Source organism: Bos indicus x Bos taurus, chromosome 3 (genome assembly GCF_003369695.1).
Source record: "Bos indicus x Bos taurus breed Angus x Brahman F1 hybrid chromosome 3, Bos_hybrid_MaternalHap_v2.0, whole genome shotgun sequence".
NCBI lineage: Eukaryota > Metazoa > Chordata > Mammalia > Artiodactyla > Bovidae > Bos > Bos indicus x Bos taurus.
In genome coordinates, this window is record NC_040078.1 from 103,899,889 (window position 1) to 105,053,321 (window position 1,153,433).

The window sequence follows — 1,153,433 nt, forward strand, 5'->3', positions numbered from 1 at the left end:
GGGGCCAAGGAAGCCTTCAGTCAGCTTGGCAGGGGCCTTCTCTCACATCCTACCACTGATGGGGTAAGATGGGGCTATATGCTCTTGGCTGGTCGAAAGCACAGGTGATAAGCCAGCATGCACCTGGAAATCTCATATACACCTCTGCAGCTCTTACCTGAAAGTCACATCCAGGAGCCGAATCCTTCACACCATGTTGATCCAGAGCAGAGGCTCAGCAGAAGGGGGATGGGTACAGGTTGGCTCCAGGATGGCAGAAAATATTGAGTGCCATGGAAGAACAGAGACACCCCTGGCAGTATGCCAAACCAGTGGGGAACCAGACTGCCTGGGTCCCAACCTTGCTGCTGACCAGCTAAGTGAACATGGTCTCTAGGATTCAGATTTCCATCTATGGAATAAGACTGAACTGGTTCCAAAGTCCTGCTCTTCTGTGGCCTCAAATCTGGCTCGGTGGGTGACCTTAGTTTCACCTCCAAGCCCCAGTGAATATGAAATGACAGAGCAAGGCTTCCCAATAAGGTTGGGGTGCCAGCACAAGGTTTGGGACCATGCCACAGGTCAGTGTGGGAACTGCACCTGGAGAAGGAAGTGGAAATGCTTGAAGGGACAAGGTTTTCAAACTCAGCTGTGTGTTGCAGAAGGGCGGGCTGCAGTGTAGCCATAGACTTGGAAAGAAAATGCAATGCAGTTTTAAGAAAGGATTAAGACAACATACTCCTGAACCGGGTGGTCTTCTGGGTGACAACATTTTAAGCCACAGTCTGAGCTGGAGTTTCAGAAGCAGCCATAACCAGCCCCAGGTTTTCTATTAATATTAGGCTACAGCAGCAGGTCTAGGAACGCTAACTGCAGGGACAGTGACAAGAGGGCTGCTGTCAGGGCTCTTGCCAAAACATCAGCATAAAACAACAGCAGATAGAAGCCTGCTCAGCCTCAGATGCAAAAGAAGTATTAGACCATTTTGCTGACTTTGGACTCACGCTCTGACATGGTTCTGTGATCGCCTGCACGTGGCTTTCTTGGTCATTCACTTCCAGGAGGGTCAGCTCTTACCTGAGTGATTGAAGCTAGCTGCTTCAATCTTCCTCTGATTTACATTAAGAGTGTTCTCAAGACCAGCCTTCATCAGGACTTAAAAAAGGGATGTGTCCCAGTGCACCAGTGGGTTCAGGATGGGGAACGCGGGTATACCTGTAGCGGATTCATTTCGATATTTGGCAAAACTAATACAATATTGTAAAGTTTAAAAATAAAATAAAATTTTAAAAAAAAGGAAAAAAAAAAAAGGGGATGTGTCTCTCCTACTTCTGCCAAGGTAGATGGGAATCCATGTATCTCATTTTCTTTACACAGAATAGTTTCTAATCTAACAAGTAGGTTAGATCCCTGCCTCTAATCAACGCATATTCATGATTCTTTCATTCAAACTCACCAAAGAGCCATTTCTTCCTTTTCCCACTAGAATTTCAGATGATCCCAACTTACCACTTCCACCAAAATGTCACAAAACTATTCCAGACCTTTCTCCTTCTCTTTCTTCCTCATCCTCTCCCCTTCTTCCTCATCCCTTCCCCAGTGGTCATGGAATCCCCTTTGAGTTGCGGACACTGAGTCTGCAATTGTGACACTAATGGCTTATAATCCACTTACATTGTTGACCAGACCCTCAAGACCTAAAGCCCCAAATCCACCTTCGAGGGGGGATACCCATACCCCTCAGCAATCAGACAAACAGCATGAAGACATTTTTCCCAAGTGCAGAATCATATATATTCTGAGTGACTGAGCTATTGGCATTCAAGTTTTGACCAGTTTCAAGATGCTACTACCAGATAATGGGAAAACTGTATACAGACACCGCAATTTATGTTACATAAGGAAGACTGTTAGTTGATACAGCAGTCAAGAGTTTCAGGTTATATACGATACATCCAGAAGGCTGAATACATTACTCCTTTCAGGTCCTAAGACCTCTGAGAAGCTGCATCCATTTTCAGCCCCCCTACCACTGTTTAGTGTGCTAAAGCCAAGAATTTATGGTCTCTTTCCTTAACTCCTCCCAGAGGAGGGGTGATAGGAAACTGTTAAAAACCAGATGCTATAGGCATCTCTCTACCACCACCCATATAATGCAGTCTCATTAATTAACTCACTTCAACCTCAAAGCACACCGCCCTCAAGAGGTAAATAAAATAGGCATATCCCCTATCAGAAGAATGGAAAAATCGAGGTCAGAGTCAACTTGATTGTATAGGGTTATCAGCTGTTGAAGGGGAGAATCAGAATGAGGAGTTGGCTCTGTGCCCCATGTTCCCTCCAGCAGGCCCTGTGGGCAGCTGTGACGAGGTCGACCCAGCCATCTGGCTGAGGCTCACAGGGCCCACAGCCAGAGTGGGAAATCCTGGAGCAAGGCTACGACCCAGCTGTGCCCCAGCTTTCTCTGCTTCTAGACAGGGCTGGGTTCCGAGCAATGATGCCAATGACTACAGATGTCACTGGCAGCTGGAAACAGGCCCCTCTTGACAACTCTGGAAGCATCCTCTAGCTGCTCTGCTCAGGATGGGGCCCACTATCATCCCCTTAGTTAAAATGGAGAGACTGAGCTTACACTAAACTGTGGGAAGGGGTGGATGCAGCTTCCAGAAGGTCGTCACTTGGTTCAAAGGTTTACATAGAAAGCATCTGGCCAATTCCAATGAGAACAGACCTAGAACCATTCTGCTAAACCCACCCTGAGTGGTAAAGATAAGGTACATGTCTTAACCTATACTAAAGGTGAAGGATTATCATTTTTCAACTGTACGGACACATGACTGGAGTCACAGCTCAGTGGCATGCACCTTATTTGACTGTATTTAAACTACTACTGTGCAGGGCGACATCTCCAGTTTTCAGTTGTACAACTGTTACTTAGTGAGATCTGATTTTAGCCACAGTTATTTTCAAAGCCAGTTTCTATTTAAATGTGTTGTGAAAGAAAACGGACTAGTTTGACTTGACGCACATTTTACATTACAGAAGAAGTTCAGGAATTCATACACCCAAATGGGTGTTGCTGCCTTCAAACTAGTCACCTTGGGAAGATGTGTGGTTAGTCGAGGGAAGCTGGCCTTACTCAGAACATTTCTAGAACCCTCCTTGGAGCCATCCACCTGTACGCTTCCTTAATGTTGTTGGTGTTTGTCCTTTAAGGGTAGATTTCTTTTTTGAGGAAGGATTTAACAGCCAAAGAGCATTAGAAGATAAGTCTAAGAAAATGACTGATGGAGCCTGGGATAACCTCTGGGGAGGAGTGATGTAAAAAATGAGGTCTGACTATAAGGTGGTGAGGCCTCTTTTCTTGCATGGCTTCAGAGATAATTCCAAACAGGAAGTCTATGTGGTCTTGGCACATGGAACATTGCAGCTCAAGAGTAAGGTCTTCCAAGGAAGTAAGTATGAACAGGGTGACTCTTGAGTGCCTATGTTCTAGTTTATTTGGTTAAAAAGGTAGCCGTGTTCATTTCTGTCATACTTCATACGAGCAGAAATGGAAAACTCCATCTCTGTGATTTCTCCCAAGGGAAGGGTCATCCTCTCTGCTAGAAGAGCTAAAATGGAAAGTACTTGGTGTCATGTCAACATTATCTACTTCCCTTCACCATCCCCCCATAAGATGTGCAATGAGTTATCCTTGATACCTGAGTCTCCCCAGTGTGGAAAAGTGAGTAAAGACAGGTCTCTGGAACCTGGGTAAGACTAGTATGTCAATGGGACTGGAGTGTGTTTCCAATGGCTCTATCTACCCAACAGGCCCACAACACCAACTCGTATGAGAAAATCTCCTATAGCTAAGTACACAAAGTTTCAGCAGAGGAAGGGGGAATGATTATTTTTCAGTAGCTCTCTAGGATTAAAAACCCACTGGCTTCTGATGTCAAGTGAACAGGAGCCCACTGAAAAGAAGTCCGTGGTGTTCTAGTGCACGCTGAAGGAAGGAAGTGTGTGGCCACTAGCTCACTGAAATGCATTTCCAGCTGAGGCCAAAGGCAGCAAAGGTGCAAGGGGCTGCTGGGGCTGGCGGTAGTTGAAGCAGGGTCTATATACTTGGCAGTTTGTAGAAAGCTCCAGTTACAGAGCAGGATGTCTGCCAACCACTGAAGTCAAAGGACGCTCAATCTCACTTTCTACAAAGTGCTTCATTGAAGATGCTAATGAGGAAGCTCCCTTTGAAACACCATATCCTGAGTGTCAGAGAAATATGGTCAAGACGGTGATTGATGGGGAGCAGAGACCGATTCTTTAACAGCACTGGGACTGTGTATTCTCTGAGCATCTCTCACACACACAGGCGCGCGCACACACACACACACACACTCTTAATGAAGAGCACACAACTGCAGTCACATTCCACCTCTTCTGCACGTGCCTCTGTCGGGTGGTTGCTCTTTTGTACAGTATCTCCAGAAGTAGTTCCAACTTAATGGGCTCCACTGCTAAAAGCCAAAGCACAGCACAGAGTCAGTGCCCCAAGTCAGCCGTAACATCCAAGTGCTCGCGGCAGACATCGGTCTCAAATCAATCAGTCGGGATGTTGTTCTTGGTGAGGGTTTTTATATTAGTGTTTCTAAAAACCACAAAGCTAGGCCATTTGCTTAAATCATCATTAGAAAGAATGCCGAGTGCCCAGATGGGATTTCTAGTTTCTGTGCAAATGAAATCACACTAGTCCAGATTTTATTCACTCAAAACTACTAGGGAAGCAGTAGGATTTGGTTTCAGTGCTGCCAAAAAGCAGGAATTCACTTAAGTTTTAATTCTGAAGCAATCCTGGTGTTAATGTTGTAGCTGGGGTCAGGCAGCATGGGGGCCGGGGCCCCCGCTGTGCTGGCTGAGGAAGCCCGGATCTCTCCCAGTTCAGGCTCACTCTCGCTGGAGGTAGACCCGCTGTTGATGGCATAGACGCTCTCTGCAACTCCCTGAGCTGAAGCACAGCCATCTGGCTCTTTCTTCTCCCTGGGGCTAGCCAAGCCTGGGAGGACGGCCATCTTCCCGGTCTGCCTGTTGGGCAGCAAGGACATGGTGTAGTCTGCAATGATCCCGCCCACGTCTAAGTTGCATGCCTGGTCGAAGGCTAGGAAGCCCACGTTGGCATTTGCCTCACACACCACGAAGGAGCCATCGTCCATGATGAGAAGATCGATGCCACAGAAGTCCATGCCCAGGATGTTAGACACCTGGATAGCCAGCTGCTTGCCTTGTTCCGTCAGCGGGCACATGACGCCCACGCCACCTGTGGGGAAACCACAGTGATGTGACGGTGACACTGTGGCCGAGCAGGACCCTACGGGGCTTCCCAGAATGGACCCTCACCCATGCTCTCCGCTTGCCTTTTGTCTGTAGAAAAACCTTAGTCAAAGAATAAATTTAATCAGAGAAGTGGGAACATGCAGAAAGAAAGGAAAACAGTCCAGCAAGACAAAATAATAATACTTTAGCCATTAAACAAAGCAAGGACTTTAGCTTTCCCTCAAGGACCATAGATAATATTCTGAGCCATGTCCTTTGAGCTGTTTTGCAAATGCTGAAACCCTCACCAGATTGAAGAAGTTAACTATATGCTGTCCACCCCAGCATGTAGACCCCAGACCAGTAGGAACCAGAAGGTTGATGATGCTGAGTCCCCATTATCTCATCACTGATCAATAAGAAGAATGTCCATGAGCTGATCATGCTCAGCTCCCTGAATACTATGAGACTCCTCACTACCCCCTCCAGGCTGGGACACACAGTCCTGTGGGCATTAGCCCACTGTGGCCCCTTTTGCCTGGCAAAGCAATAAAGCTATTTCTTTTGGTGCTGTGTTGTGCTGAGTTGCTCAGTTGTGCCTGACTCTTTGCAACCCTATGGACTATAGCCCACCAGGCTCCTCTGTCCATAGCGTGCTCCAGACAAGAATACTGGAGTGGGTTGCCATGCCCTCCTCCAGGGGATCCTCTCCTGCATTGCAGGAGGATTCTTTACCATCTGACCCACCAGGGAAAGTCCAAGAATACTGGAGTGGGTAGCCTACCCGTTTCCCAGGGGAACTTCCTGACCCAGGAATCAAACCAGGGTCTCCTGCATTGCAGGTGGATCTTTACCAACTGAGTTACCTGTAGAATTTCTATTTCTCCCAAAACTCTGTCTCCGAGATTTAATCCGGTCCCAGCGTACAGAGGCCAAATTTTGGCAACAATACCAGACACCAACTGACCTTTCAAAGGTCTCAAATGACCTTTCAAAGGAAGGGGGGTATGCTGGCGAGAGGCAGCGAAATGGGCATTTTTATCACTCACAAAAGGTCTGCATGGAAATCAGGACACTCTTTGAGAGAGTAATATGAAAGCAATACTCTTTTTTAGAGTTTAAAAAAATGTTTATATTCTCTGACCTAGTCATCACACCATGAAGGGAATAACCTTATATAATAGGGAAAAAAGCTTTATGCACAAATACGCTGACGGCACAATTATTCAAAATACTGGAAAATCAAAATACTGGTATACAGTAGTCATTTGATATTTGTTGATGAGTAAATAAAATATTATCATCTAAGTAGCTCACAGCAGAAGAAAGGAGCATAGTTTACAACCATTACTAAAAATGATGGTGAGTTTGAGATCACATGGGAAAATATTCACACTTAAAAGGTATAAAGGCTGTGCAGCATGACCATGATTATGCAAAAAAAACCCCAAAACCCACTGTCAGAAACAAGACCACCAAAATGTTAACAGTGGTTGTCTCTAGATGGTGGGATTAATTGATAAACATCTTTTTTCATTTGACTCTGCCATATTTCCTAACTTTTCTACATTGAGGATGCATTAGAAGAAACTAGAAGAAACAAAGTTAACTTATTGTTTTCTGAGAGAGGTTTGTGAGACAAAAATCCCATACCAAGATAGAATCTACTTACTCGTACTTGTTAAAAAGCTAAGACCTCAGATTTAATTGTCTCCCTTTAGTCTTCCTGCAAAGATAACACTTGGGACTTCCTTCGTGGTCCAGTAGGATAAGAATCCGCCTGCCAATTCAGGGGGCACAGGTTAGATCCCTGGTCCAGGAAGATCTCACGTGCCTCAGGGCAATTAAACTGAAGCTGGCACTCTAGAGCCCGTACTCTGCAACAAGAGAAGCCACTGCAGCAAGACGCCTGCGCACTGTGAGGAGGAGGAGCGCCCACTCACCACAACCAGACAAAGCCCGTGCAAAGCAACCGAGACCCAGCAGAGCCACACCAAATAAATCAAGTGGTTAGAAAAAATGACAAAAACGCAACGCTTGCATTCTCATAAACTGATGACTTAAACCTTAACTCTGCCTCTCCACCACTTATTACATTGTATGAGGAAAAGGTTTTAAGCAGCTTTAAAACAGTTCATCAAAAAAAAAGCACAATATGGATAAATTACAAAGCTGTGTATTTTCCAGTTAAAGAATGAATTCTGTGAAAGACAAACTGATAATACATAAGGTTTGACACTGCGGCAAGACACAGGAGTGTCATGAACACTAAATGAGATAATGTACTAGGTACAGTGTCAACCTCAGCCTAGCACTTGCTTCTTTCACAGCACTTCAGTCACTGTATCTTACGATGACCTGTTCGTACGTCTTCTTCTTTACTGGACTATAAACTTCCTGAGGGCAAGGACTCTCATTAATCCTTACACTATCAGCAACTACCCTGGAGCCCACTCTGGGAGACCGCTCAACCACACTCCAGCTGAAGGACTGGATTCGTGTTTCGGCCTCTTCATTAGTCACCAGACTTGATACACTCATCTGGTGATTTGGGAAATAACAACTAGGTATTTTTTCACAATACCAACAAATTCCACTCATGACAATAGTTGACAATAGCTTTCTGTAACGAACATAAGAATTTCCATGCCCTTGGGACCATCTCCATTCACCACAAGAGAACACAAGCCTTATCAAAAGGTTAATGGGATGGGGTTATGCATTTGACCCAAACAAACTTCAGCTTTCTAATAACATCAAATATAGAAGAAAAACACAATTAAAGAAAAAAAAAAAAAAGAAATACAATGTCAATTATCAATGCAAGGTAAAAGCATATGCTCTGTCTCCTGCCATTACCTTGGTTTACTTCTCACTTTCTTTTTTTTGTTTTTGGCCATACCACACTGCTCGAGGGAGTTCCCAGACCAGGGATTGAACTCATGCCCTCAGCAGTGAAAGTGCAGAGTCTGAGCCACTGGAACCCCAAGGAGTACCCCCACCGCCTTAGTTTTAGACTTTCCTTACTTCTGGCCTGAGCTGTTGTCGCAGTTTCCAAACTCAGCTCCCCTGCCTCCCTCCTACGCTTTCAATCCATCCTCTTTCCAGACGTCAGTTTTTCTCAAACACCAGCCCTCCCGTCACTCCCTTGCGTAATGGGGACTGCCAGGTCCTAACGCCTATGACATAGGGTTCACATCGCAGTGTCCTGACACTTCCTGGTTTGACCTCCGTCACAGCCCGTATACCCACCTGTCCCCCACCTGGACTGCTTACTGCTAAGGGAAAAGGCTTGCTTCTAATTCCTCTCTGTGATCCTGGCACCTCGCAGAGGGTCTGACCAGATAGGAGGGATCAAGACACCTGGACTGGGTGCAAACATCCTGAGATGGTGAAGGACAGGGAAGCCTGGCACGCTGCAGTCCACGGGGTCACAGACAGGTGGACTGAGCAACTGAACAACAAAAACATCCTGATGAAAAGCCCCGGTGGCTTCCCCCTGACCAAAGTCCCACTCTGAGCTTCAGTGCCTCACCGAGAGAGCAGTTGCTCTGCATCCGTCCATCTGTGGAGCAGCGAAGCATGGAGCCTATCACCTGGCCGCCGACCACCACCACCCGGATATCTTTTCCGTGGGACTCCTTCACGTACTTCTGGAACAGGTAGGGCACGTCGTGGCGGATCAGGTGGCAGATGTCTGAGAGGTGGTGTTTATCTCTTGCAAGAAAAACACCTTTTCCTTTAAGAAGAAAGACAAACAGCAAAAAAAGGAGTTAGACACGCCTCTGAGCACGGTCCTTGCCATCCCACCTCCCAGTACAGAGTCAACCATTCTTTCCCAACCTGCCTCACTCTGGCCCCTTCAACTTCTCTGAGTTGACTCTTGTGTCTTCTCAAATGGCCATCAAATTTTATTTTCCCTGGGTTTTACTCACCTCCCTCTCTGTTCACAATGTTTTGGGTTTTTTTTCCAAAATGAAATCAAAATGTATCCCAGAAACACACAGAAGAGGCCAAAATAAAATCTTAAGAATCTAGTTAATTCGGTTCCAAAACTGGAGGATGCTGATCTGTCAGAGTCCATGCCTCACTCACTTTTGTTTAAATCCCCCAAACTTACTGTGTCAATCAATGTTTATGGAACATAATTAACTGAACATACTTTAGAGAAATTCCCAGTTGAGATGGAGAGAGACCATGAAAGATAACGACACAGCCTGATATGGCATTAGGAGAGGTCAGTGCTGAATACTATGGGAGTTCAAGAAGTAGCCACTGCCAGATGTCCTGAACTTTCAAACATAAGAAATGTATTATTTGGCTATATCCATTTCATTCTAAAAGGAATGACCCATACTTCTACTGATGTCTGGGGAAAGCATTCCTACTTGATTCCAAATTCTTTATTTTCTGCCTGAATCACTTACGCTTTTGAATTACTTGACATCTGCCTTTCCATTTGCACATTAGCTAACAGATCTGAGCAGGGGGGCCTGAAGGGTTTCCCCTACAAATCTGACATGAACATACTATACCCTGAACCTTGTTAGCAAATATGGAACAAAGAGATGGTCTTCCTAAGATTTGTTACTACCTTAGAAAGAGTGGGACATTTCTGAAGTCTCAAAAAAAAAAAAAAAATGAGGGATGGGTATCAGTCCCCAGTGGCGAATAAGATCAAGAAGTAACCTCCAAAACACGGCGTGGTCATTGGACATTTGGCACCAGGAGATCTGGCGTCTGACAGCAGATGGCTGGGATTCAGTGATAGGAGGATTTTCAGCAGAAATGAGGGCTAAAAACAGGTTCCTTGGTTCCTGGCACAGAGCTTCCAATATGGGGCTTAGTCTGCAGTTAATTAAGGAGCTACAGTTTTAAAGCAAGGAGGGAAAAAACTAGGGTGGTGTGGGGGAAGAGCACTAAGGTTATTTAATCATCTACTGTGCGCCAAATACTTGATTTTTTAAAATTATATCTTTCATATTTCATGCTAGCTCTGTGAAGGCATTAGGACAAGTATAGCTATTTTTGTTTGACAGAAAAGGAACATTAGGCCCCACAAGATTAGTAACTTTCTGAAGGGCACATCTTGCATGAGTCCATTGCCTTCTTGAGATTTATTTCCATATACCAGAGCCTAACAGCTGCTGCAACTTTGCTCACTCCCTATCCACTGTCGCTCAGATGCTGCGTGTTACAACCAACCTGAAAATGAAATTAAGAACACCATTCCACTTACAATAGTATCAAAAGGAATACATTTAGCCAAACAGGTTCAAGACTTATTCACAGAAAAGTACAAAACATTTTTGAAAGTAATTAAAGACTGAAATAAGTGGAAAGACATTCCATGTTCAAAAAACGGAAGACAATATTGTTAAGATGGAAATACTCCTCAAATTGGCCTACAGATTCAATGTAATCCCCACCAAAACTCCAGCTTCCTTTTACTTCAGAAATTGATATACTGGTCCTAAAATTTATATGTAAATTTATGGGACGGGTTTGGGTGGACTCCGGGAGTTGGTGATGGACAGGGAGGCCTGGTGTGCTGCGGTTCATGGGGTCGCAAAGAGCCAGACATGACTGCGTGACTGAACTGAACTGAATAGCCAACACAATCTTGAAAAAGAAGGACAAAGTTGGAGGACTTGAACTTCCCAATTTCAAAATTTTCTACTGGGGGCTCAGATGGTAAAAGAATAGGCCTGCAATGCGGGAGATCCGGGTTCAATCCCTGGGTCGGGAAGATCTCCTTGAGAAGGGAATGGCAACCCACTCCAGTATGGCAACCCACTCCATGCCTGGAGAAGCTCATGGACAGAGGAGCCTGCTGGGCTACATACCTTCCACAAGGTCACAGAGAGTCAGACATGACTGTGTGACTGATACATACAAGCACACACAACAGTGTGGCATAAGGATAGACATATAGATCAATGAGACAGAACTGAGAACCCAGAATAAACCCCCCATACAGATGGTCAGTTTTGGATTTTTGACAAGAGTTCCAAGAGCCTTCAGTGGGGAATCAACAGTCTCTTCAACAATAATACCCGGAAAACTGGATATTCACAGGCAAATGAATGAAATTTGACTCCATCACACCATATACAAAAATTAATTCAAAATGGATCAAACACTCCAAATGTAAGGGCTAAAACTGTAAAACTCTTAGAAAGAAAAATAGGTGTAAATCTGTATGACCTTGGATTAGGCAAGCACAAAATGACATCAAAAGCACAAGTAATCAAAAGAAAAAATTGGACTTCATCAAAATCAAAACCTTTTGTACATCAAAGGATGCTATCAAAAAAAAAGCAAAAAGACAACCTACAGAGTAGGAAGAAATCATGCTCAAATTATGTATCTGGTAAGAGTGTAGTAACCGCAATACAGCAAGAGCTCTAAAAAATGTAATACAAAGATCAGTAAACCAACTGAAAATGGGCAAAGAATTTGAAAAGTCATCTCTCCAAAGAAGATATACAAATGGGCAATAACATGAAAAGATGTTCAACATTAGTCATTAGGGAAATACAAATCAAAATTATAGTACAATCCCATAAACACCCACTAGGATGGCTATAATAAAAACAAATTAGACATTTAAAAGTTGCTGAGAGAGTAAATCTTAGACATTTTTACAATAAGGAAAAAAATTCTGTACCTATGACGGATATTAACTTACTGTGATCATTTTGCAATATATACAAATATTGAATCACTATGATGTACACCTGAAACTAATATAATGTTTCACATCAATCATACCTCAATTAAAAAAAGATTTTAAAAATTTAAAAATAAATCTGTAAAACAGACCTATACATTACTAATGCTTGGCAAACATGCATTTTTGTTCTTTTTGCTTCTGACTTGTTTTTATTGTGGAGGTATGGTGACCATTTAACATCACTTGCCTAGGCCAATTAATACACCTAATATAAAAGTTTTACTTAGTATGTGGTGAGAGTAGAACTCTCATACATTGCTGGTAGGGATATAAAACGGCATAACTGTTATGGAACACCACTGTAGGGAAGCATTGGTGGTTTCCCTAATGTTAAACACAGAGTGGCCATACGACCCCGCAATTCCCTTCTTAGGTGTATATATACACCCAAGAGAAATGAAAACATATATTCACACATATGTGCACCAATGTTCACATCAGCATTATTCATAATAGCCGCAAAGCAGAACAACCCAAATGCCCATCAATGGATAACAGATAAACAAAATGTGGCATATCCATATAAAATATTACTGAGTCATAAAAAGGGATAAAAACCTGATCCATTCTCCAGCATGGATGATCCTCACAAACATTACACTAAAAGAAACCAGACACAAAAGGCCACATATTGTACAGTTCCATTGATAGGAAACATCCAAGAGGCAAATCCATAGACACAGAAAGTAGATTAGTGTTGCAAGGGACCAGGGGAGGGACCACTGGGATTGATCTTTGACAAGTACAGGGTTTCTTCTGGAGGTGATGAAAATATTGTGGAATTAGATAGTGGGGGCTACCCTGGTGGCTCAGACAGTAAAGAATCTGCCTGCAATGCAGAGGACCTGGGTTCGAGCTCTTGGTCAGGAAGATCCCCTGGAAAAGGAACTGGCTACCTGCTCTACTATTCTTGTCTGGAGAATTCCATGGACAGAGGAGGAGCCTGGCAGTCTACAGTCCATGGGGTTGCAAAGAATCGGGCATGACTGAGTGACTAACATTTATTTACACAATGGTTGTACAGAAGAGTAAAAATACTAAAATCCTCATAATTGTACAACATAAAATGGTACGTTTTTTGTTTTATGAATTATCTCCTAATTTTTAAAACATCTATAAGTACTACATCTGCTATTTAGTTTACTTATCATCTATCTTACCTTTCTACAATGTGAGCTCCTTGAGGGCAGGAAGTTTTGTTCTGCTCCTTTCTGTATCCCCCTGGCACTTTGTGGGCGCTCAATAAATATCAGCTGAATTTTATTTCACGTATATTTCACCACAATAAAAAAACCAGTTGAGACACTGCATTTTTGCACTGCAGTATATCTGAACAGTATTCAGAGCCCCACCTCACCATCCCAACTCATTTCTCTTACTCCTCAACTCCTTTCCCAGGTTGCTCTGCCCACGCCGGCTTCTGCATGCTGCTTACCCAGTTCAAATTCCAGATTCCAAATGAAGTCTCCTTTCCTTCCACTGAAGCCTTCCCTGCCTCAGGGCAGAGCGGGCCCCTCCCTCCATGAGGCTGAACCAGGCGCTAGGGCCTGCATGGCACAGTGGTCATCGCCTGCAATGCAACGTCTCTACCCTCTACACAGCGAAGACCAAGAGCAGGCTGCGTGTCAGGTTCATGGGAACTGCTCATTCCATGTCCACCCAGGGTACCTCCTGTCACTCCAGATGCCCTGAGCAGTACAGGATGCCATCTGGGTATCATCAGAAGGTAACCGCTCACATACCACAGGAGAGGGGAACTACTTCTGGCTGCACACATCCTCTTCAACTACTGTGTCCTGAGCACTGTAGGAGGTCCTGAGGACAGAGATGGGCAGGACCAAGTTCCTACCTCTGAGCAGCTGCAGTAGGAAAGGGGAAAAGGCACAGAAATCTATACCTGTAGTAAAGCGTAGTACTATGCTGGAGGCAAGGATGAAGTGCTTCGGCAACACGAAGGGAAGAGTGATCAACTTTGGAAGAGAGGGAAAGAGACCAGTGTGGAGGGAGAAGAAATGACGTGAAGCTGGCTTTAACACCCAGGCAGAAGCTCACTAGAGCATAGAGGAAGGCAGCATCCCCAGAAAAGGGAAGAGAACAGATTTTTTAAGAGAGCAGGAGACAGTCTAGGCTAGAATGGATTATGGAGTGTTCAGGTAGCCAGAGAAGGCTGCCAAGGTATGTGGACACCCTCCAAGGTGAGGAATAGGAACTGTGTCTAACAGGCAACACAAGCTCTTGGGAAGGTTTTTCAGCAAAGGGGTGACAAGAGGAGATCTATGTTCCAGAGAAACTGTTTCCCACAAAGACGAGCGGATGCACTGGCAGTGGAGTTCAGGAAACCAGTCAGAACCAAGTCAGGAGTCTACTGCGAGAGTCTAGGGAAGGGCCGAGAAGGGTGTGGACAAAGCTAGAACAGTGGGAACAGCGAGAAGGGGACAGAGCTAAGGACTACACCACAAGCTCCGCCAGGGGGAGCTCCGTCTCTCTGAGCAGCGCTTCTGCAGCGCGGGGGCGAGGGTCTCGTCCGCAGAGCTGCCGCCCAACCAGAAGCCGGGGCAGAGGGCACTGACCCCGGTGTCCGCGCGTGCTCTTCACCACCACGGGGTAACCCAGCGGCTCGGCTTCATCGATCATTTTCGAAAAGTCTTCATGTCCACCTGCCAAGAAAAGCGAAAGTCAGGGAAGGTGAGGCTGATGGTTGGGGGGCGGTCTGTAGGAATTCTTTAGAGGCCTAGCGTCTCTCTGATTAAGGCAATTTGAACCCATTCCATCCGACAGACTATGTATTTGTACCTGTCATCCAAAAGGTGGGAGCAGAGAGAGAAGGTAAGTGGCATTATCAGGGGCTTCTACGTGGCAGAGGCTTCACGTGCTCCAGTCCATGTCATTCTCATGACAAGCCCATGGGCAGGGCAGGGATTTTTTTCCCTTATCATGGCTGGGGTAGGCAGACCTCTAAGAAGGCCCCCGAGATTCCTACCTGCTGGTGTACATGCCCTGTATAATCCCCCTCCTAAGTGTAGGAGGGGCCTGTGACTATGCTGGGACAGCATTCCTGTGATCAGGCTAATAATCAGTTGACTCGAATTAATTAAAAGGGAGATATTCTTGGTGGGCCCTGTCCTAATCAGGTGAGCCCTGTAAAAGAAGGTGAAGCAGCAGAGAAACTCTCCTGCTGGCCTTGGGGGAGTGAACTGCCATGCTGGAGAGAAGTCCATGTGACAGGGCCAGGCGGGCAGCCTCTAGGAGCTGAGAATGGCCCTAAATTAACAACCAGCAGAAAGAGGGGACCTCAGTCCTACAACTACAAGGAACTAAATGCCAACCCGTGAGCCTGGAAAATCCCAGACCTCAGATGAGATCCCAGCCCAGCTGCACCTTGATTTCAGCCTAGTGAGACCTGAGTATAGAACCCAGCTATGCCATAGCTAGACTTCAGACCTTCCAAAACTGTGAGTTGGTAAATGGGTGTTGTCTAAGCTGCCGAGTTTTCAGTAGATTGTTGTACAGAGGTAGAAAACCATTATCCAAAGAAACCAAGTCTGGGATTTGTCTCATCCAAGGTTAAGGCATGACTGAATTGGCTCCACTATACTCCTTTAAGCCTTCATTTAAAAACTGTGAATATATATATTAAAAAAAAAAACTGTGAATATTAATATGTATTAAAATCCTTCTAAATTGTTTTATAAGCTTCCTTGATTTCCTACACTTTGCATCTTTGTTGCTGTTGTTTAGTTGCTAACTTGTGTCTGACTCTTTTGTGACCCCATGGACTGTAGCCCACCAGGCTCCTCTGTCCATGGGATTTCCCAGGCAAGAGTACTGGAGTGGGTTGCCATGTCCTTCTCCAGGGGATCTTCCCTACCCAGGGATCAAACCCACGTCTCTGCATTACAGGCAGATTCTTCACCACTGAGCCGCCAGGGAAGCCCCTTTGTATCTTTAGGGGACCATTATTCTTCCTACCACAGGTGTTACAGTTCATCAAATTTTTTGCAAAACAAAATACTCTGAAATACTAATAAGACCTGTCACAAAAGTGCTAATGATTTTTAAAAATGAAAAGCAGCATACAGAGGCAGTGCAGATAAAACAGGGGCATCATCACATGAAAACATTTTATAAGAAGAGAACTCCTAGCTTCCTGATACCCACTGATAAAGGTAACTCCTCTCTAATGATCTTTTTGTCCTTCCCTAGAATACAATGCAAGGAAGGCCCTTTATTTATTTATTTATGGCTGATGGTATGTGGACTCTTAGTTCCCCAACCAGGCACTGCACCTGCACCCCTTGCATTGGAAGTATGGAGTCTTAATCAATGGAGTGCCAGCCAAGTCCCAAGAGGGGTTTTTCTTATCTGAGGCCATTCCTGTACCTGGGCCTCAGACCCCTTTCCCTCTCACCTCCTCAGGGATTTTGCAATATTAAGTGTCCTCCCTCTGCTGTATCTTCAACCTCTCAGTTCAGAATGGCAGCAGTATTTTAAACACGCTCAGTCGTCTCCCATCTTAAACAAATAAAACCCATTCCTTGACCCTGAATCATCCCTTAGTTACAACCTTGAACACAGTAGGGAAAACCGCCAGACCATTCAGGTAAGACCTAAATCAAATCCCTTACGATTATACAGTGGAAGTGAGAAATAGATTTAAGGGACCAGATCTGATAGACAGAATGCCTGATGAACTATGGACGGAGGTTCATGACATTGTACAGGAGACAGGGATCAAGACCATCCCCAAGAAAAAGAAATGCAAAAAAGCAAAATGGCTGTCTGAGGAGGCCTTACAAATAGCTGTGAAAAGAAGAGAAGCGAAAAGCAAAGAAGGAAAGGAAAGATATACCCATTTGAATGCAGAGTTCCAAACAACAGCATGGAGAGATAAGAAAGCCTTCCTCAGCGATCAGTGCAAAGAAATAGAGGAAAACAACAGAATGGGAAAGACTAGAGATCTCTTCGAGGAAATTAGAGATACCAAGGGAACATTTCATGCAAAGATGGGCTCAATAAAGCACAGAAATGGTATGGACCTAACAGAAGCAGAAGATATTAAGAAGAGGTGGCAAGAATACACAGAAGAACTGTACAAAAAAGATCTTCACGACACAGATAATCATGATGGTGTGATCACTCACCTAGAGCCAGACATCCTGAAATGCGAAGTCAAGTGGGCCTTAGAAAGCATCACTACAAACAAAGCTAGTGGAGGTGATGGAATTCCAGTTGAGCTATTTCAAATTCTGAAAGATGATGCTGTGAAAGTGCTGCACTCAATATGCCAGCAAATTTGGAAAATTCAGAAACTCAGCAGTGGCCACAGGACTGGAAAAGGTCAGTTTTCATTCCAATCCCAAAGAAAGGCAATGCCAAAGAATGCTCAAACTACCGCACAATTGCACTCATCTCACACGCTAGTAACGTAATGCTCAAAATTCTCCAAGCCAGGCTTCAGCAATACGTGAACCGTGAGCAAGCTGGTTTTAGAAAAGGCAGAGGAACCAGAGATCAAATTGCCAACATTTTCTGGATCATCGAAAAAGCAAGGGAGTTCCAGAAAAACATCTATTTCTGCTTTATTGACTATGCCAAAGCCTTTGACTGTGTGGATCACAATGAACTGTGGAAAATTCTGAAAGAGATGGGAATACCAGACCACCTGAGCTGCCTCTTGAGAAATCTGTATGCAGGTCAGGAAGCAACAGTTATAACTGGACATGGAACAACAGACTGGTTCCAAATAGGAAAAGGCTGTATATTTTTACCCTGCTTATTTAATTTATATGCAGAGTATATAATGAGAAACACTGGGCTGGATGAAGCACAAACTGAATCAAGATTGTGGGAGAAATATCAATAACTTCAGATATGCAGATGACACCACCCTTATGGCAGAAAGTGAAGAAGAACGAAAGAGCCTCTTGATGAAAGTGAAAGTGGAGAGTGAAAAGGTTGGCTTAAAGCTCAACATTCAGAAAACTTAAGATCGTGCCCTGCAGTCTCATCACTTCATGGCAAGTAGATGGGAAAACAGCGAGAGATTTTATTTTGGGGGGCTCCAAAATCACTGCAGACGGTGCCTGAAGCCATGAAATTGAAAGACACTTACTCCTTGGCAGTAAAGTTATAACCAGCCTAGACAACACATTAAAAAGCAGAGACATTACTTTGGCAACAAAGGTCCGTCTAGTCAAGGCTATGGTTTTTCTAGTGGTCATGTTTGGATGTGAGAGTTGGACTATAAATAAAGCTGAGTGCTGAAGAACTGATGCTTTTGAACTGTGGTGTTGGAGAAGACTCTTGAGAGTCCCTTGGACTGCAAGGAGATCCAACCAGTCCATTCTAAAGGAGATCAGTCCTGAGTGTTCAGTGGAAGGACTGATGTTGAAGCTGAAACTCCAATTTTGACCACCTGATGCGAACAGCTGACTCATTTGAAAAGATCCTGATGCTGGGAAAGATTGAAGGTGGGAGGGGAAGGGGATGACAGAGGATGGGATGGTTGGATGGCATCACCAACTCAATGAACGTGAGTTTGAGTAAACTCCCGGAGTTGGTGATAGACAGGGAGGCCTGGCGTGCTGCAGTCCATGGGGTCGCAAAGAGTCAGACACTGTTGAGTTACTGAACTGAACTGATCCCTCTGATCAAACTATCAAAGGGCTTCCATTTCCTCACACCCAACTCACTTCCTCATCCCCGACAGGATGGTTTTTCTTTCCAATGCTAAAGTGAAGCTGTAGTCATTGAACGCCCTGTGCTACATCCAACACACGTCTCTGTGCTTATGTCATGTGTCTTTTTAGAATCAAGCACGACTTTTCGTTATACCACTCTCTGTGGCATGTTCTTCCCATTGGCGTCTGTCGCCTTTCTTCTTTCTCTTCTCACCTTTCCAGTTGCTCTCACTTGGCTTCTTGCATAAGTTCTTCTTCCTTTTCCTATTCCCTAAAGGATTCTCTCCCAAACTCTCTTTTATTAATTATTATTTTATTATGATAAAATAGACATAACAAAATTTACCATTGAACCATTTCATGCAGCTCAGGCCTCTCTTCATTCTGCATATTCTCCACTCTTGTGATTTCACTGAACGTAATGGAAGTTTCCACATCTACTTCCGTAGTCGACACCTCTCTCAGGAGCTCCAGATTCATTTATCTGGTGCCTACTGAATACTTTTACTCGCTTACTGTAGAAACCTCATATAGAATGTGTCCTAAACCCAAATAATCTCTCCCAATAATGCCTTGCCCTACCCACCCATCTGTTTCTCTTCTTCCCTGGAACACTCATTGAGTTTTTGCTTTCTCATCTGGTGGCCCAAACCAGACACCAGAGTCACTCTTGATTCCTCTCCACTGTGCTAACACCCAAACAATCATCATGTCCTCATATTTGTCTCCTTAAATCTTGAATCTGTTCACTTCATACCTACTCTAACCACCTTATAGTTTCGGCCATCATTGCTCAGCTGCATCATTTATAAAGCCTACCACTGTACACGGCCTCCCTAATAGCTCAGTTGGCAAAGAATCTGCCTGCAATGCAGGAGACCTTGGTTTGATTCCTGGGTCAGGAAGATCCCCTGGAGAAGGGAAAGGCTACCCACTCCAGTATTCTGGCTTGGAGAATTCCATGGACTATATGGGGTCGCAAAGAGTCAGACACGGCTGAGCGACTTTCACTTTCACCACTATATATCCTGTCTCTGCTTTACCTCTGGTCTAATTCCTTCTCTGCAGTGTAGCCAAACTGACATTCTGACCTCTCATCAGGCCATTTCCTTGCTTAAAGCCCTCCAATAACTTTCTGTTAGTCTCAGGATTACCCCAACCTCTTTCATATACTGTAGATGGCAACTTCTTATCTTTCTAGCCATATATCTCAACTCTAGTTCCCTGATATTCTACAAATTACTCAAAATAACACCAATCGGTCATGTTCTCACTTACCTTTAGATCTTTCTATATTCTGCTTGCTTCTTAGACTGCTCTCTTACCCACCTTGCTTTAGCTCAATAATGTCAGCTTTATCTCTTTTGGGAAGTCTTCAATATCCTAAACTAAATTAGGAGCTCTCCTATAAACCCATACCATCTTGCACTAACTCTTATCCTGGCACTTACTACACTGCCCTGAAACTGCCTGCTTACTTGCTGTCCTCTGCCCCTGATGAACTGCAAACGCCTTGAGAGCAGGACTCTCCTGCTTACTGCTAAAGCAGAGTGCCTAGTGTGGTGCTTGGCACACTTCGTGTCCCAGCTACATATTTAATGAACGAATTCCAGAGAAAAAGGAGCAAAGACATTTCAGACAGCGGGGATGACTATGATACAGACTCAAGGTATTGACTCAACTAAGATGAACAGATTCACCTTGAAAGCCAACAAGAGCTACTAGAGGGCTTCTGGGGAGAGAGAACATAAGAGATGCAGGCAATTTGGAAAAACAAGGCTCAATTCTATTTTAAGGACACTCACCATAGGAGAAGGTGTCTGGCATGGGGACCCCATGCCCAGCCAGCTCCTGGAATGTCCAGAATTTGTTGATGCAGTTTAGAATGCTCTGTGGGCGGTTGACTAAGCGGCAGCCCAGCTTCTCCAGGTGTCGCAGGACGGTGATGTCACTGTCCGACTGCACGGAGGGCGTGGGCACGCGGACAAGCACCACGTCTGGGAAAGTGGTGAGCGCCTTCTGGTTCAGCTGCAGGCCTGCAATCAAAGGAAGAAGTGAGCTGTGTGCTGGCTGTCATCTAATCCCACCAGAAGCGCTGGTTCCAACAGATGCCTCAAGACTGAAGTTAGCGGAAAGAAGAGCCTTGAAAGTGGCACTTGAATATCCTGTTGTAATGAGAGGCTACTGTCCATCTTATACTCTAAGCAAATGAACACTGAGGAAATTCAAAACAGTGAATGGGGGCAGGGGAGGAGGGCAGTGTACCGAGAATAATCCAAGTCAGAAAAATCCACAGGAGATAATATAGTGCAGTACCTCCTTCCATATAGCACTATTAATAGTATTCCCTAAAGCCTGGTGTCTTAGAAGGCTGGGGACAATAATAGGGAATGCAGTATAAGACACTTAAGGTATTTTTACTACTCTCATGATTTCATCTTTAAAAGTCATCTGGAATATTATGAATATAATGGATGTAAAATGTCAATGTTAAGTGAAAAAGAAATGATACAAAATTATCGATATAAGTTAGAAAAGGTATATCAACATTTTAACAGTGGTAATGGGATTATAGATGATTTCCTATAATTATCCATATTTTCCAAAATGCCTCCAACTGTATATTACCTTTATAACAAAAAACTTAAAAAATAATCAATCTACTAAAAGTCAATTTAATATTAAGAAACACTAGAATGCATCACAAAACAATTGATCTGTGTAGCCAAATGACTTAAACCTGCATGATACTGGATGAACTGGGAGTATTAGCTTGTGATGAGGACTCAGAGGAACAGGAGTGCAGTCTTCAATTATCTGTAGGGTTCCATGCAGAAGAATTACTTGGCTTGTCTTCTGTGACCTCAGGAGATAGAGCTGAGGAGCTATCCATAAGAGCACTATTTTGTCTGACTGCTCACTGCTGTGACCCCAGCCCCTAGAACAGTATCTGGTGCGTGGTAGGCACTCCATGTTTGTTTAATTGTATAGAAGCTACATAGAGATAGATATGGGCTCAACAAAAGGGATACTTTTCCGCTGTCTTAGGATGGAATGGGCTGAGGCTCATTAGGTCATTCAAGGATGGCACAGAAGGAATGTCACAGCAACCTGCTTGATCTCTTTCAACCCTGCTAGCCTATGGTTTGTATTACTCTTAGTAGTTAACTGGGCATCTCCAGTGCACTCAGCATTTGGGGATACAATGACAGAGACAGGAAGTGGACTGGAGAGGGCAATGAGAAGTAAGTTCAGGGAATTACTTGGTCTGCCTTAGTGAACCTTAAAGGAGTCTCTAACATGCTCCACAGAAAACCTTTTAAACACAGTTCGAGAACCATGTTATAGACTTTAACCTAAAGCACCTTTGATTTCGTAAGTGATAAAAAGTGCACAACCATATTAATTTCAAGAAAATAAAAGTTACCAAGGAAGTTACTATTTCTCTATACAGGGATGAATTATATCAATACAAAAACTCTAAGCAAAACAAAACAACAGCAACCAAACAGAAAAACCCAAACCACAGAACGACTACATGGATCTAACTTGCACAGTTTCCTCCCATTCTAGATGTTTCACCAATTTAAAGCAAAGAGAGTAAGTGCAATCATTAAGTTAAATTGTTTTCAGTACTTCTGTTGACAGCGTGAACCCAAGGAACTGGAACGTAATTCTCAGGGATGATGTCTAAAGAGCATTCAGGTTATCTTCACTTTGCCATCAGAAAACAGTATCATTTATATGTGCTTTTTCCTTTGCCACTAATAGCCCCTGGGGAAAATAATCTGAAAGGGGGGAAAAAGCAAACCCTGAGTAATATCCTCAAAATTGGTAGGAGAAGAAAGAAAAGTATTCAAGTTGGTGAAAAAGGTGAGTAAATACAGAACAGTCAGGGGAAAAGTGACAGCCCAGAACGACATTACATAATGAGGTAATATATGCAAAAATGCTTTAAGAACTACGAAATGCTATGCATATGCAAGGCACCGGCATTTTTACTGCACAGACATTCTACGGAGCAAGGTAGGACACTTTATGGAGATTTGCACCACCTGATGAGAAAAATGGCTTTGCAACAGAAAAGTGACCTAGAGAGATGAGAAGCAGCAGAAACATCTGGCTTTTAAATCTTAACAGGAGACCACAGACAAACAGTTAAACTTCTAAATGGGAAGAAAAGAATTCAGTCATTTCTGGAAATACCAACCACACGTGGACAGAGACAGCTCAGCCTCGACAAGCAGATTCACGTACACCTAGAAGTCTTACCAGGACTTCATCTCTCTTCTCCAAAGGTAAATCTTTGGGCCTGGCTCATTCCAACTGAAGCCTTTAATAAACGAAGAATGGAATGGATTAACGTGGAGCTGAAAAGGCTCTTGCAAGCAGTTAGACAGATGTGGCCTCTGACTGTGCTGGCCTCCAGCTCTGTGCAGAGAGGAGCACGATGGATTTAGGGAAAACATCAGTACAACCAGTTCTTTCTCTGCCCACTGACCCAGCTCCCGCATCTGTGCTATGGGGCAACGTCACCTGCCCCCGATCACTCCCGTTTTCTTTGCTGTCTGTACCTTGGGCTTCCCGTGTGGTGCCAGTGGTAAAGAATCTGCCTGTAATGCAGGAGACGTGGGTTTGATCCCTGCGTAGGGAAGATCCCCTGGAGGAGGACATGGCAACTCATTCCAGTATTCTTGCCTGGAGAATCCTATGCACAGAGGAGCCTGGCAGGCTACAGTCCAGAGAGTCGCACAGAGTCAGACATGACTGAAGCAACTTAGCACAGCAGGTCACGGCACCTTGTCCAAATTAAACATTTCTAGAAGCAGGAGACAAGAGTCTGCAGCTTGTGATGGCATCCATCAGCAGGAACGGCAGTTCCGCACAGCCATGGCCAAGAACAGCTTGGATTTAAGGCTGCTGCTAAGTCACGTCTGTCCTGTCCGACTCTGTGCAACCCCATAGACGGCAGCCCACCAGGCTCCCCCGTCCCCGGGATTCTCCAGGCAAGAACACTGGAGTGGGTTGCCATTTTGTGCTCGGCAAACCTGTCAGTGAATTCTTGAGCCTTTAACCACTTAGTAATCTCTCTCCCTCTTCCCATAAATATCTCCTCTCAGGAAAGGATGGAGCTTAATGTGTCACCTTTCCTGGGATCATTAACATTCCCACTGCAATCTATGGGCCTTACGCCAAAGGAATGAAAGGCTGATGCAGGAACTCAGAGAGGGCAGGCTTCTGCTTTGCTGGCAAGGGATGGAAGGAAAGCCCTGAACCATGAGGGGCTCATTCCCTCAATAACAAGCGATTTCATGTGATTAAGTGCCCTAGTGCTCTTGGGTATCACCTTGACCTGGACATCAGGGTGAAGGGAAAGAAGCTGAGTTGCTTCTGGGATATTTGGGATCTCTCAGGCTCCTAGACTGGGCTTGAAATTTACTATTTAGCCTCGAACCAATTTTTTTTTTTTTTTTTAATTAAAATGATCACTCTGTCCCCAAACAGGTCCATAAGATTGTGAGAATGATCCGACCCCAAACTAGTTAGTACAATGATGAATAACCAACCTTGCTTAAATCAACTTTTTGAAACCACAATATTTCCTCCATATTACTTCCAAAAAGAATAATATATTTTCATGGGTAATTACGTTCTGATTTCCTTTTGACTCTATTATTTATATTTGGAGATATGTTTAATGTATTAAAAACAAGATAGAAAAATGAGTAACTTTTCCAAAGAATTGAGCCTGTTTTTCTTCCTAACCTATATATTGGATTAAATTAATTCTACAGAACTAGACTTTTGCATTTATATGTACAACAGCAGAGAAATGCACATAATAATACAGAGAAATAGCTTTAGAAATAAGTCATTATTGGAAAGCAGAGCTCTAAAAATTAAAACCCATTTTCAATCATTCATACAAATACAGGGAAGAGTCAAGGATAATAAAAGGTAGAATCATTCAGATCTGAATTTGCCTAACATTTTGTGTTTGAGGGACTTGGCTAAGAGCTTTCATATGTATTATCGTATTTAAATTAAAGATGTTTCATTAAAAAAAAAAACCGAACAGACTTGTAGTTGCTGAGGAAGAGTGATGGCCTGGAGTTTGGGGGTGGTAAATGCAAACTATTACATTTAGAATGAATGAACAAGGTCCTACTGTACAGCACAGGGAACTATATTCAATATCCTATGGATAGTGGGAGTATCCACAGGAAACTATATTCAAAACCATAATGGAAAGGAATATAAAAATAGAATGTATATAAGTGTATAACTCCGTCACTTTGCTGTACAGCAGCGATTGGCAGAACAATGTAAATCAACTATGCTTTAATTTAAAAAAATGACATCTTGTATATGAACCCTTGTACCGGACTGATTATCAAAAGTCTTTGCATTTACACAGACCTGATGCCCAGTGGGTCACCACCCTTTAGATGTGTGGGCACAGAGCACTCATTCATATACACACATGTGCATCCCTGGCTTCACAACAAAAATGCAAGCTTCAGAACTAAACTGGCAGGGCTTCCCCGGTGGCTCAGTCTTCAAGAATCTGCCTGCTAATGCAGGAGACGTGGGTTTGATCCCTGATCTGGGAAGATCCTACATGCTGTGGAGGAACTAAGCCTGTGTGCCACAACTACTGAGTCTGTGCTCTAGAGCCCCGGAGCCACAACTCCTGAAGCCCGTGTGCCCTAGAGTCCCTGCTCTGAAACAAGAGAAGCCACCACAAGACCGCACAACTGCAACGAGCAGTGACCCCTGCTCGCCACAACTAGAGAAAAGCCCACGCGACGACGAAGAGCCAGCACAGACAAAAAATAAATAATTGATTAACAACAACAACAAAAAACCCTAAACTGGCTTCTTGAATGCTAGGAAAAAAACACTTCATGTACAAAGCAAGTGGCAGAAATAAGAAAAAACGCAGAACACCATAGCAGGAAAGCCAGCAAAGGACCTCACTTACGGGAGTTTTTAGAACCACTACACGTGAGTAGGATCATGTTTACTACTAGCCATGGTTGGCGGTAAAGCTGAGAAAGGAATCAACACTATAAATTAAGTGCATAATAATCCATCAAGTGCTGCGCACTACCATGTCGTGTGAGGAGGAATATGTGTCATCCCAAACATGATCTGGCTCATCCCAATCATTCTCCACATTTTCTCCGGTCTTTTTCTACCCTACCCCCCAGCATTTCCTCATACGGAAGTTATTTTTATTCTTACTATGCCGCTCTTCCTTTCCTTTTAAAGGTCTTTGTTACAATGCTTCAAAGAAAATTGCACCTCCATCCCATTAAGACTCACAGTCATTATGAGGCCACCTTCTCTTTCCGCCAGATGCTATTTTGAGGTCATTTAATTCAGTTCAACCTTTATTGAACTGTTGCAATGAGTCAGACACAGAAATACAAAGATGAGCCAGGTGGTCTCTGCCTACCAGGAGTTTATCATCTCTTTATGGAGAAAGATACTGACATCATTCAGTCACTCAACACACATTTATCATTTCACATAGTCCTTCAGTGAAGATTTATTGAGCACCTACTTTGGGCCAAACCCAGTGTAAGAGTTGGGTTTCCCCAGCAGGACTCCTGGAGACAAGGACTGAAGTACAGGAGGTTTATCATCAGGGTGGTAATTTCAGGAAACACTGGGAGGGGAGAGGAGAAGACAATGCTGCAAATAAAAGGTGTCTTAGGAAGTGAGTGATGACCTTGGCACCCAGAGCTTAATCCTGCTGGGCAACAATAAGAAATGGTTTAGTGCACACTCCTTGGTTACCACACCCAAGGGGCAAGGGAGCTAGTGATTTATAATTTTATATGTATTCTAAGTCTGGCTGAGAGCAGATCCAGGGGTGTGGTGTTAATTCCCTGGCCCTTCTGGCTTACCATACACGTGTGGACAAAGTGAGCTCCTGTAAGCAGAGAAAGCTGTCAGGCAGAGATTCAGGTACTACTGATGGTTAGATGCAGGATGGGGGGGGGGGGGGGTAGGGGTGCCATCAAATGTAAGAGCAAAGCACCATGGGAGAGCCTCTGACAGTGAAGGAACATGCATCCAGGCACCGTCTTAAGGGCTGGGCACAGGGGCGGAGGTGTGTGCGTGAGACAACATCCCTGGGATTTAAGAAGAAAGAAGACAGACAACTGTAATTAATGTCAGTGAGGTTCTACAGAGCACCTGGGTATTAAGAAGAGTTATCAGTCTGGTTTGGGCAGGGGCTGGGGAGATTCTAACACAATATTAGAAGTGCTCTCGCAGGTATATATATCAGGGTACAGTGACAGCAGAGGAGGAGGGGACAGCTAGGTGATTATTTCTAAGAGAATCAAGGCAAGTTTCAGACAGGAGATGTCGACTCACAGTGCTTCTGGCTCAGAAGAAACATGTGTAACTAATAAAAGCTTGATGTCTACCTCTTGTTGCAAAGGCATGACAACCCATACACACTGAGTTCAGGAATATCCCAGGGCTATTTGCAAAGGCCTTTCAAGAAGTTGAGGCCACAAGAGATGAAAGGCAATTATGACAAAGTGGATAAAGTCCTGGCCTCCACGTCAGAGACCTGATTTAACTTGTGCTGTCATTGAACAGCTTGGCAAGACAAAAAATGTCCCTGGGTCTCAGTTTGCTCTTCTGTAAAAGAGAACAACTTGAAAACCTTCCTCTCTCCCTCACCTCACCAACACAATCTTTCCTGCAACCACAAAGACAACCCTCATCAAGCCCTTCCCGCCTTTCACGTCAGTCTCTCAAGACTCCAGTCTCCAAGGCCCTGTCCCTGGACTCTGAGCCACACCCACCCCAGTTCTGACACTGCCTTTTCTACTCCCACCTCCACCTCCCCTGTGCCCTAGGGGACTCAGTCGATGGGACTCAATGGGCAGCAAATCCTCTATCCTCGACCTTTTCAGTGAGTGTTCCTTTCCTCTTCTTTTTTGAGTCTAATTGACCCCTGCCTTTCCCCAGTGGCACTGCTTCTTCCTCCCTCCCAAGCTGTGGCGGTTTTCTCTCTCTCACGCCAGGGGTCACTGGGCCTGGAGGTAGGAGAGACGTGCTCCTTGCTTCTCACTGTGGCTTGACCATCCCCCTTCTCTCCTCCTAAGACACCCAGTCTGACTCTCGTCCAACCACACCACATCTCCCTACTTGTGCAGGTCTTCTAAGGCTCCCAGTCACTCCCCTGTCCTTGAAGCTTTAGCTCCAAACTCACTGACTCTCTTGCACTGTCATAGATACTGGTGACTTCAATATCCCAATGCAGGGGATCTGGGTTTGATACCTGGTGGAGAAGGCAATGGCAACCCACTCCAGTACTCTTGCCTGGGAAATCCCATGGATGGAGGAGCCTGGTAGGCTGCTGTCCATGGGGTCGCTAAGAGTCGGACACAACTGAGTGACTTCACTTTCACTTTTCACTTTCATGCTTTGGAGAAGGAAATGGCAACCCACTCCAGTGTTCTTGCCTGGAGAATCCCAAGGACGGGGGAGCCTGGTGGGCTGCCGTCTATGGGGTCGCACAGAGTTGGACACGACTGAATCGACTTAGCAGCAGCAGGGAACTAGATCCCACATGCCGAAACTAAGAGTCCGCATGCTGCAGCTAAAGATCCTGCATGCCGCAGGGAAGAGCAAAGATCCCATGTGTTGCAACTAAGACCCAGCGCAGCCAAAGAAAGAAGTCAATTAATTAAAATTTAAAAAAAAGAATTCTTCCGATGCCCAGGTCTCTCCATCTTTTGACTTCCTTTCCTCCAAGGATCCTGTCCATCACCCCAGCCCAGCCACCACTCCCAGTTACATTCCAGACTTTATGCAGTGATCAGAATTCCCATCTCCAACCACTGCGCCCTATATTTCCAGCTCACTCTCTTGTACCCCAACTCCAGCCACAGTTTGATACCATCTGGAACTACCATGCACGGGTCCCCCATCTTTTTACTGCCCTTCACTCGCTTCATGCCCTCACTTCCGCCCTTACACTATTTAAATTCCATAGTGAAGCACCACACATATTACCCTCATGTCCTTGCACCCATTTCTTGCTTGGCTAAACCACAATCCCAGTAACCCTGACCCCACTCTGCGTACTTCATGTGTTCTTCTATGCAATGCAGCATGGCTGGAGAAAAAATACACAAATCTGTTGGCTGGTCTCAAGGGCATCCCTACCACTGCCTGGTAAGCATTGTTTCCCTAGTCCACTCACTCTCCCTCAACCCCAAACAACTATTTCACACTTTGTCTTCTTGCCTCAAATCTTTACTTCTTCCTACCTCCTTCTCATTCTGACTCTTCCTATTTCAATGATTCTGAAGCAATCAGAAAAGAACTTCTCTGTAAGTTTCCACTATCACATCTACTCACCTAGCTGTTCCTTTGCCAATAGGTTACCTTCTCTATTATACAGCGGCTGAAGTGTCCTTGTTCCTAGCTTAAGCCAACTTCTTGAAATATGCATTCGATCCCAACCCCTCTCAGGCATTTAAGGCAATGCTCCAGCAATTAACCTCCTTCTCCTAAATCTCCCATTTCCCTCTATCAGATCATTCACACTAACATAAAATACGGTGTTATTTCTCTCTTCTTTAATAAAAGCCTCTCAAATTCATCTTTGAGCAATATCTTAGCTCAAGCTGCTATTACAAAATATCATAGCCTGGGTGGCTTAAACAACAGACATTTATCTTGCACAGTTATGGACACTGGAAGTCTGATATTGGGGTCTGATACTGCCTTCTTGCTGTATCCTCACACGGCAAGGAGAAAGAGACAGACAGAAAGATCAAGTTCTCTCAACTCTTGTTATAAAGGCATTAATTGGATCATGAAGACCCCACCCTCATGATCTCATCTAAATCTCATGACTCAAAGGCTCTACCTCCAGATACCATCACATCAGAAGTTAGGGCTTCAGCATATGAGTTTTGGGAGAACACAATTCAGTCCATACAAGTTATCAATCCATTCTTCACCTTTCCATTATAATAAAACTCCTAAGACAGTGCGTGTATTCACTGTGTTCCATTACTTCATTGAAACTGCTCTTATCAGAGTCACTAATGCTAAGCCCATAGTTTAAATCCAATGGTCACTTCTCAGTCCTCATCTAACTTGATTTACCAACCACAGCTGAAATAGTCTCATCATGTCTTCCTTCTTTAAATATTTTCTCCACTCAGCTTCCAGCACACCACACTCTCCAGGGTTTACTTCTTTTACCTAGGATTCTTTGCTGGTTCCTCTCCCTCTCCCTCTCCCCAGAGCGTCCCCAATGGCTAGGCAGTAAAGAATACACCTGCAATGCAGGAGAAGTGGGATCCCTGAGTATGGGAGATCCCCTGGAGGAGGAAATGGTAACCCACTCCAGTATTCTTGCCTGGAAAAAACTCCATGGACAGAGGAAGCTGGTGGGCTACAGTCCATGGGGTTGTAAGAGTTGGACACGACTGAGTGACTAAGCATGCTTTCTCCTTCTCCCCAACCAGTGAAAAGTGAAGTGTCCCAGAGCTCAGTCCCTGGATCTCTTTTCTGTCTGTAGTCACTCCTGGGAGACCTGTATGGAGATGATTCTACTTTTTATATCCTCAGGCCAGGACTTTCCCCTGAATTGCAACTGATATGATAAACTGCCTACTTACCATTTCCATTTGGATGTCTAATGGGCACCTTAGGCAGTCCTGATCCTCACCACCTACCCAAACCTACTCCCCTCGCACCCTTTGCATATGAATAAATAGTAAACCTGATTCTCACAGCTGTTTAGGACAAACATTGGAACTTTGAAGGCCTCCTTGATTAGTCTTTCTTACATGTCCAATGTCTGATCCAGTAGGCAAATCCTGACAACTCTGTCTTCAAAACATATCCAAAATCCAGTCTCTTTTCCCCTCCTCCCCTGAAATCATTCTAGTCCAACAATCAGCATCCTTCATCTCTCACCTGGGCTGCAGCAACATCCTCCTAGGGGATCTCTCTACCTCTGCCCTTGCTGCCATCAGTCTATTCTCAACACTACGGCCAGTGTGGTCCTGTGCACGTAGGGCAGGTCACATCACCCCTCTGCTCAAAAGTCTTCAGCGGATTCCCAGCTCATTCCAGGGTAAGACAGAAAGTGCATCAGTGACTCACAAGGCCCTGTATACAGGGTCCCGTCCCACCCTCACCTCTCTGACCTCCTCTCCTAATGCTCATTCTTACTCATTCTGCTCTGGCCACACTGGTCTCCTTGCTGTTCTCTCTCCCTGAACCACCCTATGCCCAGATATCCCAAACAGCTTGTGTCTTTATCTCCTTCAGGTCTTTTACTTGAACCTCATGCTCTGGGTGAAGACCACTCCAGCCACCCTGTCTAAAACTACAATCCCTTCTCTCGCCCCCAGAAATGCGCTACTTTTTCTTCCTTCTTCCTTCCTTCCTTTTTTCCTCCTTAGCTCTTTTCACCATATGCTAATATATTTTACCTCATTTGTATTCTATTTCCCCATCTAGAATGTAATCTCGAGAGGCAGGGATTTCTGTCTGTTTTGTTCTGATGCCTAGATCAATACTCCACACATAGTAGGCAGTCAACAGATATTTATAAAGCAAATGAATGAACAAAATCCTAATAATGAGGGAGACTGTGTCTGTTCTTACTCTCCTTTGTGTCTCCAGCACCTAGCACAGCACCTGGCCTGGCACAGAGTGGGCACCCAATTGATATTTGTGGAATGAAGTAAAGGAATGAATAGGATTGTTGTGAAGATTAACTGACACATAAATGATATTAAACTATTAGGAGGAGAAGGGGGCGACAGATGATGAGATGGTTGGATAGCATTACTGACTCAATGAACATGAGTTTGAGCAAACTCTGGGAGATAGTGAAGGATGGGGAAGCCCGGAGTGCTGCAATTTATGGGGTAGCAAACAGTTGGATACAACTTAGCAACTAAACAATAGCAACAACAATTACAATACCAGAGTTATAGGAATGAGGAACCATTATTCCTGTTTATTCGTCAATGCATAGTAACTTAACTGTATCCCTTCCTCACAACGAAATCTTGAGTTACTTTTTAATAGTGAAGGATCGAGTAGAATTAGATTGAGAATTTTGGATTCTGTTGTAGTTTTGTAACAAAACAATATAAAATTCAAATAAGGTCAAGTCTCTCTGGGAAATAGGTACTGTGGCCTACCTATCTACTGGAGAAGTTGGTGAAGTGGGGATAAGCCTAGCAGTAATGTACCTGGACGTCAGTGGACTCTACTAAGAAGAGGAATGACAAGGGGGATGGATGGATGCAGATGACCTGGATCTCTCTGATGATGGCTGTATCCCTTCTACCAGGCAAGCTTAACCAATTTGGTGGAGGGTATGGTAGTAACAACAAGTGATACAGAAACCTATAAAGTAGGGCTCTGAGATCCACTAAGGACCCCCATCTATTAGTTCTAGAATGTTTTCCAACACAGTTCATGAGCTGTCCCTAAAAATAGCTGTTAGGAACATCAACATAAACCACACTTCAACCCATCCTCAGTCCTGGAGGTCAGCCCACAGTAATAGATGTGGACCCACGGGGTAGAGCATATCCATTCAGCACTCACGTCAGTCTGGAAACATTATATGGTCGGTGCTTCCACCCACTCCCTGATCTTTCCACTAGTGCTGGATGCTGGTTTATTCGGATTACAGGGTGTCAGGCACAGGCCTTTAGCATGGACTAAGGTTAAAGATCAACCTTTGTGCACAAAGTTGAGCCTGGTATGCTTTCTTGCTAGTGTCTTCTTGCACAGTAATGGGAATCCATCCTTTCTCTACAAGGCCCCTGTCCTCTTTTGGAAGGCTGAGAAAAGACCATTTCCTCATTCAAATTTAATTAAGATTTCTCCCCACCCAAACATTTTAAATCGTACACACCTGATTCCTACAAAGAACCATGTGAGAGTCTCGCAGAACAACTTAATGTAAAGAACCTGACCTAGAAACTGCCATATAGCCACCAAGGTTTTAACTCTGAAAGTAAGGGAAGAATGCTGAATCATCCTGCTCCTAGGAGCCAAACTGTAACACATCCTCATTTCCAGGTCAGACTCATCTCTTCTGTCTTGGTATCTGTTCCTGAGTTTGGGGCTATACTTGTTTCTTGAGACAGTTAATTGTAAAGACCTGTGGGTGGTCAAAACACTTGATCTGCACCAATGACTCTGCCCTCAAATAAATAAACATCCTCATCACGAAAACAGTTATGCATCCAGTCATGAAATCTCAGACACAGCACCTAATTACAGCACAAGTCTCACATACCTGCATTAGCCTCTCACATAGCTGCATTAGCCTTTAACAAATGTCAACTGAAGGTCTACTACGTACCTGTTCTGGAGCATACATTTGAGCAATATCCAGTCATTTTGGGGGGTGAGAGAAGATGAACTTTGTAAATAGGTAAATTACAATAATATACAATGAATGCTATCTTACTCGGCAGCAGATGGAAAAGAAAGATGCTTGGGGACCAGGTAAGGAGTCAAGACAGACTTTAGAGAAAAGAAAGACTTGAGATGCATATAAAGGGTGAATAGGAGCTCCCCAAGGGGCAGGGAGCTGGACCAGATGAGCATCTCAGGCAGAAGCAATTTCAGTGCACGGGGCAAGGTGAAGTCAGTACAGCTGATGCATGGGATGGAGTGGAGGCAAGGAAACAGAAAGTGCTGAGCCCAGAATTACTCAGTGTTGGTCCCCAACTGCCAGCCAGCACCATATGCCCAGACACCCTGACTGGGCACATAATTATCAGATTAATATGTAAAAAGAAACTTGGCCTATGGCATATGATAAATGCTCCATGTGTTTCGTTTTGAATATTCCTACGTGCATTTTTGTGCCGTATTCACCACCACTGTATCCTCACGATTGAGAATAATTAACAAAAATGTGTTGAATGAATGAAGAACTTGTGGTTTCTAAGAAGGACATGGCGATGCACAGATTCTCATAATGCTACATCCAGCAGGACCTGAAGGTCATTCACTCCTCCCAGTAGTCTCCCCACCCGAATCTATGCTCAGTAGAGCCGACCACTGGGTTAAATAACCATAGAACCTTGCATTTGCAGCATTTCTTCAGTTTACTTGTATTATTCTGTTTAAAATAATTGCAGTGTTTAAATCCAAAACTTTGATCCTCTTGTCTGAATTCTACTTCATATATAACCTGAAATTCTTATCTCTGGATTTGGGTTCCCACTAGCCTCCATGGAGGGAAGATGGGCAATGAATTTAAGGAACTGGCGGAGTCACTGCCCATTCTTGTCTCAAAATGACCCCTTCATCTACTCCCACATGAATCTAAAGAAAGAATGGAAAGGAGCAAAGATATGAAGCCTGAGTAAAGGTGACACTTTAACTTCCTAAACTATCACATTACTCTGCAACATCACGGTCTAGCCTCAATGTAATGTAATTCTGTTCAATTTCATATTTACTGAGAAAGGTATTGGGCTGGCCAAAAAGTTCATTTGAGTTCTTCTATAACATCTTACAGAAAACCCCAAACTTTTTGGCAATACTATAGGTTGCAGATGTCCAAGGATACACTTATTCCATCATCACTGGCTGGGAATTAGAGTAGGTTGTTAACCATCACTCCATCTCTCTGATCATTAGGCTTTTCATTTATAAAATGAAGGGGTCAGAATGGATGATCCCAAACTCCTTCCCAGCTCCCACAATAATTCTCAAATAGGAAAGGACATCAGTACCATTGTAACTATTTCTGGATTTCAAAGCCAGTAATTTCTAGAGTTTATTTCAGAGGAATACTTTGGCTTAACAAATTACCAACAGTTTTCTATAACTGACTCTAGAAGAAACTGGGAAATAGACTGCATATTTTAATTCATTTAAATACATTTATTGAGTGCCTAGTACGTGAGAGGCACTATTTAGACACTGTTACAGCATTGAGCAAAGCAAAGGAGCCCAGTCTTCTCATGGAACTCACTTGTGCTTTAATTAATCCCCCCATGCACCACGCACCGAATAAGTCTTCTGACTGCTTTGGACAGCAGAAACAGTGATCTAATAGGTTTGTTTTATGTGTTGTGACTTGTGTGGGGCAATCACTGAATTAGCAAAAAGTTAAAACTGCTTCAAAAAGTAACTGTGTTCATTTTCTTGATCGAGTAGGCAAATAACTATGTAGATCTTCTTGTAGTTTAGAAAGAAGTAACTACTGGCTTCTGAATAGATTGAGATACATTCACACATGAATTTCAGCAAAATTTTAAGACACTAAACAAAAGAGTGGAAATGTTTCCTGCAGCATTAGAATTTAATTTTCTATTTTCCTATGACTGTTTAAAATGGGGTTTTAGATACAAAACAGAGAGCATTCCCCTACTCTTTCACGGAATGCATGATGGGTCTATAAAAAGGAAAATGATGTAGGATGATGTGCCCGTATCTCAAAAAAGGCATCTTTACAGGCTGGAAAAAAAAGTTTAAAAAGAGCAAACTCTTGGGGGTGGAAAGATGTATATACTAGATCTAGATCAGTAAAATACGACAGATCATTCCATTTAAGTACAGTACTGACAGATATGGCTGGAGGAACCCTAACCCTTAGCTTTATAAATGAGAAAGCTGAGATTCAAAGACATAAAGAGACCTGGTCAAGGCAAAGCCAAGATACTTGTTAGCAGCAAAACTGTAATAATCCAATCCTGCTGATTCCTTGTCTAGCAATCCAGCTCAGCATTAACTAACTGTGAGCATTTTTAGCAAATCAAGACTAGAGAGAGGGAGCCCTTTATGGTTGACAGCCACTCTTTTAGACTAAATGTATATGACACCCAATGTTTGGAGTATATTTCTCCAACAGACTATTCAATCTGATACTACTTATGAAGGTTTTTGATTAATTTATGGATGAAACATCTGGACAGATATGGTCCACTTAGAAACAGGTCATATTCAAAATCTCATATGTATGTAGCCTGTTCAGAAGTTGGGACCCCTTTCCCCTGCCAAAGAAAAGTAACAAATTATGAGTTTATTTAACCAGGCATGGTTGAAACAATATAAATGATATTCCAAGAAACACTCAGTGGGCCCAAAGCTCCTTGAGTCCTGGACCCCTGTGGATACCACCATTCTGGAGGCTGCAGAGACTTAAACACTGTAAGTCAGGGGAAGGTTCCTAAACCAGGATTCTTAAGCCAGAAACTGTTTATATTAGGATAATTAAGAATATCTAAAAACACACAACCTTTTGAGGTCATGGTCACAGCTGATAACCATGTCTTACTGCCCCTCTCCCATTCCCTACTCCCCAAATCTCTCGAACACAGTAGTGGAGAAATCAATGCAGCCAGAATGGTCTCTACCTGAAATCTTGACTTTCCTGGAATCAGAATTTAATACTTTCAGAGAGGAAGATTAGTTTAAAGAAAACCCATCAAAGGTCTCCTCTCCTACTTTATACTCGAGAGGTAATTCTAATCTTTCTCAGATTTCTCCCCATCTGCAAGTTTCTAGCTTGGAAATAATAGTCTATGCAGTGCACTGCTGATGCTTGGACACTCTAGGAAAACTTTTAAAAACATTCATCTTAATGGCAATTTTGTAAATTTAGTGTTGGCTCTTATAAATCTAAACTGGCAGGGTACTGAAGCGAGCAGAATTTGCTAATTTGGGGTTAGCTTCATTTTCCTCGGACCTCCAGGCGACTTCAGGTGAATTCAAGTTCCTTCCAGACTAAGTCTCCTAAGTGAATTAAACCTCGTTCTCAAATCTTGCCCTCAGGGCAGATGCTGGTGGTCAAAAAAGCTTCCAAGATTAGGGAATTTCTCTAAACCAAAGAGGTCTCTCGGGGGAGAGCGGCAGGTTTGGGTGACCCAAAGGAGACTTGGCCGGGGGAGGCCCGATGCGCGGGCCCACCCGCTGGCTCTCGGGGACCCCGGAGCGCCACCCCACCCTCCCGGGCCCACCTAGCTCACCGAGGTTGCCGCCGACGATGGTGACGGCGATCTGGTCCATGAGCACCGCCCGGAAGCGCACGTCCTGCTCGGAGCAGCGCTGCCGGAGGGCGCGCAGGATCTGCACCTGCGGGTAGTCCTCGCGGATGCGCCGGTCTGTCAGGAACCAGAGCTGGGAGCACATGGCGGCCAGGGCGGCGGCGGCGCCCGGTGGGGCGCGGGCCCCCTCGGCGCCCCGGGCCGCTCGCTCGGGTTGGCGGGCGGGCGGCCGGCGTCCCGGCGAGCGCGCGCCGCGGCTCCGCTCCCGCCGGTGCGCCAGGCGCCTCTGCAGCCCTGACCCAGCGAATCTGCCCGGCCACTCAGCGCCGCCGCCGGCCCCGGCCAGCCAATCAGCGCGCGGCGGCGGACGCGGGCCGGCCACGGGGCCAGCTGCAGAGGCGGCCGCGGCGGGCGGCGCCCGGGAGGGGCGGCGGGGCCGAGGCCTGCGGCGGCCGGGGGAGGGGACCCGAGCGGGGCTGGTGGCCGGGGGAGCCCCGAGCGAGACCGGCGGCGGCGAGGCTGAGCGAGGGCATCCCTGCCCCGCGCTGGACCCCGGTGGGCGTGGCGCTGGCGGCCTGGGTGGGGCGACCCGAGCGGGAGGGATCGGGGCTGCTATCCAGGGAAGCGGAGAGGGTGTCCGGGCTGACGGACTAATGGTCCGCAGCGGGCAGCGGGATGCTTCCCAAAGGCCGTCCCGAACACCTAGGGGCTGAGTGCATCGGCGGCCCCTACAGAACCCGGGCAGGGCCCCGAGGACTTCCTAAGGGAGACTCCAGGGCCTGGCGAAGGTCATCCAGCTAGGCCCCCGGTTTAGACCCTGGCCTTGGACTCCTCTGCCCAAATCGTGGCCTTGAGCTAGGGAACGGGGAGAGGAGGGAGTTGGGTTGTTTGGGTTGAGGGTCCAGATAAATTTGAAGGTGCATTTCTGAGGATCTCCGGTTTTCCCTCGGACACCCGCTCCCAGGTTGCAGCAGTTCTGCGTCTGCAGAACCTCAGTGTGAAGAAAACAGATATGAATCCTTTTAGTCAGAAGGATGACTAGCTGGTCTTCCCCCATCCCTCTAGACCATACAACTGAGTCATCATTAAACACTGTCCTTGGCCCTAGCCAATTGCAAATTCTGCCAGCAAACAACAGTGTTTGTAGCCAGACTTTCCTTTCCAAATCACTGCAGGACTGTAAGTTAGCCATCTTTGGAGACTGCATTTGCTCTTCCCTCTCATTAAAATATTTGTCTTTTTTTTTTTTTTTTTTTGGCTTAGGGAAGCAAGAGGAATTTCAAAGCAGACCAAGCAGTAATAATTTAGAAATGGGGTAAGATATCTCAGGTAAGGTATAGGCTTCACTGCTGCTGCTGCTGCTATGTCGCTTCAGTCGTGTCTGACTCTGTGCGACCCCATAGACGGCAGCCCACCAGGCTCCCCCGTCCCTGGGATTCTCCAGGCAAGAACACTGGAGTGGGTTGCCATTTCCTTCTCCAATGCATGAAAGTGAAAAGTGAAAGTGAAGTCGCTCAGTTGTGTCCGACTCCTAGAGACCCCATGGACTGCAGCCCACCAGGCTCCTCCGTCCATGGGATTTTCCAGGCAAGAGTACTGGAGTGGGGTGCCATTGCACTATATATATATATATTTTGCAGGTGTGTGCATTTATTTACCCACTTGATGTGCCTTGTGCCGTTGGAAAAGTTCTAAGTAGAATTTCAAAAATTAATTCTTTTTCAAGCAGTGTTAAGTAAATCCTTTTGTATTGCAAAATACTCCCCACCGTGAATGTATTTTCTTAAAGTAGCAGAAATCTAGTGCCCCATGACTTAGTAACTTTCAGAACTATCTTCTAACCACAGATCGACTTGGGCACTAGAGGCTCTATCTTCTACCTTGACCATTTCCTTAATATCCCATGTTATATATTTTGTAGACCCAGGAAGCAACGGTTAGAACTGGACATGGAACAACAGACTGGTTCCAAATAGGAAAAGGAGTACATCAAGGCTGTATATTGTTACCCTGCTTATTTAACTTATATGCAGAGTACATCATGAGAAACCCTGGGCTGGAAGAAGCACAAGCTGGAATCAAGACTGCCAGGAGAAATATCAATTACCTCAGATATGCAGATGACACCACCCTTATGGCAGAAAGTGAAGAAAAACTAAAAAGCCTCTTGATGAAAGTGAAAGTGGAGAGTGAAAAGGTTGGCTTAAAGTTCAACATTCAGAAAACGAAGATCATGGCATCTGGTCCCATCACTTCATGGCAAATAGATGGGGAAACAGTGGAAACAGTGTCAGACTTTATTTTTTTGGGCTCCAAAATCACTGCAGATAGTGATTGCAGCCATGAAATTAAAAGACACTTACTCCTTGGAAGGAAAGTTATGACCAACCTAGATAGCATATTCAAAAGCAGAGACATTACTTTGCCAACAAAGTTCTGCCTAGTCAAGGCTATGGTTTTTCCAGTGGTCAGGTATGGATGTGAGAATTGGACTGTGAAGCGCCAAAGAATTGATGCTTTTAAACTGTGGTGTTGGAGAAGACTCTTGAGAGTCCCATGGACTGCGAGGAGATCCAACCAGTCCATTCTGAAGGAGATCAGCCCTGGGTGTTCTTTGGAAGGAATGATGCTAAAGCTGAAACTCCAGTACTTTGGCCACCTCATGGGAAGAGTTGACTCATTGGAAAAGACTCTGATGCTGGGAGGGATTGGGGGCAGGAGGAGAAGGGGACGACAGAGGATGAGATGGCTGGATGGCATCACCGACTCGATGCACATGAGTTTGAGTAAACTCTGGGAGTTGGTGATGGACAGGGAGGCCTGGCCTTCTGCAATTCATGGGGTTGCAAAGAGTCGGACACGACTGAACAACTGAACTGAATTGAATGCTTTCTACTTGGCTTCTGCAGTATCCTACATAGGACAGCTATAAGATAATCAGAACCATAGTTGTCTGGAACAATAATGTGTATATGAGTCAGTAAATTTAGGAATTGCTTACAATCCATTTTCATAGTCATCTTCATAAGTCAAGAATGTTTAATTCATATGCAAATGGCTACTAAGATCTCCAATTTTCTCCAAAACCCAGGTTTTAGGAGAACATGATCTGGGGATCCAGATGTTGTCATCACTTCTTCACTGTCTTTGCTCACCCTCCCTAGAAGGTTGCTACCACCACTGTGATCTCTCTTTTCTAGGATGGATGATAAGTGAGGCCCTTGATAGTGACATATCCAGTTAGGAGATAGCTAAGCTTATGTTCCCAGGTGGTGCAGTAGTTAAAAAAAAAAAAAAAAAATCCGCCTGCCAATGTAGGAGATGCAAGAGATTCGAGTTCAATCCCTGGGTCGGGATGATCCTCTGGAATAGGAAATGGCAACCCGTTCCAGTATTCTTGCCTAGAAAATTCCATGGACAGAGTACGCTGGTGGTCTACAGTCCATGGGGCCACAAAGAGTCTGACATGATTGAGCAACTGAGCACACAGACAGTATTTCTTCATAAGAAAAGAAAGAAAGAAAGTGAAGTTGCTCAATCGTGTCTGACTCTTTGCGACCCCATGGACTGTAGCCTACCAGGCTTCTCTGCCCATGGGATTTTCCAGGCAAGGGTACTGGACTGGGTTGCCATTTCTTTCTCCAGGGGATCTGCCTGACCCAGGACTCAAACCCAGGTCTCCCAACATTGCAGGCAGATGCTTTACCCTCTGAGCCACCAGCAAAGCCCTGGTGGGGTCTATTTATTTCTCTTTATAGTCTATTTCTTCATAGATGACTCCCAAATTCAGTTTTAACCCTGACATCTCCTGAGCTTCAACCATAAAAGAACATGCTATCCTGCCATCACCTCCGTGTCCCTAGAGCTAAACTCATTCTTTCCCCCTTCGTTCCTGATTCAGCTGTCTTAAATACTAAGGAAGATGTATTGTCTCATGTAACAAAAGATCTAGAGGTAGGTAGCTCAAAGGTTTGTTCATTTAACAGCTCAGTGACCTTCTTAGGTACTCAAATTCTTTCCGTCTTTCCACTCTGGCTACCTAAGGCCAGTGCCCCTCATCGTTGCAAAACGGCTGCCATAATTCCAGCTGGCACATGAGTGCATATACTACCCAGTGGAAGTAGAGAGACTGTTTCTTGTCTTATTTAGCAGGGAAAACCTGTCTCAGAAGACTTCAAGCAGACTTCTCACACTCTCCCACATCTGAACCAGTCACCAGCAGGGAGTAAGAAGCCATCATGAGTTACTTAATCATGATTTCCCTCTGTGGCTGAGAATTGAAATCTCACCATCCTTAACAAGCACGTTTAGAATTAGGTGAATCCCTGGGCAAAAATTGGGGTTCTCTTAGAGGAGGGAAAATAGATGTTGGGAGGACAAACAGTGGTGTTTGATACAGATGGGTAATAAGGAAAACGTATCAGGAAAAGCCAGGTCAGGCTATGGTAACAAGTGACTCCAAAGTGGCTTACAACAATGAAGTTTTATTTCTGGAAACACTGAACATGGCCATAACAGATCAGTTTGGCATATTTGAGGTTGTCTTCATGCCAGGACTCAGACTGATAGAGTAAGCTTTTCAAAAAAATAATTGCATCTGTTTATTCAGTTTTTTTGGCTCCGCTGGATCTTCATTGCTCTGCGGTCTTTTCTCTAGTTGCTGAGAGTGCAGGCTGCTCTCCAGTTGTGGTGCATGGACTATTGCGCTGGCTTCATTTGTTGCAGAGCACAGGCTAGACAGCACATGGGCTTCAGTGGTTGCAACACATGGGCTCAGTTGTCGCGGTTCCCAGGCTCAATAGCTGTAGCACATGGTCTTAGTTGCTCCACTGCTTGAGGGATCTTCCTGGATCAGGGATCAAACCCAAGCCTTCTGCATTGACAGGCAGACTCTTTACTACTCAACCACCAGGGAAGCCCTAGAGTAAGCTTTATCTGGAACAATGTTGGTCTCATGGAAAGAGGAAAATGATGATAGTGAATCACGTGCTGATTCTTGATACTTTTGCCTGGCACTTCTACATGTTAGAGCTCAGTCTAAGGTTAGGGAAGTATGATCCTTTCCTGGAAAGAGCAGCAAAAATTTGTAAAAAAGAAACAAAACTGTGACCAACAATGTGGACTGCCACACTCAAGGATGAGAAATAGCCAAATCCTACTCCGCTGATCATCCCTCCTCTCTTTAGAGTTCCCAAGGGAACTCTACAGAAGAAAGAAATTGAAATAGGAACCAAAGGATCATTTTATTCATAGTTGAGCTAACACCCAATAACCTCCAGAGAAGAACTCTGCCAAAAGACTGAATCACATGGCTTAGGTTTAGGGCTGAAGTGAAGCTTCGTAATTCCCTGCTCCACCTCCACCCTCTAGATTTGGGGACTGTCATGTGTAAGCATTCCTGCAGAAAGAGAGGAGAAGACGACCAGGTATGCTAGCAGACCGGCTTTACTCATCCAGGTGTGCATCAAGTAGAAAGTGGACCAGTCCTACTTGGAGCAAGAGCAGCACTCCTGACCATGTGACCCCTCAAAATAAAGTGACCCCAACCACTGGTGAAATGTGCACTCGTTAGTGTCCTGGGCTCTGACCAATCAGGTTAATAACTTCTTCCTTCTGAAGGTAGCTAGTCACAGGGTAGGGCAGAGGAAAAGGGAATTTCTTCTTGTTCTCACATTCTCACTTCTGTTTTCTCTGAACCATTAGGAAGAGGGGTAAACAAATGAGTATTCATTGTCTATTTGCCTCCTCATCTGGACTGTAAGCCTCTCAGGAACAAAGGTCAATGCATTGAGCATCATGTTTCCACATGTGGTAGGAACTCAAGTTTATGCTGATGAAGTTACAACTGTCGTGTAAGAGACATCACTGCAATTTCAGTTGACAAAATTGTGGTCAGTTACAGATGTTCTAGGTTTTTGTGACCTGGGACTCTGGAGCCCTATTTCCTGTCTTACTTCCAACCTTTACTATATACTGGCACAAAAGGATACTGAAATGTAGGTCCGCCCAGTGGAAAGAAAGTGAAAGTCTTCACAAATTTTACATGTGACCCCAAACAGATTGATATGCCAAGTTAGAAGATTTAATTGACCTCAATAAATTAGAGAAATGATCGTCAATAGCAGGTTAAAAAGATTAATGGAAAGTAGGACACTGAAAGGGCAAAAGAAGCATCACACACTGATAGGTTCAAGAGAGAAAAAACTGGTCACAAAAAACATGTGTCCAAGAAGACCTGATAGATGTGGCAGACCAGTAACAGAATGAATAGAAAATTGGCAGTAGCTTCCCTGGTGGCTCAGGCGGTAAAGAATCTGCCTGCATTGTGGGACCTGGGTCGATCCCTGGGTTGGGAAAGTCCCCTGGAGAAGGGAATGACTACCCACTCCAGTATTCTTACCTGGAGAATTCCATGGATAGAGGTGCCTGGCAGGCTACAGTCTGTGGGGTTGCAAAGAGTCGGACACAACTAAGTGACTAAGACTTTCTTTCTTTCATGTTAACAGAAGTCGATGAAACCAAATTCATCTTCTTATCCCTGGGACCTAGCATGGTGCCTGGAATAGAGTGGACATTGGTAAGTAGTTACTGGGAAAAAATGTATGGCTTTGGTCAGATTGTTCATGATATTCCATTCCTCTGCAAAGCCTTTGCATGACCAATGCCTCTCTACTCTTCAAGACCCAGCTCAGATGCAACTCTTCCGTGTGATCTTTCCTAAAATTCACCCTGTGCTCACCTAGAAGAAAGTGCTCCAGTTCCAAATCCTCATAAGCAATTAATAACTGCTAGCTTACATTAATTAGAGTTAATATGTATTTAATTATAATTATAAAATATGATTAATTTTATTCTAGTCATGGGCTCTCAGTAATTATTGAGTGAATGGTAACTTTCAGATTATGACAATCCAATATACATAATTTCAAAATTACTGAATTAATAACTAAAGGAAAGTGTCTCAAATTCTAGAATTGTTCACCACTGGCACTGACTCTCACTTTTCTGGGTCTAGTAATCCAGATGTCAGCTTTTCCCACATCGTCTATTCAAGCTCCCACTCACTTATTCCTTCTCCCACCAGGGTCTTAGGGAATAAGGCAGAATTTACTGAAGGCGACACATGATGTACACCATGTAAACTGTAGCAATTCACTTGAAAATTACCTACAACATACCTCTTTTTCCCAGAGTACTCTCTGCTTCTGCCACTAGGGATCTTTTTCCACCCTACTCCCCAACCTCCCAGAGCCCGAGGCAGATTCCTCAACCTTTTATTATTGGGAGGAATGCATTTTATCTCAGCTTCTACTTCCAGACTTGCTCTTCTGACAAGGTACTTGTTTAGCAAAAGAGGCCTTTCAATTAGCAGACCCATCTTCTTCAAGAAATAGAGGGGGGTTACAAATAAATTTTCCCCATTGCAAATATGGTTAATACAAAATGACTAAGTGGGGTTAGTCAATGAGGTCTTCATTAGAAGCTTATTGGAATCAACTTTTTTTTTTCTTTTTAATCAGCTTTTGAAGATGAGAATAGATACAGCTTTGCAGGGCAGAGTGCAAGGAAAACATTCAGGTGGTTGCTAGCAGCTGTCATGCTGTGGATGAACTGGGTTCTCAGAATCAGGGAGAAGTTAATAGTTTTCAAGGGGCTTTCCCTATCTCTCTTGAGGGCTGCATATTTGCTTATCTTGTTCTTGGCCAGCCCTAGTCTCACTCAGCTATAATCATTAAAGATAGATGTTTGTTGTCTCAGCCTTTTCTAGCTCCTTCACCATTTCTGACAAGTCAATAATTATTTTAGAAGCCTCAGCACTCTATTTGCTTCCCTCTTATGTTAGGATACAGGCTATACTGCTGTAACAAAGACCCCAAAGACAGTGACTCTACAAGGAATTTATTTCTCTCTCACTTAATAGGCCAGTAAGGTGATGTCCAGGATGAAGAAGTAGCTGTTCTCTCCTTGCTCAACCTGGGACCCAGGTTGCTTTCATCGTAGTGTGCTCCCTGCTCGAGGGGTGGTCATTGTTGGCATATTTGAGGCTGGCTTTATTAACTGCACCTGTATTTCAGACCTCTGGAAGGTGAGGGTAAAGAAAAAGTGGATACAAGTAGTTTCCTTTTAATGCTGTAAATGAACAATATACTCCTAACTTCCATTTACATCCCAAGAACTTGGTCACATGGTGACACCCACTGCAAGGGAGGCTGGAATATAATCCTTAATTGGACAGATATGTGTTCATCTAAAACTCAGTGGAGGAGGAGGGGAAAGTGCAAAAGTGAAAGTGTTAGTTCCTCGTTCGTGTTTGACTCTGCGACCCCATGGACTGTGTAGCCAGTCAGGCTCCTCTGTCAATGGAATTCTCCAGGCAAGAATACTGGAGTGGGTAGCCATTCCTTTCTCCAGGGCGAGAACCTGCATCTCCTGCATTGCAGGCAGATTCTTAACCATCGGAACCACCGGGGAAGCCTTGGGTGTCTATTACTAAAAGGAAGAGGAGAACTGGAGGTGGGGATTATGGTCAGTTTCCAACATACCACTCTATCCCTATATGAGATAAACTTCTTAACATGGCATAAGTGACCCTTTGGACCTTTGGCTTTCCTGTAATAATATCAAATTACTTGAACTGCCCTGAATATGGTTTTATGTGTCTAACCTACATGGCTTTTCATGGTAAATCTTGCTCATCTTTCTTTGCCTACTACAACCAGCTCAAGCAGCATCTTTTCCAAGAAGTCCTCCTAAACCTTACTTTGTTTGGCGTAAGTGAACCTCCTTTGTGTTCTCATAACAAGCTATGCATTCCTCTCCTCTCCTGTCAAATTCCCCCACTATCTACACAAGTTTAAAATCACCTCTTTATGATTCTGTCTCCATTTAGATCGTAAGCAACTTGAGAGCAAATATGCTATGTCTCAGTCTCATTTAGATCCTTAGCACCTAATTGAGCTAAATTCCTTTTACCCACCAGGTAAAATAAATTGCACATTCGCCTGATCCTTGCATGTCCACTGAGTTGTAGCTTTCATACATAACGGCCAAGCTGTGTAAGTGGGCATTTTTTCCATTTGAATGGAAGCACTAGCCTGAAACCCCTGTTGGTCTAAGATTCAGATCCTCCTAGATTTGGGGAATTCCTGCCCGTGGAGGCCCGAAGACCTGTTTTGTTACTCCTTAGGGGCCGAATGGTAACACAGAACCAGGGCCATGACAGCCACGGCTAGGTTAGTTTCTCCCAGTTCTACTCCGGGCTCTGGATATTTGCCCCTTATCACTGGTTCATCCTGCTAAGACTTTATTATGCCTGACCTATGAATAAATTTGTCCATGTTAGGATTAATAAGTGTCATTGATACCTTCTGTTTGAAGCTCACTGGTCCAAGATGGGAATAGAGTCTCAGCTTTGTGACATATCACTGAAACAAAATGCAATCTTTACAGACTTAATTTAGTTGAAGATATTTATTTGTATATCTTTAAATATATGTGTCTTTAAAATATGAATATCTGAGTATGCAAAACCAATATATTGAGAGGGATACTCATTTGGTAAATGTTCTTTATGTTCCAAAAGGCTTTACCAGAAAGATCTTAGGAATTAATCTCTTTTTTTTTTTGGTATAATTTTGTTATTGTTCAGCGAGGCAGCTTATGAGCTTTCCTGGAAAATGTTCTCTGTGCACTTGAAAAGAATGTGTATTCTGTTGCTTTTGGATGGAAATTTCTGCAGATATTTAATGTCTATCAGTTCTAATGTGTCATTTAAGTTCAATGTTTCCTTATTGATTTTTCTGTCCATTGATATAAGTGGCTGTTAAAAGTCCCCTAGTTTTATTATGTTACTGTCCATTTTTCTTTATGTTTGTTAATATTTGCTATGTATCTTGGTATTCCTATGTTGAGTGAATGTGTGTTTACAGTTGTTATATATTCTTGTTGGATTGATTGCTTTACCATTATGTAATGTCCCTCTTTGTCTCTTGTTCTAGTCTTTGTTTTAAAGTCTGTTTTATCTGATATCAGTATCGGTACCCCAGATTCCTTTTTCTTTCCAATTTCATGGAATATATTTTCCATTCTCTCACTTTTCAGTCTTTGTATGTCTTGAGATCTGAAGTGAGTCTCTTGTAGGCGGCATATACGTGGGTCTTGTTTTTATCCATTCAGCCACTCTGTGTCTTTTGATTGGAGCATTTAGTCCATTTAAATATAATTACTGATGGACTCCTTATTGCCAAATTCAGACTTAAATTGAAGAAAGTGGGGAAAACCACTAGACCATTCAGGTATGACCTAAATCAAATCCCTTATGACTATACAGTGGAAGTGAGAAATAGATTTAAGTGACTAGATCTGATGGACAGAGTGCCTGATGAACTATGGACGGAGGAGGTTCATGACATTGTACAGGAGACAGGAATCAAGACGATCCCCAAGAAAAAGAAATGCAAAAAAGCAAAATGGCTGTCTGAGGAGGCCTTACAAATGGCTGTGAAATGAAGAGAAGCGAAAAGCAAAGGAGAAAAAGGAAGATATACCCATTTGAATGCAGAGTTCCAAAAAATAGCAATGAGAGATAAGAAAGCCTTCCTCAGCGATCAATGCAAAGAAATAGAGGAAAACAATAGAAAGACTAGCGATCTCTTCGAGGAAATTAGAAATACCAAGGGAACATTTCACGCAAAGATGGGCTCAATAAAGGTCAGAAATGGTATGGACCCAACAGAAGCAGAAGATATTAAGAAGAGGTGGCAAGTATACACAGAACTGTACAAAAAAGATCTTCACGACCCAGATAATCATGATGGTGTGATCACTCACACTCACCCTGAGCCAGACATCCTGGCTATCATTCCAATCTTGAATGTAAAGTCAAGTGGACCTTAGGAAGCATCACTACGAACAAAGCTGGTGGAGGTGATGAAATTCCAGTTGAGCTATTTCAAATCCTGAAAGATGATGCTGTGAACGTGCTGCGCTCAATATGTCAGCAAATTTGGGAAACTCAGCAGTGGCCACAGGACTGGAAAAGGTCAGTTTTCATTCCCATCCCAAAGAAAGGCAATGCCAAAGAATGCTCAAACTACCGCACAATTGCACTCATCTCACACGCTAGTAAAGTAATGCTCAAAATTCTCCAAGCCAGCCTTCAGCAATACATGAATTGTGAACTTCCTGATGTTCAAGCTGGTTTTAGAAAAGGCAGAGGAACCAGAGATCAAATTGCCAATATCAACTGGATCATGGAAAAAGCAAGAGAGTTCCAGAAAAACATCTATTTCTGCTTTATTGACTATCCCAAAGCCTTTGACTGTGTGGATCACAATAAACTGTGGAAAATTCTGAAAGAGATAGGAATCCCAGACCACCTGACCTGCTTCTTGAGAAACCTATATGCAGGTCAGGAAGGAATAGTTAGAACTGGACATGGAACAACAGACTGGTTCCAAATAGGAAAAAGAGTACGTCAAGGCTCTATATTGTCACCCTGCTTATTTAACTTATATACAGAGTACATCATGAGAAATGCTGGGCTGGAAGAAGCACAAGTTGGAATCAAGACTGCCGGGAGAAATATCAATTACCTCAGATATGCAGATGGTACCACCCTCATGGCAGAAAGTGAAGAAGAACTAAAGAGCCTCTTGATGAAAGTGAAAGAGGAGAGTGAAAAAGATGGCTTAAAGCTCAACATTTAGAAAACGAAGATCATGGCATCCAGTCCCATCACTTCATGGCAAATAGATGGGGAAACAGTGTCAGACTTTATTTTTCTGGGCTCTAAAATCACTGCAGATGGTGACTGCAGCCATGAAATTAAAAGACGCTTACTCCTTGGAAGGAAAGTTATGACCAACCTAGACAGCATACTAAAAAACAGAGACATTATTTTGTCAACAAAGGCTATGGCAAGGCTATGGTTTTTCCAGTGGTCATGTATGGATGTGAGAGTTGGACTATGAAGAAGGCTGAGCGCCAAAGAATTGATGCTTTTGAAGTGTGGTGTTGGAGAAGACTCTTGAGAGTCCCTTGGACTGCAAGGAGATCCAACCAGTCCATTCTGAAGGAGGTCAGTCCTGGGTGTTCATTGGAAGGACTGATGCTGAAGCTGAAACTCCAATACTTGGGCCACCTGACGCGAAGAACTGACTCATTTGAAAAGACCCTGTTGCTGGGAAAGATTGAGGGCAGGAGGAGAAGGGGACGACAGAGGATAAGATGGTTGGATGACATCACTGACTCAATGGACGTGGGTTTGGGTGGACTCTGGGAGTTGGTAATGGACAGGGAGGACTGGAGTGCTGTGATTCATGGGGTTGCAAAGAGTCAGACATGACTGAGCGACTGAACTGACTGTTGGTGTCCTTATTGTCATTTTGTTAACTGTTTTCTGTTTTTCTAGTTCTTTTTTGTTCCTATCTTCTTGTTTTACACTCTTCCCATTTAATATGATGACTGTGGTCTTCAGTGCTATGTTTGGATTTCTTTCTCCTTTTTTATGTGTATCTCTCATAGATTTTTGATTTGTGGTTACCATGCTTCCCAGGTCGTACTTGTGGTAAAGAACCTGCCTGCCAGTATAGGAGATGTAAGACACACAGTTTCAGTCTCTGGGTTGGGAAGATCCCCCTGAAAGAGGGCATGGTAATCCACTCTAGTATTCTTGCCTGGAAAATCCCATGGAGGAGGGCATGGTAATTCACTCCAGTATTCTTGCCTGGAGGTGCCTGGTGGGCTACAGTCAATATGGTCACACAGTCAGACCCGACTGAAGCAACTTAACATGCATGCATGCATGTGGTATATAACAACCTATATATATATATGTGATTATTTTATGTTGATAATCTCTTAAATTCGAATGCATTCTAACAGCCCTGCATTTTTACCCCTGGCCCCACATATAATATTTTTACTGCATATTTTACATCTTTTGATTGTATATTCCCGAACTACTTATTGTGGTTATACATGATTTTACTACTTTTGTCTTACTCTTCTGACTAGCTCTATAATTGGTTAATGTACTGCCTTTACTGTATATTTGCCTTTATCAATGAGATTTTTTCCTTTTGTAATTTTCACATTTCTAGTTTTTAGTTTTCTCATTTGCCCTTAGAGAAGTCCCTTTAACACTTCTTGTAAAACCAGTTTAGCGATGTGGAACTCTTATAACTTTTGCTTGTCTGTAAAACTCTTTATCTCACTTTCAAATCTGAATGATAGCCTTGTTAGGTAGAGTATTTCTGGTTGTATGTTTCCCCTTTCATCTCTTTGAGTATAATGTGCCACTCCCTACTTACCTACAAAGTTTCTGCTGAAAAGCGTCAGGTAGTCTTATGGGAATTCCTTTGTATGTAGCTAGTTGCTTTTCCCTTGCTGCTTTTTAACATTCTCTCTTTATCTTTATTTTTGCCATGTTAATTACATGATGTTTTGGTGTGGATCTCTGGATTCTTCTTACTTAGGACTCTCTTTGATTCTGGACCTCAATATCTGCTTCCTTTCTCAGGTTGGAAGTTCTCAGCTATTATCTTTTCAAATAAGTTCTCTGTCCCTTTCTCTCTCTCTTCTCCTTCTGGGACCCCTATAATGTGAATGTTAGCATGTATACTTGATGTTTTCTCAGAAATTTCTTAAACCGTTCTTTTTAAAATTCTGTTTGTTTGTTTTTTCTGTTCAGCTTGGGTGATTTCCATTACTCTGTCTTCTTTTTACTCTTGATCCAGTCCTCTGTATTATCTCATCTACTGTTGTTTCCTCCTAGTGTATTTTTTATTTGAGTTATGTATTCTTTGTGTCTGTTTGGTTCTTTGTATTTTATTAACTCTTTGTTAACCTTTCCACCGTGTTCATCCATTCTTCTCCCAAGTTCATTGAGCATGTTTATGATCATCACCTTGAACTTTTATTGGGTGGATTGCTTGTCTCCACTTCATTTAGTTCTTCTGGGATTTTATCTTATTCCTTCACTTGGAATATAGTCTTTGTCACCTCATTTTGCCTAATTCTCTGTTTTTATGTCTACGTATTAGGTAGGTTGGCTTTCTTTTCCAATCTTGAAGTGACCTTTTGTAGGAGACATCCTTTGCTGCACTGCCCCTCTGGTCACCATGCTCTAGGGGTGCCCTCTCTGTGGGCTTTGTTAAAGGGTCAACTGTGTGTGTGTGTATGTATCTAGTCACTCAGTTGTGTCCAACTTTCTACAGCCCCATAGACTGTAGCCCCCCAGGCTCCTCTGTCCATGGAATTCTCCAGGCATGAATACTGGAGTGGGTTGCCATTTCCTTCTCCAGGGTATCTTCCTGACCCAGGAGTTGAACCTGCATGTCTTTGAGTCTCCTGCATTATCAGGTGGATTACCATTAGTGCCACCTGAGAAGCCCTAAAAGGGTCAACTACTGTGGGCATATTGGTAAGTGCTATATTGGGCATATTGGTCCTGCTTCATGCAGAGGCTTCCAGCCCATTGGTAGGCAGGGCTGGGTCCTGGGGCATCTGGTTGTGTAGCCCAAAGGGCCCCAGGACTGATGCCAACTGACTGGTAGAAAAGTGCTAATAGGGGAGAGAGAGGACTCCAAAATTATGCTTGCCAATACCAGTATCTTAATGGTAGGATGAGCTCCCCAAAATGGCTACCACCAACATTTCTGTCCTAGGGAAAGTCAGTTGCTTCCTGCTTCTCCTGGAGGCTCTCCAAGATCAGCAATTTGGTCTCACTCAGGCTTCTTTCAAATTGGTGCCTCTATACTAAATCTCAGAGCATCAGATTTTGTGGGAGCCCTTTAAGAGTGGAACCTGTATTTCCCACAACCCTCTGACTCTCCCATATTCAAGCCCCCTTTAAAGCCAGACATTCTCGGGGCTCATCACCCCAGTGTAGGACCCCAGATCTAGAGAACCTGGTGTGGGGCTTGCTTCCCTTGCTCCTTGGAAAGAATCTCTGCAATTGTGATTATCCTCCCCTTTGTGGTTCACCTCTCTGAGTCTGGACTCCACTGTACCTCCATCCCTCCTACTTGTCTCATTGTGGTTCCTTCTTTATAGCTTTAGTTGTGGGAAATCTTTTCTGCTTGTCTTTAGGTCATTCTCCTCAATAGTTGTTCTGTGGGTTGTTGCAATTTTGGTGTGCCCATGGGAGGAGATGAGCTCAGGGTCATCCTACTCTGCCATCCTGACCACACCCTCTCTAGTGTTCTTGATGAGATGAAGATGTATTGGCAATTTGTAATGCATTGGAGATTCCCAGGCTCAAAATGTCTCTTGAATTAGAGGTAGTTGCATAGCTCAAGTTGCATAACTCAAGGCTCATAGCCCTTCCAAGTCTCCCTGCCTATATTAGTTAGAAGTCGTTCATTTAGAATGTCAGAAATGCAGTTTAAACTAGTGTAAGTGAAAAGGAAATATACTGGCTTTCAGTCCTTGGAAGTGTAGGAGTAGACTTCAGTCACAGCTACATCTAGGGACTAAAATATATTTTCCAAATTGGTCTTTCTCACCTCTCAACCCCTCTCCCTTCCATTCTCTCTCTCTCTCTGGCTCACTCTCATTCTCTCTCACTCTAACTTTCGCTCTCATTCTTCTTACTGTGTGTTGATCCCACTCTCGTCCAAGGATATAACTTCTTCCACATGGCAAGGAAGTTAGATCTCTTCACAGTCTTCTCAGTGTGCTTTATCTGGAAGACCAGATGCCCTTTTTTTTCTGCCTCAAATGAAAAGACTCCCCCAGAGAAATTTGATCAACTTACCCCTTATTCTGGCCAAGGCTCCGTGGTACCTTGGTCGGCTTGGCACCATGACTGTAAAGTCAGATGGTATGATTATGAGCTTCACCAGACTCACACAGTTTGTGTAGGTTTGGGCAAACAATATAAGACATAATCACCACATTCTTGTGTGTAATGCCTGAGAGTTCCCAGTAAATATCTTAAGTGTTCCCACCAAACAACCCAGGCTTCATACTATTGCTGTTTGTATCCTTACCGTTCCACACTGACCACTGCTTACTTTCTGTGTGGATCTTTGCTCCAGCGGTTCCCTTAACACTGATACCACTTCGCTGGACCACTGTTGACCACTCTGCCGCTCAGGCCGATGCTTATGCTGCGTTTTTTTTGCAGGTCTCCTCTCAGTATGAGCTTCTCAGATGCTCTAACAGGAACCAATACACACAGCTGTACAATTATGCACAGTTGTTCAGGTTGTTCGGTGCACAAGGGCACACACGGGGACTAAAATCTAGTGTGAAATGCAGTTCACTAAGCTCAAATTATACACCTTCCCACATGTGTGTTCCAGGAGAATGAAGCACTTTTTCTGCTTGTGCAAGGGCACCAATCTATGCTCCCTAGAACTGTAACTCCCCCCAGACGGTTTTTTCTAATTCAGATGAAGGTTCGCTAAGGGCTTGCAGTAGTTCAGCTCTTGCCTTTTTCTTTGAAAAGGAGACAAACAGCTCCCTCTCCTCTGTTTGCCATTGCATCAGAGAGATGCCAACCACAAACACAATGTTGGGAGAACAGCAAGGACCACAGGCTCCCCACCGCACCGTCTCACTGTAAAGTCCTCATGTGCCCTCCCAATATGCCAGGGCAAAAAATAGTGAAAAACGGTCACGAATGTGGCAGTGTTATCAAAAGCATACAGAAATTAGCTATGTAAATTATAAGGCTTGTTGGGTTCTCTGTTTTATGACTTTGGCAAATTTTTCATCAAGATAGAAAAGAAAAACTAAGAAAAACTAAGAATCATCTTAGACACTAACCACTACCATGCCCAGGCAACCCATGTTCACACTTAATCACACACTTGGATGGGAATAGCTCTCAAAGGCAGGTCTTTCAGTTTTACCTGCAGCCTAAGTGTACCCCTCACCCTCCTCCCCAGAACTTATGCAAGATACCAGTGGGCAATAGCTGGTTGAGATAAGTTTGGGTAATAAATGTTATGTTGGTTCTAGAACGACCATGCTGACCAGCCATCCAGCCCTGGTGCGCTTGTAGCTGGGCACACCGCGCTGTTCCTTTGTGATGATTGCTCTCCTAGGAATCTGGAGTCCTGCCTGAAATTGGTTTCTGTCAGCTTCTCCTCCTGCCTGTTTTCCTCAGACATACCTGCACGTGAATTGTGGATCTGGTTTGAGTTCTTTCCCTGGAAGTCTTCTCCACTTGCACAACGGAGAGTGCAGTCGGAAACTGGAAGAGGCATCCTCTTACTCTCTTCTGCTGCTGCTGCTGCTGCTAAGTCGCTTCAGTCATGTCCGACTCTGTGCGACCCCATAGATGCAAGCCCACCAGGCTCCCCCATCCCTGGGATTCTCCAGGCAAGAACACTGGAGTGGGTTGCCATTTCCTTCTCCAGTGCATTAAAGTGAAAAGTGAAAAGTGAAAGGGAAGTCGCTCAGTCATGTCACTCTCCTCTAGCCACATCCAAATCACAGTTCCACCCCAGGGGGCACTCCCTTCAGTAGCAGTGGACAAGAATGTGGCTGCTGGTGCCACGTGCTGTGTCCTCTGGACTGCTGACTCAGTGAGATCAAAGGTGGTCAAACACGTGTGCACATTTCTCAACCTGTGTCTCTCATATTGCTGCCCTATGACCCTGTTTTTCTGCAGAAGAACATGAAGCTTAAGAAGTAAGGGTGGTTCTAATCCACCACCCAGAGACTTTTTTTGTTCTCCTTCTGTGTTACCATCAGTAAAACTAGATGGGGGTTCTAGCCAAGGAGAGGCCAAGGGTAAGAGGGGGTGTAGAAGGGATGTATGCTGAGGAGTTCCTGACTATAGCAAAGAAGATTAGAAGGACCTAATGTAGAGATGGCTACCCACTCCAGTATTCTTGCCTGTAGAATTCCATGGACAGAGGAGCCTGGGGGCTCCAGTCCACGGGGTTGCAAAGAATCAGACACGACTGAGAGACTAACACACAATATAGAGACAGTAAGAACTGTGAAGTAGATGGTCCTAACCACTGGAACTTAGTTCTTACTGCTGGGATGAAAGGAAATAAAAGATAATTTCAGGAATAGAAATGAAACAACTATGCATAATTGACTTTCAAACTGATCTGCTGACTGAGAGTCAGTCCTGTACCTACTGAGCTAAATTCTTGGTAAAAACCAAAGTTAGGTGACTCATTTCTTGGAAAAATTAATAGTGTCTCTTCTTGCCTGGAAAGCTGACAACATATTATCAGTGTTTGGTATTTATCTTGTCATGTCTTGCTGAAGGCTTCAGATTTTTTTTTTTTTTTATCCTGAAGCCAGCTACAGGTTCCTAGGAATGGTTTTTATTTGACAGCATCAAATAAGTTGGTCATGTTCAGTGGAAGTGAATGCACACAGCAGATATCAGCTGGAGTATGGAGGAAGCAGCATAGGAAGTAGGGAAAAAACACTGAATGAGGAGACCTGATTCATGTCCTGTCTCACACTGCCAGCTAGCCAGCAATGTCACGTTAGGAAGGTCACTTAAACCTCACTAGCCTTTAGTGTAAATGAAGGATTTAAAATTATATAACCTATTATTTAAATTAAATAACTTCTTTTTTAAAGAGTGAATACTGTTATTAGAGTTATGTTGAACCATTAAATCAATTTGGAAAGAATTAATATCTTTATGATGGCTTCCCTGGTGTCCCAGTGGTAACCTATACCAATGCAGGAGGTTTGATCCCTGGGTAGGGAAGATCCCCTGGAGAAGGAAATGGCAACCTGTTCCGGTATTCTTGCCTGGGAAATCCCATGGACAGAGGAGCCTGATGGGCTATAGTCCACGGGATCACAAGAGTTAGACACAACTTAGTGACTAAACAATAACATCTTTATGATAGCTTTCAAATCAAGAGAATGTTTTAATGGGGAAAAGAACAGCCTATTTCTCTGCCAATTATAATAATAAAGTACACAGCAGGAAATAATGATGCAAGATGGGGAAAACTGCTTGAGCAATATTCTGGAGTGGGCAAGAGTAAGTGGGCTCTGATGCCAAATGGCAGGATTGACATAGGTGGAAACATAGCAAGTTCCTAAATAATAATCTTTAGAACTGACAGAAGTAGTCCACTGGAGAAGGGAATGGCAAACCACTTCAGTATTCTTGCCTTGAGAACCCCATGAACAGTATGAAAACGCAAAATGATAGGATACTGAAAGAGGAACTCCCCAGGTCGGTAAGTGCCCAATGTGCTACTGGAGATGAGTGGAGAAATAACTCCAGAAAGAATGAAGGGATGGAGCCAAAGCAAAAACAATACCCAGTTGTGGATGTGACTGGTGATAGAAGCAAGGTCCGATGCTGTAAAGAGCAATATTGCATAGGAACCTGGAATGTCAGGCCCATGAATCAAGGCAAATTGGAAGTGGTCAAACAGGAGATGGCAAGAGTGAGCGTCGACATCCTAGGAATCAGTGAACTAAAATGGCCTGGAATGGCTGAATTTAACTCAGATGACCATTATATCTACTACTGTGAGCAGGCACCCCTTAGAAGAAATGGAGTAGCCATCATGGTCAACAAAAGAGTCCAAAATGTAATACTTGGATGCAATCTCAAAAACAACACAAAGATCTCTGTTCATTTCCAAGGCAAACCATTCAATATCATGGTAATCCAAGCCTATGCCCCAACTGGTAACGCTGAAAAAGCTGAAGTTGAACTGTTCTATGAAGACATACAAGACCTTTTAGAACCAACACCCAAAAAAGATGTCCTTTTCATTATAGGGGACTGGAATGCAAAAGTAGGAAGTCAAGAAACACCTGGAGTAACAGGCACATTTGGCCTTGGAGTACAGAGAGAAGCAGGGCAAAGGCTGATAGAGTTTTGCCAAGAGAACGCACTGGTCATAGCAAACACCCTCTTCCAACAACACAAGAGAAGACTCTACACATGAACATCACCAGATGGCCACACCAAAATCAGATTGATTATATTCTTTGCAGCCAAAGGTGGAGAAGCTCTATACAGTCAGCAAAAACAAGACCGGGAGCTGACTGTGGCTCAGATCATGAACTCCTTATTGCCAATTCAGACTGAAATTGAAGAAAGTAGGGAAAACCACCAGACCTAAATCGAATCCCTTATAATTATACAGTGGAAGTGAGAAATAGATTTAAGGGACTAGATCTGATAGACAGAGTGCCTCATGAACTACTATGGATGGAGGTTCGTGACATTGTACAGGAGACAGGGATCAAGACCATCCCCATGGAAAAGAAATGCAAAAAAGCAAAATGGCTGTCTGGGGAGGCCTTACAAATAGCTGTGAAAAGAAGAGAAGTGAAAAGCAAAGGAGAAAAGGAAAGATATAAGCATCTGAATGCAGAGTTCCAAAGAATAGCAAGGAGAGAAAAGAAAGCCTTCCTCGGTGATCAATGCAAAGAAATAGAGGAAAATAACAGAATGGGAAAGACTAGAGATCTCTTCAAGAAAATTAGAAATAACAAGGGAATATTTCATGCAAAGATGGGCTCAATAAAGGACAGAATTGGTATGGACCTAACAGAAGCAGAAGATATTAAGAAGAGGTGGCAAGAATACACAGAAGAACTGTACAAAAAAGATCTTCATGACACAGATAATCATGATGGTGTGATCACTGACCTAGAGCCAGATATCATGGAATGTGAAGTCAAGTGGGCCTTAGAAAGCATCACTATGAACAAAACTAGTGGAGGTGATGGAATTCCAGTTGAACTATTTCAAATCCTGAAAGATGACGCTGTGAAAGTGCTGCACTCAATATGTCAGCAAATTTGGAAAACTCAGCAGTGGCCACAGGTCTGGAAAAGGTCAGTTTTCATTCCCATCCCTAAGAAAGGCAATGCCAATGAATGCCCAAGATCAGATCAGATCAGTCGCTCTGTCATGTCCAGCTCTTTGCGACCCCATGAATCGCAGCACGCCAGGCCTCCCTATCCATCACCAACTCCTGGAGTTCACTCAGACTCACGTCCATCGAGTCAGTGATGCCATCCAGCCATCTCATCCTCTGTCGTCCCCTTCTCCTCCTGCCCTCAATCCCTCCCAGCATCAGAGTCTTCTCCAATGAGTCAACTCTTCGCATGAGGTGGCCAAAGTACTGGAGTTTCAGCTTTAGCATCATTCCTTCCAAGGAAATCCCAGGGCTGATTTCCTTCAGAATGGATTGGTTGGATCTCCTTGCAGTCCAAGGGACTCTCAAGAGTCTTGTCCAACACCACACTTCAAAAGCATCAATTCTTGGGTGCTCAGCCTTCTTCACAGTCCAACTCTCACATCCATATGTGACCACAGGAAAAACCATAGCTTTGACTAGCCGGAACTTTGTTGGCAAAGTAATGTCTCTGCTTTTGAATATGCTATCTAGGTTGGTCATAACTTTCCTTCCAAGGAGTAAGCATCTTTTAATTTCATGGCTGCAGTCACCATCTGCAGTGATTTTGGAGCCCAGAAAAATAAAGTCTGACACTGTTTCCACTGTTTCCACATCTATTTCCCATGAAGTGGTGGGACCGGATGCCATGATCTTCGTTTTCTGACTGTTGAGCTTTAAGCCAACTTTCCCACTCTCCACTTTCACTTTTATCAAGAGGCTTTTTAGGTCCTCTTCACTTTCTGCCATAAGGGTGGTGTCATCTGCATATCTGAGGTTATTGATATTTCTCCCCGCAATCTTGATTCCAGCTTGTGTTTCTTCCAGTCCAGCATTTCTCATGATGTACTCTGCATATAAGTTAAATAAACAGGGTGACAATATACAGCCTTGACGTACTCCTTTTCCTATTTGGAACCAGTCTGTTGTTCCATGTCCAGTTCTAACTGTTGCTTCCTGACCTGCATACAGATTTCTCAAGAGGCAGGTCAGGTGTTCTGATATTCCCATCTCTTTCAGAATTTTCCACAGTTCATTGTGATCCTTGCAGTCAAAGGCTTTGACATAGTCAATAAAGCAGAAATAGATGTTTTTCTGGAACTCTCTTGCTTTTTCCATGATTCAGCAGATGTTGGCAATTTGATCTCTGGCTCCTCTGCCTTTTCTAAAACCAGCTTGAACATCAGGAAGTTCACGGTTCACATATTGCTGAAGGCTGGCTTGGAGAATTTTGAGCATTACTTTACTAGCATGTGAGATGAGTGCAATTGTGCGGTAGTTTGAGCATTCTTTGGCGTTGCCTTTCTTTGGGATTGGAATGAAAACTGACCTTTTCCAGTCCTGTGGGCACTGCTGAGTTTTCCAAATTTGCTGGCATCTTGAGTGCAGCACTTTCACAGCATCATCTTTCAAGATTTGGAATAGCTCAACTGGAATTCCATCACCTCCACTAGCTTTGTTCGTAGTGATGCTTTCTAAGGCCCACTTGACTTCACATTCCATGATATCTGGCTCTAGGTCAGTGATCACACCATCATGATTATCTGTGTCATGAAGATCTTTTTTGTACACTTCTTCTGTGTATTCTTGCCATCTCTTCTTAATATCTTCTGCTTCTGTTAGGTCCATACAATTTCTGTCCTTTATCGAGCTCATCTTTGCATGAAATGTTCCTTTGGTATCTCTGATTTTCTTGAAGAGATCCCTAGTCTTTCCCATTCTGTTATTTTCCTCTATTTCTTTGCATTGATCGCTGAAGGAGGCTTTCTTATCTCTTCTTGCTATTCTTTGGAACTCTGCATTCAGATGTTTATATCTTTCCTTTTCTCCTTTGCTTTTCGCTTCTTTTCTTTTCACTGCTATTTGTAAGGCCTCCCCAGATAGCCATTTTGCTTTTTTGCATTTCTTTTCTATGGGAATGGTCTTGATCCCTGTCTCCTGTAAAATGTCACGAACCTCATTCCGTAGTTCATCAGGCACTCTATCTATCAGATCTAGGCCCTGCTCAAACTACCCCACAATTGCACTCATCTCACATACTAGTAAAGTAATGCTCAAAATTCTCCAAGCCAGGCTTCAGCAATACGTGAACCGTAAAATTCCAGATGTTCAAGCTCGTTTTAGAAAAGGCAGAGGAGCCAGAGATCAAATTGCCAACATCTGCTGAATCATGGAAAAAGCAAGAGAGTTCCAGAAAAATATCTATTTCTGCTTTATTGACTATGCCAAACCTTTGACTGTGTGGATCACAATAAACTGTGGAAAGTTCTGAAAGAGATGGGAATACCAGACCACCTGACCTGCTTCTTGAGAAACCTATATGCAGGTCAGGAAGGAATAGTTAGAACTGGACATGGAACAACAGACTGGTTCCAAATAGGAAAAGGAGTACGTCAAGGCTGTATATTGTCACCCTGTTTATTTAACTTATATGCAGAGTACATCATGAAAAACGCTGGACTGGAAGAAGCACAAGCTGGAATCAATATTGCGGGGAGAAATATCAATAACCTCAGATATGCAGATGACACCACCCTCATGGCAGAAAGTGAAGAGGAACTAAAGAGCCTCTTGATGAAAGTGAAAGAGGAGAGTGAAAAGATTGGCTTAAAGCTCAACATTCAGAAAACAAAGATCATGGCATCTGGTCCCATCACTTCATCAGAAATAGATGGAGAAACAGTGGAAACAGTGTCAAACTATTTTTTGGGGCTCCAAAATCACTGCAGAAGGTGATTTCAGCCATGAAATTAAAAGACGCTTACTCCTTGGAAGGAAAGTTATGACCAACCTAGATAGCATATTCAAAAGCAGAGACATTACTTTGCCAACAAAGGCCCGTCTCATCAAGGCTATGGTTTTTCCAGTGGTCATGTATGGATGTGAGAGCTGGACTGTGAAGAAAGCTGAGCACCGAAGAATTGATGCTTTTGAACTTTGCTGTTGGAGAAGACTCTTGAACGTCCCTGGACTGCAATGAGATCCAACCAGTCCATCTTAAAGGAGATCAGTCCTGGGTGTTCATTGTAGGGACTGATGTTGAAGCTGAAACTCCAATACCTTGGCCACCTCATGCGAAGAGTTGACTCATTGGAAAAGACCCTGATGCTGGGAGGAACTGGGGGAGGAGAAGAAGGGGATGACAGAAGATGAGATGGCTGGATGGCATCACTGACTCGATGGACATGAGTTTGAGTAAACTCCGGGAGTTGGTAATGGACAGGGAGGCCTGGCGTGCTGCGATTCATGGCGTCACAAAGAGTCAGACACGACTCAGCAACTGAACTGAACTGAACTGAACTGAAATAATAACAGAAAACAAGAAAGAGTAATAGTCATACATACAATTGGGTGAGCAAATTTGTGGTGTTGGGACCTTGTGAACATTCTCTTTTGATTGCTTCAGCTCTGTGAAATAATAGCCTGATTAGATGGCTAGAGTAAATATTCTTACAATGTCTGGCTTCTAAAGAGAATGTCTCTTGTGGGGAATCATTAGATATAAAGGTGGCTGCTGGTTTAACAGAATTACTTTGTCGTTTTTTAAAAGTATGTTTTCTAAAAGTCATCAGGAAACTGTGTCTCTTTGCCTGTATCATTTGAGATTGGTGTCCATTTATTTTAAATACTTTTACTTTCTCCTATTAGGAAAAGCTCCTGCCAGAGGTGAAATTTTTTAGCTTCCTTTGGGTTTCCTTGAGATCTGTGTGTCTCTTCTTTTAAATTAAATAACTTGTAACACCAACTCTAAAATGCTAGTCCCATAGTCTCAGTGGAAGTGTCACAAAGTGTTTAAGAAAGTCGTCAACAAATACCTGAATCAGGCACAAATTAGCTGAACTGAGCCAGCTCCCATGAGGAAAAGAACCCACGCTGGTGGAAGACCAGAGGTGTGGCTACAAAGCCCACACGTGTTTTCCAGAAAGGTGTGTGATGGCTGTCACGGGGGCAGTGCAGATAGCACCGTGAAATAAGTTAGTCATGGGCTCAACGAATGTTCCTTTCAATCTAGGTGTGAGATACAACTAAATGTTTCCCATGATTTGTTTCATATATATATGTGTATATATTTGGTCTGTTATCACATTTCAAGGGAAATATGTCCACTCAGTAAAGTTCTTTGTGGTCCCTAAAGAGGTGGTGTACAAAGATGAGTGGTAACACTAATGTAATAATTATGTTGTGGCCATTCTGGATGTACCAAAATGTGGCCCAAAGTTTACCAAGACCTCCTGGCCTTTCTTAATCTACACTACTGATAGTTTACCATGAATGATGTTGGATTCATGATCCCCGAAAAAGAAGATTTAGCTTCAGGACCAGGGACCAGGCTTGATCACTCAAGAGCTTTTGTGTAGCAGAGTTTTATTAAAGTAAAAAACGGACAGAGAAAGCTGCTGACATAGACATCAGAAGAGGGATGGAGAGTGCCCCCATCGCTAGTCTTAGAAAAGGGAGTTATATACTTTTTCAATTGGTTATTACAATAAATCAAAATAATGTCTCAAGGTTGTCAAGGTTTTATAAGACCCACTCCCACAATATACATTTTAAGATAATGGGATTAAAACTAACAATGGAAAGGTCTTACCAGACCCACTCCAATAATATACATTTGAAAAATGACAGGATTATTCAGAAGGTTCTCAAGAAGGAGAAGCATGTCCTCAAGCAGGATACATTGTTGTTATATAGTCATTGGTACAGAATTTAAGGAAAAACATATCCTTGAGCAAGAGAGTTCCAGATAAACATTGATTTCTGCTTTACTGACTATGCCAAAGCCTTTGTCTGTGTGGATCACAACAAACTGTGGAAAATTCTGAAAGAGATGGAAATACCAGACCACCTGACCTGCCTCCTGAGAAATCTGTATGCAGGTCAAGAAGCAACAGTTAGAACTGGACATGGAACAACAGACTGGTTCCAAATCGGGAAAGGAGTATATCAAGGCTGCATACTGTCACCCTGCTTATTTAACTTATATGCAGAGTACATCATGAGAAATGCTGGGTTGGAAGAAGCACAAGCTGGAATCAAGATCGCTGGGAGAAATCTTAATAACCTCAGATATGCAGATGACACCACACTTACAGCAGAAAACAAAGAACTAAAGAGCCTCTTGATGAAAGGATGAAAGTGAAAGAGGAGAGTGAAAAAGTTGGCTTAAAACTCAACATTCAGAAAACTAAGATCATGGCATCTGGTCCCATCACTTCATGGAAAATAGATGGGGAAACAGTGGGAGACTATTTTCTTGGGCTCCAGAATCACAGCAAATGGTGACTGCAGCCATGAAATTAAAAGATGCTTGCTCCTTGGAAGGAAAGTTATGACCAACTTAGGCAGCATATTAGACAGTAGAGACACTACTTTGCCAACAAAGATCCATCTAGTCAAAGCTATGGTTTTTCCAGTGGTCATGTATGGATGTGAGAGTTGGACTATAAAGAAAGTTGAGCACCGAAGAATTGATGCTTTTGAAGTGTGGTGTTGGAGAAGACTCTTGAGAGTCCCTTGGACTGCAAGGAGATCCAACCAGTCCATCTTAAAGGAAATCAGTCCTGAATACTCTGAAGGACTGATGCTGAAGCTGAAACTCCAGTACTTTGGCTACCTGATGTGAAGAACTGGCTCATTTGAGAAGACCCTTATGCTGGGAAAGACTGAAGGTGGGAGGAGAAGGGGACAACAGAGGATGAGATGGTTGGATGGCATCACCGACTCAAGGGACATGAGTTTGAGTAAGCTCTGGGAGTTGGTGATGGACAGGGAAGCCTGGCGTATTGCAGTCCATAGCATTGCAAAGAGTCAAACATGACTAACTGAACTGAACTGAACTTAGAGTTCAGAAGATGAGGGTTTTTTTTCTTGCAATCATCAGCTCTGGGCTTAAAGAAAAAAAGGTTTTATGTGACTAAGATTAAGGAATGTAGAGACAGAAAAAAAAAAAAAAAGACGTTTGTCCTTCCCTCCTCCTTGAGAATTCCAGACCCCTATCTCCTCTTTGAGAACCCCAAATCCCTTTCTCCTCCTAAGGAACCCCAGACTTCTTATCAACCTGCCTAGAAATTGACTCTCTCATTCCCCTGTTTTCTTTTAGGAGAATTACGTTGCCAAGGGAAAAGGGCGTTGTTTTCTTTCCATAACTATTTCCTGTTGTTGAGGGGCATTGTCCCTAAATTGTTGAGGCAACATATTCTCCTAACTCTCATATTGAGGGTCTCTGATCCAGGGGCCCCAAGTAATAGTTGGAGGAAGTTGTGGCACCTGTAGGGGCCTGGACAACCATTTGTAACTTAGAAGCTTTCAGAAAAAAATCCGGTTACACAGTTACAGATGTAAGGCAAAATAGTCATTAACCAAGCTAAAACATAATCAAAATTAAAAGTTATATTATGTCCATAGTTACATCAGTCCATCTGAGAATTGTTAGATGTCATCAAGAAGAGGTGTCACATATGATTTTTGTTGGTGAAGGTAGTTGCAGAGCTGAAGAAAGCCCTTTCTTTGAAGTGGAGAAACCCACCATGGAAAGCCTTCAATCGATGAGGAGGTTGAAAAGCTGAAAGCTGAGGCACATAGTTAATTCTAAGGCTTCAGGATCTATGACAGTTGCTATTGCCAAGTCACTTCAGTCGTGTCCGACTCTGTGTGATCCCATAGACGGCAGCCCACCAGGCTCCCCCGTCCCTGGGATTCTCCAGACAAGAACACTGGAGTGGGTTGCCATTTCCTTCTCCAATGCATGAAAGTGAAAAGTGAAAGTGAAGTTGCTCAGTCGTGTCCGACCCTCAGCGACCCCATGGACTGCAGCCTTCCACGCTCCTCCATCCATGGGATTTTCCAGGCAAGAGTACTGGAGTGGGGTGCCATTGCCTTCTCCGTCTATGACAGTATCTGTGTACAAAAACAGTCTGTCATTGAGATAATCCCATATTGGGCAGGGGGGCAGTTTGAGCCCTCATTAAAGGTATGGGTAAAACTTTAAACCTATGGTCTTGTGTTTCCTGAGTTAGCTTACACAGGTGCCTCATAATAATGTCATTAGACTTTTCAGCTTTCCTGAAGATTTGGGTCTCCAGGAACAGTGTAAGTGATATTCTATTCCTAGAGCTTTTGAGACCCCTTGAGTTACAGCAGCTTTAAAGGTGGAGCATTTTTGCTCTGAGCTTTAGAGTTTAAGATCCCTCTTACATCATGAGAAATCAGTACAGTAAGATTTTGCCCATTAGTAAACTTATGAGCTTTCAGTTCAGTTCAGTCGCTCAATCGTGTCCGACTCTTTTCAACCCCATGAATTGCAGCACGCGAGGCCTCCCTGTCCATCACCAACTCCCGGAGTTCACCCAAACTCATGTCCATTGATTTGGTGATGCCATCCAGCCATCTCATCCTCTGTTGTCCCCTTCTCCTCCTGCCCTCAATCCCTCCCAGCATCAGAGTCTTTTCCAATGAGTCAACTCTTTGCATGAGGTGGCCAAAGTATTGGAGTTTCAGCTTTAGCATCAGTCCTTCCAATGAACACCCAGGACTGATATCCTTTAGAATGGACTAGTTGGATCTCCTTGCAGTCCATGGGACTCTCAAGAGTCTTCTCCAACACCACAGTTCAAAAGCATCAATTCTTCGGTGCTCAGCTTTCTTCACAGTCCAACTCTCACATCCATACCTGACCACTGGAAAAACCATAGCCTTGACTAGACAGAACTTTGTTGGCAAAGTAATATCTCTGCTTTTCAATATGCTATCTAGTTTGGTCATAACTTTCCTTCCAAGGAGTAAGTGTCTTTTAATTTCATGGCTGAAATCACCTTCTGCAGTGATTTTGGAGCCCCCCAAAATAAAGTCTGGCACTGTTTCCACTGTTTCCCCATCTATTTCCCATGAAGTGGTGGGACCAGATGCCATGATCTTCGTTTTCTGAATGTTGAGCTTTAAGCCAACTGTTTCACTCTCCTCTTTCACTTTCATCAAGAGGCTTTTTAGTTCCTCTTCACTTTCTGCCATGAGGGTGGTGTCATCTGCATATCTGAGGTTATTGAGATTTCTCCCAGAAATCTTTTTTTTTTATATTTTATTTTATTTTTTAACTTTACAATATTGTATTGGTTTTGCCATATATCAACATGAATCCGTCAGAGTCTCCCAGCAATCTTGATTCCAGCTTGTTCTTCTTCCAGCCCAGAGTTTCTCATGATGTACTCTGCATATAAGTTAGAGCTTTAGGTATTAGCAAAACAATAGTAGCAATTACCCTTAAAGAATGTGGTCAGAACCTTTTTTCAGTAACAAACAAACAAAGCTCTGATCCTGTGGGCAAGCTCAAAGCAGGAGTCTGCAAGAGAGCAGTTTGAACACTCTTAAAAGCCTTTTAAGTCTCTGGGGAGCAAACCAACTTGTTGGTTTGGGACTACTGAGTCTCAGTTATAAGTTTATATAAAGACCAGGCAAGTTCCCCATAACCCAGAATCCAAATTACAGTAACCTGTAATGCCCAAGAATCCTCTCAATTGTCTTAAAGTCATGTTTGGCTCATTTAGGAATTTCAGACGATAAAGTATAAGGATTAGATACTTACTATTTGTATATCTTGATGAAGTCTCCATTTATCATTTTACTTTTTTTACACCCAAAATAGGAATGTTGCAAGGACTATTACAGGAAATTAATAGCCCCTGTTCCTTTAAATTTTCAATGATGGGTTAAAAGGATTTTAACCCTTCCTTAACCTCAGACTTCAGTGGGTACTGCTTTTGATGTGGAAATAAGCGAGATTCATTGAGCTTGATAATGACAGGAACAGCATTTTGTGCTTGATTCACAGTTTTTCATCAGCCCACACTTTAGGATTTGCATTTTGTTCAGTTAAAAGAGTGGGTTCCATATTTATGAAAACAAAGGCCTGGACCTTGTTCAATACATCGTTCCCCAGAAGGAGTGAGGGAGACTCTGGCACAATCAGAAACTCATGAGAAAACAGCGTAGAATCTCAGTTGCAGCTTAAAAGGTGACTGAAATAATAGCATTTGGCTCATCCAGACAGCCCCATTACAGTAGTGGATCAGGAGTAAAGTGGCCCAGGGACTTCAGTGAGCACAAAGAAAGTTGCGCCAGTGTCCAAAAGAAAATCACCTGATTAGCCCTCCACAGTTATTAATACCCAGGGTTCCTCAGGTGTAATTAGGATGGGAGCTTGTGTAGGGACCCCCAGGCACCTTCAGTCAGTCCTGATTGTCTTAAGAATCCACCCCCTGGGGCCTACACCTTGGAGGGCGGTGTCTTCTCTAGTATGGTCCTTTGCAAACTGGACTTGGAGCTGAGGGCAGCTTAGATGCCTGAGGGCAATCCCGCTTGAGATGCCCCTCCTTTCCTCAGTAATGACAAGTCCATCCCTTTTCACCTGGGTTCCTCTGGGCATTTTTCCTCAGGCTGTTTCAGAGTGGCTCTAACAGCCATTGCTGGGGCTTCAGTCTTTTGTCTGGTTCTTTCTTTGCTTTTTTGTTTTCCTTCTTGTATTCTCTACCATAATATACCATCTAAACCAGCTATAACAATTTTTCTAAAGACTGATTTGGTCCAAACACCTGTTTTTGTAACTTATGGCAGATATCTGGAGCCGACTGAGTGAGACATCTATCTTTTAAGATTATTTCTCCCTCTGAACTTTTGGAATCAATGTCAGTAAACTTGTGGAGAGCCTCCTGTAGTCTATCTAGGAATTTACCAGGAGTTTTTCTTCTCTCTGTTCTATGTCAGTCAACTTAGCAGAGTCTAAAGTCTCATCATGCATGCTCACTTGAGTCCTTCAAGAATACATCTGACAAACTGGCTGTTATGGGAACCGCTTGGCTCCCAGTAGGGAGGAGGGCTAATTTGTGTTCCCTCTTTCCCCTTGTCTCAGTTCAAGCCATTCATCTCCAAAAGTAGTAGCTTCCCCCAAAACTCAAGCTCTAGAGTTAGGAGTCAGTGTCTGTCCGAAGATATGCATTATATCTCTCCAAGTAAGGTCATAAAGTAAAGTCAATCCCATAAATGCTTCTATGTACGTTTTGAATCCTCTTGATAGTCTCGACTGCAATTGGTACTGTTTGAAATTCTACCAAGACTGAGGCAACCCCTCCTGGAGGGGTACCCTGATTCTCAGCCTGTTCATTTGGGAGCCCCAGATATGGGGCAAAGTAAGAGGACAGAAAGGAGCTGACGGTTTCACACCCAAATCTGCACCCTTAGGACACAAGTCTGGCATGTCTCACAGGGAGATAAAGACCAACACTTATGTCACTTCTACCCATTTCCCTTGTTTCCTACAGAACTGGTCTAATTGTAAAACAGTATTAATTGAGACCTTTCAACCGGCCAGCATTTCTCGTCTTCCAAAGGGTACTGTGGCCATTCGATATCACAGAAGAAGATCAGGTGTGTCTTTTAAAGTTTGGGGGATCAAACCTGTCCCAGCTTTTAAAAATACATTTTAAAGGAGTGGTTCTGGAACTGTTAGCTCCCATCTGTAAGATAGAAAAAAGCGGCATCCACAGCTGTGGCTTTTTTCCCACCGGAAACATCCCTTCCTGTTCTAGATGGGGGTGTACACTGACTCTCCACCAAAGCTTTCCTTCCCTGGTCAGACTAAGCCTGTCCCTTACTGATGCAAGCACCATACTTGTCCCTCCCAGTTCTACTGCCGAGGTGGGGTGGAGATGCACAAGGGGTAGACCTGATGGCATACCAGATTGATTTTCAGTTCCTTACCGCCAAGACTTTTGTTTGATTTGCCCTTTTCTCTGATGCCACCCAGAGTGTAAGAGAGTAGCTTTCTGGAAGGTCTACTAGGGGAAGCATCCATGTTCCGTGTGCCGATGCACATTCCCAAGTACAGTCCTGAACACAATAGAACCATAGAGTTACAAAGGGATGAACAAAAAACCCCAAGATGTCTCTTCTGAGTGTCACCACACCAGTATATGTGAGAGCAAAAGGGGTTGTGGAGGGTTGGCCTGCAAGGAAAAAGTGATTTCTGTCCTCAAGTTACTAGGACCAACCCTTCCAGTTCACAGATTCCACAAAAAGACCATCTAGGGAGTTGAGACACAAGCTCTCTAGCCTTCTTTGGTCTGCTAAGTTCTAGTACTACCAAAAGAAGAAACCCGTTTCATTTCCAGTCTGACCAGATCCTGAAATTCCCAATCTTTGTCCTCAAAAACCTCATGGTGACCAGCAATGCTTCTATCCACATAGATTGGAGGCACAGCCATGGCAAAGACTCACTTTCAGGTCTCTGGCCCCTAAGGCAGGCAGCCAAGAGAGTGACCTCTAACCTGAGAGACGTTCCTAAAGTCAGAGTTCTGTATCGCTCCCAAATGTACTCCTAGCAGGGCTAGGCCCTTTCATACATGGGGTCTAAGTAATACTACATAGTAACAGCATGGATCACAAGTCCGTTGAAAGTCTATGATCCAACAGATTAGGGTAGTAGTTCTAATTCCCCATGCAATTATGAAACCGTCAAAGAGACCAGGAAAAGCTGACCAAGAAAGGAAAGTTCAGTCCACAGGCTTCGCCCACTTCTGGCCACTCCCCTCGCAAGGATGTTGGGTATCTCTTGGCACTGGCAGGTGGGTATAAACCCCCGACAAGGCTCCCCTTTTGGGGGCTGCCTTCAGTCATTATGAGGCACCACGAAGTCACAGAGCAGGGTTCATCACTTGCTTCACACAGGGTGTGTCATTCATTCATGCAAGCACACGGTAGAGTTAGTAGGTTCAGTTCAGTTCAGTTGCTCAGTCGTGTCCAACTCTTTGCAACCCCATGAGCCGCAACACACCAGGCCTCTCTGTCCATCAGCAACTCCCGGAGTCCACCCAAACCCATGTCCATCGAGTTGGTGTTGCCATCCAACCATCTCACCCTCTGTCGTCCCTTTCTCTTCCTGCCCTCAATCTTTCCCAGCATCAGGGTCCTTTCAAATGAGTCAGCTCTTCTCATCAGGTGGCCAAAGTATTGGAGTTTCAGCTTCAACATCAGTCCCTCCAATGAACACCCAGGACTGATCTCCTTAAGGATCGACTGGTTGGATCTCCTTGCAGTCCAAGGAACTCTCAAGAGTCTTCTCCAACACCACAGTTCAAAAGTATCAATTCTTGGGTGCTCAGCTGTCTTTATAGTCCAACTCTCATATCCATACATGACCACTGGAAAAACCATAGCCTTGACTAGATGGACCTTTGTTGGCAAAGTAATGTCTCTGCTTTTGAATATGCTGTTTAGATTGGTCATAACTTTTCTTCCAAGGAGTAAGCGTCTTAATGTCATGGCTGCAGTCACCACCTGCAGTGATTCTGGAGCCCCCCACCCCCCACCAAAATAAGTCTGACACTATTTCCACTGATTCCCCATCTATTTGTCATGAAGTGATGGGACCGGATGCTATGATCTTAGTTTTCTGATTGTTGAGTTTTAAGCCTACTTTTTCACTCTCCTCTTTCACTTTCATCAAGAGGCTCTTTAGTTCTTCTTCACTTTCTGCCATAAGGGTGGTGTCATCTGCGTATCTGAAGTTATTGATATTTCTCCTGGAAATCTTGATTCCAGCTTGTGCTTCTTCCAGCCCAGCATTTCTCATGATGTACTCTGCATATACGTTAAATAAGCAGGGTGACAGTATGCAGCCTTGACATACTCCTTTCCTGATTTGGAACCAGTCTGTTGTTCCATGTCCAGTTCTAACTTGCTTCTTGACCTACATACAGATTTCTCAGGAGGCAGGTCAGGTGGTCTGGTATTCCCATCTCTTTCAGAATTTTCCACAGTTTATTGTGATCCACACAGTCAAAGGCTTTGGCATAGTCAATAAAGCAGAAGTAGATGTTTTTCTGGAACTCTCTCGCTTTTTCAATGATCCAACGGATATTGGCAGTTTGATCTCTGATTCCTCTGCCTTTTCTAAAACCAGCTTGAATATCTGGAAGTTCACAGTTCACGTACTGTTGAAGCCTGGCTTGGAGAATTTTGAGCATTACTTTGCTAGCGTGTAAGATGAGTGCAATTGTGTGGTAGTTTGAACATTTTTTGGCATTGCCCTTCTTTGGGATTGGAATGAAAACTGACCTTTTCCAGTCCTGTGGCCACTGCTGAGTTTTCCAAGTTTGCTGGCATATTGAGTGCAACACTTTCACAGCATCATCTTTCAGGATTTGGAATGGCTCAACTGGAATCCCATCATCTCCACTAGCTTTGTTCGTAGTGATGCTTTCTAAGGCCCATTTGACTTTGCATTCCAGGATGTCTGACTGTAGGTGAGTGATCACACCCTTATGGTTATCTGGGTCGTGAAGATCTTTTTTGGATAGTTCTTCTGTGTATTCTTGTAACTTCTTCTTAATATCTTCTGCTTCTATTAGGTCCATACCATTTCTGTCCTTATTGTGTCCATCTTTGCATGAAATATTCCCTGGGTATCTCTAATTTTCTTGAAGAGATCTCTAGTCTTTCCCTTTCTATTGTTTTAGGGAAGTCCCTGGAAGGGACATTTGAAATTGAGAGGAAGTAGTGCTCCACCCAGCCTCCTTTCCCTGCTAACAAAGGCAACAACTTTTTCCCAGGCATGTAGGGAGGCCTAAAGTTTCAGCAGTAAAATGACACATTTCCCCTCATTCTAATCCACCCCTGGAGCAAAACAAATTAAGCACTCATAATACCCAGCAGAAAACTGTTCATTTTGGATTCACTGAACAAAGAAGGAAATAGTGTATCCATCCTGCTTTCTTGTAGCACTGCATCCAGGGGCCCTTCCTCCTTTGGGATATCTGTGGCTAGCACAGGGTATGGGGATGGTAACTCTTAAAGAACAAGTGCTTGGTAGCCTCTGAATTCTTATCCAGAGATTCTTGGGTAGGGGGGGTGGTTTATTTTAGGGAAAAACCAAAGAACAGAGTGGGACCATCCAAGAGTATGGGATTCACATGCCAGGTGACACAAAAGAACTTGCTTATCTTTGGTCCATTCTCCTCATGGATACTACATCGGAAACTAGAATTCATTTTTTTTTCTTTTTTTTAAATAAGCTTTCCATTTTATAGTATTAAATTTATAGAAAATTTTAGATGGTTTGCAATGGTAGTAAATAGAATTCCCATATATTCCAAACTCAGTTTCCCCTATTAGTAATATCTTATGTTAGTGTGGTACACTTATTATAATTAACTAAACAATGCTGCTAAGCACTTCAGTCGTGTCCGACTCTGTGCGACCCCATAGATGGCAGCCCACCAGGCTCCCCCGTCCTTGGGATTCTCCAGGCAAGAACACTGGAGTGGGTTGCCATTTCCTTCTCCAATGCATGAAACTGAAAAGTGAAAGTGAAGTCGCTCAGTCGTGTCCGACTCTTAGCGACCCCATGGACAGCTGCCTACCAGGCTCCTCCATTCATGGTATTTTTCAGGCAAGAGTACTGGAGTGGGGTGCCATTGCCTTCTCCAAACTAAACAATAATGATACATTATTATTAACTAAAGTCTACATGGACTTCCTTGGAAACTCAGCAGTAAAGTAAATGCCTGAAATGCAGGAGACTTGCATGAGATACGGGTTTGATCCCTGGGTCTGGAAGATCCTTGAAGTAGGAAATGGCAACCCACTTCAGTATTCTTGCTTGGGAAAGCCTAGGGATAGAAGAGCCTGGCAGGCTACAGTCCACGGGGTTGCAAAAGAGGCAGACAGAAATGAGTGACTAAACAACAACAATACCTTATTCAAACCTGTTTTGCTTTTTTCCTTTTAGTTTTATTGAGAAATAGTTGACGTATGTCATTGTATTAGGTTTAAGTTGTACAGCACGATAGTTTGGTTTACATGTATTGTGAAGTGATTACCACATATTAGTTAACATCCGTCATCTCATATAGATATGATAAAAACAAAGAAGAAAATTCTCCTTATGATGAGAACTCTTAGGCTTTACTCTCTTAACAGCATATCTATATATCATATAGCAGTATTAACTATAGTCATCATGTTGTACATTACATCCCTAACATTTATTTATCTTATGACTAGAAGTTTGTACCTTTTTACCACTTTTCCTCTAAGTCTCCCTCTCTTTGATCCCTCCCCTGGTAATCACAAATCTGTTTTCTTTTTCTGTGAATTTGGTGTTTTGTTTATTTTGATCTTTTAGATTCCACATATAAATGAGATCACACAGTTTTGGTCTTTCTTTGTCTTCTTTATTTCACTGAGTATAATGCCTTCAAGATCCATCCATGTTGTCACAAATAGTAGGATTTCCTTGTTTTTTATGTCTTAATAGTATTCCATTGTGTGTATATATCACAGTTTATATATTCACCCATTGAATGGACTCTTGGGTTGTTTTTGTGTCTTGGCAACTGTACATAATGCTGCAATGAACATTGGGGGCTGATATCTTTTTGAGTCAATGTCTTCATTTCCTTTGGAAATATTCCCAGAAGTGGAATTGCTAGATCATTTGGTAGTTTTATTTTTAACTTTTTGAGGAACCTCCATACTGTTTATCGTAGTGTTTGCAGCAATTTACATTCCCACCAATAGTGAACAAGAGTTCCTTTTTCTCCACATCCATGCCAGCATTTATTATTTCTTGCCTTTTTGATGATGGCCATTCTAACAGGTATGAGGCGATCAGATTTGCTTGTTGTTGCTGTTCAGTTGCTAAGTTATATCTGATTCTTTGCCACCCCATGGACTATAGCACACCATGCTCCACTATCTCCCTGAGTTTGCTAAAATTCACGTCCATTGAGTTGGTGATGCTAGCTAACCATCTCATTGTCTGCCGGCCCCTTCTCCTTTTGCCTTCAATCTTTCCCAGCATCAAGGTCTTTTGCAGTGAGTCAGCTGTGTGCATCAGGTGGTCAAAGTATTCGAGCCTCAGCTTCATCACCAGTCCTTCCAATTTAGTTTTTACCAAATGCCCTTTTTCTGTTCCAGGATTCCATCCAGGATACCTCATTACATTTACTTGTTATAGTTTCTTAGGCTCCTCTTGGCTGCGTCACTTGCTCAGAACTTACCTTGTTTTTGGTGACCTGGACAGTTTTGAGGAGAATTGGTCAAGTATTTTATGGGATGTCTCTCAACTTCTTTGTCTGATGTTTTTCTCATAATTAGACAGGGATTATGGCCTTTGGGGATGAAGACCAGAGAAGTAGGTTACCATTTTTTGTCACATCATTTCAAGAGTACCTACCATTAACACAACTTATCACTACTAATGTTAACCTTGATCACTTGGCTGAGGTAATATTTGCTAGGTTTTTCCACTGTAAAATTACTCTTCCCCTCCCCGCCGCTTTCCATGTTTTTCTGTTTAGGAAGTTACTGTGTGCAGCTTGCGTGTAAGGAGTGGGAAGTTATGCTCCACCTCCTTGAGGGCAGAATATCTACATAAAGTATTTGGGATATTTTTGCCCAGGAGATGTCTCGTCTCTCTCACTTACTTATTTTTACAGTCACTTATTTATATCACCCAGTGACTTTTGCTTATATATATCTTTAAAAACTTTATTTATTTTAATTGGAGGATAATTACAATATTGTGATGGCCTCTGCCATACATCTCCAGGAATCGGCCATAGGTGTACATGTGTCCCCTTACATGTGCTTTTTCACCTGGCTGCATGCTTAGAATTTAGAAGGAGGAAACTCAAATTGGATTCTAATGGATATTTGTTTTATATGTTGGTTATACTGATTTGATTATTTTGTTGTTTGCATTGTTCCAACTCCGACCCTGAGGATCTTTTTCAGTTGGTTCCCAATGGTCTCTTTGACATAGCCCCATCTTTGTCTTATTGTGCTTTTCTGTTTTATTTTGTTTGTTTGCATTTTAGCACCTCCTTACTTTCTGGCACTACAAGATGCTGCAGTCACACCTTGTGTATCCTCTTCCAATCCTAGAACGAGTCATTTTTCCAAAGAGCTAGAGATCATTCTTGATTTGCACATTTGCATCTACAACAAACTCATTAGGAAGTGGTGAGAGAGATTTGGAGCAGAAGGGGTAGGACCCTATTTCTTACTGATTTAACTGTTTTACCTTGCTTAATCCCCTGCCAAAGTTTGAAGCCTGTATTTGCTTCCTAGTGTTGCTGTAACATGTTATTTCTTATGGCTGCTGTTGGAGAAGGCAATGGCACCCTACTCCAGTACTCTTGCCTGGAAAATCCCATGGAAGGAGGAGCCTGGTGCACTGCAGTCCATGGGGTCGCTAAGAGTCAGACATGACTGAAGTGACTTAGCAGCAGCAGCAGCAGCATGGCTGGTGTAACAGATTACATGTTGGCAGGGGTGTATTTATTCTGAAGGTTCTAGGGGAGAATCAGTTCTTTGCCTTTTTAAACTTTTCATGGGTATCTGCATTCCTTAGCTCATGGCCCACTTCGCAATGGCATCTTGCTGCTGCTGCTGCTGCTGCTGCTAAGTCGCTTCAGTCGTGTCTGACTCTGTGCGACCCCATGGACGGCAGCCCACCAGGCTCCCCCGTCCCTGGGATTCTCCAGGCAAGAACACTGGAGTGGGTTGCCATTTCCTTCTCCAATGCATGAAAGTGAAAAGTGAAAGTGAAGTCGCTCAGTCGTGCCTGACTCTGTGCGACCCCATGGACTGCAGCCTACCAGGCTCCTCCGTCCATGGGATTTTCCAGGCAAGAGTATTGGAGTGGGTTGCCATTGCCTTCTCCAGCATCTCACTAACCTCTGCTTAATCGCTAGCCAGTCTCCTCTTTCTCTCTCTCCAGCCTTCTTCTTCCATCTTTTAAGGACCCTTGTTGTAACACTGATCCCACCTAGATTATCTAGAATAATATTCCTATTTTAAAGTCTTTAAAGTTCCTTCTGCCATATAAGGTAACATATTCACAGGTTCTGGGGATTAAAACATGAACATCTTTGGAGGGTCTATATTCTGTCTATCACAGAATCCTAAAACCAAAAAGTGACATTTGCCGATGAATCACAGTTTTAGCTGTTTCCTTTATACCATGCAAGATATTCCAAATCTAAACATTTTCAACAGTTTCAATCATTTCTCCTTTTCCCCCAAAGAGCTAATAATGTTGTTAATATTATTTAATAAACTTTCCTAAAAACTTATGTCACTTTTTGGTGTTTTGCCCCAAAGAGTAGCACAGTTTTCCTCACTAATTCCAGTGCTATTTTCCCCCAGTAGAAATTTAGAACACGTGGGTTAAGTAGTTTATGTGAGTGACTTCCTACTCTGACCAAATGATCTCTCAACAAGAAAAGCTAAAGCCTTTATCCAAGTACACAGGGTCATTACACATGATGAAATACATTCATTTGGGGGTTTCCCAGGAGGTGCAGCGATAAAGAATCCTCCTCCCAATGTAGGAGACACAAGAGACTCAGGTTTGATCTCTGGGTCAGGAGGAGGAAATGACAACCCATTCTAGTATTCTTGCTTGGTAAATGCCATAGACAGAGGAGCCTAGTGGGCTACGGTCCAGGGGGTTGCAAAGAATCAGACATGACTGAGCAAACACGCACACACATATGCACACTGTATACATGTTACACGTGATGATAGGGTCATGAAGTCTCTCAAAGCCTATTTATTCCTTCTGCATCTTTTCCATACTGCAAGTATAAGCCACATCAGTCAATTACATAGATCAGAGAATTTCCAACTATATGTCCTATAAGATGGACCCAATATATTAGACTTAACGTTAAATAATTGTGGAGTTTTTCCCATGGAAAAAAAGTTATAGTAATGAATAGAATGTTATACATTTAAGTGTTTTTCATTAATTTTCCTTAACACTGGTACCTCCTACTGTTTGTCTGTTGGCACATGCTAGCCGACAACAAAAGAAATGAACAAGAAGCCAAGTAATATTACTAGAAAAGTTCAGAGATAAGAGATAACAAATCATGTCTAGATTGATAGCGTATAATGCTTTTCTATAATTTTATGTTGCATACATAGAAATATTTTGCTAGTCAAAATGCTTTCTTATGTACAGAACTCTGTATGCAAAGGATAAATATCTTTCCCTAAATATGATGGAGCCATCTACTATTTCTTCATTGTACTGAAGAGTCTTTACAAAAAGAAGCCATTTCTGTGTTGTGAAAGACTAATATAATTTTGGAGAGGCAAGAATATGGGCGTTGGAGCTATGTCAATATGAGTATGAACATCTTACCAGCTGCGTGACTTCAAATATATTGCTTAACTAAACAATTTGAATTAGGAATTACGTTAGGTTATTTGCAGAAGATCACAGTTAAAGCAACTTAAATATGAAAGCATCTTATTTCTTCCCCAAAATAGAGAAGTGAAGAGGTAGGCAGTTTGGGACTGGTGTAGTGTCTCTTCGATTATGAAGTTTCTAGGTTCTTCCTTTTGCATCCCCCACCATCTTTAGTATGCAGCTTCCATATTCCAGGTCACTCGTGGTCTGCTGTGGCCTCTGATGCTCTAGCCACCTCATCTGCTTTCCAAGCAGCAGGAAGGATAAAGAGCAGACAAAATGTTTCAGGAAGCCCTGCCCAATGACTTCTGCCTCTGTCTATCTGGCTGCTCCTCTCTGCAAGGGCAATGGAAAACAGTTTTTTAACTGGACAGACTGCTCAGAATTTGGAAAGAGAGAATCACATTGGGTTCTGTGGCAGAGATGCCTAAACAACCCCTAACACCCAAGATTTCCTTCTTCTTTTAGTAATAGAATCACCACCTTACCTACCCACCACTGGTTTTACCTGGCTAGTGGCTACTAAGCAGAGGCTATATTTTTCAGCCTCTCTTGCAGTTAGTTGTAGCCATGTGACCATGACCTTTCTGGACCATGTGAACTGAAGTGTCTATCTGCAATTTCCTGAGAAAAGGAACTGCCTGTCCTTCAACTTCCCTCTTCCTCCTTCCCACAGGCTTGGACATGCCTGGGTAGCGGTGAGCCAGCTTTTACGATACAGCTGAGGATAACACTCTTGACAGTGATCAAGTAGCAGGAAAGTACTGGGTTCCTGGATAACTGTGTGAGGCACAGCCACCTGCTATCCTGGACCTTTGGTGTATCTATGTTGTGTTTTATGAGAGAGAAATAAGCCTCCACTTTATTCAAGTCACAGTATTTTGGTATTTCTTTGTTATAGCAACTTAGCCTATGTCCTATTGTGCCTCAATTTATTTTTCTGTAACATACCAATAGAATTATGTTCTCCAATGAGTTATTGTGAGGAAAGAAATATAAGTAAGACACCTGGGCTGTGGTTATTATATGTGATCGGTATTGACAAGTTTCACAAGAGAGTTCTGAAGAGGTGTCTAAAGAACTTGGGAGGATGTAGTACCAGTGTAATGGAGGCCCATTCCATGTGATTGGATCTTGATTTAGCAACAAAAGCATAAGAACAATAAATGCCTTGAATTTAAATGTGAGCAAGCTAGTTAAAACGTTTAGAAATACTACCTGAGGAAGATTTGGGAGAATGGCATTTAAATATGTAAAATATCATGTATGAAACGAGATGCCAGTCCAGGTTCAATGCACGATACTGGATGCTTGGGGCTGGTGCACTGGGACGACCTGGAGGGATGGTATGGGGAGGGAGGAGGGCTCAGGAGGGGGAGCACACGTATACCTGTGATGGATTCATTTTGATGTTTGGCAAAACTAATACAATTACGTAAAGTTTAAAAATAAAATAAAATTAAAAAAAAAAAAAAAAGAAATACTACCTGAAACATTTTCCCTTCCTAACAATTTGGATTGTTTCCCTGCCTGAGGCTGACATGAGGGAGGGACAGAATGCTTGGAGGATGAATCAGTGGTAGATACCAGACAGATGCTCCAAAAGAGAAGGTGGAAACAGCCTTCCCTTGGCAGGCTTCAGAAGTGGGATCCAGGAAGGAGCCTCAGGACAGTGTGGGTTTCTTCCTTTGCTCTTATGAGGGGGGAAAAACAGTCAGCAGGAAGTGTGAATTCTGCATTGACAAAAATTTAATTTAAATTCAGTTGGGATGATCCCGTGGAGAAGCTAATGGCTACCCGCTCCAGTAATCGTGCCTGAATTCCATGGACAGGGAAGCCTGGAGGGCTACAGCCCATTGGGTTACAAAGCATCGGCCGTGCCTTTTACAAAGTCAGAGAGCGACTTTCACAAAGACATAAACACGTTGTTTTCTCTGCTATTAGCAGCAGTAGAGGCTTGAGTCTAAGATAGAATTAGTTGTGAAAAATAACTGGGGTCACAAAGAGTCTGACACAACTCAGCGACTGAACAACAACAATGAACATTATATTCCTTTGCACACCTGAGTCATGGCATGTAAATTTCTACCCTGCTAGATGACACAAGGTTAATACAAAAAAAAAAAAAAACACCCCACTATTATAGGTCAATGTCATTTATGAATATGGATTCCATAATCTTATAACATTGGCAAATTTAATCCTTTAAGATAGTTTTAAAAAATACATCACATCCAACAAATGCAAATGTGAAAAGATTTTAAATTAGAAGTTTCAGCCAGAAACCCTGAGGCAGTAGATATTAAATAACATGGTTGTCAGTAGACTCTATGGTAAGAATTTCAGAGTAGAGTAAAAAACCAGTTTCATAGTTTCCAACTCTTTCACCCTCAGGGTGTAAAGGCTGTTGGTGCAGGACTTTTAAAGAGGACTTTTCTGGACAGAGCTATGCTATTTCTCTCCTCCTCCCTCTCAGTGAGTAGGGGTAGGGCGTTCATTCCTGTTCTCAAGTCATGAGAGAGCTATTTCACGGGGACCATCTGGATACCTTGGTGTAACTCCTCCAGGTAGTAGACCAGTCTCTGACTCATGCCTGGAACGTGTAAGAGGCAGAGATGGCCGGGCTAGGTGATGCTGTCACAAAGTTGAAGGGGTAATGAATCAAGTGGGCTGCATGGAGGGAGAACTGGTTTAAATCCTTTTAAATCCTGCCCAAGAGAACTGTCTGAAGGAGCCAGGGGACCCCCCCAGAAAGACCCAGTGTAGCGTGGGCCACCAAAAAACAAATGCTGAGGTGGGGAGCAGTCAGTGGAAGGGAAATCATGTCACCTGCATTGTGGTAGGAACAACAGAAATGTTCCCTCTGGGGGCCTTTGCAGAATCCTCAAAGCTACTTCAGGAGAGAAAGAGTCATCTTTGAATATCTGCCAATCCCAGAGAGCTTGAAACTGTTTAACTATTTAAATACTATTTATTTGGTTTCTCTCCCAAACCTGAGAGCCAGCTGGAAGAGAAGGAAATAGATACTCTAGGCAGAAAATGAGAATATAACCACGTCCCTACTTCCTTCTATTCCTGCTGTAAATGTTCATGCAGAAGGTCCAAGTTAGGGAAGGAAAGGAGTTTTTACTTTAAGGAAAGCTTGACAATTTGATCAGTATTTAGAATTGGGCATTCTAATGCCTGGACAGGGGATCTTCTCTGGTGGTTCAGACAGTAAAGCGTCTACGACAGAGACTCTCATGACCATGAGAACTTCTATTATCTAAGAGTCATGTGTATGCCCAAGATTTATTGGAACGGAGTGGAAAAATTCCCCAGTGAATAAGATTTAAAGGCACATTGTGAATCAGATCCAAAAAGCATAAACTTTGTAAAAAATTGGTAAATTAAATTCATGAGAATTTGAAATTTGGGGAATGTATCTACACAACAGAATGCTATTCAGCAAAAAAGCGTGTGAGCTACTAGCGACTAAATAACAGGTACAGAAATATGAGTGAATCATAAAAACAATACGCTCAGGGAAAACAGCCAGACACAAAAGCATATGTACTATATGATTTCATTACATAAAATTCTAGAAAAGGGAATATCAAACTACAGTGACAGGAACCAGATCAGTGATTGCTTGGGGGCTACAATGTTCATCATAGCACTATTCATAATCACCCCAAAATAGAGACAACCCAAATGTCCATCAGCTGATGCATGCATAAATAAAATGTGGTATAGCCATACAGTGGCATGTTATTTGATAATAAAAAGGAATAAGACACAGATACATGCTACAACCTAGATAATCACTGAAACATCATGCTAAGTGAAAGGAGCCAATTACATGGACCACATGTGTGACGCCACTTACATGAATTGTCCAGAACAGGCATATCTGTAGTGACAGAAAGTAGAATCATGGTTGTCTCAGGCTGCAGGAAGAGTTGGGGTAAAAAGGGTTACAAGGTTTCTTTTGGGGGTGATAAAAATGTTCCAAAATTTATTTTAGGGATGATTGTGCTACTCTGTGAATATACTAAAAAAACATTGAATTGTACTTTTTAAATGTGAAATGTCTCTCAATAAAGATGTGGATTATCTCTCAACAAAGTTAATACCCCAAAAATGTTGGAGATGATTGGAAATCCTTTTATAGAAGAGTCAAGTTGAATTCTTACCAATACCACTAAAAATATATATTTCTAATAAATTAAAAACCTAAATATAAAAAAATGCTAAAAGGGACTTCCCTGGTGATCCAGTGGTTAAGATTCTGCACTTCCAATGCAGGGTGTACAGGTTCGATTCCTGGTCTGGGAACTAAGATTCTATATGCCATGAGGTGCCGCCAAAAAAAAAAAAAAAGAATGCTATTTTTTTAAGTCATGAATTTATTAGGAAAAAAATTGTAGAAAAATGTTAATGGCCTTAGGAGTAAGGAACATCTTACAGAAGATTCAAAGAGAAAAAGTGTATAAAAGTGATGCATTTGACTATATAAGTAATAAAAACTTTAAAACAATAAATACCTTTATGACATCTAAAGCTTAAGGTATATAATAGACCAAGAGAAAATAGTTTTAAGTATCTGAGAATTAAGATTAATAATGCATAAAAAACTGCTATCATTAATTAAAAAAGGTAAAGAAAATAGGATACCAACAATTTACAACTGGGAAAACACAAGTGCTAATATACATACTAAAATATACATTTGAGCAACTCTCCTAGGAATCAGAGAAATTACATTTAAAATAAAAAATTCTGGGACTTTCTTGGTGGCCCAATGGTTAGGACGCTGCCCTCTCTCTGCCAAATGTCCAGGTTCAGTTGCTGGTTGGGAACTAAAATCCTATAAGCTACATGGCATGGCCAAAAAGTAAATAAATAAAAATTTCACCCATCAGATTCTTGAGAAATTTAAAAGATTATTAAAACTGTTAAGAAGAATATGAAAAACTTTCACAGAGGTCACAGGTAATTTTCAAAAAGACTGCAAGTAGAAATATAAATTGGTGCAGCCTCTTTGGAAGGCAAACTGGCAGCACAGACTGAAATTTTAAATGTGTGTATTCTGTGATTTAGGAAATCCCCCTCTGGGCTTCTCTGGTGGCTCAGATGGTAAAGAATCCACCTGCAATGCAGGAGACCTGGGTTTGATCCCTGGGTTGGGAAGATCCCCTGGAGGACAGCATGGCAACCCGCTCCAGTATTCTTGCCTGGAGAATCCCCATGGACAGAGAAGGCTTGTCGGCTGCAGTCCATAGTGTCACAAAGAGTCAGACACGACTGAGTGACTAAGCACACACACACACCTCTAGGCATCTACCAGAGTAAAGCATTTACCCAAGTGCACAAAATGCTTGTATAAAGGAGTTTACTGTAGCATTGCCTTCATAGGACAAACTGGAAACAATCTGAAGTCTATTAGAGGTAGACTGGCTATGCAAAATTTAAAAGAAAAGGTTGATTTCTATCTACAGAGAATGAGCTCCAGGATTTATAACTGGGTGACAAAACAAAGCTAGGGAACAATGTTTGCTATGATGAAAGTGAAAGTGAAAGTCAACCAGTCCTGTCCAACTCTTTCGGACCTCATGGACTGTAGCCCACCAGGCTCCTCTGTCCATGGAATTCTTCAGGCTAGAATACTGGAGTGGATAGCCTTTCCCTTCTCCAGGGGATCTTCCTAACCCAAGGATTGAACCTGGGTCTCCCACATTGCAGGCAATTCTTTACCAACTGAGCTACCAGAACTACCAGGTTTAATAAAAGTAAACTCACATAAAACAATGTTATCTGCAGGTTTATCTTATTTAAAACATTAGAGAAAGTCTGATACTATTGAACTGAAAATAATAGCGAATGGTTGCTTAAATTAACATGATATTGAATGTTTTCTAGTAAAGAAATTGCTCTAAGCCCTTTGTAACATTTAACACATTCAAGCTTACAACAACTCTATAAGGTGAAATGAGGTTAAATAACTTGGCCAGAGTCATGAATAAGTTGCAAAATCCAGATTCAAACTTGGACACTCTAGCTCCAAGAGTTATCAATCTTAACTTTGGTTATGTGTGGGAAGCGGGACTGGGACTGGGGTATGGTTGGTATGGACCATGGGAAGGCAACCATGGCCTAATTTGTAATGTCTTTATTTTGTACTAAGTATAAAAACACATAAAGGAAAGCTAAACAATGAATTCAGGATGATTGTTACAGATGGGGAAAGTGAAATAGAAATAAAATCAATGTGGAGTGTGCAGAAGGTGCATGAACTTTTTGTGTCAATAAAAATTCATTTAAAAAGAAATATGACAATTTACCAATGATTAAGCAGATTAGAGAGAGAACTCTGATCCCACTTAATTCATTATTCTTAGAAAAGACATAAGCGTTAACTTATCAGAATGCTTTGAAAACTGGAGATGACTACTTTCTGACACAACAATGAATAAAATGCTCTTAATTTGCAAACTATAGTATGTTAAAGTTGAGATTCAGACAAAATTTAAGCACCTCTTTCTTAAGTATTATCATAAACTATCTTTCCAACCCTTCCCTCCCCTCCTCCTACAAATGATAGGAGAAATCCATGCTCCACTTCCTGCCCATGTTTTGCTGAGTTCCCATTTTATCCTCTGCTCAAGATGTTTGCACCCCACTTCTTTGGTTCACTTAGTCCTTCGGGAACCATCTGCACCTAATCAATACGCAGCATGCAGGCCTTTAACATGTGTTAACAGATTTGGGAAAGATTGAAGACAAGAGGAGAAGTGGACAACAGAGGATGAGATGATTGGATGGCATCACCAATTCAACGCACATGAGTTTGAGCAAGCTCTGGGACATGGTGAAGGACAGGGAAGCCTGGCATTCTGCAGTCCATGGGGTCTCAAAGAATCGGACGTGACTGAGCAACTGAACAACAGCAACAAACAAATCTGGAATGACTGCAGTAGAAATCTCTCTTTTTTTTTTCCTTTGCAGTAGAAATCTTATCCAACAGGAATCAGGACTGGAAATGGAACAATTCAGTTAAAGTCAGAAATCACAAAATGTGGTCTATATTTACACTAAATATTTTTGACTTCAAGCATATTTATACATTCATTCACCAACGTTATAATGTAAAGAAAGGTTGAGAAGGAGGATTGAATCCCTGCATTAACTTTCTTGAACATACAACATTCACAACATGCATTTTTATGATTTAAGTTTGGCTTTCTTTAAAGTGGAGCAAGAACTTAAACACACCTGGGAAAGAAATCTGTGTACAGGACTTTAAATTACTTAGAATTATTTATCCAGCTTCTTACAATTGTTTTACCCACACTTATTTCAATGGTAGCTTTTGTTTTTTTCACTAACACAGTCTTCATTGAATTTTTTCAAAGCATTCCACTAAGTTTAAAAACAATTTAATGAAATGATGCAAACACAGAAGGAAAATAGAAAGGGCACCTGTTCCCACACTCAGCTGTATGATTGTTACCATTTTGCTGTACTTGGTTCAGGTTTTTAAAAAAGGAATTAATATTACAGATAGAATTGGAACCTTCTGCACAGTCCACATTGATTTTATTTCTATGTCACCATCTGTAACAATCATCCTGAATTCACTGTTTAGCTTTCCTTTATGTGTTTTTATACTTAGTACATACATGTACCAATATTTATATAGCTTTGTCTTACATGTTTTGACTCTATGTGTAAATTGTATCATGCTGTATTTTTCTCTCATCATTATGTGTTTGAGATTTATCCTTGTTGCTATTTGTAGCTCTAGTTTACTCATTTGAACTGTTGCATTGTATTCTATTTTGCAAATATTCCAAAACGTATTTATTTTCTCTCTGGTTGACTATTTGGGTTATTTCCATTTTCTCCCCCAATAAACAATACTGCGCTGATCATTCCTTCATATATCTCCTTGTATATATATGTGAAAGTTTCCCTAGCAAATATAATAAGAAATGGAATATGGGGGATTTCCTGGTGTCTAGTGGCTAAGACGCCACACTCCCAACGCAGGGGCCTCAGGTTCCATCCCTGGTCAGGAAACTAGATTCCACATACTGCAACTTGAACAAAAGATCCTGCATGGTGCAACTAAAGATCTCACATGCTGTAACTAAGACCTAGCACAACCAAATAACATGAATAAATAAATAAATATTTTTTAAAATTTAGTAAAAAAGAAATGGAATTTTGGTGTCAAAGGGCATGCACATCTTCACATATATTGTCAAATTATTTTCTAATATGGTTTTAACAATTTATGCTTTCACTAGCAGTGAGTGAGTTCACTGCTCTATAGCCAACACTCATGCTATCAGTCTTTAAAGATTTTTCCCATTTAGATGAGTGTGGAATGGTATCCCAGGTGGTTTTATTTTGATCTGGCTTATCTATAATGAGATGAATGATCTTTCCATACATTTGTTGGCCATCTAGATGTCCTCTTCTCATAATTGCTTGCTTCTCCCCTTTGCCAATCCCTCCATTATTTATAGTTTATTCCTGATCTGCAGAAACCTGGTTAAATTCTAGATACCTATCTTTGTCACTTAAATGAATTGCAAGTGTCTTTCTCAGACTGCAGCTCGTAATTTATCTTTGCTCATGTCATATTTTGTTGCATAAATATTTTAAAAATAGAGGTAATCACATTTAATAGTCTATTCTGTCATGGTTTATGCTTTTGAGGTTTAGGAAATACTTACCTGAGAGAAAGATTCTCCTTACATACTCTTCAAAATGTCTTGAAGCTTTATTTTTTCATATTTAGGTGGCTTGTTTTACTTAGATATGGTTTTCGGTGTGGTGTGGGGATAGGGACCTTCCATCTTTCCTTTCTCTCTCTTTCTTTCTCTTCTCTATATACATACAGTCATCTTACCCTGCTGCTGCGGCTGCTGCTAAGTCACTTCAGTCGTGTCCGACTCTGTGCGACCCCATAGACGGCAGCCCACCAGGCTTCCCCATCCCTGGGATTCTCTGGCAAGAACACTGGAGTGGGTTGCCATTTCCTTCTCCAAAGCAGGAAAGTGAAAAGTGAAAGGGAAGTCGCTCAGTCCTGTCCGACTCTTAGCGACCCCGTTGACTGCAGCCCACCAGGATCCTCCATCCATGGGATTTTCCAGGCAAGAGTACTGGAGTGGGGTGCCACCGCCTTCTCTGTCATCTTACCCTAGGTTCTCTGAAAAACAGAGCCTGAGGTACCACCTACATGCTGAAGTACAGAGAGGGGCAATCCTAGGGCAGCAATAACTAAGGAAAAGAGAAGTGAGGTGTGGGAGAAACAAAGCAAGTACAAGCTTGATATGTTACCAACCTTGTCACGGCTTCCCAAGGGAATCCACCCTTGGTCACCCAGGACATTGTCCCAGCAAGTCCTGTGGAGGCACCACACCTCAGAACTGTCAGTCAGAGAGAGGAGGAAGGGGTAACAGCTTATCTGCTGGCTCCTCTTTTCTCCTTCCTCTTCATGGTTGAAAGTTACTCCACTGAAAGTTAAATCACTTCTGGGTTGTTATACCAACGTAATGGGGAAGCCAGTCTCCAGAAGCCAAGTACTTGTGTGGTACTTGATGCTTTGTTTGAACTGATAGTGATGGAAGAGCCATATCCCCCATGAGTCCGGTAGGATGAGACCTGAACACCAGAGCCATTGTGTCTTCCGCCCTTTTGGGAGCAGTGGAGGCCACACCAAAGTCAGGCTCTCACTCTATGCTAACACTGAGACAGCTGGAAATATTAGGAGATGAAAAATACTGGTAGTGACTGGGGCTCCCAGTGGGGAAGTGGGTCCAGGTAAATTATTTGGATCCTTAACAACCAATTTTCTACTTATTTAATAGCTAATCTGTAATGACACCAGGACCCAGGAGAAAGAAGCAGTGACCCCACAAGAGACTGACCCAGACTTGCCTGAGAGGGTCCAGGAGTCTTCGGCAGAGACATGGGTCAGCTTTGGCCCACTGCGGGGGTGGGGGCACTGAGTGTAGCAGGGCCTGCATGGGACCTTTTGAAGGAGGTCCCCATTATCTTCATTACCTCCACCATAGTTTGGCCTCAGGTCAAATAATAGGGAGGGAACACAGCCCTGCCCATCAACAGAAAATTGGATTAAAGATTTACTGAGCATGGCCCCACCAATCAGAACAAGATCCAGTTTCCCCCTCAGACAGTCTCTCCCACCAGGAAGCTTCCAAAAGCCTCTTATCCTTCTCCATTAGAGGGCAGACAGACTGAAAACCACATCACAGAAAACTAACCAATCTGATCACATGGACCACAGCCTTGTCTAACTCAAGGAAACTACAAGCCATGCCGTGTCGGGCCACCCAAGACGGACGGGTCATGGTGGAGAGTTCTGACAAAACATGCTCCACTGGAGAAAGGAATGGCAAAGCACTTCAGTATTCTTGCCTTGAGAACCCCATGAACAGTATGAAAAGGCAAAAAGACAGGACACTGAAAGATGAACTCCCCAGGTCGGTAGGTGCCCAATATGCGACTGGAGATCAGTGGAGAAGTAACTCCAGGATGAATGAAGAGATGGAGCCAAAGCAAAAACAACACCCAGTTGTGGATGAGACTGGTGATGGAAGTAAAGTCTGATGCTGTAAAGAGCAATACTGCATAGGAACCTGGAATGTTAGGTCCATGAATCAAGGCAGATTGGAAGTAGTCAAATAGGAGGTGGCAAGAGTGAACATTGACGTTTTAATAATCAGCGAACTAAAATGGCCTGGAATGGGTGAATTTAACTCAGATGACCATCATATCTAGTACTGTGGGCAGGAATCCCTTAGAAGAAATGGAGTAGCCGTGATAATCAACAAGAGAGTCTGAAATGCAGTACTTGGGTGCAATCTCACAAATGATAGAATGATCTCAGTTCATTTCCAATGCATTCCATTCAATATCACAGTAATCCAATTCTATACCCAGACCAGTAATGCTGAAGAAGCTGAAGTTGAACGGTTCTATGAAGACCTATAATACCTTCTAGAACTAACACCCAAAAAAGATATCCTTTTCGTTATGGGGGACTAGAATGTAAAAGTAGGAAGTCAAGAAATACCTGGAGTAACAGGCAAATTTGGCCTAGGAGTACAGAATGAAGCAGGGCAAAGGCTAATAGAATTCTGCCAAGAGAACGCACTGGTCATAGCAAACACCCTCTTCCAACAACACAAGAGAAGACTCTACACATGAACATCACCAGATGGTCAATACCAAAATCAGATTGATTATATTCTTTGCAGCCAAAGGTGGAGAAGCTCTACACAGTCAGCAAAAACAAGACTGGGAGCTGACTGTGGCTCAGATCATGAACTCCTTATTGCCAAATTCAGACTTAAATTGAAGAAAGTAGGGAAAACCACTAGACCATTCAGGTATGACCTAAAGCAAATCACTTGTGATTATATAGTGGAAGTGAGAAATAGATTTAAGGGACTAGATCTGATACACAGAGTGCCTGATGAACTGGATGGATGGATGGAGGTTCATGACATTATATAGGAGGCAGTGATCAAGACCATCTCCAAGAAAAAGAAATGCAAAGGCAAATTGATTGTCTGAGGAGGCCTTACAAATAGCTGTGAAAAGAAAAGTGAAAGGCAAAGGAGAAAGGGAAAGATATAGTCATGTGAATGCAGGGTTCCAAAGAATAGCAAGGAGAGATAAGAAAGCCTTCCTCAGTGATCAATCAATGCAAAGAAATAGAGGAAAACAATAGAATGGGAAAGGCGAGAGAGCTCTTCAAGAAAATTAGAGATACCAAGGGATCATTTCATGCAAAGATGGGCACAATAAAGGACAGAAATGGTATGGACCTAACAGAAGCAGAAGATATTAAGAAGAGGTGGCAAGAATACACAGAAGAACTATACAAAAAAGATCTTCACGACCAAGATAATCATAATGGTGTGATCACTCACACTCACCTAGAGCCAGACATCCTGGAATGAGAAGTCAAATGATCCTTAGGAAGCATCACTACGAACAAAGTTAGTGAAGATGGTGGAATTCCATTTGAGCCATTTCAAATCCTGAAAGATGATGCTGTGAAAGTGCTGCACTCAATATGCCAGCAAATTTGGAAAACTCAGCAGTGGCCACAGGACTGGAAAAGGTCAGTTTTCATTCCAATCCCAAAGAAAGGCAATGCCAAAGAATGCTCAAACCTACTGCACAACTGCACTCATCTCACATTATTTTGAGCAAAATAATGCTCAAAATTCTCCAGGCCAGGCTTTAACAGTATGTGAACCATGAACTCTCAGATATTCAAGCTGGATTTAGAAAAGGCAGAGGAACTAGAGATCAAATTGCCAATATCTGTTGGATCATCGAAAAAGCTAGTTCCAGAAAAACATCTACTTCTGCTTAATGGACTATGCTAAAACCTTTGACTGTGGATCATGATAAACTGTGGAAAATTCTGAAAGAGATGGGAATACCAGATCACCTGACCTGCCTCCTGAGAAATCTGTATGCAGGTCAAGAAGCAACAGTTAGAACTGGACATGGAACAACAGACTGGTTCCAAATCAGGAAAGGAGTATGTCAAAGCTGCATACTGTCACCCTGCTTATTTAACTTATATGCAGAGTACATCATGAAAAATGTACTGGATGAAGCACAGGCTGAAATCAAGATTGCTGGGAGAAATATCAATAACCTCAGATATGCAGATGATACCACCCTTATGGCAAAAAGTGAAGAAGAAATAAAGAGCCTCTTGATGAAAGTGAAAGAAGAGAGTGAAAAAGTTGGCTTAAAACTCAACATTCAGAAAACTAAGATCATGGCATCTGGTCCCATCACTTCATGGGAAATAGATGGGGAAACAGTGGAAACATTGTCAGACTTAATTTTGGGGGGGCTCCAAAATCACTGCAGATGGTGACTGCAGCCATGAAATTAAAAGATGCTTGCTCCTTGGAAGGAAACTTATGACCAACCTAGACAGCATATTAAAAAGCAGAGACATTATTTTGCCAACAAAGGTCCATCTAGTCAAAGCTATGGTTTTTCCAGTGGTCATGTATGGATGTGAGAGTTGGACTATAAAGAAAGCTGAACACCAAAGAACTGATTCTTTAGGCCAGTGGTGTGGGAGAATACTCTTGAGAGTTCCTTGGACAGCAAGGAGATCCAACTAGTCCATCCTAAAGGAAATCAGTCCTGAATATTCATTGAAAGAACTGATGCTAAAGCTGAAATTCCAATACTTTGGCCACCTGATGCGAACAGCCGACTCATTTGAAAAGACCCTGATGCTGGGAAAGATTGAAGGTGGAAGGAGAAGGAGACGACAGAGGAGTTGATGGTTGGATGGCATCACCGACTCAATGGATGTGAGTTTGAGTAAACTCTGGGAGCTAGTGATGGACAAGGAAGCCTGGCTTGCTGCAGTCCATGGGGTCGCAAAGAGTTGGACACGACTAAGTGACTGAACTGAACTGAAATGCCACCTTGGAATATATCAAGTCTGTGTATATTATGAATCTCTTTCTGGGGTCTCTTTTCTGTTCCACTGACTAATATGTCTATCCCTATACCAATATGAGGCCATCTTGAAACCTATATTTTTACACTGACATCTGGTGGGACAGTCTTTCTATTTTGTTCTACATCTTCAAAATTTTCTTGTCCTTTCCCTCTTCTATAGAAATTTTAAGATTAGTCTGTTTAGTTCCACAAATAGTCATACTTGGGTTTTATTTAGAATTATATTGAATTTATAAACTAATTACTGAATCCTCCAATTCACAAACATGGTATATCTATTTATTCAGGTGTGTGTGTGTGTGTTTTATTCAATTTTTATACTTTTCTTCATGATGATCTTACACACTTACTGATTAACTCCTAGGAATCTTGTTATTGTTGTTACTATTGTGAATGGGATCTTCTTTCTTCCTACAGTTTCTGATTATTTACTGATGTGAAAGGCTACTGATTTTTTCATACTGATCTTGAGTAGGGCAAATTTGCTAAACTTCTTTATTAGTTTTTTTTTCTGAACTTTATTTTTTTTATTTATTTTAATTGGAGGCTAATTGCCTTACAATATTGTATTGGTTTTGCCATACATCAACATGAATCCACTACAGGTGTACACGTGTTCCCCACCCTGAATCCCCGTCCCACCTCCCTCCCCAAACCATCCCTCTGGATCATCCCAGTGTACCAGCCCCAAGCATCCTGTATCCTGCATCAGACCTGGACTGGTGATTCGTTTCTTATACGATATTTTTCCGAACTTTAAACTATTAAACTTATTATTTTTAATAGATTCTATTCTGTGTATTACTTTTGGAATTTGCATGTAATCAGTCATATATTCTGTAATTGAGGATAGTGGCCTTCAGATCCCAGTTTTAAAGATTTGTAAAAATCACGAATGGGTGTTAAATTTTGTTGATGTACTTTTGACATTTATTGGAATGATAAATTTTCTCCTTTACTCTGTTTAAATGTTCAGTAGATTTTAGGATTCTGCACTTCCTAGTATTTCTGGGATAATCAACTTAGTCTTTGTAGAAACAGTTCTTTTGATATTCATATTACATTGTTTCACATAATTTTAATTTAAATTATGTAACTCTAATATCAAATGCACCTTGTATCAATAGGTTATGAACTAAAATACAATCTACCCTGGATGAGCAGAAAAGTGTACAATAGCCCCTTACCTAGCAGGATAACACTGATCATTCTTCTAAGACAGAATAGGGGGCTTCCCCAGTGGCTCAGTGGTGGAGAGTCTGCCTTCCAATGCAGGAGACATGGGTTCGATCCCAGATCCAAGGTGATTCCACATGCTGTAGAGCAACTAAACCCATACACCACAACTGTTGAGCCTGTGCTCTAGAGCCTGGGAGCTGCAACTGCTGAAGTCCATATGCCTTAGAGCCCATGCTATGGAACAAGAGCAGCCACCACTCACTGCAACTAGAGAAAAGCCCACGCAGTGACAAAGACCCAACAACAACAAAAATGACAGAATGGGGAGTTAAGTAGAAATCAATTAACAAAGTGTTCACTGTTTAAGGAAATCAGTGGTGACAAAGCTCATGCTCTGTAAGTCAACATGAGTTGTCTCCATCCAACCACATTCAAGAAATAGTTATTGAGAAATCACTATATATTAAGTACCACGTTAGGCATCATGGTTACACACAAAAGTGAAAGAGATAGTTCCCTTTCACAAAATATTTTCCAGTCTAGTAGAAAGATTACGACTAAGTGCTTTCATACATCATGAAGAGATAGAAAGAGTAAGACAGATGTCTAAGGAAGCATAAAAGCTATCACGGGAGTAAGTAAGGTGTAACTGGGAGGAAACAGTGATCAGGAAAGGAATCTAAGAGGAGGTAGATTCTGCTGTGAGCTATGAAAGGAGTTGGACATTTGATATCCACGCCAACTGGCCCCTTTAACTGATCCCTGTCAGTTGCCTTGAAAGCAGAGCTACCCTCTGATCTGCTCTGATGACCATTTCTTTTCTTGTTGGCCTCGCACACAGATTCTCCCTGTCTGTCCGGCCCTTTGAGATGAGATATCCACTTCCTAGTCCCTGTAAACTGCCACCATGTTATCTTACATGACAATGGAGAATGAAGACGGAAGATGAAAAAAAAAAACTAATCAGCTGATTTTAAGATTGGGAAGTTAGCCTGAATTATCCTGATGGGCCTGGTATAATCAAAAGGGTTCTTTAAAGCGAAAGAGTAAGTGGAAGAATCAGTGCCACTGTGATGCCGCGTGAGGAAGACTTGACTGGTCATCATGAGCCAAAGAATGCTGGTAGCCACTAGAAACTGGAAAAGGAGAGGAAGTGGATTCTCTTCTGAGGCTGCAGCCCTGAGACACTTTGATTTTAGCCCAGTGCAACCCATTTCAGACTTCTGACCTGCAGAACTAGAAGATCATACATTTTGTTTTAAGCCACCAAGCTTGTGGTAATTTGTTACAGCAGCAACGAGAAAGCAATACAAAAGGTTAATAAAGCTGATCAGGAGAAAGAACAGGTTTTGAGAGTAAGTTTCTGGCTTTGTTGTTGCTGAGCTGAAGAGCTGGTGGTTATCTGTGAAGGGGCCAGAAGGCTGTTGGAAATGCGGGTTTGGAGCTGAGAAAAGAGGTTGGGATCTGAAATTCTAGAATCATTTCATCAAGGAGATATTTGACAGCTACAGCATGGCTGTGATGGCTTTCGGGAGAAAGCTTAAGGCAGTGGTACCCAATAGAAATAAAACATAAGCCACAAATGTGAGCCAGATTTGCAATGTAAATTTTTCAGTAACCACATTAAAAACATAGAAAAAATCATATAAAATTAAATTTTAATAATATATTTTATTGTACTCACATATCCAAATTATCATTTCAACATATAATTACTATAAAAATTATTAATGAGACATTTTACTTTCTTTTTCTTGGTTTAAAGTCTTTAATATCTGGTGAGCATTTTACACTCACCACATATCTCTGTTTGGGACTTCTATAATGAATTTCAAGGGCCCAAACCATCATGTGGCTAGTAGATACAATATTGGACAGTGCAGTTTAGAGAAGGTGCACAAAGAGTGGAGACTTGAGAGACTTCTGCCTTTAGGAGATAGGAGGAGGAAAAGGAGCCAGTGAAGGAATAGACAAAGGTAGTGCAATGTTTCAAAATCCAAGGGAATTTTACTTAGGAAAATGTGGTGGCGGAAAAGCATCACATGATTTCTTTCTTCAGTGCTCTGGCTCATTCACCTCTTCCATTTCAGAAGTATTTCCGCTGTCTGTAGTGAAGTTTTGCACTACATTTTCCTTTTCCCTGCCTTTAATGGTCTCATATATATATACATGTAGTCATAAATTTAGGGGCTCAGATAACCTGTTAGGGATAAGAGGGTGACTAGCAGAAAGAAGAAAGGCGCACTAAGGTGGTATGAGGTGGTTGGAGGATGTGATGATTTGGAACAGGTGCCTGGTGGGAGTAAGATGAAGATCATGTTGCCATGACAACTGATTATTTCATTGGTCCAATGACCAGTTGCTATGGTGACAAAATCTTTGTGTCAGTGTGACATGGATCCCAAGGGAGAGGATGCTTGTGCAAAGGACCCTTTGCTCATTGGTAAAGCTTTTATGTTTGCAATAATTTCTGCACTGTTTGAAGAAACCTCCCCCAGGAACTCCAGTCAACATTGAGATCCTCCCTCCTTCCTGTTCATTTACAACAACCATTGCTTGTGAAATGCACACATTTTCATTGTTCATGCTTTATATGGTGCTTCCGTATCTGAGAGTCCTTAATTGTTTATTAATTTAACTCTTTCTTCTCCACAGATATAATCCTATTGAAGGTAGGGATCATTCCTATAATTCAGATGTATTTTCAAAAGCCTGGGGGTTAGTGGAAAAGACAGACTTTTGGGAGCCAGACATATGTGGGTTTACATACCACCTCTGCTTCTGCCATTTGCAAAGCGCGTGGCCTTAGGAAAGTCATTTCATCTTCTTGAGATTTTATTTTATTCTATAAAATGAGGATAATAAAACTTGCACTGTGAGATTGTTGTGATGATTACAGATAACCTACATAAAGTAGCTGGCTTACAGTAGGGACCCAGTAAATAGTATTAATTATTATAATATCATGTCCAGCCCATGTTATAATGAGCACTCAGTAATACTTGATGAGTAATAAGATAATAATGACAGATGACAGGATAACAATAGGACTAAGTTTAATCTTCAGGATTCTTAAAGATCAGCTGTCCTATGGTAGTCCAACTATATATCACCTACAGTCTGAACTGTCAATCCAAGTTATGCTGGTTGTAACATCTTGGGAGAAAAGAATTTAAAGTATTTCATTAGAAAACATGAGGGAAGAGATAACCAGATATTATGTGCCTCCTGATGGAAGAACATGCAACCAATTAACTATTAATGCTGCTGCTGCTGCTAAGTCGCTTCAGTCGTGTCCTGTGCGACCCCATAGATGGCAGCCCACCAGGCTCCCCCATCCCTGAGATTCTCCAGGCAAGAACATTGGAGTGGGTTGCCATTTCCTTCTCCAATGCATGAAAGTGAAAAGCGAAAGTGCAGTCGCTCAGTCGTGTCCGACTCCTAGCGACCCCATGGACTGCAGCCCACCAGGCTCCTCCATCCATGGGATTTTCCAGGCAAGAGTACTGGATTGGGGTGCCATTCTAAAACAAAACAAAACATCACACATAAATGTAATTCAGCCTCTTGGCCTAATTACTGATTTCCAAGAAACATAGAGGACAGCGTGTGTGCATATTCAGCTGTGTCTGACTTTCTGCAACCTCATGGACTGTACATGGGATTTTCCAGGGAAGAATACCAGGGTGGGTTGCCATTTCCTCCTCTAGGGGATCTTCCTGACCCAGGGATCGAACCTGCATCTCCTGTGTCTCCTGCCTTGGCAGGTGGATTCTTTACCACTGAGCCACCTGGGCAGAGTCCATGTTAAAAACCAGCATAGGGAAGCAATCAGTAAGATTCAAATTGTAGGAAATACTATAGGAAAAATAATGTAGTTTCTTCGACAAACACATTGGGAAAAAAGAGGCAGAGATGGAACTTAAATATTAATAAGATTTAAGAGATGTATCATTAATTTCCATGTGTTATTTGAGCTCTGATACAAACAAACATTTAAAAAATTCATAAGGCGACTGGAAATTTAAATACTGACAGAATGGGTCTAAGATATGTCTTAATGCCAGTGACTTCAGAAATTCTCATTAATTTTAGATAAGGGAATGATATGTTTTGATATAATAAGAGTTCTTATCTTTTTGAAATAAGACCCTGACGTTGGGAAAGATTGAAGGCACGAGGAGAAGGGGACGACAGAGGACGAGATGGTTGGATGGCATCACCGACTCAATGGACATGAGTTTGAGCACCCTCCGGGAGATGGTGAAGGACAGGGAAGCCTGGTGTGCTGCAGGCCATGGGGTCACATGGGGTCTCAAAGAGTCGGACACAACTGAGCGACTGAACAGAAAATCTTCTGGAAATACAGATTTAAAATATGTGTGTATTGATGAAGTATGATGTTGGCAATTTGCTTCAAAATAACATTGATGGGACAATGTCAGTGTGAGGGTAGGAATCAAAATTGAAAAAGATTAGCTGCTACTTAGTAATTGTTGAAGCTGAATGATGACTATGGGGGTTTGTTGTGCTATTTGTCTATTTGCACATCTGCTTGATGTTTCACAGAAAATAAAGATGTTTGGAAAACGTTAAGGAATCATATTTAAAACATTAAGTGCATTTATCCAAGATTGTAGGCACAATAAGGGCTTCTCTGGTGTCTCAGCAGTAGAGAATCTGCCTGCAGTGCAGGAGACACAGAAGACATGGATTCAGTCCCTGGGTCAGGAAATTCCCTGGAGGAGGAAATGGCAACCCACTCCAGTATTCTTGCTGGGAAAGCCCAGAGGGCCTCGTGGGCTTCAGTCCATGGGACCGCAGAGAGTTGGATACAACTGAGCGACTGAGCACAGCACCCACAGCACATGCACAATAAAGATGCTCAAATGTAAGAAAATACAGAATATTCTCTGGTATAGTGGTGGACAAATGCATTTCTATGGCTTAATGAATAAATTCATGTATATTTCACTTAGCTAGTCCTCCAAAGTGCAATTTCTACATTGGACACATCAATATTTTTCTATTTCAAATTACAATCAGTACCATTCATGTGGTTGTAGGTTACATTCCTAGGAAAAAAAAAATTCCCTAAGAAGGAATGTGTAGACAAGATGTTTTTTAGGGGGAAGATAGAGAGGTGTGCTTTTGTGATCAGTCCTAGTCGAGGAGTAAAGAGGAGAGGGCAGAGGAAAGAGTTGAATGGTGGTGATACGGTTGTCAAGCAGATTTCATTTGAAGCAGCCTCCCAAGCCCCTGGGAGCTCAGGAGATGGAAGGGCCCTTTCCAGATGCACCACTTTGAGGAATGGGGGTTTATACTTGGAATCATCCTCCTGCCTACCTTGCCCCAACAAACTAGAACTCATCCTTTGAGGCTGAGTTCAAATGTTTCTGTGTCTGCAAACTCTTCCTTAAAACATTCATCCCCAGTCAGATTCATTTCCTTCCTTCACACTCCTTTCTCTATGAACCATACAGGGGAATAGGAAGAGCTCACATTTGTAACATTTATGATGAGCTAGGCATGGTGTTTGGAGAAGGAAATGGCACCCCACTCCAGTAGTCTTGCCTGGAAAATCCCATGGATGGAGGAGCCTGGTAGGCTGAAGTCCATGGGGTCGCGAAGAGTCGGACACACTGAAGCGACTTAGCAGCAGCAGCAGCAGGCACGGCGTTAAGGACTCTAAATGTGCAGCTGCAGTTGGTTCTATTATTCCCATTTCCACATGAGGAAACTGAGTCTCAGAGAAGCTGAGCAATTTTACCTAGCTAAAGCCATTGAGCTAGTAGTGAACAACAGGGCTAGTGAGGGCGATTTAACGCCTAATGAAGGAGCCCATCCATACTCACTCACTTTTCACCATTACTCACTTATCACAGCACATACTCAATCACTATTGTGCTGGACTGCCCCCTAGCTACTGCTTTTATCCTTGTACTCCAAGCCCTGAGCCCAGTTACCCAACCTAGAGTTAGCATTTAATAAATGTTTACCGAATACATGGATAGCCATCTGATCAACATTTGTAGAAAATTTCATTTTGGAAACAAATCAAATCCAGAGGCAATTTACAGGCACAAGGAGGATGACATATTTCCAGGTAACAAGGAACAAGAAATCCCACTTTAAGGACTAAGATTGCCTATACCCAATATGGCAGAAAAAGAGATTGGGTGAAGGGAGTGAACGTGTAGGCCATAAATTAACTGCTAGGTGGCTAAAAAGGAAAAACTGTACTTAGGTACTTGAGCCAAGGCTTTGTGTTTGTGCATGCTGGTCTTTTGTCATCTCTTGCTTTGAGAATCATTACAAAAAGAAACATTCCACATTCCTTCCACTATGCTGAACAGTGGGAACAAGTCACAGGTAGAGCATGAATTTAGATTAAACAAAATTAAAACTACTTCCTGAGTCAAGACGTATATAAAATAGTTGCTCAAAAGTGGAGATGAGAACCTATAAGGAGAAGAAGATACATGAATTATACATGTTTCTATTACATAGAAAAACAACTCTTCTCCTTTTCCATTAAAATTTTAGAATCTGAGAAAATATATTTAGACAATCAGTGTGGAATATTAGGAAAAGGAAAAATTTGGAAGTCATTGAATTGAGGCTCAAGTTTCTTTTTTTAATTGACTTGGCTGCACCAGATCTTAGTTGTAGCATACAGGATCTAGTTCCTTGACCAGAGATTAAACCCAGGTCCTCTGCATTGGAAGCATGGAATCTTAAACACTGGACCATCAGGGAAGTCCTAAGGCCTAGGTCTTTACATTGCTATTTACTAGGAATGTGACCTCAGTTTGGGGGTGTTTTTTTTTTTTTTGCCTGTAAAACGGGGACAGTGATCTCCACCTTTGGGGATTTAAGTAAGGTAAAATATTACCACCTCTAAACTTCTATAGAAATCAGCATTTTGCCTGTCTTCTTTCATAGATCTACCACACATTTTTTCTGGAGTATTTCAAAGCAAATCTCAGTCATCATGTCAATTCACCTTAAGTATTTCAGTTGCAAGGATTTCTGTTATTTTTACCAAAAGAAACCCCAATGTCAATTCCTGACCAAAAAAAAAAAGAGAGAGAGAATTTTTTTGTACATGTTACTAAGTTTGGTTTACCTGTTGAGTTTAACCCTAACAGGTTCACTGGATCACTCTTCATTTCTCTGCTTTGTGTATGTCCTTTGAATAAACTAATTATGCTCAATGCTGTTATAATTTGGAATCAGCTGCATGTCATGTATGTAGTGTCTTAACTGTTTAAGTGAGTGTTAGTAACGGTTTCTCTTTCTGGTTTTGAAGCACTGATCTGGGTAGTCCTAATTCACTTGCAGGGCTTTCTTCAATGCTTGCTTCAAAGATGTTTCATGGAAGGTTTTACAATTACTGTCCTGTACTCTTTGGAGATGCTCCTTCATTTGCCTGAGTTTAACCTTCACCTGTATATTCTCTTAATCAGGCCCGTTAGGAAACTTGATTCACAGTGCACTTCAAGCTATATTTCTCCTTGCCAAGTCCACTGGGCTCTTTTTCAACGTTTTCTACTCTTCATAATTTCCCTCAGGATATTTGTGCACCTTAATTGTCTATCTTACTCCAGCCCTGCAGATCTCAATGTCCCAGCTATTGTTCATTTAGGTGGCATTTCAAATAAATGAGGTGCATTTCACTTGTAAAGTATTATATCAGATCAGATCAGTCGCTCAGTCGTGTCCGACTCTGCGACACCAAGAATTGCAGCACGCCAGGCCTCCCTGTCCATCACCAACTCCCGGAGTTCGCTCAGACTCACATCCATCGAGTCAGTGATGCCATCCAGCCATCTCATCCTCTGTCGCCCCCTTCTCCTCCTGCCCCCAATCCCTCCCAGCATCAGAGACTTTTCCAATGAGTCAACTCTTCGCATGAGGTGGCCAAAGTGCTGGAGTTTCAGCTTTAGCATCATTCCTTCCAAAGAAATCCCAGGGCTGATCTCCTTCAGAATGGACTGGTTGGATCTCCTTGCAGTCCAAGAGACTCTCAAGAGTCTTCTCCAACACCACAGTTCAAAAGCATCAATTCTTTGGCGCTCAGCCTTCTTCACAGTCCAACTCTCACATCCATACATGACCACAGGAAAAACCATAGCCTTGACTAGACGAACCTTTGTTGGCAAAGTAATGTCTCTTCTTTTGAATATGCCGTCTAGGTTGGTCATAACTTTCCTTCCAAGGAGTAAGCGCCTTTTAATTTCATGGCTGCAGTAACCATCTGCAGTGATTTTGGAGCCCAGAAAAATAAAGTCTGACACTGTTTCCACTGTTTCCCCGTCCACTGTTTCACGTCCGAGGCCAGGGGCGGCGGCCGGGAGGAGCAACCCCACGCCTGAGGCCAGGGGCAGTGGCCAGGAGGACCAATCCCACATCCTGCATGGGAGCAGGAGGGCCTAGAGGAGCTATCCCACGTTGAAGGTCAGGAAGGGCGGTGGTGAGGAGATACCCCTCGTTCAAGGTAAGGAGCAATGGCTGCGCTTTGCTGGAGCAGCCGTGAAGAGATGCCCCACACCCAAGGTAAGAGAAACCCAAGTAAGACGGTAGGTGTTGCAAGAGGGCATCAGAGGGCAAACACACTGAAACCATACTCACAGAAAACTAGTCAATCTAATCACACTAGGACTACAGTCTTGTCTAACTCAATGAAACTAAGCCATGCCCGTGGGGCAACCCAAGATGGGCGGGTCATGGTGGAGACGTCTGACAGAATGTGGTCCACTGGAGAAGGGAATGGCAAACCACTTCAGTATTCTTGCCTTGAGAACCCCATGAACAGTATGAAAAGGAAAAATGATAGGATACTGAAAGAGGAACTCCCCAGGTCAGTAGGTGCCCAATATGCTACTGGAGATCAGTGGAGAAATAACTCCAGAAAGAATGAAGGGATGGAGCCAAAGCAAAAAGAATACCCAGTTGTGGATGTGACTGGTGATAGAAGCAAGGTCCGATGCTGTAAAGAGCAATATTGCATAGGAACCTGGAATGTCAGGTCCATGAATCAAGGCAAATTGGAAGTGGTCAAACAAGAGATGGCAAGAGTGAAAGTATTATATAAAAATTGGCTAATAAAATTACCACAGCCGTCCCCTCGAGATCCCTTAACCCAGTGGGCAATATACTACAATATAGAAGAGCCTTTGTTGGGGAGTTAGGAGACGTTAGTTATTTTCCCAGATAATTCCCTAGCATTAGTTTTAAAAAAATTATAAAAATTTATTGAATGCCTAGTCAGTGCCAGGTACCCAGTAGGGTGCTAGGTTTAAAAATGAATGAGGTGGCTGTTGCTTCAAGAACAGGGACTATACTGCAACCCTCTTTGTAACTTCCTCTGGGGTGTGACACAGTCCATGGAACCTATCTTATAAAGGCTTGTCTAAGCCCACAGATCAGGATTGAGCTTCAAATCCTGTATTTTAAAACCTTTCACTATATTATACCATGGACATGAATCTGAGCAAACTCCAGGAGATACTGGAGAATAGATGAGCCTGGTGTACTGCAGTCCGTGGTGTTGCAAAGAGTCAGACACTACTTAGTGACTGAACATCAAGAAACATTACATTAACCATCCATTTCCTCTATTTTCACATAATTCCCAAACAAACTCTTTTACCTGGGGATGACTCCAGAAATTTGGATCAGCAAAAGAAAAAAAGTTGGGAAAGCCACTAGGCCATTCAGGTATGACCTAAATAAAATTCCTTATGATTATACAGTGGAAGTGACAAATAGATTCAAGGGATTAGAATTGGTAGACAATACCTGAAGAACTGTGCACAGAGGTTTGTAACATTGTACAAGAGGCAGTGACCAAAAACCATACCAAAGAAAAAGAAATAAAAGAAAGCAAAGTGATTGTCTGAGGATGCTTTACAAATAGCAGAGAAAAGAAGAGAAGTGAAAGGCAAGAGAGGAAGGGAAAGATACACCCAACAGAATGCAGGGTTTAAGAGAATAGCAAGAAGAGATAAGAAAGCCTTCTTAAGTGAACAAAGCAAAGAAAAACAGGAAAATAATAGGATGGGAAAGACTAGAGATCTCTTCAAGACAACTGGAGATACAAAGGAACATTTCATGTAAGGACGGGCACAATAATGGACAGAAATGGTATAGACCTAACAGAGGCAGAAGATGTTAAGAAGCAGTGGCAAGAATACACAAAAGAGCTATACAAAAAAGATCTTCAGGACCCAGATAATTACAATGTGTGATCACTCACCTAGAGCCAGACATTTTGGAGTGTGAAGTCAAGTGGGCCTTAGGACGCATCACTGCAAACAAAGCTAATGGAGGTAATGGAATTCTAGCTGAGCTATTTCAAATCCTAAAATATGATGCTGTGAAAGTGCTGCATTCAATATGCCAGCAAATTTGGAAAACTCAGCAGTGGCCACAGAGATGGAAAAGGTCTGTTTTCATTCCAATCCCAAAGAAAGGCAATGCCAAAGAATACTCAAACCACCATACAATTGCATTCATTTCACATGCTAGCAAGGTAATGCTCAAAATCCATTAAGCTAGGCTTCGGCAGTACATGTATTGACAACTTCCAGATGTGCAGGCTGAATTTAGAAAAGGCAGAGGAATGAGAGATCAAATTGCCAACATCCGTTGGATCATAGAAAAAGCAAGAGAATTCCAGAAAAACATCTACTTCTGCTTAATGGACTATGCTAAAGCCTTTGACTGTGTGGATCACAACAAACTGTGGAAAATTCTGAAAGAGATGGGAATACCAGACCACTTTACCTGTCTCCTGAGAAATCTGTATGTGGGTCAAGAAGCAGCAGTTAGAAGTGGACATGGAACAACGGACTGGTTCCAAATTGGGGAAGGAACACAACAAGGCTGTATATTGTCACCTTGTTTATTTAACTTATATGCAGAGTACATCATGCGAAATGCTGGGCTGGATGAGTCACAATCAAGATTGCTGGAAGAAATATCAATGACCTCAGATATGCAGTGATACCACTCTAATGGAAGAAACTGAAGAGAAACTAAAGAGCCTCTTGATGAGGGTGAAAGAGGAGCATGAAAAGGCTAGCTTTAAACTCGGTATTCAAAAAACTAAGATCTTGGCATCCAATCAAAGTGGAAACAGTAACAGATTTTATTTTCTTGGGCTCCAAAATCACTGTGGAGGTGGCTCATACATACAGACACTCCAAAATGACTGTAGCCATGAAATTAAGAGATGCTTGTTCCTTGGAAGAAAAGCTATGACAAACCTAGACAACCTGTTAAAAAGCAGAGACATCACTTTGCTGACAAAGGTCTGTATAGTCAAAGCTATACAGACCATATAAGTTTTTCAGTCGTGTATGGATGTGAGAGTTGGACCATAAAGAAAGCTGAGTGCCAAAGAATTGATGTTTTCGAATTGTGGTGCTGGAGAAGACTCTTGAGAGTGCCTTTGACTGCAAGGAGATCAAACCAGTCAAATTCTAAAGGAAATCAATCCTGAATATTCATTACAAAGGACTGATGTTGAAGCTGAAGCTCCAATCCTTTGGCCACCTGACGTGAAGAGTCGACTCATTGGAAAAGACCCTGATACTGAGAAAGATTAAGGGCAGGAGGAGAATGGGATGACAGAGGATGAGATGCTTGGATAGCATCACTGACTCAAAGGACCCGAGTTTTAGCAAACTCCGGGATATAACAAAGGACAGGGAAGCCTGGACACTGCAGTCCATAGAGTCACAAAGAGTTGGACGTGACTTATTGACTAAACAATAACAACAAGGCCAGGAGCAACTTCCAGTTTTCAATGGCCCTATCAGCAAAAGTCAGTTTCCTCACTTAGGTTGCATGTCATTCCCAGGTCAGCTTTGCTGCATGTGATCTTCCCTCTAGGATGAAGGCAGATGGATCACTCTCTATCCTGAACGTTGCTGGTCATCAGGGCAGCAGGAAAAGAAAACAAAGTGAAGTGCTCTGACTCAAAGCTTCCAGGTTGACGCAAAGCTTCCACCTGGAGGTGGCTCATCCAGTCACTCACATTTTACTGACTAATTCAAGTCACATAACCAAACCTGTTGCTGAGGGAGCGGGGGAAGTACAATCCACCCTCCCAGAGACACAGGAAATGTTTGGGAACAATAATGTTTGAGCGCTTTACCCTTTCTTGATTGCAAAACAAACAGATTTTTAGCCTTCTGCCCCCTCTCTCAGCAAAGAATATTTGGACTGTGTTTGTTTCAATAGGAAAAATGAAGAGAATTCTTTGGGATTTTTCGTGTAGAGGTTCCCACCTCAGCTGTGTCTCTGATATGGTTTGAAAGGTTTCCTGAAGTGGTACTTGGATGTAAATACACCCTCCTGCAGTGGCTAGCACCCAGGAGGTTACATTTCTCATATTAATGTAAACTGACCGGTTAGAGGGTCTTTGAAGATGAGCTTAGAGCCACAGTCCTGGGTTCAGATTCCCACTCCATCACTCTCAAACCACTGAGCATTTGTTTTCCCCCTTCTTTAAAATGAGGATGACCCACCTCATAGTTTTGCTTTAAGGATTAAGTGAAAATATTTGCAAAGGGCCTACCACATTCCTAATCACACAAGAAACAATAAATATTAGCCACTCCCTACCACTATTCCTCTAGCATAGGGGTTTCTTGATCATTCTTATTTAGCCCATCAGACATGGAGAGGTAAAAGCTCACAACTTGAAATCAAATAGTTTCCTAAATACCATGTTTGTACCCAGAGTTTCAGGATTCTTTGGGCTGCAAATCTTGGCTGCTCTTTCCTGCTCACCAGGTTCCTTTCCTTCTATGATTTCAAGAGATGCTCCTAAGTCACTGGAAGAGAGGCGGGTTCCTCTGCCCCCACTCCATTTGAACATCTTCTGACTCACCCTTTCTAGCATCACCCAAACTTCATCTTCATCATTGCTTGTATGTAATGTACGTACCTTATTTAATCTTTGCATTTTTTCTTGTTTGTTCAGCTGTCTCAGTGCCCTTGTGTCTTTCACTATGCTTTTAATTAGGTCGGTTGATTCTGAGAATGGAGGGAAGCCAAGGTTTAAACCAGGTGGTTACAAGGAAGATGGTTGGAAGGAGAGTATGGGGGAGGTAGGTGGTATGAGCGCACTAGTGTAAATTCATTGCTAAGAAAAAAGATTTAGCCTTCCACTTTCTATTGGTGAGATGTAGTTCAAGTTACTCCTTTCTTGTGAGAATGATTAAGTAGTAGAGTGTTTGGGAAGGATCACATTTTGCCTTAGTGATAAAATCTGAGGTTAACACCAAGCTCCTAGAGGGCAGGAACTCAATTTATGGATGGTTTACATAGAGCGATATGGTCTAGATTCATGAGTTAGCTCTTTTCATTAGCCATTAGTGTTTAATGACCACTTTTAAGACTGTAATTTCTGTGGCCTCTACTTTTCTTGTATCCACCCAATCCCTGACTTTGCACAGGCTTTCCTCCTCTACTCCAAATTTTCTTTCTTTACCCTCAGCCCTGCTTCTGTCCCTGTGGCAAATTCCTACCTATTTATTCAGACTTGGCCTTAATCTTACCTATGGGAGTGAAGCTCTCTTTGGTGCTTCCCCTCCCCAACTAACCTGACAGAGTTGAGTCTTGCTTTTCCTTTGTTCCTGTGGCACAAGTACAAATCTCTACAAACTGCACTGGGATTGACTGTTAACACGTCTGTTTTCCAGAAGCCTAGGAGCCCACTGAAGGTACAGAATTTACTTATCCCCTCTTGACTCCGTAGTGTTCAGCCTAATATCTGTTATAGAGTAGTTGCTTGATAAATGGTTATTGAATGCTATTTAAGTGTGCATAGTGACCAACACCAAACACCCAAGTATTATCATTAAATAGCAGTTAGTGGTGCTAAAAGCCTCCCAGTAGCCTCTGTATAGCTTTTTTTTTTTTTAATCTAATACATGAAATATAAAGTATTATATAAAAATACCCAGGGAATCTGGAAAGCTCCTCCAGGACTGGGAATGATGGGAAGGGCTCTCTCCTCTTTGCAGGTCTTGTGTGTGTGCTAAGTCACTTCAGTCATGTCTGACTCTTTGTGACTCTATGGACTGTAGCCTGCGAGGCTCCTCTGTCCATGGGATTCTCCAGTAAGACTACTGGAATGGGTTGCCATACCCTCCTCCAGGGATCTTCCTGACCCAGGGATCGAACCTGTGCCTCTTTTATCTCCTGCATTGGCAAGTGGGTTCTTTACTACTAGCACCACCAATTCATTCCTTATTTTCTGCTTTTGTTTTATAATAAAGAGGGAGAAAGGATCAGGCAAAGCCTCATTAGTCTACTTGGCCGTGGGTCATGTGAAGTGTTGAACATCCTGCTACTGACACATTGCTGGTGCTGAATTAAGGTTTTGTAGGGCTATGGCAGTCCAGTTTGGGATTTTCTTTCAGGAAATTTATAATCAAGGTCGACAGAGGATGAGATGGCTGGATGGCATCACTGACTCGATGGACGTGAGTCTGGGTGAACTCCGGGAGTTGGTGATGGACAGGGAGGCCTGGTGTGCTGCAGTCCATGGGGTCGCAAAGAGTCAGACACGACTGAGCGACTGAACTGAACTGATAATCAAGGTGAGGCTGGGAAAAGATTGCAAACAACACAAAACAATAAAACCTCTATGTCATTTCTCTTAAGGATCATCCCCTGAGTTGGATACCATTTTCTTTCTGAGGGCTCTCCCGCTCCACCCTCTCCCTTCCAGGCCACTCTCATTTCTCAAGACTATGAACTGCTCTTTTCTGTGCCGACACTTGACCTTGTACCTAGTAGTAGCTGTCTTTGGGGGCCTTTATTTCATGGCAACTTGTGCATGATCTCTTTTGCTATGCAACTATGGTTATTTTTCCTATTTAATACACCTGGAAATAGAGACAAAGAGAAACTAAGTAACTTGATGTAGGCACATAGGAAGTAAGATGTAAAACATGAGGTTGAACCCAAGTCTGCATTCCCAATCTGAGCTTTAAGCTTTTCCTGCCCACCCTGCTAACCCTGCCACTACTATTCCAGAACCACCCCACTCCATGCTATGGTCCTTACAACTTTTGGGGGGTGGCATAGGGGATAGGGTGGTCCTCAGCCTTTGACATTCTGGGGCTTGTGATTCTTTCCTTCTCAAAGGCTGCTGATTCCCAAGCCTCCAACCCCATTATGACAGCTATCCAAAATGTCTTTCTACTCTTTTATTCCATCATCTGGCTGACTCAACTCAAGTGGCTCAGAGAGATTCCTGGTTTGAGGACCTTGATTCCAAGTCCAAGTCTCAGATTAAAACCTTAACTATTGGTCTTGTTTTCTTCCTCTGGCAAATAAGGATAATCCCATTTTTGCTCATCTCCTTAAATGCATGACCCAGACTGTTCTTTAGTAACTTTCTGCTCATAGGACCACTCAGATGATAGTGGGGTTCAAGTCCTGAAGGGCTGGGAAGAAGACACATGTTATCTATGTTATCAAGGATCCACCCAGTGACCCAACAAAGAACACAGAACTTTCAACTCCCTTGGCAACTTGGTAGAAGAGGGAATGTCTACTCTGTCAGAAAAACTGGCAAGGGTGGCCTCTTCTTCAGGATACTATTTCCCTTATCACAGTGTATTGTAATTACTTATCTGCTTTCCACTACACTGTGAGTCCTTAAAATATAGAAACTGTATCTTATTTAACCCACTCACTGCTAATAGTTTGGTCCAAGCTATTATCCTGCACCTGACTAATGGAGCCTCTGGCATCCATCAATGTCCACTTGCTATCTACTCTTAGCACATAGCCAGGGTGATCTTCTGAAAGCACGAATCAGATCATATCACTCCTCTGTTCCACGCCCTGTAGTGTGTCCACTTTAGCCAAGATCCTTACAATGGCCGACAAGACCCCACTCTCTGACCTTATCTCCCATTCCTCTTTCATTTGCTTACCTGGTTCCAGTTGTCCTGGCCTCCACTATTTCTAACATTTCCACAAATACTTTCACTTCAGGGCCTTTACCCTAGCTGTCCTTTCTGCCTGGACACTTTTTACTATTCACTGCATGACTCACTCCGTAACCTCTTTCAAGTTTCTCATTAAAGTCGCCTCATGAATTGGGTTCTCCCTGATAGTTCTATTTAAAATCTCATTCTGTAAAACTGGAGTTGGAATTGGAATAAGCTATTATGAATCTACCTTCATTTTTCTTCCACTATATCTTCTTAAAGAAACTATAAAGGACTATAAAGAAAGCTGAGTGCTGAATGAAGGATTGATGCTTTTGAACTGTGGTGTTGGAGAAGACTCTTGAGAATCCCTTGGACCACAAGGAGATCCAACCAGTCCATCCTAAAGGAAATCAGTCCTGAATATTCATTGGAAGGACTGATGTTGAAACTGAAACTCCAGTACTTTGGCCACCTGATGTGAAGAACTGACTCATTTGAAAAGACCCTGATGCTGGGAAAGATTGAAGGCAGGAGAAGAAGGGGACAACAGAGGATGAGATGGTTGGATGGCATCACTGACTCAATGGACATGAGTTTGGGTAAACTCTGGGAGTTGGTGATGGACAGGGAGGCCTGGCGTGCTGCAGTCCATGGGGTCGCAAAGAGTCGGACACGACTGAGCGACTGAACTGAAGTCTTCTTCGCTACCCCTTTTCTTTGTTCTACATGTCTAGATTTTTGATGTCCCCCATGTTTTCCTCTAAATATTTTATTTTCTCCCTCCCTTTGGCCCCAATGCAGATCTAATGTCATTCAACTATATTCATGTATCAGTCTTCTTGATGAAAGAGGTAAGGCATGAAACAGAAAAATATGAGTTCTCAACTGAGGTGAAGCTGGAAAGGGAGCTGGACTCAGAAGACACTGAGTTTGAGTCCCAGTTCTCAGCTTCAACTTCATCAGCTGTAAAGATGAACACAGGAGTTCTAACTGAGGGACTTGGTGAAAACACTGAAGGAGAGGGCAAGTGCAAGCACCTGGCATGTGGTCTCTACCAGTGGCAGAGCCTTGGCTTATTGTTCACTGAAGCCCCCCTGCACCTAACATGGTCCAGTTGAAGTAAATGAACTAATTATTGATGAAGAAATGTTTGATGTTAAAAAAAAAAAAAAATCCCACTTTTCTTCCTTCCTCCAGATTTTTTCATACCTCTTACCCTGGTCTTTTTTTTTTTTTCTCCATAGCACTAAACACCTTCTATCATACTAAATTCTTTTCTTGTGTTGATCATCTTTCTCTCTATACTTAAGATGATAGCTCCAAGATGGAAGGGTATTCCCACCCTCTTCCTGCGTCTAGTCACTGATCCAACCCAAACACTAAAATGGGGTCTGACAACCTGATCAGCAAGTATTTGTTGGATGGATGAGTGAATGAATCTTTTAATCTTCAGAATCTCGCTGGAGTCTTAGGTATAAAAGGATATAGGAGTAATTTGAATCCTCAGGGCCTAGTACTACTTGGTAAATGGCAGGCGTTCAATGTTGGCTGAAGTTATTGGGTACTCAGCTCTTTACCTGCAGTCTTTATCTGGTTACTACAAGACTACGTCCGTCAAAAGATGTTCCCAAGGTCAATTCACTCAGGCCTCTCCTTTTCATCCCATCCAATCAACCTAGTATTCATCTAACAAGTTATCTGAGTTTCCAAATATTGAACACCTACTGTGAGTTCAAAAGCATACTTGGTGCTATATGTGACTAACATGAAGAAAGCAATAGCAAATAATACGATGTCTGAATGTAATTAAACGTGAAATTACAGGGCAGATACTTTAGAGAAAAACTCAGTAAAGACTGACGTAGAAGTAAATTCCAAAGTTCATAAGTCGCCCAACTACTCTTCTAAGTGCTCCACCTGTTGATATCAAGGACCATAACCTGAGCAGCTGCTTAACAATCAGAAGGGCCTTTAGAGTTTCATCTCCTTTGTTTTCAAGAGAAGGAAACCAAGGCGAGGCACAGAAGAGGCCCCGGCAGAGAGATGGGTCTAGAACCCGGGACATGTGGCGTTCTGGAAGAAGAGGTGTCGTGAAGGTCCAAGGTGCCTTTGCTGGGGCCGTAGAAGCCGCGGTAACCGGTGTCCCGGAGAGGCTAAGGTAGCTGTTGCTACGGTGAGGTAAAGGGAGCTTGGGGGAAAGTCGCAAGGCGCCCTTCCCCCCGGGACACAGGGCCCCGGAGTCCCTGGGGAGGGTTCAAGGCGGAGGTTCCTCTTGTCCTCAACTAAAGGGCCGCCCCAACTGCCTTCACTTCCTGGCCGCCACTCTGAGGGACAGAGAACCCGCTACTCCCCGCCTCAACAAGTCGCTCGGAGCTGTCTGCGGCTGCCTGACACCCGCTTCACGGAAGCCGGGGCCCGCTCGGAGTCCTAGGGTACTATTTGCCCCAGCGGAAGGATCTCGCGCGCATATTCGCAGCAGTGACCGCAGAGGGGCAGTGACGCCGCCGACGCCGTACCGGTGGCGCAGCGACGTCGCGGGAGGCGGGGGCGGGGGAGCTGGTCGGGAAGTAGTTCCGGGTACGCGGCCCCGGATGTTGGCTGCTCCCGCTGCCGCCGCCGCTCTCGGCGCTGCTCCGGGCCTCAGCGGCTCGCACCAGGCGCCGTTGGGACGTTTCCCGGGGGGCGGAGACGCACACAGCGGCCGGGGGCTCGGCCGGGCCGTCCCGGCCTGCGCAGCCTGAGGTGAGCGCCCGCCGCCGGGGCGGTCGGGCCGGGGCGGCGGGCGAGGAGGCGGGGCCGGGGCATCTCCCGGGACGGAGGCAGGGGCTGCCCTCCGCGAGACGCCCTCTCCGTTCTCTCAGCTGCGGCCGCGTCGCGGGGCGGGCGGCGGGCGGCGGGCGGGGCAGGGGGCCTGGGCCCAGGCTGAGGCCCGGCGAGCGGCTAGGGCTGGGTTCCTCCCTCCCCCGCGGCGCTTCTCAGCTGCTGCTGCCCCTCAGCAGGGAAGCGGCGGCTCCGCGCCTCCCGCCCCTCCCCCAGGCGGGGCCCGAGGGAGCTAGACGGGATTCCCGGGGGCGTCGAGTCCGAGGACAGTGGCCTCCGTCTTCTCTCCGTGACCTGCCCCTGGCCTGGGCTAGCCCCCCTTCCCCGGCGCGATGCAGCTTCTTCCCTTCAAGCTCCGGGGTGCTTTTTGGCCGGCGAGGCGGCCAGCATCTCGCGCGTCGGGGGTGCCCTTCGGGGTGGGGAGGCCCGTGCGGGGGGCCTATGTTCCCACCCATCCTGTCGCCGTGTCCTCTATCGGCATTGGGCAGAGGCAGCAGTTCCATGCGGACGTGTTGCTGTCCTGTGTGTGTTGCATCCTGCCCACGTGGTAGGGTGTCTCCCCCCCCCCGCCAACCCCCCTCCAGTTTGCAGCTGGTGAGGAGGGAGGTTAAAGCGGGCTGGTTTTTTCCTCTGTGATTTCCTCCGGGTGGCGTGGAAGGTGTTAGGGTCAATTTGCTGTGCCGAGGCCGCCGGTTGGGCAGCTGGAAGAAGCAAGACTTGTGCTCTCTGAGATTGAGACTAGTAAGGGACTTAGTTTCATTGACATTTTCCCCTCTTCCTTGAGCTGCTCTTGTTCTTTTCTCTACAGTTTAATCCTAAACAGAATAATAAGCTCTAGCTGCTGATGCATTGAGGTGTATAGTTTTCACTTCTCCGTTGTACTTTTTTGTGTATGGTTGGCTAAGGTTTTTCTTTTCTGTATTGTGCAATCCACGTCTGTTCCTGGTTGGATTCCTGAATGAGCTTAGTTGGATTGACCAGCGAGTTAGAGATTGATGGGGCATCTGCCTTGTCTTTTTCTGACATTTTTTCTTTCTGTTTTGTTTGCCAGTGAAACAGGCGTGCGTGTCATGGATGTGTTACATGCATAGCTCTTTACTTGCAAGGCAGCACTAGATAAGTTTCAGTGAGTCACCCATTTCGTGGGTGCTTTTTTATTTCACTTTCCCTCTCTTTCTATTGAGTATCATTGTACTGTCTGGTTTTTTAAACATTTGTTTTGAGTAATTTTTTTCCTTAATGTCTCTCCCAGGTTAAGGTTTCCATCTTCCTGTGTTTTGCTCTTTTATGACCACAGATTGCTCCCTTAACAGGGAACAAGCCACAGTAGCAGTGAGGGAAGCCTTTTATTTCTCCTAGGCTAAACATATTTATAGACGAGCAGTGAGCGCCTTTTCATTTTTATGTTTGGGTAGCATCTAGAGATTTGATTTAATTTTTTTTTTTAGGTTTCTGTTTGCTTTTTGTGTTTCTTGAAGTTAAGGTGAATCTTGTTTTTGGTTTTGTGTTACTGAAGATATGAGGGCTTCCTCATGTTTTTATTAGCTATGTTTTTGGATGAGGTCGGGTGATTTAGACGATTCTCTCTCTTTCTTTTTTTTTTTAAATCTGGTACAATTGTTAGTATAGTCTCCTTCTGTGTATGTAAAATAAAAATATTTAAAGACAGATTCTATCTGCCATCACTGTGCTAAGTATGGGTGGGGCAGTGGAAGATAAAGAGGGTTGTTCTGATACATTCTGAGGCATATTTATTAAGTCAGTATTTGTGTACTTCTGCAAAATACTGTGCTGTGTGTGAAGTAGTCTATGTGATATGTATGAAGAGACACAGGAAATAAAATATGTGGTCTCCTCTCACTTTTGTTAGGGAAAGAACATATAATATGCATCATTCAGAATTCCATACAGCATCAAGCTCCTGGTTGGGATAACAGTGCAGCCAAAATCAAAGGTATAAAGTGAGATTTGGAGAAACTGAAATTTTCAAAAGGCAAGAGATGTATTCCAGGAGAGTGAAGGGGTATTTACCAAGACATACACTGACAGTGCATCAGTACAGAAGATACCGAGCAACTTGATTGGCATAGAGCATCTTATTGGTGAAATATAATAATAAATGAGTTTAGGCTTGGTAGAGTAGGTATTGATGGAGGACCTTATTAAGGATATATAGTTTAATTTGATGGAGTACCACTGTGGGTTCTAAAGATTGGGAGTAAGATGATATTCCTGAGGAAGATTTTCATAATTAGTTGAGCATTCTGGAGTAGGGAGACTGACTAGAAGGCTCTTGAAGAATTTTAGGAATAAGCTGATGAGGGTCTGAGGTAAAATGGTGATGTTTGGAATAAAACAGTAACTAGCATTTATAGAGTACTGTATGCCGGGTACAGTGTTTTAAACTATATACATGTATTTAACTCCTAAAATCTTTATAATAAGCTGTTGTTATCACTGAAGAAACTGAGTTACAGAAAGGTTAAGTAATTTGCCCTAAATCCCATAGAGAGTAGGCAGCAGAGCCAGAATTTGAATCCAGGCAGTTCTACCTTTGAGCTTATGCATTCAGTCTTTAAATTATATTGTCCTGTGAAAGAATGTATAGAATATATGAGGATGTATATTGGAGTAAAAATTAATTTGAACTTAGTGATATCTGGATGTGTGCCAAGGGAAGAGGGCAAATTAAACATTAAAAGATTAAAGGCTAGAATTTTGGGAGAATGGCTGATAATGATGAGGAAATTAGGAAAGTGTCCCTATAAAGATAAATGAGCCAGGGTGGGTAATGGTTAACACTTAGATTGTATACAATCAATTTTTCAATAAAAGATTAGCCTCCTGTAACTCCTGATGGTCTTTTCTGCTTGCTGGTTTGACTTGGAAGTGTAGGCTAGTTTAGTATTAGCCTAAGCAAAACAATTAGAAAAACAGATCTGCTCAAAAGAAAAAATGTATAGGAACTATTTTGGTTGAGCCATATCACTGCTTTCCAGCCTTAGCAAAGATAATCAAGATTTGAATAGAGTAATCCTGTAGGGTATCACTGTAAGATGATATGAAATGTAGATTGTATATTGAGCAGGGCTGTATTTGGTAGTAAAAAAAAAAAAAACATGAGTAGATGAGTGTTGGAAGGTTAGTAGTGTGATGGCGAAAGAGCTTTGAGGTTTGGAACTGTGGGTGACATTATAGGCTAATAGATAAAGCATTTCTGAGAAGAACCAGGAAGTACATCAGTGCCACAGAAGCCAAGGATAGGAAGGGTAATATGGTAGACAGTATCAAATGCAGTCTTAAAGTTCAGAAACAATGATCATTATGAAAAGACTATTGAACTGGGACCAGGAGGTGATTTGTAACCTGTGAATTTTGAAAGGAAGGATAAGAGATTCCAGATTTGTTTTCTACAGAAGGCATGTAGAGATGTTATGGTCTAGTGTGGTAATTCTTAGTATTTTCTCCTAATGTTTCCTTCAGTCTCATTCTTGTCCACATGTCAGAGCTGCTCAAATATTAGAAAACTCACTTTTTTTCATTAAAAAAGAAACAACCTTGTGTTCTAAAGCCAGTGATTTTATACTTTAAAGTTTCTCTCAAACTTATTTTTCTTTTTTTAAAACGGTTTTATTGACATAATTCACATACTATACAGTTCACCCATTTGAAGTGTACAGTTCAGTGGCTTTTGTTGTATTCACCAAATTGTGCAGCCGTCATCACAGACATCATCTCAAAAGAGAAAGTCTGTGTCCATTGGCTGTCACTGTCCATTTCCCCTTCATTCCCCAGTCCTAAGCAAGTGCTAGTGTACTTAACATTTCTGTAGATGTGTCTTTTCTGAACATTCTGTATAAATGGAATCATACAACTCATGGTCTTTTGTGTCTGACTTTTTTCACTTAGCGTAGTGTTTCAAGGGTTGTCCATTTTTGTATTGTGTCAATATCTCATTCCTTTTTATTGTTGAATATTCTATTGTATGGGGCTTCCCAGGTGGTGCAATGGTAAAGAATCCACCTGCCAGTGCAGGTGATGTGGGTTCAATCTCTGGGTCAGGAAGATCCCCTGGAGGAGGAAAAGTAACCCAATCCAGGATTCTTGCCTGTAAATCCCATGGACAGAGGAGCCTGGGGGGCTGCAGTCCATGGGCTTGCAAAGAGTTGGGCACGACTAAGCACCAGCACGATTCCATCTTCTGGCTCTACCGCCTTTTGTTTCTCTACTTTTCAGTTGATGGACATTTGAGTTTCTTACTCTTTTATCATTGCAGTCCCCACCCTGTCAACTCCATCCTTCTTACGGCTTTCTTTTAGACTGTAACCTCTGCTATGCATTTTGCTAGGCATCGGGGATATGAAGATGAGTATCACATGGCTCGTGAACATTCATATAGTGTGTTTTTGGCTTACATATGTTTTCTCATGTGTTATCTGTGTATCAGGCAATAGCCCTGTAAGGTAGGCAAAGTGTTTTTTAAGGTGAGCAATTTGAAGTTTAGATTAGGTGACTTGCCCAAGATGAAGTCAGTGATGGAGCAATTAGATCATCTTAGTGCATGTCTGTTGCTATTTCCACTTCTTTATGCTGCTCTTCTAACTTAAAGGAGCCTTATGTGAATTACGGGAGAATTAGAGAGATTGGAAAATCCCGTTGCTTAGGGAATGAGTTGGAGAAGGCAATGGCACCCCATTCCAGTACTCTTGCCTGGAAAATCCCATGGACGGAGGAGCCTGGTGGGCTGCAGTCCATGGGGTCGCTGAGGGTCGGACATGACTGAGCGACTTTACTTTCACTTTTCACTTTCATGCATTGGAGAAGGAAATGGCAACCCACTCCAGTGTTCTTGCCTGAAGAACCCCAGGGACGGGGGAGCCTGGTGGGCTGCAGTCCGTGGGGTCGCACAGAGTCGGACAGGACTGAAGTGACTTAGCAGCAGCAGCAGGGAATGAGTAACTTTTAATATTAAACTTCAGGATTTAAAATGAGATTTTTCTTACTGCATTTTGTCACTTCTTTGTAATTTAGATAAGTCATTTCATATTTCTATCTTTCTTTCAGAACTTTACTGGGAATTAATATGATGATGATAATAGAGGTAGCGATAATAGCTAACATATTCTGAGGCTTTAGTATGGGCTCCAAAGTGTTCTGACTATATTATTCATATATTCCTCACAACAACTCTGGAAGGTAGATCTTATTATCACCAAAATTTTACAGATGATATAGGTACAGAGGTTAGATAAATTGGCTAAGGATATGTAGCTGGGAATGGAAACAGCCAGGATTTGAACCCCTGCAGTCTGTTTTCAGTACTCATTGACTCTTAATCACTGCAGTGTACTGTTATTGTGTTATGAATTAACAGAGGGTAATGTTTCAAATAAGGATATGACCAGAATATGAAGATGTGATTTTGAGTTTGGTTGGGGAAATAAACAGTAAAGTTGACGTTTTATCCACATTTCTTTTAAATACCGGTCTTTAACACTTCAGTGTACAGAGATACATGTTGTTAGGCATCCAGGTACCTTTTTTCCTGTTTATCCCTGCTGATAGCCTCTCAAATCAGAAATTGTGTTTTCAGTGTTCTTCACTGTCAGCTTTGCTAGTCACTTAGCTTTTCACATTGCCACTACTCAGAAACCTTGGCTTAGGACAGCTGAAGCTTACTATAACTACTCTCCTCAGCCTTCCTTTAGCTATGAATCTTTTTCATTTTGAACAGTTAGCCTTTCAGTCCTTAATGGAGGTACTCTTTGCCTCCTCCACCCCAAAACTCAGAAAACACCACAGAGGCATTTTATAGTAACTGTCAAAAATTTTGACCATCTTAATTGGCATAAATGGATTTTAGTGCACAAATAACAAGAACCAAAGCTTAATATTTTGGTTAAAGAGATTGACTTATACTGAAATTGGAAAAGGCATCTCCTATACAGGATTTTGGATTTAATAGAATTTGTTATAACCAGATCAACAAAGCATTACTACTGTGGGCCATCTGCTGGGATATGGAAATAGCTTTGTTATTTGGAACCACATGTATTTATAACAATGGAATTCTACTTATTTTAAGTAATCTTTTTAGTTAGGTACCTTTGGCTGCTGTTTTACTTGGCATGTCAGCTGATAACCTGAGAATGCAGTGTTTTTCAAAGTGATTATTTTCTATAGAATTGAGACAAAAGAACTGAAATGGAGAGCAAATGAGACTCATATATGGTGTCTAGTACTGTAACAAGAGAAAATATAGGGTAGATATGAATTTGATATAAGATAATTAGGGCCATATTCAGTTAGAACTCTGGCACTGTCAAGGTTAGTTTCTGATAATTATGAAACTGCTCTGGTTGCTCTCAGAATTTTACTGTAATCTAAGTGACTTCATTTTGGTATAATCAGACCTACATTAACATTGTCCTAGTCTGACTTTCTCAGGTAAAGAAGTCTGTTATGGGATGCAATAAGAGACACTATTGCTTAGAACATAGTCCTAGAAAACTCTTTTGAATTGAATGCTAATAATTTTGGAGATGGAGAAAGTCCTTGGGTGGAAGTTTTTAGAGAGTGTCTGTAGAAATCTGGTATTTTGACTGTCTTTGTTTGGGCTGCTGTAACAGAATGCCACAGACTAGGTAACTTATAAACAGCAGAAATTGCTCACTCTTCTGGAAACTGAAAAGTCTAAGACCAAGTGCCTTCTGGTGAGGGTCTCCTTCCTAGGTCATAACTGATGCTTTCATGCTGTGTGGAAAGGGCAAGGGATCCCTCCTGGAGCCTCTCTCATGAGAGGCTAATCCTATTTATGGAGGCTCTGCCTTCATGACTAGCCACCTCCCAAAGACCCCACCTCCTAATATCATGTTTAGGGGTTAGGATTTCAACATAGAAATTTTGTGGGGGACACAAATATTTAAGCTATAGCATTGGCTATTTTTTCATTATTTTCAAATAATATGTATGTCATGGATTCTATTGAAGAGTTGACTGATGATCCTAGGATGACTGTGTGTCTGAAGGAGACTTTACCCAGTATACTGAGTTTTAGTTGACGTTTTTACCTGGAGTACAAAGCTGAAACCTGTAAATGAATTCTACTAAACAGAGTCCTGCCCAGAGGTGTATAGTGGTGTCAAGGATATAAGATTGATGTTCTGATTGATTGGTAAAATGTGGTGTCAGTGTGACTTTATTAAAGATTTCAGAAGTTGGAATTGGCATGTGGTGCCAGTGACCTTATTAAAGATTTCAGAAGTTGGAATTGGCTTTTTCCTAAGGCTGAGACCTGGCCTTACTGTGGAACATAGATTTGTGAGAGAATGGATGAGCAGAGGAAGACTGCTAAAACTCCGTAATAACAATTTCAAATTCTGTTTGCTTATAGAGAGATAGGATTGGGTGTGGGGTGCAGTGTGATCCTAGATTTTGGCTGGTGTGTATATGGGAACTAAAATGTTTCTGTGGCTTGGCTGTACAACTTTGGGAAATTACAGACAGGGCAGTCAAGTATGTTGCAGTCATGAGCAGGTTGACTTTTCTGAATGAAGATGGAGCAGACTGTCATGGCAGGAAAACAGTATATGTCATCAGCTTTTGCTAGTGTGATTGGGTCTGTGAATTTGTGACATGCTTTACCTGTCTACCCTGTGTAAGGAGCTGTTGATGGTATTGTCTCATAAGTGTGTACATAGATAGGAATCACTGTCGGAATGGCATCTGTGTGCATCAGGGCAAGTCATGTTTTCTGTTTATTATAGGGCATGTGTGTATTGGAAAGATATCCACCTTAATTTGAATAATACTTTATGAAAAGCTTTTTCTCTGAGCTGTTAGATTTTGGAGCCTCACTCAGTCCTGTGATGTAGGTAAGGCAACTAATACTTCTTTTGACAAATGGAGAAAATGAGACACAGGCTGAGACTGACATAGTGTTACTCAGTTATATAGAGCAGAGACAGTAGCCTGGATCCTGCATTCTGTTTCTAGTCTTGTACTCTGTAGTAGAAAGCTGACAGGATTTTTATGAAGAACATACATGGATTTTTGAGGTAGAAATTGAAGTTTAAGAACATCAAAGGACCTGGGCTACTTGGAGTAGAACTTGTCTTATGATGATGTCAGACTGAGGGACAAAAACTGTTGGGAGCAGTGTCTTCCTTTGTTAAATTTGGATCCTTTTCCAGTAGTTGGATGTACTTTTACTTCAGCTTGCATTCTTTGTGAATTCTGAAGGTAAGAAGAAGATGGAATCAGAAGGGAAACATCAAAGGATTACTAAATAGATTTGGTCTTATTTTTATGAAAGTATACATCTGTAAAATTTAGAGATTGAGAAATTGTACCTGGAACGTGATTCTACCGAGGATACTTGGGTTACTGCCATAGTGTGAATCTGTTTTCTCTTGTGCAGTGGGTAGGGAGAGTGACAGTATATAAAGAATTTTTAACTCCATCGAAAAAAAGACTGGGAAGGAAAGCATTTTTACATTGGGTAGTCTTATTTTCCAAGTTCTCTACCAGGAGCAGATAATCATTTTTATAATCTTCTGTTTTCTAGTTTTTAACTAAAAACAACCTAATTTTTATGGTTCAAATGAGAATTTGAAAAATGTGAAGCATGGCACTTTTGAAGAATAATTTAAGCACTTAGTAGTATTATAAAAGTATTTTGCTTTTTGGTCAGTTATGTTAATAAATCAGTTTTATAAATTATTTGATTATACTCTTATAGGTCAAGTTGTGGGTGTATTAAATGTTTTAGGTTTTTCTTTGCATTAGACATTTGTCATTTAAACTTTGCTGATCAATAAATTTAGTCCCCCAGAAGCAACCAAGAACTTGGATTTACATATAAATAAATGACATAAAAATAGCACTTTTATAGTGAAAAACTAGATTTAAGAATCTACTCATTTTCTTTCATTTCCTTGGCAGATTTCTAGTAAGAAAAACAAAACTGTTAGTGATACTTTATTAAGTACTTGTTTTCATCCAGCAACATTGGACTCAGTTTTTCTCATTTGTTTGCTTATTTATTCAGCGTCTAGTATGTCCTGGGCACGGTACTAAAAGCTGGGGACACAAGTAACTGATAGGGTCCCTGCTGGCAAAGACGACCACTTTTGGTTTGGGAGAGACATCAGAGAGATATCCTAGGCATACGGAGACATCTATTTTTTTCTCTTTTCTAGTTTTTAACTTAAAAGGCAGCATGACTAGCTTATTTCTTTGAAGAACTTAATCCTTTTAGTGGTTTGGTTAGATGACTTTGAGAGAAGCTGATGGCTTCATAATTATTTTTTCTTACTGCAAAATACGAAAATCATTGACCTAAAGAATTTCCTTATCTAAGGAGCTCTGCTTACAGAGGTGGATGACCTACCTGTTTGTATCTGTTCTGCTTTGGAAGCATAATTAAGAAACCCTGTGTTGATTCTTCCAGAATGGATACAGTGTCTTTTTTTGTTTGTTTCTTTTATTCTCTCTGCTGGTGATCCTTGAGCAATAAGGGTTTGAATTAACAGGTCCAGTTGTACGTGAATACTTTTCAGTAGTGACTGCTGCAGTACTACACGGTCCATGGTTTGAGTTCAGAGATGCAGAGGAACTGCAGATATGGAGGGGCAGCTGTAAGTTATACTCAGGTTAAACCTCACATTATTTGGGGATCAGCTGTACTAATAAATGAAAGGATATTTCATATTTGAGCTTAATTTTAAGAATTTAATGTATCAAAAGTTATCTTTTGTCTAATATACATATCCATATAGACATACATCTTGAGTTAATCTTTTATTCAGGCCAGTGAGATATCCCACTAAAATGCTTGATACAGTCATTCAGCTACTCTTAGAATACCTGTAGTCACTGTAGCTGAAAGGTAACTTGTTTGTTACTAGCTCTAATTGGGGCAAAATTTGCTTCTAACTTCATCTCTTTTTCCTTCTCCTTCTCTGTGCAACATTGGAGACCTAGTTTGCCTTATTTAACAAGATAACTCTTTAAATATTTGAATGTGATTATTCATTCAGCAAATATTTTTTCAGCACCTACACATTCAAGACATGGTTCCGGGCATTGTGAGAGATCCAAAGGTAGTTAAGAGGCATAGTCTCTTAAAGAACTGATGTAGAGAAAGAGTCAGGGTTTTGTTGAAAAGGGTGGTTTTTGCTTATGACCTGGAAAGCTTCTTGGAAACAATAATGTTTGAAATAAGATAATGAGAGGGTAGTCTACTGTGAGCACATAATTAGAAATCTAGAGGTGAGGAGAAACAATGCAAGTTAGAGAAGTAGCAAGAAGGCTCAGCCTGGCTGTTTCACAAACTGTTCTCAAGGATATTGAAAACGTTCATTATTGTATTCTCAGTGCCTGGAGAAGTGTTGGCAGGTAATAGGGGCTCAGTAAATATTTGTTGAATGAATGGTTACATTTGGGAAATACAGAATTTCTTGAGTCATAAAGTGCTCTAGGATATAGAATACTTTGCTAAAGTCCCTTAGAAAAGTATTTGACTCAAACTTTCTTGATTATGGAATGCCTGTTAACAATTTTTAAAACCCTCTGGAAAATATTATACTGGGGTCTCTATGTTAGAGCTGACATGGAAGGCTGGAAAGTGTTTGGTTTTTTTTTCAAGCTAAACACACCCATTTTCTTCGGTCATTCTACATTTGACATTTGGCTTCTAAACTCCTTGCCAGTCTGATATCCCTCCCTCCAAACTTTCTAGCTCCTAAGTGTTCTTAAAATGTGGTACTCAGAATACAATACTCCACTTGTGAACTAACCAGTGAAGAGTGAATGGGACTGCTACCTCCCTGATCTCGATACTGTTCTTCTAATGAACCCTAAGATTGTATTTTCTTTTCAGCAGCTGAGTCACTGTCTTGGCTCATACTCAGTCCTCATATTAATTTACAAGAAGTTCTTTGAGTCAATTCAGAGAGATTTCCTATTAGTAGAGCTAACAAATGAATGCCACCCCCCCTTTTTTTTTCCTGATTGAGTCTAGGCTGTTTTCTCAGAAGTACTAGTCATTCTTAAGCTTCCTGAAATGTGAGGAAAAAAAGAAAAAGAGTTGATTGTACAGTGCTGCTGGAGTAACATTAAAGTCCAGCTGTACTGCTGAGTGCACTCAAAGCTAGATAAGATGTAACGAATCCCCCTATACCTGTTACAGATTTAATAATTATTAAGCTGTTGGCCATATATGCCTCAACTGCCTTTTTTCCTTTTTTCTCTTTTGCTTGAGTATTTTAAAGAAAATTGTAGACATTGTCTTTTCACCCCTACAAAGCTTAGTATGCATGTCTAAAAAATATAGACATTTTCTTACATAACCATGTGCTGCTATTGTAGCTAACAGAATTAGCCGTATTTCCTATTAGTGTTGTCCAGTGTCAGTTCATAGTAAAAATATCCTTGATTGTGTCTTTTTACAGTTTTTAATTGAATCAGGATTCGGACTAGGTCTACACATTACATTTAGTTGTTATTGTTTGTTGTCTCTCTTAACCTGAGTTCCCCCCTTTCTTTTTGGCATAATTTCATTCTGTCCACTTCTTTGGATTTTCACATTTCTGTACCAAGTTCTGTTACTATTATTTTGGAAATAGCTGTAAGAGTTTTACTTCATTTATAGCAATTTAGTAAACGTTTTGGACTATTACGTACAAAATATGTGCTCAGGATTACGGCAGGTAGAATGGTTAATTTGACATGTCCCTGGCCTACTAGGAGGCCTGCAATCCAGTGGCAGAGACAGGTACATACAGGAACAATAGGAAAGAGATTATTTGTCTTTACATGGAGCATGCCTTGATTATATAACCTCCCATTTATTTTCACGGTAAATGCTGCTAGTGGACATTACTTCAGTCATGTCCTGATCAGAAACCCATAGTTGATTTTTGTCTCTTGATTCAAACTAAACTATACTGTTTCAGGCCTGGCAGTCAGTGCTCCACTAATTCTCACCTTTACCTAAAGTGAAACTCCTCAAAGCACAAATACCTTTTTTTTTTTTTTTAAGACCAAGTGTATATTGTCATGTAGAAATTTTCATTTCTCAAGCAAGATTATAGACATTTTGAGAGCAAAAATCTTTGTGTATTATTGGAAAGCTTTATAATTACTTTTGAAGAGTTCTGGCACACATGTTGGTGGGCCTGCTCTTACTGCCTATTACCTTCCCGGAGAGAGCTTCTGCCAGTTAAAAGTAAATAATCCAATTCTGGATCTCTTACCCAGAAGCCTCCTTAAAAAAAGCCCATTCGGTCAGTGATCTGAGTCACGACGGCAGATACATGGTTTGCATGTTATCACTTCCCGATCACCATGTCCATGGCGAACTACTAATTTCTTGTTTTTTTAAGACATGACATTCTCATTGTAGCACTTTAGGCAACTACTACCTATTGAACATAATTGGCAAGTGATAGGAAACCTTTCTGCTATCCCAGTCCTAAAGCAGTAGTTCCTGAATTAAGCTGTGCAACCAGAATCACCAGATACTTGTAATTAATAGATTTCCTAGGTTTCACCCTAGACTCTTGAATCAGGATTTCCAGGAATAGGATAGAAACGATTCTTAAAAGTTGGCAGTGGTTTGTTGACTGGCTTTGGGGACCAGACAGGCAATTCTTCTTTTGTGAAAAAGCTGTAGCAGTGGAGACTATAGCTTCCCATCTTTCCCAGGTGTAGTACAGTGTCTCATTCCTCTAACAGTCATGATGTTCCGATGTGTTCAATTTACGTTTCAGGAGTATGGTGGATCTCTTGCTTTGAATTATACCAGGCGAAGCACATGAATCAAATGCCTGAGATAAAGATACGGGATCCAGAGAGGTGGCATCTTGGTTTTCTAAATATAACTGAGCATAAATTTAAAGCCTCAAAACTGTTCAGTCCTCTGAGAGCTTCTTCTTTCTCTGTTTAGTGAATACCTTTAGAAGTTTAAAATGAAAGAGTTCAACATTTTTGGAGTGAACAGGTCTTTAGAATTTTTTTCATATTTCTTGTATATTCTTTAAAGATTTAAACATATAATATGATTTAGTTTCATATACCTTTGTCAGATTTTTCATGAAAGTAAATCTACAAATTGGGGAAACATTCTTTATTAGACCACATGATTTGATTTTGGGACTGGAAATTGTGGTTAAGTTATTGAGCAAAGTAGACAGACTGAAGTTTCAAGATTATCCAGTGAGTTAATAACAGACCCAGAAATAGAATCCTGTGTTATTTACTTGGGTTATGATTTGGTTTGAAGAGGAAGGCCTGTGATCTGTTTACATAAATTTAGGGATTTGGAAGAAGTTATAATTCTGTGATGTTTAGCCAAGAAGCTCCCCTCCCCCACATTTACCACCTGTTTTATTGACACTAATCCTACGCTATAGAGGGTAAAGAGACAGTTCATATTTACACTTCCTACTTCTAAAACAGTCTTGTAAAGCCGAAGCTGATTGTTGGTTTGCCTGCTTTTTTTCATCTTCTGTTATTAGAGAATAACAACACCTTGCCCTAGTTTTTTTTTTTTTTTTTTTTTTTAGGAGAGGTGGTATAGCCTAAGTAGTTGTTTTATAGGTAATGTTAGAGTGGTTTCCTATAGCATTTTTTCAGGGTTTATACAGATGTATACCCAAGTGTATCTTTGTTAAACATGTTTAATTAGTGTGTGGTTTGGAAATGGTGGAGACCACCAGAAAACGAACTTTCCTGAACCACTAATGGTTGAAGGGGTTATAGATTTCAAAGTAATTGCTATAATAGAGTTGCTTTCTGATGAAGTCATTACTTTTACTCTCCCCTTTTCCATTTTGTGGAATAGGGTGGCGGGGGGGGGGGGGAGTTTCCTATGGCACCAGTGGGGAAAGAAGCAGGAACTTACAGAACAAGACAATATTTGTGTGTGAATGTGTGCTTAAACTTGTGAGCAAGTTTAAGAAACTTAGGAAAAAACACAAAAGACCCCCCCCCCAGCTTTATTGAGATAAAATTCACATACCATACAATATACCTATTTAAAGTGTAAAATTCAATTTTTTCTAAACATTTTCGTAGGGTTGTGTATGTTTTCCTCTCCCTCTAAAACAAGCCCCACACTTATTAGCAGTAAGTCCACTTTACCTGCCTCTCTGTGCTTAGTCACTCAGTTGTGTTCAACTCTTCCACTCCATGGACTGTAGCCCACCAGGCTCCTCTGTCCATGGGGATTCTCTAGGCAAGAATACTGAGTGGCTTGCCATGCCTTCCGCCAGGGGATCTACCCAACCCAGGGATCAAACCTAGGTCTCCCTCATTGCAGGCGGATTCTTTACCATCTGCCTACCAAGGCCACCTGCCTCCCTAGCTCTGCTGCTGCTGCTAAGTCGCTACTAACCCATAATCTAATTTGTCTCGTTTGGACATCTGATATAAATGGAATCGTGTAATATATAGTCTAGTTACTGGCTTCTTTCACTTAGTATGTTTTCACGGGTCATTTATGTCATAGCATGTACCATTCCTTTTTATTGGCAAACAGTATTCTGCTGTATGATTATAACATCTTACTTATCCATTCATCAGTTATTGGGCACTTGGGTTGTTTCCACTATTTTACTGTTATTTAATGCTGCTATGAACATTTGTGTATAGATGTTTCTGTGGTGGTATGTTTTCATTTCATGGGTATATTCCCTGTAGAATGGCTGTGTCATATGGTTACTCGATGTTTAACTTTTTGACAAACTGCCAGACTGTTTTCCAGAGTGGCTGCACTGTTTACATTTCCACTGCCAGTGTATGAGAGCTTCAGTTTCTTCAAATCTTTGCAACTTTTGTTATTGTCTGTTTTTTTTTTTTATTATAGCCATCCTAGCTGAAGTAATATCTGATTACTTAGTATCTGATTACCTAGATGAAGTAGTAGTGTGATTCTGATATGCATTTCCCTAATAACTAATTATTTTGAACATCTTTTCGTCTTATCGGACATTTTAATATGTTTTTTTAAGAAATACGTATTCAAGTCTCTGCCCATTTTTTCTTTTTTTTACAGTCAAATGCTCTACCCCTTTGCTCTGTCTCCAAATCTTTGGGCGTTTTTAACTTGGGTTGTTTTAACTTGAGTTGTAAGGGTCCTTTATATATTCTGGATACCCAACTTGTTCTTCTAACTGTGAATTTGTCTTAAATTATTTGCTTCAGAGGCAGAGAGAATTAATGGATACAAAGACTACATTTAAAAGATTTGGTGAATTTTCAGTTAGATCTTAGCTGTACTTCTTTTGGGTTTATTCTCTTTCCAGTCTAGAGGAACTTGGTTTATTAATTCATTTGAACAAATATGACCGCAGACTACATACTAGCATTTGGGGATATAACAGAGACTGAAACAGAAACTTAAATCTGCGTTCTAGGGGGACAGAAGCAGACAGTAAAAGAAAAGTCATTATCAAGTCGTATCAGATGACAAGAGCTATGAAGAATAAAACAGGGTAATGGGGATATAGTGTGATGGATGAGCTTTCTAATATGTTCTTCACCTTTCTTGATTTCTTAATCCGTTCCTCTCTGCTCTGTTTGACCTTATTGCACTTTGTTTATTTTCATTTTATGTAGTTTGTAGCTAATTTTTTATTTCACTCTTTCCTGGTTCTTAACACCCTTCCAGTCTAATTTTTGTTCCCACTAGTCTGCAAACCCCACCCTCTATAGTATTAAATGATCTTCCGTTAAAAGCCTGTTTTGTGTTTTCCATTTATGTCCATCTTAATCTGTGTGTAACACTTGCCTTTTTCCCCATTAAATCACTTGCTGCTATTTCCAGTACAGTTTTCTCAAGGGTGTTTTTTAAAACTTGTTCCTCTTCTCTAAATCTGAGTTCTCCAAGTTTAAGTTTTGGCTTTTCTTCTCCCTCTAACATTACCATGGTGAAATGATCATTCTCACATGATTTTGCTTTCTGAGAGCATGTGACTCTGAGTTCTCGCTTTTTAGCTATAGCTGCATCACTGCCTTTAGGTTCAACGAGTGGAGCTGCGATGAACAGCTGATTGCTACTCACTCAGCAAGATTCTTTTCCCTTTACTCCTTCCTCTGGCAGATTTTTCCTGTTTAGGATGATTAAGACACAGGTTATTTCCATGACTGCTTTAATGATTACCTGTGAGTAATGGTATAGCAATTCACGATGTTCAGTCAAGGAACCTGACTCAACAGGGTTGTTCCTTCATGAATGCTAGTAAATTTTTATTTTCAAGTCTTATGAAAGATAGAGCTGAATTCAGAAGTTTATTTTTTTTTTAAGGAATGCTTTCTTGACTTACAGTGCTTTAGAATTTATTTTCAACAGACTTAATTATTTTATATGCCACGGTGGTGGCTTCATTAAAGCTCCTATTACAGTAACTTGAGGCATGACTTTTCCCTTTTAACAATATGCCCAAAATCACAGTTGGGATTGCAATCAAGGTCTTGGCTCAAGGTCTTTATAAGGTCTTGGTTACAAGTTCTTTATAAATAAAAATACTTCCATTTCACCTCCTCCTCTCAAATAATATATTTTATACACCTGTTAGTTTGTTAAACATCTGCTTCCTAGATGTGAATAGTTTGTAACTCAGTTTAATGTACACTTGATGACTGCTTGTATTAAAAGAAATTCTGAATTCTTCTGTTAGTGATGACATGTAATACAGTAGTTTCTATTGGAGTTTGTGCATCAGTGCATGACTGATTTTTACTCCCCATACTCTGGTTATGTTATGCTACACAAAGTTTCTTGTTTGTTGATTTTCAAAGGATTTGCAGAAAATGCTAGTTGGTGCTGTTGGCAACAACTTAAACTGTATAAATTTTGGATGAAGTTGAATGAATTAATATAATTGTTCAACATAGTTGACTTCAGAAATGTGAGTTTGTGATTTGGAAGAGACTGATTTCACTATGAATCTTAGCCTTCTTCTGTGAGCATTCCATGTTTCTGGACATTTGCCTGGGTAGGGAGAATAATATTGGTGTATTTGTTCTTTCAACTAACCTGACTGGTGTTCAAGACACCATGTAGGAGCAATAATCTTAAGTTAAAAGAGTGAAGAAAACTGAAATGAAGGCATCAAGGCTGCAGTAGATTAGAAAGATAAAGTTCACCATTTAAAAGTGTAAAATTTGGTGATCTTATACTAAAGGATTTTATTCACAAAGTTGTGCAACTCTCACCTCTATCTAATTGCAGAGCATTTTTATCAACCCTGAAAGAAACCAGTTAGCAGTCACTCTCTATTCTCATCCCTCCTCCCATCCCCCTATCTACTGGCTAATCTACTTTCTGTCTCTTAAGATTTGCCTGTTCTGGACATTTCATATGAATGGAGTCATGCAGTATGTGGTCTTCTGTATCTGACTTCTTTCTTAATGCTAAGATGTTCAAGGTTCATTCATGTTGTGTCATGTAACAGTGTATCATTCCTTTTTATGGCTGGATAATATTCCATAGTATATGGATACTGTGCAGATACGCCACGTTTGTGTACGTGTTCATTGGTTGATGGACATTTGGTTTCTTTACACTTTTTGACTTTATAAATAATACTGCTATGAACATTTGCGTGCAGGTTTCTGTGTGAACATATGTTTTAAGTTCTCTTGGTGGAGAGTGTATATTATATGAGTATATATTATATAGTCCCAAGAGCATTCTATATATATTCATGTATGTATATATTTGTGTGTATATATAATTTATATATGTAATATAGATATCTCTAAGGGTAGAATTGCTGGGTCATATGGTAACTTTTATAAGAATTTACCTTTGTTCTTTGTAAAGCTGATAATGCAGAATGTAGTTTAGGTTTAAGAGCCAAATGTGCTGGCTAACTTTCCATGTTCTCTTGTCCCTACCCACCCAATATAGACAGCTCACCTGATGTCTAGATTAACTGTTGGAGTCAATAGGGCAGTCATACTCAGATAACTACCTTGCAGAATCCTGGATATAGAGTCCTGGAGTTAGCTCTACCCACTTGGTGAGGAATGGCCTGAGAGCCCAGGGGTGTTTAAAAGTCATTCCTCATAGAAATCAAGAGTTAAAGTGTTCACCTCTAACAAGGAAAAAGAAAGGTGTTAGGCTAGAAACCTGAAAGCCATTCTTAGATAAAGGACCCTAAAGGTAGGAAATACTACTTTAAAGAAAGAGGATGAATTCAGCTTTGGACATAGTAAATTTGGGATTTCTGGGAGAGAATGTTAGTTATGTGTAGAGATTAGGAGATTGATCCCTAATAGGGATGTGGATTTGAAATTCATCTACATGTAGGCATTTGAAATATAAGAATGGGTAAATCATTCATAAAATAAAAACAGTAGGGAAAAGTCTCATAATTCCCATATCTGAAGTCTGAGTTTTTGAGTCTGCCACCTGATGTTTCAGCTGTATTTTACTCTTGAGTGGCTTGTTTCCTTCTGGTTTTGTGATTTTTGATTGTGAATTTATTTATCTTGGGACCTTATCCTTGAGAATTCTTCCAAGCCTAGATCAAAGGCAGATTGCCAGAGAGGATTTGCGTTTGCATCTGTCAAGGTTGGGGGGCAGATAACACCGTTCTAGGACCATTCTAAAATTCTGAGTATGAAGCTTTTTAAACCATAATCTAGGTGAGGGTCAGCTTCTGGTTGTATCTGAGAAGACACTGTTGAACCGCTCTTTTAGCCTCAGTCCCTCACCAACACTCAATGCCAAGGTTAAGAAATTTTCGTTGAGATTCTCTTGGATAACATCTGGACTTTGCCTCTTGTACCTTGAGCCCTAACAAACTTTGGAATTGCAAGCTGAAATTCAGGGTTTGGCGCAGTGCCAAATGAGTGAAAGCTGGTTTCAGTACTCTGCATACTTCTCTAGTTTCCCTCTTTCACTTAGTGTTTAGTCTTGATCATACTTTATTTCCTTTCAAATTATTGATTAATATATAAAGGTTTAAAATTATCCGGTGTTTGTATTTTCACTGGACATGTTGATCAAGCTATCTATTCTGTTGTTCTGGCAGAAGTAGAACATCTCTTGACAATTATTGATAGATGCAGGGAGTGGAGTCAGCCTCTAAAATAAAAGTTATAAACTTGGGATAACCACCAATGTTTTGTTTGGCCCACATAGTGTTTAGAAAATAAAAATTAGGAGATTTCAAATAAAATTTTGGATATTTTGCTTTTCTTGAAAAATTAGATGTTCTTAACCATATTTTTGGGGCTCCAAAATCACTGCAGATGGTGATTGTAGCCATGAAATTAAAAGACGCTTACTCCTTTGAAAGGAAAGTTATGACCAACCTAGACAGCATATTAAAAAGCAGAGACAGTACTTTGCCAACAAAGGTCCGTCTAGTCAAGGCTGTGGTTTTTCCAGTGGTCATGTATGGATGTGAGAGTTGGACTATAAAGAAAGCTGACCGCCGAAGAATTGATGCTTTTGAACTGTGGTGTGGGAGAATGCTCTTGAGAGTCCCTTGGACTGCAAGGAGATCCAACCAGTCCATCCTAAAGCAGATCAGTCCTGGGTGTTCATTGAAAGGACTGACGTTGAAGCTGAAACTCCAATATTTTGGCCACCTGATGAGAAGAGCTGACTCATTTGAAAAGACCCTGATGCTGGGAAAGATTGAGGGCAGGAGGAGAAGGGGACAACAGAGGATAAGATAGTTGTATGGCATCACCGACTCGATGGACGTGAGTTTGAGTGAACTCCGGGAGTTGGTGATGGACAGGGAGGCCTGGCGCGCTGCAGTTCATGGGGTCGCAAAGAGTCGGACACGACTGAGCAACTGAACCCGAACAGTACGGGGCTTACAATCCTGCTCAGCAGCAGTTGGCTAGAACTGGAAAAGGAGCCAATCCTTTTAGAGTGAACCTGTTTTCTTTAGTTGCAAACAATTGTATGCATATTATACTCTTCGATTCCAGCTTCTCTCATTCATATTACTTGTAGACACTGAATGATCCTTGCACTGGATAGTAGTGCTAATAGATAGTTTCACATTTGTTCAATGATTTAATTCTAATAACAAACCTGCAGTTTATCTCTTGATAAAGATCTAGGTGATACTATCCCCAAGCTACAGATGGAAAAAATGGAGGTTCTCTGCTGCTGCTGCTGTTAAGTCACTTCAGTCGTGTCCAACTCTGTGCGACCCCATAGACGGCAGCCCACCAGGCTCCCCCGTCCCTGGGATTCTCCAGGCAAGAACGCTGGAGTGGGTTGCCATTTCCTTCTCCAGTGCATGAAAGTGAAAAGTGAAAGTGAAGTCGATCAGTTGTGTCTGACTCTTAGCGACCCCATAGACTGCAGCCTACCAGGCTCCTCTGTCCATGGAATTTTCCAGGCAAGAGTACTGGAGTGGGGTGCCATTGCCTTCCCCGGGAGGTTCTCTGAGGATATGTAATTCTTCAAGATCTCAGTGTCATAGCTAGAATTTGAACAAAGCCTTTTCTGTTCAATGTTATTCTTAACTTTTTAATTAAGCAGTGGAACTGTTCTTCAAATCAGGTCTTATTGAGGTCCATTCTGTGATACCAACAAAGATATCACTGCTTTGATTGAAGGGTAGATGAAGTGGGAGATGGGAACCTGTGAGGATGGGGACCTGCATGCTGAGCTGTTTGGTAGCCTTTAGGCACCTCTCTGGAATCCCTCAGTTCAGTTCAGTTCAGTTCAGTTGCTGAGTCGTGTCTGACTCTTTGCAACCCCATGAATTGCAGCACGCCAGGCCTCCCTGTCCATCATGAACTCCCAGAGTTTACCCAAACTCATGTCCATCGAGTCGGTGATGCCATCCAGCCATCTCATCCTCTGTTGTCCCCTTCTCCTCCTGCCCCCAGTCCCTCCCAGCATCAGGGTCTTTTCCAATGAGTCAGCTCTTTGCGTGAGGTGGCCAAAGTATTGGAGTTTCAGCTTTAGCATCAGTCCTTCCAGTGAACACCCAGGACTGATCTCCTTACACTCTACTAAACCATTTGGACTCTTTATCTGTAACTAAGCTTAATTTGTTAAATTTTGTGAGTTTCTGGCTTCTTTGGGTGTTACAGTTATAGTGTGCCTATTTTTCCTGTGCTTCTTGGTATGTCAGTCTTCCTTAATGTAGTTCATCATATTGCTCAACAGCATTTTTAGTATATTTTGATTTATAGTTTAATTTATTTTGGAGCATCTGATAACTAACTCTTCTTTACTTTTCAGATTCTCTTTGTGGCCAGATGGGTTTGTATGGACAGGCTTGTCCATCTGTAACTTCATTAAGGTGAGTACTGTTTTTTTTGTTTTTTTTATTAGAACATGTAACATTTTAAAAGTTACGCTGGTCAAGTCATATTAGAATCAGTTTCACTGTAAGGTTCACAGTAAAACACTGTAGTTTGTTTTGGGAAGTAGCGCTGTTTTGTGAGACAGGGAGATACTTTGCTTAATAAGACTAGATAATAATCGAAATTCCTTTCTAAAGGATGATATAAACAGGATACCTAAATTATCCTCATTTACAATAAATAAGTAAAATGTAAAAAAGTAGGAACTAAGTTGTATTCAACCCAGTGGTTTTGTATTTTTTTTGAAGTTTCTAAATACTTTCTTCAAATTAAATCTTAAGTGAAATCCTGTGAATAAATTAAATAGGTAAATGCTGGGCTTAGACTTCCATGTTCTACCCCCATAGTTGCCCTTGAGGGATTACTGTAGTTCTCAGAGCACAGTCTGAAAACATAACGTAGATCTAACCTGTTTATTAAAATTTTTCAGACTGGAATGTGAAGTGTTGATGGCAGCACCCACCAGCTGCGTGTGGTGTTGCAGCTAGCTACCATGTGTGGTTGCTGCCATTTCTTTGTTCAGCATATTGATCACCTAATATAGTGTCAGGAGCTGTCTGAATGCTGAGGCTGCAGTAGTGAACATAACGGATTAAAAATCCTGTAATCATTGGGTTTATAGTTTGGTGAAGGCATAATTAAACAAAATAAGAAGTGTTAGACACTGATAGTGATAAGAGCTAAATGAAAAATAAGAGAATGGGATTAGGAAATTCAGAGATAAAGTGTTATTTTAGATAGGGTAGCCAGGGAAAGCTTTACCAAAAAAATGACATTTGAACGAAGACTTGAAAGAGTGATGGAACAAACCTTTCGTTGGATAGTAGAGGATGAACATTCCGGGCATAGGGAACCTAAGAAGTGCTGGGGCAGGAGCCTTGCTTTGTATATTGGAGGAACAGTGAGGTCATTATAGCTGGAACAGAGCAAGTGATAAAGAGAGTTGGAATTAACCAACTTTGGAGGGCAGAAGAGAGAGGAGGGGTACAAAATTATTAAGAGTCATTAATGTGGAGTCATGGAATCTTCAGGCTTGAAAGAAATTCTGGTGGTTTAGAATGCCACAAAAGAAAAATAAAGTTGCCTTTTTTGTTTTCATATGCTTGAATTTTTATCAGACTAAGGCTGATATCCTTTTTCCTCAGTGGGAAAGCTTTACCCTATGCTGTTTTGGCATTTCCCTAAGAATACATCTTCCAGCTTATAATGGAAATAGGTGGAGTGATGCGTTTCTACCTTGTTGGAGTCCATATGCCCCCACACCCCCACAATAGACACCTGTACAGTTTTGAAAAGAACTTAAAAAAAAAAAAAAAAAGGGGACTGTTATCTTTCATCTCCAAAGCTGCTGTAGAACTAATTTCATTTAAGAGTGATTTCTGCTTAATATGTTGGGAAGAATCATTTTACCCTTTTTTTGAATATTTAAAACTTTAGATATGACCAAATCAGGTTATTTTTGTAGACTTTGATTTTCCACTGATCATAGATTTCCTTAAAGACACTCGTTTGTGGGTTATGTTAACCATGTATTAAAGTCATTTACTGAGATTTTATATCCCTCTGTTTGAATAGTTCTGTCTAGGTGAAGCTTATATATGACATTGGATTAGGAATAATAGATACCTAACTTTTTTTGCTTGATAGAATTATATTATTGAAAGGGATGATGAAAGAGAAAAGATACCATGAATTATTTTATAACTTGCTCACTGTGTTTAATTCTTGTGTGTAATACTCTATAATCAAATTTTTATGGATATAGCTATAAATTTAGCATTTAGTTAATAAACTGAGAAGCTCTGTGACATTTGAGCTGAAATACTTAGGATCCTTCTATCCTAATCTTTCATTTTTTTGTAATCTGTATGGTCCAGTCCATCTGGGAGGCAGAGAATTCACATTCTCAGATATATGGGTAGACCATTGTTTGTCATTGATTTTTCTAACTGAAAGCCAGCTTTGGTTTGATATAAGGAGGAGAAGAAAAGAATGACTGTTTTTTTGGTGATGGGAAGAGAAACTGAATTACTTAAAACCGCAATCAATTTTTGTCTGCTTTTGCATAGTCTTTCCCAAGCCAGAAATGGCCTCTAACTACACTATCCCAATAGAAGTAGAGTAAGAAGTCTTAAAGTAACTCAAACCCAGTGACCAACACTGCTTATTTGCCATAACTCTCTTTGTATATATACCTTTATGTCTTGTGTATACTTTCATATGCTACCTATATATCTAGAAAGTGACTAACTTCAAGATAGGAAAGCATGGGAGTTGTTGGAGAAGAACCACCATATGGCTGGGAATGAGAAAATGGTTAAGCAGGTGGTGGGGAGGGTTGTAGGCATAGATGAGAGTGGGAGTGGATTACTTACGTGAGGTAAAGATAGGGGGTGGAATGAAATCATGTGACAACTAAAAAATTTGTTAGGTAGGAGAAGGTGCTTAGTAAGTGATTTAAAACTCTTCCTCTGCCCTTTAAGGTAAACAAGTTAAATATTGTTTTCTATAGATGATATTTGATCCTTGTTGAATTTGAGCATGTTAGAATTATTTTAAAAATTATGCTCAGTGTATTTTCATGATTAAAAAGTAATCATAAAGCAATTATTATAGAAAATTTGGAAAAACAGAGATAGCCATTGTTGATAATGTCTTATCATGTAATTTTATTCCAGTGGATACTGTGTGTGTTAAAAAAAGGTGCCCCAAATTTTCTCTAAAAGAATGGTTGCAAAAGATTTTGTTATGATAGCTAAATACACTCAATTTTAGTCAGATTGCTCTTAACTAGCATTTTGTTCTTTACTTTATAGTGTAGGTAAATTGCAGTTTCACAGAAGTTACTATAATAATATCATATACTATTACAGTATAACGAGATTGTTTTCTTTTTATCAGGATTCTGTCAGGAGGCAGAAACCACACCAGTTACATGAACAGAGACTTTAATAGAGTCAATGAGTAGATTTGAAGTTGTTAACTAGATAACAGAATGGATAAAAATAAAACTACTTAAATTATCATGGAGATAGATACTTCCAGAAGCAGCCATGAGCCCTAAGAGCTTGGGCACCAAAGGGGAAACCTAGAGACTTAGAGGAAGGGTCCTGTGGAAACAATTCAGATCTCCAAGGTGAAGGTACTACATGCTAACGCTTGTATTGAGTTCAGAATAGAAATCCCATAGGTTTGAAACCCAGAAATTTGGGGAAAGGGTGCTGGCTGGTGCTGGGGTCTTTGAGTAGGGTATGATTAAACTAGTTTCATAAGTGTTAGAAAAACTGCTGTGGGGAAGACTTTCTGTTGTAGGGGTGAAGAAACCTTTGCTGGGATAGTGCTCCTATGAAGCCCAAAGAAGAGATGGGAAAGCACAAGTATTTCTCTTTTTTCTCCAGGTTTGCAGTCCATTTTTAGTGTTTCCTCTTGGCAGACCCTTATAGGAAATCAGCTGGTAAAGCAGAAATGTGGTTTGCAGGCAGAGTTCCACTTCCAGCATCATTAAGGCAGATGGGGAAGAAGCAATGCGGGTTTGAAACTGAGGGGCAGTAACTTAATAAATTGTTTCAGCAAACTACTAAGAAATACAGTGTTAAAAAATGTTTTCTCAGCTCTGTTCTGCAGCCAGTGTTTATGTGATTTTAGAAAGGTATTTGCATGTTGCTAAAAAAGTGCTAATTTTATAAATCATGTGATATATATGAGTTACAGATATTCCTTGCAGTCTGAATCTACTGCATTCGTATCCTAAGTTTGAATAGTAGGAGTCTGGATAGTGAATACTGAGTTATGCTACTGCTGCTGCTAAGTCGTGTCAGTCGTGTCCGACTCAGTGCGACCCCTAGATGACAGCCCACCAGGCTCCCCCGTCCCTGGGATTCTCCAGGCAAGACCACTGGAGTGGGTTGCCATTTCCTTCTCCAGCGAGTGAAAGTGAAGTCGCTCAGTCGTGTCCAACTCTTAGCGACCCCATGGACTGCCGCCAACCAGGCTCCTCCGTCCATGGGATTTTCCAGGCAAGAGTACTGGAGTGCCATTGCCTTCCCCACTGAGTCATATACATTATTTAAGTCCTGAGTTTTGAATAGCAAGAGTGAGAGTTCAGGTAATGATGGATATAGTTTCTGTCAGACAGTAGAATCTTAAAAATTTAGCAGAATCTGTTTGCTTACTGAGTTTATATAAGAGGCTTTGAATCCTGAGGTGAATCTCCTTTTTATTTCCAGGTACAGACTCAGTAATAGCAAAAGCTTACTGAAAAAGCCAAAGTTTTCCTTGAACATTTGTTTTATGTAGACAGGTAAACACATATATGTATGTAACATACTACTTTCACATATTGTAGCATTAGATTTTTTATAATTTGGTTTGATTAAAGCAAAATAAAATTTGATATTTCTTTGGACTTGTTAAAGCATATCTGAATTGCCCAGCATTTATGAGGACTGATTTTTTTGGTTCACATGTGCGTTCAGCCTAGGGCACTAGGTTATCAGTAATACTTTCAAGTATCAGTAGTTTTTGACCTTCTGCCTGAGATTTTTCCTTTCATTATCTTTTCTGTTTTTATGGTTCACACTTAAACCTTTTCCTTTTTGTTACGCTTCTCCCTTAAAGATGCCTTTTATTATTGATCCAGTCTGTCTGTTTATGAGGTTAGGGAATAGACAGGGATTTTTAGCACCAGAAAAAGCTTGTGTGTTAGTGTCCCAAATGAATTTCCTGTCCATCCATTTTCTCATTGCCCTCCATTTGATATTGATAACTGTGCAGTTTAGAATGACCAGAGAAGGGTAGATTTATTTTAAGGCTTCTTGCTGCCTGGTTTCTAGTTGCAGATTTGGTATTGTTAAGGCAGTTCTGCTACATAGTTGTAGAATCGGGTAGGTACAGGTTCAGATCTCTGCCACATATTATTCATAAGATCTTGGGTAAGTTACTTAACTTTTCCTAAGTTTTTTTGTAATAGAGTTGTTAAGGTTTACCTCACTGGCCTGTTTGAATTCATGGGATACATACATAAAGCATCTGGCATAATTTTTCCTCTCTTGTGTTTTCCAGTAGTAGAAAGGGCTTCCCAGATGGCGCAGTGGTAAAGAATCCACCTACCAATGTAGGAGACGTGGATTCGAGCCCTGGGTCAGGAAGATCCCCTGGAGAAGGAAATGGCAACCCACTCCAGTATTCTTGTCTGGAAAATTCCATGGACAGAGGAGCCTGGCAGGCTATGGTCAACGGAGTCGCAAAGAGTTGGACACGACTGAGCACGCATTCAAACCCTCAATAGTAGAAAGCAAAAGGGATCATTATTTTTAGAACAAAAGAGGACATATTTGTATCCTTTGCTGTCAGCTCAAGAACGTGGGGTAGAAGAGAATTTCTTTCCTCCTATTTCCCCTTTTCCCTCAATTCTTATTTTTAAAATTTCTTAAAATTTTTTTTTTAAGAAGGATGGTTGATTTTCAATGTTTTTGTTTTTAGTATATAGCAAAATGATTCACTAATGCATACATATATAGGTATATTCTTTTTCAGATATTTTTCCCACTATAGTTTATTACAAAATATGTTGAATATAGTTCCCTTTGCTACAGTAGGACCTTGTTGTCTATTTTATATAGAGCAGTGTGTATCTGTTATTCTCAAGCTGCTAATTTATCCTCCCCCATACCTTTCCCCCTCTGGTAACCATAAGGTTTGTTTTCTATGAGTCTGTTTCTGTTTTGTTAAGTAATTTTTACATGTTTTTTTTAATTGTACATATAAATGATATATATTTACCTTTCTGTCTGGCTTAATTCACTTAGTTTGGTACTCTCTAATATGATAATTTACCAGTAGTGTTGAGGTTTGCAACTGACCTTAGGCTAAGGATCTTGCTGACATTGAATATTAGATTTTTATCGTATTTATAATTAATACAGTTTCATGTTTTTATATCAGTTCCACACAGTGGCAGGAATAACTTGTATTATCATAGTCCATTATATTTATCAAACTTTTTGTAATTGAAATCTATTAATTTGTGTGTTTAGTTCTGACATGTTCCAATTAAATGAAGAGTAGTAATTAACCATCTTAATTTTGACCATTACAGAAACTTTTCTAAAATCTGTTTTGAACTTTCTGGCTTATCTTCTAAAGCTTGTGTCTCATGTGGTAGCCAGTAATGTCATGTGGCTCTTTAAATTAATTAATTAAATATCAGTTCCCCAGTCACACTAGCCACATTTTAAGTGCTTGATAGCCACATGGCCACTGACTGTCATATTGGCTAACACACTAACATTTCCATTGTTGTAGAAAGTTCTGTTGGATAGTACTGGTCTAGAGTATCCTAAATGTAATTTAATCTTTGATTTACACTGACTTCTAGGGCTTCCTCTTCTGAGCATCAGGTATTGAAGAGTACCATTGGCTATTCACTGACTTAAGGCTGTATAAAAATTATTATGGGACTAAACATTGACTTTGATAAGGGTGGTGTCATCTGCATATCTGAGGTTATTGATATTTCTCCTGGCGATCTTGATTCCAGCTTGTGCTTCCTCCAGCCCAGTGTTTCTCATGATGTACTCTGCATATAAGTTAAATAAGCAGGGTGACAATATACAGCCTTGATGTACTCCTTTTCCTATTTGGAACCAGTCTGTTGTTCCATGTCTGGTTCTGTTGCTTCCTGACCTGTATAAGGTTTCTCAAGAGGCAGGTCAGGTGGTCTGGTATTCCCATCTCGTTCAGAATTTTCCACAGTTTATTGTGATCCACACAGTCAAAGGCTTTGGCATAGTCAATAAAGCAGAAATAGATGTTTTTCTGGAACTCTGTTGCTTTTTTGATGATCCAGTGGATGTTGGCAATTTGATCTCCGGTTCCTCTGCCTTTTCAAAAACCAGCTTGAACATCTGGAAGTTCATGGTTCACGTATTGCTGAAGCCTGGCTTGGAGAATTTTGAGCATTACTTCACTAGATGAGATGAGTGCAATTGTGCGGTAGTTTGAGCATTCTTTGGCATTGCCTTTCTTTGGGATTGGAATGAAAACTGACCTTTTCCAGTCCTGTGGCCACTGCTGAGTTTCCCAAATTTGCTGACATATTGAGTGCAGCACTTTCACAGCATCATCTTTCAGGATTTGAAATAGCTCAACTGGAATTCCATCACTTCCACTAGCTTTGTTCGTAGTAATGCTTTCTAAGGCCCACTTGACTTCGCATTCCAGGATGTCTGGCTCTAGGTGAGTGATCACACCATCGTAATTATCTGGGTCGTGAAGATCTTTTTTGTACAGTTCTTCTGTGTATTCTTGCCACCTCTTCTTAATATCTTCTGCTTCTGTTAGGTCCATACCATTTCTTTCCTTTATTGAGCCCATCTTTGCATGAAATGTTCCCTTGGTATCTCTAATTTTCTTGATGAAAGTGAAAGAGGAGAGTGAAAAATGTTGGCTTAAAGCTCAACATTCAGAAAACTAAGATATGGCAACCGGTCCCATCACTTCATGGCAAATAGATGGGGAAACAGTAGAAACAGTGTGAAACTTTATTGTTTTGGGCTCCAAAATCACTGCAGATGGTGACTGCAGCCATGAAATTAAAAGATGCTTTACTCCTTGGAAGGAAAGTTATGACCAACCTAGATAGCATATTCAAAAGCAGAGACATTACTTTGCTAACAAAGGTCTGTCTAGTCAAGGCTATGGTTTTTCCAGTGGTCATGTATGGATGTGAGAGTTGGACTGTGAGGAAAGCTGAGCGCCGAAGAATTGATGCTTTTGAACTGTGGTGTTGGAGAAGACTCTTGAGAGTCCCTTGGACTGCAAGGAGATCCAACCAGTCCATTTTAAAGGAGATCAGTCCTGGGGTGTTCATTGAAAGGAATGATGCTAAAGCTGAAACTCCAGTACTTTGGCCACCTCATGTGAAGAGTTGACTCATTGGAAAAGACTCTGATGCTGGGAGTGATTGAGGGCAGGAGGAGAACGGGACGACAGAGGATGAGATGGCTGGATGGCATCACCAACTCAATGGACGTGAGTTTGAGTGAACTCCAGGAGTTGGTGATGGACAAGGAGGCCTGGCGTGCTGCAATTCTTGGCGTCGCAAAGAGTCGGACACGACTGAGCGACTGAACTGAAATACTGATTTTGATAGCTAGCTTTGTGGTATTCTTACTAATATACTCGACCAGGCATTTAAGAATTTTAAAATACATTAATTAAACTTCCCCTCACAACTCTTTGAGGTTGGTGTGATTATTATTTTCATGTCACAGATGAGAAAACTGAGTAAAAAGCAACTCAAAACATACAGTGAATAAGGGACAGAGCTGGGTTTCATTCACAGGTCTTGCTCCAGGGTCAGTGCTCTTAATCACTAAATTCTACCTCTTGGCTAATCAGTATTTATCATAATTTGAGGCTTTCTCTTAAATGAGGAATGCTAAAAAATATTCTACTTAATTGAAGACACTGTTAAAGAGTAAGTGCAAAGGGGAAATACCAATGCAGGAAACAAGGAAAAATGATAGAAAAATAGTGATTTAATTTTGAAACACATTATCTAAAATTGAAAAAACCTTGAAAGGCAGCAGTTTTTTAAAAGGTGGGTAGAGAAATGTAAATTGTCATGAATTCATATACATGGAGGGAAATAATATCAGAGGTAATAGAGACTACAAAGCATCACTGGATATACTGGCACAATAAAGGAGGTGTTAAATATAAAATCTGTGCCTACCAACAGTGCACAGAATGTAAAATAATAGTACAGAATGATAAAAAAATTTTATGATTTGATTCAGTAAAACATATTTTAGTCAAGTTTTGCTTAGTTACAAGTAAAGGAAGCCAGCACTGGATATATATCCAAAAGTAAAGGAATTTATGTGGTGAATACTGCAGTATTTCTTGGAATCCAGAGATAGCTGGATCTCATAATAGAACTTACGTTCTTAGGAACCTAGGCAGTGTATTTTCTTCTCTCTTGCTTTTCCCTGAATGTAACGTATTTCTTCATTTTTTACAAACCAACTTTTCTTTGCTTTTCTGGCACATGGCTATCCCATACTTCACAAGTACATAGCTTGTTCATTCAGGAGACCAGCCCAAACTGTTTTAGTCCTAATACTGAATTTCCTGAAGAAGAAAATTCAGGCAAACAATTTGTGTCAGGTACAAATCCTTTAATCTGTTGTTGTGGCACTGACTTACAGGGCCCTGGAAATGGAGCCAACACTGAGAAAGGGCTTGATGAGTTAGGCAAAACTCAACAAAAAGTTTGTGATACAAAGCAGCATGTGTTCAGTGTTGGGTGATAAGAGTTAGGATTTCAAGAGAGGATATTTTTAGGGTTTAGAATTTTCCTTACTATTACATTGGTAGTGAATGAAAAACTTGATTCCCATCTTCATAGCAGAACAGAATATCCTTAGGATTGTGTATTTGAAATTGGACTCCTGCTTCAGTTTTGTTCGGTTTGACGTATATATGTGTATGTTTATTTTGTGTATGTGTATATATACAGACACACATACATATATATTTTTTGCTCAGGGTTCAGGATCCTAGTCCCCTGAAGGAATTGAACTCATGCCCCCTGCAGTGGAAGCCTGGAGTCTTAACCACTGGACTGCTCTGAAGTCCAGAGTTTGACATGTATATTGAATACTTACTATGTGCTTATTTGTATTCAAGATTCTCATAAAGGCAACAAAAGCAGGGAAAAAAGGTTAGTCTGCTCATAGTAGGGCTTACTTGAGAACCTGAGGGATAGGTGCTATGGACAGGTCTCTGTGGAAGGTTATGTCGCTAAATAGAGATTTTAAGCAGAGGAACCCTTTTCTTTGTAGTATGTTAACATTCTTCCTTCCCACCTTCTGCATAGCTTAAAGTGGGGGAGAGCTTCAAGTGATTAGCTGTGTAAAAAAGCATAGTCCATGCAGGTTATGGAAAGATGAGACTATTTGAGTAAATGGAGACTGAGATAAGCATAGTGCTTCTTAATATATTACAGGTAGGTCTGTAGAAAATGGAAAACAGGAAGGAAAAAAAAGAAAAACAAGAAGAAAAGCCCCTGTAATATAATGAGAGGAATGCTGGTTTGGAAGCCATATAAAATGGAGATAATCATTCATTATTTCCTTGCAACACAAATCAGTTATGTTTGTTTTTGATACCAAGAAGAAACCTAAAGGATATAAATTCATGAAGATTATTACTGCCTTTCAGATTGATTTTAGACATTTTACTGAGTATGGAGTAGTATCTCATTATGATTTTCCTGATGACTGATGATGTTGAACATTTTTAATGTACCTAATGACTACTTGTATGCCTTTGTTCAAATCTTTTGCATATTTTAGAACTATATAGCTTGTCTTCAAATTGCATTGTAAGAGTTCTTTATATATTGTGGATGCAAATTATTTTGTTAAAAAGTAAAATTTTGATAGCATCCAGTTTACCAATTTTTTCTTTCATAGTGTTTTGTTTTATGTCTTAGCTGAGAAATCCTTGTTGTTGTTCAGTCACTCAGTCGTGTCTGACTGTGACCCCATGGACTGCGGCATGCCAGGCTTCCCTGTCCTTCACCATGTCCCGGAGCTTGCTCAAACTCATGTCTTGAGTCGGTGATGCCATCCAGCCATCTTGTCTTCTGTTGTCCCCTTCTCCTCCTGCCTCCAGTCTTTCCCAGTCTCAGGGTCTTTTCTAATGCGTTAGCTCTTCGCATCAGGTGGCCAAAGTTTTGGAGCTTCAGTTTCAGCATCAGTCTTTCCAGTGAATATTCAGTGTTGATTTCCTTTAGGATTGTCTAGTTTGATCTTCTTGCTGTCCAAGGATAAATCCTTACCCACTCCAAATTGCAAAATTTTTTTGTTTTATTGAGATATAATTGACATGGTACAGTTTGATGTTTGACATATATACATACCCATAAAATCATTACCACAACATGTCCATCATTTTTAAAAGTTACCTGGTGTCCCTGTGATTCTTCCCTCTTATCCCTCTCTCTACAAGATAGCAGTTGATCTGTTTTTCTGTTTGTTTCTATTTTCTAGAATTTTATAGAAATGGAATCATACGGTATGTATTCTTTTCTGGTCTGGCATCTTTTATTCAGCACAGTTATTTTAAGATTCATGTATGTCTCTGCAAGTATCAATAGTTTATTCTGTTCCATTGGATTTATGTATAGCAATTTGCATATTCATTTACCTGATGATGGATTTTTAGATTGTTTCCAGCTTTAACTGTTACAAATAAAAATGCTGTGAACATTTGTTTTTATGTCTTTGTGTGGACATATGATTTATTTTGGATAAGTACCTTGGAATGAAATGACTCTTAGCACTTGGTGGGTGCATGTATAACTTTAGCAACTGTCAAAACTGTTTTAGAAATCGTGGTACCATTTTATATTCCCACCAGCAGTGTATGAGAGTTCCATTTGCTGCATGTCTTTGTTAGTGCTTTGTGTGGCCAGTCTTTTGATTTTAGCCATTCTAGCAGGTGTGCAGTGATACCTCAGTGTAGTTTAATTTGCAGTTCCTTAATAACTAATGACGTTGAGTATCTTTTCATGTGCCATAACACACTTACTTTCTTAGTTGAAGTATCTATTCAAATCTTTTGCCCATTTTTAAAAATTGAATTTTCTTTACAGTGAGTTTTGAGAGTTCTTTATATATCTTGGATACAAGTTCTTCTTAAGATACATGCTTTGCAAATGTTTTCTTCCAGTCTGTGGCTTGTCTTTTCGTTCTAACAGTGTGTTTTGAAGAATATAAGTTTTTGATTTGATAAAGTTTGTCAGTTGTTTTATGAATTGTAATTTTTCATGTCATATCTAAAAAATGTTTGCCTAACCAAAAGTTATAAAGATTTTCTATTATGATTTCTTTTGTAAATTTTATAGTTCTAGTTTTTACATTTAGTTCTGGGATTCGTTTATCAAGTTTTTGTGTATGATGTGAGGTAAGGGGTCATTGTTAACTTTTCTTCCCATACAGGTAGCCAGGCAGTTGTTTCAGCACCAATTTTTGGAAGTCTTTCCTTTCCCTGCCAACTTGTCTTGGGACATTTATCAAAAATCACTTGGCTGTATATGTTGGGTCTATTTTTGGATTCTGTTCTGTTGATTTATGTATCTATCCTTTCACCAGAACCACTTGTCTTGATTACTGTAGTTTTTCAGTAAGTCTTGAAATCTGAGTCTTAAGTACTTCATGCTTTACAAGTTGAGGAAAGAGCTCGATAATCCTGTATTTGCTTAGTGATGGGTTAAACATTGAGATAAAGACAGACGTTCATATATATGAATTACCAATTAAATTTTTCAGAGATGATAAAGAACTATGGCTTCCTTGAGCACGTGGGAGGAAATACCACTGAGGAAAGATGGTGGCCATTTATGGAAGAAGTTTCTGTAAGGAGAAGAAGATAAAGTCTATGTTAAAGACAGTAAAGATAGGCTTTAAAGTGATGATGGCAAGAAACAAGAAGTAGAAACAAAGAATATAAAATCCTTATGAGCCAGTAGTGAAATAAGCAAGATAATTCTCCCCTGGAGTCTAAGCTGCAACAGCTTGAACAGATTTTATTAGTAAATATTTCACCCTACATTGCGTGCAATTTCTATGAAAATTAATCCTCTTCATACCACAGAATGGTAATCAGTATTAATGTATTATATTAATTGATAATGATTCATGGGCACTTAGAAAAGAAGGTCTTATTTATATATTAACTAATGGATAGTATCTTAAACTTTTTGGTATCAAAAATTAGTGTTCAAAGAGCATGCGTTTGTGAATTTTATCTATCAAAATTGATTGTATTGAAAAGTTAAAACTAAAACAAAATTAAAATATTTATTAATTTACATACATATATAGTAAACTAATTATATGTTAACATAGATAACATTGTATGAAAAATCATTGTATTTTCCAAAACAAAAATTTAGAAGATTAGTGTTGCTTTACATTTTTGCAAATTTTTAAAATGTCTGGCTTCATAGAGATAGCTGGATTATATTCTATGCCTCTTCGTTCAGTCTCTTTTGATAGCACCCATCACATAGCATCTGAACAGCTCCACTGTACACTTTTGAGAGGATCACAGTGAAAAAGACAAGTAATATCTTACTCTGAAAACTGTTTTGATCCTTTAGATCCCCTGAAAGGGTTTGGGCTACGCTTGAGGACCAACGAGCCATAAACATCATATGTAGCAGCTTAACCTGTTTCTTTAGCATTTTCTGTGTATCACACTTAACACTTAAAAATTAAATGGGCTCACATTCCATGATTTTAACCTTCTGCTAACATAGATGGCATATTATTGGTATAATGTCATGGAGGCAGTGTGTATGGAGATATCAAGTAAATGTTGTGTATCGTGAGTTGAAGCAGTATGGTTGCAGAGAGGTCAGGATAAACACTTAAATGAATAAATACATGTTACTCAGAGGACGTTTATTATTGCATGAAAGTGAAAGTCACTCAGTCGTGTCCTGACTCTTTGCAACCCCACGGAATTCTCCAGGCCAAAATACTGAAGTGGGTAGATTTCCCCTTCTCCAGGGGATCTTCCCAACCCAGGGATCAAACCGAGGTCTCCTGCATTGCAGGCAGATTCTTTACCAGCTGAGCCACAGGGGAAGCCCGAGAATACTGGAGTGCATAGCCTATCCCCTCTCCATCGGATCTTCCTGACCCAGGAATAGAACCTGGATCTCCTGCATTGCAGGTGGGTTCTTCACCAACTGAGCTATGAGGGAAGCCATTATTATTGCATATACACATATTTTTAGAAAACTGAGTATAAGAACTATTGTGATAGCAGATTCTGTCTTGGTTTTTAAGTAACATGTAGAGATGCCTTTGAGTATTCTTATATCAAAGGGATTCTTGTTCCTTAGCTTTCCAGCTGCTCAAGACACATAAGAGATTCTAATATGTAGAGTGAAATATAAATGTAAAATACAGTACTTACATGATGACAGAATGTAGTTCAGTGGTTAATGTCCAGAAATAATTGTTTTTTCCTCCTTAAATTGTAGAGTAAAATATTTTTAAGGTGAAAATTACATATATAGCATAAAGGTATCTTTTGAAAGTATGATCCCTAAACTTTAGCTCAAATGGACTTTAACTTTGAGTATGGCTTGTATGAATTTATGAATCTCAGATTATATATTTGAATAATAGAGTAATTTGGAGAGAATCTAGAGAAGAGCAGTAACTATATTATGGTTCTTAATTCAAATCCTGTTGGAGTTCTGGACATTAAACTTTGAGAAGGAACCCAAATGGTGTTAAAACTGTAAATAATCACAATTCTGACCAGGTCTCATATTCCAAGATAGACTTTAAAGAAATTTTCTTCTGTAGCGAGGGAGATATAGATTAGCCTGTTAAAATATTGTTATTTCAAACACAATGAATTACTACATACTTTTTGTGAACTTTTCTTCCCTTGGAGATAAAGAATATTGTTGGTTTCCAAAACAGGTCTCCAAACCAGGGCTTTTAAAAATGATATAATGAAGTTCTTTTTCATCTCTGATTTTATGATAGATATCTCTGAAACCACAATTGTGTTTGCAAATGGCAGTTGCCTCACTAAATCCAAGTTTTTGCATAAGCTTTGTTGTGAATATTCTTGGAATTATAAGGGTAAGACAAAAGTTGTGAAGGTCAAGAGTTTTGACTTGTAAACTTGTACTATTTGTGTATTGGATTTCTTATCCTAAATTATGATTCTTCCACCTGTATTCTCACTTCAAACCAGTGAGGATTTTTGTAGCTTGTCTTTTAAAAAGATCATTATTCATTGGAAGTTTAAAGGCTCAGTCATTCATACCTTAGTGGTGATTAGTTTGATGCTGTCCACTTTCCTCCTAAATAGAGCAGAGATCAACTGCTTTGAAAAGATGAGAGTGTTTACTGGAAGAGAAGAGCAAGTTACTAATTTTGGAGCTTATAATACCAATTTCAGGGATGAATTTTGGAGGCTTATGTCAGTGTGAGATGGGAGAGCCAAGATAAAGATGCTTCTTAGAAGTATGCCTGATATAAACCATGTACATTGAATTTTATTGGGAACAAACTGGTTCTATACCAGGAAAATGGAAAAATTTATTTCTTTTTTTCCCTTGTTATACTTCTGTCTCTCTGCTCCAAAATATCCAGCTGGGACTTTTATACTTTTAGAACTTTGGATTTTTAGAACTCCTTTATAGAATAAATAAGATTTTGTGGGCTGTTTCAGGAATCATCATTATAGAATCTTATTTCTGTGGGAAGAGCATATTTTCAATTTTCATATGCAGTCTACAAACAAAATTTAAAAACACAACCCTTTCTGGGTCATTTCTTTGGAGTAAATAATTGAATGAGGGGCTCATTTCCATTGAGGTTGATAAATGATTATTGTCCCAAAGAAAGGCAATGCCAAAGAATGCTCAAACTACCGCACGATTGCAGTCATCTCACATGCTAGTAAAGTAATGCTCAAAATTCTCCAAGCCAGGCTTCAGCAATACGTGAACTGTGAACTTCCTGATGTTCAAGCTGGTTTTAGAAAAGGCAGAGGAACCAGAGATCAAATTGCCAACATCCACTGGATCATGGAAAAAGCAAGAGAATTCCAGAAAAACATCTATTTCTGCTTTATTGACTATGCCAAAGCCTTTGACTGTGTGGATCACAATAAACTGTGGAAAATTCTGAAAGAGATGGGAATACCAGACCACCTGACCTGCCTCTTGAGAAATCTGTATGCAGGTCAGGAAGCAACAGTTAGAACTGGACATGGAACAACAGACTGGTTCCAAATAGGAAAAGGAGTACGTCAAGGCTGTATATTGTCACCCTGCTTATTTAACTTCTATGCAGAATACATCATGAGAAACGCTGGGCTGGAAGCAGCACAAGCTGGAATCAAGATTGCTGGGAGAAATATCAATAACCTCAGATACGCAGATGACACCACCCTTATGGCAGAAAGTGAAGAAGAACTAAAAAGCCTCTTGATGAAAGTGAAAGTGGAGAGTGAAAAAGTTGGCTTAAAGCTCAACATTCAGAAAACGAAGATCATGGCATCCAGTCCCATCACTTCATGGGAAATAGATGGGGAAACAGTGTCAGACTTTATTTTTCTGGGCTCCAAAATCACTGCAGATGGTGACTGCAGCCATGAAATGAAAAGACGCTTACTCCGTGGAAGGAAAGCTATGACCAACCTAGATAGCATATTCAAAAGCAGAGACATTACTTTGCCAACAAAGGTCCGTCTAGTCAAGGCTATGGTTTTTCCAGTGGTCATGTATGGATGTGAGAGTTGGACTGTGAAGAAGGCTGAGCGCCGAAGAATTGATGCTTTTGAACTGTGGTGTTGAAGACTCTTGAGAGTCCCTTGGACTGCAAGGAGATCCAACCAGTCCATTCTGAAGGAGATCAGCCCTGGGATTTCTTTGGAAGGAATGATGCTAAAGCTGAAACTCCAGTACTTTGGCCACCTCATGCGAAGAGTTGACTCATTGGAAAAGACTGATGCTGGGAGGGATTGGGGGCAGGAGGAGAAGAGGATGACAGAGGATGAGATGGCTGGATGGCATCACTGACTCGATGGACGTGAGTCTGAGTGAACTCTGGGAGTTGGTGATGGACAGGGAGGCCTGGAGTGCTGCAGTCCATGGGGTTGCAACGAGTCGGACACGACTGAGCGGCTGAACTGAACTGAACTGAACTTAGGGCATGTCAGATTAAAACCACTGAGTAAGAGTGACAGTCATTTAAAATTTAGAAAATTCTGAAGAGTAGGAATTTGATGATAATAGGTAATATTTATTGAATGATTATTTACAAAATTCTTCTTCAGTCAGTCAGTTCAGTCGCTCAGTCGTGTCTGACTCTGCGACCCCATGGACTGCAGCACGCCAGGCCTCCCTGTCCATCACCAACTCCCGGAGTTCACTCAGACTCACGTCCATTGAGTCGGTAATGCCATCCAGCCATCTCATCCTCTGTCGTCCCCTTCTTCTCCCGCCTTCAGTCTTTCCCAGCATCAGGGTGTTTTCAAATAAGTCAGGTCTACACATCAGGTCTTCTTAATGGTTTGTATATATATCTCACGTAATCCTCACAACAGTTCTTTGGGGTGGGTACTGTTTTTATCCTCACCTTAAGGTCATATAACTAAAAGTGAAAGAACTTGGATTTCAGTACAGGCAGTTTGCTCCAGAGGCTGTGTTCTTTTTTTTTTTTTAATTAATTTATTTTTAATTGAAGGATAATTGCTTTACAGTATTTTTTTGGTTCTTGCCATACATCAACATGAATCAGCCATAGGTATAGTATGTTCCCTCCCTCTTGTAGGTCCCTCCCATCCCCTACCTCACTCCACCCCTCTAGGTTGTCACAGAGCCTGGGTTTGAGTTCTTTCAGTCATAAAACAGAGCCTGTGTTCTTAATTACCATATTTTTTCTAAAGTAGGATGTTGGCCATGTTATTTTGCTGAAATTGAACTAGGAAACTTTGGCTTTGCTGGTATATGATAACTAATCTTGAAAAATAACAGCAGCTCCTTTTGCTTGGAATAACTTAAATTGCTTCACTTACACATTAAAAAAAATTTTTTTTTTTAATGTCACATGCTTCCAAAATGTAAGGTCAACCTGTAGTAATTATTTTTTTACTTTTTAAGGTTCTGCTGCAATATGCCTTGGGTACCCAAATATCTACATGTACTCTTCTTCCTATAAGTAGAACTCACTTCCCCCTTTCCCAAGAGAAACAACCTAGAATTTTATTCATTTATTATATCCAGCTGAAATTCTAAGCTCTCTGGGTGCTTTCACTTTCATTAGATCCCAGAGTGGCTTCTTGGTTTATGGTAGAGGAGAAGGAATAGAATAAAAGCAATAAAAGCCATTAGTTAGAAAATGGGATAATGAGAAGCACAAAATACTCACTAGGCCATATTGATTATAAAATCTTCCTGGGTAGCAGTGGCAGAGCCTCATGCCATGACAGTATAATAAGTTCCTTGATTCTGCTTTTGGGCTCTGCATTGTTCCCTGTGCCTTCTGAAGGGGCTCACCTTGTGGCCACATCTGAGGTGGGTATGGGTGAAGATGCCCTTTCTGGGAAATGCACAACTTTATAGCTCACTTCTTACTGATTAGCTTGGGTATTATTTTGGATACCTAAGAGACTTTTGCAGTCTAGGCATCCCCCTGCCCCCATACAGTTATTTTAAAAAGCTTAATTTTCTAGACTTTTTGCTACTTTGAGCCAAAGGACATGCCTAGGCAGAATTTTTTAATGTGAAGACTCTGCCCTCTGTGCTTGGAACTTACCCCAGGGACTTCTAACCTTCTGGTGCCATGGAATCCCTTCAAAGTCTGGTGAAACCTGTAGACACTTCTCAGAATAAGGTCTCAAAATTCATAAAATAATATACTTAGGATTATAAAAGAAACCAATTAATTATATTAGCAAAATATTAACTTTATAACAGTAATATATGTATCTTTGAATTAACACATTAAATAAAAAATCTAATGGCAAATCTTAATACACTGTCATAAATTTGAAGTAGTGAATTTAAAAAGTTGAGATTCTGTAACATTTATCACAGTATATGAATATATTAGTGATTTTTGTTGATGGCAGAGTCATGGGTACTGTTAATGCTACTGTGATTTGTTGTCTACTTTCCTAATTAAAGAAAGTGCTTAGTTTCAGTTACAAGTTAGTAGAAATAAAGGTTATATTTTCCCCCGTCCAAGTTCTTTTACCTCCTGAGGGAATGATGGCGCTGGTGAGGCCATTGAGGTGTAATAGTCTTGGGTAGAAAGTCAGCACCTCACAACATTGCTTTTGTTTGGCAAGACAACACTCTTCTCTATTGCTAAGGCTGCAGTTTTGCAGCCATCAGTCAGTTACTTCGGTTGGCTCTTTCAGAAGCAGTATGTGTTTTTTTTTTTTTTCAACCATGTAGGACTTCCAATTGTAGGACTTTTATCTTGAACTGCAGGCCATGAGCAGAGAGTACCTCCCTTAGCAAATCTGCGTTTTCTCCATCTCTGCTTGCAACTCTATTTGAAGTTAATTTTTCTTTTAGGACTTTGTTTTAATTAACTAGAAGGAGGCAACACATGCCAGTATTCTCAATTTTTCCTATAGTAATTCTCTACTTGCTATATAGCCTCAGTTGGCATATGATCTGTTTTCCATTTACAGTAGGTGACAATTTGACCAAATCCTTTGTCACTTTAATAAGTGTTACCAGCTTTCCATCCTGCAGTTTTAGAGTTCTTAATGTTTACCTCATCCTCTCCTCTAAGAGAGTGTCTTTTTTTTTTTTTCCTATTTTATGTATGTATCATAATTTATTTCTACTGAATATCTAGGTTATTTTCAATTTTTACTATTATAAATATTTATTTTAAATTTTTTTTTTTTTTTAACTTTACAACATTGTTTTGGTCTTATTTTAGGTCCTATTACTTGTATCGCTTCACTTCCGTGTCCCAGATTCCATGTTTGTTAGTAGTTGCGTTCACCTGCTGGTAGAGTTCTTTTTATAGTACTTAAACACGTAAAACTTCCCTGGTAGCTCAGCAGTAAAGAATCCGCCTACAGTGCAGGAGATATGGGTTCGATTCCTCACTTGGCATTAAAGGAAATGGCAACGCACTCCAGTATTCTTGCCTGGAAAATACTATGCACAGAGAAGCCTGGCAGACTACAGTCCATGGGGTCGCAACAGTCAGGCATGACTTAGCGACTGAGCAACAGCAAACATAAAAAGTCTGGAAGGTAGCAGTTCAGGACTAGGATGGCAGCTTCACAGTTGGTTCACCAAAAAATCAGGGACCCAGATCCCTTCTTTCTGCTCCATGCCTTCAGCATATGACTTCCATTTCCACAGATCACTTTATGGCCAAAGATGACTGTTGGCACACTAGCTGTTGTATCCACATTCAGGATAGGGCAAAAGGTGTAATAGTATCCAGAATAAAATTTGGGTTGTAGTCTTAAGGAAGAAGGCCACAACAGGTATTAGGTGGTAGTTAGTGGTCTCTGCCATCGACCTTGCTTCTGATTGCCTTGAATGCTGAGATGCAGTAACAGGAATTATGTTTTAAAATGTTTAAGTATATATATGTATTTTGACCCCCTGAGATGCATGTGATCAGAATTACTACTGTGGTAATTACAAGGATTTCTTTTAAGTTCCCAGTTGCTCAGTTTTTCACATGATACCAGGTCTTAAGATAAAATGGCAAGGAATGGAGGGGGAACATTCAGGCATATCTAGGTCACAACATCATAATACTCATTACTCTTATTTTCCTTGATGTCTTCCTTGATGTCTTCCTCTTAGGTCCATTTAGGAAAGCCAACAGTACCTCTACCCATTTCCCACCTTTTCAATCCTATTGAAGTCTTGAACTTTTTCTTTGTAAGCTTTGGTTACTCCTCAGGTATTAGAGAAATTACAGAGGGAAGCCAAGCAACAGGCTGAAGTAGCTAAAATGCGAATTTGTGAGCATATCATTGGCAGTATGTCATTAAGTGAGGTCAGAACCCCTTTTTTCCTCCTGTATGGTGGAGTTGTTAGATCTTGATACTCTTTACCTTTTCATTGTATGCAGAGAAAATTCCTCATGCAACTCCTTTTAAGCAATAGATACCATTATAGATTTAAGAACTTCAGACATAATTTCTTCATGCCTTGCTTTATCCTGCAAGTAACATTATCTTCTTACCTTTACTTCCGTCTCCCCATTTTTCTCTCCTCTTGTAGTAGAACTTTCTGTCTCTGTGTAGTGCTACTTGTCAGTCTGTGCTGAGTCACATTTTTTTCCAGTTCATAAAGGACTTCAGTCCTGTGGTTTTCCTTCCTCATACTGTTGAGTCCTCTTTTCTTTTACCTCTTCCTTTTAGCTTGAAAACATGTTTGATCTTGTTTGTTTGGGGAGGAGCATACCCACCTTCATTGGATAGTCACTATTCTGATCATTTAAGCACCCTTTACCCACTATATTCATAGGCATTGCAGGAGCAGAAAAGAATCAGAAAGTTCCTTCTTCTAAGGAGCTCATGGCCTCATGAGAGAGTTAAAGATAATTTAATTCTGTGTAAGTTCTGTAATAGAAGTATTTATAATCTGTAGGGGTAAGATCTAGTTCAATTTAGGAGATGGAGAATGAGAAGAGTAGATTGACAAGACTTTCTGGAGCGGGGGGTGGAAAAGGAAGTGAGGATAGAAAGCTTATGATGTAATTGTACATGTGAAAACAGCATGGTTGAGCCAAACTGAGGTTATAATTGCTCTAGAAATTTATCAAGAAGGATTAACAAAAGGTAAATGAAAGCTAATGTAGTTGAAAATGAGGCATTTAGAATTAGTATAATAGGAGAAGAGGAACCATTGAAAGTTTCGGGGCACAGTGGCAGGAAAACATTGCTGACTTCTCTCTTGGAGTATATGCATGGACCCTGGAGGTGCTTAGCAGGGAGGAATCAGAGCCTACAAGGTCAGCTAGGAAGCTTTTGGAATGAGGTGAGGTAATGAGGGCCTGACATTTCTTAACCAGATTTCCATAACCAGATTCCTCAGAGCCTCTCCTGCTGTTTTTAAATCTGCCACCATCTGTTCTCTTATACAAGTGGACTTCTGTCATCACCATTCCATTGAGAGGTTTCTTTCTAAAGTTACTTGATGATCTGGCCAAATCTAATGGTCATTTTTTTGTCTTCTCAGTAGAGAACCACTGCAGCAACCAGCCTAAGCAGCAACAATGGAGACACTTTTTATCTCCCCACCAAGGATATGTAAAATTGAACAAACAGCAAAGAAAACAGAAACCCAGTTTTTCAGATTTTAAATTTAAGAGAGATTTTTATAGTCTACTTCAAATTAGAACTAGTAGACATAAGCACAACAATGGAATACTTTTTACTCATGATGTCTTTGACTAGGCACAAATTCTTTCCAGCCTATTTAGATCTTAACTTACTTCAAGTCTTGGCTAAAGTTCTTCTGTTTCTTAAGGCTGCAGCCCATGTTGTCTTCTACTTTTTTCTGAACCATTACAGAACCCATAGCTCTTTTTCAACTCTTTCTTGTATTTGACTTTCCTAATTGGAGTATAGGTTCCTAGAGGATAAAAATTTTATCTTAATTGCTGTGTGTATAAAATTTTACTCTAGAATAATCTTGTATACATGTGTAATCACAAATTCTTATTAAATGTTATAACAGTATTAAGTACCTACTTACTGTATGTTCATGTTTTATTACTGAGATTCTCATAAAGTCAGTGGCACTGGTGGAAGGAAACAGAAGTTAAAGATGATTTTCAATAGGAAGCATCCGCAATATCTGTTATATTCCAGTTTGCAATGTACTTTTACATTATCTTTGAAAATGTATATGACTAGCTGCGTGGGGAATTTGAACAAAATAAAGCTGTTTGGTAGAGACTTAATTGAGACCAATACGATGACAGCCTGGTATAATAGCCAATGCTTGTAGAATAAAATGTGAATGATAATAGCAGCAACTATCAATACTGTTATCACCACCACCAAGAGCTAATATTTATTGCCTGTTTATTGTTTGCCAGTCACTGTACTTTATGTCAGCGAGAGGTAGATACTATTATTCTAATATTACAAGTAAGTATGGTAGAAAAACTGCTAGACTGGGCATCAGGAGCTCTGAGCTCTGGTTTTAGTTCTGCTGTTAACTATTTGTATGAATTTGTTTTTCATCTTTAGATTGAAGCGATTGTTCTCTGATCTCTAGGGTACTTTGCCTACTCTTTGACATTCTGTGATCTCTAAATTATCTTGGCTTCTTATTCCACAAGTTTCTATAACTTATTTCATTCTGGAAACAGACGTTTCTGGCTGAGATTGTAGAACAGGAGGGTGAGGTTTTTTTTTTAGATCTCTGAAGGTGCTGTATAGAGGAATTTAAAGTTCAGGTTTCAGAGGAATGCATACTGTAGAGATGGGAAGGGAGAATGAAAAATGTAAAACTGTTAATCAGAATATAAGAAAAAGAATATCTGGTAATGCAGATAGAATCCTCATGGCTGTCTCTCGATTGCTTGATCTTGTTTACTTTATGGTTCATTAGTACCTTCCCTAGATACTCCTAGAGCAATATTATTAACTAACACTTATTGAGTGTTTCTTCCTAGTGTAAGTTACCCATTTAATTTTTAATTCTCAAAGTAGTATTTTAACCATAAGCATTATTATTGTTTGATTTCACAGATGAGATGGGGTTTAGAGATACTAACATTTTCATAGTCTCACAGATAGTAACTGGTAGATTATGTACTTGAATTCTGGTCTACTTGACTCTAGAATCTGTTCTTTATCAGTTCTACATTGCCTTCCAGAAGTTCAGATCCTAAGCACAAAGTGTAGATTGTTTTTTGCCTGTGGCCATTTGGAATGAAGGGTATATGTGGGATTTTCTTTGCCACAGTTTTTTCTTTTTACTGAGATATTTTAAATTTCCTATTTTGTTTTCTTTTTTCCTTTATTTTCATATCAGTTAGAAGTCTTTCATGCCTCTCTGCTTTGTTGTCAGGCTCACTTTTCCTGCTTCTTTGATCCCAGGATAGGAAAGTTTGTAGCCCTTGTTGAAAGTTAGCCATGCTAGTGTGAAGTGTCAAGCTTTGTTTTATTTTATCTTTCATTCTTAGGGCAGCTTCCTTCTCTCTCCAGAATATGTGTTAACCTGGCAGGTGTTGTTTTTTCTTTCTTTGAGTGGTAATGGTTTGAAATTTTTCGGCCTTGGAGAGAGAGAGATTACAGAATCCAGATTACTGGATTACTGGATGTTTTTGTAAGCCTGTCCTTGAGTTTTTAATGCTTCTTTTCCTGCTTTTCATTTATGTGACTTTATCTCTTATATCCTATACTCCCAGATCTTAGTTTTTTAAAGCTTGTTCTTTGACTTTTTTTTTTTAAACCGCGTGGTGCTGCCTATTCTCCATTTCTGTATTTCATCTGTGTCCTTGAGTTTGCATTCCTCTTTTCGGTCAACTCCCCCAGCTAGCTTGTCTCCTTGCTATTCTTGTCTACCCTGCTTTACTCTTCCTACCTCCCACCTGCTCAGCTATACCTTCTTTCCTCCATGTAAATTCCTGTGCCTGTTTCTCAGTTACTTCTCTGACCTCTTGTCTACACTTTACTTTTGGTATTCTTTTGTATGATTTCCCTAAAATTTATGTAAAAGAAATGCCAGATATGTAGTCTTAAGTTTTAAAAGGGCCTGTGGTGTTGGTGAGTAAAGAGCTGGACTGCAGACAGATTTTTTTTTTTTTCACACTGTGATCCTGTCTATCTGTTCAAAGTGACAGATAGTTGTTTTAAGAAAACTGACATAAAAATTTTTACACTTTGTATGTTTGCATTGTTCTGTCTCTTGTATAGTTTCAAACCAAATTTGTTGTTTTGGAGAGGAAGAAATTAAGAAAAAAAATTGGAAATGTAATCCCTTAAATATTTGGTTTGGTCATTAATATACTCAATCTTTTTCCTCCAGATTTAACTCAGGCTTTCCCTCACTTTGGAAGTCCTAGATTTGTGAATATTGGATATTTTGAGAAGCAGGGGTTCTTTCCTTGATATTGACTAAGGAGTCTATTTACCTTCAGGATGACATCTGAACTGGAGAGCAGCCTAACATCTATGGACTGGTTACCACAGCTCACCATGAGAGCAGCCATCCAAAAATCTGATGCTGCACAAAATGCACATGGAACCGGAATTTCCAAGAAGAACGCACTCCTTGACCCAAATACAACCCTGGACCAGGAAGAAGTCCAACAGCACAAAGATGGGAAACCTCCATACAGCTATGCCAGCCTCATTACATTTGCAATCAATAGCTCACCCAAAAAGAAAATGACTCTGAGTGAGATCTACCAGTGGATTTGTGATAACTTCCCATATTATAGAGAGGCTGGCAGTGGTTGGAAGGTAAGGATTTTATTTAAGTTTTTATTTTTATACTGTGAACAAGAACAATATTGGCTTCTACTGAAGGTAAAGCTTTGTGGAGGTTTATGTAATTAAAGGTGAAATTCTGATTACTAGTCATTTTTAGGATGTAAAAGAAATGTTTTTAGTTTGATGAATAACTATTTTTGGTAGAATATTAATTTGTTAGAACTTTATTGCAAGAGCATAGCATGAAGTGGGAGTAGAGATAAAGTAGCAATCACTGGAAAACCGTACCCACAGTTCAGGTAAGTTGAGAGTCTAAGGTTCGAAAAAACCAACATAGTATTGCAACTAGTATTGTTTTCACGACCCAAGATTTTTAAAAAACCTTTATTTTGAAAGAATTCTAGATTTACAGAAGAGTTACATAAGTAGTACAAAGCATTCCTGTATATCCTTCAGCCAGTTCCTCCATGGTAACACCTTATATAACTAACCATTAACAAAACTAAGAAATAATACTTTTGACTTAGCAGTACTGTTAGCTTCTAAGTACATTACAGACTTTATTCAGATTTCACCAATTTTTCCACTTATGTCTTTTTATGTTCCAGGATTCATTTCAGGATCTAATCTAGGATCCCACATTGCATTTTGTTGTCATTGTCATGTCTCCTTAGGCTTCTTCAATCTGTAACTGTTCCTCATCTTTTTTTGCCTATAATGATCTTGACACTTTTGAAGAATACTTGACACTTTTGAAAAGTACTTGTCTGGTATTTTGTAGAATGTTCCTTGGTTTGGATATGTCTTATATTTTCTTGATTAGATTGAGGGTAGTGCATTTTGGGGAGGGATAATACAGAAATGATGTGTCCTTTTCTGTATATCAGTCATATCGGGGTATCTTGACGTCAGTATATCTTATTACTGATAATGTTGACCTTGGTTCTTTGGTTAAGATGGTGTCTGTCAGGTTTCTCCACTACGAAGTTACTATTTATGACTTTGTAAATTGTGTTTTGGGGGAGATACTTTGGCATGCAAGTACCCTGTTTTTTCCTTAAAACTTTATTCATTTCAGCTTTCATTGGTAGATCATTACAGCAGTTTTTGTTTTTTAGCTGTGATTTTCTCTTTTCTTTTATTCCTCCCATATTAATTGGGATTCTTCTGTAAAAAAAAAACTTATCCCTACTTCCCCTTTTGTTTATTTATTCATTCATTCAATCATTATTTGTAACAGTTGGCACCCATGGATATTTATTTTTTGTATTGCTGTTATTTGTTCTTCAAATTGGTGCTGCTTTTGCCATTGGGAGCTCTTAACAAGTTGGCTCCTGTAACTGTTGATATATGGTTCAATTCTTTTGTTTACTTCTTAACTTTGTGACTCCACAAGATGTTCCAGGCTCATCTTATACCTTTCCTGTCCCAGCTCTAGAATCAGCTACCTTTTTAAGAAGTCCTACTTCCTCACCTAAGCTTTTTCAGGAGCCTTCAGGGTAGTTACCTGCCTAACTTACGTTATACAATGGATAATTCAACTTTCTTTTGTATCTACACATGTTGCATTCATATTCTTATGTAGGAGTTATCCAGTTGTGTGCTTTGTGGAGGTGTGTGTATTTGTTTATGTGCATGTGGAAGAAGGGGGTTTACAGAGGTGCCATCAGCTGGTAGTTACACTTGCTTCTCTTAATCTTTCCTGTCTTAACATCTTTGTCTTTTTTGTTTAAATGTATTTATTAAAGGCATTTACTAAATTACTGTGTACCAATGATGTGCTCTGTACTGTGCCAGATAACCAAGTGCCTTATGGGAAGGGATTTTTTTTTTAATCTCTTCCTCTATTCCATGCCCCAGCATAGTACTTCTGTTTGCTGCTGCTGCTGCTACTAAGTCACTTCAGTCATGTCTGACTCTGTGTGACCCCATAGACGGCAGCCCACCAGGCTCCTCCGTCCCTGGGATTCTCTAGGCAAGAACACTGGAGTGGGTTGCCATTTCCTTCTCCAATGCATGAAAGTGAAAAGTGAAAGTAAAGTCGCTCAGTCGTGTCCAACCCAGAGCGACCCCATGGACTGCAGCCTTCCAGGCTCCTCCGTCCATGAGATTTTCCAGGCAGGAGTACTGGAGTGGGGTGCCATTGCCTTCTTCCATACTTCCATTTAGTAAGCCTTAATAAATGCAGTTTGAATGAAAGCCAGCATCCTGGTTCCAGCTTTCTTTCCTAGCTTTATCTTTTGTTAGTTCCCTCTCATATACTCTTTCTTCTTCTATCTAGTCCCACCTATTAGTTTTCCTAGATAAAGATATTTTGATTTCTTGCTTTTTTCTCTTACTTGTCCTTAGACTTTCTCGCCCTTTTTTCTGTTAGCTTTATTCTGTTTATTCTTTAAGCTCATATGTAACCTCTTTTCTCCATGTAGAAGTCATCTTTTGTGTTTCTATATGTTTTATTAATAACTCTATTACCAGGTGGAACCTGCGGCAAAGAACCCGCCTGCCAGTGCAAGAGATACAAGAGACGTGGGTTCGATCCCTGGGTTGGGAAGATCCCCTGGAAGAGGAAATGGCAACCCACTCCAGTATTCTTGCTTGGAAGAGAATGAATCCCATGGACAGAGGAGCCTTGCGGGCTGCAGTCCGTGGGGTCACAAAGAGCTGGACATGACTAAGAGACTTAGCACACAGCACTATTATAGAACTTAGAGTTTTTTGTTCAGAGATCTTATTTCATCTGAGTCCACCTGTGAGTGCCAGATTCGGTCTGTTGTATTTCTGGCTGCTGGCCAGACCAAGTTATGGTCTGAAACTGGTTTAGAAATAGTGATATTTTACCTGGAAGATACATGGTTTGAATGTAATGAAGGAGAAAAATGGGAATAGGTGGAGAAACAATGCTGCTTTTTAGAACTAAAGGATATGCCGAGGAGATTATCTGGTTCAGTTTTTTATATTAGGAAGCCATTTAGTATTTCCAGGGATTGCTATTTCATAATTATTCTTTTTTAAAAAGTTTTCTTCGACCCAATTTTAGGAGCCTAGAACTGGCCATAATTACTTTTAAGTTTTATTTTTGTAAACATAGAAATGTAATATTTTGAACATTTGAAATGGAGATACATGGAAAGTGATTTATCTTCTCCTTTGCCAAGGTCTTATCTCTCTTTTCATGTTTAAAAGTTCCCATTCATGGTCTTTAGATTTGTTTAACATTGCTTGTGCAATTTTCTGTTCACTATTTCTTCTTCAGGTATGGAGGAGATGGGTTAGGGAAGGTCATGTAGAATTTGTGAAATTAGCTTGTGTTGCATGAAATGAGAGTTGAATAAAGATCCTAAAGCAGTTGTCATCCATCTTTCCAGAAACATAGAGACAGTTAAAGTTACCCAAAGGAGAAAATGTTGCTGTGCTTGCTTAAAAGATTCAAATAGAATTTTAATATTTAGGTGAAGTGAAAGTCACTTAGTTGTGTCCGACTCTGCGACCCCATGGGCTGTACAGTCCCTGGAATTGTCCAGGCCAGAATACTGGAGTGGGTAGCCTTTCCCTTCTCCAGGGGATCTTCCCAACCTAGGGATCAAACCCAGGTCTCCCGCATTGCAGGCGGATTCTTTACCAGCTGAGCCACAAGGGAAGCCCCAAATTTAGGTGAACTCCCTTTCATTTTGTGCCAAGGCATTGAAGGGAGATTACATATTAAAAACAATCCTTTGAATAATCCATGACAGTTCAAAAAACTATATAAGTTTCTATAATTGAATGATTTTATAATCTGAACTAGAAGAAAAGGAATTTAGATTTTCGTGCTATCCACCTTACTGAAGAAAGCTAACCTGTTGTTGGAATTTAAGGTAGTAAAAGAAAAATATGAAAGAGTGGTATTGGTATGTGGGGTATATTCTACTTTTCTGAGTGAAGGAAAAAGAAAGAAGAGTATATTATGTATTTGCTTATTGTAAAAAGAAATTTAGGAGTAATAAACTAGAAATACAGTAAATATAGTTATCTATAGGTATGTATAGAACTGAGGTAGAAGAGAGAGAGAACGGAATGAGATTGTGAGTGTACCTTTTTATATAGTTTTGAGTTTTAAAACATCTTAAGTGTTTCACACATTCAAAAACTATATGTAAGGAAATAAAAAAAGGTTTAAAAAAAATCTTAAAACTGAATAAAAGTAGTAATAGTTGTAACTCAGCTAGTAAATAATCTGCCTGCAATGCAGCAGACTGTGGTTCTATATCTGGGTTGGGAAGATAGCCTGGTGAAAAGATAGGTTACCCACTCCAGTATTCTTGGGTTTCCCTGGTGGCTCAGACCATAAAGAATCTGCTTGCAGTTTGGGAGACCTGGGTTCGATCTCTGGGTTGGGAAGATCCCCTGGAGGAGAGCTTGGCAATGCACTCTAGTATTTTTGCCTAAAGATCCCCATGGACAGAGGAGCCTGGCAGGCTACAGTCCATGGGATTGCAGAGAGTCAGACACGACTGAGTGACTAAGCACACAGCACATATACACAGTTGTTGTTCAGTCGGTCTTCTGGATTCTCTCTAGACTGAGATGTTTGCTTATTTTCTTAAAATCCATTGTTCCTAGACTTTTGTGGTCATCTCTTCTTGATCCTTGACCTTGATTATTGTGTTCTGGTTTTTCTTGTTGTTGTTTAGTTGCTCACTTGTGTTCAACTCTGCAATCCCATGGACTGCAGCACGCCAGGCTTCCCTGTCCTTCCCTATCTCCTGAAGTTTGCTCAGACTCATCTGTTGAGTTGATGATGCTGTCCAACCATCTCATCCTTTCTCACTTCCTTCTCCTCCTGCCCTCAGTGTTTTCCAGCATCAGGGTCTTTTCTGATGAGTCAGCTCTTTGCATCAGATGGCCAAAATACTGGAACTTCTGCTTCAGTATCAGTCCTTCCAATGAATATTCAGGGTCAGTGTCCTTTGGGATTGAGTGGTTTGATCTCCTTGCAGTTCAAGGGACTCTCAAGAGTCTCCTCCAATTCTCCTTTTAATCCACAGTTCAAAAGCATCAATTCTTCAGTGCCCAGCTTTCTTTACAGTCCAACTTTCATATCCATACATGACTACTGGAAAAACCATAACTCTGACTAGATGGACCCATTTGTCAGCAAAGTAATGTCTCTGCTTTTTAATATGCTGTCTAGGTTGGTCATAGCTTTTCTTCCAAGGAGTAAGCGTCTTTTAATTTCATAGCTGCAGTCACCATCTGCAGTGATTGGGGAGCCCAAGAAAATAAAGTCTGTCACTGTTTCTATTGTTTCCCCATCTATTTGCCATAAAATGATGGAACCGGATTCCATGATCTTAGTTTTTTGCATGTTGACTTTTAAGCCAGCTTTTTCACTCTCCTCTTTCACTTTTATCAAGAGACTCTTTAATTCCTCTTTGCTTTCTGCCTTAAGGGGGTGTCATCTGCCTAACTGAGGTTATTGATATTTCTCCCGGCAATCTTGATTCCAGCTTGTGCTTCATCCAGCCTGGCATTTCTCATACAGTACCCTGCATATAAGTCAGATAAGTAGGGTGACAATAGACACCTTTCTCGTTTGTGACAGGATGACAATATACATACTCCTTTCCAACTTGGAACCAGTCAATTGGAAGTGATCAAACAGGAGATGGCAAGATGTGAACATCGACGTTTTAGGAATCAGCGAACTAAAATGGACAGGAATGGGCAAATTTAATTCAGGTGACCATTGTATCTACTATTGTGGGCAAGAATCCCTTAGAAGAAATGGAGTAGCCCTCATAGTCAACAAAAGAGTCTGAAATGCAGTACTTGGGTGCAATCTCAAAAATGACAGAATGATCTCTGTTCGTTTCCAAGGCAAACCATTCAGTATCATGGTAATCCAAGTCTATGCCCAACCACTAATGCTGAAGAACCTGAAGTTGAACGGTTCTGAAGACCTAGAGGACCTTCTAGAACTAACACCCCCAAAAGATGTCCTTTTCATTATAGGGGACTGGAATGCAAAAGTAGGAAGTCAAGAAACACCTGGAGTAACAGGCAGGTTTGCCCTTGGAGCACAAAGTGAAGCAGGGCAAAGGCTAATAGAGTTTTGCCAAGAGAACGCACTGGTCATAACAGACACCCTCTTGCAACAACACAAGAGAAGACTCTACACATGAACATCACCAGATGGTCAATACCGAAATCAGATTGATTATAATCTTTGCAGCTGAAGATGGAGAAGCTATATACAGTCAACAGAAACAAGATTGGGAGCTGACTGTGGCTCAGATCATGAACTCCTTATTGGAAAATTCAGACTTAAATGAAGAAAGTAGAGAAAACCACTAGCCCATTCACTTAGAACCTAAATTAAATCTCTTACGATTATACAGTGGAAGTGACAAACAGATTCAAGGGATTAGATCTGATGGACAGAGTGTCTGAAGAACTATGGACAGAGGTTAAAGACATTGTACAGGAGGCAGTGATCAAGACCATCCCCATGAAAAAGAAGTGCAAAAAGGCAAAATGGTTGTCTGAGGACGTCTTACAAATAGTTGAGAAAAGAAGAGAAGGTAAAGGCAAAGGAGAAAAGGAAAGATATAAGCATCTGAATGCAGAATTCCAAAGAATAGCAAGGAGAGATAAGAAAGCCTTCCTCAGTAATCAGTGTGCGTCGTAGGATAGAACAAATGACTACAGGTATTCGTATTTTGGGAGTCCCAGCTCTCACCGTGGGAGAAGAGAAATATATGTGGGAACATGGTGATTGATGGAATTAGAGATGCCAGATTAAACTCAAGTTGAAAATAAAAATCAGTAAGAGTGCTTTTAAAATTCAGATTTCTGGGTCACAAGTCCAGAGATTTTAAATTAGTCATCTTAGAGCCTAGTAATCTGCATTAATATTCATCTCAACTGATTCTAGGGTAAGTAGGCTGTACTTTTGAGAAGCTGCCTTTGAAGATGTGGTTTCCAAGGCCAAGCAGTTTGCCTTTAACAGTTATTTTAGTTCAGTTCAGTCGCTCAGTTGTGTCCGACTCTTTGCAGCTTCATGGACTGCAGCATGCCAGGCTTCCCTGTCCGTTACCAACTCCTGGAGGATGATGCCATCCAACTATCTCATCTTCTGTCATCCCCTTCTCCTTCTCCCTTCAGTCTTTCTGAGCATCAGGGTCTTTTCCAATGAGTCGGCTCTTCACATCAGGTGGCCAAAGTATTGGAGCTTCAGTTTCAGCATCAGTCCTTCCAGTGAATATTCTGGTTTGATTTTCTTTAGGGTTGACTGGTTTGATCTGCTTGCTGTCCAAAGAACTCTCAAGAGTCTTCTCCAGCACTCCAGTTCAAAAGCATCAGTGCTTAAGTGCTCAGGTTTCTGTGGTCTAACTCTCACATCCATACATGACTACTGGAAAAAAAATCCATCAGTTATTTAACCTGGGCCATTTTTCTCCACCTTTAACTTGGCCATCCTGATTATGTCTGCCTCTACTCTTTGAGCTTTTTTCCTTAGGGTTGTTAGATGTAGTGTGTGTCCAAGTTGTGAGGTCTGAAGTAATCTCTTTTCTCTGTTGTGTACTGTAAATACATGTCATGGCTCTCATAGCTCTCTGGGTGTTTTTATTTTCTGAATATGCTCTTGGTATTTTTCCAGAAGATTCATGATTACCATATGAAAAGCATTATATTCCATTTTCTGAATTGGTAGAAAAGATCCTTACTTAGGAGGAAGAGCATTAAACAATCATTGCGTAATGTGAAATGTACATTTTGCCTGACCTAATCATCTATGAAAGTCAGAAAAGATTTCCTTAAGGAACTAACATTTAAACTAAGAATGAATTGGAGATTGAGTAGACTCAGGTGAAGGGAGTGAAGGAAGGCTGGAGGCCGTAACTTTTGCAGGAGACGGAAAGCCTACAGGTGAGAGAGAACATTGGAGAGGATGAGGGTAGAGTACAGACAGTATAGACTTACAGATAGCAGGTTAGGGTGAGGTCATGAAGATGCTTGTGGAGGCTTTAGGATTTTAGATTTTATCCTAAGTGCAATGAGAATTTACTGAAAGATTTTAATTGAAGCGGTAAAGTCAGATTTGCCTTGTGAGGAGGTAACTGCCTGCTGGGTGGAGAATACTGGAGAGGGGTAAAGAGAGGACTGCAAGGAGATCCAACCAGTCCATTCTGAAGATCAGCCCTGGGATTTCTTTGGAGGGAATGATGCTAAAGCTGAAACTCCAGTACTTTGGCCACCTCATGTGAAGAGTTGACTCATTAGAAAAGACTCTGATGCTGGGAGGGTTTGGGGGCAGGAGGAGAAGGGGACGACAGAGGATGAGATGGCTGGGTGGCATCACTGACTCAATGGATGTGAGTCTGAGTGAACTCCGGGAGTTGGTGATTGACAGGGAGGCCTGGCGTGCTGTGATTCATGGGGTCGCAAAGAGTCGGACACGACTGAGTGACTGAACTGAACTGAAGTGAAAGAGAGGAACGAAGCTATTGTACTAGTTTTTGGTGTGACTGGTGTCCTAGACTGAGATGGTAACAGAAGAGATGGAATAAAGAAGGTAAATTGAAGGCAGACTTAAAAAATTTGGTGATGGATTTGTTTTAGATGGTAAGGAGGAGGGAGGAGTTAAGGAGGCTTGACAGGTGTCTGATTGGAGCAGTTATATGAATAAGCAGAGAAGAGGAAACTAAAGGAAGACCACATTGGAAATAAAGATTGAGTTTAGTTTTAAACATGTTGGGTTGGAGTTTCTGGCGATGTCTAGTAGATTGTTGAAAATTTATGTTAATTTAGGAGAAAGGTCTGTAACAGATGTTATTGAAGCCATGGCTGTGGATGAGATTGCCTACACAGCAAATGTAGAAATGAAAAAAGAACAGTGGTAGAATCTGGAAGATTTCCAGCTTTTAAGCTTTTTATAGAGGCGGAAGACCCAAGTAGAGATGTGTTCTTACAAAGCCATTTAGAAAACATGACCATTTTGATTTCATCTTGATTTTTTTTTTCCATCTTGAAGTTTTTAGATGGGTAGTTTTTCAGATTAGTTCTTTCTTTCCTTTGTCTTCTTTTGGATTTGGACTGAGTACTTTTTGTGATTTCATTTTATCTTCACTATTATTTTATTAGTTATATCTCTTCCTAAATTTTGTTTTGGGAAGTAATTATTCTAGAACTTACCACCCATATATTTAACTTATCACACTCTACCTTCATTATACTATTTTCTATATGGAGTGAGAACTTTATAAACCTTATACAGTTGATCCTTGAATAGCCCAGGCAGTGCAGGCTGACTCCTCCACAATCGAATGTATAATTTTACAGTTGGTTCTCCATATCTGTGGTTCCACGTCTGCACATTCAACCAACCTTGGATTGTACAGTACTGTAGCGTATTGTGGTGGTGGTTTAGTCACCAAGACATGTCTAACTCTTGCAACTCCATAATTGTGGCTCGCCAGGCTCCTCTGTCCATGTATTTCTCAGGCAAGAATACTCAAGTGGATTGCCATTTTCTTCTTCAGGGGATCTTTCTGACCCAGGGATCAAACCCATGTCTCCTGCATTGCAGGCGGATTCTTTACTTCTGAGCCATCAGGAAAGCCCACTATAGTATGTATTTATTGGAAAAAAGTATGTTTAGTGGACCGGTATAATTCAAACCCATATTGTTCAAGGATCTGCTGTACTTCTGATTCCCCTGAGCCAGCCTTTATGTTGTTACCATGTTTTCCTTTTACATGTTATAAACCTCATAATAAGCTGTTATATTTGCTTTAGACAGTCATCTTTTAAAGGCATTACAAATAAGAAAAAGTGATTTTTGAAAATTTGCCTTCATTTTCACGGTTTCTGGAACTCTTCATTTCTTCTTGTAGTTTCAGGTTTCCATTTGGTATCATACTTCTGCCTGAAGAACTTCCATCTAACATTGCCAGCCAACTGGTGGTACAAAAAGTGAATTTTTTCAGCTTTTGTGTCTTGCAGAGTCTTTATTTTGCCTTCATTTTTGAGAGATATTTTCACTGCATATAGAATTGACTTTTTCTTTTATTATTTTAAAGATGTCGCTTTTTTGTCTTCTAACTTGCACAGTTTTTTGAGACATCTGCTATAATTCTGATGTTTATTTCTCGGTACATAATCTTTTTTTTTTTTTTTTTCTCTTGCTTCCTTCAAAATGTTCACTTCATTTTGAATTTCAGCATTTGGGCTATAATGAATATAGGTGTGTGGATTTTTAATTCCTTCTGCTTGATGTTCTCTGAGATTCTTGCATCTGTGATGTGTCCTGCATTATTTTTGGAGGACTCTTGACTGTTACTTCTTCAAATTTTTCTCTGCCCCATTCCATTTCATTTCTTCTTCTGAGACCCTAATTACATGTATTGTTAAACAACTCTTGGATGACTTTTTTTGGATTTGTGCATGTGTACATGCCCGCATGCATATGTGTTAGTCTGGATAATTTCTACTGATCTAGCCTCAAGATATCTGAGCCTTTCCCTGGTTCTGTCCCATCTACTGATGAATCATCTAGGGAATTTTTTATCTTTGACCATGGTTTTTTGAAACATAATCATGTTACATTTGACCCTTTCTTATAGTTTACGCATCTCTGTTGAAATTCCCCATCTTTTGATGCAGTTGTGCACTTTTTCTGCTTGTTGCTTGAACATATAGTTTTCTAAAAGTGCTTGTCTGATATTTCTGACATCTGTGTCATTTCTCAGTGGGGTTTTTCTGATTACTTTATCTTTTGATAGTGGGTTTTTTTTCCCCCTTCTTTTCCATGTCTCTTGCAACTTTTGACAGTTTTAGCTACATGTGTAGAAGAATGGTTGAGATAGAGGTAAATAGTATTTATAACTGTAAATGGACAGTCATCTTTTTTCACAGGCCATTTGTGTCTGGGTTGAATTACTCTTACCAGAAGTTGAGCTGGATTTGAGTTTCGTTGTTGGTACGTTTACCTTTAGTATGCCACAGACTTTACGTTCTTCCACAGTAGACTCCTGTTACCTTGTGCTTGGAGACAGGCTTGGGTATTGTAGAGTTTTCTCAGTGTTCCTGCTTTCTCTTTAGGTTTTAGTTGTCTCTGCCCACCTTGCTGCATATGGGGGGCTCCATGCTTCTGCCCCTCCTCTGTCAGTAGATTATTACTTCTCATTCCTGCCAGGCTTGTGCTAGGGTCTAGTGGTTTTGTGTTCTTTTTTTTTCGGTCTTGATCCAGACTTAGTCTTACTCAGGCCCTTGGACCTGTGGGGGAGGGGTGTCCTTTTTCAGTGTTTTTTTGCCCCCTCAGCCAGATCAGTTATCCTTGTTTATCCAGTTAAATTTGAGTGGGAGTTTTGTGCCCCTTTCCAAGCTATAGTCAACCTCCAGCTCAGTGTGGTATATTGGAGTAGAGTCCTGGCCCCAGGGCAGTTTCTGACACTTGTCCCATTGTTTTTGCTGTTACTGTTCAGTCTGTCAGTCATGTCCGACTCTTTGCAAACTCAAGGACTGCAGTATGCCAGGCTTCCCTGTTCTTCACTGTCTCCTGGAAATTTTGGAGCATTTCATTAAGAAGAAATGGCCTGTAGGTATTTTCTTTAATAATTGAGGCATAGTCCTGTTTATTCATGAAAGATTACCTGTTTCACAGCTTCTTCAGGTCTCTGTGTTTTCCTTCTGTCCAAGTTGGTTTTCCTTTCCTGCTGTCATTGAGGAACCTGCATGTTCTTGCTGACTTCTGTAGCCCATGTCTTCCCATGTGGTTTTCTTTCTTACATATCGTAGTGAGAACCTAGTTGGTTTTTATGTGCTGCTCTTGTAATGGAGCACATAAACTTTTTAAACTCATTAAAAAGTGGTAATATATGTGCCTTGTGGATCATTTGAACATGATAGAAAAGTGAAAGGAAGAAAATAATCTTCACTTATAATTCCGGGGTTATTCTATAGAATTCCGGGGTTATTCTATAGAATAACTCCTAGCATTTTGCATTCTGCCTTGTTTCTAAGAATAAATAAATTAGCTAATAAATATATACCACAATTAAAATCACAATATGCATATAATTTTTTATTTGGTGTTTAACATTGATCATAGACATCTTCTTGCATCATTAAAAGATCTTACTAAACATTTAAAAAGGGACATTTACTCCCTGTTTGGAGTTTTGTAAGATTCACTGGAACTATCTTTTCCAATAACTATTTCCCTTTGCAGCATTCATAATTTGAAAATCAGATTTAAATTTGAAGCTCATTTAAAAAGCTTATTCCATTTGTAATGATATGTCAGCATATAGAGATATTTAGGTTGCTGATTCTGTTTTTAAAGGGGGTTTTGGTTTTTGGATTCCAATGACCCTATAGCTTTTCTTTTTTAATTTCAGAATTCCATCCGACATAATCTGTCACTGAACAAATGTTTCCTTAAAGTGCCTCGATCCAAGGATGACCCTGGAAAGGTAGGATTCATTTTCTTAAAATAATTGGATTCCTCATTGTATCTGTTGGCATGTTTGAATCTGAGTTATACCTATTATATAAAGAAAAAGAATTGGGATTAAAGCTTCAGGACCTTGTCTAGTTCATTGATAAGAAACCTTTGTGAAATAGCAAGTCCTCCGTTACCCTATACTCCCTATTCTACTTCACCTCGCCTTACCCTATTTTAGTTTGTATGCTTCAAGGAAAACAGCAGACAGGAAGAGATTTCTTTTCAAGCAGTAAGAAGCTAGCTAGCTACTGAAGAGTTGGTCTTCTGTTCCAGGTTGCTGTTTCTAATCTAGTTTTTGTTTGGTTATTTTTTTAAGTGTTATGTATTAAATTAAACATGACTTTTGAATTTTAGAACCACAATTTATTGTTGCATATAAGAAGTGAATCTGGGTCAAGGGGGAAAGGAGTGAATCTATATGTAATTGACTAGTGGAAGTAATTCTTACCCTGAAGTAAAATTTTTCTCTGTTTTATCCTTGTTTTCTTGGTTCTCATTTTTTCCTCTTCATTCCATTTATCTTCTGCCATTGTTGCATTTTTAATATTTTATCTGCAGAAACTTCCTTTTTTTGAGTTTCAAACTGTATCAACTGAATTGTAGCCTGAACTTGGTACTAGTTGTTTGGTTTCTGAAGCTCAGAGTACTTGCTTGCACCATTTTTCGTTGTCATGATAAATTGATAGATTAGGACTTTTGAGATAGTCTATCTTTTGGAAACCACACATTCTTTTTCTGTTGGTTAGACTCTTTGTCACCTTCTTCAGGCTACTGTCACTGAAAGAATTTTTCTAAAATGTAAGCCTGATCATGATATCACCCTGTTTAAAAGCACTCTCCAGTGTCCTGGAGGTGTTTCTTACATCCTTTACTATCTTTTCCTTATCTTCCTTTCTAGCTATGATTTCACCTTACTCAATATCCATTGTGAGGAACTACTTGAAGTTTTCCATACATACCTTTCATATAGTTTTCTCCTATTGCACAAACTCCCTCAACTTGTCTTCATACTCGTCTTTTAAGATTGAGCTGCAACATTACCCTGTGAAGTTTTTTTGTTTTCACGTACTTCAATTGAGTTTGTTGTTCCATCTTTTGAGTTCCTGTTACTTTGTCATCACTATAGTAGCTTCTAACTGATATCTCTATCCTATGCTATGCTATGCTAAGTCACTTCAGTTGTGTCCGACTCTGTGTGACCCCATAGACAGCAGCCCACCAGGCTCCCCCGTCCCTGGGATTCTCCAGGCAAGAACACTGGAGTGGGTTGCCATTTCCTTCTCCAATACATGAAAGTGAAAGTGAAGTCATTCAGTCGTGTCCGACTCTCAGCTACCCCATGGACTGCAGCCTACCAGGCTCCTCCGTCCATGGGATTTTCCAGGCAAGACTACTGGAGTAGGGTGCCATTGCCTTCTCCGTTCTCTATCCTAGGGCTTACTATCTTCAGTATATAGTAGCCAGCCATCTTTCAAAAATGGCCATATGGTCTATGTTTAAAAATCTTCATTGGTTTATTTACTGCCTTTAGGTTAAAGTCTAAATGTGAAGAGGATGGGGATAGTTTGTATATAGTTCAGTTTTTTAGCCCCAGTTGCTTGCACAGTGACTGGTGGCACTGAGGAGACACTCCTGTTGAATGAATGAATATAAAGCTGACCCCTGAACAATGCATGGGTTAGAGGCATTGACCCTCTGCCAAGTATAATTTGTAGTTAGCCCTTGGTATACATGGTTTCTGTGAATCCACAGTTCCACATCTCCCAGATTCAACCAACTGCAATTATGTAATATTGTATTTAATATTGAAAAATGTGTGTATAAGTGGACCCGTTCGGTTCAAACCTGTGTTGTTAACTGTATTGTATCCTCTGTTAGACTGTTGACTTCTTGAGGTTAGGACATGGAGAGTTATTCATCTCAACTGTAAAGCAGGCACTCTTAAATAATGTTTTATGGCATCTTCTATGATCTGCCCCATCAAGTTGATTCTCAATAAGATTGAATAAATTATTGTAATAGTCTTGTTTGACACAATTTACTATTTGTGTTCATAACTCTCTAAGGTTGTGAATAAGAATTGGTAAAATTTTTCTTAGCTTTAAAGCAGGCTTATTATAAAAGAAGAGGAATTGTAATTTATATTTGCTTTATTACAATTTCTGATGAGTAATGAGGGTATATGAATCTGACTAAAAGTCTTCTTAATAGAGTTTCAAGATTATCTGTGTTATTAGAGTTCTATGAAGCTAGTAATTGCAATCAGATTTAATTTTTAAATGATATTTAAATCATTAAAAATAAAAAACCAACACCCATGAAGCTTAACTATATCATGTACTAAATTTTAACCAGTTGGAGATTTGTTTAGTAAATCTTGTGCTGTCAGCTTTTCTTTTGTGCAGAACTTAAAAGCTTTTCTCCACTTTTAATTAAATAATATCATGGGGGTATGGCAGGTGATTAAGTAATACTACATTATTCTTTGCAACTGTTCTTTTTGAATCAGGATTGTCTTACTATTATGCAGCCAAAACAGTACAGAAATTGAATCCTGGTAGGTTAATAAAGTAGAAGGCAATGGCACCAGACTCCAGTACTCTTGCCTGGAAAATCCCATGGATGGAGGAGCCTGGTAGGCTGTAGTCTTTGGGGTCGATAAGAGTCAGACACGACTGAGCGACTTCCCTTTCACTTTTCACTTTCATGCATTGGAGAAGGAAATGGCAACCCACTCCAGTGTTCTTGCCTGGAGAGTCCCAGGGACGGGGGAGCCTGATGGGCTGCCGTCTATGGGGTCGCACAGAGTCGGACACGACTGAAGCGACTTAGCAGCAGCAGGTTAATAAAAGCTTTTAACTTTTAGCAGTAGTCTTTTTAAAGTTTTGTTTTTATCAAATACATCATTTGGAGAAGGAAATGGCAACTCACTCCAGTTTTTTGCCTGGAGAATCCCATGGACAGAGGAACCTGGCAAGCTACAGTCCATGGGGTTGCAAAGAGTAGGACACGATTGAGCAACTAACACACACAAATACATCATTGTTCTTATTGATTTTAGTCATTGTAGTAAAATATACATTTGATATGATAAATATCATACATTTGATAGTGTATTTATACTAATAGTCATTTTTATTTTCAGTCTCAAGGTGAGATTTAAATACCAGTTCTTAATTGATTTCGGTCAGAAGTAAATGTAAATCTCATAAAGTAGATTTATATGAATAAAATCATTTTGGTTTTTAATATCAAAATAAGATTTTTTTTTAAAATAAGTTCTGTTGCTTAAAACAGTTTGGAAAACGTTAAATTTAGCCCATTTTATAGATGAGGAACTAAGGTCCATAAATGAGGAATGACTCACTCAAGTTCAGTGTGGAATTAGAACCCAGGTGTATTGGCTAGACTTACTTGCAAGTCACAGGAACCTATTACAGACTAACTTAAGGGAGAATATATCTGCAGGAGGGACTGAAATGGGAGCCAGATTCTTCAGTTGTATCACTGGGGATGTCTCTTTATATCTGTTAGTTCTACTAGCTTCTCTCATGGCTTCATTTTTAGCCAGATTTGTGGCAGAGATGGCCGTCAGCAGCTTCTGGCACATATTCACTTAGTTCAGTAACCCTTAGCAGTGTTTGGTGCCCACCCCACCAAATCCCTGGAGTACAGCAAACATCTTAGAATGAATGCCCAACAAGGAGACTACAATTGGTTTCTTGGTTCCTACTACTGGTGCCTTTTCCATTCTACCAGTCAGTCTTCCTTGAAAGGGAAGCCAAAATGTTAGTTAAGTTTTGGTACTTATGAATTGTTTTTTTTTCTTTTTGTATTACAGTGTTTCCTGGCATTTGAGGAGCTTTTCCAAAACCACCCTCACCACAGTGGGAGAAAACCATTGAGCCAAGGTGGGGTGGGAGTAGTTTTTGGTCTTGGGTAATGGGTGTATTTTAACCCCTTAGGATTTGCAGGCTTCTGCCATGATCCAGATGGGTCCAAAGAGGTTGAGTTAGAAGTAGCTCATACAGCTTTTTTCCCATAATTCTGTGGTATATAACTCTGTTCAGTGTATCCACCAGAGAGGTGTAGTGACCAACTTAAACTTGAGAAGTTCTTGTTGAATTACAGGTGCTTTTATATGACTACTTATTACTGACTCAATCCTTATTTTCTAGTAATTTTTGTCATAAAAGCCCTTAATATTTGATACTCTCCCAATATACCCTAATGGTCTGAAATCCATTTTTCTTAGTTCCCTGAAACTAAATGCAAACAGCTACTTTATTGCTCTCTTTAAAAAGAAGATCAAAATGAAATTGTATTTTGCACTCATAACTCTGCTGCCTTTTTTGGGACAGATTTGTTTCCTTTCCCCTGATAACAGCCCTGTTTCTGCATCCTGTAATCTGTCTGTCTCCTTTTTTTTTTTTTTTATTCCTGTCTTTTATCTCCTCGCTTACCATTAGCTTTGTATTTTTGTCTGTTTTTTAATCTAATTTTTGCCAAAAGTCTTCTCATTCTGCAGTTCACACATGCCTCTTTATTTTAGAAATAAGTATTTTTGCTCATATTATGAAAAGACAAATTCTATCAGCTAAATTTTGTTTTAAAAAAATAGAGTTCTCTTTTTTTGCTTTCCAGCTTAATCTTTTCTCAACCTTGTTTATTCTTCTCTAAGTCAGGAAAATGATACTTTGACTTTAAAGGAGATAAAAGATTATAAAAGGTAGTTTCAGCAATTGTATAATTAATAGCAGGAGTGAGCTCTGGAGAAATTAGATGGTAATTAAGACCCCATGAAGGCCACCTGCCTGGCGTGGGAGAGAGAACTGCAATGAATTCATTGTAAGAAGAGTTCTTTGTTTTTTGGTTGGTTTTTCTTACCTGGATTGGGGAGGTTGTAAAATGCTCAACGGCTGTGGAGATTGGGGATCTCCTGATTTGTAAAGAAACAGCAAACTTACTACTAGAGGGTTAATTTTTAAAAGCTCTGAGATAGTGATTATTTTCTACTCCTATCCTCTGTCGTAGTATAGGAGACCATAACATAGTTGACAGATTGCTTTTGTTCAAAGTGTATTCTTTTTTTGGTCCATGTTAGTACTGTATTGTATTTATTTGTAAATTGTCTCTTATTTATTGGAATTCTGTTTGGGTCATTTCATTTGTAAAGCGTTGTAGAAAAACTGGAAAGGTTTGAGAAAACATAAGATACAGCATTGAGTGATAAACAGTGTTGCGAGAATTATAGATATGTACCTTGAAGAAGGAAGATAGTGTAATTTTAATACTAGCCTTAAAATAGATGCATGATTTTTGTGAGGAAGAAGTTGACCTCTTATCTGTGTCTTTGACTAAAACCAAACACGAAGTGGAATTTAAAGATAGGCAAAAGTTTTCTTGGACAAAAATAAGGACGTTACGTTTATTGGGGTGAAAAAAAAAAACCCAGGGTTCCCAAGGGAGGCTTTAGAGTTTGCCACTTTTAAAGTACCTCAAGGAGAGAAGAAATTAGCAACTTTCGTAGTAGCTTTAACTCATGATAGGTAAGAACACCAGTTGAAGACTGAGAAGAGGACTTGATCAGGTTTAGCTGAGGGACCCATCAGAACACAGCTGAGATAGAATGAGTAATTAAGGGAGCTAATGTAAGTACTAACATGAAGTCAGGAATGAAGAAAATGCGTTGGTACCAAGGGTGCATGTTAAGACAAGAGTGGATTATGAATGTGAGACAGTCCCTTAGACAAACCAAGGTTAGAAAGCCCAGAGTAAGCGTTAAGAGGGGCATTCAGAGAGGGTTTGAAAGATTGGGATAGATAGGAGGTGAGGGTCTGATTCAGAGAGATAGCACTGCAGAAACAGAAAGAAGTACTGGCATACAACGCTGACAAGACACGATTAGTCAAAGCAGTTTAGTTAAGAACTGTGTTTTATTTGCACATAACAGTATTCTCTATTCTCTTCTTAGGAGCAGTATATATAACATTTTGTTGGTGGTGGTCTCCTTTCCATATCTACTTTTTTAAAAAATAATTTTTTGCCCTCAGATTAATTTTTTAATTGCCCCTTGGTAGTCAGCACTGCCTTGTCCCCCACCCCAAGCCCTGGCAACCAACCACTGATCTATTTTCTGTTCTTATAATTTTGCTTTTTCCAGAAATTCAAATAAGTGGGACTCATTCAGTAGGAGGCCTTTTGAGTCTAGCTTCTTTTACTTAGCATAATGCATTCGAGATTGATCTTTGTTGTTTGGAGTATCAGCAGTTCCATTTTGTTTCATATAGCCAGTCTTATGGATTTGCCACAATTCAATCACCATTTGAAGAACATCTGGGTTATTGCCAGTCATAAGTTCATTTGAACGTGAAGTTTTCTTTTAGACTTAGAACAGTAATTAACTTGATAAATCTAAGACACAAGACAGTGTTGAATTTAACCTGAACTAGTAACGTATATGTAATAGTTATTATATGTGAGTCACTCAGTTCAGTTCAGTTGCTCAGTCGTGTTCAACTCTTTGTGACCCCATGGACTGCAGCACGCCAGGCTTCCTTGCCCATCACCAACTCCCGGAGTTTACTCAAACTCATGTCCATTGAGTCAGTGATGCCATCCAACCATCTCATTCTCTGTCGTCCCCTTCTCCTCCTGCCTTCAGTCTTTCCCAGCATCAGGGTCTTTGCAAATGAGTCAGCTCTTCACATCAGGTGGCTAAAATATTGGAGTATCAGCTTTAGCATCAGTCCTTCAGGACTGATTTCCTTTAGGAAGGACTGGTTGGATCTCCTTGCAGTTCAGGGGACTCCCAAGAGTCTTCTCCAGCACCACAGTTTAAAAGCATCAATTCTTCAGCACTCAGCTTTCTTTATAGTCTTAACTCTCATATCCATACATGACTACTGGAAAAACCATAGCATTCACTAGACGGACGTTTGTTGGCAAAGTAATGTCTTGACTTTTTAATATGCTTTCTAGGTTGGTCATAACATTTCTTCCAAGGAGTAAGCGTCTTTTTATTTCATGGCTGCGGTCACGATCTGCAGTGATTCTGGAGGCCCCCCCCCCAAAATGTCTGCCACTGTTTCCCCATCTATTTGCCATGAAGTGATGGGACCAGATGCTGTGATCTTAGTTTTCTAAATGTTGAGCTTTAAGCCAACTTTTTCACTCTCCTCTTTCACTTTTGTCAAGAGGCTCTTTAGTTCTTCTTCACTTTGTGTCATAAGAGTGTTGTCATCTGCATATCTGAGGGTATTGATATTTCTCTCACATGACCTTCTAAATTTTGTATAAATATACCTCATTTTATTGTGCTTTAAAGATATTGCATTTTAAAGAAATTGACGTTTGTGTCAACCCTGTATCAAGCAGGTTTATTTGGCACCATTTTTCCAGCAGCATATGCTCACTTCATGTCTCTGTGTCACATTTTGGTAATTGTTGCAGTATTTCAAACTTATTTTTATTACTTTATTTGTGATGGTGATTTGTGATTGGTGATCTTTGATGTTACTATTGTGATTGTTTTGGGGTACTAGGAACCACATTCACATAAGACCACAAACTTAATTGATAAATGTTGTTTGTATTCTGTTAAACTTACTGGACTTTCCTCCAATTTTCATTTCTCTTCTTCTCCTTGAGCACCCCTATTCCCTGAGACACCAATATTGAAATTAGGCCAACTGATAACTCTGCAGTGGCTCCCAGGTGTTCACGTGAAAGGAAGAGTTGCATGTCTGTCACTTTAAATCAAAAACTAAAAATGGGCTTCCTTGGTGGCTCAGTGATAAAGAATCCTCCTGCCAGTGCAGGAGACATGGGTTCAATCCCTGGTCCAGGAAGATCCCACATGCCATGGAGCAGCTAAGACCTTTGTACCACAACTTTTGAGCCTGTGCTCTGGAGCCTGGAAACTGCAGCTACTGAGCCCTCGTGCTACAAGCACTGAAGCCTGTGCGCCCTAGAGCCTGTGGTCAGCTACAAGAGAAGCCGCTGCAGTGAGAAGCCCATGTACAGCAGCTAGAGAGTAGTCCCCACTTGCTGCAGCTAGAGAAAATCCTGAGCCAGCACAGCCCAGAAATAAATAAAATTTTTAAAAAGTTTCACATTGAAAGAAAAATGATTAAGCTTAGTGAAAAAAGCATGTCAAAAGCTGAAATAGACTGAAAGCTCTTGTGCCAAACATTTAACCAAGTTGTGAGTGCAAAGGAAAGGTTCCTGAAGGAAATTAAAGTCCTCCTCCACTGAACACACAAATAAATGATAAGAAAGCAAAAATAGTGTTAATATTGATATGGAAAAAGTTTTAGTGTATGGATATAAGATCAAATTAGCTACAACATTCCCCTAAGCCAAAGCCTAATCCAGAGCAAGGCCCTAACTCTCTTCAATTATATGAAGGCTGAGAGCTATAAGGAGGCTGCAGAAGAAAAGTCTGAAGCTAGCAGAGATTTGTTCATGAGGTTTAAGGAATGAAGCTGTCTCCATAACATGGGAGTGCAAGGTGAAGCAGCAAATGCTGATGTAGAAGCTGCAGCAAGTTATCCAGACAGTCTAGCTGAGATAATTCTTTGTGATGGCAACACTAAACAACAGATTTTCAGTGTTGACAGAACAGCCTTCTACTGGAAGATGATGCCATGTAGGACTTCTATAGCTAAAGAGGAGAAGTCAGTGCCTGGCTGCAAAGCTTCAAAGGACAGACTGACTCTCTTGTTAGGGGCTAATGTAGCTGGTGACTTTAAGTTGAAGCCAGTGCTCATTTATCATTTTTACCACCACAATACGTCTGACAACATGATTTACTCAGTATGTTAAACCCACTGTTGAGAAAGAAGTGTGTTTCGTAAGGATCTAGCTGCCATAGTGATTCCTCTGATGGATCTGGGCAAAGGAAATCGAAAGTGCTCTGGAAAGAATCCAGCATTCTGTATGGTGTTAGAAACACTCACAAATTCATTGGAAGAGGTCAAAATATCAACAGTAACAGAATTTTGAAAGAGGTTAATTCCAACTGTCATGGATGGCTGGGAGGGGTTCTAGACTTCAGTGGAGAGGTAACTGCAGATGTGAAGTGGAAATAGAGAACTAGAATCAGAAGTGGAGCCTGAACTACTGCAAACTTTTGACAAAACTTCAGTGTTGAGGAATTGCTCCTTAGGGATGAGCAAAGAAAATGGCTCCTTGAGATGGAATCTACTCCTGGTGAAGGTGAAGATTGTTGAAACAACAGCAGAGGAATTTAGCATATTACATAAACTTGGTAGAGAAAGCAGCAACAGGATTTGAGAAGATTGATTCTGATTTTAAAAGAGATTCTGTGGGTAAAATCCTATCAAATAGCATTACATGCTACAGAGAAATAGTTCATGAAAGGAAGAGTCAGTTGATGTGGCAGACTTCATGGTTGTCTTATTGCCACACAGCTACCTCAACTTTAGCACCTACTATGTTGAATAGTCAGCAGCCATCAGCATAGAGGCAAGACCCTCCCTCTGCCAGCAAAAAGATTATAACTACCTGATGGCTCAGTATTGATGGTTAGTATTTTTTAGCAGTAAAATATTTTTAAGTTAAGGTTGTACATTGTTTTTTTTAGACATAATGCTGTTGCACACAATAGACTACAGTATAGTGTAAACATAACTTCTATATGTACTGTGAAACTAAAAAATTCATGATTTGCTTTATTGTGATATTTGTTTTAAATTGTAGTGGTCTGCAACTGAACCTGCAATATTGCCGAGGTATGCTTATAGTACTTTTGTTGGAATTTAACATGGTGTATTACTTAGGAAAAATTTTATAGGGAGCTTGCCTAGCAGTCAGTGAAGGAAGTTAAAGAGACTGATGTCAGTGTGACTTTGATAAGAGTTGAAGTTGCCTCAGCTCCTGAATCAGGTGAAACAAGTGTGGATTTAGCAGACACAGATTTCAAAACAGCCATTATAAATATGTTGAAAGAATTAAAATAAAACATACTCTAATAATTAATTAATGAAGAGAGAGGGAATTTGAATAGAGATGGAAACTAGAAAAGAACCAAAGAAAAATTGTAGAGATGAAAATACAATAACTAAATGAATAATTTACTGAATGGCTTTAACAAAATATTGGATACACCAGAAGAAAAGATCAATTGATCAGGAACATCTGAGAATTATAAATGTATGTGGCCAAAAACAGAGCTTCAAGAAATCAAACAAAAATTATCAGAACTAAAAAGAGAAATCAACAAATCCACAATTTTTAAATTATGGTGTAGTTGATGTAGTGTATTATGGAAGTTTCAAGTGTATCACATAAATAATAGTGATTCACAATTTTTAGTCATATTTATAGTTATTATAAAATATTGACTATATTCCCTGTGCTGTACAATATATCCTTGTAGCTTATTTATTTTACACATATACCCAGGAGTGGAATTGCTGGATTACATGGTAGTTCTATTTTTAGTTTTTTGGGGGGAACCTCCATACTGTTTTCCACAGTGACTCCACCAATTTACAGTCCCACCAGCAGTGTACAGGAGTCCTCTTTTTTTTCACATTCTTTCAACATTTGTTATCTGTGGTCTTTCTGATGATAGCCATTCTGGGTATGAGGTGGTATCCCATCAGCATTTCCCTGATGATTAGCGATGTTGTGTGAACTGTTAAATTGACATTAATCCCTTCTAAATGATGAAGTCTTTGAGATGTATATTTTTTGACTAGAGGAATTAGATTAGGAAGAAAAAACAAAAAGATACTTAGGAAATTCCAAACATTTAGAAATTAATGTAGTTCTAACATATCTCTGGGTCAAAGACATCATAAAAATATTAGAAAATATTTGAACTGAGTGATGAGAGCAGAAAATATAAAAATTTAAATACTTTTATTTGAAAAATCAGAAGGGTCCAAAATCCATTACTTTAAGCATCTTTCTTAAGTTAACAAATAAGAACAAGTTGAATCCAAAGTAAGTAGAAGGAAGGAAATAATAAAGGTAAATAAATAAAATAGAAAATAAACAAAAAGCAATGAAACAAGAAGCAACAATGCCAGTCTTACACAAATTCTTACCAAAAAAAACATGAATGAAGAAACAGTTCATTTCGTCAGCATCACCATGATGGCAAAGAAGTAACAGATCTATAGACCAGTATCTTTGTGAACTTAGACCCAGTAATCTTTAACACAATATTAGCAAATTAAATTCATTGATATATAAAAGGGAAAATAGATCATGAGCAGGAAGGATTTGTCCCAAGAATGCATTGCAGGTTGAAATTAAAAAACCAATTGATTTAACTCACCGTGTGAGTAGAAGAAAACTGAAAAAAATAATATCTCAAGTGTAGAAAATTTTTACAAAATTTGATACTTATTCAGCAAGCTAGGTATATAAAGGAATTTCCTTTATTTAAAGACATCTATAAAAAAACCTACATTTTATATCATATTTCATAGTGAGACACTGAATGCTTTTGCTCTGAGATTGAGAAATAAACAAAAATGCTTATATTCACTGTTACCATTGTTCTGTTAAAGGTTCAAGCCAATGAAGGCAAAGAAAAAAAAGACATCCAGGTTGAAAAAGAATATTTCTTATGTTTGCAAGTGACTTTATTGCATATGTAGAAAATCCTAAAGAGTCTGTGGAATAGCTGGTAGAACTAATAAGTGAGTTTCGCAAGTCATAAGATACAAGTCAGTACAGTTTTTTTTAGTTTTAATTTTTTAATGCTATCAATTAATGGTTGGAAAATGAAGTTTAAAAGAAAAGCAGTTCCATTTACAATAGCATCCAAAATAGTGAAATACTTTAGGGATACATTTTAACAAAATATATGCAGCCTATTTATTGAAAATTGTAAAACACTGCCGAGAGAAGTAAAGCAAGACCAAAGTAAATGGAAAGATATAGCATGTTTGTGGAATAGAGGAGTCGTAGATGTCCGTCTTCCCCAAATTGGTTTATAGAGTTAATGCAACCCCAATAAAAATCCTAGCAGGCTGCTTTTTAAGAAATTGACAGACTGATTCTCTTGGTCGTATGGAAATACAAAAGACCTAGAATTGGCAAAACAATTTTTTGGGGGGGAAAAAAGATTGTAGGACTATAGTGCTTGATTTCAAGACTTTCTATATAGCTATAGTAATCAAGACAAAAGGGTATTAGCACAGGGGTAGATGTGTAGGTCAGTGGAACAGAATAGAGTTCAGAGGTGGACTTACATATATATCCAGTTGATTTTGGTAGAGATGCCAGTGTAATTCACTGGGGAAAGGACATAGTCTTTTTCAAGAACTGTTTATGTCTTGGTGGAAGAAAAATTTATATTGATCCTTAACCTCACACTTACACAGAAAGTTAACTGTATATCTACCTCAGACAAAAGACTTGTTATTTAAAAAGTATAAACAATTCTTAAAAATAATCAAAAGTCTTATATAACCTCAATAAACCATATGGTCAAATTTATGAATGACTGCTTTGCAAAGGATGATACCTGGATGCCAGTAAGCACATGCAGAGATGCCTGTCAACATTATTCATGATGGAAATGCACGTAAAAATCACTAAGGTACAACTGCACATCCCCTGCTGCTGCTGCTGCTAAGTCGCTTCAGTCCTGTCCGACTCTGTGCGACCCCTAGATGGTTGTAATTGGTAAGACTTAAATACCAAGTGTTGTCAAAGACATGGAGCAGTTCAACTCATATATTGCTAATCAGTTCAGTCGCTCAGTCGTGTCCGACTCTTTGCTACTCCATGAATTGCAGCACGCCAGGCCTCCCTGTCCACCACAACTCACGGAGTTCACTCAGACTCACGTCCATCGAGTCAGTGATGCCATCCAGCCATCTCATCCTCTGTCGTCCCCTTCTCCTCCTGCCCCCAATCCCTCCCAGCATCAGAGTCTTTTCCAGTGAGTCAACTCTTCGCATGAGGTGGCCAAAGTACTGGAGTTTCAGCTTTAGCATCATTCCTTCCAAAGAAATCCCAGAGCTGATCTCCTTCAGAATGGACTGGTTGGATCTCCTTGCAGTCCAAGGGACTCTCAAGAGTCTTCTCCAACACCACAGTTCAAAAGCATCAATTCTTGGGTGCTCAGCCTTCTTCACAGTCCAACTCTCACATCGATACATGACTACTGGAAAATCTACTCACATCCATACATGACTACTGGAAAATCCATAGCCTTAACTAGACAGCCTTTGTTGGCAAAGTAATGTCTCTGCTTTTTAATATGCTGTCTAGGCTTGCAGTTAGTCGTTGTCATCTCCAATGGCCAGCCACTGTGCTGCTCATCTCAAGGCTCTTGTCTCCTTTGCAAGGCTTCTTGAACCACCACTGCACTATATGTTAGCAATTCCTGGGCCGATTGCATTGTTGATGTTGCGAGTTGTCTCTGCTGCTTTATGACCCATTTTGAACTTGAATAAAATCACTTGAATTTGCTTTTTGTCTAGCATCATTTCTGTAGTCTAAAATAAATGTAAAATAAACAGCAAGTAATAAATCATTGGTTAAAAAAATAGAAAAATGCACATTAAAATGATGTATAACATAACCACATTTGTTTAAGAATGTATTCCAATATCAAATGGCAAAGTTCATCAGTGCAAAACCACCATTATGTTTGCACCAACCTAATAAACACGTAGTGGATAGGGTTAGGCTTATGAACAGTTGTTTTCTCTTTTGTTGATCTATTTGTGATAAATTACAGCCAGTCATATTTTGTGTGGAAGGACAGGTACATATTAGTTTTTGTAGTTTTATTAAAATGTTTAATAACAAATCACTGTAATGTTTGGACAGTAAGTGGTTTCTCAGATTAATACAAATATACACACTCATGCAAAACAAACTAAATACTGAAATTCATCATTTCCATGAACAGTGATTTAAACTGTTGTCCATTGAATTTGAGTATTTTTCTTCCTGCTTCACTTTCAACTTTAGTAACAGCTGGGTGTAGAACTTTTTCTTGCTTTGCTTATTTTGAGACCTGCTAGCCTGAACCATAGTTATGAAATTGTTGTTTTAATTGTTAGTGCTTAATTTCTGTAGCATTTACATTTTACATGATTCTTGGCAAGTTTACGTCAGGTCTGGTAGGCTTATTAGCTGAAATGCAGTGACCACTTAGAAAAGATAACGTGGAAGAATGCCCCAGTATGGCTGTGTGTGAAGTGAGATACACTGCCTAGATTAGGACCTGGGGAAGCCTGATGTTACACCCCGTACTTGGCACGGTTTGTGCATTATCTTCCCTCTACCCCCATTCTAACACATGTTTATTGAGTACTTACTCTGTGTCTGATGTGGTACCTGGCACTGTTGATATAGAAATGAGTTTCTATGCTTTAAGGAATTTGTAGCCTAAAAAGGGTGTGCTGTATGTGCATGTGTGTGTGTGCTCTAAGTCACTTCAGTGGTATATGACTCTGTGACCCTAGGAACTGTAGCCTGCCAAGCTCCTCTGTCCATGGGATTCTTCAGGCAGCAATACTGGAGTGGGTTGCCATGCCCTCCTCCAGGGGATCTTCCCAACCCAGGGACTGAACCTGAGTCTCTTATGTCTCCTGCATTGGTAGGTAGTTCTTTACCACTGGTGCCACTTGGGAAGCCCCATAAATAGTATAGAGAGAGCTTGTAGAGAGAGAGATGAATTCTTGAGTATTGTAAAAGGATCAGAGAAGGATTCCTTTAGATAACATCTGAGCTAACATTTGGAGGTGGAATATGAGTTTGTCAGTGGTAAGGTAGCTGTTATAGGCAAGGAGATAAGCATGTAGGACAGGCACAGATGCATGAATGAACATGGTGTATTTAAGGAGGTATATTCAGATAATTCACGCGGGGTACCACGATTGATAGATGAAAGCTGCACTTTCCCTCATTGTCAAATTCCAGTTTCAGTTCAGTCGCTCAGTATCTGACTCTTGGCAACCCCATGAACCCCAACACACCGGGCCTCTCTGTCCATCACCAAATCCTGGAGTCCACCCAAACCTATGTCCATTGAGTCGGTGATGCCATCCAGCCATCTCATCCTCTGTCGTACCCTTCTCCTCCCACCCTCAATCTTTGCCAGCATCAGGGTCTTTTTAAATGAGTCAGCTCTTCGCATCAGGTGGCCAAAGTATTGGAGTTTCAGCTTCATCATCAATCCTTCCAATGAACACCCAGGACTGATCGATCTCCTTTAGGATGGACTGGTTGGATCTCCTTGCAGTCCAAGGGACTCTCAAGAGTCTTCTCCAACACCACAGTTCAAAAGCATCAATTCTTCAGCGCTCAGCTTTCTTCACAGTCCAACTCTCACATCCATACATGACCACTGGAAAAATCATAGCCTTGACTAGACGGACTTTTGTTGGCAAAGTAATGTCTCTGCTCTTTAATATTCTGTCTAGGTTGGTCATAACTTTACTTCCAAGGAGTAAGCGTCTTTTCATTTCATGGCTGTAATCACCATCTGCAGTGATTTTGGAGCCCAGAAAAATAGTCAGCCACTGTTTCCACTGTTTCCCCATCTATTTGCCATGAAGTGATGGGACCGGATGCTATGATCTTAGTTTTCTGAATGTTGAGCTTTAAGCCAACTTTTTCACTCTCCTCTTTCACTTTCATCAAGAGGCTCTTTAGTTCTTCTTCACTTTCTGCCATAAAAGGGTGGTGTCATCTGCATATCTGAAGTTATTGATATTTCTCCCGGCAATCTTGATTCCAGCTTATGCTTCTTCCAGCCCAGCATTTCTCATGATGTACTCTGCATATAAGTTAAATAAGCAGGGTGACAATATACAGCCTTGACATACTCCTTTTCCTATTTGGAACCAGTCTGTTGTTCCATGTCTAGTTCTAACTGTTGCTTCCTGACCTGCATACAGGTTTCTCGAGAGGCAGGTCAGGTGGTCTGGTATTCCCATCTCTTCAGAATTTTCCACAGTTCGTTGTGATCCACACGGTCAAAGGCTTTGGCATAGTCAATAAAGCAGAAATAGATGTTTTCCTGGAACTCTTCCTTTTTTGATGATCCAGCAGATGTTGGCAATTTGATCTCTGGTTCCTCTGCCTTTTCTAAATCCAGCTTGAACATCTGGAAGTTCATGGTTCACGTATTGCTGAAGCCTGGCTTGGAGAATTTTGAGCATTACTTTACTAGCGTGTGAGATTAGTGCAGTTGTGGGGTAGTTTGAGCATTCTTTGGCATTGCCTTTCTTTGGGATTGGAATGTTGTCATTGCATTGTCATTGTCAAACATTGCCTGAAAAGCAACCTGGGAAGACTAATTAAATAATAGAGGCCAAGATTAAACTTGATTCTGGTCCTGGCTCTCAAATTCTTGGTTGAACAGGCTTTTATTTTTTTGAGCTTGGATCTCCTCGTTCGTATATGTGGAAACTATATAATATTTGCTTTTCAAGATACTTCTCGAGGAAGTCACAATTTGAGGGCCTGGAATACAGTAGGACATCAACATGTATTTTTGAAAGAGTGGTCTGAGAACTTGTATCAAAAAATAAGGGAGAATGAATAGTTAAAATTAGAATAAACAATAAAAGATATATCTATAGACCATTGCTTCCCAGGGTGCACTTATTGTATAAAATGTGATCAAGAAAGTTGTTTTATAAAATGTTTCACTTACTTGTTTAGTTTTCGTGAGGTCCCAGGTTGCAGAAACTACACATCAGATTCTGGCAACTTCCCTGGTGGTCCAGTGGTTGAGAATCCTCCTTCCAGTGCCTGGGGCGTAGGTTGGATCGCTTGCCGGGAACTAAGATCGTACATGCCATGGGGCAGCTAAGCCTGTGCACCGCAACTGGAGAGCCCTTGTGCTGCGGTGGGGCTTGTGCACTGCAATGAAAAGATACTGACGTAGCCAAATAAATATTTTAAAACATTGTGTAGGCATTGCAAGTTATTACTGCAGAGAAAAGCAAGGAAGCTGGGAAGGAAAAGACCATAAAATAGCAAATTAAAAAATAAAATTAAGGGAAAAAATTAAAAGAAACATTCTCTTTCCCTTGAATGTCATGTGCTGTTGTAATGATCACATATGTTCAAATAAGATTTAGTATATGTACATTTTAAATGTCTTTGGATGGTCATTTTCCTGTTTTTATTTGCCTGTGACATATTTCTTGGACTTGGCTTTTTCAGATTGTGATTTTTTTTAATCTTTAATAATTAGTTATAAATGGACTTTGTTTCTTATGTAAATGTTTACTTTTCCCAGTTGAAAATTAGTGTTTCCTCTCACTCTACTCTCCCATTGTATCTGCAGAATGTTTTCTTTTGAAGCACAGGATTGTGAAAGTCCATGTTTAATGTTACAGAATTGCTGTAATATACTGTTAATATTTGTTTCTTTACCTTTAGGGGTCCTATTGGGCAATAGACACCAATCCGAAGGAAGATGCGCTGCCTACTCGGCCAAAGAAGAGAGCACGATCTGTAGAACGGGTAAAAAGCTCTTTATCACTAGTTTAGTATGATGGGGTTATTATTTTGGAAATATAGATCTCAAAAATTCATATTTGTATAATGCTGTAATTTCCAATATTACAGTAAGTATAACTGTAATGAAGGTAATATTTTACTTGGGTGACATTTTCTGTTTTTTTTTTTCAAAACATTTTGAGACTTATTTGATCCTGACAGCTCTTGAGTGAGGTGGGCAGTTTAGCAATCAGGTAAAAGGGTTTTTGTTTGTTTATTTGTTTTGTAATTAGGGCACAGTTATCTAACTGAAGGTTGAATCCAGGGCTCTTCATTTGCTACTCTTCCCTCTCTGCATCATTGAGGACTGGTTTTAGGTAACAAAACCATTCACTTTGACTGCAGATAATCAGTCTGATTATATTGAATTTTCCTGATTATCCTCAAAATGCCTTTTCCTGATTCCAACTATGTAATAATTATTTTGTGCACAAAACTGTCAGGACCTCAAGCTGGGCTTAAATTGGGATTGGATGAGCCATGAGGTACGGCAGCAATGGAATTTAGTCAGGCAAATTTATGGTGCCAGCAGAGGGAATTCAAGTACTCTAGTTACTAAACTTTGCAAAATTAAAAGTGAACTCTCAGGTCAGAACCCTTTTTGGTTTTTTACAAACCAGAATTTAAAAAGGCTTATATTGATGGTATAGTTTTATGGTAATAGAGTTTTAAGGCTGAGATGATGAGCTCTGTAGGTAATGGTTTGAGAGGAAATGACCTTTGGTTATTGCTGTCAAGCTTTTGTTTTTTTTTAAACATGCGACTTTTTTTTTTTTTTGGTATCTTTTTAAAAATTTATATTCTATTTTTTAAAGTTTATTTTTAGTTAGAAGAGAATACGGACTTTTATTGTGTGAAAATGTGGAGAACACAGTGTTTAGCAGCTACTGCCAGAATTTGAAGGAAGGGGAGAAGAGTCCACATCATTTAACCCAGAGCGTTAGCATGGATGATTTTATCTTGAGGCTGAAGAATTGTGGTCTCTACCATTTGCTCTCTCCTTCTGAATTTCCTGGAACTTGAATATTTTTGGAAATTTGAATTGGTAGTTGGGTTGACAACTGGGCATTCTGTTTGGATATGAAGCCTGGCTTTTATTCTGTTACCTTGTTTCATAATTCTTAGAGCAATATTTCTTTATTTCTAAGAGCATTCTTTTTTTTTTCTGAAGACCATATTGTCAGTTTTATAATGGAAGTCTATGAAAATATAGTATTCTGATTACAGAATTACATTTTATATACTAAGTATATGTTTTTGAATGTGTATTTGAACATGTATTTTCTATATTTTCTGTTTATATTTTTATCTTTTAAGTTTAAAGCATTTAAAAGATCCAACAATTTGCCTTTGTAATATAGTGCCATAAAATATCCAGTACCAGAGCCTTTCAGTTAGTATAGTATATTTTTGCCTGAGCTTTGTGTTGGTTGCTACTGTAGGAGAGGAGCCTAAAGAAAGAGAACAGCTGTGAGCAGAGTATGTCTAATCAGGGAGACAGATGTTGTTTAATACAGAGTACAAGCTCTCACAAATACTCTGAAAGGTAATATTTTTACAAAACATAATTTTGTGCCCTGATAAACTGATGTGTCTGTACTTGTTTATTTAGAGGGTTTTGGGGGAGCAGGTAGTATTTTTATTAGGACACAATTTGTATTTAAGTGTACTTGTATTAAAGTAGTTACTGGGTTTTATCTAAGGGAGTACCTAAGATGGTCAAATAGTATGATTGTTAAACATTTAGAACTTTTTGTCAAAAACTAAACATGACCCACAGGTTGAAACTTGAAAGAGTTTTAAAATGTAGATGGTAAAATATGTTGACATCCCTGAAAGCTTATTAAACTTCTGAAATGTTATTTCTTTGTCCATGTGTAAACATCACAGTTCTATGTGAAATATTAATGTATGTCACAAATTTTTGAAGAAAGAAGAGTTTTTAATGTAAGAGAAGCAATTTTTAAAAATGCACGTAATAGTATCTTCATGTCTTAAAGGAAAAGTAAAGCATGATTGTTATCTCCAGCCTAGTATTCTTAACACAATTGTCTGGACTATCTTCCTGTTCCCTCCATTTACTTGAATAAACCTCTGTTCTCTTTTGTCCATTGTGGTATTACTTTTTTCTTTTCTTAATCCTTGAATATGTATCAATAAATGCCTTTCATTTTCCTTTTTCTGTTTTCTTTCATCATCTTACCATGTTTTCTTTATTTATCATAAAGTAGACATGAATACCTAAAAAGAATTATTAATAAAGTTTAGCATGGTGAAGATGAATGGGCTCCATGACTAGGATTCCTGTGTTTTCCTTCTGGCCTTACTATTTACATCTTTTGTGACTTTTGGCAAATTGTTAGAATTTTTGAGCTTCAGAATCCTCAACTGTAAAGGAAAAGGATAGAAGTCTTAACAGCTGCCATGGACTAAATGTGTTCCCCTAAATTCATATGTTGAAACCCTAATCCCAGTGTGATGGTATTTGGAGTTGAGGCCTTTGCTAGGTAATTGGATCAGGACTGTGAAGCCCTCATAAATGGAATCAGCGTCATAATAAGAATAGGCCAGAGAGCTGGCTAGCTCTTTTCTGCCATGTGAGAATACCAATGAGGATACCTGCAAAAGAGCTCTCACAAGAACCTCAGCATGCTGGTACCATGATCTTGGACTTCCAGGCTCCAGAACTGTGAGAAATAAATTTCTGTTTTGATAAGCCACCAGTTTATGGTATTTTGTTATAGCAACCTGAATTAAGATAACAGCATAATAAAAATATAATTGAGTTTATGTGGTAGATGTTTTTTAAGAATTTTATGTATATTAAATTATTAATTTTTATAGCAAATCCAAATGATGAAAGTGATAGACACAGATGTTAATTTGTCTAAGGGTACAAAGGACAGTAGTAAGTACCAAGGCCAGAATTACGAACTCAGTCTGCCTTAAGGGTCTGTGCTGTTTACAGTTGCACCACACTGCCTCCAGTATTTGCTGTGCTGAAGATCATAGCACTCAATCAGATTTCTTTTCATCTATACATATCTTATTATGAGATAATGGGCTTTATTTATTTTTGGATCTGAATACTAATTTTTTTATTTAATGCTATTTAAAAGTATTTTTAAGTCAGTTGATATACAACATTATATTAGTTTCAGGAATATAACATAGTAATTCAATATTTTTATAGATTATACTCCATTTAAAGTTATAAAATAATGGCTATATTGCCCTGTGCTATACAATATACCTTTGTTGCTTATTTATTTTATACTTGGTAGTTTCTCTTAATCCCATACCCTTTACCTTGCCCCTGCCTTCTTCATTCATCTCACTGGTAACACTAGTTTGTTCTCTATATCTAAGAGTCTGTTTCTCTTTTGTAATTTATTTTTGTTTGTTTTTGAGATTCAGCATATAAGTGATGACATAGAATGTTTGTCTTTGACTTATTTCACTAAGCATAGTACCCTCTGAGTGCATCCATATTGCTGCAAATGGCAGAATTTCATTCTTTTTTATGACTAATATTCCTTCATACACACACAGATTTATATATATATATATATCTCATTTCTTTATCCAGTCACCTGTTGAGGGACACTTACATTGCTTTCATATCTTGACTTGTAAATAATGCTGCTATGAACGTTGGGGTGCATGTATCTTTTCAAATTAGTGTTTTCGTTTTCTTCAGGTATATACCCGGGAGTGGAATTGCTGGATCATATGGTAGTTCTTTTTTTATTTTTTGAGGAACTTTCATATTATTTTCTATAGTGCTGTACCAATTTACAATCGGAGAAGGCAGTGGCATCCCACTCCAGTACTCTTGCCTGGAAAATCCCATGGATGGAGGAGCCTGGAAGGCTGCAGTCCATGGGGTTGCTGAGGGTCAGATACGACTGAGCGACTTCACTTTCACTTTTCACTTTCATGCATTGGAGAAGGAAATGGCAACCCACTCCAGTGTTCTTGCCTGGAGAATCCCAGGGACGGGGGAGCCTGGTGGGCTGCTGTCTATGGGGTCACAGAGAGTCACGACTGAAGTGACTTAGCAGCAGTAGCAGCAATTTACAATCTCACCAGCAGTATACTAGGGTTCCTTTTCCTCCACATCCTTGCCAGCATTTGTTTGTAGACTTTTTGATGATAGCCATATTTACAGGTATGCAGTGATATTGTGATTTTGATTTGTGTTACTCTGATGATTGGTTACTTGTTAAGTATTGTTTCATGTGCCTGTTGTTCATCTGTTTATCTTTTCTGGAAAAGTGTCAATTCAGATCTTTTGCACATTCTTTTAGTTGGGTTGTTTGTTTTTTTTGATGTTGAGTTGTTTGAGCTTGTTAATATATTTGGGGTATTAACTCCTTATTGGTCACATCATTTGCAGATGTTTCTCATATTTAGTAGGTCTTCTTTTTGTTTTGTTGATAGGTCCTGTTTGTTTACTTTTGCTTTTGTTTTTGCCTTAGGAAACAGACCCAAAATAATAATGCTATGATTTATGTCAATGAATGTTCTACATATAGCCTTTTCTAGGAGATTTATGTTTTTTGGTCTTACATTTAGTTTTTAATCCATTTAGAGTTTTATTTTGTAATAGAGTTTAAGTTTGTAAATGATGTAAGAAATGTTCTAATTTCTTTTTACATGTAGCTTTCCAGTTTTCCCAGTTTTTCATGTACTGAAGAGACTCTTCTATTGTACAATATATCCTTGCCTCCTTTATCATAGATTAATTGGCCATAGGTGTATAGGTTTATTTCTGGGCTCTGTTCTGTTCCATTGGTCTTTGTATCTGTTTTTGTGCCAGTGCCATGCTATTCTCATGACTGTAGCTTTGTAGTATAGTTTGAAGCCAGGGAGTGTGATTTCCCAGCTTTGTTTTATTTTTCCCCCTCAAGATTGCTTCGGCAAGTTAGGATCTTTTGTGGTTCTGTATAAATTTTAGGATTAGTTATACTTCTGTGAAAAATGTCATGGGTATTTTGATGAGAATTGCATGAGGGCTGTAGATTGCTTTTGGGTAGTATGGTTATTTTAACAATATTAGTTCTTCCAGTCCATATACATGGGATATCTTTCCCTTTCTTTGTATATATCTTTCGTTTCCTTCATCAGCATTTCATAATTTTCACAGTATATGTATTTCATTTCCTTATTTAAGTATATTCCTAGGTGTTTTTACTGTTTTTGATGCAATTTTAAATGGCATTTTCTTGCTTTTTCCTTCTGATAGTTCATTATTGGTGTCTAGAAAAGCAACAGATGTCTAAATATTGTATCTTACAGCTTTACTGAATTCATTTCCTAGTTCTGAGAGGGTTTTTTTTTTTTTTTTTTTGGCTACAGACTTTAGGGTTTCTATATATAGTATGATGTTATCTGCAAATAGTGACAGCTTTACTTATTACCTTCCAATTTTTTCCTGTCTGATTCCTGTGGTTAAGGCATCCGGTACTATGTTAAATAAGAAATGGCAAAAGTGTGAATTCTTAGCTTATTCCTGATTTTAAAGGAAAGGTTTTCAGCTTTTCACTATTGAGTATTGGCTGTTAGTTTGTCATGCATGGCCTCCTTTATGCTGATATATTCTTTGTATACTAACTCTGATCAGAGTTATCATTGTATCATAAGTGAATGTTTAGTTTTGTCACATGCTTTTTTTGTGTCTTTATATGTTGTTGAATTTGGCTTGCCAATATTTTGTTGAGTATTTTTGCATCTATATTCGTCAGAGATACTGGCTTGTCATTTTCTTTTTTTGTAGTGTCTTTGTTTGGTTTTGGTTCACCAGATCTCTTCATTTTGAGAGAACCCACCACATTTAATCTATATCTATATATGCGTACACACATATATATAATTCTCATAAATACTATTACAAATGACAACAAATTACTATATAATTAAAGCAACATGTTAGAGCAAGCAGTGGTAACTAAAGTGACTCAAAGTAGAAAATGCTTCTGTGGGAAGGCCTATAGGAAGAGGAGTAAGACTTATAAATTTGATGCAGAAGTATAACTTTTTTACATAGAAAATAGTAAAAGATTGGGGACTAACCTAGTTGGTTCAGTGTTTAAAACCCTGCACTTCCACTTCAAGGGGCACAGGTTTGATCCCTGGTTGGGAAACTAAGATTCTGAATTGTTACACAGAGTGGTTTTGTTGTTTGAAGTGAACTCTTACCACTTGCCTTTCTCTCTCAGGCTGAGTCTGAATGAGGGAGGCTTTAGTTAAAGGTATATATGGGCAGAGGAAGGAATGCAGTCTGCATACTCTCAGAACTCTTAGAACTGGAAAACATTTCAATGGACAAACATATACTGAGTGTACATTGTGTGGGAGGTACTACATGTTGCCTCCATGAGATACATTGAAATATAATTTCTTGAGAAATGCTACTCATTTTTGTAGACCAGAAAGTGTTTCATAAGGGATTATTTTGATCAATGGGTAGGATTTACTTTTTTGTTTTTTAACAGTATTGTTGGAGATAGTTTATGTACAGCTAATTGAATGTTTAAAATTTACAGTTTGAGGATTTTTGTCATGTGAAGTTATTACTAGTTGACGGTATGAACATTTCTTTCACACCCAAAGTTTCCTCATTTCCTGTTGTAACTTGTGCTTCCCGCCAGTCTTGTCCCAGACAACCCGATCTGGGGAGAATTAACATCTTAACAATATTATTTCAAGCCATGAAAGTGTGATATCTTTCTATTCATTACATTGTTAATTTTTCTCAGGAATATTTAGTTTTCAGTGTAGAGGATTTGGATGTTTCCAGTTCAATCATGAATATTTTAGATTTGGATGCTATATGTTTAAAGTTCAGTTTTTTGCTGCTAGTGATAAAAATGTAATTAATTTTTGTACATTAAACTTGTATCCTGCAATCTTGTTAATTCTAGTATTTTTTAAAGATGCCTTGGAATTTCTATAATTATGTTAATAGTTTTCCTGTGTCTTTCCTTCCTCCTCCTCTGTCTATTCCTAGAACCTTACTGCAGTGATGAGAATCTCTCATTTCAAGTCTTTACTTGAAATGAGAAAGTGGGCATCCAGCCTTATTTCCATTCTTAGGAGGAAAGTATCCAGTCTTTCACCCCTAAATATGACATAGTCTGTAGGGCTTTTGTAGATGCTGTTTATCAGATTGAGGAAGTTCTCTAGTAAGCCCAGTTTATTGAGTTTTTATCATGAATGGGTGTAAATTTTTTTAACTGCTCTTTTTGTTCTTTTGAAGTGATTATATGACTTTTCTTTTATTCTGTTTGAGTGTTGAATTACATTGATTGCATTTGAAATGTTGAACTTGTATTCCTTGGATGAACCCTTACTGAGTCATGATATATCATCCCATTAACGTATAGTTGGATTCGTTTGCTAATATCTGAAGGATTTTCGTATCTGTGTTCATGAGGGATGTGGATACAACAAAAATCAGGTAGTCAGAACATTAAAAGATTATGTTCAAGAAAACTAGACCTCTCAAGTTAATGAATTTAGCACTTTTCTATGTATGGGAAGATGCAAGAGTCTGGGCTCATTGAAATCATTCCTTTGATAGATTATGCACCTTAGTATCTAGGGTCAGTATCCTGTTTTTCTCCATCCTGAATCGCCTCAGGGTGCACAGTTGACGGTGGCTGCAGTGGCTGATGGCTTGATGGCCTTATCATCTTCTGTTTACTGATTTGACAGGTGACATTTTTCGTCTCTAGTAATATTGGCTAGATTTTGATATTAGGGTTATGCTAGCCTCATAAAACTGATAGGGGTATATTCCTTCTATTTTCTGAAAAATTAATTGACTGGTAGATTGATATATCTTCCTTGAATATTTGAGAAAATTCATCAGTGAAATCATCTTGACCTGAAGCTTAAGATTTTTTTATGTGTGTGGAGGCTCAGCTTGTAAAGAATCCGCCAGCTTCGATGCACGATACTGGATGCTTGGGGCTGGTACACTGGGACGACCCAGAGGGATGGTATGGGGAGGGAGGAGGGAGGAGGGTTCAGGATGGGGAACACATGTATACCTGTGGTGGATTCACTTTGATGTTTGGCAAAACTAATACAATTATGTAAAGTTTAAAAATAAAATAAAATTTAAAAAAAAAAAAAAAAAAGAATCCGCCTGCAATACGGGAGACCTGGGTTCGGTCCCTGGGTTGGGAAGATATCCTGGAGAAGGGAAAGGCTACCCACTTCAGTATTCTGGCCTGGAGAATTCCATGGACTGTTGTAGTCCATGGGGTGGCAATGAGTTGGACACAACTGAGCAAATTTCCCTTTCAGTTTCACTTTTAATAGTTACTTTGTTATGGGACTGTCACATTTTCTCTTTTTATTCCAGTTTTGGTAACTTATGTTCTTAAGGAATTTTGTCCCTTGTATCTAAATGGTTATATTTGTTAGTATAGAGTGGATCATAATATTCTCTTACTTTAATATATATAGAGTCTGTAGTAATAACTCTTTTCATTCTTGATATTGATTATTTGTTTTCTCTTTTTTCTTCATTGGTATAGCTAAAGGTTTGTCAATTTTGTTAGTCTTTTAAGAATCGGGTTTTGTCTTTAAAAGATTTTTTTTTCTGTTGGTTTTCTGTTTTTATTTCTATTTTTATCTTTATCATATACTTCTTTTTTATTTCTTTCTCAGTTCAGTTCAGTTCAATCACTCAGTCTTGTCCGACTCTTTGTGACCCCATGGACTGCAATACACCAAGCTTCCCTGTCCATCACCAATTCCTGGAGCTTACTCAAACTCAGGTCCATCGAATCGGTGATGCCATCTAAACATCTCATTCTCTGTCGTCCCCTTCTTCCACCTTCAAGCTCTCCCAGCATCAGGATCTTTTCAAATGAGTCAGCTCTTCGCATCAGGTGGCCAAAGTATTGGAGCTTCAGCTTTAGCATCAGTCCTTCCAATGAAAATTCAGAGCTGATTTCCTTTAGGATGGACTGGTTGGACCTCCTTGCAGTCCAAGGGACTCTCAAGAGTCTTCTCCAACACCACAGTTCAAAAGATCAGTTCTTTGGCACTCAGCTTCCTTAATAGTCCAACTCTCCCATCCACATATGACTACTGGAAAAACCATAGCTTTGACTAGACGGACCTTTGTTGACAAAGTACTGTCTTGACTTTTTAATATGCTATCTAGGTTGGTCATAGCTTTTCTTCCAAGGAGTAAGCATCTTTTAATTTCATGGCTTCAGTCACCATCTGCAGTGATTTTGGAGCCAAAAAAAAAAAGTCTGTCACTGTTGCCACTGTTTCTCCATCTATTTCCCATAAAGTGATGGGACCAGATGCCATGATCTTAGTTTTCTGAATGTTGAGTTTTTAGCCAGCTTTTTCACTCTTCTCTTTCACGTTCATCAAGAGGCTTTTTAGTTCCTGTTGACTTTCTGTCATAAGGGTGGTGTCATCTGCATATCTGAGGTTATTGATATTTCTTCTGCAATCTTGATTCCAGCTTGTTCTTCATCCAGCCTGGCATTTCTCATACAGTACCCTGCATATAAGTTGAATAAGCAGAGTGACAATATGCAGCCTTGATGTACTCCTTTCCCAATTTGGAACCACTCTGTTCCATGTACAGTTCTGTTACTTCTTGACCTGCATATAGGAGGTAGGTCAGGTAGTCTGGTATTCCCATCTCTCTCAGAATTTTTCACAGTTTGTTGTGATCCACACAGTCAAAGCCTTCAGCATACATAGAAATAGATGTTTTTCTGGAACTCTCTTACTTTTTCGATGCTCCATCGATGTTGGCAATTTGATCTCTGGTTCCTCTGCCTTTTCTGAATCCAGCTGGAACATCTGGAAGTTCATGGTTCACGTACGTTGAAGCCTGGCTGGAGAATTTTGAGCATTGCTTCACTAGCGTGTGAGATGAGTGCAATCGTCTGGTAGTTTGAACATTTTTTGGCATTGCCTTTGGGATTGAAATGAAAACTGACTTTTTCCAGTCCTGTGGCCACTGCTGAGTTTTCCAAATGTGCTGGCATATTGAGTGCAGCACTTTCACAGCATCATCTTTTAGGATTTGAAATAGCTCAGCTGGAATTCTGTCACCTCCGTTAGCTTTGTTCATAGCTTTGCTTTCTAATGCCCACTTGACTTCACATTCCAGGATGTCTGGCTCTAGGTGAGTGATCACACCACTGTGGTTGTCTGGATCCTGAAGATCTTTCTGTTTTTCTGTGTATTCTTGCCATCTCTTCTTAATATCTTCTGCTTCTGTTAGGTCCATACTGTTTCTGTCCTTTATTGAGCCCATCTTTGCATGAAATGTTCCCTTGGTATCTCTAATTTTCTTCAAGAGATCTCTAGTCTTTCCCATTGTATTGTTTTCCTCTATTTCTTTGCATTGATCGCTGAGGAAGGCTTTCTTATCTCTCTTTTCTATTCTTTGGAACTCTGCATTCAAATGGGTATATCTTTCCTTTTCTCCTTTGCCTTTAGCTTTTTTTCTTTTCTCAGCTGTTTGTAAGGCCTCCTCAGACAATCATTTTACCTTTTTGCATTTCTTTTTCTTGGGGATGGTCTTGATCCCTGTCTCCTGTACAATATCATGAACCTCCATCCATAGTTCTTCAGGCACTCTCGTCTGTCAGATCTAATCCCTTGAATCTGTTTGTCACTTCCACTATATAATTGTAAGGGATTTGATTTAGGTCATAACCTGAATGCTTTTTGGTTTTTCCTACTTTCTTCAATTTAAGTCTGAATTTGGCAATAAGGAGTACATGATCTGAGCCACAGTCAGGTCCCAGTCTTGTTTTTGCTGACTGTATAGACCTTTTCCATCTTTGACTGCAAAGAGTATAATCGGTCTGATTTCAGTATTGACCATCTGGTGATGCATGTGTAGCGTCTTCTCTTGTGTTGTTGAAAGAGAGTGTTTGCTATGACCAGTCCATTCTCTTGGCAAAACTCTGTTAGCCTTTGCTGTGCTTCAGTTTGTACTCCAAGGCTAAATTTGCCTGTTACTCCAGGTATTTCTTGACTTCCTACTTTTGCATTCCAGTCCCCTATGATGAAAAGGACATCTCTTTTTGATGTTAGTTGTAGAGGGTCTTGTAGGTCTTCATAGAACCATTTAACTCAGCTTCTTGGGCCTTAGTGGTTGGGGCATTGACTTGTATTACTGTGATATTGAATGCTTTGCTTTAGAAACGAACAGAGATCATTCTGTCTTTTTTGAGATTGTTTTTGAGGGTATTAACTTCAGCGTGCTGATTATACAGGATCACTACCACCACATCTGTGTCCCAGGGTTGCAGGGAGAGGGAAATAGAATGGGGGATAAGCAAATTCTTTTCAAAGACATGACCCAAAAGTTGCACACTTCACTCTTGCTCAAATCCCATTTGTCACACCTTAGTCCCATCAGTGCAAGTAGTTGCAAATGAGGCTGGAAAAGGTGGTCTTTAGCTGGGCACTGATGAATTAATGACTACAGAGATCCATTACTAAAAGGTAGAAGAGGGAGGGATTGGCATTAGGGGACTATTAGCAGTATCAGCTACAGAAGTTTCTCTCTCATTGTAAACTCATTCCATAGCCCATGGTGATTATCAGGTCAGTGGGTGTGTGCTACGTCACTTCATTTGTGTCTGACTCTTTGCAACCCTATGAATGATAGCCCACCAGGCTCTTCTGTCCATGGGATTCTCCAGGCAAGAATACTGGATTGGGTTGCCATTTCCTTCTCCATATCCGGTTGCTGCTGCTGCTGCTAAGTTGCTTCAGTCGTGTCCGATCTGTGCGACCCCATAGACGGCAGCCCACCAGGCTCCCCGTCCCTGGGATTCTCCAGGCAAGAACACTGGAGTGGGTTGCCATTTCCTTCTCCAACGCATCAAAGTGAAAAGTGAAAGTGAAGTCGCTCAGTCGTGTCCGACTCTTAGCGACCCCATGGACTGCAGCCCACCAGGCTCCTCCGTCCATGGGATTTTCCAGGCAAGAGTACTGGAGTGGGGTGCCATATCAGGTTAGTAGTAGCCTATTAAAATATAGTAGAAGATAATTCAGCAAGGAATTTATTTTCAGAAACAAAGTACAAAACTGGATGTTGGAGAATTTTGTGAAATAACTTCAAATTGTGTTAAAGTTGGTGGTTTTATGAGCTAATAATTATTTATTTTGTTCTTGTATTTTAGGCCTCAACTCCATATAGCATAGATTCAGATTCTTTGGGAATGGAGTGTATTATTTCGGGAAGTGCCTCTCCAACTCTGGCAATCAACACTGTGACTAACAAAGTAATTCTTTTTTTTTGAACATTTTTGAAATGTCATTGATAATACATTTTATTCACTTATATAGTAACAACAGGTTTCTTTATGGTTGAGGTTCAAGAAGATATCAGTTTGACCAAACCATACATGGCAGTTTGAAAGCTGAATCCTCAATGCTTTTTAGCTTTACGTAAGTTAGAAGTAAATAAATAATGCTCTGGAAAATTGAAAAATACTTATTGGGAAGCTCTATATTAAATCTAAATTCTTGACATTTCCGGTCCCAAAAACTTTTTTTGAGTACAGCATTTTATTGAATCAGTTTGTTTCAATATCATTGGTTACCCCTCTAAATATGTGATTTAAAAAAAGATTGACAAAGTCCCAGGGCATCAACTGAATCCAGTAAGGTAAATAGTTCAGGCAAACTTCTGGAGTTGATTTGAATGTTGGTCAACATCTTTCATGATATTCAAGTCTAGGTACATACCCAGAAATAATATGAGGTAGTCTACTGCAATTTTTTCTTTTTTAGACAAGGGTCAAAACTTTGTGCCAGCTCATTATTAAGTATACCTGCTGCTGCTGCTAAGTCACTTCAGACGTGTCCAACTCTGTGCGACCCCACAGACAGCAGCTCACCAGGCTCCCCCGTCCCTGGGATTCTCCAGGCAAGAACACTGGAGTGGGTTGCCATTTCCTTCTCCAATGCATGAAAGTGAAAAGTGAAAGTGAAGTCGCTCAGTCGTGTCCCGTGTCCGACTGTTCGCAACCCCATGGACTGCAGCCTACCAGGCTTCTCTGTCCATGGGAGTTTCCAGGCAAGAGTACTGGAATGGGGTGCCATTGCCTTCTCCAAGTATACCTAGTGGGATACAAATATCTCTTTGTATCAAGAGATATTTGAAATGAAGGTAATTTCTTAACTTCATATCTCAAAACCCTATAAAGGCTGTGGGAGGTTCATGAAGTAACTCAGTTCTGTGCATTTGTTTCCTCCTTACTGGACAATGATGGGCACCTTGAGGATGTATATTTCCCACACTTGTACTCATATAATCTGTCAGTCTTGCTTTTACCCTCTCCTCTTGTTTCCCTTGTTTTCACTTGCTCTGTTTTTTTATCTCTCATGCTTGTACTCTCTTGTGCACCTACATAAACACAAACACATACACATACTCAATTGCTATATGTAGTATCTTTCTATTTGTTAAAGTTAATGGACTAACAGAAGACAGGTTATATCAGAGTCAGATTTCTAATTTAGATAGGGAACTGGCAGCTGAGATAAAGAGTAATAATTTTTGTCAGATAACAATATACAGGCTGATGGCATCAGAATCACTTAGGAGAGGGGTGAGTATGTTAGTGTGTATGTTTGTTTGGTGATGGTAGTAATTCCTAGATTCCATTGCAGCCCTACCAAATCAATTACTTTATCTTTATGGAGAGGACCCAGAAACCTGTACTTTAAAAAATCATCCCTGAGGGTAGCCAGCTAGACTTGAGTATTTCTGGTGAAATCTATGGGCTGGAATCAGAAGTATCCAGTACTGTTCTTTGCAGTAGTCCAAGTAGGAGATACTGAGTTCTAAACATGGAAGTTGTGGCTATTAGGAAACAATTAGAAAATAATAATGCTGAGACTTCATGACTATTAGGAGCTGGAGTTTTTGGACTTCTACTTTCAGATATGATAGAATAGCTAGTATCAGATTAACCCTTCTCCCTATCTATATAAAATTACCACTCCATCCCCCACCCCCTGCCTACCAGTTAAAAAGAGGGGAGAGGCATTGGAGAAAAAGATAGAATTTCAGAAGTGAAAATCTCAATAAAAAGGGTAGCACACTGAGATAAGCTATTCATATTTTCCTTTGGGACGTTTCCCACTTCTCAGTGCATGGCATAGGGGCTGAACAGAAAACTGCAAACCTTGAGCAGTCATTGAGCTAGGGAGGTAAAAGCTGAAGTTTGAGGTTGCCAAAGAGCCAGGGCTTAAGGACCATTATCCTGAGGAATCTCAAAAGTGAACCTCAACTTTTAGCAAGCAGTATCCACTTAAGGCTTTTGCTGACCACTAACCTGTGTGTGCTTGGACTCGGACACAGACAAATCAGGTAGAGCTGGCACTAGCCAGGATTCAGCAGTCTCACAGAGAAGGGGGAACAAAAATTGTAGTTTTTCCAGAAGGGAGCTATGGTAATCACCCCAGTATTTCAGATCGATAATTCGGAAAGATTATATTCTATGAGTAAGAGCAAACCAAAAATAACACCAGTTTCAAACTGTTATTAGCGTGGTATGCTAATCTACTTGCCAAAAGGAAACTAAATTCTTTCTGGAAGATAACATATCCTCAGCTTTTTCAAGTTTTCATAAGTAAGGTCTCATTTTCAGGAAAGAATTGTCAGACATTCCAGGAAACAAGACCAAATAATTAAATGCCAAGACAGGGGAAAGAAAAGGATATCACAGTATCCACAAGTGATCTAGATACTGATTTTTAAATAACTGTGACTAATATGTTGAAGAAAATAGGCAAATTATAGAAAATTTAATTGGAATCTGTGTGGAAGAATCAAGAGAACTAAAAAGTATAACAACTGAAATTAAGAATTCAATGGATGGGTTTAAGAGAAGATTAGACCCACCAGAGGAGAGAATCAGTGAACTGGAAGATAGTACAAGATATGCATACTGACGCATGATGGAAAATCCTGGACAATTCATAAAATTTAGGAGATAAATGGGATATCGGGAAAAGCTCTACTGAACTTGCCATTAGGGTTCCAGAGGAGAAGAAAAGGAAATAGAGAAGAAGCAGTGTTTTAATTTTTTAAGACTGATAAAAGATAACACAGTACAGATTCAAGAAGTCCTGAGAAGCTCAGGAAAGACCAATTAAAAGAAATCACTATTAGGCAAATAAAAATCAAACTACAGAAAAACAAGAATTAAAAAAAAAAAACAACTTAAAATCAGGAAAATAACAGGCAACTTTAAAGAAACACACTGAATTCTGAATAGAAATGATAAAAGACACCACCAGAATGAACTTTTTGTAGTGCTGAAAGGAAATACCTGCTAACCCAGAATTCTCAAATTAGAATTTCTATGAAAAAGGGTTAAAAAATAGTCTTTTACAGAAACAAAATGTGAGGGAATGTTACTAGTTCACCCATATTAAAAAAATTAAAGGAGGTTAATTTTTCACATAGAAGGAAAATTGCCCTGTGCAGAAAAGAATGAAGAAAACCAAAAGAATATGTATGTCAGTAAATAGAAATATGTATTCAGTGATTAAAACAATAGCAGTGCTGTTGTATAACACAATGATTTGGAGTCTAAAATGCTTGCAGAAGTTAAAAAGTGCATGACAGTACTAGGGTAAGACAGGAAATGCATGTACTTAATGTCTTCACATTGTGTGGCAAGTAGTAAAAGTACTAACTCAAAGACGTGTAGCAAAATAGAGGGTACTGATTCTTAATACTTCAGTATATATCAGAATAACTAGGAAGGCTTGTTAAAAACTCAGATTCCTGGGCCCTACTCTAAGAATTTCTGATTCTCTTAGTCTGGATTGAGATCTGAAAAACTGCATTTCTTTGAAGTTCTCAGATATTGGTCTTGTATTGGTTCAGGTTGCTTGCCTTATAAACCACTGGTCTAGCTTACTACAAGAATAGTAAAAGAATATTACCAAGTAAGGAAAAATAATAAATCCTTGATTAATCCAAAGTATCCAAGAAAGGAGCAAAAAATGAACAGAGAAGAAATGGGAACACAGGAGAATAAATAGTATTTAAATCTAATTGCATTAGGAAATATGTTAAATGTAAATGCACTGAATATTCAATTTAAAAGCCAAAGAATCTTTTCTGACCACAATAGCATGAAACTAGAAATCAACTGTAGAAAGAGAAATGAGAAAAGAAAAAAAAGATTACATGGCAGCTAAACAACCAGTGCATCCACAATGAAATCAAAGAAATTTAAAATACCTTGAGACAAATGACAAACAACCATACAAAATCAATGGGATGCAGCAAAGCAGTTCTTAGAGGGAAGTTCATAGTGATATAGGCATTCCTCAGAAAAATAAGAAAAGTGTCAAACAACCTACCACCCAAAAGAATTAGGAAAAGAATAAACAAAACCTAAAGTCAGCAGAAAGAAAGAAATAGTAAATAGAAATTTTTTTAAAAAATAGGAAAAAATAAATAAAACCAAGAACTGGTTCTGTGAAAGGGTAGACAATATAAATAAACTTCTGGCCAGGCTCACCAAGCAGAAGAGAGGACCCAAACAAAGTAAGAAGTGAAAGAGAAGTAATAACTGATACTGCAAAAACACAAAAACCCATAAGAGAATACTTTGAACTATACTAAGAAATGGACAAGTTTCTAGAAAAATACACCCTACCAAAACTGAATCAAGAAGAAATACATAATATACCAGAAGTGAAATAGAATCTGTGAGAAAAAAAAAAAAAAGAGAGAAACTCACTGCAGACAACAGTCTAGGACCAGATGGCTTCACTGAAGAAAGCTACCAACCATACCAAGAATTTATACCAGTCCTTCTCAGACTCTTCCAAAAGATTGAAAAGGCGGGGGGAGAACTCTTCTAAAGTCATTCTATGAAGCTCTTATCACTGTGATACCAAAAACAGACATAGACAATAACAAAAAATTACAGGACAATATCTTTGATTCATATAGATGCAAAAATTCTCAACAAAATATTAGTAAGCCAAATCGAAGAATACATAAAAATTCTTAGGTGGCTCAGAATCTGCTTGCCAATGCAGGAGCCACAGGAGACGTGTGTTTTTATCTGGATTGGGAAGATCCCCTAGAGAAGGAAATAGCTACCCACTCCAGTATTCTTGCCAGGATAATCCCATGGAAAGAGAAGTCAGGCGAGCTACTGTCCCTGATTGTGAAAGAGTTGGACATTGCTAAGCTGAGGATGATACTATGATCAAGTCGGATTCATCTCAGGGTCACAAGAATGGATCAGTATATGCAGTATATTTTTAAAATCGCTATACTATTCAAAGCAGTCTACACACTTAATGTGATCCCTATAAAATTACCCATGATGTTTTCCACAGAACTAGAATAATCCTAAAATTTATGTGGAACCATAAAAGAAACAGAATTGCCAAAGTAAACCTGAGGAAAAAGAACAAAGCTAGAAGCATAACCTTCCCAGACTTCAGACAATACTGCAAAGCTGTTGTAATCAAAACAGCATGATATTGACAGAAAAACATACATATGGATCAGTGGAACGGAATACAGAGCCCAGAAATAAATCCACCCACCATAGTCAATTAATCCAAAGGTCCATCTAGTCAAGGCTATGGTTTTTTCAGTGGTCATGTATGGATGTGAGAGTTGGACTGTGAAGAAAGCTGAGTGCCGAAAAATTGATGCTTTTGAAGTGTGGTGTTGGAAAAGACTCTTGAGAGTCCCTTGGACTGCAAGGAGATCCAACCAGTCCATTCTGAAGATCAGCCCTGGGATTTCTTTGGAAGGAATGATGCTAAAGCTGAAACTCCAGCACTTTGGCCACCTCATGCAAAGAGTTGACTCATTGGAAAAGACTCTGATGCTGGGAGGGATTGGGGGCAGGAGGAGAAGGGGATGACAGAGGATGAGATGGCTGGATGGCATCACTGACTCGATGGACGTGAGTCTGAGTGAACTCTGGGAGTTCGTGATGGACAGGGAGGCCTGGCGTGCTGCAATTCATGGGGTCGCAAAGAGTTGGAGACAACTGAGCAACTGAACTGAACTGAAAGAGGCAAGAATACACAATTGAGAAAAGATAATCTCTTGAGCAATGACAGAAAGGGAAGAGGAACTGAAGAGCCTCTTCATGAGAGTGAGAGAGGAGAGTGAAAAAACTCACTTGAAACTCAACAATAAAGAAACTAAGATCATGGCATCTGGTTCCATCACTTCATGGCAAATAGATGGGGGGAAACTGGAAGCAGTGACAGATTGTATTTTGGGGAACTCCAAAATCACTGCAGATGGTGACTGCAGACATGAAATTAAGGACACTTGCCCTGTCTTGAGAAAGAAAAACGGAACTGGAGGAATCAAGCTCCTTGACTCAGATTATACTACAAAGTTAATTAATCAAAATAATATTGTACTGGGACAAAAATAGAAATATAGATCAATGGAATAGGATAGAAAACCCAGAAATAAACCTTTGCACCTGTGGTCAATTAATCTATGACAGAGGAGGCAAGACTATACAACAAACAAATGGTGCTGGGGAAACTGGACAGCTACATGTAAAACAATGAAATTAGATCATTTTTTAACTCCATACAGAAAAATAAGCTCAAAATGGATTAAACACCTATTTGTAAGACTGGATGCTATAAAATTAGAGGAAAACATAGGCAGAACACTCTCTGACATAAATCACAGCAATATATTTTTCATTCCATCTCCCAGTATAATGGAAATAAAAGGAAACAAATGGGACCTACTTACACTCAGGAGCTTTTGCACAGCAAACAATAAATAAACCGTAAAGACAACCCACAGATTGGGAGAAAATATTTGCAAATGATGTGACAGATAAGGGATTAGTCTCCAAAATTTACAAAGAGCTCATGACACTCAACAGCATCAAAACAACCCACTCAAAAAATGGACAGAAGACCTAAATAGACATTTCTCCAAAGAAGGCATACAGATGGACATTAGGCACATGAAAAGATGTTCAACGTTGCTAATTACTAGAGAAATGTGAATCAGAACTACAATGAGATATCACTTCACACCATCAAAATTTCACAAACAGTAATTGCTGGAGAAGGGTAGAGAGAAGGGAACTCTTGTACACTGATGGTGGGAATGTAAATTTGTACAGCTACTATGGAGAAAAGTATAGAGGTTCCTTAAAAACTGAAAATAGAGCCACCATGTGACCCTGCAATCCCACTCCTAGGCATATATCTGGAGAAGAATGTGATCCAAAAGGATACACGCACCCCAGTGTTCGTTCATTGACTGTTTACAATAGCCAAAACCTGGAAGCAACCTAAATGTCCATTGACAGAGGAATGGATAAAGAAGATGTGGTATGTATATACAGTGAAATACTACTCAGTTGTAAAAAAGAATGAAATAATGCCATTTGCAGCAACATGGGTGGACCTAGAAGTTATCGTGCCAAGTGAAGTAAGTCAGAAAGTTCTAGACAAGAATCCTATGATATCACTTACATGTGGAGTCTAAGATACGACATAAATGAACGTATTTGAAACAGACTGACAAATGTGAAAAAGTTATGGTTACCGAAGTGAAAAGAGAGTGGGGAAGGGATAAAACAAGAGTTTTGAATTAGCAGATATACACTACTATATATAAAGTAAATAAACAACAAGATCTTACTGTAAAGCTCGGCGAACTATATTCAATACCCTATAGTAAAGTATAATGAAAAAGAATGTGAAGAAGCATATATGTGTGTGTGTGTATAACAATCACTTTGCTGCACACCAGAAACTAATACAACATTGAAAATTAAAGAACTTCAATTTTTTTAAAATGCTAAAATTGTCAGATGGGATGGAAATACAAAAATTAAACTATGTTCTACTTATACAAGATAAATTGTAAAAGAAAGAAGACACGTCACTAAAAACAAAGATTTATTTTTGGAAAAGGACCATTTCAGTAATTAACTGTAACACTACTAAATTTGCATATGCTTAATAACAGCCTCAGAACCTGGCAGGACTGAAAGAAGAAACGGATGGATCTTTGACCAGTGAGGTGGGTTTTAACATGTCTCTGCTGCTGCTGCTTAGTTGCTTCAGTTGTGTCCAATTCTGTGCGACCCTATAGACGGCAGCCCATCAGGCTCCTCTGTCCTTGGTATTCTCCAGGAATCTCCAAGAATACTGGAGTGGGTTGCCATTTCCTTCTCCAATGCATGAAAGTGAAAGTGAAGTTGCTCAGTTGTGTCCAACTCTTAGTGACCCCATGGACTGCAGCCTTACCAAGGTCCTCCATCCATGGGATTTTCCAGGCAAGAGTACTGGAGTGGGTTGCGATTTCCTTCTCCATAACATGTCTCTAGAAATCATAAAACAGCAGATCAATACCAAAACACAAAAATCAGACAAATCCTATTCAAGATATTTAAAAGAATTGAACTACAAAATTAGGAAATTTGACTCAACTGATATATAGAATGTCTTATCCAACGGTTGTAGAATAGACTTTTTTTTAACGTATGCATGGAATAATTACCAAAATTGATCATGTTATACTGACTTGTGCTAGAGCATTAAAGTGATTCTCAGCAAATTTCAGAAACCAACAACATACAGTGAGTATTTTCAAATGCAGTGGAGTTAAAGGTAGAGATAATAGCAAGGACGTAATGAGAAAATCACCCAAAGTTTGCAAAATAAGCAATATAGTTACACAACCCGTGGATCAAGGAAGAGTCATTACAGAAATTAGAAAATAGTTGGATTGATGAAAAACAGAAATATGAAATATCAAAGCCTGTAGAGCACAAAATACTAGCCTCAATTGCATGTAGTAGAATACAATAAAGATGGAATGTTAACAGTTTAAGCATCTAGAAAAAGAAGAGCAAAATAAATTCTAAGGAGGAGGACATAAAAATAGAGGTCAGTGAAATAGAAAGCAGGTGTACTGAAGCCTGAGTCAACAAACAGACATTCACTTCTTTATAAAAGATTAATAAAGTAGATAATTTGTTTCTAGCCAAGGTGGAAGAGCAGGGTCTAGACTTAATTTGTTACTTCAGACAACTGAAAAAATAGACAATGTATATCAAACAATGGTTTTCAGGAGATTGGGTCTTAAAGACAGTTATCCCCTGAGAAATGGTGAACAAAGTGAGTCCTGTGGTTGTACTTACTAGATTACTGCCTGGAGAAAGTTTCCAGGACACAAACTGGAACTAGAACCAGGAGAACTTGGTGGCTGGCGTTGCCAGGGCGGCATGTCAGAGGAGAGAGCTGCACAGAGAGGAATTTCAGAGTTACACAGAGGGTTCCTCTTGAGTCTTCCGGACTGTCGCCTACCAGGCTCCACAGTCCATGGAAGTTTTCCAGGCAAGAGTACTGGAGTGAGTTGCCATTTCCTTCTCCAGGGGATCTTCCCAACCCAGGGATTGAACTTGGGTCTCGGGTCTCCCACATTGCGGGCAGACGCTTTACTGTCTGAGCCACCAGGGAAGCCCTATTAACTGGGTATTTGAAGGTAATTATTGAGACTGAGGAAAGAACCACCTGAAAGTATTGGTGTCGGCAGTCATTGACATTCAATGGGCCAGAAGTAATTACTGTTCCCACCACAGTGAGATGCTTTGTAATTCAGTCTTTTGCCCTCGTAATGGAACAAAATTGGCCCTAGTTTAAAATACTGATCTGGTCCTACTTATACACTTTAAAAGAAAAACCCAGAAGGCTCAAACTGTTTTAAAGTAATAGCCTTTTTCAAATTAATTTTTTTTTTTCCAAATACAATTCAAAGCCCATAAATTCACCCTTTTAAAGTTTACGGTCAGTGGTTTTTGGTATATCCATAAGGTTGTACGACCATTAATTATCATCTAGTTCCAGAACATTTTCATTACTCCCAAAAGAAAATTCCATACCCCTTATCATTCATTTCCCATCTCCTCCATCCCCTGGTAACCATTAATATATCTTCTAAAACTGTATTTGCATATTCTGGACCTTTCATATAAGTGGAATTGCAGAATATATGGCCTTTTATGTCCAACTTCTTTCACTAAATACATTTTCAGAGTTCATCCATGATATAGCTTGTAACCATATTTCATTCCTGTTGTCAGATAATTTAACTTTGTCCCAGAATAAAGCCCAAGAACATTTATAGGAATATAAAAATATAGCACTTAATAATGTAAATTCACAGTAGTCCAGCATTCAATAAAAAGGCCGTCAAAAAAGCAGTAAAAAACAGTCCATAATGAGAATTACCAGTCACTCAGAACTGACCCAGAAATGTCACGCATGATAGAACTAGTAGAAGAGAACGTTAAACCAGTTACAACGAGCCAAGACATGCACTAACCTAAAAGTGTCCGTCAGCAGATGAATGGATAAAGAAAATGTGGTACGTAATTTATAATGGAATAATGCTCAGCCATGAGACAGAAATCCTGCTATTGGTGACAAAATGGATGGACCTTGAAGGCTTATGCTTAGTGAAATAAGTCAGGTAGAGAAAGAAAATACTATATGATGATATTACTTGTATGTGGAGTCTTGAAAGGCCAGACTCAGAAAAACAGAATAGAATGGTGGTTACTGTGGGCCTAGGGGGTGGGGAGAAATGGGGATATGGTCACAGGGAGTTTTTTTTTTTGTTATAAGATGATAAAGTTTTAGAAATCTAATATATAGCTTTGTGATTACATGCATGGTAATACAGCACTGTTATATACAGAAAAGTTTCTGGGAAATTAGATCTTAAATGTTCTTGCCATTAAAAGGAATGATGATCCTGTGAGGTGATGGAGTTGTTAGCTAACGTTGTGATGGTAGTGATTTTGTAATATATATCAAACTACACCTTAAACTTACACAATGTCATATGTCAGTTATATCTCAATAAAGCCTGAGGCTAGGAGTTAGTGGGAACTGTTATTATATTTTATGGAAGTTCAGGTTGAATATGTATATAGACACTTGGAAGACATTTTAAAAACCCAAATCAAAATCTTTAGGGATAAAATTTATGTTTAGGGAAAAATTATGTTTGAGTTGAAAAATAAGCTAGATGGGAGACCTCCCTGGTGGTCCAGTCATTATGACTGGAGTCATAACACAGAGTATTAACTGAAGTTATGACCCGGAGTCAATCTGTTTAAGAGATAACTATGTAAAGCAAAAATTCCAAAAACAAATTGTGGATTTGTAACACATAAAAGTAAAATATATGACAGTCATAGTGTTCAGGCAAGGAGAGTAGAAATTAGTTACGAAAAAAGAAAAAGTTTAAAATTCAGGAAGTCAGAAGTAAAGCTGTCACTCACAGATGACATGATTGTTCATACGGAAAACTCAAAAGAATCTATAGATAAACTGTTAGAATTAAAAAATGAATTTACAAAAGTGTCAATATTAGATCATTGTTGGATTTTGTAAGTCATTCGTATTTCTTTGTATTAGCCATAGACAGAAAACAAAATTTGGAAGATAATGCTTACATTAGCATTCAAAAGCATCAGGTATAGAGATACCTTGTTTTATTGTGCTTTGCTGTATTACCCTGGCCAGATACTGCACTTTTTACAAATTGAAGTTTTCTGGCAACACTGTGTTGTCAGCTGATGGTTAGTTTTTTTTTGTTTTTGTTTGAGCTAATAAAGTACTTTTAAATTAAGGTATGTACATTGTTCCTTTAGACATAATGCTGTTAACACACTTCATAGAATTAGTACAGTGTAAACATGACTTTTTTATGTACTAGGAAGCCAAAAAAATGGTGTGACTCACTTTATTTTGATACTTTCTTCATTGCAGTGGTCTGAAACCAAGCCCACAATATCTCAGATATCTAGGATTGAATGCAAGACAAAAAAAACTATAAAGAATTCCTAAGAGAATAAAGGGTATAAATTAGTAGATATGTAGTTTTTGTAAAGAAGATTATTGTAAAGAAGTCAGTAGATTTAATATCCGAGTCAAAATTCCACAATGCTTTTTTTAGGAAAAGGAAGTTAGTAGAAAATGAACAGCTAATTTTGAAATATAAATGAGACTCCAGATGGGAAACAGTAATTGAAGAAAATATTGAAGATAAAGGTAAAAGAGGATTTATACTTCCAGATATCAAGAGTAAAGCTATAATAATTGAAAGTGTAATATTAGCATAAGAACAGACAGACAGACTTATGGAACAGAGTTCAGTGATGTCTTTCAACAAATGATGCTGAATCAGTAGTAAAGTGAGATTTTTTGTTCACAAAAATCAATTTCAGATGGATCAGAGACCTTAATATAAAGTTCTCAATTGTGTGAAAAAAACCCCAAATTTTTAAAAATGGAATGAAAGAAGTAATAAAGATTAAGAGCTGATACTAATGCTGTATGAAACAAAGCTTATGTAATCCTTGAGCTAAATTTGCTGCAAAAGGATAGAAAAGGATATATACATAGTATGAAACTAATCATTAATGGTAGCTGTCTGTATAAAGGTTACCTGTAACAGGAGATAATGTGGATAACTAATGACTGGCTGGTGAATGATGATTGGGGGAGTTTATGAGCAGGCCTTTGGTGTGCCAGTATGTTCTATGTCAGTAGTTCTGTGATCTGTGGACACCTGACTAACAAGTACTCTTTTTGGGATTCCATGAGAATACTAAAATATTACTTGCCTTTTTCTTTGTTTTTGTGTTTTCATGGATGTAGCAGGAGCAATACAGGTAAACATCAGCGCAAGGCAAGGCAGTACTGACTGTGCTAGTACTCACTGTATTCTTCACAGCCACACACCCTTCAGATTGTGGGGGGACATAACGTTTTACCTCAGAATATCCTTGGTGATGCAGGAAAAATAATTTTATTAAAGTATGACCTTTGAGTACATATCTTTTTAAGAGTGTGCAGTGAAGCTGCAGTCCATGGGGTCACTAAGAGTCGGACACGACTGAGTGACTTCACTTTCACTTTTCACTTTCATGCATTGGAGAAGGAAATGGCAACCCACTCCAGTGTTCTTGCCTAGAGAATCCCAGGGACGGGGGAGCCTGGTGGGCTGCCGTCTATGGGGTCGCACAGAGTCGGACACGACTGAAGCGACTTAGCAGCAGCAGCAGCAGCAGCAGTGAAGTGAGAAGTATGCGTAAAACACGGTGTGATGGCTTCAAGGAAGAGCATTCATGTTGAACTAGCTGCTCTGTTAATGGAGATGTGATTTTACTTGAAAGACCAACTGACACTATTACTCATATTTGAGTACTTGGCAGATATTTTCTTGAAAATGAATAAGCCTCTCACTTCAAGGAAAACAATTAACAGTGTCTCTTGCCAATAGTAAAAGTTGAGCTTTTAAGCAAAACACATAAGTTTGGAAAACTTGTATCCACTGCAGTGAGTCTGATAACTTCACAGTCTTTTCCAGTGAGATTATTGGTGATGTTAACAAGTGTGATGTTTTGAAATACGTCAGTATTTGGAAGATCTGCAAAGCTTCGTGAACAGTATTTTTCAAATGATCAATGTATAGTGTTATAAAATCATAAATGATGCATTCAGAATACAAAGTGGAAAGTGGATTATAATGCAGAAGAGTATGATAATTTATTCATGTGGTTTCAGGTTCTCCATTGCAACTAATCTTTTAAAAATCGCCATTTGTTGTATTTTAGTGTCGTATCAAAAAAGACTAAAGTTATCTGAAAAAGCTATTAAAATATTCTTCCCTTTTCCATATGTGTGTGTGTGTGATGCCGGGTTTTCTTCCTATCCTTCCACCTGAACAACATATTGCAACAAATGGAACGTAGAAGCAGATATGAGAATCTAGCTGTTCTCCCTTTAAGCCAGGGTTTGAGATTTACAAAAATGTGAAACAGTGACACCCTTCTAATTTTACTTATTTATTGAGAGAAAAATTTTTTATGTTATATAGTTGAGTTTGTGATTATTATTTTTAGATAAATAAATACTTAAAATTGTTCATTTCTGATACGCCAGTTATTGATAAATGTATCAAAAACTTGTTGACTGCTTAATTTTTAAGACTGTAAAATGCTTCTATGATCAGAGTTTGAGAACTGTTGATTACGTGAGTATGATTCTATGAATATGCCCATTTTTTAATTAACAAACTATAATTTGTATATTTACTCTATGTTACATTTTAGTAAATCTTATCTTCCTTAGTTGTGAGGATTTGTCTAAGATGATGGGAAGTATTTCTGGCTTGAGTAATAGGTAACAGCATAGACAGGAGAGAATGAGCAGCCAACAGAAGGACTATAGAAAGGATGGTTATAATTTGTTGATATTTTATTGTTTAAGAGCCTGTAAGGTTGATTTTTTTTAAAAATGAAATGTATACTGGAAATACCAGAAAAATCTTTGCCATAGTTTTATTTCCTCTCATTTTCCCTTATCCACTTTAATTAGTTCGTAGACATATAATTATTCCTAGCTGATGTGAAGGTGAGACAGTTTGGTTTTACCTGAAATATAGAGGCATATATGCCTCACTTCCCTGGTAGCTCAGCTGGTAGGAAATCCACCTGCAATGCAGGAGACCCCAGTTCAATCTCTGGGTCAGGAAGATCCCCTGGAGAAGGGATAGGCTACCCACTTAAGTTTTCTTGGGCTTCCCTGGTGGCTCATAAGGTAAAGAATCCACTTGCATTGTGGGAGACCTGGGTTCAGTCCCTGGGTTGGAAAGATCCCATGGAGAAGGGAACAGCTACCCACTCCAGTATTCTTGCCTGAAGAATTCCAGGGACAGAGGAACCTGGCAGGCTACAATCCATGGGGTCACAAAGAGTTGGACATGACTGAACAACCTTCACTTTCAGCTTTTGACAGATGAACATTGGGCTTGACCCCATTTTTAGTTTAGACAGAAGAGCGGTGATAGATCAATTGGTCATTAAATTCAGCAAGTATTATTATTTGTATACTGAGTAGAGAGCATAAGTGTAATGCTTACACTTATTTTGGGGGGAACTCAAGTTGCTAACAGTCTACTGTTGGAGAAACATTTGGGGAAGTGGCTAAGACTCTGAACTCCCAATACCAGGCCCAGATTTGGTCTGTGATCAGGGAACTAGGTACCGCATGCCATGTTAAAGATTGAAGATCCTACATACTGCAGCTAAGACCCTGCGCAGCCAAATAAGTATATATATATATTTTTCATTTAACAAGAATTAATTAGCCCATAAAATCAAATGAGGGCTTCCTAGGTGGCACTGGAGTTACTGCCTGCCAGTACAGGAGTAATGGTTCCCACGAAAGCAGGAGCACAGAAAGAAAAGTAGTAGCAGATGAATAGAACTTTAAAGGGTAGTTGGGCTAATTTCCTCTTTTAAAAATATCTTTTTGTTCTTATTTCTAATTAAAAATGATAATGCATATTATATACAGACTTAAGCATTGTAAAAACATATACCATCAGTGATGAAAGTCTTAAGGGATACCCAGCTGCCTACCAGTTAACCATCGGTAACAGTTTGATACATAGTTCTTTCATATCTAATGTACATGTTAGCATATTATTTTAAAATCAGATCACATATTTATTGATTGTGCAAATACGTTGGATAGTTAAGTTTCTGCTTTTCAATATTATAAACACCATGATGCCTAAATTCTGGTTTTTGTATTCTTTTTTTGATGCCTAAGATTTTGAAAGAAGGAAAGATCAGTTTTGCTTAAAGCTTGAGTAAAAATAAGTTTATGCATTATAGAAATATTTAACAATAAAAATCTATTATAATCCCCTTATTAAATGTTGATGAACTAATTGTACCATTTAGAAAGTTGAATTTATGTACCTCTAGATGGGACATATCCTTCAGTTTGAAAGTATTTTGTGGTGAACATGGAATTAGTGAGTATAGAGCACAGATCACACCAAAGGAAAGACCAGTAATATTTTGCCTTCCTTCCATAGTCCCGGTTAGTTGTATTTTTGTAGAGTTGTTTAAAATGTAATTTTTATAGTGGGAATTGCTCATTCAAATGTTGCTGTTCTTTTCATTGTAGGTAACATTGTACAACACTGATCAGGATGGTAGTGATAGCCCACGCAGTAGCCTTAACAACAGTCTCTCAGACCAGAGTTTGGCATCCGTTAATTTGAACAGTGTTGGAAGTGTGCATAGTTACACACCGGTAAGTCTTAGTGAAGTTAACTCCTTTGTTGAGTACTCATTTAGTGCTTAAAACTGAACAAAATGTAATTGATAATGCAAATAAAAAGTGAATATGTATATTTCTCATTGGTCAGTTCATGATCATTAGCTTAGATAAGTAAAACAGATTTTTATTATACCTTAGCAAGTTAGATACAAACATATTGTACTATGTTATATATTTTGGTCTACTTAATCTGTTCCATGTCCAAGTGAAAAACAATTGGAATAGGAAAAGAATTTTCACTTTACTTTTCTAAAGCTGTGTTTGATGGTATTTTATAGCCCTTGGTTAAAAGTGCTTAGAGGATATGTATATCACCTTGTTTCCCAGAAGTGGATCTGAGAATAGGATTCTACAAACCCCAAAAGTTAGGATGACCTGGTACCCAGTTGCTTACCAGTCTTGTATTTTTAGATTGGGTCTAGAAAACTAAGGTATGCTATAAAGGGACCTGTGTGAGTCTTCTTGTTCCTATGCTGACCCTTGTTATCTGATACTTCTTTTCAAGTCATCTTGAAACTATCTTCCCCAGTAGACAGAAGCCCAGGAGAGTCACACACCAGCCACACTGTTCATGGTACAAATTTGATCTCATCAAATCACTCTCTGTTCCAAGATGAATAAATAGATAAAAGCCTACACAGGGAAAACGTAAAAGGGACAGAGGGGACCCGAATTTAAAAAATAAGAAGAGGGAAACAAAAACTTGTACAGTTCACATTGAATGTAGGAAAAAAGATGACTGAAAACCACTAACAGTGCTCTAGGGGAAAAATATTTTTCAAGAACGCAGAAAAAAACAGATAAAAGAATAACAATTATGTAAAAGAATGCAGTAGGTATGGAGAACTGCGAATTATAGGTGTCCCCAAATAGTTGGTACAGAGCAGTTTTCAAAAGAAATAAAGAATAAAAGGGTTAATGAGCTCTAAGAAAAGTAAATGGAAAAAACTATCTAGACACATCATGACAAATTTTTAAATGAAGTAATCATAGATACTCTAGCAAAAGAAATAAGGTGCATTCAGAGAAACACAAATCATACTTTTCTTCCATAATACTAAATGCCAAAAGATAATGGAACACTTTTATACAGAGTGTTGAGGGTATAGATTGAGAATTACAAATACTATGCCCACCAAATTGTCATTCAGTTGTGAAGTCAAAAAAAGACATTAATTCTTTAATACAGAGTTTGGAAAGCATCCTACCCTTGTTTTCATGCACGCTTCCTGAAAAAAAGTTACATATTTAGCTGATTGGGTGGTGAATTAACTCAGTAATGATGAAGTCATGATAGAAAAGGACTAGTATTGATTGGGAGCATTGACGCAAACTCAGCAAAGATTTAATAATTTTAAGTTGTTTTAAAATAATTAGAGTAGACAATTGTGAAATGGAATCAAAGAACACAGAATTCGGTATTACAGAATATAAGAAGAAAAAGAAGCCTTTATAGAAACAGGTGACAGAAGTGGGAGCAGACAGGTCTGTTATTCCAGTACATGTAAGAGGGTTAAACTCCCCTGTTAAAAACTAGACATTGTAGACCACTTTTTTTTTCTCCTTCATTTAATAAGATAATCAGTCATCAAGAGCTCCTAAAGCAACAATACAATGTGAGCTTCTGGTTGGGCTTATCACGTATCCATAGATTGAGCCTTTAAGGACACAGTAAGGCTAAATGCACTGTGACAGTTTTGTTACTTATGCATACTGTATAAGCCAGATCACTATGGTGTCAGCTCCCTGGGTCCCACAGGATGACACTAAACCAAAGGAACCAGATGAGAAACCGTGCAAGTGATGGGTGCCTGTTGTGGAGGAGTAAATTCCATTCTGTACCTAAATTGTTACACAACTTGCAGCTGTACCTTAGAAAGTACCCCTCCCCCCCACCCCCATTTGGGAACAAGGAGGTAGATGAGAAACCATCTCTTGGCAGATTCCTGCAAGTTAGAGAGATGGACTGCTTTCCTTCAAGTAGAAAAATGGATGAAAAATATCAGATAATAATTTGCTGCTTGTAAGGCCACTCATCATCCCTTGTTCTGGGGTAATCACAGGATTTTCAAAGGCCTAGATTATTCTGCCATTGAGACTCGCTTACATGGCCTGTGTGGAGACAACGTTTAACGTCACCAGAGTGGCAGTTGGTGAAGCCATTGCCCTACACAAAATTCATATTTTTTCAGGTTATTGTAGACTCCTTGTGAGTATCATTTTGAAAGGCTCTATAAACTTACGGTCACTGAAAGTGAAAGTTGCTCAGTCGTATCTGACGCTTTGCGACCTCATGGACAGTATGTAGCCCACAGGCTCCTCTGTCCATGGGATTCTCCAGGCAAGAACACTGGAGTGGGTTGCCATTCCATTCTCCAGGGGATCTTCCTGACCCAGGGATCAAACCCAGGTCTCCTGCATTGCAGGCAGATTCTTTACCATCTGAGCCACCAGGGAAGCCCACTTACAGTCACTGCTCATATCTTATTTAATTTTGCAAAACACTAAAACATATGGTAGTTTGTCACTGCTTGATATAATCTTTAAGAGATATTGCTGATCATGTTTCATTAATTTTATTTCTAGTTGTGCTATTTTCAGAGATAATTCTTACTTTAGTGTTCATGGTACTCTTTTTCCCTTTCAGAGCTCAAGGCCCTGATCTGTTTTTCTCAGCATCTCCTTTGTCTTTTATCCTTCACTTCTCATTTCCCCTAAGTTTCATTTAAAAAAGAAAAATTTACCTACAAATGAAGAGTTAGATGAATTGAAGTTCCTTGTTTCTTTGGGCAGTGTCATACAACCTGACTCAGCAATACTCACAGTATATTAAGTACTTAAAGGTTAATTGAATAAACAAATGAGAAATGTTAGTTTCAGAGTATAGTGCGTTTGAGATGAGATTGCTTCTGTGGAAATTGAGATGAAAATTTCACAGAAACTGGAAGAGTTCCAGGCTTGATTTATCACTTATTATGACCTTGGGAATCTCCTTTAATTCCTTTGAATACGTAACTCCTCCTGTGAAATGTGGAGATTGGATTAGATTTCTGTGATTCTTTAAGAGACAAGTTAATAATTTATGGTGTGCCCTTTATGTGTATACAATTTAATAGATGATAGGAAAGCCACAGACAGGGAAGTTAATTCCTTTGGATTCTATTTTCAGTTCTAGTATTTTTAGTTACATATTTTATGTAACAAATCAATTTTGATATAAAGCTACTAAATTAGTAGGTTTTTTCTTTTCCTGTTAGGTGACAAATCATCCAGAGCCAGTTCCTCAGTCATTAACGCCTCAACAGCAGCCACAGTACAACCTTCCAGAACGAGACAAACAGTTACTTTTCTCAGAATATAATTTTGAAGATCTCAGTGCCTCATTTCGGAGCCTTTATAAGTCAGTTTTTGAGCAGTCACTTAGTCAACAAGGTGAGTTTTAATACTTCTTTGTTAATATTTTATTGAAATTTTTTAAAGAATTATTTTCAGATAACACTGTTATTTTTCCTTAATCTTAGAACATTACCATCATGATAAGGATTGAATGCCTTTTGCGCCTTTACTATAGTCTGTATATATAAGAAATCTATCTTGTCATGCGTGCCTACCTCATTTGATTACTACTGATGTCCTGGAGCACTGTGTTAAAGAATTCTGACACTGCATTTATGGCATATGGGAAGGCCTGTCATGATTAGTTAGTGATGTCTAGCATGTGAAATGTTTTGAGTGGTAAATGTGGCATCACAAGAGTAGATGTTCCTTGCTTTTCTGTCCTGACTGCTGTTACCAAAGAGATAGCTATTAGAGTATGGTAGCACCAAATCTGCGATTTCATGTATGACACTTACAAGTAAACATTGTAGTTGTCGTTATTTTGTACAACATACTTAAATCAGATTTCATGCTAAAAGAGATACTGGTTGAGATGCAGTATTATATTTCAAACAAATACTAGATTGTTGCATTATTGTTGGGGTTTCCCAGGTGCATTTATGTATTAATGTCCTGTCAGCTGCTGGTTTAATCAGAGTCATATGATAGAATCAAGATGTCTCATTATTCGCCCATAGAACACCAGTCAGAAATTGTCGGGAACTCAAACATCGAAGCATTGCTTTGTTTGGCAGGTTAACTGTATTCCAGGTCAGAGAGTATACCTGTTCACAGCAGTAGACAAAATAGACAAAAATCCCTTCCTTTACATTTTAATACATATCACTGACAAATATGAAAGTTAATGTTATACATAAATATTACATATATTGGTGAGTATCCGTAGTTTGTATAGGAAGTTAGTTTTCTGGTTAAAGTAAGAGTCACGTGTTTTCTCAAATTTTATATTAAAATTTTTTTCCTATATAAGTACCAAAATAAAAAAACCCATGTAAGACTTTGCTAAGCAGATCCAGCTTTGCTGATCTCAGTACAAAAATACTGGCTTTGAAATATCAGTGGTAAGTTTCTCATGTTTGAGCCCAAGATGGCTAGAATCCTTACGACTAAGCAAAACAAACGAACAAACAACCAGCCATCTCTACTGCTCTGTTTCATTACTTTTATGGAACATTCTTGAGACAGACACAGTTTAGTGGCTTGTAATCCTAGCAACAACTCTTACGAAGCACGTACCATTGTCATCCTATTTATAATTGAGGTGATTGTGACTTGACGAGGTTAATAATGCTCCAGAGTTACAAGTGTATAAATTGTAGTGCAGAGATTTTAATTATTCTTTTCTGGCATTAAGAAATATGTAATCTTAACCCTTAAACTGCCATATTGGACTTAAAGTTTTTGGAGTAGTCAGAGAAAGAGATCAGAAATCAGTGAGCTTTATTTCTACTCTCCTCTTTTGCCGAAGGTCTTCAGACCTGTAGAGAGCCATCTTGAATGTGACTCAATACCTCTTCCTCTTTTCCCTTAACATTTAGTCATCTTCCAAGGGGCTTCCTTGGTGGTTCAGTCAGTAAAGAATCCGCCTGCAGTGCTGGAGACCTGGATCCCTGGGTTAGGAAGATCCTCTGGAGGAGGGCATGGCAACCCACTCCAATATTCTTGCCTGGAGAATCCCCATGGACAGAGCAGCCTAGAGGGCTGCAGTCCGTGGGGTTGTAAAGAGTCGGACATGACTAGTGACTAAGGACAGCACAGCACATCTTTCAAGACAACCCAGATATTGCCTTTTCAAGGAGGGCTTCTTTGTATTTCGATGCCCCTTACTAGGTAGAACAGGGAAGAAGAGATTCTGTATTCCCTCTGATTACTTTTGCTTTAGTACTTACAATGTTGACAAAATCTCCTCAAGTGTTTGTCTCTTCCCCTTGACCATGAACTATTGAGGACAGAGAATGATGTTTCTTCTCGGTAACCCCAGAGCCCAGGGTATGGTGGATATTACATCAGCATTTGTTCAACTGAACCAGAATTGCTTCCTGACAGCATATACTTTTGCTCTGTAAATAATTTTGCAAATGTCTGTCATAAAATACAACTGAAATCTGACCATCACTGATCTTGCTCTCTCTGTTCTCAGGTTTGATGAACATCCCTTCCGAATCTTCCCAGCAGTCCCACACTTCTTGTTCGTATCAGCACTCTCCCAGCAGTACAGTGAGCTCTCACCCACACAGCAACCAAAGCAGCCTGACCAACAGTCACGGCAGTGGCCTCAACACCACGGGCAGTAATTCGGTTGCACAGGTCTCACTGTCACATCCCCAGATGCACACACAGCCGTCTCCACATCCGTCCCATCGACCGCATGGTTTACCGCAGCATCCACAGCGTCCCCAGCACCCAGCACCACACCCACAGCAACACAACCAGCTCCAGTCACCTCACCCCCAACACCCCTCTCCACACCAACACATACAGCACCATCCGAACCACCAGCATCAGACGCATCAGACATTGACACATCAGGCGCCTCCACCCCCACAACAGGTATCCTGTAATTCTGGTAAGTTTTTGTCTTCTGACTTGTTGTGTTTGGCTGTGAATTCCAATCTTTTATCTGGGGCTTGTATATATTTTCTGTCTGTACTCATCTGTCTTCTTTTATGTTTCCTTGCTGTGGTCCTGTAGTTGTAAATCGTTTAATCCATAGATTAAACTGGATTATTGTCTTGATTACAGTTTATTAGTATAACATAAGCAAACTCAGCAACCCTTGCAGGTTTTGGTTTTTAACTCTTGTCCTTCTGGAAAATGAGCATTTTAAAGAAGAATGTAATGCACAGTCTGTCTGCAATCTGTTGTGATTCAGTGTGGTATAGAATAAAGAGTATAGATTTGTGTCTGAAAGACCTGCATTTCAATCCTCATTATGACTCTTAGATCTTTGGTGCAGTAGCTCTTTTAGTCTTGTTATTTTTTTATCTATAAAAATAAAACAGCCCTGGTATACAGTGCTGTTATGAGGATCACATTGGGAATACAGATATAAAATGCCTAGTCTGGCATGTGTGCTTAGTCACTCAGTCATGTCCAACTGAGCGATGCTGTGGACCATAGCCTGCCAGGTTCCTCTGTCTGTGGAATTCTCCAGGCAAGAATACTGGAGTGAGTAGCCATTCCCTTCTCCAGGGGATGTTCCCAACCCAGGGATCCAATCCTGGTCTCTTGGATTCCAGGCAGATTCTTGACTGCCTGAGCCACCAGGGAGGTCTAGTACTTTGTGTTTATGTATTTGGTGAATGTTCCTACTTTTTCTTTCTTCGCATATTCCTGCCAAGTGTTTCCTTTAGAATGATAGATTCATACCCTGAATTTTTTTTTTTTTTTAAGTCTGCTGCTCATAAGATAGGTCTTGATGGTTTCTGGTGAGATGTTTAACTGACATAGCTCACAGACCAGGCAGTCTCTGCATTGCAGAACTCCAAAGGGTGCTATGGACTTCTGCAAGGTGAATGGGGCCTCTTGGAATTTTGCAGAATACAACTGGGTTCAATTCTTAGATACATCACAGTGGCCTTGTTAAGTTATGTCACCTCTAGGTTCAATTTCATTTATTTGTAAAGTGCAAAGAAATAATACCTTTCCTTCCTGTCTCACAGAACAGATTGCCCAACACAAGATATAGTGGGTTTGAATCCATTTGTAAAACTGGATTGGGATCATCCAATACCAGGAATAAGGCTAGCTCAAACTTTCGCTATCCAAGATTTATAATATTGTCAGTATTATTTTTATAGGTGTTTCAAGTGATTGGTATGCAACACTTGATATGCTCAAAGAAAGCTGTCGAATTGCCAGCAGTGTTAATTGGTCAGATGTAGACCTCTCACAGTTCCAAGGTGAGTATTGATTCCTTCTTCCTTATAACCAAATACACATGATCGTGTGTTTTTGAGTACACTGTAAGTTTCTTTGAAGTAAGCGTCTCCTTATGTAGTGTTTCTTTTACAGTTGGTAGTATGCTTAAAAACAACAATTTGTAAAATTCTTAATTAAGTCTTCTGGCCAGTTGATGTAGTAGATGGTCACAGACAAGAGATCTGAGGGAAATAAGAATCAGTCTTTGAATAATTTAGAAAATGTCATAAGCAAAAGATTACCAGTGGAAGTTTTGAGGGCTGGAAAAAAATTACTGGTTTTTTTGCAATGTTTGCAGGACCATGCTAACAGTATTTTTAATGTTTTCCTCATAGGTTTGATGGAGAGTATGAGACAGGCAGATCTCAAGAACTGGTCTTTAGATCAGGTTCAATTTGCTGATCTCTGTTCTTCTCTTAATCAGTTCTTTACACAAACTGGCCTTATCCACTCACAGAGTAATGTTCAGCAGAATGTCTGTCATGGTGCCATGCATCCAACAAAACCTTCCCAGCACATTGGAACAGGTATGGCTTTAATTTTCTTCTTGATTTTCTCTTTTTCTCATTCATATTTAGTAACTATTTAGGGAAACTTGATATGTTGTTAATGATAGAAGTGATCCATTTATATCTTTTTATTTCTAAGAAATGAAATCAAGTAATTTAAGGTATATCTTAGAAAAAGTAAGATAAAAGAAACTATGTTTTTATCTCGTGATTTACTTGATTATTTTATTGTTTGTGGTCTTTAACCTTTCAAGTTACCAATCGAGAAAATGTCTTAAGGATATGTACATTTTAATTGTAATAAGAACATAGTTTTAAGGTGTTATCAATTTAAATTTGTAGAGACTTGCAATGAAAATCAACACATCTTTTATATCTTCTAAGAATGTTAAAATTAAAGTTAATTTATTTAAATAGTATATACATAATGGAAGTCTCATTTAAGTTTTACTCTGAACTCAAAATTTGTGCTCTGCATTTTTCATCTCACTTTCTTCTTTTATTCTTTCCCCTTATGGCCAATCTCATTTATTCTGTGAAATTGCGGTGCTTACACTTTTCTCAAATTTATATTCTGTTCTTTGTATCCAGGTTCTTTCTCTCTTCATCTTAATTTCTTGATGTCTTTTATCTCCAAGTTGACTTCTTTCCTGTTTGTTGTCTTGTTTTAAAACTTGATGCTGAAAAGCCCTCTCTTTCTATCCTGAGTTGCTTCATTCAGTTGTTATCCTAGCTTATTTCACATACTTGATCTTTCCATATTCTCTAGAACCCTAGTCCTTTTTGTGAATCTTCATTTCTGTGTCTTTTTTTTTTTTTCAGTTTATTTTTTAATTGAAGGGAATTGCTGTACAGAATTTTGTTGTTTTCTGTCGAACCTCAACATGAATCAGCCATAGGCATACATATATCCCCTCCCTCTTGAACCTCCCTCCCCATCCCACTCCTCTAGGTTGATACAGAGCGCCTGTTTGAGTTTCCTAAGACATAAGCAAATTCCCATTGGCTATCTATTTTACATATGATAATGTAAGTTTCCGTGTTACTCTCTCCATACATCTCACCTTCTCCTTCCCTCTCCCCATGTACAAAAGTCTGTTGTTCTCTATGTCTGTTTCTCCATTGTTGCCCTGTAAATAAAGTCTTTGGTACCATTTTTCTAGATTCCATATATTTGCGTTAGTATATGATACTTATCTTTCTCTTTCTGACTTACTTCACTCTGTATAATAGGTTCCAGGTTCATCTACCTCATTAGAACTGACTCAAATGTGTTCCTTTTTATGGCTGAGTAATGTTACATTATTCAGTAATTAAGTCTACTGAAGCCACTTAGCAGCAGCAGCAGCAGCAGCAGCAGTGTTACATTGTGTATGTGTACCACAGCTCCTTTATCCATTCATCTGTCAGTGGACATCTAGGTTGCTTCCATGTTCTAGCTATTGTAAATAGTGCTGCAGTGAACACTGGGGTACATGTGTCTTTTTCAGTTTTGGCTTCTTCAGGGTGTATGCCTATGAGTGTGATTGCTAGGTCATATGGTCATTTTATGTATCTATACACATCACATTTATCTGTTCATCTGTTAATAAACACTTGGGTTGCTTCCATGTTTTAGCTATTGTAAATAGTGTTGTGTGAACATGAAAGTACAAATATTTTCTAGGGTCTGCTTTCAGTTATTTTGGGTATATACTCAGAAGTGGAAATGCTGGATCCTGTGCTAATTCTTATGTTTCATTTTCTGAGAAACCATCATCCTGTTTTTCATAGCAACTGTACCATTTTACATTCCCACTAACAGTCAGTAAGGGCTCTAGTTCGTCTACATCCTTGCCAACATTTGTTATTTTCTCTTTTTTTTAAATAGTAGCTATTTCAGTGGGTGTGTGGTGGAGTCTCATTATAGTTTTGATTTGTATGATTAATGATGTTGAGCATCTTTTCATCTTATTGGCCATTTTTTTATCTTCTTTGGGAAATGTTCTTTGCCCATTTTTTGATCAGGTTTGTTTTTTTGTTGCTGAGTTTTAGGAATTCTCTGTATTTGTGGATATTAACTCCTTATGAATTATAAGATTTACATATATTTTCTCCCATTCTTTTGTTTTCTTTTTTACTGTGTTGTTAGTGGGTTTTTTCTTTTGTTCTGTATACCTTCAGTATAATATCCAAGAAATCATTGTCAAATTCAATGTCATGAAGCTCTATTAAAAGAGTTTTAAAGTTTTAGGTCTCACATATAAGTCTAACCATTTTGAGTGAATTTTGTATATGGTTAATATAACAGCCCAATTTCATTCTTTTGTATGTGTGTATACAGTTTTCCTGTTACCATTTGTTGAAAAGACTGTCTTTTGCTCCATTGAATGGTCTTAACACCTTGTCAGAAATCATTCAACTAAATATATATGTGTTGCTGGATTTTTTATTCTGTTCCATTGGTCTTTATGCCAGTACATTGTCCAACTATGGTATCTTTGTAGTAAGTTTTGAAATAAATGTGATGGAACTCTGCTTAATGTTATGTGGCAGCCTGGATGGGAGGGGAGTTCAGGGGAGAATGGATACATGTATGTGTGTGGCTGAATCCCGTCACTGTTCATCTGAAACTATCACAACATTGTTAATCAGTTGTATTGCAATACAAAGTAAAAAGCTCAAAAACAACAGAAAAAGAAGTGTGAGTCTACCAGCTTTATTCTTCTTCTGGATAGTTCTGACTGTTCAAGGTCTTTTGAGATTCCATATGAATTTTAGGATGGGATTTTCTATTTCTACAAAGGTCATTGAGATTTTTTATATGGATTACATTGAATCTGTAGATTGCTTTAACATATTAAGTCTTGAAGTCCATGAACATGACGTGTGTGTCTATGTCATCTTTAATTTTTTTTCATCAGTGTGTTGTAGTTTTCATTGTACAAGTTTTTAATCTCTGTAAGTAAGTTAATTTATTCCTAAGTATTTTATTCTTTTTGATGTCACTGAAAATGGGATTTATTGTTATTTCCTTTTCAGATTGTTCATATATAGGAATCTGGTTGAATTTTTCATGTTGACTTTGTATCCTGCTATTTTGCTGAATTCATTTCTTATAACAGTTTTTTTGTGTGTAATCTTTAGGGATTTTTACACATGAAATTCTATCTGTGAACAGAGATAAATTTACTTCTTCCTTTTCTGTTTGGATGCCCTTTGTCTCTCTTTCTTGTCTAATTACTCTGGCTAGGATGTCCAGGACTGTGTTGAATAGAAGTGGTGAAAGTGGACATGTTTGCTTTGGCCTTAATAATAGTAGCGGAAAACTTTTCAGTCTTCTACTGTTGAATATGTTTGTTGTGGGATTTTCATACATGGCTTTTATTATGTTGAAGTGATTTCTTTCTATTCCTGATGTGTTGAGTGTTTTTATCATGAAAGGGCTTCCCTGGTGGCTCAGACAGTAAAGAATCTCCCTGCAATGCAGGAGATGTGGGTTTGATCCCTGGATTGGGAAGATCCAAGGAGAAGGGAATGACTACCCACTCTAGTATCCTTGCCTGGAGAACTCCATGCAAAGAGGAGCCTGGCAGACTACATCCCATGGGGTTTCAAAGAGTCAGACACAACTAAGCAACTAACACCTTCACACTTTTATCATAAAAGGTGTTGACTTTTGTCAAATGCTTTTTCTGCATCAGTTGAGATGATTGTGAGGGCTTTCCCCCCTTCATTCGGTTAATGTAGTTATATTACACTTATCGGTTTTAGTTCTTCTTCAAATATGTGGTAGAATTCACCCATGAAGCCATCAGACCCTGGGATTTTATTTGTACAGGTTTTGTTTTTTTTATGTATTGAATCTTCTTACTCATTATAGGTCTGTTCAGGTTTCTTCTTTTTTCATTATTCACTTTTTGTTGATTTTGTGTTTCTAGTAATTTGTCTGTTTCATCTAGGGTGTCCTGTTTGTTGGTATACAGTTATTAAAAGAGTTCTCATTCTTCTGATTTCCGTAGAATCAGTAGTAATGTTACTATTTTCAGTTCTCATGTTAATAATTTGGATCTTTCTTTCTTAGTCCATTTAGTTAAAGCGTTGTCAGCTTTTTAGTTTTTAATCTGAAGAACCACCTTCTGGTGTTAACAGATTTTTCTGCAATGTTTTACTGTTCTCTGTCTCATTTATCTCTGCTCTAACCTGTACTACTTCTTCTGTCTGCTGGCTTTGGGTTTGGTGTCTTCTTTTTGTAGGTCTGTTTTTTAATGTAAGTCTTTATAGCTATAAATTTCTGTCTTAAAACTGCTTTTGCAGTTTCCTATAAGTTTTGGTATGTTGTTTTTGTTTGTATTATCTCTTAAGTATATTCTGACTTTCCTTGTGACTTCTTTTTAATCCATTGGTTAAGTGTGTTATTTAATTTCCACAAATTGATAATTTTCCAGTTTTACTTCTGTTTTTGATTAATTTGTCCCACTGTGGTCAGAGAAGACACTTTGTATGGTATCTATCATTTAAAATCTATTGAGGGACTTCCCTGGTGGTCTAGTGGCTAAGACTCCACGCACTGTATACAGAGGGGCCCAAGTTCAATCCTTGGTCAGGGAACCCATATGCCACAACTAGGACTGAAGATCTTCCATGCAATAGCTAAGACCTGCTGCTGCTAAGTCGCTTCAGTCGTTTCCGACTGTGCGACCCCATAGACGGCAGCCCACCAGGCTCTGCCATCCCTGGGATTCTCTAGGCAAGAACACTGGAGTGGGTTGCCATTTCCTTCTCCAATGCATGAAAGTGAAAAGTGAAAGTGAAGTCGCTCAGTCGTGTCCGACTCTTAGTGACCCCATGGACTGCAGCCCACCAGGCTGCTCCGTCCATGGGGTTTTCCAGGCAAGAGTACTGGAGTTGAGTGCCATCTAGTTCAGCCAAATAAATAAATATTTTTTAGAAATCTGTTGAGACTTGATTTGTAGCCTAACATGGTTTATTCTGGAAAATAACTGATGCACTTGAGAAGAATGTTTATGCTGTTATTGTTGGGTAGAATGTTCTATATATGTCTAGTAGATCTAGTTGGCTTATTGTGTTAAATCCTCTGTTTGCTTATCTTCTGTCTGGTTGTTCTATTATTGAAATAATGGGTATTTAAGTCTCCAACTATAATTGTAGAGCTGTTTATTTCTCCTTTCAATTCTGTTGTGCTCCATGATTTTTGCAGCCTGTTATTAGGTGCATAAATGTACATAAACAATTATAAATGTTTATAATTGTTCTGTCTTCTTGCTATTTTGCACCTTTTGTTGATATATAATATCCTTTAGAGGGAGTAAGACTTTACAAGATATCTCTTATAACCTTTTTTGGTTTAAAGTCTTTTGTCCGTTATTAGTACAGCAGTCTCTGCTCTCCTTTGGTTGCTGTTTGCATGGAATATCTTTTCATCCTTTCACTTTCAATCTGTTTGTGTCTTTGGATCTCAAGTGAGTCTCTTATAGTCAGCATATGGTTGGATCATGTGTTCTTATCCATTCTGCCAGTCTCCATCTTTTGATTGAGAGGTTTGATCTGTTTATATTTAAAAGAATTATTGATAAGGAGTGACTTTTATGTTTTACTATTTCTTTGCTATTCCTTGTGGCTTTTTTTTGTCCCTTATTTCCTGCATTACTGTCGTCTTTTGTGTTTAGTTAATTTTTTGTAGTGAAATGTTTAAATTCCTTTCTCATTTCTTTTTGTGTATATTCTGTAGCTGTTTCTTTGTGGTTACCATGGCAACTGAGTTTAACATTCTAAAATTACAACACACTAATTTGAATTTATATCAGTGTAACTTCTGTAACATATGAAAACTCTGTTCCTTTTCATCTTCACCTCTGCCTCTGTTGGTTGTCAGTGTCTCAGAATTACATGATCCTACATTGTATGCCCAAAACATACACTGATAATTATTTTAAATGTGTTAGTCTCTTAAATTATGTATAAAACATGTGAAGCTGCAAGCCAAAGTTACAGTAATATGAACTTTTATACTAATAGCTTTTAGAAACATATTAGCATCTTAAATCATATATAGAACAAAAAGTGGAGTTAAAAATCATTGTTATGATAATGCTGTCTCCATAATTGCCCATGTATTTACCTTTATTGAGATCTTTATTTTTTCTTATGGCTTTAAGTTACTATTTAGTGTCCTTTGATTTCTTCCTGCAAGACTCTCTTGACCACTATCTTCCAGGACAGGTCTAACAGTAACAAACTGCCTTAGCTTTTACTCATCTGGGAATGTCTTAATTTCTGCCTCACTATTGAAAGTACTCTTTTACCAGCTGTAGGATTCTTTGTTGACAGTTTTTTTTTTTGGTCTCTTTTGGCACTTTGAATAGATTGACCTTCTGGCCTCTGAAATTTCTGATGAGGAATGTGCTTATTGTCTTAATTGAGGATCCCTTGTATGTGACAAGTCACTTCTTTCTTGCTGCTTTCAAAATTCTCTCTTTATCTTTGGCTTTTGAAAATGTGCTCACAATGTGTCTTGGTGTGGGTTCCTCTGACTTGATCTCACTTGGAGTTCATTGAACTTCCTGGATGTTTATATTCCTGTCTTCCATCAAATTTGGAAGGTTTTCACCTATAATGTGTTCAGATAGTCTTTCTACCCCCTTTTCTCTCTTCTTCTGGAACTCCCAGAATGCATAATTGGGCTGCTTGCTAGTGTCTGACAGGTCCCTTAGGCTCTGTTTGCTTGTCTTCAGTCTTTTTTCTTTCTGTTAATCTGTCTCAGTAATTTTCATTGTCCTATCCTCTCTTCAAGCCTGTTGATTGTTTTCCTGTGCCTACTCAGGTCTTCTTGAGTCCCATCCACTATTGTCCTGTCAGAGGGGCCAGGCATCTCTTATGGATTCTCTCTTGACTGAGATCCTGGATTATTTTCTTAAAACCCTTTGTTCCTAGACTTCTGTGGTCATTTCTTTTTGATCCTTGATCAAAAGGATCATTTGTTCTGGAACTGTTGTGTTCTGGTTTTTGTTGTTGCTCAGTCGTGTCTGACTCTTTGCAACCCCATGGACTGTGGTACACCAGACTTCTGTCCTTCACTGTCTCCCAGAGTTTGCTCAGACTCATATGTCCATTGAGTCAATGATGCCATCCAACCATCTCATCCTCTTTCACACCCTTCTCCTCCTGCCCTCAATCTTTTCAAATCTCAGGGTCTTTGAGTGGGCTCTTTGCATCAGGTGGCCAGAGTATTGAAACTTCACCATCAGTCCTTCCAATGAATATTCAGGACTGATTTCCTTTAGGATGGATTGGTTTGATCTCCTTGCAGCCCAAGGGACTCTCAAGAGTCTTTTCTAACACCACAGTTCAAAAGCATCTATTCTTCAGCACTCAGCTTTCTTTATAGTCCAGCTCTCACATCCGTACATGACTACTGGAAAAACCATAGCTTTGACTAGACGGACCTTTGTTGGCAAAGTAGTGTCTGTGCTTTTTAATGTGTCTAGGTTGGTCATAGCTTTTCTTCCAAAGAGCAAGTGTCTTTTAATTTCATGGCTGCAGTCACCATCTGCAGTGATTTTGGAGCCCAAGAAAACAAAGTCTGTCACTGTTTCCCCATCTATTTCCCATGAAGTGATGGGACTGGATGCCATGATCTTAGATTTTTATTTGTTCCCAATTACTCTCTGACCTTGTCTTCTTTTCCCTTCCCCTCCTGTCACACCCCTGCTTGTGCACTGCTGGCCTCCCTACTGTTACTTGAACACTCTGGACACACACCACCTACCTCAGGGCCTTCACACTTGCTCTTTCCTCTGTCTTGAGTGACTTCCCCAGATAGACACATGACTCAAGTTTTTCCCTAAAAAAGCACCTATTCAAGTGATGACTTCCCTGATCATCTTACTTAAATAACACCTACTGTTCGGCACTCCTTTTCCCCCTCCTTGCCTTATTTTTCTCCATAGTGTATATAATGTACTATTTATTTTCCTCCCTTCCTCCCATCTTCATCCTTCCCAATAATCTGAAAACAAGTTCCACAAAGGCTGGGAATTTTATTTTTCGTTTATTCTTATTAGCACAAATACTTCTTAAATGAATGAATGGTCATTCAACAAAAGTCTGCTTTCAAAAAACACGTTTTGTGATTAGATTTGTTGTTGAAATATAGTTGATTTGCAATAATAGCTTTAGGTGTGAAGTACAGTGTAGATTTTTAAATTCTTATGACTACATTCTAAATATTATAGGATCTCAGAAATCTTTAGAAGCTGCTTTATAAGTTAATTTCTTGCTTAGAAAGTCCAACTACGCTCTCATTGTTCAGTCTGTAATGAGAACATGGAGGTGGGGGGAGATGAGAAGTAATGAGAATCTCTACATGAAAATAAAAGTGTTAAGAATGTGACAGTTTCAAAAAGTTAAGGCCATTTGTTTAATTTGGGTGTCAGTTTATGCCCATCGTCTTGTTTATTTTCATGATTCTTCTCTAATTCTCACCTGTCTCCTCCTTTACTCAGAGGAGTGAAGCCCCGTAGCCTGATTCAACCTTAAGAAAGAACATGAGCCACAAATGTGAAGGCTGGTCAGCACTTGGCAGAACTTTTTCTCCTGCAAAAATATACTAGAGCTGTAACTTCATATAACTTTTCTCTTCTTCTGAAGTCTTCCGTATGGCAGATTGGTCAAAGACCTCAGTTCTGACTTTAAACTTTTCTATAAAAAAGCATGTCATCTTGGGAGGCAGTAGCTGGAAGTCAGAAGTCTTGGGTTGTCTCCCTGGTTCTTTCCCATCTTCTCTCATCTCACTTCCTCACCTACATGAACAGAAATAGGGCTGGGTTAGATTATCTCTGAGACTGTCTCAAGCTTGGACAGTCTGACTTTCCAGTGGCAGGTGGAGACTCGGAGTGGCCAAAGATAGTGTGCCCTACCTTGAATACAAAAGGAAGACTTTTCTTCTCCTTCTGTTTTCTCTGGGGAAATGATCACTGTTTCCTAGTTTGATTACGGTATTCCTAGAGTGCAAGTGTAGTCTGTGTGAAACACCAGCGTACCTTAGGGGAAAAGCCTTTCCAGGATTCCAGATGTTTCATAATGTAAAACCGATGTTACCATGGTTCTTCCCCAGGAGTTATTGTGGGTGCCTGTGTGATGTATCCTCCCCTCCCTTTCTGTTTTGCATTAGGATGCAGTGTAATTGACATTTTACAAGAATAACAAGAGCTGTTATTCTTGATGACTGCTGTCAATGAAAGCATATTAATATAAGAACCTTCTGAAATGCTATTTAAATAAGATCTATATTTTCCATCTGCACACTTCTAAATAATACATTGTTAATCACTTTGGAGGTGGCTCTTTTACTTCATATAATAAATCTTTCCTATCATTTTGTGCCTTCAGTCACTTTGTTAATCAGGTTGTGTGCACTTAGGTCTGCTTTCAGGATAAGAAAATCAGGGCAGTAGAGACAGCTGTTACTGGAAAGAACCTGTGAATTAGAGCTGAATTGTAGCCCTAGCCTCTGTCAAACTGATGTGTCTTTGGACAAGTCAGCTCAACCTTCTGAGCGTCAGTTGCCTCATCCATAAAATGGGATAATCCCTGTCTTGCCTTCATTGTGGGCCTAGAGGGAGACTCAGATGAACTAACGGATATGAAAATGCTTAAGAACTATGATAAGGTATGTAACAACAATAGACATAATTGGCCTGCAAGCTTCCAGAGAATTAGAGACAGTGCCAGAATTAGTACCAGGGTATCCACCCATCCCGGCACCCTGTCTGAAAATCCAGCATTACCTCTGGCAGAGTTTTAGCATCCAGAAGGAGACATTCTCCCTTCTGTTTTCATCTTCACTTAACCTGCTTAATTTAGTTTTAGGTAACAATTCTATTAAGATTTTTATGCTTAATTGTTTTACTTATGGTAATAGGTTTTCCTTCTTTGTTCTTTTCAATCTGATTAGGAAATCTGTACATAGACTCCAGGCAAAATCTCCCTCCTTCAGTGATGCCACCCCCTGGTTATCCTCACATCCCACAGGCACTCAGCACTCCAGGAACAACGATTGCAGGTAATTTGAGGCGTGATGTGTTGGGGTTGGTGCTCAGAGTTTAATACTGAAGGGCTTTTTTAGCTTTCCCAGCAGTGAATGAAGCTACCTCAGGAGGGAGTGAACTCCCTGTTTCAGAGAGAGGGGTGGGGTGCAGAATATGTATAAAATGAGGATCATTTATAGAGAGACTTTTCATTTATAGAGATCATTTATGTAGAGACTTGAGGGTGGATGAGTGAGAGCATGTGCGTTGAGTTCCTGGCATGAAGGAGTGTTCAGTAGGTGTTTGTTTCGTCTTCCTTCCTTCTCTCGCGAGTCACTGCTGATGTTGGTTCCTTCCAGGCCATCACGGAGCCATGAGCCAGCAGCACATGATGCCTTCCCAAGCCTTCCAGATGCGGCGCTCTCTGCCTCCAGATGACATCCAGGATGACTTTGATTGGGATTCAATTGTGTAGAGCTTGTTTCTCAAGGCTCCAGACCCAGTGTCACCTTTCTGTGCAGTGGAAGGGAAAGGTTTAAGAGAATCCAGTGGAGAAAAGAAAGTTGCTAATCATTTTACCAATGTTATCAAAATTTTTTTTGAAGACAATCAAGATTTTAGCTGGATGACTTACTGCTTTTATCTGACCCAGACGAGTACTACATGTTTGTCTCCCTGCCAGCTGCCCTATGTAGCTCCTAACTGTTGTGTGATTTGAACGGCTTTTGCATATTGTGTCAGTTTGATGTTGACCACAAGTGCCAGACTGATTTTTCAGACAGAGCCTGTTTTGCTGCAAGCAGTTTATAGATGCATATGTATAAGTATGTGTACAAACATTACTAAAAGGCTTCAGTTTTTTTCTAATTGGATTATTGTGTCTTGAGAAGAAAGTTACTGTGAGTTTTTATTCTTTGTTAGGCTATTTTATGCAGAATGCTTTTAACTGATGTAGGCAACTGAAAGGAAATAGATTTTTTTCAAAGCCCAGTTCCCCTTATTTAAAATCTTTTTTGGAAATGTGAGTATTAAGTTCTCCTTAGTAAGTCATAGAGAACCCAGAGTTTGATACTCTCCAAACAATCTAAAGGGGCACGTTGTTCCCGAGTAGCAGGAAGGACTGACCGGATGTTTTTTGATGCCTGGGGGATTCTAGAGTTCATGTTATACCTTGTCAGCATCTGTTTTTCTAAGTCTGCACTGTCTGCCAGTTCTAAATGTGTTTGATTGATTAGAATCTGGGCATTCTTGGCTTTTTAAACAAATCAATGTCTCCACATTCACTTACGTATTTATTATTCAAAAGTGTTATTTTAATATTTATTGCTATCTTCTGTGAATGCCCAACTCCTGTTGGGTTCATTAAGAAGAAATGCAGTGTCTGCAAGCACAGAATTAGTTTTCTTGATAAGAGTTTACAGACAAGACAATCAGAGAGAGATTGTGTCTTTCTCTTTGTCATTATTCCTGCCTTGTGAGTATATTCTCTATCTTTGCGTTTCTGCTGATTGAGACATTAGCTCAGTAAGATTTTCTGGAATTTGAATCTGAGCTCATTTGGGCTACAGAACAGCAGGGCAGTGCTTATCAAGCAGCTTTCCCCCATTCTCTTTCCATTTAGGGAGCGCTGAGAGGAGCGTAGAGCCACACGTGGGTTCTGTGTGCCTCACTCTCCAGTGCAGTAACTGTCGCGTGGCCTGCTGTTTCTGTTGTCCTGTGTGCCTGTGTATGCATGCCGTTTGGTTCCTTTCTTTGAATGCAGCCTGCATCTTAGGATTTTTTATTAGTTTGGTTTTTTTTTTTGTTTTATATCACAGTTATTTTGCATGGATTGATTGTCTTAGTTTTATAATGAAACTGAGAGAAATGAGATTTCTTTTTTCAATGAATAGATTTTGAATTGATTCTTTAGACCAAAAACAGATTTTTTTTTTCTTTCAGTTCTAATGGTGAAATAAAATGTTCCATGAAATCAAGGAGTACTAACTGCTCACTGGTTGCTCTTTAGCATTACTAGTCTCTGTCAGCCATGCCTAAGTCACTTTAATTACCCTTACTGATTCTGTGATTGAGTAATCTCTACTTGGACTAAGCAAAACATCTTTATTTCTCTGTGTGTATGTGAGAGTGTTTGTGAACGTCTGTGGGTATTTTTTTAATGGAGTGTTGCCTTGAATGAATTACTGGGAAGCCAGCCATGGTAAGGGCTGGTGAGGGTGGGGAGAAAGGAAGGGCTCTATGTTCCTGTTGTTTGGACCCTGCTTGGCATGGGAAAGGAAATTCAGTTCCAGCCCCTTGGATCAGTAAAAATCGGGGGATTCTGGAAAGGCAGCCAATAGGCCCCTCTTAGATGGATCAGAGGCAAGATGAGATAGCGGCCTGCAGAGAAAAAGCTTGGAAAAAAGGGGGGAGGGTGATTCTTAGTCTGCTCAAGTCACTGTTCTCTAGATACCAAAATAGCTGTTTTGAATCTTTAAATCGTGTGGGTAGCAATGTGCACTTTAAACAATTTGAGTATTGGAATGCAGTAGCTTATACTGAGTGATTCAGATAGAAACCACTGATGAAGATTTTACAAATTGTGTGAAGCTAATTTCCCATTCAGCAATCATTTACTGATGTGCAGTGATCCAGATTTTTGTGAGAATTTAAACTTAGCATGAATGGCCCTGGAGGCAGAGCCTCCACCCAGACCCATCCCACTCTAGTTAATGCACAGGACTGGGCAGCCCAGGACGGGCTTCCTGGCAGGTCCGGCCAGCACAGCTACCTGGCGAGGTGCACCGCGTCCCTCTAGTGGCTGTCTCAGTGGGTAGTTGTTAATGCAAAGCAAGTTCTGTCTTGGGCTTAAATTGACTGAAGACTTGGGGAAAAGAATCAAATGCATATAATCAAATGGGGGCACTCTGTCCAGGAGAATAATCCGACTGGCATTTGTGGCAGTTTTTGAAATGTAAATGTATTCATGTGTGTTTTTGTAAATACGTGTCTCTCAGATGTCCTTTGAAGTGGGAGGGAATCAATCTGGGGATTATTTCAAATGGAATAGAGTATTTTGATATTGTTCATTCAGAGGGTGACGTGTACATATCTATATTGTATATATGTGATGAAATGCATTGGCTTTCTGTGCACACACAGTCTGCTCTCTGTACTGCTGTTGGCCAGTCAGTGTTTTAATGTTTCTACAGTTTTGCTATTGCACGATTTCATATTTTGCCTCTATGATGAACGGCACCCATTCTTTGTAACTGTTTAGTGCTGTAAAGAAATATTCCAAGTGTCATTAGGATTGTTGCTGCCAGAAGTGATATGCATGAATGGCACTTAAAATAAATATATTATGTTAACTCTATTTACAACACCAGTGGGTCTGTGTCATTTGCTGCAGTTGAGGGAACAAGACTGGAGCTAGTGCAGAAGCAGAAAGCCTGCAGTCTGTCCTTCCTTGGAGTCTCGGAGATCGTGTCCCACATATTGCTGTCTCAGAACAGTCATTGCTGCTGTTTACTGACCATCTCACTTGCTCTGTGAACTTGGGAAAATTATTTCCTTTCTCTCAGCCTCATTTTCCTCATTTACAGTTCCTATAAAGTGAGAATAATGCCTGCCTCCTAGAGTTGTAGAGGGATTAAATTAATTAAGGCATTTAGAACAGTACCCGGAACATAAAAAGTACTCAGTATGTGCCAGGTGCTATGCTAAGTAGACCCTGTTATCATCATCTTACCTGTGGGAACAACTCACACAGAGGTGTGAAGGCATCCCCAGATCCTTTGTTGACAAGAGGTAGAGCTAAGGTTTGAATCCAGATCTTTTGACTCCAACCTCATGTTCTCTTAACACCATCCACATTATTCCAGGGGAATTCCCCCGGACCCTAGTCTTGCCCCCAGCACTGCCTTCCCAGAGAGCTCCTTCCAAAAGGTGAAAGTGGAGCTTCTTAATATCTGTGGAGCCCAGAGTGTCAGGCATTCCCCTGCGAAATCCAGAGATGAGAAACCCACAGTTCCTGTCTGTAGGGGGTGCAGACTTCCCATGACAGGGAGCAAATGCCAACACGGGGACACTGCCCAGGGAAGCTACTCTGAAGGTGCCACCTGGCAGGAAGATTCTGGGGGTCAGCAGTTAGGTCATACTGAGGCTGGGGCATTGGCTTAGGGAAAACTTGGAGTGGGTATGGGCTATTTTGAGTCCTTGTAGGGTCCTAGATAGACAGGGAAGGCATTTCCATTTATATCACTATGCTGAGCCAGGCTGGGAAGCTAGAGTAGCATGGAGAAGGGGTGGGGTTGAAGCTAGAGAAGTGGCGGATTGCTAGTTAAGAGCCAAGCACCAGCGATTCTATGGGATGAGTGGTAGTGTCCCAACCTGATGATGGAAGCATGCTCGATGACACTGATGAAAGACCAACAACACTGGTGGGAAATAGACATGAAGCTGTGGTCTGTCTCAGGAGCGGGAGCACTTCCTACCAATCCCATGATCCTGCCCAAGACCTCTCCCTGCTTCTGACTTAACCCATACAATGCTGTGTACTTCAGGGTCCCTTTTGTCTGAGCATCTCAACACTGAGTGTCATTCTACTGGGTAAAACATTGCCCTTGGATGCAAGTCAGCTGCTTCCAAGACAGACTGTAAGCAAGAATTGGGAAAAATGGCCATGTTGGGCTTACTGAGACACTGTGTTTATCTCCAGCATGATTTTCCAGAGGATTTTGGACTTAACCTCCTGGTATCTCTCTCACCATATGATAAGCAACTAGTCAACCACACATTTGGTAAGGGACTGCACCAGAGCCAGAGTCCAACCCCAGGTCAAGGCTGCTTTGGCCCTGCTCTCAAGCTGTGTCTCCGAGCAACGCTGACCCCAGAAGTCAAGAGTAGGGCAGTCACCATGTATTCCTTGTTTCTTTACGTACTCCAAGTACTTGATACAGGTGATCAGATTTCCCCTTCAGCTGTGTGGTAGACACTCTTGTTATCAACCTACTGCAAAGGAAGAATCTGAGCCGCAAAGTGATTAAGTCACCTGCCCTGGGCCATCCAGCCCCATATCTCAAACCCAGGTCGTCCAGCCCCAACGCCTGCACTCCGCTGCACTGCTCTGTCAGTCCATACCAGGCAAGGAACGGGAGCCTTAGAACAAAGCCATGAGGCTGCAGTAAGGAGCAGAGGCCGCCAGAGGGCGCAGGGCCACCAGCTGTGTGCTTTTACTTGTTTGGAAGGCTTCCTTTACCACAAGTGCTGTGTTCTGTCCTCTGCAGCCCCCACAGAGCTGGGTGCTCCTCCAGATAGATAGGGACCCCCAGGGCCCACCTCTCAGAATCTGTTCTTTCATCATGAAAGCTTGCTGGAGGGAGCCAAGGAGCCCCCTCTAGTCTGGAGTGGGGCCCACTCTAGAGCAGCCTCTGAGCAGAGACATCACTTTGCCAATAAAGGTCCATCTAGTCAAAGCTATGGCTTTTCCAGTAGTCATGTACAGATGTGAGAGTTGGACTATAAGAAGGCTGAGTGCCAAAGAATTGATGCTTTCCAGCAGTGTGCTGGAGAAGACTCTTGAGGGTCCCGTGGACGGCAAGGAGATCAAAGCAGTCAATCCTAAAGGAAATCAACCCTGAATATTCATTGGAAGGACTGATGCTGAAGAAGCTCCAATACTTGAGCCATCTGATGTGAAGAGCTGACTCATTAAAAAAGAGCCTGATGCTTGGAAAGATTGAGGACAGGAGGAGAACGGGGCAACAGAGAATGAGATGGTTGGATGGCATCACTGACTGAAAGGACATGAGTTTGAGCAAACTCTGGGCAAGATCGTGAAGGACAAGGAAGCCTGGCATGCTAGAATCCATGGGGTTGCAAAGAGTTGGACGTAACTTCGCTACTGAACAACAACAACACCTGAGCCTGCTGCCCTGGCTCAGCCCCAGTGGTGCCCACTGTCCCCAACTCCAAGGTTAGGGTGGGGAAGGTCACCCCGCCATCCACCGCAGCTGAGTTTCCTGAGGCTCTGCTCTTCTGGGACCTCAGCTGATGCATTATTTGGGCAGGTGTGGGGAGGGCCATGGTCAGGCCAGCCACAAGCCTTGTCACTGTACATCCACCCTTGTCCTCCCACCCCTCCCTCCGAGCCCCCCCCCACCTCCGCCCACACTCACACATCAACCCCTTTGGCCATCACAAACATTATGATTATTGCCACTATTTGCCAGGCCCTGTGCCCAGCACTTGACAGCCGTTATCTGAGTTAGCACTCCCAGTGCCTTGGAGGTTGATGTCATTTATCTCCCTTTTACTGCTGGACATTGCCATTCAGAGAGGTGAAGTCATTTGCCCAAGGTCACCGTCGTGAGAGGTTGGCAAGGGGATGGGAACCCAGAGCTGCCTTACTCCGGTCTGCTCTTGGCACCAAGGCCTATGACCTCTTCCTCAACACTCCCTGGTTGCCCTTGACCTTCCTTGGGGCCAGTCTCCACACCCATCCCAACGCACCCCACCCTAGCCTGAGCTGACGTCACTGGGTGAATGCCACCCCTCTCAGGACGCAGCCCCCAGAAGGTCAGAGAGGCAACTTCCTGTCCCAACAATGGCAATAAAGATGTCCGAGGACACTTCTCACCCTTCCCACACCTGAGTGACGTCCACGGGCAGAGGCCTTCCTGGGAACGGTCCTCCGAGAGCGTGAGTGTGTGAGCTGTGACTGGGGTGGGGGCGGGGGCCGTGTGTGTGCAGGTCCCGTAAGTCAGGGTAACTGCGGGTGCTGATTGTGCTCGTGTGGCCTTCCGCACATGTGCGCAAGACCTTGTATGTGTGTGCTTGTGTGTCTGTGCCTGGGTATGTGTGTTGCCTGTATGATTGTGACTGTGTGCCTTGGTGTGCCTGTGTGTGACCACGAACCGCAGACAGGAGGGAAGCATTCTGTCGGAAGGGAGGGCCGGATGGCTCCTAACCTCATCAGCCACTCGTGTCTCCCTCTGTGGCCCCCGTCCCGGGAGACAACTTGCCTGGGATAGAGCTGGGGTTAGGACCCTCAGATCTATTCTTCCCCCTTTCTCATCATATTCCTGGCCTGGCCCCTGTCACTGCTCCTCCCTGCTGTGGCCCTTTGGACAGGCACCCAGATCTATCTATACTACCCGTTCCTGCCCCCGGGCAGTTCCTACCCTCCTCCTTGTCCCCCCAGCCCCCAGATTTCCTGGTCAGACCAGAAACTGGTCTACTGTGAGCTGCTGGCCTGTGCCTGAGCACGTTCCCTGCAGGCCTCAAAGGCCAGAATCACACCTGAGACCATGGAAACAACATAGATTCTGCAGTCAGAAGAACATAAAATTCCATCTGGGCAAGACATTGCCCTCTCTGAGCCTCAGTTTCCTCATCTGTATAATGGGATTAGAGTGTTGATGAGACCATCCATGAGCAGTCAGATGGAAGCAGCCAGCCCAGGCCCTGGAATGTTGCCGATCCCAAGGGCCCATCTACCTCCCCTTCTTGCCCCCTTCTCTTGCTTCTCTTCCACAGGTCAAGACCCATCATTCCCCTGCAACACCATCCTTCCAAGCACCCCTGGCTCTCTCGGGGCACCATGAGGGTGGGACACACCCCTTTTCTCCTAGACCAGTGCAGCAGCCATGCCTAGACTGTCCACTCCCAACACCAAGGGCCATGACGGTGTTTCTAAATCACAGCTCCCCTCTTCTCCCTGGCTTCCCACTGTCACCAAGTCGAGGGCAAAACGCCTCCACTTGATGTGTAGAGCCTCCTCTGACTCCTCACCCACAGCCAGAGGGTGTCACACTCTCTGCTTCAGCCCGTCCTCCTACTTTGGGCTTTTTGATGCCAGCCTTTGCTGTGCAGCCCCCATCTCTGTCCATCCAAATCCTCCCATTGATCAAGGCCCAGTTCAAACACCACCTGGTCTGGTAAGTGTCCCCAGACCTGGTCTCAGGGGCACCTTTTTCCCCGAGGAGCCTCAGAGGAACTGTGCCTGTGTCTCCTCCCTCTAGCCTGTGGGCTCTGGGGCCCATGGCAGGAGCTCCAGATGGGTCTCCTTCCGTCCCTGACAGCCTTTGGGAGCAGCGGTTGCTTCTGTGGTCAATGCCCACAGGGAGCCAGGGTTACTGGGGGTAGTTGCTGGGGGGATGAGGCAGCAGCTGGCCTGCCATGTGGGGAGCAGATGGTGAATGGAGCTCCCCAGGTGCCTCATCCTCACCAGGCCACGGGGATGTGAGATGACACTGCCAAGCAAACAACCAGACACACCCTCTGTCCACTCCCCAGCTGCCCCCCCAGAGCATCACGGGAGACATTCTGCCCACCCCAGCACCTGGGAGAGGGAAGGGCACCCTGAACCCCAACCTGGACTTCAGCTCGAGCCCATAGGCTTCACATTCCCACTCTGTTGTCCACTTTCCTTCTCTGTGAAATGGATGTCGCTGTAAAACAGGGTCTGACTCAGAGGCTTCACCCTTCTTCTCCTCCTTCTGCGAAGATGGAAGTCTGAGGGCCAGGAAGACAGGGCAGGAGGTACGAACCAAGCAGAAGTTTCAGCTTTTCTTTGGCACTTGGGAGAACTGGCCTCTGCTCTGGAATTTACAGCTTTGTGACCGCAGCTGCTGCCAAGCCCACCTTGGCAATGAGTCTGAAAAGCTGCGCCTTCCTCTAGGCTGAGCCGGCCTGCCCCATGCCCGTGTCTGCGCCTCCCTCTCTGTTGGCTAGGTGCCCTCATGCCGAGCACCATCAGGGCAACTGTGCCCGAAGCTTCTGCCCGCGCCCTCGGGAAAGTTGTGGCGTCTTAACCTCTCCGGGCCTCTGAGCCTCAGTGTGCACACCTATAAAGTGGGGCTCTACAGTGACTCTTCAGGCATTCCCAGAGCTGGTCGGAGATTCACATACATCCGGCTGTCTTCCTCAGGCAGTTCTGGGCTCTTGGAAGAACGTCCAGGACGTGTTTACAAGCGGGATGGGGAGCCTGTGAACTGTGGGCCGCACCCTGCTCCTGGCCACACAGATCAATACGGGAGTCTCCAGCCTCCCACCTGCGCTCTGCTCCAGGCCTTCCTTCATGGGGTCAGCTGAGGCCTCCCGCCCTCAGGGGAGCAGAGCCAGGCCTGGGAGGACTGGGCCTCGGGGCGCCCAACTTTAACAGGCACACTGGAACCATGCTGAGGTCACCCCAACCCAAGAGTTCAACAACCTCTAGGCCAAAAACGATGGCAGTCGGCAACCTCACAGGGTCCAGAGGGCACCCTAATAACGGGGAATCCCGGCAGCTGCCAGAGTGGGTAAGGGGTGGTTGGGCTGCAGGCCGGGGTCTGGTTTCCACACCCGTAAAGCACGTACCCAGACCGAGTGCTCAATCCTCACTCCCTGTTACTGTTGTGATTAGTTCAAATACCACAGCCTCTCTGGTCTCCAGGCTGCCCTGGTGGCTCAGACGGTAAAGCGTCTGCCTGTAATGCAGGAGACCTGGGTTCAATCCCTGGGTCAGGAAGATCCCCTGGAGAAGGAAATGGCAAACCACTCCAGTACTCTTGCCTGGAAAATTCCATGGATGGAGGAGCCTGGTGGGCTACAGTCCATGGGGTTGCAAAGAGTCGGACACGACTGAGCGACTTCGCTGGCTCACTGGTTCGGGTCTCCTGTGGGATCAGGGGTAGCCACTAAGTACCCAGCCTTGTGTGGGTACTGGGGCCGCTGCGGAGCAAGACATAGGCTCTGCTCTCAGGACTTTGCAGGAGAGGGGGCGGGACAGATTGGTAGATTTTATCAGGGGAAAGAATAGGAAGCTGGTGGAGCCCAGGGGACAGATATGGTCTTAATACAGGCTTGCTGGGGCTGGAAGTCAGTGAGGAAAGTCTTCCAGGCAATCCAAAATCTACAATATAGTTGTCATTGTTTCCATTTTTCTGATGTAGACACTGAGGCTCAGAAAGAGCACACCACTCTTCACTGATGAGCAGGGACTCTACCCCAGGGCTGCCTGGCTCCAAAACTGGAGCTATTCTGCCAACATCAGGAATCCCCAACCTCTGGGATCTAATGCCTGATGATCAGAGGTGGAGATGATGTAATAATAATAGAAATAAAGTACACAGTAAACGTAAGCACTTGAATCATCCCTAGGCCTTTCCCCACCCACCCACCCTGGTCCATGGAAAAATTGTCTTTCATGAAACCAGTCCTTGGTGCCAAAAAGGTTGGGACCGCTGACCTACAGGGCCCCAGGTCTGGGCTCCTTCTTTTTGGGCTACTCCTAGGGAGACTTGGGATCCTGGGTGAAAGGTGAGCAGGGAGCTGACCATGATGAGCTTTGAATGCCAGGACAGGGAGTCTGGGCTTCCTTCTGAAGGTGTTGGGCAGCCACTGATGGGTTTTCACATGGGGAGGCAGATAGAGGTGGTATGGCCTGGAAGGCTATGGAGGTTCAGGAGTTTGTCAGAAGAGGTGGCCTTGGATGTGAGCGTCCCCAAACAACCCAGACTGACCCACTTGCCTGTAAGGAATGATGAGGGGTGTTGGGGTGCTGGGGAACCAAGACCACAGGACTCAGGTGTGGGCCTGGGGTGGTCCAGAACCCCAGGCTTCCAAGGGGGCCCCAAGATCCAGCAGCTTCAATGCAGGAGAGGAGGGAGGGGGCCTGGATCCACACCTGGGCCCACGCTGGGCCAGGGAATTGGCGGGGAGAGAGGGAGGGTACTGGTTTCCATTTCCCAGGGAAGATGTCAGAGGCAGGGTTGGGTAGGGTCAGGCCCAAAGGGCTGAGGCCTGGGAGCCATTTCCTCTTTCCCACAGTGCGGAGCTATGTCACTGCCACACACCTAGACCCCCACCCACCCCACCCCTGGTGTGCACCAGGTCAGCCCTGGCTAAGGGCGTATGGGAGAAAGAGGATGCAGGAACCAAAGCCCCCTCCCTTTACCCCTAATCCCATGGTGCCTCAGGAGGGAAAGGACTGAGAACCAAAGGGAACCAGAGACAGGGCTCCTCAGCTCACAGCAGCCTATTCAACCCCATCCTTGATGCTAAACTGAATCCCAGTCCAGCTCCCCATCCAACCCCAGTCACAGACCTGACCCCCACCCACTCCTCCATCTCCGCTGCAGACTCAACTCCAACCTTAACCAAGCACAGAACCTGAACCTCACTCCAGCCAACCTCCATGTCAGGGACAGTCCCTACATCATCCTAGCCGCACCCCCAATTCTAACCCTGACCCTGACCCTTACCCCATGCCCAAGCTCAGCTCCACCCTGACCCTGACCCAAACTCGAATTCGAGTCCTAACCTGAACTCCTTTCACTCTCTGCTACTTCATTTTGCCCTAAGGTAACTCCAGCCCCAGCTGGAAACCTATGAGTGGTCTTAACCCAGCTTCTACGCTAGCCCAGCTCAAGTCCACCCAACCCCAGTTCCAACGGCAGCAGCAACCTCAGCTACACTCCTCCTGGTCTGTACCTGTGCTCACCTCCATCCCAGTCACAATAAATTCTACCCTGATTCTAGCCTTACCTTCAACCCAAACTCCATCCTTAACCCTACTGTACCCTGTCCATACCTAACCCTCCACTGGTGTTCACTCCCACCCAGCTCTCAGCTAGCAGAGGCCACCACATGGCTGTTCTGGATACGTAGACTTCAGCACATATACACACCCCTCATACACACTAACACACTTCAGTCCACACACACACCTCTGTGTACATACACACACACACTCTAGAAAAGGAGGGAAGTTTAGTCTGGTTCTGAGGATTAGCCTGAGAGGGCAAGTTAACCAAGTGTTTCTTGCTCCTCCCTGGGGTTGAACCCCTTTGAAGTTCCCTCCAATTTCCCCTTCAGTGTTGACTCTCCCCACCCAGGGATTCCCACCCCTACCTCTTTGTTTGGAGCCTCCTTGGCTTCCAGCCAGATTGGTTTGTAGATTAGAACAAAGCAGCTCCTGGGGCTGCCCTTCCTCTGTGTCCAGGAGGCTCTGCTCAAAAAGAATACAATAAACATGCACTCTGCTGGAGTACAGAGTTCATGGGGGTCAGAGTCTAGAGGGGCAAAGACGCACACCCAAGTAACTCAACTCGACCAGATCCCAGGTAGGGAATGTTATCTGGTTCTGTGAGAACAAAGAGAGGTTATTTAGCTGAGGATGCAGTGGGGGCTACTGGATCTGGGCCTTAATGTTTAAGTAGGAGTTCATCTAGTGATGAGGAAGGAAAAACCTTCCAAGGCAAATGGAACCACATATTCGAAGTCAGAATTGAGCTTGGCAGGAAAGGCCAGGATGGAGGAGATTAGGCTGAGTTAGTTGTGGGAGGGGGAGCAGAAAAAAAAAGGGATGCGGTGGAGGGAGGGGGGAGATGGTGAGAGAAGCAGGGGTCAAGGGAATCAGGAAGGAGGAGAAAAAACACATTTGAGGAAGATATGAACCTGCTGGATGGACAGGGCAGCAGACCCAGCACAGGATGAGAACAGACTGGCTCAGACCAGGAGGCTGATCCCCAGAGGGGCCAAAGGGAACCAGAAGCTGCTGCTACTGTTGACCAAAATAATGATAACTCAGAGGTCTGAACTGTGTGCTTTCTGCATGCCGGGCATTGAGGTAAGCGTCTTTCTAACCTCATTAATTCTCACTCCCATGAGATATGCATTATCATGTTGGTTCCCAGAGAGAATACAGGGAGCTCTGAAGTTCAGAGATGGAAACAATTTGCCCAAATTCACATACATCGAAATGGGGCAGTAGATGGGGCTTGAACCCAGGCCTACGGATGACAGAGCGGAGTCCTCTCTCAAAGTCACAGTGGTTAAGCCTTGTACCCGCCTTGGTTGTGTCATCTCTCAGGACTCGAAGCCCCCTTGAAACCTCCTCCTCCCCCCAGGCTGAATTACTCACATTTCCCCACTTCTACCAGGCCTATTTTACTTCCCTGCTCTCCCACACGTGGCATTCTCAGCAAAAAATGGCCTTCTACCCTTGGCCCCTTCTCTAAGAAAATTTTCACCCATTCTCGAAAACCAAGTGCTGGCATAACCTCCTTTGGGAAAACTTCCTGAACTGCCCTGCCCCTGGGCTAGGTGAATGGCCCCTCCATTCCCCTTGCCCACCCACTCCCCTAATAACCCTGCACTTGCCCCTGCCTGGGCCACCCTCTTTAAGGGCTAGGTGCAGTCTGCAGCCCCACCCTGGCACAAGGCCTGGTGGTGAATGAATGCAGAACCCAGTCCAGTCGTGGGTTAAAGTGGGAATCCAGGGAGGGGCTGGGGCTCTTCCCTGGACTGATCTCTTATCTGCCAGGGCGGTCTTGAGCCTTATCTGATTAGGATTGAATTGACCAGCAAGCAGCTGAGATGCTCATCAAGACTCCTGAGTTACTCAGTAACCCTGCCCTCTTTAAAAGTCCCAGTGTTTCCCCCTGGCATCCAGAACCAGTCACTCTTCTCTCTTGGGTGCTGCCACCATGAACACCTTCCTGCTGTCCGCCCTGTGCCTCCTTGGAGCCTGGGCCACCCTGACAGGAGGAGTCATCGTGAAGGTAAGTTCTCTGTCCCCACCATTTTCCAGACTGCTCTCTACCTATAGGATGCAGGGCCTGTCCTCTGATAAAGCAACCCCTCCCTGGGGACTGAGGGTGCGGTATGTCTAAGGCTTGGCTCTGCCCCACGGATCTCCTTCTCAGTCCTGCCTCTCACACCTTTCGTTTTCAAACTCAGAAAGATCAGGAAGAGAGAAGAGAAACAGTCAGGGAAACGCAGGTGACCAGCCAATTTACAGAGTGCTTGCCGTGACCAGGCTCCACTGGGGCCCCAGGATCACTTTGGGAAGAAGAGATTGCTAGCCCCATTTCTTAGGGGGGGGGGGGGAAATGGAGCCTTAGAGTTTGTAATTTGTCATGGGCACGTGGTTGGGAAGTGAAGGAGCTCAGTTTCATTCCAGACCTTACTTCTCAGCCAAAGCCCTGACCTGGGTCTCAGAAATCACCTGGACACCCTGAAGGTCCTGACGGGAGGGTGTCCCTACTGGTGTGGATGCCAGCTAAAAGGCCAGTCTGGCACTCATTAGGGGCCCTACTCTGGCTCCACAGCCAGGCCCCGGGAGGCCTTTTATTGCTTCTCAAACATCAGCCAGGCACCAGGCTGGAGCTGGGGGCCAGGGGATCAGCCCACACTGCTCTCAGGCAGAGGTGAAGACAACCCGGTATAGCCACGTGGATTCGGGAAGCCTGGATCTGGTCCCAGCTCTGGTCCCCACAGATCAGCACCATGGCTCCCACTAGTAGACACCTATTGTGTCCCTGACACTTCGTGTCTGTTTTCTCCATTCCTTATATAACATGCAGAACCTAGGCTCCCGGAGTGTAATGACCTGTTCATGATTCCAAAGCAAAACCAGGATCCAAGCCTAGTGTCTGGCTGTAAAGCTTGAACTCTGACTACCTCATATTGCCCCACGGCGGAGCACCTGGCTCCCATATGCCGCAAACACTGCTCAAGTGCCTCTGGGCCGGGAGAGGGGTCACTTCTGGAGGAGGCAGTCAGGGAGCAGGCTGCAGCCTGGCCTCACACTCCGAACATGTCTCTCTCAGGATGGAGACTTCTCCTTTTCTCTGGAGTCGGTGAAGAAGCTCAAGGACCTCCAGGAGCTCCAGGAGCTCCAGGAGCCTAGGATCCCTAGAAATCCTGGTGGACACATCGCTTCCAACCTTTGTAGCTTGCCTACTTTTCCCGAAGAACTCAAGCCTCTTTGCAAGGAGTCCAACGCCCAGGAGATCCTGGACAGGCTGGGTGAGTAACCCTCTCTCTGAAGAGTCTGAAGAGCCGGAGGACGGGCTCTACTCTGATTGGTGGGTCTGTTAAGCCCTCTGTTGTGCTTCTGGGTTCTTCTGGTCTCAGCTGTAGCAGCTGAGTAGACTCTTCTAACTGGCTGGCTTGAGTGGTACTTGTGTCCTGGTTTGTTGCTGAAAGCCCCGCTGGTCAGAAAGGACAGGCCTCGGTTTCTCCTGGGTGGCGGGTGTCCAAACTCTGGCTCAAGTGAGGGAGGGAGCTTTGGGGAAGGGAAGCTGCGCTCACGGGGCTCCATCTCTCCCGTCCAGGGGCCATCGCGGCGGATCCAAGCACGTGTGAGATCTGTGCCTACGCGGCCTGTGCTGGATGCTAGAACAGATAGTACTCCCTGCCTCCTGTCCCTTCCCCGCAGGGCGCTCCTCCTCCTCACAGCTCAACCTACCCCGAATGCAGGAGTGAGGAGAGAGCAGCCTGAGGGGTGCCCAGCCCCTGCCCCACCGGAGCTGCTGATGCTTCCTAAGATCCATGCCCACCCGCGGCTAATAAACCAGATTCCAGAGCCCTCTCTGTGTTGCGTTCGTTCCTTCTTTTATCCGTCAGTCTACTCATCATCACACTTTAGGGATGCCTACCCTGCCCTCACCAGCTCAGGATTCAGTGTGCTATGTGCAAGTATGCCACTCTTTCTGCCAAGCCAGCACCCCTTCGGGCTGCCTCCTTGCACAGACGCTGAGGGGACTTAAGTCCACCATCCATCAATGGGCAGGTGGAAACTCTGCTTTTCTTTCACCATCCTCGGAGTCATCAAGCCCACTAAACCACAGGAGAGCACCTGAGCTGCTTTGGATGACCAACACAGGCATGGAGGGGCTATGCGGTCAGCCCCTGGCTGGAGAGTGTTCAAGGGGCCTCACAATCTAGCTCTACATTGACCACTTAAGCGCTGCCTCCTGCCTGCCACCGCCCCCCAGCCCCGCCCCACCCCCACCTCCTACCCACCCACCCCTCCCCGCCCCGCCCCCAGGGCCCACACCCCAAGCCATAGTTCTCACCATATCCTTTGTTCCACTTTTCATATTCCTGACCACATCATCCCTGCTCGGGGCCAAGTCCTCACCCCCGTGCCTCCTCTCAGAGGGCAGCCTTTCCTCACCCCTCCAGGAGGAGTCCTTATGCCCCCTCATCCTTGCTGCTCCCTGGGCCTCCCTGTGGATTAATGGCTTCGGAGTCTGGGGAAGTCCCTCTGAGCCCCGGGGCAGGTGAGGCCCGCCACGGGGCTGATCCTGTACACAGGGGGCAGGGCAAGCAACAGCTGCACCGTTTCGGCCCTGTGGTCCTGCTCAGGTCTTCCACATCCTGCGTGATGTTTGGAAAGTCGCTTTCCCACTCTGAGCCTCATCTCCTTCTCTGTAAAACCGGAATTGTAATTGTACTGACTTCCCAGGAGGCGCTAGTGGTAAAGAAACCTCCTGCCAGTGCAGGAGGCATAAGAGAATCGGATTCCATCCCTGGGTCAGGAAGATCCCTTGGAGAAGGAAATGGCAAGCCACTCCAGTATTCTTGCCTGGAGAATCCCATGGACAGAGGAGCCTGGTGGTAACAGTCCATGGAGTTGCAAAAAGCTGGACATGACTGAAACGACTTAGTGTGCACACACACAGCACACACCCAGAAATAGTGTGTGTGAATGTGTGTGTAATGCAAGAAAAGTTCAGATGCAAACAGAATGCAATAAGTGGTCAAAACAACAAAACAAAATACAAACAACAGAGAACGGTAGAGGGAATGAGGGAAAAGGAGGCAACCAGGGTCCTTCTTAGGGAAGGAAGAAGTGCCCGGGGTGATTCTGGCAGGATTCCCTGGGCTTCAGGAATCAGAGGGTGAGGCATCTTCAGGGCAGAGGTCAGTAAGGCTCTGTGAATGGGGAGAGAAGGCAGGGTGTTTGCATTGGCCCTTGGAGTTTGCACTGGGATGGATGTAATTTCAAAATCAGTGTGAAGGGAGAGAGGCAGAAGGCATTTCAGAAAATGGATGGGGTTTAATGCAGACACAGAATCAGGAAGGTCCATGGCACTGGCATGGTTCAGCCTGGATGATGTAGAGCCCAGGAGATGCACAGGGCTGGGTTTGAGCCTGATCTTGTCATTGATAGGCTCTGTACCCTTCTCTGAGACTTGGTTTCCTCATCTGAGAATGGAGATGATAACAGATCCCTCCTCCCAAGGTTGCAGGGGCACTTGATGAGAATGGTGGTGGGGCAGAAACACTTAATTTTCCCACTCTGAAGCCACACTCCGTCAATTCAGGCATTGCCCGTTACCAGTTGTGTGAATTTTGGCAGGTTAGTTAACCTATTCATCCCTCAGTTTCCTCATCTGTAAAATGGGAATGACAAGAATCCCTACTTCGTAGGGTTGAGTGAAGATTAAAATGGGTAATAGAGGAAAGGCTTTTAGAGGTCCCTGGGGGCCCATGTGAGCACTTTGCTGACGCTGTTATTATTTCTGTGCAGATGGCTCCACCATGTGCCTCGCATATAGTAGGTGCTCACTCAGTGGCAGTTGCCTTTACTGCCTCCTCCCCTGGCAGCTGGGAGACGAGGCCAGATGGTGCTGGGCTCAGGTTAGATATGAGAGATGGTACTGGGGAGCCTCAGAAGGGTAAGGGGCACTGTCGGAGCAGTGCTATGGTGTACGTCTGGCATGGTGGGCATAGAGAGCCTGCAGGGTGCAGGGCAGGGAGGAATCTCTGGGCTGGCAGGGGTTGTAGGAGTTGGGAGGCAGTGATGACAGAGGAAGGAGAGGAGCCCAGAGAGATGTAGGAGGCCTTGCAAAGGCCCCCAGGCCCCCGTGAGGGGAGCAGAGGAAGGAGCCAGAGTGGCCACTGGCCTCAGGCAGCTAGTCTGGAGGGATTCACCATGGCCATGGCCCTGGGATCTGTGTTCAGAGGGCACAACCCAAGGGTTTTCTCCTCTCTGGTTACCTGGGACAGAGGCCGAGGAGGAAGCCACTCTGGGAAGCCCTTCTTCCAGGAATCCCCAGCCTCAAGAAGAGCTCGGAAGGCCCTTGGAGGAAGGCGGTGGCTGCAGGGCATCCTCCCTTGGGTGTCCTCAGCTGTGGCCAGGGCCTGGGGTCACAGGGAGGCAGTAACATGGCAGTTCAGAGCAGAGACCCTGGCCCAGACTTCCTGGAAGAAGCCTGCTTTGCCATTGTGCTGAGCCTGTGATGCCGGGCTCACTAGCCCTCTCTGTACCTGGGTCCCTCACTCGTAAAGTGGATGTGATAATAATGAAGTATCTGCTGCACTGGACTGTTGTGAGAACTCAGTGAGTTAATATCTGCAGAGAGTTCAGAGCAGTGCCTAGGGTGTAGCAGATGCTCCGGAGATGCTGGGATCATTAATATTCCTCGGGGCCACCAGGGTGAAGAGAGGGAAGGAAGGCCTCCCACCTGGAGCTGGCCAGATGGTCCTGGGGAGCCCAGGAAGGGGGACAAGGGTGCACTAAGGCAGAGGGGGTTGGGGGGGCATGGGCAGAATCAGCCCAGAAGGTGCACTGAGTGGCTCTTCTCTCCACCTGTCCCACCCCACTCCCACCTTCAGGAGAGAGCCCCGTTCCTCCTCCCATTCTCTCCTCTTCTCCCCTCATCGTCCCCCAACTCCATCAGGAGCACAGAAGCTCTGGCTCTGTAGCTGGGCCAGGCCCTGAGCTTAGCTTGGGGGTCAGATGGGTCTGGGTGCTCTGTGCCTTCCCAACTCTGTGATCCCAGGCGACTCATTTCCATTCACAGCCTCACTCTTCCGATATGAAACAGAGCTTAATGAACCAACTCCACAGACAAGGAAACCAGGAAAATGCCTAACTCAGGGGTTAGGGAAGCTAACCTAGGGAAGTTCTGCTTAAGCCTCCTGGGGATGAACAAATGGACGCCTGGCTCCGAGTGTAGGTGGAGAATCTTTATTCAGCAGCAGGGCTGCTCCAGGAACCAAACTCTTCTCCAACTGTAGTTCCAATTGCTTTGCACCAGATCCAGCTGTCGGGCCCTGGAGGAAAGGGGATGACTGTGGTGGTGGGGACCCCCAGAGCCTGGATGGGAGTGGAGGCTCTGAAGGCAGCGGACTGGTGGGGGCAAGGTTCCTGGGTGAGCTCAGGGCACCCAGGCCATCTCAGCTGCAGCCGGTACAGGCAACATTCACACACAGCTCACAGTCGTCGTTAGCGATGGTCCCTGGGTGGAGGAAAACACTTGTCAGCTGAACCTGAAACATCTGTGGTCCAGAGAGTCACTGACCAGGCAGCCAGAGAAGGCCTGCCTCTGAGAGGGTCTGAGGGAGGGGCCTGGTATTTTTGTCACAGGTTGAGAGCAAGAAAGTTTAAAAGCAGAGTGAGAGGCTTGGGCTCAAGTCCCATGTCCTGTCCTCCTAGCAGTGTCTGGGCGAGTCACTCAAACCCTGCCTGAGTTTTCCTGCCTGCTCAACAGACAGTGTCAGCCTGGCCAAGGGGTAGTGAGGATAGCAGGCAGGCAAAGGGATTGACCCAGGGCCTGGTACTTAGTAAGTGCTCAGTAAATCCTGGCTACTAGAGATCATACTAAGTGAAGTAAGTCAGGCTTCCCTGGTGGCTTAGAGGTAAAGAATCCCCCTGCCAATGCAGGAGATAAATGCTCAATCCCTGGGTTGGGAAGATCCTCTGGAGAAGGAAATGGTAACCTAATCCAGTATTCTTGCCTGGGAAACCCCATGGACAGAGGACCCTGGTGGGTTACAGTCCATGGGGTCACAAAGTGTTGGACAGGACTAAGAGACTAAGCAACGGAACAACACCCATCAGACAAAGACTATCACCACAGAACACCACTTCTATGTGGAATCTAATTTTAAAAAATGATACAAATGAACTTATTCACAAAACAGAAACAGACTTACAGATACCCAAAACAAACTTATAGTTACCAAAGGGGGAATGAGGTGGGAGGGATAAATCAGGAGCTTGGGATGAGCGTATACACACTAGTATACATGCATGCGTGCTCAGTCACTTCAGTCGTGTCCGACTCTGTGACCCCATGGACTGTAGGCCAACAGGCCCCTCTGTCCATGGGATTCTCTAGGCAAGAATACTGGAGTGTGTTGCCATGCCCTCCTCCAGGGCATCTTCCCCACTCAGGGATCGAACCCATGTCCCCTGTGTCTCCTGCACTGCAGATGGATTCTTTGCCCCTGAGCACCACTATATATAGGACAGATAACCAACCAGGACCTGCTGTACAGCATAAGGAACTTTACTCAATATTCTGTGATAACCGATATCAGAATCTATAGGTTATAGATTAACCTATATAGATATAGGTTATAAATTAAGGTTACAGAGAAAAGAATCTGGAAAAGCAAGAGTGAATAGATGTATATGTATAACTGAATCGTTTTGTTGTATACCCAAAGCCAATACAACATTCTAAATCAATGATACTCCAATAAAATCGAAAGGAAAAAAAATAAGTGCTAGCCAGTTCCTGCATTCTCCTGATCAGCTGTTTCATCCCGCACATTTCAGCTTAGATGTCACCCCCTCTTGGAAGCCTTTCAGATTCCCTTTCATGTCCCCAGACATGAGCCATCTCTCTCCTGTGTCCCCGCTGTGCCTCCCTGGTCGCCCCATGTATTGCAGTGATTTTTATGGATCCTTTTCCAGTGTCCCTTCCCCCCACCTGTTAAGTCTTGGAGGAGGGCTGATTCTCCCAGCCAGGTTGCTAGGGACTGAAGGGGCTCCTTGAATGGTTGATTTCAGCGCCCTAGCCGGGAAGGGCAGGGGCTGAGTTTCTTGAATCTCCCTATTCTCAGCCACTAGGTGCTTAACAGAAACCTCATGAGGTAGAGGACCTGGGGTGCAGGGAGGCGAGAACATGAGGGTCAGGTGGCTCCGTGGGGGAGGGGGGACTCACTCAAGGCCTGGAAGATGCTAGCTACATCCTTAGAGGCACAGATGGGCCGGAGGTCCAGCGGCAGGGCCGGGTGATGGCACACAGAGGGCTGGGGACTCTGGTCTTGCAGGCCGGGGCTGGGCACCCATTGACCCACCAGGTCATTCAGCTGCTTCACCGATTCCAGCTGGACCTGGAAGCCTTGGTACTGGAGGAGGAAGGAGACCTCAGGCATCACAGCCTGAGCAGGGAAGGGGGCAGGGTGCTGCCAGGAGACCAGGGAGCATCCCTGTTCTCATGGAGTTGAAAAGTTGAGGCGTGGAAGACCACCTGGCAGGTGGGAGGTGCTGCCTGACACTTCACATCCCCCTGTGCCACAGGCGAACTGGGAGATAAGGTTGAGCAAGGCTGTGATCATGGCGGTTCAAGGCATGGGCTTTGGAGACGGGGCTGGGGGGGACTTTGATTCAAATTCCACCGGCTGCCCGTCTCTTCCCCACTCTGAACCTCACCTGACAGAGACAGTCACACTCCACTCCTCCCAGGTGCCTGGTACCCAGGCACCACCATCCCCCCACCCCTGTAACTGCGTGATTGCCCCTGAACCAACATGGAAAAATGATGGCAATGCCTAGTCCAGCTGGTTGGCTCCAAGGCCAAGGCTGCAGGGGGAAGCTGACACACCCCACCTCAGAATTTCCTTATTCCTTCCCCAGGATGCCCAGTCGAATGTGCTACCCAGGAGCCCAGTGGCAGCTTGCCACAGTGCAGGTAGGCCCTGCCTCCATCGATGGACTCCTTTTAGCCTCACAGCTGCCCTTCGAGGAGACCTGCACCCCCTGCTGTCTTCTCCTGGGGCCTTTCTGTATGCTGGGGCTTTCTCTTCCTGGAGCAGTCCCGGTCCCTGTGCCTAGATCCCTCCTGCTCATCCTGCAATGTCAGCTCAAGTTAACTCTCTGAGCAAACTTCTCTGGTGGCCATCATCCCCTCTCCACCCACACGTGGGAGGATACACAGAGTCATGGGAGCATTAAAGAAGTCTCCCTCCCCTTCTGGGCTCTTCAAGGGCAGGCACTATGTCTGATTCCCCATCTGACCTCTGACCGGGATGGGCTCTTGAGGAGAGCAACGCAGAATGACCATATTTATTGTTATCATTACTGTCATCGCTGTCATTGGCGTTCTAGCTGCTTCCACCCACCTGCTCTTTTGGCCCCTGTGGTGTGATTGGGTGTTGGGCTGAGCCCTGGGTCCTGGACTGTCCTTAGTGAGTTTCCCAGCATTCCCTCTCCATCCCAGCCTCTCGCTGTGGGGACCTTCAGGACAAACCTGGATGTAGACTGACTGTGTGCCCTGCAGCAGCATGAGGAAGACCAGGGCAACCGCACACAGCAGGTACCCTGACACCGCCCTGCTGGCCATCTCGCTCTCTCTGTGTCCCGCCGCCGTCCACCTGGCTCCCACCTGCTTCCTCATCTGGCAGCTTTTTATAGGCTGGCCTCCAGCACCCTGGTCACTCATTAACTGGCCAGCCAGGGCGGGGTTGACAGCTGGCTGGCACCCTGACAAGCCCAGGGCCCACTCCTAGGACGGGGGTTGGGGCTGATGGGGGTAGAGAGGCCCAGAGAACACAGGAGCATGATGCTGGGTTAAGCGCCTGCCTTGTGTGCAAGACATTTTGCAGGTGGAGTGAGGGGAGACCGTTTCATAGCCAGGGAGAGCGAGGCTCCAGAGGTAGAGCACCTGGTCTCAGGTAACAGGGCCAGTCGATAGTAGAGTGGGGACTCAGGCATCTGCCCCAGTTGAGCCTAGGGTTTTTCCTCAGGTCAAAAGGTGCAGGCAGACAGGTGGGCAGATATCAGGCTGACCTCAGGGTTCTCCATCCCTAGATCTTGTGTCTCTCATCTCCTCTCCCCAGTTTTATTGAAGGACCATCCTTGTGATCAGTGCCTGCCCAGCCCCTCATCCTGCCTCTGCTGGCCATCTCCCAAGTGATGGGTACACCTGGGCCTGGTATCGTCCATCTCACCTGTCGATGCCTTTTAGAAGCCGAAGTCCTAACCTGGCCTGGAGGAAAGAGCACCTGCTTTGGGAACAGATTGACCAGGGTTCAAATCCTGATCCTGCTGCAGCCGAGTGATCTTGTCAAGTCGCATCAACTCTAACTGAGCTTAGTTTCCTCTTCCATCACAGGGGCATTGTGACAGGACCCACCACATGAGGCTGCCATGAGAGTGATGAGGCTGGCTCCTCCTGAGCTCGTCCTTGTCTGGGGGTAAAGCATGCCACTGAAGGTCCCTTGATCTCACAGCTGCCATTCGAGGCAATGTGTGACCTACCATCTCCGTGATGGAAGGTTGGGTCAAAGTCCGCAAGGGCGTCATCACCACCGCCAGCCAGGACAGCTGTCAACAGTGCCCATCCCATGTCTCTGCCCTGCCAGGCACGGAGCCTGGCATGCAGGAGGTACTCCATGCTTAACGTTGAACTGAAGCCCAGATAGCGCATCTGGGTATTCCGGGCCCACTCTCCAATTTGTGGCTAAAATCTGATGTCACTGTGTTTCCTAAGGCTGATCCTTTTTGCAAAAGCTTAATCCCATCTCATGCTTTCAGGGCTGCTCCCCACCGGTCTGCATGCTCATCCCCTTCTTTCTTATCTTGGGATGAAATGGAAAAAGTTTGAGTGAACTTTGGTATTCCCATTGTCTTGCTTTGAATCCAGACTTTGGCCTACTCTTCTGAGTACAAAGAATTTGATAGACTCTTACATGACTTCTTATCTGTAAACCGAAATAACCGTCAGAAGCAACAACTCTCTTCTCAAACACGCAGGCACCATGCTGTTCTATGAGCAGAATCCCCTTCAATCTGTTGCGACAGGTATCACTGTTGTCTTTCTTTTACAAATGAAGTTCATTTTACAAGCCCAGCGAGTTCAAGCATGTGGTGTGTGCAGCACGTTTTCTCTCTGGAATTCTTGTCTCTGCTCAGCTTATGGGAGAAAAAAGGAACATGGGCCTTGGAGATAAGGAGATCCATGTTCAAACCCAGACCCCAGCACTTCTGAACTGTGTGACCTTGGGCAGCTTCTCCAAGTCTTCATCAGTAAGTGGAGGGAATAATGGACCACCTCCCGGTGGCTATTGGGAGGAAAACCTGGACAGTCCCATCCCAAAGGAGCCCATGACTCTCCCTTTCCCCAGAACGTGCTTGGCCCTTGGGGCCCACATTGTGAGTCGTGGTCTCCCCGCCTGCCTCTCCTTCCCCATGGCGGCCTCCCTGATAGGCCCCACCTTTGAAGCTGCAGCTGCAACACTTCCGATCTTCGAATCCCCCGTCCCCGCTCTCTCCATCAGGCAAGCTCAGCCTCCCTGGCCTGGCCCCAAGAGACAAGGGCCAGCCTGTAGTGTTTAGAGGATCCTGTGTCTGTGGCCTTCTTCCCCTCTCTGCCTTCCCCCTCTGCCAGCCAGGGACGTGCCATTCTTTCCCTGGGAACAAGGTGCAACTTCCCCATCTGCCTAGCCTGACTCAGATTCATATTTCAACCCTGTTCTTCCTAATCTCTTCACCAATCCATCATGCCACAGACGCACACCCCTGCCACTGCCCCCATCAGCCGGCATGTGTTGACATTTCTCAGGGCACTGCCTTCTTGAGGGACATGGGAAGTGACTGTCGGGCCAGCCTGGACTCCGGTCCCTGTGTGGAAGCCTCGGACGTGGAGACAAAGTAACAGTTTGCCTCTGTGTGTTTTGGGGCTGCTCCTCTCTCCACAATGGATCCCCTGCCCAGTGCCCACCGCCACAGTCCTCCATGCCCCCAAACTGACTGTTTCCCAGCAGCATTTGTCACAGCTGACCATGCCATCACTCTTGGAATAAAGCATCTTCTTGACTTGGCTTCTAGGACACATGCTCTTCACTTTTTCTGCCAGTTTCATTGGCCCATTTTCTCAGTTTCCTTGGCTGTTTCTTTCTTCTCTTCTTGACCTCTAGAGCTTAGAATCCCCAGGGGCTCCAGAGCTCAGTCCTTGGATTACTGTCCTCTGTCTATAATCACCCCCTTGGGGATCTTCCCCAATCTTAAGGACTTGAATGCCATAAATACCCTAGCCTGACCTCTCCCCTCGGCTCCAGACTCATTTATCTATCTCCTCAGCATCTCCCAGAACAGGTGTGGGTACTATCATTCATCAAGTTGCTCAGGTCAAAAGTCTCGGGGTCATCCTTGATGCCTGTCTTTGTTTTAATTGCCAAATTCAACTCATTAACCAATCCAGTTTATTCTACCTTTGAAATGTTTCTGGACCCCAACATGTCTCACCATCTCCATTGCAAATGCCAAGGTGCAAACGATCATCATTGATCATTGGTCTCATGGATTATTGCAAGCACTTTGTATTAGAATTCTCCAGAGAAACAGAACTGATTCTGTTAAATATTTATATATATTCTCTTCTCTCTTCTTATCTGTCTTCTATTTCTGTTTAGTTGTTCCATCGTGCCTGACTCTCTTGCAACCCCATGGACTGTAGCCTTCCAGGCTACTCTGTGCATTGGATTTTCCAAGCAAGAATGGTGGAGTGGGTTGCCATTTCCTTCTCCATCTTCTGTCTCTACCTGTCTAGATTTTATTTACTTTAAACAATTTTTATTGGAGAATGGTTGATTTTCAATGTTGTGTTGGTTTCAAGTGTACAACAAAATGAGTCAGTTGTACATATACATATATCTACCCTTTTTTAGATTCTTTCCCCATAAAAGTTATTACAGAGTATTGAATAGAGTTAACCTGTACTATACGGGCTTCCTTGATGGCTCATCTGGTAAAGAATCTGCCTGCAGTGTGGGAGACCTGGGTTCAATCCCTGGGTTGGGAAGATCCCCTGGAGAAGGGGATGGCAACCCACTCCAGTATTCTGGCCTGGAGAATTCCATAGACTGTATAGTCCATTGGGTCTCAAAGAGTCAGACATGACTGAATGACTTTGATGGAGGTTCTTAATAGTCATCTATTTTATATATAATAATGTGTATATGTTGGACTTCCCTGGTGACTCAGCAGTAAAGAACTCACCTGTCAATGCAGGAGACATAAGAGACTCAGGTTTGATCCCTGGGTTGGGAAGATCCCCTGGAGAAGGGGATGGCAACCCATTCCAGTATTCTTGCTTGAGAAATCCCACAGACAGAAGGGCCTGGCGGGCTACAGTCCATGGGGTTGCAAAGAGTCAGAAACAGCTTAGCTACTAAACAGCAACAACAATGTGTATATGTCAGTTTCAATTTCCCAGTTTATCCCTCCCTCCCTCTTACCCCCTGGTAACCATAAATCTGTTTTCTACTCCTGCAACTGTTTCTGTTTTGTAGGTAAACTGTGTAGATTTGTTTTAAAAGATTGGCTCAATTTGCCAGCTGAGGGTGGCAAGTTTGAAATCCATAGGACCAGTTGGCAGCTGGAAATGCAGATGCAGTCGTGTGTCTGAATTTTGAAGGTCAAGCCAGCAGGTGGGAAATTCAGGCAGGGTTTCCAGGTTGCAATCTTGAGGCAGGATTCCTTCTTCTTTTTTGGGAAATCTCAGTCTTTCTAAGGCGTTCAGCTGATTGGATGCAGCCCACACACATTATTCACTTGAACTCTACTGACTGTAAACATTAATCACATCTGACAAAAATATCTTTACAACAACATCTAGACTCATGGTTGATCAAACATCTGGGCACCACAACCTGGCCGAGAACTTTCCAAACAGATCTCTTTCCTGTCTTCAGGCCTCCTTGCAGCAGCCGCCGCAGTGATCCTGTTGAAATCTAAGACCATGTCTCTCTCCTGCTTGTTGAGCACACTAATGATTTTCCACTTTACTCAAGGTAAAATTCAAAGGCTTCCACTGGCCCTGAAGGTCCCTTTGGCCCCCTTCATATCTCTGAACTCATTGCAAAATTCTGCACTTCACCCTCTTGGTTCCAGCCACACCAGCTTCCTTGTTGTCACCCAAACATGTTAAAGGTAGCTTACCTTGGAAGTCTGCTCTTCACTCACACACTTATATGGCTCTCCTGTCACTTCCTCCACGTCTGCTTAAATGCCACTTCCCCAAAGAGATCCCTCCTGACCATCCTACCTCAGAAAGCCTCCGCATCACTCTGGTCCCCTTACTTTTTTGTAGCACCTGTCATATATGAGCATTTCATTTCTTACATTTCTCTTGCCACTAGAAAGGAATTTGTCTGTTTTCCGCAGACAATATCTGGCACGTGAAAGTGAAAGTGAAAGTTGCTCAGTCGTGTCTGACTCTTTGCGACCCCGTACAGTCCATGGAGTTCTCCAGGCCAGAATACTGGAGTGGGTGGCCGTTCCCTTCTCCAGGGGATCTTCCCAGCCCAGGGATCGAACCTGGGTCTCCCACATTGCAGGCAGATTCTTTACCAGCTGAGCCACAAGGGAAGCCCAAGAATACTGGAGTGGGTAGCTTATCCCTTCTCCAGAGGATCTTCCAGACTCAGGAATTGAATCGGGGTCTCCTGCATTGCAGGCGGATTCTTTACCAGCTGAGCAGGGAAGTCTATAATTGGCACATATCTGGCACATAATTGGTGCTTCAGATCAGATCAGATCAGTCACTTAGTCATGTCCGACTATTTGCGACCCCATGAATCGCAGCACGCCAGGCCTCCCTGTCCATCACTAACTCCCGGAGTTCACTGAGACTCACATCCATCAAGTCAGTGATGCCATCCAGCCATCTCATCCTCTGTCGTCCCCTTCTCCTCTTGCCCCCAATCCCTCCCAGCATCAGAGTCTTTTCCAATGAGTCAACTCTTCGCATGAGGTGGACAAAGTACTGGAGTTTCAGCTTTAGCATCATTCCTTCCAAAGAAATCCCAGGGCTGATCTCCTTCAGAATGGACTGGTTGGATCTCCTTGCAGTCCAAGGGATTCTCAAGAGTCTTCTCCAACACCACAGTTCCAAAGCATCAATTCTTCGGTGCTCAGCTTTCTTCATAGTCCAACTCTCACATCCATACATGACCACAGGAAAAACCATAGCCTTGACTAGACGAAACTTTGTTGGCAAAGTCATGTCTCTGCTTTTGAATATGCTATCTAGGTTGGTCATAACTTTCCTTCCAAGGAGTAAGCGTCTTTTAATTTCATGGCTGCAGTCACCATCTGTAGTGATTTTGGAGCCCAGAAAAATAAAGTCTGACACTGTTTCCACTGTTTCCCCATCTATTTCCCATGAAGTGACGGGACCAGATACCATGATCTTCGTTTTCTGAATGTTGAGCTTTAAGCCAACTTTTTCACTCTCCACTTTCACTTTCATCAAGAGGCTTTTTAGTTCCTCTTCACTTTCTGCCATGAGGGTGGTGTCATCTGCATATCTGAGGTTATTGATATTTCTCCTGGCAATCTTGATTCCAGCTTGTGTTTCTTCCAGTCCAGCGTTTCTCATGATGTACTCTGCATATAAATACCTATTGAATTGAATAAATGAATAGGATTCAAAGATTAACTCCACCAAGCACTAAATGTTCTACTTCTCTGAGCCTCATTCATCTTGTTAGCATCTTCCTGTCATATGCAAGGGGCCTGGTGACTGTTCAAAAAATGTGGAAACGTTGTGAACTAGTGTTCTTAGCTGTGAAATTATTTATCAAGAAACAAAATTCTTTTTGTGCCATATGTGCACATAAATTATTCTAGGGCGTACATAATTTAATCAGCACGTAGTTGCTGGTGGCCCATTATGTTCCAAGCACTATTCTAGGCACAACGGGTACAGTCACCAGCAGACCAGACTAGGCCACGGTCCACAGAGCAGTGCCAGTTGCTTGGATGGGGGGTCAGAATGGAGATGCTGAGAACAGGTTGGATTCTAGACATTCACTGAAGTCAGAGCCCACAGGATTTTCTGTTCTTTTGAATGTGAAGGGTGAATGAAGAGAGGAGTCAAGGACAATTCTAATGTTGACCCACATCAAATGCAGCTGCCACTTACCCAAATGGGAAGGAGGGATGAGCAGGTCAGATGAGGGTCTGGAGAGTTCAGTTTGAACATGTTAAGTATGAAATGCCTACTTGACCTCTGAGTAGAGACGTGGGCCACTGATGTACATGCTGTGGTCACCAGGGAGGATCTGATTCTTAGGGTCTTGGAACTGGACTGAGAGAGGAACTGGAAGGAGAAGAGGCCAGATCCCAGGGCTGAGCTGTGACAGGGTCCTGCAGCATTTGGAGGTAAAGCAGAGCATGAGGAACCAGCTAAGCAGATGGAGAAGGAGCAGTAGGTAGAGCACCCCCCAAGAGAGATCAGTCTTCAAAGCCAAACAAAGAAACATTTCAGCTACAAGAGCCTGCTCTGTGGGGTCAAGTGCTGGGTTCACTCTGCTAAGATGAAGACAAAACTGCCACGGGATTTGACAACATGGAAGTGGCTGGTGACCTTGACAGGATCAGGTTCAGGAAAGTAGTGGACGAAACCTGATTGGAGTGGGATCGAGAGAGGAGAGGAGGACAGGAAGTGGACACAGTGAGAATGGAGGTCTGGTTCTAGACCAGAGTTCTTAATGTTGACCTTAAAGCGTGCAATGGAGAGATGACAAATTTAAAGAAAAATCAGTGTATTGGGTCTAGCAGAAGATCCGGTATGGTGAATTGTTTAAACTGAGGTGTAGTGGTTTTCCAGTTTCCCAAATGAAATGTTGGCCTTTCCCTGAAGAAGTAGGTGACCTAGTGAAAGGTTTCATTTTTTTGCTCTGGTCAGTGGAAGACTCAGAGTAAGCTTGTACCCCAACATTAATGACACCGAAGCTCATTCAACCAGTGGCTTCCCTTTTAATCTATTGATCTATTTCCCCAGTCTACCCATATGGTACTGATCTTGCCGCACCCCCCTCACCTTCCCCACCTCCACACACACAGCCCTTTAAGTCTGTTTGTATTCTCCCCAGCTTCATTGTCTAGATGGACTGGGGGTTGGGTATGGTTTTCAAAAACGCAAATAAGTGGATCAGGGCTGCCCCCTGGTGACAGTCAAGGAACACTGCAGGCAGAGGAAGCCGACTGTTCTTGTTCCTTAGGGCATCATTGTCTCAGCCAACCCTTTACAGATAAAGGGTGAGGAGACAGACTCATTTGAGACGCAGTGGGAAGCCCCAGTCCGCATGTCTATGTCTGGCTGTGAGGGGTGTCCTGCAAACATGATTGTGACAGTCTACAGAAGGGGAAGCCTGTGAGGTCGTCAGGAAAAAGTCCCTGCTTGCTAGCTGGGGTCTGAGTTCTGTGGTCTCTAGATAGTGGATGCTGAGGTGAACAAGAGGGCCGCAGTGGGGTGGAGAGGGACGAGAAAGTTCAGGCCACAGGCAGGACCCAGTACTGACAGCAGGGCTTGGGGGCAGCCAGGGGGCAGCCTGAGGCAGCAAGAGAACCGTGGTGAAGCGGGGGACGCTGGGCCTCCAGGGTCTGGTGAAGCCTGAGCTGCAGACAGAAGCTGGCTCAGACAGAAGACTTGAGTCTTGCCCTCTTGGGAGGGGACGGTGTGCTTCTGACCTTGGCCTCTGTCGGCGTCTCTGCCTTCCTCCCCTTGGGGTCAAAGGTGTGTGTGAGCACGTGTGTGCATGCCTGCCGGCTGTGAACATGTGTATGTATGGGTGCTCTTTGTGTCTATAGGGGAGCAGGTGTGTGCACATGTGGTAGGTGAGTGTGCATGTCCATGTGCATGCGTGTGTAAGAGCACGTGATCACGAGTAGGCTGTCTGCGTAGGCATCTGCATGTTGCTGTGGGTACATGTGCAGACGTCAGCGTGTAGGCATATGCGTGTGAGCATGCGTGTGTGCTTATGTCTCTATGGAAGCGGGGTGTCCCAGTGTGTGCCAGGTGCTGGAAGGGAGGCCTTTGTCGCCTGGATGTGCACAGGGGCCGGGTGGTGGCCAGGGTCCCACCTGAGGCAGGCCTGGGCCCGGGGTTGGGGGTTCCGGGATGGAGGGTGGACGCTGAGGCTGGGGGAGCAGCCTTCACACAGCTGCGTGGAAGCTGGGGGACTAATGGAGGACCCGGGAAGGAGTCCAGCCCAGGGCAGCCGGATTGGACTGTTCTCGCTTCTTCACCTCCAGCAGAAGCCCGAGTGCTGTGGCTTTGAAGTCGGGTAGAGCCGAGGTCACACGGCTGTGGACTCCTGGGCAAATCCTTCACTTCACTGAAGGCTAGTTGTCTCGATAGTGAGATGGAAACAGCACAGCTTGGTGACCGAAGTGGGGTGATGAGGGCACAGAAAGGCCAGTGAGTGTTCACTGGGGGCTGACAATGAGCCAGCCCTGATCTAAGGGTTTTACAAGTACAAACATGTGGCTTTCTCACACAACCTTTGGTGGTAGAAAACTCTCCTTTTACAGAGAACACAAAGGCACAGAGAGGCTTATTAACTTTCTTGAGAACACACAGCTTGTATGTGGCAGAGTTCCTGAGCTGGTGTCACAAACACTATACTGACCTGTATGAGCGGTGAGTGGATATAACGCATCCCTCAAAGTGCTGGGCACATCGTAGACCCTCGATAGCTGTCTCCTCGTTCTCTCTACCCTCTATCTCTCCTAAGGGTTCAGGGCAACAGTTGAAGGAAAGAGTAAGTCCTCTTCATGATTGCTACCTCACAGAAGAAGTTCTTGGGAGTCGTGGAATCTTGATGTATCAAAGAAATGATCTGGATGTTGGTTCCTGTAACCCCACCACCAGCAAGGTGATAATAGCAACATATTGTTATATATGCTGATACATAAAGGTTGGATGTAGTCTTTCATTCAATTGACATTTATTGAGCTTCAGTTCTTTGCTGGACATCAGGGCTCAGAAATAAGGGGCTTCCCTGTTGGCTCAGACAGTAAAGAATCTGCCTACAATGTGGAAGACTTGGGTTTGAACCCTAGGTTGGGAAGATCCCCTCCTGGAGAAGGGGCTGGCTACCTACTCCAGTATTCTAGCCTGGAGAATTCCATGGTCAGAGGAGCATGGCAGGCTACAGTTCACGGGGTTGCAAAGAGTCAGACATGACTGAAAACTAACACTTTCACTTTCACGGCTCAGAAATGGATAAGACGGTCCCTGATCTCAAAGGGCTCATCATGGTCGATGAGGACAGGTGAGGTCAATACTGTGTGGCGGACGTGGGGAGTGGGGAGGCTCAGGAGGCGGCGGGAACCCCGAGGAGGCACCGCCTGCCTCCAACGAGGAAGTGGGGAGCTGTCGGCCCCCTCCAGCCCTTTGCTCACGTCTCAGCCCCGGGATGCTTCCCCAGTCCTCTCCCATGTCCAGCCTAGCACCCTTCTTCCGGGAGGCCAGCTCAGACCATGCCCTTCCTCTCCTTCTTGGGAACTCCCGCGGTCCTTGTGCCCCCTCCATGGAATCTAGCTTCTGCTACCTTGTTTCTGGTTTGGGTGCAAGGGACCCACCTCCACAGATAGCATCCTCTCCAGGGCTCAGCCTTCATCTCACATTCCTCAGAGACTCGGTGCTCAGGTGGCCCCACACAAGCCTGGGGCACATCATCTTTACCGATGCTCCAGTTGGGGGTTCTTTGTTTGCAGCACCAGGGTTGAGCCGCTGAGGAAATCCTAACTGCTGAGTCAGGGGCCCCCGCTTTGCCAAGCAGGACTGAGTTTCATTAAGTGAGGATGAAATACAAATTCCCAGCAGCATTCATGGGATTGATGTCCAAGGCGCAGCTGCCATTTATGTTTTGAAATTTGCAGTTGGGGATCATTGTGAAACTTGATTGCTCGGTCTTGGGGACTTCTTAAAGTCCAACTCTCACAATAAGGCCAATCAGACTCCACCATCAAATGTCAAATAGGAGCTAATGAACCATTCACGGGCTGGGGAGAGAAATCAGGCAATCTCTTATTTCGGGATTATCCCTTCCAAATATTGAATCTGAACTGTAAGCAGAATTTGCTATAATTGCATCCCCCTCCTCGCGGGTATGGGGGATCATTGGCATTCGCTTTGTGTCTCAGCTTTCTGGAGAGAGGCTTGACAAGCCGACCCGCTGCTGTCTGGAGGCACGTGCTCCTGGGGCACTGTTTAGAGACAGAGTGGGCAAGGCGTGCTGGGAGTCTTCAGCTCCCTTGGCTGAGTCGGTTGAGCCTGATGTTGGCTGGGTGTCCCTAGGTGCCTGTATGGCAGCCTCTTTGTAGGAGAGAGTGGTCCCCAGCAAGGAAGGAGGACACCTTCACATTGGCTCCACTGGGAGCCTGGCTTTGGCTGCAGGAAGGTCATTCTGGCTCAGGGACAAGGGAATGTGTCTGTTGCATTGGGATCTGCAAAGGCTACCCGCTCGGCTGCTGCCCTGTAGGCTGATGCCCAAATACGTATGTTGCTCTCTGACTCCCCTTTGAAACATGTGGCTGGGTGACTTTGGTTATAAAAGATGGTTTGCCATCACTTTGACCTGGGACAGTGCTGTGATATGGGAGGCATTTCTTTTCCTCTTGGTTTCTCTTGGAACGGAGGGTAGCAAGTGGTGAGCCACTCCCTGCGGCAGAGGTGGCGGACCGTCTGGCAGTTTCCTCTCCCCTGTCAGACGGCACAGTCCTGGCTGGAAAGCAGCTGTCCGGCCAGCGATGTGCAGTTAGGCTTAGTCACATGGCTGGCTTTCATCACTAAAACGTGAGAGGCGGCGATGTGGGCTACTCACACTCCAAGGATCTTAAGGGGCAGTGCACCTTCTCCACCCCAATTTCCCTCCTTTACTAAGTGGTTTCGGGTGATGACAAGGCTCAGCGGGATGAGCTCACAGATGGGAGGAGCCAGAGTCCCTGAATCACCCACGCTCAGGCTAGGCACCCGTAAGTGGAGTGCATTTAACCGTTCATCCCTGCCTGTAGCTGTTGTCATGTGAACTTGGAGTAACCCCTGTAAAGGTGGAGCGTATTGGTCAAATCAACGGCCTCACAGCTTGTGGGATCTTAGTTCAGCAACCAGATACCTGGGGCCATAACAGTAAAAGCACAGGGTCCTAACCACTCTGGGAATTCCCTCATTATTTTCTTGAATCAGGTTTGCCACAAAATTAAAGGAGATTTCCCCTGGCCCCACATGGGCATAGCCTGTCCCATGATCACCAACGCTCACCAGAGTGTTACTGTTGTAAAACCAAGAGTGAATTGACGCTGACACACCCTGATCCCCCGAAGTCCATAGTTTCCCTTCGGGTTCACTCTCGGTGTTGTGTATTCTGTGGGTTTGGACAAGTGTATGACATCCATCCATCATGATACTGTACAGAGTATCTTCACTGAACTATTTTGCTTTTCTCTTTTTTTTAACCCCATCATGCCATGCTTGTGTGCTAAGTTGCTTCAGTTGTGTCTGACTCTTTGTAAACCTATGGACTGTAGCCTGCCAGGCTCCTCTGTCCACGGGATTTCCCAGGCAAGAATATTGGAGCGGGTTACCATTTTCTCCTCCAGGGGATCTTCCCAACCCAGGGATTGAACCAGCATCTCTTATGTCACCTACATTAGCAGGCAGGCAGGCTCTGTACCACTAGCGCCACCTGGGAAGCCCCCATCATGCCGTGAATTCTCAGGAAATGGGTTCCAGTGGCTCAGGCTCCTCTCCATGGGTCTCACAAAGCCTGCCTCTCTGGTTGGCGCAGGCTGGCACTTCCACTAAACCCAGCACCTTCCTCCTTGTCTCATTTCTATCCTGGCTCTTAGAGTGCTTACTGCATTCAATGCATTCACTCCTTCTCTTGGCAAGTATCTTGTCCTTCTCCTGTTTGTTCATAACAATGTCAGCAACACGCAGGCCCGTGTCATAGGCTCCTCCAGTTTTGCTGTGGTGACACTTACAGTGCATTCCTTTTGAACAGTCCTGTTCTTGGATGTCGACAACATCACCTTCTTTGTAGGTTCACGTGTACGTGGCCGAAAGAAAAACTTCCTGTTTTCTAAAAGCCTGGAGAACATTTAGTGGGTGCCCCTCCTCTTTCCCTTCATGTTGGTCATTTTGGTGAAATTACTGGAAGATGGTGGTTCCGGCTAAAAGGCCATAAATGCTTTTCGAATGAATGAAATGAAAATGAATGAAAGAAAAAAAAAAAAAGAGTCTTGAAAATAGTATTGGGAAAAAAAGATCAGAACGTATAGGCTGAAACAGCTGTTCAACAGGGTTCTACTGTACAGCACAGGGAACCATATTCAATATCCTTCAATAAACCATAATGAAAAAGAATATGCAAAACAATATATATATTTGTATAACTGAATCACTTTGCCATACAGCAGAAATTAACACAACTTTGTAAATCAACTATACTTCAATAAAATACATTGAAAAAAAAAAGAAGCAACCGTTTAAATCCAGAGTTGGCTCCTAGTCCACATGTGGCTTAAATCAGCACCATCCTCACGGTATTTCAGTGCAGCGTATTTGGACCTCAGGGGCACCCCAGCTTGGTCCCTGCCGTCCTTCCCACGAATGACAGTGTTGCCTAAAATTTTCAAGCATCGTTGATTAACACACTAGTCTGAGGTGATACACTTGAAGGGGCAGTGTTCTTCGATACATCTTTTGACTTGTTTGCTTAAAAATGCACCACGTTACTGAAACATGCATTGTCCCAGTTCCTCTTCCATCATGATTTGGAAGAAGACTTGGCAGCAAATCTGGATGTTGGAATCTTTCTGGAAATTGTCGTCATCATATTGTCTGTCAGCGGGGGCCGGGCACCTACTCTGCAGGCAGTGGTGAGTCCTTTAGTCCTCTCAACGCCTCTGTGAGGGGTCCCTCCTGCTTGTTGTTTAGTCACTCAGTCGTGTCTGACTCTTTGCGACCCCATGGACTGTAGCCCACCAGGCTCCTCTGTCCATGGGACTCTTCAGGCAAGAGCACTGGAGTGAGTTGCCATGCCTTCCTCCAGGGAATCTTCCTGACGCAGGGATTGAAGCCACGTTTCCTGCATTGCAGGTGGATTCGTTACTGCTGAGCCACCTGGGAAGCCCCATGCCAACTTTAGAGGTGGATAAACTGAGGCTCTGGGAGATAGAGCCAGGTGCCAAGCTGGCACAGCAGGAACTGGTACAGCGAGGATCCAACTCCAGAGTACCAGGTGGGGCAGGTATGGTATCTTCTATAGGCCACATGTCTTATTGAAAAGGTCAGGCAGACGCTGCACTAGAAACCCTACTCATTGACACCCCATTGTTCCAGAAACGTTGGCTGAGGGTCTTCCCTGTGTGAGTAGGTTGCAGGGAGGCAGACAAGGTGTCTAACAGTTGAAGCTGGAGAAGTGGAAAGCCTCCTGGGAGGCTGGGGCCTTCCTCTCACGTGAGCAGGGCCAAGTGGCTGACCTGGGGACCCCCAAAGTTCCTTCCTTCTTGAGCCTATGGGCATATGTCTGACTTGTATCCAAGTGACCCTTCAAGCTGTGCCCTTTCTGCTCTAGAAAGGAGCCACGTCTGGTAGGGGCACCCACAGGGGCAGGCTCCCTGCCCTGAAACACTCCTGGAGCTGGTTTGCTGTCCTGTGCGCAAGGTCAGTGGTGGAAGACCCACATGACTTTAGAAACAGCCTGCTCTACTCCTAGGCAAGGAATCCTTTGGTTGGTAGCACAGGTTCGAGGCCCAACAGATCTCAGTTTGAATTTTAGCCTAGTTGTTCCCTAACCAGGCTTGGTCCTCCTGTGTAAAATGGGGATAACAGATTGAATCTCCTTCTCTGAGTTGTTATGATGGATGAATGAGTAATGCATTTAGTCCAAGACTGGCACAGAGATGAATATTTACCAAAACAACCAGAATTGTTCAGGTATTTTGCCCAAAGTGGTGTCTTTGGCCTTCGTGGAAATCCTTAGCATGAAGTAATAATCTTGATAACATTTGTTTGGCACAGACTAGGTGCCAGACTCTGTTGTAAGAGTTCTAGGTGTATTAAGTCATTTAATTCCTATGTCAGCTTCATGAAGTGAGTATTATTATTATCTTCATTTCATAGATAAGGAAATTGAGGCACAGAGAGGTCTGTCCTGGAAATCTCTGAGGAGGTTCCATAAGGCTATAGGCTGCTCAACAGGAGGGTGGTTTGGTTTGAGATGGGGAACCCATTCTTAACATCTACCAGAGCAGTCTTTTTAAAACTCTATTATGTGTAAAAAATATATTTTTTGGCTGTGCCCCACAGCATGTGGAATCTCAGTTCCCCAACCAGGGATCAAACCCTGCGCCCTCTGTGTTGAAAGCCGGGAATCTTAACCACTGGACTGCCAGGGAAGTCCCTAGCAAAACAGTCTTAATGATATCCCCAATATTTGTGAGACCACCTCACAGTAAAGTGAGTATTTTTTTAAGTTACAAATTAAGAACTCTTGTCCTTTGTAAGACACTGTTAAGAGAATGAAAAGACATGCAACAGACTGGGAGGAAATATTTGCAAGTCCTATATATGTTAAAATATTTGAATCTGGATTAAATAAACAACTTGTGAAAGGCCATAATAAGAAAACAGCTCAATATTTTACAATGAACAAAAGATTTGAACAAATACTTCAACAAGAAGATAAACAAATGGCAAGTAAGCACATGAAAAAAATGTTTAACATCAGCTGGCATGGTTGTAGTGCAAAGTAGGACCACCCTGAGATACTACTTTATACCCCTTAGAATAGCTGGAATTTGAAAGACTGACTACACTATGTGTTGGCAAGCAACAGCTCAAACACTGCTGGCGGGAGTGTAAAATGGTACAGTCCCTTTGGAAAACTGTTTGTCAATTTCTCGAAGAGTAAAATTCGCACCTACCTTATGATTCCAGCCACTGCTAGATAACCACACCCAGGTATTTATCCAAGAGAAAGGGAAGGACAAGTCTACGGGAAGACTTGTATCTCAATGCTCACAGCAGCTCTAGTTGCAACAGCTCATCAAGTGATGGATCAACAACTTTGGTACATGCGTGCTATGGAGTACTCTCCAGCAAATGCTGTTCCATGTGGATGAATCTCAGAATAGTTAGGCTGAGTGAAAGAAGCCTGGTAAAAAAAAAAAAAAAACAAAAACAAAAAACAAGTAGATCTCTGCTGCTAAGTCACTTCAGTCGTGTCTGACTCTGTGCGACCCCATAGACGGCAGCCCACCAGGCTCCCCCGTCCCTGGGATTCTCCAGGCAAGAACACTGGAGTCGGTTGCCATTTCCTTCTCCAATGCATGAAAGTGATAAGTGAAAGTGAAGTCGCTCAGTCGTGTCTGACTCTCAGTGACCCCATTGACTGCAGCCCACCAGGCTCCTCCGTCCATGGGATTTTCCAGGCAAAAGTACTGGAGTGGGGTGCCATTGCCTTCTCCGAGTAGATCTCTAAAGTCCCATTTATATAATTCCAGGGAATACAAATGAATCCATAATGACGGGAAGCAGGCAAGTGGTTGCCTGGGGGTGAGGGGAGAGAGGGTTGGATTTCCAAGCTGGGAAGACATATTCCCAAGACAAAGGCCCATAGGCTCAAGAAGGAAGGAACTTTGGGGCTCACCAGTTCAGCTGCTTGGCCCTCCTTAGGTGAGAGGATTTCATTTCCTTAAAGAGGAAACTTTAAGGGAGGAGGACATATTTGCCATCTCAAGTCTGGGGGTGGTTTCACAGGTGTATATATTTGTCAAAACCTACCCAATTCTAAGCTTTAGCTATCTTCAGACTTTAATGTTAATTATACTTCAATAAGGCTTCCCTGGTGGCTCAGCTGATAAAGAATCTGCCTGCAATGTGGGAGACCTGGGTTCGATCCCTGGGTTGGGAAGATCCCCTGGAGGAAGGAAAGGCTACCCACTCCAGTATTCTGGCCTGGAGAATTTCATGGACTGTATAGTCCGTGGGATCACAAAGAGTCAGACACCACTGAGCGACTTTCACTTTATACCTCAATAAAACTGTTAAAAGTGAGATTTAAGTGTGATGAATAAGGGCTTGAAGAGTTACTAGATACCCTGACTGACTTAACCCAGGGTCTGATGCTTTTAAGAAATTCTTTTTTTTTTTTTTTTTCAATTTTTAAGTTAAAAAATTTTTTGGCCATGCCTGCAAGGCATGTGGGAGAAGGCAATGGCACCCCACTCCAGTACTGTTGCCTGGAAAATCCCATGGATGGAGGAGCCTGGTAGGCTGCAGTCCATGGGGTCGCACAGAGTCGGACACGACTGAAGTGACTTAGCAGCAGCAGCAGCAGCAAGGCATGTGGGGATCTCAGTTTGATCCTCGAGCAGGGATCAAACCTGTGCTTCCTTGTGTTGGTAGCATGAAGTCTTAACCACTGGACCACCAGGGAATTCCCTGGGGAATTATTTTTTAAAAATTAAATCTCCAGTGAAGGGCAGGCCCTGTACTAGGCACTTTCACTTCGTTCTCTCAGGACCTGGTCAGAGCCCATGCAGCCAGTGTCCCTCTAAGGTGCATGGGGTGGGGGTGAGGATGCTGCTCAGAGCTCACATGGGGAAAGCTTGGGGAGATCTCGTCAGATTTCCAGCTTTCCACTTTCCAAATGTGTAGTTTCGGCTCTTTTAGGGCTGGTTCTTCCTTTGAACCTGACACCTCTCCCCTTGGCTCACTGCTATTGCTGTGGAGCTGTGTTCCTTAACTTCCTCCTGGAACGATGGGAGGCAGAGGAAGGATCAGCTCTCCGTCGGCAGCACCAGCCTACCAGTTCAGAGCTGAGTGAGGTGAGGAGGGCAGGGCCCTGGAGACGTCTCTGCCCCAGGCCGCATGCTCATCCTTTTGAAACAGCCCTGGGGATGCTCAAGCATCTGTCTCATGCATATTCCAGCTGTCTCCTGAGGAGGCAGACTCGGCAGGCAGGCCAGGAAAGGGAGGGACGGTGCATCTGTTCATGGTCTGGTGCTCTCGTTCTCCTTTCACAGACCCAAGTGAAGATTTTAAAAGATGCTCAGAGATGTTTGCAATGGAAATCACTGCTGGGTCCCATCCCCAGTGTCTTGGTGTGCGTGTGCGTGTGCGTGTGCGTGCATGCGTGTGTGTGTGTGTGTACACAAGCCCAAGGCCAATGCAACTTGGCTCCCTACCTCCTCCCATGATGCAGGTGTGAAAGCCCCTCCTCTCCTGGTTTGGCAGTCTGTTGGGAAGGACCTGCTGGACTGTTGGATAAAGGCTGGCTAACCAGGGATGGAGGCTGTGAATCTCAAACAGGCACAGCTGTGAGTGTAGACAGCAGGAGGAACAGGCTCCGGAGGGAATGAGGGGCTGACCAGTGAAGAATGCATGCACACGTCGCAGAGTCTTCACCTCACCCCGGGCGCTACTGGTGTCTTTGGCTGAATTGCTCTTTATTGTGAGGTGCTGCCCTGTGCCTTGTGGAATATTTGGCAGACACCCTAAGATCCCACCCTGGGAAAGTCATGACAATCAAAACTGTCCCTGGCTGTCCCCTGGGGGAGAAATCACCCTGGCTGAGAGCCACGGGACTAGCCATTTTGGATCTCAGTTATACCACCTGAGAAATGGCCACACTTGCTCTCCCTGAGGGCGGGAGATTGGACTAGATTTGCACTGTCCAATGCAGTGGTCACAAGCCACATGCGGTTTGAACACTTGAATGTGGCTAGTTTGCACCTGTGAAATGCAGGCTGAATTTTTAAGATTTAGGGCTTTCTCAGGTGGCACTGGTGGAAAAGAACCTGCCTGCCAGTGCAAGAGACATAAGAGACACAAGTTTGATCCCTGGGTCAGGAAGATCCCCTGGAGGAGGGCATGGGAACCTATTCCAGTATTCCTGCCTGGAGAATCCCATAGATAGAGGAGCCTGGCGGGCTACAATCCATAGGGTCACGCAGAGCTGGACGCGACTAATGCAGTTTAGCACAATAGCATGAGTAGGATAGAAATGAAGTAACATATCTCACTCATTTTTGTGTTGCTTACACGTTCAAACGATAATATTTTGGACATATTGGGAAAAATAAAATATATTATTAAAATTAACTTTACCAGTTCCTTTTTACTTTTTAAAATGTAAAACTTTTTAAAATTTATCTGAGGAAATCTGAAACAACCCACGCTCCTCCCACCATTCCTATTAGACAGTGTTAGTGTGGAGGAGTTGTTTAGTCACTAAGTCGAGTCCAGCTCTTTTGCAACCCCAGGGACTGCAGCCCCCCAAGCTCCTCTGTCCAGGCAAGAATACTGGAGTGTGTTGCCATTTCCTTCTTCAGTGGATCTTGGCTACTCAAGGATCGAACCCACATCTCCTGCACTGGCAGGCAGATTCTTTACCATTGAGCCACCAGGGAAGCCCCAGTGTGGAGAAGCAACAAACGTCAATCAAAGAATCAGTTGGCGTGAGGATTCTCTGATGAGGAAAGAGACATGGCAGATGCGAGCATGATGGGGGGATGCTCAGGAGTCAGGAAAGGCTCACCTGAGGCAGTGATGATAGCAGATCTGAGGGAAAAGGAGGGGAGGAAAAGGAGGAAAAGAAGAAAGAGAGTGAGGGGGAGTAGGAGGAAAAAAGAGGGACAGGAGAAGGAGAAAAAGGAAATTCACGCAGAGGAAACAGCACCAAGGCACGCTGTGGTGGGAGGGAGCGCGGAGCTGAGACCCGGCCAGCAGCCAGGATGGCGGAGCACAGGGCTGGACTTCGTGGGCTGGATGAGGAGCTGGTCTTCATCCTTAGGGCAGTGGGAAACCACGGAAAGGAGTTTAAGCAGTGAGGTGACACCGTCTGATTTGCTTTTTAAAAAGTTCGCTTCTTCTTTGATGTTTTACCTCCACTCTGAAGAAGTCACAGAGGGCTCCGGACAGGGACTGCTGGGTCCAGATCTGAACCCTGTCATTCACTCGCTCGGGAATCACCAGCAGGGAACTCAAATGCTCAGTGCCTCAGTTGCCACATCTGGAACATGGGATGATGATGCTAAGAGCATTTACCAAATAGGGTTGCTGTGGCGATTAAGTAAGTTATCATGAGAAGAACACGGTAGAACCGGGCTGGACACACAGTAACCACTCTGAGTTTTTCAACAGTAACTTCCTGAGCTGGGAGAACTATCTTAGAAATCTTGCCTTTCTTTGTCCCGGGTATGAGTACAAATATGCCATATGTATATACATAGTGGGCAAGGCTTTTGAGGGCTTAGTTTCCATATCAGGGATGGAACTGGTGCCCTCGGCAGTGAGCGCTCAGAGTCTCAAACCCTGGACTGCTAGGGAATTTCCATGTCTTGTATTCTTACGTTTCTCTTTCCCTTGAGCCTTTTTCCTCTGTTAGGAGGAAATCTCAGCTGTTGGAATTTTTGCCTTCTGTTCCTGGTTCTTGACACATGAAGGCCCAGAGAACGTGAAGAAAGGAGTTGGGAGGCAGGCTGTCAAGGGACACAGGGAGAGGATGTCATTCAGGGCCACAATTCCAACTTCTCCCCAATGGCAGGATCTCTTACAGCTTCTCCCAGTGTTGCTTCCTTTTAAAGTTAGTCTGAAAAAGAGGTGCTACCCCAGCAGGAAGGAAAAGAAAAGTGAGCTTCCCTTGGCTCCTGCCCACTGGAGAGCCCCAGCTGCTGGGCCAAGGCAGGGAGAAAGTACAGCTTTCACAACTTTATGCACATATTTGGAAAAGTGCTTGATTGTTGAGTTCTTTGACCACCTTCCAAGAACCCAGCAGTGCCTCCTTGGAGGGTGACCCCTGGGAGCCAAGACTGGTCTAGGATATGCTGCAAATTATCCAAAGGTTTATAGCAGCTTTGGCGGCATGACAGGTATACAGAGGAGCTCAAAATCTTAAAAATCCATCTGGGTAAATAAAACCAAGTTCTTCTGCAGCTCTACATTTTAATTCAACCTGAAGTTTCTGAACAGTGCTGGGTCACGAGCCTGACCTGTCATCAGTGGACAGCTTTGATGACAATCCATTCAACTTGTCTCCTGGGAGGAGGGTGTGCTTGCCGTGTGCAGTGAGGCAGGGAAGAGAGGCTCCTGCAGCCAAGACCCAGGCAGACTTGGATTCGGCCATCCATCTTCCTGCTCCCGACACAGTTAAGAGCTGAATTTGGTCCAGCTTTCTTAAGAACTTAGCTCACCCTGGGTTAAAGCTTGGGCGCTGGGCCCTTCAGGAATCCCAGGGGATTCTAGATCAACTTCATTTTCTCTAAGGTAAAGCCTAGGGCTGATGTGATCCAGTGTGTTTCTGAAGCTCCAGGCATCACATCCCCAATATGACAGTTTACCAAGTAGAAAGGAAGGGGCTATGGACAAACCTTCTTGCTTGCTGTGATGTAGTAAGAGATATATTTATCTCTGTCTCTGATTCCTGGTACAGAGCACCTAAAACCCTGGTAATCTCCTGAGTGATGGGAGACTAGGAACATCTTTTATTCTAATATTTGCTCTTTGACCCTGATTCTTGACATAAGGACTTCTAATACCCTTGGAATCTCCAGTGTGATGAGGGTCTCTTTGGATGCTAAGGTGAGGACTTGTGACTGAGGGTCCCTTGATAGCTTCAGAAGTCACCAGAAAGATCAAGTCATGATGTGAAGCTTAGAATTTTCAGCCCTATTTCCCAAGTTCTAAGGAGGCTGGGGGGCTGCAGGTTGACTTGGCCATTGATTATACCTACATGATGAAGCCTCCATCAACATCTCTAAACTATGGAGTTTGGAGAGCTTCTGGGTTGATGAATACATGGAGGTGGTTGGGAGGGTGGTGTACCCGGGGAGGGCATGGGAGCTCCACTTCAATTCCACATTTACTGCCCTTGAACATCTTCATCTGGCTGTTCATCTGTATCCTTTGCAATATCCTTGATAATAAACAGTAAACATGAGTAAATGTTTCTCTAAGTTCTGTGAGATGGTCTAGAAAATTATTGATCCTGATGGAGGGAGTTGTGGGAACTCCTGATTTATAGCTGGCTTCCCTGGTGGTTCAGATGGTAGAGAATCTGCCTACAATGCAGCAGATGCAAGAGACCCAGGTTCTATCCCTGGGTTGGAAAGCTACCCTGGAGAAGGAAATGACAACCCACTCGGAAGGAATGAGGAGCCTTCCGAGCTATGGTCCATGGGGTTGCAAAGAGTTGGATATGACTGAGCACTTGTCAGGAGGGTTAGAAGTACAGGGAGATTGAAATTGAGTCAGAAGTGAGGTGTGGCCTTGTGGGACTGAGCCCTTAACCTGTGAGGTCTGCACTAATCCCTGGCATTTAGGGTCAGAATTGAGTTAAGTTGTAGGGCATCCAATCAGTGCCCATTGTGAACTGTAAGTGGAGAATTGCTTGGTATGGAAACCCCCACAGATTTGATGTCAGAAGTGTTCTGAGAGTAGAGGAAAACGTAGTTTTCTTTTACATGCTCTCTCTTAGGTTGGAAGTTTTCCCAAAATCCCCGACACTCTCCTTCAGTCTTAGTGGAACTGTGTCACAAATCCACCTGAGTCACTGGTGTAGGGTTGTTGGTGTAGGGTTGGCTTAGACCAGCCATGGTTCACGCCCTGCAGGCACGCTGGGCTTGGTGGCAAGGAAGAACTGGGCTGCAGCTGGGGAGGAGCTCAGTTGTCCTGCAGAGCCTTTATCCTGAGAGCAATGGGGAGCTATTGTAGAGCTTTAAGCAAGGGAGCGACATGATCAGATTTGTGTTTTTCAAAGACGATCTGGCAAGAGAGTGGAGAATGGGTTGAAAAGAGGCAAGAATAGAAGTGAGGAGATTAGTTCCAAGCTGTCCAAGCTTGTATAACAATGAATCAAGTCAGATAGGATTTCATTCTATTTGCTGTAAAGACTTTTTTTTAAAGGCTTTAATATGTTGCAGGAAAATGCTTTGAAAAACCTGGTATATTTTCCCTTCTTAGTAATTTACTCTTTGCTCTCTCACTGCCCTTAAAGCTGAGCCAGGAGACCAAGTTCATTGCCCCAGGAGAGAGGAGGAAGAACGCTATCTAGGACAAAGAAGTCCTCGCAAGCTGTAAATTTCAAACTAGACTTTCTAAATCCACAGACAGACAATAGTCTAGGGCAGCAGTCAGCACACTACAGCCTTCGGACCAAATCTGGCAGTTTGTTTTCAGTTAAGTTTTATTGGAGCACAGCCGTGCTCGTTTGTCTACAAACTGTCTATGGCTTATCGGCGCTACAGCAGCAGAGCAGAGTGATGAGGACTGGGAAGTCTGAAAAATTTACCATCTGGTCCTTTAGAGAAAAAAGTTTGTCAACTCTAGTTTAGAAAGGCACAATTTGGAAAGAGGACGTATTTTTAAAAATATATTAATTTTTGAAATTAACTATTTGGCTATGACGGGTCTTAGTTACGGCCCTCAGGATCTTCGATCTTCATTGCAGAATGCGGGATCTTTTTTAGCTGTAGCATGTGGGATCTAGTTCCCTGACCAGGAATCAAACCTGGGCCTCCTGTATTGGGAACGTGAAGTCTTAGCCACTGGACCACCAGGGAAGTCCTGAGAGGAGGCATTTTCTTGGAACATGCCTGGAGCTAAATATTTCTTCTCAGGAGCCAAGGCTTGGAAGACGCAGTGTGAAGTAGGAAGAACGAGGGTCTACTGAGAGGCAAGTGTTGACCACACAGGACTGTGGAACATCCTTCTAGTGCTGAGGCAGGCAAGGCGGGTGGACCTTAGATGTGACTGTCCTGGCTTCCCCTTAAGGTCGGGACTTCCAACTGTCCAGGCTCACAGCACTGGGAACTTCGAGGTACCCAGGAAATCTTGCATTTTCATGGTGTGGTGCCAATGTGGTTCAGTGACCGTGAGTTGTGGTTCTTAGAAAGGTGCCCGAGAGACTTCCTTGGTGGGCCAGTGGCTAAGACTCCACACTCCCAATGCAGGGGGCCTAGGTTTGATCCCCGGTCAGGGAACTAGATCCTGCATGCTGAAACTAAGAGCTGGCATGCCACATCTAAAGATCCCCCACGTGGCACGGAAAAGCCTGAGTGCCACAACTAAGACAAATGCAATGCAGTCCAAAAAAAAAAGGAAAGAAAAGAAAAGAAAAAAAATTCAACCATTAAAAAAAAGAAAGATGCCCAAGAGCAGCCTCACCTGGCCTCCCACACTCTAGTCTCTGTTTGGACAGCTTTCACCTTTCAGGAAAGCCTTGCCTAGCTCCACAAAGCTGTTGCTGCTGCTGCTAAGTCGCTTCAGTCATGTCCGACTCTGTGCGACCCCATAGACGGCAGCCCACCAGGCTCCCCCGTCCCTGGGATTCTCCAGGCAAGAACACTGGAGTTGGTTGCCATTTCCTTCTCCAATGCATGAAAGTGAAAAGTGAAAGTGAAGTTGCTCAGTCGTGTCCGACTCCTAGTGACCCCATGGACTGCAGCCCACCAGGCTCCTCTGTCCATGGGATTTTCCAGGCAAGAGTGCTGGAGTGGGGTGCCATTGCCTTCTCCCCATGAACCTAGCTCCTCCTTTTAAATACTTATAAAGAACTCCAGACTTCCCCTTCCAGAACACTTGTTATATCTGTAATTATTAATCCAGTATCTATTTAGCTGACCTGATCATTAATTCTACAAGGTGGGGACCATAACTATTTATGGCTCTAGTGTCATCCTGTAACTCAGTGATTGCACTGAGCAAAGTGGTGAGCAATGAATGAATGAATGAGCATGAGTGCACGCTAAGTTGCCTCTGGTTCTTTGTGACCCTCATGGACTGTAGCCCATCAGGCTTCTCTGTCCATGGGATTATCCAGACCAGAATACTGGAGTGGGTTGCCATTTCCTCCTCCAGGGAATCTTCCCTACCCAGGGATCCAAACAGCATCTCCTGCGTCTCCTTCCTTGGCAGGCAGATTCTTCACCGCTGAGCCACCTGGGGGGCCCAAATGAATGAGGAAGTAACTCTAAAGACCACATCCTGGCTCATCCCTGTCTAGTATTTTATGGTCTAATTGCACTTGGCACCATGATTAGGAAAGGCAGGATCACCATCTAAGAGAGGAGATGAGAAAACCATTAACTTTGTGGCTTCATTTGCAGGCAGCACTCAGAAACCACAGAAGGCCTCAGAGCTAAAATGTGCTGTTGACGTTGAAGCGTCTGCATTGACATATACCCACTCCTGGATGCTCGGATAGGCTGTTGTAGGTACCTGCAGGAAATAAGGCTGTTCTACTTCAGTTTCTAGGTCGGAGAAATGAAACCAACAGACCACCATCTAACAACCAATTAACCTAAGGTGTGAGCACGGCACAGATGGTTGGAAACAGTATGTTGCAGAATGGATCAGGTGGCAGAGGTGTCCTTAGACAAACAGAAGTGGAGTTGGGGTGCTGCCAAATAATTCAAATAATGTGCTTTTATGTACACACATTAGATTTCAATAACAAGAAGTGAAAAAAAGAAAACAAAATAATTTTGACAAGTTACTACCCCAATCAATAATGCCGATAAAAAGCAACATTTGTTTCACAGTCAACAAGGGTCAAATGCTCTGCTAGGCACTTGACATGCATTTTCCTGTTTGATCCTGATGACAACCCTATATGATATTCATCATTCATTACAAAATTAGGTTCTGGGAGCCTCCTTGTGCCAGGCATTGACCAGCTCCTGAGATAAAGCAGTAATAAGAGAGACAGGTCCCTGCCCTCATGGAGCTAACATTCTGGTGGATAGGGACCATTATCAGCCCCAACTTGTAATTTAAAACCCGAGATTCTAGAAAGTCCAGTCATTTGCCCAAATCCTGTGTCTAGCTGGTAGCTCCTCCTGCAATGCAGGAGACCCTGGTTTGATTCCTGGGTTAGGAAGATCTGCTGGAGAAGGGATAGACTACCCACTACAGTATTCTTGGGCTTCCCTGGTGGCTTACCTGGTAAAGAATCTGCCTGCAATGCAGGAGACCTAGATTCGAACCCTGAGTTGAGAAGATCCCCTGGAGAAGGGAATGGCTTACTCACTGCAGCATTCTGGCCTGGAGAATTCCATGGACTGTATAGTCCATGGGGTTGCAAAGAGTCGGACATGACTGAGCGACTTTCACTTTCATTTTCAGCAATTGATTAGGTCTACATTCAGTTCCAGATATCTCTGACTCCAAAACTCCTAACCATTCCACCATGCATTTTCTTCATGTTGATTCCTCCCAAAAGGTTGGACAGATAGCCCTCTATACCAGCTCAGGCTTTCTTCAATACATTGTGATACAGACACATTCTTTTTTACTTTGAGTGCATGATACTTTACTGTTAACTCTGGGCACATGTTTTGAAGCACATCTCTGGGACTTATCCATCTTGTATAACTAGCTTTATACACTTTGAACAATGTCCCATTTCCTCCTCCATCTCTGGGTACATTATAGTGCATACGTCTATACATCTGACTATGTTAGATGCCTCATATGAAAGGAATCATGCAGTATTCGTCTTTCTGTGACTGATTTATTTCTCTATGTCTTCAGTGTTGTTTAAAAGATAAGGATCTCCTTCTGTTTTTAAGACAGAATAATATTCCATTGTATGAATGTACCATAGTTGTCATATCCATTCATCTGCAGGTACCTATTTGAGTTATTTCCATTTATTGGCTGTTGTGAATAAGGTGTAATGTATGTGGGAATGCAGATATCTCTTCAAGATCCTTATTTCAGTTCAGTTCCAGAAGAGGGATTGCTGGATTATCTGGTAGATCTATTTTTAATATTTTGAGGATGCTCCATACCATTTTCCATAGTGGCTCTACCATTTTACATTCCCACCAAAAGTCTACAAGAAAGATCCCAATTTCTTCATATCCATCCTCCCCAACCTTTATTTTTTTAATAACAAATCTTTTCATTGATTTACTATTTTCATTGTTCATGTACTCAGTTTTGGCTGCACTGAGGCTTCACCGCAGTGTGTGGGTTTCTCTGCGGCGACCTCTCTTGTTGCGGAGCACAGGCTCTAGGCACTCGGGCTTTAGTAGTTGTGGTGCACGAGCTTAGCTGTTTCTCGGCACGTGGGGTCTTCCTGAACTAGGGATTGAACCCATGTTCCCTGCATTGGCAGGCAGAGTCTTATCCACTGTGCAATCAGGGAAGTCCTGTTGAATAAAAATTCTATATTTTTCTTTTCTTATTTTAAAAAAGAAAATGTTGGTGTGCTGGCAAGTGCTGGGAGGCTGGATTGAGGTGCTCCAACATTGTCCCAGGGACACCCCTAGGGCCAGCTTCCTATTCCAGAAGGACTCTACATGGTGGGTGCGTGGTCACAAGAATGACCCTGGTGAGTGGCCATCCTGAGACAGTCAGCGTGCCTCTCTCCTGAACTCTGGGAAATGCTGGGAAATGCAGCGCCTGGCTGGGGCTTATGCCTTTCTGAGAACTGCTCCCAAGGCCAAGGGTGTGGGTATTCTTTTTATAACTATATTTTTTTTTCTTTGAGTATGCTATATATTCACATGGCACAAAGTTCAGGAAGTTAAATAAAAGGTTTACGAGAGAAAGGTGCCCCTCCCACCCTGTCCCCCAGACACCCAGGTTTTCTTCCTGGATCTCCTTGTTTCACATGTGTGCAGCTTGGGAAGATTCTAAGGTAAAAGGAGTGGAGATATCATGGAGTGGCCATGCTTAATAGATAAAGAAATATGAAGAGACTTACTCTGAGGCCTCAAAGACTGTGCTGCCAAAGTGTGAGGGGATCCTAAATTATCTCCTAAATTTGGGCTGAACCACCTTTACTGGAGTCAACTTCTTTCCATGAGGCCTGCATTCCAGAACCTCTGGGAAGTCATGGTCAATGACTAGGAAGAACAGTCCCCTCAGGAAACAGATTGATACTCTGCATCACATTTTGGGGTCTTGTGATTTGGTTTACTAAGTGCTACCTTGGGGCTGGTGCCCAGGCAAGAGTGTCCACAACAGCAGACAAGACCCAGGAATGGAGTGACCACTTAAAATTGTTAAGTCCTTTAAGCTCTTATGAGCAGCAAGTTCTCCTCTCTGTTGGTGTTGGCTACTGTTCAACAAACAACTCTTCAAAACACTGAATTCTCTGTAATACAGTTTTTATTCAGATAAGAGACATTTGAAATATTGAGCTATTGGTTTTAAGAAAAGCCAAGGTAGTCCTAGCCAGAGCAACTAGGCAAGAAAAAGAAATAAAAGGCATTCAGATTGGTAAAGAAGAAATAAAACTGTCACTGTTTGTGGATGGCATGATTTTATATTATAGAAAACTCTAGTAGTGAAAGTGTTAGTCACTCAGTTGTGTCCAGTTGCAGATCTCTGCAACCTCGTGGACTGAGTCAGGCTCCTCTGTCCATGGATTCTCCAGGCAAGAATATGCAGAGGAAGCTAGTCAGAAAGAAAAACACCAATTCAGTATATTAATGTATATATATAGAATTTAGAAAGATGGTATAGACAACCCTATATGTGAGATAGCAAAAAGAGACATAGATATAAAGAACAGACTTTTGGGCTCTGTGGGAGAAGGCGAGGGTGGGATGATTTAAGAGAATAGCACTGAAACGTGTATATTACCATATGTGAAATAGATGACCAAAGGTCGATGCATGAAACGGCACTCAAAGCTAGTGCACTGGGACAACCCTGAGGGATGCAATGGGGAGGGAGGTGGGAGCGGGGTTCAGGATGGGGGACGCCTGCACACCCATGGCTGATTCATGTCAATGTATGGCAAAAACCACTACAATATTGTAAAGCAATTAGCCTCCAATTTAAGTAAATAAATTAATTAAAAAAAAAAAAGAATACTGGAGTGGGATACATTCCCTTCTCCAGGGGGTCTTCCTGACCCAGGGATCAAAACTGGATCTCGTGCATTGCAGGCAGATTTTTACCACCTGAGCCATCAGCGAAGCCCAGAAAACTCTCAAGTCCACAAGAAAACTGTTAGAAACAATAAATGAAATAGTAAAGTTGCAAAGTACAAGATCAACATGTAAAAATCTGTTGTGTTTCTATAGGCTAACAGTGAGCTAGCAGAAAGAAAAATTAAGAAAACAATCCCATTTATAATGACAACATAGGCAGAGGAGCTGAATATGCACTTTTCCAAAGAAGACATACAGATGGCCAACAAGGACATGAAAAGATGTTTAACGTCACTAGTTATTAGGGAAATGCAAATCAAAACCACAATAAAATATCACCTCAAGCCCGTTAGAATGGCTGTCATCAAAAGAGCAAGAAATAACAAGTGTTGGAGAGGACGTGGAGAAAAGAGAATTCTCATGCACAGTTGGTGGGAATGTAAATTGGTGCCGCCACTATGGAGAACACTATGGAAATTCCTAAAAAATTAATAGAACTACTATATGATCCAGCTGTCCTGCTTCGGGGAATTTATCCAGACTATGACAACACTGATTTGAAAAGATTTATGTACTCCTAGGTTCACTGAGGCATTGTTTACCATAGCCAACATATGGAAGCAACCTAAGTGCCTATAAAGAAATGAATAAATACGGATGTGGCATATGTATACAGTAGAATACTACTCAGCGATAAAAAGATGAAACCTTGTCATTTGTGACATCATAAAGGGGCGTTGAGGATATTATGCTAAGTGAAATAAGTCAGAAAGAGACAAATGCTATATGATTTCACTCATATATGGAATATAAAAAACAAACAAACAAATAAGCCAATCCAGGTCAACACAGAGAACAGAGTAGTGGTTACCAGAGGGGAAGGGGCAGAGGTGGAGGGTTAATTGGATAAAGGGGATCAACTCTACGGTGAAGGATGTAAACTAACTTTTTGGTGGTCAGCACACTGCAGGGTATACAGAAATAGAAATATACATACGAAATTCATGTAATGTTATAAACCAATGTCACCTCAATTAAAAAAAATTGAATAAAAACTGGAAAAAGGGGCAAAAAACCCAAGGTAATCTGTCCTCTGAATCTTATGTGTTAGAATATACAGAAGGATTCCACTCACCAACAATAAGCCATCTTCTGGGATTGGGTGGGCTTGTGTGCATTCCACAAGCTCACGGATGGGGTTGATTTACGTGACTGTCAGGCCATTTGGCAGGACAAAGCAATTATTATTCTCAGTGTCTACTGAACTTATCTCTTTCTTCATTTCCAATAGGACCGAGAATATGTGTTGGGAACAGATATCCTTGACCATGTATTTTAACTCAAATATATAATGAAATAAACATTCAACTTTATAAAGTTGGCCTGCTGCTTTGTTTTATCTATTATTTAAGTGGATATTTTCCTTTGAAATGAAGTGTACTGTGGACAATGACCATTTGGCTCTGTTTCCATACCCCCACTGAATTCTCTAGACTCTTGCTAACCCAGACCCAATATGAATAAATCATATATATATTGGTATTCTGTGGAAACTGGGGTCACAACAAAAGCTGCCCATTTTCCTCTCCTGCCAATCCTCGAAACATTCTCTCTGAGTTCTCTGGCTGTGGCTGCAAGCTATCAGCAAAGGACAAGAGGGTTTTTCCATAGGAAGAGTGGATGACAGGTCAAGCAGTGGCCTGGCAAGAGGGCTTCCCTTGTGGCTCAGCTGGTAAAGAATCCGCCTGCAGTGCGGGAGACCTGGGTTCGATCCTTGGGTTGGGAAGATCCTGTGGAGAAGGGAAAGACTACCACTTCCAATATTCTGGCCTGAAGAATTCCATGGACTGTATAGACCATGGGGTTGCAAAGAGTTGGACATGACTGAGTGACATTCACTTTCACCAGGCGAGAATCAATGTTCAAGTTCAGAATTATTCAGAGACTGGCTGGAGATCTGGGGCTCTCACAGGGTCAGCTGAAAAGTGTTGATAGGGATGGAAGATGATATCCAATGCTGGGTTAAGAGCTGAGGCACATAAAGATAATTGAGACATGGTCCTATGTTGAGCATCCTACAATTTTGGATGGGAGATGAACATTAACTTGAGAAATATTTATTGCATATCTACTATGTGCCAGGCATTAGGGAAACAGACAGAAAAAGATGGGAGAAGGCTATTCACTTATAGCCTATAAGTTGATGCAGAGACAGACATGCAAACAGAGAACTGTGGTTTCAAATGAGAAGGGAATGCCATTGTACACATATGCCACATCGTCTTTGCTCATTGATTTCTTTATGGTTACTTAGGTTGCGTTCGGATCTTGGCTATTGTAAACAATGCCTCAGTGAACCTAAGGGTACATGTATTTTTTCAAGTCAATGTTTTCATTTGTCCTTGTTGTTGCTGTTCAGTTGCTAAGTTGCAACCCCATGGACTGCAGCATGCCAGGCTCCTCTGTCCACCAATATCTCCCAGAGATTGCTCAAACTCATGCCCATTGAGTCGGTGATGCCATCTAACCATCTCATCCTCTGCCACCCCCTTCTGTTTTTGCCTTCACTCTTTCCCAGCATCAGGGTCTTTTCCAACGAATCGGCTCTTTGCATCAGGTAGCCAAAGTATTGGAGCTTCAGCTTCAGCATCAGTCCTTCCAGTGAATATTCAGGACTGATTTCCTTCAAGATTGACTGGTTTGATCTCCTTGCTGTCCAAGGGATTCTCAAGAGTCTTTTCCAGCACCACGATTCGAAAGCATCAATTCTTCAGTGCTCAGCCTTTTTTATGGCTAGGGGCACATATATTTTTTTTTCAAATCAGTGTTATCATAGTCTGGATAAATTCCCAGAATCAAGACAATTGGATCATAGAGTAATTTTTTAAAAGGAATTTCCATACTGTTCTCTATAGTGAAGGCATCAATTTACATTCCCAAAAAAATGTGCATGAGAATTCCCTTTTCTCCACATCCATGGCTGGATAGGAATTTGTTAGGAATATTAAACAGAAAGGACATTGGGGTGGGGTGGCTGGCAGGGAAAAACAGAGCAACTACAAGCTGGAGAGTTTGGGAATAACCGTAATGATGATAACACTAGTTCACACTTATGACTTATGTAGCCCCATCCTCACACTGTTGTTAGATTTTAGGTTTATTGGCTCACTTCATCCCCACAACAGCCTTAGGTACAGATGAGACTGGGTCACTTACCCATGATCAGTGTTTATTGGCAGCAGAGCTGGGATTCAAACCCTGGCAGGCTGGCTCTGAGTTTGTACTCTTCGCCACCACACCGTGTCACCATGTGACACAGAGGTGGAGGGAAGCCCCATAGACGTGATTGGCACATGTGTTGGGCCTGGGTGGTGGAGAGCTTTGTCTGCCTGATTTTGGAACTGAAACCTGACCCTATAGCAAAGCATTCTGCATAGCAGAGTTTGCAACCGGATCTGGTCTTTGGAAAAATCACCTTGGTAGTTGCGATGATGAACAAGGGCAGAAAGACCTGGAGGCTGGCTTAAGGCTATTGCAATTGTCTAGGTCAGATTGGTGAGGCCTGAAGGGCAGGAGCCACGGGCTGGAAAGGAGTGAAAGATTTAAGAGCTATTTAAGGAGTAAAATGACCAGGATTAGGAGAGCAATCGGATACTGCACGGTGGGGTCGGTAGTGACCAGAATTGTCGATGACCGAGGCTTGTAACTTAGGCACCATTTGCAGCTGCCAGCTCTGAACTGCTGTTCTGGGCTTGTGGAATGTGGGGTACATTCCTCTACTGAGGTGCTGCTACACCCGAGGCTGTCTCAGTTGTGGACCAGTCAGTTCCCTCAGGGTTGCAGACAGGAGGCTGCAGAAATAACAAAGAAGAAAGGCTATGGATGTAACAGAGAGGCATTATAGCACAGGACTGGCTGTGCCCTCACCTAGGGGTCTAAAGCTCTTCCTTTGTGCCTTGTGCTCAGTCCCCTATCCATGGAATTTTCCAGGCAAGGATACTGGAGTGGGTTGCCATTTCTTCCTCCAGGATATCAGGGTATGGTCTGGACCCAGGGACCTAATGTGAGTCTCCGGTGTCTCCTGCATTGCAGGCAGATTCTTTACCTGCTGAGCCATTGGGGAAGTCCCTTTCCTACTGCAGAGTCTGTTAAACCCAGAACCCTCCTTCTCCAAGTTCTGGGGCCCCAAATCCCCATTTATTTGCACCCAAGAAAGGAAATATTTATTTTGCATCATTATAAATTCTGCATCCAGGGATATTTTTCGTTTGCTGGCAGTGCAGTTATCTCTTCCTTGTCTTGACCTTTCCTTCCAGGTTAATTTCTGGGCCTCACCTTTGCATACTCAAGAGGCTCATTAAAGCATTTTCCCAAACAAAAGAACAGTCTTCTCCCAAAGATGAATTATGCTGCCACCACTAGAAAGCAGAAACAGCTGCAGGCACCTTTGAAAACTGCAACGTTTTCATTCCTCCCATCATATTTAAATATTGCAAAAAGGCCAAGAATGAAGATCATTAAATTTATTCAGTGTCTCATTGAATAAATATTTATTGAGGGAGAGTGTTCACCTCTGGTAATAGAGGGTCAATCCTCTTGCTGAAGACAGAAAGAAAAACTAGAGATATTAAAATTAGTCTGTTGTATCTGAGAGCTAAACCAGCTCTTGCCTGGGCTCGGTAGCCCATCTGTAAGGCCCCAACAACCTCAGCTCCTGCAAGTGGATTAAGGTGGTTCTGGACTCCAGGTACCCCTCCTCCCTTGCCCCTGCACCTGGCTAAAGCAAATATAAACCTTCTTACTGGAAGTTATCATCATCCGAAACCTTATATTATACTTACAAACAATTTTTAGAATGCAACATTCGACATCAAAGGAGACCAGGCATCAGAGTAAACTTGGTAATATCACGACTGTCATTCATCAGAAATAAAAAACCACAACAAAATAGAAACACAGAAGCTCAGATATTAAAATGATCAGACCCAGATTTAGAATGGTTATTCAGTAACTATTACATGCCAAGCACTTGTGCTAAGCATTGAGGATAAAATAGTGAACAAACAAAACATAATTCCTGCCTTTATAGTGCTTTTTAGTCTCCTGGGTGAGACAGACATTAATCAAATAAATCATCCTGTGGTAGATTGATTGCAAAAATGGGGCCCAGCTTTGAATGTGAAATGGTACAGCTGTTGTGGAAAACAGTATGGAATTTCCTAAAGAAATTAAAACTAGAAATGCCATGCTGCTGCTGCTGCTGCTGCTAAGTCGCTTCAGTCATGTCCGACTCTGTGCGACCCCGCAAACGGCAGCCCACCAGGCTCCCCTGTCCCGGGGATTCTCCAGGCAAGAACACTGGAGTGGGTTGCCATTTCCTTCTCCATAGAGTGAAAGAAAAGTGAAAGTGTGCTGGTCCTGAGCCCAGATCTCCAGAGGCCCTATACTATCTGCTCATTCTCTTGGAAAGCTGACATTAAGAATAATTCTGGGCTATCTTGTTGGAGAAATGCTGTCCTAGCCGAGGCATCAGAGTCGACAAAGAGTCCAGCCAAAATCAGCACACTTGTCTATTTGATCTGCACTGACCACATATGCATGAGTGAGTCCCACCATACATCTGCTGAACTGCCTGAGAGACCCACAGACTTTAGAGAACAAGTATGTATTGTTGCGTACCACTTACACTTGGTGATGGTTGTTATGCAGCATTATTGGGTCAAGGGTGACTGATACAAACATGAGTAACTATGATCAGAGCAATGATTTTTTCACCTTCTTTTGCAACTTTTTGCATCTTTTGAAGGTACAGTGAACTAGAGGAATATTGAATAGGAAAACTTGATCTAGTCTGGAGAGCAAAGGAAGGCTTACCTAAGGAAGTGATGCTTGAAGTGAGATCTAGACAATGAAGACCGTTAAGTGAACAAAGAGGAAGACAGTGTCCCAGTTGTCCATGACTCACACTCGAGCAGAGACGGTGAAGATAACTGAGGTGCTGAAGGAAACCAGGAGGCACTGCAAGAAGGTTTAAGACTAGATTAAGACGGTAGACAAGGACTGGATCATGAAGGGGCACATCTTTATTTCCTATTCTAACAAATAGAGGCCGTACCTGTTGATTCTCTTCTTTGTCAGATGAGGATATCAGGGTCTGTACTCATCCCTCCAATCCCTTTCCCTCTTTCACACCCCACGTTCTGTTGTTGATATACTTCAATCTTTAGATTGTCAAAGTCACAATGTCAGTGGAAAGCTCTTTAATTATAATACCCATGCTTTAGCTCTAGGTTGATTCTAGTAACTGAAGGTCAACAGTTTACATATCAAGGCTTTATACTATTATGACAAAGACCTTATTCCCAGAACAGCTAAGTGATGTATTATAATTTTAACTTTCTCACCTGAATTTAAATATTAAAAATTGCCTTTCACTTTATCTTTTGAAACTATTTATAATAATAAACATACTATCAGGGAAAATATTTCTCTAGAAAATTCCCTCCTGGGACCTCTGTCCCCTTTCTCCAATCTAGAGTGGTTGTCCTGATATCATTCTGAACTTCTCTTCTCTGTATTTAAAGGGTTATATCACTATTTCTAGAAACTAATATTTCTTCTTGTTTTACTCCTACCTTGTTGAAGAATTTCTTCAAGAAACTTCCTACACAGGGTTGTAGAAGGTGAATTTATTTTTGTTCATCAGTTCAGTTCAGTTCAGTCACTCAGTCGTGTCCGACTCTTTGTGACTCCATGGACTGCAGCACGTCAGGCATCCCTGTCCATCACCAACTCCTGGATCTTGCTCAAACTCATTTCCATTGAGTCGGTGATGCCATCCAACCATCTCATCCTTTGTCGTCCCCTTCTCCTCCTGCCTCAAATCTTTCCCAGCATCAGATGAGTCAGTTCCAATGAGTCAGTTCTTCACATCAGGTGGACAAAGTATTGGAGCTTCAGCTTCAGCATCAGTCCTTCCAATGAATATTCAAGACTGATTTCCTTTAGAATGGACTGGTTGGATCTCCTTGCAGTCCAAGGGATTCTCAAGAGTCTTCTCCAACACCACAGTTTAAAAGCATCTGTTCTTTAGTGCTCAGCTTTCTTAATGGTTTAACACTCACGTCCATACATGACTATTGGAAAAACCATAGCTTTGACTAGATGGACTCTGCTTTTTAATATGCTGTCTAAGTTTGTCATAGCTTTTCTTCCAAGGAACAAACATCTTTTAATTTCATGGCTACAGTCACCATCTGAAGTGATTTTGGAGCTCCGTAAAATAAAGTCTGTCTCTGTTTCCATTGTTTCCCCATCTACTTGCCATTTTTGTTCATTTATGTGTGAAAATATTTTTATAGTACCCATGCTGCTGCTGCTAAGTCGCTTCAGTCGTGTCCGACTCTGTGCGACCCCATAGACAGTGGCCCACCAGGCTCCCCCTTCCCTGGGATTCTCCAGGCAAGAACACTACCCATACATTTGATAAATAACTTGTCTGATTGTAATAATGTAATAATCTGCATTGAAAACAATTATCTCTTAGCATTTTGAAGATATCACTCTTGTATTCAGACTTGCTGGTGGAAAGTCTGATGATACTCTTTTTCAGTTACTTAATATTATTTAGTATGGAATATAATGCACAAGCAAAAAAAAAAAAAAAAAAGAGTACAGAATTCAGAGATTCATCACAAAGCAAACACTTGTGTAACTACTGGCTTTATCAAGAAAACAAAACATCTCTAGTGACCCTTGTCACCTGCTCTCCCCAGCCCCTCCCCTCACCAGTTGCTACTCCTTCCTTGCTTCTCACATGGTAATGAATCTGCCTGTAATGCAGGACACCTGGTTCAACCCCCGGGTTGGGAAGATCCCCTGGAGAAAGGAGTGGCACCCCAATCCAGTATTCTTACCTGGAGAATTCCATGGACAGAGGGGCCTGGAGGACTATAGTCCAAAAACCTGGTGGGTTTTCAAAGAGTCAGGCACGACTGAGCAATGAACAGTTTCATGTTTTTACTTTTCCCTTCCACCAAAGGTATCAATTATCTTGACTTTTATGGCAATTGTGTCTTTGCTTCTTTTTAACTTTACCACTTAAACTCATGACTCTAAGTTGCATTGCTTAGTTTTGCCTAAGTAAAAAACTTAAATGTATAGAAGAAAAGAAAGTTTTCTTTGAGTCATAGCTTCTTCCACTTGACATTCTGTAGGTGAGATTATCTATCTTGTGTGTAGCAGTAATTTTTTTCGTTTTTCACTACTGGGTAATATTTTATTGTTTGAATATACCCCAAATGCATTTATCCATTCTATTGCTGATGGAATTTAGGTTGTTCTCAATTGTAGGCCATTACAGGTAAAGCTGCCAGGAACACTGATTATTTATATATATACACACACACACACACACACACACACACACATATATATATATAATAACCATATATGTTTTCTGTTGGGTACGTATCTAGGCAGAGTAAAATTTTTGAGTCACAGGGCTGGTAGGGACATCTTGTAACAATTTGCATTTTCCTGATTATCAGTGATGTTCCGCACTGTTTCACATGTTATTGCTCACTTTCCCTTTTTCGATGTACCTGACAAATTTTTTGGGGGGCCATTTGTTGATTCTAGTTTTTTTCTTATTAATTTGTAGATGTTCTGGATGGAAGCCATTTTGCCACTGATACCGTTGCAAATAATTTCTCCCATCCTGTGTGTACTTTTAGTTTTTCTAATGGTGTCCATTGAGGACGTGAGGGAGCAAAACTTACCACCCTAAAATGTCTCTTCAGCATTCAGATTATGTTGAGCTAAAAATAATCAAGACCCAAAAAACTCAGGGAGAAACATGCACCTTCCCCATAACTGCTTAAAAGAATTTAGACAGAGGGCCTGCCCTGGAATAGAGTTATAACCGGAGATATCTGCAATGAATATGGGCTAGGTGTGCTGGTGAAAATTTTCAGAGATCAGAGTCCACTGTGTCCCATCATCTGTGCATGGCCCAGCAAACATTTATTTACCAAACATTTACTTTTCCATCTTCCTGTTAATTGCCTTCTTCCCTCATGACATCCTAAACCACTACCCCAAATATCCTCTTCTGTCTTTAGCTGAAGTTAGTATTTAAAGTGAAGATTTTGGACATTTTGACAAGTTACTCAGTTTTTCTGGGTCTTTCCTGCGTATACATGTTATTAAACTTTTGTTTGATTTTCTCCTGCTCATCTGTCTCTTGTAAATTTAATTCTTAGGTCAGCCAGAAGAGCTTCAAAGGGTAGAGGAAAATTTCTTCCTCCTCAACAAGGAAGATATGTTTCTAAACAAATGTAGCCAAATTATAAATATTTTATTTTATTTAGCCCTTCTTATGTCCTATTTCTTAAGCTTTTCTCCACTCAGATATTATGCAGATCTCTTGTATCATCTTCTAAAAGTGCTATTGTTGCCTTTTGCATTTAGATACACAATCCACCTATAATTCTTATTTTGTGTCCAATATGATGTAAGGGTCAAGATGATTTTTTCCACATGCATATCCAATTAATTTATGTAAAAGCTATTCTTTTTCTGATTCTCTTCACTATCATTATCAATGATTGTCACAATCATTGTCAATGATTAATTGTCATTAATCACTTGTGTGTGTGTGCATGCGTGCACACGCACATGTTTGTGGGCATGTGTATTTCTGGGCTCTCTAATCTTTTCCATTGGTTTATCTAGTCTTGTACCAATATCACACTCTCTTCATTACTCTAGGATTATAATAAACTCTGTAATCTCATAGAGTAAGTGTTCACCACTTTAAGTTAATGAAATAAGAGTTCTTCCCTTCTCAAATCCTGTCTTAGGTTGCAAATTGTTTTAAGGAAAGAATGGTGAAATTAATATTTCACTTGAATTCCTGAAGTTGGACACATAATAGCATAAAGAATTTTTGTAGCTTGACTGCATGGTGATAAATTAAAGCTTTCTTGCAGCAGGGGGATGGTTTGATTGAGGTCATGCTTTCAAACATGACCACTTGGAGGGATGGAATCACTGAATCAGAGGTAGAGAAGCTCTGAAGATGCTGGGGATGAGGGAACCAGGTTTGCATAGATGCCCACCCAACTCCAAGGTGGTGCAGGGTTGCTGGGTTATTTTCATGGCCACCTGGAGGGGCGTGAGGTGGGTCATTTCACATACAGGGAAAACAGGTTCAAAGAGGGCCACTTACCCAAAGTTACTCCTCTAGTGAATGGAAGAATCAGGATTTGAAAGCAGGTCTGAGCTTTTCCCAGGAGCCTCATACTTGCCTTGAGTCTTTTATAGATAAGGAGACTGAGGCCCAGAGAGGTGGCAAGACTTGTCCAGGGTCAGAGGAAAGAGTAAGCCCAGGTGTGGTCACTTTCCTCGGCAGTCTCTCAGTCATTTGTCAGAACTTACATCCAATTTGCCTTCATTTTTTAAATTGTTTTTTTATGTCTTCAAATGCAGTAGCACATTTTGATTCAAATATTTGATAAATTCACCCCATAAAAAGAGAAAGTTCCCCTTAATTTCCCTTCTAAAGAAAGCCACCATCATCATGAAATTAATCTCCACGATTTTGCTCTAGACACACTTACACGCACATGAGTCATTCTACATGTATAATCTTGTAATCTGCTATTTATAAGTCACAGTCTCTTTTGAAAATCTTTTTATGCCAACAAATGGTACCACCTCAGTTTAACCATGGCATTGTATTCCATATACAGGTGTACCATGTACCATACTTTAAGAAATTGCCTACTGGTGGACATTTACATTTGGATAAACTTCCAAAATATGGAAGTTTTGCTTTTATACATTTAAAAAATTTTTGATTTTTGCCACCATGTAGACAAAGCCCATTTCCTCATACTGTCCCCAATAACGTGTGTTAGTATGGGAATAGAATTATGACTCCGGGATCAGCCTGAGGTCAGGAGAATCAGGGGACTCAGGGTACTCTGGAGACTCGGCAGGGATGTGGGCAATGTTGGGCAGGGCGTTTGAGGGGGAGTGTGAGAGCAAGGAGGTGCTGGCAGGCCACCTGGCTATCACCCAGCCTCACAGAAAGTGTTCCGTCTCTAATTTTTTCACACCACAACTCACAGCTCTCTCACGTTTATAATCCTGCAGGGGCCTGTTACTTTATTGAAAGACACATTCCTGAGCAGAGTCTATGAGGTCCTCTGGTGTAGCCTCTACCCCTCCATCCTTAACCTGCACACTCCTCCAGGCACTCTCCACCTTTGTGTTTCTCAAAGGGGTGCACTGGGGACATTGTTTTCATTTCCTGGTCCCGTCCCAGTGCTGCCATGGGCTCTGCCTCCAACACCTGCTGCAGCCTCTCTGGGAGCAGGAACACCACCCCGTGTTTGGGAGTCTGTGTGTGACCTGGGCTGTTGAGCATGGGGCAGCTCCAATGAAACTGAGCACTACTTTGGGTCTGCGAGAGTGTCACTTTTCTGGTTCATCATGGGTGATCTGCAGGAGCTGGCAATGAAAGGTCCTCTCCAGAGAGTGGTGATGGCGCTGCTTATGTGACCCCTCAGCTGGGGAGACCCCTCCAGCCCTGGGGCTCCCTGGATGGTGGTCTCTGAGCATTGCTATGGCTTTCACATTGCCTCCCACTGTTGGAGAGAGGCATGCTCTTATCTCCTCCTCTCCTTGCTGTTCCCTTTGCCCAGGATGCTGTCAGTTTTCTTCCTGGAAGATGTCTCATCCAATTTCCCCATCCAGTGCCCAGGGGAGGGTGTGTCTGATCTCTTCTATCCTCTGTCCATTTTGCAGCTAAGGCTTAAATTCGACATCCTTTTCCTTTGGAGTTTAAAGAGATACTCCTTGCCTCTCTCAATGAAACCTAGTTCTATCAAATTCAAAACTTTGGCTTTCAAAACTATCATTTCTGACATGGGGTTCAACACAGGAGCCTATTTTAAGAAATTGAAAAATAGAACATTAAATATTTATCTCTGCATTCCTCATATGAATGAGGAATGAAAATTGAAAATGAAATGAAAATCCTAATTACGTTTGCAGCAACCCAAGATGCTTCTGACTGATTTCGAAATCTTTACAGGTAAGGACATATGCAAAAGAAAAGAAAGGTGATCATGTCTTGATGTTATCATGTGACAGGCAACTTTCTTCTCACCACAGGCCCTTTTGCACATGCTTCAGACTCTGGCTTAATCAGGTCTCTATTACTCTACATGGTGATGCTTCCACCCAGTGCTCGCTCCCTCGGGTAAGCTGACCCTGTCTGTACTCCAGCTGTGTGACCTCTAGGCACCATATACTGCCCCTCCTTAGCATTCATCACAGTTATAATTTTACATCTTTTCATAATTTTATGATTGAATGTCTACCTCTCCACTAGACTGTGAGTTCCGAGAGGATGAGGACCAAGTTTTCTTTTCCTTCCTATTTATTCCCAGTATCTAGCACAATGACTGGCTTATAGTGGGGCTTCCCCAGTAACGCAGTGGTAAAGAATCTGCCTGCAATGCAGGAGCTGCAGGAGACACGTGTTCAATCCCTGGGTTTGGAAGATCCCCAGGAGGAGGGCATGACAACCCACTCCAGTGTTCTCACCTGGAGAATCCCCATGGACAGAGGGACTTGGTAGGCTACAGTGCATAGGGTCGCAAAGAGTTGGACACAACTGGAGTGACCTAGCACTATAAGTGACCTGGCTTATAGTAGACACTTGATATAAGAAAGAATAAATAAATAATCAAGTAGCAGAAACCTCATTATGGTGTGTGCTGGAGCTGCTTCATACCTACTCGTGGAGCCCATTATCCACAACTTCCCCCGTCTCTGCATTCAGTGATGTCACAATAACTTGAAATCAGCCCTGGTGGCAGCATTTCCACTACAGAAATCAGCAACTGCTATGAGCCAGACCTCCTTTGCTCCCCTCCCCAACCCCCACCCTGCCATCTGTCCTTAAAACATTGACCAGCTCTCCACTGGCTGATCTGATTTCTGAGAGGTTCTCCTTAACATCTATATATTTCCTTCTACCCTTTTGACGCAATGTTATGTAAACTTAACATATCGATGGTCAGTTCTTTGCCAGATTTTCTTCTTATTAGCATGCATTCTTTAGTTTAGGCAGGCATGTAAGGTCAAATCAATAGGAATTGAAGTGTGTGATATTTAAACTGCTATAACAGCATCTAAAGACTTTACTGCAGATCAGTAAAGCTTTGGCAGGAGCGGTTTAGCTTCCTTTACTAAGAGAGGCACCAGAGAAAATGCACCTATTTGGTGACAAGAGAGAGGCTGTGATCAAGGATGCAGTGATCAACTCCCTGCCTTGTTCCACCATGTAAGGGCTGTGCAGCTATAGAAAATCACCTAGACTCTCTGGTTCTTTTCCTCAAGTGATACATGAATGGGAGGAATTTAATGACTCAGTGACAGGCTTTACTGAACAAGGTAGGGAAGAGATTAACCATGCAGCCTCCAGGTAGAGAAAAGCTGATGGATTTGGGCAGTTAGACCTCATATTGATGAAGCCATTTGTTCATTTCTGTTTACATCTGCCAGTGTATTTTGTCCTAGGGGAATATTTTGTATTTTGTCCCACTAGGGAGTGTATTTTGTCCATTGTGAGCAGGGGTCCACCTTAGGTATGCTTACTTATTACGTTTTGTGGTATTTTTGTGCATTCAAAGTCTAAGTTAAAATGTTTGAGAAAAGGGTCCTGGGCATGGAGGTGGGGTGAGGGAGGCTCCAGACAAAAACCTTAACCACAGTTAGCTCTTGAAGAGATGTGTTCATTCTACAAAGACTATGATTACCTGTCATATGTGGTCTCAGCCATGTTATGGATTTCTTCCCTAATTTATGAGATTGTGCATGGGATCTACTGCGCCCAGTTATAGCTATGATTGGCCTCAAAGCAACACAGGGTACAGCTCTGCTTTTTGGGGATCATGGTTGATTCTGTAATGCTGGTGGAGTATTTACCTGGATAAATTTAGGGGAGACATTTCTAAATTGTGTAGGGAAGAGAGATGGAAGAAGAACCATTGATATTTTTAATCATCCATGAATCTAAATACAAATGAACTTTAAAAGACTTTATGTTTTACAGTGAGGCACCTGCGGATGATGGGTGTTAGCTCATGAAGGCCCTGGGAGGTTCAGAGACATTTTAGAAAGAATACAAATGACACACAAAGGCATTTCGTACGATCTTCATAAGGAAGGCCTTAGTTAAAAGTGGGGGTCCCTGAACCTTTTTACACTGTTGGCAGGAATATAAATCAGTGCAGTTACTGTGGAGAACAGTATCGAGTTTCCCTAAAAACTAAAAATAGGGTTGTGGTGTGATCCAGGAATTCCACTCTAGAGCGTATATGTGGAGAAAACCAGAATCTTACATATGTACCCCAGTGTTCACTGCAGCACCGCTTATTCTAGCCAAGATAAGCAAACTAAATGTCCATCAACAGATGATCAGATAAAGAAGATGGGGCATATATACTCAGTGGAAAACTATTCAGTCACAAAAAGCGTGAAATAATGTCATTTGCAGCAACACAGATGGACCTAGAGGTTATCATACTAAGTGAAATAAGTCGGACAGAGAAAGACAAATATCATATAATATTGCTTATATGTGGAACCTAAAAACTGATACAAATGAACTAATTTACAAAGCAGAAATAGACTCACAGACATAGAAAACAGATTTATGTTTACCAAAGCAGAGCAGGAGAGGGATGAATTCGGAGTTTGGAATTAATAGGTAAAACTATTATGTATGAAATAGATAAACAAGGTCCTACTGTGTAGCACAGGTTACTTTACTCAATGTCTTATAATGACCTATAATAGAATCCAAAAAAGAATACACACACACACATATATACATCTGAGTCATTTTGCTGTATACCAGAAAGTAACACAATATTGTAAATCAACTATACTTCAGTAAAAAAATTAAAGGTCCCTAGGTAATGCATGTGAAAGTGAAAGTATTGGTAGCTCAGTCATGTCTGACTCTTTGCAGTCCCAGGGACTCTACAGGCATGTGGAATTTTATGATTACAAGTGGCTATGGAAATCACATGTCCTGATCATTAGCAAGTGAGGCAAGCTCTTTGATGGTCTCCTTGAAAATGATCACCCAGTTCCTCCTTAAAAATTTCCAGCAAACTCACCACATTACAAGGGCAGCCTGTAAATTATCTGAAACTCTCAGAATGAGCTGAAGCCAACCTCCCAACAATTTGCATCAACTTTTTAACTGCTCTCACTCACTCAGCCCTCATTTCCCTCTAAGTTTTAGTAAATCACCTTTCCCAAATTCACCCTGAACCCTTATTCCAGCTCTGACCCTTCCTGTCATTTACCATCAAGAGCTGTGACTTAGAATTTTTTACGCTCCAGAAGGCTCCAAGGTACTTCCCCCAGATTCCGTGGATTCTTCTATCACAGCTGGTTTGTCTGGCAGCTGAGAGTTGACCAGGGTTTAGAAGAATCATCTCAAGAATGACTTAAGACATCAACATATGTGATTGTTACCGTTGTCCATCTCCCTTGGACATCTCCCCACCCCTTTACTTAGGAAACATATGCAAGCCCCAAATGTAGACAATAAAAGTTTTGCTGTATTGGTGCTGACTGTCTAGTGAATCTTTAACTTAAACAATATACAACTCTGAGAAATCACACAAGTTCTATGAGACTTTTTAAACTGCCTAAAGCAGAGTGATTGTTATGCCGCACACTTTGGCTACAGTTTTCTAATTTTCCTTTGGTCTTGGTGCATGTTGCATAGTATCTGGACAATAGGTCATCTCTGGAAGTAAGGCAGGGCTTCCCTGGTAGCTCAGCTGGTAAAGAATCTGCCTGCAATGCGGGAGACGCCGGTTCAATTTCTGGGTGGGGAAGATCCCCTGGAGAAGGGATAAGCTACCCACTCCAGTCTTCTCACCTGGAGAATCCCCATGGACAGAGGTGCCTGGTGGATTGCAGTCTGTGGGATGGCAAAAAGTTGGACAGGACTGAAGACTAAGCACAGTACAGGAGTAAGGCAAGTGTATAAAGGTAGGTTCTTTTCACTGTGACTGGCTGGAGAAGTAGCAGGACACTTGTAATCAACCATTAAATAAGTAGTGAGATAGGTCTTGCTCTCAAGGATCTTAAACCCAGTTGGGAAGAGGCTGGCAGGACTTCTGGGGGGAAAAGTCAATGTAAGCACACTTTAAAAAGTCTTCCCAGTTCCTATCTCAAGTTTTGGGGCTGAAATAAAGAGGTCTCAAAATGCAGTGCCATAAAGAAGGAAGACTTTTTTCTTTTCTCATATAAAAACACAGCTGGATGTTCCAGAGCTAGTAGATGGTGATTCTGGAGCATCAAGGATGTGAGATATCAGCTATCTTATTTTTTTGCATCCTGAACATTCAGATTCCATCTCATGGTCTAGGATGGCTGCCCCAGTTCCTGCCATTGCATCCATAATCAGCTGCGCAGTCTTCTGCGTCCAACAGTCTAGCAAAAGGGGAAGGGGAGGGAATGCCCCTTTCCTTTAAGAGCACCACATGGACATCACATACTTCTCTTATGCCTCCATCTGGCCACATGTATGGCCAGATCTCAGTGACATGGCTACACACTCAGCTTCAAGAGACTCCAAGGAATATCTCTAGGTAGATGAACAAATGCGCAGCTAGGAATTGTACTGTGTTGGAAGAGTGGATTAAAGGGATTGGATTCAGGAAAAGAACTGGCATTCTCTGATCCCCACTAAATTCAACAACAACAAAAATTAGAAAAAATCCACCAATTGGAGTGGTTAAAATTAAAGTGATTTCATCTAATATGGGTGAGTGTGCAGGGCAATGGGCTCCTGGTACACTGTTGGCAGGAGTGTAAAGTAGCCCAAGCATCTTAGGTGGCAACTGGCAGCATCCAGCATTCCATCCAGATGGGCGTCCTCTGGCCCAGCAATCACACTGCCAGAAACTCCTCCCACAGAAGCACTGTACAACATACTGTGATAACTATTGATGAGTACTTCATGGAAACAGTGTCAGTGACAACTAATGACCCATCAAGAGGGGGCAAGTTTAAAAAATGATGAAGCATCTGTATAATAGAGTATCATATCATCACTGAAAATAATAAAGTAGATCAATATGTATCGATGCAGAATATGTCCAAGCTATATTTGTAAGTACAAAAGCAGGTTTGAGATGAGCATACATAGAAAGATTCCATATATATATATATATATATATGCCTATTACTGATGAGGTATCTTATAATACGTAAGAGTGGTCAGAATCTAAAGGAATAGTGGAAACAAAAATTCCGTTGCTTTGGACACAGATCCTGCTGGTTCAACACACTGTTACATAAAGAACTTTCTGCAAATGAGAGCTCTTTTCGCTCCTGGGCCCTGAGAGCCAAGAGCTCAGGGGTGACACCTGTTTTGCTCATTACTGCATATTCAACTCCTGGTACAGGGTCTGGCGTATGCCACATATTCCATACATATTTGTTGAATGAATCAATGAATATTAATAAAGCAGAGCAGGCTTAAGTGTGAAGGGGTGAACTTCTTGTGATGAGAAGGATGGAAGCAGGTGGTCCCCGGGGTGGACTGGCAGAGGGGTTCCACTTTGTTGGAAAGACTGGGCAGTTGGTGGCTGTGTTTCTTTCCTGCCTCCAATTTCACGTTCTCAGCTTTGGCATGGCTTTTCCACCCTCCCAATAACAAATTAACACTAAGTCCGGGATAAGCCCCGGGTTTTAGAAAGGATGTGTTTTTGTTTCTACTCTTGCTTTTTGGCAAAAATGAAATTATTGAGCAAAGTGCAAATCTCTGTGCTTAGTGTTATCCTTATCTCTTATCCTTGGGACAAACCTGTACAGCAGGTATTATTTTTAATCCTTAACTTCTGAGAGGTTAAATGATTCACTCAAGGCCATTACCCTAGATAGTAAGTTATCAAGGTGGGATTCAAATAGAGGATGAATCTGCTTAGGAGATGGGGTGTGGGATCTACAATAATCTCTCCTTATTAATGAGGTGGGAAGCTTTTCCAGGCACATGGACCAAAAAGTTCAGATGGTTTGGGGGAAAATCTTGTGTGATTTTAGGACTGGAAGAGGCAGATTTGGAGAAGCAAGAGGCCATACATTCAGAGGGCTTTGGAGCAAAGAAAGGAAAGAAATCAAATATCAAGCCCCTTATCTGCCTTTGCAGGTAGGTGTTGAGGCACTCTGGACGATCGTAGTCTTGGGGCACAATGCCCTCCAAGTCCGTCCATGTTGCTGCAAATGGCAAAATTTCATTCTTTTTTGGCTGAGCAGTATTCCATTGTGTATGTGTACGTATGTATGTATGTATATGTGGGCATGCTTGTTGAGTTGTGTCTGACTCTTTGGGACCCCATAGACTGTAGCCTGATGGCTCTTCTGTCCATGGGCTTTTCCAGGCAAGAGTACTGGATTGGATTGCCATTTCCTCCTCCAGGGGATCTTTCCAACACAGGGACTGAACCCATGTTCTCTGTGTCTCCTGCATTGTATGCAGATTCTTTACAGCTGAGCCAGAGAGTCAGACATGACTGAGTGACTGACACTTGCATCTATAGTAATATAAGTGATATTGTGTCTATAATTTTCTCTTTTTGTAATGTCTTTATCTGGCTGTGGTATTAGGGTAATACTGGCTTCATAGAATGAGTTGGGAACTATTTCCTCTAGTTCACATGTTTTTGGGAATAGTTTGAGGAGGATTGGGATTAATTTCTCTTTAAACATTAGGTGGATTTAACCAGTAAAATCAGTTGGGCCTGTGCTTTTCTTTGTGGGAAGTTGTCTTTTTTTTAAAATTATTATTACTAATCTAATGTCTTTACTTATAGGTTTATTCAGATCTTTTGTTTCTTCTTGAGTAAGTTTTGGTAGTTTGCATCTTTCTAGGAATTTGTCCATTTCATCTAGGTTATCCTCAAACTTAGCTGATCCTTGGTGTAACGGAGTTTTGAGCAGGCATTAACAATGATTCTGTAAACAAGTATTTAGTGAGAGGGAAAATGTTCACAATAGATTGTTAAGTGAAAAAAAATAGGTTTCAAAATATGATTACATTCTGGTTCTGTTTTTGCAGAAATCATATATTATACATCTATATATGTTTAGGGAGGAAAAGCAGTCCAGAAGAACAGGTTAGTAGGGATTAGCAAGGGGTGATGAGATTATTGGTGCTTTGTTTTGTTTTTCTTCTTACAGGGTGATTTTTATAATCTTTGAACCTCTCTGTACTTACTAAATTAAATATTTCTCAATTAAATATGCCACTTATATGAAATAAACAGTATTTTTTAAAAAAAGTTTTTAAAAAATTCGGCTAAAGTTTGTTCATTTGGGTAAGGCTCTGTATCTTCAGTATAACTCATGATTTCAACCCATTTTTCAGGCTGTATCACCTTGACAGAATTCTAGTCTATTAGAAAACTGTCACCTTGGAAACAAGGAAGTGGGCCATCTTGGTCCTAAGAGGACTGAAAATGACAGGTTGGTTTTGATGAGGTGAAATGGAAGGACCTGTGAGAAGTGACTGTCAAGTGAGTTTGACCTTGGCAATGTCTGGACAGTTAGAAATCAGGATAAGGGTGGCGAGGCAGCAGTTGGAAGAGTTGGCAGAAGGACTTTACAGTTTGTTTATGGTGAGTCCGGATCGTCAGTGCACATCCAGAATTTGTGGCGTGCCTGCTAAGTCTCTCAGTCGTGTCTTACTCTTTACAACCCCATGGACTGTAGCCCACCAGGCTCCTCTGTCCATGGGCTTCTCCAGGCAAGAATCCTGCAGTGGGTTGCCGTCTTCTCCTCCAGGGGATCTTCCAGACCCAGGGATCAAACTTGTGTCTCTTGCATCTCCTGCATTGGCAGGCAGATTCTTTACCACTGTACCACCTGGGAAGCCCCTCAACTTTTAGTACCAATTAGAAAAACTTACATACCTACGCTCTCTATATTACTAAAAAGAAACATGAAATCCTTGTATTACCAATAGACGCTGGGAACTTCAGACTTCATTCTCTGAGAGGCAGAATTCCATTTGCAAGAGGGCTGTCTAGTCCTCTCACCCTGGATGGGTCAGCTCCCTCCCTGACCTCATGGCTAAGAGCACAGGGGCCATGCGACGGCCTTTCTGAGCCACACGCAGCACATGGTGGATCCTCAATATACACGAAGGAAACATCGCACACAGCAGCCTGAGCACCCAGGGAGGAGCAGGGGCCTGTGTTTGTAAAATTTTAGGATGCCCTCATTAGGAAAAAGAACTTACAAATTACGTACTAAAAGTACTTTAAAAATGCCAAGTATTTTCTTAGAAGTAAACAAAAATCAAGAAATTACTGGGCTCAGGAGTTCTAGGTCCCTTTCTTGTAAGAGTTCTATAGGTAACTGACCAGGGTTTGTGAGTGTGCTAAGTTGCTTCAGTCTTGCTTGTGGGCCTTTCATATCCCAGATGGTTCCACATTCTTAAAGCAGAGGCTTCTATTCCCTTCCTGCTTTCCCTGGAAGAAGAAGGAAAACTTAAAACTAGCATTTGCTAGAGAGGAGGTCAGTGATTCTGTCTGAAACAAAAGCTCTGGAAAGTATGTACCTTCCACTAATTCGTTATTTTCCCCTCCCTGATATGAATGTGGGTGATTCAGAGTTTATGGCAAGTGTCAAATCTTGATTTCACAAGAGGCCAAATTATAAGTCAAGGGGTCACACAGATAGGCCCAGAGTACTAGTTCATATTTAGGTAAAACATGTAGCTGGGCATTCCAAGAGCTCAAGGAAGGTGTCACTGGAAAATATATTTCCCTGAGTGGTGAATTTCCAAGTCAGACTGAGTATCATTTGCCATTTTTTTTTTTAATCTGAGAAATCCAACATGTGTAGTAAACATCTATTACTTAAGCCTCTATTGCTTACGTGAGGAAGGTTCAGCAAACACTGTCTTGCTACACAGGAGCAAAAAAATGGAAGCATGATGCAGTTACAGGGATATACGTCAGGTCCCTGCAGTGAAGCTAGGAGACCTAGGGTGCTCTGCCATTCACTTCCTCTTCTCCCTTCCTTGGCCCATTGCTCAGGGGAGAAAGTGTGAGGACGCTGTGTAACCAGCTCCTTTGCCCAGTTAAGTCAGGGCACCTGGAGTCTTTCTGCTCTTGCTCTTCATGAACTGGAAAATTCAGTAGCGCTCTTTTGGTTGTAAAAAAATAAAAATCCAGTTGAGTAAGCATAACTGGGAAAGGGGGACTTTATTACAAATACAGAGGAGGGCTTCAAGGAACTCCTGAGTGGGCACACGGCCACCCAAGGGACAACTGAAACCAGGCTCTGGAAAGTCCAGGCTCCTTTCACTCCACCCCTCGTCTCTGTTTTAGTATTTATCACTGGAGAGCAGCTTTCTCTATTTCTTCCATTCACGGGAAAGACTATGTTTCTCACTTTCAGCTACAGGCTGAGACTAATCTGCTGGTTTCTCTGAGCTGGTCAGAGAGTCGGATTGCCCCAGGCGCAGATGCTCACTCCTGGTTCAGTCTTACCCTGTCACGTGGCACAAACATGGCTGCCAGCAGCCTGCCCTGGGGGATCAGAGGCAGTTCCGAGACAAAGGGGATGGGGGATTAGGAGCTGGGCCAAACACTCCCAAAGTGTTTATTTTAGGTGGAAATTTTATGAGAGTGCTGAAGGCCTCATTAAGGGCTGCCTTGGGGACATCAATCTTCACTTTAATCAAAATAGCACAGCAGGCTCTTCCCTCAGAAGACTGCCCAGTCCTTCCGGTGCTTTCTAAATATTCACAGTCTGTAAATAGCATTAGTAGTAGCTATACCTTTAAGTTGCCTGGACACCCTTTAAAAGAAGTGGTCCTGATCCTTCAAAGTTCAGGGTGAAACCGCCTTCAGCTATGACGGGACTGGAGAAGCTGGGCAAGATTTTCTGAAAAACTTTATAATGCCTTCAGAATTTAATTATTAATCTTTCTAATAAATACTGCTGAAGCACTGGGAATACAGTAACGGGTGAAATATCATCCCTGCCATCAAGGAACTCACAGTCTATTGGGGGTAAAACAGATGCATAAACAGGAAATTAAAACACAGCATGGCAGGTGCTAGAATGGAAGAGTGTACACTGGGGAGGGAAGGATTTGATGGGGACAACAGGAACCCAAAGCACCCCACCAGACTTGGGGTGGGGAGCAGGATTTAGAGAGATGGGAGAGGTAGAGGTTACAGGGCAGTCTCTAGGAAGCAAAAATATTTAAGCTGAGCCTTGAAGGGCACAAGGGATTTCTGAGTCCGCGAGTAGAAATGAGAAGAGTAAGTCAGAGAAATCAGACTAATCCCATAAAAAGGCACATGCATAGAGCTTCTACTCTAAGTAAATCTGTACCGCATACTTAAGACATTTGCTGATAAACACACCATCGAGTTCTCATACATGTACCCACTGACATTTACTCAGCCTAGTTAGTGAAGGAAACTGGAATCAGGGCCAGAGTTTCAGGAACCTTGAATGCTGGGGTTGTTCTAATTGTATTTTCTAATGTAACTTAAGAGAAAATGTAGTTGTCTCATCTGGTCCAGTTAAAAATGGTACGTGAGATGAGCTTGATATTTTTGCAATGATATTGTGTGTGTCGTGTGCTGGTTAATTTCATGTGTTAACTTGGCTAGGCCACAGAAATCAGATATTTGGGCAAATACCAGGTTGCCTGTGGCCATGAAGGGTTTTTTGTTTGTTTGCCTTTTTAGATGAGATGAACATTTAAAGCAGTCGACTCTGAGTGAAGCAGATGACCCTCCATAAAGTAGATAGGACACATCCAACCAGTTGGAACCTAACAGACAAAAAGACTTCTCAGAAGGAAGAGGGAATTGTGTCTCCAGATAGCTTTCAACTCAAACTGAAACAAACTTGGGCCTCAGCCTGTTGTCCTACCCTGCAGATTTGGGACTCACCACCAGCCAGCCTCCACAACTGCATGAACCAATTCCTTAAAATCTCTCTCTAAAAATATATATATTAGTTAGAGATATAGATCCTTTGGCTCTGTTTCTATCAGATCAGATCAGCTCAGTTGCTCAGTCATGTCCGACTCTTTGCGACCCCATGAATCACAGCACACCAGGCCTCCCTGTCCTTCACCAACTCCCGGAGTTCACTCAGACTCATGTCCATTGAGTCAGTGACGTCATCTAGCCATCTCATCCTCTGTCGTCCCCTTCTCCTCCTGCCTCCAACCCCTCCCAGCATCAGAGTCTTTTCCAATGAGTCAACTCTTTGCATGAGGTGGCCAAAGTACTGGAGTTTCAGCTTTAGCATCATTCCTTCCAAAGAAATCCCAGGGCTGATCTCCTTCAGAATGGACTGGTTGGATCTCCTTGCAGTTCAAGGGACTCTCAAGAGTCTTCTCCAACACCACAGTTCAAGAGCATCAATTCTTCGGCGCTCAGCCTTCTTCACAGTCCAACTCTCACATCCATACATAGAGAAGTCTAATACAGTGTGTCTACTTTCATCCTCTAAAGTGTGGTTTTATTTTAAAAGAGAACTCAATGCTGCCTACTATATTATCTCACTGGTTAGTCACTCAGCCATATCTGACTTTTTTGCGACTCCATGAACTGTAGTGCGCCAGGACCCTCTGTCCATGGGATTCCCCAGGCAAGAATACTGGAGTGGGTTGCCTTGCCTTCCTCCAGGGGATCTTCCCAACCCACGGATCCAACCCAGGGATCGACCCAGGCCTCCTGCATTGAAGGCAGTTTCTTTACCATCTGGGCCATCAGGGAAGTCCACTATATACTACCTTCGGTTCAGTTCAGTCACTCAGTCGCGTCTGACTCTTTGCGACCCAGAGACTGCAGCATACCAGGCCTTCCTGTCCATCACCATCTCCCGGAGCTTACTCAAACTCATGTCCTTCATGTTGGTGATACCATCCAACCATCTCATCCTCTGTTGTCCCTTCTCCTCCCGCCTTCAGTCTTTCCCAGCACCAGGGTCTTTTCTAATGAGTCAGTTCTTCGCATCAGGTGGCCAAAGTATTGGAGCTTCAGCTTCAGCATCAGTCCTTCCAACATATTCAGGACTGATTTCCTTTAGGATGGACTGGTTGGATCTCCTTGCAGTCCAAGGGACTCTCAAGAGTCTTCTCCAACAGCACAGTTCAAAACCATCAGTTCTTCAGCGCTCAGCTTTCTTTATAGTCCAGTTCACATATCCATACATGACTACTGGAAAAACCATAGCTTTGACTAGACGGATCTTTGTTGGCAAAGTAATGTCTCTGCTTTTTAAAAAGCTGTCTAGGTTGGTCATAACTTTTCTTCCAAGGAGCAAGCGTCTTTTAATTTCATGGCTGCAGTCACCATACGCAGTGATTTTTGGAGCCCCCAAAAATAAAGTCTCTCACTGTTTTCCCATTTGTCATAAAATGATGACCAGATGGCATGATCTTAGTTTTCTGAATGTTCAGTTTTAAGCCAATTTTTTCACTCTCTTCTTTCACCTTCATCAAGAGGCTCTTTAGTTCTTCTTCATTTTCTGCCATAAGTATGGTGTCATCTGCATATCTGACGTTATTGATATTTGTCTCGGCAATCTTGATTCCAGCTTATGCTTCATTCAGTCCAGCATTTCGCATGATGTACTCTGCAGAGAAGTTAAATAAGCAGGGTGACAATATACAGCCTTGATGTACTCCTTTTCCCATTTGGAGCCAGTCTGTTGACCCATGTCCACTTCTAACTGTTGCTTTCTGACCTGCATACAGATTTCTTATGAGGCAGGTCAGGTGGTCTGGTATTCTCATCTCTTTAAGAATTTTCCACAATTTGTTGTGATCCACACAGTCAAAGGCTTTGATGTAGTCAATAAAGCAGAAGTAGATGTTTTTCTAGAACTCTCTTGCTTTTTTGATGATCCAACTGATGTTGGCAATTTGATCTCTGGTTCCTCTGCCTTTTCTAAATCCAGCTTGGACATCTGGAAGTTCACGGTTCACAAACTGTTGAAGCCTGGCTTGGAGAATTTTGAGCATTACTTTGCTAGTGTGTGAGATGAGTGCAATTGTGCAGTAGCTTGAGCATTTTTTGGCATTGCTTTTCTTTGGGATTGGAATGAAAACTGACCTTTTCCAGTCCTGTGGCCACTGCTGAGTTTTCCAAATTTGCTGGCATATTGAGTGCAGCACTTTCACAGCATCATCTTTTAGGATTTGAAATAGCTCAACTAGAATTCCATCACCTCCTCTAGATCTGTTCGTAGTGATGCTTCCTAAGGCCCACTTGACTTTGCAGTCCAGGATGTCTGGCTCTAGGTGAGTGATCACACCATCATGATTATCTGGGTCGTGAATCTCTTTTCTGTACAGTTCTTCTGTGTATTCTTGCCACCTCTTTTTAATATCTTCTGCTTTTGTTAGGTCCTTACCATTTCTGTCCTTTATTGTGCACATTTGCATGAAATGTTCCCTTGGTATCTCTAATTTTCTTGAAGAGATCTCTAGTCTTTCCCCTTCTATTGTTTTCCTCTATTTCTTTGCATTGGTCACCGAGGAAGGCTTTCTTATCTCTCCTTACTATGCTTTCTTGCTTGCTAAGTCACTTCAGTCACGTCTGACTCTTTGCGACCCCTTGGACTGTAGCCTTTCAGGCTCCTCTGTCCATGGGATTCTCCAGGCAAGAATACTGGAGTGGGTTGCCATTTCCTTCTCCAATACTACCTTATTGTACTACCTTGCTGCTGCTGCTGCTGCTGCTAAGTCGCTTCAGTCGTGTCCGATTCTGTGCGACCCCACAGACGGCAGCCCACCAGGCTCCCCCGTCCCTGGGATTCTCCAGGCAAGAACACTGGAGTGAGTTGCCATTTCCTTCTCCAATGCATGAAAGTGAAAAGTGAAAGTGAAGTCACTTAGTCATGTCCTGTGTCCGATTCGTACAACTAAATAGGAAGGATAGAAAGTGGAATCTGATACCAGTCTCTGATAGTGGTGAGATTTAAGTGGTGCAATATGGGGTGTCATTCAGGTGAGGTTTTGGACTGAACTTCTCCCACTCTGGTGGCATGTCTTCTTGCTTCCCTTTTTTCTTTTTTTGTCTTTTTGCTTCCTTAACGGCCCTTTCATAACTTAATTGCCCAAGCTGTCTGTAAGAATGCATTCTTTTTCCCTTTCTTGGTCCTTCTTCCTTCTCCCTTCCAATTTCCTCCTACCCCCTCCTACCTGCAGACAACTCATGTTAATGATCTGCTTATTTATAATTATAAACACACATGCTATTTTTGTCTGTTGTTTTTATTATATAATCCCTACATCTTGCTTCCCACTTATCAGTACCTTATGGAAATCTCTCCAATGAAGTAGGCAGAGAAGCAGCCCATTTTTTATCTGCTGCTCATTTTCCATAGCATGTATGTGACAACACTTACTCAACAAGTCCCTAATGATAGCCTTTCACTCTGTTTTGAGATTTTTTTTTTCCTCTATAGTGTTGCAAAGAACATCCTTGTACATATTAACTGCAAGAGTTACAGGTAGTAACTGCAAGAGTTGTTACTACCACTTAATTACTTAAAAATATGACCCAATTAACCTACTTTGGCAGAAAAAACAAAATGTGTTGTGATTTTTTAATAAAATTTTATTTAATTATTCACCCTCAAACAGATTTAATATTCATGATCTTGTATTTAGTTTCTCATATTTTATTATTTTTCAACATGTTACTCTTATTTTTTTAATAGTTAAATCTGAAAAAGTTTTAATTTAAAAAAATTTTTTAATTGAAGTATACACCAGTTGCTTTTATTTATTTTTTTCGTTTCATATATGATGTTATACATGTTTCAATGCCATTCTCCCAAATCATCCCACCCTAATATGTTCCTCTTATGCTTGAGGAAAGATACAGGGCTCCCCAGCACAGTGTTATCCTTAAAAAGTCAATCTTCAAGAAGTTTACTTATAATAATATAGATTAAAAAATAAAACCTTCCCATCTTGCAGCCCAAATTTTGAACATGGTTTTAAGATGTGCAGATTTAAGGGTATGACCATGAAGTAAGAGTTATTCATATTTACATAGATGGCATTTGAGACGATATTGTCCCAGATCACCTTTTAGAAAATTTTATAAATAGGTTGAAAGAGGCACTTGTCAGCTTGTCTGCTTGCAATAGACACAAAGATTGAGGCTAACCTTTTAGGAAAAAAACAATTAACCACAGAATTCCAGCTTGTGTCCAGGGCTCCATCAACCACTCAGGGCCTTCAAACGTTACCACAGGGCAATGGAATCAGCAAGGTCACTTTGGGGAAGCAATTTATGGAAAGGATCATGCTCTGTAACCTAGAAATTCAAGTTCTAAACTAATACAAAATATATACATAAAATACACTTAAAATTTTGTCATGGCCTTTAATTTACATAAATATGAAATTGAAGGAAATCTACATGTTCAAAAATAGGATAAAGGTTAAATAATCATAGAAATATTTGATGAACTATTATGTACATATTATAAAGGAAGTTTAGGAAGAGTAGGAAGACTATGTAGCAATATTGATCTGAGAGGATAACATAGGCTACAAAGTTATGTATGCAAACTAGTTACAATATACACAGGGATAAAAGTCTAGTGAGAGATATACTTAAATCCTAATTGTTGTTTGTTGTTAAATCCTAAGTCCCATATGGAGTTTTGGGGAGAGGAGGATTTTGAGTGACTGAAAATTTTATTTCCCCAAATTTCTATAATTGTGTTATACTACTCCTATACTTCTTTTTTTTTTTTTTTTTCAAGAGAGAACCAATTTAAAAGTTTGATTTCTTATAAGATTAAAAATTCACCTTTGTGAACTTGTGATAATTATCTGAATTCAGTTCAGTTCAGTTCAGTCGCTCAGTCATGTCTGACTCTTTGCGACCCCATGAATTGCAGCACGCCAGGCCTCCCTGTCCATCACTAACTCCCGGAGTTCTCCCAGACTCACATCCATCGAGTCAGTGATGCCATCCAGCCATCTCATCCTCTGTCATCCCCTTCTCCTCCTGTCCCCAATCCCTCCCAGCATCAGAGTCTTTTCCAATGAATCAACTCTTCGTATGAGGTGGCCAAAGTACTGGAGTTTCAGCTTTAGCATCATTCCTTCCAAAGAAATCCCAGGGCTGATCTCCTTCAGAATGGACTGGTTAGATCTCCTTGCGGTCCAAGGGACTCTCAAGAGTCTTCTCCAACACCACAGTTCAAAAGCATCAATTCTTTGGCGCTCAGCTTTCTTTATAGTCCAACTCTCACATCTATACATGACCACTGGAAAAACCATAGCCTTGACTAGACGGACCTTTGTTGGCAAAGTAATGTCTCTGCTTTTCAATATGCTATCTAGGTTGTTCATAACTTTCCTTCCAAGGAGTAAGCATCTTTTAATTGCATGGCTGCAGTCACCATCTGCAGTGATTTTGGAGCCCAAAAAATAAAGTCTGCCACTGTTTCCATGTTTCCCCATCTATTTGAGTTGAAGTGACATAAATGAGGTGACAATACAGTTTTTATAGCAACAGCATTTTTTGCAAACAAAGAATATTTGAGAACAGATAATACCAGGTAGATTTTATTTTGTTTAGAATTTTCAATTAGTTACTTCAGAATTGATATAAACAGACAACATCATAATCTACAAATAAATGAAAAGGGGAGTGGACAGAGCTAGTTGTGATGATGGAATCTGATGAAATCCAGCAAAGTGTGGGAGTAACAGCAAACACCTGTGTACCCTGAACCCAGCTCTGTCAAAACCTAATATTTTCCTTTTTGGCATCTAATAAAAATTTCATTAAAGATTGAGTTGAAGACCCTGAAAATCTGTTCTTATCCCTTTTTCCTTTTCCTTGCTCAGAGATAATCAATAGCTTTGGTTTCATCATTTCCATGCATATTTTTATACTATTTCTACATTTATATGTATTTATAAACTAGCAACAGTTTTCATCATATTTTATTGTTGCCAGTATTATCATCCTGAGTTGCTCATCATGCAACTTACTTTTGCATTCAGCATCATGTATTAAGATTTATCCACTTGGATGCATGTAACTTTTGTTTCTCTACTTACTTTTGTAGACTAGTCCACTGAGGGAACATGCCACAGTTTGCTTATCCTTTCTTCTATTTATGGGCGTTCGCATTGTTTCCATTTTTTGCTTTCATTACAGTGCTGCCTGACCATTCCTGTCTGTTTACATATATGTGGAAGAGTTTCTCTGCAGTACCTACCTAGAACTGGAATTGCTGGGTTGGAGAGTAGCTCATCTTTACAGGATAAGGTCAAATTATTTTCCAAAGTGGTTGTACAAAGTTGTACTTTCTAAACAGTGTTCTTATAGCTACAAGCAGACCCAGTGCTTGGTGTTATCAAAAGTTTTTATTTTGACAATCTGATGTTGCAAAATGTTATATGTAATTTTAACTTCCTGATTTTCCAGTGTGCACAAATATGTTTTCACTGAATTATGGTTCAGTCAAGTTTGCTCTTCTATGAATTGTCTGTTTTGGTCCCATCTTCACTTTTTTGTTGCATTGTTCATCATTGTGTTATCAAACTGTAGACACGCTATCTGAATGAACACTGATTCTTTGTCAATTATATGCATCAGAAATATTTCCTATCAGTTTGCATCTCATCTTTAACCTTGTTCATGGAAACTTTTGTTGGATATATCAAGTTAATTTTAACGACAAAATAGCAATCTTTTATATTGGGGTTGGTACTTTTCTCTTCTTATTTAAGAAATCTTATTTTTCTTTCTCCATAACCCTAAAGATAGCTTATATTTTATTTTGAAATCTTGAAGTTTTAATTTTAAATTTAACATTGACTCTTTGCGCCCTAGGGATTGAATTGTAAGTTTTCCTTTTGATTATATCACAGCATAAATCATTAAACAACTCATCTTTGCTGCATTGATTATAATGCTGCCTCTGTCATATGTTAATATCATGTTTTCATACCTCTGGTAGCCTGTTCCTGCATTCTCTGTCCTGCTGTTTTGATTTGTTTATTCCAAAGCCAATTTCACATTGTCTTAGTTATTGAGCCTTCAGTTAAATGTACATTTTCTAGTAGGTAAGTCCTCCTACCTTCTTTTTCCAAATTATGTCAACTGTTAAGTTCTCTTTGCTATTCCAAACAAATTTCAGGATCATATTTATCTATTTGGGTTTTGACTGAATTCACTATCAGAGTATTTTGGAGAGAATAGCCACCTTCACCATGCCAAGTCTTCATTAGTCTTGAACATGTTATGCCTCTCCATGTACTGTGGTCTTTCTTTATATCTTTTAAAATGCTTTGCAATAGTCTTCATAAAAACCATGCAATATACTAGATTTACTTCTAGATTCTTTATGTTTTTGTAGCTATTATAAATGATAACTTTTTTCCTATTACATATTCTAATTGACCATTACTGGTATTCGGGAAAATTATTACTAGTGTTTGTTATTCTTGTGTTTAGAATCTTGATGACCTCTCTTATTACTGCTAAACAATTGTGATTCTCTTAGATGTTCTAAGCAAATAATAAATCAGCTGTAGTTTGTCATATTCAATCTTTCAAATTCATATACCTCTGATTCCTTTTCTCCTTGTACATTGACTTTGACCTGTGGGATAGAAACATCCTAGCTTGTTGACAGTTTTTATGCTTCTGTGGTTCACCATTGTATATGCTATTTACTTCAGGTTGAAAAGAATGAATAACTGTTACTTGTTGGGTACAGAGATGTATATATTTATAAGATCAGAGCTTTGTAAATTGTAGGTTACAATCCATTCTTTAGGTTGTGAAGTCAATTTGTTGTTCAGTCAACTAAGTTGTCTCTGACTCTTTGTGACCCTACTATGGACTGCAGCACACCAGGCTTCCCTGTCCTTCACCATCTCTCAGAGCTTGCTCAAACTCATGTCAATTGAGTCAGCGATGTCATCCAACCATCTTGTCCTCTGTTGTCCCCTTCTCCTCCCATCTTCAATCTCTCCCAGCATCAGGGTCTTTTCTAATGAGTCAGCTCTTTGCATCAGGTGGCCAAAGTATTGGAGCTTCAGCTTCAGCATTAGTCCTTCCAATATATATTCAGGGTTGACTTCCTTTATTGACTGGTTGATCTCCTTCCAGTCCAAGGGACTCTCAAGAGTCTTTTCCAGCACCACAGTTCAAAAGCACCAGTTCTTTGGTGCTCAGCTTTCTTTACTGTTCAACTCTCACATCCATACATGACTACTGGAAAACCATAGCTTAGACTAGATGGACCTTTGTTGGCAAGATAATGTCTCTGCTTTTTAACATGCTGTCTAGGTTAGTCATAGCTTTTCTTCCAAGGAGCAAGCGTCTTTTAATTTCATGGCTGCAGTCACCATCTGCAGTGATTTCAGAGCCCAAGAAAATGAAGTCTGTCACTGTTTCCATCGTTTCCCCATCTATTTGCCATGAAGTGATGGGACCAGATGCCATGATCTCAGTTTTCTGAATGTTGAGTTTTAAGCCAGATTTTTGATTCTCCCCTTTCACTTTCATCAAGAGGCTCTTTAGTTCCTCTTCACTTTCTGCCTTAAGGGTGATATCATCTGCATATCTGAGGTTATTGCTATTTCTCCCAGCAATCTTGATTCCAGCTTGTGCTTCATTCAGCCCAGCATTTCACATGATATACTCTGCAGAGAAGTTAAATAAGCAGGGTGACAATATACAACCTTGACATATTCCTTTCCTAATTTTGAACCAGTCTGTTGTTCCATGGCTGGTTCTAACTGTTGCTTCTTGACTTGCATAAACCTCTCTCAGGAGACAGGTCAGGTGGTCTGGTATTCCCATCTGTTTAAGAATTTTCCACAGGTTGTTGTGATTCACACAGTTAAAGCCTTTGATGTAGTCAGTGAAGCAGATGTTTTTTTCGAACTCTCTTGCTTTTTCAATGTTCCAATTGATGTTGGCAATTTCATCTCTGGTTCCTCTGCCTTTTCTAAATCCAGCTTGGACATCTGGAAGTTCATGGTTCACAAACTGTTGAAGCCTGGCTCAGAGGATTTTGAGCATTACTTTGCTAGTGTGTGAGATGAGTGCAATTGTGCAGTACTTTGAGCATTCTTTGGCATTGCCTTTCTTTGGGATTGGAATGAAAACTGACCTTTTCCAGTCCTGTGGCCACTGCTGAGTTTTCCAAATTTGCTGGCATACTGAGTGCAGCACTTTCACAGCATCATCTTTTAGGATTTGAAATAGCTCAACTGGAATTCCATCACCTCCACTAGCTTTGTTTGTAGTGATGCTTCCTAAGGCCCACTTGACTTTGTACTCCAGGATGTCTGGCTCTAGGTGAGTGATCACACCATTGTGGTTATCTGGGTCATAAAGATCTTTTTTGTATAGCTCGTCTATGTATTCTTGCCACCTCTTCTTAATATCTTCTGCTTCTGTTAGGTCCCTACCACTTCTGTCCTTTATTGTGCCCATCTTTGCATGAAATGTTCCTTTGGTATCTCTAATTTTCTTGAAGAGATCTCTAGTCTTTCCTATTCTATTGTTTTCCACTATTTCTTTGTATTGTTTACTTAGGCTTTCTTATCTCTCCTTGCTATTCTTTGGAACTCTGCATTCAGATGGGTATGTCTTTCCTTATCTCTTTGCCTCTCTCTTCTCTTCTTTTCTCAGCTATTTGTAAGGCCTCCTTAGACAACCATTTTGCCTTTTTGCCTTTCTTTTTATTGGGGATGGTTTTGATCACAGCCTCTTATACAATGTTACAAACCTCTGTCCATAGTTCTTCAGGCACTCTGTCTATCAGATCTAATCCCTTGAATCTATTTGTCACTTCCACTATATCATCGTAAGGGATTTGATTTAGGTCATACCTGAATGGCTTAGTGGTTTTCCCTACTTCCTTCGATTTAAGTCTGAAGTTTGCAGTAAGGAGTTCAGGATCTGTCAATTTAGTTGACTGCAACTCACATTTTTTAAAAAGAATTAAGAGTAGAATGAAACAAATTGTATCAGAATACATCATTTGTATTAAAGGCGAATTGCTTGTAAAATTCTGTCTCTCTTTGTGCATATGTGTGCATTTGTCTACTAAATTTTTACATAAAATGATTTCTTAAAGGGACCACATTAAAAAAATTTGCAGATTCTGTATTATATCATAGTTTAAAATTTTGTTATTCAAGGGACTCCTCTGGTGGTTCAGTGGTTAAGACTTTGTGCTTCCGCTGCAGGGGTCATGGGTTTGATCCCTGGTTGGGAACTAAGATTCCACATGCCACACAGCACAGCCAAAACAAACAGACAAAATTTTGTTCTTCAAACTTACTATAACTTTACCAATATTTCGCCTGCTTGATTTATCTGATTCTAACTGTGTGAATAAGTGTTTGACATTTTTGGAGTCTAATTATGAGTTTGTCCTTTTCCTTGTAATTCTATTTTGTTTTACATATTTTGAAGCTATGTTTTTAGATGCATATAAATGCATGATTTTTATATCTTTCTGGTAGATTGTTTGTTAGAGTTATGTAATTCCCCTCTTAATTCCCATTAACTTCTTGCATTAACATCACCTTACTAGTTTTATGTGGATATAACTTTTATCAACTCTTTACTTTTAGTCCATTCAATCCAATATGTTAATCTCTGTTTTGTAATAAATTCATTTACTACAATTGCATTTATTGTGATTGCTGACATACTTTAACTTATTTTCTGATTTCTTTTTGTTAGCATTTTCCTTGTGTTCTTCCTCACTCTCCAACCCAGGTCTTTTGGCTTTTTATTAGATTGGCATATTATTTTTCAAATACTTATTTTATTTTATCCTCTGTTGGCTATAAATCTATTCTTTAAGAGGTTTTCCTAAAATTTTTAGCATATCCTGTATGAATTTAAAATATTCTAACAAGCATACTGTTTTTTAAAATATTTCTATGCTTCTAAACAGAGCATATGTACAATTAATACTTAATTAATCCTAAAATATATTTAATTAATTTTTTCTCATCATTATTTAACTGTTTCTTCTATTCTTTAGTAATTTCACATTTCTTTGTATTGAAATAAATACTAACTGTGTAAACATGGGAATATATGTGGGAGGACTCATTCAGTCTTTGTGCCTTGAAAATGTCTCTTTTTTGCCCTCACTCTTAAATAATGACTTAACTGAATTTCAATTCTAGACTGACTTTTGCATGTTAAGGATATTACTACATTGTCTTTTGGCCACAATTATTGCTGAAAAGAAGTCATTGTCAGCCTTATGGTTCCTTCTGGGTATTTTTTGCTTTTTTCTCTCTGGTAGCTTTTAGGAGTTTCTTCTTATCACTAATGATCTCCACTTTCACATAATATGTCAGATTTTGTCCACAGAGTGCCCTTTCACCAGAGGACACATACCTTTTGCAATCATGAAAATTCTCAGCTCTAATGTCTAAACATTACTCTTCCATCATTCTTTTCATTCTCTTATTTTGGAATATTTCTCAGGTATGAGTTGGAGCCTCTCAGGTATCTTCCATGTCTGTTAACAGGCTACTATACGTGAGTCTCAGTGAACTCCCGGAGTTGGTGATGGACAGGGAGGCCTGGCATGCTGCGATTCACGGGGTCGCAAAGAGTCGGACACGACTGAGCAACTGATCTGATCTGATATTAAAAATAATCTCATTGTCACTCAAGACTATATTCTGTGTATCCATCTCACAACTTATTCTTAGTTCACTGCTCTTTGGATCTAATCTGTAGTTTATTTAGTCTTTCAAGTTCTTATTTTGGTAACCATTTTTTTTTTTTAGTTCCAATGTGTATACCTGGTTTTGTTGCGTATATATCTCTTTTCTTTTTCAGAAGTTCTCATTGTTAATGGACATGATGCCTTGGCTTATGGTTTTGAACATTCTAGGCATACTTATTTTAAAGTCTTTGTAAGACCATTTCATTAAATTACTTTTATCTCTAGGCATTTCACGCTTCATTGAATGATTCTGTAGTATTCCACTTTTTCATTTGTTTCGGCAGCCACAGTTTGAATGTGAGTGTGTTTGTGTGTGTATTTCTCTCATCTGGTTTGTCTAGCAGTTTGGGGGACTTGCAGTTGCTTCCATCTAACCCTCCTCCATGTGCCCAGTACAGCATGAGGCAGCAGGTGGCTGGCTCATTTCCTGCCCAGGAAGTCATGTCTACAGCCTGCTTTCCTCAGCCAAGAATTCCCTGTGAAACTGTAGTCTCAAGAAGTGAGTTGATAATCGCTTTTTCTCAGTAGACTTCTTTCTGTAGAGGAAACTTCCCCATCCCAGCCTCTGGCTTCGAGTGGCGAGCCTGATTTTGATTCACTATTGTGCATGAAGCATTTTTAGTTCCCATTACATGGTAGCAGCCAAAATTTGAATGGTCACCATTTGTCTGCAGACTTGGAACAAAACAGACCTGTGCCTTCAAACCCACTCAACACTTGGTAATTCACTGCCAGGTTTGGTCAATGGAGATGTTTCTCCTCCCCCACCTCTCTTGCTTTGTATTTGGAGGAAAGGGGGTGGATCAAAGCATTCATCCTGGATGCTTCATCTCGGCTGGAAGGCCAGCCTACACCGCAAACTTCTTTGTTTTGTTTGAAAATCCATTTTAGTTTCTGAAAGCTACATTATAGCTGTATAGTGACATGCTTGAAGTAACATTTTATTAAATAATTTTACTTATATTTATTATAAAATTTTTCACAAATGTATGAGCACTTTCATTGCTTTAGTGAGAATAAAGCAACTTAAAGTCTGTTGTTTTGATGGGGGTTTCTGTGCTCTTCGGATTAACATGGCACCTCCCCCAGCCAAACCACTAAAAAAATCTATGACTCCTGCAGAACTACATGGAAAAAGTGCACGATCTACTTGTTGATGGAAGTCAGCCTACTGGAGTGGCTAAGAACCTTGGGAATCTCTGGGAATCCCTTAGTCCTGGCCACTGATTACTAGATGTATGATTTGGGCAGATTACAGAACATTTTAAGCTTCATTTTCCCCATCCTCAACATGTTGGTAAAAATAGAAACTCATAGAACTCTTTCCTGAGGATCAAATGACATAACACACGTGATGTATTTCCACACAGCACTTGGCACATAGTCAGTGCCCCATAGATGCTAACCATTGCTATCATTATGATTAAAATCATATGTGTCAGTTAGTTTTGTGAAATAAAACAACCAAATCATGAGGTTAAGGCATAACTGGAAAGTTCACCTGAAAAATATAACAGCAAAATAAGCTCACTCTTTCACAATGGATTCTGTATAGTCCAAACCGTGAAAAACCACATCAATCTGCCCATGAAAAATAAAATTACATCGAACCATAGTAACGAGTTTTAGAAAGAAAATTTGACTGAATTGAGTTTTCCAGACTAGTAATTTTAATAAAATATTTATGTCCTAGCCTCTAATGACCAAAATATCACTTTCAAATTTTCCATGGCTATGAGTCAAACCGTTGCCAGGGGAAAATCTAAAAAGTAAGCATCTCAACACTTTTGTACTCTTCTGTTTTTATCAGTAGTTTCTATTAATGAAGAGACCTTCTTTATTTCATCCTTCCTGAGTAAAAAAAAAAAAAGATCCCAACAAACTGAAGGATGATCTCAGTCTGAGAAGAGCAGTTCAACTATGCGATGACGCAATGCCTATAAATATTGTCCTATTAGACAAAGGCTCAGTGGCTTAAGTGGCCTAGTTAAACAATTAAAGCTAACCTGCTTGGTCTCTCGGGCTCACAATACTAAGAACCTAGGGACTCAATACAATCCCAGGAGACTCAACTTTAAAGGCACCTTATTTAACTTGCTTTTAAAAATAGCACACCATATTTTCATGTGTTTTTCTTGGCAGACGCACTGACTGGGGGTGGGGCTGGTCTGTCTGCCTGGTTTAGCATCAGCACAACACCTTTCGTTAATGGATGTAAGCGGGAAGTATGCTAAAACGAGGCACTGGTGCATGTGTGAAAGCTTGTCACTTGTTCGCAGAGGAGTGAGACAACTGTAGGGGAAAGGAGAGGTCAAGAGCATGGTTTCTCATGAGGAGAAAAGGAGTTGTGTCTCTAAGGCTGAATTCGTACAATGCTTGGAGTGAATGTCAATGTTTGAACACAAAACACCTCTTTCTTTGGGACCTGGATAGGAGCCTTGACATACTGGGATTTTAAGGGCATGGTCAGAGGCTTACATAGGTTCACCTTTAAAACTGGCAGGATGGTTACCAGTTCGCTCTTTCTTGTGTCTCCAACGTGAACTCCACTGAAGAGCAGGCATACTCTCCTCTCCTTGTGCTTAAAGTTAGAAGGAATATACCAGCACCACGGTACGTGGGCGATCAGAGTTATTGACCCTCTGGTCTTGTTATTGACAAGGAAGAATGTCAGGGAAAAAATAGAGATGTTGATTTTTTTTTTTTTTTGTATACTTGTTGACGTTTAGATATCTGCTTTGGAGAAATGCCTGTAAAGTCCTGAGCCCATTTAAAAAATTGGGCTATTAGTTTTTTCCTGTTTAGTTGTAGGAGTTACTTACATATTTTGGAGATTAAACCCTTATCAAATCTATGATTTTCAAATATTTTCTCTCATTCCACAAGTAGGATTTTCACTCTGTCAATTATTTCCTTTATGGAAAAAATGCTTAACATCACTAATGATCAGGGAAATGCAAATCTAAAGCACAATGAGATAGCACCTAACACATGTCAGGATGGCTATTATCACAAACCAAAATACAAGTGCTGGTGAGGGTGTGGATACATTGGAACACGTATGTACTGTTGGTGGGAAGGCAAAGTGGTACAGCTGTTATGGAAAACAGGATGGAGGCTCCTCAAAAGATTAAAAATGAAACCGTGAAATGATCCAGTAATCCCACTTCTGGGTATTTATCCAAAAGAAGTAAAATCAGGACCTTGAAGAGCTATTAGCACTCCTGTGTTCATTGTAACTGTACAGTAGCCAAGGACATTCGGGAAACAACCTAAATGGCCATTGACAGATGAATGGATGAGGACAATGTGGTGCATATGTACACAATGGAGCACCATCAGCCTGAAAACAGATGGGCTTCTGCAATATACAACAACATGGATGAACCTTGAAGACAGTATTCCAAATGAAATAATCTAGTCACCAAAGAACAAATGCTGTCTGTTTCCCCTTGTATGACGTATCTAAAACAGTCGTATTCATAGAATCAAGGAAAGGAATGGTGGTTGCCAGGGGTTGGGGAAGGGGAGGATGAAGAGTTATTAATCAAGGAACACAAAGTTTCAGTTAAGCAAGATGAAAAAGTTCTAGAGATTTCTACACAGCATTGTACCTATGCTATGCTATGCTATGCTAAGTCATTTCAGTCGTGTCCAACTCTGTGTGACCCCATAGACGTTAGCCTACCAGGCTCCCCCGTCCCTGGGATTCTCCAAGCAAGAACACTGGAGTGGGTTGCCATTTCCTTCTCCAATGCATGAAAGTGAAACGTGAAAGTGAAGTCGCCTAGTCGTGCCCGACTCTTTGTGACCCCATGGACTGCAGCCTACCAGGCTCCTCCAGCCATGGGATTTTCCAGGCAAGAGTACTGGAGTGGGGTGCCATTGCCTTCTCCAGCATTGTACCTAGAGTCAACAATACTGGATTGTAACTGGAAAATTTATTAAGAGGATTAACAATTTAATTTGTTAAGGTCTCATGTCAAATGTTCTTACCAAAATAAAAATAAAATAAAATAAGAGAAAATAAAGGATCCGAAGAGAGAAACTTGGTGAACTAGAGAACAACCTGAGTTTGTAAATGTGCAAAACAAATCTTCTTATGGTCTGGCATTCCTAACTTTGATGTCTTTGCTTAGACACTTTTCTCATCTTTGGATTCCTTACCACCATTTTTTTTTTTCTTACCACCATTTTTAAATGTTGGTCTTCCAGTGTCTTGGAAAAGCCTCTTGATGAAAGTGAAAGTGGAGAGTGAAAAAGTTGGCTTAAAGCATCTGGTCCCATCACTTCATGGGAAATAGATGGGGAAACAGTGGAAACAGTGTCAGACTTTATTTTTCTGGGCTCCAAAATCACTACAGATGGTGACTGCAGCCATGAAATTAAAAGACGCTTACTCCTTGGAAGGAAAGTTATGACCAACCTAGATAGCATATTCAAAAGCAGAGACATTACTTTGCCAACAAAGGTCCGTCTAGTCAAGGCTATGGTTTTTCCTATGGTCATGTATGGGTGTGAGAGTTGGACTGTGAAGAAGGCTGAGCGCCGAAGAATTGATGCTTTTGAAGTGTGGTGTTGAAGAAGACTCTTGAGAATCCCTTGGACTGCAAGGAGATCCAACCAGTCCATTGTGAAGGAGATCAGCCCTGGGATTTCTTTGGAAGGACTGATGCTAAAGCTGAAACTCCAGTACTTTGGGCACCTCATGTGAAGAGTTGACTCATTGGAAAAGACTCTGATGCTGGGAGGGATTGGGGGCAAGAGGAGAAGGGGACGGCAGAGGATGAGATGGCTGGATGGCATCACTGACTCGATGGATGTGAGTCTGGGAGAACTCCGGGAGTTGGTGATGGACAGGGAGGCCTGGCGTGCTGAGATTCATGGGGTCGCAAAGAGTCGGACACGACTGAGTGACTGATCTGATCTGAATCCTTCTCAACATGATATCTGCTCCTCTTTATTGGTCCTGATTACTGTCTCCTTCATGTTAAGTTATTTGTACCATTACATATATTGTCAGGAGAGTGAAAAAGCTGGCTTAAAACTCAGCATTCAAAAAACCCAAGATCATGGCAACTTGTCCCATCACTGTTTGCAAATAGAAGGGGATAAAGTGGAGATAGTGACAGATTTATTTTCTTGGGCTCCAAAATCACTGGAAAAATGCTTGCTCCTTAGAAGGAAAGCTATGACAAACCTAGACAGTGTATTAAAAAGAAAAGACATAATTTTGCTGACAAAAGTCCATACAGTCAAAGCTATGGTTTTTCCAGTAGTCATGTATGGATGTGAAAGGTGGACCATAAAGAAGGCTGAGTGCCGAAGAATTGATGTTTTCAAATTATGGTGCTGGAGAAAGCTCCTGAGAGTCCCTTGGACAGCAAGGAGATCAAACCAGTCAATCCTAAAGGAAATCAACAGTTAATATTCATTGGAAGGACTGATGCTGAAGCTGAAGCCCCAATACTTTGGCTACCTGATGTGAAGAACTGACTCATTGGAAAAGACCCTGATGCTGGGAAAGATTGAAGGCCAAAGGAGAAGAGGGCAGGAGAGGATGAGATGGTTGGATGGCATCACTGACTCAATGGACATGAATTTGAGCACACTCTGGGAGATAGTGAATGACAGGGAAGCCTGGTGTGCTGCAATCCATGGGGTCACAAGGAGTCGGACAGGACTTAGCAACTGACGAACAACAATAATAACAACATATGTGTCAGGGTCTGTGATTTCTAGAGGCCAGGAAACTCAACTTCCTGTTCTGTAGTCCAGATCCTGGCAGCTTGCTTCCTAAAGAGGATGATACTAGTGAGGAGGAAGATAAAGATCATGATGATGATGGTGTCACATCAGAGTAGATATGCAGCTTTGCAAGTAGACCATCCTTGGTTTGAACTTGACCCTGCCATATGCTAATTGTGTAGCACTTGGTAAGTTCCTCAACTTAGCTGAACAGTTATTTTGAGAATTAAATACATTAACCTACACTTATATGTGCTCGATTCTAGGGCACACAATAGATGCTCCAGAAATAGTCAATTCTGTTTTCTTCTCTATACCCAGTCCACAATGGTTCCTAGTTTCCAAAGAAGGTCTATCTTTAATGTACTTGTTAGAATCCTTTCGGTTGTAAGTGACAGAAACTCAGCCTGAGTAAATTAAAAAACAGAACATTTTGCTAGCTCGATCCAGGGCTCAAATGATGTGCTCGGAGCCCAGTTTGTCTCTCTTCACTTGCTAGCTGTGCTTCCTCTGTGATTGTTCACTTCCCAGGCAGGCTCTGTGCCTCATGGCAGACGGCCACCAAAGCTTCGGTTTGTGTCCCTAGCAACCTCAGAGGCAGAAAAGCATCCTTTTCCCTAGCTGCCCCAGGCAAATCCCCAGAATTTCATCCCAGTGGTTTTCATTGGCCTGGCTTAGATCCCATGCCCATCCCTGAACCAACACTAGGGCCTGAGGTAGGTGATGTTCTGAGTGGCCAAGCTAGGATCTCTATTTCTTCTGAGTTGAGGGTGAGAAAAGCCCCACCCAATCACACGTACCGAGAGAAGGGATGAGATGGCTCCTCAAGGAAAATCAGGGGATGGTGACCCTAAAAAGGGGGCCAGTGACAGGCAGGCAAAACAACAGATATTGACTGTTTCTACATGACTTCAGTGAATCTGGACACATCAAGGGAAGACGCCTCTTCTGCTTGATGGGATTCCTAAAAACTCTGTGAAGTCATATAGATGCCTCCATACCTCAGTGGTTTGGGGATTCCCTGTGCTATGCATGTGTGTGTGTGTGTCTGTGTGTGTGTGTGTGAGTGTGTTCATAGTGAGCTAAGTGACATCTTAAGAATGTGGTGATTTTCTCAGTGTCCTGGAAGCAAGGAGATGGCTCACTCTAAGGGGTTGAGCGTAAACGATCATTTAGATGTGGGCAGGGTTAGTCAGGGTGGGGTGGTGAGGTTCCCAGGGCTAGGCTGGAGCAGTGAGAAGGAGGAAGGGGCTTACCAAAGTCCGTTGAGAGCTTGCCTGTGGTCTTATGGGGAGCACAGCCACTGCCTGAGCTCCAGCAAGCAAGGAAGGAAGATGAGGAGTAATTACCCCAGCCTCTCTCTATTTCCACCCTCCCTTTTCATGCTGCTGCCTCTCACTGGCCAAACCCAAACAGAAGCCAGCGTGCAGGAAAATCCAGGTGAGCAGGGCAAAGGGTGGAGAACTACTTGCTGGCTGGAAGGTTTATTATCTGGGAGGAAAGTGTAGTGTGTCAGACATTTAGTGGATGAAAAGTGCAGCTGGGGGGAGGGGGTGTGTAGTCAGCGTCTGGCTAAATTCTGATTTATTCTCTTTGCTTTTGGAAATGTAATAATCTCTCCATCAAAGCTCCATCTATCTGCCAAAATAATGCATGTCCTTTTGTACAAATGAAAGAATTACTGCTATTATGCAAACACTGAAAGGGTACCACATTTGCATGCAAAGGGGAAAAAAAGAAGAATCCTATTTGCAATAAAATTAATTATACCAATGTGGCAAAGAGACACATGAGTATCCATTTAACATTTGGACAGGAGCAGAACTAACTTTCCTTGCCAACCCTGATGAAATAATGGAAGCCAAAAAAAAAAAAAAAACAACCCTCTGAAAATAGAGGCCCAGGGAGGATATACAGGAATTGGGAATTTCTGGCCACTTTAAGACTTCCCCCTCAACAGAAAAAAAAGATTGAAATAAAGGCTTTTTACAAATACTAACCATGAATATTAATGCTCTATAGTGATGCCTGAACTGAGTTCCTCATTAAAATGGCCTTTGGGTAGAGGAGTGTTAGCATGCAGGGTTTGTGACTGGCACGAGATGCTTGAGAGGATGGTCCTTGTATCTGAAACCAGAAGGAAGGTAGATGCATTAGGGTTAGGACTCGTCAGATGTTTCTTACCTGATTGTGTTTGATCATCAGCAAATAGGAACTATGAAAAGAAGACAAAGGAATCACTTATTCTGGAGAATTAAATTTGAGGGGCATTCAATTCATAAAATTTTGCTCCCCTGTGTTCCAGGATCCTCATGTTATATACATGTTGTTGGTTTGCTTATCTGTCTGCACCAACCAGATGGAGAGCTTCCTGGGGTTAAGGAAGGTATCTACCTAGGTCTTATCTACCCTGTATCTCCAGTGCTTGGCACACAGGAAGCACTCAGTAAATGTTGACTTGAGAAGTATATTAATGAATGAACCACAGAATCTTACTCTGAGCTCAACGTAGTTTCAGAGATCACGAATTCCAATGGTTATGAAAGAATAAATGTATTTGGGGTGAGATGTTGGACAGTAGTGGATGGCAAGGGGGCAGGATAAGGAAGATGAAATAAGTCTGGGAGAGACTTTTAAAAATTTGAATTGTTTTTTTCTTCCAATTTTATTGAGATAATACTGACATGTAGCACTGTATAAGTTTAAGATGTACAGCATAATGATTTGACTTGCATATATTATGAAATGATTATCATAATAAGTTTGGTGAACATCCATCCTCTTATAGAGATACAAGATTAAAGAAATAGAGAAAAATTTTTCCTTGGGGTGAGAACTCTTACAATTGATTCTCAGTAACTTTCATGTATAACATGCAGCAGTGTTAGTTATATTTATCAAGTTGTACATTACATCCCTAGTACTTATTAGTCTTATAACTGGAAGTTGGTACCTTTCATGCAACAGAGTTTTTGAAGCATGTGTCCCTCAAGTTCACTTACCACCTCAGCCTCCACTCAGATATCAGAATCCAGTGAGAGTGAACACTGTATTTTGAGAAGCTGCATTAGGTGACTCTTGACCCAACAAGGCTGAGAACCACTGGCTGCCCACCCACCACCTCCCCGCTCCCGGTGACCCCTCCAACCCTCTCTGCTTCCAGGGTTCAGCTTAGCGCTGCCAGAAACAGATGCCATCAATAGTTGCTGGGTGAATGAGTGTCCCAGGTAGACTACTGAGAAGCCTTGATCATTTGCCTAAAGCCACACATTGTCAGACTTTGGTGGTTCAGATATTCTATCAACATGCAGGATCCCTGCAGAGGGAGACCATCTTTTTTCAACACCTTCCCCTCTGTCCCCAAAGTCAGGATTAAAGTTGAAAGTTTCCAAATGAGATAGAGGATGTAGGTCAGCACTTTCTGAAGAAGGGATGTTGTTAAAAGGTGGGACCAGCCCTCGGAGGAAGTGTTCTCTTGCTAGATCCTCCACTGAAACATTAAAATGTGATGGAAACTCATCTTTTGAGATTTATTAAGATTAGATGCAGCCGGGGTTTCCCTGGTGGCTCAGTGGTAAAGAATCTGTCTGCTAATGCAGGAGACATGGGTTTGATCCCTGGGAATATCTCACATGCTGCGAAGCAGCTGAGCCTGTGCGCCCCAACTATTGAGCCGGTGCTCTACAGCCTGGAAATCACGACTGCGGCAACTACTGAAGCCTGCATGCCCTAGAGCCTGTGCTCAGCAACAAGAGAGGCCACTGCTGTTAGCAGTCCCCACATAACTAGAGAGTGACCCCCACTCACTGCAACTAGCGAGAAGCCCACATAGCAATGAAGACCCAGCACAGCCAAAATATGAATAAAATTATCAAAAAAAGATTAGATGCTGCCTTTACGGAGGCAAAGAGTGGATGAGAAGTAGAAGCTACCTGATACCATGAATCACACCACAGCTCTGTAACTGCCACTGGGAAATTACACTGCTACCATCGAATTTAGGGGAGTGGATGAAAGAACTGACTGCTGCATCTCATAGTCTCTCAGTCTGTAAAACTGAAGGGAAATTGGGTTTATTTATTTGATGACATATATTGTTGTTAAAAATCAAAATATAGCTAATTTACAATGTTGTGTTAGTTTCAAATGTATAGCAAAGGGATTAGTTATATGTACACATATACATCTATCCTTCCTTTTCTACTGTAGATTATTGCTAGATATTGAGTTTGGTTCCCTGAGCTACACAGTAAATCCTTGTTGTTTACCTATTTTGTACATATTAATGTGTACCTGTTAATCCTAAGCTTCTAATTTACGCCTCCCCACTTGCCGCTTTGGTAACCATAAGTTTGTTTTCTACGAATGTGAGTCTATTTCTGTTTTATAAACAAGTTCATTTGTATCATTGTTTTAGACCCCTTACATAAGTGATGTCATACATTTGTTTTCCTCTGGCTTATTTCACTTAATGTGATAATCTCTAGGTCCATCCATGTTGCCGCAAGTGGCATTATTTTATTCTTTTTTAGGCTTAGTCATATGACATATATAGTTTTGGCAACATAGTGTCTCATTAAAAGCACGGATTCTATTAGTGTACTAAATGCCACTGAATTGTACACTTTGAAATGGCTAGAATGGTGAATTTTGTGTTCTGTGTATTTTCACACACACACACACACACACACACACACACACACACAGCAGTTGGATTCTGGAGCCAGAACCTTTGAGTTTGAATCCTGGCTCTGTCACCGACTAGCTGTGTGGACCCTGGGCAAATTACCTAACCTCTCTGTGCCTCTGCTACTTCATCTATAAAACAGCACTTGCTCCATGGGGTTATCATAGGGATTAACTGAGAGCTCCACGTGAGAACTCTCACTAGTATGATTACTGCAGATGGTCTACCCCACAGGGAGATGAGACTTTTGTTAACTTCTACTGCTTGTCTGCTAGACTGTGCCTCATTTAATAGATGAAGTCAAGATTGACAACTGAGGTTGTCTTCACTGTATGACACTGACTCAGACAGAACCTCTTTGTGAGAAAGAATGCTTTGTTTTCCCAGGCACATTGCTAATATAAATGATTTCCTTTGCGTTTCCTGAATCACAGAATCTCAAGCACTGGAGAAGGGCTCACAAATCACGTCAGCCCGCATAAAGAAGAAGCTGACTTGCCCGAGGATGCGTTACTGGTGTGGCCTGGTCTTCTAATTGCTGGAGCAATGCTCTTTCTGCCCATCACCATAGTTACAGTGCCTGGAAATGCATTTTGTTTTCACATCTGTAATGTTTAAAGTGAAATACACACACTCTTAGACACACACACAACAATCAAGGTGCAGAGAGCACTTCGGCTTTGCAAGGAGCCGTCTGCATTTAATTGGGACACACCATATTTTCTGTTTGGAAGGGAGGCAGTAAGGCTATACCCATGTTCCAGGGTTCTTAGTTACAAGTAACAGAAACAAGTCCTGGCTAACTGCAGCAGTCAAGGATTTATTGGAAGGGTGTCAGGTAGCTTGAGAATTGAAGGGAGGCTGGCAAACAAGTCTGGGAAGATAACCATGACAAGAGGGCGGGCCGTGGCTACCACAGTCGAGGTCACCCTCAAGGTCAGTGTGGTGGAGATGCTGCTAGGTGCAGATGTCCCTGGACTTCAATCTCAAAGCCCCACGCTCAGTCCAGTGCTGCCTCCAGTGAATTCTCATCCTTGAGCTTGGTGTTGTGAGTCTCCTACTTTTGTGTCTTTGCATCACTCTCCGTGATTTGAAGTTCCAGAAGGAATAGCCCATCAGCTGAGCTGGATGGGATGTCTGAGGTTCAGCATGGTTAGCAGGGGTATGGGGCTTAGAGGAAAAGTCTCTGGCCTTCTCAGACTGAGGACTAGGAGGAAGGTCCCTGCCTCTGGCCAAGATTTACAAAGGAGGAGTCCACCCACCCACCTCCTGCTTGCTTGCTTTGAATTCTTCCCAGATAAGGAGGTGACAGAATGCTGAGGAATCAGAAACAAACAAAGGAACAAAAACTACAGAAAATTCATGACATTAGGAGAATCCAGGAAAGGTGCCTGGCCCAGATGTCTGCTCTTCTCCCCTTTCTGGAGTCAGCATCCTTTACTCATCCCGCTCTCTCCCTAACTCTTATTCATCCCGATTGGTCCCTATGTTCGAGGGAACAGATGCTCCAAGAAGGATTCTGAGGTCAAATAATTCTCTTACAGCTCTGTTTACTTTGGTCTCCATCAGAGTCACCCTGAAACTCCTGAGTGTCTTCTCTGTCCAATTAAAGTCCAACAGCCTATTATTTTTATTGTGATAAAATCCACATAACATGAAATGCACCATTTTAGCCATTTTTAAAGTATACAATTCAGTGGCATTTAGTACGCTCACAGTGTTGTGCAACTATCACCGCTGTCTAGTTCTGGAACATTTTCACCACCCTCCCACCCATGAAGCAGTCACTCCCCATCCCTGCCTCCCTGGAGCCCCTGGAAACCATTCGTCGGCAGGCATTCTTTCTCTTTCCAAAATTGATCTATTTTTGAAATTGCATATAAATGAAATCATATGCTATGCAAACATCTTCCTATTTATCTTCACCTCCTTCTGCTACAGGTTCTTCATGACCTGTCTCCCCACTACCTCTGAAACCTCATCTCAGCACAGGACAGGGAACCAGCACTGGTTATTCAGCTTTTCCCCAACAAAGCCACAGAAGGAAGAAAGAGGATGATGTATCTGAGAAACCATCAGAAAGATGGTGAGGCTCCCCTAGGGAGACAGAACATAGTTGGGTGTCTCTGTAAGGATTAACAACCACACAGAACTGGGGAGGGCTAGGTAGGAGGCTGGGATAGATGAGGAGAAAGCCTTTTAGCTGAGTTGAATTCTTTCTCTCTCTCTCTGGGCAGATCACTGCCCACCCCTTCATCTGTTCAAGACAGAGAAAGAGCAGGACCCCAGGAGTGCTGGCTGAGAGTGGAGAGTCAGTGGACCAGATGGGGCAGGAGTGAGTCAGAGCAGGTTCAAGCAGTCGTACCATCATCTGAGTGTCCCAGTCTTTCCTCCAACATTGAGGGAAAACACTTGAGCAACAGCAGTGCCTGAAACTGAAGCCCACGGGAGGTTTGCTGAGGCATAGCATTGCCCTGTGGGGAGTGTACAGCAAACAGGTGATTTGAGCACGGGTTACAGTGTCAGAGGCTCTCCTCTTTCTATCCTCCCTGCCCCGTACCCGCCCGCCCCCCATCACCCCCACCCCTGCAATGCAGTCAAAAAGAGCATAAGCTGGGGCCGTGCTAACAGTCATGATTGCTATCTTAGAGCCAAAGTGACGCTCCCTCCCCCACTACGCCCCCACCCCCCGCAAAGAGAATGGCTTAAAGAACATAGGCATGTATTTCTTTCATATATAATAATTCTGAAATCTGCAGGCAACTCTGCTCCATATTGTCATACAGGAAAAAAGACTGACAGCATCTTTGTCATCTTCAATATAAGGCTTCTGAGGTGTCTGTAGCGAGGGGCCAGTAAGCCATCTGGGATATGATCCCATGCAAGGCTTGAGCTTACCTGTAGGATGCAGTATAGGCTTTAAATCAGCAATCAATAGCTGGTGCTGTTACCATGGCAACAAAAAGCACGTGGGCTAGGAACCAAAAGGGAAGGGTTCGGAGTGGTCCTTATAACAATTACAATGAACACTCTCCTTAATGGAACTTCTTTCTCTGTGTTCTTGGACTTCACAGGTTTGGGGTGTTGGTTCTAAGAGAAGAGTATTCCCACCACGGAATGCAGCCTTGGTTCTGATGAATTGGAAGCTGAGCTTGTCTCTGACCATTTGGGGACTCCCCATGCCACTGAATCAACAGGAAAAGAAGTGGATCACTGTCCTGACTGTCAAGGGGAAATCAGGTTTCTGCTATGTGCTAGGGCTGAAAAAACTGCTTGGAACCCAAAGGGTTCATGGGGTCACATTATAGAATCTATTCCAGTAATAAAGTTCAGTGGAAAACTGGCAACCCAGCTCAGAGAGGATTAGTAAGGGTTCAGTTACTTTGAGATGAAGATTGGGTCTCCTTACCAGCTGAGCTGCTGGTAGAGGGTAAGATGAACACAGAATGGATAATTGAAGAAGGAAGTCATGGTTTATTATGAGCTCTGGCTTCAAGACAAGTTACAGAAGTGGTGACTCTAATTGTCATATTTATGTTAATTTATTCCTTTTTTCTCTTCCTCCTTACCAACTACTTTATATGAAGAACACTGGTGGTACCTAACCACAAAATTTAGATTCCAGGTGGGGGTAAACTCGACATCCCCAATGATAATACAGTGGCTGATGACACGTGTTTCCTTGTGTTTGGGATGAGATTTTTATCACTCAAATGAAAAGCAAAAATGGAAGCTGGATGGTAAGTGGGGTAGAGTGAACTGATTATTCTATATTTATGCTGCTGTATCCATTCTCCTGTCTTCCCTGGTGGCTCACTGGTAAAGAATCTGCCTGCCAATTCAGGAGACACAGGTTTGATCCCTAGGTTAGGAAGATTCCCCTGGAGAAGGAAATGGCAACCCACTCCAGTATCTCCAGTATTCTTGCCTGGGAAATCCCATGGATAGAGGAGCCTGGCGGGCTATAGTCCATGGGGTTGCAGAAGAGCAGACAAGACTTAGTGACTAAATAACATCACTATCCACCTTTTCTGCTTATTCTTTCCCCGGGAGGCTGATCCCTATAAACTGTATTATCTGGACTCCCTTGCTGATGGGTTTTCTGTTCAAATGAGCCAGTGCTGTAACCTGTCTGATCCAGTGGCCATTTCTCGCCCCAGTTCCTGAGCTCCCGGAGAATAGGAACATTGTCTTAGTTGTCTCAGTATCCAAAGGTGATCTGGTCATAAAATGTTAAAGGAATGAATCAAAATTGTGCTGAAGACCTTTCCCCATGAATCTTGAAAAGCCAGAGCAAAGGACAAACTTCATTAGCAGCATGCTCTTAACTTCCATTTCCAGAAAAGCAACCTGGATTCTTTCCACATCGCCTCTTCCTGGGGTTCCCAGTGCCTTTAGCCCCAGTGGCATACCTAACAAGGACCCAGATAACGCTTTTTCAAATTAGGATGTTGACTACAATTGCATGTCCAAATGCATTATTGTAAATGAGCTACATATCCCGTATGTGAAACCTTTCACACATAATTGCTGGTGCAGTGTATCAAACGATTTGCTCAACCCTTTGGGCTTCCAAGGTGCTTAATCTTTTTTATTAAGTGACTCTCCTCCATTAAATAACCATCCCAGGCTCCTTCCTCTAGGTCCTGTTTCTACAAATAAATGAATCTGTGCTCTGGAATTATTGGTTAATACATCACCACTTCCGGCTGATTGAAGGTTGTCAGGGCTGGGAATGCAGATGTGAGGGAAGGCTGGCAAGTGAAAAATATGACTCAGAGGTCAGATCTGGGAAGAGAGAAAAGGCACATGGAAGGGCTCAGGTCAAAGAGTTCAAGTAGAAGAGGTTAGAATCTGAACAAGGGGTCCAAAGCTGTGGGCCTCACCAACAAGAATCCAAGGTCTTCTAAAGCAGGGTCACCTAGGTGCATTCTTTCCAGATCGCCCCTTCTTCAATGGGTATTCTCAGAGTATAGGAATAAGTGGCTGAAGTATAGTGGGAGAGGGTGGAGATCAGGGTAACCCTTGGCATAGGTTAAAGATTAAGGATTTTTGTTTGCATTTTTAGTCTCAGCTATCTTTTGTTGCGTTAAATTATAAAGTCTTAATTTCCTTAGTGAAAGTGAAAGTGAAGTCGCTCAGTCGTGTCCGACTCTTTGCGACCCCGTGGACTGTAGCCTACCAGGCTCCTCCGTCCATGAGATTCCCTAGGCAAGAGTACTGGAGTGGGTTGCCATTTCCTTCTCCAGGGGATCTTCCCAACCCAGGGATCGAACCCAGGTCTCCCGCATTGGAGGCAGACGCTTTAACCTCTGAGCCCCCAGGGAAGCAAAATTTGTCCAGATTTTCTTTTTGTCCCCATTAGGAGAATGGGCTTGAGTAATCTGGTCTCCTTTGCAAGACGTTGCAACTGAGGAACACATATTTTTATTGCAAGGTCACACAGCTTAATAAACTTAGAAGTACTATGATAGAAAGTGAAAGGAAAGTGAAGTCGCTCAGTCGTGTCCAACTCTTTGTGACCCGGTGGACTGTAGCCCACCAGGCTCCTCTGTCCATGGGATTCTCCAGGCAAGAATACTGGAGTGGGTTGCCATTTCCTTCTCCAGGGGATCTTCCCAACCCAGGGATTGAACCCCGGTCTCCCGCATTGCAGGCAGACGCTTTATCCTCTGAGCCACCAGGGAACTCATTTCCTTAGTGCTTACTAGTAAATTATAATGCACTTACATATTTATAAATATATTAACCCTTTGGAGACTCAGGATGTGAGAGCTGGCAAATTCCTAGAGATTATTCATATGACCTTTATTTTGTTTATGAGAATATGGAGAGCCACAGAGGTTGTTAAGTGTTATTGTTAGGACAATTTATGTTATAGACAGAAAACCAAACTCCAGCAATGTAGGGAATTTATTAACTCATATAACTGGAAAGTTTGGGCTAACAGTTTCAGGTGTGGCTTGATCTAGTTGCTCTCTACTCAACAATGTAGCTGAGGTTCTGTTTATTTTCCATTTTCCCATTATGCATTTCTTAATACTCATCTACTCTCTGGCAATCTAGTCTTTATCCTTGTTGTCACATGTGATTGCATTAATTCTAGACCTTATATATCTGATAGGAGCTATAGCAGGAGAGGAATCTTCTTTTTTTCAGAAGTCCTTGAAACTGTCTTCTCAAATCTCATTTCTTTGACTGAATTTCATGTCTTACTTTGAACTAACTTCTGTAGCTAAATGATGTATAATGATAGATTTAAGCCCCTGGAGTTTGGGGTCAGGTTGTGTGTGCTTAGCCCCTCAGTCATGTTCAACTCTTTGCGACCACATGGACTGTAGCCTGCCAGGCTCCTCTGTCCATGGGGATTTTCCAGGCAAGAATACTGGAGTGGGTTGCCATGCTCTCCTCCAGGGGATCTTCCCAACCCAGGGATTGAACTCAGGTCTCCCACATTGTAGGTGGATTCTTTACCGTCTGAGCCACTAGGGAAGCCTGGGGTCAGGTCAGGTGAGACCATATAGATTTGAATGGAGAAAAAGTGGTTTTCCAAAGAAATTTTGTGGTTCTGGTGGTGGGACAATGGAGGAATAGATATTGGAGAGGCTGACTGCAAGCATCCAGGAGCAATGACTTACCCAAGGTCAAGTAGATGGTCATGGCTAAGTTGAAACTAGAACCCAGCTCTTCTCAGTCAACATCAGCATATGGCTGGTTCTATAATTCCTCTTAAGGTGGCACGTGTTTCACAGTAGACATCAAGATGGAACTATGGATTTGCGTTTCATGTTGTTTATTCTTCAGCTATGATTACAAAAAAAAAATCTTGCTATTTAGTCACAATAATGAATACAATTGTCTAAGTTACTTAATTTTGCATCTCATTAAGCCACCATGAAGGCTTTCAGGAGAAACTGAGTAGATTTTAGAGATGAGAGCTGTGTCATTTAAATAAATACCCTTTAATCATATTGAGATTTTAGCCACCTTCTGGAACATTTTTTGGAGTTGGAATACAGTTTGGGGCCAACTGTACGAGGTGCTTTAGGCCTGAATTTCTGCTTTTCATGTCTCTGGGGAAAATGCTTGTTAATGTCCCTCAGTGAGATCCATTTCATTTATTCAGGAATTACAATGGCAAAGAAGGAGAAAGGAAAGGTCTGAGCACCTGCCACGCCAGGATATGACAGAGAAGGGTATAGCCCTTAGGAATGCCAAGTTTAGTGGTAGAGGAAGGTAATTAAATGGGTAAGTAAAATACTGCAGCATTAAGTGTAGTAACAGCTGAAAGAACAGGGTGTTTGTGGACATAAAGGAAGCAGAATTTTGAGAGTAGGGAAGGCTTTCTGAAGGAGAACTCCTTAAAGAATGGTTGAAGTTAACTGGGGGAAAATAGAGAAGGCTCTTCTACAGATGGCACTCAAAAATGTTGAGGCCTGAAGACTTACAGCAAAATTTCATGAAACTCCAAGTAATTTGGAAGGGTCAGGCAGGGAGCAGAGAAAGAAGACATGGGAGGGGCAGGCAGGGACTGGGTCAAGAAACTTGGAGTCTATCCCATGGGGATAGGATGCCTCTAGACTGTTTTAGATGGGGAAAGGCATGGTTTGTATCTTAAAAATATTACTGTCTGCCTTGGGTTCTATGGCATAGAATCCAAGGCTGGTTAACTTCCAAAAATGGAATTCATTGGAGAGCTATGGGATTCATTCAGAAAACTGAAGGAAAAGCTACAGCACCCAAGCTCTGAAAGGACTTCCCAGGACAGAATTATCAGGAATTGACGGGCGGTGTCCTTGGTCAGGGAAAATCAGGTGCAAACACTTTCATTTTTTTTTCACTATTATTTTATTCAAATTTTAGAAGAAGGATGCTGTATTGCTTGAGGGCACATCCAGCCAGAACCAGGTAAAGCTGGAATCTTAATTAGCAGTCTCACCAAGGGAGGGGAAGGGTGAGTTCTTGAAGCAAAATCAGAGTATTACCATCATAAGAGGGCTTTCCTGGTGGCTCAGATGGTAAAGAATCTGCCTGTAATGCAGGAGGCCCAGGTTCAATCCCTGGGTCTGGAAGATACTCTGGAGAAGGGAATGGAAACCCACTCCAGTATTCTTGCCTGGAGAATTCCATGGACAGAGGTGCCTGGCAGGGTACAGTCCATGGAGTTGCAAAGAGCTGGACACGACTGAGTGACTAACCACTATCATAAGAAAGAGGAATGCTCACTATGTCAGCTAAAGCAGTGGGCAACTACCTTAACAGCCGTTTGGGAGCTGAATTTGAAGGAGACAAAAGACGAAGAAAATTAAATTATGAGGGAATGTGGGCCAGTGCTATGGTAGTAGCAACAGAGAAGAACAGTGGGATTTAAGGACATCTACTGGATAAAGTAGACCTATATGCAGGTCAGGAAGCAACAGTTAGAACCGGACATGGAACAACAGACTGGTTCCAAATAGGAAAAGGAGTATGTCAAGACTTTATATTGATTGTCACCCTGCTTATTTAACTTATATGCAGAGTACATCGTGAGAAATGCTGGGCTGGAAGAAGCACAAGCTGGAATCAAGATTGCCAGGAGAAATATCAATAACCTCGGATATGCAGATGACACCACCCTTATGGCAGAAAGTGAAGAGGAAATAAAAAGCCTCTTGATGAAAGTGAAATAGGAGAGTGAAAAAGTTGCGCTCAACATTCAGAAAACTAAGATCATGGCACCTGGTCCCATCACTTTATGGGAAATAGATGGGGAAACAGTGGAAACAGTGTCAGGCTTTATTTTGGGGGGCTCCAAAATTACTGCAGATGGTGATTGTAGCCATGAAATTAAAAGACACTTACTCCTTGGAAGGAAAGTTATGACCGAACTAGATAGCATATTCAAAAGCAGAGACATTACTTTGCCAACAAAGGTCCATCTAGTCAAGGCTATGGTTTTTCCAGTGGTCATGTATGGATGTGAGAGTTGGACTGCGAAGAAAGCTGAGCGCTGAAGAATTGATGCTTTTGAACTGTGGTGTTGGAGAAGACTCTTGAGAGTCCCTTGGACTGCAAGGAGATCCAACCAGTCCATTCTGAAGGAGATCAGTCCTGAATATTCATTGGAAGGACTGATGCTAAAGCTGAAACTCCAGTACTTTGGCCACCTCATGCTAAGAGTTGACTCATTGGAAAAGACCCTGCTTCTGGGAGGGATTGGGGGCAGGAGGAGAAGGGGACGACAGAGGATGAGATGTCTGGATGGCATCACTGATTCGATGGACATGAGTTTGGGTGAACTCCGGGAGTTGGTGATGGACAGGGAAGCCTGGTGTGCTGCGATTCATGGGGTCTCAGAGAGTTGGACACGACTGAGTGACTGAACTGAACTGAACTGGATAAAGACTAGTGCTTGACTCTAGAAGAATGAGGAAAGAATCCAGGATGATTTCCAGGTCCCAGCACGCAGTGATAGATACCACTATTAGAAAGACAGTAGTGTGGGGGATTGGGGGTTGGGGGTTGTCCTAAATTACTTGGGACACATCAAGTTTGAGAAACCTGTGGGACATCGGATGGATGTACAAATTTGAAGCACAGCACCTGGACTCATGGATGTGGATGGTAGAACCTAGGAAGGATTTTGTGATGAGCCATGGAAAACACCAATATTTAAAATAGGTTTGCCAAGGAAAGGAAGGTCAAAAGATAGAATGGAGAGAAGGGGGAGAACTGGGAATGTTCATAGAAAGCTGCAGGATTTAGGAAGAGAGCAGCTTTGAGCTCTAGTGCAGGCAGAAGCCACATTCTATGGAAATAACATAAATGGGAGATAAGGAAGTAGGAGTAAAAACATGCAGACCACCCTTGCAAGAATCTTGGATGAGAATGGCTGGGAAAGTGCATGGTAACTGGAAGTCGTACAGCCTCAAGGTAGTTAGGTGTGGATTTTTAAAAAATTGTTCAGTTTTTTTAAAAATTGAGATAATTCACATACCATAGCATTCACTCTTTCAAAATGTATTATTCAGTGGTTTTTTTAATATATCCACAAAATTGTGCCATCATCACTCTTAACTCCAGACCATTTTCATTACTCCAGAAGAAACTCCATGCCCATTTGCAATCACTCTCCATTTTCCCTTCCCCCAGCCTTTGGCAACCACCAACCTATTTCCTGTCTCTATAGATTTGCCTATTCTGGATACTTCATACAAGTGGACTTATATACTATCTGATTTTTTGTGCCCGGCTTCTTTCACTTAGTTTTCATTTTCGTCCAAATTATAGCAGGGATCAGTACTTCAGTTCTTTTCATAGCCCAGAGAAATTCCACTGTATGGATAAATCATAATTTGTTTATCTAGTCATCAAACAATGGACGTTCGAATGTTTGACTTTTGGGTTATTATGAATATGCTTTTGGGTCATTATGAATATGCTTTTGGGTCATTATGACATTTGTGTACAAGTTGTTGGGTAGATATAAGTTTTCAATTCCCTTGAGTAGTGGAATGGCTGGGTCAAAACTGATTCTTATTGGGAGAGACCTGGTCTTGTTTACAGGTTGAGGGTGGCGCAGAGGGAGCAGTGACAGATATAGGGAGGGGCTGGGGAGAAGGAAGCTGGCGCTGGAGAAGGGTTACTTTCTTCAGCATCTCTCACTTTCTCTGTTGGCACAACCTTAATGCTCTAACCTCGCTTCACAACTGCTGGACCCTCCGCACACACATCATACTTGTTGACCAGGGATAGAATCCAGAGAGTGAATAAAGCACCCCCAGACCTGGCGCAGATGCATCCGAGCCAGTGGTACGTTTTTTTGCAGCAGTTTCTAGTTTGGGGGTCTCCTTTGGTTAGAGCCTGGCCCATTCTGTTTTTTTTTCCCGTAGATTCCTTCACAGGTGAATAAAGACAATTCATCGTGGAGTCTGGGTCTGACTTCTGATTCTTCAGGTTACCCACGGCTCCCAGTCGTGCCGGATAAAGTAAGATGCCCAGCACAAGAGATGGAGGACCAACTACGCCAGCACTCAGCGCTATGCGCTGCCCATCGTAGCCACTGCGCACGCGTCGCTTCGCAGCCAAGGATGGAGCGGGGGAGTGGGCGGGGCGGTTACCTCCCGGACCAATCGGAAGCGAAGGCCCCCGCCCCCCGGGCCGGTGGACCGAGCTTGACCCCGGCGGTGGGCGGAGAAGGCGGGGCCAGCTGCGCGGCCGCGGAGGGGGCGGGGCCCGGGGCCTGGAGGCGGGGCCTGGGGCTGTCAGTCCCGCGCCCGCCGCTGCCGCTGAGGTTACTTATATGCCGTGGCTGGGTGGCTGCCGGCGCTGCCGACCGCCGTCCGCCGCCTCGGCATCCCGAACCGCCTTCCGCCGTGCCGGGCCGGCGCGCAGGTAAGGCCGGCCGCACTGCCGAGCCATCGCGTCCCCAAGCTCGGCAGCGGTCCGCCGCGCGGGCGCCCCCTCCGGGCTGTGTCAGCTCCGCGGCTCCCTTTGCCTCCCGGGGGCGGTCCCGGGGGGCGGGACGACCGTTCTCCCCATCCCCCTCACACCTCCCGGCGCCGCGCCTGCAGAAGGGTCCCCGGGCCGCGCCTCCGCATCCCGGCGTGGGGCTGGTCCCGAGAACTCCCGTCTCAGGTCGATTACACAATCGCTGGGGCTGGGAGCGGGGGTCCCTTCCTGAGCCTCGGCCCCACACCTGTCCCTGCGCCGCGCTCGCAGGCAGAGGGCAGACACCCAGCACGACGGTGGGGGCCTGGAAAGTTTCACTTTGTGGTCCGGGTTTGTTGACATCTGAGCGATGCGGGGAGATGGAGGCTGAACGGCGAGGATGCGCCTCTCCAGCAGCTTTGGCTTTGCCCCGGGTGGCCCTGGTCCAGGTTTCCTTTCCAGAAGTCCTGCCGAGAGCCCTGCTCTGGGCTGGAGGCTGCTGCAGGGCACACGGGTCTCTCCGCCTTCACGTTAGCTGGCCCTTGGCTTGCAGCATTCTGGGGACAGCTGAGCCTCTAGCTCTTCCGCCTTTCCTAATTGAGCGTTGATAGAACATGTAGGTGAATTTACTTAGCATTTCCCTGACACTTTATATTTGTGAGGCGCTTTGCCACCCCTGATTAGTTAATTAACAAGGTAGGAAAGCAAAATAGATCCTGAAACTCATGGCTAATGCCTTTAGTCTAGCAACTCTTTTAAGAACCACTGAGAGCTTTAGGCTGTTGGCGGTGAGAGATGCTTTTGGCCGAGATGCTGCCGTGAGAGCTATTCAGTGTCTTCTGGTTGCCTGAGAAGGCTTTGGTGATCACGGCAAGGCTTTCTCTGCCTCTCCCTGCTTATACTGTTTATTAAGGGTCGCCAATCTATGGTGGATTATTTGGATCTCTTCACTTAAGCAAAGGAGCAATTAGAAGTGTTGCTGACAAAGCAGTTAAAAAAACAAAAATCCTGAGATTCAAAAAAGTTGGATGGTTGTGTGCTTTACCAGGTTACCTCTTCTGTGCAGAAAACCTTGGCTCTTCCTGATCTCTCCCCATCTTACTGGTAGGACTGTATCCAACTGGGCTGGTGTTACTAGTTTCTCATTTAGTCCTTAGACCTCTTGCTGCCTGTGGTTTGTAGACCTGCCTAGGGACATCCTCTAAGAGTGGGCTTAATTAACACTTTTATCTGCCCATTAAGCAATAGAGCTTGAAATCTCTTGTAATCAGGCACTGTTGTAGTGTTGAATCTTTAATAATACCTAATTCATTTTAATAGTGTTTCTTTAATAATCTTTCTATTAGTATGCCAGTTCTGTGACACCAGTACTTTTAGTATAGAAGCAGCAATTTACTCGAAATATTATCATGGCAAAAACAATTCTCCAACAGATTTGCAGCCCATTTTACTTAGATAATTACTGCTAGAGGCTGTTAAGGTTTTTTATTCTTTGGCACGGTAGGTATTACAATGCGTTTGATCTATGAGGTCATTATGAGGTCATTTCTCTTTGTAGAAATGATTTCAGTCACTGTGTCACTTAAATTTTTGTGGACTAATAGCATGTGAGTTTTCCCCCATGCTGATTTCTTTTTGAACAAGGAACAAATTTAACAAGATTTAATCTTGACTTTCCAGACTTAATTTTAAGAAGGATAATATTTACTGTATTTTGAGGGCTATATTAGAACTATGATGCTGATTTTATTAGCATGGGTAGTAGGCATTGTTTTGGGTGCTTTATAGGTATTAACTTATCTAATTCTCACAACAACCCTGTAAGGGAGGTACTATCATTACCCCAGTTTCAGACAATGAAATTGAGGCCCAATTGATTGACTCAGGTCACATAGTTAAGTAAATTTTGCGACCCCATGGACTGTAGCCCGCCAGGCTGCTCTGTCCATGGAATTCTCCAGGCAAGAATGCTAGAGTGGGTTGCCATTTCCTTCTCCAGAGGATCTTCCTGACCCAGGAATCGAACTCCTGTTCTCCTGCATTGCAGGGGGAGTCTTTACTGTCTGAGTCACCAGGGAAGCCCCAAGTAAATGACAGCTACATCCTAATGACAGCAGCCTGAGTTCAGAGTCCAGGTACTTAACCCTGTGCTATCCTGCCTCTGTAAGTTATTTTTTTCCCAAGTAATATTTCTACTTGCTTCCTGAACGTGCTCTGCACTGTGTGGAGAAGAGCACTTACAGTGTAATAATGAACACTGGGAAAGGAGTTCTTATTCTGGTTTTAACTATGTTGCCAACTAATCTGTGATTTTAAAGTGGGTACCTGAGTTCCCTGCCTCCCATTTCCTCATTGGTGGGATAATTGCAATTGAAGCAGATGAACTAACCAGGCTTAACCTCTTGGGGAGCTAGAGAGATGAGTCAATGCATGTAAGAATTAAATCTTTTCCTCCCTAAGGCACAGTATAAGATCAAGTATCAAATGAGTAGGGTGTGTATGTGTGTGTGTACGTGTTATGGAGAAGGAGTGGAGGGCACATGTCGTATGCTTGGAAGTTGTCACCATGGGAGTGCAGTTGTTGAGACACTTCATCTTAAAATATTTCAGGACTGTTTTAATTCTGTTACCGCAAAACCATTCCTTTGTAATTGAAAAAAAAAAAAAAAGACAAGCAGAAAAGAAGTTATCTTATGGAAGTGGGGTACCATGTGCTGGACTACTTCAGGAACATTCACGGATGATCATTTAGTATCACATTGCAGGAGGCTTGGGGTCAGATGGCAGGACCTGAATGGCAGATCTAGGAGTTCCCAGCGTCATGGCAAGTCAGGATTAAAAGGAAACTTTACGGTCCTTGCATCTAACACCCTCTTCGCTTCCTCACTTCACCACCTATCCAGTGGATGAATCCCCCATGGGTGCACACCTGTTTCACTCAGTGCTCATCCTGCTCCTGCTTGGACACCTCCTGGGCCATCTATTTGGTGTGCTTTGAAAATGTGCTCCAAAGAAGAAGGGATTGTATCCAGTGATAGGGAGCGAGAAACGGCAGAAGGATTCTGGTCTCTTCTGGCTTGTGCCCTTGAAAGATCATCGTCCATGTGAAACCTGGGTTAGAAGGGAAACTCTCAACCAGGGAGATCAGTTAGGAGGCCTTGGCCAGAATCTAGGACTGAGGGGATCCAGGCTGAGACAGGCAGTGAAGTGGGATTTCAGGAGGAATGGAGCCCAAAAGACAGCATCCCTTGTGCCCAGCACCTGGCTGTCCATAGCATCAGAGAGGAGGAACATGTTAACATCTCCATGGAGTCAGGGGGCCACTGGGAGTGGAGCTGGGAGAGACAGCTTTGTACGTAAATCCTCCGAAGCTGAATAATGGACTGACTAGTGTAAGGCCTGTGCAGAACAGAGAGCAGAGAGCAGATTTTATTTCTTCTGAAGGGGAGTGTACCACAGGAAACTCCCTCTGTGTAATGAAGTAATAGAATAGTATTTCCCCTTGGGTGTTGTCACCTCGCATGCTGCTTGCTTAGCCTTTTGTTTTGCTTCTTGGCCATGATGGCAATCTATTGATATTTGAAGCTCTACCGGGAGGATGTGTTCTGGGTGCTTTCTTCTGATTTCTTGGGGGAATCTTCTCTTGGGGCTTCTGTTCTCCAGTGACACCTGTCGACTATGTGCTGGAAGGCCAGCACACCTCACTTCATTAGGAGTCTCCCCTCCCAACACAGATGGTGTGGCACTTTAGAGAGGACTTGCTGTGAAATGATGTCTGCATTGGCTTGAAAACAGAATAATCTGGAGGAAACAAATAAGATTTACACAGGAAGCCACAAGACAGAAGAAATAGTTACAAGTGTTATGAGTTCATTTTTCTCTTGTTCCTTTATGTGTTTCTGACTTGGGATGTGATATTTCTTCAGTATTCTTATTTAGAAATATATACATTGAAATATGTTATCTAATAGTGTATGTGGAAATAAACTGTATATCTCAATTTTTTTTTTTTTGCCAGGACCCTATTGATCTTGGTTTTTCACTCTTTTAGACCAGTGGTTTTCAACAAGGAGTGATTTTGCCCCCTAAGGAACTCTTGGCAATGTCTCGAGACATTTTTGGTTGTGGCAGCTGGGGACAGCATATATGCTATGGGCATCCAGTGGGCAGAGACCAGGGAAGCTGCTGAACACCCCACAATGCACAGGTTGGCCCCCTAAACAGGAAATGCTGAGATGTTCATAGGGTTGGGTTGAAAAACTGCACTTTAGATGATGAAAACAACTTCTTATTAGGAGCAAATTGAAGTTAGAAGGAAGAGGAAGAAGAAAATATAAAGTGTTCCTTGGCTCCTTGAAAGTGATAACAGCACCCTTCTGACTCTCAGGAGGGAGAACTAGCTTAACAGACGCTCGTCTGCCACCCAGGAGCTATTTCAATAACTGGATTGCTCAACACGGTAGTTTGGAACAGGAAGTAGAGGCCCTTGGAGTGGGTTGAGGTTGTCAGGGTAATTTGTGGAGGCACAAGGGTTTATAGGTCAAGAAGGGAAGCTGGGTCTTGCCAGAATAATTCTGAAAAGTTCTAGGGAATTTTTCAAAGGTGGTTTGTTGAGGACACTGAGTGTAATGCCTCGAAGATACTATCTCTGTTCTGGGAGTGCAGGAACCCTGGAGGTTGTTGATCTGAGCACTTTCCAGATTCTTCTGTGTCCAGACACAGAATGGAGAGGGTTGAGCACCTGATATTGTTTTCAGGTTGTAGCTGTGTTTTCCTGAAATCTTTGTTTCAAAACTTTTATATTATGGAAAATTTGAAACATACCCCAAAATGGAAAAAAAGAGTATAATGAGCTTCTATTTGCCCAATGCCCAGCTTCAACGATTGCCAGTTCCTGTCTATCTTGATCTATACTCCACTCATGTTAGACTACTCTGCACCCCCACCTTTTAAATCTAGAAAATAGCTTAAATAATTACTGATGGCCTGCCTATCTGGGGAGACTTGACAGTGAAGGAGATAAGTGATTTTCCGGTGCTTGGTACCCCCTGGAGGAAAGCTGATAATGGACGTGCGTGATTATAACAGCCGTGAGGGCCTGAGGAATAGGAATAGGCCCAGGCAGATCTGGGATGGGGGAGGTCAGGTTTCCTTGGTGGGGAAGCACAGCCAATCAGAGACAAAACTCTTTTTAAACCTCATGGAGGGCGAAACCTATTTAGAGTTCCCTGCCAGGAGAAAGGTGTTTCTGATTTCTGCAGTCCAGGGTGCTCTCAGTTCCTGCATTGAGCTTCATTTACATGTTTCATTTTAGGATGACCCCTTTCCTGTTTCATGACCCTTTAAGTGTGCGTTGTGTGGCCCTCCAGCTTGCACCTGGCTCCTTCCTGGAAATTGCAGGGCAAGGTGGGCGAGAGAGGCATTCCTCCTGATGGCTTTGGGTTCTCTGCCATAGCAGTCGCTCCCCTGCATTTGATGGTGGATGTCGGACAGTCCTGCTCCGGCCCCCTGGCAGCCCACAGCAGATGGAGTCAGCACTGCCCTTTACACCTGGCCAGCAGGGTTTTTTTTTTTCCTCCTGGTTATGTCTCCTTGAGCTACAGGATTAAATTTTTTAGGCCATTGGAGAATTGGCATGCATCTACTTGACTCAGTGTTGTGTTGTAATATGCATACAAAACCTGGCTTCAAAAGTTGAGAGAGTTCTTGAATAATCAGATAATTGATGTCTATGAATTTTAATTACTGCTGGTTTCTACAAATGTATTCATTCTGGACTAGGTTCACCAGTATTTCCATTAGTGTGAAGACCTGGGCCCTTGCATGACTGTATTTCTTATCCGCATTTTATTTATTAAATGCATCTTTCCCCTCTACTTATCCCACAGAAGATTTAGGTGGTATGAGCTTGTGAACATCCTGTATCACAATTGTAGATTTTCAGCTATCATGCCTTTCTATGGGAAGACTGCCTGCTACTCTATTAATAAAAGTTACCTATTCTGTGCCTCTATTATGTACCAAGCACTTTGCTTATATTCATTCCTTAGAATGCTTCTAGGCAGGAATTAGTATTCTCAGGTTGCAGATGAGGAAACTAAATTTTAGAGAAGTTAAGGAAAGCTAGGAGGTAGCACTGGGTTTTAACCCGATTTATTTGATTCCAAGGCTGTAATTCTTTCCACTAAGCCATGTCTCTCCTGGGTAAAAGTTGGTGGGCATTTGCATCAGGACTGGCAGAGAAGATAGGGCAAGTGCTGTAAAAGGGGACTGAAAGTTCTGGTTACTCCAGCTAATGAAATCTTCACACTGAACCCCTTGGGAAACATTGCTCTTGAGTGTGATAAATTACCTGTGTCCTATTTTTGAGCTGACTGTGTAAAACAGAATTGCTCACAAGTAGCCCTGAGCCAAATTTGATCAGCAGATGTGTTTGATTTGGTCTGCACGGTGTTTTGTTTTTCAAAAATTGGATTAGTTGTCATCATTTTTAAAGTGGGAGATTTCACACTACAATTTCCAAATTTCTTGGCTTCTCTTGAACCATCAGAAGATCTGGCAACTCCAGACCCACATTCCTCCTTGGCAGGAGTTAGTTCTAGTAGCTGCACTTCTTTGGATGTAGCAGAGACTCCTGAGTTTGCCATCTTTACCACCTTGCCCTCTTCACTCACTTATATTACTCACAGGACTCTGAAGACACTTGTTAGAGGCACCCTTGTATCAATAGAATTCATGTACATTCTCTCTGCCATTGTCAGGGATGTGTTCGTGGAGGCTTGTTCTGCATCTGAGTTAAAGATTGCCAGCATTTTCCCCATTTTTAAAGAGTTTGGGGAAGGTGACTCTACTTGGCATGTGAATAGACATGTTTACCCCCCACCCCCCATCTGTCCCTCAACAGTGGTTAATTGGATTCTGGGTGGGTTCTTGGACTAAGGCAGACCAGTCAGATATTTGGGATTTAGACACTGAGCCAAGGAACCTCAGGTGGGAAAGACTTGTAGACTCAGCTACAAGGATGTTGGAGGTGCCTGATGAGCAGAGAAGCTGGACGGCAAGTAGTGAGAGACGGTGTGACAGCAAAGATGGAGGAGCTGTGCAATTTCTGCTTTCACTGTACTTCTTGCAATTGGGTTCCTTTGTAGCCATAGCATTAATTCAGTGGCATTTATTGGGTGCTTACTATGGCTCCAGGTACCGTTTACATGCTTGTGATACATCAGTGAGCAAAACAGACAGAGGCCCTGTTCTCATAGAGTTCATATTTTGGTTGTAGAAAACAACTCCAAACAAAAAAGCAAGTATAAGAAAAATAAGGTGGTGATAAGTGCCAAGAAGAGAAATAAACTGGGTAAGGAGATGTGGAGTGGATGTGTGGGGTAGTGATGTGTGAGAGCAGTTGTTCAAGGAAGACCTCCTGACAAAGTTATATTTGAGCAGAGATGTGAAAGAAGTGAGGAGTGAACCATGAGGGAACTAAGGTTGTAACAATTTAGCAAGTGCAAAGGTGCTGAGGTGGGTGTATGCTTGACCTGTTTGGAGAGCAGCAAGGAGGATATTGTGGCTGGAATGCAACAATAATGGGAGAGGAGAGAAGGGAGAGAGGGGATTAGGGCCTCACAACTGTGTTAAATACTTTGAATTTTATTCTAGTGAGATGGGAAGCCATTGGAAGATTTTGAGGATAGGTGGCATGGTTTGGCTTATGTCTTAAAAAAATGTAAATGTTGCTATTTATAGTGGCCAAGACATGGAAGCAATCTAAATGTCTTGCAGATGAATGGATAAAGAAGATTTGGTATATAGATATACAATGGAATATTAGTCATAAAAAAGAATGAAATAATGCCATTTGCAGGAACATGGATGGACCTAGAGATTATCATACTAAATGAATGAAGTCAGACAGAGAAAGATGAATACCATATGACATCTCTTATACAATATATGGAGTTTAAAAATAATACGCATGAATTTATTTATAAAGCATAAACAGACTCATAAACATAGAAAATAAACTTAGGATTACCAAAGGGAAACAGAGTGAGGGGAGGGATGAATTAGGAGCTTAGGATTAGCAGATGCAAGCTGCTGCATAGAAAACAGGTAAGCAAGGGCTGCATACACAGGCAACTCAATTCAATATTTTGTAATAACCTAAATGAAAAAAGAATCTGAAATAGGGCATATATGTATTCTCAGTATAACCGAATCACTTTGATGGATACCTAAAACTAACGCAACATTGTGAATCAACTCTACTTCAATTAAAAAATTGAGAAATGTAAATACCTTACAGAGAATCAACCGCAAAGCACCTAAGGTATCTGTAGGACAGCTAGTTAGGAGGCTATGCAATAAACCAGATAAAATACAATGGTGACTCGGACTAGGGTAGAGATGGAGGAGGTCAAATTGGACAAGTTATGAATATATCTCAAAGACTGAGTTGACAGGACTTAATGATGTATTTTTTGTACTGCGTATGAGATACAGGAATCAAGATGATTCTGACCTTTGAGGATAAACATTATTTCAGTAGTTAGCAATTTTCCCCTCTCTCCCTTGAAAACGTTCAAAAACAACAAGAAAGGTGAAAAAGTAATAATAAAAATCTTGCAAACTCCATTTCCAGCTCAACTAGGAGAGAAATTTAATCTATAGACTTCAAAATGTGTGTAAAGACTGTCCCAAATAGATGAGATTGAGGGAAGCCAGGTGGGAAGAAGTGAATGAAGGCGGTACAGAGACAGAGAGAGAGAGAGCAACAACAAAGATCAGATCTTAATAAGTACCATAAACATCACATTCTATAAGGTGAAAAGTGTACCATGATGTGTAAAAGCTATATCCCTTGCTTGCAGTAATTTTTGTGGAAATTGGATGTATAGCTGGTAGAAGCAGTCTCCTGACATAGTTTGATTCAAAGAGGAAAAAGAAGAATGACTGTTAAAGAATCACATAGGAAAGTAGCCATATCTGTAGGAAGTATTCTGTCTCTATGGTAGCAAGGAGGAAGAGAGCCTTTGGGTTGTGAAAACAGGTAATTTGAAAGGGTATCCTGGTTGTCCTCCCCTCTTCTGCCAAGAGGCTGCTGCTGCTGCTAAGTCGCTTCAGTCGTGTCCGACTCTGTGCGACCCCATAGACGGCAGCCCACCAGGCTCCCGTCCCTGGGATTCTCAAGGCAAGAATACTGGAGTGGGTTGTCATTTCCTTCAATGCATGAAAGTGAAAAGTGAAAGTGAAGTCGCTCAGTCGTGTCTGACTCTTAGCGACCCTATGGACTGCAGCCCACCAGGCTCCTCTGTCCATGGGATTTTCCAGGCAAGAGTACTGGAGTGGGGTGCCATTGCCTTCTCCGCCTGCCAAGAGGAACCTCATGCAAATACTGTAGCTGTTAAGGAAAACGAATTCAGTGATCATGAAAATAGGAAATGGTAGACATTTGTTTCTGATAATGATAGGTAAGGTTATTTGGACCGCAGTTCCCTTTGAAAAATATTAAAATGTTGGAGATATTTTTTAAAATTTAAAATTAAGACAAAAACTCTAAAGAGCTGAGAAGAGAAAAAAGAACTGTCAGGCCAAAATCTATGATCCAGTGAAATCATAGAGAGAGATGTACAAATCACTAGAGCACTTAAGTAGGTTTTATCCTGAGAAGATTTGTTGATCCTAATAAATACGGGCTTTGGTTTTGGCAGCCTTGAAGACAAGGAATTTAGCGCTCAAAGTTCAGGGGTTGCTCAAGGTGGATAGTCTCATAGGAGACTGTCTCCAAACAAAGCTGGAACTATTCAGGGTAGAGGTGAACCAGAAGTAAAACCATGCCTCCCCATCCTAAGTGGCAACAGGGAAAGTGCTCAGGTACTGAGAAGAGTGAGAGAGAAAAGAAAAGGTAGGTTGTAGTCACTGGCTGGCCTTTGTACAGATTTTGAGGATGGTTTTGTATCACCTTGATTCAGAGAACTTCAAACCATGAATTAGCTTTAAGATACTTCCAGTGCTCCCTTCCCCTACCCTCCCCTACCCTGGCAGAAGATGAATCTTCTCTAAAGGAAGTAATCTTTCTGGTTTTCCAGGTCCAGTGAGCAGTAACAGTCAGAAACAAAACATGATGAGTGAACAAAAAGACTCCTAAATTTTTTATGTATTGAATTATCAGGGACAAATAAATAACTATGCTTATTATGTCCATAATAATTAAAGCAAACTTATAAATGTCTTCAGAGAATGACTAACAGTTAAAAGTTACTTAACAGGTTAGAAAAAGACCAAATTGAACTTCTAGAAATAGAAATACAAAACTGAAATCTAAAAACCGAATGGATTACTGTTAGACAACATATTAGATCAAAGCAAAAAGAGATAGTGAATTGGATGCTATATTATAAGAAATTACCCAAAATGCTGCATAGGGAAACAACAAGACAGAAAATATGGAAGAGATGTTAAAAGACATCTAGAGGAGGAGTTCTAATGTACTTTTAATTGAGGTTCTAAAAGGAAATGGCGAAAGGATCAGAAGCAACTATTTGAGGAGATAATGACTGATGTTTTTCCAGAATTAATAAAATATGTCAAGCCAAAAGTTCACAAGAAGAGCACTAAAGGCAAAGAGAAAATTCTAAAAATATCCAGAGAAAAAGACAATTTGCCTTGAAAAGAGTGATTTGCACACTTCCCAACAATGGAAGAGAGAAAGCAGTGGAACGTTTTCTGTAATGAAGTAGCTGATAACCTAGGATTCTATGCACAGAGAAACTATCTTTCAAGAAGATGACAGTATGAAGACATTTCTATGTAAAGAAAATGTAGTTTGCTAGCACTTTATGAGTTTGCCTCCCATTAACTTCACTGATTCTTTTTCCTTTAGGCAGAATGAAAGTGATTCCAGTGGCAAAAGATGAGAGATAGTAAGAGGTAAACTATGTAGGTAAACAAAAGAAAGATGAAATATAAAATAGGATTTTAATAGCTTATGCATTAAAATATGGAAAATTGAATATAAGACAACAACAGCATATAAGTTAAGAAAGCATTCTAAGGCCTTGGTATTTCCTTTAAGGAGAGTAAAGATTAATAATTATTCGTAGACTGATAAGTGAATAATGTATGTTGCATTTTCTAGAAGAACCAGGGAAAGAATAGAAACAGAGTATATGATATCCCAGCTAGTTGAGAAAGACTTATCTACAGCTTAAAACTACACAAAGAATGAAAGGGAAAGAAGGTAAATGTATACTGTCAAATGATAAGCACAACATCAGGTGAATCAGATATTATGGTTCAAAACATCACTAGGGATAAAAAGTTATTTTTACCAGGAAAAATATCAGTTTGAAATATTAAATATATGCTCATAGCATAGCACAATATATAAAGAAAAGGATGACAGAACTCTAAGGAGCAATAGAAATATCTGCAATCATAACTAAAACATTTTGAAGAAGAACTAGGTCAGAAGACTTGCTCTATGGATATCAAGTCTCTATGGATATAAGTCTCTAATGATATGGATATCATTGCTCTATGGATATAAAGCTGTAGTAATATCGAAAGAGTGGAATTGATTCAAAGATAGCTTATCAATTAGCACAAAATAGGGTGCCCAGAAACAAAACTGTGCATTTATGGATTTTTTATGTATTGCAAAGTACACATTACAGGTTAGCATTGAGTTTTCTGATAAATGGTATTCGACCCATGGATATGCATATGGAAAAACACAATCTGACTATCACTGTGTATAGTATGTAAAAATAAATTTCAAGGAGATTTAAAAAATTAAACATGAAAGGAAAAACTATAAACATTTTGATAAACAAGAGAATGCTGTCATAATCTCTGCATGGGAAGGACTTCTTAAATAAGATGCAAAGAGTGTTAAATTTAAGAAAGGATTAAGAAAATTGATTCAGTTCAGTTCAGTTGCTCAGTCGTGTCTGACTCTTTGCGACCCCATGAATTGCAGCATGCCAGGCCTCCCTGTCCATCATCAACTCCCAGAGTTCACTCAACCTCACGTCCATCAAGTAGGTAATGCCATCCAGCCATCTCATCCTCTGTCGTCCCCTTCTCCTCCTGCCCCCAGTCCCTCCCAGCATCAGAGTCTTTTCCAATGAGTCAACTCTTCACATGAGGTGGCCAAAGTACTGGAGTTTCAGCTTTAGCATCAGTCCTTCCAAAGAAATCCCAGGGCTGATCTCCTTCAGAATGGACTGGTTGGATCTCCTTGCAGTCCAAGGGACTCTCAAGAGTCTTCTCCAACACCACACTTCAAAAGCATCAATTCTTCGGTGCTCAGCTTTCTTCACAGTCCAACTCTCACACCCACACATGACCATAGGAAAAACCATAGCCTTGACTAGACGGACCTTTGTTGGCAAAGTAATGTCTCTGCTTTTGAATATACTATCTAGGTTGGTTGTAACTTTCCTTCCAAGGAGTAAACGTCTTTTAATTTCTTGGCTGCAGTCGCCATCTGCAGTGATTTTGGAGCCCCCCAAAATAAAGTCTGACACTGTTTCCACTGTTTCCCCATCTATTTCCCATGAAGTGATGGGACCAGATGCCATGATCTTAGTTTTCTGAATGCTGAGCTTTAAGCCAACTTTTTCAGTCTCTTCTTTCACTTTCATCAAGAGGCTTTTTATTTCCTCTTCACTTTCTGCCATAAGGGTGGTGTCATCTGCATATCTGAAGTTATTGATATTTCTCCCGGCAATCTTGTTTCCAGCTTGTGCTTCTTCCAGCCCAGCATTTCTCATGATGTACTCTGCATATAAGTTAAATAAGCAGGGTGACAATATACAGCCTTGACGAACTCCTTTTCCTATTTGGAACCAGTCTGTTGTTCCATGTCCAGTTCTAACTGTTGCTTCCTGACCTGCATATAGGTTTCTCAAGAGGCAGGTCAGGTGGTCTGGTATTCCCATCTCTTTCAGAATTTTCCAAAGTTTATTGTGATCCACACAGTCAAAGGCTTTGGGATAGTCAGTAAAGCAGAAACAGATGTTTTTCTGGAACTCTCTTGCTTTTTCGATGATCTAGCGGATGTTGGCAATTTGATCTGTGGTTCCTCTGCCTTTTCTAAAACCAGCTTGAATATCTGGAAGTTCACGGTTCATGTATTGCTGACGCCTGGCTTGGAGAATTTTGAGCATTACTTTACTAGCGTGTGAGATGAGTGCAATTGTGCGGTAGTTTGAGCATTCTTTGGCATTGATTAGGTTAAAAGTAAGAATTTATTTTAATTAAAACTATTATGAAAATAATGTAATAATTAATTACAGCACTGGAAAAGAAATTTTTGAGCTTTATGAGGACAGGCACTGTGTCTATATTATCCCTCACTGTTTTCCAGCACCTTGCACAGTATCTAAAACCAAAACTTCAGCATCCAGGGTTCTATTGTAGTAAGTACCTACAACCATTCCCAAATCATGAGGTTCACCTGCAGAGCAGAATCCACATCATAAACCACATGCATTAATTATTACTTTCTTCTACTGCTCTTCATTCTTTTGAAAGGAAGAGGAGAAAATATAGGGGTGATAGCTTAACCAGCCCATGGTTTAAAAATATTCAGTATAGAAACTATGTGTTTAGGGTTGGGCAGATTGCCGAGAAGCTTATATAGAAATATGAAAATAAGGATTTCCTCCTGGATGAATTTATAGTCTAGTTGGGAGACTGACAAATAGGAAAAGATACTTGACAAATCTGGATCATTAAAAAACTGTTTTTTATGCTATTAAGTACATGGGAAGACAGAGATAACAATTCCAGATGTGGTAATTGAGAAGGATATCATGGAGGGGGGGGGGAGATTTGATCTGTGTATTGACGGAGGGTCAGCTTATCATTAGGAAGAGAGAAAAGGAGAAGGTATTCTAAGAGAGGGATGAGGATGAAGCTTGCTTGTAGGCAAGAAAAACTTAAGGTGCTTTGGGGAAGCAGACCCCTATGACAAGAATGGAAGGAGACAGATTAGAAGTATAGATTCTTTCAGAATAAATATGAGTGAATAGCTGGAAAATTTTTTTTAAAAGAACCATAGTGATGTGAACTTAAAAGCTTTACTAGTTACTAATAGTGTGTCCATAGGTAAAGTAAGTAAACCCCTTTGGTGTTGGCAGAGGAATTGTAATTGTGGTGGACATCTGTGGACTCTGTGCCCAGCAGAATTCACTCTTTTCCTGCTCATGGGACTCCAACTCTGGCATTATTACATGAAGCCGAGGATGAGGCCCCCATGGGGGAGAGCATAACAGACATTATTGGAGTCACACTTGGTTTTTCTTTCATTGCTGATATAAATTTGAGTTGGGTTGTCTGTTATTTGGAATTAAAAGAATGAAAACGAACACAGAAACAGACAAAAAGATCAGGAGAACAGAGTGGAGAATTCAGAAACAGGCTCAGAATACACATGAGAATTTTACCCCACTGGATGCTCCTCTGTCTTCTTTGTTATAGATCCTCTCTTCCTGGTTTCTGAAGTTGGAGTATCCCAGAGTGAAATGTTGAAAGTTTTCTCCCTGGGGTATCTGCTATCACCACTTTTATTTAATTTTGCATTAGAAGTCCTAGCTATTGCAGCATGGGTGGAGAAAGAAATAAGAGGCATTGGAGAGTAAGAAATAAAACTGTGATTATTAGGAGTAACATGACTGTGTATTTAGAAAAACCAAAGATAAACTCTTAGAATTTATAAATAAATTTAGCAAGGCTGCTGAATATGAGGTCAATACATAAAAATCAATTGTACTCTATGTTTTAGTAACAAAAATAGAAAATGAAAATTAAAAAATGATACCTCTTATCCCCCCACACACATCACATTTATAGGAATAGACGTAATAATGATGTATAAGATCTCTACACTGAATACAAGAAGACGTATTGAGAGAAATTAAATGAGACTTAAAGAAATGTAGAGATATACCATGTTCATAGAATGGATGACTCAATGTTGTAAAGATGTCAGTTTCCTTCAAATCATTCTATAAATTACATGCACCATTCAAAATTGCATTAGGCTTTTAAAATGGGCATTGGCAAATGGGTTATAAAATTTGTGTGGAAAGGAAAGGGGCCAAAACAAACATGAAGGAAAAGAACAAAATTGAGAGAACTGTCAGATATGTAGATAATTATAAAGCTATAGTAATTAAGACTGTGATGTATATACCAGAATAGACAAATGGCACAGTGGAACAAGGTAGAGGGTTTAGGGAGAAATTCTCATGTGCTCACTGATTTACAACAAAGGTGAAAGGTGATGCCGAAATGTAGTAGAGAGAGGATATGTTTTCGATAAATTGGTGCTGGTTCAAAATTAATAGCCATGTAGGAAAAATGAATCTTGATCCCCTTCTTCAAACCATTCATAGAATTCAATTCCAGATGCATTGTAGATCTAAATATGGTAGTAAGATAATAAAGCTCTTAGAAGAAAATGTAAAAGAATGTCTGCAACCTTAGAATGGGCAAACAGCTCCTGAGTAAGACACCACAGCACTAACTATAAAGGAAAATATTGATAAACTAGATTAGATTGAAATTAAGAACTCACCATCAAAAGACATCATTAAGAGAATGACAGAACAAGCCACAGAAGTAGCTGGTGCTGCTGCTGCTGCTGCTACTAAGTTGCTACAGTCGTGTCCGACTCTGTGTGACCCCGTAAATAGCAGCCCACCAGGCTCCCCCGTCCCTGGGATTCTCCAGGCAAGAACACTGGAGTGGGTTGCCATTTCCTTCTCCAATGCATGAAAGTGAAAAGTGAAAGTGAAGTTGCTCAGTCGTGTCTGACTCTCAGTGACCCCATTGACTGCAGCCCACCAGGCTCCTCCGTCCATGGGATTTTCCAGGCAAGAGTACTGGAGTGGGTTGCCATTGCCTTCTCCAACAGAGGAGATGATACTGCAAATAACTACAAATCAATAAGAGAAAGGCAAGTAATCCAGACTAAATAGAAAAATGGACAAAAAACTTTACACAGCAGATGTTCAAATGGTCAATAAAAAGTACCCAACATCACTAATTCTCAAGGAAATGTAAATTAAAGCTACAATAAGTATATCTTGGTATCCACCAAAGTGGCTAAAATTAAAAAGTCAGGCAATTCCAAGTGTTGAATGTGGAACAATTGGAATCTCATATATTGTTGGTGCCTTTTCATACTATTCATGGGGTTCTCGTGGCAAGAATACTGGAGTGGTTTGCTATTCCTTTCTCCACTCTAATGGCAGAAAGTGAAGAGGAACTAAAGAGCCTCTTGATGAGGGTGAAAGAGGAGAGTGAAAAGCTGGTTTAAAACTCAACATTCCAAAACCTAAGGTCATGGCAGCCTGTCCCATCACTTCATGGCAAATAGAAGGGGGAAAAGTGGAAGCAGTGACAGGCTTTATTTTCTTGGGTTCCAAAATCACTGCAGATGGTGACTGCAGCCATGAAATTAAAAGATGCTTGCTCCTTGGAAGGAAAACTATGACAAACCTAGACAGTGTATTAAAAAGCAAAGACATCACTTTGCTGACCAAGGTCTGTATAATCAAAGCTATGGTTTTTCCAGCAGTCATGTACAGATGTGAGAGTTGGACCATAAAGAAGACTGAGTACCGAAGAATTGATGCTTTTGAACTGTGGTGTTGGAGAAGACTCTAGAGAAAGCCTTGGACAGCTAGGAGATCAAAGCAGTCAATCCTAAAGGAAATCAACCCTGAATATTCAGTGGAAGGAGTAATGCTGAAGCTCAAATATTTTGGCCACCTGATGCAATGAGCCAACTCACGGAAAAGACTCTGATGCTGGGAAAGATTGAAGGCAGACAGCAAAGAGTATGGCAGAGAATGAGATAGATAGCATCACTGACTCAATGGGCATGAATTTGAGCAAGCTCCAGGAGATAGCAAAGGACAGGAAGCCTACCACGCTGCAGTCTATGGGATCACAAAGAGTCGGACACAACTTAGTGACCAAACAACAAGATCATTATTGGTAGGAGTGTAAACTGATACAACTACATTGGAAAACTGTTTGGTAGTATATACTAAGGCTGAACACTCTATACCCTACCCTAAATTTCATTCCTAGCTATGTACCCAACAAAAATGTATATTTATATATACATATGATTACCAAAAACATGTGTAAGAATGTTCGTAGCATTCACATTATTCACAATAGCTTCAAACTAGAAGCAAATCGAACTGTAGAAAGGATAAATAAATAGTAGTATATTCATACTCTAGCAATATATGTAGAAATAAGAATAAGTAATCAAGCTACATGCAGAAACTCGATGAATCTCACAAGTATAATGCTGAGAAACAGAAGCCAGACACCAAAACAGGCAGAACTAATATCTGGGGTGTATAAACCAGGATAGTGGTTACCCAGAGGTGATAATGACTGGAAGGATAAATGAGGGCACTTCTGAGGTGTGGATTGTGTTCCGCCTCTTGATCTGGATGGTGTGGTACACGGGGGAGTTTACTTGTGAAAATTCATCCACCTGTACATTTATGTGTTGCACACTTCTCTGTATGTATCTTGTATTGCATTAAAAATTTTACTGAAAGCAACCTGCATCTTTGCTTCATTTCTTAAACTGAAGGAAATTGTAGGTAGATTCAGTATTTAAATATAAAACAAAAGTTACACAATTAAAAATAGATGAACATTTTTACAATCTTAGAAGTGTAAATTGGGCTGCATACAATTAAAGTTTTCTTTGTACAGCAAAATTAAAATTATAGTAATACCAAAATCAAGTGTCAGCCTGAGAAAAGCATTTGTAAAATAATAATATGTGTTGCCAATCATATTAAATATTAAAAGATCAATAATAGCGAGTATTGCTGACATTTGGCTAAAAGCTACTCTCCTCCTCTGTTATTGGAACTCTCTGTTTCCGTAGTATTTTTCAAGGAGTTTGACAACATCCTTTAACATTTAAAATGTGATTCCTATTTGGCCTAACAATTCATTTCTAGGAATTTTATCTTAGGAAATATTTTCATAACTGCATGGAATTATATATATATATATATATATATATATATATTTATCCATATGTACACATATACATACATATAAAAATATTCACTAAAGCATTTTAAAGTTGGACATGACTGAGCAACTGAACTGAACTGAACTGAAAGCATTTTTTGTAATAGTTAAACCTGGAAATGTTTTTAATTTCTATCAGAGGGCACTAGTTAAATAAGATACATCCCATGTAATAAAACATACTGTGGTAGAAAAACTGAGGTTGATCTCTATCAACTGAAGAAATCAGATGACTGGGGGAAATTGATTGTGAAATGAAAAGAGTAAGTTGGTGAACATTTGTGCAGTGTATTACTGTTTCAATAAACATCTATTTCATTGGAAAAGTCTGGGAAAATCTATACCAAACTATTAACTATGATGATGAGATTTTGGGAAATTTCACTTTATAAGGTATCTGTTTGAGTTTTTTAATAGTGATGAGCATAATATTTCTGTAAGCAGTAAACAATGTAAATAAAAATCACACAAGAGCAAAATAATTATTTGTACAGAATGACCCCATGAAAGTAAAAATATTTAAGTACATGTATTCAAATTGGTAGAAAATATACTAAAATGTCATCAACATTGGCTATTTCTTGGGAATGAGATTACTAATTATTTTCATATTTCTTTGTATTTTCCAAATCCCCTACAGTAAGTGTGTGTTGATTTAATAATCAGAAGATACTAATCAGGGCCCTCAAATTCTGTCTGTATTTTACCAGCTTTACAATAATGATGAAACTCCTTGTGAAGGCATTTCTTTTCATCTTTCCTGCCTGTCTATCCATCTTTATCTGCCACTCATCTTCCACATGCATCCTGCTTTTCATTTTTCTACAGAACACAGATTCCTTCTCTTTGGAAATAATGTAAAGAAAATAAAGCATACAGAGAAAAAGCATGGAAGTTCCCTTCCCAATTCCACTGCCCTCCCAAGACCTTTTTCTGTAGCTTCACTCACGTGTGTATGTCCATGTACAAATACAGTCTTTTTTTAAAGCATAAAGGAAATACTTGCCCTCTACTTCTTAACCATGTTCTGTTGCTTGCTGTTCCTTGAACTGTTCCTGCTGTTTCACCCCTGCATGACTAGCCAAAAGCCCCCTTTGCCCTTTTCTCTAGTCCCTGTGCAAACAGCAATTACAACACCTAATTATTTTGATGCTTTCACTAAGGACTTTGAATGGGAGAAGTTCAAAAGGGACAAAGCATGAAAGGAAAGCAGACAGAGCCCTAGCCATGTGGACAGCTGAAGGACGATGGGGAAGGTGGCAGGATACCATTTCAAGTTATTCACTGAGGTTTTTGTTCCTCTGGTTCTTCTTAGTCATGGCACATCCCCCTGCCTAGGCAGCTAGGGCATTTCACATTCATTGCCTCAGGGGACAGGTGACACAGTGGAATTTAGAAATGAGTGCCTGACTCTTGCTTTTCCAAAGCCTGGTCCTCTTGGGGGCACCAAAGAACTCAGCACATAGACAACAGATTTTGAAGGATGCCTGATGAGTAAGAGAAGTGCTCCTCAGACATTCCCCCTCCTAGTGGGGTCATTATGCCCTTGGTGAGGGGTGGGGATGGGGGAGAGGAAGGAGTAGAGGACGATGTTTATGACCCTTGAGGAGGCAGGCTGTCCCCTGTGTCTAGGATGAGTCCTAAAGGACAGTGAGTACCAGATGCTGACAAGCCTGGGGAACCAGAGTGCAGTGGAAATCCATGCCCCTGTGTTTAGGCAAAGTCTGGAGAGGAGGTATGACTCTAGTTCCCATCACCAATATGGCCCTGGAGGATTCAAGTAGAAATGGCTTCAAGTCTTAGGGAGGCAGAAAAGCCCCCCAGCACTTCCCAGGGCCCTTGCTCAGCACAGGGGAAAGTGCTCCTAAAGGGGCATGGAAGGCTTGGAGGTTGGCTTAGATAGTGGCAGAGAAATCCCTGTGGTTAGGAGAGAAAGTCTCCATGGTACCCAGAGAAGACCAGTGATCCCACCCTCTGTAGGCAGATGGGAGTGGGGGATAAATTGCAGGACCAGGCGCCTCTCTGCCTCTGGCACCTTGGCATGCAGTAAGGAAGGCCATGGAATTTGGACGTTACCCTAGGAAGATTGGGTTGGGCAGAGACTTTGAATTGCGTACAATTTCAAAGTACATCAGATTATCAGAGAACAGTAAAGTTGCATTCCTTACACACCTGAGTCTGAGAACAGAGAATTGTCTCCATTATAAATAGAAGAGGTTCAGTTTTATTTCTTTGCTTTCATTTTGGTACTGTTGGGTTTTGATGTAATTGGCCATGATCCCAGGGATTTCCTTAAGTATGGCCTGTGGAGGCTGTCTCACTTTTTGTCCTGATATACTGATTTTAGTGGAGGGAGCTGCCATGGACCTTCGGAGGCCGACACTGATTTGACAGTCACAGATGTCTTTTCTGTCACATCTGTACACGAGTAAAGCAGGGAAAGATGAAATCAGTGGAATGGGACTTTTTAGGGCAAGAGTATAAAGGAACCCAGCTTGGAACTCAAGGAACTCAAAGCGCTTGCTGAATAATCCAAGAGATGTAAATGAAAACCAACAAGGAATCATTTCTTAGCTTACAGAATGTCAAGGACAGTGCTTGTCATGGACTTAACATTAATTCAAGGGTTGGTTGAGTAATTTTCAGACTTACATGCAGCACTGATTCATAGAATTTAATTTTGGAAACCACCTGGCAACTTCAGCATCGTCAGTGCCCAGAATCTTCACTCAAGTAGATGTCACAAGACAACGAGCTGATGGAAAGAAGACAGAATAGCACCACTGGACACACAGTAGAGGAAATTGTCCCTCACCCCACCCTGCGACTTGTGGGATCTTAGTTCCCCAACCAGATATTGAACCCATGCCCTTGGCAGGCAGTGAAAGCTTAGAGTCCTAACCACTGGACTTCTAGGGAAATCCCAAGGAAGTTGTTTCCTCGTAGCTTTTTTCTCGTAGTAGTAGTTTCTGGGTACTCTCTGAAGCTCAGGCCGAGGATGTTTTTGCTTGGCTCAGCTGTATCTGTGCTCTGCTGTCCCACTACCATTTCAGACTTTGCTGACCTTTGCCACAGAGTCTAATCTACTCAACCCTTCTTCCCGTGCTCTTTCTGCCTTCTTGTGTATGCTTTGCACACTCTGCTGACTTCTTTGCTTTGTGCTGGGCTTTGCTTTTTCTTCTCCTCCCTGAACTCTTACCCCATTTGCCCCTGGCCCTTCTGTCCCCTGGTTGGTCCCATTCTTTCCCTGTGATGTACTCATCCTTGCTCAAGAGCAGCTCCATTGTTAATTTTGTGGCTGGCCTTTTTCTCTTTACCTCTCAGACTCTTCCCTCAGCTTGGGAGGAACATGTATCTGCTCTTCAGGAAATGCTGTCCTTTGGTGGAAAAGGACTGGTTTCCTGGCAGTACCAGCATGAAGCTCCTTCTCCCCTGGAAACAAACAAAACCCCTTTATCTGTGGAACTTCCTATTTCCTCCACTGAAAGCTGTGCTTTTCAAACATGGGGCATTAAGCCAGGGGCACATGGAATCATAGGATAAACTGGGCACATCTTCCTGGCTGTCACTTGAAACTTTGAGGGAAAATAGTTTTGCATTTTTCTTCCTCATAAATACGATTGCCACGTATGAGTTGAAGAATATTCTGGAGGGCAACATAAAATTCCAATGGCATTTAAAGATTAAACTGAAGATACAAAAATTTCTTGCTTGGGTAAGCTGCTTTGGGTTATGTCTTCAAGATTCTTGGGGTGTCTTTCCACTCCTCAAGAATATTGAGCAGCACAAAAAGCAGTCCCTGGGAAGTAGCAGATTGTTATGGGTTTGACCCAGTGAATTTGGCACCTCAGCCTGATTTAATGAAGTTGGGGAAAATTTTGAAATATTAGTAGAGATTTCTTTTCTTCCCACCCCTTAAAATTTTCCTATGTCCTGCTTATTCTGTTATTAATTTATTGTTTGGGGAGCACTTGGATTGTTGTGAGGCTTCCCTGGTAGCTCAGCTGGTAAAGAATCCACCTGCCATGCAGAAGACCCCAATTTGATTCCTGGGTTGGAAAGATCCCCTGGAGAAGGGATAGGCTAACCACTCCAGTATTCTTGGGCTTCCCTGGTGGCTCAGCTGGTAAAGAATCTGCCTGCAACATGGGAAACCTGGGTTCGATCCCTGGGTTGGGAAGTTCCCCTGGAGGAGGGAATGGCTACCCACTCCAGTATTCTGGCCTGGAGAATTCCATGGACTGTATAGTACATGTAGTCTCAAAGAGTTGGACGTGACTGAGTGACTTTAACTTTGGATTGTTATAGCAGGAATGTAAGGATAAAGAGACAATCAGAGATCCTAGTGAGATTTATAAATAAATGTAAATTCATAATGACTTCTGATTTGTAAGAGCTGGCATTTGAGCATCAAAAGCAAATCTTTGAGGGAATCATGGTGTTATGGTTTAAATTATATCCCTCCAAAATTCATATGTCTTAACCCCTAGTACCTGAGAATATGACCTTATCTGGAAATAGAATATTTATAGAAGTATTCAAGTTAAAATGAGATCTTTAGGATTGGCTTTAACTCAATAAGCCTTGTGTCTTTATAAAAGGGGAAATTTGGATACAGAGATGCTCATAGAAGGAAGGTGATGTGAAGGGACATAGAGATATGGCCATCTATAAGCCAAAGAGAGAGGCTAAAACAGATCTCTTCCTAATTCCTCAGAAGGAACCCCCCTCACTGATACCTTAATCTTGAACTTTAGCTTCCAGAACTATACAGTTAAGTTGCTCAGTCATGTCTGAGTCTTTGTGACCCCGTGGACCGTAGCACGCCAGGCTTCCCTGTCCATCACGAACTCTCTGAGTTTGCTCGAACTCATGTCCATCGAGTCGGTGATGCCATCCAACCATCTCATCCTCTGTCATCCCCTTCTCCTCCTGCCTTCAATCTTTCCCAGCATCAGGGTCTTTCCCAGTGAGTCAGTTCTTAGCATCAGGTGGCCGAAGTATTGGAACTTCAGCTTCAGCATCAGTCCTTCCAATGAGTATTCAGGACTGATTTCCGTTAGGATTGACTGGTTCGATCTTGCAGTCCAAGAGACTCTCAAGAGTCTTCTCCAACAGCACAGTTCAAAAGCATTAATTCTTTGGCACTCAGTTTTCTTTACAGTCCAACTCTCACATCCATACATGACTACTGGAAAAATCATAGCTTTGACTAGACAGACCTTTGTCAGCAAAGTAATGTCTCTGCTTTTGAATATGCTATCTAGGTTGGTCATAGCTTTCCTTCCAAGGAGCAAGCATCTTTTAATTTCATGGCTGCAGTCACGATCTGCAGTGATTTTGGAGCCCAAAAAAGTCTCTCACTGTTTCCATTGTTTCCCCATCTATTTGCCATGAAGTGATGGGACTGGATGCCATGATCTTCGTTTTTTGAATGTTGAGTGTTAAGCCAACTTGTTCACTCCCCTCTTTCACTTTCATCAAGAGGCTCTTATTTCTTCTTTGCTTTCTGCCATAAGGGTGGTGTCATCTGCATATCTGAGGTTATTGATATTTCTCCCAGCAATCTTGATTCCAGCTTGTGCTTTATCCAGCCCAGCATTTCACATGATGTACTCTGCATATAAGTTAAATAAGCTGGGTGACAATCTACAGCCTTGACGTACTCCTTTTCCAATCTGGAACCAGTCTGTTGTTCCATGTCTGGTTCTAACTGTTACTTATTAACCTGCATACAGATTTCTCAGGAGGTAGGTGAAGTGGTCTGCTATTCCCACCTCTTGAAGAATTTTCCACAGTTTGTTGTGATCCACACAGTCAAAGCCTTTGGTGTAGTCAATAAAGCAGAAGTGGATGTTTTTCTGGAATTCTCTTGCTTTTTCTATGAACTGTAAACTACAGTTTTTCCAGAACTGTTGGCAGTAACTTTCTGTTGTTTAAGACAGTTAATGGGAGCCCTAGCAATGTAAGACACACGATGTAATAGTTATACTAGAAACAACAGATTGGAAATTGCATGTTTCATCGAAGTTAAGATGTCATCAGTTGGAGGAGCTGTGATAGAGCTTATCTTGCCATGGGTTCAGGGAAGGAGGTCCAGTGTCCTACCTTGATGCAGTAAGGCTGAGCCTTGAAGGTGGCTTGAGGTGAGTCCAAGAGCAAGACTATTACTACTGTACTTCCCGTTCTGGCTGTTTCCTGGGTAAAAGCCCTGTAGAGAAGTTCTTTGTATCATCATGGTACAGGACCAGCAAGTTACAAAACGTCAGGGTGGGATGTTTAAGTCTGATGTGAGACTGTAGCTCAGAACAGCATCCAAAACTCCTGGTCTTCAACGTAGTTTTGAAGTAGCAAAGAGAGCTGTGGACTAAGAGATGGAGTATGAGTGAGCCAGTGAACCCGTGAACCTGAAATTTGTGATTGAGATTAAAAGAATACAGATAACCCCTCTGGACTTGATGCTTAGAGGCTAACATGAGGACCAGACATTAGTGAAGGATTTGGTGAGGAGAGAGACCAGTACCCAAAGATCAGGTGGAAGGAGGTAAGTGTGACGGAGGCCAGAGCAGGCACCATGTTCCCAAATGCTTGAGCCATGCTGGACAGAACCCTGGCAAGAAGGATGATTATGGTGTGATATTTTGAATTGACAAGTTGTAGCTTGAAATGCTTACTTTTACCCAGAAGTGACTGGGCTTACCTGGAAATAACCTAGATTAAATTTCTGACTTTGGAGGGAATTAGGAGAGAGGTATCTCAAGACAAATTAATTCTGATTAAAATTTATTTGAGAAAAACATATTTGGCTTTATGCATTTCAATCTATATTAAATTTTTTTTACACAGAACATTAATTTTGCTTCTAACCCATTACATTATATAAATTTCACTTGCACCAAAAACACTTGGTTATTTGTCTTATCCATTTCCTCTTGGTTTCCTAATATGTTTTGGATTACAGGCCACTGAGAATGCGATGAAAACTGAGTGCTTTCCCAAGAAAAATGCACATATGCATGTACATATCAAATTTGGCATACAATTTCAGGGACTTCCCAGATACTCTGAAACCTCTCACATTGTCAAAAATGGGAATAAAACATTGGTTTGTGTTAATAGAAATCATTAATAATTCTGGTTTAAGATGATAGACTTGAGCGCGTTCATTTTCTTTCCCTGCCTTCCTAGGACCCACTGAAATGACAATTAAAGAAATGTAGAAAACAATGAACCCATGACAGCTCTGAAAATAGGAATGTATGCCATGGGTAGATAAGAAATTTCATCAAATTTCTGGAAGACAGAAGTGAGATGGGCTTGCATTCTGTTATTTCACACGTGCAATGTATAATAGGAATCCACGGCCTAGATCGCAAGTGGGAAATTGTGTTGGAGTGGGAGCCTTTCTTCATAGAGTTAATAGAATTGTTACATGTAGAGGATGAGTAAACTTTGAGGCAGCATCCGGGTGGTTAACTAGAAGGATGTCCTCAGGACATTTTGGCTAAGTAGCTCCTTCCTTTCTTAGGTGTGCGTAGAGCAATTTGAATTCTAAGAATTGTTTTCTGAACTTGTAAATGATTTGCAAAACGACAGTCCAAGTAATGAAGTTGGAACAAGGCAGCAAGGCAGGCTGATATTTGAAGGAGACCCATGGGATAAAATGGAAATTCTGGGGAAGAGCTAGAAGGTTAAACAAGAAAGTCATCTCAGACTAGGAAGGAAATGCACTTTTCTTTGACAGTGGTGGGGTTTCCAAATCCATCTGCTTGTTTCCTACTGAGATACACTGAAAAGAAGGACCTCTGTCTACCCAAAGATTCAGTCTGCCTTCACATTCAGAACAAACAGACCTTCTTAACTACAAAAGTCAGACATGTTACTCACACTAGCCCACAAAGTCCTTCACCAGTAAATATAAATGGTTAACTAAGGACCACCAAATGTCTGAGGGAAGTCAACATCATAAAAGACAAGGATGAAAATAAACAAGTCACCTGAGCAAATATGAACTTGTAAAAAACAATTCAGGTATTTCACATAGATAAAACAATGACATAGAAGACAAGAAAAAATTCTCAGGAATTAAAAATATAGTTATTGAAAATTTGAAAGCACAGTAAAAATGTCTAAATAATAGAAAGGACACTGATAATTTCCAAATGAGTGAACAGGAAGATTAAGAAAATATTTCAGAATCTAGAGCCCAAAAAGGTGGCAAGATTAAGAGAGATGAGAAAAAGACAATAGATATAGTTTGAGAAAGTCTAACATCTATATAACCGATACAAAAAATAATCAAAGAAAAAATAAACTTTCTCTGAAGAATCAAATTCTTCAATTAAAAGGGGCCATTGAGTATTAAGGGAGAAAAGATCCAAACCAAGACACATTCTGATGAAATTTCACTGCCCCGAGAATGAAGGCAAACACTGCAGAAGCACAGACAGAGGAAAAACCAGATTATTCACAAGGAAATGAGAGACAGATTGCATATCATTTCAGTAATCAGAGGTAGATGCTAGTATATAATAGAATAATGCTTTCAAAATTCTAAAGGAGAGTGAACCAAGAATTCTATACCCAGCTGTATTAATTAGGGTGTTTTTGACTGTAAGGAACAGAAAGAAAACCTTGAGTGGCTTAAACAAGAAGGAAATGTATTATATTACATTATAGGAAATTCAGAGATAGGACAACACCAGGGTTGGTAAATTAATCAGCTTAATAATGGCGAATAACAATCAAGATTCTTGATTCTTCTCATTCTACTGTGTCATCCTCAGCTTGTTAGCTTTGTACACAGGCTGGTTCCTTTCTGTTGACAAGATGTCCAGTCATTCCAAGCATCACATCCAGAAACAACAATCTCTAGAGGAAGATGAGAATGTTTCTTGTTCAGAAGCTCCAACAGACTTTCCTTCATGTTTTGGTCAAAATTTTATCACACACTTATTCTAAAACTAATCATTAGGTAATAGGATAGCCATAATTGATTTAGACCAGCCAGGAAGTACCCCTGGTGGATACATGGAGAAGGAGGATACCCTGCATAAGAGAAGAGTCTATTATGAAAAATGCAGGAGTGGAAGCTTGTGAATATTGTGAGATGCACTAGTGCACCAGATCTTGGTTTCCAGACTAAAATACATTGTGGAAAATTTGTTTATTGTGGTTTGATCATTTGAAGCAAACGGGGAGTAGAAAGACTATGGAAACATCTAGCAATGAGCCAATGATATTTCCGAGTTGGTAAACTTTCACTTTTACCCTGTAGTGACCTTAAAGCTATCTGAGTGAAATAATTTTATAGAAAAATATCTAGATCTGGAAATTCCTAGGAAAATCATAAAAAATAAGTTACTTATGAAAGATGATACCCTACTTCCAAATCATTCCTGTTGAGCCAGCCAAGAAAAGATCATAGGCATTTGGCACCGTGTCACATTTCCCACTTTAAGCTAGAAGCAAGAGTGTTGAATTTCAGTTAACTCTGATGATTGTGCAATTTAGCTAATAGTCTTAACTTTTATTTTATTTATTTTTATTTTTTAAATTTTATTTTATTTTTAAACTTTACAATATTGTATTAGTTTTGCCAAATATTGAAATGAATCTGCCACAGGTATACATGTGTTCCCCATCCTGAACCCTCCTCCCTCCTCCCTCCCCATACCATCCCTCTGGGTCGTCCCAGTGCACCAGCCCCAAGCATCCAGTATTATGCATCGAACCTGGACTGGTGATTCGTTTCATACATGATATTATGCATGTTTCAATGCCATTATCCCAAATCTTCCCACCCTCTCCCTCTCCCACAGAGTCCATAAGACTGTTCTATACATCAGTGTCTCTTTTGCTGTCTCGTATACAGGGTTATTGTTACCATCTTTCTAAATTCCATATATATGCGTTAGTATACTGTATTGGTGTTTTTCTTTCTGGCTTACTTCACTCTGTATAATAGGCTCCAGTTTCATCCACCTCATTAGAACTGATTCAAATGTATTCTTTTTAATGGCTGAGTAATACTCCATTGTGTATATGTACCACAGCTTTCTTATCCATTCATCTGCTGATGGACATCTAGGTTGCTTCCATGTCTTGGCTATTATAAACAGTACTGTGATGAACATTGGGGTACACTGTCTCTTTCCCTTCTGGTTTCCTCAGTGTGTATGCCCAGCAGTGGGATTGCTGGGTCCTAAGGCAGTTCTATTTCCAGTTTTTTAAGGAATCTCCACACTGTTCTCCATAGTGGCTGTACTAGTTTGCATTCCCACCAACAGTGTAAGAGGGTTCCCATTTCTCCACACCCTCTCCGGCATTTATTGCTTCTGGACTTTTGGATCGCAGCCATTCTGACTGGTGTGAAATGGTACCTCATAATGGTTTTGATTTGCATTTCTCTGATAATGAGTGATGTTGAGCATCTTTTCATGTGTTTGTTAGCCATCTGTATGTCTTCTTTGGAGAAATGTCTATTTAGTTCTTTGGCCCATTTTTTGATTGGGTCATTTATTTTTCTGGAATTGAGCTATAGGAGTTGCTTGTATATTTTTGAGATTAGTTGTTTGTCAGTTGCTTCATTTGCTATTATTTTCTCCCATTCTGAAGGCTGCCTTTTCACCTTGCTAATAGTTTCCTTTGATGTGCAGAAGCTTTTAAGTTTAATTAGGTCCCATTTGTTTATTTTTGCTTTTATTTCCAATATTCTGGGAGGTGGGTCATAGAGGATCCGGCTGTGATGTATGTCAGAGAGTGTTTTGCCTATGTTCTCCTCTAGGAGTTTTATAGTTTCTGGTCTTACGTTGAGATCTTTAATCCATTTTGAGTTTATTTTTGTGTATGGTGTTAGAAAGTGTTCTAGTTTCATTCTTTTACAAGTGGTTGACCAGATTTCCCAGCACCACTTGTTAAAGAGATTGTCTTTAATCCATTTATATTCTTGCCTCCTTTGTCAAAGATAAGGTGTCCATATGTGCGTGGATTTATCTCTGGGCTTTCTATTTTGTTCCATTGATCAATATTTCTGTCTTTGTGCAAGTACCATACTGTCTTGATAACTGTGGCTTTGTAATAGAGCCTGAAGTCAGTTCCATTCTTCTTTCTCAAGATAGCTTTGGCTATTCGAGGTTTTTTGTATTTCCATACAAATTGTGAAATTATTTGTTCTAGTTCTGTGAAGAATACCGTTGGTAGCTTGATAGGGATTGCATTGAATCTATAGACTGCTTTGGGTAGTATACTCATTTTCACTATATTGATTCTTCCAATCCATGAACATGGTATATTTCTCCATCTATTAGTGTCCTCTTTGATTTCTTTCACCAGTGTTTTATAGTTTTCTATATATAGGTCTTTAGTTTCTTTAGGCAGATATATTCCTAAGTATTTTATTCTTTCCGTTGCAATGGTGAATAGAATTGTTTCCTTAATTTCTCTTTCTGTTTTCTCATTATTAGTGTATAGGAATGCAAGGGATTTCTGTGTGTTGATTTTCTATCCTGCAACTTTACTATAGTCATTGATTAGTTCTAGTAATTTTCTGGTGGAGTCTTTAGGGTTTTCTATGTAGAGGATCATGTCATCTGCAAATAGTCAGAGTTTTACTTCTTCTTTTCCAATTTGGATTCCTTTTATTTCTTCTTCTGCTCTGATTGCTGTGGCCAAAACTTCCAAAACTATGTTGAATAGTAATGGTGAAAGTGGGCACCCTTGTCTTGTTCCTGACTTTGGAGGAAATGCTTTCAATTTTTCACCATTGATGATAATGTTTGCTGTGGGTTTGTCATATATAGCTTTTATTATGTTGAGGTATGTTCCTTCTATTCCTGCTTTCTGGAGAGGTTTTTATCATAAATGGATGTTGGATTTTGTCAAAGGCTTTCTCTGCATCTATTGAGATAATCATATGGCTTTTATTTTTCAATTTGTTAATGTGGTGTATTACATTGATCGATTTGTGGATATTGAAGAATCCTTGCATCCCTGGGATAAAGCCCACTTGGTCATGGTGTATGATCTTTTTAATGTGTTGTTGGATTCTGATTGCTAGAATTTTGTTAAGGATTTTTGCATCTATGTTCATCAGTGATATTGGCCTGTAGTTTTCTTTTTTTGTGGGATCTTTGTCAGGTTTTGGTATTAGGGTGATGGTGGCTTCATAGAATGAGTTGGGAAGTTTATCTTCCTCTGAAATTTTCTGGCAGAGTTTGAGCAGGATAGGTGTTAGCTCTTCTCTAAATTTTTGGTAGAATTCAGCTGTGAAGCCATCTGGACCTGGGCTTTTGTTTGCTGGAAGATTTTTGATTACAGTTTCAATTTCCGTGCTTGTGATGGGTCTGTTAAGATTTTCTATTTCTTCCTGGTCCAGTTTTGGAAAGTTGTACTTTTCTAAGAATTTGTCCATTTCTTCCACGTTGTCCATTTTATTGGCATATAATTGTTGATAGTAGTTTCTTATGATCCTTTGTATTTCTATGTTGTCTGTTGTGATCTCTCCATTTTCATTTCTAATTTTATTGATTTGATTTTTCTCCCTTTGTTTCTTGATGAGTCTGGCTAATGGTTTGTCAATTTTATTTATCCTTTCAAAGAACCAGCTCTTGGCTTTGTTGATTTTTGCTATGGTCTCTTTTGTTTCTTTTGCATTTATTTCTGCCCTAATTTTTAAGATTTCTTTCCTTCTACTAACCCTGGGGTTCTTCATTTCTTCCTTTTCTAGTTGCTTTAGGTGTAGAGTTAGGTTGTTTACTTGACTTTTTTCTTGTTTCTTGAGATATGCCTGTATTGCTTTGAACTTACCCCTTAGCACTGCTTTTACAGTGTCCCATAGGTTTTGGGTTGTTGTGTTTTCATTTTCATTCGTTTCTATGCAAATTTTGATTTCTTTTTTGATTTCTTCTGTGATTTGTTGGTTATTCAGCAGCGTGTTGCTCAGCCTCCATATGTTGGAATTTTTAATAGTTTTTCTCCTGTAATTGAGATCTAATCTTACTGCATTGTGGTCAGAAAAGATGCTTGGAATGATTTCTATTTTTTTGAATTTACCAAGGCTAGATTTATGGCCCAGGATGTGATCTATCCTGGAGAAGTTTCCATGTGCGCTTGAGAAAAGGTGAAATTCATTGTTTGGGGATGAAATGTCCTATAGATATCAATTAGGTCTAACTGGTCTATTGTATCATTTAAAGTTTGTGTTTCCTTGTTAATTTTCTGTTTAGTTGATCTATCCATAAGTGTGAGTGGGGTATTAAAGTCTCCCACTATTATTGTGTTATTGTTAATTTCTCCTTTCATACTTGTTAGCATTTGTCTTACATATTGCAGTGCTCCCATGTTGGGTGCACATATATATTTATAATTGTTATATCTTCTTCTTGGATTGATACTTTGATCATTATGTAGTGACCATCTTTGTCTCTTTTCACAGCCTTTGTTTTAAAGTCTATTTTATCTGATATGAGTATTGCTACTCCTGCTTTCTTTTGGTCCCTATTTGCATGGAAAATCTTTTTCCAGCCCTTCACTTTCAGTCTGTATGTGTCCCCTGTTTTGAGGTGGGTCTCTTGTATACAACATATGTAGGGGTCTTGTTTCTGTATCCATTCAGCCAGTCTTTGTCTTTTGCTTGGGGCATTCAACCCATTTACGTTTAAGGTAATTACTGATAAGTATGATCCCGTTGCCATTTACTTTATTGTTTTGGGTTCGAATTTATACACGGTTTTTGTGTTTCCTGTCTAGAGAATATCCTTTAGTATTTGTTGGAGAGCTGGTTTGGTGGTGCTGAATTCTCTAAGCTTTTGCTTGTCTGAAAAGCTTTTGATTTCTCCTTCATATTTGAATGAGATCCTTGCTGGGTACAATAATCTGGGCTGTAGGTTGTTTTCTTTCATCACTTTAAGTATGTCTTGCCATTCCCTCCTGGCTTGAAGAGTTTCTATTGAAAGATCAGCTGTTATCCTTATGGGAATTCCCTTGTGTGTTATTTGTTGTTTTTTGCTTGCTGCTTTTAATATTTGTTCTTTGTGTTTGATCTTTGTTAATTTGATTAATATGTGTCCTGGGGTGTTTCGCCTTGGGTTTATCCTGTTTGGGACTCTCTGGGTTTCTTGGGCTTGAGTGATTATTTCCTTCCCCATTTTAGGGAAGTTTTCAACTATTATCTCCTCAAGTATTTTCTCCTGGTCTTTCTTTTTGTCTTCTTCTTCTGGAACCCCTATGATTCGAATGTTGTAGCGTTTAATATTGTCCTGGAGGTCTCTGAGATTGTCCTCATTTCTTTTAATTCATTTTTCTTTTATCCTCTCTGATTCATTTATTTCTACCATTCTATCTTCTAATTCACTAATCCTATCTTCTGCCTTTGTTATTCTACTATTTGTTGCCTCCAGAGTGTTTTTAATTTCATTTATTGCATTATTCATTATATATTGACTCTTTTTTATTTCTTCTAGGTCCTTGTTAAACCTTTCTTGCATGTTCTCAATCCTTGTCTCCAGGCTATTAATGTGTGATTCCATTTTGATTTCAAGATTTTGGATCAATTTCACTATCATTATTCGGAATTCTTTATCAGGTAGATTCCCTATCTCTTCCTCTTTTGTTTGGTTTGTAGAGCATTTATCCTGTTCCTTTATCTTCTGGGTATTCCTCTGTCTCTTCATCTTGTTTAAATTGCTGAGTTTGGGGTGTCCTTTCTGTATTCTGGCAGTTTGTGGAGTTCTCTTTATTGTGGCGTTTCCTCGTTGTGTGTGGGTTTGTACAGGTGGCTTGTCAAGGTTTCCTGGTTAGGGAAGCTTGTGTCGGTGTTCTGGTGGGTAGAGCTGTATTTCTTCTCTCTGGAGTGCAATGAAGTGTCCAGTAATGAGTTATGAGATGTCTTTGGTTTTGGGGTGACTTTGGGCAGCCTGTATCTTGGAGCTCAGGGCTGTGTTCCTTTGTTGCTGGAGAATTTGCTTGGTATGTCTTGCCCTGGAACTTGTTGGCCCTTGTGTGGTGCTTGGTTTCAGTGTAGGTATGGAAGCGTTTGATGAGCTCCTGTCAATTAATGTTCCTTGGAGTCAGGAGTTCCCTGGAGTCAGGGTTTGGACTTAAGCCTCCTGCTTCCAGTTATCGGTCTTATTTTTACAGTAGTTTCAAAACTTCTCCTTCTATACAGCACCATTGATAAAACATCTACGTTAAAGATGAAAAGTTTCTCTACTGTGAGGGTCACCCAGAGAGGTTCACAGCATTACATGGAGAAGAGAAGAGGGAGGAGGGAGAGGTGACCCGAATGAGATGAGGTGGAATCAGTAGAGGAGAGAGTGGGCTAGCCCGTAACCACTTCCTTATGTGCACTCCACAACTGGACCGCTCAGAGATGTTCACGGAGTTATACAGAGAAGAGAAGAAGGAGGAAGGAGACAGAGGTGGCCAGGAGGATAAAAGGGGGGAATGAAAATGAGGGAGACAGATCCAGCCAGTAATCAGTTCCCTAAGTGTTCTCCACCATCTGGAACACACAGAAATTCACAGAGTTGGGTAGAGTAGAGAGGGGTTAGGGAGGAGACACAGGCGACCTGGTGGAGAAAAAGGAGAGTCCAAAGGGAGAGAGAGCAGTCAAGCCAGTAATCTCGCTCCCTAGTGAAAAATGGGTACTGAAGATTGGGTTCTTAAAGGTACAAAATTGGTAACAAATACATAAAAGCAAAAATTAAAAATCTAGAGTAGAGTTTGGAATTTCAAAAATATGATGCTAAAGAAAAGAAGAAGGAAAAGAAAGAGAGAAAAAATGAACAAACAAAACAAACAAGGTCGTGAAAATTATAAAGAAAATATAGGTACAAAATTGATAACTAATACCAAAAAGCAAAAATTAAAAATATAGAGTTTGGAATTTCAAAAATACAATGTTAAAAAAAAAGAAGAAAAAGAAATAGAGAAAAAGAAAAAGATAAACAAAAACAAACAAGGTCGCAAAAATTATAAAGAAAATACAGGTACAAAATTGATAACAAATACCAAAAAGCATAAATTAAAAATCTAGAGTAGAGTTGGAATTTCAGATATACAATGTTATATAAAAGAAAAGGAGAAAGAAACAGAGAAAAAAAAAAGTCACAGAAATTATAAAAAACTATAGGTACAAAATTGATAACAAATACCAAAAGGCTATAATTAAAAATCTAGAGTAGAGTTTGGAATTTCAAAAATACAATGTTAAAGAAAAGAAGAAAAAAAAAAAACAAGGTCAAAAAAATTATAAAAAATATATATATGAAGTTTGCTTTAAAAAAATAGGGTTTTTTTTTTTTTGCAAAGTAATAGATTATAAAAGTGAAAATTAAAGGAATAATAGAGGACTTAAAATTTTTTTAAAAAATTAAAAGAAAAAAAAGAAAGAAAGAATGATTGTAAAAATAGTAAAAATATATCTAGGACTTTCTCTGGTTTTGTTGTGAGTATTGTGGGTTCAGTTCATTTTTGGCTAGTTCCCTGGTCCGACTTATATTTCTCAAGATCTATAGGCCCCTTACTATGTAGTTGGTACTAACCACAGGGTTTAAATCTATTGCCTGTAGCTTCCAAGGTGGTTCCCTCTGTTATAGCTTCTTCTGTTTGCTGGTCTCTTCAGTGTCTGGTTTCTGCCCTGACACAAAGGGGACGGTGGAGGACACTTTTTTTTTTTTTTAGGCTCATTTGTTCAGTTGCGCTGTGGGGAGGGACGGAGGGATGCTGCAAACAAATAACACTGGCGTGTGCTCGCAGTGTCTCAGCCACACTGGATCTGCCCCCGCTCAGGGCACGTGTAGCCTCCCTGCCCACACTGCTCAGGCTCTAGGTTGTTCCGCCAGGAACCATCCGTGGCTGGCCCTGGGCTGCCTGCACCTCCCAGGTCCAAGCCGCTCAGGTTCAGGCACTTGGGTAGTCTTCAGAGGCGCAGACTCGGTTGGGCCTGCATTTTGTGTCCTTCCCAGGTCCAAGCAGCTCAGGTGATGAGGTGTGTGGTGAGCGTGATTGCTGCGACTTATCGCCTCCCCGCCGCTCAGTTATCTAGGTGTACAACCGGCGCACCTTCTCAGGCAGATGTTGACAGTCCAGACCCCCAAGAAGTTTTAGTTAGCAAAGAAGCCTGCTTACAGTTTTATAGATAATGTCTCTTTGGGGCTGCAATTGCCCCCTTCCAGCTCTGGCTGCCTGTCACCAGAGGGGGATGGTCTGCAGCCGGCTATCTCTGTTCAGTCCTTTGTTCTGTGTGCGGGCCTCACGGTGTCTTAGGTTAGGGCTGGCTTTTCGCGTGGTAGATATCCCACAGTCTGGTTTGCTAGCCCAAATTATTTCGCTCAGATAGCACTCAGGGTATTCAGGCCAGATCCTTACTCTAAGCGATGCAGCCCGTGCCGCGCCTCCCTGCCAAGCCCCCACTTGTTAGTGGCGTGTGCAGGCATCTGCGCTGCTTCTCTGCTGGGGGAGTTACCATAGGGCTCGCAATCTGAGGGTTTTAATTGTTTATTTATTTTCCCTCCCTGTTATGTTGCCCTCTGTGCTTCCAAGGCTCGGCACAGATTCGGCAGTGAGAAGGTTTCCTGGTGTTTGGAAACTTCTCTCTTTTTAAGACTCCCTTCCCGGGACGGAACTCCGTCCCTCCCTCTTTTGTCTCTTTTTTTGTCTTTTATATTATTTCCTACCTGCTTTCGAAGACAATGGCCTGCTTTTCTGGGTGCCTGATGTCCTCTGCCAGCATTCAGAAGTTGTTTTGTGGAATTTACTTGGCGTTTAAATGTTCTTTTGATGAATTTGTTGGGGAGAAAGTGTTCTCCCCGTCCTACTCCTCTGCCATCTTAGCTCCTCCTCCCCCTAGTCTTAACTTTTAAACACTGGAGAATGGGAGAAAGTTTTGTCAGATGCGTGGTGCATTCAATTAATGGCAAAGCTTTCTACACTCAACACCTCAACTACTGATTCATAGTGTGCTTCTAACAATTCACTCTTTCTTAATATTGGCTGAAAAATCAGAAGGATCATCTTCAGAAAGATACACTGTGGCACCAATACTGGGACCTCAGGTGAGGTGCTACAGTACCAGTCTTCCAGTCTTCCAAGGGAAATAGAAACCTCTTGCATTCATAAAGGTAGCCTCTCACTTGAATCTTTACAAAATAAAGGAAGGCTGCACACCCCCAAGGTTTGTGCTGGGACTTGCTTGATTCATTTATCATTCAACAAATATATGAGGGTCTACTATGTGCCTGACACTATTCCAGGCTCTCCTAATAGATGAAACAAACTATAGTCATGCAACTTACTTTTTAGATAGTGTATTAAAAAGCAGAGACATTGTTTTGCCTACAAGGTCCATATAGTCAAAGCTATGGTTTTTCTAGTATTCATGTATAGATGTGAGAGCTAGATAATAATAAAGGCTGAGCGCTGAAAAACTGATGCCTTTGAACTGTGGAAAAGACTCTTGAGAGTCCCTTGGGCAGCAAGGAGATCAAACTAGTCAATCCTAAAGGAAATCAAGCCTGAATATCCATTGGAAGGACTGATGCTGAAGCTGAAGCTCTGGTACTTTGGCCACCTGATGCAAAGAGCTGACTCATTGGGAAAGACCCTGATGCTGGGAAAGATTGAAGGCGGGAAGAGAAGGGATGACAGAGGATGAGATGGTTGGATGGTGTCACCGACTCAATGGATGTGAGTTTGAGCAAACTGTGGGAGATGGTGAAGGACAGGGAAGCCTGGTGTGCTGCAGTCCATGGACACAGCTGAGCAGCTGAACAACAACATACAGAAAACCCTATATAGTAATAAGGAAGTTTTTTGTTCTTTGGAAGGAGATAAGAACTTTGGGACAAGTAGAGCAGGGTGAAGGGAATCAGAGGTACAGGGTAGGCCTCACTGAGAAGGTGACATTGGAGTCAAGTCCTGTAGGGGATTGGGTAGAGAGGGCAGTTCTCCAGCAAAAGGAATGGCCAGGAGAGAGGCCCTAAGGTGGGAGCATCCAGAACAGCAAGGAGGACTGTTGTGGGGAGGTTTCTCTTCCTCCCTAAAACAGATACTATTGGAGGTAAAGACTCTAGAACTGTATATGACAGACATGCTGGCAGATAAAGCTAATACTTGAAACAAATGGGTTTCTCAGGTGGTGCTAGTGGTAAAGAACCTGCCTGCCAATACAAGAGACATAAGAGACACAGGTTTGATCCCTGGGTTGGGAAGATCCCCTGGAGGAGGGCATGACAACCCACTTCAGTATTCTTGCCTGGAGAATCCCATGGACAGAGGAGCCTTGTGGGCTACAGTCCATAAGGTTGCAAACAGTCGGACATGACTGAAGCAACTTAGCACATTGCACATGTTTGCTAAGTGAATCACTATATTAGTGCATCAAGAATTGCAGATTACTGGGCTCCATCCCCAAGGTTTCTGAGCCAATGGGTCTGGGTGGAGGGCTCCAGAATTTGCCTTTCTAGAAAGTTCCCAGGTGTGCTGATGCTGCTTCTTTGGTCACCATTCTTAGAGAACCACTGCTCCATGGACAAAGGGATTTCTCTAATAGTGAAGTCTGCAGTATGTTTTAGGTATAACCTCTTGATGATATGTTTAGGGATATATCTTTCACATGAATAAAGTCAATACCTCAGTAGTTTGTATAGTGATATGTTGTGAAACTCAACGGGTCATCTGGCCAAACCATTTGCCTTTTGGGCAATCATTCTTACTGTTTTAGGGCATCCCCAGGTGGCACATGGTAAAGAACCCATCTGCCAGTGCAGGGGGTGCAAGAGCTGTGAGTTCAACCCCTGGGTCGGGAAGATCCCCTGGAGTTGGAAATGGCAACTGGGACTCCAGTATTTGCGCCTGGAAAATTTCATGGACAGAGGAGCCTGGCAGACTACAGTCTATAGAGTCGCAAAGAGTTGGGCACAACTGAGTGTGATAACATGACAACCCCATTTTTACTAATGAGGCAGTCAAGACCCAAAGAGGTTATGTCTTGCCCAAGTCACATACTTAAGTTTTAAGATAGAAGTTGCTTATGCAAAAGTAATGAAGATTAAAGTCCCCCCTCCCCACCTTGTTTCTAGAACCAGGAGATGCAAACCTGCATAAGGTTTGCTTTGTGGTTGGGGAAGGGACACATTTTGGTTTTAAAGGAGAAAACCACAGCTCCAAAACCCCTGCTTTCTGTTTGCTACATTTTTAGGCCTGGAATGCACTTCAGGATCTGCTTGTTTGGAGCGCGTGTTCTTCTGGATTTCTCCCCTGGCCCTGGGATTCATGTCCTAGGGTTACTTCTCTCTCCTCCTTGGCTGTGCCCTGGGGCCTGTCCCCTCCCTTGCTTGTCATCGTCTTTGTGAAGGATGTCCTCTGGGCAGGAGGGGTGGCCAGGCTGTATTCTATGACTGGCCTCGTCAGCACTGACAGTATGGAGAGGAAGCCTGCCGCACAGGATGCCTTGTCACTCTGCCCAGCATTTGTGCCCAACCTGGGATGTTGGTGTTGATTTGGCCCTTTTTTGGTGGCAAGATTTGTGAGACAGAAAAATCACATATTTAACAGCAGTTTCAGTTTAGTTCAGTTTAGTCGCTCAGTCGTGTCCGACTCTTTGTGACCCCATGAACCAGAGCGCGCCAGGCCTCCCTGTCCATCACCAACTCCCAGAGTTTACCCAAACTCATGTGCCTCGAGTTGGTGATGCCATCCAACCATTGCATCTTCTGTTGTCCCCTTCTCCTGCCTTCAATCTTTCCCAACATCAGGATCTTTTCAGATGAGTCAGCTTTTTGCATCAGGTGGCCAAAATATTGGAGTTTCAGCTTTAACATCAGTCTTTCCGATGAACATCCAGGACTGATCTCCTTCAGAATGGACTGGTTGGATCTCCTTGCAGTCCAAGGGACTCTCAAGAGTCTTCTCCAACACCACAGTTCAAAAGCATCAATTCTTCTGCATTCAACTTTCTTTATAGTCCAACTCTCACATCCATACATGACTACTGAAAAAACCATAGCCTTGACTAGAGGGACCTTTGTTGACAAAGTAATGTTTCTGCTTTTTAATATGCTATCTAGGTTGGTCATAACTTTCCTTCCAAGGAATAAATGTCTTTTAATTTCATGGCTGCAGTCACCATCTGCAGTGATTTTGGAGCCCCCCAAAATAAAGTCAGCCACTGTTTCCACTGTTTCTCCATCTATTCACCGTCAAGTGATGGGACTGGATGCCATGATCTTAGTTTTCTGAGTGTTGAGCTTTAAGCCAACTTTTTCACTCTCCTCTTTCACTTTCATCAAGAGGCTTTTTAGTTCCTCTTCACTTTCTGCCATAAGGGTGGTGTCACCTGCATATCTGAGGTTATTGATATTTCTCCCGGCAATCTTGATTCCAGCTTATGCTTCTTCCAGCCCAGCATTTCTCATGATGTACTCTGCATATAAGTTAAATAAGCAGAGTGACAATATACAGCCTTGATGTACTCCTTTTCCAACCAGTCTGTTGTTCCATGTCCAGTTCTAACTGTTGCTTCCTGATCTGCATACAGATTTCTCAAGGGGCAGGTCAGGTGGTCTGGTATTCCCATCTCTTTCAGAATTTTCCACAGTTTGTTGTGATCCACACAGTCAAAGGCTTTGGCATAGTCAATGAAGCAGAAATAGATGTTTTTCTGGAACTCTCTTGCTTTTTCAATGATCCAGCGGATGTTGGCAATTTGATCTCTGGTTCCTCTGCTTTTTCTAAAACAGCAGTTTAATTTAACTGAAATCTCAAGTTTACGTCTGCCGAATACACAACAGAGGTTTTTTCTCTCCTGTGCTCTTGAGGTGCTGAAGGTGACATTTTTTGCCCTGAAAAGACATTTGCCCATTGAATCAGTCTCTTTACTTCCTTGAACCTTAGGTTCTTTGTCAGCAAAGCAAGAAACATGATCTTTCTTTAGAAAGGAGACGTTTGAAGGTTCTGGGGCACCATGGCTTGGTTCCCTGCCAATCTGGGAAGCCTCAAGGGAGGGGCAAGATTTCAGGATCTGTGCCAGGAAGGAGTGCCTGAAAGACTCGCTTCCCAGAGCGGGTTCTCTTCCATCGCCTTCACCCTGTCTCTGGATCCATTGGCATCAAGGGTGTGTCAATAAGGAGCCCTTTGCTGAATTAAGCACATTGTGCTTGGCAGAGGGGCCCAGAAGACAACGAGGACTCATTTATACTATGTGTTCTTTTCGCCCCTTTTGTATCACATTATCTTTGATAAACCATTTATTTATTTACTTTTATTGATGTATAGTTCATGTACAATATTATGTTTCAGGTGTACAACTGAGTGATTTACAAGTTTTACAGGTTATCCTTCATTTATAGTTATTATAAAATATTGGCTGTGTTCCTTGTGCTGTACAATATATTTTTGTAGCTTGTTTATTTTATACATACTAGTTGGCACTTCTTTTTTTATTAAGTTCAGTTCAGTTGCTCAGTCGCGTCCGACTCTTTGCGACCCCATGGACTGCAGCACGCTAGGCTTCCCTGTCCATCACCAACTCCCAGAGCTTGCTCAGAATCATGTCCATCGAGTAGGTGATGTCATCCAACCAACTCATCCTCTGTTGTCTCCTTCTCCTTCTGACTTCAATTTAAAAAAAAATTATGTTTAGCTGCACTGGGTCTTTGTTGCTGCATTTGGCTTTCTCTAGTTGCAGTGGTAAGTGGGGCCTACTCTTCATTGCTGTGTGCTGGCTTTGTGGAGGGTTCTCTTGTTGCAGAGCATGGGCTTCAGTAGGTGCAGCTTATGGGCTCAGTAGTTTTGGTGCATGGGCATAGTTGCCCTGAGGCATATGGGATCTTCCCGGACCAGGGATCAAACCTGTGTCCCCTGCACTGGCGGGCAGATTCGCAACCACTGGACCACCAGGGAAGTCCCTAGCTGGTACTTGTCAATCTCCTACCTCTGTCTTGCTCCTCCCCCTTCCCTCTCTACATTGTTAATGGCTAGGTTATTCTCTATATCTGTAAGCCTCTTTAGACGCCAACTATAGTTTCTGTATAGGTCACTAACATTAAAAAATTAAAATATTAGTTGGTGGTTAGGAAAAAAACTCCAAATCCCTGGAAGGCAATAATGAATGATAGTGTTAAAATCTACAATCTCCTCACCCATGATAAGGGCTTCCCAGTTGGTAGTGGTGGTAAAGAGTCTGCCTGTCAATACAGGAGACATAAAAGACGTGGGTTTGATCCCTGGGTCGGGAAGATCCCCTGGAGGAGGGCATGGGAACCCACTGCAGTATTCCTGCCTGGAGAATCCCATGGACAGAGCAGCCTATCAGGCTGCAGTCCATAAGGTCACAAAGAGTTGGACACAAATGATGTGACTTGGCACGTACTCATACCCATGATAAAAATCTCTTAACAAATTAGCAATAAATGGGAATTTCTTGTTCTGGTAAAGAGTATCTACTAAAACCCTCTAGCAAACATTTTCCTTAGCGATGGGATCAGAAATGTTACAAGAAAGCCTGTTACCCACCAATTCTATTCAACATTTTACTGGAGGGCCTAGCCAGTAAAATAAAACAAGGAAAAGAATTAGGGACTCCCCATGGTCCAGTGGTTAAGACCCTGAACTTGGAACGCCGGGGCCATAGGTTGGATCCCTGATTGGGAAATTAAGATCCCATACGCTGCATGGCATCACCAAAAAATAAAATAAATAAAAAGAAAAAAGTTAAAAGAAAAAGAATTAAAAAGCATGAATATTGGAAAGGAAGCATAAAGACCACCATTATTTCCAGATAATGTAATAATTGTATATTTAGATAATTCAAAAGAATTGTAGAACTTTATCAAAGTTACTGACACAAGGATAATATTTTAAAAATCAATTATATTTCTGTATGCAAGCCTCGAATAAATAAAAGTTGAATTTAAAAAACAGTATCATTTACAATGGCGTCAAAACCATAATGTAGTTGGTCATAAATCTAATAAAAGATATACAAAATATCTATATGAAATTACCGTAAGCATTATTGAAATAAAGAAAACCTAGATAAATGGAGGGTTATACCATGTTCACAGATTATAAAGTCAGTATTTTAAAGATGTCACCTCCACATTGATCTACAGGTTTTTGTTGTTGAGTTGCTGAGTTCTGTCTGACTCTTTTTCGACCCCGTGGATTGTGGCCTGCCAGGCTCCTCTGTCCATGGGATCTCCCAGGCAAAGTGGGTTGCCATTTTCTCCTTTAGGGGATCTTCCCAAACAAGAGATGGAACCCACCTCTCTTTGCATTGGTAGGATTTTTTACCACTGAATCACCAGGAAAGCCCCATCTATAGGTTTAGTGCAGTTATAATTTTTAAAAAGAGCTGCATTTTTAAATAGAAATTGACAAGCTTATTCTAATATTTATATAAAAGTAGCCAAGGCAGTCTTGAAGAAGAACAAAACTGGAGTAATTACACTGCTAGGTAATGTGCATGCCTGCATGCTAAGTCATTTCAGTTGTGTCCAACTCTTTGCGACCCTGTGGACCAGAGCCTGCCAGGTTCCTCTGCCTGTGGCATTGATTCTCCAAACAAGAATACTGGAGTAGGTTGACATGCCCTCCTCCAGGGGATATTCCCAACTCCTGTACTGAACCTGCGTCTCTTAGGTCTTCTACATGTCAGATGGGATCTTTACCACTAGCGCAACCTGGGAGTCCTGTGCTAGGTATCAAGATCTATTTTAAAGCTATAGTATGGCGCTAGAAAAGACACATAGACCATCGAAAGAGGGTCTAGTTCAGAGCTAGACTGACACGGAAATGACCACCGGGCTTTTTGACAAAACTGACACTTAAGTGCAGTGGGGAATGGCAGTCTTTTCAATAAATGGTTCTAGGTCATTCACAATCCACTTGGTATCTATCTACCTACCTATCAATCTGTATGGTTGATGTATACTATGACAATCCAGATTAATTACAGTTTTAAATATGAAAGGCAAAGGAAAACATCTTTATGACCTTACAGTAAGCAAAGATAAGTAAACAGGACACAAAATATACTAACCACAATAGGAAATGTTGGCTTCATTAAGAGTAAGAACATCTGTTCATTAAAAGACACCATTAAGAGAATGAAAATGTAATCCTCAGAGTAGGAGAAGATAACATATATTTGACAAAGGATTCGCAACAAGGATATATAAAGAACTACAAATCAATAAAGATAGAAAACAGTGGAAATATGGCCAAAATTATTGAACAAGAACTTCAAAATAAGGGCTGTCCCCATGGCCAGTAGACATTAAGAAAGGTGCTCAATGGCATTAGTCATCAAGGAAATTCAAATACCCGTGTACCCACTAATGTTTAAAATTTTAAAAAGACAAATAACAGCAAGTGTTGGCAAAGATGCAGAACATGTAGAACTCTCATATACCATTGGTGAGAGCATATAATAAATTGGTATAACCATTTTGAAAATCCCTTTGGTGATATCTACCAAAACTTAATATATGCATATTATTCTATGACCAAGCAATTACATCCCTAGATACATATCCAACAGAAGTGTGGACATCTGTTCAACAAAATATAAGTACAAGAAGATTTTTAATAACTCCAAACTGGAAGCCACCCAAATTTCCTTAAACATTAGGGTGGATAAGTAATTTGTGGCACAGAAAATTTGCACTTTCATCTTAGGATCTAAATAAGTATCTCTCTTGTTTTCACTGTCCTGCTACCATGTGTGAGCAAAATGCCAAAATCAGGGAGCCTCCAGACCTTGACCAGGCAGAAGGAGGACACCTCTCATGGCCCATGGCTCAATCTGCTGTATGAGTGCATGGGTAGGGTGGGCAGGGAGGACCTGCAGCCAGAATGACATCTGAACACTTTCCACCTGGACTGCAGGCTTGTCTGTAAGAAAGGGGAATTCTTGGGGTATAACTGATCCATGGAGTCAGTTCACAGGTCTGGAGCTCTCTACACCACAATAGGTCCCAGTGGATTGGTGGTCAACACGGTGGTGCCCAGCTGTGGCCTGGTCTCTATATTTAAAGCACCTCTAGTTGATTTTATGGGCTTCCCTGGTGGCTCAGACAATAAAGAATCTGCCTGCAATTCAGGAGACCTGGGTTCAATCCCTGGAAGATCCCTTGGAGAAGGGCATGGCAACCCACTCCGGTATTCTTGCCTGGAGAATTCCATGGACACAGGAGCCTGGCGGGCTACAGTCTATGGGGTTGCAAAGAGTTAGTGACTGAGTGACTGAGTGACTATCACACACGAACACAGGTGATTTTAAGGGGCAGCCAGAACTGAGAGTGTAGTAATAACGGGGAACCTGACTGCTTTTTGCAGACCTCTCTTTGCAGAGAGTCTGCTTTGAGTGCAGAGTGCAGAGTGCAGAGGTCTGCAAGAGAGTCTGCTTTGCAGACTGCAGGGCCAGTCTTCATCTTTTCTGGCACTGGGCAGGTAGGGGGATATCCCAGTGAGTGAGGCTGTCATGTGAACAGACAGGTAAAACTCTCTGACAGGTGTGATTTGCATTCCTTTGTGACTGATGTAGCCAGTAGGAGTCTGAGCCGTGAGAGGCCCCTCTGGTTACCTTGACTGCTGGGCTATCTGGGTCTGGCTCACCGAAGTCTATTCTGAAGCTGTCTGTTGAGAGGAGCTGCAGTGGGTGGCAGGGGCGGAGGAGGTAATTTGGTCTCATCTTGGCAAGACATCCTCTGAATCAACAGGCGGTACTCAGACAGTTGCTGATTGTCACATTGTGTGTCTGATGCTTTTCGTTTTTTTTTTTTTTTTTTTAAACATAAAGAACTACTGTTTCTAAAGAGAACTGGAAATCAACCAGGAAAGTGTGAGTTTAAAGCTTGTCTAGAGGTGGGGAGACACTTTTTGCAATTTGGCTGTTTTTAGTGCATATGAACAGAGACATGGGTACCCACCGATCACACTGCATGCAGCTCACGTGCTGGAGAGCATCCTGGAGACCCCTGCTCGGCCTGGGTTAGTCCTCTAGTTAATGGATTGTGAGAACATTCCAGGGGGTCCTGGGAAGGAGGCCAGGTTAGGGCGTGCAATGGTGGGGCAGTTAAGAGATTTAGGTAATGGCTATTTACTAAACAGTGAAAAATATCTGGGCTTCCCTGGTGGTTCAATGGTAAAGAATCCGCCTACAATGCAGGAGATGCAGGTTTGATCCCTGGGTGGGGAAGATCTCCTGAAGAAGGAAATGGCAACCCACACCAGTATTCTTGCCTGGGAAATCCCATGGACAGAGGAGCCTGGCGGGCTACAGTCCATGGGGTTGCAAAGAGTTGGATACACCTTAGTGACTAAACAACAGTAACAAATTCAGTATTTTACCAACTGTGTACCTGTCAGGTACATACTGTCCAGATCCCAGGTCTGCTTGTAAAAGATGCTAGAAACTCTAGTTAACCTCAGCTAGAATGTGAAGCAAATCGGGGCTGGGTGGAAAGCATTATGAGGGTGTGGCCGTATCTCTCTGGTCATTGTCCTATGTCCTCAGAACCTAGCCCATGGCTGGCACATAATAGGTGCTCAATAAATATGTATTTGATCCCAGAACCTAGTCTTCCTTGTAACTGCCCTTGTAACTGCCCTTGTAACTCTCCTAATAATAGGTGCCACAATATTCAAGGAACACTATTGCACATGGCAATGAGCTGCCTTGGGTCCTGTGTAAAGAGGTGAGCCTTACATGCGAGGCTGCCTTTGTGGGCCCAGCATCTGTGGCAGGGAGAGGATGTTTTCATGCCTTTGGTGCAGGAGGAGCCCTTAATCTGGATTAGTTAAAGCAGATTGCTTCCAGCTTCTCTTGACAGTGTGTCCTGGTGTCCTAGCCAGTGTTGGGACTATGCCCGTGGGTTCATGCTGTGGAGCTGACAGTTCTGTGTCTAGATTATGTTATTACATCTGCTTGCTTGTTCTCTTGTAGATTACTTCTTTCAGTGTAGTATTCATCACTGTTTTTTTTTTTTTCTTTCTGTCCCCTGGATCTTCATTTTTACTTTATGATCTGTCTTGAGTGGGGTGACTCCAGGGTTGGGATTAACAGCATGGACTCTGGAGCTGGACTGCCTGGGCTCATATCTGGGTGTGTATGAGTGTGGCCTCTCTCTGGTTTGGCTTCCCCATCCATGATGGAAATAATAATAGATCCTGCCTCATGGATCATTGAAAGTATTACTGTATGTAACAGACTTAGGACAGGGCCTGGCACATATAAAGGGACATATTGAGACAGGCTGGGACCTGAGACCAGGGACCCTTTCCTGCACTACTGCAATGCTTGCATCAGGACAAATGTCTCCTCTAGCAACACAATACAAAGAAACTATAAGGAGCTAAAAATAACCGTGTGCCCCTGCAGTTGGGGCAAATTATGGACAACATGTTACAAAAAGACCAAAAAAACTTCAGCTGCCACTTCTGAAGAGCCAGGAGCAAAACCAGGGTGTCAGGAGCAAAAGCAACGGTCTATGCATGCCTGCTGCACTCAACACATCAGGGTGGGCAAACCACCTAAGCCAGCCCTCTGGCCTGACCCCTGATACACTGCTACTTTTACCCCATTTAAGGAACCAGCTCACCCTGACTCAGGGAGCCAGCAAGCAAGGGAACCTGCTACTTGTTTTCATTCCCTCCTGCTGTAGCAGAAGCCCCAATAAACCCTTGCCTGCATTTCTTATCTGGCCTCTTATCAATTTCTGTTGATGGGGGGAGGCCAGGAACCCTGGTTGGTAACAGTATGAATGCTTGTTCAATCTCTGATCTGATTTAAATGACCATATTTTAAATATTCTAACCTAAGACACAAGAGCTGGACATAGATAGCTCTTATACTTGGGGGTGTGGTTAGGGAGTGATTGGATCCTTTGGTTCTCCATTTTGCAATTCGGTGAAGCTTTCCGTTTTGAGTATTTTGTGAAAATCTTTGTCAGGGGAGTTGTTTAGGTGCTAGCTTGAGTGTGTCTTTAGTATACCTCTCAGTAGCATGTATTGTAGGAGAGCCACCATCCACCAGCAGTGAGGCACACTCACACTCAAGTCTGGGGGACTGTGAAGATATTTGAGAAGGAAGAAATCCTCCTAAATATCTGGGAGATAGACTGTGATGGTTAAAGCTGCTATGTGCCAGACATACTCTCCCGTCCTTCTCTTCTTCCATTGGAAGCTGCTCCCTCACTTCATGTGGTCCTGGTGGGGCTGACTATGAAGGTGACATACACCGCTCACGTGGCATGAGCGACTGTCACGTGGGGTATGTGACCTACAGTTGGCTGGGCCGACTGTAGTGCTATGTATCCTTCCAGCCATGGTGAGTGGTTTTAGGGATGGGTCACAGAGATGCCTCCCTGAGGCTCTTCTACCAGATATAGGGAGGAAGACTGTTCTCTTCACTTGTGCCAGCAAGTGGTAAGGATGTTGGCCTGGGGCTGCTAGAAATTCTCTGTCCTGTGTTATGGGAAGAGTCCATTTACAGCAGTAAAGAATGGAGCTAGTCTGCAAAGAGAAGCAGGAACAAGCAGAGTAGAGAAAGATGGAAACAGGAACATCATATAAGCACCTAGATCAAGCTTTACCTGAACCAGTCAGCTCACTAAACTTCTCAATATGTGAGTTAATAAATTCCTATTTTTTGCTAGTTTGAATTGAGTTTCCGTTAACTGCCTTTAGAATAACCCCATCTAGCAGAGTTCAGAAATGTTTGAAGATGCTAGATTTTCTAAAGTGCCCTGACATGGACTCATAAGAAAACACTGGAAAAAAAAAAAAAAAAGATGGATCAAATTGCTGTCTGGTTTGACTTTCTTGATGACTGAAGAGTGGGTCACCAAGCCATTTCTTCTGTGACTTGATCACTGTCCTTACTGAACGTCACAACTAACTCTGTGCTTTCCATTGTGTTCCCTGTCCTTTGGAGTGCGTTCCTTTGACTTCTCAGCTTCTTGATAGCTAAGGTCACCATTCACGGGTCCACTCAAATGCTTCTTTTCTGACACAGTCTCTGATCCTGCTAGTCAGATCCCTTTTCTTTCTTCTCTGTGTTCTAAGTTTTCTCTATCTGTTTCAACTTGCATTATGTTTTAATGAATTTTCCACATGTCCCATTTGTTCTCTGGAGTTTTCCTGGCTTTGAGATTCTGATGGTACTGGCTTGAATGCCCACTGATGTGGGGAGGGGGGGAATGCTGATAAGATCCTTGGGGTGGGATTGCTGGGGAGGTACTCATAAAAAATCCACCTGTATCTCCCTCCAGCACTTTTATGAGTTAATTTTTATATTTACCTTTTTGCTCCAATTCTAATTTCTTTTGAATTCAGGGGCTTTAAAAATTATTATGGAGGATTTTTACTTTTTTATTTAGTTGGTTTATGTTTTCTAAATTTTCTACAATGAGCATGTGTTGCTTTTATAATTAGACAAGAGTATTAAAAACATGAAAAATGATTCCCAATTATGTAGATGAGATCAAAATAAGAGTGGCAAAATAGCCTGAGGGAAGTGCTCAGGACAGCTTGTGTGATCCTCTGGCAATCTTCTTATATGACAGGAGTCATAAGAAAACCATTCATGAACTAATGCTTGATTATTTCAAATATTTCAGGTGGTTTTGAATGGTCAGATCTCAGACAAGGGTTTATGATCTTATTTTCAGCTATTAGCTTTGGCATCTAACACTCTCTAATGTAGATGCTCAACTTTACATTTGACAGAACTAAGCCATATACCAACTACTTAACTCTCAGGATGATTAATATCTGCTGGGTAGTAGACAAACATTCACTTAAGGTAGAAGACAGAGCCCTATTTGCAATACTTAGCATTCTCAAAGAATACATAAAATTGAGCAAAAACCATGAAGTCATGAGGTTTTACATTTTGCTTGATCTCCCCTTCTCATTTGTGTGAAATAGCCAGGATCAAAAGTGGAAGGAAACAGTGATGCTCCATGTAATGGGGCAAAATTCAGTGTCCAGTCCCCTGAAGGTACAATAGTGAGGCAAAAATGATTGAATCCCATACTTAATTTAGAGAAAATTAAGACAGAATAAAGACTTTGTTGATATGAAATGTGAACTTAATGTATTATGTTCATTTTTTTTATGGTATACTGACTTTCCTTTTAAACATTAGTCTTATATTTTACCCCATTGCTAATCCTTATTTTTAATAGGCAGGCTTTTAACACCCTAAGGAGCCTTTTGTTCACTGAAGTTAAGCCAGAGGACCTTAGGATATTTTAGAAACACATCCACTGAAATTGCTGACTTCTCCAGTTTTGACAGTTTACTAAACTGATACAACAGGTAGTTCAATTTAGCTGCTGTGAGGAGAGCAATTGTTTAGCACAGTTTGATATTTAACACTGCAGCTTAACCATAAAAAATACAATTTATGCTAATATGTTCTATTCAGGCCTGTTTCCAACAAAGCCTACAATTTAGCCACTTTGAGTTCTCACAACTGCTGTTTACTAATAATGCTTGATTTCAACAGCAAAAAACATTCCTTCAATTCAAACAGCATGGGAAACTCGTATTTTGAAGGAAGTTAATCATTTGGTGATTCTTTAATCCTTATGCTGAAAGTTGCTTGTAATTTTCACATCTCCTCTGTTTTCTTTCTTCGTGTTATATTATGTTTTGGACCCTCACAGAATCAAAACAAGTACAGCGTGTTCAGAGTTTATGTAAGGGATGCATTCTGAAAGCACCCATGTAATTCAAAACTCACACAGTTCAAGTCTGATTCTTACAGAGGAATACATTTAAACTAGGATTTGCTTGACTGTGCATAAAGAGCAGAGGCATTAATTGTTTTACATGACGCTGTTTAAAATTAGCCCAGACTGTAACTGCACTGTGTATCTTTCGCCTTCTCTCACATGTCTGTGGAATCGTTAGATTGTCCATCTCTTTGCTGTTGCTGAGTGAAGAAAGTAATGGAGCTCCTCCCTGCCCAGGAAGCATGGAGCAGCCACACAGGGGGGGTGGTGGGATGTTAAAAACATGCCACAGAGTCATTGGCACTCTTTCCATTGAGAGGCTGGTCTGTGCCCCTTCCTCTTGAGTCGGGACGGGCTGTGGTTGCGTTGATTACTAGCGTAGAGCAGGAGTGCCAGTGTGACTTCCAATGTGTGGCAGGCAGAATGATGCCCTCCCTCCATCCCTTTGTGGATGTTCATGTCCTAATTAGTCCCTAGAACCTGTGAATATGTTGCCTTACTCACAGAATGGGCTTTGTCAATGTGAGGAAGGATTTTGAGATTATCCTGGTGGATCCAGTGTAATCACAAGGGTCCTTATGAGAGGGAGGCAAGAGTGTTAGAGGTAAAAAGAGATTTGAAGATGCTATGCTGCTGGCTTTGAAGATGGTGGAAGGGGCCATGGGCCAAGGAATGCAGGTGGTCTCTAGAAGGTGGAAGAGGCAAGGGAACAAATTCTCCCCTAGAGTCTTCAGAAGAAATTCAGCTCTGCCAGAACCTCAGTTTTAGCTCAGTGAGATCCATTTGGGACTTCTGACCTCTGAAACTATAACCCAACAATGATAATCTCTCTCATCTTTCATTAAACCCACCTCCATCTTTCCTTTTGCTTAAGATAAAGCCTTTGAAACGTACATATTTTGAATGATATATGTGTCTGCTCTTGTGTATGTGTCTATATCTATATATTGATATCAAGTTTCATTTGGTATTTGAATTTATATCTTTTCCAAATTTCTTTATAATTATTTTGCAAATGGCATATATACAGCAGGATTTTTTATGTTCAGTCCGGCAGTCTGATTTTTAGCTGGAATATTTAGCTCATTTATATTTAATTTTACCTCAGATCTATTTGGCTTCCCTGGTGGCTCAGAGGTTAAAGCATCTGCCTGCAATGTGGGAGACCTGGGTTCGATCCCTGGGTCGGGAAGATCCCTGGAGAAGGAAATTGCAGCCCACTCCAGTACTCTTGCCTGAAGAATCCCATGGATGGAGGAGCCTGGTGGGCTACAGTCCACAGGGTCGCAAAGAGTCGGACACAACTGAGCGACTTCACTTTCTTTCACTTTCAGATCTGTTTAGGTTTACATCTCTTATTTGGGCTTGCTGTTTTTTCTACCTGTTTCTATGTTTTGTTTTCTTTCCTTTATTGCCTCATTTTGGTTAGTGGCTCAGGTGATAAAGAATCTGCCTGCAGTGCAGGAGACATAGGTGTGATCCCTGGGTCGGGACAATCACCTGGAGAAGGGAATGGCAGTCCAGTCCAATATTCTTGCCTGGATAATCCCATAGACAGAGGAGCCTGGTGGGCTACAGCCCATGGGGTCACAAAGAGTCAGACACGACTGGGTGACTAGCACTTTCACTTTCACTTTCATATTCCATTTTTTTTTCCCGTTCCTGGTTCTGAATATAGGCATTCCATTTATATTCTTTTAGTGATTCTTCATGAAGTTATAACATACATGTTTCACTCATCAAAGTCTAAAGTTGATTAATACATTTCTTTATTCTCTTGAATGGTACACTGACCTCAGAACCCTTTAATTTCATTTACCTCCCTCCTGATTATAAATCATGTTATCATGTATTTTTCTCCTTAAAAAAACAAGAAATTTTTTTAGTTTTAGGCAAATAGTGTTAATTTAGATATATTTATAACTTTGTTACTTTTTCAGCTCTTCTTCCTTCTTGTTGCTCACATCTTTTACCTGGGGTTACCCTTCTCAGAAAAACATCATTTAGAATTTCTTTCAGCGAGTAACTCTTCATAGCAAATTCTCTCAGTTCTTGTTTGAAAATGCCTTTACTTTGCTCTCATTTTATTATTTTACTTATTTACCAGTTTTTGGCTGTGCTGGATCCTTGTTGCTGCATGTGGGCTTTCTCTAGTTCAGTGAGCAGTTGCCACTCTCTAGATGTGCAAGGGCTTCTCACTGCTCTGGCTTCTCTTGTTGCAGAGCAGACTCTAGAGCATGGGCTCAGTAGTTGGGGCTGCTGCTGCTGCTAAGTCACTTCAGTCGTGTCCGACTCTGTGCGACCCCACAGACGGCAGCCCACCAGGCTTCCCTGTCCCTGGGATTCTCCAGGCAAGAACACTGGAGTGGCTTGCCATTTCCTTCTCCAATGCATGAAAATGAAAAGTGAAAGTGAAGTCGCTCAGTCGTGTCCAACCCTCAGCGACCCCATGGACTGCAGCTTCCAGGCTCCTCTGTCCATGGGATTTTCCAGGCAAGAGTACTGGAGTGGGGTGCCGTTGCCTTCTCTGCAGTAGTTGGGGCACACAGGCTTATTTGCTCTGTGTGGAATCTTCTCAGAGCCAGGGATTGAACCTGTGTTCCCTGCATTGGCAGGTGGATTCCTATCTGCTGTAGCACTAGGCAAGTCCACTCCTATTTTAAAAAGGTGTTTTCAGTGAGGCTATATTTCTAGATGGGCAATTGTTTTTTCTTAATACACTGAAGATGTCATTCCATTGTCTTTGACCCCCATGGTTTTTACTGGGAAGACAACTGCCAGTGTTTCAAAGTAATCTGTTTTTTCACCCCTGGCTATATTTAAGATGTTTTCTTTGTCTTAATCTTATGAAGTTTCACTATGATGTGTCTGGTGGTGGATTTTTCAGATTGTGTTTCACTGAACCCTTTGAATCTGTGATTGTTCGTTTGTCCTGCAAAATTCTCAGTGATTCTCTTAAAATATTGCTTTTACCCCTTTCTCTCTTCTCTACCTGGGACTTGAAATAAATTCATGTAGGACTATATCCTCTCTATATTTTAATATCTTCTCTGTATTTGCTCTGTTATTTTCTCTCTTTGCAGTATTTTGGTTAGTTTCTTTGGACTTTTTCACTAATTCTCTCTCCAACAATGTCTAATCTATTGTTAAACCCAGACATTGATCTTTTGTGCTTTTTTTTTCTTGGAGATTCTCTTTAGTTATTTTCCAAATCTTTCATGTCATTTCCAGATTCTTGTTCCCTGCAGATATTGTCAGACTTGTGCTTTATTTCTTTAAACAAAGTAAGCATGCTTGTTGTATACTTTGCATTTCATAATTACAGTAATGATAATCTTGGCTTATGTGTTTCTTCTGATGTTGTCTGCTTATAATATATTGTTTACTAGGGTGCTTTGGTGGATTTTTTTTCCTTTTCTCATTGTCCTTTAAAAAATAGTTTGTGAGAATCCTTTGAGATGAAGATGCTCTTCTCCAGATAGATTTTTTTGTTTCTCTCTTTGCCTAGGATTATTCCTGCTCCAATATCATTTTAAAATAAATTTACAGCTTGATTTTTTTGGGGGATAGGGTCCTACACAGGGGAAATACATTTTGGCAGTGAATTCTTGCAAGTACTGCTTTTTCTCTTTCTCTAGTTCTCCTTTCCACTCTTTTCTTAACTCTCCACAGAGCTCTGCTCAAATATCACATCAGGGGAGCCTTCCTTAACCACTCAATATGAAATACTATTCTTGGGACTTCTCTGGTGGTCCAGTGGCTAGGACTTCATTCTCCCAAGGCAGGGGACCCCAATTCAATCCCTGGTCAGGGAACTAGATCCCACATGCCTCAGCTAAAGATCCCACATGTCACAGTGAAGACTGAAGATCCCATGAGCTGCAACTAAGACCCTGTGCAGCCAAATAAATAAATAAAAATAGTAAAATATTAAAAAATTAGGTTGGTGCAAAAATAATTGCAGTTTTTACATTATTGAAATTTGCCCTTGATATTGGAGTACATTCTAAAATACTTTCTAAAGTGTGGTTATTCTAACCACGTTCTAAAATGTGGTTATGTTATATATCATTTTAATGTACACTTATTGCTTTATGTTTTTTTGCTAATGAGTTATTACTTATATTTGTTTTAGACTATGGAAATGATGTTAGACAAAAAGCAAATTCAAGCGACTTTCTTATTCAAGTTCAAAATGGCTCATAAAGCAGCAGAGACAACTTGCAACATCAACAACGCATTTGGCCCAGGAACTGCTAACGAACGTACAGTGCAGTGCTGGCTCAAGAAGTTTTGCAAAGAGATGAGAGCCTTGAAGATGAGGAACATAGTGGCTGGCCATTGGAAGTTGACAACAAATTTAGAGGCTCTCAAAGCTGATCCTCTTACAGTTACACCAAAGGTTGTTGATCATTCTATGGTTATTTGGCATTTGAAGTAAATTGGAAAGGTGAAAAAGTTCAATAAGAGGGTGCCTCATGAGCTGACCACAAATCAAAAAATTCGTCCTTTTGAAGTGTCATCTTCTCTTATTCTATACAACAACAATGAACAATTTCTTGATCAGATTGTGACATGCGATGAAAAGTGGATTTTATATGACAATCAGTGACAACTATCTCAATGGTTGGACTGAGAACAAGCTTTAGAACACTTTCTAAAGCCAAACTTGCACCCAGAAAAGGTCATGGTCACTGTTTGGTGGTCTGTTGCTCATTTGATCCACGACAGCTTTCTGCATCCCAGCGAAACCATTACATCTGAGAAGTGTGCTCAGCAAATTGATGCTGCTGCTGCTGCTGCTAAGTCACTTCAGTCGTGTCCGACTCTGTGCGACCCCACAGACGGCAGCCCACCAGGCTCCCCTGTCCCTGGGATTCTCCAGGCACGAGTACTGGAGTGGGTTGCCATTTCCTTCTCCAATGCAGGAAAGTGAAAAGTGAAAATGAAGTCGCTCAGCCGTGTCCGACTCTTAGCGACCCCGTGGACTGCAGTCTACCAAGCTCCTCCGTCCATGGGATTCTCCAGGCACGAGTAGTGGAGTGGGGTGCCATTGCCTTCTCCACAGCAAATTGATGAGATGCACCGAAAACAGCTACACCTGCAGCAGGCATCGAATTCTCCACGACAACGCCTGACCACGTTGTACAACCAACTCTTTAAAAGTTGAATGAATTGGGCTACAAAGTTTTGCCTCATCCGCCACATTCACCTGACCTCTTGCCAAGTGACTACCACTTCTTCAAGCATCTCGACAACTTTTTGCACGGAAAACGCTTCCACAACCAGCAGGAGGCAGAAAATGCTTTCCAAATTTCATTGAATCAAGCGTGGATTTTTATGTTACAGGAATGAACAAACATATTTCTCATTGGCCAAAATCTGTTGATTGTAATGGTTCCTATTTTGATTAATAAAGATGCGTTTGAGCCTAGTTGTAATGATTTACAATCCACAGTCCAAAACTGCGGTTGTGTTTGCACCAGCCTAATACTATCCCTGGATAGTGCTGCTTTCCTCCCACCTTATTTTCTTCATGGTGCTCTTTGCTATAGAGGATACTTTGGAATTACTCATTTATGTGCTTGTTGAGACTCTCCTTTCCCTATCACGTATGAGTGAACAAACATTCAGATACTCAGAATCTTTTAGACTTGATTTAATATGATACAGCGTGCCTGTGTGCGTGCAAAGTCACTTCAGTCACGTCTAACTCTTTGTAACCCCATGGACTGTAGCCTGCCAGGCTCCTCTGTCAATGGGATTCTCCAGGCAAGAGTACTGGAGTGGGTTGCTATGCCCTCCTCCAGGCCTCCAGGGGATCTTCCTGACCCAAGGGTCAAACCCTCATTTCTTTTGTCTCCTGCATTGGCAGGTGGGTTTTTTTTTTAACCACTAGTGCTACCTGGGAAGCCCATAATACAGCAGACAGAAAAAAAAGTAATACAGCAGACAGATTTTTTAAATCAAATAGCATGTGGAATAATGTATTGCCATATATAGATCTGCTAAACTAAAAAATAAAACCTCTTTATCTCCCCACTACTAACTCAGTTTTTAAAACATCACATTTTAAATATAATTGAATAGTTTGCATTGAATATTCTGCCAGAAGTTGAATGCATATTCTAAATAATAGTTTGTTAAATGGACAATGCTTAATAAATATATTTGTGCTAAAATTTTCCTATTCAACATAGGAAAGCTATGTCACTAGTTCAACAAATATAGAACCTCTGTTATACATGGAAGACTTGCTATTATGGAAATTAATATGATAATGTTTTTGTTAAAATAATATTTAGTATCTTGTGCAAGGAAAAACCTGAGCAGATTACTTCAGTTTGGCATTAAAATTGTCCTCCACTTCTGTCAGCAATAAGCTGTTTATATACAAGTGGGCTCTCCTCTCTTGGAAATTTTCTGTGTTTTAAATTCTAAAGGGGGCTTAGAGACCAGGTTGTTCTCTCTCCCCAGGGCTTTACAGATGAGGAAACTGAGGCACAGGTAGTATGACATGAACGAGATCACGCTTAAGAGAGGATATTAAGATACAGACATGATACAGTCTGGCAACAGAGAAGAGAGAGCAAGAATGGGATAAAGGATCCAGGTCTCAGCTCAGCAGACTTCCTGTCTGCTATGGCTGCCTCCTCTTCTATAAAGATCTTAACTTTGAACTAGCGAGACTATGTCTGTGACAAGGTTAGCATGAATGGATGGATTAAAAAAAATGGTTATTGGAGTATTGTTGCTTTACAATATTGTGTTAGTTTCTGCTATGCAGCAAGGTGGATCAGCCATACATTTATCCCCTCTTTGTTGGATTTTCTTCCCCTTTAGGTCACCACAGACCACTGAATAAAGTTCCCTGTGCTCTACAGTAGGTTCTCATTAGTTACCAATTTTATGCATGGTTGGTGGTGGGTTAGTCATTAAATTGTGTCAAGCTCTTGAGACCCCATGGTCTGTAGCCCACCAGGCTCCTCTGTCCATGGGATTTCCCAAGCAGGAATACTGGAGTGGGTTGCCATTTCCTTCTCCAGGGGATCTTCCTGACCCAGGGATCAAACTTGCGTCTCCTTCCTTGGCAGGCGGATTCTTTACCACTGAGCTAACAGGGAAGGCCCATATATGTCAGTCTCAATCTTATGCATCAGTCCCAATCTCCCAATTCATCCACCCCTCCTCTTCCCCCTCAGTGTTCATACGTTTGTTCTTTGCATCTGTTGTCTCTGTTTCTGCTTTGCAGATAGGTTCTTCTGTACCAGTTTTCTAGATTCCACATATATGTGTTAATATATGATATTTGTTTTTATCTTTCTGACTTACTCTGTATGAAGTCTCTAAGTCCAGAAAGGATTGCTTTTTAAATTCACTTTCGTATTCATAAAAGTGATTTGATACCTTAGCCCTGGGCTGAAAGTTTTGCTAGTGTGACAATGAAAGTTGTTCAGTCATGTCCGACTCTTTGTGACCCCATGAACTGTAGCCTGTCAGGCTTCTCTGTTCATGGACTTCTCCAGGCCAGAATACTAGAGTGGGTAGCCATTCCCTTCTTCAGAGGATCTTCCCCACCCAGGAATCAAACCTAGGTCTCCAACATTGCAGGCGGATTCTTCACCATCTGAGCCACAAGGGAAGCCCAAGAATACTGGAGTGGGTAGCTTATCCCTTCTCCAGGGGATCTTCCCAACCCAGGAACTGAACTGGGGTCTCCTGCATTGCAGGCGGATTCTTTACCAACTGAGCAACCAGGAAAGCTGCTAGTGTATTAGGAGGCAAAGTTATAGCTGACTACATCTAACACAGGCAAAGGGGCAAACATCTAACACAGGTCCCTTTGAGCCACTATCTTTGGTGGCTGGGTGTGATGGCACAAAATCCCCTCCTTCTACCTACTGGTCATCCCCCTGATCTGACAAGCAGGGGGAACTCAGCATTTCTCAGAATAAACATTAAGGAGACCATTCAAATTCTTTACAGTGGCCTCCAAGATTCCATGTGACCAGGATTTCCCTGGTGGTCTGCTGGTTAAGACTGCGCTTCCAATGCAGTTGGCCCAGGTTGGATCCTTGGTCAGTGACCTGGATCCCACATGCCACAGCTGAAGATCCCTCATGGTGCAATGAAGATTGAAGATCCCATGTGCCACAATTAAGACCTGGTGCAGCCAAATAAATAAATGAATGCTAAAAAAAAAAAAAAAAAAACAAAGATTCCATACGACCCGGCCCCTGCCTGTTGTTGTTTCATCACTAAGTCATGTCTGACTCTTGGTTGCCCCATGGACTGTAGCCTGCCAGGCTCCTCTGTCCATGTTATTTCCCAGGCAAGTTTACTGGAGTGGGTTGCCATTTCCTTCTCCAGGGGATCTTCCCCACCCAGGGATTGAACCCACTATCCTGCATTGGCAGGCAAGTTCTTTACCCCCGATCCACCAGGGAAGTCTGGTCCCTACCTACTTCTTGCATATTAATTTACACTGCTACAATCTAGCTCCTCCTGGAACTCACCATGCTTTTCATAGTTCATAGCCTGGCCCTAGCTTTCCATTCTTCCCAGGACTGGCTCCTTTTCACCCTTCATTTCCCAGCTTAACGTTGTCTCCTTAGAAGGACCTTCCCTGCTGCTCTGTCAAAAGCAGGCTCTTCTTTTTTGTTTGTTTTCTGTCTCAGCACGTTGTTGTTTCTTATCTGTGACAGTTGGTAATTGTTTTATTTGTTTCTCTATTATTCGTTCATGAATTTATTCATTCTCTGCTCCTTTACTAGATGATGTGCCCCAGGAGGACAGGAACCTCTTGTGTTTGATTTAGTGAGCCTATGGGCTCCTTGCATATAAAAGGCAACCAGTAAACTCCTACTGAATGAATGAATATATAATTAAATGACCTCAGTTAGAGTTACCTCTGAACTCTCTATCCTGTGGCTTGCAGTGAACTTTCCATGAAGCAAAATCAGATTGATGTGTTAGAAGTGAATATACTTTTTCACAATAAACAAAACTTCTATGCCATCTTGTCCTCCATAGTTTCTCTATTTATCCTTTATCTCTTTATCCGTCTCCTCTGCCTTTAAGGTGATTTTTTTCCCCCTCCTCTGAAGCCAGGCTCCTTACCATGATGATTTGATTTTCTGCAATGTTAATCCTGCTTCTGGATGTTTCTCCAGCATTTTTTCAGTTCTGAATTCATATTGCTTTTTTCTTCATTTCCCATTAGCTCTAGCATGTCAACTTTGACTTTACAGCATTGATATCTTCGTTTTTCTTTTCCACTAAGGTGTGTGCATGCCAGGTTGCTTTCGACTCTATGGACTGTAGCCCTCCAGGCTCCTCTGTCCATGGGATTCTCCAGGAAAGAATACTAGAGTGGGTTACATGCCATCCTCCAGGGGATCTTCCCAACCCAGGGATCGAACCTACTGTTCTTAGGTCTCCTGCATTGGCAGGCAGAGTCTTTATCATTAGCACCACCTGGGAAGCCCCTCCACTAAGGTGATGCTCCTTTTAAGTTTCCTTACGAGAACAAAACATTGTTTAAATTCTTTCTTATATTTTTTCTTGTAGTTTTGAAGGGCCCTTATTTATTGTCTGCTTATTCTTTTTTTTTTAACCAAAGAAAATTCTACCAAGACCTAATATTTGGTCTGAAAAATAGTTTGAAGTTTTTTTTCTTGATTCCTCTACTTCCTTACCTGGCTATGCTGGAGTACTCCACTTGGCATGTGAGAGTCTTTATATTTTTGTTAAGTCCTTCCATTGCCCAGGAAAGTGGATTGAGGGCTGAGCCTTTAGATAGCATAGTCATCATCAGTAAACTATGCTTCTATTTTTCTCTCTAGCTAAAAATAAAGCTTCCCCCTTCCCCAAACAAAATAAAACCTCCAGGAGCTACCCAGTCACTCAGAGGGAGGTGAATAACGGTGTCCTAGTGCTTCTCTTTAGCTCTGGTGTCCTGTCCCATCCTACTTGGGGGTGAGCTAGCCACGTGGGAGTGTGTGGAACTTGTGTTTCCAAGGCTTGGCTTGGTGTGATTGTATTTTTTTCTCCACCCAGCTGCACCTCTGTTTGCTGTTGCTGTTTTCTACTGAGACCGTTAATCTTTGTTGGTTATTCTCTCATCCCTTTCCTTCCTTCTCATTTACTTTCCAGACAGGGGTGGATCTATCTATCTGTGTGTCTATACTTAGGGAAAAGGATAGCAGTGTGCACCAAGTTTTGAACTACTGAGTGTGTTCCCTACTATACAGTATTTGCATACTGAGTTTTAAATGCATCACAGGGGACTTCCCTAACAGAAACAGAAGGTTAAGAAGAGGTGGCAAGAATACACAGAACTATACAAAAAAGATCTTAATGATTCAGACAACCATGGTGGTGTGATCATTCACCTAGAGCCAGACATTCTGGAGTGCAAAGTCAGGTGGGCCTTAGAAAGCATCACTACAAACAAAGCTAGTGGAGGTTATGGAATTCCAGTTGAGCTATTTCAAATCCTAAAAGATGATGATGTGAAAGTGCTACACTCAGTATGACAGCAAATTTGGAAAATTCAGCAGGGGCCATAGGACTAGAAAAGGTCGGTTTTCATTCCAGTCCTAAAGAAGGGCAATGCCAAAGAATGTTCAAACTACTGCATGATTGCACTCATCTCATATGCCAGCAAAGTAATATTCAAAATTCTTCAAGCTAGGCTTCAGCAGTACCTGAACCTAGAACTTCCCGGTGTTCAAACTGTAATTAGAAAAGGCAGAGGAACCAGAGATTGAATTGCCAACATCTGTTGGATCATAGAAAAAGTGAGAGAATTCCAGAAAAACATCCACTGCTTCATTGACTATACTAAAGCCTTGGACTGTGTGGATCACAACAAAATGTGGAAAATTCTTCAAGAGATGGGAATACCAGACCACCTGACCTGCCTCCTGAGAAATCTGTATGCAGGTCAAGAAGCAACAGTTAGAACCATATGTGGAACAACAGACTGGTTCCAGATTGGAAAAGGAGTACGTCAAGGCTGTATACTGTTTGTTGCCTTGCTTATTTAACTTATATGCAGAGTACTTCATATGAAATGCCAGGCTGGATGAAGCACAAGCTGGAATCAAGATTGCTGGGAGAAATATCAATAACCTCAGATATGCAGATGACACCACCCTTATGGCAGAAAGTGAAGAGGAACTAAAGAACCTCTTAATGAAGGTGAAAGAGGAGAGTGAAAAAGCTGGCTTAAAACTCAACATTCAGAAAACGAAGATCATGGCATCTGGTCCCATCACTTCATGGCCAATAGTTGGGGAAGCAATGGAAACAGTGACATATTCTATTTTCTTGGTTTGTTAAATCACTGCAGATGGTGACCGCAGCCATGAAATTGAAAGACGCTTGCTCCTTGGAAGAAAAGCTATAACAAACCTAGACATGATATTAAAAAGTAGAGACATTACTTTGCTGACAAAGGTCTATCTAGTCAAAGGTATGGTTTTTTCCAGTAGTCATGTATGGATGTGAGAGTTGGACCATAAAGAAAGCTGAATGCCGAAGAATTGATGCTTTTGAACTGTGGTGTTGGAGAAGACTCTAGGGAATCCCTTGGACAGCAAGGAGATCAAACCAGTCAATCCTAAAGGAAATCAATCCTGAATATTCATTGGAAGGACTGACGATGAAGCTGAAGCTCCAATACTTTGGCCAATTTATGTGAAGAACTGACTCATTAGAAAAGACCCTGCTACTAGGAAAGATTGAAGGCAGGAGGAGAAGGGGATGACAGAGGCTGAGCTGGTTGAATGGCATCACTGACTTAATGGACATGAGTTTGAGAAAGCTCAGGTGATGGATAGGGAAGTCTAGCATGCTGAAGTCCATAGGGTTGCAAAGAGTCAGACATGACTGAGTGAATGAACCGAACCAAGGGGATTTGCCTAGTGGTCCAGTGGTTAAGACTTTACCTTCCAATGTAGGGGGTGCAGGTTTGATCCCTGGTCAGGGAGCAAAGATCCTGCATGCCTTGTGACAAAAACAAAAACAAAAGCAAAAAAATCCCAAACATAAAACAGAAGCATTGTTGTAGCATATTCAATAAAGACTTCAAAAATGGTCCAAAAGTTAAAAAAAAAAATTTAAATAAGCACATGGTGAAAAGTGAAACTCACTCAGTTGTGTCCGACTCTTTGTGATTCCATGGACTATACAGTCCATGGAATTCCCTAGGCCAGAATACTGAAATGGGTAGCCTTTCCTTTCTCCAGGGGACCTTCCCAATCCAGGGATCGAACCCAGGTCTCCCACATTGCAGGTGGATTGTTTACCAGCTGAGCCACAAATGCATGGTAGGTATTTATGAAAACTTAAAGAGCATCATTTCCTCCTTCAGGGAATCACTCATGTTGATCTTTTGTTTTGTTGGCATTTATTTAATTCAACCAACATCTATTGGACACCTGCTTTGTACCAAGCAGAGCCCTGGGAGTACCCAATGGTCCCTCTTTGTCTCCCAATTTATTAACACCTATTTTTATTTTAACTATTTTTTTTCTAAATTGACATGTTTAATGATATACCTCCAATCCTATCACCTGTTCTGTCAGCAAGTAATTAATGAAAATGTTAAATAGTACTGGGCAAGAACTGACCCTTGTGGAACTACATTTGTTAAATTCCCTCAAGCTGACATTTACACTGACCTGTTAATCAATTTTGTGTTCACTGGATACATAAATTATAGTTTCCCAGTTTCATAATGGGTAGGTCAAAAGAGATAAAACCTTTGGCATTAACCAGATTTCTTTCCTTGAAGGACAAGAATCATCAGATTTATTCTCAAGACCGTGTTGATTTTCACTCTAGCTGCTGCTGCTGCTAAGTCACTTCAGTCATGTCTGACTCTGTGCCACCCCATAGATGGAAGCCCACCAGGCTCCCCTGTCCCTGGGATTCTCCAGGCAAGAACACTAGAGTGGGTTGCCATTTCTTTCTCCAATGCATGAAAGTGAAAAGTGAAAGGGAAGTCGCTCAGTCGTGTCCGACTCTTAGCGACCCCATGGACTACAGCCTACCAGGCTCCTCCATCCATTGGATTTTCCAAGCAAGAGTACTGGAGTGGGGTGCCATTGCCTTCTCTGTCACTCTAGCTAGAGCTGTTTATTAAAGTAAATAAGAGCCGGGTTTCCTTTTTTCCAGACTTTGAGTGCTATAATAGGCAAGGAATTAGTTCCACTAATGCCTTTGACCATTTATATTTATAAGGAGGATTTTGTTATCTTTGAATCCCTTTTAAAATTTCCATTCTGAAAACTTTAGCAATAATTATCACTCAAGTCAATACTGACCTTTCCAGTCCCTTTGACATGAATGACATATTAGGCTCCAATTTCAGTGCTGTGCATTTGTTGCTAATTAGAAATAAGCATGGAGAAGGCAATGGCAACCCACTCCAGCACTCTTGCCTGGAAAATCCCATGGATGGAGGAGCCTGGTGGGCTGCAGTCCATTGGGTTGCGAAGAGTCGGACACAACTGAGTGACTTCCCTTTCAGTTTTCACTTTCCTGCATTGGAGAAGGAAATGGCAACCCACTCCAGTGTTCTTGCCTGGAGAATCCCAGGGACAGTGGAGCCTGGTGGGCTGCCGTCTATGGGGTCCTACAGAGTTGGACATGACTGAAGCGACTTAGCAGCAGCAGCAGCAGAAATAAGCAAACAAGGAAAGCTTGTAAAATACTACCATGAGGCAATTCACTTTGGAGGTACATGCTTTGATGTATGTGTGGGGGTACTCACAAGAGGAGTAAATAAATTCCCATCCCCTTATCCTTTTGTCCCCAAAGCATTTCTTGACTTTCAGAAATACCTCCTCCTCCCTCTGTTTAAATTTTAGGTAAGAGGCACCTTTGTCATATCTCCTACAGCTGCTAATTGCTAGAAGTTTATGCCCTAAAGTGGGAGGGAACTCTTTGTTGATCTTGGACCTCCATGCATTTCCCATGTGGAATTAAAGTCATAGTTTATAGTAAAGAGGCCTTTTGGGAGTCTTCTAAAATTAAGATGTTTAAGTTTTAAGTATGCAATCTCAGCAGGGAATGGGTTCTATAGCCAGGGACTGTGCTAAGCCAGTTGAGAGAGGGATACTGTCTGAAGAAGAAATACCAACATGTTTTGCAGCCCCATACAATGGGCTTTACCCTCACTGGACTGTTGGCATAAGCAGGACATCTTGACCCAGTGCAGGTTTCTCTTCCTCCAGAGTGGTTGACTTTACTTGCTCACTCACTTCATGCTTACTTTTCTAACTGTTCCTGGATATTGGTTCATGATAATCTTGGCATAATGTGAAATACGATGTTTTCTTTCATCTTTTTCTTTCTTTTCCATTACCTTTACGGGGATGTAGAGGAATGGGAGTCCCAGCATGATGAATCCAGCGGTGGAACTGTGAAAAACTCTTTACGTTTTCATTAAGATACAATACCCTTTTCTTTCAGTGCCTTATATTCCCTTGTTAATCCCCACAAAGACTTTTTGTAGTGGATAAAATCTCCATTGCACATCTGAGGAGATGGTGGAGGGTGGGCTCCAATGGCCCTGTAAGTTGGGGAAGGTCCCAGAATAAGTCCAGTGTGGAGGAGGATTCATGGTGGCCATTTGAGTCCTGACTCCTCTCTCTACGCCCAGCCCAGCAGGCCTGACTCAGCCAAGCCTCTGCCTTCTCTCCCCTTCTTCCCCTCTTCCCATAGTCCAAGGGCCTGCAATCTTTTGATTTTATTTTCTGATGAGGCTCCCATGAGCTTTCTCCAGGTATTTTTCCAACATCATACCCAGCCCAAGAGAAGTCTGAGGTGGTGCCAAGCTCCCTGAGGGAGCTTTCTGCCTGGGGACCACAAGCTTCCTGTCCCTTGCTGTTTGCTTTCCCCCCTCCTGGCTGCTCCCATGCGGGAAGCGCTGCCCATCTCCCCTCTTTCTTGGGCCCTGCCTGCCATGGCCCACCTGCACCTTGTGATCACTGGGTGCCTCCACTTTTGCAGGCCGTGGATCCCGCCTGTGCTTCTCACCCAGGCTTCTCCAAGACTCACTCAGCTCAGTCGTGTGGCATGAACCTGGCTGGGCACGGCTCGCCCTGGACTGAGACTCCAGCAGGTCCGTCCCTACCTTGCTTGCATTTGTTCTGGAATATTTGCTCAGCTGCAGAGCTTCTGCCTCCGTGGAACTGTTTCCCCCAGGTTATCTTTCAAGCCATTTATCAGAGAAGAAAATGATGACAACCTTTCCTCTCCCTGGGGCTTACCTGTGTGTTAGCATTAATAAGCCTTAGTTGTACCAAGTCCAGCAGCTCACGCCTGTGCACCTCAAGTGTCCCATTGACAGCGCCCTTTGTAAAAACAGCTTTATCAAGATGCAATTTGCATGCCACAAGATTCACCAGTTTCAAATGGGCAACATAATGGTTTCATAAGTTGCACAGCCATCACTATAACTAGTTTTACATTATTTCTATCACCCACAAAAGATCTGTTGTTACAGTTACAGTAACCTCCGTCCCACTCCCACAAAGTCTAATCTACTTTGTGACTGTGCAGAGCTGCTTTCTCTGGACATTTCGTATAAATGGAATCACACAGTATATACTGTTTCACAGCTGGCTTCTTTGAATAAGCATGTGGTTTTTGAAATTTGTCTGTGTTGTATCCTGTATCGGTAGTCCGTTTCTTTTTATTGCTGAATGGCGTTCCTCTGTATGACTGGCTGACGTTTTGTTTATCCGTTCACCAGCTGATGGACATTTGGGCTGTTTCCATCTTTTGGCAATTGTGAATAAAGCTGCTGTGAACACTCATGTACACGTCTTTATGTGGACACGTCCTCATTTCTCTTGAGTAGATACTTAAGAGGGGGAGTGGCTGGGGTCATAGAATAAGTTTACGATTAGCTTTTTAAGAAACCGCCCAACTGTTTTCCCAAGTGGTTGCACCATTTTATGTTACTATCAGCAATATAGGAAGGGTTCTGTTTCTCCCCATCCTTGCCAATATGTTCCCTTGTGTTTCTGACTCAGACACATTTTGAAAGCCTGCTACTCAGTCTGTTCCTTTTCTGGGCAATGTTCCCTTGCTGGACTAAAGATTTATTCATGTGGGCATTTCTGCTCCCCCAAAGCAAGTCTAAAATGGCCAGGGATAATAAAACTTCCCAACGTTTTTATTCTCGATTCCCTAACTAGTAGTGGATTCTATTTAGTTTTTTTTCTTTATGGTAGTTTGCTGCTGCTGCTGCTAAGTCACTTCAGTCATGTCCGACTCTGTGCGACCCCATAGACGGCTCTGCCGTCCCTGGGATTCTCCAGGCAAGAACACTGGAGTGGGTTGCCATTGCCTTCTCCAATGGTAGTTTAGGTTTTTTTTTTTTGTCCCTTTTCTCCTGTAAAGAAGGGAAAAGTATCCCATTTTCCTGAATAGTATAGTGAACTTAGTAATATACTGTACATGAGAAAGGAGATTTTCATATTAAATTTTAGATGAGCATTCTGAATGTGTAGACATCAATCAGAGTTACTTTCAAAATGCAGACATGGCTAAACCAAGGGAAGGTGAGGTGAACCTCATTAGGTCAGTGGAATCTGACTGTAGGGTGCTGCAAGAGCCTGAAAAAAGAAAGGAAAAGAAGAAAAAAATGTACTGATAGTAATAGGAAGAGAGAACAGGATGGTGAAAGGCCTGAGGAAATGCTTGCATTCTGGCCCTTGCATTGGTACCCTGCTGTGAGTCCTTTAGAAGGGAAAAGGCTTCCTTGAACCCCAGTTTCCTCTTTAGGACCTTGGAATGACTATGTCCACCTTGTGGGCCCTGACAGCTTGGGGCCAGTGTGCAGAGGGCCTTGCACAGAGCCTGGCCCTCGGGGGTGCTAGAAAGGACTGCGGAGGAGGCAGTAAGGCTGGGTTCTGGGTCAAGGTGAACGCTATGGAGTGTCGACCAGGCGTTCTTGAACTTCCACATGCCTAATAATCACCTGGAGGCTCAGGTGGCACCCCTAGTGTTCATGATCTAGGTGGTCAGGGTGAGGCCCGAAAACGGGCATTTCTAGTAAGCTTCTCGTGCCGCTGAGGCCACCGTGCCCATGCTGCTTCGGGTGCAGAGGGGAGGAGCTGCTGGGAGCCAGGTGCCTGTTCCCAGGGAAGCGAGGGTGCCTCCTGGTGCCTTCTACACCCCAGACTGTTTAAAAAGATGAGTCAGACACCGTCCCTGCCCTCGACCTGCCATCTAGTGCTGTGAGTTTTTAGTGGAGTGTGGCTGGTTTACAGTGTTGTGTTAGTTTCAGTATACTGCAGAGTGATTCGGTTATAGTATATATGTATATATCTGTATTCTTTTTTCCATTGTACTTTATTGTAAGATATTGAATGTAGTTTCCCTGTGCTGTGCAGTCGGCCCTTGTTGTTTATGATTCTCGGGGGCTGGAGGGAGGCCTGAGAAGGCGGTTCCTGACGTCCATGTGAGATCCTTCATGGGGACCCCTCCAAACTCCCCCTGTCCACATCTTCCTCCCCTACAGCTTCGTCTCTTTTGTTCAGTGCTGAATTTTGGTAGTCAGAAGAGTGCCTGGCACCTAGTAGGTGCTCCTTAAATATTTGTTGAATAAATGAATGAAGGTTGAGAATTACCATTTGTTATTTGCTTACAAGGCTTGCTGTCACAAAATACTACAGAATATGAGGCTCAAGCAACAGAAATTAATTTATTTTCTCACCTTTCTGGAGCCTGGAAGTCTAAGATCAAGGTGCCAGTAGGTTTGGATTCTCGTGAAGCTTGTCTCCTTGGCTGGTAGATAGCCACTTGGTCGCCACTGTGTCCTCACATGGCCTCTCCTCTGTGTGTGCATCACTGCTGTCTCATGCTCTTCTTATAAGGGCACCAGTTCTGTTGGATTAGGGCCCCATCCTTATGATCTATTTAACCTAATTATCTCTTTTAAGGCTTCCCTGTAGCTCAGCTCGTAAAGAATGCGCCTGTAATGCAGGAGACCTGGGTTCGATACCTGGGCTGGGAAGATCCCCTGGAGAAGGGAAAGGCTGTCCACTCCAGTATCCTGGCCTGGAGAATTCCATGGACTGTATAGTCCATGGGGTCGCAAAGAGTTGGACACAACTGAGCGACTTTCACTTCACTTCTCCAAATACAGTCACATTAGGGGGTAGGGCTTCAACATATGAATTTCAGGGGGACAGAATTTCGTCTATATCACCATGAAGCACAGCTGTGGACTGGAGGAGTCATATTTCTAGCTTGGGGTTCCATAAAGGTTGAGAACCTCCAATCTAGTAGATTCCTTTGTTTCTTACTGAAATGCTGAGTAGAGACATAAACTTAGGTTTTAATTGAAAAAAAGAAATAGAAATACCAACAGACAAAATTTTGGTGGGGAACCACTCATTTAAAAAAAATTATGTATTTTTGACTGTACTGGATCTTTGTTGCTGCATATGGGCTTTCTCTAGTTGTGGAGAGCGGGGGCTACTCTTTGTTGCAATGTGCAGATTTCTTGTTGGACTGGCTTCTATTGTTGCAGAGTATGGGTTCTAGGATGTATGGGCTTCAGTAGTTGCAGCTTTTGGGCTCCAGAGCTCAGGCTCTGTAGTTGTGGTGCATGGGCTTCGTTGGCCCCCCACATGTGGGATCTTCCTGAACTAGGGATCGAACCAGTGTCCCCTGCATTGCAAGGTGGATTCTTAACCACTGGACTCCCAGGGCAGCCCCAAACTACTAATTTTTTAAAATTCCAGAGCCATTGCCTATGCGAAGTATAATTAATTTTTCTTGACTATACAACATGAGACTGTGAGATGATTCCTCAGCTACATGTTGTTCACAACCCCAAATTTTCCCATGCTTCTAAAATTTGACTGTAGAGCTAAAGTGCTAAGGAGAAGTGTCTTGCCCTGAATGCAGTTAGGGAAAGCCGGCTTCCTGGAGGAATCAGATGAAGCGTAGACACAGCAGGGAGTCTTACTGTTTTGCCTTTGGGTGGAGGGAGGAAATGTGGAATTTGTCACTTAAGCTTTGAGTCTCTCAGCATCTAGTCCCCCTACAGCATAGCCCTGAACATTGCAGGTTCTTATCAAATCCATTAAACTGGAGGCCTCTAGTTTATTTGCAAATGTTATGATTAATGACTTTGGTATCACTGGGGTGACAGCCTGATGTTTCCGGAACTGCCTGCTCTCCCTCCCTTGTTCATGCTCCGGTAGGAGCATCAGTCCATCTGGGAGCTACAGGAGGGACAGTGCTCACTTCTTTGCAGGCACCTGCTTCCTCCCCAGACTGGCAGATTGGGACCTCCTGAGGCCAAGAGAGGAAGGAAGGCAGGCAGCTGGGAGGTGGGAGAACTGGGGGTCGCTTCGCTCTCCTAGCGTGGTTATTTCCCTCACTTGGTGGTAGTAGCAGGTGCCAGCTACAACCAGCTGGTGCCTCTGGATCGTACAGTTGCAGGAGCCAAGGATGGTGATCATTCTCATACTGTCCCTGCCAGGCCCTGTACTGAATGCCCATTTGGTTTTGCTTTTGCCCTGCCTCTTTCTCTCTCCTTTTCCACTTGAGTCAACTCACCCTACTTTACAGACTCTACCTGCCCAAGCTCCCTCTTCCCAGTTCTCAGCTCACCTATTTCCTTGATCCTTGAGTCCTAAACAGGTAGCTGTGGGCACCGTCAGGGTTTTAAAGTTGTAACTCTGACACTCTGTACTATGGTCATATTCTTTAGCTAGAGCTGCTGGAGCAAAGTGCCACAAATGGGGTGGCTGAGCTTTTTAGAACAACAAAAATTTATTGTCTCTCATTTCTGGAGGCCAGAAGTCTGAAATCAAGGTGTTGGCAGGGCCATTCTCCCGCTGACGGCAGTAGGGAAAGATCTGTTCCACGCCTCTCTCACAGCTTCTGGAATTCCTTGGCTTGTTGGCAGCGTAACACCAGTCTTCACATGGCGTGTGTGTGCGTGTCTGTGTTCAACTTTCTTCTTTATTAATGTTTTTATTTTTTAATTGAAGTATAAATGATTTGCAATGTTGTGTTAGTTTCAGGCACGCATCAAAGTGATTCAGGTATATAGTCTATGTATATTTTTTTTCCAGATTTTTTCCCTTGTAGTTTATTACAAATATTGAGTATAGTTCCTTGTGCTACCCACTAGGTCCTTGTTGGTTATCTATTTTATATATAGTGGTGTGTTCACGTGTATCTCAAACTCCTAATTTATCCCCTTCCCCACCTTTCCCCTTTGGTAACCATAGTTTGTTTTCTATGTCTATGAGTCTGTTGCTCTTTTGTAAATAGGTTCATTTGTACCAGTTTTTAAGATTCCACATGTAAGTGATATCATATGATTTTTGTCTTTCTCTGTCTGACCGACTTAGTTTGATAACCTCTAGGTCCATTCATGTTCCTGCGTTGATGGTTTAGTCGCTAAGTTGTGTCTGACTCTTTGGGACCCCATGAACTGGGGAAGCCCCTCTTGTTGCTGCAAATGGCATTATTTTATTCTATTTGTGGTTGAGTAATATTCCATTATCTATCTATCTCTATCTATCTCTCACATCTTCTTTACCATTCATCTGTTGATGCCCATTTAGGTTGTTTCCATGTATAGTGTTGTAAAGGCTATTATAAATAGTTAAGTTTCCCCTTTTTTATAAGGACACCAGTCATATTGAATTAGAGGCTCACTCTGCTCCAGCATAATCTCATCTTAATTTAACAAACTACATTGTCAATGACCCTATATTCACAGCAGTTTTGATTTACTATGAGAAATAACTTTAGATAGGCTGAGTCAGGGTTTCTAAGAATATGCTTGTAAATAAGCCTCCTACATTTTTATATCATCCTTACTTTTAAGATAGTAAGAGATGGAAGTTACATCTCATTTACATTCAGAAGCAGAGAAAGGGGCAGTGACATTTGCAGGTGTGACATCTTGGAGACAGAATTAGAACAGATGATTTCAGGGGATGGAATAACACTGTCTTGGAGAGGAGCAACAGGAATGAATGCGTTATGTGTTTAGGAGATCCTCCCCCAATACAGAGTCATCTAAAGCTCAGAGAGGATAGCAGTTGCCTCAAGTGGAGACATTTGAAACCAGAAACCCAACTGGGAGCTCCCAATTCATAGCCAGACTTGATGGGCTTGCTTGTTCCAGAATGCTACCCTGAAACAGGCAGCTAAAGGACCACTCAGTCTCTGGTCTCTTCTAATTCTGCCTCCAGGAAGTCACACCTGCAAATGCCACTGCCCCTTTCTTTGCCTCCTAACTGATCTCCCCAACTCCAAACACACTCTTTGCTTCCAGTCCCTCCCACACAGTACTGTGTAATCTCTCTGCAGAGAAACTCTGCTCCTGTCATTCCTGTGCCCCTGAAACTGTCATGGGATCCCCACCGCCTAGTAAAATACAAGTTCCCCTCACTGGTATTCAAGAGTCTGCACAGTATGATGCCATCTCAGACAGACATAAGATGCCCCCCCAGTGATCTCCATCTCCTCATTCCCTGTGCTGACTGGACCTAGTGACTTGCTTCCAGTGAATAGAATAGGGCAAAAGTGATGGTATTACTTCCAGTATTAGGTTACAAAAGACTGTAGCTTCTATCTTACCAGCAGACTCTCTTTCTCTCTGTCTTGTTTCTTTGATGAAGTCAGCTGTTAGAGAGGCCCATGTGGCAAGAAACTGAGGATGACCTCTGGCTGATAGCCAGCAAGGCACAGGATCCTGCCAACAGCCTGTGAGTGCCAACAACTGCTGAGTGAACTTGGAGGCAGATCACACCCCGGTTGAGCCTTGAGAAGACTAGGGCCCCAGCAAGTGCCTTGATGGTGGCCTTATGAGAGACCCGGGGTGAGGACCTTGATTGCAGCCTGAAGAGACCCTAAAGCTGATAATGAAGACCAAGCTAAACCTGCCCTGGATTCTTGACCCAGAGAAATGGAAATAATAAATGTGTATTGTTGTAAATTTCTCAGATTGGGGGGTAATTTCTTATTCAACAGTTGATAACTAATGTATGCTCTAATGCCTTTGTCCCTTACCAAGGCCTCATACATCTTTGGAAGTAGAGTCCATGCTGTCTGCTTTTTTGCCTTCATGATTTTCCTGTGGACTTTACTTAGAAGGCTTTCATCTGTCTTCTTCACATGAAAAATTCTTGTTTGCCTTTATGCCTTAAGCACTTAAACACTTGCATATCATAAGGTTTCAATCAATGCTTTTACATTTTAATCGTTGAAAAGGATTTCAAAAGTAACAATTATTATTTGGAAGAACCCACTTATAGACAAGGGGCTTCTCGGGTGGAGTTAGTGGGGCCACAAAGAGTTGGACATGTCTGAGTGACTGAACACACACAGCGCCCCCCCCCCCCCCCACACACACACAGACAAAGTGCTTGAGTTCAGTTCAGTCCAGTCGCTCAGTCGTGTCCGACTCTTTGCGACCCCATGAATCGCAGCACGCCAGGCCTCCCTGTCCATCACCAACTCCCGGAGTTCACTCAGACTCATGTCCATCGAGTCAGTGATGCCGTCCAGCCTGGATACTCAAACACTTTAAACAATTTAATTCAGTAGGTGTTTATTTAGAATCTGCCTGAGTCAGGTCCTGTGGATAGGAAGATGCCAAGAACCAGAAAGCTTTGTTTCGAACATGGAGTGCTGCTTTCGTACACGTTCAACCCACAGCTGATTAATTCCTACTTACCTTTCAGATCTCATCAGTTATGTGTCACCCATTTAAGGCACTTTTCTTTGTCTCTCAAAATAGATCAGGTCTACTTGTTAGATGCATTCATTGATTTGGAAACATGCCCTCCGTTGTAATTAAATAATTAATTGTGTGAGTGAAAGTTTAATATCCATCATCCCTATTGGACTGTGGGCTCTGGGAGGCCAGGGACCTTCCCTTCCTCATTCATCCTTGAATCTTTATGACTGTTTGGTCCCATACCTTGACTCTCATAGCAGGCTAATAAATATTTGCTGGATCACTGTTGACCCAGTTTTCCCTGGACCACAGAAGATCACATTCTGGGTGGGTGGCTCCAACGGCAGTCCAGCATGATGGCAAGAGCCATGACATTGGTCTTGGTACTGGGTGCAGTGGGGGTGGGGGGGATGGCAGAGCTGAGGTATGAAAGACATCAGAGATGAAATGGTCATTGAGCTGGGTTTTGAAGTAGAAACAGCAGTTTGTGAGGTGGAGGAAGGTGGACTCAGTGAGAGGTAGGGCTTTCCTACATGAGAACAAAGGCAGGGACGATCCTGGTGGATTAGAACAGAACTTCCCAGCACAGAGTGAGCTGTGGTGACCCCGGCTGCCTTGAAGAGGTACGGGTTTGCCTCCTTATTGACCCTTGTCTATTTATCCCCATGTACCCTCAAAGATTATTATTTTCTGAGTGTGCCTTGACCTGAAAAAGTTTGAGAGGCACTGGATCAGCTTCAGATGAAACAGAGCAGGTAGGATACAGGATTTGGCGAAGATGAGCCTAGAGAAAAGGCTGTGAGTGGACTGCAAAGTGCATCCATTCTCTGCTCATGAGTTTGAATTTTGCACCGTGGGAAGTGGTAAGACAGTAGCAGTTGGATCTTCTCTCTTCCAGTCTCCTCCTCAATCTTCTTAAGATTATTCTTAGACTTTGTATATGTGTTGTAGATTTTATTAATGTGGCCAAAATGAATAACTTTTATAAGTTCTACCTGTTGATTCTCAGGGGCACAACACCAAAGTCCTGTGCTGTGGCAAATTTCACTCTCGTGTGGTGACACGTTGGTACATTGGATCAGCTATGATTGCATTATTAACACAAGTATTGTGTTAGCCAAAAAGTTTGGGTTTTTCCATAAAATGTTATAGAACTTTTGGCCAACCCAATAATTTACTGCAACTAGTAAAACATTGTTGATGTTTTCACAATATGCCATAATTGTTTTTAAAAGACTTAATTTTTTTCTAGAGCATTTTTATGTTTACATCAAAATTGAGAGGAAGGTACAGAAATTTTCCACATACTCCTTGCCTCCTTTATCAACATCCCCCACCTGAGAGGTACATTTGTTACCAAGGATGAACTGACATTGATACAGCATAATTACCCAGAGTCCACGGTGTACCTTAGGGTTCACTCTCGTACATTCTGTGGGTTTGGACGAATGCATGAGGAAATATACTCATCATTATACTGTCATGCAAAGTATTTTCAGTGCCCTAAGAATCCTCCCTGCTCTGCCTGTTCATCTCCCCTCCCTTGACTCCTGGCAACCACTTATCTTTTCACTGTCTCCATAGTTTTGCATTTTCTAGGAAGAATGTCATATTGTTGGAATTGTACAGTATGTAGCCTTTTCAGATTGGCTTCGCTCACCTACCAATATGCGTTTAATGTTCTTCCATGTCTTTTCATGACTTGATAGCTCTTTTTTTTTTAGTTCTGAAAAATATTCTATTGTTTGGCTATACCACAATTTATCCACTCACCTACCAAAAGACATCCTGGTTATTTCCACATTTTGATAATTATTAATAAGGTTACTGTAAACTACTATGTGCAGGTTTTCATATGGAAATCACTAAATTTAAAAAATTAAATCAGGTTTACAGTTTTTCCTAGATCAAATCATAGGGCTGCTGTAGTTAAGTATCACAAACCGAGTGGCTTAGAACAACAGAAATATATTATTCCAAAGTTCTGGAGGCTAAAAGTCCAAAATCAAGGTGTCAAGAGGGTCATGCTCCCTCTGAAACCTGTAGAGTTGTATTCTATTATATATATATATATATATATCTCACTTTTTTTTTTTTTTGGCTATACTGCGTGGCTTGCAGGATTTTAATTCTCCAACCAGGGGTTGACCCTGCACCCTTGACAGTGACAGCATGAAGTCCTAACCACAGACAACTAGAGAAGTCGTGTATACTGTATCTTCTTTATCCATTCACCTGCTGATGGACATTAAAGTTGTTTTGGCTATTGTTGATAGTGCTGATATGAACATGGAGGTGTATGTACCTTTTCAAATTAGGCTTTCCTCTGCATATATGCCCAGGAGTGGGATTGCTGTTAGTAGATCAGATGGCAACTCTATTTTTAGTTTTTTAAGAAACCTCCGTACTGTAAGGTTTCTTAAAAACCTTCATACTGTTTTCCATAGTGGCCACCCTAATTTACATTCCCACCAACAATGTAGAAGGGTTCTGTTTTCTCCACACCCTCTACACCATTTATTATTTGCAGGTTTTTGATGACACCCATTCTAACTGGTGTGAGGTGATAAATCATTGTAGCTTTGACTTGCATTTCTCTAATAATTAGTGATGTTGAGCATCTATTCATGTGCCTGTTGGCCATCTGTATCCATATATCTTTTTTTTTGAGGGACACTGTTCAATCCATAGAAACAAAATTTTTACCAATTTGGATTTTAATATTCTTTTTTGGTCAGAATAAACTGGTAGAGTTTTGCATTTCACCTACAGTCATAGTATGTCAGAATCTGAATATGTCCATGAAAGTGTTACACTTGTGAATTTGAATCTACCAGGCAGACAAAAAATTTTGAGAACTGGTGCTATAATATAACCTTGTCTAACTGATGATCCCCTTAAATCTTAAAGACTTTTTGCTTCTCTTTCATCCATAGGAAGCTGGGCCTTTATGGCTAGGCCACACTGAGGCACTGGTCATCAACTGGAGAGATTTTGCCCCACGGGATATTTGGCAATGTTTGGAGGCATTTTGGGCTGTGACAGCCAGTGGCTGGGGTGAAGGGCTACTGGCGTCTAGTTGGTAGATGCCAAGGATACTAGTAAATAAACATCAAGCAGTGAACAGGAGAGGCCCCCACAAATAAGCTGTTTGGTTCAGAATGTCAGTCGTGCTGATGTTGAGAAATCCTGAAACGGTGGGTTTTGTGGGCCTCCACATCTAGGGTGGTCGTAATAAAATGGTTGATCTGAATTAGATCAGGCTCTGGTGATTCCTTCTCTTAGAAATGTTTCAAGGTTGACTTTCTAAGAGACTCTGATAGTCTCAATTCATTTGCCAGTCTGGTTAGTGTGATGAAGTGAGTTTGAATGTAGACTCAAGTCAGTATCCCAGAGTCAGTATCTAAAGTTGTTCAAAAATGAGTAAGAGTTTCAGTATCCCATCTGGTCCCACTTTATGGACTAGAGAAAAGTGAAAGTGAAGTCGCTCAGTCATGTCCGACTCTTTGCGACCCCAGGACTGTAGCCTATCAGGCTTCTCCATCCATGGGATTCTCCAGGCAAGAATATTGGAGTGAGTTACCATTTCCTTCTCCAGGGGATCTTTCCCGACCCAGGGATCAAACCCGGGTCTCCCACATTGGAGGCAGACGCTTTATCCTCTGAGCCACCAGAGAAGCAGAAAGACACATAATTACTTTCATATACTCATGGTCCAGTGAAGCCCCAGGGATACTCAGGAAATACAGTTTTGATTAACAACAAGGCTAATGTGAAATTAACATTAACACCAACACATGAGTTGTTGAATAATTTGATATGAAATTTCCTTTCCCAATCAATTTATATTCCATTTAAAAAAGGCACTAGATAATGATTATTCTTTGTATATTGTGAATTATCTTCAAATATTCATTTGGATCACTGGACCCAGGAAAGCTGAGCCCTCATAGCCAAGACTGACCCTGAATAAGCCCCGGATTTGACGTCTACTTTCGTCTGGACACCTGGCCCCTGGTTCCTCTTCTTGTTTTGCATGGCTCTTCACTTTGGTCCTGATCATGTATGGGTAAATATCTACAGTCCTTTCTCTTTTAGGTTTAAGTTTATTTTCTATATTCCTGGCTTAAATGAATCATTGGTGCTTTTTACTTATAACTATTCTTGGATGGATCACTATCTGTCCCTTTTTGAAGGGATTTCTGATCTCTTATCTCAAGGGACTTATAAATTAACTCTTGGCTTCTGTTGCCTCTCATTCTAGGTAATGGCTGCTGAGGAGATTTTCTGTCTATCCATTGTCCTCTTTTTCAGGCACTCAGGGCACCTGACAACATTTCATTCTATGGAGGCTGATTAATGAAAGCCCTTGAGGTCATTTGTTACATGTCTTTAGGGCCTCAGAAAAGGGACCTATATCACTAATTGGGCTTAGTTGAAATGAAAGGAGAGGAATATTGAAACTTCAGGATAAGTGTGTTATTGGAAAATGCTGCTATGCTAAAGCTGAAACTCCAGTACTTTGGCCACCTCATGCGAAGAGCTGACTCATTGGAAAAGACTCTGATGCTGGGAGGGATTGGGGGCAGGAGGAGAAGGGGATGACAGAGGATGAGATGGCTGGATGGCATCACTGACTCGATGGATGTGAGTCTGAGTGAACTCCGGGAGTTGGTGATGGACAGGGAGGCCTGGCGTGCTGCGATTCATGGAGTTGCAAAGAGTCGGACACGACTGAGCGATTGATCTGATCTGATCTGATCTGATATTAATAATCATCATGAAGCCCCTTTAATTATAAATTATGAAGTAGCCTATTCTTGGGAACAGGGAATGTTTTCCTCTTTCCTCTTGGATCAGTTATTGCCATCATGCTATATAACAACAACAACAAAAATCCCACAAAATCTCAGTGGCCTAGAGCTATAAGCATTTATTTCTCATTCATGCATCTGCAAGTCAGTTTGGCTGAAGTTAAACTAATCTGGACTGGCTATAGGTTGCATGTTTTGTTTATGTCTGCTACACACATCTCTCACTTTTCTTGTATCTGTGACTTGTTTGCACCCAAGACATGCTCTTCTTCTGATGATGGCAGAAGTACAAGATGCAAAATCCCATTGGCCAAAACAAGTGATGTGACTAAGCTCAGTATCAGTAGGTATCCTGGTTACTATTGCTATGGAAAAAATTTTCCTAAACCATAGTGGCTTAAGTAGTAGCAATCATTTTATTGTTTCTCATGGTTCCTCTGGGTCAGGAATTCAGGAAGCGTTCCACTGGGTGGTCCTGGCTCAGGGTCACTGGTACAGTTGCAGTCTGAAGATGCTTGGGGTTGGCTTAAGAGGGGGCTGGCCATTATTCTTAGGCTTCTGCACATGATCTTTCTCTATGGGCTAGCTTGGCCTTTCTCAGCTTGGTGACTGAAGGGCTGTCAGACTGCTCACAAGGAGGCTTAGAACTCTAGCACAATTGTTCTGGAGAACCAAGTGGAAGCTACGTTGTTCCTTCTGACCAGCCTTGGAAGTCACATAGCATCACTTCTGCCGCTCTTGTTTGGTTAAAACGGTCACGAAAGCCTGCCCACATTCAAGGGGAAGAGATACAGTTCCCAACTCTTGATTCAAAGGGTGTTAAGCTTACATTGTAAGAAGCACATGAGGGATGGGATACAGTGCTGCAGCTATTTTGGGAAAATATAGTCTGCTGCAGTGGAGCAGATGGGATCCTCTGCCCACAGTGGAGGAGAGGAGAGTAGATATTTGCTGAACACAAACCTAGACTATCTTATGTCTTTAGGATTTTATGTGGAATGCACACGGCTTCCCAGGTATCACTAGCTGTTAAGAACCCACCTGCCAGTGCAGGAGACATAAGAGATGCAGGTTCAATCCCTGACTTGGGAAGATTCCCTGGAGGACGGTGTGGCAACCCACTCCAGTATTCTCACCTGGAGAATCCCATGGATAGAGGAGCCTGGAGGGCTGCAGTCCATAGGGTCACAGAGTGCTGGACACGACCGAAGCGACTTAGCCTGCAAGCATGTGGGATGATGCGCAGAAATGTACACTGGATAGCTCTACTAGGTTGGGTACCCAGAAGCATGGCGAGATGGGAGCATGTGCAAGAGATTTATTGAGGGATTGCTCTTATGAAACGCCTAATGGGATGAGAGAAGCAGCGTAGGACAGGAAGAAACTAGTGCTGGATTTGGAAGAAGTCTGGCTTCAGCTTATGTTAAGGACTGAAAGTTTGTGTTCCCCCAGCTCATATGTTGAAATCCTAACCCTTAATGTGATGATATTAGGAATGGGGCTTTGGGGAGGGGGGTAATTTAATCATCATCATGATGGTTGGGAATGCGTTTATAATGAGGTTCCAGAGAGTGTTCTAGCTTTTTGTCCCGCCATATGAGGATATAGGAAAAAAGCAGTCTTTAACTTGTTAAGGAGTTACAAGTTGTGTTTCATCAGAACACAACCATGTAGCACCCTGATCTTGGACTCCCAGAGATGTGAGAAATCAATTTCTGTAGTTTATAAGTTATTGCTGACTCATTGGAAAAGACCCTGATGCTGGGAAAGATTGGGGGCAGGAGGAGAAGGGGACGACAGAGGATGAGATGGTTGGATGGCATCACCGACTCGATGGACATGGGTTTGCGTGGACTCCGGGAGTTGATGATGGACAGGGAGGCCTGGCATGCTGTGGTTCATGGGGTCGCAAAGAGTTGGACACGACTGAGCGACTGAACTGAACTGGTAAGTTATCAGTCTATGGGACCTTGTTATATCAGCCTGAACTAAGAACTTAACTCCATGAGGGAGAAGCTCTAGAGTGTGAATTGTACTATAGAGTATTTACTACCTTGAGGCAAAGGGGTTGAACTTTTATTTCCCTGCATCATTCAGTCACGGGTATCCCTTCAGGGAGCAAGGAAATGCATTTCTAGAAAAGGCAGCTCCCATTAGCTAAGAAGAATCCTCTAGAGAGGGGTACAGGTGTGAGCCATAAGCAGCCAACACCTCTAGCAGGAGGATGGGTAGACCTGCTGGTGAATGGGGATCAGAGGGGATACCAGTAGTGTCTGCCGCACTGTACCATTCAGATCCTTGCACCTTGTACCATTCAGATCCACTGGTTCTTACTTTAAGTTTACTCTGTCCTCTCACATCTTGTTCAGGATTCTTCTTGGTCAGAATTTGGGGGTTAGTGGGATAAACTACAGCTTCCATTGTTGTAGTGGGTCCTGAGACTCTAACTTGGACCCATCATCTCCCTTGTCTGCTATCCTTTCTAAAATTTCCTCCCTTGGCTAGCACATCTGCTGATTAAGGTGGCTTGTCTGGTAAAGTGAGTCATCCCTGAGGGGTCTGAGCCTCTGGTTACCATGCCCTTATCAGGCAGTGGTTGATGTACTTGACAATGTACAGTTAAGGTTGGGCATTGACATACCAAGACATACTCTGTGGATCATCTGTCAGGCTATCACATATCATCCATATTCCTTTCTGTCCTGTTATATAGCAGCATCACGACTTTCTTATGATGGTCATGGTCAAACCCCCTTGCCAGTAACACAATTCAATTTCTTTCTCTGCTTTAGGAATGCATAACCAAGAGTAATCAGGCAGGCAGCAGCTATAGCTTTGTTTATAGCTTTAATTTTAGCAGAAACTGTGTCCTGTGATGGAAGCATCTCTAAGACCCACAAAGGCTAAACTGTTAAATATCATAAACACAGATTTCACAAGTGCTACTGGGAGTTTTAGTGAGTAGGGTTACTCTCACTCTGCCTCTCTTGGCTCCCAGACCATATTCTGTTCATTGGGATCAAGCCCCATATTATGGCTCTTATTTAAAGTGTATGTTGTTCAGTCACTCAGTTGTGTCCTACAGTTTGTGATTCAATGGACTGCAGTATGCTGGTCCTCCCTGTCCTTCACTGTCTCCTGGAGTTTGCTCAGACTCATGTCCATTGAGTCAGTGATGCCATCCAACCATCTCATCCTCTGTCACCCCCTTCTCCTCCTGCCCTCAATTTTTCCTAGCATCAGAGTCTTTTCCAATGAGTTGGCTTTTCACATCAGGTGGCCAAAGAATTGAAGCTTCAGCTTCAGCATCAGTCCTTTCAATGAATATTCAAGGTTTATTTCCTTTAGTACTGACTGATTTGATCTCCTTGATGTCCAAGGGACTCTCAAGAGTCTTCTCCAGAACCATAATTCAAAAGCATCAATTCTTCAGTTCTTAGCCTTCTTTATGGTCCAACTCTCATAACCATACACGACTACTGGGAAAACCATAGCTTTGACTCTACGCATCTCTGCCGGCCAAGCGATGTCTCTGCTTTTTAATGTGCTATGTAGGTTTGAAATAGCTTTTCTTCCAAGGAGCAAGTGTCTCTTCATTTCATGTCTCCTGTCACCATCCACAGTGATTTTGGAGCCCAAGAAAATAAAATCTGCCATCATATGCTGCCTCCCCCCAAATAGTGTCTCATCTGTGCAGGTATAATGTCTAAGCTTACACCTTAGTTGTGCTGCCACGGTTATTGCAGTGTTCTGGCACGCCAGCAGTTTCTGAAGGATTGCTAAGTAGTGGGACCAGAGGGCCACACAATCCTGTGCCCATGTGCACCTTCTTCGCTGCAGAGTGATTTCTTTGTCCAAAGTGAATTTATGCAGGATCAGGCTTTCGAATCCTTGGATGATGGTGATGGCTGAGGCCTACAGGCAGGAAAAGTAAATTCATATCTAGAATATTCGACAACCAGAAAGTTGAAATATTACCCTTTTCAAGATAGAAGGGAAGCAACTCATTGCCAACTAGCCAGTTGGTCTCCTCTAAGGACATACCATGTTGGGGGCCCAGTACTGGCCTTTATGTTCAGCAGATTGAACATTTAGCAGCAGAGTAGCTAGAGAAGGCTTGGAGAGTGGGAGCCTGTATGTTGGACACATGGGTAGCCTATGTTCCTGTCATCATGGTGGCTCCATTCATGAAACTGCCCCAGCACATTCCTGGGCAACTCTCAAAACTAGTAGCCTTCTATGCCCCCCATTATACAGATGAGAAACGTATGTTCAGAGGAGGTAAATAATTTTTCGAGGTCTTGGAGCCAGTGCACGGTGGCTCAGGAGTTCGTAGGCACCATTTCCGTGGAACCATGTTGCCTCTTCTGTGCTTTCAGACTGATTTCCATGGCATCTATGCACAGAAGGAAAAGTCACCTGTGGTTGATTCAGATAAGATCAGATCAGTCGCTCAGTCGTGTCCGACTCTTTGCGACCCCATGAATCGCAGCACACCAGGCCTCCCTGTCCATCACCAACTCCCGGAGTTCACTCAGACTCACGTCCATCGAGTCAGTGATGCCATCCAGCCATCTCATCCTCTGTCGTCCCCTTCTCCTCTTGCCCCCAATCCCTCCCAGCATCAGAGTCTTTTCCAATGAGTCAACTCTTCGCGTCAGGTGGCCAAAGTACTGGACTTTCAACTTTAGCATCATTCCTTCCAAAGAAATCCCGGGGCTGATCTCCTTCAGAATGGGCTGGTTGGATCTCCTTGCAGTGGTTGATTGCATGTGGGTAAACTGGCTTGCCCTTGAAATGCCAGATGTAGATCAGTTTTAGCTTTTCAGAATAGGCTCTGACTCAGGTAACTGTACTGTTCAAGGACAGGGGCGGGTGTTGTGTCCTGCCCTGACTTGAGTGATTCAGACTATGAGCTGGCTAAATCTGGGAGGATTTTTTCATTGTATTATAACCTTTTAGGTATTCATCTTATCCCTTAGCTAAAAATAGATCTGAACCATGAACAAACCCTTCTGAAACCCTTCTCCTCCACTACCCTTCTGAGTTTTCTGTGTCCAATCTAGACAATAGGATGACTGCATCTTGAACTTTTCTCTCTTTGCCCAGTTTGTCCTTGAATGGTGAGTTCTCCCAGGTACTTGCAGATGGACTGGAACATTAAGGACATGGTTGGCTCAGAGAGGTTCATTCACTTGCCTGAGCTGTTTGTATGTGGGAACCAGGACTTGACCCCAAATGGCTTGGCTCCAGAGCCCCCACTTTGTTCTGCTGTATCAGACTAGGGCTGTGCAAAATATATTTTATATATATTGGCAACTATGGATGAGAAACTCCTACCTGCTTGTTTAGCAGTGTTTTACAGAATTAATGACTGTTTGGGGATTGGATCAAGATTAGTGTAATACAATTTTGGATAGTATTCCACTTGCTTTGATGGAATGGACTTTTAGTTACCTGCATAAAGATTTTTATGGCAAAAATTTAACTTTTCTTGGGATGTAAGACTTTTTTTTTTAACTTTCGTTTATAGTGGCTTATGGATTATTGGGAGGTAAATTTTTAGAAAGGATGGTAAAAACATAAATGATTTCCCTTACTTTATTGAGTAAAGAAAAATAAATCACTGGATCCTTCCATGCTAATATAATTAATTTCACATGTAAGTTTACCTTCTAAGTGTGTCTGTGTGTGTATATATATGTATCAGTTCAGTTCAGTCGCTCAGTCGTGTCCGACTCTTTGCAACCCCATGAATCGCAGCACACCAGGCCTCCCTGTCCATCACCAACTCCCGGAGTTCTCCCAGACTCACGTCCATCAAGTCAGTGATGCCATCCAGCCATCTCATCCTCTGTCATCCCCTTCTCCTCCTGTCCCCAATCCCTCCCAGCATCAGAGTCTTTTCCAATGAGTCAACTCTTCGCATGAGGTGGCCAAAGTACTGGAGTTTCAGCTTTAGCATCATTCCTTCCAAAGAAATCCTGGGGCTGATCTCCTTCAGAATGGACTGGTTGGATCTCCTTGCAGTCCAAGGGACTCTCAAGAGTCTTCTCCAACACCACACTTCAAAAGCATCAATTCTTCGGTGCTCAGCTTTCTTCACAGTCCAACTCTCACATCCATACATGACCACTGGAAAAACCATAGCCTTGACTAGACGAACCTTTGTTGGCAAAGTTATGTCTCTGCTTTTGAATATGCTATCTAGGTTGGTCATAACTTTCCTTCCAAGGAGTAAGCGTCTTTTAATTTCATGGCTGCAGTCACCATCTGCAGTGATTTTGGAGCCCCCAAAAATAAAGTCTGCCAAGGTTTCCACTGTTTCCCCATCTATTTCCCATGAAGTGATGGGACCAGATGCCATGATCTTTGTTTTCTGAATGTTGAGCTTTAAGCCAACTTTTTCACTCTTCTCTTTCACTTTCATCAAGAGGCTCTTTAGTTCCTCTTCACTTTCTGCGATAAGGGTGGTATCATCTGCATATCTGAGGTTATTGATATTTCTCCCGGCAATCTTGATTCCAGCTTGTGTTTCTTCCAGTCCAGCATTTCTCATGATGTACTCTGCATAGAAGTTAAATAAGCAGGGTAACAATATACAGCCTTGACGAACTCCTTTTCCTATTTGGAACCAGTCTGTTGTTCCATGTCCAGTTCTAACTGTTGCTTCCTGACCTGCATACAAATTTATCAAGAGGCAGATCAGGTGGTCTGGTATTCCCATCTCTTTCAGAATTTTCCACAGTTTATTGTGGTCCACACAGTCAAAGGCTTTGGGATAGTCAATAAAGCAGAAATAGATGTTTTTCTGGAACTCGCTTGCTTTTTCGATGATCCAGCAGATGTTGGCAATTTGATCTGTGGTTCCTCTGCCTTTTCTAAAACCAGCTTGAACATCAGGAAGTTCACGGTTCATGGATTGCTGAAGCCTGGCTTGGAGAATTTTGAGCATTACTCTACTAGCGTGTGAGATGAGTGCAATTGTGCGGTAGTTTGAGCATTCTTTGGCATTGCTTTTCTTTGGGATTGGAATGAAAACTGACCTTTTCCAGTGGCCACTGCTGAGTTTTCCAAGTTTGCTGGCATATTGAGTGCAGCACTTTCACAGCATCGTCTTTCAGGATTTGGAATAGCTCAACTGAAATTCCATCACCTCCACTAGCTTTGTTCGTAGTGATGCTTTCTAAGGCCCACTTGACTTCACATTCCAGGATGTCTGGCTCTAGGTCAGTGATCACACCATCGTGATTATCTGGGTCGTGAAGATCTTTTTTGTACAGTTCTTCTGTGTATTCTTGCCACCTCTTCTTAATATCTTCTGCTTCTGTTAGGTCCCTACCATTTCTGTCCTTTATCGAGCCCATCTTTGCCTAAAATGTTCCTTTGGTATCTCTAATTTTCTTGAAGAGATATCTAGTCTTTCCCATTCTGTTGTTTTCCTCTATTTCTTTGCATTGATCACTGAAGACGGCTTTCTTATCTCTTCTTGCTATTCTTTGGAACTCTGCATTCAGATGCTTATATCTTTCCTTTTCTCCTTTGCTTTTCGCTTCTCTTCTTTTCACAGCTATTTGTAAGGCCTCCCCAGACAGCCATTTTGCTTTTTTGCATATCTTTTCCACGGGGATGGTCTTGATTAAAAAAAAGAAAAACAAACATATGTACATATATATGTGCGCACACACACATATATATGTACATATGTTTTTTCTTTTACAAAATGGATATAGGTTTCTTTTGACTAAAAGAAAATTTCAGCCCCCTTCCCCACCCCTTGTAAGGCTTTTTGACAGTCTGAGGGATTCACTTCCTGTCAACCTGAACACAGAGAAAGCCATTTGGAAAATGTATGTAAATGACAAAACACAAAAGCAAGAGGACCTTCCCTTTCCTTCAAAGCTGATATTATAGCTTTAGTAATTTGTTTCAAGTACTACTTAAAAACTGTGCCACTGTATAATTAAACAAAAATAAAAATGACTTTCCAACTCTATACATACCTTTTAGGCCCGTATCTCTTTTTATTACCATTAGTGGAAATACTTTTGAGTTGTTCACGCCCCTTCACCTTGCCAAAGCAATTGCTCTGTGTTCTAGAAGAAAAAATAGAGTAGCCTTGGCACTCTATGAACACCGAGCACACTTGCATGGGAACAAGACACTAAGATATCATACTTAGATTGATGTTTGGCATGAATTTGTACCTCTGGTGTATTAGCATAGCCGACCTGGAGTGGCTGCAGTTACAGAAGCTCCTGGAATAGTCAGAGGTAGAACCTGCTTTCTATTGCTTTCATTTTAGAGATCCTGACACAAGGAGTCTTTGAGTTCTTGTTTCAGATCAGCCCACATTTCTCCTAAGAACTCATAGCCCCCTGGACTATTCTATCTCCTCCTGACCATACAAGAATAGATTGTTGGCTTCAGACTAGTACGTACTCTTCTGCAGACTACCACAGCTCAGCCTCCTTCTCCTAAAGGCAGAACATGGTCATCTTGCCTGGGTTCTCTCCCCAGCCAGGCGTCCACAGATACAGAATATTTCTAGGTTTGAGCTCAAGAGAGAAAATCCAGTGTGATGCTGCCTTAGCTTTTCATGTTCTCCTAACTTATAATTTCCTGCAGGATATTTACACCAGGGAAGTAATTGATGCTAGAGCCTTGTGCTGTTAGCACCAAAGGGATAATGACTCCCTTGGTGAATTCAGCCTTTGCTATTTTCAACTTCTGCTGGAAGTGACTCCTGGCTACCAATCTAGACCATTTGAGGAGGGAAGGAAGGGATCCCGCTTGGCTCCTCTGTCTCTTTTGAGTGTGGAAGGGTTCCAGAATTTTCCTTTCATTTCCAGATCGTCATCAGAAATAATTTAAGTCCCAGAGGCCCTTTTCTAACCAGCCTAACCCCTGAGTCATTCCTGTGTACTCCCCATCTCCTGCAATGATTGTATTCCTCTGTCCATTCGTAATTTTAATTATGTGTTTACTCAATGGGTTTCCCTTCTGGTGAACTTCTCCTGGTAACTCATTAAACCTCTGAGTCACACATTCATTATTAAAGAGGGGGTGAGGTGGGGAAATGAAAGAACGGAAAGGAGCTGTGCCTTGGGAGGAACTTGGGGAGTATCTCTGTGGTTGAGTGTAGCTGAGTCTCTGGAGGCCTCAGTTAGCTCTTCTCCCGTCTAGGATGTACCCCGCACTGCAGGGCGCTGTTCTGACTGTAGGGAGGTTATTGGTCAGGTTGGCTTGAAATTGAGTTTTTACCATGGTAGGAGACTACTTACAATTTTGGTGAAAGTCCTTCCCTCCTGCTTAACCCTGCCCTTTGGAATTCAGATCAGATCAGATCAGATCAGTCACTCAGTCGTGTCCGACTCTTTGCGACCCCATGAATCGCAGCACGCCAGGCCTCCCTGTCCATCACCAACTCCCAGAGTTCACTCAGACTCATGTCCATCGAGTCAGTGATGCCATCCAGCCATCTCATCCTCTGTCGTCCCCTTCTCCTCTTGCCCCCAATCCCTCCCAGCATCAGAGTCTTTTCCAATGAGTCAACTCTTCGCATGAGGTGGCTAAAGTACTGGAGTTTCAGCTTTAGCATCAGTCCTTCCAAAGAAACCCCAGGGCTGATCTCCTTCAGAATGGACTGGTTGGATCTCCTTGCAGTCCAAGGGACTCTCAAGAGTCTTCTCCAACACCACAGTTCAAAAGCATCAATTCTTCAGTGCTCAGCCTTCTTCATAGTCCAACTCTCACATCCATACATGACCACAGGAAAAACCATAGCCTTGACTACACGAACCTTTGTTGGCAAAGTAATGTCTCTGCTTTTGAATATGCTATCTAGGTTGGTCATAACTTTCCTTCCAAGGAGTAAGCGTCTTTTAATTTCATGGCTGCAGTCACCATCTGCAGTGATTTTGGAGCCTAGAAAATAAAGTCTGACACCATTTCCACTGTTTCCCCATCTATTTCCCATGAAGTGATGGGACCGGATGCCATGATCCTCGTTTTCTGAATGCTGAGCTTTAAGCCAACTTTTTCACTTAGGTGATCTCAAAACAACGATGGAGCCACTAATTAAAAAGGAATTCCAATCTAAACTTGTGACTCTGAAAGAACATTAAAGGAAACGGATTCGCAACCCACAGAGGCACTTTGTAATATTCCCTTTCCTTTCCACCACAGTTTTTTAAAGAACCACTCCAACTTCCCTGCCCATACTGCTCAGCCCAGGGAACTATCTCCTCTCTCACCCTCTCCTCAAGGTGAGTAATTGTATGCCCTTGAGTAATCTTACACCCCTCCATAAAATGGGGTCCGTGGTAGTACGTGGATGATATATTGTTGTGAGGATTAACCCAGAGAAAATATGTAAATGTCACCTATACAGTGCCTGGAACATTGTCAATGCTCCTGCTGCTGCTGAGTCGCTTCAGTCGTGTCCGACTCTGTGCGACCCCATAGACGGCAGCCCACCAGGCTTCCCCGTCCCTGGGATTCTCCAGCAAGAATATTGGAGTGGGTTGTCAATGCTCCTAACAGTCTGCTATTATTATCATTTCCAACTCTGCATCCTCAGCCTCAGATTTGACTTTCTGTCTCAGTGGAAGCACTAGAGAAAAAAATCTGGAGGCTGAGAAAATGATTCCTAAATAATAGTAACAGTAGCTGTCATTTAGCGAGTGTGCCTGTGTGTTCAAGTGCTGTCCTGCATCCTTTCTATGCATTATCTGTTTAATCCTAACCACCACCCTCAAGGGTGAATGCTATTATTATCCCCATTTCACAAATGAGGAAACTCAGATTTAGAGAGATGAGGCAACTTGCCCCGGGGCCACAGAGCTAGTAAGCGGTAGAGCTGGAATTCAAACTCAGGCCTGACTGCCTTCCAAGTCCACGACTTAATGGTTTTGCAAAAATCTGCAAGCCAGTGGTGCTGCCAGCCACCAGGAAGGCGTGTGTTCTTTCTGTGGGTTTTGACCCCTGAGGACTGTGACCCCTGGCTCAGAGACTCCGGGCCTCTGGTGATGAGTGAACTGCCCTTGAGAACAGCTGTTGGCGTGGAACCGGCCCCCACACCTGGCATGAAACCATCAGGCCTCAGCCAGGGTGAAGGCCCCGAAGGCCTCTTTGATACTCAGTCAGAGACAGAGAGAAATGTATTTTTTCTGCAAAGGTTGGCATTTATTTCTTAATAATCAGTTAAAAATTTATGTAGTCTCCCTAATCAGAAAAACAAAGGCTTTCTGTACTTTTATGTATGGTAGAAACCACTTATGATTTCTTGGGGATTTATCACTGCATCTGGAATAGAAGTAGAAGCCAGGATATCTGGAGTCAGTAAAAGCAGATTTTGCCAAGCTACTTCTGCTGCAAGGGAACCTTTAAATATTCCTCACATATAGTGCTACATCCGTCCCCAGTCACGTGAGGATTAGATTATGCCCTCCACAGGATGCTTGCTGTGCCTTCTTCTTCCCCAGCTGACCCAGAATTTCCTTGGGAGGCCCTGTTCAGTCGTGGTAGACTTGAATCTGTCTAAGGGCCTGTTCTCTGGGAAGAGTCCTGGTTATACAATTTGGTTGTCCCAGGGTCCAGAATGTAGTGTGGAGTTTTGTACTAAGCTTAAGGATGAATGTATTCCTGAGTTTCAAGGGGTTAGCAGCAAGAGGCGAGCTGGAGTACTGTGCTGGCTGCTGCCTGTTTTCTGTGCACACAAAACTCAGATACCATTGTTAGTAGTGTCAATTCATGTCAATGTATGGCAAAAACCATCACCGTATTGTAAAGTAATTATCCTCCAATTAAAATATTAGTAAATAAATAAATTGATTACTAATTAATAAATTAATAAAAAAATTCCTTGCTCGCATTTGTTTCTTCCTCCTCCTTTCCACTTTATTTCCACTTCCTCTTCCTCGTCCCCTTTCTCCTCCTCACCTCCTCTTCTTCCTCTGCCTTCCCCTCTTCTTCTTCCTTCCTCTTTTCCTCCCTCTTCTCTCCCTTCTCCCTCTCCCTCTCCTGCTTCTTCTCATCTTTTGTCTCTTCTTCTTCCTTTTTCTCCCCATCTTCCTTCCCCTCTTTTTTTCACTATGGGAGTATGTATAGCAAGAGTATATGTCAGGAAGATTTGACAGATCATTCATTTATTTCTCATACATTTATAAATCACTTCAAACTGAGCATAGGCAGGAGGTAAAAAGACAGAAAAGAAATCCTTCCTGTAGGATGTGCGTGGTGTAGGGGGAGGAGACAGACATTTGACAATGATAATAAGTAATGTTCTGAGGACTTATTATGTGCCTGGCATCGTGCTAAGTGACAAGATCACCTCATTTAGTCTTCGTAGAATTACTCTGAATGGAGTTCTAGTTTTTTATCCTTTTATCCCTGAGGCTGAGGCAAAGACAGAGTAAATAATTGACACAGTTACATACCTGGCAAGTCACAGATCTGACTTGAACCCAGGCAGTCTGACTCCAGAGTCAGCACTAACGCTGCTTCCCACACAGTTACAGCATGTTGTGACAGGCGTCACGTACGTAGAGTCTAGTAGAAGTGTGATCTTTAACTTGGCCTTGAAAGGTGTTTAAGGATGGAGAGTTGACGAATGAAGAGGGAAGGGCTCTGTGGACATTGGGGATGGTGTGACCAGAGACAGGGTGGCTCAGAACATCTGCATCCACAGGCCATGACCACTGTCCCTTAGTGGGTGGAATAACTTGATCCCTTCCAAGAAGAGAGGAAAATGATCAGATTTGTGTACTAAAGAGAGAGATATCATTTCAAAAGTTATAAATAAAATGGTCACATTATTAAAAATCTTTGAGTATTAGAAATATGAATGATGGAGTATGAACGATAGTCCTTTATATATTTTCCAAATTTTCTTTAATGAGCTTCTCTTGCTTACTTAAACAGTATGTATGGATTTTACCAATGTGCCCATATTTACATATATGTTGGAGAAGGGAGTTGTGAGTTGGTGGCAGTGCAGAAGGAAGATTGAATTGAGGAGGAAGCTTGTTGGTGAGACTGTGTAGAAAGTTTCATCTATGTAGGAAGCAATTAGAGTCCAGGTGAATTTGGTAAAGTTTCAGGTTACAAAATTAATGCACTGAAATCTGTTGCATATTTATAAACTAACAATAAAAGATCAGAAAGAGAAATTCAAGAAACACTTCCATTTACCATGGCATCAAAAATATATATATCTGGGAATAAATCTACCTAAGGAGACAGAAGACTGGTACTCTGAAAACCATAAGATGCTGATGAAAGAAATTGAAGAAGGCACAAACAGATGGACACACATACCATGTTTGTAGATTGGAAGAATCAATATTGTCAAAATGACTATACTACTCAAACCAATCTACAGATTCAGTGCAATCCCTATCAAATTACCAGTGGCGTTTTTTTTTTTTTCACAGAACTAGAACAAAAAAAAATCTCAAAATTTGTGTGGAGGCACAAGAGACCCTGAATAGGCAAAACAATCTTGAGAAAGAAAAACAGAGCTAAAGGAATCAGGCTCCCTGACTTCATACTATACTACAAAGCTACAGTCATCAAAGCAGCATGGTACTGGCAGAAAAATAGAAATATAGATCAATGGAGCAGGATGGAAAACCCAGAAATAAACCCATGCATCTATGGACAATTAATCTGTGACAAAGGAGGTAAGACTACACAATGTTAAAAAGAATCTCTAAAACAAATGGTGCTGGGAAAATTGGACAGCTACATGTGAAAAATGAAATTAGATCATTCTTTAACATCATACACAAAAATAAGCTCAAAGCAAGTTAAAGAACTAAACGTGAGACTGGACACTATAAAACTCCTAGAGGGAAACATAGGCCAGGACACTCTCTGACAAAAATTTCAGCAATATCTTTTTCAATTCATTTCCCAGAATAATGGAAATAAAAATAAACAAATGAAACCTACTTAAACTCAAAAACTTTTGCACAGCAAAGGAAACAATAAACAAAACAAAAACAACTGACAGATTGGGAGAAAATACTTGCAGATGAGGTGACTGACAAAAGATTAGTCTCCAAAATTTATAAATACCTCATGATGCTTAAGAACTTTGAAACAACCAAATCAACAAATGGGCAGAACAACTAAATAGATATTTCTGAAAGAAAACATACAAATGGCCAATATGCATGTGAAAAGATGTTGAACATTGCTAATTATTAGAGAAATGCAAATCAAAACTATAAAGGGATATCACCTCATACCAGCCAGCATCAGTTAGTCAGTTCAGTCACTCAGTCGTATCCGACTCTTTGCCACCCCATGGACTGCAGCACGCCAGGCTTCCCTGTCCATCACCAATTCCCGGAGCTTGCTCAGACTTGTGTCCATCAAGTTGGTGATGCCATCCAACCATCTCATCCTCTGTTCCCCAAAGGATGGTATCCCCATCTCTTGAAGAATTTTCCACAGTTTGTTGTGATCCACACAGTCAAAAGCTTTAGTGCAGTCAATGAAGCAGAAGTAGATATTTTTGTGGAATTCTCTTGCTTTTTCTGTGGTCCAACGGATGTTGGCAATTTGATCTCTGGTTCCTCTGCCTTTTCTAAATCCAGCTTGAGTTCTCCACTCACGTACTGTTGAAGCCTGGCTTGGAGAATTTTGGGTATTACTTTGCTAGTGTGTGAGATGAGTGCAATTGTGTGGTAGTCTGAATATTCTTTGACATTGTCTTTCTTTGGGTTTGGAATGAAAAATGACCTTTCCCAGTCCTGTGGCCACTGCTGAGTTTTCCAAATTTGCTGGCATATTGAATGCAGCACTTTCACAGCATGATCTTTTAGAATTTGAAATAGTTCAGTGTGAATTCCATCACCTCCACTAGCTTTGTTCATAGTGATGCTTCCTAAGGCCCACTTGACTTCACACTCTAGGATATCTGGCTCTAGGTGAGTGACTACACCATTGTGGTTATCTGGGTCATTAAGATCTTTTTCGTAGAGTTCTTCTGTGGATTCTTGCCACCTTTTCTTAATATCTTTTCTTTAATATCCCCAACCAGAATGGCTTTCATCAAAATATTCACAAAAATTAAATGCTGGAAAGGGTGTGGAGAGACAGGAACTCTTCTACACTGTTGATGGGAATGTAAATTGGTACAGCCACTATGAAGAACTGTATGGATGTTCCTTAAAATAAAAATATAGCTATCATATGACCCTGCAATCCAATTCCTAGACATATATCTGGAGAAAAAGGTGATCCAAAAGGATACATGCACCCCTATGTTCTTTTCAGCACTGTTTACAATAGCCAAGACATGGAAGGAACCTAAATGTCCATTGACAGAGGACTGGATAAAGAAGATGTGGTATACATATATAAAATGGAACATTACTCTGCCAATTAAAAGAATGAAATAATGCCATTTGCAGCAACATGAATGGACAAAGAGATTATCATACCAAATGAAGTAAGTCAGTCAGAGAAGGAGAGATATTGTGAAATCCTAATATGTGAAATCTAAATAGAAACGATACAAATGAAGTTATTTCTATACAAACAGTTATTTCTATATATAATAAATGAAGTTATTTATATAAACAGGAAGAGACTCACAAACTTAGAGAATGAACTTATGATTACTGGCGGAGGGGAAGGATGGTTGAAGGGATAGTTACGGAGTTTGTGATGGACATGTACACACTGCTATGTTTGGAATGGAGAACAAACAAGGATTTGCTGTATTGCACATGGAATTCTGCTTAATGTTATGTGACAGCCTAGATGGGAGGGAAGTCTGGGGGAGAGTGGATACAGGTATATGTATGGCTGAATTCCTTTGCTGTTAACTTGAAACTATCACAGTATTTTTTGTTAAGTGACTATACCCCAATAGCAAATAGAAAGTTAAAAAAGAGAAAGTCATGTCTGACTTGCCTCCACAATCATCAGCCCCTCTCAAAGGGACCAGAATGCTCTCCACATTTCACAAACACACGGTAGGTCAATGAATGAATGAATGGACAAAAGAGGAAAAATGAAAGCAATGTGGCTGGAGAAGAGGGCATAGACCTGAGGAAGGCTTCTGAGGGAGAACCTCTAGAAACTGCATAATGCTGCCCCAGGGATGAGGTTTCTATTAGGTTGGTGCAAATATAATTGTAATTTTGGACCTTAAATTTTAAATCATTATAACTAGCCTCAAACACATCTTTATTAATCAAAATAGGAACCATTACAACCAACACGTTTTCACCAAGACATACATTTGTTTATTCCTGCAGTGTAAAAATCTGTGCTTCAGGATTCAGTGAACTCTTGAAAAGCATTTTCTGCCTGCTGGTGGTTGTGGAAGCATTTTCCCTGCAAAAGTTATCAAGATGCTTGAAGAAGTGGTAGCAGTTGGTGAGAGGTCAGGTGACCATGGCAGATGAGGCAAAACTTCATTCAACTTCTGAAGCACTGAAGTTGTGCAATGTGCAGTTGGGTGTTGTCATGGAGAAGAATTGGGCCCTTTCTGTTGACCAGCGCTGTCTGCAGGCATTGCAGTTTTTGTTGCATCTCATCAATTTGCTGAGCATACTTCTCATATGTAACGGTTTCACTGGAATTGAGAAAGCTTTCGTGGATCAGACTGGCAGCAGACTGCCAAGCAGTGATCATGACTCTTTTTAGTGCAAGTTTGGCTTTGGCAAGTGCTTTGGAGCTTCTTCTCAGTCCAGGCACTAAGCTGTCATATAAAATCCACTTTTGGTCACATGTCACAATCTGATGGAGAAATGGTTCATTGTCACTGCATAGAATAAGAGAAGATGAAACTTCAAAAAGACAATTTTTTAAATTTGCGGTCAGCTCACGAGGCACTCACTTATCGAGCTTTTTCATCTTTCCAATTCGCTTCAAAAGCTGAATGACTGTAGAACGGTCAACGTTGAGTTCTTCAGCAACTTCTTGTGTAGTTGTTAAGAGGTTCGATGATTGCTCTCAATTGGTCGTCAACTTCCAATGGGCGGCCACTACACTCCTCATCTTCAAGGCTCTTGTCTTCTTTACAAAACTTTTGGAACTACCTTGTACTACGTTCATTAGCAGTTTCTGGGCCAAATGCATTGTTGGTGTTGTGAGTTGTCTCTGCTGTTTTATAACACACTTTGAACTTGAATAAGAAAATTGCTCGAATTTGCTTTTTGTCTAACATCATTTCCATAGTCTAAAATAAATATACCCTTAGACTGACACTGCTATAAAGACTCTGAGGCTTGAGACTAGCAAGAGGGGGAGGCCCAATGCCCCTCGCCATCCCAGCTCAGAAGTAGCCAGGAAGTACATGAAGTAGCCAGAGAGACCTCAATGTCCCTATTCCCAAAGAATTGGGCCTCCTTTCTCTTGAGGGGGGAATATTAGGTAGACAGAATAGAAAAAGGAGTCCAAAATGGCAGCTGCTAAAGGACAGACAAAGAAAGGGGAAAGCCCATGAAAAGGAGACAAAGGAAAAATCCTAGGACCGGAATGGGAATGTCAGGTGAAAAAAAAAAAAAGGAAGAAAAAGCAAACACCCCTCCTTCCTGACGGATGATGGGTATGGGTACCAGCCTTAATTTGCATAGGGCAGGCTCGGGGTGGAGGGGTGGGGAGGAAACAAAAAGTATAAGAAGAGGGAGCCGAGGCGGTTGAGGCCACTCCTTTGAATTCAGCCACCCTCACACCTTGGGGATGTACCATCCTTTGCTGTTGTCATTCAGTCCCTCAGTTGTGTCTGACTCTTTGTGATCCCACGGACTGCAGCATGCCAGCCTTCTCTGTCTTCCACTATCTCCCAGAGTTTGCTCAAACTTATATCCATTGAGTCGATAATGCCATTCAACCATCTCATCCTCTATCACCCCATTCTCATCCTGCCCTCAATCTTTCCCAGCATCAGAGTCTTTTCCAGCGAGTCAGCTCTTGTTTACCAAATAAAACCCTGAACTATAACCCCCAAAATATATAAAATAAACAGCAAATAATAAGTCATTACCAAAAAAACCATAAAGCAGTAAGTATGCATTAAAATGATGTATAACATAACCATCTTGATTTAAGAATGTATTCCAGTGTGTGTTAGTTGCTCAGTTGTGTCTGACTCTTTGTGACCCCAGGGACTGTAGGCCACCAGGCTCCTCTGTCCATGGAATTCTCTAGACAAGTATATTGGAGTGAGTTGCCATTCCCTTCTTCAGGGGATCTACCCAACCCATGGATTGAACCCAGGTCTCCCACATTGCAAGCAGATTCTTTACCATCTGAGCCACCAGAGAAACCCTGTTTTCTTATAGAGAACATCTTAGGTGATACCAAACATTTTCATTAATATTTTCAAATACTTTTAATTTTTTCCTAGTAATTGATGTCTTAGTATCTTTTATATAAATTAACTTGCATCACTTAGCTTAAATTGGAGCAGCTTTAGAATCTTAAGTTACCAAACATCTAGAAAGATCATTTTAAGTAGACTAAAACATGATTAAAGCTTTTATTCAAAAATTTTTATCTCATTTACCTGGACGTTTCATCATGTCCAGTTATTTTCTTGCAAGAGATTAGTAAGGTCTCATTTATTCAAACGAAAAAGGTCAACAGTGTAAGACCGAAATTACTTTTGCACCAACCAAATACCTTCATCAGCAGGAAGTTGATGATCCCCATATTTGTGATAGAGACTATGGGAAGGAAAGCATGAAGGGAGAAATGACAAATGGTGAAGAGTTTAGTCTTGAATATGTTAACTTTGGGGTTAAACTGTTAAAAAATCTAATCACTTGCTGCAAATCCAAATTGGATGTGGAAGACAGGGACCAAAGAGAGAGAGAGATAAGAGCTCCAAAGGGAGCTGCTATGAGTGAATCACAATCGAACATTGTCTCTAGAACCTTGTAGTCCAGGTGCCCTTTGCCCCATTGTTATGGAATGTTTAGTTGTCCAGATAATTTACTTTTCTAACTACTGTGAGTGTTTTGGTTACTTTCTATTCAGGTGCATTATACCTACACAAATCTTAGGTATACAGTTTGTAGTGCTCAGTTCACAAAATGAACACACTTCTCCACTGTCCACCCCAAAGAAGACGAGAATATTCTGATATCAGAAATCTTGCTTGTGCCTTCTCTCAGTCATTATCTGCTTCCACTGAATATCACCACTATCCTGGGTCACATCACAGTCATCTAATTTTACCTGGTTTTAATCTTTAGAATCATATAGCTTGCTCTCTTTTTTGTCTCGCTTTTTACCTCAATATTATATTTATAAGCTTCTTTTTTATTTTCTTATAGTATTGCATTGGATACAGTGAAAGAGACCATTCTGCTGTTGGTGGACATTTGGGCTATTTGCCATTTGTGCACGTGCTCAGTCCCTAAGTCATGTCTGACTCTTTGCAGTCCCATGGACTGTAGCCTACCAGGCTCCTCTGTCTATGGAATTTCCTGGGCAAGAATACTGGAGCAGATTGCCATTTGCTTCTCCAGAGGATCTTCCTGACCCCGGGACTGAGCCTGTGTCTCTTGCACTGCAGGCAGTTTCTTTATCACTGAGCCAGCTAGGAAGTCCATGTTTGCAATTTAGACTATTATAAACAAGGTTTTTATGAATATTCATATCTGTTATCTTTCAGTTGATATAAACACTCATTTTTTTGTTATGTGTACACCCAGGAATGGACTACTGGATCACAGGGTATATGTATGTTTAGCTTCTGTAACTTCTACATAACAACATTTCAAAGTATTTGCATCAATTTACATTTACACCAGCAGTTTTTGCAGTGCACATTAATTTATGTCCTTATCAATCCTTAATGTATTTTTTAAACAAATCTGGAAGATTTGTAGTGCTATCTTGTGATTACTAATGATACTGAGTTTCTTTTCATATACTTATTGACCATTAAAGTATTCTCTTTTTCTTGTGAGGTATTGGTTTAAGTATTTTGGCAGTTAGTGGAAAACCCATGTCTGGTAACTCCAGTATATGGATCACCTTTGACTCAGTTTATCCTGTCTATTTTTCCCCTTGGTTTTCAGTCATTTGGTTCTGTTTTAACTGAAATGTTTAGTATTTTTCTTTGAATGCTGGACATTATATATGAAAAATCGTAGAGTCTCTGCATAATATCTTCCTTAGAGAGAGTTTAATTTTCCGAGATAGAGCATGGGAAAATCACCTTGAGCCGGTTGAGGCCGGTCCATTTCTAGTTTTTTCTTAGTCATAGGTCATGGCTCTTCTAGAGTCTCAATTGAAAGCCTACTGTTTAATGACCCCCTTACTCCTCAGTCGTCCATAAATCCCAGGTGTTATCTTTCCAGCCCAATGAGACTGCACAGTCTCTAGGCTGCTAATTTCTGATTTCCATGCTCTGCATTGTATAGTATTAAATGTCCTGAGGGAAAAATGTGGCTCTGCGAAAGGGTTCTCTTCAGGGAGCATTTCTACTCTTTGGGATCTTTGTCCCCCTAGTATTGGCTGTTTTACTTGTTCTTCATTATCTTCAAGCAGTTGGGGTGTGTGTGTGTGTGTGTGTGTGTGTGTGTGTGTGTGATATTTCCCTCAGCTTTTATAGATGTTCTTAGCAGGAAGATTAGTCTGATACCAGCTACGCCATCATAGCTGAAAGTGTAAGCTTGTTATCTACATTTTAAATAACTCTTAGAAGGGCATTTCAATAACTTATTCCTTCCAGTATTTAATTGCCTCTAAGGTCAAGGATTTCAACATGTCTGTTTCTATTCTCTAAATGGCAAGAGAAAAGGAAAGCCATGAGTTGGAGATGTGGAGTTTCCAATGCAGACAGGAGCAGAAATTATGGGGTTATAACTTGGGGATTGATTGCATTCTTACAGCTTTTTTTTCCCCCTCTCCTAATGTTCAAATATATTTTGAAAAATGACTGGCTAGCAAAATATCCCTTAATTTATGGCCAGATATATTGCATATTAAAGGAGAATGTATTTCCTTATTAAGAAAGCATCATTTTACTTACATGGATCAATATGATTATTTGCTATACCAACAGCAAAGGGAACTTAAGATGCAGAGCTTTAGTTTTTCAATTAATAGACTATGTTTTTTAGAGCAGTTTTAGTTTTACAAAAAATTGATTGAAAAGTGTAGAACCTTCCCACATACCTCTTATCCCCCCGCCAACAATGTCCCCTATTATTTGCATTTTGTATAAGTGTGGTGCAAGATGCAGAGTTTTACCTTGTGAAGGTAAATTCTTCCCAAGGGGTTTCTCAACCTCAGCAGTAACTCACTGTTCAGTGATTTTTTTCTGTGGGAATGGAAAGGAAGGATAGAGCATTGCTCTACTCAGAAGCATCAAAGCAAATATTATGGATCAATGCCAATACAAAGCTTTGATTAGAAACAACTATCAGAGTCTTAGAAACACCTTTTAAAGTAATCAGCTGTGTGTAACTTCTGGTTATACAAAGCCCAGGGGGTAAAGCAGTCCACAGGCAGGATGTTTCTGTTGGAAATACTCCTCTAAGGGGAGAACATGGTACCAAGTTTAAAGCAAAAAGCCAACTTTCTCTTCCCTAGGTCATCTTTAATGGCCCTGGAGAGATCAGTTCAGTTCAGTTCAGTCACTCAGTCCTGTCCAACTCTTTGCGACCCCATGGACTGCAGCATGCCAGGCCTCCCTGTCTATCACCAACTCCTGAAGTTTACTCGAACTCATGCCCATTGAGTCGGTGATGCCATTCAACCATCTCATCCTATGTTGTCCCCTTCTCCTCCCGCCTTCAGTCTTTCCCAGCATCAGGGTCTTTTCAAATGAGTCAGTTCTTTGCATCAGATCGCCAAAGTATTAGAGTTTCAGCTTCAGCATCAGTCCTTCCATTGAATACTCAGGACTGATTTCCTTTAGGAAATTTGGTTAAACTGTTTTTATATTAATATAAGGTATTAAAGGGCTTCCCAGATGGCACTAGTGGTAAAGAACCCACCTGGCAATGCAGGAGACATAAGAGACTTGGGTTCAATCCCTGGGAGGAGGAGGGCATGGAAACCCACTCCAGTATTCTTTCCTGGAGAATCCCATGGACAGAGGAGCCTGGTGGACTACAGTCCATAGGGTTGCAAAGAGTCAGACACGACTGAGCGACTTAGCATGCACCCACACACAAGGTATTAAAAGGTCACCATTAAAATGTTTTCTCGTGGCTCATTTTCTTTGCTTTAAATTTAAAAAAAAATTGTGATAAAATATACATAACATAAAATTTACTGTTTTGTCTATTTTTAAGTATATAGTTTAGTGACATTAGGTACATTCATTTTGTGTAACCATCACCACTATCTATCTCCAGAAGTTTTTCCATTTTACAAAATTGAAGTTCTGTACCCTTTAAATAATATTTCCCTACTGCCTGCTACTCCAAGCTTCTGGCAACTAGCATGCTCCTTTCTGTGTCTATGAATTTGACTACTCTGGAAACCTCTTACACATGAACTCACATAGCACTTGTCCTTTTGAGACCCATTTCATTTAGCATAATGTCTTCAAGGTTCTTCTGTGTTGTGGAAGGTGTCAGAATTTCCTTCCTTTCTAAGACTGAATAATCATCCATTGTATGGATATACCATATTTTTATCCATTCACCCATAGGACCCTTGGGTTACTTCCATTGTTGTCTTTGTTTTGTAACTAGAAAGTTACACTTTAGCCAGATATTTGATATACTATTAATATCAAGGAACTCTGGCTGCCTTGAATTCTCCAAAATGTATACAAAATTTCCAGCCAGTAGCTTTCAGATGCCAGAATTTATCACCAATTTATGTTACCATATGATAATTCTAGAGATTGAACATTGACGGTTTCCAAAATGGATCAGAGGTGGGTTTCATTTTCAAGAGGTGTATGATCTAACTGGGGAGATAAACTGGGTGCTTGGATATTAGTGGTTAGTCTGTGAGTATGTGATGCCAGGGGTGTGGCAGGATGGGAAACATCAGAAAGTAAGATGGGGGTGCCTGGCTGGATCAGCCTCGGAGCCCTGAGACAACATTGAGGAGTTTGGATCTAGTGGGTAGGTAGTGGGAAGCCACTGAAGATTTCAGATTGTTTGATGTTTATTGATTGCTTTGTGGTTTTTCTATTTCATTTTATGTTTTGATTATATAGAACATTTTAGTGCTTTTGAAGTAAAAACTATAAAGTACGGCACGTGACTTCCATGCCTATCCCCTCCTTGTTGTTCTTTCCTTTCTGTTATAGGTAATCCTTTTTTTAAGGTTTTGATTTATCCTTACATTTCTTCTTTTTGACAACATAAGGATATATGTATAAGTATTACTATTCTTTCTCTTTTTTACTTAAAAAGCAAATACTATGTATGCTCTTCTGCGTCTTGCATTTTCACTTACATTCTTTCCTATCAGTATGTAGGTAGTATTTTTATGTCTGCATAATACTCCATCATATGAACATATTGTAACTTATTCAGTAGTCCCTTCTTGATGGACATTGAGGCTTGTTTTGAATCATTGGTTATTATAAATCGTGGTACAGTAAATGGGCATGTGTACATATCATTTTATGTGTTGCCAATGTGTCTTTAGGATAGATTCCTAGGTCAAAAGTCAAGGTGTAGGTAATTGTGCTATATTATTGCAAAAATCCACTCCATAAGAATTGTGCCATCTTTAATTCTCACTAGCAATGCATATAAGTCTCTGTTTCTCACAGTCATTCTAGCAGAGTGTCAAACTTTTGAATTTTTGCCTGTAAGCTAAAGGGAAGTGGTATCTTGGTGTAGTTCTAATTTGCATTCACTGAAGTTACTAATACTTTAGGAATAAATCAATGGGTCTTAACAACTTCTTAAATGTAGAAGGCAGAGAGTAAGAAGAATCAATACATTGAAAGACCAAGAAGAAGCAAATATTGGGGGCAATTTGTTGTTTTAATTTCTGGTGGGACACTTATATGGATGTGTCCATTAGGCCTTTGGAGCTAAGAAAGCAGTCATCATATCCACATAAAAATGGCGATTGAAGCTGTGAGATTGTATGATGTTGCCAAGCCTGGAAATGTAGAAGAGAAGAGGGGCAAGAAAAGGTATTTCCAATATAGACACTCCTCCATCTTCTCCATGCTTCCCTCCTTTTTAATTATTATCATTTTAATTTAACTGTTTTTTATTATTTTCAGACTTAGAGGTGACAGACCTGCTCTCTACTTAAGTGCTTGAGAAGAAAATGACAAAGGAATGGGCTCTAGTCCCTTGTCACTTCTCGGACCATCAATACCTTCGTCTTTCCCAGATTATCCCCATCAGTAGGCAAACTTGATCTGATGTCAACTGCCTTTTTGTCTTTCATTTTTTATTGTGGTAAAGTGTACATAACATCGGAGAAGGCAATGGCACCCCACTCCAGTACTCTTGCCTGGAAAATCCCATGGACGGAGGAGCCTGGTGGGCTGCAGTCCATGGGATTGCTAAGAGTCGGACACGACTGAGTGACTTCACTTTCACTTTTCACTTTCATGCATTGGAGAGGGAAATGGCAACCCACTCCAGTGTTCTTGCCTGGAGAATCCCAGGGACGGGGAGCCTGGTGGGCTGCTGTCTATGGGGTTGCAGAGAGTCAGACACGACTGAAGCGACTTAGCAGCAGCAGCAGCAGTACATAACATAAAATTTACCATTTGACAATTTTAAGTGTGAAGTTTAGTGGAATTAAATATGTTCAAAATGTGCAACTCTCACCACCATCCACCTCTATAACTCTTTGTACTTATAAAACTGCAGCTCTGGTCCTATTAAACAATAGCTCATCATTCTCCCTTCCCCCCATCTCCTGGAAACTGTGATTTCACTTTTTGTCTCTATGATTTTGACTACTCTCAGTATCTCATATAATTGGAATCATACTGTATTGGTCTTTTTGTGATTGGCTTATTTCACTTAGCATAATAGGCCCAGGTTTCATCCATATTGTAATATAGGTAAGTATTTCCTTCCTTTCTAAGGCTGAATAATATTGTATTGTAGGTATTTACCACATTTGGCTTATCCATTCATCCATCAATGGACACTGGTTGCTTCCATATTGTAACTACTGTGAATAGTGCTGCTATAAAATATGGATATACAAACATTGCTTAGATACCTTACTTTCATTTATTTTGGGTATATATGCTGAAGTGGAATTTCCAGTCTCATGATACTTCTATTTGGAAGTTTTTGAAGAGCTTCTGTTTTAAAGTTTTCCATAGTGACTGCACCACCCATTTTATACTCCCATCAATGGTACATAAGTGTTCCATTTTCTCCACATCTCTTCCAACATTTTTTATTTTCTGTTTTTTTTTTTAAATAGTAGCCATCCTAAAGTATCTTATGTAGTACCTCAATGTATTTTTTTAATTTAAATTTATTTACTTTAATTGGAGGCTAATTACTTTACAATATTGTATTGGTTTTGCCATACATCAACATGAATCCGCCACGGGTGTACACGTGCTCCCCATCCTGAACCCCCCTCCCACCTCCCTCCCTGTACCATCCCTCTGGGTCATCCCCGTGCACCAGCCCCAAGCATCCTGTATCCTGCATCAAACCTGGACTGGCGATTCATTTCTTATATGATATTATACATGTTTCAATGCCATTCTCCCAAATCATCCCACCCTCTCCCTCTCCTACAGAGTCCAAAAGACTGTTCTACACATCTGTGTCTCTTTTGCTGTCTCACATACAGGGTTATCATTACCATCTTTCTAAATTCCATATATATGCGTTAGTATACTGTACTGGTGTCTTTCTTTCTGGCTTACTTCACTCTGTATAATAGGCTCCAGTTTCATCCACCTCATTAGAACTGATTCAAATGTATTCTTTTTAATGGCTGAGTAATACTCCATTGTGTATATGTACCACAGCTTTCTTATCTATTCGTCTGCTGATGGACATCTAGGTTGCTTCAATGTATTTTTTAATTTGTGTTTCCCTAATGAACAAAGCTAGTGGAGGTGATAGAATTCCAGTTGAGCTATTTCAAATCCTGAAAGATGATGCTGTGAAAGTGCTACACTCAATATGCGAGCAAATTTGGAAACTCAGCAGTGGCTACAGGACTGGAAAAGGTCAGTTTTAATTCCAATCCCAAAGAAAGGCAATGCCAAAGAATGCTCAAACTACCGCACAATTGCACTCATCTCACACGCTAGTAAAGTAATGCTCAAAATTCTCCAAGCCAGGCTTCAGCAATACGTGAACCATGAACTTCCAGATGTTCAAGCTGGTTTTAGAAAAGGCAGAGGAACCAGAGATCAAATTGCCAACATCCGCTGGATCATCGAAAAAGCAAGACAGAAAAACATCTATTTCTGCTTTATTGACTATGCCAAAGCCTTTGACTGTGTGGATCACAATAAACTGTGGAAAATTCTGAAAGAGATGGGAATACCAGACCACCTGATCTGCCTCTTGAGAAACCTATATGCAGGTCAGGAAGCAACAGTTAGAACTGGACATGGAACAACAGACTGGTTCCAAATAGGAAAAGGAGTACGTCCAGGCTGTATATTGTCACCCTGCTTATTTAACTTATATGCAGAGTACCTCAAGAGAAATGCTGGGCTGGAAGAAGCACAAGCTGGAATCAAGACTGCCAGGAGAAATATCAATAACCTCAGATATGCAGATGACACCACCCTTATGGCAGAAAGTGAAAAGGAACTAAAGAGCCTCTTGATGAAAGTGAAAGAGGAGAGTGAACATTCAAGCTCAACATTCAGAAGATGAAGATTATGGCATCTGGTCCCATCACTTCATGGCAAATAGATGGGGAAACAGTGGAAGCAGTGTCAGACTTTATTTATTTTTTTTTTTTGGACTCCAAAATCACTGCAGATGGCGATTGCAGCCATGAAATTAAAAGACGTTTACTCCTTGGAAGGAAAGTTATGACCAACCTAGATAACATATTCAAAAGCAGAGACATGACTTTGCCAACAAAGGTCCGTCTAGTCAAGGCTATGGTTTTTCCAGTGGTCATGCATGGATGTGAGAGTTGGACTGTGAAGAAAGCTGAGCACCGAAGAATTGATGCTTTTGAACTGTGGTGTTGGAGAAGATTCTTGAGAGTCCCTTGGACTGCAGGGAGATCCAACCAGTCCATCCTAAAGGAGATCAGTCCTGGGTATTCATTGGAAGTGCTGATGCTGAAGCTGAAACTCCAGTACCTTGGCCACCTCATGCAAAGAGTTGACTCATCAGAAAAGACTCTGACGTGGGAGAGATTGGGGGCAGGAGGAGAAGGGGATGACAGAGGATGAGATGGCTGGATGGCATCACTGACTTGATGGACATGAGTTTGAGTGAACTCCGGGAGTTGGTGATGGACAGTGAGGCCTGGTGTGCTGCAGTCCATGGGGTCGCAAAGAGTCAGACACGACTGAGCGACTGAACTGAATTGAACTGAATGATTAATGATATTGAGCATCAATTCATGTGTTTATTGGCATTTGTTAATATCAACTGTCTTTTAAAAAACTGCCTTACTTGATAGCTTGTCCCACTTTAATGACTGCCTGATTTCTTTGCGCCCTTCAGAGTAAAACTTCTTAAAAGAGTTGCCTTCATGCTACCTCTATTTTTCTGTTTTCTATCTACTTTTCAAAACATTTCAGCCTGGCCTCCAACTCCAGCACAATGCTGAAACTGCTCTTGTCAAGGGTACCAGTGACCTCAGTGTTGTCAGATCCAGTAGATGCTTTCAGCAAAATTTGACACAGTTGGCCTCCTACTCCATCTTGAAACATTTACACCTTGTGGCTTCTGGGACACCATGCTTTCTTGGCTTTTCTCCTATCACAGTGGTCTCCCTCTACCTGCTTCTTCTACATGACCTCTCAGTGTTGAAATTCTGGAGTTCCTCAATGTGCAGTCCTGGTCCTTCCCTTTCTTTTCTCTTCCCTCCTCTCACTCTGCACTCTTCTCCCCACCATTCCACCTCTGTCTTCCTCCTATCTTCACATTGTGTATCTTCTCTTTTTTCATTCTTTCTCCTAAAATAAAAAATAACATTCTCTTCTTCATTGCTTGTTGCCTTACACTCAACTTGTTTCATGCATTTACACTGTCTGCTTGGCTTCTGTATGTTGTAGGTATTTAGGTAAACATGTCCCTCTATCTGTTGCTTGTATGTTCTCTAAGAGTTGTTTCTGTATCTGCTTTGTTCTCAGCAGTGCCTACCAAAATGCCTGGAGAACAATGGAAGTAAAATGTGTTGAATAAGATAAATAAACAAATGAATAAATAAAGGCATTCTTAAAAAATCTTAAATTGGAAACATTTTTATCCTGAAGAAGATATATGTCTGGAACAGTGTTGGCAACCTGATAGGCATTCAAAATGTTTGGTTAACTAATTAAATAGTAGCAAGGTGGGTAGGTTCCTGATATGGCAAAGAACTTAATGATTATCATCTCTACCTTTTAAAAGTATGCTAAAGTATCTTTATTTTTGAAGATTCAGCTCAATTTTGTATTTTATTAGAAGTAGAAATAAGGTTGAAGAATGTAAGGATATAAAATAAGTATGATAGAATATTCATTGACTTTTGATTGAAAGCAGAAATGCTGTTATGAATAAGATAAAATGTTTTGCATTGACATGAGTATATATCCCCTTTTTATATACCACTCAAAATTTATTTTTTATTAATATTGTTAAGTGAAAATGCTGATACTTTGTTCCGGCCAGATACCTCAGACTAAAGTAAGATGGTCAATAATGTGATCAAGTTTTTAATAATGAAAATCTATCAATGATGGGAATTAAATAATAGGAAATAAAAATAATTATTTAGAGACTAAAGACATGTATTTAGCTGAATGACTTTGTCAAGTCCTATACCTTGGTTTTCCCAGCTATAAAATGAGAAGATTGGATTTAATTATCTTTAAGATATTTTCCAGCTATCAAATCTGTGTATTTCTGTGATAAATCAATGGTTACCAGCTCTATGATCCTGATGTTTGCTTTCCTAGTGCATATCTGATGTTATTAAGAAAAAATACCTAGTAAACCCTAATGAAAGCCAACCTGTAGAAAACGGAGGAGACAGAATTGCAGGGCTTTGTACCTGCTTCTTCTATAAGTAGACTTCCCTGGTCCTTCCAGCAGAGAGAGGAGGTATGTAATTTTTTAAAAAGTTGAGAGGAGAAAGAGAGAAAGAAGAGGAACACACTTCCTTTTCCCTCTAAGAGATGGTAGCTCTCCCAACTTTCTGAAGACTCATCAGCACCTACAGGGTGGACAGCACCAAATCTCTTCCAAAGTTCTCACCCCACTAATCTAAGCCTAGGTGCCTGGGGTTCACTGATTAAGTGGTTTTTATTTCAAAAAATATATGAAACCAGGGAGGGCCATACAGAGGACTTCAAAGGTAGTAGTCTAGATCTTAAATTGGGTGCTTGGTTCAAGAATGTCATTTTTCTCTTGTGATTGTATAATAACATACATTACATGAATTCTGTTGTGTCTATCAATTTTTCATAATAAAAGTAATGCATTAAAAATATGGCTCAGTAAACTCAAACAGGGACTCTGTATCAACTTAGAGGGGTGGGATGAGAAGGGAAATGGAAGTCAGGTTCAAAAGGGAGGGGATATATGTATGAAAGTGAAAGTGAAAGTGAAAGTTAGTCGCTCAGTTGTGTCTGACTCTTTGCGACCCCATGGACAACAGTCCACCAGGCTCCTCCATCCATGGGATTCTCCAGGCAAGAATACTCGAGTGGGTTGCCATTTCCTCCTCCAGGGGATCTTCCCGACCCAGGGATCGGACCCAGGTCTCCCATGTTAGAGGCAGACACTTTAACCTCTGAGCCACCAGGGAAGCCTATACCTATGGCTGATTCATGTTGAAGTTTGACAGAAAACAACAAAATACTGTAAAGCAATTATCCTTCAATAAAAAGTAAATTAAAAATGTATCTCATTAAAGCAAAATGAAGAGACATTCTCATTAAAGAGAGATCTCATATTCAAAGGAATAATTAAGAGGCTTATATATCAATCTTAAAGAGTTTCACTAACTAACCATCCTCCTTCCCTGACAAATAAAGTAAGGTGAGTAAACCAAGCAAGGTAGATCCCATGGGAGAACAAGAATGTGAACAGAAAAAGAGCAGATATTTTCACTTTTATGGAGCCCAAAAAGGCTGGTTGGGATATGGCCAGGTCAGCATTTCAACCAGGCTCATGAGAAGTTCCACAAAGCAGAGGTCAAAAGTGTGATCTCGTCCTTAGAGCAGTCAGATGAGAGCTTTTAGAGTAGACCCTAGATCCTTCCATATTTTTGCAGTCAGGTTATAAAAAGGAGCCTAAGAATCACACTGTCTCTAAATCAGAACAAAACCTTAGGTAGAATTTTTATTGTGTGAAGTTCAAAAATGCTTTGTACTGCAGGCTTTACCTTTTGAGTCTCTGATCATTTACTTTTATGCTTGGGGGAAGGTCCAGGGAGCTATTAACTGTTGAAATCCTTCCAGACCTGTTGTTCCTTTGTCAGTTCTCATCCTTACTTTCTTTATGGTTCCACTAGACAGCGTGAACCATAAAGAAGCTTTCCTTAGCTTGGTTATACTGGGTTATCTAGGCTCCCTTACCACATTACTTCACCTTCTCCTGGCCTTCCTGTTTCTCCTGCTCCCTTTAACATCCATGCCTGGCCTTCAGAAAATGTTTATTGAGCACCTACTATGTGTCCAGGTGCTAGGGATGAAAAGAAGAACCACATAGCCATGACATGCTCTAATGCAGGTTATGGTATAACAGGGAGGGGGAAAGTAGATGTCAAACAGACATCTAAGAAATTAACATATATTTTGCCCTACAGATATAGAGAAGGTGAAGTGCTATGAGAGGCAAGTACAGGGTATATTCTCTAAATTGAATGACCAGGGAACTCACCTTTGAGGAGATGGCACTGAATTTGCAACTTGAGGGAACAGGCAAATGAGAGGACAGCATGTTCCAGGCAGAAGGGAAAGTGTGTGCAAAGGTCCAAAACAAGAAAGAGCATTGATGCTGCGGGACCTGAAAGAAAGCTGGTGCCATACACTGGGCACATCCAGTGGTGTTAACAGAAAAAAATGGCTGATTGGTTCACATATGGAATACTTTGTGCACAAACATGCCCATGATCTTTCAGCCAATGAAGAGTGGTATCCTGGAGACTACTGGGTTAAGTAGTAGGGTTCGTCCAATGGTTTAAGACTCTGTGCTTGCAGTGCAGAGGGTACAGGTTCAATCCCTGGTTGGGGAAGTAGGATCCCACAGGCCATGTGGTATGGAAAAAAAAAAAGTTTCCTGAATGTGCAGTATGTTTCTTCATATGACTATATATTATCAGTTAAGACTTTCAAGTGCAAGTCCTAGAAAGCCTAATCAAAATTTACTTAAGCAAAATAATTTGCATTAGTTCACATAGCTGAAAAATCCATGGATAGGGCTACCACTAGGCCTGGCTTTATCAGGAATTCAAATATTTTGGACCAGCCCTGTTTAGTAGTTCACTATGAGCCACATGCATCATCACTTTACCATGTAATCAACAAAAATTATTAGTGAGATTTTTATGTTCCTTTTTCATATTGTCTTTGAAGCCCAGTGTGTCTTGTACACTTACATCATGTCTCACTTTGTACTAGTCCCATTCCAAGGGACTAGTTGGACATGTAATGCACATGTAACGCTCAGTCATGCCATGTGGCTAGTGGCTACCATCTTGGACAGTGCAAGTCAAGGCTTTAGATCCTTTCAATTTCAGTACATGTGAGAGTGAGCTAGAGAATGAGTCTTCAAAGAAGCCCAAGTAAAAGTTTCTTTCTATCTCGGCTCTAAAAGAATTCTGTGACCGTATTGAACCATACAGTTGAACCAACTGTATGCCCAGGGAAAAAAGTGATTCACCTAATGGTTTAGGCCTCAAATCACCCAAATCATAAGCTGAACCCCAGAAGTGCAGGAAAGGGGTAGGTCCCGTCTGAACTCAGTATATGGGGTAGACATTTGCAGTTTTTGGCCATTTGGTACTCATTCATCTGGTCTCAGATAGTAGTGTTTGGGAATTCTGTCCTTTCCGTGTGGAGGGGGACTGGAAGACAGACTGTTAGTGGAAGTTATATCTGAGGATGAGATTCTAGGGGTTGTAAAGAGCACACTTTTTATTTCCTGCTTTATATAGTTCAGTTTTTACTTTCTTGCTATTATTTTATTTTTATTTTTAAAGAGGAAGATATGTAAACTTAGCTTTCCTTGTTCTAATATGGGAATGTGGTCTCATGCCTGAGTGGCCAAGTGTTTTGGTTACTTAGGAGTTGTTGTTTAGTTACTAAGTCATGTCTGACTCTTTTGCAACCCTATGGACTGTTGTCTACCAGGCTTCTCTATCCGTGCGACTTTCCAGGCAAGAACACTGGAGTGGGTTGCTGTTTCCTTCTCCAGGGGATCTTCCCAACCCAGGGATCAAACCTGCATCTCCTGCATTGGCAAGAGGATTCTTTACCACTGAGCCACCTGGGAAGCCTAGGAGAGCCCTGGCTTATTCTTGTTATTACAGAGTAATTACTAATAGAACTCTCTTCACCTCTAAAAGTCCCAGCATTGAAGCATATGGTCATTCAATCTAATGCTTTAACTCCATGGTGAGTACTGATAAAGTAGATTCAGATTTTAAAACAATATTTTGAGATAGTAGGCTGTTTTGACAGACAGCCCAATAAAAAGCAGAGTATTCGTATCTGGTGTTTCTGCATCCTCAGGGAGGAAGGCATTCCAAGAGTTAATTTTTCTAATAATTGAACAAAATGCTTGAACATTAATTTCTTTTGATGAAAACATTGCTCTGATGTGTTATATATGCTCCTAACTTTAGTAGAGTAAATCAAACATGCTTGGAGTACCTGTTGACACATGCTATTGCAGAGCTTCCCCTGCTGGGCAGCTGCTCACTGGTGTGTCATGAATGGATTACAGATGTGTGGAGCTATGCTCTCCTCTTCACCCCCTACCATCGTCATTTCTCAGGAAAGCCAGGTGGGGCTTGGGGTGACAGAAGCCCCTGACTGTTTCCCCAATGTGTTGTCTAAATAGACTCATTTTCCATGCATGCATGCATGCAAATTCGCTTCAGTCATGTCTGATTCTTTTAGTCATGTCTGATTCTTTGCAGTCCTACAGACTGTAGCCCTCCAGGCTTCTCTGTCCATGGGATTCTCCAGGCAAGAATACTGGAGTGGGTTGCCATGCCCTTCTCCAGAGGATCTTCCCAACTGAGGGATCCAACCTGTGTCTCTTACATCTCCTGAACTGGCAAGCAGACTCTTTACAACCAGCACCACCTGGGAAGCCTCATTTTCCACGTGTGTCTTTGTGAAAGGTCAGGAAGAGCCAGTTCCTGCTTCGTGTTGTCACTCAGAGATTCCGGCAGGGCTACCTGGTGAGGTTCTCCTTCGTGGGTGAAATTCCCCAGATGGCTACTGCTCTTTGTTTTTTAGGAACTCTTCTTTCCTTGTCTGGTGATTGTCACTACTTCTTACTGTTTGTTTGTTTGTTTTTTTTTTTGTATTTCACTTACTATCTTGTTTTACACAAGCTTGTTAGGTAAAGATGTGTGGAGCTTGCTTCTTCCAGCTGAAGATTTAGTAGTGGCTGTTTGCACTATTATCTTTTTAACTAACTCATTTCTATGCTGTTGCTGTACTCCATATATCTAAGATAAGTTTAGGATGTCATGTTATGCCTCCTCATTAGAGATGGTTCTGTTCAATTCAGTCGCTCAGTTGTATCCAACTCTTTGCGACCCCATGAATCGCAGCACGCCAGGCCTCCCTGTCCATCACCAACTCCCAGAGTTCACCCAGACTCACGTCCATCGAGTCAGTGATGCCATCCAGCCATCTCATCCTTTGTCATCCCCTTTTCCTCCTGCCCCCAATCCCTCCCAGCATCAGAGACTTTTCCAATGAGTCAACTCTTTGCATGAGGTGGCCAAAATACTGGAGTTTCAGCTTTAACATCATTCCTTCCAAAGAAATCCCAGGGCTGATCTCCTTCAGAATGGACTGGTTGGATCTCCTTGCAGTCCAAGGGACTCTCAAGAGTCTTCTCCAACACCACAGTTCAAAAGCATCAATTCTTCGGTGCTCAGCCTTCTTCACAGTCCAACTCTCACATCCATACATGACCACAGGAAAAACCATAGCCTTGACTAGATGAACCTTTGTTGGCAAAGTCATGTCTTTGCTTTTGAATATGCTATCTAGGTTGGTCATAACTTTTCTTCCAAGGAGTAAGCATCTTTTAATTTCATGGCTGCAGTCACCATCTGCAGTGATTTTGGAGCCCAAAAAAATAAAGTCAGCCACTGTTTCCACTGTTTCCCCATCTATTTCTCATGAAGTGGTGGGACCAGATGCCATGATCTTCGTTTTCTGAATGTTGAGCTTTAAGCCAACTTTTTCACTCTCCTCTTTCACTTTCATGAAGAGGCTCTTTAGTTCCTCTTCACTTTCTGCTATAAGGGTGGTGTCATCTGCATATCTGAGGTTATTGATATTTCTCCTGGCAGTCTTGATTCCAGCTTGTGCTTCTTCCAGCCCAGCATTTCTCATGATGTACTCTGCATATAAGTTAAATAAGCAGGGTGACAATATACAGCCTTGACGTACTCCTTTTCCTATTTGGAACCAGTCTGTTGTTCCATGTCCAGTTCTAACTGTTGCTTCTTGACCTGCATACAAATTTCTCAAGAGGCAGGTCAGGTGGTCTGGTATTCCCATCTCTTGAAGAATTTTCCACAGTTTATTGTGATCTACACAGTCAAAGGCTTTGGATGGTAGATGTCTCATAAAGAGTTCTTTATTCTTTTTTTTTTTATACATTAAAAAAATAATCTATTTATTTTATTTTTTGACTGTGGTGGACTTCGTTGTTGCATCCAGGCTTTCTCCAGAGGTCAGCAGGGGCTACACTTGTTTGAGCTGTTCAGGCTTTGTTGTGGCGGCTTTTCTTGTTGCAGAGCACAGGCTCTAGGCATGCAGGCTTCGGTAGTTGCGGCATGTGGGCTCAGTAGTTGTGGAGCACGGGCTTATTTGCTCTGCAGCATGTGGGATCTTCCTAGATCAGGGATTGAAAGGGTGTCCCTTGCCTTGCAAGAGGGATTCTTAGCCACTGGACCACCAGGGAAGCCACTTTATTCTTTATTTTTATTGTTGAATGAACCAATTGATTTTTAGTTAAAATTTTTGTGTATTTTATTTGTTTTTGAGCTCTTTATTCTTAAGAGATAGTTGTGGTTGTGATAGATAAATATAATTTCAAGAAGACTGTAAGTAAATTACTGATGACAGCATTGTAATGCAGTGTCATGTGGAAGAGAAGAATATTCAATACACACACACACGTGAATAAAGAGGTGGCCAGGGAGAAATTCGAAAAATGTGGAGGACAGTTGTACCCTCCTTTCAAACTAACCGCATAAAGGTCAGTTGTCATCCTCTCTCAAAAACTGATCCCTTGTTACCATTCTGAAACAGAGTAACTTTCTGATTGGACAACTGCTGTTAGCCTGTATGGCATTTCTGCTGCTTTTGTGTTTTTATGCTAGGGTGGACGTCTTCCAAACTTTTCGTTGAGAAGGAAATACTCAGTGGGCCACACAAAATCTTAACTAGTATCATTCTAAGGCAGTCTCACTCAGAAGCTAAAAGCAAGATCTTTTAAGTATGACCTGGGTTTGAATTCTGGTTCTAGCACATACTAGCCCTGTGTATTGGACAACTTTCTTAATCCCTCCGAGTTCCATTTCTCTCATTGAGTTTTGTGATGATGAAATGAGAAAAATCTTGTATTATCTCTGGCTTGTCATAAGTGATCTCTAATTGTATTGTTCCATTGCTGCTGCTAAGTCGCTTCAGTCGTGTCTGACTCTGTGCGACCCCATAGACGGCAGCCCACCAGGCTCCCCCCTCCCTGGGATTCTCCAGGCTAGAACACTGGAGTGGGTTGCCGTTTCCTTCTCCAATGCATGAAAGTGAAAAGTGAAAGTGAAGTCGCTCAGTTGTGTCCGACCCTCAGCGACCCTATGGATTATGGTTTATACTCAAAGATGTAGAGAGCTAGAGAGAGAATTACTTCCAAACTTACAATGCGAAAAAAATGGACCAACAGCAGATTCATATCCTTTCTTGAACATATTGAAGTATTGAGGTTGCTGGGAAACCAGAATTTAGGAAGAGACAGGTATCTGCAGGGAAAAATAAAACATAAGCCCTGATTTACCTGGGCAAGAAGCAGCTAGACCCTTGTAAGAATTCAACTAGGGTTGAGCAGGTGGAGTCTGGCTGAGTGCACACTGGCAAGAGAAGATGAATCTAGGGGTCACAAATAAAGGGGGGCATACCTTCTTATAGGCATTTTCCCATGAATCCCACCATGAGCTCCCTGAAATGACTTGGAACATCTGCAGAAAGTCTCCCTTGTGCTGCACAGGGAGCAAAGCTGCTGTGGGAGGGAAAGAAAACTGCCTGGACCCTTCTTTCCTGTGAACAAAAGCCTTAAATTGTGGTGTGTGTGTGTGTGCATGTGTGTGTGTGTGTGTGTGTGTGTGTGTAAGGGGATGGACACTATTACCCTTAGGGTACAGATGAAATCCTGTCATTTCTGGAGCAAGGGCACAGGAAAACAACTCTTGACCCCTGGAAAAAGAGCAGGTATAAATGCTGGATTCAGAAGTAACCCAGAGAAAGGGTGGGATCACTGAGAAGGCTCAGTGATGCAGTGCTTGTCTAAGACTAAGTCTTAATCAGAACAACAGGCAGTGTTTCCTCCCTTATTCTACCCTTAAACCAGCCAAATGAAAGAATGCAGAAAAAGAAAAGAAGAAAGAACAGATAAAAGAAAGAAAGAAACAACAAAATATGTTTTTATCCAACCATATAAAAATCATTGAGTATGAATGGTCTAAACACACTTGTTAGAAGACAGGGATTGTCAAATTGGATAAAAAAGGCAAGAACAAACTATACACTGTCTATAAGAAACTCACTTCAAATATAAAGACAGGTTAAAAGTAAGAGGATAGAAAAGGGCTAACTAAGATAAAGCTGGAGTTGTTCCGGTAATATCAGACAAAGTAAACTCCAGAACAAGGACTATTCTCAGGGATAAAGAGGGACATTAAATTATTGTAAAGGCCCCAATTTTCCAAGAAGTAGGAACCCTAAATATGCATGTACTTTAGAACAGAGTTCTGAAGCACATAATGCAAATGCTGATAGAATCGAAAAGCAAGTTAGACAAGTTCACAGTTAAACATGAAAACTTCAGTGCTTTTTTCCTTAGCTAATTATGGCATAAATGGGAAGAATATCAATAAAAGTATATTGATCTGAACAGCATCATCAAGCAACTTGACCTAATTGACATATAACACTACCCAACAACACATCTTTCTGGAGTGCACATGGAATATTCACCATGGGATACTATATTTTGGGTCATGAAACAGACCTTAACTTTAAAAGAATAGTAATTTCAGAAAGTTTGTTCATGAACCATAGTGGAATTAAACCAGAAATCAAAATAGAAATATGTCTGGAAAATCCCCCAATATATGAAAAACAAACAACATCCGTCTAAATATACTATGTATCAAAGAAGGATAATTAAAAATATTTTGAACTGAATGAAAAGAAAATATAACTTGTCAAATTTGTGAGATGCAGCTGAACAGTGCTTAGGTGGGAAATGATAGTGTTAAATGATTTATATTAGAAAAGAAGAGAGGTCTCCAATTAGTAATAGAAATATCTAGTTGCTTTTTTTAAGACAGATATTTCTATTACTAATTGGAGAAATAAGAAAAAATTAAAACTAAAGCCATCAGAAGGAGGGAAATAATAAAAATAAGTTCAGCAATCAATGAATTGAAAACAGAAAAGCAATTCAGAATTATTAATCAAACCAAAAGCTGGTTCTTTGAAAAGATAAATGAAATTAATAAACCTCTAGCCAGACTGACAACCACTAAGATGGCCTAGAAACAATGCATTCTGGTAGCAGTGAGCACACTCAGTGCTCAAGTCTCGGTTTCTAAATGCCATTATCCAAGAAGAGGATATCCAAGTTTCTTCTTGGAAAAATAAACTCCAGGACTGAGCAGGGAAAATACAAGATGATTGTGGAGCATCTTGTGGTGCTAATCAACAGCAAAAAAACCACAGCAGGATTGTGTCAAATACAGGAACCAACATAAAACAGCTCCCAATGGCCAAAGGTGAGACAATTTTAGCTGAAATAAAATTTAAAAATTTGGTCATAACTCAAAGAATAAAATAACTATCCATGAGTCCATATTTGATAAAAATAAAAGTTGGATGAGCTTTTATTTTATAGGTAGAAAGGACAACTCTTCCTTACAGAAGAATTCCAATTAAGTATAGAGGGATAAGGGGAATAGAAAATCCCATTAGAACCATAGTCAGTGTTGTAGATAGCTCACCTGAAGGATGCTAAAATTAGTGGGTGAGAGTGTTAAGGAGTAGCAAGACCATTTCCAAAGTTTCAATGTGGGGTTGTAGACTCTGACTTGCTTTTTATTATGATTTTCCCTTGTTTGTTCTTGCGGCATTCTTAGGTGGGCTGTGAGTTGCTGAAAGACAGCCTTTCCCCAACCCTGTACCCTGTACACACATGTAGAGTTGATGTTGCCAGGATATGCAAACAGAAGCCAGGTGGTCACATGGAATGGGAGCTGTGAGGTCTGTCTCAGTGCGAGTTGGCACTCAGAGTACCCATTTGGGGCACCTGGATGCCACGTCACAGGCTGCCCACAGTAGGGTCTCACCGGGTCTGAGAAGTTTGTTTTGTGTTATACTACACTCCTTTCGCACTAGAAACTTTTCCGATCTTCTTCCCTGGTTACTGAAGTCCCAGATGGTGCCTCTTATATCTTAGGTGTAAGAGGTAAAAGAAAGGTTAAGAACCAGTGCCCTAAGGTTTTGTTTGTTTTGCCTGTGTGTGCCTTTAGATTCTGAAAAATGCACTTTTAGGTAACCAGAAGCAAGAAAGGAGATACACATTGACCTTGGCTGGTTTTTTATGTATTGGAAACCACCCTACCAAGATCCAAGACAGGGTGAATGACTGTCAAAAAGGATTGGATCTTGAGCCAGCACTCTGTTTTTTAAACACCATTCTAGGGTGTTGTTCCACCCTAAGTGATGGAAGCTCTGAAGGAAGTTAGAAGAAAACCTCATTATCCTCAGTTGTCTCTCATCTCAAGTACCACATTAAGAGTTTTCTGACCTTCCCTCTGGTGGGCAGGTCATCTTTTTCAGCATGATTCAGTAACTTTATTTTCTATCTTTCTCTTTGATCATATGGGCATGAGATGGGAATCAAAAAGACCTAAGGTTTAAGCCTCATGCTGACATTTTACTGGATGATTACTTTCGGACAAGGACATACTCATGATCATATTCATCATCTGCAAAAAAGGGGGTGGAAATCTGCCTTGGAGATGGTTTGGTAAGAATAACATGTCCCCATTTTGCAGATAAGGAAACCTGAGGCAGGAAAGGATTAAGCAGTTGGCTCAAACCCAGAGGGTTTGAATCCGTATAGTCTGACATTACTCAGAGCCTACACACTCTTTCTGCCATCCTGCTTTGTAGAAGGCCAACATGTACTTACTTCTCACCTGTCTTAAAATGGCAGAGGTTTCTGAAAATACTGTCCACTGTTCTACACTGAGCAGTTCCTGAGTTTGGTGCTTGGGATATTTTTATCTTTGACTCTAAATCTTGCAAGGAAAGCCAGCAATAAACTCTTCAGGTGTCCAAAGAGGGTGGGTGCCCATGGTCTTAGATAAAGAGAGCTTTGGATGGGCTCTGTTTTCATCAGTGTTTATGGGTAATAGTTTTCTGCCCCAATTGGGGTATTAGTAGTTACTGTTTCAAAAAATTAAAATTAGTGCTTTAAAAATGAATGAGTGAATGAATGAATGAGTGAAATATTTAATAAATGAGATAATGCTGGATCATTGAAAAAGCAAGAGAGTTCCAGAAAAACATCGATTTGTATTTTATTTACTATGCCAAAGCCAAAGCCTTTGACTATGTGGATCACAATAAACTGTGGACAATTCTGAAAGAGATGAGAATACCAGACCACCTGACCTGCCCCTTGAGAAACCTATATGCAGGTTAGGAAGCAACAGACTGGTTCCAAATCAGAAAAGGAACAACAGACTTGTTCCAAATAGGAAAAGGAGTACATCAAGGCTGTATATTGTCACCCTGCTTATTTAACTTATATGCAGAGTACATCATGAGAAACGCTGGGCTGGAAGAAGCACAAGCTGGAATCAAGATTGCTGGGAGAAATATCAATAACCTCAGATATACAGATGACACCACCCTTATGGCAGAAAGTGAGGAAGAACTAAAGAGCCTCTTGATGAAAGTGAAAGAGGAGAGTGAAAAGGTTGGCTTAAAGCTCAACATTCAGAAAACTAAGATCATGGCATCTGGTCCCATCACTTCATGGCAAATAGATGGGGAAACAGTGGAAACAGTGGCTGACTTTATTTTTGGGGGGCTCCAAAATCATGGCAGATGGTGATTGCAGCCATGAAATTAAAAGATGCTTACTCCTTGGCAGGAAAGTTATGACCAACGTAGACAGCATATTCAAAAGCAGAGACATTACTTTGCCAACAAAGGTCCGTCTAGTCAAGGCTATGGTTTTTCCAGTGGTCATGTATGGATGTGAGAGTTGGACTGTGAAGAAAGCTGAGTGCTGAAGAATTGATGCTTTTGAACCGTGGTGTTGGAGAAGACTCTTGAGAGTCCCTTGGACTCCGAGGAGATCCAACCAGTCCATTCTAAAGGAGATCAGTCCTGGGTGTTCATTGGAAGGACTGATGTTGAAGCTGAAACTCCAATACTTTGGCCACCTGTTGCAAAGAGCTGACTGATTAGAAAAGACTCTGATGGTGAGAAAGATTGAGGGCAGGAGGAGAAGGGGACAACAGAGGATGAGATGGTTGGATGGCATCACCAACTCAATGGACATGAGTTTGGGTAAACTCCGGGAGTTGGTGATGGACAGGGAGGCCTGGTGTGCTGCGGTTCAGTTCAGTCACTCAGTCGTATCCGACTCTTTGCTACCCCATGAAACGCAGCACACCAGGCCTCCCTGTCCATCACCAACTCCAGCTCAGTGTTTCTCATGGGGTCTGAAAGAGTCGAACACAACTGAGAGACTGAACTGAACTGAACACTGAGGAAGTTCACAGAAGAGTGCCTGGAACACAGTAAGCTCCTCATAGCTGCTTGTCTCCATCCTCCACACCTTCTCCTTCATTTGACCTTAGTTTAATCTGTTATTTTCTTCCCCCATAAACTGGGGTCATACTCTTCTCCATTACATTATACTTAACATTTATCATGTACTTTGATAAGCACTGTGTTTAGTTAGAGTGCCACACCTAAAGTGCTTCTTGAAAAATGACATGAAATTAGAAAGGACAGTAGCTACTTTGGATGACAGAATTGGGTCCCAGATGTCAGGGTAAAATGATAGACCGATTCTTACAAGGTTGATGCAAGGTCTTGCGATGGTGTCCAGAAAATTAACTGCATGATTGGAGAGTGGAGGAGATGTGTGTCTTAGCGGCCACAAATATATAAAACACTCGGGAGTTAAAATTGATAGTTGTATTGGTTAGGGCATAGATTCGCTTGCTGTCACAAAGATCTAAAATAACAATGGCTTAAGTAAACTACAAGTTTATTTCTCTCTCAGACTGAGAATAAGCAGTATTGGGTAAAATGGCAGCACCAGAGACCCTTGATCCTTCTGTGTTGTTGCTCTGCTAATTCATCACAGGACTGTCAGATCCACATTCCACCCAATGGGAAAGGGGAATGGGAAGGGCATGAGCCTCCCCTTTAAAAGCAGGACTGGAAAATTACACTGGTCATGTCTGGTTACATCCCATTGGTTAGAACTTTGCCTCCTGGCTGCACCTTGTGACAAGGGAGACTGGGAAATGTAGTATTAAACTGGTAGCCATATTCCTAGCTAAGATTTTTATTACTAGGTAAGAAAGGGAGAGAGAATAGGTACTGATTGAATAATTAGCAGCCTTACAGTTAAGTTGGTATGATACAAGAGTGCAAAAGGCTTTTTTGTTTGCACAAATGTCTTGGGTAATCTTACATTGCATTGATAGAAGTATAGGATCTTCTAGAACAGGAATTGGTAAACTTTTTCTGAAAAAGGCCACACAATAAATATTTTCAACTTTGCAGGCCATACATAGTTTATATTGAAAATTCTTTTTTTTTTTTTTTTTACAATTCTTAAGAAATGTAAAAACCATTCTTAGCTCATAGACTATTAAAAAATATAACCTGCATTGAGGGCTAGTTTCCCAACTGCTGTTCTAGAACAAGAATGGTGATAAGTCTGGGATCTTATCTAAAGATATGTGAGAATATGTCCAGAGGAGGTGGTCAGGATGAGAAAGGAACTATGATGCATTCACAAGAGCGGTGATTGAAGGCATTGGTTACTTTCAGTCTGGAGAAGCTGAGACTTTAAAAAAAATTTTTTTTTTAAAAATTTATTTATTTAGCTGTACCAGAACTTAGTTTTGGCACACAGGATCTTCAGTCTTTGTTGTTGCATGTGAGGTCTGTTAGTTGTGGCATGTGGGATCCAGTGGACCGAACATGGGCCCCCTGCAGTGGGAGTGTAGACCACCAGGGAAGTTCCCAAAGCTGAGACTCTTAATGAGATAATCATTGGCTTTAGATATTTGATTGACAGTCAGGTGGTTTGGAGAGACTTTTGTTCTATAAGTATCCAAAGGGAAGAACAAGAATCAATGAGAGATGCTCTGGGAGACAGACTGCTGCCTGGCATAAGGAAGAACTTTCCCATTATTAATTATTATTTGTGGAGTCTTTATTGCCAGGCAGTGTTCTAAGCCCTTTACATAGATAGTTTCACTTTATCCTCAACAACCCCGACAGTTAGGTACCACCTCTACTTTATGGATGAGACAAAGCAGCTTTAGAAGTTTATACAGCTTGCCCAGGTATACATGCTACTACGTGGTGGAGCCATATTAACTTCAACTCTCTATTGCCACCTTGCATGTGAATTAAATGAGATAAGATCTGTATATAATTTAACAGTGCCAGGCACACAGTAAGTATTGTTGCTGGTAATAATAATTATTGTAATCCCTAGGAAGTACTGTCTCTCATCATGGTGGATGATGTTTTTGGTGGATGGTGGATACTAATGGTGGATACTAATCACCAGTATTAGTTTACTATGGCTTCTATAACAAATGACCACAGACTTTGGGGCTTAAAACAATATTTTATTTCCTTAGAATTCTGGAGTCCAGAAATATGCAATCAGTTTCACTGGGCTAAGATCAAGGTGTCAGCAGGGCTGTGCTTCCTCCAGAGCCTCTAAGGGAGGATCTGTTCCTTGCCTCTTTCAGCTTCTGGTGCTTCTGGTTTCCTTGGTCTGTAGCTGCATCATGCCAATCTTGGCCTCTGTGGTCACATTTCCTTCTCCTCTCTGCCTTCTGCCTCCCTCTCTCTTTTCCTTTCCTTTTTTTTATTATTCATGTGCTTTATTTATGTTTTCAAACTTTAAACTTTTTATGTTGTGTTGTGTGTGTGTGTACTTAGTCACTCAGTCCTGTCTGCCTCTTTGTGACCCCATGGACTGTAGCCCACCAGACTCCTCTGTCCATGGGGATTCTCCAGGCAAGAATGCTGGAGTAGGTTGCCATACCCTCCTCCAGGGGGTCTTCCCAACCCAGGAATCGAACCCGGGTCTCCCGCATTGCAGGTGACTTCTTTACCGTCTGAGCCACCGGGGAAGCCACGTTATAGTGAAGTATAGCCAATTAACAATGTTGTGGTAGTTTCAGTAAAGAAACTCAGCCATACATAAACGTGTATCCATTCTCTCTCAAACCCCCCTCCCATCCAGACTGTCACATAACATAGAGCAGAGTTCCATGTGCTGTACAGGAGGCCCTTTTTGCTTATCCATTTTGAATACAGCAGTGTGGACATGTCCATCCCAAACTCCCTAACTATCCTCCCTAGCCAGAAACCATAAGCTCGTTTTCTAAGTCTGTGGGTCTCTTTTCTGTTTTGTAAGTAGGTTCATTTTGTCATTTCTTTTTAGATTCCGTATATAAGGAATGTCATATGATATTTTTCCTTCTCTTCCTGACTTACTTCTTTACAGTATGACACTCTGTAGGTGCATCCATGTTGCTGCAGTTGGCATTATTTCATTCTTTTTAATGGTTGAGTAATAGCCCATTGTATATATGTACCACATCTTCTTTATCCATTCCTCTGTTGATGGACACTTAAGTTGCTTTCATGTCTCGGCTATTGTAAAGAGTGCTGCAGTGAATATTGGGGTGCATGTATCCTTTCTGATCATGTTTTTTTTTCTGGATATATGCTCGGGAGTGGGATTGAATTGTCATATGGTAGGTCTGGTTTTAGTTTTTTAAGGAACCTCCATACTGTTCTCTATAGTGGCTGTACCAACAGTGCAGGAGGATTCCCTTCTCTCCACATGTTCTCCAGCTTTTGTTGTGGATTTTTTGATGATAGCCATTCTGACTGGTGTGAGGTGATAATCTCATTGTAGTTTTGATTTGCTTTTCTCTAGTAATTAGCAATGTTGAACATCTTTTGTGTCTTTGGCCATTTATATGTCCTCGTTGGAGAAATTTCTATTCAGTTCTGCCCATTTTTTGAGTGGGCTGTTTTGATGCTGTTAAGTGTCATAAACTGTTTGTACATTTTAGAGACTAATCGCTTATTGGTCATGACATTTGCAAACATTTCTTCCCCATCTGTAGGTTGTCTTTTTGTTTTGATTATTGTTTCCTTTTTCAGCCCACATCTTATAAGGTTACTCTGATTATATTTAGTACCTTCCCAGGCAATGGCACCCCACTCCAGTACTCTTGCCTGGAAAATCCAATGGATGGAGGAGCCTGGTGGGCTGCAGTCCATGGGGTTGCTAAGGAGTTGGATACGACTGAGCGACTTCACTTTCACTTTTCACTTTCATGCATTGGAGAAGGAAATGGCAACCCACTCAGTGTTCTTGCCTGGAGAATCCCAGGGACAGGGGAGCCTGGTGGGCTGCCATCTATGGGGTTGCATAAAGTTGGACACGACTGAAGTGACTTAGCAGCAGTAGCAGCAGATAATCCAGGATAAACTTCCCATCTCAAGAGTCTTCAATTAGACACATCTTCGCCATATAAGGTGATATTCAGTTTCCATAAGTGAATGTCTCTGGGGGGCCGTTATGTAACCTACCACAATGGTATTTAAATAGACTGAATAACCACTATTTTTCTATTCTTTCCACTATTAGGGAAAAAAAACCCAGCAACTTTATAACATTCCATGATTTATTGGTCAGTCGTAGCACCTGTTTTTCCTTGCAGTATTTTTTGTGTGTGTGTATGTGTGGAAATAGAATATATTTTGTATAAGGTATGAGTTAGAAGCAATACCGAACACCACACTGACACTGTTTATTGAGCAATACATTTTTTCCTCCCATTGATTTGAAATTCAGTTTTTATCACCTATCACATAGCAAACACTATACTTGAAGCCGTTTCTTAACTTTATTCAATTCCATCATCCATTTTTAGGTTTCTGCAATTGTGCTATATTATTTTATTTATTGTAGCATTTAAGTAGATACTCATAGCTGATAAATTCAGTTCCTCTCTATTCTTCTTTTTCAGTTTTCTTGGCTAATGGCTCTTCTACTGTTTTCTTTCTCGTTGTGTATTTGAACTTAAAAAATTCTTTATTACATTTTAATGTGGTCTTGGGAAGAGAGGTGATGATAAATGGAGTTGTGATTGCCTTCCATAATGATCCTCCCACCCTGTTTTTTTATTCTAGTGATTTTACTTACCCATCTCCATTGAGATTTTCCAGTATTTTGGATGAAATCATATGGAAATTTAATTCCAGACTTCTTGATTTTTTTCTCTAGTCCTCTCTTTCTACCTATCTTATGTTAACAAGTAAATTAAACTTTACTACCACATGATCAATTGTATTTGTACTCAACCATACATTTTATTGGCTTTATTCATTACATTTTCTTATATATCTTTTTTCTTGAGTTTATTATTCTGGCTTATTTTTTCCATTGTCTGGAACAGATCTTCAAGTAATCTTTTTTTAAAATTGAATAAAGATATTTCTGTGTCTTTGAACATGCCTTTCTTTTGTCATCACACGTGAGAGAAATTATAATTTGGCAGATGGTTGAATTCTTGAGTTTCAATAAGATTTCCTGAGAATCTTATAAAAATCGTGCCACTGTCTTTTAGCCTCGTGTTGCAGATGTGAGGTATGCTGTCAGCCTGATTTTCTTTCCTTCTAAGCAACCTGATTTTTCTCCTCTATCAGGAAGCCTGTAGTTGTTTCTCTTTGTTCTTGGAGTCAGAGACTGCATCTAGAATTGTGTATTCTTGCAGTAATCCTGCTACTCAGCACTCAGACCCATATGATCTAAGGCCTCCAGTCTCATCAGCTCGAGGAAATGTTCTTCTATTTCTCCCTTGATTGTTGCTTTTCCCCTTTCTTAATGATGTCATCTCCTTCCAGTACTTCTATTAGACTAATATAGGCTGTTCTGGATTTCTCTGTTATGACTTGTGTCTTATTTGATTATAAAGATTTTTCTTCTTTTGTTTTTTCTGTCTTCTTCATCTTTGTGTGTGTGTGTGTGTGTGTGTGCGTGTGTATGTGTGGGATACCTAAATAAAATGGGGTGCTATCCCTATTGAGACTTTGACTTTTTCCTATATTAGGGACAAACTTCCCACTTTCCAAAGATGTTAGGGAATAATTGCTGTTCTGTGTGGAGAGAATCTTCCTAGTTCCTAACGTCCTTTCATTTGCCTCTGAGCTGATGCCTGTGACCCTCATGTGACCTTTGATCCTCTGAGCTTGGGGTTTTCCAGGACCCTTTTCTGGAAGTCTGTGTACTTTCTTCTTAAGGGGCCTAGGCAGAATCATGCGTGGACTTATCAGCACTAATCAGCCTTTCCTAACAGATGTCTCATCCACTTCATATCTTCCCCATATTCTTCAAAATGTTGGCTTTGTTGATGGCATCTTTCTCTGGGTCCCAGCACAGCCACTATTGTTTCAGTCATGTACATGTGGGGTTTGGTTTTGTTTTGTTTTGTTTTTGGAGAGAAGGCAGGCGTAAATGTCTGAGCCCAATTTTCTCTCCCCTAAACCCAAAACTCCAGAGTAGAAACAGCCGACACGAGTGAAGCATCACATGCATGGCTTAATGGAATAAGCTTTGAACTACATCAGCTCTGGGAGGCTTGTCTCTGAAGTCTAAAGAACAAAGCAGCATAATTAAAGGTTTGAGAAACAACTTTTACACCACAGTCCAGAGAGATGGGGTTTAATTTAACCAGGAGAACACAGTGAGGTGAGACTGAAATGGTGAGTCACACTGAACCTGCTAAAGATACAGCTGGAGAGACTATGCTTCAATTACAGTCAAAATGACTCAGGTTGGTCACTACAGAGACCAGTTAACTCTGAAACACTTGTGTGGCATCACAAAGCGTTGGGTAGCCAAGTTAGGAAGCCTCTTTTTTTGGTGAGTTTTCCTGGAGGGTTAAGAGCTGTTCTATTTAAGGGAAGAGGATGGACTAAATTGTCTTCCGGTTTCCCTTGGGATATTATGGTTATGATACCTTAGTGCATGTGATATTAGGTGTGGGATAAAGAGCAGCAACAGATAAACTGCCGAGGATAAACAATCTTGTTTTCACCAAGCCTTACTGATAAGTTTTCTTTTTCAGTGTGAGGAGAGATAGTTTTTTATCAGGAACACTTTCTCTAAATTTTTAAAACCAAATGGAGACATCTTCCTGCTGGGAAGAACAGGAATTTCAGTGGCTCCCTTCCTCCCTGCAGTTGGAGGCAGTTCAGCTCCTAGCCTGGCTGGAGAGACTGGATCCACATCCCCTGGAGGTCCCCTCCCCCAGGGGGGTGTAGGGAGACCAGCAGGGAGGAGAGGGCCTGAGGCAGATCAGGGAGAAGAGTGACAAGCTCCTGGTGGGAGGTCTTCGCCTTGTCACGGAGCCTCCTGGGCTCAGGTCTGGGGTGGCCGCGGGAGAGTCAGTTCCAAGCTGTGTGGCTGTTGACATTTCCGGCTGCGGGTGCCCAGCCAATCAGTGAAAGGCCCAGCTAGCTTGGGTGATGACACATGAAATATGATAATTTTCTGCTAAAGAGCCCTGGAAGCTGGGAGAGAAGGGAGTGTGTGTGTGTGTGTGTGTGCGCGCGTGCGTGTGTGTCTGGGAGCAGGCAGTGCAGGCAGTGGCTGTGATGAGGTGAGAGGGTGACAGTGCATTGGTTTTAGTGCTTTGCCCAGGGAGGGTGGGCTCTGAGGCCAGGGCCAGAGGGACTGGCCACGAGTGGCTGTGGGGACATCGGGGTGGCTTTTCAGGTAAGCTACTAGTGTTGTTGCTGCTGGGCGGGAACCAAGGGACCAACAGCCAGTGCCATTCTGAAGCCCTGGGGTTCTTGGGGTGAAAAAGAAACTGTAAAAGGCATTTTCCTTCCTTCCAAACATACATGAGGTGGGGAGTTTTGGTTTCTTCTCAGTGCTGCTGCTTTAAAAGCCAAAGCAAAACTGGACTAATAAACACCACCTGGGTGGCTAAAGTACTTAATTAAAAAAAAAAAAAAGAATTAGGGCAGGGTGGGGGTTGTTTATCTTCAATCCCCAGCACCCATTTTTCTATCTTCATCTTAATCTAGCCCTGGTGAAAAAAAAAAAAGAAACAAAAACCCAACAACCAAACAAAACCCTCTTGTTAACAAAATCTTGAAGAAGAAGGACTTACATCTGGATCTTAGAGATGGTGAAGGTTCAGGTTGTGGTTCTGATTTCAGATTCTGGTTGGAAAAAAAAAATATGTGTTGGAACAAGATCTGGTTCTAGATTACAAGTAGTGCTAGAGGTTTCTTTAATTTGAGGACGTGGCAGTGCCCTGTGGTTAATTGTGAGCTGGCAGGGCCCCCCACTTCCTTCAGCTGCCCTGCCAGGCTTCCTGGTCCTTTCCCAGCAGGTAGGGGCTTCTGAGGGGTGACACTCATGCTGACAAGTGTCCCTGGAACTGTCTCACCCCATGAACATGTGTGTTCCGAAGTGAAGGATGGTAGTGTTTACATAACATGATTAGTCACTGAGGAACTCGTCACTGCAACAACTATGTGTCTAGTTTTATGGCTTGCCTTTGCTAGTTCTCTGTGTGTGTATGTATATATGTTTGTATGTTTGTAAAAAGGCACCGATGAATGGAATCATTATCTCTGCGTGCAAGCCTGCCCTGTGGCTTTAGGCATGGGACTGGCTTCCTGCTCTTGGAGTGACAGCTATTCAGAAGTGATAATTGGTGTACTGTATCTTTAAAAGGTTAAAACCCCTTTCAAAAAAGGTCTGAACTCATAGTGGAAAAGACAGGGTAGGCAGGGGTTGGCTCTGGATTCAGAAAACAGCTGCTGATTAGATGCCCTGTCTCTGGGCTGCGTTTATTCTGTGTTTTTCAGCAGCAGGAATTCAAGAGGGATGCTGCTGTTTGGGTTTCTGATCGTGATTTATATTTATTCAGAGGAATAACAGAGGGTGGATCTGTTCCCGGCGCGAGCATGCTCACAACCAGCCGACTCTCCCATTATCCAACTGCCTAGTTTGGTGCTTCAATGTACATGTATATTTCGTGTGCATATGTGTGTATACAAACACGCATGCATGCCTGGATGGACATATGTGTGCACAGCTTATTTTTTAAGGACAATTCTTTCAATAAGGTCTTTACCCCTTACTTGAAACAGGTGTTCAGGAAAAAAATGCACAAAATCCTGACTGACCGGAATAATTCATGAAGAAGGGGCTGGATCCGTGGGTCAGAGAACACAGGACCAGTGTGCCATCCCAAGGCCGAAGGTAGGGGACTCTGGATTTTTATTCGGCTGATGGTTGCCTCGCATTTTATTTATTGTTTTTTGCCGGCGGCCGCCACGGGCAAGTGAAATAGCGAGCTGCGATTCCATGTTGTCGTGGCCCTTCTTGGGCGAGGTGTCCGCGGGCAGAGGCGCGGGGAACGACCGGGTGGGCGGCTGCGGGGCCTGCGTTGCCCTCGGTGGGCTGAGCTGGCTGCCCGGTCGGGTGCCGGGGGAGCGGCGGGAGCCTCAAGTGACCCCCGCGCGTCAATCACGGCGGCGGCGGCTGTAACCCTGTGCGCGCCGCGCGCTCGCAGCTCCTGGCGGCCAGGCTGCACCCGCGCACTGGCGGCCGGCTCTGCTCTGAACCTCAGTGGTCCGGCGGATGCCTAGTCAGCCACAGAACCTGCAGTTTGCAGTTTCTTCAGCTGCCCTGGCTGCGGCTCCAGGATTGTTCAGCAACCCCCAATCCCCAGCCCCCCGCGAGCCCTCTCTGTCGCCGAAAATGAAATCCGATCGGAGGATGCTAGGTGCCCAGGCAGATGGGAGATCTCCAGCTCCCTGAAATCCTAGCGCCCCTCTGCAAATGTTCCCAAAGCAAAATTACAACCTCGTGCCCACCCCCAAGAAAACCAAAGCAAACCCAAAGTCTTCCTCTGTTGGGGAGTCTTGCCTTACCGCTAGCAAAGCAAGTACCCCCTCTCCCAGTTGTGTCCCACATTTTACCATCCTTCAAAATTAGAAACACCGCTGGTGCTAAGTGGCTTCCGCTGAGACGGTAGGAGCTGCTGGAGGACTCTTTTCCTGAGCGTGTCAGACAACCTGAACTCGCCGAGACTTGGACGAAAGTCGTGGCGAGGCGCTGGGGGCCAGGCTTAGATTTGGTTGATCGCGGCTTTTTTGGTTCATGTTGCAGGTTCGCAGGTCTGGATGATTTCTTTGGCTCAGCCCGCCCTTGAACTTTGGGGGTCGAGGATGCAGGCAGGAGGGTCTTCGGGGTCTGGTTGCTGGGTGAGCGGCCGCTTGGCGCTCTTTCTGCTATACACCTCAAGTTTCGGGCCACCATTGGAATTTTAACCTCAGCAGTCGGCTGCTCGCCACCCCCCAGCCGTGTCTGGTGCTTCGGTTGTGGTTGTGTTAAAACTTACTTGCTTTCAGGCTGTCGGGGGAGGGGAAAAGGGGCGCCTGCGGTGTGCGCTAAACTGATCTCCACCTAAGCGGTTCTCCAGCCCTTGTTTGCATGATTATGTAATTTCAACTAATGATCAGACCATGCGCCCCAGCAGCTCCCACCATCTCCTGGTCCTCCCCCAGACTGAAGAAGTTGGGTCCTATGTTTAAGATGCTTTTATGTAACTGTATGTATTAGGGGGCAGGGAGAGTGTGGGAAAGAGAGAGAATGATTTGAGCAATTTATGTGTGAGGAACGGAGGTGGGGTGGGAGGCAAAAATCACGTGTCCGTTGGGATGAGCTTGGAATTGGGCTTTGGGTTGGTGTTGATCTAAAGATCCTCCCACATCCCTCTTGGCCAGTCATTGCTTGTCTGGACTTTCATGTGGTCATTTCACCCCTGCTTCAACCCTGGAGAAGGTTGACGGTCATCCCTGCAAGAACCCTGAGTGACTAGCTCGATGCACAACCGGAATCCTGAATCCAGGGTGACCACCAGGTTCATTTGTTTTAGGTCCTGGCTGTTCCTCGTGCTTCCTGCTAAGGGAAAGAGTTTCTGCCATGCTTAGAGTTTCAGTTTTGCTCTGGGGTTGGGCCACACTGTATGGCTGAATAGCAGAACCCAGATGCTGGCTGAGCTGCTTGACATATGCTCTTTAAAGTTCTGATAACTTGCAGACACTGGAGGCCCTGTACATTCTTGCATTAAATACTGTGGGATCATTATTACTTTTTGCAAGGTAGGAGAACAACTGTCTCACAGAGATATCTGCAGGCAGAGGGGAAAAGGTGGGTATGACACTTGGCGCTCTCTCCTTCTGTCTGTTTTAGCTAAGGCACTCACAGGACACAGAACTGTTGCAAGTTCGTATCACACCCCTTAGTGCCTCAGCCTGGGCAGACATTAATTTAATGGAAAGTCTGGCACCTTCAGGGGCTTCCCAGGTGGCACAGTTGGTAAAGAATCTACCTGCCAATGCAGGATTCTCGGGTTTGATCCCTGAATTGGGAAGATTCCTTTGGAGGAAGAAGGAAAAGGCAACCCACTCCAGTATTCTTGCCTGGGGAATTCTATGTACAGAGGAACCAGGCACGACATGACTGAGTGTGTGCGTGCGCGCGCGCGCGCGCACACACACACACACACACACACACACGGACTGGCCTCTTCAGCCTCAGATGGTTTTACTGTCCTCAGCACCCCGCCCTATCTGCTCTGAGGGCCAATGACAAAGGGTGTGCACTTGGCAGTGGATGATGTGCCCACGGGCGCTGCTACTGAACTGTTTTACCCACTGTCTCAGTGGCAGCCACTCTCCTTAGAGTGGAGAAGCATGTGCTGCCTTTGGGCTTTTGCCAAGTGAGCCATTGAAGCACTCAATGTGTGAAAAATACCGGCAAGCAGAAGATGCATTTAGTCTGAAATCCTGGCAGATTCCAGACCTCGACTTGATGGAAGATAATGTTAAGAAAGCTGTGTGACAACTGGATAGCTTTTAACTTGTTTCTAACTTGCTTTGTGAGTTCTCTGATGCCTCTCAGGTCCTTTTCTGCTCTCCAAGCTGCCCATCAAGGAGACTCAGACATGCTGTTCTTCATTCTCTTTCTGGTGAAATCAAAGCATATTTATAAATCAGCAGATAAATAAGCAGGGCAGGAAACGCTGGCTATATGAATAGACAGCACTGGTATTTCAGACCAGAGTTAGACAAAGCCCTTGACCAAAGTCATTCTTCATTCTGTAAAGAGGGTGTCACCATGATAGCCTTACTGAGTGCAATGAAATATCTTTAAAAGAAAATGAGTTGGGCTAAAAAGAAGCATGTCCCCTATAGTCGCTGGGTGTTAGGATGATACCATGACCATCTGGACTGCACATTGATAGAGTGTCACTTATCCAGTTGGGACCTAAGTGGTAAAGCAAGACAGATGTCATAAGACATGAGCTCAGGTCAGGTATTATAGCCATTGGAAAATTTCAGTGCAGAAAACTTCATGCCCTCTTGCAGGATTCATTTACACAAAGTTCTAAGAGGCTCTGTGATTAGTTTGCAAATACACCCAGCAAATTGGACAAGATTGATAAACTAGTGTACAAGGGTTCTAATATAGTTCTTTTGTAAAACATCACTAAGAAGTATCAGTAATGTAAGACAGAAATACTGAACAAGTTTAAAATAAAATTTAAAAGGCACGGGAATTCAAAGCATAGAATTTAATATAAGTATTTAATGGGAGCAATTCAGTGAAATTTTATGCATTTTGATGGGTCTTCAGAACTCTGTTTTGTAGCTTAAAAACTGATGCTTACCGTGACCTATATGCACCAAGAGGAGTTTAATTGACTTTTTGTGTGAGCGGTTTCAAAAAGCATAAGAATTTGAAGTATACCCCTAATGACTTTTTTCTTTTTTTTTTCCTAATGACTTTTTTCAACATGATGCTAAAAGAAAAAAACTTCATTTATGCAGGACAACAGAATATCTGAGTTTTCTGGACAGCCAAGGACTTACTGATCAAAATTATAACTGTAATCACCCCCCTCACTGAAATTAATTGAGAACTGTATGATATTTTGCTGAAATTTGGCAGGAAACTATTATGCTAGAATTAGTAGTGCTTATGTTCTCACATTTGATGTTGTAGAAAATTCTAAGAAGGAGGCATGGGAGCCTCAGCCTGTCTTGTGACCAGAGACACACTTAGAACTTTCCAACTTGGCAACTTTAATGCTGGAAATAATTGGAAGAGACTGGATAGTGGAAAAGATGAAGTAGGAGAGGTGTGTGTTTCTTATGTCAATGTAGGGAGTGTGGACTCCCCACCACCAGTGTGCTGTTAAAAAAGTTCAAGGTGTCATGACAACACCCTCATGTTAAACTGTGTTGTTGGCTCAATTCAGACATGGTGCTCAAAACTGGAAGGATGTGTGAGTTACACAAGCAGTGCTAAGCTTTGTCTAACCCTCTGCCAATTTGCTTAGTTACAGTGTATTCCAAGACGAAGGCAACAGGAAAATCAAAAGTAGAAGAAAATGAATGCTGACACTTTTTAAAGAGTACTGTTTTTTAAGTTTAATGCGTATGTTGAAAAATGTGAAGACCCTAATTAAAAGGAGCGGAAGAGTCTGTCTTGGTTTCTAGACACACAGAAATTCATCATTTTGGTAAATTATTTGAAAAAAGTTTTGAACTTGTTAAAAGAAATTGTCAGTAACAGGCCTTTGAATATAATCAGAAATGTTCAGAACTAGCCAAAGTTTCTATGTATATAAGCAAAAGGATACTGATGTAGTAAGATGGATAAAACACTATTCTCTGAAATTCCTAGGGGCTTGAAAGGCAGAGGAGGTAGGAGTTCGTTGTGGTTGGTTGGTGGTCCTGGGGTAACTGAATCACTCTCTCCAAGGGGCTGCCCGCTTGGGAGGATCACATCTGGGAACTGGGCTTGGGCTATTGATCTGGTCTGTCCATGAAAAACATGCATGCATGAGAGATGTGATTCCTCTCTTTGTTACTTTTAAAAAATACCAGGTGTGACTGGTCACCATCTGAAAAAAAAAGAAGGGTGGAGCTTTACATCTAGATGTTCAGTAGAGGTGAACTGAGAATGTATCTTAGATTCAAGTAGCGAAGCCAGGGAAAAGCATACAGAAGTCAATCTCAAGAATCTTGGAGCTCTCTGGATGTCCATGGGTCCTTGAATTGGAGGTCAGGGCCAACATTTAAAAAAAATGAGTACTATACATGACTGGGATCCAAAGAAAAACTTGTAAACAAAAAATAGAGATGGAAAAAAAGAAAAACAGTGTTATAAATACATGGGATGCTCTGCTGAGCCTCTGTTACCAAACTTGGTCTGTTCAGGACTTGCAGGCTCAGTGTTAGATGCTGAAGCTCTCTTTAAATCAGAGGAGCCCTGATAAAAATGAACCAACAATTTTATTAGAAGAAGAATTCTGAAAACCTCCTCATTCAAGATTCTATACAGTAGACTCTTGACATTCTTGATGGATGCACCTCAGACCCTTTTCAAATTCCCAAATTTGCAAATGCAGAAAAATTTGCATAGGCTCTTGACTTCCTTCTGAATCAGGTTTCTGTCCAGAGAGGAGAGGTTCCCATAATTATTCACGGCCCTCCAATGATTTGCCTCCTCAACTTGCACTCAGGGAAGTAATTTCCCATCCAGGGAGTTTCCGTTTCCCTGGTGGTGTGTTGGGAAGGGGAGCTTTGACAAGACTCCTCTCTGACTCAGTGTCTTGCTCTTGTGCTGTGTAGTTTTGCTACACAGTTCACATCTGTGCTTTAGGAAAGACAGAGTTGCCATGTGGTGTGCTCTTAGGAGTGGCTCACAAATAACTGAAAATAGTGAATGGTGAGTCTACAGATGCCAAGCAGCTGTTGGAGTTGCTAAAAAATCACACATGTCTGCACCCTCCCAAACATACTCTTCAGCCCTCGATATAGATTTAATACACTCTTAGAAACTTCCCCTGACTGTCAGCGTATTTCATGAGGAGAACGGGGGCATCACACGGCTGAAGCGCGTATGGTAAAAGACAAAATGAGAACATCACCATTTGAAATCTAAGCAAGAGAGACAGAATGTAGTCATTTGCACCGTGCTCTCATTTGAAAGATTTCAATATCTGAGAAGATTCTAGATTAAAAACAACAAAACTCACTATGCTTATGATTATATTAAATAAAAGAGCCAGAGCAGAATGTACTCTGGAGGTTGGACTTTGCTGCTTCTCATTGGAGGGATTCTTACAAGAATGTTTGTGGAGTGATTTGCGGAGAAGCTCATAGAATTTTAAAAAGATTTAAGAGTTCCACCAATTACAATTACAATTGAGGAGATCATTTTTGCCAAGCCCCTAGAAGAGTTATGGCAGGAACCATAGAGATATGATATGAGAGTTTCTTATTAAATTTTTCCTAATGAATTCCTTTTAAATGATTTTAATGACATAACCACTGGATACAAAAGAACACTTGTATACTATATATAAAGAATAATCATTCTTTATATTATATTAGGACCAACACTCATGTCCTTGCCAGTCAATTTAAGAAAAAAAAAGACAGTTACTTTTACATTGGAAGAGTGGTACCTCTCTCCATCCCATCCTACTTCTCCTTTTTAGGGATAGCCATTTTTCTGGATGCATTTGTATCCTTTCCCCACGCTTTTCTTTACTGTCTCACCCTTTATATTTGCATCTCTAGACCACAGCTTTAGTTGTACTTGTTTTTGAACATTACATCAGTGGAATCATACTGTTTATATACTTGTGTTCCTAGTTAGCCATGCATACCAGAGGCACTGGGTGACAAACAACAGAAATACTGAAATATTTCCATGTTAGTTGGTGGTGAATTGCTGCTTACCTGAGTACTCCCATGAGACTTCAAGTCCCTTCACTTTCCTAAAGGGATTACACCTGGCACAGCAGTGGGTATTGGTCATCTCTGATATTATGTTTGGAGTCCCTTCTGACTATCAATCCCTGTGCCAACTAGTTGTTAAATATTTCACTCCTCAGTTCAGTTCAGTTGCTCAGTCATGTCTAACTCTTTGTGACCCCATGAATCGCAGCACGCCAGGCCTCCCTGTCCATCACCAACTCCCGGAGTTTACCCAAACTCATGTCCATCGAGTCAGTGATGCCATCCAGCCATCTCATCCTCTGTCGTCCCCTTCTCCTCCTGCCCCCAATCCCTCCCAGCATCAGAGTCTTTTCCAATGAGTCAACTCTTCGCATGAGGTGGCCAAAGTACTGGAGTTTCAGCTTCAGCATCAGTCCTTCCAATGAACACCCAGGACTGATCTCCGTTAGGATGGACTGGTTGGATCTCCTTGCAGTCCAAGGGACTCTCAAGAGTCTTCTCCAACACCACAGTTCAAAAGCATCAATTCTTCGGTGCTCAGCTTTCTTCACAGTCCAATTCTCACATCCATACATGACCACTGGAAAAGCCATAGGCTTGACTAGACGGACCTTTGTTGGCAAAGTAATTTCACTCCTAGATTTGTCCATATTGTTGAGTACAGCTCGTTTGTTCATTTTGCTGAACTGTAATTCCATGGAATGAATATAGTATGGTTTATGTATATATTGTTATCAATGAACACGAATTATTATTATTTCCAGTTTTTTGCTGCTGTAAATTGTACTGCTGTGAACTTCCCCCAGTGAGCATATATATAAGTTGACTTAGGGAATATACACAGGAGTAGAATTACTAGTCTCAATTATGAACATCTTCAAAGCTTCCAGAATAATTGAAAATTAATTTCCATCATGTTATGTGAATCTCACCTTGACAAAAAATTTCTGAGCAGTTTCTCAGCTTGTGAGTCATTTTAAAAGATGTTTTCTCTCCAGTATTCAGTTTTCTTAGTTGTTTTCAGTACAGTTGCCTGTATACTTGACCCACCATAGCACTGAAAATAAAAGTCTACAGAGTTTTTTCAAATACCACAGTAAACCTTAACTCTTGTTAATTATGAAAGGCAATGCTGAGTCTTTTTACAGGATGTATATATTTACACATGTCGATCCCCTGAAGAAGAGAATGGCAACCCATTCCAGTATTCTGGAGAATCCCATGGACAGAGGAGTCTGGTGGGCTACAGTCCATGGGTTCACAAAGAGTCAGACATGAATGAGCGACTAACACTTTATTCAGTTCAGTTCAGTCACTCAGTCGTGTCCAACTCTTTGTGACCCCATGAATCGCAGCACGCCAGGCCTCCCTGTCCATCACCAACTCCCAGAGTTCACGCAGACTCACGTTCATCGAGTCAGTGATGCCATCCAGCCATCTCATCCTCTGTCGTCCCCTTCTCCTCCTGCTCCCAATCCCTCCAGGCATCAGAGTCTTTCCCAGTGAGTCAACTCTTCACATGAGGTGGCCAAAGTACTGGAGTTTCAGCTTCAGCATCATTCCTTCCAAAGAAATCCCAGGGCTGATCTCCTTCAGAATGGACTGGTTGGATCTCCTTGCAGTCCAAGGGACTCTCAAGAGTCTTCTCCAACACCACAGTTCAAAAGCATCAATTCTTCAGCACCCAGCTTTCTTCACAGTCCAACTCTCCCATCCATACATGACCACTGGAAAAACCATAGCCTTGACTAGATGAACCTTTGTTGGCAAAGTAGTGTCTCTGCTTTTGAATATGCTATCTAGGTTGGTCATAACTTTCCTTCCAAGGAGTAAATGTCTTTTAATTTCTTGGCTGCAGTCGCCATCTGCAGTGATTTTGGAGCCCCCAAAAATAAAGTCAGCCACTGTTTCCACTGTTTCCCCATCTATTTGCCATGAAGTGATGGGACCAGACGCCATGATCTTCGTTTTCTGAATGTTGAGCTTTAAGCTAACTTTTTCACTCTCCACTTTCACTTTCATCAAGAGGCTTTTGAGTTCCTCTTCACTTTCTGCCATAAGGGTGGTGTCATCTGCACATCTGAGGTTATTGATATTTCTCCCGGCAATCTTGATTACAGCTTGTGTTTCTTCCAGTCCAGCGTTTCTCATGATGTACTCTGCATAGAATTTAAATAAGCAGGGTGACAATATACAGCCTTGACATACTCCTTTTCCTATTTGGAACCAGTCTGTTATTCCATGTCCACTTCTAACTGTTGCTTCCTGACCTGCATATAGGTTTCTCAAGAGGCAGGTCAGGTGGTCTGGTATTCCCATCTCTTTCAGAATTTTCCACAGTTTATTGTGATCCACATAGTCAAAGGCTTTGGCATAGTCAATAAAGCAGAAATAGATGTTTTTCTGACACTCCCTTGCTTTTTCCATGATCCAGCGGATGTTGGCAATTTGATCTCTTGTTCCTCTGCCTTTTCTAAAACCAGCTTGAACATCAGGAAGTTCACAGTTCATGGACTGCTGAAGCCTGGCTTGGAGAATTTTGAGCATTACTTTACTAGCATGTGAGATGAGTGCAATAGTGTGGTAGATTGAGCATTCTTTGACATTGCCTTTCTTTGGGATTGGAATGAAAACTGACCTTTTCCAGTCCTGTGGCCATTGCTGAGTTTTCCAAGTTTGCTGGCATATTGAGTGCAGCACTTTCACAGCATCATCTTTCAGGATTTGGAATAGCTCAACTGGAATTCCATCACCTCCACTAGCTTTGTTTGTAGTGATGCTTTCTAAGGCCCACTTGACTTCACATTCCAGGATGTCTGGCTCTAGATCAGTGATCACACCATCATGATTATCTGGGTCATGAAGATCTTTTTTGTACAGTTCTTCTGTGTATTCTTGCCACCTCTTCTTAATATCTTCTGCTTCTGTTAGGTCCTACCATTTCTGTCCTTTATCGAGCCCATCTTTGCATGAAATGTTCCCTTGGTGTCTCTAATTTTCTTGAAGAGATCTCTAGTCTTTCCCTTTCTGTTGTTTTCCTCTATTTCTTTGCATTGATCGCTGAAGAAGGCTTTCTTATCTCTCCTTGCTATTCTTTGGAACTCTGCATTCAGATGCTTATATCTTTCCTTTTCTCCTTTGCTTTTCGCTTCTCTTCTTTTCACAGCTATTTGTAAGGCCTCCCCAGACAGCCATTTTGCTTTTTTGCATTTCTTTTCCATGGGGATGGTCTTGATCCCTATCTCCTGTACAATGTCACGAACCTCAGTCCATAGTTCATCAGGCACTTTATCTATCAGATCTAGTCCCTTAAATCTATTTCTCACTTCCACTGTATAATCATAAGGGATTTGATTTTGGTCATACCTGAATGGTCTAGTGGTTTCCCCTACTTTCTTCAATTTCAGTCTGAATTTGGCAATAAGGAGTTCATGATCTGAGCCACAGTCAGCTCCCGGTCTTGTTTTTGTTGACTGTATAGAGCTTCTCCATCTTTGGTTGCAAAGAATATAATCAATCTGATTTTGGTGTTGACCATCTGGTGATGTCCATGTGTAGAGTCTTGTGTTGTTAGAAGAGGGTGTTTGCTATGACCAGTGCATTCTCTTGGCAAAACTCTATTAGTCTTTGCCCTGCTTCAATCCATATTCCAAGGCCAAATTTGCCTGTTACTCCAGGTGTTTCTTGACTTCCTACTTTTGCATTCCAGTCCCCTATAATGAAAAGGACATCTTTTTTGGGTATTAGTTCTAAAAGGTCTTGTAGGTCTTCATAGAACCGTTCAACTTCAGCTTCTTCAGCGTTGTTGGTTGGGGCATAGACTTGGATTACTGTGATATTGAATGGTTTGCCTTGGAAACAAACAGAGATCATTGTGTTGTTTTTGAGATTGCATCCACGTACTGCATTTCGGGCTCTTTTGTTGACCATGATGGCTACTCCATTTCTTCTGAGGGATTCCTGCCCGCAGTAGTGGATATAATGGTTATCTGAGTTAAATTCACCCATTCCAGTCCATTTTAGTTAGCTGATTCCTAGAATGTTGATGTTCACTCTTGCCTTCTTTTGTTTGACCACTTCCAATTTGCCTTGATTCATGGACCTGACATTCCAGATTCCTATGCAATATTGCTCTTTACAGCATTGGACCTTGCTTCTATCACCAGTCACATCCACAGCTGGGTATTGCTTTTGCTTTGGCTCCATCCCTTCATTCTTTCTGGAGTTATTTCTCCACTGATCTCCAGTAGCATATTGGGCACCTATAGACCTGGGGAGTTCCTCTTTCAGTATCCTATCATTTTGCCTTTTCGTACTGTTCATGGGGTTCTCAAGGCAAGAATACTGAAGTGGTTTGCCATTCCCTTCTCCAGTGAACCACATTCTGTCAGATCTCTCCACCATGATTTATTCAGTTTATTCCATGATTCATTCCATAGATTAGGATGGTGTGCTCTTAGTAGTATAATGTACACAAGTTTCTTCCAGGTTTCTTTTTTCTAAGATAGAAGATGAGTTGGTGCTAGTGGGCTGAGTGTGAATATTCTAAACCTGCCAGTAAGAGCCTGGCAAAGTAGAAATGGGTGATATTGAAGAGGTGACAGACAGTTTAGCCTTGTATGGAGAAGGAAATGGCAACCCACTCCAGGATTCATGCCTGGAAAATCCCATGGACCGAGGAGCCTGGTGGGCTACAGTCCATGGGGTCGCAAAGAGTTGGACACGACTGAGTGACTTCTGTGTGTGTGTGTGTGTGTGTGTGTGTGTGTGTTAGCCTTGTAAATGCAGAAGCACATCAGCTACTAGGGAATTTGTTCTTTCTTGGTAACCTGGGGGAGCTGATGGTTTTGGTTGCTTTCCAGTTCCACACCTTGACAGTCCTGTTTTGATAGAACAGTTCCCCGAGATCCAGTTCTGTTCCAAACCTAGAACAGAGTGAATTCAGGTTAGGGACTGCCTCTGCTTTCTTTCATTTACTAAGAACTAGGTCCTAGAATCACTCACCTCTTCTCCTCTGGATGCCTGTTTGTGTGTGTGTGTGTGTGTGTGTGTGTGTGTGTGTGTGTGTGTTTTCCCCATGTCTTGGGCTGGAGTTCTACCTTCATGCCACCCTTATGTCTTTATTTTTAGCTTGTTGTTGAATGATAGGTTTCATCACCTGGAGACCAACTCTCTTTGGGGAAAAATAAAAGTGCTGTCATCTTGTTCTCTAAGACTGGCTCGCTCCATTTCCAGCAAAAGGCTCAGATGGCAGCTGGCATGCCCTGCCCCTCCCACTGCCCGTGTGGCTGGTTATGCTTCGCTGAACTCAACTTTCAGGCCTTTTGGCCAAAGGCTTTCATAGCTCTCTGCTGCTGTGAGGGGTTCGTCCCAGAGAGTCCTGATGGATGACTGCGATGTGATTTACCCCGGGCCGGTGGGCCCTCACTTCCCGGTGTGACTTCTGAGCAAAGGGCCTTCAGGTCGCCATTGTCCCCTTCCCTTCCTGTGAGGCTGCTGGTGGCGGGGCACAGCAGATGGACATTCCGGCTGCCTCGAGCCTCCTGCGGGCCCAGGGGAGGGACCCGTGCCAGTCTCGTGTTCTGTTCCCACGCCTGCTGCCTCCCTGCCCTGTCGATGTCTCTGGTCCTTTCTCATCCAGCCTGGGGAAAGGGTACCCTAATGTGGTGCTATCTTAGGTAGCCAGGTGAGAACGGGGTGGGGGCAGGTTTCCTCTTCTACCTCCATCCTTTTCAGGGTTTTGGATGCTAAGAGCTCATCTTGTTGCCACTTCAGAGCAGTATGACCCTCTCCACTGCCCTTTCTCCCATGCTGTAGCCCCTCAGCCCCACCCCCTGAGGGTTCTGGAGAGAACAATTCAAGGGTGAGTGAACATTTTTTCTTGGACAGAGACAAATGATCTCCCTCCCTCCCCAGGCCAAGTGAATCTTGGAAAGGTGTTTCCTCTTTTTCATCTAATATATGCATAGTTTCTACCTGGGAGGCCAAAGTCACAGAGGAGCCCAAGGAGAGACTCGTGGGCTTGCCAGCCTTCTCTGTGGGTCACTGGCCAGTCTTGCTGAACATCTGCCCCTCTGAGGTCAGCTGCGAATCAGTCTGCCTGGGTGTCTGATCACTTCCACTAATTTGTAATGGCAGCACTGGGAATGCTCAGAACTCAGCAGCCTGCCACGAGGCTTGGCTTGGAAAGGGCTCTAGAGAGTAGGCTTTCAGGAGAGAGAGAAAGGAAGGAAAGGAGAAAGGATGAAAGGAAGGAAGGATGGAGAGAAGGAAGGAAGGAGAGAGGGAGGGGGGAAGGAAGGAGAGAGGGAGGGGGAGAAGGATGGAAGAAAGAAGGAAGGGAGAAGGGAGGAAGGAGGGAAGAGAGGAAAGAAAGTGGGAAAGAAAGAAAAGAAAAGAAAAGAAAGAAGCGAAGGAAACAGAATATATACACTGTTACTCCTAGTACCTCAGAGGGGGCTGTATCCCATCAGATCTCTTTTTTGAGTATAATATACAAATAATAAAATTCGCTCTCTTACGTGTCCAATTCAATGAGTTTTGAAAAATGTCTTAACACCCATGTAGCCACATCACAGTTAACATGTAGAACATTTTCATCATCTCCCCAAAGTTCTCTTGGAGCCCTTTCATTCATTTCTTCCCTCCTACTCTCTTCCATTGGCAAGCACTGATCTGTTTCCTGAAACGGAATGTGCCTTTTCTAGGACTCCATATCTGGAGATGGGAATGGCAACCCACTCCAGTATTCTTGCCTGGAAAATGCCATGGACAGAGGAGCCCGGTGGCTACAGTCCATGGGGTTGCCACGAATTGGACACGACTGAGTGATTAACACACACAGAACTCCATATAGATGGCATCATAAAATAAAGCATTTTTTTTGCTCTTGATTTTGTTCCCTATATGGAATCATAAAATAAAGCACCTCCCCTTTTTTAAATTTTGATTTTGTTCCCTCAGCCCAAGGCTTTGAGATTCATTCCTGATGGGAGCATCAGCTATTCATCTTCTGTGTGGCCAAGCAGTGCTCTGTTATATGGATGTACTGCAAATTGTTGATCCATTCATCTCTCGGTAGAAACTCAAGTTGCTTCCAAATTTTTGGCTATAGTAAAAAGAACTGCTGCAAACAATCACATAAGATCTTTTTGTGTACATATATTTTCATTTCTCTTGGGTGAATCAAGTTTCTTTTCTTCTTTATCTCTCCAGCAATTGGAAGGTTCATTTTATCTGCCTTTGTGACTGTCAGGCTGTCACCAGGTGGCTCCTTCCATTTTCTTTCTTATGTTCAGTTCAGTTCAGTTCAGTTGCTCAGTCGTGTCTGACTCTTCGTGACGCCATGAATCGCAGCACTCCAGGCCTCCCTGTCCATCACCAACTCCCAGAGTTCACGCAGACTCACGTCCATCGAGTCGGTGATGCCATCCAACCATCTCATCCTCTGTCGTCCCCTTCTCTTCCTGTCCCCAATCCCTCCCAGCATCAGAGTCTTTTCCAATGAGTCAACTCTTTGCATGAGGTGGCCAAAGTACTGGAGTTTCAGCTTTAGCATCATTCCTTCCAAAGAACACCCAGGACTGATCTCCTTCAGAATGGACTGGTTGGATCTCCTTGCAGTCCAAGGGACTCTCAAGAGTCTTCTCCAACACCACAGTTCAAAAGCATCAATTCTTTGGCACTCAGCTTTCTTCACAGTCCAACTCTCCCATCCATACATGACCACTGGAAAAACCATAGCCTTGACTAGACGGACCTTTGTTGGCCAAGTAATGTCTCTGCTTTTCAATATGCTATCTAGGTTGGTCATAACTTTTCTTCCAAGGAGTAAGCATCTTTTAATTTCATGGCTGCATTCACCATCTGAAGTGATTTTGGAGCCCCCAAAAATAAAGTCTGCCACTGTTTCCACTGTTTCCCCATCTATTTGCCATGAAGTGATGGGACCAGATGCCATGATCTTCGTTTTCTGAATGTTGAGCTTTAAGTCAACTTTTTCACTCTCCTCTTTCACCTTCATCAAGAGGCTTTTGAGTTCCTCTTCACTTTCTGGTATAAGGGTGGTGTCATCTGCATATCTGAGGTGGTTGATATTTCTCCCGGCAGTCTTGATTCCAGCTTGTGCTTCTTCCAGCCCAGGGTTTCTCATGGTGTACTCTGCATATAAGTTAAACAAGCAGGGTGACAATATACAGCCTTGATGTACTCCTTTTCCTATTTGGAACCAGTCTGTTATTCCATGTCTACTTCTAACTGTTGCTTCCTGACCTGCATACAAATTTCTCAAGAGGCAGGTCAGGTGGTCTGGTATTCCCGTCTCTTTCAGAATTTTCCACAGTTTATTGTGATCCACACAGTCAAAGGCTTTGGGATAGTCAATAAAGCAGAAACAGATGTTTTTCTGGAACTCTCTTGCTTTTTCGATGATCCAGCGTATGTTGGCAATTTGATCTCTTGTTCCTCTGCCTTTTCTAAAACCAGCTTGAATATCTGGAAGTTCACAGTTCACGTGTTGCTGAAGCCTGGCTTGGAGAATTTTGAGCATTACTTGACTAGCGTGTGAGATGAGTGCAATTGTGCAGTAGGTTGAACGTTCTTTCTTATGAGTGAGCATTAAATAGTGGGATTTTGGACACCATCACCTATGCTCATCCTTAGTATATCCTGTAGACATGTTATTCTAACTGTCTGTTGATGCCCTTGCTAGACTAAAGACAGTGTGGCATAGGATCTGAGAGCACAGGCCTTGGAGCCAGGCTGCCAGATTCATAGTCAAGGGTTTATATTTTACTCTGTCACAGGTTAGCTGTATGACCATGGACACATTACTTAACCTCTACATGCCTCAGTTTCCTCATCTGCAAAGTGAGACAATCAGAGTACTTATTGAATGGGGCTGTGAAATATTGATCAGTTGATCGATAGATGGATATGCTTAGCCTATAGTAAATACAGTGTTCAAAATTCCCCCAACGGTACAATGGTTTGAACTCCATGCTTTCACTACTGTGGGCTGAGGTTTGATCCCTGGTTGGGGAACTATGATCCCACAAGCCATGTGGCTAAATAAAATCAAATAAAAATTATAAATAAATACTGTGTTGTTGAATGGCTTGACAAAAAGGGATTTCAGAATCTGGAACACACATGATCAGATTTCTCTCTCTTTTTTTTTTTCAACTCATGGTGAGATTGGAACAGTCTCCATCCAGCTCTGTTGCCTGGCACCCTGGCATCGTAGCTCCCATTGAACCGCAAGCACTCTCTCTCCACTGTTGGGCAGCAGTGTTTTCCCTTGTCACCCACCAGTTCTTCTTCCAGCTAGGATGCTGGCTACCCCCTTTTTATTCCTTGAATTGAAGCTCTGTTCATTTCTCCCAAACGTTTATTACAGAAAAAACAACTGTATAACTGTAAGTTGCAAGGGATCCCACTTGTTTGCTTTGTCCCAGTTCCTTTTCTGGACACACCAGTAAGGTAGGAAACAAGGCCTGGAAAGGAAAGGCCCCTGCTACACTCTGAAATCCTCACACCCAGGTTTGCACACATCTTCATGTATTACAAGCTTTGAAGCCCTGTGTCAATGAATGATATGGCAGGGGAGCCACAGGCCCAGAACTGTTTTTCCTACAACTCTACTAAGGATGTGACTGTACAGGCAGCCTCCAGGGCAGCCAGGGCTGTGGGTGCCCATCCCTGGGCCCTGTCACCCCTGTAAGCCAAGGACTCAGGCTTCCTTTGGATGGTGACTCTCTTATTAGGATGAGGGACAAGAGGTCATTGAGTGCATAATTGGAAATGAGGACGTAGCTTCACAACCCTACATCCAGAGAAACTCTTTCTGGGTCTGACCATTTGCTCTCTTGAAGAATAAGATGATTCAGGGCCAGGATGATCAAAGAACTAGAGATATCACAATGTGGGTTTGATCCTTGATACTTGCCAAAATGAGGCATCTGAACAGAAGTTTCCTGTGGAAAGAATGAAACTCCCAGAGTATGATCCTCTGTGGGTCTGTGCAGAGAACTCTGAGTGGTATGATGTGTTAACCACCTTTGCTTGGACACTGTGTAAAACATGGTATTAAACATTCCCATGAGTAATCTCAGTTAATTCATTCTGATGAGTAGATGATGGCCATGTGCCCTTCAGCAGTGTTTCCCATCTTAGGGATTCTGACTTTATTGGTCTGGGGTAAGTCCTGGGCATTTGGACTTTTAAACACTCCTGCAGTGATTTTAAAGTGTAGCCAAGTCTGGGAACTGTTTTACAGACTAGGGACTCGAGCCTCCAGAGGTCAAAGTCACTGGCCCAAGGTCACACAGCTGGAGTGGAGGTGCAGGATGGAACACATGTATGATCGCATCGCTTGGGCCTGAATGACCCATTCTCTTGCTGATCAGGAACCTGTCAGCACTGGCTCCCAGGTTCTGGGCAGGAAAGCATTGATAAGGATATAAAGATGCTGATGACTTTCCCAGTGCTTCCTTACTGACCCAATGCTCTCTAGAGTCTGAGCATTTATGTGCTTCATGTCTGATAGGCTCCCAGGATGGAAAGCCACCGGCCTCTACCCCAGGCCAGCCCAGGAGAGGTGCATGCCATGTCCCAACTCTTGATCCTTGCTTAGTTTTCACTTGTGTCCAGGAAAACAAGGATGGATGTTTCTTTTCTTTTGTAAAATTAATTTATTTTTTAATTGAAGGATAATTGCTTTACAGAATTTTATTGCTTTCTGTCAAATCTCAACATGAATCAGCCACAAGTATACATTTATCTCCTCCCTTTTGAAACTCCCTCCCATCTTCCTCCCCAAGAAATAAATTTCTTATTTTTAAATTTACTTTTAATTGGAGGATAATTGTTTTACAATTGTGTTGGTTTCTTCAGTGCAACAGTGTGAATCAGCCACAAGTATTCATATATCTCCTTCCTCTTGAGCCTCCTTCATTTCTTGATTTCTTGTCTGGTATGGCCCCTAGACAGGCATAAATGTCTGGGTCCTTCTTGAACAGAGCCAGATAGAAGACAAATCGGGTAATTTTTCCATTCCTCACCTCTGATAATGGCTGCAGCAGTGAAACTCCCAAGGACTGAGTGCTTACTGTATGCATAAGGCGTTGCTCTAAGGGCTTTACACAAATGACTTCATTTTATTCTCAATAGAACCTTGTGAAGGAAGTACTATTATTACTCCGTTCTGCAGATTGGAAAACTGAGGCAGAAATTCAAGTAATCCCAAGCAGTCTGACTCTGAGGCCCCACTTTTAACCATCAAACTACATTGCCTCCCACAGGTCCTATCTTGTCTTGTTCTTTATTTCAGGAATATCAATTGCTCTCTGGCCTGATGATGAACTTCTAGCACAGAAGTCATTTTTCCACATCACCTTTTCTGGCACAGAGCTGGATGTACAGCAGGTGTTCAGTAAATATTAGTTGGTTGATTTTATTTCAATTGATTTTATTTCTGAGGATGCCATAGTATCACATTCTGTGATAATAGTAAATATGTCCCAGGATTGTAATGCAGGTTCTACAGTTTCCCCCTTTTTGACTTTTAAGTATTTCTGAACACTCTACATACTTTCTTGAGAATTATACATCATATTCAGTATTAGTAGCAGGACTAATTCTTGTCCTTATCATTTTCCAAGAAGAACACTTTTGTGTGCTCTAGCAGCCTTGATAAGGGCTTTTTGGTGGCTCAGTGGTAAAGAATCCACCTTCAATGCAGGAGATGCGGGTTTGATCCCTGGGTCAGGAAGATCCCTACAGAGGGAAATGGCAATCCACTCCAGTATTCTTGCCTGGGAAATCCCATAGACAGAGGAGTCTGGCGGGGTTGCAAAGAGTTAGATATGAATATGACTTTGGACTAACAATAGCAACAACAAACAGCCTTGATATCTTTCTTTGTAGGATTGTTTTCCAGAACAAAAGTGATTCTAACTGGTAACTAGCCCTGTGCCTTCCAGCCTCCTGGAATGAAGCTGTTTGTTGGGTGGCTCTTCTGGGGTGATCGGGACAGATTTAATAGACATTGTAGTGCTCTGCCTGGACACCCGGGGATCACTTTGACCAGTTTTGTGCTCCCACCCCACAGCTTCTATGGCCTTTGCTGCCCCTTTAAAGAACTGACCTCTTGACATCTTGGTGTCTCGGTAGCCAGTATTAACTGGTGTGGGAATGAGAAACTCAGCTGCCTTGCCTTGGGGAGGAGGGAGCAGATTCGGGAGGAGGCCAAGTTTGTACTCCAGGAGTCTCCTGGGGTCAAGCTGAGGCTGGGACTTCACCTGAGGTTAGAGTGGCTTGGCTTCTCCCCGGACTCTTTTCCTAAGTCCCTTGGGAGCATTCTTTAATGAATCACCTGGCCAGGAATCCTTGTCCTACTCTGGGGGAACATGTCCTCAGGCCAGGGCTATGGGTTAGATGTTATTTAGACCAGAAAGATATCTCTCAGTCTCTGTTTTACCTCTCATGTTGGCGAGGGTGAATGCAAGGCACTGTCTCCCTACACCTGGTACCCCACCGTCTCAGGGGCACCCATCCATCTCTCTCCTCCTCACCAAAGGCTCATTCCATCAGTAGCTTCTGCTTGCAGCCCACTCCTTTTCCAGATCCCCCTCTCACTTTTTATTTACCAAACTATCACTACTGTCTGTTTCTATTTCAGTCGTTCAATTTTCAACAGGTATTTCCTGAGTCCCTGTTTGGCACCAAGCATTCTGCTAGGTGTTGGGGGATACAACTGTGCAGAAAACTAAGTACTTATCCTAACAGACCTTACCCTTCTGGGAGGGAAGAAGGCAGGAAGCAAGCAAACAAATCAATAAGCAGGATAACCACACATTAAGATCAAGGCTGGGAGGGAGATGCTGAGTGGTGCTGAAGGAGGGTAATGTTGGGGCAGCTGCCTGAGGTCTGAGTGCCTGTCTTCCCTCCCACTCCCTCTTCAGCCTTTGTGTGAATCACACCCGCTCCTCATAAGAAGACTCTGACCTGCACGCCCATCACGACCGGTGGAGTTCAGACTTCATCTTTCTTGCTTTCTGAGCAGCATTTTATTAAGTTTCATTAAAACTCTGCATCCTCTTTTCTGCCCTTGACTTCTGAGCCACCATCCCCTCTTGGTTTCTGTCCCATTTTCCTGGCTTTCTCTGCCTGGTCTCTTTTGCCATGGCTCACACCCCCTCTGCTTGGCCATTAAAGGCTGAAGTAGCCCAGGACCTGTTCTTCCTGTGGACTCCCCGCTGGATTCAGTTTCCGAACATTCCATCCGGACCACTCTTTGGAACACCTGACTATCTCTACAACTGTCTTCTTGACATCTCTGTTTGGATGACCCCACGTGTGCACAACATGGCTCAATATCTGCTCACACCCACTCCCCCACCCTGTCAGCCCCACCCTGTCAGCCCCACCCTCGGCCTTTGAGTCTCTCCTTTTTGTGTCCCCCTGTCAGGAAGGTGCACCTCCAGCCGCTTGAGTCAGAAACCAGACTTCCTCCTCTCGTCTTCACTGCTTATCACACCTATCATCACGTCCTCTCCATTCCTCTTCTTAAGGCCATGGGTTTGGATCCATCCACTTGTCTATTCTGACTTCTACCCCTTTGTCCAGGCTTGGCTTCGGCCGAATCTTCCTAACTGGTCCCCCAAGCCCTACCTTGGTCCTTCCAGACTGTTCTTTGCCCTGGCCCTGATCATGTCTGCGGTTTCTTGCTGAATGAAAGATGATGGAAAATTCTTAATACGAGCTACACAGCCCTAGAAAATCGACCACTGACTCTTTCCCCAGCCCAGTCCCTCCTTTCCCCCCTCACCCTACCCTGCCACCACCAGCCTTCCTAACCAGCATATTCTTTCCTAGTGATGAGCTTAGCTTTGCATGTGCATCTCCCTCTCCCTGGATAGCATTTCAGGGAGGCCCTCTGTGGACAGGCTCACATGTGTATGAAGGATCTGCTCTCTTTATCCCTGAAGTGTTAGGATTGCCATGGCGGGGTGGGGGATATGGCCACTATCTCTCTATTCCCTCTCTGGGGAAACAAAGCCATCTAGGCTGTGTCATGCATCTGGTGGGGAAGGAACTGGAGCAGGAGGGAGGGAATGGGAGGAATCTCCCACAGGTGCAGGCAAGAAGGAGGTACATTGTCTGTAGAGAATTTAAAAGCAATAATAAAACCCATTAAAAGTCTGTTTGCTTTTTACTCTCACCATGCACCAGAAATTCTAAAAAGTGCTGATAACAAAATGCTCTCCCCCACTGAGGAGGGCTGCTCTCCTCTTCCCTCAGGTGGATCTAGAAATAAGTCTGGGACTCCACCAAGAAATAATAGCAATAATTGCATCATTTACCGACCAGCGTGTGCTAGGCATCTTGTCAGATGTGGAAGGATTCTGCCACTGACTCCTCATGGCAGCCCTCTAGGACAGGCATGATTGTATGTTTAAAGGCAGGCACACCGAGACGGAAAAGGCGAAGTCGACAAAGGCCCCTCTCGAACTGTTGCTGAGGAAGCCCTGAGCAAAGGCAGTTGGTCCTGAAGCACATGGCTGTGTTTCGCCAGATGCAAAGTAGGCTTCCTGATCTTGTTCTGTTCTTTCTCCTCATGGGTCTCACAAGGCCTGCACTTCCAAGAAATCTGCTCTAGGGAAGGGCTTTGTAATTCAGAACTAACCCAGAAACACTCCTGGGTCCAACCTTGCCAGGATGCCAAGGTTCTGTTGACCGGGGAGAGGACTATGGCCTGGAAGCTTTCTGGTACAGGGCCAAGACCCTAGATTTGGAGAAACTTGGGCTGGATTAGAATTCTGGCCCTACCGCTTTACAGGACCTTGGGAAGACTGTTCTTAGAGCCTCAGTTTCCTCATCTGTAAAATAGGGATAATAATAAAACTTATTTCATAGAGCTCTTGGGAGAGCCAAATGACTCAGTGAGGGTGAAGCCTTTACCACTGTGCTCATTAGATTTTAGACTCTATTGTGTACGTCAAGCTCAGGGTAGAGTAAATGATGTGTAAGGGACATGGGACATACATGTTTTCCTTCCACACAGAGGTCATCAGGAGGAGTTTCAACATCCGTATTCCTAGAAAGACACCCCTCCTCAGCGGGGTCATGAAACAGACAGGAGGGAACTAAAAATGCACAAACCCCATCAAACAAGCAAACAGATTTCTGGTTGAAGCAGTCTCCTGGTGGAGAGAGGGCCTTTCTGTATGAACAATCAGTAAATGGATGTGTTCCCTGAACATAGCACTTTGTTAAAAAAGGAACTCATTGATGCAAATGAAGACATCATGGCAGAGGTTTGATTTTTCCCAGTTTTTATTTGTATCCCCTTACCAGTGATACAAGGAAACATCCACAATGACAGGAGCTGTGTGCTCACCTTCCCTGCCTTGAGAGGTCTCTGTGGCGAGGACGCCACCCCACGGGATGGCCCGGCCCTGCATCTCTGCAGAGAGAGCATGGCTGCTGTATTAATTAAGCAGTGGGTATTTAATGCTTGTTGAATGAATAGATCTGGTTTGTCTTCTAGCATGGGAACCAGGACTCTTAGATTTTATGTTATTTCCCCCAAACTGTCAATTCTTACAGCACTCCAGTGAGAAAACAAAGCCTCTATTTGCTCCAGCTGGAAGGCAGCTTCATTTGTGTCTCTTCCTACCTGGAGACAGTTACTTTCAGAGTCAGACATACACACAGCTCTGTGCATCCCTGCTGATGGCTGTCCAGTGCCTTTGTAAATCCTTAGAGTGGTTCTGTTGCTTCTCCTGTGCATCTTCAGTGTGCAGAGGTGTATGTGTGTGTGTGTGCATATGCATATGTGCATGTGGGCTTGATTGTGTGGTCAGGCTGACCTGAAGACACAGCTTAGCCCTGAATGCCAGAGGGTTCTCCTCTGAGCCTGGTCTAGGATGTGGGGGAGAATGTCAGAAATCCTGGGGACAGTTCTGAGCCTTTGCTCTAGGGCCGTGGAAAGGCACTAAGCTGAGACAGGTGCAAGGCAAAGCTTTTTGCTGACATGGTGTCAGCAGTTCTGGGGTGGGACTCCAGCTCACTCCTTCCTCTCACTCACCCCACCCCATCCCCCGCACCACTCCACTGCAGAGAAAGACCATCTGGGGAGGAGAGGCCTTTTCTCTGTCCTCTTGGCTTTGTGTCCATCGACATTGACTCACTGGAAACCACATTTTTCTTTCTTGTGTTGGATTAAAAGAGCCTGAATTAGTTTGGTATCCATACAGTGAAAACTTTGATTCCGACGTGAACCAAGAGGGAAATAAATAAACATGAAACCGAAGGATGAAACCATCCTGGCCTTAGGATGCTGGGAGGCTGAACGACTGCTTTATCCTTTACAGAAGTTGAACCATCTTAAGAGCAAAACTGTCCATGCTGATGGAAGCACTTAGGCTCGGTCTTTCCCCCAGGGCCACACCCCTTCCCCCATGGCCACGCCCCCCCCTTCTTCCACACCCCCTCCTTCCCAGCCCCTGTGTCCTCCTTCTCCCAGCACAGAAGTAGCTCATTCAAAGACTCATATCTCCTTAAGAATGTGGGCCTCATTCACAAACACTGTTCTGGAGGCAGGGCCTGACAAAGATTCTCTTGGTGACCAAACTTTAGGCAGGCCCTTCTTTTTCAATTAGTTTTTGCCTTTCGAACCTCTGTGTTTGTTTCTGCATTGTCCAGTTTTAGCCAGTCTTGCTAAGTTGATTTAATCAGAATCCTTCATTCTGCATGTCTGATCACCCTCAATATCTAATCAGGCTCCTTTTCCTCCATCCCCCTCCCCCCGTGATATCTCATCACCCCAGCCTGTCTTCAGCAGGAACCTGTTGGGTTGGCTTAGTCAGAACACCCCCGACCCTTGATGTTTCCTCTTAGTAATTCTCCATCCACTAACCCATGCCTTGCTCTGTGGTTATAACTTTCCCCTTTTCTTTATTGTATTCAGAGTTGAGCCCCACCTCTCTCACCTACTGCAAAACCCCATGACAGTGGTGCCTGCATCTATCATGATGGCTCTCTAATAAAAGTTTGCCTTTTATGCTTTAACAGGCGTCATTAAATAGTTTTTATCCAACAGGCCCTACAAGGGTGCTCTCAGGATCGTCTGTCGTGGTGGGGTCACCTCTTCTTGAAGACTTTTTGAGGGACCTTGGGCAGAACAGTAAAATGTAACTAAGAGGCCTGACTTTTGTAGGGATGTTCAGGGGACTTGAAAGTGAGACTTGAGGGGAATTCAGGTCTAGCAGAATAGAGATCAGAAGAACAGTGGGCCAAGCAACTGATATGGTTGCCTCCACAGACAGATAGACAGGAAAGACTGTGTCCCTGGATGTAACCCAAGCTCACCATGATCAACGACCAACAAGCTAATTCAGCACTAACTTGAGAAGAAAAGGAATCGCCATAAACTGGTCAACACCCCACGTCTTTCACTTATCCATTTTAATCCTAAAGCTTTTTAAAAATAAAAGCTAACATTCATGGACTTCCCTGATGGCTCAATGGTAAAGAATCCACCTGCCAATGTAGGAGACATGGGTTTGATCCCTGGTCCAGGAAGATCCCACGTGCCTAGGAATAACTAAGCCCATGTGCCACAAATACTGAGCCTGTACTCTAGAGCCCGGGAACCACAGCTACTGAGCCTGTGTGCCAGAACTACTGAAGCCCACTTGGCCCAGAGCCCAAGCTTTACAACAAGGAAAGCCCCAACATAGCAACTGGAGAGTAGCTCCTGCTCACTGCAATTAGAGAAAGCTCACTCACAGCAACAAAGACCTAGCACAGCCCCCCAAAATAGCTAATGTTTACTGAGAGTTCACTTTGAGATGGGCATTGTTCTTGTCTCCATTTTACAGAGGGGAAAATTGCTGCACAGAGAGGTTGAAGAACTGGCCAAATGTCACACAGCTAGAGTGTTGCAGAGTTGGAATTTGTATCCAGGAAGCCTGGTTCCAGAACAAGCCTCCTCTTTTACCACACCTTATTTTCAAATATGTTCAAATGTATTAATATGTACAGGAAGCAACTTTTGACATTCAGTGTATAATGAATTATATAGTCAATTAATGTTCACTGGGGCAGTGCTGTGATTAGTGGTATGCTTGTATATTAACAACTGAGGGTGCGTTTTGACCAATAAACAGTCTTTCCTTTGGAATGTTGCCTGTTGCTGTCCTTGACTTCTGGAAAAATCACTCTAGAATTGGGAGTGGTTTTCTTTTCTTTTTTTAATATAAATTTATTTATTTTAATTGGAGGCTAATTACTTTACAATATTGTATTGGCTTTGCCATACATTGACATGAATCTGCCACGGTGTACATGTGTTCCCCATCCTGAACCCCCCTCCCACCTCCTTCCCCATCCCCTCCCTCTGGGTCATCCCAGTGCACCAGCCCCGAGCACCCTGTATCATGCATCGAACCTGGACTGGTGATTCGTTTCGCATATGATAATATACATGTTTCAATGCCATTCTCCCAAATCATCCCACCCGCACCCTCTCCCACAGAGTCCAAAAGACTGTTCTATACATCTGTGTCTCTTTTGCTGTCTCTCATACAGGGTTATCGTTACTATCATTCTAAATTCCATATATATGTGTTATTATACTGTATTGATGTTTTTCTTTCTTACTTCACTCTGTATAATAGGCTCCAGTTTCATCCACCTCATTAGAACTGATTCAAATGCATTCTTTTTAATGGCTAAGTAATACTCCATTGTGTATATGTACCACAGCTTTCTTATCTATTTGTCTGCTGATGGGCATCTAGGTTGCTTTCATGTCCTGGCTATTATAAACAGTGCTGCGATGAACATTGGGGTACACGTGTCTCTCAATTCTGGTTTCCTTGGTGTGTATGCCCAGCAGTGGGATTGCTGGGTCATACGGCAGTTCTATTTCCAGTTTTTTAAGGAATCTCCACACTGTTCTCCATAGTGGCTGTACTAGTTTGCATTCCCACCAACAGTGTATGAGGGTTCCCTTTTCTCCACACCCTCTCCAGCATTTATTGCTTGTAGACTTTCAGATAGCAGCCATTCTGACTGATGTGAAATGGTACCTCATTGTGGTTTTGATTTGCATTTCTCTGATAATGAGTGATGTTGAACATCTTTTCATGTGTTTGTTAGCCATCTGTATATCTTATTTGGAGAAATGTCTGTTTAGTTCTTTGGTCCATTTTTTGATTGGGTCATTTATTTTTCTGAAATTGAACTGCAGGAGTTGCTTGTATATTTTTGAGATTAATTCTTTGTCAGTTGCTTCATTTGCCATTATTTTCTCCCATTCTGAGGGCTGTCTTTTCACCTTGCTTATAGTTTCCTTTGTTGTGCAGAAGCTTTTAATTTTAATTAGGTCCCATTTGTTTATTTTTGCTTTTATTTCCATTACTCTGGGAGGTGGGTCATAGAGGATCCTGCTGTGATTTATATTGGAGAGTGTTTTGCCTATGTTCTCCTCTAGGAGTTGTATAGTTTCTGGTCTGACATTTTGATCTTTAATCCATTTTGAGTTTACTTCTGTGTATGGTGTTAGAAAGTGTTCTAGTTTCATTCTTTTGCAAGTGGTTGACCAGTTTTCCCAGCACCACTTGTTAAAGAGATTGTCTTTTCTCTGTTGTATATTCTTGCCTCCTTTGTCAAAGATAAGGTGTCCATATGTGCATGGATTTATCTCTGGGCTTTCTATTTTGTTCCATTGATCTATATTTCTGTCTTTGTGCCAGTACCATACTGTCTTGATGACTGTGGCTTTGTAGTAGAGCCTGAAGTCAGGCAGGTTGATTCCTCCAGTTCCATTCTTCTTCCTCAAGATTGCTTTGGCTATTTGAGGTTTTTTGTATTTCCATACAAATTGTGAAATTATTTGTTCTAGCTCTGTGAAAAATACCATTGGTAGCTTGATAGGGATTGCATTGAATCTATAGACTGCTTTGGGTAATATACTCATTTTCACTATATTGATTCTTCTAATCCGTGAACACGGTATATTTCTCCATCTATTTGTGTCCTTTTTGATTTCTTTCACCAGTGTTTTATAGTTTTCTATATATAGGTCTTTTGTTTCTTTAGGTAGATATATTCCTAAGTATTTTATTCTTTTCATTGCAATGGTGAATGGAATTGTTTCCTTAATTTCTCTTTCTATTTTCTCATTATTAGTGTATAGGAATGCAAGGGATTTCTGTGTGTTGATTTTATATCCTGCAACTTTACTATATTCATTGATTAGCTCTAGTAATTTTCTGGTGGAGTCTTTAGGGTTTTCTATGTAGAGGATCATGTCATCTGCAAACAGTGAGAGTTTTACTTCTTCTTTTCCTATTTGGATTCCTTTTATTTCTTTTTCTGCTCTGATTGCTGTGGCCTAAACTTCCAAAACTATGTTGAATAGTAGTGATGAGAGTGGGCACCCTTGTCTTGTTCCTGATTTTAGGGGAAATGCTTTCAATTTTTCACCATTGAGGATAGTGTTTGCTGTGGGTTTGTCATATATAGCTTTTATTATGTTGAGGTATGTTCCTTCTATTCTTGGTTTCTGGAGGGTTTTTATCATAAATGGATGTTGAATTTTGTCAAAGGCTTTCTCTGCATCTATTGAGATAATCATATGGTTTTTATTTTTCAATTTGTTAATGTGGTGTATTACATTGATTGATTTGCAGATATTGAAGAATCCTTGCATCCCTGGGATAAAGCCTACTTGGTCATGATGTATGATTTTTTTAATACATTGTTGAATTCTGTTTGCTAGAAGTTTGTTAAGGATTTTTGTATCTATGTTCATCAGTGATATTGGCCTATAGTTTTCTTTTTTTGTGATATCTTTGTCAGGTTTTGGTATTAGGGTGATGGTGGCCTCATAGAATGAGTTTGGAAGTTTACCTTCCTCTGCAATTTTCTGGAAGAGTTTGAGTAGGATAGGTGTTAGCTCTTCTCTAAATTTTTGGTAGAATTCAGCTGTGAAGCCATCTGGACCCGGGCTTTTGTTTGCTGGAAGATTTCTGATTACAGTTTCAATTTCCGTGCTTGTGATGGGTCTGTTAAGATTTTCTATTTCTTCCTGGCTCAGTTTTGGAAAGTTGTACTTTTCTAAGAATTTGTCCATTTCTTCCGAGTTGTCCATTTTATTGGCATATAGTTGCTGATAGTAGTCTCTTATGATCCTTTGTATTTCTGTGTTGTCTGTTGTGATCTCTCCATTTTCATTTCTAATTTTATTGATTTGATTTTTCTCCCTTTGTTTCTTGATGAGTCTGGCTAATGGTTTGTCAATTTTATTAATCTTCTCAAAGAACCAGCTTTTGGCTTTGTTGAGTTTTGCTATGGTCTCTTTTGTTTCTTTGCATTTATTTCTGCCCTAATTTTTAAGATTTCTTTCCTTCTAACCCTGGGGTTCTTCGTTTCTTCCTTTTCTAGTTGCTTTAGGTGTAGAGTTAGGTTATTTATTTGACTTTTTTCTTGTTTCTTGAGATATGCCTGTATTGCTATGAACCTTCCCCTTAGCACTGCTTTTACAGTGTCCCACGGGTTTTGGGTTGTTATGTTTTCATTTTCATTCGCTTCTATGCATATTTTGATTTCTTCTGTGATTCGTTGGTTATTCAGCAGCGTGTTGTTCAGCCTCCATATGTTGAAATTTTTAATAGTTTTTCTCCTGTAATTGAGATCTAATCTTACCACATTGTGGTCAGAAAAGATACTTGGAATGATTTCTATTTTTTTGAATTTACCAAGGCTAGATTTATGGCTCAGGACGTGATCTATCCTGGAGAAGGTTCCATGTGCACTTGAGAAAAAGGTGAAATTCATTGTTTTGGGGTGAAATGTACTATAGATATCAATTAGGTCTAACTGGTCTATTGTATCATTTAAAGTCTGTGTTTCCTTGTTAATTTTCTGTTTAGTTCATCTATCCATAGGTGTGAGTGGGGTATTAAAGTCTCCCACTATTATTGTTTTATTGTTAATTTCCCCTTTCATACTTGTTAGCATTTATCTTACATATTGTGGTGCTCCTATGTTGGGTGCATATATATATTTATTATTGTTATATCTTCTTCTTGGATTGATCCTTTGATCATTATATAGTGTCCTTCTTTGTCTCTTTTCACAGCCTTTGTTTTAAAGTCTATTTTATCTGATATGAGTATTGCTACTCCTGCTTTCTTTTGGTCTCTATTTGCATGGAATATCTTTTTCCAGCCCTTCACTTTCAGTCTGTATGTGTCCCCTGTTTCGAGGTGGGTCTCTTGTAGACAACATATACAAGGGTCTTGTTTTTGTATCCATTCAGCCAGTCTTTTTCTTTTGGTTGGGGCATTCAACCCATTTACGTTTAAGGTAATTATTGATAAGTATGATCCCATTGCCATTTCCTTTATTGTTTTGGGTTTGAGTTTATACACCCTTTTTGTGTTTCCTGTCTAGAGAAGATCCTTTAGCATTTGTTGGAGAGCTGGTTTGGTGGAGCTGAATTCTCTCAGCTTTTGCTTGTCTGTAAAACTTTTGATTTCTCCTTCATATTTGAATGAGATCCTTGCTGGGTACAGTAATCTGGGCTGTAGGTTGTTTTCTTTCATCACTTTAAGTATGTCCTGCTATTCCCTTCTGGCCTGAAGAGTTTCTATTGAAAGATCAGCTGTGATCCTTATGGAAATCCCCTTGTGTGTTATTTGTTGTTTTTCCCTTGCTGCTTTTAATATTTGTTCTTTGTGTTTGATCTTTGTTGATTCGATTAATATGTGTCTTGGGATGTTTCGCCTTGAGTTTATCCTGTTTGGGACTCTCTGGGTTTCTTGGACTTGGCTGATTATTTCCTTCCCCATTTTAGGGGAGTTTTCAACTATTATCTCCTCAAGTATTGTCTCATGGTCTTTCTTTTTGTCTTCTTCTTCTGGGACTCCTATGATTCGAATGTTGGGGTGTTTAACATTGTCCCAGAGGTCTCTGAGGTTGTCCTTATTTCTTTTAATTCGTTTTTCCTTTTTCCTCTCTGATTCATTAATTTCTACCGTTCTATCTTCTACTTCACTAATCATATCTTCTGCCTCCGTTACTCTACTGTTGGTTCCCTCCAGAGTGTTTTTGATCTCATTTATTGCATTATTCATTATATATCGACTCTTTTTGATTTCTTCTAGGTCCTTGTTAAACCTTTCTTGCATCTTCTCAATCCTTGTCTCCAGGCTATTTATCTGTAACTCCATTTTGTTTTCAAAATTTTGGATCATTTTCACTATCATTATTTGGAATTCTTTATCAGGTAGATTCCCTATCTCTTCCTCTTTTGTTTGGTTTGGTGGGCATTTATCCTGTTCCTTTACCTGCTGGGTATTTCTCTGCCTTTTCATCTTGTTTATATTGCTGTGTTTGGGGTGGCCTTTCCGTATTCTGGCAGTTTGTGGTTCGCTTTATTGTGGAGGTTCCTCGCTGTGGGTGGGGTTGGACGTGTGGCTTGTCAAGGTTTCCTGGTTAGGGAAGCTTGTGTTGGTGTTCTGGTGGTGGATCTGGATTTCTTCTCTCTGGAGTGCAATGAAGTGTCTGGTAATGAGTTTTGAGATGTCAGTGGATTTGGTGTGACTTTGGGCCTGTATATTGAAATGGAGGGCTGTGTTCCTGTGTTTGGAGAATTTGCATGGTATGTCTTGCTCTGGAACTTGTTGGCCTTTGGGTGGTGCTTGGTTTCAGTGTAGGTATGGAGGCATTTGATGAGCTCCTTAAATCCCATGGACGGAGGAGCCTGGTAGGCTGTGGTCCATGGGGTCGCAAGGAGTCGGACACAACTGAGTGACTTCACTTTCACTTTATTGATTAATGTTCCCTGGAGTCAGGAATTCTGTGGTGTTCTCAGGATTTGGACTTAAGCCTTCTTCCTCTGGTTTTCAGTTTTATTCTTACAATAGCCTCAAGACTTCTCCATCTCCTTTCGAAGACAATGGGCTGCCTTTCTGGGTGCCTGATGTCCTCTGCCAGCATTCAGAAGTTGTTCTGTGGAATTTACTCAGCGTTCAAATGTTCTTTTGATGAATTTGTGGGGGAGAAAGTGGTCTCCCCGTTCTATTCCTCTGCCATCTTAGGACCACCTCCTGGGAGTGGTTTTCTAAGGATCTGCTACAGCAAGAAAAGTTCCATGTTGCCTTTCTTGTCTTTCTCATTTTACCCCAAACCCAGTCTATCTTTAGCCCTTTTTCTTGCCCCAGCACTTCCATTTCTCTGCCCACCATGTCCTTATTCTCCTAATCTAAGACACAGTACACGTTTATCAGCCACCTGCAGCGTCCCCTGAGATGGTTGCAGCCACATCCTGTCCCACTGTCTGACTTTCTATGCCCAGAACTTCCTCAGCCTTGACTTCCACCCGCTCCTTACCATTGGCCAGAACTGCCTTACCTTGAGGCCACTGCTGCTCATGAGGCCCCCATGGGGAGGGATCCGCAGTCACACTCAGCTGGCTGGCCCCTTCAGCATCCCAGGACAGTGTCATTTGTCAGTGGGCAAGAGTAGCAGCCCCTCACCCAGTTTGATTCTATCCTTTTCTGTACCCCAGAATGAAAGATTCTCATCCAGTTGTACTTCTAAACCAATTGCAATCTTCCAAGTCATTAAAAAAAAAGGTATATTTTAATTTAATCAGAGATGTGCCTTTCTGCCAATCAGCACTGCTGATTGGCCTGAGCTTGCATATGCTAGCATGCGGCGGGTGCCAACAGTCCCACCCTGAGTATTGATTCATGTGAACATCTTCATCACAGGTAAAGGTTGGGCCATGTGAAATATTCAGAATAACTACTGGACCTTCAGTTCAGTTCATTTCAGTCACTCAGTTGTGTCTGACTCTTTGCGACCCCATGCACACCAATCTTCCCTGTCCATCAACAATTCTTGGAGCTTGCTCAAACTCTTATCTATTGAGTCAGTGATGCCATCTAACCATCCCATCCTCTGTCATCCCCTTCTCCTCCTGCTTCAATCTTTCCCAACATCAGGGTCTTTTCCAGTGAATCAGTTCTTCACATCAAGTGCCCAAAGTATTGGAGCTTCAGTTTCAATATCAGTCTTTCCAATGAATATTTAGGGCTGATTTCCTTTATGATTGACTAATTTGATATCCTTTCAGTCCAAGGAACTCTCAGGAGTCTTCTCCAACGCCACAGTTCAAAATCATCAACTCTTTGGCACTCAGCTTTCTTTATGGTCCAACTCTCACATTTATACATAACACTGAAAAAACCATAACTACTTAACTTTGACTGGACAGACCTTTGTTGGCAAAGTAATATCTCTGATTTTTAATATGCTACCCAGGTTGGTCACAGCTTTTCTTCCAAGGAGCAAGTGTCTTTTAATTTCATGGCTGCAGTCACCATCTGCAGTGATTTTGAAGCCCAAGAAAATAAAGCCTGTCACTGTTTTCATTGTTTCCCCATCTATTTGTCATGAAATGATGGGACCAGATGCCATAATCTTAGTTTTTTTTGAATGTTTGGTTTTAAGTCAGCTTTTTCACTCTCCTCTTTCACTTTCATCAAGAAGCTCTTTAGTTCCTCTTTGCTTTCTGCCATTGGATGGTGTCATCTGCATATCTGATTATTGATATTTCTCTAGGCAATCTTGATTTCAGCTTGTGCTTCATCCATCCTGGCATTTTGCATGATGTACTCTGCATACAAGTTAAATAAGCAGGTTGACAATATACAGCCTTGATGTACTCCTTTCCCAACTTGGAACCAGTCCATTGTTCCATGTCCAGTTCTAACTGTTTCTTCTTGAGCTGCATACAGATTTCTCAAGAGGCAGGTAAGGTGGTCTGGTATTTTCCAGTTTGTTGTGATCCACATAGTCAAAGGCTTTAGCATAGTCAATGAAACAGATGTAGTTGTTTTTCTGGAATTCTCTTGCTTTTTCTATGATCCAGTGGATGTTGGCAATTTGATCTCTGGTTCCTCTGCCTTTTCTAAATCCAGTTTGAACATCTGGAAGTTCTCGGTTCATGTACTGTTGAAGCCTAACTTGGAGAATTTTGAGCATTACTTTGCTAGCGTGTGAGATGCGTGCGACTGTGTAGTAGTTTGAACATTCTTTGGCATTGCCTTTTTTTAAGATTGGCATGAAAACTGACCTTTTCCAGTCCTGTGGCCACTGCTGAGTTTTCCAAATTTGCTGGCATATTGAGTACAGCACTTTCATAGCATCTTTTAAGATTGGCCCTTACAGATCTAAATAGTGTGGGAACTGTTCTAATGAAAGGGGGTAGAATGAAGGCTTGGACCAGATGTGGGATGTGTGGGGGGAGAATAAGAGAAGATGGAAGGAAATCCAGATGTGGAAGAGAGGGAGGTGGAGTCCTGGAGCATCCTTCCCACAGCTTAGAGCTGGAGAGAGGAGAACCTTCATGGGAGGGGTCTGTGCAGGCAGGGTGAGCCCTGTGCTTCTTTCCCACATGAATCAGCTGAAACTGTCTGTCCTCTCATAAAAGTATCCATTTGTCCAATGTTTGGCTTGGCTAATTACTCACTTGCTGTGCTTCCAGACCTGGCCACATTCAGACTTGTTCTGGGTTTTTTTTTTTTTTTTGTCCCAACTTGCTGGTGCCAGCTGAATTTCTGCTTCTGTGTAGTGGCTGGCCTGGGTGCCCTGACAGTGTGCTCCTGAGAGCGTGTTTTTCAGATTGTTTAGGAAGGACTGCTTGTCTGTTAAATATAGATGGCGTCTGACAATGTGTTTCCAAAGAGGCACACTTGGGACCTTCTAAGGCCAATGTGTGGAGGAACCAGGGGGCCGGCAGAGAGCAATGTCATGTCTTGGATGTTGTTCTCAGTGACCCTGCAGTGCTGACCCTCCTGGAGCCATGACAATGTTTGGGAACATTGTGTTGGAGTCTGTTAATGCCAGCCTGGCTAGAGCTCAGTTTGCATTTCTGTTGGTGTTGCTGGCTTTGGGGAAATGGGAGTGTTTGAATGTTTGCCATTTTTTAGATGCTGAAAGGGAAAGAGAAAAAGCGAGTGTCATGATCCTTGGTGTCAGTGTTGAAGACAGTACAAACAACAGGGAGAAAATGCTGAAGGAGGGCTGAGAAGCCCTGCTTGCTTCATGTCTTTGTACCAGGGACTAAGTTAGATAGTAAACATGAGCTCTAATCTATAAGGCAACCTAAAAGTGGACTAATGTGAGAGTGTAGGCTGTGCCTCCACATTGCGAATCCTGGTTCTTCCACCTACTAGTTGAGTAAGCCTGGCCTCAGTCTCCTCATCTGTAAAATGGGGATAAGGATGGTATTGTGGCATGGGGTGGTTAGGAAGATTAAATGAGTTCTGATGTGCAAAGTGCTTTGAATAGTGCCTGGCATTTAAAAATTTCTACATAAGATTTATTAAATATATATGGTACTGGGGCTCTGAGAGGAGAAGCAACTTTTCTAAGACCCCTGAACTAGTAAGTAGTGGAGTTGGTATTTGAACCCAGGGCTCACTGGCCCTAGAGCAGGGCTTCTCAACCTCAGCATATTGGACCAGATAATCCTTTCTTGTAGGGGCTGGCCTGTGCATCTTAGGGCATATAACAGCATCTCTGGCGTCTGCCCACTAAATACCAGTAGCAAGAGCCTGACCCTAGTTATAACAGCTGGATTGTCTCCAGATCCACTCCTGGCTGAGAAGCACTAGGTGAGAGGGTCTAATGCCCTGGAGGGAGTAGCAACAGTCTGGTCTCTCAGTTAAAAGTCTGATTCCCAGTTATCAAATTTTTAAAAAATTGACCAGTGGTGGGAGAAGAATTGGGACCCTGGTGGCTGGTGTCTACACACACTGCAGCCAGGAAGCCCCTGCATCCAGGCCCAACCAGCAGCTTCTCCGGCGTGTTTTTGAGACGTTTGCTGTTCTTTTGGCTATACGTATTTTCACCAGACCACAGGGTAGGCTGAGCCATGCGGCTGGTTTGAGTTTCTCTCTGTGGCAGTGCCAGTGTCTGTGCTGCCAGACTGTCGGAGGCAGGCGCTTCGCAGAAGCACAGCTGGTGGGTTTAATTGGAGTCCGTGCGCAGGTTCCAGAGGGGAAAGGGTCAGCGGACGAGGAGAGGAGAGCTGACATCCATTCCTGCTGTGTCCTGAAGCCACCCCACTTGGTTCCTGCTCTCATGTGCTTCTTTCTGTGTCTTTTTCTCCCCCTCCTCCCCTTCTGGGTGCTCTCTTTCAGTTTCACAAACTTGAACGTGTGGCAGGGATGGGCTGTGCTTCAGAGCGTCAGGGCAGATGCGGGCTGTGAGTGGGGCTGACGCGTTCTTGGCACACAGCTGCTGATTCCGCTCTCTGAGCCTCATTTGCAAGAAATACGTTGGCCAGCCACTCGGGGTCTCTGACCAGCTTCTTAGAAAACTCTGACTTAGCAGCACATGTGGCTTTTGGTGGGTGCAGGGGAGGCTTGGGGGGAGGGCAGATGGGGAACAGATAATTTTTTTTTTTTAAGTAAAGCTCTAGTGTTTGGGCCACTGGTCCTATTACTTGTTATTGTAGGCTGTTATTGTAGGCTGACGGTTTTACTTGTTATTGTAGGCTGACGGTTTTACATCAGTATTCACAGGTTGGATGGCCAACATTTTTTGTGCTGATCCAGATCTTGCTTGCCCCTCATTTTGATGCAGGCTATCTTCCCAGCCTGCTCTCGACCTGTCAGCAGAAGGACGATGTTTGCCCTTGTGTTGAACTGCGGTTGGGAAGCAGGCAGTCCTCAAGCGTTGACAGGTCTGGAGGTGCCATTCCCATGAAAATCCCTCTCCAACACTTGCTTCTTGTGAGTTTGACTGCTCCTCTTTTCCCATCGGAACCCGTTGCTTTTTACAAGCTATGAGATCAGGATGCCGGAAGACTTCACTGTGGGATGGACTGTGGAAGACAGCTCCGCAGTAGACACAATTAACCCCTGATCTTCTCTGGGGTGGGGAGGGGGCGCCTTTTGAGTGAGCTTGTATGCTAAAGCAGCCCACAGGGATGCTCAGAACAGAGAGAAAAAGTGAATTACCAAAGACTTCTGGAGGGTTCTCTGAGTAAGAGCTTCCCTCCTTACCTGGAGGGAGACTCATTTGTCAAACTGCCAGCTAATATTTGCTGAGTCCCAGCTGGATACTGTGCTGGGGTCACACCCATGACAGCCTGCAGGAGCTCCTGGTCCTGGGGACCCAAGCGGAGTGGGTACCCAGAGCAGGAGAGCGCAGAGCCAGGCAGCTGGTGTAGGCACACACACCATCATGGTTTCTGTCCCCTTGATGTCATCGTTTGGGGGTTGGGATGCGCAGTTAGGGGAAATGAGTTTTGTGTTTTGATGACATTTAATTAAAACTCTCAGTCCCTCCGCTTGAATGTAAACTCTCATCTGTGAGTAGAAATAAAAGTGAAATGCAAGGTTGGGATTTACATTTGGGGCTCTGAGTGTATGGCCTGCCTACCATTTCTTTGGTTTTCTATGTGATTTTGAACCTTTCCTGAAATTCTTGTCCCTGTTAGCCCAGGGTTGAAGTTGGGACACATAAATCAGATAGCAGGTGAGTCTCCTGGAAAAGGACCAGATTGGGTGTAAAGCTGGGGCCCCTTCTTCTGGCTAAACGCTGCTGTGAGGTAGGATGGTATGCAGTCTGGGGGGCCTGGAGCCTCCAGTTGAAGAAAGTGTACGTGTCAGCCCGTGTTTCCAATTTGCCTGCTCTTTTCAGGAGTCCCCCACTCCCCGGTTGGAACAGGGCTGTGGAAAACAGGTCTTCAAGCTGGATAATAATTCAAACCTCCTCCTCATAGATTATCCAGTAATGACATAGCGAGGAGCAGGATATGTGCAAGAGTGAACTGTTTATTTCCAGGTGAGGGCACTAGCTTTTTGGGCCCATGTAGGGCCACTGGGGGAGAAGGCAATGGCACTCCAATCCAGTACTCTTGCCTGGAAAATCCCATGGGCGGAGGAGCCTGGTGGGCTGCAGTCAGTGGGGTCACTAAGAGTCAGACATGACTGAGTGACTTCACCTTCACTTTTCACTTTCATGCATTGGAGAAGGAAATGGCAACCCACTCCAGTATTCTTGCCTGGAGAATCCCAGGGACGGGGGAGCCTGGTGGGCTGCCGTCTATGGGGTCGTACAGAGTCAGACACGACTGAAGTGTCTTAGCAGCAGCAGCAGCAGGACCACTGGGACTTCCCTGGTGGTTCAGATGGTAAAGCATCCACCTCCTATGCAGGAGACCTGGGTTCAATCCCTGGGTTGGGAAGATGCCCTGGAGGAAGGCATGGCAACCCACTCCAGTATTCTTGCTTGGAAAATCCCCATGGACAGAAGAGCCTGGTGGGCTACAGTCCATGGGGCTGCAAAGGGTTGGACACGGCTGAATGACTAAGCACAGCACAGCATAGCACAGGGCCCACTGACATTTCATTTTGCACAGACCAGCGTTAACTAGCCCCATATTTCTCATCACCTTTCCTACCTCATACTGCTGTAGAGCCCCTTAGAGAACTGTCCTCCAGGCAGCTGCCTGGCTGGTCCCCACATTGAACATGGACTTGAATCTTGGCTCCAGCACTTACCAGCTGGGTGACAGTGGGGAAGTGCCTTAACTTCTTTGAGCCTCACACTCTTTGTCAGATGGGCCAAGTATTCAATGAGAAACTGTACTAAAAGGGCCTGGAACAGTAGCTGTCTGTGGTTCTTTGACACTTAACAGAGTTGTTGCTTTGCCCAGAAATCAGGCCCTTTCTGGCTTCAGGGTTCCTCCTTTGTGCCCCCAATCACCCTTACCCTCTAGTACTCATTCCTCTTTCTCTTAAGCTCTAAGTTCCTCGAGGGCAAGTACTGTGTTTAGTTGTCTTCATGTTGCCAGTGCCCGGAACAAGGCAGCCAACACTTCAGGGTTGCTTATCCCACTCCAGGCTCAGTTCTCTGTGCTTTACATATATGCATTTAATCCACACAGCAACCCATGAGGTAGGTCCTGCGATTATGACTCCCATTTCACAGACGAGGAAGCTGAGGCGTGAAGTAAATGAATACCATGCCTAGTGGCACACAGCTAGCAGTTGGCAGAGCCGTGACTTGAACCCACTATGCAAGCTGTCTCTTAGGAGTTGTTCGTTGCGAGGTGAATGGCTGAGCAGTATTATGAGGAGGAAGTGGGCTGATGACTGTCAAGTAAATGCTGCCACCTTGTCCCAGGTGTGGGGAGCCGTTGCTTTAGCAGTGTCACCATAGTAACGAGAGCCCCTTCCTTTTGAGAGCTCCATCCTAGAGTTGCTCATGAGGGCACAGTTTGTTACCATCATCCTTCTCAGGACGGATCTGCGTCTCCATCCCCACACCCTGACATAGTGGAGAAATGTGGGTCCCACACTCTGCCAGGCCCTCTTGCTCTAGAGTTCATTGCACGTGTGCCCCTGGCAGCCAGTGAGAGGAGGTGGAGGCCCCCTGGCTGTCCTTTCATCTCAGAAATAATGGGAGACTGGATGTAGGATTTATTCCCTAAGTCAAACCCAGAAGAAAAATTGAAGTAAGGGGTCCCTTCAGCCTTAGGAGCCTCAAATCTCTGCTGAAGCCTGGAGTTGGTGGTAGCTCTTTGGGAAGTGGGGTGGTGGTGGAGGGAGAGGCCTGAGGTATAGGATGATGTCCTGCCAGTAACCCTGTGGTTCATGCCTGTAGATGTTCCAATTGCACAAAGCTGTCTAACTGAGTCCCCAGTAAAGACTCTCCTTGCTAAGTACGCTCTAGAACGTGTGTGTGTGTGTGTAAAGAGAAAATAACCACGATCCTGGAGCTAATAATATTTCTACTTCTTACTCTTTCTTGGGTGCAATTTGTGTCATTTTCCTGGTGCATGTGTCTAATGATGCCTTTCCTCTGTTTAAGTCTGCACTTCTCGCTAGTCTGGGTTCCCTCTCCTCTCTGGCTCTCCCTTGGCCCTTCTCTGTAAATGAGCTGCCCCACTTTGTTTTCCTTTGTGAAGAGGGCTTCCCTTCTCACGTGTCTGCCACGTTTACCTGAAAATGCCCTCTGCTTAAGAAGGGACACTTAGATGTGTCTTGCTAATGAAGACTTAAAGCAGTTGAGCGAACAGTAGGACTTATGGGGGCGATGGAAGCAGTCATCTCTGAACTGTCCAGTACAGTCCCCACTAGTCATGTGAGGCTGCTGAGTGCTTCAAGTGCAGCCACTGCAACTAAGACAGTAGATTTTTGATTCTATTTCATTTTAATTGAACTTAAAGAACCACACGTGGCTAGTGGCTGCCATTTTAGTACAAATCTAGGGAATACGACGCCTAGAAGAGTCAAATCAGGTTTAATGAGGCTGTGTAGGAATTTGGGGTTATTTATCCTTAATCTGGATGCTTGGTTCTAAAAGAGTCAGATTGCAGATGGACACTCAAGTCCTCAAAATGCCTCTTGCCCTTGCCTGCCTACCCAGGTGAAGTAGAAACTTAGTGTACTGGGTACGGTAATAAGGGTTTCCCAGTGGCTCAACAGTAAAGAATCTGCCTGCAGTGAAGTAGGTTCAATCCTTGAGTAGGGAAGATTTATATTTGCAGTTTACAAATACAAACTTATATACGATCACACAAATTTCCTTAAAATGAGAGAAGAAATCACATCCAACGTGAGCCTTAAGAGCCTGATATATATCACAAATTTTACAAAATCAAGAAAAATAAAATATTTGTAATAGTTATTTGTCTATCAAGCCTCTATACTTTTTTCCCCTTAACATCTTTTGGCTGAAAACTCATTGATCACCTCTTCATGCAATAATGATTTTATAATTTTTCTAAATGGAAGCTGAAAAAATCCTTTAATTTTCTTCTGGCATGGTTGATTTTTTTTTTTTTTAATTACTGATAGCCTTAATGCATAAAACATGACTTTGTACACAGATTCACTTTTTTTGTTGTACAGCTATGGGTTTGGGTCCCATAGTGTATAAATTTTGATAAAACCTGTTTTGCATAATTCCCATCAAAAAGAAAGAAGTGTCTAGTATGTTTATAACCATATTTGATGTATTATCAAATATATTTCTAACAGGAGAAAACTTCCCTTTTTGAGTAGGCATCACTGAATGACAACTAAATTCTCCTCCTACAATTCTGCACGCCTGATGAATGGGAGAAATGCCCACCAACTAGCTTCTGGCTCTGTGTATTTCAGTCTTCATCCTTCCTCCACTTCGCACATATCTCAGGTACCAGATGGTGCACCTTCGAGTCTCTGTGACCGTGAGTGGGCCCAGTAGGTGGATTCCTGGAAGCCATGGGGACAGCTGCAGAGGCAGCTAGCAATAACCTGCCCCTGTATTAAAGTGACTAAACCACAGACCTCAAGCCCACTGCACCCAGACTAAATTTATCCCCAAGTCGACTTCTGCTTGGCTGGATCCCCAGTGTCTGTAGCTGCCTTAATATCTCTTGACATAAAGGGAAATGCAACAGGAGGAGACATCAGAATGGAAAGAGACAGTGCTCCTAATAAATTGCAGCTAAAATACCTTAATTTTATAAATTAAAAAAAAAAACAATTATATGATTTTGCAAATACATTGCTAGGGCCTTGAAAGAAATCCATCCAAGAGAGGCCCAAAGCTTTCCTCATTCACCTCCCAGTAAATCTGCATCTGTTCATTGCTCTGAGCCACAAAGTTTCATCTTTAAAATGGGAAGAATGAGGCCCATTTCATAGTCATAATGAGCATTAAATGAGTTGTATTTGAAACGCCATTAAGACATGCTCAGTGTGGAAGAATGAATGAATGTATGAATGAATGACAGAATCAATGTTTGTTAGCAGCCGTTGCAAGTCTAGTGGCCTGCTTTAATTCACAGTGTGCCCCGGACTGCTGAGCAGTCCTAGGGGAGCCGTCACCCCAACCAGAAATGGGAGTGGAGAGGCAGAAGCTGAAACCAAACTCACATGAGTGGAAATACTCAAGGTATTTTTTTTTTCCTCAAGCTATTTTTTAAGTGGGCAGAATTTGATGATTTTTTTCTCAACCAAGTCTTGCTGTTCATAACTCTCCCATGTGTTGTGGTTCAGGGGCACTGTGCCTGCATTATCACATTAAGGCTGGAGAACAGTCTTAAACAGCATGAGACTGGAATATAGTTCTCAGCTGGTTCAGAACCTCCTTTGTATAAAGGCTGTTTGGCCAACAATGTGGGGACCTGATGCTTTTGGAATCCAATAGCCTTGACCAGGATACTCCCCAGCAAAGCTCTATGGCCAGACTTAGATACCCTTGGATCTGAAAATTGGTTGTTGGATCAAGAGCTGTGGTGATGATATTGAGAGACGTTTGAAATTTGAAAGGTGTTTCCTGGGGCCTTGATCCCCACCTGGGCCTGCCCGAGGTAGCTGCTGCCCTCTGTCAAGCCTGGCAGGCAGCAAGGGGAGGGAGGCTGGAGAACAGAATCCAGGCACAGATGGCAGGCCTGGGGGACCCTGAGTATGCTGAGGAGGCATCATGAGAATCCAGCTGAGGCCAGATTTGTCTTGACTCTGGTTTCCTTATTTACAAGTGAAGACATTAGTCCAGTTACCCTCTAAGATTTCTTCCTCTGCTAACCTTTTAGGATTAAAAAATATTCAGGCATATTGACCCACCTCCAGGTGGTAGTCTTCTGAGGTTGGCGAGATGGCTAATATCAGCAGAAACACATTTTCAATCCCTTGGCACCCTGACTCCATTTCCCCATCCTCCTTCTGTACCGGTGCTGCTTGCCTGGCATCCTCTGGTGGTCACTGGCAGCCAGAGGACTGTAGGTCAATGGCCTGCAGGACACCCGTGTATCTTTGCAGGTGGGAGAGTCCCACGTGTTCGTGCTTGGCTGCATGAGAGAAGCAGGCCTCTGAACAATGCAGTGTAAGGCTGTTTATAGGAAAACCATATCTGTGTCTGTATGCACAGAAAAATGCCAGAAGGAATTAATCCAAAATAATACCTGTGCTTCTCTCTACGTAGTAAAATAGTCAATTAATTTTTTAAAAAAATTTATATCTACAGCTATCTATAATTTTTAAATGGATTTCTTGATTTTTCAGATTTGGAAACTCAGATAAGAGTTGAATAAAGAAAAATTATTTGATGTGGACTCTGATTTTAAAATATTAAATATTTTTGTAACATTAAAAAACATAACCTAGATGGGTAAAGAACTTGAAAAAGAATAGGGTTAGGGTTAGGGTTAGACATGTATATGCATAACTCGATCACTTTGCTACCTACAGCTAGCACAACATTGTTAATCAACTATCAGTTCAGTCCAGTTGTCACTCAGTCGTGTCCGACTCTTTGTGACCCCATGAATCTCAGCACACCAGGCCTCCCTGTCCATCACCAACTCCCAGAGTTCACTCAAATTCATGTCCATCGAGTTGGTGATGCCATGCAACCGTCTCATCCTCTGTTGTCCCCTTCTCCTCCTGCCCCCAATCCCTCCCAGCATCAGAGTCTTTTCCAATGAGTCAACTCTTCACATGAGGTGGCCAAAGCACTGGAGTTTCAGCTTTAGCAGCAGTCCTTCCAAAGAACACCCAGGACTGATCTCCTTTAGAATGGACTGGTTGGATCTCCTTGCAGTCCAAGGGACTCTCAAGAATCTTCTCCAACACCACAGTTCAAAAGCATCAATTCTTCGCCGCTTAGCTTTCTTCACAGTCCAACTCTCACATCCATACATGACCACTGGTAAAACCATAGCCTTGACTAGACAGACCTTTGTTGGCAAAGTAATGTCTCTGCTTTTGAATATGCTATCTAGGTTGGTCATAACTTTCCTTCCAAGGAGTAAGCGTTTTTTGATTTCATGGCCGCAGTCACCATTTGCAGTGATTTTGGAGCCCCCAAAAATAAAGTCTGCCACTGTTTCCACTGTTTCCCCATCTATTTGCCATGAAGTGATGGGACCAGTTGCCATGATCTTCGTTTTCTGAATGTTGAGCTTTAAGTCAACTTTTTCACTCTCCTCTTTCACTTTCATCAAGAGGCTCTTTAGTTCCTCTTCACTTTCTTCCATAAGGGTGGTGTCATCTGCATATCTGAGATTATTGATATTTCTCCCGGCAATCTTGATTCCAGTTTGTGCTTCTTCCAGTCCAGCATTTCTCATGATGTACTCTGCACATAAGTTAAATAAGCAGGGTGACAATATACAGCCTTGACGTACTCCTTTTCCTATTTGGAACCAGTCTGTTGTTCCATGTCCAGTTCTAACTGTTGCTTCCTGACCTGCATATAGGTTTCTCAAGAGGCAGGTCAGGTGGTCTGGTGTTCCCATCTCTTTCAGAATTTTCCACAGTTTATTGTGATCCACACAGTCAAAGGCTTTGGCATAGTCAATAAAGCAGAAATCGATGTTTTTCTGGAACTCTCTTGCTTTTTTGATGATCCAGCGGATGTTGGCAATTTGATCTGTGGTTCCTCTGCCTTTTCTAAAACCAGCTTGAACATCTGGAAGTTCATGGTTCACGTATTGGTGAAGCCTGGCTTGGAGAATTTTGAGCATTACTTTACTAGTGTGTGAGACGAATGCAAGTGTGCAGTAGTTTGAGCATTCTTTGGCATTGCCTTTCTTTGGGATTGGAATGAAAACTGACCTTTTGCAGTCCTGTGGCCACTGCTGAGTTCTCCAAATTTGCTGGCATATTGAGTGCAGCACTTTCACAGCATCATCTTTCAGGATTTGAAATAGCTCAACTGGAGTTCCATCACCTGCACTAGCTTTGTTCGTAGTGATGCTTTCTAAGGCCCACTTGACTTCATATTCCATGATGTCTGGCTCTAGGTGAGTGATCACACCATTGTGAAATAACTCCAGAAAGAATGAAGGAATGGAGCCAAAGCAAAAACAATACCCAGTTGTTGATGTGACTGGTGATAGAAGCAAGGTCCAATGCTATAAAGAGCAATACTGCATAGGAACCTGGAATGTCAGGTCCATGAATCAAGGCAAATTGGAAGTAGTCAGGCAGGAGATGGCAAGAGTGAACATTGACAGTCTAGGAATCAGTGAACTAAAATGAACTGGAATGGGTGAATTTAACTCAGATGACCCTTATGTTTACTACTGTGGGCAGGAATCCCTCAGAAGAAATGGAGTAGTCATCATGGTCAACAAAAGAGTCCAAAATGCAGTACTTGGATGCAATCTCAAAAATGACAGAATGGTCTCTGTTCGTTTCCAAGGCAAACCATTCAGTATCACAATAATCCAAGTCTATGCCCCAACCAGTAACGCTGAAGAAGCTGAAGTTGAATGGTTCTATGAAGACCTACAAGACCTTTTAGAACTAACACTCAACAAAGATGTCCTTTTCATTATAGGGGACTGGAATGCAAAAGTAGGAAATCAAGAAACACCTGGAGTAATAGGCAAATTTGGCCTTGGAATATGGAATGAAGCAGGGCAAAGGCTAATAGAGTTTTGCCAAGAGAATGCACTGATTATAGCAAACACCCTCTTCTAACAACACAAGAGAAGACCCTACACATGGACATCACCAGATGGTCAACACCGAAATCAGATTGATTATATTCTTTGCAGTCAAAGATGGAGAAGCTCTATACAGTCAACAAAAACAAGACCGGGAGCTGACTGTGGCTCAGATCATGAACTCCTTATTGCCAAATTCAGACTGAAATTGAAGAAAGTAGGGGAAACCACTAGACCATTCAGGTATGACCAAAATCAAATCCCTTATGATTATACAGTGGAAGTGAGAAATAGATTTAAGGGACTAGATCTGATAGAGTGTCTGATGAACTATGGATGGAGGTTCGTGACATTGTACAGGAGATAGGGATCAAGACCATCCCCATGGAAAAGAAATGCAAAAACACAAAATGGCTGTCTGATGAAGCCTTACAAATAGTTGTGAAAAGAAGAAAAGCGAAAAGCAAAGGAGAAAAGGAAAGATATTAGCATCTGAATGCAGAGTTCCAAAGGATAGCAAGGAGAGATAAGAAAGCCTTCCTCAGAGATCAATGCAAAGAAATAGAGGAAAACAACAGAAAGGGAAAGACTAGAGATCTCTTCAAGAAAATTAGAGATACCAAGGGAACATTTCATGCAAAGATGGGCTCAATAAAGGACAGAAATGGTATGGACCTTACAGAAGCAGAAGATATTAAGAAGCGGTGGCAAGAATACACAGAAGAACCATACAAAAAAGATCTTCACGACCAAGATAATCAACTATACTCCAAGGTAAAATAAAAATTTAAAAAAAAATTTAAAAAAATTTCCCCCAATTTTTCTCTTAAGTATGTACTGTTGCAATTTTGGAAATGGGGGATGAATGGAAGGTGTTCTTGGGGAGTTGGATTTGGGAGACCCTAGGACAGAGGCGCCCCACATTTGCTGGCATAAGGGTCATGCAGGGAACTTGTTACGACTGCAGGTTCCTGGGCCCTTTTCTAGAGATTGTGACTCTGTGGGTGTGGGGTGGGGCCCAAAATCTGCCAGTTACACAAACATCCCAGAGGCCACCCTTTGGGGAACACTGGTCTGGGAACTCATCCTTTATGTGGAATTGGGTTAACAGAAGTATCGGGAGAGATGTAGTTAGAAGCGGACAGGTGAGCTGAACATCCGCTAAATCAAGCTGAGACTCCAATAAGATGATGTCTCCAGATAGAGGTCACTCCGGGACAGAGGTCAGGACAGGCCTGCCAAGTTCTTCAAGGAGCCGGCTGTGCCAGCAGCCTCTTGCTGTCAAGTTCTCCACCCCATCAGGCTGCCTCTGCGGCTGGGAGGGCAGACTGGATCCCATGGGGCCAGAAGTTCTCTTTTGATCCCGGCAAAAATGAAGAGTTCTGGTTCTGCTGCTTCCCAGTTGTCTGCCTGTAGGTGAGTTACAGCTCTCAACTGAGTTTTGTGTAAAGTTAATGATGCCACCAACTGCATTTTCATGGGAGAAGGAAGTGGCCCATAGCAGGAGGTCATGAACATTCATTGTCTATCCAGGAGGTCATGAACATTCGTTGTCTATCCTTTCTTATTCGCCATCTGCTTGGGAGAAGGAAGTACCAGAGACCTCTTAGCCAAGGGAAAGGACACAGCCCTGCCAACAGTGTGCTGCAGTCAGATTGTCTGCCCGGGTCATTTTCAGCACAGCTCCTTCATTACAAGGCACAATATTCCTGGAGGAGGTTTACTGGCAGGACAAATAAATAGCTGGCCCAGCCTGACCCAGCAGCTTCCTTCTGGCCCAGTCCTGGTCTGTTTGTCTCTGCATCCTCAGAGCTCCTAGGTGGTCTGGACACTGTCCCTACTATTGTCTGTGTGGCTCAGGGTCCCCTTGGATGGTCTCCCTCAGACCACCTCCATTAGGACTTTGCTTTACCCTCCATGCCCCCTAAGCAGCCAGCTGGCTCCTTTCTCCTAGATGGTTCCTTATTTTAATCAGAAGCTTCTAGCAAGTCAATTCAGCTCTGCTCCTCTTTGGTATTTTTCAAAGTCTGCCTTTATTTATTTAACCCTGCTTACAGCATGACAAACCAGAGCTGCATTATAGAGTCTTATCCAATGCCAAACATTTAGCAAGAGACTTTCCGAATGGAAAGTCATGTTCTTTCATTCCTTCTGTATTTCAGTCCTTCAACAGATATTTCTTGAGGACACACTAGCAATGAGAATTATGTGTTATGCTATATTTAAAATGGATAACCATCAAAGTCCTACCATATAGCACAGGGAACTCTGCTCAGTGTTGTGTGGTAGCCTGGGTGGGAGGAAAGTTTGGGGGAGAATGGATACATGGGTATATTTGGCTAAATCCCTTTGCTGTCTACCTGAAATGATCACATTTTTGTTAATCGGCTATACTCCAATATAAAATAAAAAGTTAAAGAATTATTTTGTATTGGGTATCAATGCAGGAGACTCGGGTTTGATCCCTGAATTGGGAAAATGCCCTGGAGTAGGAAATGGCAACTTACTCCAGTATTATTCTTGCCTAGAAAATTCTATGACAGAGGAGTCTGATGGGCTATAGTCCGTGGGGTCACAAAGAGGCGGACGTGACTAAGCAGGCACACAGACAGGGGCTCTTTATGTGCCCAGGGTGGGTGGTCCCTGCCGAGTAGAAGCTCACCTTCTGCTGAGGATACAGACAGGCAGGTGGTTATTTACAGGATGGTGAGTGGTGTGAGAAGGAAAGAATGGGCTGCCTTGGAGCAAGTAAAGATGGCCACTCTTTCCCACCCTCTAGCCCCACTCCTCCAGAGCCCGACTATTGTGTAAGACAGCTAACTGCACAATGATCTCTTTTCTGAGTGAAATCTACTTCTGCATCTCCTAGTTTAGCCTGCTCTCACCTGCCTACCTAAAGCACAGAAGACCGTGAGGCCTCCATCCAGAGCTGGGGTGTTGAAGCTCCAGCCCCCGCAGGTCCTGGGATTGGCCTGTCTGCATAGGTGTAGACTGCCTTCTTCCTTTTCAGTTTAAACAGAAAAACAGAAGTGCCAGGCAAACAGGGACAGTCCTGTGCTTCCTTTTCCCCCTGTAAGGCAGCAGGCGGTTGTTTATCACAGAGAAACAGGTTTGCCCAGTGGAACGTTTATTTGGTTTCTCTGGCTGATCCTGGGAACACACCTGCCCCTTTGCCACTTCCTGCGAACCAAGCAGTTTCTTAGAAAAGGGACACATTCCTTAAAGTACATTGTGTGGTTTGGGGGTGTGATATGGCTTCTTGGATTTTTATGATTTAATGTGTCTGCAAAAACATTAAGCCACAGATAAAAATACACTGACTGCCCTTTATGAGAAATTGGACTTTCCTTAGCATTAGGGGACTGGTCATTTTAGCTTTTATGCTGGCTTTTGTTGTTGTTGTTTGTAAGTTTTCATTTGTTCCTCCTCCTGCTTCTCAGCACTTCTTTTAGACACATTATGAGGGGGCAATCATTGGTACAGTTCACTGTTGTGAAACTTCTACTGATTAACCAAAATAATTTGGACTGAACTTTTACAAGAGAAAGGCAAATCATGAAATCAATTTTCTTAGATATATTTTTTAACATGCTATGAGGATGCTCTGAAAGTGGGATATTAAAAAATAGGATATAATATAAATTATAAAAAAATAAGATATAATATAAATTATAAAAAGATGTGAATTATAAAAATAAGATATATAACAAATATATGAAACAATATTTTAAAAATATATTTTATATACTATTATATAGATCTTTCTTGGGGTTTTCTTGGGGTTTCATCTTGATAAAGCCACCATAATATGAAGATATTGTACCTTGAAAATATATTTAATATACCTAAACTACTGAACATCATAGCTTAGCCTGGCCTATTTTAAATGTGCTCAGTACCCTCACATTAGTCTACAGTTCAGCACAATCATCTAACATAAAATCTGCTTTATCATAAAGTGTTGAATATCTCATGTAAATGATTGAACACTGTACTGAAAGTAAAAACAGAATGGTTGTTAATGTATTGGTTTTCTACCCTTATGATTGTGTGACTGACTGGGAGCTGCCACTGCCCAGCGTCATAAGGGGATTGGTCAGCATATCATAGCCCCAGGCAAAGATCCAAACTCAAATTTTGAGGTATGGTTTCTACTGAATGCATATTGCTTTTGCACCATTGTAAGTCAAACCGTTATAAGTCAGATACCATGTGTATGTATTATATATTTATACACACACACACATATAAATATATGTTCGCACATGCACACACATGTATTTATATACACATGTGTATAAATATATGTGCATGCATGTGTGCTAAGTCGCTCCAGTCATATCTGACTCTTTGTGACCCTGAAGACTGAGGCCCACCAGGCTCCTCTCTCCATGGGTTTCTCCAGGCAAGAATACTGGAGTGGGTAGCCACTCCTGTCTTCAGAGGATCTTCCCTAACCAGGGATCAAACCCAGGTCTCCTGCATTGCAGGCAGATTCCTGACAGTCTGAGCCACCTGGGAAACCCATATCTGAAATACTGTACAATCAGACCTGGTTGTTATGGCAAATAGCAAGGAGATAGACCTGAATGTATCTATTCATAAAGTACAAGTACATTTATATTTAGTATACTATACTCATTAAGACAGGAAAGAGGACCATGAACATTGTGGAACATTTTTAAAATGAGTATTTAGAACTGATTGCACATATATTTACCAGAAAATGTGAGCAATCAGCAAACCCTGTTTCCAGAAATTTCTACAGTAAGGTTTTTTTTTTTTTGTAGAAAGACAGTTGAACATTACATAAGAATATGAAATTATAGAGTCAGATTGGCCCAGGTTCATATTGTGATTCCAACCATGACACCTTGACCTCTGGACCTCTCTCATCTGATTCCCCATCTTTAAAATGGGTCTTGTGACATATCTGCCTCTCATGGTTGCTGTGAAGGTTAAGACAGTGCAAGAAGAATCCTCAGCACAGTTCCTGACCCATATTAGATGTGGCACCGATGCTGGCTCTCGTGATTGTGGCTGCCACTGTCTTCTCCATCGTCATCATTGCCATCACCTTTTCAATGATCATCCTCTACCTGTCAGGCCTTTGCTGCAGTCACTTCCTTTCTCCAAAGGGACCTGGGTTTGTGGGACTTGCATTGTGCAATGTTATGATTCAGTGTTTCTAGGAAGTTAGGCTAGGATAACAAGCAAGTTTCTGAGTCTTAGATAGAACTTCTAGAAATAGTTAATTGACCTTGTATGTCTTAGGTTGGTTATCAGTCCATTTAGATAGATGCCACCATGTTAGCACTCGGGAATGTGACATCAGCTGTCACAACCTTCCAAAGCCTAATGGCACTGATACCTGATCCGAGAGGAGGAGGATTTTGGCTCCTCAGCTTTCCTGTTCTCTGTCAGATCTGAAAGCAGCATCTTGAGAACAAGGAAGCCACACAGAGGTCAGACTCCTGTCATGCTTCCCCTTTCAAATGACCTACCGCCTCATGTCTGGAGACCTTGAAAACTGATCTTGAAATCCAGGGCTGGATCTGTTCAGTGTTGTTGTTTTTTTTTTTTAATTAAAATAGGATCTTTCAAGGGCAGAAGTCTCTTCCCCCTTCTCCTCACCCTGAGAAACCCTGCTCTTCCTGAAGGTGACATGTAAATACATACAAATGTAGCTTATTCACGGCTTGCGAGGTATTCATAGAAGTTAATGCTGCATAAAAGTGCCTTTGTTGTCATGCCAACAGCATTCCCTTCCCAGTGAGCTGCACCACCAAGATGGATGACAAAGGTTCAAATCCTGGCTCTACTAATTATTAATTGGATGCCTCTAGGCAAGTTAATTTCTCATAACCTCTTTGAGAGGTCTCACTTTGATTACCTGTAAAATGGAGGTAATAAATAAGACTGCCTTATAGGGCTGTGGTGAGTTTTAGTGGTTAGTATATGTAAAATACTTGGAACCCTACCAGGCACATAAACAAGGCTATGTGAGAGTTTGCTGTTGTAGCTAATTTTACTTTTACCAAGTAACTACTTGGGCTGTGACCTTCCCTAATTTTCTAAAAGCTTGAATAAAGGGCCCAGATGTTCTTCAAATACAAGCTGTAGAAATGGGAATAGAAGCAGAGATTTCACACAGTAGTACTCCTTGGTCTGAAGGATGTAAAATATATCAGATGTACTCTTTCAAGTTGGGGAAACAAGAATTTGACAGGGAGCAGTGGTCTGGGGAGACCAAGAGGGGACTATTTGCCAGAGTCCTGGAAACAAAGGGAGATTGGCCCGAGAGGCTGTGGTCTGGAGACCAGTGTTCGTGCTTAATTTAAGGCATGCTGTAAAGCGCTCCAGGGTATGTTAAAACAGAATTGGTTTTCATATACTTCAATTGAGAAGCCTATGGTATTATCACAGGAAGAGAGGAAGAAAAGGTTGTAGGTAACACGCAGCCCAAGCTAACAGATGTAATGGAGGGTTGGGGTCTGTTTATTGTGTGATCCATGGAGGGAAACAAGCCTTGCAGGGCTTGAGAGTCTTACTTGAGACTTGGCCCATCGATGGGATGCCCAGGCTTAACGTGGTGAATGGTGCACCCTGTCCAGTTAGGAGAGGCAGCCCTTCTTGCCAGGGTAACTGGTGAAGGGGAGGACTCCCCTAGAAAACTTCCAGCACATGGAATAGAGCATGTGAGCAAACTATGATCCCCCATTGATCCCAGAGTGCTTTTTCTCCCACTGAGCTGCTCATCCCATGAGGACTTGAGAACAGATAAGAGTCTGGGCCTTCTTCATCTCTGGATTTCCAGGAGGGCTCAAGAAACGCTTAGGGGCTTGTGTTGTGCATAAATTACAAATTTGGGATAACCTGGAAGTAAAACTTTCAAGTGGGACATATGCTGGTAGAGGCATTCCCAACCTCTGAAGGTCACATCACTTGCCTTTTCGAATGATCTACCCCCTTGTTACTTGAAGTAGGGTGAATGTGAGGTGTTTCCACAGTCACCTGGCCTTGTTGATGGAATAGAAAAGGTAGGACACAAAGAAAGGGAGGAAACACTGAAGGTAGGAAGGAAGGGAGGGAGGGAAAAAGGAAGCAAGGGAGAGGGAGGGAGGGAGTCTTGTGCACACATTCAACTTGGACCAGTTCTGTGTTCACCTCTGCTTGTTGAATTTGGGTCCTGTGATGTGTGTGAGTCTTATGTGTGTGTTTGTGATGGATGTGTGTTGTTTTCCTTTCCCACCCTCTCCCCATCAGTCAGTTTCAATCTTGTCACTTGCAACAGGGTTGTAAGCTAAAACAAAATGACCAATATCACACATTCAAATTTATGCTAATAGAGTGATTGTTCGGAGATAATCTCACCCATTTTACTTCTGAAATGGTGTCTTTCAGAGCCTTAACCCTTTGGTTCGGAGAAGGCAATGGCACCCCACTCCAGTACTTTTGCCTAGAAAATCCCATGGATAGAGGAGCCTGGTAGGCTGCAGTCCATGGGGTTTCGAAGAGTCAGACACGACTGAGCAACTTCACTTTCACTTTTCACTTACATGCATTGGAGAAGGAAATGGCAACCCACTCCAGTGTTCTTGCCTGGAGAATCCCAGGGACGGGGGAGCCTGGTGGGCTGCCGTCTATGGGGTTGCACAGAGTCGGACACAACTGAAGCGACTTAGCAGCAGCAACCCTTTGGTTCCATTGAAACACAGCAGGACGCTGATACACTTTTGGAGAGAATGAAGATGAATCCCTACAGAATTAGAATGTCCTTAAAACTGGTAGTTGGGGCCACGGTTTTCTTGTGTTGTAGGGTAAAGTTTCACAAATTGATTGCTCTGTGGGGGCAGAGACCTAAATTCTCCACAGTGCGAACTAACTGGTGATGCTTAATTCATATTTGTGCATTGCTAGATGTACAGTTAATTAAAAAACACTCCTAGTTGCTAGATTCCACAGGAACTTGCCAGGATTCCCTGGTGTATTTTACAAATGAAATTAGGCTTTGTGGGAGTTGTAAAATTATAGATGTATGTATATTTCTTTTGATCTCAAATGCAAGAATATTATTTCGGAATCCAGTTCTGCTTCCTGCCTTTGGTTTATGCTTTTATCTTTTCTCTGTAGCTGTGCTGTTTATTTGTATGTATTCTCCAGGACTTGTTTAGAAATGAGGAAATTTTGTTGATTCTAGTCAGAAAATTTATTGATTTGGTTTTCAGGTTCTATATAATGAACAACATTAAAAAATTACAAAGACTCTTCTATTTTCTCATCTTTTATTTTGGCCTTATTAATATCTACTTAACAATATTATTTAATTTAATACAGGCCCTCTTTAACATGAGGCATTGGCTGTATACCCATGTACATTTGCATACTTGGAATGTGGGTGTGTGATATTACTGAGGGTGGGGAAAAGCATTCTGAGCCTCAGAAAGTCAAAACTTCTGAGTAAGAATTCAGTGGAATTGACTCTGCAAATCGAATGCTAGAATTCATTCACAAATATGGTTTTCGTATCTTCAAATGGCCTTGTGTTGAAAGGAAATAGAATTCAGTTAAAATTGCTTGAGTCAGAGTGTAAATGGCTGTGAGGAAGAATGGTGTCTTTGTCCAAGGCTAAATTCAGAAATATCACAGCTTCAAAAGCCAATCCTGCCTCAGGAGCAGCCTGCGGGTGACTTGCCCTATAGGTCATGTGAATACCCCCAGAAAGGAATTCCCTCTGCACAGAGTGTGAGGAGTTGGTGCCCCCTGACATATTAACCCCACTCTTCTAGGCAGGGGCTTGAATGTTTGACAGATCTTTAGGAAGAGACAATTCTGCCGGGAGACCTACATTAAGGTGTTAGGTGAATTATAATATAGATGCATTATGATATAATTAACCAAAAAAGAAAGGAGTGTTTTAGGAGCTTGCAGTGTGTGCACCTAACTCATTAGGACTACAGTGATCTCTCAGTACATGTGACCTTCCCACTCAGCAGACAAGGAGAATGAAGCTCAGGGTGTTGAGTGCTTTGTGAGGACAGAGGGAGGCTCCACTGGGGCTGCAGAGCCTCAGACCTGTGGTGTTTTCATTGTGGTGTTTCTGGGATCTGCAGCACCATGCCTTTTTTGTGATGATGCTCCTTTCAAAATTGGTTAAGAAGTAGGAAAGAATAATATGTTTTACAAATGTGTTATTAGGGTGGGCACTTAGTTATCCAGAAAATCTGGTTGGCTGGAATGGGGTAGTTTTCTAAGTGCTGAATTTTGATCTGACATTTAGGAGTGGTTCATTTCAGTTCAGTCGCTCAGTTGTGTCCGACTCTTTGCGACCCCATGAACTGCAACACTCCAGGCCTCCCTGTCCATCACCAACTTCCAAAGTCTACCCAAACCCATGTCCATCGAGTCAGTGATGCCATCCAACCATCTCATCCTCTGTCGTCCCCTTCTCCTCCTACTCTCAGTCCCTCCCAGCATCAGGGTCTTTTCAAATGAGTCAGTTCTTCACTGACCAAAGTGAAGTGACCAAGTGGCCAAAGTATTGGAGTTTCAGCTTCAACATCAGTCTTTCCAATGAACACTCAGGACTGATCTCCTTCAGAATGGACTGGTTGGATCTCCTTGCGGTCCAAGGGACTCTCAAGAGTCTTCTCCAACACCACAGTTCAAAAGCATCAATTCTTTGGTGCTCAGCTTTCTTCATAGTACAACTCTCACATCCATACATGACCACTGGAAAAACCATAGCCTTGACTAGATGGTCCTTTGTTGGCAAAGTAATGTCGCTGCTTTTGAATATGCTATCTAGGTTGGTCATAACTTTCCTTCCAAGGAGTAAGTGTCTTTTAGTTTCATGGCTGCAGTCACCATCTGCAGTGATTTTGGAGCCCCCAAAATAGTCTGACACTGTTTCCACTGTTTCCCCATCTATTTGCCATGAAGTGATGGGACCAGATGCCATGATCTTAGTTTTCTAAATGTTGAGCTTTAAGCCAACTTTTTCACTCTCCTCTTTCACTTTCATCAAGAGGCTCTTTAGTTCCTCTTCACTTTCTTCCATAAGGGTGGTGTCATCTGCATATCTGAGATTATTGATATTTCTCCCGGCAATCTTGATTCCAGCTTGTGCTTCTTCCAGCCCAGCGTTTCTCATGATGTACTCTGCATATAAGTTAAATAAGCAGGGTAACAATATACAGCCTTGACGTACTCCTTTTCCTATTTGGAACCAGTCTGTTGTTCCATGTCCAGTTCTAACTGTTGCTTCCTGACCTGCATATAGGTTTCTCAAGAGGCAGGTCAGGTGGTCTGGTATTCCCATCTCTTTCAGAATTTTCCACAGTTTATTGTGATCCACACACTCAAAGCCTTTGGCCTAGTCAATAAAGCAGAAATCGATGTTTTTCTGGAACTCTCTTGCTTTTTCCATGATCCAGTGGATGTTGGCAGGTGTGGTTAGGTAACAGTTGAAGAGAAAATGTTGAGAGATAATATTTTAAAGAGATAACAGTCCTGGTGGGGGATTTAGAAGACCTGGTTTGATGGTGATGATGGTGGTGGTGGTGATGATGATGGTGGTGGTGATGATAGTGATGATGGTGGTGATGGTAATGATGATTATGATGATGATGCTGCTGCTGGTGATAATGAGCATGGTAGTGGTGATGATAGTGAGGGTGATGGTGATGATGGTGGTGATGGTGATGATGCTGCTGCTGCTGCTGCTGCTGGTGGTAATGAGCATGGTAGTGGTGATGATAGTGAGGGTGATGGTGATGATGGTGGTGGTGGTGATGATGGTGATAATGATGCTGCTGCTGCTGGTAGTAATGAGCATGGTGGTGGTGATGATGGTGATGGTGATGTGATGATGATGATAATGGTGATGAAGGTAGCACTAATATTTGCTGAACATTTTTGTGCTACACATTTTTTGTTCAACGTTTATTGAACAGTGCCAGGCACTGTTCTAAGAACTTCACAAGTATTAATTCATTTAATTCTCACAAAAATCCTCTGAAGTAGATTCTATTATCCCTATTTTACAGAAAAGAAAACCAAAACACATAGAGGTTAAATAATCTGCTCAGAGTTTTACAGCTGCCAAACGAGAGTGGGGACTTGAAGTCAGCCCCTGAGTCTGACTGCAGAGCCTGCCTCTTCCCCGTCACTCAGTTCACCTCTCAGGGGCCCAGCACTGTGACCTTTGAAGCTTTGCTTAATCTGGGATAGTATTTGTTGTTGTCATTTAGTTGTTAAGTCATATCCAACTCTTTTGTGACCCCATGGACTGTAGCCCACCAGGTTTCTCTGTCCATGGGGTTTTACAGGCAAGAATATTGAAGTGGGTTGCCTTTTCCTTCTCCCTTGGATCTTCTCAACTCAGGGATCAAACCTGCATCTCCTGCATTGGCAGGCGAATTCTTTACCACTGTGCCACCTGGGAAGTCCATGGGATATCATAGACTCATAAAATTTCAAAAATATTTTGGGAGAACTTGTATAAGGTTTCCATTTAATATTTTTGATAACTATCATATATTTTTACAGTCATATCATGAAAGAAAGGACCATATTAACAACCTGTCAGCAAAGTAAGGACACAATCTCACTTTAAAGGACAGTCCTTCCATTTATTGAAACATACACTGAGTTGTTCATCTGACAAATGTGCCTGGAGTACCTCTTCTGGGGGCAGAGTTTGAAAAGCCGACCTAGTTCCCACCCATGTGGAACTTCTGTTGTTAGGGTAGGGGAGTTAGTCATTTTAAAAGTAAACAAAAAAATTACATAATCCAGCATTTATGAATTTGTTAAACTCTGGAAGGATGTGAGCACAGTTCAGGGACAGAGAATAAAATGGAAGATATGCACTGTTAAGGAAGACCTCTTCCAGGAGATGAGGAGATAGCGTTGGGCAGGCGGAGTGGCAAATACCAGGCAGAAGGACCAGCAGGTGTTAAGTCGTAGCGCTGGGAAGCGCCTGGAGTAGAAGGAAGGAGAGGAAGCCTTGTGGCTGCTCAGGGTCCATGAGGAGGCTGCAAAGAACAGCCTGGGTCTAGTGTGCCCTCCGAAGTCAGGGGAAGAGCTTTGATTCTACTGGGGGCTACAGTGGAAATCATTGCGAGATTTGCAGGTGTGTGGCGTGATTTGATTTACATTTCATGGATAACTCGGCCTGCTCCAGGGGAGAAAGTTGAGGAAGGGCCAGGAGGAAAGCTGGGAGCCTGTTCAGGAGGCTTTTGTAGCCATCCAACCTGAAGAGGCCAGGGCTGGAATAAGGGTAGATGGGGACCTGGAGGGGGTCCCATTTAGGTGGGAACAGGAAACAGCCTTTTCATAGGAGGACAGTTCAGGAAGGACCAGCTACAAAGACAAGGCTGTGGGGGAACTACAGGGATGATGCTGGGTGGTAGGATGGAGCTGTTACTGTGGAGGCCTGAAGGACCGAGGAGAGGGGGAAGTTACTGGAACCCTGAAAGAGGGGCTGCCTTGAAGGAAGCAGTGGCCATCAGGGGAAGGTCAAGCCAGGCCAGTGTCTGACTCTCTCCCTTGAAGGCAGGGAGATGGGGAATTAATCCACTGACCTCCCTCCACCTCCTGTGATCTCCTGTGGGACTGCCCCACTGGCTGCAAGCCAGACTGCAGAGCTGCCCATTGATGTGGTCCTCCCACATCAGCCCGTGGGCCAAGAGCAGAGAAGGTGGAGGGCAGATCTGGTGAGAAGCAGGACATAGCCAGCACCAAGACGACTCCCAGACCTGTGTCTGAACAGCCAGGTGGAGGGAAGGCCTTCTCCTGTGGTGGAAAGACTGGGAAAGGCAGTCAGGGAGAGGAGTCAAGGTGTCCTGTCCCCGTGGAGGGCTGAATCCCTCCAGGGCTCTGAGCTCTCCTCTGTAAAAGCAGTCACTGGACTGAATAACCTGGACAGTCCTTCCAGCTGTCTTCCTAGAGGACCCTACAAGGCCTCTCTGAGCATTTCTCATAGAGAGTCCCTCTGAGTCTCCAGAATCCAGCCCTCCTCGCCCTCTACCCATCACCCAGAGAAAGGTCAGGGAGGACAGTGATGGGGAGTCTGGGCCTGGCTTTCTGTCAGAGCAGAAGAGCATTTGGCAGCAGCCTCACTTGGGAAGCCTCATGTCAAGTCTGTTGCTGTGTGTGGCCATCCTGCTCATAGAAACCATATCTCTGAGGCTCTGCGTGGTCAATACAACGAGCCAAGAAAGAGAAAGACTTTTGTCTTTACAGATTATGTGCAAGTCAGCCAAGCCTAACTCAGGCAGAATTCTCTGAGTAAGAGGGAATTAGTGGGAAATCTTCCACCTTTATTTTGCTTTCCAAATGGACAGCCCATGAAATCCATGCAGGTATTGGGTTAGCCAAAAATTTCGTTTGGGTTTTTCCCTAACATCTTACATGGGCTTCCCTGGTGGCTCAGTGGTAAAGAATCTGCCTGCATTGTAGGAGACCCAGTTTCAATACCTGGATTAGGAAGATCCCCTGGAGGAGAGCATGGCACCCCACTCCACTATTCTTGCCTGGAGAATCCCATGGACAGAGGAGCCTGGTGGGCTAGAGTCCATAGGATTGCAAAGAGCTGGACATAACTGAAGCGAGGACAGCATAGCATATTCTCTTCCATTATACACACACGTTCTCTTCCATTATAGGTTATTACAAGACATTGAGCATTGTTGCCTGTGCTATATATTAGGTTCTTGTTGGTTATTTATTTTAGATATAGTAGTGTGTATATTTCAATACCAAACTCCTAATTTATCCTTCTCCTGCGTCTCCTTTGGTAATCACAAGTTTGTTTTCTTTGTCTGTGATTCTCTTTCTATTTTGTAAATAAGTTCATTTGTATCCTTTTTTAGATTCCACTTATAAGTAATATTATATGATATTTGTCTTTCCTTTGTCTGTCTTACTTCACTTAGTATGATAATCTTTAGATCCATCCATGTTGCTGCAGATAGCATTATTTCATTCTTTTTTATGGCTAAGTAATATTCCATTGTATGTATGTAACATACTTTCTTTATCCATTCCTCTGTTGATGGACATTTAGGTTGCTCCTTGTCTTGGCTGTTGTAAACAGTGCTGCAATGAACATTGGGATGCATATATCTTTTCAAATTATGTTTTTCTTTGGGTATATTTGGCTCCCTTTTAAAAACACAGTGAATAAGATGAAAATTGCAAATAGGCACTTTGCAATCTGCTCATTTCAGGGACAAGGGAATTTTAAGCCACCTTAACTACATTTCTGGTTACTTAGCAAGGCAAGAAAGAACAGCTTCAGTGAAGTCAGGGGAGTCTGCTGTACAAATAGTTGTTTCAGGCTCAGGAGGTGGTGAGTTGGGGCAGGGATAGGAGAAGGGAGGGGAGGATGGGAATGGGGTTCCTGACCCCAGCACAAGGCCAATATGAGGTCCCCAGAGCCAGCAGCTCTGAGAAGCTTCTTTACATTCCAAGGGGTCTTTGTTCCCCTTGGACCCGCAATTTGATCTCTTTGATCCCTGAGTATCCTGACTTTTTAAGCTTCAAAGCTCTAAGATCCCTGCCTTTGGGGAATTACCACCCACCCCCTTATCATTTTCTCTTCTTTCTTCCTTTCTGAAGGTGATGGGAATTCTGGTAGGATTTTAAGGGGAGTTTATTATCTCTTAGAAAACAAGATAAAGCCTGTGTGAAAAATATATGTCAATGAATAAATAGAAAACCTACAGTTATCAAATTTAAGTTTGGTGTCTTGGGAATTTATCTTGTATAGAAGAATGAAAGGCCTCTGAAATAATAAAAACAGGCACCTGATTGTTAACATATAGGTTTTTGTAGTTCAGATGCAATTTTTGTAACATGACATTAAATGAGACATTTCCTGGCCTGACTAGGGACGTGGCTGTTGGGATCCCCCGTGTTCTCAAAAACATGCTAGGTTGTAGGCAGGCCTCACTGACAGGTGGCCGATGCTGGGTCCTGTCAGGCAGAGGGAAATGCTGGAGTCCCCACTGTGAGCTTTGCATGGCCCCTCTCAAGGGGGAGAAGTCGGGAAATACCCCTTGCATATGCCTTACGCTAATGAGAGGGCTCCATAGCCTGTTGCCGTTACAGCAGTGGAACCGGGTAGGGGCCGGGCTGATGGCCCCTCCAAGTGCTGACTCTCCTAGAAGACTCTGTCAGTGACATACCAGTCAGGACTTCCCCTGAAGACAGAGTGAAGAGACAACACTGAGGGGGAACACACATCCACTGAAGGTGGGGCAAAAGTAGCCATTATCCTGGGGTGAAGTGGGCACAGGGGAGGTGGCCAGCAGAGCTGTCTGGAGAAGATCCTGCCAGCTCCCCCAGCAAAGCAGCTGAATGTGTTTTTGAATGCTCTTCTTGGCCTTCCCTACTCTAGATTCCTCTCTTATTTTTTGTGTATAACTATTTGTGACCCCACGAACTGTAGCCTGCCAGGCTTCTGTGTCCATGGAATTCTCCAGGCAAGAGTGGGTAGCCATTCCTTCTCCAAAATCTCTTTAATTAGAGCTTTAAGAGTGAATCTGTTGATGATTTCTGTTACTCAGGATAAGTTTGGCATTTTCCTATGAAGTTAAACAGCTAACAGCATATGACCCAGCAATTTTTCACCTAGGTATTTACTCAAGAGAAATTTATGTTGGCAAAAAGACTGGTACATGGATTTTCATAATAGCTTTATTCACAATAATCCAAAATTTGGAAGTAATCTAAAGCCAAACACCCATCAACTAGGGAAATATATAAGCAACTTACTATACACTCACATGCAGGAATCCAATCAGCAATAAAAGGAATAAACAGGAATACAGGCAAGGACAAGCATGAGTTTTCTTTTTGTTTAAAGAGCTGATATAAAAGAGTGTATATTGCATAATTCTACTTATATGAAATCTTATAATAGTCAAAACTACTCTGTGAGGGAAAAGTGGAAGAATGGTTGTCCTGGTGTAGGGTGGGGGAGATAGGACCAGGAGCTCACCAGGAAGGGGTATCCGGGAATTTTCTGGGATTATGGAAATTGCTGCATCTTGATTGCAGATAATAGTTACCCCAGTGTGTGCATTTGTCAAAAACATCCAACCGTTCACTTGAAATATATAGATTGTATTATGTGTAAATTATACCTCAGTAAAGTTGATTTTTATGAAAGGACCCAATAAGTATAATATAAAAGTTTTCTTTAAAAGTTATTTAGTATATAGAGCGGAGAAGGCAATGGCACCCCACTCCAGTACTCCTGCCTGGAAAATCCCATGGACGGAGGAGCCTGGTAGGCTGCAGTCCATGGGGTCGCTACGAGTCGGATACGACTGAGCGACTTCAGTTTCACTTTTCACTTTCATGCATTGGAGAAGGAAATGGCAACCCACTCCAGTGTTCTTGCCTGGAGAATCCGAGGGACGGGGGAGCCTGGCGGGCTGCCGTCTGTGGGGTCACACAGAGTCAGACACGCCTGAAGTGACTTAGCAGCAGCAGTATATAGAGATTTGCTTGTTGACAGTCTGGGTTCACTGATTTGCCTGGGTTTTGCCATAATTGCAGTTGAGGATTTTGAGCTTCTTGACTTTGAGTCTCTCCTATCTGTTCACAATATTTTCTATTGACTCATTGAAGGTGTTCTGAAATCATTGATAAGACTATTATTTTATTGCTTGAGTTGTCAGATAATGCACAGATCACTGAAAGCTGGTTGTTTCAGCAGGTGAGACTGATGCTGTCCTCTGTGGGATTGTGTTCATCATTGAATTCATTATCAAGGGGATTCTGCATTCACTTTTCTATCGTCCACTTAACATCTGAAGATCTCAGAGATAATTATGTATAGTTACCTTCAGTTTCATCAAGCAGCTCTTCCTCACTACTGCATTTTGTTCTCCTGGGAGTGTGTGTGTGTGCGTGTGTCTATACACATGCCCACATATACATATATGGTGAACAATAAGATGTATAGACTTTGGAAGGTACAGTTTTCTCAGCCTTAAATAGTGTTCATTATAAATTAATACAGTGAGCATTTTCTAAACTTTAAACATATGCTTTTCATTGTACTGGGCACCTTGGGATGTGCAAAATAAAATTTTAGACTCTAGGTCTAAAAACACCTTGAGGGGGTTATTTAGTTCAGCTTTTAGTTTAGATGGGCATAGCATTCTTAGGGCTTCCCCGATGGCTCAGTGGGTAAAGAATCTGCCCACAGGTGACATGGTTTCAATCCCTGGGTTGGAGAGATCCCCTGGAGAAGGAAATGGTGACCTGCTCCAGTATCCTTGCCTGAAAAATCCCACAAACAGAGGAACCTGGTGGGCTACAATCCAAAGGGTCTCAAAGAGTTGGACAGGACTGAGTGACTAAGCACATACAAGCACACACGTGGCATTCTTACCATTTCAACTGTTAGGGATTAGATTATGCCCTCCTCCCAAATTCATGTGCTGAAGCCTTAACCTCTGTCTAACTGTATTTGGATATAGGGCCTTGAAAGAGGTAATTAAGGTTAAATTAGGTCGTGAGGGGGCGGGGACTAGTCCAATAGGATTGGTGTTCTTAAGAGGAAGGGACAGCAGGGCTGCAGTGCTCAAAGGACAGGCCGCATGAGGACACAGCAAGAAGGTGGCTGCCTGCAAGCTGAGGAGAGAGGCTTCAGAACAAATCAACCTGCTTGCACCTTGATCTTGGACTTCCAGCTTCCAGAACTGTGAGAAAATAAACACCTGTTGTTTAAGCCACTCAGTCTGTGGCATTTTATTATGATAGTTTGACTATGACCGCAACTGAGGCTGAAAAGTTGGAGTAAATAAACCATCACTTGCCCTTGACTTACTTAATTTAAGTACTAGGGTATCTTGGAGATTTGTTCGGAGTGGTTTGCAGACTTAATGAAAGCACATCAAACTCATTGGTTTTAACCTACCTTTCTGCTCATTCTTCAAAAGCATAAAAATAACTAACATTGTGTGCACTTAGCACATGCAAGGCACTGTTCTAAGCAGTTCATATGTTCAAACTCATTTCATTATTCATTCAGTTATCTGAAGATAATATTCTTATTATTTCCAATTTCCAGTTTGGAAACTGGAAGACAGAGAGGCTCCATAGCTTGCCCAGAGTCATACAGCTAGTCAGTGGTGGGGTCAAGACCCTACCCCAGGCAGTCTGGCTCTTTCCACCTTCCCCTTAACCACTTCTCTTCACTACCTCTACCAATCCCAGGAGAACACCCACAGTCCTGTTCTCTAGTCTTTCCCATGGGGCTGCCTTTCAGGGAAAATAACCTTCTGCCAGTTGCTATAGATCCTATTGTTTTCCTTTATTCCTAAATTTATACATAAATTAACTTCCTTTAGTAGATTTACAAGTCCTGCAAAAGCAGTTCTAAGGGGAGGTTTATAGCAATACAAACCTACCTCAAGAAATGAAGAAAAACATCAAATAAACAACCTAACCTTACACCTACAACAACTAGAAAAATAACAAAAACCCCCAAAGTTAGTAGAAAGAAAGAAATTGCAAAGATAAGAGCAGAAATAAATGAAAAAGAAATGCAGGAAACAATAGAAAAGATCAATAAAACTAAAAGCTGATTCTTCGAGAAGATAAACAAAATTGACAGAATCATCAAGAAAAAAAGGTAGAAGACTCAAATCAATAAAATTATAAATGAAATGAAGAAGTTACAACAGACAACACAGAAATACAAAGGATCATAGGAGACTACTACGAGCAACTCTATACCAATAAAATGGACAACCTGAAAGCAATGGACAGGTTTTTAGAAAAGTGCAATCTTCCAAAACTGAACCAAGAAGAAACTGAAATCATGAAGAAACAGCAAAATTGAAACCATGATCAAAAATACTCCAAGAAATGAAAGCCCAGGGCCAGATGGGTTCACAGATGAATTCTGTCAAATGTTTAGAGAAGAATTAACACCTATCCTCAAACTCTTCTAAAAAATTGCAGAGGGAGGAACACTCCCAAACTCATTCTATGAGACCACTATTATCTGATACCAAAATCAGACAAAGATATCACAAAAAAGAAAATTACAGGCCAATATCACTGATGAATATAGACACAAAAATCCTCAACAAAATACTAGTAAACAGAATCCAACAACACATTAAAAGGATCACACACCATGATCAAGTGGAGTTTATCCTCTGGATGCAAAAGTTCTTTAATATGCACAAATCAATGTGATATACCATATAAACAAATTAAAAGATAAAAACCAAACGATAATCTCAATAGATGCAGAAAAAGCTTTTGCCAAAATTCAACACCCATTTAAATAAAAACTCTCCAGAAAATGGTCATAGATGGAACCTATCTCAACATAATAAAGGTCATATATGACAAATCCACAGCAAACATTATTCTCAAGGGTGAAAAACTGAAAGCATTTCCTCTCAGTTCAGGAATAAGACAAGGGTTCCCACTCTCATCACTACTATTCAACATAATTTTGGAAGTCCTAGCCACAACAGAGAATAAAAAGAAATAAATTGAATCCATATGGGAAAAGAAGCAGTAAAATTCTCACTGTTTGCAGATGACTTGATACTATACATAGAAAATCCTAAAGATGCCACCAGAAAATTACTAGAGTTAATCAATGAATAGTAAAGTTTCAGGATACAAAATTAATACACAGAAATCTCTGGCATCCCTGTATGCTACCAATGAAAAATCTGAAAGAGAAATTAAGGAAACAATCCCATTCACCATTGCAACAAAAAGAATAAAATACCTAGGTATAAACCTACCCAAGGAGACAAAAGACCTGTATACCGAAAACTATAAGACACTAATGAAGGAAATTAAAGACAACACAAACAGATGGAGAGATGTATCATGTTCTTGGATTGGCAGAATCAATATTGTGAAAATGACTATACTACCCAAAGCAATCTACAGTTTCAATGTAATCCCCATCAAATTACCAATGGTATTTTTATAGAATTATAAAACAATTATAAAACAATGGAATTAAAAACAATTTCACAATCTGTATAGAAACATAAAAGACCCCAAATAGCCAAAGGAATCTTGAGAAAGAAAAATGGAGCTAGAGGAAAAGTTACAGTAATCAAGACAGTGTGGTACTGGCACAAAGCCAGAAATATAGATCGGTGGAGCAGGAATGAAAGTCCAGAGATAAACTCATGCACCTGTGGGCACCTTATCTTTGACAAAGGAGGCAAAAATACACAATGGAAAAAAGACAGCCTCTTCAGTAAGTGGTGCTGAGAAAACCAGACAGTTATATGTAAAAGAATGAAATTAAAACACTTCCTAACACCATATACAAAGATAAAGTCAAAATGAATTAAAGACCTAAATGTAAGGCCATAAACTATAAAACTCTTAAGAGGAAAACATAGACAAAAACAGTCTTTGACATAAATCACTGCAATATCCTCTTCGACCCACCTCCTAGAGTAATGGAAATAAAAACAAAAGTAAATAAGTGGGATTTAATTAAACTGAAAAGCTTTTGCACAGCAAAAGAAACTATAAAATAGATGAAAAAACAACCCTCAGACTGGGAGAAAATAATTGCAAATGAAACAACTGACAAAGGAGTAATCTCCAAAATATGTAAGCAGCTCATGGAGCTCAATACCATAAAAACAAACAACCCAATCAAAAAGTGGGAGAAGACCTAAACAGACATTTCTACAAAGAAGACATACAGATGGCCAACAAACATGTGAAAAGATGCTCAACATCACTCATTATTAGAAAGCAGAAAGTATTAGTCACCCAGTCATGTCCAACTCTTTGGACACCAGGCTTCTCTGTCCATGGGATTCTACAGGTAAGAATACTGGAGTGGGTTGCCATGAGCTTCTCCGGGGTATCTTTCTGACCCAGGGATTGAACCTGGGTCTCCCACATTGCAGATGGATTTTTTACCATCTGAGCCACCAGGGAAATCCATTCATTATTAGAGAAATGTGAATCAAAACTACAATGAGATATTACCTCACTCTGGTCAGAATGACTGTTGTCAAAAAATGTACAAACAATAAATGCTGGTAAGGATATGGAAAAAAGGGAACCCTCTTGTACTGTTGGTGGAAATGCAAATTGATACAGCCGCTATGGAGAACAGTATGGAGAGTCCTTAAAAAACTAGGAATAAAACTACCATATGACCCAGCAATCTCACAAATGGGCATATACCCCGAGAGAACCATAGTTGAAAAAGACACATGTACCCCAATGTTCATAGCAGCACTATTTACAGTAGCCAGGGCATAGAAGCAACCCAGATGTATATCAACAGATGAATGAATAAAGAAGCTGTGGTACATATATACAATGGAATATGAACTTTCTGCATTTGAGTTGGTTCTAGTGAAGTGGATGAGTCTAGAGCCTATTATACAGAATGGAGTAAGTCAGAAAGAGAAAACCAAATTTCACATATAAAAGCATATATATATGAAATCTAGAAAATGGTAATGATTAACCTATTGGCAGGACAGGAATAGAGACACAGACATAGAGAATAAACTTTGGATACAACAGGGGAAGGAGAGACTGGGAGGACTTGAGAGAGTAACATTGAAACATATACATTACCATGTATAAAATAGAGAGCTAATGGGAAGTTGCCCTATAACACAAGGAGCTCAACCCAGTGCTCTGTGACAACCTAGAGGGGTGGGATGGGGTGGGGGTGGTAGGGAGGGGGTTCAAGAGGGAGGGGACATATGTACACTTGTGGCTGATCCATGTTGTGGTATGGCAGAGGCCAACAGAATATTGTAAAGCAATTAAAAATAAAGAAAATTCCCATTGATTACATTATCAGTTATAGCTGTGTAAGGCAGACAGCAGGATGCATTTTGGTTTGGGCATAGGAAGGGGAGCTTTTGAATGCTTTGACTCATTTATACATTCATGTGATGAATGCTTACAGAATGCCTGCTCTGTTCCAGGCACTGTGCCAGGCGCTGGGGATGAAATTTGGGAGCTGAGAGTCTAGTGAAAGGGAGTGCAAGTAAATTGGAGGGTTGTGCATAAAATTATTTAATTGTAAAGTTGAAAGTAGAGAGTAATAAGGAGACTCTGACCCATAGTAGGTGCTTAGTAATTATTTGTTGAATGAGTGAGGCAATGAATGAATGACCTGACCTAGTGTTGGGAGGCTTCTTTGAAGAAGGGGTGTTTTGGCAAAGGTCTGAGGCATGGGTGGGGTCAGTGGGGCGGGGATGGTGGGGTGGAGAGTGGGATTTAGGAGAGCGGCATCTTTCTTCTTGGAGGAGCAGAGGCACTGCTTTTGGGCAGCAAGAACCTCAGGTCTTGGACTTTCGACTCACATCTTAAGCAAAGCTTTCTTGTCTTACTGTCACCCATACTCATGTTCTGCTTCTTTTCGAAGCTGTTTAGATGTTGTTTGGGCTGTCTCCTCATTATTTGTTCTCTAAATTTCTTACCTAAAATGTCTATTCCTTAATAATTCGTGTTTTCATAGCATCTGAGGCCAATTGTCTTTTTCTCCAGAAGGAACACATTTTCAGATTTATGATGATGGCACTAGTATAGTATAAAATTTTACTTTATAGGTAGGATTGTTGAATTTTTTCCAGTAGTCATGTATGGATGCGAGAGTTGGATTGTGAAGAAAGCTGAGTGCCAAAGAATTGATGCTTTTGAACTGTGGTGTTGGAGAAGACTCTTGAGAGTCCCTTGGACTGCAAGGAGATCCAACCAGTCCATCCTAAAGAAGATCAGTCCTGGGTGTTCACTGGAAGGACTGATGCTGAAGCTGAAGCTCCAGTACTTTGGCCACCGGGTGCAAAGAATTGACTCACTGGAAAAGACCCTGATGCTGGGAAAGATTGAAGGTGGGAGGAGAAGGGGATGACAGAAGATGAGATGGTTAGATAGCGTTACTGACTCAATGGACATGAGTTTGAGCAAACTCCAGGAGACAGTGGAGGACAGAAGAGCCTGGCATGCCACAGTCCATGGGGTTGCAAAGAGTCAGACATGACTTATCACCTGAACAGTGGTAACAACAACATCTCCATTTAACAGATGAGATAACTGAGGCCCAGAGAGCTTGGTACCACATCCAGATCAGACTAGTTGTACAGGCAGCTCTAGGATTTGAAATCTAACCTGCCACCAAAACTGAAGCCCCCCCTGCCCTTTCTGGGCCTGCCGTTTGGTTGTGGTGAGTGAGGAAGAGCCACGAGCACGTGTGTTCTAAACCTTGAAGCGATCGTTTGTTTTTTCCTGTGGATAGGTGGTTAGTTTGGCTGAAATCTGAGTTTTTTGCTGCTTTAGGATTGAATATAAACAGTTTGAGACTACTGGCTCCAGGGGTTTATCTGTTTTCATTGTTTTGTCCTGAGGGGGCTTCAGAGCCAGATGTTCATTTGCATAAAGGTATCCAAGTGCGGCTGAATACGTAGTGTCATGGCAAGGCTGCCATCTCTCCCCCATCAGCAGGGGACCTGTCCCCGTGCATTCTGCAGATATTTGTGGAGCCCCTCCTCTGTGGTGAGCACTTTGCCCTAGGGTACCACATTGTAGAAGTTAAACCTCTCGCTGATGGAGCTTATATTCTAGTGAGAAAAGCAAAAAGTAAGAAAAAAAACATGAAAAATTATGTGAACCGTTGGTGATCAGTGCTAAGAGGAAAAAGAAAACCTGGGTAAAGAAGGAGGCCAGCGTGGTTAGAGTTGGCATTAGCCAGGAGGAGATGGGAGGTGAGGCCAGGCAGGTAGCCATGCAGACCCAGGGGACTTGGTGAGCCAGTGGAGGGGCCTCGACGTTGGGTTTATTTTCACTGTTCATGTGTGCGTGCTAAGTCGCTTCAGTTGTGTCCGACTCTTTGTGACCCTGTGGACTGTAGCCCACCAGGCTCTCTGTCCTTGGGATTCTCCAGGCAAGAATACTGGAGTGGGCTGCCATGCCCTTCTCCAGGGGATCTTTCGGACTCAAGGATTGAACCCACATCTCTTATGTCTCCTGCATTGGCAAGCAGGTTCTTGAACGCTAGCGCCACCTGGGAAGCGCCTTCATTGTTCGTAGGCATTGATTCTACTGGGAATGAGATGGGAAACCCTTGAGGCTTTAAGAAAGGGGGAGGGAGAAGGGCAGGGATGGAAGGAGTGGGCTTAGTTGGGAGCCTGGCAGTGGTACCGGGAGAAGTGGTGGGACCTAGTGATAGCAGTGGACACGTGGGAAGTGATGGATCCTGACCATGTTCCAAGATGGAACTGGTGGGATTTGCCATGCTCTGGGTCTGCCGGTCCTGTGCTATGTAGGAGGTAGAGTAGAACGAACCCAAGCTAAGTCGTTTACTAGATGGGACCACCGTGGCAGGGAGATGGATGAACAGGGGTGATCAGGCGAGACTGCACAGTGCAGGATGGAGCTGCCTGGGCCTTCAGCATCTTGGTGTTAACCACACGGAGGACAGGCTAGCTTACCATCTGCATCTGTACTGTGCTTTCTCAGTGAAATGCATGCTGCAGAGAGGCTACCCTCGGTCTGAGCACAGATGCCAGGTGCAGCTGGAGCAGTGTCAGGGGCAGTCCCTTGGCTTGCAGGAGGGTCTAGAGACATCCGGGCAGGGAGGGAAGGTGGCAAGGGGCTGCTGGGTGGAGACCAGTAAAAAAAATGTTCCAGCTTCTTCCTGTTTGCCAGGGCTCTACAAACTGCAGCCTGTCTGTTGGCCAAATCTGCCTACTGCCTGTGTTTGCTCAGTCCCTCAAGCTAAGAATGGTTCTTACATTTTTCAAAGAGTTGTTTAAAAAAAAAAAAAAGACCCTGAAGGGATAGAGTTTGCAGCAGAAGTGGCATATGACCCTGCCAAGTCTAAAATATTTCCTATTGGCCCTTTATAGGAAACGCTTGTTGTAGGCAGATGATGGCTTGGAGAAACTGGGGTCAAGACAGGAATGCCCCATCCATTCCACTTCTTACAGATTCTAGGAAGATGGTGTTCCAGGATGCTGGGGGCGCATCTGGTCCAGGAGTACCCAATACAGAACAGTGTGCTCCCTCTCTAAGAGGGAATCTTCAGTAGCATTTAAAGACTGAATGATTGGGACTTCCCTGGTGGTCCAGTGATTAAACATCCACCTGCCAATGCAGGGCACACAGGTTTAATCCGTGGTCCGGGAAGATCCCATATGCCATGGGGCAACTAAGCACGTGTACCACGACTACTGAAGCCCACACCCTGTGCTGCACAAGAGAAACCACCTCGACGAAAACCCCAAGCACCGCAGTGAAGAACAGTCCCCAGCTGCAACTAGAGAAAGCCCATGAGCGGCAAGCAATACATCCAAAAATAAATAAATAAATAAAAAGCCTGATTAGAAAGACCTGTCCTCGCTGTCCATCAGGTTGGCTGTGAGGAATCGAATCTGGGGGGAGATAGTGTTGGAGAAACCCTGCGGGTCATAGTTTTGCCCATTGTGTTTGAAATACTCAGAGGCCGCCCTTCCTCTCATAGGTCTCCCAGCAGTGATCACCCTTGAGAGAGAGTCTGCCTTTAAGGCAGGATGTATATGGTGAGTCAGGACTTTTAGAGTCTTGTCCAGCTCTTCAGGTGACCTCTGAACTAACTGTAAGACATCAGGAACTCACTGTGCGGCTGACTGTCCAGGGGTGGTTAGTTAGCTGGGGGAAAAGACCAGCCTCCTGCCTCTCAGAGTGCCTTATGGATCAGCTGTGTTCCTCCAATAAATACCCAGCACCCCAGAGGTCAGTCAAAGTCAGAGAGAAACTGATCGAAAGGCTGATTTGCAGCTGGAAAGGTAGTTGGGGAGGGAAAAATTAGGGGACAGGGGCTACCTTGTTGAGCCTGCTTGACCTTCTACATCAGGCAAGACAGAGGGGTTCTGGGTCCAGACCCAGTGAACCCCACAAGGAGCAGCCAAGCTCACTGTGACTCCTTGGCAAGGAGCCTGCCGTTGGGACCAGCCGTGCTTCAGAGGCCAGGAGGCAGGCCAGGCAGCAGTCGGTCTGGGTTGGACCCAGAGCTGTAGCTCAGCCTGACCTCTCTGGTGTCCAGCTCTGGATCGAGAAGGGAGGGTCTTTTGCACCTACTACTGCTGAGGCAGTGGCACCAGTGGTTTCTATTGATTTATTTTTATTGGAGTATAATTTCTTTATAAGGTTGTGTTAGTTTCTGTTGTACAATGAAGCAAATTGGCTATATGTATACCTATATTCCCTCCCTCTTGAGCCTCCCTCCCAACCTCCCCTCCCACCCCTCTAGGTCATCACAGAGCAAGAACTGATCTTCCTGTGCTATTCAGCAGGTTCCCACTAGCTATCTATTTCACACATGATAGTGTGTATATGTTAATCCTAGTCTCCCAATTTGTCCCACCCTCCCCTTCCCCGCCCCGTGTCCACATACCCATTCTCTACGTCCACATCTCTATTCCTGCTCTGCAGGTAGGTTCATCTGTACCATTTTTTTTTAGCTTCCATATATATGTGTTAATATATGATACTTGTTTTTCTCTTTCTGACTTATGTCACTCTGTAGGACAGACTCTAGGTTAGGGTTAGAGTCTACATCTCTACAAATGACCCAATTTCATTCTTTTTTATGGCTGGATGTACCATAGCTTCTTTATCCATTCCTCTGCCAATGGACATTTAGTTGGCTTCCATGTCCTGGCTATTGTAAATAGTGCTGCAATGAACATTGGGATACGTGTGTCTTTTTGAATTATGGTTTTCTCAGGGTATATGCCCATGACCCCCAGCTCTGGGGACTGGCCAGAAAACAAGCCTCTGAAGAGCAGTGGCCTAGATGGAAGGGCTGGGATCTTCATCCCCTCCCCTGACCAAGGCATGTTCATCCCCCATTCCCCCAGTTCATTGTCCACAGACTTAGGGCATCTGCACCCCATACTCTGAGAACTGTCGGTGTTAGTGGGACTGAAGATTCCTAGACAGTTGGCCTTGTATCTTCCTCTGATGGTGAACTTTGACTCAGCTGGGTAGTTATCCATCTTCCTGCCTGTTCACAGGCAGCAGGAGGGCTGAGATGCCAGCTGCAGTCACAGCAGGGAGGAGGGCAGGCACAGAGGGGCTCAGATTTTGACTGTCTTTTCTACCACAGAAGCCTTTGTTAGTTGACTTGTCAGCTCCTTCAGACCTGTTTGTGAGCCTAGAGTTCTGTGTTATGTTTTCCCCCACATCCTGAAGTGATGTGTGATAGACAGATATTGTCAGCATTGGCAGTCACCGTAGTAGAAGCTGCTGCCTCTGCTCATCCACCTCCTTCTTGCCCCAGCTGTAACTTTTCATTTTTAAGACTATTTCCTCCTAGCAAATATAAGGTTCTACCAACTACTCAAGACTGATTTTACTCCTGTCTAATAATCCACAAGGACTTCCCAGGTGGCACAATGGTAAAGAATCTGCCTACAATGCAGGAGATACAGGAACGTGGGATCAATCCCTGGGTCAGGAAGATCCCCTAGAGTACGAAACAGCAACCCACTCCAGTATTCTTGCCTGGAAAATTCCATAGACAGAGGAGCTTGGCAGGCTACAGTCCATGGGGTTGCAGGACGACTTCAGATGACTGAAGCGACTGAGCACACATACAATAATTTACCAACTGAATTCGAATCTAAAGTTGCCTGGTCATGTCTTACTCTGCTTTAAAATAATTCCCATCTCTCCAGAGTACAATCCAGAAAATGTTCCCGGATCATTTCTAACAGGGAACACAGCACCCAGAGTCGCTCTATTTTAAAGGCAATTGGAGGAGACAGTGGCAATGCCCAGAGCAGACCATCCCTGTGGTTTGGGGTGTGGCAACTCAGCAGAGCATCCCCTGAGGGCAGGGCCCGGGTGGCCGGTGCTGGCTGCGCTTCTGTAAGGCCATAGGGTTCTGGGTTCCAGCCCTGGCTTCCCTACTACCACCACCTAAGAGGGCATAGCCAGAGAGCTTTTGGTGGGAGGGTCGCAAGGCGGGTCTAACTCATTGCTTGTGCCCTTGGTCCTACCAGATCTCTTCTCTGTCGCTGTCCTTCCTACCCTCTTGTCTCCTAATCTTTGTTTAGCTCCAGATGCTGTTATGGCTCTGGACTAAAAGCTGGTGTCCAGGAGGGTATGAGCCAGGGCTTTAATTTCCCTGGTTACCAAGGAAAAAGTGGATTAAAAAAAAATAGACCCAAGTGTTTAAATGGAAAAGATACTTGACCTCACCTCTCGTGGAGTCAAGTCCAGAGATGAGAAAGTTTGTGCACCTATGACACATCCTTTCCCTTCTGCTGTTTAACTGCCCCAGCCTCCAGAACTGGCAGGAGGCACGCTGCTTTCATTAATCTCTGCAAGACTTCTCTGGGAACCCAGATTAAGTAGCTCTGTGAAGGGAATCTACTTATCAAAATACTGATGAATGGTCTGGGTCAAGGGTGAGAGTCAGAGGCAGCCAGCACTGAAGCATAAACCCCTTGGATTAGTGTGAGTTGCTCTATCTTTATGCCTGTTTTAGCTGCTAAAGCAATTTGCAATCTGGATCTGATGCTCCTTTGATAGTTTTTCTTATACGGAGTTTTTCCAGGGATCAGCTGCCACTCAGCTATGTCTGAGGGTAGCTGCTATCAAGACATCTTCTGGGAATTCTTTTCCATCCTGACAGAAGCCATTGCTCCATCCTGTATATCTGAACTCTCTCCCCATGTCTCAAAGTCCTTCTGAGAAGAGAATCAGGTGAGCTGCGTAGTCACCCGGATATGCTTCAGTGCCTATTCATGGTTGATCCAGTCCCTTTGTCCAGAGGTCACCCATTTGTAGAGTAAGAGATGCAACTCACTGTGAGAAGACCAGCCTGAGGTTAGCCAGAGGCTGCTTCATTGTTCTGTTCTTTGGGGGGGGGCTTTAGAAATGGTAAGAAGTGATACCACCTTTCTGGGTCTTCATTTTCTTATCCATAAGAAGGGTGATAGGGATATTGGCTGGCTGGTTCTCACATCCTCAAAGTCTTTGCAACCATCCAGCTCTCTCTGGATGGTGTCTGCACCCAAGCATGAATCGTTTTTCTCCTCCCCTCCCAGGACGAGCCCTGCTGCAGGCACCTGGACATCACAAACCCAGAGGGAGTTTGGAAGCAAGGGAAGAGAACTGTGTGTCCCAATCTTGAGGCCACTAGGGAATTTCAGGAGGAAGAGGTTAAGAGAGCCTGTAGGGGCAGGTGATACTGCAAAGGGAGTGATTGTTGGCCTCTTTCCTTGATGTGGAGGATGGCATCTTCACCTGTGTCCACATTTGGTTCCAGGATGGATGATTTTGGAGGAGTTTTCTGCAGGCAGCAAATCTCATTCATAAATTCTTAGCTTGCATCGATGATTGTCATGCTTCTTAATCTGAATGTACTGCATATTTCCTGCCACAACCAGCTCTTACAATTATAAATTTTACAGCCATGTGGCACTTAGAGGCTGGCTTCTTAGTTTCAATTTGACAGATGGGGAACTTTGGACCACAGAAGGTTAAATGACTCATCCAAGGTCACATAATCGGTTAATTGGGAGAGCCAGATTTACTGGTATCTAAGGAATGTAGAAAAGACCCTGATGCTGGGAAAGATTGAAGGCAGGAGGAGAAGGGGTGACAGAGGATGAGATGGTTGGATGGCATCACTGACTCAATGGACATGAGTTTGAGCAAGCTCCGGGAGATGGTGAAGGACAGGGAGTGAAGCTGCAGTCCATGGGATTGCAAAGAGTCAGACATGACTGAGCAACTGAACAACAATTACACGGAATGTACAGTGGAATATACAGATCAGTTTTGACAAATCCACGCACCTGTGTAATCCACACCCTCAGCAGCAAACTAGAATTAGAATCATTCTGTTGGCCACAAATGCAAGAATACTGAAAGCATGAACCTAATGGGAATTCAGTTTCCCTTTAGGAAAACCTCCCTTTCTCTGCTTGTCCCCATTCCCTGAAGTGGCATGTGGCATCATCTTCTTGCCTTTCCTATTTTGTCCCATTCCCAGGACGTGTATGATTTTCCAAGCAGGAGTTCCAATTTCTACCTGGTTTAGGCAGAGTTGTCTAGGAAACTAGAAATAACAGCAGGTTCCAGGCTGTGCAGTTGGAGTGATGCTCGGCTCCTTCAGAACAACGTCAGACCAGCCTTCTCTGCTTTTTCTCCTGGGCTCAGCTCACCTGCCCTCAGGTCCCTAGAATCATCCCCACGTGGCCTAGTTTGTTTTCAACTCCCCAGCGGCAATGGATCTGTCCCTCCAGCTTAATTTACAAGGAGGCGGTGGCTGGTAGCTCTAGATGCTGGGTGACATGGGGACAGATGAGTCTGTGTCTGGGAATGTGTGTGACGAGCGGAGGAGGAAAGCCTGTGAAATTAAGCTTCTGCTTGACTCATCTTTGTTTTCCAGGAACTGGAGGAGGTGTGCATTTCAGACTGTTCACATCCATTCCACCTTAAGCATTGCCCTTTTTTTTTTCTCGCATTCATTGTTTCCTTCCCTCCCGGTGTCATTCAGAGCAACTGCAGCTGTGAGCACTGCACTTGGGGTTACCTCCCTGAAAGGGAGCTGCTTATCACCCATCTGTATCTGTGGAGGGAGAAAACTTGTCTACGCCAGCAGAGCTGGGGAATCATGAGCCCCTGGTCCCTAAGGATCTTTATCTGATTCCCTTGCTTGACTCTCCAAACTCAAGTCTCCTGACTTGTCTCAATACTCTTTTCACAACAAGCCACCTGTCTTTGTTGAAATCTGTGGTTCTCTGTCCTGTCGAATCTGGAGTTCATCTCCTACTAGACTCCCAGCATTTCTAAAGAAGAAGACAAGCTCGGAGGGAATGGGAGGTGCGCAGGGTCACACAGCAGTGTGACGGAGAAAACCGTGTGCAGTGGTTTAGGGGGTGGAGGATGAGGTGCTGGTACTGGTGGGAGGGGAAGACGGAGTCGAGAGGGGAAGGGAAAAGGAAGAAGTGACTCAGTACTTACACACTGAGCTCAAAGCATGTGCCTAAGTGTGAGAATATGGCGTGTCCTCATCTACTGGAGGCATAGCCTGAACTTTTCTTTCTGATGTAATGTGGGCATCCTTATGCAGAGGCTCCTGGTGGAAGTTTAGGTATTAAATCTATCCTGGGAAAGCATGGGGACCACTGATCTCAGAGGGGTTTGTCAGCAGAAGAGAGGATTAGAAGTCTGGATTTCTGCATTTTCTAGGTACTGTTCTCTATGGCTGATCACTGCTTCTAGCCTGAGAAACTGTCTGGGGAGGCTTGCAGGCAGGGGAGGCAGAAAGAGTGCACAGAACCCACACTAACTGGTTATTTGTTTGGACAGACAGCTGTTTCATTGACACTGGATAAAAACTTCAGTCATATTTTTTATTCCCTTGAACAGAAATTACAAAAATCTGTGGCCTTCTGCTTCCAGTTTTGCTGCCTGTCTTTTGGACATGTGGGCCTTTTTAAGTTCTTGTAAGACAGCTGTTACTCTCCAGAGCTGAGCCCATCACTTCTTACCTCCTCAGCTGCAACCTGTTTCTTTGCCTTTGACAAGGCCACCTCTACTTCACAGCTACCAAGTTGCAAAATTCACAACTGCCTCTGACTCATCCTCAAGCCCTCTTGCCAGACTCTTCTCCCTTAGAGATTTGCTTTGTGGTACCTTTCAGATCTCTTTCTCTCCCATGGTCCAGCTCGATCACAGCCACTGTGAAAAAATTTCTAGCATGCTCCCTACCCTAGCCTGTTCTGCAGCCCCACAGAAAGCTTGAAGCCTTTAAGATTCTCCTTTAAGTGTGTTAATCTGCTATTCACATGTCTCCAACTGCTCCCTACTGCTTACTGGATAAAACCCAGACTTCTCTGTGTGGATTCAGACCTCTCTGAAATCTGGCCTCCTCCCTCCCTGTGTCTGCCTTGCAGGAACCTTCCTCCAAGGGCTGGGAATGCAGGCAGCTTGTGCCTGTGCTCAGCTGCTCTCCCCGTCTGTGCTCTCCCCCACAAACCAGCTCACTTCTTATCAGCTGGCCTGAACTCCACCCCGCCTACACTCCAAGGTGAAAGCACCCGCTTTCCCAGAAAGGCCAGGCAGCCTCCTCCTGAGTCTGCCAGCCTCCCTCAGGGGTGTTTAGTGGCGCCCACTGCTGAGATCTCTTTCTGGCACCTGACTTGCGAGCTACTGTTATGAACATAATCTCCTCAGTGAAATCACAAGCCTTTAGAGTGACTTGATTTCTTACCAACCCCAGTGCTTGGCCCAGTGTAGCACATTCACCGCTGGATATGGCTTTGGTGGATTAGCATGCATTGCTCAAGCAAGCCACCAAGTGACTCTGTATCCTCTGCTACAATGTGATCCCAGACTGGATGGAGAAGGCTCTTCTTTGGGCTCATCAGCCAGTCTGCCCATCTCTGAGGGTCACATGCACAGCACCCAGCTCCCCACACCCTGTCTGCCTCCAAGGGGTGTGCTAAGTAAGAGGCTGGCAAGAAGCACTCCCCTCCAAGTTTGGGGTTTCACTCATATTGCCAAGAACCTAGTCCTGGCTTTGCCTCCATCTGATTCCACCTCCCTCCTGGAAGATGGTCTTCTTTTTGCTTTATTTTGGCTGCTGATTTTACTACTCTGCAGCTTTCAGGTTTGTGGGCTTACCATGTGCCCGCAGGAAAATTCGCCAGGGTTTTCACCCCACACGTGACTCCTCCTGCAGAGCAGTCATTTAAGAGATGCGAGTGTTCTGCTTCCAACTGCCGTTAGGCCAGTGGGGCCAAACCCAGCAAGAAACTCCAACTGTGACAGCAGAAATGGGGGAGGTTTTAGAGGAGGAAAGTCCCCTTGGTGAAAATGAAGAGGTCCTCTGAAAACAGTGCAGAATTCTGGCTGGAGGAGTCAGATACTTTCAGGCCCATTTCTAATCCAAGAACAGTAATGCTTTAAGAGCAGACAACTAGCAAATCTGGGTCCAGGTGTCTGCTTACTGCAAACACAGTAGACTCTCCAAGTCTGGTGGATTTTTGGCCAGCTTAGGAGAAAATTTCTGCGTAAATATTAATACCTGTCGGGGAGTGAGATACGGAGGAGGTTATATGTCAAATTATTGTCCCAAAGCCAATGCAGAGCAACAAGGAAAATTATATAGATATGGCTTGAGATAAGCAGGCCACAGCCACACCTTGGAAATCTCGTGCTCCATCAACCTGGAGTGTGAAGGTGTGTGTTGTAGCAAGGTTTGGTCTGTGGCCCTCAAAAGTTTCATTCTTGGCAAGGGGGAGAGTTAGGGAGCTTCCCCCATTGTGGTGTGTGCTCATCTACTCGAGGCATAGCCTCATCACCTGAACTTTTCTTTCTGATGTAATGTGGGCATCCTTATGCAGACGCTCCTGGCAGAAGTTTAGCTATTAAATCTATCCTGGGAAAGCATGGGGACCACTGGTCTCAGAGGGGCCTAGAGTCCAGCTGTTGATTTGCAGGGATTTTTTTCCTATCAGGTTTGGTGACTCCCCTTGCTGGTTTGAACCAGAGTTAAATCTCAGGGTTAGGGAGGACTGTGGAGCTCGCCTAGTTTGACTCTCCACAAGATAAAGAGATGTGAAAGTTCCATAGTGTACAACCACTTGGCTCAGTGTGACTGTTCCCCATAGCAGGGAATTCACTTTAAGCTGCTTATTCTGCTGCTTCTAATTACTAGAATGGACTTCCATTTTAAACATTAGCAGGCAATTCACAAGAGAAGCAACACAAATGAAAACTGTTCCACATCCCTGGTAATTAAAAAAAAGGCAAATTAAAACAATAAAATGTCCTTCTTTCCCCCAACAAATTGGCACAGATTTTCTTAAAGTCTAGTACTGAGCATAGATGAAAATTTAAGGAAATGGATCCATACTTGTATTTTGAGGACAGTGTGGCAGCTGTGTTAAAAGCCTGAAAATCTGTATAACCTTTGATTTGGCAATGCCATTTCTAGTGCTTTCTCTTGAGGAGAGAAATTCTGTTTATGTTACAAGAGTTTAGCTATAAGGATATTTCTAGTGTGATGTTTATTATAAAACCTGAGAAGTAGTCATGCCTCTAACAAAAGGGGATTGGTTAAGTCAGTGGTGCCACAGTCCAAGAAGTACTTAGGCATTTTGTATCAACTCAATTTTCATGATACTACAACAAGGTTGGCCTGTTATTTAGGAGGTTTTACAGATAAAAATAACTGAGCCATGAAAAGGACAAGTAACTTCAGTGAAATGATATAGATGGCCAATGATGGGGGCAGGATGTACATCCCAGCAGTCTCTCTAGATCCCACACATTCTTAACCCATATGATCCACTACTTCTCATATCAACATATGAAGCAGAAAATACATCTTAAGTGGTGTGTAGAATAAGCTTCTATATTGGTTTCAAATATCATAGACTCACAGAATATACATAACATTATTTTTATAATTAGAAAAAAGTTTAGTTAAAACAAAATCTATCTTTTGTATTCTATAGCCTTTTCCCATTTTTCAACTCATTCATTTACTAAATTTTCATTGAGCTCTTTCAATTGGCAAAGCATGATGACAGCTGCTCTGGATAAGCAGAGTAGAAGACTGGCTGTGCCCAACTGGTAGAGAACTTCCATGCTATTGGGAGATCAATGTTAAAGAGGTGAACAGATACCAAAGGCTGCCATTTATTGACATAAGCTGTGTGCTGTGCATGCTTCTAATTAATATTGATGCTTCATATGTTTATTCTTTTCATCTTTTACCTGTGTGTATTAGCTACTCAATCATGTCTGACTCTTTGCAACCCATGGACTATGGCCTGCCAGGCTCCTCTGTCCATGAAATTCTCCAGGCAAGAATACTGGAGTGGGTAGCCATTCCCTTGTCTAGAGGATCTTCCTGACCCAGGGATTGATTGAGCCTGGGTCTCTTGCATTGCAGGCAGATTCTTGATGGTCTGAGCCACCAGGGAAGCCTATCTTTTACAGAAGTCTTTTATAACCCTGAGCAGCATGTGGCATTCATCTCTAAGTTCACTCAGTTAGTAGGCACTGTGGCTAGGCTTTGTCTCTGGCAGGGACTTTCCACCCATAGCTTCTAACTTCTCCAGCCTGTCTTACTACAAACTCATTATAGTCCAGCCACCCTGGCCTCCTCTCCTGCCCCGGGACCTTACACTTGACGTTCTCTCTGCCCAGGGCACTTACTCTCCAAGTAGACCTTAGCAAGGTGGTCTCCTCATCATGCAACTTGCAGAGACCTTCCTCGAGGTCCCTATGTGTCTTTCCTCTCACTCCCACAGTCATTCACTATCGTTTTCTATCATGACACCCTGTTTTATTTACTTTGTGGCTATTATCACTAGCGGACATGATCTGACATTGTTTCATGGACTGCACTGTAAGCTCCATGGAAGACAAGATCTTTGTCCTTTTTTTTTGATATAAGAGGTCTCATTTTACTTATTTATTAAAATATATTTATCAATGTTATGTATTTAATACAATGTATTACGATATAGTACATGGCAACCCACTCCAGTATTCTTGCCTGGGAAATCCTGTGGACAAGGAGCCTGGTGGGCTACAGTCCGTGGGGTCACCAAGAGTCAGTCCCAACTTAGCGACTAAACAACAACATGGTGTTATTACTGTTCCTGACAGTGTGAGCATGGAGCATTGTCAAGGCAACATACAGAGGGCTACCTAACTTGTCTTGGGGGATTGAATAATTGTGAATACTTACATTTTCAAAAATTGCTTTGTTAATATTAGTAATGATTGTTTTTAAGTCTTTATTGAATTTGTTACAATATTGCTTCTTTTTTATGTTTTGGTGTTTTGGTCATAGGGCATGTGGTATCTTAGCTCCCCAACCAGGGGTTGAACTCACACCCCCTACATTGGAAGGTGAGGTCTTAACCACTAGACCACTGAGGAAGTCTCAGTAATTATTGTTTCTAAAATTATTCAAGAATACACAAGCTCTTATTATTAGACCATTAAAGCAACATAGTCAGTCGCAAAGAGCCGGACAAGACTGAGTGACTGAACAGCAGCAGAGCAACCAGTCCTGTGGCCCTTATGGTCATTTTCCTAATAGATGCTGGAAGAGTGACCGCCGAAGAGTTCACAGTTGACTAGCTAGAGAGAGTAGTTTCCAAGGAGTTTAAATATAGCTGTTAATGAGTGTGGTTAAATATCCAAGTTGCCCTTGCTTTCTGAGCTGCAAAAGTAACCTGAAGAATAGAAAAATAAATGTCTTCAGACTCTGGTCTCCTAGCTAGACGGGCAACGGGGCACTGCAGTGGAAGAACGTGGGCTTTGGAGTCTGGCCAACTTGGGTCTCCCTGAATACCAGTGGGTCTCCCTGAATATCATTTCCTTCCTAGTTCCTCTGTTTAAAGAGAAAGTGCCATGCACTTAGAAAGGACTTCTCCATCCTTCCGAACACCACCAAGAACATACTTTTTTCTTTTTGTACTTGATTAAACTGAGTCATGCTTGAATATGTTCTTCTTTAAATAATTTAAGTTGACTTCGTGTAAGCCACAGCCATCCTTCCTGAGGCTGTATTGACCTTTGATATTTTGCTGGTGATGCTATCAGGCTAACCTTCTTTTCCTTCCTTGGCTGAAGTTTGGCTACGGCGGCAGCTGGGCTTCTGCACGACAAATAACTCCCGTCTTCTGAGCATGGAGGACTGCTGTTGGCTTGAAGCAGAGTAAACAGAGAGAAGCTGGGACCTTGGCCGGGGAACCACCTGTGTCCAGGCAGTGAGGCCTCTTGTGGAGTTGGGGTGGGGGGCTGAGTGGCCTGTTTGGAGGAGAGGAATTGGATCAGGAAGGGGAGGATTGAGTTGGGCAGAACTCAGCAGATTCCTTGGCATGCACTGCAGAAGGATTCCCTGAAGGGCTGCACAGAAAAGAAATGTGCTGTGTGTTTGGCAGGCCAGAAACCACAGAGAAACTGGCAGTGCTTCTGGAGGATTTGGGAGCAGAAAAGCAGCCTCCCTGGGCGGTTATTTATAGAGCCGGCAGCAGTAATGATCGGTTAGAAGAAATAAATTATAACTCAGTTGAACCTGAAATAACTTTTCTTTTGCAACCCCAGGCATTCCACCCGGGCAGCTTGCACACCACTCCCTCCTGATAGAGTTCCTGGAGGCTGAGGGTCCAAGCCAGGCTCACTCATGGCCACCCCCACCCGAGGCTTCACTGCTGTCCACAGGCGGCAGAGAAGGAGTTTTCTAGCTAGAGGCAGAATTCTGGCTGGATGACTCTTTTCTTTCCACCTTGCTCCCCTCAAATTGCAAAATCGCCTCTTCTTTCTTCCCTTGGCAGAAGGTGGACATCTCTGGGAATGTGGAATCTGCGGCATGCCTGAGCCTCCACTTTTGCACACCTTGTACAGTGAGTGTGTGCACACCAGTTTGTTTGCTGTGTCTGTGTTTTGGCTGAAGTGAGAGTGCCTTCTGAGAACTGGATGCTGACTCTGAGTTCACAGGCTCCGAGTCTCTCATCCCCGCCCCCCAACCCCAGTCAGCCAGCAAGACCACCATGATGTTCACACTGACAGCTTGGCACTGGGGTCACCTTGAGCTGCCCGACCTGCCACTTGGCATCTTGACTCCTGGGCATCCATCCTGTTTCCCCTCTCTCAGCCATCTGCTCCTTCTTTTCTATTCATTCATTCATTTGCTCATTTGCGTTTCAATCAACAAGCATTTATTGAGCGTCTACAATGTGCCAGGCACTGGCAATGTGCAAGAAATCTAGAGGCTGCAAATGGGTGGCACTCAAGTCAGTCTGGCCTGCAGATGCATTCATTTGGCTCACAACATGGTGTCTTAAATTTGAATTTACTGCTGACACTAAAGATGTGATTTCGCATGAGAATGCTGATACCTTCTTCTCCCTGAATATCTGAAGTTCTGGCAATATGTGCCCACACTCCCACATGGTAGTATTTTCAACGAGAGCAGTTACCCCTTTAGGTGAGGCAGGTCCCCTCCCCCATTCATTACAGATCCTGAGACTCCCAGTTTTCTGGCCCACACCAGGATACATACCATCCTGGCCCCATAAAAGAACTGCATCTCCCATTTATGGGATCTGCCTGGCTGCCTGTGCATTTGAATCTGATGTGGACCCTCATCTGAGGGATTTTCTGGTCCAGTGGGGGAGGTAGACAGATCCACAAGTAATTTTAGGAGATGAAGAGTGTTACAAGAACTGTGTCCTTTGGGAGAATGTGAAAAGGAAAGATTGTTATTGCTGAAAAGAATCAGGGACTTGATGGGGAAAGTGAGTTTAGACCCTGACTTCGGGCTTCCCTGGTGGCCCAGATGGTAAAGAATCTGCCTGAAGTGCGGGAGACCTGGGTTCGATCCCTGGGTCAGGAAGATCCCCTGGAGAAGGAAATGGCAACCCACTCTAGTGTTCTTGCCTGGAGAATCCCATGGACAGAGCATGGGATTCTGTCCATGGGGCCACAAAGAGTCAGACATGACTGAGCAACTTTCACTTTGAAAATACAGTGAGAGTATGCCAAGATGTAGCTGTGAAGGGCACCCCCGACACAAGGATCGGTCTGTACAGCAGCTCAGAGAATGAAGGAGCATAGAAGTCCAGTGGGATGCTCTCAGCCAACCCTGCCTAAACCCAAACCAGAGACCCCAGGGCCCTTCACACCTGTTTCTGACTAGCAGACATCCCTCCCCCAGCACCTGTCCCAGGTAGCTGGGTGGCCTGTGAGCAGGTCCCAACCTGCCCACCAAAATTTGGAGTAACAGAGCCCTGCTGTTTCTCTCTGCCCCAGAACAGAACTCAGGGAGGGGAGGGAGAGAAGGAAAGAACAAGGCAGGCCTGTCTCCACCCTCAGGGGCAGTAGATGGCCCTAGGTACAGGCCCAGGAATTGGACAGACTGAATAAGCCTCCATGGTCCCCTCCCTCTATGGCACCTTTTCTCCTCATCCCTTGAAAGCCAGAGAGCCTTAACATGTGCATTCCCTTGGTCTTCCCTTGGCACTGCCACATTCATCATCACTTACAGTAGTCTGGTGTCTCCCCAGGTGGCATCCTCAACCTAGAGTGGGGAGGGGTGGGGGAGACTTGTATCAATAGCTTCTGTATGATTCTCCTTAGAGAGTTCATAAGAGCCTCCCATTCTACTAGCTCTCATCCCTCCACATCCCAGTCCTGACTTTGCCCTGGGCACACTCTTCGCCCCATCTTTGCTTTTCTCACCTCCCTCTGCCTGGACCTCCCTTTCTCGCCCTTCTGACTTGTCGAAATCTTTCCTTCTTTAAGCCCCTTGATGCATGATGCCTACCTGAACATCTCTGATTTGGGATCCACCAGCATCAATCACTTCATAACATTGCCAGAAAGAAAAGAATTCACCTGTGATCCAGATGACCCAATCAATGCAGCATTTCAGAGCCAAAAGAGAACTCAGCCACTGAAGATGACCCCCTGGCTTTATTCCCCACCCTGTGTGGCTTTTTCCTGGTGATGAACATAGGGGTTCACAGTGAGGGTAATGAATTCTGTGCCTCCAACCAGGTCATGTAGTGCTCCAAGGTGGGAGCTGGCTGTTGTGTGTGTTTTCCTGAGGATGTACGCACTGCTGTGTGACAAATATGCCCAGTTGTATGTGGTTGGTAGCCAGTTGCCCCATGAATTGAATTATTGGTAGAAAGGATGAGAAATTACTCTTTGCATGCAGATTTGTCATTAAGGTAACCACTGGAGGAAGAATGATTAATGATTTGGGAGTGACTGGGTCAGAGGAGGTGACACTTGCAATGTGAGGGCACCTTGTGGCCAAGAACTTTTTTGCCTGCAGTGTGAAAATTTGACTCTGTAATGACCTATATGGGAAAAAAAATCTAGGAAAAAAGTGGATATACATGTATGTATAACTGATTCAATCTGCTATACACTTGAAACTAACACAACATTGTAAATCAACTACATTCCAATATTTTTTTTAATTGGCTAATGGGAAATTGGTTCATGAAGCACCCAGGTTAACATAGGGTTGGGGAAAGGAAGGAGTGTAGACCCTGCACTACCCCCCATCCCACCCCCCCACCAAGGATGTCGAGAAGTCAGGGTGATAAGCGGCAATCTTGGCTACTCTGAAGTCGCCATCTATGGGACTCTAGGTTATCCAGAGATTTTGGCCAGGGATCTCAGACTATTTTCTACCACTTGCCCTGGTTCAGTTCCACTGACGGTTTCCCCAGGCTCCTCTGCGGCTTCCCACAGTGGTCTTCTCCTGGGCTTCCTTCTGGCCGCACCATCTGTGGCTGTGATGCTGCTGGCAGCTGCACCAGGGCTTTGAGTGGCCCGTGCCAGCACCCCAAGATGGCTACTGTTGGGCTAGGGTTTCCACCCAGCAGCCTGAGACCTGGAGGCACTGGGGAGAACTATGAGGGGACAGAGCAGGAACCAGTGGACATTCCTGCCCTGGTACGTTTCATCAGCTTGGATCCCTCCAGAGACTACCTGGTCTTATTATTGATCAGCGAATAGCAAGTTATAGTCTTTTACTGTTTACAGAGAGTTTCTATTTATGCTAATTTCCTTGAAACTCACAAGTACCCCATGTCTTGGGTATTTTTTAATCTATTTATTAAAAAATTTGAAAAAAAATTTTGGCCATACCACGCAACATGTGGGATCTTAGTTCACCAGCCAGGGATCAAACCTGCACCCCTGCCTTGGAAGCACAAAATCCTAACCACTGGACCATGATAGAAGTCCTGTCTTGGGTATTTTTACTATTCCTATTTAACAGATAAAGAAACTAATGAACCTCAGAGAGATTGAAATGACTTGCCTCGGGTTGGAGCCCAAAGTCCTTGACTCTAACGCGTCTCATCCTTCTGTTACACCCTTTGCCTCCCAAATCCTGTGCCCAGACAGACTCACCAGCATCCTTTCTATGTGAAGGGGCACCAGCGCTGGGAAGTGATTCAGCACCAGCCCCCATCCCTGGAATTTCCTGTCTTTTTGCTCTTGTCATCGAGGACACCAGCCTAAGGGGACATTTTCTCCCTCCACATCCTGTTGAAGCACAAGGGGTCCAACTCCTACTGTGCAAAGGGAGAGAAGAGGAAAATCTCAGATTCCAACTTTGGGAACCACTTGGGAAGAAGATGCTCCTGGTGCTTTAGGGGCTTTTGTTCTCTGTGTACTTATTTATTTAACAGAAATGTATAAATAACTGGCTCTGTGCCGGGCACAGTTGCAGGTGCTGGGATCACAGTGGTGAATGAGACAGGCCGAGTCCCCACCCGCTTGGAGCTCACATGCTAGTGAATGATGAACACTGTTTCACACCATGCTGGGGCCTGTAAAGAAAATAGAGAAGGTGACGGGGTAGGAAGAGTGGGAGTGAGATCTGCTTGGATTAGTTTCTCAGGAGTGACTCTTGAAGAAGAAACATATAAGCTGAGACTTGGGTGACAGAAGGAGCCTGGCATGAGAAAAGTGGGTCAGGAAGAGGGACCAGGAAGGGCAAAGGCCCACGTGGGAGCTCAGAATGAGATTTTCAGTTCAGTTCAGTTCAGTTCAGTCACTCAGTCGTGTCCGACTCTTTGCGACCCCATGAATCGCAGCACGCCAGGCCTCCCTGTCCATCACCAACTCCCGGAGTTCACTCAGACTCACGTCCATCGAGTCAGTGATGCCATCCAGCCATCTCATCCTCTGTCGTCCCCTTCTCCTCCTGCCCCCAATCCCTCCCAGCATCAGAGACTTTTCCAATGAGTCAACTCTTCGCATGAGGTGGCCAAAGTACTGGAGTTTCAGCTTTAGCATCATTCCCTTCCAAAGAAATCCCAGGGCTGATCTCCTTCAGAATGGACTGGTTGGATCTCCTTGCAGTCCAAGGGACTCTCAAAGAGACTTCTCCAACACCACACTTCAAAAGCATCAATTCTTCGGCGCTCAGCCTTCTTCACATATTCTTCATGGTGTTAGATCACTGTGGTTCAGTAATACTGTGCCTACTGGGAGGAGTTATCCCCAGGCCCTACACATGTAATAAGGGGATTTCTGTGAGAAAACCAGTCTAAGTGCCAGACAATGGACTCATGGTTGACTCTGGAGACCCAGAAACTGCTTCTATCATAGGTTTACTAAGAAATGACCATGGCATGGAATGAGTGCTTTGTTGGGGAGGACAGGAAGAAAGCCCAAATTCACCAATTGTAGAAACTCTTGATCCTGTAGTCCAGGTTTTCTGAGACTCCATGTTTATGATTTGACCTTGTGCTGTGGGGGTTTCAAGTTTGGGTTCTGCTTTCGATTATCTGTGTTTTATTGTTTTTTGGGTGAGTCATTTAATCTCTGTAAACTTAGAACTATTAAATGAAGCGAAGGAGAGAGATGAAATGAACCCTGAGGTACTTCTTTCCCTTTTGATGCCTTAAAATGAATGCATTGACCAGCAGTTAGTTTTCTCTTCGTCACAGGCTTTTCTGTGCCTCTGCTTGGAGTGAGGTTAGAGTACTAAGTCTGAGTCATTTGTGATGGTAGTGATTCCTTAACATAAGCCAGGTGCTACTGTTGACTTCTCTTGGTGTAGTAGACCAGTGGCTCCCGAAGTGTAGTCCCTGAATCAGCGGCCCCTGGGAATTTGTTAGAAATACAGATTCTCAGCCTCCACCCCAGACCTACTGAATCAGAAACTGTGGGTGTGTCACCCCAACATCTAGATTTAACAAGGCCTCCAGCTGATTCTGAGGTATGGTAAAGTCTAGTATGAAATGTGTACTCTTTGGGGACTACCAGTGATAGATTCTTATATTTTAGTCATTCTGGTGGCCACAGGAAATGCTTGCATTTGTAAGATGTTTATCCAACTTGGCTTAGCAAACACTCCTGTGGCTGAAAGGCAGAAGGAAAGCTCATGGCTTTTGCTGGGATTGGGTCCAAGGTCTTCTGTTGGCATTGTGTCCTGTCCACTACTCCAGGCAAGGGCCTGCTGGGAGGAGGGTGTTGGCAAGGGGGCATGCTCATCCTAGAGGAAGCCTTGGCAGAGGGACTGCGGGACCTGCCTCCATGGAGGCTGATTCAAACTGGGCTGGTTGTTGATTACATTAGTGTTCACGTGGTTTTAAAGCATGAAACTGTCCTGCTTGCACCTGTGAAGATCCATGGTGATGAAAGGTCTTGGGTGCCAAGTAAAAAGTAATCTGGTGGCCCCGTACACTTCTGTACACTGGATCTAGAATTCTGATCCCCCTTAGTCTCCTTGTCTAAATGTCCACTCATAAAACTAGAATGAGGTGACCAGATGGTCCAGATCACCCAGGACTGTCCCATGTTTCCCCTTCCTGTCCTCTCAGTCTGGTGTCTCGGATTTGACCCCGCGTTGCCCACTCCTGCTGGATCTTGTCCTGTCGAGGGACAGAACATGCTGACGCCCTCCTGAAGAATGGGAAGAGAGGAGATTTTGAAAGCACAGATTGCAATACTCTGCCAGAGGCCAAGGAAACCAATGCCTGGAGGGATTGCCTCCACACCAAGAGGAGCATCAAGGATACTGGAGCTGGAGGCACACAGGCCCAAGAAGGGCAGAAGTAAGTTTATTTTCCCGGTAGGGCCTAGAGGAGGGTTAGTACTAGGTAGGGGTTGGGAGTGGGGCTGGGACGGACTCTACTGACCAGAAGGCAAGGCATGGGAGGCAGATGGGCAAAGCAGGAGGTGACAAGGGCATGGCAAGGAGTATGATGAGCCTTCCAGCCCAAGCTGGCCTTGCCTCTCTCCTCCTGCCTTCTGCCCCTCTTCCTGATCCTCCTGCCTTCTGCCCCTCTTCCTGAATTCTTTCATCTCTGACCATGTCATTCCATCCTGGGGTCCTTCCTTCCTCCTGCCATCCTGGCAGCCCTGATACCCTTGTTATCCTCTTGCCTGGCTCCCTCCCCAGGCTCCTGCTGTACCCTGCCCACTGCCCACTCCATCCTCCTCGTCCTGCGCCTGTGTGTCGTTGACATGATGGAAATGGGAGAATGGTAGAGTCCCATAGTGATAAGCACTCTCCCTGTTCACAGATGCCAGCAATGACCAAGGGCCACCCATAACAGTTCCCTGGCTGTCTACCCAGGACCCACCGAACGGAGATCATGTACTCACTTTGCAACCACAAAAGCTGGAACAAAGGCCAGAGAAGCCGAAGAAGCAGCAGGAGTCCAGAAGCTTTCAGAATAACCCTGAGAAAAGTATCTATTGACTTACAACCACTTGTGTGGATGGATAGTATGAGAAGACATCTTCCCTCCACCACTGGGTTCCACCCTGCCCGGATGCCCGTCCTTATGGACTTTGATCTCCTATCTACCCTGAAGCATGCGGTTCCTGCTTCAGCTGTGGTAGTTCTGGTTAATCATCTCTATGAGAAAATGTTAATTTTTTCCCCTCCCTCCACATTCTGGATTGAATTGTCTTCTTATCTGCTGCTGCTGCTGCTGCTGCGTCGCTTCAGTCATGTCCGACTCTATGCGACCCCATAGACGGCAGCCCACCAGGCTCCCCTGTCCCTGGGATTCTCCAGGCAAGAACACTGGAGTGGGTTGCCATTTCCTTCTCCAATGCATGAAAGTGAAAAGTGAAAGTGAAGTTGCTCAGTCATGTCTGACTCCTAGTGACCCCATGGACTGCAGCCCACCAGGCTCCATGGGATTTCCAGGCAAGAGTACTGGAGTGGGTTGCCGTTGCCTTCTGCACTTCTTACCTGAAACTGGGTTATTTTAGGCTAGAAGCACCTCTGGACATGCCTGTTTCTCAGAAGTTGCCATGTGCATGTCACAGTTGTTTCATTTGTGAACAGGGGTCCCTTTCTGACAGATGCTGCCTGGTCTGGGCAGTGTGTCTCCTGGCAGCTCCCTGGTACCTTTCTCCCTCCCACACCCTGTTTCAAGGGAGACTCAGTAATGATCCTGCCACTCCTGGTGAGGACCACATGTGTGGTAGATGTGCTTTGACTTGAGGTATGAGGGCAAGTGTGGTCTGGTGGAACTGATATCTTTGTAAATTTGGAGGTGACTGGAGCAGGGCTTTATCTCAGGGAGAAGGCAGCTTCAGCGAGGCTGGCTCTTTTTTCCATGTTCCTCTTAACTCTTTTTCTCACCTTTTAGTGTCTTTCTTAATCCAGGGTAGTTGTTCTTTTCTTTTTTCAATTAGAAGTAACTTTGGTTGTTATTTTTCATCATTGCAAAGCAGCACATGCTTATTATGAAGGCATCAGAAATGTAAGACAAACGAAAGAAGGAAAAACCAGGCCCAGATCCTATTTACCCCAAAGACAACCACTGAGCTTTCTAGATCCCTCTCTAGACATATAGTATCATATATATTAATATATATCATATGTCAATATCACTTCTCATATTGTGATATCATGATACCACATATATTCTTTAATAACATATATTGTCATTTAATGTCAATGTGAACAGCTTTTCTATGTCAACGAACTGTTTTTTAATGATTAAGTACTTTGCCAACAAAGGTCCGTCTAGTCAAGGCTATGGTTTTTCCTGTGGTCATGCATGGATGTGAAAGTTGGACTGTGAAGAAGGCTGAGCGCCGAAGAATTGATGCTTTTGAACTGTAGTGTTGGAGAAGACTCTTGAGAGTCCCTTGGACTGCAAGGAGATCCAACCAGTCCATTCTGAAGGAGATCAGCCCTGGGATTTCTTTGGAAGGAATGATGCTAAAGCTGAAACTCCAGTACTTTGGCCACCTCATGCGAAGAGTTGACTCATTGGAAAAGACTCTGATGCTGGGAGGGATTGGGGGCAGGAGGAGAAGGGGACGACAGAGGATGAGATGGCTGGATGGCATCACTGACTTGATGGACATGAGTTGAGTAAACTCTGGGAGTTGGTGATGGACAGGGAGGCCTGGCGTGCTGCGATTCATGGGGTCGCAAAGAGTCGGACATGACTGAGCGACTCAGCTGAACTGAACTGAATGCCTTTAATTACAGAAGAGAAAATGTAGGCCAAAATGTAAAGTAATTTACAAAAAAATGAGACTGTTAAGTCATTTGGTATAAGGGAATAAAACCAGGCAGATACAGCTCAAAGAATGCACACCGCCAGTTTCTGGGCTGTGAGTTATGTGAGTCTACAGCAACTGTCATGTAAGAGTACTCAATTATAGAGTTATCCTATCGTTTATTTATTTAATCTCATATGGTTCCATGTTTAGGTTATTTCCAGATTTTCTCTATTTTAAAATGTTCTATAATGAACATGGTTCTGGTTTAATCTATATATAGTTATTTCCTTGAGGTGAATGCCCAGAAGGAGATCAGAGGACAGTTAGTGAAAGTTACTAAGACCTCTAAGCATGAAACCAGCATTAACTGCTTGGCATCCAATTACGTTAAAGGCTGGGCCACTGAAAGGCTGCATACACTCTTTCTTAGATGATGTCACATATCCATGCTTGGGTAGCTCTGGGCTCCTTTCCCTTGCCCAGAACAGAACTCACACATGAATGATGGCTAAAGTAAACAGATGGGAAACAGAGAGTAGGCATTGGCTCTTTAGGTTAGGTACTGGGGTATGTCTTACAGTTCCTCACTGGATGCTGAAAGATAGTCCTTCATTCATTCATTATCCACTTACGGAGTAGCCACTGTTGCAAAGTGCCAAGTTGGAGTCTGAGAACACAAAGATGAAGTAAACATTCTCAGGAAGGTCACAGCCTAGAGACCTTGTTTCCTTGTTCCTCTCTTAACTCTTACTCTCACCTTTTAGTGTCTTTCTAAATCCAGGGCAGTTGTTCTTTTCTTTTTTTAATTAAAAGTAACTTTGGTTGTTATTTTTCGTCTCAGATCACAGCCTAGAGAAGGTCAGTGATGAATAACATATGTTTACTCCACAGTATACTCTTCCTGGGGAAGCTTAAATGGTGAAGAATCTGCTTGCATTGTGGGAGACATGAGTTCAATCCTTGGGTCGGGAAGATCCCCTGAAGAAGGACATGGCAACCCTCTCCAGTATTCTTGCCTGGAGAATTCCATGGATAGAGGAGCCTGGTGGGCTACCGTCCATGGTACCCACAAAGAGTTGGATACAACTGAGGGACTAACACTTCCACTCCACAGTATAGTAAGGGAGAAAAGTTGTAAGTTCAGTTGTACATCTCAGGGCAGAACATTTGGAACAATTTGAACACCCCAAAGGGAGAACATGAAAATTGCACATAATCCACTGGCCTGTTCATGACAGCTGTCCTCTTCAAGTGTGTTCTTTGGGTCTTGCTTGCTTGTGATTGTCCTCATTGGGTGAAACCTCCGTGAAGGCATTGTCTGTTCTTCATCTGCACCTCCAGAGACTCTGGCACCATCTTAGACAACTTATTCAGAAATCTGTTCCATGTGAAATCCAAATGGGAGGAAACAAAATTAAAGGTAAAGGGATTCAGGAATTGAAACAGAGTCTCAATGTTTTATGTATGCAGAGAAATTTGCATTAATTCATATCCTTCTGTTGATGAAAACTTTTTCAAATATTTCATTATGAAAGTAACAATCTCATTTAAGAAAATATGGAAACTAGAGAAAAGGACCACTTTCCACCCTGTCTCACCATCCTAACCCATGGCTGGTGGTGTTTGGGTCAGCTTTACCCAGAAAAATGTGTATTAAGATGATATTGAGGATAAGAGTGGAGGAATATGTGAGCGTTTTTTTTTTTTTTTTTTTTTAGTTTTTTTTTGTTATTTTAATTTTTAATTTAACATGTTTAAAAGTTAATTATATTCATGTATTTTAAAGTTCAAATAGTATAGAAGTATAGAGAATGAAAAGTCTATGCCCCAGCCACCTAGGTTCCTGGAGAGACCCAAGAGGATCAGTTTCTTGAATATCCTTCTAGAGTTTTTTCATGCATACAAAACCATGTGTGTGTGTGTGCTCAGTTGCTCAGATATGTCCAACTCTTTGCGACTTTATGGACTGTGGCCTGCCAGGCTCTTCTGTCCATGGGATTTTCTCAGCAAGGATACTGGAGTGGGTTGCCATTTGCTCCTCCAGGGGGATCTTCCCAACCCAGAGATCAAACCCACATTTCCTGCATTACAGGCAGATTCCTTACCACTCAGTCAATGAGAAGTCTATACAAAACCATGTATGCATATAAAATATGAATTTCTAATGGAGGACTTGGTAATATCAGTATCTTTACTGACTGTTTTAAGTTTAGTCTAAACTACCCTGTGGCTCTTAGTGGCAGGCCTGAGATATAGCTGGCAAAGAGGAGAAAGGGGCGGACTGGGTTATGTGTGTATATGTGTGTGTGAGTGTGTGTGTGTGTGAGAGAGAGAGAGTGTGTGTTGTGAGGGGAGTAGGTAGTTGTTGCTAAAGGAGAAAGGGAAGGGACAAGGAGCAGAGGGAAAGAGTAAGCATTCTTTCATTAATCCACCAGTATTTATTGAGCATCTATTATATGCCAGATACTATTCTAGACCCAGGGGAATCAGGAGTAAACCAAAAGAAAATTCCTCTTCCTCATGCATATTTATTAGAAACGGAAGGTGGTAGATAATAAATGTAATAAATACATAAAGTGTATAGCCTGGTTAGAATGTGAAATTACTATGGGGAAAAATTGAGTAGGGTTCAGAAGATTGGGAGTATCAGGGAACAATTTAAAAGTGAGTGGTCAGGGTGAGCTTGAGAAGGCAGCGTTTGAGTACAGACTTGAAGGAGGCAAGAGAGTGAGCCCTGTGGATATCCAGGGAAGGAGCATCTGTGGAGGGAAGAGGCAGTGCAAAGGCCCTGAGGCAGAAGAATGAGTCCTGGCAGTTGTCAGCAGCATCCACTCCCAGGCTGTTCCTGGGGACCTCTGCCCTGACGCTGGGTGCCCTCAGGTCCTGAAGAAGCAAAGGTCAGGCTGGTGGGTTCTGTCTGCAGTGCTGAGATTATTGTATAGTGGATGTTAACGTTTCCTTTATCTAAATTTTGATCCTAATGTTTAATTTTACTCCTTTCAAGATAATTCTGTGGTTTGGGTATTAATTTAGTCCAAATAAAGAAAGAAGGGGAATAGCATCATTGTAGTAGAAAAAGCAAGGTTAAGACTCCCAGGGTCTTAGGTTATATAAACAAATACTGCCACATAGTTTAAAGCCTTGGGACACACTTCTCTATCTCTCTGATCCTCGATTTCCTCATTTAGAAATTGCAGGGGGCATACTTAGATGGCTTTAGGGCTGTCCTCAGACTCTGTAACCAGTTAAGATAGGAAGTGGTGTTGGGTGATGTCTAGTGATACTGCAGGAGAGGCGGTGGGGGCTTCTGCCTGCGGAGGACTCTGTGCACGTGCTGTGTGCTGCCACCCGATTTTCCATCTTGGACTAGAAGAGCTCAACTTCACCCTTAAAATAGAATATTCCATCTGAGCAAGTCCAGAATCCCTGATGATAACAGGGGAGATACAGCAACACTGCTAATTGCATTCCTCTCCTTGTTTCCTCTGCGCCCTTGAAGGGTTGGTTTTCCCCGTGCCCCTGAGCTGCACTGGTTCTCTGTCTGCAGTGGACGTCAATGTGGCGGGTCCAGGGCTCCTTCTTTTGTTCTTTCTCACCTCAGAGGTCTCCTCCCCGTCTCACTCTCCTCAGTTTGGATGCCTGGAGTCTTTTGTCTGTGCTGCTGAATTAGGCAGTGGGGAGGAGAGGGAGTGTGTCATTGATATCACCGTTGTTCTATGTGGAGCAAAATCGCTGTGAATTTCAAAGTGGGAATGTGTGTTAAAGGTTGTGGGGGCAGAGCTGGAGTCTTTAGGAATCTTAAGGAGCAATCTTTCCTCCTCACTTAGGAGGAAAAATGTTAAACATGAATAGGAGCCTTTTCTCTTTCACTCTTAAACTGTGAGTCACCTTGGTTGTCATTCCTTCCTTGCTTATTCCTCAGTGCTACCTGTGGTTTTTCTTAAACTACCCATCTTTATTAGCATCCTTGGCTGCTGTTAAGCAGGGCTTTTTGGAAGAGTGGCTTCCAAAACCAGGCTTCTCTTCTCTTGTGTGTGTGTGCGCTAAGTCTCTTCAGTTGTGTCCAATTCTTTGTGACCCTATGAACTGTAGCCCACCAGGCTCCTCTGGCCATGGGATTCTCTAATTAAGGATATTAGAGTGGGTTGCCATGCCCTCCTCCAGGGGGTCTTCCCGACCCAGGGATTGAGCCCGCATTTCTTATTGGCAGGTGGGTTCTCTACTAGAGCCACCTGGATTTTTTTTAACGAGGGAGGACCATGTTCCCTCAGCATTGTGTGAGAAATGTACACACCCACGTGCCTTTCGTTGAGGATGGATTCTGAGATTGTTTAATTTGTTGAACTTCGGATTTATGCTGTTTTCCCAATGCCTGTTTAAGATATATATGTATGTATGTACACACATACACACATATAAATACAAAAATCCCTCTGTCACTTCTCACATTTCCTGTGATGCCCTTTGTCTCTATCAACTGTCGTGGAGAGAAATGTTATTCGGAATATTCATAACAAGTCTATCGCTAATTATCACTTTAACAATGTGTGATGGAGTGTATCCATGCAGTCATCTGGAAAGGCACATATGCCATGAAATTTGGGATTTGCTGTGTAGGGCGTGTGCCCACTCTTAGTGTTTCTCCAGCTCTTTGGTCTGGGAGGAAGTCGAGGTGCTTTGTGAGTGAGACTGGAGTACCGACTTTGTAGCTGAATGCACGCATCCTTCCTTCCTGTTCTCATAGCAGCAATTTCCAGGGTGAATCGTTTTCCAGTGTAAGAAAAGCCTTAACTTTCTCGCACCTAAGTCCCATTCTGGAGAGCCACAGAGATCGGGTCCGAGGTCACCACCCAGGATCAACGCCGGGCGGACAGATCCCAGCTGTAGTTCCTATCGCAGGTGAAGGAGAGGTTACTGGCCTTAATACCTTCTTGATGCTCTGGCAAGAAGGATGGTGCTGAAATCCCCATCCAGTTAGCAGACCTCAGAAGCAAATGCAAAGGAACGTTACCCTCTCAGGAGAGGACAAGAATGAATGCTCCTCTTTTTTCTCTCTTTCCTCTTGGGAAGAATGAACTCATGCTGGGTTGCTTCCTCAGGATCTTCAGTGGGTCTGCGTCTTGGGAATCGAGAATTATATTATCACGGGGGTGCATGGAACTCTTCCCACCAAGACTTCCTGATGGAAGTGGATGAAGCCCCAGAGGCTGCCTGCAAATGAGGCTGAGAGTAATGGAGCATAATGGAGCTGAGCTCCTGGTCGAAGAACTCAGTCCTAGTGTGGTAATAAATCAAATGGCCTCTATGAGGTCCCGGTAATGGGACGGTAGGGAGCGATCTGCCAAACCTGGCTCCCTGGGACTCTGTGGATCTTTGTGGTCCTGCTTTTAACATGAGTGGGCGATTCAGTCTCAGTCTTTTTGGGGGTGTTCTTGGAACATTTTTAGGGATGTAATTTAGATGGATGTTGAGTTGAATCTATTATAATGAGCTTTTTATAATGAGTTTTTATTGCACTTGGAACCTGATTTTGCTAGATGTTACTTTAGAAATAATAACAGTAATTATTGTCTTTGCTGAGTACTTACTGTATGCTGGGCACATTATTCATCAAAATCACTAACAAGCAACATTAATGGAGCATTTATGATGTAGCAAACTTAGGCACTTTAGATACTTACCTTCCTAGGTATTCCTAGAAGGAAGGTCCCATTGGAGTCATCATTTACATGGGAAGAGTCTGAGGCACCAAGCATTTGATCAGCTATCCAGAGCAGCAGTGCTAGTAAGCTCCAGGAAGGAAAACAGTGGTTCCAGGCCTGTCTGCTCAGAGCAGAGCCCTTCTTTTCCATTTTAAAGCAGTGGGAAAAAGCACTCCAGAGAGTAGCCACAGGAAGGTAGGGTGAGGGGCAGAAAGAGCCAGGGGTGTTTTCTGGCCCTGTGTGGTCAGAGGGCGATGCTGGATCAGGGCTCAGCTTACCCATGCTGCCCAGCATTGAGCTCTGGGGGCCTTGCACCTGTTTATAATGTGTTGTAAAAACTTAGGGCTGGCTGCTGCCTTAAAGGATGAATTCAATAAACCCTGGATTTCTGGATGTTTGGTTTCTTTGTGTTTCTTTGGGGTCGTGGAAGAGTTGGGTGGGAGTGTATTTGAGAGCGATAATTCTGGGTGTATTTAAAAAGCAAGCCAAGGCAAACAGTCTGCTGCAGCCTTCATCCACAGGCAGGGGGCTGCGGCAGGTGGAGGGAGGTGGAAATGCAGGCCGGCTTTGTTGTGGTCCGGCCTGAGCCCGGCCAGGTCACATCCATTAACCACGCCAACCCCACGCTAATAGGTGGGTGATTCAGCTCCTTCCTGACTTTTATTACCGGACAGAGACTATAACAGCCCTTTGATTTAGCAAGTTAATAAAGTAAGCTATCAGGCTCCACTGTTTAACCACCGACTGGATCGCCTGGGGCTTTTTGCTTTCTGGGAACCTTGTGATATTGTTTTAGAATGGAAAAGAGTGAGCGTGTGGGATTTGCAGGCTCTACAGGAGTCTCCTGGCTCCTTCGTGGGCAGCCCCGGCCAGTCCCACCAGCCCGCGCCCCTCCAGTGCCAGGCTTCCTCACCTTGTGCAGTGACTGGCTGGCTGGTGTGGTTGAGGAAATGTTTGACTCTGTGGGTGTCATGTCTAGAGGTTAATATCCGAAGGAGCCAGTGGTCTGAGATGTCTGGGAAGGAGGGAGCGCTGTATGAGAATGTGGAGGTCTCCAGGGAGAGGCCTGTGTTAGTTTCCTGTGGCTGCTGTAATAAATTACTGCAATCTGGGTGGCTTTAAACAACGAGTTTATTCTCTCTCAGTTCTGGAGGCTGAAGTCCAAGGTCAAGGGTATCAGGAGAAGCATGGTCTCTTCCTAGCTTCTGGTGGCTGCAGGCGGTGCTTGGCTTTCCTTGTAGATATGTCCTCCAGTTTCTGCCTCTGTCATCACATGGCCTTCTCCTGCTGTGTCTCTTCTTATAAATCCTCCTGGATTTGGGCCCCGTTCTAATCCACTGTGACCTCATCTTAACTGGTTACATCTGCAAAGACCCTCTTCCAGAATAAGGTCATAGTTTGGGTGAACATGAATTTAGAGGGGCACCATTCACCCCAGTCCAAGCCCTTTAGGAACAAGTGGTAAAGATGTGGGGACCATGGTGGTGACGGATTCATAGGAGGAAATTTGGAGAAGGCTGAGCTCAGGCAGCACTGTCCAGATGAACTTAGGGTGATGATGGAAATGTTCTGTAACTGTCTACTAGGGTATCCACAATTGAAATAGGCCTAATGTAACTGGGGAACTGGATTTTAAATTGTATTTAATTTAAATTTAGCTTAAAACGACAAGTGGCTACCCTAACAGACTTGGGCAGTCATTTGCATCGATGATGATTACCAAGTGTTAACGAAGTTGAGCAAGATGGACTGTTACGTCTTTGCCCTTCTGGATTAGGAAAGGATGTCACACAAAGTCTTCTGCAGTGACTGTGTCACAAAGTAAGCCATGCTACAATTCACGTGGGGTCCTCTCACTCCCAGTGGTGCCCATTTGTCGGGGCTTGGTCAGCCCCTCACGGGTATTCACACACACAGAGCATCCCCATCACCTTGCTGTTGAGGTGCTCAGGCTCTGGACCTTGAGATTCCTTAGTTCTACCCCTAGAATGCTCCAGTGGGCAAGTGATTGCCATGCATGTGGCCACAGGTGACCCTACCTTTATCTGCGAGTCAGAGAAGTTCTCTTGGAGGACTTGGTGCTGAAGCTGAGACCTGTTTCTTCTTCAGAGAACCCCGTGCTTATTCACGAGAGCAAGTACTCAGGATCACACGCCTTTAGAGCTAGAAGCAGTGTTAGTGTTAGTCGCTCAGTCATGTCTAACTCTTTGCAACCCCATGGACTATAGCCTGCTAGGCTCCCCTGTCCATGGAATTCTCCAGGCAAGAATACTGGCATGGGTAGCTATTCCCTTCTAGGGAATAGAAGGGGCTCTTCCCAACCCAGGGATTGAATCCAGGTCTTCTGTATTGCAGGCAGATTTCTTTACTGTCTGAACTACCAGGGAAGCCCAGGTAGAGAAACTTCAGCGATTATCAGGATGTGGTCTCAAAAGTTCTTAAACCACCAGAGCTTTTTCAAAGGAAAACTCTCCTGGACTCTTTTTTTTTTTTTAAAGTAAAGAAATGTTTATTTTGATATTGTGAATGATGGAAAAAATTAGAATCCAGCATTACAGACTGAGTTAATAATGTGACATCAACACAATGATACATTATAAAGCCATAACTACAGTTTTTCTATAGGAAAATCTAAAATATTTATGATGAAACATTAAATGAAATCACAAAGAAACTTTAAGTATGTATAATATGGATAAAATTATGACAAAATATATACGATTTTCAAATTATTTGTACTAAAGTAACGGATTTTCTTTCCTTTAAAAAAAATAATTTATTTTTTATTGAAGGATAATTGCTTTACAGAATTTTGCTGTTTTCTGTCAAACCTCAACATGAATCAGCCATAGGTATACATGTATCCCCTCCCTTTTGAAACTCTCTCCCATCTCCCTCCCCATCCCACCCCTCTAGGTAGATACAGAGCCCCTGTTTGAGTTTTCTGAGCCATACAGCAAATTCCCCTTGGCTATCTATTTTACATATGGTAATATAAATTTCCATGTTACTCTTTCCATACATCTCACCCTCTCCTCCCCTGTCCCTATGTCCATAAGTCTATTCTTTATGTCTGCTTCTCCTTTGGTGCCCTGTAAATAAATTATTCAGTACTGAAAGTGAAAAGTGAAAGGGAAGTCGCTCAGTCATGTCCGACTCCTAGCAACCCCATGGACTGCAGCCTACCAGGCTCCTCCATCCATGGGATTTTCCAGGCAAGAGTACTACAGTATCTATCTTTCTCTTTCTGACTCACTTCACTCTGTATAATAGGTTCTAGGTTCATCCACCTCATTAGAACTGATTCACATGTGTTCCTTTTAATGGCTGAGTAATACAGATGACACCACCCTATGGCAGAAAGTGAAGAAGAACTAAAGAGCCTCTTGATGAAAGTGAAAGAGGAGAGTGAAAAACGTTGAGGAAAGCTCAACGTTCAGAAAACTAAGATCATGGCATCTGGTCCCATCACTTCATGGCAAATAGATGGGGAAACAGTGGAAACAGTGTCAGACTTTATTTTTGGGGGCTCCAAAATCACTGCAGATGGTGACTGCAGCCAAGAAATTAAAAGATGCTTACTCTGTGAAAGGAAAGTTATGACCAACCTAGACAACATATTCAAAAGCAGAGACATTACTTTGCCAAAAAAGGTCCGTCTAGTCAAGGTTATGGTTTTTCCAATAGTCATGTATGGATGTGAGAGTTGGACTATAAAGAAAGCTGAATGCCGAAGAATTGATGCTTTTGAACTGTGGTGTTGGAGAAGACTCTTGAGAGTCCCTTGGACTACAAGGAGATCCAGCCAGTCCATCCTAAAGGAGATCAGTCCTGAGTGTTCATTGGAAAGACTGATGTTGAAGCTGAAACTCTAATACTTTGGCTACCTGATGTGAAGAGCTAACTCATTTGAAAAGACCCTGATGCTGGGAATGATTGAAGGCAGGAGGAGAAGGGGACAACAGAGGATGAGATGGTTGGATGGCATCACCGACTCAATGGACATGAGTTTGGGTAAACTCCGGGAGTTGGTGGTGGACAGGGAGGCCTGGTGTACTGCAGTCCATGGGGTTGCAAAAAGTCGGACACGACTGAGCAACTGAACTGAACTGAACTGAATGTTCCATTGTGTATATATACCACAACTTCTTTATCCATTCATCTGTCGATGACATCTAGGTTGCTTCCATGTTCTAGCTATTGTAAATAGTGCTGCAGTGAACGGTGGGATACATGTGTTTCTTTCAGTTTTGGCTTCCTCGGGGTATATGCTTAGGAGTGGGATTGCTGGGTCATATAGTGGTTTTATTCCTAGTTTTTTAAGAAATCTCCATACCGTCTTCCAAGTAGCTGTATCAATTTACATTCCCACCAACAGTGCAGGAGTGTTCCCTTTTCTCCATATCCTTTCCAGCAATTATTGTTCGTAGACTTTTTGATGAGACCCATTCTGACTGGTGTGAGGTGATATCTCAGTGTAGTTTGGATTTGCATTTCTCTACTAATTAGCAATGTTGAGCATCTTTTCATGTGTTTGTTAGCCATCTGTATGTCTTCTTTGGAGAAATGTCTGTTTAGGTCTTTTTCCCACTTTTTGATTGGGTTGTTTGTTTTTCTGGTATTGAGTTGTATGAGATGCTTGTATATTATAGAAATTAATCCTTTGTCAGTTGTTTCATTCGCTATTATTTTCTCCCATTCTGAGGGTTGTCTTTCATCTTGCTTATAGTTTCCTTTGCTGTGCAAAAGCTTTTAAGTTTAATCAGGTCCCACTTGTTTACTTTTGTTTTTATTTCCATTACTCTAGGAGGTGGGTCATGGAGGATCTTCCTTTGATTTATGTCATGGAGTGTTCTGCCTATGTTTTCCTCTAAGAATTTTATAGTTTCTGGTCTTACATTTAGGTCTTTAATCCATTTTGAGTTTATCTTTGTGTATAGTGTTAGGAAGTGTTCTAATTTCATTCTTTTACATGTAGCTGTCCAGTTTTCCCAGCACCATTTTGTGAAGAAGCTGTCTTTGCCCCACTGTATATTCTTGCCTCCTTTGTAAAAAAATAAGGTACCCATAAGTGCATGGGTTTATTTCTGGGCTTTCTATCTTGTTCCATTGGTCTATATTTCTGTTTTTTTGTGCCAGTACCATACTGTCTTGATGACTGTAGTTTTGTAGTATAACATGAAGTCAGGAAGGTTGCTTCCTCCAGCTCCATTCTTCTTTCTCAAGACTGATTTGACTATTAGGGGTCTTTTGTGTTTGCATATGAATTGTGAAATTTTTTGTTCTAGTTCTGTGAAAAATGCCATTGGTAATTTGATAGGGATCACATTAAATCTGTAGATTGCATTTGGTAGTATAGTCATTTTCATAATATTGATTCTTCCTGCCCAGGAGCTTGGAATACCTCTCCATCTCTTTATGTCATCTTTGATTTCTTTCATTTAGTGTCTTATAATTTTCTGTATACAGTTTTTTCTTCTCCTTAGGTAAGTTTATTCCTAGATATTTAATTCTTTTTGTTGTAATGGTAAATGGGATTGATTCCTTAATTGCTCTTTCTGATTTTTCATTGTTAGTATATAGAAATGCAAGTGATTTCTGTGTATTGATTTTGTATCCTGCAACTTTGCATAATGTCACTGATTAGCTCTAGTAATTTTCTGATACTATCTTTAGGGTTTTCTATGTACAGAATCATGTCATCTGCAAACAGTGAGAACTTCTTCTTTTCCAATCTGAATTCCTTTTATTTCTTTTTCTTCTCTGATTGCTGTAGCTAGGACTTCCAGAACTATATTGAATAATATTGGTGACAGTGGATACCCTTGTCTTGTTCCTGATCTTAGGGGGAAAGCTTTCAGTTTTTCACCATTGAAAATAATGTTTGCTGTAGGCTTATCATATATGGCCTTTACTATGTTGAGGTAGGTTCCTTCTATGCCCATTTTTCAAGAGTTTCAATCATAAATGGGTGCTGAATTTTGTCAAAGGCTTTTCTGCATTTATTGAGATGATCATATGCTTTTTTATCTTTCAATTTGTTAATATGGTGTATCACCATATCACCATATTTGATTGATTTGCATATATTGAAGAATACTTGCATCCCTGGAATAAACCCGACTTGATCATGATATATGAGCTTTTTGATGTGTTGCTGAATTCTGTTTGAAAATATTTTGTTGAGGATTTTTGCATCTATGTTCATCAGTGATATTTGCCTGTAGTTTTCTTTTTTTGTGTTGTCTTTGGTTTTGGTATCAGGGTGATGGTGGCCTTGTAGAATGAGTTTGGAAGCATTCCTTCCTTTACAATTTTTTAAAAAGAGTTTTAGAAGGATAGGCATTAGCTCTTCTCTAAATGTTTGATAGATATCTCCTGTGAAGCCATCTGGTCCTGGGCTTTTGTTTTTTGGAGATTTTTGATCACAGCTTCAATTTCAGTGCTTGTAATTCAGTTGTTCTTAATTTCTATTTCTTCCTGGTTCAGACTTGGAAGATTGAACTTTCCTAAGAACCATTTCTTCCAGGTTATCTATTTTATTGCCATATAGTTGTTCATAATAGTCTCTTATAATCCTTTCTATTTCTGCATTGTCTGTTGTAACCTCTCCTTTTTCATTTGTAATTTTGTTGATTTGCTTCTTCTCTTTTTCTTGTTGAGTCTGGCTAAGGGTTTGTCAATTTTGTTTCTCTTCTCAAAGAATCAGCTTTTAGTTTTATTAATCTTTACTATTGTTTCTTTCATTTCTTTTTAATTTATTTCTGCTTGGATATTTATGATTTCTTTCCTTGTACTAATTTTGGGGTTTTTTTCTTTCTTCTTTTTCCAGTTGCTTTAGGTGTAAAGTTAAGTTGTCTGTTCAATATTTTCCTTGTTTCTTGAAGTAGGATTGTGTTGCTATAAACTTCCCTCTTAGAACTGCTTTTGCTGCATCCCATAGGTTTTAAGTTGTCATGTTTTCATTGTCATTTGTTTCTAGAAATTTTTGATTTCTTCAGTAACCTGTTGATTATTTAGAAACATGCAGTTTAATCTCCATGTGTTTGTGTTTCTTACAGTTTTTTTCTTGTAGTTGATATCTAGTCTGATAGTGTTGTGGTTGGAGAAGATGCTTGATATGATTTCAGTTTTCTTAAATTTACTGAGGTTTGATTTGTGATCCAAGATGTGGTCTATCCTAGAGGATGTTCCATGTGCACTTGAAAAGAAGATATTCTCCTGCATTTGGATGGAATGTCCTGAAGATATCAATGAGATCCATCTCATCTAATATATCATTTTAGACTTATGTTTCCTGATTAATTTTCTGTTTTGATGATCTGTCCATTGGTTTGAGTGAGATGTTAACGTCTCCTACTATTATTGTGTTACTGTTAGTTTCTCCTTTTATGTCTGTTAGTGTTTGTCTTATGTATTGAGGTGCTTCTGTGTTGGATGCATAGATATTTGCAATTGTTATGTCTTCCTCTTGGATTGATCCCTTGATCATTATGTAGTGTCCTTCCTTATCTCTTGTATCTTCTTTATTTTAAGGTCTATTTTGCCTGATATGAGAATTGCTACTCCAGCTTTCTTTTGCTTCCCATTTGCATGGAATATATTTTTCCATCCTCTCACTTTCAGTCTATATGTGTCTTGAGGTCTGAAGTGGGTTTCTTGTAGACAGCATATATATGGATCTTGTTTTGTATCCATTCAGCCAGTCTGTATCTTTTGGTTGGAGCATTTAATCCATTTACATTTAAATTAATTATTGATATATATGTTCCTATTGCCATTTTCTAAATGTTTGGAGTTGATTTTGTAGATCTTTTTCTTCTGTTGTATTTGTTGACTATATAAGTCCATTTAACATTTGTTGTAAAGCTGGTTTGGTGGTGCTGAATTCTCTTAACTTTTGCTTGTCTGAAAAGCTTTTTATTTCTCCATCAATTTTGAATAAGATCCTTGCTGGGTACAGAAATCTTGGTTGTAGATTTTTTCCCTTTCAGTACTTTAAATATATCCTGCCATTCCCTTCTGGCCTGCAGAGTTTCTGCTGAAAGATCGTCTGTTAAGCTTATGGGGTTTCCCTTGTATGTTACTTGTTGCTTCTCCCTTGCTGCTTTTAATATTCTTTCTTTGTGTTTAGTCTTTGTTAGTTTGATTAGTATGTGTCTTGGTGCATTTCTCCTTGGGTTTATCCTGTATGGGACTCTTTGTGCCTCTTGGACTTGATTGGCTATTTCCTTTTCCATGTTGGGGAAATTTTCAACTATAATCACTTCAAAAAATTTCTCATACCCTTTCTTTTTCTCTTCTTCTGAGAGCCCTATAATTTGAATGTTGGTGCATTTTATATGGTCCCAGAGATCTCTGAGACTATCCTAAACTCTTTTCATTCTTTTTACTTTATTCTGCTCTTCAGAAGTTATTTCCACCATTTTATCTTCCAGCTCACTGATTCATTCTTCTGCTTCAGATATTCTGCTATTGATTCCTTCTAGAGTATTTTTAACTCAGTAATTGTGTTGTTTGTCTCTGTATCCTTATTCTTTAATTCTTCTAGGTCTTTGTTAATTGATTCTTGCATTTCCTCCATTTCGTTTTCAAGGTTTTTAATCATCTTTACTATCATTATTCTGAATTCTTTTCCAGGTAATTTTCCTATTTCCTCTATATTTATTTGGGCCTCTGTGTTTCTCGTTTGCTCCTTCATTTGTGTAGTATTTCTCTGCCTTTTCTTTTTTTTTTAAGTTGTGTTTGAGGTCTCCTTTTCCCAGGCTTCAGGGAAAGTTGAATTCTTTCCTTGAAGGTTGAATTCTTTCTTCCTTTTGGTTTCTGCCCTCCTAAGGTTGGTCTAGTGGTTTGTGTGGGCTTAGTATAGGGTGAGATTATGCTGAGCCTTTGTTTGTTTATTTGTTTGTTTTCCCTCCGATGGGCAAAGCTGAGTGAGGTGGTAATTCTGTCTGCTGATGATTGAGTTTATATTTTTGTTTTGTTTGTTGTTTAGATGAGGCATCCTGCACAGGGTGCTACTGGTGGTTGGGTGATGCCAGGTCTTGTATTCAAGTGGTTTCCTTTGTGTGAGTTCTCACTATTTGATACCCCCTAGGGTTAGTTCTCTGGCAGTCTAGGGTCTCGGAGTCAGTGCTCCCACTCCAAAGGCTCAGGGGTTGATCTCTGGTCAGGAATGAAGATTCCACAAGTGGTTTGTTATGGCATTGAGGGAGAGTAAAACAAATATCTAAAAACGAGAAACCAAAGATGAACCCCCAGGCCAATGGCAGTTACCAAATCAGGCAAATAATAATTAAAATAATGGAATATACACATATACATATACACCCATGAGCAAAGTGAAAACACTCCAACAAAAATAAAGTACAGTAGATTGATCCAGCAAACAAAGGAAATAAAAAGTTGTATTTACCAGTTAAGTACAAAACTAACTTAAGCACAAACTGGAAAAATAAGGCGAGGTGCCAAGTGGGGAGAAGAGCAATGAAAACATAACTAACAAATATGTTGAGAGGAAAGGAAAGAAAAGAAAAGAAAGAATAGATATGGAAAGTTAAATAGAGGTAGATGAAGAAGATTTATATACATTAAAGATTAACTGCAAGGGGAAAAGAACAGTAGGAAAGGCAAACAAAAGAATAAGTATAGAAAAAGTACGATAGGTTTAAAAAATTAAAAATACAAAAAGAGAAAAAAACAGAAGAAGAAAGAAAAAAGTGGGTAAAAAAGGAAAACTCCACAGAACTGCAAAGCCCAATGTAGAGGCAGAGGTTTATAACAACAGTAGAAAGTATTACTGAATATACACATATACATATACACTCCTAAGCAAAATCAAAACAGTCCAACAAAAATTACATACAATAGATTGACCTGGCGAACAAAGGAAACTAGAAAAATTATATCTACCAGAATAAAACTAATTAAAGCGCAAACTGGAAAGCAAAACTAAATCAAGGTGCCAACTGGGGAATAAAGCAATGAAAATAAAGCTAAGCTAACAAATATGTTGAGAGGAAAGGAGAGAAAGGAAAGAAAGAATAGATATGCAGAGTTAAATAGAGGTAGACAAAGGAGATTTATATATGTTAAAGATAAACTGCAAGGAGAAAAGAACAGTAGGAAAGGCAAACAAAGGAATAAATGTAGAAAAAAATAATAATAGGCTTAAAAAATTAAAATTAAAAAAAGAGAAAGAAAAAAAAAGAGGAAAACTCCGCAGAACTAATACATAGGATCAGTAATAGAAGGCTGCTTTGGGTTGGTGGGTGAGGGGAGCAGGAGGCCAGAGTTCTTCATAGGACCCTGCCTTGCCCTCCCCTGTGGACTCTGAAGCAGAGGTTGAGGAAACCATAGATCAAGACTGGCTTCCCCTGTGGCAGACCAAGAAGTGGAGGTTCAGAAAAGTAGAGAAACTTGACAAGGGCACACAGCAAGTTGTGTGATGAATGTTATTTATCGGTGGATTTCTAATAATCCATTCCGTTCCAAAATCTTGGATACCCTTTTTGAGAGAAGATAACTTAGCCCAGTTTTCAGCTACAGTGTGTAAACTGTAGGAATTCTGCACCAGGATGATGCTTTCTGACTTTAATCCCATCAGGAAATGGCATTTTGTTTAGTTATTATTTTATTTTGCAGACTGGCTGAGATTTGTAAGTGTAATTTATAAATTACATACGGTTGCCCCTCCCACCTACCAGGCATTAAATGTCCACTGTGTGCTAGGTAATGGGAAGTTCCTTCCTTATGTCATTTAATCTCCATGGTTCAAGGAGGTTGGTATTACTGACCCCATTGTGCAGATGAGGAAACTGAGGCTGAAAGAAGTGGAGACGGTATTCAGAGCTCCTGCTTTTTATACAGAGATATACTGTCCACCCAGAAAGATGGAGACACATGTGAAATACCCTGAATACAGTAGAAAGAAGTTGCTAAAAAAAAATCAGAGTGCCATTTAAGGGTGAAGATTGGACAGTGTGACTCAGGAGGAAGAGGGGGCCAGACCTGAGGCTGACCACAAGCGGATGCGAGACAGCCAGCATCCAGCAGCAATGACGTGGGGTCTGAAAGTGTGGTAAGAGCACCAGGAGGGAAATGACAAAATTATAGAAAAGGGGGCCTTCAGGGGTTGTCAGAGTCGGAGAGGGCAGTGGTTGTGTTCTGAAAGGGCCACCTGAGTGATTGTGCGGTGACAGAAAGGCTGTGTATCATGCAGTATTGATGACAATATCCAGGCACTGAGATATTATGACATAGTTTTGCAGGATGTTACCACTGGGGGGAACTGGGTGAAGCGGATGTGGGATCTCTTCGTGTTATTTCTTTAAGCTCCCTGTGAATCTACGATGATCTCAACAAGTTTACTTAAAAATATGTCTACTCAATACTCTGTGATGACATACATGGGAAAAGAATCTAAAAAAAGAGTGGGTATATGTATATGTATAAATGATTCACTTTGTTGTACATCTGAAACTAACACAATATTGTAAATCAATTATATGCCAATAAAAATTATTTTTTTTAATGTATATAAATCCTGAAACAAAGAAAGCAAGGAATTCATGGGGCCATCTGTGTCAAAGGAGCAGAATCCTGATGCCTTTCATGCCCTGGATGCAAAACCTGATCATTTTGTTCTGCAGCAATCTGTACCATAGGCATTAAGGCTTGATTTGGGTGCTTCAGAGCCAATGGAGCCACCCCTGAGTGGAAGCTGTCATGACCCAAAGAAGTGAATAAGACAGAGTGAGAAAGGCCACTTATAACCCCCAGAGGTGGTGGGATGTTTGGTCAATACCAGTAAGGCAGGTAACAAACCCTCACTGAGTACCTTCTGAGGCATCAGGCCCTGTTCCAGGGCCGGTGACTCAGCAGTAAGAAAACCAGCATGCCTCTCTGTAATTCTTATATTGTAGAATGGGAGACAGGCACTAAACACAGAAAAAGTGAATCCGGCTTGTCAGCTGCTGACAGGTGCTTTGAGGAAGATGGAAAGGCAAAGTGTGACTAAGTGACTGAGGGGCTGCTTTAGCTAGAGTGGTCAGGGCAGGCTCCTCAGAGGAGGGGACATTTGAGGGAAGGCCTGAATGAAGAGGTCGAAGAGATGGGCAAGGGTGAGATCCTGAGGTTCTTGTAGGCTGGGCTAAAGAGTTGGTATTGGGAAGCCCCTGGAAGTTTCTAAGTATGTGAGCGACATGATCTGCCACGTGGGGATGGATTTCAGAGGAGCAAGAGTAGAAAAAAGGAGAACATTTATGCTACTGGAATAGTCCAGGCAAGATGGTGATTGTGTGATAGGCCTTCGGCAGTGGACATGGAAAGAGCTGTCGGTTTGAGGATACTTTGGAAGTAAGGCCATCAGGGCTTTCCTGGTAGTCTGAACATGGGCGGAGTGGAAACGGAAGAAGCCAGGGTAACTTCCTAGGTATGTCAGCCATATCCTACCACAGCTGACCCCAGGGACCTGGTCATATTCTTCTGGATCTTACGAGTTGCCATCTGGGCACAGCACAGGAGGAAGCAGAGGATCAGCTGAGACTCAGTAAGTTTGCAGTGGTGTGGGAATCTATGCCACCAATTTCACTGGTCTTAGTTCTTAGGCTCATTCTTGCTGCAGAGAACAGAGGACACACTCAGATTGTCTTGTTGATGGGGTTAATTGTAACGATGGTGAGGTTTACTGAAAACATCCTGGCAGCTGCCGCTTGAGCACCAAGGAGAAGTACAGCACGTTCTTCATCACCCAGGGCCATCGGCAGCTCTTCCAAATCAGTACATCTCTACACGATGGCTCCTGGGAGCATCTGCTTGGATTGGCTGGTGTACCATAGGGCATGTCTGCAGGGCAGAGGGCTCAGGCAGCTGGAGTCCTTGAATTTCTCCTGAAGGTCATTGTCTATGGCTTCTTCACATATTCTTAGCCTAGTCCTGGGCAGAGGATTATGGTACATGAAACATGGCAGCATAGGTGCCAAGGTCCAGCTATGGCCCTGCGAGGACATGCAGGCACCAGTGTTTGTAGACACACTGGTTCATGGATTATCCTATGTACAAACATCATACAATCTAGTGAGACAAGTGTCAGGTGGATGAGAAGGAGTTAACATGGCAGGTTAGGTTAAAGCATTTTTGTTGAAAGTATGAGGAACACAAAATCACCTTTTATTTGCATACTGTATCTCTAGGGACTTGGAATCAACTTTATTATTGGTGCTGCTTCTTAGTATGGCCCAGGGAGAGTTGTAGTCATCCACCATCCATCAGTCCATTGAGGATGCTTGTTAACATGTACTTTCCCTGGGCCCCGTCTGTGCTTCTGAATTAGAACCACCCCAAGGTAGAGAACTGCTGCCCTAGGGTTACTGCAGAGATCTGCTTCCTTTCTCTGTGTATTTGGCTGACTCTGACTTTAGCATTGATTTTCTCCATCAGCTCTTCTGAAGCTAACCATGAAGGAACAGAAAGGATTTTTTTCCTCTAGTTCTTTAGGAGTACAGTTGCCATGGGAGGAATTGTGTACTCCTCAACTCCCATTGTGACTGTATTGGAAATAGGATCTTTAGGAGGTAATAGGAACTGGCAACCCACTCCAGTACGCTTGCCTTGAAAATCTCATGGACGGAGAAGCCTGGTAGGCTACACAGTCTACGGGGTCTCAAGAAGTCGGACAGGACTGAGCGACTTTGCTAGTTCACTATGGTTAAATGAGGTCCTAAGGGTGGGGCCCTGATCTGATAGGATTAGCATCCTTGAAAAATACCAGAGAGGTTGCTTTCTCTCTGGCTCACCCCCTGGAGTGCATGCACTGAGGAAAGGCCATGTGAGGACACTGTGAGAAGGTCACCATCTGCTCTCACCAGAAACAAAATTGGCTGGCACCTTGATCTTGGACCTTCCAACATCCAGAACCATGAAAAATTAATTTCTGTTGTTTAAGCCACCCAGTCTGTTATGTTTTATTATGACAGCCTAAGCAGACTGTGACAATTTATTTTCAAAACAAATTGCTTTCTGTACAAGGGTTCCTCTAATGCCTCTAGATGTCCTTGGAGCTCACACGGGAGATCAGTTATTCTGGTCCCCAAACCATGTGGACTGGATAGTATCAGTGCTGTGCTCAGGGTTCTCCAGTGTCTCCCATGGCGCTTAGAGTAAAATCCAGAGATCTTACTAGGGAAAGTATAATCCTGCATGTTGCACCAGCTTCACTTCTCAGCCCTTCAACTTTTATCGCTGCTTTCTGGCTCCAAGAGCATTCCCACCTCAGGGCCCTTTGCACTTGCTATTCTCTCTGTCTGGAATACCGTCTCTGGCCATCCCATTTCAAATAGCATTCCTTAAAACTCTTTATTCTCATGTGTGCGTCGTCACTCAGTCGTGTCTGACTCTTTGCGACCCCATGGACTGAAGCCTGCCAGGCTCCTCTGTCCATGGGGATTCTCCAGGCAAGAGTATTAGAGTGGGTTGCCATGCCCTCCTCCAGGGGATCTTCCCAACCCAGGGACTGAACCCTAGTTTCCTGCATTGCAGATGGATTCTTTACCGTCTGAGCCACAGTGTCACTTTATTGCCTTTATTACCTTCCTTTCGTATTTTTTAAGTGCATTCGTCACTACCTGACACTATATAACATCTTTGTTTATCTCTTCCCCTAGAATGTAAGTGCCGTGAAGACGAGGACTAGTGTCTGTTTTGTAGATTGTCAAATCCCCACATAGTGCCTGCTCCTAATAGATGATCAGTAAGTACTTAATGAGTCGGTGCACACCCCCCGTAGAATTCTAGCCTGGCTTTGTGAAGGAGCTCCAGCATCATTGTCTTGTGCTGTTAAGACCGGAGAACTGTTTCTTCCCCAGTGTTCTCCTGAGTCAGACTCTTCACACTGTTGCTGTCATTGAGCCAGCATTTACTGAGCACTTGTTGTGCCAGAGAATGAATAGACTAGGTGCTGATGAAAGCTGCATTTTGTTCTCTGTATTGTACAGGGTAAAGGGGTAAGGGGCAGCCAGACAGAGCCCACAGAGCAATGGCAGTGACAAGGCCCCCTGGGGAAGGGGCCAGGGAACTCTCGACTCAGAGCAGGGCAGTGGGGGTATTGGTGAAGAGTCCCCATCTCTGCCGAGAGCTGAGCAAGGAGCAGTTGGTTCTAGGTAGAACAAGAGAGGTTCTGATAATATCAGAAGGCTGACAGGGCTCCCAGATGGCCACCACGCAGCCTGTCCTCCATAGCTTCAGGCTTTTCCGACCCATTTGTGAGAGGGTTAAATGAGGGGACATGTTATGTAAGGTCCTAGGGCTCAGCTGATAAAGAATCAGACTGCAATGCAGGAGACCCTGGTTCGATTCCTGGATCCAGAGGATCCCCTGGAGAAGGGATAGGCTACCCACTCTAGTATTCTTGGGCTTCTCTGGTGGCTCAGATGATAAAGAATCTGTCAGCAGTGTGGGAGACGTGGGCTTGATCCCTAGGTTGGGAAGATCGCATGAAGAAGGGAACGGGCTATCCACTCCAGTATTCTGACCTGGAGAATTCCATGGACAGAGAAGCCTGGTGGGCTACCGTCCATGGGGTTACAAGGAGTTGGCACAGCTGAGCAACTTTCACCTTTCACTCCATGTAAGGTCCAGACACAGGCCCAGAGGAACAGGGTCAGCTGGTCTCATGACCTTCCAGCCTCCTGACCTTCCTTATTCTGTGATTGTGCCGGGCCTGCTGGCCACACCTCTGACACAGAGGACAGTAGACCCCTGGGATCAGGGTTCTTTCTGGGGTGAGAGCACCACTTCCCGCTCCTGATGTTGTGTCCCCATCTGGGGCTTACTGCCCCACTGGTTCATGCACTGGAGGCTCCCACGTTGAACGGGTTCGGCAGCATCTCCTCTGAAGTGATTTCCTTTGAGGGTTCATCAGGTCTTGGACTTCTCTCTGTGGCCGGCTTGTGCTTAGTCCTTGTCCATAGGCGCTGGGGGCCACCAGCAGAAGGAGCCATGAAAGCGGAAGTGCCTTTTCACTGTGGCCGCAGGTGAGGCACTGGTCACCATTATACTTGAAGCCTGCAGTGTTTGGGGGAGCCTCTAGAGCCTCACCCAGCTCTTTCCTGGGCTCCGGGGTCCTACTGCCCTTTTACAGATAGAGGGAGACAGAGGAAAGGACATAGACTTTGGAGTCATGTGGCCCTGGATTCAAGTCTCACCTCTACCATTCACTCCTTTGTGCTTTGGACTAAACTCCTTAGCCTCTCTGAGCATCCATTCCCTGCCTCTAAGATAAGGATGGAAATGGCTGCCCACTCCAGTATTCTTGCCCGGAGATTTCCATAGACAGATGAGCCTGGTGAGCTACGGTCTTTGGGGTCACAAAGTCAGACATGACTGAATGACTTTCACTTTCACACACACACAAAATAAGGATAATGTCATCCTCTCATATTACTTTCTTCCTGCCTTAAGCCACTGGGCCTTAAATATATTTGGTTAGTGGACGATTGACCTCAAAAACCAGGCTTCCCTTGTGGCATTGTCTTGTGTGGGAAGCTGGACTCAGTGACCTCTGCATTTCCTGCCAGGGCCAGAGCTTTATATCAGTGTCAAGGACAAATATCGTGGACAGTGGGGCCATCGGGAGACCCTGATGACCACTTTAAGAACAACTGTTTCAAGTATTTGCTCCTTTTAACCTTTTAACTTGTCATTGGCTTTTGGGGTCCCTGATAATAAGCCTTTGACTTGGTTTCTCATTGCAGAATACTTAAAGAGTTTATTTTAACCAGATAATTGTTCCATGCCTTCTCCAACCCCTAAAATGAATCTGTCCCCAGGCCAGAGCCCACCATTTAGGGTCCTCATTTGTTCTATGTGCAAGTGACTTAGACAGCAGAAGTAAAATCTGACTGACTTAGGTGCAGAAGTAAAATCTGGGTCCATTGGGAGAGTTCAGCCAAGCCTCTCAGCTAAAGGGGTAACAGGAGTGAGGGTGTAAACAGCCTTGGTATAAGAACCAGGCAGACCTCAGCTTGAGTCCAGGGTTCAGCATGGATGGTTTGGGGTGTGGTCAGTAATGTCTGTTTCCTTATCTGTAAAAATGGGCATCAAAGATGGTTGGGGAGATTAAATTAGATAATCTCTTAAAGTGCTTGGCTCTCTGATTGAACACTAATTACCTACTATGTGCCAGGCACTCTGCTGGTGACTCCTCAAGGACCTGTGTCCTAGGGAAGTAGAGACTAGTGGACAAGCACATTCCTGCCCCTAGCTTATTCTTATGAGTTTTCTGATTTATGATGTGCTTATACACACACACACACACACACACACACACACACACCCTATGCTTTGGTCACCAGGAGCATCTTGGGCTGTGGGTGCAAAGGTGAGTTCAACTCTACATTGTAGGCAAGGATTCTGAGTCCCAGGAGAGGTGAGGTGCTTCCTGGCTATGGTCTCATCACCAGGGTTTGCCCGGGCTGGGCCAGCAGCTAGTCTCTGACTTTTAAAAGGAGTTCCTTCTTCTACACTTTTGCTACTCAAAGTCTGGTGGCAGTGGCATGAAGGGCACCTGGAAACAGTTAGGAATGCAGGTTTCAGTCCCCAAATCTTCTGAATCGGAACCTTCCTTTTGAGAAGATCACTCAGCTGATTTGTGTGCACATAAACGTTTGAGAAAGTTGTCCCTAGAACAGACCCATTACCCCTAGTTGAGAGTCAGGTGGTGAGTTATCCCCAGGCCAGGATTCCCATCTTTAAAAAAGAGAATAAACCTCCTGTGGCTGACAGCATTGTTCTGGGGCTAAATGGCAAAGCTCTGGACCAGACTATCCAGGTTCAAACCCTGACTCCACTGCTTATAGGCTGTATGACATGGATGACTGTGCTTCAGTCTCTGTAACTCCAGGATGCCTAATAAGAGTCCCTGCCTCAAAATGACTGTTGTTTGCCTTCAGAGAACTAGACTTTCAGAGCCAGCATCCCTTGAGGGCTTGCTCCGGGCCAGGCACTGCTCCTAGGGCTTCATGTGAGCACAGATTCCCACTGGCTCTCAGGCAGCCTCCTGCACTGCTTTCTTTTTGCCTTTACCTCACAGGACTTGAGAAAGAGACTTCACACGTCTCTCCTGGTGTTTATGGAAAGACGAAAATAGTTATTTCCTGGTGTTTAATGCTTTGATGACCCGTATGTTAAGTATATTGTTTAATGCAGGGTCTCCCATGGAAATTTCTCTAGCACTTATAAAATCATGAAATTGGCATTTGAAAACACAGGAAATGGCAACCCACTCCAGTGTTCTTGCCCGGAGAATCCCAGGGACGGCGGAGCCTGGTGGGCTGGCGTCTATGGGGTCGCACAGAGTTGGACATGGCTGAAGTGACTTAGCAGCAGCAGCAGCAGCAGCAGTCATTGGATATGGTGAAATGCTCTGGGAAGCTTCTTTCCAGCTAAAACATTCTATGATTCCCATGTAGTTTATAGACAGAGTAATTCCAAGTTGCATAACCATATAAAATTATAGCATGCTAGAGCTGCCAGAATCCCTAGTGATTACCACATTCGGCCAGCTCATTCTACAGATGAGACTGTTGGGTTTCAGAGAGGTCAAGGCACTTGACTGGAGTCACACAGGTGGTTAATGGCAGTCACAGAGCTAGAGGTAAGGGCTGCTCACTCTCAGCCCAGTGCTTTCCACTGAGAATGTGTATACATCTTCTCATTCATTCATTCATTCTCGCAGCAAATATTTATTAAGGGTTTACATTGTGCTGGGTGTAGCTTAGAAGCCGGGCATGTACTGGTGAGCCACCTAGCAAGGTTTCTGTCCTCTGGAGCTTCCATCTGGCAGGAGAGCAGGGGAAAGACCATGATCAAGTAAGAAAGCAATGAGTAAGAACAAGGCAGTTTCAGATGTGATGACTGTAGAGGAGATAAAGTGAGATAATGTGCTAACATTTGATATAGGTGGAGAAGCATTAGACAGGATGTTAGAGAAGTCTTTTTGAGGTGGTGCATCTGAGATGAGCCCTGAATAAAGTAAGGCAGTCAGTCGTGTGAGTATGGGGATGAGAAACTTCCCGGAAAAGCCAACCTGCTTCCACCTTCTAGCTCTTAACCCTGGTACCAACTGTCACAGGCCATGCTCCCCAGGAAACAGACTTGGAGATGGAGATCTGTGTGCAGAAGGCTTGTTGGGAGTGAGGGAGCAGGGTTAGGCAAAGGGAAAAGTTAGACTGTGATGCAGTTGCAACAAGGTCAATTCCATACAGTTCGTTCTGGAGCTGAAACGGAACTTCACAGAGTTGGTCCACGTGGAGGCCAAGGGGCCAGGCTTTGTCTCTGTGCAACTGACCGGTCACAGGATTCAGGCTGCTCGTGGGGAGGGTTGTGGTGGGTCATTTTAGGTAATGCAGTTCCCTTTGGTGAAGGCACTTCCTAGGGAGGGATTCAACTGTGAGCTGTCAGCTAGCAACACTCCTGGCATCTGGGAGAATGAGTACCTTTATCTTTAAGGGGCATCAAAGCAGTGTCGCAGCCTGTCACTCAGGCGCCAAGACTTATTGCTGGCAAGACTGTCCCTCAAACCAAAATAAAGAATCTTTATCTTGGTTTGTATTTGCCTTGTCTGAATATTCGTTTCTGTATCTCAACATTGGCGTTGTTTACTGACTTCCAACTATGGGACTGGACACTGAAGGTGCAGAAAGGAATTAGGCACATTTCCCATCCTGGAGTTTATAGGCTTTTGTGGGGAGAAAGAAAAGTAGACAGAGAGAGAGTTAGACAAGTATCTCCATGTAGCTCTTCCAACCAGTGAATTGTACACAAATGCTTCTGTAATAGACACGATAGTTATGTAAACCTTTAAATCTGTGGGTTCAACAAGATCTTTGCCCAAAGTGTGCCACAGCTGAACATGTTCACCTTTACTTAATGGACAGAAGTCATGGGCATTCCATAGACCCATTTGATCAGCTTCTTTTGGGCAAAGGAAGGAGAAAAGGGAGAGCTGCGTTGCCTTAGATACCTGAATAATAATAATAATTGCAGATACTAATTGAGTCCTTTACTCTGTCCCAGAGCTCTTCTCAGTGTTGCATATGCATTAACCCTTTCAGTTCTCTCAACATTTCTGCACAACAGATACCATTGTTATTCCATTTTACATGGAAAACATGTAAAATATGAGCACAGATTCCCACTGGCATTCAGGCTTGAGGCTTTTTTTTTTTTTTAATTAGGAACATAAAGGAAACATTTTTGAAAGAGGCTAATTAACCAATCTAAAATTATGTGGATCCCTGAAATTTCCTTCTGACTTTTGTTGACTGTATATGAATATGTTTCATAGTTTCTATCTGTATGTGCGAGATTACATGCTGCCCCTTGATATCCTTATTATATGTTAGAATCACATTTTCTCTTTTAATTCTGCATCTCTGAGGATTATTCTGAGAAGCAATAGGACCAATGCTTCCTATGCTCATGGCTTTCTGTTTCGACTGTCTAGTGGCCACTGATCTGGATTTATATCCAGACTGTTTTCAGGATGTGGTTAAGCAATAGAGTTAGATGGAGACAGAGAGGGAAGGATTTTTCTAACTCAAGTAAGTTAAGGTGCATGAAAGTAGTTTGAGAATGATAAAACACTCTGTCATTGTGGTATTTTCCTTCTGTCATTATAATCTGAATTTCTGTGTATCGGGTCTCATTCCCATTTCTTTAGGTAAGAGCAAAGACTGATTTTTCCTGAAATCATGAGATATCTAAGATATCTTCCCATTTTGTGAAGCATCACCTCTATTCGTGATATAAAGCAGAGGTCACAAAAGTGGATGTAACATGAGCAGACATGTCAAATCAATGGCCATGCAGGATGGGGAGAGGGTAGCCTTCAGAGAGCCTGAAGGGGGGTGTCCCAGGAGGGGATCAGCAAGCCAGCAACAGGTGAGCTCTGCCTTGTGGGGGTGCTGCATAGTGGTGGCCCCAAATCCAGAGTTTTAATGTAAAATCTTTTTCTGAGCCAACGAATTCAGACTTTTATAAAGGCCTGTGAATGTCAGATAAAACAGATGCACAGACTGGATTGCCTGGGTGCACTGGATGTAAACTCTGGTACTGTGGCTGGGATCCTGGTTGGGGATTAGGAGATTGACCAGGGCACAGGTGCTCAACAAATACCCCTGAAGGAGCCTAGCTGGCACTTTTAGCTCTGAGATCTTGGGCAAGTCATCTATTCTTGATCAGCTTCTACAATGAGGGCTTCACAAATTTACAAAATTCATAACATTCAAGTAGGCATCTAACACCAGCAGAGTGGGGTACCCAGCTTCTGGGTTTACAGTCCCAGTGCTAAGCAGCGGTTCCCCAACTTGGCTACACATTAGAATCACCTGGGGAGTAAAAATACCTCCATCACGCTGTGCCCCAGACTTCTTACACCAGAGTCTCTGGGAGTAAGATTTTGGATCTGTATTTTTTTTGTTTTTTTAGTCTTCCCAGTTGGTCCTATGGTGGACAAGGTGGAGGAGAGTCACTGCCTTAATTACCTCCCAGAAATGCCTCCAGAGTCTATGATTCTTTCCTAGGATTCCCCAGGGAAGGCCATTCTATATCTTTTAAGTAATGGTCACGTTTTGGAAATGGTTGAAAGGCAAAAGTCCATCAAATTGGTAAAGCTCTTTGGATTGTTTCAAAATGTGAGTTAGGAATTATTCTGAATAAGGAGAGTCAGTCCCTGGCGCGGTTAAGAATTAGCTCTGATGAAGGCAGTTCCTTCCAGAGACCTTTTGAGCATCTGTGGATTGCAGGCCTGATGGAACATCAATGAGGGGCCTTGAGGAGTCCCCCAGTCCAGGGAGGGGCATGGTTTATGCCCACCCAGTGGGTGCCCTGACCTCCAGAGAACCCTCTGAGCTCCAGAACATTCCAGCTGCCTTTATCAGAGTCCAGAGTGCACTTGAAAGAATTAAAAGCATTCTTGCCTGCTATGTACAGGGGGATGAGAGGTCTGGGATGTAGAGGAATTCTGTGAAGTGGAAAGAGCCTTATGAAAAGGGAGTGTCATCTCAAGGAGGGCATTATGCGGACAGGGTGAGTTTTGGGTAGAGATCACCCCCCTGCATTCACTTGCTCCCCGCTTCCCATTCTTTCTCACTAGCTTTACAGCCTGGGACTTCTGCCCCTCTTGGGTCTCAGCAGTCTTGCCAGATGGTTGGGTTGGGCCAGGCAGGTTCACCTGTTAGTGAGGAGTCCCTCTTCAGAACTGCTGTCTGGATGGAGCTGCCCGTTTTCCCCTGCACTTCCAGTCAACACAACTGCCGAGAGGACCATATAGCCCTGTCGTGTTTCTGAGACACACAAACTGGCTGGACGGGAGTGGTTGAAGAACTGTGAGTCTGGAGAACGCTCTTCCTGTGGTTTAGTCAGGAAGCCGTGTCTGACTCTGTGGCCCTGTGGACTGTAGCCTGCCAGACTCTTATGTCCACAGGATTCTCCAGGCAAGAATACTGGGGTGGGTTGCCATTTCCTTCTCTAGGGGATCTTCCCTACCTGCCTGCATTGCAGGCAGTCTCTTATATTACAGGTGGATTCTCTACTAATTGAACCACGAGGGAAGCCCTATTCCTGTGGGAATCAACTTTTTTTCTTTTTTTTTTTTTTGAGCAGCTCCTGTTATTGCTCTTCTTTTTTTATTTTTGCCCATTTTAAGCTTTATTTTTCTTTTTATTATTGATTTGTAAGAGTTCTAATTCGGGGATCACTTTTTGAATTTTATTTCAATGTGGTAAGAACACTTAACATGAGATCTACCCTTTTAACACTTTTTTGGTGTACTATAGAGTATTGTTGACTATAGATGCAGTGTTCTGCAGCAGATCCCTAGAGCTTACTCATTTAACTGAAGCTTTGTACCTATTGAACCACAACTCCCTGTACCCCGCTCCCAGGTTCCTGGCAACCAACATTCCGTTCTTTGAATCTATGAATTTGACTGTTTTAGATATCCCATATAAGTGGAATCATGTAGCGTTTGTCCTTCTGTGACTGGCTTATTGCCCCTTAGCATAATGTCCTCAAGGTTCACTCATGTTGCCACATAGGGGAGGGTTTTCTTTTTTTAAGGCTAAATAGTAGTCCACTGTATGGATATATCACATTTTGCTTATCTATTCATCCACGGATGGACATGTAGGTTCTTTCTACCTCTTGGCTATTGTGAATAATGCTGCAATGAATATGAGTATGCGTATATCTCTTTGAGATCCTGTTTTCAATTCTTTAGGATAGATATCCAGAAGTAGGATCACTGGATCATATGGTAGTTTTATTTTTAATTTTTTTGAGGAAACTACATACTGTTTTCCTTAGCAGCCATACCACTTTGCATTCCCACTGATGGTGTGCAGGCTTCTGATTTTATGTGGGTCAGTTCTAATTGCTCCACCAACTTCCTCCTCACTCTTCTTGTGACAGTCTGCCTGTACTGGGGGAGCTGGAGGGTCATTGGCTAGAACACTTTCTCTCTCCGTTGTGAGTACAGTCACAGGGTCAGGCATTGCTTGAGGGGCTGCCCATGTATATATTCAATCCATTCATTCATGCAACGATGTGTATGGAGCACCTACGGTGCCAGTTCCTGTTGCATGACATCCCTGCCTCCTTGTGAGGGAAGACAGCCAACAGATAAACAAGATAATATGCCATTCATCAGATGGTGATGGGTACTATGGAGATAAATAAAGGTAAGGAGGCCAGTCAGTCCCCCCAACCACCCTCTGGTGGGTGGCATTATACCCATTTTATAGGTCATGGAACTGAGGCTCTGGGGGTTAAGCAACATTCTAAGGTCCTGCACCTAATGAGTAGCTGAGCCCAGACTCAAACATGGGACTGTCTGACTCTGCAAGAAAGCTGTATGGCTAGGTGTCAGGCCTGGATCTGGGCTTGGAGTGCAGAGACGACAAGGAGGACTCACGTTCTCAAGGAGACTTCAGTCTAGCATGGAGAACAAGCAAAGGGTCATCCAGCTAACTCGCAACTGTGACCATTTCCACTGGGGTTTGCACATGGAGGTGGCTCTCACGGGGTTGGGGGTGGGGGTCGGGGGTAGGATCTGAGCCAGGTGAGGTCTGAGCAGTTTACAGGCTGAGCCAGTGCAGAAAGGACTTTCTAGGCAGAGGAAATAGCACCTGCAAAGGCAGAGAGGTCAGAGTCATGGCTTTTTGAGAAATTGCAAATAAAAATTATGTACCTTCTTAAAAGTGCTCTTTGGTATCAGTGTTTGAAGAAGCTCTCCTGGGTCCCTGACTTCCCTCCTGTCCCCTCCCTCTTTTCCCCTCTCTCCTTCCTGGTCCTCTCCACCCTCCCCCTCATTTCACTCACCTCCCGTGCCCTGTGGGCTTCCCAGGTGGTGCAGTGGTCAAGAATCCAGTTGCTAGTGCAGATGTGGAAGACGTGGATTCAACCCCTGGGTTGGGAAGATCCCCCAGAGGAGGAAATGGCAGCCCACTCCAGTATTCTTGCTTGGAAAATTCCACAGACAGAGGAGCCTAGCAGGCTACAGTCCATGAGGTCCCAAAGAATCAGACGTGACTGAACGACTGAGCATGCACGCACACACCCATCCCTCCTACCCCACACACACTTTCCCCAATAAGCCTTTAGAAAAGGTAGGCCTTGCTATAATTGTCCAGTGAATTAGAATCAATGAGGTTTAAGTGCAGCCTTGAAAAGAACCATCCTCATGTTCTGTACTGTGATTTAGTTTTACAGGAACAGTTTAATTACTGGAGTGTTTACTGATCTATTAATGATCTAGACCTGTTTGTAGCCTCCGGTCACTCTCAGGTCCCTTTTGCAAACAAAGCCCAGTATTCACCCAAAGATGGATAATGGCTGCTCTGCTGGGGTGGGGGAGGGGAGAGCAGGCCCAGGCTAGCCCTTGTCACTGTCCCCAGCCCATACTTTCCCAGTGGTGCCTTGGATGTCCTTTGTGGAACCTGTATGGTACCCTGAAACAATGTTAAAAACAGCTTATCTAGGATTAGGCAAAAGCGGGTATTTGTTTGCAGGTGATGGTAAATTAGTAAAGTTGGCAACAGCAATGAGGAAGAGGTGTCACAAAGCCAGCCAAGAGGAAAAGGCATGGACACTGATTCAGGAAAAAAAAAATCGAGTTGTTTTTAGGTTTTAGGTGTTGTCAGTGAGGACATGCAGTGAAGTGCTCTAGTCAAAAAGCTAGTGGGGGACTTCCGTCGTGGTCCATGGTTAAGACCACACTCCCAGCGCAGGGAGCCTGGGTTTAATCCCTGGTCATGGAGCTAGATGCCACGACTAAGAGTTTGCACGTGCAACTGAAAAGATCCCACGTGCTGCCATGAAGACCAGAGATCACATGCGGCAACTGAGACCTGTGGTGGCCAAAGAAATTAATAAATAAAATTTTTTTTTTTTAAAGCGAGTGGAAAAGCTGAATGTCATGTGGATTTTGTCTGAGACGAGAAAGCACTTCTCCATCCATCCAGGCTCATGTCTCTTACCTATTTCAGGAAGAATTCCCTAATCTGTTGTCAGCAGCACCTGAGCTTTGGGGCACCTTCACTGGTGACACTTCTCCTTGCTAAAGTGATACATATTCACTATAGAAAAGTTGAAAAGGATACACATGAATAAAGAAGAAAAATCTCCCCATTGTCTTACCACCTAGTGACAGCTGCTATTAATGTTTTGGTGCATTTCTTTCTACTGTTTCTTGTGTGTATCCACACATATACTTTTAAATCAATTTTTACTATATATAGTTTTAGATTCTTATATCACAAACATTTTCCCACTTCACAATCATCTTGAAAACCTGAGTACTAGTGACCGCATGATATCCTATTATTTGGATCCACCGTAATTGACTTGGCCATTTCCCCAGTGGTCATTTAAGATGTTCCTTATTTTTTGCCATTCTCAATTATAGTTAATAGCAATATCAATGATTAATGTTGTGATGAATTTCCCTCTACACATTTAGGCCAGTCTCATTATTTTATTAGAGTAAATTGCAAGGAGTATATTACTGTGTCAAAAGGAAAATACGACTCCTGCTATTTGTTGCCAAACAGAAAGGTTGTATCAGTTCACACCTTTGAGCTGGGTTTTGAAGGATAAGCCATTTTTGAAGTTATGTTTCCTCCTCTGTAAAATGTAGACAGTGGTATGGATTAGGCAGTGTTTTCTTTGGTGTTGAATGATTTTGAATGGCACAAGAATAGTGAAGTCCCTCTCCTGGTGCCCTTCTCCCTTTATCTTCTCTAATTCCCAGCCTAATTATTGTATGAGATAAACCATACTGTAATTACGTGTTCCTTAAAAGCCTGGGACATCTCATACCCGTGCACACATACGGAATAAGAGCTGCTACACATCCAAGGCCAGGTACTCTGTGTAGAATCTCCTATTTCCTCAAGTCCCTAAATTCCTCATTCATCCTCTCCCAGGGGGAGTGTACCCTCGTTGCTGTGATGGTGACTCCTGGGAAAGCAACTGCAAAAGAGAAATAAGGCGTTTACAAAATATTTATTAATGAATGATAAGATATGCAGATGGCTCACAGACTGGGAAAGAAGGGAAGCAGCCTCATCTGTGAGAGAGAAGGCCTAAAGTAAGCCCTGTACCAGAGCAAGGAGGGTAACAGTGGCATAGGCCAGCAGGGCGGTCATGTTCAGTTGCACAGGCTGTGCGCTGCGTGACAAGGGTGAATCATTCACATTACAGCCCGTCACTCTTTTAGGGTTTCAGGAAGGTGAAACTGCTATGGGACCAAGGGGTCTCTGGAGGTCACATCAAAAGTAGTGAGATTTAAATGTTACTACCTGCCAAGCACTTGAAACAGGGGACACAGAATCTGGTGATCACCAGTACACGTTAACTCTGATTTCTTTGAGTTACTGTTCCTCATGTTCCTGAGAAGGACTAGCTTGTCACAAACAATACAGACGGGTGCAAAAGGTCTTTCCTAGTTGGTTAGGTGTGAATGGACTTCCCTGGTGGTAAAGTGTCTGTCTACAGTGCGGGAGACCTGGGTTCAATCCCTGGGTCGGGAAGATCTCCTGGAGAAGGAAATGGCAACCCACTCCAGTATTCTTGCCTGGAAAATCCCATGGACGGAGAAGCCTGGTAGGCTGTAGTCTATGGGGTCTCAGAGAGTTGGACATGCCTGAGTAACTTCGCTCAGGTATGAGAGGGTTTTTAATGAAGGTTTGGGGTGGTTGAGGTTAATTGGAAGGTGGGTTGTGTGGATTGCATGGAAAAATGGCAGGACTAGAGCCTAGGCCACTTATAACATTAGCTGTGTGATCCTGGCCTCAATTGAAAAGGGGGTATTACTTTTCCTTTATTGACTACGCCAAAGCCTTTGACTGTGTGAGTCACAACAAACTGGAAAATTCTTCGAGATGGGAATACTAGACAACCTTACCTGCCTCCTGAGAAATCTGTGTGCACGTCAAGAAGTAACAGTTAAAACTGGACATGAAACAATGAACTGGTTCCAGTAGGTCAAGGCTGTATAATGTCATCCTGCTTATTTAACTTATATGCAGAGTACATCGTGCCAGTTTGAATGAAGCCCAAGCTGGAACCAAGATTGCCAGTAGAAATATCAATAACTTCAGATACACAGATACCACCACCTTTATGGCAGAAAGTAAAGAGGACTTGAGGAGCCTCTTGATGAAAGTAAAAGAGGAGAGTGAAAAATCTGGTGTAAAACTCAACATTCAAAAAAACTAAGATCATGGCATCTGATCCCATCACTTCATGGCAAATAGATGAGGAAACAATGGAAACATTGACATACTTTATTTTCCTGGGCTCAAAAATCACTGCAGATGGTGACTGCAGCCATGAAATTAAGAGATACTTGCTCTGCTCCTTGGAAGAAAAGCTATGACAAACCTAGACAGCATATTAAAACCTAGACAGCATATTAAAAAGCAGAGACATCACTTTGCTGACAAGGGTCCATCTAGTCAAAGCTATGGTTTTTCCAGTAGTCATGTATGGATGTGAGAGTTGGACTGTAAAGAAATCTGAGTGCCAAAGAATTGATGCTTTTGAGCTGTGGTTTTGGAGAAGACTCTTGAGAGTCCCTTGGACAGCAAGGAGATCAAACCAATCAATCCTAAAGGAATGTTCATTGGACGGACTGATGCTGAAGCTGAAGCTGAAGCTCCAATACTTTGACCACCTGATGTGAAGAACTGACTCACTGGAAAAGACCCTGATGCTGGGAAAGATTGAAGACAGGAGGAGAAGGGGACGACAGAGGATGAGATGGTTGAATGGCATTACCTACTCGATGGCCATGAGTTTGAGCAAGCTCTGGGAGTTGGTGATGGACAAGGAAGCCTGGGGTGCGGCAGTCCATGGGGTGGCAAAGAGTCGGACACAACTGAGTGACTAAACTGAACTGAACTGATGATTAAGTTACAAGATGGTAGGTGGTAGCTTTGATAAAGCAAGAAGATGATTAGTGGAAAGTAATAGAGATTTCTATTTGAAGTAGTTAGGAAACAGGTGATGACCATCTCGATGTTAGAGCCTTCCAAGATGGAAAGTTGAGAAGGCGATGGCACCCCACTCCAGTACTCTTGCCTAGAAAATCCCATGGACAGAGGAGCCTGGTAGGCTGCAGCCCATGGGGTCGCTAAGAGTCGGACACGACTGAGCGACTTCACTTTCATTTTTCACTTTCATGCATTGGAGAAGGAAATGGCAACCCACTCCAGTGTTCTTGCCTGGAGAATCCCAGGGACGGGGGAGCCTGGTGGGCTGCCGTCTATGGGGTCGCACAGAGTTGGACATGACTGAAGTGACTTAGCAGCAGCAGCAGCAGCAAGATGGAAAGAGTGTTACACTCTGAATGAGAGGCTCTGGGATGGATTCTTGGTGCTTTCTTGGGCTATTAATAGCTTCTTACTTCCTATGTATTCATTTCCTCTCTATGAAATGGGGATCATAATACTCAAATACTCACCCTACTCATGCCTGATGTGAGCATAAAGCTCAATTGGTATAAACATGCCCCGAATTCTGAAAAGTCTTGTACAATGGTGGTTTTTACTAGAGATTAAATCTGTCACTAGAGCTAACAAACCAGCTTCTTTGCTTCTGCTGCCTACTTTGAAATAGCAAGTAACCAGACTTTTATGTGCCAAGAGAGAAATAAATGGATTTTAAAAATATTTGGTTCCAGGGCTTTTGAATCACTGACGTGAGTGTGTATGCTGGTGTCCTTGCGCCCTCTCGGAATGACCAGGACCTAGAAAGAAGCTGTGTGTGTACTTCCCCAGAAAGGAAGACAAAAGCCGCTGTCTCCCCGCCCACTTACATACTCCGTGCTAATTGGGCTTCTTTGTTGCCCTCCCCAAAGGCTGGGAAGGAATGTGCAGCCCAAGCAGAATTCCTCTTCTCTCTGTCCCCCCAAGGTCAATACTCTGGGATGGCCTGTTCCTAAGAAGAGGGTAGAATGCAGCAGAGGGCAGGGCCAGGAGCAACCAGCCTCCAGCCACGCAAGTCCAGGACTCCACCTCCTTCCCTAAACTACAAGTTACCAGGAGATACACTGGCAGCAAAAAGGTGACGCTTGAGTCTTGGGACCAGGCATTCTGGGTTCTGATCTGTCACTCACCGGGTGGCCTTGGTCAACCTACAGTAGTTAAAACAGGTCTCATTTCTCATCTGTGAGGTGTGATACCTGACTTGTTGGGTCCCTGTGAGGAGATTTAAGCCATTGATGCAGTGTTGTAATCTGCTCAAGCTGACTTAACAACATACCACAGGCTGGGTGGCTTAAACAGCAGACATTTTCCCCCTAAAAATTAGGGAGGCTGAAAGATCTCTTTCACTTCCTCTTCTAGGAATACCACCAGTCCTATCGGATTAGGGCCCCACCCTTCTGACCTGGGTTTCCCTGGTGGCTCAGATGGTAAAGAATCCCCCCGAAACACGGAGACCTGGTTTCGACCCCTGGGTTGTGAAGATCTCCTGGAAGAGGGCACGGCAACCCACTCCAGTATTCTTGCCTGGAGAATCCCTATGGACAGAAGAGCCCCCAAGCTACAGTTTAGGGGGTTGCAAAGAGTCAGACACAAATGAACAACTAAGGATGGCACTTCTGACCTCATTTAACCTTAATTACTTCCTAAAGACCCTATCTCCATATACATTCCCATTGGGGGTTAGGATTGTTTTTATTTTTTTTATGGTTTTTTTTTGTGTGTGGGTGGGCCATTTTATTAAGTCTTTATTGAATTTGTTTCAGTATTGCTTCTGTTTTATGTTTTGTTTTGTTTTTTTTGGCCACAAGGTATGTGGAATCTTGGTTCCCCAACCAGGGATTGAATCTTCACCCCTTGCATTGAAAGGTGAAGTCTTAACCACTGGACCACCAGGGAAGTCCCAGTGGTTAGGGTTTTAACACATTGATTTGAGGGACATAAATCAGTCCTTAGCATCAGGGAAAGTGAAACTGGACAAAATCATCAAAAGGATGTGAAAATGGCAAAGAATAGAATATAAATGCTTGAACTAAGGGCAAGTCTCTACTGCATTCTGCAAACATTAGCAGGCCTCTTTCAGGCTCAGAGCAGTTGTGCACCAAATGGTAGGAAGATGCTTGAGTTGATGGAGAGCTTCAGTTCAGTTCAGTTCAGTCACTCAGTCGTGTCTGACTCTTTGCGACCCCATGAATTGCAGCACGCCAGGCCTCCCTGTCCATCACCAACTCCCGGAGTTCACTCAGACTCACGTCCATCGAGTCAGTGATGCCATCCAGCCATCTCATCCTCTGTCGTCCCCTTCTCCTCCTGCCCCCAATCCCTCCCAGCATCAGAGTCTTTTCCAATGAGTCAACTTTCCATGAGGTGGCCAAAGTACTGGAGTTTCAGCTTTAGCATCGTTCCTTCCAAGGAACACCCAGGGCTGATCTCCTTTAGAATGGACTGGTTGGATCTCCTTGCAGTCCAAGGGACTCTCAAGAGTCTTCTCCAACACCACAGTTCAAAAGCATCAATTCTTCAGCACTCAGCTTTCTTGACAGTCCAACTCTCACATCCATATATGACTACTGGAAAAACCATAGCCTTGATTAGATAGACCTTTGTTGGCAAAGTAATGTCTCTGCTTTTGAATATGCTATCTAGGTTAGTCATAACTTTCCTTCCAAGGAGTTAAGTGTCTTTTAATTTCATGGCTGCAATCACCATCTGCAGTGATTTTGGAGCCCCCCAAAATAAAGTCTGCCACTGTTTCCACTGTTTCCCCATCTATTTCCCATGAAGCGATGGGACCAGATGCCATGATCTTCGTTTTCTGAATGTTGAGCTTTAAGCCAACTTTTTCATTCTCCTCTTTCACTTTCATCAAGAGGCTCTTTAGCTTCTCTTCACTTTCTGCCATGAGGGTGGTGTCATCTGAATATCTGAGGTGATTGATATTTCTCCCGGCAATCTTGATTCCAGCTTGTGCTTCTTCCAGCCCAGCATTTCTTATGATGGATTCTGTATATAAGTTAAATAAGCAGGGTGACAATATACAGCCTTGACGTACTCCTTTTCCTATTTGAAACCAGTCTGTTGTTCCATGTCCAGTTCTAACTGTTGCTTTCTGACCTGCATATAGGTTTCTCAAGAGCTTGCTCTTCCACAAAAAGCAGTTTTGTGTGATGAAAAGTCAGTGGAGGAAATTTTGAGAAAACCCCACTGTTACTCCCAAATATGGGGACTCTGGTAGTGTAGCTGAACTGGGAAAAATGCAGAGCAGCCTTCTTGGAGCTCCTGCTCCAATTAATATTACCATCCTAAGGCCTAGGCCAGGTGAACCTCTAACCACACTATTATTTTCTTTGTCCCATGCAAAGAATGGAAAGTAATCTCTAAGGAATTAGCAAGAAGTATGAGCAGAAGGCCAGCACTAATTCTAGCTGGCTGTCCACACTTTCTCCCAGCCCGCTATGTACCCACTGTTCCTCCCATCCAGAAGCCAGTTCTATGAATCTGGACTGGCTTTTGACTTGCTTTGTTCAATCGGATGCAGTAGAAGTGAGGCCTGGCAACTTCTACCTTTGTTTTCTCAGGACTCAACTGCGAGGTGAAGAAATCCAGGGTCTCTTGCTAGAGAGAAAGGCCCTGGAGGAAAAGAAGCCCCATAGAGAGAGAGAGACCACACAGAGAATCCCGGGGCCCATGGTTTGTGGAAAGGGCTCATCAACAGGAAATGCTGCTGCTTGCTCTGCTGCCGCTGCTGCTCAGTCACTCAGTTGTATCCGACTCTTTGGGACCCCATGGACCCCACCAGGCTCCTCTGTCTGTGGAGTTTTACCTGCACGAGTACTGGAGTGGGTTGCCATTTCCTCCTCCAGGGGATTGAACCCACATCTCTTGCTCTCCTGAATTGAAAGTGGTTTCTGTACCACTGAGCTACCGGGAAAGGCAATAGGAAATGAGAAGCTTAGTTCCATTCATCAAGTATGTATGGAGCTCCAAGCACTGTGTGGGGCTCTGGGGATACCAAGAAAAATGATTTGGAGCCGGAGCCTGTCTTCATGAATTGTGTTGATATTAAACATGATTATAGTACCCACTGAGTGTTACTGTGGGAAATGGACAAGGTGCCCTGGAAACACATTGTGGGGAGAGATTGGGGCGATGGCCAAGTCTCCAGGTCAGGGAGCATTTCCTCCCTACCCCGCCCCTCTGAACACCCCTCCTGTCCATTTGCAGTTCATCTTTGTTCCTATCCCCAGCCCCAGGCAACCACTAACCTACTTTCTGGCTCTATAAATCTGCCTTTTTCGGATATTTTGTTTAAATGGGTGCATACATTACGTGGTCTCTGGGTTGGCTTCTTTTACTTAACATAGTGTGTTTGGGTCATTTTCATTCTTAAAGGATATTTTCACTTGTTACAGAGTTCAATTTTTTTTTTCTTTCAGTATTTTAAGGATGCTGTTCCATTATTTGGCTGCCATTTCACTTTTTTTCTAATGAACAGTTGCCTGAAATTTGAAGTTTGACCCTCTGTATGAGATGTGCCATTTTTCTGTGGCTCCTTTTAAGATTTTCTATCTTTGGTTTTCAGCAGTTTTTCTATGACAAAAGGAGGCATCATTTTCTTCATATTCTACCTACCTGAAGTTCTGCCTGAGGTTCCTAAGTCTAAAATGTATGTCTTTTACAAAATTTGGGAAAGTTTAAGCCAATATTTTTTCAAATTTTTTTTCCTACCCTGATTATTTCACTTCTGTCCTTCCTGGACTCCAAATACATATACATAGGTCTTTTCATATTATTACTCTAGCCCCTGAGGCTCTCTTTTTTTGGCATTTCTTTTATTAAACTTTTTTTTCAAATTTCAGCTTACCACGGGTGGGCTTTTTTAGCTGATATAATTAACATATAATATTATATTAGTTTTAGGCATACAACATAATAATTTGTTATATGTATACACTGTGACAGAGAAGACAATAGCACCCCACTCCAGTACTCTTGCCTGGAAAATCCCATGGACGGAGGAGCCTGGTAGGCTGCAGTCCATGGGGTCGCTAAGAGTCGGACACGACTGAGCGACTTCACTTTCACTTTCCACTTTCATGCACTGGAGAAGGAAATGGCAACCCACTCCAGTGTTCTTGCCTGGAGAACCCCAGGGATGGGGGAGCCTGGTGGGCTGCTGTCTCTGGGGTCGCACAGAGTTGGACACAACTGAAGCGATGCAGCAGCAGCAGCAGCAGCATACACTGTGAAACAATTATCACAATAAGTTTAGCCAGCAGTTAGTTACAATTTTTTTCCCTTGTGTTGAGAACCTTTAAGTCTACTCTCTTCGCAACTTTCAAACAAAAAATAGAGTGTTGTTAACTATAGTCACCATGCTCTTCGATTCACTCTCAGGATTTATTCCTCTTATAATTGGAAGTTTGTGTTTTTTGACCACCTTCACTCATTTCGTCACCACCACCACCACACCCCCCACCCCCATCCTGTGGGAACGAATCTATTCTATCTGTGAGTTTGATTTTTTTTTTTTTTTAGGTTCCACATGTAAGTGATGTCATACAGTATTTGTCTTTCTAAATCTGACTTATTTCCCTTAACGTAATGCCTTCCATTTTTATCCATGTTGTTGTGAATGGCAGGATTTCCATCTTTTCTATGACTGGATAGTATCCCACTGGATATATTCACCACATTTTCTTTATCCATTCATTCTTTAATGAACACTTAGGTTGCTTCCGTGACCTGGCTATTGTAAATAATGCTGCAATGAACATGGGATACAGATAACTTTTTAAGACGGTGATTTCATTTCCTTTGGATAAATACCCAGAAGTAAAAGTGCTGGATCATATGCTAGTTTTATTTTTAATTTTTTGAGGAAACCCCACACTGTTTTCTATAGTGGCTGCCCCAGTTTGCATCCTCACCAACAGTGCACAAAGTTTTCCTTGTCTCCACATCTTTACCAACACTTGTTATTTCTTAATGTTTTGATAATGGTTTGATTAGCATTTCCCTAATGATTAGTGATGCTGTGCACCTTTTCACGCACCTGTTGGCCACTTGTATGTCTTTATTATAGAAATGTCTATTCAGATCCTCTACTTATTTTTTAATCAAATTGTTTATTTTTGTTATTGTGTTATATGAGTTATTTTTATATTTTAGATATTAACCTCTTATCAGATATATGACTTGCAAATATTTTCTTCCACTAAGTAGGTTACCTTTTCACTTTGCTGATGATTTTTTTTTTTTTTTTGCCCTACAAAAAACTTTTTGGTTTCATGTAGTCCCACTTGTTTAGTTTTACTTCCGTTTTTGGTATCAAATGCAAAAAAAAGTTATGGCCAAGTCTGATGTCAAGAAACTTTCCCACTAAATTTTCTTGGAGTTTTATGGTTTCAAGTCTTATATTCAAGTCTTTAATCCATTTTCACTTGATTTTTGGGTATAATGTAAGAGAGCAGCCCAGGTGAATTCTTTTGCATGTAGCTGTCCAGTTTTCCCATTACTATGTATTAAAGATACCATCTGTTCCCCTAGTGTATATTTTTGGCTCTTGTGTCATGAGTTTATTTACCATATGTACATGAGTTTATTTCTGAGATCCCTAGTCAGTCTTTGTGTCTGTTTGATTGTTGCATCAGTTTTGATGCTAATACCATACTGTTTTGATTATTATAGCTTTGTAATATAGTTTGAAAGCAGGTAGTATGATGCCTCCAGCTTTGTTGTTTTTCTAAGACTGCAGTGGCTATTCAAAGTCTTCTGTGATTCCATACAGATATTAGGATTATTTTTTCTACTTCTGTGAAAAATGTCACTGGAATTTTGATAAGGATTGTATTGAATCTGCAGATTGCTTTAGGTAGTATGGATATTAATTCTCCCAATTCATGGGCATGACTATCTTTCCATTTCTTTGAACCCGCATTTTCTTTTATCAGTGTCTTAGAGTTTTCAGGAATTTCTGCTCCTTGGTCAAATTTATTCCTAATATTTTATTCATTTTTGATGCAACTGTAAGTGGATTGCTCCTTAAATTTTTCTTTCTGATAGTTTGGTAGTAATTTGTATAAATGCATGTCTGATTTTTGTATATTGAATTTTTATCTTACAACTTTACCAAATTCATTTATTAGTTCACTCTGTTCATTTAAAAAAAATCTTTTTCTCTTTATTCTTGAGATTTGAATATTTTCTGTTGATCTGTCTTTGAATTCACTGTCTCTTCTGTCATCTCCATATGCTGCCAAGTTTAGACAATGAATTTTTATTGCAGATATTGTGTTTTACAGTTCTAGAGTTTTCATTTTGTCCTTCTTTTATAGCTCATGTTTCTTCAGTGATGTTTCCTATCTTCTTCACTGTGATTGCATTTTCTTTTACATTATCAAATGTAATTATAAAAGCTGCTTTAAAATTCTTGTCTGGTGGTTCCAGCATCTTGCTTATCTTGATGTTGATCTTGTTGATTGCCTTTTCTCTTGAAAATGGATCATTTTTTCCTGCTTTCATATATCAGGTAATTCTGAACAAGTATCAAGAATCCTAGACATTGTTAATGTTTTACAGACTTGGCCCTTCAATATTCTTCCAAAAATTGTGTCAATTTTATTTGTTTGTTGGGTGGTTTTAGCAGGCAATTAGCTTGGTTGGATCCAAGCTAAAAACTTAATCTCTTGGGTTGCAGTTTAAATATCCATCTAGTGAATATCTGGCAGAAGAATAGAGCTAACTTAAGTCTTTTTGTGCATAAAAAAATCTTAATTTATTATGAGGCACTTATAAGTCATAGGTCAAATTCATAGACTCAGAAAATACTTTTCTAGATGCCAGGGGCTGGTATGGCAGGATGAGGGTGGGTGGGATGGGGACTTAGAGTTTAATAGGGACAGAGTTTCAGTTTAGGAAAGTGAAAAATTTGGAAGATGGATGATGGTGAGGGTTGCACAACAATGTAACCACTAAAATGTACAGTTAAATATGGTTAAAATAGTATGTCTTATGTTATGTGACTTTTACCACAATAAAAAAAACATTTAAAAAATCTTAAGATAAACAATAAAAAAAGGCATTAGGAAATACAACTCAAATAGGATGTTAAATGCAAGTTTTGACAGAGGCCAAGATATAATAATCTGCTCCTTTCAAAACAAGGTGCTTGATCAAGAGGCAGAATTTCCAATGGAAACGTTGATCCCCCACTCCATGACTCTGAGACCCAAGAACAAGACCCAGGACTCACCCAGAGGGTGAAGATTTAGGAGTGGGGATCTTATGAGGCGGCTTTGAAGTCCATCCCCTAAGGATCAATTCAACCTGAGTATCTATGGTGCTGGAATGGGGGTAGGGCAGAGACTTCAACCAGGCAACTCAGAGAGCCTGACTTTGTCTCCTGCAGGTGGGAGGCACCTGCTCTGACGTCTGACATTGGACTGAGACACCAAAGTGGAGTTTGGCAAAGAGGAGAGTGTAGAGGATTGCGTTTGGGAAGTACCTAAGACACTACTACCAGCTGAGGATGGCTTCCATGGATGAGATATAGATCATGCAGAGAGTCAGATGGGAATCTTAACATTTAAGACCCACTGGAAAAGACAGAGTGAGATCCTGTGATATGGACCTCTGGAGGTCTGGGGGCAGAGGGGTGGGGCAGTCAGCGGGATGGGATGCAGCCCCCACCTCAGGGGACTCGCAGCCAGAGGAACCCAGCTGTAACTTCTGCTTGGCTCAGAGAGTGTCGAGTCTCTCGGACCACCTAGTAGCCAAGTAAGAGAGTCACTGCCCCTGCTTCTCCCCTCGGCACCCAACTCCTTCTGAGGCTTAGAGCCCTGCTTAATAGACTAGGTAGGGGCAAGAGGGTGAGAGGAAAAAGAGGCTCATCATACTTTCCTTCTCTGATCCTGTATTCCCACCTGCCACAGGCCCTGTTTAGGGAAGGGAGAAATCACCTTTAACCAGCCAATTTGGGGACAGAAGAGCTTTTACTTTGAAATGGAGATTCAAAAGTTCAGTCTTGAAATAAATATGTATTGAGTGCCTATTCTGTGCCAGGTATTGCTCAACACTGGGGATTTCTTAGTGAACAAGATACATAAAAATATCTTCCTTCATGGAGCTAACAATTTAATGGATTAATATCTAGGACTAGACATTTTAAAGTTGATATTTTATGTTGTGATTTAAAGTGACCACAAAACTGTTTGTTACCCAAAACAAAATAGAAATTTGAGGAGGTAAGTAAATATAAAATAAACATTTGAATTTTAATGGATGGTTATTTACCAGACAAATACTGCCAAAAGAAAGTATATTATGATCAGAAAACAGTCTGTAAACAAAGAATGTTGTTAAGGACTTTTAAAAAGTTCATGAAGCTATAACAATTCTAAACTTGTTTCTACCTAATAACATAACTTCAGCAAACATAAAACAAAAATTTGTAGAATGATAAGGAGAAATGAACAGATCCAGTATAATAAAGGGGTATTTAAACATCACTCATAACTCTGTAACTGACAGAGTAAACAGACAAAGAATTTATTAAGGTTGGTTACAGAATATTTTAACGCACATCTGACAAACATGGTCTAAAGTCAAGATTGACATGTTATGACCCGTGGGCAAATTTCAGCCCATTGCCTGTTTCTATAAATAAAGTTTTATTGGAAGAAGCCTTGTTCATCTATTTAGTATTGACAACAGCTGCCTTTGTGCTGCAATGGCAGCGTCGAATAGCTGTGACAGACAGTATTTGCAAAACTGAAAATATTTACTAGCTGGCCCTTTACTGGATGTTTGTTGACCTCTGATAGAAAGCATTTAACAAAATCCTGCTTCTAACAATTGAAGAATACATGTTCTTTTCAAGCATGCATGAACATTTGTAAAAATTAATAATGTAGCAAATATTGACTAATAAAAAAATGGCATATATATCACTAACCACAGGGAAAAAGCCAGTATCATATAATCTCTTATTACAAAGCAATTAAATCTGATAATGAAAAGATAACCAACCCTGTCAAGTTAGAAATTTTCAAAAATTTTCTAAATCGTGAATCGAAGAAGAAATCATAATAGAAATTATATGTTTAAACTGAATGAGAGTGAAAATGCTGTGTTTCAAAAGTGAGTGGGAAATGGCTGAAACAATTCTGAGAGGAAAAGGTAGAACTATCATTATTTATATTTGAAAAGAAGAATTCAAGTCCAAAAGTAAGGGAAAGAACAGAAGAGCAGACTCAAAGAAAGAGGAAAGGAAATGTTAAAGACTGAATTAATAAAATAGAAAATAAAGAACCAATAGAAAAGATCCAGTAAATCAGAAAACAAAAGATAAAGAATCCTTCAGTAACACAGACCAAGGCGGGGAAAAAAGACAAGAACAAATAAACATGATTGAGAATGAAACGCTTTGTAGTCAAATGGCTGTGGACTGGATAGACCCGGGAGATAGGCACAATGTATTCTTTTTATTTGTCTCTGTACATTTCTGTATGTTTGAGAGATTTCCTTATACACATGCGCACACATAAAATGCGCAAACAAAGAGAGTGGATTCAAACTGCCTGAGCTTTGAGACCAGTTCTAGAATTTGATAGTGAGTGCCTTGGAGAAGGAAATGGCAACCCACTCCAGTGTTCTTGCCTGGAGAATCCCAGGGATGGGGGAGCCTGGTGGGCTTCCATCTACGAGGCTGCACAGAGTCGGACAGGACTGAAGCGACTTAGCAGCAGCAGCCTTGGGGCAAGTTTCTTAAATCCTCTCCATCCCCTCCTGTTCCTGTCTGTAAAATGGAGATAATCCCAATATCTGCTCACAGGCCCTTCTTGAGATGCTGGGCTTTCATGCCAAGGTTTCACTGACATTGTTTTTCAAAACTCTTTCTCTAGTCTTAAGCTTGCCCCAGAATCACTTAATCCATCTCCCTCACCTTGAGACAAGAGTGTTTAAACTACTCTGGAGACTTTAGGAAGTTCTCTTGTTGCGCTAGACCTGACCTGGGAGGAAGGGGAGGGCTTGTCAAGGGAGGCTGTAGAAGGAGAACCAGAGCTGGGAAGTTGCCAAGAGCTTAGATGCTTAGTCGTGTCTGACTTTTCGTGACCCCATGAACTGTAGCCTGCCAGGCTCCTCTGACCATGGGATTCTCCAGGCAGGAATACTGTGGGTTGCCATGCCCTCCTCCAGGGGATCTTCCTAACCCAAGGATCGAATCCAGGTCTCCCACATTGCAGGTGGATTCTTTACCATCTGAGCCACCAAGGAAGTCCAAGAACACTGGAGTGGGTAATCTATTCCTTCTCCAGAGGAACTTCCTGACCCAGGAATTGGACTGTGGTCTCCTGCACTGCAGGCGGATTCTTTACCAGTTGAGCTACCAGAGAAGTCCAGGTAAAGAACCAGTATTTACTGAATCCCCACAGTGCATCAGCTGGTGTGCTAGATGTGAACACCTACTTCCTCCTATGAAAGGTGATAACTGTGTTATCAACCACTGGCTCTATTTATTTTCATTGGCATTACTCATCAAGTTATCTCTGTGCAGCCATGCATCTAGTTAGGGCCTCTAATGACTGTGTGATACTTTAGTGGTGAGCCAGATCCTGCCACAACCTCTTCTTACCCTTTCCCCTAGTCTCAGGAACCTAGATTGCCTTTAATTCCTGGCCACAAGAAACAATACTTGGGAATGTCTTCATAGATGACCTCTTGTGGAACCTCTTATGTGAACATTTCTCTGGGATTGATAGCTGGGGGTGAACTCTCTGGGTCACAAGGAAGATAAACACCAACTTACAGTAAGAATTTTCATGTGTTTTTCCAGAATGTCAGCAGGGACTTGAGCACCTGCAGACATGGGTATCCTCAGGGTGTCCTGCAACCAAGACCTCACAGATACTGAGGGGTGATATTGCATTGCCAGCAAGTGCTGTAGGGATGGATGTTGTTAGTTGTTATTAGACTAAAAATTTGCCTCTGGGGTTTGTCTGAAGTAAGAGAAATGCTGGACTCCTGTCTCACCAGGTTTGGGTGGTCTGCTTTCACGTACCCACCCAACTGTACATAAGGAATGCGCTACATAAGACTACACTTTGCATTCAGCGTTGTGATTCCTTTTTCCATATTATCTTTACGTGTGTTCCATGTCTAAACTTTACATGGGAGCCTGGAGCAGAGAGAGACTCAAGATTTTGGAGTCAGGCTGATGGGAGCTCACATGATGGGTGTGCCACTTTCTATTACACTTACCAGTTCTGACTCTGCCTCCAAGGCCACCTTGATTAGTTTGGGGTGCTTTGCAGTTCTTTGGATACTCACTCCAGGAACCAACAGGTGGCTGGTTACATCAACTGTGTGTTGGTTTTATGGTTTAATTCTGAAGATGATTTTATTCCTTAATTCTGGGTGCACATGCTACATTTAACTAAAAGAAAAGCCAGGCCTCTTCCCTTGGCCCAGAGTCTTATGTGGATGAACATACCTCAGCTTCCACTGCTTTCTCTGAGCTCTCCAAGTCCCATTAACACTGGCCAAGATCATTGCTGCCTCAGGGATTTTGTGCTTACTGTTCCTTCTGCCTGCAACTTTCTTTCACCTGATTTTTATAGGGTTTGCTTCTTCTTCATTATCAGTTCAAACGTTGTCTCTTGCTGCCTCCCTGGTCACCTGTTTTTATTGTAGCACTTATTACCTGAAATCGTCTTATTTATTTATTCACTTCTCTCCTCTGCTAGAATGTAAGTTCTGCCTGAGCAGGGATCTTATCTGTCTTGATCACTATTATATCCCCAGAACAGTGCTGTGTACACACTCCTCACTCAATAAATGTATAAAATTTGAATGCATGGGAGATGGAGTACATAGACTTACTGTAAGAAGAAGCAGCTGTCCATTTAAAAAATATGGAAACTAACTTCTTCGGTGCCTATCAATATGTGTGGAATTGAAACATAAATATTTGTGGAACTGAAACACATTAATGCTTAATAAAGCTTTTGGTTGAGAGCACCATGGAAAGTGGTCATAAATGAGTAATAATTACCAGATTAGCATGCTGTGGGAGGCACTGGGGATTGAGCCTAGCATATTTTAGGACAACTCTTGATTCTGAAATAGAGTTTGAGAAAGTGTTTCACCCAGGTTATATAAGCTCTGTGGCTGTAATGTGGTGGGAGGCACTGGCCTTAGAGAATAAGGCCCGAGTTGAAGTTCTGCTTCTGTATCTTCTTAGCTGTATGGCTTTGAGCATTTCCCTTCAGCTTTGGGGGGCTGTATTTTCTCATCTGCGAAATGGGAGCATTCTAATTTGAATTTCTGCCAAATTCAGAATTTGACATCCTGAACAAAGTGATGGATATGGTGCATGTGAAACAAACGTCAGGACGGAGCAGGGATTGTGATCACATGATCCTGCTCTGGGCAGCTCTGGCCCTGGCAGTGTGAGCTCAGAGGTCATGCCAGATAAGTGTCTGCCGAGTGCTGGCTGAGGGCACTCTTCTCCACCCTCTGAGGTCCGAAGCCAGCTTTCTACAACTTCATAGACATGACATCTTGGGGCTTGAATTTTATTCATGGCTGAAAAGACAATCCAGGTCAGGAAGGCTCTTGCTGTGTCTTCTGGGGATTTTTCTTAGAACAAGGTTGTCAAGAAATGAAGCGCCCCACCATGGGAGGATGAGCTGAGTGGGGGTCAGCAGGTGGCTGCCATGGGTCGCTGCAGGCAGGCACAGGAGTCCCAGACACCCCTTAAGTGGGAAGGCCCAGATCGCCATCCAAATGGTTAAGGAATCTGGGAGACAGATAAATGATGGTTCTTTGCTATTTGTGCCCCTTTTGGGGAACAAAGGTAGGGGCTGACTAGGAAAGACCCCATGTGCAGACCTGCTGCTCTGACCTAGAATTAAAGGGAAGGTGTTAAGTGGCCTGATGTCAGCTTTCCAGTTTTAATATCATCTCTCATGTGTTAGAATTACTTGTTGGACATCATGCACAGAGTTGGAGGGCACTTGCTGACTTCTGACAGCCATTCCTATTTGATGGCTCTGTAACTCTAATCCATCTCCTTTTGGCCTAGAAGATACATTCTTTCTGGTCAGCAGCAAAGAAGAGATTTCCATAGCAGTTTCTGTTCACTGTGGTCCTAGGGAGAGAAATAGCACCTTGGTACATGGTGAGAGGGAGATAGCTGGGAGAGAGCATCTCTGAAGCTCCCTCCGGGTAACCGAGTCTTGCTTGTGGTGTTCGGGAGGAGGACCAGCTGGTGGTGACTGCCCGGCACATGTGTGAGTCACTGTTTGGGGGCTGCCATGGCAGTGCTGCTTCTGGGTCACCAGAGAGACAAGATGTGCCTGACATATAGTGGCTGCCCCTGCCGGTAGAGGCTGCAGGCCAGACATTAAGAAAGTGCTAGATGGGGGTCTCAATGACTGGATTCCAGGCCCACTTCTGTCTCTTACTGGCTGTGGGGCCTGGGACCTCAGAGTCCTCATCTCTAGAATAAGGACGTTGGACCAGGACCTGGAGACGTGAAGGCTTGCAGTTCCTCTAACAGTCTCTGAGGCCCTGCAGAACACAGGCTCATGGGCATGGCCAGGCTGATCTGGGTCCAGAAAACTGCTGCTGGGGACACCCCCCTCCTCCGCCCCCATCCTAACAGGCTGCATCTGTACTGCAGAGAGCCTTGTTCTGTCTCACCTGTCTGAGGTTGGGGATGGTGGTGGGGGCAGGCAGAGATGCTTCTCATTCTCAGATGGGGCAGTGGGTCCCTAGACCAGTGGTTTGCCTTCTCTGAACTGAGGAACCGCAAGTCCTCCCAGCAGCCCTGGTATTTGCTAATTTCCCTTCCTGGGGACACTCATCACTATCACTCCTGAAATGAGGTGTCCAGATGGGAACACAATACAGATGTGACCCAGCTATTACAGAGGGGATGCTCGAAAGCTGCTGAGCAGTGTCTGGAATTGAGACACTTCCCCAGCTGGCCTTATCCTCCGTTTGTGCCAAATCCGGGGCATCCTATTAGACATCTGCCCGTTTCAGGCCGAGACAGTTCTCCGTTTGTGTTTCTTATGTTTGTAAGTGTGTGTGAAGGCTCCATTTAGAGACCAGGACTGACTCTGGCTCCCCCTGGAGGACAGCTGGCTGCGATTAGGATGGGTAGCCTCACACACTGCCTTGGCCCTGCACTGCTGTCTGTCCTAAGGCAGCAGGTATTTTTATGACCTGGGTTGTTTTGTTTATTAAAATATCATCTTGGGGTTTTTTTATACCCTCATAAGGCAGGTTTGACTGAGTATCTATCTGTCTTCTTAAGCAGGTGCCTCTGAGTATTTCTCTTTGTAACTTGGCACTTAGGAGCTTCTCTGGGCCTCTGCTTACCCGGCTTTAAAATAAGGCAATTTGTCTAGCTCTAAATTATATGACACTTGGGGAGTTAGATAGGATCTGCCTTTATAACTACAGTAGCTGCTATTTTTTTTATAGTGTTATTTCTCTTGCTAGAGTTTACTGTGACCCTAAGAAAAAGAAAAAGGCTTCCCTGGTGGCTCAGATGGTAAAGAATTTGCCTGCAATGGAGGAAAACCGGGTTCAATTCCCAGATCGGGAAGATATCCTGGAGAAGGGTATGGCTACCCACTCCAGTATTCTTGCCTGGAAAATTCCATGTACAAAGGAGTGTGGAGGGCTACAGTCCTGGGGACCCAAAGAGTTGGACACGACTGAGCAAATAACACTAAGAAAAAGAACTCATCCTCTCCATAACTTTCTACCTGTTTATCACCTCCTCCTGATGCTTTGCCACTTCCCACCCCCTAACCTGAAGATGCTCTGAGTTCAGCAGGAAGAGCAACATAGCACAGTGGTTAAGGACAGTGTCTCTGGAGGGGTCCAGCCTGGATGTATGGTCTGGGTCCATCACTGACCATCTGGGTGACCCGGGGTGCATCACATAATCTTTCTGTGTCTACTCTGTTATCTTTTTTAAAAAAGTGGCATGGGTGGGGGCTGTGGATAATTCCAGCACCTTATAAACAAATGCACATAAAGTGCTTAGAATAGTATTCCAAAGATCCGTTTGTTGTGATTTTGTCATGGCTGCTTTCTTATGGGGTGAAATGGGAAGTGTAACCCTGGGTCACTATCAGCCTCTTTCCGTCTAGAATATACAACAAACGAACAAGCAAACAGAAAACATGGACCCTAAAGTTGCCAGTGATGCCTGTTCTGAGTGCAAGACCAGTACAGGCCACTGTCCCCACCGTCAGGAGAGCCCAGCTATCTGGTCGGCAGAATGGGCCACAGAGAGCAGGTCAAGACAAGTGTTTAAGAGATGGGGTCACAGTCAGGAGGTTATTCATTATCTGTCTATAAGGCAGTAAACACTGAGGATCCTGAGGACCATTCCCTACAGTGGGGATGAATAAGCATCTGGTCATTGAAAGACTCAAACCAGTGGAAGAGATAAATGGAGTGCCCTTTAAGGGCTAAAAGCAGCATCCTAGGAATTTGGAGTTCCTAGGAAGGGGTGCAAAGTATCCAAGGCCAAGATAATAGAACAGGCAAGATCCAAGACGTGAAAACTTGGTGAAATCAAAGGTTCAAGGCAATTGTAGGCAAACCCATGGCCCACATGCCACACTGGCCTCCTGGTTTCAAAAAAAGACCCACACTTTAGATAAAAAATTAGAAATCTGCTTCTCAAAGTGATAAGAACATTCCTTTTATTCCCACTATAAGACACATAGGGCTTCCCTGGTTGCTCAGCTGATAAAGAATTTGCCTGCAATGCAGGAGACCCCAGTTTGATTCCTGGGTTGGGAAGAGCCACTGGAGAAGGGATAGGCTATTCAAGTGTGGGTGCTCGGTTGTGCCGGACTCTTCATGACCCCATGGGCTATAGCATGCCAGGCTCCTCTGTCCATGGAACTTTCCAGTCAAGAGTATGGACTGGGTTGTCCTTCCCTACTCCAGGGGATCTTCCTGATCCAGGGATCAAACCTGCATCTCTTACAAACCTGCATTGGCAGGTGGATTCGTTACCCCTGTGCCACCTGGGAAGCCTATGAGACACAAATAGGTCAGCAATAAAGCTAAATTTATCTTAAATTGATTCCTTTTTAAAATAATGTAATCATTTAATTGTACTTCACCTTAATGCATTTAGCAGATTCCATGACTTTTACAAATTGAAAAGGTATGGCAACCCTGGATTGTCAGATGATGGTTAGCATTTTTAAGCAATAGAAATTTTTAATTAAGGTGTATACTTTTTTGAGACATAATCTTATTTCACACTCAACAGATTACAGTGTAAACATAACTTTTATATGTAGTGGGAAAACAAAAATTCACGTCACTTGCTTTACTGAAATATTTGCTTTACTGCAGTGATCTATAACCAAACCCACAATGTATCCAAAGTGTGCCTGTATATTACATAAACTCTTAACAACCACTGTTCACCAGGGCACGGTTTTTAGGGGCCCAGCCAGGAATGAGGGTCAGTACCTTGGAGAGTTCCAAGGGGGTTCCAAATAGCTGAGGAAGACAACTTGTTCAGCATGAGGCAGAACCCTGCTGTTGGACTGCCAAGGTACTGTGGGCATTGGTTTGTGAAGGCTGGTGCTTCTCTAGATGGAGACCCCAGAGCCAGGATGGTGACAGATGGGGAGCAAGATGGAGTTTGGGCATCTGCCCTCTCCCTGGTTGCAGTCTTCCTGGTACCCAGGAGAGATCATTGCCCTGATCCTGGGGTCAGCTGTTAGATCCTGACACTAGGGTGATTGTGGCATTTTGCTGGCTTAAAGGCAGTTGGTAGCATTTCTCCTCTAATGGAGGTGACTTAGTTATTTGAAACAAGAAATTGAAAGGATTGTTGCCGCCTGAAGGCAGAACCAAAGAACTGGGACACGCTCAGCGGCAGTTGTGCTGTTTCAGTCTCATGGATTTGTGGATTTCTCCAGTGAATCCATTCACTTCTCGTGGGTGGCCGGGGACTGTCTGTGAGACGCAGGGCGAAGCTAGGCTTTCGCACGTTGTGATTGACTGCTGGCCCTGAACAGCGGAGCCCGGTTAAGTTTGGCGTAAAGCTTGGCTGACTGCAGTTTGGGAAGATGCACCCACACGCATCTGTTGTATGTGTGCAGATGGGCGTGCGGTTTGGGTATTTCTCTTCTGAAACAAAGCATTAAAGTATAATTTATAGGTTCAGTCCACAGCCAGGTGTGGACCCTGGTGAGATGGTGATGTCCATGGATTTTATCCTCACTGCTCCTCCACTTCCTCGTCTCAGTTGGTTTCCCCTTCACGTTTCCTTGGGCATTTATTGTCTTTTCTGCGCAAGGCTGAAAGGTATGCACCCATGGTCACCTGTGGCAACCATGTGACCTAGATTATCAGGGACATTTCTGGTTATGGGTACTTTCATTCTGTTCATTAAAAGTGATTTGCTAAGTGTATAACTGAATGTGATTTCATTTTATGCTTTTATAAAACATAAATGAATTAATAAATCTGGAAAATAACCTTCAGTCAAACCACACATCCGAACTTTGCATGTAGGAAATGTGGTCACCATATGTCGTAGACTGAGAGGGAAAATAAGTTTCATCTCCTGGGTCAGTTCAATCCACTACAGGAATCACCTGTGTTGAGAAGGAGCCTGACGCTCCACTGGGAAAGAGGGTCATGACTGATTAGTGATGTCTACGTCATATGGCTTCCGGTGTTGCCTTGGGAAAAAGGATCATGATTGATTAGTGATGTCTACGTCATATGGCTTTCAGTGTTGTCTTGGGAAAGAGGGTCATGACTGATTAGTGATGTCTATGTCATATGGCTTCCGGTGTTGTCTTTGGCACCAGGCATTTGTGTTCCAAGGTCCTCCTGCTCTCAGGCTGTTTCAAGTCTCTTTTGTCAACAGAAAAAAGCTGTCTTAGTCATCAGGGGTGAGGAATTATTACCTTAATGTGTAACCACAACCAGAGGATGGAAGAGACTCATGTCTCAACTGAGCTTCCAGAGATAGACTTGGAGAATGGGATACTTCGTAGCTTCTCAGCACTCATTGCCAAGCGCTGGTTCTGAATCCTAAACTGAGTTCTTACCTTGAGACCACTTAGTTTGGAAGCACACAGACTTGGCTGTAAATCTTGACTATTCCCCGTACGTTGTATGACCCTAAAGAGATTACTTAACTTTTCTGGGGCCTTCCCAGGTGGTGCAGTGGTAAAGAATCTGCCTGCCAATGCAGGAGACACAAGAGATGCATGTTCAATCCCTGGCTCGGGAAGATCCCCTGGAATAGGAAATGGCAACCCACTCCAGTATTCTTGCCTGGAAAATTCCATGGACAGAGGAGCCTAGTGGGCTACAGTCTATGGGATCGCAAGGAGTCGGACAGGACTGAGCATGCACTCACACACACACCACTTTTCTGGTTTTCAGTTTATTCTTCTCAAAGAAAGGAATAATCTGTGTTATGGTCTTATTACTATAAGAATTAAATCATATAACATATTTAAAGCACCTATAAGTGGTTCCTGGCACAGAGTAGGTACTCCTTAAATAGGAACCCTTCTAACAAATTGTAAGAACCTGGACTATATCATTTGCTCCTGATTGGCTATTTGGATAAACCTATTTTAAATAATGGATGTCACTTGTACTTTGGGCAGTAATTTCATCTCACTGCTACTCCCAAATCCGAAAAATAAATAAAGGAAATGACCTTTACTAAGTGATTTGGAATTTCAGCGGAAGGTTCCATAATTGCTAGTTAACAGGCCTGGGAAACCGGCTCTTGCACAGTAATTGGAGGTGTGCAGGTTGGGACATTTAATTACGGCCTGGCCTCCTGGAATAGAAACCTTGCCACCATGACAACACCTTTCTGCATCTGCCTGATTAAGTCAACAAATTGTTGGTTCCCAGCCCCAACCAGACAGCGACAAGGGCTTTCTGCTGCTGGAATCTTCAGGTCCGGACATGCCAGTCAAATTCCTTTAGGAAGACCAGGCGCAGTATCAGGGGAGACAGCCAGGAGGAGGAGGAGGAGACACAGCGCCTGCTGCAGAGGTGCCTGCAGCCTGGGTGGATGAGACTAGCAGAGATGGACCTGCGGGGAGAGGGAAGGCAGGGCGGGACTCTGGAGGCAGCAAAGCAGCGTGGTCCGCAGAGCTGCCTGCTGGAGCCTGCTGGTCAGTTCAAATCCAGCCCCACCGCTCACAGGGGCACATGTCTTGGACCTTACTTAGCTTCTTTGGCTCAATTTCTTTTTTTTTTTTTTTAATTTATTTCTGTTTATTTATCCAGCTGCTCCAGGTCTTAGCTGCAGCATGCAGGTGTGGGATGCAGATCTTTAGTTGCAGTGTGTGACTTCTTAGTGACAGCATGTGGGATCTAGTTCCCTCACCAGGGATGGAACCTGACCCCCTGCACTGGGAGCTTGGAGTCCTAGCCACTGGACCATCCGGGGAGTCTCAGGGCCCAGTTTTTTTTATCTGTAAAGTGGGGATAATCATCACACTTACCTCTTTGAGTTACTGTGAGAATTAAACAGGATGGTGTTGATCAAGTGCTGAAGACCATGTCTAGCAGATGGTGTACATATTTGATATTATTATTGGAGTTATAGCTCTAATTATCTGAAAACAGAATGACTTCTGGGGTCCAGGTGAGCAGGGAAGACAGCAGGGAACGCTGGAGGCCTCCTCCACCATCTTGCCCTGGGCTGCAGCCCCTACTTCTGGACACCTCTGGGCCTTTGCCTCTGCTGTTTGCCCTCTTGATCTAACCTTTTCCCAGGCATGCAGCCTTCAAGACCCAGGCCAGACATCAGGACTGTCATGAAATCCTTCGGGTCCTCCATCTCCCCCCATAGGGCTGGTCGGCCCATCTCCAAGCTCTCCGAGCACCTTTCGCTCCTGGCCTGGTGATCTGGCTCCTCGTGTGTATCCATCAGCCACCACATTGGAGGCAGCAGACCTGGATGTGCGTTCTGACTCCCAGCTCGTTAGGGGTGAGACGCTGGGCAACTACCTACCCCCGACCCCTGTGTCTTTGCAGGTGGGCGCAGCCACCTGGCAGGGTGTGTAGAGACTGTGTCTGGGCCATCACTGAGCCCCTTCCCTCCCTCCCTTCTCACCTTGGTCTCCCTGATCTAGCAAGAGCCCACACACGCTGGCTTCTAAGCATCCTTCCTCTCTATCCCCTGGGCTTCTGGGATCCATCTCAAGGTCTAAAGCATGAGGGGTGAACTATCTTTGTATTTTTTTCCCTTCTCCCCTCATTTCACGTCTTCATTCTCTTGTATGTGTGTGCTCAGTCGCTCAGTCATGTCTGACCCTTTGTGGCCCCATGGACTGTAGCTGAATTTCCCAGGCAAGAATACTGAGTCGGGTTGCCATTTCCTATTCCAGGGGATCTTCCCAACCCAGGCATCAAACCCATGTCTCTTGAGCCTCCTGCTTTGGCAGGCAGATGCTTTACCACTGTGCCACCTGGGAAGCCTTCATTCTCTAGCATAGGGCTATCAAATAGTGGGGAGGGGGACCTCAGTGTGAAGCTAAGGAGTGGGGGGACCAGAGGCCAAACGGCAGGGGGAGAGTTCTGGGAGCCAGGCCCAGACCCTGTGCTTGGCTGAGCCTTGTTCTACAGTGGGGAGAATTAAATGCCCTCTACTTTTAATTTTGAAGCATTTCGATGGGCACGATCCCTCCCACATCAGAGCACAGGAAAGGGACAGGGGTTGAGAGTGGGAGGGGAGCTGGGGGTCTGATACATCAGGAGGGAAAGAGGAAATTGAGCCCCAGCAGCCTGAGCTGCTGGCTCAGTGACCAGGTGATCCGGGGGTGACTCATCCTGAACTCTTGGGGGTGTAGGGGGTGTAGGGGGTGTGGGGGTGGGAGTCGGGTTGAGAGTGGGGGTGGTGAGCGTGTCACAGTCTAGATTCTGTCGGGTTGACCTTTCCTGGGAAAAGGAGCAAAGGCACTGAGCTGGGAGTCCCCCACCCCTGGATTCCCCTCAAGACGTTCCTTCCCTCCAGCGTCTGAGTCAGGTCTGAGCCATCCTGCTGGCCCTGTCCCTGCCCCTTCTTCAGAAGGGAAGCCCAGACATGTCCCTTCCTGCTCAGCTTTTACTCAGAACCACGCTGTGACAGAAGCCGCCGCTCACTGGCTTTGGCTGTGTGCCAGGTGCAGCGTAAGCATTTCACATTCTCACCACAACCCTCGGGGCAGGGGCCCTGCAGCCCCACTGAACGTATGTGGAAACAGAGGCTCGCGGAGGTGAACACACTTGCCCAAGTTCTGAAAGGGCCTTGACATAGCGGGGACTCATTCCTGAGTCTGTGGGCCCCCAGCGCAGTTAATCACCAGGACACTGTCTCTGAAACTGATGGGATGGGGCAGTGATGAGGGGAGCAGAGGAAGGGATACACCGGGAAGATCATCTGTCCCCCTGTGTGGTCAGGTTGCTCACCACGGCTGGGTTTCCTGAGGGGATGCCACCCAAGGCTGTGGGGAGACCTGAGTGGGGCAGATCAGTCCTGAATTGGAAGGACTGATGCTGAAGCTGAAACTCCAATACTTTGGCCACCTGATACAAAGAGCTGACTCATTTGAAAAGGCCCTGATGCTGAGAAAGATTGAAGGCGGGAGGAGAAGGGGATGACAGAGGATGAGATGGCTGGATGGCTTCACCGACTCAATGGGCATGAGTTTGAGTAAACTCCAGGAGCTGGTGATGGACAGGGAGGCCTGGCGTGCTGCAGTCCATGGGGTCACAAAGTGGACATGACTGAGCGACTGAACTGAACTGAACTGAGTGGGGCAGTTGTGGGAGGTGCAGCTGATCTGGGCTGAGAAACAACTGTGGGGCAGTGAGGAAGCTGGCTCAGAAAGCAGAGGGGAGTGGCCCGAGGCCCCAGAACCTTCAGGAAGGGAGGGAGTGGGCAGGTGCCCGGGCCCTATCTGGTAGGGAGGACAGAGAACTGACATCTACTGAAGATGCCTGCCATGTGCCGAGCTGTGTGCTGGGAGCCGGGCACCCAGATCAGGATGTGTTTCAGCCTGAGGAAGCCCAGTGGAGTGGGGGAGACAGGCGAGGGTCCATAGGTTTGGGATAATACCAGACGCACTGCCAGAGACAGACATGTATAAGATGGACTGGTAGCGCAGAGGGGTGGTGGGTATGGGCTGGGAAGGATGTGGGAATGACTAAGAAGGGTTCCTGTTTGAGCTGAATCTTGAATGGCAAGCAGTAGTTCACCCACCAGGCAGCATGGAGAAGCTGTTGGGAGGTGGGGACAGCACCTGGGCAAAGGCAGGGAGGAGGAAGACAGATGGGCTGGGGCTCTGGAAGGAGCAGCAGAGGGTTAGGGTTAGAGTGAACCCAGTGGAGAACGACCACAGGGTTCATCCCGTGGCTCACAGGTCAGTGGAGTGTGAAGCTGAGGAGTGACTGAGATAAACCCTTGATAGGTATCAGAGAAGTGACTCTGGCAGTCAATGTGGGAGATGGACAAGCGTGGGGGCTGGGACTGATGGGGAGGCTGGGAGATCCTTTCTTGAGGATGACAGATGGAGAGTCCTGCTAACAGTTACACCTGATGCCCAGTCCACCGCGTCGAATCTGGGCATCTTAAATGGGGCAGGTGCACACCCCAGCTCTCTGCTTCTGGGTGCTGACCAAGGAAAAGGTGAAGCTGGGTGGCCCAGGATCCTGCAGATGGAGGCAGGAGGACACAGGCCAGAATGAACTTGTCAAGGGCCTGCTTTGTGCCAGACACTAGGCTGGGCGCTTTGCCTGCCAGGCTGATGTCTTATGCTCACACTTAAGATGAAAAGCTGGAGGGTCAGAGAGAGTGAGTAAGCTACCCCCAGGGCACCTGGCTGGTGAGCTGAAACTGCACACTGAGCCCCTCTGATCTTAGAGCTTTTGGACTCTGTCAGGCTTGTGGTTTTCCCCAGCTCTGAGATAGCTGCTGCTCTCATCGATTCACTCAGCGAATAATGATCTCAATTGCATGCCAGATGCTGGGGGTGGGGGTGGGGGGATCTGGGTGAATTAGGCATGGCAGCTGGGTGCAGAGTCCACAGTTCCATATAGGAGAGGCACTACACACACACACACACACACACACACACACACGAGATATAAAATGGCCCAAGGGAAAAACAAACATAACCCTTGGAAGAGACAGTCTCCACTGGGACATGGAATGCTCCTACAGAAGTGGCTCAGAAATCCTTTTCCTCCCTCTCTACGCAGATCTTATGCCGTATTCCGTTTTCTTTCCAACTTTGCTCTCACTGTAAAACAAGGGAACACAGGGTCTGAAAAGAGGCTCCCCATTCTTGCTTGCATATGCTTTGCCTGGAATGCAGTGATAATTCCCTGCTGTGCTAGCCCATCCTCTCTTTGGCCCTGGGAGGCAGTACTATTCTCATTCCCTTGAAAGTGAAAGTGTTAGTCGCTCAGTCATGTCCGACTCTGTGACCCCATGGACTGTAGCCTGCCAGGCTCCTCTGTCCATGAAATTCTCCGGGCAAGAATACTGGAGTGGGTTGTCATTCCCTTCTCCAAGGGATCTTCCCAACCCGAGGATCGAACCCAGGTCCTCCGATATGGCAGGCATATTCTTTACCATCTGAGCCTGCCGCTTAGAGGGAGGGACCTGGACGTGTACAGGTTCATTTGGACCCAGATCCAGGCAGCCTTCTGCGGTGTTGCCTCCCAAGTTGAATGAAAATGCACTGGTCTATGTAGTAGGAGTTTTAATTTAAAAGCATCAGACCAATGAGGTTCCCAACTGGAACATTAAATATTTAAAATTCTTTCATAGAGTTTAGTTACAGTCTGGCCACTGTAGAGCTGAGGAGTGAATGGCCTCATGGTTCACGTGCACCTACTCATCAGGAAAGTTGACCTTACCGTCTTCTGGAAGCTTCTTGCAGAAGTAGCTCTTGCTTCTGGTTTCATTTTATTCTGTAACCACTTCCCAGAATTTAAAAATGTGTGTGTATGTTTTGAGGGGTGAGGATGGGGATACTCGGAAACAGTCAAGCATGTGATTCAATTCCCTAATCTATTTGTTCTAAGCAGCCTATGGGAGGGTAAGCATGAGGGAACCACAATTAAATGTGTGTAAAATTTTCCAGACAGTTGTAGAGAATGGATTTTTATAATCCAAGCCATATTTTAAATGGTTCAAGTGGTGTGGATGGGTTTGGAGTCCATAGTAAATTATTTAATAATCTAAGGAAATCTAATTTCCTTCCCTCCTTCTCCCTCTTATTTTCTTTTATGTAAAGTTCTTTTGCATATGTTGGGTCAACTTAGGGACATGAACCCAAGACAAGGTTAGAACACCGAGGCCTGTGTCAGCTCTGGCCCCAGTGGCCCTGTCTAAGCATCTTGTGTTGCTGACCCTTGGTTTCCTCAGTTGTAGAACGGGCACAACCTTCCCTATCTGGCAGGTTTGTCTTAAGCAGTAAACAAGCTGACCTATATGGAGCACTGGGTACCGGTTTTGGCAGAAGGTAAGCTCTCAGGTTTTACATCCAAGAACCTTCTAATCTGATGGTGGTGAGAGTGGGGAAAACAGGAAGTACAGAACTGTGGCTGAATGCCAGTCCAGGGAAGTCCACACAGGGACTATGGGGCCCCTGGGGAGGGGAGCCCCGCTTTCATGGGGTGGTTAGGGAGAAGTCAGAGTTAGGGACCTTCTAGGTGGGTTTTGCAAAGTAACTAGGAGCTGTTTAATTGGTTATGTATGTATCCTCTACCTTATTCCAGTGCTTCCTTGGTGGCTCAGTGGTAAAGAATCTGCCTGTAATGCAGACGACTCAAGAGACACAGGTTTGATCCCTGGGTTGGGAAGATCCTGTGAAGGAGGGCATGGCAACCCACTCCAGTGTTCTTGCCTGGAGAATCTGATGAACAGAGGAGCCTGGTGGGATACAGTCCATGGGTTCACAAAGAGTCAGACACGACTGAGCAACTGAGCATGCATGCACACACATCTTATTCCGCATAAAGATTTTAAATGATGTACAGATATTCTACATGAAAGTAAAATAAGGTAAATGAGGAAATAAGGAAAAAGAACTAAAATAAAACCATGGGACAGGTTACGACATAAAACTGGTAGAGGTGATTAACACATTTGGCATTAAGCTTCTTAGCCGTGAAAACGGAAAAGGAACATGATCAGGTTGGCAATTCTTAATCACTGTGTTCACAGGCTAGAAACAGATCAAGAGCCCACGATGTGCACAGCTTTCCAGAGGCCAAGAACTGAGACACCTTTCCTTCAGGACTGCTCGATAAAGGAACTCTGTGATAAAATGTTGTTGTCATTTAGTCACTAAGTCGTGTCCGACTCTTTGCGATCCCATGGACTGTGGCCTGCCAGGGTCCTCTGTCCGTGGGATTCTCCAGGCAAGAATACTGGAGCCATTCCCTTCTCTAGGGGATCTTCCTGACCCAGGGATTGAACCCAAGTCTCCTGTGTTGGCAGGCCGATTCTTTACTGCTGAGCCATCTGGGAAGCCCTGTCCTTAGTGATATCACTGCAGTAATCGAGTCTTCATTCCAATATGAGTGTTTTCGAGGGGCAGTGTATCAAGCAGGGAACAGTGTTCTTGGCAGAGGGAGTAGCATGAGCCCAGCTCCATGGCTTTATGGTTCTTTGGAGGGAATGTCTGCTGGCCAATTCAGCATGGTTCTCAGATGTGGTGACCCATTAGGGCCTCTGGGTACCTGTGGAAGAAGTGGGTGGATGGGATTGCATGGGAGGCTGCACAGGAAGGGCATTGCTGGAGTGTGGAGACCTACTTGGACAAGACAGGGATCTGGGCTTCTCTGGCCCTGTGGTCTGACCATTTACAATCATATAGGAGACTCGGAAGGCGGGGCCTTGGCGATGGCGCAAGAAGCCTGATTGCCTGGGCTGCCTCCTGGCTTGGGCCCCTGGAGGCTAGCTGCCTTTATAAAGACATTGCAAGACTTTTCTCTGGTGAAATTAAAAAAAAAGAAAAAAAACACACATTCTGCAGGCTGTCAGGAAGCAGTGTGAGAAACCTGAGCTGCCCCACTGTCAGAGCCTCATATTTTGGGGTTTTTGTCTGTTCTATTTTTGAGGCTGGTAAACTGGTTTCCTGTTTGTTGCAAAATGGGTGGTTGTCACTGTCTGTGCCTGGCCTGGAGGGAGGTGGCCTCACCCACTGAGGCCCTTCGTTCTCCCTTGAGCCAGTTACCTTCTGAGCAGGAACCAAAGAGGAACCCAGGATTGTGGGGGCAAGGGCCGGGGCACCCTGCCAGCTACTTCCTGGGACACCCAGAGGTTTGAAGTCGCCACACTCAGTTCTGCAGTGCCCCTCTCTGGGAAGACTAGCTCTGTGTTACAAAAGGGGGGATGGTTCATTCTCGAGGATCAAATGAGAGACTCAGAAAGAGCATGAGGGTGGGACTTGGAAGAAAGAGCAGCTATCATTAGAAGGATCAGGGAAGAAGAGAGAAAAGCTAACGTTAATTGTAGGAGGCTATCATTTTCACAACTCCTCTCTCACTTGTTACATATGATTCCCATTTGTAGATAAGAAGACTGAGACTCAGAAATGTTCTGTTGACTAGAGTCACTTACTCAGGAGCTGGCAGTCTGACCTCCCTCGGGAAGCAAGCTCAATATTCCTCACCGGTTCTACCTGCCCTCATCCCTTCTTACTGAAATTTCAAGGAGCAAACAAACAAACAAACAACTCATAGAAACTCACATAGCTAGTTAGTAGCAGAATCATAAAGTTAATTCATGATTTCTAGACTACTGGTTTTCTAGACTGCCTGAGATACTTTCTAAACTGGCAGGGAAATGATGCTAGTTTGACCTGGGACAGAGTTGGAACTCTAGCAAGGTACCCAGACCAGCCTGTGTGTGTGTGTGTGTGTGTGTGTGTGTGTGTGAGGGGTGCCTTTGTGAATATTGCTGCTCAAAGCAGCCTGATGGTGACAGACCATCAGGGGATAGGGAAGGGGGATAGGGTTCTGTTTCTCCCTGCCCCTCCCCCCACTCCTTTCATGTGTCATCCCAGATCCTGCAACTCCGCCTCTGTCTTTTGGGGTAAAATAAGGATGATCCTTCTAAAAGTGTGTGTGTGTGTGTGTGTGTGTTAGTCACTCAGTCATCTCCGACTCTTTGAGACCCCATGGACTGTAGCCCATCAGGCTCCTCTGTTCATGGGATTCTCTAGGCAAGAATACTGGAGTGGATAGCCACTGTTTCCTTCTCCAGGAAATCTTCCTCACCCAGGGATCAGACCCAGGTCTCCTGCATTGCAGGCAGATTTTTTACCTGTTGAGCAACCAGGGAATCCTTCTGAAAGTGTAGGTATGTTTTATTTGCTGGCTATTTTCCTTTTACTGTTTTTTTTTTTTTTTTTCCCAATCTCCCTCTTGACTCCTGGGGGCATTACTGTAAAGAGGATTGAACTCTATTTTCACAGGTATATTTTCTCAAGCAACAGATTCTAACAGTTACCACTGATTTCTTGCAGGAATTCTTAAATTCCCAAAGCTAGAACCAGTACCTGGGGACATTCTCAAATTCTTCTCAAATGCTTAGTTTTCCAGATTAACTCAGCCCAGAGCTGGGCACAGGGTGGGGTAGAGGCAGAGTAAAATCCATCAACCAAGAGGGCATTGCCTTGAGGGGTGTTGGAGAGGGAAGAAGGGAGAAGCTTGGGGGGAAGAATGACCTGGGGGGTGCTTTTGCTTTCTGACAGTGTCCCCTACTTTTCTGCCTTTTTCCCACTCCCTCTGCCTTGGATAATGTCCTGTCTCTGAGACCGTGTAACTCAGGTTGGGGCTTGAACCTAGAGACTTTTAACTGAGATCACACACCTGGTCTCAGGAAGCTCAGGTTCTGGATGATTCATCCCAGAAAGAATTCAGTGAGAGACAAAGTGATAGGCAAGAAGTGGATTTATTTAAAGAGAAGCACACTCCATAGGGGCTTCCCTGGTGGCTCAGAAGGTAAAGAATGTGCCCGCAATGCAGGAGACCTGGGTTTGATCCTTGAGTTGGGAAGATCCTCTGGAGAAGGGAATGCAACCCACTCCAGTATTCTTGCCTGGAGAATTCCATGGACGGAGGAGATGGGTGGGCTAGAGTCCATGGGGTCACAAAAATTTGAACATGATTAAATGACAAACACTTTCACTTTCACACTCCACAGTCAGAGTGTGGGCCGTGTCAGGAGGCAAGAGTAGCACAAGGGTGTGGGGTTGCCAGTTTTTATAGGGCTGGGTAATCTCATAGGCTAATGAGTAGGAGGAGCATTCCAGCTATTTGGGGGAAGGGATAGGGATTTCCAGGAACTGGGCCACCGCCCACTTTTGGAGCTTCATTTTCAGCCTTGGAACTGTCTGAGCACCTGTAGGTGTATCATTTAGCTTGCCGATGTGTTGTTCGCTGTTCAGTCGCTAAGCCCTGTCTGACTCTTGGCGACCCCATAGACTGCAGCACACCAGACTTCCTTGTCCTTCCCTGTCTCCCAGAGTTTGCTCAGATTCATGTCCATTGAGTTAATGATGCCATCCAACCATCTCATCCTCTGTCACCCCCTTCTCCTCCTGTCCTCAGTCTTCAGGGGCTTTTCCAAGGAGTTGGCTCTTTGCGTCAGGTGGCCAAAGTATTGGAGCTTCAGCTTCAGCATCAGTCCTTCCAATGAATATTCAGGACTGATTTCCTTTGGGATTGACTGGTTTCATCTCCTTGCTGTCCCAGGGACTCTCACGAGTCTTCTCCAGCATATACTGAGGCTTGAGATCTAGTGGAAGTTGACTCTTCCTACATCTTGGACCTATTTGGTTCTAATAAGTTTATGTCGTGCCCTTGGGCTGTGTCATTCTTTTAAAGGTCGTGCCCTGCCACATTCCCTCCTGTTTCATCTCCATCTCTTCCTGCTGAGTTTGCCCTTCCTTCCATGCTTAGAACAGAGGGAAGACGCCTTGTATCTTCTCCTTCCTCCAAATCCTGCTAAATCTTTGGTTATACTGCCTCTCTTCTGACCTGCCTTCATTGTATTTGCTTTTAAGTTATTTGTGACTTTAATTCCACTTGGCAATTGTAGCTCCTTGCATGTAAAGGTATTCTAATTAGAGTTTTTTCTCTCCACATCATGGTTCAGATCCTGAGAATGTAGAAAAAGGGAGCCAGGGCAGTTAGGCAGTTAGGTTGTTCCTTCCTTCCTTTGCCTCAGAGTAAACTCTGGCTGTGGTGTTGGAGAGGACTCTTGAGAGTCCCTTGGACTGCAAGGAGATCCAACCAGTCCATTCTGAAGGAGATCAGCCCTGGGATTTCTTTGGAAGGAATGATGCTAAAGCTGAAACTCCAGCACTTTGGCCACCTCATGCAAAGAGTTGACTCATTGGAAAAGACTCTGATGCTGGGAGGGATTGGGGGCAGGAGAAGGGGACGACAGAGGATGAGATGGCTGGATGGCATCACCGACTCGATGGATGTGAGTCTGAGTGAACTCCAGGAGTTGGTGATGGACAGGGAGGCCTGGCGTGCTGCGATTCATGTGGTCGCAAAGAGTCGGACACGACTGAGCGACTGAACTGAACTGAACTGAACTGAAACTCTGGCTGGAACATTATGGGAGAGGCAGAGACGGACAGTCCCAGGTCAAGCCCACCTTCCACATCTGGGCCTGTCATCTCTCTGTTTGGGGAGGCAGTCTTGTCATTTGGGTTTCTGATACCTCAATTCTGTGGAGATTTTGTGGAAAAGGCACACCTACCTTGCTTTTGCATCTTCTCCCCTATGGTCTGCCACATGTGTGCTCTATCCTTCATCCGGAACCTTCCTTCCATTTTTTGCTATCTATTGCTGCCTAACAAACTACCCCAAAACTTAGTAGCTTGGGAAGTGATTTATTTCTCACAGTTGTGGGTAGGCAGTTCTCCCCTGGGCTTGGCGGGGCTCACTCTTGTAGCTGCACTCAGCTCATGGTGGGGTAGGGAGGTCCGAGAGAGCCTCACCCCCGTGCTTAGGGTCTCGGTGCTGGCACTTCTCCTGCATGTGGCCTCTCGTATTCCAGGAGGCCAGATCCAGCTTCTTCACAGTGCGATGGTCTCAGGGTTCCCAGAGTTGTGAAGGCAAAGCTGCTAGGCTTCTGAAGGCCTAGGCCCAAACTGACACAACAGCACTTCCGCCACATTCTTTGGGTTAAAGCAAAAATCAAGGGTGGCCATATTCAAGGGGAGGGGAAATAGACCCACCTTTTGCTGAAAGGAGCAGCAAAATCACATTGCAAAGCCTCGGGGAGTGTTTAGCAATGATCTGCTGCACCCCACTTCGTTTGCTTTGAAAGATAAAACCCCTTTTTTGGAAACCTTTGTGAAATGGTTTCTAGGGGAGCATTCTGAATATGGCATGGTCAGGTTCAGGAATTGATGCTGGTCTCTGCCTGCCCCAAAGCTCTGGAAGAGTCTATTTGCATAGTGGAGCTGGGGATGGCTGCTTCTAAGGAATGAGGGCACCTACCTTCTTGATTAACAGGAGCAGCACCTTAGGGCACACCCCCCCCCACCCCCAACCAGCACTGGACAAAGGGCTTTCTCAGGATAAGAGTCACAGTGGGGACCTCGGTCACCACTCAGATCATGCTAAACTTTCCCTGGAGTCCTGTGAGCGTTAATCCCCCTGTGAAAATAGACCTGATTTTTTTATTTTTTTGCCATTTTCAATATCTGTTTCTTGAGCTCAATATATTGTAAAACTCTTCTTCCTGGATATAGAAGTTAGTTTTACTTTTTTGTTTGTTTTTTGTTTTTAAATCATAAGCAACAGAAACTAATTCTCATTAACTTGAAAAAAAAAAAGAGTGTATTAAAGTGGAATGGGGTCTCATGGAATTGAAGGGAGGCTGAAGAATTGGGCCAGGAGAGAGCAAGAAGCAAAGCAGAGGACTGATAGGTTCAGTTCCGTCACTCATTCATGTCCGACTCTTTGTGACCCCATGCACTGCAGCACATCAGGCCTCCCTGTCCATCCCCAATTCCCAGAGCTTGCTCAAACTCATGTCCATTGAGTTGGTGATGCCATCCAACCACCTTATCCTCTGTCATCCCCTTCTCCACCTGCCTTCAATCTTTCCCAGCATCAGGGTCTTTTCCAATGAGTCAGTTTGGAAATATACATTTACAATCTGAGGGCATGCTCACAGGGGGAAGGCAGAGAGCTGCTGGAGCAACAGGGCTGGTATGTCTCTATCAGCCTGAGGGAGCTGGGGGCATTTCACAGAATGAGCAGTGTTGACCTCAGAGGACAAGCAAGGAAAAGCATTTGAAAAAAGCATTTCAGGCTGGCGGAACAGCATGTGCAAAGGCACTAACCCTTGAAGCAAGGTGATCTTGTTTAGGGACTTGCAGGTAGTTCAAGGGTGAGTGGCAGGAAAAGTATGGGAGAGAGACAGAGGATGAGCCTGGAATGGGAGGGACTCACTAGATGAGAGAAGGCCTTTAGTGACTATTAAGGAATTGGTATTGTATCCTGTCGGAGAAGGTGATGGCACCCTACTCCAGTACTCTTGCCTGGAAAATCCCATGGACAGAGGAGCCTGGTGGGCTGCAGTCCAGGGGGTCGCTAAGAGTCGGACACGACTGAGCGACTTCACTTTCACTTTTCACTTTCATGCATTGGAGAAGGAAATGGCAACCCACTCCAGTGTTCTTGCCTGGAGAATCCCAGGGATGGGGGAGCCTGGTGGGCTGCCATCTATGGGGTCACACAGAGTTGGACACGACTGAAGTGACTTAGCAGCAGCATTGTATTCTGTAGGCCAGAGTTTTCCACACTGGATTTCTGGAACCATACTGATAGTGACCTGAGAGATGCTAGTAGATGCTCCTTGAATAAAGGATTCCATGAGCACATAAGTTTGGGAAATCTATATATCATTATGTGTTAATATTTCTCTCTTGGCTTGATCATCAAGATACGAAAGGCTCTGAGAAGTTCTGTAGTAAAAGCAACAAAAACAAAAACACAGGAGGAGACCAACTGAGAGGCTGAAGTGGTGCTCCAGGTGAGAACTGCTAAGTGCTCTCTGTCAACAAGCTAGAAAGGAGGCCTTCTTCGCTTCCTACCTGTTCTATGGGATGGTGCAAGAGCAAAGCACCTTAATTCTTTTGAAAATGGAAGAGGCAGCAGAGGGGAACTTGGTTGTAAATCCATTCGAAAGGGATGAAGCTCATGTGGAGGATGAGCCCTCTGACAAAACACTATTTTTTTTTTTTAATGAACTCAGTATTTCCAGATTTATTTTCATGACAAGCCTTCAGTTCCTTTTGGTTTTGCTGAAAATGATGCATTTTCTCTGACTTGCAGTCTTTGCTGGTTGAACATCTCTGCGTTCTCGGTTCTAAAAATTCAGAGTATTTCCTCTCCTTTTGAGTGGTTCTCTTTCATTTTTTTTTTAATTGAAAAAGGTATAGAAATTAAAATGCTCTTTCTTCCTTCCTCTTGGAAGAAAGGAAGGGAAAAGTTTCCCAGAGGAATTCATCGAGGGTAGAAGAAGAAATAAGGACTCTCTTTAAGCCAGGACTGCTGGATGGTGACATGTCACCCGAGGGTTGGGTGCTTTGCTGTGTTTGCTCAGAGGCTGCAAACCCTGTGACCCGTGGCCTTCCAGTGCTGATTCAGGAGAGTGATGGAAGCTGAGCTCTGGTTGCAGATGAACAGAGGAGCCTGGAGTTTTAACCGGGGCCTCATGCTGGGCTGGGAGACACCCAGGCATGGGCCTTGGGAGTGGACCCTCCTTGTCCTCAAGAATATTCCTACCAGAGACCTCCACCATGGGAGTGCACTGATAGGAGGATTCCACATGATGAAGAAAGGGGCTCATTTGATGACTTTTTGCTATGGTCATCCCTGCTCAAACCTGGAGAAAAAAGGAGAGGAAGACTTTTTTCATCCATTTCACACATAGCACCTGGAAGGATCAGTAAAAGATAAGAAAGAAAATGGCAGCCAACACCTGTTAAATGTCTGCTTTATGCCAAGAACTTGCAGCTCGTGTGTGTCTTCCTCCACACATGCATACTGTCCTTAGAGTGTCCTTCAGAGTGCAAGCCTCTGAAAAGCTTATTAATATTAATTGTAGGGAAAAGCGTGAGAGATGCTATTTTGCTGTTTTTTTAATTGTTTTCTCTTATTGTTTATAAAACATGTTTGTTTTAGACAATTTAGAATTACCAGGAAGGAAACAGCAAGTGCTGAGACCTGAAAAGAGTATTTCACCCACCCGTGTGAGTGAGTGATGGAATGTGGATTTGAACCAGAGAGAGGCCACAGCATGTGCCCAAACCCACTCATGCACTCGACTGCCAGTGATTAAGCACTTTCTGTGTATCATAGAAAACATTATCTAATTTAATTTCACAAGAAAAGAATCTGTCAGGAGATAAAATTAATGATAGGGCTGGGATTTTTTCTTTTGAGCGTAAGTACTTAGTCGTGTCTGACTCTTTGCGACCCCATGGACTGTAGCCCACCAGGCTTCTCTGTCCATGGAATTTCCCAGGCAAGACCACTGGACTGGGTTACCACTTCCTACTCCAGGGGATCTTCCTGACTGAGGGATCACGCCTCCTGTGTCTCCCTCACTGGCAGGCAAATTCTTTACCACTGTGCCACCTGGGATATATTTTTAATGTAGAAGGCTGAGTGCCGAAGAATTGATGCTTTCAAACTGTGGTGCTGGAGAAGACTCTTGAGAGTCCCTTGGACAGCAAGGAGATCAAACCAGTCAATCCTAAAGGAAACCAGTCCTGAATATTCATTGGAAGGACTGATTGAAGAGCCCACTCATTGGAAACGCCCCTGATGCTGGGAAAGATTGAAGGCAAAAGGAGAAAGGGGCAGCAAAGCATGAGATGGTTAGATGGCATCACCGACTCAATGGACATGAGTTTGAGCAAAGTCTGGGAGATAGTGAAGGACAGTGAAGCCTGGCATAGTGTAGTCCATGGAGTCGCAAAGAATCGGACACGACTTAGTGACTGAACAACAACAAAATACAGAAGTAAATAGAGATGTGTGTTTATGCTTGGGTTAGGACACACATGTTTTTTTTCCCTAGCTTTGACCATTTGTAATGATACTCCAGTTAGAAATGAGCACACTCCACTAACAGATCTTAGTTTTTGAGTACCATTCTCCAGTGAAAGGAGCCAGGGCTCTTTGGAGAAATGGCTGATTCTGGAGTTGGGCAGGGAAAATACACGAGCCTGAAACATCTTATAGTTCTAGAAAGTAAGACAGTGCTTAAAACCAAAACCAAACCCAACAAAAAATACAAGTATGTCTTAAGGACTTACAGGCCAACTAGAAAGAACTCTCAATGACCAAAACCAAGCATTTGAAGCAATAAAATAAATAACAATAGTACTGAATTATAACCAAAAGAAGCCTTGAATCCATGTATTACAAATAAACAAGTGAATAAATAAAGTAGGGAAGAAAGCGCATATCTTCTTTTTGAGAATTTCAATTAATTTATGCTACTCCCCTTCCAGTAGATGGAGCTTAATTCCTTTCCCCTTGTGGGTAAGCTAGACTTGGTGACTCATTTCCAAAGAATAGATTGTGGAGAGAGAAAATAGTAACTCAAAGTTGACGAGCCGGGCAGACACCAGCCTAACTGAGTAAGGTTAGCACCCTCGGTTCTAAGTCATGTTGCTCTCATGTGACCCCAGAGCCGATGTAAGGAGGAGGGCACACCGCCTCTGGGGTATTCCTCTCAAAGGCTTATAACCCAAATCCAGCCATGAGGAAACGTCAGACAGACCCACACTGAGGGACATGCTACAAAATACTACACCTGTGCGCTTCAAAAATATCATGGTCCTGAAAAACAAGGAAAGCTGAAAACCTGGCCCAGGTTTTGTCACGTGAGTGGGGAGGTATGACAGCTATGTTATAATGTAGGATTCTGTATCAGATATTGAAACAGAAAAAGGACATTAGTGGAAAAAAACTGGTCAAATCCAAACAGAGTCTGGAGTTCAGTAAATAGGATTGTATTGAAGTTAATTTTTCAGTGTTGACAACATATAGCTATGGAAGACATTAACATTAATGAGAGCTGGGGGAAGGACATAGGGGAACATTCTGTACCATCTTTGCAGTTTTCCTGTAAATCTAAGATTATTTCAAAATAAGTTTTGAAAATTCTTCCCTTATAAAATAAGTGGTGCACAAAAGAAATATAAAAGCCCAATACACATAGAAAAAAGTTGAGTTTACCTAATAATAAAAAAGGTGCAAGTTACAATAATGAGAGATAGATTTTATCTGTCACATTGGCCAATTTTTAATTATAAACCCTAAACACTCATAGTGCTGTGTAGGGTACGAGGTACCTGGGCATTGCCGCCAACCACTTGTAAGGGTACAAGCTTCCACAGGCGCACAGCTGATATCATACTCAGTGGTGAAAAGTTGAAAGTGTTTCCTCTAAGATCAGGAAAGAGACAAAGATGCCAACTCTTGCCACTTTTATTCAATATAGTAATCGAAAGTCCTAGTCAGACCAGTTAAGCAAGAATCAGAGATAAAAGATCAAATTGGAAAAGAAGAAGTAAAACTCTCTCTTTGCAAATGACATGACATTATATATAAAAAGCCCTAAAGACGCCACCAAAAAAAGAAAAAAGAAAAAGAAAATAATAATGTTAGAAGTAATGAACAAATTCAGTAAAGTTGCAGGATACAAAATCAATATAAAATGTCTATTGCTTTTCCGTGCTTCTGGGCAGTAGGTGACCCTAAGAGGGTAGATTTCAAGAATCTGGGTGTTTTCCCCTTCACTTCTTGAGCCTCCTGCCTTGGAGGGTGAGTGCCTGCAGCAGAGAAGGAACAGGGGAGGGACAGATGGTGATAGGCAGGGCCACCATGAATAGAAGTCAGAGCTCTAGACAAAGTTTCTGTGAGCACCAGAGAAGCTGGGAGGGAGGTTGAGCTGCAAATTCATCCTTTCAGCACACATTTCTAGGGTCTTATGCCCGAGACCAGGCCCTATTGCCCAGCAGGAACCCCCATTCTCCCCCAAGGACACAGCTCTGCCCCTAAGCCCACCTCCCAGGCTTGAAAAGATGAATCCTGTCTTGGAGAATGTTCCTTGAACAACTTCATTTATGCCTGGTGTTGCCAGGTTCTGGGCTGGATGCCAGAGACAAAGATAGGTGATGTGGCTCCTGCTTCAAGCAGTCCAGGACCTGGGATGGACAAGACAATGATGACATGGCAGAGGTACCATAGTGGTGGTTTGGGAGCATACAGACAGGGGGAGTGCTTACTCCCACCCAGCTAGGCTGTGGCAAGCTTTTCTCAACATGCTTCCTGGAGGAGGTGTCCCTTGAGCTGGGTCTGGAAAGCTGAGGGACAGGTAGCTGGAGGAGGGGCACTGAAGAAAGGGCAGAGGGTATGATACCTGAGAAAAGCATGATGCTTGAGGAAACTAGAAATAAATAAGTAGGTTTGCAGCAGGGAAGGGAAATGTGTGTCTGGAGAAAGGGGCTTCCTGGAGAGAGGAATAGGAGCCAAATCAGGAAATGGCTTGTATGGCTGTTGTATTGAATAGGATTAGATTTTCTGCATATAAAACAATGAAAAGAAACTATGATGACAGTGGTTTAAGCACATAGGGTTTATTTTTCCTTTCTCATAAAAGAACCAAAGGTAGCCAGCCTAGGCTTCCTGTATGGTGATTCCGCAATATAAACAGAATCCAAGCTCCTCTCTTTCAGGCTTTCCATCCACAGAGCCTGGCTTTCATGGTGAAGGCCACCTCACGTTCTAAGATAAAGTGCCAGCCATCACATCCATTTTCTATAAAGGAGCAAGAGAAAGGCAGAAAGGATGCAAAGTCCTCTGTGCTCCTTTCAAAGAAGCTTCTTGGGATTTACCCCTCAGTGATTGGCACCTACATCTTATTGGTCAGGGGTTAGTTACCTAGCTGCAAGAAATGAGGGAAGGTGGGAGTTTGTAGAACAGAAAACGTCATTTCAGCAAGGTGTTCAAAGGTCAGTAGGAATTTGCCCATCAGAGAAAGGCAATAGGGTGTTCCACGAAGAAGCAGCAGCAGGTGCAAAGATGTGCACATATAAAGGAGCCTACGCTTTTGGAGACAGTGAATGGGTGTGGCTGGATTGAGGGTAGACTGTGTGTGTGTGTGTGTGTGTGTGTGTACACAAAATGTGTATGTACACATGCATCTGTACATATGTGTGTCATATATGCAGGGAAGGATTAGGAGGGGTTCTGAGAGGGAGGATGGGGCAACTATGAGGAGCTGGAGGGAGTTTGGACTTGATTCTGCAGGAAAGGGCAAATCATATAGACTTTCAGAGGGCATGTTAACCAGATAGGGGTCTTAGGAAGGTCAGTCTGAGCACTCAGGACAGGGAGAGAAGGCGGGGGCTGGGGGCACTGGTGTCAGAATGCCTGCATCTTATTCATGGGGCAGCGAGGGAGCGTGGGACAAACTAGGATGGGTGCTGGGGTCAGGGGAATGAAGCTGGCTGGGAGGGAAGGCCCGTGTTGTTGATGATGGACCCTTGCTGATGATGGGTGGCCTCTTACCACCCAGAGACCTGCTGTGGTAAGAAACAGGGAGCCGCTACAGGTTTGGGAGGAGGATTTTCCCACAACTAGTGGGGACACGTCTTCAGCAGGGATGCTTGCTCTGGCTTTTGGAGGAAAGAAAAAAGGAAACTACTTTTTTTTTACTGAGTACTCTATCTCCTGGGCTTCCCTGGTGGCTCAGTGGTAAAGAATCCACCTGCCAATGCAGGAGACATAAGTTGGATAGCTGTGTCAGGAAGAGCCCCTGAAGTAGGAAATGGCAACTCACTGTAGTATTCTGGCCTGGGAAATCCCATGGACAGAGGAGCCTGAAGGGCTACAGCCTATGGGGTCTCAAAAGAGTCAGACATGACTGAGTGACTAAGCAACTCTCTCTACTAGGCTTGCTGCTGCTGCTGCTGCTAAGTCGCTTCAGTTGTGTCCAACTCTGTGCGACCCCAGAGACAGCAGCCCACCAGGCTCCCCTGTCCCTGGGATTCTCCAGGCAAGAACACTGGAGTGGCTTACCATTTCCTTCTCCAATGCATGAAAGTGAAAAGTGAAAGTGAAGTCGCTCAGTCGTGTCCGACTCCTAGCGACCCCATGGACTGAAGTCTACCAGGCTCCTCCGTCCATGGGATTTTCCAGGCAAGAGTACTGGAGTGGGGTGCCATTAGTGCCTCTTATCTCCTTTTGCAGATCTTCAAATGAAAACACAGAGAGGTTAAGCAACAAGTCCATAGTCACACAGCTAGGAAGTGGCAGAACCAGAGAAGCCAGTTCTACAGTTACCTCCGACCCTGGAGGAACACCTGATGCTGTGTCATAAGACTGGTGGCTTTTACTCTGTGGGGTTATTTTGTTTTACATGACATGGGATTTGACCCACATGTCATGTGTGATCCAATCTGGTATAAGCCTTGTATTCAGAGCTTCTTTTACATATACTTATTCAAGTGAACACATATGAGTCTCTTGCTGAGGCAGTGGGACCTGGAAGACAGGGGAAGACAGTCTGGTCCCAGCCAGTGACTACACGGGTGGCCGAGGAGCCAGGTTCCTGTTCAGAGTTTCCTTTTTGGTAAACTAGAGGGTTCAGACTAGAAGAGTATTTCCCAAATTGTCTGTGTTTTCCACCATCACAATTCATATCGCATTAGCTTGTCCCCTACACTGTTTTTTAAATTCTTCTTTGAATATATTTACATTGACTTTTTTTTTCATCCAGTTTTGACCTAAACATGGGTCTGTAAAGGGCTTCCCTGGTGGCTCAGACAGTAAAGCATCTGCCTGCAATGCGGAAGACCTGGGTGCGATCCCTGGGTCGGGAAGATCCCCTGGAGAAGGAAATGGAAACTCACTCTAGTACTCTTACCTGGAAAATTCCATGGACGGAGGATCTCGGTAGGCTACAGTCCATGGGGTTGCAAAGAGTTGGACATGACTGAGCGACTTCACTTTCTTTCTTTTCTTTTGGGTCTGTAAAATCATGGGTTTATTTTGATTTGATTTTCTCTGAGTAACATTAAAATAAACTCATAACTATAAATAAAACACAAAAGTTTGTCTTCCTAACAATCTGACTCTTTGCAACCCCATGGACTGTAGCCCTCAAGACTCCTCTGTCCATGGAATTTTCCAAGCAAGAATACTGGAGTGGGTAGCCATTCCCTTCTCCAGGGGTTCTTCCCTACCCAGAGATTGAACCCAGGTCTCCCGCATTATGGGCAGATTCTTTACCATCTGAGTCACCAGGGAAGCCCAATAGTAATAATAACAGCTAAGAAAAGTTGAACTGCACTTGCCTAAGCAGAGTAATACATGAGCTCAGTTCGTCTTCAGTTCATCTTCAAAATAACTCTGTGAGGTCAGTAACTTTATTAGTCCCATTTCACAGGTGAGGAAACAGGTACACAGAGTGACTGTGTAATGTGCCCAAGATCACGCAGTTAGATCAGCCTCAAATAATTTTATAATTGGCCAGCGGTACCTGCTCCCCATCTTAGGAAGCTCAAGGCAAGGCCTGGCTCTGTCTCAGGAGCCATAATATTACAGTGGATTTTGCTGCAGTAGGATTGGTGATGTGCATGTGAAGTGAGCTGGCCCTCTGTGACCACAGTCCAGGGAGGGAGGCGGTACCTAAAGAGGCAAGGAGTGGAAGGATGATGAGGGACAGGGAGCAGGGAGGTGCGGAGGCTCCAGGGTTTTGCTCCGATGTCCCTGGAGCTGGAGGGATGCCTGAGAGGAAAAGACTGGATTGGCAGAGGATAGGGGGTTCTGCTGATGTGAGATGAAGGCTGGGCTCAGCTGCTGAGTTGAGATGGAGGACACAGAAGCAGCTGATTGACATGCCCTCCTTTCCACGGGCAAGTTTATAGGCACTTGGAGTTTTCCTTATGCCATTAGCCATCCATTTCTAGCAGAATGATTTCCACCATTCCCAGCTTTCTTCAAATTTCACTTCCCTGGATGAGATACAATATGGAGAAACCCTTGTGCCCAGGGCACTAATTACCTGGACCACATCCCAGGACGCCGTTGCTAGCAGGAGGCCTGGTGACTCACCTGTGCTTCCCTGTAACAAATGGACCTGGCCGGGCCCCAGAGCGCATCAGAGCTGTGGGATCCACTGTGCTTTGTTCCCAACCGGGAAGGGGAACCACCTGGCCACGCCCTCCCGCTCAGGCTTCTGTCTCCCTCGTCCCCATGGGGTCCCTGGCTCCTGACCTGTGAGGGGTCACTGGCTGGGTTACTTTGCCTCTCGGGGTCAGTGCTCATCTGGTTGCAGCCCAAACAGTCTCCTAGTGATTTTGAGGCATTCTCCAAGGGGTCTCCCATGTACCCACCACCCTGCTCATCAGCTGTGGTCTCCACAGGCATCTGTTCCCTTCCTCCGTTCCTGCTTCGGCTTCCATTTATGTGCATCTACCCACCTTGAAGCTGCTCAGAGAAGCTTTATTCTTGCCTCCACCTAGCAGACGGTGGCCACACGTTGCCAGGAGGGTTGGTCTGGACAGTCCCAAGGCCTCTAGTCCTCAGACATAGGACAGTCCAGACATTGGACAGAGATGAGAGGCTAGGTAGAGAGAGAGGTGGCACTTTATCCCCTGAGTCCCAAAGCAGTGTTTCTTGGGCCCAAAGTCACAGGAAGCCTCTCTTGAGTAGTTCTTCTGGCTTCTGTCTCAGACCTCTGTCTCTGCAGGAGCTAAGAACTGGCCAGAGGACCGAGGGGCATCCACTCTGCCCCTTATTTCTCTCACTACCTCTGCTCTGATCCTCACCCCACATTCTCCTTTCCCAGCTTGAAAATCCCCTTGCATACGGGCGGAACCACACACGAAGTGACGTGCTGCGTCTGTGGAGGGGTTGTAAGCACATGTGGGGAGGGGTCATTGTGCAGGTCTGTGCTGTCCAGTATGGTAAGCCCTTGAAGCGTAACTAGTGCAACTGTGGGACTGGGTTTTTTTTTTTAATTTTCATTTACATTTGAATTTAGAAAATAAAGCAGCCCAGGGACTTCCCTGGTGGTCGGGTGGTTAAGAATCTGCCTTCCAATGCAGGGGATGCTGGTTTGATTCTGGTTGGGAAGCTAAGGTGCCACATGCCAAGGGGCAGCTAAGCCCACGAGCTGCAACAGAGAGCCCGGGTGCGTGACTAAGACCCAATGCGGCCAAAAATATATAAATAAGTAAATATTTGAGAAGGAAAAGAAGAAAAGAAAGCAGCATAGAACACTTTCTCGTGAAATACAACTTTATTGTTTTCAAAGTATTACAGTTCACTTTTTAACCTCCGGTGCGATTCATGGGGTCGCAAAGAGTCGGACACGACTGAGCGACTGAACTGAACTGAACTGAAGATGTTACTATTGTGTACAGTGCATATGTCAAATGCCAGCATTGCTTCTAGTACCTCATTAATTATTTTTTTATTTCTCAATGAAATGAGAATATTTTGGATATGTGAGTTCAATGAAACATGTCACTAACGTTAGCTTCACCTGGTTTCTTTTCCCTTTTTTAATGTGGCTATGAGACATTTACTTGTATCACTCATATTGTATTTTTATTGGACAGTGTGGATCTAGAGCAGAAATTGGCACGCTTTTCCCATAAAAGGCCAGATAGTAAATATCTTGGGCTTCGTGGGACATCTGGTCTCCGGCACAATTGCTCAGCTCTGCCGTTGTAATGCTAAAGCAGCCGTAAACAATACAGAAGAGAATGAGTGAGCTGTGTTCCAATAAAGCTTTATTTATAAAAGCAGGTGGCGGGTTGAATTTTACCTGGAGGCTCTCATCTGCAGACAGCAGTTCTAGAGTCCTAGTAGGCAATAGGAAGTGAAGTGTAAATGTGAAACTGGAACTGGTGAGGGTTAAAGGAGCATCCGAAAGAATGGGCTGCGAAGGAGGGACAGACCCTGAGCAGAAGATGGAGTAGGAACAGTCCTCCTGAAAGGTAATGCGGGAAAGGACACTCACAGCTGCTGAGTGCCGAGCATGTGCTGGGCATTTTTCACATATTTGCTTGTATTGACTACGTTAATCCTCTCAACAAAACTGGAGAGTGGATTGTTATTGTTTTCAGTTGCTAAGCCTTGTCCAACCCTTTCTGACCCCGTGGACTGTCTCCTCTGCCCTCCCCTGTCTTCCATAGTTTGATCGAATTTATGTCCATCGAGTCAGTAATGCTACCTAACCATCTTATCCTCTGTTGCCCCCTCCTCCTTTTACCTTCAGTCTTTCTCAACATCAAGGTCTTTTTCAGTGACTCAGCTCTTCACATCAGGTGGCCAAAGTATTGAAGCTTCAGCTTTAGCATCAGTCCTTCCAATGAACGTTCAGGATTGATTTCCTTTAGTATTGACTGGTTGATCTCCTTGCTGTCCAAGACTCTCAAGAATCTTTTCCAGCACCACAATTCAAAACCATCAGTTCTTTGGCACTCAGCCTTCTTTATGGTCCAACTCTCACATCTGTACTTGACTACTGAAAAAATCATAATTTTGACTCCTCAGACCTTTGTGAGCAAAGTGATGTCTCTGCTTTAAAATATGCTATCTAGGTTTGTCATAGCTTTCCTTCCAAAGAATAAGCATTTTTTACATTTCACTCACCATCTTCAGTGATTTTGGAGCCCAAGAAAATAAAATCTGTCACTGCTTCCACTTTTCCCCCTTCTCTTTGCCATGAAGTGATGGGACTAGATGCCATAATCTTAGTTTTTTTAATGTTAAGTTTCTAGTCAGCTTTTTCATTCTTCTCTTTCACCCTCATCAAGAGGCTCTTCAGTTCAGTTCAGTCGTTCAGTCGTGTCCGACTCTTTGCAACCCAATGAATCATGGCACGCCAGGCCTCCCTGTCCATCACCAACTCCCAGAGTTTACTCAACTCATGTCCATCGAGTTGGTGATACCATCCAGCCATCTCATCCTCTGTCGTCCCCTTCTCCTCCTGCCGCCAACCCCTCCCAGCATCAGGGTCTTTTCCAATGTGTCAACTCTTTGCATGAGGTGGCCAAAGTACTGGAGTTTCAGCTTTAGCATCATTCCTTCCAAAGAACACCCAGGGCTGATCTCCTTCAGAATGGACTGGTTGGATCTCCTTGCAGTCCAAGGGACTCTCAAGAGTCTTCTCCAACACCACAGTTCAAAAGCATCAATTCTTCGGCGCTCAGCTTTCTTCACAGCCCAACTCTCACATCCATACAGAGGCTCTTACTAGTACCATAATTAGTTTTCTAGATGAGGCACCAGGATACATGCCCAGGAAGCCTGGCTCAGAGCCTGTGCTCTCTCCTGCTTCTTATGTGCTGTGTCCTTTCCTCATTGCATCTCCCAACATTCTTTTTTTTATTTTGGCTGCATTGGGTCTTCATTGCTTTGCGTGGGCTTTCTCTAGTTATGGTGAGCAGGGGCAGCTCTTTGCTGGGGTGCGTGCACTTCTCATTGTGGTGATTCCTCTTGTTGTGGAGCGCAGTCTCCAGGCATGCAGGCTTCAGTAGTTGCAGAACTCAGGCTCAGTAGTTGTGTCTCACAGGCGCTAGAGTGCAGGCTCAGCAGCTGTGATTCACAGGCTTAGTTGCTTCACAGCATGTGGGTCTTCCCAGACTAGGGATGGAACCTGTGTCCCCTGCATTGGCAGGCAGATTCTTATCCACTGGGCCACCAGGGAAGTTCTTCACAACACTCTTATGAGGTGGGTGTTAGCAACCTAATTTTAGATGAGCACCTGCGGCTGAGTGGGGACCAGAACTTGCCTGACCTCCACATCTGTACCTGAGCCTCCCCTTGGTCCTAGGTCACCTGCCTTCCAGGTGTCCATACTCCTTCTGATGTGTGTCTCCTTGCAAGGAATACTCTTGTCTGTGAAGGCAGGTCTTCATGTCTCCTTGTTCAGGGCATTGAATTCCTGGCCCATGTGGTGAAGGTGAGGTCTTTGGGTGGGGGTCAGATACTCTTCCTGCTCCTCCTGGATGCTGGTGGGAGCCCCTGGGAGATTGGGAGCTGGCTGGGCTCCATGTCACCTCCTGTCCTCATCATGGGCCAAAGAAAGGAAGGTTACACCTTGATAACCCACTTAAAAAAGTCCCTTCACTTCCTGCTTTTCAGTTACTTTCTCCTGGATTCTTACTGATTCAAAGAAGCCACAAAGAGCCTGGAATACATGACACCAGAGAAGCATTTTTCAATATACATATATAAGTGAAACACAATTGGTATCATAGTTTGTATACAGCTTTATATTCTAGTTTTTGGTCTCATTTAATGTTTAAATTTAATTAATTAATTTATCAGAGGCAATTTACCACACCAATAAATATTTTCAATAACAGAAGTTTTTGCATCCTCCCAATATTCCAGTTTGTAGAGTTTTTAATCATTTACTTAACCACAACTCCTTGGTGGATATTTAGGTTGTTTCCAGTTTTTTTGCTGTTATAAACAATACTGTGGTCCCCGCCTTTGAACCTGAATCGTTGATCTCTTCTGCTGTTGATCCATTTTAGATTCCTAGGAATGGAATTGCCCAAAGGTTGTAAAATTCTGACTGTGGAGCCCCATCTCCTCACTCATTTCTTACCTCCTCAGCCAGTCGTAGGGCCCCTTGGGCTGATCAGATAATGGCAGATGACATACCGGAGAAGAAGAGAAAGCAGCAGAAGGAGCTGAACTGATCTTTATGCAGAAGGGTCTGGAGATACGGCAAGAAGAGAGAGGTCCCAGAGGAAGGATGAGCTGAGAAGAGCTTGACTAGAAGGAGGGGGACTGAAGAAGGGAGCTGGCAGGTGTAAGAAACAGGAGGGAGCCACCTGAGCGGCTGCCTGATGGAGTGATCCTTGCACACGAGAGAAGGAGGGCTGCAGGTGTTGAAGAAACTTGGCTGGGACTCATGCTGGGTAATTTCCATTTGCTACTTTCTTGGGAGAGCTCAGTCAGGAATGAAGAATACTTTTCAAAACTTGGGGATCTCAGTTTGCACTTCTTTTGGATGGAACACCATGCCGAGATGAGCATTCAGATCCAGTTTTATTTAAGTTACAGGGCTCTGATAGAGATTATTGATTTACCAGCTCTCCCCCCAAAATTGTAAAAACTTGAGCTCTAATCAGGAGCCTGTTTCATGACACCCTCCCTAAAATGACTAATAATTTCTCAAGAGCAGTTTCTATGTAAACTAGGATGTGATGGTAAGAAGACTACACTAGAATTTATGAAGCTTGATTGTAAGCCAAGATCTGATTAATTTGCTTGAGCAAGTCATGGAATCACTCAGATCTCTGTCCCATTATTTATGTCAGCAGCTGGCCTAACCTAGCCTTTCTCAGTGTGGGGTGCTGCTACTGCACCCCTCAACATCTCCAGATTGCCCCCACCCAGCCAGTGTTAAGAGCAGTAGGTCTGGAGCCATCTCTCTGCCTATTCTGTGTCTAAGAATTCTTCCAGAGTGGCATCGACTGATAGAAACATGATGTGAGCCCCCAGTGGGAATCATACGTATCATTTAAAACTTTCTGGTCACCACATTAAAAAAAGTAAAAGGAAACAGTTGAAATCCATTTTAATAATACATTTTCTTTAACACAACGTATCCAAAATGGTTTCATTTCAACAACATCAATATTAAAAAATTAATACGCTATTTGACATTCTTCTTTTTTAAAACTATGTCTTCAGATGCCAGGGTGTTTTTTACCTTTAGAGCAAATTGCAATGTGGACCAGTCATGCTTCAATAGCCACAGGTGGTTTGTGGCTTCCATATCAGGCAACATAGCCCCACAGCCTGGAGTTCACCCTCCGCAGTATCAACCCAAGGTGGGCAGGGCAGGCGGGGAATGGGGGGAGCAGGATCTGGGCTTCCTGATAGAATGATGCTCTCCAGAAGCACAGCTGCCTCTGCAGGCTCCAGGTTGCCCCGGGCAACTCGGCCTGATTTGATCACGTGTCTCCCTGCCCCTCTGCAGACCCAGAGTCCCCATCCTTCCTCTGCAGGAACATGCAGACCCAGGCAGCTTTTCACTCTTAAGCCCCGGAAGCCAAAGGATCATATTCTATGCCCTTCCCCAGGTAATGGGCTACTTGCCCCATCCTGCACCTCTGTTTGCAAAGAGCTTCCTTCCATAATTCTGGCCACGACCATTTACCTGATTGACAAATGCAAGGGCAGTGACCTTCATCAATTCTGGAGGGCCTTACATCCCCTCACCCCCCCATTTTAAAGGGATCTCTGTCCTCAGTGGATGATTTTCATTAAAAAAATTGTATCTATGTATTTATTGGCTGCTCTGGGTCTTTGTTGCTGTGCTCAGGCTTTCTCTAGTTTTGGAGAGAGGTGGTGCGCAGGCTTCTCTTGTTGTGGAGCACAGGCTCTAGATGGGCGGGCTCAATAATTGTGGCTCAAGGGTTCCAGAGCAGTAGAACCCAGTGGCTCAGCAGTTGTGGTGCACGGGCTTGGTTGCTCCAAGGCACATGGGATCTTCTCAGACCAGGGATAGAACTGGTGTCCCTTGCATTGCAAGGCGAATTCTTAATCGCTGGACCACCTGAGAAGCCCTCCGTGGGTGATTTTCTGGTCCTGTCGTTCTGAAGAACAACCATAAACGCCATCTCCAGCAAGGCAGCCTGCTGTATTTACAAAGCAGGGCTGAAGCCGATGACCTTGAGGGTCTCCTCCATCCCCAGCCATCCTTATGCTGTTATTCTCGTGACCCCCATGCTCTCAGGAAGCTTGGGGGAAAGATGATCCTGTAGTTTTTTTTCCTTTGCATTAAAGAACAGTGACTGGAGAGTGTCCTGAACGTGCCTGGTGGCTGCAGGGTTGCCGCCCCCCCATCACCATATATTGCTCTGAAAGCCCCTCGCCCTGCAGTGCCCAGCCGCCCTCCTTCCCACTCTCCTTTTGTCATGTGGCACACGGAGATATTATTTATTGTAGCATTCTGACAAATAAAAGCCATTCTTCTGATTTACAACCCTGCAGCCTCCTCTCTTTGAGTCAGTGTGTGATTCATCTCTTTAATGCGATACTTCCGAAGCGTGCGGCTCACCCGGGGGATGAGTGTGGAGTGAGCCCTTCCTGCCAGCAGCCTGCCTCCTCAGGCTCCTCTCTGCTCTCCTGACCCCAGCACCCACGCCACACAAACACCCAGCCCCGGGCAGCCTCTGCCAAAGCGCTGAAGTTTTCCTGCCTTGATGCTGCGCTGTGTGTTATTCTATGCTGGGTCCTAGGAGGATGTGGCAAGTCCCTGAGAGCAAACACTGATTCACATCCAGCTGCAGCCCCAAAAGTTCAACTTGGTTTGGGAAGTCTAGGTTTGAAAACCATGTCCTGGGCACTGGGAAGACCCCTTGCTGGAAGGGACAGTGTTAGAGAGAGAGGCCACCCTTGTCTCCCACCTATGTCTAGGCTTTTCATTCTGACCTAGTTATATAATCCCCTAAGTGCTTTGTGGGGGCTCCAATGATTTCCCTTGGTTAATTACTCATTCTCTCACTGATTCACTCAATAAACAGTCATTAAATTTCTCTCTATGCTCACATTGCTCTTTTTTTAAACTGTGATAAAATATATATAACCTAAAATGTACCCTTTTACCCACAGTGAAGTGTACAGATCAGCGGCATTAACTAGATTCCCACTGATGGACAGCCACACTACTGTTCATCTCCAGAATGGTTTTCATCTTGCATAACCAAACTCTATCCCCATGGAGAACTGCCTCTCCCTCCCCCACCTCCCTGCAGCCCCTGGCATCCACCATCCTACTTTCTACCTCTGTGTAGGACTTTAAGTATCTCACGTAAGTGGAATCGCACTGTGTCTGTCCTTTGTGACTGACCTATTTCACTTAGCACAGTGGCCTCGTAGTTTAGCCATGTTGTAGCGGGTGTCAGAATTTCCTTCCTTTTTAAGGCTGCGTACTATCCCATTGTATGGCTCTACCACATTTTGTTTATTTATTCACCCATCGATGGACACTTGGGTTGCTTGCACCTTTTGGCTATTGTGTCACACTGTTCTTGATACTGGGTGTATCTAGATGCATAGATATTCTTTGCCCTTGAGGGGTTTCCAGGGTAGGGGAGGAAGGCTGAACACTCATAGAACAGAAATTGGCCACAGCAGAGAACATCGTGGGGCTAGAGGAGAGGGCTGAGCTAAGACACAGCAGGAAGGCTGATAACAGGAAAAGACTAGAGAACTGAGACTTGAAGGGAGATGGTGACAGAAGGACATCGCAGCAAAAGGAAGAGCGCATGCAGATGTTCAGAAGCAAGAAAATCTTGATTTCTTCCAAACTTGCCAGTAGTGGGGCCTGGCTTCAGGCAAGGAGGTATGGGGAGCAGCAGAGGAGACTGGGGTCGTGGGTGGAAGGGGAGCCCATCACTAGGCGCTGGCACACCTTCCTGTGTCCCATTGACCTTGAGAAGCCACTGCAGGATTGTCAGGAGCCCTCAGGAGGTGGAAGCGCCCCCCCTGTGGCTGGTGGAAGATAGCCTTAGTGTGAAAAAGACATCAGAGGCTGGAGGGAAAATTGCTACCATAGTCTGGTGAGAAAAAAAAGAGTGTTGAATGGAAGCAGTTGAGTGGGGAGGATGAGGCAGCCTCTCTTTAGGAGGAAGAAGAGGTGGAAACAGGAGTTGTTGGATGGGTTCTCCTTTCATGTCAACAGCATTTATTGAGCTGGGTGAAATGGCATTTATGGCTTAGTGTGGAATGGGCAGGAGAGTGGAACCGAGAGTGACTTGGTATCTGACTTGGATCATCCATTGTCATGAGGGTAGCTCTCCCTGCCTGGTTGCAGGGACTCCCTGGCTATCAGAGACTTTAGGCCTGGTCTGGCTCAAGTTCTGATTTTACAAAAAAGAGAAGAAAAGCTCAGAGAGGTGTCTGATCTACCCAAATGGGCACAGCCAGCCCATCTCCTCCCTCAGGTTAGCTCTAAAGCCACATGAAATGGCTCTCTGCACTACACACCCCTTCTGTTTTAAGAGCTTTTTATTGCCAGTCACCCCTGGGAGATCCAAAGTCTTTAGCAAAATTACAAACAATGGGGAAGCAAGAACTTGTAATTAAAATTCTCAGTTTTGTTATCCTTGCTCTTCATTAAACCTTGGTGGAGCTCAGCCAGCCAGCACACTTTTCTTGCACAGGCACTTGCCTTGGTCATCTCTGGGGAGAAGGCCCCTGCTTCTGTTTTGAGAATCAACCCCATGCTATCTTTTTCTGCCTTACTTAACCCAGAGCTGCTCCTGGCTCATGGGAAGCCCTCGGTGTGTGTTCTGGCACTGTGGTTGCTGATCCAAGCTGTTCAGACCCCAGGGACCCAACAGAATCTGATTGACCTCTCTGGGGTCAAGTGGTATCTCCAGCTCCTTTCTTTTTATTATTATTATTTTTGTTTATTTTAAAATTTTATTGGAGTATAGCTGATTTACACCCTGGAGGAGGGCATGGCAACTCACTCCAGTATTCTTGCCTGGAGAATCCCCATGGACAGAGGAGCCTGGCATGCTACAGTCCATGCGGTCCCAGAGTCAGACACGACTGAGTGGCTAAGCATAGCACAGCTGATTTACAATGTGTTAGCTTCAGATATGGAGAAGGCAATGGCACCCCACTCTAGTACTCTTGCCTGGAAAATCCCATGGACGGAGGAGCCTGGTGGGCTGCAGTCCATGGGGCTGTGAAGAGTCGGACACGACTGAGAGACTTCACTTTCACTTTTCACTTTCATGCATTGGAGAAGGAAATGGCAACCCACTCCAGTGTTCTTGCCTGGAGAATCCCAGGGACGGGGGAGCCTGGTGGGCTGCCGTCTCTGGGGTCGCACAGTGTGAGACACGACTGAAGCGACTTAGCAGCAGCAGCAGCAGGTATACAGCATTGTTGTTGTTCAGTTGCTCAGTTGTGTCCAACTCCTTGCAACCACATGGACTGCAGCATGCCAGGCTTCCCTGTCCTTCAGCATTTTCCAGAGCTTGCTCAAACTCACATCCATTGAGTCGGTGATGCCATTCAAACATCTCGTCCTCTGTCATCCCCTTCTCCTCCTTTATACAGCATAGTGATTCGGTTATATTGTTGTTGAGTCACTAAGTCGTGCCTAACTCTTTGTGACCCCATGGATTGTAGCCCGCCAGGCTCTTCCATCCATGGGATTTCCCGGGCAAGAATACTGGAGTGGGTTGCTGTTTCCTTCTCCAGGGGATCTTCCTGACCCAGGGATCCAACTTGTTTCTCCTGCATTGGCAGGTAGATTCTTTATTGCTGAGCCACCAAGGAATGGAGTCAGGTATATATTCACATATATTCATTCTTTTTCAGATTCTTTTCCCATATAGGAATCCAGCTCCTTTCTGCATCTGCTCCTGCTCTCTGCTCTGGTTTGGTTTGGGCTGGGAGGAAGGTCTCTATACTTCCCCCAGCGCTTCCTGCAGGGTTATCAAAGGGACCTGCTTTGATACACACTGTTAGACTATTATATTGACCCCTGACTTGGCCACTTTAAGAAAGACACAGAACATCCCAGAGTCAGTCTCAGACCTGCCCTGGCCCCCTGGCCCTCACATGATTTGACTCACCTGGCTAAGTTGTGGCTTGTCTGGGTCCCACCGTGGGTGCCCTGACTATTTCCTGGGATTCCTAGTAGCCACCGCTCCCCTTTGGCATTGGCCTTTGGCACCTGGTCCTTTTGGCACATGCCTTCACTTGGCAGACGGTGACCTGGCCCGGCCTCATCCACCTCCCCATCACCCCAGATCCTGTGACTGGTCCGGCTCTCTGCTGCTCGGGGGAGCCTCTCTGCACAGTGTGAGCTGGTTGCCCCTCCTTGGGCCCCTCCGTTGAGTCTCAGAGCTGCTGCTTCTCTTTCTGTTTCTGAAGTCTGGTTCTCTCTGTCCTGATGATTCTGAAACCTTGTCACTAGCTCTAGAGTCAGGCTGGTTCTCCATCAGGAAACTGTCCTGAGTGTGTCTCTGGGCCTACTATGTCATTTCACTTAGTCTTTTCCGAGCCTGTGAGGGACAGACTGTTATCTCCATATTAAGATGAGGAAAAAGATTCAGAGAGGTTGTGTCATTTGCCCAAGAACACCAGCAGGGGCTCAAACCTACATCTGTCTGACTCCAAACCTGGGCCATTTTCATTTTTCTTCTCCATGCAGCAAGCAGAGGAGAAAGTAGGAGAAAAGACTTCCTTACCCTAATAATTTTCCACTACTACTTGTGGAGCATTACTCCGTGTGCTCTTTGCACATGTAATTCATTTGCTGTCACAGCAGCCCCTGTGATAGATACTGCTGTATCTCCATTTCCCAGTTAAAGACACCAAGTCACAAAGAGCCATTTGCCCAGGCTTCCCAGGTAGGAAATGATGGAGCTAAAATTCAAATCCAGGCAGTCTGACTCCAGAGCCAGCAAGCCCCTCTCCTTGGCTCTAGGAGGACGTGGGGATGTGGGGAAGAGTCAGAGGCATCTGAGCAACCCATGCCCTTTGGGAAGGTCCCAGCAGGTGGGGGTGGGAGAAGGCAAGCCAGGCAGCAGGTTCTGGGCTGTGACCGGAGTGACCCTGGCAGGTGGGCATCCTCTGGTGTTGGAGAGTCTGAAGCAGGGTGCAGAGGCCCAGGCACAGAGACGCAGGAGGGCATTGATGGGCTCAGCTGTCAATATGGGCGTATTCCTCGAATTCGCCAAGCACGCTCTGCCTCGGGGCCATGTGCATATCCTGTTCCTTCTTCCTGTGATGCTCTTCCCCCAGACACACACCTGGCCTGGTCCCTCTCACCCTGTGTCTTCTCAGGTGTCTCCTTCTCCAAGAGGTCTTTCTTACCACACTAACATGGGGCTTCCATCACGTTCCATCCCCTTTCCTGTTGTATTTGTCATCTCATCACTTACCACCCGTTGACATTTATTCATTTCTCTCTTTCACTAGAATATAAACTCTCTAAGGGCAGGGACCTATTTTTGCTCCCTAGGGTATGCCCAGTCCCTAGAGTAGTGCCCAGTTCCTATTCCTGCTCAGGCAATATTTCTTTTTTTTTTTTTTTGAAGTCATAAAGAGCCATTTGCCAGGCTTCTTCCCATGTAAGAAATGAGGTCCTGCCTTGACCTCTGGCCCTGATTTACAATATTGTGTTAGTTTCAGGTGTATAGCAAACTACATATGTATATGTCTGTATTCTTTCTTTCAGATTCTTTTCCATTATAGATTATCACAAGATATTGAATATAGTTCCCTCTGCTGTACAGTAAATTGGGCAATATTTCTTGTATGAGTGAATGAATGAATGAATGAGTGAATGAGACAAGTCCCTAGAACTGAGATTGAGTGTCAGAGCAGGACCTGCTGTCAGCTGACCTGCCGTACCCCTAGCAATGTGGTTAGATTCCTGAGCCTGGAGCAAGGCTGAGCCCATATCTGGGGGTCAGGGGGGCCCAGCTACACTGTCAGGCATTCACTGTCACTTCAGATGTTCTTACCAGCGACCCTCAGCAGCCTGCCCAGTGTGAGCTCAAGAGGCTGTTGTGGTGGGCGTCTGGGACTCCCCCCAGGGCCTGCCAGGCTGACTGCACCGCACTGCGTATCTGGAACAGTGCAAAGGGAAGTGTGTCCTCCTCTCTTGCAGGCTGAGAATGGCCACTCAAGGGGAGCCCTTGGCAGAACAGCCCCAGTCCGCTCAAACTCCAGGGAATGACAAGCACCCCCTTGGCTCGGCTCCTCTACTGTACTAGTTATGGAAGATGAGGGAAAAGTCATCTTTTGTGTCACTGCCTGACTGACAGCATCATCTGCCGTCTCTGAGCCTTTGCTGAGTGTTCTAGAATGTAAGCTTTAGGGGGATAGGGATTCTGTGGGCTGTGTACAGTGACTGACATGAAGTGGCTGCTCTGGAACCACCTGTCGAATGAATGATGTGGTCCTCAGTGAGGCTCTCAGTAACCCTGGTGCCTACTGCTTTTGTGGGGCTACTTTCTACCCATGCCCAGCATCTCTGGGTTCTTCGCAGAGGGTGAGGGAAGATGCATGTGGTGTGTAGTACAATGTCTGTAATGGAGGGGTCCTCGGCAGAAATTAACTAATGAGCCACTGCTCACATTTGGAGGATAATGACATTGAACTTGGTGAGGTCTGGTAAGTGACCTGCATTGACCTCCAGCCCGAAGCTCTTTCCCCTGCATGTCCAGAAAGTGCACACATTTGAATGGTGACCTGTCATTTGGGTTTACTTGATCAGTGCCCAGTGGAATGTTCGTCTACATAATATTAATAGTGAACTATCAGGGACCAGGGATCCGGCTTCCCCGGGTGATGGGTTTGGGGATTAACAAGCAGTCTTGTGGCTTTGTTGGCCCATCCCACTGGGCCTGGAGCCTGGAGTGAGGGGCCGGAGAGAGTCCTGGGCACACAGCCGCGATTCTGCAAGCAGACAAACACCCAGTGTTCCTGCAGACAGGCCACAGAGATGGGGCTGCATGGCCAGAACAGCTGGGCGGAGGCTGGTGGCAGGAGGCAGTGTGAGGCCCCGCTTTGTTCCTGGATGGTCATGGGGACTATCAGAAACATAGAGAAGCCCCTTTCCTTTCCCTCTGGGCCATAGCCCAGGATTCAGAGCTTCCTGCTCACTGGCCAAGGAGAGCCACCGGGAGAGCCCAGCTCAGCTTCTGCACTGAGACTGGCAGGCGACCAGCAGCCCGGACTGCCTGGCCTGAGTCAGGGCCTCTTCACTCCCACAGCCCTCCGGCGGGCTCAGGAGTGGGTGCAGGGCAGAGTACCCACACCAGGAGTCTGAGTCCCCAGCTATGGTCCTTGTGCTGCTGCTCAATGTTGTGTGGCCTTGGGTGGGTCACCGACTTCCTGCCCCCGGGTGTCCTCCCAGAGCTGCCCTGGAGCTCAGGAAAGGACTTAGTTCCACTTCTGCCTCCTAGTGTATGTGCCACACACAGTTAGGTTTTGGGTGAAGAAAGAAAGGGAGGCACGAATAGCATGCACTCCCTAATTATGTGAAGCAGCTGGGGTGCTTTCCAGAAAGATGGCAGAGTGAGTGCCTGATGGTCTCTGAATGAACAAGAGTCAGAAATGGAGACGGAAATGACTTCTTTAATGCAAACAGACGACAGCCTCATGCCCCAGCCCTAGAGGCTGTCTTGAAGCAATGGAATCTGGATGAAGTGACAAGGGCACCGAAAAGCCAGCACCAACCTGGATGACTTGTCACAGCCTCACCTGCACCCTCATCTTCTTCAGCTGCTGAGGACAGGTCACCTTTCAGAAACACACAGGCAGAAAGATTCAAAGACAGACCCCGATCCCCTAGGGGCAGCAGTGGGAGGAGACTATCTCTGGTCCAGATGACCCTGGCCTGTCCCCTAGCATGTGCTCACACACCCACGTGGGCACACCCATTGCCCTGAACTCCGGCTCAAGTGGGGACACAGCCCAGTGTTGCCCAGCACAAAGGGCTTGCTCAGGAAATGTCTGTGCACCTGAACTGATCGCCTCTCAAGGCTCTGACCTTTTCTCCATGGACACGTGGCAGGTGTTCTGGGTCCCCAGCATCAATGACCGGACAATTCTTATCCTTGGAAAACTCTAGAGTCCATTAGCTTTTTCTTTTGTGAACCAGGTGGGCAGAGCCTGATTGGGCAGCCTCTTGTCTTTTGTCCACATTCTGACTGAAGACGTTGTTTAAATGCCAAGGGGCTCATCCCTTTATCATTGTTTTTACTGCAACTGCAAGAAGCCTAAACGTGTAGATCTCCCCTTGAACCACATCCTCTGTGATCTATTCATCGCTGACAATGAACACTTGGCATCGGCTTCAGGACGCATGGGACGCATGTAACTGTGTCCCCATGTAACTCCTGGGACGTTCCAGGAGCTCTCCAAAACCAGGCAGGCAGAGTCTGGGGATGTCAGGTTATTTGCAGAGTAACCTGCTGGTCCTTCTGGTGGTTTGACATCAGGAGCAATGTGGCTTATTGTGCCACACAGCGGATCCATGAAATCCTGAAATGTCCATGTTGGAAGCTCAGGTATCAAAATTGCTCCCTCCATTCCCCTGGAGTCCTCAGATGATCTGAAAGAATGCCAGTTTCTGGTAACTTAGATTCTGAAGCCAACAACTCTGCCTGAAAGAACAATATAATGTCTAAAGCTCCTCATATGGGAATCTGTCCTAACTCAGATTTATATGCTCCACAGAAATTTCTTCTCCCACAATGACAACTAAGAGAGGGTTTTGATGTTTGTCTTATATCAAGAACACGATGGTTGTCTGGCTGTCTAGCTGACAGGGTGGGTGGATGGATAGAGAGAAAAGCAGTGAGTGAGTTTGTTTCAAAGTCTTCATGCTTCCACACCTGGAAACAGAATGTGCTTTATTTATTCTATTTACCAAAAATAAGTAATTGTGAAACTTAACTATGGGAAAATACACATGATCTGAGTTGGATGCAGTGCTCCTAAGATCCCATCTCTAAAATGTATTCTTTTATCATTCTCTGAATTGAAGCATTCCTTTTATTAGGCAAGAAGTGTTTTTTCCCCCCTATTTCTGAATAATCTACCCAGAAACTCTGGAGTTCCATAAAATATACAGTTCATGGTTTATCGATTATAAGACTTTTTGAAAACTTTATGTAAAAATATTTCTGGACAATCCAAATAGCTGCTAAGTAAGTGTCCGTTATGTGCCTGAATTCTCTCTCAGAAATGGTGTTTAACTGGAAGTAACAGACCTTTAAAATCTAAGACTCAATTCACTTTTATTCTTACAATTTTTCAAAGCATTCTTTTCTCCTAGTGTATCCGTCAGCTTATACTGCAGTGACAAACATCCCAATATATTGACACACAAAAATAAACATTCATTTCTTGTTCCCTTTACATGAAGACTGTGGCACCTCTGGGCCCCGAGGCCCTTCGGGGCCTATCTTCCTATCCTGGGACCCAAGCTGAAGGAACAGCAGAACCTGAGACATCCTGTTTTCCTGCTGCAGAGGGCAGAGAGGCCTGCTCATTCGAAAAGCTTCTACTGAGTCCCAGAAAACGTCACATTCCCAATCATCTCAGAGACAAGTCGTGTCTCAGTGCCAAATCATGACAAATCAGGCCCAAGCCAAAGAGGCAGAAACATGTTTCTAGAACACTCAGGCATGTCACCTGGCAGTGGGCAGAGGTGGACCCGGAGGGAGTACACGGTGGGGAATATTAGTTCCATCCACTGCAGTTGCTTGTATGTGTAACGTGTTCTTGATCTTTCAATTAAGTCTCAGACCTAATGAAGCTTCGCCGATAGCACTGAATTTATTAACTAACAAGTCTCTTTCTAAAAGACTCATCCCTAATCTGTGACATTTTCTAATTTAATCTATTTTTTTTTAAATTTAACTCTACAGAGTGTAAAATTTTCTAGTTGAGTGACTATAGGCCATATAATACAGAAAGAACTTGACCAGGAGTCCAAGGATTTAGGGTTAGACACAGCTCGACTCTTAACCAGCCAGGCAGCCTTCTCTGGGCCTTAGGTTTCTCATCTCTGTACATTAGAGGTAATGACCACAGAAGCATTTAGGACAGAAAGGAGCATCAAAGAAACAATTAGCTAAGGCTGATACAGGCCACGGCACCAGAGCAGCATCCCAGAGACCCACCTTCACTCTTTAGAATCTGGATTGTGGGGGACGTCTTGGCAAAAAGAGACAGGGTGGCATTTGAGGATGCTCAGAGCAAGGTTGGTTACCAACGGGTACAGAGGGACATCAGCATTTTAGCAGCTGGCACAGCCATTTCAGGGCACCTCAGCTGCATGTCAGCCCTGTGTGATGTTTTTTCCACATTCCTGCAGATGAAGAAAGGCAGGGTTGCTGTGCAGAAAGAGTATTAAACTAGGCAATCACAAGACCTGCACTCTAAGCTTAGCTCTACCAGTTACTTGGCAGATTACTTAACTCTTATGTGCCCAGTTTCTCTGGAATGTAGGAAACAATCTCTGCCTGATGCAGTTGGCGTAAAGATGAATGGGGTAATGTGAGTGATGTGCCTGGCACAGCATCTGGGTCACCAATAGGTGTCCGAATTTGCACCTAAACCTGATTAGACCGTGACCTGAATCTGGGTCCCAAATCTACCACTTCACTAATTCTGTGAACCCATGTTCCTAGAAACACCATAAAACGGGTCCATTTATGGGACAGATGAATGGTGCTTATAAAGTGTTAAGAAGAGCGCCTTGTACGTAGTCAGCACACAAATAAATCCTGGTTTTATTCCTTGTTGCACTGAGCTCTGTACTGGTTTGCTGAGACCATCCCCATTAGTCTCTATCATTTCTGATATATTTTGCTCCTGATGGCTACCATCTTCCTTCTTCCTTTTTCTTTTATTTTCTTTTGTTCTTTTCCTTTCTATATCTTCTGTACAAAGTAAGATTGGCTTTGAGAACAGTGATATATTTGCCTGCAGATAACAGAAACCCCTTTTAGCTGGCTTTGCTAACGTGGAGATAGGACATGTTACACAGAAGGGAGTAAGGGGTGTCATGCCCATCGAGTCAGAAAGGCTCTGTTTCATCCAGTCTTTCCTCTCCTGTCAGTAAGACTGCCCTTGTGATTAGAAGGAGGAGGATGCCATTTCGCAATTAGGATTAAGTGTTCCAGGTGTGGATAGATATTTGGAGAGAAACAAGGCACAAGCCAGATCCATTTGTAATGGGTGTCCCCAGGAGTGTGGCCTAGAGGAGTGAGTGTGGAGAACCAGGTGGTCACACATGGCATCACTCATAGCTGGGGGCTGCAGGAAACATATCGGGGTCTCTGCAGAATCTCAATCAGCCCAAGAGAGGAAGAGTCAGCTTAAATATCTGCCAAGCCCAGAAGCTCAGAGGGCAAAGCGTCTGCCTGCAGTGTTGAGAGGCCAGGGTTTGATCCCTGAGTTGGGAAGATCCCCTGGAGAAGAAGATGGCAACCCACTCCAGTACTGTTGCCTGGAAAATCCTATGGACAGAGGAGCCTGACAGGCTACAGTCCATGGGGTCACAAAGAGTCAGACACAACTCAGTGACTAACAGTGTAAGCCCAGGGAGAGGCACCATCAGCTCCCGAGAGCATGGGACAAACAACCTTTCCTGCCCCTTACCTTGTCCACCGACCCCCACCCAGACCAAGAAGGGGCCAGAGATGCCCAGCAAGGAGGGAAAATGGACACGCTGGCCAAGGAGGAAAGCAGGTGACAACCAAATGCTTTCCCATCACCCATGGCTATCTTGAAGCAGGCCTGAACTGGGGAGAGGAGAAGCTCCAATTTGGTTAAGAATTATTTATTTTTATTATTATTGGCTTTATTAACTACCTAATTGAAACTGTTTTATGTGTACAAATGACCAGAGGATGGATAGATTGTCTATCTATCTATTGTGGTAAGGACCTCACAGACCTACTATTAGTAACATTTAAGAAATATTTTGAAATACTCTTATATTTACGGAAGAGTTGTAAAGATAGTACATCTAGAGTAGAATTTATCAACCTCCTTTTTCTTTTTTTAAAAGATTTTGAATTGAGGTACAGTTGACATATAACATTATGTTAGTTTCAGGTGTGCAACATAATGATTCAATACTTGTGTATATATTGTGAAATGATCACCACCATAAGTCTAGTTAACCTCCATCACTGTACAGAGTTACCGTTTTTTTCTCTTGTGATGAGAACTTTTAAGATTCAACCTCTTTCTTCATTGTCACCCTACCCCACCCCAGGAGCCCTTGTAGATCTTCATTTCTGTAATTGTTCCCTCATGAAAATTTAATACCACAAGTGTGTTGTGTATCTATGTATGTGCTGTGCCTTTTAGAGGGCCACCAACCACGGTAATAGCTAAGGTTTTTTTTCTATACAACAACCAATTTTCACCCTTTAAGAGCACTTCCTCCATTGCAAATGTATGCTCTGGAGAGTCTCAGCACACTCTTCACCCAACACCCCTGATGTTAGTGTGTTACATAATGGTAGTATGTTTGTCAAACCTGCAAAGCTAGCATTGGTGCAACAGCATTAACTAAACTACAGAATATACCTCGATTTCTCCAGTTTTCACAAAAATCCTTTTTCTGATCAAAGATCCCGTCCAGGATCCCATATTGCATTTTGCCATTGTGTCTCCTTCAGTTTCCTCCATTCTCAAGCTTTTCTAGAGAATATCTCAAGCTTTTCTTGTCTTTCATGACCTTGACACTTTTGAACATTAGTACTGATCCCGTATACTGTTGAATTTCCTCAATTTGGGTTTGTCTAAGGTTTTCTCATGATTAGACTGCAGTTATGGATTTTTGGGGAAATACCATATGGCAGGGAATGCCCCCTTCTCATTTCATCATATCGGGGGTACATGACACCAGCGTAGCTTATTGCTTGTTATGTTAACCTCACTCACTTGGCTAAGGTGGTGTCTGACAGCTTTCTCCACTGGGAACTTATCTTTCCCTTTCCATACTGTCTCGATGAGAAGCAAGTCCCTGAATCCAGCTCAGACTCAAGGAGAGGCAATGTAAGCCCCAGCTTAAAAGAAGGAGGAATATCAAAGAATCTATGGACCTCTTTTAAAGTCACCACAGTAATTTAAAAATAACTGGGGGGAGACGCTTTGAGGCTATGCCGATGTCCTGCTTCTCCTTTGAGTTTTACTCACCAGCTTTAGCATTCATAAGGTGCATTTTGCCTGCAGCCATTATTACTGTGGTGTCTAATAGTGATTTTCATTTTTCTCATTTGTTCATTTGTTATTTGGAATCCTTTTGTAAGAAAGAGATAGCCCTTCTATTTGTTTATTCAGTAGGTTATTTATATTAGCATGGGTTCCTGGATTTTTTTCTTTTTTGAGTTTTAATACAATACTATCATTATTTACTTTGTTATTCATATTGTTCCAGCTTTGGTGATTGGAAGCTTTTTCACATTGGCTCCTCTGTCCTTCTGACATGCCTCCAATCCTTCCTTTCTTCCCCTTCCTTTTTTTCTTTCTTTTTAAAATCACTTTCTTACTTTCTGGCACTACAAAATGTTGCAGGCTCAACTTGTATTTTCTATACCCCAGCCCTGCTGCTGCTGCTGCTGCTAAGTTGCTTCAGTCGTGTCTGACTCTGTGGGACCCCAGAGCTGGCAGCCCACCAGGCTCCCCCGTCCCTGGGATTCTCCAGGCAAGAACACTGGAGTGGGTTGCCATTTCCTTCTCGAATGCATGAAAGTGGAAAGTGAAAGTGAAGTCGCTCAGTCGTGTCCGACTCTTAGCGACCCCATGGACTGCAGCCCACCAGGCTCCTCCATCCATGGGATTTTCCAGGCAAGGGTACTGGAGTGGGGTGCCATTGCCTTCTCCATACTCCAGCCCTAGCATCAGACATTTCTCCAAGGAATCCTGGTTCCTAGAAACTTTTTTTAAAATATATTTATTATTCATTTATTTATTTGGCTGTATCAGGTCTTAGCTGTGGCGCATGGGATCTTTCATTGTGGAGCACAGACTCTCTGGCTGTGGCTCGTGGGCTTCAGTAGTTGTGGTCCCAGGGCCCAGTTGCTCCAGCATGTAGGATCTTAGCTCCCTGGTCAGGGATTGAATCCATGTCCCCTGCGTTGCAGGGCAGATTCCTAACCACTGGAACATTAAGAAAGTCCCCCTAGAAACTTTTAATTACCGAAGAGTGACCAGAAAAATCATGGAATATGCTCTAGATTTCTTTCAAAAGTCAAAGAATAACCAGCTCTTCAGGACAGGTTTGATAGGACAGTGGGAGATAAAAATGAAGTTGCTTCTTGATTGTATGCTACATACTCCCTTGCCCAATTTAACAGTAACCCTGAGTCACTGTCCCTCCTAGGGTTGACCAGTTGGACTGATGGATGTGACATGCTTTGGAGAGTGAACAACACTTAACAAGTGCAAAAGCTGAGACATGTGGTCAGCTTTGGATATTCTGTTGTTTCAGGGCCTGAGGTCTCTGAATATCAAGTAGAAGAAATGATTCTTGCTACAAAAGGGAACCACTTGCTGTATTATTTGGCCTCTTGGGGTCATGGTGCTGAGAGGTGCTAACCAGAAAGGGCTTGCATTGCAACACCCTGGCCAAGTGCTTCGGCAGCAGAATGGACGTGAGGTCAGCGGGACTTCCTAACATCACGAGACTGCTCTTCATCTAAGAGCCAGAACAAGGAGTCTTTAGGGGAGATCTGGTGGACACCTGGCCATGACACTGGCCCATAGCCCTAAGGAAAAGCCCTGCGCTCAGAGGTCAAGTTTCACTGGAACCTCTCTGGTCAGGCCCAGCAAAGCCAATAGGAGAGGTTTTAGACTTCCAGTGAACTAAGTTATGTTTGTAATGGCATAAACAGAACCCGCCACCCCCACCCAGCTTCCTCTCTGATGACCAGAAGCAGCAGCTCTTCGTCTGAGATGAGACAAAGACAGTTCCTTCTTCTGAGCTGGTGGGTTTCCTCCTGGCCCCTCAGAAGAGTTCCTCTCATCCCCGAGAAGAGGATTTTTCACTTCACAAGAAGGGAAGCTGATTAACAAGGGTCTGTACCTCAAAGAAGACAGATGATTTGACTGTGAAGATGAATTCCAGCACCCATGTTTTCTGATTCTGCCCATGTACAGATTGGTAGCACTGCCCAGTTGGACTCCATGGGAAGTTTGCATGAGACAAAATCAGTGTGAGAGGACAGAGAGAAGCATGGCTCAGAGTCAGGCCTAGTGGGCAGGTTGTTTTAGTCTTTTGACCTCAGTGTCTCTGTCTTCAAAGTGAGAATGAGTGGAATGGTGTTTGCTATTTTCTACTTGACTTATGCTTGTGAGGATGAAAGATTATAATCAAGAACACATGTTGAGCTAAGAAGAAGTAATAATGAATCCTGAGCAAACTCAGCCTAAAGCTTCCTGCTTATTGCCTGACAAATACAATTTAGTGAAAAGAGACTTCACTGAGGTTGGGAAAATTGAGACTGGATGAACAAAAGTCTTACCAGCTCAGAGCATCTGTTATCCTGGCTATTCTTGGGTTCCTGACACACACCAGGCACTCAATGAAGATGTGTCAACTGAATGAAGGAAGTGAGAGGGGAGCCAGTAAAGCAGTATTTGAAAGGGAGATTCCTTCAGTTCTGGGAAGGTCAGCAGACAACACTGGCTGAGATGCCACAGGTCCTGAGGCAGAGTCTAGGGACAGCCAGGCTCACCGGACAAAAGACAGGGAAACAGAGCCTGGAATGGAATTCTGGACATCAGAACTAGTAGGTCCACGCCCCCCAACTCAAATTCTTCACAGTTTGGGGAACAAATGTAAAGTGTCCCCCTCTGGGAAGCCTGTCCTATGCACAGACCCACACTGCTCTCTGCGCCCATCCCTCCAGGAGGGCAGGGAAGGACTCAGTTCCCTAGTCCCTTTGTTGCCTCTTGTGTGTGTGCATGCGGTGTGGGGGGGGGGGGGCGGATATCTCTGCTTTGTCTCTGTGTCCTCTTCCACACTCAGCACACAGCTTCCTTCCTAGTGAAGGCTCAGTAGAACTTTGTAGAGCTGAGCTTAAAATCTGGAAGGAAATTGAGTCTGGAGGAAGGAGCATAAAAAGGAGAGGGATCAGGGTGTATAAGGATGCCCTGATGATGCACTTAATATCATGTGGGTGTCAGGCCAGAGGTCGAGGGGATTGAATGAGAGCCATCATGGACCCCAGATGGCTGATGTGGAGGAGGTGGGATCTGGAGCTGAGTAGGACCGAGGCTGGGGTCTCAGCCAGCTGTCAAAGCTGTAGCCACAATTAAAGCTGGTGGGTGGGTTTGTATAAAGTGTCCATTGGCAGAATAATTTGGGGGAGCCTTTTATATCTGGGGAGTTGGTTGAGGGCAAAACTTGGCGGCAGGAGGGAAACCACAGGTAACCCAAAGTCAGCAGATGGGAGCTCCATAACGATTCCAAGAGACTGTTCATCCTGACATGGCCCCAACAAGGCTGAAGGTGTATGGAGATTCCTCAGAGTCAATCAAGCAGATCTGGCAGGACTTCAGAGGACGGAGTTCTGGGCAGGAAAACCAGAGTAAATGTCCTGCCGCATACTATTCTGAGCCAATACAATGGAGAAGGAGTTGGGAGCACCAAGGTACAAATGCTCCAGGTATGCCCAGGTTGGCACTTAAGAGCATGACCAGTTCAAATCCTGACTCCACCATTTACTAGCTGGGCATTGCTGTGCAAGTGTCTTCACCTTAGGTGTCTCTGTTTCCTCATCTATGCAACAGGAAACGACCGAGCCTGTCTAACCTGATGGTGAGTGTAAATGAGAAAGTGCATGTAAAGTGCTTAGCACAGCCCCTAACATGCAGTACGTGCTCAATGAATATCATGTCTTATTTTTTAAATTACCACTGCCCACAGTTTCTCAACCTTGCACTATTGACATGCTAGGCAGGATAATTCTTTGGTGTGGCAGATGTCCAATGCATTGTAAGATGTTTAGCAGCATCCCTGGCCTCTACCCACTAGATACAAGTAGCAAATTTCAGTTATGAAAATCAAAAAATGTCTCCAGACATTATCAGATTTGCTGATGTCTGGAACAACAACAAAAAAATAATCCCTGGTTTGGAACTACTTTGCAAACTCCGGACCTGCCAGGTGCTGGTCTTCAGATAGTATTTTTCTGATGGGGCTGCAGTAGTGAGTATAGACCACACATGTCCTGGTCAAGATTGCTCAGATCCTAGGGTCTCCTTGATCTGGCTGAGGGACTCATCACAGGAGGCCACCATAGGAAGCTGAGGCAGAGGTGCAGCAGTGGCCAAGCCCCACTAGCGGTACGTGTAGAAGCAAACTGTCACCAGTCCAGGAGGTGTATCCCAGCTACCATGGATCAATGCAGGTTCAGAAAGACACTCAGGAAGAAAGAAGCAACAGGCACTGCCCAGGCAAAGGCATTCCCCCGAAGGAGAAGCCATAACATGGGTCCTCACTGCCAAACAGGTAGGGAGAGGCAATGGGATGAAAAGAGGGAAGGAGTTGTCATTATGAGCACCCACTGTATGCCAGGCATTGTACAGGCATTATCTCACTGACTTTTCAGATAGCCCCATAACACCCATTTATTTATTCAGTCACCAATAAAAGTTTACTGAATGGCTGACACACAGGGAACTGTCCAAGGTGCTGAGGACACAGCAGGAAACAAACTTCCTGCCCTCATGCAGCTTACATTCTGGGGAGAGAAACTGACAATACTAGGAAGAAAAGGAGTCTGATGCACAGCCTGCCATATGTGATAAGAGCCATAGGGAAGATGGGAAAGGGTGCTGGGGAGCTGTGGGGTTGTGATAGTATATAGGGTGGTCAGCAAGAGCCTTGAGATCTCATGCTAGAAGTTCAATTTCAGTTTGCTCGTTGCTCCAAATTTACTGGCATAGCACTTGAGACTCAATAACAAAATGGATCAACACTAAATGTTAACTCCTCAACAAACGATATGGTGGAGAACCATATTGTTCTTAAGGGTACTGAGGCTCAGAGACCTGCCCAAAGATTCTCAGCCGCCAGGTGGAGAAGCCAGGTGTTGACCGATTTCCAACTGACTCAGAAGCTTAGGCCCTCCCCACAGGGCTAAGTTTCAGGACTTGTCAGAGTTTAAGCAACATGGGATGATCCAGGGGTTGGATGATGGGGATCTCCCTCTCTGGGGAGACCTTACAGCAGGAGAACTCAAGAGTGAGAAAGGAACAAAGATGTAGGCTGAGGGAAGAAGAGTTTATAAATATCTGGGAGGATGAGGAAGGCTGAAAACAAAAAAAAGAAGGCTGTTGGGACCAGGGAGGGAAAATTATCAGTTAATTAAAGCAAGCCAAACTGTTCAGACATACTTGTTCAGTCCTTAGAAGCCTGGGATCTTCCTTCCCTGAAATTGCCAGGCACTCCCTAATCCAGAAACAAACAAAGGGATGTCCAAGAAGCCTGAGAGGCAAGAGTGGAGGAGGATTGTAAACTCCAAAAGCCATGGCACTGCACATTCTGAGGCTGGCTTACTTGGCAGAGGGTGACACAGTTGACATCATGCAAGGTCATGGGCACCCAGCACCCATGCCAACTCAGTCGCTGTCCCCTGCCACCCACACCTGTGATGATGGTCTAAAAACTGATTATGATGATGACCCTGAGTCATGAAGAAAGGCTGAGGTTGCTCTCAGGACATGACTGTCTACTGAGCCAAACACAAGTGTAAAAGGTCACCTCTGTACAACCTCTTCTGGCCTCATGTTAGAGCCCTCAGCCAACAGCTCGTCAAAGACTTCTTCATGTGGTTGTCTCCCTACAGAACTGGGGATCTTTGAGGACAGGAACAGAATTTCTGCTTCCTCTCTCTGTCCGTCCTGCCCAGCATAGGGTCATTCCCATAGGAGGGATGCAAAAGTGTTTGTAGAATGAAGATGGAAACCTAGTCCCATCAAAAAGGTGCGTATGAAAGCTTTAGCCCTTGTAGAATTCATCTTCTGTTTACAAACCACCAACTCAGACCCTGTAACCTGAGAATCGTCTTTCCAGACAACAGAGGCTATCCTGCACCTGAATTTTCTCTCAAGGGCACCTCCTACCGTCATCCCTTGGGTTTACTCTGCACTGAATGTTGAGTCATCCCTTGCCTTTCCTGTCTTCACTTCACTCCCACCTTGTTATGTGTTCAGTTGAATTGGCTTCTCTGATATTTCTGACACCTGCCTCCTTCTTTCCTTTCTCTATTCTCCCGATTTAGTTCAGGCCCTCTGGGTCAGGTGTGATGCTCACTTTACATCTTCCAGTTGTTATCTAGTCTCCTCAAACAATCTTTACATTCCCCTTCCATTCAAATTCCAAAGCCCAGTAGGATCACATCTCTTTCCTTCTTGGAGCCTCCATGGGTTCCCTTCTGTTGTCCCCGTTTCAGTACGTTCCCCATAAGCCCTGCAATCCCTCCTATTCAGAGCTCCTTCTCTGTCATCTATCCCCAGCCCACCCTCTGTCTTGTCTCCTCCTGATTTTCCGGTGTGTCCCTGGACCCTGAGGTCTGGCACAGCGCCCACTCTGTGCTCCAACTCCTGGGCCTTTGTTCCAGTGTCCTCCGCTGGGCAAGCCCTTCCTTCCCATGGCCACAGGCCTCAGCCCCAAAGCCACCCCTCCTAAGAAGCCCTCCTGATTCTCTGCCTGCCTTCTCTTGGTAGTGATCACATCCCTCCTGAATGTCCACAACATTTACCTTTCACCCTTGTTGTGACGTTGGTCACCAAACACCAAATTATAGCTGTTGTTGTTCAGTCGCTAAGTTGTGCCTGACTCTTTGCGACCCCATGGACTGCAGCACACCAGGCTTCTCTGTTCTTCACCATCTCCCAGAATTTTCTCAAACTCATATCCATTGAGTTAGTGATGCCCTCCAACCATCTCATCCTCTATTGTCCCCTCCTCCTCCTGCCTTCAATCTTTCCCAGCATCAAGGTCTTTTCTAATGAGTCAGCTCTTCGCACCAGGTGGCCAGAGTATTGGAGCTTCAGCTTCAGCATCTGTCCCTCCAATGAATATTCAGTGTTGATATCGTTGTGTACCTCCCCTAAAGTAGTCTCCAAACTTTATTGATTTTCTTACTCCACTAGTAAAAGTTTGAGAATGCACACCAACATGTACACTCTTTATTTAGTTATAAATTGGACCATTGTACTAAAATATTTTGTACAACCTGAAACACAATAAGAATAGGAATTTATGGAAGGATGTGATAAAAATAGTTGATATAGAAGCCTGGTGTCTTTTACCTGTGCCCCCAGAACTCTGGTGTGTGCTGCACTTTAGAGATCACCGGTCTAGCGGGGGAAGGACTCAGACTGCGGAGGCATGAAGCTAAGGCTGTTCATGGGGTGAAGCATCCATTGGGGAAGAGAAGCAGGTGGCAGAGCCAAGCAGTTCTGGGAGAGGAGAGGTGCTCTCTGGATGGCTGCTCCTGCCCACTGGCTCCAGGAAAAGGCTCAGTAAAGCATGGCAACCCAACCAAGCATGGCAGTTGGAAGCAGTTGAAGAGGATCCCTGGGCAGGAGAGGAACAGCAGCTGGGCAAAGTGGCTGCCTGGGAATTCCAGGCCCTCTTTAGATGCCAGGCCATGTCCTTGGGGAGTAGAGGCCTCAGGGGAATGGAGCAGGCTGTCAGCACCGTGTCCCCCTGAAACTTGCATCTCAACCAACAATGACAGCTCTAAGCAGAGATGCTAACACAGTGTGGCTCCCACGGTATTTGATGGACAGGAAGCTAGAGCCCAAGGGAAGGTGCCCAAGGTGACCGTGGCGCTGATGATGTGTGAACTCTCTTCACACTTGGCCTCTAGTTTGTGTGTTAGTGTTCACACTCTTGGGGAGGCACCCTGTCACCATTGACAGGCTTGCAGCCCCAGCTGCTCAGACCAAGCTGCTTCTGCAAAATGGAGCTGGTTGGGCTCTGAGAACAAGAGGCAGCTTCTGCTAATGCCCTGGCCCCAAACACACGCATGCTCACACGCACACACACACACCAGGTGGGACCTCTCTCTGTTAGTACACCTTCAGCAATGTTTTTTTCCCTATAATGCCCCCTTCCCCCATCATAGTGGTTTTAGGGCCTCTATGTCTGGTATGTACACAGCCTCTCAGAGCATGTTTTATCTTCAACAAAAAGCATGACCTTCCCTCCCAAAGGGAGGTAACTTGGGGAGACAGATGGGGCACGGTTGAGGATGGGGAAGGAGGGCCCCTGCCTGCTCCTCACCATCTTCTGAGCCACAGGAGAGCTAAGGAAGGTTGGGGGGACAGTTGGCTTGGCCTTGTCACTGCTCTGCATGTCCTCCATCCATGACTTGGACTATGCGTTTGCCAAGTTGTGAGACTGGGGAGAGGCATTGTGGGAGGATTCTGGTGCATTCCTGGTTCAGCTGTGGAAGAGAACCCCCAAGCATCAGGTCTCCTTGCCATGATCAGCCCCTGGGGCCAATGCCTCAATGGAAAGGAAATCCATTCTTTCCTTTATTCAATCAACAAGCATATGATATGTACCTACCATATAATAAGCCCTTGAGAAGATGCACAGAAAGAATAAGCTAGAATCTACACTCACATTGAATGTAGCAACGTTTGTTAGGGGGAGGATTAATCTAGGATTAATTAACCTATGTGCACCACCCTGTCCATTGGGAGAGAAGGGTCCCAGCAGAGATGCCTAGAGAGAGAAGAAAAGAAGGGGAAGAGGGGAGAGAATGAATGGGTTCAGACAGAGAAAGTGAGCGCACGCCCCTCCCAACCGGTATTGCTAAGCGGTGGCAGCATTTTATCACAGCAGCTAAACTGGTATGGCTTTGTAGTTAATGTTTTACTTGGATTGACTAATTTAATACAACAGTCCTGTGAGATGGGTACTCTTATTCACTTGCCCCATTTTTTGGATGGTGAAACTGAGGCTCAGAGGGCTAAGCAGATCCTGCCAAGGATCTACGATCACTGAGGGACACTGCTCTGACACATTGCCTCATTGCCTCTCCTCTCATCTGCAGTCTCAGTTAATGTCTGATACCCTGTTCAGAGCACCCTACGAGATTGTACACAAAGAAATGAATGACCAGCATGGAGTCTCACAGCTCTTAGGGGGTCACAGTCTGACCTACGCCCAGGTCTCCTGATTGCCTCACATATTTTTAAATTCTGACACAGTCTCCCAGGTTGCCAGGGCACAGGCTAGGATGCCAGGTGCCTTATAAGAGAGAGTAAGGGTGGAAACGGAGAAGGCAATGACACCCCACTCCAGTACTCTTGCCTGGAAAATCCCATGGACAGAGGAGCCTGGTGGGCTGCAGTCTGTGGGGTGGCTAAGAGTCGGACATGGCTGAGCGACTTCACTTTCACTTTTCACTTTCATGCATTGGAGAAGGAAATGGCAACCCACTCCAGTGTTCTTGCCTGGAGAATCCCAGGGACGGGGAAGCCTGGTGGGCTGCCGTCTATGGGGTCGCACAGAGTTGGACACGACTGAAGCGACTTAGCAGCAGCAGCAAGGGTGGAAAAGAGTTTGGAGGTTCATGAATACGTTAAACATAGAATTATCATGTGGTCTAGCATTTCCCCTCCTAGACATAGACCCCAAATATTGGAAAACAGGTGTTCAAACAAAAATGTGTACATTAGTGTTGAAAGCAGCTGGAAGATAGAAACAGCCCAAATAGCTATTAACAGATGAGCAGATAAACAAAAAGCGGTATACAGTGGAATATTCATCAGCCATAAAAAGGGATGGGATTCTGACACATGCTACAACATGGATGAACCTTGAATACATGATACTCAGTGAAAGAAGTGAGACATCAAAAGGCTATATATTGTATGATTCCATTGATATGAAATGTCCTGAGTAGGTAAATCCATAGAGAGAGAAAGCAGACAGGTGATTAACAGTGACTGGGCAAAGGAGAGAATAGGGCGTGACCGCTAATGATTACAGGCAACTCGATAGTGGTGATAGTTGCTCAGCACTATGAGTGTACACTTTAAATAGTGAAAGCTTGTATGTTGCATGTGTTTTACCACAATAAATAAAGAGGCAGTTCTTAGAATCAGCAGGGACTTCTTTCTGAGAAAGCAGAGGGTCACAGAGCAACAAAGAGGAGCGATGCAGACAGTAGCCCAGGTTCTCTTAAAGGAGAGGTGTCTACAACTCAGGGAACGTCCTTAAAATTTCCTGAACTCTTTAGAGAAAAGGCTTCTTACAAATCAGTAATCATTAGGTCTCAGGTCACTTCATCACAGATGGCATTACAACTAACCATTTGTCCAGTGTGATTCTGTTTTGGATTTCTGCCCCCAGCCTGGAGTTTCCCAGACTCCACTGTGCATCACAATCACTATGGACATTTTGTGAAATGACAGATTCCTGGGCCTCGTTCCCAAAGACTCGGGTTCTGCGGGCTGAGGTCAGGGAACTATGTTTTACGAAGCTTCCTGGAAATTGTGGTGCAGCCTGTTTTCAGTGGGTATTTGAGACCCACCGTCCTGGCCCACTGAAGTGCGCAACTCCATGCCTGAACAAGACCCTGCTGGAGAGATGTGTTCTCAGGCTGCCATCCTGCATCCACCCTCAGCCTTCTGGCGAGCAGACTTGCCCGTGGACCCCATATCCAGCATTGGTCCTGCTTTGAATGTCATCCCATCAAATGTCTTATGAAGGTCCTCATTTTAAACACAGTATCCCCCCAGTCCTTGGGAATGGTCCTGGGGCCTCATACAGCCTGTGCATTCTTGGGCAGGTAGCCCTGGCTGGAGGTGACCCAGTTGTATCAACACCAGGCTTGTCCACTTCAGACTAGAGGGCCTCAGAGGACATTCTACACTTTACTTTAAAAAAAATTATTTAATTAACAATACATAATTGTTATTAAAGAGAAAAATATATAAATAGGCAAAAGGGGATTTAATTAGTTATTCCTAATCCCTCTATGCCCATTATTAGTATCTTCTTGTATAACTTTCTAAACTTTTTCCTATACAAATGTGTGTGCACGTGTGTGTGGGTGTGGGTCTCTGTGTGCTTTATGTGTTTATTCAACAAATATTTATGGATTGCCTACTCTGTTAGATACTGTACTGAGAGCTAATAATAGTGGTCAAATGATACACACAACGGAGAAGGCAATGGCACCCCACTCCAGTACTCTTGCCTGGAAATTCCCATGGACAGAGGAGCCTGGTAGGCTCCAGTCCATGGGGTCGCTAAGAGTCGGCCTGACTGAGCGACTTCACTTTCACTTTTCACTTTCATGCATTGGAGAAGGAAATGGCAACCCACTCCAGTGTTCTTGCCTGGAGAATCCCAGGGACAGAGGAGCCTAGTGGGCTGCTGTCTACGGGGTCGCACAGAGTCGGACACAACTGAAGCGACTTAGCAGCAGTAGCAGCAGCAGATATACACAAAAATCCCTGCCCTTAAGGAACTTGCAGTATATACATTTGTTTAAACTTAAAAAAGAAAAAAGAACGGTATACAACTTTTAAGGGATCTTTTCCCCTTAATAGTATATTGCAAATGTCTTTCCATGTTTTATCAATGAATGTAGATTGATATCATCATTGTAATGATCATACACTATTCCATTGGCTATAACATTTAACCAATTATACATAAAATGACTTGGTCTAGTTTCTCACTGTTATAAGCAATTTTGTGATGATCATGTTTGTCTAATGATCTTTGATGCCTTTAGACATTATTAGATATTACTATTTACTTAGCATAAATTCATAAAAATGGAATTTTGAGGTCAAAGGGCATGCACTCCTTTTTCTGTTTTCAGGACAGTTGTTAAGACTTTTCATTTTGAAATATAAATACAGATTCACAGGAAGATAGTACAGAGAGGTTCCATAGACCATTCACCCCGTTTTCCCCAATGGTTACATCTTGCAAAACTATAGTACAATGTTAAAACCAGAAATTTACACAGTGACAACGTATGTAGTATTGTTCTATGTGATTTTTATTACATGTAGATTCCTGTAACCACCGCCAAACCACCAGACTGTTCCATCACCCAGAGTCCTTCCTCCTGCTAATCCTTTATAGTCATTCTCATCCCTCTCTCTTCAACCTTCCCAGATGCTGACAACCACTAATTTGTTCTCCATCTCTAATTCAGTTATTTTGAGAATGTTTTGTAAGTTGAATCAAACATTATATGGTCTTTTGAGAAACTTTTTACTCAGCGCAGTGCCCTTGAGAGCCATACCAGTTGTTATATCTATCAGTAGTCTCTTCCTTTTTATTGCTGAGTGGTGTTCTGTGGTATGGATGCACCACTGTTTTAACCCTCACCTATTGAAAAGCAGTTGTTGGGTGTTTTAAAAATATAGCTGCTGTGAATATTTGCCTACAGGTTATGTGGGCAAAAGTTTGCCTTTCTCTGAGATAAATGCCCAGGAATACTATTGTTGGATCCTATGTTAAGTGTATCCTTAGTTTTTAGAAACTGCCAAACTTCTTGGAAGGAAAGTTATGACCAACCTAGACAGCATATTCAAAATCAGAGACATTACTTTGCCAACAAAGGGTCCGTCTAGTCAAGGCTATGGTTTTTCCAGTGGTCATGTATGGATGTGAGAGTTGGACTGTAAAGAAAGCTGAGTGCCAAAGAATTGATGCTTTTGAACTGCAGTGTTGGAGAAGACTCTTGAGAGTCCCTTGGACTGCAAGGAGATCCAACCAGTCCATCCTAAAGGAGATCAGTCCTGGGTGTTCTTTGGAAGGAATGATGCTAAAGCTGAAACTCCAGTATTTTGGCCACCTCATGTGAAGAGTTGACTCATTGGACAAGACTCTGATGCTGGGAGGGATTGGGGGCAGGAGGAGGAGGGGATGACAGAGGATGAGATGGCTGGATGGCATCACCGACTCAATGGACGTGAGTTTGAGTGAACTCCGGGAGTTGGTGATGGACAGGGAGGCCTGGCGTGCTGCAATTCATGGGGTCGCAAAGAGTCGGACACGACTGAGCGACTGAACTGAACTGAAACTTTTTCAGAGTGAGTCTTCCATTTTACATTCCTACCGGCAATGTCTGAAAGACCAATTTCTCCACATCCTTGCCAGCGTTTGGCATTATCACTGTTTGTTATTTTGGCTGTCTCAGTAGTTGTGTAGGGATATTTCACTCAGGTTTCACTTTGCATCTGGATGATGGATAATGCCATTGAGTATCTTTGCATGTGCTTGTGTACCTTCTGTATATCCTCTTTGGTGAAATGTTTGTTCATATCTTTTGCCTGTTTTTTTTTTTTTTCTTTCTTTTGCCTGTTTTTAATTGGATTGCTTATTTATTTATTTTTACTGCTGGATTTTGAGAGTTCTTTATATGTTTTCTAGTCCTTTGTCAAATATGTGGTTTGTGAATATTTTCTCCTGGTCTATAGCTTGTCTTCTCATCTTCCTAATAGAGTCTCTTGCAGAGGATAAGTTTTTCGTTTTGAAGAAGTCCAATGTATTGATTTTTTTTCTTTTATGGATCATGCTTTTGATGTTATATCTAAGAACTCTTCACTGAACTCTAGGTTTTGAAGATTTTTCTCCTATGCCATCTCTGAAAGATTTATAGTTTTACAGTTTATCTTTAAATCTGTGACCCATTTGGGGTCATATTTTGTGTAAAATGTTGGTTTGTGTTGAGTTCCACAGTTTTTGCCTATGGCTGGTCAATTGTTCCAGCATCACTTTCTGAAAAGACTGTCCTTTCTTCATTGAATTGCATTTCATCCTTCGTCAAAGGTCTGTTCTTGTGTGGAACTATTTCTGGGTTTGCTCCTCCATTCCAGTGATGTATGTTCTGCCAATATCACACAGTCTTAATGACTCTAATTATATAATAAGCCTTAAAATCAGGTAGAGTGATTTCTCGCACCATAATTTTTTCTCAAAACTGTTTTAGCTGTTCTAGTCCTTTTGGCATGTACTTTTGAAGGCCCTTGATAACATATTGCCCCAGTGCCCCCAAAAGGTGGTGCTAATTTAAACTTCCGCTAGCAGTGTGGGGAGGTGCTGTTTCCATACACCCACACCAGCCCTGGCTGTTATCATTCTTTTTAAATCTTGGCCTATCTGATAACTGAAAAATTATATCACATCCTTATTTTCAATTGCATTTCTTTGGTTACCTTTCAATCTAGGAAGGCAGCCAGGGCCCCCAGATCTTAGGTATAAAAGTTTGGTATCCTTGAAGCTTCACATGGAAGATTTCAGAAATGTCCATCAGAGAAAGCAGACGGGTTTGTGTGGCATCCATTGGTGACGCCTTTTCCTTCGATGAAGGCATTTCACACCCTCTTCCTAGTTTGTTCTTGTTCTTCTGGCTTCTGGAGAGGAAATCATCTGTTTAGCCACCATACACGTTCATCTTCAGGCAGGCTTCCCTCCACTGAAAAGCCCAAATGTCCCTTCAAACCATAGTCAGAAATTGACCATGTATTGCTGTAGAACAGAAGCTGACAACATTGTAAAGCGACTATGCCCCAGTAAAAATCAATCAGCCAATAAATAAATAGATAATAAAATACCCCCCCCCCCAAAAAAAAGTTAACCATGTCTCACCTCCATCATTCCTGCTGTGGTTCATATGCTGCCATCTCTAGCATGGATAATTGCCAATAGTCTTCCAACCGTGTCCTGACTTCTACACTTGTCCCCCAGCATCTGTTCTCAACCCTGGAGCCAGAGGGTTGTCTAAAATACAGATCTCTCCTATGCTAAACCCTCTCTTCTCCCCCAGGGTAAAGCCAAAGTTCCCAGATGACCTGCCCACTCGCCGTGCCCCATCCCCTCCAGGACCTCTGCTTGGTCCCTCCGCTTTAACCACCACGGTCCCTGCTGGTTCTCAAACACACAAACATGCTCATACGCAGTCATGATTATTTCCTCAGGATTAATTTCGAAAATCCAATTGCTGGGTTGGAGGATGTACATTTGTAAAAGCTTTTGGCAGTTGTTTCTGCAGGGAGGCAGTATCCATTTCCACACTTACCAGCAATGTGTGAGTGTGCCTCTTCCCCTACTCACCACCACGGGGTGTTGTCATTTTTAGAAAGCCTTTGCCAAGCTGTTCCCTGCTACTGTATTCTCCATGTGAGATTTAAAGAAAGAGTTTTGTATGACTGGATCAAAATCCGCCCTTTTACAGCAATTCAGAGACAGTCTTCGTATGGATGTTTCTTGTAACCATCCTTGTATCAGCCAAGGGCAAGAGCCTAGAGATGTAACCAGTGGAGGTGTGACAAGCTGTCTGGACACGGAGCTTTGCAGGAGTCTGACACATTGTAAAGGGGGCACTTAGGGGTCTGGGGGAGAGGATGGGTGGCATATGTTTTATGTGCCATTTTTCTGAATTGTGGCTTTTCCCAGCCAAGCTCTGGACAGGACCTAGAGGGCTGACATTTCAAGCTTCTGCTGTTCTTCCAAAGGCCTGCCTCAGACCAGTGGTTCTCAAACTGAGACAGTCTCAGAATCACCTGCGTCAAACAGAGACCACTGATTTAATATGTCTGAGATGAGGCCCAAAAACTTGCATTTCTGACAAGTCCCAGATGATGTTGATGCTGCCAGTCCAGGAACCATGCTGGATAACCACCAGCCCCATGGAACCTCCATTATGGCATGGACCACATTATAAGGCTATGCAGTCTTTCCTGGGTCTTTCTCCCCTACTTGGAGATGGACCCTAGAATGGGGGTCATATTTTATCTCAGCCCCTCCAGGGCCTGTTGAATTTCTCAGCACAGAAGTCTCATTGAAGTTTTCCCAGGAGAATGAACAGGGACCGAGTGATCTCTGCAGGTGATTATGTAAGAATCGTGTGTGTTGGTCAGTAAAGAGGCGAAGGGTGGAGGTCCCCCTGGGGTGCAAAAGTTGGAGAATTATCCGAGGATTCAGTCTCACTTCCTCTGACAGTCAGATTCTGATGTCATCAAGAAGATACTCAGACATGAAACAGAAAAGGAGAACAGTGGACTTGTTTTACAGGTGAGGTCTTGAAGACCCCAAGAGGGGAATGACTAACTCAAGGTCACAATCCTGAGTGATGACACAGGTGAGACTTGACCCCTGACTTCCCTGACAGCCCCCTGTAGAGGAGGTAGGGTGGGAAGGGAAGGGTGGTTTGAACTCGGAGAACGAACTCGGAAACTGGCCAGGGTTCTCCATCCATCACAGACTTCTTACACCTCCCTGCAGCCCTTTGGGCCTCGACTTGCTCACCGGTAGCCTGAGTATGAGGCCAACCCAGTGATGCCTTGGGGTGAACTGAACTTGGCTGACTGTTGCGAATGGACCTAGCACTGTACCTGCCATGTGGAGGGCGTTTGAGACTTCCCTGCCTCAAGTAACTTCTGCTGGACTTTCCAGGGTCCCCTCATCCTCACTCAGTGCTGTGATTCTAAAGGGTAGTGTGGTCTCTGGCTGCACTTTGACCCTGTGAGTCTTCTGCTCCATGAAGGGGCCGGGGGAGAAGCTGAAGAACCTTTCCAGTTTCTTCCAGGAAGAACGCACACCTGAAGGTGCAGATGGGACCTCATGTGATGTCAGCCCCTGATCACATTTTGTCAACTTCCCTTCCCGCCTCACCACATCCTCCTGGGGTTTTCGGTGTCAGAGCTCAAGTGGAAGGTGCAGGCAGAAGTTAAATATAGAAAGGCACCTACTCATGGTGAAATGCGTGGGCCGAGCCTCGGGTGAGGGGGTGTAAGCACATGCTAAATTTAGCGGCCTGACTTCCTCTTCTGGCCCCTTACAAGCCATTATGCAAACACCGATGCTTGTCAGTTTCCCGCTGAGGAGGACTTCAAGGGCTGAAGACGAGAACTTGGCAATGAAGCCTGCCGGTTAATCATGGCCCTCCGCCCCTCGATGATCCCATCTGTTATCACTTTTTACCCTCCCGGCAGTCATGAGAGCTGGGCATGGAGGGCGTTGCTGATCTCAGTTCACAAATGAGCAGGCCGGGGGACTTGCCCAACATCATCGCCCAGCAGAGCCCAGACGTAAACTCAGGGTTTCACCCTGACTCCCCTCTCAGTTCCTGAGAACCCAGCACAAGAGTGCACTGGGCTTGGTGGTCCAGTGGCTGATAAATAGCATCCCAGCCTGCAGATGTTCCCCAGGGCCCTGAGCAGTTTGGTAACTACAGGTGGAAAGCCGGCATGCTAAAGAGTATGACCAGGGACGGACCAAAGCCTTGCTACTCAAAGTCTGGCCTGCAGCCCAGCAGTGTTGGCCTCAGCTAGGTGCTCAGAAATGTCAGTGCCCAGCCAGACCCCAGACCTGCTGAATCAGAGTCTGTATTTTAATACGGTTCCCAGGGGACTCGTGTATATATTTAGGCTGATGAAGCTCTAGCCTAGTGCTCTGAGTGGTGCCCACTTAAAGAATCAATTCATAGGATTTTCAGATTCTAGAAATGTGTTCTTTTACTGTCTCATTTATTCAGCTGCCATCTATTGATTAAATTCCACATTTGAGGCCTTGTGTTAGAATCTGGGGGCTTCCCTGGTAGCTCAGAGGATAAAGAATCTGTTTGCAATGCAGGAGACCTGAGTAGCTGCTAACCCTTATGATTACTTGCTGTGTGTTTGGAGAGCTGTTTTGATTTTTTTGTTGTTAATTAAGATGTAATTGACACATAACGTTGTATTAGTTTCAGCCGTAAGACATGATTCAATATTTGTATATGTTGCAAAATGATCACCACAGTAAGTCTAGTTAACATCCATCACCACGCATGGTTACAATTTTTTTTTCTTGTGATGAGAACTTCTAACAACTTATTGACCAGAGACATATTAATACATCTTATGTTACCTGAACATTATTGACCAGAGACGTATCAATATTCACTTACCTAACAAATTGCCAGCCACAGGCATTAGTTTCTGCAAAAATCGTTAATATCTTAAGATCTACTCTCTTGGCAACTTTCAAGAATACAGTATAGTATCATTAACTATAGTCACTTTGCTGTACATTATATCCCTGCTGCCAAGTTGCTTCAGTTGTGTCCAACTGTGCGACCCCAGAGATGGCAGCCCACCAGGCTCTGCCGTCCCTGGGATTCTCCAGGCAAGAACACTGGAGTGGGTTGCCATTTCCTTCTCCAATGCATGAAAGTGAAAAGTGAAAGGGAAGTCGCTCAGTCGTGTCCGACTCTTCGCGACCCCATGGACTGCAGCCCACCAGACTTCTCCATCCATGGGATTTTCCAGGCAAGAGTACTGGAGTGGGGTGCCATCGCCTTCTCCACATTACATCCCTAGGGCTTATTTATTTTATAACTGGATGTTTGTATCTTTTGACCACTTTGACCCATTTTGCCTGTCCCTCTATCACCTGCCTCTGATGACCACCGATCTGTTTTCTGTATATATTAGTACCATTTGAGTTGTTTTCCGTCTTTTTGATTCCATATGTAAGTGAGATTGTATGGTATTTGTCTTTCTTTGTCTGGATTATTTCACTTTCCATAATGCTCTCAAGGCCCATCCCTGCCGTCGAAAATGACATCATTTCCTTCTCTTTGAAATAGTCTGAATGATATTCCATTGTATATATCACACTTTCTTTATCCATTTATCTATTGATGTATACTTAGATTGCTTCCCTGTCTTGTCTGTTTTGAATAATGCTGCAGTGAACATGGGGGTGCGTTATCTTTTCGAGATATTGTTTTCATTTCCTTTGAATAAATACTCGGAAATGGAGTTGCTAGATCATATGGAGGGTCTGTTTTTAATATTTTGAGGAACCTCCATACTGTTTTCCGTAGTGGCTGCACTAATTTACATCCCCACCAACAGTGCATAAGGGTTTCCTTTTCTCTACATCCTCATCAACACTTGTTATCTCTTGTATGAGTTTATTAATCATCACAGTGGCCTATGAGGTAGGTGTGTACAGTTCGTAGATGGGCGGCAGGAGACTTTAGGCAACATGCTTGAGGTCATGGTGCTTAGTAGGTAGCAGAGCCAGTATCTACTTGGGCATGTGGCTCTTAACCAAGAGGCCTCTCCACATCTATGGATTAAAGAAGAATCAGAGCAGCACAGCCCAGCCGGAGCCCAGACTCAGTCAGGAAGGACCTGAGCAATCAGTTGTGCTGGGGCTTTCATTGAATTTTGGCTTTAAGCTACAGAGCCAGTTACTTGAGTAACATCTCCTGCAGGTTCTATGAGAGATGGAGCTGCTCTGATTGGGTGGAGGTGGCCCCCAGGTCATGCCTCTCTTCCCCCCAGGCCACCACCTTGCCTGTGCCCTCTGGAGTGCCACAGAGCGTAGAGTGAAAGCTGCTTACAGGCCAACTTCTTCAGATGCAGGAACAGGAGCGAGAGAAACAAGATGCCTTGTCCAAGATCGCAAAGCTGATGGAGACAAAGCGAGCCGGGGCCTTGTGGGGTAAAGGTGAGCTCTGTTCCACACAAGGGCCAATCTGTTTCAGAGAGCACGTGGCTGACTTCTGTTGGAGCATTTCTGAATTGCATTAGAAATTAAGGAACCCTAATGAGATCATGGGAAATAGATGGGGAAACAGTGTCAGACTTTTTTTTTTTTGGCTCCTAAATCACTGCAGATGGTGATTGCAGCCATGAAATTACAAGATGCTTGCTCCTTGGAAGGAGAGTTATGACCAACCTAGATAGCATATTGAAAAGCAGAGATATTACTTTGCCAACAAAGGTCCATCTAGTCAAGGCTATGGTTTTTCCTGTGGTCATGTATGGATGGGAGAGTTGGACTGTGAAGAAAGTTGAGTGCCAAAGAACTGATGCTTTTGAACTATGGTGCTAGAGAAGACTCTTGTGAGTCCCTTGGACTGCAAGGAGATCCAACCAGTCCATCCTAAAGGAGACAAGTCCTGGGTGTTCATTGGAAGGACTGATGCTGAGGCTGAAACTCCAATACTTTGGCCACCTGATGCGAAGAGTTGACTCATTTGAAAAGACTCTGATGCTGGGAGGGATTGGGGGCAGGAGGAGGAGGGGATGACAGAGGACGAGATGGCTGGATGGCATCACCGACTCAATGGACATGAGTTTGGGTGAACTCTGGGAGTTGGGTGATGGACAGGGAGGCCTGGTGTGCTGTGGTTCATGGGGTTGCAAAGAGTCGGACATGACTGAGCGACTGAACTGAATGGAACTGAATGAGGTCACATTGACTACTACAGGCCCTTCCCCTAGAATTATTCTGTCTATCTGTCTGTTTCTCTGTCTCACACACACACACACACACACACACACACACATGAGATATGTCTTAAGAGTAAGAATGTTCAGAGAGCCCCTGAAGCCAAGAAGCAACCTGGAACTCTAGGGTCTAGAATCTTTATGTGGGGTTTTTGTCTTTGCTGAAACCCATGCAGAGGGACATGAGAGGGGCTCAAACAGGCACTGGGTGAAGGGCCAGCCGTGGATCCCAGAGGGCGGCTAACACCCCAGCCACCTAATAGTGCCAAGTAGAAAGTCACATTTCAAACAAACCTCTTTTGCACCCACACCTCCCAGCTGATGCCATTCCCTGCCTCGGACTTGTTGGAAGGTTGGAAGGGAAGCCCCTGCAGGCCTGAAAATAGAACCCTCATTCCGTCTCTGGCCTCAGTGGAAGAGAGAAGGGCCACGTGTGTTGACTGGAGCACATCACCTTTGCATGAACATCAGGTTTTGCTAAAGCAGGCAGCCTCTTTACTGCTGCCTGCTTTAGCATCATGGGTTCTCTGCCGGGAGAAGAACCACCTACTCTGTGCAGGTTGAGGGCTGAGCAGTGATCCCCCTACCCCCACCTGGGATGCTCCTATACACATCAGTCCACAGAGTATCCTCACCAATCAGTATCTATGAGTTACAGATAGAGAAACTTAAGTCTCAAAGAGGCTGAATCAGCAGCCCAGAGGAGCCAGCTGGTAGGTGGCAGAGGGCATGTGGCATTCAGATTAGTGGCCCTGGCAGACACTGGGTGTAGACCCCAGTGATGCAGCCAACCAGCTGTTGGGCCAGCTGTGTGACATCTCGATTCATGTCTTCATCATCCATGCCATGTAATAGCATTGATGCCAGAGAGCTAGCATGAAGATTAACATAACCAAAGCACTTAGAATAGTACCTAGTGGGTAACAAAAATGTTAACCGCCTTTATTAAGGTTGCTGTGATGATGAGGCTGATTCTGTTACCTTAAAGTCTATATAGGTGGTCCCTGACTTAGGATGGTTCAACTTAATGATTTTTTGGCTTTATAGTGATACAAAGAAATATTCAATAGAAGCTGTTTTTCTTATTTTGAATTTTGATCTTTTCCCAGGCTAGCATGCATAGCGCATGCTCTCTCATGATGCTGGGCAGGGACGGCCACAGCTCCTAGTCAGCCACGTGATCACCAGGACAAACAACAGATACACTGCAGATGACCATTCTGTTTTTCACTTTCAATACAGTATTCAGTAAATTACATGAGATATTAAACATTTTATAATAATGGGCTTTGTGTTACATGACTGTATTCAACTGTAGGCTCATGTCAGTGTTCTGAGTATGTCTTAGGCAGGCTAGGCTAAGGAATGATGTTCAGTAGAATAGGCTTATTAAATGCATTTTAATTTACAGTATTTTCAGTTTACAATGGGTTTATCAGGACATGATCCCATCATAAGTTGAGGAAGATCTGTTTTCAAATGTTACCTCCCTGATGGCTTTTTGTAGGTAGGTGGACCACAGTTTCCCATTCAGCAGTTGAAGGAAGTGGGGCAGGGAGGGGGGAATGACTTCTCAATGATCGGGGCAAAACAAGAATGCATTTGGTTTTACTGTGTCATTTTTCCATAAAGGCAGGGCTTCTGGTCACCTGCCTAGCCCCCAGACCCTTTACTGCTCTCCTTGAGACTAAAGGCTGCTTGGGACCTTAGACCAGTATGTCTTGGTCTTGCTGTTATGCCAACTTTTGCAAAGACACAGACTTTTAACTAGGTGCCTCCCTTGCATTTGAAACCAATCTCACACTTTATTCCGAATCCATTAAGTGCCAACTCCATGCCAGGCACTCAAGACAAAAATACACATGATATTTGCATAGAAGCCCTGTTCCTACTCTTGAGGCCCCATCCTCAAGAATGGTATATCCTTCCATTGCTGCATTGCTCCCCGTGTTGGTAATGTGCCTGGTTTTCCAGGTCTTCTGGGTTCTCCATGCCAGCAGCCTTTTCTCATCTATTACTTCCTTAGGATGAGCAAACACTTCAAGTGGAATCACTGGATCAAAGGAAATAATATCTTTTTAAGAGTTCTGATCCACATTCTTAATTGGCCCCAGAAAGACACCATCTTAAAGATGTTTGTTCATGTTGTTTACTGTACACCCAGCAATAGTCTATCAGTAAGGGGTTATTTGCTTTAAATGTGATCAATCTACACAACACAACACCACACAGCTATTGAAGGGGGGTGGGCATATTGAAGACACAGGTGGACATTCCATGATGTGAAAAGGCACTGACATGGATAAATAAAAAACATGGTAAATCTAATAGACAAAAAGTAAACCCAAACTGCACCAGGCATAGAAAAGAGCATATCAAGAAGGATACCAAGTGTGAACCGTGGTGATCAGATCTCTGGGGTAGGATTGTAAGCCATTTTAATGTTCTCTTTATACTTTCTGAAATACAACATGTACTGTTTTTATAATTAAGAAACAATGGATTCCATCCCTCTTCCTCATCCCCTTGCCATTTCTACGTGGGTGGGGGTTGCCAGCGGCCTTGGTGGCAGGCCGCTGCCTGATGAGTCTTCGGTAAGCGGCACTGACATGGGTACTTGGTGGAAGCTAGTGAGCTCAGGCTGGGGTTGGGGGTGCCCTGCACAGTGCCCTCTGGGTCCCAGCTGGGCCTGTGTGTCCTCAGGATCAAACGTCTTGCCTGCTCAGGGTTTCCTCCCCGTCATTGGCCCTGATTCTCGTGAGCAGGACTTTACTGCTCAGGAGCTGTGAAAGTTCTTCCTCCTCATTTTATTTTTCCTCCTCCTCCTAACCCTGAGGTCTGCACTTTACCTTTCACTGCTCATCCTGGTCTGTGTTGCCCCTGGCCCATGGTTATGCCATTGCCCCAGGTCACATGCTGGCCCTGCCTGACTTTCTCATTACCTGGTCTGAGTGTGAGGGAGCCAGGGTATTTACACCCTGCATCCATCAGCCGGTAGACAGAAGCTGGCCCCTGGGTGGGAACGCACCAGCTCCCAGGCCCTTCCAGCCCTCAGTGCAGGCGGGAAAGTGAGTTCCAGAGACTGAGGCGCAGTGCTGGCTGTGGAAGTCAGGCTGGTGTGCAAGGAAATGACCAGGGGGCCAAGTAGGATGGACAGAGCCCCGACAGCATCTGCTGCTGGTGGGCTTAACTCAGTGCCATCACCCCCATGGAATATGGCCCCCCTACATGAGATTCCCTGGGTTACAGCAACCTAGGGACAGGTACCCTGAGTCTGGAGCCAATGCAGCCCAACTAGGACCTGCCATCTCCATGCATAGCTTCCTTGGACAGCTTTTGTGCCCCATGCTCATGGGGGTTAAATAATACTAAGTCCCTTAGACTCTTCTTCTCAGGAGGACCATGGCCAGGAGGTTGGAGGGGGAAGGGGAGCCAGTTCCACTGCCTTACTTCTCACCGAGGACAGACTGAGGTCTTCATGGCCAGTTCAGGGCCCTGTTTCCTCAGCAAACATGCCACCTTGTGAAGTCCTTGATTTCTAACCCCAAAATGGTGTTGATGAGAGGTTGGTGTGAAAAATAACTGGATAATGGATGTGAGGAGATTAGCAGAGGCCCAGGCATTTGGTACCTATTATTACTGTTGTTTTTATGGAAGGTGATTTTTGTCTAAATATAATTAGTGGTTTATAATCTATTGCTCTTTTTACTGCATTAGCCACAGAGAGAAACCATGGGGCCGGCAGGCAGTACATGAAATTGCTTATTTACAGTGGGAACAGGAGGGGTGGTATAGCCACCTCAAATATGCTATTTAGGGCCAGAAAGGATTAGCATCATCTAGGCTGGCGGGAGTCACTAGTTCTTTGTGATGTAGCTGTTTATTCATTCATTCGCCATTGATTCATCTATCCATTCAACAAATGTTGATTAAGGATTATTATGTGCAAGGACTGTGCTAGGTACCAGATCTCCTGGAAGCTACTGGCAGTTGTTGGTCCCCAGCTAGGAGGCCTTTGACACAGGTTCTACATCCCCCTTCTTAGGGGATTTGCTATATTCCTTCCGGTGGAGAGGGGAGAGCCTCTGGCCAGAACATTCTTCCCAGATCCCCACTCTTGCACCCACACCTCTAGCTCCGGTTTTTGGTCATCCACCTTGTGCTTCCCTGCACTGGGATCCTCGGGGTCATGAGCTGCCTGGGAAGGTGGAACCAAGAGCCCCAACAGCCCCTCTCTTTGTTCAAGCAACGGCATACAATGTGTCCATAGCAAGTGATGATTAGAACCCGAGGCTGGGGTTCCTCTGCTTTGTGCATCTCAATCCTGGGTGCCCATGTCCCTGGAGTCCATGCAGGATGCCAGAGGCCCGGGGAATCACATGTAAACTTAGCTCATCTTTCAGGAGAATGATTAAGTGCAGGCATATTTCATCACATGGAGAGTCACATGTATAGATCATGAAGCAGAATTGTATACGTGCATTTTAAGGATAAACAAGAGACTAAAGGCATTTTGGCTTGTGGGACCAGCTTTGGCGCATGTCGCTGGACTTCCCCAAGGGAGACCTGCTGGTGTCCTCCCTTCTTAGGGTTTCTTTGATGGAAAGATTTGAGAACTTCACCAGGATGATATTCAGGTGATGGTGACCCTGTGCTCCACCTCCTTGTTGGGGTGAACATGGAAGGAGAGTCCCAGACTTGTGAGAGGATGGAAGGAAATCACTGTCTAGGGCTCATTTGGGCTGAAAGTCCACAGAGAAGAGACACAGGAGAAATATCCATCTTCTTCTTTGGTGGTGAGGCTTCCCAGGTGGCGCTAGAGGTAAAGAACCCTCCTGCCAATGCAGAAGATGTGAGAAACGTGGGTTGGATCCCTGGGTCGGAAAGATCCCCTGGAGAAGAGCATGGCAACCCAGTCCAGTATTCTTACCTGGAGAGTCTCATGGGCAGAGGAGCCTGATGGGCCATGGTTCATGGAGGTGCAAAGGGTTGGACATGACTGAGGCAACTTAACATGCAGCATGCATCCATGGAGCTCCGAGCTTTTAACCAGAGCCCAGCACTTCCCAGAACTAGGACTCATGACACTCTGGCTGACGTTGAAGCTCCTCTGAGATCTATGCTGCTGGCTCCTTCTCTTCCTTCAGGCCCCTGTTCACATGGCACCTGATCAGAGAGAGCCTCCCTGACCACCCTTCCCCCTTCACCCTCTCCCACCAGCCCCCGCCATCTGCCCCATTATCCTCAAACAGAGCTGGCCTGCTTCTGGCACTTGGCAGGACCTGACAGGTTAGGTAGGCGTGTGTTGGGATTTGAGCTCTGGAGGGCATGGACTATCTTCTTGTTCACTCACTGAATGAACATACCTTATAAAACCAGGATTAGCCAGGATCTTACTGATCAATACCATCTGTTAAACAGAATTTGCAGAAAACCAAAATCAAAATGAACAAGAAAAATACAACTAAATGCAAGGACTTAAGTTTCTATTAAACTTTCCACCCCTAAAACATACCTTCTGAGGAGTGTCAGGGACTCAGCCCCCATTTGACATAATCTCCCAGAGCTTCTCCATCCTGCCTGTCTGGCCAGCACATTCAGATCATGGCTTTGTTGGTGTCTGGCTGTCTCCCCAAAGACTGGGAACCTACAGTATCAGAGACCTCTTTCCACTGCATCAACAGGCACTTAGCAAAAGCTCAGTGGCCTCTGAGCTCCACATGATAGGGAAGGACTCTATTTGTTACCAAAGAGGAGAGGGGACTAAGGATGGAAAATGTTTGGTGGGAGTTTTCTGGTTAATCCATTTCTGCTTAGACTATTCATGGGCTCCCTCCTCTCATCTCTACCCCTTCCATTTCCTAAGGACTCTGCTTGATCAGGTGTGTCCACATTAATGTGATGGTGCCCGATTGCACACATGCAGGGAAGAGAAGAAAAATGCATCTGCTCAGATAGCTGCCAAGCCTTACTTAGGATTAGGTCCTCTGCGCCCAAGAACATAGAGGAAAGCAAGGAGGGCCCTACTCCACATTCTGGTTGGGGAGAAGAGAGGAGCCTTTATGAGCAGACAGTATTCACCGGTGAAAGGCAGCTGCCAGCCCCCCAGGGACCATCTCCAGCAGGCTCAGGCCTCGAAGGAGGCTGGGAGAAGACGTGCAGGGGCGGGCAGCTGTTCCTCCACCACCTCCCCTTTTCCTGTGGTCTGGAGCTACTCTGAAAACACAAATTGTGATTGGAATTGATGTGTTTCACCAACTGGCCACTCACCAGTTACTGACTGAACGCATACCATTCCTTCATTCGTTCATCCAGTGTCTGCCATATGTTGGGCCCTGTCCTAAGTGCTGAAGATTTGGCAACACGGAAGGAGACAGACCAGGCCCTTTCCCGCTCTCACGGAGCTTCCATGGCAGGGGCCAGTAAACAAGTCATAGCTCCCATCGTGGTGATGTCTACCATACATTTTCCATACAGAGTTTCTCAGGTGGGGGGTGCAGCTGGCACTTTTCAGGGCAGTTGTTTGTTTGTTCAGGCTGACTAGCATGTTGCAAGGTTTAGTATTTCTTGTTCTGTGTCCTATTGTCAGTGACACTCTTCCCCAGGCCCCACTCGAGTCATTGGAACACCCAAGTACCCACTCACAATTAAATATGCCTTATCAGGATGTGATCCTGCCCCCCAGTGGAAATATGACGTGATCTCATTTCATCCTCACAACAACCTCATGAAAGGGCTGTAACCGATGCCCATTTGTACAGGTAGTGAGACTGAGGCACCGGGATGCTCAGCAGCTTCTTCAGGGTCACACAGTTGGAGGGATGGATTCGAGCCCCAGGAGCCTGGCTTCAGAACTGTACTCTTGACTACTCTATCACATAGCCTCTCAAATAAGCACAGAAACTGGAGATTCTAAGCTGGGAGGGAGGCTATGCTGAAAATAAATGAAGATGATATAATAGCAGGATGGAGTGTTTCCTCTGTGAAGCATTATTTTAGCCCAGCAGGGCGATAAGGAGGAGTGATGAGAATCAGCAGCAGGCCTCTGGCTGTGCTTTGCACACAGGTACTCTGGACATACCACTGAAAATTGGGGGCTGGTAGGTTTATGCGGTGTGTGCATGCATAGTGATGTTTACTTTAGTGAAACCCTCTCCCTTACAGGGAATATCCTGCTCACTGAGAAATAATTATTCACGTGAAAGACACTTACCAGGAGACTCACATGTGGAACAGAAGGAAGGCCACGTTGAGCAAGCCAGATACTGGGAAGGGAGGCAGTCCTTTTTCTGTCTCCATATCCAACCAGTGGAAAAGTAATTATCGACTGTCCTATGGTGTGGGTCTGAGTCAACAGTAACGGGGAAGCTTTGGAAGCTCCTTTTGGTTTATAGCCTCCACTGTGACTGGCGTGTAGTAGGTATTCAAATGTTGGGTGGATGGATGGATGGACAAACAGATGGAAAGATGGATGGACAAATAAATGGGTAGATGTAAGAATGGGTGATGGATGGATGGGTGGGTAAGTGGGTGGATGTGTGGACAGGTAGATAGATTGATGGTCAGAGAGTTGGACAGATGAAATCTGGTGCCTGTACAGAACTTCTGATTTCAGAGGCTGGATGTGTTCAGGGACCAATTCAAGATGATTTAGAATTAAGGTCTAAGTTACAAATCAAGATCAATTCTAAAAAGTGTTTGTTTATCCTTTCTCAAATAAAATCAAGCCTAAGGAGAGCATTTCCTATCACTTTTCTTGGGTGGCCAATGTAAATGAATGCCTGGAGCCCTCAGTCCTCTTAGTACATCTCAGGCAGTTGAAGGAAAGATGTAAGGCTTGCTGAGAACCTGCTATGTGTCTGTCACTTAACAGACATCCTGGCTTTTAGTTTTCAAAGTAGCCCTGCATTTGATACATCAGGAGTTTGAGGCCACTCAGATAACCCAAGCAATGGACGCAAGGTCACACCATCAATGGTTGAGCTGCAAGTCAAAGCCAGGTTGTCCATTTCTACAGCCCCACCCCCTCCCCCAGCGTGCACAGGAAGGCAGACAAATAAGGCGACGTTTCTTCCAGCAGCAGACCTGTGTGGTGTGGTTACAGCCTCCTGTGACTCACCTGTATTGTGGGTTATCTCCCAGCGCAATGCAGGGCCTTACCAGAGACCCAAGGTCAAGGAGATGGGGGTGACGATTAAAGAGGAAGGAAGGAGCTTGTGTTTGTTTCCACTGGGGAGCCCAGAGAGGGTGGCTTTGTCAGCCCCAGGGCTGGTTAGTCACTGAGGCAGGGGTGGGTGGGAGTGTGGGGGGAGGGGTCAGGGTTGTGGGGGTGAGCAGACTCCCACCACGGAGAGCCAGTCAGGGACCCAGATTCTGCTTGGAGAGTGCAGGGGCGGGGGATAGTGGGTTCCCTTCTGGTTACTCCATGGCTCCTCCAGTTCTGTCTAACACAGTTTAGCTTTAGAGGAAGAGGGGGAGGGCTGGGGGACAAGGAAGAAGGAAAAAGAAGAGGCGGCTTACCTTCTTTCTTTGAAGGCGAACAGACTTGTGTTCCTACTGCAGCCCCTCCCTGTCCTAGCTGTGTGATCTGGGGCAAGTCACTTTCCCTCTCTGAGCCTCAGTCTGGGTGTCCCTGGGTTATCTTATAAACTAGACAAGATACAATGTGAAAATGCTTGGCTGGGGCTGACCCAGGGTAGTCCCAAAAGTTCGTTCCTCTTTTTCCTCTCCCTTCTCTGGCTGAGTCTAATGAAGAGAGAAAAGTGCCAGTCTTTGGCTGGGCTCAGGGAGAATGAGCCCTCTCTCCAGCCAGCTGCCCCTATTCCTTCTTTCCTTCTCATGGGCGTGGCTGTCCTCACCAAGGATGCTTCTGCCCACCCAAGGCAGAGACCATGAGTCACGGCAGGTGACGTCTGAGAAGGGGCTACTTCATGCACTCTGAAAGTGAACCTTCCCTCAGAAGCCTCAGAAATGAGACCACGGCCCCACGAGGGCACAGATTTATGTGGATCACACAGCGAGCAACGAGTGGCAGAGCCAGGCCAGCCCCAGGACCACAGACCCCTCCCTACTGCAGCACTCGCTTCCCAAGTTATCCCACCTCTCTGCCTTCTCAGCATCTGTGTGGTGAAAGGCTTCCTTGGCGCTGCTTGTACGAATCCATGAAAGAGGAAATGTGAGAGCTCCTAGCCCAGCGTGTTTATTAATATTTGTAGAATAAATGAATGAATAAAAGGATCCCTCATCCAGAGCTGAGCTCTCTGTCCATGTCAGTTTTCTCCTTCCCCACTCCTTGTCCCCTAAAATGCTGTTGGGGTGTCACCCTGCCAGGAATGGAGAGACAAGTGGGCAGTGTCACTCCAGAACCTTGTTGAACATCCGAAAGTCTCTTCCTGGTTCTCCGAGTGTGGCTACGTGTGGGCGATGGCCAAGCTGCAGAGGACAGGGAGTGTTGTCGATGGTCCTGCCCACCTGAGTGCCCTTGCAGGCTTCCTGGTTGCTCTGCCCCCAGCAGGTCTTGCTAAAGCTGCTTTCTGGTGACCTTGGGGATAGTGGCTCAGGGCCGTGGGGCCTGGGAGAACAGGGGACCAGGACCACACTCTCACCGGGGTCCATATCTTCATCCCACTAGTATGAAGATGGCCAGGAGTATGGTTTGGTGAACAGAGTATGGGGAAGCTGGACAGTGTAGGTTTGAGACCTAGTTCTTGTTCAACTGTTAAGTTGTGTCCGACTCTGCAACCTCGTGAACTGCAACATGCCAGGCTTCCCTGTCCTTCACCATCTCCTGGAGTTTGCTCAACTTCATATTCATTGAGTCAGCGATGCCATCCAGCCATCTCATCCTCTGTCACCCACTTCTCCTTCTGCTCACAATCTTTCCCAGCACCAGGGTCTTTTCCAATGAGTCGGCTCTTCACAGCAGGTGGCCAAAGTATTGCAGCTTCAGCATTTTCCTTCCAGTGAATATCAGGGTTGATTTCCTTTAGAATTGACTGGTTTGATCTCCTTGCAGTCTTGAGTCCTGTCCAGAAACTCTCAAGAGTGTTGCCCAGCACCACAATTCTGAAGCATCAGTTCTCAAGCACTCAGCCTTCTTTATGATCCAGCTCTCACATCCATACATGACTACCGGAAAAACCATAGCTTTGACTATACAGACTTTTGTTGGCAAAGTGACGTCTCTGCTTTTTAATATGCTGTCTAGGTATGTCATAGCTTTTCTTTCAAGGAGCAAGTGTCTTTTAACTTCATGGCTGCAGTTGCCATCTGCAGTGATTTTGGAGCCCAAGAAAATTAGACCTATCACTTTTTAGCTGTGTGACCTTAGGCAAGTCACTGTAACTCTCTGATCCTTTTTGTCATCTTTAATATGGGAAGAGACAATTTCCCACTTACATGGGGATTGTGGGTCAGAAAGGGCTGTCCATGACTAGATGTTGGGGTGGCTGTGAAAACACTTTAGAAACATTTGAGTCATGGTCATGTAGGAATGTGGCTTTGCTGCCATTGTGCTGTTGCTGGTGGCCCCTCTTCTGAAGTGACCTGGGTGGCTGGACTAGAGAGCCCGAACTTGAATCTTGGCCTTAAGTGAGTCACAGAGTCTCTGAGAGCCTCAGGTTTTCTCATCTGTCAAGTGGACATGATAACCCTGTCTGCCTTTCCAGGGTCATCTGTAGCCATGTAAGATAAGATTGGGCATCTGTGGTTGAGAAGTACTTTTTAAAATAGTAGCTGGATTTGGGCACAGTTGTGGAAGGGTCTGAAGAAGCCCGGACTTCCTTCTGAGAAAGGCAGATGGAGGAAGGGGGAACCCTGACTCTTTCTTTCACGAGCTGATTAACTCCCAAGGTTCCACTACTCATGCACCCCGAGCCTCCCGGTTCACATCTGACAAGACTTACGGGTGCCCAGGGCTCGGGAGGGCGGTCTCTAGGACAGCCTGTCATGCTCGCCCTGGCTCCTGGAAGGAGTGGCTGGCTGACCCTGGGCTGGCCTCTCTGGCCACCACCACCCAGACAGCAGAGCTTTTCTGACCTCACTCAGCTCTTGCTAAAGTGCTCCCGCAGCCTGGTTTTCTGGAGTTCCCTGGTCTCCACCGATGCTCTGCTCATGTGATCTCCAGGTCAAGATGTCGAAACCCTACCCCAGGCTCCCCGGAAACCCCCTGTCGGCTGGGCCAATGGCACAGGGGCAGTGAACACTCCTTGGGTATTGCCACATGGGGCATCTATGAGGATACTGTTGTCAGAAGTTCCTGTTTCCCCCCCGCCAGGAGAAGTGCACAGACGGCTGAGGGAACTCGGGTTTCCGGTGGCTCTGAGATTATTCCGAACACGGTATCATCCTAGGGAGGCTGGATCTGGGGGCCCACACGGAATGATGTGGTGTGATGGTGCCACTGTCCATTACAAGTGGAAGCAAGATACCGGAATCCCCCTTCTTGGAGATCTGAGTGCTGATGCCTGCACTTTTCTGCTCACACGTTTCCTTACAGTGTTCACAGGGACAAAGGAGGGCAGGGAGGCTGGCTGTTTGAGGCGAGACTGTGAATCCTTACAGTGTTAGTGCATATGCCACTGTGGCCCCACTTTACTGATGAGGAGACTGAGGCATGGGGGAGAGAATTGACCAACCCCAGGCAGGACAGTTCATAAGCAGCATTACCTTACCTGGAATCCAGGGCTCTCCAGCCACAGATCCACTGGGCTCAGCGGGGGCTTGTTGGATGACCAGGGCTCGTCCAGGTCCTGGGAGAGAACTGCTGTGTGACCTTGAGCCTGTCACTTGACATCTCTGGGCTCCGGTTGCTTTCTCTGTCTCACGAGAATATTGGAGTAGTTCAGTATTTCTCAAGCTTTTCCACAGAGAAGGTTAAAATGAATTTCTTGGAAGTTTTATGTTTTCCCGTAAGCATGCTCATGTTTTTGTGTTCTTCGCCATGACTTTATGAGTTGGTTTTAATTTTTTAAGACCTTGTGTTTGTTTCTTCGCTAAATGTCCATGTCGACATGGTGCTCTGAGATGCGTCATATGCTCTGGGCACAATTCCAAGGTTCCCTTTGGGGTTGACCAGCTCCTCCTTCCTAGAGGGAAAGGTCTGGGGCAGATCTGCTGCACTGGGCATCCATCCCAGCCATCAGCAGCGCAGGACTCAGGCCTAGGCCAGAGTGGGATGGGAGAGGACCCTCTCAAGGGTGCCCAGCACCAAATATGAGTCTCAGTGTTACCAGCTGTGCAGTAGTAGTGTTAGCTGCTCAGTCGTGACTGACTCTTTGTGACCCCATAGACTGTAGCCTAGAAGGCTCCTCTGTCCATGGAAATCTCGAGGCAAGAATACTGGAGTGGGTAGCCTTTTTCTTCTCCAGGGGATTTTCCCAACCCAGGGATCGAACTCGGCCTCCTGCATTGTAGGCGTATTCTTTACCATCTGAGCTACCAGCTATGACCTTGGGCACATCACGTGTGCAAACTTCTCGGTCCTCTGTAGATATGGACATGGATCGGATCCTTCGTCATAGGATTATGGTGGCACGGAAGAGAGCGGAGGTGTGAGAGGTCCCATCATGGCCTGGCATGAAGGATGTGCCAGGACAAGTTAGGATGCCTGTTATATTTTAGGACTGCAGAGTCCCACAAGTCTGTAAACCCTTTCCCCGTAAAAAGCCCCTTTTCCAAAAACATCTCCCTCCCCAGTTTTGTCACCAGTCTGGGATTCTCAGGGTCACCGAGGCCTTGGGTTAAGGCCTGGACAGCTCTTGTTAAAATGCAATTGTGACAAAGAAATGCTGGGGCCAAGTTCCACGCCCCACCGTCCGTGTGATTAACCACGTGGCCTCAGCCGGTCATTCACTCCTCTGAACCTCTGCCTCTTCATTCATAAGCCAAAGGTACTAGAGCTAACGAGTCACTATAAACTAGGCTCTTTTGAAGGTGCCCAGAGATTAGGGGCCAGTGGATGAGTCAAGGGGCTGCTGCAGCCTGGGACAGGAACTCCAATGACAGGAAGCCCAGGGGTATGTCATGGGGCCTTTGGGGACACAGAGATGTACCAACCAGGCTTGGAGAGTCAGAGACCTTTCAGAGCTGAGATGGGGTCTCCTCTGAGATGGGTAGGATGGCAGGAGGAAGCCAACCAAAGCAGGGCTTTGGGACAGGGCAGACAGTGGACACAGAGGAAGCTGAGCTTGAGGCACTGCGCTAAGCTCTACCGTGTACACACAGCGTCTTAATTAAGGCTGCACACAACACACCAGTACTTATTTGCAGATGAGAAAACTGGGCTGAGGGCCATTAAGCAGCTTGCTTGAGGCCAGCTAGCCTGTGAGCGGCCCCAATGAGCTTTAGAGCAGACCACTCAGATCCCAGATGCTCCAGAGTGGGGAGCTCCTGCGAGCTGGGGACAAGGGACTCGGGTTTCTCAGCAGATAAAGGAAAATGTGAAGAAGTCCTCACTCGGTGCTTGGTGCCGGGAGTGGGGAGAGTGCCTGAGGTCTGAGAAGCAGAGGGTGGCTGGAGTCTGGAGAGGCTGGCCCTGGGGACCCAGAGGGCCTCAGGCAGCCATGTTGGCCTCTCTGTGGAGAGAAAGAACCAGAACTCCTTCTGGCCCTTCACTGCTCCCCTCAAGGCCTCACCTCTGACGGGCTGTTGTGTCTGAACTGCTGAAGTACACATGTGTGGTCACCTCCGCGTCTTACCCCGGGGCCTCCAGGGGAGTCAATGAGTGTTTGCTGAAGGAAGCTGCAGGTGTATACAGTGGTTTCCAGCACTGCCTTTGCCTGTGGTGAATGCTCACAAAATCGGGGGCTGCAGTGCGGCAGGGCACGGAAGGATGGCATGTCTGTAGTTCATCCCTTCCTTTCACAAGTGAGAAAGCTGGGGTCCAGAGAGATGAATGTTTGTTCCTGGGATCACCCTGCTTCCCTGAGGGGAGAAGGAGCTGGGTGAGCAGTGGGACCACCTTCTTCCTCTTCAAGCCAGGGTGCCTTGTCATCCCAGGACCCCACCCCTTCCAGGAGGAGCTGAGCATCTGGCACTTTGCCCAGGGAGCTTGGCCTGATTTCATCCGTGGGAGATGCACCTCCCAAGGTGCTGTAGGAGAGCAAGGCTCTGGGTACCATGGGGGGTGGCGGCCACCCAGAACTGGACAGTTCTTAGGCATTAAGCCTGGGAGCTCCTTTCTTCTAAGCAGGATGGGATCAGAATGGGGAAACCCTCGGTTTGCCCCCTATATGGGAGTATGAGGGCTGGTGTAATAACCATGGGCTCCCAGACACTCCAGGCAGGCACTGGCTGTGATGCTGCCCATTGAACGGGGAAAGGTAGGTCCTTGGAGGCAGCATCTCCCTCGCACAGCCTACAAATCATTTTTAATGAGTTGTCACTTGGACAATGGGGCTGAGTCTTGGCCCTGATTCAGTGTTGTTGCCTTTTTCTCCTGCCTCCCTTCTAGATTTTTTTTTTCTTCTTCCTTCTCCTGCTTGCTTTCTTCTCTCTCCAGCCTCCACTTACTGGAAATGAAATCTCTCAGTGCATGAATGGCAGGGAGGGAGGGAGGCGCCAGGACAAAGAGAAGGCTTTGTCTGGCAGTGAATTTAGATAGCACGTGGGTGGCGGGGAGCACGCAGACTTCCTTCATCCGCCTGTCACGGAGCTTGCCTAGTGTTGGTGGAGAAGGGGAGATGGGTTTGATCCTCTGGCGAAGCCTGGATCTCCAGGTATGGGGATGGGAAGACAGGGCCCCAGCAGGCAGCCCCTGTTGGGAGCAGGGCACAGCGGGAGCAGGCTGCTGTGGGGAGGGATGCCTCTATTTTAGGGCAGGGAGCATGCCCCAAAGATGATGCTGGTCTGTGCGATCTGAGCTCACCTCCTCATGACCCATGATCTCACATGCCGTTACTTCTCTTTCCTCACAGTTAGGGGACCCTAACCCCTCTCCCTCACAGAATTAAATCAAATAGAAGAAGAGAATTCTCAGCTCTCCCCCATCAGCACTGTCATCTTCTTCACCATCATCATCCCCAACATAGCAAGCATTTATAGATCACCTACTGTATTGGAGAAGGAAATGGCAACCCACTCCAGTGTTCTTGCCTGGAGAATCCCAGGGACGGGGGAGCCTGGTGGGCTGCCATCTATGGTGTCGCACAGAGTCAGACATGACTGAGGCGACTTGGCAGCAGCAGCAACTGTGTGCCAGGCACTGTTAAAGTCCTTATAAAATGAAAGGATTTCCTATACAGTAGGTGCTCAGTAGAAATTATTTGTAACTGACTCCAGTTTTCTGCTTGGTCGGTAACTTATTGGACAAGATCACATCACCTCTCTGGGCCTTGAGTTTCTCATCTGTCAAATGGAGATAATAATAGTGCTTTCGGCAAAGAGTTATTGGAGGTTTAAATGTTTGAAACACATACAATGCTTGAAAGAAGTCAGAGAGCTGGCGAACTATTCACTAGTGTTAGAGCATGTTGGTGGGGCAGTCACTTGATACTGGAGAAGGAATACATTATTTGGTGTCACAAACATTGTGCCTGCAGGCCAAAACTCACCCTGGATGCCCTAGGAACATCCTGTTAACACTCCCAATGCCAAACACACCACTGCATCATTTTTGCTGCCCATAGCCCTCAGTTTGCTTTTCTTCTGCATTCTACATCTCACCTGGCAGTATCTGAAGCCACCCATGTCAATGAATATTCTCTTCTCTGCTTCCCCCACCCCATCCCAGACCAAAGGGCCCAGGTACCATTGCTGCAAAGAATCTGCCTGCAGTGTGTGAGGCCCAGGTTCGATCCCTGGGTCGGGAAGATCTCCTGGGGAAGGAAATGGCAACCCACTCCAGTATTCTTGCCTGGAGAATCCCATGGACAGAGAAACCTGATGGTCTAGGTTCCATAGGGTCGTAAAGAGTCAGACACAGCGACTTTGCATGCATGCATGATCAGCTGCCAGGCAGGGAGGAGTGAGGGTGAAGGCATGAGCTGAGAGGAGGAGGGGATGTAGATTCTGTACCCACCGAGAGCCAGGATCAGGATGGGGGGCAGCTGGAGATGATGAGTATAAGTGTACTTGTGGGACACCGGCTTGGTGGCCAAGTAGGATGTGACAGGACAGTAAAGAGACAAAGAGAGTGAGGCGCCACGGAGGTCTCCCCACCCTTCTCCGTGTCCTCTCTGAAGCATCCCTCACAGCCACTGTCCTTTGGCTGCACAAACTCACCTCTTGGAAAGTTGCTCAATCGCTCAGCTGTGTCTGACTCTTTGTGACCCCATGGACTGCAGCACACCATGTTTCCCTGTTCATCACCAACTCCCAGAGCTTGCTCAAACTCGTGTCCATCGAGTCAGTAATGCCATCCAACCATCTCGTCCTCTGTCATCCCTTTCTTCTCTTGCCTTCAATCTTTCCCAGCATCAGGGTCTTTTCCAATGAGTTGGCTCTTTGAATCAGGTGTCCCAAGTATTGGGGTTTCAACCTTCTCTGCAAGCACAATTGGCCCTGTATCACTTACCCCACAGTGGCCAGACTCTCTGGGCACAGGCTTGCCTCCCCACCAGGGCTGAGGCCGAGTCATAGGTCCCAGTTCCTGGCTCCATCTATGTTTGCTGGGTGATGAACAGGAGACAGGAGTTCCAGCTTCCACATCTGTCTCCATCACCAATTCTCACATGATCTTTGAGAGCCTCTGCCCTGGTGGGGCCTCAGTTTCCTCTTGAGTACAGGGGGAGCTGGGTGGTGGCCCCAGAGGGCCCTTCCCACCAGCATGAGGCCTGTGATGTGAAAGCGGGGGCTGGGGGACATGGAGTAAGGCATTCTGCTCCACTCTTCACTGTCAAGCTCCTGGCTTTTTACAGTGGTTACCACTTAGTACCTTGGTGTCAGGCAACTGGCTGTCAGCATTGGGGTTTCAGAATCAAAGGACATCCCATCCCTTGGCTCCTCCTTGGCTGTGTTCTTATCCTCCACATTCCCACCCCCACCACTTGGTCTTAGCACAGCCCATATGGCCTGTTGGCCATGCAGTAAGGAAGATACCAGTGGCCCCTGGGGGAGATGACAGAAGAGACTTGGATTGCCAGGGGTCAACATGAAAATTCATTGCCACAGCATTTCCTCCCTGTGATTTCCCAGAATGCTCCGAACACTTGAACTTGGCCGATGGGAGTGCTCTCACTTTCTATGGGGGCTGGATGTCCTGTGTTCTCCTGCCCATCCCAGGACCTAGCTACATCTAACCCCCCAGCAGGGGCTCTTTGGTGAAGATAGGGCTCTGGACAGTGTCTCTGGCTTTTGTATGCTTGTGGTTCTGTTGAGGGGCAACCAGGCCTGAACTGGGGGCCAGTCCTAGAGGGTGGAGCTTCCTGGTCCAGGAGCTGGCTGATGGGGAGTGGGCAGAGCTTGAAGAGATTTGTTCAGCCTGGGCATAAAGCTCCGTAGGAATAAATGGTGGACATCCTGCCGAGAAGTGGGGCTCAGCCCGCAGGTGAGGTTGTGCTTGGGGACAAGTCCACCCAGCCCTCAGCTCCTCACCCATCTGCTCATGGCTGCAAAGCTCACAGGGGTTCACGGGGCCCTGTGTGGGCTCAGGGCTTCTGGTAGGGATTTTGCTACTGTGGTAGGCCAGAAAACTGGCCAGGTTGGTGGCCTGGAATTACTTGAGGACAAAGAAGACCCTCAGGAATAGGACTCAGGACCTCTGTCTCTCCTGTCAACTCTTTTATCCAGCTTCCTGACTCACTCAATCAATATTTAGTGGCACTTGCGCTCTGGACTGAAGTGTACAGCTGTCCCTGTTTCCACAGTCAGACCTGCTCAGAGATAGGCTGTGTGTCATTCTTGCAGGTAGTGAGTGTCCTGCGCCTAGGGGTATGCAAGCACTGGCTGCAGAGCTGCTGAGCAGAGGGGCCACCAGGGAGAGATTCTGACTGGGCTTCTCTCAGCCTTGACCTCTAAGACTCCTCCCTTTTTTTGTGACCTGTGCACAGAGGTTGGGGTCCTTCCTCCTCTTCATCAACAGCCCCCTGTGGAAATCTTCAGCTCATCCCATTTGATCTTCTGAATGGAGCTATGGGCTGTGGAAGCTGCCCTCTTACACCCCCCGCCTCCCACCTGTAGGATCTAAGTGCCCGGAATCCTGGCTTCCCGCCCATGCTGCCCGCATTCCACTTGGGAGCCTTCCCCACATAATCAGGACCATTAGGAGCCTCCTAATGCCACCTGACCTCAGGCCTGTGATGGACCCACGCCGGCTGTGCATGCATTATTAATGTGCAGAGAGCAGAGAGAACCACGTGGATATATTACACCCTGGCGTCCCCCGTGCATTAGTTTGCAGCATTGGTAGCATCCTTTTGGTGGTCCAGCAATGCCCCCTTCCTAGATTGGCCCCAGGAGTGAGTGCTGATGGGGGAACTAGCTTTCTGGGTACCCAGTACCTGCAGCAGCAGGAGCTAGGAGCATTGACACCAGGGATTGCAGCCTGGGCAGGTCTGACACATCCAGGTCAGCAAGGAGAGCAGGTTGAAGGGTCAGCTCATCTACTCCTCACCTCTGCAGGGAAGGAGGGCAGAGGCTCCAGGAGGGAAGCAGCCTGTCCAAGGTCATGGCAAGGTGGGGTAGAAGCCAGCCTCCTGGCGCTTTCCCCATACTGAGCCTTCCTTGATCAGAGCCTTGTCAACTTCTGAACGTTAGACCAGGCCTCCTCGAGTGGACAGAGGGGAATTTGGGGCAGGTGGGGGCTTCCTCCTCTCCACATGAAGAGGTAAGATGAAAGCACCCTACTCTGCCACTGGATTTTCTAAGGTTAAAACCAACTGGCTGTAAGACCTTGGCCTAATCACTCTCCCTCTCTTGGCCTTAGTGTCCTCATCTGGAAAACGGGCCCAATAATTCCTGCCTCCTTCCTTGGGCTGGTGTGAGGCTCAGGAGTGGTAAGACTGGAGGCTCATGTAACATACGATTGCACATCAAAAGCAGGAACACATCTTCTCTTTCTCGGTCTCCAGCACCTTGTACCTTTCGATGCAGAATCAACTGTTGGGCTAGTGGGCTTATAGTTGCATTGAAATAACAAGAGGAGTAAGCACGGTGGCTGTGAGTCTACAAGGACTGTAATATTCATGAGGCCATGGTCTCAAGTGCAGAGCTGCTATTTACAAGCCACCGACCCCAGCCACAGCCTTTTTTCCCCCCCTCTTCTCAGTTTCTCCTTCTGTAAAATGGGTCTGGGGTTGGGAAGGAGATTAGAGTCCTTCTAAAAATATTCCAATTTAAAAGGTACCGGAGGCTCATTTAGACTAAAAGGTAAATGACTAACATCAGGTCCTTTTCTAACAGCAAATTTGGGAAGGGGGATCAGAATTCTGGGAAGCACCTGGTTCCTGTAGAAGTAGAAGGAGGGCTTGAGGGGATAAGCTTTCCAACTGTCTATTTTTGCCTGAAGAACAGTGCTGCTCAGTTTCTTCTCTACTTTGCAGGTGAATAAACTGATATATAGATAGTGGATATATAGTTGCCTCAAGCCACAGAGTTGGAGCGAGGGAGAGAATGGGCCTGGGTCTGGCCAGTCCCTCTAATGTGGTGGAGGAAGTAGATGGGTGAGAAACGGAGGGGCCCCCAGTGACTGATCCCCTCTCTGGGTTCTCTGCAATGTGCATTTCCTTCAGGACCTCTTTTCATTCCTACAACCCTCCTGGGAGGTAGGTCTGGTTATTATCTCCATCTCACAGATGGAGACCCTGATGCTTGGGCAAGTGAGCAGAAGGGTGAAGAGCCAGTGGTCTGATTTCTGATTGCTCCTGGATGGCTGTGTGGAAGGCCACACGGCCAAGGCAGCCTGAATAACCCCCAGGCCTTCAGTGGGGGCTGTGACTGAGAGTGAGAATGTAGTTATATGGAGGCAGGTGATGTGGCCCCAGACGGGCAGCTGTCCTCTATGCAAACAAGGCCTGGAGCACTGAGCAAAGGCATGGCCGAGAAAGCCCCTCCTTCTCTCCCCATGACCCCAGCCGTGTGACACCTTCACCACAGCAGCTGCCCGCATTCTTGGCCTTGAATCTCAGGCCAGACCAGTTCACAAGAGCCATGTGCACCCCCTGGGGAATTCCCCGGGTCCATCTGGAGGCAGTCACAGCCTGAGCAAACGTCTGGCTGGATGAACCAGCCCTAGAAGCCTCTCTGACCAGAGCATCCCCAGACGCATGTCTGTTTCACTTCTGGAGCTGGTCTGGGCACTGGTGGAGAGCCTTGGACTAGACAGCTTCTCACCCTGGACAAACCCAGCCTCATCCATCACTGCTGTGCACAAACACTTCACGCTCTGCCTGGCCTCCAGGCCTTTGCTTCTGCTGTTCTCTTTGCTGGACCCTTTCGCCCAGCCAGCTCCATCTCCTTTCTGTCCATTCTGACACCTTGGCAGAGCCAGCCCTGCATCCCTGCCGAGCCCTGAGTGCTCCAGCTCTTGGTGGTACCTGCCATTACAGGGCTGCCCATCTCCCTGTAGAGCACCCAGCTTCCCACCAGGCTGGGCACTGCCCCACTGAGGCTGATGGATTTGTGGCTGGCTCTGGACTGAGTGTTTTCTGCACAGTCTTACTGAATCCTCACCACCTAGGAGGTAGGTAGGCTTCTTGGTCTCGCTTTACAGATGAGGAGGGGTGCTCAGAGAGGTCAAGTCACTTGCCCGAGGTGGCACAACTAACAAGTGGAAGAGTCGGGAGAAGGAGCTGGGAGTCCCTCTGCAGAGCCTGTATTGGGAATAGACTCACCCTTCTCAGCCTTTTACTTCCAGGGCCAACAGCGCATAGAGAGATTAAGGACCCACAGGCGTCCAATAGGTAAATGGTCAAGAATGAGACAATGGGTCCTCCCTCCACAGCGCCCCCGCCATGCGCTCCTCCCAGGACTGCCGATGCACATCCGGCCGCCCCCTCATCCCCTGTGTGCTCCGCCAGGCGTAAGCAGGGCCCCCAGGGGCCATTCTCCTTGCTCCGGGCTGTGGCCCCGTGAGCCGTCCCGGCCGTGCTGTGGGCTTGGGAGGCTGTACCCACTTTATAGAGAGGAGTCAGGCCCAGTGAGGTCTAATCAATGTCCCAGAAGCGGCCAACAGGACGTGGTCAGTCCAGCCCCCGCCTGGGGTTCCGGGCTCGGTGTCGTTGCTCCGTCTCTGGGCTGGCGGGAGGAGGCCTTCCTCTCCAAAGCTGCCTGGCAGCCTCTGACCCAAGGTGTCGCGGTGACAGCACCGTTGGTCAGCTGCCCCCTACCCCCTGAGAAGAGAGGAAACACCAGGCGGTGGGGGATTCCTCTGGCGGCGCCACGCCCCCTGGCCACTTCCTCTGGACACTCTCGTTTTCTTTGTCACTTGTTTTAGTTTCTGCTTTTCTTCCCTCCTTCCTTTTTTTCGAGGCCACTTTCATTTCCGTCTGGCAGTGTCTCCCCACCCCACCCCCAACCATCCTTTCTAGTCGGCTGCCCGCCGCCCCCCCAACCCTCCTGCCACCTCAGGATCCCCAGTGGCCCCAAGCCTGCCTGGGCCTCTGTTCCCACAGGGGGAACACCGAGGTGGCTCTCAGGTGCCCTGGGCCCCCCAGGCTCTCTGCTTAGCCTCCCTGGGCCCTCGGGCTCCTCTTCCATGTGATGAGAGTAAGAATATAAACCTCAGTAGATGTGAGGAGAAAAGGAGGTGACACATGTAACACTCAAATAACTAGTACTTAGAAAAACTCAGTAAATACCAGTTCTGTGTCTCCAAGGTCTGCCTCTGAGTTCTCTCCCCTGTGTCTGTGGTCATCTCTCCCACAAACACGTCTTCACTGGGGCCCCACATCTGGCCGGAGGCAGAAATTACCATCTCTGCCTTCTGTACGAGCCACCGAGGCCTGCACAGAGGGACAGTCTGGGAAAGGAAGAGAGTATTATCAGTTTTGACCTCTAAGTACAGCCCTCTTTCCAGTTCAGGAATTCCCTCCACCCTGCGCAGCACACAGGCCTCCTTCCTTGCCAACTGCTCATGGCAAGGAGCTTGGTCCTGCCCAGGGCAGCCCATCCACTGTCAGATAGCTCTGCTTGTTAGAAATTTCTTCCTTCCAGTGAGCAGAGACCTGCCTGCCTTTACTTCCATCTCTAGTTTTGGCCATCCCCACGGGACCACTCCCTCCTCCCCTCACTGTTTCAGATGTTTGAACGTTGCCCTTGGACTGCTCCAGTCTTGCCCTCAACTCCCTCTGCCCTAGTCTGAGATGCAGTGTGGTGGAATAGTTAAGATCTTGAACTCTAGAGCCTGGCTCTCCCAGTTCAGATCCCGGCATAGCCCCTTGCTAGCTATGTGGCATTGTGAATTTCTACACTTCAAAGAGACAGCTGCGAGACTCCTTCCTCCGGTCATCGTCTCCCATCTGCAGAGTGACTGTTCCTCAATGGACAGTTTTATTCACTTTGTGTGTATTCTCTTTGTAAATCGTTCAGTCGTGTCCGACTCCTTGCGACCCCATGGACCGTAGCCCACCAGGTTCCTCTGCCCATGGAATTCTCCAGGCAAGAAAACTGGAGTGGGTTTCCATTCCCTTCTCCTGGGAATCTTCCCCACCCAGGGATCGAACCTGGGTCTCCTGCACTGCAGGAAGATTTTGAGCCACCAGGGAAGCCCTTATTCACTTTAGTTGGCAGCAATTGTACCTCATAAAGGAAAACAGCCCATTCTTTTGTTCATTCAGTCCTAGACCTTACATGTGAAGGCAGCCTCTGTCTCCCAGGGGGAACCAGTCTCCCCCTGCCCCAGCAGCTGTTCTCAGAGGAAGACCTTTCAAACAGTGTTCTGGTGGAAGTGAGAGCATATTGATTTATCTTCAAGCTGCATTTGCAGAGTCAGCATACTTTTTAACCTATATTTTGTGTTTGTTCTATAGGTTGAATGTGTTCCCCCAAATTCATATGTTGAAACCTAATGAATGTGATGGTATTAGGAGGTGGGGCCTTTGGGAGGTGCTAAAGTCATAAGAGTAGAACCCTCATGAGCAGGATTGTTATTGTTTAGTTGCTAAGTCATGTCTGACTCTGCAATCCCATGGGCTGTAGGCCTTCCAGGCTCCTCTGTCCATGGGATTTCCCAGGCAAGAATACTGGGGTAGGTTGCCATTTCCTTCTCCAGAGGATCTTCCCAACCCAGGGATCAAACCTGAGTCTCCTGTGTCTCCTGCAGTGGCAGGAGGAATCTTTACCGCTGAGCCACAGGGAAGCCCCAAGAGCAGGATTGGTGGTGGTTTAGTCACTAAGTTGTGTCCGACTCTTGTGACCCCATGGACTGTAGCCTGCCAGGCTCCTCTGTCCATGGGATTCTCCAGGTAAGAATATTGGAGTGGGTTGCCATTTCCTTCTCCAGAGGATCTTCCCAACCCAGGAATCGAACCCGGGTCTCCCGCACTGCAGGCAGATTTCTTTACCAAAAGAACTCCCTTGTCCCTTTTACCATGTGAGGACGCAGCAAGAAGACTGCTGTCTGTGAATCAAGAAATAGGTCCCCTCCAAACACTGAATCTGCAATCTCCTCCATTTTGGGCTTCCTAGTCTCCAGAACTGTGAGAAATAAATTTCTGTTGTTTATATGCCACCTGGTCTATGCTGCCGCTGCTGCTAAGTCGCTTCAGTTGTGTCTGACTCTGTGCAACCCCATAGACGGCAGCCCACCAGGCTCCCCCGTCCCTGAGATTCTCCAGGCAAGAACACTGGAGTGGGTTGCCATTTCCTTCTCCAATGCATGAAAGTGGAAAGTGAAAGTGAAGTCACTCAGTCATGTCTGACTCTTAGCGACCCCATGGACTGCAGCCTACCAGGCTCCTCTGTCCATGGGATTTTCCAGGCAAGAGTACTGGAGTGGGGTGCCATTGCCAGATTTCTGTTATAGTGGTCTGGATGAACCGAGACAGTTTGCTTTCTTGGAGTGACTTTGGAAGATGACAGAGGTGATGGAATGGAAGCGAAAGTCCACCCCAAGACACTATTTGGTGCTACCCCTGCAAACATGGAGAGGAAGGTTCATGTTAGGGCTGCCCTGAGGCTGCTGTAATCCCAGGAGAAACTGTCCATCGGTGGACAGGCCGATGATGGCATTTGAAGAAGTGGGGAAAGCTACTTGCCCTCCATCCCTTAACCAAGCTGCTAGTACCTCCAGGAGGGGTCCAGGTACCCTGCTGGTCATTCATTCTTTAGCATGAACTACTTGATCAGATTGCTGTCCAATGCTGACTGGGAGAAACCTATAGGAGGGCTTCACCTCATGCTCTGAAAATTGTGCTGAAATGTCCCGCTACTAAGCTAAATTGTTATCTATCTCTTCCCAGTTTGCATTAAAGAACAAAACTACTACTTAGAATTATCTCAATTTTTCGGTTTTCTCCTGTTGGTTTTTCTTAAGCTCCTGGCACCTGCTTGACAGCTAATGAGTGCTCCCAGGAAGTAAAATGAAATGTACAAATCACAAACAAATATTAATGAGAATTATCAGAGTCAGCCGGTTCTGCTGAGTTTCGTAGAATATTTTAATGGTGTACGTGCATGGCCACCCACTCCAGTGTTCTTGCCTGGAGAATCCCAGGGACGGCGGAGCCTGGTGGGCTGCCGTCTAGGGTCGCACAGAGTCGGACACGACTGAAGTGACTTAGCAGCATATGTGGGTTATGATTTAACATTGTGGGTACATTTTCTGCTGGTAAAATTGTTTCCAGTTCATGGGATGGAGCACATATTTGATGTTGTATGGAGTTCCCCCAAGAATTCCGTGACTTTTGGTTTGGGCAATGGGATGAGGATGGACATAGTGGCAAAGAGAAGATGGGGCCTCCAGAGGGATGGGGTGCTCCAAACTCAGGACTGCACCCAACACACCCTCCATCCCATCCAAGGCTCAGGTCCTGGTGGCTCGAGACCTCTCAGATCTGCCCCCTCCCTCTCCTACTTCTAACAACCTCGTCTCACCGAGATTTCCGTAGCTGTTTCTATCACCACCACTGTGCCCCTCCAGTCTTTTCTCCACAGCACACCAGGGGGGTCTTTCAAAAACACCAATCTGGTTACATTGTCCCTTGTAAAAATCTTCTAATTTTTTATTTTATCTTGGAATATAGTTGATTAATAATATTGTGTTTGTTTTAAATCACAGCAAAGAGATTCTGTTGCAAAACAGAAACAGATTCACAAACTATGAAAACAAAGTTATGTTTCCCAAAGGGGAAAGGAAGGGGAGGGAGATAAATTAAGAGTTTGGGATTAACATATACATACTACAGTGTGTAAAGTAGACCATCAACAAGGACCCACTGTATAGCACAGGGAACTCTACTCAGTACTCTGTAATTGCCTATACAGGAAAAGAATCGGAGAAAGAATGGATATACGCATAAAATCTTTTTAAAAACCCCTGTGGCCTCTAGGGATAAACACCAGATTCCTTTTTAGTGTGATTTGCAAGGGCCGTTGGGATCTTATCGCACTGTTTCGCTCTCCCTTTCCACCTCTGTGCTATACCCACCCCAAAATGTGATGCAACTCTGTGTCTCAGGGCTTTAGCAAATCTTCCTAGAAATTGCTGGACTTAACCACTCCCCTCATCTGGCAGGCAATACATATGTGTGTGTGCACACACACACACATACACTTAGACTAATTCCTATAGATCTCAGTTTAGATGCCAAGTGACTTGAATGCCTCCCAACAACTGACATTGCCCATCTAGTGCCCTCCTATGCCCCCTGGACTCACTTATGCCAGAACTAGTCAGTCACATTACCCTCATCTTTTTGCTGGTCTCTCGCCTCCACTGGACTGTGAGTACCTGGAGAATAGGATTGTCCTGCCATATCCCAGCTGTTTCATGTAGTGGATACTCAACAAATACCTCTTGAAAGGAAGGAAGAAAGAAAGAGGAATTCAACTTTATTTGGCTAATCTCACAGTCCAGACAGGGCCAGCCTGGTCATTTGTAAGAAATTCATGTCAGTTCAACTTATAGTTCACAAGCACAGCTACATCCCAGGTCTGTGCTGGGTGCTGAAGGAGGGAGAAGGGGGTAGGACAAGGGGTCTGCTCTGGAGGGATTTGAGACGAGCCTACAGCTACAGCAAAGCAGACTGTGTCCATGCTGCAAACTACACACGCCAAGAGCCCTGGGAACTTGCATCTGGAGGAAGGGGACCCAACGTCAGGGTGGGGAAGGTGGGGATCGAGGGAGCAGAGACTCCTCCTGCACTCGAGTGCCTCTGCTGGCTTCATTAGTCTTCAGAGGCGATGGGTTTCTGTTGAGAGTCGAGGTCAGGCATCACTCCCTGGATGGAATCATTCATGCACGCCCCTATACTGCCCAATCCACAGCCCTGTTTGGGAATATGTTCCTGCTTACCAAGCCACTGCCCAGGCTAGGAGCATGACCTTGGAGTCGACTGCCTGGGTTCCAATCCCAGCTCTGCACCTGCACGCAGAGTACCTGTGATGATGGGCGAGTTCCTCCACCTCTCGATGCCTCGGTTTCCTCATCCGTACAATAGAGATGATAGTAATCCATTTTTCATAGTCTCATTGCCAGTGTTAAATGAGTTAATACAGTTAACAACTCAGAACTATGCCTGGCACAGGACACAGATTATATACATCTTTCCAGCAGCATTATTAATTAGCCTGTGTGCCTATAAATCTCTTTTTCTAGTTTATGAGCTTTGTTTTTTACTGTCATTGAGCTCTGTGTGCATAAGCTCAGTCACTCAGTCTGACTCTGTGCGACCCCATGGACTGTAGCCCGCCAGCTCCTCTGTCCATGGGATTTTCCAGGCAAGAATACTGGAGTGGGTTGCCATTTCCTCTTCTAGGGGATCTTTACGGCCCAGGGATTGACCCCACGTCTCTTGTGTCCCTTACATTGCAGTTGGATTGTTTACCACTGCACCATCTGGGAAGTCCTCATAAGAGCATTTAGTACACTTAACAACATTTTATGCATGCAACACATTATCATTTACTACAGGCATGATGTCCAACAGATCCCGAGAGCTTATTCACCTTGTTGAACTGAAACTTTATACTTGTTGAATGGCAGCTCCCCACTTCTCCTCTCCCCCTCTCTGCCCCCGGCAACCACCATTCTGTTCTCTGCTTCTGAATCTGACTGTTTTAATACCTCGTGGAAGTGGAATCCTAAATATTTGTCCGTTTGTGACTGGCTTTTTTCACGTAGCATAATGTCCTCCGTGTTCACCCGTGTTGTTGCACACGGCAGGATTTCCTTTCTTTTTAGGGCTGAATACTATTCCATCGTGTGTAGACACCACCTATTTGTTATCCGTTCCCCTGTCCGTGGACCCTTAGTTGTTTCTGCATCTTGGCTACTGTGAGTAAAGCTGCAATGAGCATGAGAGTGAGATGCCACTTTGAGATCCCGATTTCAGTGTTCTTGGGATAAATGCTCACATGGAATTGCTGGATCACATGGTAGTTCTATTTTTATTTTCTGCATGAACTGCCATACTGTCTTCTGTAGTGGCCATGCTGTTTCACATTCCTACCACCAGTGGACAAGGGTTCCAATGTCCCCACTTATGAGCTTCTTGGCATCAGAGCCTGATTCTGGTTCTGTTTGCAGGTCCCTCAACACCTGGCATAGGAATTGCACATAACATGCTTTGGAAAGGTGGATTAGTAATAATAATAATAATTCAGTGCTTGAATTGGCTGAGCCAGGACTGAATGAACTCAGTTTTTCTAGATGGATTCAAAGCTGTTCTGTGTGTGCCCAAATGGAATCAACCTATGAACAAACCATCCTATTTGTGGGATGGTCCCAGTGAAGAAAACTACAGCATCTCCCTTCCTCTTGGCCTTCAAGAGTTTCTGTCTGGAACCTGGAAGCAGCCCCAGGGGACTGAACAGAGGTGGTGTTGCGAGCGCATGGGGTTTAGCAAGCTGTTCTGGGAATGGAATTTCCTGGCTTCTCTGGAGACTTTTCAGCATCTGGGCCATAGAGGAGGGCCTGGGAGGATGAATGAGGGTGGACAGGGGCAGCATAGGAGGGTCCACAGTGGCTTGGAAAGGACACTTGACTGAAAGCAGGGCCAGAGTCCGCCATCTCAGAGAGGCTGGGCCTCCAGCATGGCAGGTGTGGCTGGGCCCCAGTCAGCCTGCAAAGTCCCAGTCCTGTGTGACTCAGAATAAATTGCTTCCTGTCTTAGCTTCTCCTCTAAGGGATGCTTGGGTATAGATATGGGGCTACTCTGCCTGTACATGGTGGGTGCCCCCAGCCTGGGCAGCTTAAGGCAAGAGACAGCCTGACATGATGGAAAGGACTTGGGGTCTGGGAGTCACATTGTCCTGGCTTCGGATCCTGACTCTGCCACTTAGCTGGGTGGAAGACCTGGACGAGACATGGAGCTCCTCAAAGATTCCGTTCCCCAGTGTGGTACAAATGTGTCGTTGTCCCAACTGGGGCTGCATGAGGTTGAGATTAAGCTCAGGAAGGATGCTGTGTCCCCCTGAGTCCGGGCATTGCCTCATCCTTCTCTGATATTGTGGCTTTTGCTCCAGGAAGATGGATGTCCCAGCTAGTCCAGGGCTTTCAGATGAGCTAAGACTTCCAGCAGGGACTTTGCTGCAGACCTCCTGAGCAGTGTGGGCCAGTGAGGTCCATCCTTTGGTCAGGAGCAAGTGCCCTGGGGCAGTCCCCCTCCCAGGACAAGGACGGGCCCATTTGGGAGATGGAGGGACACGCCCATTTGGGAAATGGAAACACTGAGGCACAGGAAGGAAAAATGACTCACTTAGACTGCCTCAACTCTGTCTAGGTAGGTGAGTTACTCACATGAATGAAAGAACCATTGTTCACTCAAGGTAAACGTGAAAATTAGAGGCAAAAGGTCTTCTTGCTCCACCTTCCCCCTCACATTTTACTTCCAACTTAGAGAAAGTCTAGGTGGTCTATGAGCCTTGCTGTTCTCTGCCCTGGAAGTTCCAGCCTCTGTGCTTCTGTACTTTTGTCTCATTTCATTTTGTTTTGTGCTTGTGACACTGTTTTCCATATTGAGCAACGAAGTCTGTTTAGCCAAATCCTCCGCATTCTTTAAAGCTCAAATGAAACCCTTCTCCTTTTCCTCCTCCTCCTCGAGGACATCCTCTGGGTTCAGGCCTGGCTGCCCTTGTGCAGCTGCTTTCCACGGCTGCTGCGGTGCATTCTGAGCCCTCTGTTGCGGCTGTCTGGCCTTGGTCTCTCACCATGCCAAGGGTGTGTTTCTTACCAGTTCACCAAGTTACGTGCTCTTGCCCTCCCAACCTTCGGGTAGGTCCTGGTACCATCAAGGCTAGTTTCAGCACAGTCAAGAGGGAGAGTTGGAACACGCACCTAGATCCCTAACTAGAATCCGCTGGAAGCTTCTTTGCTTCCCTTTGGTCTCAGCTCCCACTGCCCTAGGGTGGCTCAAGGTCTATGGTTATAATTGCAGCACATGCCTCTGTGTGTGGGGCGGGGGCGGGGGGGTGAGGGGGGGAGTGGAGGGGAGAAAGAGATACAGAGAAACACAGAGACAGAGGAGGGAGTGGAAAGAGAGTGAGGGGGATGGGGACTGGAGCAGGGAGCAGGCTCTGCCAGGCCACACAGGCCATGTTTCTGTTTCGAGGTGAGAGTGAAGCAATCCTTCTTCTCCATCAGCTAACACGCCCCGCAGATGCTCTGTGGGATGCTAAGTCTGCGAGCTGGAGCAGGCCAGCCATTCTGATTCCAGCAGGGTCCAATCTCTGTCACCTATAAAGACAAATACCAGTGTCCTTAAAGGTTCACTAATAATTATAACAACAGCTGCAGGCATCTAGGGCATTTACCATGCTAAGCACTTTACATGTGTTATTTTAATTTTTCCAAGATCTATTTGAGGTATTCTGATTTTTCAGTTGAGGAAGTCAGGGTTCAGAAAGATTCCATGCCACAACAAGCAAAGGATGCAGACCCACAGCAGTCTGTCTACCCCCAAGCCCATGCTCATCTCCATTGCCCAACAGAATCCTATGGCTCAGGAGCCTGGACTCCTAGGTGTAAGGTCCTGGCTTAACTGCCAGTCTCCATCTGTGGGACATTAACTGCACCAGGCCTCAGTTTCTTCCTCCTTAAAATGAACCAAATGCTGCTGAAGGGCCCCGCCAACTGTCACATGCTGAGAAGCGGATTCTGAATTCTTGAAGCTAAGATGCAGTCATTTTCATTCTGTGATTCCTGGATTTTGGCCATAGACTTTAAGATCCTGGAATCCTGTGATCCCCATACCCTTCAATGTTCGTTAGAATATAGGTTCCGTGGGGACATTAACTTCTGTCCATCCATACATTCAGTTCAGTTCAGTTCAGTCGCTCAGTCATGTCCGACTCTTTGTGACCCCATGAATCGCAGCACGCCAGGCCTCCCTGTCCATCACCAACTCCTGGAGTTCACTCACACTCATGTCCATCCAGTCAGTGATGCCATCCATACATGCCCTGCTACAAGTCAGGGCCCAGCAGAGCCAGCACTTGACATCAGTCAATATTTGTTGGCTGAATGACTGACCCACCCCCACTTCTGCCTCCTGCTATGGTCAGCAGTCCGTGCCCACACTCTGGCTGGAGCCTATGTCCTGAAATGTGGCCAGTTAGCCAGTGATGCACCAGCTCTGGACCAGCAGGCAACAAATTTGCCCTCTAGCCCTGCTTGGCCACTAACCAGCAACATGACTCCACGCAAGTCACCTAACCTCTCTAAGGATCTCATTCCCCCATGAAGACTAGATGAAGAGTCAGAGAAACACACCAAGCTCATTCCTGCCTCCGGACCTTCGCGTGTAGCACTCCCTCTGCCTGAAACACTCTTTCCCATATTCATTTACTGCTGTCTCTTTCCCCTATTGGAATTTGGACTCCAAGAGGGGTTTTGTTTACCTGATTCAGTGCCTAGAAGACACATAATGGGTGCTCAGTAATATTTGTTAAGGCAGAGACCAAGATTTGTGGACTTGCCCTGGCCCTGAGACCTCTGCCCAAGTTCTGGTCCCCAGATGCTGAGCCACTTGGGACAGCTCTGTGCCCAGGGGCTAACTTAGCCTGAACTCCCATGAGGCCCAGGTGGAAAATATACCCATTTTTTATGGTGTGTTGCTTGAGGTCTGGTGTCTGTTGCTGTCACTCACACAGCCAAAGAAGGAGGATCCTATATTTGAGAGTTGGGAGAGTAAGGAGGAATAAGATGTCTGACCCTGCTGGGCTTCCGCAAACTGCTTTGCTCACGTCTTCTCATCCTTCCCCAACTCTTCTCAGCTCCACACAAGTCTTCACTGCCCATAGGAGAATGCAGACTCTGAACCTGGAATTCATGGCTCTCTGTGACCTAGCCCTGCCGTGATCGCCAATCTGCTTTTTCCCAGCTCTCCTAGGAGAGGTCTCAGCTGCAGTGTGGTCCAAGAACTACTTTCTCCAATGCACTAGACCAGTCCTCTCACCAAACTCTGCTTGTTTGTGCTATATTGTCTGCCCAGAATGCTCTCCACTGCTCCTCCTCCAGGAAGCCCTCCCTGACCACACCCACCCAGAGACCTGTCCCTTGTCTGGGCTTCTCCAGCTCTCCTAGACTTGCTTGCTTCTAGAGGATGCTCGAGAGTCAATATGTAGCTATTCCCTACATGGTGGGTGCCCCTCCCCTATGGGAAGCCCCATAGGCAGGAAGGGGAAAGGACTTGTTCCCTCTGTCCATCCTGGGCTTGATCAAATGAGGTCATGGGTGCGCCTTTAAGCTGTAAAGTCCTGTCCCACCTTGGCCCAGGCCCCTTTATCTCTTACCTTAACTCTTCCACCAGCATCTCTGTGGGCCTCCCTGCCTCCAGTTCACATGGCCCATCTAGCATCCCTGCTGAGCTAGACACGGGGCCCTTCTGAAACACCAATCTGATCATTTCCCTTCTCCAGTGACTCTCCTTGCCAGTAGCTTCTGGCCCCATGAGCTTGTCCCCTGCTCTCAGACCCTCCTCCTTGCCTTTGTTCAAGTCATCCCTCTGCCCAGAATGTCTTTCCTTCTCCTTCTCCTCCTTGTTCTATGAGACCATCCCCTTCCTCCAGAATTCCCTGACCCTCCAGGCACATCCAGCCACCCTGAGGGCCTCCGTGACCATCTCTGTGTGATGGCACCTCCCCAGCTGTGCCTCATTCCTCATTCATTCGCACAGATGCCTCCATGGTCTTCAGAATTGGCTTGAAGAGAGAAGTGCTAAAGTAAGAGTTTCTCCTGGTGGGAGGTGTGATCCACTGAAGATATTCTGTGAGCCAGGCCTGGTGCTGTATAAACTCCAGTTTACTTAGGCCCACCTGCTGTCCTGAAAAAAAAAATCACTGTCTTTTTACCTATGGCAGGACTGAGGTCCAGAGATGCTGAGGGCCTGGCTCGAGGTCATGCAGCAGATGTGGCACAGGGATCCTGGTTGACTGATTTCACAGTTCCCTCCAAAGTGCATGATCGTGACAGAGGTAAAAATAACAGATCTCTTTCCAAAACGTAACTGTTAATGAACTACCTGGGGATTTGGGCTGTCTGGTTCCTCCATGTCTCCCAGGGGTGCGTCCATCTCAGCCCTGACAAGCATCTGGCTGGTGTACAAGGGGCCACAGTCCCCATCCACCTTCCTGTCGACTTGGTCAGGCTTGCTCTGGGATCCTCCAGGTTACCTAGGCCCAGGCTCCAGACCAAGGTTAGACCTAAGGTGTCTCTGCAGGACTCCTCAGAGAGCCAGGGCCACCCTGTGCCCATGTCTGCCCAAGCCTGATATCCATGTTGCAGATCAATAAATCTGTCTCTTGCTCTTCTCTCCCGACCATCTGTTCTCCCTGGTGGTCCCCAGGGAGTCTGCCAGGCTGGCTGCTATCTCCCAGGTTGGAGGGAAGAAGCTATTTTGGGGCCATCTGTTTGAGAGGTGCCTCCGGCTGGGGTTCCACAGCTGAGGGAAGCTGCCCAGGCAGTGGGGGGCTGTCAGGAGGGGACAGCAATCTGAGAATGAGAACCACCTTTATCTTTAGGCTTGGGGCCAGGCCATGCCAGCTCTCCCTTGACTCGGGCAGACCTGTGAGATCCCAGGCCTGGCTGAATCTTGGACATGTCACGGGGGCAGCTGGTGCCAGAGGGAGTGGTGAAGACAGTCTAAATGCTGTCTCCCCTCTCCTCCCCACCCCCTCCCTCTTTTAAAACACATACACACACCCTTAAAATTGGGTTGCCAGTGACAACCTGGCATATCATCATCTTTTTATATTATTCTTAGCCCCTCTGTTGCCATAGCAACCGAACAATGCTTTTAAATATAGCAGTTAATTTTTTCAGCTCCAGAAACAAAGTTCTGGTGCTGTCCAGAAGGCCGAGGACTGGTTTATTTCCTTGGGACAGAGTCCTTCAGACTCATCTCACCGGATGTCAGCCCCAGAGTGTAAGCTGGGGCTGGCTGTCCTCCAGCTGGCAGGAACCCTCGCTGTGTTCCCTCACCTGGTGACCCTTCAGAGTCAAGGTGTAGCAGACAGAACCCAGGTCCTTTCTATAGCCCCTCAACCCCTGAGACCCTCACTTTTCCTCTTTATGCCTCAGTTTCTTGAGCTGGGTAATGGGGGGGATGCTATATGCTTCCCAGATTTCAGTGGGGCTTAGAAGGATCTAAAGGAGGTGCAGATGGCCCTGGGAGATACTCAGTAAATCATCTGTGCTTCTTTTCCTTTCTCCTTCCCTTCCCCCATCCCTTTTCTTCCTTTCTCTGTTTCTGTCCTTACCTCCCTCTCTTTTGCATTTTTCTCAACCCCTACTCTCCACTGCTTTGAATTATTGATGTTAAATTCCCAGCCAGTAACATCAGAGGGTTAAAATCCATAACCAGCCTTCCTCTGGCCTCCCCTCGGATCGACCCTCCCTCCGTGGGCTGGTGAGCTCATCAGAGTCATTAATCATACATCATGGCTTGAGAACCCAGGGCCCTGTGGTCCAGCTGCTGAGCAATCCCGGGCAGGAGGCAGCCCAGGCAGGATGTCTTATGGAAGGGCCGGGCTGGCTCTGAAGCCTCGGGCAGAGTAAGATACCGTTAGTGGGAGGTTACCTGGGAAGGGGGGCTGACCACTGGTGGAGGGGCTACATGAGAGAGTGCTCCCTGGCCCAGTAGCAGGAAGTGTTATTTCCAGGTGCCCTTGACTCCTGACTTACTCCCACCATCATCTCAAACCTCTCCCCAGACCCTCTCCCAGGCTTGCTCACCACCCACTCACCTCTCTGTATTCCAGAGTTCAGCATGGCAGGGCTTTGAACAACAGGCATCAATGTTTCTGATGCTCAGAAGCAGTCAAAATATGGTAGGGACTGCCCATCAGGGAGTAAGTTTCCCATCATTGGAGAGGTCAACTAGAAGAGGTTGCCCAGGGGTCAGGACGTTGTGGAAAGGATTGTAGTACCAGGTTACAAGTAGAATAAACTCTGCCCTCAACCTATGATCCTATAATGAAAACAATAATATTAAAATCACCTTATAATTTTGCAGAACCTTTGCACTGATTATTATCCTCATTCATAATTTAAAAAAAAATAAAGTTAACTTGCCCAGTGTCATTAGGCTGATAAGAAGCTGACTCTGAATCTGCTTGTCTATCTTCCTCATGATTCTTCAAGTTCAGTTTTCCATGCTGGAAGCTGCATGGTGGGGGGTGTTGATGGAGCAGTGCTGAGTGTGGCTTTAAGCTGAGTCCCCAGCCAGTGGTGTGGAGACATGCAGGAGCCAGAGGCTGCTCCGGGTGCTGGAGATCTTTTTCTCCAGCTGGGACCAACAGCAGACGCAGGAAGAGACCATGAGTGCTCTCGGGGTTGTGGGAGCCTTGAGGAGGGACAGATGCTCTGGGATGCAGCCCAGGCACAGGTTGTGAGGGGGCAACTGTAGGAAGGGAAGGTGGCCGCCCTCTCTAGGCCGCTGTGGGCCACAGATTCTTGTGGACATTTAGCACCTCACTTTATTTAATCCCCCTCTGCTCTGTGAGTGCAGTACAACAGCCGGTTTTGACAGATGCTGTGCTGAATTTGTCAAGGTCATACAACTCAGAAGTGCAGGCACCATGTGTGTCTGACACCAAGGCACCACTGACATCAGTGGGAGGTGACAGGGGGAGGGGCAAGCCTATGGTGTCTGGATGGCCCAGGGTCTGGCTGTCAGTCTTCATTGTCTCAGATGTGGGCGACTGGTGAGCCAGGAGGTGGTGACCGAACGGGCCTGGCCCCCACCCGGCACAGCTGCATGGCACTTTCCCCAACCCCGGGGCAGGATAGAGGTGGGGAAAGCGGTTGTGGGCACAGAGGGCATGCTACGCCCTGGAGAGGAGACCTGGGGCAGTTTCTGAGTCCATGGCTGGTCCTCTGTGACCCCTGAGGCAGGTTATCTCTGGGCCTTGGTTCCTTCACTCCAAAGGCAAAGTATTCACTACCCTGTGTATTTCTTGTGCTCAAGTTCATTTTTCATGGTTGGCATCAATCTGACTGTCTCTACTGAAACATCAGCCACAGCAGGTGCCTACTCTTCCCGTATCCTGGGGTTGTTTTCTCTGTAGCACCCTGACATTCTATCATATTCCTCTTCATTTATCTGACTACCTTTCTCTGCTGTGAAACTGTACATCCCACGAGGGCTGGGACTGAACTTTATTCAGGGCTGTGTCTCCAGTACCTAAGCAGCGCCTGGTACAGACAAGCCCAGGCACATAGTGAATGAATGAACGAATGCTTGACCACGTGATCAGGGTGGCGTCCCTCCTTCCTGCTTCGCCGGCTCTGTCCGTGCCTTCTCCTGGCAGTTGTCGCAGGGCACAGGGTTTGCATATGTGCCTTCTGTCTCCCCTACGCTGTCAGGTTCCTGGGTCTGAGCACAGAGCCAAGCCTAAAAGAGGTGCTTGATGAACGTTCGTGGAAGCGCTGAATGGAAGCCTTCCCCCCGCCCAGGTGTCAGTTTCCCTATTTGTAGACTGTGAGGGTGCTCAGAGGCCTTTTAAGCGCCCTCCCTTGGTGACAGTCCGGGATTTGTCACCTGTTGGCTGGCATTTCTGCACCTGCCCTTGGGTGTATTTGCTGCCCCAGTGCTTGTCCTGACCCTCCAGGGTTGGTCACTGGCCAGAGCCTGACTTCCCCCTGTTGAGCAATTAAAACCCCAGAATAGCCTTTTGTTCAGAAACAGGTGCCTGGACCCTGTATTTATCTCCAGCGTGCATGCCTAGTGTTCTTGGGGCCCTGCCAGCCATGTGGTGGGCATCACTGGGACCACGCGGACTTCTCAGCCCCAAGAGGCCACCCCTGGCATCAGCAGACAGCCAGGGCCAAGAGGAGTGTGCACCCCTGAGAGCCAGGCACTTGTGGAAGGCATCTCATGTCTCTCAGGAAGGCTTTGCAAGGTTGGTGTCATCAGCCTCATGTCACAGATGGGGCTCGAACACTGAGAGCGGCACCCTCCCTGTGGATGTGCCTCAAGCTCACAGAACACGAAGGGACAGGACTGGGGTCCGAACACAGGGCCATCAAGCTTTTTCACTGTCCTGCTTGGCTTTCCCTGGTTGGTGGGTGCCATCAACACCCTGAAGCTATAGCCCAGTGACCACGGGTGAGTGGGTAAGAGAGGGGACCAACTCATGGATATACTCGTGGGGTCTACATTTGCAAGTAACCAGACTTGGTTTTTGGTCTCACCTCTTGCCCCACCTCCATGCCCTCTGTGTGTTCTTCCAGGTCCTGTGAAATCTCACATCCTCTCTGAAGGACATGACAGCAATCTAAAATGCTAGGGAGACAGACGCCTGGGACTTGAGATCAACCACGCCCATGGGGCTGGGCAGGCACTCAGGGCCAGCCCAGGGGTTGGCAGAGGGAAAACCCAGTCCAGGCCTGCAGCAGGGACCAGAGAAACTGCCAACGTGGGCTGTCAAGGGGACATCCAGGCACTGCCACTTACCAGCCAGGTGACCTTTGGTAAGCTGGCCTTCAGCTCCCTTTTCTATAAAATGGGACGAATGATAGCAACTGCCAGATGGGGCCCTCTTTGGGGATTTGATAAAGTGATCCCTGCAAAATGCTCAGATGGGCACCTGGCAGGGAGCACGTGCTTTACAACCACTGCTGACACTGCCGTCTCACCACCCTTCTGAGCAGTCTTAGCACCGGGCTCGTGGGGCTGCAGCTGGGAGCTGAGCCAAGGCTGAGAAGTAAGGTGTGTTGGGTCTTGGGAGCAAGGCGAGGCCAGTTTCAGAAATAGAGCACAGTGTTAGGGCAGGAAAGTGTGAGCCAGGGTTTCCTTAGATGATACTCACAATGGGGTGGAACAAGGGGTGGGACTAAGCTTTCAGGTGTTTCAGGGGACCCAGTTGTTGGAGGAGGAGAGATGAGGGGGAGGAGTCAGCCTTCACTCCAGGCTGAGGTAGGGGCCATTCCATCTGGCTCTGAAGAGTTAACTTACCATTTCACACGTGCTTGTCCTTTTGAAGCTGAACCATGGAACATGCAAGCTGGCAATGTCATTGACCACCCAGGGTCACACAGCAGGTTAAGAGCATGCCCCTGTTCTCTGTGCTTCTGTTTCCCCTTTGGCACTCCAGATGACCTTTTTAGGATCTTTGCAGCCAGGAAAATGGCCCCTAAAGACTTTCTGTGGTTTGTTCAGTGCTGGGTCAGGGTGGTGGGAGCTCTGAAGACATAGATGAGGATGCAACGGGAGGAAGCGCCTGATCCCTGGCTGATGCATGAAGAACAGGATGGCGGGAAGAGCGTGGTCCATCTGCTGGGCCTTCAGACCAGAACAGGGTTGGCTCTCCAAGGCATGAGGTTGCTTACATACTGGCAGAAGCAGAGTGGCATAAGCTAGAAGTCTCACCGGGGATCTCCCAGCTCCTGATGGAAGTTGCTTCCTGAACTCAGCCTCTGTTAGTCCCTGCCTCCCCTGCTTCTCTTAGGCGCCATCCATCCAAGCTGCCAGTCCAATGCCTGAGCCAAAGCCAGTAGGGGTACCCAGGGGGCTGGCCTGGAATTGGCATGGTTGCCCTGAGCTCTGCATCTGGCATTCCTGGGGGTGGAGGTGGTGAAAGGGGAGTATTTACGGAGTTTCAGCCTCCACTAAACTCTGCCCTGCTGGTGACTCTATATAACTGGGTGTGTTTCTTTCTGCCTCTGCTTCCCTGTCTTAACCTTCAATTCCCTGAAAGGGTCAAAGACCCATTTGAACTTCATACCATGAGACTCTGGCTAGTTCTTACTATTCCATCCAAACCATACATTGAGTTGGATCTTATTCATTATGCCCTCAAGCTTCTGGCTGGGTTCTTGCCCCAAACAAAGAAGATGGCCAGGAAATGGCACTGTCATTCTTCTAACTTCAGAGACTGTCACTGCCAGAGGCTACCCATACTTACCCATAAGTGGCCCCCCTTGGACCTACCCACCCTCTGGATACTCCCTTCCCCAGGCTTCCTCCTGCCACTGGCCCTTGATGGTACAACCCCAGCCCTCTGGTAGGTACATGCTCTCAGATATGAAGTTCTAGCTGGGTACAAGGATGCTGTGGGCTGCAGATAACAGAAACCCAACTGCAGGTGGCTACCAGGGAAGCCCCAGCTTAATACAATGGAGTATTACTCAGCCATTAAAAAGAATACATTTGAATCAATTCTAATGAGATGGATGAAACTGGAACCTATTATACAGAGTGAAGTAAGCCAGAAAGAAAAACACCAATACAGTATACTAACGCATATATATGGAATTTAGAAAGATGGTAACAATAACCCTGTGTACGAGACAGCAAAAGAGACACTGATGTATAGATCAGTCTTATGGACTCTGTGGGAGAGGGAGAGGGTGGGGAGATTTGGGAGAATGGCATTGAAACATGTATAATATCATGTATGAAACAAGTCGCCAGTCCAGGTTCGATGCACGATACTGGATGCTTGGGGCTGATGCACTGGGACAACCCAGAGGGAGGGTATTGGGAGGGAGGAGGGAGGAGGGTTCAGGATGGGGAACACAGGTATACCTGTGGCGGATTCATTTTGATATTTGGCAAAACTAATGCAATTATGTAAAGTTTAAAAATAAAATAAAATTAAAAAAAAAAAAATAAAAGGGGTTTATTAACTCCAGAAGCCTAGAGATACGGACAGTTCCAGATTTGAATAACCCAGCAGCCCAGTGATGACAAGGGCCCATCCCTTTCCTGCTTTTCCTGCTCTGCCCACCTTCCCACCGACTCAGCATTCTCTCACCCAGGTCATAAGATGGTCCCAGGGGCCATTTGCAGGCACGATGGTGGATGGTGCAGAAGAGAATCATCTTTTCCAAAATCTCTTTCTTATCCCAGAGATCCTTCTTTTAGCTATAAAATGGGAATAAAAGGCCCCATTAGCCAGAATTGAGTCACATGCCTATGCCCGAACCACTCACGAGAAAGTGAAATGAAACTAGCATCACAGAATTGGACTAATGGTCTACCCTGTGGGCATGGGGAGGGGCTGGCCCCACAAAGGAAGGCTTCTGTATTCCACTTGAACTCTTCCTGTTTGCATTGCATCTTCCAGAGCCCCTGGTCGTAGCCCTTTGTAGCCAGGGAAGCCATTTTGGCTTCTTCCTCTCTGCATCTGTTAGGGCTCTTAGGTGTAAGTGACAGAAGCTGACTTTAGACACCTCAAGTGAAAAAGGAGTAAGTTGGAAGGATAATGAGACTTTCACAGAATTTGTAGGAAGGCTGGAGAACCAGGCTCAGAAAAGGATCCAGGGCTCCCTGGAGGAGCAGAAAACAGGAACGAATCACTGGCGGTCCTGTCCTGGCTGCAGAGATGGAAGATTCAGAGGCATGGGAGGAGCAAACAAAATACCTAGCTGAGCCTCACATCATCCCTTGGGCTGCAGGGAGCCTTGCCTACCTGTCCATCAAGAGCAGGAGAACTCATTCCTCCAAAATGAAATCAGTGCTATTGCAGAAGTAGGGAGTGGCCAAAACCCAGCAAATGTCCACAGTAGCCCGTGATGCCTGACCCTAAGCCAAAGCAGAGATGGCACGCTTCATGTCCCTCACGTGGAGTAAAAGCTACATGACCTTAACTGCATGGGGATGGCCACTCAGAGCAGGAGACACATGAGCACCCCGTCACAACAAAGGCAGCCCCCTCTGACGTCACCCTGACAAGCAGAGGATTCTGTCAAGTCATTCTAGAGGCAACCTGAGACACTCACCTGAGGGATGGCTGCTCCTGGCTCCTCCCAGCTGCTCTCCAAATTCTTCTACTCGTCAATTACAGGGAACTGGTGACAGCCCCAGAACATCCCTGAGACTTTCCTCAAAACTGCATAATTCAGAAGTCCATGCCCGGGTTAACCAAACTCCAGGAAGGATGGGTTACAGGCTTGGCCAGGTCCCTTGGGCCAAATAGCAAACTATGATGGAGCATCTACTATGGGGCAGGTAAGGCGGTAAGCACTTGGCAGACACTATTTCGTTTAATCCTCCCAACTGTTCTATCATATGGCTACGATTTTCCTTTTCTACAGGTGAGGGAACTGAGGCTTGGGAAGAGTTGATGATTTTCCCATGGGCAAGTCAGTAGCAGAGGAGGATTCAAATCTGATCCAGAGCCCCCTCTTTACCACTTCAATATACTGTCCCACATCCTGTTGCTAACTATGTTTTGTTCTTCAGGTTTCAAACAGAAATGAGATTGTAACCTTGGTTCATATATTTGTCCTCTAGGCTTATCCACCCGCCAAAGACCCTCCTCCTCGCTTGTTAGAGCCTCAGATGGCTCCAGAACTGCCACTCCAGAATGCCGAGTCCTTCCCTACCCAACCCAACACCCGTAACGAAAGCACAGTTATGACGTGTGCTTTTTAACATCCCCAGTGAAACCTCGTCTTTGTGCTCGTAGTTGTGTCTTCTGCAGGACAGGGCTCTGCCTTCTGTGAGCACAGAGCATCCTTTCTGCTGCCCTCACCAGTGCCCTCAACCTGGCAAAGGACCAGGGGCTGTACAGGTCTCCAAGGGGTGGCGAATGGAGCCATTTGCCAGCTGGGCTCCAAGAACACCTAGAGGTGACACAGAACCCCATTCAGGGGCACTCTTGGAGAAAGTTGTGAGGGTGACCTAAAACATGCCCTACTCAACTTCTACCAAGGCACCTCATCTTTATCTATTTTACACACTGGTCTTCAATGTAAGTTTTGTTTTCTGAGAAAAAAATTCTCTGCAGAAAGTGTATGCATTTATTGGATCCATTAATGCTATTCCCCACAAGATTCCACAAGTTCTTCCTTGAGCTATAAACTCCTATATCACCCTGGCCACTAGAATTGTCTTAGCTTAGCATTTTCTCTTTGACATCATTTGAAGGTCAATACTTGAAGAATAGTCATATATGCATGGAATACCGCAGTACATTAGTAAAGAATAAAGTTGTGCGCTGTTTTTTTTTGATACCCTTGACACAAAGACCCTGTTGACCAAGTCTTTCAGAAATCTGGGCCAGGAGGATTGTATTTCTGTAGTTCTCTGGCTCCTTCTTAACCACTGATGATAAAACCCATCTTGTTTCACTCCTTACCTTGGCTACTAGGATGCCCAGAGCTGAGATGTTCAACTATGCATCTCTCTTTTTAAAAGGTGATTTTTCCATCGTATGATACTTGTGTGTTTCCTAAGAATTAGAAAGTAAAGACAAGTACAAGGAAATAAAAAGCATAAATCACTTACTGTGTTTCTATCCCCCCAAAACTGTTAATAATTTCATCTATTTTTCTGAGTTTTTTATGTTCAGTTTTCATGTGGTTTTGTTATATAGGGTTCTTTTTACATAGGCAAAATCATCCTGTATATAAAACTCTGTAGGTTGCTTTTATCAACCTGAATTGAAAGATAATCATGTTTTTAAAGGATGCAGAATATTTCATCAAGTAGGTCAGTCAGTCAGTTCAGTTGCTCAGTAGCGTCCAGCTCTTTATGACCCCATGGACTGCAGCACACCAGGCTTCCCTGTCCATCACCAACTCTCGGAGCTTGCTCAAACTCATGTCCATCGAGTCGGTGATGCCATCCAACCATCTCAGCCTCTGTTGTCCCCTTCTCTTCCTGTCTTCAATCTTTCCCAGCATCAGGCTCTTTTCCAATGAGTCAGTTCTTTGCATCAGGTGGCCCACATAATGGAGCTTCAGCTTTAGCGTCAGTCCTTCCAATGAATATTCAGGACTGATTTTCTTTAAGATTGACTGGTTTGCTCTCCTAGCAGTCCAAGGGACTCTCAAGAGTCTTCTCCAACACCACAGTTCAAAAGCATACGTTCTTCACCATTCAGCTTTATAGTCCAACTCTCACATCCATACATGACTACTGGAAAAACCATAGCTTTGACTAATGGACCTTTATTGGCAAAGTAACATTTCTGCTTTTTAATATGCTGTCTAGGCTGATCATAGCTTTTCTTCCAAAGAGCAAGCATCTTTTAATTTCATGGCTGCAGTCACCACATGCAGTGATTTTGAAGCCCAAGAAAATAAAGTCTCTCACTATTTCCATTGTTACCCCATCTATTTGTCATGAATTGATGGGATGGGATGCATTGATCTTAGTGTTTTGAATGTTGAGATTTAAGCAAGCTTTTTCACTCTCCTCTTTCACTTTCCAAGAGGCTCTTTAGTTCTTCTTTGCTTTCTGCCGTAAGGGTGGTATCATCTGCATATCTGAGGTTATTGATATTTCTCCCATCAATCTGATTCCAGCTTGTGCTTCATCCAGCCCAACATTTTACATGATGTACTCTGCATATAAGTTAAATAAGCAGGGTGACAGTATACAGCCTCGATGTACTCCTTTTCCAATCTAGAACCAGTCCATTGTTCCTTCTCTGGTTCTAACGGTTGCTTCTTGACCCTCATACAGATTTCTCAGGTGGCAGGTAAGGTGGTCTGGCATTCCCATCTCTTTAAGAATTTTCCACAGTTTGCTGTGATCCACACAATCAAAGGCTTTGGCATAGTCAATAAAGCAGAAATAGATGTTTTTCTGGAACTCGCTTGCTTTTTCAATGATCCAGCAGATGTTGGCAATTTGATCTCTGGTTCCTCTGCCTTTTCTAAATCTAGCTTGAACATCTGGAAATTCTTAGTTCATGTACTATTGAAGCCTGGCTTGGAGAATTTTGAGCATTATTTTGCTAGAGTGTGAGATGAGTGCAATTGTGTGATAGTCTGAACATTCTTTGGTATTGCCTCTCTTTGGGATTGGAATAAAAACTGATCTTTTCCAGTCCTGTGGCAACTGCTGAGTTTTCCAAATTTGCTGGCATATTGAGTGCAGCACTTTCACAGCATCATCTTTTAGGATTTTAAATAGCTCAGCTGGAATTCCATCACCTCCACTAGCTTTGTTCATTGTGATGCTTCCTAAGGCCCACTTCTCTTTGTATTCCAGGATGTCTGGCTCTAGGTGAATGATCACACCATCGTGGTTATCTGGGTTTGAAGATTTTATTTGGATAGTTCTTCTGTATATTCTTGCCACCTTTTCTTAATATCTTCTGCTTCTGTTAGGTCCATACCATTTCTGTCCTTTATTGTGCCCATCTTTGCATGACATGTTCCCTTGGTATCTCTAATTTTCTTGAAGAAATCTCTGGTCTTTCCCATTCTGTTATTTTCCTCTATTTCTTTGCATTGATCACTGAGAAAGGCTTTCTCCTTGCTATGGAGCTCTGCATTCAAATGGGTATATCTTTCCCTTTCTGCTTTGCCTTTAGCTTCTCTTCTTTTCTCAGTTCTTTTTAAGGCATCCTCAGACCACCATTTTGGTGTTTTGTATTTCTCTTTCTTGGGGATGGTCTTGATCACTGCCTTGTGTACACTGTCATGAACCTCCATCCATAGTTCATCAGGCACTCTGTCTATCAGATCTAGTCCCTTGAATCTATTTGTCACTTCCACTGTATAATCATAAGGGATTTGATTTAGGTCATATCTGTATGGTCTAGTGATTTCCCCTACTTTCTTCAATTTAAGTCTGAATTTGGGAATAAGGAGTTCACGATCTGAGCCACAGTCTGCTCCCGGTCTTGTTTTTGCTGACTGTATAGAGCTTCTCCATCTTTGGCTGCAAAGAATATAATCAATCTGAGTTTGGTGTTGACCATCTGGTGATGTCCATGTGCAGAGTCTTCTCTTGTGTTGTTGGAAGAGCATGTTTGCTATGACCAGTGCATTCTCTTGGCAAAACTCTGTTAGCCTTTGACCTGCTTTGTTTTGTACTCCAAGGCCAAATTTGCCTGTTACTCCAGGTATTTCTTGACTTCCTACTTTTGTATTCCAGTCCCCTATAATGAAAAACACATCTTTTTGGGGTGTTCTAGAAGGTCTTGTAGGTCTTCATAGAACCGTTCAACTTCAGCTTCTTTGGCATTAGTGGTTGGGGCATAGACTTGGTTTACTGTGATATTGAATGGTTTCCCTTGGAAACAAACAGAGATCACTCTGTCGTTTTTGAGATTGCATCCAAGTACTGCATTTTGGACTCTTTTGTTGACTATGAGGGCTACTTCATTTCTTCTAAGGGATTCTTGCCCACGGTTGTAGATATAACGGTCATCTGAGTTAGATTCACCCATTCCAGTCCATTTTAGTTCACTGATTCCTAAAATGTCGATGTTCACTCTTGCCATCTCCTGTTTGACTACTTCTAATTTCCCTTGAATCGTGAACCTAAGATTCCAGGTTCCTATGTAATTTTGCTCTTTATAGCGTCAGACTTTACTTCCATCACCAGTCACATCCACAAATGGGTGTTGTTTTTGCTTTGGCTCCATCTCTTCATTCTTTCTGGAGTTATTTCTCCACTGATCTCCCATGGCATACTGGGCACCTACCCACCTGGGGAGTTCATCTTTCAGTATCCTATCTTTTTGCTTTTTCATAATGTTCATGGGGTTCTCAAGGCAAGAATACTGAATGGTTTGCCATTCTCTTCTCCAGTGGACCACGTTTTGTCATAACTCTCCACCATGGCCATCTTGGGTGGGCCTACGCAGCATGGCTCATAGTTTCGTTGAGTTAGACAAGGCTGTGGTCCACGTTGCCTGCTTCTGTTAGGTCCATACTATTTTCGTCCTTTATTGTGCCCATCTTTGCATGAAATTGTTTCCTTGGTATCGCTAATCTTCTTGAATAGATCTCTAGTCTTTCCCATTCTATTGTTTTCCTCTATTTCTTTGCATTGTCACTTAGGAAGGCTTTCTTATCTCTCCTAGCTCTTCTTTGAAACACTGCATTCAGATGGATATATCTTTCCTTTTCTCCTTTTCCTTTCATTTCTCTTCTTTTCTCAGCTATTTTTAGGGCCTCCTAATACAACTATTTTGCCTTTTTGCATTTCTTCTTGGGGATTGTTTTGATCGCCACCTCCTGTACAATGTCATGAACCTCTGTCCACAGTTCTTCAGGCACTCTATCAGATCTAATCCCTTGAATCTATTTGTCACTTCAAGTAGATCAGGGGTCAGCAAACTTGTTTTATAAAGGGCCAGATAGTAAATAATTTAGTCTTTTGGGCTTATACTGTTTATGTCCCACTGCATCATGAATACTTTTTATTTCTTATTTACTGTAGTCAAACTCCAAATGGTTTTATTTTATTATTTATTTCTAAAAAAAAAAAATCTACAAAAAGAGAAATAAAGAATAGCAAATAAAGAACTTGGACCATCTTGTTTTGCCAAAATGATGTATGATGATACTCTTTAATATTTTTTATTGTTTGTGTGTCAATGTTTGAGTTGAGGTTTACTATGTTAAAATTCTTGTGAACACTTCAAATAAAGTTTTTTTTCTTATTAAAAAAAAAAAAGAATAGCAAATAAACAAGCAAAAACTTTTTAAGAACCTGTCAATACAATTTTATTCAAAGACAAAAAATATATTGACTTCTGTTAAGTCACTGTGGTTTTAGAAAATTAAAAATACAGTTTCAGTATGATACCATAATACCATCTATGAATGTTTTTTTTTAAAGAGAGGGAGTTTGGATCCAGTGTACAGTACCGGGTGGGCCTTCAAAACGGAATTGATGATGAATGAATGGGTGGAACTATGAAGTCATACAGCTCCAGCTTCATCACTTGTTAGTTATATGGCCTTGGACAGAGCACCTCCCTCCCCACAGTGCTTCAGCGTCTTTCTCTGCAAAACAGGTTCACTGAATAAGAATATTTACCTAGTGCTCACAGGTGAGAAAAGGGAGGCATGGGTGATTGACTAGTTTGTTCAGGGTCTTATAGCTGGTCCATGGAGACCTCCAGGTGCCCACCTGCAGGCTTGCTGTGAGGATTACATGAAATCAAGATTGTAAAATTTCTGGCTCAACAAATGCCCATTCCTTCCCATAAGCAGGCCAACTGGTGAGCCTGGGGGTCTTGAACAGGGAAACTGAGCACAGCAGGGTCTGCACCCCCATAGGGACTGGGACACAGTGACTGTGAGATACTTGCACTGGTGCTTGGGAGGGGCACCCCAGGTGGATTCTTTGGAGACCACCTTTCCCAGGGGACCGTTTCCAAGGAGCCATGTCACCTCCATGGAGCCCAATCTGCGCTGGGACCAAATAGAGAATTTGCCTTTTCTCAGCAGCCTTTTGGCCAAGGGTGCAGCTAGCCTTAGCAGAGGAATGCAAAGCCCACATGAGGGAGAGCATGGTAAGAACAGCACTTGGCATAGGATGAACTGGCCCATGGGACGAGTTCATCATGGTCAGCTGCTGTTGACCTTATTGGGCTCGTCTTCAGTATTTCTATGAGCCAGGGCTGGGTATAGGAGGCTTTACCTCCTCCATAGGATATCTGATCAACCCAACTTTCCATCAAGGTAGGTATCCCCATTTTATAGATAAGGAAACTGAGGCGATATTAGGAAGTGAGTACACAACTAGTAGTAACAGAGTGAGTGAGGACTTGAATTTCAATATCTGACTCTAGAGCCCATATTCTTAACTATTATTAGTCATATTTACTGCTCTTCATAAGAGATTCCCTGGTGGTGCAGTGGTAAAGAACCCACCTGCCAATGAGTCTCCAGTTCAACCCCTGGGTCGGAAAGATCCCCTGGAGGAGGAAATGGCAACCCACTCCAGTACTCTTGCCTGAAAAATCCCATGGACAGAGGAGCCTGGTGGCCTACAGTCCATGGGGTCGCAAAGAGTTGGACACGACTGAGCAGCTGAGCGCACAGCACATACACAGCCTGACATGCATTGGACATAAAACCTCTTGAACCAATCTCCTTCCTCCTGGTTTCATCTGACCTAGGAACTCGGGGACCCTAGGTTCTCTGAGACCGGAACTCCAGCTCCCTTTGTGACTGACTTATCCATCCTGGAGGCACAGCTACCGACCTCTTTCCAGGGAGTATTTCATGCATTAACCCATCCAACAAATGTTTTTTAGGGATCTTCTCTGTGCCAGGCCTTGTTTGAGGTGCAGAGCATGCATCACAAATAATAATGATTACAGGACTTTCCTGGTGATACAGTAGTTAAGAATCCACCTGCCAATGCAGGAGACATGGGTTCGATCCTTGGTCTGGAAAGATTCTACATGCTATGAGGCAGCTAAGCCCACATGCAAAAACTACTGAAGCCCACACACCTAGAGCCTGTGTCCTGCAGCAAGAGAAGCCACTGCAATGAGAAGCCTACGCACTGCAACTAGAGAGGAGCCCCCACTCACCACAACCAGAGAAAGCTCATACACAGCAACAAAGGCTCAGTGCCGTCATAAATAAATAACTAAATAATTTAAAATATTAAGATATAAATCTGTATAACATAAAAAGTATTAAAAAAATAATAATGATTACAACTAACCCTTTCTATGTACCAGGTACTGTTCTAGATACTGCACATAAATTAGTCCATTTAACTGTTACAGTCCCGCAGGTAGCTGGAATGAGTTTTCCTTATGGATGAAGAAATCAAGGCCCAGAGAGCTTAAGTGCTCTGTCCAGAGCTCTGTCCAGTGCTCTGTCCATTAGCTCTGTCCACAGCTAATGAATGTCAGAGTCAGGATTTGAACCCAGACCATCTGGGGTCAGCACCCATACATTTAATTGCCCTATACTGTTGTGGCTCTCATAGTCCCTGATTCACGAAACTTCTCATCTTTCTTTTCCAACAGGCATGTTAAAATAGCACCAAAATAACTTAATTCAGTTTCGTTTGCTGAGAAGCAAAGTGGGCAGTGAGAATGAGCAATTCCAGATTTGTAAAGTGCTTGACATCATGGGGCCAGTGGGAAGGAATCAATGTCATGAATGGGACCCTGGTCTACTTTCCACTATGTCCTTGACGGTTATGTGCCCTTTGGCAAGTCTCATCACCTCTCTGAGTCTCCAGTTCTTTATTTACAAAATGGATTGTTCATACCTGTTCTAACTGCCTCCAAGCATTTCTGTGAAGACCAACTGGTGTGCCAGATGGAAGTAAGATTTAAAATAGGGGGGAAAGACACTGGGCAAGGATTTGTTATTGAACCAAATGAGATTTTGGTCAGCTTGATGAATGAATGGATGACTGAAGGTCCTAGCAGACCTGCAGATCGGCTCCCCAGGTAACAAATGGCTCCCTTCAGGAGATCTGTTGGAAGTCTTCAGAGTCTCATCAGGGCTCTGTCCTCCTCTCTCCTTGACCATGTTCCATGCTCCTGGCCCTTGAGTTATTTTGCATCTGATTTTGTGTAAGCCTCCAAGACTGTTTTAGCAAACATTCATTAATGTCTGTTGGGAGAAAAGTCTTGTGCTAGACTCTGTGGGGAGACTGAGATGAATTTGGCATGGTCTCTGCTTGCAGGGACTCAGAGGCTAGGAGGAGAAGTGTAATAATAACAGTAATAATGACCAGCAATTATTAAGCATTTACCAAATCCCAGATATTATGTTGAGTTTTTATACGCATTTACATTGCAGCAATTCCATGAGTTACTAAAACTTGTCCCATTTTTACATGCAGAAACAGATTTAGACAGGTTAAGTACCTTACTCAGTTTCACACAGCTCTGAAATTATAGAGCAGCACATGACTTTGAGAAAGAAAATGTGCATACACATCTCTCTATTATAAGGTGGAGACTACAGAGTATCCTGCTGGAGGGGCAAGGACAGGCCTCTTGGGGCTCAGCAAGAGACGGAAAGGATGATGTGATGGTGGCGGTGGTGGTCTGACAATGAGGATGTTCACAACGATGGTGGTGATAATAAAGGCAATGATGATGATGAGGGTGATGGTCGATGATGATGCTAATCCTCTGGTGCCCATCTGTTGAGCTTCTGCTTTATGCCAGGCCCTGACCTGGGTGCTTTCTATCTCATTTTATCCTATTATGACTTCCCAGGGTCAGAGTGATCATCTCCACTTTACTCATAAGGACTTTGGGCTAGAGACAGGCCACGTGGCCTGCGAGGGCTCGCATCCAGTCTGTACTGGGTTGGAGCTTAAGGACCCCACCATGCAGAGCCACTGCTCTTTCTCCTACCTGGACCCCTAACCTGTCGCCCCAGAGCCAGGCATCCCAGAGATGCCCCTTAAATACCCATTGAACAAATATTGAATGAATGGATCTCCCAGGGGTCAAAGCATGGTTAAACATGGAAGACAGAAATAACATGTGTCAAGTGTGGATAACCGTTATTTAACTAGTAGTGGTGCTGTGATCACTAAAAAACAAGTTAATTGCAAGGCGTTATGTTTTTGTAGGGCTTTCCTGGTGGCGCCAGTGGTAAAAACCCACCTGCCAATGCAGGAGACGTAAGAGATGCAGGTTCGATCCCTGGGTTGGGAAGATCCCCTGGAGGATGACATGGCAACCCACTCCAATATTCTTGCCTGGAGAATCCCATGGACAGAGAAGCCTGGCAGGCTACAGTCCATAGGGTCTCAAAGAGTCGGGCATGACTGGAACAACTTAGCACATTCCTGTAGCTTTTGTATTTTTTTTTTTTTCAAAGAAGAGATACTAAGGGCACCGTGAAGGGGTGGGGAGTTTTGAGGAATACTTTCACCTGAAAAGGAGTCCTCATGCTAAAATTGATGGGAAGCATCCTGTGGTCCTGCATGGAGTGTAAGGGCTTTGCCCAATGTCTAGCACAGGATCACTCGGAGAGGGGAGCCCACCAGGCTGGGGATTGGGAGCTGTAGCATTTGCACTGGGTGTACAAGTGACTTACGAGACCTGAGCTGTCCCTTTCCATGACTGCTTCCATGAGACCTCACAGCAGCAGTAAGAGATTCCCCAAGTGGCTAGGGAATGCTGGCATGAATGAATGGATAATGGAAGAAAGAATGAATGAGTTACAACGATTGGTGCTCTGGGAGCCCGTGAGGGGAGGTTTTTCTCAAGGAGTGCTTAAAAGTGAGAGTTCCTCCACTGGGAAGCAGAAATAGAACACAGAAGCTCCAGCGAGGGCTGTTGACTCCAGACTTTCAGCTCTGGGAGTGGGGTCAGGAGGCTACGATGGCACCCCCGGGGAGTCTGATCTTGACCCTGGGATGACCCTGTTGGAGAAGGGGTGGTGGCCGGAGCTCAGCTGTGAAGCTCTTCTCAGCGAGGCTGTGCTCACCATGTGGGGATGCATTTTTCAAACTCAAGTGCAAGTTGACAGATGGCGGTGGTATAATATTCTCACATTCTCTGCTTCCCACAGGCCTCCCTCCAGCACAGCCCTGCAAGCTCTTAAAAAGCTCTGACATATCTCGACCATGAGACCACGGCTGGCCCTTAGCAGGTAAGCTCCCCATCACTCCCTCCCACCATGGGACGTGGAGCCATTTCAGCACAACCCTAAGACCATGGGCGTGTGTGTGGCCAGGAGGGAGGTGGGGCTGCCTCCAGCCTTGGCAGGAGAATGGAGCCCCGCACTCTACCAAGACTTCAGGAAAACACTGCCAACTGTCCAGAGTCCTGCAGCTGGCATTTCTACCCATGGCAGCATATGGCGCTAGGAACGTGTCCTGGGAGAGGAGCCAGGGAACTGGTTCTGACACCATGTCAGCCTTCACTACTCAGGAAAATCTCAGACGGAACCTGCCTTTCTTTGTTTCTGTTTTTCTGTGTGAATGTGAGGGAATAGGATTCAGTGAATGGGGCAGGCCAGAAGTCAGCTCTTCCAGGCTCTGATCAAGGCCTTGGGCTGGGAGGAGGGACCACGGGCTCAGCAGTTGTCTGCCACTGCCCTAGGGCTCACCTCCTATTTGATTGTTCCGTGGACCTCCTGCACGTGGAGCCTGGGTTGGGCTTCGCGTGTGCCCTCTGTGTGCATGTGTGCTTTGGGGGCCAGGACCTGTGTCCCTTCCAGCAAACTGTGCTTGAAGTCAAATTCAAAAATGGACAGTCACCAGCCTTGCATGGGCCCTGTCACGGCTGCATAGCACACCATGGTCACTGTAGACTGCAGTGCCCAGATGGGAAGGGCAAAGGCAACCCACACACGCGGAGAGCACGGGCAGGCCTGCAGCAGAGTGTGGGTGTGAAGATCAAGCTGGGTGAAAGACTACAAAGGGTGGGAAAGCAGGTTAACCTAAGAGCAGGGCCTTTCTTTGTGTGGGAGTGAGTGCAAGGCCAAAGCTTATTGGCTGATCCACGAGGAAGCCCAGGAGAGCTGCCCAGGAGATGAGACCAGAGGGCATTGAGGCTCAGAGACAAATAAAGCACATCATTGGTCTGAAAAAGCTCCCCGTCTGAAGGAGGAGACAATGTGTAAATAGCCATGGTAGAGGAAACCTGTGAAGGCGGGAGGGGTCCATTCTGTCTGGGTTTGGTTGTGGGGGTGGTTCAGGGAGGACCATTGGAGGGCAAAACTTGAACTGGGCTTTGAAGGATGAATAGGAGTTCACCAGGCAAGATAGGAAGAAGGGCCTTCCAGGCTAAGGAGACAACACATGCAAAGGTGGAATAACTGGGATTAGCAGGTGCAGAGAAAGAGTAGGGAGAAGTGAGCCTAGGAGAAACAGTTGGGCCTTTGAATGCCAGATTACGGAGCTCAGGTTGGTCCCTATATGATTGAGGAAGGAAAGCAGATGGTCAGTCTGGGGTGCCAGGAGAAGACTCTGGGCCCCAGGGAGAGGCTGAGAGCAGCAAGGAGATGCTTGTGTCAGAACCTTGAACATCAGCCATGGGAGGCCCAGCACAGGAACCCCTCATTAAGCTGTCTGTGTCCCACTGGGGCCCTTCAGATCTCCTAGTGAAAAGCAGCCACAAGGCACCCTGGGGGCCTCTCTGGTGGAGGGCTGCTGGACTTGCCATCAGAACCTCTCTTCTCAACCGACCCGGTTCCCCTCCTCCCCTGCCCCTGAAGAACGCTGGGCCGCCTCCCCCCAGACAGCAGCCCTGTAAGAATGCAGTGTTGGGGCTTCCTTGGTGGCCCAATGGTTAAGACTCCCTAATTCCAATCCAAGGGGTGCTGGCTCGATCCCTGGCTGGGGAACTAAGATCCCGCATGCCATGCAATGCGGCCCAAAATATAAAAAGTGAAAATTTTAAAAATGTAAAAAAAGAACTGTTTGTTTAAAAAAAGAATTCAGGGACTTCCCTGGCAGTCCATTGGTTAAGAATCTGCCTTGCAATGCAGGGGACGTGGATTTGATCCCCGGTCTAGGCAGTCAGATCCCATAGGCCGTGGGGCAACCAAGCCCACATCCCACAGCTAGAGAGTCCATGTGCCAAAACAAAGAACCCCACGCAGCCAAATAAATGAATAAATATTTAAAAGAAAGGAAGAGAGAAAGAATGCAGTACTGTTCCTAAAGCCCTTCTTCCTCAGCCCTCCCCCCTCCACTACATAGCCAGGTGGCTCCCGCCCTAGAGTCGTTTTAGTGTGGCGGGTAACACTCTGCAATTGTGTCGTTTTGCAGTTTCCTCTCTTGGCAGGACTCGAAACGCCTTCACATCTGTTGTCTCCTGGGAGAGACGGAAGAGTAGGCTCTGGGGGCCAGAGCACTGGACTCCAGCCCTGTCTTGTCACTCCCTCGGGGAGCAGTGTAACCGCCTGTGCCTGGGTGTCTTCATCTCCCCCATACCCACCTCCTCGGGTGGTTCCAGAATCAGGGGCCGGAGCTCTGTGAAAGGCCAGCCCGCTGCCCGTCACACGGGACGCTTAACGTTCTGGGCTGCTCCCCCAGCTCCCGTCCCAGCGATGAAGCAGGTGTCCTGGGAAGGCCTGTGGGTTTTCTTGGTTCAAGTGTTCAAGTGTGGCAGTTCTCACCTGTGCCTTCATGGGCAGTCAGACCAATGGACTAGATTTTCCTTTGAAAATTTAGGTTGGCAGAACTTGCCTGACACCTCCTCTGTTCCAGGCACTGGCAGACACTGGGGGCCCCGACGGGAATAAGATGGTCCCTTCTCCAGAAGGGGTGTGTAAACAAATAACAACACCCTGTAAGAAAGGAAAAGCGCTGTGGGAGAGGGGGTGTGGAAGGATCAGTAGGAGTTCATCAGATCAGGAGGACTGTGAAAGGCAAAGAGTGCGCTCCAGGCAAGGGGACCGGTAGGTAGAAAGGCATCGCCATGGGAAAGATCCCGATTGGTGGAGCATCCGTGTTGGTGTTTAGGATGACCTGCCCTGCAGAGCTCCCCAGCTCCCCAACACAGAGAAGCATTCTAGGAAGCCTGGTACCTGCTCCCTTGTCAGCTCAGGAGGGTCGGATCCAGGGCAGGCTTCACAGTTTGAGGAATATCAGTGAGCTCAGAGATATGGCCAGATGTGCCTCCTCTAGGACCCAGGCAGCGAGGAGCTTCCGAGACTTTTCTTGGTTGGAGTTGAGGGCACGTGTTACCCACCAACTCGACAGTAGCCCTGGAGACACTGTTGCTGTGTTTGTGCCAGGGCCTGGGATGGAGATGAATAAATATGGTCCCTGCACCACATACAGGAATATGAGGATGAACAGTCCTCAAGGCCCATATCACATCACTACTGATGCTCTATGGGGCTGTAGAGGAGGGGCAGCTAGAAGGCAGGAGCAGGGGCCATCATGAGGAGGGAATCTGAAAAATATGCTAATAAGAAGAAGAAAAATTATAATGATGAATGATTATTGAGCACTTGCTATGTGCCAGGCACTGCTCTAAGAATATTTTTAAGAGCTAATCCAAGTTTATTTTTATATTAATTTATTTTAATTGGAGGATAATTACTTTACAATACTGTGATGGTTTTTGCCATACATTGACATGAATCAGCCATGGGTGCACATGTCCCCCTATCCTGAGCCCCCCTCCCACCTCCCTCCCCACCCCATCCCTCTGGGTTGTCCCAGAGCACCAGCTTTGAGTGCCCTGCTTCATGCATCGAACTTGCCCTGGTCATTTATTTTACAAATGGTAATCTACACGTTTCAGTGGTGTTCTCTCAAATCATCCCACCCTCGCCTTCTCCCGCAGAGTCCAAAAGTCTGTTCTTTACATCTGTGTCTCCTTTGCTGCCTTGCAATAGAATTGTCGTTACCGAATTTCTAAATTCCATATACATGCATTAATATACAGTATTGGTGTTTCTCTTTCTGACTTACTTCACTCTGTATAATAGGCCCTAAGAATTTTATACAGATTTACACTCTACCTACACAACAGTGCTGTGAGGCAGGTGTCTATCATCCTCTTTTACAGATGAGGAGAACTGATGCAGAGAGGCTGAGTGACTGTCTTGGGCACACACAGCTGGGAAGTGGCCAAGCCAGGCTAAACCTGGGCAGTCTGACCTCAGAGCCCTCACTTGAATGACCTGGTGCAGCCTAAACACTAAGCCTTCTCTAAGAACTCGGCACCGCCAGGGCTGGGACTGTGTCTTGCTCTAATGCACAGTGTCAGTGTTGGTCACTCAGTTGTGTCCGACTCTTTGCCCCACGGGCGGTAGCCCGCCAGCATCCCCTGTCCATGAAATCCTCCAGGCAAGAATACTGGAGTGGGTTGCCATTTCCAGTAGGCACTCAGCAGGGATGTGTCGAGCCCTGAAAGAGCAGGGGCAGTAGAGACAGGGACAGGCGCTGCAGACAGACGTTGTAGCTGGAGCAAAAGCCTCAGATACCAGCACGTGAAGTGGCTTCAAGGTATTTCCAGAGCTGGAACACTGGAAAGCTGGAGGGGGCCAGTGAAGGAATGCAGAGCTTGAGAGTCAGCTTCCCTGGCTGACTCTTCCTGTTTCGAAGACCTGGCACCTGCCTGCCTTCGCCTGCAAACCTTCCCCCCCCAACTGACCCACATGGAGAAAGGGGGGCACCGTGACTTTGTGTCCCCACACCACTCTGTGCACTTGTTCCTTCAAAGGCTCCCAGGGGCTGGGGCGGCCTGCACCACACAAAGGTCTCAGGAAAGACGGTCAAACATATTCCTGTGTGGGATGGCTTACTGAATGCTTGAGGCTTCAGGGAGCTAGTGGTTTTTCTTTTTCTTTTTTTTGCTTTTTAATTTTTATTGGAGGCTAGTTACTTTACAATGTTCTGTTGCTTTCTGCTGTACAGCAAAGTGAATCAACTATATGTATACATATATCCCCTCTTTTGGGACCCTAAATCCTTCCCATTTAGGTCACCACAGAGCACTGAGTAGAGTTCCCTATGCTATACAGTAGGTCCTCATTAGTTATCTATTTTATACATAGCAGTGTATATAGGTCAATCCCAACCCCCCAATTCATCCCGCCCTCCCCCTTTGCCCCCTTGGCATCCATACATTTGTTCTCTACTTCTGTGTCTCTTTTTTTGCTTTGCAAATATGTTTATCTGTGTCATTTTTCTAGATTCCACATAGTTGTGTTAATATACCATATTTATTTTTCTCTTTCTGACTGACTTCACTCTGTATGACAGGCTCTGAGCCCATCCACGTCTTGGCAAATGGCATAATGCTATTCCTTTATATGGCTGAGTAGTATTCCATTGTATATATGGACCACATCTTCCTCTAATGATGGATGTAAAGCTTGTTTCCATGTCCTTACCGGTCAGAATGGCCATCAACAACAAATCTCCAAACCATAAATGCTGGATAGTGTGTGGAGAAAAGGGAACCCTCTTACACTGTTGGTGAGAATGTAGATTGGTTCAGTCACTATGGAGAACAGTGTGGAGATTCTTTTAAAAACTAAAAATATGGAGAAACAGGCATAGAGAATAGACTTATGGACATGGGGAGACTGGAGGAGAGGGAAGAGAGAGGTATGGAAAGAGGAACATGGAAACTTACATTACCATATGTAAAAGAGATAGCCAACAGGAATTTGCTGTATGGCTCAGGAAACTCAAACAGGGGCTCTGTATTAATCTAGAAGGGTGGGATGGGGTGGGAGATGGGAAGGAGGTTCAAAAGGGAGGGGATATATATGTATACCTATATTGCTGATTCATGTCGAGGTTTGACAGAAAACAAAAAAATTCTGTAAAGCAATTATCCTTCAATAAAAAAAAATTTTTTAAGAAAAACTAAAAATAGAGCTACCATATGACCCAGCAATCCTAATCCTGGGAGGAAATCGTAATTCCAAAAGACACATGCACCCCAGCGTTCATTGCAGCTCTACTTACAATAGGGAGCCAGTGTTTTCCACAGGTCCTTCCCTCCAGCTCCCTGGGCTCTGGATAGGAAAGCAGGGCTGGGACTTTGCTCTGTGACTTCCTAGCTGGGTGCTGTGGGGTGATCAATTCTGTGCCTCAGTTTCTATCTCCATAAAGTGGGAGTAAAAACAACAACAGAATTAAAGTGGGCAAGATTTGGGGAAACTCCTATCAGAATGAAGATCAGTGAAAAGTAGTTTCTCAGCATCCTGCTTTGCTTCTGGGACCTCAGTTTCTTCCATAAAAGGAAGACTTGGACAATGTTTCTCTTTAATGCCAGTCAGGCTTGATATTCTGGAATTCAAAGCGATGAACATCAGTGGACTAGATATCTAAACACATTTACATACACGTATGTGCCATACGACTGTGTGTGTGTGTGTGTGTGTGTTAGTCACTCAATCGTGTCTGACTCTTTGCGACCCATAGACTGTAGCCCACCAGGTTCCTCTGTCCATGGGATTCTCCAGGCAAGAATACTAGAGTGGGTTTCCATGCCCTTCTCCAGGGTACCTTCCTGACCCAGGGATTGAACCCGGGTCTCCTTCATTACAGGCAGATTCTTTATAGTCTGAGCCACCAGGGAGTTTATATGACTATAAGTGTATACAATTTAATCACTTTTATAAGTTTAAGATATATGCAAAATAATATTTAATATAAACATATAATGGATGGCGTCTTTGGTTGTGTTTTCCTCTTTTAAAAAAAATTACGTATGTATGTATTTATTTATTTTGGCTGCACTGATTCTTCGCTGCTGTGCGTGGGCTCTCTAGTTGTGACAAGTGGGGGCTACTCTAGTTGTGAAGCATGGGCTTCTCATTGCAGAGGCTCCTCTTGCTGCAGAGCATGAGCTCCAGGGTGCACAGGCTTCAGTGGTTGCCCTGCATGTGGAATCTTCCTGGATCGGGGATCAAACCTGTGTCCCCTGCATTGGCAGGTGGGTTCCTAACCACTGGACCACCAGGGTAGTCCAGTTGTGTTTTCTTCTGATTGAAAAATTAGTATGTATTTGTTGAAAATGTTTTGAAAAGTACAGGAAAAGAAAAAAATTTAGTCACTATTCCATATTTGATACTGCCTCTTGTATATTTAGTAATTCCTCTCCCACCTTTTTTTTCCTATGAATGTACACAGATTTAAAAAAAAAAAAAAAACATGTTTGGGGTTGTACTCTGCATCCTATTTTTCAATTCAAGCCGAGCTGTGGAACCAGGACTCTGGGCAGGACTTCATCCCCATGCCCGAGAGGAAGCGGAGGCCGATGCTGCCACAGCTGTTCTGTGCCCGCTCCCCGGCTCCTGCCCGGGTGGCTGGCTGCAGGCATCTGACCTTCGGATGTTCTGTGTCTCTGGCGGGTGCGCATTTTTACACTAATTTTAGCCTAGCCTCTCAGGCCCACTGGCCTTAGGGGCAGCACATAATGGATGCCTTATGTAGACAGCTGCCAACGGTGCAGGAGGAAGCGTCCCACCTTAAATGTTCCTCCTCGCCGGCCAGTCTTCTGCTGTCGGAGAACAAGCCGGCTCCCTGTTCCTTCTCTCACCAGGAAGGGGCTGATGTTGACGTTCCCAGCCCAGCAGGCCGGACCTGGCGGGCAGGTGGCCCACCGAACACATGAACGATTGCTTCTCTGGACAGGGCCACGTTTTCACAGGACAGGCTTGAGTTTGAGCTGAAACAGCTGAGAGAGAGACTTCTCAAGAAATGGATGGGTGGTGAGTTTGCAGCAGGGTATCTTAAACATCTGTGGGCATATAGAGAGAGCCTTCCAGACCCTCGCGTTACTGTTTGACCTTTGTCAAATGTGTGCAAACATACAGTGTCCTCTGACATCCCATTTTGTCCTGATGGCAGCCCTGTGTATGAGGTAAGAGAATTCCCATTTTACAGGCAAAGGAACTGAGGTTGAGATGGGGAAGTAATTTTGCTCAAAGTAATCCAGCATGTCAGCGGCAGGAACTTGACTGTGAACCGTAAGCCCAGGGTTCTTTCCATTCCCAGGCACCATATGGGTCACCGGTTCATCTGGGTTCATATCCATCTGCTCTGTGTTCTCTTAGGTTTGGTATTATTTTTACAAAATGGAGATGCTTTAATTTTCACCTTAAAAACTATACATGTTTATTGAAAATAAAGATCAAGTATAGAGACATATACAAAAATCCGACTTTATTTAAGACATTACCAAAATATAAAATAATATGTAAATATAAAATAATACCACTCTCTAAAGTTTTGTTGGAAAATATAATTGTTTTAATTTAAAATAGGTAATTTATGTTAAGAAATACACACACACACACATATATATACATATATATACACACACACACATATATACATACATATACACACACACACACACCTGGGTGGTGTGTTTCTGAAGCACAAACCTGTTTGTGTGAGGCTTTTGCTTCAAAACATGGGACAGCTCCCTTTGTCCACCAGGTGAAGTCCACATGCCATAGCCTGACATCTGACCTTCACATCTTGGTACCTGCTGAATCGTCTCCCCACTTTCTCACCATCTAGGCTCCCCCAGCACTTGGATATCTCTACCGCAGCACCAAGGTGGGGCTAGAAACTTTCCGCACACTCTGCTTCCTGAGCAGAATGGAGCCACAAAGGAGGAAGCCAGTGGCTTACTCATCTCCACGTCCCTGGGGCCCACATGGGGTCAGACACAGTGCCAAGACAGTTGAATGTATCGATCCCCAGCTCACAGTCCTTCATAAGAAACTGGAGCTTTGATCCAGGCTTAGAAGTAAGCTGAGACTGGCCCAGCAGCTGCCAGCCCCATAAGGAAGTGGCTGCTTGGCCAGACTCCCAGGAGGGGCCTGCAGGGCCAAGTCGAGAAACGCCAACCCTGGGCAGACTGGGAGGAGGAAAACGGAAGGGCGTCCCCAGATGTGTGCTGGAGACCAGTCCCTTCCCCCATGGCGAACCTTCCACCTCCACCCCAGATCCCCTCCCCAGTCTCAGGGTGACAGCATGGCCAGTGTAACACATCCCCAGCCTGGACACTGGCTCTTAGACTGGAGTTCAGTGCTCTTCAGGCACAGCCCATAGGCATCACTGCTGCTCTGGAGGAACAAAGTTCTTGAGGGACTATCTTGGCCAGTGAAGGCAGGACCCTCTCTCTCCAACGCCATGTGGGACTCTTCTCTGGGCCCCTTAGCCTCCCAGACTCTGGGCTCTGGACATTGTTGTGGGAGAGGCCAGGCCCTTAGAGTTCCACAGCTTCAGCTCCTGCCAGTCTTGTCAAGTTATTAGATCAGGGCTCCATCTCTCCGAGCCTCAGTTTCTCCATCCACAAAATGGGACTAGTGATACCAACCTTTCAGAAGTTTTGTATCTTCCAGGAAAGTGCAAGCAGGCACTTCATGAATGCCTGTGCTCCTCCTTCTGGAAAGTCCGCAAGGCCTTGAGAGTCTCCCTGAGAAATGCCTAGGCTTCTCGGCAAGGGTGGTAGTCTCTGGGGAGAGGTGCTGGGGCAGGCTGCACTTGGCACGTCACCCTAGGAGCCACCACTTCTCTGATTCTGGCGTGGTCTCAGGAATTTAGCCGAAGACAAAGCTTTTGTTTTCTAATGAAAGTCTATGGAAAAGTAGAGTTGTTGTTTTTTTTTTATAGAAAATCTACTTCACTTTCAGTTTTCTAGGAATATGTCTTTCCTTCATTTGTTTTTTTTTTTTTAATAATTTTGTTTATTTATATTTGGCTGCATGGGATCTTCATTGCTTTGTTTGGGCTTTTCTCTAGTTGGGGTGAGTGGGGGCTACTCTCTAGTTGCCATGAGCAGGCTTCTCATTATGGGGGCTTCTCTTTGCGGGGGCCTCTCTTTCCGGGGCCCTCTCTTTCCAGGGCCCTCTCTTTCCGGGGGCCTCTCTTTCCGGGGGCCTCTCTTTCCGGGGGCTTCTCTCGTTGCAGAGCAAATGCTCTAGATGCACGATAGTTGCAGTGCACAGGCTCAGTAGTTGCGACGTGTGGGCTTAGTTGCTCTCCAGCATATAGAATCTTCCTGGCCCAGGGATCAAACTGGTGTTCCCTCCCTGCACTGGCAGGTAGACTCGTATCCACTGCAGCACCAGGGGAGTCCTCATTCACTTACTGATTCATCCAGTTATTCGTCCTGAAAATATCTCCATGGCCTTGGCCGTCTACCAACATATGGCGAGAGGTGCACAAACAGACCACGCAGGGACCCTGCCTTCCAAGAGCCCGCTGTCTCACTAGTAATTGTCATTCAGGGTGAAAATGTAAGAGTGACATGGGAAGTGTTGGGGGTGAGAGTGACTGCCTCCTGCAGGGTTGGCTGGAACAGAAGGTGGCATCAGAATGAGCCAGCTGGGAAAAGCATAGGGAAAAGACTCCAGTCTCCAAAGATACCAAATTCCAAGAATAAACTTGGGGAGGCATTGTGAATTAGTCTATAAGTTAAATGAAATTCCAATTCCAATTAAGTGTTTCCATTAAATGATTATAAAGTATATCTGGAAAGATAAACTTGGAATAATAGCCTAGAAAAAAATCAGTGTTGGTAAAGGAATAGGCTTGTGGATCGGTGGACAAGAACAGAGCACCCAAAAGTAGATGTAAGTGAGCATGGTGTTTAAAATTAGAGACAAAAAGGCAAATGATTCCTAACATACTATAAGACAACAAGTTAGCTATTTTAGGACAAAAATAAAAGAATAAAACTAGATCCAAATCTCAGTCCTTGCATCAAAGTACTTCCAAGCTAAAGAAAAAGCATGAAACCAAAAAGGTATTAGAAGAAAAACAGTGAGGGAATATTTATACCCTGTTGGGATGGAGAATGCCTCCTTAAGTAGAAAACTAAATCCAGAAATCATGAAATAAAATATCAATAATTAAAGACCCATGGGCAAAAAAAAATCCCACAGTAATCGGGGTTAAGCAATAATAATGAACTAAGAAAAGTATGTATGATGGGTGAACACGTGTATGATGGGTAAAGGGTTAGTAGCACTAAGACAGAAGAGCTTATAAATCACGTAAAGACAGATCAGTAGAAAAATGGGCAGAGGATATGGATAAGCAGTTTGCAAAAGACAAAACACAGGGCGTGGCAAGCATATGAAGGGTAGCTACCTGTAGTCAAAGGATGTGCATTAAAGAATCAAGATGCACTTCTGGTTGCCTATTTCAAAGTGTGAGAATACCTAGGGAAGTGAGGAGTGGGACACAGGGGCACTGGATTGTGCCCCTGTTGGTGGATTGTGAATTGAATTTAACAATATGTATCAACATTTTCAAATGTGCACAGCCTTCAACTCATCAGCCCCCTTCTAAACAGCTATCCTAAGGAAACAGTCCAAAAGTGCCTGGAATCGTGCATATAAGAAGGAAGCAGAGCATACTGGTTAAGAAAGAGGCATCAGAGGTCGGAGAGACCTGGTTTTAAGCCCTGTGATCCTGTAAAGTTACTTAACTTCTCTAAGCATCAGATCCCTTATCTGTAAAGTGGTTATAATAATAATACCACCTTCATAGGCTTGTTGTGAGATAATATTCAACGAGATAACACTTATAAAAACCATAGATATAATTTATACATGTGTATGTAAATTTATATGTATACTTATTATAAATAAAATTCAATGACATAATACTTATAAAACTCATAGCAGAGTGCTGGGTAAGCACTGAATACCAGAGTGCATACCAGAGTAAGCACTGAATAAATGTTGACTATTTTATTATTACCAATCAGACTGTTTATCATAGTGTTGTTTATAATAGTGAATAATCAGAAGCAATCAGTTCGTCCATCAGTAGGTTAATAAGTAAAAGAATGGCCATGGAAATGCAGCCATCTAGAGACCTGTATGTATTTATGGGTCCAGAAAGCTGCTTTTCACGTAACAGGATATGGTTTTTAAATTTTATCTATTTATTTATTTTTGGCTATACTGGGTGTTCATTGCTGCATGCGGCCCTTCGCTAGTTGCTTCGGGTGGGGGCTACTCTCTGTTGCAGTGCGTGGGCTCCTCACTGGGGTGGCTTCTCTTGTTACGGAGCACAGGCTCTAGAGCACACAGGCTTCAACTGTTGCGGTTTGTGGGCTCACTAGTTGCGTCTCGAGGGCTTAGTTGCCCTGCAGCATGTGGAATCTTCCCAGACCAGGAATCGAACCTGTGTCCCCTGCCCTGGCAGGCTGATTCTTAACCACTGGATCACCAGGAATGTCCTGATTACTGTTTTTTTTTTTTTTAGATTGTCAAAATTATGTGTAAAGTATGGTCCAAATGGTATACATCTGTGTATCTAGAAAAGTTCTGTTGATTCTTGTTATTCACAGTTAAGTTCTATAAAGGTCCACAGACACTGACCCAGTGAGCACTGAACCATCGCTCCTAGGGGAAATATAACATTAGGTGCCTGGGAGCCTCTGGACATTTTTGTCAACCTGTCAATACGTAACCTTGTTTTATGTGTGTTTCTATCAAATACACTTTATTTAATATATATTTTTGAACTCTCTCTCTATATATATAAATATTAAGACATTGAACTCATGGCGAATAGCCCTTGCCTGGAGGAAGCTTATCTAACACACGTGTTGTCTCTGTAAGGCACATCACAGTGAGATCACTGACAAAAAGCACAAAAATGGCACTAAATAGACTGTGAAAGGGACACTTGTTGACATAGGGGAGCAGAAAGAGGCAGTGGCACCTTTTCGACCTCAGCCGGGAACATGCACATGGAGAGGCTCAAATCGTTTGCTCCGTGTGCGTCTGCAAACACACAAAGGCACTCTGAGTGTCGATTTCGAGATTAAACCACCTTTAGAGAGTCAGTGAATTTGCAAATGCAGAGTCCTTGAATAATGCCAGTCAATTGTATCTAAAAAAGTTAGTCATGTTGTAAGAAAATATTGATTTATTTATTTGGCTGTGTCAGGTCTTAGGTGCGGCATGTGGGATCTTTTGTTTTGGCACGTGGGAATCTTTTGTTGTGGTGCTCAGGCTTTATCTGGTTGTGGCAAGTGGTTTAGTTGCCCTGAGGAATGTAGATCTTAGTTCCCCTATCAGGGATCAAACCGGAGTCCCCTACATTGGAAGGTGGATCCTCAATCGCCGGACCACCAGTCATGTTAATGATAGTTATCTGCGGGTCAGCGTGAAGGATAGTTTCCCTCTTTCTTCCTTGTGCTTATAACGCTTCAACTTTCATGGTAGACGTGTGTAAGTAAAATCGGGCAAAGCAGTAAACTTATTTTTATTTTGGAAAGAAAACTTCTTCCCTGATGGCTTTCCATTGTCAAGATAAAAGCCAGATTCGGTAGAATGATAAAAACAGCTAATAGTTTTAGATGTTTCTTACCAGGCACCCCGCAGACTTCTAAGCCCTTTACATATATTAATTCATGTACTTCTCACCAAAAGAGATAGGTACTATTATTATCCTCATTTTAAGGTGAGAAAACTGAGGCAAAGAGAGGCGGGTAACATGCCCAAGGTCAGAGCTAGTGAGAAGCAGAGTTCAGATCAGAACCCAGGCAGTCTGGTTCCAGAATCCACGCTTTCAACCAAAATTCTGAGCATCTGCTCAGTGCCTAGCCTGGCTCTGGGTTGCATAGATGCCCAGGAGAATCTGACTAAGGGACTTCCAGTCTGGATTGATGGCAGCAACAGGGGTGTAACAGTGCCGTAGGCTCAGAAGGGCGCCTTCCTGGCCCAGCCTGGGGCTCAGAGAAAGTGGCATGCTTTAGCTTAGCACTCCATGCCCCCACAGTCTGGCTCCCCTTTCTTTCTCATCTTCTTACAGGCACACTCTCCCTCCCAACAGGGCATCCCACCCCGAGCCATATCCATCCATCCCCCTCTCTCTCAAGCCATCAGGAAGAACCAAGGGCTCCTTCTTCAGGTCACCCCTCTATTTAGGAACCACAAGGCCGTCGTCCCCACTCACCTGTCGATCTACCCCCTCAAATGAACTTGTCTCATTTCATCTATCCATAAAAGTGTGTTAAAGGAATAAATGAACAAATATAGGCCAACTGGATTGGAGCACAGTTGTGGTTGAAGGCTGCCAAGGCTCTGGAGGACTCTGGAGGGCTGAGCTGTCTGGCCTGGAGCCTCTGTGACCGCAGGATCGGGAGGCAGAGCTGACAGGGCTGCTAGACCAACATTAGCCCAGGTGTTGTTTCTGTGGCTTCTGAAAAACCCCCACCCCAGTGGGGAAGACTAAGAAAGGTCCCATTCAGCTCCTCTTGGCATTTCCAAGGGAAAGGATGGGGTTTGGATTGGCTGGGCTGGGCACATCTTTTCTAAAATAGCTTCATGCATATTCAACTGCTCCCTGAAATAGTCGGGTGGCTATTTTAAGCGGCTTCTACTCAGATGCCCACACATAATGGCATCTACCTTGAGCGTGTAAACCAGCAAGAAGCAAAGAAAAGGATATGAGAGGACAATGCTGGGACGCCTTTGATGGATTCCTACCACTCCTCCCCCACCCCTTGGTGTGTTTTCCTCTCAGGGACTCGCTTGCATGAAATTGAAAGTCATGGTTACTATGACAACTGACTGGAGGAGTTTTCCCATCCAGTGACCTCACCCACTGGATCTCAGAAGGCACAACTACACCAGAACGGCCATCACTTAAGGCGCAATAACCTAAGTCCATAACAGAAGTCCATCAGTTTCCTCCTAAGAGAATCCCTTAGTGCCTATTTCCTCATGGTTTACACACAGCTCTAACAAGTTCCCAGCAGAATGGAAGTGGAGGCAGTGGGAGGGCAGGGGGTTGAGATTACAACCGACAACCCAGCTCTTAGGGTAAAGAGAGAACAACTCTACAAAGGACACATTTATTAACAAATATGTACTGAAGCATCAGTGTGTACCCTGTGCTGTTTGCTGGGGAAATAAAGATAAATAAGACACAGGTCACGGGATGAACAGGTAAACAGTTGTGTTTATCTAAGCTCTACCTTTGTTTCCCCTGAAAAAGTTTCAAAAAAGAGGTTGGAAATGCATTGTTAGAAGCGCTGAGTTCAGAAATACAATGTCCCAGGCGCCACGGTTGAGGTAAGGACCCTGGATTTGAAAAGGAAGGAAAGAGATCTTCTGAGGAGGTTGGGAAGGTGAGGCTTGTGCAGAGGGATGGGAGCTCTTGGAAGGCAAGCAGGTGGTGGCCTTTGTGTGAGGTGGCAGCCACAGCACATGCAAAGGAAGAGAGGTGGGAAACAGCGGGTTTGTTTGGGGACTTCCCAGCTTCAGGTGGCCAGAGCCTGGTGTTGAGCGGTGGGGTGGGGTGGGGTGGGGGGAAGAGAAGGGCAGAGAGGGAGACCTATGAGAGAAGAAGTGGGGGGCCCCTCAAAGCCTTGTCTCTGGAGCCTTGGAGACTCTGCTCTAGCAGAAGAACTCTCTGGGGCTATTGCATGTTTGGGCAGAGATCCCTACTCACTCCAGTCACATCTGAAGGTCTCCCTCCGTCATAACATAGTACAGTGATTGGAAGAAAATGAGATTATGTTAAAAGCCTCACAGGGAGAGATGCAGCTATTAAGAATGAGTTGAAAGTTCATTCCAGCATTTTAGGACATATATCAGAAAAGTAAAATGAAGAGGGAGGCTGGAAGCCTGGGTCCCAGCAGGCGGGTAATGATGGGGAAGGACTGACTTGGGGCTCCAGGTCTCAGCTGGCTCAGCTGTGTGTCAGGAAGAAGAAATGGCTTACCTATACGTGTCTGAATTTATGCTTGCCCTGTTGCCCCGTAGTTACCCAGAAAAGATTCTTCTTTGTGTAGGGCACCCTGGGAATGGCAGGAAAGTGTGTGATACCTTTGAGAAAGATGGTCACTCAGAAGGGCTGGACGAGAGTGATAGATAAAATTTAAGGAAAAGAGTCCATGCTGCAGTCCATGGTGTTGCAAAGAGTCAGACAACACGACTTAGCCACTGAACAACAACAAGGAAATGAGGTGCTCTCTCTGGAGGACACCTATCCAGTAAAAATTCACCACATGCTATTGATACATCTCAGTTGGCCTCTTTGAAGCCTACGGGAGCCATCAGCAAGAATCCAGGTGTTCAGAGGTGCTGCGTGTCTGTCCTTGTGCTGCCTCGCATCCCCCCAAGCGCATGCCACTTCTTTATTCTTCACTTGTTCTTCCATTGCATCATTCGTTCATTCCCTTGGCACTACAGACAGAAATTGTCAGCATAGACATTAGTTTCATTGCTGAATTTTCAGGGATCTGTGAAAGCCCTGAAGTTAAAAGAGAATGAATGTATATTCTGTGTTCATTTTCTGAAGAGACAGCGCATAGCTTTCAGCAGATTCTCAAAGGGGCAGGTGACCCACAAAAGGTTAAGGAACCACTGATAGAGATGGGAATTGTTTCCTTTTAGAACAATTGATTTCACCTTTTGGTAAACAAACAGGGCAAGGAAGTACTAAATGAAATTCCTAGTTCTGTGCTGAGCTGTCTCAGATGATTCAGTGACCATGGGGACTCAGCCAGTGTCCCCGGCATCACTGGGCACCCAGCGTGTGTGCCCACTGGAGCGGAACCAGGCCCAGAGGCCTTCCAAGCACTGAAGGAGAGCAGAATCCCCTGTTAAGGCTTCTCTCTGTTTCTCTCTCTCTCCAACCACAGTGTCTCTGCAAGGCCCCTTTCCAGCCCACATTTGGCAGGACAAGCAGAGGTCCTCCTGGTTTGGGTCGATTTAGAAAGCTGGAAGAATGTGAGAAAGGAGAAAGCCTATGAGCTGGAGTGGTAGAGGTCTGAGTATTGAATAAGGCTTTGAAGGGAAGGTGTGGCAGAAAGGTATTGATCAGTTCTAAGAGTCAGGTTGTGTCAACCTGGAAAGCCTCCAGGGCTTCCTGTCTATGAGTAAAAGCCAGAGGTCTTATAAATGCCTCCACAGCCCCAGTGAACAGCCATCAATAACTTCTAATACCCCATATCCTCTGGCCCCTATACTGTTCTTCAAACTGGCCTCAGGGCCTTTGTACTTGCTGTTTCCTCGGCTGGGAAAAATGTACCCAGGGTTCACTCCCTCATTTCCTTCAGGGCTTTACTGAAATGTAAAGAAGTCTTGGTAAAGACGTCTCTGGCCCCTATTTAAAGTGGCCATGCCTCCTGCCGCCCCCATCCTATTCCCTGCTTTCTTTGTCTTAATGCACTCACATGTCATTGTCTGTATACTACTTCTGGTGCCAGGAACAGCACTCGGCCCATGCGTGCATGCTAAGTCGCTTCAGCCCTGTCTGACTCTTTGCTACCCCATGAACTGTAGCCCGCTAGGCTCCTCTGTCCATGGGCTTCTCCAGGCAAGAATACTGGAGTGGATTGCCATGCCCTCCTCCAGGGGATCTTCCCGACCCAGGGATCAAACCTGCATCTCCTCCTCCTGCATTGGCAAGCGGGTTCTTTACCACTAGCGCCACCTGGAAAGCCCACCTGGCCCATAGTAGATGCTAAATTAATGTTTGTGGAATGACTAAATTTGATGCTTACTGTGCTCTGAGCTAGTTTGAACATCCTATCATCTCATACTGGTCCTGTAGGAACTCTGCAGGGAGGGTTTGAGTTTCCCTCTTCCCAGGTGAAAACCAGAGACTCATAGAAGCTTGGAACCACTTCCTGGCTCTGGGGTCTAAGAAACTCCTGCTGTCTGCTTGCTGTCCCCATCCCGCCCCTGGAAGCCTTTGATACCGCTTTTCCCAGGGTTCCTGAGTCAGACAAGAGGCGGGGTCTGTGCATGGTACAGTCAATAGTTAAAAGGCCACAGCAAACTCTCACAATCCAGCTGTCTGCAGGTCAGACAGTGTTTGATATGCCCTAGAAGTGGCCAGTCATTCTTTTCAGGAGCAAAGTAAAAGAGAAAAGAAAACTTTATAGGGCTTTTGATGAATCCCTACTCCTTGTTTAATTGCTAACTTGTGACTGACTCTTTTGTGATCCCATGGGCTGTAGCCCACCAGGCTCCTCTGTCCATGGGATTCTCCAGGCAAGAATACTGGAATGGGTTGCCATTTCTTTCTCTGGGTATCTTCCTGACCCAGGGACTGAACTGCGTCTCCTGCATTGGCAAGCAGATCCTTTACCACTAAGCCATCAGGGAAGCCCCTGCTCCTTATTGCCACCCCACAATGGATCTTCAATATCAGCTCACTTTTCTGCAAAAGATTACTTAAACAAGGACTTTGCTCTTTGAAAATATAGCCCAGAACCCAAAAGTAAGCCCAGAATGTGTCAAGATAGATATATATAAACCAGCTCTTTTGATAGTAGTGGAAACTATCAGTGTCTGTTTTATTCATCATTCTGATACATGCCCAGCCTGTGGGAGTTGGGGGTATGGGAAGATGGTGAAACAGGACACAGGCTGCGTGGATGAAGGGAGAATGACACCACCAACCCCCAGGCACCCTGTGCTGGTCTTTGAGAATTATAAATATGACACAGAATGAACCTTCAAGGGACTTGCAATCCAGCAAGAGAAACAGATGGAAAACAATTAAGCTTAAGTCTATTTATTTATTCAAATCCTCCCCTTGCTCCAACAAGAATTCTAGGTTGAAATAGGACATATGGTATGATAATATGCTGCAGTTGAGGTGGGGATGGGGGCTCACAAAGGAGGGGATGCTATCTTCTCCCTGGGGAGTCAGGGGATCTTAGAGGTGGTGGTGATGGTCTGCTTGGTGACCCAGCAGGTGGCCCATGCAGCTGGAGCTTGGGGGCAGACTGTCCTCCATCCAACATCCAAGGCCTGTGCTGTGAGCTGGTCCTGCCCCTTGGGGAACTTCTAGTCCAGTGAAGCAGAGAGACTTGTGATGTATTTACAGTCTGTTCCTCCTTGTTCTCGGAGGCCTGTTCTCAGCATATGGAAAGCCCCCAGGCTAAAGAAGCTGTGGCATTTTCTGTTGGTGACCAAGAAAGACTCTCCTCGAGGCTTGGTCTTCCTGAACCCCCAGCTTCAGGCTGCAGTGATCACAGTTCCAGTAGTTTTTCTGATTGCAGGAATAACACTGTGAGTTCAGACAGCATGGTTTGCAAGCATGGGGCATCTCATTTCCTCCTGTGTGAAGAGGGCCAGGAGAGAGCCAATTTCCAGGCAGTGGATGGGACCATAGAGGCTCGGAGACTCCCTGTCTCACTCTTAGGAAGTGGCAGAGCCAAGACTCTAGTCCTGGGGGAGGGGACAGAGGCCCTGCCCATGCAAGCCTGTAGCCAGGAGTGCAAACACCAGCAAAGGACACCTAACACCAAGAGGTGCTGTAACTCGTGGGGAAACACTTGGGTCCTGGAATCAGATTGTACCAGATTCAAATTCTATCTCCACCAGCCGTGAGATAGGTGCCCACTCCTCCCTGAGCTTTGGGTGTCTCTCCAGTTAAGTGAGAATAATTTATCTACTTCTCAGGCTTGCCATGAGAATTAAATGAGATGATGTGTGGCAATCTACCTAGCAAAGGCAGCGATGACAGGGGCTACCGTGAATGGCTCAGTTTATGGTAGGCTTCATATGTAAGATCTCAGCTAATCCTCCAAGCAACTGACGAAGTAGGTGGGATCACTTTTTCTTAACAGATTTACAAAGAAACTGAGTTAACCAAAGCACCCAGAGACAGCAGCCGATAAGCCCAGGGTACTGGCTCCAGAGCTCCAGTTACAAAACACGAGGCTGTAATTCCTCCTGGTTTCATTTCATTCATGAGCCTTTGACCCACACAGGCTCGGCCACTCGCCAAGTCTGTGGAAGTGACCCCCTGACCTAGCAGAGGGAAGCACCACGGGAGTCCCTGGAGACCCCAGAGAGGTCAAGTGAGTCTCACCCTGGAGGAAATGGTCAGCAGCTGTGGCCTTGGGAAGGAAGGGCTGAAAGGCCACGGACACCAGGCAGAGCCACATGGCCAAGGTGGTTGGTGGCTTTGGACGAACAGAGTGGTGACCTGGAATCCAGCGGCTGGGCTTCCCTTCCCCACTTCCTTCCTGTGCCGACTGTCTTGCTGAGTCACCTCCAGGAAGTTGGGGTGGTGAGGTGGAGAGTGAGGAGCCCTGGGTCCTCCTGCACCCTCACAGTCGCCTCACCACGTGACCCTTAGGCAACCACTTCCCCTTCCCCGGGCTCAGTTTCCACATCTGTCACACAGGAGGCCTGACTGGATCTCCCAAGTCAGGAAAAGGGCTTTTTCAGAGGGCATTGCCTCCTGGAAGACGTTTTAGGACAAAGGGTCACTCAGCTGGTGAGCAGTTAAGGATTGGGTAGGGATTGGATAATCACTGTGTGATTTAAAAATATATGTGTGTGTATAACTGAATCACTTCGCTGTATGCCTGAAACTAACACAAGCTTGTAAATCAACTATACTTCAGTTTTTAAAAAAGAGGAACTTCCCTGGTGGTCCAGTGGTTAAGACTTCACCTTTCAAGCCAGGGGTGCAAGTTCGAGCCTTGGTCGAGGAGGTAAGATCCCACATGCCTCATGGCCAAAAAAAGCCAAAACATGAAACAGAAGTGATATTGTAACACATTCAGTAAAGACTTTTTAACAATAACCCACATTAAAGGTAAGTAAATAAAATAGAAAAAGAAAAAAGGAGCCATGGGGCCTCATGGAAACAGCCCTTTGTTCCCATACAATTTGCTGGGTTCTGCCATGGGTCCCAAGTGTCACCATCGGGAGCTGGGGCCAGGAGGGCAGTAGTGGGCAGACCCTCCAAATGCTGCGATGGTGATAGCCACACGGGATACCAGCCATAAAGCTACCGAAGCCTCTTCTTCCCTAGCTCCATCGCTTGCCAGTCTTCTGTGGTTCATGCTTCTGAGTTTTTACTGAGTCCTGGAGCCTGGTGAAGGTCCAAGTAGTTCCTCCAGGATTCTTGTGTAGGTACAATCTTGTAGGGAAATGCACAGCTGGAGTGGGCCTTCTCTCAGCTCCAAACAGAATCCCCTTGGAGCCCTGGGCCATGCAATAACCCTTTCATTCACTCAGACTCAAGAGAAGCTGCTTTGGCTGAAGTTCCAAACCTGTTGATGAGGCTTATCCCTAGCCTTCCCTGGTGGCTCAGACGGTAAAGAATCCACCTGCAATGCAGGAGACCTGGGTTCAATCCCTGGGTTGGGAAGATCCCCTGGAGAAGAGAATGGCTAACCACTCCAGTATTCTTGCCTGGAGAATCCCAGGGACAGGGGAGCCCGGCAGGCTTATCCCTAAGAACACCATATTCTAAAGTCAACTCATTTCTGCAAGTAGCAATTCTTAGCATAGTACAGCTCCTCCAGCATCTAAGATGCAAGGCTCTCTGTGGCCAAGAAGAGGACCTGTGAGTTGGCCCTGAGGGACTGCCTGGGTAAATGACCGAGTAAGGTTATAGCATCCTACCTCACTGGAGATGGTGGAAGGACAAAGGAAGGGGGATTGTGGGGCATATGAACTCCAGAGATAAGGTTTTTTACCTGCAAACTGGAGTCCAGTTGGATGAGCATGGCTTTCGAGCCCCTCTTGATGTGCCTTGACCCCTGTGCCAGCCTCCGAGGGCAGGTTCCCTCTGTACTGAGGGCTTCAGCCTCACCACTGGGCTTGCGCAGTTCCCCATCCTGCTGTATCATTTCATGTTTCTGTGTCTTTGCGCATTTCTCTTTCACTGGACCACCACTTCCTCTCCTCTCTCTCATCTCTGACTGAGTCCTCCTCGTAAATTCTCATTTAAAACTCAAATTGGATGTCACTTCTAAGATGTCTCTCCTGACCTCTCGCATCCCCCTGGGTGGTCCCTCTGTATGAATTTCTGCTGCTTCCTTTCACCCTCCTTTGTAGCTCTTTAGGTATATGTCTGCACAGCAACTTGAACACCAGACTGGGTCTTGGGGGCGTTTGTGTCCCAGGTTGAGCCCAGGATGGTGGATTCATTACTGAGGAAATGAATCCCCCAGAGCCTGTTATCAAGGTTCAGGGGAAGCATGGTAATACGGAAAGGCCTGGGGGGAGCTGGGTCGAGTCCCTGGCTCTGCCACGAACAGGTGGCACCCTTAGCCACCACCTGTCCCCAGCTGGGCTTCAGTTTCTGCCCTAAAAAGTGGATTGATTTCTCAATCTCTCTAGAGCTGATGTTATATGGTGCTTCTGGGAAGTCTATAAGGCTGCTTTTACAGTGCCCCCCAGGCCACCTATTACAGGGCATCCTTCTCTTCATTCACTGAGCCCTTCATCCACTTTCCCAGTGCCCACTCAGGACCAGACAGATTCAGCTGCTGGGGGCACAGGGAGGAATCTGACTTGGTCCCTTCCCTGGAGAGGTCATAGCCTCCTTAGGCAGACAGAAGCAGCCATGGGGAGTGCACAGTGCTGTGGGAGCCAGGAGGAGACCAGCCATAAGCCAGTGGTCAAAGACTTCCTGGTGCGAATGGGCCTGAATGACCCAGGGCGTCGTATTTCACCATCAACACAAAGCATGTAAGCTACTGGGCATGGCTGATTGCGTGGACAGAAGATGTGGCCTCAGCTGCTCCAGGGTGCCTGGGTGTGTCTGTGTGTGAGAGAGAGAGAGACCACAGTGAGGGTTGAGATGTAGGAAGGCCTGGGCTGGCACAAGTTTCCCCAACGCCCTTGAGAAAGAGCTTTCCAATTAAAGATCTGGGTGGGGGCTGGGCTCCCCTGATTATGTAATAGCTTGGGAAATAGTGTCTGGGAGAGCCTGAGAGGGAAAACTGATGTGTCTGAGCAGGGCTCCACCGTTCCCAGAGGTGAGCTGGGAGCAGATTCATAAATGAACCAGATTTGCAGATAGTCAGAATATGCAAGCTGGGGCAGCTAGACCATGTCAAGAAGAGCATACACATCAGCCACAGGTTGTGACAATGGGATTCACATGGACTGAGACACAGGATCTCTCTCCTGGTTTGTCCTTTCTCGGGTGCCCCAGCCAGCTGGAGCCTCTGCCCATCCCATTAGGGTGGTCTCTGGGAACAGTGGGTGGGGAGAGGCCAACTCAGCACCAGGCTGGCCCAGAAGATGTGTGCTGAGTGAGCTGTGTCCGTGGCAGAAGGCAGTGCAAGGACTCCTGTCTCCTGCGGCTCCTAACCTGAGCCCAGGGTCAGGTGGGAAGGAGGCCTGAAGCAGGTGCGTGCCAGCTGAGCACTTCTGCTTTGCTTGCTGGGGGAGAGCACGTCACAATTTGGCATCATCACTTTGAATCACCACCCGGTTCCCAAGAAACAGCCCCCAAAGGCCATTGATAAAACACACAGGTCAGTGCTCAGCTCCTGGGGGATGGGCAGGACTTCAGAGTTTTAAATATGGACTCTGAGCTTTGTTTTCCTCACCTGTAAAGGGGGAATAATATTAGTACTGCTTCCTGGGATTATTATTGTGAGGGTTCAATACAGGTGAAATTTTGGCGTGGAGCTTGGCACATAGTAAGTGCTCCGTAATTGGTGCAGTGATTATTTCCATAAAAAGCAAGCTTCCATGTCCTTTTTGACTTATACTCTGCATACTGACATACTGTTTTAAAAGATTGGGGTAGCAGGGTAAGTAACCAACGTAAGAATGAGGTGGCACAAAGCCATTTCTGGGCAGAAGGGCAAATTGTACCTCCTGGACCAGCAGAAAAGAGATCCCTTCTCTCCAGGCTGGGACTCAGACAGCCCAGCAGTCAGTTCAAAGAAAAATAATATGGAACACGGCCTGTATCTATAGGCTGAGCCAGACCAAGTGACTAGGCTGAGACCCTGTACATTTCATGCCTGGGTGTAGCTCAGTGCCCCACTGTTCCCGCCGTGTTGGCACTCTGAGCGACACCCTGCTGCAGTTAGAGTTTGGACGATGGGTATTAGAGCACAGGGCCAAGGTCAAGGCCAGAGTGACCCCTTTGTCACTGTGGACCTGCTCAACACTGAGGAGACCTGGTGGGTAGGGGGGTCTCCCCCTCCCCAGGCCAGAGAGGCATGGCCTGGTCTCTGGCCTGCTCCCCAAGATGGCCTGCAGAGAAATGCTGGTGTCACAGCCGTGGCTGTCCAGGCCTGTGTGTGTGCTTCAAGTGTGACAATCAGTGCCTGTTAGAAGGGGACTCAGCAGTCCTGGCCCCTCTCCCTTCACGGCAGCGTCCAGACCTCATCACCATGAGTATGAGGCCCAGGTGCCAGCCTCTCCGTGAAGTGAGCTGGACTCAAGTTGTGATGAGGGCAGCAGGACCAGCCTCAGGTCAGACCCCCAGGGAGATGCTCTGCCCCTGCCCCCCAAGGCACTAAAATAAGACCGTGACAGGTGAGCCGAGGCAAGCCCAGGGCACCCACAGAGCATGTGGCTTATGGTGAGAAAATTAATTCTAGCCCTCGGTGGAACTGGGTTTCCCCACATCCTCCCAGTCTGGGGCAGGAGGAGCTCGGCGAGGGGCAGGGTTGGACCTTCAGGTGCTGAGCCCAGAGCCTGGGGCTGAGTGTTGCTAGGGGGGAAGGAGGGACACCCTGGTCTGCAGACTGCCAGCGGAGCATCAGTGCCATGTGGACTGGTCAGCTCCCTGCCGCTCCAGGGGTGCAGACTGTCCCCCGCCCCCACCAGCCCCCTTCCTAAATGCCTGCAACTGGTCTCTGGACCACTAGGAGAAGGTGGGGAGAGACCAGCAACTTTCACTGCAAGTACAGGCACAAAAGAGTCCCAAGGCACCCAGCTGGGGAGACAGACTCTGTCTTCTCTCTGTTTGACAGCAGCCATGGTCCCATGGCAGGACTCCTGGGTCTAGGAGTTCTGATAAATGAGTCCAAATCCAGGCTCTGCCTCATCCTACTCTGGGACCCTGGGTGTAAACTTTGGTTTCCGGAAGCTTCAGCTTCTCACCCACAAAGTGAGGTGGAGTTCTAAAAGGTCCATATAACGGTAAATCTTGGATCGTCCAGAAATGGATGCATGTCAAAGGAATTGGGGAGTGGCTTTGGAGAGGTGAAAAAATTAGTGGGAGAAAAAAACAGTATCCACCCAGCCTCAAGGATGCCTCCTCTACAAGGGTCTTTAACGTTCCAAATGCCTAGTCATTTGAGGTTAGGTCCCCATGAGGTCCCCTAACCAGGATCCTCACGGTCCATCCCTGGTGAAGCATCTTCTCCCTGGGTCCTGTACTACAAACACCTTACTTCATACCTGGAAATGTCCTTCCCCCCATTTTTGTTGTTTCTCTCTTTTGATTGCCAGACCCTGATGCCACGAATTCCTCTCTGCCCAGAAATCCAGCCCCAGCAGGAGGCTGGGAGCAGGCTCTAGGGTGAGCTGGCACAGAAGCGGGCCTGATGCCTCCACTTTTACCTACCTCCTCTTTGCAATTAGAGATGACCTCTTGGGTAGAGGACTTTGTGATCTGAGTGGGCACAAACACCAGGCATGCAGGGTCTCGGCAGCCCTAGGAACCTGGCCTCGGAGGGGTAGGATAGTTGTCACAGTCACTGTAACCAAGAGACATGGTATGTTCTGGCCCCTTGGGGATGGGTTTTCTCTCAAGAGGGCTCGGACAAATGGGGGATGGGTGGGAGACAGTGGCCTTGCTCAGACTGCACGGTGCCTGCTCTGTGGTTGTGGCTCCAGGGAAGAGGTGAGTGGGTGGAGAAAAGCAGGAGCAGGAGGCCACCCTGGGAAGAGGAAACGGACAAGGCCACATCTCTAGGCCCGCAGGAATTCCAAGCCCCTGGCCCAGAGCAGCTCAGCTAATTACAGTTTCCCCCTAGTTGGTGGGAACGAGGCTCCTAGGAGAGCACCAGCCTTGGCCAGCACTGGCAAGGGAGGGCAAGGTGGAACCGGAAGGTGGGGAGGGTCTGGTGGCTGGTGCCTAGGGCATCTTTGTAATCCGACCCCCAGGAAGGACTGGCCGGTACAGCCTCTGTGAGGAGGAGTATCCAGGTCCCAGTGGCCCAGGAGTGCAGCAGACACAGCTGCTTGCCAGGAACCAGCCGTGGGGATCTCGGGGAGTAAACAACCAAAGAGCATTGCCTTGCAAACCACATTCAGTGGAAATCTCCCCCACAGTCACATCGCAAAATGCAACCAAAATATTTATTTGGAGCAGCAGTTTTCAGAATTGTTCTTTGGAAGGAGACACAGATTGTCCAACTTCCCAGACAGCCCAGCCCAAACGGGCATACCCTACCTTCACTCCAATAAAGCCGACAACCCATTAGATGGGGAATCAGGGTCAATTCAGCCTTTGCAGAGCCCTGGACCATCCTTTCCCACCGTCCAGAGAAACTGGGAGCAGCTTAGACCCATGTGGAAGCCATAAACAGGCTCCTTGCCTTGGCGACCTGTCACCACTCAGCTGGAGCTGCCACCCCTATGGACACATCTTAGTACCCAGCATGTGAGGAAAGAGACCCATCAGCCAACCTTGTGCCCCCAACAGTTGGCAGCCAGTAGCCAATGTCAGACGTTCACCAGATACTGAACTCCAGCTGGGAGGGTCTCACGCACGCCTCTCCTCTTTTACCCATGACCAACACTACTTCTTATAAGTGAGACATATAGAACTATCCTTCTAGAAATGACTTCTGGATTTGCCAGGTTCAGCTAATGTGTATGAAGGCTCTCCTAGTCAGAAACGCTGTTTGTTTGTTTTGTCTCTCATCATTCCTCATGGCAGCTTTCCACACAGGCATCGCCACCCATAGGGGAGGAAAGGTAAATTCCGAGAGCTTAAGAAACAAGCTTAGTATCACCCAGTTAGTGCATGCCAAAGCCAAGATTAGAGCTGAGGTCTTTAACACCCTGTTCTAGTGTTCCTAATGCCCATCGCACCATGGTGTTTCTCTGTTATTGTGTAGGCTTGTTGTGAAGATTAGACAGGATGGCACACATGAGGCATGTTAAAGTGGTACAAAGTTCTTAATGCATGCTCATCTTCACTCAGTTCAGTTCAGATCAGTTCAGTTCAGTCGCTCAGTCGTGTCCGACTCTTTGCAACCCCATGAATCCCAGCACACCAGGCCTCCCTGTCCATCACCAACTCCCGGAGTTCACTCAGACTCACATCCATCAAGTTGGTGATGCCATCCAGCCATCTCATCCTCTGTCGTCCCCTTCTCCTCCTGCCCCCAATCCCTCCCAGCATCAGAGTCTTTTCCAATGAGTCAGCTCTTTGCATGAGGTGGCCAAAGCACTGGAGTTTCAGCTTTAGCATCATTCCTTCCAAAGAACACCCAGGGCTGATCTCCTTTAGAATGGACTGGTTGGCTCTCCTTGTAGTCCAAGGGACTCTCAAGAGTCTTCTCCAACACCACAGTTCAAAAGCATCAATTCTTCAGCGCTCAGCTCTCTTTACAGTCCAACTCTCACATCCATACATGACCACTGGGAAAACCATAGCCTTGACTAGACGGACCTTTGTTGGCAAAGTAATGTCTCTGCTTTTCAATATGCTATCTAGGTTGGTCATAACTTTTCTTCCAAGGACTAAGCGTCTTTTAATTTCATGGCTGCAGTCACCATCTGCAGTGATTTTGGAGCCCAGAAAGATAAAGTCTGACACTGTTTCCACTATTTCCCCATCTATTTCCCATGAAGTGATGGGACTGGATGCCATGATCTTCGTTTTCTGAATGTTGAGTTTTAAGCCAACTTTTTTCACTCTCCACTTTCACTTTCATCAAGAGGCTTTTTAGTTCCTCTTCACTTTCTGCCATAAGGGTGGTGTCATCTGCATATCTGAGGTTATAGATATTTCTCTCGGCAATCTTGATTCCAGCTTGTGCTTCTTCCAGCCTAGCGTTTCTCATGGTGTACTCTGCATATAAGTTAGATAAGCAGGGTGATAATATACAGCCTTGATGTACTCCTTTTCCTATTCGGAACCAGTCTGTTGTTCCATGTCCAATTCTAACTGTTGCTTCCTGACCTGCATACAGGTTTCTCAAGAGGCAAGTCAGGTGGTCTGGTATTCCCATCTCTTTCAGAATTTTCCACAGTTTATTGTGATCCACACAGTCAAAGGCTTTGGCATAGTCAATAAAGCAAAAATAGATGTTTTTCTGGAACTCTCTTGCTTTTTCCATGATCCAGCGGATGTTGGCAATTTGATCTCTGGTTCCTCTGCCTTTTCTAAAGCCAGCTTGAACATCTGGAAGTTCATGGTTCACATATTGCTGAAGCCTGGCTTGGAGAATTTTGAGCATTACTTTACTAGTGTGTGAGATGAGTGCAATTGTGCGGTAGTTTGAGCATTCTTTGGCATTGCCTTTCTTTGGGATTGGAATGAAAACTGACCTTTTCCAGTCCTGTGGCCACTGCTGAGTTTTCCAAATTTGCTGGCATATAGAGTGCAGCACTTTCACAGCATCATCTTTCAGGATTTGAAATAGCTCCACTGGAATTCCATCACCTCCACTAGCTTTGTTCATAGTGATGCTTTCTAAGGCCCACTTGACTTCACATTCCAGGATGTCTGGCTCTAGGTGAGTGATCATACCATCATGATTATCTTGGTCATGAAGATCTTTTTTGTACAGTTCTGTGTATTCTTGCCACCTTTTCTTAATATCTTCTGCTTCTGTCAGGTCCATACCATTTCTGTCCTTTATCGAGCTCATCTTTGCATGAAATGTTCCCTTGGTATCTCTACTTTTCTTGAAGAGATCTCTAGTCTTTCTCATTCTGTTGTTTTCCTCTATTTCTTTGCATTGATTGCTGAGGAAGGCTTTCTTATCTCTTGCTATTCTTTGGAACTCTGCATTCAGATGCTTATATCTTTCCTTTTCTCCTTTGCTTTTCACTTCTCTTCTTTTCACAGCTATTTGTAAGGCCTCCCCAGACAGCCATACGGCTGTCCTTATCAGAGATTTTTTGTTTAGTACTATGGGATGACTTTGGACCTGGGTGTATTAGGCAGCATTCTTTCAAAAGTAATAGATACAGAATTCCATCTGCCTTAAAAGATAGAGAGTTGGAAAGGGATTGGGTATTGCCTGACCATCTCATTTTGCTGGATGGATGAGTGGGTGGACATCAGGCATGGCTAGATCCAGGAAGTGATACAATATCATCAGGTCATCAGACTCCTATTTTCCCTACGTTTCTCATATTTACTCTTCCTCGTGCTGACGTCAGTTGTATCTGCTGTCTCTAGGCTTCTTGCTCCACATAGCATGACACAGTGGGAGGCAGTGAAGGGTGATAGGCTTCCGGCCTTCACTGTCCCAGCCGGTGACTCCAGATAGAAACATAACCTTTCCTCCAAGTGGTTACAGGGGGAGGAATCCCAGGGAGGTGCTCTGACTGGCCCTGCTTAGGTCACCTGACTACTCTTGGTCCAGCGGACAATAGTGTTTGGCCAAGTAGGTAGGCTGCTGCCTGCCATGGACAGGATGGTGGGGTCCTGTGATGGGGACCCCTGCCAGAATCACGACTGAAGTTGAGGAAGACAGTTCCCTGAGGAGCTCTTACCAGGAGAAAGGGAAGAAAGGATACCAGACAGACACCCAGCAGTGGTGCCTCTTACCCTGGGATTGGAAGAAAGAGCTGAGTTAATAACGTGATACAAAACTGGGAGACAGTCTGCATTGGCACATCCTTTGCATCTTGCCGATTAGGAAACAGGCTCAGAAGCATTCTGTGACCTAGTAACTCTCTCAAGGTGAATTTCTGAAACACACAAGGCTGGAGTCTGGGTCCCCTATTCTTCCACCTCACCCAGCACGGGGAGGAGACTGAGGTCACTGTGACCCTCTCACCATCCCCTGCTGCCCTCAGGCCGTGCTGGGAAAACCTGTGGGCCAGCAGCTACTGTGGCAGGTTCTGGGGATTTAGTGGTGAGCAGAAGGCAATGGCACCCCACTCCAGTACTGTTGCCTGGAAAATCCCATGGACGGAGAAGTCTGGTGGGCTGCAGCCCATGGGGTCGCTAAGAGTCGGACACGACTGAGCAACTTCACTTTCACTATTCACTTTCATGCATTGGAGAAGGAAATGGCCACCCACTCCAGTGTTCTTGCCTGGAGAATCCCAGGAACCGGAGAGCCTGGTGGGCTGCCGTCTATGGGGTCGCACAGAATCAGACATGACTGAAGTGACTTAGCAGCAGCAGCAGCAGAGTACACACATCACCCAAATCATGGCACTTATATTTCAGAGAGGGAACTGGTCATCAGACAAAAACTTACGGGAATAAAAAGAAGTTACAAATGTTGATACTTGCTGGGCTCTGAAGAGGAAGCATGTGATGCTGAGCAAGCATACGCAGGGTATGAGAGCATACAGGTGTACTGGATGGACAAGCGGGTGAGCATTAGGCATGGCTAGATACAGGAAGTGATAGTATGTAGAGAGGGTGTATACTTGAACATCGGGTCAGGGAGCGCTTTCCTGGGGAGCTGATGTGCAAGGTGAAATTGGGAGTTTGGAGAGGAGTTAACTGGTAAAGAAGGGTTGTTCAGGAAGAACATCCCAGGCAGTGGACATGACATGTGCAAAGGCCTTGAGGCAGAAGAGACTGAATGCCTTGCGTAAAGTAAGGGGGAGATGAGGCAGCAAAGGCAGGCGGGGTCCCTGAAGGAAGAAACATGGTCTTGGTCTCAAGAGCAAAAGGAAGCCACTGAGAAGATTTAAGCAGGACAGGCCTGGGGCCCATGAAGGACATGGATTAAAACCTGGAAGAGAGAACATTTGGGGTTTTGGTGCAAAAACAGGGATGCCCATGGGAAGATGGATCTCAGAGGGGCCTTCTAGGCAACTCGTGCTGAGAATTGCAAGAACCCTGTGTGCTTAAAAATCGGGTGCAGAGGATGGAGCCTCTGGTGGGGGGAAGAGGAATCTTTGTTCTTTTCTAATAAGAGTAGATTAAAGATGAGCTGTTTTCTTTACTGGCTCCCTTCTGCATTTTCATCTGTCAGTGGGTGTACACTGGGAATCTCCAAGAGGTCTGTGTAATAATCAGTTTTATCATGTTTCCCCAACATATTTGACCATGAGAAGGGCTGAGGGCAAAGACAGTCCCCAGAGGTACTTGGAAAGTGACTGATCTGATCCCAAGAGGAGGACACAGCCCTTGTGGCCTGTGGCCAGGTCAGCCTGGGATGAGACAAGTTATAAAGATACCTGGTAAGAGGCCATTATAAGCAATCCATCAATAAACAGAACTTTCTGCAGACTTTCCAGAGAGTGCTGGGTATAGGAGAGTGAGGAAGCTCCAGAGTGGAGAGTCATACCTTCTCTGCCCCGTCCATGAGCCCTTTCTCCTTTTCTCCCTGGTTCCTGCCCCGAGAATTTATTCCACATCCTTAGAATATCCTAAGCAGAAAGTGAAGAGGAACTAAAAAGCCTCTTGATGAAAGTGAAAGTGGAGAGTGAAAAAGTTGGCTTAAAGCTCAACATTCAGAAAACGAAGATCATGGCATCTGGTCCCATCACTTCATGGGAAATAAATAGGGAAATAGTGGAAACAGTGTTAGACTTTATCTTTCTGGGCTCCAAAATCACTGCAGATGGTGACTGCAGCCATGAAATTAAAAGATGCTTACTCCTTTGAAGGAAAGTTATGACCAACCTAGATAGCATATTGAAAAGCAGAGACATTACTTTGCCAACAAAGGTCCGTCTAGTCAAGGCTATGGTTTTCCCAGTGGTCATGTATGGATGTGAGAGTTGGACTGTGAAGAAGGCTGAGCGCCGAAGAATTGATGCTTTTGAGCTGTGGTGTTGGAGAAGACTCTTGAGAGTCCCTTGGACTGCAAGGAGATCCAACCAGTCCATTCTGAAGGAGATCAGCCCTGGATGTTCTTTGGAAGGAATGATGCTAAAGCTGAAACTCCAGTACTTTGGCCACCTCATGCAAAGAGTTGATTCATTGGAAAAGACTGATGCTGGGAGGGATTGGGGGCAGGAGGAGAAGGGGACGACAGAGGATGAGATGGCTGGATGGAATCACTGACTCGATGGACGTGAGTCTGAGGAATCACTGACTTGATGGACGTGAGTCTGAGCGAACTCCGGGAGTTGGTGATGGACAGGGAGGCCTGGCGTGCTGCGATTCATGGGGTCGCAAAGAGTCGGACACGACTGAGCGACTGAACTGAGCTGAAGCTTAAAATCAGCACCCCTAGAGCTCTGGACAGGATGTAAGTATGTGTCCCATTGACAAGGCTAAAGTGTCACCTGAATAAAGACATCAGTGTGAAGGCCTTTACCTACATCCACATAACAATGGTGTGAGGGATGGAGAAAAGAGAAGGGATGAGGATGCCCCCTTCCTCTTCGCCCACTGATATGTTTAATTGTCATTTAACAAACATTAGGAGCGAGACTAGACACAAGGGACCTGGCCGTGCACAGGACAGACTCGGTGCCAGCCCTCTTGATGCTGGGCCAGGCTTGTGTCTGTGTAACATTTAATTCTCCTGACAAGCCTGCTTCTGGTTAAGCCCTAGCTGGATTGGGGGAGGAGAGAGTAAAAGTTTAGGACAAGGGCATTGGCCTACTGTGGGAGGGGCCTAGGTTAGGAATGCAGCAGTGTACTCTTGGGAGCCTTACCTCGACTCTGCACTTGGGTGTCCTTCTCTGGGGAAGAAAATCTACTGTGCCTTCTAGACAGGGTGAGGGTCCAGGGAGGTGCCACGCTCCTGGCATCTACCACAGTGTGCAGTGGCTTTCCTTCTCATCCTCTCTCTTCTCCCCTAAAACCAGACCTGGCAATTTCTGATCATCTAATTTTTCCCCACTTGAGCATCACAGACCCTCTCCCCCTAGCTCAACACCACGTGCAATTTAGAGTCACAACCAAACCTGATATATTTGTATCTGGGGAGTCCCCCAAAACACCCTTCAACTTAAAGCAGCTGACACAATCAGGATTTGCTTTTTTTTTTTTTTAACTTTCAGAGTTAAACTGGACCCAGGCGCCCGTGTTCAGTTTGCTTCAGGCAGAGAGGTACAGTGGGACCAGCCCTGGGCGTGTGACAAGGAAATCCAGGCTGCGGTCTGGTTTCCTGCCTGCCAGCTGTGTGGGGCACCCAGCCCTTCTGAGCCTCAGTTTCTCCTCCTGTGAAGCGGGGGTGGGAGAATTGAGTGAGGTACAGAAGCATTTATGAACGGAAACCCCACCTCAGAGTGCCTAACTCCCCGGCACTTCACAGCGTCTTCTCAGAAAGCACCTACAGTTTTCCCTCTTGGGAAACTGGCAACCCCTCTGCCTCCTGCCACCTGTGACCACCCATCTGGTCTCTGGGAGACCCCAGCCGCTCCCGGCACAGCTGTTTGGCACTAACTGTCCTGTGGTTAGAGCAACAGGCCGGCCGTTCTGGGAAGCCTCTTTCTCAGGCTGGGACCCTGGGGCAGGACTGAGCCCTGTTTGGTGGTGGGGAAGACAGAAGCTGGGGAGGGTAGAGGGGAGGGCCAGCTGGGGAGCTGTTAGGTGAGCGCTGTGTCATGTTTTTCAAATATCTCCAGGTCCATAAAGCTCAAAGTGTGGTCTGGCCTTACGTGTGTGTGTGTGTGTGTGTGTGTGTGTTCCTGGTACATTTCCTTCTAATTTTTAAAAACCATACGTAACGTCAGGGACATTTAATCCATATGGTTCTGATTCCTTAACACTTAAATCATCCAAATGTTGTTTTGTAGATTCTATTTGCAAATCTCTTTACATAAGCTCTTAACTCCTTCTTTCTCAAGGGCATCAAGGTAGGATCTCTGAGAGAGGCTTCCTTTAATGCCAACTTTCCCTTCTCCACCCAAGTTGGCCAGAGGTCTTATGACTGCCTATGCTCTGGGCACCGACTGCCCAGGTCCTGCCCTCAGGGCTGGGAGGACGCTGGTGGGAAAGGACGAAGGACAGACTGGGATCCGTCCCCACTTCCACCACTTCCTGGTTATGGGATCAGCTGCTAGTTCACCTCATCAAAGCTTTTCTTCCTCACCTGCAAAAAGGGATACGTAATAAACATCTGAAAAGGTTGTTAGAGGACTTAGACGAGGAAGCATACAATGCCCGTAGCCTGGAGAGCATGGTCTGCTGTCCCATGTACCACATCGCGTTGCTGAGGTTAGAGCAGGCCATGTCAGACCGCAGGGTCCTTCTGTAGGAATCTCAGATGGCAGCACTTGGTGGCAAAGCTGAGTCCAGAGAAGCCAAGGGGGAACCTGCCCACAGGACTTGGGGGTTGAGGCAAGGATGGAACAATGACCATAGTGGCCGGGGAGTGGAGGAGGTAAATGATGCCTGGAGATGCTCAGCCCAGCGCTCAGGTGGGAGTCTGGGAGGGGAGTAGGCACGCCCAGCATTCCCTGCATTTGGTGTGTGAGGGGGAGGTCGTAGGGGAGGACCCTACAGGCCATAACAAAAGGGGACAAGGAAGGTGGCCCTCCCAGATTCAAAGGGCCTGGGTTTTGCCCTGAAAGCTACCACACTCATCTGTTGGAGCCCAGGCTCCAAAGGCCCCTTCCAAGTCTCTTCCACATGCTCCACATGCAGGCACCAGCCCAATTCCTCAGCCTGGAGTTCAGTCCAGGGTCCCCAACACACCCGGAATCCCCACTTTCCCCTCCCTCTCTTCCTTGGGTCATTCCCAAACATTCAATGCTCTTTTGAGCTTTTGTTTCTTCACCTGTTTCCCCTGTCATGGTGGCCTTTTCCCCTGATAAATACCTACCCATTCTTCAAAGTCCAACTTAAAAATCACCTCCTCTGAGAAGCCTTTTTGGGAAGATTTGCAAAACAATAGCACCTTCCTTAGTGCTTTTCCTGGTCTTGGTCTTTGTAGTCTGTAGGTACTTGGGATGAACTCCTGAGAGCCTATGCTGGGAGCAGTGGGTGGAGGATGGCCAGGAAGCCTCAGGAGGTTGGCAGGCCCACACGTGATGCACCTGCTGGAAGGCAGACTGGAAATCCAAGATGGCACTCAAAGGACTCCATGGCTGTCGGTATGTGACGTGAGGCCAGCAGGAGGACACAGATGCCCTGGTGCAGCGTGGCTCCTGGGGCCTCCCCATGGCAAGGGCCCATTGGCCAGCTCTGATCTGGACGCCACCCATGTCTGTACCTATAGAACAGAATTTGTTTCTCTGGCAATTCCAGACGGAGTGAATCCCAGACAGAGCTGAGTCTCTGGGACAGAAGAGCAGATGCTCCATCTAAAATTAGGCTGCTGACTGCGACTCCCATCTAGGCTGCATGCATGGATCTGCTTCTTACATCTGTCATTGTGTAGTGGAGGCAAAGCGGAGCCCCTGCCTCCCTGTCGAGGCTGAGTGGCGATGTGACAGCCAGCCAGGGGCCAGCATGGTACAGTCTACCTGGAGTGCTTCCCACCCCCTCGCTGGTTGACTCCTCCCACATCCCCTGAGAGGGCTGTGTCCCCTCGCAAACAGCCCTCAGAAGTTGGGTCTCTCTGACTTTGGTTCTGAATGCTTCCCCTAGGAGGTTAACCTGTCCAGTACCATCCCCACCAGGGAGAGTCCAAGCTGCTCTGGAACCCAACATCAAATTCCAGCAGCAAGAAGACAGGCCCATAGGGATGATGCAGGTAAAGTCACCAGCTGTCTGGCTGAAGCTGAGGAAGGTGATAATCAAGGAAAACCTCTTTGGGCCTCTTCTTTGTTGTTCCCTCCTCCTTACAGACATCCTGAAACTCTTTCATTGCCATCCCAAGCTGGGTCCTGCTCTCTGGGAAGAGGGGTAACCATTGGAAACCTGCTGAGGGGGCCCAGCCCCCAGCTGTAGCCTTTATTTCTCCAAAAGCTACAGTTCTCACAATGGCCTGCAAGGCCTCATATATGCCTGACACTGTCTCACCTCAGGGTCTTTGCATTGGCTGCTCTCTTTGCCTGTAAAGATATTCCCCCAATATCTACAGGACTCAGTCTTCATCTGCTTCAAGTCATTGCTCAAACGCCACCTCCTCAATGAGGCTTACTCTAACTACCCTATTTAAATTTGTGGCCCATCTCCCACTCCTGCATTCCTGATTCCCTAACTGTTCTACCTTGTACTTTCCATAGTATATACTTCCTGCTAACATGTTATATGATTCACTTATTTATTCAGTTTCTTTATTATCTGGCTCTTCCTTCTAGAATGTAAGCTCTACAGAGCAGGGCTTCTTGTCCCTTTTGTTTACCGAGGTACTTATTCTTAAGCCCCCAGAATAGGGCCTAGCCTGTATTAGGTGTTCACTGAGCATCCGTTAGAGGCTGCATGTGTTCAGGTGAGGTCTTGGCACCTGGGCCCAGGGCTGCATCCTTCCTTGTCCCCTCTGCTGTTGGGGTACCTCTAGGCCCTCTTTGGGCCTCCATTTGCTCATCCAGCAACAGGGGTTGATGGTCCCTCTCCTGCCTCTTGTAGAGCCTTGGCAATGACATGAAGGACCAGGTGTGATTGTGCCCAAATCTATCAAAAGTTACCCAACAGACCCTGATCCTTGGAAAAATTGAAGGCAGGAAGAGAAGGGGACAACAGAAGATGAGATGGTTGGATGACATCACAATTCGATGGACATGAGTTTGAGCAAGCTCTGGGAGTTGGTGATGGACAGGGAAGCCTGGCATGCTGCAGTCCATGGGGTCACAAAGAGTCGGACACGACTGAGTGACTGAACTGAACTGGCCCAAATCTGTGTAAGGTGTCTGTTTTGTTCAGCTAGCACATGGAGAACAACCCACTGGGCTCTGGGCCCGTACTGAGTGCTGGGGGTCCCCAGAGGAGTGACAGTTTGTGTCCCCAGCTGCAAAGAGGCTCTCCTAGACTAATGAGGCCAATTCCAATGTGAGGAAGGTAGGAAATGCCCATTTATTAGAGAGTTGTCGGACAAAGAGAAGCAAATGTGGGACCCTCCTGAGATTTGGGAAATTTATACCTTCACCTTCTGTATTAGTTAGAGTTCTCTAGAGAATCAGAAAATAAGATACATACACACATATACACATATACGTCAGAAATAGTGTGGCTCAAAGGGTAAACCATCTGCCTGCAAGGCAGGATACCAGATTCAAGCCCTAGGTCAGGAAGATCCCTTGGAGAAGGAAATGGCAACCCACTCCAGTACTTTCGCCTGGAGAATTCCATGGACAGAGGAGCCTGGCAGGCTACAGTCCATGGGATTGCAAAGAGTCAGACACAAATGACTAAGGGAATAACTTTCTTTCCTATAAAGTACTGGCGCACACGAGAGAGACTGAGACTTATTATGAGGATTGACTGTGTGATTCTGGACACTGAGGAGTCCTGAGATCTGCTGTTGGCAACTTGGAGACCCAGGAGAGCTGCTGGTATAAGTTTCAGTCTGAAAGCCTCTAGGCTGGAGACTCAAAAAGAGCTGATGTTTCAGTCTAAGTCCAAAGGCTGGAGGAAACCAGTGCCCCAATTCAATCAGTCAGGCAGCCAAGGAGTTCCCTCTTCCTCAGCCTTTTTGTTCTATTCAGATTTCCAATGGATTGAATGAGGCCCCCTGCATTGGAGAGGACAATCTGCTCCACCCTGTCTGTCAAGTTGAATGTTAATCTCATCCAGAAACAGCCTCATAGAAACACCCTGATGTTTGGCCAAATTCTGGGCACCCCAGAATTTGATGGCCCAGCCAATCTAACACATAAAATTAACCATCACATCCTCCTCCCCACTTCCAGATTGCTGTTGACCATTCACCTCCAAGCTCAGAACCAGCCACCAAATCCACATGCCCACCTTTCCTTCCCCAGGTCCCCAGCTCTTCTGGTCTGCCGCCCTTGAAGACACTGCCTCTGCTCCCACTCCCCTGACTCAGCTCCTTCTATGTGGCACCCACTAGGTGCCCCAGGATACTTGCTGGGATTCTCATCCAGTCAGATTCAGGGTAGGGTTGAGAGTGGACTGCACAAAGTCAACAGGAAGTCCTGGGGAGACAGCCCTCAGAGGGCTCATTTTCAGGCTAGAAGGAGCATGGCTGATTGCTTTGAAAGTCTGGAGCTCCCAAGGGATCAACAGGGCTCCGTCCACACACCCAGGCAGAATAGAAGATGCTGCCGTGTTCCCCAGTTCTGGGAGGTATGGAAGGAAGCTGTCCAGGTCCTGTATATGTCAAGCACTGCCAGGCATAGACCCCTGGAGCTCTTCCAACCTAGTGGGGGCATGAGACACAAAGGCTTTGTTATTATATGATAGATGCTCTGATGATGTGTGCAAAGCAAGTTACAGGAACATTGAGGGAGGTGGTCTTTTAATTCTACTGAAGGTAGGAGCTGGTCAGAAAAGAAATTGAAAAATAGAACATTTGAAGGAGGCCTTACAGGAAGAGTTCACTAAATAGCCAAGGAGAGTTAATAGGAGAGCTGAAGGGGAATGGTGGATGGCAGTCTAGGGGAAGAAGGAAGGGCATTCCAGGTAGAGGGAACAGTATGAGCCAAGGCATGGAATGTGAAAATTCCTGTTGCATTTAGGGAACTAGTGAATGATCTAGACCAGCCAGGCTCTCCTTGCAGGAGGACTCCAAGACCAAAGGATGGAGGTTTGGGGTTCTCACCACCTGCCCTGAGAGATCAGAAAGACCACAATGGGAGGGAGCCTGAACAGGGGTGGAGTGAGACCATTTCTAGATTTCTTTATGGTTGTTAGATGGAGGCTTTCATGTAACAAAAATTTCATCTAACAAAAATTAGCTTTCAGGACAAGCCCCACTCTCTCATACGTATCTCTCTTTCCCATCCCTTCTGCACCATCCATTGCTTCTATTCACTGTTATTGCAATTATTTTCTGAGTGTGCAAGTCCTCTTGGGAACCAGACTGGCAGAGGCACAGGCCCCATCACACCTCACTGGTCCTGCCTGGGGGCTCCTCCTTGACCATCTCCTGCCCATCCCCAGGCCCTCAGACTCTGCTGGCCATATAGGTTGGATAAAATTCACACAAGGGGAGATGTTTTTATGGCAATCCCAGAACTCCCCTATTCTTCTTGCTGCTCTTGAAACTTTTTCTTGTCAGACCTGTTACAGTTTATCTTGTCTTAATGTTTACGGGCCTGATTAAATTCTCATTTCCTCCCTTCCCTCACTTTATGAGCTACTACAGGATACCCTCCAAAGAGCTTGAATGGAGGTGGGGGAGGGGCTCCCTTTACTGAGCATCTACTACAGGCCAGCTACTTGATACTCACAATGCACTGACTCCTTTAATTTCATCACTTTCATTCGCTCTTCATCATCCTTCCCTGAGATGCGTTATCCTCCCCATTTTACAGCTGTGAAAACTAAGACTCAGAGTTAAGCAGCTAGTAAGTGTCAGAGCCAGGACCTGTGCACAGACTGTCTTAATCCAAGCCTCAGAAGCTGATGCTCTCCTGATGTACCTCCCATTGGCAGACATGAAGCCATACTCAGAGTAAATAGTGGTTGTTATTGATGATCTTGCAAGTCGGCCCCTAGGCTTGGGGAAAACCTGTTCTCACAGCTGCCAGGGGGAGTGACTAATCTGATTTCCTGGAACCAAAGGCCCCACCCTCCCCACCTGGGATTCAGTGGGCCCTGCGGGAGTCCCCAGAAATGCTGGTGGAAAGCCAGAATGAGGCAGACCTGGGGTTCAGATTGAGCCAAAACCTCAGTCTGAAGTGTAGGAAAAGAGAACATTTTTGTCATCTGGGGGAGACTGGTCAGTGGCCTGGAGGCCACGTGGCCTCTTGTAGTTGCCTACTGGACAGGATGGCCAGTGGCACAGAAGTCTATCCTGGGCATGCTCTGCATACCCGTGACGTTCCTAACACTGAATAAGATGTGGTTGTGCATGGAGTTGCAGAAACTAAAGGGGCAACAGATACATCATTGAAATGACTGCATACAATGGGGCACAAGCCAGAACATCTGTTCCAAAGGCTGAGATTCACAGAGAAGGAAGCAGCCAATGCCACCTGGAGGACCCAGGAGGCTTTCACAAGGGAAGTGGCCTCTGAGCTGACCTGGAAGGCTGGATGGGAGCCAGCCAGGCAATACAAATGAGGGGAACAGTACTGAGGACTGAATGCACAAAATGCACTCGGCAGGTTCAGAAGCAGGGAGCAGCTCTGTATGATGGGAGCGTGGGGGGTGTGCAGAGAGAGGGAGGCTTGGGCAGGTGAACTGAAGCTGTTGAAAGAGGCACTAATAGACAGGGTAAGTTAGCTGACCAGGTACCAACTTGAATTTGTCTTAGAGAGTTCTGCCTATGTGGAGAATGGATGCAGGGGATGGGGGTGGGGGGAGGGCAGGAAATGGGCAGGGGGACCGGACAGAAGGCTGTTGTAACTGGGAGGTGATGGTGGCCTGGACTCGGGCAGCAAGAATGGAGAAGGGATTCTGGTTCAGGCTTGGAATGACGGGTGTCCCCACTGGTGAAGATAAACAATATGGGAGGAGCAGGATTCTGGGTCACAATATAAAGCAATTGTTACTTCCATTTATCGAGCACCTGCTAGATGCTGGGTATTCCATCAAGGGCTCTATTGCGGTTTCTTGTCACATCTTCACAGCAGTTCTTTAGGATCAGGAAGTCAAAATCAGTGACATCATGTAACATGCCCAAGATCGCACAGTAAGTGTGGCTGGGAGCTGAAGCCAGATCCATGTGGCTCTGAGGCCCATGCTGTTACCCACAGCATCAGATGAAGGATGAAATGAATGTCTGACTGAGACAGGAAGCCGGAAACACAGCTCTCAGGCTGGGAAGGGAGGTTGGGGCTGAGTCCTCTGGGACCCCTGAAGGTGATCTCCATAAACTGTAAGAGTCCCTCAGCCCCTGTCCCAGGAGAGAGATAGCTACCTCTGTGAGAAGTGAGGACTGATGTAACAGATCTATCAAGAGAGCACCCGGCAAACACACACACACACCAACAAACAGTAAAACAACACAAAGCATGCGAGTCCAGGGAATCAGAGCCATGGAGGAAAGGAGGTGGAGGAGGGGTGGCTGGTAAGTAAGTACAAAACCCAAACATGAAGTACCTGGAGAGCCTACTGGGCGAGTTGCTTAGCTCCGCCTTGAAAGCTCCAAGACCATGGTGGTCCCCAACCTTTTGGAATTGTGGTGTGTTCCAAAACTGTATCTGTAATTTGGTTGTTAGGAGTTGGAAAGAAAATTTCACAGAGACAGCCTCTTAGATGACAGATCCGATGCCAACCATCTCCTCTGCTCCAATCTCTTTTGGTTTATAAATTCTCTACAGCGTGATATTGGCTTCACAGCAGAACCAAGCCCAGTGTGTGTGTGTAGTGTACTGTTTCTATGGAAACAAGCATTCAGCACTCTAGCCTGGGACACCTGGACCACAATCTCCCTGAATTGTAGCCCCAGAAGTAGAATAAATCTTATCTCTCACCTCATATGCCCCTGCTCTGCCCCAGGCTTGGCAAACAGTCCTGTAGCAGTTAGCAAGTTGCACTGGGATGATCTGTTTACCTGCTAGTCTCCATCCTTGGATGGAGCTCCTAGCACACAGGTTTGTGTGAGTGTTGCACATTCCCAGAACAGAGAAGGAGCCTGATTCATGTTTGAGGAATGAAGGAATGTAGGAAAGCCCCCAGGGCCAAGCTCTGGGGATTTCTCAAGACCTGGCCCAGCTATATGCAGGGGAAGGGCTGACAGGAAGGAACTGGCACCTGGCACCACCTGCCTTCTCACCTGGGGCCCGTCCAGCTGCAAGGTGGGAAAGGTGCCTGGGGCCCCAGGGTAGGGGTGATGGCTCATGGAGCAGAGTTGGGCTCCGGCTCCTTGCCTTGAAGCAGCGCTGCCTGCCTGCATCCCATATCCCTGAGCTCTGAGGCTGGAGCCTTGAAGACCTTCTGGCCTTGGGTGAGAACTGGCACCAGAACTGGGATGGAGGCTGAATCTTAAGACAGGAGACTGGGAGCTCTGGTTGAAGGAGAAGCTGAGGGAGGGCTTCTGGGTCGACACTCCTGGCCTGGAGGATGGCTACCAGCTGGGAAGTGTGACCTGGGGGGTAAAAAGCAGGGTCTTTGGGGGGAGTTCCAGAAAATCCAGAGTGACTGTGTCTGGCACAATGAAAGTACTCAATAAAACACTTTTCTCATGCCTTCCTTTCTACTTCGCTATAGCCAGTCTGGACTATATGTTTGAAGGTTGGGATGGGAATGTCCCAGCCTGCCTTGATGGGGCGGCGCTGAAGTTTACCTAGAGAAGGGCGGGGAAGACAAATCCCAAGCCACAGAAAATTGGAACAAAGGAGCAGTCCAAGGAAAGGGCCTCGGCAGGGCAGCCTCTGCAGGGCTGGCACACTGGCCCACTTCCTAAGCATCCAGTCCAGTCTGAGAACCCACCTTCCACCCCAGGACCCTAGCCAGGGCCCCTGAACCTCAGTTGCAGCTCTGAATTGGATCATTCTGCCACTCCTATAGTTAGTTTATCTTTCCATTTGCTTCCCTCCACCCCCCCAGGATCATTCATTCACTTAACAAACGTTTGTAGACTTCTCAGTCTTGGCAGGAGAGAAGAACCAAGATGGAAAGTTCCTGGCAGCTTCCAGACTGGAAAGAGGGGAGGTCTCTCTCAGCTGACTGCAGCTTGGGGTGATGGGCAGGAAGCATTGAGCTGCCAGGGGCAACAAAGGAGGGTGACTAAATCCACTGGTCGGGCCACCCCTCAAAGGTGGAGAAGGTACTCATCCTGGGGTAGGAACAAGCCTGTCACCTGAGCCTTTCTGCCTGTGACAAAATGTCACCCCTCCAGGCATATGAATTATAACAAGATACCCACTTGCTCCCACCTGGAGCTGCTCCCAGCCAGAGACAGTAATCTGGGCAGAGAGGGAAGGACAGGAGTGGAGTGAGGGGCAAGGTCTTGTTCCACGGGGTACCCTGTCTCACTTGCCCTAATTAAGAGGAAGACTATGTCAAAGGCAGGCTTGATTCGGGGTGTCAATAACACAGGACAGGTAGAGAGGGCATTTCAGACAGAGGAAAATCTATGCAAAGACCACCCCCACCCCCCCCACCCCCCCCGCCCAAAGTGAATGCTGGTGGAAGGTTGAAGAGAGTGTTGGAAAAGGACATGGACGGTTGAACCCCGGGAGATGCAGCTGGTTGAGGGGCCTTGCGTGCCAGATCAGAGAGTGTGGTCCTTCCCTTTGGAGCTTTGTCAGAAAGAGGATGACCCAATTGGAGCTGAGATGGAGTTCTGGGTGCTACTGGAAGATGGGGAGGACTGAAGTGGTGGTGATCAACAGAACAGCTGGGAGCCTTGGCAACAGGCCCATGGGTATGCAGTTGTACGCATGAGTGTGCAGGCACAGTGAGTGTCCGGCTGTGATCACACCTCCCTCCACCCCCTGCAAGTCATGGAGTTGTGGTTTCCTCCTGCAGGCACCTAGGAGTGAGGTTCCCCTGTGGAAGCTGCCATTCCTCTTCTAAAGCTGGTGGTCTGGGAGGGGCTTGTTTGCTCTGCCCTGGCTTTGGAGGGAGGGAAGAGGCTCTGCTGAAAGCTGCTGTATGAGGATGGCACAGAAATCCCCAGGGCCACTAGCTTGTCCCCTGGGCCTAGAGGAAGCCCACTCCCTGTGACAGGCAGAGCCTTGAATTTAGGCCATCACTTCAGAGCCAGAGGAAGCCTGGGGCCTCCAAGGCCTTTTTGGAAGCCCTGAGCAGCTTCGCCCAGGTCAGCTTGTCAGTCACCCTGTGGGTCCTTGAACTTCTGTGACCTGAAGAGGGAGTGCCTCTTCAGCTGGCACTCTAGACACTCAGTTTGCCTGACTCTTGTCCTGACTTTGGTCCCAGGCTCCACAACCTCCTGAGGCTATTCCCGGGCAGCAGAGGCCAGCCCTGGAGTCAGCCAAACCCAGGGTCAGCTCAGGTTCAGCAGAGTTGACCTCCGGCAAGACACCTGACAAGTCAGAACCTCAGTGTGCCGAATCTGTAAAATATAAATCCTGGTGGCCAGTTCTGCTCCCTCGGGAAGCAGGCCAGTGGGGCCCCTGGTGGGCGCTGGTGCAAAGGTGGACCAGAGTGACTCAGGTCCCAAGGCTTGGGATCCGGTAGCTTCTGCAAAGTCAGGCCACTGGGAAGCCCCGGGGAGCCCCCATCCCCACCCCGACCCCCAGGCTGGAGCCCAGGGAGCCCGGCCAGGCCCGCCCCGCCCAGCACTCGCGAAGGCATATTCCCGCCTTGGGAGGCACGGGCTTCCCGGAGCAGGGCTGGCACCCGGGAGCAAGGCGGGGACCTGGCACTTTGGGGACGGCAATGGACGCCCGCCGGGCCGGGTTCACCCGAGACGGGGCCCCGAGGGGCACGGCCCCAGCGGCGGCGACGACCGGGGTTCCCTGACTGCCCTTCCCGGAGGGCCCGGGAGGAAATGACAGCGCGGGAGCCGGGGCGGGAGCGGAGGGAGGGGCGGCGCCCGGAGTGACACGGCCTGTCACCGCGGAGGCCGCTGCACAGACCCTCCCCGCGGCCGCCGGGAGCCGGGGATTCCCCAGACGCAGACCCTCCCGGGCGGCAGCCTGCCCGATCGCCCTCCTGGACCCGGCCGCGCCGGGACCCCCAAGCGGCCGACAGCGAAGCCCTGTACGCCAGGGCCGAGCCGGCCGGAGAGGCGCCCGCTGCGGGCGCCGGGGTGCCCCGGGCTCGGCAACAGGAAACTCTGGGGAGTGAATGGAAAGAAGTGGGTGGTCCGGCCCCTGCGACTTCCCCTGACATCACTGCCCAAATAAGGAGCTTCCAAGCGGCCGCGGGGCGGCCCAGAGCCGCGCCTGCCGCCGGCGCCCGCCCGCCAGCCCGCCCCGCGCCCACCCCGCGCCGCGTGGGCCGCCAGCGAGAGCCCCGGGCACCGCCGGGCGGAGCCGAGCCGGGCGGAGCCGAGCGAGCGGGCGCTGCCGAGCCGCGCGGAGGCCGGGCGCGCAGCCCAGCGCAGCCCAGACCAGCCCAGCGCAGCGCAGCCTGGAGCCGCGGAGTCGCGGCCACCCGCAGGTAAGCAGCGAGCGCCCGCGCCCCGCGCCCCGCCGCGGCCTGGCAGCCGGGAGCCGGGCACCACCAAGCGCGTCAGCAGCCACACTGGCCCGCAGCGGGGCCACCCTCGGGAGCGGAGCGGGTGAGAGAGGGCTGGGCGCGGGCGCGTGCAGGAGCGCGTCGGGCCAACTCCCCGGACCTCCGGGACGCCTCCGCAGCCTGGGGTTGCCTGGTGCACGCGCTCTTCGCCTGCGTTTCCCAGACGCTACTTCTGTCATCAACCCGGGGTGACACCAGCGTTCCCGCGTTCACACTTCTCTCGCACACCAGCGCCTGGCACAGCCTCACTCGGCCTCTGTGCCCGGAGCAGCCCCGCAGCCCGCCCCGCCTCTCGGGCCTCTCACGGCCGGACAAGGCGGGACAAGGCACCCCGGTGTGAACCGCTGAATGGCTTTGGCCGTCCTGGCCACGCTTCCCCCTGGAGGCGCTGGCAGTTTCAGACTGTCAGAGCAGATCGGACTTGGGCTCCTCCGGCTTATTGGGAGTGAGTGAAACTAGCACTGATCTGGCTCTTCTTGCCCTCTTGCAGAGTGGCACCTGGCGCGGGGGGTATAGCCCTGAGGGGAATGTACCTGGCATGGTGGGGAGGGTGTGGCCACCGGCAGGGAGTGACTCCCGGCCTCCTAGCCTGGGTGTTTCCAGAGCGGCTCTCATTCCCTGGGCTTTTCTCTGAGCGCCCTCCCCTCCCCTCTCAACCAGGGCCGGCTGCCGGGGATCCTGGACAGCAGTGGTGGCTGCTGCAGAACAGGTGCAGGTCCGTCAGCCTCGGCTCTGGCAGGGGGCTCTGCAAAGTGGCTGCAATTGCTTACCTATAAAATATAGAGCGTATTTATTGACAGCTTGATTAAGGTCATAGGGAAAAATGATAAAGGCAAGTACTGGGTCCATCGTTTAGTGGCTCTGGGCAAATTCCCTAATCTCTTTCGGGCTGCATTTTATCCTCTGGAAAATGGGGATGAAGGTCCTCAGCTGAATGTTGTCAGGGAAGACTGAGATCATATGAGTGAAAATGTTCTCTAGATATAAAGCCTTGTATACAAGCCAGTTGCTGTGGTTTGGATGGTTCTGGGCTGATATTTGCCATGGCTGTGCTCTCTGATTTAGGGAGACTGAACACCATTTCTGTGCCGTCATCTGCAAGAAAAGGGGCATTGAGAAATGTCCCATGTGCCTGCTAGCAGATCCCCCGAAGTAGGTTCTGTGGAACATTAGTTCTAAAAGTTGTGCCGCGAGTTAGGTTTCCCTGTGCTAGTAAGTCTGGCAAATTCTGCAAGCTCTCTATAACCCTTCTAGCCAGTCACAATTCATATTGGCAAGTTAAAGGCTCTGAGAAGTGCTGCAGTAAAAGAACCTGTTTAGCTCTGTCCGACCCAGAATTTCTCTGGTGGATCCTGTTGCTCTTTTCGGGTCACACATGCTCTCCCAGGAAGCAGTGCTTCTGTAGCTACCAGTAGATATGATGTGTTTTCATCCAGTCGCTGAGTTCTACTTGCCTTCTTGAGTGAAGAGTAAACAGAGGCCCAGAGGAGCTGAGTGCCTTACCTGAGATCACAGCTGAACAGTGACCCAGGATTACCCAGTCGTCAGCAGTAGAGCGGGCAACAAAACCCAGACTCCTCATCCAATGCCTTATTCCATTCAGTTGTGGCCAGAAGTTGACGCTTCTCTTCTGAAACCAGTCTTGCTGCTTTATGTGGACACTCTGTGGAATACATTTGGCAAACATAAAGACTTAAATGGATTCGATGATGATCGGGTCCCTACTATGCGTCATTTGTGGGGTGGAGGGGGGATCTTGAGCAGGTAAAGTTCTACCAGATGTGGAAGCTGTGCTGAAGAGTAATGGTGCCAGAGTCCACACACACACACACACACACACACACACGCATGTGTACTCCCACATACTCAACCCGTCCACACACTTACACACTTGACCCCATATACTCACTCACACATGTGCCACTGCACATGAATACACACTCCTACACATGCATACACACCCTCACTCTCCAGTCTCACCTCCCTCACATCCACTCCTGTCCATGCTCTCACGTGTAGCCATCTTGCTGTGCTCCAGGCTGCAGCCAGGAGGCACTTGTGGCAATGGGCATGTGCCCTTGTCCTCATGCCCCCAAAGTTGGGGTGGTGGGGGGCTGCCTGGCACCAGCTCCCCAAGATGAGTACTGTATTGAGCACATGGGAGGGCCTGGCAGGGCTGTCTATTTGCATTTCCCCAGTGTCTTCTCCTTTCTCCCGTTTTCTGCCATACTTCTCCCCCGACTTTCCTTCGGTCAGCTACTGCCTGGTCACACATGATGTGACCGAAACAGCTCTGGCTTCTATTGTGTTGATTGTTTTAATCAACTGTCAAAGCTTGATTAGGGCAAGGGCTTTGTCTCAGCTGGATTGGAATCCCCAGCTCCTAGGAGAATGCCTGGCACAGAGGAGACGTTCAATAAGCATTTATTAAACGAATGAGTGAGTGAGTGAGCAAGTGAGTGAAGGACTGCTGGCTGCTAGAATGCCCGTGACCCAGGCTGACATCCAGGGGGACTCGCTGAGCATGTTTGCTAAGTGCCTGCTGGGACCTAGGCACCATTCTGGGGACTAAGACAATGAAAGTGAGTGAATCCTCTGTTCATGGAGCTTGCATTCCAGTGGGAAGAGAGAATGAAGAATAATGGACAAGATAATACTCACCGGTGATACACACCGTGAAGACACCATGAAGACAAGGCTGTGCGATGGGGAGTGTCAGGGAGGAACTGGAGAAGCCAAAGCTGGGGTCTAGGGCATCCTCTCTGACGAGCTGACCTGAGACCTGACTCAGGAACATGTGATAGCCATGTCAATATCTGGGGAAAGAGTACTCCAAGCAGAGGAACAACAGGTACAAAGGCCCTGCAGCTGGGTTGAGGGTCGATGGAGAGGCCACACTTACAGCCACTGCTGATTCGCTTCCCAGCACCCTTTGGAGTGGGCAAGTGCTGGTGTCGGATTATCTTGGTGGTTCAGTCACAAAAGCCAAACTCGAAACACTTGGGGCTTTGGGATGTGGGGCTCCGTCTGCTGTCTCAGAGGGCTGCCCTCCCATCTTGCCCACTCCCCACCCCTATAAATGAGGAAAGAATTGGACTCCTAAGACCCCTCCCAGCTCTCCCATGACAGAATCTGATGCTCTGTGTGCGGGAGGTTTGCAACAACTCAGGTGGTCCCTCTGCAGGGATGGCGAATTTGTTGTGCCACTTCCATTATTAATAACCATGATGTCATACATCTGTGCGGTTCCTGATGGACTGCAGAGCATTCTCTCCTGTTATCCACTCACTCTGTGGACTCATCTGCCAAGTGGAGAATGGTTAAGAAGGGAGGCGGTGGTGGCGGTGGGCAGAGAGACCACAGATAGCGCCACAGATGCTGCTATAGGCTCACCCAAGCCACTTCACCCGTGAATCCCTGCTTCCTCACCTGCAAAGCAGGACACAGGACAGCCTGCTTCCTGAGGCCCTGGGGCTGTGAGTGAGAACCCATCAATGTGGGGGCCTGCACGCTGTCATATACACTTGGTAGTGGTTGGTTCCGATTTTACAGATGAGGAACTCAGAGCTAAGAGCATTATGTCTTTTCTGGTCCACTTTTGTGTCTTCATTCTTTCAGCCCAGAGCGTTGAATAACTGTTTTGTTGAACTGATTTGCCTAACGCTGCATGGCTAATAAAGGGCAAAGCTAGGACTCAAACCCAAGGCTCTGGGCTCCCAAGTCCTTCTTGTCAGCATCACACTCTTTGGGAATAATTGTCGTGGTTAACAAAGATCTTCACACCCCATCTGTGGATGATCAGAATTATTGTTGCTTTGTTGAGAATTCTAGAATTGTAAGGTCTTCCGTTCTGAGGCATGATATCCTTTGTAAATAATGCAATGAATATCTTAAGAAACATGTTGGAACCTTCTGGAAGAGCATGTAGATGTGAAAGCATGACCCCCTGAGAATTGAAAGCAGTGGTTTAACCATGGGTGTTTTTTCCTGTCACCTGAGGGCTTGTAACATAAGAATTCCTAGCTATACCCGCACTGTCTGATTGAGAGGTTCTAGGGATGGTTTCTGGGCATATGGATAAGCCCCCTGGCGCTAGAAGTTCAGCCTGGGGATGAGAAGTCCAGCCAACTGTATGTATGGGAACCCTGGCAGGCCCTGAGTCTGCCTCTCCAGCTATAGCTCTAACCCCCCAGTCCCCAGCTCACATCAGCCACGTGGGAGGAACACTGCTATGGAGCCCCACAGACCTGAGTTTGCGTCTCCTGTTTTCTAGTATGTACCTTGGCCAAGTTCCTTTACCTCTCCCAAGCCTCAGTGTCCTCATCTGTAATATGGGAATCCTCACTCTTCCCTGCAGGGTGGCTGAATGGGTTACAGGAGGCCGTTTATGTCAGATATCTTATGAGATATCTGTGCCTGGCATGTAGTAGGTGAACAGGAAACAATAGTTTTGGTTATTATTATGATAAATGAATTACAGTAATAAAAACAATTGCAGTATTTGTGAATTGGTTGGTACTAAAGGGTTCACTGGACTTCCCTGGTGGCTTGGTGGTAAAGAACCCACCTGCCAATGCAGGAGACACAGCTTCCATTCCTAGGTTGGAAAGACCCTCTGGAGAAGGATGTGGCAACCCATTCCAGTATTCTTGCCTGGGAAGTCCTATGGATAGAGGAGCCCAGTGGACTACAGTCCATGGGGTCACAAAAAGAGTCGGACATGACTCAGCGACTAAACAATGACAGAAAGTTTCACTAAAATTAGACTGCTGCAAATACCAGACTTTTGAGAAGAGTGTCCAGTCCACGTTGTAAACGCCAGTCCTTGGGCCAAAGAATGACCAGTTCGGCTGTCTTCCCGCCCCTCTTTATGGCTCAGGTCCAGTTCTGGTGGGGAGCCGCAGGCTGCATGGGGACCAGCACCAGCATCACTAACCATGCCTCTGATAGATGCGTGGGTCCAGACAGGGGTACGTGGGGTTTGAAAGTCATTGTTGAGTTCAGGTGGTGCTTGCCTGCGTCAGCCTGGTCTTGAGTCCCTGAGGTCACAGTTGAGGGGCAAGAACATGGCATGTGGGAGTCACAGGATGCTGTACCAAGTCTGTCATACACTCATGTATTCACAGACGGTAGGTGGAGTCCTTCCGTGGGCTCAGCGCAGGCCTAAGCTCTAGGAGTGTGCCTGCGTCCTCCCGAAACTCAAGAGTCTAGCTGATCCAACCACTCCCTAGCCACGTGGCCACAGACAAGTTGCATTTCCTCTCCAGATCTCAGTTTCCTCATCTCCAGAATGGGATTGTTCTGGCTTCTTCACCAGGGGCATAGTTTGGTATTTTGAGGCCCTGCCCCTCACTGGAGTGCTGTTGAGGCTTCAGGGTCCCTCCTAAAGCTGGCGGGCGAAGGCCAGGGCTTCGGAACCAGGAAGACCTCCCCTCTGCTTCTGGTTCTGCCATGTGCTTGCCGTGCAGTTCGCCGCATTGTTCAACCTCTCTGTGTTTTCTTTTCCCTGCTTATCTCATGTGGTTATGACTCTTCTGTCGCGGGGCACTGTGAGAATGTGAGACGACGATAAAGAGGACCTGGCTCTCAGCAAATGTGACCCCCATTTCCTTTCTGTCTGGCTGTTGACTGTCCTGTGCTTTGCTGCTCCTGGAACAAGACCTCCACCCACCGCTGCCCATGCTCATCAGGTCCCCAGGGTCAGGCAGGGGCAGGCAGACAGCCAGCCTGGTGCTCAAGGAAATAAGCACCTGCCCCTCGTGGTGACTGGGGAGGTGGTTATAGCCCGAGAGGAAGCAGGACCAGGATGCAAAGCCAGGAGTCCTGGCTTCTGTCTGGAACCTGCCACGAGGTCACTGTGTGTCCATTTCCAGTTCCCCCTCCTCGCTGAATCTCGTTGTCCTCACTAAGGCCAGTCTTCCAGATCCCCTGGCATCTCCCTGCCCCGACAAGCCTGTGGGCCTTTGATGTGCATGCTGAACAGCCTCAATAATGGAGCACCACAGCGGGCTGTGGGGGTTTCACCAGCTTCTTCCAGCCTGGGCTCCACAGGAATTGATTGTGTAGAGAAGCCAGCAGACAGACTCTGGACAAGGAAGAGACTGTGGTTTCTAATTGGCAGAACTGCTCATGGGAGGGAGGTAGGTGAAGGGACATTAATGGCATGAAATTATATTAAAGGAAGGGTATTACTCCTTTTTTCCCCCTTTAAAGAAGACCCAGAAGGCTCTAAGCCACCTGCTTCCCAAATAGCTTTTTACCTATTCGAGTTCAACAGTGTGTTCAGATGGGGACCAGTTTGTTTACAGATGATCGGGATGGACGCAGAATGTTGCAGGGTGACCCTGGAGATCCAGTCATTTACTGAATATCTGTCGAACGCTTCCCAAGTCCTCAGACCAGGGATGAAGCAGTGATCAGAACAGATGATGGTCAGTGCTCTCCTGGAGCTTATAGACTAGCAGAGGGAGGCATACCATGAACAAAGGAGTGCATGAATGTGTAATATATCAAATGGGATAAGTGCCATGAAGGAGAAACCAATAGGTTAAGAAGTAAGAAAATGCCAAGGGAAGGATACCAGGATGTATGTAGGACGGTTGGAGAAGTTATCACTATGGTGACATTTGAGCACAGCCATGAAGGAAGTATAGAAATGAATAGACTAATTTAAGCAGAATTGCCTTTCTTTATGGTGTACCTGAGAGCCTATGGAAAGATCTCATTTGTGGCTGAAATGGTCAGCTCAGCCAGGCAGTTCAGACTCTGGACCATCCTGCTTTAGATACATGATACCAAGCCTAATTCATGATCCCCCTGTCAATGATCATAACACTAGGCTGGATAGTACTCTAAGTGAATTGGGCTTTAAACCTTCAAAATGCCTGTCCGCATAGACTGTCAGCCTTCTAACAAGGAAAAGGTACCATCTCCACGTTGCAGCTGTGGTTCAAGAACTCTATATATGGAGTGACAAGACCAGGACCGTTCCCCAGGTGAGGGATAAAGTGGGCAGTCAAATCCAGACATTGCTGCCCAGCAGATCTGTGTTTCTCCTGACAGGGCATTTGGGGACCCAGCATACCACCTTGCATGCAGTAGAGGATGATATTTATTTTTTTGAAAACAAAAGCAAATCCATAGACTAAGAAGATATGATGACTAAATGCAATACGGGATCCTGAATTGGACCCTGGAACAGAAAAAGAACATTACCTGAAAAACTGGTAAAATATGAATAAAGTCTATAGTTGAGTTAATAGTAACTTACAAGTATCAATTTCCACTTGACAAATCTGCATTGGTTATGTAAGATGTGAACGTTAAAGGAAGCTGGGTGAACGGTGTATGGGGACTCTCTGTCTTTGCAATTTTTCTGTCAATATAGGATTATTCCAAAGTGAAAATTTTATGGAAAAATAAATGAGCAAATCCACATACACACCAACTAGCTGGCCTCCTCAGGGTTAATGAGGAGAGTCATAAAGGGTCATCAGGTAATTGAATCCCTAAGGCTACTGTCACCCCTAGAATTGCCTGTGTGAGAAGGAGCAAAATTATAAACCAATGCATATAACCATGATGAAGGAGGAATGTTCCTGGGAGGTATCTCCCCTGGAGACTGCTCCCAGGTGAATGTCTCCTGTACCACATAACATATATTTTAGGCTATACCAAGTATGCCCTTTACATGTGATGAAAGTTCACTAACTCATTTACAATTGATGCTGTCACAGACAGATGGAAACCTAGTTTTATTCGTAGGGCTACCTCATGTAATTATATGAATCGGAGTGACTAATGGCGATGAAGGAGTGGTGTGAGGCAGAATAGAATCAGAGACGGAAGGTGTAATCCTAAGCTAGTTTTCTCTCATGGTAGAAAACATCAGGGTCTGGGAACAGTGTCTTTTGGAATGAAGGAACAAAACCAGGATCAAGAGGTTCCTTGCAGTGATTTTGCATTCACAAAGCAAGCAACCTTAGATGAGTCTCTGGGGATCCTCCAGCTGAAAACCACTGAGTCCAGAGCAAGTGACTGGTCCAGCTTCTCTGTGCAACTGCTTGGGAGACACAGCTTAGCCTATCTGGGTGACCTGATCTCCTTGCAGGTTCCAAAGGGCCTGTGGCTTGGCATGTGGGCATTTGGTGTCACCCTGAAATATAGGAAAGGCAAAAGATGCTCAAATGAACAGGAAACCATCACCATGAGTCTGTTAGAAAGTATCTAATGTTCAAAAGAGTAGGGCAGTCACTCCAAGATAGAGTCTTTATTTTAAGCAGGCTCTGATCTTGTGAAGTAAAGTCTGGCGTTTCCTGTAGTGTGTTTTCTAAAACACAAGTGCCATGGATGGAAAGAAAAGTGCTGTAGCCAGATCAATAGACCCTTATGTACTGCAGGACTCCTGAGTCTTTAATATGTGACCGAGCGTTGAAAATCTCCCCAAAAGTGTATGTGTGTGTTTGTAGAGGTAGATATTGTGTGCAGTTTTCCAAGCGTGATTAATCAAAGAACTCATATATATTCAAGTACGTGTGTGCACGCTCAGTCACACCTGACTGTGACCCCATGGACAGTAGCCCACCAGGCTCCTCTGTCTGTGGAATTTTCCAGGCAAGAATACTGGAGTGGTTGCCATTTCCTACTCCAGGGGATCTTCCCGAACCAGGGATTGAACCCATGTCTTTTGTATCTCCTGCACTGGCAGGTGGATTCTTTACCAGTGCATCCCCTGAGAAGCCCATACGTATGAGTATATATATGGTTTTTTATATATACTTATATCTGTACATACAAGGAATAGGTTTTATATGTTTGTGTCTATATAAGGAAGATGCACACATATATAAGATTGCTGAACTAGAGTTCTATACAAAAATATCTGGGGAACGATAAAGTTATCTGAGGTCAAAGCTGAACAACAGTAACAACAACAGCAACAAAAAAAGCATGCTAATTTGTGCCTCTAAAACTTGTTTCTGCATGTTAGTTTTAGCAAGTCAGTTTCCCACATTTTTTCCTATTCTGTTAACTTAATTTCTCTTTTCTCAGAAGAAAAATGGCAAATGGCATGCAAATGATCCTTCTCTCTCCACTGTGTCTTGTATCCAAGGAAGTCAAAAGTATTGCACGTGTTCCCTGAGATGAGGGTAGCCGAGCCATGTGACAACTTGGTGGTAGGTTTCTAACCCAGAAACCCACATGCAACATTGGTATTTGGGGAGTTAAAAAAGAACCTCATTAAAAGTGCCACTAAAACCCAAAAGCCTGCCTCTGTCAAGTGTGGATTTCACACAAGGGATCCCCAGCACTTCCACATACACACATGTGTCTGTCGCCCTGAAATAGGAGCATCTTTACTGTTCCTAGTGCCAGGTCACTGGACATGCTGAGCTGGGTGAGGTCGCCCTTTGATTAGGTGATGAGTTCTAGCTAAGCTAATCTTCACCCTATTCCCTGGTCCCAGACTTTCTCACCCCATGTTGCCCCCGGGGTAGAGTCCTGGAAACTGCCTGCCTGCCCTTTGAAGCCCTTCACAGAAGGGGGTCCTGCCTCAACCTCCACGTCCCATGACACTTACCCCTGTGCATAAATCCTGCTGCTGCTGCTGCTAAGTCGCTTCAGTCGTGTCCGCCTCTGTGGGACCCCATAGATGGCAGCCCACCAGGCTCCCCCGTCCCTGGGATTCTCCAGGCAAGAACACTGGAGTGGGTTGCCATTTCCTTCTCCAATGCATGAAAGTGAAAAGTGAAAGTGAAGTCGATCAGTCGTGTCCGACTCCTAGCGACCCCATGGACTGCAGCCCACCAGGCCCCAGGTCCATGGGATTTTCCAGGCAAGAGTGCTGGAGTGGGTTGCCATTGCCTTAAATCCTGCCCCCACCCCAATCCTGCTCCTCACTGCAGGCTTGTTCTCAACATTTCCCCGTCCCACCTAAGGTACTTGGTCTAATTCCATGTTGTTATTGCCTCTGTTAGAAACTGAACTTCAGTTTCCTACCTGGAATAGTAAATCAATATGCACTTAGATTCCACAGATAAAGTGAAGATCAAATAACAGAAAGAGGGAAAATTTACAGAGGGAATTTTCTTTCTCTGTAGGTTAGGGAGCGGCTTTTCAAGTATCTCATTTGAGGATGAAATAGTTGGTTCAGCTAGTTCCTCAGACTGGCCTGTTCCTCATTGGACGTGCATGACCTCAGACGTCATTTGAAGTCTCCGAGCCTCTCTTTCCCCCACCTTAAACATGGACTGACGCTACTACTTCCCTACTGGAGTTTTGATTCACTGCTGTGAAGCTTGCAGAAAGCCTAGAGCAGTGCTGGGTGCATAGAAAGTGTTAGTTGTTATTCTTATGATGCAAATTCCATAAATCAACTAAAAATTCACCTAAGTTTAATAAAAATGTGCAAAGGTGTAAACAGGTAATTCAGAGAAGTGAAAATAGCTCATAAACATATGATTGATGCTCTACCTACTAAAAAACAAAGGATTATAAATTAAAATGGTTAGAGATGGCAAAAATGTGAAAAAATAGAGACAAGCTAGTGCTGGCAACGGTCAAGGGCACTTTGAGCTTAATTTGGTGTCAATGAAAATGATAAAGGCACGTATTCAGGTTTGATCCCAGGGTTGGGAAGTTTCCCTGGAGAAGGAAAATGGCAACCCACTCCACTCTTCTTGCCTGGAAAATCCCATGGACAGAGGAGTCTGGTGGGCTATGGTTCATGGGGTCACAAAGAGTCAGACACGACTGAGCACACGGGCACAAATGTGTATATGTATGTATGTGTATACACATACATACACGCACGCGTGCGCATATAAAGGGTGTTCCCTTGCACATTGTTTGCAATAGAGAGAACTTGGAAATGACCTCAGTGTCCAGCATTGGCAATGCTTAAGAAAATTATGGTGAATTTGCACCACGGAATACTTTTCGGCCATTTAAAAAGAAAGAAGTGCATCTGTAGGTCCTGACGTGGGAGGACGTTTACAACATATTCTTAACTGGAAAAAAGGTTTTCTGTGTGATATGTGTTACCAGATCCCATTTTTATGCAGAAATTGTTAAACAGTTGTATATGCGTGTGCATGTGTAGATGAGATTCTGTGTTCATGGAAACAACATGGGGAAATACCAGGGAACTCTTAGTAGTACTTTTATCTGGGGAGGAGAAATTGGGTGGGTGAAAGGTGACTGGTCCACGTTTTACTTTATGTACTTCTGTATTTTTTTTTACATTATTTTTGAACAAAGAAAGCAAAAAAGAAAGCCCAGGAAAATAAAGAGCAAAGACTAATCTTTATAGCACAGGATTATTGAGAAGATGAAATGAGGTCATGCTTGGCAAACATCTAACATGGTGTCTGATGCTTACTAAGTACCCAATAAATGCTTCCATCCCTGCATAGACTCTGTGCCACCCCTGCCCCTCCAAGTCCATCCTGGTGTTTTCTGAAAACCACGAGCTCAGTTAACACACAGTGGTGATCACCGGTTGCACAGCACACAGGGTGCTGTGTGCACCACCCCGGTGCCTACCTTCCTGGGACCCCTGGTTTGGGGAACCCAGCCTGTCTCGTTTCCTAGCCATTCCCTGGGTCCTTTCTTCTTGGTCTTCTTGTGAAAGGCTGCTTTTCTTCACTGGTTGCTACCGGCCATACCTCCTGTCTCCTGGAAGGAACCTCTCGCCACCTTGCAGCATGGGGCTGGCATATTCCAAGGGTGACTCTAATCCTCTGAATCAGGTCTGCTCACACGTTTATTTCTTTTCTGTCTCCTCTCACGGCCAGGCTTTCCCACCCTGAGGCGGGTGTGCGGGCTTTCCTGGGTCCCTTCCCCCACTAGCTTCCACCTGGCTCTGATGAATTCCATCATGTCTGCTTAAAATCATTTTACTTCCAATTTGCTAATTTAATTCTAGTCTTACAGAATTTTGGCAACCCTGCCAAATTGGGTGCCAGATGCAGATTTAATGAGCATATTTTCAGTTCTTTCTTTCCTGTCTGCATGAAGATGCTGAAGAGACCGGGGTGTGGAATGAGTCCCTTGGGGGCCCCCGGGATCACCCCTCCCTACCTTTGACCCTGAGCACCCCCCACCCCCGCCTACCCCTGCTCCACCCCAGCCTGACTCTTCAGCCAGGTCTCTCCTGTCTGACAGGAAGCACTCAAGTCTGCTCCTCGGGGAAGGGAGTTATTGCGTCATCTTCTCAGTCCTAGAATCCTCAACCTAGTTCCCATCATTTGGGCTTCACAGGAAGTGTATTTGGAGAAAATTACTTATTTCCTCCAGCCCATGTCTTCCAGCAGCCATGTGCAGCTCAACAGATGTTCACAGATCCCTGTCTTCTACAAACACACATTGAGCACTTTCTAGACCGATTTCTCCAAGCGTGGTCTGCAGATAACCTGCAGTGGAATCACCATAGGGGTGGCAGGGGCGGGGAAATGCGTATTCCTGGGTCCCGCCCCACAGCTGTAGCACCACCGGCCTGCATTCCACCACCGAGGGAATGCTTGTGCCTCCAGCATTACCACGAGCTGTCTCATTTCAAACTCCTACCGACCCCTTACCGAGACACTGTAGTCTCCAAGAGTTAAGACTCAGAAAAGTCCATCTTCTCTGTGTGGGTGGCTCAGTATACACAGGGGCGAGTATCAAAGTGGGATGGGACTTGGCTCGAGGCTTGTAGTTCAAAGTGAAGGACTCTTGCCATCTTGGGTAGCGGTGTCTCAGGGCCGAGAGCTGTCGTGCTCCATCATGACGGGTTCACCGCAGGCCTGTGCCGGCCCTCATGCTTCCACACATGCCCTGCTTCACAGAAGAGGGAACGGAGACCGCGATCTCACCACCCAGCCAGCAAGTCTGCCACGTTGTCAAAGCAGGGACCATGACCCACACCACATCTGGTTGTAAATTCTGTGCCAGGAGGGCAGGGGGCTGAAGGGAAGAAAATGGATGATCCCCCCCAGGACCAGGAGAAACGTGGACCTCTCTGGTTTCAGCTCAGAGGCCTGCCCTGCTTCTGGGCAAGTCGCCTCTATTCCTGAGCCCTGGGCTGGTCATCAATATGGGACAGGGTTGGCTACAGTCAGTGGTTTCCAGTGGCACCTCCCTCACCCTCACTTCTTCATGGCCCCAATAAAATCTTATTTAATATATACAGAGAGACAAAACTGGAGGTGCCAGGAGTGGCTCAGAGCTTTCTAGGAGGCAGCCTGGGACATCTCCTGTAGCATTAGCATGCATCATCTGGGTGCTTCCTCTGCTCACCCCACCCCTCGACATGACTGGTGTCTACAGCCTAGGTTTGAGGTCTGGCACCTTGGGCTCAGACTGGGCCCTACCACTTTCTGGCTTTGTGACCCTGGCAAATTGATTCCCTTCTTTGAGTCTCAGTTTCTCCTCTGCAAAGTGGGGGTGATAGTAATAGAGTTGAGGTGAGGATAAAATGAACTAGTGCACACAGATTGCTTAGCACCATGCCTTGCAGGTAGAAGGTGTGGTGACTTTTGTTTTCCTTTGACAGGATAGGACCTACCACATGAGAAATTAACCAGCATGGCTGAGACTTCCCAGGGCCCTAAAAATACCATGTCGTATGAGTGAGTGGTGTGGACGCTGAGGCCTGCATATTTGCGGGTCTATATATTTCAGCAAAATGTTGAGCCCATGAAGGGGGTGAGCTCTTCTAAGAGGGGAAACTCCCTAGTGGGTGAGGGGCAGGGTTTCGATCAAGATTCCCAAGTGGGAGTCGTGGGGCAGGAACACAGAGCAGCCTGGCAGGGCTCGCCCCGGAGCAGAGGCTGGGCTGGTGTGAGTAGTCACTTGCCTCTGTGGACCCGGCTATCTTGGGGCAGGGCCCAGCCCCATCCTAGAGGCCTGAGGACAGGGCCAGATTGGAGCACCGTGGGCTTCAGGCCCAAAGGGGTGCCCAGTGGCTCGTGGCAAGAGGTCAGAGAAGGAAAGATTGGGACACTGCACGGAGGGGCCTTCTGGAACCTCCTGTGCCCATGGTGCCACGGGGTGGGGACTGTGAGTATGAGAGAGTGAGTGGCTCTGAGGAGGGGATGTTTTCCATCTCAGTGGGGCTATTTCTGGCTCTGCTTCTGCAGTCACTGTGGAAACTGCACGTGCTCGGTTCAGTGTAGAAACATGACGAGTTTTTCAAGGGTGATGTACACTAACCAGCCGGCCAGGAAGCTGCCGCCACCGCTGGCAGGGTGTGTGTGTCTGCCCGCCTCTCCCCTCCCCCATCTCCTTCTCTCTCGTCCTGGGCCGCCTTTCTCCTGGAGCTGTATTCAGGGGAGATGTGTTCCTTGCAGTGTGATAGGCAGACAGAACAATGATCTTTAGAGGACATCCGCCGCCTCATCTCTGTTCACGTGTGCTCAGTCGTGTCCGACTCTTTGCAACCCCGTGGACTAGCCCACAGAATCCTCTGTCCATGGGATTCTTTAGGCAAGAATACTGGAGGGGGTACTGGAGTGGGTTGCCATTTCCTCTTCCAGGGATCGGAACCACGTTTCCTGCAGCTCCTGCATTGTCAGGTGGATTCTTTACCACTGAGCCACCCTGGGAAGCCCGTCCTCACCCTAGAACCTGTGGATACATCACTCTACTTGGCAAAGAGGAATTAAGATTTCACATGGAAATATAACTGCCAGTTAGCTGCATTTTGGGTAGGGAGATTATCTTGGCTTCCCTGGTGGCTCAGAGAGTAAAGAATCTGCCTGCAATGTGGGAGAACCCAGGTTCGATCCTTGGGTCAGAAAGATCCCCTGGAGAAGGGAAATGCTGCCCACTCCACTATTCTTGCCTGGAAATTTTCATGGGCAGAGGAGCCTGGTGGGCATAGTCCCTGGGGTTGCAAAGAGTCGGACACGACTGAGTGACTAACACACACACTCCGCCTGAGCCCAGTGCTATCACAGAGGGCTTTAGGTGTGGAAAGGGAAACCAGGGACTCAGTGTCAGGGATGTGATGGGAGGAAGGCTCCACTGCCCTGGCTGGCTTTGAGGATGGAGGAGGGGGCTGTAATACCAGGAGTACAGGCAGACCCCAGAAGCTGGAAAGGGTGAGCAAGTGGACTCTCCCAAGAAGCTCCAAAAGAAACAGAGCCCTGCTAGCACCTTGACTGTAGCCCAGTGATCCATTTTGGACTTGTGACCTCCAGAACTGGAAGAGTATACATTTGCGCTTTTTAAGCCACTGATGGGCGCGTGTTACAGTGGCCGCAGGCAGTGACCCGGAAGGCTGACTGAGCCTATCATGGGGAGAGGTCCTCAGAGAGGAAAGCTGCAGGCATGATCTTTTGTTTTCTTGGGGTCTGATCATTGCCTGTTGCCTCACTCTGGACGCAGGTCCCCTCTGACTAACTTGCTCTCTGAGGGGAAAGTGACTGTCCCCTCAGTAAGCACCCAGCTCTTCAGACCCCAGAGTAAGGTCTCCTGCAAGCGGCCTGTGCAGATGCCCATCTGTTCAGTCCGGAATGCCACCCCCATGTCCCTCCATAAGCCCTCCAGTTCCTAAAGGCCCCCTATCCTGTCTTCTCTAACTGACTTCTCCTTCCTTTGACATTAGTGCCACTCATGGGCTTTCCTGGTTGCTCAGATGGTAAAGAATCCATATGTGATACAAGAGACCCAGGTTCAATCCCTGGGTTGGGAAGATCCCCTGGAAATGGAAATGGCAACCCACTCCAGTATTCTTGCCTGGAGAATTCTAAGGACAGAGGAGCCTGGCAGGCTACAGTCCATGAGGTTGCAAAGAGTCAGACACAACTGAACAACTAACACACTTTAGAATTATGTCACTCACTTGAGGACCTTGCATTGTCTGTTTTAACCACCAGCAGGCTGCTGCCCCTCCCATACTCTACCCTCCCCTCTCCCCGCCACCACCCATCCCCGCCGACAGCCACAGGCCTAGAGCGTTGCCAGAACCTAGGTGAAGAATAAGTGACTTCTAGCCGAGTTTCATTGTTATGTGGCAGCTTGGATGGGAGGGGAGTTTGGGGGAGAATGGATCCATGTGTATGTGTGGCTGAGTCCTTTTGCTGATTACCTGAAACTATCAGAAACTATCACAGCAGTGTTCATCAGCTATACTCCAATACAAAATAAAAAGTTTAAAAAAAAAAAGAATGAGTGACTTCTGCCTGTTGAAATCAGTCGTGCCCCCTACTAGTAGAAGCTGTGTTCTGTGCCGCGTGATGAAAGGGCCCAGACTTGAACACAGGATGCCCGGTATTTGGTCCTGGTTGTGGTGCCTGGGACCTTCGGCCCTGGCCAGATCACTTCCCTCCCTCCTCACAGACGGGCTGCAGGTAAACAGGGCTGGTGTGAAAGCCTCTGACAACACTGCTGTCTCGGTGAGTGTGGCTATCACTGTTGCTTTTCTGTCCCAGGCAGAGTCCAGCAGGAATAGCTCCCCTCCCCACTGTGGCATCTGTCTCCACCCTGCCTGGAGCCCTTCTCCCCTAGATTTAGACACTTCCTGCACTCCTGGACCTGGGGGAGCCCGCACAAAACATAGAGAACCAGGGTCAGGACGTAGGTGAGGCGAGTGAGGTGCCCAGGGTGCAAAATTTCCAGAGATCCTAACCTTCAGCATCAGGCGAATGTGGCACGGACATCTAACCCACCCTCCCTTAATAGACAAGGAAACTGAGGCCTCGCATAAGGGCACATGGGGGCTGGTGGTAGAGCTGGGACTAGAACGCAATTCTCTCACTTTCAGCTCCAGGGCAGGTCCACTCTTCTTCCAATTAAATGCACTAGCGAGTGGCTGAATGACTTTATTACTCCAACACCTATCTATGGAGAACTTATTTTGTGTTAATAGGATGCTAGGGTCTGGGCTTCAGCTTGGAAACAAGACAAACAGAGTCTGGTCCTTCCCTGAGAATGCATATTCTGTGAGGAAAGAATAATGAGTTAGGTCTTTAATTACAGTGGTGATGAATGCTATGCAGGGACTGATCGGAAGCTGTGAGCTGTGGATGGTTGTGCAGATTTCGCACTGCACAACTGCACATAGCGGTCCTTCCAAGGGGCCTCCAGTGGGAGTTTACAGTATAATTGGGAATACCAGACCAGTATATCCTTAAAGCACCTGTACAAGATCATGGATGACAAATGGGAACAACAGGCTGGAAGAAGGGGCCAGAACTGCTGCACTTGTTCCTTCTTCCCCAGGGCTCTGGGCCCCCACCTTTTCTCCAACCCTGTTTGATAATCAGATCACATGCAGTCAAGCTCTCACTGGGAGTCTCAGGGGAGGAGCCCTGCATCCAGAGGGCCTGGAAGACCAGGAGGATTGAGGCATTGCCCGACCTTGGGGGGCAGAGATTCTGTTGTCCTGGACAGGGTTCAAAGGCATGGAGGCCTGTGGTAGCAGGTGGGATTGGAATCTTCAGAAATAAAGGTTTCTCTGCTTAGAAGAGTTGTCTGTCCAGCTCTCAGCATCATCTATTTTCTAGAATAGCGGGCCTGGAAGGGGCCTGGCTTCTAGAAATTCAGCGTCTCCCTCCCACCAGTGTCCTGTGTGGCCTTGTACTCCACACATCTTTGAATGTGTCCACATGTGTGACGGAAGCACACGGAAAAGCATGGGCAGCTGGGTGTTGCTTTTCTAAACTGTCCTGGCTGTCTGTCGGGCAAGGCCAGCTCCCTGGCAGCCGTGCTGTGACATCCTAGGGGCCAGTGCCACTCCTCCCCAACACGAGTTGGGGAACTTTAACCATCCCCTCACCTCTCTGAGCCTCACTTTATCTGTTAGATGAGAGTGAGAAAGACCCATCTCACCAAACTGTTAAATTCAAAAGGAAGAATCGATGTGCGCAAGGGCATTTTAAATCCCTGGTTTATATGGACATAGAAATTGCCACCCAGTAAGGGCTTTCCTTCAAGAATCAGAGGACAATATAACATATTTCCAGAGTGAGAGATCCATCCTGCCTTACAGGATGCTGAGAAAGACACATGTTTTCTCTGCTTGTTTTCCTTTTACTGGGAAGAGTTATTCTGACTAGTAAATAACTCCTTGGCAGGGAGTTGAAACAGAAGGGGACCTCAGAAGTGGGCCTGTTCTAATCTTTGACAGAGGGGAACCATCCGTGCTTGGGGGGAACATGACTTCTCCTTGGTCACATCGCCAGTTAAAGGCAGAGCTGAGATCCTGCCCACCTCCTGTGCGCCCCCCACCCTCCCCTATATTCTGGGAGTTTAGCTGTTTAAAGAATGGGTAGGTAGACTCAGCCTGGCAGGGAAACAAGAGGGTGGCCCCCATGAGGAGTAAGAGGACTAGAGGGTGGGCACAGTCTGGACAGGAGTGCTCAGGCTGGGCAGGAGGGTGGCAACAGCATGGACAGTCTTGGTTCTGAGTAGCCAGAGGCAGAACACCTTTTAGATTCTCCTCCTCCTGGAAGTGCCCCAAAGCCTCAGCCCAACTCCAGGCTCCCAGGATGTGCAGCCGCCACAAAGGCAAGCCTTAGGCTGTCCAGGGTCTGGGGCTGCAGCATAGACGGAGATGTTGGGGACCCTGGGAAAGCCCTTTGGTCTCAGTGGACCCTGGGCCTGCTGGTTTGGCAGGGTCACCTGTTGCTTGTCCTGGAAAGTGAGTTCCTGAATGTGATGATGTCAGGGGCAACACCCTGGAAGGCAGGCCAGTAGGGGTTGTTTACTGGCTGTTTCTCATCACTCATTCACTCCGCACACCAAGCGCTGTGCTAACAAGCACAGAGGTACATGGATGGTACACGTTGTTCTTGCCCTAAAGGCACTCGCTGTCTGCAGGGAAGACGGACTCACGGGAAGATAATATCACTGCGTAATAGGGTCAGTGTTGCACCACAGCTCTGGGTGGAGGGTCAGTGGCAAGAGAGAAAGAGGTTCCAGCGCAGTGCCTGGCTGTTGGAAGGGCTAAGGGAAAAGGAGGCATTGCCAGGGCTGAGCTTTCAAAGGATGGGTAGGAGTGTGCCTGGCGGAGAGGGGAGGGAGGACCTTCCTGAACAGAATTTGGAACCTGGGTAGAAAGTGGCATGTCCAGGTATTAGGTAGCTGAAGAGTAAGGACTGAGCAAGAGTGTCATGTGATGAGTGAGGCTGGAAGGTTATGGGGACCATATGGAGAAGAGGGTCTGACACTTTCTTAAGGAATCTGGATTTCTAAGGGTGGTCAGCAAGCGTCAGAAGTGGTTATGGTACACCGTGATACCCACTTACTCTGCAATGCAGGAACACCACTCTGCATGGCATGGAGAGTAGAGCCAGGGGCAGTGGGTGCACAGGAGCCCAGGGGCTTGAGAGACTTTTACAGAACGAATTCACTGGGAACCTGGGGAAAATTGGGGGTGTGGAAAAGGAAGAAGTCAGCCATGGCTCCTGGACTTCTCAGGATGCCTCGTGGGGTCCCTGTGCCGAGGCTCAGGGTCCTGTCCAGGGTGATGGGCTGCTTACCTGGGACTCAGCAGTGGAACTAGGGCTGGGCTGAAGCTGTGAGCCCATGGAGGTCCTGACTGATGGCTCGTCCGCTGGTTCCCTCAGGAAGAACACGTAGATGCTGTGGAGTTGTTGATTCATCTTCACCAGCACACCTACACCCAGGGGCGGTCAAGTGAGAGGACTCAGAGTATATCTTCTCACTCATTTTCATGAATGATGCTCAGAGCTCTGTATGTGATACAAAGATGAATCACACACATTCTAGTCCTGTCCCCAAAGGTCGTGTGGTTTGTGTGTGATGCTGACAAATATTTGTATCAGTATTATATTCCACAAACACAGGGGAGAAAAGGGAAAGGCCACAGGAAAGGGACGTGCTGTAAATGAGAAGTCATTTCTGGCCAGAGAGGGAAGGGTATGGAGGGCTTCGTGGAGGAGGTGGCACATGAGCTAGGTTCACTTGGGTGATTGTGGTTGTATTTGGCCACAGTGAAATGGAGAAGAGCGTTTCAGACAGACAGAGCTGTACAGAAACAGACAAACTGTGAGCATAATAGTTTGGCTGGAGCAGGGGTTGTCTAGGAGAGCATTGAAGTCAGGGGCAACCAGGCTATTAGTGGGGGAGATCCCAAGTATAGACTTTACAGGAAGAACCACTGAGAACTTTGGGACAGGAAAGGGCATGGTAAGAGCTGAGTGTTGGGACAATTTATCTGACCTTATGGAGAGGATGACAGTTCAGAAGCTGCTGTGTATTGGTCCAGAGGAGGGGATGACCACTGAGGTCTTTACAGGGTGGTGGAAAAAGAGGACTCTATCCATATTTATTGACTTTCATTGAGGCTTTAGGCTGGGCATTGTTCTAAACATTTTATGTGGATAAACTGAGTCTCCGCTTAGTCCAGCCATGCAGGTGCTACAGTTTTTCCCGTTTTACACATTAGTTCACTGAGACTCAGAGATATTAGGTAAGTAACCTATCTCTAGGAAGATCACACAGCGAGGATGTAGAGGAGACAGAGATTCGAACTTGGGGCCTGTCCTCTTAAATTCCACCTTAGAAATAGTTTCCCAAGGGGACTGAGCCAATGAAAGGTGGCCCAGCCGGGGCTGAGACAGGTCCTCCCGCCTGTCAGACCCCCAGCCCCGGACCGGTGGGGGTCTCTGGCTCTAAGGGCTGCCCCTGGAGCTCCCCATCCCCCTCTGGGGGGCAGGGCGGGGCCTGGGCTTGGGCGTGATTTGGTTCACCGATTCGAAACAGCCTACGTATATAGGTGGTGACGATGTAAATAACTGATGCAATGGAAACTTTCTATGGAAAAAGGTACCCGCTCTAACAGCCGCAAAGTCCAAAAAAAGGAAGAACAGCAGAGCAGACCCAGAGGGCTCTGTAGCAAACAGCTTCCTTTGGCACAGCCTTTTCTGTTGGCCTGAGCTCCTGAGCTGGTCGGGGGAGGGGATCAGCAGCACTGGGCAGATGGAGAGCTAGACCAGAAGCTCGCCCGATCCCTGGAGGGTCTGGGGTCATCAGGCTTCCCCTCTTAGCTCAGGGGGCAGCCATGTGGATGCAGAAAGCAATAATTCCTCCAAACACACACCCTGCTTCGCATTCTGCCCTGAGGGCCTTGATTGTGATGCCTCCCCACTGTGGGCCAGTGGTTGGGGTGTCACAGTCCGCAGGTCTCCCAGGGCCTCAACCTGCTTCTTCTTTTTTTTTTTCCCCTCCTGTGCCATCTCTGTCAATAAGTTGCCATAGTCTTGGAATCTGAAATCATCTTAACTTACCAGACAAAACCATTGTCAATATAAGTAAAGCTAAAAGATTGGTAATAACCGAAAGAGGAAGAAGAGAAGGTCATTTTTTGGAAAGTTGGCTCGGTATTATGCAGTTCTTACACCCACCCGGGCTATGCACTATTGCTCCCATTTTAGAGAGGAGAAGACTAAGCCTTGAAATGTTAAGTGACCTGCCTGAAGCCACGCAGCAACAGAGACCAGTGGTGCCTGGTTTTAGCCTAACACCAAAGCCTAGGGCTGTCCTTCAGCTGTGCAGGACTGTCTACATGCCTGTGTTTCCTCAGCTGTCAGATGGTAGCATCAGTGTGATAGGAAGGTAATAGGACTGACGCTGGCCCATGGTAGGCATTCAGCAAACGCGAGTTTCCTTCCCTGCCCCTTTTTCCTGTCTCTGCAGACTAGAGGTATGTGATGAGCCTTCTGAGCCTTCCAGGTGGGGAGAGGGTAGGAAACAGCCCAAGTCTGGGGCTCCTCGGGAGAAAGGGTGGTAATCACTGATTTTCTGGCCCAGCTTCCCTACTGGTTGGAGAATACCCTGTGGCAGGGGCCAGTCCTTCTTCACCTTTGCACCCTAGGGTCTAGCCCAGTGACAGGGAGTGTCTTGTCCATGGTGGCTGGGTGCAGTTGGCCCTCGAGTGTGGACCAGTCCAATGGGCTGTCTATTGTACCCAGCTGCAGGAGACTTCCGGTGAAAGAGGGCCTCCACTAGGTGTGGCCTGGTATGGCAGGAAACGAGTCCTTTACCCCTCTACCCCTGGCAGCTCTCAACACCTCAACCTCACGTGCAGTCCCTGGGGTTTCATCTGCACCTCCTCTTCCTGCCACTCTTTATTCTCCTAGACTCCTGGGCTGAGCGTCCTCCACATGCATTCAGTGTCTCTCTCTCCCCATTCCCTGCAGCATCTGAAAACCATGGGTGTTTCTCCTGCCTAATCCCCAAATAGTTTGTGGGACCAGATAGTCTCACCTATCACTAAACGGACTCCATTACCCTGCACTTGAAGTTCCTCTTTTTCTATCTCCAATACAAGTGGAAATATATCACCATCCTCTATTTTTATAAACTCTGCTTTTACTGGAAAACATTTCCCAGGACTTCTCAAAGCATGTCCTGTCTATCTCAAAGGCTCTGAGCTCCCTTGCCTTTCTTTCTGCTCGTTTTCCTTGTTTGGGGTCACCTCATTACTCCATGAAAGAGAGAAGCTTCTTGTCTGGAGAATGGGGTCAGGAACCAGGAAGGATCCAGGGGTGGCCCAGTGAATGTGGCACTGTTCTCAGACTGGAAAGCACGTGTTTGAAGCAAAGGTGTGCATCTCAGCAAAGGGAGCTGAGCCTGAAGTCTGTCAGCCTAAAGCCTGAAGCCTGGCCACAGGGAAGGAGGCAGGAAAACTTACAGAGCCGATCTCAAAACAGGATCCAGAACGAGGAGAGGTGGACAGCAGGGAGGATGGCTTGGAAGGTCTCCCACTGTCCCTGAAGAAGAGCACAGGCATTAACCGAGTGCCTCTCGTAAGCTGGGTCCACGCTAGATCTCTCACACTTTGTCTCATCCAGTCCTCACAACAAACATTGGGAGGGGTGATGTTCTTCACTTTTTTACTCATGAGGAAAGAGGCTCAGAGAGGTTAAGTAATTTAGCCGAGGTTGCACAGCTATTAATGAGTGAAACCAGGGTCTGTCTGAAACCAAGCTCCTCTGATATCAGGGCTGACTCTCTGAGCTTTTCCTGTGCTACTACTCTGATGTTAGGTAAATGAGGCAGTAATTCTCTCCATTTCCCCTCCCGATTGCTAAGTAGCTCCTCATGATCTCCCAAGATTATTCTATGGGATTCTGCATGTGTGTCCCAGTGTCCTGGATTTTGGGGTTTTCTTAATTGATTTACAGACCACCATAACAGAAATAAAAATAACAGCGATCCATCCCGCAGTTCCCTGCCCCAAGCAGATCAGACTCAGCTTATCCATATGCCGGCCCTGTCTGCAGATTCACAGTGGAGGACAGGCTGTGTGTCAGGAGGGCAGCCGTGGCCTCAGAGCTGGCCTTGTCCACTTCCTCTGGGATCAGGGTGTGAGGCCCCTTGCTGGAATCCCAGGCCCCCAGGCTTCCCTGCCAGCCCTTAGAAAGTAGCTTTGTTGTGCTCTAGTGAGGCTGGCCCCTATGGGCATCTGGGGTTTTTCTTTAACTCTTCATCAGCTGAACTTCCCCTGCAGGGATGCACCTCCAGTGCCCAGGCCGGATGTGGGGCGCCTTCCACCTGCCAGCAGAGGCCATGCTCTGATGCTTTGGTTCCACAAGGAGGGTGGGGAGGGGAAAGGATGGGCCTCCCTCCTTGTGGTTTTGGGTGGGGCCAGCAGAAGAGCTGGCCCTGGCCGTTCCTGCCCTGGGTGGATACCACCTTGCAGATTGGCCCCTCTTGCCCTAGTAAGACCTGCCCTGTTCAGCTGCTTTCTAAAAAGAAGACAGTTTTATATCATCTTAAAATTACAATTTTAAAATTCTAAAAGCCATATATGATTTAAAAAAAAAAAAGGAAAGGAGTATAGGAATATGTAAGGAAGAAAATGCATGGTCTGAGCCCCATTCATGCAGTCTCACCCCTAGGATGTGCTGACAACTTCATCCCGCAGGTCCTCTGTAGCATTACAGCTACACAGATATGCGTGTGTCTGTGATGCTGCTTTCCCCCTTTTTGCACACCACCCCATTGGTGCAGTCATAAAGAAACTGCCTAACGATGCAGGAGACACAGGAGATGCAGATTCAGTCCCTGGGTAGGGAAGATCCCCTGGAGTGGGAAACGGCAACCAGCTCCAGTATTCCCATCTGGAAAATTCAATGGACAAAGGAGCCTGGCGAACCACAGTCCATGGGGTCGCAAAGAGTGGGACACGGCTGAGCACGCACACACACGCGCATTGAGGGAAAGTGTGTGTAGCAGCTAAGTGTGTAGGCTCTGGACGGAGACAGGAACCAAGGTTCACCACCTGTCAGGTCTCTTTTGCTCACTAAGTCTCATGTGGAAAGTGGGGCCAGCAACAGTGCCTCCCATCCAGCAGGCTGTGACAAGTAAGGGAGGTCACCCCATACTCAACACATAAAGTCACGATGAATTTCTGTCATCAGTCAGAGCAGGTATTTATTTTTAATTAAGAAAAAATATTGCCCCATTATTATACCATTGGGTGGGTTTACCATCATTTACTTATTAGACCAATTCCTTGTGATGGGTATTAAGGTCGTTTCCATGTTCACCAATAAAAATGGTGCTGCTGGCATCATGTGTGCATCTGTGTAAGCTGATTTGTGTGAATTTGTGTGCGTGCACTTGTGAAGCTGCTGGATCAACATAAACTGTGATCACTGCTTTTCTCCAACACTGGATGGGAGCAGTCATTTTCCTCTTTGCCAGTCAAATGGGCAAAAGGTGATACTGACTTTTAATGTATATCTTTTGATTATTAATGAGGCCAAGCATCTTTGCATATATTTATTACACATTTTAATTTCTTGAATAACGATCTGTTTATTTCCTCTCTCCATTTCATTAGCTGTTCGTCTTGTTGTTTTATGGGTGCTTTTTCCATATTATAGATATTGACCCTGTTATATGTATGTTGCAGACATTTGTCTGTCATTTACTTGGTAACCGTCAGCAGGGTCTTCTGTTATATGTAGTGCTTAATATTTTTGTGTGTAGTCAATTTTGTTAATCTCTTCCTATAAGAGGACTGAGATCTGCTTCAGGCTTTGAATGTTATTCTCCAACACTAAATTATACAAATATTCTAATAGTTTTGGTGTTTTCGTGGATTTGCTTGTATGTTTTGTTTTTATCTTTAATTCTGTTGTAAGTGTGGTGCGTGTACTCTATTTAAAGTAGAATTCTCCATCCTCCCTCACTCTGTACCCCACTTTATTATCACACCTTTTATTTTGCCTATGTTTCTTTCCTGCTCATCTCCCCTGGCCAGACCCTCAGCTCCTCCAAAGGCAGAGACCTTTACTGGTTTGTTTATTGCTGCATATGCAATGCCAGAATAATGCCCAACATATAGTAGGCACTAAGTAAATATTTGTCAAATGAATACACAACCAGCCAGTGGTCACCGTTATCTTATTTAAATACTCCCTTCTTTCTCACTAATTTGGAATTCCGTCTTTGGTAGCCTTTCCTGTTTCTTCAATTGTTATTGGCCTTTCCAGATTTTCTCCCTCTTCTTTAGTTATACAATTTATAATTTTCTAAAAAGTCATCAGTTTTCAAATTCACTGACATCAAATTATGCATTTAAACTTAAAATAATTTCTCTTAAATTCCCTTAAATGTAAAGCCATATTAATATATGTGTTAATAGTGTCTTTCTTAGTGCTTATTTGTGATTTTACTGTTCTCTGCTCGTCAGATTAGCCTGCGGTTTCTCCGTGTTGTTTGTCTCAGAGAACCAATTTCTTTCATTGTGGTTGCTGTACTTTTCTCATTCATTCGTTTTTGCTTTCAACTTTGTTCATTTCTCCCTTCTAGATTATTTTGCTTTATTATTTTTCAGCTTCTTGGATTAGATGCTTGATTCATTTAGTTTCAGTCTTCCTTCTTTTATTGTGAAAGTATTTCAGGTCTAAATGCAGCTTTGGCTACATTCCACAGGTTTTTTAAGTAGGATTCTCAGTCTTGTATGTTTATACATGTTCTGCACTTTCAGTTTTGCTGTCCTCTTTGACTCAGATTTAGTTAGCAAAGCATCTTAAAGTTGTCCTGTGTGATTTACTTTATTATTTGCTACTTGTTAGTTTCTAATTCTATGGTATTGAAAACTGACTTTGTGATATCTATGCTGGAATTTGAGACTTTCTTGTAGTCTAGTACAAGAGCGTTTAAGAAAAAGGTGTTTGGTTTCTTGAGTATATATGAAGCTAAGCTTACTATCTGCAGATCCTCTGTGTTTTTCTTATATAAGGTTACTTGTACCATCAAATCTTGAGTCATGAACTTGTTTTGTTTCTTTTGCCTTCTCTTTGTAGTGCTAAGAATGTGTTATTTCATACACTTTATGGTTATGTTGTTCAGGGTGAAGGTAAAGGTTTGTGATTTTTGTTTCTTCTTAGAGTAAGACTCATTAGCAATATAAAATGCCCCATTTTATTCTAACATATTTGTATTTTGTCAGATATTAATACTGACTTGCCTGCATTCTTTTTGTTACTATTTTGCCTATTGATGTCTTTTTGCTGTTTCTTTGATTTCAACCTTTATTAATTTGTATAAATAGCATATGGCCAGATATTTTTTCCCCTACATAATCTCTTGTCTTAAAGTAATTTAATTTGTTTACATTCTTGTATTTATGATGTTTCGTCTTACTCTATATCTTTTGTTTATTATACTTTTCCTTTCTTGTTTTCTTTTCCCTTTACCAACTCTTGCTGGATTAATTGAATTTATCCTCCCTCCCCCACAGTGGTTTAAAAAGGCCTGTATCTTATCTTCCTTCTAGAAATGGTTACCCTTAAATAAAAAACTAAAACCCGTGTTTCTATGTCAATGTCTAGAATTAAACATTATCTAATTTCCAATAAGATGAGACCAATATTACCCACATTTGTTTAGATTCGACTGTACATTTTTCTACTCTCACTGTTCATCATTGTTTCCTGCATATCCTGCCTTGACCTTTCTTGAATTACTTATTCTGATACAGTTTTTATTTTGTTGGAGTAATTCCTTGAGTAATTTTTTTTTAAAGAAAAGATAAGTGGGTGGCATTCTATTTTTAGTGCTTCTCTGTTTGGCTTTGAGACTCGGCTGAGTAACAGTTCTCAGGGTTTTAACTGTTTCCCCTCGATCTCTGTAGTCTTGGCTCTGTTGCCCTCTAGCAGTTAATGATGTAGATGTCAAGCCCAAAGTCAATTTGATTCTCAAAATTTGTATAGACGCTGTCAGAGAGGAAGCTGAGTTCATCACTCACTGGGTAAGGGGAAACTTCTCTTCTATAGCATCTTGGCATGTCTGGAGGAAGGAGGCAAGATCTGGATTTTGTTGACCGTTGGAAGTCCCTTAAAAAGGTATGTCAATGTAGAGCTTGACTAGGATCATGTAAGGAATACACTACAGCAGTCCCAGACCTGTGGAAACAGTGATGAGGAATGTTGAGACGAGGCAAGAGAATCAGAGAAGAGCTGATGGAGCCTTCAGCACATTTCTGTAATGAATAGTCAATCCATCTGCCAGGGCTGGAGTCTCGTGGAAGTGAATCATGCTCACGAAGGCAGTAAGGTGTCTGGGCTGGTGGCTTCTGTCCCCTGCCCTGTGCCCCAACTGTGGTGTTTCTGGCAACTGGAAGCATTCACTCATTATCTGTGGCTCTCAGGAATCCCATCCTTCCTGCCCTGCCCTGCCTCCGTGCCAGTTTCCTGGGTGTTCGGCAGGTGGGCCTTCCCTTGTCCATGTTGGGTGAGACTGACTGAGCTCTGATTAGATTCTCTGTCCTTCCTACTCATCTGCTTTTCCTCAGACTTGCTGGCCAGCGGATGCTGCAATGGATCTTTTCTTTCTTGTACATGTCTCTCTTCATTTCAGTGGTGTTTGGGGGAGAGGAGGGAGATGGATGAGCCCGGTTTGCCATATAGAACCTCAGGTGTGTGTAACATTCCTGGTGACCCTGATGCAGGTGCGTCCACCTGGCTCTCCCACCGGCCACCAGAGGCCAAAGTGGCATTGAGGCGATGCTGAATGAGAGTGAGGAGAGCTCTGGCTCAGTCCTCCCACCTCACCCCATCTTCTCCTCCAGCCACACCCTTGGGCCTGACCGCATTACCTCACTGACTAAAACGGTTCAGTGACCTCACTCCCCTACAAGATCAAGGCCAGACTACCACATATATCAGGGTCTTTCCCTCCCAACTCTCCCCTCATGAGTTACCACTGCCCCTCACCTCTAACCAGAGGGACAGAGTGCAATTTCTTGAACGTTCGGTCAGTTTGGGGGCGCGCCCGTTGTTTGAAACGCCCCTCTCTCACACATTCGACACCGTCGGAACTGACTGCTCCTTCCTTTACACCTTTACCGCGCAGCTTAGAACCAGGGATGCTATAAAGCATTCCTTTGACTTCTTGCCCCTCCCACGTCCTTACCCCCAGCTGTGATCCCCTTGAAGGGAGGGACTGAATCTTTGCTGTCTTTAATCTCCAGGATCTGCTACCCAGCCTGGCCCCAGGTAGGCACTGAATGCACATCAGTTAAATGAATGAACAGCCAAATTAGGGTCTAAAGAGAATTGTTCTATGCTGACTGTGTGTGACACACCATGCCAGCTCTAGGGGTAGGGGGATGAGTCAGATGGCCCGCCTCAGCTGTGTGTGTGTGTGTGTTTGCACGCACATGCCCGCTCAGTTGCTCAGTACTGTCCAACTCTGTGACTCCATGGACTATAGTCTGCCAAGCTCCTCTGTCCATGGGATTTTTCAGGCAAGAATATTGGAGTGGGTTGGCATGCCGCCCTCCAGGGGGTCTTCCCGACCCAGGGATTGAACCGACATCTCTTGTGACTCCTGCATTGGTAGGCAGGTTCTTTACCACTGTGCTGCCTGGGAAGCCCTACCAAGGCTTTTTAAGACTCCTGGAATCTGTGGGCATAGAGGGTGCTGTTACATATTCCGAGAGGCCAGCAAATGTGCTGTGGGTATTCTGGGGAGGCAGGGCTTGAGTCCAGTCTGGGGTGAGCTGGCTGAGCTTTCTCAGAAAGGTGGGGAGGATTTGGCCAGAGAGACACGGTTATGGGGAGGGGAGTAAATGTGAACTGAACAAGGTTCAGAGGTGGGAGAGCCTGGACTGTGTTTATAGGATAACATGTTCTGAGACCTTGGTGTTTTTATACTGGGAGGGATAGAGCTAGCTCTTTTTATTAATAATTTGAGATCTATTGGATGGCGTGAGATTGGATCTGGGGATGGTAGAAAAATGTGAAGTCGTGAAAAGTTTAGATGACTTGGACAACAGAATCAGGGAAGACTAGACAGGAGCCACAGCACAAGTTCCGTTACTCTGCTATGTGGTGGTGTGATGCTGCACCGGAGTGTGGGATGGGGCTGGCTGGATTGAGAGCAGTGGTAAAGCAGGGAGGGGACAGCAGAGGGGCTTAGCTGTGCCTTCATAGGAATCAGCAGTAGGATGTAGTTGCCAAAACATGAACTATCCCAAAGCTGTGTCAATAAAAACATGGTGCCCGAAAGAAGGAAGATGGCAGTGCCCCAGACCTGCATGCAGGTTACCTTAGACCTAGATTACTAGAGTAATGAAATAGTATCCATAGTATAACATGGACTGAGCCACGCACCAGGTATTGGTCCAGACCTTCTAGGTGTATGGAATCATTCATCTCCTGGGAGGTACTTGTCATTCTTAGCCCCTCTTATCAGGCACAGCAAGGCTCAGCAACTTTGCAAAGCAGAAGTAATGAGGAGAAGGCCTTAAGTAGAACCCAGGTATCCTGGCCCTAGGAGCCAGGATACCCGTTCTCAGTTGCCAGTCCACATTGCCTCCAGCAGACACACCAGAGTATAGAGTGGTGACTCTAGATTCAACTAGAATGCCTAGGCTTTCTAGATCTTGAAACACGTTCCTCTGCATGTTCTTGTTTGATTCTTAAATCAGCCTGGTAAGCTGGTTATTAAAAACTGATGCAGTAAACGTTGCCTTCCTTGGCCCTCAATGCTCTGTTTTGTTTGGTGATTTGGGGAGTACAATGAGCTCTTATGTCTATTATTGTGTTTAATTCTCACCCAGGCCCCACTATGAGTCACTTTTGCAGGTTGTCTTGGTTTTCTCTTGCTGTGTAACAAATCACCTCCAACCCGGTGGCCAAAAACAAGCCTCCTTTGTAAGCTCGAAGTCCTATAGTTCTGAAGTCTGGCACAGAGTGGCTGGGTTCTCTGCACAGGGCTGCAATCAGGGTATTTGTAGCCTGAGTTCTCATCTGGAGGCTCAGAGGGAAATTTCACTTTTCCAGACTCATTCACTTGTTTGAATCCATGTCCTAGGGAGTTGCGGGGGTTCAGCAGGGGGTTGCTCTCAGCTCCAAGAGGCTTCCCTCAGGTCCTTACCAGATGGCCTCCTCCATCTGCAAGTCAGCAAATGCATGGCGAATCCCTTCCCTGATTCTGAGCCCTATGACTTCCTCTTTTGTGACCAAAAAGAGACAACTCTGCTTTTAAAGAATTTTCTCAATTAGGTCAAGCCCATGGAATAATCTCCCTATTTTAAGGTCAAGTGTGCCTATAACAGAACCTAATTGTAAGAGTAAGATCCATCATATTCACAGTACTGAGGATCATGCAGGATGTGTTCCCCAGGGAGATGGGAAACCTAAGCACCATCTTAGAATTCTGCCTGCTTGCTGATGAGGAAATAGAGGCTCAGAGAAGTTCGGTGTCTGATACAAGGTAGAACATGGTAGGCACCAGGGCCACCACCATCTCCCCAGGCCACTTGGGAATCTGTCCCTGCCCCAAGACAAGCAGGCTGGGAGGAGCCGGGGGCCTGGGCCCTCTGGGATCAGGCGGACAGTGTTCTGTGTGTAAAGAAGTTGACCAGGCAAACTCTTTGATCATGTTTCTTGACTATCCCCTGCAGGATTCGAAGCACGAACCCGGCAGCCTCCAACTAGTTCATGGAGGAGCCTCGAGAGATACTGGCCAGGCGAGCTCTCCCTTGCAGAGGGAAGAACAGAGTGTGAGAGGAGGCAGCTGCCACAGGAGTGGACATGAACGCTGGTTTTCAAAGAGAACAGCGTTTTAGTTTTGGTCATCGCAAGTGGTGCCTTCAACACAGGTAGGAAATGGGCAGTCCTCAAATATGCGGCCTTTCTTGCCTGAGCTTGCTAGAGTCCTTCCTCTTTATAGTGGATGATGGTGATGATGGTGGTGATGATGATGGGGTTGAGGGTTGATGGTGACGCCTCCCTTGAGCCTCCGTGAAAGCTGGACCTCCTCGGGACTTCTGTGGTCAGGAGTACAGCAGAGACCTTGAAAATCAACACTCTTTTGCTCCACACACTGTCTCCCCTCAGATGCAGTTCTGTCTCTCCAGCCCCTCAGATTCCAGTCTGTCCTCGGCAACAACTCCTCTTAAGGGCCCACAATCTCCCTACGCATGCACCTCACTGTATCTCTTGCTGCCGGAGCTCCACTCACTTCTCTGTGCCCCCCGCCCCCCGATGGCTCTTGCCTAAAAAACCCCCTGCCTAGTCAGAGGATCACAACAGAGCAGCATCTTTCAGGGTCCTCCTGGATGTGAAGAAATGAAAGGATATTGGGTTCTCGGTTTGGCCTGCATATGAGAATCACCTGGAGTTTTTAAAAATTCCAATGGCAGGGCCCCACCGTCAGAGAGACTGACTAAATGGGCCTGGGAAAGGCCCCAGCATGGCTAGGCGCGTGCTCTCTCTATATCTATATCTATATCCATTTAATTCATTTTTAGCTCTTCAGGTATGAGTTGTGATTTCAGGTTATAAGTTCACGCTGTGGTTCAGTTTAGGTGTGTAGTGTTAGAAGCTCTTTAGGTCAGGAATATAAATCTCTGGATGTTTTGTCTGGCCGTGGAGTACATCAGAATTATCCAGGGAGGAGAGGGAGGGAGGGAGTGCCTGGGTTTAAAAAGAAAAAGGAAGAAAATAGATTTCTTGGCCCACCCAGACATGCTCTCTGCATCAGGCTCTTGGGGGCTGGGGACACAGGGATCTGTATTTTTATGTTGGTCTAGCCAAGGTCTGGGTGCTTGGGGTCTCTCTCTGGGGCCCCTGGAGATGCCTGTCCTGTGTTTGGGTCTGTGGGCTCAGCTGTGAGTCCCAGCCGATGCTTCCCAGCCTGATGTGCCATGAGCGGTGCTCTTTCTCTTCCTCTAATCAAAAGTTTTCCCACGTACAGAGAGGAGGATAGGGCCTCTGGAAACCCTCAGAAACAGCTGCCTGAACTGTGGGGGGCCTGGGCCTGGGCCTCTGCACACAGCTCAGCAGTGCCACGTGGACCTCCTAGACCCAGGCTATGATCAGGGTTCTCCAGCAGAGATGGAGGAATCATCCCCCGGACTCTAAGGAAGGGTGCCCTGGCATGTGAGCCTCAGTTTGAGGGGATATGTAAATGTGGAACTTAATAGTGGAAACTCTGGATCTTCCCAAGTGCAAATCACAGCTTCAGCATTTACTGGTTTGGGAGGCAGGTTGCTTAGTTTCTGCCTCATGTTTCTTGCTTGGAAAATAGGAGAGTCGTGGCCCTTGCTGCACAGGGCTGCTGGGGAGGTACCGGTGAGGCCCTGGGATGTTGCCAGACACCTAGCCAGGGCTCCCCAAGATGGGGAGCCCTCCAGCTCATGCAAGCAGGTTGGCTCCACTCCGCCCTCCTCACTGTAGCCCTGTGTGTGTCAGCCAGGCTGTGCTTCCTAGTCCCAGTGCCTGAGTTCCTCAGAGCGAGTCAGGGTGAAATTAAGGGCCGATGCTGCACACAGGGCCTGGGCACATTGCAGACAAGATTCAGTCCTGCAGAAACCCCAGCGAGGCTGGTTCTATTGCCTCTTTTGTACAGATAAGGAAACTGAGCACAGAGAGGTCCAGTAATTTAGACAGTCACACATCTAGCAAGGAGCAGAGCCTCTGGCTACAAAAGACACAGTGCTTTCTTCTCCACTAACATGCTTCCTGAAGAATGGCAGTAACAGCTTCAAGGCTGACTCCTGCCCCAGGGATATCTGTGTTTTAATAGAAATCAGTAGGACCATAATACATACGGATGAGTCCCCCTTCCTCGGCATCCTGGGACACCTCATGGTACCTTGATTTAGCATTTGTCTCCTTTCATATCCATCGCGGTTAGCTGTACATGGTCTGCTCCACTGGCAGTCTCAGGGCAGGGTCTGGATTTAGGCAGCTTGGTGTACAGTAGACATCTGAACTAAGCTAGAAATAGAAACTCCTGAGGGTTGCAGGCAGAGATATGGGGACACTATCGTGGGGAATGCAGATGGAGAATCCTCCCCAGACCCGGCACTAGCCCTCTCCTTCTTTACTCTCACACTCTCTTTTTCTGTCCACGGAGTCCCTGCCAGCTGCATGGAAGAATCTTTAGGACGTGGGACTGACCCAGAGGGAAACGAGCTATCAGTTCCAGCGAGAGATCTCGTCCCCACCCCTTCCCGTGCTCCCTCTGGGAATACAAGCGTATGTGACTCTGCTGACTCAGTGCTTCTGGAGTGTCCAGGCACACAGGGCCCACTGCTGGCACAGCTTCCCCCAGCCACCAGCGGGGAAGCTAGAATACCTGGCATCTGAGTGAGGTGGAGGGCTCAGGCCCAGGCTGGCAGGGGTGCCAGGCAGGAGCCAACCATGTGCCAGCCTTCAGTGACCTTGCAGAATCCCTCGTGCCGGCGGTGTGGGTGGGGGCGGGGGGCGGGGGCCGGGGGGCATGGGGGGTGGTAATTAGCATTATCTGAGGCTTGGAAATGAATATGTTACGTTACGTATTTGTGGAGTCGTGGCCCCTCACATTTAGTATAGTCCTGGACTGGGGCTCTCTCCAGAATAAATGTGATTTCTGAATGAGTGATTAGAGGGTGAATCTAATTTGGAAATGGGTATGAAAGCATTTTCTCAGCAGCAAAGCTTTCTGCTAGTAGTTTTCAAGCTTTTGGAGTTTTAGAAACCATTTAAAAAAGTCAAATCCTGCACGGAATGCCAAGTTAAAGTGGTAGTTTATTAACACCCATTTATTTTCTAAGTTCAAAATTTTAACATCTATTTATTATGAGCATCCATTAACAGAGCAATGATTCAGCTTTGATGCATAAAAACATTAGAAGCTCAGGGTCTAGATCAGGAATCAGCAAACTACAGCCTATGGACCTAACCCAGGCTGCTGCCTGATTTGCGTAAATGAAATCTTTTTGGAACACCGCCATGCCATTCGTTTAAACATTATTTATGGCGACTTTCCCACTCTAATGGCAGAGTTGAAGAGTTGTGACAAAGACTGTCTGTCCCACAAAGCCAAAAATATTTACTCTTTGGCCCTCTATAGAAGAAGTTTTCTGGTGCCTGTTCTAGATGGTCGTTGAATCGGTATATCAGCTGTAACATCCAGGATCACTTTGTCTTTTTTTGTTTTGTTTGGCTTGGTTGCATGGTATTAAGAAAGTTCTAAATCATGTCACTAAAACGATGTGAATTGGTAACAGATTTGTCACAGCCGACCGTGCAGCCCAGGATGGGCCTTTAGTTTAATGTTATGTGGACATTTGGGGAGGAGGAAAAGGGAATTCTGGTTTGTATCACTAACAGTATCAAACATTTGCTTGAATTCCTTCTTCTTACAACACTCAGGAAGCATACAGTCATTTGTGACATCTTCATGGTAATCCATGTAATCCATTCTCATATCACTGAAAGCTTTAGCATGTACTGGTTTGTGTGGTTTTACAGAGGTGTGTATCGTCCTGAATTTCAAAAACAACAACATAAAGATGCCCAGTAAAGAGCTCCAATCTTTCTGGTTGAAGACACATTTCAATCCTGAAGTTCCAGATCCACCAAGATCTGCACAAACCACATTCAGCTGGCCACACCCATTGTTAAGAGTGCCATTGAACACCTTTGGATGTGCAGGTCCGTTTTCCCTAACAGTTTTAACAGGATTCAAACTACATTGTCACCTGACATTTGAAGAACCTCTGAAACACCTCTGCAGAACACGATTTGAAAACCGGTCCTTTGGCAAATATTGGTGGTTCTCTTTTCTGTGCTGAAGGACAGAGGATGCAGCCAAGGATGCTGAGGGTTGGGGTTGGGAGGCTGAGCAGGAAGTAGTGAAAGTTGGCTAAGGACAGAAGCGAGGTGATGCTGTCAATGGTGGAGAGGCTCAGGGGGCAGGGGAGGGGCATTGGTAATGGAAAAAGTGCTTGGGAAACACAGAGAAGTCCAGGAGCCCCTGCTGAAGCTGGGAGGTGTCTCCTAACAATTGATGACCTAAACACAGTTCTCCAGGGCTGCTCTGAAAGCTTCCAGCCGTAGGCTTGGAAAGAAAGGTCCAGAAGATTAAAATATGCTCCAAGAAATGGTAGGGGAGGATGTGGAAGGCACATACAAATCGCTTCTAATCATCATGCTGAGGACCTTTGAGGCCAGTCAGCAGATCAAGACACGGGAAGGGAGCAAGGGAGATGAAGAGGGGTGGCAGAGGGGTCCTCTGGGTCAGCTCACTAAATCAGTTTATGCAGGAGGCAGACACGTGAGCATGGGCGATACTTGCCAGTGACCTGAATGGGGACAGATGTCAAGGCCCCAAGGAGGGGGTGACTGGGGCTGGACAGTGACTTTGAGCATTCGAGGCAAAGCCCACACAGCCAGGAATAAAACCCAGGAGTCCCAGCTCCCAGGCCCCCTGCTTTCCCTGGGTGGGTGCAGAGAAGGGAGGGGCAGGCTGGTGGCTTTGGGAGGCTGTGGGCTGGAGAAGGCCTCTCACAGATAAAAAAGCATGAGTTCTTTCTGAGGTTTTGCTGCTCACCCCATAGAAAAAGAACATTTTTAGATTTTAAAAGGATGACCTCATTTTTTTTCTTATTTACATAGCCCTGTTTGTTTATATAGCCCTTTAAAAATAGCCAGCGTGTGCTAAGCTTAGTGCTCTCTCCCACCACCAGCGGCAGAGCCACTGTGTGGGGAGAAACACCTTTTCATCTAAGAGAGGGGCAGCCTTGTTTCCGAGGACAGATGGGAGCAAAACGGGACAGGTAGGAAGTTTCGTGGTTTTTCGTGTCGCTCTTCCAAAATAGCCACACGCCTGCCTCCCACTTCCTGCCTGACTCGACTCAGATCGATTTTCTCCTGCCGAGGACTTGTGTTCCGTGAATTCTCAGCTAAGCTTGAAGGGATCCGTCAACAAGCAAACAGGCTTGAGCCCAGAGACCTTGAGCTTGGCATTTTGCATCCCAACTCTGCTTCTTCCCAGCTGTGTGACTTTGGGCAAGCTGCTTCACCTCTCTGTGCCCCATCCGTGAGATGGGGATACCTGCAGTGGCTGTGCAGATTAAGTGAGGGAGTACATGTAAAAGGCTTAACCTGAGGCGGGCACACAGCAACTCTTAATAACCCTCCTAATCAACAACAGCAATTGTGATAGCCATCTCCTCACCTGGACAGTTCGTTACAGCAGTCTCCCAGCTGTCTTCACTTCCTGTTGGCTTGTCTGCTCCAGCCCATCCCTGTGCTGGCCCAGAGTAATAAAAAGATGAAGCACCAATCTGACCATGCTGTCTCTTGCTTAAAATCCACCCACAGTTTTCAACCACTATGGCCTGGATCCGCAGAACTTTCTTAAAATGGCCAGATGTAAATCTTTTAAGCTTGGCCACCCGTACAGCCTTTTGCAGCTACTCATCTTCACCATTGTAACATGTAAGCAGCCATGAACAGTGTGTAGAAGAATGGGCGTGCCTGAATTCCAGTAAAACTTCACGGACAAAAACAGGCAGCAGGCTGGATTTGCCAACCCCTGACCTACAGGACGAGTCTAACTCCTTAGCTCAGCATTCCCAGCCCAGCGGTTCCTGTCTTCTCCATCCCTCTTACTCCTCCTCCCCGGCTCTGGTGGAACTCCTCATGCTTGACCCCTTGCACATTCTTTCTGGACTTTCCTCCTCTGCCTCCAGTGTGACCCTCCCCCATGGCATTAGGAATCTTTACTCTGGGAGTCTGTGGTCCCCTGTCTTCACGTCTACTCTGTTTTCACTGTTAGAGAGGGCATCCCCAGGCAGGGACTCTGCCTTCCTCCTTCCTATGACACTGCAGTGAAGCTTCGGTCTTTGTAGAGGCTCAATAAGCACTTGTGTTTGAACACAAATATCTGTGAGACAGATGGGCACCCTCGGGGAGCTTACGGGATGGTTAGGAAGCTAGAATGTGAGCTGGTGAAAAGCCAGCCAGGGTACTGATTACAAATCAGAGGAAGGAGAAGGCATTTGAGTTGGACCTTACAGTGTAGACAAAAGACTATCAAAGATAGGGAGGTCAGGAAGGCTTTCTGTGCTGGGGAAATGGCAGGAGAAGATCAGACTCAGTTTTGGGTTCAGGGTGATGAATGGACAGACCAGTAGGGTGAGGGTCTGATCAGGGGCTGGGGTGGGTCGTGAGGGAGTTTGGACTTTCTCCTGTGAGCCAGAATTTCCCTAAGTGTGATCCACAGCTCTCTCTCTACTCGAACAGAATTTCCTCGGCTGTTACTTTAAAATGCAGCTTCTCGGATTCTGTCTCAGACTGGAAGCTAGGAGCTGCAGAGGGGTTGAGGCCATGGTCTATAAGAGGCTGCAACATGTTCGGGGGTGATGGTCATAAACTGATGATCTTCTCATGGACATCACCTGCAGGTATTACCGCCAGGCTTAGGAGAGGCCAGGTAGGAATTTTTATCTTCTCCCAAAGCAGAGGAGGACATCCAAGCTCAGAAACAGCAAAGAACTTGCCCGAGGTCACACCACAAATTACTTGCAGATTTGGGCCTGACTAGTTTTGGAACATGGCCTGGGGTGGTCCTAGAGGTTTCACAGAGGGAGGAGGACTCATGGGGACTGTCCCCAGTGACAAGTCAGCGAGAAAGTGAAAGTGTTAGTCACTCAGTTGTGCGCCCCTCTATGTGAGCCCGTGGACCAGGCAGGCTCCTCTGTCCATGAAATTCTCCAGGCAAGAATACTGAAGTAGATACCATTCCCTTCTCTAGAGGATCTTCCCAACCCAGGGATTGAACCTGAGTCTCCTGCATGGGAGGCAAATCCTTTACCGTCTGAGCCACCAGGGAAGCCCCCAGATGTTGAACAAATGAGGGAATGGGTGGGGCAGGTGGATGGATGGACAATATGGGGGCAGAGGAGAATGGAATTCTGAGGTAGTTCTGATGTTGCAAGCCTGGAGGTTTAGGAGAATGGTAATACCAGAGGCAGAGGAGGAGAAAAGATGAGTTTGGTGCTAAGCATATTGAGTTTGAGAGGCCAGCGGGATGCCAAGCCAAGATGCTGGCCGCTGGAAATGTAGGGTTGGGGAGTTCCAGGGAACAGGGCTGGTGTTCTACGCAGCTGTGGAAGCTGCTGATGGGATAAGGTGAGAAATGCCAAGAGAGACAAGTAGGGGATTAAGGACCAAAGCTTGAGGACTGAGCACAGGCATCCAGGAAGAAAAGGCTCGGATGAAAGACTCAGAGAAGTGCTCAGAGGGCCAGGAGCAGAGTCAGGATGGGCCAGGGCAGACAAAGAAAAGAGAGATTTCAACAGTCAGTCACCTGGGTAGCTCAGCTTGGGCCCCTCTTTAGAATAAAACCAGCCAACCTCAGAGAAACTGTGCCATAGGTAAATAAAAATGTCAATCCAAATGAAACCCAAATCACGAGTTTCTGTTTGCTTGGGATTTGTGCTCCTGGCCAGCGGAGCTGCAGGTATGGGCGAGCGAGTGAATCCTGGGCCCGCCTGTCCCACCTGTCAGGACAAGCCCTGCCCTTTGGGCTCTGCCGGTTCTGGTTGGCATGCTTTCTGGGGATCCCTTTGTTGCTCGGAGCCTTCACCTTCCTCTCCTATGCCTAACTGTTCCCCTTCCCTTCCACTTCCCTCTTTATTCATTCGACAGATATTTCTTTGGGGGAATAGAGCTCTGTGCAGAGGATCTTAGCTGAGGTCCCCAACCCCAGTAGGGGCTACCACTCACCCACTGGAGAGCTTCAAGAAACAGAAAGATTCCTGGGCTTGCAGATTCAAGTTGCCTCAAAGCAGGGAGGAGCCAGTCGTGCCTGGGCCCTCACACCCCCGTCTGGGCAGCCTCTGTGTGGCCGCCTCTGTGAATGAGCCATTCTGGGTCAGCTCTGCCTGGGCCGGGTTGGGGAAGCACTGAGGCCCGGGTGTCTGGGTGTTTCCCCCTTAAGTCCCTGTAAATATAGCATCTGGGCCATCTCCCAGCTGGCCTCCCGGGAGGCTTCAGAGTCTCTGATTTCGCTGATCCTGCATGTGCCCCTAAACTCATCCCCTCCCCCAACTCCTAACACATGCACATACTCACACACACTATGCCACAAGGACACCAGGACCTCCATCACCAGTATCCACCCTAACAGAGGTATATCATCCTTAAAGCCCACCTTGCCTGGACAGAAGTTGCCACGTACTGTATTAAGAGTCACCAAGTCGTTAAGATACACAAAGAGTTGGACATGACTCGAGAGACTGAACAAGAACAACAGCAACAACCATTTAAGGTGACAACACACACAAATGCCTGCCTCTTGCAGGGGGAAGATAGACAAATATGTTGTCACCTTATCACACACTGTTTTATGAGATATTAGAGATACGAATCTATTATCTATAAAAGAAGTATAAAGATATTATCTTTTACTTATATAAAGTGTGTGGTGACAGTGACAAGATGGCATCAGGAAAGGAATCAGGTGGTCAGGATGGGCCTGCCTGAGAAGTGGCATCTGAGCAAAGACCTGGGCATGGACAGAGGAGCCTGGCAGGCTACAGTCCCTGGGGTTCCAAAGGAGTTGGACATGACTTAGTGAGTAAACAACAAACTAGCAAAGGGGTGAGGGAGTGAGCCCTGGGGCATCCGGGCAAGAGTGTTCTGGGCAGAGGTGGGAACCTGCCAGGTGGGAACAGCAAGGAGGCCAGCGTGACTGGAGGGGTAGGGGTTGGGGAAGAGGAGGAACAGAGGCTGGAGAGGTGATGGCAGAGGGTGAACGTGTGCAGGTAATTGAGAAGCTACTGGAGGTCCAAGCCCTGGAGTGGCCTGGTCTGCTGAATGTTCTAGAAAGGCCACCTGGCTACGTGTGAAGACCACACTGCAGGAAGCCAGGTTAGCATGGCAGGCTGGTGCTCTCATCAAGAAGTGATAGTGCGGCCAGGGTGGCAGCCTTGGGAAGTGGTTGGATTCTGCGTGCAGTCTGAAGGCAGAGCCGACGTGATCCACCAACAGATGGGAGGTGTAGTGTGAGAAAAGGAGATTGGGCAGGAGAGCCCTGCTGGTGCTCAAATTTGCTCACGTTGCTCTCAGGCTTGTCAGCTTCTCTAAGCCTCAGTTTCCTCATCTGGAAAATGGGGCCATTGGATCGATGACTTCCAGGTCTCTTCTGGCTTGAAAACTCACCACTTCAGCTTAAGTCACTGGTGGCTAGGGATCTTAGCCAGGCTAAGTCACTGGTGGATCAGGGAAGGCTTTGAGAATGTGAGGTGGGACCTGGGCTTTAAAAGGGGGGCTTATACCAGACACAACTGACCGAGAAGAGACAGGAGAGGGGAGTTCCGGGCAGAGGAAGCGGCTGGAACACAGACTAGTAAGCGTGGCCATGAGGCCAGAGAGTGGTGCTGGGGCCCAGGACCACGTGAGGAGGATTCCAGGGCTACAGGGATGGGCAAGCTATGCTCTCTGGAATAAACCAGCAGGTTCAGGGCCCGAGCATTTTCTGCAAACACTGAGGCCCTCAATTTTGAGCCTGTTCAGATGGATACACTCAGGCAGGAAGCAACAAGGCTTGGCTGCTGTCCGGGGAGAGTTCACCTCCTGGCCCGGCATTGCATAACCGCAGAGTCTGCTGAGTGCAAGGAGACTCTTCTGTGTGGCAGCCAGAGTGGCAAGCCTGGTGGCTCCGGGCTCTGGCACCGACCCGTAGCGGAACAAACAGCCTCCCTTCCCAGATAATGGCCCTCATTGAGCATTGTGTCTATGGCCAGCACCCAGCGCAGGGCAACTCAGCCTGGGTAAGTTTCCTCTCTTGGCTGCTTAGCAAAATATTTACACTACGCCTTTCTAGTAAGACGGTTCCTAGGAACCAGCAGGCAGACAAGCTAGAGAAAAGTGCCCCCCAGTGACCTTGCTCCTGGCTCAGAGAGATGCTTTTGAAAACCCGGTGTGTGAACCTGGGTTGGTCATTGCCCTCCAGGGCTCTTTCATAAAATAAGGTATTGAGCTGAAAGATATGTGAAGTTCTATCTGGCTCCAATATTATTGGCATTTTCTCTAAGCAAAGAATAAGTCCGTTTTCTCATTGGGTGAGGGTAGAATTGGTCTGTCCTTTAATGTTTCACAAAGGGCCTCTTTCTCAGGAAGGCCTGTGTGTGAATTGGGGGAAACTGAGATAAGAACTCTGAACCCCCACTGACTTGGATCTCTCCTCCCGCACTGTTCGCACCAGCAAAAATGCTGCCCTCTGTGTGTGTGTGTGTTTCAGTGGGGAGGAGGTCATTCTAGAGGATGCTGCACTTTAAGAGGTATCTGGACCAGCCATAGGGACAACCAACCATGTGATCAGAGGCTACTGCTGCCAAGTCGCGTCAGTCATGTCCGACTCTGTGCGACCCCATAGACGGCAGCCTACCAGGCTCCACCATCCCTGGGAGTCTCCAGGCAAGAACACTGGAGTGGGTTGCCATTTCCTTCTCCAATGCATGAGACTGAAAAGTGAAAGTGAAGTCACTCAGTCATGTCTGACTCAGCGACCCCATGGACTGCAGCCTACCAGGCTCCTCCATCCATGGGATTTTCCAGGCAAGAGTACTGGAGTGGGTTGCCGTTGCCTTCTCCAGTGATCAGAGGGACACTTGGGAAAACTGGGAAAGAGGACTGTCATCAACCATCACAAGGGTCATCTTGGAAAAGAGGGGGTCAGAGGTATGAGGTGGGCAGAGAGCATTATATTAGCAGAGAGAAGGCACATTTGCTATAAGACTGCTGCTGCTAAGTCACTTCAGTCGTGTCCAACTCTCTGCGACCCCATGGACCACAGCCCACCAGGCTCCTCCATCCATGGGATTCTCCAGGCAAGAATACTGGAGTGGGTTGCCATTTAGTACTGATTTATTCATGTATTAATATTTAACAAATATATTTAATTTTTAAAAAATATTTCAAACAGCAACAAAGCACACAATAATAGGAAAAACAGCAGTAAACTCATCATCCCACTTAAAAAGACTTCAACAAACAAAGCAGAAGGTACTGCATATCTCTTTGCAGTTGCAGACCCTTCCCTGCCCAAACCCCCAGAGAAGACGATCATGCAGACCTTGGTGTTAACATCTCAAGGTTGTTCCCTGAGCGCTTACTATGTGCCCAGCAGACTTCACCCTGGGGAACAAAACAGACACAGTTCCCACCCTCACAGGGCTTGCTGTGGAGTTGGGTGAGACCCCGGTCCCTCTTATAGAGGGCTTCAGTAGCATCAGTCTTTGGTTATGTAAATGGTCACCAGGCCATCTGGGGCAATGATACAGACGAGGCTGGAAGAAGTCCTGACAACCGCCATCACCAGTCTTGTGATCGGGGCAATTCTTCTGCTCCCTGGCCCCCTGCATGTCTGTCTGTCACACGTGGGCTTATAATAGGATTACACTCTTGGGTCCTTCCAGCTCTATGATTATGGGATGTGATGGGGGAACCTAAATCACATCTGCCTGGGGACTGGCTCCATCACTCGCAGGCAGAGATAATGGGCAGTTTTGCTTTTCCTGAAAGGGGTACATCCCAGTGCCTTGGGAATGTAAAGGGAGGAGGGGCTCTTGTGCTGGACACAAATCATTAGTAGAACATTAGGTGGTTTTAGGGAAACACGGGTGGAATCCTTATTTTTTTTTTAATTTTTATTGGAGTACAGTAGGTTTACCGAGTTATGTTAGTTTCTCAGTTCAGTTCAGTTCAGTTCATTCGCTCAGTCGTGTCTGACTCTTTGCAACCCCATGAATCGCAGCACGCCAGGCCTCCCTGTCCATCACCAACTCCCGGAGTTCACCCAGACTCATGTCCATCGAGTCAGTGATGCCATCTAGCCATCTCATCCTCTGTCATCCCCTTCTCCTCCTGCCTTCAGTCTTTCCCAGCATCAGGGTTTTTCCAATGAGTCAGTTATTCGTGTCAGGTGGCCAAAGTACTGGAGTTTCAGCTTCAGCATCAGTGCTTCCAAAGAATATTCAGGACTTATTTCCTTTAGGATTGACTGGTTGGATCTCCTTGTAATCCAAGGAACTCTCAAGAGTCTTCTCCAACACCACAGTTCAAAAGCATCATTTCTTCAGCACTCAGGTTTCTTAATAGTCCATCCATACATGACCACTGGAAAAACCATAGCTTTGACTAGACGGTCCTTTGTTGGCAAACTAATGTTTATGCTTTTTAATATACTGTCTAGGTTGGTCATAGCTTTTCTTCCAAGGAGCAAGTGTCTTTTAATTTCATGGCTTCAGTCACCATCTGCAGTGATTTTGGAGCCCAAGAAAATAAAGTCTCTCACTGTTTCCCCATCTATTTGCCATGAAGTGATGGGACTGGATGCCATGATCTTAGTTTTTTGAATGTTGAGTGTTAAGCCAACTTTTTCACTCTCCTCTTTCACTTTCATCAAGAGGCTCTTCAGTTCCTCTTCACTTTCTGCCATAAGGGTGGTATATGAAACAGTATGAACAGTACTGTTCCTACTGAACAGTATGAAAAGGCAAAAAGATATGACACTGAAAGATGAACTCCCCAGGTCGGTAGGTGCCAATATGCTACTGGAAAAGAGTGGAGAAATAACTCCAGAAGGAATGAAGACATGGAGCCAAGGCAAAAAGAACACCCAGCTGTGGATGTAACTGGTGATGGAAGTAAAGTCCAATGCTATAAAGAGCAATATTGCATAGGAACCTGGAATGTTAGGTCCATGAATCAACGTAAATTAGAAGTGGTCAAACAGGAGATGGCAAGAGTGAACATCGACATTTTAGGAATCAGTGAACTAAAATGGACTGGAATGGGTGAATTTAAGGCAGATGACCATTATATAAATCTGACACTGTTTCCACTGTTTCCCCATCTATTTCCCATGAAGTGATGGGACCAGATGCCATGATCTTAGTTTTCTGAATGTTGAGTTTTAGCCAACTTTTTCACTCTCCTCTTTTACTTTCATCAAGAGGCTTTTTAGTTCCTCTTCACTTTCTGCCATAAGGGTGGTGTCATCTGCATATCTGAGGTTACTGATATTTCTCCCGGCAATCTTGATTCCAGCTTGGGCTTCTTCCAGTTCAGCGTTTCTCATGATGTACTCTGCATATAAGTTAAATAAGCAGGGTGACTATTTTGGGGGGCTCCAAAATCACTGCAGATGGTGATTGCAGCCATGAAATTAAAAGACACTTACTCCTTGGAAGGAAAGTTATGACCAACCTAGATAGCATATTCAAAAGCAGAGACATTACTTTGCCAACAAAGGTCCATCTTGTCAAGGCCATGGTTTTTCCAGTAGTCATGTATGGATGGGAGAGTTGGACTGTGAAGAAAGCTGAGGAAGAATTGATGCTTTTGAACTGTGGTGTTGGAGAAGACTCTTGAGAGTCCCTTGGACTGCAAGGAGATCCAACCAGTCCATTCTGAAGGAGATCAGCCCTGGGTGTTCTTTGGAAGGAATGATGCTAAAGCTGAAACTCCAGAACTCTGGCCACCTCATGCGGAGAGTTGACTCATTGGAAAAGACTGATGCTGGGAGGGATTGGGGGCAGGAGGAGAAGGGGACGACAGAGGATGAGATGGCTGGATGGTATCACCGACTCGATGGACATGAGGTTGAGTGAACTCCGGGAGTTGGTGATGGACAGGGAGGCCTGGCGTGCTGCAATTCATGGGGTCGCAAAGAGTCAGACATGACTGAGTGACTGAACTGAACTGAACTGAGGGCAAGAATCTCTTCAAAGAAATTGAGTAGCCCTCATAGTCAACAAGAGAGTCCAAAATGCAGTTCTTGGGTGCAATCTCAAAAATGACAGAATGATCTCTGTTCATTTCCAAGGCAAACCAGTCAATATCACAATGATCCAAGTCTATGCCCCAACCACTAATGCTGAAGAAGCTGAAGTTGAACAGTTCTATGAAGACCTACAAGACCTTCTAGAACTGACGACCAAAAAAGATGTCCTTTTCATCATATGGGGACTGGAATGCAAAAGTAGGAAGTCAAGAGATACCTGGAGTAACAGGCAAATTTGGCCTTGGAGTACAAAATGAACCAGGGCAAAGGCTAACAGAATTTTGCCAAGAGAATGCACTGGTCATAGCAAACACTCTCTTTAAACAACAAAAGAGAAGACTCTACACATGGACATCACCAAATGGTCAATACTGAAATCAGATTGATTCTATTCTTTGCAGCCAAAGATAGAAAAGCTCTATACAGTCAGTTTCTGTTAGTTTCTGGTATACAGCAAAGTGAGTCAGTTATACATATACATGTATCCACTCTCATTTTTTTTATTCTTTTCCCATATGGGTTATTGCAGAGTATTGAGTGGAATTCCCTGTGCTATACAGCAGGTCCTTATTAGTTATGTATTTTATATATAGTGGTATGTATATATCAGTCCCAATCTTCCAATGTATCCCTCCCCACCATCCTTTGGTAACCATAAGTTTATTTTCTACATCTGTGCCTCTACTTCTGTTTTGTAAATAAGTTCATTTGTACCGTTTTTCTTTAGAGTCCATATATAAGCAATATCATGTTACTTGTCTTTCTGTGTCTGACTTACTTCACTCAGTATGACAATCTCTAGGTCTATGCATGTTGCTGCAAATGGCATTATTTTGTTCTTTTTATGACTAATATTCCATGGTATATATATATACCACATTTTCCTTATTTATTCATCTGTTGATGGACATTTAGGTTGCTTCTGTGTCCTGGCTGTTGTAAATAATGCTGCAGTGAACATCGGGATGCATGTATCTTGTTGAATTATGGTTTTCTCCAAGTATATACCCAGGAGTGGGATTGCTGGGTCACATGTTAGTTCTATTTTAAGGTTTTTAATAAACCTCCATACTCATCTCCATAGTGGCTATATTTACATTCCTACCAACAGTGTAGGAAGGTTTCCTTTTCTCCACACCCTCTCCAGCATTTCTCATCTGTAGATTTTTTGATGGTGGCCATTCTGAGTAGTGTGAGGTGATACCTCATTCTAGTTTTGATTTGTGTTTCTCTAACGATTAGTGATGTTAAGCATCTTTTCATGGGCTTTTTGTTCATCTATATGTCTTCTTTGGACAAACTTCTATTTAGATCTTCTGTCCATTTTTTTGATTGGGTTATTTGATTTTTAGATATTGAACTGCATGTGCTGTTTTTATATCTTGGAGATTAATCCCTTTTTGATTGCTTCTTTTGCCAGTACTTTCTCCCATTCTGAGGGTTGTCTGTTTGTTTTGTTTATGGTTTCCTTTGCTATGCAAAACTTTTAAGCTCCATTAGATCCCATTTGTCTATTTTTGTTTTTATTTTCATTATTCTAAGAGGTGGATCAAAAAAGATCTTGCTGTGATTTATGTCAAAGGGTATTCTGCCTAAATAGATCTTTAATCCATTTTGAGTTTATTTGTGTTCATGGTGTTAGAGAGTATTCTAATTTCATTCTTTTACATGCATTAATAGCTTTCCAGTTTTCCAAACACCTCTTATTGAAGAGGCTGTCTGTTCTCCATTTGTCATAGATTAGGTGACCACAGGTGTGTGGGTTTATCTCTATCTATCTTGTTCCATTGATCTATATTTCTGGTTTTGTGCCAGTAACATACTGTTTTGATTACTGTAGCTTTGTAATATAGTCCAAACTCAGTGAGCCTGATTCCTCCAGCTCAAATTTTTCTTTCTCAAGATTGTTGTGGCTATCCAGGGTCTTTTGTGTTTCCATGCAAATTGTAAAAAATTTTGTTCTAGTACTGTGAAAAATATGACTGGTAATTTGATAAGGATTGCATTGAATCTGTAGATTGCTTTGGGCAGTATAGTCATTTTGATTCTTGCAATATTGATTCTTCCAATACAAGAACATGATATATCTCTCCATCTATTTGTGTTGTCTTTGAGTTCTTTCATCAGAGTCTTATAGTTTTCTGTGTATAGTTCTATTGCCTCCTTAGGTAGGTTTATCTATTCCTAGGTATTTTATTCTTTTTGATATAATAGTAAACAAGATTTTTTTCCCCTTAACTTCTCTTTCTGATCATTCATTGTCAGTGTATAGGAATGCCAGGGATTTCTGTGTATTAATTTTGTATCCTGTGAGTTTACCAAATCCATTAATGAGCTCTAGCAGTTTTCTGGTAGCATTCTTAGGATTTTCTATGTATAGTATCATGTCATCTGTAAACAGTGACAGTTTTGCTTCTTTTTCCATTTGGATTCCTTGTATTTCTTTTTCTTTCTGAATGCTGTGGCCTGACTTCCAAAACCATGTTGGATAATAGTGATGAGAGTGCACATCCTTATCTTGTTCCTGATCTTAGAGGAAGTGCTTTTAGTTTATCACCATTGAGAATGATGTTTCCTGACATTTGTTGAGTATAGCCTGTATTATGTTGAGGTGGGTTTCCTCTATGCCTAGTTTCTGGGGAGTTTTTTTTTTAATCATTAATGGGTGTAGAATTTTGTCAGAAGCTTTTTCTGCATCTATTGAGATGATCATACAGTTTTTATACAATCTCCCAAGACTGAACCAGAAAGAAATAGAAAATATGAACTGACCAATAACAAGTAATGAAATCAAAACTATGATTTAAAAATCTTTCCAAGAAAAATCTTTCAACAAACAAAAGTCCAGGTCCAGATGGCTTCATAGGTGAATTCTATCAAACATTTAGAGACGAGTGAATATCTACTCTTCTCAAACTCTTCCAAAAAAGTTCAGAGGAGGAACACTCCCAAGCTTATCCTCTGAGGCCACCACCCTGAAACCAAAACCAAACAAAGATATCACAAAAAGAGAAATTGCACTGATAAACACAGATGCAAAAATCCTCAACAAAATACTAGCAAACAGAATCCACCAGCACGTTAGACAAATCATACACCACGAAATCCCTTATTTTTAAGAGTAATTTCTTAGTATTATTAAAACAGTTCCCTATGATCCCTATTACTATGATGAGGCTGTGTTTTAACAAGTCAGATTCAAGTCAATGTAAATAAAAGTTTTATATAAATAACAGTACAGATGGTATGTGTTTCTGGTGAAATGTGGCACAGTGGACACCAAATCCACCAATTTCCCAAACAAGAACTAATGATGTAAAGGGTGGGGCCCACCTGGCATCTTTAGAGGCCAGCAGAGCCAGCCCGGAGCTGGCGCGTCACAGCCCAAGAAGTATTAGAGGAATGACTCCGTGAATGGCTCCCTATTTGAAACAGGACGAGAGAAATTCCCTTCAGATCTTAATGCCAAGAAGGGCTGCGCTTTCTCTGAGAAACTGCTGTGCTTATCGTCCAGAGACTGGGAAGGTACGGCTCACTGTGTTGTCCTTACTTCTTTTACTGCCAGGAAGCCCTGCCCTGACCTGGGGCCCAAACAGAGCCAGCACGTGGGGCTCCTAAGTTTCTCCGCTATGTTCTTCACCCCCCTTCTGCTCTAGACCTTATGTATTCCATTTTCCCTTAGTCCATGTGTCAACTTTAACTTGAGCTCCAGTTTTGTTTGTGTAAACTACCTCAGGTCCTCTGTGGAATAAAGCAAGTTAAAATTGGGGGCAAGTTAAAATTGAATGAAACAACTAACTAATGAATTAATCAATTCCTATACAAGCTGCTTAAGACCAAAGCGCTGTTGGCTCCGCCTAGCCTGTTGGGATTTCCTGCCAGGAGGCGCTGCTTCCCAGCTATGCCTGGGTTACACAGAGACGGTGGCCACTGCCAGTCCTGCACCCCTAGATCTGAACCAGCCAAGCCCTGGGGATTCACACCTTAAGGATTTAAGCTTTGAAGCCACCTCAGAAGTGAGACTCTCCTTCCAGACTCAGGGCTGGACACCCCCCTCTCCGCACCAGAGAACGGAGTTTGCAGGCAACTGTTCCCTTAGGCATCCCTGAGTACACTGCAGGGCTTCGAGCCCCTGTGTAACTGGCTCTTTCCCACTGGTTCTGCTGTTGACCCCAGACTGTGCGGGCTGTGATACCATCTCCTGTCTGACTCCCACACTTCTCGTCTCCACAGATCTGCTGCCAGGCCCCATGCTGTCCTGATGGCCCACAGTGCCCCCTCCAAACTGCATAATCTCCCTGGCATTATGGCCTCAGAACTTCTGGGGGCCAGGGTGCTCTGAGAAGCACCATAAACACTAATATTTTTAAAGCAATTGGCTAAAAGCATTATGCTGGTTAAAGAAGCCAGACACAAATGACCACGTACTGTATGGTTCCATTTATATGAAACAGAAAGTAGATAAATTAGCAGTTGCCAGGGAGTGGAGGGGAGGGGAATGTGGATTGACTGTTAAGGGGTATGAGCTTTCTTTTTGGAATGGTGAAAATGCTTTGAAATTGCACAATGATGGTTGCACAATTTCATGCATATACTAAAACCACTTAATCGTACATGTTAAAAGGTGAAATTTACTGTATATGAATTATACTAGAGATCATCTGATAGAGTATGTTCCAAAAAGCAAGTTCCAAATAGAGCATGTTCATGACAGAGGCACTCAAAGTTTAGAAAATTCTATTTATTAATAGATTAATATATTCTCTGGGCTTCTCAGGTGCTGCTAGTGATAAAGAAACCCCCCTGTCAGTGCAGGAGACATGAGAGACATGGGTTCTATCCCTGAGTTGTGAAGACCTCTGGAGGAGGGCATGGAAAACCACTTCAACATTCTTACCTGGAGAATCCCATGGACAGATCGGCCTGACTATATTCTCTAGTTTTGAAAATGAATATACCCCCTTTTCCAGAAAGGAATCAAAGTGACTTCTGTAAACTATTCATTAGCTAAGGTTTTCCATGATTAAAACTTCATTCATTCTTTCACTTATGAACACCCATAAGTGTTTACCATTGGGCAGGCACAGAGAACATCAAGGGGATTAAAACACAGCTCTGCTCTCTAAAATCTATAGCTGGGGATATGACATGTTGAACTATCAGTACAGTGAGGGATACAACAGAAACTGTCTTGAGCCCAGCATGTACTGAGCAATCAAGAATTGGCAGCGGTATTTGCCATAGGCGAAGGGAGCTAGGAGTGACCTGGGCAGGGAGACAGGGATATGATCCTGTTTGGGAAAAAGAAATCACTCACTTGGGCCAAAACCGATTATGAAACCCATTTGGAGAGGTTTGCGGCATGTTAGAAGGACTTGGAGTTCTTGGGAAGGGAATGGGGAGTTCCTGCAGGCCAGTGAGCCGGGCTCTGTCTTGCCTGGAACCCTGGGAGGTGACTCAGCAGTCAGTGGTCCTGGCTGACCTCCACCACTCCCTCCCCAGGGCATCCCTGTAGTTTCCCCTTCCAGGCACCCCAGAGCCTCTCAGCCTGAGTCCTGGAAGTGGACATACTATAAATCCTGCCAGACTCAAGGGAACAACAAACAGAAGCCACCCTATTTCTGCATGACAAGCAAGAAATGCCACTCACTGGGTCTCCTGAAGTTCTGGGTGAAGTAAAAAGGGACCAGGATGTCAGACTCTCAAGGCCCCACCTTTGCCCATCTTCTCAAGGCATAAAGAGAAGCGAGGGGTGGGGCTAGCATCATAGGGCTCTGGAGGGAAGCACTTGGAAGGTGATTCTAGGCCCTCATGAATTAATTTTTCATATCAACACACTGCTCCTGGTTCCTGAGTTCAGAACACCAGCTTTTTGTCAGAGCTAAGGGGACAGGATAGGAATATGGGACTGAGTCAGATCCTGGGTGCATATCAGGGAGTAAGGTACCCTCGAGAAGCATTGGTCTGAAAATGAGAGGCCTGGCTCTGGCTCCCTCCTGGTTACTTTCCAGCCCGGTGGTCTTACTGAACCTCTGTCTCCTCATCTGCAAAATGTGATGATAAGGCCCTAACCAGAGGGCGCTCTTGAGGAGCTTTTCCATTGTGATGTGATGCTCAGACATCGTGCTTACAATCTAAGCTGGGAAAGGTAGCATAAACAGTAGGTCGTCTCTGCAAGGAAGAACCTGGTAAAATCAGAAAACAGAACGACTATAAAAATCTTTAATGAACTATAATCGTGGCACTCATACAAGGGGGCGTTATTCATATTATTATCTGAAGTAGAGGTGTAAGCACAACTCAGAGAAAGGGGGGATCTGGTTGTGTCAGGGACCCTGGAGACCCCAGGGAGGAGCTGGCAATAGTGACAAGTAAGATTTGACCGGACAAAGAAGGGAAGAGGAACCAGCCAGCAGGACCGAGGGGTCCTTGAGCCCCAGCCAGGAGGCAGAAAGAGTTGGGGGAGGGGGACAGAGGTGGGAAGGAGTGGAAGTAGGGGTTTGGGAAGCTGAAGAGGTGGAGGACATAGGGCTCAGGGTGGAGCATCTCGGCCAGCAGGAGGGTCTGGTGCTGTAAAGAAGCTGAGTGTCCAGAAAGGGTAGGGGCTGGTCTCTATCCACACAGGTCTTGGCAGAAGGCTCGGGAAGGACCAGACTCAGACCTTCTGGGAGAGAGGGGCTCAGAGCAGCTGGCAGACCCAGGTTAGGGAGCAGAAGCATCTAGAATATCAGGTGGGTAAGGTCCCCGAGCCCAACTATGGTCTATATCCTCTATTTCAAATATGGGAACAGATAGCACAGATCTGGGATGACTTGCTCTGGTAGCTCAGTGAGGTGGGGCAAAGTCATGTCTCTAGATCCTCTGGCCTAAGCAGAATTCTATTTTTTCCTTATTTCCTCGATTAAATGTGCTGGTGCCGCATGTGAAACTTATATGGGGAGGCGGTTACAAGCAGAGCATACACTTGGGAGCCACCTATCTGCCTGGACTCCCAGCCCACCTTTTATTGAATATGTGCCTCTTGGTTGCCTCATCTGTCCAGTGGACTTAAAAACATTCCTACCTCACGGAACAGTGTATTTCAAGTGCTTAGCAGAGTGCCTGGTGCATAGCATTTAGTAACATCAGCTTTTAAAGTTATCCAAGTTGATCCCCAGTTTCTCTCTTTGTCACAAGATCTGATTCATCTTTCTTAAACCACCAATCCCTTTGATAAGATATCCAACTTATCTTTTCTTCTGGCTCTTTTCCTTTTTCCTGAGTTAAATGCTCTTGGCCTGAGCTTGTTTTACGGGGAGGAACTTGGGACGTGTTATAATCCATTGAATTTAGCATCTGTCTGTTCAAAACATTCACTTATTCATTTGTACCTGATTCACTGGGGATCCAGCAACCTGCTTGGACTTTGGGGAAGCACAGAGTCCAGATTCCCAAAGAATCCACCTCCTGTCTTGCACCCTCAGTCCATGATCTTCTGCCAGGTGGAATTTTCAAAATCATCTGGTGCAGACGGAGAAAAGGATGTATAGATTGCAAAAGCCTTTTTTTCTGTAATGGAGTCTCAGAAAATTATACCTGACTACATCTTCTTGCTTGGTGAGGACAGAGCATGAGTGATCTAGGGATGGGGGTTAGAGAAGGTGACCCTCCAGGATGCAACAGTGCCCCTCCACCAGTGCTTACAGAGTTCGGCTGTCATCAAAAAAGGAAGACTCCATCAGGCCCCAAAGTGAGACTTCCTAATAAGAGATTAAGTTTAGAATTTAGTCAGTATTAAATTAAGCTGCGCTCCCTGGGACTGGAGCAGCTTGGCTGGTTGTACGCTGCCATACAGAGTCCTCCCATAGGTTAAACTCATAGAGGCCCTCATGATGACCTATATTTAGGAGTGGTGCTATGAGCCTGGTTTTTGGGAACTAGTTATCTTGTCCCTCTCTGGACCGTTTTACAGGGTCTCTTTCAAGAGTCTGACCTGATTCCCTTATCCAGTAAGACTTCCACCTGCCTTGACCCTCGCTTGTTCTCACTAATTTACCTACCCTTTGCCCAACATAGTTATTAAGAACTATATATTTGTATGCCTGCCACTGTGCTAGGTACCAGGGATACAGTGATGAATGAGAAAGGCTCTTGGCCTAAAAGAAGTCTGTCTCTTAGGGGGAGAAAAGCTCATAAATAAATTACGACATGGTGTGAGAAGTACAGAAGTGTTTGAATGCATGAGGGTCGCAGAAAGCTTGCTGAAGGATTTGCTGTCTGGGGTGATGTATTAGTCAGGCTTCTCCAGAGATATAGAACCAACAAGACTTAAATATATAGAGAGAGATGTTTATTTTAAGAAATCAGCTCACATAATTGTGGAGGCTTGGCAAGTCCCAGATCTGCAGGGTGGGCTGGGAGAGTGCAGACCCAGGGGAGCTGCAGTTGGAGTCCTAAGACTGTCTGCTAGCAGAGTTCCTTCTTGCTGGAAGAGGTCAGTCTTTGTTCTGGTTGGCCTTTAACTGATTGGGTGAGGCTCACCTACATTACAAATAAGGCAATGGCAACCCACTCCAGTACTCTTGCCTGGAAAATCCCATGGACAGAGGGGCCTGGTAGGCTCCAGTCCATGGGGTCACTAAGAGTTGGACATGACTAAGTGACTTCACTTTCACTTTTCACTTTCATGCATTGGAGAAGGAAATGGCAACCCACTCCAGTGTTCTTGCCTGGAGAATCCCAGGGACGGGGGAGCCTGATGGGCTGCTGTCCATGGGGTCGCACAGAGTTGGACACAACTGAAGCGACTTAGCAGCAGCAGCAGCACCCACATTATGGAGAGTAACCTGCTTTACTCAAGGTCTACAGCTTTAAATGATAAGCTCATTTAAAAGAGACCTGCATCTAGAATAATGTTTGACAATACATCTGGGTACAATGGCCCAGCCAAGGCACCATTGCAGTGGGTTTAGGGGACATCTGAAGGAGTTTCTCACATGTCTAGAAGGGCCAGGGCATTTGGATTGACAGGAAAGACATGTGTTCTGAGAACTTTTCAGCTCCCTGTAGCCAGAATACATAAAGGAGAGAAGGAAGAGAAGAGGCTGGAGATGCAGGCAAGAGCCCGTTGAAGGGAAATTTGAAGCTTACGTTTTATATAGAGTATCTCTTCCTAGGATGGGGGTTGGGCTTTCTAGTATCAGAAAGGTATGAGAAAAAAGAATGGAATCCCAGTTACAACTCAACTGTTGCGTAAAGAATTTTGTAATCAGCTTTCCAGAAATGCCACATATAGTAGCTGACTTTGTAGAAGGAAGACCCGGAAAGAATTGATGCTTTTGAACTGTGGTGTTGGAGAAGACTCTTGAGAGACCCTTGGACTGCAAGGAGATCAGACCAGTCAATCTTAAAGGAAATCAGTCCTGAATATTCACTGGAAGGACTGATGCTGAAGCTCCAATATTTTGGCCACCTGATGCAAAGAACTGACTGATTGGAAAAGATACTGATGCTAGGAAAGATGGAAGGCAGGAGGAGAAGGGGGTGACCGAGGATGAGATGATTAGATGGCATCACTGACTCGATGGACATGAGTTTGAGCAAGCTCCAGGAGTTGGTGGTAGACAGGGAAGCCTGGCAGGCTGCAGTCCACGGGGTCACAAAGAATTGGACACAACTAAGCGACTGAACTGACTGACTGACTGAACACATATACTGTCTTCACAATGCAGTTCTTCATTTATAAATATATATCTCAGGTGGCTCAGTGGTAAAGAATCTTTCTGCTTATGCAGGAGACACAGGAGACAGGGGTTTGATCTCTGGATCAGGAAGATCCAGAGCTGCTGTTGCTGCTGCTGCTGCTGCTGCTGCTAAGTCGCTTCCTCTGGAGGAGGAAATGGCAACCCATCCCTGGAGGAGGAAATTCTTGCTTGGAGAATTCCGTGGTCAGAGGATCCTGGAGGTCTACAGTCCATCGGGTTGCAAAGAGTCAAACACAACTGAGTGACTAAGCATGGACAAGGTCACCAAGCTTTAGAAGAAAACCAAGAAGAAAATGGAAAAAAGAGAAAAAGAAGAGCTCACTCCAAGGGAAACAGAGACTTCAAATGTAAGAGAAGCCTAAAATAAATTATCATTGGTATTTCATCTCATTTAATAGAAAGGAATCAGTTGCTATGAAGATGGAGCAATTAGAGAAAAAGAAATAATTATTGAAAATTTAAAATATGACTTTTACAAAACCACAGTGGGTAAACTGACTCAATCAATATAGATGAATGTACTACACAATCCATGGACTTCTCCAGGCCAGAATACTGAAGTGGGTAGCCTTTCCCTTCTCCAGGAAATCTTCCCAACCCAGGATCGAACCCAGGTCTGCAACATTGGAGGCAGATTCTTTACCAGCTGAGCCATAAGGGAAGCCCATATAGAGGAATACCAAATTGATAATCCAGAACTTCCAACTAGGGAAATATCCCAGAATGTAGAGCAAACCATCAAGGAGAAAAAGTTGGCAGATGGATCCAGGATGTTCAGTATCCACTAAATAGGAAATCTGGAAACAAAGATGACAGACAATGACAGAGGGAGAATGGTGTTACAAAGATGTAATAAAAGAAAATTCCCTGGGTTGAAGAAACATGCACAGATTTTTTAAATGGAAAAATCACATTGAATTCAGGACAGGAATCAGTGAAAAGGAACATTTAGAAATTCAATCTTTCTGACATTTCAGAACATCAAGGATGAAAAAACAAAAAGCTTCCAGAGAGAATCAAAACATATCAGAGTTTCATCAATAAAAAAAGAAAAAGATGCCCAAGGAGAGTCTACCAGTGCTTTCAGAATTCTGGAGGACAATGATTTTGAACTATAAATCCTATCTCCTCAAACTCTGAAAGCAAAATAAAGACTTTTTATGTGTAAGTGTTCAGAAAGTTTATCACTCAGTCATCCGTATCACTGAAAGGAAAAAAAGCTGGAGTTATTTCTGTCAATCAAAAAAGCAATCCAAAAAGATGATGATGTGATTGCAAAAAGTGAAGGAAGGCATATATTACTGTGTAGGAGGATTGCTTGGTTTTTAACTTGTGGAAGACTTTTCTTCTTATGACAAAGTCTTAGTTATATGGAATTACACTTCCTTCTCTGGGGACTGTTCATATGAAGTGGTTCCTCAGGAAATAATCTCTTTGCAATCTTATTGTTTATTAGCTTCAATTTTTAGAATTAGCCTGTTGTTGTTGTTGTTCAGTCATTTTGTCACATCCAACTCTTGGCCCCATGGACTGCAGCATGCCAGGTTTTGCTATCCTTCTCCCATCTCCCAAAGTTCACTCAAACTCATGTCCATCGAGTCGGTGATGCCATCCAACCGTCTCATCCTCTGTCATCCCCTTCTCCTCCCGCCTTCAATCTTTCCCAGCAGCAGGGTCTTTTCCAGTGAGTCAGCTCTTCTCATCAGGTGGCTAAAGCATTGGAGCTTCAGCTTCAACATCAGTTCTTCCAATGAATATTCAGGGAAGGACTATAGGAATTAACCTATAGACTAGACTCAATGATAATATAGAACAGAATGTAAATGTTATGAAACTTGACAATGTAAGAATAATAAATTTTAAACTAACAGGAATTTAAAGGTGGACCGAAGAAACCAGGTAGGAAGGAGGGATTGTGCACAAATTCCTTCATTGTTCATAGAAATGAATAGATACTGTCAAAAGTTGACAGACCAGGAAATAGCAATTTAAGTATATTATTGGAAGATGTTAAAGGCAACTGCCAAAACAACCTAAAATATATAATTATCAAAAATGGCGAGATGGTGTGGAAGGAAGTTGGCGGAGAGGGTAAATTATAAAAAAAAATAATCCCTCAGTGTTTGCAGCAGAGTGAGTTAACTGAGTGAGGATGTTTTCTAATTCTGGGACCTAGAAGGTATTGAACTTTGGGGAAGTTAACAATCTTAGAAGAAATGGGCTGCACAACCGCACTGGGGCTGTATCTCAACACTACTTGTTGCCATGCAAACATGCCATGCCTGCTACCCCAGGCATCAGATGATCAGATGTGCCGTACTTGTGGGAAGGTTCATTCATTCACTCAGCAAGTGTTTTGGGGGAGCTTGTTTAAATAAGCAAATCTGAAGACTAACTTGATTCATGTCCTCAGCTTCCTCTCCCGCCACTAACGATGCTGTACACCCCCAACCCTCTAACCACACTGAGCTACCTTCTCACACACTCAAGGTTCCCCCTCATCATCCTGCCTGTGCTCACACTAGTCCGCTTTTCTGCTTGGTGAAATCTCCTGCATCCTTCAGAGCCCAGTGTACCTCCTCTAAAGACTCCCTGCAATGAGTCCTTCCTCCCCATCCCCAGCCCATACTCAGAACCTCTTTCTATCACAGAGCCTATCATACCTTATGATCTATTTTTGTTTGTGTCTCTCTTCATAAGCTTTGTATTTTTCAAGTGTAAAAGTCTATGTCTTTTTTTAAATTGAGGCATAACATATATAATTCTGAACATGTATCACAAAGTTACAACTCAAATAGATTTTACATATATTTTTGTTGTTCAGTTGCTAAACCATGTCTGACTCTTTACAACCCCATGGACTGCAGCATGCCAGGCTTCCCTGTCCTTCACTATCTCCTGGAGCTTGCTCAAACTCATGTCCATTAAGTCAGTGATGCCATCCAGCCATCTCATCCTCTGCCATCCCCTTCTCCTCCTGCTTTCAATCTTTTCCAGCATCAGCATCTTTTCCAGTTAGTAGGCTCTTTGCATCAGGTGGCCAAAGTATTGGAGCTTCAGCTCAGCATCAGTCCTTCCAATGAATATTCAGGGTTGATTTCCTTTAGGATTGACTGGTTTGATCTCCTTGCAGTCCAAGGGTCTCTCAAGAGTCTTCTCCAACACCACAGGTAAAAAACATCAATTCTTAGCACTCAGCTTTCTTTATGGTCCAACTCTCACATTCATACAAAACTACTGGAGAAACCATAGCTTTGTCTATATGGACCTTTGCTGAAAAAGGTCTGACTCATGTAATATATATAACCAAATCAAGATGTAGAACATTTCTGTCACCCCAAAAACTCCTACGTGCCTTTTCCTCATCAATACTTACCTGCCCCACCAGAACTAATCACTATGCTGATTTCTAGTACAATAAAATTAATTTTGCCAGTTCTTTAGGAAAATGGAATCATGCAGTATATAGTTTATTTTATCTGAACTCCTTTGCTTCTTATTTTATCTGTGAGAGCCATTTTTGTCTGTAGCCGTACTTTGTTCTTTTTAATTACTGTGTGATAATCCTTGTGTAAATATACCTCAATTTATTTATCTACTCTGTTTGTTGTTGGCATTGGGTTGGTTCCAGGTTTTTGCTGCTTCATAACGTAAAGCTACTATGAGCATTCTTGTGTTTTTTAGCAGATATATATATATATATATATGCGTTTCTGTAGGAAATATTCTTAGGAGTGGAATTTTTAGGTCATGGGGTAGGTGTATGTTTGCCATTGAAGATTTTGCCATTCAATTGTCCAGATGGCTGCATCTACTTACCTTCCCACCAACAATGTACTGGAAGAGGTCCATTTGCCCCACATTCTTCCCAACATTTCGTGTCATTTTGTTTCCTGTTAGTCATTCTGGTAAATGTGTGGTGGATTTGATATATATTTCCCTAATGAGTAATGGTGTTAATCACCTTTTCATATGCTCGTTGACCATTTAGATAACCTCTTTGTAAATTACGTGTTGAGCAGCTTGCCTGGTGGTCCAGTGGTTAAGACTTTGCCTTGCAGTGCAGGGAGTGAGCGTTAGATCCCTGGTCAGGGAGCTAAGGTCCAACATGCCTTATGGCCAAAACATAAAACAGAAGCAATATTGTAAAATACTCAATGAAGACTTTTTTTTTTAATGTGGCCCACATAAAAACTCTTTTTAAAAAAAGTGCCTGTTGAAATCTTTTGCCATTTAAAAAAATTCTGGTAAAATACTTGTAACATAAAATTTGCCATCTTAACCCTTTTTAGCTTCCCTTGTGGCTCAGCTGGTAAAGAATCTGCCTGCAATGTGGGAGACCTGGGTTCGATCCCTGGGTTGGGAAGATCCCCTGGAGAAGGGTACAGCTATCCACTTCAGTATTCTGGCCTAGAGAATTCCATGGACTGTATAGTCCATGGGGTCGCAAAGAGTTGGACATGACTGAGCGACTTTTACTCAACCCTTTCTAAGTTCAGTAATATTAAGTATTTTTGCATGGTTGTGCAATATCAGTGAATCTTGAGAACTCTTTTCATCTTGCAAAACTGAAACTCTGTACTCATTAAACAACAAATCTGCTTGCCCTTTCTCTGCCAACCACTGATAACCACCATTCTTTCTGTCTCTACAAATTTGACTCTTCTAGGTAATTCATGTAAGTGGAATTGTTTACTATATGTCTTTTTGTAACTGGTTTATTTCACTTAGTATAATGTCCTCTGGATTCATTCATATTGTAGCATGGGTCAAATTTTCCTTCCCTTTGAAGACTGGATAATAGTCTATGCATGTATATACCACATTTTGCTTATCCATTCATTCATCAGTGGACACTTGGATTATTTCTACCTTTGGGCTACTATGAATAGCCTAAAGGTGTACAAGTATCCTTCTGCAAATCTATTTTGTAGTATGTATCTGGAAGTGGAATTGCTGGGTAATATGGTAATTGTATTTAGGAAAAAAATTTCGAGGGACCACCAGATTGCTTTCTGTCGAGGGCGCACCATTTTGGATTCCCATCAACAATGCATAAGGATTCCAGTTTCTCTATATCCTTGCCAATACTTATTATTTTCTGGGTTTCTATTAAAATTTATAGTAACCCTTCTAATGTGTGTAAGGTGGTATCTCATAATTTTGATTTGCATTTCCCTAATGATAAGTGATGCTAAGCATCTTTTCATGTGCTTCTTGACCATTAGTTTATCTTCTTTGGAGGAACTCAAGTTTTTTGCTCGTTTTAATTTGGTAGTTTTGTTTTTTTTTTCCTTGAGTTGTAGGAGTTCTTTATATATTCTGGATATAACCCCCTATCACATATATGATTTGCAAATATATTCTTCCATTCTGTAGACTGCCTTATCACTCTGGATTATGTCCTTTAGTACATGGAAGTTTTAAATTTTGATGAAATAGTTTATTTTCACATTGGTTGCCTGTGCTTTAGTCTCATAGCCAAGAAATTGTCAGTAAATCCAATGTCGTGAAGATTTCCCCCTGTGTTTTCTTCTAATAGTTGTATCATTCAGCTCTTACATTTGGGGTTAACTTTGGCCATTTTTAATTGGGTTGTGTGCCTTCTTAAAATTAATTTTTAGGATTTTTTTTAAATTCTGGATGAGTCCTTTGTTGAATATGTATTGCAAATATCTTCTCCCAGTCTCTGGGTTGTCTTTTTACTCTGTTATTCTTATCTTCTGATGAGTAGACATTTTTCATTTTAATACAGCCCAGTTTACCAATACTTTCTTTTATGATTATGTGAGTTTGCTTTTTTTGAACTGTGTAAGAAATCTTTGCTGGCCTCAAGTTCAGGAAGATATGTTTTTGTGTTTTCTTCTACAAGCTTCATTTTTTAATCTTTTGTATTCAGGCCAATCATCTTTTTCACATTAACTTTTGTATGTGGTATAGCCAAGGTTTATTCTTTTCGATATAGATCCAATTGCATCAGCACCATTTATTGAAAAGACTAACATTTCCCTCAGCAAATGCAGTCATACGTTAGTTATAAATCAGGTAACTGTGTGTATGGGGTCTGTTTTCTTACTCTGTTGTTTCCATTGATTGTGTTGTTGTTGTTCTCTCTCTTGTGTTGAGACCACACTATCTTGATGACTGTAGCTTTATATGGATAGTAAGGTCTATAATTTATGTCTGTTTTCATATTACTGGCCTGGCATTGAGAAGGTCCATGTAATACTTGAGTAATGAATAAATGAGTTTCAAAGCAATCATTATAGCTGCTTCATCATTACTAGTACAGTTATGGCCATCTTGCCACGTGGGCAGGAATGGTGGAGGCCATAGGTAGTCCCTATGTTGTCATCGTCCACTTTGGAATACACTACGTGTGTCACCTTTATTGAATTGATCCTATAATGTGTATTGTGGGCTGTAGTGTGTTCTATATATTACCCTTTAGAGTGAACCAAAGGACCTAGTTAACTCCCTAGGAAGCTTGTAGGCAGGTGTTCCTTTTGTACCATGGACATTTGTATAGAGATAGCTAGACCTGCTGGATACTGACGAGAGAGAGGCCACTGGGACAAACGAGGAGCGCAGGTGTTTCTTAGGCAGCATCCATGAGCAACTGGCAGGATGTGAGTGGCTGGAAGACAAGTCTGCCTGACTGTGCTCAGCTTTCATTTCAGGCTCTTTCACCCATAAGTATTTCCTGGACCATTTAAGATAAGCAGGTTGAGTTAAGTTCAGAAGCTCAGGAAGTTCTCACAGGTGTCCAGGAGGCTCTTTTAATCCTTACCGGAACAAGGAGGTTATAAATAAATAACAAGATAGGTGGGTGGATAGATAACTAAACTTTTAACAGTAGATATCTTCATAGATTAATTAATTACAATCATGTAGATTTCACTGGGCCCTTGCTGAGTTCAGGCTACAGTTCCTGACCTTAGTTCATTTTTAGTCTCAGTGGGAACAAGAGTTAAACACAGTAGATACTTCTTTTAAGTGAAAGGGGAGAAAAAAGCTCTTCTTAAGTCTAGTCCACAGGATGGGAGGGACTCACTAGGAACAGTGTCTGGTGACCTGAAGTGTTAGGAGCGATTCAATCTTAAGTCCTGTCCACAAGGCTGGCATGGCCCCAGCTGCCTTGAAGTTCTCCATGGCAGAGGTCACTGATGGCCTAGGCTTAGGTTCCAGTTCTGCCATTACCAACTTTGTGATTCTGTGCCTCAGTTTCCTTATCTGTAAAATGCAGATGATCATGATCCCTGCCTGATAAGAGTTATTGTGTAAAACACTAAGAATGGCCCTGACACATATTAAAAGTTCAGTTGTTTGGTTTAGATACAAGGCATTTGTTAGGACCATCTTTGCGTTACTTATCACAGCCACAAATAAACAGTGCTGAGTCTGGGCTTCCTCAGGTCGGAGAGAGTGGAGTTCTGACTGCACTGTTGCTTGGTCTTGACTGTAAAACCTGTTTCTCCCCTCCTGGGGATGTTTCTCGAGACCAGTGCTTCCCCCATGATGTTAATTCCCCCTCAATCCCTGGGCTTTCTAACAGGAAGACAAATATTAGCCAGATATAACTCACCTGGAGTTACCTAGGTTTCTCTTTGCTATAAATAGAATTTGCTTCTCAACCAGAGTGCATAAATTTCAAACCTTGTCTGGGTCTTGGAGTTGGGAGGGAGGAGGAGAAGGGAAAGTAGGAACAACAGACAATCATCCAAGGGAAATGATTTAGGAGCTGCCCAGACAGTGAATAATCTACCACTCATAGCTGATAAAAGCATGTATCAAGAAACGCAGCCCTGAGGTGAACAGGGTCATGCAGAGTGATTGCACATAGGGAGGAGACTTTGGCGCAAGTGGAGATGGCTGTGGTTAACTGGGAAGACTTCCTGGAGGAACTGGGGTGCTGGGAAGGAAGGCAGAACCTACCTGGGCCCTTCTGATCAAGGTCAGCACTCCTGGGGGTTTTCTAGGCCGTGGTCTAAACTCAAGATTCAGATCTTACCTCTGCCCTTTCTTGTATCATCTGAAGCAAATAGCTTCATCTCTATGAGCCTCGGGCCTCTCCTCTGCAAAAGGGGACCTGTATGAGAATCAATATGTTCATGTTTAGTATAGCTTAGGCATCAGCAGATACTCACTGAAGTATTTTTAAAGTATTTTAAATATTTTATTAAGGCTGAGTCCAGTGCCCAGCACTGAAATACAAAGGTAAATAAGGCCCAGCCTTTGCCCAGTCCAGAGAGAGACAAATTTCCCAGGAAGGTGCTGATGAACTGGTTTAGACACAGGTCTGATCCAAGGCAGATGTCTCAGGCTTCTCAGGGAAGTAGCACGATTTGACCTGTTGGATTAGTGGAAAACTTTCTCTTCCTAGCATAGGCAATCCATCAGACTTGAGGCAGTGCCTGTTTTCCCATGAGTGAATCCAGGCCAGAGAGTTATTGTGAGGGACTGGTCATCCTGGAAACCTGATCTAGCCCAGCAACCTGCTCCTGGCCACCCCATAGGACCAGACTGTGCCTTCTCCCTGCTTTCTGAGGGTCAGCACTGACCCCCGCTCAGCTGGAAGATCTGTTTGGCAGAACCAAGTGTCCATAGTTTGAGGCTTTTTCTTGTCATTCTAGGGCCTAGGAGGGAACTTGTGAAAATTCTGCCCCTGCCCTGAGCCCCACTTCTACCATGGTGTGTGGCCCCTGCCTGCACACGTGGAGCCCCAAGCCTGGGAGGGAAGAGAGACTGCAAATACAGCATTCCCTGTGTCCACATTCCAGCCTCCTGAACTCTGCATGTGTTGTACCTCCCTCTTAGACTAGAATCCTTTTCTTTCAAGTCTAACCATCAACACTGTCCCCATCTTTCAAGGCCCAGTTCAAGCACAGATTCTTTCAGGAAGCATTCCCTGACTCCTCTGTGGAATTAGCCTTCTGGGCTCCTTTCTCTGCCTGTTCTCTGGGGAACAGCAATGTGATTAAGCAGAGAGGTCCAGAGCATGTGGGTTTGAGCTGATGCAAAGTCAAAGTGTAGGGTGGAGAGAGGAGGCTGGGAGGGGCCTGATTGTGATGAGGCTGAAACGCCATTGGCTGCATCTCCATGTGGTTGGGAGCTATTGAGAGTTCTTGGCAGAGGGAGAGGCCTGGTGAGGTTGGCAACCAAAGAGGTTTCGCATTCTGCAATAAATGGTGGGGTGGAGTGGAGGAACACTGAGGACCTAGACGCAAGGTGATTAGTTAGAGGAGGTAATTAGAGGAGTTCCATCAGTTTCCCCAAATAGTGGACAGTAGAGAAGCTTATGTCAGATTTTTACATAGGGAGTTTTGTAAAAATATAGATTCTGGGGCCCTTTTCCCATAGATACTGCTTCAATGGATCTGAATGGGGCTAGAACCTGGGCTTTTAGATGCCCCAGGATATTTCAGCAGAGTGAGGGTGGACTATCCAATAATACTGTTAGGACAACTGGTTAGCTATATTAAAAAAAAAAAAATACTAAGCTTTATCTCTACCTCACTCCTTACACAAAAATAAATGCCAGATGGAGCCACGATAGAAATGGAAAGGAAGGGAGGGTGGGAAGGATGGCAGGAGGAAAAGAGGAACAAAGGGGTGGAGGGACAGAGAGAGAGGAAAGAAAAAAAAATCATAAAGGGACTAGAAGAAAAGGGGGCGACATTCTAAAAAAATAATCTTGGACACAAAACCTAAAAGTCATAAAAGGAAGGATTGATGATGCATTTGACCACATAGAAACAAAATTTTCCGGTTCAGCAAAGTTAAAGACTAATGATAGAAGTATTTGCACTTCATATTGAAAAGATTAATATCCCCAGTATTGAAAGAGTTTGTATAAAGAAATAAATATATAATTCATTAGGAACATAAGCAAAGGATATGAAAAATAATTCACTGAGTGAAATAATTGCTTAATAAGCTTATGCAAAGTTCAAGCCTCACTAGAGAACAAGAAATACAGATTTAAAAAATACTGAGATAGCACTGTGATAAGCAGAATAATGATTCCCAAAGATGTCCAGATCCTAACCTCTGGAACCTATGAACATGTTGCCTTTCATGAAAAAAAGGCATGTTGTAGATGTGATTAAATCAAAGATGTGAAAGTGGTGAGATTTTTATAGATTATCTAATCTCCAGGCCAGAATCCTGGAGTGGGTAGCCTTTCCCTTCTCCAAGAGATCTTCCCAACCTAGCGATCGAACCCAGGTCTCCCGCATTGCAGGTGGATTCTTTACCAGCTGAGCCACAAAGAAAGCCCAAGAATACTGGAGTGGGTAGCCTATCCCTTCTCCAGTGGATCTTCCTGACCCAGGAATCGAACTGGGTCTCCTGCATTGCAGGCAGATTCTTTACCAACTGAGCTATCAGGGAACCCCTATAGATTATCTAGGCAGGGCCCAACATCATCACAAGAGCGCTTATGGGTGAGAGGGAGGTAGGGCAGTCAGTGTTATTCAGTGTGAAAAGATGGGGCCACCACTGCTCACTTTGAAGATGGAAGGGGCCAGGTGCCAAGGAGTGTAGGCAACCTCTCGCAGGTGGACAAAGCAAGAAAATGCTGAGGGTCACACAGCAGAGTTGTGTCAGGGGGTTCCTCTACAAGTAACGGGGTCCCATGACAGGCATCTTGACTCCAGGCCTCTTGCTCTGCCCTTGCTAGAGGGAACTCACAGATCCTGAGAAAGGTGGGGAGTATCTCGGGAAGCAAGCCAGCCATGGTGAGGAGTCCTGCTATCCTGCCCCCTGGTTCTCTTCAGGTGCCCTAATTGCCATCCTCCCTGCAGCCCAGATCTGTCTGCCCCTGGGGAGCTCCCAGGGAAGCTTAATCAGCATCAAGACATCCCTGCCATTCAGGGTACATGGCCCCAAACAGAAAATTGGAGGGCTCAGGAATTTTCTCCCTTTTGGCCCGAATACCTCCTTGCTGGCTCTCCATGAACAGATTGCATCTTTCCTCTGGGCCTCAGTTTCTTCCCAACAGCAAATGAAGATGATGGGTACAAAGTGCTGTGAGTCTGAAGACAGGATGTACTCATGCAATTCATCCTTTTGACCGTAATGGAAGCCCAGGTTCAGGCCCCTTGAGAGCTGCCCTGCCCTGGGTCTCACTGACCTGTCATCATTTCACAGGAAACTAGTGACCACGAGGTACACTGGAGGCTCCAGAATCTCCAGCCTCAGCAGGAGAACCATCTAGTGCAGCGTGGAGGCAGGGGGATGGGCCAGCCAATCTGCGTGTCAAGACTATAATGACTTAATCCATGAGTGTCTTCAGTTCTAGCTTAAGCCCTAGGGTGGTATGAAAGGTTCAATCTGATAAGTGTCCCAGACCATCAGTTCAGTTCAGTTCAGTTCAGTTCAGTCGCTCAGTCATGTCCGACTCTTTGCAACCCCATGAATCGCAGCACGCCAGGCCTCCCTGTCCATCACCAACTCCCGGAGTTCACTCAGACTCACGTCCATCGAGTCAGTGATGACATCCAGCCATCTCATCCTCTGTGGTCTCCTTCTCCTCCTGCTCCCAATCCCTCCCAGCATCAGAGTCTTTTCCAATGAGTCAACTCTTCACATGAGGAGTACTGGAGTTTCAGCTTGAGCATCATTCCTTCCCAAGAAATCCCAGGGCTGATCTTCAGAATGGACTGGTTGGATCTCCTTGCAGTCCAAGGGACTCTCAAGAGTCTTCTCCAACACCACAGTTCAAAAGCATCAATTCTTCAGCGCTCAACCTTCTTCACAGTCCAACTCTCACATCTATACATGACCACTGGAAAAACCATAGCCTTGACTAGACGGACCTTTGTTGGCAAAGTAATGTCTCTGCTTTTGAATATACTATCTAGGTTGGTCATAACTTTTCTTCCAAGGAGTAAGCGTCTTTTAATTTCATGGCTGCAATCACGATCTGCAGTGATTTTGGAGCCCCAAAAAATAAAGTCTGACACTGTTTCCACTGTTTCCCCATCTATTTCTGATGAAGTGATGGGACCAGGTGCCATGATATTCACTTTCTGAATGTTGAGTTTTAAGCCAACTTTTTCACTCTCCTCTTTCACTTTCATCAAGAGGCTTTTTAGGTCCTCTTTACTTTCTGCCATAAGGTTGGTGTCATCTGCATATCTGAGGTTATTGATATTTCTCCCAGCAATCTTGATTCCAGCTTGTGCTTCTTCCAGTCCAGCATTTCTCATGATGTACTCTGCATATAAGTTAAATAAGCAGGGTGACAATATACAGCCTTGACGTACTCCTTTTCCTATTTGGAACCAGTCTGTTGTTCCATGTCCAATTCTAACTGTTGCTTCCTGACCTGCAGATAGGTTTCTCAAGATGCAGGTCAGGTGCTCTGGTATTCCCATCTCTTTCAGAATTTTCCACAGTTTATTGTGATCCACACAGTCAAAGGCTTTGGCATAGTCAATAAAGCAGAAATAGATGTTTTTCTGGAACTCTCTTGCTTTTTCCATGATCCAGTGGATGTTGGCAATTTGATCTCTGGTTCCTTGGCCTTTTCTAAAACCAGCTTAAACATCAGGAAGTTCACGGTTCACATATTGCTGAAGCCTGGCTTGGAGAATTTTGAGCATGACTTTACTAGCGTGTGAGATGAGTGCAATTGTGCAGTAGTTTGAGCATTCTTTGGCATTGCCTTTCTTTGGGATTGGAATGAAAACTGACCTTTTCCAGTCCTGTGATCACTGCTGAGTTTTCCAAATTTGCTGTCATATTGAGTGCAGCACTTTCACAGCATCATCTTTCAGGATTTGAAATAGTTCAACTGGAATTCCATCACCTCCACTAGCTTTGTTCGTAGTGATGCTTTCTAAGTCCCACTTGACTTTACATTCCAGGATGTCTGGCTCTAGGTCAGTGATCACACCATCGTGATTATCTTGGTCATGAAGATCTTTTTTGTACAGTTCTTCTGTGTATTCCTGCCACCTCTTCTTAATATCTACTGCTTCTGTTAGGTCCATACCATTTCTGTCCTTTATCGAGCCCATCTTTGCATGAAATATTCCGTTGGTGTCTCTAATTTTCTTGAAGAGATCTCTAGTCTTTCCCATTCTGTTGTTTTCCTCTATTTCTTTGCACTGGTCGCTGAGGAAGGCTTTCTTATCTCTCCTTGCTATTCTTTGGAACTCTGCATTCAGATGCTTATATCTTTCCTTTTCTCCTTTGCTTTTCGCTTCTCTTCTTTTCACAGCTATTTGTAAGGCCTCCCCAGACAGCCATTTTGCTTTTTTGCATTTCTTTTCCATGGGGATGGTCTTGATCCCTGTCTCCTGTACAATGTCACTAACCTCCATCCATAGTTCATCAGGCACTCTGTCTATCAGATCTAGTCCCTTAAATCTATTTCTCACTTCCACTGTATAATCATAAGGGATTTGATTTAGGTCATACCTGAATGGTCTAATGGTTTTCCCTACTTTCTTCAACTTCAGTCTGAATTTGGCAATAAGGAGTTCATGATCTGAGCCACAGTCAGCTCCTGGTCTTGTTTTTGTTGACTGTATAGAGCTTCTCCATCTTTGGCTGCAAAGAATATAATCAATCTGATTTTGGTGTTGACCATCTGGTGATGTCCATGTGTAGTGTAGAGTCTTGTGTTGTTGGAAGAGGGTGTTTGCTATGACCAGTGCATTTTCTTGGCAAAACTCTATTAGTCTTTGCCCTGCTTCATTCCATATTCCAAGGCCAAATTTGCCTGTTACTCCAAGTGTTTCTTGACTTCCTACTTTTGCATTCCAGTCCCCTATAATGAAAAGGACATCTTTTTTGGGTATTAGTTCTAAAAAGTCTTGTAGGTCTTCATAGAACCATTCAGTGTTAAACTTCTTCAGTGTTACTGGTCGGGGCACAGACTTGGATTACTGTGATATTGAATGGTTTGCCTTGGAAACAAACAGAGATCATTCTGTCATTTTTGAGACTGCATCCAAGTACTGCATTTTGGACTCTTTTGTTGACCATGATGGCTACTCCATTTCTTCTAAGGGATTCCTGCCCACAGTGGTAGATATAATGGTCATCTGAGTTAAATTCACCCACTCCAGTCCATTTCAGTTCGCTGATTCCTAGAATGTCGATGTTCACTCTTGCCATCTCCTGTTTGACCACTTCCAATTTGCCTTAATTCAAATCTGCCACCATCAGTGGCAGCATCTCCTGCCTGTGTTTTTGACCCCACTGCCCTGCCCAGCTCGGGAACCGATGTATTTTTTGTCTGGGGAAATTAGAAAGGCTGTACTACTAGCTGGGTGGCTCAGCATCATACTGACTTCTTTGGAGACCCTGCTTTGACCTCTAGATTCAGCATCTGTTCTTATTTCTTGAGCATCAGCCGTGCGCCAGTTAGAGGAATACCCTGAAGATGTGGGTTTGCTTCCAGGTCACCACAATAAAGTGAGTCTTAGTGCATATAAAAGTTATGTTCACACTACAGTGTAATCTGTAGCTTCCCTTGTAGCTCGGTCAGTAAAGAATCTGCCTGCGGTGCAGGAGACCCAGGTTCGATTCCTGGATTGGGAAGATCCCCTGGGAAAGGAAATGGTAACTCACTCCAGCATTCTTGCCTGGAGAATCCCATGGACAGAGGAGCCTGGCAGGTTATAGTCCGTGGGATCACAAGAGTCAGACACGACTTAGTGACTAAACCACCACATAGTGTAATCTACTAAGTATGTAATAGCATTATGTCAAAAACAAATCCATGTATATAACTTGATTAAAATATACTGTATTGCTAAAAAATGCCAACCCTCTTCTGAGCCTTCAGTGAGTGATTCATAAGCTTTTGCTGGTGGAGGGTCTTGCCTTGATATTGGTGGCTGCCAACTGATCAGGGTAGTGGTTGCTGAAGGATAGGGTGGCTGTGGCAGTTTATCAAAGTAAGATGGCAATGCAGTTTGCCGCATTAATTTACTGCTTCCTTTCACGAACGATTTCTCTGTAACATGCAGTACTGCAGTACTCTTTGAAAGGAATTTACCCTCAATAGAGCTTATTTCAAAATTGGAGTCAGTCCCCTCAAACCCTGCTGCTGCTTTATCAGCTAAGTTTATGTAATATTCTAAATTTTTTATTGTTGTTTCAGCAGTCCTCACAAAATCTTCACCAAAAGTAGATTCCATCTCAAGAAACTACTTTCTTTGTTCATCCCTAGGAAGCAACTCCTCATCTGTTAAATTTTATCATGAGATTGCAGCAATTCAGTCACATCTTCAGACTCCACTTTTAATTCTAGTTCTCTTGCTATTTCTACCACATCTGCAGTTACTTTCTCCATGAAGTCTAAGCCATCCACGAGGATTGGAATTAACTTCTTCAAAACTCCTATTGATATTTTGACCCCTTCTTATGAACCACACATGTTCTTTATGGCATCTAGAATGGCGAATCCTTTCCAGAAGGTTTTCAACTGCCTTTGCTCAGATCCATTAGAGGAATCACTATGGAAGCTGTAGCCTTGTGAAATATAGTCGGGTTCACCTCCGCTACTGCCTCCAGGTTCCTTCCTGAGCAAATGAGGACGTGGAGGGCAGACACTGTTCTTTCTGGCCGTGACCTGCAAGCTACAGCTGTTGACCAGCACTAGCTGCAAAGGATGTTGGTAGATGCAGCCTAGGTGGGTGACAAGAGACTCAGCTGATGCTCAGGGGCTTCAGTTGCTAAAACAAAAAAGGGAGTGGCTAGTGGGAGACATTTCAGGCTCTGCCCTGTTCCCCGTTACCAGCCAGAGCCCCACCATTGGCTTTGGCCACTCTCTGTCCAGACTTCCTTCACTGGCTCTCTGACAACCTCTCCTGTTAGTTTCCAGACCCACATCTTCACACTTACCCTCTCTTGCCACCATCCGAGCCCCCAGCCACTTTCACTTTTGTTTGCTGCGTAAGAATTCTGCCCCATCTCGTACGCACACAGACAGTGTCGTACACACAGATTCTCAGAAGGGCCACTGGTTTGGTGTTGGGTTCTTAAATGAAAACACTACTTGCCTCCTGTCTAGGCTGTGGCCTTCTGTGTTTGCTTTCAGCTTCTGAAAATGAGCAAAAGTTTTGCTTTCCTGGTGTTTTCAACATCAGTGTGTTTTATTACTTACGGTCAGTAAAATTTTTACCTGATTTTGGGATATTGGGGTGCATGCATCCATGGGTATATGTAACTAAATTATAAGAACTTTATGCCCCAGGTCTGGGACCTAATAGCCCTCTGAATACCAGGCCTCTGTCCCTGTCTTGCCGGAGTCTCATCTATCTTGGCTGGTGATTCAAGCTCCCTAGTCTACAGCTCATGCAGACTCAGGCTGGCCTTCTACCAGGACTAGTGAAGCTGACCACCTGCTAGAGCCCACCTCCTATCTTCCCTCTGTGGGGGTCCACTCTGGGCAACGGCCTTGTTGTCCCCACACCTTGGATCCAGAAGAGGTGTCCAGTTGGTTGCAGAACTTTAGGCCTCAGCCTTGTTGCCTGCCCCTCATCTCCCTCCCCTGAGGCTTTCGTGGCTCCAGCCCCAGCACCCTACTGTCTTCCGTGTTGGGATATCCTACTAGCTAGACCTATGGAAGCCTCCAGAAGTGAGAGCCAAGTAGTCTGATATGTTAGCCAGCTGGCTCTTAAAACTCAGGTTCTTCTCATGGTTCTAAGCTGGTTTCTAAGCCAGAGCTCTGAGGGCTGTGACCTTAGGAGCAGGCAAGGTGGACTCCAGGTCCGTTCTGCCACCATCAGCAGAGAACATCCATCTTTCCCCTGGCCTGAGGCTCAGACTCCTGTTGGCCCAGCTTCTGGGTCCTGTAAGGAAAGCCCCCTACCTCTGACCTCATGTCACTGGTGATTTTTACAGGTATGTTCACCAGTTCTCTGCAGAGGCAACTTTTCCTTTTGTTACTTCTAGCTAGTATTAAAATTTTACACACACCTTCAGAAGCACAGAATGTAGAAAAGAGCCATTTTCTTAGCATCACTTGGTCCCAGAGATTGGAAATGGTCCTTCTAAAGGGGTTAAAAAGTTAAGTAAGAAAATGTTGATGCCAGTGTGAATTGTAACCCATTCCAAGGCTGAAGCCTTCTTAGTTCTTGTAGGTTTTCCCCTGTTCTGCAGCCAGTCCCAGCTGCCCCCTCCCACTGCCTCCTGTATCAAGGACCTCTGACATGTCATGAGGTATGGAACAGGGCAGCAGAGAGCACTGGCCCAGGAGTGCGAGGACTTGTGTTTCCTGGGCCGGTCATTGTCTCCCGCAGCTCAGGTGCCCTCTGTGCAGAATGAAGGGGTGGGCCTTTCGGCTCTCAGGCCTCCCTGACTCCATGATCTAGGCGGCCGATGGTGCTGATGTGTCCTGCCTGCTCCTTTCCCAGAGGCTGCCAGCAGGAGGGCCCTCTCCAGAAGAGTGCCGGGCCCTGCTCACAGGTGCAGCCAGGCAGGTGCTGACCCCAGGCAGGTGGTGCTGGCCCAGTGAGTCACCTAATGACACAACAGCCACCTGACTGTCTCCCTCATGCACCCCACCCTCCTGCCTGGCCTGGGAAATGCTCCAAGCCCCAGCCTCTGGGCACTTCTCCTCCCACCCCTGTGGCTTAGTGAAGGGAGAAACACAGGACACGACAGTGTAGGGTCCTCCTTGGCCAACTGACTGTCACTCAGACTGATCACTCCCCATTCAGTCATGCAAAGGGCCCATCCATCCATCAAAAGAAGCGAATCTCACCACTAGCTAGTATTTGGGGGGTACATTGAGATCCTTGCATGAAAGGGTCAATAGACATAGTTAGTATAGTCAATGCTTTATTATCCATCCACAGCACCCAGGGGCCTCCTCCCCTCACACAGGTACAGCCAAGCCCAGGAGTCACAGACCAGCCCAGAGCACAGTTCTGTCTCATCTGACTTTTCCATGACTCAGAGCTTTGGCCCACATTAGCTTGGATAAACAAGGCCTGGGGTAATGCCACCAGGATGGACTCCCCAACCTCAGTCTTCTCCCCATTTCTCCCATCCAAGAGCCACAGCGATGTTAGGACATAAGTTGAAAGGGCCCTTTGACTGTTAAGCCTCCGGACACTGTGGTCCACTCCTCGCCAGGGATACAGCCACCTCCTGTGGGGCCAAGCCGGTGCCTTCACAGAACAGGGAGCCATAGACTGTGGTGCCCAATGTGCCACAGAGCCATAGGCTATGGTGCCGTTATTCACGGAGGTGGGGATGAACTCTGGCCAGCAAGCAGGTGGTGGCACAGGGTGGTCTTCCTTGGCCACCATCACTCTGCAGTCTTTAGGGAAAATCACCTTATTTCTCTAGGCCTCAGTCTCCTCGTTTGTCAAGTGAGGGAATGAGACTAGATTCCCAGTCTTTAAGGATCCATAGGAGACCATGGTGTCAGTTCAGTCCTCATAGCAGAGATCAAAGTTTATGCCAGACTCCCAGAGATGGCGCTTGTGCCTGGTTTGGATCACAAGGTAAATATTGATCGTAAGGGTAACCATTCGTTCTGGTTTGCCTGAGATGACCTGGTTTATTCCCATTGCTCCTCCAGAATGGTTAATTGTACCCCTTTTACTCTCCAAAGTGCCCTAGTTTGGGTGACATCTTACATGGCCACCCTATTGACAGTAATATGATGAAATGAAATTCCCCTGCCTTTCCCACGTTCATCCTGCTTTGGGAGGATGTTTTCTGCCTAGGTCAGAGGAGGCCTTTGACTGCTCAAAGAATAGCCTTTGCTGAGTTGTGACCTTCCACTGAAGAAACTCAATCACTGCATTTGCTCAGTTCAGTTCAGTTCAGTTGCTCAGTCGTGTCTGACTCTTTGCAACCCCATGGACTACAGCATGCCGGGCTTCCCTGTCCATCACTAACTCCCGGAGCTTGCTCAAATTCATGTCCATCATGTCAGTGATCCATCCAGCCATCTCATCCTCTGCTGTCCCCTTCTCTTCCTCCCTTAAATCTTTCCCAACATCAAGGTCTTTTCCAATGAGTCAGTTCTTCACATCAGGTGGCCAAAGTATTGGAGTTTAAGCTTCAGCATCAGTCTTTCCAATAAATATTCAGGACTGATTTCCTTTAGAATTGACTGGCCTGATATCCTTGCAGTCCAAGGGACTCTAAAGAGTCTTCTCCAACACCACAGTTGGAGGAAAAAAAGCATCAATTCTTTGGCACATGGCTTTCTTTATAGTCCAACTCTCACATCCATACATGACTACTGGAAAAACCATAGCTTTGACTATATGGACCTTTGTCGGCAAAGTGATGTCTCTGCTTTTTAATATGCTGCCTAGGTTGGTCATAGCATTTGCTGGAGGGATATTATTTGAAGACATAGGTGATCTCATGCATCATTCGCTGCCCCTGTCTGAAGTACCATATGAAAAAGTTCTTTTCAGGTAATGCTTTGCCTCCTGCAAGGAACTTACATGTTTTCTTCTTCACTGGTTATAATGACTCTGCTGCTGCTGCTGCTGCTAAGTCGCTTCAGTCGTGTCCGACTCTGTGCGACCCCATAGATGGCAGCCCACCAGGCTCCCCCGTCCCTGGGATTCTCCAGGCAAGAACACTGGAGTGGGTTTATAATGACTCTACAAGGGACCATGTCTCCCTTTTATCCTTGGCTGCCAAGAATCTCAGATATCAGTGTATAGTTGAACTGTAGAAGCACTGTAAGCCCTCATGATTATTATATCAGTGCTCTTTCCATCTTACCAGTCCTGACCTCCTACCTTATCTGCACTTTCCTTTGTTCTGATTTGTCATTCTTATTTACAGATTTTTTTAATCTGGATTCATAGCTTGTCATTCTTTTAAAAATATTTATAAAATTTTATTATAGTGATATTGAAGTTTTTATAGAATTGAGATGAAAAGGAAACAAAAAGAATAAATTTATAGAATATACCTTTTGGCTAGTTGCTGAACTCCTTGCCCTTCCATGGCATGTCACTATGTCTGAGGTCCTGCCATTTGAGCAACAATTATTTGAGCCTTTCAGAGTATTCTATGAAAGTAGAAAGTGGGAACTTTTCAAGACTGTATCAGCAAACACCCAGTGAAAATAAAGGTGAGGCCATGAAGGGTGCCTGTGGCCAGTAAGCCAAGGGCAGAGCATGCCTACAGGAGAGGGAAGAAGGCTATAGAGATGCACCGGTCAGTCTCCCAGACCCTCACCCTGGGTATGGACACCTGCGAGGTGGCTGGGGAATCAAATCTGGCAGTAGGGAGCCTGGATTGAAATGCAGGCCCTACCTCTTAGGACCACAGGACCTTAACAGGCCCCCCTCCCCCTGCAGTGCTTAGATTCATCCACTGGAAAGTAAGATGGCTGGCAGGACAGAGTTCACAGTGACTTCCAGCTTTGAAATTCTGTCTGTGTTCTTGGGAAAAAGGGCCCTGCAAGGCCCTCAGAGCCCAGGAGGCCTTGGCTGCCCAAATTTCAGCTGACCCTGGCAGAGCAGACATACGTGGGGCTCCACTCTGACCAGCTTTGTCCTCAGTTTGACAAGGACCTCTATTCTGAGCCACTTCTAGGGTATCCCTGGGCCACTGACTAAACAAAAAAAAAGGCTGGAAAGTGGAAGAAGCTTCCAGAATGACCTTCTAGCTATTGCTTAGTGGCCCTGATGGTCACCCTGTGTTAGACTGTGAACCACCACATGGATGGTGGTTTTAGCTTTTTCATTAAACCCCAGGCTTGGAAGGTGGGTTAGCAATGGTTTGCAAAGCCATAAGCCTGGATACCTTCAGAACCCAGGGCCAGATAGAGAGAGAAATACTAACCTGAGAACAGTCCCTCTCATAGAAAGCTCATCTCCAGATAATCAACCAGCCCCAACTCTTGCACTGGCCACGGGACCAGTCAGCATTCATCCAGTGGCATCCATGTCCATTTTCACATTGGATGCACTCTCGAGATGGAGTTGAGCCAGGAATTGCTATTATTTCATAGATACTATTTCATTTCATAGGTGACGCAACTGAGGCTTAGGGAGCTGAAACCCATTCAGAGTTGCTCTCTGCGCAAAGACTGGAATCCAAGCCTGTCATTCCTAAGTGCCCCATGGTTCCCAGAGTCTACTCTGCTCCTGACGCCCCACAGAGTCACAGTCCTCAGAACCACAGTGGACATTCAGAGTCACTGGCGCCTCTGGAAATGTGGGCAAAGGAGGTGCCAAGTGCTTTGGTGCACAGGGTCTGGGGCTGTGGGTTTGGGTTGAGTCTCCCTTGTTAACTTTTAGGGATCACCCAGGTCTCACCGGAGCTGCATGAGCTGTAGATGAGTTACAGTAACCCTCTCTTCTCTTCTCTTTGTCTATTTCTGTGTGTGTGCTCTGGTCAAGTAGAAGAGCGTGAGTTCCCCTCTGCGACTGTTCATCTCCAACACGGGACGAAAGAGCAGAAGAGGTGGGACGGAGCTGCCCACGGCATCCAGCGTGGCTTCTCTCGTGCCAGGACCAGGGATGCCTGGACCATGCACACAGCCGTCTCTAGCCGTCCACGGATCGCATAGCACACGGGGGACTTGTGGGGGGCCACTTGCCACTGCCAACTGAAACAATATGATGGCGACTCTGACATCCTTCATGACGTTTCCACGACAGACATTCAGGCAGAAAGTGCTGGTGCATTTTCTATCTGTGAAGTAGAGGGCCATGCCTCACCGATGTGAATAGTCTGGGCCCTGATGACCTGCCCTGAGTCCACTTGCCGCCAGTGACACTTGGAAAAAAATTTTTAAAACTCCCCAAACCACCTTGGGTTTGACTTCCGTAGCTCTTGACCAATGTTACCCAAGCCAGACGCCTCCTTGGGACGTTTGGAGTATTCATAAATGCGGCCTGCTCCAACCCTCCCTTAATAGCATCTGAAGTCCTGTGGAGGTCATGGATCCTGAACAAAGTGTCAAGGGCACCAAGAAGGCTGAGGGAAGTCCCCGGAAGCGGCTGACCAAAGGAGAGGCCATTCAGACCAGTGTCTCATCTAGCGCCCCGTATCCTGGCAGCAGCACAGCCGCCACTCAAGAGGGCCCCCTCCAAGAGCTACTAGCCCCGCAGCCCTTCCCAGGCCCCTCGTCGGTTCTTAGGGAAGGCTCTCAGGAGAAAACTGGTCAGCCACAGAAGCCCCCCAAGAGGTCCTCCATCGAAGCCTCAGTCCACATCTCCCAGCTTCCGCAGCACCCTCTGACACCAGCATTCATGTCGCCCGGCAAACCCGAGCATCTCCTGGAGGGATCCACATGGCAGCTGGTCGACCCAATGAGACCTGGACCCTCAGGCTCTTTTGTGACCCCTGGGCTCCATCCTCAAAGCCAGCTCCTCTCTTCCCATGCTTCCATCATTCCTCCCGAGGACCTGCCCGGCATCCCCAAAGTCTTTGTGTCCCGTCCCTCCCAGGTCTCCTTGAAGCCCACGGAAGAGGCACACAAGAAGGAGAGGAAACCACAGAAGCCCGGCAAGTACATATGTCAATACTGCAGCCGCCCCTGTGCCAAGCCCAGTGTGCTCCAGAAACACATCCGCTCACACACAGGCGAGAGGCCCTACCCCTGCGGCCCCTGTGGCTTCTCCTTCAAGACCAAGAGTAACCTCTACAAGCACAGGAAGTCCCATGCTCACCGTATCAAAGCCGGCCTGGCCTCGGGAATGGGTGGCGAGATGTATCCCCCAGGGCTGGAGATGGAGAGGATCCCTGGGGAAGAATTTGAGGAGCCCACCGAGGGAGAAAGCACAGATTCGGAAGAGGAGACGGGCACCACTTCCACACACCCCACAGAGCTCTCCCCGAGGCCCAAACACCCACTCCTGTCCAGCAGTTTATACAGCTCCGGGAGCCAGGGTTCCAGCCACGAACGCTGTTCCTTGTCCCAGTCCAGCTCGGCCCCGTCGCTCGAGGACCCAGCTCCCTTTGCGGAACCCTCATCCGAACACCCCCTGAGCCATAAACCTGAAGACACCCACACGATAAAGCAGAAGCTGGCCCTCCGCTTGAGCGAGAGGAAGAAGGTGATCGACGAGCAGGCGTTCCTGAGCCCGGGCAGCAAAGGCAGCACCGAATCTGGGTATTTCTCACGCTCTGAGAGCGCTGAACAGCAGGTCAGCCCCCCAAACACCAACGCCAGGTCCTATGCCGAGATCATCTTCGGCAAGTGTGGGAGGATCGGGCAGCGGACTGCCATGCTGACGGCCACCTCCACCCAGCCCCTCCTGCCCCTGTCCACCGAAGACAAGCCCAGCCTGGTACCTCTGTCCGTGCCCCGGACGCAGGTGATTGAGCATATCACCAAACTCATCACCATCAATGAGGCCGTGGTGGACACCAGCGAGATAGACAGCGTGAAGCCCAGGAGGAGCTCACTGTCGCGGCGGAGCAGCATGGAGTCACCCAAATCCAGCCTCTACCGGGAGCCACTGTCCTCCCATAGTGAGAAAGCGAAGCCCGAACAATCACTGCTGAGCCTCCAGCGCCCGCCCAGCACCACCCCCCCTGTGCCTCTGCTGAGAAGCCACTCAATGCCTTCTGCCACCTGCACCCTCAGTACCCCCCACCACACCTTCCGAGGCAGCTACTCCTTCGACGACCACGTCGCCGACTCGGAAGCCCTGAGCCGCAGCAGTCAACTGTTTACCTCCCACCCCCGGATGCTCAAGCGCCAGCCGGCCATCGAACTGCCTTTGGGCGGAGAGTACAGTTCTGAGGAGGCAGGGCCCAGCAGCAAAGACGCAGCCTCCAAGCCTGCAGATGAACCGGAACCCAGGGAAAGCGACCTCACCAAAAAGACCAAGAAGGGTTTGAAAACGAAAGGGGTGATCTATGAATGTAACATATGTGGTGCTCGGTACAAGAAAAGGGACAACTATGAGGCCCATAAAAAGTACTACTGCTCAGAGCTTCAGTTGGCAAAGCCAGTCACCGTGGGTGCTCATGTATCTTCGGAGGCCGAGAAGAGCCAGGCCGAGCATGAGCCCTGGTCCCAGATGATGCATTACAAACTGGGGACCACCTTGGAACTCACTCCACTGAGGAAAAGGAGGAAAGAGAAGAGCCTTGGGGATGAGGAGGAGCCGCCCAGCTTTGAGTCCACCAAGAGTCAGTTCGGCAGCCCTGGGCCTTCAGAGGCTGCTCGGAACCTTCCCTTGGAGTCCAGCAAGTCACCAGCAGAGCCGAATAAGTCAGTGCCCTCCCTGGAGGGATCCGCAGGCTTCCAGCCAAGGACTCCTAAGCCAGGGTCCAGTTCAGAATCAGGGAAGGAGAGGAGAACCACGTCCAAAGAAATTTCTGTCATCCAGCACACCAGCTCCTTTGAGAAATCTGACTCTCTGGAGCAGCCCGGCAGTTTGGAAGGGGAAGACAAGTCTGCGGCCCCCTTCTCATCACCCCCGCCTGCCCCGCACGGACGCTCGGCCCACTCCCTGCAGCCCAGGTTGGTCCGCCAGCCCAATATTCAGGTTCCCGAAATCCTGGTGACCGAGGAGCCCGACCGGCCAGATACAGAGCCGGAGCCACCCCCTAAGGAGCCAGAGAAGACAGAGGAGTTCCAGTGGCCCCAGCGCAGCCAGACACTTGCCCAGCTCCCAGCTGAAAAGCTGCCACCCAAGAAGAAAAGACTGCGCCTGGCAGAGATGGCCCAGTCATCGGGGGAGTCCAGCTTTGAGTCCTCCGTGCCTCTGTCTCGCAGCCCGAGCCAGGAGAGCAGTGTCTCACTGAGTGGGTCCAGCCGCTCTGCCTCCTTCGAGAGAGATGACCACGGAAAAGCCGAAGCCGCCGGGCCTTCATCAGACACACGCTCCAAACCCTTGGGCACCCACATGCTGACCGTCCCCAGCCACCACCCGCATGCCCGTGAGATGCGGAGGTCAGCCTCAGAACAGAGCCCCAACATCTCCCACTCCACCCATATGACCGAGACACGCAGCAAATCCTTTGACTATGGCAGCTTGTCCTTGACAGGCCCTTCAGCACCAACTCCAGCAGCTCCAGTGGCCTCAGCAGCCCCACCAGAGAGAAGAAAATGCTTTTTGGTGAGACAGGCTTCTCTGACCAGGCCTCCTGAAACCGAGCCAGAAGCCACCCCCAAGGGAAGACAGGAGAGTGAGGAACCAAAACCCTCATCCAGTAAATCTTTGGCCAAAGGCGCATTGCTCCCAGTTTCCTCTGCAGCCACCTCACACAGCGGGCACCCAGGAGGCAAGAGCCAGGTGCAAGACAGACCAGCGCTGGGGGCCACTCCGCCCTACACAGAAGCACTGCAGGTGTTCCCCCACCCCATCGCTCAGCTCCCGTTGCAGGAGAAACCCTACCTGCCCCCGCCTGTCTCCCTTTTCTCCTTCCAGCACCTCCTACAGCATGAGCCAGGACAGTCTTCAGAGTTCTTCCCCACCCAGGCCATGTCCAGCCTGCTCTCCACACCTTACTCCATGCCGCCCCTTCCTCCCTCCTTATTTCAAGCTCCCCCACTTCCTCTCCAACCTACTGTTCTACACCCGGGCCAACTCCACCTCCCCCAGCTCATGCCTCACCCAGCCAACATCCCATTCCGACAACCCCCTTCATTTCTCCCCATGCCTTACCCTGCCTCCTCAGCACTTTCTTCTGGGTTTTTCCTGCCTCTGCAATCGCAGTTCACCCTTCAGCTCCCCAGTGAAGTGGAAAGCCACGTGCCCCAGATCAAAACTAGCCTGGCCACACTGGCAACAGGAACCCCTGGCCTCTCCCCCAGCACAGAGTACAGCAGTGACATCCAGCTGCCCACTGTGGCTCCCCCATCCAGCTGCTCAGCACCCACATCAGCCCCTCCACTGGCCCTGCCTGCCTGTCCAGACACCATGGTGTCTCTAGTTGTGCCCGTCCGCATCCAGACCAACATGCCATCCTATGGGAGTGCCATGTACACCACTCTCTCCCAGATCTTGGTTACCCAATCCCAAGGCAGCTCAGCAACTGTGGCTCTTCCCAAGTTCGAAGAGCCCTCATGCAAAGGGACGTCTGTGTGTGGGACAGATGCGTATGAGGTCGGGCCCAGACTGGCTGGAGTAAGTGAAGAACAGAGCAGAGGTTTCCCGACTCCATTCTTGAGAGTGCCTGTGACATTACCTGAAAGAAAAGGCACTTCCCTGGCATCAGAAAGTGTCTTGAGCCTGGAGGGGAGTTCATCAACAGTGGGAGGAAGCAAACGTGTCCTTTCACCAGCTGGCAGCCTTGAACTTACCATGGAAACCCAGCAGCAAAAAAGGGTGAAGGAAGAGGAGGCATCTAAGGTGGATGAAAAATTTGAACTTGTAAAACCATGTAGCGTGGTGCTTAGCAGCACCGAGGATAGCAAGAGATCGGAGAAGTCCTACTTGGGCAGTCAGGGCCAGGGCAGGAGGGAACTAGAAACACTCTCCAGCCTGTCCTCAGATCCATCTGACCCAAAGGAAATTCCTCCCCTTCCTCAGCCCTCATTGCCCCATGTGACAACCTCAGGATCAGAGGCTTTGAAGGAATATGCCCAACCATCTGGTAAACCTCACCGAAGAGGATTACTCCCATCAAGTGTGAAGAAAGAAGATTCCAAGGAACAAGCTGACCTCCCTCCACTGGCACCTCCCAGCTCACAATCTCTGTCAGAAACATCCCCCAGACCAGCCAAGTTGCAAGAAGGTACGGACTCAAAGAAGGTACTGCAGTTCCCCAGCCTCCACACAACCACTAATGTCAGTTGGTGCTATTTAAACTACATTAAGCCAAATCACATCCAGCATGCAGATAGGAGGTCCTCTGTTTACGCTGGTTGGTGCATAAGTTTGTACAACCCCAACCTTCCAGGGGTTTCCACTAAAGCTGCTTTGTCCCTCCTGAGGTCTAAGCAGAAGGTGAGCAAAGAGACATACACCATGGCCACAGCTCCACATCCTGAGACAGGAAGGCTTGTGCCATCCAGCTCCCGCAAGCCCCGCATGACAGAGGTGAGTTCAGTCTTGTTTTTCTTCTACTCCCTGATTGTAAAAGCCTTTGCTGAGCTTTTAAAGCCACATTCTCCTCAAGGTCCATTTGCAAAACGAGAGCCAACTGAGTGGACAGATTTCCTCTCTATCAGCTGTGACTGGCCACCTTATTTATTGGATTTCTTTGTCAGTGTCCCTCAAATCATTGGACTAGATGCATTTCAATAAAGTGAACTTTAAAGTGACCCACTTTCCCATTAGCTTCTATTGAAATATCAAAGAAACAATCTTATCCAAAAGACTGAGTTCGTAAACCTTGCTGATGGGAATGCCTGCAACAGTTTGAGAATTTTATGCCACTCCAACATATATTTCTTCCTTACAGTGTTAGTCTTTTCCTGCTTTTCGTATTCTCTGCATCTACTATTTCTGTTCTCTGGTGCCACTTGAGATTTTCTCAGAGAGTCTAGAGTTTGACAAAAAAGACTCCTGAAATATTCCTTTTTTCTTTTATGTGAGTAGAAGAGCAAATAGACCTTAACTGTAGTATCCCTCTTTACCGGTAGGTGACAGTTCCACAGCTTGACTCATCTTTGCTGATGGTAGTGCACAACGCTGGCAATGCTCATGTTTTCTCCTCCATTGCCTCTGACCTGAGGCTGCATTAGGAGGCATGAAATCTTGATCTCTGCAAGTTCAGGAAGATTGACATTTGATAATTCCAAGTTTGTTTCGGACTGGTGACACCTCCATATCCTGGTGTCACCTTGTCAGGTGACAAGGGCAGCGTAAGGATTCAAGTCATGATGTGCTATGCTGACTTGATATTTGTGGAATAACAGTTGGTCTTATTGGTTGAGTAGCCTCACTGTGCCAGGCATTGTTCTGGGCACTTGAATCCAGTTGATGTTCATCACTGCCTGTGAGGTAGCAGTACCATTTCCATTCTGTAGATGAGGAAACTGAGAGTCAGAAGGTGAGAGGTCCAGAGCACATGGCAACTATTTGGCAAACCCAGAATTTGGACCAAGACCTGTCTGACTCCAGAGAGTCTATTTTCTTCTTTCAATTATTCAAGGAAAGAAGACTGTAAAAGTGACTGCAAATTTAAAGATCTTCATTAGTAAGTCTTTAGAACAGATCCTTTGACCAAATAAATCCCCCTAAACTAAATCCTGATTGCAGATAAATGAACAAACTATGTTCATTAACTTCTGCATTTGCATCCTCTTTTACTGAGTGATGCTTGTGCATTGAATTTCTCCTTAGCTCGCCTGGATATTCTGCACCAAACTGTTTCCCAAATTTATTCTCTAAATATCCTTGTCAGTCTACTGCTGCTGCTGCTGCTGCTGCTAAGTCGCTTCAGTTGTGTCTGACTCTGTGCGACCCCATAGACAGCAGCCCAACAGGTTCCCCCGTCCCTGGGATTCTCCAGGCAAGAATACTGGAGTGGGTTGCCATTTCCTTCTCCAATGCATGAAAGTGAAAAGTGAAAGTGAAGTTGCTCAGTTGTGTCCGACTCTTAGCAACCCCATGGACTGCAGCCTACCAGGCTCCTCCGTCGGTGGGACTTTCCAGGCAAGAACACTGGAGTGGGTTGTCATTGCCTTCTCCGTTGTCAGTCTACAGACATCCTTAAATGAGATTTCCACTATTGTTATACACATCACGACTGATTTTCTCTCCAGTGTCTCTTACTGGTTGTGGCTACTCCTGAGATGCTGTGGTAATTATAGTCATACTGAGAACTTATTGTGCACCTATTATGTACCAAGTACTATGCCCAACATGACTTTTTTCCTCACAACCACATTGATAGGTTTCTATATCATGATTTGATGGATAAAGAGACCAAAGCATAAAGAAGTCAGGTAACTTGCACAAGGTCCCAAACATAGTAAATGGCCTGGATTCAAAACTAGATCTCACTCTAAAGTTCTTTTGGATGATCTGAACTGCCCCTCTGTTTCAATGACTGAACACTGAAAGGTGGTTTAAGAAAAACAAAGAATTAATTTGGCTTAACTGGGTTTGACAACAAGTTGTTTAAAATGCTGCTTTCCTAAAATGAGCTGCAACTTTTTCCTGGAATATCTCATTTGGTTCACTTGGATCAGCTGATAAAGAATCCGCCTGCAATGCAGGAAACCTGGGTTCAATCCCTGGGTTGGGAAGATCCCCTGGAGAAGGGAATGGCAACCCACTCCAGTATTCTGGCCTGGAGAATTCCATGGACGGTATAGTCCATGGGGTCGCAAAGAGTCAGACACGACTGAAGACTTTCACTTAAACACTTAAACTTAGCGTGTTTCCTACCAGAAGCTCACCAGTCTGATACATTACTGTAACTGCATAGCCCACTGCTTGATGCCTTTCTACAATCATCCCTCTCTCTGGTCTCTGCTTGCATTCCAGTGATAGGTTGCTCACCACCCCTTAGTACAACCCAACCCATCTTTGGGCAGTGCTTTAAGAAAGTTCCCTATTATATTGACCTGACATTTGTCATCCCATAGCTTCCATTAACTGTTAGTAGCTCTGAAAAGGCCCTTTGGGTGATATCAGGATTTCAAAGCTCTTCCTAACCATCTTTATACAGGAATAGACCACCCAGTCAGGTTTGAGTTTGGTCACATACATTTTTTTTTTTTTTCATATGTAAACCATGGGGAAACCCAAGCTTATACAAGAGTTCACTTTGCAGCCACATTTCGTTCCCCAAGTTTCTCCTTCCTTTTTCCTCCTTGGCAATAATTTTGACAACCGCATGCACTATTGCAAAGAGATTAAGAACAAGGGCTTCAGTGCCAGATTGCCCAAATTTGAGTTCCCCGATCTCACTTACTAATTGACTTTGGATCAGTTACTTAACCTCTCTGTGCCTTGGTTTCCTCATTGGTAAGACAGAGATAAAAAGCTGTAAGATAGAAAATACGTAGCTCATAGGAATGTGGAGATAATTATATGAGTTAAAATATGCAAGGTGTGATTAGAACAGTGGTTGGCACACTGACACTTGATAATCACTATCTTCAGTTACTCACATTATTATCTTTAAAACTTAAAGTGTATCCCTGGTCCCCTGCTCGAGTCCAACCATGTTTCCTGGTAGAGTGTCTGCTGCCACCAACACCAGCCTCCTCCAGCTTGGCTCTGACATCACAGCTATCAGCCTGAGGGAGGCCTCTTGGTCATTCCATGGATGGCCCAGATGGTAGGCTGACATGGAAGTGAAAACAGCATGCTCTGAAAACCTTTGAGTATTGCATAAAATCATCGATCTTTTGCTGAAGCGGCACACCATACCTTCTCTTGGTTTCCACTCCCCATCTCCAATTCAGAAGAGATTGTCAGTGAGTCACTGAATCACTAAAGCTGATCCTGGAATGAATCTTTAAGATGGTCTAATCTTGACTCTGAGCCTCAGAGAGGTGAATTAATCCACCCAAGGTTGGCTCAGTTTGCAGTGGCCTATGTGATGCAAGAACTCAGATTCCTTGATTTCCAATCAGCTACTTTTCTGTTCAGCCCCTTGTAGGAGCAGGTGTGGTGGCTGAAGCAGGGATTTCTGTCCTTAGATTGTCGCAGCACCAGGGGACACAGTTGCTGCTCCTACTGGCTATAAACAGGGCAGTTCCTCCTGACCTTAATGAAATGGCATGAAGCAGGATGAGAATATCACTGCCAGCCTCAGCCCCCAGCCCAGCATCACTGCTCTCTATTAAAGGTGCACCCATCCCTGCCACCATCAGAGGATCTAGGGGACAGGTTATCCACCCAGCTCTTAACACCAAGGCCTATAGCTCATGAAGAGAATGGGTTCCCTAAAATGCCCACCCCCCCAGACACATGCCCATCAGTGGGCAGCACAGCCTCTCTGTGTCCAGCTCTGGCAGCAGTCGGGGGTGGGGTCAGGGCCTTCAGGAGACCTGCTTTATGCTCCTAGAAATGCCCTTGACTTGCTGTGTGGCTTTGACTTACTGATGTATAAAGGAGAATTGGGCCAGTTAATCTTCAAAGGTGAAGTCTTCATTTCTGTATGCAGCATTCCTCTCACACACCTTCTCTGAGGTTGGCATGACCCAGGAGACCAAGATGAGGACCTGTCCCCAGAAGCCCCTAGACTAGTGTGAAAAAAGAGAAGAAACACAGCTCTCGTGGGAAGGCCTGGTCTTCCCTAGAGAAAGGCCTGGGCAGAGTCCTGGTTCTGACTTCACCTCTGGGGATTCATTTCCCTTCTTCTGTAAAGTGGGGCAGGTAGCATCTTGTCTCCGGGTAGAGGGAGAATGAATGAAGTGAGCCATGGTGAAGCGTGGGCATCATTCCATGACGGCGTGTTAACCAGCAGTGATTTTGTTGTTCCTGCGGTGGGCCAGGTTCGCCTCCCTTCGCTGGTTTCCCCGGAAGGACAGAAAGAGATAGCTAGAGTGGAGAAAGAAGAGGAGAAGAGAGGGAAGCCGGAGGAGGACGCTCCCGCCTCCAAGAGAGGGGAGCCGGCGAGGATCAAAATCTTCGAAGGAGGGTAAGAATTATGTTTGGTTTGCAGTGTCTGCTCTCCACGCAGTAAGCGCTCGTGCCCGCCCGCAGGCTGGGGGTGGTGCCTGCCTTCTGTGTTCAGAACGGTGATCTGTGTTCAGAGGTGGTGAGCATCTCATCTGGCAAGGCTGTGTCCACAGGAGCCCTGGGCTTTCCACCTTCCAGGAAGTGCCATCTTTGTGGGACTTGCTGGCCACCTCTGTTAAGGAACATTGGCTCCTTGGTGGGGGCTGGGGGACACCAGGTATATGCTGGGCACTGGAACAGTCTGGGTCTTCCCCCAGCCCCTCTTGCCTCAGATGCTGGCTGGGTTCCTAGACCCCACATTGGGGTTGATAGTGACCCTCCCGGGTCCTATGCGGACTGCCGTCTACGTTGGTACATGTTCTGCAGAAGTCACCTCTGTCCTGCCTAAGCAGCCACAGTGACAGGTCTGAGGTCCCATGGGCTCTGCCAACTGGGATGCTTACAGGGCTGATGGTGCACTGCACTCATCAGCTGTACATACTGGTCTCTGGGTCTCTTCCTGGACTGGCCTGATCCAGGACTTGTTGATTTGTAAACATTTAGAGGAACGCCCCTGGTTTTTCACCTTCGGTGCTTTGTGTTTGTCAACCTAATGACTGAAACAGCTCAGAATTCTCAGCTGTGGGGCTCTCGGGGCTCCCAGAAGGCTGCCTGCTTCCAGGCCTGCTCTGTGGAAGTGTCATGCGAGCTGTGTTCTGTGTGACCACGTGCGTGCTCCCTGGGATGTGGGTGTCTGTACGCAGGTCCCGTGGTGTCTGTCTCAGGGTCCTGTGTCTGTGTCCCCAGTGTAATCAATGCAGCCCTCTTCCTACCCAGTCCTGAGGGATAATGGCATGGAGGAAAACCTGCCTCCCAGGGAGGAGGGTCCCTAGAAACCCATGTTCCCAGGAACATGGAATGTCACTGGAGCCTACAATCCTCCAGCACTTGCAAGTGCCCAGCTCACAAGATCAAAGTGGGAGGTGCCAGGTTCCTCTGGAGCACTGGGAGAGGAGACAGTGCCCAGCTCCCGAGGCCACTGGTGGGCATCCTTCGGCACTGACCAACAGGGTCTCCCAGGAGAAGGGGTGTTTGAAAACTGAACTTGGGGACTTGTGTTGTCACAGCAATAGGGAGGGGAGTCAGGGATGGCAAGCATCCTTCAGTGGCAAGGACACGTCCCCAAAGGGGAGAAATATCTTGCCCAGAGTTCCCGTAACTTCTCCATTGAGAAACACTAGACCAGCGGGTTTTCGAAACACTGTCTTTCCACCTGGGGACTGGCGGGTTTCCTCTTCTGCTACTTGGTTAGAGCGCCCCCGTGTGTCTCTGTGTTCGCACATCATCGGATCCTCCAAAGGCCATGTAACATTTCACCCCAGGATTGGTGGATCAGGCACAGCCTTCTCCCCGCAGCTTCAAGGACCATCTGTGGGGTCCCAGGGGTGGCTGAATGTCAGCTGGTGTGAACAAAGGGGTCTGCCTCTGCCTTGAGAGGCAACAGTCCCCAGACTGGAGATCTGGTTCCCTGAGGCAGTTCCCTTGTTCTGAGCCCCGAAAGGGCAGCTGGAAGGAGCCTTTCCCCAGCCCAGTTAGTTAACAGCTCCAGCCCCTCCTAGAGTGAGAGGTGAAGGCCACGTCTGGGTCCTCTTCTCCTCTTTCTGCAGTCTGGCCAGGGGTCCCCACTCTAACCCACCCCCACCATTCCATCCAGGTCATCACTTAGTCCCACCCACTCTGTTCAGAATCTCCCTGTCTTGCCAGGTCCAGCATCCCTGCCCCAGAGTGGCTCTCCCACTAACCTGTTCCACTGGGACAGTCTCCTCACCTCTCCAGCTCTGCCTCCCATCGGTAAAAGGGGTAATTACATACTTGGTGGGTTGTTGGGGGATCTTGTGCTGCCCTATGTAAAGACCAGCTCAGTTCATGGTGCTAACAAATGGGTATTGGAGTACTTTTTTCATTTTTGTGTCCATTGTTTTGATCCCCTCCAGGATAATCTCACTCTGTCGACTGTGAGGAACATCACCCTCACTCTCTCCACTTGTCACATTTAATTTCAGCACTTTGGTAGGGGGAACGGTAATGCCACCAGTCAGGTCATCTTCTCCCACAGTCCCGCTGTCCCATCTGGGCCCCTACTGTACCTACTGTACCTCCCACCTTCGCTTCTGGTGACCCCTCAATATTTATGGTTCTTTGGGGGCTGGTGTCACCCTCCAGGAGAGTTTGCAAATGTGGACTTGAAAGTTTAGGGTTGTCACAGAACTTCCAAGTGCTCTGTACCAGAAGATAGCCAGAGCCAGGAGGGTCAACTGTGATCCTGCTCTCATGGAGGCTGGCTCAGGGGTAGCAGAAGGCCTGGAGCTGAAATGTGGGGACCCCTGGGCCCAGAGTAGCCAGAGAGGGCTTCCTGGAGGAGGTGGGCTGGGCCTGGAGGGTATATGAGACCCGGACAGGCAGAGAGGAAAGGTGAGTCAGACGGCAGTCTGGGTGTCCTGGTGACTCATGCACCTGGTCAGTCGGACTCGTTTCCTGTGGCCTTGAACGGTCTCCCTAGTCAGTGTTGTCCGCTTCCTTGGCTAAACTTCATCCCTGCACCAAGGACATGAAATCTGAATCTCCAGCTAGGACCTTACTCCTGAACTGTAGACCATTGCTTCTGATGCCTCATGGGCACCTCTGCCTGGAAGACTAGGGCACCTCAAACTTAGTATGTGCTGACCAGGCTCTACAGGTACCACCAACAGCATCTCCTTCCATCTTGGGAACCAGATCCTTAGGCTCAAAACAGCTCTGTCTCATCTCCATTAACAAATCCTGTCAACTCACCCTGTGAAACCACATCCAGAAGCTGCCCATTTCTCCCACGTCCCAGCTCAAACCACTGCTGAGTTTCATCTGGATCGTCACAGTCTCCTGCTAGAATCTCCTGCTTCCATTTTACCCACTATCATGTACTCTTAACCCAGCAGCCGGAGCAATCCCGTTTAACATCAGCAGACCCTGTCACTCCCACTCTGCACCCTTCACAGACCTCCAGTAGCCTGCGTGTTCTAGCCCCAGATCCTCCCTGACCTCTGCCTGCCCCTCTACCCCTTGCTTCTCCTTTTTCTTTTAAATAGGTCTTTTAAAAATTTTTATTTATGTATTTATTGACTGAGCTTGGTCGTCACATGAGCTTTCGCTGGTTACAGCAAGCAGGGGCCACGCTCTAGTTGCAGTACGTAGGCTTCTCCCTGTGGCAGCCTCTTTTGTTACGGCTCACGGGCTCGAGAGTGCAGGTTCAGTAGTTGTGGTGCATAGGCTTAGTTGCCTCACAGCACGTGGAGTCTTCCCAGACCAGGGACTGAACCTGTGTCCCCTGCATTGGCAGGTTCCTACCCCTTGCTTCCTGTGCTCCAGCCAAGGATCTCTTTGTCTGACATGTTGCTACCTTAGGGCCTGTGCACTTGCTGCACGCTCTGCCTTGAACACTTTTTTCAGAGTCCCACAGGTCCCTCACTTCCTTCAGTCACCTTCAGAGAAGCCTTACCAGATCACCCTCCTCTCTGTATCCTCCTCCAGCATTTCTTATCCAGCTTCCCTTCCCTGCTTTATTTTTCCCCAGTCACTAGTTTACTTCTGTTTCCCCCTCCAGAACATACACCCTGTGAGAGGTCAGGAATTGTGCTTTATTCATTGTCATATCCCCAGTGCTGAAAATGGTGACTGGCATGTAGGCAGCGCTGGTGAATGTTTATTAACTGAAGGAATCTCCCTTTACCTCCCTGAACTCAGCAGCCCTTAGAATCCATGAGCAGTGGAGACTCTGGGTCTCAGGAAGGAGGAAGGACAGAGAGTCAGGGCCAACCCACCAACCTGACGTCAGACTTGGCCTGGGAAGGTGAAGTTGGGTGGCTTCGGCTATGGGGCAAGCACCCTGGGGCTGGGAGCCAAGGTTGTTTGCTTGCTGACCTGCCCTGCAAGTGTTACAGGTAAAAAACGAAACATGATTCCAAAAAGGGCTGGCTCATGGGTTACCAGCTTCCTGGCCAGTGCCTGCTCTGAATAGATCCTTTCTGTCCTGGGGGCCAGAGAGGAGTGGTCCTGGGCACCCAACTCTGGAGACAGGCCGCTGTCCTTCCTGGGTGAGTCCAGGCTATCAGGGCCGTGTCTTCTTTCTGACTCAGTGCCTTGATCCCTCTTGAATGCTCAGGCTTCTCCCTGGAGTATAGATGTGCAGCTTTGAGTGTGGCCCCTTGGGCCAGGAGCGAGAGGTCCTGCTTCTGTCACATGTTCCCACACTGGCTTTAGTTCTCTTTCTATTTCTCCCAAACCCTGTTGTTCCATCTCTCCTAGGGAAGACCTGGGCTTTTGTGGACACAGAGGAGGGTGGGATATTGCAAAGCACAGGTGCGATATTCAATGGCCCAGACCAGGGAGATGGCAGTGGAGATGGGGGTGGAGCTAGAGGACATCTGGTGAATCGAATACAAAGGGTAGGGATGAGAAGCTTGGAGTGGAGAATGACTGCCACGTTTCTGGCTCAAGGGTATATGAAGCTGCCATTTACGGAGATGGGCAGGGATGGGAAGGAGAGTGAGAAAGAGGTTTGGGGAAGGAGGGGTCAAAGCTTGGTGGACAGTGTTCAGTTTGAGATGCCAGTCAGACATCCAAGTGTTCAGGAAGGCGTGTGGCAATTGGATATCTGAGCCTGGCCTTCAGAGGACAGGAAAGGTACATTTGAGATATGTGTAGATATTCACATTTTTCAGTGCATAGATGCTATTTAGGAGGATGCAACTGGATGGTGGATCACTTGGGGAAATGGAAAGAAAAGAATAGGGCATCCAGGATGGGGCCGGGATATGCCAGAGGAGAGGTAGAGATGAAGCTGCAAGAGTCTGAGAAGGAAAAGCCAAAAGAATAGAAGAGACCTGGCAGAATGAGAAATCCTGGAAGACAAGGGCAGAGGGAGTTCAAGGTCAGCTGTGCTGAGGGCCATTTAAAGGCCAAGGACAGGGAGGCCAGGCAAGTGTCCGTGGGATATGGCCACATGGGGGTCACTGGTGACCTTGATGGGAGCTCTTTGGGGAGATGGAGTTCTAAAGGTGGCGCATGTAAACCTGTCCCAAGAGTCTGGTTATGGAGGGAAGGAGGGAATCACAAGGAAGTGAGGAGCAGGACCCGGACATATGTGTGTGAGGCTGAGCAGGCGATATTTACATGGAGAGATCCTCCCTAGGCTTGTGCTGCTAGGAATGATTGACAGTAGGGGTGGGTGGGGGAGGGCTTGGCAGATGATGATGCTGGGAGAGAAGGGGCTGAGTGCAGGCAGAGTCCTAGAGGAGGTGCAAGGTGTGGGGCCAAGCACTGATGAGAAGGGGGTGCTTCTCCTAGAGTAATGGTGCGGGGTGAGGGGAGACAGATGCTGACGCACTGCAGGCAGAACTGATGGTTTGGATGGGGGAAGCGGGGAGGGTTCTCTCAGCCCCCATCCAGACCTCTTCTTGCCGTTCCTAGATACCTACATTCTCAACAACAGATCTGTGAATGGCTGTTCTGTTTCTAGGAAACCACTTAGATTCTTGGGAAAGTTATTCCTTTGTAAAGATTATCCTCCAAATAGATATCTCAGATGTAAAGCCATCTAGTTAGGTCGACTCTCCATGCTGGCCTAGCATCATTCTACTGAACACTCAGAGGACTTCACAGGGAACACTCACTCCAGGCATTAGACAAAACTGATTATGTCACTATGAAACCCAGTAAACACTGTGAAACGACAGTAAAAAAAAAGAAAGAAAAGAAAAGACATATTGATCAAGGGGCAGACTGAGTGTCTGAGTCTGCTGGGCCCGGAGTCCCCAGGGTCTTGAGGATGGTCAGGGAAGACCTAAATGCATCCTATTAAAATTTAAAGGAGAATCCATTTCTCAAGCGGATTTGGCCTCTGGTTGCTATGGGGTCTAAGGCAGCAAGAGGCTCAGCTGAGGGGGTGGGGCTGGGAAGTGGAGTCCCCACCCCAGTGTGCGATGGCCGCCGGCAGCTGCAATGAGCACTGGGCATCCCCTGGGCCTGGACCGCATCTGCCTGAGTCTCCACCTGCCTCCTCCCTGTCCTGGGGGATCCCCTTCTCTCCTGTGGGGGAAGCGGCCTCTTAGCAAACAGTGGCACACACTCTCCCTCTTTCTTTCAGTTTTTATTTTTTTATTTATTTTTTAAAATGTATTTTTATTCGTGTATTTATTTGCCTGTGCCAGGTCTTAGTTGTGGCATGCGAGAGCTTCCGTCGTGGCATATGAACTCTTAGTTGCGATATGTGGGATCTCGTTCCGTGACCAGGGATCGAACCCAGACCCCCTGCACTGGGAGGGCTGAGTCTTAGCCACTGTGTTTATTTTATCTAAATTTTACATGCACAGAGTTGAAAAAGCCAAACATCTCTATAAATTTTGTTATGGAAGACGATAGTACCCTTCTTTCCCCTACATTTTCTGCCCTGCCCCACCCCCACCCCAGAAGCAATAACTTTCATCTCTTCTAGCTGATTATCTTGGTTGACCTTCGTATCTGTGAATAATGTGCCTGGGTTGCTACTCTTGGGCTTTTCAGCTTTAGGTGCTAGCTAGTGACTCACGAGCCTTTCCCCAGTCCACACGTGACCCCTCATCCCCCATCCTCTCATCAGAGTCGTACCATTTATGCTTCACAGCTATCTTATATGATACTTTTGCTTTCCTATACAACTTTTATTTTCTCTAGGAATAAAAGTTGTATGTGTGTTAACTTCATCAGTTTTCTATATGCTGTGCTGTGCTTAGTCGCTCAGTCATGTCCAACTTTTTGCAAATCCCATGGGCTGTAGCCTGCCAGGCTCCTCTGTTCATTCTCCAGGCAAGAATACTGGAGTGGGTTGCCATGCCTTTCTCCAGGGGATCTTCCCAACCTGGGGATCAAACCCAGGTCTCCTGCATTGCAGGCAGATTCTTCACCAGCTGAGCTACCAGGGGAGCCCCAGTTGTCTATATATTTATTGTTAATTCAACCCCCAGATTCTCACTTCACAACTCTCCCCTGAAGACGTTCAGATGCATCGGGTCCTCTGTAAATCATCTTGCAGACACAGTCCCTCCCTGAGGGATCCTGTGGACTCCAGGCCACACGGGCTGCTCCCTCAGCCTGGAACACAGCTGCTACCCCAGGGCTCCCTCACTCTCACCCTAGAGATTCTCTTGCCTCCTATGCTTGATTGCCTCATAGCCGTACATCTTCCCTTTTCCTGGTTTACTTCCTCATTTTCACAGAGACCATCCTTCAGCATGGCCTTCTTGAGAAAGGGCCTGTGAGAGGTGAGCTTTTTCGATGCTTTGCATGAGTGAATGGATTGAAGTGTTTTTATTATGTTCCTCAGTCGACTCAAGTGTCTAATTCTGGGTTGGAAGTCATTTTCCTTTAGAGTTTTGAAAGTGTTGCTTCCTCCTCCTCAAGCTTCTGGGTTGTTCTCAAGAATTCCAGATCCATCCTGATTCTTGTTCTATCCTCTGTGACTGTCTGAGGGTCTTCTCTTCCTGCTTAGAGTGGCGACTTCTCAAGCGTGGGTCTCGGTGTGGAGCAGTTTTCATCACTCGCTGATGCTTTCAATCTGGCAAGTCAGGGACTTCTGCTTTAGGAAACTTTCCTGAATGGTTTCCTTGAGGATTTCTCTCCTCTGGTTTTCTCTCTCCTCTCTGTGGTACTCCTGTTATTCATGCGCTGAGTAAGTCCTGGCTCGTTCCTCTAATTTCTATGCCTCTCTGCCAGAATCCCCATCTCTTCGTATTTTTGCTCTCCTTTCTGGGGACCTCTACTTTATCTTCCAACCATTCGTGTTTTCCATTTCTGCTATCACATTTTTAATTTTCCTTGCATGTTCCTCTTATATTAATAGTATCCTATTCTTTTTTTATTGAGAATATCTTTATTTATGTACTTCTGTTAGTTAAAATATTCTCTATTTTTTAAGTTGAGTGATTTTTTTAAATTTTTATTGGAGTATAATTGATTTACGGTGTTGTGTTCGTTTCTGCTGTCCAGCAAAGTGAATCAGTTATGCGTATACATATATCCACTCTTTTTTAGAGTCTTTTCCCATCTAGGGCTTTACAGAGTATGGAGAAGAGTTCCCTGTGCTATACAGTAGGTCCCTACTAGTCATCTATTTTATATATAGTCGTGTGCATGTGTCAGTCCCAAGATTCCAATTTATCCCTCCTCCCTTTTGCCACCCTGGTAGCAATAAGTTTGTTTTCTACATCTGTGGCCTTATTTCTGTAGTGTAAATAAGTTCATTTGTACCAAGTATCCTATTCTTATTTGACTGATTCCAGGCCTCTCGGAGGCTATTAATGTCAGTTGTTTTGTCTTTAGTGTTCTTTTCCCCTTGATTTCTGTTTCCTTCAGGTTCCCCTCACCCTTGGCTTTGTTTAGCCTCTTCTCTCAGGTATCTGATAACCTCTGGTGTCTTCGCATGTTAAGAGCGGGAGGCTCAAAGATGCCTGGGCACCTGAGTGTGAGAGCAAGGCTTCCCCGAGACTAGGCTGTTCTACTGCGGAGGCTGCAGTGGCAGAGTCTTGTGTCTTTCTTCTTGGATGAAGACTCCAGCCTCCCACCTGAAGGTGGCAGGGTTCATTTCCCATGATCTGAGAGCCACAGAAAGGAAAAAGGTGGGACGCAGAGCGAAGGGGGATCTCAGCCTCCAGTGATGCGTTCACTCCATCTCTTCATTTGTTTGCAATTCCCCATCCTGCCATCACCTGGCCTGAACCCCCTCAGAGGCCTTCCATCTCACCCTTTGCAAAGAATAAACCTCCAGGCTTTTTCAGGAGTGATCTGGCTGCTGGAGTTGAGGAAGGTGAGGTCTGACTGCTTCTAACAGGACTTTCCACTAGTTGTTCTTATCTTGGTCCTCCCCGTATGCACCTCCAGAGTCCTTGAGGGGCCCTGTGGCATAAGTGGAGTTTATTCTCATATAACCTGCTGTCAACTTAGATTCCATTCTGTTGGGTCTGCAAAGTCTTGTTCAGCCATCCATCTCTTTCCAGCTTCCAAAACTGCATTGCCAGTACCCTCTCCTGCTCTTCCCTTCTTTGTGTGTTTATTATGCCGAGAGAGAGAAGCAAGGGGAAAGGAAATATAAATACTGTTTCCCCACCATCTTTAATAACAGGCGACTAGTAGGGTTGATTTTTAGAATGTTTTAGGCACAGAACTCATTCTTCCAAATAGCTCTTCTGAGAAGGTCACCCTGCAGCCTTCCCTATAGGTCCTTGGAGCCCCTGTGGCACTTCCTTGAACTTCTGGGCTCAGAGGAGAACAGGGGAAGGTGTTGGTGTTCCATAAAGTCTGGGAAGTCTTTGGGCATTGGCCTGAGACAGAATGGGATTCTAGGCCCACCTCTGGCAATTACTGGCTAGTCCCTAAAGTAGGTTCTTTAGTGAGAACTAAATGGTAAGATTCTATGGGCTCTTTACTGTGGCATATAGGAAGTGCTTAGCAAAGGGTTCTCTGCCTTCCTTGCTTCCTTCCCCCTTCACTGTTCTTTCCTTCCTTCCATCTTCCTTTCCTCCCACCTCCTTCCCTCTCCAGCATGACCATGATCTTCCCCAGGCTCCAGTGGCCTTTCTCCCCAGGCACTAGAGAGCTGCTGAAGGTGTTAGCCAGGCTCTGTCTCTAACAGCTGTATGTGAACAGTATATCAAGAAGGTGAGAGTTGGAGACTAATCTGTGGACAATGAAAATGAAATCAAAAAAGAGAAATGACACTTGGGTTGGGCAGGTGGAAAGTTTGACTCTGGGTTGAGCATGGGTCCACCTGAATTTCATTATCTGCAAATCATAGGAAATTTTGCCTTTTCCATCTTTGGGCGTTGTTTGAAATGAGGCCTCCTTGTCGGAGGGAGGGAGGTAAGTGGGGTGGGTCCCAGAGCTGGAGACTTTGGGCAAATCATCTTTTCTCTCTGGACTGCAGTCTCTCCCTCAGTAATTGGAGGATATGGGAAAGGGCTTGGGTCTTGGAGTCCGGGACTGGGAGCTGCATCCTGACTCTGCCTTTACTGGTGCTGAGGCCTTGAGTAGGCCTTTGCTCTTTGTGAACCTGGCTTTCTCATCTGTAGCATGAATGGTCACTGTGCGGCTTGGGTGAACCATCTCTGGCTCTCATGATGTGCGGGGTCTTTCCAGCTCTTGAGCTCCAGAGCTGTTTCAGCTCTGCACTCAGTACTTGAGGAAGATGTTGTTCGGAGACAGTTTACAGAGAGGGGTCTGAGTGAAGGGCCTATGCAGGCTGCTGCAAGTCCTTGTCTCTCCCTCAGAGAAGCTGCCTTCTCTAAAGGTCAGGAAATCTAAGCCGAGCTCATCTGCAGGGTGCCCCTGCCTGAGCAGGAGACTTTGGCAGTGTGCCCCAGCCTGAGATAAGATATCTGTTGGGAAGAATTTCCTCTCAGAGCCCAGAGTTGGGTGTTGTGTACTGCTTTGCCTGGACATACACAGGTGAGGAGATGAGGGGGGCAATAGACATATCAAATCTCTAGAACTTGCCAGAAAAATGAGGAGCTTAGAAAATTTAAGACAGAGTTGGACCAGAATCTCTTGGAGGAGGGGTCCCTGCTGTGGTCTGTCCCCCGCAAGCATCAGCTGCTCCTTGCTGCCCACAGTGGGGAAGGCCCAGCCTCGGGATACCCTCCAGAGGCCACATCCTGCCTCCTGTGCCCACCCACCTGAGTATCTTCAATCATGCTCTTCAGTGCCTCCCTGGAAGTGGAGATACCTCTCCATGCCACTGTGAATCTTAAATAGAATCAGACCATTAAATAGAGTCAGCTGTCCAGGGTCTGGCCCAACCCCTCCCACTGCACTGCCAGACAGAGGGGATGAGTGGCACCTTGCAGTCCCACCCCCTGAGCAGAGCCCTGCATCTCAGTTGAGCAGAACATGGGGACGAGAGCATAACTTCGGCATCAGCCAGACCTGGGTTCAAATTCTGGTTCTGCCACTGATTAGAAAATCATATAACATCTCTATGGCTCAGGTTTCTCATCTGAAAAATGGGAATAATAATAGCACCTGTTGAGCAAAGCTGAGAATTGAAGGAAATGATGTTTGTATATCATGTGCCCAGCATATGCTGGACCTCTTAATCTGCCATGAATGATCGGTACTTACTTACATGACGGCCTCTTCCACTGAGGAGTCAGCGGGTGTCTCTCTCTTCCGCAAGCACTCTGTGGTAGAGTGAGCGCTGAGGCCAGACCACCTGCGTGGGAACCCTGGCTCTAACATGGCAACCAGCTGATCATAAGTGAGTTAGGTAATTGCTCTGTGCCTCAGCTTCCTCATCTACAGGATGAGGACAATAATAGCAATTATGTCTCAAAGAGTCCATATGAGGCTTAACTAAGAAGCCACATGTAAAGCCTTGGCAGTGCTTGATGTGTAGTAAGTACTTAATCAAAGTCCACTGTTATCATTATTTTGAAAGGGTCCCTAGAAATCATTTGATCCAAATTCCTCACCTTGCCAATGAGGAAACCACAGCCCAGGGAGGCATTAACACAGCATAGCAATAATAGAAGCCAGCCTCTTGGCCTTCACTCAGAACACGCCAACAGGAAGAAGGGAGGAAGGCTGTGTGGTTGAGTGTGTATGAGGGCACAGGATCTGTGCCATCTCGCTGCGGCCTTGCTGATGGCAGGGAGGTGGCATTGTGGTGAATTAGGCTGGGATTCTGACGCACTTTCAGCTCCCATGAAAAGAGACGTTTGACTCCAGAGGATCCCTTGTGTTCAAGAGCTAACAGGGTGGCCTGGTTGGGGAGACACACCCTAGCGGTTTAAGGAGGGCCTCCCCCCGCCATGGGGTGGACCCTACATGGAGAGTTAGAGCCCGACCAGACAGAGAGGCCTGACGTGGCCTTGGATAGAAGGAGCATACCCTGGAGAATTCAGGGCTGATGGTTCATGGTGTTGGCAATTTGCACTTTAACAGTTCCGGAAAAAAAGAATTTTTTTAGAACTATACTTTCAACATGTTTGTGATTGTTTAAAAATAAAAACTTAAAAAAGAGAACGAACTAGTTTGGCTCAGAAGAAAGGAGACCAGGGAAGCCAGGAATTGAGGAAAGAGTTTAAAAGGGCAGAGGCTGTCAGGGGCTGCCGGGCAGAGCTCCGAACAAGCAGAATCAGCCAAGGCCAAGAAAGGGAGCTAAAGGCATCAGATCAGACAAAGAGCCGGGCCTGAACTCCAAGCAGAATGTTGGATCTGTGTGGTGGATGGGCGTCCTCTGTCACCATAGGTGGCTTGCAGGCCAAAGAAGGACAGCCCAGCTGGTGGGAGCTGGGTCCCGGGGCACAGCAGCCAGAGAAGGCAGCCTGGGCTGGAGCCTGGGTACCAGGCGGCGGGCGTGCTGGGCAGGCCTGTTCCCAGGAACATGGTGACAGCAGACAGGACGGACACAGGAGGCAAAACAAACCTAAGGCAGCCAGGGAGGAGCCAGGCTGTGAGCGAGGCCTTATGCCCCACTGGCAATGCAGCTGGCAGACTGGGGCCAGGAGGCGGCCAGCCAGGGGCCAGGCCGGGCTTCTGGGAACTGGAGCCAGGAGCAGACAGGGCGCTTCCCCGGGGAAGGCTGCGAGGAGTAGGGACAGCCAGCAGGGCAGAGGGCGGAGAGGCTGGTCCGCCGGCTGTGCTGTTCAGCTGGGAGGCAGGACCTTTAGGGGCCTGGGAGGGCAGTGTGTTCACCCAGTCCAGTTGAGCCCAGGCTGATTCAGAAAGAAGAGGAGCCAACCCCTAGCAGAGAGGAAGAAACCAGTTCCCATCAACTTTCTAAACATCAGCAGATTAGCAGTCGGGCTGTCTCTCGGAAGCATCTGAGACTGCTTAGCTCGGGAGCTTGGGCCCAGACCCTACAAACCACGATTTTTCTGAGCTTTGTCACCTCCCAGCGTCTGCCCTCTGTTGGTTCTGATTTCACCAACGAGTGGTGAACCCTTCCCGTGAGGAGGGCAGCTGAAGACGCATGTCCTCCTCTCAGTGGTCAGGGGTCGGGAAGGAGGAGGGGAGGGGCTGAGAGGAGGTGGTGGTTGGATGGGTCTGGACCTGGGGAACAGAGTGTCCCTGAGGATCCAGCCATAGGCTGAGCGGTGACCCAGGAGCTCCAGCTGAGGCTGAAGGAGCCAGCATGCTGTGGATTCATACAGGCTGGGCCGTCCCTCACCTGGACTCCAGCAGGGTGCCCGTGAGGTCTTGTTGCTGCAGGAAAAGGCCCAGCAGTGACCCACGGATATCCCCATGCTGGTCCAGGCTCTTTCCCTTCCCCCTTCTAGGGGCCAGAGTACCTTTAGTCAGCCAGCCCTTACCTGAGGGGAGAGGCTATTGTGAATGCAGTGGGGCCTCACCTGGGGTCTGGCAGGACAGGGCATCCATCATGCTTGCTCAAATCCTCACCAAAGAATCCTACCCCTTCACCCTCTTCCTTGGGTCTCCTCTGCCCGGTGTGCCAGGAAGGGCCATCCCAGCGCAGACAACACACTGAAAGCAGCCAGCTGGGCTCCTCAGGTGTTGGACCGTCTCCCTAGTACAACCATGAGACTCCTGGATGGCGTCAAGCACTGGGTTCCTGCAGGAAGTAGTAAGGAGGAGGTTGGGGTTCCAGCAGGCTGTGCACACAGGCCTGGCCATGCACCATAGGGACCCCTCTCTACACCCCACCTGCTGGGTGGGCCTGGGTGCCATCCCTTTCCTCTCGAGGAATCAGGGTGCTTTCACCCACACCACGCTGGGAAGGTTGCTTCCATCCTCCCAAGAATCCTTCATGTGTCTTGTCCCCTCCCTGGACTCTTGGGCCCTTGGCTCCCACCCACTTTGGCCTGCTGCATAGCCGCTACCCGGTGAGAACCTCCTGCAGGCTGTGATACAAACCACCGGGGTGATTTCAGGCGGCTCCCACGAATGCTCCTTATTACATTTGTCATGTTTTATGCTAATATGTGTTAGGAAGACGTAACCAGCGTGTGAAACCTGTGATTTTGTGACTGTGAGCCCTTGGGGCAGGAACCTTGGGCTTCTGCTCAGGCAAGCCTGTCTCTGAGCTCAGATACCTGGAGGGCCTGAGGCACCTGGCTCGGAGAAGCATCACTGCAGGCCTTTACGCAATTCCTGGGAAGATCACTTCCGGTGGGTGGGTCGGGCAGGGGGATAATTGGGAGGGAGGCTGGGCACGCTGGTCTGGGTTGTTGTCTACAGTCTTGAGGAAGATCACTGGGCCTGACAGACCCAGGAGCCACCCTGGCTCTACCCCAGTGAGCTGGCTGATCTGGGACGAACCGTTAGCCCACCTGTGCAGCTGCTCCTTTTCTAGGGGGTGACTGGAATAGGGCGGCCTCTTGGGGTTGAGGTGAGGCTTAAATGAGAAAGCCTCGATCGCATCGCCCCAGCGGCATGGAACCAGTGTGTCTAGAGACGGAGTCTGGCTCGCCTGGAAGGACGCTGGTCAGGCAGGACAGAGGCAGGAATGGTGGCGGCGGGGAGGGATCCGGAGTGTGGCCTCTGGGGCCGGGTCCTTCTGCATCACTGCTGGGTGTGTGACCTGGCACAGTGGCTCAGCCCCTCAGTGCCCCCTTTCTCATCTGCCGTGTGGGAAGAGCTCTGCTGACACAACCAAGGGCTGTTCTGAGGACCAAACACATAAACGTGGCAGCTTGGTGAGTCCCACAGCTCCGCTCCTGGCACCTCCTGGCCGGCTTTGCACACGCAGCTGTTGACCAGGAGGCTGGGCGGTACGTGGGAAGCACCTCTCAGGGTGCAGCAGTGAGCTGAGGATGAGGGGCAGGTAGCAAAGGCAGAGGGTGGAGGAGGGAAGATTTTTCCAGATGGACAAACTGGCCCAAGGCTAGAGGCTTGTGGTGCTGGCGAGGCTGGAGAGGGACAGGAGTTGCAGTGAGTGGGAGATGAGTAAGCCATGGAGGGGCCTGTGATGGGGTCATGGGGTCACAGGTGTCAGTGGGGGCGGGGAAGGACCTCTGTCGCTTTTCCATTAAATGGAAAAGGCCATATTATTCATCCCTTTTTAAAAAATGGGAACGCATAAATGAAAAAATAACTATAAATTTTATAGACACTCCATGCACTGGGGCTATTTTTAAATCCCCTGTTATTCCTATAACTCCATTAGACAATTGGCCGGAAAGCCTGGCTCAGAAAGAACCCTGACTGGCTCCCCAGTCCCCTCCAGAGCACCCCGTGTTTGATTAGGCCCCAGACCACTTCCCTAGGTGCCCCAGTCCAAGCTTCCAGACATCCCAGGCTTCTCTGCCTCTGCTCTTTATCTTGATGTTCCCTCCACCTGGAGGAACCTCTCCTCTTCTTTAGCTCCATATCCCCACAGTGGACTGTCCTCAGAGCTCGAGTCAAATGGCCCTGTTCCATGGAGTCTCCCAGACCTTTCCCCACCCTGCTGCTGCCTGCCATACATTGCCTCTTCTTCCGCAGCCCCCCAGACCCATTGTCTCACCTTATCTTGACTTGCATTATTTTCTGTTTGGTTCAGACAAATGCATGTTCCCCCTCATGGCCAGCCTTAGAGCCCACAGGCAGGGGAAATCCTTTTCATAAAATGCACTTACAGTTCACAACTGTAAACTTTAAAATGTAGGCAGTGGGCTGATGAGAATGATCTTTGGCATGCTGTGGTGCCACTCACTAGCTTTGTGGCTGAGGGCAGGTCTTTGTGAGTCTCTGGGCTCAGTTTCTCCGTCTCTGGAGCACAGACAGCCATCTCTGCCTCCCAGGCTGTTGTGAAGCCAGAAGGCTGGAGGACACGTGCGGTACCTGCCTCCAATCTCAGCAAACACTGAGGAGAGCTGTGGGAAACCTTAGCAGGCTCTGTTCTCATCCAGCCGCTCTGAGCTGATTCTACATCTCATCTGGGTGTCGTTCTGATCACAGGGTTGCCTTCTTGCCGACGGTTGCTCTGGAAGGCACTTCACGTGGTGTGAACGGCAGATGTAAGTGATGTTCCAGGGCCAGTGTGCTAGAAAGCTGTCCTCAGGCCTCCAGGAGAGGCTGTGCACTGACTCAGTTCTCTACTGGTGCAGGGAGGTGTGGACTCATTGGGATGGAGCAGCCCTTTCTGAGGAGGTCACACCCAGTCCCGTCAGCACCAGCCCCACTTTGGAGACGGGAGTCTCTGGCCAACATGGTCCTGGCTCTGCTGTCAATGTTAGTCACTCAGCCATGTCCAGCTCTTTGCCACCCCATGGACTGAGTCTGCCAGGTTCCTCTGTTCGTGGGATTTCCCAGGCAAGAATACTGGAGTGGATTGCCATTTCCTTCTCTGGGGGATTTTCCAAACCCAGAGATCGAACCTCTGTCTCCTGAGTCTCCAGCTTGGCAGGCAGATTCTTTATCACTGAGCCACCTGGGAAGCCCTCTGCTGTTAATGCCTGTGTGAATTTGAGGGGGGACCTCAGGCAACTTACTGATCTCTGGTGACCACTGATTGAAATGCAGCACATGGCCCCCTGGACTGAGCCCTGTCCACTCCAACAGTCCCCTCGCCATCCTGTCCTTCCCTTGCACCCGCCTACCCTCCCATCAACCTCTCCCACCCTCTCTGCAATAATAGCAGCCGTGGCCTATTGAAGGCTTGCTGTGCCCCAGGTACAGAACTCAGCACTAAACCCTTCACAAATATAATTTCTAATTCCATCACCCCTTGATGAATAGTGTGTGTGTATGTATATATATATATATATATATATATATATATATATATATATATATTTATACACACACACACACACACATACAACCATTCTCCAGATGAGGGGGTTGAGGCCCAGAGAGGCGAAGGAACTTGACCATGGTCACTTGGGTAGTGAGGAACAGAGCTACAATTCAAATTCAAACCTCTGTGGCTCCAGATCCTGGGTTCTTCCCTTCACAGCCCCCTGCCACTAACTGGGGACCCTGCTTTCTGCATCTTCTGATTCTCAGTCACCTGCATGGCAAATCCCAGTTGAATCCTGTTCCTGCCCCTCCACGTGCCCCTGGCCAGGCCCTGAGTGGACCCCACTGAGTGTTTGTGGATAGAGATGATGGTGATGGTGATGGTGCTGCTGGTGCGGTGCTGCCCCAGGGCCCGTGGTGAAGGATGGAATTGGCAGGGGGAGGTATCCTCTCCCCTCTCATAAAGAAGACTCTTTGGAGGCTGTCTCAGAAGCTGTAATCTTTTGAGACTTGCATCCCCAGGGTGAGCAGTGGAATGAACAGAAGTGAGGACACCAGCTCCAAAAGGTGAGGGCTGCGCGGGGCCGAGGAGAGTGGAACATGAGGAAGGCCTCAAGGAGATGGCCCATTGTGTGCTTGGGGTGTAACTCCCAGTCCTTGAAAAATGTCTTCAGGGAGGTTCAGAAGCGTCTACTTCCCCTTTACATTAGATGATTCCAAAAGAGCCATGTCCCTGGTGGCCAGCACCTCATGTTCGTTCTCTGGGTTTGCTTTTTCACGTCCAGTGCCTGATCATGGCCAGGTTCACCGAACTGGAGGCAGATGAGATCTGACAAGTTTTCATAGACATGGCATTTCTGAAGGATAACAGAGCTAGTGGTGGCAACAGTCTGAACTAAATGTATGAGCTCTGGAAGCTTTCAGCAGCCACATCTCTCACCCTGCCTCCCTCTATGCAGTGCCCGTCCCTTCTATCATGCTAAGAACTCTCCAACGCATTCAAAGCTTTTAACCAAAGAGAAGATGAGATGTGATCAGCCAGCAGGAGCTCAAGCTGTCCAGGGACCATTCCTGCTTGTGGATGTGCCGTGACCCCAGCCCCATCCTCCAGTGGTGAGGACCCTCATTTGGCTGCAGCTTCGGTCAGTCATTTAAGGTGACAGGTTGTTGAAAGGCTACCTGTAAACGTAAAGCTCACATGGTCCAGTCTGCCAGGCCTCCAGGGAAGCCTTGTTTTCTGGTTTTCAAGTGCAAAAACTCAAATCTCTTTATTCTTAAATTCAGAATTTCTTCTAAATCTGTTCACCATCTTGCACCTCTATCATCCTGATATAAATCTGACAGTTTGGTTAACTTCACTGAGGCTTTTATTGACCCTGCATTTTCTTTATTGGGTCTTGATCTTTCATCACATTGATTTCCATTTCACATTGATTTCAAAACTGTCTCACATGGACTGCTAGAGTATGTGGTACAAACTCCCTGTCTGGCGGATCATGTGTTGTAGGAGGAACAAATGCTGCCTTCAGCCATGTATTCAGTATCCAAGTATGGATGCTGGAATGCTTCATGTTCCGAGTCAGCAATTCCATCTTCATCACTGGAATTTGGTCCTCACCATCATCCTCTTGCCTATGGTCGCAGAGGGCTTCCAAGGGCTTCAGCATCCTCATCAGCATGTTCTGAATTCCTTTGTAAATTTGCCTGTGGCTGGGGTGGAGGAGGGGATGATGGAGCTTCAGCCCTACCGCTTCCTGTATGAGCTGGTCAGTATATGCCGGGGATGGACATTCCACTGGCATCTTAGCCCCAAACCATGGCTTCCCCTTTGAGTTGGGAGGGAAGGACATCTCTATGCTTCACAGTCTATCAAAATTGGGGACATTTGTTTTCCTTACGTTATTTTAATCTTTTGTCCGTACCACACAGCATGTGAGATCTTAGTTTTCTGACCAGAGGTCGAACCCAGGCCCCCTTCATTGACAGCACAGAGTCTTAAGCACTGCACCACCAGGGAAGTCCCTCCTCATATTGTTGAAAATTAAACCTAACTGTGATGAGCGCTCTCAATGCAGAGCGCTAGACAGCAGATCAGATACAGATTGATCCCCTGCTATATGCTAAGCACAGTTCAAAGCACATAACCTAGACTAACAAAGTTAACCTCACAATAACCCCGTGAGTATACATTGTTACTTTCAATAATTTAAAAAACTGAAACAGACCATACACACAAATGGAGAAGGCAATGGCACCCACTCCAGTGCTCCTGCCTGGAAAATCCCATGGATGGAGGCGCCTGGTGGGCTGCAGTCCATGGGGTCACAAAGAGTCGGACACGACTGAGAGACTTCACTTTCACTTTTCGCTTTCATGCACTGAAGAAGGAAATGGCAACCCACTCCAGTGTTCTTGCCTGGAGAATCCCAGGGACGGGGGAGCCTGGTGGGCTGCCGTCTATGGGGTCGCACAGAGTCGGACACGACTGAAGCGACTTAGCAGCAGCAAACACACAAAAGCAATCCAAGTCATAAAAGTACAGTCTATGAGTTATGACAAAATGATGTATAATTTTGTATAATTATACAAATTATGTCCAGTTACCCCCAAGTCAAGAAACAGTACAGGATCCTCATTTTACAGATGAAGCAACTGAGGCACAGAGAGGTTAAGTAACCTGCCCAGGATCACACAGCTAAGGGTTCAGCCAAGAGGTATAATAATAAAGCCATACCACAGCCACAGCGAGCTGCTCTGAGTCATCAGCCCCAACCCTGCCACGGGGCAGGAACATGCTCAGGGCCACACAGCTGGTGGCAATGAGGCAGGATTTGAACCCCAGCAGTCTGACCCTACCAACCCCCCAACCCATGCCTAACCACTGCACTCTGCAGCATCCCAAACAAAGCAAGTGGATCCCAACTTCACCACACTGTAGCTGTGCAACCTCAGACAGGTCCTTTCACCCTCCGAGCCATGACCACATCCTTCCTTCCTGTTTTCTCACCTTATCCCCCTGCGGGCTGTTTGAGGCTGGAACTCCAGGTTGGATACTGGCCATTTAGATTCCAACTAGGCCCACCTCAAATCCAGCCTCTCTACCATAGGAATCTATTTTGCTCAAAACCTGACTTTTAGTCTGTGCTTACACTATCCATGCTGGGGGGCTCACTACCACCCAAGCTTGCTTTGCTCCAAGTTTGTAGCTCTGGGGTTGGAATATTCTATTTTAAAATGAACCCAGTCCTTCCTACCTGTCTTGGTTTTGCCTGTGGACTGAACCACCTCCCAGGAGACTGCATTAATTGTACTTGTGACCCGAGGAATTTGTGGACAAATTTCTATGAGCCTGGTTTCTCCTCTACTCCCAGCTGGTAGAGAGCAGATCTGCTCAGAACAAGAGCCAAGAAGGTGCCTGCCATCATGGGACAACTAGAATGGAACTCTCTTCTCTTCCCCTGTAAGATTTGAGTCTGTAAGTCTGGGGCCCAAATACACAGCCCCCTTGTGTGCTCTGCAGGTTGAAGCAGCTGGTAATGCCAGCTGGCCCCTTCTTGAAAAGGGGTCTGATGCGTTGCAGTAGCTATCCTGCTGCCTTCAAATATTTGGGAAAGCCTTGCTGTCATTCAGTTCAGTTCAGTTCAGTTCAGTCTCTCAGTCATGTCCAACTCTTTTCAACCCCATGAATCACAGCACACCAGGCCTCCCTGTCCATCACCAACTCCTGGAGTTCACTCAAACTCATGTCCATCGAGTCAGTGATGCCATCCAGCCATCTCATCCTCTGTCGACCCCTTCTCCTCCTGCCCCCAATCCCTCCCAACATCAGAGTCTTTTCCAATGAGTCAACTCTTCGTATGAGGTAGCCAAAGTATTGGAGTTTCAGCCTCAGCATCAGTCCTTCCAAAGAACACCCAGGACAGATCTCCTTCAGCATGGACTGGTTGGATCTCCTTGCAGTCCAAGGGACTCTCAAGAGTCTTCTCCAACACCACAGTTCAAAAGCATCAATTCTTCGGTGCTCAGCTTTCTTCACAGTCCAACTCTCACATCCATACATGAGTACTGGAAAAACCATAGCTTTGACTAGATGGACCTTTGTTGGCAAAGTAATGTCTCTGCTTTTGAATATACTATCTAGGTTGGTCATAACTTTCCTTCCAAAGAGTAAGTGTCTTTTAATTTCATGGCTGCAATCAGCATCCGCAGTGATTTTGGAGCCCCCCAAAATAAAGTCTGACATGTTTCCACTGTTTCCCCATCTATTTGCCATGAAGTGATGGGACCAGATGCCATGATCTTAGTTTTCTGAATGCTGAGCTTTAAGCCAACTTTTTCACTCTCCTCTTTCACTTTCATCAAGAGGCTTTTTAGTTCCTTTTCACTTTCTGCCATAAGGGTAGTGTCATCTGTGTATCTGAAGTTATTGCTATTTCTCCTGGCAATATTGATTCCAGCTTGTGCTTCTTCCAGCCCAATGTTTCTCATGATGTACTGTGCATCATGGGATGCAGGGTATACCCTTAAATAAGCAGGGTGACAATATACAGCCTTGACATACTCCTTTTCCTATTTGGAACCAGTCTGTTGTTCCATGTCCAGTTCTAACTGTTGCTTCCTGACCTGCATACAGGTTTCTCAAGATGCAGTCAGGTGCTCTGGTATTCCCATCTCTTTCAGAATTTTCCACAGTTTATTGTGATCCACACAGTCAAAGGCTTTGGCATAGTCAATAAAGCAGAAATAGATGTTTTTCTGGAACTCTCTTGCTTTTTCCATGATCCAGCAGATGTTGGCAATTTGCTGTCATTGCCTCACAGCTATTCCCCAGCATAGAGACACCTGACATTCATTGTGGGAATCTGATGTAGTTCACAGCCTTTTCTTATTTGCATCTTGAGGCATACGAATCTCTGAGCATTGAGGAAACCCTGAGGTTCCCCAGAGCATGGTGGCATGGCGCCTCATAGCCATTGGCCTGTAGGCATTGATCAGGCACCCAATGTCTACACATATTTCATCAGCTGCTATCACATATGGCCTTGGTCAGGCTCCCCTCAACTCGCCCTTGCATGCCAGCCTCAGGGGGTGCTTCCAGAGCACGGCTGTAAGAGAACACTGTCACCATCCCCTCTGACACAGGCCAGGCTTCTGTACCAGCCCCTGAGGTTTGTCTAAGCCAGCTTCCATCCCTGCTTCTTGCCATATAGAATTGCCGTATAGAATCATGCCAAGGCTTGATTATAATTCCTATAATACATGCCTAACACTCCACAAATGCTAGCTGTTTCTTTTTCCCTAACAAAAAAAAACACCTCTGATCCTGGCTGACGTTCTTTTTGTGCTTTTTAGTAAAGAGTAAAACATGCGTCCAGTCTCCAGGATCTGGTCACTTCCCCATTCTTGACCTGTTTCCTGTCTGGGGAACAAGGAAGTGAAGCTGGGAGAACCAGCCAACCATAGTCCTGCATCAGGCTGGACTGGCTCCAGTCACAACAGGGGGCCTCTGGGTGCTCTGGGCCATCCCATCTTAAGAGGGACAACCTGGAGGGGTTGGGAAGGTCTGGGGAGGAATCTGGAATCCATCTTGAGCACATCTGTTTGAGGCCTGGAGCAGAGGAATCTTGGCTAGAGCAGCATCCTTTAGGGACCCTCATGTGCAAGAGGGCTTGCACTGAACTGTGCTCAGACTACAGAAGGTCAACTTTAGCTTAGTTAAGGGGAGCTCTGCCCCGAGTGGAAGGTGCTGCCTGGGACACCATGAGACCCCAGGTGCCAGAGGTGGACGCGCCCAAGGAGGGGTGTGGATGGGCTGCCCTAAGAATGACCTCATCAGAGGGTGCACGAGGCCCCTCCCACCCAGGAAGTTGAAGGTTTTTAGGTCCTTCCCAGCATGAATGTGCTTTAACAGTGATTTTCAAATTGATTTTAAATTCACAGAACTCTTTTTTACAAATAGATTCCTATTCTGAAAAACAGCTCAATGCAATGAGGGACATGGGGACCCAGAACCCTGCTGCTCAGCCTCCCCTTCCATAAATCCTGAGCACAGCGTGAAAGGCCCTGCAAGTCAGGGCCTGCTAAAGGCTGGGGCACCCCCATGTAAATGGGCACCTTTAAGAAGTGCACCCCTTGTTGGTAGTTTCACTTCTCTGAACACAACAGGCCCAGTTTCTGGCATCCTGCCTCCCTCCCTAATGTCACTGTCTGGTCGGAAACAGGGCCTTGGCTGCATTCTTTGGGCCTGAGCTGGTTTCAGCCCAGGCTGGGTGCCTGCTCGGTGGTTCTTAGGCTTCTGCACTCAGTCATTCATTGCACAGTGTCTCAAGTCATCGTATTGATTCCTTTAGAATAAAAGCCACCTCCTCTTTTTAGACCTGAGTGCTGTGTGTCAGACCCCTGAGCTGCTGTCTTCAGGGCAGCTGATGCTGTTTACTGTTGTCCCCCTAGAATGACAAATCACACCAGAAAAATTGAGAAAACAGCCCAAATGGCACAGATGCAAGCCTGCAAAATAGACACGGGCTGGCCTCCGTGGTGGGAGTGCTTCTGAAAAGTGTAAAGAAGGCTTCTTGACCTGCCTCCCCTCCTGTCTCTGTCAGGCAGCCTCGACTCCTGGAATCTGTGTCCTCTTTCCTCTCGCCCTTGCCTCTGCCCCATCTTGGGCTCCATACAATTACACCACCATCCCCCAGCTTCCAGGCCTCCCAGCCCACTCCATCCCCAACCCTGCACCAGATGGGGACTCCCAAAACAGGAGTCTCCCCAGTCAGACCCGATTCACCCCCAAAAGCCACCTAAGACCCACCCGATCCTCCATGGTACTTTGTGAGTTGTCTGTGTTACAGGTTCTCTGTCTTTATTTTACCATCTTTTAAGTACCTGTTATTCATTCTGGAGACCAAGGTCAGAGTCTTATTTAGCTTTGCTTTTCTGGGCCAGGCTCAGACCAGGCCTTTGTAAGTATTATTGAGTAAATACACAGAATACTGCTTAAAATAGACCCTGCTCTGTCAGGCTCTGAGCCTAGGCTTGTATTACACATGTGCCAAGGAATTCTTGGCACAGCAGGTCTGTCCCTGGACCCCGCATTAAATGCCCCCCACCCCTACTGGCTCAGTGGTAAAGAATCCGCCTGCCAATACAGGAGACCCTCAATCAATCCCTGGAGAAGGAAATGACAACCCACTCCAGTGTTCTTGTCTGGGAAACCCCATGGACAGAGGAGCCTGGCAGTTCATAGTCCATGGGGTTGCAGAAGAGTCAGACATGACTAAGCAACTAAACAACAACCACCCCAGATGTAGTGATGTGACATGATTTCTGCAGAACCCTGACAAAATGAGAGTCCGTAATGTGCCCCGAACCCGGTGTGAACTTGCCCCATGACCCACAGCTCAGCTTCCCCAGTATACTTGTCACCAAAGGGTGTGTTCCCAACCTCTTGGCAACAGAATATTTTTAGCAGATACACAGGTCAGTGCCACCTGGCACTTGCTCCTCTTTCCACAGACATCCCTTCCTTTCTGAGCCTCACCCAGAGAGCAACGAGTCACTGCAAATGAGCTGGTGGGCTCACTGTGGCCGGACCTCCGGGGGGCCAGTGACCGCCGGGAACCAACCCTGAGCCTCACTTCATGGGACACAGGCTGCCCGCAAACATGGGTCTTCTCAGAGGAACAGTGAGCACATTTCTGGTCGCATCTCCCTCTCCTTTTGCATGATCATACCCAGGCTGTGTGCCCCTGGGGGAAAGCATATTTGGCTACAAGATCATAATACAATCAGAATTTTGACAAGACTTTAAAATATCCAAATCTGGAGGAGAGTTGAGAATTTTTAGAATAAAATATTAACAATATATGAAAACATCAATAATATACATTCAGAACAGCCTCCTCAGAGCTCAAATTAGGAAGGTCACACCAAGGTCATTGAGTTTATCCCCCTCATTCAAGAGAAAAATGAAGCTTGGTGGAAAGAGAAGTCATGGGTTTAAAGGTCAAGACAGGTATCTACTAGCCACATGACCTTGGGGAATTTACTTTGAGCCACAAGTTTAGCTCTGAGCTAAATCTGCCTCTCCTATTTTGCTTGCCTGAAACTGTTTTTTTTTAAAGAGGAGATTTTTAAGTCTTAAAATTTCATAGCAACATATGACCTTAGTTCAAATTCTGATTCTGTGAACCTGCTGTCTGTGACCTCAGGCAGGTTACTGAGCCTCTCTGTGACTCCATTTTCTTATGTATATAGGAGGATGATTAAATTCCCTGTGTCACGGGGCTACCTTGTGGTTTAAATGAGGAAAGGTATGCAAAGCATTTAAAATAGTGTTCGGTACCAAGTAGGAGCTATCTAAGGGTATGCTAATATTATTATTATTTTAAATCTGGATTGGTGGTTTTCTTGAAAACCCGGAAGATCTGACAGCCTCATACAACACTTGGCTGGAAAGGTGTAGCCACTCCCCCTTTAGAGAGACTGTGCCCTGCCTTCTAGCTCTCAACCTCTCCCTCCTCCTTGTACCTCCTCTGTTTCACTCAGCGGGTGTGGCCAGCTCACCGCTCCTCCCCAACACGCTCCCTCCCTTCTAGGGCCCTGAGCCCCCTGTTTGGTCAGGAAGCAGTATTTCTGTTTATTGGATAAATTTAGAGGATAAACAGGGCTTCCCTGGTGGCTTAGACAGTGACGAATCTGCCTGTAATGCATATGACCCAGGTTTGATCCCTGGGTCAGGAAGATTCCCTGGAGTAGGGAATGGCAACCCAGTCCAGTATTCTTGCCCCTCTGTCTCTGAGCTGCCATAACCACTCATTCTCTTGCTCCAGGGCCTCCCGGCCTGGCTTCTGGGTGAACAGCACTAGTGGCAGGCCGCTCACTACCTCACAGGGCAGCTTCACTGCTGAGTCTTCATCTTATGCAGGGTCCAAGAACAACAGCTCACCTACCACCTTGCCTGAGATGCCATTTAATTTCCACTGCATCCCCTCTTCTGGAATCCAGAGCAGAGGGATATGCCATCTCCTTTCAGAGCTGTGCGCTGAGTTCCCAAGTGCTTGGGCAAAACTTCAGGTTTCAGAAATGCCTACAAAAAGGCTGGAGTCACTACCCAAGGGGTCACGTGCTGAATGGTCAGAGTCAGGCAGCTCAGCATCTCCAGTGGCAGGACTGGAGGGGAAGCTGCTGAAGGCAGGGGGTCAGACTGCGTCATCCGTAAGAGCACTGGGGTCAGAGCTGGGTTCCGGTTCCTGCTTCACCACTTTCGAGCTGCCTTTGTGGCTTTGGGCAAGACACACAACCTCTCTATTTCTGTTTCCTTCTCTGTCAGATGAAAATAATAAGACTCCCGTGATGAAGGGATTGTGCAAGATTCTCCTTCTTTTCCTTTGAATCCGTGAGTCTCAGAGCTGCAGCATAAGAATGAAAACAGACCCAGAAGATTCTGGCAGCTCCACTCCCCTCCTGGGAGCCTCACTCCCCTCCTGACCCAGGGCAGTGGAACAGGGAAGCTGCTTCCAGGCGAGGGTTCGGGACCCCTGGTGCTGAGTAGTGACCTCAGGCCCTCACAGCCCTGGGCCTCAGGCAGTCAAGCTCAAGGTCTCTCTAAGACATTTCGGAATCCACAGAAACAGCTTTTTTTTTTTTTTTAAGACAAAACCAAGCATTTTCCAGACTGGCTGACATCCCTGGCTCGTCAGAGCAGCAAAAGACAGGCAGGTGGTGGGGCTCAGACAGCCGTGAGTCAGCTGTACCCAGGCTAGGCACAGATAGGGGGCCGGGAGGGCACTTCCTCTGCGGCTGAAGGGCTGCCTCAGCTGGAGGGTGGAGGGGCCAGCAGACCTGGGAAGCAGGACCATGCCCCTGGGCGCCGCACCATGCATTTCTGGCTTCCTTCCCTGGCTCTTTGCAGGGCATTTCTCTGCAGCTGTCAACACCCTCAGTCCCACCCAGCGCTGGCAGCCTTTCAGGAGGGCTGCAGAAGAGCAGTGTTCTTCTCTGTCTGCAGTCCTACAGGCCCCTGGGCACCCCAGAGAAGGAAGGTGCTAAGGAAACCTTGGTCAGCATCACCTAAAAGCATCCAGGCAGCGTCTGTGCAGGGGCAGGGGGACAAAGTGGAAAAGTCGCTGGTGGTGTGATCTTGTCCACATCACTTGAACTCCCTGGGCCTTGGTTCACATTTGTATAAAATGGGAACAGTGGCCAAGAGCTGGTGGGAGGGCTGAATGACCTCAAGCCTGTGGCAGTGACTGGTACACCTAAGGGCAAAGTTTGACTGTTTTCGCTGGAAGGGAAGTGATTTTTCCAAGGTTGCTCAGCACGTTCACACAGGAGCCAGGACTCAGATCCAGCTCTCATGCTGACCTCTCCATGCACAGAGAGGTTCCTACCAGAAAGTGGGGAGCGTTCTGGCAGCCAGTCCACCGTGCTTGGGAGGGACTGGCTGTGTGCCGCGTCCGTGGGGAGCCCACAGTGTCAGGCTGAACTTGTGCTCAGGGACTCGTGAGAGCATCTTGGCTGAGGGTCTCTAGCAGACATGAGGAAAGAAGGCCCTGGCTTGGCTCCCGTCTGTCCAGCAATGCCTACCGAGCACTTGCAGGGCATCAGGCACTGTGCTAGGCCCGGGGGATGCACCAGTGGATGAGGCAGACGTGTCCCCCCTCCATGGGGCTAACAGGGACCACCCTGTGAGAGGCCACGACAGTACACACAGCTCGACAGGTGCCGTGAAGGAGGAGTGGGTGGGACCCCCAGGCCCACGGGTGTGTGAGAGAGGGCTCTGAAGGAAGGGACCCATTGGCAGAGCCCTGAAGGAGACAGACAGACTGTAGCCCGCGGTGGCTGGCGGGGGTCGGGGGAGGGAGTGCAGGGGGAGGTGGAAGACCAGAGGAAAGGGACTCAGAGGCACGGGATGACAGTCGGTGTGGTTGGCGGAGAAGTGCCGTGAAGGGAAGAGCTGGAGGGGTAGCTGGACCAGGAGGTGCCCCGGGGCCTTCAGCACCCGCTGAGTGAGGGGCAGGGCTTTACCAGAGCGCAGTGGGAGGAGCATTTGAGTGGGCCCTTGGGCTGCGAGGAGCGGCCAGATGGGCGGTATTTGGGGAGAGTCCCCTCTGGCTGTCTTGTGAAGACAGCAGGGTAGGAGAGAGGATGGTCTGCCCTGTGGCCGCCCGGAGGTGGGCCTCCCTGGAACACATGTCGCATGTGGTGTTGACGGGCCGTGGTGATGGACTGACCGACAAGACTGAAGGATGTGGAGGCACCAGGGATGCTGGCCTGGCCACCACCGGGTGTGCATGCCATTTACTGACGCGGGGACCCAGGAGGCAGTGGTACAGGTGGGGGGCATGGAAACAGGATTCTGGGAACGTGGGTTGCAAGGTGCCTGAAGACCACCGGGAAGACGCCAAGAGGGCAGCTGGATGTACAGCAGAGCGGTCAGAGCTGGAGAGACAAGAGGAGTCTTCAGCATCCAGGGGGAAAGTCAGGTGTGTGTGGAGGAGCTCACCTGGAGGCAGGTGTGAGGGGAGAAGCGTGCAGGTTGGTACCCGCAGGGAGGGTGGGGGTGCAGAGAAGGAACTTGCCGAGGAGACCCGGTCACCAAGCCAGCAGGTATCTCCAGATGGTAGGCAACGGGGCTGACAGGGTAAAACCACTGTCACTCAGATTTAGCAGCCCGTGACATTGACAGGAACAGTCAGCAGGGGAGCTGGGCTGGGGTGGCGAGGAGACGTGACTGCCAGCAGGACGGCCCTTTCCAGACTTGGGCTGAGAAGGGAAGCAGATGGAGTGGTCGCTGGAGCCAGCTGAGGTCTGGCGGGCGGGGGCTGCTGTTGCTTGGTACCAAGAGGACTGAGCCCGCGCGCACAGTGGTGGGATGTGTCCAAAGGTGGAGGCCTGAAGCTGCAGGGGAAGGGGTGGGATCTTATAGGGAGACCCCTATAAGGGGCCATCCAACCTCCAGCACAGACTGGAGGGACTGAGCCTGGGCTGGGAAGGGGAGGAGGGCCCAGCTGACACCGGACAGCTGCCCCACACCTGTCCCTGGACTTGGTCCTTTGGGAACCACCAAGCTGCACAACCCCAGTACTGGCCTTTGAGGAGCAGAGAAGTCAGAGGCTCCAGGCTGGCCAACCAGAACTGCCCTCTCCAAGTCCTGGGAGCCCAGGGGCCACCCTTCCCCTGCTCTCCATCACCTGACTGCCTCCTCCTCTCACCTCTTTTCTGTGGCTCCCCAATCACATTCTCTCCTGGTTCCTTATCAGGATCTCTCTGCTTGGGGGTGGCTTTTGGCACCATCCTTCTACCCACCCTTACCTTTGGGTGCTTCCTGGGCCCTCTCACTATCCTTTTTCTGTTTTCATACTCTCTTGAGTAGTCACCTGCCTCCTCACAAAGCTGCAAGTCCCATCCTGAGTCCCATGGAATTCTGGTTGTGTGTGGACATTCCTTCAATTCTCTCATGAGCATCTCACATTCAGTAGTTAAGGACTAGACTCCGGTACCATTTCTCTCTAAGCCGTGGCTGGTACCACCTGAACTAGCTAAGTTGAAATCTTTGTTCCTCCTGCCTGGTGCCCCCTGTATCATCCAGACAGCCACCAGGATTTGTAGATTCTACATCCAGAAGGCTTCGAATCCCTGTCGTACAACACGTGTGTCTTGAACCCAGACTGTTTCTCCTCTTGCAGACCGTTCCCCATGGCACCAAGGAAGTATCTTCTGTTGAGACTTTATGTTTACCTTTAAGACAACTTTAACCAAGTCTCCATGGCATTCAAGGCTGATGGTGATCCAGTCTGCCCTGCCCACAAACTCTCCAGGCATCTTAACACTCATGCCTGTGCGGCTGGAGTCCCTGCCTGGGGTCCTCCCTTCTTGCCTCCATCTCTCAGCATCCTCTCTAGCCTCTCCCAACCCAAGGCTGTGTCCCAGCAGGCTGTGCACTTTCCATGCAGTGTGACAAAGTGGTGTCTGGGGTTGTGTACCTGCCTTCTCACCCCACCCCCCAAGTCACAGCACCACCCTCGGGGGATCGAGCAGAGTCCTTTCTCTGTGTACCTGTGTGTCTCCACTTGGGCACCCACCTGTGGTTTAAACTCGCTATTGAGGGAGAATGAAGGGGCTGAGAGTAGCCAAGGTCGACGGACTGTCTGCCTGCCTCCGAGCTGTCTTATGTACAGAGGGAAGCACACATGTGGTAGAAATTGGAGCATCTGTAGGCCTGGGTGGGAAGGGGTGAAAGACAGGGGACCCATAGGCTCCATCATGGTTGGAAGTGAGAGGGGAGAGGCTGTCATGGAACCTCTGAGCAGGGCAGTGTGGAAGTGGTGTGGTGTGTGCGTGCATCTGAGCGTGAGCGCTGGTGAACACTGTGCCTCTGCCTGCCTGCTCCCTCCCTCAGAGACCCCTCCTGCAGGCCCATCCTGGTGACATCCTCTCAGCTGTGAGCTGATGGTCCCAGTGGAACAGGACTGAGTCCCAGCCGCTGTCACTTCCTCACCTTCCCCTACTCCAAGTCCCCTCCCTGCCTCTCTGAAGCCCCACCCAGAGGCTGGGTGGGAGGGAGATGTACAGGTGAGTGTGGGCATAGGCAGGCCTCCTGCTTGGCATAGGAGGCACACTCTGCAGGCTGAGAAAGCCACACCTCTCCTAAGGCGCCTATGCCCTCGGACCCTGGGTCTCACAGTCAGAAAGCTCTTCTCCTGGAATTATGCCAGGATTCCCTCCATGGGCCCTGCCGCAGCCTTCCCATCCCTGCCAAGACACTCACACGCACATCTACAGTGTTAGGCCAATGTGGCGTTCTGACAAGGACGGTATCGAGTGAGCTTGTGGGACTCATGGGTTCCTTCTAAGTGGAAATAAGAGCATTCTGATTCACGGCCAAGAGCGCAGTGGCCCTGAGGCCCAAGCAGGCAGGCCAGGCACCCCAGGAGGCACCCGCAAGCTGTCGGTACTTCCTGCTAGGACCCCAGGTGATCCCCGGAGAGAGACCTGGTGGCTGGAATCTGGGTCCTGAGAGCTTCCCGCTCGGCTCAAGACGGAAAATACTGGGGAGAGAGCTTCGGGCCCCGGGTGTCTTGACTCTGAGGACCGGGAAATAAAGTGCCCTCCGCTCTCCCGTCACGTGCGCGTCTGGCGGGCCTGCGAGCGGACTGTTTCGGTGCTGGTCGCCCCTCGTGGGGGATGGACAGGCTCTGGGGCAGGCAGATTCAGAAGTTCTGTCCCTTTCTAGCTGTGGGAGCCTCGGGCTCTCCATGGAGGTTGTGACTGAATGTGGGCAGGTGTCCGGCAGAGGGTGAGCATGGCTCAGTGGTGGCTGCCGGAGCTGTGGCTGTCATCTCTTTTAGTCTCTTTGTTGCACGGTGGCCCAGAGCGGCTGCTCTTTGGAAGCAGAAGCTGGTGCTGAGGCTGGATCTGGGCCAGAGACCCTCTGTGCCCCTGTGGCTTCCCTCCCGGCCCGGAGCACCAGGGCCTGTTGCCTCTGAGGGAGAGGAGGGGGTGCACCCCCCGCACCCGTCTGAGGTCAGGGCAGGTGCAGAGCTCCAGGCGGATTCCCCACCCCTGGCTGTCTCTGCTCCGCGTCCCCCTCTCCCCCCGCCCCTAAGAGCTGGATGTGGCCAGGAAGCGCGTGCATCTTCTGAGGTGGGAACCTGCCTCCTCTCCTCCTGTTTTGTTCCTTTACCATGACGCCTGTTGCTCATAGGTACAAATCAAACGAAGAGTATGTATATGTGCGAGGCCGCGGCCGAGGGAAATATGTTTGTGAGGAGTGTGGAATTCGCTGCAAGAAGCCCAGCATGCTGAAGAAACACATCCGCACCCACACTGACGTCCGGCCCTATGTGTGCAAGCACTGTCACTTTGCTTTTAAAACCAAAGGTAAGAGACGGTCAGCGGAGCGCTGGCCCTGCCCGCTGCAGGGAGCTCCCCTCTGGGAGCTCCAGCACAGAGCCCGAGGCCTGGACCTCTCTGCCTGGGGCCTGAGCAGCCCTGATTTCCGGGCTCCCCAGTTACAGAGCAGCCCACTGCAGACGGGGCAGTGGCACCGTCGGCTGCCCAGCCTGTCCTCTTAGATCTCACACTGGCCCCGTCCACCCTCCACCTATGCGATTCCCACCACGGCCAGGCAGTGGCACTCCAGCGCACAGCTCCTGGTTTTGTATTTGATCTCATCACCCTGCTTCCTTTTGCATGTCTCCTTAGCCCTTTATCCACCGACCTGATGAGTTCCAGCATCCACACTGGTCACTGCCACTCTTGAGTTTGGAAATCCATTCCACCCTGAGCCACTTAACACACTTGCATGGTCACTTCTCATGCCAGACTTTGCCTCCACCTCGCCTCACCACTCAGACTGTGTTCCCGCTCCACCCAGCTTCTCCACAGCCCTCAGCACTGGGCCCGGCTCTCCCCTCACCTTGACTGGCAGCCCTGTCATTCTGCCCTGGCCACGCAGCACCTCAGGGTCAGCTCAGGCTCTGGCAGTCACCTGTGAGAAGAAGGCAGACTGGCCAGTGAGGGTATGAATCCAGAGGGCTGTGTTGGATGATGAGGGCAGCCATGGCTGCTGCAGCCACCCAGGACCCAGGCGTGAACCAGTGAGGCTGAGTCTGCGAGGCTTGGACAGAGTGTTTCTCTATCCTCCCACGGGCTGCTCCTACAGGGCAGGAAAGGCATCGTGACCCACTTCTTCTTTCCTGGTAGCCGAGTAGACCAAGGTGCCTCAGAGGGAGGCCTGGGCTCTCAGTAACCCTGGTGGCTTCAGCCTCTTGTGTTTGGCAGATTCCTGGCTCAGGATTTGGGCACGAGGGTCCTGCCTTCCCCTTCGGGCAAGTTGGGGGCCTCCACAACAGCCCCCTCCAGGGCCACGTGGCTTTTCAGTGGATGCAACTTGAGAGCAGGTTCGGCTTTGGTGCCCATTAGCCTTCCTTTTGTGGGTATAGCTGCTCCCAGAGAGAGAGGCTGGGTGGCTTTGAGGAGGCCCCTCCGGACTTTGAGTCTTCCTTCTTCCTCCTCCTGATCCCTTCCATTCTGTCAGTGCTAGGTTGGGGGTCAGTTTATCTCACCCCCTTGCTCACGGCCCCCTCTCTGACTGGGTGCTCATCTCTGATCTGCTGACCCCATTAGCCTGTCCTCCTCTGTCCTCGGCGCCATCATTCCCAAGTGGAACTCGAACTTTTCCGCCAAGGTTTTGGTTCGAATACAGGCGACCATCCTCCTTCCTTGCCCTGACCCTCTTCTTTCTTGGTGTCTCATCAACAACAGTCCAGAGGGCCCAGAGAGGACCGACTGGCCTGCAGCCCAGCCATGTGCAGGACAGCTCGCCTAGCAGGCCTCGGTCCTAGTCGTGGGCTCCGTGCCCCACACACCCCCTTCAGCCCCACTTCCTCTGGCCTTAGGGGGCCAGTTGGGACTTTCTGGAGGAGAGAGGTGGAGATTCAACAATTGGATAGCCATTGACCAACAATTCAGATAATGGTCTTTGACTCTGAATGCCAAAAGCTGTTTGTCCAAGCCCCACCATGAAGGGAAAGAAAATGAGTCCCCCCGCCCCTGCCCAAGCCAGAAATGACTGTTAAAGCTGGAGCTGTAACTATCAGCTAGGACCCCTGCCTCTGGGGCATAACCCCCACCACCTTCCTCTCTTCCCCTTGTCTGGACGGACTGGCAAAATCAGGTGGCCTCCAGAGTGGATCACTGCTGGCCCAACTCCCAGGCTGTCCAGCGGACCACACCATTCTGTTCTCAGCGTGACGAGCCCAGTCCTGAGAGTGCCCCCTCCACCGCACCCCCACCCCCACCCAGCCCAGGGCCACACAGAGCTGCCTACCATCTCGGGGAGCCATCATCCTCTATGTGAGACTGGAAAGATCCATTGAGCCAAGTCCCCAGCCAGAGCAGTCTCCCAGAGCAATCTCTATTCAATTCTCTCTGGCTTTATTGAGAGCAAAGGCCTGGTCTTTTTCTGCCAAGTCTGAAAGAGGTCTGGGTCCCTGGCAAGAACACCCCTTTTCCAGGAGATTCCTGCATTGGAAGCCACATAGCTGAGCTATCTGCAGTCCCTTCCTGGGTCCCCCTGAGCCCTGGAGGGTCCAGAGCACACAACCTGCATGGAATGTCAGTGGGCCCTCTGAGTGCCCAGGGGGCGGAGCCTGGGATGAAACCTGGGGGTGGAGCCCTGAAGGCCCCGCCCAGGAGGATTTCCTCTCACCCTGTGATGGGGCATGTGCTGAGCTCTCTGCCAAGGCTCCTAGACCCTTCTGAAAGACAAAAACCTTCCAGAGCCAGAGCAGTGAGTGCATCTGAGATAATGGAATCTCAAACTCTGGGAGGTAGAAAGGGGCTAGTATGGGCGGTGACAGATGGAAGCAGAGCCAGCTCACTTTGGCTCTCTCTGCATGAGGCAGGAGAGTGAGGGAAGCCATGAGACACTGAAGCTCCCTTGACTCCTCAGACCCTTCAGCCATCAGCCCAGATACCAAAGGAGCTACCCTCCTCTCAGGGCTCCTGCCTCCGTCCAGCTGCCTCCGTCTCCTCCCTCCCCTTGTCCTTGGGCTCAGACTCGCCAGGCTGCATGAGAAATGAAGCTGGGCCCGGTGGTCTTCAGGGCCCTCCGTCGCCACTACCTGGCTGCACCGGCTAGAGAGCCTTCCTGTCCGTCTCTGTCCGCCTGTCTGTGTCTCCGTCTCTGTGTCAGACGTTGTGACAGCAGCTCCGGTCCTGGGTGCTAGCACCGGCTTGTCTCAGTGAGTGAGGCCGGGGAAGGCCCACTGGGATGTCCCTATGGAGGTCTGGGGTCCTGTGTCCTCTTCTGAGAAGGTTCCCCGAGGCCAGCAGAAGGGCTGTGGTGGGTACAGGCCCTTGCGCCGATCGCCTGCGGACAGAGCTGGCAGTTTGGAGCAGCCCTCAGGGGCTGAGGGAGGGTGGTTGGTCAAAGCCCAAAGCCGAATGGGGTAGACACGGTTTTCAGCTTATGCTCTTGGTGGAGGATCCACCTGTGTTCCAGATGCCCATCATTTCCATCCGCTTGCCTTTCCTCCTTCATTCCAGGATGGTCAGGTTTGGGGTGAGGGGGCTGGGATGATGTGAAAAGCTGTGAACTCTGCTTGGAAAGCTGAGGCTCTGACCCTTGACAAGGAAATGGTGTCCAGGCCAAAAAAAGACACCTGCAGCCATTTGGTTCACCTCCTTCAATTCACAGAGGAGCAGGCAGGCATACAGAGGGGACACTCAGGGAGGGTGCTGGGTAACACTCAGGGCTGCACATCCGCCCCTATGTCCCCATGGCCTATCCCAGCAGCCACTCAGACTCCCAGCTCCTCCCTGCAGCCTCCGGGGCAGGGGCAGAGGAGAAGCTGGTGTCCAGGGGCTGCCTGGTGCCCTCTCCTGGGATTGCTGAGCCCAGACAGACTGGTGGAGGCATTTACATCTCAGCCATCATCTCAGCATCTCTCTCTCCTCCACAACCAGTGCGTGGCTGTGGCAGAGTCTCCCGGGTGCTCCATGAACACTGACTGTTGGGGCAGGGGGGACACACAGAATGGGAAGGAGGGAGGTTCCACGCAGTGGCATCTGCTCTCTGCCAGGCACGCTCTGCTGCCACTCTACATGCGTTTGTTCGTCCGCTTCTCCCAGCATCCCCATGAGGTAGGTACAACTTTACAGTTGCAGAAACTGGGGCTCAAAAGGTTAAGACACTTGCCCAAGAACACATAGCTAGCAAGCGACAGAGCCCAGACTCAGACCCAAGGCCACCAAGCTCCTACATGTCTTGGTCTGTCCCACCAGTATGGAGCACGCAAGGCACCTGCAGTCCTGAGACCTGGCTCCAGACGGGGCTCTGCGCTAGCTGGCAACGTGGCTTTGGCTGTTTGGTTCTCCGTGATGGTGAACAGGAGCTGTCCCAGAGCATCCCGTCACCTCAGACAGTGGATTATCTCGTCCAGTGGCATCATTAGCACCAAGGCCAGGAGTCAGAACAGAAGCAGGAAGACCCTGGGCCTGGTAGGGGGTGGGTCACATGGTCTGGGAGGTTCCTCCCGACACTTTACTTCTGTGATGAGAAGAACATTTCCCACTCACGGTTATTACGCGCCCTTAGTGTGCTCAGCACCTAACTTGGTTGAGTAAGAGACCCAACCCTTCCGGACAGAACAGGGCCAACAATAATGTCATAGCCAAAATGAGCAGTGTGCATAGTCCCCTGGGGTCTGGGGTATTCAGGGGATGGCAGGCTGGTCTCAGAACCTCAGGGGACGTTTGGTCTCTCTGGCCTATGTAACACTGCAGCTGCCTTGACCGCCCCCTGACATCCTGCTCAGGCTTTGCCTACTCACAACAGTGGGGCCAGAGGCCCATGATGTTGGACAGGGACGTTGGGGGTCCCCCAGCCCTGGGATGACTCTGGAAGTTATGGCTGTGCTCCCCATTTGGCCAGGAGTAGAAGATCCAGTTTTCTGTCCAGTTAAAGGAAGAAAATCTGAGGGAGAGATGGAGTCACAGACCAGGATGAGCAGGAGGGAAGGGGCAGGAAACAGCTCCTCTCCATCACTGCTGCCCTTGACCTGCACACCTCAGGCAGCCTCAGCTTAAGGCTCCTGTTACCTCTGAGCAAAACCTTAAGGTTCCTTAAAATTCTCAGAATAATTAAGAAAAACCCTTTGGTTCATGCATGGGTGCTCTCTCCCTGGTCACCCACCCATCCTCCCGTTGATCCATGTCTCCCATCCTCGCATCCTAAGAGCTTGTCTTCCTCTCGTCTTCCCATCTTCCCCTCTCGTCTGCCTCTCCGCCTCTCTCCTTTGTCCTCCCACCATCCACCCTTCCATCCTGCCCGTCCTTTCATCCCCCTCTATGTCTGCCTTCCCTATTGGGTGTGCTGCCTCCATCCCCCCATCCAACCAGCCCTCTCCCCCTTGCCCAGATCTCCTTCTCTCCCTTTCTCCATCTTCTCATCTGTTTAGGGATCTACTCCCCATCTACCCTTCTATTTATTTTTATCCTCCATCTGTCTGTGCATCTGCTTATCTGCTCATCGAGTATCCCACCCGTCTGTCTGGATTCTCCCTCTTCATCCTGTTTGTCACTCCATATTTCCTCTTACCCACTTATTCATCCATCCATCTATCTGTCCACCAATCGTTCTATGCATCTGTTCCTGGAATCCCTTCTTCTCTTTTCCATCCATCTGTTCAAACCTGGTAATAAGATGAGTGAGACAGAGTTCCTGACTCAAGGGCCTTGTGATGTATTATATGAAGGACCATGGAAATATAGCCATCCCTAGAGCAACAGTGAGCACATCACAGTTGGAGGCGATTGGTGAGCCCAAAGGAACATCGTGAGGCATCTGGCCAGCATCCTGAGGCGAGCTGGGGCTCTCCTGCTGGTCCTTCGCAGAGCGCTCCTGCCCATAGGGCTTTGTGACCTGTGAAGCGCTGTGCACACGTCAGGAAGAATCGGTGTCACAGAGTTTCCCCTGATTCCACAGAGCTTCTGGCTCTGCTCTTCAGCCCACTACGGACAGAGTCAGCCACCCCCCGAGGGCTTTGTAGTCACGGGGAGGACGGAGCCTTTGCTCAGCCTTCCCTGTGCCCACCACCCTTGGCCATGTCTGCATGGCAGTGACTTTGGAGGCCCAGGAAGGGGACATGACTCTCTAAGGAAGTCAGGACTTGGACCCCAGCCTTGTGGCCCCTAGGTCCCTGTCTAGCAGACTTCGCTATGCCGTCTGCCCTTTCTCCATGTCTATTAATAGCAGTAACTTTGTCCTGGTTCCTCCTCCCAAACCCTAAGATCCCTCCCTGTGGGCTGGCCTAGCAGTATCCTCAGCCAGAAGGACATCCTCAGCACCCACTCCCATGCTAGTTCATGGGCTGGGTCCCTGCTCTCATCCCAGCATTTGAAATGGTCAGTAATCCTGTCACCAGCTCCTGGGCCCAGGGTTAAATCAGAAAAACTTTTGCATATGACTTGTCTTTTAATCTCCTTTTGTTTTTTTAACCAGCATCTCACTTCCTCATTATACCCTCTGTCCGCTCACAGCCCCTCACCCACCCTACCCGGCTCCTCTGTACCATCGTGCACGGCGGCCGTGGCTGCACCCCTGACCTGAGCACGCGGGCAGAGTGATGTCCAGGCGCCGCCAGGCGCCACCCTGGCCCCCTGCCCTCCAGCCATGCCTGAGTCTGTTCTCATTCCTTTCCAGGGAATCTGACTAAGCATATGAAGTCGAAGGCCCACAGCAAAAAGTGCCAAGAGACGGGGGTGCTGGAGGAGCTGGAAGCCGAAGAAGGTAATGAATTGCCAACTCCCTCCTCCCCCTCCCCCCTGCCCACCTTCCCCTCCCTCCCCTGGCCCCCTTGCCCGCCCTCCCCCTCCTTTCTGTCCTCCTTGCCTCTACTCCCCCTCCCCTTCTCCTTCCTCACCCTCTTCCTCACCCTCTTCTCCAGTCTTCCCAAATACAAAGAGACAAAGGCTAAGTTCACGGAACGATGGCACCCACGCCCCTCCTTCTTACAGCACGCGCCTGGAGCCAGAGCACTTGAGCATTGCTGACTGTCACGCAGGTAGAGCACCCGGCACCCGGTGGGTGCTCAGTGAATGTATGGTGGTTACATTAATACACGAGTATTATAGTCAACATCGATTGAGCATCCACCTGTCAGGCATACTCTAGACACGTGCCGTGGTTATCTTGGCAAACCCTCACAATGACGCAGTGAGGTACATACTTTTATATGCTCCACACCCACACTCACACCTCCACACTCTGGACATGGGCTTGGTGCTCAGGTCTTTTAGAGCTAGGGGCTTTCAAGAGACCCAAAGCCAGGCAGACCTGACAGCCCCCTATCACCTCTCAATCCCACCCCACGTCCCAGCACCACACCCCAGCCTCAGTCCCCCAGTAGCAAGAGTAGAGCCATATTAGGGCCAGTTTCTGTGAACACAAGGCAGAGTGGAAGGTGAGTCCAAGTCAGCATGTCTGGCCGGGCCCTGTCGGGCCTCAGCATCCAAGAAGGAGGCCAGAGCAGCTCTTGGGGGTAGATAAGCAACCAGAGATATTCTTCTGCAGTGAGCAAACCTTTGGCCAGATCCCCTAAAATCAGGGTCAAGAGAGTGTGAAAAAGAGAGGTGTGTGTTCCTGTGTCTTGTTTCTTTCTGTTTATCTGATTTGGGAATGTATGTGCAGTCTTAAAAACAAGTTAGATCATATTTCCTTTTAGGTGAAATGAATCAGCTTTATTGAACAGAATACACTGAACTCAGAGCTGTGGCCTCCAAAATGAGAATGTGGGGTTACTGAGTTGATCAAGAAAGCACGTCAAGCCATTTACAGATGTCTTATTAAGTCCTCATAACTGTGGTAGAAACTGGTGTCACTCCTTTTTAAACTGAAGACATTTATTAAAGCTCAAACAGGTTATGGAAGTTGTCTGAGGTCAGGCAAAAACCACTCCATGTGGCTCCATGCCACTCCAGTGCCTGGGGGGCTGGACAGGGGAGCTGCACCCAAGCCCAGAGCCCTGCCTGGGTGGGAGGCAGGGTGTGTTCACTAGCACCGCACCAGGGGTCCACTGGGCAAGTTCAGCTTCATTTTCCCAGTGAGGCCGAAAATGATGACCAGATGACCTTGTTTGAGAATGCCTGAAATCAGTGCAGTCGTTCTAGAAATAATTCCTGCCAGCACCAGCCCTATTCTAAGTCCTACTCTAGGTACTAGAGGTTCTTCAATGCATGAAATATAGTTCCTGTCCTCAGGAAGCCTGCATTCTAGAGGGGAGCCGGGTAGTGAACAAATGTGGAATAGGGCAAGGGCCTTGAGTATGAAATAAAGCATCCATGACAGGTAGGGAAGTGTGGGGAGTGGCCTCTCTGTTTAGGTGATGTGAGCCGCGAACATGAGGCAGGGGGTCAGGAAGCCACGTGGAGCCTGGGGAAGGGCTCTCTCTGCAGGTGGAACAGCGGGTGCAGAGCCCCTGAGGACAAGAGTTGGGAAGTCAGAGACAGCTGCGGCTGTGAAGGTCAAGGGATGGGTTTAGCCGCCTGCTGGAGCGACTGCCCTGACTCTGTACGCAGAGGATGGCCGGTAGGGGGCGCGGCTGGAGGCAGTGATGCAGGCTGAGCACGTGTTGGACTGGGGGGGGCGGAGGGAGGTGAAGAAACGTGCTGTTAGGTTTTGCTGACACATCAGGGCGGGGGCAGGTGGAGGGTGAACGCATGAGAATAAAAGATCCAAGGATGGTTTCCGAGGTTTATGGCCTAGGAAACTGGAAGGATGGAGTTGCCATTTCCCGTGATGATGAAGATTCAGGGAGGAGCTTGTCTGTTAGACGCGAAGTGGTTGGGAGGTGGCCAGGCCGGCGCCGCAGCCCCGCCCCTGAGGGTGAGGAGGTTGAGCACCAGCGCCACCGTGTGGCCAGACCTCCCCAGCGCCCCGGCGCGCTTCGTTCCACCCGTCCCTTGGCTCCAGAGAGGCGGGACTTTGTGGAGATTGACAGTGAGGGGTATTAGGAATTATTGATCGGCAGGGGCCTCCCGTAGAGCTCTGCAAGAGCCCAGATGTGGGGGGCCTGGCGAACCTTGTGCTGGGCACGGGAATCTTGGATTCCGTCACTCCTGAGTTGGGTGCCTAGGGCAGGGCACCAGCCCTCTGTCCCTCAGCGTCTTCATCTGTTACAGACTTTAGGATCTTTCCTGCCGAATATCAGGAGCCGCTGATCCTGACTCCCTGACTGGTAGCACTACCCCTCTGACCTTCAACTGCAGCATGAGATGCTGGCCGTGCTGCCTGTGTGTTGAGGTTGTGGGGTACTTGGGGTGAGAAGAGCTGAGGTTTATTGGGTACTTACTAGGTGTCAGACCCTCACAATCCTCTCAGCAGCTTCATGAGGTGGCTTTTATTATTCTTACCCCCACCCCCACCATTTTACAGACAAGGAAACTGAACCCAGAGAGAAAAAGTAAATTATTCGACATTGCACAGTAAGGAAGGGGTGGGACTGAGATTCAAACCCAGACCATTTCCTGCTTCTCAGTGCATAAAAACATTTTTAAACTGGCAGTGTAATGATGTAGGGGTTATAAACCTTAGTCCTGACTCAGCCATTACTTTCTGGGTGACCTTGGGGAAACATTTGCCTGCTCTGGGCATGGGTTTCCCCACAGGTTGATGAGAGGTGAGGCTAGGTGAACTCCTGGAGCTAAAGTCTTAGGGCAAAGCTTTAGGGTATGTTTTGCCTCCCCCTCACGACCCCTGCTCTGTGGTCCCCAGCCCCTTCCCCCTCTCTGGTCATTCTGCTCCCAGCTGCCAGGAGGTCATGCCCTTGGCCTCCCTTCACCTGACAGCTCCACCCCGCAGTTTTTTTTTATCTACATCCTCTTGCATGCCCGACTGTCATCCATTTGCTGAGTGCTGAGCTGTTTGAAAGCACAAATGCTGGGCTTTCTGGTCCCGGTGCAGCTTGGCATAGTGGGGTCCAGAGAAGCATGGTTGTACCAGTGACCTGAGTCAGCTCATGTGTCCAGCTCTCTTAGTTAGTAGTTGAGTGGATGCTGACATGAGCGTAGTGTTGGGCCAGCAGGACCCAAACCCTCAGGATCCTGCCAGGTGGGCGAGATGTTAGCGGAGCTCTCCCCAGAGTCCTGATTGCTGCCAACTTCAGAGATGCCCAAACTAGGTCTGTGTCCTGTTAGAGCTGACCCCGCTGGTGGGGCTGCCCCAGCAGAAGTCAGACCAGGAGGCTGGTATTTCAGAGCTCTACTCTCCTCCCCAGCTGGGAGCACCAGGGGTTCTACAAGCACCTTCTCTGGACATGAGTGGCTGGGAAGAGGCCCTCTCCGCAGGCTGAGGTCAGCTTAGCCAAACCTTCCAAGGGAACAGGGCCTGCCACCTGCCAGATGCTATTGTGCCAGGCATCAGCAGCGTGGCCACAGTGGCAGGTGTGTATGTGAACTGACCGTGCCCAGTGCTGCTGGCCCCGCCAGCATGGCTGCTGTATTCCAGAATAATAGATGTCTCCATGAATGCGCTGAGTGGCTACAGTTATTAATATTTGAGCCCTTGATATGTGCCAGGCTTGTGTTTCCTCCTCCTAGCAAACCTTATGAGATGAGACTGTCATATTCATTTGACAAAGATGGAGACAGAGGCCCAGCAGAGTGACTTAACTTGCTCTTGGTGAAGCCAGGACTGAATACTAACCAAAAAGAAAAAGAAAGGGAAGGCCTGTCTTGTTTGCTGTGGTTTGATGCCAGCCTTACTACTTACTTTGCCTGGGCAAGGTAAGGTGAACTGTCTCATCTTAGTTCCCTGTCTGTAACATGAAGATAGGAATAGTGCCTACCGGGCAGGATTATTTGTGGATTAGGTGAATTAACGCACATGCAGGCCCTAGAGCTGAACCTTAACATGGTAGATACGAAGTCATTTTTGCTGTTTACAAAGTGCTCCCATACCCTCAACGATCTTGGCCGTCAGGCGGGGTTTGTGGCACAGAGCAGCGTGGGGTGCGGCTGTAACCTCGGGCCTCCTGTGTCTGTCCCTCAGGAACCAGTGATGACCCATTCCAGGACTCGGAAGGGCGAGAGGGCGCAGAGGCCGTGGCAGAGCACCAGTTTTCAGACCTGGACGACTCGGACTCGGACTCGGACCTGGACGAAGACGAGGATGAGGACGAGGAGGAGAGCCAGGACGAGCCATCAGGCCCGTCCTCGGAGGCGCCCCCACCTGGCCCGCCAGCCACGCTGCCCGCAGACTCCTCACCCATTCAGGGCCCTCAGCCCACAGAGGCCACCCGGGGCAGCTCGGTCTCAGAAGCCGAGCGCTCGGCACCCAGCAGCTGCTCCACATCCAGCCAAAGCATCCTGTGCCTCCCCCGGCTGGCACCGGCCCCCCGGGGCCCAGTGGAGAAGGACACAGGCTCGGCCCTGAGCTCCCAGGCCCTGTCCCCAAGGAGGCCGTGGTCCCCAAGCAAAGAAGCAGGCAGCCACCTACCACTCACCCCAAAACACTCACTAACCAAAAGCTACTCGTCTCCCCAGCGACATTCACCGGCCCGAGAGCCACTGGCCTCAGCCCCGAGTCCGCCTGGCTCCCAGACGGGCCCTCTCCCCTGCGGGTCCCCGAGACTCGAGCTGTCGCCTCTTGCCCTCCACCCCCTGGGAAGGGAACTGCCACTTCGAGCGCGCCTGCCCCCCGAACGCAAGGGCGCTGCAGACCCAGGCCCCCCCAGACACTCGCCCACCAGGAGATGGTCTCCAGGCCAGGCCGAGTCACCACCACGGTCAGCGCTGCCAGGGAAGTGGGCCTTGGCAGGGCCGGGCAGCCCCTTGGCGGCCGAGCGTGGCCCAGGCTCAGGGCTGGCCCCCCGGGCTCTCTACCCGCCCGCGCCTCTACCTCACAAGCTTCTCGGCAGAAGCCCAGCGGAGACCTGCACCTCCACATGGGTGAGTTCCTGTCCCCCAAGTGGCTGATGGGTGGGGGGCCGCGAGCTCACACCTCCCTGAGCGTCACACCCAGAGCTGGACCCCTGCCAGTTCAGCGGTTACCAATAAGGCGTGCATTGGGCACCACTTACACAGGCACTGTGCTGGGTGCCTGAAACCAGTCAGCTGTGTGTCAGAAGCAGCGGAGCATGGACTGTGGAGCTGGACTAAAAGAAAGTGAAAGTGGAAGTGTTAGTTGCACAGTCATGTCCAACTCTATGGACTGTAGCCGGCCAGACTCCTCTGTCCATGGAATTCTTCAGGCAAAAATACTGAAATGGGTTGCCATGCCCTTCTCCAGAGGATCTTCCCATCCCTGGGATCGAATCCAGGTCTTCAGCATCACAGGCAGATTCTTTACCATCTGAGCCACCAGGGACTACCTGATAGTTTTTAAATTCTGGACTACCCAGAATTAAATCCGGGTTCTGTCACTTACGAGCCGTGTGGCTTTAGATGTGGTATAAACACTCATGCCATCTCCTCCCACCCCATTTCCACGTATTCTTTGAGCAGATGGCAGAGCCCAACCCAAATCTCCACATCTCCAACATGACTGCCACCAGCACCCTCCGAGTCACTTGAGCCAGCTCCTTCCCATCTTCCCATCAGCACCGTCACTGTCACATCATCAGTGCCATCTGCCATCAGTACACTCCAGCCACCCCATAGGCTTGATCACCGTGGTCACAACATCACTGCCACCACCACGGTCACGATCCCCAGCACTGACACGTTATCATCATCGGCTTACTTTTCCTCTCCCAACACCTTTTCTGTCACTGGAGTGTCACGACCCAACATCTCTGCTCACCGCCAGCAGTGTCAGCACCATCACTCAAGCGATTCAAGCTCCAGGAGTAGTACCATCCAGGAATCTTAACTTGGTTTTTAATTTGGGGCTCAAGTTAAAATTCCTGGTGGTGAAAAAGTGAAAGTCGCTCAGTTGTATCCGACTCTTTGTGACTCCATGGACTGTGTAGAATTCTCCAGGCCAGAATACTGGAGTGGGTAGCCTTTCCCTTCAGGGGATCTTCCCGACCCAGGGATCGAACCCAGGTCTCCCGCATTGCAGGCGGATTCTTGGTGGTGGGAGGAGGTTAAGAGCCTGGGGTGGGAACTCATGTTCAAGGGTAAAGTTGGGTCAGTATTGTCTGAGGAACAAGAGAGGCAGCAGAAGCAAGAGAGAGGGCCAGCGCACAGAAGCCAACAGAAGGGGCAGCTCCATTCTCTGAAAACGAACGCGCTGGCCAGAAGCGTGGGGACCTTGGTTCCTGAGTGTGCCTATGGCCACTATAGGGCTGGAGATGGCCCATTCCAGAGAGGGCACCCACCCAGGGTGCCACCGTTGGCAAGGGTTGGGACTCAATGGTGGCCCAGCTCAGCTAGGACCTGCTCTGTGATCTCGCCAAGCCCCCTCCTCACTCTAGTCCTCAGGGTCTCCAGGTGCCCAGCAGGTAACCCTCGCCTTCCTCTGTCTTCTTTTCTGACCCTAGCAGAAGGCCGAGTCGCCAAGTCCGTCCTGTTCACCTGCTCCCGCTCATCCTCTCTTCTCCCGACCCTTCTCGGCCCCCCATGACTTCCACGGCCACAGCCCGGCCCGGACGGAGAACATCTTCAGCCACCTGCCTCTGCACTCCCAGCGCTTGACCCGCGCCCCGTGCCCCCTGATTCCCATCGGCGGAATCCAGATGGTGCAGGCCCGGCCGGGGGCCCACCCTATCCTGCTCCCCGGGCCCAGCGCGGCCTGGGTCAGCGGTTTCTCGGGGGGCGGAAGCGACCTGACAGGGTCCCGGGAGGCCCAGGAGCGAGGCCGCTGGAGCCCCACCGAGAGCTCGTCAGCCTCCGTGTCCCCCGTGGCCAAGGTCTCCAAATTCACACTCTCCTCGGAGCTGGAGGCCAGGGACTACCCCACGGAGAGGGGGAGGACGAGAGGGGGCCTGGGCAGACCTCCCGACTGGGAGCCCCGTGCGGCCCAAGTGCCCACAGAGCCCACGCCGACGCACAGCCCCCGCACCCCCCCAGAGACCTCACCCCGGGCACCCCCAGGCCACCGGGCAGAGTCCCGGAGCCCCCACCTGGAGTCACCGCGGGTGCCGGCCAACCCTGCGGCCTCCGCCAGCCCGCCGCTGGACCGCAGCAGTTCCGTGGGCTGCCTGGCCGAGACCGCTGCTCGCTTCCCAGCCCGGAGGAGGAACCTCTCTGGGGAACCCAGGACCAGTCAGGGCTCCCCCCAGCCCTCGGGAAGTGGGGGGTCCGGGACACCTCCACACCAGCCCGAGGAGCGGGGGCCCCGGAGCACTTAGCCTCTCCCTGACCACTTCAGCATCTGGTTTCTGGTGTTTGGCAACAGACGTTTCCAGCCGACTTCCTCGAGTCATCTTGCTGTCACGGGCTCCCTGTCCCATCTGTTGATCTTTCCAAGCAGCTTCTGCTCAGCCCCCATCTGTCTTATCTTCCCACCTCGTATGCAGTTACCTGTGCCTTTTTCTATGACCTTTTGTTGCTTGAAAAGAAACAACACACACACAGACATAAAAAAAAAAAAATCCCACGAGGAGACTGAGGCTGTGAATATTTAGATGGGACCTCACCCTGGGCCACTGCGATCAGCAGCCCCCCACAAAGCTGGCAAGAGGCAGTCAGTTGCTGAAAGAAAGGGGATGCACTGAGGGAGAGACAGAGAAAAAAAAAGAAACTTTTAAAAATATATAAGTAAATGTAAAAGCAAGCACTCCTATGTACAGAGTTTATGGTTCCTATTTATTGCTGCTTCATCCCACCCCAGCTAGTGGCCTCCCCTGGCTGCTAGCAGAAGGGTCAGCGGCCCAAGGCAGAGGGACAGGCTGGGAGACTCCATGGGCAGGCCCAGAAAACTCCAACTTTCCTTTTCCAAAGATAAGGTAAATTTTCCTAGGATTTCAACACAAACTGTTTGGAGCAGGTAGAAGGTAGTCGCTGGTTGGGTCCCCAGGGCTCGCAGACACCCTGGTGGTCTGACTCGTGACCCCATTCTGGCATTTGACCCATAGACAAATCCCCCCACCCCGGCACCTCTACTCTGCACTCTGCCCTCAACCTTTGGACTGGGGAAGGAGCCCTGACCACCCATCTCCCGGTTCCTGAGCACCTGACCTCGGCCTTGCTCTCAGGGCCCCAGCCATTGCTGCGCCTTTGTTCTAGTAACTACCCACAAGGCTGAAGGGACAAGGCCTAACCCCTGGGGGTCAAGATCCAAGGTGCATTGCCTTGCCATTCCCAAGGCCAGGCTTGGGCTTCATTTCACATTTGGTCCCTGGGGTACAAAGGGCTCTATTTCCTCCATGACTGGGCTTTTCCGGTACTTAGCACTGGAAGTTTCCAAGGACTCATTTCTGGACCTCTTTGCAGCAGGACCAGTCCTCCTATTGGCGTGTCACACACTGTCAGGCCTCTACTATCCCCAGGAAGTACCCAGAACCATGACTGGTGGGAACTGCCCAGGCCTCCTATTGGTTGGCTTAAATCTCTTTTAAAAAATAAAATTATATATGTGTATATATACATATATATACATACATATATATATATATATATATATAAAGAGAATGGTGTTTGATATTTCCCCTAGCCTCCTATTGTCCGAGGTCATTTCAATTCTTCTCCAAAGCAATCAAGAATAACTAGTGCCTCATTTCTCATCCCCATCTCCTCCTTTAAGAAGCTGCCCTGTGTTTTCTGGGGCAAAAGCCTGCTTTGTAAAAAATAATAATAAATAGTAATAACATGACTAGAAATTAAAATCCCAAGTTGAAATATAGAACTTGAACTCTAGCATGTTTACCCAGCCCTGGGATAGGTGGGGTTTTCCCCAACCTCCAGAAATTCTTTTCTTTTGTCTCTACCAGGGGGAGAAAGCACAAGGACCGTGGTCACAGCCCAGCCAGGCTAGGTGCTAATGCCGCAGAGCAGGGACCTCCTTGGCCGGTCCTCATTCCTCAGCCAGGCTGTATGAATCCTGTGGCCAGAGGGGGCTCCTGGGCTGTTGAAGTTGCTTAGACAGGACACCATAAGGTGCAGAGGGCTACACCATGCAGAGGCACCTCTGTGGGCTCCTACCCTTGGGCGTAATTCCCTCTTCCACCAGTTCAGGACTTTTCCTTCCTTGGACTCTGCTGCCAGGACAAACTAGCCAGGCCACCTGGTTCATTTCCCTCTGGCTAAGACAAAAAGGGGACAATAGGGATGGGCTTCCCTGGGAGGGGGTGGCTGGGCCCCAGGGTGCTGAGGCTAGGGTTAACCAGCACTTCCTGGCTGCCTGACCCAGGGTCTGAAGCTCTTGGTCCCCCTGGAAGAAGGCTAACAAGCCCAGCCTTGGCTATGCTGGCACTTGTGGGTCCTGGCAGAAAGCTGGAAGGAGCCCCGGACCCCAGTCACAGCCTTGGCCAGAGGCTGGGTTTTTCCTCACCCTTGCTTTCCAACCTTACCCCAGGGCAAAGGTGAGGGACATGGGAAGGTGGCTGCCTAAGGACTGGAGACTTCAAGGGCCGAGGCCTGGGAGCTGAATAAAGGGCATTGCTTCAGCCCAGGCTTGAAATCTTCCTGGGCAAGATCTTCCAGCTCCCAACCTACAGAGCAGCAAACAGGGGGCTCTGCTAGAGTAGCCCCTGACCTTGGGGGTAGCCAGGCCCCTCCTCCAAGCCCTGCCCCACAGCTCTCCCCGGGGCATCATTCCTCTGGTACTCAGACAGCCCAACTACTAAGGTTTCCTTCCTGGAGCCCTAGTCATGGCTGGTGGTGGTCAGCAGGGGAGAGTCAGGCACAGGCAGAGGGGATGGGGGCCAGGAGTCACCAGAGACCCATTTCTCAATGACAGACACAATGTGCAAGCAATCTGGCCAAAAGGTTGTTGCCCTGCACAGGCATCCAGAGAAATGGACTTGATGCCACCCGCCTGGGCTGTATGTCACTGGGCATGGCTCTCACCCTCTCTGCCTCACTCAACTCCTGCTCCCCCAAACACAGAGCTCCCAGCCCGCACGCACACCTGCATGATAAGGGAAAGATTCTCACATCACACCCTCCTCCTGCCCTGCTCCCAGCCACTTTCACATTTCCAGCCTGCCTGTGACACTGTTGTCCCTGTTAAGGGACACAGTGGAGAAAGCAGTGCCCATTGTTGGCACAGACACCTGTGCCTGTTCTGCTGAAATGTGCAGGACAGTCATTCCTGGGTACAGGCTGGCTCTGGTCCTCGGGTGTTGGCAGCCTTGCGGGCTGGAGACCAACTTGCTGGGGTTTCAGAGCCAGCTCTTGTCATGGGGATTCCAAGCCAGCCGGCCCCCAGTTCTACCCTCCAGGATGCCCTTCACCCTCAGGACAAGCTCAGGGTCATTCTGGGCACTAACCTGTTCCTCTCCAAGGCACCTTTTACAAGCCTACTTCCCCTGCCCCACCACCCACCAAGGCCCCGACTACTAAGACCCTCCAGGAAGTCAACAGCAGCGAACTGCCCACTCTCCCACCTCCATCACCTCCAACTTCCAGACCCAGCAGTCCCTTCACCTCTCTCTGTGTTAACAAGTCTGAAAGATTTAATTTCTGGGTCCAGGTAGCCCCTGCTCCATCCTCACCCAACCCTTTTGAATAAGAATAAGCAAGATAACTAAGCTGAATTGCTTTCTAGTCCTTTCTCCAGACAAAACCTCTTCAAAATAAAAGTCCTGCCTGGACAGTCGTCCTTGGAGACAGATCTGCAGCACTGACCAAGGGGAGAAAGTTCCCAAAGACCTGTTCCACCAATTCTGCTCCTGAGTCGTGAATCCTGTCTGCTTTCCATCAGAAAACTGCTTCGGCACTTATGATCACTTTACTAAGCCTAGTGTTAAAAAAGGAAGAGAAAAGAAACAGAAAAAAGAAATGTATAGGCAAATGTAAGATAACACGCTCTCTGTAAGATAGAAATTTGCCTTTTTTTTTTTTTCCCTAAAAGGTGTATGTATTCTGTATGTGAAATTGTCTGTAGAGAGTTTCTATGTTCTTAAATGGCAATACATTCCAAAAATCGTACTGTAGATATGTACAGCAACCACACTGGGATGGGGTAGTTTTGCCTGTAACTTTATTTAAACTCCAGTTTCTCTACTTGCATCTTGCAATGTCGGTATGGTATATATATCAGTGCAAAAGGAAAAAACAAAAACTCCCACAGGTCTAAAGCACAGAGTCTGATGTACAAAAAGAAAATACTGCTCAGTATTGATGTGTGACCTTTGTTGTAAATTACATCTGTACTGTGAATGAGAAGTTTTTACAAGTATAATAATTGCCTTTATTATAGCTCTGGCTGAGTGTTCAGCCTGAGGATATTTTTTAAAAAAAAACAGCACGTTGGAATAAATTTGAAAATCCCAACAGAGGCCTGCTTGCCCGGCTCATGATTTTTCTTAGGGCTGTAGAATGTCAGAGCTGGAAGGACACTCCGAGTCCCAAGTGCTTTTTCTGCTACAGAGAAATCAGGGCCAGGGAAGGCGAGTGGCCAGGCCATAGTCACATAGCCTGGGATTCCAAGGGCCCGGCCCTTCCAGGCTTGGCAGGAGGCACGGGTACATGGCCATGTGGTTTGGGGTCTGTATTCATTTCCTAGGGCTGCTGGATCAAATGAACAAACTAAATGGCTTAAAACAGCAGAAATGTGTTCTCTCACATTTCTGGAGGCCAGAGGTCTGAAACCAAGGTTCCTGGGGAGGCTCTGAGGGAGGATCTGGGCCAGACCTCTGTCCTCACTTCTGGGGGCTGCAGGCCATCCTTGGCCTTTGGTTTGTCATCACAGCACTCTTGTCTCTGCCTCTGCCTTCGTTCTCGCTGCCTTCTCTGTGTGCTGTCTAAGGGTCCTCATCACTGGACTTGGGGAACACGCTCATTCAATATGATCTCATCTCTAGATCTTTAACTGAAGTATATCTGCGAACACTCCTTTTCTGAAGGAGGTCACACTTACATGTTCCAGGGTTTAGGACATGGACTTACCTTTGAGGGGCCACCACTGAGCCCCTCAAGGTAAGACCTGGAATCTGATCGTGACAGTTATTCACTGCCTGTGTGACACTGCGCAAGTTACACAACCTCTCTGGGCTTCTGTTTCCTGTTCTGTGAAGTGGAGGGTTTCCTGTGAGGATTAAATGAGAGAGTATATGTGCTAAGTGCTAAATCACTTCAGTCGTTTCCGACTTGGCGACACTGTGGACTGTATAGCTCACCAGGCTCCACCATCCATGGGGATCCCCCAGGCAAGAATACTGGAGTGGGTTGCTATGCCGTCCTCCAGGGGATCTTTCTGACCCAGGGATCAAACCTGCGGCTCTTATGTCTCTGGCATTGGCAGGCAGGTTCTTTACCACTAGCACCACCTGGGAAGCATGCATACAGCATGGTTAACAGAACCTTGAATATGGTAAGGCGTCAACAAGTGTTCTCTGAGCAGACCTCACATAGGGTGCTGTGGTTACAAGGATGAAAAAGTCAGGTATAGGTCCCCACCTTTTGTATGCAACAATGACTTGCTCTGCACCAGGCAGGGACTAATCATCAGATACAACAGTGAGCAAATCAGACAGCCCTGCCTTCAGAGAACTTTCATTCTAATGGGAGAGGCCGTCCTTAAGCAAATAACGACATCATCAATTCCTCAGTCCCAGTGGCCGTAGTTGTTGCTACAGGAGAGAACAAAGCTCTCACACAGAGTAAGTCCTAAAACTCCTGTGGGCTCTGGAGCCTGGGTGGGTTGTGGGGAGGGCTGCAGGTGGAGGTGGAGTGGAGGGGAAGCCATGATAGGAGCAGACAGAAGAAGAGGTACGTGGACAAATCAAGAGAGGCCTTCGGGGTAAAATGCTGGACACAAGTTTAGCACTAAGAACCTAAGAGGGCCTGCTTGTTTCAGCGGCAGGAGGATCATTGCTGACTTGGGGAAAAGCCGGCCTGTTCCAGCGCCCAGTCTGCAGGCCCTTCGTAAACACTGCCAGTGCTGAATGGATTGTGGAGGCAGGGGGTGGAGGCTGGAGAGTGAGGAGAAGAGGGAAGTGGGGACGGCAGACCCAGACATCCTCCCCAGGACCTGAGGGGAGGGCAGGGGAGAGCTGGGCAGCAGCTGGAGGGCAGCAAGGCGTCCAGGGAAGAACGGAGATGGGAATGAGGTGGTGAGACCCCAGCCTGCTTGATTAGGAGGAGATGTAAGTACCAGATGCAGAAATTTCCCCCAGTGTGACCCAAGGGAAGAGGTGCAAGTGATAACAGTGACCGGAAGTTGAGAACATTTCCGCCACGGAATTTTCTCTGTCACCTGCTGAGAAGGGAAGAGGAAGCTCCAGTATGGGGTAGGGGGTGCGGAGCGGGGGTGGTGTGGACTAAAGACTTGAGAAAGAAAAGGTTGGAAATTGTCTTTGTTCATTATTCCAGAGGCAGGACAGTTGTGGATGAAGGCAGTGTGGACCACACAGGCGTGGGTGCTGGGCACAAGAGATGAAAAGGCTGGGAAGCGAGTATCCATGGTGCCAGTGACCTGAATGTTCATCTCTGCTGACCACAGGGCTGGACTGGAAACCCAGGCTGTGAGCTAGGCTTCATAATCCAGGATATGGGCTGTCACGCTGCAGAAACAAGCAAGCCAGAAACTCCAGAACTGAAAACAATGAAAGTTGAACTTTCCCCTCTGCCATCTGTCCCATGTGGGTCAGCAGCTGAAGTGTACTCATCCTCATCATTTGGAGACCTAGGCTGCTGGACGCTTTATCCCGTGTTCCTGTGACCTCAGAGGCAGAAGAAAGGAGAGAGCTGTGAAATGTTGCATTGACAGCTAAATGCTCTACATGGGAAAAGACATCTCTCCTTTCAAATTTCACCTGCCAAAGCAGATCATATTGCTGTGCCTAGTGACAGAGATGAGGAATATGTGTGACAGTCACACAAGGATACGACTTCCCAGTGTCAGAAACACCCAAGGGCTGAGCAGATGTCAACGATGGGATGGGGGCAGGGACAGGGCCTCATGGCATCGGCCTCAAAGGTGCTGGGTTTTTACAGGGAGTGAAAAAAATAATGGTGTGCAAGGAGGCCTGGAAGAAAATGGCCCCTGGCATTTTGATCATGGGGTGTGGAAGGCAAGGAGCAGCTGTCTGGGAGCGAGTCCTTGGGGAGATCCTGAATTTCAGTCGAGACCAGTGGGAAAGTGGAATCCCAAAAAGGCCCAGGAGAAGAAGAGCACAGAATGGAGCCAAGTCCGGCCTCCAGCATTTTACAAGCCCTATTTATAGTCCTTGGGCTTCCTTGGTGGCTCAGTGAAGGAAGCCACCTGCCAAGGCAGGAGAGATAGGTTCAATTCCTGGGTCGGGAAGAACACTTGGAATAGGAAATGGCAACCCACTCCAGTATTCTTGCCTGGGAAATCCCATGGCCAGAGGAGCCTGGAGGGCTACAGTCCATGGGGTCTCGAAAGAGTCAGACATGACTGACTAAAAACAACAATGTATAGTTCCCAACGACAACCCAGGGAGATGAGACTTACGGTCCCCATTTTTAGAGAAGAAAGTGGAAGTTCCAAAGAGCCCCCACCAAGGACTTCCTGCTAAGACTCTGTGCTCCCAATGCAAGGGGTTTCAGATTTGACCCCTGTTCAGGGAACTAGATCTCACACGCCCCAGCTGAGAGTCTCCACGCCACAACGAAAGATTCCACATGTCATAACTAAAGATCCGACAAGCTGCAAAGAAGATCCAGGATCCTGAGCAGATCCTGGAAAGATCCACTTTCCAAGTTACAACAAAGACTCGGTGCAGCCAAATGAATACAAATAAAGAAAGAAAGAAATATTAAAAACAAAAGGACCCCCACCAGCCAAAGATGCAGGGCTGGTTAGAGGCTGTGTGAGACTGACTCTAGCCTGACTCTGGTGCAGCGCCTCTGGGAGCCCCAAGTTCCTCCCTCTCATCTCCTCCCTGTGCTCTGGCCCCAGGGGAGCCCTGGATCTCAGACTCTTCACCTCCTTCTCCCCAGGAACCCAGGGGAAGAGGCAGGCCCAGGCCAAGGCTTCTTCCCAGCAGCTGCCTGGCTTCTCGCAGCCATCCAGGATAGCCCCGTGTGTCCCCATGTCTGAGGCTGAAGGCGCAGGGATGGACCATCAGACTCAGGGGCTGGGATTCCAGTGCTCGAGAGCATGCCAAGTGCATGCAAACTCTCTGAAGAACCTGACTCCCCAGCCTGCTGCTGGCACCCAGGCCCACCTGTCACTCACACCAAGCCTCCCATGGCCTCTCGTATTCACGAGGCAATTTCCCTTTTGGAGTGAGGGAGATAGGGCACCTACTTCCACTTCACAGAAGAATAGATCCCAAGATTGCACCCTGGCAAGTGGCAGGGCCACCGACCCGGGTCACACCTGACCCAGAACCTCAGGAAGGCTTGGGCTGAGCCTTGCCACTGCCCATCAGGGCTGGGCCTTCTCCCTAGGCCTAGACCCTCTCTGGGCTTAAGACCTAGAGACCATGCTTACTCCTAGAGATTCCCAGGGACAAACCACGGCTGGCAGGATGGCCTCAGAAGGCAGGCCAGCCTGAGATGGGCATGAGCAGGGAGAAACAGGAAGCAAAAAGAGTCAAATAAGGATGGGGGCGACTGAGGAGGGAGCAGCCCAGGGCTGCCCTGCGTGGGACTCATCACTGCCATCTGGCCCGGGGAGAGACTTATCACCTCATCACTTTGTAGAGGAGGAAGGCTGGGGCTTGGACAGGTGATGCTGCTCATAAGGCCACAGTGGTCAGGGGCAGAGCAGAGACTTAAAACCAGGCCCACACATTCAGGGAGTGGTTGGGACTATGGAAAGGGAATCTGGGCCTCTTGGCTACCTCTTAGTCCTGAAATCTGGGTTGGGGGACCCCAGCAGACATATCCTTTAATTCCATCCAGCCTCAGCCACTTTACAGAGACCCAGCTACCAACCTCCCCCTTTTATAAATGAGAAAGTTGATGTCCAGAGCCGGGAAGAGCTTGGCCCAAGGCCAGAGCTAGGATTCCCGAACCCTCAGCAGAGCCACCTGGACCACTCCGCCCACCCCTCCTTACCCCAGGCCCAGGTTCACCTGCCCAGATCTGCCTTTTTAGGAAAGGAAAGGAGCAGCCCTGGTGGGGGCAGGCGGGTGGGCAGGCAGCCACGCTAATCCACTAGCTCCCGGAGGCTCTGGTTACCGTGGTTTGGGGCCCGGGCAACCCTGGCTGGGAGTGCCAGCCCAGCCAATCGGTGCTGCCGCTGAGCTACTCTGCCAGAGCCATACAAGGCTTTGCTGCAGCCCTACCTTGAGCCACCACAGGACAGCCCCAGCGTCGGCAGCCGCCCCGCCCGGGAGCCTGCCAGCCCGGCACGTCCTCGGACTCTGCCTAATCCAACCTGGAAGCAGGCAGGGCTGCAGCGCACGTGCACCAGGCCCAGGGTTCCCCAAGGCCAGGAAGGTGGCACTGCCAGGGCAGAGGCCAGAATCGGGGCAAAGACCTAGCCGGGCATCGGAGATCCTGGCTGGGGTCAGGGATGAGCTCAGGTCTGGTCCAGGCTGAGCTGTATCTCTCTGTAAGATGCTCTTCTGTTCCCATCACCCCTTTGGCCTGACTGACTGCTTATCCTTCCCCATTCACCGTGGAGACGGGGCTCAGCACAGTGAGTATCTGGTCCCTTCTGAGGTCTTCTCAGGGTCCAAGTCCCAACTACTCTAACCCATCCAGGGTCTGAGGCTGCATGCACCTCTCAGAATTGGGGCGTCCATTTCTAAGTGCACGTTGTGAGCATCAGGCACATACAGCTCCCCCTGTGGTCTTTGGGGGTCCACTGTCACTGCCATGGATCTGGGCCTTGGCTGTGGAAGCAGGTGGGGACCGGTGACCCCTGCCCAGTGGAGCCCATCCCATCTGTCAGTGCATAACACCTGAGTGTTATGAATTCACAGGACCCCCGAGGAGTGGAAACTATTGGCCCTGTTTGGCAAGCAAGGAAATCAAGTCACAGAGAAGTTATTTGTCTGAAACTGGAGTGTCAGGATTCAGCCCCAGAGTGGTCTGACTCTAGATCTCTAGAAATTTCCGATCCTGGAGGGACCAGGGGCTGCCATTTACACTGAAGTGTGAATGGAGGCGAGAAAGTCATTGTCTGAGATAAGAGGACCCTTTCTTTAAAATATGTATCTTTTTATTCTTTCGTTGTTTTTGGCTGTGTTGGGTCTCTGTTGCTGTGCACAGGATTCCTCTGGTTGTGGCGACTGGGGCTACTCTTGGTTGTGGTGCATGGGCTTCTAACAGCGGCGGCTTCTCTTGCGGAGCACAGGCTCTAGAGCACACGAGTCTCAGTAGCTGTGGTGCACGGGCCCAGTTGCCCTGCAGCATATAGAATCTTCCTGGACCAGGGATTGAACCCGTGCCCCCTGCACTGGCAGGCAGATTGCCAACCGCTGGACTATCAGGGAAGTCCAAGGGTGCCCTTTGTTCCTGAATTGGGTAGGGCCAGGCCCCCAGTGCACGGCCATTGCCCAGGCCCTGGTCAGGTTGCCCATGCATGCAGCGGCCCCTGCAGAGCGTCCCAGGCCACCACTGTCAATTAGATTTGTCACGGAAGTTCACTGGGTTCCAACATCCTTGTGTGTCCTACGTGGGCCAAGTTGAGCTCAAAGCCAAGACTGCGGTACTCCCCAGGGCCACCCGGCAGGTGAGAGAAACGTGCCGACCTGGGGGGTGGCAGGCCAGGCTGGCATTAGGCTCTGTTTGCTCACCCAAGAAAGGAAGAGATAAATATAGACACAGGATTACTCAGACATAGCCTGGGAAAACCGGCTCCGAACCTCGACTTCAGCCCTGGCCCGGTCTCACCTTCACCCGCCTGCCCCCTCGGTGTCTGCTGCCAGGCCTGCCCCACCTGTTCCCAGGACGCCCCACCTGCAAACTTCAGGACAGCCGTTCCTGCCTGCCTTCTGGGGGCAGGACAGAAACTGAGGCCCAGAGAGAGCAGGGCACCCGCCTCACATCCCACAGCAGGTTAGGAGCTGGTGACGCGAGGGCTGCACTGGGGGAGTCAGTTTATCAGGTCCAGGCAATGCACCAGCCCAGATTCGGTTTCCATATTTGTGAGATGGGGACCTGGTACCCCCGGCCCTCAACGCCCTGGAGCCTGCGTGTAGGGTAGAGTTGGAGACCACGCAGCAGAAAGGGGATGAAGCTGGAGGCTCAAGCACAGGAAATGCTGGCCCGAGCCGCATGTGTAGGGCTTCAGCACTGGGACTCTGGAGCCAAATGGCCTGGGCTTAATATCCCCCTCCACCATTTTCAGCCAAGAGATTTGGGGCAAGTTTCTTAACATGGTGCCACAATTTCCTCATCTCTAATATAAGAATAATAAGAATTGTTATTCTATACAATAAATAATATGTACAGTATTATTTGGGCTTCCCTGGGCGGCTCAATGGTAAAGAATCCACCTGCCAATACAGGAGACATGGGTTCGATTCCCGAGTCAGGAAGATTACCTGGAGAAGGAAATGGCAACCCACGCCAGTATTCATGTGCTTAGTCACTCAGTTGTGTCTGACTCTTTGCAACCCTTTTGACTGTAGTCCACCAGGCTCCTCTGTCCATGGAAATCGGGGGCAAGCATACTGGAGTGGGTTGCCATTTCCTCCTCCAGGGGATCTTCCTGACCCAGGGATTGTATCACGTCTCTTGTGTTTCCTGCATTGGCAGGTGGGTTCTTTAGCACTACTGAGCAACCAGGGAAGCCCAAATAATACTGTCTATAATACTAAAATCCCATGGACAGAGGAGCCTAGTGGACTATAGTCGATGGAGTCGCAAAGAATTGAACACAAGTATGATGTTATATATATGTACATGTATATGTATACGTATATACACGTACATATATGCACATACACATAGGTATTGATACATATATACATGTAGACATGTGTGTCTACCCACATTTGGGTCTCGCAGGAGGTGCTAGTGGTAAAGAATCCTCCTGTCAATGCAGGAGACATAAGAGATGCGGGTTCAGGTCCCTGGGTGGGGAAGATCCTCTGGAGGAGGGGATGCCAACCCACTCCAGTATTCTTGCTGGAGAATCCCATGGACAAAGGAGCCTGGTGGGCTATAGTCCATAGGGTCATAAGGAGTCAGGCATGACTGAAGTGACTTACCATGCATATAGGCACCGGTATTCTTGGGTGGGAAATCCCATGGACAGTGGAGCCTGGCGAGCTACAGTCTATAGGGTCACAAAGAGTTGGAAATGACTTAGTGACTGAGCACGCAGGCACATATATGTAGATGTATTATTTACATATCATTACAATAATAATAGCCTAATAACAATACCAACCTCTCAGAGTGTTGGGGTGGATTAGGTGAGATTAGTACAAAGCACTTACCCAGGGCCTGACACAGAGCAATGACTCCACATGCATGTTTATGACGATGCAGCCACTGGGGCAGGTGGGGGCCTGGGCGCAAGAGGCGTGGGTGGGCGTCTGCAAGTCTCCTGCCCTCCAAGGGAAGAGCTCAGCCCTGAGCTCTACGGTGCGTTGGTCTCTCCTGCACTGTGACCCTTGCAGCAGCTCCCTGCTCTGCCTGAAAGCTTCAAGAGTCAGGCAGACATGGATTTGAAGGTTGGCTCCCACTTACGGGCTTCCCTTGTGGCTCAGCTAGTAAAGAATTTGCCTGCAACGTGGGAGACATGGGTTCGATCCCTGGGTTGGGAAGACCCCCTGGAGAAGGAAAAGGCTACCCACTCCAGGATTCTGGCCTGGGGAATTTCATAGACTGTAAGAGTCGGACAAAACTGAGTGACTTTCACTTTGCCACCACTTACAGACTGTGTGACCTTGGGCAAGTAACTGGCCCTCTCCAAGCCTCAAAATCCACTTTTATCCCTCTTGGGATTGGTGTGAGGGTTAAATGGGGGAACAAGTGCGAAACTCTCAGTTCAGCCAGGCAAGTGGACTCTCTATGCTTGAGCTCATCCTGAGCCCCATCTCTTGTTTCCTCCAGTTTCTCTCAGTGGCTATGAGCTGAGCCCAGGACAGGTGCATGACCCTCTGGGTGCATGACCCTCACACATGCAAGGGTTCTCAGTTATGGGAAACACTCACCAGCCCCTACATCATGCATGAGCTCATGTTCCTGCCCTTGGGTCCCTGGAGCCATCAGAGATCCGCAAGTTCCCCCTGTACTCTTCATGCACTCGTGCATATCCACACAGGCACCCTCTCCACATTCCTGCACACACACATGCGTGCATCTATGGACACACAGGGCACAGCTGTGTGCAAGCTCGGAGAGGCTGGTGCCCACAGGTGTGTCCCTGCACACCTCACCAGCACGCACGCTGCCACAGTCAGGGGTGTTCTAGCCAGGCCTGCCCTAGCCAGGCCTGCCCCTGAGGTGGCCGTCTTCACAGCAGAGGAATGCAGACAGCTGGGGATGCTCTGCCAGCGGACGTGAGGGAGAGGCCCAGGGGAAACCACACGGGCAGGAATCCAGGCAGGCGTTCCAGGCCAAGGTGGAGTCCTAAGGTGTCAGGAAGTGCGGGGGGGTGCATGTGCAGACTCTAACTTGCTCCAGTCTCCTCTCTCATCACCCTGTGTCCTCAGCCTCTAGGACTTGGAGGCCAAAGGGTTGCACAGACCACCGTTCTCCATCCAAGACAGCCAGCCAGCTCTACCTGCACAGCCTTGCTGCCTGGCAGAGCACTGGGTCTCTGGGCTGCAGTGGCCTGGTCTCAGCTAGAAGGGATCATTCTTGGCATAGGGTCTTTCTTCCTCACTGGGGAAGAATCTATGATCACAGAAGAATCTATGGGGAGAATCTATGGGGAGAATCTATGACCCAGAAGAATCTATGACTGCAGAGATCAGCAGAAGAGGAGTGGGTTTTTTTTTTCCTCATTTTTATTAACATATAGTTGGTTTACAATGTTGTATTAGTTTTCCTGTACAGCAAAGTGAATCAGCAATATGTATACATATATCCCCCCTTTTTTGGATTTCCTTCCCATTTAGGTCACCACAGCACACTGAGTAGAGCTCCCTACTCCCTACTACTAATAAGTAGATTCTCATTCAGTTCAGTTCAGTTCAGTCACTCAGTCATGTCTGACTCTTTGCGACCCCATGGACTGCAGCATGCTAGGCCTCCCTGTCCATCACCAACTCCTGGAGTTCACTCAAACTCATGTTCATTGAGTCAGTGATACCATCCAACCATCTAATCCTCTGTCATCCCCTTCTCCTCCTGCCTTCAATCTTTCCCAACATCAGGGTCTTTTCCAACGAGTCATTTCTTCGCATCAGGTGGCCAAAGTATTGGAGTCTCAGCTTCAACATCAGTCCCTCCAATGAACACTCAGGACTGATCTCCTTTAGGATGGACTGGATTGGATCTCCTTGTAGTCCAAGGGACTCTCAAGAGTCTTCTCCAACACCACAGTTCAAAAGCATCAATTCTTTGGCGCTCAGCCTTCTTCACAGTCCAACTCTCACATCCATACCTGACTACTGGAAAAACCATAGCGTTGACTAGACAGACCTTTGTTAGCAAAGCAATGGCTCTGCTTTTCAATATGCTATCTAGGTTGGTCATAACTTTCCTTCCAAGAAGTAAGCATCTTTTAATTTCATGGCTGCCAGTCACCATCTGCAGTGATTTTGGAGCCCAGAAGAATAAAGTCTGACAGTGTTTCCACTGTTTCCCCATCTATTTGCCATGAACTGATGGGACTGGATGCCATGATCTTAGTTTTCTGAATGTTGAGCTTTAAGCCAACTTTTTCCACTTTCCTCTTTCACTTTCATCGAGAGGCTCTTTAGTTCTTCTTCACTTTCTGCCATAAGGGTGGCGTCATCTGCATATCTGATTTCTCCCAGCAATCTTGATTCAGCTTGTGCTTCTTCCAGCCCAGTGTTTCTCATGATGTACTCTGCATTAGTTATCTATTTTATACATAGTATCAATAGTGTATATACATCAATCCCAATCTCCCAATTCATCCCCCACTCTTTCCCCTTTTGGTGTCCATACATTTGTTCTCTACATCTGTGTCTCTATTTCCGTTTTATAGATGAGATCACCTACACCATTATTTTCAGATTCCACACATATATGTTAATATGCAATATTTGTTTTTCTGACTTCACTCTGTATGACAGCCTCTAGGCCCATACTGTCATCATTGGCTCAAGTCAGAGATGACGGAGACAATGTGGAAGTCACTAGAACTCTTCAGGCAGGACTCATACTGACTCAGCAGCCAGTGTATGTTAGGTAAGGCACTTGCATCTAGCAACTCCCTGAGTGCTTACAAAAGGGCCTCTGCTCCCATGTACAGATGGGGAATCTGAGGGGCAGAGGCGGCGTCACCTACCCAGATCCCCTAGCTGGCTGACTCCAGACACCAGTACGTAACCACTGGGCCATGCGGCCTCTGTCAAAGGGCACATCTCACACCCTGGAGGAGAGGTTTGCAAATGAGGCTGAAACACTGCTGGCACATGAAAGCCACTGTCCCACATGCAGGGGCAGCCCAGCCCAGGTGGCAGAGAGGGCTCTCCCAGGTCACAGCTACATAGAGATGGCAGGGGGAGGCTGAGAGCCATCCAGGCTTTTGGCGTCTTCTGGCAGCACACATCCCTGGGGACCAGCTGAAGCTGGGGAACATGTCAGTGTTCCAAGAAATGGCAGGCACGAAGGTGGGACATGGCCTCTGCAAGTTCAGCCCTGGGGTGGAGAGAGGTCATTCTCCATCTTCATACAGAAAACATGGCCTAAGAGGGACAGAGACCAAAAAGTTCCAGAAGAGACTGAGCAGGGAGAGGGGCTGCCAGCGGAGACCTGCCTCCACTTCCTGAATCTCTGAGGCCAGGGTGACAAGTGGTGGCCTCCTGTGAAAGGCCCCCGAGCCAACTAGGTCCCTCACCCTCCAGCTCTAGCTATTTGCTGGGTGGAACTGCTGGGGAGGAGCATGCTAGGCCCTGGTGCTCAGGACCTCATGGATGAGGGAAGGAAGAAGGGAGTCAGTGCTTGAAAAAAGTCCATCTGGGGACCTTCCCTATACTCCACTGGCCACACTGCCTGCCCCCTGCAGGTTCTGTTTACAGACCTGGCCATTTATTTACTTGCTGGGGAGCAAAAATGGGAAAATGACAGTGCTGTCATGGGAGGACCCGGAGGCAAATGACATGCCCAAGGCCACACAGGGCAGAGGATTCTGACTTGTCACAACTGCTGCTTCCGGGAACACCCAGATGCGTAGCCCCAAGGCGTCACGCTACACTCACCGGGGCTGCCCTGGGGAGCCGAGCCTGCCTTCCAACTCTCTGGAAGAACAGGGACCCAGGCACACTGCCCCCGGGGCAGATGACTGCACTTCTCTGCGCCTCTGGTTCTTCAAACAGCAATGCCTTCCACTCAAGGCTGTTCTCATCATCCGACGGCATCGAACTTAGATCAAAGCATGACCTGGCACAAAAAGCCTCTCAGGCGCCTCCCCTCCGCCCGAAGTTTCCAAAGACTTCTCTAGGCCTCTGCACTCCTTCCCAAGGCACAGCTGGACTTGAGACCTCGTTGTCCAATACGAGACTCAGGGGAGGAAAACAAACCAAGAAGCCAGCGTCACCCCACTTGTCAGCTGGACAGACCCGCGGTCCAGAGAGGGGCAGTGACTTGGGGGAGGCACACAAGCAGGCAGGACTTCTCCCATACCAGCTTCATGGAGAGAACAGGCCTTGGACCCCACGTAGTGTCCCCAGGGGACCCTGGGGGTCTCGCTGTGGCTAAGCGGCCTCTCATCCCACCCACCGGCCCTGCCCCCAGGGGTTGCCGTCCTGTGACCCACACAGGGCGCTCGGGCTGCCAGGGCCTTTTAGAGTCAGAGCCGCTGAGACTTGGGAAGGGGGCTGGCCTCCCTGAGGTCTCCTGGGGTCCCCAGCAGGGCAGCTAAGACCTGAGTCCCCAGCGGCACGTGGCGGCGCTGCCCGATCGGTGATGTCAGGCCCACCACACCCGGGCCCCAGCACGTTCCTTCTCAGAGTCGGCAGAGCAGAGAACAAAGCGTCCTGCGCATTCTTGCACGCTGACTCATCGCCTGCACGTAGAGCCACAGCGGCTGCTTTGCCCAAAATTGGTCGGGAGGCGGGGGCGGGCCAGACATGGCAGCCTGGGGTCCTCTGCTCACTCACCTGCTCCACGCTCTCCAGGAGCCCCCAGTCCCAGGATTTCCCAAAACAGGCAGGAAAGCAAGAGGCACTGGGGGGCATGCTGTTCCCCAGGATAGCCAGGGCTACCCCCTGGGGGAGGGCTCGTGATCAGGCACAGGTGGCAGGCTGGGGATAAGGCGTAGATGCAGGCACTGCTTGTCTTTGAGCCTCAGTTTCCTCATCTGCAAAATGGGGATGTGCCAGTTACCATTTTAAGCCTTTGATATGAGTTCTTTTCCCATATTCTTACACCAACCCCAAAAGGAAATACTGTTATCATCATCATCTCACAGGTAGGGAAACTAAGGCACAGACACTGATTTGCTTGAGGTCAGGTGCTAGTGGGCTTCCCTGGTGGCTCAGTGGTAAAGAATCTGCCCACAGTGTAGGAGAGGCAGGAGACATGAGTTCAGTTTCTGAGTGGGGAGGATCCTCTGGAGGAGAGCATGGCAACCCACTCCAGTATTCTTGCCTGGAGAATCAATGGACAGAGCGTCTGGTGGGCTACAGTCCATGGGATTGCAAAGAATTGGACACGACTGAGCACTCACCCAGGCACAAGTGCTAGCTAGCTGCAGAGGTAGGATTTAAATATGAATTGTAAGGTTCCAGAATCTGCATGTATCCCCTATATGCTAAAATGCGGATTGAAATATCTGGTGCCCAGCAGGTGTTCTCACTGTGCCCTGACCCTTGGTGGTTGAGCCTGGTCCCTCACTTCACCTCACTAAACCTCTAATCCCTCACCTGTAAGGTGGGGTAACTGTGAAGGATGCCCTCAAGGGATTGTCAGGGAAATTACACTGAAGGTTCAAGTGTGATCTGTGGAAGAAAAGGTAGATTTGGTTCAACAAACCTTCAAACCACCTTTGGTCATCTAGGCCAATACCAAAGTACAGAGAGGAGACGAGCTATGCCTGGGGTCACCAGCCAGGCCAAGCCATACTCGTCTGGGCCTCCCCAGGAGTCTGGGGAACACGGAGTTGCCTGTACTCTTTGGGAAAGTGAGGGAGCAGGAGGGGCCCTGCCATATTCCCTCTGCCAGCCTGGCCTCTCGCCCCCGACAGCCTGATTTCAGAGAAGGTGGAGTTCTTTGGATCTGTCCTGTGTCAGGGTCAGAGGCTTGCCCTGAGTTTGTAGGAATGAGGTGGCCACCAGGTGGCTTTGTTCTCAGCTCTTACCCAGGTTGCGGTGTCCCCCATCTGAGGCTTGTCTGATAGTCCAGAGAAGGCCCTAGAAGGAATTCAGCACCCCCACCACCACCAGCCCCCGAGCCAGGCCTGGTCTGGGTCCCGGCGGGTCTGGGCCACCACGGCACAGATGCGCAGGACTCCACTCTGTGCGCTCAGTCGCTCAGTTGTGTCTGACTCTGCAACCCCATAGACTATACATAGCCAATCAGGTTCCTCTGTCCATAGAATTTCCCAGGTAAGAATACTGGAGTGGGATGCCATTTCCTGCTCCAGGGTGTCTTCCCATTCCAGAGATCGAACCCACGGCTCCTGAATCTCCTGCATCAACAGGAGGATTCTCTACCACTGCGCCACCTGGGAAGACTCCACTTTAAGCTCAGGAGGAGGTCAGCTCGGGCTGGGTGCGCACGGCCTGTGCACTGGCCTCCAAGCTCCTTTCATCCCTGGGTCCTGCACACTCTTTGCTCCAGCTCCTAGCACGTGCCATGCTCTTCCAGGTCTCCCAGCCTTTCCCCATCCCATACCTCTTGCCTGGAATGCCTTCTCCACCTTCAGAGCCTCTTTTGGATGCCTCTTCTGCTGGAAAGCCATCCTGACCTTTCAGGAAGAGGCAGGCACTCATTCCTCTGGGGTGCTGTAGCTCTTTGTCCTCCATCTTTGGCCAATAGAAAGACTGACACAGAACACACACTGGCCCTTATCCCATAGACCCCCTCCGCCCCCCACCGGGTCCATATTCCAAGAAAAGGCCTTCAAGGGCCCTCCCCCACAATCCATTCCTCTGGGGTCCTGTAGCTCTTTGTCCTCCCTCTTTGGCCAACAGAAAGACTGACACAGAACACACGCTGGCCCTTATCCCACAGAGCCCCCCCCCCCGCCGCCCCCGGGTCCATATTCCAAGAAAAGGCCTTCAAGGGCCCTCCCCCCCAGTCCCAACTGGGACAGAGACCCACAGACCCAGCCCAGGTCTTGCAGAGCAGGCTCAGCCTGTCTACTGCATGATGGCAAAAGGCACAGCAAAGGCGCCTGAAGTCCCATCTCTTCTGCTCCTGGCTGTGTGGCCTTGGGCAACTCCTGTAGCTTCTCTGAACTTCTTCATTCCCAGGCCTTGCCTTGCCCACTTCCCAGGCCCGTTTAGAAGATCAAATGAATGAAGGCAGAGAGAATGCTTGGCGCGTGGGCACAGCTCCCCACACAGCTGTCATTATCACCGAGTCATTATTACGGACCTGCCTTGTGCCTGGGGGGGGCGGTGCCTCCAAGGCTGGGCAGCAGGCGGGCAGGCAGGCGATGAACTCAGAAGCAGCCGCAGCCTGGGCTGACTCAGGCTGAGGCACTGGGAGAAGTGGGTGCTTTATGGTCAGCCTGAGCCAGCCCAGCTCTGGCCCTCTCCTCCTACCCCCAGGCGTCACCCAAATCTGAGGCCACAAGGCCTTCCAGGCCCTTTCAGGGCCTCTTATCTGGGAAGATAAAGGCCCCCTCCCCTTGAATGGTGGATCTATTCAAATGGCTTCTGTGTGACCTTGGCAACAGTCACCCTCTCTGGACCAGCCTTGGGGAGTTCCAGGGTCGGGGGCAGGCAGTGACCTCAAAAGGCTCCCAGTATGTCTTCCAGGTGCTTAGTGGGGGGACTCTCCCACTGCTTTGGGCCCCAGAGGGATGGCTCCTGTTCTCTCCCTCCCTGATACTGACCTGCTGCTGCTGCTAAGTCGCTTCAGTCATGTCCGACTCTGTGCAACCCCATAGACGGCAGACCACCAGACTCCGCCATCCCTGGGATCCTCCAGGCAAGAACACTGGAGTGGGTTGCCATTTCCTTCTCCAATGCATGAAAGTGAAAAGTGAAAGGGAAGTCGCTCAGTCGTATCCAACTCTTCGCGACCCCATGGACTGCAGCCCACCAGGTTCCTCCGTCCATGGGATTTTCCAGGCAAGAGTAGTGGAGTGGGGTGCCATTGCCTTCTCCAGGTGATGGAACTCCCAGTATCCTCCCTAGAGTCTGGAGTTATTATTTTTATCTGACGCATAAGAAAAATGAGGCCCAGAGATCAAAAGACCCTCACCTAAGGCAGCACAGTCAACAGCCAGGACACAGGCATGTGACCCTGCCAGGGTCTTCAGGGCCCACCTACTGCAATCCTCTATTCTCCTGTGGCCTCCTGGCTGGTGACGGCTGCCTCTCTCTTTCCCTCCCTGGTGGCTCAGAGGGTAAAGAATCGGCCTGCAACACAGGAGACCTGGGTTCAAGATCCCCTGGAGAAGGAAATGGCTACTCACTCCAGTATTCTTGCCTGGAAAATTCCATGGACAGAGGAGCCTGGTGAGCTACAATCCATGGAATTGCAAGAGTTGGACATGAATGAGCTACTAACACTCTTTCCCTACACCCTAGGACACCAGCTCTATGCCAAGGCTTGGACAACAGTCACCAACTTATGAGATCTTCACATGAATGTAAGACAGAGGAGGAAGTCAAAGCTCAGAGAGCTGGAATTGCTTGGCCTGGTCACACAGCACAGTGGTGGCTGGAGGCTCAGTCTCCCATACCTCTGCTCTGTGCCCTAGAACAGCTGCTACCCCAGGATGGTAGGGGTTTGACCAGGCCTCAGGGAGCCTGCAGGGCAGCCCTCTGGTTTCACAGACACCCCCTGGCTATGGGTGGGCCAAAGAGGAAGGGTACCCATCCTGCCAGGATGGACCTACCAGGCCCACCTGGGCCCGACGCTCCTTGCCAGGCTCAGATGGAAGCATGAGGTCATTGGGCCATCCCTGCTCCCTGTTGGCTCTCGCTGCTGTGACTCAGCCCTGTCTTCCCCAAACCTCCTTCTCCAGGGAACTCTAGCAATGGTCTGGCCTGGCCAGGTCTGCTCCCGCTGCCTGTCCACCCTCTCAGGGCCTCCCAGCCTGAGTCACCGCTCACCTCACCACCTGGCACAATGCTCACCGCATAAACAGACTATTCCCCTCCCCCAGGCTCCCAGGGTTCCGCTCCCTACAGCCCAGGAGCCAGGTTGAGGGGTGGGGGCACTTTTCCTGCTGTCCCCAGACTTCGGCCCTGAGGTCCATCCCCAGAACCTACTTTCAGGGACTCTCTGGCCTTGATAGGAAAATCTAGAATTGAGATTGAGGCCTCAGGCCCAGGGCTCAGACTGACCTGGGCTCAAATCCCAGCTCCTTCCTTGTTAGATGGGTGACCTTGTACAAGATACCTCCATTTGAAGGAGGGCAACAGTAAAACCAGCTGCAGCCCATGAAGATTTCCTACAGCATCACCGAGGCCAGGATCCTGCTTAAAAATGCAGGTGGCTCTAGATTCAAATGGTGGTATGGCCTCGCGTAAGCCACTTTGCCTCTCTCAGCCTCAGGGTCCTTACCTGCAAAATGGGAACGAGAGGAAGAGAGCCCTCCTGCTGTGGTGACTAAATGTGATAAGACATGAAAAAGGTCAAGCCGTGTCTGGCACCCAGGGACCAAACACGGGTAAACGTTTATGTGGATAAACGGTAGCTGTAATTAAATCTTAAAGTGACGTGTGCATAACACATAGCTCGTGGGAAGCTGCCACATAGCACAGGGAGCTCAGCTCAGTGCTCTGTGGTAACCTAGACAGTGGGATGGAGGGGGCAGGCAGAGGGAGATCCAAGGAAGAGGGGATATATGTATACATATAGCTGATTCATTTCACTGTATAGCAGAAACTAGCATAACATTGTAAAGCAATTATACCCCAATTAAAAAAAAAAAAAGTGCCAGGCATTAAGTGATCCCAGGATGGTTTTAATGAATGATGGGGAGATGGAGAGCAATGGTCTGGCTCTTTGCTGGATGATGGAGTAGCATCAGGGAAGGGCTTCCCAGGTTGGAAAGCTCCAGCATCCCCTCTGCAGGTTGACCACCCCACTTCCCTTAGTGGGTCCAGAAGGCTCTCTCAAGAGTCTTTCTGGCTGGGGCTGGCCTCACAGTTTTCCAGTTTCCAGGCCACTCAAGAAGCACTTCACTTTACAGAGGACAAAGCTGATGCTCAGACAAGGGAAGGGGCTTGTCTGCAGCCACCCAGCTGGAAGCTGAGCCCAAGCCTGCACTTCCGTGTTCCCCTTCTTCCCAGCCTGGGAGCTGCCTCCCTGGACTGGGGATACCCTCACCTCCCAGTCTCAGAGAGCACTCTGGGAGAGTCTCAGAGCTTGTCTGCACACTGGAGACTCTTTATCTTTGTCTCTATCTTCCCCCGTAATGCTCGAGAGGCAGCTCCTTGGGCCATGGGGCCAGTGAAAGAGGAGAGGACCCAGGAGAAAACTTCTGTGACCTCCTCATTTCCAGTTCAACGGGTGATGTGTTGAGCATGTGATCTGAATGAGGGAACAGAGGCTGGGGGAGGTCGCATACGTAAAGGGTGAGGGGATAGAAATAACACTGACCCTGGGGTCAAACAGACCTGAATTCAAACCCCAACCGTTACACGTCAAGCTCTCTAACTTCTCAGAATCTGAAGTTGCATCTGAAAGCAGATGCCTTGAGATGCCTCAAAGGGTTATGCTGCAAAGATGAAGTGAGAGCAAGAGTGTGACCAGGCTCCGTAAATAGGGATGAAAGTGAAAGTGAAGTCGCTCAGTCGTGTCTGACTCTTTGCGACCCCATGGACTGTAGCCCGCCAGGCTTCTCCGTCCATGGGATTCTCCAGGCAAGAATACTGGAGTGGGTTACCATTTCCTTCTCCAGGGGATCTTCCCGACCCAGGGATCGAACCCAGGTCTCCCGCATTCCAGGCAGATGCTTTAACCTCTGAGCCACCAGGGAAGCCCGTAAATAGTTATAGTCAGTAATAATGATGGCTACCACCGATGGAGCTCTTCCTCATTTAATCCTTACACAGCCATGTTACTGTGATTATACCCATTTTACAGATGAGCAAACTGGAGCTCAAAAAAGGAAGAAAGGGCATATGTGATGGGGAAGAAGGGGTCTGACACCAGAAGCAGAGACCTTAGCTACTAGCCAGCCCTCAGAGACATAAAATAAAGCCTAGCCAGAGGTGGTTATGGGCGTGTGTGCTAAGTTGATTCAGTCGGGTCCGATTCTTTGTGATACCATGAACTGTAGCCTGCCAGGCTCCTCTGTCCATGGGATTCTCCAGGCAAGAATACTAGAGTGGGTTACCATGCCCTCCTCCAGGGGATCTCCTGACCCAGGGAATCAAACCTGCATCTCTATGTCACCCGCATTGGCAGGCAAATTCTTTATACCACTAGTGCCATCTGCAAAGGTGGCTATGGATGAGAATATTGTGGGTGTTCAGAGGTGAGTTAGATCTCATGTCTTGGATGGAGTTGGGAAGGCTGGTCCATGGGGTCACAAAGAATCACACATGACTGAGCATGCACGCACGCGCCTGGGGGAGGCAACCTTTTTGATGGGCCATGAGTTTGGGCAAAATAAATCAAGTAAGAATGGAAGGAGGAGGAAAGGCCCACCTTGCACAGAAGTTGGGAGGCGAGAAAGTGTGCAGTGTGTTCAGGAAGTGACAAGCCTCTGGGAAAAGGAAGGAAAGACAGGTCCAAGTCAGGTCCCAAGCAGGCCTTATGCCAGGTGGGCATTTGGACTGAACAAGATGCTTCACGCTGACACCAGGCCAGGTCCTGGCTCCAGAAGCCTGGTTTTCATAGGAAGGCAAATTGACCCAAGTCTCAATACCCCTCATGTCTGTTGTGGCATCAGGTACTGTGCCAAGGCAAATGTGGGTGAGTGGAGCAAGCCAGGCTGGCCTTGGGCACCTGGAGGGACTGTGTGACCCAGGGCAGTGGAAGGGATGCTCGTGGTGCAGCTGGCACATGGTGTATAGATTCACACACTTTCTACTACATCCCCCCCAACACACACATGCACACATCACTCTTTTGCAGGAGTGTGTCCACACCAAGAGGCCCACACACACCCTGCAGCCTGAGGTGAGGGAGGGAGAGATAGCAGAGGCCTGCTGAAAGAAACTCCTGTGCCAGGCAATGGGCCAAAGCGTCCACGAGCTCTGCCACAAAGCCTCCTCGCAGCTATGAGGTAGGACTTTTCTTCTTAGGAGTCTCGGATGGATGTGACCTCTGATACTCAGGAAAATTAAACAGTGCTATACGCTTGGTCCCAAGGTTGGTGAGCAGCAAAATGAAAGCACAGACTGGCTGCCCCTGCCCTGAGCTCTGTAGGGCCTGACACAGTGCTGGGCACTGGGGATAAGTGGAGGATTGGAGTCTGAGTCACAGGGCTTTGAAGCTGGCAGCCAGAGCAGCAGAGCCTCAGAGATTCCAGGGGTGGGCTGGCCCCTGACTCACCCCCACACCCTGAGGCTGCCCCAGGCAGTGGCTTTAGCTCCTGGCCGCCCTCCTGCCTGCCAGAGCCCAGCAAGGCCTCTTCTGAGTCTGTCATGGCTCAGGATTCCCAGGAGCTGGGCGGGCAGGGCCAAAGCCTCAAGGCAAGGAGGTATCCTGGGCACACCTCTGCTCAGGTATGTAGGCCTAGAGTCACAGTGGGAACCCCGGACCTCACCAGCCTGATGTCAGAGGCAACTAGGCACTTGGGGATAGCTGTTAAATGAAGAATGAAATACTGTATTTCTGCATGGCCCAGACTCCGGGTGGCTCACCCCTTCCCAGAGGGAAGACAGCCGCCTGGTGAGGTGCTGGGTGCGCCCTGGAAAGTATGGGTTCTAGGCAACACGGTGGGTGTGACTCTGCAAAACCACCAGCTGCGTGTCTTGGCTGGTGGTAGTGGAGGGAGGAGAAAGCTGGGGTTCCAGCCCCTCCAAGTGCAGGGGCCTCAGAGATGAGAATCCAGGCATTCTGGATCTCCAGGATCTCTGGTGGGCTGTTCCTTCTCCCTGTACCTCAGTTTCCTCATCTAGGTGTAGGCCAAGGGACTTTCCCTCTCTGGCTGCCTGTCTTTTGCTTTTAGAAATTATGTCCAAGCCTTCATCGTTAGAGCATTTTGAAGATGTAATCAGGCAGAAAAGGGGACATAAGTCTTCTTCATCTTAAGCGGTGTCCCTGCAAGGGCAGTTTTGTCTGATGAGATTAAGTCATCTTGTATATTCACTCCAGCCTTGGGCCTGGACCATGTGCCCAGGCCTGTGTGCTAGGCCCTGGGGTTGGGATTGCAAAGAAGACTGTGTCTCAGTGAGTTCATAATTTGGGGGGAGAGACACCTCTCCCCCAGAAATAACCAGATATTTCCAGGACAAGTTTAACATGCCTTTCAAAGCTCTTTGACCTTTCCAATCTCTCTAACCACATCTGTCATGATGGAGGATGGATGGGTGAGAGATTGGTTGTATAGATATATGGATGGAAGGATGGATAAAATGTCAGATAATGGATAAATGGATGGATCAATAGAAGGGTGGATGGATGGCTGTGGACATGGGAGGTTGAATGGATGGATGGAGGGAGGGATGAATGGGTGAGTAGGTGAATAGATTGTGGGGGTTGGGGGTGGGAATCATTGAATGTGTGATTTAGGTTCCTGGTCCCACAGCAGATGAATATAAGGGGAAAGTTCCAGTCCTGCCTCTTGTTCATTGTGTGACCCTGAAGAATTCACTTCTTTAGCTGTAGAGTGAGAATCTTGTCTGGAAAGACCTCACCTATCAAGTGAGAGTCATGAGCCCAGCCTGCATCCCAGGTCTGTTGTGGGTATCCAGTGAAAGAGGTATGGACTGCCCATGCCTACATAATGGCTGTGATGAGTCCTCAGTCAGTGGCCTCACAGGCACCGGCAACGTGAGGTGTTTTTGCTGAGGGAGTGACGCCCCTCTGTGGTTGCTGGTGTGTTCCTAGGCTTCCCACTTCCTCCAGCCTGCACAGAGTTCTCTGCCCAGTTAGGAGCAAAGGAGGTGACCTCTGCAGAAGTGTTGCTGCCAGAGGCTCCCCATACGCTGTACTTGTCAAGGAGTAATTGAGGTGTCCTGTTTGTTATTCATCTCAGGGTAAGAGTAGGCTCAGCAAGGGGGCACCCAGGGCTCGGGATTAGGGCTTTGGAGTTACATAGATCTGCCTTCCAGCCTTGGCTCTGCCACTTCCTAGCTGCCTGACATTGGACAAGGCATGAGCCTCAGTTTCCCCATTTATAAAATAGTAACAAATTATAGTACCTACCCCTTAGGTAGGTTATGACAATTAATAAGCATAACTTATGTAACCACCTAACATAGAGCTCAGAATATATTAAATGCATGTGTATCCAAGTGCAGAATTGCGCCCTTAGAACTTTGAAGAAAAGTCCAAAACTTCAAGTCTAGAGACCTCCATCTTGAATGCTCAGTCCTTGGATTAGTTTCCTTATTTCAAAATGTTCAGTGGGACTGACATTCTTCTTGACAAGTGTGCCTTGACTGAACAGTGTCTGGTTTTGGCTGCAATTCCAGGAGTTCCATGGGCCTCGCTGACCCTGTCCTGATTACCCTTAGGTTAATAGCAGACTGGGCACATGAATTATCCCTTTAAAAGTGGTTTGTGTGGGAGCTACAAATCTTTCCAATGGGCTGAGCTGTAGGGAGGAGGAGAATTTAGAAGGGGGTGTCCTCCTGGGGAAGCCGCAAAGACCAGGAGAGCTGGTCCCACAGGACCGAGGCTACTCTTGCAGAGACCCAGTGTGGGGACGATGCCGTGGGCGGTGGCAGGCCCTGCTGGCTCAGGGTGAGCTGCAGCCGATGGCAAGGGGCCCAGACCACCCACCAGAAAGAGGCCCTGAGTCTGAGTGGCCCTAGGCTTGAGTGGGGGCAGTCCTGACCTGTAGCCCTGAGGACATAACTCGGGAACAGGTCATTATGGGAATGTCTAAGCTCCCTCAGTCCCGAAATCCCCAACTCAGGCTGGCTCCGGGGCCATACCCTCCCCAGACCCCCATTCCTTGCAGGGTCCAGACATCCCCCTTGGCCAGCCCCATCTGCCCATCTGCTCGCTCTGCTATATGCCTGCATGGTATGTGCCTGCGACTGAGACTCTGTGTCCCTTCCATTGGGACTGCAATCAAGAGAGCTTCCTGAAACCTGGTGGGGCCAGGTGACAACAGGGAAGTGGCTGGTTTTCCAGAAAGTGAAAGAGCAAAGGGTTCCAGGCTGGGAGCAGGAGTGATAACAATGAAGTCACAGAGTCTGCAGAGCTTGCATTTTGGGAGCTGGAAACTCAGGGCAGGTTGATTCTGCCTGTCGTAGGCTATCTGAGCTGAGCAGGCCCCTCACAGTCGATGGGAAGAGAGGAAAGCTGTCCAGGGAAGCCAAGGAAGGGACAGGACTTGCCCAAGGCCACACAGCGTGAATAGCAAAGCTGGGGACAAAGCTGCCCACTGCTACAACATCAGGTAGCTGCTCCAGCCCTTTCCTGCCCTGTTGGACATCATCAGAAGGATGTTTAATCCTCACTCCTGTACATCCTCCATCCCATGCCACTGGACAGCTATTCGATGGGACCAAATTTATCATTAGTACAGGGGCAATCAAAGGAGCTTTGGGGTCCCCAGGAAGGTGGCCTAGGCCCATCCCAATGTCCCTGCCTTCCTGCCAGTGGGATCCTTCCTGACAGCCCTTCTCAAAGGGACCCAGTGCGGCTCAGCTTGGACCCCTGGGAACTACACTGGTGTGCAGAAAAGGGTGAGTCTGGATTAGTAGCCCGGAGAGTGTGTCCAGCCCATCACTGTCTTGGGCAAGTTGCTCCTCCTCTTGGACCTCAGTTATCTCATCTGCCCAATGGGAGTGAAAACCAGAGAGAATTTCTAGAAGGCAGTTCCTAGCATGGTATATTTCTTCACCCAAAAATACACCCCAACTATCCTCTTCTGCCAGCCCGCCCTCCCCACAAATCTCTGCTTCTTGGATTAGGCTGGTGCCAAGTGTAAGTGAAGCAAATTATTTTGTGTGCAAATCAATTCCTCCAGCTTCTGACAGGGTGATCTCCTGTGAATCCCTGTGCCTCAGTCTGCAGCCTTTACCAACCCAGGCAGGGAGCGGGGCCAGGTGGGGCTGAGGCAGTGCAGCAGAGCAGCTGGTGGGGGCAGTCAGTAGGAACCAGAGCAAAGGAGTTGAGGGCCCATGCAGCCAGGTCAGCCAGGAGGCATAGAGGTGAGTGTCGGGGCCCAGGCCTAGAGACCTAGGGTGGATATTCTTGTTATTCTTGTTGTTTCTTAGTTGCTAAGTCATGTCCAACTCTTTTGTGACCCCATGGACTGAAGCCCACCAGGCTCCTCTGTCCATGGGATTCTCCAGGTAAGAATACAGGAGTGGGTTGCCATTTCCTTCTCCAGGAGATCTTCCCAAACCAGGGATCGAACCCACGTCTCCTGCATTGGCAGGCAGGTTCTTTACCACTGAGCCATCTGTGAAGCCCACGGGCCAGGAACTAAAGGAAATTCATGTGTGTATTGGAACAGTTGGCTTGTGCAGACAGACCATGATCATGTCAAAGGCAAGGGAAGAGGGAATAAAGAAAACTGCTGTTTTTAACTCGGCTTGATTTTCTCTACCTGGAAACCAATCTTGCCAGTGAGGTGGTGCTGTTCCCGGAACGCTTTCAGCCGCTAAGACCGGGGTTCGCTCAGGTTCCCAGGTCCGGCGTCTCCATTTCACAGGAGCCCTGCTCGCCCGGCTGGAGCAGCGGGCAGGGAAGGAGGGAAACTGGAGTTGGGCGCAGCCTCCCAAGCTGACCCTGCCAGGCCGGGCGGTGGCCCCTGTCCTGTCGTCATCCTCCTTTCACAGCAGAGAGGGATCCTGTCTCCTGGTCTCGTTAATTCTTCTATCATGTTTCCCAGACTCGGAGCCTCTGGTTGCCTATTGTCCTGAGCAGGCATTTTGCATTTATGTAAAGATTAGACAGGTTAGAACCTTCGCTCTCACTCCGATGGTCTTTTTTACTTTCTCAAATCCAAGTTCTTTCCTTCTCACTGCGCTCTGCTTCCTTATTCTCTCTCTCTCCCTACCTGTCTTTATCAGCCTCCCTGTTTATTTTCTTCCCTTCCCTGACCCCCTCCTTCTCCCCACTGACCTGCTTTTCCTCTGTCCTCTCTTCACAGTTCAGTAGTTTGAATCCTCTTTCTCCCCCCTCCACCACCGCCACCACAACCCTAACCTTGCTTAATTCCATATTTATCTTCTCCCGGAGCCTCATAGAAATGACTGAAAGCATTGCTCACCTCATTCCAGAAATAACTCTTCTAAATTCTTAGAGAGGCACCGCACGGGGGAGGGTGTGAGCACTGGACAGGGAGTCACTGTGGTTTACTGGAGAGAACAAGACCCAGGTTCCTCTGTGGGCTCTTGGGTACACCAGCTGTGTGCCCTTGGCACAGCTGGCTCTGGTCAGTCTCTGTTTCCTCCCAGGCAGCAGTGGAGCTGGCACCCAGATGAGAACAGCTGTGTGTAAGGTTGTGAAGGAGAGAGGACGGTGGTGCCCTGCACACACACTTGTGCTCTGAAATGTTTTTCCTGCTTCCACCGCAGCCTGAGCCAGTCGGAGGGAAGGAAGGGGATGCTAACTGGTATCTCCCTCCTTGGTTCTGCTCTGCTCTACAGGGATCACACATGCGCGCACACACGAACATGCCCTGGGAAGAAACAAAGCTGTTTCTTCACCGTCATCTATTTCTCCCTTCCAAAATGTCTAATGATAAAATCCCAACTGAACACAGGAGCAAAAACTTGGGCTTTAGTGGGTTCCTGAATTTCTCCATTTCAAATCCAGGCCTTCATTCATTCACCGCCCCCTCCCTCGGACAGCACTCACTCAGAGTCTCCTACTGTGTGCCAGACGGGCTCCAGGGCTGGCCTTCTCTGGAGCTCTGGACCTCGAGATTGTTGGGGAGATAAGCCCAATGTCATGAGTCAGGCATGAGAGAGAGCACGGGTTCTGGGAGTTCCAAGAAATGAGAGGGCCTTTCCTCTTGTGCCTGGAGACAGGGTCCCTGAGAAGGAGGGACTCTGAGCCAGCCGAGGGGCAGGAGCAGGATGCTGGCCCCCAGGGAGCCCCTCCATCACTCTGCCTTTTTTGCAGAAAGTCACAGAGGTGAGCCAAGACATCCTGTCCTGGCCAAGATGGGAGGTTTTCCCAGGGGCTTTTGGTGTACATATCCACAAGCCACCTTTCTGGAAAGGGCTCTGAGGGCCCCTTCTTAGCATCAAGGAAATCTGTGGGTCACATAGGTTAAGAAGAAGGAAAGAAGGGCACTTCCTGGGGGAGGTGGGGAGGAGGCGGCTCCAGGCTGGTCAGTGGTCAGGGGTAAACTGTGTCCTTCCCTAAGGAAAGCAGGCCCAGAGAAGGCTCTGACTCTCCCAAGTCCACACAGCCTTGTAGGTCATTTACCTCCCACACAGCAGAAGGGACACCCTCCACCTGGTTGACAGTAGGCAGACAGGAAAGCAGGGTCTCCTCCAAGGAAAGGGAGGGTTTTGCCCATGGGACCTCTCCCTCCCAACTCTGAGCTCTGGGCAAGACCCATGGAGAGTGGGGAGGGGCTCACGGCATTTGGAGGATGACTTGAGGGGGTCCAGTGGGACTGAAAGGGGTCCCTGGGGACAGCAGGGGAGCCTCAGGACTCCAGGAGGTGCTCCAGGCTCAGAGGGAGCATCCTCCCCCCTTTTTCCTCCCTCATCCTGCCCTCCTCCCTACCGCAGAGGCTGGGGCGGGCCGGGCGCCCTGGGAGGAGGCGGTGTCCCTGGCTCCCTGCCCACCGGTGCAGGGCTGGACGGGCAGGGGCGGAGCCATGCCTGGTGTTATAAGAGGCAGCCAGGGCACCGAGGCAATGAGCTGTCGCTCAGCTTGGCAGCAGGACGCTGGCAGCAGGCACACTCCGCACTCCAGCCCAGCCTGAGCGTGCCTCACCACTGTGGTCGCCATGCCCACCGCCTTGTGCTCCATCGCTCTAGCCCTGCTCGTGGCCCTGCACGAAGGTGAGCACCCCCCACGGGCTCAGCAGCTGCAGCAGCCCCGAGGCTGCTTGTCTGAATCTCCTGCTGGGGCTCTGTGCCCCCCAAGCCAGCCGGGGGCCTTCAGGGGCAGGAGTTAGGCAGCTTGGGGGTTGCAGGAGGCTGTGCTATTAGAGGTGCTGCCGTCCCAGGACAGCCACCGGTCCTTCCAACCCAGAGCTGCTGGGGCTTCCCCAGGCTGGCCCAGGGCTCCTGAGCACTGAGAATGCCAACTTCCTCGATTATGCAAGAGGAGGAGCCCGGCGGGTCCCCCATCCCAGCTGTGCCAGGCGCCCTGACCCACCTCTCCACTTTTCTCTCCCTCCTGTGCATGCAGGCAAGAGCCAGGCTGCTACCACCCCCATCCCAGAGCAACCAGCGCCCTTGCCCCGGGCCCGAGGCTCCCACCTGCGGACTCGACGTTGCTCCTGCAGCTCCTGGCTCGACAAGGAGTGCGTCTACTTTTGCCACCTGGACATTATCTGGGTGAACACTCCCGGGTGAGCTACTGGAGGGATCCAAGAGGGGTTGCAGGGGGCAGGGGTGGGGAATGCTGGCATGCTGGGGAAGCCCTGGCACACTGCAGCTCTCTCTTGGAGTGTGGGGCTAACAACAATAGCAATCAGCTATTGCTTCAGTTCTCACGTGGGGGCTGCCTGAGCAAGACAGAGGGCTGTCTCATGAAAATCCTCACAAAAAGCCTGGTCAGAAAGTGTTGGCTCCATTTTCCAGATCAGGGTACTGAGGCTCAGAGAAGTTAGGTGCCTTTTCCAAGGTCACACAGGAAGAGTAAGTGGTAGGTAGGAGGCTCCAGCCTAGGTCTGCAGATGCCAGAGCGCACAGCGGCTCTGCCATGCTGCCTCTGTATAATCTTCCAAGAATAATATGATTAATGACAGCACCCATGTCTTGACTGCGCCAGGCCCTATGCCAAGCACTGCTGGTGCGTTATCACCTCGTGAACGCACCCCCATCCTCCCCAGTGAAGCGGGGACTGCTGCTGTCCCCAAATGACAGACAAGAGACCTGCCCCATGTCACCTGGCAGAGCCGGGGTGGGGTCCCAGAGCTGTCTGTTCTGTCTGCACCCGCGCTGCCTCCGGGCCACTGCATACTTCAAGTTGAAGTTTCTCTGTGTGTTTGTATTTTTTTTTTCCTTCTCCAAATTGCAAAAGACAAGAGAAGCCCGGCACGTAAGCGTGTGTGGAGCTAATCCGCATCCAAACACTGGCTCAGGGCGGGAACCCTGCCAGTCCCTGCGTGCTGGGTCTACCTGGAGTCTCTGCAGCTCCAACCACACCGTCTAAAATTAGCTCAGGCATCCGAGGTGCTGGTCTGACCGGCCACGGGGCCCTGCCCTTCGCCTGGCCCGTCTCAGCCAGACGGAATCTGAAATCGATCTCAGCCAATCTAATATATCTATGCACACACACGCACACGTGCAGGTCAGGCACACGCACCATTTTAAAGTCAAAACTCTAAGAAACACTTGGGTCACCCTTCCAGGCAAGTGGTGACCGGATGGAGGCAGCTGAGCTGTGAGCCTGAGTGTTCACTTCTGTGAGAGGGCACTCTCTCCCTTTCTTCCAGACTAGTTGGGGGTCTTCTTTGAGAACAGGGGGACCAGCCTGACTCCATCAGTTCAAATTGCTGTCTGGGAGTGAGAGGGGCAGGGAGGACAGCTTCCACCCCTCCCCCCCATGCTGAGCGTCTTACTGAGCAGGACCAGGGCAGTTGGGAGGGAACAGAGGCCCGAGAGGGTAAGGGTCTTGCCCGAGGCTCCCTGGCATGTAAGGAGGAGGCTGCAGTGGGAATTCTTGAGGGCAGGAGCTGGTTACTTTTGCTGCCACCCTGGTGGCATGGATGGCTATCCCAGTGTGCAGTGTGGACAGTCCCAGCTTGCCAATGGTCCTGGTTTATCTAATCCTCTCTCTGTCTCTCTCCACCCTACGCCACTACCTTGCTGGCGGCCCGCCCACAGACAGACAGCTCCTTACGGCCTGGGAAACCCGCCAAGACGCCGGCGCCGCTCTCTGCCAAGACGCTGTGAGTGCTACAGTGCCAGGGACCCCGCCTGTGCCACCTTCTGCCATCAAAGGCCCTGGTAAGTGGGCACCCAGCCTGCAAGGGGCCAGAGGTGACTGCTGGCCTGGACCTGCTCTGGAGGGCAGGGTGTCTGGAAGGCCAGCAGTGGCGGACTGTTAGTCCCTAGGTCGTGCCCGACTGTTTGTGACCCCACGGACTGTAGCCTGCCAGGCTCCTCTGTCTATGGGATTCTCCAGGCAAGAATACCGGAGTGAATTGCCATTCCCTTCTCCAGGGTGTCCAGGAGGCCAGCAGAGGCGTGGCTAAATGGTGGAGGAGGGGCCAGGGGAGCAGGGTCCTGGGGGTCCAGAGGCTGCCCTGGGCTGTGGGGCAGCCTCCCTTCCTGCAGGGAGCCAGTCACCCTTGAGTCTTCCCCCCTGCCACTACCCCCAGCTCTGGGGGCTTCTGAGACCATTGCGTCCCCACTCCTGGGCAGGAGGAATCCTCCCCAGGTGACAGCTGAGGCAGCACAGGTCTAGAGAGGAAACAGGACTTGTCCTGTCAGGCTACACAGCCAGTCAGACGAGAGCTGGGCCTTCCGCCTTAGTCGCTGGGGCTCTGGGACCTCTGGAACTTTCTCAGTGGAGAAGCAGTAGCTGGAGTTGGGAGGCCATGGCACCGTCCCCGAGCTGCCACAAAGCGCCTTTGCCAGTCTTTCGGCCCTCTGGACCTCCTCCCTCCACGCGGAGCGTTGGGAAAGCAGACAGTGACTTCACCCTCCCCTACCTCCCGCTCCCATGACGGCCTATGGGAAACTCCTCCCCTGAGACCTCAGCTGTGGCTGCAGCCCTGCCTCAGTTTCCCTGCCGAGGGTTCTGCTTGGCTGCAAGTGGCCAGACTCTGGGAAGGCCAGCCACCCCACTGCCTCTTTCTGAGGCTGAGAACGCATTCCCAGTGGCTCAGTTTTCCTCAGGCCCCACCCCACCTGGGAAAAGAAGGGTGCCAGGTGCACAGGGTGGAAATGGATCTGCTCCTGAGGGCGGGTCAGGGTGGGGGGCTGGGCTGGGCCTGCAGCCAGGCAGCCTGGGGGCCCTGGACAGCCCCTCACTTGGGCCCTAATGCTGTTCACTCAGGACTGATGCGGTGGCAGTCCCAGGCAGCGGGTCCCCTGCAGCTGCGTTCCAGGATGGCAAGACGCAGGCCACAGCAGGAGAGCTCCTCCAGCGGCTGAGGTGAGGGGCCCCTACACTGATTGAGTGCCTTCTGTATGCCTTGCACATTTCCCTTATTCTCCATATGACGCCTTGGGTCCTTACGGGGCAGCCAATAGCAGCTCAGACAGATGAAGGTGTTTACCCAAGGTCACACAGCAAGCTACAGCATCTGGCTGACTCAATAGCCTGTGTTCTTAACCACTATGCTCTTTGTTACCGCCAGGCCTGGAAGTGGACTTTTATTGAGGGTTTCAAGGCTTGTGACTGTGGAAGGTTCCCAGGTGTTCATTCAGGCTGTGTCTGAATCAAGCATCTCCCACATGCTGGGGTCCAAACGGATGCTACCCAGCCTGTTCCCTCCCTGGGTCCCAGACTGGACTGTCTCCCTGGTAGCTACAACATGGCTCAGCTCAAGGCTTGGCATCCAGGAGGTGCCCATGAACATGTGTCCAACCAAACTGACTTGAGAACAGAAACCTATAGCCAGTCATGTGGCAGGGTGGCTGAAGGGGCAGCACCTGAGCTAGAAAGTCCCAGCCCTGCCACGAGCAAGCTTTGTGACCTTGGTCTGCTCACTGAACTTCTCTGTGCTTCTGGTTCCTGTCTGTGAGGCAGGGACACCGCTGCTATCCATCTCACAGGCTTGTTGTAGGTTAGAGCAGTTGACATACATGAAGAGCCCCAAGAAAGCCCAGGCCCTACGGGAGCTCTGAAGGTTTTAGCCATCCCGAACCTCTGTCCCTGAGGGTTCCTCAGGGCTGCACAGGGCCGGGGTGCAGCATAGCCCCTCAAGGGTCCACATCTCTGTGAGGAGGCGGAAACATAGGCAAAAAGACAGGATGGCCGGCTAGGCAGGACCCAGGATATACTGAGGAACTGTCTTAAAAAAATAATAATAAAATGAAAGTGTTAGTCACTCAGTCGTGTCTGACTCTTTGCAACCCCGTGGACTATAGCTCACCAGACTCCTCTGTCCATGGAATTCTCCAGGCAAGAATACTGGAGTGGGTAGCCATTCCTTTCTCCAGAAAATCTTCCCAACCCAGGGATCAAACCTGGGTGCCCCACATTGCAGGCAGATTCTTTATCATCTGAGCCACTAGGGAAACCCAGGAAATGTCTTAAGATGAAAAACTTCAAGGTAAGACTTTGCAAGTACTTGGCATTCCATAATCAGCAAAGAGTGTTTTCGCCAGTCTGTACTCAGCCTCACACCAGTTCAGGCCTGTGTTTATTTTACAGACCAAGAAGGGGGTTCAGAGAGGTTGAGACCCTTGCCCAAGTTCCCAAAGCTGGGAACCAGCCTCCCAGTTCCCAGGCTAGAACGCCTTAAGCCAGAGTGAGGCCACCTAGATGACGGCAGAGCCCCTACCAGGGTCTCAGCCAGATTCAAAGGACTGCTAGGATCCATACATATCTGGAGCTGGACCTTGAAGAATGGGAATTTTAGGGCACGGAGTATGGGGTGAGTGGAAGGTCAACAGCCTGAGGAGCCACAGGGATAGAGGTGTGGAAGTGAGAGGGCAATCAGGGGAGAGCCACGGGGCTACTCTTGGCCGTGCAGTCACCCTGGTGGCACTTGATGTTGAGCATCAATTTTGTCAAAGCTCCTTGTGGGCAGAAAAGCTTCTAACCTGCCCCGGCCTCTCCTTGAGGTTCAGACCTTGTTTTCAGGGTCGGCTGTGACCACCCTCTGACCTCTTGGCCATGAATAAGGAATCCAGACCCTATGACCGCTGCCTCTCATGGGGAACTCTCAAGTGATGTATATCTCCAGAGATGCTCAATTGACCTCTTTCCATTTCAGGGTTATTTCTGCAACCAAGATCCACTTTGCTAGGCAACAGCAGAAGCCGACGAGGGAGACCAGACCTACACACTCCAGGCAGAGGAAGAGATAGCTCTCGACTCTGGGAGAACTTTGGGAAGGAAGCCTGTGTGGATACAGGAGGAGAGGGGCATCCCAGAGCTGGGAGACCTTCCGACCTGTTTCCTGGGCCAGAAAACCCAGCTGCTGGAGCAGGCACAAGCTCTGGCCTCCTCGCCCTGGGGAGGGGGCCTCGCTCAAGGCAGCTCCGTGACACCAGGAAAGTCATCAGGCCCCAGGCTGCAGCGTGGCCTCCCACACTGGCTCCAGTTCCTAGGCCCTGCTGAAAGGAACGGCATGCGGAATGTGCTAACCTGGAGGTGTCCTGTCTGGCGGCTGTGAACCAGGAACAACGTGCAGTGGCGGGCACTCACACCCAAGCCAGCCCGAGTCCTTCCAGGGTTGAAGTCCCGGCCGCCCCCGACCCCTCACCCCCGCTCTGTCCCCTCCAGCCCTCGCTCTCCAATGTCCTTATTCTCCCTTCATACCCTCGGGGCACTCTTGGTGAGAAGGGCCTGCACCACTTCACCTGTCTGTATATAACTTATTTGCTCTAAGAAATTTGACGATTCCGATTATTTATTTTAACGTATTTTTTTAGACTCTCAATTATTTACCTGCGAACTTGTGTTTGTAATAAACAACAAAATAATGCTCTAGCATTTGGTCTTGGTTGAGCAGGAGGTGGGAGGCACTTTTCAGGAAGGGGCTACTTAGAAGTGAAGGGAACAAAGGGACGGCGGGGAAAGAGCCTGAGGCAGGTGTGGAGCACTGAGTTCCACACCCCTGTGCCCCGGCTGGGCATCGCTGGCTGCTGACCCACCCTCTCTGGACTTTTGCCTATCATGTGCCTAGACAGCCATTTGCAGCTTTGATATCCCGGGTTCCAGGACCTGTGTTTCTATCAGGCCGGTAAGTGTTGGCCAGGCCTTTCCCCAGAGCATGTTTCATAGGAGCCAAGACTATGAGGACCCACTTCTCCTCTGGTTGCCACCCCTGAGGTTCAGAGCAAACCTGTCCAGTGAGGGCTGTGTGCTGTTCCAAGACTGTGTGCAGCCTTACTGGCCAGGGATGGCTGTTGTAACGGAGTCACAGGCTGGTCCTTATCCCTCACCCTGGGCTTGGACAGACCCCGCTGGGGGCGCTCAACACTTCTCTCACTAAAGAAGCCCAGGGCTCTAGCACTGGCTTGGCTGATCCTGCCAAGGCCCCAGGAAGCTGCTCACCTGAGTCCCAGGGACAGCCAGAAGCTACCCCCGCTGGCAGCTCCTGAGACCTACAGCCTCCACTGCTGCCAAATCCCCCTGCGAACAAACTGTTCCCTTTCCCCTGGCCGGCCTCTGCTGGGAATGGTACGCTGTGGCCTGAGCCAGTTATTGAAAAATAATTATTTACACACTACTCTAAGCCTGCCTTGTCCATGGAGCCAGCCCCAACTCCCTCCTGGGAGAAGAACATGTTGACGCATATTGAACTCCTACTGTTTGCTGGCATTTTATGCAGATAAACTCACTTCATCCTCATGACAATCCCATGATATAGATACTTTTATTATCCCCATTTTACAGATGAGGAAACTAATGCACAGAGAAGGCAACTAATTTTCCTGGGGTCTCGCAGCAAGTAAGTGGTAGCATCAGGATTTGAACCCAGAGTGTATAGTACACATGTCTATATGTACTGACTAAATATTTGTTGATTGAATTCATGGATTACCACTGTAGTATGACATTGAACAAATCTTCCTCTTTCTGAGCCTCAGTTTTTTAATCTATAAAATGGGAAACAGTACTTTCCACTTTGTAGAGCTGGTTGTGAACCCTAAATGGATGAGTTATGGTGCTGGGCTCAGTCCTGGGCCTGATGAGAGGCAAAGCCGAATGTCAGGCCGTTAGAAGTGATGATGTAACAAGAGGGACAGGCACAAAGCTGCAGGACCTAAGTTGGGGGGAGATTGGGGCTGGCTGGTGTGCAGAGGCATGGTCAGAGAAAGATGCACGACTAAGGTGCCACTCCCACAGCCTAAGGAGAGTGAGACTCACATCAATAGAAGGAAAGTGAAGAGGGAGCCCCAGACAGAGCAGACAGGAAGGGTAAAAGGTTTTGGCAATGGGAGTGACAAAGGGGTTTCCCATGGAGGACCCCATGTGGCTGGAGCATGGTGGGGAGAGAGCAGCAGGAGAGGAAACCAGGACTCCCTGGAGGCCAAAGTAGGGAGCCTGCACTTTCTCTCATGGGCCATGGGGACCCTCGAAAGGTCTGTGGGCAGCAGGGACCTGGTAAAGCCAGACTTTGAAAAAATGCCAGAGGGCCACACAGGGGGACCCTGAATGGGGAGACAGAAGGCAGGGAAGCAAGTCAACCGCTGGTCCTTAGGGATCCAGCCTGGGTGGCTGGGGTTGGCGATGGAGCCACACAGTCACTTCCTACCCAGGATTCCGGCACACCTCTGAAATCTCACTGAGCCTAACGCCAGGTGAATCTCACTCCCCAGCATCCTGTTCAAAATAACCCTGCCCCCACGGAAATCCCAAAGCAACGGCCAACAGTCAGGCTAGGCAGTGATGTGGGGCAACCCCAGCATGGCAGGAGTGATCGAGACCAGGTAGAGGAATGTAGGTTGAAGGTGTGTCCGAGGCCCAGGGAATTAGGCATTCACTGCCCTGGTCAGAGTTCAGAGATCAGCGACCAAATGATTAAGTAAGAGACAATTAGAGGGAGGCCCAGAAGGCAGGTGAAGGCAAGGCGATACCATAACCCCCAGGATCCTTACTCTCAAGAAATGGGGGCCCCTGGCTTGGGCCCTGCACTCTAGCCCTCTGCCAGCCATATCTTTCTCTCCAAATAAGAAGTTTGCAGGGTGAAGGGTCATGAATACCCAAAGTCTGAGCCTGCTTCTAAACCACATTCCATGCAGCAGGGGCCTCAGAAGTGTGGGGGAAGGTGGGATAGAGTTTGGAAGAAGCAGAGGAAAATTTATGAAGAACTGTTGCCAAATCAAACTGAACCCTGGGAAGAAAGGTGTCAACATTTTAGAAAGCATATCTGGATTTTATGGGACAAAATCGTCCCTTTTTCCTGCCTTTTTCTGCCTTTTCCATAAATACTTACAGGTTTGGTTTAGGCTTTCTGAGTTAAACTTGTGTTCCTTTTAACTGGAACACCAGGCGGAGATAGGCCAGAAGGGGGCACAGGGTGACCCAGATTTATTCGGGTCATGTGCATGCATGGAAGCAGAGTCAGAGGGGAGTGGAGTTCCATGTCCAGGACTGTGCAGCCTGATACATATCCAGGCTACAGACTGGCCCTTTCCTGTCCTGGACTGCCTCTCCCTCCACTCTCTCATTCAGCAAAGAACCCCAAGGAACTAGTTTCACTCTTGCCATCTCACTCTCTCTCTGAACCTCAGGGATTTCAATTGAGAAAAGTCATTTGCCTATCAGGGCAATGAATCATTGGAGTGTGGCCATCCATGCGTTCAACAATTATGAACAATCACCGTTCAGAGACTCCCGTAAACAAGGCAGACACAGCCCCTGCCCTCACAGGCCAAGAGGAGAGCCTTTCAATAAAGCACTGTTACTATGAAGGTAGAAGTGAAAGCATTTATTGAGTGCTCATCAAGCTCTTCTTGCACATGGATTCTTTGGATCCTTGCAGCAACCTTACACAGCAGGTTCTATCATCGCTATTCCCAGTTGAGAGAAGAGATAACGGAGGTTAAGCAGCTCACCCAAAGTCTCATGGCTAGCATGTGGCTGAGCTGGGATTTAAATCTCAGGCTCTCAGCCTGTCTGCTGTCCTGCTGCTCTAAGCAGGTAGATCCATACATAGTGTGATTGAGCCCCTCGGGTGGGAGAGTCTGGGAGGCTTCCTGGAGGAAGTGACAGTTGATCAAGAGAAGGAGCGGGTGGACAGAGTGTTCAGGCAGGGGGAACAGTGTGTAGGAAGGGAGCTATATTCTCTGTGCTTAGTCATTCAATCCTATTTGGGACCTCTTGGTCTATAGTCCGTTAGGCTCCTCTGTCCATGGGATTCTCCAGGCAAGAATACTGGAGTGGGTAGCCATGCCCTCCTCCAGGGGATCTTCCCAACCCAGCGATTGAACCCAGGTCTCCTGCATTGCAGGTGGATTCTTTACCAGCTGAGCTACCCAGGAAGCCCATTCTCAGACCCTATCAGGGAACAAAAGAAGGAGGCATGGGGAAGACTGGAGAGGGGTTGCTAGCGGGGTCGGGGGGGTGGTGGGCATGCGGCTACAAGCAGGGAAATCCACAGCTGCTGTCACCTCACCCCCAATCTGTGACAGCCTCAGACAATGTCCCCCTGGACAATATTGCCATGCCTGAAACACACCTTTGGATCAAACCGTGCTTGCGCCCCTTGGGGTTTCCCTAGGCTGGCAAGGAAGACAGACAAGGCAAAGTGAAGAGACAGGAGGTGGATAGGTTACGGGCTGCCCTTCCAGCTGTGTGCCCTTCCTGTCTCCCTGGGATCTCTGCTCATTTCATCCCAGGGGCGTTGTGGGTTCACAGGGAAAGCTTGGGGAAGGAGTAGGGTTTGCACACGCTGGGATGAGGGAAACAGCCGGAGCATAGAAGAATCCGAAAAGAGGCAGCAAGCCTGATTGGCAAGGGCCAGGCTGGGAACAGCATGCAGTGCCAGGAATTTGAACTTGAGTGACGGGGAGCCAGCGAAGGTGGCTGATCAGGGGAGAGAGCCAGGACAGGAGCTGGCCTTGGGCAGCTGGCTTGTCCTCGGCTCTTCCTGCCTCCCCGGCCAGTGCTTCCAGCTCAAGGGGGCCCTCCCAGCCCCTCGCAGGAGAGACAAAGTGTGGGCCTTGCCTCCGCCTGCCAGGGACCGGAGACAAGAGCCCTCAGCAGCTCGGAAGGGGGCCATGTGCGGGCCCGCCAGGAGCCCTGGAAGAGGAATGTGGCCTAATTAATTCTCCAAAGCTCAGAGGGCCTCGCCTTGTGGGAGCAGCTGCCAGGACAGGCCTGCCAGGACGCCACAGGCCCAGCCCGTCTATCATTCAGTGCTCGGGGACAGCAGGCTGGAAGCCTGGAGACAGGGGCCCAGGGGGCCAGCCCCTTGCCTCCAGGTATACACGTGTCCTCCAGCCCCTTAACAGCAAATAGTGCGATAATAGTAATAATCGCCAACAGGCCTTGAGGGCTTAAAGTGTGTCAGACTCTGTGCAAAGCCTGTTATACTCACTTCTCATCTATTCATTACGAAGGACCAGTGACAGGGAAACTGTTACCATCTCCATTTTGCAGATGAGGAAACCGAGGGACAGATGGGTGAATTTCCCTGGCCGAAATCCTGCAATCAAAAAGCACACGCAGGGAAGCTAGGATTGGGATGTAGGCAGCCTGGGCCCCACAAGCATGTTGTCATAAGCACTGCTGAGCCAGCCCAGCGAGGACATGGAGGCCCAGGGTGGAGCGATACCTTTCCCGGGGACAGTCGACTAAAAACAGGCCCTGGGACATTGAATAGGGAAGAAAGACCACACCCCTGTCCTCTGCTTGAACTGCCTCCTCCTGAAGTTTCTCATAGGGCTTTTCCTGTCTCAGCCCGTAGGTCATCCTCAAAGACATGTGACTCGCTACTCCAGGCAGATGGGCTGGAAGAAGACATGCCGTCTCCCTGGGATCCCTGCTCATTTCATCCCGGTGGCGCTGTGGTGGCTGCACTGGCAGCTGGGCGACGTGGTCTCACAGCTTCCTCCTAGCCCGCTTCCCATCCGCTCCACGGAACACATCCCCTCCAAGGCGGGCTCTGAATGGTGCAGGGACGGCTGTACCAGGGCCTTCCAACTAGAAAGTGGCAGACCCAGGAGAAGATGGGCACACAGACTGGCCCGAAGCCAAGACTCTGCTCTTCCTCAGCAGCAGAGCAGGAGGAGGGCAGTGCAGCCACATCGCATCCCCTCTCTGGGCCTCAGTTTCTCATCTGCTGTATGGGCCTAAGAGCATTAACTGTATAGTCTTGTCCTGCATTCATGCAGGCTAAGTTGCTTCAGTCATGTCCGACTCTGTGCGATCCTGTGGACTGTAGCTCCCCAGGCTCCTCAATCCATGGGATTCTCCAGGCAAGAATACTGGAGTGGGTTGCCATTTCCTTCTCCAGGGGGTCTTCCCAGCCCGGGGATGGAACACATGTTTCTTACATCTTCTGCGTTGGAAGGCAGGTTCTCTACCACTAGGGCCACCTGAGAAGCCCCATAGTCATGTCCTGGAACTCATTCATGTGTCAAGTACTGTCCGAAGTAGTTTACTTAATTTTTAAAAATTTTCCAAAGCAAGGTTTTTTCATAGCTTTGTAACATATCACCATAAGGCTGCACCATATGCATCTGTTACTCTGTAGGTGTGTATTTTAGTTTGTCCCATTTCCCTCCAATGCAATGTTTACATGTGTGCTACATTTATACACAAATTTTATATTCATTCCTAATTCTTTTTTGCTGCATATTTTTTATGGAGACATAATTTACACCCCATAAAATCCACTCTTTTAAAGTGTACAATTCAGGGGTTTTTTTTAAATATATTCACAGTTATACAACCATCACCACTATCTAATTCCAGAACGTTTCCATCATCCCAAAAAGAAACACCTCACCTGTTAGCAGTTGCTCCCCAGATCTCACTTCCCCGGCCTCTGTACACCACAAATCTACTTTCTGTCACTATGGATTTGCCTGTTCTGGACATTTTATATCAATGGAATCATAACGTACGTGGCCTTTTGTGTACTGCTCCGTTCACTTAGCACAATGTCCTCAAGATTTGTCTATGTTGGAGCAGGTGTCGATACTTCACGCTTTTCCATGACTGAATAATATTCCCTTATAGAGACAGATCAGGCTTCCCGGGTGGCTCAGTGGTTGAGAATCCCCCTGACAATGCAGGAGATGCAGGAGATGTGGGTTTGATCCCTGGGTCGGGAAAAACCCCTGGAGAAGGAAATGGCAACCCACTCCAGTATTCTTGCCTGGGAAATCTCATGAACAGAGGAGCCTGGCAGGCTACAGTCCATGGGGTTACAAAGAGTTGAACATGACTTACAACTGAACACACACACACACACACACACACAGATCACATTTTGTTTATCCATTTGTCTGCGTTGTTTCCACTCTTTTGGCTTAAGCACTTTACTTTAGCCTTCAGTGACCCTATGGGGAGGTGCTCTCTTTTCATCATATAAACAACAAGACTGACATCCAGAGAGCTTAAGTAACCCATGCAGGTCATTTAGCTAGTGAGCGGCGGTGGTGGGCTTTGCCCCAAGAGTCTGGCTGCAGAGACAGTGGCCTCAACCACTGAGCATCACTTTCTCTTCAGTCAGAGTAAGATAGTATAAGTCAGCACCCACAGCAACTGTGCCAAAAGTGGTACCCACAAGGCACTTAACAGAGGGTGGCTTTTCTCAGCAGCATTTCTGACACTGGCAGAGCCAGGGTCTGCCAGGCAGGGCCTGAAGCTGGAGCAAGAGTGTCTGGACAGCCAGTGATAATAGTGACTATCTCAGTACACGGGTGGTTCTTCCAGCAATGGGGACATCTCTCCACACTTGGTGGGGGGCCGTGGGCACTGACCCCTCTGCTGCACATCTCTGGCCTGCACCCCAGAGCCCATCTCTCCTCCCACCTCCACCTACAAAGTCATGGCTCCCCTCCTGTCCCCAAGGCCCTGACACTGAGTAACCGAGGCAGCATTCTTGGGTGAGGTCAAGGTCAGAGCTGCAGTGGAGGCTGCATGGACCCTTGAATGGGTCTCTGTCTCCTCAGGCCTCCACCTACTAAATAATTAGATAAGAAATCTTAATACTTCCTTTTTTAATTACAAAGCAATTTAAATAGGACAATATAGACACAAAGGCTTGTGGCTTTAAGATAATGAAAAGACTATAGGAACATCTAAAATAAAATGTCTCTTCTGGGCCTCCCACTCCAAGGCAACGACTCTGAGAGTGGGGTAAATAGCCTTTTTTTTTTCTATGGGTTCAGATATATGTTTTCTATCTAACGTTTTAGAGGTATTAAAAATAATGCACGGCAACATAAGTTTCTCTACTTTACAACCTTTTCTTCTCACACCAAAGGCATCTTTCCAGACCAATACAAGGCTTTTACCACCTCTTAATTTTAACAGCTCCACGTGGCCCTTGTTAAGGACAGGCAGTTGTCACTTGACTGTCCACCCACTGAAGCCTTTTGGATGGCTTGCATTTCTTGTTTTCATAAGCACACTACAGTAAGCACCTGGTTTATACATCTTTGTCTGCAGAGGACAGATTTTTAGACACGAAATTTCTAGGTCAAAGGATGAGCACATTTTAAGTATTCTGCCGAGAATGAGATTCCAATTTGCATTCTTGTTCCCACTGGGTATGAGTGCCCTTTTCCTCACAAGCCTTCCAGCACTGGGTTTTATCCATCTCTTATCGTTTGCTGCCCTGGTAGCAAAACCACTTCTTCATAAGGAATACGATGTGCAAAAGAGCTTTGCTTGATGCCACCCAGGGTGAGGAGGGTGAGGGGTCTGGAGATGCTCCAATGTCTCACTCTGTCCCCTGGTGCAAAGAACTCCTCTAGGGACTTCCAGCACTGCTCTCCAGGATTCTGTTTGGCTCTAGGGCTCTGTCTCTCAGTTCCACTCAGGGGTTGGCCCTCAGGGAGCTAAGAATGGAGGAGGGGCTGGCCAGTCTTCCTGCTCAGTTGGCCCCAGCCTCCCCTAATAGATGTGTCTTTGAGTAGGCGCTCCTGGGGACAGCATCATCATGGGAAAGCGTGTGTGCGTGTTGGGAGCGGGGGGACTCTGGGCACCTGAACCTGCAGATGTTCCTAATGGGGGAGCCTGGGGCATCCTGGTTCCCTCTCAGCCTGCCATCCAAACTCACGTTTTGGAAAAGACTGAATCTGGATCTTGCCTCTGCCCAGGTCTTGCTGTGTAGACCCAGGCAGGTCACTGTCCTTTCTGGACTCCAGGCTCCCGGCTGCCAGGCTGGGGGAATCCCTTTACAGGGTAGATGCCGAATCTGCTCCCTCTGGAGACTCCACACTGGCCACACCATGCGCATGAGTCACCCCCAAGTTGGCAGGCTGAGGGCAGGGGAGGGGCATGGAGGCAAGAGAAGGGAGGCTCGCTCCAGATGACTTTGGTGCCACATGGTGAGTCTGGCGCAGTGGAGTCTTGCCTGGCTAACGTGAGTGTGTGAGCACAGGCACACAGGGCACACCGACGTGTGAAGTGCATTCTTGTATACCGACCGGGGATCCTCCTGCTCAAGTCTGGGCATTCAGGTTTACAGCTCAGGTGATGAGTGTCCATACACAATCCATGTGTGTGCACATTCTTGTGCGTGTCAACACATACACGCATGTGTGCCTGAGTGCCCCTGAGCTTGTAAATCTTCACCTGGTTGTGGCTGCCTAGATGTGTCTGCATGAACGTGTGAAAGTGTTAGTTGCTCAGTCATGTCTGACTCTCCTCTGTCCATGGGATTTCCCAGGCAAGAATATTGGAGTGGGCTCTCTGGGGCATTTTCCCGACCCAGGGATCGAACCCTTGTCTCCTGCATTGTAGGTGGATTCTTTACTATCTGAGCCACCAGGGAAGCCCAGATGTGTGTGCACACATGTGCCTAAATCCGTGTGCATGCGTGAGGGTGCAGGTGAGCCTGCAGGATGTGCGCACACGTCTATGATTAGAGATTACGGGTGTGTGGGTGCACAAGTGTCACAAACATACACACTAATGTGTGCGTTTGTGTCTGAGCACATGTCAAAACACATGCATAGAGTATCCGTAGTGTAGATGGAGTGCGTCCACATGTATGGGTCTAGAAGGGCTTCAGTGTGCATATGGGCACAGCTATGTATGAACTATTACAGTGTAACTCTGTTGAAGTGAATACACATGAGTGTACATTTGCACCCAGGAGGGGCCACCTCAGCGTCTGCAAACTATGACATCTCCTCCAGGGCCCATCCCACCTGGCCTGGACCTCTCCCCTCAACCCACACTGAGGAACCAACAGAAGGACAGTGTCATTGCTTTAATTACAGGAAGACTAAGTATTTTAGTAATTAGTAAGTCATTATAAAGCTTACTGCTTTTAAGAACAAAAATGGCTATATTATAGATACAAAATGCATATGGAATCTGAACAAGAAGCATGGAAGTGCAGGATTTTCCACCCCAATCTGGGTGGGAGGGCTTGAAGACCAAGTATACACAGGGCTCAGGAAGGCAAGGGAGGGAGAGGCCAGAGCAGAGAGCCCCTGCCTCCATTTCCAAGGCTGTCCACACCTGACCTCCATCCCTACCTCCATCCAGCGAGATATCGTTCTGGGCCCAGAGGGCCCCAACCCTGGCCTGAGTGGAAGTCAGGGAGTGAGTGTGTCAGACCACCTCTGACAGCAACCAGTCAAGGCAAGGCCCTTCTCATTCTCCCTTCCGTGGCCTATAACTCTAAGATAGTCATACCTACCTGGGTTTTCTCAAAGAACCTCAAAATATAACCTCCAACACGTGCCTACCTCCTTCATCCTCCCAGAACAATTTCTACCTCCCACCCCCAGCTCCTGTCCTTCTCTCTTGGCCTGCACTGCCTCCTTGCCACAGGTCTGACCCACAAACTTCTACTCATTGGTCCAAAACCACGCCTGTGTCACCACCCAGCTGTACAATTGTCATCCCAGCTGGACTGTGAACTCCTGAGGTAGGGAAGGCTCAGGCATTCTTGGGTCCCCAGAGCCCACCTCAACCTGGCACAGCTTAGATATCACTCACTATCTGATTTTAGAAACTGAGATAAGAGGAGAAGAAAGGGAGAGCCCCTGGGCGCAGCAACGTTTGGTAAACACGGCAGGTCGTTGGGTGCCCCAAGACTGGATGAGTCAGCCTGACCCTTGCCCTGGAGGAGGAAGAAAAAGTGTCATTTATCAGGCTCCACCTGGTGCCAGCATCAGCCACACACTTGATCCCCACCACACACCTGAGAAGTAAGCAATATTTTTACTCCCATTTTATAGATGCAGAAACTGACCCTCACAGAAAGTGAGTCAGCAGCAGAGCTGGGACTCAAGCCTTCCTGACTCAGCACTTCCTACAGGCTCATCCCCCCAGGTTCTTTCTCTCTGCCACAAGCCCTGCCCACATTCTTGACACTTAGGAGTCTGTGGCTCTGTCCCAAGGGCTTGGAAGATGCCCTCAGAGCCTCCCTCAGGAACAGCCCTTAATCATAAAGGATTGGGGTGGTGGGTAGATACGCCAGCTCACTTGCACCATGGGTGGAGCAACTCTAAGGCTGCTTCCACACCCTCTCCCGGAGGTCTCTGGAGGGGCTAAGCCCTGTTTCCACCTGTTGCTCATTAACTTGTCTGTATTGGCTGCGCTTCCTTTCTCCCTTCCACATCTTTTATGGATCTTAGAACCACCTCGAAAATAAACTCCATGCCCTCGAATCTTAGTCCAGGTCCTCTCTGGGGACCCCAACCCAAGACCAAGGGGCAGCAGCCACAGGGACTGTGAGTCTGGGAAAGCCAGGGGGACATTCTTGCAAAGAGGCCTCGGCCACAGAGGCCCAGAGACACATGCAGGTCCAGACCCATGGGATGAGCCCTGGCAGGCGGGAGGCCAGCCTGACTGCAGCTCCAGAGCTGCACACAGTGTCAGGCTGGCGCATGAGGACGCAGGAGCACCAGGGTAAAGAGGGCACGGGTGTGAGCACAGCAGCTGATGGCAACGGGGTTTATCTCAGGGCCCAAGACCACACCCACACCTCCCTCCCTTCTGCAGAAATGGGCCTGGAACACCTGTGCCCTGGCAAGCCCTAGGGTAGACCCCGGCTGGAAAACCCCAGGGCTCCCAGCTGGCCTTCTACTGCTCAGCACCTCTGGCCTGGGTCCTGGCAGAGCAGGGAGGCTGCCTGGGGAAGGTCTTAGATGGCAAATCTGTACAATTCTGTGCCTCTCTGTCCTTCCCATTCAAGAAATGGCACAGGGCCTTGGTAGGGCCGAGGAAGTGAATGGAGGGATCCCAGCACCTCAGAGGGCCCCTGTTCTCTGACTCTGCCAGGACATAGTTTGCACACAGAACATTAGATGTGGCATATCTTGCTTCCCCACGCTTTTCAGAAGAGGGTGGGCTTCCCTAATGGCACTAGTGTTAAAGAACCTGACTGCCAGTGCAGGAGATGTAAGAGATGTGGGTTCAATCCTTGGATCAGGAAGATCCCCTGGAGGAGGACATGGCATTCCGGTACTCTTGCCTGGAGAATCCCATGGACAGAGGAGCCTGGTGGGCTACAGGCCATGGCATCGCGAAGAGTCAGACACGACTGAAGTGACTTAGTATGCACGCACATTACTTAACCCAGAGGAATCAAGTTCTAACGGTGGAAATTCAAGCATTGGAAAAGACATGGCTTGATTTTAGGAGTTGGCCTTCCCTCAAATCACACCATGTCAAATCTCAGACAGGCAGCATCATGAAGCAGAAAAGGCACAGGCTGTAGAGCCAGACAGACCTGGCTCAAATCCTTGGAGACAGAAAAGCCCCTCATCCTGAGCTTTGGCTTCCTTGGCTGTGAAATAAGTTGACAGTGTCCACTGGCGGGAGACCTGGCTTCAGTCCCTGGGTTGGGAAGATCCCCTGGAGAAGGAAAAGGCTAGCCACTCCAGTATTCTGGCCTGGAGAATCCCATGGACTGTATAGTCCATGAGGTTGCAAAGAGTTGGCACTACTGAGCGACTTTCGCTTTCACTTTCACTGGCCCCAGGTAAGCATCTTCAATCTCCTTCAGTCCTCAGTCTGGTGAGGAAGTAACTCCAGAGATGAGCAGATGGGCACTAAGGCGGCCAACTCCTGCTCAGGTGGGTCCAGAGTGATTCAGAAGCCTGCTGCCCCCTGCCAGGGGCCTCTGAGGCTGGGCTGTGCCCTGTCCACTTCACCCTCCCCCTGTGTGGCCCAGCCCTGACCCGAGACTCACCCACTGCCCGGTTTCGGCACCTGGCCCACAGTTAGCCAGGGCTGGGTCTTCAGTATCAACATTCCTCTGGGATAAATACCTTTGGCCTCAGGAATGCTGGGAACTGGGCCAAGAGGTCAAAGGGCCTGGACTTTATCCTGAGAAGCTCTTAAAGCCTCACAGCACCTAGACGAGGCAGGCGTAGCCCAGTCATAAAGAGAAACTGAGAGCCACTGATTTCATCCAAGAAAAGAAACCAGGGGCCTCCTTGGTTATCCTCCATAAGAATCAGGACAGCAGAAGATGAAAAAAATGGACTCAAAGCAAGCAACAGACTGGAAATTCCACTTCTGGGTATTTACCCCAAAGGAGTGCCTAGATATGTTCATCTGAAGATACATACAAGGTTGTTCACAGCAGCATTGTTTATAATAGTCTCATACTAAGTGAAGTAAGCCACAAACAGAAAGACAAATATATGATTTTCCTTATATGGAGTATAAGTGATACCCCATATATCGCTTATACAAATGATAAAAATGAACTTATTTGATGAAAAAAATGATACAAATGAACTTCTTTGCAAAACCGAAACAGACTCACAGAGAACAAACTATGGTCACTGGAGGGAGGAGTTGGACATCAGCATGTACACACTGCCGTGTTTAAAATAAATAACCAACAGGGACCTGGTGTATAGCACAAAGAATTCTGCTCAATACAGTAATAACCTAAATGAGAAAAGAATTTGAGAAAGAATAGATGTATATATATGGGCAACTAAATCACTTTGCTTTACATTTCAAACTAACACAACATTGTTAAATAACTATAGGTAGGTAGGTAGATTTAGTTGCTAAGTGGTGACCGAATCTTGCCTGCCAGGTTCCTCTGTCCATGGGATTCTCCAGGCAAGAATACTGGAGTGGGTTGCCATTTCCTTCTCCAGGGATCTTCCCGACCCAAGAATTGAACCTGAGTCTCCTGCACTGCAGTCAGATTCTTTATCAACTGTGCTATGAGGGAAGAAAACTCCTTAATGTAATTAACTATAGTTAACATAATTAGTGAGTGAAGTGAAAATTGCTCAGTCACGTCTGACTCTTTGCAACTCCGTGGACTATACAGTCCATGAAATTCTCCAGGCAAGAATACTGGAGTGGGTAGCCTTTCCTTTCTCCAAGGGATCTTCCCTTAACTAGAAGTTAATTAACTAATTAGAAGTAAATATAATTAACTATACTCCAATATAAAATTTAAATATATACTAGAATGTTCATAGCAGCACTGTTTATAATAGTCTCAAACTGGAAACTATGCAAAAGGGCAGCAACAGTAGAATGAATAAGTAAATTGATCCCTGGTGGCTCAGATGGTAAAGAATCTGCCTGCAATGCAGGAGACCTGGATTCAATCCTTGGGTCAGGAAGATCCCCTGGAGAGGGGAATGGCAACAAACTCCAGTATTTTTGCATGGAGAATTCCACAGACAGAGGAGCCTGGTGGGGTCCTTGGGGTCAAAAAGAGTTGGATACAACTGAGCAACTAACACTTTCTTTCTTCAGATTGAACTACAACTGATAAAATCATACGGATGATCTTACAAATGAAACAAGATTCCATCCTTTAAGATTCCGTATGTCTATATCTATATCCATGTATATCTATATATCTCCAGTTTTAGTGGTGCCAGAACTCAGCAAAGTGATTTCCCTTGGGGGAATGAGGGCAGGCAGTGACTGAAAGGGAACTGGAAGGGAGCCTTTGGAGAAGCAGTCATGTTCCATTTTTTGATATAGCTTCAGGGTGCATGGGTGTTCTTGTTTTGGGAAAATCCTTCAAGTTGTACATTTATGATCTGTACACTTTTCTATATGAATACTATGCTCTTGAATCTTGTGTTGGAATCTTAGCGATATGCCCTCTTCTACGTATGGCCTCTTTTGTGCAACATTGTATTTTTGACATTCATCCATGTTGTGACATGTAACAAGATTTCTTCTTTTTCACTGCCATGTAGTATTCTATTACCCGAATAGACCACAATGTGTTCATCCATTCTACTGTTGATGGAAGGTGGGTTGTTTATGGTCTAGGAGCTATTACAAATTAGTGCTGCTTTGACCATTTTTTGTACCTGAGTTTTGATGAATAAATGTACATATTTCTGCTAGGGGTATACCTAGGGGCGGGATGGCTAGCTCATAGAATATATACATCTTCAGCTAACGGCACCCCACTCCAGTACTCTTGCCTGGAAAATCCCATGGATGGAGGAGCCTGGTAGGCTGCATTCCATGGGGTTGCTAAGAGTCGGACACGACTGAGCAACTTCACTTTCACTTTTCACTTTCATGCATTGGAGGAAGAAATGGCAACCTACTCCAGTGTTCTTGCCTGGAGAATCCCAGGGACAGTGGGGCCTGGTGGGCTGCAGTCTATGGGGTCGCACAGAGTCGGACACGACTGAAGCGACTTAGCAGCAGCAGTAATGCTTTGGAAGGAATGGTGCTAAAGCTGAAACTCCAGTATTTTGGGCACTTCATGAGAAGAGTTGACTCATTGGAAAAGACTCTGATGCTGGGAGAGATTGGGGGCAGGAGGAGAAGGGGACGACTGAGGATGAGATGGCTGGATGGCATCACCGACTCGATGGACGTGAGTTTGAGTGAACTCAGGGAGTTGGTGATGGACAGGGAGGCCTGGTGTGCTGCGATTCATGGGGTCTCAAAGAGTCGGACACAACTGAGTGACTGAACTGAATTGAACTGAACTGAATGATTTTCCAAAATGTTTTACCATTTTGGACTTCCATCAGCTGTGTATGGCAGCCTCATATTCTCACTAGCACAAGCACAAGCACGCTTTGTCTTGTAGCCATTCAGGCAGGTGTGGGATAATTTGCATTTCCCTGCTGCCTAGTGAAGTTGAGCACCTGTCTTAGTTTGGGTTCCCTAGGTGGCGACCCTGAGACAAGGATTTGAGAGCAAGAAGTTTCTTGGCAGGTGTGTTTGTCTCCTAAGGCTGCTATAACAAAATACCATAGACTGGTGTCAAAACAACAGACCTTTATTTTCTCACAGTTCTGAGGCTAGAAGACCAAGGTCAAGGTGCCATCCACGTTCGTTTCTGGAGAGGCCTCTCTTCCTGCCTTGCAGATGGTTACCTTCTCACCGAGTCCTCACATGGTTGCTTCTCTGTGCATGTATAGAGAGGCGGAGCAATATTTCTGGTGTGTCTTTCTCTTGCCTTCAATGTAAGGACACCATTAGGGCCTCAGGCTTATGACTTGGTTTAAACCTTAATTATCTCCCTAAAGACCTGATCACCAAATACAGTCACTTGGGAAGGTAGGGAGACGTGATTCAGTCCATCATAGCAGGCGATCCTAGGAAAACTCACAAGGGAGTGAAGAAGTGACAGCATGCGGGAGGAGGCTCTGGAAGTGCGTGTCCACAAGCCAGTTGCCACCCTGGGCATCTGGAGTTGAATCCCACGGGGAGATTCTGAGAAACCACGTAAACCACGCCCTCGAGAGTTATCCCACTCAGGGCGCCGGGGAGGTGGACTTCTATACATCGACTCCTGCCGGTCACTGGTTGAGGCCTATTTCAAAGTATGGGGGTGTGGGGTGGGGGCGGTGATGTTAGCTCCCTGGTGCCTCCCAGGCTCACAGAAGCCCTGAGGCTCGGAGCTGCGGGTACACAGGCCACAGCACGTCCTCACATGCTAGTAACGGTCGAATCCTCACTTGAGTGAAGTGGTTACTCTTTTGAAGCTGAGTTTTGAAGGATGTATACAGATGGGCCAGGCAGGAGACAGCATTCCAGCAGAGGGAACGGTGTGGACAAAGGCCTGGAGAGAGAAATCATGCTGTCCAGTCTGGGGATGTACAGGGAAGGGGAGAGGGATGAGTCCGAGGCAGGGTCAGCAGAGACTGTACCCTGAAGGTCCAATGAGATGAGGCACCATCCATGTGCATATCTGCTCAGACACCCAAGCTGGGCCATGTACTGGAGACCATCTCAGAATGTGGTCTTCCAGGGCCCCCAGTCCTCTGACTCTCCCAAATCCTGACTATGTACTGCAAGCACCACTGAATGCCAGAATGTCTCCCATAGCCAGAGACATAGACGAAGTTCCCAGCAGAGAGGCTGCAAGCCAGGTCGGGGCCGGAGCAAGGACAAAGGGACCAGCGTTCCCAGGGCAACAGAGGCTCAGGCCACAGGATGGGCATCAGAGAAGTCAAGGCAGATCTCAAGGTTGACATTAACAAAGGACCTTGAGCTAAGGTATGGGGTCCTGAAGCCCTGAGAAAGGCCCACTTATACTCACCCCCATGCCACCTGAGTTCAGACTGTGCTGATCCTCCTCAGTGTCCTCCCAGGTCCGAAAAGCTGTGCATGTTTACACTGTCTGCAGAGCCTAAACCAGGAAGGCAGAGGGTCAGGGAGAGGCGGGGCCCAGGGCTGTGGGCTTGGATGAGAACCCCCTAACCACCATTTTGACCTGAGGGGAACTGGGAAGTGGGAACCTAAGACAGGTCTGAGCAGGCTCTGACTGCTCTGCAGAGCTATCAGCTTGGAGTCCAGCCACATCCAGTTCTGTATCCAAATAACAGGCATCTCATCTGCAGAAGTATAACCTGGCAGGGCCCAGGCATCGTGAGTATCTGTCAGTCCAGCCACACTTTGGCAAGTCATGTCCCCCCTACTAATCCTGCTCTGTGTGGCTTGGGTGGGGCAGTCTCCCCACACCCAGGCGGCGGGCTTGTGAACCATGCCTGGCCAACCATGTCCCCACCCCCAGGTGCCGTGATTGACTCAAGGATAAACCCAGGACCCTACCCAGGCCAACAGGAGTCTCCCTTGAGACTTTTACTAGCGATGTCTGGAAACTCTCTCATCTGCTGAGATCCTGAGCTGTAAAGAAGAGATGGGAACAGCTGGTGGACAGCTTGCAAGATAGAGAAAATCTGCCCAGAATAAAAGAAAGAAAGAAAAAAAAAAAAAAAAAAAAAGGCAGGCCTAGCTGGAAGATGGAGAGAGAGAGAAAGAGTCTTTGTGGTGTCAATTAAACACCTGGGTGCAGCATGTCTGAAGTTCCTGGACTCCTCATTTGCATGAGCCAACACATTTCCTGCTGCGTTTATGTTTCATCATGGTTTCTGATGCTTGCAGTCTGAAAGGATCTGATGAAAATACTGGGTGAGAACACAACCAGTGTTCCTTTCTGCACCTTCATATCTCAGAGATGTGCACGGAGTTTCTTTAAAAAGGGCCTTTGCGATTGGAATGTTGCAGTGAGGCCAAGATCCCTGTCATGCTGCCCTTCTTTGCCAAATGACAACTAACTGACTCAAAGTGGAGTAAACACTGCCAACAGCTTACATTCAAGAGTTCAGGATGCTACTCCCACTGGAAGACCTGTCCTGGAAAGCTGCCCTCTGCCTGACTCCCCAGAGTATTCTGGAAGGTGCATTTTTCTGACCAACAGTCAGGATTAATTACTTTTTCATTTGTTGAAATATGGGGGTCAGAGTTATATAGACTTAAGAGAGAGGGAAGAAAATAGTGCATTTTTGCAACTCCAGCCTGAATGGGCAATATTGCACGTTGCACGACTTGATTTGTTTAATTCAATGAAGCTCGACAATCCACCCAAATGTGTTTAACCATAGGGGTTTGGTTAAATAAATTATAATATATGGATTAAAAAAGAAGTAAGGTAGCTCTGAAATATACCATCATAAAAATATGTCTCATGTATGAAGTGTTAAGTGCACTTTGCACAATCACACCTCAATAAAGTGAAGTTTTTTCAAAAATCAATTTGCCCAATTATATGTATAACATATGCCCATTAAAAAATAATACAACAGTCCTATAACTTGCAAAAGTTTGTCATTTATATGATTAGGTGGGGGAGGTGGGCAGGAAAGGAAGGCGAAAACAATTTGCAATTAAAGTAACTCACTCTCCTTGGATGATTCAGTCCATGCCAGCTTTAGTTCCCTATCAGAGCTATTTCCCCTTCACAAGCTATTTCCCAAGACGGAAAGAAGTATAAGCTTGGGAGGCTATGAACTAGAAACTTGGGCGTCTAAGAACTAGAAGCTGGGATGTCTTTAGGACTTCAGGGAAGAGTTCCTCCCTGGCCTCACATCTCTCTTGTAAGAATGCCTCATCCTATGGGTTCAGAGTCTCAGTTTTCATCCCAGCTGCCATTACCTGTGCAGCAGGCAGAGCCCAGGGCTGATTTTAACCTTGCAAAGACTGTAGACGCTCCAGAAGAGGAGTGCTGATCAGGATCCCTGCAGTCTGGCTAGGACTTGGGGACATTGTGACCCTGTCCAGGGTCCTGACTGGCAAGTGACACACCAGAACTCAGTGGCTTTCTGTGTCCCCTGAGGGGCTGGGAAACCAAGGCAACCCCTTCGCATCACACAGGAGACAAGCGTGAGACTAGAGGGTACCATTCCTGGTCTTCTCTCTGCCTGAACACTCTGTAGTGGCTTGAATGCTGACCCCTCAGATGATATGTCCACATCCGAACTCCTAGAACTTGTGGATGTGAATTGGCCAAAGGGTCTTTGCAGATACGGGGCTGCCCTGATAGCTCAGTTGGTAAAGAATCCATCTACAATGCGGGAGATCCCGGTTCAATTCCTGGGTCGGAAAGATCCCCTGGAGATGGGATAGGCTACCCACTCCAGTATCCTGTTATTCCCTTGTGGCTCAGCTAGTAAAGAATCCGCCTGCAATGCAGGAGACCTGGGTTCGATCCCTGGTTGGGAAGATCCTTGGAGAAAGGAAAGGCTGCCCACTCCAGTATTCTGGTCTGGAGAATTCCATGGACTGTACAGTTTATGGGGTTGAAAAGAGTCGGACACGACTAGTGACTTTCACTTTCTTTGCAGATATAATTAAATTAGGTCTCAAGATGAGATCATCCTGAATTATCTGGTGGGGGAGGCTCTAAACCCAATGACAAGTGGCCTTTCAAGAGAAAGTCCAAGGAAGATGTGACATAGAAGAGATGAGAGATGACTCAGAGGAGAAGAATATGTGAAGACAGAGGCAAAGACTGGAGTGATGGAGCCATACAAAATGCCACCAACTACCAGACACCAGAAGAGGCAAGTAACAGGCTGCCCCCTAGGGCCGGAGCATAGCCCTGCCAGTACTGAGATTTCAGACTTCTGGCCTCCAAAACTGTGAAAGAATAAATTTTTAAACCACTTGTTACGGCAACCCAAGAAACTCATGCACATTTCCTGCTCTCCTTTCTACTCTACTGTGGGTATGGACCAAATAGCCCTCCAGACAGCATCCTACAGAGTTCTAGAAGTGGGCAGAAGTCCCCTCTGGGGTTTCTAGCTTTTCTACAACCGCTCCCAGGCTGGGGCTCAGAGAGAAGGGTGAGGCACAGGCAGCCTCTTGGCATCACTCTTTCCTCCTACGAATCTGTTTTTCCAGCTCTCTAATGGCTCCTCTGAGAAATGGAAGCTCTGCCTACATTATTCCGAGCTGGGCAGGCATTTCACCCTGCACTGCACCATAAATTCTTTCTACCTGTGCCTTACAGTAAAACTCCATGTTCAGTCCTCCAAGTTTGCGCCTGGCATCTGCAGGAAGTCCTGGGAGCAGACAACTCTGCTTTCTCTCTTATAGTAGGTGCTGCTGATTCTCTACCCACCTTCTCTTTCCCTGCTCCATCTCTTTAAAATGACCCAGTTTTCATTCCGGAGTCCATCTTGCCCTTACATCACCCACGTGCTTCAGGTGAGGCTAACCCCAACCTCAGCTCTGGGGGCTGCTCTAACTGGTGGCATGGAATCTATCCCACGTGGTCCAGAAACCCAAGCCTGAGTGCCAGTGCAGGGCACCTCTCCGGCCACAGAAACAGGCATGCAACACCAGCCATGATGCCAAGGGAAATATACTGGGACCTGCTGGAAACAGGTATTTCCTTGCTGTTAGAAGGATCCACCAGAAGGGACATGTTCTCCTTTTCCCTTGGTGTCCTGGTGGTGAATGTCTGGCAATTCTGAGGGGAGCCAACCCCAGGATGAAGCCATCAGACAGAGCATAGCCAAGGGGCTGCTGAGTTCTAGGCCAGAGTTGCTGGATTAAGCCAGTCCTGAAGCCCACCCTGTCTCTGGAATCTGGTTACCTGAGCCAATACATCTCATTGTTGAAGCCACTGTGTCTTAGACTTACTGTTACCTGCATCCCAAAGCATCTTGCCAATATACCACTTGCCACAGCCAGTTTTTTAAGACTACTGTCCTGTTATGGGTTTTGAGATCCTATTTTGGGAGTCAAAAGCTAACTAAGCATTGTTCCTTATTCCTCTTACATTATTATTGTAGCAATTTTTAATCCTCCCTAAGGCAGATGGATGCCTCTGGCTCAATAGGAGGAAAATTCACGTAAGGAAGCTTGAGAAAAAATACACGTTACTGTATTTCAAAGAAATGATCCACATTACCCTAACATTCACACAAAAAACCTGGGGGAAGAACTTCTAAACTGTGAGCAGGAGCAGCTGAAGAGGACTTGGGGGATATGTGTCTCCCTTTCTAGGCTAGTATCACTGTAATGTTTGGATTTCTAGAGTAAGCATGTATTACACTTGTAATTTAAAATCCTGAGGATTAGAGTCATCTGAGGCATCCAGAATTCCCCAGGTACCGTCCATGGCTCAGCTGTCAATCCTGCAGAAAGTTTATTTGTGGATCAGAGCAATGACTTAAGAAGAATAGTCACAATGTTTCTTTACAATTTAGACTTTTTGTTTCAACAGCGTACACTGATCTAGCTGAGTGCATGTTCCCCGCCACAGGAAACCCTTGCCAAATCTGTGCCAAGTGGTAGTTAACAGGACTTTGGTGTCTCCTGGGGTCAGGAGAGGGGCTGCAGCTCTGAGTCAGCCACAGTCTGCCTCCTCCCTTCCACCCCAGGATCTCTGGCACAAAGCGCCCATGCCTCTGTGAGGTCTGAAGGGCCTCCTTGCAAACTCCAATCCTGTGTTTATGCTCCTCCTGCAAGAAGGATGCCACCTCCTCCTTGGACAGAGATGAGGACCTTCAGTATCTCCAGAGGGGTCTCCAGACTCTGGGGGCCAGAGACCACAGCCCAGACCCCAGTGCCCCGAGAGCCCCCTGCTCTGCCCCAGGGTCCCCGTCACTCCCTAGGGGTTCTCTTCTCGGCTTAGTCCTGATGCAATCTCCAAGCTCAACTGGCCTGTCTCTGTCATTTCCCCCAAGCTGATAAAGCCAGAAACCTCAGAGTGAGTGGAAAGAGCCTCTGCCCTGACCAGAAGAAACCGCAGGGCTGACCCCATACCCCACAGTAAGAGCTGGAGAGGCTGGGCTCTGGGCTCAACGCCTGGGGAGAGGAGGAAGAAAGATGAAAGAGCTGAAGAAAAGACCATTTGCTATCACCCGCTCACACCTGTCCACCACTCTCTCTTCCCTGGATCTTTCCCTGTGCTTGGTCCCTGGACTCTGTCCCTCTCTAAAGCTTCTGGCTCCAGGATCAGAAAAAGCCTCAGTGCGAGCCTCAGTTCTAGAATCTCAACTCTCAGAAAGGCTAGTATAGGGGGCCTCAGCACTCCCCTGCCCAGACATGCCTGGGGTAGGTCTGGGATTCCTTCATGCTCACCTCCTCCATTAAGGGCTGGGCACCCACTAGAAGACATCCTGTTCCCCATGGGTATCCAGAACCCTCAAATGTCCCAAACCTCCTCATCCACCCTGACCTCTGCCTGGATGGGCAGTAGATACCCCAGGTCTCTTGCCCCAGTCAGACCCCTATGCACCAGGCCCTGTGCTGGGCATCAGGTTCAGAGATGAGGCAGGTCCCTGCTGCAGGACAGTGGGGGGCAGGGGACAGCAGGTGGGCCAATGGCCAGATGAAAGCAGTCACAGTAACTGCCAGCTGCTCGGCCCGATGCCAGCTGGGGACGTGATATTGAATGGTCACGAGCCCCTTCCCCAACAAGCAGTTCAAGTTCCCAGCAGTGGTCTGTACAGAAGCCCTCGCCAGATGCAGCATCGCTCAGAGAGGTCCTCCTGGTTCGCAGGATTTAACAAGTAACCCCTGCTCCACGGTCCTATCGCCCTCTAGCATTACGTGCTCGATTTGCTCTTCCAGTCACCCACTCCCATCACTGGAGTGTAAGCTCTTGGAGGCAGTATCTGGGTCATTCTTACACCCCAGACCCTGGGATGCTGTCTGGGCACTCACAGTGTATTTGTGGGTACTGGATGTGCATGAAAGGTGGTTGCTGGATTCTTGTCCCTCCTTCTACCCTATCAGTCACCTAGCCAAACCACCCCCAAGACCTGCAGAAGCTGTCTCTTCTGTTCTGTCATCTCTCCTCCTCGCCCTCCCCAGACTCTAAACCCAGCCTCCCCAGCCCTTCCTTGGTATTTCTTAATCTCTAACTGCTGCTGCTGCTAAGTCGCTTCAGTCATGCCCAACTCTGTGCAACCCCATAGATAGCAGCCCACCAGGCTACCCCGTCCCTGGGATTCTCCAGGCAAGAACACTGGAGTGGGTTGCCATTTCCTTCTCCAATGCGTGAAAGTGAAAAGTGAAAATAAAGTCGCTCAGTTGTGTCTGACTCATAGCGACCCCATGGACTGCAGCCTACCAGGCTCCTCCGTCCATGGGATTTTCCAGGCAAGAGTAATGGAGTGGGTTGCCATGCTTTCTCCGCCTAATCTGTAAGCCCAGTTCAAACGTCACCTCCTCTGTGAAGCCAGCTCAGATCCCTTTGTGGGCACATTGCCTGTCACATGATCCTACTGGGCGCTGCAGCCACGTGTTTATGTGTCTGCGGCCCCCGCCCCCACCACCACCTCCACTGCTGAACAGAAGATCTTCAGAACTGGGCTGGGGCCCAGGTCTCTGCGTCCAGGGCTTCTACAGAGACCAGGGCTGGGCATAATATCAGAGCTCAGGAACGATCTGTCAGATGAATAAAGGAGTGAGTGGAGAAATGAATGGATGAGCCCCCGTTAGTGAGGGATACGTGAAGGAGCAGGCGGATGCATGAATGAGCAAGGGAAGAAGCTACCGAGTGAATGAGTCAGTGACTTGGGGTGGGGGGGAGGGGGAGTGAGCCTGTGAAGGAGAGAGAGCCGTGAGGGTTTCAGTCCGCTCCAGCAGCCCTGGCAGCAGCCAGCCCCCGCCACCCCTGGGCCTGAGCTCCGTGCCAACCAGACCTCCCGATGCCTCCTCCCAGAGCCAGCTGCCGTCAGCACCGCTCAGCACGCGCTCCCGATGCTGGCCAGCCCCTGCGCTGGGCCATGAATCAGACAGGGCACTGCCCCAGGGCTCCCAGGACCCGGGGCAGACAGACAGCCTCATAAATAAACCCGATGCCCTGCTGGGCAGACATGTGTTCCAGCAGTGCAGTGAGCTCAGGGTTGGCTCTGGAGCCGGGGCCGGCAGGGCAGAGCCTGATGGAGGAGCCTGGGAGAGCCTCAGGAAGAGGGACCTCAGGGCTGGGCCTGGAGGAGAAAGGGCACCCGGGGCAGGAGGGCTGGCAGCAGCCAAGGCACAGTGGCTTCGACAGACACAGGAGTGCAGGGGGAGGGCGTGGTGGAGGTGGGAACATGGGGAACGCAGGGCCTGAGTGGTGGGGTCAAGAAGTTGGGATTGGCAGAGCCAGGGCTGGGGACACAGCAGGATGTAAGCAGAGTGGGGCACAAGGACTGCGGGCTGGCGGTGCTGTATCTCAGAAGGAAAGATGGGAGGCTATGGGGAACAGGTCTGTGAGTTTCTAGGGCGCTCAGGGCTGTGTCCTGCTATAGCTGTTGCATAATTGAGCTTCTGGCTTCTCTCCACAAAGTCACCATCATCCTCCCAGCCCTAATACTCACCACCAGCAGCTTGAGGCTTTGGAGCACCCAAATTAGGGAGGTTACTTTGGTGAGAACACTTCCAAGTGGGTGTTTTTAAGCCAAGATTGTTTTATAATGGTTCAGATCATGGGGAAGATCCTGGGGTTTCTGAAGCAAATCAGGGAATTTCAGAATTTGACAGGAAACCTCCCAGTTGAATGGGTGGAGGCCACCAATTCAAAGATGCTGAGCATCCTACAGTGCACAGGACAGCCCTTCACGACAAAGAATGACCTAGTCTAAGAGATCAATCGTGCCATGGTGTTCAACTCTTTGCAACCCCATGGACTGTAACCCTCCAGGCTCCTCTGTCCATGGGATTCTCCAAGGAAGACGACTGGAGCGGGTTGCCATTCCCTTCTCCAGAGGATCTTCCCAACTCAGGGATCAAACCAGGTCTCCTGCATCACAGGCAGATTTTTTACCTCTGAGCCATTGGGAAAGCCCAGTGTCGAGGTTAAGCAACCTGCTTTCACAGGTGGGAGGACTAAGACGGTGAGGATGCTAGACCAAAAGGTGGTCTCCAGTAATTCACGTGGGTCTTCATACGTGCCAGGAGCTGTTCTGAGAACCTACCCCCATTCACTCATGTCATCTCTTCCTGCTTTGAGGATGAAGATTAAAGACATATGTGATTTTCCCAGGGTCACACAGCTGGTGGGTGGTGAAGGCAGGATTCCCACCCGGATTGTCTGGCTTCAAATGCTGTGCTCTTGATCATGACATCCCATGGTCTCCCACATCACCCAGCAGCTGGGACAGAGCTGGGCTTGGGCCCAGAGCCCCCCTCTCCAGGCAGATGTTCCTTCCACTCTGCTCTGGGCCCCAGGTCCATGTAGGAGTCTTGGGCTCCTCCACCACCACAGACGTGGAGCTTAGCAACCGGGACTTTGATTTGTGAGGGATGCAGTGGGTGGGCAGGAGGCAGATCCCAGGGACAGAGGGCCTTTGTCTGCCTGCAGATGGGCAGGGGCCAGTTGGGTGCAAACTCATTAGACAGCTGCCGAGGCTGCCAAGGAGACGGGAGCAATTAGCGGGCTTGGCTGAAGCCAGGAAGTGGAAGCCGCTCTGTGAGAGCTGCTGAGCCTCCCTGCCCTCCACCAGGACCCAGCTCCCTAGGAGGCAGCTGCCAAGTTTATGTTCAGTTTGATAATGGCAGCTCCAACCATCCTTACAGGTTGAACCTACTATGTGCTGGGCTAGGCACATTCCATATCTTGTCTTTTTTCATCTATAATCACCCCCACCCACCTTGGGAGGCTGGAATGACTAACTCCATTGCATCCACTTAGTCATCCTTCCATTCATTCGACAGGTATTCATTTATTGGGTGCCTACTATGTGCCAGCTCTGTGCTAGGTCCCAGAGATGCAGCAGCCAACACAGCAGACAAAAGTCTCCACTCCAGTGGACCTTCTGTTCTGGAAGGGGAAGACAGGCAACAACAAAAAAGAAACAAACAAGGTAACTGCAACTTGTGATCAGGGCTATGGAGGAAGTGAAGGGGCTGATGGGAGGATGCTGGGGATAAAGGAATCAGGGAAGCTCTCTCTAAGGAGGTGACAGTTCACAGGGGAGGGACTTGGGCTCCGAGAGGAAAGGTGACTTTTCCAAGGTCACACAGCTGGAAGGTGGAGGAGCTAGGGCTTGCCTCCAGCCTTGACCTGGGCACCTGCCTCACAGGAGCCCCTGCCCCTCCACCAGGCCACCATCCACAGCTGTGCCACACACTGGCACCGTATCTCCACCCCTTCCTCATGGCAGCCTCATGAAATTCGTGGGGTTATCACCTCCATCTTACAGGTGGAGAAGAGGCCCAGAGGGGGCCTTCACAAACCCAGGGCCCTGCAAAGGAATGACAGACAAGGGGCTTGAGCGTCTTTTGATCCCCAAACCTGTGTTCCTTCTGCCACACCTCCATCCTTCCTGGCCAAGCACTTGACGCGCACTGAGCGTTTAGTAGGCCGATAAGAAACAGATGGATGCATGGACTATGGGGCCTTGGGCATCATCTCCTTTCAGTGCTTCCATTTCTCCATTAGAGAAGGCGAGAGGGTCCAGACCAGCTTCAAAATGCCCAAGTTCATTCTACTCTGTTGACATTCCTTGAGGAGCGTGGTCCCCTATGGAGAAAAAGATGAAAGGGACTCTGCCTCCCGCAGACTATTCTGGGCGGAGCAAACTGCAGGCAGAAGCATGGAGGTGGGAAAGGAAATGGCGAGGAGTCAGCAGACATGTTTAGGACGCGGAGAGCCACCTGGAACTCATATCTAAGTGTCCCTTTCCTTTTCCTGCATTCTTACCACCTGTCACCTGCATAGGGTCTTAGGCCACCAGAGCTTCATCTCCTCTCAATTCCAGCTCTTGCTTGAGTCCCAGAGAGTCTCCCAGAGGAGGGGCTGAAGCAGATCCCAAATATATCTGTGCCACCAACTGTGCACAGTGTGATCTTGGTCAGGCAGCTGGTCCCCTCCCTCAGCCTTGGTCTTCCTATCGATTAACTGGGGAGACAGTGATCAGAGCAAGTCGGTAGCACAATAAAAGGTGAGGTTTATGAGCACATTCTCCATGTCAGGCAGTCATCCCTTGAGACAGGCAATTTTGTTATCCCTGATGTACAGATAAGAGATCTGAGGCTTAGGGAGGTGAAGTCACTGGCCCAGGGCCACACACTAGGAAATGGCTCCCCCGGGGGATTCACGCCCAGGTCCATCTGATGCCAGAGCTCTGCTCATAACAAAAAGCTCATATGAAGCAATGCCCTGCCCTTTGACCCACGCAACACTCAACCCCCAGGACTTTACTCGTAGGAAATAATCCAAGAGAGCCAAAAACCTGTTCACAGCGGGCCTATTTACAGTATGGCAGATCACTGGAAGAAATCTGCATGCCCAACGACAGGGCTCTGTTCACTTTAGAAATTAGGCAGCTTCAGATGGACTGTGGCTTACTGAGCACCAGCTCTTGCCAGTTGCTCCACTGTAACCCCCACCCTAACCCTGCAAAGTGGATGTTGCTTTCTGCATCCTGGGTGAGGCCTCCAAGTTCAGAGTGTGAAGGATTGGCTGAGGGCTCACAGCCAGTGTTGGGCCAGGGCATGAGTGGTGTGGCCAGGCCTGTTCACAGCCACACCCCAGGTAGCTCTGTTCTACAAGAAAGGAAGCTAAGGCAAGTAAGTGACCCAGTACCACACGGCTGATAAGCAGAGAACTGGAGTTTGACCACAGGAACTGGGACTGCATACTCTGGGACCACTTCCCCACACTGCCACCTACTGACTGGGAAACTGCAGGCGAGTCATTTACCATTCCCAAGCCTCCTGGGCTCCTCATCTGTAAAATGAGAATAAGATTGTCTGTTGCGCATGGTGTCACCATGTAAGCAGTGGTAAAGATAGCAATGGCAACACCGGTAATACTGCTATTCACAGTCGATACCACCGGGACAGCGTTCTGCCGTGAAAGGAAACCTTGCCTGAACGTTAGAAGGACTGGCTGCAAACCTCAGCTAGGACACGTCTCAACTCTCTCTGGGCCTCAGTTTCTCCATCTGTAAAATGGGGGAGGGCACACTTGAGCATGTCTCCGGCTCTGGTGGTCTCTGAGCCCAGGAACACTGCTATCTCGGGTTTTCCCTGGGACTCTGCCTGCTGACCCCTCATCACACACTGGTCTGGGGGAGCGGGGGCGGGACGCAGTGGGTCTGGGCTTGAGGACACATGTACTGGAGGAGGACAAGGGGCCCTTGGACAGGGAAATGGAGGTTAAGTCAGGAAGCCCCAACACTCAGCCCCTCAACACACAGCCCCTGCTCCTGGCCTAAGGGCCACTCAGGCAGCATCTGCTCTAGGTCCTTTGTACCTCTGCATGGGACCTGCCTCTGCCCCACGGCCTCAGTCTCTCCCCTCCCTGCCAGCCCCTCAAGGAGATGCTGAACCTTGGTGAAGAGAAAGCAGAGGAAGGCAAGGAAGGAAAGGCTGAGGGGACCAGGAGAAGAGGAGAAAGCACCCTGAGAAGGAGGGGTGAAGAGCATGGTTTTACATAATGGATGGTAGGGGTGGGATGAGAACGAGGCTTGGGACGGGGTAGGGAGGAAGAAGAAGAGGTCAACAGAGGGGCTGAGAGGGTCTCTGACATTTTTCAGAGTTCCCTTTACCAACCCTGGTGACCTTCGGGTGCCCTCTCTTTATGTCCTGTGACTGGATACACTGGGAGCCAGGCCTTTCACAGAGGTCATGCCAGCCCTGAGGGCAGGCCTCCCACATGGCTCCAGCCCCATAGGCGGCCACACAGAAGGGCCAAGGGATGTTTGCGGGACAAAGGACTTGGTTCACTCTCCCAAAGGCTCTGAACTGAGAAGAATGTAGACATCATCCAATCCACCTTTCCTCACCTGCCGCCCCACCCCACCCCCACCAAGGGAGGAAGGACTTTCTCAGGGCTCCAAGGTGGGGATGTCGATGTCAGGGCCAGAACCGGAACCCAGTGTCCTGTGTCTTGGGCCTTTCTCCAGCCCAGCCCTGGAGGGTCCCAGCAGCAGGAAGAATCCCTGCCTCTGGTTCTGGCTTAATAACCAGCCACGAGGCGGGGCTCAGGGCCTGCGGCTCAGCTGCCAGTCTCCCCAGGTTGCAAGAGCATTAAATGGCCTCAGTGATGCACAGCTTTGACTCCTGAGCAGGCGAGGCTGGTGGCAGAGAATACACTGATGTGACATCTGGGGGCTCCTGGGAGCCTGAGCCCCGGACAAACCTCCACCAGCGTCTGAGGAACCTCAGGCTCTGCAGAGTCAGTGGCACAGAGGCCCGCAGCATCCTTGGAATTGAGGCCTGGTGTGGCAGAAAGAGGAGAGGCCAGATGACCCACCGAGATACCCCAGAGGCAGCAAAGCTGAGAGACACAGCCAGCTGCAGGTTAGGAGCTTTCAAAAACTTTCAGCTACAGCCAAAGACAGGAGATCAGTTTGTAAACAGACAACAAAATCCCACAACACCCTCAGATATGTCCTAACTCATCTCTCTGATGGGCTCAGAGCTGGAGCTGGCCTGCTCAGATTCCTCATCCCTTTCCAAGAAAGGGGCAGCCTAGCCTTGGACTTGGAGAGGCCAATGCCTTCCTCAGGCCAGTTCTTCTATTCCCTCCCCATCCAAATGCATCAACAAATCCCCTCTGGGTTTATTTTCTTCCCTCCTTCCCTGCAGGACTCCAGCCTCATCCCATCAGTGGTGCTCACCCTTCCTCCCAAACCCTCCCTGGCTCCCCATGTCAACAAGGTGGCATTCAGACTACTTGACTTGACATTCAAGTGTGATCTGCTCTCTGACCTCAAACCCTACTGCTCCCCTCTGCCCCAACCATGACTCTCAGTCTTGGGATGTTCTTGCCACAGGAACTGCACATTCCAATCTGGTAGTGGGCATGCTTTTCCTCTGAATGCAGGTGACCCATGCGTCTGCCCCAATCAGTGGGGCCATGGTAGAGGGGACTCTCAACCCTACCACTTCCTGGAAGTGTGACCTTGGGGAAGGGAGTCTCACTTTTCTCATCTGCAAAATGGGAATGCTGATCCCTTCACGGGATTCAAAGGTCTGGGCACAGTGCAGATCACAGAACTATTATTAGCTATTATTTAGCTATTATTGGATTCCCTGATAGCTCAGTTGATAAAGAATCCACCTGCAATGCAGGAGACCCCAGTACAATTCCTGGATCAGGAAGATCTGCTGGAGAAGGGATAAGCTACCCACTCCAGTATTCTTGGGCTTCCCTTATGACTCAGCTGGTAAAGAATCCTCCTGCAACGCGGGAGACCTGGGTTTGATCCCTAGTTGGGAAGATCCCCTGGAAAAGGCTACCCACTCCAGTATTCTGGCCTGGAGAATTCCACGGACTGTATAGTCCATGGGTCGCAAAGAGTCAGACATGACTGAGCGACTTTCACTTTCACTTTAGCTATTATTTATCAGGATCAGTGCTGTTATTACTTCGTGCGGTCCCACACAGCAAACATCCTAAGCACCGGGCCACTGGCAGGCCCCAAGTCTGTCAAACTAACCTCACATGATAATATTAGAAACACTCGCCTCCATCTCAACTTGCATATGTGAAACTGAGGCCCAGGGGCCCAAAGCCCAGCTAACAGCAGAACAGACCAGAAGCCACATCTCCTGATTTCCAAGCCAGAACTCTTTCCCTACAAGCTGCCACTACTAAAAGCCGAGTTCAGACGCCAAACTTTAATTGTGATAGTCTCAGTTTATACAAGAAGAAAAACCTTTGCTCCATATAAGAATCTTTATTATTTATTCTCACTTTTAATGCCCCACCTTGAACATTCCTATGTACCTTCAGAGAACACCCCCCTCCTCCTCCTCCTAGGCAAAGCTCACTCCTCCAGCTGCTCTTTCTCCCCACCTCTTTTCTCTCTCCATCCCTGGGGAAGCCTTTATCTGACCTTCCCTGGCGGAGCCAAAGGGCAAATGCTGGCTTGCCTTTTTGCTGCTCAGCTAAAAAGCTGACTGCCTTTTCTCACTTTCTGGATTGTGTTGTTGTTCTTAGCCTCAAGGGTCTACCCTGTAAGAGAAAACCAGAACCTCCCTCTCCAAAGCCTTTATCTATTCCCAGTTCCTCCCATCTTAAAAAACAACCAGGGACCAGACAAAGCAAACCTTCTTCTACCCTCTTCTCCTTCAGTCTGGCCCGGTTTCTTGGTGGTGACCTGTTATCTCCAGGCTCCATCTCCTTGGCTTCATCTCCTACTCGCCAACCCATGGGGTTGCCTCTGCTGTGTCTTCTGTTCAGGTCTGCAGCGACTCCATTTCCCCCAGGTGTGCTGGGCTCTGGGTAGCCTTCAATCTGCCTGATCTGTCTGCCTCAGTTTCCTCTCTGAGCGCTGTCTCCTGGGGGTTGTCTGACACTGTCTCCCCACAGCCCTGCCAGTAACTTCTCAATGCCCTTTGTTGGGCTCCTCCTCCATCCAAGCCTTGACATTCTGTCTTGGGTCCTCTTGTCTTCCCATGCTCCTTCCCTTGGCCTCCTTATAGGCTGAATTTCCATCTCTAGCCAATGATTGCTAGAGTCCACCTCCAGCCCAAACTTGTCTCCTGAGGCCCAGGCCTGGGCACCCTGTTGCCTCTACTGGATGTCTCTTGTCTTTTTAATGATTATTTATTTGTTTATTTGGCTGCACTGGGTCCTAGTTGAGGCATGTGAGCGCTTAGTTGCAGCATGTGGGATCTAGTTCCCTGACCAGGGATCGAACCCGGATTGATTGATTGATCCAGGGGTCAAGACAGGGATCAAACTCTCCATTGGGAGTGCAGAGTCTTAGTCCCTACTGGGTGTCTCTAAGGTAGCATCAACCGAGCACATCTCAAATCATCTCATCATTTTCTTTTGTGAAACCCATCTCCCCTCCCGAGCCCCCAGCTCTACATTCAGCCCCACCACCCACCCTATCTTTGAAGCTGAACACCTAGAAGTCCCTGATGTGTCCTCTTTCTCACCCCCACACCCAGTCTGTCACCACACCCTGCTCAGTCCATCTTCCAGAAGCCTGTACAACCTGTCCAGGCGTCCTGAGTCCACCACCTCGACCTCAATCCAAACACTCCACTTCTCCCCTAGTGGAGAGTCCTAACGGGTCTCTCAAAGCCACACATACCCTGTACTGCATTCTCACAGCAGCCAGAGGGGTCTTTCTAGAACACAGATCTTTCCATGTCATTTCCCTACTTAAAACTCATTACTGTCTGCCAAATGTTCTCCAGTGAAACCTCCAGATGTTTGGCGTCTGGTCGCACCCTCCCCACCCACCCCCCAAACCCGGCCAGCTCTCTGAGCACAAACCACTCTGTCTTTTCAGCTTTTCTTTCAATTTGCTGTATTTCTTCCTGCCTCTGAGGCTTTGCTGTTGCTGTTTTCTCTGTCCAGAATGCTTCTCCTTCAGCATCCCCACCAACCCATCCTTAAGAGATGAGGCCAAGGGTTGCTTCCCACCTTCCCCCCAGGGCCTCTAGGATTTCGACAGCTGCCAGGCTGTTTGCGCTCACCCCTGGGAGCTTGTGGTTGCTTGATTCATGTCTGTCTGGGCTCCTGGACTGCAAATCATGAAGGCCAGGGGCCATGTCTGTCTTGCTCATCCTAAAACCACACTGTGCCAGGCCCACAGCATCCCACAGCCCCACCTGCCCAAGCTACCCCCAGTCCACAAAGCCAGCATTAACTGCCCCAGAGACCAACTCCAGGCTGGAATTCAAGGCCTCACCCTTCCAAAACTCCCCATCCTTAACCCCTCACACACACCTTCCCCATCCACACTGGGGAGCCTCCTCTCTCCTCCCTTTGCTCCCCCCCATTTTTCCTTCATCCTTCTTTCTCTAATGATATTCAAGCTCACCATTCTCCAATGATGCTTCTGTTCCCTGACCACACAGCCCATCTTATTTTGGATTGACAGGCATCCTCCCTAGCTTCAGGATGAAATTACAAGGCACTTGAGGTTCTCCATAATCTGGCTCCGGCCTACACTCTCAGATCTCCACCACCCACACAAGAGTAATCTGGCACAAGAGGACTTAGCCGTTAAAGGATTCTTGGCCTTTCTGGATTCAAGCCCTGCTTGCACTTCTTACAAACTTCAGGATCTTGAGCGAGTACTTTGCTAAACCCCTATTTCCTCACATGTAAGACAGGAACAGTTAAGAGTCTCCACCTCATTGAATTCTGTAGAGATTAAATAAGGAAATCCACAAGAAGTATTTAGCCCAGCACTTGGCACCAAGAAGCTCCAAGCTCCTTTCCTCTATCATGGCCCTAATTGGTTAAGAACCTGTCCTTCCCATGGGTCCTATGTTCAGAGGGGATCCTGGGTGCCTTTCATCTCTGTTTCCCCTTTGCCTAGCTCAGTGCCTGGTCCCAAGAAAACTCAATAAATGCTTATTAATGCATAGATAGACCACACACTTGGCACAAGTCATCTCATTGTTCTTCACTTTCATGTGTGTAAATCTTATCTCTCCTAACAGAGTTTGAGCTTCAGGGTATGGGGGAGGTGGTGCTGGGAGAAGGTGGTGAGGTGTCTTCATGTCAGAGCATCCAGAATGGGAGGGATCTCTAAGCTCTTGACATCCCTGTACCCCCCATGGTGCCCAGCCTGGAGCAGGGAGTCATGAAGGCCTTGTTGACAGATGGGCCTGTCATATTCCCCAAGAAGAAGGCACGTCTCCCGCTCCGAGATATCGCCCTAATTACTCCCTGGTCCCTCCCCTCCACACACACATCGGCTTTCTTAGGCAAGAGCCTGCTTGACTTACACACATGGAGTTCTTTTAGCTGGTGGTTCTGAGCCAGCTCAGCCAGTTTCTTCAGAAACTACAGCAGAAAGAGAGGAAAGGTTTTTTAAAGCCATAGGGCACAAAACCAGAGTGAGGGATGGGTGAAGTTTCCCCAGCAAAAGGCCAGCAATGGACCAGCATTGGTCAGATCATCTCAGCACTGTTCCAAAGGCAAACCTGATGGCATAGTAGAAGGGTTAAGTGTGTCGGGCTCTGCACTCAGAGACTCTCAGGTTTATTCCAGGCTTTGGCCCTAACCTTCTGGGTGACGCTGCACAATTGACTTACCCTTTCTAAGCTCAGTTCCCTTGGCTATAGAGTGGGGACAATGTTAGTACTAGGAGGATTTAATTAGACAAGATATCAAAGGGTTGGCTATCACTATGATTATGATGATTTTTGTCATTATTATTATAATACCATTGAATATAAGATCCAGAAGGAACCTCAAAGGTCATGTGAGAGGAGAGAACACTGCAGCCAGCAGAGGTGGCCTGACTTTGCTAAAACATACAGCAGATCAGTGCTTTTTTCTTTACCTCTTTCGCTGACATCTTTCAGAGAACCAAGGGAGTTTGCTCACTTACCCCTGACCTTGGAGTTGGTCCCCTACCTTGACTTGAAGAACACAGATTTGGGGGTCTTGAAGCCAACAACGACCAAAAAAATGGGCATTGTTTTCACCAATGGGCCCTCGCCAGTTGGAGGTGGCCCAGCCACTGCTGACACCATGCTATAGGATAGAGCATGGCCTGTACTTGCTATCCATCCTTGAGGAAGGGACTGTGGGCTGGGTTCACTATAGGCACAGCCTGGACTTGGGAGGCAAGGCACTGTCTGCTCCCCCTTCTCCAGCTGAGTTCTGCACTCTGGCCTCTCCTTAGCCCGGCCCAGGGGCTCTGCCTGCCCACCTGCCTGCCAAATGGAATCCCTGCTTCCACCCATCCCAAATGCCTCTTCCCCACTGCCCTCCCTCTCCCTGAGGCTGGGAAAGACCTGGCTGGTCCATCTAGAGGATGGCACTGGGCAGGGGGCAAGGCTTAGGGAGCTGTGGAAGGCCGCTGCCCCGGGTCAAGAAGGCAGGTCTCCAGCAATCTTCAAGGGAGGTGTGCTCTCAGGGCTGAAGGGGAGCCCAACAGCACTGGGAGAAAAACAAAAACAGGAAGGCTTGCCATCCAGTAGGCAGCTACTCTCTCCTTGGCTCAAATTACATGTCATTCCAGTCAATCTTGGCAATAGCTCCTTCTCCACTGGGTGGTTTGTGAGGGCGGAGTGGGAAGCTACATCCACAGCAGAGTACCTGGAAAGAAGAAGCTTGTGTTAGGGGTGCACGGTGAGAGAGGCTGCCAGCTACTTCTCTGTCGAAGTACTAACAGAGGTGCCCCTTAGAATAGACCTTCCTTGTTCAGGTACATCTCCCTCGGCCAGGGTGGAGGAAGCACGCTCCTCTCAACTCCCCAAACACAAAGCCAGGAGGTCCCCGTGGCCTGACAAAGGCTTCTACTACTCCATTGGCTACAGAGCTGGCCTCAGAAGCATCAGTGGGCAAATATGCATGGGGCCCAAAAAGCTTCCATGATCAGGGCCTGCGTGGGGCACGCATGCTCAGGCACTTTAGTCATGTCTGACTCTTTGCAACCCTATGGACTGCAGCCCGCCAGGCTCCTCTGTCCATGGGATCCTCCAGGCAAGATTACTGGAGTGTGTTGCCATGCCCTTCTCCAGGGGATCTTCCTTAACCAGGGGTCAAACCCACGTCTCCTGCTTTGCAGGCAGATTCTTTACCAACAAGCCATCAGGGAAACCCTTCTATGATCAGTACTGTGTCTTAAAAGTTGGGATAACCCATTGTCTAGAAAAGACTCCAAATAGCTGGTCCCCTCTCCATGAGGGAAGGGAGGGTCTGAAAGGAGGACCAGATTCAGCACAATGTCTGGGATTTTGGTAGGAGAGCTGGTTCTGGCTTCCCAAGTGGCTGAAGTAGAAGCCTCTCTTGGCCTGGCATGGTGGTTTGCTTTGAGGCCAATGGCTAAGAAAGTGCTAACCTTGGACCCAAAGTGCGGAGATCGCAGGAGCACAGGCTCCACTGAAAAGGAGAACAAGGGTCCGTGAAGCTGAGCAGAGCACGTCTTCCACAGCGCCCCCATTGTCAGCAGCAGCAGTTAGCACTGATGGCCTGGTGAGGACTAGTTTCTCTCTTCCTGACACTGGAAGTAGGAGTCTTCCCTTGGGACAGAGAAACCTTCTGGGTCCTTCTGGACAAGGGACGGCAATGGCTTCAGTCAGGAGACACTGAACTTCCATTAAATTCCACAGGCAGATATTTGAGCAATTAACTGGAAAATGAAGACTTGAGACCAGTCCTCCCAAACTAGTGAGGTGCATGGTTCTGGTTATTGCATAGAACTTGACTATCTCGTTGGTTCCTCATAACAGCTCAACAAGCAGGCATAATTATACCCACTAAATATATGAGAAAATTGAGGTTCCAAGGAGTCAAAGACACGTGCCAGTTCACTCAGCTGGGAAGTGTTGGACCTGGGACTGGAATGATCTCTGCTCAGTGCCCCACGAGATTGAACAGAAACCTGAGGACCCAGGGCCAGCCCTTCTCATACTGACTCTTTCCTGTCCTTCAGATTACAGCTTAACCATCTCCTCCTCAAAGAGGCCGCTGAGCCCCAGAACCTGCAGTGTGTTCCCCCCACCCCATGACATCTATACATCTGGACAATATTTCTTCCTTTCTTAGAATATTATCATAATGATCATAACCTCATTTTTACTTGTGGTTTTAAAATCTCTTTGATCTGCTTCTCTCTGGAGAACGTTTGCCCCACGAGACAGCACATAATGTGCAGTGTGCACCACTGAGCCCCAGGCCCAGCACAGGGCCGAGCACATGGTGGAACCCTGTATATTGTTTGAAGGAATCATTGAGTAGATGGTTAACGGGTACTTGAAAGCATGTCCTCTTTGGATGGCATGAAAAATCAAGATGATCATAAGAGAGAGGAGAAAATCCAGGAGAGACACAAGACCCCATCTCCAAATTCTAAAGGGCTGTCCTGTAACTATAGGAACAGGTGGGGTGGGAGGCACAAAACTGGGGTTGCTGGAAAGCAGGACTCTCAATGGTTAGGGAAACTGAGCCCCTTTCGAGGCTCCTGCCCTGTATAAGCACACCCTGACCATCTATCCCTTCCTGCCCCACCTGGGAAGGACTCCAGCCATAGCTAAAGGAGGCTTGTCAGGCCTGAGTGGTGGCTGCTCAGGGACTCAAAGCAAAGCAGGTTGTTGGGGCGGGCTCCAAGGAGGAGGTGAGCTGCAGGGCTTCCTGGGGGATTATCAGGAGCAAGGATCTCTGGGCAGAGACATGGGTCTGTCTGCTGAAACTTGCTCAGAGCAGCTTCTGGGCTTCCTGGTCAGATAATTGCAAACAAAATAGACCAGGGACTGGGCAGCAGCTACAAACCCCTCTTATATAAGAGAAGGGCCTGGGCTGAGGCATGCAGGAGCAGGCAGCAGGGCCCTGAGTCATACAAGGAACGAGACCCATTCAGAACAGCTAAGATTCTGGCCTCAGAAGCTTTCAGTGATGATGCTGGTGGCTTTGCCTTTCTCTGGCCGCAGGCTTCCCATTTGCAAACTGAGAACCACTGGACATCCACTCTGTACCTGGCCAGCACTGGGGAGAAGGAGGCATTGACACTACCTCCCAGACACCCAGGAAGGAGCACCAACTGACACACTCTGGTTCAGACCCGGGGTCAGGGAAAGGCAGTGGGGTAGGGGGATCAGCAGAGTACTTCCAGAAAGAAGGTGGAGGACCCATGCTTTAAGCTCTTTCTCTGTCCCTCTTAAGGAAACTCTGACCACCCAGAAGAGACTGGAAGGTGGCCAAGAAGGATCTAGCCGCAACTGGCCAGCAGTACCTGGGACTCAGGTGCCTGGGTTTCCTCGGGGAAGTGCACATTTATGCTCATTTGTATTATGCTGCAATGTACATATATATATATGCAAATCACATATTTGTGTGTTTGTGTATGTGAATCTCTATACTCCTCTGTGTGTGTTTGCTTCTGACTAGGTTTAATTCCAACTCTATGTGCCCATGCATATGTGTGTGCCCTTGTATGTTTCTAGGTATACACAGGAGTCCAAGTGATTACGTAAGTTATACACATTTATTCATTCCAGATATTTATAGGGTGCCCATTACATGCTACGTGTTGTCCTAGGGCTGAGAATGCAGAGGAAAAAATTCAAGGTCTCTTTCCTCATGTAGTTTGCCTGCAGCATAAAAGATAAGCAATAAATGAGGGAATAAACAAATGAATAAATAATTGCAGATTGTGATCACTTACATGAAAGGGAAAAAAGCAGGATAATTAGAGAGTGACTTGACTTTACATAAAGAGGTTAGGAAAGACAGCTTGGAAATACAGAAACTCAGGCCTCAAACAAGACCTCCTAATTCAAAATCTGCATTTTAACAAGGTCCTTAGAGGGTCTGCATGCACATCAGACATTAAGAAACTCTCATTAACATACACATGACATGGAGGACAAAGGGAATAGAGGCAAACGCCACAGATCTCCTTCTGCTGCTCGCCATGAGATAATAGTTGGGATTCATTGATCAGTTTCCTTCTTCCCTGGGCAGAATTCTTTGCCCACAAAAATCACTCAAGGATCTGAAACCTTGGAGGCCCCGCCCAACTAAGGCTACCGCAGTCTTCAGCTGTTGCTGTTCAGTCATGTCCAACCCTTTGTGACCCCATGGACTTCAGTAAGCCAGGCTTACTGTCTTTCACTGGCGTTCCCTGTCTTTCTCTACCTCCTGGAGTTTGCTCAAACTCATGTCCATTGAATCAGTGATGCAGTCTTCAGTTAACTTTTAGCCTAAGACATTTTCCACCTCTGTTACTCACTGCCCCCACTGAGAATCAGAAAGCTGATTTCCCCATGACAGAATCAGTAACCCCAGTCACACTGAAACCCCCTTTTCTACTAGCTTGCCCAAAGACATAAGGAGTTTTCAATGGTCAGCTGGTGTTCTTAACTTCCACTTGAATGCAAATATTCTTGCATCCTCTAGTGGAAACATTCCTTCCTTGGGCACCAAAACTTCTGACCCCAAGTTTGAGGGGCAGGTCCTTAGGTGGGATTGTAGGCACTGCCACTGCTCCTTCTGCTGCTCAGCCCCTGGCCCTGTATTCCAGCTCTGGGAGAAATAGTACCATGTATAGCCAGCTGATTAAGAGTGAATACAGCATCTTATAGGATGCCCCTTCCCCACCACCAACATCACAGTGTCTTTTAATTCCCTTTGGCTCTGGGACCTAGATTTTTATTAGGTCATTTCATAATTTTATAGGTCCATTGATTTCTTGGTAATGGGGTACCCGGGATGACCAATGGATCCAATTATCTTCAGTCCATTGGCTTACTCCTCTCCCTGTAAAATGGATTTCTTGATCTACAGCAATGTTGTACGGGATATCAAGACAGTGGATGAGGTATTCATAGAGTCTGCAGATGGTTCTGCTGGAAGAATTATGGCAGGCAGGGGAAGCAGATCCAAATCCAGAGTAAGTAGCTGTTCCAATGAAGAAAAATTGCTGTTCCTCCCATGAAGGAAAGAATCTGATGTCGTCTCCCCCTGACCACGTGACAGCCACAGCTGCTTTGTCACTGAGTCCACTGAGCAAGCCCTGGGGTGACCAGGAAAAGACACTAACAGGCATCCACAGGAGGTCATCTTGACCACCTGTTTCTTAAAGCCCTTTCTTCCAGGGTCTTCAGGTTTCATTAGAGTGAGTGTTCTTATAGGACACAAGTAAACTCGTGATGTTGGATCCATTCCAAGGGTCCAATCACATGCCTTTTCTCCAAGCTTCTCTTTCACCAACCCTTCAGTCCTGTCTCTTCCCAGTCCCTGTCCCTCTGACCAAATCATTAGCCACTTCCCATACATCACTGTAGAACATAAGCCTCTGTTCTTCCAGACCGAGACAGTGAGACACACCAAAGTGCTGCTCACTGCGGGGATTTCTCTATTCTGTCCTCCAGGGATACCTCTAAATGGGGCTGTAATTACACAGCCTCACACTCTACTAGCATAACACGCAGAGCCATTTGTTAAGCAGGCTCAGAATGCTTTTCTCCTCCATACATGGGCTATAGGGAATTCCTGTGAGAGCGTAAGTGTCTGCTGAGAAAGATGCAGTATCCAGCAGGTGTGAGCCACCTCTTATGCAACATGCTTGTGCTTTCAGGACCTGCTTGGGTCCAGACCACTTTACCACCTCCACTGAAGGAGGGAGTACTGTTGGGTGTGCTCAGTTTAATGGGTAGGTGGACCTGATAACACAGTTGTTCTCTTGGACTAAACGATTGCATCATAGTCTATGCTCAGGTGGTTAGCCTCTGTTAGTGCCAAGGGGCAAGCCAAGAGTCATTTCTCAAGAGGTGAACATTTGCCAGAGAAGGCATGGTCTTGCTCCAAAAATGAAGCATCTCCAGCCATGATGCTGCTCTCTGGTCTTGCCAAAAGACTCCACGCAGCATCTCAATCTGCCACAAACTTTCAGTACCTTTGAATCTAGTGTATTATAAAAACTTGGCTTGAAGTCTTAACTAGCTCAGATCCCATTTAAAGCCAACAGCTTTTTTGCTCACTCAGGAGCTGGCTTGAAGTATAAGACACAAGTGTGGTAGATGTTGCCTCTAAAACCCAAAGTAGCCCACCAAGTGATAAGTCCCTTTCTCAGTGATCCACGATGTAGAGTGTCACAGCCTATTCTTCACTTTGAAGGGGATATTCTGAATTTCCCCTTCAAAATATCAGGCTGATATTTTCCCAGAAGCTTAATTGAGTTCCCTGTATTTTCTCAGACTATTTTTCCTTCACCATGCCTCTCCAAATACAATTGTATTTCAAGATACTTATGATCTTATGATCTCTGTGTCCTATGAGTAAGATATCACCAGGACGTCTCTGGCAGTCCAGTGGTTAAGACTCTGCTTCCACTGCAGGGGGTATGGGTTCCATCCCTGGTTAGGGAACTAAAATCCCACATGATGCACTGGGCAGCCAAAAAATCACCAGTGTTCTAGATGAATGATGAAAAGATCGATGTCCCTATGAACTAACTCGTTAGAGGGCCAGACGTGAAATTAGAGTTGACACAGCATCATGGTGAAGTGGGAGGTGCACTGCTGTTCTGCCGCGAGAAGTCTACACACTTTTGATGTCCTCTGATTATTACCATAGAGGAGTGAAAGTATTCTCTGAGTGTTAGGTTTGCATTAATTTGTTATAGCCACAAAACCATACTTGAAGCATCATGGGACTATAATTGGAGTTACCAATATATATTAATGATAACAATCCCACGTTAATTTTTAAGACTTATCTATCTTACGCATTGGTCAAACTAGAAAATTTTGACCTTAGCCTTAAGCTTTGTGATCCCACCAAAGAAGTGTCATTGCACTGACTTACTACTTTGATGTTGTTTGAAAACCTACAGTGGCTTTCACTTAGGCTCCATGGGTCAGGGAGCCAGTGTAGTAAATCTGCCAATTCTGGGGTTGTCTATTCTAACTATACACTTGGAATCTGGGTAAATAACCACAGATAGTACTGCTGTGTGGTATGGAAGAGGCTCAGATCAACATTCCAAATTAAAAAGTTTATCTTATCCAAATAAATCCCTAATCTAATCAGGTCAGTCTCTGGGGTAACTGATTTCTTTAGAAATACTGGAGTGGGTTACCCTTTTGTTCTCCAGGGGATCTTCCCAACCCAGGGATCGAACCCGGGTCTCCTGCATTGGAGGCAGAAGCTTTAACCTCTGAGCCACCAGGGAAGCCCCTTCATTCAGGGCTAGTATCTACTAATTCTCAAAATATCTAGGGTCTTTGCCTGTACTCTGTTACCTTGAAACATGACCACATATCCCTTTGGGGAAGGACAAGAGAAGTTTTAAGGAATTAAATTATTACCCAATGTGTTATTACATAGTGTTTCTTCAAGGGGGTCCCCTCCTCTTTTATACAACAGACTGTTTCTGCTTATTGACTAGGGGAGGTTCTGAAAATTTTCCATTGTGATAGTTCAGCTTATTTTCTACTCATAAGATGCATGTCTATTTTATTATATGAATCAATATAGGGCTTTTGTGGGCTCTCCACCTCTTCTGGCCTTAAACCCATGATCATTAACCATGTCCAAAAAATAAAGAGTGCCCTGTTGTTTGAACCATTCCAATTACCACGAGGCTCTGCTCACTATGACGGTCACACACCCAGCCTCTAACCTCGAAGTGCCACCACATGGTCTCTGCCACACTACGATCCTCCCATTTCCATTGACACCAGGGACCCATTCAGCTATGGCAGGCTCTGCCAGGATGCCTAGCTCACAGAGCACAGCCATTGGAGGGGTTTTTCAAGGGGGTTGGCTTTTCCTTCATCAGTGTTTTCCCCCAAGGTCTTGCTGAAGGGACTCCTAGGCTTTCTTAGGAGTCAAAGTTTAGAGTAGGAGGACTCTTCTTTCTTCTGAATTTTTACATCAAGAAATTCTTTCAGCTCCTAAAACCAGAACATTGAATCCAGAGCTCAGCAACATCAGGAAATTCATCCAGATCTAGAATTCATCCCCACATATATTCCCGAGAAATTGGCCAAGATAAATTAGCAAAGTCTTACAATTCTGTCAGCGAGTAAACTCTCTCCACTAAGGTTTGCCTTTGTAATTTGTCCCCAGGAACATACTGGAATCTGATCTAGTCATAAGCCTGGGGGACTGTGAGGAATGTTGGTTTCCCTTTGTAAGATAACACCCTTAGGCAAGGAGTCTTTAACTAAGGCCAGTCTTGTCTACTAGGGTAGCAGGGCCAATTTGGCAAACATGGAGGACTTCCTGGGGTTTGGGAGTCTGGATTGTTGCGTCTGTCATTCTCGGGCTTAGCTCCATTTGGATTCTCAATTCTCACCTTTTTTGGATTAATTTTTTCAATTTTATGGAAGAACCCTGCAAAGGTTGAGGATTCAACCATTAGACTTCAGCAACTACCAGAACAAACCTTTCCAGGTGTGTGTATTCTCAGTCACTTTAGTCACGTCCGACTCTTTGCAACCCTATGGACCGTAGCCCGCCAGACTCCTTTGTCCATGGGCTTCTCCAAGCAAGAATACTAGAGTGGGTTCCCACGCCCTCCTCCAGGGGATCTTTCCGACCCAGAGATTGAACCCACATCTCCTGTGTCTCCTGCACTGCAGGTGGATTCTTTACCTGATGAGCCACTAGGGAAGCTCCTGGTGTCTCAGGAGGTAAAGAATCTGGCTGTAACGCAGGAGACCCAGGTTGTAGGTTGGGAAGATCCCCTGGAGAAGGGAATGGCTACCCACTCCAGAACTATTGCCTGGAGAATTCCATGGACAGTGGAGCCTGGTGGGCTACAATTCTTGGGGTCACAAAGAGTCGAACATGACTGAGCAACTAACACTTTTCACTTTCACCAGAACAGACCGGCCCTGCCTCAATAAAAGATGAGACTCTTTCCCAGTCATAGCAAGTTCCTGAATTTCAGTCCACGCCTTCAATCAAGGCTCTAGGGACTTTTGTTCATTATTTTCTTTCCTTAAGCTATCCAGTGCCATTAAAAGCAAACATTCCACCCCACAGTCCTCAGAGTCCTCCTGCCCTTTATTCTTCTCTGTGGCACAGGTCGTCCAAGCCCCTGATGGCTTGCCTTCCATGGGTACTTCATTTTAGGTGACCACAAGGGACACTTTAATTAGCTGTTTCAGCACTGGGGACCATGGGCTTCTGGGTCTCCTCCCTTTGTGCTAGCTGTTATCTCCCAGCCTTCAGCCCTAACTAGGGCAGGAGCCAATCCCAGATTCCCAGGATTCCCTCGGGGTCTGTGCCTGCACCCCAATTACGGCACCAAGATTTGTACTAATCAGGGTACTTGTTTGCAAACAACAGAGAGAAATTCTGTTTGACATACACTGAAAATACACAGGCATCAGGATGTTCATCGAACCTGTGCAGAAGCCAGAAGACCAGGCAGGATCCAGAGAGACACAGACGAGGTCTTGCCACAGGAATGATGCCTCAGGAGCTGCTCCGGGGGTGTCGCCACCAACCTCCTGTCCCACCACAATGATCCTCAGTGACCCTGCACCTTAGGCCACTCTTTCTGTTGAGCAGTCGAGTGTGAGTGTGTGTGTGTGTGTGTGTGTGTGTGTAGGTGCATGCATGTAGGTAGGAAGAGAGGAGGACCAGCGAGTAGCTAGCTCTCTTATGGGATTTGTAGGGCAATTAGCACTAAATTAGACGTGACCTATGCCAGGCTGAAATCCCATCTCTACCATCAACTTGACCCAGTTGTGTTATCTTGAGCAAATCTCTGACCATCTCTAGACGGGCCTCAGTTTCATCATCTGGGAAATGGGAACAATATCCATTCTTCCAGCCTCACTGACGTGTTGTGCTCCCACACCCTCCTTTTCTCATGGATAGGACTTAGTTCAATGTATAACGAGACATTTATTTGTGAAGGTACCACTAATGTTCCTCCAGTAGACGGTAGGCTCTGTGAGGTCAAGGACTTCATCTATCTGCTTAGTGCTGTTACCCCAACACCTAGAAAATTGCATGAAATGTAGCATGGGCCCAAGAAATATTTGAATGAAAGACTAAACAAGGTAAAGGATCAGGAAGGGGATTTGTAAATCGTCAAGGGCCGCACATGTGTAAGTGCTGGTGCTTTGGAGCCAGAGAGACCTTGAAAGTGAAAGTGAAAGTCACTCAATCATGTTTGACTCTTTGTGACCCCGTGGACTGTAGTTCATGGAATTCTCCAGGCCAGAATACTGGAGTGGGTAGCCTTTCCTTTCTCCAGGAGATCTTCCCAACCCAGGGATAGAACCCAGGTCTCCTGCATTGCAGGCGGATTCTTTACCAGCTGAACCACAAGGGAAGCCCAAGAATACTGGAGTGGGTAGCCTATCCCTTCTCCAGTGGATCTTCCCAACCCAGGAATCGAACCGGGGTCTCGTGCACTGCAAGTGGATTCTTTACCAACTGAGCTGTCAGGGAAGCCCTGCTGCTGCTGCTAAGTCACTTTAGTCGTGTCCGACTCTGTGTGACCCCATAGATGGCAGCCCACCAGGCTCCCCGGTCCCTGGGATTCTCCAGGCAAGAACACTGGAGTGGGGTGCCATTTCCTTCTCCAAGGCGTGAAAGTGAAAAGTGAAAGGGAAGTCGCTCAGTCGTGTCCGACTCTTCTCGACCCCATGGACTACAGCCCACCAGGCTCCTCCGTCCATGGAATTTTCCAGGTGGAGTGGGGTGTCATTGCCTTCTCCAATGCATGAAAGTGAAAAGTGAAAGGGAAGTCGCTCAGTCATATCTGACTCTTCGCAACCCCACGGACTGCAGCCTACCAGACTCCTCCGTCCATGGGATTTTCCAGGAAGCCCTAGAGAGACCTTAATTATCACTATTATTGTTGTTGTTATAACCCTTGAATTATATATATTCAGACACACAGAATTATTTTTAGTGCAATAAATGTACCATTCTCTCTCTGTCCCTGCCTGAGATGCTCTTTCCCTTTCTCTCCCCCTACTCTTGTGTCTTCTTTTCCTCTACACTTAGGGGAAGTCACCCAGTGTCCCCATGAGTTCCCGCCATCACCTGCACACCAGCCTCAGCAGGGGCCCCCTGCCCAAGACTGTCTGGGAGTCATCTGCCCCACCCCCTCCCTCCAGCTACTCCAGGACTTACTCCAGAACTGCAGTTACACCTCCTTGTCTGGAACCTCGGGACCTGACCCAAGACCCAGCCTACAATGGAGGTTTAGGAAACAAATGGATAAATGAATGACTCTCTGTTTTCAAAATTATAAAACCAATCTCTGTCTTTGCTTGAGGACAGAGTCTGAAGAAATGACCTAAACCCACAGAAAGATGCACTAAAATTAGACCCTAACAGAAACTTCCCCAGTCGTGTTATTTACTAAGCCCTACAGGGGAGAGACAGAGACGAGGGAGGCTTTCCTTCCTCCTGGGGAAAAGCGAGGGGCTAGGGAGAGGAAGTGAGACCCTTGGGAAAGTATACCTCCATTGGCAGGGAGCTCATTACTTGTTGAAACAGGCTCCTCCATTACCAACTTCCTTCAGCAACCAGAGTCCACTCAGTCCTCATGTTTCTGATCCCTACCCTTCACCTCTCCCACCATCCCCTCTCTAAAGAGAGTGTGACTTTGCAGAGCTGGCAGCCAGCAAGCCTGCCACCATTCCCAAAAGAAGACAGACCTTCCTAACAGTAGTGGAGCAGGCTAACTCAGAAGGTAATCAACTCCTCGATGGTGGAAATGGACACAGACCTGCCAAGAGATCTGTCTTTGTAACACAACCTCACTTATGGGAGCACTTTAAGCTTAACCTTCTCTCTTGGCCATTTGCGCTGGGTTTTGAAGCCATTTTTCCAGGTAAAAGCTGAAGGAAGGGCATTCAAGACAGAAGGAATGGCACGTATGGAAGCATAGAGATGGAAAACGGCCCCATGTTTGCAAAAAGACAAATCATCTTGACTTTCAAGGCCGGAATGTGGGGCCCCAATATTTACTGAGCACAGACTCTGCACAGATGCAGGGGTAGGACCTGGAGAGATACTGCAAATAAGACAAACACACAGTCTCCACTCTCATGGAATTTATAATCTAGTGGGGGAACAGAAAAGAAACAGACAAATAAGTGTGGGCAGTCTTTTCAGATGGTTCCACATGCTGTTAAAAAAAAAAACAGGTGACACAGTGGAGAACGACTGGTGGTTGGGGAGCACCTCTCTGAGCAAGTGACATGTGAGCTGAGATCTGAAAGCAGCAAAGAGATAGTCACGCAAAGAGCAGGCTGAAGAAGTTCCTAGCTAGAGGCCAGCAAGTGCAAAGGCCCTGAGGCAGAGACAAACTTGGAATTACAGAGAAACACAGGAGGCCAGTGTGGCTGAAGAGTAGGGGGAGAGTACCTGGTGCTCTGCTGGTCTCCCCTGCCCCAATCTCTCTCTTCTGCTTGGACACTGGGTCTCCAAGCCCAGCTGAGTGTTCAGAGCAAGACACTCACTCCCTGCTCCCCAGTCCCCACTGCTTCAGGATCCTGGTTCATTCTGGCAGCAAATCTCTGCCCATCTCAGTCAGCTCTGCAAACTCAGCCTGCTGCATCCTGCATAAGCAGCCCAGCATCTCAGCCCCTCCTCCCCCAGCCAAGACCCCAGCACCCACTCCAACCTCAACCCAGAAGCCAGGGTTCAAGCCTGGTCCAAAGGGGCTCCAGTCACCAAGCTGGATAGCCCTTTAGACCCAAACCAACTGAGGAGCCAGCTCTGGAGGACAGTGTGTGGGGCGGGGGGGTGTCAGGAGCGGCACATTGTTCGGAGATGGCAGAGCCAGACACGAGATCCCAGACTAGATAGAGCTGGGAACGAGGAGGGGGGCTGGGCTTGGCGTTCCTGGGTGGTGATGCCATCTCCCCGGCAATGGAGGGCGGCAGGCAGGAGCCTCCCATTCCCCCAGAGGACTTGTCCTCCCTGCTATCTGATGAGGGAGCTGTCGGTTACAGGAAGGCAAGACTGTTCACAGGACAGCTCCAGGGAGCAGGAAATTAACCCACCAGCCAGAGACAGGGGGAGGGGGGCTGGGCGGGGCAGGTAATTAAGGGGCCCTGCAATTACTGTGCCTTCAATCTGGGCCAGAGTTCTCAGGAAGGGGATGGAGATGCTGCTCAGTCGGAGGCCCCAGCTGACTCTGGCAGGGGGCATCAGCCCTGTCTCACACTCTTCCTTCCGTTTCCATTCCTGTCTCCCCTGGGCCCCATCCCTACCTCTGTCCAACCACAAGTGATCCGCTCATTCTCATCTTTGCACAACTGTTCCTCCCACCCTAAAGGCCTTTCCCACTCACTCGATCCTGCCCTTCCATCGGCTCATGCAAAGGACTGTTCTCCAAGAAGTCTTCCTGGAGCAGTCATGTCGGAAGGGATTGCTCTGAGCTCACATAACACAGCCCTTTTGTGTTACGATAAGGGAACAGACTCAGAGAGGGCAACGATCGGTCCAGGGTCACCCAGCAGAATCAGGACTAGAACCTGAGACTCCTGCATTTGGGACTGGATTTTTTACCACCACCCTGTGAGCTCACTAACCGATAACCAGCCCAGGCGTCATCACATGCCAACCACGGACACAGACTGAGGACCACAGAAGGGTCAAGGGGCCCGTCGCATTTATCCAGCATCTACTTGCTCTGGATTGCGGCTGGGGATTGGGAATGCTGTGACCAGCAGACACAGACACAGCCCTGCCTTTAGGGAGTTTAAGGACCCGCCACAGGATCACCCAGAGGTATGTTCCAAGATAAACTAAGAAGAACCTTCAAAAAAGAGGCCCCAGGCTGGTGAAACCTTGTGACAAAGACATTTAACCCAACCTGGGGCCCGAGACAGGCCTCTCTGGAGATGCTGGGCCTGGGCTGCAATCTGGAGAGTGGAAGACAGCAACTAGATGAAATGGAGCAGGGAAGAACGTTCCAGACAGGGTGTCTGGCATGGGCACAGTCCAGCAGAGGAAGTCCAGAATGGCTGGAGCTCTGAGTGAAGAGGTAGCCTGAGATCCAGCAGGGAGGCCATAGGGCCCCAGCGATACAGGACTCTGGCTTGGGCATTTGATCTTTATCCTAAAAGCACTGCAAAGCCACTGTAGAGTTTTCAGCAAGGGAACTGTGTACATAGGGAATACCACTGGCTGCAGTATGAGGAAAGGGTTGGAAGGAACCAGTGAAAGCGGGGCCTGCCGAGAGGCTCCTCCATAGTCCAGGTGATGGTGGCGGAAACCAGCACTGTGCCAGCGGGCAGTCAAGGAAGGAGTGTTGAGAAGGGATGTGTTGAGGATGGAATCTCCCGGGGCAGGGCTAGGACAGGGGTGGGGGACAAGCTGGGGACGGAGTGGAGGGAGAGGAAGGAGTCAAGGTAACCCCCTCCAGGCTTCTGGTTTGTGCAATGAGATGGGGGTTAACCACCAAGCTGGGGGCAGTGTGGGAGGAGGGGAAAAGGCTGAGCTGCAGATGCTTCTGAGAGACTGGCGTCCATTGGAGCTAGAGACCAGGGGTGAGGGGGTAAGGAGACGCCACCTGGGTCGTGTGGTGAGTGCAGGCCTGAAGCAGCTACTCGGAGCCACACCTTCTCTGTAGCTCCTTTAGCACGACGGGTGCCGCTGCTCCCACTTTCCAGAAGAGGAAACTAAGGCTCAGACTGGAAAATTGCTTACATAGAGTTCCACAGTGGCAGAACCAAGATCTGCCCTCCCTGAGTTTTTCTCACTTCAAGCTGCCTCAGGATGCCTCTCTGGCTCGAACCTGGCCCAGAGGAGAAAGCAGAGCCACCCACATACACAGCTGGGACTACAGGGAGCTTTAAGCATCTGACAGGCCCTTGGTGGGAAGCTTCCCCTGCAGAGGAGAAAAGGGCTAGGAAGGCAGCCTGGAGATGAGCAAGGGCCCCACCTCCCCATGGTCAGGGCCACTAATCTCACGCTCCTTCTGTGCATTATACAAACTTACTCTGCTGGGCCCTTCACACCCAAGAAGGAGTGCTGTTGCTATTCAGTCGCTCAGCCTGAACTGATACCCCATGGACTGCAGTATGCCAGGCTTCCCTGCCCCTCACTATCTCCCAGAGTTTGCTGAAGTTCATGTCCATTGCATTGGTGATGCTATCCAACCATCTCATCCTCTGCCACCCTCTTCTTTTGCCTCCAATCTTTCCCAGCATCAAGGTCCTTTCCAATGAGTTGGGCTTCACATCACGTGGCCAAAGTATTGCTGCTGCCCCCATTTTACAGCTGGGGAAAGAGAGGCCCAGAGAGAGGACAGTCAAGGTGAGTTTGTGGCAAAATACAGAAAGCCAGGGATGTCTGGTGCCAGGTTCCCAGCTCACTCTCTCCAAGGACTGGAGGGGTTTAGTGAGCAGCTAGGGGAGGCAGAGAGTGAGAAGCCCTGGGCTTAAGGGCTACCCAGTCCCTCCTATCCCCCATCAACCCCTCAGTGGGCCTGGGCCTCTGGGGTGCAGACCCGAGGGGATGGGGAGAAGGATGGTATTGAGTCTGCCAGGAAGCTTCTGAGAGCCTTTGTGGCTACCTGAGCATCCCCACTAGCATCTCTTCACTCTTCCACCTGCCCTCACCTCCAGAGCCAGGCAGCCTCTTGAGCCCAAGCAGGGGAAGGGAGAAGGCTGACAGAGGTCTTTCCCTGCCCGCATCGTGCCTGTCTATTCAGTTATCCTCCTGTCGGGGCCTTTGGGGGCAGTCCCGTTGGTGCTGGACCCTCTGGTCCCTTTGTTCAGAAGAGACCTGAACAAAGGGGACCGAGACCAAGAAGCAGCAGCCAGCTCAGGTGGGGAGGGAACAGGAATCCTGTGGCCCACAGGAGGGTGACTGCTGGCCCAGCCTGGAGAAACCACACGCTGGAGAAGGCCAACCCTGTCCTGTGAACCTTGGGATTTGCAGGTGTGATGGGAAGACCCAACTGCACAGAAGCAGTTGCTTCCCTGCAGACCCCAAGGGATAGCAAGGAGAGGGCAGAGCTTAGAGGGTCAAATATGTGTGTGGGGATGCCGAGGACAAGGACGAAGCAGAAGGGGTCCTGGCCAGCAGGGGGCGCCAGCGCAACAGAAATCCAAGCAGGTGGTTTGCAAGGAGCCTGAAGGCCTTGTCTCAAGTCCGGAGGTTACCAGGGCTAGAGCATGATGCTAGAGCACGGAATGAAGAGGCACCCACTGATCAGACCTGGCTGTTGAAGCACGACCCCAGCACAGGGGGCCCGGTATGGTGTCATAAATAAGAGCCCAGCCTTCAGAATCTGCAAGGACAGATGAGTTGGAATCCTGGTTGCTGCTGTGCGGCCTTAGGCAAGTCTTTTCCTCTCTGATCTTCAGTCCACCTCCATAACAGGAAGATGCTCATTGCACTTCCAGCCTGGGGTCCTGGCGTGCAGTAAGTCCCCAGTAAATGGACAAAGTGCTTCATAAAAAACAAAGAATGCGTTCAGACGTCAGGACTGGCAGGAGGATGCCCACACCCGCCCTCCCCCCACCCCCAGCCACTGACCCAGGGTCCTTTACCTTCCCATACAGGTTGGGGTGGGTACCCACTTCCTTCAGAGCCAGAGGGGGTTCAGTGCAGGAAGAAGGGGCCTCAGGGACAGAATGCCAGGCAACGCACCAGGGATGGAGCTGGGACCTTGGCCACTTGACAGGTTTGCTTCATTTGCTCAACAAAGTTATCAAGCATTCATCAAGCACCTGCCCCCTGGCAGGCTCTGTACCAGGCACAGAAGTATCAGGTGAGAAGGCACACAGACCCAGGCAGTGACACCTCCTGCTGGCCCCAGGCGGGTGGGGCCGGGTTCTGCCCCTCCTGGCTTGCGCTAGTTGGACACATCCTGGGGCCACTTGAGCCACAAGGCCCCGCTACTGCCCAGGTAAGATGACCTGTGACTCAGCAGTCAAAGGCTCTTGAAGGCTGGAGGTCAGGGAGTGGGCTGGCGGCAGAGGTGGGCATCTCCCACTCTTGTGCTCTCTTCCCTGCAAAGGCCGCTGCTTGCAGAGACTCTGGAGCTGACAAGGCTTGGTTCACATCCAGGCTTTCTACATAATTCCCAGGGCCCCTGAGGGAGTCAATTTCTACCCTCTCAGCCCCAGATGCCGCTAGGAGAATACAGGAAACACTTTAAATGATTTACTATATGATTTCTCTTTCTCTTTCATAAAGAAAGCTCCTCTGCTACAAACTAACCCTGTGAGGTTGGTATTGGTACCCAGCTATAGCAAAGGAAAGGCTCAGAGAAGTTAAGTGACTTGCACAAGATCACACAGTATATATCAGGCCCATCAAACTCCAAAGCCTATATTCCTTCTAGAGCACATACTAGCTCAGGGCAGATTGATTGTTCCTTCTTGATAATGGGCTCATCTGAGACCAAAAGAATCCTCAGTTCGCAGAAAGCTGTCAGTGATGAAGGGCCCTTCTGGGGTCCTGACCCCCACCATCAGAAGCCTAAGGTCTTGGTTGATAACCCTGGCACTGCTGCAGACTGGATGACCTCAGGCCAGGTCAAGGTCCAAAGCTCATACCAAGCCCCAGGCTCCCGCTCCTGAAATGCAGGGGAGGAGTTAAGCATTGGACACAGCATTCCTGGCCTTTCTCTGCTTCTCACCTCCACCTGCTCCATCACACAGACTGACCCCCAGGCTTCCCTCTCCAGGGAATCCATGAGACTAGCCCACACAAACATGGCAAGAAGCTGCTCTGCTGAAAGGTGCTGCAACTTCTCAGAAGCATAGTGCCTGCCCGGGGCTGAGGCTGCAGGAGCTCAGCTGAGATGCCTTCCTGATGTATCTTGAGTTTCCCCTGAGGATTTCCTGCAGGTCCTCGAAGCAGACCTTCCAGCTGAGGAAGCTCTGCATCTGGGAACACAAGAGACCCTGCGTCTGTCTGGGCAGAGAGACGCAGTGGGCTGAAGTCTTCCCTAGCCTGTTCTGGGCTTATGTCTTGGTCGCTGGCACTGCTGGATTCTCCTGGCCACAAAGGAGGTCAGAGGCTCAGCTGAAATTGTAAGGGACTCCCAGACCTGAGATGCTCCAATTGTAATTAAATTCCCTGATCAAGCCATCAGATAAACTGGATTGCCTTCACAAGAGCACAGAATCAGCCAGCTATAATGCCAGACCCACAGCTCCTCTTCCCCAGCCTGCAGGATGATCCAGCAGGGGGAAGGTACTGTCATTAAAAAGGACTTTGGGGAGAGAACAAGGAAGAATCAGATGTGGAAGAGAACTGCTAGGACGCCCCACAGCCAAGCCTGAGGTCAGACGGCAAGTGCCCGGGAAGGAATTCCTGGCAAGCCTGCGTCCTCATGTTTCACCAAGACGTCCAATGTGCCTCAGAGAAGGACAACATCAGTGGCTAAACATCTCTTTTCCAGGTGGGATCTGGCAGCTGGAAAACCTGTGCTGTAGCCAGAGTGGTACCCTGGGTTCTTGTTTGCATCCGGAGCAGTTTTAGTTGCATAAAAAGGAAGGTGTGTGTGTATGTGTGCGTGCGTGTATGAGGGTGTATTTCCCCCTCAGTATAACATTATTGCTGGTTAACAGGATAAATTGGGAAAATGCAACTACAAAGCGAAACCACACAGCCCTGTCTCCCCCAACACTTTCAGCCTTCTAGTGACTTCTGTTTGTCCTCGGGCTTTAGAACACTCTCTGCTGTCTCCCTCAGCACAGTTAAGATTTTAAAGTGAGCATTTTCCTCTCACTCTGAGCCCTTCCTCTGCCCAAAGGCTGCTCCCTGGTTCACAGTCTTAAGGTCGTTTCCATCTTCTGCTATTCTGGATACGCCTACCACAGGTGCCTGCATGTGTGGGAAGCTTTTCCCACGTTCTGAACTATCCCCTTTGGATGAAGGCTCTCCATCTGAAGATCCTCTTTGCAGGTTGATTCTTGGAGCCTGTGAGAGCTGGAGACCATGCCTCCCAACCTGGGAGCCCTCCACGTTCTTTGTCCCCAAAATGGCCAGAGGGCATACCTGCGAGAATTTCCCTTCTGCTCAAGGCCCACAGGGATGCGGGTGTCACCCCAGTGGCCCTGAAAAGGGGACTGAGGCTCCTGAGGAGACAGGTTCTCGTTTGCTTCATGTATGAAAAAGCAGCCCATCAGCTGGAGATTTCTCTTTGGGGTTCACGGTCAGACGCATGGGGGTCTTGTCTCTGTCACTGGCTAGCTGTGTGACTTTGGGCAAGTTACTTCCCCTCTCTGAGCCTGTATTCTCATCTGGAGAGTGGAGATGATAATGGCACCTACTTTTCTCGAGTGGCTGTACACATGAAGTGCAATGATGCAGGTAAGGCCTTCAGCCCAGAGTTGGCTACAGCACTGTAAGTGGTTAACACATTGGAACCATTGTTGTTACTCAGCCGCTAAGTCGTCTCTGACTCTTTGTGACCCCATGAACTGTTGGTTGGAACCACAGATGGCTACTTTAGCTGCATAGCCCTTTCAGTCCAAAAGGTGTCCTCTGACTTCTCCGGGTGTTCATTTCTCCAGGGCTAAATGGGACTGAGGATGATTTCTGCCTCCCAGAGTTGCCAGGGAGCAAATGAGCCCACTGGGATAAGAAGGAACTCCTTGTCAACTGCAGAGCGCATGGTGGTCATTTACTTTGCTTGTTGTTGGAATCTTCTGGTGGGAACTCACTACCTATGGATGGGGCCCCAGGGGCAGATCTGGCTAATACAGCCTCCTCCAGGAAGACAAAGCCTGTCTCTAGCTCTTCACAAGCTGGCTCCAACTTCCACAGAAACCCCCCATCCCAACCCCCGGGATCTGGGTTCACACAGCGCTGAGGTCCAGCCCTGGATGCATCACTCCCATCTGTATGTCCACGCCCACTGGCCCTTCTATCCCTCAGGCTTCTCTCTGTAAAGTGGTGGCTCCCCTTCTGCCTTCTTGTTAGACAGAGCAGGTGAGCTCACAGTGCACCCCGTGGGTGCTCATTCTTCATACATTTCCTTTTCCCCGAAGATCCACAGGCCAGAGGGCCCCTTCTCCCAGCTGCCTGGGTACATCTAGAATCACCTTCCTGGTGCTCTGCCCGCCATGCCTGATGTGACCAGAGTGGGGGCCAGGCTGGTCTGTGAAGGTCAGAGGTGTGGATGGGCTCGGGGTCCACAGAGAGGGGGAGAGCAAATGAGACCCAGACATGCCAGCTTGTCCAGGCCCTCCCCCAGGTGAAGGTGTAGCCTGGGATGAGAGAGCTCTTAGGGGGGCGGCAGGAGGCGGGATACACAGCCCTGCCCTGTACCAGAGCTCTCACAGTGGAGAGCTGTGGAGTGTGTGAGTGTGTGTGTGTGTGTGTGTGTGTGTGTGTGTGAGTGTATGTGCACCCAGTTCAGTCGCTCAGTCGTGAGCGCTCTGACTCTTTGTGATCCCATGGACTGCAGCACGCCAGGCCGTCCTGTCCATCACCAATTCCCGGAGTTCACTCAAACTCATGTCCATTGAGTCGGTGATGCCATCCAACCATCTTATTCTCTGTCGTCCCCTTCTCCTCCCGCCTTCAATCTTTCAAGCATCAGGGTTTTTTCCAGTGAGTCACCCACCTGCAATTATAAAACCAGATGCAGTCAGGAATGTTTCAGGAGTGCTGGGGGGCTGTGGCAGAGGTGTGGGCAGTTGCCCCTGGGGTTAGGGTGTGGAGGCAGAGGTGGGCTTCTGGAGGAGGGCATACCTATCTATGGGAGCCGGTGTCTTCCAGGGCCCTGAGAAGCCCCTCCCGACACTCCCCTTGGTGGTGGCTGCACAGCTCCCGCCCAGAAGCCAGAAACTGACCGGAAGGGCTTAAGGCAGCCTAGACTCCCTCCCAAGGAGCCCGACCTGGCCTGCTCCTACCTCCTGACCCTACCCCCATCACCTTACCAGAGCCTGGGGGCCCTGGGAGTGTGGTCAGGGAGCTCTCCCCACACCCAATGGCCAGGGACCACGGGGGAGACCGGAGGCAAGACCCAAGAAGGCAGGCATGGGTGAAAGTCAGGAAGCCCAGGACCCAGGCTGGTCTTCGTGGGCGCCTCCTGCAGACCTGGCAGCCTCTATGCCTGAAACCTCACAGCACCTTCCAAGGGCGGTGTTGTCATGACCCCCATCTTACAGAGGAAGAAACTGAGGCCCGCAGAAGTGACAGAACCATTCTCCCAAGCCAGCGCTGAGCCTTGAGCCCCATCTGTGACAGAGTGTGGCACACAGAGCCCCTCACCATGACGCTGCTGTGGGCCAGCTTGCGAGTCAGTGTGCCCACCCCTCCCCCCGACCCTGTAAGGCAGGCGGCTTCAGCTCCCACTAAACAAACAGGAACAAGACCCCCCAGGGGCACTGCCCTCTCGGAGTGGAGCTGGCTGTGGCAAGTGAGGACTCAGGGCTTTTATTGCCATTTCAGACACACAGGAAGGTCAAAGCAGACAGAGGGGATGGCCGCAGAGGGGCCTGGGGTCTCCCCACTGGGATGCCTCAGTTTTGACCCCACCCATAAGGACAGCCATGTGCCCTTCTCAACCAGGAGGGCAGGTGTGGGAGGCCTCCAGGACATGAGATGGGTCAGCAGACACCACCTGGCCTGATGAGCAGGTCCACCCAGGGTGACCTCGGCCTGGCAGTCACAGCCCAGTGCCAAGAGGAAGGCCTGGGCTCGCTGGCATTTCCAGAACTGCCAGGCACCAGGGTGGGGGCCTAGGGTTGGTACCCATCACAGCTCTCAGCTAATGGCTGAGATGTCAATCCACCCTCCAAAGTCGGTCCAAAATAACTTAATTAGCTTGAAAGAGCTGCTGGCAGCCTGCCAGGATGGGGTGGGGGAAGGGTAGCAGGACGAGGGCCCCCCAACACTGCAGGGAAGAACCTTGACAGGAAGACAAGAGCACCCCCATTCTGTGGACTGTACCCTTTCCTCATCACAGGGACTCGACCCACCATGGCTCTGCCAGGTCCAGCCAACTGAGCCCACTGGACAGATGAGGAAACTGAGGCTCAGAGGGGGCCAGGATGCGCTCTGCTGTATTCATGGCAGATGGGCACTTTGAAAGTGGGGTGATGCTACTTGGGGGCAGGAAAAGTTCAGCCCTAGAAAAGCTGGTGGGGTCTCTAGGGAGAGAGATTAAGGTGCCAGCAACGTACCATCAAGCCAGAGGGATCCCAGGTTGACATCGGAAGGGACTTGAGGCTGCAGGAAAGGACCTGAGCCTAATCTGGAAGAAAAGAGTGTGTGGCATGAGGCAGTATCCACCTTGAGAGTCCCAGCGCTGGGGGTCCTTGCCCCTCTGGCAGAGGGCTTTAGCCAGAGCCAAGTCTCTGATAGGGTGGCACCTAGGATCCCCTGCTCCCTGCAGCCCCCAGGACACTGGGAGCCCAGGCATGGCGGTGATCGGGTGCGATCAGGGTGAGACAGACACACAGCCACTGCCCTCCAGACCCTGATGCTGCCCTGTCAGTGCCAGGCTGGGCACTGCCCCAGGATCACAGGCAAGGGATGGCTGTGTGTGTGGCAGCCCAGAGAGGAACATGGGACGCCCAGTGAGCTGGAGCTCTGCCCCAGGTGTCTGCTCCAAGGCTGAGCTCACTACTGGTCCCACTGGACACTTGCTCCTCCCACCTCAGAGAATACACTCCGTCAACCACCCAGGTTCCCAAGTCAGACACTGGCTGTCTCCCTCCTGCTCACCCCACCCCCAGTCCTGCCCAAGTCACCTCCCGAACTTTTGTAATCTATCTATCCTGCACCCTGTCCCCCATCCCACCCAATCCAGACCACCACTGTCCCTCTGGATCGCTGCCAAGTCCTTGTCACCCATTTCTCTGGTCTGCACACTATTCTCTCTGTCTCTCTCTCACATGCATGTGCCCCATGAATTATCAAGGGAATCTTTCCAAAACTCAAGTTCAACCAGGTCAGCCTCATTGCCCTCCCCAACCTGGCCTTGGAGACTGGGGGGATTTTCCCACTCACCTCACTGAGGTTGGAACAGAGCAACTGAAACCCTGGGCTCCAGATCAGCCAGGTCTGGGTCTGCATCCTGGGTGGGCCGTTTGGTGACTGTGTGATCTTGGATGAGTCACACCACCTTCCTGAGCTCTTTCCTCACCTAGGAAGCAAGGCTGCCACGACCTTCATCAAGAAGACCCCATGGGGCACCAGGGTGGGGCCATGCTGAGCGCCCGGCTCAGAGCAGCCACACCACGTGGCACCAACGGGCACCGGCCAGCTCCCGGCTGCCTCTCAACACCCGCCTCACGTGCTGCAGGCTGTGACCTGACCCGGCAGCTGGTCCTCCCTCTGGCTCCAAGAGCCCCGTAACACCTTGCTCTCCACCTATCGGTTCTCTGGCCTGTCTCTACCTGTGAGCAGGAGTAGAGCCTGGGACAGGCTCGATTTACATTTGATGAATGAATGAATGCAGTACGAGTGTCTACAGAGGGACACGGCCACGTAGAGAGGCGCACAACACACACAGCCACCTGCGGCTCAGACGGGCTGAGGGCCAGAGGGGGCCCCTAGGTTGGTCCATTATTACACACCCCTCGGTGCAGCCCAGCTCAGCTTGAGCCTAAGAAGAAAGCTCAGGACCTGTTTTCTGAGGGTCCACGAGGGTGTGTGCCCTGCCTCCATCACGAGGCATCTGAGCCTACCACACTCGGGACTACAAGGAGCAGCCCAGGGGGCCACAGCACCCCCCTGGGCAGGGCTGCCTAAAGTGGGGGTGCGGGGTGGAGTGGTGGCTGCCAGCTGGCGAGCGCCTGGGCCTGGCAGTGCCGCCGATCGCCCACTCGCACCAGCTGTTAGTTTCCATGGCCTGCCCACCAGCTAGCCAGGATGCTGGGCCCGGGCTGCCCTGGGGTGTCCTGCCAGGAAGAGGCAGCCTCTAGGAGGGTGGCCTGGGCAGAGGGGAGGGCAGAGGAGGGGCAGGGGAGGATGAGGATGCCAGGCTGGAGGAGGCCAGGGCCACCCTCCGCTCACAGTGTGGCCCGGAACAGGCTGCCGCACTTCCAGCGCCTCAGGCGCCTCTTCTGGGCAGTCCATGAGGGGCCGGAGGTGGGGATGGTGCCCAGGGCTCCTCCCTCCGCTCAAAACACCCAGCAACAGGGATTCTGGACCCTCGGGAGGGGAGGTGCTCCGAGGTCTGCGACCACAAGAGGGCGCCCGAGCCTCACCTTGCAGGGAGCCAAGGCCTGAGGCCCGCGGTGGAGCTGTGCCTGGGAGAGGGCCTGGGAGCTGGGACTGAATCCCTGGGCGTGGCATGCAGCTACCTGCGTCCATTCTCAGGCAAGACCCCATCCACACTTTAGCTCTTTTTTCAACTGATGGCAACACTACCTGCTTCAGTATACGTCTGCAGAGTAAGCGCAGGAACACGCTGCTGCTAAGTCGCTTCAGTCGTGTCCGATTCTGTGCAACCCCATAGACGACAGCCCACCAGGCTCCCCCGTCCCTGGGATTCTCCAGGCAAGAATACTGGAGTGGGTTGCCATTTCCTTCTCCAATGAATGAAAGTGAAAAGTGAAAGTGAAGTTGCTCAGTCGTGTCTGACTCCTAGCGACCCCATGGACTGCAGCCTACCAGGCTCCTCCGTCCATGGGATTTTCCAGGCAAGAGTACTGGAGTGGGGTGCCATTTCCTTCTCCAGGAACACACTAATTGAATGATAACGGTGATGTAGTATTTTACCGATGAAGAGAATGGACTCAGAGAGGTTTAGTGATTTGCCTAAGTCACACAGCAGTAGGCATGGAGCAAGTTATTCCCTCTGGTGCTGGGTGCTGGCAGAGCTTTGGAAAGAGTCCTGGCACCAACTCACAGGGGGTTAGCAGCACTCAAGTCCTCAGGGTAGGGACCAAGCCTGATTCTGGCTCCCCCAGGTCACCCTGTGCCATAAAGACCAGACCCTTTTCTGGGCAATTACATTAATGAAAAGAGGTCCCAGCTGTGAGCCCTTTACACACCCATGAGGCATCCTCGTCCTCTGACTCACAGATGAAGGAGGAAGGCATGAGAGAAGTTAAGAACTTGCCAGAGGCCACAAAGCTTAGTTCCAGTACTTTGGCCCCAGAATCCACCCTCCCCTCACCATGCTATGTCCTGGGGAAACTGTTTTTCCCAAAGGAGCTTCTGGCCACCTCCGTCCCTCTCCTGTTCACCCAACAGCTTTCCCACCTATTCAGTTGGGGCAGAGGTGAACACCAGGCCCGGCCCCATGGACCGACCACCACCCAAGGGGAGACAGACAAGGTGCACATGACTCATTCAGGGCCGGAGGGCCCCTAACCAATCAGGGGTGTCAGGGTCTTCTGTGGGGAGGCAACCACTGAGCTGAGTTGCAAGGAAAAAATGTAGCACAATGGCCCTTGCTGGCCTCCCATTCTGGGCCCAGGGGGAGCTCGTGAGTTGGGAGAAACTGGCCCTGTGTGGGTAGGAGGAGTGGGCACCCCAAGGGCGAGTCCAGGCTGGTTCCCAGCACCCTCCAGCACCTGGTCATCACAAAGTCATGGTGGGCTCATCAAGGAATCACCACTGGGTTGTGATTGGTTATGGGTGTTCATGGAGCCAAGCCCTCCACCAGCCTTCCCGCCTTTCTCTCAGGATGGGTACCCCCTAGGGCTTCCTCGATTCTATGGGGACCAGAGTTGGCGGGGTCACCACCCTCTGGGTACACCGGGCACAGACCATTGGGCCACCAACGCAGCACCTGGAGCCCAGAGCTCAGAGTCTGAGCAGAGCCTGGCTGGAGGGATTGGGGGCACCAGCCAGGGTCCCAGCCTGCTGCCTTTTGCATCACCAGCCTGGAGCCCAGCCCAGGGCCGGCACCTGTGCCTCAAGGCACCTTGAGGACCTAACTGCGCCCCTCTGAGACCCTCTTCCCCTAATGGGGCAGTGAAAGCACAGCCAGCCCCAGTGCTCCCTGACCCTCCTGGTCTCTCAGGGCCTCCTGTGTGGTTCTAGAAGCAGGACTCAGGCTGTGGCAGCCACCTCTCTCCACCAGTGGCCACCGACACTGAGGTGCAGAGGGAGCCTGGGGGCTGTGAAGGAGGCTGCTCCCCCTCATCGTGCCAGCAGTGGTGAGAATCAGACTTCCCCGTTCAAGGACCCCCAGCTGATGTTCTTTGTACCCCTGTGCCCAGCCACCCCCTGCCCCTCAGTTCTGGGGTCCGTCAGCACCAACAGCCCTCTCCTCCTCTGCACTCTCCCAGCCATCCCCACCCCGGACATTGCCTGCCCCCAGAACCGCCCCCTGATATTTCCCCCCTCCCACCCAGGACTGGCTTCTCTGTCCACCATCCTCCACCCTCCCTGTTGGGCTGGCTTCACTCTCCTGACCCCGCTCTCTGACCTCATCTCACCCCCCTTTCCTCCTCCTGGACTCCCTCCTTATCCAGCCTATATCCCAAGGGACCTTTCTGCACCCAGAGTCTCGAGCACACCGACCCTCAAAAATCTCCCACCCCATTCTGCAAATGCCCAGCCTGGGGCAGACCCACAGTGCTCCTCCTAGAGGATCCCATCTGTCCCCAGGCCCCAGGGTCCCCCTCCCTTGTCTCTCCCCACTTCTTCCTTCCATCAAGAAACACACTCACCTCTTGATAATGATCTTTCAAGCTGCTCTCTTAGCCCTGCACATGGCTCCAACTGGGCCCCATTCCTTCTCCCCAGCCTGGTGGAGCTCTTCAAGCGTTACTTGTGTGCCCATCTCTGCCTCCTCAGCCCCCTGCCCTCTGCACCGCAGTCCACCAAAACTCTTCTCATCCGTCACTCCTGCTACATCCCGAGAGAGTTGGGTTCCCATCCCAGGCTGGGGCCAGAGAGCTGTGCCCTGCTCTCCCCCTCTTCCCTGCCCCCTGCTCGTCTCCATGGCCCCACGCCCTAGTGAAGGTCCCCTGGCTGCTCCTTACTCCCCCAGTAGGTCCTTCTGCCATCCTGTCCCACAGACGACGGAGCTCTCTTCTAGCCCCACATGATCATCCCATACCACTGCCCCCTCTTACCCGGTACCAATGTTCCCAAACTCGCCAAGGCCTGTCTCCACGCCCAGGGATCCAACTGCGTCTTCAGTGTGGGTCAACTCCATCCAAGTAACTTAATCGTGACACAGTAACTTCATGAAGGAAGTACTATTATTATCCCCAATTTGCAGATGGGGGCACCAAGGCACAGAGAGAGTTGCCCAGGGTAAACAGCTGATCAGCCTCTGAACCAAGGTCTCCTTCCTGGAGATCCCTCAAGAGCCTCAGATTCACCATAAACAGAACAAGCTCACGGGCTCTGCACTGAATGTCTTCTTCCTGGCCAAGCTGGCCTTTGGACTGGACAGTGACAAGCGTCTGGACCGTGGGCAATTTTACTTTCTGTGGGAAGTACTTAACCCAGAGCTCAACAGCAGTAAGTGGCCAGTACAGGCCAGCTGCTGTTGTCACCATGGCCCTCCAAACCTCAGCTGCTTCTAGAAGATGGGGCTATTGGGGGAATGTCTGAGCTCAGGGCCTGGCCACACGGGGGAGACTATAGCCCTGGCCACTCCGCACAAGAGCCTTTTTGCAGTAAGTCAAAGCAGCATCAATTTATAATGCTGCAAGTTTGGCACAAATGCACTATTTTTCTTAAGCCAAAATAAAGCTCCAATAAGCTGTAAAAGCCCTGGAGTTGGGAGGATTCTCTGCGGGGTCATTTAGGGTGAGTTAGAACCTGCAGCTGTGAACTCCTCAGCCACACATGGCAACCTGGGTGGGTACACCCCAGAATGCTAATGAAGGCAGCTGCTCAGGGTCGGGGAGCCAGCTTTGCTCTGGCTTCAGGCCCCAGGGAGAGGGAAAGCCATGTGGGGTGAGACAGGACAGGACCTCAGCCACCCTGGGCTGCGTGATCTGGGCCAAGCCCGGGCCCCACTCCAAGCTGCAGCTTCTTCCGATGGGGTTCCGAAGCATGACTCAGAAGAGGGAAGTTCAGGGCCTGGGGTGGGGACTTCGAATGATGTGTGCAGGCATTTTCATTCCTTGGGCAGAGATCTCAGGATTTGTAATAGTGTTGTAGGAAAAATGGGATTAAACATGCCAATATTTGCTTATGTACACAACCGTTTCCATAAAGCAGGATTGTGCCCCATCTCAATGGAAGCAACCCCAAAGTCCTTCTTGTTTGGGGCAGGTGAGCATATGGGAGGCTGGATTTGATCCCAAACTCTGCCCTTTGCCAATCATGGTCTCCCCAAGGGACGGTTCCCCTTGCCCGTTCCACAGGTGAGGAGACTAAGGCCTGACTCTAAAATGCAGCATCTTAACTTGTGTATATGCATGTGACCCAGCTCCCAGTCTCTCTGACCTCTGGCTTGGTGAGGTCACCTCTGCCCGAGGCCCTGCACCCTCCCCCAATTCCCTGGTGCCTGGCAAAGAACCCAGATCTTGAAACTCCAGAGCTCAGCTCTGCACATACAAGTTCACGATCAGAAACAAGTAGGTACCCTCTCTCTGGGCCTCCGTTTCCTCCTCTGAGCCTTGGTAAAATGAGGGTGATGATGGTAGCTACCCCAAACAGTTAAGCTAATTCATGCAAAACACCCTTGTGGTGCCTGGCACAGGATAAGTGCTCAACCAGCATTCAATCCGTTCAGGAGATAGGATCTATGACTTCTACTCTGAAGATAAGTAAACAGAGAATTGGAGAGGTTTGGCCACTTGTCCAAGGTCACAGAGCTCAGGAGCTGTGATGGCAGGGGGAGGGTGTGAGGGGGGCACAAGCTGAGGCTCAAACCAGGTCTCCTTGTCCCCATCAGGGTCCAGATGGAAGGGGAGTCACCGAGCCAAAGCCCCCAGGGCAGGGACAGGGAGAGAAGGGAAGGAGGAGAGAAACAGGAAGGCTACCAGGACAGAGACGGGACCGGGAGCAAGCTACTGCCTGGGGCAGAGGGCCCAAGCCCGCAGGGGTCACGGAGCACGGTTCCCCGGGCTGACAGTGGGCACTCTCACCTTCACCCTGTTCTCTGGTGGCTGGTGACCTTGACAACTCAACCTGCATCACTCACATCCTAGTAAGGCCCTGAAGGCAGACGTTTTGGGGGTGGCTCATCTACATGACAGCCTCCCACACCTTGAGCCAGAGCCAGGGTCCTGCCCCCTCCCCTGGAGTTCAGGAGCACCCTGCCCACCCAGGGGCTCCCATTCTGGGCTGCAGGGGCAGGAGGTGAGCCGGAGCCCTGAGAAACCAACAGCCTACCTACCTGAGGTGACCTCCAACCAACCTCAAGACCTAGGGCACCTAGAGGGTGGGGGGAGCCTCCACCTACAGCAGCCAGCCTCCATGTGCCCACCCGCAGGCCTCGCCCATCTCTGCTGACAGCTGGGAATTCCTGCCGTGTGACCCAGTCAGCCTTTCAGGGCTGGGATCCTGGCCCAGCCACCCAGACACGGTTATAGCTCAGGCTGTGAGCTGCCTATGAGGCCAGGGCAAGTGATTCCCATCTCTGGGACTTGGCTTCTCCAGGTCAGAGGAGGGATGAGCTGCGAGCTGAAACAACTCTTCCCACCCAGAGGATCTCGGGATCTGGAATCCCAGAAGCCAAGTGTTGGAGAGAACTTCGGGCTGCGATTTCCTAACACTGGCCTGCAGCCTGACAAAGTCAGGGTCCCCGGGGAGTCCTGTGAACATGTACACGCGGGGGCTCCCTTCCACCCCCAGCAGATCAGCAGATGCGGAGCCGGGTGTTCTGCAGATTTAGCTAGTGCCCTGGGTCCATGCCTTCTGCTGACTCTCAGGGGTGGGGGCAGGGGAAGGAAGGGGAGGGTGGGGCTGAGGGTTCTTCCCGAGACAAGGTGCCCAGGGATCCCTGAGCCTCCCAAAATCTTTACTGCTTCATCCCTTGAGTGTCCTCAGACCCCCTCCCGCCCGCCACCCAGGGCTGGAATCCAGCCTTTGCTCCCATCAGCAACTCCTCCACAGAATTCTCCACCAGCTTCTCCCCATCCTGGTCCTCTTCACCCAGGAGAGGCCACAGCTACTGGCCCTTCCAGCTTCCCCTCCCACTCAAATCAGGGGCCTGCTTTTTGTTTTCTTCCTCTCAAGCCTGCATAAAGAACACTGGATTTAGATGAACAGCTCTGTGCACAGGCCCTGTCTGGGCCCCATGTAACTGCCACCCTGTTGAGCTCTAACACATTTCCTCCACCCCAAAGAGCCCCCAGTCAAGCCCCCTGCTCACTGCACCTCCCCGGCCCCCCTCAGCAGACCTCTAGCCCCACAGATTAGAAGGGAGAAGCCTCTTTCTAAGCAGCTCTTCTGTGCTCATCAGGTTGGACTGAAACCCCTGAGGACAGCAACTGGGCTGTCCTGCTGGCTGGCAGTGCCTGGCACAGAGCAGACATTCGGGAAGGGCTGTGAGAGGAAGGACAAGGTGGCTGCAGGCTGCACCCCTGCTCCAGCTGCTGCCGTGATGAGTCTCCTTGGCTCATCATCCCAGCTTCCTTCAATGTCTACCACACTCTCAGCCCCCAGCCCCCTGCAGGACGCCTGGCACATGGACACGCAGGTGCAACACCCCCACCTGCCCCGGCCAGGCCTCTGTCAATGCTCAGACACCTCTTTCCCCACAGGGCTCCTGCCCCATCCCCAAGCCTTGGCTCCCAGAATCCTGGAATCACAGGCACACCGAATTCCTGGATCTGCACTCTCCCCAGTGCCTCCAGCCCCTACCCACTCTGGCCTCACTTGTCCTGGCAGGCTGTCTTCTGTCCCTGTCCCAGCACCGTCTCAGCCCCCACAGCAACTCAGAGCCTCCGCACTAAGCTATTAGCAGGAAGTCAGCTCTCCCTCATGCCCACAGGCTCCCGCATGTGACCTGCGACGAGCACCCTCCCCTCTCCAAGCCTCAGCTCCTCCGTCTGTAAGACAGCCCCATCAGGCTATGTGGATTCAGTGGACTCTTCTGGCTCTGATGTTTCCTGCAGATCACTGCCCACGGTTAGTGTAAATAAACATTTATTAGATAAATAACTAGCCCCAAAGAATGAGTCATCATTGATGGTGGAACGGTAGACATCAGCTGCAGGCCACTTAGAGGCAGAATTCAAGAGTGGTGGTGAAAGCTGGATTCAGACTGCCTGGGTTGGAAACCCTGGTTCACGACTTCCTCATCTGTAAGATGGAGATCACAGTAGGGCAGGGTGAGGATGAAGTGCGATAGTGTACAGAAGCAGCCAGAAGAGCACCTGGCACTTAACCAGCGCTCAGGAGAACTTAGCTTCCACTGGTACCCCCAGCGCCACTGTCCCTCAGCAAGGCTCGGGAGTCCACATCAGCGACCTGCGGGTGGAGCCAAGCGTAGCAGCAGTGCCTGACTAGTGCCACCAGAGGGCACCATGACGCAGCCAAAGCCGCCCAGCTGAACCGAGGGCTCCCTGATTCATCCTGAGTGGCAGTGCCAGCCAGAAGCCTCCCAGCTGGGAGGACGAGGGTGGGGCCTGGATGCCCGAGGAGTTCTTTCTGCAGGAGATGCCCGCACCACCTTGGCTTGATATTCTGCCCATTCCTAGCACAGTCTGTGACCAACAGCAACCCAAAGTGTCCCTAATCCTTCCCTCCAGAGCCATCAGACCCATTTAACAGATGAGGAAACAGGCCTGAGAGAGGCCAGCTCCAGGTCATGAGGTGAACTCTGGCCTTCCTGCTCAGACTGACCTCCCAGTACACCCCACTAAACACTATGGGTGTGGCGCCCACCCCCACAACCAAAGCTGGGAGCCAGCACCTGTGCCCACCTGACACTCCTTGGGCAGAGGAGAGACACCAGGGAAAAAAGCACATCTAATGGTGGGGAGACCTCAAGGACGGAGGGCCCGGGGAAAGTGCTGGATGTGAGAGGAAGAGACAAAGAAACACGAGGCGAAACAGGGTGGGGTGGGCACGGAAGACAGGAGATGCAGGAGAGACATTCGAGAAAGTGAATGGGTGGAAAGAGACAGACAGGGGAAGAGGCACAGAGACAGAGAATCCCGAGGGAGAAGGCAAAGAGAGAAGCAGAGGCAGAAGGACGGAGACAGAGGCAGAGGGAGCGATTGAGGAAAAGAGAGATGGGGATGGGGTCATGGTGACAGAGAGAGACGGGAGGCAGACCCAGGGACAAAGACCTGTGGGCAGGGGACCCTGGAGGGCCACCGAAGCGGCTTCACTCTGGTCTGGAGCCCCCATGCCCTCCTCCCAGGCACTCAGCCAGAGCTCTCGCCCTTGCATTTCTGTCACACCCCCTACCCCAGCAGGGCTTGCCAGACAGACACCCCCTCTTGGGGGTGGTGGTTGAGCCGGGTTCCCTAGGGCATCTAAGGCAGACAGGTAGGGTCCCTGGGGCCGTGTTGCTAGGAGATCCAGCCCAGGACCCCAGCCTATCTCCTGAGCCTCTCCTAGGGCAAGGCTCAACACTCACCTAGGGGCTCACCTGAGACCTGGATTCCCCCTAGCTTTCACCCCGTCTGGCCCTGGACAGCCTCTGCCCTGCATCCTCTTGGCAGAGGGAAGGCACACCTGGTGACCCAGCCGGTTGCCAGGCCTCCCTGGCTCCTGCCCCAGGCCCCGGGGCCTGCTGTGTTCCTTAGAAGCACTAGATTCCCGGGCTTGGGTGCAGGTGGCAGGGAGATTGTTCAAATCTCAGCCTGCCTTTTACCAGCTGTGTGCCCCTGGGCAAGTCACTCTCCCCCTCTGAGTCTTATCTTTAAACAAAAATAATAACAGTATCCATTCCATAGGGTCCTCTAGAGGAGGAAGAGCCATAATGAGGGCACAGCAACTGGGATGGGAGACTGGTTTTAAGCTCCATCTCTGAGCCACCTGGGCTGCAGCTGGGAGCATCTCCCCGCAGTCCCTGTCTCCCCTTTGCACCTCCTTGAGCAGGCTAGAGTCTGATTCACAGCAGCCTCAGGGGAAGGGGCTGCCCAGAGCCCTCCCAGGGAACTCAGATACCAGGAGACATGAACACTAGGGGCCCAGGCAAAACCACACCCACATGGTTGTTCGGGCCTGTGTGCTGCTTTGGGGCCTTAGATGAAAGCAACTTCAGGGCTTCCCAGGTGGCGCTGGTGGTAAAGAACCTGCCTGCCAATGCAGGAGACATAAGAGACATGAGTTTGATCCCTGGGTTGGGAAGATCCCCTGGAGGAGGGCATGGCAACCCACTCAAGTATTCTTGCCTGGAGAATACCATGGACAGAGAAGCCTGGCAGGCTACGGTCCATAGGGTCACAAAGAGTCGGACATGACTGAAGCACCTTAGCAGGCATTCATGTAAAAGCAACTTAGCTTCCAGGCCCAGTTGGCCTATGGGCAGGTCTGACCACAGTCTCCATTTTACATATGAAGAAACAGACGCAAGAGCTGTGCCTTTGCCCAAGTTTTCACCAACAGGTCTGATGCAGCTGATGCAGGTAGGTGGCTTCCAGAACCCAGCTCTTAACTTCCACCGCTGGTGTCAGGCTCCCCACAGGGAGAGAGAGGGAAGGCAGAGGGCTTGGGCTCACCCGTAATGCCCCCATCCCAGCTCCGGGGCCAGGCCAGTGAGGAAGCCCTGAAGGCTGCAAGCAGAGCCAGCCCAAGGCCAGGCTGTGGCTTGGGCCTCCCAGCTTTGATTTACCGTCTGCCTCCAGGCTGCGGCTCACCTCAGTCATAAATCTGAGGCTGCAGTGCTGGCCAGGCCCCTGGCAGGCGGCAGGGGGCAGCTCCAGGGAGCATTGGAGCACGCCAGCAAGAGGAGTCCCTTCCCCAGCCAACTGGAACTCCCACTTGGAGGGGATCTAAGAACTGGGCCCCCAGCTAAGGCAGGGGCTTCACCAGGATACTCTGGGATTCCAGGACCTACACACTGGGCATTCAGCCCAAAGTCCCTGACCTGGGGCCTGTTCTCTGCCTGTGCCACTTCATTGCCTCGGACCTCAGCAGTGTCAGTCCAAGGCGGTGTGTGGGTTGGAGGGGGTTGGAGCATTTATGGCTTCATGCCTTCCAAGTCAGCCCATGGTTTTGTGGAAATAGATACTTGAGGTCGAGGCCAGCCCTCTCCCACCCTGGCCCCCTGAACCCTGCAAACACCTTGACCTTTCACTTAAAAATGTAATGAGATGAAAGAGGCCAGCACCATGCCAGGCTGCCAGCATGAGCCCATCCACAGATGCCAGCTCCCTTCCATTCCCTCTCTCTCCCCACTGGCACTGGGCACAGAGTCAGGCTGGTCAGGAGCCTTCTGGATACTTTTCCAGGGACACTGGGCCCTTGGCCAGAAATGCCTTCCCTGGGCCTCAGGAGATGGGTCCTAGGAGCTGAAAAGAGAACCAGAGGGGCCATTGGGTGGGATGGGATGGGGGGGCCACCTGGAGTAGGGGGACACATGTGTCAGCCACGTGTCTGGATGGCTTCCTAGGTGAACTTTCAACCAGCATCGCCCACCCTCCCGCTCTCTGGCATGTGGGTCTCAGGGGGCTCCTGATGCACCTTCCACTGCTTTGCCTCCCTTCCCCCCAGACCGGGACACCCTCCAAAGTGAGCTCAAAGCCTGGCTCCAGCTCTTTCTAGCTATTCAACACTGTGCAAGTCACAGGGCTGTGCATGAGGCTGATGTAAGACAAAGGGGCATCTGAGATGCAGGTATGATCTGGAGACCGGTGTGGTCCTAGGTCTCAGGCTGTCTGTGAGAGACCATAGGAGAGTGTGGGGGGCCATGGGCAGACCAGCTGGGGGAAGAGGGATGTGAGTATGCAAGTGTGTGTGCATGTTCTCACACTTGTCTCTGTGCACACATGTGTGTGGTGTGCTTGTGTCATGTGCTCATACATGTGTGCACATGCACACACGTGTTGTGTGCATATGTATGCACACATACGTGTGTGGGCACATAGCATGTGTACATGTGCTTGTGTCCATGTCATATGAGTACACTATGGGTGTGCTCTGTGCACACGTATGTGAGTGCAAGCATATACATGTAGTGTGCAGGAACGTGTTGGGGGCACTGCAGGTGGGTCTTCCTGGCTTCCCTGTGTCCTTACCCACTTTGATTCCTTGCCTTCTCCCTCCCTCTGTCTTCCTCAGCTCCCACCGCTCCCTGCTTCCTTCCTTCCAGGAGGCCCAGCTGCCTGGTCTCCAGACAGTGGCCCGGGTGGCAGTGAGTGGGAGCTGATCACACTGCGCACTCACGAGGACCCTCTAATCCTCTTAGCTCCCACTGAACCCCCCGGCCCCCCGGTGGAGACAGCCCATGCCCAAACTCAGCTGGCCTGGGGTCACCACAGCAGAGGCTCATGGGCTCCCAAGCTGGCCCTCAGCAGGTTAATTAGTAACAATGAACCCCAAATCCTCACTGGGGCTTCAGAGGGATACTTCTCCATCAATAAGGCCCTTTTCTGGCTGTGATCCCTTTTGGTCCTAACAGTCTCTTTTGAGGTGGGGATTTGAATTGCACATTTGATGGTGAAGGGCATTGAGGCCTTGGAGAGGGAGGGGGCCTTTCTGGAGATCACACAGCAGGTCAGTGGCAGAATTCACTCAACTCAGGCTGCTCCCACACCTAAGGCCTCACGGAAGGCTCCTCCCGGAGCCCCAACCCCCCAAAGGGGTCCCCGCTCTTTGCCTCCTGCCTCCACCCACCATCCCAGGTTTCCTGGAATCTGACTCTTGAGAGACCTACCTTGCCTCCGTCCATCCCTTGGGGCCAGGGGTGCTGCTCAGAACCACCTGGTAACAGTGCAGCCTGCATGCCAGTTCCCTGTGCTGCCATTCCAGAGCTCCAGTGGCTCGTTGGTCACACAGCAGTCAGACCTATGCTAATCTGCTCTTGCAGTGGGAGCACAGAGAGCTGGCATCACCCCCCAACACCCCACGCTCCCCCGCCCTCCCTGTCCACATCAGCACCTCTGCTTTCTCTTCACTCACAGCACCCAGACCACTCTGGTTTCCTTCTGACTTCCCATCACTCCCACGGTTTTCTTCTTGTAGGTTTTGCACCCTCAGACCCTTGGGCCTGCAATGTCTCCTCCAGAAGCTCTTAGTCTGCCTGACCCCTCAGTGCTGGGCCTCAGTGTCCCTGCCCCGGAGAACCTTCCCCGACTCCCAGTCTAGACTAAGCATCCCTGCCATTTGTCTCCAAGGCACATTTCCCAGTGTGCCTGAATACATCCCCTTACGTATTTATTTGCTTCATATAAGTCTCGCCACTAGAGCATAAGCTTCTTGCCTGATGTCATGGGAACTCATATGTCCCTGTATGTCCAACATAGGTCGGAGAGATGCTAGGAGCGTAGTAGAGTGTAAGTAACTCCTCAGTGAATAAATGAAGGGAGGAGAGATGAACAGGCAGGATGTTCCTCCTACACGCCTGCATGAACGAAGAGCTATGGGGTAGAGAGAGCTGGGAGAGCTGCTGGGTCTGGCAGAAGCAGCCCTGGTTAATTGCTCACCCTCCAGGAGGAGGTGGGGAATGGGGGTTCACACACACCCCCAGCCAGCTCTCAGAGAGGTCGTTTGGCCTCAAGTCCCCACCCTCTGCCCCCGGCTCTGGGCTGGATGCCTGGCCTCTGCCTCCTGAGGGCTCTCCTCCTTTCTCTGGGCACCCCCAGGGGACAAGGCCCGTTTCCTCTGGGCCCATGTAGACTCTGATTCTATCCCAGGCTGGGGTCCTTACTTGCTGTGTGGCCCCGGCAAGTCCGTGCCCATCTCCAACTCAGCTTTCTCACTTGCACTGCTGCTGCTGCTCCTGCTAAGTCGCTTCAGTCGTGTCCGACTCTGTGCGACCCCATAGACCACAGCCCACCAGGCTCCCCCGTCCCTGGGATTCTCCAGGCAAGAACACTGGCGTAGGTTGCCATTTCCTTCTCCAATGCATGAAACTGAAAGTGAAGTCGCTCAGTTGTGTCCGACTCTTAGCGACCCCATGGACTGCAGCCTACCAGGCTCCTCCATCCATGGGATTTTCTAGGCAAAAGTACTGGATTGGGTTGCTATTGCCTTCTCCTCACCTGCACTGCAGGGGAGTTGAAAAGGATGATCTCTGTCTGTCTAGCTTCCAAGGAGGCCTCCGACTGTTACCTCCGGTATTCACACCCCTGTGTAATCACTGAAGAGACTGAATCAGTGTAACAGATGGAGCGGCGTGAACGTGAGAGTAGGGCTCCCGAAGCACAGGACAGGGAGGCTACGCTGCTCCTCTGATCACAGGCTCTGGGGACCCCAGTCGCCATGTGGTAAGGATACTCAAGCAGCCCAGTGGAGAGGAACGGAGGCTTCCCACCAACAAACAGTACCAACCAGCCAGGTGAGGGGGTTAGTCACCTTAGAAGCAGATCCTTTATCCCCAGGCAAATCTGCAGATGACCCCAGCCCCTGACCCCAGCCCCAGCCAAGATCTTGGCTACATGAGAGACCCTGAGCCAGAACCACTCAGCTAAGCCAATCCCAAGACTCCTGATCCCTAGAAGCTCTGTGAGATAATAAATGCTGATTGTTCAAAGCCACAAAGTTTTAAGGTTACTGGCTACACAAAATAAAGTAATGAATATATTTCCACCTTCTGCTGCCTACCCCCAGAGTTCTGGTCTGAATCATTGGTCTTTCAGAAAAGCCCTAGGTTGGTGTCACCAATGTCAAACTCAACTAAGTTCAGGGAGGAGCTCATCATATCCCCCCCCATCTACTTCCACAATTAGCCATTGCCAACGGACGTCCTCTAGAATCAAAGACAGATACGTGGTGTGCATTATTGTTCAGTCGCTAAGTCATGTTCAACTCTGCAGCTCCATAAACTGCAGCGTGCCACGGTTCCCTGTCCTTCACCATCTCCCAGAGCTTGTTCAAACTCATGTGCATTGAGTCAGTAATGCCATCCAACCATCTCATCCTCTGTCACCCCCTTCTCCTCCTGCCCTCAATCTTTCCCAGCATTAAGGTATTTTCTAATGAATCAGCTCTTCGCTTCAGGTGGCCAAAGGATTGGAGCTTCAGCTTCAGCATCAGTCCTTCCAATAAATATTCAGGGTTGATTTTCTTTAGGATTGACTGGTTTGATCTCCTTGCAGTCCAAGGGACTCTCAAGAGTCTTCTCCAGCACCACAGTTCGAAAGCATCAATTCTTTGCTGTTCAGCCCTCTCTGTGGTCCAATTATCACAACCATACATGACTACTGGAAAAATCATAGCTTTGACTAGACAGACCTTTGTGGTGTGCATTATTGCCTTCCTTATCCCAGCATTCAGCCACTGACAAACTTGGCCTCTTTTATCTCCTGCCCATCTCTAGAATCCTCCCTCTCTTTACCAAGCCTAGGTGCCCTGCCCCAGCTCAGGCCACACCCTCTCTTGCCAGTTCAGCGGCTCCTCTCTAGTCTCCCTGCCTCCATCCTTGCTGCTCTTACCACCCATCCATCCTCCACACTGGCCGCTAGAGGGAGGGACTTCCTAAAACATAGATCTGATCATGATGCTCACCTGCTCATTAATCTTCCATGGCTCCCCTGTTGCCTAAGGCCCGAACTCCTTGGCCTGGCTTTGAAGGCCTTTTTTCATCTGCCCCTACCCCTTACCTCTCCATCCTCATCTCTAGTTTTTCTTTGTCTCAGTGTTCCATTGATACTGAGCCACCTGCAATTCTTGGAACACAAGAGTTTCATACTTCCACACCTTTGCTCACACAGTTCTCTCCACCTGGATTCCCCTCCCCTTCTTTACCTGGAAAATTCCTACTAATCTGTCAAGCCCTAGCCGTCTGATTCTCCGTGAGGAGCTGGTCTCTCACTGCATCTTATTGGACTACAACAAACTGTTTACATGTCTATTCACCCACAAAGTGACAACCTCCAAAGCAGGATGTCTTTTTCATCTCTATATTCCTAGTACCTTGCTCAGTCCCAGCATACAGAATTCCATAAAGTTCTTAAAATGGAAGACCTTTAGATTGAACTTTAAGGTCAACTCATTTAAAAATCATTTTGGATGGGAACACCTCTAAAAGGTATTACAGACTCTCCTACCTTTTTAAACTAGTTTATGGGACATGATTGAACCTTGCTCGAGTGTATGGTTTATGTCAGTACAAACCCCGGGTTTTTCAGAAGGAGCCTTGGAGGTCATCCAATAGAGGAAGGACCTCAGGTCTGGAAAGATCACGTGACTTGCCCAAGGACTTTGCATGACGAACGTTAATGAACATCTGAGCTGCAAGACGGTGATCTCTTTGCTTTGATGAAGGATGTCAAGCCCTTGCCTTGCCACGGCACTAAATGGCCCCTTTAGTCAATGTCTTTAAGGTTTCTGTATGTTTTAGAATCATCCCATTTCAGCACTAGGCCAGTGTACCTGGCCCCCACTTTACCCCTCTAGTTTGTTACTTCTGGTCCACTGGAGGCAGGAGGATCAGGTAACCAAACTTGATGGAATCACACGGAAAGGAAGAGTTACAGCCCTGGCCTGAGACCTGGGAGCACTGCTCCTCGGGGGAGTGTGGCGGGACGATGGGACTTTGTGGCCCTCCTGCCTCTGCTGTGCCCCAGATATGACAGTTGTCGTGAGGAGAGACTGAAGGCTTGGGCTGGTTCTGGCGGAGGGAAGTGTCAGCATAACCAAGAGATCCTGCAGGCAATTCACTCCCAGGTAGATGACTCCACAGGGAGGACAAAGAGGCGGATCCTGGACCCTGGGCTCCATAAGCTCCCTTCCCACACTCCCTCATCAGAGACAAAGTGCATAGTGCAAGAGGCAAAAGGAAGCAGGGCCTCTGGGGTGGGGTGGGGAGAGGGGGACTGGATAGGTGGGAATAGCTCTGTTTATCTTATCCAGCGAGCAAACGAATGAGGGTGGAACAGGAAGCAATGAACTAAGAGATGAGGATTCTAGTCCAGCTTCCACTACTAACTGGATGCATGTCAAGGGGCAACTCAACTAGTCAATCTAGGTGTCCGTTTCAGAATCTGTGAAGTGGGGATGTGTGTGAAAGTTTTAGTCGTTTAGTCATGTCCGACTCTATGCCACTCCATGGACTGCAGCCTGCCAGACTCCTCCGTCTATGGAATTCTCCAGGCAAGAATACTAGAGGCGGTAGCCATTCCCTTCTCCAGGGATCTTCCCGACCCATGGATCATACCCACATCTCCCACATTGCAGGCAGATTCTTTAAGATCTGAGCCACTAGGGAAGCCCTGAAATGGGGATAATTCCTACATCATGGGGTTATAGTGGGATTAACAAAAATAATGTAAAAAAGAACTTAGTTCTAAAGTGCTGCTCAAGGGAACATGGCCTTCATTCACGCATTGCACAAACACTTACTGATTACCTACTATATGCCAGCTGTTCCAGGAACTGGGGCTGTGGCCATGAACATGACAAAGCCCAGGTCCCATGGAGCTGACTTTCTGGGGCGGGAGACACATAAATGAATAATAATGTACTAATCAGTATCTCAATAAAGGACAGAAACGGTATGGACCTAGTAGAAGCAGAAGATATTAAGAAGCGGTGGCAAGAATACACAGAAGAACTGTACAAAAAAGATCTTCATGACCCAGATAATCACGATGGTGTGATCACTCACCTAGAGCCAGACATCCTGGAATGTGAAGTCAAGTGGGCCTTAGAAAGCATCATGACGAACAAAGCTAGTGGAGGTGATGGAATTCCAGTTGAGTTATTTCAAATCCTGAAAGATGATGCTGTGAAAGTGCTGCACTCAGTATGCCAGAAAATTTGGAAAACTCAGCAGTGGCCACAGGACTGGAAAAGGTCAGTTTTCATTCCAATCCCAAAGAAAGGCAATGCCAAAGAATGCTCAAACTACCGCACAATTGCACTCATCTCACATGCTAGTAAAGTAATGCTCAAAATTCTCCAAGCCAGGCTTCAGCAATACGTGAACCGTGAACTTCCTGATGTTCAAGCTGGTTTTAGAAGAGGCAGAGGAACCAGAGATCAAATTGCCAACATCTGCTGGATCATGGAAAAAGCAAGAGAGTTCCAGAAAAACATCTATTTCTGCTTTATTGACTATGCCAAAGCCTTTGACTATGTGGATCACAAAAAACTGTGGAAAATTCTGAAAGAGATGGGAATACCAGACCACCTGATCTGCCTCGTGAGAAACCTGTATGCAGGTCAGGAAGCAACAGTTAGAACTGGACATGGAACAATAGACTGGTTCCAAATAGGAAAAGGATTACGTCAAGGCTGTATATTATCACCCTGCTTATTTAACTTCTATGCAGAGTACATCATGAGAAACGTTGGACTGGAAGAAACACAAGCTGGACTCAAGATTGCCGGGAGAAATATCAATAACCTCAGATATGCAGATGACACCACCCTTATGGCAGAAAGTGAAGAGGAACTAAAAAGCCTCTTGATGAAAGTGAAAGAGGAGAGTGAAAAAGTTGGCTTAAAGCTCAACATTCAGAAAACGAAGATCATGGCATCCGGTCCCACCACTTCATGGGAAATAGATGGGGAAACAGTGGAAACAGTGTCAGACTTTATTTTGGGGGGCTCCAAAGTCACTGCAGATGGTGACTGTAGCCATGAAATTAAAAGATGCTTACTCCTTGGAAGGAAAGTTATGACCAACCTAGATAGCACATTCAAAAACAGAGACATTACTTTGCCAACAAAGGTCTGTCTAGTCAAGGCTATGGTTTGTCCTGTGGTCATGTATGGATGTGAGAGTTGGACTGTGAAGAAGGCTGAGCACCGAAGAATTGATGCTTTTGAAGTGTGGTGTTGGAGAAGACTCTTGAGAGTCCCTTGGACTGCAAGGAGATCCAACCAGTCCATTGTGAAGGAGATCAGCCCTGGGATTTCTTTGGAGGGAATGATGCTGAAGCTGAAACTCCAGTACTTTGGCCACCTCATGTGAAGAGTTGACTCAGTGGAAAAGACTCTGATGCTGGGAGGGATAGGGGGCAGGAGGAGAAGGGGACGACAGAGGATGAGATGGCTGGATGGAATCACTGACTCGATGGACGTGAGTCTGGGTGAACTCCGGGCGTTGGTGATGGACAGGGAGGCCTGGCGTGCTGCAATTCATGGGGTTGCAAAGAGTCAGACACGACTGAGCGACTGAACTGAACTGAAGCAGTATCTCAGTCAGAATGGGCACAACTATGTTGCCATCAATGATTCTTAAAGCCACTAAGAGTCATTTTCACTCACACTGTATGTTCTTGGAGAAAATGCCTGTAAACCATTTCAAGCTGCCCCCATCTAGGGACCCAGGCTGAAGGAGGCTCCATCCCGAACTTCCACAAAAGGGCACATGGCAAGTAGCACCAAAGTCCAAAAGCCCCGACCCTAGCCCTGAAAGTACACAGATCACGACTATCCCATTTCACTTCCCGCCAGCTAGTAACGTGGTTATGTTCATCTTCTGCAAGAGGTGGGGGAATGCAGCCCTGCTGTGTACCCAGAAGATGTATGTAGGTGCAGTGTATTTGGTAGACAGCACTAATGCCCATTATGGATAGAGTCTTGGCTAAGTACCACGAAAACAAATAGTGTAAAGAGATGTGAGGTTGGGGATGAGGGAGTCTGGGAAAGGCCTCCCGAGGAGGTCACGTTCAAACAAATATGTAAACAAAATCTGGAGCAATCCCAGAGGAAGAGCACAGGAACGCAAGGGAGGAGTGAGTGTCCTAGGACAGGTGGAGAGCAAGGAGCCCAGTGGGCTGGGGCAAGGAGCCAGGGGCAGTGTTGTAAAGAGAGAGGCATTCAGGGAAGGAAGCAGACCACACGGCCACTAAGTCAGCCAGGGCTTGGTCTTTCCTCGGTGAGATGGGATGTTGTTACAGGGGGCTGCAGATGAGCAGAACCTTTAGTAGATAAAAGACAAACAGTCCCTGGTGCCAGAATGCCTGCGGCCAAAGCCCAGCTCCATCCCCCACTAGCACAAGACCATGGGCAAGTTACTTGATCTCTCTGAAGCTCAGCTTCCTCTCCATAATCAGATAAGATCAGATCAGATCAGTCGCTCAGTCCTGTCCAACTCTTTGTGACCCCATGAATCGCAGCACGCCAGGCCTCCCTGTCCATCACCAACTCCCGGAGTTCACTCAGACTCACGTCCATCGAGTCAGTGATGCCATCCAGCCATCTCATCCTCTGTCATTCTCTTCTCCTCCTGCCCCCAATCCCTCCCAGCATCAGAGTCTTTTCCACTGAGTCAACTCTTCGCATGAGGTGGCCAAAGTACTGGAGTTTCAGTTTCAGCATCATTCCTTCCAAAGAAATCCCAGGGCTGATCTCCTTTAGAGATCAGAATGGACCTTAGAATGGACTGGTTGGATCTCCTTGCAGTCCAAGGGACTCTCAAGAGTCTTCTCCAACACCACAGTTCAAAAGCATAATAGTTGAGGTTAATACAAAGACCTACCTCCCAGGGTTATTGTGATGGTAAAATGCTTAAAACAGGGCCAGTGACAGGAATGGAGACTCAGACAAAGAGAGCAGACTTATGGACACGGGCGGGGTGCGGCAGGGAGGGTGGGACAGAACTGAGAGAGTACATTGAAATACATACATTACCATAGGTAAAACGTGTCCCAGGGACGGGGGAGCCTGATGCGCTGCCATCTATGGGGTCGCACAGAGTGGGACACGACTGAAGTGACTTAGCAGCAGCAGCAGCAGTCTTTATCTTGGAGAAGGAAGTGGCAACCCACTCCAGTATTCTTGCCTGGAGAATCCTACGGACAGAGGAGTCTGGTTGGCTGCCTTCTATGGGGTCGCACAGAGTCGGACACGACTGAAGTGATTTAGCAGCATCAGCATAGGTAAAATGACTGTGGCTCAGATCATGAACTCCTTATTGCCAAATTCACACTTAAACTGAAGAAAGTAGGGAAAACCACTAGACCATTTGGGTATGATCTAAATCAAATTCCTTACTATTATACAGTAGAAGTGACAAATAGATTCAAGGGATTAGATCTGATAGAGTGCCTGAAGAACTATGGACAGAGGTTTGTGACATTGCACAGGAGGTGGTGATCAAGACCATCTCCAAGAAAAAGAAATGCAAAAAGGCAAAATGGTTGTCTGAGAAGACCTTACAAATAGCTGAGAAAAGAAGAGAAGCGAAAGCAAAGGAGAAAAGGAAAGATATACCCATCTCAGTGCAGAGTTCCAAAGAATAGCAAGGAGAAATAAGAAAGCCTTCCTCAGCGATCAGTGCAAAGAAATAGAGGAAAACAATAGAATGGGAAAGACTAGAGATCTCTTCAAGAAAATTAGAGATACCAAGGGAACATTTCATGCAAAGATGGGCACAATAAAGGACAGGAATGGTATGGACCTGACAGAAGCAGAAGATATTAAGAAGAGGTGGCAAGAATACACAGAAGAACTACACAAAAAAAGATTTTAATGACCCAGATAACCATGATCATCGTGTGATCACTCACTTAGAGCGAGACATGCTAGAGTGCGAAGTCAAGTGGGCCTTAGGAAGCATCACTACAATCAAAGCTAGTGAAGGTGATGGAGTTCCAGCTGAGCTATTTCAAATCCTAAAAGATGATGCTGTGAAGGTGTTGCACTCAACATGCCAACATATTTGAAAACTCACCAGTGGCCATCAGTTCAGTTCAGTTCAGTCGCTCAGTCATGTCTGACTCTTTGCAACCCCATGAATCACAGCACGCCAGGCCTCCCTGTCCATCACCAACTCCCGGAGTTCACCCAGACTCACGTCCATCGAGTCAGTGATTCCATCCAGCCATCTCATCCTCTGTCATCCCCTTCTCCTCCTGCCCCCTATCCCTCCCAGCATCAGAGTCTTTTCCACTGAGTCAACTCTTCACATGAGGTGGCCAAAGTACTGGAGTTTCAGCTTCAGCATCATTCCCTCCAAAGAAATCCCAGGGCTGATCTCCTTCAGAATGGACTGGTTGGATCTCCTTGCAGTCCAAGGGACTCTCAAGAGTCTTCTCCAACACCACACTTCAAAAGCATCAATTCTTCGGTGCTCAGCCTTCTTCACAGTCCAACTCTCACATCCATACATGACCACAGGACAAACCATAGCCTTGACTAGACAGACCTTTGTTGGCAAAGTAATGTCTCTGCTTTTGAATATGCCATCTAGGTTGGTCATAACTTTCCTTCCAAGGAGTAAGCATCTTTTAATTTCATGGCTACAGTCACCATCTGCAGTGACTTTGGAGCCCCCCAAAATAAAGTCTGACACTGTTTCCACTGTTTCCCCATCTATTTCCCATGAAGTGGTGGGACCGGATGCCATGATCTTCGTTTTCTGAATGTTGAGCTTTAAGCCAACTTTTTCACTCTCCTCTTTCACTTTCATCAAGAGGCTTTTTAGTTCCTCTTCACTTTCTGCCATAAGGGTGGTGTCATCTGCATATCTGAGGTTATTGATATTTCTCCCGGCAATCTTGATTCCAGCTTGTGCTTCTTCCAGTCCAACGTTTCTCATGATGTACTCTGCATAGAAGTTAAATAAGCAGGGTGATAATATACAGCCTTGACGTAATCCTTTTCCTATTTGGAACCAGTCTATTGTTCCATGTCCAGTTCTAACTGTTGCTTTCTGACCTGCATACAGATTTCTCAAGAGGCAGATCAGGTGGTCTGGTATTCCCATCTCTTTCAGAATTTTCCACAGTTTATTGTGATCCACACAGTCAAAGGCTTTGGCATAGTCAATAAAGCAGAAATAGATGTTTTTCTGGAACTCTCTTGCTTTTTCCATGATCCAGCAGATGTTGGCAATTTGATCTCTGGTTCCTCTGCCTCTTCTAAAACCAGCTTGAACATCAGGAAGTTCACGGTTCACGTATTGCTAAAGCCTGGCTTGGAGAATTTTGAGCATTACTTTACAGGACTGGAAAACGTCAGTTTTCATTCCAATCCCTAAGAAGGGCAATGCCAAAGCATGTTCAAACCACTGCACAATTGCACTCATCTCACACACTAGCAAAGTAATGCTCAAAATTCTCCAAGCCAGGCTTCAACAGTACGTGAACTATGAACTTCCAAATGTTCGAGCTGGATTTAGAAAATGCACAGAAACCAGAGATCTTCAAGAGATGAGAATACCAGACCACCTGACCTGCCTCCTGAGAAATCTGTATGCAGGTCAAGAAGCAACAGTTAGAACTGGACATGGAACAATAGACTGGTTCCAAATTGGGAAAGAAGTACGTTCACCCTGCTTATTCAACTTACATGCAGAGTACATTGTGCAAAATGCCAGGCTGGATGGAGCACAAGCTGGAATCAAGATTGCTAGGAGAAATATCAACAACCTCATATACGCAGATGACACCACCCTTATGGCAGAAATCAAGGAAGAACTAAAGAGCCTCTTGATGAAAGTGAAAGTGGAGAATGAAAAAGTTGGCTTAAAACTCAACATTCAGAACACTAAGATCATGGCATACAGTCCCATCACTTCATGGCAAATAGATGGGTAAACAATGGAAACAATGAGAGACTATTTTCTTGGGCTCCAAAATCACTGCAGATGATGACCGCAACCATGAAATTAAAAGATGCTTGCTCCTTGGAAGAAAAGCTATGACCAACCTAGACAGCATATTAAGAAGCAGAGACATTACTTTGCTGACATAGGTCCATCTAGTCAAAGCTATGGTTTTTCCAGTAGTCATGTATGGATGTGAGAGGTGGACTATAAAGAAAGCTGAGTGCTAGAGAATTGATGTTTTTGAACTGTGGTGTTGAAGAAGATTCTTGAGAGTCCCTTGGACCACAAGGAAATCCAACCAGTCAATCCTAAAGGAAATCAATCCTGAATATACAGTGGAAGGACGGATGCTGAAGCTGAAGCTCCAATACTTTGGGCACCTTATGTGAAGAACCAACACATTGGAAAAGACCCTGATGCTGGGAAAGATTACAGGCAGGAGGAGAAGGGGATGACAGAGGATGAGATGGTTGGATGGCATCACTGACTCGATGAATGTGAGTTTGAGCAAACTCTGGGAGATAGTGAAGGACAGGGAAGCCTGGTGTGCTGCAGTTTATGGGGTCACAAAGAGTCTGACACAACTGAATGACTGAACTGATATCTAAAATGGAAAGCTGCTGTATAACACAAGGAGCTCTACCTGGTGCTCTGTGACCAGGAAAATGGGAGGGAGGTTCAAGAGGGAGGGAACACATGTATGTGCTGTGCTGTGCGTAGTTGCTCAATCATGTCTGATTTTTTGTTACCCCAGGGACTGTATGTAGCCCAGCAGGCTTCTCTGTCCATTAAATTTTCCAAGCAAGAATACTGGAGTGGGCTGCCACTTCCTCCTCCAGGGGATCTTCCCAACCCAGGGATCCAACTCCCATCTCCAACTCTGCATTTGCAGGTGGATTCTTTAGCACAGCACCACTTGGAAAGGTCCACCACCACGATCCAACACCAACAGAGATTCATCTCCCGTCTCTTGAGGCCCAGAGCCTGCCAGACATGAGTCTTTCCCCACCTCTCCTCAGCCTCCACATCTGCTAGGAGGGAGCAACCCTCCCCAGCTGTCTAGGCAATGGAGCCTGGAGCTCCCTGGGGAGCACAGTCTCTCCTCCTGCCCTGCGCAGCAGGTGGGTGCTCCCACACTGCAAGACAGATTTCTAATTGCCTGCACTTTCTGCCCTCTATCCCAGGGCGGGGGGCTGGGGAAGCTCTGGGTCCCTCCCCTACAGTCACCCCCCAGCTTCGTTCTGGCAGCTAAGCTCTCTCTCGGGCAGGAGCTGGCACCTCACCCAGGAGGGGAGAACAGCTGCGGAGATGGTGGGAGAATTCCTCCCGCTGCTGGATTTGTAAAACAATTGATTAAAGACAATGCAATTAATTATTCCTTGATGAAATAGTGGAAATTACCCCAAGAAAATGAAGATTTCAGCAGCAGAACATTAAATCCCTCTAATTATGTCATTTCTAAAAAAGGGGGGAGGGGGATAAAAAGGGTTGAAATGGTGGGCCGGAGGGAGGAAAAAAGTGTAAAAATAGATGGGGTGACTCTGGGGCTCCTGCAGGGTGAGCAGGGGCAATAGAAGGGGTCACCGCCCTGGCCCGGACCACATTGTTTGAGGGGAAAGTCTGAGGTGACAGAGCTCTCGGCGGGGGACAGCAAGCAGCCGTCCAGACACTGGGATACGTGCCTTGGGTGCATTAGCAAATTATCCTCACTCTGAATCCCGGTGCCTTATTCCCGTTGTACATAGGAGAGAATGAGGCTCGGAAGAGGCACGTGACTTGTCCAAAGATGAGCTACTAATTAGTAGAGACAGGCCGTGAACTTAGGTTTAACTCCAGAACCGGTGCTTTTTCAACCCCACCTGCTGCAGTCTATGGCAGTAGCCACTGCAGATGCCCTTGGCAGAAGTGGCTGTGACCACTAGCTCCCTGAGGGTCTCAGTGGCTCACTGAAGGGCTGGGTGTGGCAGGGAGGGTAGCTGCCAGGTGTTGCCATCTCTGCCAATAGGAATTGGGCTTGAGCTCCCCTGGGAAGCTCTAGCCCTTCATCCTCTCTGACACCCCTGGGCATACTTTTGGAAGCCAGGGAGGGGTGGCAAGTGGGACCTGCCAGGGGCCTAGCCTGGCCTGGTTCTCTCTCCCTGGGAGACCCAGATGCTCCACTAGGGTGCTGATGGCCTAAATTCCAATCTGGCCTTGCTGGGGTTGCCATGTGGCCTCGGGCAAGTTCCCTTGCCTTCCTGGACCTCAGTTTTCCTATCTATATTAGGGGATATAAGATCAGTGCACGTATGGGTCCATTTGAGGGTACCAGATCCAGCTCTTCCTCAGCTCAGTTTCAAGAAGCCAGAATCAGCTCTAGAGTGGGCAACAGGAGGAAACAGACAAGGGGAAGTTTGAGAGCCAGCAAAGAGGAACTCTGGGTTCTAGCTTCTGGGGCTAGGCTAACAGGAATCAGGAGGAATCCAGGAGGTCTGTAAGGGGGCAGTGGGTGGAAGGCTATCCCAGGAGGGAAGAGTGATCTGAGTGGGAGGACAGAAGAAGAGGGGCCTGGATTGAAGTTAGACCACTACCCCCCATTCCTGCCTCAGGACACCAATCAAGGGGACCCATTGCCTGGAATGGCTGGGCCTGGCAGGGCCTAAAGCAGAGGATAATTGATTCTCAGCATCGCTGAGGTTCTTTTTAGAGCTTGCTTTGTTTCCCTCCTCTTGGACCATATCTGAGCATATCCCATAATTTTTCTGGACACTCTCAGGCACTATCAGTCTCATTTTTATGAGTTAAAATTTCCAATCTAATCTAGCATCAAAACTTCAATTTCTCATTCAATCTAAAGATTTGCTCTTTCCCTCTCTAGCTCAGGCCCAACCCAGCCTAAGAAGCATTCAAAAGGGATGGAAGGCCTGGTCCTCCAGGATATTGGGGCTACCAGATCCTCTCTGTGCAGTATTTTTGGTGGGACTTTGGAGTCCCCCTCACTGGGATCCTTCAGCTAGTAATTCCCTGACATGTGCAATGATGCTCCTGCTTCTGGGGCTCATCCCACTCAGTCTCCAAGAGGTCACCTGGCCTCAACAGGCAGGCCCTTCCTTCAGCATGCCTTGGTGTAGCCGCTCCGACCCACAGAAGAGCCTGGGCTTGCCAGACTATCCCCACCATCCTAGACAGCTCCAAGTGACCACCCTCTTCTAGACTCTTTTCAAGCCAGAGTCAGGCCTTGGCCACTGTGCCAACCCAATGCTTGGGGATACATGTCAGCTTTTCCAAATGTTTCCCCTGAAGCTCCCACTGCTCACACAATCAAGGTGAGGGTAGCAGGGCACAGTCCTCACTGCCCATCTCCCCCTGCCTCACCTCCTCACCCTCACTTCCCTCTGTGTAGCCTGGAAGTAAGTAGTGAGGGTCACAGAACCAACTTGGGGGCACCAACCTTGCAAGGCCTGAAGAGATCTACATCCCCATTTAAAATGTGGGAGTTCTGGGCACTAGTTACTCTCCAAGCACTCCAAGTACGCCGTGTCCCATTTGGACAGCCTATTATGAAAGCAAGCCTCTGCTTCTCCAACTGGTTCTGCCTCCTTCTTTGGCCATACCCCTGTCCTTGTCACCTACCCCAAGTCCCAACCCTCTCTCTGTGGCAGGACCCTACAGCCTCATGTCCACTACTGAGAAGCACATTCACTCCAGCCATCCTGCAGTGCCTGGATGGAGATTGTGGCCCCAAGCAGGCTGCCTGCAAAGCCAGGCCTCAAACCTGGGTGCCAACTCACAGGCCAATGCTTCTTCCACCAGCTCAACCCTTGGCCATCCTCTCTCCAGGAGGGATGAGCTGACTGATGGAGCGGCTGGGGCAGGGAAGAGTCCTTTCCCCTCTCGACACCAGCAGTGGTTCCTACAAAAGCAAAGTTGGGAGTTTGAATCCTGGTGCTCCTACTCCCCAGCTGGCTGATTAGAGGCAAGTTGCCTCATATTTCTGCAACTCAGTTTTCCCCCCTGTAAAATGGTTATGATAATACTGAACCCAGAGGGTTGCCAGGAAGGGTAAGGGAGATGAGGTCCTAGTCAGGCATTGGCACAAAGCAGGTTAGTCCCCTTAGGACCCCTCCCTTGCAGTCAGGATACCAGGGTTCCATTCCAAACCCAGAGACTAATTTTCTGGCAGAAATGGGTCTTGAACTTCCCATTTGTGTCCAGGAAAGAAAGGCCACAGAGTGGTGAGGCAGAGGTGGGAGTCTGAGGGGTTAAGGAGGGGACCCTGGAAGAGAGACTTTAGCATTAGGGGTGGTAGGGGCACAGCTCAGATGGGAAGGGCTGTTCCTCCCACCCATCTGCTCCCAGACCCCTCCCACCAGAGATGGCATTCTAGCCCCTCCCCCAGCTCCAGCACAGATGGCAGGAAGGAAATGCCAAGGCATGGAGGTAGGGAGGGGCCACCAAGCCCCCGGAGGCTCCAGCCCTTGCCAAGTTTCCCAGAGGAGGAGGATGCAAAAGCCCCCTCCCTTGCTATGGCACTGCCCTCCCAGAGCCACAGCCCACTGATGCCCTGGTGCCTTGTATCCCGTTGTCATGGTAACCAGGACTAGCTGACGTGCCGACAGGCAGACCAGGAGCCGCTGCCACATGAATCACTTGAACTTGATGTGACAGACCCAGGCGGGTGGCCTGCACAGAGGCAGAGGGATGTGGTGCCCTGTGGGCAGGGACGGCTCAGGCTGAATCTCTCCAACTGTGACAGGTTTAGGGGCTCCAGAAGCTCATGAAACCCTAAAAGTCCCCACTGAAGGTAAGGCTGGCCCTTGAGCCAGCCATGAGTCCTCTCCAAGCCCCTATCGCCTCATTTAAAAAAAACTGGGAGAATAGATTGGATGATAAAGATCAAATAAAACAATGAGCAGGGGCTTGCTTTGTAAATTCAAACCTGACACAAACAGATGTTTGGGAGAGCTTGGAGGCTCAGTTCTCATGCAGACCTGGGCTCCAGTCCCTCCTCTGCTATATGCTGGTTCCATTCCAGCACCAACTTTCTATTCTGTACAATGGAGATAATAGTGCCTCCCCCACTGGATTCAACTCTTCACTTAGCCATTTAATATTTATCAACTCCATTTATGTGCCAAGCACAGAGTTAGGTCCTAGGGACACAAGAGTAAATGAGGCAGACCCATTTCCTGCCCTCACTGAGCTTATGTTCTAGTGGGAGAAACAGACCCAAAACAAGTACCCAAACCAACAAAATGCCCCAGGAGGTGATGAGGCTCTGAAGAACACAGACAAGGAACTGGGCTGCAGAGCAACTGGGCCAAGGGCTTATTTTAGGAAGGATGATCAGAATGGATTTTCTGAGAAGATGACATCTCAGCTGAGACCTAAGTGATGAGCAAGGGCTGAACTCTCAAATGAAAAAGAGAGAGTTCCAGGCCAGGGACAGCAAAAGAAGAATCTGAGATGTGGTTGAAGCACAGGAGGAGGACCACTGTGAAGACAGTAGGGCAGACAGGTTAAGTGTGAACGGTGATTTTATCCCAAATGCAGTGAGTGGTGGAAAGTCAAGGAACTTTGAATAAAGAAGCACCATGATTTGATTTCCAGGTACATGCTACAAAAGCTCTAGCTGCCGAGTGGAGAACAGGCCTTCTGCAGCAAGCCCAGGAAGAAGCCCGCTGCAGAAGTCCAGAGCACAGAGGAGGGTGCTGTGAACCCACAGGCAATAACAGAGAAGGAGAGAAATAGCCATCTTCAAGAAAATTCTCGGAGACAGAAACTCCAGGACTTGTTTCTGGTCCATATAAGAGAGGTAAGGGAAAGGAGAGAAAGAAAGACAACATGTGGGCCTCTGGTTTGAGTTTATGGGTTGTTTGCTGTTGTTCAGTGGCTAAGCTGTATCCGATTCTTTGTGACCCCATGGGCAGCACACCAGGCCTCCCTTGTCCTTCACTATCTTCTGGAGTTTGCTCCAACTCATGTCCATTGAGTCGATGATGCCATCTAACCATCTCATCCTCTGTCACCGCCTTCTTCTCCTGCCTTCAATCTTTCCCAGCATCAGGGTCTTTTCCAATGAGTTGGCTCTTCGCATCAGGTGTCCAAAGTGGGTGGTTAGTGGTATCAATTTCTAAAATTAGGAGAACTGATTAGTTTGTAGATCATCTGTAAAGACAGGGCTTATGTTCACGAGACAAGTCCAAGGGGCTAAAGTCTTCTCTGAAGGGTGGAAACCACACTCCTAACAGAGAAACCTTCAGGATGGGCCACTTCCTCTCCACTGTCCCCAGGCAGTCCCCCAGCCTTTCCAAAAGAAGTGTTTGGAGAGGCTACATGGCCATGGCCCTCGGTGAGAACTCTGTTTTGAAAGTGACAGAAACCTAACTCTGAATTTCATAGGCACAAAGGATGATTTAGTGGCTTGCAGAATGCAAGGAATTAACCCATGGGAATGGACCAGAGAGCAGCTGGGCCTGTTCTCCTCTCTGCCTCTCCCCACATCCCAGCTCTTCCATTCCAACCACAAACCAACTTCTTCCCCAAGGCAGGAAGCACTGAATCCTCAGGATTTTTAAAAAAGAGGAATCAACTTTTTTCAAAATTGTTTTTCTCTTCAATAGACCACCTTTGGTCTAAAAATATTAAGAAATGTGACAATGAAGTTTGTGAATGAAACCACGACACAAATGGAGTAGTTTGTTTACTACTCAAAATCACATTAGTAAAAAACTTCACTCTTCTAAAAATGATTCACATACAAAAGTAGTAAAACTAGTCTAAAACAGGAAAAATATAATGTGAAAAAATTTATAAAAGCATCCTCTCAGTTTTTATATTCTGTAACTTCCAATGACTCTCATTTCCAGTTGAAAAACTTAAGAGAATTTTAATTGGCTAGGGTTGAATTATATGCTACTGTTGGGCCCATCAGCTTTGCCACGGGTGGGGTTTCTATAAGAATATGACAGCTCACACTATGTCCACAGCTCACACTAAGGAAGGGCTATGATGCCCAAGAGACAGAGATGATTAGACAATGCTCTTTTACATGATATGGGTCAGCAGAATTCCCAACCAGAGAGATGAAAGGGAACCATGAGAACAAGGAAAAATTTGCAAATTTTGGAGAACTGAGCAGTTTTTACTTGGAGTTCCAGGAAGGACAGCCAGAGAAATGCCCACGGCCCTCAAAGCTATCTACTGAGAGCAGAAGATAAAAATCATTGTCCTGATGGAGTTTGTCTGTGTGTGTGAGAAACCAGAGGGGCAGTGTCCAGACTCGAACTGGTTGAGTAGGGTTCCAATGATGCCCAACTGTAATATCTGGTAAACCCTTATCTCCCCCCAGAGACTGGCGTTGCCAGTCAAAGAGCCTGCAGATGGAACCTGAATTGGCAAAGCAGACAGAAGTGGAAGGTAGTCAGTCGATTGCCTTCCAATGAGTGGGAGGCTCTCGAGCCCCTCACTAGCCATGCAGTCTTGGATAAGTTAGATTTCACATCTCTGAGCCTCGGTGTGCTCTGATTTTAAATAGTGAATGTGCAAAAATTAAAGAAAATGGTGAAAGTGTAAAATTAAATAAGGTATAAAGGAGAGTGCCTCTCTCATAAGGTCAAGTGAAGAGATGATGATATAATGCAAGGAAAATACCTGCTACAGAGGCTGGCACATAGTATGTGCCCAATAATATCATCTAATGCTTTCATCACTGCTACAGAGGAGGTGTGTGAAGTGGGTAGGTCTGAGAGCTTTCCGTTAACGTTTAAAAAAATATTTATTTATCGCTGTGGGTGAGCTTTCTCCAGTTGAAACGAGTGTGGTCTACTCTCTGGTTGTGCAGACTTCTCTCATTGCAGAGCAAGGACTCTAGAGTGCGCTGGCTTCAGCAGCTGTGGCCCACAGGCTTAGTTGCCTTGAGGTGTATGGAATCTTCCCTGACCAGGAATTGAACCCCTGTCCCCTGCACTGGCAGGCAGATTACCAGGGAAGTCCTTCCATTAACTTTTGAGTGCCTCCTAGAGGACAGTTTCAATATGGGAGGCTTTCATTCTTGGCATTGACTCCACCCCAGGCAACTGTAATAGCAACTTTATTCTCTGATCCACCTGCTAAGTGTCAGGCACTGGGCTAGGTACTTTACCTCTATTATCTCATTTTTGAGCATTATCAGCAATGACTCGAGACAGTGTATCAGTTAGCTTCTGCTGCATAATAAACCACCCCCACACTCATAGCTTGTAACAGCAACCCCTTACAAAGCTCATGATTTTAAGGTTGGGACATCCAGCGAGGCTCTTCTGGTCTTGGCTGGGCCTGCTCATACATCTGCAGCTGCTAGTTAAGTGGCTCCACTTCTGGGAGTTGCCTGGCTGTCATCTGGGTGATGGGGATGACTGAGCCATGTGTCTTTTTTCATCCAGCAGAGTAGCCCGAGCTTTTTCACAGAGAAGCTGGGCAGGGTTCCAAGAGAACATATGAAAGTGTGCAAGACCTCTTAAGGCTTGGGTTCCAAACTGGCACTGGCGCTTCCACCACCTTCAGGTGGCCAGAGCAGGTCACAGGGACGTCCCAGATTCAAGCTGGTGGGGAGAAGCTTCACGGTGAGATTGCATCAGGTGGGCTCAGAAAGAGGCGGAGAAATGTGGCTGATCTTGCAGTATCAGGCTTTCCTTGTGACTCAGCTGGTAAAGAATCCGCCTGCAGTGCGGGAGATCTGGGTTCGATCCCTGGGTTGGGAAGATCTTCTGGAGACGCGAAAGGCCAGTATTCTGGCCTGAAGAATTCCAAGGACTGTTTAGTCCATGGGGTCACAAAGAGCCGGACACGACTGAGCAACTTTCACTTTCCTTCCTTTGCAGTATACCACTGGTATACTACAAGATAGGTACTGGTATTACTGCCATTTCACACGTGAGAAAATTGAGACTCAAAGGGGTAAAAATGTCTTGCCCCAGTGATGCTGCTAGTAAGCATGGCAGAAGCAGGATTTGAACTTGGGGGGTCTCCACACTCAACTGCATTGGGACATGCAAACTCCATTCTCTCAACGGAAGCACCCTTGTCTGGCACAGTCCACAAGGGCCCAATCTAACAGGCACCAGAGGACTTGACTGAGATGAGGGCGGGGCGGGAGCAAATAAAGAGATGAACTGGAAGAAGGACAGGAGCAAGGGATTCAGACAGAGCCTGTGGCCACGACAAGGATGCCAGCTTGGCGACGTGGACATCAGCCTGCCTCATGAAGCCACAGAACTGGACAGGCCAGGCCAGGGCTGACCTTCTTCCAGGCAGAAACCCTGCCTGCACCTCACGCTGACAGGGCCCTGCGGTGAGCCTACGGTAAAGGAGCTGCCTCTGCTGCCTGCTGCCGAGTCCTCAGACCATGGGTGGTGACAGTGCTGGCCAGAAGATCAAAGAAGTGTCACAGGTGAAAGCAGAGATCTGTTCTCCTGTGAGCATTCAGAGCACTCCAAGCTGGTCTCTGTGTCTGTGCCGAGGGTGAGCAGAGAGACACTGGGCTGGCCGTGAGGCGCCCCACCTCCTCACCTCCCCTGTGACCGGCCCCTCCCCCACAGAGAAACCCACGCCAGGAGCACAGCTGTGCCCAGCCAAGCTGCCGGGTGCCAAGCCGGGCCTGGCGGGCTCCCTCTCATCTGTCTCTCTTTAGCAGGAACAAATGGGAATGAGGGAATCAATTAACAAGGCTCCTTAGCCAAATGACTGCTGCTCCCTCCTTCCCCAGCCTGTTAACCCTTCGCTGCCAGGGCCGGGAAGGGCTGCCCCGGCTGGCCGACCGCACTCAGCCCTGGGGCCCCCATCTGGATGCCGCGCTCCTGCCTTGTCTGTGCCAAGTGCTGGCAGCAGCTGCCAAGCTGAGGAACCAGAGCCAGAAACACAGACACCTCCATTCAACCTCAGTGGAATCTGGGGTCAGGCTCAAAGGATCTTCAGGGCCTCCGGCCTGGCCCTTTCTTTTCTCTCCAGAGACCCAGGGCCTCCTCCTGCATCAAAAACCACTGAGAAGAAGGTTCAGGCCGGGAGGGTGGCTCACGGCCAAACCTGACCTGGGGCCCCTACTGGGTCTAGGAAAGGGTAGGGGCCCAGGGGACAGGGCAGGACACCTTGGGCCACACTCAGGAAGCCCTGACACCTCGAATGTCAGGAGCAAATGGTCAGTCTAAGAATCCTCTCAGCGGAATTTGGACAGGCAACTGTGGGGGCCTGGTTGTCAGGAGGCCTGAGTTCAAGTTCCGGCTTAACAGCTGACATGGGGTCTGATGATATTTTGAATGATTAATCAATAGGCCACTCTTTCTCCCACCCACTCTCACCAAATGTCTTTATTTGTCCTCCAAGGGTCTTTTGTCTTTCACCATTCCCACTGTCCCTTCCCCACCCAACCCCAACCCGCCAGCCCTGCCTCAGTAGTCAGGCTTTGGTTTGAGCTGCTGCTGCTTTACCGGATTCAGGACTGCCATGCAAAGCCTGATCCACCATATGCTGCGGCACTGGGGTCACAGAGAAACAGGGGTGTGCTCTTGGCCTTTTTTATATTCAAAAGATACTCAGGTTCTAAGTTCAGACCAAAAAACTCAGATGCAGCTCACATGGAGAGAACCACCTGCACCCACCCCCTGGATTGGATAAAAGACTCCAAAGGCTGGAAGAAGGTGGCAAAGGGGACCAGAGAGGACATGTCAGCAGGAAGGACTGCCTACCCAGCCCTGACACTGGAGAGTGAGCTCTGGGCCCAGCAAGGCCTGAGACACATTCATCCATCCATTCATTCATTCATTTGACAAATGGACAGTGACTACTTTCTGTATGCCAGACACTGTTCTGGGCACAGTGGATGAGCAACAAGGACCCTGGCCTTGGGCAGGGTGAGGCTGAGGACATGAGAGTCACTCAGTGATGGCCCTCAGCCATTTATCCAGCAATTGTCCAGCAGGAGGGAGGCTGTTGGTGCCCTGAGTTTTGCCTCAGCAGCACCCTAGGTCACCCAATGGACACGGCACCATCCTGCCCGGCTTCTATCCCCAGGACACTTGTGAGCCACCTGGGTGAAGATGGGTCCTAGACAAGCAGGGGATGATAGAGGACGGGAGGAGAGGCCTGAGAGGAGACTGCCAGCAAGCCAAGGTCATGCTGAAGCCACAGGACTGCCCCTCCCTGCCCCTAACACATTGGCCAGTCTCCTTTCTAAAACTCACCTTGGGCCCAAGTTCAAAACTCCAGCCACAACTGGCCTGGTGTGAATCAGAAGCCCATCACTAAGCCAATCAGCACTGCCCAGGAGTAGGGATCTATAAACAATGGCAGCTCCCATTCCCAGAGCAGGGTGAGCATGGGGGGAAATGGTTCCCTGAAGACAAAACCACCAAAGGCCACAATACTGACCTTGGTCGGGCAGGTGGAAATAGGTTGAGCCTCACTTCTCTGACCTGTAAAATGAAGCTGATGAGAGTGCCAGCCTCACTGGGCTATCTTTAGGGTTAAAGGAGCCCATTCAGATGAGAGCGCTTTGCACACAACAGGTACAGAAGGAATGAGAGTCAATTCTCTGTCCTCAGTCACTCCCTCTCTAAAATGGGTGGGTGCCCTGGCTCATTTCCCCAGCCCTGATGTCCCAGGATCCCACAGCCCTGAGCCTCCATGACAGGCATGAGCGATCACAGACTCTCCTCTCAGAGGTCAGGATCCCCTTCTGTTCCTCAGGACTGGGAAAATCCTCTGGCTGCTCTTCATCTTCCCCACTTCAGTCTCCCCAGGCCCTATGACTGTCCCCCCCACCCCCCAACCCTCTGAGTTTCTGCCTGGAGAAGTGGATGTGCCAATGTGCAGAGCTTGAACCAGAGTTCAGATCCCAGTTCTGCTGCTGCCTCAAGGCTGGATGATCTTGGTCAGGCTTCTTCACCCCTCAGTGCCTCTGCTTCCTCATCTGTAACAGAGAACTTAACTACAATAGACACTGCCCCGTGGGGGCGCTGTTTCTGTGTCGGGCCCTATGCACACGTGCTAAGTCACTTCAGTCATGTCCAATTCTTTGCTACCCTATGGACTGTAGCCCGCCAGGCTTCTCTGTCCATGGGATTCTCCAGGCAAGAATACTGGAGTGGGTTGCCATGCCCTCCTTCAGGGGATCTTCCCCACCCAGGGATCGAACCAGCGTCTCTTATGTCTCTTGCATTGGCAGGCAGGTTCTTTACCGCTAGCATCACCTGGGAAGCCCTTAAGGCCCTATAAGTATCAGCTATTCAGGTTCTCATCTCTGTTGGCTCCTGGACCACCCCATTGGGAAGTAGCTTGGATGGTAGGAGTGAGCCAAGCACTGGGCACAGAGGGGTGCCCCAGACTGACTGCTGCCACCCTGGCCTCCTTGAGTTCCCCACCTGGTGGAGGCAGACGCATCAGCAGGCAATCTCAGTGCAGAGAGACCAGGGCCACTCTCTAGGGAAGCCTGGGGAGAAGTGTGCACAAGATTGGCCCAAGCCAAGGAGGGAAACCAAGGCCTGCTGGGACTGGTGACAACCGGAAGCTAGTACAAGTGGGCTGGGTGAAGGGGGGTTCAGGATAGGGGTCCAAGCAGAGGGGTCAACTGTATAGGGAACTCAGCCATGAGAGCGGGCCAGGAGACAGCATGGAGGACCCAGGGTGCTGGCAGCTGCACTCCAGATTGTGGAGCCTCAGGGCCTGCCTCGCACAGGACTCTGTGTCTGGGTGTGACTTTGTGTAATCGACTGGGGCTGTGTGTGTATGTGTGTGGCTGTGTGGTGGCTGGTGTGCTTGTGGATTTGTTTCTGTGAGGGACTGTGTGTGACAGTGTGAAATAGTGTGTTTCGAAGAGGGCGGAGCTTGGCATGCCTGTCTGAGATGGTTTAGGGGGCGATCACTGCGGCTGACCACTGTGTGTGACTGTGTGTCCATGGGTGTCCCTAAGGTGTAGATAAGTAGCCGCTGGCTGTGAGCAGGAGTATATGCATGTATGGTATTTATAGGTATATACATGGAAGGTGAATGTGTGCGTATCTCTGTGTAGGTGTGTGTGTGTGTGTAGACATGTGTACTGCTGTCTGTGGAGTCCAGGGCAATGAGAGCTGCTCCTCCTTCCAGCCTGGCTGCACACGCACGGGCGCGCGCGCGCGCACACACACATACACACCACACACACACACACACTCACGGGGCTGGGAGGGGTGGCTGCCCGTTGCTGCCACAGCCAGTCAGAACTTGCTAATTTGCATGTTAATGAAGCTCGGGAGCTCTCCAGCTCGAGACTGACAGGAGCCCCCGGCGCCCCCCCACATCCTTCCCTGACGGGCCTGGGAGGGGGGGAGTGGGGAGGGCTGAGAACCGGCGGAGGGAAGAAGAGGCGGAGGAGGCTCTCACTGTAGCTTCCCTTTCTCTCTCCCTTTCTCCCTCTCCCACCCCTGTGCCGGCCCCAGGCCCCACCACGTGTCTGCCCGCCCCTCAGCCCCCCTTCACTCTCCCTCCTGGCCCAGCACAGGGAGAGGGGGCTGGGGCAAAGCCCCCGGGGCAATGGCAGAGGAGGCTGCCAAGGTTCCCCTGAGGTGAGGCTGGGTTGCCTACCCCTGCCTCTCAGGAAGCACCCAGCAGACCAGCCATAGGCACCCACCCAGGAGCAGACACCCCGGGATGGGACATCTGAGAGTGGAGGGGTGCCAACACAGGCAACAGGCCGCCCTCCTGTCTCCCCCGCCCCCGCAGGCTTCAGTGCGGCCAAGGTGGGTCACCACGAGCTCTTCCGCCTGCACCCCCGAGAAAGGGTCAGTCCATGCGAGGTCAGAGCTCCCGCCCAGGGCGGGGTGGGGGGTGGCAGGGATGGCACGAGGACTCTGGAGATACAACGTGGGGGGAGGGACTGGGGTACACATGGAAGGTGCCTCCCTCCCCCCAGGGCTGTGCTCGCAGGGAAGGAAGGCTGGGTGGGGTGGTGAGTAGGAGATGGGAGCCCTCACAGCTTTGATCAACAGGTCAGTCCTGGTTGCGCGGCTGTCTCCTGCTCAGTCTGTTCCTTACCGCATTCTTGTCTGATCCCGGTCCTTCACCGTCCCATCCCCCTACCACTCCTGCCCCATCCCCTCCTTCCTTTCTTAATCAGCCACATCCCACAGGAGGCTGAGCTCTCTGGGGAGCCCTTGGCAGCCGCCTCCTAGAAACACTGTCTGGTTTTGTCTCAGAGGTGTGTCCCCTGCCTTGACAGAGAGCTGGTCTGGGCTGGGGGTCCTGGCTCCTGCCCTCTCAGCCTGGCTCCCAATGAGCATTTTCTCCTTCCTCTGCCTTCCCTTCCCCAACATTGCTCTGGGCACTGGGTCTGGCTCCCTGCCCCTCTGTCTCTCCCTGAGCCCAAGTCTCTATCTCTCCCTCCTTTTCCCCAGATGCTCAAATATTCATCTTCTCTCCCCACCCCCAGTCTCTCTTTCTGCCTTGCCCTGTAGGTCTCTAAACACCCACCCCTGCCCCTACTCCCATCTCCCCCTGCCCCCCACCCCCGGTGGCAGGCCTGGCCCCCAGGTGTGTCTTTGCCAGAGAGGGGAGGCAGAGAGGTGAGGACCCCTCAGGCCCTGAATCTCTGCAGGTGAGAGGGGAGCTGGGCAGTTGCTGGTGTTAATTGCAGGGAGGATGTCTGGCAGAAATAAGGTGGTTTTTCTGCTTCAGTGACGACTGTTACAATCAAATTGTCCACAGACAATTAGCGGAGTGGGAGAAATAAGAATTAGATTTCTAATTATTTTCCCAGTAAAAGCCGCCCTGGACCCCGTGGGTGAGGGGGAAGGGCTTCTCAGTGGAGCCAACAGGCACTTTTGTAGGCCCTGCTCCCTGGGGTGGGGGAGCCTCATGGGAGCTCCCCAGGCAGGCAGGAAGGGGCTGGAAAGGGCAGAGAATCCGGACACTTGGATCTCAGAACCAGCCGCCATGGGACTTGCTGGCACTTCTCATTTTTTGAGCCTTAGTTTTCTCTTTCCAGAATGGGGGAACAACCATTCCTAAGTAGCAGAATTGTTGTGAGGAGTCAAAGAGGTGAAGCAGCCCCCAGTACAACTCACGACTCACACACGCCTCTGTGGACTTGCAAGCTCGCACACTCACACACTGGGGAAGTTTCTCCTTCCACCCCCTTTGCTGCTCTGGGTCTGTGTGTGTGACACATGCCGGGGACTCAGGGAAAGGGGGCCTGAACCCAAGGAGAGCCTCACTCAACAGCGTGTGCCTCCCTGAGCTGTGAGCCTCCATCTCCACATCTCTCACATGAGGTTACGCATGGTGCCTTCCACCTGGGCTGAAATGAAGGTTAAGTGACACCCACGATGGGGGCGAGCCTCAGACCTGGCCCCACGGCAAGTGCTCAGTAAAATGAAAGTCCTATCCAAGGGGGCCAGCCCGGGCCTGCGGGGCTGGACACAGGGCTCTGTGCAGAGTGTTCTGGGTCCACCAGACCCAACCTTCCTCTGGGGCCTAATCACTCAGAGAAGTGAACAGAAAACCAAGCCAAGAAGGACCCACCCTACGGATCAGATAGTTCTGGGTTGTGTCTGGGCTGTGTGCTTTCTAGCTAGTCAGGCAGTGTCTACATCCCCTCTCTGAACCTCAGTTTTCTCTTCTGTAAAGTGGGACAACAGCAGTGGCTTCCTCTAGGAGTTGCTCCAAGGCTGTGACATTAATTTGCTCCTGGTAGGTGCTTTAGGAGCGGGAGGGGCTAGAGGCACAATCGCCCTGACTGGAACACCATCCCCCATCCCCCACCCTTGTCCTGCACAGAGTCAAGGACTAAGGGTGGGAGCCTCCGGGTTGCCCTAGGCCTTTAGGACCTACTCCCCATGGAGCAGAGGGAACACCCAGCTCACTAATGTCCTCAGGGCCCAGACTAGTGACAGTCAACACACCTGCACACAGAAGCGCCCATGCAGGTGCCACACCTGACCGCACTCTTGCTGTCACGTTTGTGCATGCATCTCAAACGCTCACACGCACACATACACCCTTCCTGATGCGGCCAGAATGTCCCCATATGAACCAAGGGGAAGCTCCTGGCCACACCCACGGGGGATGAGCCGGGAGAGGCAGCTGCAAGCCAGCTGTGGGGTCTGGAGTGGGCGAGGGGAGCTGCTTGGATACCCAGCTGGGAGTCGGGCAGGAGGGCTTCTCAGCTGTCTCTTGGCTCCAGGCCCCCTTCCTACCTCTGGGGGCCAGCTGGCCCAGCTGGGCAGGGTGGAGGTCACCTGCCTGGAGGTGCCTGTTTCTCTCTGCCCCTCCCCGCGGCCTTTCATTCAGCAACAATACCTGGGACCCCGCCCACCTTCTGTGCCATCTCCCCCCTCCCTTCCCACTCTCTGTCTCTCTGTCTCTCTGACTCCTTCTGTCTCTCCCTGGGTCCCTGGATCTTGTCTCTCTGGGCCTGGGTCTCCCCGCCCCAGTGCTGGGCTATGTAAATGTGGTATTTCCCGTGTCTCATCAGCAGGACTGCCTGCTTGGCTCACATTTAATTTGATCCGTGGCGGCGCCTCTGCGGAGCCACTCATCAAAGCGGGAAGACAATTAGGTGAATGTCAGGGTGGCCTAGGCCCCACGGGGTGACCAGGGCCTGGGGCTGGGGCCATGAAGTGTGAGGGGCAGGGGCCTGGCTGCCACCCTCATCTCCCTCGGGGCCTGTCCAGACTTGGCCCAACGTCTGCGGGCTGGCCAGCCGCCTGGATGGCCCCTGTGAAGACCAAGCTCCTCTCTGCCCAGGACCTGCAGCACTGAGGAACTGAGGGGCATGGCTGGAGCTCCTGGACTTGGCAGAACCCCCTCCTCACCCCCAAAAGGAGGCAGCTGTGTGGCTACAGTCAGGTGGACTCCTGGGCTGGGCCCTCGACAGGCCTGGTAGAGGGTCTGAGCTCTGAGCTAGCTCAGGGTCCCCTGAGAAGGGAATGCATTCTTTCCACCAGCCCCGCCCGGCGCGCCCTTGCTGGCGCCAAGCCAGCGGTCCTCTCCTGAGCCTCAGCTTGGCCTTTTCTCCTCCCTCCTCTGTGTTGCTTCCTCTCCTTCTGTCTTTCTTTCTCTGGCTGTTATTGTGTCTCTTCCCCCTCTCTACTTCTTTCCTCAGTCTCATTCCTTTATTCCCAACCTCTCCTTTTCTGTATCTTATACCACCCCCACCCACCCCCATCATGTCCTTGGCCTCCTGGGACCCTTTAGCCTCAGCTGCTCATCTGTAATTCCCCATCCCTGTCCCTGGCTGATCCTTCCCCACCTGAGGCTGACCTGCTAGGTAAATCTGAACTCCCTGCCCCAGCCTGACTTCCTCCTCACTGCCCCCGACCCTCAGGGATCCCTGAATCTCTGACACCTCCCTCCCTACTGGCTTCTTCATGTTAGCTGTCAACACATTCAAGTCTCTCCTGTTTTAAAAACGATAATAATAATAAAATGCCTTTTAAAGAGATACTCTCCTTGATGGCCCCACTGCTTCCTCCACAGCCCCTTTCTCTCCTCTCCCTCTAGGGAAGCTTCTGGGAGAGCAATCTACTCTTGCTTCTGACCCCTTCCAAGCTGGCTTCGGGACCACCCCTCAGGCCCTAGAAACAGTCCTCAGGAAGGTCACCAGCAACCTTCTCATCACTCAGCCCCCTTGATCACACCTCACTTGGATGCCCAGACAGCATCTGAACAACTGACTTCTCTCTTCTTGACTCTCCCTTATTCACACAATGCCTCTGGGTTTTGCCTCCACCCCTTTGGCCTGCCCCTTCCTGGACCCCACCTCTGCCCTGGCCTCACAGTTGCCCTCCAGAGCCATCCCAGCTCCTCTTCTCCATTCACCCTCTGTACAGCTCCTTAAGTAATTTAACCCATGCCCTGCTCCCCCGACCCAGGCTTCAGTCACACTTGTGTCTACACCTTTGGCCTTCTGCTCTAGCCCAGCTCTTTCTTCTGCGCTTAGGACGCAACTATTCACTGCCTCCTGGCCCCTCCCTGCGTGTTCCATGGCCCTCCCAAACCCAGAGCAGCCCAAACCCTGACCTTTCAAGCCTGTTTCTCCTTTTGGGTTCCCCAGTTGGATGACTGGCACTTTCATCTCCCAGTTTCCCAAATCAGAAACCTGGAGGTGAAACCAGAGCTCCTTTCCCCCACCACTTTCACACAGTGGGTGATAACAGACGACAGAGTCTGCCTCCAAAATATTTCTCTTCTATAAAGCCTTGAAAGTCCACCCTCACTTTCCCCATCCTCCCTAGGCAGACCTGCTCAAGCCAAGATGTTCTCATTGTTCCCTTGGAGGCATCTTAATGCTTTTCCACCTGCAAGTGTTTACTACTTTTTATCCCCACATGGAATGCCCACTTTCTCTTCTTTGCCTAACCCATGTCAAATCCATCTTGCCCCTCTTCTTAAAAGCCTAGCTCCAGCCCCCTGCAAGGAAGTTCTCTTCCCTCCATCCCAGCTGGCAGAACCTTCTCCCACCCTAAGCTCATGAACCCTTCTTGTCTGGTGCCTGGACACACAGGATCATCTCCGCTCTTTCTCCTATATACATGGTCTCCTACATTTCCCAGGCTCCTTGGTAAGTGGGCCATGTGAATGCTTCTGGCCAATGAGCTAGAGATAAAGGTGAAATGGTCACTTCCCAGCCAAAGCATACAAGAGCTAGTGTGCAATCTTCTAGCTGCCACAGCAACCAACCTCTTTGGAGATGGTAGAGCCTCAAGATCAAAGCAGCATGGAAAGCTGAGTCCCCTCATGAAGGACAAGAGCCCTCAGATGCCTGGTCCTGCAGCAGACTTTGTTTAAGCAAGAAATAAACTTTTGTTGTGTTCACCCACTGTGATTGAGGGGTTGTTGGTTACCGCAGCATAGCCTTTCCTATCCTGACTAATACAGGCCTTTTGGAGTGTTATTTTCCCATCTCTTGTCTGAGGATAACATTCTGCTCTCACTGTGGTAGTGAGAATTAAAGTATTAAAACATCCACATTCAGCTTCTGAGTGCCTGCTGCATGTCAGACTCAGTATAAGTACCTGACTATGAGATCTCCTAGCTGGAAAAGTATTATGAACTGAATGCTTGTGTCCTGACCGCCCCCCTCCTCAAGTTCATATGTTGAGACCCACTACTATGGTGTTTGAAGGTGGTGGGCCTTTGGGAGATAATTAGGCTTATATGAGGTCATAAGCGTGGAACCCTCCGTGATGGTATTAGTGTCCTTGTGAGAAAAGGAAACCTTAAGGAAGCCATTGCAAGCCAGGAAGCACCAAAAATCAAATTTGTCAGCACCTTGATCTTGGACTTCCCAGCCTCCGGATGTGGGAGAAATAAATGTTTGTTGTTTGAGACACCCAGTCTATGGTACTTTGTTACAGCAGCCCAAGCAGACTAAGACAGCAGGGCTCCATTTATCAGAGAGAAGAGAAGATAGCTACATTCAGCTGCTCAGGTTGGGTACTGAACAATCCCAGCGGGGAGGGGCACTGGCAGAGATTATAATGTGGAAGTCACTCCCTGGAGCTGTGAACTGTAGAAACCCTGTTGTCCTCCTAGTTACAGTGTTGCTTTAAATCACTGATAAACATTGACACTAATTTTGTAGTTATAAAGAGGAAGAGTTGGGGTGGGGAGGGGGCTTGAAAAAGGCACGGGAGAAACAGGAACAATGCTTGTAATTTCATAGTATTAATAAAAAATAATGATGTCAGGAAAATTTCACATCGTGCTGCTATGTGCCAGGTACTACTCCAAGGCTTTCATTTACATTTATTCATCCATTTCTCACAGCAGCCCTATGAGATAAACATCATCATCCCCCATCTTACAGATGAGGAAATTGAGTCAGAGATAAATAACCCAACATCACGTGGCTTATAAATAGCAAAGCTAGGATTTGAACTGGGGCTTCCAAGGTAAAGAACACGCCTGCCAGTGCAGGAGACATAAGAGACGTGGATTCAGTCCCTGGGTCGGGAAGATCCCCTGGAGGAGGGCATGGCAACCCACTCCAGTATTCTTGCCTGGAGAATCCCATGGATAGAGGAGCTTGGTGGGCTGCAATCCACTGGGTCACAGAGTTGGACACAACTGCTAAGTGACTTAGCACACATCCACAGGATTTGAATCCGGGCGTTTTGGTTTCAGAATTGCTCTCAATCCCTCTCCTGTTCGGGCTCCTAAAATGAGGATAATGTGCAATTCCTCCCCCACCTAGGGCCTGGCCTGGATTTGAGCTTCCAGGGTTAGGATGAGGGCAAATGCTAAAGCAACTGATTTTATGAGGGTGTCTGAGAGGACATGTGCACAGCTCTCTGGGGCCCAGGGCACAAGGCACAGAGCTGAGCAGGAACTCAGCCCCCTTCACCACTTCCATTCCTGTAACCCCCACCTCCTGCTACCTTGGCCTCCGTACAGACCCCAGAAGCACCGTGGCATCCAAAGGGCAGGGCATTTGAAATATTCAGGGGCCACCCCTTTGGCCTGGCATTGATGGGAGGGACAGAAGGGAAGATTCTCCACACATGTTGAAGGGTGGCAGATGGGCATAAACAGGAGTTTGGGCAGGACAAATTCCAAGCCTGAATCCTTTGAGCATAATAATAAATGCAAATGTGACCTCTCACATTCTCAAAGGTCCTTCAGCTTGTGACATATCATGCTACAGACAGGAACTCATTCAGTTCTTATATCAACCCATTTCACAGATGAAGAAACCAAGCATCAGAGAACTTAAATGCCCAGAGTCATTCAGCCATTAGGTAGCAGAGTCTGGCAGATCCAGGGTTCACACAATGTCCACATCTCCAGCTACCCCCAGAAGTGCCAGTCCTCTTGAGAGAATTCCCCATGTCCCCAAGGGTACCTCCTACTGGGAACCAGGGTATCCAGGTCTCCTGCAACCTGGCAGGGGTCTGTCTACTAGGGTGAGCCTTTGCTTCACCCGCCCACCCGTGTGCTAGGGACAGAAGGGGGACTTTATGTGCAATCTGCCTGACTCTCCAGAAAGCACTTAGGTTTACGATGTGCATGAAATTGATCGCCAGTTGGCGCGGCCCCCGCGCGCTCAGTGCCAGCCCAGTGCTGGCAGGAGGCTGCCCCCCACCCCCCACTTTCAAGGAGCATCAAAGCCGCCTGCCAAGGCCCCTCGTGAGGGTCCTTCTCCACTAACAAGTGCTGAGTGGCGGGGGGAGCTGTGCCCAAAGACCTTTCCACAGCACACATACCCCCGCCCCACAGTAGTTAAATAGCTCCATGTTTTATGCCAATTCCTGCCTCTTCTGCTTCCTCTCTAACAAGCTGATGCTTTCAAAGGCCCCACTAATTGGTGTTTGCACCTCACACACCACGACACTTTGATAGTCACTTAGGACATGGGTCCGTCCATCACACCCTTGGTACAGAGGGTGGTTCACCTCCCTGCAGCAAGGTGCCCAGCCTGGGTGCTCCTGCTCCTGTGCGCACACAGGAGAGGGCCCGCGTGCCTTATGCTGTATGTGGAGGACACGTCTGCACATATATGTGCACGTGGGTATAAAAACTCCTTCAGAATATCTCTTGTGTATATTCCTGCTTGCGTGTCAGTGCGCGTGCATGGGTGAACACTACCATCTGTGCGTGTGGGAGTATGCAGTGTGTGCCTGTACATTTCCCTGGGCGTGTTTGTGTACCCACGTGATAGAGCTTGTATGTGTTGATGCATGCACTCGTATGCTTTGCATGTTTGTGTGTGGATATCTGCTTGCAGGCAGGCCGGTACTTGGGAATTTTTGCAAGTTGACTAACAAGGTACATGTTCATGTATCCATGGGTGTATGGGTTTGCATGCCTAAGTGCAGGGGAGGGTAGACACGTCCATCTGTGTGCCCATGCACAGGCAGGGTGCAGGGATGAGGGAATCTCTGGTTGGGCAATCTACATAGCACGCATGTACTTGGGCATATGCTGTGTGAAGAAAAGGTGTAATACAATAGTCAAGGGCCCACAGGCTTTGGGTTCGAGACCCGGCTCTGCCACTTTCTAGCTGTGTGACTTTGTGATGACCACTGAACCTCTCTAGTCACATCTGCTTATCTGTAAAATGGGGATGATAAAGCATCTGTCTCATATTGCTGTTCTGAGAATCAAATGAGATAATACACGTAGAGGGCTAGTCCGATCTTCTCTCATTGCTGGGCACACACAACCCCATCTGGCCTCAACACGGAGTTGACTGCCCAGGAGAGACCCTGGGCACTTGGGGAGAGAAATGGCCAGCCCCAGACCACACAGTAACAGCTACAACCTCTGAGATCTTCATCACATCCAAAGTGATTTCACACTTTTATTACCTACCTTTGAATAGGTGGGAAACTGAGGTGCAGAAGTAGGTGGGAGTCGGTGGCAGAGCAGGAACTTGCTGTCAGAAGACAGCCTACAGCTGAGCTGTGGGAAGCTGGGATGTCCCTCATTTCCAAGGGAGAGGGGGCGGCTTCAGAAGGATGGAGTAATGCACACACCCGTGCGCCCTATGCACCAACACACGACTCAGAACAAAGGGGTTTCCTTACCTGTCCCAGCCTGGGGTGCCTGCCTCGGGGGAGCATCCCTGCTGGGGACTCAGGCTGAGTACTGCCACCCCCAGGGTGCCCAGCCATGTCCCTTCTGTAAACCCAGCTGTAGTTGTGTCTGATCTGTGTTATCTTCTCACCAAGACACTGAGGCACAGAGAGGGGAAGAAGCTTGTTCAAGGACATGGGACAGAAAAGAGCAGAAGCCCCCAGCAGGCAGGCCAGGATTCTCATCTCTTGCTCTCCTCCTTCACCATGCAGCCTTCACTGCACCAACCAGGCTGGCGAATCAGGGGTCGGGGCAAAGTCCTCCCCACGGCAGGTCATAGGGCCTTCAAACCCACCCAAAGGTCATATTTTGCAGGGTGATTTTTTTATGCTACTTTTTAATAAAATTTTAAAAACATGAAAACTTAAAATCACAACCAGTAGCAGCAGCAGCCCTGCTTCCTTGCCAGTCAACATTGCCTCTGTCATTAACACTGCCTTCCCCCTGAGCCATCACCCTCTCCAGCATCAGTCTGACTGTGCCCCCACCTCCAACTCCCACCCCTTAAACTGTGGTTACCCCCAGCCCTTCATTAGTGTCTCGGACTTGGCCCCAAAACCAAGCAGAAATGGTTTTCTGCCACCCTTTGCATTTCATTTCTCCTCCCACCCTCGGGGCTTATTCCAGGATCATCTGACCTGAAGCCCTTCCCAGATCTGTAACCCTCCCTGCTCCCCTGAGCCCCTGGCCTCGCCTGTCCTGCAGAAACTGCGGGCTGGGCTTTGGCCCTGAAGGCCTCACTGGGGGCTGGCAGCCAACAAGGGAGCCAGGAGGGGCAGGAGGGCCAAGCAGCCCCCTCCCCAGGCCTGGCGCCCCACCCACCCAGCCGGCGGCCTGTCTGCCTTCCTGAGCTCATTAACTGCAGGTCACCGTTCAGCAGGAAAGACAAGGCGTGGGTTCTGCGGGCGTTCATTAGCCGTGAGAGGAACAGTGTGTGTGAAATTAGCAGTCACCTGAGGACCTCGATAATTTCATAATTAGGAGGCCTAATGGCTCCAGCTCTGGATGCCAAATGACTTAACCCCTTGCCTGCTGAGCTCCTAACCCCCAGTCCAAGGCTGCAGTCCCCTCCCCCTGTGCCTCAGTCCTGTTTATTTCCACCACCACGGTGCCCAGCACCAGAGTTGGCACAAAGGGGCTGTGAGAGCAAAGTTGATGGAGCAAATGAATGAATGAATGAATGAAGACGTATCTGAATGGGAAAAGAGCTTCAGCCCCCACTGCAGGTGATCAGGGGAGGAATGAGTCTCCATCTGTAGGCATAGATGTGTGGTTGTGTGTGTGACTGTGTGTTTGTGTGCACGCACACACGCATGTGTGGGCATAAGGGCACACACACATGTGGATCTCTGCTGTCCGCTTCTAAGAGCCTTGTGTGTGTCTGGGTGCACACTCACATCTATGATACTCATTCTGCTGCCTCCTGTGCTCTGCAGGTGCTCTGCGATGAGGCCCCATGTGCCTCCTTGAAGTCAGCCTCCCTTGGCACCGCCTAAATACTGGTGACTCCATAATTTCTATATGGAGCACTTGGAAGGAAAAGCAGGCCTCGGGAGCTTAACCTGAACCTGCATTTGCATAGCCAATATACCATTTTTATTTAGACTGAATGTTCATTTGGGGGGCTGGTGTTAATAAAGACAGGGGGCTAAAGCCATATCGTTTAGTATGGGGAGCTATCCTGACAGCCTCCAAAACCCCCCAGCCTCTCTCAGCCTGCTCTTCTTCCTCCCAACCTTTCTGTGGCCCTGAAGAGGTGGGGGCTGAGGTGGAAGGCAGATCACACCGGGGTCCAAAGGCTGGATCAGGCTCTGCCTAATCTGGGAACCACCGATTCTGAGGATCTGGTGACCCCGCCTCCCTCCGCAAATGGTGGAGTGGTGGTTGGAGAAGAGGTGAGTGTGGTGAAAGAGGAGGGGAATGAGAAGAGGGACAGGAAGAGGTTGGGGGAGAACAAGAAAGGGATGGGAGAACAGAAGGGGAAGAGGGCAGAAAGGATGGGAAGTCCCAAGGAGGTGAGAGGGAAAAAGAGAGGAGAGAGAAGAGAGGAGGGGAGGGGCGAGGAGGAGAGGCAAGGAGGCTGAGAGCATTATCAGCACTTAAAAAGCGAGCAGCTCAGTTCTTCTTTGGCACAAATAATGGCTTTTTATGAATAAATCATGTGTCAGACGCCTCCCAGGGAGTGGGCATGGAGGGGGGCGCGTCTGCGGGGCTCCGAGGCTGGCGGGGAAGGGCCGGTTGCAGACCCCCGGCTACAGGGGTACTGCCCGCTTTCTCCTCATGGGGCCCAGCAGGACAGAGCTGTCTCTGGAATTACCACTGGCCTGAGCCAGGAGGAGATCAGCCCTTCCTCTGAGGTGGTCCCGCTGCTCCCTGCGCAGGAGTCCAGCCCATCCCAGGGCTGGGAGTGTCCCTCCGCTCTGCTACCCTCCCATCGCAGAGCCGCCCAGAAGATGCTCCTGGAAGGGGGACACCAGCTCTCATCCACCCCGAGAGAGGGGGTGGGCCAAGACAGGAAGACACACCCAGAGAGGGAGGCGGGCAGTGCACACAACTCACACAGGCATGGTCTCTACCACCCGGGGCGCACATGTGGGCACACTCGGAGATGGAAACACTGTCATTCCTACCACACATACACACATGCATGCGCACACACATACAAATGCTCAGACGTGTGCACACTCAGACAGGGAGACCCCAACCAACCCTCAGCCCACCCTCTCTCCCAGCACACTTACACTTACACACACACACACACACACATGGGCCCACACAGACAGATGCATATGGTGCTTCATGGACACACACAGACCTGCACACGCACATGCATGCGCACACACATACAAATGCTCAGACGTGTGCACACTCAGACAGGGAGACCCCAACCAACCCTCAGCCCACCCTCTCTCCCAGCACACTTACACTTACACACACACACACACACACATGGGCCCACACAGACAGATGCATATGGTGCTTCATGGACACACACAGACCTGCACACGCACAGCAGCCACCCACACTCCATCAGCCTAGGGTGGGGGCAGTTTTGCAACCCATCTGGAGCCCAGACCCAGCTGGGCTGTCCCTGAGTCTGGGTGTGGGGTGGGGCTGGGGCATCAGTCCCTGGAGAGAGCTCATCTCTGTGGTCCCCACCCAGCAAGGATGACACCTGCCACACCCCACAGGGAGGTCCTGCCATCCTGAACCAAGACCAGAACCAGTACAGGCTCTGCTGGCTCCGATCTCCTTGACTGTCTGCTCAGCCACCTCCAGTCAGTGGGTGCCACAGGACAGCCTGGGCAGCTCTGCCCCTTGCCAGGAGTTTGACCTCGGGGAATAATTCCAATTTCATATGCCCCTGAAAACAAATCTAAGATAGGTGCTACTGCCCCATCTTCTAGACCTAGAAACTGAGGCTCCAAGAGTAAGAGCACTGGGCATTTCTTTCAAAGACCACGCCCTTTCACAAACTCTAGGAGCCCACAGTGTCCTGGTCTTCCTTCTCTCCCTGTGCCAAGGTGTTCTGAGGTGCTCACCTGAGCAGACCTGGGTGGCCCGCTCCTCCCACTCTGCACCATCCCCCAGGCCACTCCCAGCACCTCCGTGACAACCTCCACACTCTTGCTTCTCTGACCTCCCTGTCCAGCCCACACCTTCCTGGGCTTCTGACCTTATTATCCAGCTGGACATCACTGGGTCACCATGTTGCCCAACGCCAGGGAATGCCATTCACGCAATACATACGTTCCCAAACATTCCCCCCAAATCTCAAGGGGTCCCATAAGACACACTGAAAAGTCAGCCCATAAGGCTGAGCGCACTGTCTTCCCCAGGACTCTCCCTGCGTCAGAGTTCTCAGGGGAAGAGCCCTGTCTGCCCAAGTGCCCAACCAGAATCAGACATCATTTGATCCTCATTCCTTATGTCCAACCTACAACCAAGTCTCAATGACTCTAGAGCCAAAATATATGTGTGAAATTATCCTTTCCCCTCCAGCCCCACTGCCCTCCCTTGTCCCTTCTCGTGTGAGTCACCACCAGCACCTCTGGCCTAGCCACTGGCCCTCTCCCATTGTTGTCCCTTCTGGTCTACCTGCCTCCCTATCACTGGTCATCCTTCTATCTCTGAGCTCTGGCCATGCTAAATTGCTTTTTGTTCTGGAACCCAAATGATCCCTTGACTCTGGATCTCTGATCAAGCCATTCCCTCTGTCTGAATTCTTTCCTTTCCCAGTGACAACTCACCCTTTAAGGCTTGGCTGAGACAGCACCCCCACCCCCACCCCAGGCACCTTCCCTGAGTCCTCAAGCCCAAGATGTGTGCAGCTGTGTCATTCGATTCTCCTCCATTCATTACATCTCTGATCTAAAATTGCCCATTAACTCATCTCTGTCCCCCTCAAACCTCTTAGTTCCTTCAGAGCAGAGACTGTGCCTGTGCTGCTCTCCGGCAGCCCCAGTGATTGGTATGAGACCTGGCACATAGCAGGTGCTCACGAAATCTTCCATGGATGAACGGATGGATGAGTGGGCACAGGACCTGTGCTGCCACTTTGCATATCTCTTCTCATTTACTGCTCACGAGGTGTGCCAGCCAGGAAAGCAAGGTTACAGAGGTTGAAAACTTGTGCAAGGTCACACGACTGGAAAATAGTAGAGGATAAATTCAAACAGAAGTCTGTGTGCCTTCCAGGGCCTCCTTTCCACCATCCCAGCCTGCCTTGCCAGGCCATTTTCCTGCTCCGACTCTATTTTCTCATCTGTACAATGGGAACAAAAATTACACCTAACCCAGGATCTGACACAGACATGCTCTCAGTTAATATCTGTGCCTTCTCTTCCAACTCTAGCTTTTTGGGGACAGAATATCCCCAGACCAGAAACTTCCCGCAAGGCACATGTTCACAGAAACAGGTGGAGAGTCCACCCAGGCACATCTCCAGCATCCAGAACTCAGTAGGCGCTTAACCAATGTGTGTTGAGCAGATAGGCGTCCGTGAATGCTGACACAGATGCAGACACAAAGTCACAATGGGCTCAGGCACAGGGACCCCCGCCTCCCCGATCCTTGCCAATTATCTGCCTCCGCCGCCGCTCTCCTGCTAGCCCAAGGCGCGGGAAATATTTAAAACAATTTTATTCATGAAAATATGCTGTACAATGCACTCTACACGGCCTCGACACGGCACACACGCACACGCTGACGGCACGGCCACGGTACACTGCCTACGATATGCGCCGGGGACACCGCGCCCACAGCCCGCCCCGACCGGACACTTATAAATATGGGAGAGAGGAGCCAGGACTGGCACGGAGAAAGGGGTGATGGGTTGGGGAGTGGATCCAGAGCTGAGGCTAGCTGGAGAGGCTGAAACCAGTACTGGGGGACGGGCAGGGGTGGAAGGGGAGAGGGACTTCGACCGGGAGGGGAGAAACAAGGGCAGGCGAGGATGAGTGGGAAGGGCTGAACCGTGGGGGTGGAGGTCGGAGGGTGGTTCAGGACTTGAAGGACAGCTCAAGGTGAACAGCCGATAGGTGAGTGTGGGTGTGTTTTCAGGAGAGGGGTTCCTGGCTTGAGGTGGGTGACGCAAAGACCAGTGGGAAAGTGTCAATAGGGAATCAGCCCCGACTTTGGGTGGGCGATTAGTCACTCGAGAGCCCTACCAATGATACTGAGGATTCGGAGACGCCCCCCTGTCGCATCTCCCAGTCTGCTTCCCAGACCAGCGCGTCCCACCTCATTCCTCCCCATTCCCACCCAGCCGGGAACCCAGCATCCACCCCGCAGGCTTCCCGTCTTTGGGAGGAGGCAGAGCTGGCCTCTGGGGCTTGGGCAGGAATAGCAGGGTGCTCCAGCGCCTGCCTACCACTTCCCTCAGCGGTCAGCTTCTGCGGGCTGTCTCTAGCTGGGTTGGGGCTGCCTCCTGGATCCCCCCGTGGAGCGGAAATGGGAATGGGGACCCGGGGATCAGGATGGGAAGACAGAGGCCCCTGGGGGGGTGGGGTGCGGGGCAGGGCACCTGGGGCGCGCGGCAGGCGGCCCTCAGCCTGGCACCCAGCTCTGGTTGGGGGGCGGGGCTCCGGCCAGGCCGGGCGGCGGCGGCGGCAGGGCCGAGTCGAAGTTGAAGTCCATTTCGTCGCTGTCCATGAAGTCGTTGAGGATGATGGACTCGACGTCGCACTCGAGGCTCCCGCTGAACATGTCGAGGTCCAGGTCGGCCGGGAAGCGGTCGGGCGCGGCACCCAGCGGCCCGGCGGCGGCGGCGGCGTACGGCCCGGGCAGCGCGTCTAGCAGGAGGCCGCCGGGGGGTCCCCCGAAGACGGCCGCGTGTCCCGGCGGCGCCAGACCCGTCGCGCCCGCCTCGCCGGGCAGCGTCATAAGGCTGATGGGGTGGGCTAAGGCACTGCGCGAGGGCGCCGGCGGCGCGTACGGGGCCACCCCTTTGCCAGGGTAGGTGCCGGCAGCGCCCGCCAGCGCCAGCTCCCCGGGTGCACCAAGCACGGGGCCGGCCCTGGGCGCGGGTGGCGGCGGCGGCAACAGCGCGGGCAGCGCCCCGGGGCGGTAGGGCGCGGCGGCCGGCGGGAAGCTGGCCTGCTTGTTCTCCTGGATGGTCTGCATGGGCAGGCGGCGCAGAGCGCCCAGCGCCGGCGGCCCGAAGCCCCCGCCCCCGCCGTAGGCACCGCCCTTGCAGCCGCCGAAGTAGGCGGGCGTCCCGGCGCGGGCCCGCGGCCCGTACGCGTCCTGCGAGCCGTCCAGCAGCCCCTCGGGCAGCCCTGCGCTGCCGCCGCCACCGCCGTGCAGGCCCAGCGGGCCCCCCAGCTCAGCCAGGCGGGGCAGCTCCCCCGGGCAGCGCGCACCCAGCGCGGGCGATAGCGCGCTCGCCGGGCTCGGGTACATAAGCGGCGACGACGGCGCCAGGGCCTCCAGGGCCTCGTCGTCTTCCAGTTCAGCTGCCTCCCCGAGCAGGGGTCTCCCACCGCCGCGGAAGTCGGCCCACGCCTCGTAGTCGTCGCTGGCGTGCGAGGCTGGGCTCGTGGCCCACTTGGCCGCGGCAGGCATGGGCCCTGGGGCTGGCGCGCCCGGGGGGCTGTCGTCTGGGCTTCGCTCTGGTGCCTGCAGCTGCTTCTTCTTGCTCGCTTTGCCCTTGATGCGCAGGAATTTGGCCCCGTTGTCCATGGACACGGCCCTGCGCCGCGGGGTCTTGCCCGTCTTTCCGCCCTCGGGGTTCAGCATCCACCAGGAACTCTTGCCTGTGCCCTCGTTCTGCACGCGGATAAACCGGGTGTGCAGAGACAGGTTGTGCCGGATGGAGTTCTGTGGCCAGAGACAAGGACAGGGGTGGAGGAGTGGGCAGTGAGGGGATAAATGATGGGAAGAGGAGTGGGAGAAAATCGAGGAGAGGAGGAGAGAAGGCGAAAAGAAACGCCAAGAAGCAGAAGGGGAGGAAAGAGGGAAGATGAAAGGGTACAGCGGGGAAGAAGGGGGAACAGGTGTAAGTACCAGGTAGGACAAACTCAGAATATCCATCCCCCACCCCAGAACCGCCCCACCCTCCCTGTTCGCAGCCCGCACAGGCACTGTCTGTAGGATGGGGCCGGAGCTTTGGGTCTAGTCTTGCCAGGGAGGCTACTCTTGAGGAGCCGCCTGCAGCAGGGGAGCAAGACCCCTCTCCCCAACTCAGCCAAGCTCTGCCCGGGGCTAGCCAGGCTGCTAGGGCCCCCCAACAGATTATGTAAGGGCTCATGCCGCTGCGGCTCATTTGTCCGCCCCCCCCCCCCCCAGCCTGGCGTGGCGCCAGGAGCCCGAAAACCCAGGGCTCCAGAAATCAATCTCGCGGTGACTGATTAAGCCCTGTTTAGAACTAATTGCTCTTTCGTGTGTGGGGAGAATAAATTACCTGCTTTAATTTCGTGTCTTTAAAATGCAACTGCAGGTAGAGAAGACTGTTAACCCTTTGCTGGAAGGGTCTGGCCAGGATAAGCAGAATCGGCTGGGTGTCCCCAAGGTGGGCAGAGGCCCACATTTTCTCCCCAATTCTCGGAGCTTCTGCGAACTCCACTCCGATCCCAGGACACCCCTCAAAGCACATCCATCAGCCGTGGAGACCTCAAACCCCACAGCTGCTCAGTACCCACCTTCAGGTCAGCCCAGTTCCTTTCCCTCCCCACCCACCTGATGCAAAGTAGCTTTGCCCTCAAGCCCCTTCCTGCACAAAATCCCCACAAAGCAGGTGACATCATGCCCATTTACAGACAAGAAGACTGAGGCTCAGAGAGATGAAGTGGCTTGCCTTAGGCCACAAAGCTCTCCTGCTGTGTCTGGTCCTTCCTCGGGCTTCACCTTAGCCACACCTACACATATCTTCTTGTAAATTTCTGTTGGGCTCCATATCACTGCCTACTTTTGCCAGGCCTGGCCTGGGGACAGAGGGAGGCAGGGGAGTCCACAGCTCCACTGACCTGGCTCCTCACAGAGAACATGGAGGACTAGAACTACTGCAGAGCCTACCACGCCCCACCTCTGGGGCCTCCCTGCTGGAGGCCTGGACTCCCTGGCTCTGGCACTGTTGTGGAAATAGCAGGGGTTTGGGTATCTGAAGGGCTGGGCAGGATGCCTGGCTCTTTTCAGCCACCTAGCTATGTGACCATGGCTGTTGACTCAATCTCTAGGAGTGCATACCTCAGTGAGCTGCTCTGAAAAAAATGGGCAACATACAGTAACCACCTCGGAAAGCTGTTAGATCATTACCTGAGATAATGTGCATGCTAAGTGTTTGGTGTTCATAAATGTTGGTCAAATCCCTCACTCTGGCCAGAAGACCTCACTTCTTAGATCACTCCACAGACTTACTCCTTCTCTACAATTCTTAATATCAGGCCCTGAGTGTACCTGCGCTGGGCACAAACAACTCTGGGGAGCTGGCATTACCCCATCTCCTGTACCAGGGAATGGAGGCCCAGAGGCATGATGTAACTTGCCCACGGTCCCACAGGCACCACTCCAGGTCTGCCCAGCATACGGACCTGCTCTCATCCCCCCAGCCCCAGAACCTCTGATCCGTCCAGGCTCTCCCTGCTGCCTCCTTCCCACCTGACTGCAGGAGGGGTCCTCTCTGCTGCCCAGGGCGCCCACTTGCCCCTCACCCCCAGCACCAGGCACGCACCTGACTTCTTCAGGGCCCCAGGCTCCTTATCTCTGGCACTTTCTGGTCTTGGGAGACAACAGCTGGGGCCCCAAGGCCCCTCCCAGCATTGCCCTGCCTGGCTCCTCCTGGGGCCCTGAGAGGAGGGGACCCAGACCCCCAGGGAGTGGTGCTCCCTGGAGTAGAAACCCCCCTTTCCTGCTCCCGCCCCTGCACCTGGCTCCCCAGCCCCTCCCCAACACCTGTGTTCAGGGACCTCTGAGGCCTCAGTTCTCAACCCCTGTGGGACTAACTGCCTAGCCAGAGGCTCCACCTCGCAGCCCCTCCAGCTGGAGGTCAGTCAGGCCACACCTCTTTATCCATGTCACTATGTGCCAGCCCGGTTCTGAGTGCTGGAGGGTGGGAGGAGAAGGAAGGATGTCACCAAGTAGGGCATCTCCTGAGTACCTGCCGGGTCAGCCCTGGTATTGGGAGTATTTTATCCCATTCTCAGTACTTTATGATCATTCTGTCAGTGTTCATATAACTCAGGGACTGTGACCCCTATCTCAAGATGTTCTAGGGAAATAGCAACCCACTCCAGTATTCCTGCCTGGAGAATCCCACACACAGAGGAGCCTGGCAGGCTACAGTCCATGGGGTTGCAGAGTTGGACATGACTTGATGACTAAACCACCAACCATCTCAAGGTGAGGTGACTGAGAGAGATTACGTAAGTTGTCAAGATCATACAGTTTTAAGTGGCAGAGCCAGGCACTGATTTCAGGTTAGACTCACTCTGAGTCTAAAGGACCTCACATTCCACCATGGGAGAGAGAACAAGTCAGAGAATTTCCAAAGAATCTTAGGAAACCAGTCCTCCATTTCTTCTCAAACTTTCCATGATGTAATCAACCCTAGAAGCTGGTAGCATGGGAAGCTGGGGGCATGTTAAAAGGTCAAAATTCTCTAAGAGTCTTGCGTTTCCTTTTTAGAATTCAAGGGAATCTTGGCTTGTATTCCACGAGACTTCCAAATTTTCTGAATATCAATACAAATGTTTTAGATCACCGTCAAGAACACACATTCCAGGCCTATGAAGGTCTCTATCCTTCCCCACTCTGTTCCTTGCCCAGCCAGGTACCCCTAAGCCCCAGCCTGAAACCACAGCTGGTTGGACCCAGAGAGAAAAAAGGACTTGCCCTGCATCACCCAGGACCTGGTGGCAGAGCTGGGATTCAAGCCCAGGCCTCCTGACCTGCAGCTTGGTGCTCCTCCCTGTCCTCCAGCAAGCCTGATCTGGGGCCACTCCCTCTTCCTCTCTGGGCCTGTTTCCCTCCCCAGAAATTGATGAGATGGGCCATGCACTCTAGGCACCTTTGCAGTTGACAACGAAAAGTTCTTGGAATTGTTCAGGCCAGGGGTTTTCAAACTTTTTTAAGTAGTGGAACTCTTGTAGTAAATGGAATCTAACACAAAACATGAGTGTTCCGCACTCAAGCCACTGGGGCTGGGGTGGGGGTAACCTGGAACCTTTTCTGCTCAGCACCCTCCCTTAGCACTCTCACAGAAAATGGCCCTTGGCGAGGAATTCTGCAGGCCACCTGGATGGGGTTGACGCTTAGTAAGGTGCCATTCTTTGCCCAAGGTCACCCAGGGAGGTGGCCCAGAGCTAGGTGAGGACTTAGGCCTTGGTCTGCTGAGCAGGGCTCTTCACCAGGTGTGCACCAGGGCTGTGCCCCAGGAGGCCAGGCCAGGCCCTGCAGCTCATTCTGGCTCCTCAGGGCCCAGCCACCTGGTACCCATCAGAGCTCCCGGCCAAGATCCTGTGGCAAGCACTGATCACATCTCACCCACACAAGGCCTCCTGGGAGGCCAGAGGCCACGGAGGAGGTGAGGGAGGGGGGGCAGGGAGACGCCTCTGCCAGGTAGCAGTAACCAGGGTTCCCTCTCAGAGTTGCCTAGCAACCCGCCACCACAGCCAAGGCCCCGGCATGCCCAGGCTCCCCTGGTGCCCAAGCTGGGCTTCTGGGGCCTCACACCTCCCACACCTTCATGCAGGCCTGGTGCAGTTTCCAGGATGGGACCTCCCTGACTTGGTGCCTCAGCGAGACTATCGGGGGTGGGGGCAGAGGGAAGGGACAGGGGGTTACATCCCAGCCCCTCCTACTGTCCTGCAGAACCTGGGTGAGAGGCCAGCCTGCTGGGGCCTCAGTCACCAGGGCGAGGAGGCTGGTGCAGGACAAAGAGCAGGGCTCTGGTGTTGGATCCAGATTCCAGTCGTGGCTCTGACACCCACAAGCAGTTGAGCTGCATGCTTTGAACCTCCAGTTCCTCAAACAGGCTACCTGCCTCCACCCTTGTTTCCCTTGAGCCTTCCACCAGGCAGCAGCCGGAGGGATCCTATAAATAACCCAGATCACGGTCCAGTCCTGCCCAGAACACTCATATGCCCCCATCTCACTCAGAGTAAAGAACAAAGGCCTTACCATAGCCCACCAGCCCCTCTGTGACCTCCTAGGCTCCTCTCCTGACACTGTCCTGCTTGATCCCTCCCATTCTTCAAACCTTCCAGGAACCTGCCAGGTACCATCCCACCTTGCCCAGATGCCCATGTCCATCTCTCAGCTCAACAAAGTCTCTGTTGAGATGCCACCTGCGCAATGAGACCTATCCTGTCCGCTCTTAACAGATGTTCCTCTGCCTTGCCGTTTCTTGGCTCCCTAACCCTGCTCTGAGTTTTTCTAAAACAATTAGCACTTTCTAAAGTACTGTATAATTTCTTTATATTATGTTCATTAATTTGTTATCTGGGTTCCCTTATTTTAGAATCCAAGTTCCATGAAGCATTTCTGTCCCTTTCTTTTTCTTACCAGACCCCATGTGTTTGGTGTATGCCAGGCGTTTCATAAATGTTTGTTGAGTGAATGAATGAGAGACAGCAAAGGAGGGTAACATAGTCTTGCAGGGAGAATTAATGAGATTGGCAGAGTGACTTGCACAGAATAGGGGCTGCTCCAAACTGAGAGAACACAGGACAGAATGGGAGGCAAGCAGGGGTAGAGAAGGCAGGAGTATCCTGGGCCACAGAAGGAAGCACAGAGAGGAGGAAGGGCTTCGGTGAGAGGGAAAGTAGGGCTCCCAGGGTGAACAAGGCAGCTGCCCACCCTGGCCCCCTACCTGCTCGCTCCTGCTGCCCGAACAGATCTGGGTAACCCAGGGCTTGCTGCGGCCAAGGTCTCTAGCAGCCTGGACCATCTGAGCCAGAAGATGCTCCAGGAGCCCCCAGGGGAACAGAATAACCTCGTCCTTGCTGATGGTGCCTCCCCCATGGACAGGGTCTGAGCTGTTTGGTGGCGGCAGCTCATCCATCCAACGGGACACCCTCATCTATTCCCAGGACACCCTTCGCCCACGAGCAGTAATGCATTCATCTGACAACACAACCCCATTTATCCAGCACACCAGTCCCATTTATCCAGCAAGTACAACCTCATTTGCTAACAGCACTCCATTCACCTGACGGGCCCCCTCATTTATCCAGCAGGACACCCTCATTTATCCTCCAAGTCGGAGGCTCTCCTTCCTCCTGTGGTGTGGCTGTGTTCTCTGATGGTGCAACCCGCCTGATCCAGCAGGACGTCATCTCTCCTACAAGTACACTTCATCCCCTGATACTGCAACCTCATTTATCTAATAATGCAGCCTCACCTTGCCTCCAAGTACCACCTCATTCCTTGACAGTACAACCTCGTTTATCTTCCAGCTCAACCTCATTTCTCCTCCCAGCACAGCTTCATTCCCTGATAGCTCAACCTCATCCAATCTTACTTCTCCAGCCAGAGCCCAGCAGATCTCAGGGCTGGGGAGTGGGGGGGAAAGAGGAGGGGTTTGGAGCAAGAAGAAGGGTCCCACCATTTGCTGTCCCTGGCCTATGGAGGGCTGCCTGGCACTATGACTATATCCAATCTTCCCAGGCCCCTGGACTTTGAGTTCTAGGTTGCATGGTCCAGCCAGTGCTCCACCATTGCCCCCCACCTCCTGTTTGGTCCCCTTGATGGCTAAAGAGAATCCACAGGATGGATTTTTTTTTCCCAGCTCTCCAGCAAGGAAAAAACTCCACCTGATTAGATTTGTAGCATTTGCTGGTTTCTGTGGCATGGATATTCCCATCGTAGCCAATTTTAAGCTGGCAGCATGATGTCACTGAGCGCAGAACTGGGAAGAAGTTCTCCCTGATCAGCTCTCACGAGCCAGTGCAAGCCCACTCTCACACACCACTGGCACACACTCACATACCAAGGCGGGAGAAGGGCACCACCTACCACGTGCCAGACCTAAGCTAGGTTCTTCAGATACATTTCTTCTGTGAATTCTAAAAGCCATCCAAACTGTGGATTCAGTTCAGTTCAGGCACTCAGTCATGCCGACTCTTTGCAACCCCATGAATCGCAGCGCGCCAGGCCTCCCTGTCCATCACCAACTCCCGGAATTCACTCAGACTCACATCCATCGGGTCGGTGATGCCATCCAGCCATCTCATCCTGTCATTCCCTTCTCCTCCTGCCCCCAATCCCTCCCAGCATCAGAGTCCTTTCCAATGAGTCAACTCTTCGCATGAAGTGGCCAAAGTATTGGAGTTTCAGCTTTAGCATCATTCCTTCCAAATAACACCCAGGACTGAGCTCCTTTAGAATGGACTGGTTGGATCTCTTTGCAGTCCAAGGGACTCTCAAGAGTCTTTCTCCAACACCACTGTGGATAGGTAATGCTATTTTATGAAGTGGGGGTGGAGAGGGGAACTAAGGCTCAAGTAGGTTAAATGACTCCTGAGACCACAAAGCTGGGAAGTGATGGAGCTAGGTCTGGGTCTCAGGGCTCTTGTATTCCAAAGCCAAGGTTCTTCTCACTCACATCCCTAATGAGGTGGGGAACGCTGCCCTGCTACCCACCTCAGTGGCCATCCCTGCCTTGATTCTCAAGCCCAAGCTTCCTGGCTTTCATCAGAGACAGGAGACCCAAGTGTTACGCTGCCCACCCATAACAAGCCCTGTGCTACCCCCTGGCCTCTAGTACCGAGGGGATCCCAGGACTCTCCCAGTTCAGTCCCGGATCTTGTGTCCATCCATCCAACCTAAAACCAGGTATGGTTGCCTCTCCAGGTTCCATTGCTGTCCAAGGTTCTGCCTGGCCCTGCCCTCAGGAAGCTGGCCCCACCTACCCAATGGGGATGTGACCCAGCTCCTCCCTTTGGTGCCTCCCAGAGCAGAGATCACCTGTGGGGCTGCATGAGTGCTCTGATTCCCTCTGTGACTCCTGTTTCCTCTCTCCTTCCTTCCTTCCCTCCCTTCCTGCATGAAGAAATACTGAGGGCTAGAATTGGAATCCCAGCCTCATCCATGTGACCTTGAGCATCTCCTGTAAAAGACAGTAACTATCCCAACATCCATGGGAAAGGGAGTGAGGCCGGGAAGGGCATGACATCCCACATCTTATGATCTTATGGAGTCCCTATCTCAGGCCCAGGAGCAACCCTTGTACCACCCTAAATCCCCCACCCACCTCTGACCCAGGAACACACCTGACTCAGAGAGAGTCACAAAACCGGGGGTTGGGGGTGGGGAATCTAGGTAAGGAGGAGGGTCACTTGCTCTGCTGCTTGGAGTACTCAGTCCAGACAGACTTCCTGGGAGAAGGAGTGACCTAGATGACCTCAGGGCCCTGAGGCCACATGCAAACCCTTGGTACTAGGGTCTGCAGGGAAGGAGGGGTGGAAGTGCAGGCAGGAGCATCAGAGCCACAGGTGTTGACAGGTGAATGGCTTGGAGTCATTAGTGGAACAGAAGTGGGCAGCCAGGGGCCAGGAGGAACCAAATAGCCAAAGCAAGGCAGGAGGTCAAGAGACAGGCCCTGGCATCCCCCACCCCTGCCACCCCAGAGACAACAGAGCCCACACACTCAGCCTGGACAGCAAACAAGCCAACAGCAGAAGTCCCAGCTCACCCCTACTCAAAGACCCAGGGCTCCTCATCCTCCAGACTGACAATCAAGGGCCTCTGATGCTCTCCAGCCTCGTCACCTCCATTGCTTACACCCACCTGGAACTCCAGCCACCCTGGATATCTCACATTTCCTGCCTTTGCACACTGTTCCCTGTGCCCTTCTCTCTTTCTCTGTGCACCTGGGTCCTGCTCTATCAAGGCGAGCTTTGTGGTGTCTTTCCCCTCTGCAAGCCCCCAAAATAACTATTCCCTCCCCATTTCTACTGAAAAAATCTACCTGTGCACTAGAGTGTAATTGTGGATGAGTCTGCCTCCCAACTTGAACTTTGTGGGCAATCCTTGGCTCACGGTAAGTCAATACATAGATTGGAACTTCACGGTAAGTCAATACATAGATTGGAACTTTCAGCAGCCATGAACCACTCAGGCCTGGCAACTTTGCCATTTCTGTTCCGCCAAACCTCAGGCTGAAGTTCCAGGTATTGGCTCCTCCTCCTCCTGGTTTTTCCTCCAGTTCCTGGTGCCTCTGCCACCTCCCTACTCTCTGCTGACTCCTCCGGAGACTTCAACAAGTGGAGAAGGAAAGACACTACGATTTGCTGAGCATTCACACACACGCTGGCACTCAACAGTTTAAGTCTTACTGAGTATCTGTAACAAACCTCTGAGTTAGTTTATTATTCTGATTTTACAGAGGAGAAACTGAGGCTTCAGGGAACAATTGACCTGCTCCAGGGATAAGTGTTGCGGCAGGAATTCACACCAGGGTCTGTGCTCTTCCGCCTACCCTGAGACACCTCTAGGCGAGCCTAGGCCAGACAGAAACTCTCCTGGGGAAAGGGTGCCAGGAACTGCCACGCTGGCTCAGCAACCCCTGCACAGATCTCCTCTCTCTTCCAGGATTAAAGGGGATCCCCAGTTGCCAAGCCATTCAGGCCCCTCCGAGCCCCTCCTCATTCTGATCCCCTCCCTCACTCTGCTGGCAGCACCTCCCACACCCCTGCCCCAGGCCTTGGGAGCAGCTGCAGTGACCTCACCCGGCCCTGCCCTGAGCCCAGCTCTGGGGAGGGCTTAGCAGCTGTGCCCCAGCCCTGCAGGCGGCTGGGGGGCAGGGGGTGGAAAGGAAGAGTGGGCATGGTGCCAAGAGAACCATCTGCTCTCCCAGGGGCATGGCCACCCGCACAGACACTGGCCTCACCCCCAGGGGCTGCCCTTGGCCCTCTGTCCCCATGCCAAGGGGCTCCAGGAGGCCTGAGCAGCCCACCCAGACTGGGGCACCAGCCCTCATCTGCCATCTGTCTTCTCCCGGAGCCTGAGAGGTCCTTGCAGGGCACATTGGAGCATGAATGTCCGCTGGAAAATGAACAAGTGCTTGGGGTAAGTTCTAGGGGGCAGAGGCCAGAGGCCAGGGCTGGGTGTGCTGAGCGCTGCCCGCCCAGCCCCAGTCTTGTCAAGCCAAGAGCAGGCAATCCCTGGGGGATGAGGGCCTCCATCCCCTCACATCTGCTCAGCTGGCAGGTGCCGCTGGCAGAGGGCAAGCCCCTTCCCCCACAGCCCCAGCTCAGGTTACAAAAGGAGGCAAGGCCAGCTGAGGACAGGGGGAGGGGACAGGAGGGGTGGAGGAGGCCTCACAGCTTCCCAGGGTATTGGGGGAGGGGAGCTTGGATCCCTAGATGGGACTTAGAGCCAGAGAGGGAAGGACCATGCCCAAGGTCACACAGCCTGCCAGTGGGCAAAGAGGAGCCAGCATCTAGGGGCAGGCAGTGCTGAGTTCAAGGGTAACCTTGGGTAAATCACTGCCCTCATTTGTAAAAGCACAGGGCCTGAAACCTGCCTGCTTGCCCTCAAGGCCTCAGGGAAAGCTCTGTAGGCTAGAGAGCAGCATATGGAACCTCCTGATTCCCTCACACCCCAGGGACAGAAAGGGAGGGACTAGAAGAAGTCTTGCCCCCACCCCCAACACACACAAGTCAGTGTCTCTCAGGGATCAGGGCCCAGGACCCCCACCCTACCCAGGGCATAGACAGTCATCTCCTTTCCTTTGCCAGAGCGATGAACAACAATAACAGTATTTGCTCAGATTTCACTGGGGACTTTACATTTAACTCTCCTCAGATGTAATTCTCACAGCAAAGTTTGGACATGTCTTATCATCTCATTTTGCAGAAGGGGAAACTGAGGCTTGGATGCTCAAGGCTACACAGGGTGAGTGGCAAAACTAGGACTGCTCCTCCCTGCTTGCCTCAAGACTCTTACCCGCACTCTGTCTTACCTCTGAGATCCTCGACGCACCAAAGGGTGCTGCCTGGCACTTCAGGCCTGGGATCTTGGGGCCTCTACTCTTTCTCAGATTCATCTTCTATCCTGGATCGCAGTATGAAGTCCACAGTGGCCCCTGAGCCAGTCTCTTCCCCTGCCCCAACCCTCCATACCATCCTTTCTGCCCATGTCATCCCTCATCCCCCACAGCTTGGAGTGCCAACTTCTTGGTGTGGCATTCAAGGCCACTCACTCACCAGCCAGCCCCTGCTTGCTTCTCCAGCCTCAAGTGCTGCTGGGCTCTGGCTAACATAGCTAGACCCTGTGAGGCTCCCAAAGAATCCTGACTGAGGGTTTAACTTTTTTGCCTCATTCTCTTCCCTCACCTCCAAATACCCACAGCGAATTATCTGTCCCTCCATCATGACCCTGGGTCATTTTTATCCTCATCTTATTTCCCCAGCTGGACCTGCAGGCATTTTGAGGGCACAGAGCCAGTCCAGTTCCTCTGAGCAGCGCTGCACAGTGGGTGCCCAGTGGGTGTAGGCCTGGATTAAAGTGAGTGGAGGAAGCAGCCATCAGCCCCGGGGCCTGCAGATGGAGAGGGGGCCGATGTCAGCTCCCTCCCTCTGGGAGCTCTGGGTTGCAGAAAGGGAGTCAGGATCCCAGAGCCAACCCCCAGGCTGGAAGCCTCAGGGCCAAACTCCAAGGGAAATCAGAGAGACAATGTTGCGGGTGGAGGCCAGCCTGCACTAGCCTGGACAGAGCACTGGGTTAGGGAGGAATGGCCCATGGGAGTTTCATCTCTGTCACTGCCAGTGGGATACTATGAGAGCCTACTTTGTGTCTCTCAGCCTCACTTTCCTCATTTGCAAACTGGGGACAGTAGCGGTACCAGCTTCACAGTTTGCTATGAAAATTAAATGGGAGCACGCCTGTCACGGCCCATGGTGGCTGCATCTCCAGCTGGAAGAGTTCTGTGTGTGGCTGAAGCAAAGGTCAGAAGACAGGGCTGAGTGATGTGGCTCGAGAGGTTGACTGGGGCCAGGAGGCCAAGACCTGGAGTGGCTAAGGCCCCAGAACTGGTCCCTGTAAGAACAGCACACGTGGTCTCACCTCCCCCACCAGACAGGGAGCTAGCAGAGAGCAGGGACTGCGACTTTCCGGTTCCTCACGGGCCAGCGCCAAAGAGGTCTGCCGAGGATTCACGCCATGACCGTTCCCCTCCCTCCTGCAGCCAAACGCTCTGTGGCGGAGCACAGGAGACACGGAGGGCAGAAGGCGGGTGAATGGATTCTGGGGGGTGGGGGGTGGTGGGAGTGGTTTCAGTCCCTTGAAGCTGACTGCATGGGGCTCAACTCCTGGAGGACCCAGAAAGAGTGAGGAAGAGAGGTGTGGGCTCAATCTGGGCAGCCTGCTTGGAGGAGAAGGTGGTCCACCCTGGGAACAGAAGACAGGAGGGACAAGCAGGAGTCAAGGAAGATACCATCGAAGGCATCAGTTCAGAATCTGACCTGTCACCAGACGGACCTGTTAAAATACAGATTTCAAAGCTCACCCGCTGACAGTCTGATAAGAGGGTCTGAGACGGGGCTGCAGACTGTACTATAAAAGCTTGTAGGTGACTCAGATCACCAGCCAGCTCTGCCAACACCTAAGGACTTAAGGCAGGATTCTCAGAAAGACACATTGGGTTTCAGAATCACCTAGTAGGTAGGTTTTTGTTCAAACTACCCAAGCACCTGCCTAGTTTCTGAAGGGTGTCCCCAGGGATCAGCCCCTGAGAGTCGACAGCAGTCTTGGCGAGCAGTTGACAATGGCAGTGGTCTGGGTTGGCAACTCCAGTGTCAGGTATAAAGATGGCAGTGTGAGGGCAGTGTGGGATCGATCAGAGGCAGCAGGGGCAAACAGGAGAGAGGGCGGGGCCTGGACACGGCCAGCAGAGGGCCCAGGGGCCCGATCAGAGCAGTTTGGGCTTGGTTGGCTCCCAAGGGAACTGAGTAGCCCTGGAGGGTTCTGGAGTGAGCATGAGTGAGCCCTGGGGCAGGAGGACTCATTGGGATGTGGGCTGACACTGCACCGGCATTGGGAGATGGTGACACATGGTAGAAACAGACAGGTCTGCATCTGAACCCAGGCTCAGCCTCGTTTCAGCTGTGCTGCCTTGGCAAGAGACTTGCCTTAGAAGAGACTTCGTCTTTTCCTCAATTTCCTCAGCTGCAAAATGGGGCTATTATCACATACCTGGCAGGACCCAGGGAGGATGAAATGGGAAGATTTATGTGAAGTGCCCAACTGACTGCCTAGCACCCGGGAGTTAATTCTCTTAATTCTTGTTCCCCTTCCCACAAGAGGCACCCCTCTTAGAGACCAGAAAGGTTTCTCTGCAAAGACGGAGGCCCTGGGTGGGGGGAGGGTGTGGGAGGCCCCTCCCCCACAAGCCACCTGGCCCCCCTCCCACCTCCACATATGGGTTGGGGGGTGGGGAGAGGCAGCAAACAGCCAAACCCTCCCAAACAGGAGTTGGTTTCCATGGTAACGAGGGTACCAGGAGGAAGGGGGGCGCTCCAGATCCAGCTGTCCCCCCTGAGCGCCCTACCCGGGCCCCAGAGCCTCTGCTGATGCCCACCTAACACCCTGGACCCCCATCTGCCTGCTCTGGGGGGACAGCTGGGACCGCCACGAGCACTCCCTTCACTGTGCTCAGAGTACGTCTGCCACCTGGGTACCGCCAGGGGCAGGGTAGGCAGCCCCAAGCAGGAGCCCCCAGTTCAAGTCCATCCACACTGCTACTCACCTGCGTCCAGCCACGAGAAGCCCCATCAGTACTCTGTGCCCCCAGGCCCAACTACCCATCATGGCTCTTAGAACGAGAGGGTTTATCCAGTTACAGCTCCCAAAAGGGCCAGAGACTGGGTGAGTTAAGGCCCTTTGGCTATGGATGAGAACACAGAGGACCAGAACAGGAGAGAGCTTTGCTCCAGTTCAACACACTCGAGATGACGGTCCTCTACAGGGGCTGTCCCCACCCCTCACCCACTCCCAACTCCACAGCTCCAACAGACCCTGAGGGGCTGAGCTAGGGCACCTGGCACAATGCTCCAGAGAGATGGGCCATGGCCAGAGAGAAGGAAGAAAGGCCTAACCACCCAAAGGCCTGTCTAGTGACAGAATGGGCAGTGCTGGAGGCTGCAAGCTCCCAGCACCTCGGAGTGTGTGAGAAAGGGAGTAATCTAGGAAGGAGCCTTGACAGCAGGTGATGGGCTCCATGACTCCCCAACTCTCCTGGAGACGGAAGTCAGACTTGGACGTGATAGGAGGAGGCACCAACGTGAACCTGTTTCTCGGGGACACATCCACAAGATGGTAGGCAGGCCACAGGCTCAGATAGGGAAGGGGTGCTGAGGAGTCAGCTGCGAGGTAAGGGAGACAGTGGCGGCGGGGCGGGGGCGGGGGGCGGGGCTCTCCCTGCTACAGCCATACCCTAGAAGCCCTCACCGAAGCCTTCGACTACACCTGCACTCCTCACAAGACACAGAGGGGCTTCCAAAGCTCTTTGGACCCCATTTAGCGGCCACCACCAGCCACCACTCAAAAGATAAGAGAAGGTGGGCTGCTAGAAACAAGCTTGCCCCCTTTCCAAATCCCTCCCCACCCCAGCCCTAATGGCACAGGAGGAAACACATGAGTTTGGGGTGTATAAGGGGGTTCAGTTCTCAGGTCTGCCAGTTCTTAGGGAGGTGATCCTAAGACAAGTCTTCTCCACCTGGGAAAGTGGGATGCTAATACCAGCCTGGACCGGTGGGCGCTTGCTCCCCAGCCCTCTGAGCCCTTCCCCTTCTCTGGCAGAGCCCCTCCACTCCACTCAGTTCTGAAGCTGGGTTCTCAGGGCCTGCAGACAGGGGAGCCCCAACCCGCAGAAAGTGGGGGCTGGGGGGGGCACTGAACTTTCGAACCTGCACACCCCCCTCCCCGCGCCGTTCATTACCTTAACAGGAGTTAAAAATAACCGTCTCATCTCTTTAAATTAGTCTGTCTGCAATTACCGCCTGGCACGGCGCTGCCCGCCATCGTCCCGCTGGAGCGGCGCCAGGTGGCAGGCGGGGGCCCTCACCCTGTCTGTCAGTCTGTCTGTCTGCCTCCGGGTCCGCCCCTCCTTCTCCCCTCAGAGGTGCAGCTACCCCAGGGGCCTCCTGGCGGCCCTGCCTCTCGAGCTCCCCAAGTTGCTGGGGAGGGGCGGCCCGGGGGGCCACGCACACGGCTGGCAGAACTGAGGGGGCCTTCGTTGAACAGAGGACTGGGAGGGGATGGGGGCGGGGGCGGGGGGGCGCGGTAGCGGGGGAGGGGCGCCGGGAGGCCCGGGAAGCCGGAAGGGCCCGCCGCGCGCCAGCGCTCGTGGGTGGGTGTGAGCAGGTGGCCGTGGGAGTCTGCCGGGCGTGCCAGCAACTGTGCCAGGAGCGGCTGGCACGGGCTCGTGCCCAGGAGGCGGGCAGCTGCCAGCCCCCTGCTCGTGCAGCGCGGGGGGTGAGGACACCCCCCAACCCGGGCTCACACCGCCTCCTCCCACACCCCCACCAGCCCTCGGGGCTGGGGATCCCCGGAGGACAAAGGAGGAGGAGGGAGCCCTGCTGGAACGGGCTGCGGGGAGGAGAGAAGGGGGAGCCCTGCAAGCAAACCACTGCTCAGCCGGGCTGTCGCAGGACCCTCCTCCTGGCCTCAGGGAGCAGCCCCTCCCTTCTATACCCCACCCCACCTAGGACCTACTGGCCAGCCTGGGCGGGATGGGGGGTAGGGCACCACCCCTCCTGATCCCACCCCACAACAGCCAAGCTGCTCCAGGCACTGAGGGAGAAGGGAAGTCCCCCTCCACGGGGCTCCTCCCCACCCATCCTGGGGACAGGAATGGGAGGCACCCAGGTCTGGCCTGAAAGCTCCCAGGGGAGCTGGCAGCCAGGAAACACAAAAGCAGGCAGAACAACTCCAGGGGTGCTAAGTGGAAGGAGCACCAAGATCCAGAGTAGCCTGGAAGGCTTCCTGGAGGAGTCCAGCACTAGGGAAGGAGGGGCTAGAGTGTCAGAGGAAGTGGGAGACCCTACTTGGATGGTAAGGGACAGGGAGGCCTGGCACGCTACAGTCCATGGGGGTAGCAAAGAGTGGACATGACTTAGCGACTGAACAACAATAACAACCTGGATGTGGGACAGCCACACTTCCGGACCCTGTAGAGGGAGGGAGACTTCCTGTCCAAGCCCTCGGCCCCGGACCTGGAGACCCTATGCCCTGATGGCAACTCTTCCAGCCTCTCCGGCACCAAGCCCAGTCTCTCTTCGGGCTTCAGCCTGCTGGGTGCCTTGCGCCTGCTGATGATCTTGCCTCCTCCAATTCCTCTCTGCAACACCTCTGAACTGTCATCCCACATCCCTGGTTGGGCCACAGGGCAAAAGTCAAGCCCTTCCTGATCTGGCCCACTCGGCCTTTCCCATGACACAGCCCTGCCCCCTCCAGGAGCCCTTAGTTCCAGCCTGGCACGCCCAACAGTCTCCCAAACCCAGCGTATGAATTCCACCTCCCTGTCTTTGCATACACAGTCAATATCCCTTGGAAGTCTTTCCCCCAATTCTACCCGCCTTCCCCACCCAGTGAAGACAGACCAGACTGCCACCCAGTGAAGACAGACCAGATCGAGTGCCATATTCTCTGGGAGGGCTTGCCTGGCTCCCCAGGGGATCTCCCTGCTTTCACCACACCCCTGTCCCCCAGCCCTGTCCCCCCCAGTCCCCACCCCCCAGCCCTTCCTGCCTGTAAAACGCAGGGCTTGGGTAGCCGTGATGCATCCTGAAGGTAGGTCCAATGCCTCCCCCACTGGTCCCCCCACTCTATCTATCACAGGGTTCAGTACACGGCAGGGGCTGAAGGGCAACACTTATGTGGGGGAGGGGAGGGAAGAAGGAACAATGGGTCCCTGGCCCCAACCCTGGCACCTGAGGTGTCCCATAGGCTCTGTAACCAGAGGGTGGCTGGGAGTTGGGAATGGCCCCTCCACCCAGCCCCTGGAGGGACTGACTGGGAATGGGGGAACAGGTGGTGGGAGGGGCGGGAATGAGAGGGGAAAGAGGCTCCCTGGGGAGCTGGATGCAGGTGGGATAGAAGGAGGACAGCCATTGAGGGGATGAGACGGGAAAGGCCAGAGGTCTTTCTGAACAGCCCTCCTCCGCTGCTGCGGGGGTCTCTGCCAGGGTCTAGGTGAGGAGCCCAAGCCTGAGGACCCCTCACCAATGCCCCAGCCCAGGGCAAGCCTTCCTGAGCCCAGGCACAGGGAGAAGCAGTGTGTCCCCAGCAGTGTGGTGCAGAGGAACCCGCATCCAACGGGCAGGCGGGAGGCCTGGGCCATCATCCAGGGCCTGCCGCTCACTGATGACCTAAGAAGAGTCCCATTCCCTGCCAGGGCCTCAGTCTAACAGTCTGCAAAATGAACTCATGGGACTATATTATCTCCAAGTACCTTCCCAATCCCATTCTCAGATTTAGATCCATCCCTGTTTGAAAGTTGCCAGTGTCCCCCTGCCACACCCAGGGCAAGCAGGACACTATTCCAGAGGCTCTGGGTCCCTGGAGGGAGACACACAGAGATTGGAATCCAGCTTTCCCATCTACTGACTGTGACCTTGGGCAGTTTGCTTCTCCACTCTGTGCCTCAGGGCCCAGTTCTGTAAGTAGTGACAGTAAAACCCACCTCAGGCAGTGCAGAGGGCATTAAAGGTGACACCTGGCGCAGATGCCTAAAGCTGCCTGGCAGAGGGCTTGGCCCTGAGACCCTCAGTGCACTGTAGTTTTTTCCCAGGTTCAAGCCTCATGTTCCCTCTTGCCATCTTCCCCATCATCCCTAACCCTTCAACTCCAATTGGAGCTCCGCCTCCTGCAGGAAGCCCTCCTGGCTTGCTCTGACTCACAGTATCCTCCCTGGTCTCAGCACCCTCTGCACTATCCACTCACTCCTTTACTCTTTTACCAGACATGCACTGGTAGCTCCTGGTGCCAGGCTCTATGCTTGGTGCCATGGGCACAGAGATTGATCTAACCACTGCCACTGTTTTCCAAAGAGGGTGGGGAAGGGAAATGAGACAGGACACAAAAGACTAAGACTTATGACAGGTAGGGAGAGGACCTGAGCTAGCGAAAAGGGGTTAGGAAAGGCTTCCTGGAAGAGGTGTCTGAACTCTGCCCTTGAGGACAGGAATTATCCACAAGGAGAAGCGGAGGGTGGGACAGTGCAGGGGAGGGAGGTGGGAGCAAAGCACAGGACCCACTTAGGAGGAACAAGTGTTCTGCTGGGGGCTGAGCCCAGGGGGACCAGCTAGAGGATGGAGAGAAAGACTCAGGCCTGCTACTCCAGCCTGCGTCCCCACCCCGTAGTGGCCAGAGAGACAGAGGAGCTGCCAGCATAAAGGCTGAGAGCCATGGGCTCCCAGGTCAACTCCCAGGTCAACACAGCCACCGGGCATCTCGTGCTGTTCATGTCCACAAGCCTCCCCTCCTCCACTGGCACACCTCCTTCCCCTGACACTGCCTACCACCACCAGCCACAGCCCTTGCCCTCCATTTAGGCATGTCTCCCTCATAGAGACCCCCTCTTCCACAGGGAGCCTGACAGCTTACAGGCCCTAGGCATGGCCTGACCACCCCTACCCCCCAGCCTCCTCTCCTCCAAAGGCATTGACTATATCCATTCCCCAACAAGTTAGCCAGGGGAGGATCTGGAGGCCACAATCCAGTCAAGACCCCGTCCTCTCCCAAGATGGCTCCCCCCTTTCCAGTGGTTGGTACTGAGGCCTCCCTGGGGTGCCCCTCCCCCTTCCCCCACCCCCAAATGCATCTGGGCTCAGAAAATCAGGGAAGTGGGAGACAGACAGCCTGGGGTGGGCACAGACAGATCCCCAGGTCTCAACACCCTGCCCTCACACCAGCAGGGGTCATCACCAGCCCACCATGCTGATCCAGGCAAGGGGGGGACAGCAGCTGCCCCATGGAGAACTCAGATCACCTGACCAGTTCCCCACCTTAGACTGGCTGGTGCCCTAGGGTGAACTCCTGGCACTACAGAAAGAACTGTGGGCCTAGGGTCGCATTCCTCACCCTGAGGCCAGCTTCAGGGAGGGCAGTGGGAAAGATTTGGGAGGAAAGCAGCCACCGGCCCGGTCATTATTTCAGCTCTTTAAGGAGGGTGCCCTGGTGGAGAGGGTAAAACAAGAGTAACAGAAAGCAAACTCGGGAGGTAACAGAGGGGTCCCCAGTGTCTGAGGCCTGAGAATAGGCTCTTCTGCTATGCCCCCAAGGATGGGGTGAGGGTATCCCTCGGGGGTGCCTCAAAGTGGCAGTCCCTTGTCACCCTACCAGACCTCCCACCCTGCATCCAGAGCATGCACACAGCTGCTCCCAGCACGCCCCCGCCTGTCTGCCGGCCGGCCCCACGCCCTGGGCACACACTCTGTGACCCCTGGGGGTGCCCCAGGGTTTCCCTCCAGACCAACTACCGGGTGCCCAGGGACATCTAGCAGCCCTTGGAAGCCCCAGCCAACGGCTCTAGCACCCCTCCCAGCCGGACGCCCCCACCTTCCAGCCGGCCGAGCTGTTGCTGTCGCCTTTATCCTTGAAGTAGGGCACGTAACGGACCATCCAGTCGTAGATCTGCGAGAGCGTGAGCCGCTTGTCCGGGGCGCTCTCGATGGCTTTGGTGATGAGGTCGGCGTAGGACAGGTTCCCCCACGCGTTCCGCCGAGAGCTCTTCGCTTTCCGCAGCGGTCCGACCTCCGCGCCCAGCGGCGGCGCTGGGGCCATCGGCGGGGCCGTGGCCCGGCGCTCCGGCCCGCAGTCCTCGGCGCTCTCGGCCACCCCCGAACCCAGCGCTCCGTCCTCGTCGCCGACCAAGTCGGGCTGCGGCAGGGGCCAGGTACACGAGCGCGGCCGGCTCTGCGGCGCGAAGTCCGGGTCCACGTCCACCTGATGCGCTCGCAGCTTCGCAGCCATGGTCCCGCCCGGCTTGGGCGAGGAGGGGAGGGGGGCTCCGCGGAGGGTGGGCGGGCGGCTCCGGGATCTGCGCGCCCCGGGGAGGCCCGCGGGAGGGGTCCCTGGCGGCGCCGGCTCAACCGCGGGGCGCCATGGGCCAGGTCGCGGAGACAGGGGGCTGGACGCGCTGAAAAGCCCGAAGGGAGGAAAAGAGGGGGGCAGTGAGAGAGCGGCGGCCCCGGAGCCCAACGGGCACACACCTCGCCCAGCCCCGCTTCTAGCACCTGCCGCCTGCTTGTGCCTGCAGCCACCACCGCCACCGTCGCTGCCGCCGCTCCCCCGGCGCCGACCCCGCACGCTGGCCCCGCTCTCCCGGGAGGAAGCCGGACTGCACCATGCCGGAGCCCGAGCCCTTGCCGGAGCCCGCGCCGCCGCCGCCGCCCCGTGAATGCCGCCGCCGCCGCCGCTCCGGCTCCAGCGCCAGCTCCCGCGCCTGCCGCGCTCAGCGCCGGCTGCACCTCGGATGGGCGGGGGACGGGGAGGGGGGCGGGCCCGGCGCGGGAGAGGGCGGGGCGTGCCCGCCCGCGGCCGCGGAATCCTCAGGCGGGCCGGGTGCCCCGCCTGCGGGCTGGAGGCGGAGGCGCGGGGCTCCCGGCCGGGGGCGACCCCGCCGCAGCCCCTGCTTGCAACAGCGCCGCCTACGGAGCAGGGAAGACAAGGCAGGCGCGACCCCGCCCCCTGCTTTGCTCTAGGGGAGGGGGCGCGGGGGCGGGGCCCGGGCACTCTCATTGGTCCGAAGCAGGGCTGTCCCGCCCACGGACTCGGCTGGATCCCTCCCCTGAGCGCGTCAGCGGGTTATTGTTACAACCCGGGGTTTCCCGGGGCAACAGGGATGAGGCGGGGCTCAGAGCACATGGCCCCGCCTTCTATTCCCGGGAGGAATGCCCCGCCCTCTGTTTCTAGACCCTTGGTATTTCCAAATCTTCGTTCCAGAAACCTGGTGGGGTGGATGATGGAGTTCTTCTGTTCTTTGTGCCCCGGGCTGGGGAAAAGGAGAGGGTCAAGAACACCTGGGTTCTGGGTCAGGCTTGGCCACAATTTTGGCTTCTCCATCTGCAAGTTGTTTTTCGTAGGCATTCAGAGTGCCTGGTTTAACGTGTAGTAGAATCAACCTGGAGAGCTTGTTGAAACGTTTTACTGGGCCCCAGCCAGATTACTGGGTTGCGGCTTGAGACTTTGCATTTCTGACAAGGTCCCAGGTGATGCACCCGGGACCACACTTTGCAAACCACTCTTTTAGAGTCTGTTGCAGGCTGTTGCCAGGGTTGTTGGAACAAACACTTGCCTCAAATTTCATCCTGTTTGGGGAGAAGTTTCTCGTTCACTTACTATATTTATTGAGCACCTTTGATGCATGTGCACTGTTCCAGCTACTAAGGCGAGAGCAGCAATGGAGACAGATGAGGTCTCTACAGCATAGGCTGTGAAGAAGTCAGGTGTTGTCAGATCACTGTATGGCCTCAGTAGTAGAGAGGCCAGCCGAGCAATTGGGCAGCCCATGATCTCATCCCACAGGGCCCTAGGCTAGGTTTCCAGCCAACACTCCACCTGCCAGCCTTTGCTTTGTGTATCCCCTCTGCCTAAAACACCCTTTCCCCCACTCAGAGGCTGTCATTAGAGATTCTCCCATCCCTCAAAACTCAGCTTAACTCATCCCTGATCTCTTCTTTAACCCAACTCCCAGCACTGTCCTTGTCCATTGCTTGCGCAGATCACTGTCTTCTCTGCCAGTAATTTCTGTGTCCCTCTAGGACAATATTTCTCTTTTGCCAATCAGGAAACTGAGGTCCAGAGTGGGCAAGTGAATTGCCCAGATGGAATGGCCAGGATTAGACTCAGACTCACCAGCCAGTACCACATTCCTGGAGAGGCTGGACACTGCAACTTGCAGAAAGTTCTCTGTGCAGGACTGGGCCCAGGCCACAGGAGACAGCCCTCTCCAAAATTCCTTCCTTTCAGCCTAGGTCCCAAGGAGTAGGGCCAAGGGTGAGGATGGGGGTGGGGCCGGAGAGGCCCCTCCTTGCCAACCACCCCCCCACTGCCGAGGGTGGGAGCAGGTCCAGCTTGCAAATGCCTGGCGTGGCATCTGCCTGAGTCACATTCCGAAGGCAAGGGTGGGCATGGAAACCATTGGCTGCCCCTCTTCTGCTTACGTATACACACCCTCCAGGTGGTTCAGTTTAGAGACACAAGGGCCCTGAAATCATTGCTGGACTCCCTCCCACAGTTCTCATATGCCCTCCGTGCCCATGCTGGAGGCTGCCCCCTCAAGTTCCCTGGAAGCCAGGCAGGCCTCCTGCTAGTCTTCAGCTCTGGCTTAGCCTGCTCTGTGAGATGGGGCCTGCTGGGGGCCATACCAGAGCAGGGAGGATCCTTAGCTGGGGGCCCTGGCACAGGCTGCTGCGGGACTGGGAAGCCAGGTTGGCAGAGATGCCCTAAAGGCTGACTCAGGCTCTGCTCTGGCCCCTGCCCTACCCAGTGTCTACAGCTTCTGCCTGGACTCTAGTCTGGGTCCCACACTGGGCACACTCAGCCCCCACTTTACATAGACACACACATTCCCCACCATGTACACAGACACTCACTTTTCTCTACTCACAACTTGGTTCCTGCTCATATGTTCATTGTGAGGCAGTCCAACATTAATGATTAAAGTATGGACAAGTTCCTTAACTGCCCAAATCCACTATTTCCTAATCTATAAATGAGTAACATCATAGCACAAGTTCAGAGGCTATTTGGAGAATTCAATAAAATCATGAATGTCAGCATCAGGCTCATAGTAAGTGCTCAATAATCCTAGCATTTTTTTATTACTGTAGGTGTTACCTTCCCTCCGTTTGTCCCAGGTCACATTGTCCCACCTGCTGTCGCCACACACATGATGGTGTCCATTCACACACTCGGGCTTGCTCACAGGCACACCTGTCTATGTCCCTCATACATGTGTCCCAATTACATAGACCCTCAAGTTCCTGTGGTCCCAACCCCAGGACTCTCGTCCACTCCCTTCCCCTCCCCCACACCTGCCCTCAAGCTCCCAATTACCCTCGCTGCTACTCCCACATTCATTTCTGCTCACAGACAAGCCCCTACTTGCTCACCCTCGCTCTCCTCCCCCTTCCACACACAGGCACGTTTGCTTCTGCTCAAACCTTCCCTTGGACTTAACACACTTGCATTCCAGTGCACACACACTCAGGCACACTCAGACACCTGCTTTACCGGGTCAGCTCGTACTTGGATCACAAAACTTGTGTACATACATACATACACCAGACAATCCCAGGGCATGTCTCGTACCTCAGCGGGTCCATCCCTCCCAGCGATGAGCACGTACTACCCAGCTCTCCTAAGGCACACTGCCCTTGGCAGATCCCTTCTCAGGCCACACAGTGACACTACTGTCACCCCCGACAGGACTGTGTCTTCCCAGCTGCTTCCCCTCCTCCAGTCTCGCTCCCCATGCCCTCCCAGCTCTCAGAATAGCCCCTGCGTCTGTGGCCACCGCCACCTCCACCGCTGCCACTGCTGAGCTGTCAGGACCCGCCGGAGCCTGCTTCCCCAGCGCAGTGCCAGCTGTCCCGGCTCACTCGGGGCAAGTGAGGACAGAAGGGCAGGCTTCGCTGAGGTCTGACGGGCATAGCTGCTCTGCACCCCTGGAAACGTCCTTCCAGAACCCACCTAGAAGACAGTCAGCTCTCTGGAACCCACTGCCACTCGCCCAGCACATTCCCAGTCCCTGAAGGATTTTGCCTGTGTCCCTTTTTATCCTCAAGACCCCAGAGAGGACTGCCTCCCCTTCGTGGCTCAGAGAAGCTGAGGTCTGGGGAGGAAGGAGTTTGGTCAAGGCAGAGCAGAGAGTCGGGAGCAGAGCCAGGCCAGGACCAGCCCTTCCTAGCCTTTCCTGGGGGATCCCTCCTTAACCACACAGTTATCAAGAACTGCCCCCCTGTCCCCGCCTGCTGATGCTGAGCAGAGCCTGGTCGACATCTGATGCCACAGTTGTCAGGAAAAGAGAATAACACAGGGGTGATGTCTGGGGATGCCTCTGGAGGGGGAGGGGCTGGTGCCCAGCTGAGGCCTCCAGGGGTGGAAGAGGGAGAGTCTGTAGGAGCCAGAGGGGACATCAGGACAGCTGGGAGAGCCTCCAGGGCAGGCTCGGGCCTGGCCCAGGACCACGTCAGAGAGTGGGTGGGGCTGAGCTGAGGCTGTGTGGCTGAGGGGGGCAGCGCAGCAGGGCAGGGCTTTGTGACAAGACCACGGCTCCTGCAGTTGCCTCCACAGCGCCGGCCTGGGACAGAGAGTCCTGCTGGCTTTAGGGAGGTGACTTAGACCAGCTCAATGCCCCCAAACATGAGCCTCCAACCAAGAGAACCTTGTGTCCTCCTGGGCCAGGGAGCTGGACCACCACCAACAGTGGCAGAGAAATAGTGCTGAAGTGAAGAACTCTTGTAGGTCAAACCTGTCCCACCCACCATCCCCCTTCAATCCTGTATCCTTATCCCCATCAATTTTTTTAATTTATTTTTTTATTGAAGGATAATTGCTTTATAGAATTTTGTTGTTTTCTGTCAAACCTCAACATGAATCATCCATAGGTGTGTATATATATATATATATATATAATGGCATCCGTTCAGTGCCAGCCTCTGCAGAGACCCTGCCAAGCATGATAATCCTTGGGGGCAAGAACTCTGCCTATCTTGTTCGCAGCTATACCCCCAGGACCCAGAGCAGGGGCTGGCACAGAGACGTTCAATAAGCATTTGTTGGATGACAGAATAAACTCATTTTGTTCTCACAAGCACCTGAGAGGCAGACACTGTCACTCCCATTTTCTAGATGAAGAAAATGAAGCTCAGAGAAGGGAAGTGAGTAGCCTGCTTTCCTGGAACTCAAACTGGAGCCTGGGTTTGCTCCTCGCCAAGCACTAGAGACAGGGGAAAACTGAGCTTTGAGGCCAATCGTTTCCCTTCTCTGAGCCTCACTTTCCTCATCTGTGAAATGGGACTATATTTACATGTTGGGGATGATTAAGTCCATCTGTGTAAAGTCAAATGTCAGACAAATGTATGCTCCTTTCATCCTTCTCCTCCTTGAGTTAGCCCTGATAGTCTAAACTTCCACACAGCCACACCTGGGACACATGAGGATTGCAAGTCTCCCTTCTTTCTGTACAACAGGAAGGAGGTGTATTTGTCTGCTGGGGCTGCTGCAACAAAGTGCCGAAGCGGCTTAAAAGAACAGGAATTTATTGTCTCACAGCTCTGGAGACTAGCAGTCTGAAATCAAGATGCTGGCAGGGCCACACTCTCTCTGAAGGCTCTGGGGGTGAGTCCTTCTTCGCCTCTTCCTGCTTCTGGGGCTTGCCGGTGATCCTGGCAGTCCTTGTCATATAGACACATCACTCCACTCTCTCCCTCTGTCTTCACACAGCAGTCTTTCCCGTCCCTTCTCCCCGTCTTCACATGGCGTTATCCTCTCTGGGTCTGTCTCCTCCTTATGATGACACCAGCCACACTGGATTTAGGGTCCACCCTACTCCACTATGACCTAATCTTAACTAATTGCATCTGCAAAGACTTTGTTTCAAAAAAAAAAAAAAAAAATCCAAAGCTAAGGTTTCAGGAAGAGCGTAAACTTTGGGGGTGGGGAACACTATTCAACCCACTACAAGAGGTGTACTAGAAAAGGTGGGGGGTTTGGGGACCTGCAGGAAGGGCTTCAGATTCTGCCTCTTTCACCAGGAGGCTGGACTGTAGACTGCTCTGAGTCTGGACTGTAGACTGCACTGAGTCTTGTTTCTTACCATGTAGAGTGACGACAGCAACTCTGACCTCCCAGGGATGTTGAAAGGAAAAGATGAAGTGGGGCTTGACAGCAGTGCCGGGCAGAAGACCCCAGCATCTCACTGTGGCCTCACGGCCCGGGCTGGCCCTCCTGCCCACGTGGCCTTCCTCGGGATTGTCCTGGCTTGGCCTGTCATCTTCCTGACCCAGTGATCCGAGCAGATCACTGGACGACAGTGTTCTGCTCCTCACTGCTCTGTTCCTCAGAGCCTCTGTTTTCTGATCAAACAGGTGAGAGGCCTGCATCAGATGATCTCGAAGGTTCCATTGCAAGCCAACATTCACAGTGCCTTGATATCTCCTCACAAAATGCTAAAGTCGTCTGGAATTCTGTAGAGCCATGGCTGGTCAGAGAAGGAGTCCTAGGGAAAGGAATGAGGTTTCTAGGACCTTCCAGCTGCCCCCTCTCACCAGGTCCCCCGAGGCCCATCAGGCCATGAAGGCAGCAGACTTCCCAAGCCAGTGAGCCTCTGCCTGTGAGGAGCCCACAGACATTCACCCAGAGCCCCCTGGGTTGGCTGCTTCTGACCTCGGCAGCAGCCCCAGCCCCAGCCCTGGAGGACAGGGAGCTGTGGACACAGCAGTGAATGCCAGCTCCATCATGGACTCCCTAGGGGACCTGGGCCTGGTACCATACCTCAGTTTCCCCGCCTGCAAAATGGAGATGCACCTACCACCAGAGTGGGCAGGAGAATGAAAGATGACATGGAGAAGGAGCTGCGTAACCTCCGGGGCATTGTAAGGAAATCTATCCCTGTGGCCTTCAGCATGGCCTTGCCCTCTGTCTCCTGGGCCCATCACTGCCTCCCCAGCCTTATTCTCAGACTTAGGCCCCTCTGGAATGAAGCATGCTGGGAAGAAAGGCCATGGACTCCCAGCAAGTTAGAAGAGTGACAGCAACCAGCCCCACTGATGTGCCAGCTAATAGGAGGAGGGGGGAGGCTAAGTAACAGAAGGCCTCCTGTGTGCCAGGCACTGGGCCGTATGCACCTGCTCATTTCATCCTGATGGCCTCACTCTGGAGCCATTGGTGCTATTCCCATTTTACAGATGGGGACACTGAGGGCATCTGCTGAGGAAATTGAGGCAGTATCTGCTGGAGAAAACTTATGGGGTTGTTGTGAGTATGATAACAATAATAATATTTAATAAACATCACCCTCATCATCACCATCATTATTATCAAGTGCTTCCTTATCTTACTTATTTATCAAGTATAGCCTCTATGCTAATTGAATCCATGGTTCTCTCTTGATCCTTAAATTAATCCTAAGAGGTTGGCATTATTTTAGGGGGGGCAGCAGAGGCTCAGAGACGTCAACTAACTTCCCCCAGGTCACAGAGCAAAGAGCCAAGCCAGAGTTTTCCAGCCCCAAAGCTGATGCTTTCCCCACTGCAACTGTTTTCTCTCACCTGGTTGCTGCCTGCATAGGTGAGTGATGTCACATGGGTGGTACAGACTGCCCAAGCCAAGTGTGGCCAACACGGCAGCAGATGGGATAGGCCATCATCTGCATCCATGTTTTGTGAAACGTGTTCAGTCCACACTCTTAATTTCTACTTATTTTTTGGCCATACTCCATGTAGCATGTGGGATCTTATTTCCCTGATGAAGGATCAAACCCTATGCCCCATGTAACAGAAGTCTTAACCACTGGATCACCAGGAAAATCCTTTAATTTTTACTTTTTAATCATTGTAATGTGATACTTAGATAAGAGTAAGTGAGAACAAGTCAAAAATGTGGTCCCTGCAAATGATAAAGCTTTCCTAAGCTCTCATCACCCAGCTTCCATGAGATGGCCCCTTTAGGTGGCCTGGCCGTCCCATGCCCAGCACCCTGGGATCTGGGTTCAGCCCCAGTCTGCCTTGCAACTTTGTCTCCACTGGTCCTCTGGGGGCTCTACAGGGCCTGAGCACAGCCTACATGATGTGGCTGTAACTGTGGCTGTAGGCACAGGCCAGCTGACTGTATCCATGTTCTCTGCACCTGTCTTTCAGAGGCCTCCTCGCCCAGTAGAGGAACCTAATGCCATACACACTTGCCCCAGGCCTGGATGCCTTCTGCTTCTTCTGAGCCTTCAGTTTATGTCCTGGCCTTTCCTTTATAGCTCAGCATGAAAAGAGCACAAGAGCTGAGCCCAACAGCCCTGGGTTAGTGTCCCGGTGGTGACCTCGGGTGCTTCTCCCTAAGCCTCAGTTCCTCAGGCATAAGGCAAATTTGGCAACATCTACTTCACAGATGGAGGAGGAAATGGCAACCCACTCCAGTGTTCTTGCCTGGAGAATCCCATGGACAGAGGAGCCTGGTGGGCTGCTGTCTATGGGGTCGCACAGAGTCGGACACAACTGAAGCGACTTAGCAGCAGCAACTTCACAGAACTACTGTGAGAATGGTGATAATAACAACAAAGATAATAATATTTATCAAGGGTCTGACAAGGGCTAGCTCCATGCTAAGTGATTCCATGGCTCTCTTTGATCATTCATCACCTGGAGAGGTTGCTTTCATTGTCATCCTCATCTCACAGGTGAAGACGTAGTAACAAGTTTCTGGCACATAGGAGGCACTTGACAAGTACTAGCTCTGTCTCACAGCATTGTTTTTTTTTTTTTAAAACGGGTGAAATTCATAAACTAAAGCAGCTACACTCAAGTCCTACCAGGGTACACAACCACTGTTCCCACTTGGGATATGCTTGCTGTGTCCAGCTTGCTGTGCAACTCCTGCTTGGCAAACATCACGTCCAGGCTGCTTCCTTGTTCTGAAATACACCATCCCCAGGCCAGCTTTAGCTGAACCTGTGAAGAGGGTGTGCTGGGATCAGGAGCCGTGGTCCCAGGGCCAGCCCTGCCAGCGTTTCTTTGAACTTTTCTGTACCGCAGTTGCTTTGTTTGTGTCTCAGAGCGGGGTAGCTGGAAAGGAGTGGCGGACAGTAGACGCTCCGAAACTGTCGGTCCACAGCCTCTCCATCCAGCTTAGTCATGTGAATGAGTCAGAGTTAAAGATCAAGCCCGAATCCCGACCAGCCCAATATACAGGAGAACCATAAACCCGGGAACCAACCAAGGGTCAGGTGTGGAGAGGAGGCATGGGCGCTGCTGATGGGGCTGAGCAGGCGCCCTGCCCCCACAGCGCAGCAGGTACGACCCTCTTTCCTGCCAGGAAGCACAGCCACCCCTTGTGTTCTGTTGCAGGAACTATCCTCAGTCTAGGTTTATGGTTCATCTCTTCACCCATTTTGTAACAAAACCCTCACTCCTTTTCTTCAATTAATCATGCTGTTGTTGGCATATGAGCCATTTTATAAATACGGGGATATCCCCCAAGTCCCTTTTTTTGGAATTGAGGTGATATGAATGGTGAATGAAAGAAGAACAGATGCAGGAAGTAAGTCACGTGAAGGGTAAAGACAGACCGAAGCATCATCCGCACACACCTGGCTAACTTCCAGCGTCCCTTCCCGGAGAAGTCTCCCAGGCCCCCGAGGCCGTATCCGTCCTTTCTCCTCTGTTGCTTGTACCTGCTTCTTGTTCCATTCACCCTGGCCTGTCATTACGAACATTTGTTCCCACATCTGTTTACTGGTCTGTGAGGTCCTCTCGCTCTGGGTTTTATCCCACTCATGTCTCTCATCCTGCGCAGGACCTGAATGGTGGGCTGGAGGGGGTGGGGGAAGAGGGCAAGAGAGGCTTCACGCAGGTGAAATGCTTGAGCTGGGTCTCCTGATAATTTCCTGAGCATTTATTAGATGCCAAGCGAGGTTTCCAAGAATGACATATTCAGAAAACATGTACCTAAAGGGCCTCCTACAGAGACAGGCATGTGATAGTCACTAAAGTGACAGCCATGGTTATAATAGGGAAACACTGGAGGCCACCTGCAGGAGATTACGTTCTGCCTCAGCCATGCAGAGGAAAACGACGCAGCCCTTAAAAAGAATAAACAGACCTCCGTGTGCTAACACAGAAAGGTGTCCATGATGTCACATTAAGTGAAAAAAGAAGTGACAGAAATGTAGCAGTGCCTGCAGCATGCTGGGCACTGTGTATAATATGTGATCTGTTTCTGTCAATACTGTACATGTGCATGTGGCATGTACGGATCCATGTATATAGAAGTCCTATACATATATATGTGTGTGTGTGTGTGTGTATGAAGGATTTCCCCAAACTGTTAAGATTAATTAGTTCCAATCAAGAGCTAATAATGAAGATTAGGGAGAGCCTCCCCTTTTACTTTATGTAGTTTTGTATTGTTGAATAGCTTTACAACAAATGAGGGGCTTCCCTTCTAGCTCAGTTGGTAAAGGATCTGCCTGCAGTGCAGGAGACCTGGGTTCAAGCCCTGGGTTGGGAAGATCCCCTGGAGAAGGAAATGACAACCCACTCCAGTATCCTTGCCTGAAAAATCTCATGGACAGAGGAGCCTGGTGGGCTGCAGTCCATGGGGTCATAAAGAGTCAGACAGGACTGAGCGACTAACACACACAACAAATGAACAACAATAAAGGAAAAAAGAGGTAAATGCTGTCATGAGTAATGAGTGCCCTGGGAAGAGTTCAGCTGACAAGCACAGTGACTCAGTAAAGCGGTCCAGCGATCTGGTCTCTTTGCCTCCATTGCCCCAGGACGGGCCTGATGAGTGCACAGCCTAGGTAGACAGAGTCTAATGAGGAGACCTTTGGCAAAGGCTCCAGAAACCAGGAAAACCAGGTGACTTAGCCTCCACTGAGGAGGGGTGTGACTGGTGACCCCTCTGGAGACATAGGGGTCATCTCAGATCCCTGAGTATTCAGAGGCTGAGCCTGTGCTGGAGCTGCGCCCTGTTCTCCCTGTGGGCCTTGAGATGGAGTCATGTGGACAAGACCCCATGCTCTCAGACCAGGAAGAGCCTTAGAAATCATCAAGCCCATTGCCACCTCGTCCTATTGATCTGGGACTGGACGGGAACCAAGTCCCTGAGACATTGTGAGATATCTGGGTAGGGGCAGAGCTGGCCAGAATGCAGACATCATGATGCTAAGTGGAAGACTTTCCAGGCTCCCTCAGAGCCTCCCAGGTGGGAGGGGCATGGTGAGTAGAAACAACATGGGTCTGAAAGACACACAGACCTGGTTCTAGACCTAGATGCCCACCCTCAAGACCCTAGAGCCTCAACAACCTCCTCAGGAAAATGGAGCCAATACTACCAAGCTGAGAGTGAGTGTGAGAATTGAAGACTTGGGACAAACAAGCCCCCAGGTTTAGTCGGACTTTATTTGTGGCATTCAGGGTGAGTGGTGTCTTTAAGAAGAGATGGGGATTTATGGATAGGGACAAGGGTAGTTGGAGATATGGACTCTGGTCTTTAGGGCTTGTGGCTTTATATATCTCAGAGAGTGAAATTGACACCAATCCAGGGGAAAAAAAGGTGGAGGGAGGTAGTAGTTAAGAACTCAGGTCTGGAGTAAGTCACTGATACAAATTCCAGTTTTCCTCATTTCTAATCATATGCCCTCTCTAGTCCTCACATTCTTCATCACAAAAATGAGGATAATAGTAATTCTAACCTTTCAGGATTATCATGAGGTTTCAATGAAATAATACAGGTAAATTACCTAGGACAGTGCCTGGCATTCTTTGGAGTTATAAGATAGAGGCACTCAAGGCCTTTCTACCTGAGAGGAAAGGATCCAGAGTTCCTAATGGACCTCAGGGCTATCGCTGGGAGAAGAGACCATCAGAAAGAGGAGGTATGTGGCTTTGGCAACCACAATGTGGAGTGGTGCAGAGGGCCAAGCCGTAAGAGTCAGACAGATCTGAGTTGAATACCAGCATCACTACCTTAGCTGTGTAGCTTTAAACAGGTTATTGCACTTCTCCAAGCCTCAGTTTCCTTATCCCCTCAAATGGATTTGTATACCTGTTCCTGCTCTACCAGAACATAGTAAAGTAAAGCTCCAGACTACTTTGCCTAAGGCTCACTCTCTCCATCTGCTTCCTCCCCAGCACATCGCTCCTGACCACCATCTCACAGTCTCCAGAACTGAGCACTGGACTTGGAGTCTCAAAGACTTTCCTTCCAGACCCAGGGCATCACCTGTCTGGGTCATCCCACATGTGGGACTTTGAGCAAATCACTGTGCTTGGCAGAATCTCAGTTTCCATGTTTGGGTTGGGGAGATTCCTGCATCCTCACAAGATTGAGGCAATTTTGTGACAACTTAGTAACAACTAAGGCAATAAATGTGAACATATGTGAATGTGCTTTATCCACTACTTTCAGTAAATTTCACTGACTGAATCTTAAGTCTCTTTTTTTTTTATACCTACATTTAAGTCATTTTAAGAACTACTCAATCTTACTCTCCTTAACCAACTAATCACCTTGAAATTGAACATAGGAAGAGCACATACGTTGAATCAGGACCTGGTTTAGATTTTGGCTCTAACCCTGTAGCCTTGGGCAGGTCACTCCATCTCCCTGAGTCCCAGTTCTCTTAGCTATAAAGAGGCATTGAATTTATCTGAGGGAAACCAAAGCACTGTTTTGAAAAGACATCTGCTCTCCTGGGGCTTCCCTTGTGGCTCAGCTAGTAAAGAATCCACCTACAGCATAGGAGATCTGGGTTCGATCCCTGGGTTGAGAAGATCCCCCGAAGAAAGGAAAAGCTACACACTCCAGTATTCTGGCCTGGAGAATTCCATGGACAGTATAGTCCATGGGGTCACAAAGAGTCGGACAAGACTGAGCGACTTTCACTTCACTTCACTTCTGCTCCCCCATGTCCACTGCAGTGTTATTTAGACATAGAAACAGCCTTAGTGTCCATAGATTGATGAAAGGATGAAGAAAAAATGAGACATACACATATATAGTAGAATATTATCCATAAAAAGAAGGAAATCCTACCATTTGTGACTACATGGATGGATCTTGAGGGCATGATGCTAAATGAAATAAATCTGATAAAGACAAACACTGTGTGATCTCATTTATGTGTGGAATCTAAAAAACCTTATCACAGATACAGAGAACAAACTGGTGGTTGCTAGGGGAGGTGAAGGTAGGCAAAATGGATAAAGGTGTTCGAAAGGTACAAACTTCCAGTTAGAAGATAAAGAAGTCCTGCACACGTGATATACAGTGTGGTGACTATAGCTAATACTACTGTTGCATATTTTTAAAGTTGCCAGGAGTAGATCTTAGCAAGTTGCTAAGAGTATATCTGTCAGCAAAGAGACATCACTTTGCCGACAAAGGTCCATAGAGTCAAAGCTATGATTTTTCCAGTAGTCATGTACAGGTGTGAGAGTTGGACCATAAAGGAGGCTGAGTGCCAAAGAACTGATGCTTTCAAACTATAGTGCTGGAGAAGACTCTTGAGAGTCCCTTGGACAGCAGGGTGATCAAATCAGTCAACCCTAAAGGAAGTCAACCATGAATATTCATTGGAAGGATTTATGCTGAAGCTGAAGCTCCAATACTTTAGCCTCCTGATGTGAAGAGATGACTCATTGGAAAAGACCTTGATGCTGGGAAAGATTCAGGGCAGGAGGAGAAGAGGGTGACAGAGGATTAGATGGTTGCATGGTATCACTGACTCAATGGACATGAGTCTGAGCAAAATCCAGGAGATAGTGAAGGACAGCAAAGCCTGGCAATGCTGCAGTCCAGGAGGCTGCAGAGTTGAAAATGACTGAGCAACTGAACAACAACAGGGAGTAGATCTTAAAATTTCTAATCACAAGAAAAAAATTGTAACTGGTGTGGTGTAAGTGATGTGGACAGTAACTAAACTTACTGCAGTAACCATTTTGCAATACATACAGATATCAAATCATTATATTGTACACCTAAAACTAATATGTCAATTAGAGACTGTTTTTTTCAAAAGAGACATTAATAATACCTACTTCACAGGGTTATTGTGTGAATGACAATGACAACAATAGTAACAGCAGATGTAGGGGAGGGCAGGGACCTGGCCCCATGATCACCCACCAGATAGACCCACTCTGGAGAGGTAGACCAGACCCAGGCAGATGAAGGCATTTCCATCAAGCAGACTATTGTCTGCAAACACACCTGAAAACATTGCCATCACCTGTGCCTTAGCTGTAATTTGAGGTGAGAAAGGGAGCAGGCTTGGGGTCTGCCTGGCTAAAAGTGGGTTCCTGGGTAACCTTCTGCACAGTCTCTTCACAGACCAAAGCTTCCTCTTGAAGAAAGGTCTGGGGCTTTGCTGGGAGCATCTGTGGATGAGATATTTCAGGACAAGGAAGCAGCCAGGCATGTGCTTTGCCAAGTTGGACTCATAGTACAAGCTGGACATGTGAAGATGTCCCAGGTGGGAACAATGGCTGTGTACCCCAGCATGGCTTGAGCATAGCTGATTTAGTTTATGAACTTAGATAGTTGAAAAAACAAAAGCCGTAAAAAGGAACCGGCACTTGTCAAGTGCTTACTTTGTGCCAGAAACTCCTATTACTACATCTTCACCTGTGAAATGGGGATGACGATAAAACAATGGCAACCTCTCTCGGTTGATGAAGGATCAAGAAGAGCCATGGAATCACTTAGCTTGGAGCCTACACTCTGTAAGCCCCTGATAAACAGAAGCCCATATTTTCATAAAGCATAGCACAGCAGGGAGGGCGTTCACTGAGCCAGGGATCACAAGAGGGTGTGGGCACTTGAGAGCAAGGGATGGATTTTGGTTTGGAAGTGCTAAGTTGAAGGTGTCTGTAGGACAGCCAGGGAGGACATCCACTTGGCAGACATTGATATGAAGTCCAAGGCTCTGAGAAGAGGTGTGGACAGGAAATGTGGTCTTAAATCCTTGGCACCAAGATGGAGAAACTATGGGAGGGGCTAAGACACTGAGGTGATGGGTGATGTGGAGCAAGACGTGAAGAGAGCAGAGAATCCAAGGGGGTGATGGAGCACATTATGGGGAGCAGAGCATGGGCAGACTGCAAAGGATTCTGGGAACTTCAAAGGAGTCTGGGAAGGAGAAGCCAGGGAGTTAAGAAATGGTGGACTCTGGAAAACCAAGAGAAAAGAGAGGTTAAAGAAGAAGGAACTGGTAAACAGTGCAGATATAGCACACAGGTCAAGAAAGCCAAGCTTAAAGCATGTGCTGCAGTATATACTTTCTCAGACCAGGGCAAGCCAGAAAGTGAGGCAGCAATTACTCCCAGCATTCACCACCAGCCCCCAGCGAGAGCAAGGCTAACCTCTAAAGCTCACATAAGAAATCCTAGGCATTAAAGGACCTCAAAGTGGAGCCCAAAGGCCCTCCAGAGGCAGTGTAGATGTAGGAGGGCTGAATCCCTCTGCATGAGGCCCCACCACATCTCTAAACAGCCGTGAGCCTCCATTTCTTCATATGTGTAAAGGGGATAATATGCAAACTTTACATCAGGGTTGTAAGAATTGGATGACATCATTTTACAAGAGACTTGGTAGAGCGTAGCCACTCAACATAAGTTCATACCCTCACTCTTTATTTTAATATAAAAATGTCTATCCCTGATGATGATCCCAAATCAGTAAAAAGTTAAGTTCAAGTCAAATCTCCTCTTTTAGAAACACAGGGAATACTTGAGAAAGATTCACACTGTCACACCTGTCTTACTTTTGAAGACTTGGTGATGGGCTACCCCAGGCATGACCTCCAAGCTCCCCTTCAGCCCCCTCATCCTGTGCTCTCCCGAGAGAAGTGGCCATCTGTGAATGACCTCTCCATTCAGAGAACAGTGGGGAGCCTGCCTGGCCAGGCCAAAAGGCCCAATGGCTTGAGGGAGAGGGAAGAAAGCCATACAGAGCCTAACAGAGGCACTTGGGCGAGGACAAGTTTATGAAAGTAAGTTAAGTCATTCCTAAAATGACCTGTAAGATTCGGTTACAATGAACATTTACACCTACTACTGAGAAAGACACATTACACAGGTTATCTCAGCCATTACTCCCACCAACTTGTGAAGAAGGGACATGGAAACCAAAATTCTGTCCAAAAAAAGTGATTTACTCAAAGTCCCACAGATGACAGATGATGGCTCTGGGATTGGAAGGCGAGTCTGTGGACAGGAAGGAGAGCCCAGCTGGATTTGAGAAGCTAGGAAGGCAGTGGATGAAGGGAGGGAGCCATGGGCAATCTGATGTCTGGGTTTTACCCTAATAAATCCTGGTGGAGCAGGAATAAGCACAGGGAGGGGCTGGGACCTGACCACACAGCCACCTACTGTTGGTGGGACAGCTTTGCAGAGACAGACCAGACATCAGAGCAGATGGAGGTTTTCCATCTAGCAGACCGCCACCTGCAAACACACCTCCAAACGCTGCCATCACCTGTCCTGTCTGTTCCTTAGGGAGGGAGTCATGACAAGGAAGGAGGCGGGGTGGGAGCTGCCTGCCTGAGACTGAGCCCTACTGATATCTATGGTGGCTAGGAAGCCAGGAGCAACCTGCCCACCAATCAGGTGAATAGACAAGCTCTCCAGAGTAGGGAAGAGGTCAGAGCTCTCTGAGCTTCAGTTTCCTCTCTAGGGAAACAGAGATAAGAAAACTTACATTGAGACTTCCCAGGAGCTCCAGGGGTTAAGACTTCTTCTTCCAGTGCAGAGGGTACAGGTTTGATCCCTGGTCAGAGAGTTAAGATCCCTCATGCCTCGCAGTCAAAAAAATTAGAACACAAAACAAAAACAATATTGTAAAAAATTCAATAAAGACTTTAAAAATGGTCCACTTCAAAAATATCTTTTAAAAATAATAATAATAAAAGTAAGAAAATTCACATCACAAGGTTTTCCCAAGAAATATGTAAGAGAACACATAAAGGGCACCTGGAGACTTCCTGGCGTAGAGCACGTGACTAGACTAGACTAAGTCGCCTCAGCCGTGTCCAACTCTGTGCGACCCCAGAGATGGCAGCCCACCAGGCTCCCCCGTCCCTGGGATTCTCCAGGCAAGAGCACTGGATTGGGTTGCCATTTCCTTCTCCAATGCGTGAAAGTGAAAAGTGAAAACGAAGTCACTCAGTCGTGTCCGACTCTATCACCCCATGGACTGCAGCCCACCAGGCTCCTCCATCCATGGAATTTTCCAGGCAGGAGTACTGCAGTGGTGTGCCATTGCCTTTTCCATAGAGCGCATGATTCTTCCTCTTACCTCATACTTGTCGAATGAGGAAACTGAGGCTCAGAGAGGGGCAGTGACTTGTCCACGGTCACATATCAAGTGAGCTTGTGATACAACCAAGACTGGAACCCAGATCTCCTGGCAGCCAGAGGCCCTGGCCCTTGACATTCTTCCCTCCTGGGTGGGGGTGATGCGTTAGATACAACACCCAACCCATTCAGACCACATTAGTAGAGCTGAAGTCTAGACCTGCCTCACACTTGTCTACCACCACAGCCACAGTCACAGGTGGTTACTGAATATTTGAAACATGGCTTTTCCCAAATGGGATGTGCTCTAAGTGTGAAAACACCAGATTTTGAAGATTTCTTTAATTTTAAGATATCTCATTAATGATTTTTATGCTGAACAGTTTATGTTGAAATAATACTTTGAATATATTACCTTAAATAAAATATAATTTTAAGTTCATGTTACCTAGACACATTACTTTTTTATTTGGTCTTGTGGCATCTTAGTTCCCCAACCAGGGATTGAGCCCTTTAGCAGTAGAAGTGCAGAAAGGCAGAGTCCTAACAATCGGGGGACCTCTGGAGAATTCCCACCCTCTACCTTTTTTAAGGTGTCTACTAGAAAATTTGCCCATCTTATACTGCTGTTGACCACACAAGTCTCAAATGTAGGAGGAGATGGGGTTGCCCCTATCTGAGCAGAATTCTAGACTGCACATCTCAAGAGGCATGAAGGCAGGGAGGGGCATATCCAGAGACAGCAGGGGCCACAGGAAGAGGCCACAGCTTGCACAACCCCAGGGGTATCTCTGACGTCACAGTCCAGTGGGGCTGTATTCAGTGACCCCACAAAGTATGTCACAGAAGGGACAGTTGAAAGACCTGGACTGGTTCCACCTGGAGAGAAGACTTAGAGAGGGGACCTGATCCCTGTCTCCAAATAGCAAAGGACAGTCACGGGGCCAAGGGAGCAAATGTGTTCCATGTGGCATGAAAGAGGAGAGCTGAGGTCTCAGGAAGAGCTCCAGGAACACAGACTTCTCCTCCCAGGCAGGCCAGGACTGTCCTCAACTGGACTGGATGGCCTCTTCCAGGGGTGCAGAGGGTGAAGAGAGCCTGGTGGATTTTTCTCAGAAGCTGTTTAGCATGCAAAGAAGAAATGTTCGATGACCTACAAAGAAATGTGTCATTATACCTGGAGGCTCTGAGGCACCTCTGGGCTGGGTGGCTGCGCCAGGGAAGTCAGGACAGAGGGATTCCTGGGCTTCCAGCCTAATAAACATAACACTACAATAACGGCTTATTGAGCACCTACTATGTACCAGCATCTACTATGTACACACATTATTACTTTCCCTCTTACCCACCCTGATGAGGTGGCTACTTCTTGCCCCATTAGGAGAGTAGGGAAGCTGAGGCTCAGAGAGGAATGGACAAGAGCCTTGTCTAAGGTTACACTGCCAGGGCGAGCTGGGATTTGAACCTGGTCTGGCTGACAGCAGTGCCCACAGTCATGGGGTGGCCTCCTTGGGGAGCCAGAGGGGCAAGGGCCAGTGGAGCCGGGGGACTGGCTCCTTGTTCACGGGAAGCCAGGGCCCCACTGGGCTCTCCAATTAGTGAGAGCAGAGAAATCAGAGGCAGCAACAAGCTCTGCTAATGAGCTGCCACATTAAACAATGAGTCACACTTCCATACGGTGCCGCTCCAGCCCTAACCCGGAACAAACAAGCTGTGAGAAACAGTTTACAAAACAGCGAGGTGTGACTGTCTCCCTGCTGCCGCCCGCCGCTGCCACCACCACCGGCACTGCAGCCACCGCCGAGCCCGCCGCCCACGGGCAGGCACAGGCGCAGAGACAGGCCGGGGAGCTCCCAGCCCGCCGTGGCTTCTGAGCTCAGAGGAATCCCCATCTCCTAGGGCACACCCCAAGGCACAGCTTCCCCTACCATTCTAGCCATCTCCAGAAACACCAGGGGCTCTGTCACTGGCCCACTCTGTGGCCCAAGGCAGATGACTTAATCTCTCTGGGTCTCAGTTCCTTTATCTGTATTTTGGGGGTAATAATAACATCCAGCTCATTTTCCAATTGTGGTGCTTCAGTGTGATCATCATGTGGACTGCCTGGCACCCAGTAGGTATGCAGTGAATCCTGGATCCTTCCTCTTCTTTCTCTGTGTAGGGAATCCAGCTCAGAGTCAACCTCACAGAAGTTAAGATGTTAGGTTGTTTGGTCATGTCCGACTCTGTGACCCCATGGACTGTAGCCTGCCAGGCTCCTCAGTCCATGGAATTTTCCAGGCAAGGATACTGGAGTGGGTTGCCATTTCCTTCTCCAGGGGATCTTCCTGACTCAGGGATTGAACCCGGGTCTCCCTCTTTACCATCTGAACCACAAGCACTTACATAGCTTCACAGAAGGTTCCCAATAATAGGGACTGCTTTCCTTGTCCTACTCCATACTATACTTCTTTCTGTCTCTGGCTTACTCCCTCCTGAACTGTGGGGCGGAACTGCTCTACTCATTTCCACACGCACAGGTCCAGCACAGGTGAAGTTGAAGAGCAACAGGCTTTAGGGATAGATTATGCCTCTGGCAGTTAATAGCTGTGGGGTCCTGAGCAGCTATGGTAAGAACCATTCCTTGAACCCTACCCTGTGAAAGACAATGTGCCCAGTGCTGCATGTGCATTTTCTCATTTCAGGCAATGATGAGGGTTATCCCATCTCACAGGCAAGGAACTTGATTCTCAGAGCAGTAAGTAAATAGCTTGAGGTGGTGGCTTTGCAATGCATCGACTTGGCTCAGCTGGACTACATTTCCCAGAATTCCCTTTCCTCTGCAGTCCTGGTTAGAATCTTTTAATGGTTCTGCTTCTTTAATTGAACCCTGACTGATATACACGGCAAAGGTTCCATAGTACATAGCGATGGAGCTGAAATTCAAAATGTTTGTCTGTCACTCAGCTCTAGATTTTTAACTATTCTACTTGGTAACAATAGCTTCAATACTTATAAGCCAGTTTTATCTCATTTAATTCTCATAACAATGTTACAAGGTAGCTTTTATTATTATCTTTTCATTGTTACAAGTGAAGAAACTGAGGCACAGAGAGGTTAAATAATTTTTCCAATATCACACAACTAATAACTGAGTAATCTGAGAGTCAAAGCCAGAAGTTTGGTTACATAATCCATCTTTTTATCTATTATATTATTCTATCTCTCAGCTCTACTATAACTCATTCTTTAAGTCCCAATTCTTCTCAATCTGTAAAATGGGGATAATCTTACTTAATATATAAGATTATAGTGATAATTAAATGTGAAAATATAATTATAGGGCTTCTGGGAAGATCAGACAACAGGGAGTGGATTTACCCTCTGTCTCGAGCAACTGAAAAGATAGATAAAGTAAATAAAACCACAGTTTTCAGACACTGAACATCAGGCAGCACAAAATAGCAATCCCTGAGAGAGGAGAAACTAATGAGGTGAGCCCTACGATTGCCAGCTTCTGCCTGGGGAGTGTTTCCAGGCTGCAGCACAGGGAGCAGGGTCCCAGCTGTCTCCTCGCTTTGAGGAGGCAGAGCAAGGAGTCTGGGGAGGCCAAAGCAACTAGAGTTCACAGGGCAGAGAACTGCAGAGAAGAGAGCTTCAACAATCTGAAGAGAGTTCCCCTCAAGCCTTCAACTGAATACTTAATAGCACTTGTATGTGAAGAAACTACCCAAGTTTGAGGAAAGAGCATCTCAAAGAAGCAAGGGAAACAATTTCCAAAGTACACACAAGACCTGGAATGGTTTGTATTCCTACCAACCAGAGTAGAAAGCCTCATAAATTGTGGGGCATCAAGTTGATTCCACAGAAGAGTATTGCTTCAGTAGTGGAAAAAAAGGTAATTGTTTTGCCTGATAAAGTTGAAAAGCAAGTCTCAGCAGAAATGAACTCTTTTTTAGTAACAGGACTGCATCCTAGAACAAAGCTCAAGAATACTGAATATACAATGCCCAAATGGCCAGCACACAACAAGGTAAAATTCACATCTGGCATCCAGCAGAAAACTACCATGCATGCCAAAAAGCAGGAAAATGCAACCTACAATGAGGAGAAAAGTTAATCAATAGAAACAGACCGCCACATAACAGGAGATAGAATTAGTATACAAGGACATTAAAACAATATAACTATATCCCACATGCTCAGGAAGCTAGAGATTGATCATGTTAAATAGACACTAGGAAAAACAGCCCAAATTAAATTTCTAGAGATTAAAAAATGCAATGTTTGAAAAATATATATACACAGGATGGGATTAACAGCAAATTTGATCACACAGGAAAAAAAGATTAGTAAATTCATAGACATAGCAATAGAAAGTATCTAAAATGAAACATAGAGAGGAAAAAAACTTTTTAATGGACAGATTATCAATGAACTGTGGAACAACTCCAAGAGGAGTTACATCACATGTAATTGGAGTCCCCAGTAGGGCTTCCCTGATAGCTCAGTTGGTAAAGAATCTGCCTGCAATGCAGGAGACCCTAGTTCGATCCCTGGGTCGGGAAGATCCCCTGGGGAAGAGAGAGGCTACCACTCCAGTATTCTTGGGCTTACCTGTGGCTCAGCTGGTAAAGAATCTGCCTGTAATGCAGGAGACCTGGGTTCTATCTCTGGGTTGGGAAGATCCCCTTGAGAAGGGAAAGGCTACTCACCCCAGTATTCTGGTCTGCAGAATTCCATGGACTGTATAGTCCACAGGGTCACAAAGAGTTGGACACAACTGAGTGACTTTCACTTTCATTTTTCAAAGGAAGAGGGGAGCAGGAGAACACCCAAGTAAATAATTTAAATTTTTCCAAATTTGATAAATACCATAAACCATGGATTCAAAAATCTCAATGAAAATCAAGCACAAGAAACATGAATAAAACTTTACCAATGAAAGTTTATTATTATAACTTTATAATAATAGAGTTGCTTAAAACGAGTGACAAAGAGAAAATCTGAAAAGCAGTCGAAGACAAAGACACATATACCAGGGAATAAAGATAAGAATGACAGCAGACTTCCCATTGGAAAGAATTCAAGTCAGAAGACAGTGGTACAACTATCTTTATAGTACAGAAAGTAAAGACAATAATCAAACCAAATCCATTAATCTAGAATTCCATATCCAGTGAAAATTTATCTAAAAACAATGGTAAAATACTCTTTACAAAATGAAAAAAACTAATCACTAGCAGACCTGCACCATAAGAAATATTATAGGAAGCCCTTGAAACAGAAGGGAAAATGATACCAGACGGAAATATGAAGCTACACAAAAAAATGAAGACCTCTGCAAATGGTGAGTATGTGGGGAAATATCAAATACTTTTTGTGTGTAAAATGAGAAAACATAATTTATTGGTTTAAATTTAAACCAATGCATAAACATAATTTATGGTTAAAACAAAGATATTTTTATATTATAAACCCAAAATACATAGAAATAAAATGTGTGACAAAAATAGCATAAAAGCTGGGAGATGGGAGATCTCATACTGTCATAAGATCCCTTTTCCAAACAGGAAATGGTATAATATTAACTGAAGGTAGAGTAGGATAAGTTAAAGATGTATACTATAAACCCCAAAGTAACCACTTTAAAAATACAGCTAATTAAGCCAGTAAGGGAAATGAAATTAAAAAAAAAAAAAAATACCCAATCAGAAAAAGAAGGAAAAGGGATTGAAGAACACTGAGACAAACAGAAACCAAATACCAGAAGACAGATTTAAATTTATCATGTCAATAATCACACTAAATGTAAATGGTCTAAAAACCACAATTAAAAGATTATCAGACTGCTTATCTAAAGCAAGATCCAACCATGTATTGCCTGCAGAAACCCATTTATAAATTTAAATAAAGTATAAACTTAAATTCTGTAAAAGCTGGTAGAATTGCAAGGGAAATTGGAAAAATACACAATTATATTTGGAAATATTTCAATATCCCTTTCTCAATAAACAATACACCAAGAAGGCAGAAAATCAGTAAGGATACAGTAAATTAGAACAACCAATTTAGCCTAATTGACATTTATAAAAACTTCACCCAACAATAGTAGAATACATATTTTTAAAGTGCATATAAAACATTTACCAAGATAGGTCATATTCTGACCATAAAAATAGTTTCAATAAATTTACTTTTAGTCAAAGTATGTTTTCTGACCACAGTGGAATTAATTCAAAGATCAGGCTTCCCTGGTGGCTCAGTGGTAAAGAGTCCACCTGACAATGCAGGAGATACAGGCTCAAATCCCTGAGTCAGAAAGATTCCCTGGAGCAGGACATGGCAACACACGGCAGTATTTTTGCCTAGGAAAATCCCATGGACAGAGGAGCCTGGGGGGCTATGGTCCAGGAGCTCGCCAAAGAATTGGACCCAACTTAGCGAATAAACAACAGCAAAAAGCACTTAAGCACATTCCTTCTGAAGTGCCTTCCATACAATACCTCATGTCTCTCCTTTAACAAGAGGAAATTAAAAGGGGCTTCCTAGATGTTGCAGTGGTAACGAATCTGCCTGCTAATACAGGAGAGGCAGGAGACACAGGTTCAATCCCTGGGTGAGGAAGATCCCCTGGAGTAGGAAATGGCAACCTGATCCAGTATTCTTGCCTGGAAAATGCCATGGACAGAGAAGTCTGGCGGGCTACAGGCTGTGGGGTGTCAAAGAGTCGAACACAATTGAGTACACACGTATGATTTGTGATATCTGGAAAATATGATATCACAATATCATACAACAATATGATATCTGGAAAATCCCCCCAATATTTAGAAACTTCATAAGATACAGCTAAATAACCCGTGGGTCAAAGAAGAAATTAGATGGGACATTCATATCATGAACTGAATGAAAATGAAAATACAATATATTAGAATTTGTGAAATCACAGTTAAACAGAAGTTAGGGGGAAATTTATAGGACTAAGTACCTATAATGAGAAAAAGAGAAAGATTTTAAATCAGTGTCATTAGCTTTGACCTTAAGAACTATAAAGACAAGGGTAAATTAAACCCAAATCAGCAGAAGAAAAGAATAACAAAGAATAGAGCATAAATCAATGAAATAGAAAACAGAAAAATAATAGAGAAAATTTATACAAGCAAAAGCTGTTGTTTTTAGAAGATCATTTTTTGAAATGATTGTTGGAAAAATAACCAATGAATATGGTGCAACACAGCATAAGCTTTGGAGTCTGATAATCCAGATTTCACCTACAGTTAGGGTATTATTAGTTATGTGATCTGGGATTGTCCATATTACAGTTTCCTCAAGTATATAATACTTGAGGAGTAAAACAAAAGAGATAATAGTACTTGCCTTGCATTTTCATGTCTAGGTACACCTTGATTTGCTGTGCTTTACATTACTGCACTTTTCTTTACAATTTGAGGTTTGTGGCAACGCTGTATCAAGCAAGTCCATAGCCACTATTTTTCCAACAGCATTTGTTCATTTCGTGTCTCTGTCATATTTTGGTAATTTTCACAGTACTTCAAAGCCTCCACCAACAAAAAGGTTATAATTAGCTGAAGGCTCAGATAATGGTGCAAACAGTCAATTCATTGGAAAATACCCAATGCTGGGAAAGACTAAAGTCAAAAGGAGAAGGGCACAGCAGAGAATGAGATGGTTAGATAGCATCACCTATTCAATGGGCATGAATTCGAGCAAACTCCGGGAGAGAGTGGAGGTCAGGGGAGCCTTAGCAACTGAACAGCAATAACAACAGATAATGGTTAGCATTTCTGAGCAATATTTTTAAATTAAGGCATGTACATTATTGTTTTGACATACTAATAAACTACATACTTAATAAACTACAGTAAAATGTAAAAATAACTCTTATATGCACTGGGAAACCCAAAAAAATTCATATGATTTACTTTATTTCAATATTCACTTTATTGTGGTGATCTGGAACCAACCCGCGATATCTCCAAGGTGCACCTGTATTGCTGCTGCTGCTGCTGCTGCTAAGTCGCTTCAGTCGTGTCCGACTCCATGCGACCCCATAGACGGCAGCCCACCAGGCTCCCCCATCCCTGGGATTCTCCAGGCAAGAGCAATGGAGTGGGTTGCCATTTCCTTCTCCAATGCATGAAAGTGAAAAGTGAAAGTGAAGTTGCTCAGTCGTGTCTGACCCTTAGCATGGACTGCAGCCCACCAGGCTCCTCCGTCCATGGGATTTTCCAGGCAAGAGTACTGGAGTGGGGTGCCATTGCCTTCTCCGACCTGTATTGCTAGTGGTAGTCAAAAATGTAATATGGTTGGATCTTCACAGCTTCCAATCCACAGATGAAACCAACTGCAGAGCCTGTTTATGTTTATGGTCTGTGATTGGTTGAATACATAGATGTGGAACCAGCAGATAGGACGGCCAACTATCGGACTCGAGCATCCTCAGATTTCCAGGTGGGTCCTAGAATCAATTCCCTGCTGATACTGAGGGACAACTGTAACCTCATAGAGCCAAATTTGTCAGTATTTATAAAAAACTTAAATGTATTTATCCTTTCACCCAGCAATCCCAGTTCTGGAACTCTGTTTTTCAATGGGTTTTTTGAGATGCAATTCCTGTATCCCACAAATCACCATTTAACATGCAAAATTCAATGATTATTCACAGAGTTGTGCAACCATTACCAGAATTAATTTTGAAAGACTTCTACCTCCCTCCCAAAGAAACTCTATGCTTATTAGGGTGCTCAGTGCTCAGTTATGTCCAACTCTTTGTGACCCCATGGACTGTGGCCTGCCAGGTTCCTCTGTCTGTGGGATTTCCCAGGCAAGAATACTGGACTGGGTTCCATGCCCTCCACCGGGGGATCCTTCTGATCCAGGGATTGAACCTGCATCTCTTGAGTCTCCTGCACTGGCAGGCAGATTTTTACCACTAGCACCGCCTGGGAAGCCCATGCCTATTAGTAGACACTCCCATTTCCTACCAATTCCCTCGGCCCTAGAGAACCACTAGTCTAATTTCTCTCTATATAGATTTTCCTATTCTGGACATTCCACATAGGTAGAATCATGTAATAGGTGAGCCTCTGCGACTGGCTTCTTTCACTTACCATGACACTTCCATCTTTCATCTATGTTGTAGCAAGTATCAGTACTTTATTGCTGAATAATATTCCATTGTGTGGCTATATGACATGTTTGTCCATTATCACTTGATGGACATTTGGATTCTTTCTCTTTTGGGGCTCTTAAGAACAATGTTATCCATTATCACTTGATGGACATTTGGATTCTTTCTCTTTTGGGGCTCTTAAGAACAATGTTTACTCTATAATGGCCTATATGGGGGAAAAATCTTTTAAAAAAAGAATTATTATTCAGTTTCTAAGTTGTGTCTGACTCTTTGAGACCCCATGGTCTGCAGCATGCCAGGCTTCCCTGTCCATCACCAACTCCCACAGCCTACTCAAACTCATGTCCATTGAGTTGGTGATGCCATTCAACCATTTCATACTCTGTCGTCCACTTCCCCTCCTGCCTTCAATCTTTCTCAGCATCAGGGTCTTTTCCAATGAGTTGGCTCTTCGTATCAGGTGGCCAAAGTATTGGAGATTTAGCTTTAGCATTAGTCCTTCCAATGAACATTCAGGATTGATTTCCTTTAGGATTGACTGATTTGATCTCCTTGGAGTCCATGGGACTCAAGAGTCTTCTCCAGCACCACAGTTCAAAAGCATCAATTCTTTGGTGCTCAGCCTTCTTTATGGCCCAACACTCACATCTGTACATGACTACGGGAAAAACCATAGCTTTGACTAATATGAACCTTTGTTAGCAAAGTGATGTCTCTGCTTTTTAATGTAATGTCTAGGTTTGTCATAACTTTTCTTCCAAGGAGCAAGCGTCTTTTAATTTCATGGCTGCAGTCACTGTCCGAGGTGCTTTTAGAGACCAAGAAAGTAAAATCTGTCACTGCTTCCATTGTTCCCCCTTCTATTTGCCATGAAGTGATGGGAATGGATGCCATGATCTTAGTTTTCTGAATGTTGAATTTCAAGTCAGTTTTTCACTCTCCTCTTTCACCTTCATCAAGAGGCTCTTTAGTTCCTCTTCACTTTCTGCCATTAGTGTGGTATAATCTGAATATCTGAGGTTGTTGATGTTTCTCCCTGCAATCTTGATTCCAGCATGTGCTTCATCCAGCCTGGCATTTTGTATGATGTATTCTGCATATAAGTTAAATAAGCAGGGTGACAATATATAGCCTTGTCATACTCCTTTCCAAGTTTGAACCAGTCAGTTGTTATATGTCCAGTTCTAAATGTTGCTTCTTGATCCTCATACAGGTTTCTCAGGAGACAGGCAAGGTGGTCTGGTACTACCACCTGTTCAAGAGTTTTCAACATTTGTTGTGATCCACACAGCCAAAGGTTTTAGCATAGTCACTGCAGCAGAAGTAGATGTTTTTCTGGTATTTCCTTGCTTCTTCATGATCCAATGAATGTTGGCAATTTGACATCTGGTTCCTCTGCCTCTTTGAGACCTGGCTTATAAGTCTGGAAGTTCTCGGTTAACATACTGCTGAAGCCTAACTTGAAGGATTTTGAACAAAACCTTGCTAGTATGTGAAATGAATACAATTGTATGGTAGTTTGAACATCCTTTGCCATCGCGCTTCTTTGGGATTGGAATGGAAACTGACCTTGCCAGTCTTGTGGCCACTGCGGAGTTTTCCAAATTTGTTGACATACTGAGTGCAGCACTTTAACAGCAGCATCTTTTAGGATTTGAAACAGCTCAGCTGGAATTCCATCACCTCCACTACCTTTGTTTGCAGTAATGCTTCCTAAGGCCCACTTGACTTCACACTCCAGGACGTATGGCTCTAGTGGAGTGATCACACCATCATGGTTATCTGGGTTATTAAAACCTTTTTTGTATAGTTTTGTGTATTCTTGCCACTTCTTAATTTCTTCTGCCTCTGTTAGGGCCTTACAATTTTGATCCTTTATTGTGCCCATCTTGGCATGAAATCCCCCCTTGGTATCTCCAATTTTCTTGAAGAGATCTCTAGTCTTTCCCATTCTATTGTTTTCCTCTATTTCTTTGCATTGATCACTGAGGAAGGCTTTCTTATCTCTCCTTACTATTCTCTGGAACTCTGCATTCAGTTGGATATATTTTGCTTTTCTCTTCTCTCCTTTTCTCAACTACTTGCAAGGCCTCCTCAGACAACCACTTTGCCTTCTTGCATTTCTTTTTCTTGGGGATGGTTTTGGTCACCACCTCCTGTACAGTGTTACAGACCTCCATCCATAGTTCTCAGGCACTCTGTCTATCAGATCTAATCCCTTGAATCTATTCATCACCTCCACTGTAAAATCATTAGGGATTTGATTTAGGTCATACCTGAATGGCCTAGTGGTTTTCCTTATTTTCTTCAACTTAAGCCTAAATTTTGCATTTAGAATCTGATGATCTGAGCCACAGTCAGCTCCAGGTCTTGTTTTTGCTGTCTGTATAGAGCTTCTCCATCTTCAGCTCCAAATAATATAATTCATCTGATTTCAGTATAGACCATCTGGTGATGTCCATGTGTAAAGTCATCTCTTGTGTTGGAAGAGGATGTTTGCTATGACCAGTGCATTTTCTTGGCAAAACTCCCTTAGCCTTTGCCCTGCTTAATTTCGTACTTCAAGGCCAAACTTGCCTGTTACTCCAAATATCTCTTGACTTCCTACTTTTGCATTTCAATCCCCTATCATGAAAAGGACATCTTTTTCTGGTGTTAGTTCTAGGTCCTGTAGGTCTTCATAGAATGGTTCAATTTAAGCTTCTTCAGCATTAGTGGTTGGAGCATTGACTTGGGTTACTGTGATGTTGAATGGATTGCCTTTGAAATGAACTGATATCATTCTGTCATCTTTGAGACTGCACCCAAGTACTGCTTTTGGACTCTTTTGTTGACTGTAAAGGCTACTCCATTTCTTCTAAGGGATTCTTACTCACAGTAGTAGATAGAATGGTCATCTGAATTAAATTCACCCATTCCCATCCATTTTAATTCACTGGTTCCTAAAATATCAGTGTTCACTCTTGCCATCTCCTGCCTGATGCTTAAAAAAAGAGTAAATATATGTATATGTATAACTGATTCACTTTGCTGTATACCTGAAACTAACACCGCACTATAAATCAACTATACTCCAATAACTATTTCAAAATAAAGTAAGTAAAAGCCAAAAAAAGAACAATTCTGCTATAAGCATCCATGTAACAAGATTTTGTGTGGACATAATGTTTTCATTTCTCCTGAGTATATATAGCAGCAGAATTTCTGAGTCAAATGATAATTCCATGTCTAGCACTTTGAAGACCTTCCAAACTGTTTTCCAAAGTGGTTGCACCATTTTACCTTCCCACCAGCAATGTATGAGAGGTCCAATTTCTCTACATTTTCACCAACTGTTAGGGATTGATTATTTGTCTCCTGCCCCCGCCCAACCCCACCAGCTCCCAAGTTCATATGTTGAAGCCCTAATCCCTAGTACGGCTATATTTGGAGATAGTCCTGTGAGGAGGTGAAAGATTAAATGAGGTCATAGTGAAAAAGTGAAAGTCGCTTAGTCATGTCCAATTCTTTGCAACCCCATGGACTATACAGTCCATGAAATTCTCTAAGTCAGAATATTGGAGTGGGTAGCTGTTCCTTTCTCCAGGGGATCTTCTCAACCCAGGGATTGAACCCAGGTCTTCCACACTGCAGGCAGATTCTTTACCAGCTGGGCCACAAGGGAAGCCCGAGGGTAGGAGACTAATTATTTAAGACTAGTAAGTACTCTTAGAAGAAGAAGAGACAGCAGCATTCTCTCTGTGTGTATGCCTGTGTGTATGCACAGAGTCCATGGGAGCACACATCAAAGACAGCTGCTATCCACAAGCCAGCAAGAGAGGCTCCCCAGAAATCAAATTGCCCAACACCTTGATCTTGGACTTCACAGCCTCTAGAACCCTGAGAAATAATGTCTATTGTTAAACCAACCAGTCTGTGGTATTTTGTTAAAATAGCCAGAACAGACTAAATCACCAATGCTTGCTATTGTCTGTCTTTTTTTAATTATACTATCCTAGTGAGTGTGAAGTGATAGCTCATTGTAGTTTTGCTTTGATTTCTCTTATGGCTAGTGGAGGTAACCATCTTTTCATGTGCTTATCCTCCATTTGTATATCTTCTTTAGAAAAATGTCTATTCAAATACTTTGCCCGTTTTTTAAATTTGGTTATCATTTTATTGTTAAGCCTACAGATACTCTTATATGAAATGATGCATACAAAACCTGTTTGTTGTAACAGTTTGGAAATAATCTTCAGTGTTGATCATTGGGAATAGTGTAGTTCATCCACATTATGGAATATTATGCAGCTATAAAAAAGAGAGGGTCACAGAGTAATTCATGAAAGGTGCCCTAGGATATATTGTTAAATGAAAATAAACAAGATATATATATATATATTCTTTTTTAAAAGGAAAAGGAAGAAATAAGAATATATATTCTTAGCTTATACTGCAATAAAGAACCACTGGAAAGATCAACTAGGAATTTTTAAAGTGATTAGTAATATGGTGGAAGATGGGTAATGCTGTTGACAGGAACAGGAATAAAACTGATACTTATTGTATAGTTTCTATATTATTTTGATTTTTGAAGTGTTTAAATGTTCTGCTTACCCAAAACACTGAAGATTGACATTTAAAAAGTTAAAAATTTCAGTATTGTATCTGGCCCTTAGCAGGTGTTTTCTTGTGACATAGGCCTCATTCTGTTCCCTACAGATGGATTTCCTTTATAAATGGGAGGAGGGTAGGCACGGCCACACAAGTTCCTGGCTTATATCACTCTGGATTCCAGAAAAAAGAGAAGCATTTTCTCACCTAGCATTTTTAGATAAAAAGCCAAAAACCTCAAAGAACGCTATTTGGTTCAGCTTCAGTCACATGCTCATCCTGGTGGCAAGAAGCAGGAACTGCAATTTGATGTCCCATCAGAAAAACAAGTGGAGTCACAGTGGGAATGTCATTTTTCCAAGGATGCTTTTATCAAATGGGGCAACGGACACTGTACAGATCAAAGCAACAGGCATCCACCTGAGCAGGGGAGACAAGCAATATAAAAGGACAATTCTTAGAGTTTGGTCCATGCCATGCTATAGTCGGGTACAGTGTGTCATGGGAGCCCAGAGAGGGCAGCAGTCTAGCCAGGAAGCCTTCCTGCAGGTGGTTATCCTCTGGTCGAGTTTCAGATGATGCATAGCATGTCTTCAGTGGGGGGAAGAAAGAGTGTGAACAGTGTTCCAGGCAGAGGGAAAGGCAAAATGAGCAAAGACCAGAGAAGGAGGAGAGTATTACGAGCTGAATTGTGTTTCCCCCAAATTTACATGTTGAAGCCTTAAAACTCAGTACCTCAGAATGTGGCTGTATTTTGGAGACAAGGCTTTTCACAAGGTAATTAAGTTAAAATGAAGCCTTCAGGATGGGCCCCAATCCGACCTGACTGGTTTCTCATAAGAAGAGAAATTTGGATGCCCAAAGAAGCAGTAGGGATGGGTGTACACACAGAGGAAAGACCATTTGAGGACACAGAAAGAAGGCAACCGCCTGCAAGCCAGGGCAGAGGCCTCAGGAGAAATCAAATCTGCTGACACCTAGTGCTTATCTTGGACTTCAAGCCTCTGGGACTGTGAGAAAATTAATTTCCAGTGTTAAGTTAGAAGCACAGCTTTCATCTGGGAAGCATATAGTTTAGTGGAAACAAAAAGGGCTCATGTTTCCTGTCTATTCTGCCAGACTTTGTGCTTAGTTCTTCACATGCATTCACTAGTTGAATTCTCCCTATAATCCTTTAAGAGCTATTATCAGCCCCTCTGTACAGTATAGAAAACTAAGGCACAGAGAGGTTAAGTGGCTTGCCCAAGATCACACAGCTAACAAGTGATGAAGCTGTACTTGGGACCCAAGTTGATCCGATTCCATCCCTAAGGAGCAAAGATATTTAGAATCTGGTGCCTGCCTGAAGTGGTGAATGGTAGAGGAGGATGGGGACCATGGCAGATTTTGAGCCCTTCAGTTCAGTTCAGTCGCTCAGTCGTGTCTGACTCTTTGTGACCCCATGAACCGCAGCACGCCAGGCCTCCCTGTCCATCACCAACTCCTGGAGTCCATCCAAACCCATGTCCATTGAGTCGGTGATGCCATCCAACCATCTCATCCTCTGTCATCTCCTTCTCCTCCTGCCTTCAATCTTTCCCAGCATCAGGGCTTTTCAAATGAGTCAGCTCTTCGCATGAGGTGGCCAAAGTATTGGAGTTTCAGCTTCAACATCAGTCCTTCAAATGAACACCCAGGACTGATTTCATTTTGGATGGACTGGTTGGATCTCCTTGCAGTCCAAGGGACTCTCAAGAGTCTTCTCCAACACCGTAGTCCAAAAGCATCAATTCTTCTGTGCTCAGCTTTCTTTATAGTCCAACCCTAACATCCATACATGACCACTGGAAAAGCATATGGTAGTGTCCAGGTTTCCAAGACCTGGGAGGGAGTGGGCTTGAGATTTGGGAAGTAGTATAATATCAGTAGGTCAGTACATCAGACTTGAAGCCAAAACCTTGGGTTCAAATCCCAGCACTGCTTCTACATGGGGCTTTGGGCAAGTGCTGTAGTCTTTCCTCATGTGGGAATCATCTAGCGTGTGCATGCTCAGTCATATTTGACTCTTTGTGACCCCATGGACTATAGCCCTCAGGCTCCTCTATCCATGGAACTTTCCAGGCAAGATATACTGGAATGGGTTGCCATTTCCTTCTCCAGGGATCTTCCTGACCCAGGGATCGAACCTGAGTCTCTTGCATCTCCTGCTTTGGCAAGTGGATTCTTTACCACTTGTGCCACCTGGGAAGTGTGGGAATCACAGTGACGTTTATCTCAAAATACTCTATAAATGATATCTAACATTAGTGTTTTCTGAAAATTCTCAATCATGGTAGCTACTGTTGCCATTACAACCACAGAGAGCGTGCAGGAGGTGATGTGCTCTCTTGGATGTGCATTTGACCCTCAGGAAGACTTGTTGCATCTTGGAGCTCTCCCCTCCCCTCACTGGGGCAATCCTGTGCCTCAGGGCCCAGGCCTGCCTCTTCCAGGAAGCCCTCCCTCCTTCAGGAAGCCCTCCTGACTGCTGCTGCTCAGGGCCCTCTGACATTTCAATAACTTGTCTCCAAGTAACTGTTCTGCCCCAGTTGGTTACTGACACAAGCGACAGGAGAGTCTCCATTCGTGTCCATGGTCTCCCTCTGGCTCTTCCTTCCCTCCTTCTTGGTCACTCTTCCTCTAGAAATCCAAGGCATCCTTGCCATCAGGTCCTGCAAAGTGATCACCTGGGTGACAAGAAACCCCAGTCCTCACTTCTAAGCACTGCTGTTTTCCTGAAACCCCATGACAAGTTGCAGTGATGGAGAGCAGTGAGTGTCAGAGGTGGGCCACCAAGACTTGGTTGGGGCACAGAAGTCCCACTCCCTCACATGTACTGGCCCGATTAGCTGTCTCAGCCTTAGCTCGGTCCCCTTCAGACACTGCATCCTTCATTTCTGGGGCCTGGCTTCTGCCCCACAGGGGCTCTCATTTCCTCCACGGGAGCTTTACAAAGTAAGGACCAGACTGAGCCAATGCAGAGATGGCTCCTAGGGTCTGCCTTGCCTTCTGCTAAGGAACAGGGACTGATCAAGCACCTATAGAATGCCCAGCCCTATCCTGAGCACAGCCAAGAGGAAAGAGAAGACCTGGGGAGACAGCTCATTCCTGGGGGATGAGGGTAGGGCAGGGAGGTGGGCTGAGAACCGGGGGAATAGCTCCCGACCTTCACACCCCTTACCTCCAACAGTCCCCAGAGGGTGAGAAGCTGGGGGGCCCTCTGCTGGGGTCGGGGGAGGGGATATTCCACCAGAGTTTCCAGGCAGCAGCCTCCCAAGCACCCGCCCTTCTGCGCCTGCCTCCCTCACCCTCTCACACGCTGTCACACTTATTAAATGAGATAATCTGAGCAAAGCACTTAGCATCCTGCCTGGTTAACAGGGCGCCCTTGATAAATGCCTGTAGTCACACCCCCTCCCCCACACCCTTTCACACGCAGTCTGTCCTGCACACATTTCGTCCATCAGCACTTTCAGGGGCTCTGACACCAGTATGCCATTTACTCTCTGATACACCTCGCATCCTGCAACTACACACACACACACACACACACACACACACACAAGCACACACTCACATCCATATACACCCTCCTGCCTCACCCCACCCGGATTTCTTTTTGTCCTGAGCCCAGCAGTCTGCTGAATGTGAGCCAAGAAGCCAAGTGGCCATTGCAGGGCGGTGGGGAGAAGCCTGTTCCCCCGGCCCAGTCCCATCACAGAGGCCTGAGTCTGGAGAAGCCTGGAGAAGGGGCCCTGAAGCTGGCAGGAAGGGAGGGAGAGGAGGCAGGTGATGGGAAGACTGGGCCAGGCTCACCTCAGTCTTTTCAGGTGAGACGTCTGGAGCCCCAGACCAGCCTCAGACAGCAACCCAGGAGGTGGGGGCTGTAGGAGATGGCACGAGGCATACTGAGCCTCCACGGGACCAACCCAAGCTGGGAGCACAGGTTTGGAAGGGCCATTCCTGATCCACAAGGCCCCTCCCATCTCAGGCCAGAACCAACACCCTGCACCTGAGCGGTCTCAAGGCTGACAATGGCCCGGGAGGGTGAGAGGGGAGGGGATCAAGGATTATGCCCTCCTCCCATCTCTACCTCCAAGTGTCACGTGCAAGAACTGTGATCCTTGGGCCAAGTGATCCCAAGGCCTGGGACAGACAGACAGTCTATGGAAATAAACAGGAATGGGACTTCTGCAGCAGTCCAGTGGTTAACACTCCGCATTCCCAAAGCAGGGGGCCCCCGTCCTGTCCCTGGTCAGGGAACTAGGTCCTGCATGTCACAACTAGGAGTTCACATGCCACAATCAAATGCTCCATGTGCTGCAACTACAATATCTCACAGAAGATCCTGTATGCCATACTGGAGATCGAAGACACGACGTGCGGCAACTAGCCAAATAAATAAGTAAACATAAATATGCTTTAAAAGGAAATAAATAACTAGCAAAATCATTTATGCTGGGCTTATAAATGAATAGAAGTGTGTTCCCCACTATTTTCTGAGTTTGTGTGCCATTGGTATCCCTTAGTCCTTAAATATTTGATTGAATTTACCAGTGAAACCATCTAGGTGGAAATTTTTTATATTATGAATTCAATTTCTTTAATAGATTTAGAGGTATCCAGATTTTCTAATTTTTCTTTAAAAAGAATGATAATTTTAAATGTCAATAAATAATATCACTTCCCTTATGGAAACCTCCAATGACTTCTTGTGCTAAGAAGAAAATCCAAAGTCACTTTCATAATCTGTAAGGCTCTTTAGGATCTGGTTCCTGCCTGATTTACAGATCTCACCTGGACCCACATTTCTGATATTCACTAGGATGATTCCTTAACATCATTTAGATTTCAGCCCAGGTGTCACCTCCTTGTAGTGGCCGTTCAGTCGCTCGGTCGTGTCTGACTCTTTGCAACCTCATGGACTGCAGCATGCCAGGCCTCCCTGTCCGTCACCAATTTCCAGAGCTTGCTCAACCTCATGTCCATCAAGTTGGTGATACCATCCAACCATCTCACCCCTTCTCCTCCTGACTTCAGTCTTCCCAGCATCAGTTCAATTCAGTTCCGTTCAGTCGCTCAGTCGTGTCCAACTCTTTGCAGGGTCTTTTCAAATGAGTTAACTCTTCACATCAGGTGGCCAAAGTATTGGAGTTTCAGCTACAGCATCAGTTCTTCCAATGAATATTCAGGACTGATTTCCTTTAGGATGGACTGGTTTGGTCTCCTTGGAGTCCAAGGGACTCTCAAGGGTCTTCTCCAGCACCACAGTTTGAAAGTGTCAATTCTTTGGTGTTCAGCCTTCTTTATGATCCAATTCTCACATCCATACATGACTACTGAAAAAACCGTAGCTTTGACTAGACAGACCTATGTCAGCAAAGTAATGTCTCTGCTTTTTAATATGCTGTCTAGGTTGGCCATAGCTTTCCTTCCAAGGAGAAAGCGACTTTTAATTTCATGGCTGCAGTCACCTCTGCAGTGATTTTGGAGCCCAAGAAAATAAGGTCTGTCACCGTTTCTATTGTTCCCCCATCTATTTGCCATGCAGTGACGGAACCCAGACGCCATGATCTTAGTTTCCTGAATGTTGAGTTTTAAGCCAGCTTTTTCACTCTACTCTTTCACTTTCATCAAGAAGCTCTTTAGTTCCTCTTCGCTTTCTGCCATAAGGGTGGTGTACCTAGAACTTCCAGATGTTCAAGTTGGATTTAGAAAAGACAGAGGAACCAGAAATCAAATCACCAACATCCATTGGCGTAGAAAAAGCAAGAGAATTCCAGAAAAACATCTACTTCTGCTTTATTGACTACACTAAAGCCTTTGAGTGTGTGAATCACAACAAACTGTGGAAAATTCTTCAAGAGATGGGAATACCAGACCACCTGATCTGCCTCCTGAGAAGTCTGTATGCAGGTCAAGAACTGGACATGAAACAACAGACTGGTTCCAAATTCGGAAAGGAGTATGTCAAGGATGTATATTGTCACCGTGCTTATTTAACTTATATGCAGAGTACATATAAGGCAAAATGCCAGTTTGGATGAAGCACAAGCTGAAATCAAGATTGCCGGGAGAAATATCAACAACCTCAGATATGCAGGTGACACTACCCTTATGCTCATCTGCTTAGGGAGGTCTTTTTGCACAACAAATCAAAATACTCTCAATCATTCTGTATTATCCATTAAAAATGTATAGCATTTATCACGATCTGACATTATCTTTATTATCAGTTGACCCATTATTTCTAGCTGATATCTACCACATAGAATTTCAGGTCTTTTGTGGCAGTGCCCTTGTTGGACTTGTTCACAGCTGTGTCCTTAGAGAACACCTTGTCATAGATGATACATGTACTAAATGGTTGATTTGCTGTCCTGGAATCCCTAGCCCTGACCTGAGTGCATGTGTTGAGAAATTGTTGGGAAAGGGGGCTTGAAGAATCTTGGCCTCTCCTCTGACTGGTCCCTGGGATTGGCCAGCATCAAGTATAAGAACAGGTGATTTCCACTGGCTACTCTTGCCCATGGGTTTTTTTTTTTTTTTTTCTCTCCTACCCAGGTCTGACTCCAGCCTAACTCCCTCTTCTATCACCAGCAACTGGAAGGTAGCTGAGGGGTCAACTACCTTAGAAGAAGTGATCCAGATCCAGGCCCTGGTATCAAAGAAGTGCCTACTCATTCTAGTTAAGAAGCCCCTTAGTTTATGTGTCTTTGAAAAATACCACTTCCTCCCTCTAACTTACACCTGACACACTGTAGATGCTTAATCGTTCCTGAATATCAACAATCCATTCCATGCCTACATTTCTGTGATTCTATCTTGCCCCATGCCCTGGTTGCAGATGAGAAAACTGAGCCACAGAGAGGCTCTGTGGTCCTACCATACCACAGAGAAAGTTCCTAGAGGTGCTGAAGCTCACAGATTCCTCCCCCCACCAATTTATGATCCTACCAACAAGGGCATCAATTTCAGAGATTAACAGCTGCAAATGATGGCATCAAGTAGGCTGCCCCAGCAGCTCTCCGAAGTGCATCTCCAATTCAGGTTTATCTTCATTAAGCAAGTAATTCATTACCGGGCGGCAAGCATTCACATCAGAGTGAGAATATTAAAAAAGTAATTATATTTTTCACAGTGCAGCTTTCTGGGTAAATTGTATGCAAATTGCTGTCTAAATCAGGCTGGCAGAACCCTGGCAGGTCTCGGCGCTTTTTGAGGGGATATTTTGGAGGCCGGACCAGTCACCTTCTGCTCACCTCAATGAGTGTCCAGTGTAGAATCTTGCATTCAGTCAAAGAAAGCTCAAAAATAGTAGCAATTATTATTTCTTAACTCCACTGGTACTCAGTTTCCTCATCTGTAAAATGGGGCTCCTAGCAGAACAAAATAAAGGAATGGGGAAGACAGTCTCCAGCGTAGCATCTGCCTGGCATGGACATGAAAGGCACACAACCTCAGGAAATGGTAAGACAACTTCAGGGAGGGAAAGCTGTATCCTTGAGACACTAACATCTACAATCTCAGAAAGTGGGTGGGGCACTCCTGGGGAGGGGCAATGGGTACTGGGTGGGGTCAGGAGGCCCACCTTCCTTCTTATCCTGGCTCTGCCACCAATTCACTGTGTGATTTCAAAATCACCATTTCTCCCCTCTGGTCTATACTTAATACCCAGATATAATTAAGCCCTGAGTAATGTTCACCCCGGAGAAGGCAATGGCATCCCACTCCAGTACTCTTGCTTGGAAAATCCCATGGACGGAGAAGCCTGGTAGGCTGCAATCCATGGGGTCGCTAAGAGTCGGACACGACTGAGCGACTTCACTTTCACTTTTCACTTTCATGCATTGGAGAAGGAAACGGCAGCCCACTCCAGTGTTCTTGCCTGGAGAATCCCAGGGACGGGGGAGCCTGGTGGGCTGCCGTCTATGGGGTTGCACAGAGTCGGACACGACTGAAGTGACTTAGCATAGCAATGTTCACCCAGCTGGTGCACACAATCCCCCCAGATTGCACTGACCTCCAACCTTCAGCAGTGAGAAGTTTCATGCTGAAATAGGGCATTTGAAGTGCAAACACAACTCCCTCAGTTTACAATTGAGAAAAAGAGGCCCAGAGAAAGGTGTGAACGACCCAAAGTCACACATCAGGCGATGAAGTCATGACCAGAATCCCAGGCCAGGGCAGTTCTAATATGTACTGTTAATACCCATCTGTCAAAGGGGCACTTTAAGGCCTGAATTGAAACTGTAAAATGTAGTTTGCACACTGGTATCATCAACTTTATCTTAGGGTTGGCATACAATCCTGAGATTCAATCCAGGGCAGATTACTTCCTGTCGAACCTCAATTTCTCCATCTGTCAAATGAGGCTGTTGGAAGAGATATTGCTATGGGGCTCCTCCCGTGAAACTCAAGAGGGAGGATTTTCATGACATCTTTTCCCTTCTCTCTCTCTGAGAGAAGCCCTGGGACTTCCCAGGGACCTAGAGGCAGAAATGGCTGGGCCTGCCCAAGGGAGTCTTGGGTCCAGTTCCCAGCCTCCCCTGCCCACACACTGGAAGCATGCTGGCAGTGAGGTCTGGGAAGATGAATGGTACCCTTGTGATGGGGGACCACCTACTGAAGACCCCAGCAGCCCAGAACCCCAGGCCTCAGGGCTAAGGCTACCCCAGAGACAGCGTCAAACTGGGCCACACAATTCCGTGCAAATGAGGCTGCAACCAGGCGCAGTGCTGTGTTGCACGCCAAGACGCTGCCTGGTGGGTCTTGTAACATATAATTACAGCCAGACACATGGTCAGGCTGGTATTCACAGCTACATGCATGAGTGCTCAGACAGGAAGAAATGGCAGGGTAACACCTTCACACACTGTTAGAGGCACCTAACAATACCTGGCCACAACTAAGTCCTGGGTAGTGGTCAGCCAGCAGGGCACACCCAAGCATATAATGGTACTGCAGTCATACTGGAATACCAGTGACATCTAGACATGGGCCTCTCTGGGAGAATGTATGGCTCCTCTCTGACCCAGCTCTTATTCACAAACCCTTATCTGTGCAGACCCCCAATCCTCTACCCATGGGCCTGAGGAAAAGTCTTACTGTCACCCCCAGACAGCAGGTTCTGGACCACACAGGCGAATGCCCATCTCTGCGCATGCCCAGACATGTGTTGCTGCAGCCCCTGTCTCTGTGAGGTCCTCCTGTTCTCATGTCTTCCTCGAGCATCATTTCAGGGCATCCAGAATTTTCGAGAAAAGCCAAACCATGGTTCCTGCCTCTTTCCCACCTTGACATCTCTGAGACACGGGCCAGGCAGCAACCAACCTCAGACTGAACCAGTCAGGCCTCCTACATCCTTCGTGGAGGCTGTGGTTGGGTGGGTTTAGGGCTGGTGTGGATTTTCAGAGCTTTCTCTGGACTTTGAAAATCCTAGAAGGCTTTGGTAATTTCCTCTCTGGCTGGAAATTAACTCATCTTTCTAGAAGAAACTCAAGACTGTCCCCGAAAGCCTTTCATGACCATTCCTGGAATGGTCAAGTCTTGACCCAAGAGTCAGGAGCCCTGGTCCCTAATTCTTGTTCTGGTGCTTATGCTAAGATACCTTGGGCCCATCTGTTCTCTCTAGGCCTCGGTTTCTCCTACTGCACCACAAGGGTGGATGGGGCGGGGTGGGATGAGGAGGAAAGTGTGGAAGAGAGCTGCAAAGGCCCCCTCTAGTCTCACATTTCTTGGACTCTGCTTTGCTCCAAGGCCAGAGCTCCTGGCTGAGAACCCTAGTCTCCTGCCACCTGCTCTGAGTGTTCTTACTCCACTTCAGGCTGGTGACCCCAGGCCCTCAGCAAAGGCAGAACAGAAAGAGCAGTGATGTTTGAATGAGAAAGAGAAAGCTGTGGGCATACACCAAGTTCGAAGGCAGGGATTTCCATTTGGATCGGAAGCATACAGGATCTAGCATACAGGAGTCACTTAACATACATTTGTGAAAACCAATCCAATCCACCCTTCCTAGCTGTGAAGCCTTGGGCAGGCAACTTGGGGTCTCTGAGTTCTCTCTAACTGTCTTCCATTGTAAGACCAGGTTAACCACTTGCTCCTGGCTTCAGGTAGTCATGAAGACCCTGCAAGGCCATGCATAAGAAGGGACAGCACTCGCCCCAGAGGGGCCCCACCAACAGGCATCCCCACTCCTTTCCCTTTCTGGCCTCTACTATGAGTGGGACTCCCTGGAGCCTGCCCGACTTAGGGAGGAAGGCTGGCCACAGGAACTAGATGGGAGAGTGGTCAGGGGAGGGCGCGCACACCAGCATCCTGACAGAGCTGGGGCTGACCAGAGCAGCTTGCTCCTCATCCTTGCCACACTGAGAGTGCGGTGAAGTCCTGAGCAAGCAGTCGGGCTGGGGGAAATGAGAGGGAGATCTTCGCATTCACTGACTCACCCACAGATAACAGGGAACCCAAGTCTGGAGCTCATGAGCCATGAAGAATCCACCAAGGAAAGGGATGCTTTCCCTAGTAGCCCTGGCAGCCTCCTCCAGAACAGGCTGCTCACTTTTTCCTTCTTTTATTTTCTTTTTGACTATGGCATGTGGCTTGCAGGATCTTAGTTCCCCCACCAGGGATTGAACAGACACAGGGAAAGCGTGGGGTCTTAACCACTGGACTTCCAGGGAATCCCGAAACGGGTTGCTCACTGCCTCCCAAGGCTGCCTGTTCTGTGCCCTGGCACATGCTGAGCTAAGCCTGCCTCCCTGGAGATTCCCTCTCTCGATTCCAGCTCTGCCCTCCAAGCTGCATGAATGCCTCTGCTTTTCCTGCCTCATGACAGTCCCAGGACCTGCAGACCAACCCAGTGCCCCACCCTGACCCCCTACCCCCACCTCCTGGACCTTCTTTGCAGGCCAGACAGCAATTCAGCTGTTGCTTCTATAACAGGGATCTGAATCCCCTCACCTGCTCAGACATGTCGCTCTGTATCTAGGAACGTGCTCACATGTGCACACACATATATGCATTCCCACTGGGCCCCCCACCCCGGATATAGTCCAGCCCAGAAGGGCGCATCAACCCTCTTCAGCACAAAAACTGTTCCCCTCCTCTCCGAGTCCCCACTGTGGCTAGAACTGCCCTGGAAGATGAGGAGCATGGAGAGGTGAAGGCAGTCTGAGAGGACAGATCTCCCACCGGGAGCACTTCCTCTCCCCCACCATCCCCTGCCTTCTGCCACTTTCCTATGTCAGGGCCATGCTGATGACACCAGAGAATCCATCAAATGCCACCCCCGTGTCAGGTCATGTCACAACATAATTAAAGCATTAGATCTTCGTGATGAAGCCGTTGCCATCAATTCTGAGAGTGACTGATCCAATCTAGAGAAAGGGGAAATTTTTCTCCACCCGCCACAACTGCCACAGCTGTCTTCTCTCCCCAAGAAGGGAGATAGCATTGCTTGTGCTATTTAGGGCTCAGACCTCAGGCTGGGAGCCAGGGACTGAGCCGCATGGGCAGAGAGTCTGGTCTGTTTGCCCGTGCCGCCTTTGGGTCCGCTGGGGAGAGCAGAGCCCGGAGACCTGGGACCTCCTCCTGGCTCAGTCACCGAGTCACTCTGTGGCTTTGGGACAGACATTCCCCACCTCTGGACCTCAGTGCCCCCTCCTGTAAATGGGACATGATGGGCTGAAAGGACAGGGGAAAGCGAGACTTGATCTCTAAGGATCATGGAGGGGAAAAAGCAGGAGCACTGGTGTCAGATAACTCAGGGTTAGCTTAGGTTTAGATCCAGACCAGCTGGGTAGCTATGGTCAAGTGAGTGTTTCCTCCTTCTCACCTCTCCTGCTGCTGCTGCTAAGTCGCTTCAGTCGTGTCCGACTCTGTGCGATCCCATAGACGGCAGCCCACCAGGCTCCCCCATCCCTGGGATTCTCCAGGCAAGAACACTGGAGTGGGTTGCCATTTCCTTCTCCAATGCATGAAAGTGAAAAGTGAAAGTGAAGTCGCTCAGTCGTGTCCGACTCTTAGCGACCCCATGGACTGTAGCCCACCAGGCTCCTCCATCCATGGGATTTTCCAAGCAAGAGTACTGGAGTGGGGTGCTATCGCCTTCTCTGTCTCCTCACCTCTAGGCAGGGGCAATTACTCATGCCTCACAGGATTACTTGGAGAAGGAAATGGCAACCCACTCCAGTGTTCTTGCTTGGAGAATCCCAGGGACGGCGGAGCCTGGTGGGCTGCCCTCTATGGGGTCGCACAGAGTCGGACACGACTGAAGTGATGATTAAATGAGGAGAAGAATGTAAGGGCCTAACACAATAGGAATGTTTCAACCTCTCAGGGTCCCCCACCCCTATGCTCTTGGATTCAAGCTGTTGGTCAAGGGACTGGATTAGGCCTGGTATTTCTTTGCTAAGTGTGGGCACAGAAAGGCTGGGTCCACAGTGCTAGAGTGCAGACAGAAAAGATGGAGCAGGTGGGGACAGAAGAGTTGTTCCCACCTCAGCTTAGACGACGTCACCATCCAGCAGTTGGATACAGGAGGAATCCGAGCCAGGCTGATGGGAATGAGGGGTCGGGATGACACTAGGAAGACAGAGAAGTACTGGTGGGTCAGGGCCATAGCAGTGTGATTGGCATGTCAGGAGAGGGGGTAGGTAACGGAGCAACTGACCAAAACCTTGGGAGTTGGCAGCAAAGACACAAGCAGGGAAGCAAGTCTGAAGCCATTGCAGTGATCCAGGCAAGAGTTGAGGGTGACTCAGGCTGAGTTTGAGCAGGAGTCGAGGGGTGACTCCAAGGTCCTTGGTCTGGGCAACTGGAAGTGACCGTTTATGGAGTTATCACTCGTCAAGTTTGAGTAACTGTCAGGGAAGAAGGCTGAAAGTGGTAAAGAGTAGATTATTTAAAGCTGAAGATGCCTAATTGATGTCCAGGTGGAAATGTTGAGCAATGCAGGTGGATACACAAGTCTGGAGTTCAAGGCAGAGATCAGGGCTGAAGAAATACACTTGAGACTTGAGAGCTGTCAGCAGATAGATAAAGCCATGAACCTAGAGGAGATCCCCTGGAAAAGAGAAGAGGTACAAAGACTAAACCTGGAGCACAGCAATGTTAAGAAATTGAAGAGATGGAATAAGGGGAACCAACACTGCAGCCTGAGCAGGGGAGCTCAGTCTAGAAGAAGGAAAGCCAGGCCAGCATGGTGCACAAGAAGATGCGTGAAGAGAGTGTCAAGGAAGAGAAAGTGATCATCTACATTAAGGGTAAGACGAGGCTTGAGAACTGGCCAATGACAATGTAGAATAAATACTTGTTGGATGAATAAATCAGGAATAAACTAGAGTGCTGGATGTGGTTCTGGGGTAGAGACTGACCTCATGGAGAGTGAAGGAGCTGATGATGCCAATTCAGTAGTAGCCAAAGAGGCTTGGGGATCAAGGCTCCAAAATCCAGGCTGGAGGCCCTAAACCCTTCAGTCTCAGGTCAGGCAGGATTGGTTCTGGGAAACAGGAGGAGACCACTGCAGGTAAATCAGGTGATGGAAGCTATGGCAGGAGAGGGACTCAGAGGCCAGGCAGGGGCTGAGAGTCAAGTCTAGACCACAGATTCAGAGGCAGAGGCAGAATTCAAATGTCATAAAATCCTGCTGAGCATGTGTTCTGTGCCAAGCACTGTGCAAAGCACAGAGGGAAGAACCCAAAGCCATAAATCACGGTCTTTCCTGGAGATGCCCCCCATCTAATGGGAGAGACAAGTGGACAGATCACCCAGGTGCATGATAGATAATGCCAATCTTTCATGACTCCTTTAAGGGCCCAGACAAGCTCCTGGAACCCAGGCCCCATGAAAAGAAGATCTTCCTTCTGAAGGGCTCTTCTGAGCCCTCGAGGTTTTGAGTCTCTGATTTTGGATGAACTTGACTTCTTTATTTTCTTGCCTTTGACCTCACCCTCTGAATATGACCCATAGGGTCTGTGTAAACCATGACCTGTAGAAATGAGGCCGTCATTCCTACAGGCTCCTAAAGGTGGGTAAAAGTAGAGCTCCTGGCCAGCATCCCAGACACCACTGGCTTGTTTTGAACCTGCTCACACATGAGTTTCATCTCAGTCATGCTTCCTTTGTGTGGGGCAACTGAGGACCTTGACTTTCTGGGTCACATACAAGCTCCTGTACTACAGCCAGCTTCAGCTAATGGACCCCACTATGGCAAAGCCCCTTCAGGCTGAATTCCCAGGCCCCCCGATCACACCATAATTGAATCTGACCATTGTTTTCCTAACTAGGCCTTTGAGTCTGTTCACCAAGGAGCTGATTCTCCTTCCTGTCCACTCAGCTCTGAGGCCTCCCCGCACCCCCTCCCCTCTCTGAGCGGCATGCGTACTCTACTTAACCCCACCCCTTGGGTGGATGACAAATGGTACCGGAGTAAAACCGTGGCTATAGGAGCACGGAGCGGGGGCAGAATAGATTCTAGCCTAGGGCTTCTGAGACCTCTTCTTGAGTACGGTACATTCAGGCTGGGAGGGTGGATCTGGGGCAAGTGCAGATACCGCTGCAGGCTCTAGGGGAAGGCATCCCAGATGGAGGCCTGAACATGAGCAAAAGCACACAATATGAGGGAATGGTCTTCTTAGGGGGAGAGGTGTAGTGAGATGTCACCCAGGGTAGAGATGGGTGCCCAAGGAGAGGAGGCTGGGAGGGGAGTGGGCTAGAGCCACTAGCTACAGTCTGGAGCCTGCCCAGTGCAGCATTAGGCAGAGAGTCCTCTGACTTTTCTAAGGCCTGCCCTGAGGCTGGTCAGCTGCCTAAGATCCTCCTAGCTGCCCAGACCTGGTGTTCCTGGCTCTGTGAACTCAGCACCTTCCATCCAAAAGACACTCAAGTCAGGCTCAAAGGCCCTGCTGGGTCCCTTGGGATGAAACGAAGGTTGAGGATCTGAGTAATTCCCCACGTTCCTGCACCTGCATCTCTCCTGGAGCCTAAAGTCAGGGTCTCAGAGGTTTAAAGAAAGAGGTAGAAATCATCACTTACAGGTGATCTTGGAAGAGAAACCGTGTCAAGAGAAAGAAGCAGAAGGTCCTGTCTGGAGAGCTGGGGCAGAGGAAGGAAGTCACTGGTGGGATGGGGGTTGGGAAAAGAAGACACACAGGAACTTGGGGCACAGAATCAGGACTGGGCTGGACCTTCAGAGCACCCTTTTCACCCCGGTGCAATGCAGGAGTCCCTCCTCCTCACCCCTGCCTGCCTGCACATGACAGCTCCGCTGACAGAGCACTCACCGCCTCCGGAAGTGGCCAATTTATCTTCGGACAGCTCTGAGTTTTCCTACGTCTAAATCCACAGTTCCACTCAAGGTCAGGGCTCTATATCTTAGGTACCACAGAAATGATTCCAGGTCTCCCTTCACGCTACGGCCTTGCAGGGATTGGAGAAGGCAGAGCCTGGGGCCTGCCCCCTGAGGACTTTCTTTCTCAGGAGGCCACTGAACCAGCTCAGGAGGCAGCCCATGGCTTGCAGGTCAAGTCTTCCATCTTGGGTCACTATCTGGAGCGTGCAGAGCAGCGTCTGCACCTGAGTGTGTGCCTGGATGTGTACTTGACTTGTACAGCTGGGGGTTTGCAGGGGTGCAGACCAGCTCTGCATCTGCAGGTAAGGAAAAGCCTCCTTTCCTATGTGCCCAGCCTAGGGTCGTGTGTGAGCCCCTGACTGCGTGTGAGTATTTATGACTGCAGCTGTATGTGGGTAGGAAGGTTCATGGCCATTGCCCAAGTGTGTATGACTGACTGTGATCACAAGTGTGATTCTGCATGTAAAGAACTTGCTAGGGCTCTGTGTGGAAGTGTCCAGCCAGGTATGTGTGGGTCTGTGGCTCTGGTTAGATTGTCTCTAAGTGTGTAGTTGTGACTCTGTGTGTACAGAGCGTGTGTGTGACAGATTGGAATTTAATGTGCATGTGAGACTGTGTTTGTGACAGATTGTAATTTAGTGTGTGTAAGAGACTGACTGGGGCCATGAGTGTGTGAGACTGTTCCACGCACGCCTGTGAGCAAGGATGTGGTTGTGTGTGTACGTGCCTGGATGCCTCCGTGTAGCTGTGTGTTGGTGTCGGTGGCTGTGTGTGCGACTGTGGCTCTGTGTGTGTGTGTGACGCTGCAGTCTGTGTCTGTGAGTCTCTTCTGCTAGTCTGTGTGTGTCTGGATGGCCGTGGCTAAGTGCAAATGAAGGTGCCTCTGCGTGAGGGTGAAGGTGGGAAGGGTGAGGACAGAGCAGGATAAAAAGGGGACTTGCTCGAAAAGGTCTCCCCAACCCCATTTTAATCAGAAACGGAGCAGCTGTTAGTCTGAATAGACACTGCACAACGGCAGACGTCTTAATCTCTTCTGCATTGTGATTCACTCGGCGAAGCCCTATTACTCAGCTTTTGATAGGAGCTTACTTGTCTCAAGTGTTTTCATTATTGCCCTAATACTATCTATTAACATACTGGAGGGAGCTCGCTGCTGTCTGGAGCTGGCATCACTGGGCTTTTAAAGATTATGGGCCTTGCAAATACATAACATTTTACTGCCTTGCAGACGTAATTCACTGGAAAAAAAAAAAAAAAGTCTCACGTAAATAGATAGGTAAATAGATAACCAAGTTGGGGAGAGATGGTGCTGGAGGGGGATGGAGAATGTATGATCTGAACATGCTGTCAGCTCCAGCTCAAATAATCACCTTTTGGCGGGGTGTGGGGAGGAGTCAGACAGACATCTGTCTCATTTGGGGCACTTCTAGGCTAAAATCCTTCATCTCTGGGTATTCTGGGGTGGAGGGACTTCCTGGGCTTCTCTTAGGGGTGCTCAGAGGTATAAATGGGGGCAAGATGCAGGAAAGTGTGTGGTGGAATGATTGTAGGTTAAGAGCCTGGGGGCCCAAGTTCGAATCCCAGTTCTGCTTTTAAACTGTGAGGCGACTTTTGTTCCCATCTCTGTGCCTTGTTTCTTTAACAGCAAAACAGCAGTCTGAACCATATCATTTAAAAAGCCAGCCGCAAGGTCTCAGTCCTAGTCCCAGCAGGGCCCTGAATCACAACAATCAGCCTTAACTCACCAACCTCAATTCCTGAGGAAGAAAAAGCTGAAGTATCTCCAACATCTCAGCACTGGCAAAAGGCAAAATGGTCATGTATTCCAGCAACCACTTCTCTTCCTGTCATGTGAGTGCATACCCATAGTGGCTGGAGTCTCACTACTTTCTTTTCCTTTTTACAAAATGAATACACTTTGCAGGGTTTTACTTGTTCTTGTGACCCAAGATGGTTTTTGAAGCACATACAAATCCTCCCCTTCTTCTTCAAGTTCCATTGAAATAGTAGAAAGACATGCCAAAAAAATACATCCATATCAACCCAAGAAAACTAGAAATTATGGCATCATAGGAGATCAAAAAAAAAAAAAAAGGAACACTTTCTGGAAGATAAAAAGCAGACAGAATCAGATTTATGGAGAAAAACAGAGTGGTTATATCAGCTGAGAAGAAATTGGCTAAAGAGATGTAAACTGTCCTTTCCAGCAGAGCCTTGGAGAGACTCCAAGTACAGGGGGGCAGGGAGCAGGCCACAGTGCAAACATCAGATAAAGAACTGTTGAATTAACAAATGGCTGGCCAGACCCTTCCTCTCCCAACATATATAGAATGATCAGCTGTGGATTTTGTCCCTGATATGGAAGGTTGGTAGACTGCTTTCTAAACAACGTGAACGCTCTACCTTAGGAGGTATGATAAACTATTACCCTGGTGGCAGTGAAGCCTGCATCTCAGTAGTCATATCCTTGTGGAGTTCCCTGTACACTGACTTTGGACTTGGCAATGTAATTTGCTTTGACCACTAGGATATCAGCAAGCCTGATGCAACGTGGGGGGCTCGTCTGCTAGAATACTCCCTCTTGGACCCTGGCCACCACTCTGTAAGGAAGTCTATCCTATCCTGGAAAGACGCTTTGGAGGATTAAAAACCATGTAGAGAAAGAGGCCACCTGGTGGAGAAACTAGGTGCTTCAGCAGACAGGCAACGCAGCACCAAGGCCCCGGACACGAGAGGGAGGCTTTCTTGGGCCTTCCAACCCAGCCTAGCTGCTGGCAACTGTGTGAGTGGATCCAACCAAGCTCATGTGAGTAGAAGAATGAGCCAAAGCAACTCAGAGTCATGAGAATTAACAAATCATTGTTGCTTGAAGGCACTAAGTTATGGGGTATTTTGTTATATGGCACTCGATAACTGATACAGGAAGAATGACTATGTTGATACTGAGGCCAGAGAAGAAGAGAGTCAAATCTCTGCAGTGAACATGGGGAGGGGGAAGAGAAGACAATCAGGCAGCCATGCTCAGCAGTAAAGTCTATTAAAGTACTTTACACAGAGGAGAAAGTCTTCCTTACTTTGGTAACCACATGGTCCCCAGCCTGTCTATGGTCTCCTCGCTCTTCCTAAAAGGAATCCAATACTATGCAAGTCCCTCCCACTCTCTCATTTATACAGAACTGCAGAGAGTCTCCCTTCTAGGGAAGGCCTCTCCTGGAAGCAAGACTACACAGCCAAAAGAAATTCATACCAGTTTCCTGAATATATTAGACAACCTAATTTTAAATTTACAAATCTGAAATGACCAACATGAATCACCACTGAGGCAAACCAAGAGCATGAGGAAGAAACAAAATGAATAATCAAAATAATTCATTCTAGAGGAACTAGAGATAATGTAGGAGACAGAGGGAAACTTTAAAAGAATTTCAACTTGTATCCTCACTTCTTCAGTGATGCCATCCAACCATCTCATCCTCTGTTGTCCTCTTCTCCTCCAGCCTTCAATCTTTCCCAGCATCAGGGTCTTTTCAAATGAGACAGTTCTTCCCATCAGGTGGCCAAAGTATTGGAGCTTTGGCTTCAGCATCAGTCCTTCCAATGAATATTCAGGTCTGATTTCCTTTAGGACGGACTGGTTGGCTCTCTGTGGAGTCCAAGGGACTCTCAAGAGTCTTCTCCAACACCACAGTTCAAAAGCATCAATTCTTTGGCACTCAGCTTTCTTTATGGTCCAATTCTCACATCCATACATGACTACTGGAAAAATCATAGCTTTGACTAGACAGACTTTTGTTGGCAAAGTAATGTCTCTGCTTTTTAATATACTGTCCAGGTTGGTCATAGCTTTTCTTCCAAGGAGCAAGCATCTTTTAATTTCATGGCTGCAGTCACCATCTGGAGTGATTTTGAAGCCCCCCAAAATAAAGTCTGCCACTGTTTCTATTGTTTCCACATCTATTTGCCATGAAATGATGGGACTGGATGCCATGATCTTAGTTTTCTGAATGTTGAGGTTTAAGCCAACTTTTTCACTCTCCTCTTTCACTTTCATCAGAGGCTCTTTAGTTCTTTGCTTTCTGCCATAAGGGTGGTATCATCTGCATACCTAAGATTACTTATGTCTCTCCCAGATATCTTGATTCCAGCTTGTGCTTCATCAAGCTTGGCATTTTGTATGATGTATACTGCATATAAATTAAATAAGCAGGGTGATAATATACAGCCTTGACATACTCTTTTCCTGATTTGGAACCAGTCTGCTGTTCCATGTTCAGTTCTAACTGTTGCTTCTTGACCTGCATACAGATCTCTCAGGAGGCAGGTCAAGTGGTCTGGTATTCCCACCTCTTGAAGAATTTTCCACAGTTTGTTGTGATCCACACAGTCAAAGACTTTGGCATAGTCAATAAAGCAAAAGTAGATGTTTTTCTGAAACTCTCTTGCTTTTTCAGTGATTCAGGGGATGTTGGCAATTTGATCTCTGGTTCCTCTGCCTTTCCTAAAACCAGCTTGAACATCTGGAAGTTCCTGGTTAGTGTACTGTTGAAGCCTGGGTTGGAGAATTTAGAGCATTACTTTGCTAGCGTGTGAGATGAGTGCAATTGTGCGGTAGTTTGAGCATTCTTTGGCATTGCCTTTCTTTGGGATTGGAATGAAAACTGACCTTTTCCAGTCCTGTGGCCACTGCTGAGTTTTCCAAATTTGCTGACATACTGAGTGCAGCACTTTCACAGCATCATCTTTTAGGATTTGAAGTAGCTCAACTGGAATTCCATCACCTCCACTAGCTTTGATCGTAGTGATGCTTCCTAAGGCCCACTTGACTTTGCATTCTAAGATGTCTGGCTGTAGGTGTTGTATCTCTGTTGGCTCTAGGTATTGTATCCTCAGAGATATTTGCATTCAAGAAATAAGAGTAGATTTTATAGAAAAGAAGCAATCAAATAGAAGAGAAATTATCCTCGAAAATTAAAAACATGAAGATAAAGTTAAGGAAATCTCCTAGAAACTAGAGTGAAAACACAAAGAGATAAAAAAAAATATGAGACAATATTAAACCTTATGTTTATCTTATAAGAATTTTAAGACAGAGATAAAAGACTAGAGGTGATCTAATCATTAAACATGATTTTTAAATATTTTAAACTATAGGAAAATTGAGAGCTGAGTCCTCAAACTATAAAACCACCCACCAAGTGGTAAGAAGAAAACACACATCTTAGTGACATTTCTAAATATTATAAAATTAAAAAGAAATTCTCTATGCTTCTGGATTATCTTGAACCTGCGATTCTATACCAACCAAACTATCAAGCATTAAAGTAAATCTAACATACTTTCTGATAATAAAGGACAAAGGAAATTTACCACCCATTCACTCCTTCTGAAGAAATAATTATATAGTATGAAAGAACAACAACAACAAAAAGAATTCAAAAAAGAAAAGGTTTTTTTTTTTTTTTAATTTTAAAGAAAAGAAACCAGTAAACGTCTAAGAGTCTGGATAAGTGAAAATGAATTTATAAAACATCATCCAATTTTTAAGAAATGATTTATTTTAAAAATATAGAAACAAACTAATAACACTTGGAACTAAAGTTTCAACAAAATATAAAAGATAGGAGTAGGTTTAAGATACTATTGGAAGAAAAAGACCTGAAATAAATTTATTATAAATTTAGAACACTAGAATAGTAGCAACAGTACTTATAGCTTGCAAAAAAAAAAAAAAAAAACCAGAAAAACAATTAGAAATAAAGGAAACTTGATCAATCAAACAGAAAGCAGGGAATAAATCCAAACATTAGAATTCACATTAATAAATGTGAATGGGTTAAACTGCTCTATTAAATGACAGAGACTCTAAGAACGGGTGAAAGAAATCTCAACAACATACATAAATATATATACACATGTGTTCACACAATGTAATTAAAGTCACATTTTTAAAATATGATGCAAAAAAGACTAAAATGAATATATGCTAATAAAACAAAAAATGAAGCCACAGAATTATTAGTATCTGATTAAATAGAAGTTAAAGGTATTCATAAAAAGTATAATCTACCAAGAAGATATGACAATCAAGTAAATTTTGTACTAAACAGCTGAGTTTGAAAATATAAAAAGAAAAAGATTTATGACTACAAATAGAAATTGACAAACTTGTAACAATACTTGATTTTTACATGCATGTTCAAGAATTGATAGGTCAAGCAAAAATAAGAAAAACTGTAGGAGAATCTGAAGATTGTAATTTAAATTTTGGCTTAAGAGTTATATAAGAAAATTTACTGAACTGAGATATTGATTTGAGAGTTATATAAGAAAATTTACTGAACTGAGAACACACATTTATACGTTCTTTTTTAGTATCTGTGGTATATTTAGGGCTTCCCAGAAGGCACTCAGAGAAGGCAATGGCACCCCACTCCAGTACTCTTGCCTGGAGAATCCCATGGATGGAGGAGCCTGGTAGGCTGCAATCCATGGGGTCGCTAAGAGTCGGACACGACTGAGCGACTTCACGTTCACTTTTCACTTTCATGCCTTGGAGCAGGAAATGGCAACCCACTCCAGTGTTCTTGCTTGGAGAATCCCAGGGACAGGGGAGCCTGGTGGGCTGCTGTCTATGGGGTCACACAGAGTCGGACACAACTGACGTGATTTAGCAGCAGCAGCAGCAGCAGCAGAAGGCACTAGTGGTAGAGAATCCACCTGGTAATGCAAGAGACATAATGAGACACTGGTTCGATTCCTGAGTCAGGAAGATCCCCTGGAGGAGGGCATGGCAACCCACTCCAGTATTCTTTCCTGGAGAACCTCATGGACAGAGGAGCCTGGTGGGCGACAGTCCATAGGGTCGCAGAGTCTGACACAACTGAAGCAGTTTAGTGGTACATTTACAAAAATTGACCATCCCTTAAAATTAGCTTAGAAGCAAAATCTTATTTCCACAAAGCAGAAATCATCTGGGCTATATTTTCTGACTACAATGTTAAAAAAAAAACAACAACAAGAAACAGACAAAGGGATAACAAAACAATATAACAATAGCTCAGCAACTTGGAAATTTTAAAACACTGTTATAATTCCTGGGTCAAAGAGAAACTCAAAATTGAAATGACTGATTAGCCATTAATGACACTGAGAGCATCATATAATGAAACAAATTCTCAAGGCCAATACAGTATTTTTTGAAAAATATATAGCCTTGAATACATGTATCACAAACCTGGAAAAAGAATTGAATCCAAGCAGCTGGGAAAAGGAAAACTAGGAGGAACAAATAAAACCTCTAGAGAAATAAGGAATTAATAGAGATAAAAGCAGAAATTAATGAGATGAGAAGCAAATGTAGACTTAGTAAATAAAACCAAATGCTGCTTCTTTCATTTATTTCCTTAATGGCTAAAGAAGAGGTAAAAATGCTAATACCCATGGATGAAATCAGATCATCAAAGATATACTTCTAAAAATGGCATCAGGCCCAGAATGGATTTAACAGTGAGTTATATCCAACCTTCAAGGAACAAATAATTCCTGATATTTAAATGGTTATAAAGCACGAAACAAAGAAGGAAAACTTCCCAATCCGTTTTGTTGGGCTTGCGCAACAAATAGGGGAGGCATCTGTTATTTTGTTCCTCAGAGTTCATTCATCCTTCTAGTAACCACATCCTGATTTTCCTCAGAGGGAGCCCTCTGCACCCTACTCTAAATCCACGTATTTCCGGGGAAGGTGACATCATCCCTAGTTTCAGGCCTGTGCCCACAAGTCATCAAGCTTTGTTTCTCCCTAATGGCTGAGATCCAACCAATCAATCCTAAAGGAAATCAGTCCTGAATATTCATTGGAAGGACTGATGCTGAAGCTGAAACTCCAATACTTTGGCCACCTGATGCGAAGACTGACTCATTGGAAAAGATTCTGACGCTGGGAAAGGCTGAAGGCGGAAGGAGAAGCGGACGACAGAGGATGAGATGGTTGGATGGCATCACCGACTCAATGACATGAGTTTAAGTAAGCTCCAGGAGTTGGTGATGAACAGGGAAGCCTGGCGTGCTGTAGTCCACGGAGATGCAAACAGTCGGACATGACTGAGTGACTGAGCTGAACTGAACTGAATGGCTAAGAATGACTTGGGATGGCCATGTGACCCAGTCAAGGACAAGGAAACACAAGAGATTTTCAGTCACTTCTGGGAAGAGGTTGTCCTTGATGCTAAGGCTGCAGATCCTGGAGCAACCATTTGCCTGCCATGTGGACCCTGAGATTAAAGCTGACACAGGGAGAAAGTGGAACCAAGAGATGGAGAGGAAATAAGCATTGATTATCAAATTTAAGCTCTGAGTGCAGCCACACCTTCAGGTACACATTTCCCCTGTACCCGTCAGCTCTTTGAACCAGTGTTTCAATCAGCTACAGTTGAATTTTCTGTCGTTTTCTGCAGAACTCATTAATCTTGACATACAAAAAGTGAAGGAAGACAACATACACAAGAAAGTATGCATGTGTGAGTCCTAAGTTGCTACAGTTGCGTCCAACTCTTTGCAACCCTATGGACTGTAGCCCACCAGGCTCCTCTGTCCATGAAATTCTCAGGCAAGAATACTGGAGTGAGTTGCCGTGCTCTCCTCCAGGGATCTTCCTGACCAGGGATCCAACGCCTCCTGCATTGGCAGGTGGGTTCTTTACCATTAGTGCCACCCAGGCAAGTATAGCCCAACCACAATTACATGATGTAAAACTCATAAAGAAAATGGGAACAAATTTAATCTTGTTATATATTATAGACCAACATATTATAAGAGTGATAAATCATGACCAGATAGGTTTTACCCCAAGAATCAAGCACAGATTTTAACATTACAAATTAAACTTTACTTTTTAATTCACTTTAGTGGTACATTAAAGAAAGAGAGCTAAATGATCATGTCCATAATATAATAAAAATTTGTTGTAAACTACCATGAGCTGCCTTAATCCAATAAAGAATCCTGCAATGGTCAGTTTTACAGGTCTGATTGGCTAGGCTATGGTCCCCTGTCATGATTCCAGTACTAATCTAGGTGTTGCTGCAAAGGTATTTTGCAAGATAACCAAAGTCCATAATCAAGTGACTTTAAGATAGATTGTTCTAGACAATCTGAATGGAACTGATTCAATTACTTAAAAGTCTTTAAGAGCAGAACTGAAACTTCTCAGAAGAAATTCCACTTGTGCATACAGGTGTGCATTCAACTCATGTCCAAGAGTTCCAGCCTGCCCTTTCTGACAGCCTTTCCTTTAGACTTTGGCCTTGCCTCGCCAGCTCCCACATTCACAAAAACCAACTCCTTGCAATAAATCTCTTCATATGTGTGTATCTCCTACTGGTTCTGCTTTTCTGATTGAACCCTGACTAGTACAGGTTTCTAGCCTCAACAAACATCATACATATCTGTGGACCACAAGAAACATTCCTTCTCAAGCAGGGACAAGACAAGATGCCCACTATGTCCAACATTTTAAAAGGATGATCAGAGAGGGTCTTAGTGGGATGGTGCCATAGCAGAACAATGTCCCTTTCCCTATAAAGATATCCATGTCCTAACATCTGAACCTGTGACTATGTTAGGTTACACAGCAAAAGGGACTTTGTGATTATGGTAAGGTTCTTAAGGGAGGAATGATTCTGGATTATTCACGTGGGTCCAATATAATTAGAAGGATGCTTACAAGTGACAATTGGAGTATTTCCTGCCATATCAATAAACAAGGATGTCATAGTCATCAGTGATTCCAGTCCTCCAGGGTAAGCTGGTGAGCCCTAAGGGCACTCGGGAAGATGAAGAATACCTGTGGTCTGGCAGCCATCAGGGCTGCAGCCACTCCCTACGGTGAGCCCTAATGGAGCTCAGGATGTGATCAACACAGGATACTGGCCCCAGATAGCTGAGACGCATATAAAAGGAATGATTTCAGTGAGCCCAGAAACTCTTGCATCTTCCCATATGTAGAAAAGTGCTTAATTCCTTAACTTGGGGTATCTAGTTTTCTTTAATTAACAATAATCTTTTGATGTTAAGACTACCTGCCCTTTGTTGTAAAACTTCTATATAACCTGGTTCTTCCCCTTGCCTCCTCAGAGCAATTCTCTTGGGGTCACTTGAGATGCTGTCTCCTGGGCTTGCAATCTTTAAAATACCCATCAAATAAGACAGAACTCTCAAATTTAAGCTGTGACTGTTTTTTAACTTGGCAGATCTGCGGGAAGAGAGGAGGTTAAACAAATGTGTATCTGGGATAACTGAGGACTGAGTGATAAATAGAGGGAAAGCAAGAGCCAAAACCCTGTGGTAGGAATGCTAAAGGAACAGCAAAAAGCCAGAGTGTGTTGGGCAGCAGAAACCAGAGAGAGGGGACTAGGAGCTGGGTCAGTGAGGGGTGGTTGGGCCTTGTGTAGTAAGGACTTTGGCTTTCACTCTGACTGAGATGCAGAACCTCTTGAGTGACTAGAGCAGTTGTTGTTTAGTCATGTAGCCATGTCTGACTGTTTGCCATGGGCTGTTGCCCACCAGGATACATGGGATACACCAGGATACATGGGATGTCCCAAGCAAGAATATTGGAATGGGTAGACATTTTCTTCTCCAGTGGATCTTCCCAATCTAGCAATCAAACCCATGTCTCCTTCAATGCAGGCAGACTTTTCACCATCTTTACCACTTATTCTTTACCTCTGAGCCAGCAGAGAGGTCATGATTCACCTTACAGTTCAAAATGACCACTCTGTCTGCTGTTGGTGACCAGGAATGTGGTCAAGGTGATCGCTTTATCACACATGAAACTCAAACTTTAGAACTCTATACTTGGAACGGCCCCTGCCAAGACCCCAGCAATTCATCATATGGTCATATGCTTTGTAAAATTTACATAAGTGAGATGCTGTAACCACAATCATGGTTAAGACCACTTGATCTCTTTCTTGATTTTACTACCATATAAATTCTTGGTGCTAGAATGACCATGGGAATTTGGGGGAGCCAGCTAGGGAAAGTTGGTTTGGCAATACCTTTAGTTTGAGCTTAGCAGAATACGTCTGTGTGTTTCACAGTTCTTTCCATATTACTGGGAGTTATTGCCAGCTGTCCTGGAGTGAGAATGGCTTCTAGGAATCAGACTACCACCCACTGTGTTGACTTACCAGGATCTTGACAGTAGAGGTCTGAGTATTGTCAGCTTACAGAATTTTTAAAAATTAGTCACTGCACAAAGAAAATTTTAAAGACCTAGAAATCTTAGAGTTCATATATAAAAGATATTTGATAGAGCTTTCTCTAATTTAACAATTCTAAAAATTTACTCAACCAATAACAAATTATGGAAAGTGGAGGAAGCTTTACTAAACTATTGGTAACTTTAAAAAATGATCAACTCTAGTAGGGAAGACTTATGTATTCTTTCTATGAAGACATCTTGTCACGTGAAATGATATGACAAAGAATATGAAGCCAAAACATACAGCAGAAAAGGTAATATACAAGTATGCCAGGCAATTAGTTAATAAAAATATTGCTATTGTTTTCTGATATGTCAGATATTATTATGTCAGATATTTGTGGTATTTATCTGCCTTTGAAAAATTTATACTTTAATGTAATTTTTTCATTTAAATAAAGATTTATTCTCACTCCTAATTTAGTGTTTTTCATCTGTTAATTTTCTTCTTAATGAAAGCCCATTAAATACCGTTTGCCCCACAGGACCTGGCTCTGTCCTGGGAGTAAATAGGCAAAGGGGGCAGGGCTATGCTACTCCTTGGCATCTTTGTCTTATATCCATTTCTTGCCACTGCTCTGCTCTGCAGGGAAGAACCCTGCAAGCTGTTTCCAGGGATCCTGTGTCAGCTGCCTTCTGGCAGAATCTAGCATATGAGAGGTCTCTGTTCAGTTCTGTTCAGTCACTCAGTCATGTCCAACTCTTTGTGACCCCATGGACTGCAGCACGCCAGGCCTCCCTGTTCATCACCAACTCCCAGAGTCCACCCAAACCAATGTCCATTGAGTCAGTGATGCCGATCAACCAACTCATCTTCTGTCGTCCCCTTCTCCTCCTGCCTTCAATCTTTCCCATCAATCTTTCTTTTCAAATGGGTCAGTTCTTTGCATCAGGTGGCCAAAGTATTGGAGTTTCAGCTTCAGCATCAGTCCTTCCAATGAATATTGAGGACTTATTTCCTTTAGGATGGACTGGTTGGATCTCCTTGCAGTCAAAGGGACTCACAAGAGTCTGTTCCAGCAACACAGTTCAAAAGCATCAATTCTTCAGTGCTCAGCTTTCTTTATAGTCCAACTCTCACATCCATACACGACTACTGGAAAAACTATAGCTTTGATTAAATGCACCTTAGTGGCAAAGTAATGTCTCTGCTTTTTAATATGCTGTCTAGGTTGGTCATAGCTTTTTTTCCAAAGAACAAGTGTATTTTAATTTCATGGCTGCGGTCACCATCTGCAGTTATTTTGGAGCCCTGAAAAATAAGGTCTATCACTGTTTCCACTGTTTGCCCATCTATTTCCCATGAAGTGATGGGATCAGATGCCATGATCTTCATTTTCTGAATGTTGAGCTTTAAGCCAACTTTTTCACTCTCCTCTTTCACTTTCATCAAGAGGCTCTTTAGTTCTTCTTCACTTTCTGCCATAAGGGTGGTGTCATCTGCATATCTGAGGTTATTGATATTTCTCCCGGCAGTCTTGATTCTAGCTTGTGCTTCTTCCAGCCAGCGTTTCTCACGTAACTTATATAACTCTGCATATAATTTAAATAAGCAGGGTGACAATATACAGCTTTGACATGCTCCTTTTCCTATTTGGAACCAGTCTGTTGTTCCATCCCCAGTTCTAACTGTTGCTTCATGACCTGCATACAGGTTTCTCAAGAGGCAGGTCAGGTGGTCTGGTATTCACATCTCTTTCAGAATTTCCCACAGTTCATTGTGATCCATGCAGTCAAAGGCTTTGGCATAGTCAATAAAGCAGAAATAGATGTTTTTCTGGAACTCTCTTGCTTTTTCTATGATCCAGCAGATGTTGGCAATTTGATCTCTGGTTCCTCTGCCTTTTCTAAAACCAGCTTGAACATCTGGAAGTTCACGGTTCATGTATCACTGAAGCCTGGCTTGGAGAATTTTGAACATTAGTTTACTAGTGTGTGAGGTGAGTGCAATTGTGCGGTAGTTTGAGCATTCTTTGGCATTGCCTTTCTTTGGGATTGGAATGAAAACTGACCTTTTCCAGTCCTGTGGTCACTGATGAGTTTTCCAAATTTGCTGGCATATTGAATGCAGCACTTTAACAGCATCATCGTTTAGGATTTGAAATAGCTCAACTGGAATTCCATCACCTCCACTAGCTTTGATCGTAATGATGCTTCCTAAGGCCCACTTGACTTCACATTCCAGGATGTCTGGCTCTAGGTCAGTGATCACACCATCGTGATTATCTGGGCTGTGAACATCTTTTTTTTTATAGATCTTCTGTGTATTCCTGCTACCTCTTCTTAATATCTTCTGCTTCTTTTAGGTCCATACCATTTCTGTCCTTTATTGTGACCATCTTTGCATGAAATATTCCCTTGGTATCTCTAATTTTCTTGAAGAGATCTCTAGAGTTTCCCATTCTATTGTTTTCCTCTATTTCTTTGCACTGATGGCTGAAGAGGCTTTCTTATCTCTCCTTGCTATTCTTTGGAACTCTGCATTCAAATGGGTATATCTTTTCTTTTCTCCTTTGCCTTTCACTTCTCTTCTATTCACAGCTATTTGTAAGGCCTCCTCAGACAGCCATTTTGCCTTTTTGCATTTCTTTCCCATGGGGATGGTCTTGATCCTTGCCTCCTGTACAATGTCACAAACCTCTGTCCATAGTTCATCAGGCACTCTGTCTATAAAATCTAGTCCCTTAAACCTATTTCTCACTTCTACTGTATAATCATAAGGGATTTGGTTTAGGTCATACCTGAATGGTCTAGTGGTTTTCCCTACTTTCTTCAATTTAAGTCTGAATTTGGCAATAAGGAATCCATGATCTGTGCCATAGTCAGCTCCCAGTCTTGTTTTTGCTGACTGTATAGAACTTCTCGATCTTTGGCTGCAAAGAATATAATCAATCTGATTTTGGTATTGACCATCTGGTGATGTCCATGTATAGCGTCTTCTCTTGTGTTGTTGGAAGAGGGTGTTTGCTATGACCAGTGTGTTCTCTTGGCAAAACTTTATTAGATTTTGCCCTGCTTCATTCTGCACTCCAAAACCAAATTTGCCTGTTACTCCAGGTATCTCTTGACTTCCTACTTTTGCATTCCAGTCCCCTATAATGAAAAGGACATCATTTTTGGGTGTTAGTTCTAGAAGGTCTTGTAGGTCTTCAAAGAACCGTTCAACTTCAGCTTCTTCAGCATTACTGGTCAGGGCATAGACTTGGATTACTGTGATATTGAATGTTTTGCCTTGCAAATAAACAGAAATCATTCTGTCGTTTTTGATATTGCATCCAAGTGCTACATTTCAGACTCTTTTGTTGACTATGATGCCTATTCCATTTCTCCTAAGGGATGAGAGGTCTGGTGGGAGATTAGAGGGCTGGAAGAAGGGAGAAACCAAGTCCTCCTCCCACCTTTGGAGGCACCATTAGCCTCTGCTCTGTACCTCTATCGCCTGACAAACAAGCCTACTTTGGCTGCAGCTTCTTTCAGGGCAATTCTGGCCCCTGGGTGTAGATACCACCATCTCCTGCTGTCTCTTACAATCTATGGGTGATCACAGCTTCCTGCTGTTGATAGCCTCAGGGCTGCCTCCCAATGCCCTATTTGTCTTCTCAGCTTTTTTATCACCTTTGTAACCAGTTTCTAGTATCATCTTGCTTCATAGAGTGGTTTTTGTTGTCCTGAGTAGATCTTGCTTGAAAGAAGAAGATAAGGACAGAAACAAGGAAACGTGTTTGGGGGCTAATGGAATCATTCAGTTGAGAAATGAAGGGGCTTTCTCCAGAGTAATAGTTTTAGAGGTGATGGAAAGTGATAGAGACAAATAATTTACTTATAGAAGGTCAGTTTTCATTCCAATCCCAAAGAAAGGCAGTGCCAAAGAATGCTCAAACTACCACACAGTTACACTCATCTCACACGCTAGTAAAGTAATGCTCAAAATTCTCCAAGCCAGGCTTCAGCAATATGTGAACCGTGAACTTCCAGATGTTCAAGCTGGTTTTAGAAAAGGCAGAGGAACCAGAGATCAAATTGCCAACATCTGCTGGATCATAGAAAAAGCAAGAGAGTTCCAGAAAAACATCTATTTCTGCTTTATTGACTATGCCAAAGTCTTTGACTGCATGGATCACAATAAACTGTGGAAAATTCTGAAAGAGATGTGAATACCAGACCACCTGACCTGCCTCTTGAGAAACCTATATGCAGGTCAGGAAACAACAGTTAGAACTGGGCATGGAACAACAGATTGGTTCCAATAGGAAAAGGAGTACGTCAAGGCTGTATATTGTCACCCTGCTTATTTAAATTATATGCAGAGTACATCATGAGAAACGCTGGGCTGGAAGAAGCACAAGCTGGAATCAAGATTGCCAGGAGAAATATCAATAACCTCAGATATGCAGATGACACCACCCTTATGGCAGAAAGTGAAGAGGAATTAAAGAACCTCTTGATGAAAGTGAAAGAGGAGAGTGAAAAAGTTGGCTTAAAGCTCAACATTCAGAAAACGAAGATCATGGCATCTGGTCCCATCACTTCCTGGGAAGTAGATGGGGAAACAGTGGAAACAGTGTCAGACTTTATTTTTCTGGGCTCCAAAATCACTGCAAATGGTGATTGCAGCCATGAAATTAAAAGACGCTTACTCCTTGGAAGGGAAGTTATGACCAACCTAGATAGCATATTCAAAAGCAGAGACATTACTTTGCCAACAAAAGTCCGTCTAGTCAAGGCTATGGTTTTTCCAGTAGTCATGTATGGATGTGAGAGTTGGACTGTGAAGAAAGCTGAGCACCGAAGAATTGATGCTTTTGAACTGTGGTGTTGGAGAAGACTCTTGAGAGTCCCTTGGACTGCAAGGAGATCCAACCAGTCCATTCTAAAGGAGATCAGCCCTGGGTGTTCTTTGGAAGGACATTTGCTAAAGCTGAAACTCCAATACTTTGGCCACCTGATGTGAAGAGTTGACTCGTTGGAAAAGACTCTGATGCTGGGAGGGATTGGGGGCAGGAGGAGAAGGGCACGACAGAGGATGAGAGTGCTGGATGGCATCACTGACTCGATGGACATGAGTTTGAGTAAATTCCGGGAGTTGGTGATGGACAGGGAGGCCTGGTGTGCTGCAGTTCATGGGGTCACAAAGAGTCGGACACAACTGAGCGACTGAACTGAACTGAACTGGGATTAGGAAGTAAGAGAAAAAGAGCAGTTGAAGATTACTGGAAGGTTGGACCTGAACACCTAGAATAGGCTTAACATTTCATGAGAATGTGCAGATTGAAGGGATGAGAGGAGACAGGAGTTTGGGGGATGTGTTAAGTTTGAGATGCCCATTAAACATCCTAGCAACTATATAAAATTGGCAGTTGGATACATGAAGCCTTTCAGGAAAGAGACACAAGATGCAGATATAAATGTGGGAATCATCAATGTATAGGCAGAAAAACCTGAGAAATCCATCAATAAACACCAGTAGAGTGAATCTACATACAGAAGAGTTCTATGAACTAAATCCAGGAGCACATCGATGTTTAAAAGGAGATGAGGAGGGACTGCCAAAAGAGTGTGAGTGTTCAGACAGGTCACAGAACCAGAAGCACAATGTCCTGGAAGTGAGTTGAAGAAGATGTGCCTAAGAGAAAGATCATAGATGTCAAATTCTGCCTACAGGTCAAGTACAATGAGGGCTAAGACTGACCATTGCAGTTTGCTATATGATGTTACTGGTGACTCTGACAAGTGCAACTGCAGGAGAATGTTACGGTTAAAAACTTGGAGATCATAAACATTAAAAAAAAAATTTTTTTTTTAGTTTTTCTAGAAATGCAGGAGATAAACTGTGTAAAAGTTGGAAATAAAAGTGGGGTCAAGGGAAGAATACATATACATTTGTATACACACACACATATACATGCACAATACGTAACAACTTTCTGTGAAAGTATAGCATACATTAAAAGGGGTGTACAAATCGTGAGTGTAAAACTCAGTAGGTATTCATAAGTTCATTGATCCATAGATTAGGAAAGATAACACTGCCAGCACCTCAGAAGGTCCCTCATGCCCGGTGATTACTCGCTCTTTCCTCTCTAAGATAACTACTAATCTAACCATCAATTTGTTCTGCTGTTTTTGAATCTTATTTACTAGAATCACATAGTATGACTTCTTTCACTCAAATGGTTGCAAGATATTGAATGTAGCAACAGTCTATTCATTTCTATTGACATATAATAGGCCCTTTTATGACAGTTTCACAACTTCTATATCCATTCTATTCTTGATGAGTGGGCATTTGGGGTGTTTACTCTTTGTGTTGTTATATTAATGCTACTATGAAGATGCTTGGGCATGTCTTTTGGTGCACAAGTGTGAGCATTTCTGTTTGGTATATACAGTAGGTATAGAATTGCTGGATCATAGGGTAAACGGGATGCTCAGCTTTAGTAGATATTGCCAAGTAGTTTTCCAAAGTGGTTGTATCAGTTTTCACTCCCACCAGCAGGGCAGCCCTATTGTCACATATCCTTGTCAATACCTGGTACTGTCACGTCTCTTTTTAATTGTAGCCATTTTTATGGGTATGTCATGGTGCCCCATCAAAGTTGTAATCTTCATTCTCTTGATGACTGAGCACCTTTGTATACATTTAATGGTTATCTGGGCATTTTCTTTTATGAAGTGGATGTTCAAGTCTTTTGAAGAGAAATGAGAAGGTGTTAAATGGGAGAAAAAGAGAATGGATGGAGTAGGATGTTCACTTTCACCTACAACACCAGAAGTCCACTTGAGCTTAGTGTTCATGCATTTGAACTGAGAATGGCCAGAATGTCTTTGTTTTTTTTCCCAGACTCATCTGTTGCACAGGGAAAATAGGGAGCATAAGGAGAACTGGAGTTCGTCAGGGTTGAGAGTTGCCCCCTAGGGAGGGGCAAGGGAGTTTAGAGGATAAGGATGGTGAACGATAGGCTGTAAGCTGAGCAGGGTGGAAAGTAAAGACACTGAAGATTGTAGGTCCTCATGAGGTGTAGAATTGTTGAAGTAGAAGAACATGAAGTATGAGCTGGAAACATTACAAATGGTAATCAGAAAGGTGAATGACTTAAGCTGGATTATGGAGATGTCAGTTGCTGGTCATGGTTAGGTGTATGGCATGACCGCAGGCATGAGTGAGTGAAGTAGGTGGAGTACTAGATCATAGTAGAAATCAAGGAACTGAGAGACCAATGTATTAGAAAGATGATTTAATGGTGAAGTCACCAAGGATTAGAATTGGGAAGGAGTTATTAGAATTTATCAGTAGAAAATATTGCAGAGGAATAAAATTGTAGTGCAAAGGGCCTGATTGGAATTGAGAAACAGAACTGTTTGTACATGAGAATTTACTATTTAAGTAAGATGATATTTCAAATTAGTGCAGAAAAGATGGGTTATACCATAAGTAGTATTGGGATAGCTATCTATCCAGTAGGGGGAAAAATAAAATTTTAGCCTTGCCTCAAACCGTCTGGTAGCTCAGTTGGTAAAGAATCTGCCTGCAATGCAGAAGACCCCAGTTTGATTTCTGGGTCAGGAAGATTCACTGAAGAAGGGATAGGCTACCCACTCCAGTATTCTTGGCTTCCCTGGCAGCTCAGCTGGTAAAGAATCCACCTGCAATGTGAGAGACCTGGGTTTGATCCCTGGGTTGGGAAGAACCCCTAGAGAAGGGAACAGCTACCCACTCCAGTATTCTGGCCTGGAGAATTCCAGACAGTCCATGGAGTTGCAGAAAGTTGGGCATGACTGAGCAACTTTCACTTTCAAACTATATAGGAAAGTAACTTTAAAGATTAAAAGGCCTAAATGTTAAAAATATATAACTACTAGAAGAAGATAGAGTATTTCTATAATATTGGGAAGAAGAAGGCTTTTATAAGTAAGATACGAGATTCCAAAAACGGTAATAATTAATATTTATTGCATGATATCCTGTGATGGTCACCATTCTAAGAACCTTTAATGCGTGTTAATTCATTTAATCCCCACAACAACCTTAGGCAGTAGGTACTCTTAGCTTCATTTGATATGTGAAAACTAAGTTATAGAAGTGAAGTGAAGTGAAGTCACTTAGTCATGTCTGACTCTTTGTAACACCATGGACTGTAGCCTACCAGGCTCTTTGGTCCACGGGATTTTCCAGGCAAGAATACTGGAGTGGGTTGCCAATTCCTTCTCTAGGGGATCTTTCCGACCCAGGGATCGAACCTGGGTCTCCTGTATTGTAGGCAGACGCTTTATCGTCTGAGCTACCAGGAAAGCCCAAGTTATAGAAAGTCTAGGTAATTTGCCTGAGTCACACAGCTAAGGTAACTCCAGAACAATATATAAATAAGTGACACATAAAACTTATATATGACCAAGAGGTACTTCCCTGATGGTCCCGTGGCTAAGACTCTGAGTTCCCATTACAGGAGCCCCAGGTTCAATCCCTGGTCAGGGAACTAGATTCCACATGCCACAGTGAAAGCTGTAGATTTCATGTGCCTCCACTAAAGCTAGCACAGCCCAATAAATGAATAAATATTTTTTGAAAACTTATATATGATCAAGAAAATAAATAAAATTTAAAGAAAGAGGACAACTAGGAGAAAATATATTACTAATTATATAACTTTCTTTTTTAAACAGCTTTTTTGAGGTATGATTGACATACAATAAACTGTACATATTTAAAGTGTACAATTTGATGAGTTTTGACATAAGTATACACCTGTGAAACCATCACCACAATCAAGAATGAACATATCCATCACCATCAAAAGTTATTTATAACTTTCAAAACGGATTATCTCCATATCATACATATACAAGGAGTTCCTACAAACCAATAAGACAAAAACATACAAGCCCATAAAAATGGGCAAAGGATGAAACCAAGAATCCACAGTACAAAACAGACAAATAGCTAACAATTATACGAAAATATGCACAACCTCAGTAATGATGCAGGAAATGTAAATATAAGTGATGAGAGAGCATGTTAACCTGTGTTGACAATAATAATTAATAAATAGTCAATAAGAAGAATAGAAAAGAGTTTTATCTGAGCCAAAGTAAGGACATTAGCCCAGAAGCCAGCTTCCTAAATTATTCTGTGAAACTGCTCTAGAGAAGCCTGGTTTTCGGCACAGTTTTATATCTTGTCAGGACAAAGAACATTAAACAAATCAGGGATACATTCCTTCAAGGTTTAAAAAAAAACAGCACATACATACACGGTAAGTCACTATGGCCTTGGCACCTGGGAAGGGAGGCTTATCATTAAAAGGAGGACCAGCACTGGCATCCCAGGAAGGGAGGCATCTAATCTTTGTTTTTAACATGGACATTCATTACTTCTGGTCAGTGTGCCCTTTCCTTTAATAGTTATAGCAGATGTATAATGTATGTTTGATAGGCCACAAACAGGCTGTTTTACTGAGAATAAAATTTAAGTTAAGTCATATATAAGCCAGAATGACTTCCCCGTACCTCAATATGTGAAAATTTATTTTATCACCTGACTGGTGGAAATTGGCAGGGTTGATGCCATCCAGGGTAGTTGCAGATGTGGGCAAGGGTTCACTCATAGACTGTAGTGACAACATGTGTTTGCATGCATCTTTTTGGAACAGGGTAGACAATGGCACCCCACTCCAGTACTCTTGCCTGGAAAATCCCATGGACGGAGGAGCCTAGTGGGCTGCAGTCCATGGGGTCGCTGAGAGTCGGACACGACTGAGCGACTTCACTTTCACTTTTCACTTTCATGCATTGGAGAAGGAAATGGCAACCCATTCCAGTCTTCTTGCCTGGAGAATCCCAGGGATGGGGAAGCCTGGTGGGCTGCTATCTATGGGATCGCACAGAGTCGGACACGACTGAAGCAACTTAGCAGCAGCAGCAGCAGACATTCCCTACATCTAAAATGCATATAACTTCTCTCCTAACAGCTCAAATTTCTAGGAATCCATCCTCCAGCAATACTCACATGTATGTGCTGCTGTATAATTCAGCATTTTAAATAAGAAAACACTGAAACATGAAAAGGGAAAATCTTTAAATGCCCATTGATGATTAAATAACATTTAAAATGATATAATCATATTGTGGAGTATTATATGGCTACTAAAAAGAATAAATGCAATATACATGTCCAATGAGAAAAAAAAAAACAGAACCTTATTTTTATTTTTTAAAACTTTGTATATGGAAGTCTTCCATCTTTTAGTCTATGTACTTTCAAATTCTATCAATTCTTAAGTAGGTTAAAAATACATGAAACTGAAAAAGGAGGGCATCCTTTTGAAAAATCCTTTTGAAAGAGCAAATTGATCGGGACTTCCCTGGTGGTCCAGAGGTTATGAATACGCCTTCCGATGCAGAGGGCCTGGTTTCAGCCCCTGATAGGAGAGCTAAAATTCCACATGCTGCAGGGCAGGTAAGCAGCACACAGTAACTAAAGAGAAGCCAGTGCGGCAAGGAAGAGCCTGTGCACCTCAACAAAGGATCCTCCCACACGCCGCAACTAAGACCTGACACAGTCAAATGAACAATAAATAAATCATTTAAGAAGACAAAAAAGGTTTGTTGTTTTTTTTTTATTAAAAAAAAGAAAGAAAAAATAAATTTGTGCAGTACAGAGCTAGGATGTGAAAACATTCTCGTGTTTATTAATTCTTGAAAAAAAGTTCTAACTACGCATGAGAGGAAAAAAAAAACATCGTCCCTGTCCTTATAGAGCATAACTCCTATTAAAGAAAGAAGAGCAAGTACATTATCTGCAGGTTAAAAGGATGCCTGATTTTGATGGGAGAGAGAAAGGCCTCTTTGGGAAAGTGAGATTTAGCGGGAAGCCTGAAGCATCAGAGTTATCCAGGCCATGAGAAGGGAAAAAAGCGTTCACAAAAAGGCACCGAGATGGAAGATATGACCGGGATGGAGTGCACAGATGACTGGAAACAGGTTCAGGGAAGTGCCTGGGACTGACGGCAGGAGAAAGAGGAGTCTTGCATTTTCAAACTGCCAGCCTGCAAGATTTATGTTCAGGAAAACACACTTTTTACGTTGGCAGTTGATGAATTTTGACTAATGTGTACAGTTGTGTAACCACCACCACAATCAAGTCTTAGAACACTTCCATCACCCACCAAATTCCCTAGTGCCCCCTTGCACTCCGTCGCTTTCTCTCAATGCCAGCCCCTGCCAGCACTAATCTGCCTTCTGTCACTATAGTTTCGCCTTCTCCAGATTATCACAGTGGACTCATACAGTATATAGCCTCTCTGGTTAGTTTCTTTTACTCGGCATAATGCTTTTAAAGATGCATCCATCAAGCTGTGTGTATCACAGTTCACTCTGTCTCATCAGATCCATGGTACACATGTACCACAGGAAGTTTATTCACTCACTAGCTGGTGGACACCTGGGTTTGGCTTTTCGCCTGGTTTGAGGCTATTGTGAATAAGGCTTCTGTGAAAATTTATGTACAGGTCTTTGTGTGGATATATCTTTTCATTTTTCTAGGATAAACACCTGAGACTGAAGCTGCTAGATTCATAACAATGTCTTTTAGCTTCATAAGAAACTACCAAACTGTTTTCCAAAGTGTCTATACCATTTTGCTTTCCCACCAGCAATGTGTGAATTCCAGCTGGTCTCATTCTTGTTAGCACTTGATATTATCAGAGTTTTAAAAACATTATTACTTAAGGCACTTTAATAGGTGTGTGGTAATATCTCATGTGATTTTATTTGCATTTCCCTAATGATTGATGCTGTTTAGCACATTTCCCTATGCTTATTTACCACTCGTATCTCTTCTTTGGCAAATGAGTCTCAAAACTTTTCATTTACATTTAACTGTTTGCGAAAGTCCAAAATTCAGTTCAGTTCAGTCGCTCAGTTGTGTCCGACTCTTTATGACCCCATGAACTGCAGCATGCCAGGCCTCCCTGTCCATCACCAACTCCCGGAGTCCACCCAAACTCACGTCCATTGAGTCGGTGATGCCATCCAGCCATCTCATCCTCTGTCATCCCCTTCTCCTGCCCTCAATCTTTCCCATCATCAGGGTCTTTTCCAATGAGTCAGCTCTTCGCATCAGGTGGCCAAAGTACTGGAGTTTCAGCTTCAACGTCAGTCCTTCCAGTGAACACCCAGGACTGATCTCCTTTAGGATGGCCTGGTTGGATCCCAAAACATTAAATGACAAATAAATATGAAATATTAAGCTGAGGGCCTGGAGTCCTAGTGGCTCAGTTTTATTCACTGCTGCCACCCTTGTCTCCTCTCCCAATCCCTGACTTTCAAGAGGACTCCACGTTGCAATGTTCCCATCTGGACCAGGATCCTGCTAATATGTCTCCCCAAAAAGACACCACCCGCCCCAGGACCTGGCCCTTGTGTATGCCCCTCCCACACCCAATCTGGCCCCATAACCAATCAGATCAGATCGGATCAGTTGCTCAGTCGTGTACGACTCTTTGCGACCCCACAAATAGCAGCACGCCAGGCCTCCCTGTCCATCACCAACTCCCGGAGTTCACCCAGACTCACATCCATCGAGTCAGTGATGCCATCCAGCCATCTCATCCTCTGGCGTCCCCTTCTCCTCCTGCCCCCAATCCCTTCCAGCATCAGAGTCTTTTCCAATGAGTCAACTCTTCGCACGAGGTGGCCAAAGGACTGGAGTTTCAGCTTTAGCATCATTCCTTCCAAAGAAATCCCAGGGCTGATCTCCTTCAGAATGGACTGGTTGGATCTCCTTGCAGTCCAAGGGACTCTCAAGAGTCTTCTCCAACACCACAGTTCAAAAGCATCAATTCTTCGGCGCTCAGCCTTCTTCACAGTCCAACTCTCACATCCATACATGACCACAGGAAAATCCATAGCCTTGACTAGACGGACCTTTGTTGGCAAAGTAATGTCTCTGCTTTTGAATATGCTATCTAGGTTGGTCATAACTCTCCTTTCAAGGAGTAAGCATCTTTTAATTTCATGGCTGCAGTCACCATCTGCAGTGATTTTGGAGCCCAGAAAAATAAAGTCTGACACTGTTTCCACTGTTTCCCCATCTATTTCCCATGAAGTGGTGCAATAAAAGTGACGCCTCCTGGCTTCTGTGGCTAGGTCAGAAGAAGCCATAAAATTCCACCTGAGTCCTTTAGAATACTCATTCTTGGAAAAGCCATGTAAAAAAATCTAACTATGCCATTACCACTCTGCTATAAGAAAGCCCAAGATAGAGAGGCTACATGAAGAGAGAGATGCCTGTTGATTTCCCAGCTATTCCAGCCCTTTCAACCCAGACACCAGACATGTGAGTGAAGGAAGCCGTCTCAGATGTTCCATCTGGTCAGGCCTTGGAAGACTCCCACCTCTGCTGCCCTCTGACTATAATCCTCCCAAAGTCCACAGGTTAGAGCTACCGATCTGAGTCAACCCTCGGAGCCATGAGAGATCATGGTAAATTGTTGTTTAAGTCGTTTAGTATTAGAGTGGCTTGTTACGCAGCAACAGCTAACTAAAACATGCATGATGCCCAGACTGGGGTCTGGCTGACTTAGAAAGGCAGTGAGGTCATCCCTGAGTCAGGGAACAAGAGAGGGGGCTGCTGGTTATTGTCGTGTTTCTTCTTTTTCCTTCTACATTCAAACTCCCTGGATGTCATCTTATATCTCTATATAATCAGTGCCAGAATCGTGGGTGGCTACAAAAAAACGGAGACTGAGCAAGAAACAGGAACTGGGAAAGTCAGAGCAGATGCCAGGACGAGGAATGAGCCCAACTCCAACAAAATAATAAGAATAGTAATTCCTTACACGTTCACAGTTCTTTACTGTTTCGAAAGCACCCTAAAATGTATTATCTTGTTTGACCCTCATGACAGCTAGGTGAGGGGGCATTATTAATCCCTATTTAACCAGAAGAAGAAACAGAGGCTCAGGAAGGTTCAGCATAGTAGAGAGCACAGCTCTGGTACCTCTCATGTGGAACCCTGTGTTGGGATGAGAAAGAGGACTAGGACTAAATCAGAACTGGTTTGGAATGGGGACTGGGGATAATAGATTATTTGAGAAGCTGGTAAGGGCAAAGTTAAGGCTTAATTATTTAGTGAGCACCTACCGGCACTCCAGGAGTTGGTAAGGGACGGGGAAACCTGGCGTGCTGTAGTCCATGGGGTCACAAAGAGTCAGACACAACTTAGAGACTGAACAGCAACTACTTGGCACTAGACTAAGTTCTTGATACACTGCATCTTGTTCACCCTTTCTAATAACACTGTAAAGTAGATACAATTTCCCTCCTCACTTTGCACCCGATCTTTGGCACCACAGTTCAGAACGGTAACCCCCAATTGTAACCCACAACTCCAACCCTTCTTGTGTCTATAATGTCATTACCAATTCTCTGGACAGTGGTACTGTGGCTAGAATCTTGTGTCTGGATGATGAGCTCAGGGCCCTGGCTGGCCTCCTTACCCACCCTGTGCACATCAATGTCCTCCCTGCCCTTGAGCCCATGGAGATCTTGCTGTTTCTATGCTCTGAAACCATCAGGAGTTTCCAGTAGACCAGGCTTCTCATAAGTACTACACCCACCCACCCTGCCCAAAGTTCAGGATAATACCTAGTTGTAGGGATTCATTTGTTCATACATCCTACAAATATTTATCAAATCCCTACTTGTGGGCCGAGCACTGTGCTGGGGAGAAGAGCATAGTGTATGATATGATAGACACTTTCCTGAGCCATAAGGAGCCTGCAGTCTAGCAGTGTAGATGGACAAGCTCCCTCAGGGCACAAAAGAGGTTTGTAGGGAGTCATGGGAATATACAAAAGAGGAAATGACCTAAGCTAAGAGTAAGATGAAGGAGGCAGGCAGTGAAAGGAGGAAAGTGGAGGGAGAGCAGCGTGTGCAAAGGCCCTGAGGCAGAAAGGAGCACTGCAAATGCAAAAGAAGGACAAGAACTCCAGATGAAGCTTAAAACGCAGAGATTAGATCATGTAGGACTTTTCAGACCTTATGAGGAATTTGGTTTTGAAGTAGGCATGGGATGTATTAGAGCAGAAATAGTGATGAGGAGATTTTGATTAGTGGCTTGACCTGTCTGCTGATTCCATTTGGACACAAGGTATCATCTGAAATAATTGGTCCCTAGATTGGCCTCTCATGTGAAACTCTTGCCTTGACAACTGCCTTGCAGCTCTGTCTGGTACCCATTATCCTCTGGAACTGATGGGGGCCTGTTGGAACTGAGATCATTGATTGCCTACTCAACATTAACTCCCTTGTTCCTAACAGAAGTCTGTGTGTGTTCAAGGAATCCCCTTTCCTAAATGGGGCCTGTGCTTCAGAGAAGTTGGTCCCAGTCCAAGGGGAAAGTCCTGAGTGCCATGAGTCAGTTTTGGCCATCCCACTCCCCTGCTCATGATCAGTTTAGGCACAGACATGTAAGGAGGAGCCTGATGGGAAAGGTTTCTCACTCAGATACCCCCAGGAGAAGAATGTCTCTTCTTCCAATGGGCATTGTGGTGCCTGGATGAAGGGCCTGGATCTGGGGCAGCTCTTTTGTGACTATGAAGGGAGTCATTTTGAGGGCAAAATGAACATGCTCAGGATAACAGCAAAAGATAGAAAGAACCCAAATCCTTGAACTAATGGACAAGAGCTCATCCTCCATCTCTGGAGGGGGTTCCTGTTTTGTGAGATAATGTGTTTTTGCATATCATCACTGACTTTGAGGTCTTCTGTTACTAGTACCCCAAAACATGCTGAACCTTGGGTCACAGGCACTCCCTCTGTCTCTGAGGCTGACCTTTGTCAATGTGCACCTGTGTAGCTCCCTTCTTATCTACTAGGACACCCACTTTGTTGGCAACCTGGTTATGGCACTGTAGCCCTCTTTTCCTCCAGCCCCAGGAAGCCAGTTTTAGGCCTTATACCCTGTCCTAGACCTTGAACCCCTCAAACATAACTTGTAACCTTTTGCATTAAATCCACATCCTTATAACTGAGGCTTAACAGGCTCTTCCCATATTCCCAGACCCTTATCTGGTCCCCTGGCTTATTTCAGCAAAAGATCAGGCAGAAACTGTTAGAGGTGTTGAGACTGGCAAGGCTATAATCAAGAAACTGAGTCCAGGTCAGAGCTTGGGATGATCAGGAAGCAGTGAAAAAAGGCAAAGAAAGATGATGGCTTAGAATCAAGAGCATAGGTGGCAGGTCACAGAGGAAGGAAGTGTTCAGAGGCCTGTTTGTTTGGACAAAAAAACAGTGCAAGGTGTGTAAGCAGATCTGCCAAGTTGAGCGTTGGGCAGGGCTGAGCACCTCCTTAGCATCCCCTCCTTGTCCGATCAGTCTTCACCCAGTGTCTTGCGTAGATTCCCCTGCAGTAAACTACTTGGACTCTCCCTAGATACAGTGGTTGAGGCTTGGACTCCAAGTCACCCAACATTCCTACTCCTGCACAGGGTGCTAGAAATCCCATGATGAATATACAGCAACTCCTGCCATCCAGGAGTTCATTGTCATCAAAATCGTCTGCTGTCCCAGCCCCTAGTCTTGGAGAATCTGTTCCTGGGCCCCATCCCTAAAGACAAAACACCTTCTTCCATCTGCATTCTATTTTCCTTATGATTTCACTGAATATTCTCCTTCGCAAGGATGTTTTCCCTGACTTTCACCACTGGGCACATTTTATGCCATTCCAACAACCCTTGGAAATTTCTTATTAAACTCTGTCCAGCTGGGATTAACACAGTTAATCCTTTCGGCCTTGAGAGGTAGGCGTGTGTGTGTGTGTGTGCACGTGCACTCAACTCTCTAGCCAAAAGCCACATTTTCCAGTGCATTGTCATCTGAAAATATTTGGAAGACAGCCTGAGCCAAGGCCCTCCTGCCCTTTACTCTCCCCTGAGCCTCACTGCTGCTTTTCTAGAGGTTTCCCCTTGATGTTTTGCCAAGACTGCAGACTCATCACACCCAAAGCCATCCTTTCCAACCTACTTTCCTTCCTGTTTCCCCATTCTAGGACTGTAGCCCCATCAGCCACCCAGGCTCAGAGACTCAAGACCCCTGACTTGTCCCCCAGCAGCACCATCCGACAGCCACACACAAACTCGAAGATCCCACAGCTCCATGAGAGCTGCCACATCTCACGAAATTCCTACAAAATCCGGAGGCACGGTCAGTCATGCGAGAATAAAATCAGAACACCCAGAGGGGGACTTCCCTGGTGGTCCAGTGGTTGAGAATCCATCTTCCAATGCAGGAGACATGGCTCGATCCCTGGTCAGGGAAGTAAGATACCACATTTGGCAGGGCAACTAAGCCCTACTTAGTTGCGACTAAGCACGGCAATTACTGAGCCCACACCACAACTAGAGAGAAGCCCGCGCTGCAATGAAAGATCCCGCGTGCCACAACTGAGACCCAGTGCAGCCAAATGAATAAATAATTTTAAAAAGAGAAAGAGGGAACACACAGAGAGTTATGCAGAAGCTCAAACCCTCCTGGGAAGTGACATCAAGTCATGTGTTACAATAAAGACATGCACGCGCTACGCAGACATGGTCTCGGGTGACAAGCATTTCACCAGGAGCATTCTGGAGAAATGGAACGTCGTAAAGTCTAACCATCTTGAACCCAGACCCATGCCCTGTGCCCATCAATCCTGCCAGGGGAGGAGGGCAGTCACTGCTTTTCCCCGGACCTGACAGCCTCATGATTTGTGCCTGCTCCATGGGCCCTGGGACCATAATTCACCCTCAGTGCCCACAACATGACTGCCCAGCCTGGCATTTTGCCTGATACACTCCAGGCTTGCCTGTGCCTGTTCTCCTGGCCCCAGAGCCAAGTTGCATCTATGAGGTATGGGAAGTGGAGGTCACAGAAAAGCTCTGTCTCCCAGACCACAAGATGTTTCTATCACCTCTGTGTCTTCCAGTATGCCCTAGGCTGAGCACTTGGCCAGGGGCTCTAGGACAAATATCTCTCTCCACCCAGACCGGAGTCAAATCCTACCTGCCTTAACAAATTGGCAAAGAGGATCCCAGCAGCCTGAACCTGGGATACAGGTATCGGTGGTGAGAATCCAGGCTTCTTGCCACACCAGCAACCTGGAAGCTACTGCTCCCATCACTGGCCTTCTCTACTCCCTAGCCCCAAACACACACACACACACACACACACACACACACACACACACACACACACACACTGTCCCAGCTCTGGGGGAACCTTCCTGAGGACAGGCAGTTCCTAAGCCACTTCTGAGGCTGATGCTCATTGCCAAGGCAGTGGCGGTGTAGAAAAAGAACACAGATTAATTACATATTAACACAGCAGTGCTGAGGACCTGAGTAATGATGGGGGGAGAGAAACAGGAGGGGAGGCTGACAATGATCTGAAGTTATAAGACAATTTACTGTTAACTTCAAAAAAGAAAGAATTTTTTCCTGGATTGCTGAGAGCTGGGAACAAGGCTGTCTTGCACATGCAGAGCCTTCTGGAAGGATATCTTTCTACTAGTGCAGACTCTGGCTCTGTCCCTCTAACATCCTGCCTGCCTCTGCCCATGAGGAGCAAGAAGGACCACAGTGAAGAGGATTTCTCAGGGATTAACTGGTAGCAGACTCTGGGGAATCCTGTCAGAACTACTCTTTTGACCTATTGGCATCCCTTTCTGTCTTGGAAGATTATTTATTTACCCTTGTTCTCTCATGAGTCCTCATTGGGAGAAAGATCGAATAATCAAATTTTGCTGAGATAGCTGATCAACCATTTAGAAAACAATAGAGGTTGGAGTCATACTAACTCTTTACACACAAATAAATTCAAAGGGAGAAAAACATAAAGTGTAAAAAGTGAAATGACACAAGTACTAAAGCAAAGTGAATATTTTTATTATTTAAAGAAAAAGTGGCCTATCTATACATGACATAAAATACTAAAGTTATAAAGAAAAAGCCTGGTAGACTTAACCACATAAAAATCAAGTACTTATAAAGGACAAAAAATAAATAACATTGAAAGTCACGATGAAGTAGAAAAACATTAGGGATATAATCTCTAATATATATATATAGGCTCCTACAATACAAAAAAAGATAACTATTCCAATAGAGAAATAAGCAAAGAACATAATGACAACTCACAAAAGAAATATGAATGCCCATTAAGAATTAAACCTATGTTCCAGTTTAATACTGATCGAAGACTTTCCAATGAAAAACAGGTATGAAGTGTCACCTATAAGGTGGGCAAAAGTTTTCTGTTTGTTTTTTTGTTTAGAATTGACAAGAGGGTGTAAGGAAAGAGGCTGTCTCTTACACTGTGTTCATGGATTGGAAGACCTAATCTTGTTAAGATGTTGATGCCAGCCAAAGTAATCTACAGATTCCATGTAATCCAAATCAAATTCCAAATGATGTTTTTGAAGACATAGAAAAAGCCATCATAATCTCATGGGACCCCAAGTGGCCAAAACAATCTTGAGAAAAAGAACAAAACTGGAGGACTCAGACTTCCTGAATTTGAAACTTACTACAAAGGTTTAGTAATCAAAAAAGAGTGGTACTGGCATAAAGACAGACATATAGACCAATGGAGTAGAGTAGACAGACCAGAAATAAACCCGCATGGATAAGATCACATGGCCACCACGGTGCCAAAATGATTTAATGGGGAAAGAACAGTCTTTTCAACAAATCATGCTGGGAAAACTGGATATCTACATGCAAAAGAATGAAGGGAGATCCTTACTTAACATCATATACAAAAATTAACATGGGTCAAAGGCCTAAATAAAAAATCTAAAAGCTTTAAAACTCTTAGAAGAAAACATGGGGCAACATTTCATGACACTGAAATGGTTTGTTGGATATAACATGAAAGGCATAGGTCAAAAAGGAAAAAATAGATAATCCAGACTTCATGAAAATTTAAAAAATTTGTACATCGATAGACAATGTCAACAGAGTAAAAAGGCAATCCACAGAATATGCAAAACAAAATACTTTCCAATTGTATATCTGATAAGAGATTAAAATCCAGAATATGTAGAGGACTCCTAAAACTCAACAACAGAAAAACAAACAGCCCAACTCAAAAATGGACAAAGGACTTGAATAAACATTTCTGTAAGGAACATATACAGATGGCCAATGCGCACAAGAAAAGAGGCTCAATCTCACGAATCGTTAGGGAAATACAAGTCAAAACTACAGTGAGATACTTTCTCACACCCTTTAGGATGGTCACAATCAAGAAAGCAGAAAATGACAAGCGTTGGCAAGGATGTGGATAAGCTGGACCCTTTTGTGCAGCTGATAGAAATGTAAACTGGTAGAGTCACCGTGGAAAATAGTAAGGAGGTTCCTCAAAAAATTAAAAATAGAATTACCGTGTGATCCACTCATGTCTACAGCAGCATTATTTACAACAGCTAAAATGTGGAAGCAACCCAAGTGTTCATTTACCAATGAATGGATAAGCCAGAAGTTGTATATACATACAAAATACATCATTCAGCCTTAAAAAAAGGAAATTCTGATACGTGAGGACATTCTACTAAGTGAAATAAACCAGTCACAAAAAGACAAATATATGCTTACACTTATATGAGGCACTTAGAATAGTCAAAATTACGCAAACTGAAAGTAGAATGGTAGTTGCTGGAGCTGAGGGAAGGAGGGAGTTGGAGTTATTGTTTAATGGGTGTAGAGTTTCAGTTTAAAAGATCAAAAAAGCATTGTGGAGATGGATGACAGTAATGGTTGTACAATATGAATGTACTTTATGCCATAGAACTATACACTTAAAGTGACTAAGATGATAAATTTCACATATTTGTCATAATTTTTAAATTGAGAGAAAAATCTAAAAAAAAAAAAAAAATTTACCAGAGTGTCTATCATTGGCAGTGATGTGAGGAAAGGAGGGTCCCCCTACACTGCTGGTAAGAGAGATGTGAACAATTTCAGAGTTTCTGGAGGCCAGAGACACAATGTGCCCATAGCAGTAGCTCATATATACAGCCCTTACTAGCAGGCATTAGGCTTCCCTGGTGGCTCAGACAGTAAAGATTCTGCCTGCAAAGCAGGAGACCTGGGTTTGATCCCTGAGTTGGGAAGATCCTCTGGAGAAGGGAATGGCAACCCACTCCAGTAATCTTGCCAGGAAAATCCCATGGACAGAGGAGCCTGGTGGGTTACAATTCATAGGGTCACAGAGTCGGACATGACTGAGTGACTAAGCACAGCACACCAGGCATCATTCTAAGTGGTTTGCATTTAATAACTAATTTCCTCCAAACAGCACTCCTGCAAAGTAATTGTATTGTTCTCCCCATTTTACAGATGAGGAAACTGAAGCCCAGAAAGGTTAAATAGTTTACCCAAGATACCTTTACTAGCAAAGGGCAAAACTGACATTGATATTAAATCCTAGGCATCTAAACTCTACTATGTCATTTTCTCGGCAAGAGTTCTGGAGTGGGCTGCCATTTCCTTCTCCAAGGAATCTTCCCAACCCAGGGATCGAACCCAGGTCTCCCACATTGTAGACAGACGCTTTACCATCTGAGCCACCAGGGAAGTCCCCTACTATGTCATACAAGACCAAAATTGCTAATCATGCAAATCCTTTGTCCTAGAAATTTCACTCCTGGGAATCAATCTTAAGGAGTTAATTAGGCAAGCACACAAAGATGAATATACAAGGATGTTGTTCTCTTTGTCAAACATATCAGAGGAAAAAAATGGGAACAATATAAATGTCCATCAGTAGGAGATCTGTTGAATAGATTATGTTCCTTCCATAAAACAGAATGCTATGCAACCATTAAAAAGTATGATGTATATTTATATTCACTGATACAGAAAGATTTTGACAACATATTGTGGAGTGGAAAAGCAGGTTGCAAAACAGCATGCGTACTGGGATCCCATTTAGGTAAAATTATATATATATCACTCAAGATCGGAGAGGATGCGCACCAAAACGTTAAAGGTTATTATGTTGAGATGGTGGGATTTCAGGGAATTTTTATCTTTTCCTTTCTTCCTTTCTTGTGTTGTTTGGATTTTGTACAGTGAGCATATATTATCTTTGTAAACAGAAAAGACAATTTTCAAAAATGAGCCTCCTGGAATTGGCGTATCCTTATTTGTATCTCTCCACACTTTGTTCAGCCAACCTGTAATGAGAACCTATGAGTCATTAGGCTCCAGATTGGAAGGAAAAAGAGAGACATGGACACTTAGAAGGTATCAGGGGCAGAGATAAGGCCACAATGCGTAAGAGGCGGAGGGACAGAGACATAAGCGTTCTGCTTCACTGAGACAGAAACTGGCCAGAAGCTGAAAGGCACCAAGAAGACAGGAGCTGGGTGAGGAGGGGAGCTGAGAAGGTGCAGGCACAGGTGCTTGGTATGGGAGCCATGTCTCGCTCCCAGGTTGGCTAATGCTGTCCTGTTAATGAAGTGAGTGATTAATAGCCAAGGGGATAGAGAGCTGGTATATGAGATTAATCCCAGTTAATGAATCCATTGTTAACGGCATTAAATGGCAATGGGGGGCGACGAGGGGGGAGCCAGCCTCCTCTCAGCACAGCCAGGCCTGGGCTGGCTCTGCAGCCACCCAAGAGGGAGGCTTTGGCATGAGGTGGGGAGAGAGTGGAGAGAAGGACGGGCGAGGAGAATGTGAATCTGGGGCTTTCCCCATGCTCTTTTGAGTGGTCCCCAAGCAGCCCTTGGCAGACAGCATCAGCACCTCAGGTTCACTGGCCTTGGAGATGACAGCTTGCCCCTGGCCCTGACCGCTGTGCCTTCATCCACCAGCCACACTCCCCTTCAGGGGAAGCTGAGTGACAAGGTCCAGGGATCAGGGCGGAGAGTGAGGAGCAGAGGTCACTGTCACTGAAGAAGGAGGAGGTGAAGGGAAAGAAGAGCTCGCCAAGAGCCAGGGCAGTGAGGGCCCCTCGGTGGTATCCTGGAGGCGCAGGAGAAAGGGATGGTGGAAGTGCCTGGGGGACAATGGAGTCTGGGGGTAAGGGGGCCTTCAATGCGCTGCCCACTTCCACGGGACCCACATCTCAGGAGGCAAAGATTCGAAGCGGAGAAGCCTGCCACTCCTGCTGCCTCTCCCCTGGCTCCAGCAGACGACTGCCGGGAGTGAGCCTGTCCCAGGGCTTCCCCGGGGTAGAGACAATACTTCCCGGACCTCGGCTTGTCCAGGCTCAAATCTAGAAGCTGTCTTGCCCAAGATCACACAGGTAGAACCTGGGTTTAAAATCAGTTCTGCCTGGTTCCAGAAGCTGTGCTTTCACTGTAAGCTGTAAGTCTGCCCTCCCCTTAACAGAACCTCACAGTGTGGTCTCCACGCCAGCAGCAGCAGGGGCAGCATCGTCACCCGGCAATTTATTAGAACTGCAATTCTTAGGCACCACTCCAGACCTACCTGGGGGGTGGGGGTCACTCTTGCTAACAAGCCTGAAAGACTCTGAGAGCCACTGTGCTGTATAGCACTCTCATCTTGGGCAAGGGAGAAGCTTTTCCAGGGTGATGCCAGGTGAGTCTTCTGGGTCCTCCTGCTCTTCCTCAGCACCCGGGGACACTTGCCCTCCTCCATCTACGCACTCTCTCTCTGGGTGATCTCATCCTATCCCCCAGCTTTAGACATCTCTATGCTGGCAATTTCCCAATTTACATCTTCAGTCCTGACATCCTCCCTTCCCATCTCATACATCCCACTGCCTACCTGACATCTCCAATTAGATACTCGTGACGTCTCAAAATTAAATGAGTCCTGATTGTCCTCAAACCTGCCCTGCCCCTATCTTGCCCATCCCAGTGAATGGCACCAACATTGACCCAGTTGCTTAGGTCCACAGTCTTGGAATCAGCCTCTGCTCCTCTCGTTATTTCAAGCCCATGTTGAATCCATCAGGAAACTCTGTTGGTTCTATTTTTAAAGTATATTTCAAATCTGAATGCTCTTGACCACCTCCACATTTGCCACTGAGTTCCAAACTGGGTTTGTCTTCTCACCTGGACTTCTACAGTCACTCCCACATATGGCCCTACAGTCTTATCTACACTCAGTGGCCAGAGTAGTCCTTTTAAAACATGAATCTGAGATTATGTTACTTTCCAGGTCAAACCAATGGCTTTGCAACACACGTAGAATTAAATTCCGGTGCTTGCTTGACCTCCAAAGCTCCATACAATCTATACCTTCACGTCCCTCACTTCTCTCCAACCTCATCCTCTCTCTCATCTTTACCTGCCCATCACATCATGACCTCACCAGCCTTCTTGCCCCGACTTGATTACAGCCAACATGCTACCACCCCAGGGCCTTTACACAGGCTGTTATGTCTGCTCAAAATGTTCATAAAATTCCTTCATTCCATTCTCTGCTTAAAAGTCAGAGCAACCTGATATCTACTCAGCTTTGTTTTCTGCAGAGCATTCATTATCACCTGACATTATGTCATAGATGTATTTTTTTTTTAATGTCTATCTCCCCCACCAGGCTGTAAGCTCCAGAGGGACACTGACTTTTCATTTACTCAGTAAGTAGAATGGTGTCAGCCACAGGAGCCACTCAAACAGTATTTGCTGAACAAATGAATGAACTTCTCAGATCTTCTGTTTCCCCACCTATAAAAATAGGTGTGCTCGCCTTATAAAGTACTTGTGAAGACTGAATAAATATATTAAAATACATAGGTCATGGTTGGCATAATGTGAATCCTAAAGACATGTTGTATTTTTGGAACTCACCTTCCTTCCCTTGCTTAAGAATCCGTGCTGGCTCCAAACTGCCTACCACTTTGAGTGTGAGCCTTGACCGAGCTCGGCTGGTTCAGGGTGGACCAGGGTTTGTGAAGAACTGACAAACAGCCTGACTACAACCTAGTCTGCCTTCTCTCTGTCCCCTGGAGGAAATTGCAACAACACACTCCCATCGGTAGAATACTTTACAGTTTCCCCCATACTGACATCGAACAGACTTCACAGCCATCCAGCAAGGCTGCACCAGTACCTCCACTTACAGATGACGATACAGACACCAACAGTGAGAGTGATTTAATAACCACGATTGTAGCTTCAGGGTGTGGCCAAGATGGGAATCGCCTGAAGTCATGCGAGGACAGCTCCCCTGCTCTTTCTCCTGTTTTGAGACGCCTCTCCCCTGAACACACACCCTCTCTCCTGCTCTTTCCCGCTGTGCCTGGGCTGCCCTCCCCTCTGCTCCAAGTCTCAGCTCTGCTCTTGCTCTGAAATCCAGTTCACCTTCTTCTGGAAGCCCTCCTGACTTTCTCCCTCTCCTCTGAGCTTCTCCAGTACTGGAGTCTGTGCTCTGATGTTGCATGTGTTTTCTCTCTTCAACTCCAACAGCAGTGACACGCTATTTTAAAATTATGTTTGCCGTATCAGCGAACAGATCAGAGATAAAGAAGCAAAAGTCAAACTTCCCCTTTCCTGTCCCCTGCTTCCCCACTCTTCTTCCAAGTAACCATGGCCAACAGTCTGGCCTGATCAGAGGAGCCCCTTCCAGGCACTTACACACCAGCACTTGCTCACACACTAACAACATTGCTAAATAGATGTGATCCGAGCACACCTATCCTTCAGCTTGATTTTTTTTTTAATTGTGCCTCGGCAGCACTCATAGATGCCCTTCTGAAGAGCTGTGAGACCGTGGACACCCTGTGATTTATTTCACCACTTCTCTACTGATGGACATAAGGGTTGTTGCCAATTTTTCACGATTACAGGGGCCCCCCCACCCCGTGTGCACCGAGAGCCCACACACACGCGTTTCTACAGGAAGGCGGACTACAGTGGAGTTGTAAGAGGAAAGGCCATCCCTTCGAACAGCCTGGGCCAATCTCTACTCCACAGTGGCCCACTCTGACCCCATGCTCTGAATTCACAAAGCACTTCCACAAGCACTGTTTCAAATGCTCCTCACAAGAGCCCTGAGAGGTAGTAACATGAGCACCATTCTACAGGCAGAGACTGGAATTCACCCATCCTGCCACTCTCCAGAGCTCGGGCTCAGATCCAGTTCTGTGCAGACAAGACAGGTCCCCAGACCCTGGGAGCGTTGGAGGAGGTGCGGGGCGGGGCAGGTGGGTGCTTCCGGAGTCCCAGTGGGGTCAGGAGCACCAGATATATGGGGTGAGCTGAGGCACTTGGTGGGGGCTCAAAAGCCCAAGGAGGGGCTTTCTTCCCACTTCTTCCATGGCTCAGAGGAGCCTGGGCTCAGGCTGAGAAGCAGGGCTGCTATGTTGCCATGGAAACGGAGGGTTCCTCTCTCCCTCACAGCAGGATTCACGCTGATTGGGGGGTGGGGGCGGGAGGAGGATGTTTCCCTGGCAGTATCAAGGGTTGGGGCTAGGAGGCCCGGTCACTCCTCTCCTCCTCCCTCCCTTCCTTTCTCCTCCCACCCCACCATGGAGGCCAGCAGCCAGCAGGAGGTGCGGTGGGGTACAGGGGATGCTGGTATAGATGGGGGGAACACAGGCACTTGTGGGGGTGAGGTGAGTGGGGAGTTCAGGGCTCCCGCAGGAAAGTCCCTCCTTCTAGACATCCCCATGTGTCAGGGCCCCTCCTACACCGAGCCCTGTTCTTTTCCAGGACAGAGCCTCCTCCCACACCCACTAAGGGGGTCACGCAGTCAGCCTCACTCTCTACCCCAGCCTGCCCACGCTGACCTGAGGCACACGTGCATGTGAACTACTCATACACACACACACAGACACACATTGCCAGCCACTCACATGCAGAGTCACATGCTGATATGCTCATACCTTGACGTGTCCGCACACTCATTCAAACACAGTCACGCCCAGACACGCTGACCACATGTACCTGCTACCTGATGCACGAGTGTGGTCGCACATTCATGCACGCGTGCAAGCGCACTCCACCCTCTGTCTCTGTGATTGATTGTCAGTCCTGGAAGCTCCTCTCCTTCCTCTTCGCATCTCCTCCTGCTCACTCCCCCTCTCCTCTGCCTCTCCCCACCAGCCCTCAGCCTGTCCTTGGCGGGAGCCCTGCCCTCTGGGCTCGGCCCTGGGAGGAGATGCTGTCATTGCCAAGAGAGCGGACTCTCAGACACAGAGAGCACTCAGCCTTGAAAAAGCATGAAGGACTGGGGCGGAAGATGATACCCCATCTCCCGCCCCCTGTTTCCAGATGATACTCCTGCCTGATCCTGGCTGGACTGAAGAGCAGCAAAAGCTAGGCCCCTCCCCGAACAAAAATCTCCAACAGTAAATAAAATTGGAAATATCCAAATAACCATGCTTAATGATAGTAGGCAGCTAGTGGCTAATTACTGAGGACTTGAGTAGCAAATAACTAGGCTAAGTTCATGGTCCCACTTACTCCTCATGGCTACCTCCAAGGCAGGAATATTATATCCATTTCACAGAAAAGGAAATTGAAGCTGGGAGCATTCGTGTAACTGCCAAGTGATGGAGCTAGTCCTCAAACTCAGGTCTACTGGACTCCAAGGACCCCTAACCAGGGGATCTTTAACCTTCAACTGCCAGGGTTCCATGAATTGAGCAATGCCACTTTGGTGGGAGGTCTGGGATACCAGCGAGATGACTGGTACAGGAGACCAGACATCTGCTGGTTGAAATCAAGTACTAGACATCTCTCTCCTTGGGGAGCTTTGCAGTCTGTGGTTTCCATGCAGGGAACTTTCAGCAGTGGTCTCTGGAACTCGAGTCCCCTGCTCTGGGTCTAGACTTCTCCAGTCAGCCTCTCCTCATGGGGTCACCAGTTTGCTCATGCTTCCAAACCGCTGACTATAAACCACTTCTTTTGTAGAAAATTATTCTGGTTTCATTTCCCTTCCAACCTACTCTAGCCGGGCCTAGAGAACTAATGGGTCTTATTGCAGTGGCTCCTCAAGGTGTTAGGCTAAACATAACTTAGTTAATTCCTTAGAGGAATTCTGTTCTCACTTTTTTTTTTCTCTCCTTGCTGTAAGATTATATCTTCCTAGCTTTTTGAAGGTAAAATGTTCTTTTTTTTTTTTAAAGCATTCTTATTGGACAAAATTTTAAGTTGCAAAATTCTATGAATCCACAATTTTTTAAAAAATAAAAGGGTCTGGAAACTACTAATTGCCTACTATTAATAATTTGATCCAATACTTTATTGTCACAGACTGGAAAAATGAATCCAAGAGAAGGAGCTTGACTTGTCAAAGAATCAGCTTTCTTTATGAGTTGCACAGACACCGAAGGGGCAAAAGACTGATCCAAAGCCAGCCCAGCCACTGGGTGACCACAGTTGGGTAGGCCACTGGACCTGCACAAATCTCAGTCTCCTCATCTGTACAATGAGCTGGCCTGATAATCAACAAGACTCTGCATGATTAACACTTGGAAACTATAAAATACTATCAAGGTTAGCTGTCACTTAACCGTAAAAAGTTGGGGCCAGCGTCCAAGCCTGCTGACCCTGGCTCTGTTACCCCTCAGTGTGTTTAAGTGACACCAGGGTGGGCTGTGGACTCAGAGCCCTGGATTGGACCCCACTCCTCCATTCCCTAACAGTGCAACTGTGGGAAAAATTATTCATGTCCTTAAGGGTTCTTCATCTGAAAACAGGGAATTGTCATACTTAATTTGTGGTTGATGGAGTTAAATTAACTAATATATGGAAAGGGCCTTCACCTGGCTGGCCGACAGTAAATCAGTGCTTCTTGACCTCCCCCCAAACTCTTCCCTCCAGCTGTCATTCTCTGAGTTTCTTCAGTGGTGACCAACCTCCTGTTTCCTTTGAAGGAAGGTTTGATTTTGGAAAGAGCCCAAGGTCACCAAGGGGCTTGTCTGACCAGGGAGCCAGGCGGTTAGTAACCAAGCTCCGGAAGGAACACCCTTTGGATATATAGATGGGTTTCAACCCCATGAAGGGGAGGGAGAGCTTCTCTCCCTCATGCCTCCAGAACTATCTCTGAAGGAGGGTGGTCCTGCTGGGGAGCCCACAGTCCCAATCTGCAGGGTCACTCCCAGAGGCCATTGAGGGAAGAAGACATGACTTCCCAGGATGGAGGTGGTCAGCTCCGAGGGGATGGTTCTGGTCTCTGTGACCACCTCTCAGCCTCGCCAAGCCAGACGTCAGAGCCAAGACGACACATCACCCAGTCCATTCCCTCATGTTTCTTAAATGAGAGAAATGGAGCCCTTCCCTCCCCCACCTGTTCCCTGATGGACAGAAGTGAAGCCTCCAGTACAACTTAGAGACTGACCTTGGCCATATTCAGCCCAACCTTCTCTCTCTGTCCCACCCCACTTTACAGATAACAGCATAGAAAGCAGAGAGAGAAGAGCCATGTGCCCAAGGCAGTGACAGAGCTACTGCCCAAGACTCCTGCCCCTTGGCCAGTGTCCTTCTACTACTCA

General features: G+C 45.9%; 7 protein-coding genes and 1 long non-coding RNA gene across 17 annotated transcripts; 5 read left to right on the top strand and 3 right to left on the bottom strand.

The window, feature by feature from the left end:
- Positions 1-1,748: 1,748 nt before the first annotated feature.
- On the bottom strand, positions 1,749-36,901 carry RIMKLA (ribosomal modification protein rimK like family member A). The gene is made up of 5 exons (XM_027537621.1): positions 36,702-36,901; positions 20,493-20,723; positions 14,578-14,664; positions 8,807-9,010; positions 1,749-5,275 (listed from the first exon to the last, which is right to left on the bottom strand). The coding sequence occupies exons 1-5, from the start codon at positions 36,862-36,864 to the stop codon at positions 4,785-4,787; spliced, it is 1,176 nt and encodes a 391-aa protein (XP_027393422.1). The 5' UTR covers positions 36,865-36,901; the 3' UTR covers positions 1,749-4,784.
- Positions 36,902-37,180: 279 nt separating this feature from the next.
- Positions 37,181-78,129, top strand: LOC113890054. 3 transcript variants are annotated; one of them, XR_003510425.1, is made up of 4 exons: positions 37,181-37,274; positions 37,983-38,048; positions 43,226-43,296; positions 77,515-78,129. It is a non-coding gene; the product is annotated as an uncharacterized LOC113890054 (long non-coding RNA). The 3 variants fall into 3 exon arrangements; XR_003510424.1 differs by lacking the exon at positions 77,515-78,129 and adding an exon at positions 53,839-54,019; XR_003510426.1 differs by lacking the exon at positions 77,515-78,129 and adding an exon at positions 43,401-43,521.
- A 31,952-nt stretch (positions 78,130-110,081) lies between these two features.
- FOXJ3 (forkhead box J3) lies at positions 110,082-236,125 on the top strand. Of its 5 annotated transcripts, none has more exons than XM_027537624.1 (14): positions 110,115-110,254; positions 131,565-131,625; positions 142,750-142,774; positions 156,391-156,715; positions 169,066-169,140; positions 186,570-186,653; positions 198,881-198,982; positions 214,749-214,877; positions 218,162-218,336; positions 220,444-220,869; positions 222,104-222,205; positions 222,560-222,751; positions 232,689-232,796; positions 233,121-236,125. In XM_027537624.1, the coding sequence occupies exons 4-14, from the start codon at positions 156,392-156,394 to the stop codon at positions 233,234-233,236; spliced, it is 1,833 nt and encodes a 610-aa protein (XP_027393425.1). In that variant the 5' UTR covers positions 110,115-110,254; positions 131,565-131,625; positions 142,750-142,774; position 156,391; the 3' UTR covers positions 233,237-236,125. The 5 variants fall into 5 exon arrangements, with proteins under 5 accessions (XP_027393427.1, XP_027393423.1, XP_027393425.1 ...); XM_027537625.1 differs by lacking the exon at positions 142,750-142,774 and adding an exon at positions 136,751-137,024 and having other exon boundaries at positions 110,118-110,254; positions 156,373-156,715; XM_027537622.1 differs by lacking the exon at positions 142,750-142,774 and having other exon boundaries at positions 110,086-110,254.
- A 9,024-nt stretch (positions 236,126-245,149) lies between these two features.
- GUCA2A (guanylate cyclase activator 2A) lies at positions 245,150-248,101 on the top strand. The gene is made up of 3 exons (XM_027537628.1): positions 245,150-246,287; positions 247,338-247,536; positions 247,845-248,101. Exons 1-3 carry the CDS (start codon positions 246,213-246,215, stop codon positions 247,907-247,909), a joined length of 339 nt encoding a protein of 112 aa, XP_027393429.1. The 5' UTR covers positions 245,150-246,212; the 3' UTR covers positions 247,910-248,101.
- Positions 248,102-251,475: 3,374 nt separating this feature from the next.
- GUCA2B (guanylate cyclase activator 2B) lies at positions 251,476-254,901 on the bottom strand. Its single transcript, XM_027538371.1, has 3 exons — positions 254,784-254,901; positions 253,476-253,662; positions 251,476-251,762 (listed from the first exon to the last, which is right to left on the bottom strand). The coding sequence occupies exons 1-3, from the start codon at positions 254,874-254,876 to the stop codon at positions 251,701-251,703; spliced, it is 342 nt and encodes a 113-aa protein (XP_027394172.1). The 5' UTR covers positions 254,877-254,901; the 3' UTR covers positions 251,476-251,700.
- An 84,840-nt stretch (positions 254,902-339,741) lies between these two features.
- On the top strand, positions 339,742-904,188 carry HIVEP3 (human immunodeficiency virus type I enhancer binding protein 3). Of its 4 annotated transcripts, XM_027537630.1 has the most exons (10): positions 339,742-339,884; positions 467,334-467,445; positions 723,438-723,518; positions 799,166-799,363; positions 844,430-850,030; positions 854,389-854,534; positions 886,005-886,180; positions 892,509-892,595; positions 896,853-897,751; positions 899,287-904,188. In XM_027537630.1, exons 5-10 carry the CDS (start codon positions 844,970-844,972, stop codon positions 900,094-900,096), a joined length of 7,179 nt encoding a protein of 2,392 aa, XP_027393431.1. In that variant the 5' UTR covers positions 339,742-339,884; positions 467,334-467,445; positions 723,438-723,518; positions 799,166-799,363; positions 844,430-844,969; the 3' UTR covers positions 900,097-904,188. The 4 variants fall into 4 exon arrangements, with proteins under 4 accessions (XP_027393431.1, XP_027393433.1, XP_027393430.1 ...); XM_027537632.1 differs by lacking the exon at positions 339,742-339,884 and having other exon boundaries at positions 466,928-467,445; positions 899,290-904,188; XM_027537629.1 differs by lacking the exon at positions 339,742-339,884 and having other exon boundaries at positions 466,929-467,445.
- A 26,795-nt stretch (positions 904,189-930,983) lies between these two features.
- EDN2 (endothelin 2) lies at positions 930,984-936,919 on the top strand. The gene is made up of 5 exons (XM_027537633.1): positions 930,984-931,149; positions 931,502-931,664; positions 933,145-933,267; positions 934,322-934,420; positions 936,210-936,919. Exons 1-5 carry the CDS (start codon positions 931,095-931,097, stop codon positions 936,301-936,303), a joined length of 534 nt encoding a protein of 177 aa, XP_027393434.1. The 5' UTR covers positions 930,984-931,094; the 3' UTR covers positions 936,304-936,919.
- A 108,372-nt stretch (positions 936,920-1,045,291) lies between these two features.
- FOXO6 (forkhead box O6) lies at positions 1,045,292-1,067,041 on the bottom strand. The gene is made up of 2 exons (XM_027537634.1): positions 1,066,165-1,067,041; positions 1,045,292-1,047,486 (listed from the first exon to the last, which is right to left on the bottom strand). The coding sequence occupies exons 1-2, from the start codon at positions 1,066,576-1,066,578 to the stop codon at positions 1,046,215-1,046,217; spliced, it is 1,686 nt and encodes a 561-aa protein (XP_027393435.1). The 5' UTR covers positions 1,066,579-1,067,041; the 3' UTR covers positions 1,045,292-1,046,214.
- Between the last annotated feature and the right edge of the window lie 86,392 nt (positions 1,067,042-1,153,433).

Excerpts from the sequence above, each read along its gene's own strand:
- RIMKLA (XM_027537621.1), bottom strand. The coding sequence starts at position 36,864 with ATGTGCTCCCAGCTCTGGTTCCTGACAGACCGGCGCATCCGCGAGGAC. Across the intron at positions 14,665-20,492 it reads GCCAGACACCTTCTCCTATG|GTGGACATGAAGACTTTTCG; the intron begins GTGAGTGTCCTT and ends TTTTCTTGGCAG. Across the intron at positions 9,011-14,577 it reads GAGCACGCGCGGACACCGGG|GAAAAGGTGTTTTTCTTGCA; the intron begins GTCAGTGCCCTC and ends TTCTTCTTAAAG.
- FOXJ3 (XM_027537622.1), top strand. The coding sequence starts at position 131,582 with ATGGGTTTGTATGGACAGGCTTGTCCATCTGTAACTTCATTAAG. Across the intron at positions 186,654-198,880 it reads GAGCACGATCTGTAGAACGG|GCCTCAACTCCATATAGCAT; the intron begins GTAAAAAGCTCT and ends CTTGTATTTTAG. Across the intron at positions 222,206-222,559 it reads AGACCTCTCACAGTTCCAAG|GTTTGATGGAGAGTATGAGA; the intron begins GTGAGTATTGAT and ends TTTTCCTCATAG.
- GUCA2A (XM_027537628.1), top strand. The coding sequence starts at position 246,213 with ATGAACACCTTCCTGCTGTCCGCCCTGTGCCTCCTTGGAGCCTGGGCC. Across the intron at positions 246,288-247,337 it reads CAGGAGGAGTCATCGTGAAG|GATGGAGACTTCTCCTTTTC; the intron begins GTAAGTTCTCTG and ends TGTCTCTCTCAG. Across the intron at positions 247,537-247,844 it reads GGAGATCCTGGACAGGCTGG|GGGCCATCGCGGCGGATCCA; the intron begins GTGAGTAACCCT and ends TCTCCCGTCCAG.
- GUCA2B (XM_027538371.1), bottom strand. The coding sequence starts at position 254,876 with ATGGCCAGCAGGGCGGTGTCAGGGTACCTGCTGTGTGCGGTTGCCCTG. Across the intron at positions 253,663-254,783 it reads CACAGTCAGTCTACATCCAG|TACCAAGGCTTCCAGGTCCA; the intron begins GTTTGTCCTGAA and ends TTCCTCCTCCAG. Across the intron at positions 251,763-253,475 it reads TAGCATCTTCCAGGCCTTGA|GGACCATCGCTAACGACGAC; the intron begins GTGAGTCCCCCC and ends TCCTCCACCCAG.
- HIVEP3 (XM_027537630.1), top strand. The coding sequence starts at position 844,970 with ATGGATCCTGAACAAAGTGTCAAGGGCACCAAGAAGGCTGAGGGAAGT. Across the intron at positions 886,181-892,508 it reads CTTTGCTTTTAAAACCAAAG|GGAATCTGACTAAGCATATG; the intron begins GTAAGAGACGGT and ends ATTCCTTTCCAG. Across the intron at positions 897,752-899,286 it reads AGACCTGCACCTCCACATGG|CAGAAGGCCGAGTCGCCAAG; the intron begins GTGAGTTCCTGT and ends TTCTGACCCTAG.
- EDN2 (XM_027537633.1), top strand. The coding sequence starts at position 931,095 with ATGCCCACCGCCTTGTGCTCCATCGCTCTAGCCCTGCTCGTGGCCCTG. Across the intron at positions 933,268-934,321 it reads TTCTGCCATCAAAGGCCCTG|GACTGATGCGGTGGCAGTCC; the intron begins GTAAGTGGGCAC and ends CTGTTCACTCAG. Across the intron at positions 934,421-936,209 it reads GAGCTCCTCCAGCGGCTGAG|GGTTATTTCTGCAACCAAGA; the intron begins GTGAGGGGCCCC and ends TTTCCATTTCAG.
- FOXO6 (XM_027537634.1), bottom strand. The coding sequence starts at position 1,066,578 with ATGGCTGCGAAGCTGCGAGCGCATCAGGTGGACGTGGACCCGGACTTC. Across the intron at positions 1,047,487-1,066,164 it reads ACAGCTCGGCCGGCTGGAAG|AACTCCATCCGGCACAACCT; the intron begins GTGGGGGCGTCC and ends CTCTGGCCACAG.